Raw genomic sequence first — 1,057,739 nt, 5'->3', positions numbered from 1 at the left:
CCCCATATTGGGGGGCGCTAGAGGGCGCACAAGCGGAATGGCTGCCTAGGTGTGTGGCTCCCGCTCCTTGGTGGATAATCCTTCATTGATCCTCGGCCACGGGGTGCTGAATCGCCTCGATTTTCAAGTATATGCTGCAGGTCATCATTGCCCATACTCGTTCCAACTCTGGTGCCTCTACGAGCTTCTGGGCCGGAGTTGTGGGCTGCGGAAACTTGCCCGACATCTGCTCTGGAACTGGCGAGCGCGGATAGCCGGCTGCTGCTGATTACGTGAACCCGGGGGTCGCCACGAGGCTCTGGGCCGCAGTGCAGTGCGGCCGTTGGGATCCTGCAGGGAAGCCGCGCGGAGGCCCGGATTGCAGGTAGGCGGCTGCCGCTATCTCTGCCGCGTGGACCCCCCCTTGATGCTGCGGGCCCCTACCGCCGGCGCTGCGGAGGGGACTGACTCTCACGGAGCGGCGGAGGTCGCAGGGCCAATCAGCCCCCCCCCCTACTCCCGGTGCGCCCCTCTGCCTGGATGGCGCTCCTGGATGTGCAGTGCGGACTATCAGGCTAATGGATCGGGGGGGTTAGCACTGGCCCCTAGTACCTGGCGCTCCCTCTGTGTGCTACTTTGGGCTGCAGTGACGCCCCCGTGCTGCCTCTAGGGAGGGGAGAGCCACTGATTGCTGCCGTACTGCCAGGTGCAGCGGCCTGCCCTGGTTTGAACCCTTTATCGGTGTGTTGGAGCTTAGCGCAGAGGCCCTGGACTGCACCTCTGCGTGACGTGACCCCCTGCAGCGCTCTACATAGGGGGGAATCGCCATCCCTTGCTCTCCCGGCTGGGCTCTCCCCACTGCTGCGACAGGAAGTGTCCATGCCGGTTCCCTACTGGCGCCAAGCGGGGAGTACCTGGGACCATCCTTGCTTGGACATTTGTTTGCCCACTTCATCATCGCAGCGCTTGGAGGACGCACAGCACTGCTCAAAATCTGCGTCCCCCTTTCGTTGACCTCGGTGGCACTGCGTTTGCTCACTCCTGCCTGCCGTCTGCTGTGCCTTCCCCGAGGGGATTCAGTCAAGTCAAGTCATATTTTCTACATACACCTGCCTCCCGCAGAAGCCGGCTGAACGGTCACTACTCTTCACAGCGCCTAGCAGCCGCCTCCGGTCACCGCCATGGTGCGTCCTGAGAACCGCCAGACTAAGCTGAGCTTCGATGGCGCGAAAAAAGGCGCGAAGTCGACGCAGATGACTCCCGGGCCTAGCGCGTCGTCTCCACGGGCTACCCCACCTCCTACTAATGATGTTGACCTCACCGGCCTGATACAGGAAATGAGACAAGGCTTCGCGACCGTTGTCGAAAAGGTTGATGGGGTCACTGCTCGGCTGGACGCTTTGGTACACAAGGTTGATCGACATGAGGAGCGGATCACGACCGCGGAGCAACGAATTTCCGATAATTCCGACGCCACCACGACCCACACGGCGCAACTGACTAGGATGGATAACCTACTCCGGATCATAGCGGCAAAGAATGAGGACTTGGAAGCGCGCAGCCGCCGGAACAACATACGAATTACCAATGTGCCAGAATCCACAGATACGGGTAGGATGGAATTGTACATTGAGAAACTGCTCAAAGGCTCGATCGGGGAGGAGGCCTTTTCACCTCAATTTATTGTGGAGAGGGCCCACCGTTCCCTGGCGCCTGTGCCTCAGCCTGGCCTTCCGCCACGGCCCATTATTGCTCGACTCCTGAACTACCGTGACCGGGACACTGCCCTCAGGGCGGCCCGAACTCAGAGGTCACTGCAGTATAACGGGGTCACCTTCTCCATCTACCCGGATTTCACGCCTATGGTTCAGGATGAGCGGCGCAAGTTCCTACCGGTGAAGAAAAAATTACGAGAGGCCCAGATCGATTATGCTCTTTTGTATCCTGCGAAGCTTCGAGTGACCCATCAGGGTAAGCAGAGATTTTTCACTAACCCGCAAAAAGTGGAGGACTTCCTGAAATCGATTCGGAGGGCACGCAGAGGTGATCGGGTTGCCGCAGATGAGCAGGAGGGCGCCGACTTGTCACCAGCGCAGCACGACGATTAGCTGTCCATATGAGCATGTCTTCTCTGCGCGGACTTACCTTCACCCTACAGATCGGACTGCCGACGTTGGAGTGGGTCCTGAATGATAGACCTGCATGGAATTTACACCCCTGTGGTAATGTGTGCCAAGGACCACTTGCCCGGCCCTAGTCTCCACCGAGGGCGGTACAGCATTGGAGCTAAGGACCGGGTAGTGGCTGTGCGAACTTTATGTCTTGCCCCTACTGGGTGATCCCCACAGCCCTGTTACTGTTTTTGTTGTTCGTACTACTACAGTTGGGGAAGGGAGGGTGGTGGGGGAACTGCTGGGGGGGGATCCGCGGCCACTGGCATGATTGGGAGAGGCTTTCATCGACTAGACTGTGTGTGCTCATTGACCTGGTGTGTGCTCTGGCGCTGGAAGGGCGGAGGTGACCACATTACGCTGCCCTCTCGGGCGCTTCCGTGTTTGTTGTTACTTTATCCATGGCTGCTTTGAGTACAAGTGCACGATTGACTTGCTTATCCTGGAATGTCCGAGGATTGAACAATGCTAAAAAATGCCGTAATGTTATTGCCTACCTTAATAGACATCATGTACAGGTTGCCATGTTGCAGGAGACGCATCTGCCCGCACAGAGTAGCGCCACTTTTGCGAGCAAATGGGCTGGAAGCCGTACCTTCTCCTCGTATTCGACCTATGCCAGGGGTGTTGTCATTCTCATCGCCCGACACGTGCCATTTCAAAGATTTGGAGAACTGGTTGACAGAGAGGGCCGTTATGCACTGTTGTGGGGCAGGATAGGCCGCGACATGTACACATTTGTGACCGCATATGCACCTAATGTCGATACCCCTGCCTTTTTTACCACTTTGTGGGGCAAGATTGTGTCTGTTGGGTCACGACACGTGGTTTGGGGTGGGGATTTTAACCTGGCGCTGGCGCCCCCCTTAGATAGAGCGGATGGTGTGAGTTCATATAAGCCTTGGGCTAGAGAGGCATTGGAGGGAGTTGTGGAGGAGGGTGGTTTGCTGGATGCCTGGAGACACTTGCACCCACATGGGAGGGAGGGCACACACTTTACTTCTCACACCGGAACATGGGCACGCTTGGATTACTTTCTGATCACCAGGGATATAGCTGCGGAGCTGGTAGGGGTGGATCATTTGCCGAGAACCTATTCTGATCACAGCCCTGTGTTATTACGGTTCCGTGCCCCTGGGTGGGACGATCCGCAGCCCCAGTGGAGACTCCGCCCTGACATCCTTCTTGACGACCTGTTTCGCACGGAGCTGGGTGAGGAGATAGCGGACTTCTTTCCTAGAAATAAGGGATCAGTCGACTCGGTCGAACACATATGGGAGGCGTTCAAGGTCACTATTAGGGGGTGTTGCATCTCTAAGAGCCACGGGGTACTACGCAATATCTTACACTCAATCAGCACACTGGAAAAGGAACTGAGAGCTCTGGAACTCCGCATGGTATCTGACACCGACCCAGAACTGCATGCTACCTTTAGAGAGACTCTGTCAAGGTATGAGGATGAGGCTGCCAGGGAGGCAAAATTCCGTGGTAAACACTGGACAGCCCGTAGATACTGTGAAGGTGATAGGCCCGGGAAGGTGCTTGCCACGCTCACGCAATCTTCACGTGTGCATAATACCGTACTGGAACTCACTGATGCTTCCGGCTCTGCTGTCAGGGACACGGATGCAATACTTCACACATTCACAGCGCACTACCACTCACTTTACACCTCCACAGCGGGGACAGACGAACCCTATGCTGCATACCTCAACGATGTGGCGCTATGCTGGCTCAGCGATGGAGACAGGGCATTCCTTGCGGCGCCTTTTGAACTTGATGAGGTCCGTGAGGCCATCATGTCCCTCAAGAATGGCAAGGCTCCGGGACTCGATGGCATACCTGCCGAGTTTTACAAGGCTTACATCGACATCATGGCCCCTGTGCTCCGCGAGGTGTTTACGGAATCTCTTTCTGACGGGATGCTCCCCTGTTCTATGCGCGAGGTAGTGATCACCTCCCTTTTAAAGCCAGACAAAGATCCCACATAATGCGACTCTTACCGTCCACTCTCCCTCTTAAACTGCGATGTTAAAATACTTGCTAAGGTACTGGCCACCCGTCTATCGCTATTGATGACCAGACTTGTACTGCCTGATCAGTCTGGCTTTGTAGCGGGCAGATCCACATCCCATAACCTTCGCACCCTCTTCTCTTTGCTCCGCACGGTTCACCCTGACACACCTGTAGCAGCTGTATTCCTCGATGCCACCAAGGCGTTCGACTCGGTCGAGTGGCCTTACCTCTTTTCGGTTCTTGCCAGCATGGGGTTCCCTAAATTGTTTATATCTTGGGTCCGCCTTCTCTATACTAAGCCCACGGCGAAAGTGCTAATTAACGGTCGCCTGTCACAACCTATCGCACTCACCAGGGGCACACGGCAGGGGTGCCCACTCTCTCCCCTGTTATTTGCCATAGCGGTTGAGCCGCTTGCTTGTCGCCTGCGTCAGCTGCACCGAACTGGGGCAGTGCAATGCCTGCAGCGTCAAATTGATGTATCCCTGTATGCGGATGACATCACGCTGTATGTTAAATATCCTGAGACCCATCTCAATCCCTTACTTCGAGAATTTGTTATGTTCGGCGGGGTGTCAGGAGTCCACATCAACTGGTCCAAGTCACAGTTTTTCCCCTTAACAGATGCGGTCAATGACTTCCCTCTCGATTACCCATTAGAGTGGTGTCGATCAGATCTTCGCTATCTGGGAATACGCATCTCTCGTGACAGGGACGAGACATTGCGCTTCAATTACGGGGTGGCCATAACCAAACTTACTGCCTCCATAAACAGATGGATCACGCTGCCACTTTCCATGGCCGGAAGAGCCTCGCTCATAAAAATGGTGGTATTACCCCGCTTCCTTTATCTTTTCCTTAACATTCCCTATTTCCCTGGCGCTTTCTTCTTCAAGACACTACGGATGGAGCTGCGCAGGCTTTTCTGGGGAGGTAAGAGCCCCCGGCTGAAGTGGTCAACGCTGACCCTCCCCTATGATAAGGGGGGATTTGATGTCCCTGACTTTGAGGCGTACTACCAGTGCGCACAGGCCCACTTTGCTTACCACTGGATGGCTCCAACCCCCTTCATGCCGCACATAGCGGTGGAAGACTGGATAGTACACCCACTCCCGCTCAACGGGCTGATGCACTGCCCCGAAACATCCATAACTACACCGAATACTTCGGTGTCCTGCACTCTTGATGCATGGCGCCGCATCACTAAGAGCTTGTCGTGTCCGCTCCTCTACTCTCCCAGACTGCCGCTTACCTATCATCCAAAGCTTTCCCTCCTGTCGGAACCGGGTTTCCGTAACCTATGTATTAAACTCAGTATCACCTGTTGGGGTGATCTGTTCTCTGACGGTCTTTTCAAGTCGGCAGACCTGTTCTTTAAAACACATGAGCGTACTCCCCTCGAGCTCTTTTATTACATACGTTTGCGCGCTGGGATGAGGGACATCTTACCCGAGTATCCCGACGAACCCGAGGTCCTACCTCCACTACATTTCCTGTTAGGCTCACAGGACGGAGCACACTTGGTCTCCGGACTCTACCGCCAGCTTCGAGGAGCTGCTCCAATGCCGGAATCCAGTGCTCGATTGCGCTGGTCGGCTGAGCTTATCACTGAAATATCAGACGAGCAATGGCACCATTGCTGTGCACTCACTTCCCGCATCTCTGCCAGTAGTAGATTGAAAATTATCCACTATAAATTCCTTCAGCGGGTATACTACACGCCGGTGCGGAAACGAAGATTTGGGCTGACCGATGATGACAGATGCGAGCGCTGCCGTGCTGACCATGCCGATTTTCTCCATCTGGCGTGGGGATGTCCCCAGGTGGCATGCTATTGGCGGCAGGTGACGGAGGCTCTTGCGGAGATGGTGGGGGAGACGGTCCCTACGGACCCATTGATGGCCCTCCTTGGGTACACAATGCAGCTGCCTAGAGATTGCAGGAAATTCGTCGACACTGCTCTGCTCTTGGCCAAGCGGCGAGTCGCGTGCCGCTGGGGCAGGGGGAGAGCGCCCAAATTCAAGGACTGGCTTACAGATTTGATGCACTGCCAAGATCAGCATACTACTTTTGCTGAACTACTGCCTCTCTCCTGTCGTCCCGGCGACATCTGGGATCCGCTGGTTCGCTACCTGCTCACACGCTCGGACGATAGCGCTCAGTCGGAAAGTCAACTTGTCACGACTTAGAGCCCCGTCTTATGTTCTGGTCCTAACCACAGTCTCTAATTAGATACATTAGCTCCGCTTTCCACACCCCCCCCTAGGCACCCACGCGGTAATCGTCATCTCTGATTGTCCCGCCTTGACTGGCCTGATGCCCCCCCCCTCTCTGTACATATGTACCCTGTGCCATACCCACCGCATGCTCCTACATCTTCTGCGGATGACGCCCCCCGGCTTTGCACACCTTATTCCGGTCGGCCCCTGCTGGGTTTTTTTTGTGCTGGGACAGCTGTGCTGGTAACACACTATCATACACACCTCTGCTTGCCTGGGTTGCCCTGCCACACCACTAACACCTATCCTATTACACAGCCGTGAATTGCCTCTTAGTTGCTGCCTAGTTGGGGTATTTTGTTCACTGTTATGACCTTCTAGAAAAATGAAGAGAAACTTTTCTCGAAAAAACTCTGTTCTACTGCTGCTCATCCTTAGCTGACCTACAACACCGGCTGTAGTACTGTCTTTCCCTGTGTATATGAAGTGCCGCCGGGCCCCCGGGATGCCGGCTACATGGCTGTGTACTGACCATACTACTCTGCTGCCGGCCTCCAGGTTGTGGGCACGAAAAGCTGTGTATTGCAATTCTTCTCATACAATAAAGCAGATTTGAACCCCAAAAAAAAATAAAAAATAAAAAAGATCATTCCCCCATATTGCGAACAATACTTGGCAAAGGTCCCAGATATAGAGGAAACTGGCAGTGTAGCCACTGGTGGCATATGAACGGAGACTTGGTGGCATCCCTACGAGAAGGCATTAGGGTATACTTCTGAATTACTCTAGTATTGGAACTTTCATGGATTCACATGCTTGAATCATTCCCCGTCGTCAGGATGGGAGTTCCCGGTACTTTAAAAAAGCAGTAGATAGGTATAGACTAGAAAAGACCTAGGCCTCTTAGTTTATTAACCTATCACTGTCATTATTAAATAAAAAGACTAAACTTTGCCTTAACCAATCAGCATGAATCAACCTCTAAAAAACTCCAGAGAGAAGCGCAGTACCTCAGATTTTCTACCACATGTTGTGCTAGGTAATCTCCTCTGAGCTCTGCTCCGCTTTTCACACCGAACGATTTCTGGACTTCATTGTTCAGGGAAGTGACTTTATTGGTTTATATTTCAAGCAGATAGAGATATATATATATATATATATATATATATATATATATATATATATATATATATATATATATATATATATATATTCTCTTATAACTGTTGGTTGACACCAACTCTGACTGAGTCCTGTCAGACAAGGCAAGTTATCCAGTATTGGGGTATCTTTTATAGATTCACATGCCTAACTCATTCCCTGTCGCCGAGATGGGAGTCCCACGGTAAAATACAAAAGTAGTGCCATAAATAACAAATAGGCCAAAAGGCCATATCCTAGTAGAAAAAGGACCAAAAGTCAGCTCCAACCAATCACCCATCAGCACCCTCTAGAACACTTCCAACAGAAGCAGTTCTCCTCAGATTTTCACCGCACGTCATGTGGAAGGGAGTCTCCCTGAGTGCTACTCAGTTTTCTTCTCTTCAGCTCTTCAAGCAACTATGTCTGACCAGAAGGGCCTCTTCCGCTCCTGCAGGACCTGTGGGAAGAAGAGGGTCCATATCGATGATCTTCACAAATGGTCTTTATTGCCTCTACCCCAAACATGAGGCTAAAGACTGTAAAATATGCTGTACCTTTCCAAGCAAGACTTTGAGGAAAAGAGAGGCAAGATTGCGCTGGGATGCCCTAGGGTAGCCATGCGCTATATAAATGTGTATTTATTCATTCATTACTTTTATGCCTCAAATCAAAAGAACGTCCTTCTTCGGCTGAGGAAGAGGACCAAGCTTCCACATCTAGCAAGAGTGCTATATCTCAAGAAGGCTCCTCAGGTGAGAGAAGAAAACATCTGAAAACTTCCCAGGAAAAATCTCTTCACAAAGAGAGGAGTTCTAAACACTCCTCTGAGCCAGCATCATCTCCGTCTTCTAGTCCACTCACAAAGCGCCCAAGACCATCTTCTTCGGAATCTGTAAGTTAAAACACACAAAGAATCTCTGTTGAAGACGACTTTTACCAGATCGTCGACTGTATGTGTTGCATCCTCGACGCCATCGTCGAAGGCGACTCATCTCCTATCTCGTCGACGAGGATTACTATTTCGACGAGACCATCGTTAAAGCTCGTCGACGAAGAAGCGGACGACAAGGCTACCATCGACGAAGATTCCAAATACGCCGTCGACGACACCGTCGTCGGAGGAGACATTCCTACAAGAGTAGACCAAATAAAGACAATTCAGAGGCTTTTTCAAGACTATTGTAAAACTTCTCATCTACCACCATCCCATCTGTTAGAGGGCTTCATGGAGGACGAAGATTATGATGAGGAAGAGGAGGAAGATCGCTCAGCATGGCTCATAGTCCATCGGCGCTCAAGTTAAGTGCCAAGACACTGACAAGGACAATAATTACCAAGAGGAGCATTATTACCATGAGCAATATATGGCTCCACGTCATACATACCAGTTCCATCACAGGCAGGAAGCTCATCTTCCTCCAGCACTTATTCAAGACCTACAGGCTATGTTGGCGAATTATCGTCAGAGATTTACTCGGCAACACATTCCAACAGAGAACCTACTTCTGTAGTAGGGGATCTCTGTGTATAGTCATAATCTAGTGAATAGTCCCGCCCATGTGCGTGGACCCCAGAGCAATCAAAAATAATCTCTTAAGGTGTCAAAAAATGCAGAACTGCACAGACACTTAAGAGAGAATTAAAGACAGATAATGCAGCCTATACAACAGGCTGCACTGTCCAGTTAGAAATTCCACCAAAAATCCACAAACAGCAAAGTCTGTCCAGATTTCCCTTGCTTCAGCAGCAAAAACCCTCTGGAATGATCGAGAGGAAGACATGGACAGACAAGACACATTGGCTGCCATTATGTGGCTCAAAACAGGATACTGTGCCTTTAAGAGAACTTTCCAGAACTTCACAGTATCCCAGAATGCACTGCAGGTCCCTTTTACTTTCAGTTCTTTTTTCCGGCTCCTGCAAGCAGGACCCTGGAGCATTGAGCTCTCCCTTTTCAAGAATTTATTGGTGATTTTTCACTTTTGTTTCGAATTGAGTGCTTTCTAAAGTACTTTAGTGCTTTTCTTCTTGGTTTTTGCACCCTTTTGATGTCAAATATGCCTGCATTATTTGACAAATGTCCGGAGTGCTCCAGGAAGAAGGCCAAATCAGATCCCCATGAGGTGTGTATCCTCTGCCTTCCCTCTTCCCATGTCCCAGAGGAGTGCGTGATTTTTCAGGCTTCTCTGGCAGGACCCTGAAGGACAGAAAGAAGATCAGCCTTCAGGGCCTTGAGGAAAGAAGGCTGAAGGCTGAAGGCGCAAGGTGGGTCTGGAGGGGCTTCCTCTGCCTGTGCTGAGGCCACTGGGGGGGCTCCCCAAGGGCAGGAAGACCAGCAAGCATCCCCATTCTCCGTCTGGGTCGATTGCACCGACTACGGCGTCGAGAGGGATGACTACAGTCTGTTCCCCGTCGTCTGGGGCGAAGCGACGTCGATGCTTGACATCGAAGGAATTGAACATACCGCCGTCAAAGTCTCTTGTGACTATTTTGTCGTCGTCCTCGTCGAAGTCATCGTCGAGTGATCGACGTCGAAAGACCTGGCGTCGGCGCTCGCCGTCGAGGCGACACCGCTGTTCGCCGTCGGCAAAAAGGAGAAGATCGTCGTTGAGGGGATCCTCGTCGTCGAGGAGTAGATCGCCGTCGAGGCGCAGATCGCTGTCAAGGCGCAGATCGCCGTCGAGGCGCATATTGCCGTCGAGGCGCAGGAGGTCACCGTCGAGGCGCAGGAGGTCACCGTCGAGGCGCAAGAGGTCGTCGTCGAGGCGGATGAAGTCGCCGTCTAGGCGTAGATGCTCGCCGTCGAGGGGGAGACGATCGACGCCGAGGAAAAGACGCTCGACGTAGAGGGACCGACGCTCTTCGTCCGGTTGCCATTCTTCGATGCATGGGAGGTTCGCCAACGTCCCAGGCTGGAAAGGAAGGTGGATCACCGGGCTAGATGTACTCCGAGGTGTATACCCCGTCACAGAGACCGGTTACACCTCCGCCTCCATTGCCGAGGGGTCTCCCTACGAGGGTCCCTACCCCTCCTCCTTTACCACCACTTCCGCAACCCGGACCTCGACCTCAGTTGCCAGAAAAGCCACCTCCGGTCCCTCCGAGGTCGGTCTCACTGCCCAGACTTCCAACCCCTCCCAAGGGGACTCCTAAGCCGAAGGCCCCAGCCAAACCAAAGACGCCCGCTCCGGTGGAACCGGCGGATCGACCGAGGCCTAGGAAGTCGCGATCGCGCTCCGGACGGAGAGGAAGATCGAGGAGTCGACGTAAATCCTCCACTAGATCAAGACGTCGCCATAGGAGGCGGGGATCCAGGTCCCGCACGGACTCCTCCAGGACAAGATCCTATTCACCGACCTTGTCGAACTCCCCAGGGTCAAGGGTGTCTCCAGTGGACGACATCAGCACGTTCCAGGAGGTTCTCCTGAGGGGGGCTACAAAATTGGGAATCACGGTGACGGCTCCAACACCCACGACGATCGTGATCTTTGAAACGCTTCACAAGAAGCATTTGTCTCGCCCTCTTCTACCACTAGTGCCAGGTTTGGTAGAACCTGCGGAGGAGCTGTTCCTCACGCCAGCGGTGGTGAAGGCCGCTCCCTCCCAACTTCTGAAGAAGTACAGGGCCCTGGATTCGGACCCGGCCTTTCTGCGGATAGATCCGGTACCCGACTCTGTTATAGTGACGGCGGCCAGGAAGTTACACTCTACCTCCCCGTCCTCAACCGTGCCGCCCGATAAGGAAAGCCAGTGGATCGACTCGGCTGGAAGGAAGGCTTGTGGGACTGCATCCACGGCCATGAAGGCCTCCAGCGATGCGGGGTTGCTGGGGTGGTACGACCGTGCACTGTGGGACTCCCTGCAACAGTTCATGGACCTTCTGCCACGAGACAAGAGGGAGGACTTCCAAGAGATCCTCAAAGAGGGGATGCTGGTGTCAAACCAGGTCATCAGCGCGGCTGCGGATATCTCTCTTTTGGCTGCCCATGGGTACTGTCATGGGATCAACCAGCGGCGCCATGCTTGGCTCAGGCTCCCATCACTCAAGCCGGAGGCCCAGCAGCGGTTGGCCAATCTGCCCTTTTCCGGGGAAACCCTGTTCGGAAAGCATGCCGATGATGAGATGGCCCACATACAGGCGGAGGCAGAGACCCTGACGGCTGTGGGCTTGGAGAAGCCCAAAGAAAAGAAGTCCTACCGCCCGTTCCAGGGACCGTTCGGTGCACAGGGAAGAGGACGAGGGCAGTCTTCGGGACAGAAGCACAGCAACAACAGCAGCAGTTCCGGAGACCCTTCCAAAGCGTCAGAAGGGTAGAAGGGGACAGCAGTCCTCTACAGTGAACAAGGGCCGCGGTCGCGACCCTGAGCTGTTACTTCCCCTTCATCCGTTACCCGCTCCGGTGGGGGGAAGCGTTCAATTTTTTCTGGCATAGTGGAGAAAAATTACTCCGGACAAGTGGGTGCTGAATATTGTTTGCAATGGATACAGTCTTCGATTCACCAGCCTGCCTCCATTGATTCCTCCGGTCAGCTCGCAGTATCAACTGCGCGAGCTCCAGGCGGAGGCCGATATCCTATTAAGGAAAAGGGCGATAGAAGACGTACCTCTGGCTCAAAGAGGAAGAGGTCTGTACTCCCGGTTCTTCCTGGTTCGCAAGAAGGACAAGAACGAGTTCAGGCCCATTCTGGACTTGCGACAGGCAAACAAGTGGATTCGCAGAGAAAAGTTTCACATGCTGTTGTTGCATCAGATTTATCCCCAGCTGCAACAGGGAGATTGGCTATGTGCAACAGACCTACAGGATGCGTACTTCCATGTGCCCATTGCACACAAACACAGGAAGTTCCTGCGATTTCAAGTCGGCACCAATCATTATCAATATACAGTACTGCCATTCGGGCTGAAGTCTGCGCCCAGAACATTCTCGAAGTGCATGGCAGTGGTAGCAGCACACCTGAGGAAGAACAAGGTGTTTGTCTACCCGTACCTGGACGATTGGTTGATCAAGGCCTCCTCCTTCTCGGAAGCTCAGGCACACTTCCAGAAGAAGTGCGTTCTCTTGAACAAGCTGGGGATGCACATCAACATGTCCAAGTCTGTCCCGACTCCGGTCCAGTGCATTCAGTACTTGGGAGCCAAAATGAATACGCTGTCAGCAAGCGTGTCTCCTTCGGAGGAGCGAAGATTATCACTCCTTCGGAAGGCTCAGGCTCTTATGACCACTCCATCTACAACAGTGAGGACGGTGTCTTCTCTACTGGGATCGATGGCCTCTTGTATCTTCCTAACGCCACACGCACGACTGCACTTGAGACCGTTGCAGGAGTGCTTGAAGGATCAGTGGGATCAGAGGAAAGGGTCTTGGGATGACAAGATACAACTGTCTATGCATGCTCTTCAGTCTCTGAAGTGGTGGTGTTCAGCGGAGAATCTCCTCAGAGGGGTTCCCTTCCACTAGGACAATCCCACTCAGACTATCATGACGGATGCTTCTCTCCAGGGCTGGGGAGCGCACTCCGGAGACTTACAGATTCAAGGAATGTGGTCACCGATGGAGTCCACGGATCACATCAACTTCCTGGAACTCAGAGCTGTTCACTTGGCACTGAAGCCTTTCATCCGTCCTTTCAGACCAAATCTCTGCTTGTGCAGACGGACAATAAGACCACGATGTATTACCTCAACAAGCAGGGGGGCTCGAGATCACGCACTCTGTCGCAGGAGGCGCAGGCGATCTGGCACTGGCTTCTGGCCAGAGGACTGACGATAACAGCTACCCATCTGCCAGGTGTGCAGAATGTTCAGGCAGACGCACTAAGCAGACTGATTCAGGAAAACCACAAATGGGTCATAAACGACAAAGTACTAGGAAAAGTCTTCGCAAGGTGGGGGACTCCAGACGTAGATCTGTTCGCCACCGCCGAAAACAGCAAATGCCGAGACTTCTCCTCCAGGTACTATCAGCAGGGGACGCTGGGGAATGCGTTATGGATCAACTGGTCGAACAGCTTTCTGTACGCTTTTCCACCCATTCCCCTGATTCCGGCGGTGCTCATCAAGCTGTCCCAGTCCAGGGCACGGATGATCCTGATTGCCCCGGAATGGCCCAGACAGTGGTGGTTCACGGACCTGCTTCACTGGTCTCTCATTCCGCACATACGGCTGCCATGCAGGCCGGACCTTCTCACGAAGTTCGGGAGGCAGATGTTGAGCCCCAACCTCTCATCTTTGAGTTTGGCGGCATGGCTCCTGAGATAGTGCAATATGGCCATTTGAATCTACCAGAAGATTGCATGGACATATTGAAGGAGGCTAAGCGAGCTTCCACTCGGACTTCCTATGCTTAAAAGTGGAAAAGGTTCTGTATCTGGTGCAAGTCCAAGAACTATGACCCGACGACGTGCAAGGAAGACGTCATCCTTTCTTACCTTCTACATTTGGCGCAGTCTGGCCTTAATGTTCATTCCATTAAGGTTCATCTCGCTGCATTGACTGCCTACAGGAAATGCCCTTCTCAGACTTCCTTCTTCCAGATCCCTGTGATCAAAGATTTTTTGGAAGGCTTGAAGAAAGTATTCCCTCCTGTCCGGCTTCCTTCGCCTTCATGGGAATTGAATGTGGTGCTGTCCAGATTGATGAAGGAGCCTTTTGAACCTATTCATTAGGCTTCGTTGCAGCACCTGTCCTGGGAGGCGGCGTTCCTCGTGGCCATTACATCGGCCCGCAGGGTGAGTGAAATTCAGGCGTTGTGTTGCCAAGAACCTTATACTGTATTTCATGCTGCTAAGGTTGTTATGCGTACTCACCCTAAATTTCTTCCCAAGATTATTTCTGATTTTCATGTCAACCAGACTATAACTTTGCCTACGTTTTTTCAGAATCCTTCATCTCCAGCGGAAAGGTCCTAACATTCCCTGGATGTTAGGAGGGTGTTGAAATTTTATTTGGATAAGACCAAAGATATTCGTAGGTCAGACCAATTGTTCATCAATTATGGATCAGTCAGGATGGGTCTTGCTACCTCTAAGCAGTCCATCTCTAGGTGGATTGTGTCCTGCATACTACTATGTTACCAAAAGGCTAATAAGACCTTAGGGGGTAAACCTATGGCTCATTCCACCAGGGGCAAAGCTGCCACGACGACTTTGCTCCGTAATGTTCCAATTGCAGAAATCTGCAAGGCCGCCACTTGGAAGTCGGTCCATACCTTTGCCAAGCATTACTGCCTGGACACTGATGCCAGGGCAGACGCTCAGGTTGGGCAGGCTTCGCTGCGAAATCTGTTTGCAGAATAGTGGTGTTATTTCTTGTTTCTCCACCGCCGCTTTGGTGTGGGGATGGGCTTGCCATTCTATTCACTAGATTATGACTATACACAGAGATCCCCTACTACAGAAGGAGTAGTTTCTGTCCTGTAACTCCAGTTCTGTAGGTGGGGGACAGAAACTACTCCTTCCGCAGGTAGAGGTTCCTGCTCCTGTACCAGAGCCTACTCTACCTAGTACTCTGGCTCCTGCACAAGGTCCACCTGGACATAAAGACACTTCCTCATTGGATGAAGATCTATGGGACGATTATAGCATAGAAACACCATCTCCACCTCCCATTTACCCTCTGATTCTCCTCCTGAAGACATTGGAGGATATCATAATTTGATGCAGAGAGCAGCCGCTAGGTTCCAGCTCCCTATTACTGTCAAACAAGCAGACTGTTTCTTACATGACTTCAAGGAGGATACTAGAAAGATCATACACTCTGTCCCAATCATTGATTATATCTGGCAGGAGGGAATGAAAATCATAAACACCAGCATCCATTACAGCTGAGCTACCTCGTGCAGAGAAAAAATACTGCGCTCCAGAGAACAGCCCATCTCATAGGTCACCCAAGGCCAGATTCGGTCATATGTCAGGCTGCACAGTGGCGTTCAAAGAGCCCTGCAACACTCATTACCACTCCTCCAGACAAAGAGGAACGCCGTATGGACCTTTTGGGGAAGAAATTCTCTTCCATGGCTCCAGCATCAATTAGGGCTGCTAATGCCTTGGCAATCATTGGCCGTTATGACCGCCAAATGTGGTCTGATATAGCGGGATTGATAGACTTTATCCCAGAAGATCAAAGAGAGGAGGCCCAGAAGATTTTATTAGAGGGTGTGTGTGCTGCCTCCGAGACAATTGATTATGCGTTGGACATCTCCAACACGAGTTTTTGGCAGTTAGGTGGGGCAGCAGTTCTTCGGTGCCAAGGTTGGCTTAAAGAAACTACTTTTAGACCCTAGGTTCAGATGAAGATCTTGGACATGGCCTATGATGGAATTCACTATTCGGGAAACATATTGATGACGCTCTTTTAGCAATTCAAAATGACACATACCTCAAAATCTTTAGGTGCTCTACAGTATTGACGGATACCTTTCAGAGGAGCCAGAGGGCGAGGATTCACTACATATCGGAGCGGCTATCAGTCGAATAAACAGTATCGTCAATACCAGCCTCAATATCACCAGTCTTATGACCAATCATCTTATCTTCAGTCATCGACGGCTGGTTTCTCTCGCCAGGGTGGCCAGAAGCGAACACAGCAACAAGGCCGTGACTCTGCCAGGAAACTGTGGGACAGATTTATGAGGCCCTTGCGCCGCAATTGCGTCACTTAATGTGACGCAACGGCGGCGCAAACAATGCGCCCTATTTACAACGTGACGCATCTAGGAGATGCGTCACGTTGGAAAGCCCTTCGCCATGAGGAGGCGTTCCTGCGCAGGGGGGGCGTTCCTGCGCAGGAACGCCTCCTAAAAGTGGCTGAGTGAAATCTGAGATTTCACTCAGTCACTTTCTACGTCAATTCCTTACGCCTGCTTGAAGCAGGCGTAAGGGTGACGCACCATGCATTGAAGAGGTGGCTCCTGTGCATTACAGGAGTCATGTCGCACTTGCGACATGACTCCTGCAATGCGCCGCCCGTACGCCGAGAGATGCGTCACGCATCTTCACTAACTTGCATCATGGTGCGCCGCATCATAAATGCGGCGCACCATGGGTGGCGGAGCAGTGGCGCACTGTGGCCCATGTTAACTGGCGCATCCCTGGGGATGCGCCAGTTAACATAAATCTGCCCCAATGAGTTTCCCAGGGTGCCATTCAGTTTTACCTCTCTACCCGTGGGTGCAAACATTTCTGTTTCTGCACAGCGGTGGCACAAGATCACTTCAGACCGCTGGGTACTGGACTTAGTCACCAAGGTTCACACACTGGAATTTGTGCAGAAACCTCCTACCACTCCGCCCAGGGGTCTCCCTCGTCTTCACTTTTTGCACAAAGAAGTCTTGATCATGTTCCTAAAGGAAGCGATAGGTCAGGAGAATGCAGACCGATTCTGGATCTCCGCAAACTCAAGTTTCTCAAGAAAGAAACATTCCAGATGGTAACACTTTCCGATATTCTGGGCTGCTTAAACAAAGGGGATTTCATCTGGACATGGAAGACGCATACTTTCATATCCCTGTCCATCCAAAACATCGAAAGTATCTACGATTCACAGTGGCTGGCACCCACTATCAATTCAAGGTGCTCCAATTTGGTCTAAAGTCAGCGCCGCAGATTTTCACCAAGTGCTTAGCACCAGAAGAAGCAAATTTACAATCTTGGGGATTCCAAGTTTTCCCATACCTTGACGATTGGCTGCTTAAAGCTCCGTCTGAACAGAAAGCCAATGTTGCCACAACAGCTTGTATCCATCTGTTCAATACGCTAGGACTCACTTTGAACAAGGGCAAATCAAACTTGCTACCAACTCAGAAAATCTCATTTCTAGGAGCATCTCTGGACACCGTCCAGTGCAAAGCATTCTTGTCTCGAGATCGACAAGTGCGCCTACAAAAATTAGCGACAACAATTTCAAAAAGAAGGTTAGTTTCTGTTCGAACATTCAAATCGCTCCTAGGGATGTGCTCATCAGCAATCAACTTGGTTCCTTTAGCACGGCTCAAAATGAGACCTCTTCAAGAAGAGTTACAGAAACAATGGCAATAAGCATTGAGTTCTTTCAAAGATGTTATCCAAATGAATTCAAGGATGGTGGATGCACTCCGTTGGTGGTCCCAAACATTAAATCTTGCCCAAGGTCTCACCTTTCTGCAGAACATCCTAGACTTCGTGTTGACAACAGAGGCCTCCATGGAAGGATGGAGAGGTCATCTGCAGGATTTAAAAATCCAAGGAAAGTGGTCTTAGATACAGAATCAGCAGCACATCAACATCTTGGAGCATCGGGCCATATTTGTGTTTCTCCGGGCTTTCCTTCCAAGAATAGCAGGTTCCTCAGTGCTGGTCCGTACTGACAATATGACCAGCATGTACTACATAAACAAACCAGTAATAGTAAGTATCCTTTATTGTTTGATTAATTAAAATCTTACAATAAAACAAAATCATGCAGTAATCCATTTTATACAGTTCAAATAGCAACAATTCTTTTAAAATGCAATACATCTTATATGAATAAGTATTTTTGATAAAATCCTTTACAAAGCAATCAATAAAAATTTTAAAAGGGCAGAATATAAAATAATGATTAGTTTTTTGTTTCATAGAGTTCTAGTTTTTCCATACTTTCGTTAAAATTTTTGCCAGAGCGGAGTTCAAAGGTAAATCGTCTGGGGAAAGACATAAGATCAGTGCCTGTCTGCAAGTTCTCGTCCCTCTTTCATTAAATAGACTTTTTAGTACGGTTACTCTTTCATTTCTCAGTTCCGAGCAGACACAGGAGATGAATAATATTCTCCCCACCAGATTTGCACAGCCTACATACAGTATACGTTGCTTGCTTTTTCCAGGGGGGTAGATGGCATAGACCCGGCAATTCACCAAAACACGCTTTAATAAAGATTTGTTTATTTTTCAACAACCATAGAGTGACAAGGTATTGCAGAGCCATCTTTTTTGTAAAACCATTTATTATGGGCCATGCGTGCATCCTTTTTGAAAAAAGTGGCCTTGTCGTTTAGCAATGATAAATAATCTTTTGTTTTATTACCAATTTTCTTAAATGATTCCTGAGTAATGGAAGAGTCCCATACCGGCCTGACCTTAAATTCTCCCAAGGACTTATTCAAGTATTTTCAAGCTGGGGATTTGCTGTTGCCACTAATTTCCCTCCAGATTAACTGGGACAATACGTTGTCTTGGGCATTTTTTATTCTATACCAGACTTTAATTGTATGTCCCTTTTGAGCATACATCTGGTTATTTAGACCAAATTCCAGCCTGACTTGTGCTTGGGAGGCGTTGAAGGGCAAATGGAAGAGAATTTTAAACATTTTTAAGATGGCATCGTTGATGCTAGCTGCATCTTTTCCATTTAAGGCTTCGCTTCCGTAGCTTAGTGAGGGTAGCAGTTTAGCGGAAATCGCTTTTAAAAACGGGCGATAGGTAAGGTCGCTAATAGATTTTTGGTTAGTTCTAGATGCTGTTGTCAAAGCATTTGATTTCCTATGTATTTCGAGTTTCTGTGGAAGAAAGTTTCCTTTGTCATTGAATACAACCCCCAAATTTCTATAGGTTTCAACTTGCTCTAATTGTGATTGTCCTAGAAACCATTTGGACTTCTATTTCCTTCTTACATTTTTTGTACTCACCATGACTTTAGATTTTGATTTATTTATAACACCATCCTATTGTCTTTTGCGTACTCAGATAATCGCGCTATGAGGCGTTGTAATCCCACTTTTGTTCTGCTTCAAATGACCACATCGTCCGCATATAGGAGGTTTGATATGTGTTTGCCTGCAAGCTTAGGTGGATGAGCAATTATATCATTAAGTACCACCGTTAAGTCCGCTAGGAACAGGTTAAATAATAATGGAGCAAGTACGCAGCCTTGCTTCAGGCCCCCTAACGTCATGATTTCCTTAGTTAGTGATCGGCCATCACCCATCAGCACTCTTACCCAGGTGTATGTGTGGAGGAGACAAATCAACTGTAATAGTTGTGGTGGGATCCCTTGCAGTCGTAGCTTTTTCTAGAGTAGATTTCTGTCCACACAATCGAAAGCTGATTCAAAATCGACAAAGCAAAGGTACAGTGGTTTTATTGCAATTGCTTTGTCCATTAATATCGATAGGGCTAGGATATTTGTTGTCGTACCTAGGCCTTTAATAAAGCCTATTTGATTGGGCGGGAGAATTTTATTTTCCTTTACCCAGTCCGATAGGCTTGACAACAAAATCCCGCAAACAGTTTTGCGTCCGTGTCTTGTAGTGTTATTAGTCGGTAGTTCTCAGGGCGGATCCAATTTCCCTTTTTAAAGATAGGGGATATAAGTGAACCTCTCCATGATTCGGGGATTGTCCCTCTCCGTACTACTTCGTTAAAAACTTTGGTTAGGTGTTCAGCCCATATGCCTGGATCCTCCTTGTAGAGGGCAAAGGGGATACCATTTGGACCGGGTGCCACAAACCAGGAGGTACAAGGTCTGTGCCGCTTTTTCAGGAATTGTGTGAATGGACGTTTCATGGAATATCCCTGAGGGCCAAATATGTCAAGGGTCTGCCCAATACCCTAGCAGACTCGTTAAGCAGGTCCCAATCCGGCTGCTGGAACAAGCTCAGGTGAACAACATCTTTCGGACATGGGGCAAACCAGCTCTGAATCTGGTTGCATCGCAGGAGAACAAGAAATGCCAATATTACGCCAGCAGCTGAATGTCCACACGTTCACAAGACACTACTGCCTCCAATCTGCACAAACCGGCACCGTTGGACCATTTATATTCCCCTGTCCCTCTACCGCCGCCGCAGCCTGTGCCTCGGACAGTGGAGGAGGACGACGACTGGGAGGGGTCTGAGGACCCACTTGCACAGTGGTGCGAGTCGGAGCAGGAGTGGGCAGAAGAGTCGGGGGATGCAGGTGGTCTTCTCCTCTCCTCTGAGCCTGGTTTCCTTTCTCTACCTGCTGTGGCCATGGAGGAGGGTGCCACATACACTGCGGCGCTCCATAGAGCAGCTGAGGACCTTGAACTTGACCTGCCTACGGTAACTCAAAAAACTAACCTCGTCACTGAAGTCCTTCATCCTGCGGCAAGCTCTATGGTCTATGCCAGCCACGGGGGTCCCTGTGGATAAGAACGTGGCAAGGCGTCATCGCCCGGCCCTGGGTGACCCTGCCTTTTTAATGACCCACCCAACTTCGGAGAACCTGGTCATCCAAGCCTCCACCTCCCAAAGCGTATTCCCTACCGCTCCGCCTGATAAGGAATCTAAGAAGCTGGAACAGTTTGGCAAGAAACTGTTTTCCTCTTCCAGCTTAGGGCGGCAGTCGGTGAAAACCCCATGCCTCTTGGACCGCTACTCTCACACTATGTGGGACACTGTTGCGCAGATGCTTCCCCAGTGTCCGGAGGAAGTTCGGGCAGTGCTTTCCCAAGCTGTGGCTGAGGAGACAGATGCAGCAAAGTTTCCCATCCGGTGTGGACTAGACACTGCCGACTCTTCGGATAGTGTAATTTCCACCACAGTGGCCCACCTTCGTCACGCCTGGTTACGGTCCACTGTGTTTTCAGGGTATGTTCAGAGTTCCCTTATGTACATGCCTTTTGATGGTACCCGCCTGTTTGGCGATAAGGCCGATAGTGTGCTGTAGCATTTTAAGGACTCCCGGGCTACGGACAAGTCCTTGGGACTCTCCACCACATGCCCGGCCACGTCTGCCTTTCGCTCATTTCGTGGCCACGGAAGGGGCGCCCGACACGTTCGTTCAGCCAAAAGCCCGAGCAGAACCAACCTCAGCGCAGCCACGGACGTGGTTCCTGCTGATGCTGGACAGGGGGCCATCGTGTGGGACAGTCCACTTCCGCTCCCGCAGCATCCGCCTCAAAACCTTCTTAGTCCGAGCTTTGGGGTGCACCCCACGCCGGTGAGCGGCAGGATTCGCCATCACCTACTCCACTGACATTCTGACACTTCGGACAGGTGGGTATTGCAAATCATCCAAAGGGGTTACTCCCTCCCCTTCGAGTCTGCCCCTCCAGCCATGCCACCTCAGTTCCACCGCATGTCGGGGGATCACTTTGTGCTTCTCCAACAGGAAGTCATGGCCCTCTTGGCCAAGGGGGCCATCGAGCGTGTTCCTGGGCCAGAAGTAAGACGTGGTTGTTATTCCCACTACTTTCTGGTACCCAAGAAGGAGAAAGGGGGCCTGCGCCCCATCTTGGACCTCAGGAACGTCAACCGCTTCCTCCGTAAGGAGAAGTTCAAGATGTTGACTCTGGCTCAGGTCTTGGCTGCCCTTGACCCTGGAGACTGGATGGTAGGGTTGGAATTGCAGGACGCATATTTTCATATCCCCGCCCTACCGGCCCACCGGCATTACCTGCGGTTCACGGTAGGCCAAGATCACTTTGAGTTTGCCGTGCTCCCCTTCGGCCTTACCAGTGCCCCTCAGGTGTTCACGAAAATGTTGGCGGTGGTCGCAGCTCATCTGTGCAGATCAGGGGTTCCAGTCTTCCCCTATCTCGACGACTGGCTGTTGAAGGCGGGCTCGCCCCAGGCAGTCGTCTCCTACCTCTAGACTACAGCCGACCTCCTGCATTTGCTGGGGTTCTCCATCAACGTGCTGAAGTTGCACTGGAGTCCCTCTCAGAAGCTCCCCTTCATCGAGCGGTTCTGGATTCGACGCAGTTTCGGGTTTATCCTCCCGAGCACCAAGTCCGGGATATTCAGGCTATGATTCCGATCTTTCAGCCTCTATCCCGGGTTTCAGTCCGGCTCACCCTCCGGCTCCTGGGCCTCATGGCATCCTGTTAGTGCAACATGCCAGATGGCATATGTGGGTTCTGCAGTGGGACCTGAACTTCAAGTGGGTACAGCATCAGGGCAACCTGTCCGATCATGTCCAGACCTCCGAGGGCACTGCACGACAATTGCAGTGGTGGCTCACGAATCGGGATTGGGTCAATGGCAGATCCCTCTCCCTTCCCCAACCGGAGCACACAGTGGTGATGGATGCGTCCCTCATGGGATGGGGCGGTTCTTGGGAGAGGCAGAGATCAGAGGCCTCTGGTCTCTGGCGGAGTCCCAACTCCATATCAATCTTTTGGAGCTTCGGGCGATCCGACTTGCACTGAAGGCATCCCTTCCCTCGGTCCAGGGAAGTGTGGTGCAGGTTTTCACGGACAACACCACCGCCATGTGGCATTGCAACAAACAGGACGCGGTGGGGTCGTGGACCCTATGTCAGGAGGCTCTGCGCCTCTGGAAACAGCTGGAACATCAAGGCATTACCTTGGTGGTTCAACATCTGGTGAGTTCTCTGAATGCCAGGGCGGACTAACTCAGCCGCCGGTGCATGAAGGATCATGAATGGCGTCTGAACTTGGACTTGGCGCAAGGTCTCATTCTGCAGTGGGGAGAACCATGGTTAGATCTATTCGCCACAGAAGAGAACGCGCAATGTCATCAGTTCTGCACGTTGGAATGTCCAAGGTGGTACTCGCTCGGCGACGCGTTTTGACGCGAGTAGAGCTGCGGTCTGTTGTACACCTTTCCGCCTATACCACTTCTGCCCAGAGCCTTGAAGAAGATTCAGCACGACCGGGCCCAAGTCATCCTTGTTGCTCCGTATTGGGCACAAAGATACTGGTATCTAGAGCTACTCAGCATGGCGATCGATCCCCCGATCCGACTGATCTTCTCTCGTAGTAGCAGGGGACGGTCCTCCAGTCCAACCTGTCCAGCCTCCACCTCCATGCGTGGAGATTGAGCGGCATCAGTTGACAGCTTTCGATCTTCCTCCTGAAGACTGTGATGTCATTCTGGCAGCCAGATGTCCCTCCACTAAAACGGTACACGCCGGCAGGGCACTCTCAAAGGTTATCTTTCGGCCATCTCCGCCTTTCTATGGCTTCCAGATCAGCCATCTCTTTTAAAGTCCCCGGTTGTTAATTGTTTCCTCAAAGGTATTACGCACACGTTTCCTCCCGTGCCTTTCATGGTGCCTTAATGGGACTTAAATCTTGTCTTGACTTATCTGATGTGTGCTCCCTTTAAGCCCCTTCATAACTGTCCCTAACGTCTTCTCACTCTAAAGACGGCTTTCCTGGTAGCTGCCACCTCTGCCAGATGAGTGAGTGAGCTCCAGACTTTCTTCTAAACCTCCTTTTCTTTCTGTTCATCCGGACAAGGTAGTTTTAAGGACTCTTCCTTCGTTCTTGCCAAAGGTCGTCACACCCTTCCACATAGGGCAGACCATCACTTTGCCCACCTTCTTTCCACCTCCGCATCCTTAAAAAGAGGAAGAGAGGCTCCACCGTCTGAACCCAAAACGTGCTCTCTCGTTCTATCAGAAGCGCACACATCAGTTCTGGGAGGATTACCAACTTTCTTTTGGCTACGTGGGCACCAAAAAAGGTCGGGCCGTGCACAAACGAACCATCGCTCGGTGGGTTGTTATGTGCATCAAAGCATTTTACTCGTTGGCTAAGAAGGAGCATCCTGTGGGGCTGTGTGCCCATTCTTCCAGGGCAACGGTAACCACTACTGCCTTGGGACGCGGCGTTCCCTTGCAGGACATTTGTCAGGCAGCTACGTGGGCCTCGCTGCATACATTTACCAAGCATTACGGCCTTGACAGTCAATCAATCAATCAATAATACTTTATTCGGTTACAAAAAAAATATATCCATAAAAGTACATGAAAATAATCATACATTAAAAATTAAACATCTCTATTTAAAAAAACATAAATACAAGAATAGAAAAGGCCACATCATACACCAGAATAACATTATAATAGACTTTCCTATTCTAAAAACATTTTTTAAAAATACCATAATTGAGAATACCACAAAGATTGTCTCCAATTGCTGAAGTGCCACAAATGCAGGACGACAAAGCCTCAATCCTGATTCTTTTAAAAGAGGGACAATCCATGTTTTCCTCTGAGGTATATAAAATGTACAGAAAAACAGAACATGTATAGTGGATTGCTCCGAGGTATCATCACAAGGACATTACATAGATATTTTGTACAATTGTTAGCTACCGGGAAACTTAATAATCTGTAAATGGAACCCAGGCGAAAGCGCGTTAGCAGGAATCGATCCTAGTCTTTCATTGGGAGGCGTAAATACGGCTAGAGACAAAATGTTGCTAATGTAAGATTGTGTGCCTGAGCCGAGATTTTATTTAGTTTGGCACGCTGTCTTCGTTCTGCTAAGTAATTCAGACAAATAGTCTTAAGAGACTTTCTGCTCATTTCATCCATTGTAGATGGATTATCATAAAATTCAGGCAGTCCTACATTATACAAGAACCTTTTTACTTAGGATAACCACTGAATCCTTTTTATCCCTTCCAAGGCCTGGCTATCAACTAATATCCCCCTATTGAAATGTGTCTCCTCAGTAATCCATACCCTGTCCCATAAAAGGACTGGTTGAATCTTTATAGTATGTTCTATATATGTCAGTCCTAATTCAGTATGGCACACAAAAGAGGAGGTACTTTTGGGGACCATCAACAAAAACTTAAACATATTTTCTGCTGTCTGGATTGAACCTACTTCCGCATATCCCCAAATGCCCGCTCTGTATGTAGCTACGCTAACACATTTAGCCTTGAAGATTTCTAGGAGTTCCTCAACAGGACGTCTACCAAGTCTCCTACTAAAATTAGAGAGTGCAGATAAAGTTTTAATATAAAGTAGCCTCCTTGATTTAACAGCCTGCACCCATGACCCTGTGGCATCAAACAATATACCCAAATAAGAGAAAGTCTTTGTAAAATCTATACTCCTGTGATCAATAAAAATAGATTTTTTCTTGGAGCACCCTGGTCCACAGTTCATTGCAAATGTTTTTGTGGGGTTAATAATAAGACCTCTCTCTGACATGTAATTTGAGAAGCTGGTAACTACCCTTTGTAAACCCAGCGGAGTGCGCTCCATTAAAACTGAGTCGTCCGCATATAATAAAGCGGGGATGGGCCGCTTACCAGCCTCAGGGAGATCTTTACACCTTTGGACGAGTTCTTTTTCAACATCATTTATGTATAGAGTAAAAAGGAAGGTTGCGAGAATGCACCCTTGCCTAACACCACGTTTTACTTCAAAGTGTCTGGTGCATTCACCCCCTTTCCCATATCAGACCCGTGCCCTAGCCCTTGACAGTCAAATCCGGAGAGACCGCTTCTTTGGCCGTTCTGTTCTCCGTGACTTTCTGGTGTAATCTTGTTCGAAGACCCACCACCGGGGTTGGTATTGCTGGGGTATCTTTTCTAAGGTAAGGAATCTATTACTACTTGTGTAACAATATATCTGTAAGAGACATTAGTTAGTGATAGATTCCTTACCGCCCCACCCATCCTCCCCATTCTGCGAACTGATTTCTAGGGTTAAGGTCGTCCCTTTCAGGGCCCTAGTTTCATGGCACCAGTGGTCAGTTTCTAGCATGGATCTGCGTTCCTGGTGCGGAAAGTCGTGTACAGAACTGACTTCAGTGTGCGTGGGGGGCGCCTAAGTAGTCTCCGTGATGTCATCTCGGCGCATACGACGCCAGCGACGGACGCAGAGCCGCACAATGCCAACTTCTGATGCGCAGGGGACTGCTGACGAAAAACTTTGCGGATCCAGTCTGACTCATGGGGATATTCTAAGGTAAGGAATCTATCACTGACTAGTAACTTGTGCATTGGGGGTACTGCTTGCCATACTGATTCAGGCATGTGCATCTATGAAGGATACCCCAATACTGGATAAGAAAACAAGTTACTTACCTGTAGGATTCACATGCACCCACCCTCCTCCCCGTGGAAACTGTTGTAAGTGATTTTAGGGATATTTACTTCCCACTTGTGCTGGAAAATCTGAGGAGAACTGCTTCTGTTGCAAGTGTTCTAGAGGGTGCTGATGGCTGATTGGTTGGAGCTGACTTTTGGTCCTTTTCCTAAAAGAACGTAGATAGGCTACTAAGATATGGCCTTTTCGCCTATTTGTTATTAATGGCACTACTTTTGTATTTTACCGTGGGACTCCCATCTCGGCGACGGGGAATAATTCAATGATTCAGAAAAGGGGGTGGTGATGGACAGAGTATCTGAATTAAACAGAACACTCATACCCAGTCAACAGATCAGGGCTTGATCCATCACCGTTTTTTAGCTCACTGCACCATCCCAGCTCAGAACCTGGCTACATGCAAATTAGTCTGTCCCTGGCCCAGTGCATCATGGGAACAGGGCAGACCAAACTACCAAGCCAATTCTTATACTGGGAAGTAAACAAGCTTCCGGGGACCGGTTTCTGGCATTACAGCCGTCTTCGGCCCGGCTTGCTTGAATCCTGATGGTGCAATGAGCAAGGGACTCACATCTGAGTATACCCTTCCACGCTTATGGTGGACAAAACGATTCAGAAAAGGGGGTGGTGATGGACAGAGTATCTGAATTAAACAGAACACTCATACCCAGTCAACAGATCAGGTCTTGATCCATCACCCTTTCTCACTGCACCATCAGGATTCAAGCAAGCCGGGCCGAAGAAGGCTGAAATGCCAGAAACCGGTCCCCGGTAACTTGTCTCCTTTCTGGTGAAGAATTGGCTTGGTAGTTTAGTCTGCCCTGTTCCCATGATGCACTGGGCCAGGGACAGACTGATTTGCATATAGCCAGGTTCTGAGCTGGGATGGTGCAGTGAGATAAATAACGGTGAAGGATCAAGCCCTGATCTTTGGACTGGGTAAGAGTGGTCTGCTTAATTCAGACACTCTGTTCATCACCACCCCCTTTCCTGAATCGTTTTTGGCCACTATAGGTGTGGCAGGGTATACTCAGACATGAGTCCCTTTCTCACTGCACCATCAGGATTCAAGCAAGCCGGGCCGAAGAAGGCTGAAATGCCAGAAACCGGTCCCCGGTAGCTTGTCTCCTTTCTGGTGAAGAATTGGCTTGGTAGTTTAGTCTGCCCTGTTCCCATGATGCACTGGGCCAGGGACAGACTGATTTGCATATAGCCAGGTTCTGAGCTGGTATGGTGCAGTGAGATAAATAACGGTGATGGATCAAGCCCTGATCTTTGGACTGGGTAAGAGTGGTCTGCTTAATTCAGACACTCTGTTCATCACCACCCCCTTTTCTGAATCGTTTTTGGCCACTATAGGTGTGGCAGGGTATACTCAGACATGAGTCCCTTTCTCACTGCACCATCAGGATTCAAGCAAGCCGGGCCGAAGAAGGCTGAAATGCCAGAAACCGGTCCCCGGTAGCTTGTCTCCTTTCTGGTGAAGAATTGGCTTGGTAGTTTAGTCTGCCCTGTTCCCATGATGCACTGGGCCAGGGACAGACTGATTTGCATATAGCCAGGTTCTGAGCTGGGATGGTGCAGTGAGATAAATAACGGTGAAGGATCAAGCCCTGATCTTTGGACTGGGTAAGAGTGGTCTGCTTAATTCAGACACTCTGTTCATCACCACCCCCTTTTCTGAATCGTTTTTGGCCACTATAGGTGTGGCAGGGTATACTCAGAAATGAGTCCCTTTCTCACTGCACCATCAGGATTCAAGCAAGCCGGGCCGAAGAAGGCTGAAATGCCAGAAACCGGTCCCCGGTAGCTTGTCTCCTTTCTGGTGAAGAATTGGCTTGGTAGTTTAGTCTGCCCTGTTCCCATGATGCACTGGGCCAGGGACAGACTGATTTGCATATAGCCAGGTTCTGAGCTGGGATGGTGCAGTGAGATAAATAACGGTGAAGGATCAAGCCCTGATCTTTGGACTGGGTAAGAGTGGTCTGCTTAATTCAGACACTCTGTTCATCACCACCCCCTTTTATGAATCGTTTTTGGCCACTATAGGTGTGGCAGGGTATACTCAGACATGAGTCCCTTTCTCACTGCACCATCAGGATTCAAGCAAGCCGGGCCGAAGAAGGCTGAAATGCCAGAAACCGGTCCCCGGTAGCTTGTCTCCTTTCTGGTGAAGAATTGGCTTGGTAGTTTAGTCTGCCCTGTTCCATGATGCACTGGGCCAGGGACAGACTGATTTGCATATAGCCAGGTTCTGAGCTGGGATGGTGCAGTGAGATAAATAACGGTGATGGATCAAGCCCTGATCTTTGGACTGGGTAAGAGTGGTCTGCTTAATTCAGACACTCTGTTCATCACCACCCCCTTTCTGAATCGTTTTTGGCCACAAATAGGTGTGGCAGGGTATACTCAGACATGAGTCCCTTTCTCACTGCACCATCAGGATTCAAGCAAGCTGGGCCGAAGAAGGCTGAAATGCCAGAAACCGGTCCCCGGTAGCTTGTCTCCTTTCTGGTGAAGAATTGGCTTGGTAATTTAGTCTGCCCTGTTCCCATGATGCACTGGGCCAGGGACAGACTGATTTGCATATAGCCAGGTTCTGAGCTGGGATGGTGCAGTGAGATAAATAACGGTGAAGGATCAAGCCCTGATCTTTGGACTGGGTAAGAGTGGTCTGCTTAATTCAGACACTCTGTTCATCACCACCCCCTTTTCTGAATCGTTTTTGGCCACTATAGGTGTGGCAGGGTATACTCAGACATGAGTCCCTTTCTCACTGCACCATCAGGATTCAAGCAAGCCGGGCCGAAGAAGGCTGAAATGCCAGAAACCGGTCCCCGGTAGCTTGTCTCCTTTCTGGTGAAGAATTGGCTTGGTAGTTTAGTCTGCCCTGTTCCCATGATGCACTGGGCCAGGGACGGACTGATTCGCATATAGCCAGGTTCTGAGCTGGGATGGTGCAGTGAGATAAATAACGGTGATGGATCAAGCCCTGATCTTTGGACTGGGTAAGAGTGGTCTGCTTAATTCAGACACTCTGTTCATCACCACCCCCTTTTCTGAATCGTTTTTGGCCACTATAGGTGTGGCAGGGTATACTCAGACATGAGTCCCTTTCTCACTGCACCATCAGGATTCAAGCAAGCCGGGCCGAAGAAGGCTGAAATGCCAGAAACCGGTCCCCGGTAGCTTGTCTCCTTTCTGGTGAAGAATTGGCTTGGTAGTTTAGTCTGCCCTGTTCCCATGATGCACTGGGCCAGGGACAGACTGATTTGCATATAGCCAGGTTCTGAGCTGGGATGGTGCAGTGAGATAAATAACGGTGAAGGATCAAGCCCTGATCTTTGGACTGGGTAAGAGTGGTCTGCTTAATTCAGACACTCTGTTCATCACCACCCCCTTTTCTGAATCGTTTTTGGCCACTATAGGTGTGGCAGGGTATACTCAGAAATGAGTCCCTTTCTCACTGCACCATCAGGATTCAAGCAAGCCGGGCCGAAGAAGGCCGAAATGCCAGAAACCGGTCCCCGGTAGCTTGTCTCCTTTCTGGTGAAGAATTGGCTTGGTAGTTTAGTCTGCCCTGTTCCCATGATGCACTGGGCCAGGGACAGACTGATTTGCATATAGCCAGGTTCTGAGCTGGGATGGTGCAGTGAGATAAATAACGGTGAAGGATCAAGCCCTGATCTTTGGACTGGGTAAGAGTGGTCTGCTTAATTCAGACACTCTGTTCATCACCACCCCCTTTTCTGAATCGTTTTTGGCCACTATAGGTGTGGCAGGGTATACTCAGACATGAGTCCCTTTCTCACTGCACCATCAGGATTCAAGCAAGCCGGGCCGAAGAAGGCTGAAATGCCAGAAACCGGTCCCCGGTAGCTTGTCTCCTTTCTGGTGAAGAATTGGCTTGGTAGTTTAGTCTGCCCTGTTCCATGATGCACTGGGCCAGGGACAGACTGATTTGCATATAGCCAGGTTCTGAGCTGGGATGGTGCAGTGAGATAAATAACGGTGATGGATCAAGCCCTGATCTTTGGACTGGGTAAGAGTGGTCTGCTTAATTCAGACACTCTGTTCATCACCACCCCCTTTCTGAATCGTTTTTGGCCACAAATAGGTGTGGCAGGGTATACTCAGACATGAGTCCCTTTCTCACTGCACCATCAGGATTCAAGCAAGCTGGGCCGAAGAAGGCTGAAATGCCAGAAACCGGTCCCCGGTAGCTTGTCTCCTTTCTGGTGAAGAATTGGCTTGGTAGTTTAGTCTGCCCTGTTCCCATGATGCACTGGGCCAGGGACAGACTGATTTGCATATAGCCAGGTTCTGAGCTGGGATGGTGCAGTGAGATAAATAACGGTGAAGGATCAAGCCCTGATCTTTGGACTGGGTAAGAGTGGTCTGCTTAATTCAGACACTCTGTTCATCACCACCCCCTTTTCTGAATCGTTTTTGGCCACTATAGGTGTGGCAGGGTATACTCAGACATGAGTCCCTTTCTCACTGCACCATCAGGATTCAAGCAAGCCGGGCCGAAGAAGGCTGAAATGCCAGAAACCGGTCCCCGGTAGCTTGTCTCCTTTCTGGTGAAGAATTGGCTTGGTAGTTTAGTCTGCCCTGTTCCCATGATGCACTGGGCCAGGGACGGACTGATTCGCATATAGCCAGGTTCTGAGCTGGGATGGTGCAGTGAGATAAATAACGGAGATGGATCAAGCCCTGATCTTTGGACTGGGTAAGAGTGGTCTGCTTAATTCAGACACTCTGTTCATCACCACCCCCTTTTCTGAATCGTTTTTGGCCACTATAGGTGTGGCAGGGTATACTCAGACATGAGTCCCTTTCTCACTGCACCATCAGGATTCAAGCAAGCCGGGCCGAAGAAGGCTGAAATGCCAGAAACCGGTCCCCGGTAGCTTGTCTCCTTTCTGGTGAAGAATTGGCTTGGTAGTTTAGTCTGCCCTGTTCCCATGATGCACTGGGCCAGGGACAGACTGATTTGCATATAGGCAGGTTCTGAGCTGGGATGGTGCAGTGAGATAAATATCGGTGATGGATCAAGCCCTGATCTTTGGACTGGGTAAGAGTGGTCTGCTTAATTCAGACACTCTGTTCATCACCACCCCCTTTTCTGAATCGTTTTTGGCCACTATAGGTGTGGCAGGGTATACTCAGACATGAGTCCCTTTCTCACTGCACCATCAGGATTCAAGCAAGCCGGGCGGAAGAAGGCTGAAATGCCAGAAACCGTTCCCCGGTAGCTTGTCTCCTTTCTGGTGAAGAATTGGCTTGGTAGTTTAGTCTGCCCTGTTCCCATGATGCACTGGGCCAGGGACAGACTGATTTGCATATAGCCAGGTTCTGAGCTGGGATGGTGCAGTGAGATAAATAACGGTGATGGATCAAGCCCTGATCTTTGGACTGGGTAAGAGTGGTCTGCTTAATTCAGGCACTCTGTTCATCACCACCCCCTTTCTGAATCGTTTTTGGCCACAAATAGGTGTGGCAGGGTATACTCAGACATGAGTCCCTTTCTCACTGCACCATCAGGATTCAAGCAAGCCGGGCCGAAGAAGGCTGAAATGCCAGAAACCGGTCCCCGGTAGCTTGTCTCCTTTCTGGTGAAGAATTGGCTTGGTAGTTTAGTCTGCCCTGTTCCCATGATGCACTGGGCCAGGGACAGACTGATTTGCATATAGCCAGGTTCTGAGCTGGGATGGTGCAGTGAGATAAATAACGGTGAAGGATCAAGCCCTGATCTTTGGACTGGGTAAGAGTGGTCTGCTTAATTCAGACACTCTGTTCATCACCACCCCCTTTTCTGAATCGTTTTTGGCCACTATAGGTGTGGCAGGGTATACTCAGAAATGAGTCCCTTTCTCACTGCACCATCAGGATTCAAGCAAGCCGGGCCGAAGAAGGCCGAAATGCCAGAAACCGGTCCCCGGTAGCTTGTCTCCTTTCTGGTGAAGAATTGGCTTGGTAGTTTAGTCTGCCCTGTTCCCATGATGCACTGGGCCAGGGACAGACTGATTTGCATATAGCCAGGTTCTGAGCTGGGATGGTGCAGTGAGATAAATAACGGTGAAGGATCAAGCCCTGATCTTTGGACTGGGTAAGAGTGGTCTGCTTAATTCAGACACTCTGTTCATCACCACCCCCTTTTCTGAATCGTTTTTGGCCACTATAGGTGTGGCAGGGTATACTCAGACATGAGTCCCTTTCTCACTGCACCATCAGGATTCAAGCAAGCCGGGCCGAAGAAGGCTGAAATGCCAGAAACCGGTCCCCGGTAGCTTGTCTCCTTTCTGGTGAAGAATTGGCTTGGTAGTTTAGTCTGCCCTGTTCCATGATGCACTGGGCCAGGGACAGACTGATTTGCATATAGCCAGGTTCTGAGCTGGAATGGTGCAGTGAGATAAATAACGGTGATGGATCAAGCCCTGATCTTTGGACTGGGTAAGAGTGGTCTGCTTAATTCAGACACTCTGTTCATCACCACCCCCTTTCTGAATCGTTTTTGGCCACAAATAGGTGTGGCAGGGTATACTCAGACATGAGTCCCTTTCTCACTGCACCATCAGGATTCAAGCAAGCTGGGCCGAAGAAGGCTGAAATGCCAGAAACCGGTCCCCGGTAGCTTGTCTCCTTTCTGGTGAAGAATTGGCTTGGTAGTTTAGTCTGCCCTGTTCCCATGATGCACTGGGCCAGGGACAGACTGATTTGCATATAGCCAGGTTCTGAGCTGGGATGGTGCAGTGAGATAAATAACGGTGAAGGATCAAGCCCTGATCTTTGGACTGGGTAAGAGTGGTCTGCTTAATTCAGACACTCTGTTCATCACCACCCCCTTTTCTGAATCGTTTTTGGCCACTATAGGTGTGGCAGGGTATACTCAGACATGAGTCCCTTTCTCACTGCACCATCAGGATTCAAGCAAGCCGGGCCGAAGAAGGCTGAAATGCCAGAAACCGGTCCCCGGTAGCTTGTCTCCTTTCTGGTGAAGAATTGGCTTGGTAGTTTAGTCTGCCCTGTTCCCATGATGCACTGGGCCAGGGACGGACTGATTCGCATATAGCCAGGTTCTGAGCTGGGATGGTGCAGTGAGATAAATAACGGTGATGGATCAAGCCCTGATCTTTGGACTGGGTAAGAGTGGTCTGCTTAATTCAGACACTCTGTTCATCACCACCCCCTTTTCTGAATCGTTTTTGGCCACTATAGGTGTGGCAGGGTATACTCAGACATGAGTCCCTTTCTCACTGCACCATCAGGATTCAAGCAAGCCGGGCCGAAGAAGGCTGAAATGCCAGAAACCGGTCCCCGGTAGCTTGTCTCCTTTCTGGTGAAGAATTGGCTTGGTAGTTTAGTCTGCCCTGTTCCCATGATGCACTGGGCCAGGGACAGACTGATTTGCATATAGGCAGGTTCTGAGCTGGGATGGTGCAGTGAGATAAATATCGGTGATGGATCAAGCCCTGATCTTTGGACTGGGTAAGAGTGGTCTGCTTAATTCAGACACTCTGTTCATCACCACCCCCTTTTCTGAATCGTTTTTGGCCACTATAGGTGTGGCAGGGTATACTCAGACATGAGTCCCTTTCTCACTGCACCATCAGGATTCAAGCAAGCCGGGCGGAAGAAGGCTGAAATGCCAGAAACCGTTCCCCGGTAGCTTGTCTCCTTTCTGGTGAAGAATTGGCTTGGTAGTTTAGTCTGCCCTGTTCCCATGATGCACTGGGCCAGGGACAGACTGATTTGCATATAGCCAGGTTCTGAGCTGGGATGGTGCAGTGAGATAAATAACGGTGATGGATCAAGCCCTGATCTTTGGACTGGGTAAGAGTGGTCTGCTTAATTCAGGCACTCTGTTCATCACCACCCCCTTTCTGAATCGTTTTTGGCCACTATAGGTGTGGCAGGGTATACTCAGACATGAGTCCCTTTCTCACTGCACCATCAGGATTCAAGCAAGCCGGGCCGAAGAAGGCTGAAATGCCAGAAACCGGTCCCCCGTAGCTTGTCTCCTTTCTGGTGAAGAATTGGCTTGGTAGTTTAGTCTGCCCTGTTCCCATGATGCACTGGGCCAGGGACAGACTGATTTGCATATAGCCAGGTTCTGAGCTGGGATGGTGCAGTGTGATAAATAACGGTGATGGATCAAGCCCTGATCTTTGGACTGGGTAAGAGTGGTCTGCTTAATTCAGACACTCTGTTCATCACCACTCCCTTTTCTGAATCGTTTTTGGCCACTATAGGTGTGGCAGGGTATACTCAGACATGAGTCCCTTTCTCACTGCACCATCAGGATTCAAGCAAGCCGGGCCGAAGAAGGCTGAAATGCCAGAAACCGGTCCCCGATAGCTTGTCTCCTTTCTGGTGAAGAATTGGCTTGGTAGTTTAGTCTGCCCTGTTCCCATGATGCACTGGGCCAGGGACAGACTGATTTGCATATAGCCAGGTTCTGAGCTGGGATGGTGCAATGAGATAAATAACGGTGATGGATCAAGCCCTGATCTTTGGACTGGGTAAGAGTGGTCTGCTTAATTCAGACACTCTGTTCATCACCACCCCCTTTTCTGAATCGTTTTTGGCCACTATAGGTGTGGCAGGGTATACTCAGACATGAGTCCCTTTCTCACTGCACCATCAGGATTCAAGCAAGCCGGGCCGAAGAAGGCTGAAATGCCAGAAACCGGTCCCCGGTAGCTTGTCTCCTTTCTGGTGAAGAATTGGCTTGGTAGTTTAGTCTGCCCTGTTCCCATGATGCACTGGGCCAGGGACAGACTGATTTGCATATAGCCAGGTTCTGAGCTGGGGTGGTGCAGTGAGATAAATAACGGTGATGGATCAAGCCCTGATCTTTGGACTGGGTAAGAGTGGTCTGCTTAATTCAGACACTCTGTTCATCACCACCCCCTTTTCTGAATCGTTTTTGGCCACTATAGGTGTGGCAGGGTATACTCAGACATGAGTCCCTTTCTCACTGCACCATCAGGATTCAAGCAAGCCGGGCCGAAGAAGGCTGAAATGCCAGAAACCGGTCCCCGGTAGCTTGTCTCCTTTCTGGTGAAGAATTGGCTTGGTAGTTTAGTCTGCCCTGTTCCCATGATGCACTGGGCCAGGGACAGACTGATTTGCATATAGCCAGGTTCTGAGCTGGGATGGTGCAGTGAGATAAATGAAGGTGATGGATCAAGCCCTGATCTTTGGACTGGGTAAGAGTGGTCTGCTTAATTCAGACACTCTGTTCATCACCACCCCCTTTTCTGAATCGGGAATGATTCAGGCATGTGAATCTATGAAAAATACCAATACTGGATAACTGTAGTTACAGATAAGTAACTTGTTTTCAAAGGCTCTCTTCAGAGAGTTTGCCGCTAGTTTTAAGGAGAGGCTATATGTAGAGGACCCTCTTAAAGCATGCATTTACTGTTTGTATCCAGCCCATAAAGCGTCAGACTGTAAAATTTGACACACTTTTTTAAACAAAACTCTCAGAGACCGTGAGGGATGGCTTATCATTTGGATCCGGAAGATGAAGACTAGGTCTGATCCTGTGTCAGACTCTGAGAGTGAGCATTCTACCTCCTCAAGAGTTTCCTTCTAAAGGGGAAGGGATTCTTCGCGCTCTGATAAGGAACCCCATGCCAAATGCACTAAGAAATCCTCTTAAGATGTTTCTTCAGAGAGCAAGAAAGGGTTTCACAGGTGAGAACAGCCATCATGGACTGTATCAGAGCCGAAACCCCTCCTCTAGGGGTAAAATAGACATTCAGGAAGCCTTCCTCTGTGTCGTCATCGAGCTCTCTGACGTCTAGGAAGGGTCTGTCAACTCCCTTGTCGATGAGGAGAAGCACCTCAGGGACATCAACATGTTTGTCCATAGTCCTCTCATCGTCGACGACTTCTCTTTCGTCGTGCACTCAGACCCCGATTTCGTCGACCATCCCTCTGGTGTGGTCGATTCGATGAAGATGAAGTCGTTGTCATTTCAAATGAGACCACTGACCGAGAAGTCACCATCGACTAGACTGTTGTTGTTGTCGTCGTCATCATGGTCGGAGGAGAAATCCGTGACGGTGAAGACGCAACCGTCAATGAGAAAGTTGCAGTCGACCAAGACACCACTGTCGATGGAGACCCCATAGTTGCTGAAGAAAGCCCAGTCATCATCAAAGTCTGAGCCGTCAACGAAGCCATTGATGAAGATTGAGCCGTCGTGAATGGCACAACCGTCAACGAAGGCACAGCCGTCGAACACACAGTCGGTGATGAAGACAGTCGTCGATGAAGACACAGCCATCGACGAAGATAGAGTTGTCAGCGAAGACTCACTCGTCAGCGAAGAGGAAACTGTCACCAGAGGAGAACACGTCATCGTCGAGCCCACAGCTTTCGACAACGCCACAGGTATCAATGGCGGCCATCTCTCAGGCAAAAACTCGTTCGTCACCAAAATCACAGTTGGTGGCCAGATCATTCTCGCCTAAGCCTATGGATATGGACGTAGCCCCAGAACATATCTCCCCTAGTAAGATCACTCCTCTTCTATTCACCCATCTTCTGAAGTAGGAAGATTCTGAAGATGAGGGCCCATTTGGTGATCCGTATAGTCCTTCGGATTTCTAGGTTATATGCCAAGATGACGACAAAGGGAAGAACAAGGTTATTATGGTCAGGACTACTATGCCCAGCCTGAGATGGGACATCAGCAGGAAATGGTCACAATGCTGTTTACCTTGCTCACAGATCCTCAGTTTATGCTGGAGGATTACCATAGGCGATTCCCACCTGCAGTACCTGTTTGCTGAATCTACACCTCCAATGGGGTCACCTGTACAGCGCTCTACTCCTACAAGGCTGTCAGTTCCTAATACTCCTCAGTCCATTCCTCCCCAGGAAGTAATCTCTTCGGATGAAGAGATGGAAGAGGGAGAATCTCCCTGACGGGTACGGAGTGGGATAATTATTCGATTTCCTTGCCTGCTTCACCAGCACCTTCGCCAGTAGATGCTCCACCAGAGGACATTGGAGAGTTTCATAACCTTTTGGAACGTGTAGCAAAAAGATTTGCTTTGCCAATGCCGTCGAAACAGGCTCACTGTTTCCTTTACGACTTTAAAGAACCATTTCGAAAGTCTTTCAGAGCTATACCATTTATTGAATACATATGGGAAGAGGGTATTAGAATCTTGAAGACTCCAGCTTCTATACCAGCGGTGTTTCCACAGCTTGACAAGAAATACAAGGCTACGGATAATGCACCAGTGTGCTTCACAGGACACCCAAAACCGGATTTTGTCATCATACAAGCTGCTCAGCGCGGCTCGAAGAATCCGGCAGCCCTTCTTTCGACTCCTGACAAAGATGCCAGTTGCTTAGATTCAATCTGCAAGCGTTTCTCTTCGATGTCAGCGTTAACAGTGAGAGCAGCAAATTCTCTGCCGATCTTAGGACACTATGATCGCCAGATGTGGTCAGAAATGGCCCTCTATCTGGACCAACTACCAGAGGACGCTAAGAAGGAAGCAAAGAAGATCCTGCATGAGGGCAAAAGAGCATCTAATGAAATTATAGATTCTGTCATGGACGTCGCCATCACTGGTTTCAGGTAGTGGGCAGGTGCGGCGGTCCTGAGAACACAAGGATAGCTTGAAGCCACCTCATTCCGGTTCAAAACAAGATCTTGGTCCTACCATTTGATGGAGAGGACCACTTTGGAAGCCAGGTGGGGGAGGCCAGTAAAACAATAAAGGCGGACACGGATACTACCAATTCTTTGGGGATGCTGCAGTTCAATAAAACGCCTTTTTGAGGGTCCAGAGCGAAAGGATAGTCTTCCTGTAGGGGAGGGTATCAACAATTCTGTTACCCAGCATACTCCTCAAAAATCCAATCTTACTGTTGCCAGTTCCAACAACGACAACCTCCTTAGTCTTAATATGTCAGATAGAACAGAGGAAAATCAGCACGGGCGGGCAAGGAGTTTGTCTTCCGAAGATGATATGGTACAGGCTCCGGCTCAAATTCCCACACAGCACTCTCCTCAATTTTTCCTATCAAGAAACTTTGTATCTCGCAGGCGAAATTTCCAGTCACCTTCACAAAGCACTTCAATAAGAGGTCAAAGCCATGGTCCATAAAGTGGCAAACGAGAAAGTGCCAGTCACCCACAGTGCCAGGAGTTTCTATTCCCATTTCTTCATAATCAGAAAGAAGCAAAGGCAGTGGCCACCAATTTTGGACCTCAGAAGCCTCAACGTCTACCTGAAAAAACAACCATTTGCAAGAGGTTCTGGAACTCCTAAACCAAGGCAATTTCATGGCCTCATTAGACCTTCAAGACGCTTATTCCCACTTACCCATTCACCCAAGGCACAGGAAATACCTGAGGTTTATTATTATTAATCAGCATTTGTTAAGCGCATAGCTACCCGCAGGCAGCCCAGCGTTAGTGAGAACAAGTAGAGTTAGGGGTTCTAAGACATATTCTGGAATAGCCAGGTCTTCAATTGCTTTTGAAAGGAAAGATGATGGGCCGTTGATCGAAGATGACTAGGAAGGGTGTTCCATAGTCTAGAGGCATTGTAAGAGAAAGAGCGGCCACCGGAGCAGGCTCTCTTGATTTTGGGTACAGCTGCCAGAAACAAATTGGATGAGCGGAGACATTTTTGGGAGTTTTTGGATGCCGGACGCCATTTCCAGTTTAAAGTGCTCTTTAACTCAAATATGCTCCCAGCCTTTTTACGAAATGCCTTGCTCCAGTCGCAGCGGCATCAACATCAAATCTTCCCATATCTGGACAACTGGCTGATATAGGCACCTTCCAATTCAGCACCACAAGTGTCTACAAAGGCATGCACACTTCTCTTCTGATGGCTGGGTCTCACTCTCAAACGGCAGAAATCCAGTCAGAGCCCATTGCAAAAGATTGCCTTTCTAGGAGCCAAGTTAGACACGGGGTACTTAAAGGCTTATCCTGTGGAGGAACATCAACACCGGCTTCTTAAGCTCACAAAGTCTATCAAAAGAAATAGTCTCTTTCAGTTCGACTGTACAAGTCTGTCTTGGGAATGATGTCATCATGCATACTACTGATCCATTCTGTCGCTTAAAATTGTGACTGATGCAGGATGAACAGACAAGCAGTGGATACAGTCCAAAGGCTCGTTCAACAACATCATCAAGATAACTCCAAGCATGCCAGAGGCATTGAAGTGGTGGGAAGACAAAACTCATCTGTCAGCAGGGTTGTCTGTCCGACACATACCAGATTCCTTTGTGAATACCACAAATGTATCACTAGAGGGATGGGGAGCTTATCTCCAAGAGCTTCAATTGAGCGGCAAGTGGCATCGGATTCAAAGTCAATCCCACATAAATCTATTGAAATTAAAAGCAGTAAATCTAGCCCTCCAGGCTTTATTTTCCAGGATTCAGCATTCATCAGTGCGTGTCCATACGGACAATACTACAACGATGCACTATGTAAACAAGCAAGGCGGCATACGATCTCACCAGCTTTCCAGAGAAGCACAGAAGTAGTGAAGGACTATAGTTCACAGAATCTGCCTCTGAGCGGATCACATTCCCGGACATCAGAATACGATTGCAGACACACTCAGCAGGCTCATGACGTTGTGCCACGAATGGAAATTGCACCAGCAAACCCTGCACCACATCTTCCTACACTGATGCTCACCAGAATTGAACCTGTTCGCAACTCCCCAGAACCGCAAATGCTGGTACTAAGCAAGTTGGTATCCCCAACAGGGGTCATGGGGGAATGCCTTTTCAATTGCATGGTCTGTCATCTTTGCTTACGCTTCCCCCCTCCCCATTCCTCTTCTCACAAGAGTCCTGAGGAAGATGAAGTGCGAACCATGCAAACTGATCCTCATCGCTCCAGCATGGCCATGTCAACACTGGTACAAGGAGTTGCTGCTTTTATCGCAGGTCCCGCAGTTCTGGCTTTCAGTTTTGCCTAATCTTCTGACTATGAACCAGGGGCAGATCCTGCACCCTGATCCCAGGAGCCTACATTTATCAATATGGCTCCTGAATTCATTGAGTTCCAGCACTTGAAGATGTCTGGGGAATGTCAAGATATCTTAGCCAGAGCTAAGGCAGACAATACCAACAAAATGTACCGTCTCAAATGGAAAAGTTTCTGCATCTGGTGCCATCAAGCGGGTATACATCCACTGTCCTCTTCTCCAGAGCAGTTCTTACCTTACTTTTTGCAGCTGGCAAAGTCAGGTTTTGGCGCATTATTCAATAAAGGTTCACTTAGCGGCCATCTCCTGTTACAGAAGATCACTTTCCTCTCAACCTTTGTGGTTTTCTAGAATAGTCAAGGAGTTTCTCAAAGAGCTGTTTCGTGTTTTTCCTCCTATAAGGCCTCCACCTCTGACCTGGCAGTTAAACACTGTTCTTTCACAATTAAAACCTCCTTTCGAACCAATTCATTCAGAAGAGATCAAGTTCCTGTCATGGAAATTGGCTTTACTTCTGGCCCTGACCTCAGCCAGACAGGTCAGTGAAAGTCAGGCTTTTGTTATAGAGGAACCATTCTTGCAATTTAAAATGAATGGAATTCTCCTCTGTACAAATCCAAAAAATAAAGCCAAGGTTCCATCTGATTTCCACCTTAATGAATCTGTGGTACTTAAGATTTTCTTCCCGAGTCCATGAACGACTGCAGAGAGGGCTCTTCCCTTGTTGGATGTCAAGCGTTGCCTAAAATTGTATCTGTATAGGACGCAAGCTTTTTGCAAGACTTCTCAATTATTTGTCGCATACAGTGCGCCAAGGAAAGGTTTCCTGCTCTCCAAGCAGAGTATTCTTAGATGGATCACAAGTGCCATACAATTTTGCCATCACAAAGCAGGCAGACCACTGTCTTCAAGAGTACAAGCCCACTCCACAAGGGTTGTGTCTACATGTACAGAATTATTTGCAGGAGTGTCGCTTCCTGAGATTTGCTGTGTGGCAACGTAGAAGAACAGACACGTATTTACTAGACACTACTGCCTGGATTCAGCAGTTCTAAACGACACAGCCGTGGGTCAAGCAGTACTTCGGCATCTATTCCACTAAGGTGAGCCACCCCTGTCTACCCCCCTACCTCTTCTACTGTATCAAATTTCCATTTGCTTGTTTGACGCTTATAGGAATGTATTCCTTAATGGTTATTGATATGATTATGGTTGTCATTTGTTTAGTGATGTCTTGCAGATTTTATTGAAACATATTCCTGTTACGTAACTGGTTGCTATTCTGATTCAAGCATGTAAATCAATGAAAGATCCAATACTGGAGAAAGAAATAAGTTACTTACCTATAACTGTAGTTCTCCAGTATTGGAAGCTTTCATAGATTCACATGCAATTCGCCCTCCTCCCCGGGGGAAGCTCAATTTGGTATATCTCAGCATATTAACTTTAGCACTAGTGCTCGAAAATCTGAGGTACTGAGCTTCTCTCTGGAGTGTTCTAGAGGCTGATTCATGTTGATTGGTTAGGGCAAAGTTTGATCTCTCTTTTGAATGACAGTGATAAGTTAATAAACTAAGAGGCATAGGCTTTTTCTAGTTTATACCCATCTACTATTACTACTACTAATTTAAAGTAGCCGGGACTCCCATAATGACGAGGGGCAATGATGCAAGCATGTGAATCTATGGGGTTACTGCAAGAAAGGGGGGTTGCTATACATTACCCGAGGGACACGGCATCTTGTTTCCTTGCTCGACAGTCCTACCGTCTGCTCGTCTCCCTCCCGCCGCACCACCACCACGCATGAGCAGCCGCTGAGCGGAAGGGCACCAGGGTCGCAGACCACAAGTCCCAGCCTGCACAGCGGCGGAAGCCGACGACGCCCATATTCCAGCGCCAGGAGGCGCATAAGAGGGATAACTGCCCCCGCGTCGCGGGATCACGCGCGGGTCTGCGCCGGGCAAAGGGAGGGCCCCCTGTGGCCCTCAGAGGCCGGAGCAGGCCGGACAGAGCCACCCCATTAGACTCTCGGCTGATTATCGTAGGAAAAAGGAGGTAAACCGAATTAACCCACTATATTGACTGACTTTACCTACACTTTGGCTCACCCTAAAGGACTACTCTTGGTCATTAAGTTACGCGCCCGACCAGCTCAGGTGTCTTTCTTGTTATCTCCTCACTGCCACACACACATAAGCAAACCGCACTATGACTGGTAAAGGGGATCCAAAAAATATCATCTTTCAGGGGGGGGCCACGGAAGGGGACATTGGACAACTATTTAACTAAGACAACAATGGCAATCGAACGCGAAATAGAGAGAGTAGAACAAAGTCTTTCCATAGCACCCACATCTAGTATCCAATCTCCTCTGGTAGCAGCAGACCAAACTCAAAATTCTACATTACTGGAGGAATTAAATCAGATCTGTAAAACCATATACACCAATGTTGAAGAGGGAAACAAGCAAACCGGTGCTCCTACATGTGTAACGGGAAACACAAGTCCCCAGCTTAGTACATCATCCCAACTAAATGTAAGCCATCTTGATACCCCCCCCCCTTCACTACCAGCTAAAGACTATACCCACTCGATAGCGAACCTTCAGGCCCCCTTTGCTACTAGAAAGCGTAAAGGTGCCAAACAAAGGGGAAGACTAAAAAAAAAATTTTTTTATTTTAGTCCCCCTTCGGTTAATAGCAACACCCCAAAAACATCCAAGGCATGTATAATCCTGGAATCCCCTGTATCCACTATATCATCTGACTTACTGGTCCAGATTGAACTTCTGGTCAAATCCCTAATATCCCCGCTGGCAAATCGAATCAAGGTAATAGGGGAAAAGATCACAAGTATAGAGGAAACAACCAGGGCAAACTCGATACTTATATAAAGAATGGTAGGATATAAGCAAGCAGAGTCCCTAGTCTCTACTGACGCAAAGTAATACTGCCCAAATTCACTCTGTTGCCCCAGAAACATCATTAACATTAAATACTCCGTATGTAACATCATACCCCCCATTAGTCCAGAGCCCCGCTACCAGAGCAGGGCTGTCCAAAGAATCCATGCCCACAGAGGGGATATCTTCCAAATATGGCAACATGCAAGGAAAGCTTAAACAAATAGATTTGCCACCGGAGGCGGCACCATTTGTGTGCATCCTCTCAGGCGTCCCTGAACTTAACAATGGCAAAATCGAAGGACAACCGGAATTGGTAAATAAGGCATCTTTCTGGCTAACCAAAAATAGACCCCTTCTACCAAACATCGACGGGAAAATCTTAAATGTTAGAAGGGTGGGGTGGTTAGGATCTCTACGGAAAGACATACCCAGCGACCTGGTTATAGTAAATTTTAGGGATACCCATGTTGTTCCATATTTGCAAAGTTGGCAGCCACAAATAGGTGACGGCCCAATAGTAACCTGGGAACTATGCGACTTTTACCCCAGAACCACATACCTGCCTCCTGTAAGGTTAAATGTAGAAAAGAACTACTGTATGGGTAGCATAGGCCCTGTATCTAGTAGCTACAACATACCCATTCACAATCGATTTGCGTTATTCTCTGGTATTGATCTGGTGTACTGACTTGCTAATCCGATTTCTGAATGGTTTGTTAATAATGACAACCACCGACTTTAATCTCAGGGACGGCCCTTACTAAAGTAGGCATCTATGCATTTTGCTCTTTTGCACATTTTGAACCCTATTTGTTTTTAATTTTGTCACTATAAATTGTCCAAGTCAAACGATACTATATGTAATGCTGCTGCGAGTCTACCATTGTTGTTGGGGTCTGTTCATGATGAACTGTATAAACGATTTGTATTTGTATAGTCAATTGTTTACATTAGGTGAATTGAAGTGGAGGCATTTTTTTCAGTATTGAAAAGCTGCTAGGAGCACATTGTTTAAACTAAGAGAATTGAGGGGTGCCTCTCCTTTATACTTAATAAGTTATGTTTGATGCCTCAATGTAATTACTTTTTTATTGGTGTTGCATCTTTTATCTATTGTATCTAATGTATTTTGACTTTTGTACTGTGCTTTTATGGTTGCGTTGTTTCAACTGAATAAAGCTTACTTTTGAACTTTGAATCTATGAAAGCTTCCAATACTGGAGTCCTACAGTTACAGTTAAGTAACATTTCTTACCCAGGATTCTGTTCCCTCACATAACACGATTTGGGATGCCATCAAAATTGTGATAAGGGTTGGGCCAAGGCTTTTATAAGATCTCACAACTGAGATCAGGAGGCACAAAAAGTTGCCCTTGAGATACAGGTGCTCACGCTTGAGTGTCTGATAGCAGGCCCCAACCTCCCACTGTATCATAGGCTAGTTAAGTTCTCCAGGGCCCAAGTCAGACAGAGATCCATTAACCAGGACTACTAAATTTGGATGGCCTTCTAAGGTAAAAAAATATGAATCCAGGGACAAACCTATGAAACTATTACACTGGCTAGCCACTCATGAGATGCAATCACTGGTGATCCCACATATAATAGATGGAGATGGCAATATAGTTAGACGCAAGGTTCATAACGGACACCTTTGCCACCTATTACTGGTCATTATACGCATACAGTATTCCATCCCAAGCTGAGTATGCAAACCTATTCGTAGCAGATCTAGTCAAGTTTCTTCATCAGACAGACTAACCAGATCTATCTCAATCTAGATCATAACCATGCCCGGAATACGAGTGGCAATTTTGGGGCTACATTCTGGGAGAACGCCGTGACTGAGTGGATTCCCAATTGAATGCTTTAAAAAGTTCCTGTTACAGATCAATCTCCACTTGCATTCTTTGTATGAGAGTAATTAGGACCGAATAAATGCTAGTATGGCTACATAGGTCAACAATTGGGATTATCTTGAAACCCAGTAAACACACCCAAGCAATTCTCATCCAATCTCATTCCTCAACACAGCAACAAAATGTTTAGCAAAGATACTAACATATCGGCTGGTCAAGGTTATTACAACATTAATACACATAGACCAGAATAGCTTTATGGGCAGACGGAGCAATAAGAAAAAAGAACAATTGATGGACAGAATGCAGAACAATGTCATAAATTCACCCCAGTACAGAAATCTGGGTCTAAATCCATTGCTTTTTTGCTCCACATGCCATTCCAGTTTGTACCCAGCTATATGCAAATCAGACTTGAACCTGGGCCCAATGGGAATAGTTCAGCCCAAAGTGCCAGGCCCGGTCCTCCCTCGACTAGAAACAATCATCCTAGTACTGGTTTCAGGGTTTCACCCCTCATCAGTCAGGATAGCTTGACTCCAGTGACATGGAGAGCACAGTACCCACGTGAGGGCATACCCGTCCCACTCGGGGTGAGAGATGCAAAAAAAAAACAATTAATGAACAGAATGCAGTACAATGTCATACATTCACCTCAGTACACAGATCTGGGCTTAAATCCATCGTTGTTTTGCTCCCCATGCCATTACGGTTTGAACCCAGCCATATGCAAATCAGTCTTGACCCTGCGCCCAATGGAAACAGGCCAGCCCAAACGGCCAGGCCAGGTCCTCCCTGAACTGGAAACATGCATCCTAGGACCGGTTTCAGGGTTTCACCCCTCATCAGCCAGGATAGCCTGACTCCAGTGGCATGGAGAGCACGGGACCCACATCTGGGTCAAAACTGGGGTGGCATGGTGAGCAAAAGAACAATGGATTTAACCCAGATCTATTTACTGGGGAAAATGTTTGATTTGCTCTGCATTCCGTCCATCATCTATGTGTAAGACGCAGCCCTAGACACTGTCTCCAGACACTGCATCTGAATGGCCCTCATGCTCGGTTATCTCTAATTTGAGAAAGCCTATGAGTTGGACGTTTCTGTTACAGGGTCTTCACAAGATAAAGTTTGGACCTCAAGTCAGGTCATGTATTATGGCCCTCTATTCTGAACAAGGTTGTCCCCTATACCCACTCCTATTTGCAATGGTTATCAAGCCTCTCACCGAACTGATTAGGGTAGATGCTTGAGTGGAGGGCTTTCGATGAGCTGATCACCCAGGAGATCGTCTATCATTGTATGTTAACAATGTGCTTCTCCTCTTGTACAAGCCGCATTCACCAGGTCCTCATATAATGCAAATCGTACCTCTCTACGCCAGCGCGACTGGCTTAATGGTTAACTGGAATAAATCCCTATTGGTGCCCATTGTGGCAACGCTCTGGCATCCTCGACTCCAAATGCATAAAGGTTATGTCAGATATCTAGGGATACATCTCAAAAGGCACGCTTACAAGGCAAGAAGCCTAAACATCTCTTTCCTTGCTGATACAACTTGAACACACCATCCATAAATGGGAAGCGTACTGCTTATCAATAGTCCAGTAGAACAGCCCTTTTTCAATTGATTGCTCTTCCCACATTTTTATACCTTCTACAAAACCTCCCCTACAGTATTCCACTATCCTTTTTTAACAAACTGAAAACCACACTGCAGAACTTTTTGTGGCCTGGTAAACAAGGATAGCTTCGGTCAAAGGTACGCAGGACACATATGAACGAGGATTAGCAATGGCCGACGTACAACTTAATTACTAGGCCACCTCACAACAATTAATGGCTGGATGTTTGATGATTGGGACGATCCAACATACAGACTGGAGTTACACTATTTTCCGGACGCCAACCCTGAAGCCGACCTATGCCTGGTCAAGATCCCATAGTACATGTCTGAAGTCACCATATAAGTACTAATGGCGCGGTGTAATGTACAGTATCATATCCTATAGCTTGGTATAAATGTATTAGTCTAGAAACCACATTGTGGCAAGGAGATTGGCTCCTGACAGCTACAAGACTACTTTAATTATAGAAAAAGCCATTGCAATGCAGCCGTTGCCATGCAATACCTCAATGCAGCAGTTATGATGCGGGTACTGTTACCACCCAGGATGTTACACTGAATATGCCTTTACTACGCATGCCTTTAAAATGAGTTTTTCCTATAATTTGGCCTCTAATTCAGGCCTTGGGATATTATGGGAATTTACACTTTAAACAACATATGGGAAGATAGCACTATGAAATTAATTATTCATATAGCCATGTAACAAATTACAATTACACAAATCTCATTCATTCTTAAATTCAGGCATGCACTGTAACTACAATGCACATAGATGCCCACAGACGTTCAATATGATCTAGGGGACATGGCTGGAGATGGTATAAAGTGTTTCTTGGCGGGTACCTCAGGATGTGAAGACGACCAGTTTAATCTTGATATGGATATTCTGTTTTCAGATGATACTCGACTCTAGTTGATACATAAGTAGGCAATTGCCATGAATTTAGCTCTTTTAAATGCCTACACCTGTATTTCTTCCTCTGGTGTCTTTTTTTGCTTATACCTAAAATAAAAGCGTTTGGAAAATAAAATATCTAAATTCTAAGCACCTATCAACGGCGAGAATCCTTGAAAAGCCTTACACCAGGAAGGCCATGGCTTTATGGTTAATGGAAAAGTGAAAAGCACCTTGAACTAGTCAATTTGTGCCTGGAAACGGTATGCTTTTATTTTTACAACTGACATTTTGCCGCCAGCACTGCAGCGCCTAATTAAAAGGCGCTTCAGTTAGTGGTGGCAAAATGCCAGTGGGGAGGGGAGCCGGAGAACGTAGGGCACCCCTATATAAAGAAAATGCAAAAACTGCAATTGTTGCAGTGGTGGCTGGTGGGGAACCGGGGTGGTGGGGGAGGTGTTTAAAAAATATATTTTTTGAAAAATATATATATTTTTTAAACACGTATCTCTTCCGCCGTCTCTCTGCTTTTCTTCCTGACGCCAAATCAGGAAGAAACTGGAAGCACACAGGCTCCCCTAAGCCACTCACAAAGCTGCAAAGCGACGTGATGGGTCTGAGCACTGTGGTTTGGCGCCTGTGCATGTGCTCCACCCAGGCTGTGCATTGCAGCCCAGTGGAGAATATGCAAAGTGCGCCTAACACGTCCGGCCAACCCATCATGTGCCCTTAAGTGCATGAACCATTCCTCCTCCCTGAGCCACCAACCCCGCCCTGCAATAAACCTGCCAAGCAGCAACAAAAAATAAAATGATAATAACATTATTTTCATTTTATTTTTCCCTTTCTCAATGCTTTGAGAGCAGTGTGGCGATGCTCCTCTGCCTTAGTGGAGGAGCCGCCCCTGAATCGCTGTGGGACAAACACTGGTGTTAAGAGCACGTCTCTGATTTCTCTGCGGTAAAAATGCCTGCAATTCCCTGGAAACTATGTAGTTTTGAAAAATGCCCACCAAGAAACAGCAGCATAAAACCATTATAAAAAATGTATTGCTTCTTCTGTAGGTTGGGGTGGGGTGCAGGGAATATGGAACAATTCCACAGACTACTAGCAAGAGCAGATGACAAGCATGCCCATATGACCTGAATTTGATACGATTGAAAATAGGCTAGAAGGGTAGTGTTAAAAATTGGGTTTCTGGTTGGCAAAGGTATGCGCCCAAGCCAGGCAGAACACACCACTCTAGTTGGGGTAAGTACGTTACACACATAAGATAACCCCTCCTCACCCTCTTGGTAGCTTGGCAGAGCAAATGGTAACAATGGCGGGAGGTAGAGTATAGAGATAGGATTCTCACTCCACGGGCACTGGTAATTAAACAAGAAGAATCCTACTCAGAGTGCAAATTAAAAAGTACCTGGCTAGTGGGTTCTATGAAAAAACTTTATTCAAGACCCCTAGCTGGTGCTGTTAAAAAGAAGTGCAAAGTGAGGTCAGTTGTCTTTATTATGGACACTACCTCTGGTGTGCGGCCAGGTACTTTTTAATTTCTCACCACACCCTTCAATCACATTGTCCAATATCCCTTCACTTAACACACACCACACATAGTCAACCCTGACAGTGCTCCCGCGTTATCGCTGGTCGAAGCACGCCGCATCCCTCTAGTGGGATGCGAAGACCCCGATGATGAAGCATGACACCAAGGGGCCTGTTGGTGTGTGAGGGGTATTTTTCACAACACTGAGTGTCCCCCATTCGTGAGGTGTGCACTCTGAGTAGGATTCTTCTAGCTTGGCAGAGCAGTCAGGCTTATCCCAGAGCAATGTGTAAAGCGTTTGCACAACACCCACACCAGTGACACATTAGGCCCACCACAAAAAGAAACTCCACATAGATAATAACAAATATCACTTATATTGTATATAAAACATATTAGACCACAATCACATAAATCCCTTTGCCAACTAGGCAATTGTCATAACACATTTAGTGCAATAAAGTAATTACTTATAAGTTGCACATGTCCTAGGACCACATGAAAAACATTCGGCATAGTGTACCCTCCCTATGCAAATTATGCAGTTTCTGAGAAGGGTACTAGTCACCCTATCATTGCCAGGTGTATTTGGATTCACACACAACATTAGGGCATCAAACTGCAGTAGTGTGCTGGAAAATTAGATCACATAAATCACCATATGGCCTGAATTTGATACGATTGATAATAGGCTAGAAGGGTGGTGTTAAAAATTGGGTTTCTGGTTGGCCAGGGTATGCGCCTAAGCCAGGCAGAACTCAAAACTCTAGTCGGGGTAAGGATGTTACACACACAAGATAACCCCTGATCACCCACTTGATAGCTTGGCAGAGCAGTCAGGCTTATCCCAGAGGCAATGTGTAAAGCATTTGCACAACACCCACACACCCACACCAGTGACACACTAGGCACACCACAAAAAAGAGACTTCAAATAGTAAATACCACTTATATTGTATATAAAACATATTAGACCACTATCGCATAAATCCCTTTGCCAACTATGCAATTGTCATTACACATTTAGTGCAATAAAGCAATTACTCATAAGTTGCACATGTCCTAAAACGATCATGAAAAATATTAGGCATAGTGACACGTTACACCCTCCCTATACAAATTATGCAGGTTCTGAGAAGGGTACTCGTCACCCTATCATTGCCAGGTGTAACTGGCTTAACTCACAACATTAGGGTATCAAACTGCCGTAGTATGCTGCAGAATTAGATCACATAAATCACCGTAGGCATGAAGTAACAACCAGTATCACTACAGATTCGTAGAGCATAGTGCTCCTGTGCTTCTAATACTCCCTATACGGTAATGTGGTTCTTAAACTTAGACTACAGGGTCACCGGCCCACCTTCTACAGTGACTGCACTAATTCCAACTCTCCACATAGAGTGCAGAACTCGATCACATACCCCCCTCCGGGCCTATGGATCACCACACCAGGATCTTTTAGTGCTGGCAGTTTCAGATCAAAGGCCCCTCCTAGGATCGCCCTGCAATGGCCACAAAAGTGCAGAATAGTGCCCCCCCCCCCCCCAAGTATGGCCAAAGAGAAGACAAGGTCTGCCTTTAGGATGCGCAAGAGCAACATTGAATGAATGACTGAATTAATTAATTAAATAATATATTTATAAAACGCTACATTCACTCCAAGGAGCATCTTGTTGGCAATTGGATGGACAAAATATGTCTCAAATTGAATGCTACAAAAACTGAGGTCATCCTTTTGGCAACAATCCCTCATTTTAGACAATGGCCTGGTGGCCACTCAAGTTGGGCCCTCTTACCGAAACCACAAATAAAGTGAAGAATCTCAGTTACCTCTTAGATTATGAGTAGAAGCTTAAAGAGCAGGTGAACAGTATCACTTCCTCTTTATTCTTCTCCCTGAGAATGGTACAGTACTATTGCCACTGTTAAGGGGTATCTGTCTGCCTTGTCTGTATTCCTCTGTCTTGTGGACCAGCCGTCCCTTTTTATGAGATTGTCCCTTGTTATGAGATTCCGCAAGAGTCTGATACATTTGTTTCCTTTCGCTCTCTTTGTGGTTTCCCCATTGAGATTTAAATTTAGTTGTCACCTTTTTGTTGGGGGGGGGGGTTGAAAGAAAAAGGGGTAACCCTGTGTTCCTCAGAACCTGGGTAATTAATGGTTAAGAAAAAGAGTGGTTCTGTTGGGTAAGACAAAAGTGATTTAATGATGCTAATAATGCAAATCCAAGACTAACGCTCTCCAATAATCACAGCTCTAGAAAAAGGCACTTAACAAATAAGTCATGAAGTCAAAGGATTGCACTATGTATTTTTAACAGAATTGCTTCATTCAGTGTTAACATACATTGCCCGAATAGATTGCACGGGGGAGTGAGCAGCGTCTGAATTAATGAGGCCACACTAATTCAGACTCTCCTCTCTCCCCCGTGCACGTATACGGCACCCGTGACCTCTATGGAGTTACTAGCAGCGGGTTCCCTGGGTAGCATGCACAGCTACACAATACCTAAACGTGAAAGCACACTTGCCTCAGACCCAAATCCAGCTTACACAATTGCACAGAGTAGAAGTGAATGCTCACACTTCTCACACCACATAATAATTAACGTGAATGCACATTTGCAGAGAGTAGAAGTGCATGCTCACGCTTCTCACACCAAGTGCTTTAGCATCCTGTGCAGCACTTTCTAGTCACTTATTTGCGAAAGCTCCCTAGTGCCGCGAGCCTGATTTTCCATTTGCATTCATCATGCGAGGTCCTGACCCAGACACTCCTTTCCCACAGATACCCTGGCCATTGTGCCCTGCAGATTCAGGCTGAGGTTGCCCGGCCTTCATAATAGTGAGTATCCATGCTCCCCTTGCATTTGGGCGGCACCTCAGTGCCCACCCAGTCTCTCTGATACACAGCTTAATATTTAATTTCAGACTGTCCAGCCCACATACACTTCCGTCTTGATTAAGACCTGTGTGACCACCCACTGGGGCACCTCAGGGTCGAAAAGTTGACGCTTTTCATAGGTCCAGTACCACCAGGATTCCAATAGGAATCTTTGGCTTCAAATCTGTGTCTGGCCATCCTAAAAACACCCTTGTATATATTTGTGTATAGGAAATTGTTCGCACTGTATATATTCCTCACCTTTTGAGCACCTAGCACAAATGTCACTCAATTTCACTTCAACATTGATTCTGACAGTCTATTCGTTTAATGTATGTTAACACTGAATGAAGCAATTCTGTTATAAATACATAGTACAACCCTTTCTAGAGCTGTGATTATTGGAGAGCACTAGCCTTGGATTTGCATTATTAGCATCGTTAAATCACTTTTGTCTTACCCATCAGAACCACTCTTTTTCTTAACCACCTTTTTGTTGGGGACTCTGTTTGACCTGCTTCTCAGTTTTACTATACGAATGTTAACTCTCAAAACTGTTTTGGGTTGCTATCACTTCTGCTAGAAGAGTTAACCAGCTGCATGCCATTAGCTGTTGATCTCCAGTCACTTATTTCTTTCCAAATAAGTTGGTATGGCAAACAAGGGCTGCTTTCCTTCCTATGGGTGTACTTAAAGGGTGTATGTAAAGCGCTCTGATACCTGCAGGTCAAGCTAGCTCTATATAAAACTTTTAAAATAAAATAAAAACCCCCTTCCAGCTCCGTTAATCCATCACCCTCCCAACCTCTACCCCACCATCCTTTGAAACAAGAGGAACCGTTGCATAGGCTTGATCCAAGTCAAGCGGTTAATTACTACCTGGATCTTACCAAGGAATTCCGTTCAGATGACCAGCCCTTAGTTGGATTGTATGGTGCTAAAAAAAGATAAGGCTGTGCAAAAGAGCACTCTCTCACTTTGCATCATCCGCTTTATCAAGATTTACTATGCCCTCTGCCAGGAAAAAGTCTCCTGGAGAGATGAGAGCCCATTCCACCAGGGCTACGTTGACCTCTTCTGCACTTCACAGAGCAGTCCCAAATGTAGAAAGTTTGTAAGGCCGCAACATGGGCTTCTCTCCACACCTTCACAAAGCACTGCTGACTGGATTCTAAGGTGAGGCGGAACGTACACTTTGCCAAATCAGTTCTCTGGATTTCCTTATATAACCATCCATCAACCCACCTCCTGGGAATGGTATGTTTGTGAAATCTGTTCTACAGGTGAGAAATCTACAAGTATAAGTATCCATCAGAATCAAAATTACTTACCTGTGGTAATGATCTTCTGGTGGAAACTATCTACCTGCAGATTCCTCATTGACCTGCCTACCTCCCTGTTTAATGGATGAGTTATAGGGAAAGTTAATAAGATTCCAATCCCCTTTTTTTTTTGGTACTAGAAACCTACAATGACGTTCATCTACCCTTCCGCTTCGAAGGCTGGAAACAACTGAGGAGAACTGACATTGTTGTGCAAGGGCAGGGGCTTTATGGCCCCGGTGAATCCGCCTGACCTCATTGCTGGCATTGACCAAGTCAAGCACCCTTTACCAGCAACTTGAGAGCTTTGAAGTTTTCCGAATCCACAGGGTGGTCATAAGCCGCGGTGGCCAAACTAAAGTGGCTTGGAGGCTGCCACCAGCAAGGGAGGAGGACAGTGAGGTTCACTGTCCCTGCAGGCCAATACAGTGTCTGCTGGTTCCCTGACCCTGAAAGGACTGGGCTGCCTGTTGATGGGGTCGTGGGCCTTGGCATTGCCTGTAAGCAAAATCCCTGGCGATGCCCTGAAAGGTGCAAGTGTGGAGAGACCGAGGGGGCACTCTGTGGCTCTGCTTTCTTTTGAGCATTCATCAAAAAGCATATCCATGACTGATGCTTGGACGTCATCCGAGGAGCCCTTGGAACTCCTGTGTTTTGCTATTGTGATTGAGTTACCACAAACTTGTTTCTGTCCTGAGATAATCATATTAAAATTAAAACATTGCATTATATTTTGTAATTGATTTCTATTACTATACAATGGTTATTTTTGTAAATCTCTTTTGCATGATGGATGATTGAACATTGATTTTTTTTAATAATACAACTCTAACGAGGCTTTCTGTTTCATGAAAACAGGTAATGTCCCTTCTGTTTATGCCCTTATAGAATATAGGTCAAGATTATTTACTGCACCCTGAAGAGACACCACTGGGATCACTGCTAAAATGATCCCAGTAATTACTTTATATTTGCCAAGCTATATTTTGAAAGAATTTGCATTTTATTGCATTTGAACTACATTCATACCTTGCCATTAAATGTGTCACAGACCCTACAATGTTCTTTTTTTTTTGTAAATGAAGAAAATCTTTCAGTGAATTCTTAGATTAGCCATACTACCTTCCCTTTGGAGTTTATGATGATTTTGTTCCTCATGCTCCAGAGATTTTCATAATACTATGTTGGCTCCTTTATAGAAAATAATTTTGGCTAGCTTGAGTGCACAACCATTCAGTACATAATGCTGTGTGTCTACTAGCTGGCTGATGTTTATGTGCACGCATGGTCCAGAGCTTTGCGGGGCGTGGCTTGGACGCCGATAGGGATGGCGGCGTGAGCCTGTAGCTCCGTGCCCGGTCCCGCAATTTCTCCTGATAAACTTCGCCTGCGCGCCGCTTGCAGCGCGGGCAATCTGCACGGAACCCTAGGGGTAGCGGAGGAGCATCCTTTCGAACAAGCAGGAGGCCAAATGGTGTAATTAGAACCGATTTCGGAGCAGGAGGTGCTGCGTTCTGATTGCAAGATGGCGGCAGCCCCGAGCGGAGGAGACTGAACAACGAGGTGCGAAGGACCACGGCTGGAAAATACTGAAGGAAAACATCTGAAGGAGTGAGCGGAGTGGGGCCCCTGTCAACGGATGAGGCTGCGATAAATTTCGCTCTCTGCCACTCTAGAGAATTACAATCGAGGCGCGGATCCCCGCTGCCTAAGATGGCGACCGTGTGAGGAAGACTTCGTTTCCTGAACGCGGCCCGAGACGATCGTTGCCGCTGAGAGTCCGACAATAGCGAGCTGTGGAGGGCTTGTGAAGTGGTGCACAACGGGGAAGGAGTGGAAATAGGAACGAGTGGAACCTAAACCCGACCTCGCAGCTGTTTGATAGCACCGCGCAAGAACCCCGACAAGGTCACTCCCTGCATAGGACGACAGATCACGGAGGCGATTGCGGAGCTGAACGAGGAGCGAGCCCGGGCGGGCTTCATCAGTGGGTCTGCACACCGGATCAATACGGAGCAACACTCCACACAGACCACAAATAAGGCTCAACATAGGATTTGCCAGCTAGATTTGATGTGAACTATTGGCTTCTCCACATTATTGTATTGGGACCTCCTCGATTCTACTATCAAGGGGTCCTGGTGAGCCCACACAGCGGGCGACGATAGGCTGTGCAAAGAAAGGCTCTTGGACCGCTAGGTGCTTACAGGAGTACTGTTGGGTGTGCTCGCTGCCCACCCGGAGTGAACGGCTATTTTGAACACGGTAATGAGGCCCTCAGGCTGAGGACGATCTGAATCCCGAAAGAGGTAGCCACTGCTCGGGAGGAATATTGAGACTATTGTGCGGGGGGACAAAGATCGAGGGGCCGCCTTTCCTCTGCGGATGGACGTAGGAACCGAGAAATCCCCTGGAAGTGAAACCGAAACGGCGCTCTCTGTGATCAAGAAGGCCGCCAGTGGTCACGAACTGAAAATGAAACAGGGGCATGACCAGGCGAAAGGGCCTGAAACTGATAGCAGGACCCATATTGACTCAGAAGGCTCGGCGCAGGAACAGCGACTGAGTAAAAAACTAGATGGCATACTGGAGGCAATAGCCGCAACCAAGGAGTCCCTGCATCAAGATATAGCGCAGGTTGCCACGAGACTGGGTCTCTTGAGGGCGGATCATGCTAAACTAACTGATAGAGTGAAGGAAAATGAGCTACTGCTTCAGGAACTCAAACCGGCGGTGGTGACCGCAGAGCACAAACTGACAGATATCCTTGGTCGCCTGGCGACGCTGGAGAAGCGGGCGGAGGATGCCGAAAGCGGAAATAGGAGGAACAACGTGAGGGTGGTAGGCCTGCCGGAAAAAGTTGAGGGGGATGACGTGGTAGCCCACATGGAGAACTGGTTCAAAACGGTTGTGGCCCCAGAGGGTCTCTCCCCTTTCTTCTCCCTGGAACGGGCGCACAGGGTCCCAGCCCGCCCACCTTTGCAGGGCCGCCCACCCAGACCTATGGTGGTCAAGATATTGCATTTCAGAGACAGAGACCTGCTGATACAAAGGGCACGCTCGACAGGCCCCTTCCAGGTGGACAACAGTTCGGTCACGGTTTTTCCCGACTACACGCAGGAGGTCCAAAAACGTAGGGCCTCTTATCTGGCAGTGAAAAAAGAACTGAGGGATGAGGGCATACAATATTCCTTGCTCTTCCCGGCCAAGTTGCGAGTGATCCTGGATAGGACGACCCAATTCTTTCAGACTCCCGACGAGGTGTGGTCATGGGTCGAGTTATATCGTGCTGGTACGGACCTCAGGGGTAAGGGAGAGAAGGAGAGACAAAAACCTATCCAGGTGCGAAAGTCCCAAAACATCCGCAAGCGGAATAAACTCAAGAGAGTGATGCGGGATGATCAGATGGCGGCGGATAGAAAAGGAGCTTTGGCTGCAACGGCGATCATCACGGGCTCACAACAGGAGGGACAATCGATAGGTTCGGACTCTGAAGAGGACGGAGGAAAATCTGGAGGAGACATTTCGGACGTTGACAGCTCTGGGGGGCCGGCGGTCACACCACAGACGGCAGATGGGCTCTTTAATGAATGACATTTAGAATGAGGACCATACTCATTAATACTGCTGGTGCAGATTGCCCTGGTGTTCTGCAGAGTGGCAGGTATTGTGTTGCAACACCGCATGGGGTCGCGGGCTCGGGCCTTGCCTGCCCCCGGTCGGCTCTGAATCACCCTCTCGTTGCCCTTAAGGCCTTCTGTAGTGACGACTACAGAGTAGTAGAATGCGTGTTTTGTTACAGGTTTGGATGGGGGCTGATGTCGTGTTATTAGGTCCTGTTCTGGGGAGAGGGGTTGGGGGAGTTTTCCGGGGTGTTTTGAGTTGGGGTTTTTGCTGCAATGATGTGGGTAGCCGAGTAACACTGCTGGGATGGTTGGGGGATGGCTGCAGTGGGGACGTTACCTAATTTGAAATGCCTTACATAGAATGTCCGTGGACTTCGAACAAAGTCAAGACGATACAAGGTGTACGCCTATCTGGTTAGGCGTGGTATTCAAATAGCACTGTTGCAAGAAACTCACTTAACCAAGCAGGAATGTACTGCACTGCAGAGGAGGTGGCATGGCCAGGTGTTTGGCACATCGTACTCGGCGTTTGCCAGGGGGGTGTTGATATGGGTGAGAGTGGGGGTCCCTTTCCAGGCCATGAACCAGCTGGTGGACCCTGAGGGTCGATTCGTAGCGGTGGAGGGAAGGCTGTATGGCCGTGACGTGGTCTTCTGTAGTGTGTACGACCCCAATGCTGACCAGGCCCGCTTTTTTGATAGATTGACAGGCTCGCTGGCACACTTCTTAGCGGGCCCCGTCATACTAGGAGGTGACTTCAATTCAATCACCGATATCTTACTGGATAGATCACACCCACCATTAGCCGACTCCCCAGTGCGCAGGTTAGCCACACACAGGAAAGACTGGCAGGAGAGGTGGGGCCTTATTGATGTACGGAGGGAACTGAGGAAAATTGAATTTTTATGGCCAAGTATGTCCCCTATCGTGTACCCCAACGTTCAATGTATGTGCATGACATCCATGCATTTTCCCTCCATGGCCGAAAATGAAGACGCATATGCATTTGCGTCCAACGTTAACATGTCATCTACCAAGTCCTTCATGAAAGCAACATTAATTTGGTTCTTAGACCCATGTTGCCAACGTCTGTACATGGTGCACTTTTAAATAATGCGAAGCACACGTTTTCCACGTTTTTCTGGCTCAGTCGAGCCAGGCCCTTAATTGAGGCTCCGAGTCTCTCCTGTCTCTGAAGCTGCAGTTTAGGTATGCATCCCTGACCTCTGCCTTACTTCCTGCCCAGCAAAGCGGTGCCCGGCTCGGCCTGGCCTGCCTGCCAAGACAGTATTTTACCTACAGTTATCTGCTCAGCCCCCTCGAAAATACATTCCAGTCTAGTGAAATAGGTAAACATGTTTCCGGCTGCAGAGCAAAGGGCCTTGCCTTCCTGTCTCCTTGCAAGTGATTTACAGAACCCGTTACCATGGTAGGCCCATGGCCCCCGCGCATTGCGCATTGCACCAAGACACATATGCACCCACTAGCATTCAGTATTGTACGGCGTCTGCCCGAGAGACCTTTTACTTCAGATAATACATCCTCCAAACATGAGATACCAGATATGCTATAGGTGCAGGTCGTTCTGACATCCCAGACACCAAGACTCTTCTACTAGAGCTAAAGTCAAGTCTTCCAACTCTCCCCAGTTACACGTCTTTACCACGTCATACCCAGTTGCGCACGCACTCAGGGTAAAGGTTTCTGCTGACCCTGCAGAATCTTTCTCTGTATCCACCCACCTGTGACACTTCTGTGACGTTTCTAGCACACACCTCCATGTACGCCTATTACACGCCTTCTTTTACGCCCATATGTTCTTATCTTTCTCTTTTTACTTGTCACGCCTACCGTATTCAATGCAATTGCACTGTTTTACTATATATAATGTGTGATGTTAATAAAATGTTGAATATCCCTTCCTGAACCTTAGTGGTGATGGAACTCGATGTCCAGCGTCTCGAGATGCTTAATTAAAGCTCGTATGACTCAGATACCACGGACTCTGCCTCTCATTTTATTGAGCTATCCTTATTGTCATTTAATGTATAGAAAAATAGTCCCGGTAATTTTATTTACCACATAATCTGGCGCCCGAACAGGGACCCCTCCCCTTCATCACGCGCCGGCGATGTAACGCAGGCCCCTGACCCCTTCTACAGCTGTGACGGACTCCTGTGCACACCTGCGGGTTTTCCTGCTAACTCCCTCAGGCCCACGGAGGAGACGGAGACTGCGGTCCGGCATCCAGACGAGGCGGTGAGGAATGCGGAGAGTCCCGACCAGAGCCCAAGCCGAGAGAGCAAGGTCCGAGGTATCCGTCGGCCCACCTGTTCCGAAGCGCATGCGTAGTGCATAGTAGCAGCCAGACGTCGTAGCAGTCCAGTCCAGTATCAAGTTTCCGAGGCCTTCAGTTTTGCTTCCCGGTGAGTACCGTTGTTGGGAACGCATCTAGACGGGTTCATTAATTTGTGCCCGGTCAAGACGGGTCTGGGTACACCGACCCGGTCCAGACGTGTTCACTTAAGTGGATACGGTATGACGTGTCTCTTTATGGGACCGGTATGTCTGTACTGTTTCAGCAGTGCATCCAGTAATTCAGAATTCTAGTATTGTTTCTCGAGATTTTCAGAACTGTGTTCTTCTATGTACCAGGTAGTATCAGTCTGAAATGTTTTAATGTGTTTTATGTCGTGGTATGAATGATTGTTTGCTATACATTACTGTGTTTATTGTGTTCAAGTTCAAGACAATTTCAAATATGCCGCTGTTTTCGAAATTACGTCAGATAGGAACTAGGAAAGGGATACTCGAAGAAGCAGTTCCCATCCCGCCTAGGGACACTCCCGGACATTTTATGTACCATAAACATGGCTTAGATGCCATACTGTACTTAGATTTATGGGTGGTTTACACCAAGGATCTGGAAGAGAAATATAGATGGCCTGTTTCAGGGACATGGGATGCTGAATGCATCATGAGAGTAGAGGAAGCACTATGGAAAAAGAAAGCCAAACAATCCCAGAAAGATGTTATAGAATTGTGGCGGAAAGAAGCGCATAGAAGAACAGAGAAAGAAATTAGGAAAGCAGAGAAAAGTAGAGAAGAATCAGAAAAAGCCCAAGAAAGGGAACTACTAGAAGAAGGTGAACGAGTTAGAGCAGAACAATTAGACCGACAAAGAAATGCCCTTATTCAAGGCATGTATCCTCTTCTCGCCGAGGGCCTACCCAAGGCGACCCCGGAAGTACCTAGTAATTTACCGCCACCACTGGTTCCAACTAAACTCCGTCATAAACAGACCGCAGCTGATATTTTCCTTTCATCTTACTTAGATGACACTGTCCCAGATTATACAAACAGAACCCCAAATATTAATCCTCACATCCCTGTTCAAGACACGATTCCCCCCACTGTTTCTCCTGCCACTGGTCCTGCCACTGGTCCTGGCAATCCTTTTACTCCACCTGCAACCCAGGGCCAACCGACATTACCTACACCTACTTTACCAGCTGCATTACCACCAGTGACAGCACAGCCAGTATTAGTTGACGATCACACTTCAGGGGGGGCAGTAGGAGGTCTCCCTATCACCCCGCCTCAAGTTAAACGAACCACACTCAGAGAAGCAGCATTACAGCGCACACCGAAAGTAACTACATATGCAGCCCTTAAACAGTACCTTACTGATTGCAGATATGATCCAATACCAGGCGAAGACCAGATGATATTATATTCAATACGTATACGACGTGTTACGAACTATTTGACTATTCTACCAGAAATGAAGGGACATCTAGACAACATACATCATTTTATTAGAACCGGAGAGAGACAAGAAAGTATTCACGAGGCCATGGCACACAGGAAGGTGGAGATTCAAAATATGATCTTACAGTTTTTGATAAATTGTTTGATAAGGGAACAAGACCAGCCAGGTAAAGATAAAGACGAGATGAAAATTCTGATAAAATGGAGTGACAACATAGCTGATGGTAAACATAGTAAACAAGGTTGTATAGAATCCATGTATAGAAAGATTCGTAAAGAAATTCTAGACATACACGCAAGGGAAAAAGCAGCAAGAGAAGCTGAGAAAGCGGATGATGAGGTCTCAGAAGACGATGATATAGAAACTGCGAGTGCAGATAGAATAGCGTATGTAGGTAGGGCGAACCCCTTTGACAGACCCATACGCCCAGAATGCAAGAAACGTTTTCTTTCTCCCATGCCAGAACAATGTTCTCTTGAACATCTATTCCAAGCTACCGATAAAGTATTGAAACAACGAATAGGTTACAGTGAACTTAGTACCATGCATGAACAGGAACTGGCCCGGTCAGCAGTCCAATGGGCTGGCAATACTAGTGTATATAAAGATGACTCAGTAGCGCAAACGTTTTTGAATCTCTCCCCAGACGAACAGCGATTAGCTGGTATGTACATGATCCAACACCTCATTACATTGTATGAAAGTCAGCATTCTGATCCAGGTCCCCTATATAATGTATTGGAAGAGTTACTCCTAAAAAGATGGAGAGGCCTAGGTACCGATTTAATTAATGTCATTCTAGAACAACGACACAAGTACAGAACTTTCCTGACTCCACATTTTGTTCCCGTTCCACCCCCAGTAAGGAAGGCATTTTATATAGACAGACAGAATCCCTTACGAGAAGTTCATCCCGTCCGGAAGACAGACGGTACACTTGAACGAGTGTTTGTTTACACCCCCTTAACGAAAATGGAATTATTGGAAATGAAAAAATTAGTACCGTGCCATGATAAAGATCCAGCAGGGTTTCACCGCGAATTGAAAGACATGCTCCGCATGGGGGAGTATACGTATCCCGATATACTTAAAATGTTAAAGGTACTGTTGCCAGCCGGCAGTTACGAAAAACTGAAAGAGAAAGAATGGGAGGTGGGAGAGAAAAAGATTGATTGGACAGAATTAGAAAACGAAGAAAATACACGAATCCCTGGTACTGGTCTCGGGGACAAAGCTAAAGGATTACCAGAATTATTAGTACAGGTCTTGCCGAGGTTACTGACAACTAAAAAGGAAGACTGGGATGCAATCTCAGCCTGCAAACAGAAACAAGACGAAGACACTAGTGATTTTTACTCCAGATTCGAGAAATGTTTCATTATTAATAGCGGCCTGAAAACAAGTAGTGAATCATACCCACATCTTTTTGTGACCAAATTAGTAGAGAATTCCTTACCACAGGTTAAAAATAGAGTACTGAAAGTCGAGAGTACATGGCAAGCTAATACCCCTTCCCAAATGTTACAAATGCTACAGTATCACCAGAATCGAATCAGAGAAGAACACGAACATGAACAGAGACGTATTAAAGATACGAAAATGAAAGTACTAGTTGCCCAGTCCATCCCAGCTGATGGGCAGAAGTGGGGTACGACACAGACTAGTCATACTGCAGCTCCTGTTAAAGGGAATTGCAACTATTGTAAGCAGCCAGGTCACTATATAAATGAATGTGCCGTTCTAAAATACAATATTGCTACAGGCAGGACAAAAGAAAGACCGCATCCACCTAGACAAGAACAAGTTCCGCAAAATATTCCGCAGAACACGCGATCTCCTCAGAACACACAACAGACAGTAGCAGTACCCCAACCCATTGCTGCCACGCAACATGTTACACAGCAAATGTACCAGTATGCTCAGTCAGATTATCCCAATTATCAGCAGTACTCATGAAACAGCCTAGAGAGGGAGGTTGGCTTGCCCCTTATTGAGGTTCCTGTAGATCAAGAGGGTCCCTATGTACACAGTCAGGTATTAGGGAAAGACAGAAATTTTTTGATTGACACAGGGGCGAGCAGAACTACCATCAGTCATGATGAGGTTCCAGGGGCACCCCTCTCAGGCTCACAGAATGTTTCCCTGGGATTTTCAGGAAAGCCTATTGTTAACGAAGTGTCAAAGCCAGTTTCCCTAGAAGTTGGTCCGTTATCCCGTACTACAGACTTGTTACTTACGAAATCATGTCCAGAAAACTTGCTTGGTATTAAAACATTGAAAGCACTGGGAGCAGTGATTTGTTGTTCTCCGGAAGGAGTGAGATTGTTTTTACGTGATTTTAAAGGCCATTATGTGTTAAGAGATTTTGATCCACGATTACAGAATGTACCACAGCACTTATGGGCGCAAGGTCCAACTGATGTAGGTTGCATGGATATTACACCATATCGTGTTACTCTCAAACAAGGAGTTGTACTACCCCGAATTCGACAATACAAGTTACCGCCTGAGGCTGTAGTGGCCTTACTGAAAATTATTGACGAGCTCATTGCTCAAGGAGTGGTTGTAGAAACTGACTCCAATGTATGCAATTCTCCAATTATCCCGATTCTTAAACGGACTGACCCGAATGCACCACCGGTCTACAGACTGGTGATCGACCTTCGAGAATTAAACAAATGCATCATACCCCAGTACCCAGTGGTCCCAGACATCGCTTCTCTATTGACTGCCATTGATTCCGAAGCAGCGTTCTTTACTGTAATCGATCTCAAGAACGCCTTCTTTAGTGTCCCCATTCATCCGGAAAGCCAGTATCTCTTCGGATTCTGTTTAAATGGCCGAAGCTTCAAATTTGCACGTGCTCCTCAAGGGTTCACAGAAAGCCCTAGTATTTACAGTCAAGCACTGAAACGACAACTAGACTGTATTCACATGCCAACTGACACTGCCCTGCTCCAGTATGTTGATGATCTATTGATCACAGCACGAGCAGAACGAGATTGCGAACGTGCATCACTGACAGTCTTGTATTTTCTGGCCGAAAAGGGGCATAAAGTGTCCCCTTCGAAGCTACAATTCTGTGCCCAGCAAGTGGTGTACTTTGGACACTTGCTGTCCAAGAGGGGTAGACAGTTGACACCAGACCGCATTCAGTTAATTGCACATCTTCCACAGCCCAAGACACAAAAGGAAGTACGGGCCTTCATTGGCCTCACTTCTTACTGCAGACAGTGAATTCCCCAGTATGCATATCTAGCCAAACCACTCATACAGTTGACAACACAGGAGGCAGTGACTTCGACTGTCCTCCCTTGGACTCAGGAACATACACTTGCTTTTGATGAACTAAAGAAAGCTCTATGTCAAGCACCTGTTTTAGCGACACCATGTTACAGCAAACCTTTTACACTCTTTGTCACTGAACGCGATGGCACAGCATTATCTGTTCTCACACAAGATCAAGCAGGAAAACACAAGCCTTGTGCTTATTTTTCTAGTACATTGGATCCGGTAGCCCAGGCTCTGCCTGCGTGCCTAAAATCAATTGCAGCAACAGCTCTAGCTATCAGACAAAGCGACTCCATAGTATTAGGACATCCTCTGACAGTACAGGTTCCACACTCCATGGAAGTTCTCCTAAACAGGACACAGACTCAACACTTGACCATAGCACGATTGACAGTATATGAACTGACACTGTTTCAGCCACACATAGAGATCAGACGTTGCAACATACTGAACCCCGCTACACTGTTACCCTCGATCACAGCAGATCCCGTACCACATGACTGTGTGGACGTCATTAATACCGTAACAAAGCCAAGACAAGACTTGACCGACGTTGCATTGTCTGACCCAGACCTGACACTTTATGTGGATGGTTCATGTATGAGAACAAGTACATGAGAGTTAGTGGCCGCATATGCAGTGACTACTGACACTGAAGTCATAGAAAAACATCGTATTGACACACTGTCTGCTCAAGCAGCAGAGCTCATCGCTCTGACCCAAGCCTGCATACGAGCCAAGAACATGAAAGTAAACATATACACGGATTCACAATACGCATTCGGAGTCGTACACGACTTCGGCGTTCTCTGGCAAGAGAGAGGTTTTCTGACCTCCCACGGAGCTAAGATACAGCACGGTCCCCTCATTCAAGCTCTGTTAGAAGCAATACATTTGCCTATTGCCATTGCCATCATGAAGTGTAAAGCACATACTAAAGTCACTGACACTATTTCCCAGGGTAACGACCTGGCAGATCGAACAGCTAAGCTTACAGCTCAGACTCATACAGACACATCGACTGACACGACAAAGACTGAAGTAACCCCACTGATACATTGTATGACGGTCAGGGATCCCACACAAGATGTACTCGACATACAGTCACATGCCACTCCAGACGAAATAAAGAAATGGACGGAACAAGGAGGGGTCCAGACAGATCAGGGATGGATGACGAAGGGAAAATCCACATGGTTTCTCCCCGACTCAATGGTTCAAGTTATCATTAATACAGCACATAGTCCAGCACACTTAGGAGAGAAAGCCATGTTAGACAGCATTCAGAATATATGGTTCAACAAGCATTTACGTGCAGCAGCAAAACAGAAAGTACGTACCTGTATGATCTGTTGTCAGTTCAATCCAGGCAAAGGCATTCCCGTGGAACAAGGTGGATTTCATCCTCCTGACCATCCTTTTGAAGTCCTCCAGATGGATTATATCCAGATGGACAGATGTCGTGGATTTAAGTATGTCCTCGTAGTTGTATGTGCCCTTTCCAGATGGACAGAAGCTTACCCAGTCCCAGATTACACTGCCGTGACCACTGCCAAACAGTTGGTTCGTGAATTTTTCCCGCGATATGGTTTGCCTCGTGTCGTGTCTTCAGATAATGGACAGCCATTCTCGTCCGAACTCATGAAACAGGTATCACTCCTGTTAGGATACCAGTGGAAATTCCACTGCGTACGACACCCCGAAGCAGCTGGTCTCGTTGAGAGACACAATCAGACTCTGAAAACCAGGTTAGCGAAGGTCTGTGCAGAAAAAGGTGTAGATTGGATGGTAGCCCTGCCGGTTGCCCTCTTTTACATGCGTATGGTAGCCCATTCCAGAACTGGATTGTCTCCCTACGAAATTGTTTTCGGTCATCCCCCCAATATGTGTGGTACGCCTATGCCTCGTGAAATTTCTGATGTCGACAGTAATATGCTGACAGATTACCTGGCTTCCTTGATGTCTGCACTACTCTCTTGTCGTTCACAGGTCGCGGGTGACTTCCCGGACAATACCCAGGTGAAACCGCATGAAATTGTTCCAGGAGACCTGGTATTGGTCCGCAACTTTGACCGCTCAAGCCCTTTGGAGCCCAGGTGGAAGGAACCGAAACTGGTGTTGATGACCACGAGGACCGCTGTGAAGATTGAAGGAAGAAAAGGGTGGCTCCACTCCAGCCACATTAAACGATTTCATTGACTGTGTCCAAAGACATTTCCCAAGGACTGCCCCGATACAGACTCTAAACTCCCCCTGTTAGAAAAAACTCTGCAACAGGAGTACAAAACAAAGTTGAGGTCTAGTAAGTCAGACAGCGTTTAATTGTTTAAGTCCCCCTCGGGTGAAGCGGTTAGACAGGTTTCTGACATGTATAAGAGAGACCCAAATAGTCAGAGAGATAGGCGAATCGAAAAGAGAGAAAAATATTGCAAAAACCTACACAGCAGATGCGTCATTACTTTAATTTTTATGTTTGTTCTGAGTCTTACGATTATATGCATAAGCTCAATGCTACATGTTTTCTTTCCTCCTCTTGGTTCACATGTACATACTTTTTTCAATGACACCGTAGAGCACACTTTCCGTGACCTGCCCCCTCACGAACTCTCCTATCGTCTAGCACTGCGCAACAACACTTTTATCCGTATGTTACACCATTCTCACCAGACCAGCAATGTCACGAATTGCTGGGTATGTGGCCGACTCCCTCCCTATCAGAAATACAAGGGAGCTCTGCCTCTCTTTCCTTACCCGTTTTCACACAATGGTTCATGCGGAGCATGGTTTACTTTAATGTCCTCTTTAGACAGTAAGTCCAAAGTTTCCCAAGGCAATTGGATGTGGGGAAACTTGAATACAGTTATGAATAAAGCATGTTTCCCAGACAAGGAAGGTTTTCCCCAAAGGACAGGAACCGATCTAGAAAATGAAGTGTATGGATTAGGAAATTTTACACTTAACCTCATGATTCTGAACGTTCAGTCCGAGACTAATTCGGACTTGCCATCTATTACAGTTTTACCAGTGAAAGGTGAATTATGCGTCAGAAAGAATGGTTCAGTACACCTAGGACACAGTGATTGTAATACTGTGGTCAAATTCAGTGATAAAGGAAAGTCTACTTTCAAAGCTTCCCGCCATTCTTATTTTATTTGTGGTCAAACAGCTTATGTACGTCTGCCCTTAGATTGGGATGGAACGTGTTATATTGCGTTCCTACTACCACCTGTTTTTCTAGCCCCACCTGATTATCATCAAAATCCACGTCTTGTGCATGTTAAACATAAGAGAGATCTTCCTCCTATTATCGATTATTCCGAATCAGCATGGGACAAGTATAAGGATTACATTAAAGGATACTTCTGGTTCATAGGTCCCGTCCAGAATAGTAAGATAATACGAAGATTGACCAGAACCCTTGAAGCAGTAGTGAATGAAACTACTTTTGCTTTGGGTAACCTGACTGAAGAGCAGTCTGCTATGAGACTTGTTGTTCTTCAAAACCGCCTTGTCCTTGACGTCATCCTGGCCGATAGGGGCGGGGCTTGTAGAGTGATCGGGTCCAGTTGTTGTATTTTCATTCCTAATAACGCACCGTCCGTGTATAAAGCGATCACAAGGCTTCATGAGATAGCTCACCAGATGCACCAGAATCCAGACACCTGGACTTGGTCCGGTTGGCTCTGGAGTGTGATATCCGCCTGGGGATGGAAAGTACTGTCGTTCCTAGGACTAGTATTCCTTATAGTATTCAGTTGTTGTCTCTGTCTACAATGTGGGCCAGCGATTTGCGGCTTGTGCGCCACAGCTTGTATTCCCCGTCCACGTTCACAATCCCGTGCTCGAATGAAAAAAGATGAGCAAATGATGTTATACGAACAGATAGATGGTCTCATGAAAATAGATATATCCTGAAGGGAACGTAGGGGACAAGGAGGGAATGAGGAAAATTGAATTTTTATGGCCAAGTATGTCCCCTATCGTGTACCCCAACGTTCAATGTATGTGCATGACATCCATGCATTTTCCCTCCATGGCCGAAAATGAAGACGCATATGCATTTGCGTCCAACGTTAACATGTCATCTACCAAGTCCTTCATGAAAGCAACATTAATTTGGTTCTTAGACCCATGTTGCCAACGTCTTTACATGGTGCACTTTTAAATAACGCGAAGCACACGTTTTCCACGTTTTTCTGGCTCAGTCGAGCCAGGCCCTTAATTGAGGCTCCGAGTCTCTCCTGTCTCTGAAGCTGCAGTTTAGGTATGCATCCCTGACCTCTGCCTTACTTCCTGCCCAGCAAAGCGGTGCCCGGCTCGGCCTGGCCTGCCTGCCAAGACAGCATTTTACCTACAGTTATCTGCTCAGCCCCCTCGAAAATACATTCCAGTCTAGTGAAATAGGTAAACATGTTTCCGGCTGCAGAGCAAAGGGCCTTGCCTTCCTGTCTCCTTGCAAGTGATTTACAGCACCCGTTACCATGGTAGGCCCATGGCCCCCGCGCATTGCGCATTGCACCAAGACACGTATGCACCCACTAGCATTCAGTATTGTACGGCCTCTGCCCGAGAGACCTTTTACTTCAGATAATACATCCTCCAAACATGAGATACCAGATATGCTATAGGTGCTGGTCGTTCTGACATCCCAGACACCAAGACTCTTCTACTAGAGCTAAAGTCAAGTCTTCCAACTCTCCCCAGTTACACGTCTTTACCACGTCATACCCAGTTGCGCACGCACTCAGGGTAAAGGTTTCTGCTGACCCTGCAGAATCTTTCTCTGTATCCACCCACCTGTGACACTTCTGTGAAGTTTCTAGCACAAGTCAAGTCAAGTCAAGTCATAGCATTTATATAGCGCACTACGTACCCAGAGGGTTTCAAGGCGCTTAGGAAGGGGAGGAGGATTATTTGTCAAAAATCCACGTTTTAAGCTGCTTTCTGAACGCTAGGTGATTCTGGGTGAGGCGAAGGTAAGCGGGGAGTGAGTTCCATGTTTTGGCAGCCAGGTATGAGAAGGATCTGCCTCCCATGGTGGTCTTGTTGATGCGAGGTACAGTGGCGAAGGCTTGGCTGGAAGAGCGAAGTTGTCGGGAGGGGGTGTAAAAGGACAGTCGAGAGTTGAGGCAATCTGGTCCGATGTCGTAGAGTGATTTGTGTGCGTGGGTAAGCAGTCGGAAAGTAATCCTCTTATTGACGGGTAGCCAGTGGAGGTCTTTAAGGTGACCAGAGATGTGTTCGTTGCGTGGGATGTCTAATATGAGCCTGGCTGAGGCGTTTTGGATACGTTGTAGTTTCTTCTGGAGTTTAGCGGTGGTACCTGCGTATAGGGTGTTTCCGTAGTCCAGTCGGCTCGTGACTAGAGCGTGGGTGACTGTTTTCCTTGTTTCGGAGGGGATCCAGCGAAATGTTTTTCTGAGCATGCGAAGAATGTTAAAGCAGGAAGAGGATACGGCGTTGACTTGTTTGTTCATTGAGAGTGAAGAATCCAGGATGACGCCAAGGTTCCGTGCGTGGTCTGTCGGGATGGGTGCATTTCCGAGGGCTTCCGGCCACCAGGAGTCGTCCCATGCAGAGGGGGATTTACCTAAGATGAGGACTTCTGTTTTGTCTGAGTTCAGTTTCAGACGGCTTTGTTTCATCCAATCGGCGACTTCTTTCATTCCTTCGTGTAGGTTAGTTTTGGCGGTGCTGGGGTCCTTGGTGAGAGATAGGATCAGTTGAGTGTCATCCGCGTAAGAGATGATGTTGAGGTTGTGTTGGCGGGCGATGGCCGCAAGGGGGCTCATGTATACGTTGAAGAGGGTGGGACTGAGTGAGGATCCTTGTGGTACGCCGCAGATGACTTTGGTGGCCTCGGATTTGAAAGGTGGGAGGCGGACTCTCTGGGTTCTTCCGGTGAGGAACGAAGTGATCCATTCCAGTGCCTTTCCTTGGATTCCGATGTTTCTGAGGCGTTGTAAAAGGGTGCTGTGGCAGACTGTGTCGAAGGCTGCAGAGAGTACGAGGAGGATGAGGGCGACTGTGTCTCCATTGTCCAGCAGAGTTCTAATGTCGTCTGTTGCTGCGATGAGGGCGGTCTCAGTGCTGTGTTTGGCTCGGAAGCCAGATTGTGAGGGGTCGAGGGATTTGTTGGCTTCGAGGAAGGCGGCGAGTTGGTTGTTGACGGCTTTCTCGATGACTTTGGCCGGGAATGGAAGAAGCGAGATGGGGCGGTAGTTTTTGAGTTCGGTGGGGTCCGCTGTTGGTTTTTTCAGAAGGGCGGTGAGTTCAGCGTGTTTCCAGTCTTCTGGGAAGGTAGCGGAGTTGAAGGAGCAGTTGATGACGTCTCGGAGGTGCGGAGCTATGACGGAGTCTGCTTTGTTGAAGATGTGGTGAGGGCATGGGTCTGTGGGGGATCCAGAGTGGATGGAGTTCATCAGGCGGATGGTGTCCTCAGTGGAGATTGGCTTCCAGGCGTTAAGGGTGTTAACGGGGGGAAGATGGTCAGCTGATGGTAGGGTGGGTTGGCTTCCGGGTTGGTTGTCAAAGCTGTTGTGGATGTCTGCAATTTTGTTGTGGAAGAATAAAGCCAGGGAGTCGCAGAGGGCTTGAGAGGGGGTGATGTCGTTGGAGTTGGCCGAGGGGTTGGAAAATTCCTTGACGATGTTGAAAAGTTCCTTGCTGTTGTGGGCGTTGTTGTCAAGTCGATCTTTGAATGCTGTTTTCTTGGCTTTTCGGATCAGTTGGTGGTGAGTACGGATGGCGTTTTTGAAGGCGTCCTTGTTGCTGGTGGATGGGTCTTTTTTCCAGGCCTTTTCAAGGGAGCGGCATAGTTTCTTGGACTTCTTGAGGTCGTCGTTGAACCATGCGGCCTTCTTGATGCCAAGTTTGTGTTGACGTTTTTTCAGTGGTGCTAAGGTGTCGGCGGTGTTGGATAACCAAAGGGTGAGGTTGGAAGCGGCTTCGTTGGCGTTAGAAGAGAGGGCTGGGGAGGTTTGAAGGAGCGATGTGGAGATCTGTTCTGTGGTGATTTTGTTCCATTTTCTTTGTAGAGTTGGTTGGAGGTGGATGATGGGTTTCGGCTTGTTGTAGGTGAAGTGAACGCAGCTGTGGTCAGTCCAGAGGAGATCCGTAGTGTGGCTGAAGGAGACATGGTTGCTGGAGGTGAAGATGGGGTCGAGAGTGTGACCTGCGATGTGGGTGGGGGAAGTGACCAGTTGTTTAAGTCCGAGGTTGTCGAGGTTGTCTAAGAGGGTGGCGGTGTTGCGGTCGCTGATCTTTTCAAGGTGAAAGTTGAGGTCTCCCAGAAGGATGTAGTCTTTGGAGGGGAGCGCGTGTGGGGTGATGAAGTCCGTGATGTCTTCACTGAATTTTGCGCGTGGTCCTGGTGGTCTGTAAAGGAGGGTGCCTCTGAGTGTGGTCTTGGGGTCGATGTGGATCTGGAAGTGAAGGTGTTCGGAGTTGGCGAGGTTGGCATTAGAGCTGGTTGAGATGCGGATTGTTTTCTTATGGACGATAGCGATTCCACCTCCTGTATGGTCGGTGCGGTCCTTGCGTGTGATCTTATAGTCATCAGGGATGGCGATGGCGATGTCAGGGGCGGAGGAAGCGTTCATCCATGTTTCCGTTAGGAAGGCGACGTCAGGAGAGATGGTGTCTAGTAGGTTCCAGAGGTCGATGGCGTGCCTATGGACCGAGCGGGTGTTGAGAAGGATGCAATCTAGGTGGTTGGGGTCGGGAATCTGTGTTGTGGTCGTAGCGGAGATGTTGTCGGTGCTGCAGAATTTGCAGGAGTAGCAGGAGAAAGGTCCATGGGTGCGTCCAGGAGCGGCTTGGACGCAGGTGGGGGCGCGGCCGGGGTCAAGGGCTAGGAGGGTGGCGGCATCGTAGGTAAAGCGGGGGGGGTGGGCGGCGAGAGGGGCAGGGGGTCTGGCGCTGGGCGCGGTCCAGGCGCGGACGGGCGTAGACGGGCTTATCTTTGGCGCACCTTCGGCGCGGGTTGGGCGCGGTCGCTGCGCGTAAACGCTGCGCGCGGGAACTCCTGTCATATATGGATGGTGGAGGGGGAGGGGCGAGGGCGTCTCAGCTGGGAGGCGGGGCGGGCTATCGATGACCACAACAACAACACCAACAAAATGGAGGAGGAGGGGGGAGCACAGCGGAAACGCGCTAAGAGAAAAAGCGGCGCTTTTAAATTGAAAAGTGCTAAATTAGCAGAGCGGCAGCTAGGCAGCTAGGCACACAGCAGGCAGCAATTATTAGGCACAGATATAAACAAATGAAAGCAGCAACGATACCGAGTGCCACAGCAGGAGGACACTGGGGAGCGACCACTCAGCCCAGGGCAGAGGAGCGAGTCACAGCGCTTTCCGGTGGTGGAGCGCTGTAATGGTCCGTGGGAGGGCGTCTCAGCTGGGAGGCGGGGCGGGCTATCGATGACCACAACAACAACACCAACAAAATGGAGGAGGAGGGGGGAGCACAGCGGAAACGCGCTAAGAGAAAAAGCGGCGCTTTTAAATTGAAAAGTGCTAAATTAGCAGAGCGGCAGCTAGGCAGCTAGGCACACAGCAGGCAGCAATTATTAGGCACAGATATAAACAAATGAAAGCAGCAACGATACCGAGTGCCACAGCAGGAGGACACTGGGGAGCGACCACTCAGCCCAGGGCAGAGGAGCGAGTCACAGCGCTTTCCGGTGGTGGAGCGCTGTAATGGTCCGTGGGAGGGCGTCTCAGCTGGGAGGCGGGGCGGGCTATCGATGACCACAACAACAACACCAACCAAATGGAGGAGGAGGGGGGAGCACAGCGGAAACGCGCTAAGAGAAAAAGCGGCGCTTTTAAATTGAAAAGTGCTAAATTAGCAGAGCGGCAGCTAGGCAGCTAGGCACACAGCAGGCAGCAATTATTAGGCACAGATATAAACAAATGAAAGCAGCAACGATACCGAGTGCCACAGCAGGAGGACACTGGGGAGCGACCACTCAGCCCAGGGCAGAGGAGCGAGTCACAGCGCTTTCCGGTGGTGGAGCGCTGTAATGGTCCGTGGGAGGGCGCCTCAGCTGGGAGGCGGGGCGGGCTATCGATGACCACAACAACAACACCAACAAAATGGAGGAGGAGGGGGAGCACAGCGGAAACGCGCTAAGAGAAAAAGCGGCGCTTGTAAATTGAAAAGTGCTAAATTAGCAGAGCGGCAGCTAGGCACACAGCAGGCAGCAATTATTAGGCACAGATATAAACAAATGAAAGCAGCAACGATACCGAGTGCCACAGCAGGAGGACACTGGGGAGCGACCACTCAGCCCAGGGCAGAGTGGTCGTACGCCTATTACACGCCTTCTTTTACGCCTTCTTTTACGCCCATATGTTCTTATCTTTCTCTTTTTACTTGTCACGCCTACTGTATTCAATGCAATTGCACTGTTTTACTATATATAATGTGTGATGTTAATAAAATGTTGAATATCCCTTCCTGAACCTTAGTGGTGATGGAACTCGATGTCCAGCGTCTCGAGATGCTTAATTAAAGCCCGTATGACTCTGATACCACGGACTCTGCCTCTCATTTTATTGAGCTATCCTTATTGTCATTTAATGTATAGAAAAATAGTCCCGGTAATTTTATTTACATCCTGATCTTAGGGACTACTCCTTCTTCTCGGCGTTACATGCATTACACGTTAGGATAGACTCCATCTTGTGTAGTGGCCCCCTGGCTGCCATGATAGCTCACACAGAATACCTGGCTAGAACCATTTCGGACCATAATACATTACTGATGACTGTGCAGTGGCAGCGAACGAGGTCGGCGGTCCCAACATGGAGACTGCGGCCTGATACAATAGAGGACCTGGTGTTCAGTGATACGGTCCACCAGGGCATCGAGCGCTATTTTGGTGAGAATGAGGGTTCAGCTGCCACGAGATCGATTGAATGGGATGCAATGAAGGTGGTAGTGAGGGGCATCTGCATGGGCAGGTTTTCGAATGAAAGGACAACGATTTTGGCCGATTTGGAGAAGGCGGAATGTGTGTTGAGAGATCTGGAACAGCGTAGGCCTGAGCGACCGGATTTACAGGACCGGCTGCTAGAGGCGAAGGCAATTGTAGCAATGGAAACAGAGCGACTGCGGTGCTATGATTATAAGCTGTATATCATCAAGGTGCATGCGGAAAGGGATAAGGTAGGAACCCTACTAGCTAAACTTGCCAATCCGGAACCTAGAGGTTGCCCGATTATGAGCATAAAGACGGAGACAGGAGCGGTAGTCTACTCGCAAGACGCAGTTTTGATGCGTTCCTGTTGTACTATACAGCTCTATATGAAAGTCGGCAAGAGGTGGACGTCTCTACCATTGACGACTACCTGGAGAGTGTTCATGTCCCAGTGCTGGATGACGCTACCGCGAAGGACCTGGGCGGTCCCATAACGGTGTCGTAGATTCGGGTGGCCATCAAGCAGATGGCTATAAATAAGACACCGGGGTGGATGGCCTACCGATTGAATTTTACGTGAAATATATTGATATTCTGGCGCCCAGGCTACTAGCGATATACTCTGAAGCCATGAAACTGGGGCGTCTACCCCAATCGATGAGGGAAGCACTAGTGGTACCGCTGCTGAAACCTGGTAAGGAGGCCTCTGATGTGACGTCGTATAGACCCCTGTCTATGCTGGCGGTGGATTACAAGATTCTGAGTCGCATTTTGGCCACCAGACTACTGCCACACATGACTATGACGGTCCACAGGGACCAAGTCAGGTTTATTCCTACTAGGAACACCGCTATAAACATCCGCCGACTGGTCCGCTTACTAGACGGCACCTTGGAAACAGATCACAAACCAGCAGTTTTATCGGTGGATATCGAAAAGGCATTCGATAGCTTAGAGTGGAAGTACCTTGACAGGGTGTTAGAGAAGTTTGGCCTAGGGGGCGGATTCGGGCGCTGGACGAGAGGTCTTTACTCCTCTGCTACGGCCAGGGTACGACTGGGGTCTGTTATATCCTCCGCCTACCCGGTGTGCAGAGGAACGAGGCAGGGATGCTCGCTATCTCCCCTGTTGTTTGCATTAGCAATGGAACCACTGGCAGCGCAGGCGAGAACAGGGGCGCTGTACAATGGGATTGGACATGGTGGGGAGTTTCATCACATATCACTGTACGCAGACGATCTGTTGCTGTACCTGGAGGATACGGAAAGAGCACTAGAAGGGGCGGTGGAGATGTTGGCAAACTTTGGTAGGCTGTCGGGCCTCAAGGTGAACTGGAATAAAACCTGCGTTTTTCCGTTGCGGGGGGATACGCCATATCCCCCTCTTACAGTGTATGTGGTCTGGGGGTACTTGCTTTACCTATCTAGGGGTCCGTATTTACCACGATGCCACGACTCTGCTAGAAGGAAATATAGGGCGCTGCATCAGGGCTCTGAGGGGGTGTATGACCTTTTGGGCCTCCCTACCTTTATCGGTGCAAGGCCGGGTGGCACTAATGAAGATGGTGGCCTTGCCAAGGCTGCTCTATTACTTTTGTACCTTACCGGTGTGGGTTCCTCAGCGGATCTTTAAAGAACTGAGGACGATGGTTATTGAAATTCTCTGGGGGCACGGGAGGCACAGGGTGGCATTGAATACCCTGATGAGACCCAAACTGGAAGGGGGGATGGCGGTTCCCGATTTTGAATTGTATTACCTAGCAGCACAATTACAGATCTTAACACAAAACGTTGCAAAAGAATTTAGAGGCCCAGACCAGGGCCGGGGGACCGGTATCCAGAGACACATCTTATCATATATAATTATGCAACAGAAATTAGAATTGAGAGGTTTATCCATGGAAGAGAGAACCCTACGGTTGTGCTGGCACAGGAGCTTGAAGAGGGCAAAAGCAACAAGGCCATACGCGCCGGAGATTCCTCTGGGGATGTTGACGGCACTACCACATGGAGGCGATTGGTCCCCACTATCGGAATGGGAAGATCTAGGCTTACAGATGGTGGGAGACTTCTATATTGATGGGATGCTGGTCCCCTTTAGGGTATTACAAGATCAGTTTGGTCTCCCGGATGGGAGCTACCTCTTGCACGCAGCAGTGGTTGCGGCGATACAGAAACACTGGAAAGGGGGGCTGGCGGAACCAGACACGACTATGGCCTGTCAATATGTGGTGATGGCTGAGGGAACGATCAAAGCGATTACCTGCCTCCACTCTAGAATGCTACATGAGGGACTAGAGCCACTAACTACACTGAAAGAGAAATGGGAGGAGAGTAAAGGCAAACCCATCCCAGACACGGTCTGGGGACATATCCTGAAGAGGACGTGGAAGGGTTGCAGAAATGCCCGCTTCCAGCAGGTGCATTTCTTTGTACTACATAGAGCCTATTTGACCCCGGGAAAGATCAGACGGTACTTTCGGGTACAAGATGCAGCGTGCCCGAGGTGCCTAGCACCTGAGGTAGAGCTTTATCACTTATTATGGGGTTGCCCGAAGTTAGGGACGTATTGGCCTGAGGTGGGGGAGCTTCTGAACACAGTTACGGACCGTGAAGTGGAGTTTGATATGGCGACTCGCCTGCTGCTTTGGTTCCCTCACACGACCAGAACGAAAATGACTAGTACATTTATTGATCTAGGACTCATATTAGCCCAGAGAGAGATTACCTGACACTGGAAATCCAAGGAGGGCCCATCAGTTAGCAGATGGATGAATGAGCTGCTGAAATGGTCCAGATGTGAAAGTTTGATTAGATTGCGGCAGGCTGCTAGGACTGCTAACGATAAGAGCTTGGAGATGGCGAGGGCTTGGGAAACAATAGTGCAGGCTCTGAAAGACTATATGACAGAGGATGAAGAGTAGAGACATCCGGAGAGGGGGGTTCCATGGGGCTTGTAAGAACGAATGCATATAATCGTCAAGTGGCGACCTCTTGAGTCAGAACTTACAATTACAACCCACATCAGCAGCAGTTGGGGGGAGGGAGGAGAAGGGGGGGAGTTACTAGGGATCCGCTGTAGCGACAGGAGGGGTGCCTGCAGAAGGAAATTGTGGTTACAACTGAAGGGAGCGATATCCGGGCCACAACACTTTGGATACACAGGGATTGGTCATCGATAGCCCCCAGAGAACACCACCATGGGAGGGCACTAAAATAGACGGAATAGCGCGGGCACTGATGCTACTGGTGACACCCACAATGGGTGGCTGACTATAATTGGCGGTGAAATGGGGGGGGGGAGTTTGGAGGGTAAAAATGCAGATACTACATTATGTTGTTGACCAGACATCTCAATGAGATGGCCACCATGACATCTTTGCTGGAACGTACGGGTACGCCGCCCAACCTCCGGGATGTGGGCTGAATGGCTGTGTGCAATTTTATTGACAAGAATGTGCATTGAGATGTCAAGAATGAAAAGGTTGACCTACGTTGCTGCTTTGTTTCTAACTCTGCAATAAAAACAGATTAAAAAAAAAATGGTCCAGAGCTTTGCGCCGGGGAAAAGCCTAGCGGAGGAGGAACAGCACTAAAAGAAAAATGCAGGACAAGGAGTACCATGTGGGCAACATATCTCCATCTCCCATGTTACTGACCATGTTGAGCCTAACCAGGTATTGTACTCTGTGGGAAATACTTGGTCATTCCCTTAAGTGCCCATTAAGCCCCCAATTCACCCCCTCAACCCCACCTACGGAGATTGGTTATAGGCTCCTTGTGTTACTGGGGTCTGTATGCGCAGCACAAGGGGAGCAACTAGATGTTTGGGGCGGGCCGCGCTAACACGTCAAGCAGTTGGCGCAGAGATATCATTATAGCCATGTCAAAATTACCTGGGGGTGGGTGGGAGGGTCACTTTGCTGCTAAGGGACAACGTATAACATGGGGGATGGTCATTCTTCTAGACTACGTTTGGCAAGTGTGCATTTTAAAGCACACTGGGTAAGAAACATTACTTTCAGCATAACAGGGTTTAATACCATTTTAGGGGTTTTATGGTTCTAAATGAATTATAGCACAGTGAAAGGCAAATGTTTTAATTTTGTTACATATTTGGACATTATACGTAGTACGATGTAGAATGTCAGGTTCTATTGTGGGTATACGGTCACCCTTAGGAAGGAGAAAACTATTTGTAGAGCTTTAGAGAGGAGATGGAGGAAGTCTAAGGAAAACATAGATGAATCACCAGACCGCAAGGCCCACAAACTTTACCTCAATAGCTGCAAAGCAGCAAGAAGGCTACATTTGCGTATTCGCATCGCAGAAGCAAAAGACTCCTCCTGGGAACTATATAAGATCCTGAAGGAGTTTAGGAACCCTAAAGTGTTACCCCCCGCTACCCAGGCACGTTGTGATGAGCTGGATAGCTATTTTACTCAAAAGATCGATTTGATCTATCAAAATATCAACATGGAGGAAGCGGAACTAGTTGAGGGACAACTATCTAATGCTCTACGGCCGAATGAAGAGCCCTCTTTTGGGATCAACTCTTTTTCGTCTGTAACAAAGGAGCAAGTTGGCTCTCTACTGAGCCGGGTAAAATCGAGCTCCCCGTTGGACCCAGTGCCGCCAGCTGTCATGGCGACAATTAGCCCTGTGCTAGCCGGTGCGCTCTCCACAATATATAATATCTCTCTTGCAACGGCCATTTTTCCGAATAAGTGGAAAATGGCACGTGTAAAGCCACTGCTAAAGAAACCATCTGCCGACCTGAATGAGCTGCAGAACTATAGACCTATCTCGCTCCTTCCCTGTTGCTCAAAGATCTTGGAAACCCTAGTAAACCAACAACTATCCCTCTATCTGGAACAGAACATCCCTCGCAGTCCGGCTTCCGTGCCTCACATAGCACGGAGACCGCACTGTTGGAGGTGACGGACATTATATGAATGACTCTGGATAGAGGGACTCCAGTGATCCTAGTCCTCCTTGATCTGTCAGCAGCTTTTGATACCATCTCGCACAAGCAGCTGCTGGACAGATTAGGGGGATAGGGGTGAGGGGCAGGGCCCTTAAGTGGATAGAAAGCTTCCTGTCGGGCCTCACTCAGAGCATTCAGCTAGACACATTCATATCGCAAACCACTGAGTTGGACAGGGGAGTCCCGCAAGGGTCTGTTTTGAGTCCTACCCTGTTCAACGTATACATGACCCCTCTGGCTGACATCATCAGAGGCTATGGTTTTGCGACCATATCTTATGCGGACGATACGCAACTCATCGTCCCCATTAAGGAGGACATTATGGCAACGCAACTAAAATTTAAGAGCTGCATGTCTAGCATAGCCAGTTGGATGAGGAAACATTTCCTACAACTTAACACCTCAAAGACTGAGATTCTGCTGTTTGGGAAGGCCAAAGCCATCTGGTCTCCTGAATGGTGACCCTCTGAGTTGGGCGAAGCCCCCCCCCCCCCACCCTCAGGAGCTGGGCCAAGAACGTAGGGGTAAAGATAGACGATAAACTGTCTATGGGGGAGCAGGTCAAGACTGTGGCTGGGACCTGTTTTGGCACAATGAAGATGCTCAGGAAGGTTTTCCCCTTGGTGATGCTCAGGAAGGTTTTTCCCTGGGTCCCCTTATCGGCTGGATTATGGGAATTCGCTGCTGGTGGGGGCGAGGGAGGATCTTCTATCAAGGCTCCAGGTGGTGCAGAACACGGCAGTGCATCTTGCCCTTAATAAGCCGGCACGTACGCCCTCTGCCCCCTTATTGAATCAATTACACTGGCTCCCGGTTAAGAAGCGTGCCATCTTTAAGATGCTTTGTGTAGCTTTCAGATCATTACAAGATAGTGGCCCGGCGTATTTCAAAAACAAAATCAGTTGGTACCAGCCTGGGCGACAACTAAGATCTGGTAATGCGAACCTCATGTGTTCCCACAGAATACATAAGGTTAGGGTGGGTGGTAGAGCCTTTTCCCATCTGGCAGCCAGCCACTGGAATAAACTACCACAGAACATCAGAGCCTGTAACAAGATCACTATGTTTAAAAAACTTATAAAGGCATGGCTCTATTAGTTATATTTGCCCAGTAGGACCTCCTCCTCGAAGCGCCGAGAGATCCCTTCGGGTATGATTTGCTGCGCTATACAAGTTCACAAGTAAAGTAAAGTAAAGTACATCAATCTATGACAAATTACAGGGCCAGATACATCAACCTAATAGGCCTTAAAAAGAAACACAAGATATTTGAGTATCCTTCTCCAAAGGAAGATTCAGAACAGTGATAGAAAATAGAACAGTTTAAACGCATGTCCTGTTATTGGTACATTTACCTGCATACAATACTTGTATGTTATTGGCAGAATAGTTTGTAAGTATAATAAACCCCTCTCTTGCTGTTGAGTGGGGAATGCCTCATGTCCAAGCTCTGTAACACATAGAAGAAAATGTATTCATTGGATCTGATATAACTCCCATCAACTTTTCTTGGTTTGAAATGTTTGGTAGGGATATAGACTGAGATGCAATTGGTGTTTAAAAAAGATATGCTGTTACATCAGACCCGAAAGATTAGCAATACTGCCAACTCATCATACACGGAATTCCATGAGGTGCAGCTATTGCTGCCCTAGTTTATCAATTGGTACCCAAGGTACTGCTCTTACAAATTCTTCAGGAGTCATGACGACTGTGGCAGGATCAAAAAGTAAACAGTACTCTAAAAGCCCTGTTTCTTTGTGTGTGTGTTAGTTTATATGCTTTCCTCTCCACATAGAGACTGGGCAGCAAATACCTAAATGTTCAAGAGCTAGAGCAGTGTGTGTCAAACGGTTCCCTGTGCTGCCAATGGCAATGTAAGTGGGTAAAGTCACTTCAACTACTTCTGCCATTTAGGTGAATGAACGTCCATTAAAGTAAAGAACTGGCCCCTAAACTTGGAACATACCTTTAAACAGTAGTAGGATCAACTTGTTTAGTGGATATAAATGTCATGAAAATATTAAGCAAATGTGCATCTAATCCCACTCTCGTTTTTTTAGTAGTAATGGCTTATCTGAAAATGAAGCAGTTACTCCAATACAGAATACACCTATACTTAGTAATCTCCATTTCAAGCATTTTCCCTTCTGCTAGCCCAGCTTCCCACAGTCTTATATCATAGATACAGACAGTACCTTTCTAACCCTATTGTTCACTCTCCTCAAAAAAGCCAGTCTCTCTTTCTCTCCAAAACTATTATGAAAGGTAAGCCTTTAGATTCTATGGAGTGAGTGGCCAGTTCAGGCTTCCCAGAGACTCTCTTTGGCCTGCTCGCACAGTTCTAGCCTTATTTCTAAATCTCTCTCTGCCATATTCAATTGTCATCCTTAATCATGAACTCTACCGCCTTTCTTTTGCCACTCTGTCCTGTTCCCACTCTGTCCTGGACAGAGTGGGGAATTTATTTATGATTTTCCATTGCTCTCTACCTTTTGGCTAGATGCACATGGCCAGATACATGCTGTGCCTAGGACAATAACAATATCTTGGGGAAGACTCACTCTATCTACAAAGCTCCTTCCCTCCTCAATGTGGCCAAATCCCACAAGAACCTCTGCATCCTGTGGAACTTGAGCATCTGGTTTGAACAATCAAAACTCACCCAAACATAAACCTCCCAGTCAAACAGAATAATCTCAATTTCCAAATTGTCTCTTCAACAATGCACTCAGCTGGGCATACTTTAGATACAATCATTTCCCCACTAGGACTCTACACAGTGACTGGAAATGAAATCTTCCTGTCGTCCGGAGAGACCACCACTTCAGCTCTTTCAATATTAACCTGCCGCCCAGTACCAGTTTTACGAAATTACACACCAACAATACCCTCCACAGACTTTGGAACAATTTCATCACACTCAACTATCACCTTCCACTTTCTATTCTTCTTTGATATCTCAGTAGCATAAGAGAACAGAAGACTGTATGGTCGTCCAACGATAAAGACATCAATAGAAGAAGTGAAATTTGTTATATATATATATATATATATATATATATATATATATATAAAGCTCAAATCTTGCCAGAATCTATTGCAAAATAAGCCGCACTCAACACGGGGGAACGTTTAGTAGAACGTCTTTAATGGGACGCAAACAGGCGCGTTTCGGCTTGTAGCCTTCGTCGGTGTTCACTGCACCAGGAAATTTCAACCTTAATAAAGTTATCGTTACATCCGGTTATATCATTGACATAGAGAATGGACAAAGTAACCTCCATACCAGTGTAAGCGCCATCTTGGAGTTGATCTATCCAATTTAAGCAATACATATTCTGGCCATAATGCGCGTACATTACACACAGCAAAATAGATATTTTTTGCATTTTAGACTTTGAAATTGGACAGCACCCTTCAGGATTAAATACACAATTTAAGATAGATAACATAATATCTCAACATTTATTCAATCACGTGTGACAGTATCACAATTGTTTTCCCAACAAATACACAAGAAAGAGACTCTGTATCTTCAGTTTTCTGTCCTTCATTCAGTTTTTCATTTTCATTAAAAATCGCTGATAGTCAACGCGTTTCGTCCTCTACCGGACTTCTTCAGGGCTGAATAGGACGTATTGTTTTCAGGTTCATAAATGATGCATATTTAATGTCCAGTTGTAGATAAAATTTATAAAGTTGTCTTTTCTCATTTGGAAGTATTGGTAGTTCGAAATAGAGTCATAGATCAATTTGACATGGGTTTTGTTCAGGCCAAGGTAAGCCCAAAACACCGTATAGACGAGCGTAACAAGATGGTCTTCTGGCACGACGAGTTCAAGGTGATAAGACAATCCTGGCTGCGAGGTGGCAAAAACAAACCCCCGGAAGAAAGCGCCGCAAAACCTGCCGAGGAGGCGGGAGCTGGAAGAGGAAGAGGGAGAGCGCAAAATTGGAACAGCAGGAGCAAGAAGAAGAACACAGGTGCTAGACAGTAGTCAAAATCTGACGGTGGTGAACCTAATGGAAAGGCAGCTAACAGAGGTGGAATTAAAATTGTTGGGACTTGGACTCACCTTTTGCCCAAGCAGCAGAATGGAGTACACTCAAACACGCATTGACCTGTTCAGTTTTGTCCGCAAACTAAAATTACATAAATATTTTAAATTGAGACCGCATAACAAGCAAACGAAAAATTCATTGCTCAGATTGACAGCAACTGATGCACTGACTGGGAGAGACATGGCTGGCATTGAACTTCTAGAGGATTTGAGGAATGAAGAAAATTACATGCAACGGTCAGCCAAGACACTGGTGGAACGAGCTCTGGAACAACAAATCGAGCAGGATAGGGAGGAGAGTCCCTTTAAGCCTACATCAGTTTTTAACACCCAGATGCCTTGGGATTCAATCGATGCTTTCTCTGAAGCGATGGTCAGTGATCTCTTGAAATTTCGGATGAAACAGAGCAAAAGGGTGCCGGCTAACAACATCACGATGGTAGAAAGAACCGCACTACAAGGTCTTATGAGTGACTCCTCAATTGTAATCAAACCCTCAGATAAGGGTGGCAATGGGGTCCTCCTAACAAGAGAATTTTACCGACAAGAAGCAATGAGCCAACTATCAGACATCAAATATTATCAACTGACCACTGTAGATGCATACAAGCACAGTGTCAAACTATACGATGTCATGATACGGAAATGGTATGACATGGGTATGCTGGGGACTGAAGAACATCTGTTCCTGCGCAATAACAATCCCACTATTCCAACGTTCCACCATTTGCCGAAGCTGCATAACAATAACAAGGACCCACCGGGCAGGCCAATTGTGTCGTCAGTCAATGGGCTGACTGAGCACTTGTCAATGTTTGTGGATAATTACCTTTTTCCCTTTGTTATCCAATTACAGTCTTATGTGAAGGACACAAAGGACTTTCTAAATAAAATCACTGCAATCACCTGGGACTCCAGCTATGTGTTGATGGTACTAGACATTACCAGCTTGTACACTAGTATAAAACATGAACATGGTCTCCTTGCTATTAGGCACTATTTGGAACAACGCCAATTACGCTTTACAAGACATAACAAGATGATAATGGAATTTGCGGAATTCTGCCTGGTGAATAATATTTTGTTGTTCGAGGAACAATTCTACAGGCAGGTATCTGGGACTGCGATGGGCACCTGCTTTGCCCCCAGCTTTGCGAACTTGTTCGTAGGCTGGTGGGAGGAGCGGGTGCCCAGACAAGGTCAGACTCCTGACGGAGGCAGGGTCATTCAGTGGCATCGGTATATTGACAATCTTTTCATTGTGTGGCAGGGGACGGTGAAGGAGGCCGGTCTTTATATCGATGTCCTGAATGACAATGAGTATGGTCTGCAATTTTCGGGAAAGGTTAGTCCGGTGGCAGCGGACTATCTGGACCTCAGAGTCTTTGTGGAGGATGGCAGGCTGCAGACGGCTCTTTTCCGCAAACCAAATGCTGGTAATTCAATACTTTATGCCAGTAGCAGTCATCTCCCAAAGCTGGTACATAGTATTCCTTATGGTGAACTCTTGAGACTCTGCAGAAATAGCTCCAGAGAAGAAGACTTTGAGGAAGCTGCTAGGGAGTGTGTCAAGAGATTTAAAATGAGAGGATATACAAAAGAAACCCTGGTAAAAAGCTTAGAAAAGGTGAGATTGATCCCCAGAGCTAGACTCCTATTAGATAAAAACCTCAGTGAGACAAAAAAGGTGGATGGCAAGTTCCGCATGATCACACCATATTCAACGTAAGCAAATGAACTAAAGAAAATGTTGCGGAGAAATTGGCACATTTTAAAAGCAGATGCCATCATTAAAGATGATTTACCAGCATTCCCTCTAGTAACATTTAGCAAGTCCAGATCTCTCAAGGATCTCCTTGTTAGAAGTCATTTGGACAAAATTCCGCCTAAGGTCGGTACACTAAGGGACATGAAAGGCTTTTACCCCTGCAACAAATGCAAGGCCTGCGCAGGGAGCAGGAGAGTTCTGTCTTATGCCCTCCCAGATACAGGAAAGGTGAAGACTATAGGAAAATTCATGATCTGTAGTACCCCATTTGCTGTCTACTGCCTGGTCTGCCCATGAGGGCTTAGGTATGTAGGGAGCACTGTACACCAACTAAAGATCCGGGTATTGGAACACATGAGAGCGATAGATAAGGTGGATCCCTCATATCCAGTGGCTAGGCATTTTTCCGAATGGCATCAAAAAATAGAAACCAATTGCAGTACTTTGGGCTAGATTTCGTCCCATACAGTATCGGGGAGGGGGATCGGCTACGTAAACTACGCCGCCTCGAATCGAGGTATATTATCGACCTCATGACCAAATTCCCAAGGGGTATGAATTGTGGTGAGGATCTACTGGTCCATCTGGGCAAATGAAGAAATAGCATAGATTGCCTTGTAGTTCCAAGCAGATTAATGCAATGATCAGAAAGTAGATGGGGTGTCTCTTTCATGACGAGCATAGAGTTCATATCATGTTCGCCATGAGTTAGTGATTTGAAAGTCTGGTTAACAATGGAATACTGATTTGTATATGATAGTCTTTGCCTTTGAACGTGAATCAGGAAGCAGTTGATTTAAATGGGATTATTTTGAGATCAACAAGAGAAATGAATTAAGGATTATACAGTGGGCTGTTATAAATGAGGGGGTAGCAGAGAAGATTTACACATAGGTGATTAATTTGAGTAATGTAATTGAATTTTAGATGTGGAACTGTAAAGCAATTTTGGGTTTTTAGAAGTTATACATCCTATGATTTATAGAAGGGACAATTGCCGATACACGGCATGATGAATGTATTTTGAACGTTGTAGGCAGAGAGAGTCCTCTATTCTACGGGGCATTCTGCAGAATGTAACTTATTGGTTTAGGCAACTACTATATATGTTACCTTAGCTCCCATTGTTGGATACCTAGCTGGGGATCATTGCCGATACACGGCTAGATTATATGTAACCTTGTAAAATGCAAAGAATATCTATTTTGCTGTGTGTAATGTACGCGCATTATAGCCAGAATATGTATTGCTTAAATTGGATAGATCAACTCCAAGATGGCGCTTACACTGGTATGGAGGTTACTTTGTCCCTTCTCTCGGTCAATGATATAACCGGATATAACGATAACTTTATTAAGGTTGAAATTTCCTGGTGCAGTGAACACCGACGAAGGCTACAAGCCGAAACGCATCTGTTTGCGTCCCATTAAAGACGTTCTACTAAACGTTCCCCCGTGTTGAGTGCGGCTTATTTTGCAATAGATTCTGACAAGATTTGAGCGTTATGTGTTAGCGGGGTTTCACTACCGCTGGCCGCACCCGCCGAAGAGTGCTCCGTTTGGAAAGTGAAGACTGAGCAGGAATATATATATATATTAAGATATTAAGTATGGGCTGAAAATCTGTTCCGCTCCTGGAATGTGTGAATTTTTGACAATTTCGCGGTCCGCGAATCACGCGAAGTTGTCAAAGAATTCGCAATTTGCGAGTTGGCGGATTTATTTTGCTTGGTCGCGCTTCAAAAATACAATCGCACGCAGCGTTGACTTACCGTGATGCTGAGTTTGGCGAGTTGTTTTCCTCCCAGTTTGCGTGCGCTGCGCCAATTTCGATCTTGCTGCGCGATCTCGTGACACTTTTCGACCGCAACTACATCATAGCGTCCCGCCATCTTGCACTGCGAGACTTGTTGAATGCGAATCCGTCATAAGGGCCCGCGATCACGCACGGCGAGAGAAAACAATTGCGAAGATGTAGATGCGACGCGCAGCTGACATTCGGCGGGAGATTTGAACATCTTGCTTTCCCGAAATTGCAATTCTGCACAATAAATCTATCGCTGGCAACATAAACCTCCTGAAAAGGATGATTTGGATTAGAGTAACTCCTCAGATTGACATTTGGCTGCATTTTTTGGTGGGGGGGAGGGAGGAAGTGCCCCACAGTCTCCAACTTCCTGTTCCTGTCCAGCAGGCTCCTTCCAGTGCTTTGTCCATGTCCTGGTCACTTTTCATTTGGATCTGGAGCTGGTTACTCTTTGTGGCTGCTGCTGGATATTTGTATTTGAGGACTTTTTTTGGGGATCACTTTTGGATTTGAGATTTTACAAGTAAGTTAGTGTTGTTTGTTTGGGGCATTGCAGTTGCTGCAACTACAATTTATAAACTTTTTCACAACTTAAAAAAATATATATTGTGGGTACCCACAGTATCCAGTAGGCCCAGGGTTCGTCAGGGGTGCGAGTTTTGTTGACCTTAAATATCATTTATGGCATGTTATTGAGTAGCTCACTGTTATATGTGGAATTTTGTTTTAATTTTGGGGTGCATGTTAAAGCCACACTAGACAGTAGGCCCCAGGGGTAGTCAGTGGTGCATGGACCAAGTCTTTCTGTGGGGTCTCTTGAATGTAAACATCATTTAGGGCATGGATGGCATTGGATTGAGGTGATTTTTGTGTGTATTTCGATTTTTTGGGTGTTGTTGGGGCCTGGTCCAGGGCCTGGCCATGTGGGTGGGGGTCTAGGGGCCATTTTGAAGCCAGGCAGTGGGCTTTGTGCCACAGGCCTGCACCCAGTCTGCCTTGCTTTCATCTGTTATGCCCAGGGGTACTCAGTGATGCACGGACCAAGTATTTCTGTGGGGTCTCTTGAATCTAAACATAATTTAGGGCATGGATGGCATTGGATTGGGGTAATTTTTGTGTGTATTTCGATTTTTTGGGTGTTGTTGGGGCCTGGCCATGTGGGTGGGGGGGGGATATTGAGTCACTGCAGTTTTTGCCGTAGGCCGGCAAGCTCTCGGGGCCACTAGGCCTAGGGTTATGATGAATGGGTGCATGACACAACTCTCTCTGTGTGGTCTCTCTTATTCATTTAAATATCCATTTTTGATTAGAATTGGAATTTTCATTTTGGGTCTTTCTGTGTTTTTGGGTGTGTTGTGCTAATAATGATAATAAATGCCTAGTTGCAATAGCATTAATTGAAGCACGACATATACAACATTTATTTAACTGATGGTCCTCTGGCTTCTTTGCTTTTAGGTGCACAAATACTGAGAACCAGGAAGAATCCTCAACATCATCACTTGTTGTAGTGCCAGGAAGAAGTCCTGCTGCTGTGTGTGCACAGTCACGTGTGGTCACAGACAACTCTGCAACTGCGTCCTGCTGTCCTTACATCTGAAGGAGATGGGCCCAAAGAAAAGTAGCCGTAGCTCCTCTACCAAGAAAGTTGCCAGTGCCACTGCCAGTAAGAAGGAGCAGAAGAAGCAAGTGGTGCCACTTACCAAGGAGACCGCCACTTTTTTTGGGGAAAAAAACTACGCCTGCAGCAGCGGGGTCCGCCGGGGACCAAGCGGGAGCAGCACAACCACTTCATTGGTCTCCGTGCCAACATGCCAAGTTAAGCCCAAGTCCATGAGTGCCGTAGAGGCAGCCACTTTAACCCCTTCCATGCTGGTGACGAACCCCAGCCGTCACGCTCTGCGGCGCTCGTGTGCTGATGACGGCTGGGGTTCGTCACGGCCCCGCCCTGTTCTTTTGTTTACCGCACAGCGGCGGAAACGGCCCAGCATGGAAGGGGTTAATTGCTCTTTCACCATCGACCAGTGATGTTGGCGTTGACTCATTGCAAAGTAGCATCCAATCAACGCAGGGTGTAACTCATCTGACGAGTGTTCAACCAGAGCCGCAACGACAACCACAGGTGCAACAAGGAGAGGCGCAAGAAGAGGTGCAAGTAGAGGCGCAAGGAGAGGTGCAAGGAGAGGTGAAAGGACAGGCGCAAGTAGAGGTGCAAGGAGAGGCGCAAGTAGAGGTGCAAGGAGAAGCGCAAGTAGAGGTGCATGGAGCGGCACAAGGAGAGCCACAACTGCCCACAATACTTGTTCCTCCAGAAGTAGCGGCACATCAGGAAATCAAGATTCATGTGGAGGTATCAGGCTAGCAAGCCACTCCTGATGATCCATTGTCTTCCAGATCTCCAGCAAGGAAAAGGAGGGCTAGTACATCTTCTTCTTCAAGCCCCCTTACTTCTGATGATCTAGATCTTGATTGGCACCCACCAACAATTCAGTCTGAGAGGGAGGCACGCCATGAGCTGACAAAGCTAGGTAAAAGGAAGGTTCCCGCAAGGCTTTCAGTTATGGGTGATGAAGAAGTAGAAGTGCTGTCTTCTACTGCTGATGAAGAGTCTGATGATGACAACCCAGTCATCACAGTTGTCACTCCAGCCCCGGCGGGCATGCAACAGACAGACATTTATACTCTATCCCGAAATGCTGCATGGGATGTGGGCAGCGTGGCACTGGTACCACCAACACAGTTAACTACTACACCAAGCTGACCTACAGCTTCCATATTTTCTGTTCAGAAGGTTCATGGACCTCCATCCAGCTCAATCTACATTACCTCAGGTAGTGGTGCTGTAAGTGCGCAACAGAGTCAAATTCCGCCACGCCCATCCTCCACTTCATCTGGCATTGAAAGTAGCACCTCCACCACCACCACCAGAAATCTCAACTCCCCAGTTTGGGACTTCTTTAGTATTAGCAAGAAGGCGGAAAACCTAGTTATTTGTTGGATTTGTAAAGCAGAAGTTAGTCGGGATAAGCTTGGTACCAACTATGGTACCGGAGGCCAGTGAGGTCATCTCCAAAAATACCACATCATCCAGTGGGAGGCGCACCTAAGTAACATCCGGAAAGCCAAAAGTACAAATCCAAATGTATCCATTGATATTGCATCTGATGACGATGAACAGATCGTGCAGGGGGGAGGTGAAGATTCAGAAGCGAGCAACATTTTTTCTGGTACACACAGTAGCCCAGTCAGCAGCACTGCAGTGGTAGCGCCCCATTCTCTAACCCTGCAACATCTAGGTGGCATAGCAAGAGTGTGGGAGAGACACCAATGCAAAAAAGTACATCAATGAGCCGGACTGGGTCGACGAAGTCTGGATCATCATCATCACATATGAAACAAATGGTCCAGACCACCATTAAAAGCATGTTTTGGTCGGAGGCGCCATTTGACCACAACCACCCAACGGCACGTCTATATAATGCAATGCTGGCTAAAATGTTAGCGCTGGAACTTCTCCCTTTTTCTTTCGTGGAAGGGGTGGGTTTTTGAGAATTCGTGGCAACTGTATGCCCTAAATGGAAGGTTCCTAGCTGGTCCTATTTTGCCAGAGTTGCGGTTCCAGCACTACATCAAGATGTGCTGGACGTGATTGGGGCAGCTTTGCAGAAGAGTGCTGTTCACACTATCCACCGACAACAGACATGTGGACCAGTTGCCAAGCCATTGATTACATGTGCATCACTGCACACTGGGTCTCTTTTGCAGGGGTTAGAGACAAGATAGCTGCAGGTGTTGACAGTGTCACCATTTTTCAAGCTACTCGAAAACATGCAACAGTATCCATGTTTGCCATGGAGAAATCTCACACTGCAGCACACATTTTGGAGGAGTTTAACAGTAAGGTCTTTCAATGGCTGCATCCAAGAAGGCGCATGATTGGTTATGTTTCCACAGATAATGGCAGTAATATAGTTAAGGCCAAGTATGCAAGTAATGCTGGTGCACAGCATTAACATTGTTGTACAAGATTTCTTGAAAAAAGAATACACAGTCAGCAAGTTACTGACCACCTGCCGAAGAATCAGCACACATTTAAGCCATTCTTATAAGGCCCGGAAGCAGCTGAGGATCATTCAACATGCCCGTAGAGCGCAGGCCAAAGGTGGCAACACGCTGGAACTCAACCTTCTACATGCTTGAGCGTCTGTTTAGGTAGTACTTGGTAATCAATGAGTATGTCTTTCAAGCACGGGGTCCTGCTATAAAAGACATGAGGCTAGAGCTGGAGGAATGGGACCTAGTTAAAAGCCTGACAGAGATGCTTCGTCCTTTTGAGGTCTTCACGCGTGAAGTCAGCAGGGAGGACTGTAGTTTGGGCAAAGCTATCCCATTGTTGCGCATGCTACAGCCCCAACTGACGGCGGTGTCTTCAACATCCCGAGTTGATGCTGAAAAACAAGCCGCATATCAGTTGGCGGACAGCTTATTAAGCCGCCTAGATGATAATTCAAGGCTTACAGCAATAAATGAAGAACAACATTACATTTGTGCCACTATTCTGGATCCACGGTACAAGGCGGCACTGGCCAGCAATACATTCATTCCTTTTGATGAAACTGATGTTTCCAAGTACAAACATTGGCTAGCTCGGTCAGCCACTCGGTTCGAAAAAGAGCGGCAGGGAATTGAAGGAACCACCACAAGTACTACTGAAGCAGCAGGCCATCCGGCGTCAAGTTCCACTTCTGTGGCTGAAGGCAGTCAATTTCCCTCAGAGCCGTTACCGACACCAGCTACCGTATCATCACCTGCACCAGGCCCAGCCATAATATTGTCGGAAATGGATTGGATAACTCATCAAGGGTTGGCTCGTTCCAGTGTCGATGTAAAGGCATTGGCAACAGATGGTACGCAAAGTAAAGCACCCCTGGAGGACCTTGAGTGGATGTTGCAGGCCTATCTGGATGACCCAATCGAGGTCTACATTGATCAGAACCCATTGGTGTATTGGTATAGGAAAAGGGCTCAATGGCCACTGATTACCAACCTGTCTATTAATTATTTGGCTTGCCTAATCGCAAGCGTGTATTCTGAACGTGTTTTCAGTGCTGCTGGTGCCATTGTAACTTCAAAAAGGACCTGCTTCTCACCCATAAATGTGGAGAGGTTAACATTGATAAAGATGAATCAGCACTTCATACCACCAGATTACAAAATACGTGAATCCACGCAGGAAGAAGAGGACACCAACTTAGGTGACTGCATTTGAGGACGAGCGTTACTTCCCTGGCACCTAGGCTTGAAATACTAACTTTTTTCCCCCCGTCCTTATTCACTTTTAATATTTCTGTGTGTCTTTCTTTGTTTTCCAACTCTTATCACAACAAAACTTTAATCACAAGAAATCCCTCAGCAGCACTGTCTTCATCTTATTTCCATGTTGACGGTGCCGCTGTCTGCATTCCTGAAGTTCACAAGTTCACAACTCAGTCATGCTCCTCTAGTATATATCCTCCTCCTCCAGACCCCCCTATCCATTTCCTCAAGGCAGATGGCCGGATTACACAGAATCAAGAAACTGTCGCTTCGTAGACGAGTCCCCTCAAAAGAAGTGGCACTAGAATGAGTGACTATGCTGACTGTTACTTTTGAAATTGTTAACGAGAGGCTGCCATGTGGCCCTTCAAATAAGAATAAGATGCTGACAAAAAGTGGAACAGGTAAATGAATGATTAGATGGCATGCAACAACACTGGCTGTCTTGCTCTGATGAAAGCAATTGCTGTTTGTTTGTTGTGCATGAAATGAATCCTATATGTTCTGTAATTACTTAATCTGTTACACACTAAATGTAACTCAAGTCTACTCTGTTTACCTTGTTTAATACAAATTGTACTTCTACTGCAGTGGCTACTACATTGCATTTTTTAATATGGAAAATGTGCTTGGACTCACTGTGTGTAGACTGTGACTGCATGAACAACATTGAGTTTTCCAACACCATGATGATGATTCATGATGACCAAAGTTACATAATATCTTTACAGTCACTCACTGGGATGGATGGATCATCCTCGTCGATTTAGAGAAGAACTATGGCCATTTCGTGAGTGGCAAACAGGTAAACAAGTAAACAACAACCACAGCAGAAGCAGAACTACATGTCTGTCTAGTGTGTGTCAAGAGGTATGCTACATGGATGTTGGTTCACTCAGTGGTGCCTCCCTTGACAGTCTGCCTGGCCCTGGCCTGCTGTGTGCTAATTCATATCCTGGGAACAGAGATTCAGAGTAGGCACTTTAGAATTGATGCATGTATGTAATACTGTCGCCTCTGAAAGTGAAAGTGTTATTTTTGAACTACACACTGTACCTTGTATTTTTCCTTTGGGGTGTCTTAATATCCCTTCCCTTTCTGTTTTTCGATCGACAATTACAGGCCGACATTTACCCTGTGCGATGGGAAACACATTACTTACCATGGGAATCCACAATTCCGCATCCGCCAGGCAGGCAGTGGACAGTGTGGTCACCAAGATTGATCAACGGAGCGCCCAATGGAATGGAGGAGTACCGCGAAAGAGAGGAATAGCTGGATGCATGCAACTTTCCAATTTGACCAGGACAACTACAACATACAGTTACAGTATCCACTTCACTTGTCCGTATCTTTTGAATAATTAATGTTATTGTTGCTTGTGAACTTCTATGAGTGATCGACACAGTGCGTTTGCTCTCTGCTTCAAATTCATCCCTACAGCAATTTGATAAGTTTCTTTGCTATTTGTAAAACTAGTGTAATGTACTACTAAGTGTTTTATTCTCTCTGAGGACATATATGCAAGTGAAATGGTGTAATTCTTGCAGCCCTGTACTGTTTACTAGTTAGTAAGTTGTAGTATAAGTGGTACTACTTTTCATTAACCAAACCGTCCACTTAGCAAACAACTTCATGCATGCACTTCCTTTAAGTCCCTTAAAAGATTTATGGATATGGTCGTATCGTTGATTTGTTTTTCTTCATTTGTTGTTTCTCCATGCTGTGTTTTCTTCTTCTCTCTCCAAAAAACTTTCCCAAAAACCCCCATTCTCATCCATTTTTCAAACCCTAACCCTCTTCCCCCTGGCTGTGTGGTTTTCATTGAGGTGGGTGGGTAAATGACACCAATAATTCCACACGCTTGCTTGGGAGGATAAGGTCAAAGCAACAGAAAATCAATTTAAAGGCAGATGAAGGAATCCGAGGATATATTCCTATTCTGCTTGACACACACCCATGAGTATTACTATTTGCAAATCATTTCAGAATTTCATGTCTGCTATCGAGTGGATTCATCATCAACAACATCCTCCTCCTACACGTGACGGCTGCTGTGTCCTTCCCCTTGAGTACCATTTCTTGTAGTAGCCATACTCCACGCAACTAATAGTTATATTTTAAATACTTTAGCATTACTTAGGCTATAATTTATGGCACTGTTCTTGTGTACTGTACTATCTATCGTACTGTTCTAATGCTCCGCTCAGGCCACTCAATGTTTTATTTCCTTTTTTTCCATATGCTGCTACTGCCAGTGTGTACCACTACTACTACCACCACAACGATGACATTTCATCCGTCCAGGATTCCAAAGCCAACCTTAATCACCATTTGCCATGCAGCTAGCCCTGTGCCTAGCCCTATTTTCAAACACGAATCACAGGTAAGATAAGCATTTTGGGGGAGAATGAATAATGGAGTAGGAGGATAGGAGAGACTGACAGTAGTACTAGTAAAGTAAGAATTTAATTCACTAACTCTGTCCGTGGCACTTTTGTACAAATTTGGGCGATTAGACAATTTGAATCAACCAGCCAGTTAAGTTTCAGGAAAACAAACGTACAGTTAACCCCCGCCTCCCCCACAAAACAGTAAAAAAGCATGTATGCTATGTTTAAGTTGAAATAAATAAAAATATTGAGCCCTAAAAAAAATAAACTATCCCACAAGAAGACCAGACGTATCCCCCTCCCTAACCCCAACCAATGTCCATGAAATCAGTCCCCAAAAGTCCAAACCCCAACGCCCAATTCCCACCCCTCAAAAGTCTTTAAAAAAGGTCAAGGGACAGTCTCTCTACTTCCGCCGGCGGTGCCGTTTGGCCAGGTGGTCACGCTGCTCTCTCCAGAGGTCCTTGAGCAGGGCTTTCAGCATCACCACTCCTGCTCAAGGTTGGACACTCTCAGGGTCAATCGGTGCACACAAGCCTTGCACTTGCAGGTACTGTGGGAGGCAGCTGTTTTTGCTGCTCGTCGGCGGCGGGTGGCTGCCGGACCACGGCTCCGTACCGCCGGAGGCTTGCGCAGACTGTATGACCCAGGGGCAGCAGAAGAGGATGCAGCAGTCGTGGATGTTGTTGACTGCGAGTCATCCTCCTCTTCCTGGGCCACCAGCCACCGATATTCGGCGACAATTGCCTCCAGCTTCCGTTGCCGGGCCCGTATAGCCAACTCCTTCCTTGTTAGTTTTTTAGGAGGAGTATCTATATGAAGAAAGAAAAACATACTGTAACCAATGCTCTTTAAGATTAACACAAAATAATTCAGCAGAATCTCTAGCAACTTGCAAGCAAAGTACATAACATTTGTGGCACGTATCTATCTAACCTCCCACTTCGTCGGCCTCTGCTGCTGTAACATTAGTGGGAGTTTCAGGAATTCTACTAGCACTTTATGGACTCATTACATTAGAGTCAGACAGTACACCAGTCTTCTTCTTCTCTCTTGTTTAGCGAAATTGGTACGTAAACCTGTGGAAGCCGGCATAATGCCAGCACAGTCAACTTGCACCTGAGAAAAACAGACGCAAGACATGAGGACACAGACTTGCGTTACTGTTAGCAGTCCAGCACATGCAGGTGGTGAAGCTCTTACTTTTCTATTACGGGTGGCACTGGCCATACTCTGTTACAAGGGCTACTGCTTAATTAATTTAACTTTCACCCTGCCCTGCCCCTGACTACTAGAAAAGGAAAATGAAGAAGATAAATAATATGATCATCTATCCCTTCACAGGATATTTCCTTACATATGGGATCACTTTAGGTGCTTTGTTTTTGATTGAGTGAACACCGATAGGCCACACATGAATGACAGAGTTATAAAAAATGTATTAACAGAGGTAGTGACTAGTGAGTGGTCCCCATAATCTCCGGAGGAAGGCACTTGTAGTTCTGAGTTGTGACTTACCTGACTTGATAATGTGAACTAAACAATAGAGATTCACAATATATGCTGTGCTTGCAAAATACTGTTAGTCATGGTAGTATTCTGCAAAATGTAATTACAACTTCTCCTTTCCTCGGCTTTGCTACTTTGGCACGGACGTGCAGTCTTACATGCTCTTCAAAGTAACACTCTTCATCCAGTGACCGTCTACTCTGTCTTCTATATACACCTATGCTATCTATGAGGAAGATACCAGCCAAGCATCCATCTATTCAAAGTAAATGTCAATCATTCTTCTTAATGTCTCAACTGGACAAACCTTACTTTTTCTCACCGAAAAACAACCTTTTTATTTTATTTTGTAAACCGCCAGCCATGCATCGGTGCTTGACTTGCATTTGAATTTGAACCAAAGGATATATTGCGCATATATACAGTTTCTTTTTCACCCACCCAGGCAATCCTCTTTTCTTTCTCCTTCCACCCATCCTTGCTTCAGCCTTCAATCGGCCATGCACCAGATTCCCAGCCATGTCGGGCAGCATTCAAAAACATGTATCATTCTTTGCCAGTCATTAATTTTTTTTTTTTAAAACAGATTTTATTTGTCACGGGTCTCATATATTGCATAGTTCCGTAACCCGGAGGCTACTGCATAAATAAATGCATTAACAATAATGCCGTTGACTTTTACACCAAAACACACACCCCCACCCAACCACCCCCAATTGCATATATGCCTTCCTAACCAAGGGATTACATTTCCAAAGTGGCACACTGAGTTCGTCCAGCACCCTACATATCACTAACTCCATCCCCATTTAGACAGGTTCATGAGTGGCCCCCTCCGATGGCGGGCCAAGCTCCAGCCCCCGATAGTCTGCCCACCTTTTCCAGATCTTAAAGTGCTTACGGGGCATCCCCTGGCAACGAAAATCGGCAGCTCAAGCCCCATGCAAAAGTCCATCTCAGATCTCCATGCAGGCCAGTCATTAATTTTAACTTGCTCGTCCTTCCTTGCTTACACCCTTCTTTCCCTTCAACCCATCCATCAAGTTCATCTCTGATCTGACTTGGCTTCTCGATAAAACTTTCACAGCTGAGTTGAAGTCAAATTTAGAGGAGGCCATTGGTTACTCATCAACTCCCGCCGCTAATGCTATTGCTAATGGAAATATTTACAACAAGGGGTGGTGAGGGACAGAGTCTCTGAATTAAGCAGAAAGCTCTCACCCAGTCAAGAGATAAGGGCTAGATCCAACACCGTTTTTTAGCTCACTGCACCATCCCAGTTTCAGAACCTGGCTGTATGCAAATTAGTCTGTTCCTGTCCCAGTGCATGATGGGAACAGGGCAAACCAAACTACAAAAGCCAATTCTTACACTGGGAAGGAAACAAGCTCCCGGGGAATGTCAAGGGTGACTGTCTTCTACCTGGTTGACAAAAACTTAGTTCTAAATTTGTAAGTCTTCTTAACAGTAAAGTGTTCTTGTACTGTACAACATATACACCCCTGCAGCGAGCCTACTCTGCAATCTCAATAAGTAAGGAATATAATAGTTACGACTACCGTGGCATCCCCCACATCAGTTCCGGCTGGCTGTGGCACCCCTGGAGTGACCACCTCCGTGCTGGCCCGGCACGGGTGGGCTGTGCCGATGGTGTTACGACTAGAAAATACATTTAATATTTTTAGATGCCATATACACCACTCCCTATTTTGTCTAGGAATGAAAAAATATGTTACTAGTACTACATAAACAAATTTAATAATTTGTGACTCTAGTCTAAACTAAAAATGTCCCTTTCTTCAGGGAAGGGTGTTTTTTAATTTATGCTTAGCCATATAATGTGATGCTACACTTTTTGGCAAAACTGATGAATGCTTGCTTTTTAACACGCACCATTTTGCTCATAACAGACAGAAGCTTCCCTTCTACGAACAAGAGCAAGATCATATGAATGTTATTCAGAGTCGTCATCATCACCACCAAGACTTTCAGTTCCAAACAGGTGAGGGGTCTCCCACAATTACTGTGTAAATCAACCACTGTTCTGTTTTCATGAGTTCACTGGTTATCTTCAATTAAGTTAATTGAAATAAATGTTTTTAATGCACAATAGAAAATTAATACAGAGTACACACAGAGCTAGTTGTTTTACTTTTAATAAAGCTTTAAAACTTACATAGACTCTGTGGTATTTGGTCATGAGTGAGTGAGCAAAAGGGTTTGCAATTTGCAAGCATGAGTCCGAGATTCTGAGAGGTCGAGACTCTGACTCCATAGACTCCATAGTCTTATGTTCTGGCCTGGGTTGGATACTCAGTGGGGATCATCGCTGTATTCGGGAGCTAAATAATGACTCTGACACACTAGCTAGTCAGTAAGGAGATTGGGGTTCAACTTCTGTTATGACTGAGGTATGTGGGAAGTCTAACTGTGCATATTATTATCACCAATGCCCTATTTGTTGTCCATAGTTCTGTATGTGCAGACTAGTCCCTGCACCAGTAGTAGTATGTCCTCCTATCCAAGTAAACTAGTATCTTACTATTGGTGGGGAATTGTCAAAGCATAAACATTTACAAGACTTCAATAGACATTATGGACAACCCAGAGGACTGCACTCAGTGCCTAGAGCTATTGCTGAATAGGAGTTTGGTTTAACACCTTTTGTCAACTGTGCAAGCTTAGCTAGCTACACAAACAGAGTAATAATAATCTAGTAGTAGCACAGAGAGTCATAGTAGAGGCATGATAATAATTTAGAAACAGTCTACAAGAAGATCAAAGACGATTTAGGAAAAAATTGAATTATGAGGACCGTTTGGAATAAATAGGTGCTGTAAAAGATAGGGAAGTATAATTAATATTATCAGGAACATTAACTGGGGCGAGCAGAGGAGCCCTCGGTGGACCTATCCTGGCCTTCCAGTTCATGCTCCACCATGCTGCTACCTCCTCCTCTGTCCTCTTGCCCCAGGGGGGAGCTGATGTACAACATGAAAGAAAGATGCAAAAATGGATGATTGTTGTCAACCAAATGAAACATTTCCAAAAACAAACAATAACAAATTATTTCGGGGCAAAAGACAACAATTGCACTAAATGTATTGACCTATCTGATGTGGTTTACTAGGATATTAGTATTGCTGGATTCGCGGCGGTCTACTTGGAAAGTTATGTTACTCACTAAACCAACTACAAAAAGGTTCTACTAGGACTGGCAGGCTGCACTCCGCAGCACACGAACTGACAGACACAGTCCGTCATGATTGCAGACCACTAAAAAGTTTCCTACTAAATAACCTGGCCTGGATGTTAATGTCCCAGGCAATTATCGTCCAATTTCCCTGCTGCCTGCGTTGGCAAAAATATGTGAGAAAGCAGTCTTTCGCCAACTGGAAGGGTTTGTGGAGACCTCGAATGCTCTGCATCCAGCCCAGTCCGGCTTTAGGGCGGCTTATAGCACAAAGACGGCGCTGGTAGAGATGACGGAGGCTATTCGGGAGTGTCTGGATGGGGGCGGCAGAGCAGTCCTGATTTTATTGGATCTCTCTGCCGTCTTCGACACTGTTCCCCATGCTCTCCTCATCGCCAGGTTAGCCGCAATTGGCATTGGCGGCAATGTCCTGGCCTGGGTAACCTCATTTCTTTATGGTAGGACACAACAGGTCTGGATGCCACCTTTTTCATTTAAGCCCAAACCACTGCTCACTGGGGTACCACAGGGATCTACTCTTAGCCCCCTGCTGTTCAACATATATATCACCCCTTTGGTTTTTTTGGCTGAACATTACGGGGCTAAGAACATAGGGTATGCTGATGACACACAGCTGCTCTTTACCTGGCCAGATGATCACTTAGATACGGCAAAGGTTCAGCTCTGCCTATCTGCAGTCTTTCGTTGGCTAACTGCGGCCCAGCTAAAATGTAATGAGGCTAAATCGGAGGTCCTCTTCTATGGCTCCTTCCCTCCCAGCTTCAGAAGTTCGCTATGGCCCCCGAGTATCCCCTGCCCTAAGGAGATGGGGGGCCCGGCGAAGAATCTTGGAGTTTGGTTCGGGGAGGATCTGAAATTTGAGGACCATGTAATGAAAGTCTCTGGGACATGTTTTGCTACTCTTAGAATGCTCAGAAAATTTTTACCACTACTTCCTAGAGAGGCTAAGGAGGCTGTTATCCGAGCACTTATTTTAACAAGACTGGATTACGCGAATGCCCTGTTTAGTGGCATTCCTGCCTACTTAGTTAATCGGCTGTTAGTCATACAGAATGCCGCTGTTCGCCTTCTTTTTAATGTCCCAAGATGGAAGAGTGTCCGGTCTCATATGTCTAGCCTTCACTGGCTCCCAGTCCCGCAACGCATCCTTTTTAAAACTCTTGTGCTTGCCTTTAGAGCCATTCATGACCAAGGTCCGGTCTATCTGAAGAAGAGATTTAATCTCTATGTCCCTACAAGAGCACTTAGGTCATCCTCATTATCTAAAATGACCCTTCCTCGGTTTAGGCGAGCCAGGCTGGGTGGCCAGTCCATTGCCGTTGTGGCGGCCCGAGCCTGGAATGCTCTCCCATTACATCTGCGCTCCAGTCAAGGTGTTACTCAGTTCAAGAAAAATCTCAAAACCTATCTGTTTAGAAATGTGACATAAGTTGATCTCTGTTGTTCTCCCCCCGTTATCTCTCCTTCGCGCCAGGATACTCTCCAGTAACAGAGCGCGCTATAAAACAATTTATACATACATACATACATACATATACTCAAACTATCAATCCACCACCACTATCTCTTCTTAGTAGCAGGAGTACAAAGGAAGGACTGGACTTGAGTCTCTAGTGTCCAGCATTACGCAGTTCTGTAAAGTACACTCATACATAATCACTCAGGCCAAATGAGCGCAAAATTGAAAACAAGTAAGCATAGTAGCACCGCCAGTGAACAGGCGAGCACCTGCAATCACAGAAGCTTTTCAAACATAATTTAACTGTAATGTAATCAGCAGCATTCTTGCTCTTCGGAAAAAACATATATTTGTAATATATAACACAGAGCAGAAAAAAACAAAGTAGTTAATAAATAGCTACTAGTACTCACTAAGCCCAGGGATCTCATCTCCAAGCAGGTCGAGCAGGTCTTGTTCCCGGTCCAGGATGTCGGACCACCGGTGCGTCGCCTGTTGGTAGGTGCGTCTGACCCCAGACTCCCGATACATAGCCAGGCACTCCTTACTCCATAGCTGCCGACGCTCCTGGAGGACGTACCCGGCTCCGGGCCTGCCGAGACGGTCTTGGGGAGGTGGCGCTGTACAAAGATGACCAGTGCGGCCACCTCCACCGCGTTAAAGATCTCCCTAGGATTTACTGCTTCCCCCCTTAACCTCCCGCAAGAGAGCCGGCTACGGGTTGCAGGAGTCTTCCCCTTTGACTTGCTGGCTCCTTTGCCATGGTAAAATGCCATGGAAAAATAGGAAAGAATAGGGGGAAAAAAAGTAAATAAAAGAAATGAGAGAGCTAAAGAAAAAACTGAAAAAAGTAGGTATTAAAGTAACAAAAAGTTGAAAAAAACAAAATATAGATGTAGAAAAATACAGAGATAGATAATGAATAAAAAAGATTTTAAAAAGTTCAAACTAATAAAGGATTACAAAGATTGAAGGAGGATAGAAAAAGCATGCCCAGAACCATAGCAATGAATGAAAATCAAGATGGCCGCGCCCATTGCGACCACGTGGGTAAGTTCGCGTGATATTTCCCCCGCGAGCACGCAAAAACGGACGCGAACACGCAATTGCGCCCCGCACGTAGGAAATGCACAATGCGAGCATGCAACTAGCGCCCGGAAATGGAAATACGCAACGCGAACACTGAAAACAAGATGGCCGCGTCCATGTACGACCGCATGGTTAAGTTTGCGGTAGCTGCGCTGGAAAAAAACCTACGAACACGCAAAAATAAAAAAATCTGCAAATTCGCACAAATTCGTGGATTTTGCGGACTGCGAAATTCGCGTACCTCGAATTCGCAAATTTCACCCATACTTAATATATATATAACCTACTGGCGGTTGCCAGTAGGTAGTCATAGTTAGGACCTATTTTCCATAGGAAATCCACAACATTCTATTTGTAATAACTCCGGTGCCAGTTGACGAATCTTAGCCAAATTGTCAAAACTTACGGTCAGCTCCGTTCCGCTCCTTCCCTGAAAGTTTCGGGGTGATTCATGAAGCGGGGGCTGAGAAAAAAGGGGGGATCCCAAAACGTGTTTTCCCCATGCAATTTCCCATAGGACCTTTAGCCACAGCTACAGCCCGAACAGCTGAACGGAATTACACCAAATTTGGCAAAGAGTTAGTCCTCGGTTCAGACTTGTGCCTTTTGCTTAAATGGTGTCAATCTTTTTAGTAGTTCCTGAGAAAATTACAGTTAAAAGCTATGGGACGGTCGATCCGCGGACCCTGAGCGCACCATGAGCCCAGAGGGGCCACCCAGCCCCAAGGATCGTCACCCCCGGGGCAAAAAAAAAAATGGAGGGGTCCAAGGTGACTAAAGCTGCGGGGGCCACCACCCCCGGGGCTTTATGTATTGTGGGAGGGGGACTGCGTGGCCCCTCTCCTGGAGCACTCAAGGGCCCCATCAATCCCTGGGGCTACAAAAAAAGTGGTTGGGGGGGCTGCAAGGTCTCCAAAGCCCCAGGGACCACCACTCCCCGGGGCTTTATGTATTGTGGGAGAGCCGGTTCCTGCAGTGTCCTTGGGTGTCCATCCCGCCCTCCCATAGCAAGGAAATCTGTTCTCTCTTTCAAAATCTAAATCAGATTGCTTTTTCACATGGGGAGCTGCATGTTAGTAGCTCCCCATGTGGAGAAGCAATGCCGGCTCTCAAACACGTAGAAGTTGTGCACCAAAGGTGATGGAGTCGTGCACCCTACAGATTATGAGTCGTGCATTTAGCGCGTGCACACCAGGGGGCTGCACTTAGAGCTGCGCTGGGTGTGCAACTTGTAATTTTACCATAAAAAAATAGCCCCTATCAGTAATTTCTAATATCCCCGGGGACCCCATCCCCCGGGGCTTACATAAAATGCTGGGGACCGTGGGGGCATTTTGGCTCCCCCCATGGTCCCCAGCCGGCTCCCCACGTCCTTCGGGAGCCGGCATTGCTTTTACACATGGGGAGATGCTAACGTGCATGTGAAAAAGCAATCTGGTTTGGATTTTGAAAGTGAGAACAGATTTCACTGCTCTGTCTTTCAAAATGCAAACCAAGTTTGCTATGGGAGGGCGGGAGGCGCGAGACTCCCGCCCTCTCATAGCAGACAGCAATGTCCCGGGAGTAGGCACCCCGGGACATTGCAGGAGTCGGCCAATGGCCCTCGAGGGCTCCAGGTGGAGGACCATGCAGCCTCCCTCCCACAATACACAAAGCCCAGGAGTGGTGGTTCCCGGGGCTTAAGGGGGGTCGTTGAGGCACTTCCACTTGTAATTTTGCAGGGGGGGCCTTGGAGACCACTCCAACCGTTTATTTTATAGCTCTGGGGGGTGGCTCTCACTGTTGCATAGCAAACAGCAATGTTGAGAAAATCTTACGGTAAGATAACAAAGGATTTTGAAGTCCATTTTCAGTGGTTTTGTTGTAGATTGCAGCCGTTAAAGCAGCGACAATTTGAACTCTGTCTTTGTAAATATGCCACTAAGTTTTGTAATGTCGACAATCTCGTCTCCCATTTAAATAGGCATGAAGTATTTATTGAAGTGGGGGGGCGTGGCTTAGCTGGCATCCGAGATGGCCGTGTTGAGCTAGTGCTCTCCGGTATCTTGTAGCACACCCGACACGCCAACATCCGCAAGGTGGCCAAAAATCGACCATAAGGCACCGGAGGGGTGCATCTACTGATCCGGCTCATTCCCGACGTGCAAAGACTCCGGGAACGCCCAAAAAACGGCGAAAATGGCACGTCCCCGAAAACTCCAAGATGGCGACCGGGGCAAGTGCCTGAAGACACTGGCAGCCCGGCGGACCAGAGCCGGCGTGATCAGAGGGATCGAGGGAACCCCACAGCCCGATACCAACCCAACGCTGCTCGGGGGGACAGTAAGTGCGGGTGCATCGGACACGTGATGGCGTGGTCACGAAACACTCTTTCTACGGCCGGTGAGTGATCTGCACTTGCGACAGGGGAGGGGCGCCAAGAGTGTGGAGCACCGTTATGCAGACTTCACACCCCAGAGAGAGGAGGTAAATAGCGTAGTACTTTGACGGCCATCCAGACGTTCACCCCGCAGCACGCCTCAACATTGCTTCCCCTGCCCTCCCCCTGACACATCACCGTGGAACTACATAAGGGACACTCTCCGGGGCACCCCAGCTGGGCCTACTGCCACAGTGTGAGCCGCATTGTCATACCCGAGCGGCGGCCCGGCCCAATCTGCTGCACGTCGGGGTGGCCACGCTGGGACAGTTGTGCCCCCATACCTGCATGCCCGCCGAGACGACTGACTACGGCCCCGGGGAACTAGCCTCCCACGCACATGCCTGAAACCCCAAGGCGCAAATCACTCCTACCCCTCATCGCCACGTGAATCCAGTCAGGGGCCCTTTACAGCTGCAAAGACACTATAATTTACCAGCAGAGGTGTGCAGATATCACCGGCCCCCAGAGGCCCAACCCCCAGGCAACCACATGCCCCCGCACCCCCCTGCAGTGGAGTAACGCGGCATGGGCAAAAAAGAACTGCGGCAAGGCCAACTCTCCTTCGAGAAATCGTGACAGTACACAAAGAACCCCCTCCTGACATGGCGACGGTCGGACAGCCCCCTGCAGCGCCCACGGAAGAACTGGGACAAATTGGCCACTTACTGCTTGAAATGCGCACAGGATTCAAAGCACTGAACACCCGCTTTGACTCCCTTGATAAACATATAGCGGACCTAGGAGCCAAACTACAAATCCATGACCGGCGCTTAGACGTAGTGGAATCCCGAACATCCGACCTTGAGGATGGCATGACTCAGTCCCTGAAGAGAATCGACAGAATGGAGCGGATACTAAAGGATGTGGCTATTAAAAACAAGGATTTGGAAGCCAGAAGCCGCAGAAATAACATTCGCCTAGTGGGCGTTCCGGAGTCCACAGCAGCTGGACGTATGGACAATCTAGCGGTATTGTGGGAGGGATTTAAGGCCAATCGACGAGGTGGCTGTATTTCCAAAAGCGCCGGAACCCTTAAAGATTTGCGATCTATACTCGCCCGCCTGGAAACAGAACTGAGCGCGCTAGATGCCTCCCATAAGGTGGCTATTGCCCCAGACTATGACATAAAACGAACAGCTTTGCTCCTACAATATAAGGAAACAGCAGAAAAGGAAATACTCTATGTGGGCAAATACAACAGTGCCAGAGTATATGGAGAGGGAGACCGCCCCGGCAAGACGTTATCCCAGATGATTAGACCTCAATACGCGAAATCATATGTTACGGAGCTGCATTCTGAAGCAGACCATACCATTACAGAAAACCTTGTTAATACAGAATGAGTTCCTTGCCTATTTTAAGATGTTATATACCACTACACTGGGTCCTGATCACTCCGAGCAGGAAGAATATTTATCAGAAACTGCATTAGTCTATCTAGAAAAATTCATGCAGGACTTTTTAGCAGAACCCATTACCACGAATAGCATTTACGAGGCCATCACTGCTCTAAACACCTCCACGGCCCCGGGACTAGATGGTTATACGCCTGAATTTTACAAGGCACATAAAGAATTACTGACCCCACACCTTTTGGACGTTTATGCGGAGGCCCTAGAGACGCAACGACTCCCTCCCACACTTTGTGAAGCGGTAATAATCTTATTGCCGAAACCCGGTAAAGACCCTCTCCAATGCATCTCCTACAGACCTCTTTCCCTTTTAAACCTGGACTACAAAGTCCTCGCAAAGGCCTTAGCGTGTCGGCTATCCCTATTAATGGAATCGATAATATCCCCAGCCCAATCGGGATTCATTCCACATCGCTCCACAGCATTTAACCTTAGAACCCTATTCAAAGTCCTCCACCGGCTCGACTCTGAAACTCCTGCAGCGGCAATCCTGTTAGACACAGAAAAGGCATTCAACTCCTTAGAATTGCCCTTCTTCCTCTCAATAATGAGACGCATGGGAATGCCTCAAGGCTTCATAGACACCACTGCCTTACTATATACTTACCCCATGGCCAGACTGAGACTAAATGGGACACTATCGACCCCCTTTACTTTATCATGTGGTACACGACAGGGATGTCCCCTCTCCCCTTTATTATTCATCCTAGCAATAGACCCACTCATAAAGCATTTCCAGGAGCGGCATCTACACAGGGGGTTAGTGTTTAGAACTGGTCCATTATTAGTCGCATTATATGCAGATGACACCATACTGTACGTACATGACCCCCAAGTGAACCTAGACACTCTATTGAGAGAGATCATCCAATTTGACAACTTCTCGGGCCTGAAAATTAACTGGCACAAGTCAGTCATCTTCCAGCTGACAGGGGGGACGGGACGCTGGTCCCCGGAATTCCCACTAGATTGGTGCACTGACTCAGTGAAGTATCTAGGGATCCACATCCATCGAGACACTGAGCAGGTGATACGATTCCTCTCACCAACAAATTTTTGGGCACTCTGCGTTCCCTTTTGATTAGACTAGTTTGGAACGCCCAAACTCCCAGGGTGAAGTGGCAAGTACTTACTCTCCCATACGAAAGAGGCGGGTATGGAGTGCCCAATTTACAGCTTTATTATCTAGCGGCCCAAGCTAGTTTTGCACATAGCTGGTATCACCCCGATGCCAGAATCCCCTATCTTCGCCCAGAATCTGCCTATGTCCTTCCAGGCTTGCTTGCCTCATTATTACCTACCGGTATTGATAGAGATCCTAAAGCTATTCGGCCAGTGCACACCACAAACTGGGCATGGCTAAAACTAGGGAAACTTACCCAAACAGCTTTTGTGTACTCCTCCTCCCTTCCACTACCAAATGCTCGTTTACTACCTATCACGGGCGAAAAACTGGTCCAGAGGATATGTGCCAAGTTTAATCTACACAAGATAGGGATCTCTACCCGGGAGGCCACATATTCGATATTGAGGACAGATCCCTATTTTCAGAGGCTGCATTTATGGACAGATTCATACTGACTAGACTGCGGGCAGCACTGCGATCTACACTCCTGAATACCCATTAGAACCGCCATCATTCCCCCCGCTCAGTTTGGTGATAGACAGCGCAGAGGGATTCCATCTCGTATCTAGACTTTACAAAGCGTGCTCTGACATGATACCACTGGACGACACAAGGGTTCGATCGGCCTGGGAAGCAGATCTGGGCACTTCGATCACAGATGAACAGTGGCAGGCATGTTGCAGGGTCATAGGCATGGTGTCATTACACAGCAAACACAGACTGCTGCATTTTAAATACCTGCGTAGACTATATATCACACCCGCCAGAACACACAGAATAGACCCCTCCAGACCGCACTCCTGCCAACGCTGTCGATCCCCACAAGCAGATTTTGTTCAACTTGCTTGGACCTGCCCGCAGATCCACGTCTTTTGGGTAGACGTCCACAAACTTCTCAGCACTATGATCCACATCCCGTTGACACGTCTGCCTGAGATAGCGCTGATGGGTTATATGGTACAATTCCCCTTAAAGGTCCGCAGATTCGTGGCCATTTCCCTACTCCTGGCTAAGAGAGAGGTAGCGATCCTTTGGGGAAGTAAAAAGGCCCCAACAACAAAAGGTTGGCTGCAAAGCTTGGCGAATTGCACGACAAAAAGCGATACGTATGATGATACTGTCCCGTTAACATCCAGACCCAAAGATATCTGGGGCCCTTTCCGAACCTTCTTAGCGGCGCAACAGCACCCACAGCCCCCCCCCCGTTTGTATACTGTTTTTTACTCCTTCTGTAAAATGCCTAAATAAAGTTTTTTTTAAAAGTATTTATTGAAGTGCATTGTAAATCATGAAGCAATACTGTCTAATTGTGATTGATGTAGAATTGAAAGAGTTGTGTACTTCTTTTGCTCGTAATGTGCATAGGGGCAGATTTACAAGTTCATTGCGTTACTGTTGCATCATATTTAAGATGAGAAAAGTGACACAAAAGTGGCTCAAGGGGCTTGTAAATCTACTACACAGTGTTCTGTCCTACTTTGCTTTCCTTTCTGTCATGTAGATGATCCTGGGTAAATATAATGGATTATGTACAGCCAGTACCTTCCAACCCTACCCCCAAACTGCCTACTGTCTGTTACAATAGTAACAGTTCATGGAACACTTAAGTGAGCACAGAGGTTAGAAGTTCACCACACTATGTTGCTAATCGTTACTGTGCTGGAGTTTTAAAAGTTTCCATAAGTACCGTTAGTCATAGAAGAAGTAAGTGGAAAATATAATAAAAATAATAGCGAGGGTTCGCTGGGGCCCCCACAGTCCCGGGGCTTCAGTCATGTTGGGAGGGGAGTGCAGTAGGCTGTGTAAATTATATCGGGAAAACAACAATGCAGCTTATTGCGGCTTTTCTTTAATATAATGTGGAATAATGTTTATTTATGAGGCAGTGTTCACTTTTGTTACAGATAGAGTCACTTTGTTACAGGAAATGTATTAATATGTAGGATAGAGTGTTCTGTATGTGTGCATGGAACAAATTTAACGTTTAATTGGCTAAGGTGTTCCAACAACAAGCTTAATGTTCATTGGGTGCGAACTATTGAAAGTAGAAGTGTTTCTGCAATTCACTTCTGCTCTGGAGAGTAGCAAGGGCATCTAATTGGCTTACATGTTGTAAGGAGGACTTTCCTGAGCTTTATGTTGGTTGGTTGCGAACTATTGAAAGTAGAAGTGTTGCCAGACATTCACATCCGCTCTGTGGAGTAGGAGGGACATCTGATTTGCTGACGTGCTCCGAGGACTTTCCCAAGCTTAATGTTGATTGGCTGCAAACTGTTGAAAGTAGAAGTGTTGTCAGCGATTTCTTCCTTCTTCGCAGAGTATTAGGGACATTTCATTGGGTAACGCGTTCCAAGCGGGACCTTACGAAGCTTATTTACTTATAATGTGGTGTTTACTTTGTTGATGGGGAGGTGTGGTTGCGCAGCAAAAATTTCAGTCTAGGTTTAAAACAGTTTTTATTTAGCAAATTCAAATAAACTTTCTTCAGAAACTGACGCTGAATATGAAAGGGGTGACAATTAAAAATGCAATTTTATAAAGTAGTAGTTAACCCCTTCGATGCTCACGACAAGCTCAGCTCGTCATGAGGTATACCTCTCGTGTGCTCATGACGAGCTGAGCTTGTCATGACCACACCCATTTTCATTAGGGCCCTGCACAGGAGAGGGATACCATCAGCAGCGATGGTATTAAGCGTGGCCATACCCTCCTTTTTTCTACTAGAGTTTGTAAAAGTGTTGCCCCATTTTCTTGATAATGTAAGAGGGCATCAGTTACTTTTAGATAAAGTAGAATAGAAGTGCTACAACAAACACTCCCGCACTACATTATCTGAGGTCAGGAGAACAAGTAAAAAACAGTTAAATAAGAGTTACTTCATATTACGTAGAAATGTATGCATTATTATTTTTCAAATTTGTATTCTGTAGAATTCAGGAACGTTCTGTCGTAGTGCTTAGAGGTCGCACACTGTTCCGCTAACAAATCAAACACTCACTTAAGAATATATAGGATGGTACTATTATAATATACAGAACTGGTCCTATATATTCTTTAGGGAGAAGGTGAATAGGAACCGCAAATGAGAAGAATAGAAATTAGAAAATACCATTCAGAAATGTAGGGTATATCAAATATTTAAAGTAACAAAGTATGTATGAAAGCTATATTTTTTATTCTGCAATTTCTTGAAATATGCTCCCTGAAAAAAATATCTGATCAAGTACGTTCTAATGTTTCCTAAGCTGTATTACAGATGGCGCCGAAAAATCTCCTATTTCTCTTCTGTAACAATAGAACAAACTATTACAATATAACGATTGATACCATTGTTACAGTAAAAAGAAAAGGAAAATAAATGTATCTATTTAACAGAACATCAATAAAGAAATACTTTCGAGCAGTAATTATTTTCTGAGCTTCTTTTCTCCGGGAGGTCACAAAGTTTGATCTTCATGGCAACGGGTCATAAACTCCTCTGAGATCATGACTGTGAAAATTATAATATATATATATATATTCACAATATATGATCAAAAGGGGGGAACAGACTAAAAACCAGAAGCTGGTGACGTTGCTTATATATCTTTACTCTTTGTGACCACGGGTCATGAACTCCACTGAGATTAGTATAACTGTTACTATTATAATATACATATTAACAGTGTATAATCCCTAGGGGAAAACACACTGGTGATGACGTTGATTGTAAATGTTTAGGGTTTGCGCCGACGGGTCACCAACACCTCTGAAGCGAAGTACAGAGCCAATATTATAATATAGAAAGTCACAATATATAAGCTGAAAGGAGCCAGAAAAGGAGCAATGTTTGTTATAATCTATCTGTTTCTGAAAACAAGCTACTGACGTTACAGAGAAAAAGGGAAAGACATGCAATAACACTTTTTTCTAGATACAAATGTTTAAATATTGACAAATAGCCATAAATTATAACTATCTACTATGCCATAATGAAAAAACGTACAACTCCGGAATATGTTTGTTGACGCAAAACAAGAATCCAATGCTAGAAAATGGAACCTGCATCACAGATTGGAGACGCAGAAATAACCCGCGGAAACGAAACTAATCTCACAATTGGTGTGGTTTATATAGTTTTTGGTTGTTTAGTAGTCTATGGAAGGAAGATTCGGCTCCGCCTATGTAGTTGTCACGTTTTACAGCTTACGTGTGCTCACGTTTTGACTATTTTACTTGTGCATGTGTTGGGAAAAGTAACAAACTGTGAAGCTGTAAAGGTTTCATTTTCCTTAGTAACACGTATAAGGTCCTTATTATCTACATACATTGGAGAGTTTAAAGAGTGTTACCCAGTAAACTGTGTCCTTTGCATTCTCATGATTAAAAACATCCAAATGGAAGATATAAAAAAATGTATTGTTTACAATAGAAGAAGAAACACTTTATTAATATTTGTCATCACTATGCTTTTTAATTAAAAAACTGCCAGCATTTGTAAAGTGTAAAGCTACCCCCGGAAAGGTGTGCTGGAGCTAGGGGCGTTGGGAAGATTAAGCAAGGTGTTACCTACAGTGAAATAGTGGTGGGCTAAGATGCTGATGGACTTTGGAATCGAACTGTGAACGCTGTTCTCGAAAGTCAGGTAATGTAGGTGCTGTGTCATACTTTTACCACACTTATATGTTAATTACTGTTAATTACGTTGAAAATATTCTTAAATTAGAAGCAGGGCTCCTTGATTTATGTTTTTACTGATTTTTACAGATAAATACAGACAGAAAAGTATTTATTTTCCTCTCTGTATTTATTTTAAAGTGTGGATAAATACGGAAATTGGGTTATTTTTTGAGCGTTTGTAAATGCTGTCAATGATGAGTAGTAGGCCAATAGGTCTGTCGTTCTAAAAGTAAAAGGGTAAAAACAATACAAGACTTTTAGTAAAGAGCCTTAAAGAGCAATATACATCCTTGTACAAAAACTCTTGCACATTTTAATATGAAGGTTGTGTATAGTTTATCATCTAAGAGTGTTTACATGAGTGAAAACGGTCAGTCTTTCAGCCATGAGTGCATATTTCTAAGTAAAATAAATTTGGAAATATACTAATCTCAGATTCATTTTTTTTTACAAAACCCGAAATATATATGGGTAAATACACATACAATTATTTTTGAAAAAATATGGATAAATACAGATGAAAATGTCCAAAAAATAAATACCATAAAACCAGGAGGTATAATTATAAGTTATAAAACACTACTGTTAAGTTTGTTTTTACTATAAAAAGTATACACAAGTTTTTAAATTTTACTTAACAAACACTATAGGTTATAGGGATATTGGAGTTAGAAATTAGCATTTAAAAAACCTTTGAAATTCACAGAAAAAACCATATGTTTCAGGTAGGTTATAGTTAGGAATTATCATTTAAAAAACCTTAGAAATGCACTAAAAAAACATAGGTTTCAGGTAGGTTATAGTTAGGAATTATCATTTAAAAAACCTCAGAAATTCACTGAAAAAACCATAGATTTAAGGGGTGTTATAGTTAGCTGGACATTTCACTCATACAAAACCATTGAAATTCCTCTGTTATAGTTAGTTGTACTAAGTATAACTCATGCGCCCGCAATCCACTGCTGATGATGTCACATATTACATCATTCATGACATGGTCAGTGACATCACTGATGACATCATGCACGTGACAATCAGATACACCTCATCATACACTAGTATAACTTTTCATCACTCACTGTAAAATACAGAGTACCATATTTATAACTCGCGCGCCGGCAATCCACTGCTGATGATGTCACATATTACATCATTCATGACATGGTCAGTGACATCACTGATGACATCATGCACGTGACAATCTGATACACCTGATCATACACTAGTATAACCTTTCATCACTCACTGTAAAATACAGAGTACCATATTTGAATCCATTAACACACCAATACAACTTTCTAAAACCCACTTAGTGATTCCTAGATCTACACACATCTAAACACTTACCTATAGATTCACTTATACATGCTAACAAGGATCAATAGAACACTATTAAATATACTTATACACCTACATCGGCATTACACACCAGCACACACCCTATTCACTTATGCAGTCATCCTACCCACTTACGCAAACAATTGATCATACTTACATTTACTAAGCTACACACTTATACAAACACCACTTTATTTATTCATATAGATAATAACTTATACTTCGGGGCTCATTAGGATGACGGGCGGACTTTGTCCGCCCACCGTCCTGTCGGAATTCGGGACCGCCTGCCATTAGGTCGGGGGTCTCATGGGAGATATTAGGATGTGCCCGCCACAGTGGCGGACACATCCTGCATTTATAGCATTGTGGCGGGTGGTGCTCTCTGCACCGCCCGCCACAATGCTATAAATGCATTGAAGCATTTGCATACACAAATCGGCAGGCACCGCATGGTGCCTGCCGCTTTGTTTTTGCAAATGAAGGGGGTACCACTGGTACCCCCCCGTGCGCGTGCAGCCCCCACCTCTCCTTCACGGCCCCCCAGAGTGAAGACCGCATGCCTTTCCGTGGCATCATCGCCGCCGCGAAAAGGCATCTACACAAGCCCATCATAATATGGCTGGCGGTGTCTATTAGACACCGCCACCATATTAAACCTTTTCTGCCCCGGTCGCAAGGCGACCGGGGCGGAAAAGCGGCGGACAGTCTTTCCATCCGCCGCGGTCCCCCCCGCCATCCTAATATGGCGGGGGGATTTTAGGTGCGGATGGCGGGCGGATTGCCCCCGCCAGGCTGGCGGTGGCTACCGCCAACCTGGCGGGGGCAATCCGCCTGCCATCCTAATGGGCCCCTTAGTGTGTTATAAAATCACTATTACAAGCATGCAGTTTTCGAGATAGTCACTCATACAATCACTGAGTCTTATGTATACTTATTTATATACAACAACTGTCACATACATTGCCTTTTATATTTCTACTTTGTTGGACATATATCATTTGGAAATATATTTACTCATCAACACACCCATACAGAGATTCACTCACCCAAAACAACTGTTTTCACATACAGTCTTAACCTCTTATATGTAGTTAATCAACAATTTATACATCTTTAGACAGTTACACACCTTCCATCCAACCACACACATTCACTCTCTCATACAAATACTCTCTTAACTAACTAAAAACTAATATAGTTTCACATAACTAGTAACCAACTTATGCAGTAGTTTACACAAGACACAGAATGAAAGATATTCACACAGTTAAATCGCTATCCCATATTTTAGTGAGACAATTTAAATTACTCACTTACAGTCAATCACAGTAGTAGTAAATCCTCCATCCAGACACTTCTACATCCACTCAGTCTTCAATGCAGATTCATATATATATATATATATATATATATATATATATATATATATATATATATATATATATATATATATGTTATTATATAAATAACAAACCAAACCACTATCACTGGATGATGTTCAGTGATGTCATTTGAGATGTCATCAGTGATGTCACTGACCATGTTATGAGTGATGTAATATGTGACATCATCAGCAGTGTATTGCAGGCGCGCGAGTTATACTTAGTACAACTAACTATAACAGAGGAATTTCAATGGTTTTGTACGAGTAAAATGTCCAGCTAACTATGACACCCCTGAAACCTATGGTTTTTTCAGTGAATATATAAATAAATAATTATATATATATATATATATATATATATATATATATATATATATATATATATATATATATATATATATATTGTTCACCAAACGCCCCTCCGATTTCAGAGAGCACACAACACTGTCCTGACCTCTGGTTTGCTGGCCCCGCTGTCGTCAACTCTATGCTTTGCGTATTTTATTGTGCCATGCCAGACGCGTTTTGAGGCAAAACCGCCTCTTAATCATGGGCTGTTTTGCAGGGCCAAGGATAGGCTCACCAATGAATTAAACGCATTTTTATTGCTATATTTGTTGAATTTCGCCGCCCTCAGTGGGCGTGGCTTATCCTTCTCCGAGGAGCATGATGGTTAAGATAGTCCAACAAGGTGAGTATTAGTATTATCCTTCAGTAGGTACCTCGACTCTGTATAAATTATTGACATTTTACCTACCAGTCTTTCAGTAGGATGCAAACACATTTAGGCTAGCTTTTCATTTCAAGGACATCGTACCGCCTTAAAGGATCGTTACCTCCGCAGCCTTCCCTTCATGCGGAAATGGTGCCTCTCTGCGTGGCCAGGCTGCCACGCTTCAAATTGTTCACCAAACGCCCCTCCGATTTCAGAGAGCAAACAACGCTGTCCTGACCTCCGGTCTGCTGGCCTCGCTGTTGTCACCTCAATGCTTTGCGTATTTTATTGTGCCATGCCCGACGCGTTCCGAGGTAAAACCGCCTCTTAATCAAGGGCTGTCTTGCAGGGCCAAGGATGGGCTCACCGATGAATTCAACGAATTTATATTGCTTTATTTGTTGAATTTCGCCACCCTCAGTGGGCGTGGCTTATCCTGCTCCGAGGAGCATGATGGTTAAGATAGTCCAACAAGGTGAGTATTAGTATTATCCTTCAGTAGGTTCCTTGACTCTGTATAAATTATTGACATTTTACCAGTCCTTCAGTAGGATGCAAACACATTTAGGCGAGCTTTAGATTTCAAGGACATTGTGCCGCCTTAAAGGATCGTTACCTCCGCAGCCTTCCATTCATGCGGAAATGGTGCCTCTCTGCGTGGCCAGGCTGCCACGCTTCAAATTGTTCACCAAACCCCCTCCGATTTCAGAGAGCACACAACGCTGTCCTGACCGCCGGTCTGCTTGCCTCGCTGTCGTCACCTCAATGCTTGCGTATTTTATTGTGCCATGCCCGACGCGTTTCGAGGCCAAACCGCCTCTTAATCATGGGCTGTTTTGCAGGGCCAAGGATGGGCTCACCAATGAATTCAACGCATTTTTATTGCTTTATTTGTTGAATTTCGCCGCCCTCAGTGGGCGTGGCTTATTCTGCTCCGAGGAGCATGATGGTTAAGATAGTCCAACAAGGTGAGTATTAGTATTATCCTTCAGTAGGTTCCTTGACTCTGTATAAATTATTGACATGTTACCAGTGTGCCAGCGGCACGATGTCCTTGAAATGAAAAGCTCGCCTAAATGTGTTTGCATCCTACTGAAGGAGTGGTAAAATGTCAATAATTTATACAGAGTCAAGGAAAATACTGAAGGATAATACTAATACTCACCTTGTTGGACTATCTTAACCATCATGCTCCTCGGAGCAGGATAAGCCACGCCCACTGAGGGCGGCGAAATTCAACGAATAAAGCAATAAAAATGCGTTGAATTCATTGTTGAGCCCATCCTTGGCCCTGCAAGACAGCCCATGATTAAGAGGCGGTTTGGCGGGGCGTTTGGTGAAGAATATATATATATATATATATATCTATATATATATATATATATATATATATATAAACTAAAAAATATATAGGTTTGACATGTTATAGTTAGGAATTAGCATTTAAAAAACCTTAGAAATTCACTGGAAAAATGTGTTATAGTTCCGCACCCGCAATCACAATTTTGAAATGCTAATTCCTACCTAGAACATGTCTGAAACCAATGATTTTTTCAGTGAATTTCAAAGGTTTTTTAAATGCTAATTCCCAACTATAACATGTCTGAAACCTACGTTTTTTTCATTGAATTTCAAAGGTTTTGTAAAAGACAATTTTTAAATGTATTAATTGGTATATTTATTTTTTCATACTGATTTACTACATTTTTTTAACTATTTATTTTTAGACATTTTATTTTTTAAATAACATGACATATTTTAATATACATTTAAAAAAAATGTTTTTAAAAATATTGGAATTCTAAGAATTTTTTTCCATTTTCCATTTTTTTAATTTATTTAAATTATTTTCTTTTTTAATTTTTTTGGGGGAGTTGTGCACCCAAAGCGTACCTTTCTCGAACACTGTGTGGAACCTAGCTGCCATTTTGGGATTCTTGTGTAGGATCCACGTAGGGTGTGTATTTTCCTGCGCGATTGCTATGCGATCGGTACAAGACTCCTGGCGCATATGCGATATATACATATTACGTTACGCAACATTTGTGCGCTTCCGCGTAAGGTCATATAGGTGTATGACGCGTGGGTGCGCAACTCCCGCGAATTTTTTTAATGTCTAAAAACATATATATATGTATGTATTAAATATAAATATTAGGGCAAGACATTATCTCATGTAATCATAAAAATATTATACTTTTACTTGTAATAATCCTATATTACATTTAAATACAATTTCACGAAGTCGCGTTGGGTGCGTGCTGCATGTGCGCACCCTACGCGGACCCCATGTATCCAGAAAAAAAAAAGATTTGATTGGTTCATAACATTTCCTATTCTAACCATTTAAGGACCCCACCCATTTCAATAATTCTTCTTAGACCTTCTTTGGAGGAACACCTCTACTAAGAAGAACCTCATTTGTTCCTGATTGGACACTTGGCTTTCCTTTCATTGGATGAAAAATGGCTTCAGCACAGCAGGAATCCTCGGAGTCAGAACACTCCAATGCAGAAGGATTTGTTGAAGAACTCCCACGCACTCCAAAGTATACTTCCATCGTCTGGAAATGTTTCTCCTTTCTAGAAGGACAGAAAAAAGTAAACGCAAAGAAAGTAACATGCAACATTTGTAAAGTTGTGTTGTCACATGGAGACCCAAACAAAAAATACTCTTGCGGGACAGCAAGCATGTTGAAGCATTTAAAATCTCTTCATCCTGTTACCTGGCACGTCAGGAGTGCAGGAGACTGCGGGAGAATTCACCACCAACATTGGCAGTACCTAGCACTTCTGGGGCATCTCCTTCAAACCCACAACTGGACATACGTCCCCAACTTCCAAATGCCAAAATACACTGTGTTTAGTGTAATAGATTGCTCTTCTACGGTGAGCAATCTGTCGATTTGGTTTGCAGGGCACTCGACAATCATCAATGCTAGAGGTTTCCCCCGCCCCCCTAAAGGTCATTGTTTTGTTCCTCCAGTTCTTTTTTTCCTTTCTAAAAAAACAATAAAAATCATTCAAAAATATCAACAAAAAATATATAAAACTACAAAAATAAAGTTATTTTCAGAACTAACTACTCTGGTTAAAAAATAGCTATATTTGTATGATAGTGAGTAAAAGTTTAGATGAATGTATGTGTAGTGTATAATTGACTGAAAGAATGCATTTGTGGTGTATGGTGAATGTATAAGTGCAGAACTATAAGGAAGTGCTGCAGCATGACATTGTAAACTCTTTAGCTGCAGTGTGCTGTGGTACGTCCGAAGCACAGGGATGCAACATATGTCCATAAATATGTTGCAAGTCTATGCTTCCCTCTGCACTGCTGCTTAAACTGCAGCCATGCGGTGGCACAGGCACCCTTGCATCATGTTGCAAGGATATCTATGTCGTGCCGAGTTTGTTTTTGTGCAGGAAGACACACCTTCCAGCACAAAAACAATTAGTGAAGGCATTTTTCTCCTTCAATCTATGGTGTACAATGCAGCATATATTGAAAGAAAAAAAATGAGGAGAAATGAAAACAATTCTCCTTGCTGTGCTTTGCTACACCACATGTGCAGATTTATGATTTCTGATAAATCTGGAGATGTAAATGTAAATGTAAATGTAAATTGTAAATGTAAATTGTAAATGTAAATGTAAATAAATGTAAATGTCAAGGTATTTGTAGAGCGCACTGTCACCAAGCGGTTTCCTGGCGCTATTACTCATACCGCTAAGGAACCCATCCTGGCTTTCCCTGTGAAGTGTCCACTCCTGGGCACCTCCAGGGTGAAGCCAGGCATCCTAGCGCTGTTGGGGCCGGTGTGGAGGTTAAGCAAGCTATTGCCCAGAGTTGCAGCGTGGGGCCCATGATTAGAATAGGCACCGAGGCGAGAATTGTCAGGTCCGAGGAAATTGAGCCCAAGACCCGTCGAGGCGGGAATTGAACCCTGGTCCCAGGCCAGAGCTCTGCATCAGGGTCTGCCGCTCTAACCATTGAGCCACACTCCTCCACACCTGTGTCTTGTTCTATGAGTGTTCTGTGCAAACACACACAGCACCACCTATAGAACGCCCCTTCAACGCAAAGTAGTGTGTATGATGATGTTGTATTTAAATGGAGAAGAAAAGCTACTCAGAGTGCCTTTTCCTCTCCTTGTAAATATGAAAGAGTGTATTGCACTATCACTGGTACAAAAAGTGACATATTGTTGGCACAGGATATTTCTAAATTTGCCCTATAAGTGCTTAGTTATTGGCAGACTGTTACAATAAGAACATATTGTAATTCATTGATTGAAAAATTGCATGAGAGTGACAGGAGGTAAGCACAGAGTTATCTCGCCAAAGATGCTCAAGGAAGAATGACTGAAATGATTGTAGTCCTTCAATAGGTACAATGAGAAATGTTATGAAAAATTGCATGAGAGTGACAGGAGGTAAGCACAGAGTTATCTCTCCAAAGATGCTCAAAGAAGAATGATTGAAATTATTGTAGTCCTTCAATAGGTACAATGAGAAATGTTATGAACCAGTCAAATCTTTTTTTTCAGGTCACACGGTATCCTATGACAAGGAGATTTCAAAAGTACATAGCTATAAAGTGGGTATTTTGAAGACTGTATTAGTACATGGTAGCTTCTTGCAGGTCTGCATGCATAGTATATAAAGAAATTGACCTGTACTAGGGTTAGTGGCTAGGCCAATCCTTAACTATATGACTAATATGTAATTTCAGTACTGAAAAGAGAACAAGATACATTTATAAGTACTTAGGTTTTGGCAAAGTGATAGGACATGTTTATAGATTAGTGAAGGGAACGGATGGGGCCTGATGTGACCTATGCAAACACACTCTGTGACGTGTTTTAAGTTAAGGAATTTTGTCTTTATTAATCCTGAAAGTCCATGGGCCCTACTAGCCCACCATGTCTCTGTATTAAATATCATACAGGTGCGTTGCAGAAAGGTGCTCTGAAACCATGTCCCATTTTATACCTCTCTGCAAAGCAACTTTCTGAATATATCTGGTGGGTTAGTTGGCCCCCAGTGACACTCAGTTTTCATGTTAACTTTATCCTATAACTTAAAATGCCCACAGAGCATCTTTCCACACATATCTACTCCGTCCATCTCCCCTTTCTTCACCTGTGTGCAAACACAGGCCATTGTGCATTTTAATACTTAGTTAAACTTACCTTCACAGTAATAGAAATAAAAAACGCTACACATTTGTTTCAGTTGTTCTTTATAATATAAATTTCTAAAAATGTCATATTTTAAAATTAGGATCTGTGAAAGAGAAGAAAAAATACAGTTATAATATTATATTTTTTACAACACAAGATCATTTTAACATTTTACAAATTATTTTCTTTGCCTTTTTTGAAGTTCTCAGAATATATTGAATTTCACTAGAAACAGTGATGTCAATCGTACTCATCACATAACAGCGGGCAAAAAATGAAACAATCAATAAGATTATTAAAAAAAACAACTACATCCTCAATAACATACCATATAATACAAATCGCACATATATAAAATGCTTACCCATAAAAAAAATTCTTACTTGAATTTATATACACTGTAAATGTTGTTCTTTAAAAATATACGCTGGGGGGCGTGGCCAAGATGGCGGCGGAGTAGGACGTGTTTCTAGTCCCCTCCAGCACCAGGCCCTGCAAAGCTTCGTATAGCATCGGCCCCGGGAGTTCCCTTGGGCTGCGGGCTGCTCCGGAACCCTTGGGAAGCTGTGGCCAGCGGTGGTGAACTTTCCGACGGCATCGGAGCCTGTCCTCGCCGCATCGAAGCTGACGGCGGTATTTGCGGCCGGACGGGCCGCTACGCAAGGCCGTGGCTCCGAAGGGCCTGTGGAGGCCGGAGTACGGAGGCTGGCGAGCCCACTCTGGGCATTGTGGCTGGTGATGCGGGGGCCCACCGGCATCGAAGCAGTGCCAGATTGCTGCCAAGACCTCTGCTTCCCGGTAGGAGGTGGAGCCTGGCGTCCAGGAGCACCTGACGCTACAGCGCGGCCGGCTAATTACTTGAGGCCGGGGACTGCGGCCTGGGTCGGAGAGTGGCGGAAGCAGCCCCGGGACCCACGCAGCTGCTCAGAGCCCTGAGGCGGGGACGGCCCTCGGGAGAGTGCAGTGGGCACGCACAGGAGAACGAGGCGGCTGGGGTGCAGCGGTGAGTGCAGCGGCCTTCTGTTGGGGGCCCGAACGCGCCTAGTTGGCCCCTCGATTTACTGGTGTCTGGAGCAAGGGCACGGGACGACGCTGACGGTTGGCCTCCCGAGTTGGGCAGCGCTGCAGGGAGGTTCCGGTGTGGGCCACGGGAGATCGTGGTCCTTATCAGAGACATTGAGGGGGCTGTGAAGAACACGTGCCATGGTGGTTAACCCGGGGGACCCCATTGGAGGCATAGTAGAGACTCTTGGCACGGGTTTGGCTTTCCCCCTCCCCCCCCCCCAGAGCGGGAGCTGTGAATTTGTTGGCGCACTGGAGCTGGACGCTACGGCCTGCGGGGAGGCATCGAGTGGACGACCGTGGTCTGGGCACCGGAGCTCGAGGAGCCCGCATGCTTAGTGGGCCTTAGGGACAGTTGGTCATCCGAACTTGCACACTTCACGCAGCATCACGACTGGTGCTGCGGCAACGCTCCTACACATTGCTATAAGGACTGGAGCCGCAGAGGCTATCTCCACTGGGCGCGATCTACTTGCGTCGCTGACCTTGGGGCTCCAGCACCGGGGGAGCACCGGTCTGTAGTGGCGGAGGTCCCGAGATTGGACCTTGTACGAGCCGCTTCTGCAAGGGCGCAGTATTGACCAGTGACGACGCGCCTTCTTACGGGAAGGCCCCGCGGCGCCATCTTGACTGGGCTTGCCCGGTTGACCCGGCAGCCCGACCTGCTGGTATCACTCATCTGCGGCCTGGGCTGGCTGAAGGGGGAGGCCTGCACTGACTTTGCGCACTCTTGCCGGCGTTAGCTGGAGAGTGGGGATCGCCTTGCCACGTGCCATGACTGAAGTTTCGCGATGTCTAACACGCTACGCAAGGGGAGACCGGGGAAGGACGGTGCCTCTAAATCTTCGCAGCAACCGGCCTCTCCTGGAGCCAGTGGCTCGTCAAAGCAATCGGATGATGAGGCGCCTGCCACCAAGGCCTTTATGTCCGAGCTCTTCGCCTCCATTAAAGAGGACATCTCTGAACTACATGCGCAATTGGCATCGGGTCTGCGGGAGGTGCGGAGAGATGTGGATGGACTTGGCGAGCGGGTGGCGACGCTGGAGGATCATGACCTGAGTGTGGCGAACGATGTGCACCAGCTACAGCAAGACATCATCCGCCTCACAGAACAGAATTTGGACCTGCAGACCCACACCGAGGACTTAGAGAACCGTTCTCGAAGGAACATCATCAGCATCCGAGCGGTGCCATGGGACGGAGAGGCGGGGGACTTGCATGGCTATGTCCAGGCCTTGTTTTTGCAGATTCTGGACGAGGAGGATGTGCAAGAAATAAGAATGGACAGAGTGCATAGAGTGGGGCTGCCAAGGCGAGGGGGACCCCCCCGGACATCCTCGTATGTGTCCATGACTTTCAAGTGAAGGAGCGCATCCTGCGGAAGGCCAGAGCCATTTCATCTCTGCAATTTAGGGACCATCGTCCGCAGCTCTACCAGGATCTCGCAGCCTCGACGCTTCAGAAGAGACGGGAGTTCCGCCCCGTGACCTCCTTCCTGCGGGAACGCAAAATCTCCTACTCGTGGGGACATCCTTTCCGTATCATCTTTCACTGGCAGAACAGGCTGGCGCAGATTCGCTCCCTCCAGGTGGCGAAGGATCTCTTGGGCCTGGATAACGTCGCACCTTCCCAGGGAGCAAACACGTCACCATCAAGGAGGCGTCATCGCTCGTCTTCCTGGCACAGAGTTGGTTCGTCTCCCGGCCGACGGCGGCCGGATCGCGCTGCTAGCTTGCAGGAAAGGGGGGATGCGGTGGCCTTAGCGACACTAGCAGATTCTCAGCAAATCTCTGGAGCGGCCTGATTCCTGTCTCACTGGTGGTTTGGCGCCGGAGGGGCACTGGCCTTAAGGTACCGGGGGTTTGGTTGTACTTTTGGAGAAGACACCCCGGACCATGGCCCTGGGGGTCACCGAGTTGGTACCCTTGCCCCATTTCCAGTCCAGGTGGGGCCTTTCGAACTACGGTCTACTGGAACTGTTGGGTGATTGGTTCAGGTTCAGTGATTTGAGTTATTTCTTCTTGTTCTTTTTGTTGTGGGGGGGCTTGGGGGGTCATGGGGGAAGGGTTCGTGGGGGGTCAATGGTGGCGACGAGGTTTTTCTATGGCATGTGTGGCTGGGATATGTGAAGACGGTTGTGGCATATGTGGGGCGGGAGGGGATGTTTCCAAGGTTCATGATGGCTTGTTGTCCAGCTGGTGGCGTCCAGGGAGGGATCCTGGGTTGCTCTCCAGCATTGCCTTTGACGGGTGGGTTCACGAATGTGGGAGGGGAGACTCATGAGATGGCTGTAGAGGGTTCTGGTATGTTATTCCATTATGCCTGTTAGTATAGGGACTTGGAATGTTAAAGGCCTCAATTCACCGCAGAAACGACAGAAGGTATGGAAATATGTGATTGATCACCAGCTGGATGTTGTGGGACTCCAAGAGACTCATTTAGCGCGCAAGGACGAGTTGCGCCTTAGGCATAAGGCGTATCCCCTTAAATACAGGTCTTCTGCGTCTACGAAACATAGAGGGGTGGCTCCCCTCTTCCGCGCTGCGCTGCACTTCCAACCTGTAGAGGTATGCAATGACAAGGATGGTCACTGGCTGATTGTGAAAGGGCTTGTTCAGGGGCGGCTGTGTACCTTTGTAGTAGTGTATCTCCCTAATGCAGGTCAAAATAAGTTTCTACAGGATCTGCTGCAGAAAGTGGGTGACTTTGCTGATGGGCACTTGTTCCTCTTGGGGGACTTTAACTTGGTGTGATATAAGACAGTGGATAGCTCTGGGGCCCACAGGGCTGATACGGGTGTGTTTTCGGACTCAACACAGCAGTTGGTGGGGGAGTTGGGATTGGTTGATGGTTGGCGTTTTTATCATCTTACCTCCCGGGATTACATAATTTTCTCTCATGTACACCACTCCTACTCACGATTGGATCACATTTTCCTCAGCCAGGCCCTTAGGGGAGATGTCCTTGATTCCACCATTCTTCCGCTTTCAGTCTCCGACCACAGTTTGCTGGTGCTTAGCCTCCGTTGGCCATCGACCGGCGACGGGCAGCGGAAATGGTACTTCCCAGCCTCGGTGGTCAGGGATGATACCTCTAACAAGGCACTGCGGGAAGCCATTAGGGAGTTTTTTTAGCTTAACCCTGCGTCAGATACCTCGGTCACCAACACTTGGGATGCCTTTAAGGCGTCCGTCAGGGGCACGTGTTTGGGCCTTAATGCCCATCTTAATAGGTTGCGGCGAAAGGACCGGGAAGACCTGGAGGCCGAGGTGGCGAGCCTCGAACAGGCCCACAAACTCAATCCCTCGAGAGTGACCCTTCGACCTCTAACGGCGGTACGGGTGAAACTGAGAGCCCACTACAATAACAGGGCCGAACTGACGATGTTGAGGTTGGGGCGACAATCTTACTCTTGTGGGAATAAGGTGGGTAGGCATCTGGCGCGTCAACTGCGCGACAGGAGGGAACGAGAATATATCGGAGGGATTCGGGGTGAGGCGGGCGTGTTGCAACATAGGGACGAAACGAAAGCGGCCATTTTTGGCCGCTTCTATGCGGACCTCCACGCGGGGGACAGGCTCGATACGGGAGCCCAAAGGGAGTACTTGCGATGCCTGCCCCTCCCCCAGATATCTAAAGAGTGGAATGAGTTGTTGGAGGCCCCGATTACCAGGGAGGAGGTGCTTGAGGCCATCAAGAATCTGAAACTACACAAGGCACCTGGGCCGGATGGCTATACAGCCGTTTTTTACAAATCATACGCCACCGAACTTTGTGATTTCTTAGTATCCCTTTTTAATGACATGGCCGTATCCGGCTCCTCAGCCGGCTCCCTGGCGGAGGCGGTGATTACGGTTTTGCCAAAGCCTGGGAAGAATCTCGCCCAGTGTGCTTCATTTCGCCCCATAGCGCTACTCAATATAGACGCTAAACTATACTCGGCGATTCTGGCACGTAGGTTGCAAGACTTGATGCCGGCAATCATACATCCTGATCAATCCGGATTTATCAAGGGGCGCCAGACTCACGATAATACGCGTAGGGTGGTTCATTTAATTGAAAAAGCAGATAGGTTCCGCATCCCGGCAGTCCTTGTGGGGCTGGACGCCGAAAAGGCTTTCGATCGTGTGGATTGGGGCTTCCTGTTTAACACGATGTCGGCCTTCGGCTTTTCGGAAAAATGTATTACCATGGTGAGGGCCAATTTTTGCAGCCCCAGGTCTCGGGTAGCGGTGAATGGCCATTTGTCGGCGTTCTTTCCGCACTCCAGGGGCACCAAACAGGGATGCCCACTTTCCCCCCTCCTGTTCGCACTGAGCATTGAACCCTTAGCGATGGCGGTGCGAGAGCATGAGGGGGTTCAGGGCCTACCGTTCACGGGAGAGCAACATAAAATCACACTCTTCGCGGATGATATTTTATTCTCGGTAGCGGACCCGGAACACTCGCTGCCTTGTATCAGGGAGGTCTTGCTGCGATATGAAGCGGTGGCCGGCTTCAAGGTCAACTACGGCAAGTCGTATATCCTGAATCTTACCCTTTCGCAGGCGGAGGTGGAACGCGTGAAGCCCTTGACGCTTTTAGCCTGGGCCGCTGGTTCAATAGTCTACCTGGGGGTCTATTTGACTCCGACAGTGGGCAAGCTGATCTCGGCCAACTTCCCCGCCTTGTTAGCGAAGACCCGAGCTGAATTGGACAGGTGGAAACCTAAATTCTTGTCATGGCTGGGCAGAATCCATGCTATAAAGATGGTTCTCCTTCCTAAATACCTGTATTTATTTCAAGCCCTGCCCATTCCCCTAGACAGCGATTATTTTCGGCGTCTCAGGACTCAGATATTGCGATTTGTATGGCAGGGGGGCCGGGCGCGTTTTTCCTTTGTGGTCTTGCGTCGGCCGAAGTCCGAGGGCGGAGTGGGACTCCTGACTTGCAGCTCTATTATAAAGCGGCGCAACTGAGGGTGCTGATGGAGTGGTCGCAGCAAACGTCGGAAAAACACTGGCTGCACATGGACCGGAGCGTGGCTGGCAGATCGGTCTGGGACTTGGCGTGGAAGCTAAAGAAGGACCGCCCTCTGAACGCTTACATCAGTACCCCTACGGGTACCACGCTAAAGGTCTGGGACACCTTGGCCACGGATGAGCGTTGGACTACGTTCCCTTCGCCGTTCACGCCCTTGCACTTCAATCCGGCTTTTCCGCCGGCGCTTCGGGAGGGGGCCTTTGATGCCTGGAGGGAGGGAGGCTGCAGGGCCTTGACCCATCTGTTTCATGGGCAGGATCCCCTCACCTTTGCTAACTGTATGAGGGACTACGGGATCCCCCAGTCCGAACGATATCGTCATGTACAGCTGCTTCATTGGGCCACGTCGCCTGGGATAATGGAGGCAGCTACGAGGCCTCCGTCGCCATTCGAGGCTTTCATACTGCGGACATCTGCCATGAAGGGAGCTATCTCCTTTCTATACGAGCTCTTGCTTAAATCGGCGGTGACGCCTAGGCCTCGTTACATGGAGCAATGGGAGGAAATGTTGGGGAGAGAGGTCTCCGATAATGAGTGGTCGGCGCTATGGCGGGACCTGACTGCGTTTAATCATTTGCTGCATCTGAGGGAAGCTCATCTCAAGACGCTTATGCAATGGTATCTATGCCCAACCAGGCTCCACCGCATCTACCCGGCCACCTCCGACAAATGTTGGAGGGGTTGTGGGCTCCTCGGGGACTTCCGCCACATCTGGTGGGATTGTCCAGTGATCCGACCTTACTGGGAGGAAATTCTCCTGCATATCAGGGACATCCTTCACTACCCCATCAAGGACTCTATTGCCTCTGTTTTGTTGGGCTTGCGTGAACCCGGCCTTGAACATCAGACCCAGGCGGACAAGAAGATTTTGTGGCTTTGTTTAGGAGCTGCCAAGCTTACGCTGGCCGCTGCTTGGAAACAGAAAGAGGCACCGGCAATCTCTCTGTGGCACGCACAACTCTGGAAGCTTTTAAGCTTGGAAAGAATGGCGGACATCTTCCTCGGTAACTTCAAGAACTTTCAGTTCCAGTGGGGACCTTTGGTTGCCTTCCTCTCTAAAGGGTTACCCTCAGCTGTCTGTCCTGCATCCTTAAGGTCACTACACCTCTTTCAAGTCTAGTCTGGATGATAGAATGTGTGCTGGTTTGTATGGAGTCGCCACCATGGGGGGGGGGGAGGGGGTGGGGGGTGTTTTTTACTTTTATGTTCTTGGGCCTATTGGGGTGCATATTGCTGGGCCCATAGCTGTCCGACTTGGATATGAAGGAACATGGGCCTGACAGTTTCTATTTAGCTTCTACATCGTACAATGCCGTTAATAGGCTCACCGGAACTGTTGCCCTAAGGCTTTATGACTTTGCTTACGTAACTCCGGATTTGATGTGCCTCTGTTCCTATGAGATGTCAACACTCCTGATTTCTGATTATGCCCCCTGCGTGGGGAAATGTGTGGCACCTCAGTGGCTCTCCTTGTGTTTCTTGTTCTATTCAAAATAAAAATTTTACAAAAAAAAAAATATATACGCTGAGAGAATGTGCAAGAAAAAGTCCATAATTCAAAGATACACCTTTCCTCTTGGCCAAATGGTACTGAAATCCTTTACATTGAAATTGTCCAATAGTAATCAAATTAATACATATTAATAAATTCCTTAGAAGCCGAATTATGTTTCTAAAACTTTGACTTTAAAAATATTAGGTAGGAATTTGTTAATTCGCTAGGCAAATGTTTAAAAATGAACTGGGCATCATTACAATATTTCCATCCTTTGTCGCATTTTAAATAGGCAGCGTAATGTCCAGATGTTGTGGAAGGACCATCATGGAAAATTATTGCTACTGCTACAAAAGTCCTTCCTGATATTGATAGTTGACTTGCTACAAAATGTTTCATTAAACTGTCCAATTTTCTTTCATCAGCTTTACAACGTTGCATCATTAAAATTAGATTTTGTCCATATCTTTGTATAATTAATGTTGATAACATTTCTGATTTGCATTGGCTACACTCCATGTTTTGATTTGCTGCTTTAAATAGTTTATTGAAAGACACTGATTTACAGTCTGGTAATGTCAAATATATAAATCTTTCATTGTCTATGTTAGTGCTACATGTAAATATACAATTTTCACAATGATGTTCCCATTTATAACAAGTCCAAAAAGATTCTCAATTTCTATGCCTTCATTTGCTAATACGGTAAGCACATACATTAGAAATTCCTGAGCATCTTGTTGGATATTCTGCATAAATTGTGTGGAACCAGAACATGCATCCAAAAGATTACGAATATCACATACGCTTTGTATTTTATTTGTATCAGTTGTCAATTTTTCATAAATACAATGCAACAAGGAACAAAATCTTTTTTCCCGATTCTCTATAATTAGCTGTTGCAAACTTTCAAGAAAAAAACCAACATTGAAACTATTTTCAAACTGATAACCAACAATCTCTTCAACTGTGTCCTTTTTCATTTTGCTTGCAATCACATTATCTTGTTTTTTTCCTTCTCCATACCTTCACTACAGATATTCTCATACCTTCTTTTTCGACCTATCACACGCTTTTCAAATACAGGATATTGACCTAAATTGGGAGCATACGCTCTTCCTAACCTATTAAACTCTTTTACACAGTTTTCATCTGCAGTAACCTTTGTGTCATCAAAATCAATCAAAAACAAACCAGATAAAGTCCTGACTCGAGACAAAGCAACATATGCCATACCCTCTTTAAACACGGTACTTCCAATGTTCACAAAGCACTGTCTACACTTAAATCTTGAGATTTATGAATAGTCACTGCATATGCCAGAGAAAGTGGAAACTGTTTTCTACGGACATGTAAATCTTTAACAAGCAAAAAATGAAGTGAACAACAACCAATTTGTTTTTCTTCTTCAATCTGATCAAATTTAATTTTTAAAAATTGAATTTCATCTTTATTCTGATAATTAACAAAATCCACAACTTTGCCCATTGCTCCATTAACTAAACCTTTTTCTACATCCAAATTTCGCCTTAAAATTACCCGCATATAGATTCTTTTCTAAACCAGCAGTTTCAGATATCGATTTTTCTAAAGAATCCAATTTTGTTTTCAATTTTCCTGTCAAAATAATAGTGATTCCTTCATGCTCTATTTTAGCAATGGCTTCCGTTTTTATTATTTCTTCATTTTCCAGCTTCAATAGTTTCATTGAATATAGAACACTCGTGCAGTGTTGGCATTAAGCAGATTATAGATTTATTTTCTGCAATTTTCATTTATATTTTTTCAGGTACTATCTTTTCATTTGGAAACAAATTGGAAAGTAATCGACTCTGCAAAGCTTGTTTGCCATGTTCTGTTAGTACTCCAATTCTTATATATTGAAGAAAAGTTCCATAATCAACATCATTTGCCTGTCGCATATATGTAATGAGTTCTTTGTATTCAAAATATGACCAAATATTAACGTTTCCAATGCTACCCAAAGACTTTCTGGTGTCTTCATGCGCAAGTGTTTTAAATACTGGTTGTCCTTTTACGGGAGTAAGTTGCAGTAGATGACATGTTTTCCCCCAAATAAGACATCGCACTCGGTTTTAAGAATTTGCTGCATTCTTAAATGCACAAAAACAAGCATTCAGTTTGAGACCATGCTTACCTAATAAATAATCATTTTCTTTAGCACTCTTGAAACTTCACAACAAGCTTCTCTAGATAGCTTGTGATATTCCAATGTGTTTTCATGCTCCACAGGTAGCATAGGTAACTGTCTAATGTAATTCCTTTAATGTTGTATGCTTCCAACCCCGATGGAGCAGTTACAACACAAGACAGATGTGACTCAGTTGTTTTCTGTAGATAACTGGTGACTACTTTAATTAAGAAACTTTTTCCGGTTCCAACTTGTCCACTCACATACATTCGGATAGGTTGAAATGACGTGCATTCTTTCTTTTCATGAAGAAATCCATGCTCAACCTGTTGTCTCACTTGTGGATATATTTCTTTCTGTTCAACATATAGTTGTTCTTCCAACTTTGTGAAGTCCATTATATCTTCTTGAGCTTGATGCATTGCTGTTTCCACCTCATTCATGGCATTTGTTGCTTCATTTTCAACAATTGGTTGTCCTAATGGATCTTGACTCAGTGGAGCAGAACTTTGAATGTCTTGAGACCTGTCTCTAGCAATCTCAGCTGCAATAGTAGATCCTTGATCAATTTCATTGTTCAACATTTTCACATAATCTGCAAAAACAGTACATTGTATGGTATTTTTACAAGCATTGAAGGAATCTTGATAACTCTGAAAGACTCCAAGTAATTCCAATTCTGAACGCCATGGTTTGAACAGTTGCAAAAGTGCTAAATAGTAAAATTCCCTTTTATCAGCAGTGTCGCAACTCAGTTTCTTATGATTAATTAAATTTCCTTTCCTTTGTTTCACCAAACATCCTTCGGAACCAATCACTGCATATTTTCCATCACTGATGTTTTCTGTGGTATTCCGTTTAAAAGTGTAGTTTTGCAGCACTTCATAGAGACATATGTTCTCAAGCTGATGACTTACATTTGGATACTATGGCCCCCATTAGGATGGCGGGGGCGGACTTTGCCCGCCCGCCATCCCAGTGCAAAATGGGACCGCCCGCCATAGGAGCGGCGGTCCCGCCTTGACAATTAGGATGCGCCCGCCAGACTGGCGGGCGCATCCTGTATTTTTACCATTGTGGTGGGCGGTGCTGAAAGCGCAGCCTGCCGCAATGGTAAAAATGCACGTTGTGCATTTCAAAGCACAACATGACAGGCACCGCGCGGTGGCTGCCATGATGCACTTTGAAATGCGGGGGGTACCTATGTGCACCCCCCACCCCCGGAGTCCCAGGGGGCCCGCAACGGGCCCCCGCAGGGAGTCAATGCATGCCTTTCTGTGGCGGCATGCCGCCACCGAAAGGCATGCCTGCAAGCCCACCCTAATATGGCTGATGGTGTCTAATAGACACCGCCACCATATTAAACATTTTCTGCCCCGGCCACAAGGTGACCGGGGCGGAAAAGCGGCGGACGGTGTTTACGTCCTCCGCGGTCCCCCCCCCCCGCCATAGTAATATGGCGGGGGGAAATGGGTGGCGGGCGGGCATTAATGTCGGGCGGATCGCCACCGCCACCATGGCGGTGGCGATCCGCCCGACATCGTAATGGACCCCTAAGTGTCCAACATTATTGTTTTCACAATATCTGTACTTTCTGGATCTTTTTCTGCTAAATATTCGATTTCTTGTACAGATTTAAGTACTCGATTTTGCGTTGCAGCAAGACCTAGACTCACCCAAATGATTCTTCTAGATTTGGAGTATAGACTTGCAGATGATAACCGATCTGAGCATTCACATGCTCGGATTTCTCGATGTGATAACATCTTCAAACTGAAACGGTATAATTTCTTACTTAGACTCTTCTCGTGAGAAATCTCTTCCCACATTTCTTTCAATTCCGTCTTTTCTGATTTTGTAATGTAGGATGTTACATATCGAGCAACAGTAATGGAATTGTCCGCAACGTACTGAATATCCATGTTAGCATTCCACATGGACAGAATAACTGTATTGTAATCATTTATGTATTTTTATTCTTCGCTTCTTCTCAAATTGTAGGTATTTTTTGGAGACTTTCTTGTGATGGTATGTCGCATAGCTGACATAAAACTGTTCACTCTTCCTTTGGATATTACAGGACGTGGAAATGCAAAACAACATTTGGCATAGAACTTATCCTTAGACTTGTACTTTTGTTGACAGTATTTTACACATCGATGGCTTTGGAATCGTAAGACTTGTTGTCTTAAGTTGTTTTCTTCTGTGCTTTTAGGTACAGCACATGTGACATATTCTTCAATAAAAGACAAAACAGTATCATCCGAATCTGTTCCGAATTTGGGGGCATCCTTGATCCATAACAGCATATGTATATGAGGAGCACCTCTTGCTTGATACTCTCTTCAAAAGAAATCCACAACTTCTCCAAGAGGAGGATTTTTTTATTGCAGATAAAAGACATCATAGCTTTAAATATATGATTAAAATACCTGCATACATTAACAGGATCCAAAGAGCACAATTCTCCAGGTGTCTTGTATTCAATATTTTTTATGTTGGAATTTGCCTCTTGAAGAAATTCAAGTAAATCATCCCAAGAGTATTCAGCACAGCTTAGGGTAAGGAACCATGTAGGAGTTCCTTAGCATACATTGAAGTTCTCCATAACGACGGTACCAATATTCATTAGTGCCACACTGACATGCCATCAGATTAATCAGCTGAGATTCCAAATGATCATCTATCTGGTGCACTTTATACATACATTTCTTTGCAGAAACATTTTGCAGATGTACTCCTGTTTTCAATATGTGATTAACTGCATATGAAAGTCCAGACAAGTCCCTTTCAAACAAAAGATGAAATATGTATGGGATACATTGTCGAAATCTTGGATCTTCTGCATGCAATCTTGTTGTCCGATATTCAGATGCAGGAATCTGCACAGGTCGTTCATCATATAGTCCTCCTTTTCCTGTTGGGAACAACTGCAGAAAATAACAGGCTTCCAAGCTTGCTTCCCATACACTCATGGGACTTCCCTTCGCTTTTTTTTTTTGGAATAACTCAATAGTATTCCCCATCACTTCTTTGAATGAAGTGGATGTACACTACAATGTTCATGGATTTCTTCACTTCTGGACATGTCCATTTTTTCAATTTGTCCACTTGACGTTTCAGTACCTTCTGCTAAATGTATTTCTTCTTCTCCCATATACACATTTTTATAGTACTCGTTTTTTATCAAATACAAAGTTGTTTTTTGCACTTTCCTAACACCCACTAATTCCTGCCAGATTTTCTTACTCTTAGTAGACATGCCATTCACTCGAATGACTAGTGGTTCATTTTCTACACACTCTACACCACTAGTTTCAACATTTTTCTTTAAATCTAGAGGTAAATATACAACTCTTCCTTTTAATCCTCTTATTAAATCGGAAGGAGGCAATTTAACTGTTTTAGGCTCCATACGAACAATAGCCTGAAATGGGTGCACATATGGAATGAGAATGGACTCATAGGTATTTAAATCTATCAGTTCTGGAGGAATAATTACCAACTCTAGATGATTATGGACAGCTCTATCGGGCATTTTATACTCATATAATTTATTATAACAATATTTACAAATACGCTGATCAGAACCCAAATCAAAACAATTGTCTACCAACAAATAAGTTGCAAATTTCTTCCACTTATCATTATTTTCTCTTTCACTTTTTAAATACAGATCAACAGTCCTAGTCTGATTTTTATAGTGAGTTCGCCAAAAACAAATACATGAATAATTAGGCCTTTCACCTAAAATCATCTTAAACTTTGTAATTTGGTCCTCAAAAAACTTTGTAGTAGTATGTTGCACATTCTCTTCAACATTTTATTCTATTAATGTCTCAGTTTCTGCACTCTCTTGTTCAGGACCAAAGTAACACAACTCAATTTAATCACAAACCTTCTTCACATCTGATACTGACCCACGCAAAAGAGCACTGTTCAACTCACTTTATTTTAGTGCTGGATTTTTTGCATGATACAATCTTTTGACTAACTTCTGCATTTGAGAATGATGTACTGCTAACATCCTGAAATGATGAAAAACACTATGACATACTTTTCTAGAAAGACAAGCCAGAGAATGACCTTGCAAACCAGTATTTTTCTCACTCTGCAAGGGTCTAGCCCTTGCATCATTTTAATCTTTTATTTAACACTTTTTTCACTATATTCTCAGTAAGAAATTGCGTAAAATATCAATAGATTCTTGTCGTACACTACAAATACTACTACAATCCCAAGGGTACACTGGGGCTTTAGGACGTCTGCCTAGAAACACTAACACTTCTTCTGCATTTCTGGAAACCATTTTCTCTTTCTCAATTGGACAACCATTTCTAACGTCATAAGCTCGTCCACTGGTATGAACTGCATGCAATGAATCATTTGTCTGAAAATAACTCTCTTCATTAAAGAAAGGCTCCGAACTTAAACTGTTTCCATTCACCCAAAAAAAATCACAAAAATGAGTACTGTTAATTATTCTTTTCCTCTTACTTTTGGCCTTCATTAAATGGGTTGGTTTATCTAGTGATCAAATTCTGTTTAACCCCTTCCATGCTCATGACGGAACGGTTCCGTCATGAGCATCAGTTGAGCTGTGCTGATGACGGAACCGTTCCGTCATGACCACACCCATTTTAAAGGATCCAGCACACCAGGAAAATCTCGGTAGCAGCGATGAGGTTAAAACAAAAATGAATAGTTTGCTTTTTACTTCAAAAGCTTTTGAACAATGGATTCAATATGAAAAAGTGCTCTTTGTGTATATTTTTTCACCTCTTTGAGCAAGTTATGTACCACTCTATTATAAAAAATGTTTTAACGTATTTCTTTATACTGATTTTGCCTTCTTTTACCATATGTCGTATCTTTTGACTGTAAATTTACTTTTTTTCCTTTCACGTTATTTTAATTATTTTTTCATCCAATACTTGTTGAATTTTCTTAAAATAAATGTCCTTTTGCTTTCTTTTTCTCTTTCTTGATTTTTCAGGCATGATAACTTTATTTTAATGATGATTACCAATATCTGTAAAAAAGAAACATAAATAAATGTATTTTAATAAATAAATTATACTTTTCTATCATTATACAAACACATTCTATATAAAAATCCTTTAACCACTTTCTTTTCTCGTCACTAATTGAAATTGTAATTCTAGGTGTATACATATCTGTATAGGAATTCAAGGAGATTAACAGGGTGTTTGCCGGAGTGTATGGATACTGACTGAGGAATTGTAGACCTGAAACATAAGTGTAAAGGTTGTTAGAGCACTACATGCATAGTGCATAGGAGTTTGAAGCAGTCCATGTCCTAAAGGCTGCATGAGTACATAAACACTGACTGAATGATTACAGTGGTATGAGGAGAGATACTGAGTGAATTTATAATTGGTTCAGTTTTACTTCAGTGAATGGATTAGTACATGGTGCTGAAAGGATCACTATAGGATTGCAACAGCAGTGACAGGGTGTTTGCTGAAGTGTATGGATCCTGACTGGGGCATTGTAGGCCTGAAACACACGTCTCAAAGTGGTTAGAGCAATACATGCATAGTGCATAGGAGTTTGAAGCAGTCCATATCCTAAAGTCTGGCTCACTGTATGAGTTCATGGATACTGAGTGAATGATTACAGTAGTATAAGGAGAGACACTGGGTTAATTCACAATTGATTTGAGTTTTACTTCAGTGAATGGATTAGTACATGGAGCTGAAAGGGCCACTATATAAATGCAACAGCAGAGACAGGGTGTTTTCTGGACTGTATGGATACTGCCTGGGGCATTGTAGGCCTGAAACACTATTCTCAAGGTGGTTAGATCACTACATGAATAGTGCATATGAGTTTGAAGCAGTCCATGTCCTAAAGCCTGGCTCACTGTATGAGTACATGGATAATGCCTGAATGATTACATTAGTATACTGTGACACACTGGGTGAATTCATAATTCAATGAGTTTTACTTTAGTGAATGGATTAGTACATGGTGCTGAAAGGGTCTCTATAGGATTGCAAGAGCAGTTACAGGGTGTTTGCTGGAGTGTATGGATACTGATTAGGGAATTGCAGGCCTGAAATACAAGTGTAAAGGTAGTTAGAGCACTACATGCATAGTGCATAGGAGTTTGAAGTAGTCCATGTCCTAAAGCCTGGCTCATTACATGAGTACATGGATACTGACTGCATGATTACAGTGGTATAAGGAGAGACACTGAGTGAATGTATAAGTGGATCAGTTTTACTTCAGTGAATGGATTAGTACATGGTGCTGAAATCATCACTATAGGATTGCAACAGCAGTGACAGGGTGTTTGCTGAAGTGTATGGATACTGACTGGGGAATTGTAGGCCTGAAACACAAGTCTCAAGATGGTTAGAGCATTACATGTATAGTGCATAGGAGTTTGAAGCAGTCCATATCCTAAAGCCTGGCTCACTGCATGCGTACATAGATAATGACTGTATGATTACAGTAGTATAAGGAGAGACACTGGGTGAATTCATAATTGGTTGAGTTTTACTTCAGTGAATAATTAGACCTTTCACCTAAAATCATCTTAAACTTTGTAATTTGTTCCTCAAAAATCTTTGTAGTAGTATGTTGCACATTCTCTTCAACATTTTATTCTATTAATGTCTCAGTTTCTGCACTCTCTTGTTCAGGACCAAAGTAACAAAACTCAATTTCATCACAAAGTGCAAGAGCAGTGATACAGTGTTTGCTGGACTGTATTAATACTGACTGGGGAATTGTAGACCTGAAACACAAGTGTAAAGGTTGGTTAGAGCACTACGTGAATAGTCCATAGTAGTCTGAAGCAGTCCATGTCCTAAAGCCTGACTTGCTGTATGAGTACATGGATACTGACTGAATGATTACAGTGGTATAAGGAGAGATACTTAGTTCATTTATAATTGGTTCAGTTTTACTTCAGTGGATTAGTACATGGTGCTGAAATTATCACTATAGGATTGCAACAGCAGTGGCAGGGTGTTTTCTGAAGTGTATGGATACTGACTGGGGCATTGTAGGCCTGAAACTCAAATCTCAAAGTGGTTAGAGCATCGCATGCATAGCGCATACGAGTTTGAAGCATTCCATGTCCTTAAAGCCTGACTCACTGCATGAGTACATAGATACTGACTGAATGATTACAGTAGTATAAGAAGGGACACTGGATGAATTCATAATTGGTTGAGTTTTACTTCAGTGAATAGATTAGTACATGGAGCTGAAAGGGCCACTATATAAGTGCAACAGCAGTGACAGGGTGTTTGCTGGACTGTATGGATACTGACTGGGGCATTGTAGGCCTGAAACGCAAGTGTAAAGGTGGTTAGGGCACTACATGCATAGTGTATAGGATTTGAAGCACTCCATGTCCCAAAGCCTGGCTCACTACATGAGTACACGGATACTGACTGAATAATTACAGTACTATAAGGAGAGACACTGGATGAATACATAATTGGTTGAGTTTTCTTCAGGGAATAGATTACTACATGCAGCTGAAAGGATCACTATAGAACTGCAAGAGCAGTGACAGGGTGTTTGCTGGAGTCTATGTATTTTGACTGGGGTATTGTAGGCCTAAAAACACAAGTGAAACGGTGGTTAGAGCACTACATGCATAGGAGTTTGAAGAAGTCCATGTCCTAAGACCTGGCTTGCTGAACGAGTACATGGATACTGAGTGAATGATTACAGTACTATAAGGAGAGACACTGAGTGAATTCTTAGTTGCTTGAGTTTTACTTCAGTGAATAGATTAGTACATAAAGTTGAAAGAGTTAATGTTAATATTAATAAAATTTATAAAAGCGCAACAATACCCTGAGGTGTCTTGGCGCTGAAGACCACAATAAGGATGCTCGCTGCCTACTCCTGAAACAGCCAGGTCTTTAAATTTCTCCTAAAGCCCGTTCGGGAACAGGCAGTCCTAAGTTCCAATGGAAGAGAGTTCCAGAGTTTAGAGGTGCCGTAGAGGAAACTGTGGCCACCCCAATGTACAGTACGGATTCTAGGCAATAAAAGTAGTCTTGCCCCCTCCAACCATAGGTGTCTGGTCGGTTGGTACCATACAAAAAGGCTCTGAAGAAAAGAGGGGCCTGTGTGATTCAAGGCCTTATAGGCAAGACACAATGCCTTGAATTTAATGCACTGAGGTACAGGGAGCCAGTGCAAGTGGGGGATTTCATTAGATACCCCTTTGTACCTAGGGATATTGAACAGTAAACGTGCTGCAGAGTTTTGGACCATCTGGAGCTTCTTTGGGCACTGCTTCTGAGCATTCAGATATAGCCCAATACAGTAGTCTAATTTGGACTGGATGAGGGCAGTAACTACTGTTTTTCCGGTTTCCACTGGGATGTACGGAAGTATTTTCCTTATTTTCTTTATAAGAAAATATGAATCAGAACTGCAAGAGCAGTGAGAGGGTGTTTTCTGGAGTGTATGGATTTTGACTGGGGAATTGTAGGCCTCAAACACAAGTTTGTAGGTGGTTAAAGAAGTACATGCATATTGCATAAGAGTTTGAAAAAGTCCATGTGCTAAGGCCCTGAATCGCTGCATGAGTATTTGGATACTGAGTGAAGTTACCAAATGCTTCTCTCACAATGGTTTCCAAATGCACACAGACTCACAGTGCGATTCTAGACAAGCAACACTATCCACTAGTTTTGAAGAGGTAAGATAACTGCACACATTCCACATATTTTAGAACTGCAGTTTAGCGCGGAAGCCTGGCTCATTTTGCAAATACATAAGCAATGACTGGTTTCTAATTCTACCAAAACTCGAGAACAGGATAGGTTTTTAAGCAGTTATATGTCTTCAAAAACATGAAGTACCCAAATGCTTCTAACAGAATGCATCCCAAATGCACACAGACTCACAGTGTGATTCTAGACAACAAACAGTATCCCTTGGACTTTACCAAAAATCATTTACTAATCTGGAAGAGGTAAGATGACTGCACACATTCCACGTATTTTAGAACTGCAATCTAGTGTGGAAGCCTGACTCATTTTGCAAATACATAAACAATAACTGGTTTCTAATTCTACCAAAACTTGAGAACAGGATAGGTTTTTAAGCAGTTATGTATCTGCAAGCACATGAAGTACCCGAATGCTTGTGTCAGAATGGTTCCCAAATGCACACAGACTCACATGAGTGTGATTCTAGACAAGCAACAGTACTCCCTGGACTTTCCCAGGAAAAACACATTAATCTTATTAAAAACAAAGACACCACATACAACCCCTCACAAATTAGTAACTTTCAGATACACACCGGATTATCTTATTCAGAATCTCTGTACAGCACTGCTCTTATCAAAACCAAAACATGGCAAAGTTTCCCTCTCATTCTGCACAAATATACATGTAAATATCAAATCACATTGCTTCTCACATTAATTCAAAAGCTAACACACAATTCTATTGGTTACACATTTCAACCCTTTCCAATTGACATAAGTTTGAACCCTACCCCAATCTGCCTACTGCCTGTTACCATAGTAACAGTTCATGGCACATTCAACTGAGCACACAGGTCACAAGTTTAGCACACAGTGTTGCTAATCCAAACAGCAAGTGTGCTTGACTTTTCAAAATATCAGCTTATCCTATCTAATGTTCCTTTCAAACAGTTTTTACGAACCAATAAAAAACATGCTTTTAAAACACAGAAACATGCACCCTACTTTTCAGTCTAGAATGTTCTCAAACAGCCAATCATTTCTTTTCTTTTTTCAAAACGGCATTTTATCAACCATGTTAGAAAAATATTAGTTTTCAAACTGCCATTTCATTTACAGAGACCATCTGAGTGCATCCAGACCTCCTTTCAAGGTGCTTGGAGTGTGGATTGTGGGACACAGCTATATTTTCTGGAGCCAAATACCTAGCTTTGCCAAATGTAGACATTAAATGGATTGGACAGAGAGAGTTGAAGTGACATCAATTGATGCCAATGGTTAAATCCTTTTTGCATCTCCAACACCCTGACCTCATAATTGTGCAATGTGGTGGCAATGACCTAGGCACTTTGATTGGGGTAGGTCTGGAAATGCTTATGAAGGACACCTTTGGAGAATTGATGTCAGTTTTTCCCCCAAACTGCCTTTGTCTATTCTAACATAAGCCAAAGGCAGAAATGGAACTGGGTTAAGAAAATATGAGAGGGACCCCTTAAAGTTATCAAGGGAATTGAGGTACAAGTACCAATATAAAGCAAGATTCCCCTGACCCAACAATCAAATGGAAGTGGAATACAATGATTAACAGTGCACAAAATTATAAAAACCACATCACATATTACAATGACACTTTATTGTTAAGAAAAATGTTTTTTTGTTAAAATTTCATTGTACACCAAATAAAAACTTCTAAAGGCTAAACAAATAATTCACATCAAAATACTTCCTATTACATAGACATTATGACCAGCATAATTGGGACAGACATAAATGTAAGACACAAGACTTGTCAAATCCTAATGTGCATCATTAATCGTAATCAAAAACACTCTGGGTAATACAATGATTCAATCTGTATTTAACACATTTGTGTTGATCCTTTAGATTGCACCCTCAATAGCGTTGACGCGTTTTGATGGTTTTTCTGTTTACCGCATGAAGTAGTGTGGCTCACTGGTTAGAGGCGGCAGACCCGAGAGCAGAGGACGGCCCGGGACCAGGGTTCGATCCCCGGCGCGGCAGGTTTCTGGACCAGGGTCAGCGGACTCGATAATTCTCTCGCCTCGGTGCTCACTCTGATCAGCGATCACACTCGGCAACTCTGGGCATTAGCTTGCCTCATCTTCACTAACGGCCCCACCAGACCGCCGGGGATGCCTGGTCTCACCCTGGAGATACCCATTAAGGAACCATCTCTCAGGGAAGCCAGGAAGGGTTTCGCAGCGGTCGAAGCGCCTTGGGACCCTACGGGTAAGTAGTGCGCTATATAAATGCCAATACATTTACATTTACATTTACCATCTTTTTCAAGACAACCAATTTCTCTGTCTCCGTGTCCTTTAATACATTACTCCCTTGTATTTTTGGAGTTTTACGTTTCTCCTTCACTCTTTAGCCGTCTCACCAATCAGACATGTTTATTTCTATCGCAGGTTGAGCGTCGCCTTTTCTTATTTTTGTTAGAAAAGAGTGTTAGGTCAAGCTGTGCTGTAGTCTTTAGCGATTAATCACGCTACTGAGATCTGGCTTCTGAGTACACGTTTCCCACTTGTGGCTCCTGCTCTGTATCACTCTTATTTCTGGTATCCGTGTGTTTTCGGCATTCACTAATTCTCTGAAAAATCTCCTGCACTCGTGCCTCCCAACGGATCCACTAGAAGTTTCAGTAGTACCCCTTAGGAATGACGATACAAGGCTCCAGCATCCGGGTGTCTGGTATCGATATCGAAATGGAACTGGTGAAATCAATTTTGTCCACAGATTGAGAAAGTTAGGATTGGGAAAGTCAGGAAACAGGTCTATAAATCTGTTTCTGCTTTTCTACGAGATTTTAGGATGGGGTCCATTTACCACAACAATCTGCGTTTCAATATGAATGGCATCTATAGGAGAGATGGTGTACATTTTACAGATGAGGGTAACAGAGTCTTCCTCATCAACTTTAGACTCTGCATTGGTACTTACTTATAGGTACCAAAATCTCTCAATAAACACAACAGCTCTTTTTAGAGCCAGCCAAGATCTAAACACATAAGCTTGATGTATATCCGAAAAATATAACTTTTTTTTTTGCTTGGAGTCGCGCACCCAACGTGTGCACACCAGGGGGCCGCGCTGGGTGCATGACTCCTAATTTTACAGTAACAAAAAAATAGCACCTATGAATAATTTCTATCCTCCCCGGGGACCCCATCCCCCGGGCCTATATGCAACGTTGGGAACCGTGGGGGGGGGGGAGCAATGCCCCCACGGTCCCAGCCGGCTCCCGGAGTCCTTCGGGAGCCGGCATTGCTTTTCCACACAGGGAGCTGTTAACATGCACCTCGAGCTGGTAACACGCAGCTCCCCATGTGGAAAATCAATATGGTTTGCATTTTGAAAGAGAGAGCAGGTTTCCCTGCTCTCTTTCAAAATCCAAACCAAGTTTGCTATGACAGAGCGGAAGCCTCGGCTCCCACCCTGCCATAGCAAACAGCAGAGTCCCGTGGGTGGGCACCCCGGGACACTGCAGGAGCTGGCCCTGGGCGTTGGCAGTCCCCAGGGCCCTAGACGGCTCCAGGATTGGGGCCACGCGGCCCCCCTCCACCACATACAAAGCCCCAGGGAGTGGCGGTCCCTGGGACTTGGGGGGACCTTTCTGCTCCCCCCCACCCATGTATTTTGCTGGGGGGTGGTGATTGAGCCCCCCCTCCAACCATTAGCCGGAGCTAATTATTAAAGAGGCACGGGAGCCCACGCTTTTCTTTTTTTTTTACGGAAGGATCCGCGCACCCTGCGCGCATTTTGCCGTTTAAAAATAATATATATATTTTTTGTTTTGGGACCCCCTAAGCAGGTCTAGAGGGTCAGGGTATTTCTACCCTGCCCCCTTTATACATTTTGCACACTTGTTCCAATGATTTCTACAGCCTCGCTTCTACCGAGGCATAGAATGGCTGCCAACACTTCCTGGTTTAGAGTGTTGACAGACAGTTGACAGCCAATCAGCATGCAGCTCGTGAACGTAAGGGTGCGCTCAGGACACGCCGATCCACCGTGGCCATAGATATATATGTGATTTTACTTTTGATTTTCTCAGCCACTACTGAACGGATTTACACCATTTAACCAAAAGGCACGACTCTAAACCAAGGTCTACATCTGGGCCAAATTTTGTGTAATTCCGTTCAGCAGTTCGGGCTGTAGCTGCGATTAAAGGTTCCTATGGAAAATTGCATGGGGAAAATATGTTTTTGGACCCCCCTTTTTTCTCAGCCCCCGCTTGATGAATCACCTCGAGACTTTCAGGATAGGAGCGCACCGGAGCGCCCCACCAGTTTTGCAAATTTCGCGAAGATTCGTCAACCGGCCCCAAAGTTATTCCAAATAGAATGTTGCGGATTTCCCATGGAAAATAGGTCCTAACTATAACTACCTACTGGCGACCACCAGTAGGTAATATATACATACATACATATCAAAAGACCCAGATCTTTTTACACCCGCAATCTCCAGGGGCCTCTGACGAGATCGAAAGGAGATGTTCACCACTGGAGTTCACTGTCACTCTCCTTACTGGGTTGAGCAGCCCTATTTAATATGATGGCTCCACCCCGGTTTCTATATGCATTGGAAAACACACATGGCCCCAGAGCCCTATTTCGGGGCAGTAAAAGATAAACTTAGAGCTCTACTGTGGGATGGGAAACTCCAGTGGACAGCCACTAAGAAATTGATACCGGGGAGGTACGACATAGGGATAGCACTGCCTGACATCTGGAAATAATTCTGGGCTGCACAACAGGTGGCTATTAATCAGTGGGAGCACCGATGCACAACAGGCGGCTATTAATCAATGGGAGAACCGAATTGTAGAGAAATCTGCATATCGAATGGATAGGTATGTCCTGCACCTGGTAGGATATGGAAGAGATACTGATCCTAGACACATCCATCTTGACGGAACAACAAAATACACAGTTCAGATTTGGCATGAAATTTGGGGTGGCAAAATAAAGTACCACAGGCAATCATTCTATAGGATATGGTGAAGCTGGGCGCGCTGAGCAGCTGTCCTGGCTTCGACAGGTGGGACGTCATAGGTATCCCCAGAGTGGGTGACTTGTAGTCCGGGGATGGGGGGGGTGATTCCCTTCATCACATTGCAGCAAGACTAGGACTGGCATTTACCGAAACATTTAGATACCTGCAAATTAGAAACGCTCTCCTGGAGGATATCCCAAGAAGGGATGAGCTCCTGGAATCTTCCTCGCTGGAGGATAGGCTCCTAACTGACCATATGGGCCACTGCGCAATCTCCCTGACCTATCAAAAGCTCATTAACACCTTCCTGGACCCTCTCCTTTGTCTCCAAGAACAGTGGTGTGCAGACTTGGGGGAGCTAACAGACAAGGATTGGCCGGAGGCGCTGGCCTTCCACAAGGGGGTGGCCATATCAGCAAGGTTCAGATTACTGCAGCCCAGGATACTGCATAGATCCAATTTCTCCTGCGAAAATCTAATCAAGATGTGCAGGGTATTTGACTCTGGTTATTGAAGACAGGGTGGCGGGGAGGGTACATTCTATCACATATTATGGGAATGCCCAGCAGTGAGAGGTTTCTAGGAGGCAATAACACAGTGCGTGCGGAAGGAGTCTGGGGGGGGGGGGGGGCTGGTGCCATTGCCTAAGTGGTGTCTTTTAAAGAGATGGGAAGATACTGATCTAACTAGGCTTAGGGGACCTCGGGGATGACGATCGCTCATTTGTGTGGAGTGTTCACCGCACCAACTCTCCAAGTCTGGGAGAAATATATGGACTCAGCAAGGTGGCTGAGGAAGTTGTATATGAAAGCAGGGGTTGTCCCAAGAAATGGGAACAAATCTGGGGCAAATGGAACGTCTATCGGGGAAGTCTGTGTCTGGGCCCCCTCCGCAAGGCCAAGTGTCTCTACAAATCTGAGATATGATATATTCGAAGAGGGTATCACTGGGATAGGATGAAGGAATGCGGACAAACAGTAGTACTATGAGCCTGTGCACTGGGTTTACTGCGGCTGCCCATGATTGCTCAGATGTAATTACTGCTGGATCCCTTGTTGTATTATCAAGAAAAAGAATTTTTTTTTTTTTTAATGGAATTCAGACCATCTTAATTTGAGCCTGTCCTATTCAGACCATTTCTTGCTGGACAAGGATCCTGTTCTCTGCTTCCCTAGCTATAATCAAACATTAGGTCTTGCAATGGTAATTTCAGCTTGGGTGACTGCTGATCTGATTTTTGAGTCAGATACCCACTGGTCAGTCTGAGAAGCTAACCCACATGGTTTATTCACAGAATGCACATGGTAGTCAACTCAACAATAACTCCAAATTAATACACTGGAGGTTATTGTTTGCACCTTTGCCATTCAGAGTTGGGTCAAAAACAAGGCTAATTGCAGTGCATTTCTCAGGATGGGCAATTTACCTGCAGTTCACCCGGTGAACAGGCATGGGGGCAAAGATCAATACTCCATACAGCTTTTGCCAGAGACTTCTGAAAGCACTATTTTTACATCACCACCACCACCACCACAGAGTACAATTCAGATTGGCACTTCCGCCACCTTTGGGTCTCAAGATATTGGAGAATGGATCCTTCTTTTTATTTAGGAGGTCTTTGATCTCTAGGGAATTCCGGACTTGGGAGTCTTCGAGGAGTTTGTGAATTGCTATCTCCCTGTTTTTCTGAGCTAGTGTGTAAACCCACAGGACTGGGTCACAGGCGCCTTTTACAGGAACTGAGAATTTTTTGCCTTTCACCTGATGGTGATTCTACTCATCAGACAGTTTACCTACAGTCTTGTCCTGTTGCAGAGACTGCCCTACCTCTGCCTGGTTCCTACATCTTCTGGAGTTGGCTGTAAATGTTTCTCGTCTCATTCCTCAGTTTGACTCTCTCCTCCTAAGTCTAGAGGGTCTTTTTCACAGCCTGGTCCTGCTGGTCACCACAAGACTTGCTGCTGACTGGTCAAGAAGACCATGACTTCATGAGCCTGATGTGCTAACAAGTTTTCCTGGACAGTTTGGCGTTGATGGTCTGTGAAAGAGAGTTCAGATCCCCATGTTGCCACTCATACTTTCCTTATGTGCAGATCACCTGCACAGATTTATATATCTAGAAGATGGGCTACTTCATTAGTCATTAATGTTATCATTTATTTGTAGCTCATGGCCTTTGATTGCATGATAAGATAGGGGATTTAAATGTTTTTGCTGTGATAAGACCACAAATTAAAAACTCCGACTACAAGGCTAGTTTTGCTAACAATATTTTCAACATTCATTAATTCTATATTATCTTTTTCAAGAATATAAAGAGATTTATTTTGGGGGGTGGTGTGGGGCATTGTCTGATACAATGACAGAGTAGTATAGCCAAACAGCACCAATATACAATCTTGGTTGTAAGACAGAGCTCGGAAGTGGCTATAAGGTGACCAAAACTACAGAATACGGAACACCAGAGAGATGAAGAAAACACTAATTCACAATCTTTTGTTTATAGGAAATTCCAGATCATTCTTACTTTACAATTTTCTTTTTCTCTCCCATATCCTTCTAATTTTGAACGTTGCTGACATGCAAAAGTCTACATTTTGTTTTTAAGATTCAAATTGGAGTTTTACCCCTGCATCCTCCCCCATATTAGTATTTAAAAAAGCCTACTGTGTGAAATAAACAAGCATCAAATCATTGCAATTAGACACAAATCAGGTATCACAATAAATGCAAGCATTATCCATATAATGGCTACTCTAAACAGTGGGGCAGATGAAGCCTCCAATTGGTTGATCAATAGCTCAGTATTTGACATAGCTTAAAGTAGCAGTGATCTGGACGAGACTATCAGTCGTATAAAACACAGATATGTTTTTTTATCCACTTTGCTGATCTTCTGTGTCCTAAACATTCTACCAAGAAACCTATTACTACCATCACTTACTGCACACTTCTCTCCTGCACAAGCCCTCAGCATCAGGTTCTGAGCTATAGAGCATTACCTAAAGTAAGTCTTCAAAACAAATGCAACAGGACCTAATGCATATTCAAACAAATATGTTTTCTTTGAAATAAGCCCTCAGCTTGGCTGCATTACTAGCTGCAGAGAAAAGCATACCAAATACCAACATCATAAAATTGACATTGGAAAATAAAGAGCTTACACTCATTAAAGAAACGACTCCAAGTTAAGAAATTATAATTTTATTGCATTTAGAAACCTGTAAACCTTTAGCACATGACTGACCTTCTGGATCTGAGTGCTTCCCATGTGTTAACAAATTAGCAGCTTAAGTGATATAGTTACCCTGGAGTTAGCACTATGCCTTTGAAACAAGTGGGCACCTTTTCTCCCAAAACACTTTAACTGAAGAGCGCGCTTGTGTATATTTAGTTCTTTGCGATATCAGAATCACTGACACTGCCTCTTTGGCTGACGGCCCATTGCATCCCAATATCTTTTAGGCTACATATGGACAAGTGCTTTACTAATCTGTTTCATATCCAGTGCATAAATGTCATTGATATCGAGATGAAACATGCAAACTGTCAATGTCCAAGACCTAACACTCCGCTTCAATCTGTTTTACTCCACTCGCTTCTTGGTAAGACTCACAAGTTATTTTACTCAGTCTAAAAGTGGCAGTACTACATAAACATTGCTACATTTCATATGATAAATGGTAAAAAAAAAGTAATCCACTATTTTAAATGTAGAACACAAAAATATAACTAACATGTTCCAGAAAATTTTTGTTTACCATTTCAAATCATACTAGGTTCGAGGTGGGGGGGATTTGAACATCAAAATGATGCTAGACGGAAGATACATCAAGCCATTAAAATAAAAGAATGCAAGCCTCCGGCAAAGGATTGCTTAAGGTATAAGAACACAAATGCTCTATGGACCATTGATTGCCCTGCCTCTAGTAGAAAGTAAAAAAAGTTAAGTCTTTGGGTAGCCAACAGGTTCCAGAGAGGAGGAGAGTTGGAGAGTGGGGATGCGTACACAGAAATACATAAAAAAAGGCAATAGAGGATGTCTGTAACTACAAACAAATAGAAAATGGCTAACAGTTGTCAAACCAGGTCTTGGGCAAGACGAGGAACAATGGATAACTGTTTTAGCAATTAAACATGTGAAACTGTGTAACCAGTAATTGGTTTGAGCCTACACAGATATGCGCCTAGCTTTTAAATGGTTGAATAGATGTCTCCAATTGTCAAAATTTACAGGCCATGGGGGTTGATATTGCATTGATAATTTTTTGTTGTTGAACTGGAAGACATCTGTTGTGCAAAAAGGAAATGAGGTAGAATCAGTTGTGCAACAAATGAAAATGTCAATGGGGAAGCAGAGCAGTATGCAGGTGCCTATCTTAATTAACATATTTATCATATATGTACCACAGAGGGGCCACATCCTCCTATTATAAAACAGGTATTGTGCATTATTTTTACAATCCAGCGTAGTCTCTAGAAACAGCCAGATGCTCTTGATGACAACTTGAAGCAAAGGAAGTTGAGGATTGGCTCATCTAAACTAAGGGGCCGATTACAATATCGTTTGGACTGACACCGATGTGCCTTCGGTCTCACAACATCTATAACCGCAGTGAGACCGTTGCATTAAGATGTGTGTATACAAAATGTGCAAATGTTGTTTTGCACACACACCTGCCTGGTGTGCTGTGTTGAGTGGCAGATACAGGTCACCGACTATACTGGCTAAAAAAGTCCAGTTTCTGAGCTCTCTACTAATCTGAGACACCTTGATCAATTTTATTTAGAGATACACAATAGACAAGGATCTTCTTATTCATGCCAAAACTCCTGTTGATGATCCACCTCATTCACACAGTACGCACGGCCAATGTAGCTATATCCAGCAGCTTCTTTCTTTTTTTTTATAGGAATCTTAATCTCAACAATTATGCAGAAGATTTCTAGCTCCAAAACTTCCAGCTCCTCTCTGGACCTATGGACTGGCAATACCATGAAACAACTTTCTCCTTTACATGCACCTGATATCACAATACTTTTTACTCCCTTGCTAGGTCCCAGATCACTGGAAAGCAGCCATTATAAAACCGTTACTAAAGAAACCCTTTGTTTTGTCTTCCAAACCTAAATATTTCTCATAAAAGCTCTTGAGGAGTTGGTTTTCAACCAATTTCAGGCTTTTACTGATATATATAATCCGCTCCATCCAGGATAGCTGGATTTAGAGTAGGATATAGCACTGAGTTGGTCTCTATATTTTAGATGATTTCAGACGTATTAACAAAGAGGACAATAAAGCCCTAATCTTACTTGATTTATTTGCTGCGTTTGAGACAACTGATTTTACAATCTTCTTTTCCGGACTAAAAAATTGTGGCACTTTTCGATGGTCTGACTTGAGTAGTTTCTTACTTCTCACCCTCGGTCATTAGTTCCCCCACCTTGTCAATCTGGTTCTAACTCTACATCCTGTGGAGTACCTCAGGAATCAATATTATCCACAATACTATTCAACATCTATCATATCGGACACCAAAAATGTCCCTCTAACTTTAAATGACTTGGAATTGAACTGTTCTCATTAGCCATTGATACAGGAAGAAAAAGCCTGGTCTACTCACCAAAGTAGATCCTCCATGTAGCATTATTGGTCTCTTGTGCTTAGAGGCAAGATATTACGCAACCTTGCCTTTGTACTTGACCAGATGTATGAGTATTCTCTTCACAGCCAGTTCATTATTCAGAATCTTAACAGGCCTCAGTAAACGTCCATGTGACATCAACAAGTACCATTATGGAAGAGGATGGTCTATTAAAATGCTCACCCTTTGACAAATCATCTCAACACTATGTAAATTATTGCAAAACATAACAAATGATTGTTCCCTAACCTTCAGTCACCCTATTACAAATGTTCTAAATAGACCTTGATTTGTATGGAATGATGTATACTCCCAGATGAAACTGCGTGTTTGAAATTCCATATCCATACAAAACACTGACCAATGTGAATTAACTGCAAGTATGCTTTTAAACTACACACACCACTTTCATCTTTCTTTTAAGCACTTACCTATTTGCTCTTGGGCAAATGAACATTAATAAGCGGGCTTGAAAAATCATAATAACTTTTAAAAAATCTATTCGACCTAACTGTAATGCACTTAACATCTGACTCTGAAAGCCGAGCAAATGTGACAATTTAACACGATATAAAGGCATTTTTATTGCTCATTCACTTTGTGAGCAATAAAGATGCCTTTAAATCTTGCTATCTTGTCACATTTGCTTTGCTTTCAGAGACAGAGGTAAAAAGTCAGTTTGTCTTCCTACTCACCAGAAATGGCGAGTAGAACCAAAATATAGCTCGTCTTAATTAAATCAGCATCGCAAATACAAGCGGGAGAGCTTATGGTTCAACATGTTTTCATGAATTTAGGAAAACGCTAACATCTTGCCAAAGTACCTGAGATCCTGTACACAGTACAGGTCTGAAAAGGAAATTAAAACAATTTGTATTGTAATTGACTCTGAGCAGTTTCAGCAAATTATGATCCGTTTTGTTAGTCAGGACATTGGAATTTATGCGCAAACGTCAGGATATCGATATAAACCTACAGGGAAATAAGATATATATGGTGTGGCTACCTTGACATGTGTTTGGGCTTTCCAGATGTACACTTGACATCCAAGTTTAAACATACCCATGGAATTTTAAAGAACTTGCTCTGGAAGTATCACATTTAAAATTATACATAATAAATGTGTTCATTTTATGACCCAAATTATTCTGTAACTGTTCCGGGTTCACTACCATCTACTCTTCTGTCTTTACAGCTCTGTTTGACTAGCTAGTACACAAACTATTTTCTCAGTCATAAATTTGTAATTGATAATTTAATGACACCCTCATTGACACTTTTTTCTTCTTTCTATGCCTAAGCAATGTGAACAGTACACCACAAGTAGCCATTATGTATGTAATGTTCTTGTTTTACCAATTTATATGGATTTTATTGGAAAAAAACATCATTTCTTTCACTTTGCACATCACCTGCTCCACTGGGGTCAGCTCCAGGATTAAATGAAGACACACTATTCTCAGCAGAAACTACGATAGAACGTGCAAAATATCTTTCAAGCTTTTCTATTTCTTTTGCCTGCATTTGAAGAACACTGCAAGAGTCAGAATTGTTCAACGTTGTTTCTGGAGTGTGCAAAACATCTGCCCGATCTTCCTGATGTGTTGGGAGCGGATTCACATTCTGATCCAGTAGTTTGGAATTCACATCCTGTTCTGGCAAAGCGTGACCAAGATCCTTATCTAATGGGAGGGGATTTAGGTCAGGAGTCAATGACAGTTCAGCATCATGATCTGAGGAGAGTGGATCTGTGTCCTGGTTAATACCCAAATTCTTAGGTTGTCTCAGCTCTTCCGTTAGAAAATCATTCAGGATATGTTCTCCATTTGCTGGTTGTGCAATTTCCTTCTCTAAAAGATTTTCCATTTGTAGCTTCTGAGGTGGTGACAAACTTTTCTTTCTCAGATAATCATACCACTCAGTGCCTTTGTCTAACATCTCTGTATCCAGCATCAATTTAGATCTTGGGGTCTTCCCGAGTAAGAAACTAGGATTTTTACTGCTGTTGAGATCTTCAGTGCTCTCCCTCTTATAACCCAGGTCCGATCGGAGGATGTCCAAGAGGTGGTGCATTTTCCTCTGTTGAAAAAAAAAAGACAAGGATATGTTGCAGAAAACCATGTTGAAGGTCACATTGGATTCTTGCATACAAAGTGCACTCTTCAATATTTCACATATGGTAATTTCTTTCGACCAATATGTAATATTGAAAAAGAAAGAGCAATTAACTAAGGTCATCATTCTGTAGAAAACGTTACTGGTATCTCTCCCTCACTTACCCCTTATGCCACTTTATGATGCAAATGCATAATTAGAAATACATTGGTAAGTGACACAGCTGACGCGCGGGTGGAAACAATTATCCACATAGCGTATGTGTAGTCTGCAAATTCTACCCAGTGAAACTCTAGCAATCGGATTTTCCTATGGTGGCAAATACTCAGTAAGGCACACTCTATTAATAAGATACTATTGTCTTACAGTGCTAACAATCTTGTGCTTAAGACAGAAATAAAATGTTTTTTTATGTGTATTCTCTGCCATAAATTCCTTGATATACTTGCCAGGTTTGTTTTATTGCACTCAGTAAAACTGCCACCTTTTCAAAAGAACAGCCTGGTAACAGTATTACTAATAGCATTTTTTAAATAGTGCATCAAACCACAGTTGTGCAATTTCTAGATAGTGTAAATAAGAGATCTGACTCTGACTCAATTGATGTTACTCAATGTAACTACCTCGGAAGGATGGAAGGTTGAGTCTGCCAGATCCTGATCTAATGACCTTGAGAACACCACGCTTCTCAGCGGAGAGCATTCAGATCACCAAGACATCTTGGCGTATTATTGCATATGTCCAACTAGAAAATAACATGGAGTTTTTAAACAATTGTCAATGGAGGAAGGGCTTACCTCATCTAAGCGATGGCGATTTTGGTCTACGTGGCGCTCAAACACTCTTTCCAAAACCCTAAGAAGAAGTTATGAGAGAACATAAACATTGCAAGTTAGACCTGTATATAGCTTGAACGTCAACTACAACATTAATTTTCATTGTAAGGCCAGGAACCAAGAAGAATGTTACTCTTGGTGGTAACATATTTACTCCTACTCCATCAGATTCCCCCTTCTTTCATATGTCTGGGACATTCTCCCCATGCAAAGGAAGCAATGAAACATCTGCCAATCAACAAAAACAGGATACTCACCACTAAAAAGTTTCAATAACATTTGTAAATATATATGCTGTGTATATCTTGCAGCTAGTGACCGGATTCAGAAGCACAAGTTCTTTACCATGCCTTGCCAATACATTAATGGCACTACTGAATAATATATTATTATTTTCAACATATCATTCCATACAGCCACTGAAGCAGGGGGTGATAACTATCGCTTTGTTTGAGATGCTTGTCCCAGTGTGGTGACTTAATGTACACTGTTTGGAACTGTAAGAAGATAGTCCCCTTTTGGAAAGTAGTGCTTACTTGCCTGGGGGGCTGGGTGGTTCTGGATTGGAGGCTTCCTATGGACCCCAAAATGAGACTGACACATCATGGTCGATATAGACAGTAACATATATAAAATGGCCTAGCTGTGCCTGGGTCTTCCGGTGGGCAAAGGTGACACTGCTAAAGCATGGAATGATCAAGAGCCTCAATGGAGGAGTGGAGGAAGGGGCTGGACTACTATGAGTCTGGAAATGCCTGCATATGCCACCAGGGGATGTCCATAGAAGTGTTAGATTTGGAAGGACTGGTATCAGTTTAGAGGTATTTTACTTGAGTACAATTTGGCAGGCAGAACTCACCACCTATGAGATACACATGACTTAGGAGGTGGCTGTCTAGATGGAATGGGAGGTATAGTCTCCATAATTTGAAGAATCTTCACAAATATATAGGGCCTGAGTTAGTTGTTGACGGATCTGTTCTTATCATTGCTTTACTTTTTAAATTTTTTTTTTTATTAATTTGAAAATCAGGGCAGAATACATTCATAAGATACACATAAAAGGCTGCAATCAAAGCTGTCAAATAAGGCAACGCTACACATTTCAACAACTTCCATTTGGCAGGAACAGTACATGCGACCCCCATCCCCAACCTCCCCACTCCCACCATCGCACTATAGGGATACATCATCTGCCTCAATTCTTGTCATTGCTTTTCGGACAGTTTTCCCGGCCGTCGCCTTGGTGGTCCACCCGCTGTATTTAGATGTTTGCGAGTCTATAGAGGAAAGACCGTAGGCGTCCCGCCTTCTCCACCAGAATCTTCCTGTGTTGATGGCATCATAGGCAAAAGTGGCTGTTGGAGGGAGTCCCGCCAACATTACTACTGTGCCTATTATGATGTGCCTTTCCATTGAGGCAACTGTGGAAGGGACACATTTGCCTCACTGGAAAGGCACAAACCGTTGGGAAATCAAAGAAAAAGAGGTGAAAATGTACTTTTTTCGGTTACCACTTCTGCCCCACTGTTCAGGTCCTTCCTGTACTGCTGCTACTTACCCACGACGCTAAGCAACCCTGTTGTAGCTGGAATCTAAGTTAGGCTTCTGTGTCACTTGTCTCACTATGAATTGTGTGTTAACATTTGTGTTTGCTTCATATATTTTTACATTGCTCTTACATGCAATGTTTTCATGTGTCATGCATAAGTGTTCATCTTACAACTTATCAGGGTAAAATGTACACGCCTGTATTGAAACTTAAAAAATGTTTTTGGGTGGTTTGTGGGTCTTGTGCTTGTGGTGCCTGTGGGTGTACATTCAATAGAGTGTGTTGGTGTACTATGCTATTTGTTAAAAAATGGCATTACACATAACCTACATATAAATGTTGACCCATTCAAAAGATATATGTGTAGTGTGGGGCTATAATGAGTAATACTTACCTATCTCCACATCACCAGGAGCTCACTCCGCCAGGATCCGCCACCAGGACCGCGCCAGGACAAAAGGGACATCTAAATTGGCTTGACGCAAATCCGTTGGCCTGACGACAGGATACTGTTAGCAGGCAGAGAAGACCGCAGACATGGAGGGAAACAGTCTTTCTGATTCTGCATCTAGATAAGCCGGACAGAAAGCCATGGGCTCGACGGAGTACTTAGAACTGCTGCCGCTGTGGATGGACGACGGTAGCCTCACTAAGATCTAAATCAGGCCCATAGTTTCAGAGGTTTAACTTTACTGTGCACCTATATTGTTCTTGATAGTGTCATGGTTCAAGTTTCCATGTTCGATATATTACTAGAGTTCGTTTTCCATGTGTAGTTGATTACTTATAACAGTGTTTAAATACCACAAGCCTCAGCATGTATCAAGCAGAGCTCTTTACATGAAACAATGGCCATGAATACAGTACTAGAGGATGAACAAGTTATTTACCTTTTGGTAACACTCTTTCTGGTAGAGACTCTTTCTAGCCATAGGTTATTCACCTGAATATTCCCCAAGAGTCAGACTGTATCCTCTAAACTTTTCAGTGTTACCTCTGTGTGTGGCTCCTTACTGACACTGTTTCACTCTGGGACTTACATGCGTGGCCTATAAAGGCACCACTCCCACACAGTGGTTTCTAAGACTGTCCACACCTCCAGATGCAGAGCCCAAAAAGCTAATTGGTGTGACCACTGTACAGATTTCTAGACTTGGGATCTTATTAACGGACGAAGCCCAATCATAGAATGGGGAGGGTGGGAGGCTTGGTGAGGAATCTGCAGCAAAATAGTTTCTCTATCTGAAAGAGTGTTACCAAAGATAAGTAACTTGTTCTTCTGATAGAGATTTCTAGCCACAGGTTACTCACTTTTCAAATGGATACCAAAACAGTACCTATTCTGAGGTTGATCTATGAGTGTATTCACATTAGAAATGCCTGCAGGACCATGTGGGCAAAGAACCCTGTTCTGAGATCCTAACTGTCCAGACAGTAGCACTTTGTGAACGTATGGAGGGACGCCCACGTAGCTGTCTGACAGGGACACCGCATGCTAACGCAGTGGTAGCAACTGGCCCTGGTAGAATGAGCACAGAGAACTTCCGGAGGCTATTTTTTTAGTCAGTGCATAGCAGATCATAACTCAGTGCACAATTCAGAGTGAGGGAGCTTTTCTGCACAGCCTTGTCTTTTTTCACTCTAGCAAACTCCACACACAGCTGATTGGCCACCCAGTGTTTTTTGGACTGATGTATGTTGAAGCTCTGTGCTCTCTTGGGGTCCAAGTGATGGTGAGGCTCAGCACAGAACCCTGGCAAGGAGATGTTTTGCTCCATGTGGAACTGCGGCACAACCTTAGGCAAGAAAGATATCCTTATGCGCAAAAACAGTTTGTCTGAGAAGAAAGTTGTGTACAGCAGAGAACACAGAGATCCTGAGGTTCACTCACACACAACGCAAATGTTATGGCTATGAGGAACACTGTCTTCAGTGTCAGGATTCATTAGAAAAAGCTGTAAAAGTGGCTCAAATGTGTGCACATCAGAAAAATGAGGACCTAGTTAAGGTCCAACTATGATATAATAAGGGGCGAGGGAGGAAACAAATGCAACCCTTTCAAAAATCACATAAACACTGTATACCTAAACAAAGAGGGCTGATCCAGCAACTGGAAAATAACTGAAAGAGCCAAAAGCTACACTTTAAAATGCCCACAGCAAGGCCTTACCAAGCTAGGGCCAAAATACAAAACGTTGGGATAACTTGCTCAGGAAGGAGTTTCTATTTGCCACACCAAGTCACAAATTTGTCCCAACACAGGCATATACAGTTTTTGTCGAGGACCCTGGCTGACAAAATAACAACACCCACCTCTGGAGGAAGGTCAAAGGTGTCCAGCTGTCGCCGCTCAGTCTACCAGCATGAAGGTGGAGTCTGTAAAGGCCCGGTTGCAGAATCCTGCTCAACTGCTGCAAATGCAGATTCTCCCAAAGTTGCAATCTGATCGGAAGACAGATGCTCATGCCTTGGAGCATAACCAATCCGGAGGATGCCTTGCGCTTGGTCAGTCCTGACCCTATTGAGAAATCGGGTCTGGAGTGGTATCAATAGAAAGGCATGCAGGAGTCCTGAGTTCTACCCATGGCGGAATGCATCTCAGAGTGGGAAACACCTTGGAAATTGCTGAAGTGCTGACATTGTGTGTTCTTTGAAGTGGCAAACTGATCGAGCCAAGTTCTCCCCTTTCATGGAAGAGACCTTGAGGCAACTCCAGGTGTAATCGCCACTTGTGATCTACTAGGCACGGATGGTTGGGCTCGTCCGCCTTGACATTCAATGATCCTGCTAGGTGGTTCACTGCCAGGAAAATTCCCTGGTGGTCATGCCACTTCTGGAGGTGCAAGGCTTCCTGACACAGGGACAGTGACCCCGTCCCACACTGTTTATTACGGTACCACACGGCGTTGGGGTTGTCCGTGAGCACCTGTACCAGTCGCCCCTTGATGGATGGAAGGAATGCTTTCAGTGCCAAGTGGATGACCCATAGCACCGTTGATATGGAGCCAGAAACCTGTGGGAGATCACCTCTCCCAGATGGCCACCCCCACCATAGAGCAATGCATTGATCACCACTATCAGCTTCTGGTGGGGAAGGGATAGGGGTTTCTCGCTGACCCAAACAAAGTTCACTAACCACCAACGCAGGTCTTTTGCAGTCTCCATTGTAATCTGGATTGAGTCGGAGAGGTCCCCTTGATATTGGGCCCACTGAGACTTCAGGTCCCACTGCAGAACCTGCATATGCCACCTGGTGTGCTCGGACCAACAGGATTGCGGGAGGCCCAGATGCCTCAGAGTCAACCTCATTGGGATCATAACTTGAATGTCATAGCCTCTCGTTCTCAGGAGAAGTGGCACAAAACTGAACCCTGTCCAGAATGGCTTCAATGAATAGGAGCATCTCAGGAGTTAGATGTGACTTTGGCACGTTGATAGGGAACCCCAAAGATGATAGGAGGTTTTCCGTAGTCTGGAGATGGCTGTCCACTGCCTGGGACAAGCTTGCCTTCAACAGCCAGTCATCAAGGTAGGAGAAGACGGGCTCCCCTGACCTCTGAAGATGTGCTGCCACCACAGTCATCACTTCCGTGAACACCTAAGGGACACTGTTGTGATCAAAGGGGAGCACAGCAAACAGGTAATGGTCCTGTCCTGCCACAAACCACAGGTAGCGCCAATGGGTCAGCAGGATGAGGAAGTAGGCGCCCTGCAGATTTAACTTTTACCATCCAGTCATCAGGGCAGACAGATCTTGGGTCAGTGTGAGCATCTTGAATTTTTGCATCCAGTGAAAGGTTTTGAGAGGGCATAGGTCTAAGATAGGACAAAGGCACCTGTCCTTCTTGGGTACCAGAAAGTAGCTGGAATAATAACCAACTCCTACTTGTAGCGCACGCATACTCTAAATAGCCCCTTTGGCTGTAAGGGCTTAAATTTCCTGCGGCAAAACAGAAAGAGGTCCTCTGTCAGTTGAGGAGACGGTGGAAGGTGCAGCCCCACCATTCTGATATAATCACCCAGCAAGAATTGTCAGATCCTGCTTCACATCAGGTGGCTGTGCTCCATTAGGAGCCCGCTAAAGGTGGTATGGCAGGAAGAGCTGCAGGGGGATGGGGACTGTGCACCCCTTTGACCAATACCACGGAGGGCACTATGGCTGCAATACTGCTGGGAGCCATACTGTGGTTGGATTGGTTGGCGGTATGGGTTACCTCTGCTAAAGCTGTGAAAGGAGTGGTAGATCTGCTGCAGTTGGTGAGGTGGGGCAGATTGTTCTAGAGAGCGGCCAGACCATGGTCCTGCTCTCTTTGAACAGCTCTAGAGCTGTGTCTGCCTTATCACTGAACAGACTAGTGCCATCGAACGGGATGTCCATGAGGGGGCAACTGGGCATCACCTGAGAAACGGATGGACCGCAACCAAGTGTGGCGGCTAATGTAAACATTGGTGCCAATGGCCTGCCCCATAGGATTGGTGGTGTCCAAGCCAAAACAAATTATGAACTTGGCAGCGTCACTACCGTACTGTATAGCCTAGGCAAGGACAGGATCCAAGATCTTCAGGCACACCTAGGAGGACTTGAGCCACGGAGTCCCAAAGGGCATGTGAATACTGTTCCAGGAGACAGCTGGGGTTTACAGAACAGAGAACCAGTCTAGTAGAGGAAAACAAATTGCCTCCCCCCGTTTCGATCCCTCGCTCAATTAATAAAGGGGATCGGGGACGCCGGCATACTCCACGGCAGCATTCATCCACTGGCGGATCATTCACGATAGTGACCGCACCGCGGCGACGGCCATCAAGCCCTCCCCGCCCAACTCCGCATTGACTCCCACTCGGAGCTATAATTATCCCAAGGATCATTTCTATACCGCCCACGGGTCCTGCACACGGCAACAAGAAAAGCTGTGAGAAAGTTATATTTGGAAGCACTCTACGGGCCCTCTACTACCAAGCCAGAGGAATCCGAACTCATCATCCTGCATTACCCTAAAGCCCCCGCGACGCTGGCAGTTTCACAACTTGACACCTCAATCAAGAGGCGTTCATAATTCAGGCAAAAATATTTTAAGTCCTGAAGATGATCCCCTTTATTAATTGAGCAAGGGATCGAAACGTCGACACCTATGAGTGGCCATACATGAAAACGATTTGTATTTTAAGTTGTATGTACTACTCCAGGCGATATTGTTAAACTCCTGACTCGCAACAGTACCCTGCCTGCTCTTTTCCTTTGCCTGAAACACCCCTTTCACTCTTTTCTATTTTTCTTTTTCTCCCGGTACGGCACAGGAGTGTATCTTACTGCAATGTACTATTGTTGTAGAAATGTATTGTAACCGATTATCTTTTATCTTTTGATAAATAAATTCCCTGTCCGGCTGGACAAGGAAGTTAAATATATAGCAGCCTATTGTGTTCTATATAATAATTGCTCTTTACTTTCACAAATGCTAAGGACCTTTGTCTCCTAAAACGTAACTGATACCCATGGTCCATAGCTACCCGCTGGGTCCCCCTTGTTTCTTAAAATACTTTTGTCATAAGTAAGACTGTTAGCGCTCTAGTTGTTCTTTAGAACACTCTGGGACATTCTGTCATTGGGCTATACTTGGGCTACATCTGGGTGATATTTGGGCTCCATTTAGGCTCTTTTGTCTCTGGTGGCAATCTTGGGAGACTGCATGTCAGAATTTTATTATGAAATTGAAGAGTATTTGAGAAGTTACTCAAAATGTGCCCTTATTTTTCTTTCTGCAGCACTAATCATACTTTCTATGGCAAAATACACCCCCTCATTTTGTTCCTTTTTAAATTAAATGTTTTAAGAGTTACCACTTTATTACAATCAAGATGGCTTCAGGTGTGCCATACACCTTTGTAATAAGTAGGTCTGTTAGCGCTCTAGTTGTTCTTTAGAACACTCTAGGAGGCTGCAGTAGAACACAAAGGAATCAACTGACAGTCTCTGTCCTTGTTGGATGTACATGTTTTACTGACAATGTCAGACTTCATTCTCACATGACTGAGAAAGATAATATGAATTATTCAGTTCAGTTTAGCTTATAGATCCCCTTCCAAACCACTGTGGGAAAAGCATGAGATAATAGTTTTCTTTCAAACATGATTCATGATATCACAGCAGAAGGCTTTTTCACATGGTAAAATCACCTTAGAACACACCACAATTCCTAAAATGAGTATGGTACCATCAACCAATGATTTATCATGTAACTAAAGTCCTAAAACCCTCTATTAACTACAATGCTTTTTAATGAGTTGTTATCATGTATATTGGTCCCAAGATGGCTTCCAACACTTCTTGGATGAAGTGCTGACAGCCAATCAGATCAGATGTGTGGTTAGACTCCGCCCAGATATATATGTGTTTTTTGAAGTTAATTTTCATAAAAACCACTGTATCAATTTTCACCAAACATAGCAAAGGCACATCTGCGTACCAGTCCCTACAATTTTGCAAAGTTTGGCGTTATTCCGTTCAGCGGTTCGGGCTGTAGACTTGTCAGACCATCCTATGGAAATTAACATGGGGAAAACACGTTTTGGGACCCCCCTTTTTTCTCAGCCCCCACTTCACGAATCCCCCGAAACTTTCAGGGAAGGAGCGGAGCGGAGCTGGCCAAAATTTTGGAAAATTACACGGAAATTCCTCAACCGGCGCCAAAGTTATTCCCAATAGAATGTTGCAGATTTCCTATGGTAGCTAATCCTAACTATATATACCTACTGGCTATCGCCAGTAGGTAATATATATATATATATATATATATATATATATATATATATATATATATATATATATATATATATATATATATATATATATATATATATATATATATATATATATATATATATATATATATATATATATATATATATATATATATATATATATATATATATATATATATATATATATATATATATATATATATATATATATATATATATATATATATATAAAAACATATATATATATATATATATATATATATATATCTCTCACACACACACACATCAATGTTATAAAATCTTTAAAAAACAAACCATTCTAATTAAATTAAAATAGTAAACAATTTAAATCTAGTAAACATACTGCACACATTAAAAGCATTATTAATTACAAACATTAGAATTTTAAACAAAAACATAATATAAATGATAACATAAAAAAATAGAAAACATAAAATTAAATACAAATACTATTCCCACTACAATTTATACAAAGCTACGCAAAATATTATAGTAAATACATAACAAATGTACTACTCCCTCTTCACGCAATGCAAAAATAATCAAACTGGGTAAAATGTACAAATCTTCCTCCAGTAAATACAACAGTAGAGAAAGGGGATTACAAATAGGTAAAATGTACTATTCCCGCTCCAGTCAGTACAACAGTAGGTAAAATATTGGACTGCCTAGGGGTAAAGTTTACTAATCCTAGTAGGAAAGTGTTGGATAGTGGAGGGGTAAAATGTACTACTCCCACTCAGTCAGAACAACATTAAAAACAAACAAAATACCTTGAATAAATACAATTATTTAAGCAAATTAAAAAAAATAAGTAAAAAAAATTGAAATATATTGAAATTATTTATTAACAAAAAAATATTTAATAAATACATTTAATTTAGTTACTTTCCACACTATAACCCCACAAATCTCACACCTGCACCTGAAACTCAACTTTAGAAAGCAAAATATTTACACTATTAATATTAAACAAGTTACTTTCCTTCGGTAACAATGTATCTCATAGAGACATATGTTAGTTGTAGATCCCTTACCTAAGAATTTCCCCGAAGCGCCAAACCGGATCCAGAGATTTTTTTCTTCCGCAGTACCCCTGGGCATCATTAGGTGGCGTTGGTCGGCTCTGCGTCAGTCATCTGCGTCGTGGGCGCTAGGATGACGTCGCTGGACCTACATAGACTGCGTCCATGCGCACTGATGTCAGTTCTTAACACAACTTTCCAAGCCAGAAGCGCAGAGCCACCACTGGTGCTTTAAAACTAGGGCCCAGTAAGGGAGTCCCTAGCCCTAGAAATCAGTTCGCAGAGCAGGAAGGAGCTGGATGGCGGGGGGGATGGGGGGGAGGGGAGTAAGAAATCCACAACTGACATATGTCTCTACCAGATATATTGTTACTGAAGGGAAGTAACTTGTTCATCTGATAGAGACTATTAGTTGTAGATTCCTTACCTTAGAATAGATACCCCATCCGTATCATACACGGAGGAGGGTCTGCGAACGAAGATCATACCAGAAAGTACTGGAAGACCGAACTGGCAAAGTATCTGTCCCTTCAGATGTGGCTATCCAGGCATTACTGCTGTGTGCAAGGATTCCCACGTTGCTGTCTGACAGATGTCAAGGACTAGGACTCCAACTGATATAGGGCCATATGCAGGAGGCCAAATACCGGTCGGTAACGGACGATTTCGGCCGTTACCGACCAGTATTTGGAGTTTCAGATGTAGGGGGCCAAAATATTTCTGAATCTGTAAATTTACCGATTCGGTAATTTTACCGATTCTGTAAATTACAGAATCGGTAAATTTACAGATTCGGTAATAGGGGATGTAGGTGGCACTGAAAACAGTGCCACAGGCCCTAAATAATTCGTTATTTACCATCAAATTCTATTTGATGGTAAATAACGAATTCCTGTGTACATGCACATCTTAGGGCATGTATGTGTGTCACATGGCACACAAGCCTGAATCCGGGGTGCAAAAGGGTGTCAAAGTGACACCCTGTCCCCCCTTGTAAAATCGGTCATTTTACCGAATCAGTATTTACCGATTCAGTAATTGCCATTGGTTCCTATGGGCCTCAAGGCCCATAGGAATCAATGGCAATTACCGAATCGGTAAATACCAATTCTGTAATTACCGAATGTTACCGCTTCGGTAAGTATTTCGGTAAAAATACCTACATAGCATTTACCGATTTGTAAATACCGAATCGGTAAAATTCGGTATTTACGAATCGGTAAATGCCATTTACCTACATATGGCCCATAGTCATGGTTGCCGCTATTGCTCTGGTGGAATGAGCACGCAACCCTACAGGAGGGTCATTCTTCGCCAAAGCATAGCCTATTTCGATGCAACGGACAACTCATTGGGAGATGGTCAGTTTTTTGAACAGCTCGACCTTTCCTGGCACCCATATAACCAACCAAGAGTTGCTCATCCACCCTAAAGTCTTTTGTGCGATCAAGATAAAAAGACATTGCCAAACGGTGTAGTCCATCTCCTCCTTGGAGGGATGCAGGGTAGGTAAAAGGTGGGCAGAGTGATAGATTGTCTCACATGAAAATATGGGACGCTCTTAGGAAGAAATTAAGGTTTTGTCCAAAGCCCGAATTTATCCGGTTAGACAGAAAGGAAAAGTGGACTTAGAATAGAAAGCGTGCAGCTTGTTCACCCAGCAAGAAGAGGTGATGGCTACAAGGAAGGCAGTTTGAGAGTCAGCAACCCGAGAGGACAGTTATGAAGAGGCTTGAAGGGAGCACACATAAGAAAAGTAAGAACCAGATGTAAGTCCCATTGTGGCATTACGAAAGGAGATTGAGTGAATAGATGGGAAATGCTCTTAAAGAATCTGTTAATAGGAGATTTGAATAAAGAAGGCTGATCCGGCAGCTAAAAAAAAGCAGACATGGCTGCAAGATATCCTTTAAGAGTGCCCAAAGCAGAACTTTTCTGGTCCAAAGAAAGTATATACAAGAGAACCTCCACAAGAGGGGCAGAAAGGGGATTAACAGCCTTTGCTGCGCACCATGCCACAAATGTGTTCCATCTACAGGTGTATTCCATTTTAGTGGAGGGATGCCTGGATGCCAAGATAATGTCACAAACTTCGAGGTGAAGATCGAGAGCTGTCAACTGCCACCGCTCAATCTCCATGCAAGGAGGTGGATACTCAACAGGTTAAGGTGAGGAACTCTCCCCTGTTACTACAGAAGATCCTCAGAATGCCGGGGTACCAGACTCTTCATGCTCAATCTGGAGCTACAAGAATGACTTGAGTCTGATCAGGCTTGATCTTCTTTGGCATACTAGGCAGAAGTGGTATAGGCGTAAAGGAGGCCGAAGCTCCACTTGCGACGAAAAGCATTGTAGTGCGAGGGCTACCTTGGAAACTCCTATGCGCGGAACTGCTGACATTGTGTGTTCTCTTTGGAGGTGAACAGATCAAACCATGGCTCTCCCCACCGATGAAAGAGACCTTGCACCACCTCTGGATGGACACGCAATTCGTGATCGACGGCACCGATGGATGAGTTTGTCTGCCCTGGTGTTCAGAGAGGCTGCCAAGTGTTGAACCAACAGGGTTATGTCCTGATGTTACAGCCATGTCCAGGGGTGGAGAGCCTCTTGACAAAGGGTCCGCGAACCCACCCCACCCCACTCTGTTTGTTGCAGCACAACATGGCGGTGGTGATGTCACTGAACACCTGAACCACTTTCCTCTTGGGACAGGGAAGAAATGTTTTCAGTGCCAATCTGATTACCTGTAGGTTGATATGGAGGCCGGATTCTGCCGGAGACCAGACACCTCTGATCTCTGCCTCTCCCAGGTGGCCACCCCATCCCAGAAGGGACACATCTATCACCATCATTAGATCTTGTTGGGGAAAGGAGAGGGATGTGCCTCTGACCCAATCTTGGTTCGTTACCCACCACCGCAGTTTGTGAGCAGTTCCCTCTGAGATCTGGATGTAGTCGCAAAGATTCCCCTGATGCTGCCCCCACTGGAACTTCAGGTCCCACTGCAGAGCCCGCATACACCATCTGGCAAGATCCACCAGCAGGATGCAAGAGGCAATGAGCAGCCTCAGAGTCATTCTCACTGAAATCCGGGATAGAGGATGAAATATCGAAATCATATTCCGTATATCCCAGACTCGCTGCTCGGGAGGATAGGTCCAAAACTGCACTTAGTCTAGAATTGCCCCGATGAAAGGGAGCATCTGAGAGGAAGTCAGGAGTGACTTGGGCATGTTGATAGTAAACCCCAGCGAATGCAGAAGGTGTGCCATAGTCCGAGAGGTGGGAGATGACAGCCTGGGGCGAGCCCACCTTCAACAGTCGTCGAGATAGGGGAAGACTGGAACCCCTGATCTGCGCAGATAAGCTGTTACCACCGTCATCACCTTTGTGAACACCCGAGGGGCACTGATAAGGCCAAAAGGGAGCACGGTGAACTGAAGATGCTCTTGACCCACCGTGAACCGAAGGGAATACCTGTGGGCTGGCCGGATGGGGATATGAAAATAAGCATCCTGCAAGGCCAATGCAAATATCCAGTCTCCTCGGTCGAGTGAAGACAGAACTTGGGCTAGAGTGAACATTTTGAGCTTCTCCTTCCAGAGGAAGGAATTGAGGGCCTGGATGTCTATGACAGGACGCAATAGGTACCATAAAGTAACAGGAATAGCAACCACAGCCTATTTCTGGCACAGGGACACTCTCTATAGCTCCCTTGGCAAAGAGCCACTACTTCCTGGCTTCTGGCACAGGGACACTCTCTATAGCTCCCTTGGCAAAGAGCCACTACTTCCTGGCGGAGAAGTGCCAAAAGATCCTCCAACATGTGATTGTTAAGAAAGTGGCATAGAGGAAGTGGTAGTCTCGAAGAGGCGGGGGTAGCCCCTTTGGACTATTTGTAGAACCCACCTGTCTGACATGATGGATTGCCAGTGGAGGAGGTGATGGCGGATTCTGCCTCAGACTGACTGGTGATGGGCCTGGAACATCGGACTAGATAGGTTTGGAGACGTGGTGGGGCGAAAGGGTGGAATGGACCGCCAGCTGGCTCCCTAACTCAAGAGGATGCTGGGTCCCACGACCACGGCCACTGAGAGGCTAGACAGCTTGCATGACTTGGTGACTAGGCTGGATAGGACGTGGTTGAATGCCCCTTCGGTAGCTGCAAAAGGGGTGAGACTGAGGTGGACGAGAGGTAGTCACGAGGCCCAAATATTACGCCGTTACTCGAGAATCCTTGAAGCGTTCAAGCGCTGAGTGCGCCTTGTTGCCAAAAAGGTGAGTGCCATCAAAGAAAACTGGACATCCCCTGAGAAGCCAGAAGTCCTTAACCAGGCATAGCGTCTAACAGCTACTGACATGTCAATCGTTCTGCCCGGTGAGTCAGTGGTATCCAGTCCACATCTTATAGCGATTTTGGGTGCGTCCCACCCATCGGCAACTTCTTGAGCGAGAAGAGCCTCGGCCTTCTCCAGGCAGTAAGGCAGCACCTGCGCAACCATATCCCAGATAGTATGGGAGGATAGGCCCCAGAGGCATGTGGTATTCACCAACTGCAATGCCAAGCTGGAGGAAGACAACATCATCTTCCCAAGGTGGTCCTGCTTCTTGGATTCCCTATCTGGGGAAGCTGAAAAGGAATGCGCCTATTGATGAAGCAGCTTGGACCACCAAGCTCTCAGGGGAAGGGCGTTGGGTGGGGAACACTGGGTTGGCCGAGCGGTGGGGGCGGGCAATCATTCTATCCCCAGGAGCCCCTGTGCTTGGCTTGGACCAAGTGCCCAGAAGGACATCTGTGAGGGCTTCATTGACCAGCAAAAGGGGTTCAGAAGAGGAAGCCGCCGGCTGAAGCACCTCTATCAGGAGGTTAACCCGGACTGCCACTGTAGGGAACTTGAGGCCGAGGACCTCAACTGCTCTCCTCACCACCACAGCATAGGAATCTCCCTCCTCCATAGCGACTGTAGGGGGAGAAAGCAAGGCAGTGTCAGGGGACGTGTCCAGAGCACTGGCATCCCCCAGGTCCATTTGCCAGTCCGGTTCCTTAAGCTGGTCAGTTAAAGCAGTTCTATTCCTCACCTTCTGGCCCAAAAGAAACACCAGGAATTTACACAGGGGCAAAAGTTCCTTACGGCATTGGATTCGACGTTGAGCAACATTGTTCTGGCTCTGTGTCCACTTCAGGGTTGAAGATTGGGTTGGCGCCTCCCGGGGGCACGGTCGACGTCGTCGTCAGGATCAACATTGGGGAATGTCAAGTGGAATCGATCCAGATCTGGATCCATGGGGACCCCCTGGAGTTGCCAGCGTCCAAGGCGCAGGGCCCCGACCAACTCTACGGGGCCCAAAGGCGTGCCAGCAGAGCCAGGCTGTCCAAAGATGAGGTACAAGGCCTCACAAAATTTCTGAATCTGGGCAGAGGATGCTCCGGCTCCTGAAAGGGAGGGAGGATCAGCTTTGTCTCAGAAGTAGGTGCCAAAGGCCTGACACCAGAGGCACACGAGGCATGGATCCGTCACGGACATCGCCCGATGACAGGAGCCGCAAGGCTTTAAGCCGGTCTGACGTTGAGACATCCCACGATGCACCAGGAGTTCGAAGACTAGAAAAAGTATTCTCCAAAAGTCGAAAAAAACTAGCCAAAAAAACGCCCTCTCTGGATCTGCACTTAGGTTGGCTTAGAATGGGCGCATGGGCGGCGTGTACGTGGGTCCTGCGACATCACGGAGCCCACAACGTCGATGATGGACATGAAGCCGACCAACGACGCGCAAGGGTACTGTTGAAGAAAAAATCTGTTTCAAGAGTGACACCTAGGAGAAATTTAAAGGTAAGGAATATACAACTAACAGTCTGTATCAGATAATAGTTATTAACAAACTAATTGTCATTAATTAAATAATAATTATTCGTCAATGATAATTAATTCACTTCCCACAATATACGCCTACAAAACACACAGAACATTATTTACACAATTAACATAATTAATAATCAATTTAATAAATATTAATTACAAAATTAATAATTACTTAAAATTAAGTTACTTCCCACCACATACTTCTACAAAACCCACAACTCACAACTAAAATCCCCCCAAAAAGTGCAATGAACATAATTATCAATTAAACAAATATTATTAATTAAAAACTAAATATTACTTACATTTCAATAACTTCTGACTCTTTACCCCTATAAACCCCACAACCCACATCTAAAATTAAACTTTAAAAACAATTAATTACACAATTAAAAAGATTGTCAATTAAATAATTAATACTATTTAACAAATATTTATGAATTAATTTAAACTAATTCTCTCTTCACCCTTTACCCCTATAAACCCCACAACCTGCACCTAAAAAAATTAACAAATAAAATATTTATCAATTCATCAATATTAACTAATTAATTTCAAATAAATTGCTTCCTACTCATCCATATAAACTCCGTAACCCGCATTGAGAAAAGAAACAATGACACAATTAACATATTTATCAATTAATTAATAACTAATTACTTCGCACCCTTTAACTCTATAAATCCCACAATCTGTACCTAAAAAAGAAATTACATAACTATCAATAAATTATTTAATATTAATAAAAAACAAATTATTAATTTATTACAAATACATTATTTCCCATACATTACCCCAATAAACCCAACAACCCGCACATAAAATGTACATTAAAAAATAAATAGCACAATTAACAAATATCAATTAAATACTAAATAAACAATTATCATTAATGTATTATAATTACATTACTTTTCACCCTATACCCTATAAACACATAAAAACTGAATTACATATCTACTAAAAATTTTACAAATATATTTTTTAAACAATAATTGTACAGGAAATGTACATCATATTAATTTACAATATACACTAAAATACATATCCGTTTTAACCCCTTGCGTGTGGGGCGTATTTTCCGCCTGTGCTGACTCCGCCTTGCGCGGGCGGCGTCATGACGGAATGGTTCCGTCATCAGCACAGCTCAACCGATGCTGATGACGGAACCGTTCTGTCAGCAGCATGGAAGGGGTTAAACAACTATATTTTTGCAAACACTATTAATGACCTAGATATTTTAAAAATCAATATTATTTATCTTAAAATCGATATTCTTGACAACGATATTCTTGCTGATGATATTTCTGAGCAGTGCACAGGGGCTCCTGAGAACAGGACAATTGTCTGCTGCCATCGCTCCGCCCCAGGGGACCCCCTCCTTTTTCACCCAACACTCCACCCTGGAGAGTTAGGTGGTCCAAGACTCCACTTCACATGTAAATCCTGGTGCATTCCCTACCACTCCACCGGATAGGGAATCTAAGGTGCTAGACACCTTTGGCAAGAAAATGTTTTCTTGCGCCAGTCTGGCATTGTGGTCTGTGAATATCGTATGCCTCTTGGGCTAATACTCCCATTCCTTGTGAGATTTGGTAACACAGGTGCTGCCTATGTTCTCGGAGGCGGCCCGGGCTCCCTCAAGCTATGGCTCAAGCTATGGCTGATGGAGAGATGCAGCCAAGTTCACAATCAGATGTGGGCTGGACATGACCGACTTGCTAGGCAGAGTGGTTTCTTCATTGGTGGTCTTAAGGTGTCAAGTCTAGCTGAGAACAACTGGCTTTCAGTGGATGTACAAACTTCACTTGTGGACATGCCCTTTGAAGGCTCCCATCTCTTTGGAGCAAGGCGGACTCTGTGCTGGAGCGCTTCAAGGACAGCAGGGGTATGACCCAGTCCTTAGGTCTTTTCATGGCCCGTCAACCTCAGTCCACCTTTCCCTCCTTTCATGGCCACGGAAAAGGTATTCCAGTCTCACTTCTACCTGCCCAGCAACCACAGCCCACAAGCATCCCAGACCCTGCATGGCCAAAGATTCAGCACCTAGAACATTCAGAACGGCTCCAGGTTCTGGGGGTCACAGACCTAGTATACAAACAGTTGCATCTTTTCTGAGCGACAGGTCTCAGGTGGTAATGATGGACCAGTTTTGCTCGGAGCCCATAACTTTGCCATGTGGGGCGTCTCAGGTTTCCTCCCTGAGCCACACATTATACAACTTGTGAATGTTTCCCCAGCTCAAAAGATCCTTTGGTCTCCAAGCATTGTCCTATGAAGAGAACACTTAAATCATTGTATCCATCTCCAGGGACATGGATGCCATCAATTTAAAACAAATGCATGCAGGCTGTGACCATATGGATGGAAAGTAACTACCTAAAACTCAATGGAGACAAGACAGAAGTCTTAATCTTTGGAGGTCAACCATCTGTCTGGTCCACTCTGTGGTGTCCAGACAGGCTGGGAGCCTTGCCCATTCCTACGAATGCTACTAAAAAACTGTTGTGGTTGACAAAAATCTTTCCTTCAATCTCCAGGTCAACAGGACTGTCTCGACCTCCTCCTGGATAATCAGATACCTTAGAAAAGTCTTTCCTTTCATCCTCTCCAAGCACGAAAGCAAGTGGTTCTGGCACTTATTATGTCCAGGCTCGATTATTATAATGCTCTTTACATGGAATTAATAAGGCTTCACTCGCCAAACTGCAGCTGGAACAAAATGCTGCAGCTGGAGCAATTCTTCAAGTCCCCAGATCTCAATCAGTTTCTGAGGGGGTTCGTAAATTTCACTGGTTACCTGCGAGCAAAGGTATTACATTTAAGGCTCTTTGCATTGTCTATAAGGCTTTTTACAAGACAGGCCCAGTAAAACTTAGGAACATATTCCAATGTTACACTCCTCCAGAACGCTGAGATCCTCAAGTAAAAATCTATTAATTGTTCCCAAGCACTGAAAATCAAGATGGGGAGGTAAAGCCTTCTCAGTGCCTGCATCCAAGCAGCTGAATTTGCTCCCTTGATCCATCACCAGTCTTCAATTCCATATTTCTTTTTTGAAGGCCCTTAAAACTTTCTTTTCACTCCGTAAGGATAGAAGTAGGATTAAGCAATATTTCTACTTATTTTTTTCCTTTATCATCCCAGACTAACTGCAGCTAGCGCCTTGACGCTTTCGGGCATTTGTTGCACTTTAAAAATCTTTTTACATTTAATTTAATTTCATAGATTTCTTGGGTCAGGCAGCCAGAGGTTGGTCCAGTCCACCACCCACCTGGCAGATGCAGTCCTGTAGCCTCTCTAGTCTGCCCTCTGACCATCATGGACAACCAGTGGGTGGCAGGATATGCCATCACCTGCAGAACTGGAAGTCAATAACATCAGACCTCTGGGCTCTCCAGATTGTCCCGAGGGCCTACTCCCTCCCCTTCGTGACTACCCCTCCACCTATGCCATCCTCTCATGATAGGCTGAGGCAGGACCATCTATCCTTACTCCACCAGGATGTGGTGGCTCTCGTGATCAAGGAAGCCATAAAGAGGGTGCCAGCATCAGAAGAAGGTCGTGGGTGCTACTCCTGCTACTTTCTGGTGCCTAAGAAAGATGGAGGTCTCGTCCTTTCCTAGCCGTGCGCCTTTTCAAATGCTTCCAAAAAAAGGAGAAATTCAAAATACTCATGCTCTCTCACGTTCTGTACTCGCTCAAGTTCTGTCTGCCCTTGTCCCAGGAGAATGGTTGGACTTGCAGGCAACATACTTCCACATTCCCCTCTTACCTGTGATTCACTGAGGGCCACGTGCCCTTTCAATTTGCTGTGCTCTCTTTCGGGTGTTCACCAAGGTGATGGCGGTGGTTGCAGCTCATCTGCCGCAATCAAGGGTTCCAGTCTTCCCTTATCTGGACAACTGGCTGTTGAAGGGAGCTCGTTCCAGTCAGTCATCTCCAACCTCCTGATTTATACGGACCTCCTGCACTCAATGGGGTTCAAAATCAATGTACCGAAGTCACACCTGACCTCCTCCCAGATGATCTCTTTCATCTGAGTTGTTCTGGACATGGTGCAGTGTCAGGCTTACCTTCCATAATGGTAAATCCAGGATATTCAGGCTATGAAACCAATGTTTTTGCCTCTATCCTGTGTTTTGGTGTGACTGACTCTGAGGCTGACTACTGGGTCTCATGGGCTCCTGCATCCTACTTGTGACACATGCCCGCTGCCATATGTAGGCTCTGCAGTGGGACTTAAAGTTTCAGTGGAAACAGCATCAGGGGATCGCTCCGAAATGGTCCAGATCTCAGAGGGAACTGCAAAAGACCTTCAGTGGTGGTTAACAAACTGCGACTGGGTCAGCGGCAGACTCCTCTCCCTTCCACAACCAGATCTGACAGTGGAGACAGATGCATCACTCCTGGGATGGGGTGCCCATATGGGAGAGGTGGAGATCAGAGGCCTTTGGTCTCTTGTGGAATCTGGACTCCACATCAACCTACTGGAGTTCCAGGCGATCCGGCTGGCATTGAAAGCCTTTTTACCCTCTAAAAAGGGAAGGTGAGTGCAGGGGCTCACGGACAACACCACTGCCGTGTGAACTACAACGAACAGGGTGGGTGGGGTTATAGACCCTTTGTCAAGAGGTCCTGCAACTTGGGAGATTGCTGGAACATCCGGGCATATCGCTGGTGGTTCAACACCTGGCGGGTTTTCTGAACTTAGGGTGGACAAATTCAGCCAAAGATGCCTAGTGGATCATGAATGGTGTCTCTGTCTAATTGGTGGTGCAACGTCTCTATCAGCAGTGGGGAAAGCCTTAGTTAGATCTGTTGGCCACCGCTGAAAATGCGCAATGCACTTCTGTGCGCAGGAGTTTCCAAGGAGGTTCTCGTTCTGAGGCGCTTTTTGTCTCAAGTGGAACAAAGGTGTCTTGTATGCCTTTCTGCCCATACCACTCCTACCCAGATTTCTTAAAAAGATCGAGAACGACCAAGCCCGGACATCCTTGTGGCTCCGGACTGGGCTCGAAGAGTTTGGTATCCTGAGCTGTTGAGCATGGTCATTGGTCTTCAGATCAGCTGCCTCTGAGAGGATGTTCCGTCACAGCAGCAGAGGAGTGGTAGCCACCTGAACCTGTCAACGATCCGCCTTCATCCGTGTAGATTGAGCTGCAACAATGCACAGCTTTCGACCTTCCACCCGAAGACTGCAATGTTATCTTGGCAGCCAGGCTTCCCTCCACCAAGATGGTATACGCCTGCTGCTGGGCAAGTTTTGTGACATGGTGTTCAGAAAAGTAAGTTGACCCCCCTTTCTATTCAAGGCTGGACTGGGAACTCAAAGCAGCACTGACACACTTCTTAGACCATGACCTGGGGCAGCACTGCCTGGCCCCCTGGCAGCTGGAAACACCACTTGCTTGCTGCTTTTGTTACTGGTGGGTGATATTGCAGTACCGCTGCAAAACCGGCTCCTAGTAACAAAACCAGACCCTACCCTTCAGCCTCCTGGGGAAACGCCCGGTACTGCCAGTCTGGCCCTGTTTCTACTCCCCTTTCTCAGGACCTTCTATTTATTCTTTCCAGCCACACTCTCCTTTGGGCATCTTAAAGGACTATCTGTCTGCCATCTCTGCCTTACTGCGGCTGCCGGATCAGCCATCCTTGTTCAAATCAAATTTTGTGAATAGAATTTTTGAGAGGTCTTAACCTAAGTTTCCACCTTCACCTTTCATTGTGTCTTATTGGGACTTCAAACTAGTACTCACATTTCTGATGTGTGTTCCATTTGAGCAGCTAAACAACAGTCCCCTCAGGCTTTCTAAGTCAAGACGGCCTTCCTAGTGGGCATAACATCTGCTCGGTGGGTCAGTGAGCTTCAGGCTTTGTCACCTAAGCCTCTGTACCTCAGCATCTTCCTAGACAAGCTGGTTCTTCGCACTAAAGCTTCCTTACTGCCAAAAGTTGTCACTCACTTTCATGTTGCCCAATCCATCTTCTTTCTACCTTTTTGGCTCCGCCAGATCCTTCTATGGAAGAGGAGCGACTTCACCAACTGGTGGTCCAAAAACAACATTGTCATTCTACCTTGACCGCTCGAAAGAGTTCCGGGTAGACGATCAACTCTTCTTCGGTATGTCGGAGTTAAGAAGGAAAAGGCTGTGCAGAAACGGACCGTCTCCCAGTAAATCGCCCCTTGCATTAAAATCTGCTCCGCACTGGCCAAGAAGAAACCCCTCCAGGTTTAGGTGCTCATTCCACCAGAGATAGGGCTGCGACCACTGCGTGCAGAGTTCCGGTCCTGGACATCTGCCAGGCAGCAACGTGGGCTTCTCTGAAACGGTTCACCAAGCACTACTGCCTGGACAGCTAGGTCCATTGGGATGGGCAGGTCCCTCGTTCGGTCCTGCAGGACTTTTTAGTGTGAAATAGTTTCGCAAACCCACCAACAGAGAGGTATTGCTTGGGTATCTATTCTAAAGTAAGGAATCTGTGGCTAGAAGTCTCTATTAGATGAACAAGTTACTTACCTTTGGTAACGCCTTATCCGGTAGAGTCTCTATGCAGCCGCATATTCCTCACTGACCCACCCATCCTCCCTGCCTTGTGAACAGATTTCAAGGGTCAAGACTGTTCCCCCTTTCAGGGTCCTAGTTTTCCACACCAGTGGTCATAGTTTTTTGTGGCTCTGCGCTCATGGTGTGGAAATTCATGAAAAGAAACTGATGACAGCGTACTGGGTGGCGCCTACATAGGCACCACATGTCGCTTCCGGAGTGGATGAACAAGAACGCCACGCGGAGCTGAGCAATTACCTAAATTTCTAGATCCAGTCTGACGCTTGGAGAAAATTCAACGGTAATAAATCTACAGCTAGATAGAGACCCTAAGAGATAAGGGATTTCTGAAGGTAAGTAACTTGTTCTTTTAACCAGTAGGTTCTCCCTGAATCAGAGGCCATTACTCTGTCCATCAGAAAAGCATGGCAATTTTGAACAGAGTCCTACAAGAGGTGATATATCGGGGTAGCAGGAATGCGGTTTCTTTTGGTGAATGAAACATGCTGGAAAAAATTGAGAGTGGCAGTGCTGAGAAAGACATGGTTTAATTGGGAAACCGTGTACTCCTATTACTGGACTTGAGTTCTATGACCATCACTATGAGGCAAAGACCTAATAAGCTCAGGAAAGAAGCAGCAAAGAGAGGGTCTCCGGCACTTACTCCAGTTTGGCCGGCCAATTTAATGATCCAGATTAAGGAACCGTACGTATCAAGGGTTCCACTCTAACCATTTTACTCATATTTAACCATTTTACCCATGCTTATTATCTGATGTCTGAATTGTACAGAAACTTTATTTTTTTTACATTTAAAATATATTCTTATAAACCTTACATCAACAATATGGGCTTGTAATAATACTGGTTACAAAAGAGAAAACGGGTTATATCAATGACAATGCAAATTAGTACAATACATCATGAAATATTGCATTACCTCCAACCACATTATAGTATCTTAGTCATGAGAAGACGCCATTACATTTTGATGAGTCTGAAGGTAGTCCCTCAGAGCTATCCAATAGTCTCTGAGTCTAGATCTAGTAGGGACCTCAGTTTAGTAGTAGTAAAGTTGAGAAAAATCCTAATTTTAAGACTTTCGGTATTCAGAGAAGGCATTTAGGAGTCCGAAAGTTAGGAGTCCTAACTTTACTACTACTAAATTGTGGAAAATCCTAATATTAAGACTTTCGGTATTCACAGCAGGCATTTAGGAGTTCTAAAGTAAGGAGTCCTAACTTTACTACTACTAAACTGGGAAAAACCCTAATGCACAAGTTACTACTTGTGTAACGATATATCTGTAAGAGACATTAGTTAGTGATGGATTCCTTACCTTAGAATATCCCCAGGCGTCAGACTGGATCCGGAAAGTTTTGCGTAGCAGTACCCTTGGTTCTGCCCCCACTGGAAGTTCCCCTGATGCTGCCCCCACTGGAACTTCAGGTCCCGCTGCAGAGCCCGCATACACCATCTGGCAAGATCCACCAGCAGGATGCAAGAGGCAAAGAGCAGCCTCAGAGTCATTCTCACTGAAATCCGGGATAGAGGATGAAATATCGAAATCATATTCTGTATATCCCAGACTCGCTGCTCGGGAGGATAGGTCCAAAACTGCACTTAGTCTAGAACTGCCCCGATGAAAGGGAGCATCTGAGAGGAAGTCAGGAGTGACTTGGGCATGTTGATAGTAAACCCCAGCGAATGCAGAAGGTGTGCCATAGTCCGGAGGTGGGAGACGACAGCCTGGGGCGAGCCCACCTTCAACAGTCGTCGAGATAGGGGAAGACTGGAACCCCTGATCTGCGCAGATAAGCTGTTACCACCGTCATCACCTTTGTGAACACCCGAGGGGCATGATAAGGCCAAAAGGGAGCACGGTGAACTGAAGATGCTCTTGACCCACCGTGAACCGAAGGGAATACCTGTGGGCTGGCCGGATGGGGATATGAAAATAAGCATCCTGCAAGGCCAATGCCAATATCCAGTCTCCTCGGTCGAGTGAAGACAGAACTTGGGCTAGAGTGAACATTTTGAGCTTCTCCTTCCAGAGGAAGGAATTGAGGGCCTGGATGTCTAAGACAGGACGCAATAGGTACCAGAAAGTAACAGGAATAGCAACCACAGCCTATTTCTGGCACAGGGACCCTCTCTATAGCTTCCTTGGCAAAGAGCCACTACTTCCTGGCGGAGAAGTGCCAAAAGATCCTCCAACATGTGATTGTTAAGAAAGTGGCATAGAGGAAGTGGTAGTCTCGAAGAGGCGGGGGTAGCCCCTTTGGACTATTTGTAGAACCCACCTGTCTGACATGATGGATTGCCAGTGGAGGAGGTGATGGTGGATTCTGTCTCAGACTGACTGGTGATGGGCCTGGAACATCGGACTAGATAGGTTTGGAGACGTGGTGGGGCGAAAGGGTGGAATGGACCGCCAGCTGGCTCCCTAACTCAAGAGGATGCTGGGTCCCACGACCACGGCCACTGAGAGGCTAGACAGCTTGCATGACTTGGTGACTAGGCTGGACAGGACGTGGTTGAATGCCCCTTCGGTCGCCGCAAAAGGGGTGAGACTGAGGTGGACGAGAGGTAGTCACGAGGCCCAAATATTAGGCCGTTACTCGAGAATCCTTGAAGCGTTCAAACGCTGAGTGCGCCTTGTTGCCAAAAAGGTGAGTGCCATCAAAGAAAACTGGACATCCCCTGAGAAGCCAGAAGTCCTTAACCAGGCATAGCGTCTAACAGCTACTGACATGTCAATCGTTCTGCCCGGTGAGTCAGTGGTATCCAGTCCACATCTTATAGCGATTTTGGGTGCGTCCCACCCATCGGCAACTTCTTGAGCGAGAAGAGCCTCGGCCTTCTCCAGGCAGTAAGGCAGCACCTGCGCAACCATATCCCAGATAGTATGGGAGGATAGGCCCCAGAGGCATGTGGTATTCACCAACTGCAATGCCAAGCTGGAGGAAGACAACATCATCTTCCCAAGGTGGTCCTGCTTCTTGGATTCCCTATCTGGGGAAGCTGAAAAGGAATGCGCCTATTGATGAAGCAGCTTGGACCACCAAGCTCTCAGGGGAAGGGCGTTGGGTGGGGAACACTGGGTTGGCCGAGCGGTGGGGGCGGGCAATCATTCTATCCCCAGGAGCCCCTGTGCTTGGCTTGGACCAAGTGGCCAGAAGGACATCTGTGAGGGCTTCATTGACCAGCAAAAGGGGTTCAGAAGAGGAAGCCGCCGGCTGAAGCACCTCTATCAGGAGGTTAATCCGGACTGCCACTGTAGGGAACTTGAGGCCGAGGACCTCAACTGCTCTCCTCACCACCACAGCATAGGAATCTCCCTCCTCCATAGCGACTGTAGGGGGAGAAAGCAAGGCAGTGTCAGGGGACGTGTCCAGAGCACTGGCATCCCCCAGGTCCATTTGCCAGTCCGGTTCCTTAAGCTGGTCAGTTAAAGCAGTTCTATTCCTCACCTTCTGGCCCAAAAGAAACACCAGGAATTTACACAGGGGCAAAAGTTCCTTACGGCATTGGATTCGACGTCGAGCAACATTGTTCTGGCTCTGTGTCCACTTCAGGGTTGAAGATTGGGTTGGCGCCTCCCGGGGGCACGGTCGACGTCGTCGTCAGGATCAACATTGGGGAATGTTAAGTGGAATCGATCCAGATCTGGATCCATGGGGACCCCCTGGAGTTGCCAGCATCCAAGGCGCAGGGCCCCGACCAACTCTACGGGGCCCAAAGGAGTGCCAGCAGAGCCAGGCTGTCCAAAGATGAGGTACAAGGCCTCACAAAATTTCTGAATCTGGGCAGAGGATTCTCCGGCTCCTGATAGGGAGGGAGGATTGGCTTCGTCTCAGAAGTAGGTGCCAAAGGCAGAGACTTCCAGCGACGATGCTCGGGATCACGTGATGTGTCGGCCGAATGAAGGGGAGAAGTCGAAGAACGCCTGTGCTTCTTCGACTTCTTGTATTTCCCTGACTTACTCAAAGATCTCCTATATGACTTCGAGTGAGAGGAGCGTGGGCTCTGCGACCGTTCATAAGTCCTCGAACGAGAACAGGAACAACGTGGAGCCGAGTGCTGGGCCTCCAGCAGTTTTCGGGACCACTCCTGCAAAGCATTTGGGTTCACTGCCCGGAACTCTGAGCACGACTGCGGGTCGTCGTCGCCGTCCTGACACCAGAGGCACACGAGGCATGGAACCGTCACGGACATCGCCCGATGACAGGAGCCGCAAGGCATTAAGCCGGTCTGACGTTGAGACATCCCACGATGCACCAGGAGTTCGAAGACTAGAAAAAGTATTCTCCAAAAGTCGAAAAAAACTAGCCAAAAAACAGCCCTCTCTGGATCTGCACTTAGGTTGGCTTAGAATGGGCGCATGGGCGGCGTGTACGTGGGTCCTGCGACATCATGGAGCCCACAACGTCGACGATGGACATGAAGCCGACCAACGACGCGCAAGGGTACTGTTGAAGAAAAAATCTGTTTCAAGAGTGACACCTAGGAGAAATTCTAAGGTAAGGAATATACAACTAACAGTCTGTATCAGATAATAGTTATTAACAAACTAATTGTCATTAATTAAATAATAATTATTCGTCAATGATAATTAATTCACTTCCCACAATATACGCCTACAAAACACACAGAACATTATTTACACAATTAACATAATTAATAATCAATTTAATAAATATTAATTACAAAATTAATAATTACTTAAAATTAAGTTACTTCCCACCACATACTTCTACAAAACCCACAACTCACAACTAAAATCCCCCCAAAAAGTGCAATGAACATAATTATCAATTAAACAAATATTATTAATTAAAAACTAAATATTACTTACATTTCAATAACTTCTGACTCTTTACCCCTATAAACCCCACAACCCACATCTAAAATTAAACTTTAAAAACAATTAATTACACAATTAAAAAGATTGTCAATTAAATAATTAATACTATTTAACAAATATTTCTGAATTAATTCACCCTTTACCCCTATAAACCCCACAACCTGCACCTAAAAAATTAACAAATAAAATATTTATCAATTCATCAATATTAACTGATTAATTTCAAATAAATTACTTCCTACTCATCCATATAAACTCCGCAACCCGCATTGAGAAAAGAAACAATGACACAATTAACATAATTATCAATTAATTAATAACTAATTACTTCGCAGCCTTTAACTCTATAAATCCCACAATCTGTACCTAAAAAAGAAATTACATAACTATCAATAAATTATGTAATATTAATAAAAAACAAATTATTAATTTATTACAAATACATTATTTCCCATACATTACCCCAATAAACCCAACAACCCGCACATAAAATGTACATTAAAAAATAAATAGCAAAATTAACATAAATATCAATTAAATACTAAATAAACAATTATCATTAATGTATTATAATTACATTACTTTTCACCCTATACCCTATAAACCCATAAAAATGAATTACATATCTACTAAAAATTTTACAAATATATTTTTTTAAACAATAATTGTACAGAAAATGTACATCATATTAATTTACAATATACACTAAAATACATACCCGTTTTAACCCCTTGCGTGCGGGGCGTATTTTCCGCCTGTGCTGACTCCGCCTTGCGCGGGCGGAGTCATGACGGAACGGTTCCGTCATCAGCACAGCTCAACCGATGCTGATGACGGAACCATTCTGTCATCAGCATGGAAGGGGTTAACCAACTATATTTTTGCAAACACTATTAATGACCTAGATATTTTAAAAATCAATATTATTTATCTTAAAATCGATATTCTTGACAACGATATTCTTGCTGATGATATTTCTGAGCAGTGCATAGGGGCTCCTGAGAACAGGACAATTGTCTGCTGCCATCGCTCCGCCCCAGGGGACCCCCTCCTTTTTCACCCAACACTCCACCCTGGAGAGTTAGGTGGTCCAAGACTCCACTTCACATGTAAATCCTGGTGCATTCCCTACCACTCCACCGGATAGGGAATCTAAGGTGCTAGACACCTTTGGCAAGAAAATGTTTTCTTGCCCCAGTCTGGCATTGTGGTCTGTGAATATCGTATGCCTCTTGGGCTAATACTCCCATTCCTTGTGAGATTTGGTAACACAGGTGCTGCCTATGTTCTCGGAGGCGGCCCGGGCTCCCTCAATCTATGGCTCAAGCTATGGCTGATGGAGAGATGCAGCCAAGTTCACAATCAGATGTGGGCTGGACTTGACCGACTTGCTAGGCAGAGTGGTTTCTTCATTGGTGGTCTTAAGGTGTCAAGTCTAGCTGAGAACAACTGGCTTTCAGTGGATGTACAAACTTCACTTGTGGACATGCCCTTTGAAGGCTCCCATCTCTTTGGAGCAAGGCGGACTCTGTGCTGGAGCGCTTCAAGGACAGCAAGGGTACGACCCAGTCCTTAGGTCTTTCCATGGCCCGTCAACCTCAGTCCGCCTTTCCCTCCTTTCATGGCCACGGAAAAGGTATTCCAGTCTCACTTCTACCTGCCCAGCAACCACAGCCCACAAGCATCCCAGACCCTGCATGGCCAAAGATTCAGCACCTAGAACATTCAGAACGGCTCCAGGTTCTGGGGGTCACAGACCTGGTATTCAAACAGTTGCATCTTTTCTGAGCGACAGGTCTCAGGTGGTAATGATGGACCAGTTTTGCTCGGAGCCCATAACTTTGCCATGTGGGGCGTCTCAGGTTTCCTCCCTGAGCCACACATTATTCAACTTGAATGTTTCCCCAGCTCAAAAGATCCTTTGGTCTCCAAGCATTGTCCTATGAAGAGAACACTTAAATCATCGTATCCATCTCCAGGGACATGGATGCCATCAATTAAAAAAAATGCATGCAGGCTGTGACCACATGGATGGAAAGTAACTATCAAAAACTCAATGGAGACAAGACAGAAGTCTTAATCTTTGGAGGTCAACCATCTGTCTGGTCCACTCTGTGGTGGCCAGACAGGCTGGGAGCCTTGCCCATTCCTACGAATGCTACTAAAAAACTGTTGTGGTTGACAAAAATCTTTCCTTCAATCTCCAGGTCAACAGGACTGTCTTGACCTCCTCCTGGATAATCAGATACCTTAGAAAAGTCTTTCCTTTCATCCTCTCCAAGCACAAAAGCAAGTGGTTCTGGCACTTAATATGTCCAGGCTCGATTATTATAATGCTCTTTACATGGAATTAATAAGGCTTCACTCGCCAAACTGCAGCTGGAACAAAATGCTGCAGCTGGAGTAATTCTTCAAGTCCCCAGATCTCAATCAGTTTCTGAGGGGGTTCGTAAATTTCACTGGTTACCTGCGAGCAAAGGTATTACATTTAAGGCTCTTTGCATTGTCTATAAGGCTTTTTACAAGACAGGCCCAGTAAAACTTAGGAACATATTCCAATGTTACACTCCTCCAGAACGCTGAGATCCTCAAGTAAAAATCTATTAATTGTTCCCAAGCACTGAAAATCAAGATGGGGAGGTAAAGCCTTCTCAGTGCCTGCATCCAAGCAGCTGAATTTGCTCCCTTGATCCATCACCAGTCTTCAATTCCATATTTCTTTTTTGAAGGCCCTTAAAACTTTCTTTTCACTCCGTAAGGATAGACGTAGGATTAAGCAATATTTCTACTTATTTTTTTCCTTTATCATCCCAGACTAACTGCAGCTAGCGCCTTGACGCTTTCGGGCATTTGTTGCACTTTAAAAATCTTTTTACATTTAATTTAATTTCATAGATTTCTTGGGTCAGGCAGCCAGAGGTTGGTCCAGTCCACCACCCACCTGGCAGATGCAGTCCTGTAGCCTCTCTAGTCTGCCCTCTGACCATCATGGACAACCAGTGGGTGGCAGGATATGCCATCACCTGCACAACTGGAAGTCAATAACATCAGACCTCTGGGCTCTCCAGATTGTCCGGAGGGCCTACTCCCTCCCCTTCGTGACTACCCCTCCACCTATGCCATCCTCTCATGACAGGCTGAGGCAGGACCATCTATCCTTACTCCACCAGGATGTGGTGGATCTCGTGATCAAGGAAGCCATAAAGAGGGTGCCAGCATCAGAAGACGGTCGTGGGTGCTACTCCTGCTACTTTCTGGTGCCTAAGAAAGATGGAGGTCTCGTCCTTTCCTAGCCGTGCGCCTTTTCAAATGCTTCCAAAAAAAGGAGAAATTCAAAATACTCATGCTCTCTCACGTTCTGTACTCGCTCAAGTTCTGTCTGCCCTTGTCCCAGGAGAATGGTTGGACTTGCAGGCAACATACTTCCACATTCCCCTCTTACCTGTGATTCACTGAGGGCCACGTGCCCTTTCAATTTGCTGTGCTCTCTTTCGGGTGTTCACCAAGGTGATGGCGGCGGTTGCAGCTCATCTGCCGCAATCAAGGGTTCCAGTCTTCCCTTATCTGGACAACTGGCTGTTGAAGGGAGCTCGTTCCAGTCAGACATCTCCAACCTCCTGACTTATACGGACCTCCTGCACTCAATGGGGTTCAAAATCAATGTACCGAAGTCACACCTGACCTCCTCCCAGACGATCTCTTTTATCTGAGTTGTTCTGGACATGGTGCAGTTTCAGGCTTACCTTCCATAATGGTAAATCCAGGATATTCAGGCTATGATACCAATGTTTTTGCCTCTATCCTGTGTTTTGGTGTGACTGACTCTGAGGCTGACTACTGGGTCTCATGGGCTCCTGCATCCTACTTGTGACACATGCCCGCTGCCATATGTAGGCTCTGCAGTGGGACTTAAAGTTTCAGTGGAAACAGCATCAGGGGATCTCTCCGAAATGGTCCAGATCTCAGAGGGAACTGCAAAAGACCTTCAGTGGTGGTTAACAAACTGCGACTGGGTCAGCGCCAGACTCCTCTCCCTTCCACAACCAGATCTGACAGTGGAGACAGATGCATCACTCCTGGGATGGGGTGCCCATATGGGAGAGGTGGAGATCAGAGGCCTTTGGTCTCTTGTGGAATCTGGACTCCACATCAACCTACTGGAGTTCCGGGCGATCCGGCTGGCATTGAAAGCCTTTTTACCCTCTAAAAAGGGAAGGTGAGTGCAGGGGCTCACGGACAACACCACTGCCGTGTGAACTACAATGAACAGGGTGGGTGGGGTTATAGACCCTTTGTCAAGAGGTCCTGCACCTTGGGAGATTGCTGGAACATCCGGGCATATCGCTGGTGGTTCAACACCTGGCGGGTTTTCTGAACTTAGGGTGGACAAATTCAGCCAAAGATGCCTAGTGGATCATGAATGGTGTCTCTGTCTAAGAGGTGGTGCAACGTCTCTATCAGCAGTGGGGAAAGCCTTAGTTAGATCTGTTGGCCACCGCTGAAAATGCGCAATACACTTCTGTGCGCAGGAGTTACCAAGGAGGTTCTCGTTCTGAGGCGCTTTTTGTCTCAAGTGGAACAAAGGTGTCTTGTACGCCTTTCTGCCCAGACCACTCCTACCCAGATTTCTTAAAAAGATCGAGAACGATCAAGCCCGGACATCCTTGTGGCTCCGGACTGGGCTCGAAGAGTTTGTATCCTGAGCTGTTGAGCATGGTCATTGGTCTTCAGATCAGGCTGCCTCTGAGAGGATGTTCCGTCACAGCAGCAGAGGAGTGGTCGCCACCTGAACCTGTCAACGATCCGCCTTCATCCGTGGAGATTGAGCTGCAACAATGTACAGCTTTCGACCTTCCACCCGAAGACTGCAATGTTATCTTGGCAGCCAGGCTTCCCTCCACCAAGATGGTATACGCCTGCTGCTGGGCAAGTTTTGTGACATGGTGTTCAGAAAAGTAAGTTGACCCCCCTTTCTATTGAAGGCTGGACTGGGAACTCAAAGCAGCACTGACACACTTCTTAGACCATGCCCTGGGGTAGCACTGCCTGGCCCCCTGGCAGCTGGAAACACCACTTGCTTGCTGCTTTTGTTACTGGTGGGTGATATTGCAGCACCGCTGCAAAACCGGCTCCTAGTAACAAAACCAGCCCCTACCCTTCCGCCTCCTGGGGAAACGCCCGGTACTGCCAGTCTGGCCCTGTTTCTACTCCCCTTTCTCAGGACCTTCTTTTTATTCTTTCCAGCCACACTCTCCTTTGGGCATCTTAAAGGACTATCTGTCTGCCATCTCTGCCTTACTGCGGCTGCCGGATCAGCCATCCTTGTTCAAATCAAATTTTGTAAATAGAATTTTTGAGAGGTCTTCAACCTAAGTTTTCACCTTCACCTTTCATTGTGTCTTATTGGGACTTCAAACTAGTACTCACATTTCTGATGTGTGTTCCATTTGAGCAGCTAAACAACAGTCCCCTCAGGCTTCCTAAGTCAAGACGGCCTTCCTAGTGGGCATAACATCTGCTCGGTGGGTCAGTGAGCTTCAGGCTTTGTCACCTAAGCCTCTGTACCTCAGCATCTTCCTAGACAAGCTGGTTCTTCGCACTAAAGCATTCTTACTGCCAAAAGTTGTCACTCACTTTCATGTTGCCCAATCCATCTTCTGCCTACCTTTTTGGCTCCGCCAGATCCTTCTAGGGAAGAGGAGCGACTTCACCAACTGGTGGTCCAAAAACAACATTGTCATTCTACCTTGACCGCTCGAAAGAGTTCCGGGTAGACGATCAACTCTTCTTCGGTATGTCGGAGTTAAGAAGGAAAAGGCTGTGCAGAAACGGACCGTCTCCCAGTAAATCGCCCCCTGCATTAAAATCTGCTCCGCACTGGCCAAGAAGAAACCCCTCCAGGTTTAGGTGCTCATTCCACCAGAGATAGGGCTGCAACCACTGCGTGCAGAGTTCCGGTCCTGGACATCTGCCAGGCAGCAACGTGGGCTTCTCTGAAACGGTTCACCAAGCACTACTGCCTGGACAGCTAGGTCCATTGGGATGGGCAGGTCCCTCGTTCGGTCCTGCAGGACTTTTTAGTGTGAAATGGTTTCGCAAACCCACCAACAGAGAGGTATTGCTTGGGTATCTATTCTAAAGTAAGGAATCTGTGGCTAGAAGTCTCTATTAGATAAACAAGTTACTTACCTTTGGTAACGCCTTATCCGGTAGAGTCTCTATGCAGCCGCATATTCCTCACTGACCCACCCATCCTCCCTGCCTTGTGAACAGATTTCAAGGGTCAAGACTGTTCTCCCTTTCAGGGTCCTAGTTTTCCACACCAGTAGTCATAGTTTTTTGTGGCTCTGCGCTCATGGTGTGGAAATTCATGAAAAGAAACTGATGACAGCGTACTGGGTGGCGCCTACATAGGCACCACATGTCGCTTCCGGAGTGGATGAACAAGAACGCCACGCGGAGCTGAGCAATTACCTAAATTTCTAGATCCAGTCTGACGCTTGGAGAAAATTCAACGGTAATAAATCTACAGCTAGATAGAGACCCTAAGAGATAAGGAATTACTGAAGGTAAGTAACTTGTTCTTTTAACCAGTAGGTTCTCCCTGAATCAGAGGCCATTACTCTGTCCATCAGAAAAGCATGGCAATTTTGAACAGAGTCCTACAAGAGGTGATATATCGGGGTAGCAGGAATGTGGTTGCTTTTGGTGAATGAAACATGCTGGAAAAAATTGAGAGTGGCAGTGCTGAGAAAAACATGGTTTAATTGGGAAACCGTGTACTCCTATTACTGGACTTGAGTTCTATGACCATCACTATGAGGCAAAGACTTAATATGCTCAGGAAAGAAGCAGCGAAGAGAGGATCTACGGCACTTACTCCAGTTTGGCCGGCCAATTTAATGATCCAGATTAAGGAACCGTACGTATCAAGGGTTCCACTCTAACCATTTTACTCATATTTAACCATTTTACCCATGCTTATTATCTGATGTCTGAATTGTACAGAAACTTTTTTTTTTTTACATTTAAAATATATTCTTATAAACCTTACATCAACAATATGGGCTTGTAATAATACTGGTTACAAAAGAGAAAAATGGTTATATCAATGACAATGCAAATTAGTACAATACATCATGAAATATTGCATTACCTCCAACCAAATTATAGTATCTTAGTCATGAGAAGACGCCATTACATTTTGATGAGTCTGAAGGTAGTCCCTCAGAGCTATCCAATAGTCTCTGGGTCTAGATCTAGTAGGGACCTCAGTTTAGTAGTAGTAAAGTTGAGAAAAATCCTAATTTTAAGACTTTCGGTATTCACAGAAGGCATTTAGGAGTCCGAAAGTTAGGAGTCCTAACTTTACTACTACTAAATTGAGAAAAATCCTAATTTTAAGACTTTCGGTATTCACAGCAGGCATTTAGGAGTTCTAAAGTAAGGAGTCCTAACTTTACACTACTAAACTGGGAAAAACCCTAATGCACAAGTTACTACTTGTGTAACGATATATCTGTAAGAGACATTAGTTAGTGATAGATTCCTTACCTTAGAATATCCCCAGGCGTCAGACTGGATCCGGAAAGTTTTGCGTCGCAGTACCCTTGCGCGTCGGTAGGCGTCGTCTGCGGCTCAGCGTCCGTCGTCGGCGTCGTGGGCGCCGTGATGACGTCGTCGGAGTACTTAGACGCCGCCTCTGCGTGCTGACGTCAGTTCTTAGCCACAGCTTTTCCGCGCCAGAAGCGCAGAGCCATGACAAAAACCAACACTGGTGCCAAGAAACTAGGGCCCTGAAAGGGGATGACCTTAACCCTAGATATCGGTTCGCAGAACGGGGAGGATGGGTGGGTCGGTAAGGAATCTATCACTAACTAATGTCACTTACAGATATATCGTTACACAAGTAGTAACTTGTGCATCTGAAAGAGACACGTTAGTGATAAATTCCTTACCTTAGAATAGATACCCCAGCAATACCATCCCCGTGGTGGTGGGTCTGCGAACCAATAATCACACCAGAAAGTCCTGGAGGACGGAAAGGCCAAAGTAGCCGTCCCTCCGGACTTGACTGTCCAGGCAATAGTGTCTTGCAAACGTGTGCAGCGAGGCCCACGTAGCCGCCTGGCAAATGTCCTGCAAGGGCACACCTCGGCCCAAGGCAGTTGTAGTGGCTGTGGCTCGAGTGGAATGAGCCCTCAGCCCAACAGGGGGTTCCTTCTTAGCCAAGGAGTAACACGCCTGGATGCACAAGATAATCCACCGGGAGATGGTCCGCTTGTGCACCGCTTTCCCTTTCTTAGCGCCCGCGTACCCAACAAAGAGTTGATCATCCACCCGGAACTGTTGTGTGCGATTCAGGTAAAATGAGAGTGCACGTTTTGGGTCCAGACGGTGAGCCTCTCCTCCTCTCTCGAGGGGTGCGGAGGCGGAAAGAAGGTGGGCAATGTGATGGATTGCCCAATGTGGAAGGCCGTGACTACCTTGGGCAAGAAGGAGGGCCTTGTCCGTAACACAACGTTGTCCGGATGGACTGAAAGAAAAGGAGGCTTACAAGATAGAGCCTGGAGCTCACTCACTCTCCTGGCAGAGGTGATGGCTACCAGGAAGGCAGTCTTCAAAGAAAGAAGGCGAAGAGGACAGTTGTGAAGTGGCTCAAAGGGAGCGCACATCAGAAAAGTAAGAACCAGGTTCAAGTCCCACTGAGGCATCACAAAGGGAACAGGAGGGAACGTGTGAGTGATGCCCTTCAGGAATCGGTTAACGATGGGGGACTTGAACAAAGAAGGTTGGTCGGGCAGCCTCAGAAAGGCTGAAAGAGCCGAAAGATAGCCCTTGATAGTGCCCAGAGCAGAGCCCTGCTGGGCAAGAGAGAGAAGAAAAAGGAGAACGTCAGAAAGAGGGGCATTGAGGGGATCCACAGCCTTTGCTGTGCACCATGCCACAAATCTGTTCCACCTGCAGGCGTATACCGACTTTGTGGAGGGACGCCTGGCTGCCAGAATGATGTTGCAAACTTCAGGAGGCAAGTCAAATGGCCTCAACTGTCGCCGCTCAATCTCCAAGCATGGAGGTGGAGACTGGACAGGTTCGGGTGGAGGACCGTCCCCTGCTGCTGAGACAGAAGGTAGACGAAACGGGGGATCGACTGACATACTGAGTAGCTCGGGATACCAGTACCTTCGTGCCCAGTCCGGAGCCACAAGGATGACTTATGCCCGGTCGCGCTTGATCTTCTTCAGCACTCTGGGCAGAAGTGGTATAGGCGGAAAGGCGTACAACAGACCGCAACTCCACTCGCGACGAAAAGCGTCTCCGAGCGAGTGCCGCCTTGGAAATTCCAACGCGCAGAACTGATGACATTGCGCGTTCTCTTCGGTGGCGAATAGATCTAACCAAGGCTCTCCCCATCACAGAAAGAGGCCTTGCGCCACGTCCGAGTTCAGACGCCATTCGTGATCCATCGAGCACCGACGGCTGAGTTTGTCCGCCCTGCCGTTAAGAGAACCTGCCAGGTGTTGAACCACCAGAGTCACGCCCTGATGTTCCAGCCATTGCCAGAGGCGCAGAGCCTCCTGGCAAAGGGTCCACGACCCCACTCCGCCCTGTTTGTTGCAGTACCACATGGCGGTGGTGTTGTCCGTGAACACCTGCACCGCACTCCCTCGGACAGACGGGAGGAATGCTTTTAGTGCCAGGCGAATCGCCCGCAGCTCCAACAGATTGATATGGAGCCGGGACTCCGCCGGAGACCAGAGTCCTCTGAACTCCGCCTCTCCCAAGTGGCCTCCCCAGCCCTGGAGGGACGCGTCCGTCACAACTACGTGCTCCGGTTGGGGAAGGGAGAGGGATTTGCCGTTGACCCAATCGCGGTCCGTGAGCCACCACTGCAGCTGTCTCGCAGTGCCCTCCGAGATCAGGACATGATCGGACAGGTTGCCCCGGTGCTGGGCCCACTGAAACTTCAGGTCCCACTGCAGAGCCCGCATCCGCCACTGTGCGTGATGCACCAGAAGGATGCAGGAGGCCATCAGCCCCAGAAGCCGCAGCGTCAACCTGACCGAAACCCGGGATAACGGCCCGAAGATCGGAATCAGAGCCTGTATATCCCAAACCTGCTGTTCGGGCGGGTAAACCCGAAACTGCGCCGAGTCGAGAACCGCTCCGATGAAAAGGAGCTTCTGAGAGGGGCACAGGTGTGACTTCGGCACATTGATAGAAAATCCCAGCTGGTGCAGGAGATCCGCCGTAGTCTGGAGGTGGCTGACCACTGTCTGGGGCGAGCCCGCCTTCAACAACCAGTCGTCTAGGTAGGGGAAGACTGAAACCCCTAACCTGCGCAGATGAGCTGCGACCACCGCCATCACTTTAGTGAACACCCGTGGGGCGCTGGTAAGGCCGAAGGGGAGCACGGTAAACTGAAAGTGCTCGAGGCCTACCGTGAACCGCAGGTAACGCCAGTGGGCCGGCAGGACGGGGATGTGGAAATAGGCGTCCTGCAAGTCCAACGCTACCATCCAGTCACCTGGGTCTAGGGCAGCCAAGACCTGAGCCAGTGTCAGCATTTTGAACTTCTCCTTCCGGAGGAAGCCGTTGACGTTCCTCAGATCCAAGATAGGGCGTAGGCCCCCTTTGCCCTTCTTGGGTACTAGGAAGTAGTGGGAGTAGCAACCACGTCCTACTTCTGGCCCAGGAATGCGCTCGATGGCACCCTTGGCCAAGAGGGCCGAAACTTCCTCCTGCAGGAGCTGCAAGTGATCCCCCGATACGCGGTGGTGTTGCGGTGGCATGACTTGAGGGGTCGTCTCGAAGGGGAGGGAGTAGCCCCTCCGGACGATCTGCAGTACCCACCTGTCCGAAGTGACTGTGCGCCAGTGAGAGTGGTGATGGCGAACCCTGCCTCCCACTGGCGTCACATGGGCCGAAAAGCACGGACTAGGAGGGTTTAGAGGTGGATGCAGCGGGGGCAGGTGTGGACTGACTCCGCTTGTTCCCCCGACCGCCTCTACGGCGGTTTCCACGGCTGCCGCCGCGCTGGACGACAGTTTGCGGCGAGTGGCTGGCGGCACGTGTGGGGACGCCCCTTCCTTGGCCACGAAAGGAGCGAAAGGCACCCATTTGCTGGCGCGGGGCCGAGAGGCCCAAGGACTTGGCTGTAGCCCTGGAGTCCTTAAAGCGCTCAAGCGCGTGGTCTGCCTTGTAGCCAAAGAGGCGTCGGCCATCGAACGGCATGTCCATGAGGTTGTTTTGGACGTCTGCCGAAAAATTGGCGGATCTCAGCCAGGCGTGGCGTCGCACTGCCACCGTCGTAGCCATCGCTCTGCCCAGCGAGTCAGTTGTATCCAGTCCACACCTGATTGAATACTTGGCTGCGTCCCGGCCCCCCACAAGGGCTTGGCCTAGTTTGGCCCGTACCTCCAACGGGCACTCTGGCAGCACTTCCGCCACCGTCTCCCACAGAGAGTGGGTGTAACGGCCCAAGAGGCATGCGGTGTTGGAAGACCGCAGTCCCAAGCTAAGTGCCGTCGGGAAGGCGGTCTGGGAGTTAGAGGCCTGGATAACCAGGCTCTCGGGGGTGGGGTGGGAGGACAGGAAACATGGGTCGCCCGGAGCTGGGCGGTGGCGTCTGGCCACGTTTCTATCTACAGGCGAACCTGTAGCGGGCCTGGACCAAGTGCCCAAAAGAACATCCGTCAAGGCCTCATTAAACGGCAGCAGAGGCTCCATGGAGCATGACTGCGGCTTAAGGACCTCAGTGAGGAGGTTAGTCCTCACGGCCGCGACGGGGAGCTCAAGCCCCAAGGCCTTGGCAGCCCTCATCAACACCACACAATAGGTAGCTCCCTCCTCCGAAGCCACGGTAGGAGGAGAGACAAATCCAGTGTCTGGAGAGGTGTCCAGGCCACTGGCCTCCCCAAGGTCTCCTGCCTAGTCCATGTTAGACTGGCACTCCCTGGCCAGAGGGTCCTCAGAAAGTAGAGAGTGACCATTATCCATTATGTTTGACACGGTTAGCTGACCTTTTCCATTTTGCCACCTTGAGAAAGGGGGAACTTGACAGTGGAATCCTAGATCTACTTGTAAGTAACAACCATTAATGGCGTTTGTGCAAATCAAAGGGGTTTGGAGGCTGTGGGTGCCTTGGGGGGAGGGAGAGGTGGGGGACTGAGTTGCCGTGGGTCCATCAGGGCTTGTAGGTGCTGCATCCGCTGCCACAAAAGGACTGGGCAGCCTGTTGGCCTTGGTGGCTGGGTGAGAATGGATGTGGCTGGTAGACCCTACTGTGGCCACAGAAGGGTCGAAAGGCAGACTGGGGCTGAAGTGGGGCCATGGAGAGACCCAATGACCAGGCCGTAACTCTGCTGTCCTTATAACGCTCGAGCACTGAATTTGCCGTATTGCCATCAGCAATTCCTGGGTCAGGATGGCTCGGGCCTCATCCAAGACCATTGGCAGCCTTTGCGCAATCAAATCCAGAACTGTGTGGGTATATCAGCTCAAGATGCACGCAGTGTACACAGACTGCAGTGCAAGGCTGGGTGAAGACCACATCCTCTTACCAATGGTATCCAGAGTCTTGTATTCTCTATCCAGCGGTGTGTTCGGGAACGCACCAGGTTTAGACGTGAAGGAACGGATGACCAGGCTCTTTGGGGTGGGTTGCTGGGTGAGGAATCCAGGGTCCCCAGGAGTATTGTGGTGGTGGGGGGCAATTGTCTTGTGCACAAGGGCGCCTGAACAGGGCTTGGCCCATATCCCGAGCAGAACATCTGTGAGGGCTTCATTAAACGGGAGGAGAGGGTATGTGGGGTTGATTCACGACTGAAGCACCTCTGTAAAGGAGTTTGTCTTGACTGTTATCAAGGGTACCTTAAGGGTCAAAACCGCAGCCGCAGCCACAGCCACACTAGGAGGAGACACCACATCAGTGGGGAGGTATCTAAACCACTGGCATCCACCCACCAGTTCTTCATACTAGTTGTCTTCGGGCTCTTCCAAGGTGTTAGAGTACCTGTACTCCACCACATCAGAAGGTTGAGTCAGTGTCGGGTGACGCCAGTAAGGCTCCATATCAGATTAAGGTAGAACAATGGGGCTGATGCCACCTTGGGGTGTTGGCAGCACTAGGAGCAATGTCGCTGGAACTGGCTCTGGGGAAAGTTGCAGTCGCCCAATCTGGATCCAGAACCGGATTCAAGGGGCTCGACTTGTGCTGAGGGCGGACCAGTCAGCAGGAACCCAGGTGGGGGTACCTGCGGAACCCATGGGGCCTGAAGTGGCTCCAGAGGGTACGGCCCACCCAATATGAGGTACATGGCCACATAAAACCTGTGGAACCACAAGACAACATAAAACTTCTTCAAATGTGAGGGGATTGTTCAAGGAAACTCTGAGAGGTACAGAGCACACCGAGGCTCTGCCGGTGACAAATAAGAGCATGGCCTAGACATGTGATGTGCCTGCGCCTTGCCTGAAGACTTGGACTTGCATGGTGAAGTCAAAGAACGCTTTGACTTCTTAGACTTTTTGTGGGACTTACCTGACAATGACTTAAGAACGCGGAGATTAGCACCGAGAATGGCTCCGCGAGCGGACCCAGGACCTACCGCACGATCGTCACCTGGAGTGTCGTGGTGTTGACTGGCTTCAGGCAACCAGGAGGTTCAGGAACTGCTTCTGAAGCACCTTGGGATGCATGGCATGACAGTCTTCACAGGCCTTGGTGTCGTTGCCCAGCTCCAGGTACCAGAGTCAAACCAGGTTAGAGTCTGTCAAAGACATCTGTCTGTGACAGGAACCAGAGGGGTTTAAACCTCACTGGGTTATATGGGGACATCCTTGTGCACACTAGGAGACGAGCTAAAAAAGTTCGCCAAAACGTCCAAAAAATTGTTCAAATAATTGACTCAGGTGGCTCTCCGGATCTGTTCTGATGATGCAAAAATAAAAGAACTGATGTAAGTGCGCTGAGGCGGCCTAAAGGCATCGTGCATGTATTTTACAGCGCAGATGATGCAGAGCAAATCAACGCCCCCTATCCGCACGCAGAGGTACTGCTCAAGATTTTCGAGATTCAGCATGATGTCTGGGGAATATCCTAAGGTAAGGAATCAGCGACTAGAAGTCTCTATCAAATAAGGCAAATTAAATTAAAAGTCTAACACATTTGAAAGAGCCTTCAGAAGAAAAGGCATATGAACCAACAGAATGGCTTTAAATGTTTCTGGCAGGTAGCCATGAGCAAAAATGAGCAGAAACTCTAGCTATCAGTACTCTCTTTGAAAATACTACAGAGATACAAAATATGCACAAATATAAGCAGAACATCAACTACAATCAATAACGTGCAATACTGAGGAGGTATGCACTGAGATCATAAAAATGAGGACTACCCATAAATGACTTGCAGGTGATCTGCCTCGAAAAAATTTACTCCTCCATGATAAAACCCGATATGGCAAATGTTGAACATTTAAAAAAATAAACTTTTAGGTCCTTCATAAAGGTGCAGTCTCCCATTACTACACCTGAATAATAACGATCCCAATAATATCCCTCCAACAATTGCTCCCGTCTCAAACTAAGATGTGGTCATCATCAAGGAACCTACATGTAACTTAGTGCTTAAGGTAACAGAAGGACTTGATAAACCCAGAGCTGTGCTGAATGCATGCTGAAGGAATTTATGACAAACTCAGAAAACAGAAAAACATTGTGTTCAATAAAAGAGGGAAGCAGCCCTACAATGCACGTAAAGCCAAAAATATGATCAACCAAATGAAGCCAAATATATAAAGCCTGACCTTTAAGAACAGAAAGGAACAGAACAGATTTTTTAACTTTGAAGAAGTTGATATGTATGAAAAAACAGAAAGAAATTCAGAAGATGATAAAGATCCTTAAATAGAATTATCTGCTACTTTTTCACACCGGATACAAAGGTGTGAAGTTACAATTTGAAATCAAATTTTTATGAATTAAAAAAAGAACATGCAGGACACTTTACTGGAGATCCTACAAAGTGTTCTATTATATAATCGTTTAATATAAAAGTAGAAAGGAGGTAAAGCAGATAGGGACTAAATTGGACAGAGTTGATTTTGAGTTATCATATTTTCCGACAAGCTTAATGGAATTTTGGAAGAGAAAAGGTGTGGTGGAAGACATGTTTGAATCTCAACATAGGAAGAACGAAAGTGCTCTGAAAATCAGAAATACAAAGACCTTGAGAACAGATCTCTTTATATGAATATGAGGTTCCTGGAAATTCCTGAGGGTGTGGAAGGTGCCAAAAGCGAAAATTCTCAAAGGGAGAACAAAAAAATGAAATCTATGTGACCCATAGGTTGGATCCAAGCCTAAACCAAGCTTCTATCATCCCGTATGATCCTGGCCTTATTACATTATCATATGAACAAGGAGGTTCCGGCTAAAGTCAGATGAAATCAATTCTTTAAAACTGCAGCAAGCCATACGATTTTTATATTTCCAGACATGTCCAATGAAACGTGGCAAGGAGATTTTTAGTTGCCTATGGTTCAGGAATACAGGCTCAGGTAGTGCGACAAACATGCTTAGAATACTTCATTTTAAATGAATTCATTGAGGCCCAATCTTTTCTCAGAATGATTAAAAAGAATGGGCTATGATCGGACATTTTGATTTATGAACTACCACAAAAGGACTGGCTACTATAGCAAAAATGATCTAAGCCTACCCAGAGGCATACCAAAGGGCTTGCTAATTAGATCTCCAGTGTAAATAAACTGCAGATACTTTCCCATTTAAGATCTCTAACAAGCAGATACTTAATATGTATCAAACATACTCCCTAAGCCACAACAAAAAGCACATTCTGGAACTTCAAATGTTCATATTTCTTCATGTACCTGCTGATCCTAGGTAATACTTAATAAAAAATAATAGCAAAAATGCTTCGAATCTTCTGTATGAGTGCCGACCCATTTCTCTTTCATCAGCGAGGACCCTCATACCCATTCCAGTTGTTTTATTTTTCCTAAGGCTGTGCACATCTTCTGGATCTGTTATTTTTCTCTATTTATTTCTGTTTTTCTTGGGGTGATATTTCCTGGACTGTAAGGGTTCTTGCTGAGGGTTGTATATGAGCCTTAGGGTCTGGACTGGGGGATGGCACTTTTCTCTGTGACACAATCCTACTTTTGTCCGTTTATTAAATATCATACAAACATGCTGGACAAGGAAAGAAACTTGAATTGCATTGTGAAATACTGTTGGTTTTAGGTGGAAAGAGAATTGGTTGATTGGAGGTCTGGGCGTGTCTTTATAGTGATGGTATTTTTGGATCTTGGTTGCCTCTGCAAGTATGGTATGATCGCTATTGGCCAGTGTCTGATGACGTTTGCCCTTTGTGTTATGCCTGACAAATCAAGGCTCTGCTTGACCTGGCATAAGGGTTTGTCACTGAAGGCCCTAGAGAAATGCTTTATTGGAATACACTCCGATTTCATGAGAATGCCTTCTAAGATTTGGGCCACATTGTTTACGTTCCCTCTACTAATTGTATTAATAGAGTATTTCCAACTTTTACCATGGTGGGCACCAGTCAGCTTCGAGTCTACAGCCAGCTTTGGTGGGGATTCTTGTTGATCTCTGTTTGAACTGCCATGCATGTGTGCTCTTGGGAACCTTTCTTGCTTTTATGACCATAGACAAGCTATGATTATTCATGTTTTATACTGTGGAGGGACAGTCCGAAATATGGCTTAGGATGCTAATTCAGATTACTTATGATGGTTTTTATTTCAAGTGAAAAATTGGCATCCGTGAGTTTTCTTAGATTGGCATGTTTGGTAGTTTCTCCTCAGGGATAGCGATGCCTGGTAAATGGCTCTCCTCTTCTCTTTTCTTTCTAGCTCCTAGTCGATAGTTCACCAACAGCACCCCTCAAGAAATGGGAGAATATGCTAGGTAGTGTCATGTTTAAGATTAAACTAAATTCTAATTCACTAAGTGACGAGACATGTTATAGTTACTTCAGGTCCCTTCATAATCATCCTTGATTTGCAAACATCGATGGTTCACCCCCTTAAACTGCGGGTGCTCTAGAGGTAGTGCTCAAGATCCTTAAATAGTAGTGTTATTTCTTCTGGTTTTTCCCCTCTCCCCTTTCCTAGATAAAGACTCCCTTTTGCACAGCCAGAACTGTGTTATCACAGTTCGTTGTACTTTCTGCTTTCTTTAGGGCTATGATGCAGGCTTTTACCCTGAGGATATTCCTTACTCACTTCCCATGCCTCCCAAGTGCTACCTGGTGCCTTAGTGAGTGCCCTCCTTTCCGTTTACTCACTGCCATGGCCACAACTTAAGAATTGAGGAATCCACCACTCTTCGGTCCAACTCTCCGTGTCCTCGTCATCGTCATCTTCTGCTCTGCAACGTCTGCTTCTTGTCCTGCTTCCTTTGCGGTGGAGAACCTTCCTCCACTTCGATCCTCTACCTTTCGGGTCGCATTGTAGACCTCTGGCTCTACCTCTACTCCGGTGCTTCCTCCGTCAGCATTTTCTTCTGCCTCAAGGTACGCATTCTCCTGGCTTTTCCAGGCCACTTCCTTGGCGTCCTTCTTCCTTTTCTCTTCTCTAGCTCTTCCTCCTCCAGTCTGAAATGAGGAGGCCTTCTTTACTTTCGGCACCACTTTATTATGCAGTGTCAGCCCCTCCTATTTGTTAAAGTGATGTGTTTTTTTCCCTTTTTTCTAGATGCTACCAGCATTTGTCAGGCCCGTCTACGGCATCCTTTGTCCCTATCTTAGGTAAGTGGGTCCAGGTATGGTGGATTTTTACGGTTCAGTGACTAAATATCGAGGGACATAATATAGAATGCCCAAAAGATCGACTCCAAAATATCGAAGTACAGAATATAGAATCCCTATCTACAAACAGGTAAGAACTAAAATATCGAATTCAAAATATAGAATGCTAAAATATAGTTAACTAAAATAGATTTTTTTTAAATGTATTAAAAATAATATAAAAGTAATTAAACATTAAAAACAATTAAATGAAACATACTAAAAATAATGTAAAAAAGCCTAAAATGTATAAATAATAAATTTAATATAAAAAAGTAGAGATTTTGTTGGATAGGGAGAGTGTAAAAATTACTATTCCCACTCCAGTGAGTGCAACAGTAGGAAAAGCGTTGGATAGAGTAGGGGTGAAAATTACTATTCCTACTCCAGGGAGTGCAACAGTAGGATAAAGGTTGGATAGCGGGAGGGTAAAAATTACTATTCCTACTCCAGAAAGTGCAACAGTAGGGAAAACGTTGGATAGCGGGACGGTAAAAAGTACTATTCCCACTCCAGTGAGTGCAACAGTAGGGAAAGCGTTGGATAGCAGGAGGGTAAACATTACTATTTCCACTCCAGTGAGTGCAACAGTAGGGAAAACGTTGGATAGCGTAGGGGAAAAAATTATTATTCCCACTCCTGAGAGTGCAACAGTAGAGAAAGTAATGATTTCATATTAAAAGAAGATTCAATTAATTATCAATACCAATACAAAATTAATTAAGAATAATTACCAATAAATACAAAATAATTACCAATTAAAAACATGTATTACCAATTATTTAAATGAATTACAAATTAATAATTATTTTATCAAATTTCAAATTTGTTTATTTATGATAACGGAACTCAATTGAGGTCCACATAAAAATTCAATAAAGAATAAACAACAAATTTCATGAGAATACAAGAAAGAAATTTTACAAGATATTCAGTTATCAATATAATGTTAAAAAACATTTAAAAAAGTTAAACAATTTAAAACAAAACATTTCGTTTGGAGGATTAAGCATTGCTTCAATAAAATCATAAGCAGTGAAAATACCCAATTGGAGGCACATAGGTCTCAACCATTTGCGTCTAAAAGCCATAAGAGCCGGACAAACAAAGACAACATGGTACAAATCCTGGGAATTACAATTACAGAAATTACAAATATCTGAACCACCATGCCATTTGGACAAAAGACAGTTCAGAGGAAGAAAGTTATACCTTAACAAAAGGATAAAACGCCTAACTCCATGGGAGAGGTTCCAACATATGTATGGTTGGGGGGTTTTTATTTCACAGAATTTACCAATGGGGAACATTCTGCTTGTAGATTTACTTGACCCACTATCAACTCTAAAGCTCAACTCCCAAGAGGCAGATTTTAAGGATAACCTTAGTTGGGCAGCAGTTTGTAAAAATAGGTTTTGTTCATCTAGCTGTAGTAAGGTAACAGCCTGTCGGAAATTCCTTACAATAGAGGAGTAAGCATTAAAGGAACCCAACAGCTCACTTCTTATTAAATATCTCAAGGTGCCAGGCGTTCCTCCAGCAATATTGAAAACCCAACGTACCACACTAGCAGCTGCCTGGGCCCGAGAGCTGCGCAGACCAAATTCTCGTCTTAACGAAGACTTAGAATTTGCAGTATTTACAGAAGCTAAGTTACGTAATATTTTTCCTTCGGTAGAATCCAAAAATTTCCAACATACCATATCCACTATTTCTAGGCCATAGATTAGGGATGCGGGGATTTTTGCTCGGTAGACCTCGAGCAGTGTGGAAAAATGCCTTCTACCTGTTGATTTGTAAAAGGAAATAAGGCTCTTCCCTTGAACAAGGGCTTTTCTGCTATTGTTCTCAATGTGGGTTTTTTCGCTTAAATTGCTCATGACAATCTTTCCAAGAAAGGGATATGATTTCACTACTTCTAACCTTTCACCCCCTATGGACCAATAATAATTTTCATATTTGGGTTTTCTCCTTCCAAGGAAGCACATAATTTTACTCTTTGAAATATTTATTTTCAAGAAGTGAGCCTCAGCATAGGAGGACAGAGCTTGTAAACGGTCATTCAAACCTTTTGGGGTGAGGTCCAGCATTAAAATGTCATCAGCGTACATTAAGCACGCTATTGTAGTTCTCCCCAAAGTAGGTGCAATTCCGTTACTAGATGATAATATAGCCTTAGGGACGTCTGCAATATATAGGGAGAACAACAGGGGAGCCAATAGGCAGCCCTGTTTTAGTCCATTATTAGTGGGTATAACCCGGGACAGTCCTCTCTCACCACCCATTAAAACTCTACACCAAGTGTCTGTGTGTAGTGCAATGACTAACTTCAATAGACTAGGGGGCATCTCTAGTTTAGTTAACTTACTCCACAGCAAGGATCTATCTACCTTATCAAAAGCCGTAGAGAAGTCAATAAAGGCCCCATATACACCCCCTCTACGAACTGTAACGTATTTTTCCACCAGGATTTGAAGGGCAGTAAGATTGTCCAGGGTACCATGTTGTTTCCTAAAGCCAGTTTGTTCTAGCGGAAGTATTGCAGACGCTGATACCCAGTCATTTAAAGAGTTCAATAAACATTTAGCAAAAACTTTGCCTATGGCATCTAAGAGGGCTATTTGTCTATAGATTTGGGGTAAGTTTCTAGCCCCCTTTTTATAGAGAGGGATTAATAAACTCCCCTTCCAGGAATGCGGGACAGTGCCACTAATAAAGCAAGTTTTGAAGACAGGGTATAAAATTTTCCCCCACAGCATACTGTATGATTTTAACACTGAAATCGGAATTTCATCTGGGCCTAATGCTCCAGAAGTGCGTAAAGCTTTTATTGCAGCAACTATTTCCAGTTCAGACGGAGGATCGTATGGAAATGAATCCTCCTGCAGCTTACCAGGGCCAAACTTCTCACCATTACTGCTATATAGTTGCTCTATAAAATCAACCCATGTCTGCTCATTAATAGATATCGGAGAGGGTCTAGATCTTACCCCACATCCTTCTCCAATTAATGACCAAAAGGTCTTGGCCAGCCCACATTTAGATGCCTCGCGAAGTTTGATCCAGAGGGCATCTTCTTTCTCCTGTTTTAATCTCGCCTTTATCCTTTTTCTCCTTCTTTTCAAAAGGGATATTCTTCTACTACTATTTTATCAATTAATTATCAATACATATAAATCAAAATAAATATTTACTTTATTACAATTAAATTGCTTCCCACCCTATTCCCCTATAAACCCCAAACCCGCTCCAAATAAATAATACAATTAACATAATTATCAATTAATCAATTAATAAAAATTAATTACCAATGAATACAAATTAATTACCAATTAATAAAACTGTATTACCAATTAATAATTAATTATCAATTAATTATCAATACATATAAATAAAAATAAATATTTACTTTATTACGATGTATTTACTTCCCACCCTATTCCCCTATAAACCCACAACCCGCTCCAAATAAATAATACAATTAACATAATTATCAATCAATTAAAACAAATTACCAATTAATAAAATAAAATTACCAATGAATAAAAATGTATTACCAATGAATAAAAATGTATTACCAATTAATAATTATCAATGAATTATCAATACATATAAATAAAAAATAATATTTAATTTACTATAACTAAATTACTTCCCACCCTATTCCCCTATAAACCCATAACCCACTACAGAATTAAATTAGGCAAAAATTAAATTACATAACATTCATTACTTTAAAAAAATGTAACATATATTACAAAATTAATACATAATTTTACCAAATATACTACCATACATAACAAAAAAAAAATTATATTATGGAAAACGATATTTTAAAATCGATAGTATGGAAATCGATATTTTCTACCCCAAATTCGATATTCTGGGCTGTCTATATTTTTATTCGATATTCTGGGCAGTCTATATTTTGGATTAGATATTTAGGGTGTTCACCGATTTTTACATCTCCCCTCCCTTACTTTCTTCCTCAGAAGAAATTCTCCACTAAGGGTATCAGGAAAGGAAATCTGCATTGGTTTGCTCTCTTCCCTTTCTACGATATGTCTTAAACCTGAAGAGCTAAAACCCACCATAATATTCTGGCATTATTGCCTTTGTTTTGAATCATCCACTCTAAGGGGGCATGGTTGGCGTACAAGTCAAGCTATTGTCCTTCAAGGAAATAATGGAGAGTTTTAATAGACCACTTAGTGGCCAGTCCTTCTTTTTCTTCTATTGCGTGATTGCATTCCCTAGGATAATAGTTTTTTTCTAATATAAATCAAGAGTTTTTCAACCATATTCCTGGGAAAGTACTGCCCTCAATCTGACCCCAAAAGCATCAGTTTTTAAGATACACTTCTTTGAATAATCAGGTGTACGTAAAATGTGATTTGATGTTAGGACGTTTTGCAACAATTTTAAAGCGTTCAATAAACTAGGGGATGGATTTTGTAGTTCCTTGTCGGTCTCTCGGCTGGTTGTTAACAAATCATTCAAGGGGGGTGGACCAAAGGGAGAATTTTGGAATGAACCTTCAGTAATACCCCAACAGCCCAAGAAATGGTTGCAGATCTATTTATGTTTTTGGGAAGGGAACTTGTAGTATGGCACTTTCTCTATCTGGGGTCATATTAGTCCTTTCCCCAACAAATAACCAAAATACTTTACTTATTTGGCAGCTAAATGGCTCTTCGCAGGGCTAACCTTAAGCGCCACTTGCTGCAAAGCCTGTAAGACGGCCTGTAAATGTACAGATGCCGATCCCAGGTAACTCTGTGGATGATGGTCTCATCTATGTATGCGGCTATATAGGCCCTATGGGGCCTAAATATCATGTTAATCATTTTTTGGGATGTGGCGGGCCCTCCATGTAACCCAAAGGGTAATATCGTGAATTGATAAAGCCCCCTGGTGTGAGAAAGTTGTTATCTTCTTATCATTTGGATTTAGGGGTATTTGCCAGTATCTTTCACACAAACCTAAAGGGCTAATACACTGGGTCTGCCCTAGTCTCTCAATCATTTCATAGATACGTGGAAATGGATAAGTATCACATTTTGAGATTTTATTGACTTCTCGGAAGTCAATACAAAATTACATAGTGGGACTTATGCAATAAGGGAGTTCCTCTCACTTATTGAGGGTTCAATAACTTCTATTTGTAACATCCTTTGTACCTCGTCTTCTATGGCACCACGCCGGGGTTCAGGGATTCTATAGATTTCGAGCTGTACCAGTCTCCCGGGTTTCATAACAACAGAATGTTGGATTATCTGGGTGCGTTCAGGAGTTGTAGGAAAAAAACCTGGAAATACTTCTAGGCATTTCCCCAATATCTGTCTCTTTTCAGGGTCTAACTCTGGGTCTATACACTGTACATCCTGATCACATAGCATCTCGCTCTTTATGTAGAGAACTGGGAGAGGTTCCTCTTGTTTTTTAGGCGATTGAAATGGTAAATCTGAAATTCCTTTTCTACAGTATTGATCTCTAGGTTGTAAGTTACCGGGGTTACCTGTACAATGACCCTAGAGGGAACCGGACAATAGCTTAACATTTTGTGGTAAGAGGAAGGCAATAGTAATAGGACATAGTCACCTACAAAAAAAGTTTGAAGCTTGGCTTTCACCATTCTGAATTCTTTGTCCCTGTTCTAAATGTATTCTCATTATTTCTCGAATTTTGGTTATGCAAATTTTTAGGTGACTGACAAATTCAAGGAGAGGTTTGGACTCATCCCTCTCTTGTTCCTATACCCCTCTGGCCAATGTATAATAAGGTACAGGCTTCCCGCCCAAACAATAACTCAAACTGGGAAAACTCAGTGCTCCTCTTTTCCTTACAATGTATAGAGAACAGGGCTACCGACAATTTTCTTTTCTACTTCCTGGTTTCTAATTCCAGGAGTTTTTTCAGAGTTGTTTTCAAGGTGGCATTATATTGCTTCAACCAGCCCCACCAGTCTGGGGGTGATAAGTTGCTGTATTTATTTCAAGGATCCTCAATTTTATTTTAAGTTTAGAAGTAAAGGGGCTCCCCTGATGGGTAAGTATTTCTTGAGGAAACCACCCACTTGAGAATATCTCAAACATGGCCTGGGTTATCTGAGTAGGGTTGGGATGTCGCAGGGCGACTGCTTCTGGATACTGGGTTGCATAGACTACCATAACTAAGACAAATTGTTACCCACTACAGTAGGGAGTAAGAGGTCCTTTGATGTCCATTGCCACCTAGGAGACAGGCTCATCTATGAAAGGTAGTGGGCACAAGGGAGCACTCTGGGTCGATATTTGCTATTTTTCTGGCAAATGACGCACTCTTGGCAATATCTATTGGCCTGTCCATAAATACGATGGCCTTTGATCTCTGGGCCAAAATGACCCCCGTCCAGCCCCTCCCCCCAACAAATGACTGTGCTAAAAATAGAACTTTATCCCTGAAGGGTTCTGGCACAAGCAACTGCACCGGTCGTCCCTCCCCCCCTTCTTATGTAACAGGACCTCTTTTTTTTTTTTAAACTGGCAAAGTATTGCTTGTAAGTCTTCTTCTTCACTTGGCTTTTGTCCATGCTTCACTGAAAAGGGGATCTTCTCTCTGAGCAGCTTTAAAACTCCTATCCGACTCCAAAATCCTCTCCTCTTTATAAACAGGTAAAGTTATCTGTATTCCATGTTTTCTGCTTTTCTCGAGTTTGGGGGAAGGCTATTCTTCATCTACTCCTGCAAAAAGGGTTCCCTCCCACCATGATTCCTTTTCTTTCCAGGAGTCTTTAACCAATGATTCCAGGTCAGATGGTCAGTCCTGACAATAAAAGGTACTGGTAGTTTTGAGATCAATCCCATCTGAAGAGGCACAGATTACTCTCCTTTGTGATGCACATCCACCCTTACTACTGGGTATACCCTTTTGTACCCATGAACACACTGGAAAGATACCACACCAGTTTGTTTGAGGAGTTCCCCATGAAGAAGTTGGGGTCTCATTACGCTCAGTCGATAGCCTCTGTGTAATAACGCAGGTATCAGGTTTCCATTCACTTTCAAAAGGCAATGATAGGGTGGGTGGGGGTGTGGGTTACATACAATATAGGATAATCTAATTTCTATCAGTTCTACTTTCTGAGTGCAATTTCGAGCTATATGTTGTATGCCCCCACAATTAAAACACGGAAGTCTGAGTGGGATATGTATTTGACCAATTCTAGGACTAAAGGGAACAGTGTCAGACTGGCTGTGTCCCATTGGTATCAAGGGTCTTTAAGGCCCCAGCCCCTTTCCTATTGTGTTTCCAACATAATTCCAGTGCCTTACCTCTTTACTTTAATCGGTGTAACTGAGAATACATTTGATTCGAGCCATGAACAGCACCATCACTATCACTTAGACAATGAATAGCCAATGTTTCACCTGAGTTTCTTGGGCCCGACTGTATGCACCAGCTATTTCTACAGCAGTTTTCAGGGATAGCGGGCTATGTTGTTTCACCCATTTTTACACCGGAAGATATAAGGAGGCCAAAAATTGCTCACTATAGGTCTTTTCTAACATCTATTCTTTGAAGGCAGTTTCCGACTTCAGCCATCTGTCATGTCTTTCACTATGTAATATAAGGCTCTAGGGGTTTCGCATGGTCCTTCCTTTGTTTGCCTTAACCCAATCCACTATGTCTCATCATCTACCTCTAATACTCTTTTTTTAAATATCAGCATAAGCAGTTGTCCCGCTTTGGGTGTGTGGCCTGGTAGGCTGTCTGCAAGTCTCCAGTTAGCAGCGGACCCACAATACTCTCTCCACAGATCGTCTGACCAGCTTGAGCTAAAGCCTCAAAATTATTATAGAAAAAAAGGGACTACCCCCACATACTTCTGTAAAACTACAAAAAGTAGGGCGGTGAGTCCCCTTTGTTTTTGGCCCAATGCATCCGCCAAATTTCCGATTGCAGCTTCCTTAGTTTGGGACACCTTGTCCATCTGTTCTGCTTGACTCTGAAATGCCTTATGGAAGGACTCCCGATCTACAGTTGCTACTTTCATACACTTTTCTAACCTCTTCTCTAGGCACTGCTGACCATCTGTCATCTTAGCCACAAAAGCCTTCATTTCCTCCAATCCCACTTCTGACACCACTTTGTGGAGGGACGGTTGGAAATATGGCTTAGGAGGTTTTTGCAGTTTACGTATGAGGGCTTTTATTTATAATGAAAAATTGGTACCTGTGAGTTTTCTCAGATTGGCATGTTCAGTAGTCTCTCCTCAGGGATAGTGACATCTGGTAATGGCTCTCTTCTTCTCTTTCCCTACCACGTCCTGGTTGATAGCTCGCAATCAGCGCCCCTCAAGAAATGCGACAATACGCAGGTAAGTGTTGCGTTTAAGATAAAAATTTAGTACTAACTCACTATGTGGGGAGGCATGCTATGGTTACTTCAGGTCCAGCCGTGATTGGAGTTGCTTCACCCAAGTGCTCCCTTCACCATCACTAGTGCTTTACAGGCATAGATGGTTCACCCCCTTAAACTGTGGGTATCCTAGAGGTAGTGCCCAAGATCCTTAAATACAAGTGCCATTTCTTCAGGTTTCTCTCCGTTCCCCTTTCCTAGATAAATGTCAGTTTCCCTTTTGTGCAGCCAAGCCCATGTTATCACTGTTAGTTGCCCTTTCTGCTCTCGTTAAAAGGCTATGTTGCAAGCTTTTACCCTGAGGGTATTCCTTATTCCCTCCCAAGTGCTCCCTGGTTCCTCAGTGATGCCCGTGTCTGCCCCTCTTCCTGTTTACTCACAGCCGTGGTCACAACGCAGGCTTCGGCTCTTTGACTGGTGGCGTCCACCACGCCTCAGACCAGTTCGCTGTGCCCTAGTCCTCCTCTGTGGCGTCCGCTTCTTATCCTACTTCCTTTGTGGCGGGGAACATTCCTCCATTTGGATCCTCTCCTTTCTGGTTCAAGATTAACCATGGCTGGTTCAAGCATTTTCTTGACAGGGGGTTCCCTTAGTTATTCAAAGCATTGTTTCCAAAATGTTTAGTTTCAGTCTCCCACGTCTTCCCCCTCCCATCTTAGGTTTGCGGCACTCTTCCAACTCTTTCTGTAGTGAGCCGTAGTTTCTCACACTGTGCAACCACAGAGAAAGCAAAATCTTCCTGGGAATAGTAAAAAAAAAAACTGCACACACGCTGTTGTCAGGTACATCCATTTTTTTCAATGGAAGAAAGAATAGAAGAAAGTTAATTTGAGCAGACCCGGGGGCAGGGAAAGGGCATAGATTTGACTATGCTTTAAAGTACTATTTTGAAACATCAAACATATTTCCAGAGCCTTACCACTTTACTTTAATCGGTGTAACTGAGAGTACATTTGATTCGAGCCAGAAACAGCTCCATCACTATCACTTAGACAATGAATAGCCAATGTTTCACCTGTGCTCCCACTTTGCAAGTCATCCCCTCCTCCAGTGTTTAGAAGGGTCCCAAAATAGGGACAAACCTTCCAGATCAGAATCAGATACTGGCTTGTCGTTTAGTAACACAGCACACTTTACTCATCTTTCCAGAGCATCCCAGGCGATATAATACCACTTGCGGTTTAGCATCAATATCCGCGCGTGCAATGCACATCTGATACTCTGGCTTATTACACCGTGTGTGCACGGTCCTGGGCTCCCACTTTTCACTGGGGAATTGTGGTCGGATACATTTTCTACATGTTCCTGGAAGCCAGCAGGCTGTCTATTGCTCTCTCCAAGAACGTGTTAGCTAGAGCTATTCTCAGTGTAATCTCTACTAAGGCAAAAACAGACTGCGTAAATAATAGCGGGCTGTAATGTGTTTTGTCTTTAACAAAGACACTTATGTGGGTGGATATTTATCCATATTTTGAGCGGCAGGCCCACCAGATAATAATGCCACTGGCAGAAGAACAAACGCATCAACACACCCAGTAAGACATTTAACCTTCTCTTTAAACGCTGCTCTATAATTAGAACTGTTGTAATGACCTTCTTGATTGCGAATGCAAACGTTTTTTATTTATGCACACAATCTTTTAAAGTGAATGCTAAATAAAACAGTCCTCCTCCTTTCACCATTGTCAGCGACAACAGTGGAATACTATACTTTAAAAACAGAGGTGTGTTGACCTTTATAGTTAGATCACCAGTTACAACCCATAACATGTCTATTCACATCATAAATGTACTTTAGTTGCAGGCAGCTTTGGGTGAAAAGAAAGCAAGAGAGATTATGGCTCAGATTTACAAAGATTTTGCACCTAGGTTTGTCACTTTTGTGACTCAGCCCAGATGCAAAATCCATTTTAGCATTTACTAAGCCGGGCAAAGTCAATTTGTGTGGCTTTGCTTGGTACATACAAAGTAACACACTGCAATGCACTGCCTGGCATTACTTTGGTCGAGAAGGCGTTACATGGGTGGAGCTTGGGCAGCCCCATGCATCCAACCATATGGCCGAGATACCCGCCACCCCCTCTCAACACACTCCCCAAGGATGGGAAACCGGAAACAGTTCTGAACTTTTTGGAAGACTGGAGGGAGTGACCCTCCCGGCCGTATTTATTAAAATATGAAACAAAATTAAAACATTAAAATAACAGTTTCATATTATGTACAATTTCATTACCACATTGCGATGTTTGGCTCACCTTAACATATTCTCTAATACAAAGGTTCTCCTAGCCGAACTAACATCCTACAAAACATTAACTTGACATTTTGAAATTGTACATCCTAACGTTTAAGGGCCAACGGCAAGGTCGTAACCGGTGTCAAGATCCCTAAACCAGAAATATCCCCCTCACTTGTGAGGGGCGACCGCACAGAGGTGTACCTCAAGTGCAACTACCAATTTCCCTTGACTTGACGGGGGCCCCAATAAACTCGACGCCACTTAAAGGTCGTCCGAGGACTCGTGTGAGGTATCTAGAAGGTAGCGTAGACCCCCTCCCAAACCCCACACAACTTACCACATCTGCCGTCGCAGATATCCTGGCCCCGGGAAATTCCCCAGGAGGGGGCTGTAGCCCCTCCTACCCAGGAAGGGGCCTTGACCGCCTTTCCTTTCCTTTCGGCGTCCCATCCTTAGAAGGGACCGCCTACCCGTTGAGGGGCCAATGGCCACCTCCCTCGAGCGCTCCCATCCGTAATGGGTGACGCCCACTCATAGGGATCTACCAATTAGTGCTCACCGATCATGACCTTACCGCCCGACCAAAAATAAATACGACAATTTAGCTAAAATTACTCAATTACAAAACACCATAACCATTTCATATGTGATTACTGATCAAATATTAGTGCAGAATAACTTTATTTGAAAAACATACTGTAGCTGACCATTCTTTATTGCATATTCAAAATAACACGACCATCACCACAACCTGCAAAAATTAGAATTACCACATCAAAGCTTTATTCAAAACAACTGGCTGTCCTCAGGGGCCGGTGGGTGGGTCAAAATTGGCTCTTCGTTCCGTCTCGAGCTCACGTGCAGCGAGGGGGTGCAGCTTCAGAGCACAGGAACAAGAGGATGCGTTCTTGGCTTGTTGCTCCTTTTATCCGTCTTCAGGGCGGGCGTAAACCCGCCCCTGCCTGCCCCTAGGGCGTGGCCGGCCGCGTCAGTGTCTAGGCCAGCCCACTCTAGGGCGGGAAAAGGCGCGCCCCGGCTACGCCGCTTCGGGCATACCAGCCGAGGCTCGCCTCCCGCCCAAAAAATGGCTTCCCGGGGGGCTCGTGGTACTCAACCATACGTTCGGGGGGACCGAATGGTCGCCCCTTTCCATTTTTGTTGGCAGCACACACAGAATGAGGAATATGCCTCCAAGGATTGTTCATGTGCAGGAAGGCATGCGTTCCTGCACAAAAACATCCTGAGCTGAACTAAGCCGCATCTTGGCAAATATGGCGCTGTTCAGCTCACTTCCATCCACACAATGCAGGGCAGCAACTTGCGTCACTGCGTTGCGTGAACTTTTATTAAATCGACCCCTAAGGGACCCAAAAAGCAATGCACGAAAACAACATATGAATAGAATGCCCTAAAACATTCACATACTATTGCTTGATGGGGAAGCGAAGCAAACGAGGGGGCTTTAGCTTTGCAGATAACGAATTTCAAACACCCACCTCTTCACAAAGAGGCCCTCTGAAAGAACATGTTTGTGCTTAGAAGGGTACCTTTGCTAGGTGAATCTTGTATGCTGGTGTGGTTAATACAACTACTGTACAGATGTGCAAGTGTGTGTGTTGTGCGCGCGCGCTGCCTGCCGGCTTTTCGTAGAGCTGACTAAACCTTTCATCTTTTAGTTTAATAAAAAAGAGTCTTTTGGGAAATTCTAGCTCTATTTAAGCGCTAGACTCGCCGAAGGAAGTGCAAGTGCAGAGCGCTACACACATACAACGCTCATTATTGAAATGCTTGTACTCACAGCGCCCTTCTCGCAGAGTCTTGGGGCGTGAATAACAAGTAGGTCAGAGAAGCGAAACACATTTTGGGTGAACACTCAAGACTGCTTACACCCGCACCACCCTATTTTGCCGTTTCCTTCCTTCACAAGCCACTTCTAACTGCACGGCTGCCGTTGCACCCTTTCCTGACAGATCAGTGTGCTCGTTCAGAGACATTTTGCACTAATGCAAATAACCAAATCACTGAACACAAACATTTGCAATTTCATTTGCACCATTTTTGTTTGTGTGACACGGAACAGATGGTACTTTGATCAGGGGAATACATAGAGCGCTAGATTTAACACTCTGGTAAATGTTTACATAATTAATTTGAGATAAAATCCTTCACCTTTCAAATGTGCAATATGACTTAGGTCGGTTAGGTTTGGCCTACAAACAAAGGATTCATGGTGATTCTGTAGCGAGACCGACTGCAATCCCATGTAATAACATTAACAATATAGCTGCATTTCAGGGTGGCTCCAAAAGAGAAGGACAGGAGATGGGGCAATAGAAACCCATTTTAAAGACTGGGAGCCAGCAGCTAGAATGTGCAGCCACCCATGTGCTGCAGCTTAAATCAGGTACACATGGAGCGTGTAGGGGGTGGTATATATATGAAGGTCCTGCTGAATCACACAGAGGGGCCTAAAGGTCACCCAAGAGGAAGCTGCTTGGTAACCAAGGGAGTAAACTCTAAAGTGGCGAGGGGTCAAATGTATGTTTACTTGTGATGAGACATTCTGGGCTATATAAGACAATGGATCAAATATTTTATTGATGCCTACATAAAACGAGTTACCACAGTCCGGTCATAAACACTCCAGGACAGCTAAACATTAAGGTACAAACTAATGGAGATAGACAAGGCCGAAAGCAATGAAGACTCTTCAGCTGGAAGAAGAATGAGGTGACTGGCAATCTGAGAGCCACGTATAGACTGAGATCCACCTACATCCTAGTTTATGAGCCAGTCAGTTTATGGCATTTTCCATGCTCCCAAGGGCAGAATATGGGCCCCAAAGGATGACCATCCAGTTAAACAGGCTGGCAAGCAGCACTAATTCTGGGCCACAGTTGGATTGAAAACCAGTTGAACACTACCCGCAAGACCATTTAGCTCCTCGTAATCCCTGAATGTAAAGCCGGAGAAGAGTTGAAAACCTTGGTAATGGAAGAAAGCAGGGAAATGCTGATACAGGAATGAACGTTTGTTGAATCCAGGTCAGGTCTGATTATGTGAGGATTAACCAGAGCTACTTCAAAGACAGAAAACTCTTCAACCAAAGCAAGCCAGGAAAGGAACATGCTGCCGAGATGTGATCTGTGTTCTTCCAACATGGACTGATTTATGCATGTTGGCCGGGAGGGTGATCTGAACTGATTGCTGATGCCCCAGGACCTTTGCGAAGATATGTGGTAGCTAGGATACATAAAATGGACTGAACTAGTCCCCATGCTGAATACCTCTGCAAATATAGGTTAGCACTGCATCTATCACCAACGCAGAAGGAAATAGATTCCGGATGTTGATGCTGAATATCTGTTTCCCCTACTGGATTTTGGAAACTTACCATGTGATCCGCTGATGGGGTTGATCCTTCAAGCTTTTTCGATTTTTTAATGTCTAAAGCAATTGAGAAGCTACATATGTATTGCCTAATTCTATATGAGAAAATCAATAACCGGGTAGAATTGCAGCATTGACCACAAGTGGTAGATAAATTATTGTAGCAATGACCACAAGTGGTACATAAATTATCTCCAGGTGGCATAAGATCCCATGTGTCCCAGGGGCATGATTCCAATGGGGATTGGGTCGTTATAGTGTTCATGAATTATTCTTCTTAGACAGGTTGTAAGTCAAATCTTTGTGTGTGCACTTTGGACTACATTATAGTGGGTGCATACAATACCTCAAAAGGGAGGTCCACAGAATGTAGATTAGGTTTTGTTTGGTCCTGTGAATTTGCCCTAGATCTATAGAGACTGAGAAAGGCAAAAAACATGTTGACCTTTAAGCAGAATATAAGGTACATTGCTTTCTCCAATATTCCATATGCTTTTGATCTTTGACAGGGACCCCTAGTATAAAGAACTTTTATAGGGTATTCCTAGCTAATTTCAACGTTTTTTCACCAAATTACTCTTTTTCATTCCAAACTGTTCCTATACAACAAACAGGAAGTTTTTGAGTTAAGATTTCTCACATAGGGCAGAATAAAACCAAAAAAAGATATCCGGCAAGGAGCTGCTGATGAGGGACTCGTTGAGCACTGCAGCGCCAGCCCAGTGAGGAGCTTCGCAAATGATGAAGCATGTCAGCCTTTGGGTGGGTTAGGGCTCTTGTTCCGCTAAATAAACACTTTTTACCACAGTTTGCCTAGGGCCATAAGGTGTGATTCCCTGGCATTAGAAAGGAGCTGCACACTATATTGTAGTATTGGGAAACATCCTAAACAACGAAGTCTAAATCACGACTTACCTGAACAACGAAGCCAGAAAAATTAGGAATCCCAAACAACGAAGCCATTAACCACGACTCTTCATTTCAACGAATTCCTGAGCCAGAAAACTAGGGAGGTATACCTATTAGATAAGCAGCCGCTGCAGAATAATTACATGCAGTTGAAAGAAATTATGCTTTGTTCTTTGATCTTCAGCTCTGCGTCTGGGAAGTATTTGTCTTACACACAGTATAAGGGTGGAATTAAACGCTTATAATGGTATCATTTCCTCCTCAAACATGCTAACAGTCCACAAAAGCACATACTGCTCGTGGTGTATATTTAACTGACGACCTCTGAAAGAATCAAATATACTGTTCACGATCTGTAAAACTGGTGTCATATCTATTAAAAAGCCGAATTAAAAGAAAAGAGAATTGTGCTCCATTGAACATTTCATCTCAAACAAGCATTTGTCTTCCAACTCGAGAAAGAGAGTATATTTCCGTTTAAATGTGTTTTTAACTCAAAATGAGCTCTTCCTTAAGACTCCATATCTGTTTGATCTTAAAACTCATTCCGAAGTAAATGCATATTTATAACTATCTAAACATTATGTTTGTAGAGAGCCACCCGGCCTCTGGACAACATTGTATCCACACACACACACGCACGCCTTCACCCTTGGGACGGGCACGCCCCGAGGTATATAATAAAAGCGCGGAAGACCGCTCGGGGTCTTTCCGGCATACCCTCCTACCTGTGTGTGTGTGTCCACTTCTTTCACCCGCATCACCACGTGCGAGGCCCAGACCTTGCGCGCTACACTGGCGACGAGGCCGGTTCCGCCCCCGCGCGTGCCTGGCCGACTGGTAGGTGCCGCCTGCTGTGGTGCCTGCTGGTGGCTCTCCAGCATCTTCGTGACCGCGGAGCCCGTCCGCCGGTCTGCGGCCCACGCTCAAGTCGGCTCCCCGCCCACGCGCCTCCGAGGACGGAGCGTGTTCAGCCGGCGGGAGCCGCCTGGTGAGTCTATTCGCCCCCGCCCGCAGGCCTGCCCGGGGCCCCCGCGCTGCGTGCGCCGCTGTCCTGGAGCGTGCCTCGTGGTGCTCCCAGCGCGAGCGCGTTCCCTGTAGCGCGCTGCCCCGGTGGGGGAGGGGCGAAGAGGGGAGACGCTGCACGTCAGCCCCGTGGCCCTTCCAGGGGTGTTCTCTGCACCTGCCCTGCATTCTGCTCCCGCGTGCACCGCCCTGCCTCGTGTGCAAAGCTGGCTCGAGGCCCGAGTTGGAGGATCCTTGAAAAAAAAAAAACACGAAGAGGACAGATTGATGAGCAGGCCGGTGGTGTCCCTTCATTAAACAAGCACTGGCGCATCCAAATACAGTCGTCTGGGGATTCACCTGCATAACAACCAAACCATTCCATTTCATTCACTCTGCCCCAACTACACAGCGCGACCTACACAGCTGAAGTGTCCCCCAGAGGAGGCACTCCAACATGAACGACGCTGCGACAGGAGGTGCCCCCACGACGCCGGCCACATCTGCCGTCCCACCACACCCGCCTCCACGGCGCGGAGTAGAAACGCATGTGGTCAGCCATGCGCACACTGGAGTAGCCCCACTTCCGCCGTTCAGCGAAACTGCGGACCCCGCGACTGCGGCACCACGCTGGAAGGCGTGGCTAGGACGCTTGAACCTCTACTTCAAGGGGACCAGGGAAAACGACAGCACCGTAAAGAGGTCGCTCCTACTCCTGTATGGTGGTCCGGAAATATATGATCTCTTCGAAAATCTCCCGAATACTGGTGAGGACGACGACTATGACGCGGCGGTGACCGCGCTCAACACTCACTTTGACCCACAGGTCAACACAGACTTCGAGAAGTTCAAGTTTAAACGGGCGTGGCAAACCGAGAGTGAATCGGTGGACATGTATTATGCGAGACTGCGCCGGCTGGCCAGCAGCTGCCCGTTCACCGACCCACGTGAGGAGATCAGAGACCAAATTATCGTAGGCTGCAAATCGAAGCTGTTGAGGAAGCTCATCCTCAGACAACCGGGTATCACGCTGGATGCCATTCTTATCCTCGCTAGATCCCATGAACTGTCAGATTCCAGAGCAGACGAAATGGAGCTGGCCCTCCGATCCCCCATAGCCCCACAAATAGCACCCAAGATGGCGCTCGTCAAGGAGGAGACCGTCGACGTGATACAGAGGAGACCGACGGGCGGAAGAGCGCGACAGTGGCAGGCTCGAGACGCCCAGTGCGCATACTGTGGGGGAGACCATGCAGCGACCGCTGTGTGTAACGCGAAGGGAAAGACGTGCTCGAAATGCGGCAGACTCAATCATTTTGCCGCTGTATGCCAAGGAGGACGATACAGAGCCAATGCGCAAAGGTCGCGAGGCGGATATGGGTCTCGGTCGATGTCATCCAGAGTGCGACAGCTATCGCTAGAACAAGCATCTCCACCGCCTGACGCGCAGGCCCAAGGTCGGAAACCGTACTACGAGGACGAAGAAGATGACGAAGTATACGTAATATCCTATGTCAGCAGGGTAGCCACCCGGAAGAGACCACCACCCATGTGCACGATCTCAGTAGAGGGATCAGAAATCAGAGCACTGATCGACACCGGAGCCTCCGTGAATGTCATGGACTCTGATCAGTATGAACAGATGTCACCAAAACCCATACTGGCCCCGACGCACGCCCGAATATACACCTACGGAGGCACCGAACCCATGCCGCTGCGCGGTGTAATCAGCACCGTCATCAGAAATGGAGACTACACAACCACGGCCCGGTTCCACATAACTGAGGGGAAGAAAGGCACACTGCTCAGCTGCAACACCGCGGAAGATCTAGGGTTGGTCTTCTTCGCCAACCAAGTCCACCAGTCGCACGCCGATACCATGCTAAAAGAATTCCCTGCGCTCTTCAGCGGCCTCGGAAAGCTCAAAGGCAAGAAAGTCAAACTGCACATTGACACCTCAATTCGTCCTGTCGCCCTGCGACACAGAAGAGTACCTTTTAACCTCCGCCCGCAGGTTGAAGAGGAGCTGAGGAAGCTCGAAGCTCTCGACGTGATTGAAAAGGTGTCAGGACCGACCCCATGGGTATCTCCCCTGATGGTCGCCCCCAAACCCAAGCAGCCTGGCGCCATTAGGCTGTGCGTCGACATGAGGCTACCGAATACAGCTGTGAAACGGGAGCGCCACCTCACGCCCACCATGGACGACATCGTGGCCGACCTCAACGGGGCAAAGTGGTTCTCTAAACTTGATCTCAACGCGGGCTACCACCAGCTGGAACTCGACCAGAACAGCCGTTACATCACGACATTCTCCACCCATGTTGGGCTCCGGCGATATGAGAGGCTAAGTTTCGGAGTATCATCGGCGGCCGAAGTGTTTCAGAACGCGATAAAGGAAGTTCTGTCAGGGTTGAGTGGAGTCATAAATCTGAGCGACGATATCTTGATCTACTCAAATACATTGGAGGAACACCACACACATCTAAGGGCCACCCTTCAAAGACTACAAGACCATGGACTAACCCTCCACAGAGAAAAGTGCTCATTCTACCAGGAAGCAGTGGACTTCTTCGGATACAGATTCACACGTGAAGGGCTCAGGGTAGACCCAAAGAAGGCGGAAGCCATTCGAAATGCCAGCACACCCAGAAACCCCACCGAGGTGAGGAGCTTCCTCGGGATGGCCACGTACTGCGGCCGATTCATACCCAACCTGGCCGACCTGGCCGAGCCCCTTCGCACACTCACCAGGCAGGACCACGAATGGGAATGGACGGGCGCAGCGAATCGAGCCTTCCAAGAAATCAAGGCGAGCCTTCTGGACAAGGCTACGATGGCGTACTTCCAACCCCGCAGGAAAACTGAATTAGTCGTGGACGCCAGCCCCGTAGGCCTCGGCGCCGTCCTACTGCAGGAATATGGTCAGAATGACTGGAAACCCGTTGCGTATGCGAGCAAAGCCCTCACAGAGACTGAGACACGGTATGCTCAAATTGAGCGGGAGGCGCTGGCCATCAAGTGGGCCTGCCTCCACTTCCACCTGTATCTCTGTGGCCAGCCCTTCACCATTGTGACCGACCACAAACCACTTCTACCCCTGTTCACCGGATCCTCCAGGCTCGCCCCACCGCGGATCGAACGATGGGCCGTCCAGCTCCAAGGCTACAATTTCACTCTGATCTTCCGGCCCGGCGCCAATAATCCGGCAGATTACTTGTCCAGACACCCCGATGTAACCCGACAAGCAACCCCGCTGGCTGACAGTCCATTGGTGGAGGAATTCGTCCACATGGTATCCGCAGCTGCCTGCCCGGAGACCCTCACCCTGTCGGAGATCGGAAAAGCCACTGCAGAAGATGAGACCTTGACCCGAGTCAAGAATGCCCTGGACACAGGAAGCTGGACAAGGTTTCTGGAAGGAGCACAAGGACTTCGTCCCGAGATAAGCCATGCCCGACAACAGCTATGGCAAATCCGACATGAGCTGAGCGTCGGCGACGAAGGCATCATACTGCGGGGACATCTCATTGTAGTGCCGACAAGCCTTCAACAACAGATCCTTGCGATCGCCCACATGGGCCACCAGGGAACAGCCAAGACCAAGGCCAGGTTACGAAACAAGGTGTGGTTCCCGGCCATGGATCGCATGGTGGATGAGGTGGTGCGTTCCTGCCATGCCTGCACCATCACGGGGTCGGACCCAGCCCCAGCCCCGATCATCACGGAGGAAGCGGCGACAACACCCTGGACCCAGCTGAGCATCGACTTCGGGAGTTTCCCCGACGGCCGACACACGCTAGTGGTCGTGGACTCCTTTTCAAAATTCCCTGTTGTGGAGCTGCTGTCATCCACAGCGTTCGGACCTGTCAAGAAAGCGCTGGACCGCATATTTGCCACCATGGGACTCCCTGAAGTGGTGAAGTCGGATAATGGACCCCCATTTCAAGGGCGAGAGTTTCAGGCATACCTGGATGGCCTGGGGATAAGACACCGCAAAATCACACCGCTGTGGCTGCAAGCAAACGGCGAAGTAGAGAGGCTTATGCGGACCCTCAACAGGGCGCTCCGCATCGCGGTCAATGATGGCAAAGACCCAGAAACTGAGCTGGACCGGTTCCTGAGTGCATACCGGCAAACCCCTCATAGCACCACTCATTGCGCACCGGCACATGTCCTATTCAAGAGGGCACCCAGAGGCAACATCCCGGCGTCTTCCACATGGACCCCTGAAGAAAGAGATAGTGATGCTATCCAAGCACGAAGAACCGTCACGAACCAGAAAGCAAGTGAGAGAAGACATGCAGAACACCATGGGCTACAAGCAGGAGACCGCGTCGTGGTCCAAGATCGGCACCCGGGGTGGAAGTTCAGAACCCCATTTGAACCAGAACGGTGGATCGTGGAAAAAGTCCGAGGGACGATGGTGACGGCCCGCCTCGGCCAGCAGACCGTCACAAGGAATGTATCCTGTTTCAAAAAGATAGGAAGCTCAGACAACGCCCACCACGAGGCCGACGAAACCATGGACACTGCAACAGATGGCCCGGGCGATGGAAGAACGAGAGCCCAGGACTCCATGCCTCCCCAGGATCGTGACCAGCCAGAAGGAGACAGGCGTCAGGGCGAGGGGGGCCGAAGCGAAACAACTGGGTGTCCCTCCTTCTCCCGAGACGAAGCAACCATCCCGGCTGGGGCTGGCGAGTCACCCCCCCGGTCCAACCACAGGTACAACCTGCGGCCCAATCCTGGACCGAGCCAAAGACTCCGAGACTTTGTATGCTCTTCCCCGTAGCCATTGTATTTGGACAGTTGCATATGAACTAAATTGAAGGAGGGATGTAGAGAGCCACCCGGCCTCTGGACAACATTGTATCCACACACACACACGCACGCCTTCACCCTCGGGACGGGCACGCCCCGAGGTATATAATAAAAGCGCGGAAGACCGCTCGGGGTCTTTCCGGCATACCCTCCTACCTGTGTGTGTGTGTCCACTTCTTTCACCCGCATCACCACGTGCGAGGCCCAGACCTTGCGCGCTACAATGTTGACCAAGAGCCATGTCACCTCACATTAATAAAGTAGTGATGTTCATAAAAAAGGATGTAATACTTTCTATTAATACATTGGGAAAAACATGCATACAATTTCAGTCGAATCTGCTGATGTATGCGAAAGATCGTTTCCCTCTGTTTTCCGGACCGTAGTGCTTTCTGGTGAAGACGAGAAGAGGCAGCAATCACAGACAGGTAATATTACAAAAACGGTTTAAATATTTAAATAGCATGGTGGTTACCTCGAAAGTAAAGTTAGATCTGTGGGAAGAGTTATAAAAAAGAGGATTGAAAAGAAAATAGTAGTATTACTGTGTAAAGAGCAATATGGCAATTTTTGTGGTTCGGGAACTCGTTGTTAAAAATGTAGTTATTTGAGTTTGCTCGTTGTTAAGCCTTCATGGTTAGGGAATTCGTGGTTTAGGTAGTAGTTGTTCCGTCATACATCCGTAGTAGTGTGTAATGTGTAGTAGTGTAATGTGGAGAAGTGTGGCTCAATGGTTAGAGCGGCAGACCCTGATGCAGAGGTCTAGCCCGGGACCAGGGTTCAATTCCCCGCCTCGGCGGGTCTTGGGCTCAAAAAATTCAACGGACCTGATAATTCTCGCCTCGGTGCCTATTCCAATCATGGAGTCCCACTCTGCAACTCTGGGCAATAGCTTGCTTAATCTCCACAACGGCCCCCACAACGCTAAGGATGCCTGGCCTCCACCTTGGGGGTGACCAGGAGTGGACGCCTCACATGGAAAGCCAGGATGGGTTCCACAGCGGTATTCGTACAAGCGCCTTGAGACCCTTGCGGTTGAGTAGTGCGCTATACAAGTATCAATTTACATTTTACATTTTTGTATTATCAGATAAAGGGAGTATGTATGCTGGACATTTCTTAATCCATGTCCCTTCATTAACTAAAGTGTCTGTTATGCAACATGCTGCCTACCACCAATAAAAGAGACAAATGCCAGTGCAATCTTAATCGGTTTGTGAGGGAAATATATACCTGTCAGGAGACTGGACATTTCAGTAAATACAAGTTCTTCAGCAGAGGTATTCGTATACTCAGAGTCCTCAGTTCTAGTGACTTAAGCTGACCTTTACATAAATGCTATCCTTATAAAGACTAGCCTGAGTAGGAGAGGAGGCTGGGCAGGGTAGCTGCCATTGCACCTCCGGAGTGTGAAGTCAGATCAGCTGGTTGTGTGCTTTCTTTTTAGAAGGGGAATTTAGGGTTACCAATGCCAGAGTCACTACAATGAGAAACGTGATGTTTTCGACACAAAACCCTGACATTCACTATCACCAGTGTTTTAAAACACAGGTATAAGAGCAGGAAGTCGGAAGAAATACAAGCATATGCAGACTAACCACACTACTTGGTTAAGTTTAGGAACCCTCATCTCTTCCCACCAAAAATGAATACTCAACACATTGTTGCTTAATTTCACCAGTGATAGTAACTAATTCTCCAAGAAGGTCATAATTGGTGCTCACTATCTTTGCAACATCCTATCTCAAGTTCAAAAATTGAATCTTCAGTTTACAAAGCACAGCATGAGCGAAGCGTCCGCAGCCTCGTGTGCCATATGCTACTGTCGGAGATAAAAAAATAACTAGTCTTCCTACCCGGATCAAAAGTATTTTGAGGAATTGCGGGAATAATTAAAGATCCAGACAGGGAAAATCAGTGATTGTTGCATCATCCTACAAAGGGTGGGGCAACTCCCACTGTAAGCTGACAGACCTGTAGTGAACAGACTGCTCTCCAATGGTACAGTCAGCTGATGCTCGGGTTTTAAAAATCAGAGATTACTCCATCTCTAAATGATGCAGGGGAAGCGTGAACTCAACATGGTTGTGCATTGCCAATTTAATGGAAAGCAGCCGCTTCGCCAAACTCTAAACGACCACCCTAGGGCCCGATGACAAGTGCGTCAAATAATTCTGGCCCATGGTAAACCCCTGTTTACACATGTGTCCGAATTACGAGTTTTGTTTTATGTAACGCATACAATATATATATTTTGATGTATTAAATAAATTAATACTTAATTACATTTTGGCAGGTCAAACCTGTCCTAATTTAACAGGGGAAATTGAACTGAGTTTACCGTACCATGTGGATTTTGCTACGTTACACACCAAAATCCAAATGTTCCTCCCAGAAAAGTAGTCATTAGTGTTATTTATTGCACACAATAAATAACGTACTCCGCGGTATCGTCATTTATCATGTAAAATAAATAACACAAACTCGTAAGCAGGTCCTTAAGAGTATTGTTTTCTGACTGAACTAAGTGTTACTTTGATGTAGTCTAAATAGGTCCTGGCTATCCTCAATGGATAAAAGGGTTGTTTGGGTTCATGAGTTTTATTTGCAGCATGTAGTTAACTAGAATAGCGTTCAGTCTAACCAGATATCTTGGCTTTTGGTCTTTACTCTGTTACAGTTTTTGTGTTTCACTATACGTGTTAACATCGGCATCGAGTGCATCTCCAGACCCAAACGTGGAGCTAAATGGGTTTATTAAGAAATTCAGTCAGAAGGGGTTTAGCCTCTGGATATACACACCCAAAAGATGGAACTGGGAAAAAGAAGACAAAAATATATTTGATATATTTTGGTGTCTATCTGGATATACGAATGTAACTGATGCTAATAAAAAAAATGACGCGGAAGAGACATGGGGATCATAATTAAACCAGAAGGGGCATCTCATTCACCACCTTCCTGTCTATGATCAAAATGTTTTCCTTCAGTTATCCGTCCCCTTTATCCCAACCCTAACCCCCCCTTAAGCTTTCGCTTCCACATATTAGAATCATAACCCACTCGAAGCAAAGCCCATAACCATTCTGAAGAATGGTAATATATAGCATAGTACACTCCTATCATCTGCATACACACAAACACACTATGAATCTTCAGGAAACTTTACAAAAAAAATTTCCTCTGCTACAGCTTCTTCCTGGAAAGTTTCAAAGTGATCTGTCAAGCAGTGGCTGAGTAAAAAAAGGGGGTGTACCAAAACGCAATTTCCCCATGTATTTTTCTATAAGAAAATTGAACATCGATACTACGAAATCGCACAGCAGAATTACACCCAATTTGGAAGAAAGCTTGATCTTGGTTCAGAAAGTGTGATTTTTGTTATTTGGTGTTTATCTGCTTAGTAGTGTTTGAGAAATTAAGGTTACAAAACTTTGTGTATCTGGATGGATGGGTTTGCGGGAGGCTTGTGAAAGTCCTGCGATCATGCAACTTCAAATAATAGAGCAATCTGATTGGTCGAGCAATCTGATTGGTTTTATTCCCCTCGGCTGCCTCGCTCCTACGAACTCCCGCAAGAGCTCGTGCTCTGATTGGCTGACCACAACATGAAGAGAAATGTTGCAACCGCCAATTCAGGACATGGGGCCTGGGACATGGGGTCCTGGGTTTACGGGGGCCGCGCACAGCCTTTGAGGGGATAACCTCATGTATGTTTATAAAATATTCATTAACTGTAAAAAAGAAAGAAACAAAAAACCTAGAAATTGACTGAAAAAAACAAAGGTTAAAATGAGCCCATAGTTAGGTATGGTAATAATATCTTATTTCGCATTATAACAAAAAACCTCAGAAATTGACCGAAAAAAAACAAAAGTTAAACTGAATTTATAGTTAGGCGAAAATGTCCCTTTAAATTTAACTTTTTAAACAAAAAAACTCACTGAAATTCAACAGTTATAGGTATTTCAAGTAACCATAACTTGCACCTTCGCCATGCACTGCTTATTACTCATAAATTACAGCACTCAAGACATGTTCTGTGTCATCATCAATAACATTACTTATGACACCGGAACTAACTTCATTGACGACAACACTGTATATGGCGGGGCACAAGTTATAGATACTTAAAATAACTATAACTGCATAAAAGTAGTCTTCAGGGGTAAGGCTGCTAGGAATATTCTAATTATGTTAGAATTATTCGTCATATTCTCATTGTTAGCAACATGCATGAGTGCTGTTTTAATTATAGTCTGTGTGGATATTAATCGTGTACCAAGCAACAGAATGCAACTGTTGAAATAAACACTTTTTTTTCTATTTCTTTTTATTGATAGAAACAAAAACAAAGACATATCAGGTACAATACACTCAGTCACAGTAGCAAGATGGGCAATTTCAAACATCAGGATACCTAGAAAAGGACACAGACGCTAGCAATCAATTAAAATTATATCACTCAATACAGTGCACGACCGAATCTAAGCGCTACAACCCATCGGGACCCGCCCACTCAGTAAGTCAGAATATTCGAGCATGCAATGCCCCCGTATATACAAGTCTAATCAGAATAGACATATGAAACTACAAGAGGGATTACGTAGGCCCCGGCACTTTTAACCAGTACGATATGCAGCAGTTTTAATGGTTGATACCCCCAAGTGTCACAGACCTCAGTCCCCGCCCACTGACAAATCAGGATAATAAAGCTTGTATTGCACCCATATACTCAAAATGACAGGATAAGTTACAAACATCGAAACATAATCAGGAAAAACGAAGGATAATCAACCATACTAAGAACTAAAAATAAACCGCCCAAGCACGTATTACCCCGATAGACGAGAAATACGATCAGGATAAATGACAAAAATATATACGCCACGGCCTAAATTAAACTACACTAAACATAAACCCCATCCCCCACCCTGCACCCCTGCATTAGCTTTCGCCCGTCCCCAACTAGCAGCGTGCCTGTCGCCCCAAAACAAAACTAACTATTCTAAAAGAAGAAAATGGAGGAGGGCCTTGGTACGGGCTCCCGGTCCCTCCCCCCCAACCCCCCACCCCACAGTTCGGCTTCCCCTCGTCAAACAAATCTAATCCTCAAACATTATAACACACAGACAAAGGGGGATTGTAATTCGCCTGCCTCTCCTCTCGCATATTACACATAAAAGGATGAGATCCCATAACACTACAGAGTCACAAAGTACAAGAGGTATCGTGTACAGCTCAGCCTTGGCCTGACCGATCAGGAGCATTAACACTTCCCTTCCCATCCACAGCAATGTCAGGGTAGTCCAAGTACAGTATTGGTATATTACGGCCCACTAGAGATAGCGAAGCATGTCTGACCCCATGCTCTTCACAGTTCCACTGTACCGACAGGAAGTCCAGATGTTCCAGTTGAAGGATTGAAGCAGGCTCCGGGAGCAAAGAGAGTCACATTCACACACCCAAAGCCAGTGAATCCGCTGTCCATAGACTCTCACACCTCTTGTTCCACAGAATTCCCGACGTCTGTTAGTGAATCCATAGCGAACTCAAGGACCTCCATGTTGCCTAGTAAATCAACGGGGTCCGCACTTTGTAATCTACTCCTGGGCGCGATATTCTCCAGTATAACATCCAGGGCTTGCATTTTCATGCTCACGGAGGAGTGAATTCCCACAATAGCCGCCAGTACAGCACTCAGCGTTGGTCTCGTATCACCACACTCAGTATGCACAATCATCCTCACCACCAGATCCCCCTCTGATAGGATATTTGGCTCAGAAAAACACTCACTTGGGCATTTGAAGTCACTGTGGTGAGGCGGGATAAGGCAACACTCGAGGCACCCGAGGACGCCATGTAATGCATTGTATCCATTCCCATGAAGCCGCTCCCAAAGGCAAGATCTTCCAACATCGCTATTTAGCGACCGAACTCAGGAATGACCGGGACACCACAGGTTATCTCCGGTAAACCCTCGTTCCGTCGGGCGAAGTTCCAGTCAGCCTCAAAACCTTCCAAGGACGGAATCGATGGTAAAAAGCACTGCGGGACAGCCAGGGTAATAGTACCTTGCTCCGTTGTTGCTGCTGTTATATATTAGAGGTCTACTATTGGAATCGGCAACTCTCAGCTCACTTCCGAACCGACCAGGACTTCTCGATCTCTCATAGTTGTTCAACTCGCCCCCGGCCTTTCAATTACTCAAGGCCCCGGTTCCAACTCCGGTACAGGCCGCAAACTTTACGTCGATCTTTCTCCGTCATCAGAGCTGGTAGATCACTCGGGATCACACGGTCGGGCATCCCTTCGTCACATCTATGCGAGGACACGGCATAGGCACAGGATATGTGACAGGATCTTGTGGGAGGAGAAGGAGGTCGACGGAGCCAGGAGCCTAGGCGGCCATCTTGGTCGCCGGCTTGGCTCCTCCCCCGAAATACACACTTTTAAACATACATAGTTTCTTTTCTTAGTACATTGCTTGAGTCTTCTTTTCTGAAGAACACATTTTGGTTTGAATTACCAATGGGTCCCGACCCCTTTACAGGTCTGTTAGTAACCCAGAAAGCACAGCAGCAGGTATGCTCAGTTGGGATGTGTTGGGCTACAATAACCTGGACTTCCTGGCTCAAGAGATGGTGATTGAACCCCGATGATGCTGTCTTAATAGCTCGGGCACCTAGAATTATGTACTCTGGTAGATTTCTTTATCTCCTTTATGGACAACCTAGAAATGTTTACAAATTATTAAAGTTGCATGTTGTGGCTTGCGGGCCAGGCAGGAGACATTTGATATCCCTAAAATTACAAGATCAGTCCCTGAGCTCCGTGCAGAACTTCAGTTACTTAGGTATCACCTTTGACCCCCTCAAATTCTTGCCAAACTCACGTAACCACAACTTCCAATAAATTAAGAAGGGTGACTGGTGCCCTCTTTAATCTTGTTGAGAGCGAAGGTAGGGGCACCATCTCCCCTTATATTAAGATTTTTAACTTACAGTGTATCCCAACTGCTACATATGGAGCAGGGGTTTGGGGCTATTATAATGACTTCTCCCTACAAGTGGAAGCAAACAAGTTCTTAAGGCATATTTTAAATCTCCCTGCAACCAGTCCCCATTATATTTTACATTCAGAACTCAACCAGGATTATGTTTCGGATAGTATTAAACTAGCTACTCTTTTGCTTTAGTTGAGTGTGTGGATCAATCCCAAAGCCACTTTTAACGCAGAGGCCATTCTCGATTGTCTTAGTCTTGACAGGGGGCTTTCTATCCCTTGTCTGAAGTTTGTTAGCTAAAGCCTTTAGCGAAATGGGATTTCTGGGTATGTTTTCTATCCTCAACACTCTTAGTAAATAGGCTAAGAGGGTGGTCAAGTCCTGCTACGCAGAGCATATTACCTAGCAAAGGATGGCGCATGCTTTTAACATGCACTCCGTTCCAGATTACTTTATTACTTTAGCAATGGATAACATGGCTTTTTATATTACCTTAGATTTGTTGAAGTGGGAAAGGTAGCTTTTAGATTTAGAGATAGCAATGTATGGTGACTTCTGTTTTTCTCCGTAGAGTCTACGATGTGGTCTACGGATCTCCCCGCCTACCCATGTAATGGGCAGGCTGAGCAGTCGTTGTTACAACTTATGTTCTTCTGAGAATTTTATAGATGTTATTTTCAACTCTACTTAAAACATATTCTGAAGCCGTTAGCAGTTAAAAAATGAAGCAATACCTTACTGGATCTACACTTGTTAAATAGCCATGACATTTGCTTTAGAGTGTGTAGTTTCCTTAAATTGTCGCTACGATGCAGGAGAACGATGCATGGGTTATGGTTGGTGAATATCCACTGTTTATAATATCCAGTTCTTGCTGCAACCATCTATGCACTGTTGTTACATTGTATTTGTTTATCGTCTCTTGTCAATCTTTGTGATACTGTGATATTTCAGGTTGATTTTTATTTTCATGGTTATTTTATTAGAAACTTTTTTTAAAAAACTTTTTTTACTTATTTCAGCGCAAATTTTATATGATGTTATCATATATATATATATATATATATATATATATGAAACAAATGCCCCAAGCATTTAAAGAGCAACTCGACCTCTCTCCTGCTAAACTTACTAAAAGCATATTCTTGCCTGCAATGTGGTGCATATATGTCCCAGAAGGTATTGCAGCATCACGTTTTGGGAGTGGCTGCTGCGGGGACACGTGATGCAAATAAAAACCCGAGTAAAAATCATTTGCAGGCTTCAATGATGTTTATGAGCTGCCCAGGAAGAAGGGGCCGCAGCGCGTTGAAACGCGTTGGCAAGTTTTAATCAGAGGGAGAATCTTGGCGAGCTGCACTGCACTGCTAGATAGCAGGAGAGAGGTCGAGTTGCTCTTTAAATGCTTGGGGCATTTGTTTCGAATATATATATATATATATATATATATATATATATATATATACACACACACACACACATACATATATACATCCAAACTTCAATCGACCGACAACCGTAAAAGCAGCTGGCATTCCAAGATGCGTGCGCAGGAAAATATTTTAGCCGGACGGTTTTGAACCACTCGGACACGTTTCGGCTTTCAACAAGCCTTTGTCAAGGTGAAACATGCCCCACCATCCATGAACAATAAATAAAAAAAAACATTGTGAACACTGACAACATACTTCTTATTGCCATGTAACACAGTTGCACCAGCACACAAATTTAACATTTCATTTGACAATGCTTAAGTATTCACAATGTAACATGTGGAGTGGTGTGGCTCACTGGTTAGAGGCAGCAGACCCGGAAGCAGAAGTTGGCCCAGGACCAGGGTTCAATTCCCGACACGGCAAGGTTGTGGACCAAGGTCAGCGGACTCGATAATTCTCGCCTCGGTGCCTACTCTAACCAGGGGTCCCACTCGGCAACTCTGGGCATTAGCTTGCCTAATCTCCACAACGGCCCCATCAACGCCGGAGATGCCTGGCTCCACCTTGGGGACTCCCAGTAGGGACCATCCCACAGGGAAAGCCAGGACCGGTTCCCCAGCGGTATACAGCGCCAGGACGCCGGCTGGCAACAGTGCGCTTTACAAGTAATATATTACATTACATTACAAGGATTTGAGTGCCTAAATTATCCAAAAATAAATTCATACATGTGCAAATTGTAAAAACTAGTTAATAAAAACAGAATATAGAAACTTCTTTCATACCGCTCAAACCTCATTGCTAGTCCATACTAATATAATCAAGAGAGAGCCCAAACCTTTGAGGCGGGTAATCTCAGGAACCACAGCACCAATCACAACACCCAATACAGCGTTGGAAAGGGCAGTTGAAGCAAAAGGACATAGGCTACGCAGAAGCCCACCATATACATTTAAAAGGTTAAAGAACACTGCCAGCAAAGTAGTCCCTTGTGGGCGTGTCTGCGTTGTGCTGTGGGCGTGTGCTGGGGGCGTGACAAATGCTGGGGGCGTGTGTGGTACATTTGTGTGCTAATCCCACACTGCTCCCTTAAAATACCCCAACACCCTTAAACACTAACCCATCTTAACCCTATAATATACCCTGTACCCCAAAACCCAAACCTATCCCTAAACCCTAAAAATACCCCTGTACCCCAAACCTAGCCCTGAACCCTAAAATACCCCTGTACCCCAAAACCCAAACCTAGCCCTGAACCCTTAAAATACCCCTGTACCCCAAAACCAACCCCTGAACCCTAAAAATACCCCTGTACCCCAAAACCCAAACCTAGCCCTGATCCCTAAAAATATTCCTGTACCCCAAAACCCAAACCTACCCCTGAACCCTAAAATACCCCTGTACCCCAAAACCCAAACCTAGCCCTGAACCCTTAAAATACCCCTGTACCCCAAAACCCAAACCTACCCCTGAACCCTAAAAATATCCCTATACCCCAAAACCCAAACCTAGCCCTGAACCCTAAAAATACCCATGTACCCCAAAACCCATACCTAACCCTAAAACTACTCCTATACCCCATAACCCAAAACTATATCTGAATCCTTAAAATACCCAAACACCCCAAAACATATACCTCAGTACCCCAAAACATATACCCCTATACCCATACTTATCTTATCCAAACATTAAAAAAAAGCATGCTTTTACCATTCATGCATTTACAACGAATTTCGTTGTAAATGTATGCGTGGTAAAAGCATATAAAATGTAATGCCATGCGTTATAATGGCATTGCGGAGTCATGGTACTTTCGTAATGAAAGTATGTGGAGTGATGGTGTGCGGAAAGAAAGTTGCGGAATAATGGATGTTTACCCTCCCCTGGTACGTACATTGGTGGCACGGTGGCCCACATCTCCAGCAACATACTCATATTTTTTCACCACCCATTTGAAAAATGCACAGGTCTCTCTCATTGATGGCCAGCACCGACATACACACCTCCGGCCACAAGTTATAGAATTGCGAACTTTAGAGCTGGGGAGCTACGTTTGAATCTCTGCATCAGCTCAACATCCTGTGATTCCAGGCAAATCGCTTTGTCTCCCCGTGCCTACCACAAATGAATGTGTTCTTCTGTAAAGTAAATTGTGCTCATGCCATGTTGTCGAGTTCGCGCTATATAATATTGCAAGGAAAAATAAAGTAGGGAAACTCGAGTTCACACACTACTGAACTCACACTCTTAAGTGCCTCAGCAGTGCACTGTGAATCAGAGCTTTTCACAGGCCTGTCACAGATAAGAAATGCTATCAAAACGAAATCCTACAAAACAATATACTACTGGCCGGCAGCAATTCATACCCGGACAACGTCGGGACGGGCTGCTAGTTTGTTATAAACAGGTGAAGACTATCAAGGTGAAATCGGAGGCAATAGATTCCTCCACTGTAATATCCTCATCTGATATTTTCAGTGAAACAGAATCCTATACTTACATTCAAAATATAGGTGCCTATAGTGACACACAATCAAAAAGAAATAATTCCCAATTGCATCAGCTAATTAACCATTCAATATGATATTCAATTCTAACAATATTTCTATCTGAGAAATAACACATTGGAAAAAGACATGGAGAGCATAAAGCAATATAGCAATAACAGGCAGGTGCCTCTACCAAATTCGAAGATTCAGAGAAACTTCACAGTGTGACTGTTTCTTTCGGCTCAGGGAGAGCGTACCCCATTATCATATGGCATTCTAACCAAGTCCTAGTGATAACACTTTGTTGAGTTATGCATGAGCTATTAAGCTTTCAAAAACATATCAAAATATTGCGTACTTCACTGAGGGGGTGTCTTTCATTGGGAGGAACGGCGCCTATTGAGCCAATCTTGGGTTCCCTTATTCTATGCGGTGCAAGAGGTAAGGGCACACACCCTAGACCCTCCAATGTTGAGCTAAGAGCCAAACTTATGATAATTAGTATCCTCTGCACACGCTTTTTTTTTTACATTTCTGTAAAAAACAGGAATACAGTTCTGTAGTTTTTGTTCTTTTAACCCAACACCGCCCAACCAACATGTGTTTCGTCACTTGGGGATCACCCCACAACTTCTTCAGGGCTGTAGGGCTCTTTAAGTCCTAAATTCAAGTCCTTCCCGCCGGTTATACTTCCGACCCGGCTGGTCAATGTATCAAAAACCGAACTATGGTTTCAACTGTTGGTAATATTCTTGGGTCCAACCTTATTGACTGGATACAAATCCAGAGTGCAGTGACTTGTCCAGTTGCTCCACGTAGGTAGAAGTTTTAAATACAGCAATATCTTGGGCGAGTACGCCTTCTTTGAGTATGTGTGAACGCCATATTCGCATATTGAACCAGTTCAATACGCGAATATGGCTTTCACACTTAGGAGAGGACTTGAATTTAGGACTTAAAGAACCCTAAAGCCCTGAATAAAAATGTTGTGCTACAGGATAAGCAGAATCTAAGTTCATAATAAGACGTTGATGCTCCAAAATCAGTTTCCTTAATGGAAAAATTGTGTTTCCCACATACATTAATGAACACGGACATTGCAAAACATAAATAAAAAAGTCAGAAGCAGAGTTAAGGAACTGGCCTATCTTCTGTTTGTGTCCACTGGAAATTAAGTACACTGAGGTGTTGAAAATAAATTTGCATGTTCTGCGACATCCGCATTTATGAAATTCTTTAGATGCCATAAGCAAGTGTTTTGTTTCTGGGTTCTATTGTGATAACTATGTGTAAGATTGTCCCCAAAGGTCTTTCCCCTCCTCTACGTGATAGAGGGTTTGATGGATAATTACGGACCAAGAACAGCATCATTCTTCAAAATGACCCAATGCTTACACATAAGTTCATGAATTCTGTGGGGAGACGCATTAAAAGTGGTGATGTAGTGTATACATTTCTCCTTAGGATTCCTATTTGCATTAAGGTCAAGTAATTGATCCCTAGTCAGGGGCTTTGCCTTCTTAGCAGCTAAGCTAATAACCTTATTGGTATATCCCGTTCTCTCTCGAAATCGTTGCTTCATATATGTGGTCTGTTTTAAAAGCTCGCTCTCTATACTACAGATTTTGCTGAGCCTCAGCATTTTCCCATAAGGGGTGCTGTTAATCTATTTTTTGGGATGATGACTCCTATGATGCAGTACGCTATTCCCTGCCATTTCTCTTTGATGTATTGTGGTATGTACTTTGATACCTTCTACCCATGCCCTAACGTCCAGAAAGTCAATCTTTTCAGAACTCATAGTTATGGTAAATCTCAGGTAATGAGGATTGTTGTTTAACTTGTTCAAGAACAGACTTGCTTTCTTCTAGGGACCATTCCATAACAGGAATATATCGTCAATATAACAAGTTCATATTAAAATATGTTGGGTATCCGATTGATTTTCCTCTGCCAGATTCACCTGCTCCTCCCACCAGCCCATCACGAGGTTAGTGAAGCTGGGGGCGAAGTAGTGGCCCATTGCCGTTCCCATCTTTTGACGATAAAAGACCTCATCATGCACAAAGATGTTTTCCCTTAAGCAAAATTGAATCAGGCTGATGAGCATTCTATTCATGAAAACTCAACGGTCTAGTTAAAAAAAAATGCTCACATGCCCTTAATCCAATTGGTGATCTATATATCTATATAATTAGAAAGGAATCTGTCCAGTCAATATCATGCATCTTAGAGAGGAAATTCCCACTGTCCCTGTAATATGCTGGCAGTTACGCAACATATGGAAATAATAAAGAATTTATATAAATGGCTGTATTTTTTAGGAATCCTTCATTGGAAGAGACAAATCAGTCTTCCGCAAGGATGTGTGGTACTTTTTGTGGACCTTGATATAAATATATATATATCTTTGAATAACTTTATTCCGTTACTAGCAGCCCGCCCCGGCGTTGCCCAGGGCACAAGGGGGCTGTGGGCAGCATTTTAGGCTTCTGTGCAACCCGCCCGGGCCCCCGTCCGCCTCGACATTGTCCAGACTACCTCCCGCCTCCCGCCCGCCTCCCTCCCGCTCCGGACTTCACCGCCACTCCTCTTTTAGGCTTCTGTGCACTCCCGCCCGGGCCCCCGGCCGCCCCGACATTGCCCAGACCGCCTCCCGCCCGCCTCGCCTTTGCCTTACCTGAGCCGCCGCTCCTCCCCACGCTCCGGACTTCACTGCCACTCCTCGCCGCTCCTCCCCGCCTGTCATCATCACGCACGTCTAGGTCGTGGTCAGCGCTACGTCGCGTCCGGCGCTAGTTTTAGGGGACTACTTTGTTTTTAAATTTACATTTTTTAATTTACGTTTTATTTTTATTTTATGTCGTCTATGTCCATCTACACACAATGAGGATTCCAACAATGTATTGGGTGTGTGGATTGGCGCTGTGGTTCCCGGGTTTACCTTACAAAAAGGTTTTTGTTCTCTCTTTATAATAGTAGTATAGATTTACTTAAAACCATCAAAGTATACAAATACAAGTACAATTGAAACTTAGGTTATAAGACAAGTAAACAAGATAAAAGGTCATCAGACATATCTAAAATAGATAAAGAAGGGCATAGCTAAAATTCTTAAAAGCAGTTGTCAACTAATAACATGTAAAACAACATGCATTATAAAACACTGCACTAGGGTAGCAATAATACGTTTTTGTTTACAGCGTGCAATTCATTTGTGCCGATAAGTCAATTTTCGAGATCACAAGGGTTTAGTTTTGGGTTTAACGATCGGCTCCAGCTATGTGCAAAAACTTTTCTCTTTTAATTCAGAACGAGAATAGGAAACGACTGACTCCTTAAACTATTGGTCCTGTGGTATCAGTTTTCAGGATTCTGTCGGCAACCTGATGTTGCCCGACTCCAATGTTTAAGCAGGCCGGTCGTATCCATCCCCTACAGATCTTTTGTTATTTAGTGCAGAAAAAGAGAACATGCTCTATATATATATGACGGGGAGCCTGCAGCGGGGTAGCGTACCCCTGCAATGCACCATCAGACCCTTCATTCAAAACGTAAAAAGAGACGGGCCACGGCTCAATTCCTTCAGCGTGTATTTATTATTCAAGCAGCAAAAAAAGCCTGATTCAGGCCGTGAGCAAGGAGCGGAGAGCTCTGAAAGGCGTCAGGCTTTTTTTGCTGCTTATATAATAAATTCACGCTGAAGGCATTGAGCCGCAGCCCATCTCTTTTTATGAAAAGATAAAGTTCACTGGGAAAAAAACAAGTCAAAAAGTGAGGTGTGGTTCTGACTCAAATACATTAAAACCAACTGCATTTCTCAGTTATGGATTTGGACACGGTAAACACAAGGTATTGCTCACATCCCCACCATGCTCATGACACCAATTTTGTACTGGCACACATAAAAAAGCCATGAAGCTAACTACGTGGTGGATAATTTGAATTACGGCATGAGTTGAGAGCATTGCTAACCATAAAAGGCACATTTTAATGGTTTTACTTGTTTGAGCCACACCCATAATTCATCCTTCAACTGTGATTTTCCTCAACATATATATATCTATATCTATATTACCTACTGGCAGTCGCCAGGACGTATATATAGTTAGGACCCAGTTTCCATAGGAAATACGCAACATTCTATTGGGAATAACTTTGGCGCCGGTTGAGGAATTTGAATGTAATTTTCCAAAATTTAAGCATGCTCCGCTCCGCTCCTTCCCTGAAAGTGTCGGGGGGATTCGTCAAGCGGGGGCCGAGAAAAAAGTGGGGTCCCAAAACGTGTTTTCCCCATGTTAATTTCCAGAGGACGTTCAGACACGGCTACAGCCCGAACCGCTGAATGGAATTACACCAAACTTTGCCAAATTGTAGGGACTGGTACGCAGAAGTGCCTTTTCTATATTTGGTGAAAATTGCTCCAGTGGTTTTTACGAAAATTAACTTAAAAAAAGATGTATATATCTATATGCGCGCTTGGAGCGCTCAGGGTACGTGTACCGGTAAGCGCACCCGCCGCGCCGCGGAAGTGCGCGAGCGGAAAGCTGATTAGCTCATGGGTGTCTGTCAACATTCCAAACAGTCCGGAGAGTCCGCCATCTTATGTCTCGGTAGACTAGAGACACAAGAGGTGGAAAAAAAAGGGGGAAATGATGAAAAGGGGGCAGGGTAGACACCCCCTACCCCTAGGTTGTCTGAGGGGGGCCTAGAAGGCCCCCCTCAGTGATGTCATCATTGATGTCATTTGAGATGTCATCAGTGATGTCACTGACCATGTCATGAATGATGTAATATGTGACATCATCAGCAGTGGATTGCGGGTGCGGGAAATATAGTTAGTACAACTAACTATATAGGAGCAATTTCAATCGTTTTGTATGAGTGAAATGTCCAGCTAACTAGAACACCCCTAAAACTTGATAGTTTTTTCAGTGAATTTGAAAGGTTTTTTAAATGCTAATTCCTAACTATATAAGGCCTGAAACCTATGGTTTTTTCAGTGAATTTGCAAGGTTTTTTAAATGCTAATTCCTAACTATGTAAGGCCTGAAACCTATGGGTTTTTAATTGAATATATATATATATATATATATATATATATATATATATATATATATATATATATATATATATATATATATATATATATATATACTAGCAGCCCGTCCCAACGTTGTCCGGGTATGAAATAGAATGTGTGTAATGTGACATGCTCATTCGCGTGTGCCCCCGCTTGAGGGCCATCGGCGACCGTTTAACAATTAGAATTGTGTGAGTCTTGAATGATTGTTTCCCGCGGTAAACACCAATTATTCCGCAACTTTCTTTCCGCATACCATCACTCCGCATACTTTCATTACGAAAGTACCATGACCCCGCAATGTCATTATAACGCATGGCATTACATTTTATATGCTTTTACCACGCATACATTTACAACGAAATTCGTTGCAAATGTATGAATGGTAAAAGCATGTTTTTTAAAAATGTTTGGATAAGGTAAGTATGGGTATAGGGGTATTTGTTTTAGGGTACTGAGGTATATGTTTTGGGGTGTTTGGGTATTTTAAGGGTTCAGATATAGTTTTGGTTTACGGGGTACAGGTTTTTTTTAGGGTTTAGGGATAGGTATGGGTTTTGGGGTACAGGGGTATTTTAGGGTTCAGGGATAGGTTTGGGGTACAGGGGTATTTTTAGGGTTCAGGGCTAGGTTTGGGTTTTGGGGTAAAGGGGTATTTTAGGGTTCAGGGCTAGGTTTGGGTTTTGGGGTATAGGGGTATTTTTAGGGTTCAGGGCTAGGTTTGCGAAAGAGCATTGGTGTGGGTCATAAAGAAATAAGAACAGCAGGAAACGAATATGTGATGATATTCCGCAAACCAACATCCCGCATACCATCACTCCGCAATTTTTATAACGCGGGACTATTACTCCGCAAAGCCATCATTTCTTTACAACGCATATGACTTTATCACACATGCCATTATAACGCAAATGCATGTGTGGTAAAGTCATATACATTGTAAAAGGACATTATTAAAACATTAAATTTATGTTTGTATATATGTGTATATATATATATATATATATATATATATATATATATATATATATATATATATATATACATTTTTTTAATTTAATTAAAACATTTATTCTTGTAAATTGCATTATTTATATTATATTTATTTATTATTTTATTTTATTACCTTTTACACCCTAAAAACTAATCCCACCCTGGTCCCTTTAACACCATCGCTGCTGATGGTTTTCCCCTCCTGTGCTGCATTCCCTGATTTCCCATTGTTCATGGCTCGTCATCAGCACAGCTCAACCGTGCCTCATGACGAGCTGACCTCGTCATGAGCATCGAAGGGGTTAAATACCCCTGCACCCCATAATCATGCCCACAGCGTTTGTCACTGCCCAGCGTGTCACGCCCTTAGCGTCCCCATTGATGCGGCGCAATTGCGTAATTGGCACTTGTATGTATGACTCACATCGCATGAAGGGCGGAACGAACCACACGCCCCCAGCGTTTGTCACGGTCCCAGCACACGCCCACAGCAGTTTGAGTCACGCCCCCAGCACACGCCCACAGCAGAACGCAGACACGCCCAGAAGGGACTACTTTGCTGGCACGGTTCTTTTACCTTTTAAATGTATATGGTGGCAGTCTGCATAGCCTATGTCCTTCTGCTGCAACTGCCCTTTCCAACGCTGTTTTGGGTGTTGTGATTGGTGCTGGGGTTACTGAGATTACCCGCCTCAAAGGTTTGGGCTCTCTCTTTATAATATTAGTATGGATATGGATATGAGAGAGACAGGGAGAGAGCGAGAGAGATACACAAACACAGATTCATGAATTTCAAAATACTTAAACCAGCACATCTGTTCAAAATCTGACTTGCATTCTTTAAGAAACATGGGTGTTTAAACTCTAACCTGTTTGAGAATAAACCAAGAGTCAGGATTTCATTGGTGACATCAGCTACAAATTCCAGATATTGCACTTCTTCTTCCCTGTAATGAGAACACAGAGGTAAAGGAACAATTGGGAATGTCAGAGTTTAACTGCTGCAGAGATTGCATCAGGGCTAGGAATTGCTTCCATTCTAAAATGATAAAAACACTACCCACTAAAACATTTTCCAAAATGAGCTGAGCTCTCTCACAAACAGAAGAACCTTGATCCAGCATCCTTCCAACTAAGTTTAAATCCTTTTCTTTTCATTCTTGGCACGTGCCAAAGGTAATATGGGACTGTGGCAGCACTGGAACCCCTGGGAATGTGAGGCAAAAGCAGCTGATTTCAATAAAAACAATAGGTTTCTGCGTCAGCAATGGGGATCTGTACGACCTGTGGCCAGCACCAACGTTAGGGACCTGTGGCAACACTGGGGATGAGTGACCCCAGTTACCAACAACATTAGGGGCCTGATTAAGAGTTGTGGCTTTTTATATCACCCCTGATAAACAACAATACAAGGTACGTTAATAATGGGATTCGCCAAATTCAGTTTTTTAACCTGCACTGAGCATACCTCACCCTAGCCCAGATTAATAAGTACTTTCACCGCACGGACTCAGCCTGCCCTAGATGTCACTTAACCAATGCAGGACTAGTGCATATGCTATGGCAATGCTGTACCCTCGGAGAGTACTGGACTGACGTGGCGGCCACCCTGGCCTGCTGCACTGAACGAGACATCCCTTTTCAATGGGAGGTCTATATATTACACCTCTTTAAGAGGGGCAGGGAAAATAGGGTCACTTCCGGATTCCTAGAATTGGGCCTAATTACAGCTAAACGCCTAATCACTAAGCGGTGGAAAACAGTGGTGGCCCCACATGTAGTAGCTTGGTGCTGCTCCTTGCTTAACTGGGCCCGGGTGGAGGGCGTCACCCAGCAAAGGGAGGACCTGCTGGGTCTCTGCAAATTTCCACTAGCCAATCGTTGGGGTGCTATTGTAGCCGATCTGCAGAAACAAGATGCAGCCTCTGGGGGCTCCCAAGGGAGGGCAGGGGACCAGAGAGTTACAATGTCATAATTTGGGAATACTTTTCAGTATATATGTCCTCTATAATATATCTAGGGCAGATTTCTACCTTATTTGGTCAGCTAGCTAGCTCATGGATGCTCAACATCCTATACACACGGATAGCTATCTTATGCAGAGCATCACAGCAGCATGTCACTGGTGGTTAACCCATCCCCTCTTTCAACTTACTTTGTCCTCATTCTGTTGAACCCTACTCCCATTGTACAAATCTGTGACATAACATGCTTGGATTGTCTGCATTATGCGTACCACATGGCGATACCCAAGTCACAATTGTTAAGGACGAGGGGCCCTTTAATAATTGATGTTTGATTTTTCCCTGCATGACACTTTGTATGCTTAGTGGACCTTAAGTCCCAATACCAAAGGGTCGCTATTGTGGCTATAGTGTGTATACTATTATAGTTCTGCTCTTATTGCCACGTGCGAAATTTCAATAAACAGATTAAAACAAAACAAAATACTGAACATTACGTATGTCTATCCCAGTTAAATTTCGGCCTAAGTTTAATAAAGGTGGAGTTATTTAATGCAGCGGTCAAATATCAGATGAGTTAAATACCTTCAAACTCGTAATTCCCACCTATGAATTAATAATGGTTAAGGTATGGGTCAGATTATTACGAGCAACTCGTAATAAGGCCTAGGGATCTGTAGGTGTTCTAGACATATGTCAAAGTGTGAGGGATCTAGAACACCACATGGGTTTTTGCTTGTGCGTATCTATCCGCAGCAGTAGACATAAATAAATGCACAAATCAATCATGCAGGAGCACAAGGGATGTGCAGCTTTGTTAACAGATGACAAAGGGGTGCGACCTTTGCTGATGCACACTGGTTGCTGGTATTCACCACTGTCTAACTGAGCATGTACTTTTAACCGTCACCCATATTTTAATACCAGCCGTTCGTAGCTGATGAGTGCTGTGACAGGAGTACAACTGCAAGATCCCTTGTTTCACTTACAGCGACAAGGAAAGCAGTGTCACCAACTGCGGTTCTATGCTCAAGGCCATCAGCACATAGTCTTGTTAGTAATTTACACAATTCTGCCAGCTGTATCTGCTGAAAAGGTCCACAAATCATCCCATATGGCTGTAGGCACCAGTAATCGTGGAATGAGTGTTCCCGCAACATTTTAGTTCACTACAGGTTATCAAACAATTTAATTCTATTTTGATTAATGGCACAATGTGCTGTTTCAACAGACTCAGATTGGCAGGGCAGGTCCACTATACACTTATCTTTGAGACAGACACTGCATGAATTAGTATTAAAAAAGGTTTAAAACGGAGTACTCCACTGGCATGGGCCATGATCAGAGCACAAGGTCAGAACCCAGCCCATCCACTGTGCCGTGAGGTATTTAACCTCACCTTGAGGGCATTTGGATATATGTGCAGATGTAATGCTGGGCATGAACAGGCACCTGTACGTACTATACCAATCGAATTCTATTATAAGCTGGAGGATGGGTGAGTTGAACGATCGCTGCTAACAGTGTCATGATCAGAAGGTCACAAGTTTGTAACCCAGCAAGGCAGAATTGGCTTTCCAAAGTAACTATCAGGAGACCCTGCTACTGATAAACGTTCCCAGGGCAGGGAAAACACATCTGTCTAAAGAAATCCCTAGGCAACTAACTGTTTATATCACAATGTCTGATATATTAGGCCAAGTGTACACAAAAGATAAAATATACAAACTTTATTTTAGCAAAATAACTATAAAAACAATGATATTCCATGTCTGTAATAACACAAGACTAATTTATTTCAAATTGAAAACATAGTTAAACCTCTATCTTCACGCGTGTAGACTTGATTCTATAAAGATTCATCGATAATTCAAGCCACTATATTTCTTCTCACACTGAAAAGATAATTTGTCAGATTCTGAATATCACATTTTTTGCTGTACTGTTTCAAAATAATGACGAATGCCAGTTCATAGATGTGAACCCTGAAGGTAGAGGTTTCACTATTTGTTCAATTTGAATAGCATCCATGCAGAGATTCTACTTAGTATTCCTACCTATAGGTTATCAAATCTTATTTCAGACTACTGACTGCGTGTATTGATGAATGTTTGTTGTGATTTATTGTGTTTTAATTAGTTATGTATTATTAAAGACATTGAATATCATTGTTTTTATAGTTATTTTGTCAACATAACGTTTGTATTTTTCATCTTTTGTGTACACTTGGCCTTCATAGTAATATACGAGACATTGTGATATAAACAGTTAGTTGCCTAGGGATTTGTTTAGACTTGGCCTTCCATTCTTACGAGGACTGTAAATTGAGTAACATAACTGTGTTTTACTAATTCATGTATTTAAAGTTCTTAGAAACAGAAATGCAGTATGAAACTTTAAATAAAAATATGTTCTTATTATCACAGCATAGTTTACAAGTAGGGAGACTCATTCCCTCCGGATATGGGTCTACAGGTGACAATCCTATTATCTCCAATAATCCTCATCAATTCCTCTGCTGGCAAGCTCAAAGTGATGTCTACACCATACTCGAGTCAAGTGCAAATGGGTTCTCAGCTTTAAGTATGCATCGTAATATATTCCATTTTCAGAGCAGATTAGAGGTTTGCACGAATGAGGCACAATTCACAAAAATACCAATGAGACGCACATCAGCTAGTAAATTTCCTCCGCATGCTCTGCCTGTTTTATAAAAAGTGATTAGTGTGCAAGAAAAGTACCTAATGTGCTACTGAATCATCACTTGGGGCTCCTTTCACTCACTGGTGACTGCATTACCAATACTAAGAGTTACGAATTACTGGGCATTACCAGGGATGGCATAACAGTTGATAGAGGAGGTGGCTAGCAGGGAAATGTCATTTCTTAGCACACCTGCCACTGGGGGAGATTCCATTACTTTACGCGCATCCCCTTTACAAATGTTTGGGAGTACCTAAAACTTCTTCCGTGTTACCAAGTGTGAAGTATAAAACAAGCACAATGCCTTATGAAAAGAAGATAAAAATGTTGGAACGGAAAAGTCCTCTGCATTGTAATGGACGTTCACCTCTGCTGTGTACTAATGTTTGGATTCTGAATGCTGATTTTTATTGTCACAGGCAAACCTGGATCATGCAAGTGTGTCAGGACATAGGCCTGTCTTACGGATTAGGATCTTGCTGGACTCGGAGGGATGCCTGATAGTGGTAGAAAGCCACTGCCTTCACCAGGAGTAAAGCAACACGATAGCGGGGTGGCAGCAAACCGTGTAGTGGTCAGTAGGAGTGAACAGATCCCTTTTGACTAGTGTCACTGGAATGAGGCCTAGAAGTTCAGTCACTTTTTAAAGTTCAGCTGCTGTGTGCTTAACTCACTGGTGGTCTATATCAGGTTGGTGTGAAGTGCTGTGCAGCGCAGAAGTGGTATATCTGCGCTGGGTGTATGTGTGCCTGTGCACTACCCTTGTACAATACAAGGATAGTGCCTGAAGAATGTGGTGCTGTGCAGTGTGCGGAGGATAAGTGCATGTGCTGGGTGTATGTGTACATGTAAGTGGTGCAATACATGAAGTGTGCAGTGCGTGCTGGATAAGTACACGTGCTAGGTGTATGTGAACCTGGGAGCGGTACAATACTTGACGCATGCAGTTTGTACATGATGAGTGCTTGTGCTGGGTGTATGTGTATCTGTGAGTGATCAATACATAAAGGATAGAGTGCTGGGCAGTGCGCAAATCTTGAATGCAAATACTGGATGTATGTGTGTCTCAAAATGCTATGGTATGCGGAGGATACAGAATAATGCAGTGCATTTATGTTGTATACATGCACTGGGTGTACATGTGCCTGTGAATGGTACAGTTCATGGAAGGTCCTGGGTTCCCTTTTGGGAGAACCATACCTGCATGATGAAGCTTAGAGAAGAAGTAGAGAGATCCCGCCACAGATTGGTGGATTGCTGTATTCCTGTAAGCCATATGGGACACACACCGGGGAGGGGAGGACCAGGTCTCCCATGTACACTTCAAAGCATGCTCTTTGATTCAGTGAGATGTCACAAGGAAAGTTCCTAGGCACATCTCAAAAAGAAGATGGGACTGATAAGAGAATTGTAAAGAGTAGAGCTGGGAGCGCTCGGCTAACCTTCTGATGCACATATCACTGTGGCTGACACCCAGGTGTGAACTCAAGTCACTCCTATGGCCTGTGTTGTGGGACTATCAGCTTCGGAGACATCCCTGTTGTGATAGGCTGCGAGTCAATAGGAACAAGCATTGGCAAAGCCAATACGTCTTGCCCATGCAAGAGCTATTGGCTTTGCCAATGTGTTTTACCCATGCTGTACACTAGCGTGGCTGTTGTTCACCATGGCTAAAAGTTAGTGGCGTAGAGGAGAGTGGCGAGAAGTGGCATAGAGTGAAATGGCAAAGAGTAGAGTGCTGTAGAGTGGACTGGCAGAGAGTGTTGTGTATTGGAGTGGCATAGTGTGGAGTTGTGTAGAGTGGCTTACACTGAAGTAATGTAGAGTGGACTGGAGTAGAATACATTATTATAGAGTGTGAAGAGTATAGTGGTGTAGAGTGCAGTGGAAATGAGTGCAGTGGCATTGGATTCAGTGGCGTACAATGCAGCATCATAGAATGCCGTGGCATAGATTAGAGTGGTGCATAGTAGAGTGCAGTGGCATGGAGTAGGGCAGAGTGGAATGGCGCAGAGTAGTGCAAAGTTCAGTGGCGTAAAGCAGAGTGGCCGAGAGTAGTGCAGGGTGGAGTGGCGTAGAGTTGAGTGATGCAGAGGTCAGTGACGCAGACTAGAGTTTAGTGGCATAGAGTGCAGTGCCGTAGACTGGGGCAGAGTAGAGCAGCATAGAGTGGTGCAGATTATAGTGGTGTAGAGTGCAGTGGCATAGAGTGGAGTAGCATAGAGTGGTGTGGAGTAGCATAGAGTGGAATAGAGATCAGTGGCGGAGAGTGCAGTGGTGTAGAGTGTAGTAGAGAGCAGTGGTGCAGAGTAGAGTGCAACTGTGTAGAGTGCATTGGCGTAGAGTACAGTGGTTAAGAGTAGAATGGCATAGAGTAAAGTGGCATTGGGTGGAGTGGTGCAAAGTGAGGTACAGTGGCCTAGAGTGTAGTCACGTAGAGTGCAGTGGGTAGAGTGGAGTGGTGCAGAGTGAAGGGTGTAAAGTGGTGCAATGTTGAGTGGTGCAGAGTAGAGCGCAGTGGTGTGGAGTGGTGCAGAGTGGAGTAGAGTTTTCATGGTGTGGTTGCACACTGCCATAACAGACAACACGTTTTCAATTGAAATGACCATTACATTTTAACAGACATACCGTTTTACTATAAAACTATACAACACAGACTAAAATACGTAGAAATTGCATCACCTAGTATTATGATTTGTTTTGATCATATTAAATTATTTGCAGCCAACACACTTCAGAAATAACCCAAAATGTGCTTCATTTGTGTTCCTAATTCTGAAATTCTTACACAGTTCATTTAAATGTTGTTTTGTGCTAGAAAAATTACTCTTTTCTACCTCCAGTAACCAGCAAGATTGTCACACAAATCCTCTCAAATTGAAGTCAGAGAATAAAAAGTAAAAAAGCAGAATACACAGCAATTGTGACGAGATACGAACAAGATTTATAGGCCTGTTGGCAGAAAGGGAACACTCGGAAGGATGCTGTGAATGAGATTTGAGCAAGGGAAGGTAGGAACTCAAGCTGGATAGTCTAAAACAAACGGAAAGCAAGAAAAAGCGAGTTACAAACCACAAAGCCAATGGCAAGCCACGGGCAGGATTCATTCCAAGGTCAACTTTCTGAATGTCCTCAAGATGTCTTTAGCAAACCAGACAGCTATGCTGTCCAGTAGGCTGCGACCTAAAAAAGAGTAGAGGAGCATGCACTTCAAAAGAAGCAGAACCATAAAATAAAACTTCAAATACTCAGACATTATTCATACTTGGAGTCTGGAAAAGGGCTAAAGGAGTGGGAGGTTGAGACCCCAAAAATTGTCATGTGCCAAGAAGCCAGACGGACTGCGTGAGATGAGGAAGGTCTGCAAGACTTCTGCCTGTGACCAGGATTATGGGCCAAGGCTTGTTAGTTTCCCTGCTGGGTGAGGGGACATCACCAAGGACATCCAAGACCACCAGATCTGGAGCCTGTAGCACCAACCCCTGAATGCTTGCCCTGTGAGGAAGAGAAGAGCGTTGGAAGAAGCAAGGTCCAGTAGGGAGCCATGTCAAGTGAACCCCTGTGCGTGGGGTAAGGAGGCGGCCCGATCGGGTCAATGCCCATATGCAGTACTGAGTCGGCGACCCCCATATTTTCCAGGTGAGGACGGCCGTGTAGATAGCCATGGTAAAGACTGCCATGCGGTGAAGCCTTGCACTGGAGGGGTGTGATGACCACCGTATGAAAAGAAGGGCCACCGAGGAGAAAGACAGGTGTGGCCACCGAGGGGAAAGACTACTGTGTGGTATGGGTCGAAGCCTTTTGCGACTCAGTGCGGCAACCCCATATGCCAGGAGGAGCTGCTGTTGAAAATGTTGCCGTGTTGATCAAGCCGGAGCCCATGAACAGCATGAAGTGGTGACCTGTAGGTCACCGGGAACAACAAGGACTGCAAGTGGTTTGACCCATGATGGATGAGAGAGAACGCTGATGGAGCACCGTCACTGAATAGAACCAAGAACAAGATCCTCATAACATGTGAACACTTACCTCTCAGGAGAGAGCAGCAGGAAACCTCTGATCGTTGCAACAGCGTGACCACGAGGGTGAGAGAATTGGCCTACTGAGTGCAGCCGCAGCGTCTGCATGTGAGCGATTCACCAGGCTTGAACTTATGCTGCTGCCATAGCACTCCAGGATTCTCAATGCTTCCCTTCTGTTGTAGCGGGTTAGACTTCAGGGCCTTACGGCCTTGGGGAAACTTACTGCCAAAATTATTAAAGACTTTAAATCAGAGTCGTAGTGGACTTGTGAGACTCGGCCTACTAGTGGGGCATACCCTAGATGTTACTAGAAGTAAATGGGGAATAACCAAAATCGCTAACCCGAGGAGTGAGTGCGACACAAGAGAGACACTAGAGCCCCAACCTTAGGGCAAGACTGTGTAATTGTGTGTGTATGCTGTGTTATTCCTTTGTGTGGGAACTGTAGAAATACAATACATCTCTTTTGTTACAAAAGTGTTTGGTTGGACAATGATTTATTACTGATGCATTTTGAGTGGTGAGCCCATATTCACTTCTCTGTATCCACACCTCCCCCATGAAGGAGTCTTAAACTTCCCAGACCACGCAATCCTGAGAGTCAGGTACAGAATGTGTACTTGGCCCAGTCACTCAGGATCTATAGTAAGTGAGGCCCTGGGACATCAGGAGTAAAAAGCCTCCAATCCCATGGTTGGACCCAATAGCCGATGTGTACCACGTGGCCCACTGAACAGGGTCCTAACAAAATAAGTGCAAGTCTTGGCAAAAAGACCCCATTTACAAAATCAATCCACTGCCTGAAATGGCTTACCTTACAGAAAGAATATAGGAACAATGCATTTAACATACCTACGTGGTGCAGTCACTATAAATACTCTAACTTGAACCCTCTACAAATAAAATTCATAAAAGCTGAACTAAACTCCAAAATAAATCAATGTACTTTCTAGGTCCCTAATGAGACAATAACTTAGATCAAACTGGCATGTCTCACTTACAAGAAGTTACATCTTAACCCACTCTCACATTTTAAGGACCTACTCAAAATCTCTGGAGGCAAAGAAGAGCTGCAAAGCTAGGATAGAGTCCACACTGTCTATCAGTGAGAGAGAAACTTGTTTATTTAGACCATAGTCTTTTAAACAATACAAACAAAATGCAAACAGAATCGGACAAAGTACGAGCAGACAAAATATTCCTATGTCATAAATAGTTAAAATTCATATTTGTTAAAAAGAAAAAAGAGAAGGTTAAAAGAGGGCAACACCTCCTGATACACAATTCATTAAACCCAAATTTTACCAAAGTTTTCACATATCTGGAAGAATAAAAAGACAGATTTAAACTTTATAAAAGGCTTAAAAGAACTTAAAATCAGTGCCCATCCTTCGATATCTCCCTTCCAAAATCTTTTATGGCCTTCAGGAATTTGCCCAATGCAATTGCAATTTCTAGCGAATGCATATCTGTTAGTAAGCATATTGCATGGGCACGTGTAAATGTCTTATGTGATAGGAATATAGGACGTAAAAAACAATTTCCTTAAATCCTGTACAAATGTGCAATCAAGCAAAATGTGCAACATATCGTTTCTTATACCACGCCCACACTTACAATAACCTTCTGGGGCAATCAGTACAGATTTTAATTTCCCGTCTATCTTCCAGGGGTTGATCCCAAATCGGGTCCTTAATATTTCATGTCGTAACCCTTGGTTAGGCAATGTTTCCAGATAAGGGAACTAGCCTTCATTTACCCATGAGATCTTTAACCACTGGACCGACTTTTTCTCCTGCATGTAATTCAGGTCCTGTGCCCTTGAGAGCGACTGGCCTTGTTCCCTAAGTGCTTTCTTTGTAAAGTCGCCTATCAGGGCGTTATGAATAGATCTCAATTTCAGACGCCCTGACACTTTCTGGAGAGTCTTTCTCACCTCCTTTGCCCAGCCAAGATTGCTTGTCTGGATTTCCTCTCCACACCATTGTGAGACCTTAGGTGTCACTCCTGGGTCTTGGCGCTTCCAGAATCTTGCTAGGGCCATTTGAGATTGTACACTCCAAGAAATCAGCCCTAGTTCCATTCTAATTGCTTGAACCATTGTACAATTAGGTAAAGACAATAACATTTTTAACATTTTTCCCTCCTCCTGATCCCACGTCTGTTTACCGCTCAAGTATAACACTTCTGCCCCATACAATACTTGGGGGGGATCATTGCTTCAAATGCCTTTATCATTGGTTTATGTGTCATGTCTCCATATTCTTTATTAAACTTTTTTAGCCCACAAGTGGATGAAAATGCTTTTGCCTTTTGAGCCTCCAAATGGGTGCGCCATTTTAGTGCACTGTCAAACCAGAGGCCAAAACATCTATATTCCTTAACTGTCTCTAGTTTGTCATCACCCAAAAACCAATTGAAATTATTCTTACTCTTCCCAAAACATAAAACCTTAGTTTTTTCCCTATTTACAGACAGTATTTTCCTATAACAATAGTGTTTAAAAGCGGTTAATTTCCTTTGAAGTCCTATTTCAGTTTGATCCATGATCACTAAATCATCAGCATAAAGAAGGCAAGGAACTTTATGGCCATTCATTTTTGGACTTGCACTTCTTTCTACTTCAAGTGCAGCTGGGAGATCTGCCAAAAAGATTGAAAATAACAGGGGTGCCAAGATAGAGTCTTTCTGCACAGTTATCGTTTTGGAACCTCCCATGTTCATAATCAATCATTTTCAGGGGCTGCCACCACTTTCTGGAACTTTCTTCCTAGCGACCTCAGATTGAAAGTCAACCTGCTATCCTCCGTTAATAGCTAAAGAACCACCTCTTCAAATGATGTCCTCCCATGGCCTCCTACATTTGAACCTATAGAAATCCAACGTACAAACATACAACACGCCACAGAAAACTTTAAACTAATAGGGTTAGTGTGCCCGCTAAAGAGATGTGCATCAGATGAAGCTGCATATCACATATTCCGACCCTTGCATGCTTGAGTCAGCCTTTTAGTTTTAAACGGCTTCAAGCATGAGTATTATTCAGCCGCAAAATAGTGCTATCATTATAAACAAGCATCATCAAAGCTAATAGGTTTGGTGCTGGCCTGACAGCACCTTGGCTCTGTCAATGCCAGTTTTGTGTTGCCATGGTTTTTGCAAAACTAGATTATGAAGAAAGCTCCAGGCCCTCGTCAATCTAAATATATAAATAAATAAGAAAAAAAGGCTAAACATAAAAATATCTTTCGGTCTCAAACATCAAACATTGCCACAGTAGTCCCTGGCAGTAAAGGCAACTACTTTGTGTATGGGTGTGCTCCCTCCTGGTTAAACGGAAGAAAGTCATTCCTCACGCGGAATTCAGCCAATGGCTGAAGTTGGCTGACTCATTGCCCCATGCTGTGTGCTGTATAATGGATCTAATCAAAATGACAGGGGCGCAGTAACAGACCACTGAATGCAGAGGGCTGACTGAAACCCCCAACAAGTACATTCTAAGTATTATTTTAGAAAAATCATCAAAGGGCCTTGGCTAACGCCAGACCTAAAAATGCATGGATTCCCATGTGAGTGCTACTAAGCATAGCCCTGGGCTCCTTGCTGTTGTCAATGCTCCAGAGACCGTAGTTTGTTAACTACCATCAAATTCAGCATCTCCCAACACATCTGTTCTTTGGATTCTCGGTCTTTATAGGTGGCTCCTTTTAAAGAAGCGCCTTGAGATAAAAAAAATTTAGCTCCAGAGCGAGCACAATGCACAAATCAACAAGACAGACTGCATCCAAAATAAAACGTGTCTAGCATAGCATGAGGCTCATTGAGAGTTTTGTGTGCAGTCAGTTTTCCATTTCATTATTCTCACTTTAACATTTGTTAATTTGAGATTAGCAAGTTTAACTTTATTGTGCTCTGCTGAAATTGCATTTAATTCTTGCAATTAATCGCTATAGCCACCCACACACATTCACTTACTTTTTTTCGTTTTCATGCTATACGTCCCAGATGACGAAATTCACAATCCAATATACAACAATATTTGGAATAGCTCAGCATCTATGAGGCCCTGTGGCCTTCGCATGTGTTATACGGACAGACATCTGTGCGCCCCTAAGGCACGGCCAGACCTGTACAGAGGTGAAAGGGGACACAAATAGTGCATGGTTGAAATGAGTGACTGGATGGCCGGCCCCTGGCTCAAGCATATAACCAGTAAACCAGAGTTAAGAGTACTCATGGTGGTGCATGCAACGCTCGCACTTGAACCCCTACATTTTGCCCTTCCATCACGTGCTGATGCCCCACAGTTAGCAGCAAGAAACACTAGGTTTAGAGAGGAGCTCAGCTGACCTTCCCTTAATCTCACCAAAGAAGGCAGTGTCCTATGCTTGTTTCTTTCACCTCAAGACTGTGACCTGCCTTAGGCAAGAAGCCCACAGTTCAGTGGTAATAACTAAAGTGGGCTCATGGATGAACTGGAGCAATTCATAGTATTAAGGCCCCCCAAATATTTACTGGGGCTGGTTCCACATGAGACTGCTTCTCCTTTGTAATGTATTCCAGCCTCTCTTCCTCAGCAGTCCTTGCTCTGAATCCCACTCCCAGAAAGGTGAACTTAAAGAGCTTTGTTGTACTTGCCGCACCCACTATGGAGTGACTCCATCTTTCTATATAGTCAAAGCTCCCTTGCAGGCGCTGGTGGCACCGCAAAGGTGAATGCACCTTTTTAATCACGACTCCTGCCTTTTGGAACAGCCTTCCCCAGACCCCCCGAGGCCAGAAAGTATGTTGACCTTCTGCAAATGACTTAAAATGTACATCTTCTCAGTGTAACTCTTGTAAGGGACTCTATGATCACAGTTTCCAATTGTAAGGTAGATGGTCATTTTATTATTAATGCTAGGAACCCTCTGTGGTGAATGTTTAAATACCTGACATAAGCAAGCATTGGCTGTGCAGACAGGTTTTCCATTTGTATGAGTTGACACTCAAAATGTGAGTACGCTGTGCAGACATCACACTGCCTAGCTTTACTAATGCTTGTTTGACCATCACAGTGGGGAGTAAGTGCAAACAAAAGCATATGAAAATTGAATGTTCTAGGGAAAAAGGAACACTTTTTTTCTGTAGTATTCACATTTCAGGTGCTTTTGTTAACGTTCACTCTGCAGTGCTACTGGTCAACTCACCGACTGGTTTCAGTTGTAAAAATAACTCATGCAGGCTACTGGAAGTAGAAGGCGACACTCCAAAAGCCAATAAACAATTGTGAGTTTAAAAAAACTCCTGTGGGCAGATCCAACATGTGATTGACAATGTTTAAATTCAACAGCTGAAGGTTACGGAGCACAACGAGACAATGGCTGAAGGACACTGAGCCAAGGCTCATTAAAATATGTATATAAAGCAATATGTTCACCCGAAATAGAGCAAGCACCATACACGTCAAACCAAACAAAGTGTTGTAACCCCGATAAACACCAGGAATTCGGTGCTACATCAAATCAATGTAGACTGATTGATGTCAGTCATGTTTTATACAGGAAATAAGCTCATGTGGCCAATGGTGTCAAACACAGCAGATACCACCAGAATAATAACTGTTATAAGATATGCATATTAAACTACTATCCCTAGCTGTCCACAAATATAACTGAATGCACATGTACTGGGTCTGACAAAGTAATACAATTATTTCAATTAAGCGCTATAATTCGCTTCTGTGGGCAATAATGGCTGTTAATTACTCTTCCCACAAACATAAATACAAATTAAATTAAATAACGGCCCGTTATTGCCTTGCAGTTGAGTGAATAAGGGTATACGCCCCCCCATACAAAGTCAAAAAAAGAGTTTCATAGTGCAGTGAATTGCCGTAGTATGGAGTGACTCAGCTTAGATTAGAGTAGTGTGGTGTAGGGTAGAGTTCAGCGGTGCAGAGTAGAGTGGCATAGAGTGCAGTGGGGTGGAATGGTGCGGAGTGCAGTGGTGCAGAACACATCTGAGTGGCGTGGAGTGATGCAGAGTTTAGTGGTGTACAGTGCATTGATGTTGAGTGCAGCAGAGTGATGTAGAGTTGAGCGGTGCAGAGTAGACTGGCATTGAGTTCAGTGGCAGAGAGTTCTGTGATGTAGAGTGCAGTGGCGCAGAGTAGAGTGATGGAGAGCAGTGGTGTAGAGTAGAATAGAGTGCAGTGACAGAGCGCAATGTGTAGTGGTGCAGGGAAGAGGGCCATTGAGTTCAGTGAGAGAGAGTGCAGTCTTGAGTGGAGTGGCATAGAGTGCAGTGGTGCAGAGTAGAGTGTCAGAGTGCAGTGGTGCAGAGTAGAGTGGCACAGAGTAGCATGGTGCAGAGTACAGCAGTGATTTTTTGGCAGCTGGTTTTCAGTAAAGTTGTGTATCGTGCATTGGCGTAGAGTGCAATGGCAAAGAGTCCAGTGTTGCAGAGTAAATTGTTGTACAGTGCAGTGCTGTATAGTACATTGGCATATAGCGCATTAGCGAAGACTGGTGCAGTGTTGAGTGGCGTTGTGCAGTGGTGTTGAGTACAGTGGGGCAGAGTAATGCCAGAAACCGGTCCCCGGAAGCTTGTTTCCTTCCCAGTATAAGAATTGGCTTGGTAGTTTGGTCTGCCCTGTTCCCATGATGCACTGGGCCAGGGTCAGACTAATTTGCATATAGCCAAGTTCTGAGCTGGGATGGTGCAGTGAGCTAAAAAACGGTGATGGATCAAGCCCTGATCTTTGGAAAGGGTAAGAGTGGTCTGCTTAATTCAGACACTCTGTTCATCACCACCCCCTTTTTGAATCTTTTTTGCCCACCATAAGCGTGGAAGGGTATACTCAGATGTGAGACCCTTGCTCATTGCACCATCAGGATTCAAGCAAGCCGGGCCGAAGACGGCTGAAATGTCAGAAACCGGTCCCCGGAAGCTTGTTTCCTTCCCAGTATAAGAATTGGCTTGGTAGTTTGGTCTGCCCTGTTCCCATGATGCACTGGGCCAGGGTCAGACTAATTTGCATATAGCCAAGTTCTGAGCTGGGATGGTGCAGTGAGCTAAAAAACGGTGATGGATCAAGCCCTGATCTTTGGACTGGGTAAAAGTGGTCTGCTTAATTCAGACACTCTGTTCATCACCACCCCCTTTTCTGAATCATTTTTGTCCACCATAAGCGTGGAAGGGTATACTCAGATGTGAGACCCTTGCTCATTGCACCATCAAGATTCAAGCAAGCCGGGCCGAAGACGGCTGAAATGCCAGAAACCGGTCCCCGGAAGCTTGTTTCCTTCCTAGTATAAGAATTGGCTTGGTAGTTTGGTCTGCCCTGTTCCTATGATGCACTGGGCCAGGGTCAGACTAATTTGCATATAGCCAAGTTCTGAGCTGGGATGGTGCAGCGAGCTAAAAAACGGTGATGGACCCAGCCCTGATCCTTGGAATGGGTAAGAGTGGTCTGCTTAATTCAGACACTCTGTTCATCACCACCCCCTTTTCTGAATCACGAGTAGAATAGAGTGGCATGAAGTGCAGTGTTGCAGAGCAGACTGTCGTTGAGTGCAGTAGTGTAAAGTACATTGGTGTAGAGTGCATTGGTTTTGAGTAAAGTGATGTAGAGTACCTTGGCATAGAATGCAGTGGCCCAGAGTACAGTGGAGTGGCGCTGAGTTAAATGGTGGCGTGCACAGTAGCGTAGAGTGGTGCAGAGTAGAGTGGTATAGAGAGCAGTAGCATAAAGTACAGTGATGCAGAGTAGAATAGAGTGGTATAGAGTGCAGTGGTACAGAATAGATTGGCGTAGAGTGCATTGGTTTTGAGTAAAGTGGTGCTAAATGCATTGGCGTAGAGTGCAGTGATGCAGAGTGCAGAGGCACAGAGTAGAGTGGTGCTGAATTTAGCGGCGTCGAGTGCAGTGGCGCTGAGTACAGTGTTGTGGAGTAGACTGTTTCAGTAGAGTGGAGTGGTGCACAGTAGAGTACAGTGACATAAAGTGCAGAGTAGATTAGAGGGTCGTAGAGTGCACTGGTGTAGAATGGAGTGGTACAGAGTAGCGTGCATTAGCATAGAGTGCAGTGGTTAAGAGTAGAGTGGGGTGGCAAGTAGCCGGCAAACACATGCGCATACAGGAAGCTCAGCTCCATCCCTCATATAAGAGCAGCGGCACCACAATGTTCCAGAGAAATTGAACCCTATAAAGCACATATGGCCAGAGTGGTGCACGCATTCCCAAACACCATAAAGGTAGATGCCACATGGAGTTAGGAACACAAAGCCAATCAGGAAACAGCACACACAGTACACGCAGTGATCATGTGGTCCTCATGCTGGACATCTGAACACACTACCCACTGGCCCACTTTGTGTCTACACAAGGTCGAACCACCTTTATTTGGTAAAGGAATGTGTGCCTTTTCTGTGGAACCATAAATAAAGGGTTGTTTGATAACAAACAAGGATTGCCGGATGTACTTTTATTGTACCCCAAACTGTATAGAAGCCTGCACAAATTGATTGTATGGTGAGACAGTCCTCAGACCTGTTGCTCTGGGTTGTACTCCAGACCAAGTGTTTAATTAAACGAACTGTTCCTGTTTTGTCAGCCGCCTCTTGTCTTTGTTTTTTCAAGGTAAATTTATATTCGAGCAACACAGACAACACATCTTCAATTGACATGACCATTACATTTGCACATACATAGAGGTTTACTGATAAAAGTATACAGCACACAAACTATAATGTGTGGAAAGGCCATCCCCTAGTGTATTGATTTGTTTTGATCGTATTAAAATATTTGTTTCTATCACACTTCAGAATTACTGCAAACTGTGCTTCTTACCACAGAATGTGCTTTTCTAATTCTGATATATTCTGGAATATCTGCAAAGTTCATTTACAGACATTAAAATGTTGTTGTGTGTAGAAAAAATAACATCATACCATACAGCCTTCCTCAAGCTCTACCCCAGTAGACACCATGACTGTTCTTTTCAAGTAAGAGAAAGAACAGTAAACACCAAGCTCATTGGAAGACAGAGCCTGACATCTGTCTTTGAATGCACAGCGAACGTGACAAGATAATAAGATTTAAAGGCCTGTTTACAGAAATCCAGTGCTGTTGGAAGAATACAGTAAATAGGCTTTGGGCAAGGGAAGGGACAAACTCGAGCTGAACAGCCTAAACAAATAGAGCCAGCAAATACATAACAAGCAAATCTGAGTTACGAACTACAAAGCCAGTGGCAAGCAATGGGCAGAATACATTCCCAGGGACGTTTTCTGAATGTTCTCAAGATGTCGTTGGCAAACCAGGCAGCTGCATTGTCTGGTATGCTTTGACGTAAACAGACCCATCCTCCTGCGGAGCTCTCTCAGCCTTTCTGAAGGAGCTGCCAGTACATAGATGTCTGTGTTGGTTCCTAGAGTCCTTGCTTTTGGTGAAGGGAAGCCTCAGTCAGCCAAAGAAAAGTATAAAACATTTGTTTTTATTTTCCTTTGGGGTTCCCGTGACTAAAAACCAGGGGAGCAGCCCAGATATCTGTCTGTGTGCTGGCAGCTGTTAGACAAGACGCTGTGTGAGTGCCACCAGATGATGGAGCTTTGTTTTTCACAAAACATTCACCATATCAGGAAACTTGTTGGGAGCTATCAGCTAGAGAATGCTCCCTCTTTGGGACTATAATGTTAAATGAAGCTTTGGGAATGCCACCGGGGAATAGAGCTTTGTTTTTCACAAAACATTCACCATCTCAGGAAACGTATTGAGAGCTATCAGCTACAGAATGCTCCCTCTGTGGAACTATAATAAAGAACCAGAAAAGGGAGCACTCTGGAATGTAGCCATAAAAGGGAGTATAATGATTGGCTGACGAGCTCCTAATGTTCCAGTCCAAGTGCTAATATCCATTATTTATTTAAATAAAGTAATGCTCTTTGTTTTTCGTGCATTTCGGCAAACAGAGATCATCTCTGATTTTTCTCCCTATTCGTTTTTCTAATATATTTTAATAACATACAACAATGACAGCGAGGATCATGATACCTACAGCACATTGTAGCGCACATCAGAGTAATTGTTTAAACGTCTATACAATCAAAAACATGAATAGGCAAACTCCTGGTTGATATGCAAGTGTTCGCCCTCTTTCGAACTTCTCTCCCCTCTTCTCTTAGATCAATGATATTGTTTCTAATTGGATTCATGTTATTTCCTCACTACTACTTTTAACCTTACAGTTCTGATGTAAAGATTCTTAAACTCTATTTTGTATTCACTGTAAAGCTCACAAACACCTATTTTGGGTAGAACGCGCTGAACAAAAAAATGCGAAATAAGTAACGAAATACATTAGCATACGCAAAAGATTCCTCCTGGAAGGTCGACTGAATTTGTTCTCAATGATTACTACAAGACAGAGATATCTTTCAATACACCTCTATTATATTGGCTTTGCAAAATTATTATGTGAACACATATATAATTCACAGCATCTTTGTTATTGACTGTTACAACAAGCTGTGGACCGCCCAAAACGTCATGCTTTGCCAGGTCTTGTAGATGGAAGCATTCACAAATTATATTTATGCGTGTAACAGGCTAAAATGCTGTTAGTCACTTTTAAGCATGCCTGTTTGGCTTTACTAAAGCTGGGGGAAAAGTAGGAAAAAATTATTGCTTACTGTACAGAATGCACTGACGGATTCAATGCCGTTATACTGTGTTGATTGAGTATACTTTTCAGATACCAAATAGCCTCATTTGCACTCCAAACAAAATGCCCCTGGAAGGTGGAATTATATACCAAACAGTCAATAGTATGAGGTGGGAAAGAGATCTTGGTCTAAGCGGAGCCAAAGCCCACTTGTATATTTTAAAGAATTGGTAACAACTTTACGCTACTTTTTTCAACAACAAAGGGGAGATGCCTTTTCTCTCCCAGTGCCTTAAATAAAATCACTTTAGAACTGTTTGTGGGTGTTTCTTCAACCAGAAAACAGATCCTGCAGAAATTGGCTTTCCCTGCTTATTCAATAAGCCTACATCAGAATATTATTTTGCCACTTTAGGCCTCTGCCACCAGGCATAAAGCAAATATCTTGATATTGTCAAACAAGCCACCTTTGCGTGTCCGACCCGAATATGCGTAAAGCATCAGAGGGACGTGATAAAGAAAGCAGTAGGCAGGCCGGGATTATCCAAGTTTTCCTTAAATTTACATAAATGGGACAGAAGAAACTGAAATGTTCTATATTCTCTGAGGTGAAATGACAGGACGAGCACAAAGGAGATATGGTGGCATTTGCCCAACTGTTTTTCATTGCATTCAGTCGGAGAAACTCAATCCTAAATTGTATATAAAGTGTTGTGCCTGGGGGTGTTCAACTTCATCCATATATAAATCTAACTTAAAAGAGCTTTTAAAATAAAAAAGTGGAAGTGTTAGACCTGTCAGCTCTAGGGTGGTCTTTCCCTGTGATTTTTGCCCTTGCCTCATTTTTCCCACCTTCTTTTTGTTGGCCCATAGGTCTTCGGGCACCTTTTCATAGCTAATCTGTGTTAGGGTGCAGGTGCTCTCTACTTCAAACATGGCTGCCACTGGCCCCTGCTACTGCAGCGTGGTCTTTTAGTGTAGCACCCTAGCTGCCAGGAGCAGGCTGGATCCCCATACAATGTTGCAATACCAGCCACCCAGCCCCTGTCCATAGGTAGAGTGGGAAGCTCCTGGAACCTTCCAGAAGGAAGGCGGACCTGACTTTTCCCGCCTTAGAGAGTGGTCACCTGACCTGGGCATATATAAGCAAGGGAGGGAACTTTTTCTAGTCAGTTGGGGCATCACTGACCTGGGGAACCCACGCAGGAGTTTTAGGCGGGAGGGCCTAGTGAGGAACCTATACTACTAGGAGTGACAGGATTTAGGTGCTGCCTCTTAAGCTGGGTGAGGTGTCCTGAGCTAGCCCACTGATCTGGCCCAGTGGTAGGGAACCCCAGGGTTCATCTGCAGTGACTGAGGAAAAACTCTTCAAGCCTTCAGCTCAACCCCCCCCCCCCCCTCTCAGCAACTTCAAGAAACAAACACCCAAGGGCGCAGAACCATCCAAGCGCCAAGAAGATTGCTTGCCTTTGATCGAGCAGGTACTGGACTGTGCTGCCCTGCGCACTCCCTGCCTTCATCTGGGCCCATCTGGCCCTACCTGTCTCCCCCCCTGACTGAACTGTCTGCAGTCCCTGCTTAACTGTGTTCATAGCACTATAATTTGTTTTCCTGTCCAGCACTGCAGGTGAGACTGCCTACCCTCCAGCCAGCATTGACTGCTGACTGACTTGCCAAGCGATGTGTTAAAGTTCACTGAAATAGACCCCTCGCCCTGCCGGTGTCCAGCGCTGTGAAGCCCCCTGAGCGCTTCCCTGCATTGGCGCCAATCGCTGAACCTTGTCGCCTTGAGGCGCCTGAGGAGACCGTGTCACCGCAGCTTCGGCGCCACCCACGCGACGCCTCTGAGGCGCTTCCGGCCGTCCTGTGGCCGACTGCCCCTGCGCTGCGTCCAGCGCCGACGTTGACCCCCCTCGGCAGCCCCCGGTGCCAGGAGAGGGCCGCCGCATCAAGTCTGTCAGGCCGCACCGGGCCTGAGGCCTGCCTGGGCCCCTGTCACGTGAGCGGGAGCGCCGCAGCGTCATTGGCCGTGCCCCCACCCAAGCTGTGCAGCCATTGGCTGCCCCGAACCAGCCCTTCTCGCAAGGCTGGCACCCGGAGCGGGCCGCGACTCATCGCGGAGGGGGCCCGGAGCTGAAGACGCCCCTCCGCCTGGCCCCGCAGTGTGTTTCCTCGCCCCTGGCGCTGGTGCGCGGTGGCAGCGTCTTGCACCGCGCCAAGCCGTGGGAAGTCCCTCAACCGGCGGAAGCTTCTCCCGCCGACTCCAGCCGACGCAAGGGCCCCGGAGGGCTGAAGGAAGCAGGTAACCCCCCCGGGGAGGAGGGCGGAAGGCCGGTAAGGCCCTGAGGTCGCCGCTCCCCTGGGGGTGAACCGAGAGTGGGCCCCTTAGGCCCCTAATGTGCCTCGAGTGACTGGGAGGCCTGGAGTGTGTGTCGAGGTGTGTCGGGCCCTGAGAACTGTGCATGCCCGTCGAAGTAGGCTATTCAGAAATTAACTGTTTTCGGCCCACTGGATGATATGAGCGTCTAGGCCATTGACTAGTGACTGTTGTGGGCTGCCTGTACTGCTCATGCCTGTTTATATGTCATCAAGCCTGCTGAGAAGAGGGCTAGCTACTTCCCTGTACTGAATTTCTTGCAGGGGCGGGTTTCTACAGTTCCTGATGGGGCCAAACTGTGATACTTATTGATTCATTCTAATGGTATTCTGATGATCTGATTCTGGGTCGCAAAACGATCAGTATTCACAAGGAGAAAGGCTTGTGGTTGTTCCTACAGGTTCATCTAGGATCTATGAAAATACCTGTTTGCCTGCTGAGTAGCATACCGCGACAGGCTGTGTTCTTTGAAGTTATCTGTTGTACTGAAAGTACTTGATGAAATGTTTTATCCCTTTCTATGGAGTGCAATTTGAAAGGCGTCCATGAGAGGTTTAATGTGGTACTTTACTGCAATGCTATGGTCGCTTCTTGTAGGCTCCTCCAGGTTTATGAAAGTACCCTCTTTGCCTGCTGAAGAGTATGATGCGACAGGCTGTGTTATTTAATGTTTCACTGCTTAGATGAGATGGTTATTATTTTAATGACAAGTCTTACTGAGACTGCCTAATGAAATCCGTAAATGAAATACTAATGATTTGCTAAATGCATTACTTTCTTGATCCAAAGTCTATATAAAAGATCTAGATTTGTAAACACAACTACTGGTGTGGTCTCCATTATTGCGCCCACTGCGTGTCTCAGTGGATGAGTGTGTCAAGTAGCTGCTTTACACGCAAGCCCGTGGATGCCTTTCTGCTGGAGCCATGTTACCCCCTGGAGAGCTGGCGGTCCCAGTTCTTACAGCAAGTTAAAGTGCAGACTGCATTGACAACAGTGCAAGAAGAATTGACAAAAATCTCAATACCTCTTTTTCAGCAAGGGGACCATTTTTTTTGTAATGGGCTGCGGAGCCTCCCACATTATTCCCAAGCCCAATCTAAAAAGCCACTGCTTAACCTTGTTAATCCAAAGCAGTCGCATTGTATGTCTTTGGAGGATTGATAATTTCTCCACTGTGTCCTTTAAAGGAATCTGGGTGCTACTAGTCCAGAGTCTCACCCAGAACAAAAACACCTTGAGGAAAGCAAAATGGATGATAGTCTTTAAACCAAGGTCAAGGCATAGGGTTAATAGATGTATATACAATGAGAGGTTGAGAATCACACTTAGAAATGTATTTTTAGCAACCTCTAGCTGTTTCAGATGCTCCAGCCCCCACAGTTCTGCCCCATAAAGGGCCGCACATAGGCCTTTGGCCCGGTGGATTTCAGAGGGTAGGAGAAATTAGGAGGAAAGCGGAGCGTTTTACCCTCTTTGCTAATGCATAATCTGCGTGCTGGAGTGTCAATACGCTCTTCTGAATTTGGGGAGTCCAAGCTAAATTGTCACAAATTTTGATTCCCAGGTAGTCGAGGGCCTTGACCTGTTCTAAGGATTGGGTACCCAGCTTCACTTTCCCCTTGGTGGAGATATAGGGATTAAAAACCATAGACTGTCTTTGAGCAGTTTTTGTCAAGGCCCGATCCTTGCATGCTTCAGCGAAACTAGATAACACACATATTCTGAATGCCCATTGGAGTTTTAGAAATGAGCAGGGTATCATCTGCAAATAGCAAAGAGGGTATAAGGCTACCAGCTAATCTTGTTAGGTCACCTGTACAATCATAAAGTTCACTTATAAGTCCATTTATATACAGACTGAACAGGGTTGGGGCAAGCACACAGCCCTAGCGAACCTTCTTGGTGACTAATTATTATTAGTGAGACTGCCATCACAATTCCACCTGACTTTGGCATAGTTGTCTTGCTGTAAGTGAACCAATAATTGGAGTAGGTCACTGGGGAGTCCTAGATCCCTAAGAACAGCCCAGAGATATTTGAGATCTATGGAGTCAAATGCCGTTTTAAGGTCGACAAAAACGACATACAAGTGGCCCCTCCTGATCTTCACTTTTTTCCAAATGAACAAAAGAAATCAGAACACCTTGTCTAGTGTGCTCGTGGAGGCCCTAAAACCTGCCTGCAGATGAGAAAGAGTGGTATTATCCTCTATCCAATTTTGAAGACGTAACAGGATTATTTTGCTGAACATTTTCTGGGAGACATCGATAAGGCTTATTGGCGTATAATTAGAGGGGTCTACTTTATTCCCTTTTTTAAATATGGGGATTATTTCCGCACTTTTCTAGGTCGGGGGGATATACCCCCCTCGCAGGATGGCATTAAAGAATGTTTGAAGCAGTGGTCCCCAAATATAAAGCTCTGCTTTAAACAGATCTCCAGGATGTTTATCTAACCCTGGGGCTTTCCCAGTCTGGAGTAAACTGATTGGTGTTAAAGTTTCCTCTAAGGAAAAGGATAATATAATATAAGCCAAGGTAAACTCTGCTAGATAGATGGCCTACTTTGATGATTTATATCAATTTATGGTCATTCTTTTTCCGAACATTTTGTGGGATTTTCTTTTTAGGCTTTGCAGACCAACATAAAGAATATTCCTGCCGATCGCTTTTGCCAATTTGTCACATTGTTAAAATTCTGCTAGTATTTCAAGATCTGGCTGCCTGGTTGAGGACTTTGTTTGCATTGTCAAGATGACCACCGCCAACGGCTTCAACAAAAGCATGGAAAAAACACAGCATGAAAAGGCTAAATAGAAAGCACATGGAAACACATGGCCAAAGGAAGAGAGATTATTTAGCACCGGGGGTTGATCACAATAATACATGATTCTGTGGGCTTAAAGATTGGCCAAATGACCTTGATTGATGGGTATGGCCCAATTATTGATGTTCCGCACTTTTACAAGGATGTCATGAGGAAATAGTTTTCCCTATTCCTGTTTCCTATGTTCAGTGATGTAAAGACCGATACTAACCTTGAGAAGAATAGGCCTGAGGCCTATTTAGGCTAAAATGTGGTTAATTTGAGTCTAGCTACTAGGGTTCTAACGCAACTTGCATCCTGACCATTTCAAAGATGTTACATAAGTAGGGGTCTACAGGCCCACTCATATAAAGCTCTGCTGCTTCTTGCTAATCCAGATCCAATCTGAGGTAAACAATGGATCATCATGAAAAGATTGGGCTATTGCTATAGTGAGAATGGACACATACTGCTAAGCAGGCTGAAATTCTGGCTAGATCCCTATCAGGCAACTCTCTTGTTTTGCTAAAACTGGTGGTCAATTGTCACTGTAGAATTCCGAATCTATATTTCTAATCTGTTCCCATATTCCGAGTGCCCAACTGTGAATATCTAGTATCATGGTTTTTGATTTTGCCCACAGCCTTCTGTTCATTTAGCATGTGCTCCTGGGCCTGATCATTGAAATGAAAGAGGTCCTGGACCGGTCCTGGATTTAGGGGGCACACAGAGCATCCTCTGCCCTCCCTGGGGGTTATCCCCAATCTGCCAACAGGGGGGAGGAGAGGGGCAAAAATCCACTGGTGAAAAAAGGGGGTTAGGCCCAGATCTCTGTACTGGGGTGAATGTATGGCATTGTTCGGCATTCTGTCCATCAATTGTTCTTTTCGCATTTACCAACCCAAAAGGAGCAATAGTCTTTCTGCCTACCCTGAGGGCAAACTGGGGGTTTACCGCAATCTTCCCTACTTGGGGCAGGAAGCAGAAACTAGACAGCTTAGCAACAAAAAAAAGGACTGAATAGCTCACTCTGGCATCAGGCCATGCCCCCACCCCAGAAAGCACCCAATGTCCTTCTGCCTTCAGGTTGCATCCTTACCCTTAATGCTTCAATAGTCTTTCTGACCCCTGCGGGCTACAGCAACTCTATCTCCATACGCATGATAAGTGAGAGGAAATTTGTATTGTTTTGAACATAGTTTTGACATATGGCATGGAAAGATGGGATAAATCCCAATTTCCTCTCACTTGCCATGGTGAATATCTGCACTCCGTCAGGCTCTAGTTCAGACGGAACCCTTGGCATTTCTGAAACCTAGGGATCCAGGGCGGTGTGACGTTTGTCGATCCCACATAAATTCCTTACTCATATTCCCCTGCAAACCTTAAACTTTGGCTAAAATCGAGCATTGTCCTCAAATTTCTGTGAGGGAATGTTTTGGATTCTCAGAGCAGTAAAATCCCTACTGCCCAGATTCCAACACTTATCCTGATAAAAATGGTATACTGCCTTGTGTAGTTGGGCCCAGTGCCCATTACAAGAATAGAGGAAAACTGTGACCACATTAAGTCAATATGATCTTGGTATAGTCCCTGGTTTGATCTGCTCCTTTCAATATATAAGCTTACCAAATGAGCCTATGACAAGAGTGAGACTTTTACAATTTAATGTTTTCTGGGTGTTATATTGTTGATTCATTTCAACTCAAATCGACCAGTTGTTTGTAAAAGGAGACCCTAGGACTAGAACAGGGTGTCCCTATGATCTAGAGTCATCTGCTGAATAATCGTTACTAGACCTATTAATTATTGAGAAGCTTATTCAGATCATATCTATCATTTTCCAGATTAAATGCAATAATGTTTCCTTTGCTGAACATTTCTCAGAAAGAGGAGTACTCACTGTCCAAAATATAATACAACATGATACTTACTCGTTTTTTACTTTCTGCATTAATGTCGAATGGGACGTCAAATATTCTGTGGATGGCAAACTAAAGAGAAAGAAAACAAAAAAAGGAATTGCTACATTGGCACAATAAATCACTTACATATGGCAACCAAAGTCCTAAAAGCATGTGTTAAAAAATGTGACAGAATTATGATATCAACCCAGACTAGCATCTTATTCAGAAATACAGCTATTTCTACAAAAACCAATACATCTGCATTATTTCTAAATTCTTCAAAGACCTGGTTTATTTACTTATTTAAACATAGATTCCACAGCTATTAAATGAAACTAAGATAACTATTTTTTCATTCAAGCTTACAATATATGACATGTCAGTCAGGTGAAAGAGCTTACTTTACCTCGTATTTTCAGAAGCTCTTACCCAAGTGAAACAAGCATTGGCATAGCCAATAGGTCTCGCCTTTGGGACCTTATTAGTGTTTAGCCATGCAACACTTGATGTTGTTGCACCAAGGATATTGTGCTGGATAACTAAACACTTATACTGTCCCAGAGGAGAGACCTATTGGCTATGCCAATGCTTGTTTAGCATATTGTTACCCTCCTGAAAGTAGACTGAAAGTAGACTGAAAGTACATGAAATCATTCCAACGCTACAAGTAAGATCTCTGGACTAGAACCCAACACAAATTATAACTTACCGCACTGGAGACAGTGACCTCTCTCACTCTCTTTCCAGGTCATGAACATCATAGCTATGTTCCCATAATAGGTCCACAAGTGTGATTTTAATTTGCACATGATTGCGATTTCATCATATTTTTATGGGTCTATGAATACAGTTGAGAATTAAAGACAATTTAGGTTTGCAAGTATACCTAATTGACGAAGCACTGTAATGCGTAACCTGATGCAAATATCTCAAGTTTCTCTGATAAATGTGAAAATACATTGCCCAGCCTAGGTTTTTTCCTCTGTATCTGGGACCTGTAGACTTGATTTTATAATGTACTCAATGGGACTAGAAATCCCAGAATGCCTACACAAAATCAGGACTGATGACCCACTAACAAGGACCTCGCCCCCATTTTGGGTGGGTCGATAATTCCAATATGTGCGATGACACCAGTCAGCACTCATATTGGAATTCAGTTATGTGAAAATTATCGGCAGGCCAAACCTGTTGATATGTTTCTGATGAAAAATGTCCGGTATTTACTGTACCATGCAGATTTTGGTGCATTAAAAACCTAAATCTGCATGTTAAATCTCAAAAAACTCATGGTAACCGAAAATTATCACATCCAATAAATACCGAACACTTTGGTGTCGGATTTCATTAATTACAATAAACATTGAATCCTAAAAAATGACCGATTTGAAATGAGGGCCTCTGTATCAAAGTGTCTCTGTCATTATAATAAGGTTATAACAACATTGAGCTGAACTATAAAAAATCCAACAAATCCCAGAGGGATTGGTTACAAGTATACCATTAAATTTCGATCCTTTGCACAGATATGCTGTCTCCATGTTTATCTCCTTATCATACAAGTACCAATAAAAAGAGTTTTAATTTTTTTTTTATTGCGATGCTTTGGTCAAGGATTGCAATTATACGCATTGTTTGACAATCCCGGAAATTACCAGATGCAATAGAGAGAGCACATAAGTAATACCTGCTAGAATTTAACAAGGGGAAAATGCCCCGTGTTTAGTGGGACATGCAGATTTTGGTGACGCGAGCACCCAAATCCACCTTTAAGTCCCCACAAACTCAGAATAGCTATAATTATCGCATCTGTTACATTTTGAACTTCTGGAGTCTAATGTTTCTAATGTGGTAAGTATTACATCCTACAAGGCTTCTTCTTCAGGCTGAGATGCCACTAGATTTCTGATGCCTTCGATACAAGTCGCCCATTTTTTTCTGACCGCTCGCAAACAGCTGTATGCACATGGATGGGAATTTGCGGTAATTACCATATACCCCGCAATTTATCCCAGGTGAATTTAATACAGGAAAATAACTGGTAAATACAATATAGGGTCCCAAATCTGTCGATGGTCCTCTTTGCGCTTGTGAGTTGATACGTAACACCTTCCTCTCCGTGTTATTACGGGGAGATTACGACTATGAGGGGTGAGGCCCATTTACCAAGTTTTTTGTTGGGTCACGTGTGAGAAAGGGGCGTGGCTATCTGTCAGCTGCTGAGCTGCACCATAGGAGGAGCAGGGAAAACAGAGGAGCTGGCAGACAGTAGCGGGGTAAGTGTCGGATGGTATATCAGAGGAGGGGGATTTGGGATAGTGTGGGGAATCGGATGGCTGAACAAGGCTTGCGAGGCAGAAGCGGGATATACAGATGAGGGTCTTAAGGGGAACGTGGTGCAGAGTTAAAATGAGGTTGACGGTGGCGTGTGGATGCTGAGCCAAGATTGTTGTTGTGTTATTTTGTTTACTTGGCGGTGGTGTGCCACGGGGCATTTGATGAGAAGTCTTAGTGGGACGCGGGTCTGGTGGGATATGTGGACGACTTGGGTAAGCCACTGCAGGTCTCCGAGGACAGGCGAGCTGAAGCGATCTTAGTTCTAGCAGAAAATCCAGTTGTCCTCCCTCTCACTACAAAGTATACTGAATTCAGCTATTGGCATATGGGTATTTTCAGGTTAAATAATGTGTTACGGAACGTTATTACATATTTAAAGTAGTTTTTGGTGCTTAACAGTTTTTTTTTGTTTAAGTTGAGTTTCTAGCCAGGCAGTTGAGTTCTACATGTTTCCACGGGAAGCATACAGTTAATTGTTTAAAGATCGCATATGGTGCATCTGGATCCTTTAAAAAACAATCAATGCTCGCGGGAAGCATTGCACCAGCTCCTGGGGTCGAGCGGTGGCTGCGCGCGCCATGGCGGATTCCTCAGTACTGCAGCCGGGCCCTTCAGCCTGACTGGGAAAGTGAAACACGCCACCTTGCACGCATAGGGACAAACAAATGCAAGTGCGTGTGCACAAAGATGATGTTTGGGCTGTTCACATGCTCGTGCATTTTTTTTCCCTACACGTGCATTTTTAGCTTTGCGGATGTCGAGATCAGCTATCTTTGTCCATTTGGATGCGCGTGCATTCAGCTTTGGCTGAATCGATTCCAAAAACTCCTCTCCGTGGCGAGAGTAGCGCATGCGCTGCTTTCGCCAGGCGAGACTTAAAAAGACTGGTTGACCCCGAAGGCATGTTTCCAACTGCATCTTTTCAGTCTTGCCTCTAAACTGGCCTAACATCAATGGGTCACAATTTTTTTATACTAAAGTCAGATTCTTCAACTCTTGTGGTTACCTACAAAGATTCTGCAATCCTACAGTAATAAATGTAGCCTTCGACATGAATCGGATTTTCTAACTCGTGGGGCAATGAGCAAAGACTTTGCAATCCTGCAATGACCACCGCAGCCTTATCATCTCTTGAAAAGACAAGAGCCTTCTCGTGGACCGGTATGAATCCTCCATAAAGTTTGACAGTTGTTGCTGTGGCATAAAAGCGAAGTGTGAAGTACACTTATGTGCCATAAGGCCAGATAGCCTAACTGCCAGGACTACTCGCTGCATTTGTAATTTTCTCTTTGAAGAATTGATACATGCAATAGATTTAATCAACAGATTGCCATGCCCAAGGTCTGGTCAATGCTTGGTTTTGTTGGAAGTTAATAAAAACACTTCCAAGAGTTAATGAATCCTCAACACAACACAGCTCCTGCTAATGCAAGTATTTGCTCAAAGGCAGAGGTGATAATAAATGAAGAGCAAATATCAAGCACCAAAAAGACGAAAACAGGACATTTTAGAAAAAATATCAAAGGGTTTGATCTACCTTTGCTGACCCTAGTGACTTCTGTTATGTCTTTAAAAAGGATGGCTGTTGTTCGACCTGTCAGCCCTAGGGTGGTCTTTCCCTGTGATTTTCGCCCTTGCATCATTTTTCCCACCTTCTTTTTGTTGGCCCATAGGTCTTCGGGCACCTTTTCATAGCTAATCTGTGTTAGGGTGCAGGTGCTCTCTACTTCAAACATGGCTGCCACTGGCCCCTGCTACTGCAGCGTGGTCTTTTAGTGTAGCACCCTAGCTGCCAGGAGCAGGCTGGATCCCCATACAATGTTGCAATACCAGCCACCCAGCCCCTGTCCATAGGTGGAAGGGGGAAGCTCCTGCAACCTTCCAGAAGGAAGGCGGACCTGACTTTCCCCGCCTAAGAGAGTGGTGACCTGACCTGGGCATATATAGGCAAGGGAGGGAACTTTTTCTAGTCAGTTGGGGCATCACTGACCTGGGGAACCCACGCAGGAGTTTTAGGCGGGAGGGCCTAGTGAGGAACCTATACTACTAGGAGTGACAGGATTTAGGTGCTGCCTCTTAAGCTGGGTGAGGTGTCCTGAGCTAGACCCCTGATCTGGCCCAGTGTTAGGGAACCCCAGGGTCCATCTACAGTGACTAAGGAAAAACTCTTCAAGCCTTCAGCTCAACCCCCCTCTCAGCAACTTCAAGAAACAAACACCCAAGGGCGCAAAATCATCCAAGCGCCAAGAAGATTGCTTGCCTTTGACCAGAGACTGCTGGGGGATCGACGAGGTACTGGACTGTGCTGCCCTGCGCACTCCCTGCCTTCATCTGAGCCCATCTGGCCCTACCTGTCCCCCCCCTGACTGAACTGCCTGCAGTCCATGCTGAACTGTGTTCATAGCGCTATATTCTGTTCCCCTGTCCTACTGCCAGCATTGACTGCTGACTGACTTGCCAAGCGCTGTGTTACAGTTCACTGAAATAGACCCCTCGCCCTGCCGGTGTCCAGCGCTGTGAAGCCTCCATGAGCGCTTCCCTGCATTGGCGCCAAGCGCTGAACCTTATCGCCTTAAGGCGCCTGAGGAGACCGTGTCACCGCAGCTTCGGCGCCACCCACGCGATGCCTCTGAGGCGCTTCCGGCCGTCCTGTGGCCGACTGCCCCTGCGCTGCGTCCAGCCCCGACGTTGACCCCCCCTCGGCGGCCCCTGGTGCCAGGAGAGAGCCGCCGCATCAAGTCTGTCAGGTCGCACTGGGCCTGAGGCCTGCCTGGGCCCCTGTCACGTGAGCGGGAGCGCCGCCGCGTCATCAGTGGTCCCCTCGCCCAAGCCGCGCAGCCATTGGCTGCCCCGAACCAGCCCTTCTCGCAAGGCCGGCACCCGGAACAGGCCGCGACTCATCGCGGATGGGGACCGGAGCTGAAGACGCCCCTCCGCCTGGCCCCGCAGTGTGTTTCCTCGCCCCTGGCGCTGGTGCGCTGTACCAGCATCTTGCACCGCCTCTCGACCGGCGGAAGCTTCTCCCGCCGACTCCAGCCGACGCAAGGGCCCCGGAGGCCTGAAGGAAGCAGGTAACCCCCCGGGGAGGAGGGCGGAAGGCAGGGTAAGGCCCCGAGGTCGCCGCTCTCCTGGGGGTGAACCGAGAGTGGGCCCCGTAGGCCCCTAAGGCGCCTCGAGTGACTGGGAGGCCTGGAGTGGGTGTCGAGGTGTGTCGGGCCCTGAGAACTGTGCATGCCCTGAGAAGTAGGCTATTCAGAAGTTAACTGTTTTCGGCCCACTGGATGATAGGAGCGTCTAGGCCATTGACTAGTGACTATCGTGGGCTGCCTGTACTGCTCATGCCTGTTTATATGTCATCAAGCCTGCTGAGAAGAGGGCTAGCTACTTCCCTGTACTGAATTTCTTGCAGGGGCGGGTTTCTACAGTTCCTGATGGGGCCAAACTGTGATACCTATTGATTCATTCTAATGGTATTCTGATGATCTGATTCTGGGTCGCAAAACGATCAGTATTCACAAGGAGAAAGGCTTGTGGTTGTTCCTACAGGTTCATCTAGGATCTATGAAAATACCTGTTTGCCTGCTGAGTAGCATACCACGACAGGCTGTGTTCTTTGAAGTTATCTGTTGTACTGAAAGTACTTGATGAAATGTTTTATCCCTTTCTATGAAGTGCAATTTGAAAGGCGTCCATGAGAGGTTTAATGTGGTACTTTACTGCAATGCTATGGTCGCTTCTTGTAGGATCCTCCAGGTTTATGAAAGTACCCTCTTTGCCTGCTGAAGAGTATGATGCGACAGGCTGTGTTATTTAATGTTTCACTGCTTAGATGAGCTGGTTATTATTTTAATGACAAGTCTTACTGAGACTGCCTAATGAAATGCGTAAATGAAATACTAATGATTTGCTAGATGCATTACTTGCTTGATCCTAAGTCTATATAAAAGATCTTGATTTTTAAGCACATCTACTGGTGTGGTCTCCATTATTGCGCCCACTTCGTGTCTCAGTGGATGAGTGTGTCAAGTAGCTGCTTTACACCCAAGCCCCTGGCTGCCTTCCTGCTCGAGCCATGCTACGCCCTGGAGAGCTGGCGGTCCCAGTTCTTACAGCTGTCCTCTAGGCTTTGTCAAAAAATGGTATGTTGTAAAGAGAGTAGACTATCAAACCATTATACATTGATGCATTAAAGAGAGGTGCCAATATCATGACCAGAAATGTAGTTGTGGTATTCAAGAGTAGAAAACGTGGCAGTAGGGAGGGTTGGATATAAATCTTTTTGGAAATAATGACCTAACCTTTCCACTGTTCTGTCACTCAATAACAGGATATCATGAGATGACTGAGAATGTATGGATCTCACTCGTTCATTCTGCTTCCTCCTGCTTTTCACATTTTAAGGAGTAAAGGATATGATTTATCTTCTCCCAGACTGCAAGGCAATAGGGAAACATAAATAATTTAGTTACAAAGGGTCCAACCTTACTTTCCAACCGAGGCAAATATTACAGAATATTGAACTGGGAGGGCCACTATATTTTACCCTATTATCTGTTATAAGGAAGGTTGAATGGATGAAATATATGGTCCTACACCCTTCTTTAAGGCTTCTGTCTCACCTTCATACAGAAATGTTCGACAAGGGGATACATAGTGACTTCCTGATCTCACTAGAAATGCAAGCAGTCCAAGGATCCTTGGGAGGAATATAAGATGATACGCAAATGGAAGTAAAAACAAACTGTGCTGAATGAAGTACACACCAAGGTAAAACAATCTGTATTGACCCTTGAAGATTGATAGACTTCAAAAACACAATTGGCCACACAGTAAAGCTCTTGTAGACCAATTTTAATACTTCATATTCTGAAATTGAATGTATAATCAAAGGCAGACAATATAGACATGTTGGACCTCCAAATGTTCCTCAAATCCTAGTATCCCTATTTACTTTATTGATTGTGTATAGTACTTTTGCCAAAGTTTTGTGCACGTAAATGAAACAATGGCAACAATATTACATGAGAACAGCATATGAGTAGTTACTTACTAGGGAAGAAAAATGAGAATAGATGATAATCCCTCAAAAGGGAGTGAAAAAAGGGAGGAGCAGGGACATAAGAAATTGATAAGGAGATGGCATTTCAATGTTAGGTGCAAGAAATGAAAATTATTCGAAGCATGACTGATCAAAAGGAGGACGGGGAGGTGTAAAAATAAATAAGTAGATTGACTGAATAAAGTGAGAAGAAATGTAGAGATTGATCGCTAGCAAAGAAAATAGGGAGGCATAAGCCTAGGTAATACATAGAAAGCGAGACAGAATGAAAAACTTAAATGGCAGCCACTGAAGAAAAGCAAAGTCAGACAAGACCAATGCAAAAGGAAGATGACAGTGGGAGTCAGGTTGAGAAGTTGAAGAAAGAGTGAAGAGGGGCCACATCTAAGGCAGTGTTGCCAACAATAAGAGATAGGCAGTAGTGAAGATGAGAAAAAACTAAGATTTATGATAGTTTGGAAGGTAAGATAGGGTCAGATTTGACAAGATTATATAAGAAGCAGAGGTAATGTATTTGGAAATGGAGAGGAAGTTATTAAAGATAACAATGAGATCATTATCTAAAGAGGAAAGATAGAAGATTAAGAGGGATTGATATAGAAAGGGGAAGGCAGAACATGGGGAAAAAAGAATATTTGTTATGAGTATATTCAATTGGAAATGAGTAGCAAGTCATCCCGGATTGGATAAAGGATAAGCATTTTTATATGGATGTGCCAAGAGGAGTCAGGGGCGGGGTGGGGAAGGAAGATAAAGGATATTTAAAAAAATAGGAAATGTTTACAAGTGGAAGGAAAGTCCACGTGAAAAGATCACAGAAGGCAAAAGAAATATAGGGCCCTGGGAACACCATCACTAGTTATTTTTTTGCCTAAGGCACAGCATAGGAGTGATCAAGGAGATAATAATAAACTTCTGACCTGAATACATTCCTATCGAACACAGAGAAGCAGCCCTCAAGCTAGAGTAACAAAGAAGGCATCAAGCTAGATTAACTAACGTGGTGAAATGCAGCAGAAAGATTTAGCAAGATAAGAACAGATAGTTTCTTATGCCAGGCTGAGGTTACAACATTACTCAGTGACTAAGAGGATAGCAATTTCAGTGGAGGTGACAGTGTGGAACAAGATCAAAACAAGGACAAGACAGAGAGTACAATCATGATAGAAATCATTGGATGTAGACGCCATGCTCAACAAGTTTAGAAAGAGAAAAAGTGAGATAGGATAATAGTTTGCGTTAAGGATAGGTCAAGAGTTTTTTTTTTTACAATGGGGATAACAGTGGCATTTTTATATAGCCTGAGAAGGATTCCATATGAAAGACAGAGAGAATAAGGAACAAGTGACAGAATGTTCCAATTTAAGGATTAAAGGGACATAAAAGGGATGAGCGACTAGGATCAGAAGAAGCAGCAGTTGATTGTCTTTGATAAGACAAGAAGTTCAGTCTGAGTCATATATAGGAAAAAGCTAGTCCTAGGAAGATGACTAAGGGTAGGGGTGTAGCAGGCAGAGGGAAGAAGGAAGGGGGGAGCAGAGGAAGAGTGAAGACCTCGGAGGTGAAGAGAGTTGCATACTCAGAGGTCATGGGGGTTGTCAGCAGATTTGTCCAAAACCTCCTTGTTTACAGGTTCACCATTACTCCTAATCTCATAAATATCTGCCTTCTTTCATATTCTCCCCAATCAATACCCAATAATATATGCCTTCTCTGTTCTTTTTCCACTGTCCCTTTTCTCCTATTACATTTTGAGACCGTTTTAGTTTGTTGCCATTATCTTTTTCAACATTTTGCCTTCTTCGTTTACATGTAAAGGGTTAACCCAACCCTTGGTGTTGTTTGGCTGACCTTTATAAAAAGAAGATAAATGTAACCAGATATTGGATGTACTACTGTTTAGACTGCACCAAGAATTGTAGGAATGAAGGAGAGATTAGAAAGCAAGCTCATTAAGTAAGCAGGATGTTGCCATATAAGCTACGTGCAGTAGACAGTATTTCTGCACAAGGCCAGGTGTGAGCCAAAGTCTGGGGGCTTAGGCAGTGTGATTGGTGAGAAGCAATAAAGGGAATAAGATGATAGAAAAGGTCCAGGGATGAAGTTACAAGGCTCGAGAGAAGGGGAGAGACATGATCAGAGTGCAACTGAGCCAAAGTATCAGAGGAGGGGAGGGAGACTAGAAGAAGCAATAGAGGTAATATCAGTATCTGGGAAGTTAAGGTTTTGACACCAGCAAATATCTGGGAATCTTTTACCGGTCCACAGATCACTGATCCTGCCTGGAGAGCAAAAACGATTTTGAAAGACAAAATAAATCCCAGAACCTTGAACTTTCAATCATCCTCAGGAAAGCCTTCTAAACAGCTCAATGATTCTGACATTTCAAAAGGATAAATACACTATCGGCATTCAGTGCGGCTCTGTCACACGCACTACTGTTCAGTGCTTATCTTGTGAATGTCAGCATGACACTGGATATGTTGATATTAAACTAATGCGAATGCAAGCCGAACACCATCTCCAGCCCTGCCTGCTTGAGCAGCCACCAACTACATCAAGGGCTGCTTGCAGGTCGGCCTTAGTAAGGCAGACATCTATGTTCTCTGCTTTCAATTAAAGTCCCCAAAAAGAAAAGACTTGTTAAAAGAAGTGGGTGTTGGTGTCATCACAGGTTTTTAAAAAGTGCCCGATAAGTCAAATGTTTTCTTTTTTATGCAATCAGCTAACTCTTCTGTTCACCAGTTCCTGTACATGACAACAATCTGTTTCATTATTAAAAACATTCATGCCAGGCACACAAAAGAACTACATACTTTTCTACTGATAGTGAAATGTAGTAAGTGAGGAAGCTAATCGTTTGCATACCTGAGCAACTTATTCCTCAAAAGGCTCATCAGTTCACCCTCAGAATTTGCCTGTCTGACAAGCTATCCCTTTTTTACAGCACGTCTTTCCTCTCTGATCTACTCAACTTTGTCAAATACTTGTTCCCCATCTCAAAGCAATACCTTATGCTGATGGTCATTAGCATATGAGTTCATGACATCTTGAACTACTCTGTCAATGACATGGGCAGTGTTAGAACCGGCTGTCTCTAGTTGGCAGAGGTATGCACTTCTGACAAATAGGGACACTCCTTTTCTAGTCAGGGCAAGGGGATCACACCCTTCGATAACCCCCGCTCACCCCCTTGGTAGCTTGGCAGAGCAGAACAGGCTTATCTCAGAGGCTGTGCGTTAAGCAATTATGACCACATACAGTAATACAGTGAATACACTACAAATGGACACGACACAGTAGTATTATAAAAATAAGTATTTTTATATAAGGCTTAGAACAAGACCAAATAACGGAAAACTGTACACAATCGGAATAAATACGTTGGGAAGGGAAATAGGATAGTTCAAAGGTAGTTTCTTCTTTTAGCACAAAGTTTAGTATCATGCAAATCTTCTTCTTGGAAACACAGTTCTTAGCAACAGGGTAACCCACACGGGAGCTACACGACGTCGAGGCAAAGATAATCCAAAGGTTCGGCGTCGACCGCGAGGAGCGCTACGTCGAGCCCGGAGTCACACGGACCCCCAACAACACAGTACCTTAGGAAAAATGAAGCACACGATGATCAGCGGCGTCGAGCAATCCGGCGTCGCGTCTTCGGTGTCGATCAGGCCTCAGCAGGCGTCGTCGTTGGTGATGCGGTTGCACAGAGTGAGCAGCGCTCACGGCGTCGAAGGGCACACAGGTGATGCGATCAGCAGCGGTGCAGACACGAGGTCCTCTGGAGCTAGAGCCGTACTCCCACTCACTGGCGTTGCTGCTGGCGTCGGCTGGGCCCAGCGTCCGGTCGTCGTGATTGCTGGCTCTTGCAACGGTGCTGGACTCACGGTTCCAGCAAATAGCACTTTAAGCAGATGAAGTCCTTTAGCCCTGTGACTTCGGCAGGAGACTGGCACTCTTCCAGTCCTTGGAGATTTTCTTAGCAAGCGTGAGAGTACACACAAAGTTCCTCTCTCCTGGTTCCTTGGCAAAAATAAAGAAGCACTGCAGGATTCCCCCAACAACAGCACACTGGCAGAAGGGGTAGGCAGTCCTTAGATCAGCAGGCCTCTTGTCCTTGGTTACAGGGTTCCTTGTCAGAAGTGATCTGATTTCTTAGTTCAGGGGTCCTTCTCTTATACCCCTTTTCGTCTTTGATCCCTTTGTCCATGCCGGGGGTTTCCCAACATCCTGGGTCTGTTGTGGGTGGAGCCAGGCAGAAGCACCTGGCCTATTCACTGAGCAGGGCTGGGTCCTCAGACGCCCAGCAGGAGGTGGAGCCAGCATTGACCCTGGCAGGAGCAGAGCTATCAGCCTCCTGGCAGGAGGTGGGGCTAGGATCGTCCATGGCAGGCACAGAGCCATCAGCCGCTTGGCAGGAGGTGGAGCCGGCATTGTATCAGGTAGGGCAGGCTATCAACAACTACTCTCCCCCTACTCTCAACGCAACTGTCCCACTCATCCCACACTGACTCATCCAGACCTGTGGAGCCACCCAGCTCCTGTCACACACACGCAAAACCAGCAGAAGCCAGATATGGTTAGACAAGAAAATAGACACCTTCTAAAAGTGCTATTTTCAAACCCAGAGTCCAAAAACCATCCACACCAACGGATGCGTAATTAAACCCCGAGTTCAGGGATACCAAACTCGACATTGCACCATGCTCCCCGAGCCAGCTAGGATCATCGCACTAATAATCCCGGCGGCCCATTCTGATCAATGGAGAGCAAGCTACCTCGCTATAGTGAAGAACCAAGATGGCGGTACTTCACTATCAGGACATGCCAACTTGGTCAGGCGTGTGCCACCTCAGACTTACAATGCACCCTGCCCGCGGGCCTACCATAGGGGCGACTAACATGAAGCCAAGGGAAGGTTTGGGGGGCTGGCAAGTAGGTATACTCGCGCAGCCGCGTGACAGCACTAGGCTGCACGTGGGTCTCGCAATGACCGACCCGTAGACATTCTTTTACGAGGCCGCTCCTGTGGGTGGCACAACATGTGCTGCAAGCCCACGAGCGGCATTTTTATTTACAAGCCCCGGCACTCCTGGTGCACTAGACGAGGGACTGACAGTAAACCAAATAAGCCAAACATGGATACAATAGATACATCAATTTAACATAGGGAGCACTTGCGCTATGGCACTGATCAGCAGTGACACAGCGCTCCAAGCATATACCAGCAAAACATCGTAAAATAGTAGAGGCAAAAACAGAACGAATGGAGGAGAGACTCAAGCCAATGATGTCAGGTCTAACACGTGTCCCCTCCAGCTGAAATGTGGGGAGAACTACCCTTGACCTAGGGAGTCCTCTTCACTAAGGCGGAAAAATCTGGACAGACCATCAGCATTGGCGTGATCTGTACCAGGGCGGTGTTCCACCGTAAAGTCCATCCCCTGTAGAGAAATGGACCACCTCAACAGTTTTGGATTCTCACCCCTCATCTGCATCAACCATCTGAGGGGCCTGTGGTCTGTCTGAACCCGGAAGTGAGTCCCAAACAGGTAGGGTCTTAGCTTCTTCAGCGCCCAGACCACAGCAAATGCTTCTCTCTCTATCGCACTCCACCTCGTTTCCCTGGGAAGTAACCTCCTACTGATGAAGGCTACAGGCAAGTCTCCGCCCTCTTCATTCACCTGAGCTAGAACAGCCCCCACGCCATGCTCTGAAGCGTCCGTCTGAACAATGAATTCTTTCGAAAAGTCGGGTGCCTGGAGTATAGGTGCTGTGCACATTGCAGTTTTCAGGGTGTCAAAGGCCGTTTGACAGGCATCAGTCCAGATCACGTTTCGTGGCTGCTTCCTGGAAGTCAGCGAAGTCAAGGGGTGCACAATGTTACCGTAATCCTTGACAAACCTCCTGTAGTAACCCGTGAGTCCTAAGAAGGCTCTCACCTGAGTTTGGGTTTTGGGCGGCGCCCAAGCCAGGATGGTATCAATCTTGGGTTGCAGGGGGGCAACCTTGCCGCTCCCTACTTGGTGCCCCAAGTACACCACCGAACCCTGCCCAATCTGGCACTTACTGGCTTTGATCGTGAGGCCTGCTCTGCGCAGGGCCAACAACACTTCCTGGAGGTGGTGCAGGTGTTCCTCCCAGCTGGCGCTGAACACTGCGATGTCGTCCAGGTAGGCGGCACTGAAATCCTCCAGCCCAGCCAAGACCTGGTTGACCAACCTCTGGAAGGTGGCAGGGGCATTCTTCATCCCAAAGGGCATCACCCGGAACTGGTATAGCCCATCTGGTGTGGAGAATGCTGACCTCTCCTTTGCCCCATCAGTCAAGGCGATCTGCCAGTACCCAGACGTTAAATCAAACGTACTAAGGTACCGGGCAGCCCCCAACCGATCGATGAGCTCATCAGCTCTGGGGATGGGGTGCGCATCAGTCTTCGTGACCGAATTGAGCCCTCGGTAGTCCACGCAGAACCGGAGTTCCGGTGAAGCACCAGGCGCTGCAGCCTTCGGGACCAAGACCACTGGGCTGGCCCAAGGACTGCTAGAGGACTCAATCACCCCTAACGCGAACATTTTGGAGACCTCCTCCTTAATGTACGCTCTGACCTTGTTAGTCACCCTGTAAGCCTTGTGCTTCACAGGAGGGCTGTCTCCGGTGTCAACGTCATGGACACACCAATGCGTGACACCCGGAACCAAGGAAAACAGATCCGGGAATTGTCCCAACCGTTGGCGACAATCCTGTTTCTGCTCAAGGGTCAGTGTGTCAGAGAGGACCACACCATCCACTGACCCGTCTTGCTCTTTAGCACACAGGAGGTCAGGAAGAGGCTCACTCTCCTCCTCCGTTCCATCATCTGTAGCTAGGAGCATGCCCACTTCGGACCTTTCTAAGTGGGGCTTCAAACGGTTGACATGCAGAACCCGCAAGGGGTTCCGGGGAGATTTCAAGTCCACCAGGTAGGTGACATCGCTCTTTTTCTCCACAACCTTAAACGGTCCAGTCCACCTGTCCTTGAGCGCACAAGGTTCCACAGGGGACATGACCCATACTTCCTGACCAGGCTGAAGCTCTACCAGAGTGGCATTCTGGTCGTACCAACGCTTCATCTCCTCCTGGCTGGCCTCCAGATTTGCCTGAGCAAGTTCTCTGAAGCGCCGAGTCTGGTTCCGAAAGGCCAGCATGTAGCTGTATACATCCTGGGGAGGTTTCCTGGGAGATTGCTCCCAGCCTTCCTTGACCAGACTCAAAGGCCCTCTTACCGGGTGACCGTATAAGAGCTCAAAGGGGCTGAACCCTAGAGACTTCTGCGGCACCTCATGGTAAGCAAACAACAGGCATGGTAAGAGGACGTCCCATTTCCGCCTCATTGGTTCTTCAAGACCCATAATCATGCCTTTCAGGGTCCGGTTGAATCTCTCAACCAGCCCATTTCCTTGAGGGTGGTAAGGAGTGGTGAACTTGTAGGTTACCCCACACTCCTTCCACAGAGACTTCATATAGTTCGAAATGAAGTTGGTGCCTCGGTCCGACACCACCTCTCTGGGGAACCCCATCCGGGAGAAAACACCCATCAGTGCCCGTCCCACCACGGGGGCCGTCACTGTTCTGAGAGGGATGGCTTCCGGGTACCTTGTGGCATGGTCCACCAAGACCAGGATGAACCTGTTGCCCAGGGCTGTCTTGGGGTCCAGGGGCCCAACAATGTCAATACCCACCCGGTCAAAGGGGGTACTGACCACTGGAAAAGGTTGGAGGGGAGCCTTCCGCTTCCTTCCGCTTTTCCCACTTGCCTGGCAAGTGTGACAAGTCTTACAATGGATGTCTACATCCCTGCGCATCTGAGGCCAATAGAAATGGGTGACAAGCCTGTCATAGGTCTTGTCCTGCCCCAGATGTCCAGCTAACGGAACGTCATGAGCCAAACCCAGTAGGAAGGCTCTGAAGCGCTGGGGTACCACCAGCACACGGGCTGACCCAGGCTCAGCAGCCTTAGGCTCGCTATACAGGAGGTCGTTCTCCCAGTACACAAAATGTGACCCTGACTGATCACCTGAGAATTGGACTGAGGCCTGCTGCCTCATGCCCACAAGAGAAGGGCACACTTTCTGTTCCGCACAGAATTCCTCCCTGGAGGGACCACCATCCTGCTGCCAGTGGGTCAGCTCGGGCAGATCTCCCAGTTCGGCAATTTGTTCCCCTGTGGGCTCCAGGGCATCCCCCTCAGGGTCTACCTCCTCCTGGACCACGGGAACTACGGGGGCCGGTTTCCCGCGCCTCCTGCCTCTTCTCTTCACAGCTGGGTCCTGGGCCGTACTTTCAGGCTCCGGGACCCCATCAACACCCTTACTCGCTGGTGACACACACCCACTCTGGCACGCCCAACATTTTCAGGTGCGCCTCCCTCTCCACCTTTGCCCAAGGGGAGTCTTCCAAATCATTGCCCAGGAGACAATCGACAGGCATGGCGGGCCTCACAGCAACCTGAAGAGTACCTGAAACTCCCCCCCATTCAAAGGAAACCTGAGCCACCTCACACTCTTTCTGGGAGTTGTCGGCAGCTATCACGGGGTAGAATGCGTGGGGAACCACCTGTTCTCTGGACACCAAGTGACACTTGACAGCTGTCACACTCGCTCCGGTGTCTCTGAGAGCTTCCACTCTATGGCCATTAATGGTCACCCACTGCCTATATTTACTAGTGTTACTAGGCAGAGGGGGTGGAGGGACCATTTGCATGTCTCCTAGCGAGACCAGGGACATTTCTGCGGGACCCCTCCCACCATGGACAACCATCTCCTCCCCTCCCAAGGCTACACTCGCCAACTGACGGGGGTGCACGCGGCGGTGCATTCGAATCCTTTTTGGGACACTGGGGGTCGTAAAACCGGTGTCCCACCTGCCCACAACCGTAGCAGGTTAGGGGGCCCCTATGAACAGGTTTACCCGTCGGGACCCCGGGCTTCTTCTCAGGGGGAGGCTGGGAACCTTTCCCTTGGTTCCCTTGGGGACTACTTTGGGGCCCTTTCTGAGACTCCTTCTGTTTTCCCTTGTCCCCCCCACTCTTCTGCTGGGGACCCTGCCCACCTTTGGCTGAGTCTCCCACTGGACCCTTGTGGACCCTGGTGCTGACCCAGCGGTCCGCCTCCTCAGCAAGTTTTCTAGGGTTAGATATCTTGCTATCAATCAGGTGCTGGCGCAGCTCTGGAAAACAGTTATTAGACAAATGCTCCCAAGCAAACAAATCATAAAGAGCTTCATAACTTTCCACTTTGCTGCCCTTTACCCAACCATCCATGGCTCTGCAGAAATAAGACACATATTCAACCCACGTCGTACCAGGCAACTTCTTACATTCTCTAAAAGCTTGCCTGTACTTCTCGGGGGTTAGGCCATACCGTAACATTAAAGCATCTTTCATATGAGCATACGACATCCTATCCGCAACAGGCATGTCTAACAGGGTATCTCTTCCCTCATTCACAAAGCGACCCCACAACCCCGCTCCCCAATTCTTCTCAGGGACCTGGTGGGCCAACAATGCTAACTCATATGCTTTAAACCATTGACCAATATCTTCATTCCTATTGTAATCTTTGATCACATCTTTCGGGAAGTAAAACTTACTTTCTGCAGGCTCAGACGGAATGCTGCCACCAGAGGGATTCAATTCTAACTTTTTAGATTGGATATCCAGTTCCCTCAACCTGGCTTCACGCTCCAAAGCTAACTTCTCTCGTTCAAACTCTAACTTTTTGATCTCCAACTCAGCTTCTCTTCTACCTCTTGCATTTTCTAACTCCAACTGCCCGTTTATCTTTAGCCTTGCCATTTCCATGTTGTAGGCTCGCTCTTTCGCCCTTTCTTCTCTTTCTTCAGGGGAAAGACCTTTGGAGGAAACACTGCTACCGGGAGAGGCTACAGGCCCATTCACTGGCACCTCCTCATCCCCTTCCTCTGTGGGTCCCACCACCACATCAGAGGGATCTCTGGACTCCCACCAGGCCTGTAATGCTTTACGAAAATCGTCTTTTCTCGAGAGGCCGGTGGTAGGAACTTTAAGCTGGTCGCAAAAGTGTTTCAGCTCATCTTTCTTGTATTTCTTTAGCTTATTCCTCTCAAACTCCTCCACAACAACAACAGGGGTAGTGACTCCGGTGTCACTCATGGTCAAAACTGGCAGTGTTCAAAAAATCAAGCTTCAGAAAAGCGGAGAACCAAAAATAGGATCCTTCCAAGTCAGATTGTGACTGCGCTATGGTCTGCTTTCACTATGTAGCGTGCACTAATCACTGTACATGGGTCATGAATGCAAGGTCCAAATCCTCACCGCTGACCCACCAATGTTAGAACCGGCTGTCTCTAGTTGGCAGAGGTATGCACTTCTGACAAATAGGGACACTCCTTTTCTAGTCAGGGCAAGGGGATCACACCCTTCGATAACCCCCGCTCACCCCCTTGGTAGCTTGGCAGAGCAGAACAGGCTTATCTCAGAGGCTGTGCGTTAAGCAATTATGACCACATACAGTAATACAGTGAATACACTACAAATGGACACGACACAGTAGTATTATAAAAATAAGTATTTTTATATAAGGCTTAGCACAAGACCAAATAACGGAAAACTGTACACAATCGGAATAAATACGTTGGGAAGGGAAATAGGATAGTTCAAAGGTAGTTTCTTCTTTTAGCACAAAGTTTAGTATCATGCAAATCTTCTTCTTGGAAACACAGTTCTTAGCAACAGGGTAACCCACACGGGAGCTACACGACGTCGAGGCAAAGATAATCCAAAGGTTCGGCGTCGACCGCGAGGAGCGCTACGTCGAGCCCGGAGTCACACGGACCCCCAACAACACAGTACCTTAGGAAAAATGAAGCACACGATGATCAGCGGCGTCGAGCAATCCGGCGTCGCGTCTTCGGTGTCGATCAGGCCTCAGCAGGCGTCGTCGTTGGTGATGCGGTTGCACAGAGTGAGCAGCGCTCACGGCGTCGAAGGGCACACAGGTGATGCGATCAGCAGCGGTGCAGACACGAGGTCCTCTGGAGCTAGAGCCGTACTCCCACTCACTGGCGTTGCTGCTGGCGTCGGCTGGGCCCAGCGTCCGGTCGTCGTGATTGCTGGCTCTTGCAACGGTGCTGGACTCACGGTTCCAGCAAATAGCACTTTAAGCAGATGAAGTCCTTTAGCCCTGTGACTTCGGCAGGAGACTGGCACTCTTCCAGTCCTTGGAGATTTTCTTAGCAAGCGTGAGAGTACACACAAAGTTCCTCTCTCCTGGTTCCTTGGCAAAAATAAAGAAGCACTGCAGGATTCCCCCAACAACAGCACACTGGCAGAAGGGGTAGGCAGTCCTTAGATCAGCAGGCCTCTTGTCCTTGGTTACAGGGTTCCTTGTCAGAAGTGATCTGATTTCTTAGTTCAGGGGTCCTTCTCTTATACCCCTTTTCGTCTTTGATCCCTTTGTCCATGCCGGGGGTTTCCCAACATCCTGGGTCTGTTGTGGGTGGAGCCAGGCAGAAGCACCTGGCCTATTCACTGAGCAGGGCTGGGTCCTCAGACGCCCAGCAGGAGGTGGAGCCAGCATTGACCCTGGCAGGAGCAGAGCTATCGGCCTCCTGGCAGGAGGTGGGGCTAGGATCGTCCATGGCAGGCACAGAGCCATCAGCCGCTTGGCAGGAGGTGGAGCCGGCATTGTATCAGGTAGGGCAGGCTATCAACAACTACTCTCCCCCTACTCTCAACGCAACTGTCCCACTCATCCCACACTGACTCATCCAGACCTGTGGAGCCACCCAGCTCCTGTCACACACACGCAAAACCAGCAGAAGCCAGATATGGTTAGACAAGAAAATAGACACCTTCTAAAAGTGCTATTTTCAAACCCAGAGTCCAAAAACCATCCACACCAACGGATGCGTAATTAAACCCCGAGTTCAGGGATACCAAACTCGACATTGCACCATGCTCCCCGAGCCAGCTAGGATCATCGCACTAATAATCCCGGCGGCCCATTCTGATCAATGGAGAGCAGGCTACCTCGCTATAGTGAAGAACCAAGATGGCGGTACTTCACTATCAGGACATGCCAACTTGGTCAGGCGTGTCCCACCTCAGACTTACAATGCACCCTGCCCGCGGGCCTACCATAGGGGCGACTAACATGAAGCCAAGGGAAGGTTTGGGTGGCTGGCAAGTAGGTATACTCGCGCAGCCGCGTGACAGCACTAGGCTGCACGTGGGTCTCGCAATGACCGACCCGTAGACATTCTTTTACGAGGCCGCTCCTGTGGGTGGCACAACATGTGCTGCAAGCCCACGAGCGGCATTTGTATTTACAAGCCCCGGCACTCCTGGTGCACTAGACGAGGGACTGACAGTAAACCAAATAAGCCAAACATGGATACAATAGATACATCAATTTAACATAGGGAGCACTTGCGCTATGGCACTGATCAGCAGTGACACAGCGCTCCAAGCATATACCAGCAAAACATCGTAAAACAGTAGAGGCAAAAACAGAACGAATGGAGGAGAGACTCAAGCCAATGATGTCAGGTCTAACAGGCAGTCATACATTTTTATGAACATCCAGTCAGCCATACGGAGTACCCTTCCCCTCTTGAGCTTCACATATACCAGCTTCGGAGCCTCGTGGCTTCTAGCTGTATACTGTTCTCCTGTTCAGACATTTCATGACATTTACTACCCATTATAAAAATTAGGACCATAAACCCTAACTTCAAGTGACCAAGATCTTTGACTTTCCAGCTATAGATTAGATGCTGGGTTCACTACATGAAAAGGGCGTGTCAACAGGTCACAACCAGGTGAATCTTCATAAGAAATACTAAGCCATGTCAGAAAAATCTGCACACACTACGTGTTTTCCCCAAGGAGTTCCACACTGCTAAAATGCACGAGAACAGCAGTACATTTAAAAAGTTCCTGGACGACCCCCTGTAATACCTACACTCAGCTGTTGAAACAAACTCATACTTCCCAGACCCTAAAAATTGATTTTCAATCCCCTTCCTCTGAATATGACAACTTGCCAAATCAACTCTGTAAGATTGAAACCGAGCTTGCTACTACCTCACGGCAAACACCAAATGACACTTCTTCATTAGATATAGTTTTTCTTCCAAAACAAATTCAAAACAATCTGAATAAATAGCCATCAGTTGTTCTGTTCTAGGACATTGAGACCCCTTCCAGGCCAACATCGCCAGTAAGGGAAGCAAGTAAAAAAATCTAAATATCTCTGAAGTGATCTGTCATTTGTCTGACCACGGCAACGCAGAGGTTTTCAAACTAGACCTCCCTACCTACTCATGCCAAAATGTATAAAAAGCCTCTCTTACCACAGGCATTAGCACTGAGGAACTTATAAATAGCAACATTACATCAGGCATTAGCACTGAGGAACTTAAAAATAGCATCATTACCACGCTGTTGAAAAACTGCAATGAATGAACAGAGAGCGTATATGCCTTACTTATGCTGCAAACAGTCTCTTGACCATGGTGACAACTCAAGTCCCTGACTATTTGAAACAGAACAATTTTTTGTAACCACTTTTTTTTCCTAGCCTATACCCAGGTGGAAACTCGAGCACATACCAAGCTGAGCTTTCATGTGGCTTCCTCCTGTTTCCACCCCCACCACCTTCCATGCTCACTCTACCCTAACGTATCGTTATGGTCCGATATGCCGACTGTTGGCCGGGGGAACCAGGTTTGAATCTCCGCATCAGCTCACCATTGTGTGATTCTGGGCAAATCACTCTATCTCTCCATGCCTATAAACACTGCATGTAACTAGTGCTCATGTAATAAGCTTCAATACATTCAGGTCGCGTTTGCATTATATTAAAAAAAAATGCATTAGGAGGTAAACACAAAGCCTTAACATAAGGAAAGACAAATAGATACCCATTCACTGTCTGATTTGTACAAGGTGACACCAGAAAACCTGGATAAATTGCGGTTTCCCTGCCTAATTTGTATGGTCTTAGGCAAATATTTTATTTCAACAAAACTTATTTTTCTTCATCATCGCATATAAATGCACATTAAAAAATGTGAGTTCAGACTATCAGTTGATAAAACTATCACTATCACTGTAAATAAGTCACAAGTGCCGTGCAATAAAGTGCCCTCATTAATGTCAAAGCTTCCAAATGTTAAATAAATATAAAGAGACGATATGATATTTTATATGATGTTTGTTGTATGATTTACATAGCAAATATTCTCAGAGCCTGGCTCATGCATGGGCTCTAAGATCCGAGCCAGGCCCTTGGTTTGGCTCAGGCTCGGCTCTCCCGGTTAATTTGTTGGTTTGACCACCTCTACCGAGCGCCCCACCTAACTCTCGAAGTGAACAGACCCCAAGACCCTTACTGATGTCCCAGCCTTGTTTGCAAATGGAAGCAAATCACAACTATGTGCCTTGTCCATAAAGCTTTTGGTTGATTGTGTCCTGGGCTAGGTTTCCAAACTGGACCAGAAAATCTACATCTGGCTTTCACACACCACTCTCATTGATTACTTGTCTCTTTACATCTGAAGAGAAATCAACATTTTTGGGGAATACACAACAGTCACAAAGTTCAGTGCACTGCCGAAGCTCTGACTCCCAACAGCTGCCCCTCCACCTGCAACCAAAATAAAAGAGGTGACTAGAAACTTTCTTATAATTTGAAAACATTACCTAAGCACCATCTTTCTATATCCCTGTCCTCACCTACTCAGTCCCTGTGATCCAATGTAACTTCCATTCCGTCCTCCCACCTGAAGTGCTCAGAGGCAGTGGTGTGACTGTGCTGAGTGCTAGGTTAACACAATGAATACGCTAAAAATAAAATAGACAATCTGAGCACCAGGTATAGCAGGTCTGTATCCATATTGTCATTGCAAACATGGTACCTTGACGCAGTGTACTGCTGGTTGTGGTCTTTTTCCGGTATTTCCTGCTCCTTATGATTCTCTGGCACTTGGAATGAATCCAACTTGTCTTCCATATCAGAAGGAGATGAGGTCTCAAAATCTTCACTCTGGAGAAGTAAGCGAACATGGCATCATAAGCAATGACACAGTTAAAAACAAACCTGATGTTGTAATGACAAACACGTTAATAAAAAAAACGATTTTGGAAATGCGATCTTGGTTATTTGTTGTCTAAAATTATTTGATCTTATCTCGTTAAGGATCGTGTGTACATCAATTACTAAGATCCTTTCACGTAAATGACACTGTACAGGTTCTCCTTCTGGAGGCAGAAAATCACAAGCGTTCACTGAAAGTAGTTCACAAAGTGTTTCACTAACTAATACTTCATACACAATGCTGCGAGCTTAATGGCAAATATATGAAATACAGAAAACAAAATACTTTTGATGTAGTCCTCTTCAACTGTAGTGGAAAGATTCATGCAGAGTATTTATTCACAGTTTTGTGCTTGATGAATAAAACCGGGAGGAGGAGCTACGCGGGCATCCAAGATGGTCGCGTGAGCAGAGAGCTCCTGAGACCCGCGCCGCCCTTCTTGATCTATCCTGCAGTTATCCTGGTCACTTCGACGGGCTTTTGAAGTGCTACTCTTACTGATACCGTCGATCCTTTTTTGGCCGAGATCGGACCTCGGGGACCATCTCTACATCGTCTCCAACTTTCTGGCCTAACCCCCGACGCGACCGGGGTCTCTGCTGCCTAGTATGGCCGAGCTGTAATGCAACAACAACGGCTGCCTGGCATCTGCTCCACCGGTGGTGTGCCACTTTCACTTTCGGTTTCCAGCCCTCTCGTCTCTGACTCCTTGGGACCTGCTACTTTATCCTGGTCTGCTGCTCTCACTGTGAACGCTTCCTTTCTTGGTGCCGGCTAGGTGGCCCGTGGCATTCTCTCGTGAAACTAGACTTTTGGGGTTCGAGACTCGTCACCACCCCGCTGTACCCGGGTGTCCCTGGCCGGTGCTGAATACAACATGGCGACGAAACCTGATGCGGAGAAACGCAGGAAGACCAATACTCGCGGGGGTCGATCCAGTCCAACATGATCGAGCGCTATACCCAACCGAGAGGTTCCCCCGGCGCTGCCAGTCGTGGCTTGGAGGACCCGAAGACAGACATGTCGTCTTCCTCAGAAGTGTCCCTTCAGGACCTGTTGGCCACCATTGCAGGCCTCAAGGCCGATATGAGTCAACAATACGAAGCCATCGTGTCCAAGATAGACACGGTGGCGGTGGATGTTACTCTTATTCGAGCCGATTTGGCCAAGACGAACGAGAGGGTCAAGGCATTGGACTTAAAGGCATCGAGTTTGGTGACGGACATGGCGGAGGCACAATCTGAGATAGGGAATTTGCGTTCCTCACACAACCTTTTTCTCAAACGCATGGAAGACTACGATAATAGGGCCCGGCGGAACAACATACGCTTGGTCGGAGTGCCGGAAGACAATGGTGCTGCCTCGATCGATTTACTGGTCGAGGAACTCATTGTCGCTAAACTCGCTCCCGCAGGTCTCAGCAAGTTTTTTGCGGTTGAGCGTGCCTATCGCTTCCAAGGTGGTCAGGTGAAGCCAGGGGGCCCTCCGAGGCCTATCATCGCTAGACTGTTTCACTTTCGGGACAGAAACGCTATCCTGCAGGCCGCTCGTAAACACGGCCCGTTGAAGTACGATAATAACTCTGTCTCGATCTATCCTGATTTCACCCCCCAAGTGCAATGGCAACGTTCTGGTTTCCTTGGAGTGAAGCGTCGTCTGAGGGATTTGGAACTGAAATACGCAATGCTGTTTCCTGCTCGCTTGCGGATTGAGTTCAGAGAACGAGCCTATTTTTTCGATCAGCCGGATCGTGCTAGTGACTGGTAGGACTCGCTGCCGAAAGATGACACCGAGAGTGGAGGCCCCGGCGGCGCGGAAGGTGGTGCGACGGCCCAGGTTTAACGTGGGCCCCCAGCGGTCCGACTTGAGACTGTGAACTTTACAGAGTAACCTATATTGTATGCTTTATGATTGTGCCCGTGGTGGTGCGGGTACGGGTCGTTTCTCCCTTCCTCCTCTGGGGTTTCTTTGTGTAGATCAGATGGGGCGACAGGCACACTGCAGTTTGGGGTGGCTTTCTAGTCAGCAGGGGAGCAGGGTGGGGGGCGTTGTAACGGGTTCTTGGTTGGGGGGTGGTTTGTGGGGACTTGGTTGTGTTCTGTGTTTTCTGTTATTTCATGGTATATTACTGACTGCGAGTATTCTGGATCTGTGGTTGTGGGAGGGGGTTGGGTTGGGTCGTTCTTCCTGGGATGGGGGGGGGGTGAGATGCAGGTTCTTTCTTGGAACGTCAACGGTTTGGGTGACAGGATTAAACCGGCATTGTGTTACAATTTATAAGGCGCCATGCCCCTGATGTTGTGTTCCTCCACGAAACCCACTTGATCGGTAATGCCTGTAAGGCTCTTGACCGTCGGGGCTACCGATTGGCCGCCCACACTGGTTTCACCTCCGGGCCCCGGGGAGTGGGTATAATGATTAAATCCTCCCTGGCCCTTGAGATTGATGATGTTGCCCTAGATGATCGGGGAAGATATGCTGCTGTCTCGGGGAGATGGGAGGGAAAGCCAATTGTGTTAGTGGTTGTGTATATCCCCCCGGGGCTGCAGGCCACCACGTACGCCGATCTTGGCAAGACTCTTCTTGGTCTCCCTGATGGGCTGCTGATCATGGGCGGAGACTTTAACTCCGTGATGTCTGGCGAATGTGATCGACTGCCGCCTAGAGTTCTGCCGCAGTCCCAGATGTGGCTCAATGATATGACTGAAACTTTTGGTTTGGTGGATGTTTGGCGTTCGCTGCACCCCACCCAGACGCAATATACCTTCCACTCTGATGCGCATGGCAGCCTCTCTCGGATAGACTACTTCTTTATGCTGGCTTCTACCCTATCCTTGGTACGGGAGGTTCGTCATCTCCCCTGGGGTATCTCGGACCATTCCCCCTTGCTGATTAAGATCTCTGTGGGTGGTCTTTGTGGTAACAGAGTTCCCCCTGTTCCCCCCTGGCACTTTCGAAACCCCCGGCTCCGCTCAGACTTGGTGAAGGCTATTGATTGTTATTTCGATGAAAATGTGGGTTCGGTGACCTCCCCTACGGTTCTCTGGGAGGCCTTTAAAACGGTCATTCGGGGATCCGCACTGTCTCTTATTGCTGCTGAACGGAGGGCTAAGAGGGAGGCCGTTCTGGCCCTTGAGACTGAAATTACAGCGCTTGAAAGTGAGCTGGGTGGGGATGACACGCCTACGCTATTACACACTTTGGAGCTGAAACAGGCAGATTACAAGGCTTGTGTTACCGATGCTGCTAAGTTGATGCGAGCTAATCAATTGGGCCGGCTGTATGATGTGGGTGACAAGGCTAGCAAACTCCTGGCGTGGCTGGATAAGGCTGAAAGAGCGAATCGCGTTGTGCCCGTTATTGTTCGCGAGTCTGGTGAATGTGTCTGATCAGAGCGCAGAGCTATCTCAATACTTGGGAATTTAGGCTTCCTTAACTCCTTTTTAATTCCAATCAGTCATCATCATTTGGGTCACAACACTCTATACCCGAACCACGGTTCCTTACAATTGCCGTGTATTGTTTGTGCTAATTCTGCCACTATCCCCCTTCCCTTTCCAAGATGGCCGCCGCCTTTACCATACAGCCTCCATCTCACCCTCCCGGCCTCAGTAGGAACCGCACATGCGCGGCTGGTGTCGGGGGCGTTTCTCTCGCTGCAGCACTGACTGGGCGCATCAAGGATGGCTACTTATACCATGGTTCTTCCACGGTCTTGCTACCAGCTGCTCTGCGCTCTGATCGGACGCTGTACGTGGGGTAGGTTCCAACGGCCAGAACCACCTTCACTTGCTATCATGACAGCGGCGAGCTGTACAGGTCTGACTCTCGTCTACCCTCGAGTTTTGGTGTCGAGGTAACCAGTTGTCTACGAGCCACGGTACCGTCGACGGGGCTGGATGTCCGCGGTGTGCCGGGCCACTGCGCTTTGCAGTAACCGTTGTCCCTTGTTGGTTCCCCGGCAGAGACACGGCGCGAGCGATGTATGTTGCCTTGTTTTCTGGCACACCCTGGGCGGACCACAGCTGGTATTGGCCTTTGCCGAGTTACGGGACAATTGCTTTATCGAAACAACTGCCACTTTGGGTACGAGGTTGACCTTCAGCCTCCTAGTATTGTCCCGTTTGGGGCTTCTTGACCTCCTCCCCTTCCATCTTTTTACCATTGGATCAGGATGATGCTATATATTTTCCCTTACCAGGTACCATACCTTGACAGCCGGTCCCACGGGAGCAGACTGTGAGGTACCTTAGGGATTTCTCTGGGGTAAGCAAGACAACCAGGATACCCTTTGGGTGACAGTTGCGCTTAATAAGCATTAAATACATACATACAACCCAGGCCCCTTCATTTTGCAGTAACCTTTGCTTCTTCTAAACTCCAATGTTATACGACTCTGCATAAGTGAGATGACTGTTTGTCACAATTACTGTCTCACTATGCTGCTGTTTGTTTGCTTTTAACCCTTCACTTTTTTGTGTGTGTATTCCGATTGAACTTGTGCGGACCTTCCATGTGGGAATACTGCATTCACCCTGCTGTTCTGTGAATTGTGTTCATTCTTACAGGTCGCAATATTTCAGCAGGACCAATCGGCCTGAATTCCGGTATTACCGATCAAAGAAGGTTGTATACCATATTGCAAGTTTTAATTAAAAACTTTTTTTCACTGTGTGGTACTATTTACCGAGGTCCTGAGGAATTGCCATCATGGCAAGAAACATGTCGACCTAACCAGAGGGTAGTAGTTAATATGCTCGGATAGTTTCAGAGCATTTATCTCCCCTCCCACCTTTTAATCAAGGGAGTCTACCACGTGAATAAAGTCGATTGTGGACTGAGCCGCCTTTTTTAATTTCACCTTCTCACGTCACGACTACACTTTCCCTGCCCTCTCACACGCATGCACCATATGGCCGGAACAAAAGATCTCCGATAAAGAGCCCCGGTTTCGGGAGCCCGTCAGACATTGCAGCGCCAGTCTGACGAGGAGCAGAACCCATATGATGAAGCATGCCACCTAGTTATCTGGGTGTGTGAGGGTTTTAGTTCCAACAAGGGGATTCCTCCTTCTGTCTAGCACACACACCTTCTTTCTGTCACTCTTCCCGGGGAACTTTGTACCCTCTTTGTGTTACCCAGTTAGGGAACTCAAATGGAGTTATTTGAAATCACTTCTTAGGCTTCGGGGAATCTCATGGGCCAAAGTATAAAAGAAACGATATCACCACTGTTTTATTTTTACTTTTTCCTACTTTAAGTTGCAGTCTTTGGACAGCTCTAAGGTTTAAAAGACCTGAGTAAAACATGTGTCATGAGCACATACGTGAAAAATGTGGGCTACTATTTGACCAAATAAAACCTCTATCTCCTGAAATTGATATGAAATGTAAAGTTTCTTTAAGACCTTTACAAGAGAGCCAATTATCTCCAGTACTTCGCTTGGAAATATCAGAATGTCAAGTTCAGAATGATATTAAGAGGAATGTTTGCCGGTGGGGGATAGGTGAGCGGAAATTAAATCGGGTGATTCACTGATAGATCTTCTACGGATAAAATACTAAGCAACCAAAATGTTTATCCGTGGCATTTTGTTTCATCTAGTACAGTGAAGAGAGGCTGGTCATGGTTAGAAGATAGAATTTAGTAATTATTTCAAATCTCACTGATGGGCATCTTCCCTTTTGCCCTTTTAAAAAATATTATGGTCAGGAAGGTTTCAGATGTCTGCACTGCAAGAAAATGTTTGCAGCTACCGCGAGCTCTATGGAAAAGAGCAGTGCCAGTGGATTATAATAATTCTGTTTTAATCATCCTCAAGACTGGCCAGCTGACTTTCCAGATAGTGCACTAAAATAAAATATGCCTAGCGGATCATGATTAGCTCAATAATATAGCTGGCAGTAAGCCTGCTTCCTGCAAATATAGCTCTTGCTTCAGGTTCTCAGTGTCCTTAGATATACAAGAAAGTCTTACATCTAGGCCACATTTTCTCCATCCTACCGTTTTTGGAAGACCATGGTAACATCTGTTAGCAAAGATCGATTCTTGGGGGAGAAGTATACGCAGTATCGCATTTTATGCTTTCCCTGTTTGAAGGCAACCAGTAAGGAAGGCTCAATGTTGATACCAATATCATGTTGTAAAGCCTATACCTGAGTTCAGGGAAGTCTCACTCGTAACAAACAAGCAATGGTAAAGCCAATCATTATCACATTTCTGCTTTTCTCAGCACAGACCTATGTGGTTTGCCAGGGGTTTTTGCTGATTCTGTTTAGCATCAGCAAAAAGAGAAAACATGGTTATTGATTTCCGGCCCACAAACTGCATAGCAACAATTAAAACACTAAGGCCTTAGCAAGATGTCATCACAGCATAAACCAGGGACAATAAATAGACCTAAATTGTGGGATAAATCGAGGCACACAGCAAAACGTCCAATTACATATACTTTACCTCCATAAAGTGCTGCGTTAGGGTCATACTTCATTGCTGTGTGTTGTCACATTTACTGCACACGTTTGCTTGCTATTGAAAGAGAACCCCGGTTAAATGTATTCCACTCAGAGAGTAAAGGCGTTCAGCAGTACTTTACAAGAACCCGTAAATAAATGGAATACTTGGTAAAAGTGAGGATGTGTGTTATGACTAGACCCCGGGGTGGAGGAGCTGTTCGTGTTCCACTTCAGAGCAGGCGTGGCCTGGCAATTTGGCCTAAGTGCCCCTTTTGGGGAGAGGCCATATCTGCCTTGCATGTGATTGTACTGTCTGTAACAGCACAAATAAGCTAAAAATGATAAAAATGGAATGAGCCCAAGGCATTTCTCGCTGGGTCAAATTGGTTCTGGCTTCTCCATTCATCACTTTTGGATTGTGCATGTTCCTGATTGTTCAGATTTTCACCATGGAGCACCTCACTGAGATGAAAATATTGATCAGGATATTAATGCATAAAATCAGAATATTAATGTAATCTGAAAGCAGTATTGAAATGGGCCAGTGGTGGAAAAAAAAATATTGGAGTCCCTTAAAGCAATCTCGCGTCCTTACCTATCACTGAGATACAGTTAAAGCGCAATTATACTATTTTTGTGCTATTTACTAGGGTCTGCAATACTCAGGATTCTACAACTGATTTGTGTGATGCCTGGTTGGGCTTCGGGACCCGTTGTGACATAATTCACTGGATGACCCCTTTAACATGATTCTATCTATCAAAACAAGACCTCTCTCCAAAGTGTTCAACCATCACTGACAGTGCTTTCATATAGCCCCATCTGTTATCCCCTATGCTAATCTGTTATTTTAGCCTCTGATTTGTGTGCATTTTTCTTTCTGGAGCAAGGGCCGGGACACTCTTGAGTATTCGTGCACTGTATAAATTAAATATAACATAACGTAACATAACATACAACGTTGAGAAATTAACCCACTTCTCAAAACACTTTACTCCCAAAAAGAGAGGTTGAGTGGGAACACGTCGTCATCTATAATCGGGGCAACTGGGATTATAAATTATCTGAGTCTCCCTGCATTTTCCACAATTATGGATTTATCACACTTACCAAATAATTCACAATCTGCAGTGCTGCATAAAATGCAGATTTCAGGAAAAAAGCACCACACTTGGTGCCGTGCAGCGTTCAGACCCTTGCAATGGTTTATTTGTGACTTTTCAGTTGCTGATTGCTGTCTTTAGGTCTTAACCCCTTGGCTGCGGGGCCGATTCCCAAGATGTGCTGAAGAGAGGGGGGCGCGCACAGCGCCCCGGTGCTCATGACGAGCTCAGCTCGTCATGAGCCACGTTTCTCGTGTGCTCATGACGAGCTGAGGTCGCCATGACCATGCCCGCTCCTTAGAACGCCCTGCACAGCAGGGGAATCAGCCCCGCACCTGAGCGTTCTAACGGTCATGACAAACGAGAACCGTGGCTCATGACGAGCTGAGCTCGTCATGAGCGTCGGAGGGGTTACATGAATCTAATGTGGTGTAACGGTTTCCTACAGAGTATTATTGTATGTTAAATGACAAAATAGCGAATTAGGGCTGCCACAGGATGTGGAATATTTTGTTGCACACTTGACATTATCTTGCCGCATACTTTAGTTAATCCTCCCATATGATGTGGTCCTCCATTGCTGCATAATTCCGGCTTTAGCACTGGTGACGCCCTGTGCGACAATGACCACCTCCACCACAGATTCCCTTACTAACACCATTTGACAGTGCCCCTCAAGTCTCCATAACCACTGTCTCTTAGATTCATTTTGTTTTATGGTGCCACTCATGCCAGTTTAAGATGTTAGAAAATTTTACATCACACGCATTGCACAGAGACAATCAATCATCGCTGTGAAAATCAGTATATAGGAAATGTTACATAAGACAGAGGCATACAAGGAGTAGGTGTCACATGTCATCTATACTGATTGGCAGTATAGTTTATGAGTTCTTGGACTGGAAAAGGATAATTCAGAATTCAAAATTTAACACAATTTTTAGGGGTTTTCTTTAATAAAAAGAATTGATTTCTACTCAAATGAACCCCTTTTGCAATATTAGGACAACGAAAGTCGGGACAAAAAATATATAGCTCTAATATTTTCCTTACAGTTTGCATGCAGCTTTTGATGGCAGTTAATAGCTCACTGCTCTATATTAAGATTTTAACCTATAAACTGTAAGTAAGAAAAGGATCTCTGACAAAACCAGTAACCCATTGACCTATTGATATTCTATGCACTTTGCGATGTTAATGGGACACATTCTTTGCAGCAGGCATGTTAACCCTCTGCCCTATGATCAGTCAAAACTTCCAGTAGACAAAGCTCAGGACTCTCTGCAGGAAGAACATTAATCACTGGAATTGTCTTTTTTATTGAGGAGACAAAGTATGCGGCATCCGGTGCTTTTAAAGCGATGAACATGGCGCCCCCACCCCAAGTCACGCCCGGTGCGGTGGCAACGATCGCACCGCCTTAGAGCCGGCCCTGAGAGGAGACATAGGTGGCAAAGAGCTCACCAAGGAATGGTAAGCTCGTGTCCTCAGGCAAAGGAGTGGAATATGCACAGCATGTGTAAGGCGGTGCAAGGAAAACACATGCACATGCTCTATAGACTACAGCAGAGGCTCTCAACCTTTTCACTTCTCCGGACACTAATAAATCACAACAGAAAGCCAGGACCCCCAAGACATTTCTACAATTTGAACCTCACCTCAACAATACACAAAAACACACAATGTACACACAATATGACCTCAGCAACTCCACGTTTACATTTGAGAGTAGAGCCCAGGCAGCAATGGAGCTTGGTATGGACAAAGTTGGAGACCACGGACGGTCTTTGCGTCAAAGGTGACAAAGACAGCACTAGCCTAAAAGCTTGAAGGCCACGTGCTCATTTGCCACGGTACATGCTGCCTACTGGGATGAGGTACTCGGTCTTCGGTGAAAAGTGCAGGCACGCCCCTTTTCCAACACAAGAAGTGTAGGTGCTTGGAGTCTCTATGTGCCTGACCATGTAAAGCAGCGGGTGGGAAACCATGCAGCCACAAAGAGGCTTTTAGCCGGTCTAGCTGTGTACACATGTATAGATCAGGGAGCGGTTTGTGCAGATGTGTACAATTTCTCTGAAATTTTAAGGAATCCAAAACTGTTTTTCGTTAGAAACTAATTGCTAGTAGGAGTGTGATTGAATGCAAACAGACAGCACATTCACACATGATCAATTCTGAACTAACAATCAGCTTTTGATTAAAAACGCTCATGCAATACTTATGATTTTTTTTAACATATCTTTATCGATTATTAATACACATATCAAATACATTGGGGAGGCGATACACTAGATGTCATGTATTACTGTTACAGGGGAACAGTGGGGTGGATCGAAGCGGGGTTTATTGGAGTGGAGTAGATAGTAGTAGGGTAGATCGGGATAGATTGGGGTGGAGTGGGATATATTGGGGTAGATTGGAGTGGAGTAGACTTAGGAACAGTGGGGTGGGGTAGATTGGTGTAGAGTGGAGTGGGGTAGGCTGGAGTGGGGTAGATTGGGTGGATTATAGCACTGTGGGGTGGGGTAGATTGGGGTGGAGATGAGTTGGATAGATTGCAGTGGAGTGTGGTACACTGGAATGGAGTGGGGTAAATTGGACTGGGGTAGACTGCAGTAGAGTCGGGTAGAGTGGAGTGGAGTCGAGTAGACTGGAGTAAAGTGGGTTGGACTGGGGAAGATTGGAGCAGAGTGGGGTAGATTTGAGGGGAGTGCAGTAGATTTGAGTGGAGTGCAGTAGATTGGGGTGGAGTGGGGTTGACTGGGGTGGGGTTTATTGGGTCAGATTAAGCAGAGTGGGGTACATTGGAATGGAGTAGATTGGCGTGGGGTGGGGTAGATTGGGGTGGAGAGGGTTAGATTTGAGCGTGGTGGAGTGGTGCAGACTGGATCGTAGTGGAGTGGATTGGGGTAGATTGAAGTGGGGAAGATTGGAGTGGGGTAGATTTGAGTGAGGTGGGTAAAGTGGGGTGGGGTAAATTGGAGCTTGGTAGAATGGAGTGGAGTGAAGTAAGGAGATTCAGTGGAATGTAGTTGTGGTCGATGGGATTGGGGTAGATTGTAGCAAAGTGGGGTGGGGAAGATTGGGGCACATTGGAGTGGGGTAGAGTGGAGTGTTTAAAGTGGTATGGAGTGGAGGGGTGTAAAGTGGAGTTGTGAGTTGGGTTGTGGAGTGAGTGGTGTAGATTGGAGTTGTGTGGCATGTAATAGAATGTCTTACAGTGGAGGGGCATACAGTGGAGTGGCATGTCGTAGAGTGGAGAGGCGTGGCATAGAGTGGAGGGGCGTGGAGTGGTGTAGTGTGGAGTATGCATGGTGTGGTAGCGCACTGCCATTACAGACAGCACATTTATAATTGAAATGACGATTACGTTTGCACCGAAAAACGGTTTTACTGCACACAAACGATAATGTGTGCAAGTGTCATCACCTAGTGTAATGATGTGTTCTGACCATATTCAAATATATTTTTCCATCAGAGATCAGAATTTATTTTTAAATTGTGCTTCCTGTGTACTAATTCTGATATATTCTGAAACATCAGCACAGTTAAGTTTTTTTTGTCTTACATGGATACTCAGCAGGATTGTTGCATACATTCTCTCACTTTGAAGTCAGAGAAAGAAAAGGAAACATCAAGCTCCCTCAGGAGAGAGAGCTTAACATTTGACCTCTATCTTTGAATGCACAACAAATGAGAAAAGATAAGAACAAGATGTATAGGCCTCTGTTCACAGAAAGCGAGTTTGTGGAAGAATACAGTAAACAAGGTTTGGGCAACTGGAAGGACGAACTCAAGCGGGAAAGCCTAATGCAAATAAAGCCAGCAAAAGGAAAGCCAGAACATGTGAGTTACAATTCAGAAAGCCAATGGCAAGCAATGGGTGAAATGATTACCCAGGTCAGCTTTCTTAATGTCCCCAAAATGTCTGTACGGCTAAACTTTCACTTCAAAGGGAACTGTCCATTTAAAAAAGAAATGGAAAGGTTATCTCAAGCTCCACAAACAAGACAGAACATATATTCAGTATGGAATGATACATGTCCTGTGTGTTCTAGAAATCTCAAGGGAATGTGCACCGCCGTGCAAACGTCCACTCAAAAAGCATAGGTGCATTTTTGATTGCTCTGGGCTCCACGCACATGGACGGGACTATTCGGGGTCCATGGACATGGGCGGGACTATTCACTAGATTATGACTATACACAGAGATCCTCTACTACAGAAGGTACAGTGTAGCCAGAGACAACACTGGCAGAGGCCAGGCGACAATCCCCTCCCACAATCACTAGGTGGAATACAGGTAGAATACATCCAATACATGCAACCTTTCCCACACACAACAACTGCTACACAGCTAGCAGCAATGTGCGTTCCCCTCACACAGAACGGGCACAGCACATAGAGCACATATACATGCTTCCCTAAAAACATATAATAAGCACAGCATGGGCAGAAGACAAGGTGGAGCATGGCAACGGATGTGCAAGTTTCCCTCATACACACAACAGGCAACGGTGTAGCAAGGATGGCGCTAACACAAGCAACAATAATAACCTCCCCACCCTAACGCCACCGTCTCCATGGCTTGCAGTAAGATAGCCATAAATGCAGTGCAGTGGACCTTTCATTACCTTTGGTCTGGCCCACTGTACCGCTATCAGTAGTATCAGTGTCTCTGAATGTCCATATCAAGCCACACTGTTCTCTTTGCAGGCACATGTGTAAGGCAGCAGGCACTTGTGTAAGGCAGCAGGCACTTGTGTAAGGCAGCATGCGCTCGACGCCAACCACTAGAAGGAAAGAGCCAAGTCTACCTTCCACAAGTTTGGCAGTCCCTGTTCCAGTTTACCATCGCACCGACCCTTGTAGCTAAATGATCTGTTCCTTTCCCTCCGATCAAGTCGTCCTTCCTACTCACCCTCCTATACTGCTTAACACTCCTGACTCTCACTGCTAATAGCTCTGACCTATCAGCTTGATCGATGTGCTGCAAAAAATCTTCTCCCGCCAACTTCTTAGCAGGCTTAATGCATGGGTCGAGGACCATTTTATTCTTACAAAGTACCAGGCTGGTTTTAGACCTAGAATTAGTACAGTGGACCAGGTTTTTAGATTTTTATGTTTAGTTCGGAAATATATTAACATAAGGAACTCCCATATGTATGGGGCCTTCGTCGACCTAAGAGCAGCCTTTGATCTTGTTCCAAGGGGGAAACTTTGGAGAACGCTAAAAGATATGGGTGTCCCTTGGAACATTCTTCAACAACTGATCAGACTGCATGAAAACAATTTTGCAAGAGTCAGATGGGGGCCAAATGGGGAGCTGAGTGAGAAAATAGACATAGCGAAAGGAGTTAGGCAAGGATGTGTTATTGCGCCTACTTTATTCTCCCTTTATGTTAATGACATCCCTGACACCCTCTTGGGCTGCGAGCATGACTCTCCCAAGTTGTGTGGTCAAGCCGTTCCGGCATTATTATTTGCGGATTATACTATTTTAATTTCCCAAACCCCCAAAGGACTCCAGAACCTTCTTAATAAATTTAGGTTGTATTGTCTTGACAAGAAGCTTGAAATTAATTCGTCCAAAACTAAGGTCATGACAATCAACCCACACAAAGGTTTTAATATAAAATTTTCTATAAACAATGAAAAAATCGAAGAAGTCCAAAGTTTTAAGTACCTGGGTATCACTTTAGATAGTAAAATGTCTTGGAAATCCCAATTAGAAGCCTCAAAGATCAGACTAGTTCAGAATCAAGCCGCTATTTTAAGGAAACACAAAAATAGCTATTATAAATCAGTCACTCCAGCAATTAGTCTGTTCAAATACAAAGCACGATCTGCTTCCCTTTATGGTGCAGAACTTTGGGGACATATTTCGAAAGGCACGTTTTTAGTTCAGGAAAACAAATTCATTAGACAGCTGTTAGGTGTACCTGCCTCTACTCCCCTTACCCCGGTTGTATGGGATCTTAATTTCCGTTGATCAGATGACTATGCTGCATTGCCCCCATTGTTATACTGGGTTCGTCTTTGGTCCACTGATGAGTTAGTGGACTATAGAGAGGCCTTAAAAAGATAATGGCAATAAAAAACTCCACATGTTTAATATGGTTGTCCTATATCGAAAAGTGGTTTATAAAGCTGGGGTTAAGTAGTTTTTGGTCAGACCCGGATTCGATTACCAATAATTCTAAGAAATTGTTAAAGAATAGGTATTGGGAATATATTAAAGACTCCGTGTTGAGAAATCCCAACCTGGTGACTCTGACCCTCAGGTTCTTTGAATTAAAAATGGACATGAAACTAGAATCCTTTATGGACGAAATATACCCACCTATGGCCAAATCATTATACCTAAAATTTCGCTATAGTGCCCTTCAAATTAAATCTAGGACTTCGAAATGGCACTGCAATAGAGGACCAGGAGGTAGTACTGGATCTGATTTATGCGAATTATGTGAAATGGGCTTGAGGGAAGATGAGTCCCATGTGTTATTCATATGCCCCGCTTACTTACAGGCGAGGAAAAAATGGTTAAAACCCATATGCCAACTCTTGGGTCTTCGCCACATTAAAGATGGCGAAAGAGTGTTTAAAGGAGACACTGCACGCCCAATAGTATTCAGTTTGAGCCGCTTCCTCCTAGCAGCAGCGATAGTCAGGAAGAGAAAAGGCCACAAAATGTAAACTGAGAGTTGGCATGATCGTAGTCTAGCAGCTGAAATGTATTTTGATTTGTACCCTGCTGTATCTGAACTAATTGTACATATGTAACTTCTACTGGAACGTGTGTGTAATATGTAATTATAAATGTAACCGAATTGATACTATTACTACCAAGTGGTGCATGTAATCGAACTTGATTTAGATTTATACTGCAACCTAAATTAGAATAATGATAATAGGAATTGGCCTGATCTTAGTGTTTCCTGGTGCCCTGTTTTTATCGTTCTATAGTATTATTTTATTTTAAATTTAATGAATTGCTATTTATTAAGTGTTCCTCGAATATGTGTGTTAAGGCAACCGAGAAGGATCTTGCTGCTAGTTCCCCTTTAAATCTTAACATGGTAATGTGTAGATATATATATTGTATTGTAATGTTTTAAAATGTATTGTACTGCATTCTTTTAAGGTTGTTTAACCGAAATAAAGAATAATGAAATGAAATGAAATGAAACAGCTCTGGGTTCCCCCCCAATGCTTAGTTTGACCATCTCTGGCAGGCGTGTAACTTGCCGATCAGCATCATTACCTGTGCTATCCTCCTCCTAGCCAGGATCCTTCTCAACTGGAACACACATTTCCTACTCCTGTATTTAGTGTTCCCCCTGTCGGCTCACCTTCTGGACCAATCAGAATTATTCTCTATCCCAAGACCAGAACATCAACCATCCACACATCCTCTGAAGCAGGCCCACCATCTTCCTCACACCAGACATTAAGGCTACCTGTTGATCCCATGTCACGAGGGACACCACTTTCCCAGATTACTCTCAGGTGTGTTAGTTCAATTGGTTGACTTTTGATGATCCAAAGCTATGATTCCCAGAACATATTATATTGTTAAAGAAAAGCCCAAGACAGAAAAATAGCATCCTTGATGATAAAGAGTAATCCTGTAAACGTACTAGTTAGACCATCAAACTGCTAAAATCCTATCTGACTTACAGCTCTACCATCCTGTTCTTCCCACACCAACCACACCTATCTCCAACTACCCTGCACAGAAACAGATGTCTGGTCCACAATTTCATGTGCTCATCCATCATCACATCTCAACCTGCAACACCGACCCTACATAAAGTACTGCATTGGGTGCCATCCCTTCACCTGTCCACCACAGTCTTCCCTCACCTACACAGGGTGAGAGATAATATCCCGCCACTTCCTGCTGCAGGCCTCCAGGGTCCCTGTCATGTTGTGTGGCTGACATTCTGGTTATTCAGTACTGCCAGTGTCTCCCTCACCAGTCCATTATGCATGGGAGAGAAGGTACCAAGGAAGTGAGTGGGCCGGCAGTGCGTGCACTCCTCCTCCATCAACGGCATGGAAAGATGACAGGTCAATCACCTTGAGCCACAACCATGCCTCCAAAGTTAAGGGGAGTGCAGGGCCTCACTAGCTTCTCCATGATCTCTCAGATGCAGTGATAACCATGGGATACCACCTCCAAGGTACTGCCACTGTTCCTTACACCCCTTGTACAGTGTCACCATTCCGTCAAATGCAGGAAGCATTCTGGTAGTGATACTCTGCTCTGCCATTGGGCTCGCCTACCATACCTGAAACTGACTTGAACTGCATGTGAGCAGGTGAGAACGGCGACTTACTTACTGGATGCACAGAAATGTTGGGGCCTGCCTGAAAGCTCTCTCCTTGCAAACCTGGACACACCACATGCAGCACCTGGTGGTCTCAGAAGAGGGGCTGCACCTTCTTGGGAAGGGACCCGTAATCAACCTCTTGATTCGCATGGGCTGGCAGTGCTCCACCTCACCCTTTGGCACATCTGCACTTGAACTGGCTTGAGCTGTACTACTTTACAATCATCCAATCAAGAAGAAGACCGCTCAGGATGAGAAGCACGCCATATATCCACCAAGAATTCCATCTCTTCTGCCTGCCTGGGCCTGTCTTCATTGCTTCCCCAACCCATGATGATAAAACAAAGAAATCAACAAAAAATATGTCCCTGCACCGACTGAAATGTCTGCAGCTTGTGCAGGGAAGACTCGATCTCCCACTGCACCACTCCTATTACAGTCAGGCCCCTTTGAACGAGGGGAGGGGTATGTGCAAGCCCCCCACACCAACCAAAAGGGTACAGACCAAGCATTTTATAAGCACACAAAACGTGCAAAACACGGACAGTAGCATGGCAGGGCTCACTGTGCAGTGCACACATGACATGACATGAAATGGCATGGCAAGGCTAGCAGCAGTTACATTTCCTTGCTCATCAAACAGGCACAGTATTAGTAAGAAGCAGTTCACGCTTCCCTCACACCCTGATGGGGTTGCCAGAATACTCTATGTTAGCAGGATAACATATGTCACGTCCTAGGCTTTGTCTTGGAAGTTATTAGCCGATGTGTTAAGCAAACGAATAAAAACCTCATCTCAATGTTAAACGAAAGCTGAGGATTGGGAGCAAGGACCTGGTTGACAAGAACAACATTGACAGACCTATACCCAGAACTCATCGGTATGCCATCATGGGCATGGCCTCTCCAGTATGCGGCGGCAATGATGCAAAGCAATGGACACTCTTTAACAGTAGGCTGAAAACAAAGCACTGTGTAATGTACTGCTCCAAGCCCCTCTCTTGCAATTAAATATTTTCTCAGAAGCCCCAGAATTAAAAAGATCAAACCAGGGACCATAAAAATGTACCCACCCTGGTGAGTTCAGGACAAAGTGAGTTTTTTCCATGTGAAGGCTTCGGAAATAGCTTTTGGCTCAGCAGTGAGAAAGGAGAGTCCGCACTGATCTAAAGGCTACATTTACGAGCAAAGTGGATATTTTTGAGGTTATATATGTTTAGTTCAAACAGTTTTCACCTCAAGGAGAGCAGTGTGCGTGAAATGGATAGAAAAATACATTCAGAAAGGGGTGTTTCTCGTATATGATTCAAGTCAATGAAGGATCCCAACCACAAGAGAGAGTTAAGAAAACATTACAAGGAAATTGAATGGGGGCCCACCTGGCACTGGCAGGAGTTGGGGAATATCGAACAAAAATGTACCAGATGATATACCATACCTCGCTGACGTTTTGTGTTTTGAATTTTCGAACGTCTTGGGCCAACTGTCTAAGCTTTGCGTACATTGCGGCGAGACTGCCCATGTCATCAGAAACTAGAACGATATCAGTCTGTAGTGCAAAAATGCTGGCAGCAATTTTAGAACTCCCTTCTTCAAGATTGTCGATGCGGCCCTCTGCCACTGCGGCTCTGTCGAGAAAGTAGTTCATCTGTTTGTGCATATCGTCCAGGGTGTTAGCCAGCTGCTCAAATTTGTAATCGAGGACTTTAAACTCTTCATGAAAGGAGAGCAGGATATTATCCAGGCTGTTCTCTTCAATCAATGAAAGAAAAGAAAGTTTAGGCGAAAGGCAGTTTGGCTTTGCTTCAAAGTCCAGACTTTGAACAATGGGTTTTGGCTGAGTGACAGGTGCTGCTTCTTGCTCATTTTCGTCAGTTGGGTTTATCAGCTTCTGTTTATCCAAGGGATGAACCATAGCGGACGTCACACACGATGGGCGTTCTTTCTCAGGCTCCATTTCAATATTCAGAGTTAGCAAATCATCAGCCTGTTTAAAAGAACGGTAGTGCTAGGTCCAGCAGAAAGGGAGTCAGGCAAGGCATGCGAGTAAAGTACCCTGCACCCAGCCACACAAATGTTACAGGACATATGAAGGGAAGCACTAAGAAAGAACATGGAACCCAGAGGAGTGATGTCATAAACAGGACGGAACATACTAAATCCGTTCACTCGACAGAAGCACAGGTGGGGGCTGAACACAAGAGTAGAATGACGACAACATGGCATTCTGCACCACAGAGTTCCAACAGCGAATTTGTAATTAGGATTGAGTCCGTATTTCCACAGAAAATGAACGTCTGGGCTTAATAATTTTGACCGAGATTCAACAACCTGCACGACATCTTGCAGCAACTTGGCAGCGTTCTTACTAAAGTTTCAGCTCAATCTTGTGAATAAAGTTTGTTTGAGGGGAAGGGTTAGGGAAGGGAACTGGGGAGGTAGCGAGTCCTGGGGCATTCCAAAATAAGTATTTTTTTATTTTAAGTCCCATACAAATGTTGCTTTTCCTAACAAAAAGTAGACCATATGTACTCCAAACGTGGCTTGAAGGTAGAACTCTACACTGAACAGATAATTTTTAATTTATTTATTTAATGCTTAGCACGTTTACAAACCATTAGCACATTTAATTTGCATATATAATATTATTTACAGAAATAATGTAAGCACATATTTTCATCAGATTTATAACTGATCATCACACTAATGTTTCTAACCTGGGCAATTAAAAAGTAGACATATTCTACTCTTTTTCATTCCTACACATCGGGGATTTGCCTTCGGCGAAGGACAACCCCCGTCAGGCATACGTGGTACCCTGATAGGCTGGTAGCCGAAGTGAAGAAGCAAACATTCAATATTGACATATTGGGATCCAACTCTTAAAGTAAGCGCAATAGAGTTTTGTATGTAAGTAGATATTCTCTGAGTACCATTTTTTGTTGTGGGAATGCTCCATGGTGCACTGGTAAGTGCAATTGTGAATACTTTCAATCAGGACCTTTATAAATTCTCGTATTACTAATCTAACAAATGAGGTGGGAATGAAGGCCAAGTGACAATATCACACTAAACATGGCAATGTGTACTGAGTGTTTGTGAAAATCACTTAAAAAGAGTCCCAACAGTGTGCCTGGCTTGATGTAAAAAGCTCATGAACTATCACCATTTACTTACATTTGTACTTGCAGACCTCAGGGACAAGCGCATTCTAAAAGCTTGTACAGGTATAGAAGAACAGCGATTCAACAGCTCTCTTAAGATAGGACCTTCGATGGAGTTTACATCAATCCTAAATGCAGCCACCATATGAGTGCTCCACACGTCAACAATGGAATCATATTCGTGCAATAAGCAACTTTTAGAGGGTAGATGTAAATGTAAATGTAAATGTGTTTCGATTTATATAGCGCAACACTTTAACCCAGGGGTCTCAAGGCGCTTGCTTAGGGAACCCGTCCTGGTATTCCCCTGTGAGATACCCCGGCCGGGTATCCACAAGGTGAAAGCCAGGCATCCCGCCGCGAGGGGCCGTAGTGGAGATTAAGCAAGCTGTTGCCCAGAGTCGCAGAGTGTGACCCCGTGAGTCGAGTAGGCACCGGAGCGAGAATTGTCGACTCCGTGGAATTTTGAGCCCAAGACCCGCCGAGGCGGGGAATCGAACCCTGGTCCACGGCCGATCTCAGCTTCCGGGTCTGCCGCCTCTAACCACTGAGCCACACTTCTCCACAACCTTGCCTAACCGCCAGATTTTTTTCATCAAAACTGCCCACACCTCTTGTAAAGTTTTGACAGTTTAAAAAAAGATGTCAGTTGCACGTCTGATCAGTTATTGGTATACTGCTTACATTGTATTAAAGTCTTTTTTCTTGTGTCACAACTAATAATTACTTCATTACAGACCTCATTTGCATTTAAATTGCTAAAATGCGTTTAGTCCAAAACAATTAGCAGACTTTGTCAAGGCTACATTGCAAAAGGAATTTGTACACTATTAAGTAAATGCTAGGGGTATACAGATTGTCAAATCTTGGTCGGTTTTAACTATTCAAAGACACCAACACAGTGATGTGCCAAAAAGTAGCGTAACATTCAAGAGTTGTAAAGATATGGAAATAGGACTGTAGTTCAGAGTTATTGGTCGCTGCACATTGAGGCATTGTGGAAAGCACAGAAGCCCAGTAGAAATAAACATATCTCATTGCGTACAGTGTTGAAAGAAGCTAAAGTAACAAAGCATCGGCATTCATGACAGTTTGTTTCTTTAAGATATGTACTGACCAGTGCTTCTACAGTTGTCTGAAGTCTTTCTATGGCTCCCTCGGAGCACATGAAGCTGGTAACAGGCACATTACAGATTCAATGTATGCATCCATATACAGTTTCTTGTCAAGAGAAATACTAAGAGATTTGTCTTTTGTGACGGTTTTGAGAGTTAAGCCCACAATCTGTAGACTTAGCCTATTTGGAAGTTGAATTTTTTAAGGGCGATGAAATGAGAATGAACTTATACACTGGAGGTATTTATTTATTTTTAGGTAGATCTGCATGTTATCCTCTTACTGATGGGAGGTGGTGTTTACAGAGAATATAAATTCTACTAAAGTTTCAATGTATAGGTTTAATAAGATAGCCCCTCTACACTAGAGTAGTATTGTGCCGTCGTGTAGCTCCTACAAATCTATATAGGATCTGCGAGTTTAGGCAATATAACCTAAGGGATTGGTGTCCAGACTGATTTCAGAAACCCACAAAGGATATGTTCTTCTGTAGACCAGCTAGCTCACAGTGGCACTATAAGCCCCATAACCTTACCAAGGAGAGAATAGTTTCTGACAACTATCGAACATGACAACCCTGTCCCTTCAGGGATTGTAGAAACAGTACAGTACTATTCGCTTAGTCATTCATGCTCACTTTGTCTCAGAGCGATACACAGAATAAACAGTGGGGACGTTTTCAATAAGCATGTATTGAACCAGCGCCATTCTAGTGTAAAATACGTGTGCTGCAACAACCAATAGACAGAAACAGATATATAAGATTATAAGCACCAATAGAGTACATAAAAGGTAGAATTCTACCATAGTGCTAAAACAGTGAATATATGTAGGCATATAAGTACATGACAGTGATAATGCATACTCCTAAGATGCTAACCCTAACTAGATGTACCTAAATGTACCAAGCATGTATGTACATGTATAGCCGAGAAGCCCCCTAGGAAAGCGCCAACACCATTACATGATGTGAGAGCGCAGGACCCCGCCTTGGTCTTGAGTTGGATACCCAGCGAGGGATGTCAGACCACTGCGTTCTGGAGCATCTGCGTGCCGGGATAACAGCGTCTTGTGTCAGTGTGTAAGTCTTTCCCCTCTGCCCTGCCCAGTGAAGATGTAGTGCTTATATACCCAAAAGACACTTTCAGGGGTTCTACCTAGATGTGTCATAGTACTGTGGGCATGCCGGCCAAGGATGACAATAGTGAAGACACTTATACAGAGTTAATATGCAGAAAATGGTAATCCAGCTGTGATACTGAAAATCCTCATGCATAATAAATTAGGCTCGTTTTTGAAGAAAACCACACAACATTTATGCAGCACTAAAATAGGTAAAAGGTCAGCACCGAACCCGTTATGTGGAACAATGGTAGGACGAATATAGGTAAAAGGCTGTGTAACTACCTCGGCCTATATTGGGGTACACTGGTGGTTCATAATAGGAACAAAGCTTGTTCCTGGTAATGAGAGGTCAAGAACCTGTTCTACAACTTGGAGGAGGTGCAGAAAGTGCCCTCTCGTGGCAGGCATAACACTAATGTCCAACCTCAAGGTAAGTCACAAAGTAGTGGGGGCAGCGTACCAGGTTTTGTGACTCTCTAATGTGACTAGACTTTTTTCTCTGTGTAAAGGAGAATGTGGCCTACTGACCACTCTCACACAAGGTTCTGCTGTTATATGAACCCTAGATCTTTGTGTGACATTATGTGTGTTTTAAGAACATGTATGTGCACAGTGAGTGTGTGTGGCATATGAATGGTAGTAGGAATCTGCATGTGGTGAGAGCCTGAGTAATGGGTCCAGTGGTAATTATTCTGGATTGAACTTGACTTGCATGACCAAGAGGAAGGGTGGATACAGCTTTCTCAGACAGTGGAAATGTATTGACTACCTTCCTATGCAGGAATATTCCTATAGCTGAAGGGTAGAGATACAGGCATTGAAGTGAGGGAGAATTGAGATAGTCTTACCCGTAGAAATTAAAGGAGGCCCTTTCTTTAGAAGAGGGTTGCTGATTAGTTCTTCTTGATAACCATTAACCCCTTCGATGCTCATGACGGAACAGTTCCGTCATGAGCATCGGTTGAGCTGTGCTCATGACGGAAGGCTCATTAGAACCTTCAGCACAGCGCGAAAATTTGCGCCGCACTGAAGGTGTTAATTATAATGGGGTGGCCCTGAGACCCTCAGAACCTGAGTTCCAAGTGTATATGTGTAACAATGGTTCTGTTGGGAAGAAGAAATTATTTAAATTGTCCTAAAGACAGAAAGTATTTGCAATGTCACTACAAAATTACAAATATCCAATTAAAAACTAAACAACCCCACCATTCTTTGGATTTAATCCTAGATATTTCATTCTTTTATAAATCGTTGGTTATACAAATAACTCAGATATACATATATTTAGAAGGTTGTCCTAAAACAAAAAACAAGCAATTGATTTACACGTGATTAAAGTGCATGAAAGTGAAAAAAGCAAGTGACAAATGCTGTGATTCAACAATTAAACATATATTACGACAAATAAAAAACCAGTCCAAACATCACTGTACATTGGTTAGAACCCTATTGTAATTTTCTAATTGTGGTTGGAACTACGTAGGGACTGATAGATATTGTTACGTCGACGTTTCGACCCTATGTTACAGTGCTTGTTTTTTTGCAACCAGCTGGGGTCTTCATCAGGACTACAAACCGACCGGACAACCTGTCGCAATCCACGACCTGCGTCTATTTCTAAAACGGGGAAGGGAGGATCTGTCAGCCGACAATATTCACTCCTCAAAGGTATTCCCTCTTCCGAGGTCTGTCTCTTCACCAAATCTTATGCAGTTTATGCATATGATTCACCCACCAGCCGATGGAGAATCTGAAAAGTATTATTCATTTAAGTGCCGCTTTTCGATCACTGTTTCTTCAGTCAGAGGAACGTCTCTCTATCCTATGGGAATTTCGGGATAGAGAGACGTTCCTCTGACTGAAGAAACAGTGATCGAAAAGCGGCACTTAAATGAATAATACTGGCGATCTGGTACTTGTCAAATTCAGGACTAAATACGTTGTTCCTTTTCTCCAATCTTGGCAGCCTCAAACAGGAGATGGTCCTATATCTATCAGGAGCATAAGCGACTTCTACCCTAGATCATTATATGTCTAGTTGAAATGTCAAAAACCACAGACAACTACTTGATGGGCAGGAGTGGTCTTGAACCAAGTAGCTGTATTCATCTCCACGTCTGATCAATTTGACTCATTATCTCGCCCTAGAATATTTAGCCCATTTATTTTATCGATTTGATTTATTTTAATTTTGATGAAATGTACTTGTGTATATTTATGTACTGCTGTTGCTTTTACGAGTCTTATATAGAAATTGAATAAAGCTAAGATTGAATTGAATTGAATAATACTTTTCAGATTCTCCACCGGCTGGTGGGTGAATCATATGCATAAACTGCATAAGATTTGGTGAAGAGACAGACCTCGGAAGAGGGAATACCTTTGAGGAGTGAATATTGTCGGCTGACAGATCCTCCCTTCCCTGTCTTAGAAATAGACGCAGGTCGTGGATCGCGACAGGTTGTCCGGTCGGTTTGTAGTCCTGATGAAGACCCGAGCTGGTTGCGAAAAACAAGCACTGTAACATAGGGTCGAAACGTCGACGTAACAACAACTATCAGTCCCTACGTAGTTCCAACCACAATTAGAAAATTACAATAGGGTTGTAACCAATGTACAGTGATGTTTGGACTGGTTTTTTAATTGTAGTAATATATGTTTAATTGTTGTATCACAGCATTTGTCACTTGCTTTTTTCACTTTCATGCACTTTAATCACGTGTAAATTAATTGTTTGTTTTTTGTTTTAGGGCAACCTTCTAAATATATGTATACCTGAGTTATTTGTATAACCAACGTTTTTATAAAAGAATTAAATATATAGGATTAAATCCAAAGAATGGTGTGTTTGTTTAGTTTTTAATTGGATATTTGTAATTTTGTAGTGACATTGCAAATACTTTCTGTCATTAGGATAATTTAACCAAGAAGCTTGAGTGGGTGAAAGGGGTGAGACTTAGCAGTCTATGAACCACTGTCTCAGAGTCAGTGTTTCGTGGACCCTCAACCATGTTGTAACTACCAACAGCATATATAATCTCAAGTTGCAGTGGATAGTGTCATCATAGGGTGTGTCCCATGAGTGTTCGGTTTTCCAAGTGAGTCATACCTCCACCAGGAGGGATATTGTCTAGGTGGAGACAAGGTGGGATCAAGATGACACAGATAAAATTTACTCCTATGCCTATGAGTGTGATTTATTAAAAGAGGGATAGGGTTAAGCCTAAAAAGAGAGTGATGTTACTTGGACAAGTGATTGGTCCTAAACATCCAGTGATCTGGTTGACATGTGTTGTGTCCTTGTGTTGCCCCTTTGGGTCCGTCCCCTTCATCAGGAATTTGTGTGGTAGATCCCTTTTTTTTTAATATCTTGTGGAGGTGATTAGTAAGTATAAAAACGTATGTTTTTTTCTTCTTCAAGGACCTAACTATTGCCCATGACAGAGGTGTGGCGAAGTGAACTCCTGAGCACAGGGTTCATGGTTCGATCCCCGGCAGCGGCTTGGCAGTTCGGGCTGGACTGTTCCCATGAGGCACAGGGTCAAGACTGATTTGCATATAGGTGGGTTTGAACTGAGGTGGCGAAGTTAGCTAGAGAATGGTGATGGATTCAACCCAGATCTGTGACTGGGGCTGAGTGTCTGAAAGGTTTTAGAGCTCCATTCATCATCTCCTTGTGCTTGCTCAGTTCTCATAAAGACATTAACAGGCTACCTGTAAATTTAACTACGTAAAGTTGCATCTTATGGTGTAGAGTGTAGCAGAGTGTAGCACACAAAAAAGTTACTTTTTTGGCTTAGATCAGTAGTCTATAGAGTCAATTACTGTAATAGCATTTACGGACCGTCTGCAAACTTTATTATATTAAGGTTGCAACATATGGTTGATTTTAAACAACTACATAGTTCAAATGGCACATTGTGAGATATAAATGGTCTAAGTAGAGATTATTTACTAACACCATTGCTTGCAAGAAAGTTGTCAAAACTGCGTGAGATAATTGCCAGGAGCACAGGGTAATGACAAGTTGCAGTTCTTACTTGGCTCACCTTCCGATTCCCACGTACTTAGTTTTAGGTACCCAGGTTCCGCCACTCACCACATCTCTCCTGTCCCAGATATTGATTCTGTCTGGGATTATCAGTGTTTTAACGGGCGGCGCGGGTCAGTGAAATCTACCCTGATAGATGTCAGGTTCACGGCGTGCCTGTTACACCTAGGGACACGCAACGTGGGAAGTGAAAAACGGCCTTAACGTTGTATATGTATAACGACGTGGATCACATTGCGTTGAATATTGACAAGTTGTCATTTGCAGGGCCAATAGATGTTCTCTCTGTCCTCAAATGCGGTTAAAATGGAGAGTGATGACTAAGAAAGTAAATGGGAATAAGGGTAAACTACCCTGCTGTATTTGAGAAACAATGCACATATATCAGTATGGATTAGAAGAAATCCTTATGGTTGGTCGCAAAAGATTATTAACATGATTGTGTCTAGGAAAGAAGCTTGAAAACATTTGATCTGAATCTTTTCCAAGAAGTGTAAGGAGTTCCTTGCCATTATAAGATCCCTGTGAGAACTGTTTTTGATATAATAACAAAACAAACGTATCAACCACAAAATAAAACACAATTGGTTTGTTGTATCGCATTTTTCTGTTGCCTTGTGCTGTATTGTCTTATGTTTTGTTCTGTTGCTGTTTCACTTTTGTGTTGTTTTGTAGTAATGTATTGTTGTTGTTTAACTTTGCTTTGTTGTAGTAAAGTACTGTGCTGAGTTGTTAGTGTCTGTTTTGTAGTGATGTGTTGGGTATGTTGTTTTCTATATTATACCATGTTAAGATTATTGTTTGTTCAAGTAAATGTGTGTTTTGTGTTATTAATATTGTTTTGCTGCTATGATAGGTTCTATAGTTACTGTTGACCTGTCGTTTGTGGTTATTTTCTGTAGCCATGTGTTCTAGGATGCTCTGCTGTGCTGATATTGTGGTTGTGTTGTGTGCTAAGTTGTTGATGATCAGTGTTGTGTGCTCTTGTGCTGTGTTCTTGTTTGTATCACAATTCTTTATTGAATGTTTTCTGGTTACAGTACTTTAGTCCCAATAATTCAGTTACCCTTCTCTGGTATAAAAGAACTTGACAACATTCAATATATCACAAGCCTACACATCTTAATTTCTTCCAGTAAATTGACAATTTGCACATAAGGGTGTATTTTATCATGAATCTTAGGTCTATTTTTATTATCCAAATCAGTTTCTCCGTCAAACTCCATGCTTGTCCACTAATACCTTCATCTGGGTGGTTTGACTTCGCTATGGAATGTGGTAGGTTATTGTCATGCCATCTTAAGTTAGATATGTCTCTTCATGGTGAGGTATACGGCCTGAACTGGGTGTGTAAATGTCCACTTTAATCATTAATTATATGTAACATTTGCTGGTAAAAGTATGTTAGAAGTTGCAGTTAGATGATGTGGATTATGTGTTCCTTTTGTAGTTTTAATAGAAGCAGAGTGGAGGAAGTGACATGTATGACTCTAGTAGATCCTACTCCATGACTGCTTGGCTATCCAGTTAGTAGAATCAAAGTTCATGATGGAAGACTACGAAGATTCACGTATATCACATTATGGGTGTTATAGTCGATTTTCAATTATCCCACTGACACAAAACGTCCCCAGAATAAAGTTAAATATGGTAGTCTGATCTTTTATCTGTTATCATTTGTTGAAACCAGTCCTTTTGTAAGGGGACTGGCCTGTGATTTTTATAGGAATACAGATCAACATTTTGCAACTGATTGAGCAGTGGCAATTCATCTCTGCATGAGTGTGGATAGCCCTCGGATATCAGACAGTGCCAGGACACCTCCTTTGGGAGGTAGCTGTTTGCACTTTACAAATGGCTGTATTATTATTATTATTAATAATATTGATGAGTATGCTTAGGGAGGCTAAGGGAGTGAATTGGTGACTATGTGATGTTTAGAAGTGTTGACCATATGATATTTGGACATTTGGCCATATTTGTGACCAGCATTCTGTTTATTTGGTACAGTTCCAAAGAATATGCATTATGTCAAAGTTCTCCATCTTGTGTCTCCAGGTACTTGCATTTGGACCCATGTGCTAAGTTTAGTCTCTTTGGGGACCACTGCCATTCATGTAAAATTTTACAATTGATAAATTTGAATGTGAATTCTAAGATTCCTAGGCCATTTAATTATTTCTGCCCACCCATCATCTTCAAATTGGATTGAAACTTGTTCCTGCTTGTGAGACGTTTATTCATTTTATTTTCTTTCTCTTGTAAGGGAGCAAGATTGTGTGTTTTTGGGGAAGTGTTTAAAAAGCAGAGATGTTAATTTTTTGAGCGATTTTTAGTGTAGAGTGAGCTGATGTTTGAGCTCAGAGTCAGGAGTAATAAATTTGGTGTCTGTGGACTACATGTATGTATGTATGCTTCACATATTTGTTGCCTAATAGAATTAGGAGCAATAGGTCTGGTGATAAGTCAGACCGGTCAGTTGGTATGGATTCATCCCCTGTGGTGAGTAAAGGGGAAGCTATACTAAGATCCAAGATGGATCCCTTATGGTGCGCTTCTTTTCCACAGTGTTGCTGTAGATTATTTTCTTTACAACAATCTATCTAGTGTGATTACTGCTTTGTCTTAGCTACTGGTCTATGCGATACACTGTAGTATAAGATTGGTAGTAACATGTTGACTGAATATTCAATGAGATCTTACATAAAAGATCTGTGATTGACTAGAGGATAGGAGATTAGATTGATAGTCAGATTAATAGAATCTGAGTCAGTATTGATAGCTTGCAGTTACGCAAATGTTTGGTAGAGAACAGTTTTCATTTTTTTAGGTAATGTATTGAATTTAAATAATTGCTACTCATTTTCCTCTTTAATGGTCAATTGTTTCCTAAGTGTGACGTAGGATGTGTGTGAAAGGAGTGCTGATTGGTTGAACCTTGTTTGTGTAACGAGTTGGAGACTGGAGCTTTGTTCGGGTAAGAGTGCTTTACATGGTTGTGACGCTAGAAACTGGGCATTACACTGTGCAGTGCACAGTGAATTTTTGGATTGGGATTCAGCTGTGTGGTACAGAATATTAGCATTAGCAGGCTGCTGACCCTGTGGCAGGGGGTCCGTGCCTGTAGCTAAGGGAAGCTGCATTACTGGACATTCTGGAAGAGACGCTGATTTTAGATAGCGCTCCTGCACAAAGCGCAGAGGCGCGCTTTTAAACCTCCTTGTTTAATCTTTCTCCCACGGAATCCCGACGCTTACCTTCTCACTCCTCCTGAGTGCACCGGCACGGCTCAGCGCTGAACACAGCGGCGGCTCGCAGCGGCTGGGGCCGACATTTTGGATTGGGCTGCTCGGGTGAGGCGAGGCCACGGTCATCTTAGCCACACCCCCACGAGTACCGCCCCTACTTAGGAGAATAGTTCCTGCAAACCTCTGGCATTAGCAGGCTGCTGACCCTGTGGCAGGGGGTCCGTGCCTGTAGCTAAGGGAAGCTGCATTACTGGACATTCAGGAAGAGACGCTGATTTTAGATAGCGCTCCTGCACAAAGCGCAGAGGCGCGCTTTTAAACCTCCTTGTTTAATCTTTCTCCCACGGAATCCTGACGCTTACCTTCTCACTCCTCCTGAGTGCACCGGCACGGCTCAGCGCTGAACACAGCGGCGGCTCGCAGCGGCTGGGGCCGACATTTTGGATTGGGCTGCTCGGGTGAGGCGAGGCCACGGTCATCTTAGCCACACCCCCACGAGTACCGCCCCTCCATAAACGGGTCACCATGTGTCAGCGCAGCGGACGAGCGCAGCGGGCGCGACGGAGGCGCGCCGGAGTTAAGCCCGTCTGCGCCCGTCCGCGGCCAACCGGGACCCGGGCCTACTCCCCCTGGCCATTTTATCAAATACTCGTCTCAGGAACTTTTAAACCTACGTCCTCACACTCCCTATGGCTCCTGCAAGCACTTACTAGCCCCACGTACATTGACTTGCATTCAACGTCTAGGACTTTCCCCTTTCCTCAACTCTGTGTCTCATGCTCAGCCCTTAACACAATCCTTTCCTGAGCTTCAAACTGCACCCTCTGTAAAGCACAGTGTACGCTGCTACTACCTCAATACTCGGTCCCTGGTTAAAAACCAGATAGATATTTTTCTTTTCTTGAAGGAGGTAAAACCTGACATTCTCTTATTGGCCGAAACTTGGCTAACCCCTCACTCCCTCCCCGATGTACTTGTAGCACTTCCTGCAGAATATTATATCTTGACAGCCAACCGCACACCCGGGAAGGCGGGAGGTGGAGTAGCAGCTATAATTCTGAAATCCCTTCATGTTAGGGAATTACCTTCTCTGATCCTTCCGGACACCGAGAATTTGGTGATCAATCTTGACACTGAAAGTGGGTCCCTCATTCTGGTCCTGATTTACCGCCCCCCCCAATACATGGCCAAATATCCATCTCTCTTGGCGGAGCAGCTGGCTTCATATGTAGTCAGCTACTCTAAAATCATCCTTATTGGGGACCTAAACTACTGGTTCGACAGCACAGACATAGATACTCAAGCCGCTGAACTCAAAGACCTACTTACAGATCTCAATTTAAACCAGCACATTCATGCACCTACCCACCAGAAAGGCCACAGCTTGGACCAGATTTGGACGCATAACCTATCTCTATCCAACCCTGTCATCAGCCCATGTATATGGTCGGACCATTATATCATCTAATTCACATTAGAAATACAAGGAACTGTCAAGTCCAAGCCATGCAAGAGCAAAGAATTCCGCAAATGGAAATCTATGGACCTTCCGGGATTTATTGATGCTTTAAGTAAAACCGTACAACCACTGCACGATGACCTGGACACTGGCGAGAGAGCACTGTCTAATTGGCTACGCAACGCAGCTGACCTCTCAGCCCCCCTGGTACTGGTCCCTAATATTAGAGGGAATGAAGCTCACAAATGGTTCTCCCAAGAACTGAAAGAACTGAAACTGGGGGTTCGACAGAAGGAACGGAAATGGAGACAAAGTTACTCCTCTCAAGCCAGGACAGTGTACTGTACCGCTAGAAAGGAGTTCCAAAAAACCCTGCTCCAACACAAATCCAACTATTTTTCCCAAAAACTCTTAACTTCTTCAAACAAAACCAAAGATGTTTTTAACATAGTTAATGAGCTCTGTGACGATGATAGGACAGCCCCTTCAATAGCTCCCACCCAGAAGTTGTGTAACTCTCTGAATGAATTTTTCAGAGAGAAAATTGTAACCATAAAACGCAACATAGCTAGCTCTCCTAAATCGTCTCCTTTGGATGATATCTTTAATAACCCTATTACATTAGATACCCTTCCTGCTATAGACCCTAAAACCTTTTCCACCCTCCTGGCACGGGTCAAGTCTGGCTCACCCGATGACATCTGTCCACCCCACATTTTTGCAGAGATTGGGCACTCCATCCCTCACGGGATCCTTTCTCTGCTTAATGACTCACTTGATCAGGGAAAGGTACCTATAGGGTTTAAACATGCTCTACTGATTCCCTTGATCAAAAAACCCGGTCTTGATCCTCACGATCCATCTAACTATCGCCCGATATCCTTGCTGCCATTCCTTTCTAAAATTCTGGAGGCACACGTTGCTAGCTGTCTCTCTAGCTTCGTCGAAACCACTGGCTACCTAGAGCCCAATCAAGCAGGGTTTCGACCAGGGCATTCGACTGAGATGGTGACACTGGCGGTCCAGAATGTACTGAGATGCAATGCAGACAAGGACATTCACCAAGCACTGGTACTTCTTGACCTATCGGCTGCATTCGACACGGTCGACCACACCATCTTGGTCGACCGTGTCGAACAGGCAGGCCTGAGAGGCTCGGCACTTAGATGGCTGAAGTCATTTATCTCGGATCGCACCCAGGCAGTGAGATTAGGAACCTATACAGCCCCCAAAATCAAAAACGAATGTGGAGTCCCTCAGGGCTCGTCCCTGTCCCCACTTTTATTTAATTTATACTTACGACCCCTGCTATTTTCATTAAAAAAGTTTAGAGCCTTAATTTTTAATTATGCAGATGATCTGCAACTGATCTTCTGTTTGGACTCCCCTGGCGCGGCCACCGAATTTCGGGAGGCCATGGTCCACATTCAGAGATGGATGGGCCTAAATCACCTGAAACTCAACCCAGGCAAAACTGAATTGATTTTGCCTGGGAAGAGTGAACTGTCTTGGGGACCACATTTTTGGCCTCCAGAGATGGGAAACCCCCCGGCTAAGTCCCAAACAGTTAAAAGCCTAGGAATCACTTTCAACGAAGATCTTTCGCTCAAAAGTCAGGTAGGGACTGTGGTATCTGCAAGTTTTTTTCAACTTCGTAAGATTAAGAAGATCGCCCACCTTTTAACCCACCCTGCTCTGATTCAGGTAATTATTGCTCTTGTGCTGTCCCGTCTGGACTACTCTAACAGCTTGTACTTGGGTCTTCCAGCGGGGCAGCTCAAGAGACTTCAACTGGTCCAGAACCAAGCGGCCAGGTTGATTTGTAAGATTCCTAAGTGGCAGTCCATTAGACCAGGACTGGCCAGTCTTCACTGGCTGCCAGTAGAGCAGAGAGCAGCATTTAAAGCAGGATGCATTATCTTCAGGGCTCTACAAGGTAAGGGCCCTGGATTCATTAGCAGCCTGCTTGTCAGTTACACTCCCTCTCGTGCTCTCCGCTCAGCTCAAAAGAACCTGTTAGTGGTGCCTCGGATCAGGAAACAACGCCAGGGAGGTGGATCTTTCCACTTCCTGGCCTCCTCCCTGTGGAACTCTCTGCCACCGCCGCTAAGGCTTCATGAAGATCTGTTGGCCTTTAGACAGGCTTTTAAAACGTGGCTCTTTCAGCAAGCTTATCCTTAGTTAAATCCGTTTATTTTTTCTGTTACATGTTATGTTTTGCTAGTCTTCCACAGCGCCATGAAGCCTACGGGCGTACGTGCGCTTAATAAATTTAATTTAACATAACATAACATAACAGAATAAGTTTTGAACTGAATGACATCATTGTGGCAGGCGCTTTGTTTTAAGGTAAAGCAATACCCCCCAGTGGTTTTTGCTTAGATGACGTTTTAAGGTAAAGCAGTAACCCGAGTGGTTTTTGCTTAGGTGAAGTTTGAAATGGGTAAAGGTTCAATATTATGCTATTTAAATGATTACGTTTATGTATAGGGACAATGGATTCTATAACGCCTATGCGTGCAACGGTGAAAAGATGGCTTAACACATCTAGAAGGTTTTGTATCTTATTTGAGAGGTTGGAAGGCGAGAGAAGTTGACTTTAGAGTTGGGAAGTGTATGTGGGAAACATGGGAGTAAATTTTAAGAACATTTTTTTATTTTTTTATCCTTATTAACTAATGAGATCATGGGTTTAATCCTTGATTCATTCTCTGCAGGCACAATGGGAAATGCTGGAATGCTGTTAGTTGACTTGAGTTTTCAGGCAGATCAAAAGTCTTGACAGAAGCAGTGTTTTTTCAAAGAGAGCTGATGGTTGTAAATGTAAATTGTATTTAGCAGTTACTAACCCTGACGAGGCATTGAAGGTTAGAGTTTTTTACTTAGAAGATTAGAAAATAAAAAAAAAGACAAAAGCTTTTTTTCTGTCTTAGGGAGTTGAGATTTAATACTGTAAGTGTATAGTTGTGAAGGGAAAGATTGGTTTTGGTGAATTAATAGAAGGAAAATGTCAATTTCTATTTGGAGCGGTGGACATCTGTGCCCGTAAGTTGGATGTATAGGATAAAGGAGTGAAGATTTTGGAAAGGGTTCTTTGGGAGTCCATAGTAGTATGAGAGGTTTAGGAGGAGTCAGAGAGTAGAGGTAGAAGCATAGTTTTAAAGGTTTTTTCTGTTTTCCTCCTCAGTAGGTGACACATTTGAAATATGTACATACATAACCACACATGAAAGGTATACATACTTATAAATGATAACATGTTAAGCATATGCTCTAATAAGAACAACTAATGAAGCATCTCTTTATAATGGGGTTGGTGATATGCAGAGCAGGGCGAGTTCCTGATACATAAACAGTGGAACAGAGTGTTCAACTACCCTGGGGGACTAACAAGTAATAGTAGATTAAAACATATATAATGGAAATTTTGTATTATGGACCTATATTAAGATATAAAAACAATGCCTGAATAAATTATAGAACTACCCTAGACGTGGCCACCTGCCTGCCTGCAGACTTTGTAAACATGGTTTGGAACTGCCCGGAATTTGGTCTATCCAGAGAGACACTGGAGGCAAAGCTCGAAAAATTGTGGAGTTAATAATACAATGCTTTCTTCATCATTGTATCCTGGTGTTCTAAGATAAGCCAAATTGAGAACAATGAAGTACACCCTTGTAGCGCTGTGAATATCTGCGGCAATATCACTTGCGCCGTTCTGCCCACTTCTAGCAAAAAAGCATATTAAGGCACACTGGATACATTCAGCTGGCCCTACCCTTGATAAGTGGTGGAAAGATATAGGAGAGCGCCCAGTAACAGAAGAACGGAGAATAGCAATGGTTCGCACTGACCAGAAATCAGCAGAGGATGTGCAAAAGTGCCCCTAGTTGCTGCAGGTGTTTGAGGGCGATGGATGGTATTCTGCTCAGCCATCTAGACTATATATTGGGAATACCTCTACTGCTGAACAGCTGTATACTTTGGAGTATTGCTATGCTAATGGCTGTATAAAAGTTTTCCACTGCCTGATAGACACACTTTAAATTGAGCGTGTCTACCTCCGTGGCGTACTGATACAGAGATTACCTCTTCGATCGCCTTTGCCCCTTCCCGCATACAATTTTGACATTGTTTATGCTCAATTTAGGATTTACCTCACACTGTTACCTCTCCGGAGCGCGACTGAACTGAACGCAAGCTGCCCTTCCGGGTTGAGGAAATCTGACCCGCTCACAAAAATGAGTGGGATCTACACTTTCAAGGCTTCTTTTGGGACCCGCAAGGAAAAATTTACAGCCTTGAGACTGAAAGCAGGGCTGTTTTTGGCTTGCGCTGTGCGTCTCCATGCCAAAGCACAGCTAACGGACAGACTGTTTTGTCCGCTTCTCGGCAAAAGTTACAGCGTTGAGGATATTTAAGCACTTTTAAAGGAATTTTAAGTCCTTACTTGGTTTATATTATTTCCTTATACTAACCAAAAAAAAAAAGAAGGGAGAATGTCTGAGACGAACATTGAGGGTACTAATGACACACCCCTCACAGAGAACTCTCTAATGAGTCTCTTTGAAAAACAACTAAAGTCCGCCTTAAAGGAGGCAGTTGAAGCAGCTCTGATTAAAAGAAAAAGGGATATCCCTAAAGACGACAGTTTCTTCGGATTAGGAGGATTCTCTCCCTAAAAAAGACGTCATGGTCTTAAAGAAGACGAAACATCTTGAGACTCAGCGTAGCCTTCACGCTACAAGTGACCAAGTACTATCTATTGGTAGCCCACATGCTACAAATGAACCAGGTGTCCAGAGCGGCACAAAGAGAATGAGCGACCTTCATGGCGCAAGAAATACAGGTGTCCTTCACTGCACAAGAGATGTCATCCCCTATGATGATGATGATTATTTGTCCCCTATTGATGACACTGATAAGGCTGACGAATACGTTTTTGATCTATTAGAAAAACTTGATGACCTACTCGAGTAGGATTTAAATCAACACACCACCTCAGGCTCCATTAAGGACCCATCAGGGGTGGAGCTGTTTAACCCTTCAAAAATTACTCATCCTAGAGGCTCTGACTGTTGGCCCCTTGACCACGTAGCCAAATCTATTAAGGTTTGGGTCAGAAAGCCCCTTGAGAGGGACTCAGGAAACCTAATGAGGTCTGAATGCCCTAGACCCTTCCTGGACAATAAGGCAGGCATGACCCCTAACCTAGACCCTGACTTAATGACCTTCCTTTTCAAGACTGGAAGGGACCCTCGTAAGGGACTTGAACGCTGCCTTAAGCAGTGTCAAGATAAGTTGCTGGACACGTTAGGCCCTCTTGCTAGAATTCTGGACCTTGCAGAGGAATCCTCTATGAATGGTACTCCAGTTGACACCGAACTCTTAAGAGGATGGAGTCAACGTGCTCTATACCTCCTCGGTAATGCCAATGCTAGTCTTACTTCCGAAAGGCGAAGAGGCATTCTGATGCGAATTAACCCGAAATTGGGGGACCTAGCTAACAAAGACATTGAGGGAGACCCTAATTGACTTCTCTTTGGCGAGTCCTTTATTAAGATACTTGGCAAATACGTGTCCACCTTCTCTGCATTCAATAAAGCCCAAAGTAATATGAGATGAATGTTTGGGGGTAGGTTTTTTGGAAGGGCTGACAGGGCAGGACCGGCTGCCTGCCAAGGGTACAACAGGTCCTCCCCTTCTAGCAACAGAACCAGCGTGGCTATGGAAGATACTTCTGAGGGAACAACTCTTTCTTCCCTCAGAGAGGCTGCAACTACCGTACTCGAGGAGGTGGAAACAACCGTGGAAGATTCCAAGGACAAGGAAATTAAGGTAACAACTCCTCCTTTTGGTTCTTTCCTCCCAGAGGTAGGGGAAGGCTTTCGATTTTCAGCCAAAATTGGTTATCGATAACAAACGATGCATGGGTACTGGAAACTGTAAAAGGTTTCAAAATAGACTTAACTACTATTCCTTACCACTCACTTCCCAGAGAACTTATTCTGAACCAGGATCAATCAGCTCTGGTCGACGAAGAGGTTCATCAAATGTTACACAAAGGGGTAATTTTCATTGTCTCAAACACTGGCCCCGGCTTTGTGAGCACAATATATCTCGTGAAGAAAAAAGACAAGGGTTAGCTTCCCATAATAAATCTAAAGCTTCTGAACTCTTTTCTTGTGTACGGACACTTCATGATGGAGGGTATCTATTTTCTGAGAGACATCCTCCAAGAGAAAGATTGGCTCATAAAACTAGATCTAAAAGTCGCATATTTTACAATCCCTATGGATTCGGAATCTCAAAAATATCTAAGGTTTGTATGGAAGGGTGTGACCTATCAATTTTGTTGTCTTCCCTTCGGTCTCTCCTCGGCACCTTGGTGCTTTCACCAAGATCCTAAGACCGGTTGTGACATCTCTAAGGAGAAGAGGAGTCCGTTTGATTATCTATCTGGACGATATCTTTTTGATGTCTCAGAGCAATGAGGAACTACTAGTCCACATGAAATGGACTGTGGAGCTTTTAGAGAGTCTAGGATTCATCATCAATGCAGAAAAATCTGTCATGACTCCTTCACAAAATCTGGAGTTTCTAGGCTTTCAAGTAAATACATCTTCAGCCCTATTGCAACTCCCCTTACAAAAAATTATCCAAAATAAAGGAGGTCTTTTATGTTTTGTTCAAAGATTTGGGCAACTTAATAATACTAGCAAGTCTTAGGTCTCTTATCTTCATCCATTCAAGCGATGTCATCAGGTCCGCTTTACTACAGAGCCCTACAGAGATTAAAATCCTCTGGACTGAAGAAAGGTCTTTGGTACTCAGACCACATTCCCCTGTCTCCGGAGGCTCGAGCAGACCTCCTTTGGTGGCGGAACAACCTGGACAGTTGGAATGGGAAAGCGATATACGGAAATACTCCGGATCACATTTTGGAATCAGAAGCAAGCAATTTAGGCTGGGGTGCCAGATTAGGAATGATATGAATAGGTTTTTATAGAGCGCAACTTACACTCCATGGAGCATCTTGGCGCTAGACATCACTGTCCCGGAAGAGGAAGTGGGGGATGCTGTCTAAAAATTGATCAGGGAGGGGGGAAACTGGGTCGATAGTTAGAGCGTAGGGTTAGATTAACGCTAGGCAGAGTGAGTCTGTGGCCTTGAAGATCCATGTTTTGAGCGTTTTACGAAACAGTTTTTCGGAATGGATCAGGCGCATTTGGGGTGGGAGCTTGTTCCAGGCTTTGGCTCCTAGCACTCCAATGGATTTTCCACCTTTTGTGGTTAGTCTGAATTTGGGGACTGCAAGTAGGTTTAGGTTGGATGATCTGAGTGACCGGGAAGGAGTGTATCTTCCAAACCTTTGGGACAGGTATGTAGGTCCCGACTGGTGGAAGGCTCTGAACGTGATGAGTAAGATTTTAAATAGCACTCTTTTGTGGATGGGTAACCAGTGCAGGGTTTTAAGTGCTGTTGAAGCAAATGATTTCCTGGGTAATCTTAGCACCAGGCGGGCGGCCGCGTTCTGAACCATCTGCAGCTTGTGCAGCACAGCTCTGTTTGAGCCTGCATAGATGCTGTTGCAGTAATCTAATCGGGATGTTATGAGGGCCACTGCTACAGTCTTTCTGGCTGTCAGGGGAAGGAGGTCGAAGAGCCTTCTGAGGCCTTTGATGATATTGAAGCAGGACCCTGCCACTGTACCTGCTTGTTGCTTGAAGGATAGGGCTTCATCAAACCTTATCCCGAGGTTGCGGGCCGACGTGATGGTATTGGGTGGGACTTCGGCGTCTTGGGGCCACCAGTTGGTGGGGGAAAAAGGGTTGTTTTGGCCAAAAGGGAGGATTTCAGTTTTACTTGAATTGCATTTAAGATGGTGAGTTCTCATCCATTCAAAGGTTGCAGTGAGACAGTTCCTTAGATTTTCCTCTGCTTTAGTAGAGTTGTTATCCAGTACCAGGATGAGCTGGGTGTCGTCAGCGTAAGATATCGTGCTGATGTTAAAGGATGTGATGAGTTCAATCAGGGGGGTCATATAAAGGTTGAAGAGAACCGGGCTCAGGCTTGAGCCTTGTGGTACCCCTGTTTTTATGGTTTTTTCATCCGAGCAATAGTTTCCTAGTATGGTGACTTGTCTCCTATGGCTTAGGAAGTTTTTCAACCACTCGAAGGCGGAACCTGCTAGCCCTGATTCTGCTAGGCGGCCTATCAACACGGGGTGTGAGACCGTATCAAAGGCCGCCGACAGATCGAGCAGGATCAGGACGGCCTTTTTTCCTTGGTCCAGTGCCATCTTGAGGGTCTCTACTGTATGTAGAAGGGCTGACTCCGTGGAGTGTTTTGCCCTGAAACCAGCCTGGTTTGGGTGTATTAGGTGGTTTTCCTCTAGATGTTTAGTCAACTGTTTATTTACTGCTGCTTCGGTCAGTTTAAACAGTAGGGGAAGCAACGAGATAGGGCGAAGGTTGGAGAGAGTGGTGGGATCAGGTAGGGGCTTTTTCTGCAGAGGTTTTACTGCAGCGAGCTTCCATTCAGATGGAATGGCGGCAGTGGCCAGAGAAGAGTTTATGATTGAGTTTATCGCTGGATTTACCGTGTCCACCAAGGTGTGGAGCAGCAGTGGGGGGCATGGGTCAAAAGGGGAGCCTGATTTACTGGAGAGAATGGCTAGTCGAGATTCGTCGAGACTAATGGGAGTGAAATTTTTTAGCTGAGGTTTATTGTCGATTGGTCGTATTGCATCGTAAGGGGGGGGTTCAGGAGGGTCTGGGAAGTCTATGGTAAGATTTAGTATTTTCTGTTCGAAGTAGTTAGCTATGTCGTTACAGAGTGCCAGTGAGGGTGGTATCTCTTGCCTGAGGATTCTGGGGTTCATGAACTCCTCAACAATTTTGAAGATCTGAATGTTAGAAACAGGTGGGAAATGGTCCCAGGAAGAACTCACTTTACATATAAATTGCTTAGAGATGATGACGAGCTTGAACGCTCTCATGAGTTTCAAGTCAATTCTGAAAAACAGTGTAGTCCTGATCAAACTGGACAATGTTACAGAGGTCTCTTACATCAACCATTTGGGAGGAGCTAGATCTACGAGTCTGGCAAATCTAGCCAAGATGATTTGGTACTTTTGCTGGAGTCAGAAAATATTTCTGAGAGTAGAATTCATTCTGGGTCATCTAAACACAAGGGCGGATTGGAATTCAAGATTCCTGAGGGACTCAAGCAATTGGAAACGGAATCCTCTAATTTTCCAGAGAATTCAAGACTTATGGGGCCCATTTGAAATAGACCTATTTGCCAGCAGATTGACCTTCCAGATAGATCGATTTTTCAGTAGGAGACCAGACCCCTTAGCAATTGCGGTGGACGCACTTCTCCAGCCTTGGAACAATCTCAGTTGTTATGCCTTCCCTCCTTTCGCTCTAATCCAGAGAGTTCTCCTGAAAGTTCGATCGGAACACTGCCGCATTGTTCTAATTACTCCCTTTTGGAATTCCCAAATTTGATTCCCAGGTGTGATGGAATTGGCGATGGAAGTTCCACGTCTTATTCCGGGGAGTTTAGATCTCCTTCAGGGTCTAGAAGGAGAAATACATCCTCTTCTTTTAGAAGGAAACATGAACCTTCTTGCCTGGAAGATTTCATGGGTTCTACAAGATACTCAGGCCTTTCAGGAGAAGCTAAAAGCCTTTTGGATGAGTCATGGGCTCCGGGAACAAGGAGAAGGTATACCGGTGCTTGGAAAAGATGGTGTGGTTGGTGCATGGAACGGGATATGGATCCCGTGGAGGCCACTATAGTAGAAGTAGCAAACTTCTTAGTGGAGCTTTTTAATTCAGGACTATGTTATATAACAGTGAATTGCTACAGATCAGCAATTTCTGCAGGACATTCTTTGTTAAAGATTTTTCTATTGGTACTGACCCCTTGATCCGTAGAGGAATGAAGGGTATAAGACGTAAACGTCCTCCTAAACTCAAATATAATTCATTATGGAACGTAAACCTTGTTTTCAATCTTTTTTCATCCTGGCCAGACAACTGTTTCCTTACAAGGAAACGGTTATCCATTAAACTAGCTACTTTACTCTGTCTTATATCTTTTAGGAGAGCATCCGATGTTAAAGCGTTAGAAACATGTAACAGGTTTTACTCTCCAGATGGAGTATTGTTCGAAATATGAAAAAGGACCATTTTCTATCCTTATTTTTGTGATTTTCCCAAACTATGTGTGGTTAGTTGTATGAAGGTATACAAACAGAAAATTTGTATTTTTAGACCTTGCAATGAAAACCAATTAGTAATTTCTTTTGTCAAACCCTATAAGGCAGTCACTTCTGCTACAATTTCTAGATGGGTAAGAACAGTGATGTTTGAAGTGGGAATAGATTTGTCCAAGCTCGGCGCACACTCCTCGCGTGGCGCTAAGGCCAGTAAGTATTTTGGGGTGGGGGATCCCTTTCTGATATTCTGAAAACAGCAGATTGGTCAAATGCCTCAACTTTTGTAAAATGTTTTCTTAATCCTGTAGAACATGTAAGCAATGTCGCATTGAAAAGCTTTGAACTTGCATAATGTAGCCTCTGGTCTTGTAATGAAATGACAATTCTCCTATTATCATACAGAGAGAATCTTGATTTCATTAAAGACAATGGAGGCTGACATTATCCCTCCGACCACTCCCTGGTGGATGTTTTTGTTAAAGAATATATTTTATGATTGATTGCTTGCTCTTGTTATTAATGTCTTTGCTTTTAATCTTTTGTCCCGGGAACAAGTATTACTTTTTTACTTTTCTTTTCAGATTCGTTTTCTTTATAAGCTTTTTAATATCATGGACGAAGTTGAAGCTACAGTTACTTTTCAGCACAGCTCTAAGAGGAAGATAATTGGTTGCCAAGGCACTTTGTTATGCTGTTTGGAATGTTTTTATTTAAAATATAATTGTTACACTTTATAGGGCTGCATATCTTGAGCAGCAATAAAAGTTATTCCATAATGTCAGCCTCCGTTGTATTTAATGAAATCAAGATTCTCTCTGTATGATAAATGGAGAATCGTCATTCTACCCTAGAGCCTATAAGGTCAATACAACACAGGGGGCACTGTTATGGTAGCTTTGAACTTGAGGGATAAAATCTTGCAGGCAGCAATTAAACAAACTCTTTGCAATTGGGGCACAGTAGACTCTTAAAAGTAAACTTGGTGCCTCAACCAGGCAGTAAGTTCAAAGTTCATCTGGAGATAAAGAGATGCAGGCAAAAGGGCATAATGGATAAGCGGGGTTCCAAGTGTGCCTGAAGGTGGAGTACCATGGCTAGAAATATATATTCTCAGACGAAATTTTGGGAAATGGCTGACGCTACTAATGAATGACAAGTATTACTTGAGTGAGGTGCCCATTGGAGTATTTCATAAAACTTTTGGCATGGTTTGTTAAAGTCCCACATTTGGCAGGTTCTGGGCTGATCCATCAAAAGGTGGGGTTATAGAGAGAGGGTAATAAGACATATGGGGACGGGGCAAAAAAAATGTTTCATTTGCTAATAACATTGGTACTGTTTGATGAATCTGCATGAAATCTGGCAGTTAACAAATTAAGCCCAGTGCTAAAATATTAGGTTTCATGTAAAACAAACAAGAGTAGGAGGCCAAAAAGGCCGGGGATTGTGAGTAACATCTACTATGCACGGAAGAAGGCCTTGGATAATAGGGGTTGTATGCCAACAACTCTTGGGCCCAGGGGTTGGCTTAAGGTCAGGGCCTACCACAATCTCTTGCTATGCACAGGTGATTGCCATACGGAAATAGGGGTTGTCCACTGTGGCGGCTAATCTAAGGAGCTCAGAATGGGCACAATGTACGTGAATGTAGTATGTCATAAATACAGTAATATGTAGTACAAGGATAGGGTTCAAAGAGGCAAAAATCCTGAAACTCGCTAGATGCAGTATGTAACACACAATCTATAATAAGGAGTCATTTCTTACCTGTAACTCCAATTCTGTGGTAGGGGTATTTCTGTGATAGTCATAATCATGTGAATAGACCCGCCCATGTGCGTGGACCCCGGAGCACTTCAATAGATATAGTCTCTTAAGTTGTCCTCTTCCGAAATCCAGCATAGACACTTAAGAGATAATAAAAGACAATAATGCAGCCTGAAAACAACTGGGCTACTCTGGCCATTACTTCATCCTGAAGTGAAAAAGATAGCTAGGTAACAGTTAAATTTAACTATTTTACTAAGTTTCACACATAGAGCAACTCCCCTTCACAAAAATCAATTTTTCATGATAGAGATGAAGGGTTGGACAGGACAATCCCCACAGGCTGCCAATATGTGTCTGTAAATGGATACTGTGCCTTTAAGAATCCTTCCAGAGACCCTCGGTATCCCATGATGCACAGCCAAAAGTCATTTACTTTCAGTTCTTTTTGAAGGTGTATAAAGCAAGGCCTGTATTATCCACCTGGGAGGAGGGAGGGTTGCTTATGACTATCACAGAGATACCCCTACACCAGAACTGGAGTTACAGGTAAGAAACTACTCCTTCGGTAGTAGGGGATCTCTGTGTATAGTCATAATCATGTGAATAGAATGGCAAGCCCATCCCCAAAAAAACAACCCCAGCGGTGGAAGAAACAAACAGACCCACTATTGTGCAAATAGATTCCTCCGCGAAGCCTGCCCAACCTGAGCATCTGCCCTGGCATCAGAGTCCAGGCAGTAATGTTTAGCAAAGGTATAGACTGACTTCCAAGTGGCAGCCTTACAGATTTCTGCAATAGGGACATTAAGGAGTAAAGCCACTGGTAAAATGAGCCTTAGGGTTACTAACTAGAGTCTTGTTGACTTTCTGATAACACAACTGAATACAGGACACAATCCACCTAGAGATGGATTGCTTAGAGGTAGCAAGACCCGTCCTGACAGAGCCATAGTTAACAAACAACTGATCCAATCTACAAATCTTCCTAGTTTTATCTAAGTAGAATTTCAACACCCTTCTAACATCGAGAGAATGAAGGGACCTCTCAGCAGGAGAGGAAGGATGCTGAAAAAACGTGGGTAAAGAAATTATTTGATTTACATGAAACTCTGACACCACTTTAGGAAGGAATATAGGGTGAGTTCTCATGACTACCTTAGAAGAATGAAACACAGTGTAAGGCTCTTGACAACAGAGAGCCTGGATTTCACTCATCCGTCGAGCCGATGTTATGGCTACAAGGAAATCCGCCTTCCAGGACAGATGCTGGAGAGAAGCCTTATGAATGTGCTCAATGGGCCCCCTCATCGGTCTAGAAAACACCACATTAAGCTCCCACGGAGGCGAAGGAAGCCTAATGGGAGGAAACACCTTCTTCAACCCTTTCCCGAAAATCTTTGATGACTGGGATTTGGAAAAAGGAAGTTTGTGAAGGGCATTTCCTATACAGAGTTAAAGCTGCTAGGTGAACTTTAATGGAATGAAAATTAAGGTCAGATTAAGCCAAATACAGTAAGTAAGGAAGAATGACATCCTCCTTGCAGGAGATCGGATCTGCATCTTTAGAGGCACACCAAATGCAAAATCTCTTCCATTTATAGGCGTAGGAAGTTCTTTCACTATCTCCATGCAGTTCCCGAGGGAGATTTAAATGTCCATACTGCACTAGCTCAGGAGCCATGCTGCCCAATTCAACGACAAGAGGTTGAGATGCACCATCTGCCGCCCGAACTTCGTGAGAAGGTCCAGCCGACACGGAAGTCGAAGGTGAGGCAGGAGAGACCGGTGGAGTAGGTCGGTGAACCACCACTGACGAGGCGACTCCGGAGCACTGAGGATCATCTTGGCCAGTGAATTGGAAAGTTTGATCAATACTGTCGGGATCAGAGGAATGGGGGAAAAGCGTAGAGAAAGCTGTTCAACCAGTTGATCCACAGTGCATTACCCAGCATCTCTGGTTGGTAGAACCTGGATGCGAAGTCTCAGCATTTGCTGTTTTCTGCAGTGGCAAACAGATCGATCTCTGGAGTGCGCCATCTTTCGAAGATTTCTCTTACCACTTTGCCGTTTAAGACCCATTTGTGATTTTCTTGAATGAGTCTGCTGAGAGCATCTGCCTGATCATTCTGCACACCTGGCAGATGAGACGCCGTTATGGTGAGGTCCCTGGCCAACATCCAGTTCCAGATTGTCTGCGCTTCCCGAGACAATGTGCGCGATCTCGACCCCCCCCTGCTTGTTGAGCTAGTACATCGTTGTTGTGTTGTCTATCTGGACTAGCAGGAAACTGGTTCGAAAGGACGGCTGGAAGGCTTTCAGTGCCAGGTGGACCGCTTGGAGTTCCAGGAAGTTGATGTGATACGTGGTCTCCTTCTGGGACCATGTGCCCTGTATCTGAAGGTGATCAGAATGAGCTCCCCAGCCATGGAGAGATGCATCTGTCACAATGGCCTGAGCCGGTATCTCCTTGTGGAACGAAATCCCTCTGAGGAGATTGTGATGAGAGCACCACCACTTGATGGACTGGAGGGCTTGCTGCAACAGCTGAATCCTGTCCTCTCAATTCCCTCGTCTCTGGTCCCACTGATCCTCCAGACATTCCTGAAGAGGTTGCATGTGGAGGAGTGCATGTGGACTGAGGAAGATACAAGACGCCATGGAACCCAATAGAGAAGACACCGTCCTCACCGTCAGCGAGGGAATGCTCATGAGAACCTGAGCCTTCCGAAGGGTTGATAAGTGTCTCATCCGAAGGAAACACGCTTGCCTTGCGTGTATCGATGGAGGCTCCCAGACACTGCAGACACTAGACAGGAGTCAGGACATACTTTGATAGATTGATATGTAGACCCAAGCGATTCAGCAGAGCGGACGCCCTGTTGAAATGCAGTTGTGCCTCCGAAAACGTGGCAGGTTGAGCAGGTTCCAGTGTCCTGGTGGGAGAATAGGTCCTGGAATACTCAGAGTTTGAGGTAGCCACTACCCTTCTCAGTTTGCGGGTTGGCCTTGAAGAGGGAGCCCTGGATGTAGAGGCCCTCAACTGAGAGCGTCAATGACGTTGTGATCTAGAACTTGCCGACGTTGAAAGGCTGACCACAGAGGGCGACTGGTCCCTTGACGTCAGACCACGATGGTACCTCCTCGATGTCGACCGGCCACTCCTCGACGTCGATCCTCTACGTGACGTCGAGCTTCTGCTTGACGTCGATCTTCTTCTTGATGTCGATCGTCTCCTCAACGTCGATCTACGTCTCCTCAACATCAATCTTCGCATCGACGTAGACGGTGAACGGCGGTGTCGCCTGGACGGCGAGCGCCGATGTCTCCTTGACCCAGGTCGATGGCGATGATGTGTTGACGTTGACTGGGATGTCCTCAGGGTCGACCTCAGCCGAGGTCTCGACGTCCATCCCCTCGAGGTCTCGACGTCTATCCCCTCGACGTCGATCGTCGACGTTACTTAGACCCAGAGTCCTGAGTCGACAGTAAGCATAAAGTCGTCATACCTGGTTTCGACGTTGATGTCGTCGCCTTCGATGCCGGGACTGATGTCGTTTTTAAACCTTTTGTCGACTGGGGAGCCCCCCAGAGGCTGATGTATGGGTTGTGGAGGAGGAAAGGCTCTATCCTTGCCCAGAAGTCCCACCTGCAGCCTGTTGTCTTCTCTGCTCCAGGCCTTGAAGACAAATCTTCTCCCTGTCACGCAGGGTCCTCCTGGAGAAGGATTTACAGATGGCGCAGGATACAGGAACATGTGAAATAGGTAGACAGAGAATACAAACTCTCTGGGAGTCCGACTTGGCCTTCTTCCTGCCACATTCAGGGCACTTGTCAAACAAAGATGGCATTTTGACAAGAAAAATGTGGGCTAACTGCCCAAAAAAGACAGCAAAAGGAAGGTAAAGGCCAAAGACGTCCAGTAAAACACTCAAACTAACTTTAAAGCTCAATAATTGAAAGATATACCAAAAAAGGTAGAGCTCAATGCTCCAGGGTCCTGCTAGCAGGAGCTGGAAAAAAGAACTGAAAGTAACTGGCCTTTGGCTGTGCATCATGGGATACCGAGGGTCTCTGGAAGGATTCTTAAAGGCACAATATCCATTTACAGACACATAATGGCAGCCTATGGGGCTTGTCTGTCCAACCCTTCTTCTCTATCATGAAAAAGGGATTTTTGTGAAGTGGAGTTTCTCTATGTGTGAAACTCAGTAAAATAGTTAAATTTAACTGTTACCTGGGTATCTTTTTCACTTCAGGATAAAGTAATGGCCAGAGTAGCCTAGTTGTTTTCAGGACGCATTATTGTCTTTTATTATCTCTTAAGTGTCTATGCAGGACTGCTAAAGAGGACAACTTAAGAGACTATATCTATTGAAGTGCTCCCGGGTCCACGCACATGGGCGGGACTATTCACATGATTATGACTATACACAGAGATCCCCTACTACAGAACCAATGTGACCCACAATGCTCAGAAGACCACTTTGGTGATAGCATGCGATAAAAAAAACACCAGCAAAAAGCAAAACATAGCAGGTGCCAAACTTGTCAACTTCAGCTAAAGTAATTTGATTTGACTGAAAAGATTTGATGCATAATGTTGAGCTTACAGTTAAGCATCTTTTGTTATAACCACTAAACATGAATAAATACAGTATGGTCTAAACCATAAATGCTAATCTGTATAATGTGTATGAGGTTATTACAGATACGGGTGGCACGGAAAAACATAACAATGGGTGTGCAAAATATTGCAATTTTTACATGAAAAAGAATGCAGAATTTGCCTGCAAATTTGACCAAATTCACTTTATTCAGAGCAAAATGTGCCTTGCTGCAATTCAGTGCGACTTTCATGTAAACATTCTCTTTGCGTAGAAAAATAAAAGGTCCTGTTATATATATCACTTAAAGCTGATTTGAGCGGAACATACCTCTCTGCAAGATATTTTCTGCACAAACAAGTCTTTCGCATGCAAAAATTGAGCGAAATTAGAAAGTTGCACACTTCATCAGCATAATTAAAATTTTGCTCAGGCCACTACATTGTCCCCCTTGGCGTTTCACTTCTTGTAAACCATAACCACTCCTCACAATGGCAATAAATGGAATATTTCATTCTACTATTTATACCATCACAGTGAAAATAAATATGACTAAATGACATGTGCTGTCTGGATCAATTCGCACATTCATTAATAAAGTGCAAAGGTCACATTTAAAGTTATTACCACAGTAAGACACAATTACCATGAGAGGAATACTGCTTACTGACTCACAGGCTGCATGTTACAATGACATTCCAGAGAAAAACTACTATATACAAGTGATTTTACCTCACTGCACACATGGGGCCTCTTGCAATGCAGTTTTAGTTGACTAAAAAATTAAACCTTTTAAAACAAATACATATGAAAAAAATGCACAGCATGAACTATAGATGCAGATGCTCAAACTGTAATATGACTCAATAGAGGCTTCTCTCATGAGACATGGCTTCATCTCGAACTCAACAATGGTAATAAAAAGAAAATCCGACACTGCACATCTGCATATACCATTTCTCATATACATACAAGTGCATTTTGAAAAACTGCGATTCTGGTTAATGAGCTGTATTAAAACTAAAACAGCTAACTGAGGTTCCGTGACAATTATAATTGTGTTTTCGACTCATTCGAATATGGACGAGTTTGGTATCTATGAACCGCAAATGACGAGTTTAGTGGGTGTACGCGTTTTCGCTACGCTGTCCTGAACCGTTCGTCTTATTCGTGGGTTTCTTCATCTGAACCCACGGGTTCCATTTTAGATACAGCATCCATTTTGTCTCTTGCCCTCAAGTAGCCAGCGAAGGGACACTGTCCGCTTCGTGACCCTGGGATTCCTAAGCTCTTGCGGAAGACACGTGTTTCTTTGAGGGTGTCTTTATGATGAGGGGGATGATACTGCAAAGGCAGATGGCCCCGCTCGAGGCTCATCTTGCCGTGCCGGTCTATTGTTTCAGCCATGCATGCATTAGGCACGAATCCTTTGATCCTGCAATTGTGTTTCCGATATTGCCCCTTACACCAATCTGCTGTTTACCTCGGTCTTCCTTCCACCTGTTTCTGTCTCTTTCTTAACTCGTTTACAGCCAGAATGGAATGTACTTAATGGTGGTATAACGTACTTTTACAGTTGGGAACCGGCAATGCTACTGTAATTATGTTCCGGGATCCTGAATACATGAAAGCGACCCTTTTGAAGTTTACTGTGGGAACTGAGTTGTAACCTTTTGTTCGCCATGTTGTGCTATGACGGAAATATGTATAAAAGGAGCGATCCACTGTTGCAATTTGAAGCAGTCTCCTAGAACCTACATGCGTTGTACTTCTTGTGACTTCTGTGTTCCCTGCAGTAAATAAACCTCGATCTTTGACGTCGAAGGAAGTGTCCCGTGTCTCTGCAATTTGTACGCCGGAACAGGTAACCCACGAAGGTTTCAGGTGTTGTCCCCTGGCACCGCTGGGTCTTAGAATAACCCAGTCCTTCAGTTGGCGCCCAACGTGCGGCGACATCAGCGGTACCGGTCCAAAGCCCGACGATCGTGAGGAACTTCGTGTGAAATCTCCGAGGGAAGGTGCACCCCGCTTCATCGATCCTGTTGTCGAAACAAGTGGCCCAAAGACTTTTCCCGCGAAGATCCCCGCCTCCTGACGGCTGCGACGGACTGATGCCCTGACTGTCGACCTGTTTTGGCGCCTGGCGTAGTCCTTTGTATAGCGAGACGATTGACGGGCCTTCCTGGTGACGCCATTGCTCTTTCAGTTAAGTATTTGTGGGTCGCTCCCAGAGTCCTAGGTTGTTGTTGGTGCTTGGTTGTTTGCATGGTTCAATTGCATTTGTGGTTCTTAGTTGCTGGTTCTTAGTTGTTGGGTTTTATTTGACGATTGCAATTGCCAAAAACCAAGGGTCTTGCATTTTTGTGAGGATATCGTAAATCATTAACCCTTGAAGTTTGTGAAACTCGGTTAGTGTGCACGATGCCTGGCCGTAGTACTTTGTTTAGCTGCTTTAAAAGTTGTGGTGCGGATTCCCGATTGGAGGATTCATGCCCAATACCTCCAGTTGGAACTCCGATCTATGAGCTCTATAGTCGCCATGGAGTGGGTCCTATTGTGTATAATGATTATTGGATCCGCTACACTAAGGAGGATGGTGTCCTTAGTTGGTCACCTCATGGTAGTTTCGAAACAGCAATTTTAGATAATCTCGAAGCAAAATTGTTCAAAAAGAAATCTAGGCCGGCCATGTTTGATTCCTTTCGGTTATGGCGAAAGGAGGCCAAGCAGAAAGAAATCAAACAGCTTAAGAAAAATAAGAGAGAAGGTATCGTTACGGTGATGAGAAATGCAGAGCAGTTCCAGCGAGACAAAGAAGAGAAGGAAAAGGAAGTTTTTGCTAGACTGCAACATATGGCGGTGGATAAGTGTTATCCTGTTTTACCGTCGAGTTCTGATAAGAAGGGAGAGGAAGCGGTAGAGGACCCTTTGTTGTCCTATCTACTGAAATCACCACCTCCATATGCACAGGATACTACAGCCCCTGTGGTTCCTCCTGTTCCCCAACCTGTTGTTCCGGCAGCTGCTGGTCAGCCTGTCGCCGGTCCTGTCCTTCCAAATCCCCTTGTTCCTCAAGTTGTCCCTGTTCCCTTACCTGCCCCTCTTCCTACTGCTCCTACTGCTCCTACGTTTAGTCCCCATATTGTTGCCCCTGTACTTCTCTCTTCTTCTCCGTCTGTTCGTAGTCGCATACCTAATGCTGTTGCTACTCTTTACTCTCCATTTGGACCTATCCTTGGGTCCGATGTTTCCGATGTCCCTCAACGTCGAAGTCAAATCCCTGGTGGTAGGGAGAATGCTACGTTAATAAAAATGGCGCGTAATTGGATTAGGTATCCTGTTAAAAATACCCCGCGCATAATTTTTGAGACATTTTCTCAATTTAATGAACCAACACAGAGATTTGTGTTTGAAGAAATGTGTAAATGTTTACAAGAAGTAATGGATAATGATGAGGTAGACAATGTGCCGCCCGGAGTGACTGAACTTCAGCATCAGTTTTCGAGTGGTATGATTGTGGGTAGTAATGTTCGACGTGCTGTGGAACAACTTTTATCTTTTCGGCCTACTGTACTCCCTCGAGCACTGTTCAAGGACGAAACTGAGGAGTGGATGGCAACACCTGGGCAGTATCCCATGCGAGAAGTTCCCCCAGTGTGGATGCCTGGTAATCCTGCTGCTAATCCTGCGATTTTGCCACATTTCCAGAGAGTTTGGATACACCTCCCATGGAAGCGATCGGAAGTTTTGCAGGTGAAACAAACTCTACCTGACCCCCGCAAAAATCCGGCTGGTTATTATAAGGAGTTATCCCAATTAGTGGATGCTACTATTATGAACCTTGCCGATATTGACATGTTGTTCGGTAACGTAGTACCTCAACCAATTTGGGCAAAAATCCGTCAAGAGAATCACGTAGCCGAGTTGGGCGGTGATTGGGCTGCTCTTGCAGCGGCCGACGGACGACAAGTTGATGGGGCTAAGCCTGAACAGCTTATTGAGAATTTGCCCCAGAGGATTATTACGCTTATGAAGACACTTATGCCAGCAATGAAAGTTAATTGGGATAAACTGTCTGCGTGCAAGCAAAAGAAGGACGAGAGTGTCTCCGATTTCTTTACGAGATTTGAGGAGGCATTCATCGATCATAGTGGTCAGGATATGAGTACTGAGGGAGGTCAGCGATTGTTCGTCGATAAATTTGTATCGAATTTGTTGCCTGACCTTAGCAACAAATTGAGAAATTCCGAAAGTTCGTGGGCTGGTTCTACCTCTGCTCAGATATTAGCCACGGCTCAATATTATGAAAATAGGGAAAAGGAGGAAAATGATCGTGCGGATAAGAAAACAAAGGATCTCAAAACGAAAGTTTTGTTGCAGCAAGCGTATCCTCCACGCTCGAATCATAATGACTCTCGGCAGCAAAATAGATCGCAATCACAGTCTTCTAGGTCGCAGTCGTATAATGACTCCTCCACACCGAGATCTATGCTCGGATATAATCAATGTGCATATTGTAGAGGTGAGGGTCATTTGGAGTTTGATTGTCCGGTTTTGCGCGACCGGAATAATGGTGGTTCGGCTCGAGGAGGTCGTAGTGGTCCTCAACAGGCTTCACGCGGTAGAGGTCGTGGTGTTACTCAAAATCAGAATGAACGTTCTAATAATTCATCAGATTCAAATAATTGCTTTGATCAGCGTGGTTCATCGTCAGGTAGATCTGCACAGTATCATGTGGATGACTGTTACGTCGAGCATGATATTGATGACGGTAACTACTAGGACAGCCATAGACAAAGAGAGGGAGTAGTATCAGTTCCGGTTGATCAGAGAGGGCCTTACGTCGCAGTTGCCACATCAGGCGTCGTTGAGCCTTTTCTGTTGGACACTGGTGCAGCGAAAAGTTCCATCATGCATTCGAAACTCCCTGGCGCACCTTTGTCTGGCTTAACGAATGTTTCCGTTGGATTCTCTGGCGCCCCCGTTAGCAATCCGGTTTCTAGCCCTTTGCCCCTCACAATTGGGCCTCGTGAGCTGCAAGCTCCTTTGATTTTAACTACTGGTTGTGGTGAGAATCTTTTGGGCCTGGATTTGCTGAAACGGTTATATGCGACCCTGTACTGTTCTCCTTCGGGAGTGGAGCTTACTTTGGGTCAGAGAGTGATCTCTCCTATGTACTTGTCAACTGATAAGCTCCCACCGGAATTGAGTTCTCTTCCTAAGTCTTTGTGGGCCACAGGTCCCAATGATGTGGGCCTGCTGGACATATCACCTTAGTTTGTCCAATTGAAATCGAATGTACGATTGCCACGTATTCCCCAGTACCGTATCTCTCTTGATGGTGAACGAGCGCTATTAGCGATTATCTATGACTTAATCGAAAAGGATGTCATTGAGGAGACTCGGGGAAATGTGTGTAATAGTCCTGTGTTACCTATTCTGAAACGCACTGATCCATCTAAGCCTCCTGTGTATCGTTTTGTCATTGATTTACGGGAGGTGAACAAAATTGTGATTCCACAATTTCCTGTGGTGCCTGACATTACGGCTTTACTGACTCTGATTCCAGCCTCTGCCTCTTGGTTCTCAGTGATCGATCTGAAGAATGCTTTCTTTAGCATTCTGATTGCTGAGGAAAGCAGAGATCTCTTCGGCTTCTCATTAGGAGGTTGCAGCTTTAGGTTTAAACGCGCTCCTCAGGGATACTGTGAGAGTCCATCGATCTACAGTCAAGCTCTAAAGAGCCAACTTGATGCGTTTGTGTTACCGGCTGGTGCGGCCTTGATTCAGTACGTAGATGACTTATTAGTGGCTGCCGACACCAAAGAGATTTGCAAAGCTGCTACAGTATCGCTGTTACAGCATCTCTGTGACTTACATCACAAGGTGTCACCTTCTAAACTGCAATATTGTGGTCAAGAAGTAACCTATCTAGGTCACTTATTGTCAAAGGAGGGAAGAAGGTTGACCCCAGAGTGAATTGCAGCGATCGCTCGAATGACTGTGCCAACAACTCAGAGAGATGTGCGTGCCTTTCTAGGTATCACGTCATACTGCAGGCAATGGATTCCAAATTTTTCATTGCTAGCGAAGCCATTGGTAGCCCTTACGTGCAAGGATGTTCCAACTCCTTTGCCATGGACTGATGAGTGTCAGAAAAGTTTTTCTGAATTGCGTGATGCGTTGTGTTCGGCTCCTGTGTTAGGTACTCCTGACTACAGTAAGCCGTTTACACTATACGTTCACGAGAGAGAGGGTTGTGCGTTGAGTGTCTTGACACAACAATTTGGCGGTAAACAGCGTCCATGTGCATATTTTTCCTCGACCTTGGACCCAGTAGCTAGAGCGTTGCCGAGTTGTCTAAGAGCGACAGCGGCGGCTGCGGTGTCCATCCGACAATCTGCAGGATTAGTCATGGATAATATGCTTACGGGGATGGTTCCGCTTGCAGTTGACACTCTTTTAAATCGTACAAAAACCCAACACTTGACGAGCGCAAGGTTGTCCGGTTATAAGTTGACGCTTTTGGCAAGTCATATAAAAATAAAGCGCTGTAATGTATTAAACCCGGCGACGTTGTTGCCAACTCATATGGAATCAGATGATGTACCACCACATGATTGTTATTTGCGAACTGAGGAAGAAACGAAGGGTCATGTTGACCTAAAAAACAATCCATTGGCAGATCCCGATGGTACTTTGTATGTTGATGGTTCATGTTTCAAGTTGCCGAATGGTGATGTGACGACTGCGTATGCTGTGGTGACATTGAGTACGGTTGTGGAAACTGCGAGATTGAGTCAGAATTCCGCGCAAGCGGCAGAGTGGATTGCGTTGACGAGAGCGTGTGTTTTGTCGAAGGGAAAGCGAGTGAATGTGTTTACTGATAGTCAATATGCATTTGGCGTTGCACATAGCTTTGGTCGTCTGTGGAGAGAAAGAGGATTTATGACATCGCATGGTACGAAGATCCAACACGGACAGCTCGTGAACGATCTTTTGGACGCACTTACATTGCCTAAACAGGTGGCAATAGTTAAATGTAGCGCGCACCGAAAGGTGACGGATGATGTTGGTCGTGGTAATGCGTTTGCAGATGAGATTGCTAAAGAGACAGCTAAAAACCTTGCAACTCGAATGTATGTTACGAGTTCAGTAAGGTGGCCGGCAGACACTGGTATGTGTGAGAACACTCTTGAGAGCGTGAAAGCGATTCAGAATGAGGCCACCGAAACTGAAAAGATTAAGTGGAAAGAAAGCACGGGAAAGTTAGATGCCCATGGATGTTGGATTGATTTGTCGGAGTGTCAGAGGTGGATGTTGCCGGATGCATATGTGCTAGCCGTTGTGACTATGGCTCACGGCTTGTCACATATTAGCGCGAAAGGTATCTGCAAGTTGCTGTCCCCTGTATGGAATAATGATGGTATTGCTAAGTGTGCTGAGAGAGTGGTTATGAATTGTATGATATGCATGATGTACAATCCTGGCAAGGGCACCCCCACTCCACCTGGCCATTTTGCTCCTCATACATGTCCCTTTGAGGTTATCCAACTGGATTTCATCCATATGGAGAGATGTAATAATCTGAAGTACGTGTTAGTTGTGGTTTGCGCATTCTCCAGATGGATCGAGGCCTATCCTCTTAAAGATAATACTGCACTGTCAACAGCGAAAGTCCTACTGAAGGAATACTTTCCTCGGTATGGAATGCCACGGATTGTATGGTCAGATAACGGAAGTGAGTTTATGGGGAGTGTGATGAAGAGTATGTGTAAGGGCCTTGGAATTCGACAAAAATTCCATAGCGCCAATCATCCCTAGTCAGCAGGTTTAGTTGAAGGGTACAATGGTACTCTGAAGCTAAAACTTGCTAAGATCCAAGCTACGACTGGCCTGTCATGGCCTGATGCCTTGCCTTTGGCTCTCTTGTCGACCAGGGCGACTGTACACTCTTGAGTAGGGCTTAGCCCATATGAGATTGTGTTCGGCCGTCCTGCGAACATTTGGGGGGTCCCGAGGCCTAGGGCCTTTGATAGTCTTGAGTACCCAATGTTAATTGATTATCTTCATGATCTGACTGCTAAACTGAAGTTAATTCATCAACAGGTTTTTGAAGCACTGCCGGCACAGACAGAGGGTCCTGGACATCGGCTCCAACCGGGTGACTGGGTGGTCACCCGCAATTTCGGCAGGAAGCGCAATTTGGAGCAGAGATTCATTGGTCCATTCCAAGTCCTCTTAGCCACAAGGACTGCAGTTCGTCTGGAAGGCCGGAAAAATTGGGTGCATGCCACCCACACAAAAAAAGTGCCTATTCCTTTACCAACTTCTTGGGTGAGGACAGGAATCTCCGCAACGGAGACCGAGACCCCAATAAAATTTGTGCCGTTCAGTGATGCTCAACCTGTAGGAGACACTTCATTGCAGTCAGAAACATTTGTTGAACCTTTACCATTGGAGAACTCGAGGCTTGAGCTATCATCTGATCGACAGGACTCTGTTCCGCAACCTGAACAATTATTTGAAGAGCAGACTTGTCCTGGAAGAAGCAGATATTTTCTTCGTTCTCACAACAAAGACTAATAAAACCTTTTTTGTTTTTGCCCCTTTTTGAATTCATATTATCCCCCTTACTGTCATTTTGAACATTATGAACAATTGCATCTTCCATTAATTCTTGAATTCTTTTTCCACGTATTTTTTTTTTCCACAGCTAGGAGATTCGCATTAAAGTTGAATGTTTGATTAAAGAAAACCTTACATCCGGGTTGACCGTAGGGCCGTGCGGGTACTTCCTTCTGTTTAGCAGGTTCCTGACACTAGGTCGGTACTTTTGTCGATTCCTGGGAACTCCTGGGAATTGATAATCGCTACTCAGAACGAAGTGCGTCAAGAACGTTGCTGACGGTTTTTAGAGGATGGAATTCTCAAAGTTGTCGGAAGTGGAGAAGATGCTAGTTCGAAGATCGACGTTACATAGGGTTGTACGAACAAAATGCTTTCTGTTTCAGGTGTTCCTGCTGTTTAACTGTTTCCATGCTACTGGTGGGTGGAGTGTATTTTGGACTACAGTCGTTATTACCTCCTGCTTTACCTACTTCTTCTTCTGAACCAAAATCTACTCCCACTGTTTCTCCACATTCCTTTCATCCTCTACCCCAACACGAACAGATTAGATGTGCGGAATTCATGAATAACTCCTTTGTCCAGCTTCTTCATCAACATCAGTTGGTGATGAACACCACTAACTGTTGGGTGTGCGGTTTATTGCCACATACCATGGATAGGGGAATTCCGTATTTGGTCCTTCCTTATAGTTCCCAGGGGTCAGCTCGAGCATTCCAAACTATGTTTCGTAGCGCACTAGATTCCTACCCCCATTGAGAGCCACGCACTGCAGATCATGGTCCTGGCCCGTACCACAAGCCTTTGGCAGGAGCGATTGCTGATTTAGATAGAGATATTTTTGACGCATCGCTTATCCCAGAGGAAGAGGTGCGAGCATACAGGGATCTGAGTGAGGCTGAGTATAGCATGTCAGTGGGTGATAGACAGCTTAAAAGCTCGTCTCCGATCTGGATCGTACCCCATCTCGGTAATTTCTGCTTGAAAGGTCTTGGCCGAAGTCCGCGAGCTCAGCTCGGGAGGAGTGCTTGCACTGAAACTTATGTTTTACCAATACTCTCTTCCCCTGTTCTTCTGACTGCCAAGGGTACATACTTTGTATGTTACGACCGCGCATATACATGGTTGCCTTGTGACTTCTCGGGCACCTGTTATATTGCGAATCTGTTGCCGCCGACCTTTACAGTTGGGTCGGACTATCACAAGACTAGAGTTGTGAGAGGCGTTATTAGCGAAGAAGACACTGCCGGTCAAGAAGCAGGAGACTTCTTTAAGGGTTTCCTGCCGTTTTGGGGACCTATGATCAATAGTAGGAACCTGAGACAGTTGACTCGTGTGGTGGAATCGACTGCTAATATAACTGCAAGTGCTCTTGGTAATTTGACAGCAGAGCTTCAGGCGGATAGGCTTATGACGTTACAAAACCGTATGGTTTTAGACGTTGTTCTTGCAGATAGAGGTGGCGTATGTAAGGTGATCCATTCGAGTTGCTGCATTTTCATCCCTGATAACGCTCCAACTGTCTATCAAGCCATCTCGAAGTTGCACAAGATCTCCGAGTCCATACACGTGGACGTAGGTGATTGGACGCTACTAGGATGGTTTTGGGGCCTAATGTCGACGTGGGGTTGGAAGATTCTGATGATCATTGGGGTTGTTGTAGCATTTCTGTTCACGTGTTGTCTTTGCGTACAGTGTGGTCCTGCCTTATGTGGGCTCTGTGCTACGACGTGTATAAGACGGCCATCTGTTACCAAGGAAGCATTGATGGATAGAATGATGTTGCAGCAACATCTGAATGATCTGATGAATATCGAGATTGATTCTGATATCGACTAGTGCTTGCCTACATGAGGGCAAAAGCAGCGTCTGAGGTTTCGTGACAATTATAATTGTGTTTTCGACTCGTTCGAATATGGACGAGTTTGGTATCTATGAACCGCAAATGACGAGTTTAGTGGGTGTACGCGTTTTTGCTACGCTGTCCTGAACCGTTCGTCTTATTCGTGGGTTTCTTCATCTGAACCCACGGGTTCCATTTTAGATACGGCATCCATTTTGTCTCTTGCCCTCAAGTAGCCAGCGAACGGACACTGTCCGCTTCGTGACCCTGGGATTCCTAAGCTCTTGCGGAAGACACGTGTTTCTTTGAGGGTGTCTTTATGATGAGGGGGATGATACTGCAAAGGCAGATGGCCCCGCTCGAGGCTCATCTTGCTGTGCCGGTCTATTGTTTCAGCCATGCATGCATTAGGCACGAATCCTTTGATCCTGCAATTGTGTTTCCGATATTGCCCCTTACACCAATCTGCTGTTTACCTCTGTCTTCCTTCCACCTGTTTCTGTCTCTTTCTTAACTCGATGACAGCCAGAATGGAATGTACTTAATGGTGGTATAACGTACTTTTACAGTTGGGAACCGGCAATGCTACTGTAATTATGTTCCGGGATCCTGAATACATGAAAGCGACCCTTTTGAAGTTTACTGTGGGAACTGAGTTGTAACCTTTTGTTCGCCATGTTGTGCTATGACGGAAATATGTATAAAAGGAGCGATCCACTGTTGCAATTTGAAGCAGTCTCCTAGAACCTACATGCGTTGTACTTCTTGTGACTTCTGTGTTCCCTGCAGTAAATAAACCTCGATCTTTGACGCCGAAGGAAGTGTCCCGTGTCTCTGTAATTTGTACGCCGGAACAGGTAACCCACGAAGGTTTCAGGTGTTGTCCCCTGGCACCGCTGGGTCTTAGAATAACCCAGTCCTTCATAACTCTTTCATCATGCCCTTAAAAGTACATATTACAGACAGAATTTCTTGACATTAAAGGTTCAAAACGTTTACAAAGACATTCACATCGTCCTCTAACTTACTGAGGTCTCCACAATTGTATTCCAGGCCAATTAATTTCTTTAAATACAATAATCCCTGTGGCAAGGTTGTAAATTGCGCAAACCTGGGGGAAAAGAGTGGCCACCAACATGGCAACACCCTCAACTCTGATGAGGACAAAATCATCAAACTGAACAAGTAAATCAATCCCCTGAGCAACCAAATTTCCAAAATATGTCAGTACAGACTAAAGTAAATTCCTTTGTCTTTTATTTTCTCTTCTTCACATGAATTCAGATGGCTTCAATGAATCACGTAGCCACTTCGGTCAATCCTGTAGCCAACACGTGTTTCGTCATTAGGTGCATAAACCAATGATTTCATCAGGGCTGTACTCAAGTTTTCACACTGTAATGCTGTGTCGTTGTAAACCTTATCAGTTTCCCAAATACCCATAGACCAATCTTAGAATAGAAGCCGTACTCCGTCTCATATGCATCTGAATGTAACAGGCATCATCACCCCAGGTCCATGGAGTACTCCTGGCGTGTGCGCGAATCAGCTGGATTACCTCAAATGCAAGATGCAAATCCAATCCAACTGGGTAGGTACGTTAATGTGTTTAGTCTCCTAGACGGCATTAACACCTGCCTGGTAAATGTGTATTCCCCAAATATAGACGAAAAAGCATTCTTTCAGACTGTGCTGAGAGCTGTGTCCACTTACCTCAGTGCGTGGTTAAATGGGCAGGTGACTTTAACTGTCTTGGACTGTTTTGAAACCTGGCATAGAGACCGCTCTCAAACACCATATCTGAATTTTACTTATCAGATGGGAAGCGACATCAACACCTGACAGATAAAGTACATTCATATTACTCCCACATTAAAAAATACCACTGCACCCTAGATTATGTGCTGGGACGTAGGGAGGATATCATGATTTTGCATGACTCAATCTCCCTTAATGGGTTCCTCTCTAAAAAATTCCCCACTGACCTTTACCCTGAATTTCAGATATGTTAGCCTCGAATAACACCGAAAACTGAGGTACTGAAGGATAGCGTCTTTGTCATGCACATAAGAGACTATGCAAAAACGTTTTTCCAGTGTAATCATTCGTCTATGTATAGAAGGGCAACAAAGAGGAAGGCATACAAGGGAGTTCTTAATGACACTCAATGAAGTTTGTTTTGAAGTCAGTCTTCAAGTTCCTTCAATAAAAGCTAGACAAAAAATGTGGCGTCTACATCCAAGTGAGCTATAAAGCAGTAATTACAGAGGTCACCAGGATTTCCTTTCTTTTATAGAGGTTGTAATTACAGAACCACTCAGCGAATCTGCCACTAACACAACTCTGCAGTAACGGGGTTAAACAAGAGGTCCAGAAGTGGGAATCTTTTAAAAAAAAAGATTGTTGGCAGTTCATGCAGGTCTGCAGCTCTTGAAGACCTCTAATGCGTAATAATATCATCAGCTGTAGTCAAGTGACTGGATTGGAAGCAGTACCTACATTACTTAGTGTAGATTTTTCAATGTCAACTATGGCTAAGTGACTTTATCCAAAATGTTAGTGTGTGAGGGGCACAGATTAGATACATTAGAGCCTTATTTCACTTTTCGACAGGTCAAACCGTGAATACCATATCTTCTTTGAAGCCCCTGACTACCATGCCTCATAGATTACCCATTATTTCACAGGCACTGATGGTGTATGCTACTTACTGATGGTGTGTGCTACTCACTAATGGTGTGTGCTACTACCCGATTCTTCTATCTTCGCATCACTGGATAACCCAATGTTGTGTAGACCTGAATAGCAGATATCAGTGATGCGCTTTACCACTGGGTCTCCCAAGCAAACTCTAAATCATGACTACAGTCAGAGCAAGAGGTGCAAATGAACCTGAACACCAAGACATACCTCAAGTAAAACTGCTAGGGCTTCTGATTCTGAAGGAAAATGACATTCTGGTACAAAAGTTGCCAGTGAAACCAATCCTGAACCACAAGACAGTCTTCTATCTTGAATCATTTCATCAAGAGGAGAGTGACCTCGACCTGCTGCCAATGATGATACTTTGAAATTTGTAATAAACCTGCATACACAGTAGTGCTGATGTGTCGCATCTTGTAACAAAGCATGGTCGACCAAAGGCACACCATATCTTTTACCAAAGTTCGACGGTCGGGAAATCTCATTTTATTGCAATCCGAAGTAAAGGAATCAAAATCTGGCATTTTGAAACACACCGAATCTATCTACTTGCTTATGGCTAAAGATACAGCAAGTACAATAAGGCCCGCGTCACGTGCAATTTCAGTATTCATGGTAGAAAAAAGTAACATCTTGAAACGTGGCCACCTTGTAGACTAAGTTATTTTCTCGAGAGGCTGTTTTAGTATTATTTTTCTCAAACAGCTAAAATGCAGCATATCTCCAGTTGTTTCCAGTTTTGATGGCACTCTTGGGTAAAATACGTCTGTGATTCACATTCTCTATGATGCACCACAAACAATAAGACTGACATTTTAATATAAAAGACATGTAAGAGCCAATCATTCAGGTGAGTCAACACAAAGCACTGTGTTTTCTTTGCTCTTGAAATGACAACTCTGGGCCTCTCGTTCTCCTTGGGTTTGCTGGATGTATTACTCAAATTAAGTACAAGAAAAGTGCCCGGCTAAATGAGGTTTTTATTTGTAAATAGGACTGCCATTGGAAAGAAAAAACCTGTGTCTGGCAAAACCACCCTCCTTTGATAAGATGCTAAATTAAATGCTTTTGGAAAAATATAGTTTCTAATTATACTGAGAGAAGCTGGAGAAGTACATGTGAAAAGTACATTTAATCGAACTGAGATTTCCTGGAACCGTTTGAAGGACAAAAAAAGCACTGGCAAATCCAATAGGCATTGCCTATTCGAAAGATATTGGCTTTGTCAGAGTCATTTAGCCATGCTGTACAGCAGCACGATCGCTGTGCAGCATGTATAAAAGTTGTACCGCCGACCGGGAGGGGAAGCCAACCCTAGAGGGAAAGCTTCTTCTCCCCCCCTCCGTGGACAGCAAACAAATGTCACAGCAACGAAAGGGCGCGAGATCACGCCAAAGTAAAAGCCAGTGAGTGACCAAGAGAGTTTGGGTTCAAAGGGCCAAATTGGAAAGAAGGGCATGGTCAAAACCATGGCCTAAAAGGCGACCGGGACAAGCAGTCCCCAGCGTTGTCGCCGGAAAAAATGTATACCACCCACCAACACGAGAGAATGCGGACATTGCACCCACAGTGTGACAAGTGGATGGGGAGTCACGAGGTTTAACAAGAAATATCTTCACATAAGGAGGTAAAAGGACAATTGCCTGAACAAGGTCATTGGGATGCATTACGGCAGGGACTCTTGAGGCAAGTGTCCGGATAAGGTCCTTGGGATGCCTTACAGCAGGGATACTAGAGGGCAGACAAAACAGTAAGAAACGGTCAGCTTGGGCAGAATCAGCACTTACAGCCCAGGCATAGACAAGGGGCCACAAATGCCAGACATTCGGTAGCAAGTTAAAGCCTCAAAGCCATGACCCGCTGCACCAATTAAGTGACAGAAGTAGAGCTGTCACAGCAGTTGGAAAGTGATTTATGACAAAAAATGCAGCAACATTGCCGCCAGATATTATCATCCAAGGTCATTAGGGAATGCCCATGGATCAACAGGTCCTAACAATTTGTGTACGCTTTTCCTCCAATACCTCTGATACCGGCAGTCCTACGCAAACTGTCCACCACGACAGCCAAGATGATCCTCATAGCACCAGAATGGCAGAGACAACTGTGGTTCCCAGACTTGCTTCCCCGGTGTATCCGTCCACATCTCAGGCTGCCATGCAGGCCTGACCTTCTCACGAAGTTCAGAAGTCAACTTCTACACACCAACCTCTCCTCCTTGAGTTTGGCAGCAAGGCTCCTGAGATAGTTCAGTATGGTCACAAAAACCTATCTCACGACTGTCTGGACATTCTAAAGGAAGCAAAACGATCATCTACACGATCGGCCTACACCTTTAAATGGAGAAAGATTTTGCATTTGGTGCTCTTCCAGGCAGATCGATCCCACTTCTTGCCAGGAGGATGTCATTCTCCCGTATTTGCAACACCCTAATAAATCTAGCTCCCAATACTCGTCAATCAGAGTACACCTGTCTGATTGAACGGCATGCTGAAAAAGGTCCTTCACAAACCTCTTTCTTTAGGGTTCTAGCTATTAAAGATACTACTAGAGGAAAGGCATCCACTACGGCTTTGATTCGGAATATCCCCTTGGCGGATATCTGCAAAGAAGCTACTTCGATATCAATCCTTGACACAGATTCTAGAGTAGATGCTCAAGTAGGACAAGCATCCCTCAGAAATCTCTTTGTCTAGCTTTGTACATGCATTTGTGGTTCTGTCTACTCCGCCGCTTCAGAAGGGATGAGCTTGCTCTTCTATTCAACTCTAATAACTATACATGGAAATCCCCTACAAGAGAAGGTATAATTTCTAACCTGTAACTCCAGTTCTCTCGTAGAGTATTTCCATGACAAGTCATAAGCAACCCTCCCATTTTCATGCTCCATTATTACTCATCTAGTACAGCTTTCAAAAAGAACTGAGGTAACTGCCTCTGGCTGAGCATGATGGGATAGTGGAGGTCTTCTCTGTTCTTAAAGACACAGTCTCCTTTTTTCTTCTGAATATAATGTCAGCCTCTGGGCTACATTGCCTTGCACTTCTTCATATCTTTTTCTCACATAGCAAAAGGGTTTGTGAAGGTTCTTCTTTTGTGCCCTTACAAAATTATTTAGGTACTGGGCGCATATTTCATTGCAACCTGTTCTTTTGCCACTCCAAGATGAATATTTCTGGCCAATGTAGCCTTGTCCTTGGCTGCGTTATGACTTTCTTAAGTGACTTTTAAAGGCTTTCCCAAAGAATGGTGAACTTCAGCACTTAAGAAGTTATATTGGATAAAGTGCTCTGGGGTCCCCACAGATGGGCGGGACTATTCAACGCTTATGACTATACATGAAAATCCCCTACGAGAGAAGTTCTCCTCCCTTCATGGGACACATAGGGAGTTTATTGAGCTATGTACCATACACAAATAGTAGTTTTTAGGTTACACACACGCAAAACTTTTTTCTGCACTTGTTTTGGGTGTTGGATCAGTTCTCTAATATGGGAAAGTAGCTGATGATGAAAGAGGGGCCACATTGGCGAGAACCTGCCAATCGCTCTTTGCTTATGTGAGGCACTTCCTATAGACACACTTTTTTCTTATATGTAAGATTCACCAGGATGCATGGGACCCCTTTTGGGTTTTATTAAAATACACATAATGGGGTGGTTCATAGATATGTACTAGAACCTCCCTAGCTTGAAAGTGATAAGGGGGGACCCAAAAAGTATCGACTGGATATGTGATGCCAAACACAACAAAATCCACAAGCATTGTTCTTGAATCCATTAAATCACATTTGATTTAGAGGCATATATTAAAGCTGTAGCCAGAACCACAGGAATTATGCGACTCTGTGACCACCTCATTTTCTGCATAGTAATAGATTTGCCTCATTTTCCATATAATTAATCTTCTGCTGCATAATCTGTATATTTTAACAAAAAAATATGTTTCTAGCTTAACTGGATCAAACGTTACTCAAATTGCGGCACCCTGTGTTTCCACGCAGTGGAAGGCCATGGCCACGCAGTGGAAGGCCATGCGTTGCGGTCGACAGGACATTTTTCATTTGCTTACTGCGGTCCTAATCATAGTCTTATTGATATATTTGGATGTTAAATTGGTATTAATTAGACAAAACCTTTCCACAGACATTGTTCACATGTGAAAAAGTGGCAAAATTGTTAAGTAGCCTATCACAACATGAGCTGCATTAGATCACATTATTTTGTTAACCTGCTGCATAATTTGGCCCACCCCTGCCGCATAATTTTAGTGGCTTCGGCTACAACTAGCCACAAACTCAGATGAGAGAAATATCAAAATTCTTTCTTACAGAAGCAGACTAGAAGACTAAAATCAATGGTGATTTTATGTAGTAAATAGGAGAATGGATTATTTAACCTATTTGCCTAAAAAAAACTTAAACTTCCAACCCCCTAAAAGCATTTAACACTTTGTGCCTAACTGATCTCTGGAACCAGGGCAATTGATCAGTTCTCACTAGGCCTGTTAAAAAATGTCTAAGCAAACAAGCTTGTGGTGATACAAGACAGCCTGTAACACACATGAAGCTCTACCCAGTGGCGCTGCTGAATACCTTTCGCACAAAATCAAAATGTCTGGAAGGTACAGATATCTACCAGCAAAACAGCTGTTTGCCAAAAAGGAAAACAAGATAACCTTGAAAAGCTATTTCTCTGGAATAACTCTTTAGCAGTCAGCCTGCTACCACGCTAAGGGACTTCAAAACTAAACTAAAAATCCTTTGCAAATCTTGTACCATTAACTCTTGATTGCGCTCCCTCCCATTTTCTCGCCTAGGCAGTGCTTGCGCTGTCTCTTCGAGACATGTTGTATTCAGAATGTGGCTTTAAGCTCCGCTCAGCACTTCTGGTTGGTTGGCCTGCCTTTTGGAAATTCCTTTACTGTGGTTGGTCAACAGTGTCCCCTGTCTCTCCGTTGGGTGCTTGGTTCCTTTTGGTTGGCCATCTGTTGCCTCCTCGCTTGCAGACGCAACCCCTCCCTCCCATTATTGCTGCTGTTCTTCCTAGTTTTTCTCCGCACAACTTTTTTTTCCTATTTATTTACTTTTGTGGCAATGGCGGCACACCACGCTTTAGCTACCAAAGTCAATAAAAAAAACCCCCAAAGGCAGCAGGCTGACTGCACATTTCTTTTAAATGTATTTAGTTTTATAGCAATCACGGCATGCCACGCGTTATTTTTATTCATATTAGGCTAAAGCGTAGCTTGCCACGATTGCTACTAAAGTAAATAAATAGAGAAATGATACTGCGGCCCATAATTTTTTTACTTTTGTGGCAATGGCGGCACGCCGCGCTTTAGCTTTAAACATCTAAAGCTAAAGCGAGGCATGCCTCCATTGCAATAAAAATCAATAAATAAAAAACAAAGGCAGGCGTTCGTCATATTTCATTTCCATTTGCAAAGCCAATATATCTACATTTAAGTAATGCAAGACCTATTGCATTGCAAATGCTCGTTGACTTTAGTCTTTATCAGAGTTGTTCAACTGTACAGCCCTCTCTGAACCACCAGAAAAGGCTACCTTACTCTATAATGTATGTTACATAGGTCTTAGTGCTTGTAATGGATCTCCACCTTGTGTTCACTGATGTTTATTAAGACTAATCTTCTCCCCATCTACACCTCTTATCAGTTTCTCCTATTAAGTGCTTTACCATCGAGTTTGAGGTCTAGAACATGCTTATAAATGCTATCCAAATTAAACAATTATTTTTAATTGTTAATCAGGATTTCAGTCTTCTCCCAAAAACTGCCCTCTTCTCAGTCTTTCTCAGCTCGTTTGACCAAGCATGGCACATGTCTGGGTCCGATTGTGAAGAAGCAACAACTGCTGCAAGAATTCTCTCTTGATGTGGGAATTTTGAGTAAGGAATCATGTGGGTGTGCGGCCCTCTTATCTTTAGTGCTTGATGCACCAGGACCAAAGACTTAAATTCTGTGGTTTAGGCTACTGTTTTTCAATGGAGGTCTTGTTTGGCTTGTGCAATATGTTCTACATGGTCAGGTTCATCAGCAGCATTATACAGAGACTAACATCTTGAGCTGGTTCTTAGGAATATCTGGGGTTACCACATGATGGGCATCACAAAACACTGCAGCTATATAAAACCTCTAAAAATTAAATACATTTTGTAAGTCATCATCAATAGAAGAGTGGGGCTCCCTTAGCAACTACCATTAATAGCCAACTTCCTCAGTTCTGGCGCAAGATATGCTGCCAGCCAGTTACCAACAGCATCCAATAACAGACAAGTAGAGAAGTATATGGCGTGACACAATGACCACAGAACTGTGGGATACAGCTTTTTTTTAAAAAACTTATTTTTATTCATTTTGTAAAACATTTAAATTAGTTATCACATTCGATCTTGCATATACAGCGTGTCGAGAGTTTCACTACACTGTGCAATGTCCATTGTTCAATTGAGGCCTATTGGATTGTGTATTCTCTTAGCGTTCCCCACGCTAGCTTTTTGGTTAGACTCACAATGAGGTCTAGTTGCAAACTCAGGAATCTGTCTAACATCCATTGGTCGTATCTCTTCCGCTTCGGGGAGCTTATCACTAAGCATACAACTGATGGAGGGGGTAGTGAGAGTATGAGGGAAAACAAGGGAGAGAGAGAGGTGTTTAGAGTGAGCCATCAGACCAGGAGGTCTTGTGGTGAGTCTCATTTGGCACCCCGTGGCGGGTGAGGCAGTAAGCAGAGCCATTCATCTATCACTGGTGCATAGGGGAGGTAGCCTCATCTGCTGAATGTGCATTAATATATTGTTGGAAGGGATATCTTTAGGTCTGGATTGAGTGGGCATCGCCGCATCCCTGAGTCCCTGAACCACATTGCTTTCTTGGGGCACCTGCCCTGACCCATGTCATTGCGGTGCGTCTTTTAGCGATCAGCAGTTGTAAAGAACAGAGCTACCTGCCCTCCGTAGGTATGTCCTTTGCGTATCCTAACAATGCTGTCAGTGGGGATCTATTTACGGGTGAGCCCGTCATTTCATCTATTGCGTCAAATACAGTCCCCCAGTAATAGTGAATCTGGGAGCATTCCCATGCTAGGTGTAGAAAGGCTGTGTCAGGTGCCCTACAACGCTCGGAGTGTGCCTCTGAAGCCAATCCTAGTTGCATGAGCCATGCAGGGGTTCTGTATGTGCGATGGAAGAAGTTAAAATGTATAAGGTGCAGCCTCTAATTCGGGGAAAGGGCATGCGCCTGTGCCCAGCAGGATGCCCAATGCTCCTGTGTGATAGGTGTGCCTAGCATATTCTCCCACTCTTTTCAGGCTCAGGTATCGCATGCAGTGTTTTGAATGTCTGTGTAGAGGCGCGTGATTAACTTGTGGGGGGATGGGTTCTTTGGAAATCTCTCCAGGGCTTGGAACGTGGCTGGCCACTCGGGGACGGAAGGGTGGTAAGCACGCAGCGCCGCTCGCAGCTGGAAGTATGTAATTTGCTCTAACACTGTAAGCTCCTCGACTTCCCTGATCTGATGCATGACTATGAAGGTACCATCCAGGTACACATCTCCCAGTTTTGTGAGTTTAATCACTCTCAGTCTGGCACAGGGGCTGGACTTCGCCAGGAAAGACAGTCTTGGGTGTTTCATCAGGGGAACTAGGGGGGCATGCATATTGTGGGTTACAGCTTTAATGGAAAATGTAATTTATGCCTCCACTTAATTATATTGCTTATGCAAAAACAGGATAGCCCCTCTCACACCATCACCCTTTGTGGCTCCACTGCAGGAAACAGTGATCCTTGCAGTCTAAATGAGGCTGGGGAATAGCAAGGAGGGTGGACGAGATATCTGGCAATTTGAAGCACCTGTTCAGTTGCCTGCCTAATCCACAGGAGTTCCTGAATGTCAGATACTTTTTCAGCTGACGGAAGGCCCAAGCAAATAGAGGAGCTCGACCTACTCAGACATGTAAGGCCATGATGATGTTTCCTGGACCTCTGAGGAGTGTGCTTAAAATCTACACTATAATAAGAAGAAGCCTGAAGATAGCATGCCCCTTGTTCTAATGTTCTGCCTGCCTGTAAAGTGTGCAAGCAATCATCTCAGCGGAGATGGAGAAGAGCTACTCTATGACGACGAAGTGCAGGTGAGTGGACCGGGGGCAGTGACACCTTGGCAAGCACATTTTCTTTCACCACTACTGACACTATTGTGGAAGGGGAGCAATTGAAATATTTTACCATGGACAATAGCAATTGGGATAATCTGACTTTTATTCATTGTAATTGTATTTATATATCGCTTACTACCCCTGACAAGGCGTCAAAGCGCTTTTCGGCAGGTTGCACGCTACTCCGGAACCCAAAAGGATTAGTAGTGGATTAGTATAGGGAAATATGAATTAATTTGAGCGCTGGACATGTGAGTCTGTTAGTTGGATTGAATGGGATTCTAGAGGGATAGAAGAGGGAAGAATCTAGAAAGTGCTATTTGGGAGATCATAGTAGTAAGATGAGGTTTGGGATGAGTGAAAAGGAGAGATGGAGGAGGGGAGAGTCTCTAGAAAGGGATTATGGAGATTATACTAGTACACGACTTTTGGGATGAATAACAGGAGTAGTACACAAGGGAAGAATTTAAAAAGGGTTTTAGAATGAGATTTGAGGTGAGCCAGGAGGGATAGAGGAGGAAAGAGTCTAGAAAGGGATATTTGGAGATGATAGTAGTAGAATGAGGTTTGTGATGCGTCAGAGTGGAGTTAGACAATTTACTGAGAGAGGTGTAGGGTGAGACAGACTACTGCATTGGAGAGAGGGAACGTTTTTTTCTTTGCATATGGGCACGTCTCATGTATAAGCAAAAGGGCAGCAGGGCACAAGCACTGGTAACACCATCATCAATTAGAGATGGGCATAGATCAGACACACACATACACACCCACACCACAGGCCTGCAATATGCAGAAAAATAAAACTCAACTTCAGCACCAGTGTCACACATCTAGTAGCACAGACTGCAAGGAAGATGTTGCAAGCTGCAACAACTGCACCACAGTCTAAGACAAAGAGTAAAACATACAATGGCTGGCAAACATAACAACATGAAGTAAGAGACACCCAACAAAAATATACAGCAGCAGATGTTGTGTTACGCCTCCTTTGACTAACACAACAATATATGCTTTTTACCTCAAATGTTGTAGTAATTGGTATACATATAAGTATACTAAAGCTAGAACTCTGGCATAGTTTTTGCTATCCAAGCCATGTTTAAGAAAAGCTGTTGTAAATGAATCACATTTACACTATGCCACTATTGGTCAAATCATTGTTAAAATTTTAAACTAATTGCTCCTCACCTCAATTTTTTTTAAACTTACTAACAGAGAACTAACTTTCAAAGCAGATTTAACCGAATACACAGTTCAAACACCATTAGTTTCTAATGCAGAGTAGGGGGTTGGGCCTGATATTCAAAGCAGATTTAAACTTTACAGACACCTGCCGGACTCGCACACTGGCAGCAATGCACATTGTTCTCCATGTAAACGATAGTCCTCAGACTCCGACCTGCTACAATACTGCAACTTTGCCCAAAAGCTGGCATGCAGCAAACCACAGAGTTGTCCAACACACAATGATCAAATCATGCACACTACTTTTTGGTTTTCATGGTGCGCTATAAGGCACACATTTTCTTGGTTCCTACAGCGTTGCAATAATGCACATTTTCTTTCTTTTTTTTAATCATTTCTTTTTAACACTAGGACTCTTTTAATACATAACTCACACTGCAAGTGCCCTACCCCTGAGGGAGGCCTGTTACTGCGATCGAAACCTGCAACATACACATTTCTGCAGCAAGGGCATTAAACACGATGATCTATCTAGGATTGCATTCAATAAACAATGGGGTGGCCCACTGTCCCTCAGAACCTGGGTATAGTTATACAAGCGATACAGTGGTTCTGTCGGGGATAACCCCAATATTTCTAATCATTACAATTGAATTGGAAGAACAGGTTATCTCTTGCTACGTTTTAGTGTAAATGCCTTTGGAAGGAACACACATCACAGAATTAATCAGTGCAGTTGGAGGATTTGCAGCTTGTAGCCCTGACTCTGCTGGACAAAGGGCGTTTGAGCCCCTGAGAGGCCACGTTGGTCTGGGGGTCAGTATCTAATGTAATTCTACGCAAGGTGATGGTATTTATGTTCATGTTGGTAATGACCTGATGCCTAATGTGATTTATGCGTAATGTGCGATGCCTTTATGCCTTTGATACCTCTAACTGTGTTTTATGCTTAGGAGGTTGTTTTGCCTAGTATAGTTTATGCTAGTGAGTTCATGGTTCCCTGCGCAATATATGCCTAAGGTGGTTAGGATTGCGTAGTGTGTACCTACCTTTTACCAGTGGTTACTGGTTGTGTTCTACAATTGTTATTTTGTGATACAGTTAGTCTAAGTGCTATTTCTGACGGTGGCCCATGTGGCCCTGTCCTGTGTATATAATCCCCTGTAAATACTGCCCAGTGCCAGTTGGCACAGTGTATCTGCGTGATTATGATCTAATGTGTTTATGGTAATACCAAGGCTATTTTTTACATATAACCTTGTGTGGAGTTCCTTTTTCTGGTGTGCCTAGTGTGTTGCTGCTGAGTGTGGGTTGCACAAACGCTTAACACATGGCCTCCGGGATAAGCCTTACTGCTCGTGTCACGCTACCAAGGGAGTGAGCAGGGGTTATCTTGGCGTGTAACTCCCTTGCCCAGACTAGAGTGTTGGTTTCTGCCTGGCTTTGGCGCAAGCCTTAGCCAACCAGAAATACCATTTCTAACAATCTCCCAGTATATTATTGTATTTTCGTAAATTACTTTATTGGGTTAAGTGTGGGTGGATGCTGTGCTGACCTGATCTCACACATCACACCTGGAATGTTCAAAAGTCAGACACACCTGGGACAGATGGTCCACATGTTGACCATAATGATGTGCACTGTAGATATGTCAGGCCATTTAGAGAGCCATAAATCTTGCTGAACTTCTAGCCTACAGAGGGCGGAATCTGGTTAGTTGCATATGTTGCTTAAAAAAGACAGTCCGAATAAGGTAGATTCTTCTAAAATTCTGAAGAACTAGTTTAAAGTGTGCTGGATTTGGATATCGGACCTTCATGGACATGTAATCTTTAGAAGCAAACCAATATCTACTTTAAAATAAAACTAATTTGCTGCTTGTAGTGCTGGGGACAAATTTGAATTGAGGCGTTTTTGGGGGTGGGGGGGAGTCAATGGCACAAAATGGTATCAAGAACGGTGATGTCTCCTTGTTTCTGCTGCTTTTTCTCTGAATGTGTATTTTGCCCTAAAGAAAGGTGATGTATTTTTGGTTGCAGGAGAATTTAAATAATTTGTATTGCGTTTTGTATTTTGTTTCTTCTTGTAGATGAAAAGGAAAAGAACAAAAAGGTTGAAATACAATGTGCTATACCCGCACCTCAAAATGTAGTTTACGCTAGGAAGCTTGCAACCAATAGATCAGCAATGACCACATATACACCACACGACAGGAATGCTATCCCATTCATACACTAGTCCACAGTTGAGCACCATGTCTCAGTGTTTGGAGGAATCAGGCCTTCACACAGCTTGGGCCACATCACACTGTGCTACCCTTACAACAATGGACAACAGTTTACTGTATTTCGATGGGGGTTTTCTTGCTCAACTTTACAATTCTGGCCGTGAAGTCTATCCACACCGAAAGAATACATGTTGAAACTTTACTCCACATTAACCAAGAATTTCAGGATTCTGGGCCATTGGAATACCATTTGGAAAAAAGTTTCAACTCTCAGCGTCCCAAAAGCACTCTGGGACTTACCATTTTTTGCTTTCCCAAGCAACAATAGCCAGCTATGTTTATAATACACCCTTTAAAAAATCAAAAGTTGAAACAACCTGGCTTCGGATCTAACTGGCACTCCTCTAAGGCACAGTTGGACTTCATCCCAAATACATCTAGGGAATTAATAATCAATGTTTTGCTCATTTGTGCTAATATTTTCTTCTTAATGGACCTAGATATCATCCGATATGTAAAAGGAGGCCTGTCATGTACTTCACTGCCATTCTTCACACACTGCACCAGGGCATGCATGAGCTTGAAGTACTGAATAGCTCACAGTCAGCCAGCCTAAAATGTCTCATGCTGCTACTCAGATGATTTTATATCTTTGGAGCTCCCAAATGTTGTATTGCTTGGAAATTCCAATTAGGTCCCATTTCTAGAATCTGTTCAAATTTGAGATTTTTAACACTCATAAATACTATAAGGATTTTTGTGTAAATCTATAAATCAATTCTCTAACATATCCTCTTCTTTCAAATCAAAATCTGTCCCTGTGTCCTACAGCTATAATTTTGTTGTGCTCTTTTTCAGAGTTCAATATGATGTCTTATTGGCTTCATCGGTAGACAACTTCTCAGCTGCTGTGTCCCCCAATGCCTTTGAGTATTGGCAGTTTTAAAATCCCTGGTCTCATGTAAAGCACATATTACATGCATTATGTAATAAATTCTTAGGAAACATTACAAGAGGGAAATTGATCCTTTGGACACTGTACATCACAGTGTAGATTTTCTTGCACTCCTGTATCAGCCTACTTCGGTTTCCTTGATGATGGTTTGCCCTGACATCTAGTGTGCTTCAGAACCTGATGATAGTGGTAAAAAGCACTTGCAAAACCAGATAGCGCCAGTAATGGGGAAGCGGACAAGAACACTAAATTTCTATTTCAGCATAGGCTTGGAGACAGCAGCAGATGAACTTTCAGTAGCATTAAATCTTATCAGCGGGTCCAGCAACACTAGCTCGGAAACCCTACTTGTACTGCATGCAGTTGTTAGTGACGTCAAAGAGTTGGTTCTCTAATGGAAAGTAGACGCCACCATTAGTTGGATTGTGGTAACTGCATCAGGTCACTAAAGCTTGGGTGCTCCGCATAGAAACGAGCACCTGGTGGAACCAAATTTAGGAGATAAGTATGGGGTGGCTCTGGCAGAGGGCGGTTGGCATCACAATGAATGTGTTATCAATGACATTAACAGCTGAAAAAACTACGTTATGGAGACCCTTAAATCCTCAAGGCAAACTCAACAAGACCACTTCAGTGCCTTGACAGGAATAGTAAGCGCTATATAAATAATATTTAAGAGTAAGGTCTGGGAAAAGCAGTGTGATTGATGGACAGCCCATCCAAGTAATCACAAAGCAGGAATAATGCAGGAAAGCCAACGCCTGAAGGGAGCTGACCCAAAGCATGCTCTGCCTAGATGCTTACTTTTGTGTTTATGTTTATGAAGGAATTGATGATGCAAGCTTTAGCAGCACACAGCTAAACAATCTGAACATGATGTTAACTTGAGTGGCCCATTCGGGCTTGAGACTTCTTCACAGTTGTTCATTCGAATCAGGTGGTCGATGTACACATTTTTAACTTAGAGAAAACAAGTTACAATTCCAAGCTCAACCACTAGATGGCAGAATGACGCACAGCAAATGAGTCCAGAACAGATTTACGCCATAAAAGACCTCAGCTGCAATGATATCAACAGTTTCTACCATATAATATTGAAAAGGTTAGTGCAGGGCTTGAAGTACCGTGGCAGAATGATGGTGCAGAGAGCAGTCATGCGGTGCCTAAGCTCCGGTATGGCCTTCTTCTGGGGCCTATGCCATTATCCTTCACCTGGGGGCCAGGGCGGGGCTGGTCCTCACTGCGTCTGCTAACACACTGAATAGGACCCTAAGCATCTGGCTTGTGCAGGGTCCTGAACCTGTAAGTGCTATGGCAGCGCTCGGGCAGCCAGGGTATTGGACTCATTATGCACCTTGATGTAAACATGGGCCGTGGGCTACCGGGCAATGTGACAGAGGGTTCAACACATCTTTACCCCCTGGGATGGGATCGAAACCTCTGTTCGTTTGAGCTGGTGGGGGAAGTAGTGGACCCAAGTCCGGCCCCCCACCCCGACTGACTGTGGCTGCCATGGGCAAAAACAAACTGGTGAAGCCTAATCCTGCCTCTTTACATTCAGCCGAGAAGGTGTTGGCTCCGATGGGAGACACTATGATTGGCCACGTGGAGGCCACTCTGGAGTCACATACCTCTAAATATGATGATATCCTGCTTGCCATACAACATGTCAAATCAAAGCTTCAAACAAAAAAAAAAGACGGTGGCCGTCGATGTCACTTTTTTGCAAGCCAATCACAGAAAGCTAGTGAGTAGGGTTGATTACGCTGAGTACACAACACTCACCACGCTGCGACCCACAGTGTGTGAACTTCAGGATCAAATTAAGGGGTCCGGGTCGAAATCATGACACTCCCGCGCAGAGAGGCACTCAAGGCGCAACAATGTGAGGATTGTTGGGGTGCCAGAGCACTAAGAGGGCTCCAGTGCCAACCTGTTTGTTGAAAACTGGCTATCAACTGCGGTACTACACAGTAAGATTTCAAAGTTTTTCTCAGTGGATCGGGCCCACAGGGTGCAAGGTCGCCCCCCTCCTCTGGGGGCCTCCTGCTTCCAATGGTGACCAGTCTTTTACATTTCAGAGACAGATAACTGTTGCTTCAAATAGCTCGTTCTAAAGTGCCCTGGAAGATTAATGGTCAATATGTGAACATATGCCTGGACTATACTGCAGCAGTCCAGAGCCAATGTGCCTCCTACACGGAAAGCAAAAAGCACCTGAAAGTGTTGGACATATGCTAGTCCCTGATGTACCCGGCCAAACTGAGGATTGTAGGTGAGGGTGAGGCAACCTTTTTTGACTCCTATGGATGAAAACGACTGGCTTCAGACAAAAGGCATCAATGCACCACCTGCAGAGTGACCCGAGCCCAGAAGATGGGAGCGACTGCACAACTGGAAGCACCACATAAAGTGGACAAAGGGACGTGCAACCTGAGACTAGGGCCCAAGTGATCAAGAATGGGTGGTGTCAGACCTCCAACCCAGTAAACTCGCAGATCGCAGACACCCATGAACCAGGTATCAGAACAGGTTAGAGGAAGATGTGCTTCAGAGTGTTGACACCTCGACTGGCTGATGATCTAACATGATTGGACCGGCAGTGTGCCTGGATAGCCCCCTGAGCATTGTTAACATGGCGAAACTCTTACTAGTGGACTGGGGCCTGGACAACAGGCTTTGACTGGCACCTCGTGCTGACTGCTATGTCCCCAGCTCTTTATCCATTAGGTGGATATCCTCCGGATGTATAGTTTGTGTTTATGTTCTATCTTGGGGGTTAATGGAGGAGGCCAGTTTAGCTTTCTTGGGGAAAGAAGTTGGGTTACCCCACACATTATTGGCAATCCGGCCTTGACACGACTGCCTAGCTCCTGCCTGGTCACTCGGGGTTGTTGGAGTATGAGCACCTCACCTGAGATGAGAGTACACCCCTCTTTAGACATTGGAAGGGTTAATGGCGATGGTGACCTTGGAATGGCTGGGTAATGGCTACTCCCCAGAAACAACACATGGTACATACATATTTAAAATACAGGCACATTCACATCACCAGCTTACAGGAGACCCACCTCACGAGGGTGGAACTCCAGAAAATAGCACGCAGATGGGGCGGACAGAGCTACGGGGCCACATATTCTCCATAGGCAAGGTGATTGCTGATCTGGGTGGTGCCGGGGGTCCCATATATGCAGGGCACACAGACTAACTCAGATGGCCGATACGTGGTGCTGGAAGGTCTTTAGGATGTCCAACCTTTGTTCATTGTAGCAATCTATGCCCGAACGTGCAGCAATTGTAGTATTTTAGCCACTTGCTCCTGGAACTGCTGTATGACCCGTGTGTTCCCCAGCTCTTGGGGGAGAACCTCAATTGTATAAGGGATGGTGTTGCAGAACGCTCCATCCCTCCAAAGCCAGTAACAGTCGTGCACAGGGTTGCGCAGCGGTTTGTAGACTGATAGGCGGACACGCACCTCAGGGATGCCTGAAACCATGGTCATCCTGTATTGGGGGACTTATACTTGCAGAGCAAACTATACCTGTTTCAGCACCTGTTTGACACCTATGGAATAAGCCCAGGTCTTATTCTGATGTATGGTGCACTGGCACGCGCAATGGCCTATGCTTGGGGCCAGGTAGAGCCACAGTTGAATGAAACATTACACTGCCTGCTAACACATGAGGGAGGGCACCGGGCTGTAGCAGGCTTGTGCACCGTATGGCAAGTACAGCTGGTGAAATAGTGTGATAATGCTAGAGCCAGGTGGGCCCAGTACATACAGACAGACAATAAGGTCAAGCAATGGACTGGCGCCAAAAGATGCACTAAATTGGTCTTGCGCAATTCAAGGTTCAAACTGCTGCAATTTAATTAAGGGCATCAATTCTACCTTTCACCTAAGTGTTATCAGTATGTCCTCGGTGCAATGCTCCTGAGGCCGGTTTTTATCACATGGTAAGGGAATGCCCGGATATTCAAAAAGCTTGGGCTGGTATGCTATCCCATTTTTCGGGCCTGGTGGTTGGGGTACAGGCTCTTCACCCGGTCTTCTGCCAATAAGGTTTGATGAGTGGGACCAAAAAAGAATAATTTAGAATGTTGCATGATTGATCTAGCATTGATACTACACAAATGCCATATTGCTATGGCGTGGTAATCATCTGAACGCCATTCAAAATTGCTATGGGTTGCAGACCTCCGGAAGTGGGCAGTAGCGGAATAGGCAGCCATACCTTTAGCATGCCAAAGAACTGGGGCACTGCAGTGCATTACTACATGGGATGCATACGTTGTCAAACTAGAGATTCAACCAGATGATAGACCGCACTGAAAGCCGCAAGTGAGGGACGTGGCCTATTATCTAGGGGTCCCCATGGATTCCTCTGGGCGCCGCAAGGGAGGTTGTGAAAGTTGGAGGACCTGGGCCAAGAAAGTGACTCAGAGGGGGCATTCCTAGTGTCTAATGGGGGTTGGAGGGGGACAGCGTGGATGATTGCCCTTACTCGAACAATGAACTGAAGAGATAGGGGCGCTGCCGTAATAAGGCCATGGGTCAATAAGGTAAGCGTATTTACACAGGGCATGGGGCTATGATTTTGTTTATTGTTCTTACTAGCGTAGCAATCAATCAATCAATCAATCAATCAATCAATCAGTGAACTTGTAAAGCGCACTACTTACCCGTGAGGGTCAAGGCGCTGAGGGGAGGGGTGCCGCTTCTGCTCGAAGAGCCAGGTCTTGAGGTGCTTCCTGAAGGTGAGCAGGCCTTTGGTCTGCCGCAGATGGGTGGGGAGGGTATTCCAGGTCTTGGCGGCGAGGAAGGAGAAGGATCTGCTGCCGTAGGTTGTTCGTTGGATGCGAGGTACGGCGGCGAGTTTGAGGCTAGCCGAGCGGAGCTGGCGGGCAGGGGTGTAGAAGTTGAGTCTGTTGTTTAGGTAGGTTGGTCCGGTGTTGTGGAGTGCTCTGTGTGCGTGCGTAGGGAGCTTGAAGGTGATCCTTTTGTTGACGGGGAGCCAGTGCAGGTCTCTCAGGTGGGGGTTGATGTGTCTGCATCTTGGGGCGTTGAGGATCAGCCGGGCTGAGGCGTTCTGGTCGTTGCAGGTGTTTGGCCGGGATACCTGCGTAGAGTGCATTGCTGTAGTCCAGACTGCTGCTGGTGAGGGCCTGGGTCACTGTTCTTCTTGTTTAGGTCGGGATCCACTTGTAGATCCTGCGAAGCATGCGGAGGGTGTTAAAGCAGCAGGAGGAGATGGCGTTGACCTGCTTCCACATGGAGAGAGAGAAGTCGAGGATAAATCCCAGGTTGCGAGCGTGGTTTATAGGAGTCGGCGCTGCTCCCAGTGCGGTAGGCCACCAGGAGTCGTCCCAAGCGGAGTGAGCGGGACCTAGGATGAGGACCTCTGTCTTGTCCGAGTTCAGCTTCAGACGGCTAGTTCTCATCCACTCGGCGACGGCCTTCATTCCCTCGTGGAGGTTGGTATTGGCGGTGTGCGGGTCCTTGGTGAGGGAGAGGATGAGCTGGCTGTCGTCGGTGTAGGAGATGATGTTCAGGTTGTGCTGACGGGCCACTTGTGCGAGGGGGACCATGTAGACATTGAACAAGGTCGGGTTGAGGGATGAGCCTTGGGGTACGCCTCAGATGATGTCGGAGGCTTCGGATCGGAAGGGCGGGAGACAGACTCCCTGGGTTCTGCCGGAGAGGAAGGACGAGGTCCAGTTCAGGGCTTTATCCTGGATTCCGGCTTCCTGGAGGCGCATCCTTAGGGTGCGATGGCAGACCGTGTCGAATGCGGCTGACAGGGCCTGGAGGATGAGGGCGGAGGTTTCGCAGTTGTCTAGCTGGCGCCGGATGTCTTCTGTGGCAGCGGTAAGGGCAGTCTCGGTGCTGTGGTTGCGTCTGAATCCGGACTGGGATGGGTCTAGGATGCTGTTGTCCTCGAGGTGGCGGATGAGCTGTATGTTGGTGATTTCTTAATGACCTTCGCTGGAAAGGGGAGGAGGGAGATGGGCCGGAAGTTCTTGAGGTCTTTGGGATCCGCCTTGGGTTTCTTGAGGAGGGCGTTGATTTCGGCGTGTTTCCAGCTTTCCGAGAAAGTCACAGTGCCGAAGGAGATGTTGATGATCTTTCGCAGCCGGGGTGCGATGGCTGCATCAGTTTCGTTGAAAACGTGATGGGGCAGGGGTCTGCTGGAGATCCTGAGTGGATGGAGTTCATGACCTTGCGTGTTTCTTCGTCGTTGACGTGGGTCCAGTAGATCAGTTTGTTTGTGCGGGTGGTGTTCGAGGCGTGGTCTGTTGCGGACGGGGTGGATGAGGAGTTGAAGCAGTCATGGATGTCGGTGATCTTGCAATAGAAAAAGGAGGCCAGTGAGTCGCACAGGTCCAGTGAGGGCCGGATGTCGTTGGTGTTGGCGCTGGGGTTGGAGAGTGTCTTTAGTAGGTTGAAAAGTTCTTTGCTGTTGTGTGCGTTTTTCTCCTGTTGGATTTTGAAGGATGATCTTTTGGCTGTTCTGATGAGGTGGTGATGTCAGCGGACGGCGTCCTTGTGGGATGCGTGGCCGTCTGGTGTGCGGTCGTGGAGCCTTTTCTTCTCCAGCTTCCGGCATGTCCGTTTGGAGATCTGGAGTTCCTCGTTGAACCAGGTGGCTTTCTTGCTGGGGTGGTTGGTGGAGGGTTTTTTGATCGCGGCTAAGATGTTGGCACAGTCGTCGATCCACTGTCTGAAGTTTATGGTGGCGGCATCTGTGTCGGTGGGTGGGTTCTGGGTGGAGGTCAGTTGGTCCTCAGTGACTTTGCTCCAGCAGCGTCGCTGTAGTTGTTGGGTGTGGTGGTGCGTGGTTGGTTTCTTGAAGGTGAAGTGTATGCATCGGTGGTCAGTCCAGTGGAGTTCGGTGGTGTGGGTGAAGGTGACATGGTGCTTGTGGAGAAGACGGGGTCGAGCGTGTGGCCGGCGGCGTGGGTGGGTTCGGTGACGAGTTGTCGTAGGCCGAGGTTGGAGAGGTTGTCGATCAGGGCGGTGGAGTTGGCGTCATTGTTGTTCTCGAGGTGGAAGTTCAGGTCCCCGAGGAGGATGTAGTCTGTGGCGGTGAGTGCTTGGGTGCTGGGGAGGTCGGCGACGGAGGCACTGAAGAGGGCCCGGGGTCCCGGAGGTCTGTAGATGAGTGTTCCTCTGAGGGTGGTGTTGGGGTCGGTGTGGATCCAGAAGTGAAGGTGTTCGGCGGTGTTGAGGGAGTCGTCTACGAGGGTGTGGACCTGAAGGGTGGACTTGTGGACGATGGCTATTCCTCCTCCTATCCCATTGGTGCGGTCTCTGCGGGAGATCTTGTAGCCGTCCAGGATGGCTATGGCGATGTCAGGAGCCGAGGAGTCCTTCCACCAGGTCTCGGTCAGGAAGGCAACGTCTGGGGCGGTGGTGTTGAGCAGGTCCCAGAGCTCGACGGCGTGCTTGCGTGCAGAGCGGGTGTTGAGGAGTAAGCAGCGGAGGTGGTTGGGTCCGGTCTTTGGGGGTTTGGTGGTTCTGTCACAGGTGAAGGTGCAGGTGTGGCAGGAGAAGAGTCCGTGGGTGTGTTTCGGGGCAGCCTAGAAGCAGCGTTGGTCTCGGCCGGTGTTGAGAGCGTGCAGGAAGTTGGCGTTGTATCAGAGTCTGCCATTGTGGCAGGTGCGAGGGCCAGGCGCGGTCCAGGCGTGGACGAGCGCAGACGCGTCCAGGTGGCGGTCGTCATTTGAGGCGGAGAGGGAGGGAGGAGCAGCTTGGAGGCGAGGGGGCGTGGCCACAGTAGTCAGCGGCGGGGAGAAAAAAACCAAGGGAAACAGAAGGCAAAAGGGGGGAGGGGGGAAGGTGGACTGGCGAGACTGGAGGAGCTGAGTGACCTGGCTCGAACGCGGCTCAGGAGTCACCATTTCATACTCCTGTAACAAGTTGTTCATTTATCAAGGGAAATGCATGTTTTTATAAACCACCACCCCATGTGGAGAATACCCACTTCCTGTTGTATTATGGGAGCAAAGGTTACAATGTCTATAATTCAATTGTCATTCGACTATGTGGTGTGTGTTTATTGACAGTTTGCTTGAAGTGCATGTTTGTACAATTTAACCATAAAAACGAATAAAGCACGATTATAAAAATAAAAAAGTACTGCAGCAAAATGTGCTCTTCCTGTGGAGTATACCCTATTTTCTTCTTTTCCAAAAAAATAAGAAATGTTTCTCTGTCAAAGATTGTTTACAGCTGTGTTGTAAATTCCTTAACAATAATTATGCGTTGGGGTCTAGGATGAGTTATATAATAACAATACATATCTAAAACAAAACCTGGTATTTACCACAGGGTTCCCTTTCTAAATAAAAACATGCTAGTGAAAAAATTATATTTGTGCATACCTGCAGTCTCTTTCTTTGGGATGGAGTAGCATCTTTCTTCGAGGGGGTTTCAGGTCGCCTTAAGAAAAACATACTTTTATTAGAGCTTATTGTAACCTACAACCTTAGTTTAAAAAACAAAACATCCAACACACAAATGCTCCAGAAGGAATCATTCAAATAGGAGATTATAATCACATTTTTCAAAGAATGAATCAAAATAAAGGTGTCAATTGTGTCCTCTCCTAAAATATATAACAAATGTATACACATAATTCATAAGTAAAGGCGTACACTGTTTTACATGGACCCGAACAAAACAATGATGACGTTTTTTCGTACTGACACTGGAGAGAAAAGTAAGGGGGATCAACAACAGCAAAACACACAAGTGAAATCAGAGACAAACAAAAGGAGCTGTTACACGTATGTGAAATTCCACACAAAAAAATTGATTAGTGTCCATAAATTCCTATATGATTAAGTTACTTATCTCAGTAATGCCTTTTCTGCTAGAAACTCTATCTAACTGAAAACTCCTCACCTTGTGAATTTTCCCCAGGCATCAGTCTGGCCCAGGAAACTGTCATAGTAATTCCCTTGAGCGTCAGTAGGTGGTGTCATGCAGCATCTGTATCAGATCTGTCCTGCCACTGATGGGACATTGGGGCTCTTATATGTATGAGCCACCTACACACTGACATCAGTTTCTTTCTTTCTGAACTCTATCCGCGCGCCAGGGAACGTGGAGCCACAGAAATCAGAATATGGTAGTGTGCACACTTCATAGTTTGGAACTTTAATAATGGACTGTATGAGCTGGTCATCCAGTCGGTAATCTCTGGCCCTAGCTTTTTAAAAGCCACTGGCTTTCTTGGTGGTCAAGCGGTGAAACGGTTACTCCTCCTTAGAGTGGTGAGCTGGACCATAGACTGCAGGCAGGTGATGGATTGCCCGCCCTATGTGGAAGGCCATAACCACCCTTAACAGGAATGCTGCTTTTGTGCAGAGGACCAGCTTGCCTGGAAAAAATAAGTGTATGGTTGTAGAACATAGAGAGCTCTTAGATGTAAAGGGCACCTGTTCATAGGTTTGAAATGAGAGCACATTAGAGAAGTGAGAACCAAATTAAGGCCCCACTGCCTCATCACAAAAGGTGTTGACAGGAACATGTGGGTCAGCTCCTTCAGAAAACATATTACAAAAGGTGACTTGACGAGGGATGGCTGATCCGGTAAAGATATGAAGACTGAAAGGAAACGTTTAACTGGTGCTGCAGCAAGGCCTTGCTGGACTAAAGACAGACAAAATAAGAGAACATCTGCCAACTATGGATTCAGAGGTTGTGTATGTCGGGTGGAGCACAGGAAAACACATTTCTCCCAGGGTCCTGATTAAACAGATTTGGTAAATGGACGCTTGGCTGTCAGGATGATACAGATCACGTTGGGAGAGAGGTCAAAGCAGTCAAGTATTGCTGTTCAATTTCCATGCCTGGAGGTGTAGATTGTGCAGGCGTGGGTTCAAGACTCGACCTTGTTGCCGCAACAGGAGGTATTCCCAAAGAGCCAGCCTAATTGGAGGATGTGCTCATGGCCAAATGTTCCGGATATCACGCTCCCCTTGTTTAGTCCGGAGTCACTAAGATGAGTAGGACCCTGTCTTTCCTGATCTTTCTCAGTACTATGGGCAGGAGAAAAAGAGGAGAAAGGGCATACAGGAGTCCTGACCCCCAATTCCAGGACAAGGCGTGTCTGAGGGAGGATTGCCTAGGGAACTCCAACACGTAAAAGCTTAGACACTGTGCCATCTCTGAGGTGGCGAATAGATCAAGCCAGGGTACTCTCCATTCCAGGAAAATGCTTGTTCCACATTAGAATGTAACCGCCTTTCCTGATCTGCTAGTTTAAAGATCCTGCCAGGTGCTGCGCTACCAAGGACATGACCTGAGAGTTCAGCTACTTCCAGAGGCTCAGAACCTCCTGACACAGGATCCACAACCACAATCTGCCTTGTGGCAATACTACGTGATGGCTGTGTTGTCTGTGAGAACTTGCACCTGCTCCCCTTGATGGTTTGGAGGAAAGCTTTCAGTGCCAAGTGGATTGCTCGGAACTCCAACAAGTTGATGTGGGGACGAGCCTCTGCTTCAGACCCAGAGTTCGCTGACCTCTGCCTCTCTCTGATGTCCTTCCCAACGCAGCAACAATGCATCCATCATGACTGTTAGATCTAGATGGGGTAGGGTGTAGCATCTTCTACTGTTCCACTCACGGTTGAGCAGGCACTACTGCAGATCTTCTGCAGTCTTTTTCCACATATGGATGGACTCCAATATGCCCACTTAATACTGAACCCACTGAGACTTCAGATCCCATATGCAGAGCCCCCATGTGCCACCTGGCATGGTCCATGAGCACGATGCAGAAGGCCAAGAGATCCAGAAGCCCCAGACGCAATCTCACTGAGACCCAGTTCAAGGGATAAAACAATAGGATCATAGCTTGAATGTACTAGATTCCATAAAGTGGAGAGATGGATCAGAAAAGCACCTTTCCAGGATGGTTCAAAAGAAGGGGAACCATTGTGAAAGAATCAAGGGTGATTAACATGTTGATGGGAAACCCCAGAGATGTCAATAGCAAGACCATTGTCTGGAATCGGGTTACGACTGTGGCGAGTCAGCCAGCCGTTAAGGTATGGGAAGGCTGGAATTCACAACCTCCGCACATACGCTGTGACCACCACCATCCCTTATGTGAACACCCGAGGTGCCCTGGTACGGCCAAAGGGGAGCACGGTGAACTGAAAGTGCTCTTGGCCTACCCAAAACCACAGGTAAGTCTGTGGGAGAGTAGGACAGGGATGTGAAAATATGCGTCCTGCAAGTCCAGTGTTACCATCCAGTCTTCTGGATCCAAAACAGAATGTGGACTAGGGAACTTGCCCTTCTAGAGGAAGAAATTCAGAGGGTGAAGACCTGGAATGGGATATAGTCCACCGGGAGGAGCAACCATTCCTGATCTCTGAAGACGGCACACTCTATTGCCCCGTTGGTCAACAGAGGTTGAACATTTACACAGAGTATGGACAAGTGGTTCTCCGAGTGGTGTTGTGGTACAGGTGGCATATCCGAAGGTTTGGGGCAGAAAAATAAGTGATTATCTGTTTTGCACAATCTGGGGCACTCATTGATTTCACTTGACACTCTTCCAGCTGAGGAATGGAATGTGATGCAACCTCCTACCAGCTGAGTGCAAGCTGCCAAGGGAAAATTTCAGCGTTTTTTGTGGTGGTCATGGGGGGAGGGGCTGGGGCTGGAGTTTGGGTAGCTTGTTGCCCCTGGTAGCCTGGATGCTGTTGGCCCGATCCCTAGCCTCAACCGTGAAAAGAATGGGGAACCCGCTGCAAAGGAGGATTTGTCTGCTTCTGCTGGTAAACACTACTGAAGCCTTGAAAGAGGTACTGCTGTTGGGGGAACTAATGAACTGGCAGAGCTAAGTACAGATAGTGGCGGATCAGTGTCAATACACGCACCCATGGCATACGTTGTGGCACCAAATGCAGTGTTGTGCATTGCACTGAGCGTGAGGCTGTGGACAGTGTTTAATGTTTTGCCGCTGACGCTCACCTGCACTCATTTTTGGACTGGCACTTATTTTTAGTCATTGGCACTTCCTGTAATCAAAAGAAGGTAAAACAAACAAAGGTGAAAGAAGGAAGAGATAGACCATAAAACGGTCACAAAGAGAGAAAGGAGGAATCTGCACAAGTGAGTTAAAGGGGCAACAGTGTCTAAAAATGGACGGAAGAGCGTGAGGTTCATTTAAGACTATGTAGCGTTGGTGGCACCGACCACACGTTTCTGAGCAGAGCCTTGGTCACATCACTCATTTTATTATAAAATTAAGCACTGCCCGTGGATGGCATTAGGTCTGTATTCGCCAGAGCTGAAGTCAGGGACAGGGTCGGCCTCAAGGTGAGGTTGAGTGGGGCAGTCAATGCCCAGGATGGATGTGGCACACAGTAGACTGACTAGAGGCCCCCTTGGATCTGTGGTGCCCAAATGTATTCCAAAGGAATCTGTTGTGGCACCGAAGATATGGTCTATGGCCGTCTTCAGCTGTTGGAGCTATCTGTTCAGGGTGGGACCAAAGCAGGAGTAGTGTTCGGATCGGTTTCACAGGAGGAAGGAGGGGATTGGGCGCTTTGCATAACAACTCTGCTGCTTAGAGGTGCATGGGGCATTGTGTAACTGAGAGTGGTGGGAGTGGCAGGACAAAGGAGACTATTGATTCAATATTTCTTATGCTACTTGTGGGACTTCCTTGACTTACCTGAGCCTCTGACCTCAATGATGACTGGTCACTGGAGCAACTTTGGGATCGGGAGCACGTCCACACACTCTACTTCGACCGTGAGCACTTTTTCAATCACCGGACTGGTGATTGTTAGTTTGGCCTTGGGGTTGTGGATGACCTTTTTTGTTCATTTTGCGCAGCAGAGGCACAACACAGAGTTTTGCTTGGAGCGGAGGCACCATAAACAGACATCTTCGGTGTCCATCACCAACATCTGTCAGTGACAGTCACAACACGGTTTAGACCCTATGATTTAAGGGGGTTAACCGGTGAAACTGTCTAACTGTCTGCACACTGAACAATTGGGGGAAATATCTCCGACAGGAGTGACAAGATTCGAGTAGCTCCAGATCTGCATCGGCAGGCGCAGAAAAAAGGAACTGACGTCAGCGTAGGAGTAGGTGTATACATTCAAGGGCACCGATGTCACATCTGGGACGGATTTGATGCAGAGCCACACACCACCGTCTACCAATATGTGAGGGAATTGCTACAAACGTTATCGGATCCCATCTGATGCCTGGGGAAAATTCACAACGTGAGGAGGCTGCAGTTAGAAGTCTCCATCAGAAAAAATGTCCTCCAAAGTGATGCAGAATAGATGTTTTAATCTATAACGTCATCTGTATTGATCATTCTGAGGACGAAATTTCATTTGCAAAATGGCAGACCACAGTTATCTAGATCAATCAGAAGACAGAAGCAGACTAACTAACAGTGGCGGCTCGCATGGGGCGTGATGCGGGGAGGGGCAGGGTTAGTAGTAGTAAACTCGGACATACGACGGAACGGAGGAACGTAATAATTACTTTCCTTCCTTTTCCATTGTGTGTGCAAGTTTACTACCCTAATTAAGGAGTACCACCAAAGATGAGGCTAGACAGCCAATATTGGTGGAATGAGACACTAGTGTAAAAGAAGAAGTCCTTCTTTGTTTTTAAGGAACCCCTCACTCACCGACCTGGTCGGTGACATGCTTCATCATCGGGGCCACCTTGACAGCCGAGTGCCGTCAAGGTGTGCTGCGACACCTGAGATACAGTGGAGCGGGTATGTGAGTGATGAATGTGAAAAAGAAAAAAAGTCAGTGAGTTAAAAATTGTCCTGGTATGACTTATCCAAACATTATTTATTCTAAGACTACTGGACAATATTAAAAACAGTGTATGTTGATACAATAAAGGCTTTAATAGGACCTAGTGTATCTGTGGTATGTGTTAGGTCTACATGTTTCAAACCAAAATGGGAGTTACCGGTTTTTCTTCAGGACCAAAACGATGTAAAAGGAGTTGGGTGGTCAGGGTACACTAACACCCTGCCATACCTGCAACCCTTTCAGGACCCTAAATAGCAAATTGCTAAGTGGGTAAAGGTAATTGCAACCCAAATGTGGTTACAATAAAAATTGCAAAAACTCCTCAATGGAGAAATGCTTGCTGCACGGGGATTGAGGGGAGAGGCTACAAAGCTCAAAACGTATTAGTTTCTCAGCTTGGAAATCGGCTAATAACCTAATCCGCCCCTCCGGTACGGCCAAAGGGGAGCAGGGTTTAGGTTATTAGCCGATTTCCAAGCTGAGAAACTAATACGTTTTGAGCTTTGTAGCCTCTCCCCTCAATCCCCGTGCAGCAAGCATTTCTCCATTGAGGAGTTTTTGCAATTTTTATTGTAACCACATTTGGGTTGCAATTACCTTTACCCACTTAGCAATTTGCTATTTAGGGTCCTGAAAGGGTTGCAGGTATGGCAGGGTGTTAGTGTACCCTGACCACCCAACTCCTTTTACATCGTTTTGGTCCTGAAGAAAAACCGGTAACTCCCATTTTGGTTTGAAACATGTAGACCTAACACATACCACAGATACACTAGGTCCTATTAAAGCCTTTATTGTATCAACATACACTGTTTTTAATATTGTCCAGTAGTCTTAGAATAAATAATGTTTGGATAAGTCATACAAGGACAATTTTTAACTCACTGACTTTTTTTCTTTTTCACATTCATCACTCACATACCCGCTCCACTGTATCTCAGGTGTCGCAGCACACCTTGACGGCACTCGGCTGTCAAGGTGGCCCCGATGATGAAGCATGTCACCGACCAGGTCGGTGAGTGAGGGGTTCCTTAAAAACAAAGAAGGACTTCTTCTTTTACACTAGTGTCTCATTCCACCAATATTGGCTGTCTAGCCTCATCTTTGGTGGTACTCCTTAATTTTGTTATATGGTTACCTAACCAGGGGATTGGGAGTACCCTTCCATCCACCCAAGCAGGATAAAATCCCTTTGCTCTCTAACCTTGTTAAATATACAAGTTTACTACCCCCCACCCTGCCTTCCTCTGCCCCCACCCCACCGCCCCGCAGCACACCCTATGCGAGCTGCCACTGCTAACTAAAGCCAGCTACAAACGGAATACCTCAGAGAAATACCGTCATCCCAAAATGTAGACACTTATGTGTTCAGTCGCATCCTCTGAACTAGCCCACTATGCCTGGAGGCAAGTGATACAGTAAAGGGAAATCTGCAGGCATAAGTCTACACAAATATTACAGAAACTGTTAAACAAGCCATATTTGTTGTGGAAAAAAGTCCAATGAAATATAAAGACACGTAAAATATTGAAACCAGTGCTATATTTGGATCGACATGTTTCAGTTAATGACCTTGAGTTTTGCGGCTTTCATCAGAATCAAAAGAGTGCTACTGCTGAAAGAAGTGAGAAAAACAGTGAGAATGAAATTGAGCAAAACTCTGGTATGATATTTGAATACAAAACCATCCGTGGTTTTCAGCTGAGAGATTTCACTTGTAGTACCTGCAGGGCTGCCCTGTTCTCCGGCATTGCCAGCTGCCTCCTCCACCGTTATTCCAAGGTTGAAGATGTTCTTGCTCCTTGAGCACCCATGCCAAGGACAGCTGAGGCACGAGACCTGACTTCTGCAGGTACCACTAGTGAAATCTCTCCGCTGAAAACCACGGATCCCTGGTTTTGCACAATTTCATTCTCACAGTTGTTCTCACTTTCAGCAGTAGCACGTTTTTGATCCTGATGAAAGCTGCAACACTTTCAAGGTCATTGGCTGAAAGATGTCGATCCAAATATAGCACAACTGGATTTAATGGCTTCCGTCGTTCTTTTTTGTTTTTAATCCTAGCACATGATAGTCAGAATAAAGATATGTGGTAAACCCTGTAGCTAGTTTAAACTCACCTTATCACGTGCTCTGCGTCCCTCACCACATCGTGAACGCTCGCATTGGTTTATAAACTAATTCAACTCCATACCATTTCCAAATGACTGAAGGAGAGAAGAGTTGGACTGCTTGCTTGACAGGCTGTGAGATTGGCCTCCTATGGTATCTGATGGTAGGCAACCCAAACTGCTGATACTGTTGGTAAAACTGCTGAGTGGAAGAAGAGAGCCATAGCTCTACTGTCCTTAAATCAGGGCAAAATTGGATTTCTTACCAAAGAGCCCTCCTCCATCAATATGCAAACAAAAAAACAAGTGATGGACAAAATGTTGAACAATGCCAAATATTCACCCCCAGTACAGAGATCTGGGCCTAAATACATCGTTTTGTTGGGATGGATATCTCCCCTGCCTGCAGGGGCGTAACACAGGCCCCTGCATCCCCGCAGTGCGGGGGGCCCCAAGCTCGAGGTGGCCCCCTCAGCACTGCACATCGGCTGGGGAGCTCCTGATAGAGTCTGGAGGGGGCCCCTCCACTTATCTTGCAGGGGGGCCCCCTAAATTATCGTTACGCCACTGCCTGCATGGTCTACAGTCATGTTTCCCTGCCCTAAGAGCCCAACTGCAAACATCTAGCATCCTGCCTTTTGGTGGTTTTTGTCCTAGCCTCGTACAAATATGGTGTGTGCTCAGAAGCCTAGTCCTGTCCTTTGACATAAGTGAGGTCCTGACCTGTCTTGTGACCTGAAGGGGCACACCATGCATGCCTTCATTTACTGACAGTGAAATAGTGCACCAATCGAGGGTTAAGCATGTAGGATGGTGGTGACAGCCGTGTTCTGGGAATTCATATCTGTGAGCAGACCTTTCTACCTGAATCTGTGGAGTGGGCGCCTACAAGCCCACTCATGAAAAGTTCAGATTCTTTGCTCTAATCCAGATCCTAGCACTAACATCCCAAGTGTTTATTATGTGTGTGTTTGGATGCAGCCTGTGTGGTACATGCATGGTGTGTATGAGTGAGCCAGAGTAATGGAGGCCAGTGGATTCCATTTTGAAAGCCTCTTGACTGTTCCGGTCCACAAGATGGAGGCAAGGTTGCTCTCCCAGACATGGGAAGTGAATGCCAACAGTGATTAAGCTGGAGGTAGGAGAACTAGACACTGATTGAGGACAGAGTGGACAAAGCTCCTTTAGAAATCCTTTTAGGTTTTTTTGCTGAGCAAAACTGCTGATTAGTGCCGCAGCCCTGCAATTTAGTAGATGTTTGGGATGAAGGGTGAAAACTGCAGTCTCTGATAAGGTGCAAAGAATTGACCCTTTTAGGTGAGGCCAACCTTTTGTCTCTTCCGTGAGCAGTGCTCAATGTGTCTATCGATGGACAGGTGCATGCCTCTTTGTGCCTCCGATATTAGTGTTCCAAGCTGGAGACTACCCTGCTGTGAGGGGTATCACTCTACAACAATGTCTAGAAAGCAGCCTTGAAAGGACATTTGAAGGAAAGACCACCCGAATCCTGTTCTAAAAGTGCATCCAGAGAATCCATATTCCCTGTCTGTCAGAAAATCATAGATACCTGGTGGTATGTGGGTCCACTAGAACAGGAAGACTGAGGAGTGAGCTCTGTGCCCTGAGAAGTGTGGGACCAGCCTTCCATAAGAAAGGTTTCAGACAGAAATAGCAAAAAGAATCTGTGCCCCAGAGGATTGTGCCACTGCATCAAGAAACTGCACACTAGGCTAATATTGCCTAGAGACTCTCCGATTCAGACCATGCTGCTGTGATCTCTGACCCAGCTGCCCAATCCCCATATCTCACCAAAATCATGAAAGGGCTTTGTTGACAGCTGATGCCTGGGCTGAGGAATTGTAGTCAACAAGTTCACCTTAGTCTCCACCCAGGGAAACAGCAAGTCCAAAACCTCAGCGACCCTAAGCACTACCATGGGATGGTGGCGTTTTCCCCAATAGGTGTCAATTGCAAGTCATCAGAGACAGTCTTCTTGTCACGTTTTAGTTCGAAGATCAGGCAAGTAGCCTCCAATTTCCACTTCTGAGTCCACAATGGTAACTGGATGAAGAGTGGCAATGGTGTAAGCCTGAAGAAAACTTCAGCTCTAAGCGGTATTTTGCTCTTGATTTTTCTTCTCTTAGAATACATACAGACCAAGAACAGCAGCTGGAATCTTTGTAGCAGAAGCAGGAAGAAAACTTGAAGTCTTTTGTAGTAAGCAAAGGAATCAAAAAAACATTTCCACCACATCATGCAGGCTAACCAGTTCCCATTTAAATTCTCAGATAGAATAAACCAGGAACTGGAAACCAAGAAAGAAGAGGAAGGAATATCTTGCCATAATGTATTCAGAAGGTAACTATAAAAACAGATAATAAAGTAATTTAACTTACCAAGGAAATATATGGCTTGGAACATAACTAAGTTAATTGGAAAGAATTTTGATTCTCAAGGTTCAGTGTCTGAACTAATTTACTGTGTTGTTTATCTATTATTAAAAAAATACCGGCTTGAACCTGGCTCACGTACCATGCGGAAACTCCCAACCTGCAACAAAGAGTAATGGCAAGAAGAAAGACTCACGGCGAAATAGCCCAATCAACCACAGCTGAATCAAAAATGCACAAAGCAGTTGGCATACAGTGCCATAATGCTGCCTAGTGGAGAGGCTTGACTGATTCTATGTTAAGAAAGAGAACAGAACACCTTTCTAAATGGTAAGCGGTCACAGCGAAGAACGTGACCCATAGAAACAAGAATAGCGTTAACTACTTTTTTCAGTCTGCGAGTAGATCAACCTCTTGTCAGATCAAGATTCTAAACAGCAGGATGCCTCAAGGGTGAATTCAGTTTGTTTTCACATGAAATGTCCAAGCCACTGGCATTCTGAAGTTCAAGATATAGGCCAGCCTCAGCATAATGATAAGGGAGTAAGCTGTCTGCCTCCTTATTATTGTCCGCATTGAGGGGAACCTGTTCAAGGCCTTGGATGGCATAGGATTCAAAACCAAAAAAGGCATTCAATCTCCTGTAATAATGATAACGCTGCAGACGAGCAGGAGAGGAGTAATCCTCAACAGCAAGTTGCACTTTAGACTTTTCACAGTGTGGCATGGAGCAACAGGGGTATGGAATTTGATAAAATATCTACTTGTCTATGGAACAGATTGCTTCATAAAACTACTGTTCATGTAACAAAATCCACCTGTCCCTTTGGTGCCATGTAGAGCGGCAACAAATTGTGGCAGCAATCTCATTATATAAGAGCTCCAATATTAGCCTCTATGATTATGCCAGAGCTCACATCATAGAAGGGTGTGTATACTAGCAGTTCACTTGGTTTGCCACATTTCCACAGATCTTCATACTGGGCTGGAGGTAGTGGTAAGCAATAGTTCCCCATGGTTGGAATGCCCTTTCAAGTCTCGGCAAGCCAACTAACTTGCATGTTTTGTGGGTTTTTATCAGTTTATCTCTAATTTGTTCCCATATAGAGAAAAGTTGGAAATATACCCATGACAAGGGTAGAGGTAAAACTTCTTCCAGGGTTGTGGAAAAAAGTGGTCGGTGGGAAAGTGAACTTATTACCGTGAAACAGATTTTCGCATGAGCAAATCTACACATGAATATTTGCCAGTGCTAAAATTCAGTTCACAAATATTTTCTAGAAGTACAACTTCCTGACCTACTTCCGTAAATTATTGCGAATTCATGAATGCCGCAAATGTGCACTACTGCAAGAACATATACCATTGGTGCACTTTTGTGACTTACTTTAAGAATTGGGCCCTATTTAGGTCTGGTGTTATGTTTTTTATTAAAACTATATCTCTCTCTATCTACAGGCTGGCTTGACTGTGAGTGACAGCATTCTGCTCTTTCACCAGGAGCATATTGGTACGCAAAGTAGTTTTGTGGCAATGTTTTGTTTTTGAGACCAAAAATATTTTTGCTTTTGCTAATGTTCGTTATAATGATGAGGCACCTGCAGCTTCCCCAACGATAAAGTTGTACAAAACCCATGTCAAAACAAGGCATGCATTGATATAACCAAAAGGCTGACTACTAAAGTCATACCTCTTAGCTTTGCCAGTGCTTGTTTCTTTTCATGTTCCCTATAATTCTGTTGCAACTGGCTACACTGATTTTTCCATTATGAATATTTTTGGGAATACTAGCATGCATCAACACATTTTGCGACTGTTCAAAGAAATGGTACAGAAAATTTCACTGTAGTTTGACAAAACCTTTTTTTGTTTCCTAGTTGCATTTTTTTATGACTATTTCATTTTGAAAGCAAAAAATCATCAATGTTGCTTTCAAGCTTTTGCATATATTTGCATCTAATCAGAGAGCATCCTAGAAGTATAATATATAGCCTTATATTGTTAAACTTTGGAAACGTGTGTAAACATTTTTATACAGGAACCACTGTCAGTAGTACAGGCTGAACTTGCAAAATGTCCTTGGAGCACTCCCCGTAATAAAAAAGCTTTTGTATTACTGAACCCTAAATAAACATTCGACTAGCAATAACATATGGGCACAACTATTCCATTAACTGCAGACAATGCTCTTCCCTGGTCTAAAATGTGGTAGTGTAATCTGGCAGCCACAGGGTTTGTGCTGCAGGGGGCTGGGCCTACTTGTCCCAAGGCCAAAAATCATGAAAACTTCTTGTCCTTGACCCCAAACATGTGTCCTGGACGTCGGGCTGTAGGAATTCCACACCCCTGCAGCAAGCTCTTGTCAAATCCGCCTCTGGAGAAAGGGATACAGTTCAGATGGATTCCTACACCAGCACATCTAGAGCTGTGGCCTTCACTACACGAGGCAAAATGATTGGCCACGAGTCAGCGGAGGTCCAGGCTGAAATCGAATGGGGTCAGTCGGTAGAGGGGAAGGTCTTGCCAGTGGAGGTCCAACTAAAGGCCCCAGTAGATCTGTAGGTCATAGAGGTGCACCAAATGGACCCAGGACCTTTTTATTCAGCTGCGTTATGGTTTTCTTGAAGGCCCCTATCTGCTGCAAAATCAACAAAGGTCTAGCAAAGTTGGGGTACATCAGCTACAGAGGACGGCTCAGAATGGGATGTTGAACTCCGAATCAGGATATGGGGTAAAAGGGGAGCAAGTGTGCACTGGGTTATGTGCCTGTTTGAAAAGGGGAGAGAAAACTAACAAACTAATGACTAGAAACACTCTAGTGCTAATTTATTATGATATTTTATTTTTATAACATCTTTTTTTCATGGGAATTATTTTTCTAAATTCATTATAATTTCAATTTACTACATATAAAAAGGACATTACATGTGCAAACGGTGAGATAATAAACAATTGAATCAATTATTATAAAAAAATACAGAAGTGCATTCCTTTTTCAACTCCGAATCAGGCCCTTCGATTTCCAATGGTGCAACTATTTCCAAAACTGAGAACACTGTGGAAGAATCAAACCCTGATTTTACTTATGATGTTTGGCCTACCGTTTGAATTCGTCCTGGACTTACCCAAGGATGTCAACAGGCCTGGGAATGCCCTTGTGAATTGGACGAGAACAGACATGTCTTCTTGTTTTTAGCGACATATGGCCATCAGATGCATCCAGGAGCATTTGTAGAAGGGCTGGAAGTCCTGTTGGGTGCTGAGGCACCACAGACAAATGCTGTGCTGGTCCTTAACCACTAACCACGTGTTTCCTCAAAGTGCAATATGGCTTAAACCCTGCAATTGGAGGGGATGTCATCCTTGCACGCTGTTAGGGCATTTCCTTTAAGAATTTGATAAAAATCACCAAAAAGTTGGGAGTGGAGCTTTGTGACTCCATAGAGTGAGGAAAAAGAGGAACTGCTGACCTAGCGCACAATGGTGGTGTGTCTACGCAACTCAGTATCATCGTGTTTAGAGTTGTGGAGGACAATGGCGACATCAACTGGTGCGGAGGAGCTAATAGCTAGATAGCCTGGACAAATTCAAAAGGTGAGGCATCTGCGGTTCGAAGTAGCCATCAGAAGCATCAAATATTCTAAAAAGGTGAACTGGCAGATTTTGTTTATCCTTTGAAGCACTACTGTTTGAAGGGGCCTGTAAGGTCATCCAGCAGTTTCCTACTATATATATCCCTAAAGCAAACTAAGCACACAGGGGAGGAGAAACATTCCAGTATCAAGCTGCTAAGTTGTAGAACGCATTCCCTCGATGGTTAGGATCCATTCCTTGATCACTTAACTTTCAGGAAAGCCATCAAATTTTTTTATTAAGTAGCCAAGTATTGAAGCCACCCACGTACTGACTTTCCTAAATCTTTTATGATAGCTAAGCATCAATAAGATTTGTGGGTGTTTGTAGCGCTTAATAAAATTAATCGATACTCTCAAACATAAACGCGTTTACTATTCATAATAAGCCCCAGGTTTTTATTATGCAACAGAAAGTTCCTATTTTCTCTGCCCTCGTGTGGAACACGATGTAATCCACAGAGTATAATGAGTGTTTCTCTTCCCTTCAAGATAAAATGCTACCTTAAAAATGTTAATTATATATCGGTACTGAATCTGAACTGTTAGGGGCAGAGAGACTGAACCGCAGTTCATTCCTGCTTGTTAAAATAAAACAAAAGGTCTAGCTGTCTGTAAAGACTATTGTCTCCAGAAAAGCAATACAGAAGATTACCTTGAGCTCCAGGTGGTTAATGCGCAAATCTTTTTGGGCGATTCCACGAACCACAAATCCAATGTTTTCTACAGGGACCTTCACATTGGTACTAAGAGGAGTCCTTGGTCAGGGTAAGTCAGAGCCTGAGAGAGGAGTCTGTTCAGGTGGACGAACAAGCTTCCACTGCCATGTGGCTGCAAAATGTACTGATTCTAGACTGCGTACTAGAGAATGAGCCCCATTCAAAGACTGATGATGTTGAAATGGAAACAGAAGCGCAAGACTGAAGTTACAGAATGGATGAAAAGATGTTCCACTGGTTGATAGTGAAGCCCAGATTATACAGATTGTTGCTTACTGAAATTCTCCTGGAAAGCAGGCAGTGCACAACTGGGCCACCCACATTAGTAAGGGTACCAAGGAATTAGACGCAGATGGATCTACCATACTGAAACAATCTTAATGAACTAGGAGGATTAGAATTGAGGCTGAACATTAGCCATCTCCATTGATAGTACTGATTTGAGGCTGTAAATTCCAGAAATGTTTACTACTGCTCATTCACTGAGTTAAGAAATAGGCATGATGGAGATCTACATATTGCATTCACTTCTTAATCTACATGGCTGCTATAAGTTAGAGCATGCCTATGCCACGACCCTACCAGGTGAAACTTATTGTGTTGACTAGCCTAATGGTAGGTTTCTTGGACACAATACATTGCCTGGAGTATCATGCCACGAATTAGCTCAAAGACCACAGAAGACATTTTAATTATCTCCGAAGAATAATTCTGTAATCAAGAAGGCCGTGAAAAGGTAGGCTGGGGAAGAATCAGATTGGCATTTAATTTCAACAGAGCATCACATTTGACTATTCAGTGGCAGTTGATTTGGATCAAAAAGTTCCCTTTTTTATGGAATGTTGAGCTCTCCTTTAACCATTTTTATAGAATAAATTACTTCAGAAATTAGAATATTATCACACAATGACTTAGCCTTCACCTGACTACTTTTTGCATTTTTTACAGAAGTTGGCAGTTTAAAAGTGAAAATAACATATTTCATCAATTGGTAAATTCATTACATTTGCTTGGATGGCCGATTTTGGTCACATATGGTACTGCACTCTGCAGAAGATATGGTAAATCCACCATACCCATAATGCATTGCATGTAAGACAGTACTGCAAGTACATTCAAATAGCTATGCCCATATATACAAGTAGTAGCTTTGAAATTTAACAAATAAATTATTACATTCATTTCAGATTAGGTTGTACTCTGTGTGGAGCCGAGGAGGGAAATCTATAGACGTTTCATATAAATGTGAGATGTTCTAGTGAGTGAAGTAACCACTGCCAGTTTAGCTTAAGACCAAGTGTTTGTCCTGCCTTAAGCCTTCCTCTTGGGAGGTTACAAGAAGAGACAAGTTGGTACTTAGGAGGGACTACTAAGCCTATTGACCAATGAAAAGCCAAAGGACAGGAACAGGAGCCAATTAAAAAGATGGGTGGAAAGTGAGCGGAGCTTCAGGCCCATATCCTGAATACAGCTTGGCTCGAAGAGACAACGCAAGGGCTGCCTAGGTGAGACCTAAAAATGCTGCGACTTCACCTCCAGATTTTACCATACAAGGTCACTAGAGAATGCCCTATGGATTGACTGGTCGAACAAATTTCTTTACGCTTTTCCTCCAATACCACTGATAACGGCACAAACTGGCGTCCACGACAGTCAAGATGATTATCATCACCCCAGAATGGCGGAGACTACTGTGCTTCGCAGGTCTTTCCGTCCACATCTCAGGCTGCCTTGCAGAGAGAGCTCTCCACTCGCTGGATGTTAAAAGAGTAAAAACATTCTATTAGTACAAGGCCAAGGCCATCCGTAGCTCCCAACAGCTGTTTATCAATTATTGCCCAGTACGCACAGGTTTAGCTACTACTAAACAGTCGATATCTATGTGAATTGTCTCTTGCATTGTCTGCTGCTTGGTAAGCCCAAAGCTCACTCTACCAGAGGCAAGGCAGCTACTGCTGCTTTAATGAGGAATATTCCCTTAGCGGATATTTGCAAGGCAGCTACCTGGAGGTCAGTCCATACGTTCACTAGATACTACTGCCTGGACACAGATGCTAGGGCAGATGCTCAAGTAGGACAGGTATCCCTCAGAAACTTTTTTACTTAGCAGGATTCTTTCCTGGTGTTTTCTGTCTAGTCCACCACCTCAGGGGGGATGAGCTTGCTATTCTATTCAACGCTTTATGAATATACATGGAAATCCCCTATGAGAGAAGGTATAGTTTCTTACCTGTAATTACAGTTTTCTCATAGGGGTATTTCCATGATAGCCATATGCAGCCCTCCATCCTCCTGGTGTAGTGGACCCGCTCCTTTATTAGTAGTGTGGTATATCCTTCAAAAAGAACTGAGGTAACTGCCTCTGGTTGCTCTCAAAGGCACTTATAATGGCAGCCTATGGGCTACATTGTCCTATATCTCTTCATCTCGGATTTGTGGAGGTTCTTTTTTGTGTGCTATTACAAAAAATCCATGTACTGAGAGCATATATAATTACAATCGCTTCTTTTTCCTTTCCAAGATGAAGTTCTCCGACCACTGTAGCCAACCCCAAGGATGCATTATGACTTTGAGTGGGTTTTCAAGGCCTTCCCGTAGAAAGACGAACTTCAGCACTTAAGAACTCTTATTGGATGAAGTGCTCTGGGGTCCCTGCAGATGGGCGGGACTATTCAACGCTTCTGACTATACATGGAAATCCCCTACGAGAGAACTCATATTTTGTGGTGTTCCAAGCTGTAGTTAGTGCCTCCGGAGAGGGAGACAAATTTCCTAGAACCATTTAGAATCAAATAAACCACCTTTAAAAAACTATTTGAGGATCAGGATCTAACAGGCAAAGGAAACAGCACCAAAACAAAATGGTTGCTTTTGGCAGTTATTCGGCAGTCTCTGTGATTTGTCTGATGGGCATTAAAGATTTAACTGAATCTGGTATATGTGATGCACTTATAAAGGTTGGAGCTCAGATGAATAGCTAAATGCTTGCATTTTGAGGCCCCAACATTATTTTTAAATGAACCCATTTTTTTTCAAGATTTTACTAGTATTTCTTGTCCGCGTATTCAATTCAGTACAAGTTGGGGCCTTCTACAGCACTATAACAGTGTAAATCTAAAACATTTACAGAAAGTAAAGGACAAAACCCACAGAATAAAATGATTTTCAGATGAGTCATTCAAAATGCACAGTGCCCTGTAACACATTTTGGTCTAACTCGATGGAATGAGCAGTCTGGTTAAAGCAAGTTATTAAAACGACTTCAACAATAGTCAAAAACGCACAGTTTGTTTTGAGATCAGGCACCCGGCTCAGTTCAACTGCCTTTTTTGGAACTCTAAGATTAGGTATTCGATATCATTGAGACGATTACCATAATTTTCTCCCTTCGCATTGTTGTCTTTGAGGTATATGCTGTGATAATGTGTGACGTTGCAAATGTTGTTAGTATTTGCAAACGCATTTAGGAATCATCTGCAAACTGCACAATTAGCACTCTAGCAACAGTCTGTGAAGCATGATAATTAAAAGCAGAGGAAACATCATAATTTGTTTTGCATAATACATTAAATTACATCTACTCTCAGCAATGGCGATACAGTATTTTTTAAATTAAATGTTTCTCCTTACATGTTGCACTGCTTCTCAAAAATCATATCATACATTACCTAAGTGACATGCAGGATGTATGAGCTATGATTCTATTGCTCCAATATTCATTTTGCACGAGTTATTTTAAGGCCCTAGGCACAGACTACCTAAGCTTCAAATAACTAATTGCTTCAAATATAAAAAGAATAAGTCTTTTGGAGAAATGGAAAGGCTTGTCCTGGTTCACACACATTGTTGTTCGGGAAACACATCAATATTCTCCCTCTGCTTCTGACAAACTGTGATCTGAAAATAATTTATTTGAAACATGTTTCTTATGCCACTTGATTGACCCCACATATTATAATAATGGATCAACTCCAGAGCTGACTGATGACTGAAGACCATTGTCATCAGTTGGCCGTTCAAATGACTGATATACAAATATCATTATTATTCATCTTTACGAAATGCTAAGGTTCTGAGAATTGAATCCCTTTTGAAATTAGATCTCTGGTCTTGCAAACAAAACAAAAACAAGACCAAGAGCAAGATAACAAACTGGAACATTTATTGTTGATAATGTTTGTAGCTTAAAATCATGAGCATCATCACTATTAGAACAAAGAATTTACATTTTGTTTAAAGAAAATATAAGTTGCATTCTGCCTGCCTCCCACCAAATCTGCTAGTGCCGTCTTGTCTGTCCCATTTCTATGATATGTTATCAGAGCTGCTAATCTTCACACCAAAAAGATCTTAAAATCCTGACTTCTTAAATTTTAAGCCATTATAAGCAGATTTCAACCGAACAATCTTTACCAGGACCTCCATTCAACCTACTCCCTTGACCTGTACCATACACACAACAAAGACAAACCTCTTCCCATGCAGCTCATTCACCTGTCTGCTGTTTTTCTCTATTTGGAGCACCTTGTATGGAGGCTCCATAGTCACTTGGTCAAGAACGAGCCATATGTCGGAGTACCTTGTCCTTCGGTGACAGTACTTGAGCATATGGTAAGCTCCAAAGATTGCATGTCGCCATCTGCTGGATCATTTGGATCAGTTTGGGTAGATGCACTAGCCTCGAGGAGTGAACTGCAGTAGCTTGAGCATGCCGGGCCTACAAAGGAAGGATTTCCCAGGCATAGGGAGGGATAACTCTTGCAGATGGCAGACATTTCAACACAAGTTTAGGCTGTCACTTGTCAGAGAGAGGATGAAGTAGCCAAGGAGCACACAAAGCTAGTAAAGCTATTTTACCATTTACCCACGCTGCTTCTGTTTAAATATTGACGCTGTTTACTGTGATATCTATCAGTAACTACCAGCAATGCTTAATAGCAGGTAAAGGTAATGGTGAGATTAAACTAAAAGAACGTTAAAATTACTGGCGATATTTAACCTTGTTAGTGCATTTTATTGCTGTATTTTTAGGCACACTCTAAATGCAACTGTAGGCAATATTTAAATGAAGAACTAGGAGTTCCTAACAGTGACTTGTACTACCCTTAGCAGAGCTGAACTTTTTATAGCTCTTTAATGTTATATTTTATGTGACATCAGGCCTGTATGTACCAAACTGAACACAGATGTTGACATTGGCCCTTATTACAATTGATAACCAATGGCCATTTTACCACCAAAGATTACCACCAATGAAAAGAAAGGACATATTTATTTTGCATAGTTTTTCTTGCTTGGTCGATAAGAAGATTTTGCTTAAGTTCTAGTCTGGGCGATATTGCACAATAGTTTGCACACGTACCAAAAATGTCTGAAGATTGGTTGCTCTATTCATTATCACTCAAGCATCAAAAACGATGTGAAACAGATTTGCTTAATTTTCACAACATTGCAAAACATTGCTCAAAATGGCCCGGCCTGTCTACAGAGGATGAGAACGTGAAGTTTTCAGCACATTTACAACTGATGAATATGAGAAATTAATGCTCTACCATACACGAGTGGAGAGAAAATCAGGAAGATTACCACTTAAGCAACTGTGAAGACGGGGAAAATAGACCATCCCCACTTCAGCAACTGCAGAGGAGGGAAAAACAGACCATCAGGTTTAAAACCTAGAGGACTGTTGTATTAGGTTGGAAATACGTTAAAAACTCTGATAAAAGTAAAGTTCATAATGAAGGATAATGAGCAGTAGTTATACACTGTTACTGTCACAGATCAAACAGATTTCTGAGCTCAAGGAATGGACCGATCCAGATGAGATCAACAATGTTTAAACATATGGTGGAAACAACACTTTTACCAGAAGGTAAAATTGTCTTCCAGTTTCTACTACACCTCAAACCTTGATGCGACTAAAATATGATACTCAGGAGGTCTCTACTAGTCAGATTAAGTTTAACAGATTAAAGACTCAAAGGGAAGATTTCAGAAATAGGACATAAAAAAACACTGCCTTCCCGACTCCGTGGACTCGGACATATGAAAAAGTCAAATCTTTCATACATGAACACCAGAAGGTATCAAGGGCAACAACTGCCTACTTGAAAGGAGCATGAGACTGAAGCACATCAGGATCCCACAGCTTTGACCTGCAGAGGAACATAGAAGTCTGCTCTGGCTTCTGGGCAGGAGAATCATACTGGCCATCATTTGGCCCATAGGCAAATAAAAGAGACACGAAAACTACTGCTGATACTCCTACGCTTGGGTAACCAGGGAACCCTGAGACAATGAAAGATTAGCAAGAGCTTTCACAACAGAAGCATTAGACAAAGAAAAAAAGCCTAACTCTTAAACAACTAAAGCATTTCTTCTGCAAATAACTTTTAGGGACTAGGATCAATGACTCCAACATCCACACAGTTATGAAGAAAAGGGCTGTGGACACTTCTTTCAGGGACCCACCACCCGCATAAATATCTCCTTTATCTTCTTGAAGTATTTTGATATGAAACTTTAGAAACGTATTTGCTTTCATACTCTTGACGACTGGAAGATGAAAAGCTGTGAGCTCTGCATCAGTGACGCATAGTGTGGGATCAGGAGACTGCGATGTACTGCCAGGTAGAGGCAGACTGGAAAGTGTCTCAATGCTCTAAATGGCTGCTTTCAAAACAACCATGTTTACGGGACAGTTACTTCTTTACAAAGCCTTACAAAGTGCTTCAGCCAACAGATTGACCGGTTCTCATAACCAGAATGGAAATATGGTGGGATGTGTTGTGCATTGTATATTTGTCAGGGTATACTTTTTTTCTGGATTGCATTAACATGTTGAGAGGAACCACCGATTCTGATCTTCATTTCAACTGGCTTTATGCGTTTGTGTATTATAGTTCTAGTGGAAGAACGAGGATTACACTCTGAGCTATAAATATGTGTAATCATATATAGATTAAAAAAACTGTATAGAAACTTATCCTGGTTGAAAAGTACTGCATTCCTTATGCCAGAGAGTCAGTTAACTGCGGCGGGCCCTTATCTATAGGGAAATTAATGATTGAAAAATCCCACCTTTTAAAAAAAATACTTCTCAATGCGCTGATTGAATCTGCTTTACTAAGGTGAAAGGTTATTTATTTTAATGAAATACACTTTTGGAATTTTGAAGTGACTTTATCATATTTTTTCACACTTGCTGCAAGATGTCTTTATAAATGAAGGTGTTCCTAAAGTTAAGCAGTACAGGACACACTAGTTATTAACTCTCTTTAGCTGCAAGGATGCACAACATCCTGTGATTCTGGGCAAATCACTTAATCTCCCCGTGCCTAACAAAAATTAATGTATCCTCATACAACACAACTGGTGCTCGTGTAAAGCGCTCTGGTACCTGATACCTTCGGGTCAAGTTTGCGCTATAAAAAAATCTGTCAAATAAATAACATTTTAAAAAACAGAAAACAAGGAGGGCCTAGCAACTACTGACAATGCAAGATGTATCATGCTCTAGAGAGGACATAAGCAAAGCTTTCTGCCTCAGATGACAAGATACTGCACTGCAACCAATTAGGTGTGTGGCTTCCATTCCAGCCATAGCATAGAAAACCCTAGGAATCTGTGAAATTCACTTTTACAATGAGGTTTTTTCCTGACACAAAGTTAATGTATGAAGAAATACCCATTTGGGATACCAGAAGATGCCACTCCATGCCTGAAGGCACGTACTTAGTATATGTGACGCAGGAGCCATCTTTAGCAGAGAAGGAATCTAAAATGATTATAGCGCACTACAAGGTTCCTTGATTAAATCAGAGGGGAAAGGACAATGGCGAAAAGCCTCAATTAGAAAATTTACCAATTTATCCTTTTGCTCATCACATTGCCAGGGAAAATGGACTGTTATTTTACCTTCTGGTCAAAGATAGTCCCTTAAGGGAAGGAGGGCATCAAGGAGCGGCTGGGAACGCTCATCGTCAGGATTACTAGAAGCTGGGATATACTGATCGTCCTGTTGTTTCGGTCTTTGTCCCTAGCCCTACTTTCATGAGTGCCATGGCAGCTGGACTACTATCCCGGTCTGTTTAGTGCCTCTAGGCGGCCGAACGAAAATGGAGCTGGGAGTAGTATAGGCGGCCTCTCGTCATGCGCAGAGATAACCTATACTGTAGCTCACAATGTACAGGTCTCATTCAAGATACAATGATCAGCGAGACTGAATGACTGAACTGTTTTGATATTTTGTCACTCGAGACATCCTGCCTATCCAATCCTGACACACCCTTTGGACAGATTCTTGTCAGAAAAGCGGCACCATTTTAAGAAAGAAATGGAATGTAAAAGAAACTCCTTTACATCACCTGTCTGACAGAATAACTCATTATAATAAAGTGAGTGGTAGGAAGCTTTGTGTAAAGTGACAAAAAAGCAAAGAAGATTCTGCACACAGAGAGGAAAAATGGACTGGATAAGAAACCACCACTGAGTTGCGCTCTGAACTTTAGAGATCTTTGGATACCGCCAAAGGCCAGGTCAACTGTTATACTATGTAAGGTTGTATACCTATGAACATCGTTTCTTTTCTCAATTGGAAAAAAATGAAAAAGGGTTACTCAGCAATGTTGCATAATTTGGCAAATGTTTTGTGACACACACCCACATTACCCTACCCCTCATCGAGAAACATACACACTTTCTCTCTCTCTCTCTCCTATCAAGAGATAAAAATAAGAAAATAAAAATGTGCACTTTAGATAAGCATTGTTTTTCTTATGATTGACATAAGTTTGTCTGTGCTAAAAACGCATTCCAGTACTCAGCACAAAAGTGCAGATCTTCAGTGTTTTCTTCATGCTAATGAAGATCCCTTGATGGAGAACCTCTTGCATGTACACATGTATTCTCAGACCATCATATGATCCAGAACGAGCTTTCACTGTGCCAATCTATCTCTTTGAGGGAATGCAGTTGAGTTTATTGACATGAATATATTTTTATTTCTACACATACTCATGGTGGTGGGTCCTTTAATAGAAGGCTATCAAAAATATGTTCACAGGGTCCCTATAAAGACTGAGGAACCTATATGAAGTGCCACAGGCTACTGACTTTAAGAAGCAATCTGTTACAGGGAAATAACTGGTACTTTCATATGCAGATTCTTGGAAGGCTTGGCAAACGCATTAGCATCTTTCTAGAGAAATACTTCTGGAGCTTAAACCAGGAATTTGATTTCCTAAATCGCAGTAGAACTACACCATAACAAAATACAAACACAGTAGTCGGTCATATAAGTACATAAAACCCACTTAATAAGTCTAGGAAAGTTACCAGATATGTGTGCAAAGGTCCAGTTTGTACTGGGAAAGAGAAACTGCCTAAGAAAAATTGAACACTGAAAAATCTAATGAATACCACGGACACAATAGTTGAAATATGAGTGGGCCACTTAAAAGGTTTGGCTGATTAAGACTCTGGTGATAATGGTCCAACGGAAAATAGAGAAAGTTGGATGTGATGGCAGTGGTGTGGGTGGCAAACAATTATTCACAGTGGGACAGAAAGGCATTATTGTTACATTTGCAGCAACCTCTTCATTTCTCCACTGAAACCCTACTGACTACCCTCATTTCCCAAGGTTTCTGTAAATAAACCTCTCTGTACTTACCGCTTGTCAGTCTGCGTCCACGCCTCCTTCATGCCTTCCCGTCTTTTCCTTCTTGGTGGTGTGTAGTACCTGTATTGAGAAAGAACCGACTTGGCCTGTGTCTTCAAGGTGCGCGGTTTAAATGGCTGATGACTGTCTGTAAAGTGATGTGAATGTCTTTCAAGGAGATCTCCACTGTACGTTTTAGCAAGGGGGTCCTGAAACTTGTGAAAGCTATCCTCTTTGGGTATATTTACATCAGGGGAGGAGATTGATGCGGTATTGCATAGCCGTTTTACAGAGGAGACGCCAACGCTTATGCCGGACGTGGAAGAACTCAAGCATTTCCAGGCAGAGTTTTGACCCTCTCCAGCGGTGTTGGCTGAGACCAGGTACTGTTCAGGTGAAGAAAAAGTTGATCGTGGTGAAGGGTAATGTTGATTCTCCATGCAGGGGGAGATAATGTTGTTGACCATATTGTTGTCTTCAGTGCCATACAAGCTCTGGAACAGAGAAAAACAGCGTTAAACTATCAATGAAACAACTTCTCCTATAGAACCATGCTAAGAAACATTTGGTACTGAAACTTAAATGTGTTAGAATTACTTTAAGCACAAATGGCAACAATACCTTGACAGAGTTAGGTGTTATGAATGCGTAATCACCAGGTACAATCAGGTTAGAAATCAACAGCTATGAACGCCAAACACCATGAGGAAATTCAAACATAGAAGTTGCCAGTCCCACCGGAAGGATGGGTTTTTCAGGAAGAACTAAGCTTCGGACCATAACATTGGGCCTCGTTCCTCTATTCGGTGATCCTTAAAGTAGGGCCCAGGGGCCACATGAGGCCCTCCTGACCTTTAGGCGCGGACCTCTGGTCAACAGCAGCCCTGGCTGCTGTTTACTCGATAGAGTACTAACATTAAAATCCAATAAACAAACAGGCAAGCATTTATTGAAATGTTAATTGCAGCTAAAGAGAGTTAATAACTAGGGTGTCCTGAACTACTTAACTTTAGGAACACCTTAATTTAAAAAGACATCTTGCAGCAAGTGTGAAAAAAATGATAAAGTCTTTACAAACTTCAACAAGCATTTGCAATGCAATAGGTCTCGCATTAGGAAAGTTAGAGGTATTAGTATTGTAAATGACACATTTTTTATTTATGTTTTTGTTTTGAAAATAGCGAAATTATTAACTTTGTCATTTACAATGCCAATAGTGGTAACTTTTGCAAACGTGACACCTATAGCAATTTTTATGCAATATGTGTTGTATTTACATGACTTAGATGTATTAATATTAAAAATAACAATGGGTTGTATTTTTTTAAATAATTAATACTAAAATAAAAGTTATTGTAATTTATAACGGCAATAGCTTAAACTTTTGCAAATAACATTTTGGAAGATTATGTTTCGTGTATTTTATTGTGATGAAAATCCAAGAACAGAAGTGAAATATTAACATTTTTTTTGTGACATTTGTAATAAAGTTGGAAAACATTGAGAGAACATATTCGAACCAGTTCTTGATTGGTTGCACAGAGTGATGCTGTGGCGTTGAGTGGTGCTGTGGTGTTCAGTGCTGCTGTGGTGTTGAGGGGTGCTGTAGCATTGAGGGGTGCTGTGGCGTTGAGCAGTGCTGTGGCGTTGAGCGGTGCTGTGGCGTTGAGGGGTGCTGTGGCGTTGAGGGGTGCTGTGGCGTTGAGGGGTGCTGTGGCGTTGAGGGGTCCTGTGGTGTTGAGGGGTGCTGTGGTGTTGAGGGGTGCTGTGGTGTTGAGTGGTGCTGTGGCGTTGAGTGGTGCAGTGGCGTTGAGTGGTGCTGTGGCGTAGAGGGGTGCTGTGGCGTTGAGGGGTCCTGTGGCGTTGAGGGGTGCTGTGGCGTTGAGGGGTGCTGTGGCGTTGAGGGGTCCTGTGGTGTTGAGAGGTGCTGTGGTGTTGAGGGGTGCTGTGATGTTGAGTGGTGCTGTGGCGTAGAGGGGTGCTGTGGCGTAGAGGGGTGCTGTGGCGTAGAGGGGTGCTGTGTCGTTGAGGGGTGCTGTGGTTTTAAGGGGTGCTGTCACTTTGAGGGGTTCTGTGGTGTTGAGGGGTGCTGTGGTGTTGAGGGGTGCTGTGGCGTTGAGGGGTGATGTGGCGTTGAGTGGTGATGTGGCATTGAGTGGTGCTGGTGCGTTGAGTGGTGCTGTGGCGTTGAGTAGTGCTGTGGCGTTTGGTGCTGTGGTCTTGAGGAGTGCTGTGGTGTTGAGGGGTGCTGTAGGGTTGAGTGTTGCTGTGGTGCTGTGGTGGTGCTGAGTCGTGCTGAGTGATAATGTGGTGGTGCTGAGTGATAATGTGGTGGTGCTGAGTGATAATGTGGTGGTGCTGAGTGATGCTGGGGTAGCGCTGAGTGAGGATGTGGTGATGCTGAGTGGTGCTGTGGTGGTGCTGAGTGATTCTGGGTTGGTGCTGAGTGATGCTGGGGTGGTGCTGAGTGGTGCTGTGGTGGTGCTGAGTGATAATGGGGTTGGGCTGAGTGATGCTGTGGTGGAGGTGAGTGGTGCTGTGGTGGTCTTGCTGAGTGATGCTGTGGTGGTGCTAAGTGGTGCTGTGGTGGTGCTGAGTGATGATGGGGTGGCGCTGAGCGGTGCTGTGGTGGCATTGAGTGATGCTGGAGTGGTGCTGAGTGATGCTGGAGTGGCGCTGAGTGATGCTGGGGTGGCGCTGAGTGATGCTGTGGTGGTGCTGAGTGATAATGTGGAAGGGAAGGGAAGAAAGAAAGAACAATAGAAAGAAGGAAGAAGGGAGGAAGGAAAAAGAAAGGAATGAAAGGGAGGGAGGAAAGGAAGGAAGGAATGGAAGAAAGAAAAGGAAGTCAAGAAAGGATGGAAAGGAAGGAAAGGAAGGAAAGAAAAGAAGGGAAGAAAGGATGAATGGAAAGAAAGAAAGGATTTTAATTGCAAGTGTTAACATGAACAGGCTTGTTTTGAAGATGTAGTCCCCAAATTTGAGATTCCATGACAGAGAGGGGCTTTGAAGGACGGAGAGGCGACACGCAGAGGCCACACGCGGTGGACATCAAAGGAAGGGTGGGAGGGGAAAAAAACGCATTAGTGAGCGAGAAAAGCCATAAACACCAGGGGGGGCGGGGAAGCAGGTTGCCTTCAAGCTTGTGAGGAAAACAAGAGGGTCTGTTGTGTGTACACGCAGAGTTTACTCCTGAATACATAACATTTCATGAACACACATGCCTTCCTAAGTGTAAACTATCCCGTCGACACCAAAGCAGCATCACAGGAAAAAATTATGCTGCAGTCATGTTTTTTCGGGATAGCTTTAAAGTCTATGCATCAAATACAAAATATAGCTGCCCGCGCGCGTTGACATCTGGGACGTGTCATCCGTCACAAACAACATTTCTGGGATTTAAGTTGCAGCAATGCGGACTTACTGACGCATTTTGCACGTGAAGCAGGTGCCAGGAATTAATATTTTACAAGTATGCACATGAGGGAAAGATCACTGGTGAACTTGATCTGGGCCGGTGTCATCCACGGATTGCATGTTCTAAAGCTGCCATAAACATGCGCAGGATTCCTTCACATGCTCCAGCGGCCTGCTGTTCAAGAGTGCTATTTTAGAAGTAGATTGATGTCACACATTATGATTTCAACAGTTTTTAAACACCACGTAGATTCCCTTCCACAAATGTGAGCGGAGACGTAGAGTCAGGGCACAAGTCCTAAAACAAGAGCGGATTTAGGGGGTGGGGGGATGAATGAGAGTGGAGCTGTGATGAGAGATGAGAAGTGGAGGCGAGGGTGGGGGCAGAGAGGAGCGGATGAGGATCCTTTTGAAGTACGGCCTCGCGGCCGTGAAAGAAGTGTATTTAGGGGGAGGAGAAGTGAGGCCGAGTGCGCTGGGGAAGCAACAGATGGCTTTGTGTGAAGCTCTCGGAGGCAGGCGGCTCGGCTTTAATTCAGAAAACTTTCCCGAACTAAGCCAATAGACGAAATTCTGTCGTTTATATTTCTTCAAAAAAATGCTTATAGACATGGTAATGATTGAATTGCATGAACTACTCCTCCAAAAAGCTCACTGAAGCTCTTCCTTATGCACACATTTGGCATGAGCCTTACTGTAGGGCAAACGTCCCTGCATTGCTTGAATATTAATGGCGCGTATTTCCTGTAACTGCTCGTAAATCGCAGCGAGCACGTCTCCGTGCCATTAGTTTAAGGCTGCCCAATTTACCACTTTTCCAGTAAAATGCGTTTATAATGAGCTCAGAGCTTTATCTTAACTGCAGTCAAATAGGCTCTTATAATTTGCGCGTTCCGTGCAGACATCACAACCCTCCGGAGTGTGATTACAGCGGGGTATGTGCAGAGAGAGTGCCCGGTTGCAATGGGTCGACAACACTGGCTGTGCACATGGAGGGACCGTGGCACGCACTGCCAAGCACAACACGTCAGAATGAATAGCGTGGCACAGGAGACTGACGCTTCATTCCACCGTAAATTAGGCCCCTGTCGAGGAATGATATATCCAGTCGACACCAAAGCAGCATCACAGGAAAAAATGATGCTGCAGTCATGTTTTTTTCGGGATAGCTTTAAAGTCCATGTATCAAATACAAAATATAGCTGCCCGCGCACGTTGACATCTGGGACGTTTCATCCGTCACAAACTACATTTCTGGGATTTAATTTGCAGCCATGCAGCCTTACTGACCCATTTTGCACTGAAGCAGGTGCCAGGAATTAATATTTTACAAGTATGGGCATGAGGGAAAGATCACTGGTGAACGTGATCTGGGCCGGTGTTATACATGGATTGCATGTTCTAAAGCTGCCATAAACCTGCACAGGATTCCTTCACATGCTCCAGCGGCCTGCTGTTCAAGAGTGCTATTTTAGAAGTAGATTGATGTCACACATTATGATTTCAACAGTTTTTAAACACCACGCAGATTCCCTTCCACAAATGTGAGCGGAGACGTAGAGTCAGGGCACAAGTCCTAAAACAAGAGCGGATTTGGAGGGGTAGGGGGATGAATGAGAGGGGAGCTGTGATGAGAAATGAGAAGTGGAGGCGAGGGTGGGGGGCAGAGAGGAGCGGATGAGGATCCTTTTGAAGTACGGCCTCGCGGCCATGAAAGAAGTGTAATTAGGGGGAGGAGAAGTGAGGCCGAGTGCGCTGCGGAAGCAACAGATGGCTTTGTGTGAAGCTCTCGGAGGCAGGCGGGTCGGAAAAGCGCTGTCACGAGAACACATGCACTCGTGGAAATCCGCTTTTTGAGAGACCTTAGTTTACCTCTTGGTTTCACCACAATAGACTTGTCCTAATCATTCCTGCGGAATGGAATAGGCCGAGACCTAAAAACTGTATTCATTAATATAAATAACCTTTCGCCTTAGTAAAGCAGATTCTATCATTATATTGAGAAGTATTTTTTTTTAAAAGGTGAGAGCTTTCAAACATGAATTTAAAAACATTCATGCTTCCCTACCATCCTGGCAGCAATGTCAATAGTGAACTAAGAGGCAAGTCAGTTAATATGTGCCTCATTTGGGTGTCTGAGGTTGCTTCCATACATGAACATTATAGTTTATCATTTTATAGTTTATCCTATGAAACACATGCAACGTTTTTGTACAGCGCACATTCTGAAGTCATGTATTTCAAAGTCCTCTTGTATGTGAAAAGGAAGGAAAGTAAATTAAAACAATCGCCCAAGATCACACAATTTAGTCAACTGAAAAGATGGGGTTGTTCTCTAGTTTTTGGCTTCCACATTGTGCAATTCAATTCAGCCAGTAGATGTACATGCTTCGCCTCCACCCACACCACTCCACACTCAACCCCATTCAGTGATGGTATATGTGCGGCCCTCGGTCCCATCAGCGACCAAACCTTTTGGCCCCTAGGAAAATTTTGCGAGTGCCCATGCTCTATATGGTCACGCAGCTGTCATTCCTCTAGATGGACATGCAACTCCTCGGTGTCTTGCAATAATATCCTTATATTGTATGGCATGCTGCACTTTGTTCAACATATAAAGCAAGAAGCACCTTTTGTCTAGCCAAAATTACTGATACGAGTATAGCCATACATCTTAACAGCATATATCTCCGTGATTTAATTTACATGTAATTTAAAACAACATTCATTGAGCGCATAGCTACCCGGAAGCATCCCAGCACTAACAGCAAGACAGAAAGGAGCTAAATGGTTTATAGAGGCACGTTTTAGAACAGCCAGGTTTCAAGGGGTTTGTGAATAGGAAGATGATGTGACTCTGACCCCTAAGATGTCCAGGAAGAGTATTCCAGAGGACTTTCCTCCACATCTCACCCTTTTTAACTTTGGGGATTACAGCTAGATTTAGATTAGCCAAACATAGACAGCTCGTTGGGTGGGAAAAAGAGACGAGAGACTCATTTATTGAGGGGCACTTCTCCCATAAGGTTTTGTGGGCTATGCACAAAGATTTGAACTTTATTCTATCTGAGATAGGAAGACAATGTAAGGACTTCAGAGCTAGCCTAGCCGATTGAGTTCTGGGCGTACCGAGTAGTAGCCGATCAGCACAGTTCTGAACAACTTGGAGTTTCCTTATAATTGCATGGGAGCTCCCAAGTAAAGGGAGTTCCCATAGTCCAATCGAGAGAGTACCAGGGCCTGTACCATAGTTATTCTTGCTCTCTTAGGAAGGAGAGGAAGAATTTTCCGCAGGAGTCTGAGGATGCTATAGCAGGCCCCTGCCAGCATCACTGCTTGGTGCTCAAATTTAAAAAGATGTATCCAACCAGACATCTAAGCTTTTAATTTTAGAATTAGGAGTGGGGGCAGGGCCAAGGCAGGGTGGCCAGGTAAAATTAGGTTCCATACTCCGAGAGTTGCCCAGGAGCATAAACTTAATGGTGGAAAAACAGAGTTTAAGACAGGAGTGGTCCATCCATGATGCCACTTTCATTAAGCAAGCTTCCAGGTCGAATGGGGTGCTCTGGTGGTGGTTGAGAGTAACCCCCAACTGTGTATCATCCGCATATGTGACGATTTTGATCCTGTATGTCAAAATAATATCTGCAAGTGGCTTCGTGTATTCATTAAATAGTGTGGGGCTCATGGAAGGACCCTGAGGCACTCCACAGCTGAACGTTAAGCGCTTGGAAATAGAATCTCCTGCAAATACCTGGAACGATCTACCATCTAAGTAGGTGCTGAGCCAGGTGATAGCACCACCAGAAACTCCGACCATGCTAAGTCTGTTTAAAAGAATATCAAAGTTGACTGTGTCGAATGCCGAGCTTAGGTAGAGGAGGAAGATGGCTACTGCTCCTCCCTAATCAACAATTCTCTTGGATTCTTCAACCACGGCCAGCAGAGCAGTTTCTGTTCCATGTTGAGGACGGACCCCAGTCTGTGAACAGGGTAGGAGTTTATGACTTTCAAAGAATTTAGAGAGGATCATATCAACATGTTTCTCTAGGATGTTACAGATCCCAGGGTGCAAGGAGATAGGGCAGTCGTTACCTAGGACATCAGGGTTAAGGCTTTTTAAGCAGAGCCTACAGCGCTGCATGCTTCCAGGGAGCTGGTACTAAGCCCGAAGAAATGGATAGGTTTATCAGCTCTCATATAACTGGAAGCACTACTCCCTTGACTTTGTGTAGGAAGTGTGGAGATGCTGGGCCGAGAGGAGAGACAGAATATATTTGGGAGAGAATTTACGATAAGATATCCAAATTCATAGCGGGAAATTCCTCCAGTACCTGCTCAGTGGAGAGGGGGTACTTTTCCATTGCTAGAGGGTCTTCGAGGCATATGGAAACGGGAAATGTATTATAAATATCTTGAATCTTTCTGTGGAAGAATTCAGCAAAATCAGTGCAACGGGCAGGGTAGACAATTTGTTGCGTATCTGAAGGTGGGAGCTCTAGAAGGCTTTTAGCGATGCAGAATATTTCCCGGGTGGTGTTAGCTGATAAGTTAACTGTTCCTTCATAATAGAGTGCTTGTGCTTTCTTTATTTCCAGCTGGTAGAGTTTTATAGATTCTCTGTATTTTTGTTTACTTGGATGAAACCTGAGCACCAGTGGTATCAATAACAGTACAGCTCTGACATCACAATACCCTCCTTGATGAACCTTTGTTTAATACAATAGACTGGGAGCGGGGGCAGTGAATATTTCTATATTAACTGTAATTAAAGACAATTTTAGAATTCTGAGAAGCACATCTGCAGGCCCCCCCGCTGCACACTTGATTCAAGCGCAGCAAAACAGCTGTGAGAACATATTTTTAATTAGGAGACCACAATGAGAAAATCTGCGTTTAGCAGCAATGCACGGCCAAAGGTCATGTTCATGTTATTACATTTTCCTTATATTTTGAAATTATACCATTTTATTTTGTGAGTGTGCAAAGCGGGCTATTATCCATAGTAACGAAAAGACAGAAGCGAAAGCCAGCAACTGAGTGAAAAAAACATGCATATAGATTAAAGATGTTATCCGTACCGTTAAACAAACACTTGCACAACTCACCGCCATTAAGTCATGACGGCATCTAAATATAGACCCCTGTTTGGAACGGTTTCGTTATCAGTGCTCCTTGAAACATGAAACTATCCAGTAAACAAATGCAAAGTGTACATTTGCTGCTGACTTGCTCCCTTCAAGTTTAATTGTGTAATTATGTGTATATATCTCAACTGATTTAAGAACACTTTTCAGAAGACAAGTTCAGAAATAAAAAAAATAAAAGGAAAAATTGACATAAGTGCTCAAAAGTGCTTTTATATCATATTTAGTCCGGCTCACAAACTGCAGCTCTACGAAATATGACAAGCTTAAAGAGGAGCAGATGTTCAAATGGATTATAGAAGCAAATTTAATACTGAGCGAATGTTTGAGCTCACGTACATAAATAATTATTGAATTATCCAATAAACTGTCCTAGCTATGTGTTAATCCAACAAAAAAAATCATAATGAACTGACAGCTTTAACACTTTAAAAAAAGCTAGCTGACCAGTTCAAGCTCTGTGCAAACACTAGAGAGCATGAAGTTGAAGATGAAAACATTTGTTAAGCGCGCTTATACCAAGCGGTTTCATGGCGCTAAGAAATGATTGCACAGAGGGAAAGATAGGGAGTTACTGCCCAGAAAAAGCTAGAGACAAGAGGTGGGTTTTCAGAGCTCTACGAAAGTCCATCTAGGTGGGAGTGGACCTGATTGAAAAAGGAAGAGCATTCCAGAAGCAGGGGCAAGGATGGAGAACCTCGCACCTCCCAGTTTCTTCCTCCGATAGCGGGGCACTTCCAATAAAATCTGAGTGGACGAATGGAGGGTTCTGCTGGGAGCGTAGGCCCGGATCTTTGAATTGACAAAGGCGGGGGCGGTGCCCGCCAGAGCCATAAAGGTCAGGCAGCCCAGCTTAAAAAGGGAGCGATGAGAAATAGGCAGCCAGTGAAGAGATTTGAGCAGAGGGGTGACCCGGTGGGATTTAGGGAGCCTATGAATGAGGCGGGCAGCTTGATTTTGAATGAGTTGGAGTCCCCTAAGCTCGTAGGCAGGGATGCCTACGTAGAGGCCGTTCCCATAATCGAGACGGGAGATGATCAAGCCCATCACAATGAGCTTAAGAGCCTCTAGAGAAAATAAGCAGGAAATTTTGCGGATAATCCTGAGTGACAGGAAACAAGCTGAAACAACGGCACTGATCTGGGGGCGCATCGTCAGGTCATGGCTGATTTTGATGCCCAAGGTTTTAGCTGAGGAGGAGGGTAAGGGAGGGGCGCCAAGGGCAGGGGGCCAGAAAGCAGGGGTCCAAGGGCTGGGAGAACCACCGATAAGGACCAGCTCCGTCTTATCGGGATTGAGCTTTAGGTGATTCTGGTTCATCAAGTCGTATACAAACAGAAGTGAGGTGTGAAGCTTAGAGATGGAATCCGGAGAGGAGGAAAGGTCAAAGATGAGCTGGAGGTCGTCAGCATAATTAAATACTGAGACCTCCATCTGCTGGAGAGCAGCTATGAGAGGATGAATATAGAGATTAAAAAGGAGCGGGATAACGAGGAGCCCTGGGGAACCCCACAGGTAACAGGACAGGCGGGAGCAGAGAAACCGTCCAAGTGGACTGCTTGGGTCCTATCCCATAGGAATGAGGCAAGCCAGGGCAGGGCCGTGCCTTGAATGCCAGCGCCCCCGACACGGTCGAGAAGGATGGAGTGGTCGACCGTGTCGAAGGCGGCGGACAAGTCAAGGAGGACCAGTGCCTGGGGGGCGTTGGAATCCGCGCTTCTCCTAAACTCATCCATGACGGAAGGAATAACAGATTCCGTCGAATGAGCCGGACGGAAACCCGCCTGATTGGAGGCCAGGAGATGGTGTTCCCCGATGAAAGCGGAGAGGCAGAGGGTGATATGACTCTCCAGAATCTTGCCCAGGAACGGGAGCAAGGAGATGGGTCGGAAATTGGAAAGGGTGCAAGGGTCAGCTCCAGATTTTTTAGGATGGGAATAACTACTGCTGATTTAAAGGCGAGAGGGACAGCGCCCTGGGTGATGGAAGCATTAAGGAGAGTTAGAGGGGGCTCGGAGCAGCTGGAGAAGACCTCCCTCAGTATGCGTGCCGGGCAGCAGTCAGACGGGGACCCTGATTTTATTTTCTTCAGTAGTTTGAGGAAAATATCCTTAGTGATTGTAGGGAACTGATCCAGGGAGGCAGATGGCAGAGAAAGAGGAGGCAAGGAAAAGGTCGGGGAAGGCGGGGGAATGTGGAGTTTAATGGTCGCTACCTTCTCAATAAAATAACTGTTAAGGGAATTACAAAGGGAAAAGGAAGGAACAGGTTTAGGAGAGACCCTCTCAGCAGCTGCTAAATCATGGGCGATGGAGAAAATCTCCTTGGGCCTGTTGGATGCATTGAGAATTTTAGAGGAGAAGTATTCGGTTTTAGCTAAAAGGATAGCTTTTTTGTATTCACGAAGAAGAGCCGAGTATTGGGATTTGAGGGAGGGGCAGTAGCTGCGCCTCCAGTGGCATTCAGCCTGTCTGAGAGATAATTTAAGGGCTTTGAGGTCATTGGTAAACCATCTATTGGCGTTGTGGGGGCGACAGGTCCTAACTAGCTTTAGTGGAGCTATTAGGTCGCAGGAGGCAGAGAGCCAGCGATGAACCGAGGCCACCTGAGAGTCAGGGGGAGCGTCGGTCAAGTTGGGGAGTGAGGCCTCAAGGGAGGAGCAGAGTGCAGCCATGTCCACCAGGTTCCAGTTGCGGGCCCGAATATTCTTGGGGGGGGGGAGTTTATGGATGGCCCCTAGGTTGAGGGAAAAGGAAATCAGGGAGTGGTCAGACCAGATACAGGGGGCAATAGTAGGAGAGGAGAGGGACAGGTTTGCTGACCAGATATGATCTAATGTGTGACCAAGAATATGAGTGGGAAGGTGGATGTGAGGGACAAGGTTAAGACAATGAAGGGATTCGGTGAAGTCTTTAGACGGGCGGTCCTCCCGAGGATCATTGGGCCAGTAGTTAAAATCACCTAGGATCAACACAGAGGAGTTGTTAACAACCAAGGTGGCCAGTAAGTCCTGGACCGCAGGAATGAAATGAGACATGGTCTGGGGTGGGCGGTAGTACAAGGCGCAAGTGAGAGGAACCGCAAGGTTAAGAGAGCGGACGACTAGATAGTCGACGGCGGGGATTACTGGAAATGAAGGAAGCTGAAACTGGAGATTGGGTCTGACTATCAAGGCCACACCGCCTCCCACCTTCCCTTCCGGGCGGTCAGAGCGAAGGGCATAATAAGAGTCAGGGAGGGCCGCCAGGATATCAGGCAGTGACTCCGACGAGAACCAAGTTTCCGTAAGGAAAAAGAGGTCGGGTTTGGTGGAATCCAGGAGGTTAAACAGCTCTAATTGGTGCTTAACCGCTGAGCGGGTATTAAGAAGATAGGCCGTGCCCACGGCCGGGGGGCCAGAATGGGACTGCACACAGGGCTCTGAGTGTCCTGAGGGAGACAGGGAGATGTGGTTAGGGATCAACAGGGGCGGGAGAGTAGGGAGTGAAATTCCAAGCTTGTCAATTCGGGCTTGGGTAGATACACAAATGGGTGTATCGCGCTGGCAGGCCTGCAGTTGGTCGGGGTAGTAGACCAAGCGGCCGGCATAATGACAGGCCCCGGGTCCCGACCGGTCGCGGACGGGCGCAGATGTGCTTGCCTTTGGCGCGCCACCGGAGCACCCGCTGCGCGCGTCCGCTGCGCGTCCGGGAAGGGAGAAACGTTTAAATACAGGAGGGAGGTGGGAGCGGCATACAACTGCACCGCCGACCTAGGCTTCCCCCAAGATGGCGAGAGAGATGCCGTTCCCCTGCTACAGCGCCTAATTGGCTGAGCGGGTGGAGCGGGGAAGTGAGGAGGGGGGGGAGGGAGAAGGGGAAGTGCACAGAGAGAAATGCGGCGCAGTTTAAAAACAGCAAACAATTTAAAAATGAGGACAGTCTAATACTCCCAGCATGTCTGGCAAGACGGCACAGAGAACTAAGCAGTGAAGGGTTTATCTGATAGCAGAGAAACTAATGGAACACACCATGAAGGTGCCCTTGGCACATGTAGTGCCACTATACTAGGGAAGTACAAGTAAATTAAATAGGGCAATTGGGGATAAGCCAATCTTACCATGTTATGAGGAGTGAGCACATGCACTTTAGTACTGGTTGGCAGTAGTAAACGGCGCAGAGCCCTAAGGCCAGCAAAAACGACATAAGCAAAAAGTGGAGGAGGTAGGCAAAAAGTTTAGGGGAAGACCACCTTAAAGCTGACAGGTCTAACAACATCCATTTAAGTAATAAGGCAGGGAACCCCTAATGTTCTTTGCCAAAACATTAGACATGCTTGCCATTATTAGTAGGAAGAATTTTGCAATTCTAAAGAAAAAGCTATTTATAGCAAACTCTTAATTTGTTCACAAAAGTACATGATTAATTTAAACTGTATTGGGTGTAAACCTTCCACCACACAGTTCATCAATCTAAAGGTGGCTCACTGATGGCCAACAGAAATACAACATCCTGCAGAAACATGGTGATCTATCAGACAAGCTTTTCTGAACCTTTTTATGATTTTGTTTCATTATTTGTTTTACAACAATGTAGACGTGTATACACACAAAGTAAAAACATAAAAAGCGACCAAAAGAGCGCAGACAGCTCACATGCATGTTAGTCAGAGCATACACAATCAAGAGACATCCCAAAAATATACCTGCTTGGGCCACGACCAATACACAAGACACTTCATTAAGAGTATCTTCTGTCCTCGTGTGTTAGTGTAGTCACACCTGTTCCTATCTGTCCATCAACATTTCGTCAATACTAGCGCACATGAATATCATGTCAAGTCAGGGCGAAAGCATATTGGGAGGGTACAGAAGCGCATAGACTAATATTCTCCAGCCAGTCAGGTCACACTCTAGCAAGACGTTTTTATTAATAATTTCCTGCAGACTTCTTCCACCACAGTCCGGTCCTTCAGCAAGTCCTCTTTGCGGGTATTTCTGACCTCAGCCAATTTATTACTATACTGTGCATAGCCAAAGCAAGAGCCAATGTTGTTGCTTTCTCTTTGAATCTATGGTTTGTACCTATTGGGGAGAGCCCATGTAGACTGGCCAAAGGAGTTCTTGTTTATCGGATCCTAGCAAATTTTTAAAATGTGCTAAACACATTGTCCCAGAGCTCCGCAACACCTAGTGCTATCCCTGAACAAATTACTTAACTCATCATTATGCATTTAGGACAAGTACTATTACTATTATGGTCCATTTTATACAGTATTTTTTTTTAATATAATTTTTATTTTATTAAAGGAAAAGAACTTACACACAGGGCAATAAGACAATACATTCCGACATGTGTTCAGGAAGGAAGGAGACCGCAGAACAATTTAATACAGACTTCATTGACACAGGGGGGGAGCCAGTGATCATAACGGTTACATAATACTTGGAATGTCGGATCAGGGGGAGAGAGAAACCTCTGGGGTCTCCACGAATGGAGGCGTGCATATGTTTCCACGGTAGGAGTTCCACTGGCTCCAAATTTTATTCCATTTCTTGGGTCTACCTCGTGCCACATACACCGTCTTCTCTCTGAACATACACCAATCCATGTTCTCCTTCCACGCCAAGACCGTGGGCGGCCGCTGGGAACCCCACAACTGCGCTATGTCTCTCTTAGCAATCATATTCCCAAGGGTCGCCCACTGAGTCTGTGCCACGTCATAGTCATTCGGTTCCCACACATTCAACAGGCAACGCCTTGCCTCGGACAGCAATGTCACCCCCGTGACTCTTCCCATCACAGCATGCACACGATTCCAGAACGCCACCACTCCCGGGCACTCCCAAATTATATGGAGGAAGGTACCAACCAATCCACAACCACGCTTACATAACCCATTTACTGAATAACCCATGTGAATCAATCGCGGGCCGGTGACATATATCCGGTGTAGGATTTTAAGTTGAACGAGTCGGAGACGGGCCGGAATCGCGACCTCTTTCGGCGAGGATAGCGCCAATTGCCAGTCCTCGTCATCCAATTCCAAACCATCGCTAGTCCAGACCTCTCGAAGCCGTACCAACAGATCCGCTCGATTATGAATCAATTTATTGTATATCAAAGAAATTGTGCTGTCTGGCACGTGGCCGTCAAGCACCTGATCTTCTAGTGGGGAGGATTCGGGAATATCCGTGCCCTCAGGAAAAACTGAACGCAGCGCGTGGGTAATCTGGACGTAACGGAAGTATTCTCTATCACTCAACTCATACTCTACCTTTAGTGCCTCGAAGGTCTTGATTTTACCCTTGACCCATAGGTCACTCACCTTGCAAATGCCAATCATATCCCAGTTTTCAAATCCTTTAGTCTTCCATAGGGAACCTAGTCTTTCAGACGCGTAAAGCGGAGTCGCACGGGTCAGGCGATCCCCCCACCCCGTTGCCGCACTAGCATCATATCACACTCGTACTGCTATCTTGGTAGGTCCCGAGAGTTCCCTACTCACTGCTTTGGATTAAAGAGCCCTGTTGTAGTCCCCACCCGGTAACAGGTACTTATCCATCTCGAATGCAGGATTAGAGGCAGGTCCGTACATTCCATGATTGATCGCTCCCAACTGATCGGCCCAGGAATATCGCCTGATATCCGGAAGTGCCATACCACCATCGTACCAAGGAAGCGTAAGCTTGGAGAGGGCAATATGCAAGCGTCCATTCCAAATCAATCGCCTCTGCAAACTCTCCACCTCCTGAAAATAACTAGCCGGAACAACATCGAAAGTATTTTGGAGCGCGTAAAAATCGCGGTAAGGACATCATTTTAAAGAGGGCCGCGCGCCCAAGCGGTGAGAGCGGTAGCCTGAGCCAGCCCGCAACATCAGCTTTTAACCTCTGGAGGGGAGGGAGCAGGTTACGATCATAACGAGCCACAGGATCTAGGCTTATAAAAATCCCCAGGTACTTGAATCCCGATTGCGACAACTGGATAAGACAACGGCGCGGCAGTGGGGGAGCACCACCCGACAGCACATAGACACAGGACTTGGTCCAGTTGATCACAAGACTGGAGTTCCTGCCGAAAGATGTGAGCACATCAAACAATACATTCAACGACTTACGAGGGGACGTAAGGTACGACAGAATGTCATCAGCGTAGAGCGATATGCGATCTTCAAACTCCGGGGTCCACTGAATACCTTTCATAGAGAGCTCCCATCGCAGCCAGGCAGCCAAGGGCACCAGGGCAAGGGCGAACAGAAGGGGGGGAAAGAGGACAGTCCTGTCGCGTACCCCTCCCGAGAACAAAAGGCTTAGAGATTCGACCATTCACCACCACTTGTGCCAACGGCTCCTCATACAAAAGTTTCAACCAGCTAATGAAACCAGGACCAAAACCAAATTTTGCAAGAGCGGTCCAGAGGTATGGCCACTCCACCGTATCAAAAGCTATTGTAGCATCCAGAGAAACCAAAATGGCCGGCTCACACAGCGAGGCCGCCCTCGCGAGAACACCATGCAAGCGCCTCAAGTTAAGCGCTGCATTGCGATGTGGAATGAAACCGGACTGGTCCGGATGAATCAAGTCACCAATTACTTTTATCAAACGGTTTGCCAACAACTTTGTGAGAATCTTTGGTTCGGAGTTTAAGAGCGAAAGGGGCCTATACGACGCACATCGATCTCGCGGTTTCCCCTCCTTGTGGATCACCACGATGGTAGCAAGATGCTGATCACGAGGAAGGGAGCCAACATCTCGCGACTCTAGGAACATATCACGGAGATAGGGCGCAATCTTATCAGGACGCAGCTTGTAGAGCTCGATGGGAAGGCCATTAGGACCCATGGCCTTGCCCGAGCGCACAGAGCGAATAGCAAGGGCCACCTCATCAGCTGAGAATGCCGCATCCATTAAGTCCATATCCGAGCCCGACAGGCGAGGCAATGCAATGCCACGCACCAACAGATGGGAGTCTTCCTCCGGTCTATCGGAGACTGGGGAGTACACCTTACGAAAATGTTCAGCGAGACACTCGACAATCTCAGCCAGATCAGTCGCACACACTCCATCAAGTTTCTCAATCACAGAAACCACACGACTTGCTCTCTCCCTTTTATCCAGCCAAGCAATCAGTTTCCCAGCCTTATCACCCACATCATACAGCCTGCCCTGCTGTTCTCTCCTCATGACTTTTGCGACATCCGTCACCAGAGCCCTATAATCAAGTTGTTTGAGGCTGAGGGCATGAAGTTTGTTGCGAGTCACACCCAGTTCTAGGTTCCTTTCTAGCTCGGTTATTTCAGTCTCTAAGCGGACCACCTCCTCATTCTTACTTTTCTTGGCACCAGCAATTAACATTAATGCCTGTCCTCGGATGACCGTCTTAAATGCCTCCCACAATGACACAGAGGAGGACACGGACCCCTCGTTCTCAGCAAAGTATTGATCCAGGGACTTAATCAAGGCAGCTTGGGTTTTGGGGTCACGAGATTCCAGGAATTGATCGGGGTGACTCATCCCTCGACACTCATACTAGTGCTGATATGGAGCCACAATGGGGAGTGATCTGATATACCCCGAGCCAGAAGTCCGATTTCCCTGACAGAGGAGGCCTGCGCCGCCGGCACCAAGACATAGTCAAGTCTGGAGAGACTGCCGTGGGCCCCAGAGTGAAAGGTGTACTGTGTTTGTCCCGGATGCATCAACCTCCAACAGTCTACCAAGCCCAGAGTCTCCAAAAACCCACTTAACCAGGACTGTGACCTGGTGAGGTCTCTGGGAGGGTAGCGATCCACTCTACCGGAGACAACTGAATTAAAATCTCCACCCATCACCAGAATACCATCTGGGTGCCCGAGTATCATACGCCCAAGATCAGCAAAAGTCGAGGTCTGTAGACCAGGCGGGACATACACTGAAACCAGCGAAACAGTCCTCCCTTCCAACCTCCCTGTGATTGCAGCGTAACGCCCCCTGTCATCCAGGGCCACATTGTCTATTTCCAAAGGGAGGGAGTTCTTGACAAGGATGCCCACGCCCCTAGAGCCAGTAGTGAGTGTACAGCAAGACGATATCCACGCCGGTTCATGGCATGGCAAGTGTTTCCAATCAAGTGCGTCTCCTGCAACAATACAACATCAGGGGAGAGGCGCCTCAACAGTTGCAACACTACACCCCGCTTTATCCTGTCCCCCAACCCATTGACATTCCAACACAGCAGTTTCAACCCACTACCCCCCATCCCATCAGCAAATGCAGAATCCACCCCACAGCGAACACAGTGCTCAGACAGAAGAATCGACGTTGCCTTGAAAAAAAATAAAACAATCCCAAACACCCCCTACCACCCCCCAAAATGATCCTGTTACAACACCCGCCACCCTGCACCCCTGCGTTAAACTCAAAAACATCCCCAACTTGCAGTGTGCCTGTCGCCCTAACATTAACTAGTCTACAAAAAGAAACCCAGGGGAGGAAAGAATTCCACTCCCCCCGCCACCCTCGGGTATGTCGCCATAAGTCACATAAGTATGAAGGATATCAGCCCGAGCTTTATGGTATGTTAAATGTTCGGAAATCAGGAACCACATTGTCATTCTTGCTCCGGCACGCCACCCTCCGCTCCTCCCGAGTGTTCCGTCTGATCGCTCCGCTTTGGTAAAGTGTCCAACCAGTCACGCACGCCCTCAGGGCGGTCAAAGAAAAACGTCTGGTCCTCATATTCGACACGGAGCCTGGTTGGAAACAGCATCACATATTTCAGGCCCATGTCTCTCAAATGGCGCTTCACCCCCTGAAACCCCATCCTCCTTCTCTGAACGAACTGGGTGAAGTCCGGGTAGAAGCTTACCGTTGTGTTTTGGAACTTCACTGGGCCACCCACCGCGACGCCTGCAGGATAGCGTCTCTGTCTCTGAAGTTGAAAATCCTGGCGATAATCGGCCTCGGAGGGGCACCCGGCTTCGGCTTCCCACCCGGTACCCGGTGCGCACGTTCCACGGCAAAGAATTTACGTAAGCCTCTGGGGCGAGATGATTTAAAATGAGGTCCTCCACAAGTAGATCTGCAGCTGAATTAACCGATTTTTCAGGGACCCCAATAACACGTACATTATTACATCTGGCCCTGTTTTCAAATTCCTCAAGTCGATGAGCCATGAGATCATTGGAGGATCGCAAGTTGCCGACCACCGTTTGTAAGTCGGACACATCAGTCGTAAGGCTGGGGGTCTTTAGATCTAAAGATTTGACCTTCTCATTAGATTTCGATAAGTCCGCTCTAATCAGATTGACGTCAATGGCTACGGTGTCGAGCTTAAGGGCGAGAGCCTCATATTGCTGGCCGATGGAGGTCTTGATACCAGCAATGGCGCCCATGTCGTCCTGCAGGTTCAACTCGATCGACACAGCCGGGTCCTCCCTTACCTCCTCCAGAGTCTTACTCGTAGCACCAGGGGACCACTTAGGCTGGGTATACCGATCCATGACGTTTGTTTGAGTTGCTCCCCCCGGAGAGGCGTCTTGGTTTTCCGCTTCTCATTATCGGGCCTGTCCGTCATGTTGGGAAAAGTGCCCCCGAGGGGCCTGTGAGACCTGGTGAGAATGGCCCTCGCTGTCGACCCACCGGAGTCCTCAGAAGCAGGCGCCAGTAACTGTGGCCCAGCGCACAATCGCCCGAGATCGTTGGCACACAGTAAATCCACAGAGTTCAGCTAGACCTCGGGCAACCAGATAGATCTTGAGACAGGACCGGGCCAATGATCGAAAGCGAACCCGAAAGCTAACTCCAGGCAGCAAGCTGTGCCCAGCGGGCCGTTGTTGTTCAACTACTGCCTGGGCATCCTAGCAACTCGAGCCCCAGGCTTCGCCGTGGGGTGGGCCTCGAAAGTTCAGGATGTCGTAGTAGCGGTTCCCGATGTCCAATTCAATTTTTGAAAGTAGCTATTCCATCAGCTGAGCTTTATCTCCAATAACCTGTCTTCGTAATCAGGATATCGTACAGGATTTATGCGGAGGGCGGCGAGGGTCTCAGGAGCCCTGTGCTCACGCGTCCATCTCGGATGCGCGCGAAGCTCCTCCCCTCCATTTTATACAGTATTGAACAAATCATGTAAGTGTGATGTACTAGATTAAACTGGGTCAGAGAACCATTAACACTACAATCCAATATTTAGCAGGTATTTCAGCCCCACAGACCCTTTACTTAGTTTTACGAGCAACACTTTTCATCAACTGTGGTCTTGATGCGCTCTATATAAAAGGGAAACTATATTACTGTCCATCGTTCGGTCCAGCAACACAGAAAAAACAGCAAATGCTCCTGGTACCTTGAGGAGCGTCTCGCATGACTTTGTGGGTTCTTTAAGCAACCATTTATACTGTAGTAATTGGGACTGTTAAACATGAAAAGCATACTGTGCATCCTCAAAGGAAAAGAATATGTCAAATTTGAACAGGTCCTCTGAATGGATACAACCACAGTCTTTGTACCTAACAAAACTAATATCTCCTATGGCCTACATAGACTCGGCAAGCCCCCACAAGGGATTTCCTGATCCTTTAATATGTTTAGAAATGAAGATTTATTGAACGTTATAACCAGGGCTGAGTAGTTTGCAACTGCATCATGTTGCTGTGTATGGAAAGTATGGAAGATGTTATTCTTAAGGGACATGAAAGATGGTGAAATTGAGAGTGGAAGTAAACTGTGAACAAAATATCTTCACACATTGTCCCCTCTATCATCTTTACCAAGTACACAGGCCACATTTCACTACATCCCAAGAGACCATCTACTGACACACAAGCATCTTGACAAAGGTAATGCTTTAAACCTCCACCCACTCATGAAGTATTCTGTGCCTCTCAATACTGAATAAGGCTTTTAATGTAATATCGGTAGTGAAGCAAATTATCTCCTTGCAAACTTGAAACAGTACCAACCAGATTTGAAATATCTTGCTTTACGTCTTTGAAAATGTAGCCTGGCACAAGGTTTATAACTGCGATCTGCTATTGTCAAAGAGAAAATCCAGCATTCATTCTCTTGGCTCTTACAAAGGTCAAATCTCAGAGTATCAAGTCTGTTGTAATTCAGTCTTTTTCTATATTATGTTTCGATTGCCTTGTGGTTTCCTAAGAACTTACAATGAAATGATATGTGGGGGGGTTTCCATCAAACAGCATACTGTGTTCCTACTTTCTCCTTACCCTATAATTCTTTCCTCTCCAGCATACTGGTACCTGTTCATTATGACTGCTTGATTTAGCTTTTAAGTTCATTCTGATCATGTATGCAATAGTTTAGTTATCCATAGTAGAATATAAACGATATTACTCAACTTTATTTTGTAACTGCTGATATTACCGTTTTGCCTCATTCCAATCATGTACCGGTAGATCTAAACTTGGCTGTAAGTATTTTCTGTTTCATTTTACTAAATCTCAATAGAGATTAAGGAAAAACAGAGTAAAATAAACATCAAGGTCAAAGGCCTTGGGTGCTGGCTGGACCCCCTGCATCACCACATATGTGTGTTTGCTTGTTGGGTATCTTTTACTAGACTATAAAATACCTGACCAATCATTCTTTAGATGCTTTATACACTGGCCAAGCGTGAGTGGGGGTATGACAACAGAAAAGTGGTGGATAGATGGCTCAGGACACAGGCCCATGAAACATCTTTCACTACAGAGATTAAAAACTAGAGGGGGCAAGAAATGGCTTGTTTCGATTCATGGTCTTTGATATTAGAAATGTATCATTTAGAAGTCAGCACAATTATTTTCAATATGCATTAATTTAGTGTTCACGTATTTTATTCTTTTCAGCCCTTGGTAAAAGGTTGGGCTCTTATGAGGGGACATTATGGGGTCATGGGCAGAACTTCATTAGCTGCAACTTTGACAGACTGTCTCTCATTCACATGAACAGGATTGTAATCATGCTCCTCACCTTGGTCAGGCCGGCGTAACTGGATTACTGTCCTGTTTTACCACAGGTTCTCCATTCTTTTACCCAAGGAAGGGCTGAGAAGCTTGCCCAATGTATTGGAGAAGAATCAATGCAAACCGCTCTGGCCCATAAAGGCCAAAATCATATTCAGCAGGAGAGCTCATTGGACTGGCTACAGCTTTAGGAAAGACCCTCGCATCACAGAGGACCTAGAACTGCTAGACCTCACCAGTAGCAGTGACTGGACAGAGAAGAGAGGACTTGTTTATTGGTCCATGAATTGGCCTCTGGAGTCAAGACAGCTGGTGACCACATTGAATTGTTCTAGATATGGGGAGGGTCATCTCACCTTGGATTCAGGTGGCTGTTAACCTCGCTGTAGCCTTCATGACAGGAAAAAGTAGCTTATGTGGTGCTCAAACTTTCACAGAAATAAAAAAACTATTTTTCCCTGGAACCACCAGTTCTTGCTAACAGTCAACCCTAGGTAGATGAGGCTATATAAAGGACAGTGCTACCAAGGTTTCCATCGCTTTTCCTGCTATTGGACCTTGAGGTACGAGAAGCTGAGGCTGTGTCTGTACCTCTAGCTATGTCCCATCATCTGCAGAAAGTAGGACAACTTCAGGGGTGCCCCTAGGATAACAAAACCTCTGGACAGCACATTTCTCCACGCTTTGGCACGCCCTCAAAGCTAGAAATACACTGCATAGAGTGCCATCCACACTTGCTGAACATGCACCATTTCAGCAGAGGTCTGCTGCTGAGGCCTACTGAACAAGTACAAAATTGTGCTATTTTCTGGTCACATGTATAGGCCCCCCTTGCTTCTACCTCATTGCTTGCTCTATGTGTCAACAGGTTGCTGCTACACCCTTCAAGTTGAACCATTCCTCATTCATTCACTGAGGGTTCCTTGACCTGCCATGTGAAACATCACTGGCCTTACGTCTCAGTTTGGCTTCCGCTTCTTCACAGGTTTGGGGAACAGTCTGCTACTCACTCCTTGCAGCCTTCGATTAACATAGCCAATGCTGTAGGCCCAAAACTATAACAGATCCACCTTATATCTTTAGGATATTGCAATCAAGGGCACCGATTGTGAACAACAATGTATCCGAACTCTGTAAGGATACATTGCCTCCGTCCAGTCTTCATCATCAAGCTCTAACCCATCCGCACTCCATTGGGCTCTAATCCGCTCCAACGGGTTCTCCATGTTGTTGACCAATTTCCTGTAGATCAGAGAAATAGTTTTCTCGGGGATATGCCCATCTAGGACACGGTCCTCAAGAGGAGACTCCTCCGGGAGCACAGTGCCCCTAGGGACATGGGTGCAGAAGGCATATCTCACCTGCCGATATCGGTGATATTCATTTTCATGTAAACTATACTGTTTTTTGAGGGACTCGAATGTGTGTATCGAGTCTTTCCCCCACACATCTTTTATCTGGGAAATTCCGATAAGGTCCCATCTGTCGAACCCCTTAGTTTTCCACAGACTACCCAGAATCTCAGAATTCAGTAGGGGAGTGGCCAGTGTCAATCTGCCTTTCCAAACGAGACATTTATTTGCCGCATGCCACACCTGTATCGCATGTGCGGTCGGGCCAGTCAATGGGAACCTCCCAGGCCTGGAATACAGAGCTCTATCTATCATCCCACCCGGGGCCTGACCCCATTCCATGGCAGAGACTGGATCCTCCGGGAGTCCGTAAACAATATGATTCACGGCGGCCAGCTATGAAGCCCAGTAGTACCTCCTTAAATCCGGAAGACCGATCCCGCCGTCATACCACGGGAGAGTCAGTTTACTAAACGCTATACGGGCCCTACCGTCCCACAGGAGCTGTCTCTGAGGAGTCTCTATCTCCCTAAAGTATGTAGTCGGCACTGGTTCCATCAAATTCTGTAAGGCATATAGAAACCTGGGCAAAGCCATCATCTTGAAGAGAGCGGCTCTTCCGAGCAAGGAAAGTTGAAGAGCTTTCCATCGCTCCACATCTTTCTTACACCTGTTCAACGGGGAAGCTAAATTATTATCGTATTGTAGCTGTGGATTGATGAGCGTGATATATGTGCCTAAATACTTAAATCCTACTGTCTCGATATGAACAGGGTAGAACTGCGGAATCACCTGCGGGACGCCCACCAAGACATAGAGCACTGATTTTGCCCAATTAATGGCCAATAAGGAGTATCTACCAAAAATGGCAAGCACGTCCAGAAGGTTGCGGAGGATTCCCCAGGGTTAGTTAGGTAAAGCAAAACGTCATCTGCATAGAGCGAGATCTTGTCTTCCCAGTCAGGCGACCATCGCAGGCCCCGTATCGATCTATCCCATCTGACCCAGGCCGCCAATGTTAGGACTCGGAGCTCTTAGGGCATGTTCTGAGTGTGTTGTACGGGGAATTTTGCCTAACAAGGACTACAAGTCCCAGAATGCCTTGAGGCGTTTTGCAGAAGACCATGCGCCTCGCGCACCAATCAGATGCCGAATGGTGGTTCTTATGCCTCCTTCCTCCTATCAGCGGTGCTTGGTTTTCTAATGTGGATTCCTGCCTGGGTCCTGGCCCTAGTATCTCCGATACATTCTTTGCTCCTGTGAACTGGTTCGTGTTTTCCCTCATCGCAGCTCCAGAGCCTCGCGCGGCCGCGCTGGCTCTTGAGCCCTTTTCTGACTTCCTCTCACCGAGCGGCTTTGTGCAAGAACCCCTCGCCGCATTAAACACCGAAATTGGAACCGCCCTTCCTTTCCCTTTGCTAGCGGACCTCAGGTGTGGCGTTCCTGGACATTACCTTGCCCTGTGTATCCTCGCTGTATCCCTGCTCCCTTTTTACCGGATACTGTGGTGAACTGCAGTGATTTCTCGGCGTGTCGGTAACCTGACACTTCAATGGTCGATGGAGTTTTCTTTTCCATTATTTTTCTCAAAGGATCTCGAGGGTAATTACCTGGCTGCTGTTCTTTGGTGAGAGTCGCTTGGGAACGGATCTTCTGGAGTGAACTTTGTTTTGTTTGCCTTGCTGGAGCGGTGAGAAGAATCACTAACCGGCTATACATTTATCTTTTGAACTTGTCAAATCAGGAAGTGCTCGAGACTGTGTTTGGTACTTTCTTTTTCTTCCGTGGAATCTTTCTTTTGACAAGAGAGACCTAAGTATCTACCCTCCATTTTTGGTTCGTATTATTATCTTTACTTTGTGGATACCTTTTGGGTGCAAAACAAACGTTGGGCAGGTAAGAGCCTTGCAACACACTCAGTACAGACAAACCTAGGTTAGCTCTTCATTGTCCCCTCTTGGTAGAAATCTAAATAATCTGTTGTATGTTTGTTTCTTTTCTCTCCCCTGCAGACTGCGACTGCCTATACGGATACTACTGTTGTATACCCTGTCTTCAAAACTAGGAGACCTAAGGGTTTTTAGGTCTCTCTCTTTTCTGGCGTCCCCGCTCGCCCTGTGTGGGTTTACATACCACAGGGTGTGTGGTGTCGTGGGAACAGAGGGGGTCACTGTCTACACTTCTGAGGAGCTGGTTTCTGCCTGGAGCCCGTTGATCGCCCGACAGAAAACCAAGCCCACGTTTATATCTCCTCCCGAGTGTAGACAGTCATGGATGACGCTGCCATGCTAGGAGAGACCGATGAGGTAACATTAAGAGAGTTAGCAACCACTGTGGTGAACTTGCAAACAGAACTAAAGTTAATAAGAAATGAGAACCAAAGATTAATGTCTGAAAACGCCCGATTAATAGAAGCAAGTAAACCCCCCGAGACACAAGTCAGACATAGAAAAAGCTATATACAACCTTCTCATTTTCAAATGCCTAGCGTTAGTTCCTCGGGAGACTCTCAGGTCTCCACCACTCCTGTACAGGTCACAGTGGTTACCCCACCTCAAACTCCCTTAGCAATGCCCGAAAGATTTAGCGGAGACAGTCAAAAATTCAAGGTCTTTATGAATCAATGCCACCTTATGTTTTTGTGTAAAGCAGCCTCATTCCCGGATGACGCGGCTAAGGTCGCTTTCATCATCTCCTATTTAAGTGGGAATGCTGCCTCTTGGGCGGTGGCTTTGGTAGAGAATGACGACCCTGTGTTATATAATCTAGACTTATTTAAAGAGAGAATGAAAAGCCTTTTTTCTAGGCATACATATATGCAGGCAAGTGATAATGAACTTCTTAACTTGAAACAGGGTTCAAAGGATTTATTGACCTATATCACTGCTTTCAATAGATTAGTGACAGAAACCCACTGGCCGGACGATAAAAGGACTTCTATATTTTATAGAGGTTTGCGAGACGAACTAAAGGACATCTTATCGCAAATAGTGGATCCTCCAGAAAACTGTTCCGAATTCATTGACCTAGTGGTCAAATTAGACCACAGACTGGCTGAAAGAAAGGGAGAAAAAACGCGAAGTGACCTCCCTAAATTCTTAATAACAAAAACTGAAAAAAGAAAACCCAAAGACACAAGCGAACCCATGCAGATTGGAGGTATTCGTGGTCCCTTAACGCCCGAAGAAAAGGAAAAAAGGCGTAAACTAAATCTATGCTTGTATTGTGGAAAAGCCGGTCATTTTGCCCGCGAGTGTCCTGTAAAGCCCAAAAGCTCCTTGGGCGAAGGGTTACCTAAATACTCTAAGACCATGCCTTCGGGAAACTAGTTGACTTGGGGAGTACCGAGGTCGCTCTTCCAAGTCCCTTACTTTCTCAGACCTCTAAATATGTGGCTAACACATATTCTCAAATTCCTAAGCCTTTTACCATTTCGGTTGTGCTAGTGTTGCCTTCACAAGGAAGACATGCCATGGCTCTTCTTTTGGACTCAGGGGCGACAGGGAATTTCTTGGATATCACTCTAGCCAAATCCTTGGGCATCCAGTTCATTAAAAAAGAAATACCTGAAAATGTCAGGGCAGTAGATGGGTCTGCCCTCTCCTCTGGGATGCTGAAATACCATACCCCTGAACTTATTGTGTTATGTGACAATGGTCATAGTGAGAGCTTATCCTTTGACCTAATCGATACCCCCAATTTCGGTGCTATATTGGGAGTCCCCTGGCTTCAGACTCATAACCCCCATATAGATTGGGTAGCCAGAACTGTTACCCTACGCTCTGCTCACTGCCTTACTCATTGTTATAGAGACATCAACCACTGGCATACTCCTGTGTATTGTGCTTCCACCACTATTGATGGGGCTACTTTACCCTCTGAATATAGACAATTTGCTGACGTTTTTGATGATGTAAAAGCAGTTGCCTTACCGCCACATCGTCCTTACGATTGTAGGATAGATTTGATACCGGGTGCGGATTTACCTGTTAGTCGCATTTATGCGCTAACGGAAACAGAGACTCAATACCTTCAAGATTATCTACAAGACATGTTGGCCAAGGGTTTCATCAGTCATTCCACCTCTCCTGTGTCATCCCCCCTTTTTTTATTCCTAAACGGGAAGGGGGACTCCGAGCTTGTCTGGACTACAGAGTACTGAATAAAGCCACGATAAAAAACAAATATCCACTTCCCCTCATTTCCACGCTACTTGATCAGGTTAGGAAGGCCACTATTTTTACCAAACTCGATTTAAGAGGAGCCTATCACCTGATCAGAGTTAAAAGAGGGGATGAATGGAAGACAGCGTTTCGAACGAAATTCGGGCTCTATGAGTACAACGTCATGCCCTTTGGGCTTTGTAATGCTCCCGCAGCGTTTCAGTTTTTTATAAACGAGATACTGCGGGAGTATCTGGACATTTTTGTCATCGTATATATCGATGATATACTGATTTATTCATCTAATGAGTCCGAACATGTGTCCCATGTGCAAGCCATTTTGGGTAAACTACAAGAACATCACCTATTTGCGAAGCTTGACAAGTGCATCTTCCATACCCACAGCGTAGCCTTTTTGGGGTTTGTTATTTCCCCCAAGGGAATACATATGGATCCTGCCAAAATATCTGCCATCATAGAGTGGGCAAGTCCAACTTCAGTAAAGGACATTCAATCCTTCTTAGGATTTGCCAACTTTTATAGAAGGTTTGTTGACCATTTTTCTGACCTGGTAGCTCCCATTACACGCTTGCTTAAGAAGGGGGTTGAGTTCATCTGGGATACGGAAGCTGAAAATGCCTTTCAGGCTCTTAAGGCTAGTTTCACTTCTGCTCCCATTATGAAACATGCGGACGAAACACAACCCTACTTTTTGGAAGTGGATGCGTCACAATACGCGGTGGGTGGTGTGTTATCGCAACGTGACTGCATAAAGGGTACCCTCCATCCTATTGCGTATTTTTCAAAGACCTTGACCCAATCTGAGCAAAACTATACTATAGGAGAAAGGGAACTCCTTGCAATCAAACGCGCCTTCCAGGAATGGCGGCACTATCTTTTAGGCTCCCCCCATGTGATCACTGTTTATTCTGATCATCAGAACTTGCAATACTTCCGATCAGCCAAAGCCCTTACTCCACGACAGTTAAGATGGGTTGCATTTTTTTCAGAATATGATTTTCTGATTCACTTCAGACCTGGAATAAGACAGGGTAAGGCTGATGCACTATCCAGACTGGGTAAGGTGAACAAGTGGGTTCAGGAGAAACCATTGCCTCTCATGCCTGAGAGTAGACTAGTGGCTATAGGGGAGAAAATACCTGATTCACATACCTTCTTGGATACATTGGAACAGGCTTATGCCCCTTTAGACCCTTTCACCTGGTTACAAGACTCCAGCAACACCATTGTGAACAACCTTTGGTATCATGACAAAAGAATCTTTGTACCTACTACCGAATTGCACAATCTTGTTTTGCAATGGTGTCACAATATGCCCTTAGCAGGTCATCCGGGTGAAAACAAGACCCAGAGTCTCTGTCAAAGATGGTTCTGGTGGCCACAACTATCGCACGATGTTAAGCAACACGTCAAGGCTTGTTCCACCTGTGCCCGCCAGAAGGCCTCACATTCTGTACCTGCAGGGCTACTACAACCCCTTCCAGTGCCCAACTGTCCCTGGACTACCCTTAGCATGGACTTCATAACAGATTTACCTAACATACATGGATATACCACAATTCTGGTAGTCGTTGATCTGTTGTCCAAAATGGCCCATTTTGTACCCTTAAAAAAGATCCCTTCAGCTGTGGAGTTAGCAGTAGTGTTTATCCGAGAAATTGTCCGGTTACATGGATTGCCTTCTGTTATAATATCAGACCGGGGTCCTCAGTTTATTTCCAGGTTCTGGCAAGGGTTATGCAAATCTCTATACATTGATCATAGGCTATCCTCCGCTTATCACCCCCAGACAGACGGTCAAACAGAAAGGACAAACCAAACCTTAGAGCAGTATCTCAGATGTCTAATATCCACTACCTGCCAAGATTGGGTGCAAGCACTACCCCTAGCAGAATTTGCGTACAATAATTCTACTCACACCGCCTCCAAGGTTTCTCCTTTTTTCTTTACCACTGGTTACCACCCCAAGATTCTTCCTCTGGAGGTACTCCCCTCTGACACGCTAAACCCTGCGGTTTTTGATCATCACCAAACTCTGTTACAGATATGGGAGCAAGCCAAAACAGAATTAACCCAGGCGAAAGAGCATATGAAGGCCCAAGTGGATAAACATCGAAGGCCTGCTCCCGTTTATTCAGTGGGTGATAAGGTTTGGTTATCATCAAAGAATTTAAGACTGGAAGGGCCTCGCAAGTTACAACCTCGCTATCTAGGACCCTTTGAAATCCTAAAGGTCATCTCCCCTGTGGTCCTCAAATTGGTTCTGCCCCCTGATATGCAGATACATCCTGTTTTTCATACTTCCCTTCTGAAACCTTATGTGGCCCCACTACTCCCTGAACCCCCTCCGCCCCCAGTCATTGTTGATGGAGACATTGAATACGAGGTGCGCAGAGTTTTAGACTCTCGCAGACACAGAGGTAGACTCCAATATTTAATCGACTGGGTGGGCTATCCCCCTGAGGACAGAACCTGGGAACCTGCCGATCACATTCATGCCCCTAGACTGGTGCGTAGATTTCATGCGCTCAATCCCTCCAAACCTAGACCCGTGAGAAGACCATTAGGGGGGGGTACTGTTAGGACTCGGAGCTCTTAGGGCATGTTCTGAGTGTGTTGTACGGGGAATTTTGCCTAACAAGGACTACAAGTCCCAGAATGCCTTGAGGCGTTTTGCAGAAGACCATGCGCCTCGCGCACCAATCAGATGCCGAATGGTGGTTCTTATGCCTCCTTCCTCCTATCAGCGGTGCTTGGTTTTCTAATGTGGATTCCTGCCTGGGTCCTGGCCCTAGTATCTCCGATACATTCTTTGCTCCTGTGAACTGGTTCGTGTTTTCCCTCATCGCAGCTCCAGAGCCTCGCGCGGCCGCGCTGGCTCTTGAGCCCTTTTCTGACTTCCTCTCACCGAGCGGCTTTGTGCAAGAACCCCTCGCCGCATTAAACACCGAAATTGGAACCGCCCTTCCTTTCCCTTTGCTAGCGGACCTCAGGTGTGGCGTTCCTGGACATTACCTTGCCCTGTGTATCCTCGCTGTATCCCTGCTCCCTTTTTACCGGATACTGTGGTGAACTGCAGTGATTTCTCGGCGTGTCGGTAACCTGACACTTCAATGGTCGATGGAGTTTTCTTTTCCATTATTTTTCTCAAAGGATCTCGAGGGTAATTACCTGGCTGCTGTTCTTTGGTGAGAGTCGCTTGGGAACGGATCTTCTGGAGTGAACTTTGTTTTGTTTGCCTTGCTGGAACGGTGAGAAGAATCACTAACCGGCTATACATTTATCTTTTGAACTTGTCAAATCAGGAAGTGCTCGAGACTGTGTTTGGTACTTTCTTTTTCTTCCGTGGAATCTTTCTTTTGACAAGAGAGACCTAAGTATCTACCCTCCATTTTTGGTTCGTATTATTATCTTTACTTTGTGGATACCTTTTGGGTGCAAAACAAACGTTGGGCAGGTAAGAGCCTTGCAACACACTCAGTACAGACAAACCTAGGTTAGCTCTTCATTGTCCCCTCTTGGTAGAAATCTAAATAATCTGTTGTATGTTTGTTTCTTTTCTCTCCCCTGCAGACTGCGACTGCCTATACGGATACTACTGTTGTATACCCTGTCTTCAAAACTAGGAGACCTAAGGGTTTTTAGGTCTCTCTCTTTTCTGGCGTCCCCGCTCGCCCTGTGTGGGTTTACATACCACAGGGTGTGTGGTGTCGTGGGAACAGAGGGGGTCACTGTCTACACTTCTGAGGAGCTGGTTTCTGCCTGGAGCCCGTTGATCGCCCGACAGCCAAGGGCTCCATTGCGAGTGCGAAGAGTAATGGGAAAAGCGGGCATCCGTCTCGTGCTCCTTCCCAAAGAAAAGTCACTAGACTTGCAGTTATTGACAACCACTCTAGCTAGGGGATTTGCGTATAACAGACGCACCCAACCGATAAACTCACTACCAAAGCCTAGCTTCGCCAGCATACCAAAGAGATATTGCCTCTCCACTCTATCAAAGGCCATTGCAGTGTCTAGTGATACCAACACCGTCGGGTCATGGATCCTCTGGGAACCCCAAGGACTCCATGCAGTCTACGCAGATTTAGTGCCGTGTTACGACGCGGCATAAAGCCGGATTGGTCCAGGTGAATCAAAGTCCTGATCACCTTGACCAGCCTAGTAGCTAGGGGTTTCGCTAGTATTTTGGGTTCTGCATTGAGAAGCGATATGGGCCTGTAGGAGGAGCATTGTGTCTTAGGTTTACTGGCTTTATGTATGACCACTATATTGGCCACCTGCTGGTCATAGGGGAGCTCACCCTTCTCTTTGCTTTCCACGAACATGGCTCGGACGTAGGGGGCGAGTCTACCAGCATTCAAATTGTACAACTCGATCGGTATCCCATTGGGCCCCGTCGCCTTGCTGGATTTTATCTGCCTGATCGCCTGCGCAAGGGGAATGCAGATTTAATATTCCAACTCCAACCCTACTCACGTTGATGATATTGTGCGAGATAAGATCTTGCAGTGAATTTTGTTGCCGGTCAGCATTTAAAAGACTATATTCTGGTACTGCATCCTGTAAAACAACTAAGTGTACACCTTTTTCTGGGAGAAAAACCTGAAATAATGCTGGATGCACTTAAAGTGAGCAACAAGCCAGTACCAGGCTTTAGAAGAGTGATTTATTTAAGGGGCCATCTTATGAACAATTCCACACCCTCGACCTGTCTACCAGCCTGGGAGTTGGTGTGCTGCGCTGAGGAGGAGACTTCACTCCCCAACAACCTTTGCTTGTGACGCTTCATTGAGGCGCTAGAACGCCATAAATTGATCGGAGGCGTCCCACAGTGCGACGCACGCAGGTCCTGCACGGGCTTGGCCTGAGTCAAGAGTGGGGCCATCTGAGCCCGGGCTGGGACCCCTTCGTGGTTTCACCGTAGGAGGAACTTTTGCAGTAAAGGTATCTTGCAATGTTCTGTTATCTATGATCTGCGCTACCTACACAAACCAATATCAAATCAACTTTATTTGCTCTAATTTTCCTTAAGTATTTTCTTTCTGGATTCATTTGGAATAATTACTGCGCAGAATAATTTGTTGTTTGGGATGGGGACGCACAAGAGAACCCCAGCGCTCCCAGTCCCTGCCACCACTCTTGATGGGTTTTCTACAACAGGCTGTTGGAGTTCTAAACAAAGAAACAGAACTGGCAGAAGGCAGGATGCGTCTCTCTTCCTTCTGTATGGGTTTAGACCAGAGTTGATAAGGGAAGGGGCTGATGATAGTCAGGTGATCCAGCCTACAGTCTAACCTATAGTCCCTCTTCCCCCAAAGTATTTCATAATCGCTCTATCAACCATCTTCAAACTAAAACTGAGACACAGATTGTGAGTGGAACTGAATGTACAAAAGCCAAAGGGGGAAAGGAAAAAGGGTTAAACCGGGAACTACCTTCAAGAAGCAACATCTGGGTAATCAAAAACATATGCTTAGTCCAGTTCAGGATGGAAATACCTCAGCTATTTGTCAGGAAGAAGAAAGACTTCAAGCCCTCTTAGAAGAATCCTATCCTAGTATAACTGACATCCTAATAGATTCTCTGTAGACTGTACTGCCTTGCATTGGGAAAACAAGAAGAAGATTGTGCATACCTAGTGGAAAGTGCAACAAATAGAGCCTTGGCGAGAGAGCCCTGTTATTCAGGATCCAGTCCTCCTCCCTCAAATAAAGCTCGAGCCACAGGCCTGTCTTCAACAGCTGTTGGACACCCCTTCAGAGCATATACAAAGGATCGGCATTCAAATCCTTTCATGGAATATCGCTGGCATTTGGTGCACGGACGCCTTTCCTCTGTTTCCCGCCAGTTTCTTCTCTGTGCCTGGCGCAAGGTGAGCCGCCGCTTTGTGCTGGGTTGGGACTCAGTCCCCCAGCAGACACTGCTCACTACTCACCTGTGGGAGGTGGGAGAAGCTGCCCGGCACCTCCAAAGCCGCACTTTGGTGCACGGGCGCCTTTCCCCTGTTTTCCTGCCATTTGCTGCTCTGTGTCTGGCGCAGCGTGAGCCCCCCTTTTGCTGGGGTGGGACTCGGTGCCCCAGCAAACACTGCTCACTACTCACTTGAGAGAGGTGGGAGGAGCAGCCTGGCACCTTCAAAAGCTCGCTCTGGTTCCCGTAGCGTGGGACGCGCGCGGACGCCACTGGGCTACAGGTGTGCCCGTCTGTGCCCGTTAGAACCCGGAAGAGGTTGGGCTCCTCCTCTGTCATCTGGTTCTCCATTGGAAGACTTTGGAGCGATAAGTAAAAATGGGAAAGAAGAAGACAAACCCATTAGCACTAGCAGAGGTAACCATTACTGCCTTAGACTCTTTTTTAGCAAAAGCAACAAAAGCCATTGCTAAAGAGATTGGCATGATGGAGAAAAGACTCTCAATGGGAGGTGGGAATAGTGACCCTGAGCTTTTTCTTTGAACATCAGAGACTTTAACCCAACTATTGACATCAAGTGAGACAAGCCCAAAATCAATGCTTCCCGAGTCATCGAACTGTAGTAATTCCCATCCCACTTCAGCTTGGAACTCACTGGGATCCCCACAGCCAAAGACACTGGGAAAAGGAAAAGAGGCCTTACTAAAGAATATCCCCCTAATATTTCAAAGAGGCCACAGCGGTGCCTTTTGGTGAAGCCTAAAGTGGGCCTCCTGTTATCCTTCGATTAATGTAGCATTGTCGTCTGATAATGGGGGTGAAAAGTGGGATAAGCTTTGTGACAAACTCTGTGATAAACTGTCTTTTCTATTGCAACCAATAACATTATGTTTGGCTTCAATAGAGCGCATGTTGCAGGATTTAGCATCTAATAAACCAGTTAGGCTGGGGGAAGAAGGTGCTATGACACAATCAAATCCAACTCCAATTAAAAACCTCACTGGAAACCACCAGGTTATCGGTGCGCAAATAACACCTCAACAGGCACAAAGGGTGCTAGACCCACAAGTCCATCCTGGCACAATTAACACAAGTCACAGACCAAGTAATACTCAAAACGTAGGCACCATCAAAGGGAGAGTAACTGACAATTTAGCTATGGCAGTGCAACAATGCTCTAATTTATGTAAGGAAGATAGTGACGGTTGTTCTAGGAGAAGCCTACTGGGACCTGGGAGGTGGACTCAGCATGCCGATATCATGGGGAGAGAAAGTAAAAATAATGACATAAATGTACCCCATGCTGCATGCCCATATGTTTTAATAATGCTAAACGTCCCGGTTCTAAGAGAAAATCAACAAGAGCCTACAGGTCAACTCGCATATAAAGCACGGCATTGGATAACGAAGTTCACTAGAGCTGGCCCCCTTATAGAGGATCACCTGGTCATGGCCAGGAGAATTCAGTGGGTAGGGTCATCGGTAAAAATAATTGAGGGTAATTGCATAATCGTTAATTTAGATAATCCTTGCTTAGTGGGCGACCTGTTAAATCAATTACCATCAGCTCCCTCCCTAAACTCTTAGATTTATGTTGTTCTGTTAGGTTACTTCTACAAACCACCTTTGTCAGATTTGCAGAGATCCTACAGGACACAAGTTAGGGCCATGGGAAATCCTTTGAGACCGCCAGTGAATGATAGCCTATGTGTTCCAATCAGAAACAGATTCTCCATACTAGAGAGTATGGATTGACTCGGTCAGCCCCTCCATCCCCCCGGCCTCGTTTTATACAAATCAGGTAAACCAGGGTGATGATAAAAGAAGACACTCCAGAACAGAACTTACAAGACATATTGATATAGAGCTGATAGAAAAGAGATCTGACCCACTTTTGTGCAAGATATGCCCTAATCAAATAGGCTCTAATCAAATAGAGGAAGATTCAACAAGAACAGATGAAAATTAGCTCACACACTTATTACGTGGAATATAGCTGGTTATAAAAATAAAAGGGACAACATCGAATGGAAAGAGGAACTGAAAAACTGAGATATAATATGTTTGCAGGAAACATGGGTGAGGATAATATATACATAAATGGCTTTCGCTCCTTCCATACCCCAGCATTGCCATCAAAAAGGGGAAGAGCAAAGGGAGGCATCTTAACCCTGATTTCAAATACTATAGATTTTAAAATACTGTCTTTCTGGAATAACTCTCCTTATTTCCACATACTTATTGCAAAGGGACAGAACAACAGAGACCTTCTGTTAATACATTTCTATAATAACTTTGTGAATTCAGTCTCTGTGGTAGAGAAGCTCGGCAAAATGATGGAGGACTTGATATATAATCACCCCAAACCCTTATTAATCCTCTGGGTAGGTGATTTTAACGCCAGTAGCTGCACTAAAGATGAGCCATGACTATGCAGGGTAAAGGATCCTAATGGCGTGGGCAATCGGCCATTTCAATCATGCAGGTTCTGGTAACTATTTTAACATAGGTACAGGTGAGCTGGACCCCACTTTCTACAGGGCTGGGATATGTTCCGCTATTGACTACATAATTACCTTGGACACTTTTAGTGGTACCTCAAACAAACCTAAGGTTCAGATATCTGATCTTAGAGACCATGCTTTATTGAGCTATGGCTTTCTATGGGGTCCACAGAAAGATGGTAAAATATGCCCCGAAACCAACTCTACAAAGTAAGAATGGGTACATCCTAAGATGGGATAAAGTGGATGTAAATACCCTGCTAAAGAAATTGTAATGGAAAATATTAATGAGGTTTTGGTATGTCTAGATCCTCAAGCAAATAAACAGCAGGTGATTGAGGCATTTGGAAAGATTCTGGAATGCACGCGACTATTTAATGGCCCCCCCAATAAAAATTCCTGTGCTACGAATAGGTGGTTTAATAAGAATTGCTCCCTTGCAGCAGCACATTTTTGAAAAGCACTAACATCACACCAAGAACCGGAAACTTAATTAGAAAGTGCAGGAGGGCATATATAAGACTCAATGAACTTAAGGCAGAAGCATGGAAGAATCTAATCCAAGCATCAATTACCAGGGATAGTAAAGCCTTTTGGAAGGTAGTTAATTCACCCTTCCTGCAAGAAGATGGAGATCCATCACTAGACACATACATAGATGAAGACTCCTGAGTAACTCACTTTCAGTCAATCTTTAAAAATAAGGGAATGTTGTGTGAGGGACTTACCGATCTAGATCAAGGGGAAATACCCAAGTTGTCTTTCGAAATTAAAGAAATAGAATTGGCCCTCTCTCAGTTCTCCGCCATGAAGGCGGCTGGACCACATGGGCCCCGGTAGACATCTTTCTTGCAAATAGAACCTTATGGGCCCCCCTTTTAACAATTGAATTCAATGCAATTAGCAAAACAGGGGAAATACCCAAGTTGTCTTTCGAAATTAAAGAAATAGAATTGGCCCTCTCTCAGTTCTCCGCCATGAAGGCGGCTGGACCACATGGGCCCCGGTAGACATCTTTCTTGCAAATAGAACCTTATGGGCCCCCCTTTTAACAATTGAATTCAATGCAATTAGCAAAACAGGCCTCCTGCGCTCCTGGAAGAAATCAGTCATCATCCAGATATACAAGAAGGGGGATGGGTCAAACCCAACTTACTATCGCCCGATCTCCCTAATAGACAGCACAGCAAAATTAATGGGAAGACGCTTTTATGGTCATCGACCAAAATAAAGTTGGTGCACAGACAAAATATCGACTCCAAAATATCGAATGGACAAAATATCGAGTTAAAAATATCGACAACAATAAAATATCGAGAACAAAAATATCGTTGGTCAAAATATCTAATAAAATAATGATAAAAAAATATCGAGTACAAAAATATCGACTCAAAAAAATCGATAATATGTAGAAAAAAGGTTAACATTTTTTTTTTTTATTAATAGTAATATAAATTGTAGTTAATGTTTAGGAGCGGGATGTTGGGTTAATAGGGGATAAGGGTGGGGAATAATTTAATAATAATTAATTAATTAATATATGTTTGTAAATATTTTTAATTAATAACTAATTGGTAATTAATTAATATTAATTAGTTAATTAATGAATATAATGTTGTACATATTTTTAATTAGTAATCAATTGGTAATTAAATAATATTAATTAGTTAATTACATTAGAGTAATTTATTTATATATATAATTTTTAGTTATTGTTAATTAATTAATTGGGAAAAAATAATATTAATTATTAAATTAAATTAATTACAGCTAATGTGCTAATATATTTACTTTATTGTTATTGTTAATTAATAATTAATTGGTAATTACATAATAATAATTAATTTTGGGTAAAGGAGTATTTTTAAGGTTCAGGGTCAGTTTTGGGTTTTTGGGTAAAGGGGTATTTTTAGGGTTCAGGGTCAGTTTTCAGTTTTTGGGTAAAGGGGTATTTTTAGGGTTCAGGGTCAGTTTTCAGTTTTTGGGTAAAGGGGTATTTTTAGGGTTCAGGGTCAGTTTTCAGTTTTTGATTAAAGGGGTATTTTTAGGGTTCAGGGTCAGTTTTCAGTTTTTGGGTAAAGGGGTATTTTTAGGGTTCAGGGTCAGTTTTCAGTTCTTGGGTAAAGGGGTATTTTTTGGGTTCAGGGTCAGTTTTCAGTTTTTGGGTAAAGGGGTATTTTTAGGGTTCAGGGTCAGTTTTGGGTTTTTGGGTAAAGGGGTATTTTTAGGGTTCAGGGTCAGTTTTCAGTTCTTGGGTAAAGGGGTATTTTTTGGGTTCAGGGTCAGTTTTCCCTACTGTTGCACCCACTGGAGAGGGAATAGTAATTTTAACCCCTACGCTATCCAACGCTTTCCCTACGCTTGCACTCTTTGGAGTGGGAATTGTATTTTTTACACTTCTGGTATCGTACAGTAATATAATAGTATCTTATTTAATTATAGTATGTTACTATATATATATGTTTTAACAAATAAGATTGTAAAAAATTATTTTTATTATTTTCATTTATTATTTAATTATTATAAGTTAATTTAAGTATTTTTAAGTATATTTTAGTAATTACATTTGAATATTAATTTAATTTAACACTGTTTTTAATAAAGTCGATATTTTTTACAACTATATTATTGTAAACGATATTTTGTACTCGATATTTTTGTACTTACCTGTTTGTAGATACAAACTCGATATTTTGACTGTCGATATTTTGTCCACGATATTTTTGCAAGTCGATATTTTGTCCCTCGATATTATTTCAGTGATCCATAAAGTTATCACGAACGAACAAACTTCTGTTAAATCGATTAGGGGAGTGGGCAGAGGATAAAAACATCTGAGCTCCAATTCAATATGGCTCCCAAAAGGGCAGGGGGACCCTCGATCAGTGGCTAAATTTAACCATGATAGCATCAAAATATGTAATTGCAAAAGAAGGCCAGCTCCACATGTCCTTCTTGGACCTTTCCGCAGCTTTTGACTGTGTTGCCCACGATAAACTATGGTCCATTATGGAGGCCATGGGAGTGAACGCGGGTATAATTTCATTTATTAAACAATTATATATGCAGGCAGTAGCAATGATACGTTTTAGAAAGCAAGGGGAGAGCACCCGGACTTTTAATATTCAGAAAGGAGTAAGGCAGGGGTGTGTCCTAGCCCCATTTCTCTTCTTACTGTACACAAAAAGATTAAACATGGTGTTATTAGAGAAGAGTAAGGATGTTCCCCATACAACCTCTATAAAGCTTCCTATTCTGCTGTATGCAGATGACGCAGTATTGTTGGCTAGAACATCTGTGGCCTTACAGAATTGCATCACAACATATTCATCTTTTATTGTAGAATTAGATCAGCAAGTGAACAAAACCAAGACCTTTGTTCTGTCAGTTGGCGGGGACAAGCAAAAACCGAGAAAGTTTTATATAGAGGGCAAAAAACAGATCGGGTGGACAAATTTGCCTATATTGGCAGCCTATTCGATTCCAAACTAAGGTGTCAAACAGGGCAATTGTTAGGATTAAAAGCATAGGTGAATTATTTAAATTTGTAAAAAGTATGGGTAGTAACCCAATTGAAGAATTGATTTAAATGTATACAGCAAAAACAATCACCATAGCCACATATGGGGCTGCAATTTGGGGAACCACATACATAGAAGAGTTACAAGTCATTGAGGAGAAGTTCGCTAAAAGGTTTTTGTCAATTTCAGGTACCTGCAGCAATTATATTGCCTATAAGGAATTGGGGATGCCTTACATTAGCTATACGATCAAAAAGGCCCCGCTACTGCTGAGGCTTTAAATCTGGAAAAGGCATACGGTCCGTCTTAACCAGCACATCATAAGTGACATCATGAAACTTGATCGTGATGAAACTATTCCTTGGTTAATGTATGTAAGACAGACACTTACTTCCATGGGCTTGGAGGATTTATATAAACATCTTAGCAGCTGTGATTCGTACCTCAAGTCAAGAGCGAAAGAGCTCTCCTTATAGAGAAAAGTGAAGAGGTAAGATGGGAGAGGAATAAATTATAAAGCACAGTAATTACTTACCTGGCCTCACCTCCTGTTTTACGAGGTAGTTCCTCTTATCTTTCTTTTGTTGTGAATCCCCAGCACCGTTATTTGCTGACAAGATTAAGATTACACTAGGTTCCTCTGATGTTGGGCTTCCCAGAAAATACACATTCACTAAACCACTTACCAGTATGTCCGTACGACGCCTTACCTAAACAAACTACTTCACACTTTTTATTTTACTGTGCCTTATATGTGACAGAGAGGAAAACGTTTACTGTCCTGCTATTGCGTGAGCTCACCTTGTGTAATCACTCCTCAGCTGTTTTAGTTTTGTTACAGTTAGAAACACCGTTTGTTTGTTTTATGATGGCGTTCTTTTTACAAGCTGTTCTAAAAACTAGGTAGACTGTTAATGTAGTTACTGTGATTTAATCGATATCGGCTAATGATGGCCTAATTGTGTGGGTCATAAAAGGAGATATTCGTTCATCTTCCCCCAGCTCCTACACAATACTTAAATGTCCAAATGTGTAGATTACAGGCTAATTAGCCCTATTGGTAAGGGTTGGCATTCCTTACAGGAGCACACCACCACCTTTATAACCTTTCATCATTTTATATTTTGTATAGTTATGTAAACATTTTTAAATTAATTTATTGGAATGATGTCTGATTTGATATAATGTGGCCATCTGTGCCATATTGTTTTTTAGTAATGTATTAATAGTTTGCAGTGAATTGTATGTACTTTTATGCACTTTTAATGTGAAATAAATTAAATATTGATTGAAGTTAGGTTGATTTTTCTTCAAAACTATGACATTGTGTGCTGCCAGGAATACATTGGCCGCTGACTCGATCACTAGTAATGAATATAAATCATATTGCTCCCAAGGCACTACGGGCTAGATTTAGGTAAACTAGATTTACCGATTCTAAAATACCGAATTACCGATTCGGTATTGTATAATCGGTAAATGCTATGTAGGTAATTACTTGGTAAGTATTACCAAATCGGTACGATTCCATGCCATGAACAACAGTGCCATGTGGCAGACATACATGCCCTAAGGGGATTTTTTTGCATTGAATAACAGTGCCATGTGGCAGACATCTGCCACATGGCAATGTCATTCAAGGCAAAAAATGTTTTTTTTAGTGTTTTCGTAATTTACCACCAACTTGTAGTTGGTGGTAAATAACGAATCCTTACAGGTGAAAAGCACTCACTTGAGTGCTTCCTACATTTCAGATTCGGTAATTTACCGAATCGGTATTTAAGAATTCGTTAATTTACCGAATTCTTAAATACCGATTCGGTAAATTACTGAATCTGAAATGTAGCCACCTACATCCCAAATGCCTAATACTGGTCGGTAACAGCCGAAATTCGGTAATTTCGGCCGTTACCGACCAGTTTTAGGGTTCCTACATCTGGCCCTAAGTCACCTGATGGGAGGGGCAAAGGAGTTTCAGCCTTTTTGTTTCATGTGCTCTCAAAATCCGTTCAGTGAAAGCTACAGCATCAAGACCATGCTACCAGATTTTGATATTACAAGTGAGACATTTGTTAAAACTGAGCATTGTAAATTATTTTTTTACTACACTACCTGTGGACATTGTACATGAATTGCGGACGCTATTGTAAAACTGTGTGGAAAACCACCGGAACAATGTTAATTCAATTATGTGGGCAGGGTATTTTACCATTACCAAATGCCCTTATAGTGGGAAAAGCATCTGCGGATACTCAAATCTACAGGTGGATGCCATGAACCATTTTAAACACTCAGTTTATGGCGAATACCTAAACCAGTTAACCCCTTCGATGCTGATGACGAGCTCAGCTCGTCATCACCCGCGGGGGTCGTGTGCTGATGACGAGCTGAGCTCGTCATGGTGCCACTAAAATGGCATTTTCCAGCACACAGCGGGAAAACGCCTAGCATCCAAGTGGTTAATTTTAACACATAATCTGATTTGTGCCTCACGCTATTGCAATCAGGGCAATTCAAGTTATCAAACGTTGACAGGGAGAGGAAAAGGGAGCATTATGGATTTCATCCTCCTAACAGCTGACCTTGCAGATCACCTTTTGCAGAGTGAGGTGTGCCAGCTTCCATTTAGTGATCACAATCCCATTTATTTACGTTTTGAGTTTAGTCTGTCAGCAGAGAGATTGGCAATCAATAGGATCCCCGAAATTACACAGTAAATAAAGGGTACACATCAACTGGAGGAATATTAATCCAGATAAGTTTTTAAATAATTTGACAAGTAAGCCCATTACTGATATTACCAACTGTCTTTGCCAGTACATGGCCCCATAAAAGATTTTGGAGGGCTTATAAAAAATGATCAATGTTGTGCCATCTGAATTGTATAGAACCAAACCAGCGAAAAGAATGCCCAGTTACCACCTGGTTTAGTCCTAATTGCACAGCAGCTCTGAAAACTGTAAAATACTCCCTCAATAAAGTTCCCCGAAATTTAGAGGACATTAGGGCAGCCAGGAAAAGCTATAGGATTACATTAGAAACAATCATCATTTCATTTCATGAAGCTTTATTCGGTACATATAAAAATGACCATAAAAGCACGAATGACATACATATTTAGACAACGGAATACAGAGATTATCAGTTATACACATTATTAAAACATCATACTTTTCCTGGCATTAATTGATTTGTATAAGAAAGTGGCAGTAAAAAAACAAATATCAGGGTTTTGCATATTAAAAATCAGCTTCATTGCTTCATCTACAGTACAAATACCATTTTTTATGAACATGGGTTTTAGGTAGGCGATACGAAAATTCATGTAAAGATTACAGATGAGAAGAAATTGCAATGTGCATTGTTTAGATTGACTATCACACAGGCAAGGGCCGACCGGGTGCTTTTTAGGATGTGGGAAAGCCACCAGGTGATGTACCAGCCCGAGCCTAAGCCTAGTAAGAACAAATCTGTGTGAAGGTCTAGTCACCTGGCTCAAATATAACTGGATGCCTTCACACTCTAAATATCTGTTATAAAACATACAGGTAGGTAGTTGAACGCTAATATTCGACCGCCTCTTTGCTCTGTGTAACATGAATTTTTTCTTCATCTCAATTTTTGGTATATCTACAACAGCGTAAGGGTCAGCCAAAATATTTATGTCAAAGATTTCCTGAAAGCTATAGACAATATATTTTAACCAAGGAATCCTAAGATAGTTATCCTAATCAAGGCAATCATTAATTACAAGTCTATTAGAAACAAGCATTGGCATAGCCAATAGGCCTCACTTTTGTTATGTTATGTTGAAAGTATTTGTAAAGCGCGCTTTCACAAGGCGGTTTCATGGCACTGAGAGCAGAAGTACAGCAGCAAGAGATGACAAGAATTTACTCATATGCTAGTGAAAACAGAAGGGTTTTGAAGAGTGTTCTGAAATGAGTATAGGAGGTGAATGTTCTCAGTCCGATTGGAAGAGAGTTCCAAAATTGGGGGCCAGTAAGGAAAATCTAAGGCCACCACGTTTTTTGCGTTTAAAGGTGGGAATCATGAGCAGATTGAGGTGGGAGGAGCGAAGTTCACGTACAGGGGAATAACGGTGGATCCTGGAGGAGATGAACGCCGGGCCCTGACCAGAAAGAGCTTTAAAAATGGTGCATCCCAGTTTAAATACACAGCTTTTGGCCACCGGGAGCCATTGGAGGTGCTTCATCAGAGGGCTGACATGTTGATGCTTAGGTTGATGAAAAATGAGCCTAGCTGCTTGGTTTTGTGCTAGCTGTAATCGATGGAGTTGGTATGCTGGAACACCAACATTAAGTGAATTCACATAGTCGATGCAGGAGATAGCCAGGGCCAGAGTGATGAGAGTAAGAGCCTCGGCGGTCAAAAATCCGCAGATCTTCCGGACTTTGCGTAGATGGAAAAAGCAGGAAGATACCACTGCGCCAATTTTAGGTTTTAATGACAGGTCGTTGCAGATTATGACCCCAAGGCTTTTTACAGTATCCACTCGGCAAGGAGGACTGCCCAAAAGTGAGGGCCAGAAATTAGAATCCCAGGGATTAGCGGCACCTCTGGTCAGGATCAGCTCCATTTTGTCAGGATTAAGCTTCAACTGGTTGGTGTACATCCATTCGCTGATGAAAGTCATGGTGGATTGAAAGTTGGTAATTGACGTGTTGGATGAGTCAATGTCAAACACCAGCTGAAGGTCATCAGCGTAATTGAAGGTTGTGGCTGAGCTGTTACGTAATGATACAATCAGGGGTTGCATGTATAAATTAAATAGAAGGGGTGATAGAGAGGAGCCCTGAGGAACACCACAGGTCAGCCTGACTTTGTTGGCCGATTAATTAGCCAGGCGGACCGCCTGAGATCGCTTGTGTAAAAAAGAGGAGATCCACCTGAAAGCCAGACCCTGGATGCCAGCATTGCTGACCCCACTCTCCTCCAGTCCCAGTGTCTATTTGATCAAGAAAAGGAGGGCTGCACAAAGGACAGAAAGGGCTGCTGTGTAACTAGGGCTGGTGTCTGTCTATCAGCCAGTCTCCTGAGGTGGGAGTACACAAATGGAATTCATCACTTGCCCTTGGAGGAGCTGAGGATCTGAGATTCAGGAGAGGATCAGCATGTTTCCGGCGGGAAGAGAACCCAGAAGAAACTGACAATCCTGAGAGAGCAGTCCACGAGTGACCAATGCTATGAAGGGGGCCCAAAGTTTTGCTATACAGTTCTTGAGCATCTGTCAATAAGACTTTACCAGAGCTTGTCATTCTGTGCCACCCAGCAGTCTTTTCGTCATGCTAGCACCAAAGAGACGGAGATTGAATTACTGCCAAAGTGGGAAGCCGCTAACAAGCCTGAACGCTGTAATTGGCCCCAGACACCCCAAAGATGGCTGTGCCTGGACACTGCAACTTTCATAAGTTCAAGTGCCGGTCTGAAGTTGACCCCAGATGACTGCTGCTGTCGAAGACTGGTGCTGCTATGGAGTCTGACACCAAAGCTACTCCTGTGAAGATTGTCCTGCTTGCGACAGCCACTGCTGTTATCTACAGAGGAGGAGCCCACCCCATGATGGCAGGAACGCCACTGACACCCACCACATAGCCCAGACGGCCACTGATCACCAACAGGTAACTGCAGGGCTTAGCTCCACCTGGGGATGAGAAGGATTGAGAAATGGAGACACAACTTCTGCATCTGTTTTTGCGCAAAGGTCAATAAAGATATTGAACTGAATTGCAACCTTAACCTTAGAGAATGTTCTGTACTTTGCTCCCTGGTATAGTGTGTACAGTAAGAGAAGGATAGAAGATGGTTGCTGGGGAACGAAAGGAAAATGTACCACCTCATGGTTACAGTGCGGCATTTGACTACCTGGTATAACCTGCACTGCAAAAAGGTTTCAGCACTCTTATGCATACATATTACTATATCGTAATACAGTCCACAACTTATTAGCACAATGAAGAATTGTCCAACTCCTGTGGTATGTATTTTCAAATGCAGTTTTCACTTTATTTTTTCATCAAAGGATTCACTCCACAGTTCCAAAAAGCATAGCCAACGCGTTTCGTCTACTGAGAGACTTCTTCAGGGCTTAGCAGTATGGCGACAAAAGTGTTGCACCACATCTTGTAGTGTTCCTATCCCCGAACAAGTTAATTCTTTATTATTTCACACTTCCTTAGCAGCCTGATAACCGCTCCTCACTCTTGTCAAAGTATAACCTATTCATTGCATTGGGTAGTATATACTTATGCTTTCTTTTTTATGAAGATTAAGAGTAGGCAGAACATTGCAGTATTGTATCTTTTGTTTGAATGTTGAGCTCTGAACTCTCAGCCCCCTCACTCCTTCCATGAGAAGCCTGCGACTGCTTGCCCTCACTACCATAAGAGTCATGAGTGGAAAGGGGTGCATTTGGCCCCGCTTGGACCCCTGGACACGAGTGGCAAATGTCCTCATCCAATACAGTGGGGGCATAATAAAAAGGTTGTGAGAAAGTAAGGTAGTGAGAGAGGTAGGATAGAGGGAACAGACGTAGACAGAGAGAGAGAGAAGAGGTGGGGAGAAGAGGTAGTGGGTGAATAATAAAGTAAACAGATGTTATGTAGAGAGAGAGAGCTGTGACAGAAAAATATGGAGTAGTGAGAGATGTGAAGTAGAAATAAAGAAGAAAGATGAAGTAGAGAGTGGCGATATATAGAGAGATGGAAAGTCTTGGAGAGGAGAGGTAATGAGAGAGGTGAGGATGGAACAGAGGTGAAGCAGACAGAAGACAAGATGAAGTAAGGTGAAATAGAAGAAAGCAGTGAGTTGGCGAGAGTCTAGAGAGGGAACTGAAGGAAGTAGGCGGTAGAAAGAAAGAGGAAATAGAGCTCAACAAAGACAGAGGAGGCAGGTACACAGAGATGCTGAGATCGGCAGAGAGCACATCCTTGCAAAATTTTGAACAAGAGGCTTCTTTCTAATTTTCACACATCATAGCCAAAAGCGCTTTTTGGAAAATGTATGGATAATATCATGCAATTTCCCCAAAATGTATCAAGTTGGGTTGACGTAGAAGAGTTGAGGAAAAGTGAGGGCAGAGACGTGCAACACCTAGTTTTCTACTGCCCGAGAGGAGCTTGGGCAGGCTGGCACGCACACGTCTGTGAAGGGGCATGCCCAGCAGACAACTTAAAGTATAAGCTATCGTTTATGCACACTGTTTTATGGCGGAAGTTTGGGTTCTACCAATCACTTTACTATGGGGCTTCTTAGAGGGTGGAGGCCTGAGTGCTCTGCAGTCAGTGCTCTAATCCATGGTACTACCCTATCAGCATCTGATTGGGTTACAGGGTACCCTGAATATGATCCATTGGGCTGTGTCTCCTTCAGGGTCAGGCGGAAGGGTCCTTGATGGGCAGGGACATACACAAACAGGCATTTGTTCTTGAGGAATCGATCCATGCCGGATTTTCAAAATTACCTCTGAATATGTAAAAGCCAAAACGGTCCCTATTTAGAGTCATTGTCCATTATTCAACTGGTGAGTCCATTCTGAAAATCTGACCCGAGGTGTATAATGGGCAGCTCTGAACAGACACATTTACCACTGAACTGTTTTTTAGTTGGGGGTTGCAGCTGCTCTATACCTGCTGCTTTGGCTTCCTGTTGGGTTGTTTAAGAGGGAAGAGGCAGGGCGAGACACTCGCTGAACGTGCATTAATCCCGGGAACTATGTGTCCGACTGGTGTCGCGCTGGGTTCACTGCAGGGGCTGTTGTATGTCATGGGGATAGGAGGGGCCGAAGGAGCATAAGAAAGTGAAACACGCTCACAATCACGAAGATGTCTACTGCAACCAAACGACCCAGCTGATCTATACGACGCTGCTTCCGGGATGGGGCTGCTGGTAAATGATCCGTACTGAGAGCTCCAGTCGCCGAGTGAGCTCAAGGGGAGGGGCCGAGGGAGGGACACAGAGACACACAGACAGGCACATTCACACACTGGGAGCAGGAGCCAGGGCTGTCCAGCTGCGGACCAGTAGACGACACCCGGACCAGGAGCCAGAGGCAGCAGGGGGAGGGGCGAGAGGAGGGGGCGAGTTAAAGCGGTTCACTTGCGAGAGCGAGCAGCGCCAGGAGCGATAATTGCTCCCATATGGTGCCGCGCGCTCCCGCAAGTGAAACGCCACACGTGCACGCGTTGCCATTGAAGGAAATGGAACGCGTGCACGTTTTTGGCTGATAAGCCTAAGCGATTGCAAAGGTCTTTTTGCCTATGCAGGGCATGCTGCATAGGAGAGACCTAAAAAGGAGATAGGAGATTAGAACTAAGGCCTGGGATGAACTAGAAAAGGCAGCTGACCTGAGAAATAATATATTATTTTGGGAGGTTGTAAACCGACCTGTTACTGATAATCCCTTAAATGGCATATAGAGTCAAATGCTTGAACAGGACTGGTTTAACTACTTCTCAACAGTTTTTAATTCAGATCAAGAGAGAATTGCCCATGATAAGGTGACAAGGCCTGACCAGCAGCTAATAAAGTAGGAATGGCTAGTTGATCCTATAAACATTCCCTCTGTCACTGCAGCCATTCAGACTGCAGTGAATGGTAAGGCCCCAAGCCCTGATGGGGTCACAGCCTATCTTTGTAAGCATAATATTGACTTCTGGGCTCCCCTATAGATGAATGTCTTGAGGGCAGCATTACGGGGTAATTTGAGTCCTGGAGTGTGGCTATAATTATCCCAATCTTTAAAAAGGGTGACTGGAATCCCCCAGCCTGCTACCGCCCAATATCACTCGTAGATAGTACAACCAAGGTCTTTGGGTGGGTTGTTTTAGAAAATTAGAGGACTGGGCAGACTCCACCTCCTTTTTTTCACCTTTGCAATATGGTTTTGGACCACGTTTAGGGCTGACAGACCAAGCTATAAACTAAAATCTTATTTAGGGAAAGTATGTCAAAACCACGAGAGGTGCCCTTTATATGGCATTTATGGACCTCTCCTGTGCTTTTGATCTAGTTGACAGGGAGAACCTGTGGCTTTTAATGGAACAGGTTGGTGTGGATTCCTCACTGCTGGATCTGATTAAGTGTTAGCATTTTGATACAACTATTAAAGTATGCTACACATTGAATTTATTATTATTATTATAGGAGTTTATAAAGCGCCTGGTGACGCCTCCCGGCGTGTCCCCGCGCTTAGGAGAGAGTATTACTTGGGCGGAAGAAGAGACAGGCAGCAACCAGTGAAATTAGCTGATGAAAAGATGTGTTTTTAGAAGTTTCCTAAAAGATGTTTCGCTTTTTTCCTGTCTAATATTCATGGGGAGGGTGTTCCACTCCTTGGCCGCAAGAGTGCGAAAGGACCTGCCTCCAAGTCTGGCTTTTTTTGGGCGTGTGGTTTTAAGCAAGCCTGTTCCCTTAGAACGTAGAGATCTGGAGGGTTCATAACGGGAAACTAGGTTGGACAAATAGGAGGGTGCTCTCTGATGAATGATCCTATGGCACCAGAGGAGTGCCTTGAAAATTAGCCTCTTTCTAATGGGCAGCCAATGCAGAGCATCCAAGGAAGGTTTAGATGGAGCTCTGCGCGGGAGTCTGAGCACAAGGCGTGCCGCTGAGTTTTGCAGGACCTGCAGCTTTCTAATGTTTTTTTCAGAAGTGGAGAATATGAATGGAGATATATGAATATGAATGGAGAATGGAGATAATACAAAATCAACAAGGGCGAACAAAGGAGTGAGGCAGGGATGTATTATGGCTCTGTTCCTGTATTTCTTTTTTATTAATTCTCTCACTAATTTTTTAGGGGACTGTAGTAAAGACATTCTGCGAATCAGTTCTCGCCTATTGCCAGTTCTCTTGTATGCAGATAATGCAGTTCCTCTGGGGCTAACGGAAAATGGGCTACAAAACTTATTAAAGGATTTTGATGATTTTATGAATAATTTAAATCCTAAGGTAAATCACCAAAAATCTTTTATTAAGGAGGTGTGGCCCCAAAAGTACGAAGACTAAGCCTTTCAATATTGGAGGACCCCCAATAGAAAAGGTATCTACTTTTAATTATCTAGGCCTCCTGATTGATACTAACGGCTCCTGGGATAGTTTGATTAACCAAAGATCACAAAAAATGAAAGTAGCAGGGGATGCGATCTTGAGGTTTTCCAACAGAATTGGGGAACAAACCGATCAAGAAGATGATTCAGCTGTATCAAAGTCGTGTGACCATCTATTGGCTCCTATGGGACAAGAGTGTGGGGTTACACAGCTGCAAGGAAGCTACAGATAGTAGAAAATAAGTGTTTATGCAGACTTTTAAAATTATCTAAAACTACCCCAAATGTTATTACACATGCAGAATTAGGGAGTAGATTGTTAGAGGAGTCATTTGGTATAGATAGGCCCTTTATTATTATGGGTCAAAATATGAAGCACTCATCTGGACGGTTTTTCTAGGGAAGTTTTGAGGGACTGTTTGAACCTTGACAACTTGAACGGCATTCCATGGATGACCTATGTAAAAAAGGATGTTCACAACCTAGGTCTCAGTGCCCTCTCTAATTCCCCAGAAGGCTTAGGCCCCCAGACAAAAGGAATGGTTAAAGAGATTTTTGCTTCCCATAGAAAAGAAATCAAAATTGAAAAGTCTCTTACCTCCAGTGCTACCATCAATTATAGACACATTTTTATTGCTTCTGGAACCAACTCCTACCTATCCTGGATAAGCAACCCACAGAGCAGATTTTACCTGACAAGGCTACAATTAAATCAAATTCAGCATTAGTGGCCTTCCCTTCTGCTGGTTCGTGGGTTAACCTAGATATGCAGTGTCCGTGTGATGCAGGTTCCACTGAGTCTACTGCGCACTTTGTGCGGTTTTGCACATTGTACGGCTTGATAAGAGCACGATTTCTACACCCAGCTCTTCTACACAGACACTTTAGCTCATACAAAGAGGGATTCATCTCTGGCTACCCCAGAGATTTGCTATGTAACACTTAGTCACATAATTGCTGCTATGAAAATCAGCAATAATAATGTAAGTGTGTTACTGTGATTTTAGATGTAAAATATTTTTTTTCAAATGATTGTACTAGCTGCTTTCTTTTTATAATTGATTATGAATCTTGTATTTATCTTATGTGCTTTTAGGATCAGTACATGGTCGAATAAAGATTTTCTTGATTGATTCATTGAACAATTCCACAAAAGATTTTACAGCCCAACCAGACATCTTAAAACAAAGGAAAATTCCACAGCACTTATTGTTCTTTTATGCTTTAAAACTGAGAAACAGGATAAGCTTTTTCTTTTCATTGGATGGCTTCTTCATGGTACAAAATTGAATTGGCATTAATGGGCATACTTTTGACGTTTTGATTCCTTGAATGATCCCATGAGCTGTAATCATGCCAAATGATGTGTGCTAGAAATGCCAAGCTGTTACATTATAACTAGTGCAGATAATGGGTATCATGCAGTCAGGTGGATTACAAGAACAGTGAGATTTTAACGTGGATAAATGTAATATTACTTTAGGAGATCATCTAATCTTTCAAACTCCAGCAGTTGTATGAACCATGGAGCCTACTGTGGGATTTGGACAAAGAGGCAATCTCAGTGATAGAGAAAATGTCACAACACTGGACTAACTATTCCAAATGTTAACAATTTCTTACATGTAGATTTTGAATTGTATACACACATACACACCAAGAATCAAGGATATTAATGTGAACAAATATAAGGTTGCATTATGACGAACTACAAACAGACCAACATTGCATTTGTCCCCGACCAACCCAATTTTATGACTTTTGCTCTCATGATCCATTATGATTTCACTCTTTATAGTATTATCTTTTTTCAACAAACTTCATAATCTTGTATACGTTTCCTTTAGTGCTTCCAGTGAACTTGGTTACTCAAGTGCTGTATGATAATATGTGTTAACTTTTCCCATGTCGATGGTGCAAAACTCATCAACCTCAGGAAGACGCAAGCAAATTGCACCTAATGAGCCATCTTACCTGCTTATTGATAATTTGAATACATTTAGACATAACCAGTAATGTCATCCATGCTATTGAATAATACCATAAAACCATAAAAAATAAAAAAGCATCACCTTCTTAGGGACAGCAGAATTAAGTTGTAAACTATCAGCAGAACCAGGGCGAGAAAGGTAGCCGAGTGACAGAAGCTTTTCAAATTGGCGTATGTCCTTCTTTAGTTTTTCCCTCCGCTGCTGGTCACTGTCTTGAAAACACCGAAGGAACATGCAGTTTAATTATGCGGTCACAACATTCCTTAAAAATTGTTCTTTTCACATGCAAAGAGGGGATGCATTGAGAGTCTTAACTCAAACAAACAAAAAACAATAGTCGCTATGCTGAGTACACAACTTGTCTTCATTTATCTGCCCATACAGTACAAACAGGTATGCTCTAGGGACACTCATCAAATGTAAATTATTTTAATATTCTGCTCATTTATGTGATTTTTGTGAATTCTTGCACAATTTACTTTTGGTTATATGTTTCTTGCATAATTGAAATTTATCAAACATATTGATGTATGTAAATCAAGAACAAGTTCAAGTGGTACAATAGGTGTTTTTCTCTTACAAAAGTCGAAACGGTTACACCAACAAAGTACACAGGGGTTGATTCAAAAAGGTAAATTTACAAATTCATGTACGTTTACGATTGTGAGTGTGGAGTCTCAAAACATAAAAACATAGGTCTTTTTATGTGCGGGGACTCAAAACTTGTAAAGATACAACTCGTAAATCTCTTTGTGAATAGCAATCGTAAACGTACACAAAAGTGTAAGTTCACCTTTGTGAATCAGGCCCACAGTGGTGTTGAGACAAAAGATTTGTAAAATAAATGTTTTAACACCAGCCTAACTAAGAAAATGTCAAGTATTTTAAACAGAATTTCAAGCGAAGAGATTTGCAAATTCACATCATTTATACTTGCGTCCCCAAGACTCATCACCAGGCTATAAAGACTTTTTAAAAAGCAACCAAAATGTGTCTAAACTTCTGTAAGCAATACCACATCAAACATGCCCTGAAAGAGCTACATTGGCCTTCTGTGGACACCAGGAGTAAATTGAAGGTCCTCTGTAGAGTACATAAATATTACTGAGCAAGATGCCAGAAACCGTACAGAAAATATCAACCTCACTACGAGCCAACCAGAAACCTCCGGAGAGTTTCCAGAAATCTGATCAACCAACCATCCTTTTAAGAAGGCAAAACATGTTGGCAGATCTCTGTAAATTCAAAGCTCTACAATGTGGAACACTCTCAGCTTTAATCTGAAAAAGGCATCTGATTTCTTTGATCCAATAACCTCATCAAATCCAACATAACTTTTGTATTTGGGATAACTTTTGTATTTGGGATGTACACATGGCTTTGAGTTTGAGGAATGGAGGTGTTGAGGGGGGACTGCAGTTCCATGGTGGAAGGAAGATAATGATGAAGTGGTACTCTGACTTCTTGGAACCAATCTCACAATCCAGGCGCCTGAACACTATTCACAGTTATTGCTTACTGTAACCTGTGGCAAGTGGAGAACACATTAGGATAATGGGGAAAATATAACTCTCTCTTGGCTCCATCTTTAAATGTTTCAATGAACACTGCTGGCATGCCAGAACAAATTTCTCCTCTAAGTCCTTGTATGCCAGCAATTTACCGGTTTTGTGGAGCAATGAATCCTCATACCAAGTGGAAGGGCAAGCAGTCCTAATCCTCAGAACCACTGGTGCTGTCCCTCCCAACCCCAGTTTAGACTAACTTCTTCAAAGGCTTTGTTTGTATATTTCATTAGGGCATAAGAGTAGAGTCTGCCCTTTCCTACAGGTCACCTATGTAGTCAACAAGACACCATTTATCAAAAAAAGTATGACTTTATTCAAAACACCAGTTACAAAAGCTATAGGTGACACCTTATCAAGTTGTAGACATTAATGAAACACATTAATGTGCTGTGCAGTTACAGTAACACATCTCTGCAAGATGGTAAAGTGAAGGCAGCTTTTACGTGTACAAGAAAGATTTGGTGGGATTTATGGAAGGAAGGTGTCACCCATAAAGAAAAGAAATCCCATTGCCTTGCTCCACCGATGAAAAGTATGTAGTTGCCCATGGTGCAAAGTTAAAAAACTGCACAAAGGACCCATTGGTGAATCTCAGCACTCAGTTGGTAGTAGGGTAGGGTACCTGGGGCAGTAGCGGGAAGGCAGAAAGATTCACAAACTTGTGGAGTAAATATGGCTATTTACCCACTGCCAGTGGTGTTTGTTCCCAGCTTTATAGATCTAGCTGAATCTTAAGCTAGTTTGTCAACCAGACTGCAACTTGTGTCTTCTACACCCAGTTGTTTTGAAATCGTCATATTTGGAATTGGCATATGCAAGCCTAGAATCAACATTGAATTCAATGACGGACCCAATAATAGTCCAAAACCATTTTCTTTTAGCAATGTTTTAAAGAATTGCTATAAAATTACTTTAAAATATATTGGACATTTGCACCCACGCATGAAATTTGCTTATAGCCAAAACCATGTAGAAAAAAAGAGTCATAGTTCTTTAAAGTGTGAAATCAATTTAAAAATCATAATACTCAGCTGTTGGGATGGAAAAGTCCTCTGCATGGTAATGGATGTAATGTAATGTATGTGTCTTGTAAAGCGCACTGCTGCCCTGAGGCGTCGTGGCGCTGTAGACCGCTGAGGAACCCATCCTGGCTATCCCTGTGAGATGGTCCCTACTGGGTATCTCCAAGGTGAAACCAGGCATCCCCGGCGAATGTGGGGGCCGTTGTAGAGATGAGGCAAGCTAATGCCCAGAGTTGCCGAGTGTGATCCCTGGTTAGAGTAGGTACCGAGGCGAGAATTATCGAGTCCGCTGACCCTGGTCCACAACCCTGCCGCTTCGGGAATTGAACCCTGGTCCCGGGCCGTTCTCTGCTTCCGGGTCTGCCGCCTCTAAACAGTGAGCCAACCACTCCACCATGGATATGTACCCCTGCCGTCCGAATGCAATGGGAAGGCCATCGTGAAGTGAGCTGTGTATATCGCTGTATTGATCGGGCCTGAGCCAGTGTGCAGTTAGACTCAGCGACCTTGTATGTGAAGAAGGGCCACCATGGAGGGACTGCCATTTGGAGTCAGCAGTAGCCCTTGCATGGTGAAGAACCGACAACCCGGTATGCCAGGAGGTGTCACAGTGCAGTCATATGCTATTTTGCCCATGTACAGCAGAGGTATGGTGACCCCGTATGCCAGAAGGGGTCATTGGAACTTGCAAGAATGGTGACCTAACTGGGTGTGCCACCGGGGGAATGAGCCTGTTGTGGGATTGCCACAGGCACCTACATTGGAAAGCAGGACCAGCATAAGAAACTTCGCATCACCTTCTCTCCATCAAGAGAGGCATGGAAAGATGTACCCGCGAGAAACCTCCGGTTGCTGGAAGAGCACAACTGCATGTGAGGAATTTAAGGATCGCTGAAATCAGCCCACCTGAGCTGAATGCAATGGACTCCCCTTAGTCAGCCGCTACCACTTCGGTGCCTGCAATGGGAAGCACTCACGAACTCCGGACGCTTTGATTTTATAGGTGCGAGTAAGACTGAAGTCAGACCAGTTTGCCCAGGGGGAACTTGCTTGCTAGATAGTGCTGGAACACTTTTGACTTTGATACAGACTCCGAGAGGACTCTTGAGACTCGGTCTACTAGTGGGGCTTAACCTGGATGTTGCCTATGAATAAATGGATGAATAACTAAATGAATGAATTACTAAAGCACGCAACTACTAGGAGTGTCCTGGCGCTAAGGCAGATGGCCAAGAAAGGAGAATATCAACCACCCTACAGTTTGAACAAGTATGTTTTCAGTTGCTTTTGCAATATGTTTTTCTCTGGGATACATCTAAGTAGGAGAGGGAGATTGTTCTAGTATCTGGCTGCCAAAACAGAGCAGGCGGAGCCACCCAACTTCTTTTGTTTAGTGTAAGGAATAGCCAGTAATCAGGCAGCCTGTGAACGCAAAGTCTTTTTGGACAGTATTTTGAAAATCCTGTTAGACAGGAATTTAGAACCAGCCTTATAAAAGGCTGAATGCACCACAGTCAGCACCTAAAAAATGATACTTTTTTTAGGTCTCGCCTGACCCAGCGCATGCGCTGGACTGGCAAGTTTTTCAGTAAGTGGGTTTTCAAAGTGCTACCCACACCACAAGCTGCTGGCCTCCAGCTTGCGTTCACGATGGCGTGCACATGCACAGCTGGCATCTGGGTTTCTGTAATGGCTCCTCTGCTCCCATTCCACCCTCCCTTCTCGTCAGCTTCCTTCATGATCCTCTGCACTCCCCCCTCCCTTCTCGTCACCTTCCTTCGTGCTCCTCTGCACTCCCCCCTCCCTTCTCGTCAGATTCCTTCATGCTCCTCTGCACTCTCCCTTCTCATGTTCCAAATGTTATGTATTTTGTACAGATATGCTTTTTAATTGTTTGGCGCAACAACAGAGTAAAATTTCAGTTGTGCAAAGCTTCCTTTAAAGATTCACACTAAACTGCTCATTTTAATCGCACTGTTAAAAGGTTTAATGAATGCTCATAATGTGAATGTGTCACTCTATAAACTTCCTTTTGTTGACCTGGGCCTCATTGTTTCCGCGAGTACATTAGGGCATCGCAAAAGGAAGTGAGCTGCAAAGGTTAAAGCACAGGGGCGGCCTCTGGAATCATGAGTTCAAGACGAGCTTCAGGAATGACTCACTCAATAATGTTCAAAATGTGTTTATCTTTTTTGTGTGGGGCAGGCAACAAGAGGGGAGTTTGGAGGTGGACGGAACAACAGACGGAGCATTGAGATTTTAAAATATTTATTATATTTTTTATGACATTTGTTGCCTGATTTACATCTTGAGATGGTGTGACTCGTGCTTTTGCTCTTAGTGCTAAGCGATACCTCTGTGTCTGCTCTCAAGGCTGTCCCTGTCGCCCAACCCCCAGAAATTGAGTGTTTCCTATGCTTTTGAATGCATAGCATCCTGCTTATGAAAGCACGCCCTATTCTGTGTGGTTTTCTTTTTTTCAGTCTTTGCTTGAAGATATTTAAGCCGTAAAGATGCAAAAGAGCATAATAGATGACAAAAGGGAGGCCCTTGTCTGTTTTGCCAGGAGTCCGATAGCAGCACCTTTGTTAATGTCCACAGATGGTTGGACCGAAATCAAGACTGAGATTACTGGCAGCTGTGTTAAACAGTAACTTTCTACTCTCTCCAATCAGAGTAGTAAAATTGACTGCAAGAATTTAAAGAAGTCCGGTACCAGGGCAAAACAGAGTAGATAAATTATGACGCACTAGTGAAGCTGATGTTGCGCTTAACCCCGGTAAATTATAACTACCCAAACAAAAGTGCTAGCAGATTAGGTCTCAATGCCCTCTTAAGAAGTACTCCTTATAGGCAGCTGAAACAGTTCTACAGTTCCTAATATGTAGATGAAAAAGCAGCCTGCCCAAACTCTCACACTGGCACTTCCAGTTTGCCAGATTTTTTTAAAAGTGTTAGTTAATATTCATACACAGCACACTTAACCTTTCGTTTGTTGTGGGCGAAAATGTAAACTTTAAATAAATCATTAGGTTATTAATATTGCACCTGCAATAGCTGAGATGATATTTGTTTCTGCTGTAAAGTCATTTTGTTATATTGTGGTGCACAAGGAATAATTTCCCTGTAGGCTGCATAAAATACACAACCCGCTCGCTAATTTGAGACCGCATTATTGATTCTACCACAGAAACCTTTTAAGAATGAGCACTAGCAGAGCCCCACCAGCAGTCTGAGAAATATATTAATTTAGTAAGGTGAGTACTACTAACGGTGACGTAAATCTAAATTCAATGGGCCTTCCTCGCAAACATTTTCTTATAACTAGATTGGAGTTACTTATGTATTTCTTCTAGTTTACTCCTGAACTCATGGCTAATACAAGACTGACTGGCAGGAAAGCCTCTGTGAGTCAGGTCCAATCTTTTTAATTTGGTTTAGATTTGCCAAACAAAAGAATATAACCCTATTGACAAGCTGCAAATTATTGAGCTATAACATTTTCTTTTTGGTTTCAGAACAAGCATTGGCATAGCCAATAGGTCTCGCCTTTGGGACCTCATAAGTGCTTAGCCATGCAACAGTTGTTGCACCAAGGATATTGTGCTACATAACTAAATACTTATTAGGTCCCAAAAGAGATACCTATTGGCTATGCCAATGCTTGTTTCACTGGTAACCATTGCAATTGGTTACAGTATTGAGAAATTGAGGCATGTTTGGGAAGTTCAAACAAAAAATGAATTATTGTGTTCTGCATCATTTGCCGTTCCTTTTTTAAGTAGTCCTGGAGCCAAATGTAAAGAATGTTAGTGTAGTCCAGTCTGAAGAGCATCAATGCCTGGGCAAGCAGTTAATTTTTTTTTTTTAACATCCTGAGTATCCAGCAAGAGGTTTTAACCACTGCTGAGATCTGAACTGTAATGGATAGATGTGCATCAACGTACACTCCTAGGCACCTAGCACCTCCGTGGGCAGGGGGGGGGTGCACCTAATCGGTCAGTCCCATGACCATCTCGGCAAGGGCTTGTCACCAAACAACAAAACCTCAGTTTTCTGTGGGTTACATTATACACAGTTGGGTTTAAGCCATCCCATCACTGCTACCATGCAAGCAGCAACTTTTTACTTTGCTTCCAACGCATTGTTGTCATAAGTCCTCAGAAGCGGAGCGGCGGACTGCATAGGAAACCACTTGGACATCGAATGATACATTAGGTATGCCAGCGGCATAAATATTAATTATTAAAAAGTGTGCGGCTCAGGGCCGAGCCCTGAGGGACTCCACACTTAGGGCCTCATTATGATGGAGGATTTTCCGCCTCCTCCGGGCCGGGGGAAGCCACCTCCGGCCCGGAGGAGGCGGAAAATCCTCTGCGGACTCACCAAAGACCCACCGCTGCATTACGATGGCTGGTGGATCTTGGTTACTGTCCGCTGCTTTCCCGCCGCGGTCAGATTACAACCGCGGCGGAAAAGCTCTCATTTGGCTGGCAGTGTCTATCAGACACCGCCAGCCTAATTAGGAAACATTTGTAAACATGCTTTTCCGCGGCGGATTTTCCGCTGTGGAAAAGCATGTGTACTTTTTGATTTTGGGGGCCCGTTGCGGGCCCCCAGGGTGTTGGCGGGTGGGGGGTGCACATGGGGGGTACCTATGGTACCCCCCAGCATTTACTTGCACAAAGCGGCAGGCACCGCGCGGTGCCTGCCGCTTTGTGCATGTAAATGTTAAACATGCACTTTTAACATTGCAGCGGGTGCTGCTTGAAGCAGCACCCGCCGCAATGTTAAATATCCAGTATGTGACCGCCAGGGTGGCGGTCACATCCTAATCGCACATGAGGGAACGCCGCAGCCCATGCGGACGTTCCCTCATCCTCTGGGGTCGCGGACGGACGCAAGTCCGTCCGCGATCCTAATGAGGCCCTTAATCTTCATTTCAGAGAAAAACGACTTAAGCCACAAGGCTATTCTCTCTGGTCGAAAAAAGGAACCCAGCCAGGCTAGGGCAGTCCCCTTAGCTCCAATAATGGTGACACATTGTAACAGGATCTCATGTGGTGTCCTATCAAGCCAGATTTGCATTTGTCAAAAAAAAAAAACAATTCTTCTACAGTATTAGAGTGGAACTGCAACAGTTAACCCTGAGCATTATTTGATTTAGAGCATCACCTTTTGGCTCACTCTCTTTTGTATTTAAAAGATTTTCCTGTATTTTAAAAGATTTTTCCTTAGAGAACATACTTGGGCCTTATTTAAAGTTTGGCGATGGACTGCCAAACCCATGGCTATCGGGGGCTATCGTTGCACAAGTTGTCCAACCGCCCTATACAAAGTTGGGCAGTCAGACTGCCATGGGACTGTTGCTGCCGCCAGAGATCTGCTATCCCTTGTGGTCTTACAGGAGTCTGAGTCCCCTAATATACTGACTGTGTTGCTGTGGCACCGCCAAGCATATTAGGAGTTTCCCCACCACCACAGTTTTCATGGAGGTGAGCACGCCATGAAAAGTGTGGCGGTTAGGCAACAAAGGCACTCCTGGTGCCTCTGTACCAGGGGAGGTATGCAAGGGGCACATTGTGTGCCCCCCTGACTGCATGCATCCCCAGTTCCCGCAGCCCATGCCCTGCAGGAACGTGCAATGGCGTTCCCATTTTGGTGCCTTGCTAAGAGTTGCATATGAGCCCTAGCACTGCACCACCATGGGCCAGTCACCGCAGGACTGCCCGACCTGGATTCCTTTTGGAATCCAGCCGGTGGTTTAATATGGCTTTGTCGGGTGGCTGCGGGACGCTGGCGTGGCAGCCCTCTGCCCCAACAACAAAGTCATAATAAGGCCCTCAGCCTTGTGCATAAGGATGCATTTGTCTCAAGAGGGGGTGCAGTTACTTTTGGATCCGTAAAATCATACACAATTTAGAAAATGTATTTTGCATTATTGTTCGCTTCACTACCTAAGTTGCAACTAAGAATCTTGCAAGCTTCCGATTATTATGGTAAGTGCTCAAGGCAGCTTTACACTGGGTTTTGTCTATTTCAGAATAGTGTTTTCTCCATTGATGTTCTAATGTCTTCCAGTACTCGCTTTCTCCAGCTAATTTGTTACTAAGCCAGCAGGCAGAGGGTAGGTGTCTTATAGTCCTTAAGCAGTAGCAACCGTGTTGGTGGCCTCTATAAGCCAACTGTTCAACGTGACCTATTCTGATACAATGTTACTGGTTAGTGAAGGTTAAGTAGATGGCAATATATCCTTCAACAAGGATTTATCAACTGTGTTCTAATCTCGGTTCCCAGGGGAGGGACCCACTCTCGTCTTACTCTTGGGAGAGGACCAGGGCCTGGAGAAAGGTACAAATTGAATGGTTTGATCATTTGACCTCCCTGGGGCTTGCAAGATCTATTGAGGTATTGGAGAATATTGCGCAGATTATATGACCTGCTCTGTGTGTCTGTCCACGGGTGTCATAGATAAATCCACAGCAACGAGCGTATCAGACGGATTCAGACCTAAGCTATCAGAAGGATTGTCCATCTGAGTGTTGAAATTGTCCAGGATTGTAAAGCTTGCATATTCAATTTTTTTATGTGTGAGTGCGTGAGCGATGGAGTTAGCAAAGTCTCACACATAACCTGGAGTTTGTAAAGCAAGACCCCACAAAGCAGTGGAAGGAGGGTGAAATGCAAAAACGTAGGGCCTCTGCACCTACCAGTTCTTTGACTTGGAAAGTGGACAATCTCAGTGTCTTTCTAAATGCTATGGTTACCCTACAACCCCGCCTGTGCTCTCTAAGTGTAAACACGCATAGTTTCGAGGGAGGGGTAATTGCAAGTCTGGACAAGAATCTTCATTTAGAGAGGTTTTGGTCATAAACAGGATATCTATTTGCTCATCATCAATCAGGTTATAGATGCCCAGTGCATGTTTAGGGAGGGAGAGAACATTGATTAAAGCTTATTTTAGTCTCAACAGAGACTCCGGCTGCTCCATCCTCTCCCGAACTCCAAGATTTAAAGGGTGAAGGGGAAGTTTGCAAAAGAGGCAATTAACAGGGCCCTCGCAGTTCAGTAATACAGGGTTACAACAATTCCTAATAATGGTTCTTATGGCATGTGACTCAGCAGAAGTGTAGGTGATATAGGGTCTTACCTCTGGTATGCAACCAGCATTAAGGCAGGCGCTGACTACGATCGGGACTCGGACGGACACTTGCGGGCTTAAGGCATGCCTCCGCTGTGCGTCTGTGCTGGAGCCATCCTTATATAGGTGCTTAATCTGTGAGAACCTGGTACACTAGAGTGCTGCCAAGCAAAATGGCACCTCTTTGGTCCCAGTGCCCCGTCCTCTTACCGTGACCTCATCAGAGCCGCAACAACGCAACAGTGCAAAATAGCAAGTAAGTATTTAAAACAGTATATTTCTAAAAACAATGTTCCTCCCACTTTGCAGCAAGTACTTCAGATTCATTCCAGATAGTGGAGCTGAAACACTTTTTCCCCACTTAATAACAATTACTTCAGATTCATTCAGGATACTGGAGCTAAAACAATGTTCCCCCACTTAGCAGCAAGTATTTCAAATTCAATCAGGACAGTGGAGATTACCTCTAATTGTGGCTGAGTGCCTATGGTAAACTGGGAATAACCGCTATAGCAAGTGCAAGGAGGGAGTGGGGTACTGCCTTCAAAACACTAGAGCCCCAACATCAGAGGGGCTGTGTAGTTGTTTGTGAATGTCCTATTTCTCTTCGTGCTGATACCGGTAAAAATGAAATACTTCTTTCATCATAAAACGGAGCATTTGGCTGGACAAAAATGTATTGATACTACTGCGCATATGTTGAGTTCTGAGGTTGTATTCACCCCCCTGTATCCACCTCCACCCGAGGGATCCTTGGACTGCTTGGATCACGCTACTACTGAGAGTCAAGTGCTATATTAGGTCAGGCCAGAGACATCAGAAGTAAAATACCTCAACCCCCCCGATTGGTCCATGTAGCTCCTGCTTGCCTTGTAGCCCTCTAAAGAGGTTCTGACATCAGCATTTAAACAATCACAGGTTGGAAATGTTTTTTTAAACTATGGTAATGTAGTTCTATTCCTACCCTCCAGAGTCTTTCAAAATATAAAGACTTTGCACGATACAACTCTCTCAGGGCCCCACCAGGTCACTTCCCAACTGTCCTAAGTGTTGCCAACCGCAAACGTTGCTCTAGCCATCAGGCACCAAAGGGAGTTCCATTGGGTTAGCTATCTTTAAGGCTACTTATGAAAATACAGTTGGCCAGGAATTGTGATCTTTTTGGATTGCAACTCACAAAACTTAGTCCAGTTTTTCACAAGATGATGCTAAACAATTTGCTTTCAAATCTACACAAGCAATTCTGGGAAAGGTCTGTAACAGGAGGAGCAGATTTAGGTCCAAAATTGGCCTGACACCCCCAGTCCTTTTTTGGCATAACAGATTTACTAGTATTTCTGTTTTTTGGCTCAAGCCCGACTGCAGCAGTCACTGGTCACCAGTTGTTCAGTCACCTTATGGCAATATAGTTTCTAGTCTAGAAATCAGAAGTGGGTGACCATTGGTATCCGATGCAGTGGAGAGGTCCAGAAGGATACACATTCAACCAGTTCCCTGGTCTACAGTCTCCGCATGTCATCCATAAATGATGTTACTACTAGTTGTGTACTTGTCTAAAACCTGCTAGCAGATGAACTTTAGGTCTTGCCTGAGCCAGCGCGCATGCGCTACGAGACTTTTTGTAAGGGGCTTCAAAAATCTGACCACACGCTCGTGCGTGTGGCCTGATTTTTGTCACAGGCTATTGGCCTTTGCGTGCGTCTTTCTAGGAAAGACAGCACGTAATTGGGCAAAGGCGGGTGCATGTCCCGCCTTTGCTCCGCCCACGGCCTAATGCTTGCGGTTACCTGCACGGGCGGCATCTGTTTTGAATTATCGAGCCCAGACACGGGCGCGATAATTGAAAACAGATCGCTCGCTGTGGCTCCTGTGCGCGCACCACTCATTTAGGACTTGAGCCCTGAAAAAAGGTCTGACATTTATGGTTTCGTTTTTAAAGCTCGACGCCTGCTTGGTCACAGGCCCGCTCTCTGTTCAGATTACTGACTGGGTTCTCAATTGACTGTAGATTTTCATCTTTCGAGCATTATGTTGAGGATCAATTTGACAGAATTTTTCTTGCAGTGAATGCCCTATATTCCAGTCACATTGATTATAATACAATAACGCTGCCTTGTTTATTTGAAAAAAAGAGAAAGTTGCATTTATAGCCTGTCTGCTGCCAACCATGTTCCCGGAGGGCAGTTTTAAAAAAATCGAGTACCGACTACCGCTACCAAAGCAATGATCATTTGAGCACTGTGATAGATGGATTTAGTGAAACCCAAGCAAAGAACTGTTGCAGATATTGACAGCTTGGAATGGTGCAGTCCAATTTCTGGCAGCCTTCTAACACGGTTTACAGTATAACTATTTTGAAATAACTGAAGGATGAGTCATAAAGGGCAGCATCATCTTCCCGTAAAAGTGCAAATCCATGGTGGCTTCCTAAACTGATAAAATGCATGGTGGGTTCTAAATGAGGCAGAGGAAGGAGTAAAGGATCCTACTGAACTGAGAAACCAACTCACCGCTATACAATTACAGGCTAAATACTGTCCTATATAAACTTGCCTTGTGGTCAGGCAGTGCTGTTTTTTCTGGACCCAGATAGCTGCTGTATTATTGTATTGTATTGTAATTGCATTTATAAAGCACTTACCACCCCATACGAGGCGTTGAAGCGCTTTTTCGGCGAGTAGTACGTAGCTCTGGAACCATAAAGGACTAGTGTTGAATTAGTATATGGAAATAGTAAAGTAATTTGAGTGGTGGACATGTTAGTTATTTGGATTGAGTGGGATAGGGAGGGATAGGAAAGTGAAGGGTTTGAATTTATATAGCTCCATGCATACTCAACATAACATGACATCTAATCTGATACAGCAGATGGAGTTTTTTATAATCCTTGCTTTTGATAAACCTTTGTGTGGGTGATCATTTGTGCCTTGTTGCAAGTAAAACAAGCATAGCCAATAGGTCTCGCCTTTGGGACCTTATAAGTATTTAGTTATCTAGCACAATATCCTTGGTGCAACAACATTAACTATTGCATGGCTAAACACTTATAAGGTCCCAGTACAGAGACAGTACATGAGATACATCTGAAACAAAGAAAAAAAGAATCCAGCAAACCTTAGAGTCCAGATTAGTTCAACATTGTATTCGTCCAGACCGCAATATGCTAACAATTTCCCCTATATATTTTTATACTTTAGAGGACACCCCTTGGATATATAAATTGGTTCTTCCTGTTTGGCACACCCGCCCATTGCCAGGGGTAGTGTGGATGGAGACCTCCAGGATTTAGCAATGCCCTTTTTTGGCATGTGTTGTAAAAATCCTTATACGGGTGCGATCCCCTCGGGTTCCCCCAATGTTTTCCATAATACCCAACAATGTCACCCACAGACATGGGTCTATTGGTGTCCCCCGCACTATTGATAGAGAAGCACAAAGAGCCTGCATATATTGCCAAATTAAATGACTTTCCCATATCACATGGAAATGTGTGCATGTGGCTCAGGGGAGTGAGAGCATGCCGGTGCCCCAAATTGCTTGCTCGCCATAATATTAGTGATGTGGGGTAAGTTATGTGAAGATATTTAATTTGGATAAGTCAATGTTTTGGTTAAATGACCAACTCCGTAGGGGACATACATGCGTCTCTCCAGTCACATTCTTCAACTAAGCCCAGCCAACCCTCCCAGTCGGCCTGTAATGTCGAAAACAGATCTGGGGAGTTGTTCACCAGAGTTTTGCATATTCTTAACAAACATCCTTCACCAGTGGGACCCATGAGAACTTTGGTTTCTTGCATGTGATTGAATATGTTATTAGTCTCTGGTGCATGGACTACCTTTTCTATTGTTTTTCCTAGGTATGGAAACTCTAATATTGTACACACGTTACTTGGATTATCTGCTGACAAAGATGGCTTTTTTAGGAGAGAGTTGATCATTTATGATTTCCACTCAACTGGTATTGTACCTTGCTTCTAGGGCAGACTTTAACCAGTTGACTATGTCACTGATAAAGAGAGGGCCTCGTTGCTTCATGATGTGTGCTTGAAATATGGCTGCAGTGGGTACTGCTTATAATCTCCACTTCCTGAGGATGTTGTTTCCATAAAACAGCCAAGTTTGTTTTAGTTTTGTCTTGGTGTGGTGAAGAATTAGTAGACCTGAAATTTGTGTCCTTTTCTTTTTATCTCAAGTCAAATCTTTTCAATGTTGGTGACACAGAATTGAGAGAGTTTATTGGGCAGAGATTGGGACTACTGCTGGTCTGGTGCTGTCAATTTGTATATTGTTTTGAATAGTTCTTTACCGGTGTTGCGAGCGGAAGCAATTCAGGCAGAGTAATAGTTTTTTGTGAGAAGATTTTTTTTATGGAGGGCTACAGCTACACAATAAAGTTGTTAATTATGGGCGGAGTTCACTGAGTAGTTATGAGATGTAATGCTCACTGTGTTACACAATGGGGTGGTTAGATTTTGGTCTAAGGTAGTTAAAGCCTTGTCTAAGTGATTTTAATGTACATTTTCTGAGTTCTGGGCAAAGCTGGGTGTGATATACTCATTAGTTTCCCTAGTGAAGAAGGATTTCCCATTTCTCCCCACAATCTTTGCTTTCTGAGTGAGTGTGTCCTTTTAAGCTTCTTGAATTTTAGAAGTAAAAAGGGTTCTCCTAAATGGTGAGATCAGGCAAACAAAATGCAATGATCGGCCTCCATTCCGGAACAGGGGAAGTTAAAATGCATCTGGAAGATGTCCTGACTGATGAGCGGGCTGGGTTATACATTTCAAATTCCTTTAAAGAACTTTCACCTGGGCTATCAAAGTGGCAACTGAAGTCCCCTCAAGACAATTAGCCTATCAAGCCTATTACTATTTTGTACAAAACTCTCTTATCTTCTATAATGGTAGCTGAAAATGGAGTGGGTCGGGTTTGTAGCTAATTGCAAAGTAAAAATATATTCACCAATTTTGCATTTGCAGGATCACAATTCACCTTGGAATGCTTTTTGAAAGGATTTATTTTGATGTGCAAATTATTTTTATAAATAATACCTTGACCCCTCCTGGCTTTTCAGGTGAATCGCTTCTCAAGATGCAATAGTTGGGTGTCAAAAGTCCATCACGCATTAAGTTTGAGTTTTACTGTAATTATGTTTCTGGTAGACAACAAAACAATTGAGACATCTGGTTACAGTGTTTAATTGCTGATCTGACATTTCACAAAAGGGCTATTGTATGATTTCTCAAGAGTAGAGGAGATTGGATTTGAATCCAAGTAGATGTAGGTTTTAATAGAAAATTGTTATATAGATTTCCTGACTTTAGTGAGGGCTTTGTGGCTTTCCATAGAAGGGGGGAATAATGTTAGTAACTATTTTGGGCATTAAGAATAGGGATAATTCTCCTTACATTTTAGCTGCTTACATTTGGTGTGTGTTTTCTTAAAGAAATTGGTCAGCAACGCTAGTCCGCTATGTATTCTTACCACTGTTACAACTTATTAGTCAGTGGTGGCTATCCACAGCGAAGGAAGCGTCTACTGCCAATATGGCTGCCTTTAATGAAACAGAAAAAATATTATGTTGTTCGAAAATGCTAATTGTCCCAAACAGCATGTAGAAGGTAAACATCACTATCCTTTTGTTATCAGTAACAAACTCTTATATTAGTTTGCCAATCTAATGTGCTAGGCTTCTGGCAAAGGGTGCAACAAGAAGGCCCTTGTTAAAGTTGATCTAGGATGCAGTTCAGGGTAATGAATAATGCAGTAATGAATACAGCATGAGATTCCCGCCGAATTTTTTATATTTATTAACTGGCACCGTTTTCAGCCTTGGAAAATTAACATTAGAACCATACTAGCCTTTTTCCATGAAATGTGTGCCACCAAATAGGACTTCATATCCTTTATATTTACCCACATCTCTTATGCATTATCCACATTATTCCATTGGATGCAGGTGGGGTAGTGGGAATGTAACCACACATACCACCCTGAAGGAAAAATATCTCAGCACCTACAAATCCCAAATAATAATACATTACTAACCTCCATCCTAATTTGATCATTTTTATACCAAGATGACAGCCTGCAGACATGTCTTAACATTTGCAAGAACCCCATACACAGCAGTTCTTGTAAATGCTGTGAATGTTTGAAGGTTGGCGCTTTCGAAATTTTCCTTTTTTCAAAAATAAACACCCAATGCTGGTGGTGGTGGTGATGGTGAGGGACAGAAATAAACGCAATCTGAATATTCTTTTTAAGTTGGGTGGATGGTCAGAAAGCTAACCTCTGACAGTCTGTACTCCTTACGGCTGTCAGAGGAGTGTTGCCAAAGATGACTGAGTAGGATCAGTCACTGACTTTCTGTCGGTCTAGCTACTTAGAAAGCGAGTTTGGTGGATAGGGTACTTTGTCACCGTTGAGATGTAGTACTCTCTCTGTCAAATTTTAAATCAGCCCCTGAATCCTTCTCAGTTGGCCCCCAAAAATGACAAATCAATGAATAATTTATAGCAAGTTTTTTTTATTACGTATGTTAACATTTTGACATATGAATAAGCAAGAAAGAGGAAAATGGGAATAAAACATGTTTCTCAATTTCTTTTACTAGTAATTTTTCTCTAAATTCTTATTGTAAACTGAGTGAAATTGAAAACTGTTGAACTGTCTTTACTGATAGCAAAAATACATATTATTAAAGTTGAGAAGAACATTTTTTTTAATTAATTGTTTTTTACACATGATTTATATTGTGTTGCCTACCCCAATGTTTTCTACTAATGTATTGCTCACACTCCATGAGCCGACTCATCCATTCACGAGAGGTTTGTGTATCAGACATACAGGACACACTAGAGGCATTTGTCAGTGTTGCTGAGCCTCATTTGATTAGCATGAGTGAAAATAGATGTGGGACAGAGTAAGCAGTCTCCCTCTCTCCTTGTTGCCCTTGTTGACAACAGGGAAATAACTAAGGGCCCGATGTAGGAAATAGTGAAGTACCGAATTCTAAATGCTGAATTTTACCGATTAGGTATTTAGAAATCCGTACTTCAGATGTAGGTAAGAATTCGGTAAAAAATACTGAATCCTTAATATTCGTTATTACCGAATCGGTAATTGAGATTCGGTAATAACGAATACATACCCATTCATTCCTATGGGCTTGGAGGCCCATAGGAATGAATGTGAAGACATTCGGTATTACCGATTCGGTATTACCGAATCGGTAATACCAGGAAGTATTTCAAGGGTGCCAGGGTGTCCAAAGGACACCTGTTGCACCCCTAAAAAATATGCATGTGTGCATATGTGGCACACACGCATGCCCTAAGGGCATGGATGTGTGCCACATGGCACTTCAAAAAAAGCAAGAAAGTGCTTTTTTTAAAGGAATTCGGGAATTACCACCAACTTGAAGTTGGTGGTAATTACTGATTCCTTAAGGCCCAACAGCACTCTTATGTTCTTTCTACATTGCATTTAAGGAATCGGTATTACCAATTCCTTAAATGCAAGGCCAATAAGGAATCGGTATTAAGGAATTGGTATTTACCGATTCCTTATTACGATTCCTTCCCTACATCAAGAATGGCTAAATACCGGTCAGTAACAGTGAAATATACCGAATTTCACAGTTACCGACCGGTATTTGGGCCACCTACATAGGGCCCTAAGATTTGTACAGCTATACAGCATCTTGTAACCCTGTGCAAGCCCAATTACCATTGTTGGGTGTAAGACTGGCATCCTGGGAGACTAGGATGAGGTATCAGTAGGTGGAACTCATGCACAGGCCGGCGCTGCGCCCCAATTGCGGCTGGGTAATTGCTCAGCGACACAATAAGCAGAATTAGGAACAACCAGCCCATACCTGCTATGGAACACTATATGGCGGCGACGGAACATCATAGCCTCAGTGAATATAGGGAAAACAGACAGAAGTCAGACCACCTCTCCTTTGAATCACAGAGCTCAGTAAAACCAGCACAAGACTCCTATCCAGACCTAGATCAAGATGCCAAAACGCCAACTACACCTGCCTTGCAACAAAGTCTCATATCCATGGACGGTAAAATCGTTTCGTGAACCTGTGCATGGATCACATGGCTGAGAAACTCGACAAACAATCATTGAACCTCACGACAGCAGAGCAGCGAATCTCACTACAGAAGATGAACTGCAATCTGTGAGTTCAAAATGTCTCGATATGGGGAGACTCAACAACCTCTAAATCAACAGTGTCCCAGAATCGACCAACACAGGGAGGATGGAGACCTACATAGAACAGGTGATCACCTTGTTATTCAGAACTGAAACGATGTCTCACATGCAGGTAGTTGAGCGTGCACACAGATCACATAATACATCCGGAGAGGTTCGAGCAGCAGCTGGCTTACCTCTGTCTCTGTGATTTAGCAGCTATCCTGCAGCTGTCCGTTAACGATGGCGGGTGTCAAACCTGGAGTGTACGGCAGATTGCCAAGTTCAACGTAACCTGGCTGACCTGGTTCACAGTGATGTCAGCCTCTACGAATTTACCAACAAAGGTTCGAGTGAATACAGGACAAACGAGAACACTTCTGTCAGCCACATGCTTTTCCGTGTAACACGTGCCCCTCACTGACATCCGTTTCAGCTCTATTGTCTAGCTACAACTAAATGCCTCAGTGGAAATGTCATCCTGTTGTATTTCCACTTCGTTGAACTCCACACATAAGTTGGCCTCTGCTTATAACAAGAAGATCGTGACAAAGACAAGAAGACTGCGAGTGTTGCGCGCACACTGTAAGAAATGTAAGGAATGCAGATACCACCCTGCGCGCCGCTGCTCGCTCTCACAAGTAAAACACTTTGGGAGTGACCAGTAAACAACGAGGTGGGACATGCGCCCGCCTTTGGCCATTTGCGTGCTTTCATTATTGAAAGCCACACGTAAAGGCCAATTAAATGTGTTCGAGTTGTCAGAACCACACGGGAAGTTTTGGAGTGCTTACAAGAAGCCTCCCATAGAGCAGCACATGTGCGCTGCCCTTGGCTCGACCTAAAAAGGATAATCCTTAGGCAAAGATGTCATACATTGACTGAAGACGCATATTAAAAGAAGGGGAGGAGCAGCAGAAGTCCTCTGAGACAATATGCCATTACACAGACATCACTGGGCTTGGAGCAGTATGTGTCAATAGTCTCACATACTTGGGCTATACCTCTTTTAACTAGATTCAAATTAGGCATTATACGTAGTTAATCTTTCCTTTCCGCTGGGTCAGTACAATAATACTTCGATTATTGCCTATCCCTGTGATAAAACTTAACCCCAGACTTTACTACATTTTGTTGTTTCATTTGAATGTTCTAATTGTATACATTTCGATTTTTAATTCTTTTCTTGCAGAATTATAGATTGGAGAGACGCAGACCAGCCCTATGCTTCTTAAAAATACTAACAAAGATTCTTACAAATGTTAACAAGGATGCTTTGCTGTGGGCATTTTCCTAAATGCTGATTAGTTTACACAGAAATGTCATGCTTTTTTAATTAGTTTGAATGTCTTTCATTTACTCAATGTGGCATTCATGTTTTAACATATAATTGTGATCTGGACGTTTATGGTTATTATGTAATTATCGCTTAAAGATTTTGCTTGATTATGGAGATTGTCAGAGGGTGGGAGAACTGTTTTTGAATAATTCCTTTGTGATGCAGGCAGAGGCAGGGACACTTTTTGGGCTGGGACCAGGACCACTTTTACAGGACACAAATGTGTCCTGTATAGTCTGTGAGATATGGACGGGTTTCCCCGAGGAGCCTAGCAAGTTCCATGTCCTGATGGTAATGTTGGACCCAGGTTCGAATGGGGCCTCATTTCCGAGTTGTATGCTGCCCTGAAAGAAGATAAACAGGCGGACGTAGTCCGCGCGACAATTGGAATAGAGGCCTTGACGTCCCTATCACAGACAAAGAATGGAAGCTTGCTAGGGAAAATATGCGAGAAACAGCCAGCAATGCTCGGTTTAAGTTGACGTAGTTCAATTACCTCCATAGGGCCTACCTGACACAACAGTGATTACATAGGGACTATCCGGAGCGATCGGCGCGCTGTGTATGCTGCAATGAGACCCCAGCTGAATCCATTCATGTAAAGTGGACAATCTATGAACTGGAAACTTTCTGGACTGGGGTGCAGTGGGTGGTGCAGCTGATAGGAGGCGTCAGTGGGGAGGTGACAACAAGCCATTGTCTACTGGGACTTTTGCTGGTCCCAGGGAAGATTGAATATACGTTTTCCCAATTGAGATTAGTGCTTGCCAGGCATTGTATTTATATGAACTGGGAATGTTGGGCTCCGTAGACACTGGGCAAATGGAGAACTGACCTGTTAGAGTGAGCGGTGGCTGAAGAATGTAGGCTTACAACGGTACTTATGGATGAGCATGCTGAGAGGGACTTGGAGTTGTGTGGTGCGATTGTGGATCAACTGGAGGAGGATAGAGGGGAAGGAGTGAATGGTTCACTCCGAAGGAGCTGCGGTGGTGGCCTTCCAGCCAGTGGAAGTAGGCCAGGAAGCACTCTAGCATGATTGGTATGTCCCGCCCCGCACTCTCCTTCCCAATAAGCACTGATGGAGCTTTGTGACGGAGACCAAGGAAGGTATGGCTGCAAGAACATATGGTGGGTGTCCGGTGGCTGCCTTCCCATCGTTTCCCCAGCAATTTGTTTACAGATGTATGTCTTATTCTTATGTGTTTGTAGATTTATATTGTACAGCTTATCACGTGTAAGGGTATCCAAGCGCTGTCCATGGGCACAGGGAGATTAAGTGATTTGCCCAGAATCACAGGATGTTGCACTGATGCAGAGACTCTGAATCGGATACCCAATTTCCGAGTTGGCAACTCTAGCCGCTGCACCACAGTCTCCCACTGATGTTATCATGCATGTACATGCTTAGCACCCCCGCCTCCTGTGCCAGACCAAGGACGTCATACACTGATTATTTTCTTTTGGGAATCCTCTACGAGTAAGGGAGACACGATGCTGCAAATATGTTTTATGATATTGTCCTGGGTCTTGACCAGGGGAATGGAGCTTATTCATAATTGCTAGTAAAGATATTACAAATATATATATCTTGCTTGTTTGATTGACGTGCAGGCTTTACATTTTTCATCTTCTGAATTAACTTCGGATTAATAGGAACGGGGAGGATTTGTAGTTAATATCCAGATTATGATAATCCAATTGAGGAACATATCACCGAGGAAGAGAAGAGTTATTCTCAACCATGATGGGAAAAGAGAACATGCATTTTTTGCTTGGAGATAAGAAGGTCTATTTTGGGGTGTAACCAATGACAGAATAGCACTGCAGTGAGCTATACGTGTATTGGCTCAGTTTGCTTCTCTTTGCGGGTCTACTGATTTTGAAAGCTCAGAAAGTGGGTGGTCATTGTTAGTTTAAAACAACATATGGAGATTCAATCAATTGTGAACACCCTGAACCCATCTAGTTATAGATATCACTGTTGTTGTATTGTTGGTGTAAAACAACATATACTGTAACAAGCTTAAGGAATGCAAACCACAAAAACTGTTACTAGCACCCAAAATGCTAAGATAATTGGCACTTGTCAGCTACTGTCCCCAATATCTCCTCAATAAACAAAAGCTGCAGGAGTCCGTGCAAGAGATTACTTGGATTTGCTTAACAAAAGCTAATGGAAACTGAGGGATAGGTTAGTATCCCAAACAGTGTTGATGGAGGGGCTGATCAAGACGATGCTACACTGGAGAAGAAAAGCAGTCAAAGTAGTGTGAAAGTTACACTGGTATAAGAACTATTTTTTCTACAGACAATAGGAATTGACTGTGTGCATGACATTTTTAAATATTGAATTAAGTTACTTATAGATCGATGGTGCAAATTTGTTTCATATTTTGGAGTACCAACAATGTATACTAGTGCCACCATTTTTATTGGTTAGATAAGTAGAATCAGACTTAAGATACAGATATCGAGACAAGTTCAAACAAATCCCCCCCCACTTCAACACTCTATTCTATCACACATACGCTCGGAGAGTAAACAGCGTAGCTCAATATCCTCCTGAACTATGTCTCTCTCAACCATTTTAAAAGAACTGTATATCTCAACAACTAATTGTAAGGTTGCTGAATGAGCAAAAGGTCGCAAGACTGAAAAAAATAAAAATAGAACAGAAACATGAACAAATATGGATAAAGGAAAGCAGATTCCCCCTTCCAAACGGGCATGTGGTCTTCCATCACTGGAGGTGTGGAATCATTTCTACTATTTTTGGTACACAGCAGTAAATGAGCCAAATCATTCCTTCATGGATTAAGTGGACATCTCCTCTGCCAAGCTGAATGATTTGCATGGCCTTAAAATTGGGGGAAAACAATATCTGTGACACAGCGCCCAAACTATTCTCCTTGTAGAGGGCTTCACAAAAACTATGTATAGAAAAGATTCTGTTACATCTCCCGCCTAATAAGGTGCACAGATATCATTAGGAGTAGGTATAGAGGAGCTTGTCATGTAATGGAAGGTGCATAACCTTACCATGTATTAGAGTGTGGGATTGGACAGACAGATAGACCCCGGCGATATACAGATACCCTTTATGCTGTACCCACTGGCAATGTGCCACCATGGTAGGACTGAACCAGGCTAGTAGTGCACTGTGTCTTTATGAAAAAAGAAGAGCATCTGAAAACATGATTGTAATTGTAATTTTATTGTTATTGCGCTCACTACCCCTGACGAGGCGTTGAAGCACTTTTCTGCGAGAGGCATTATACTTCAGAACCTAAAAAGGATTAGTGGTGTATTAGGATAAGGGAGGGATAGAAGAGAGAAGATTCTTTAAAGTGTTATTTGCGAGATCATAGTAGTAAGGTGAGGTGAGGTTTGGGATGAGAGAAAGGAGAGACTGAGGAAGGAAGTGTCTCTAGAAAGGGTTGTCTGGGAGATCATAGTAGTAAAATGAGGTTGGTGTGAGCGAATAAGGGATACATGAGCGAAGAGTCTAGAAAGGGTTATTTTGGAGATTATAATAGTAGAATGAGGCTCGAGATGAGTCAGAGTGTAGAGGTAGAAGATATATTGAGAGAGGTATAGGGTGAGACAGGGAAGTGCATTGGAGAGAGTCAAAGTCTTTTTTCTTCTACAGTAGGAGCAAAGTAAAAAATATAAAGATACACAAATACATAGAAAGGGTATACATGTATAAGGAAGATAATATATTGAGATTTAAAGATGTCTTGTATAAACTCAGACTTTCAAGTGCTGTTGTACTTGATGCTAATTTATTCCTGTATTTGTTTGACCAATATATATTTTTTTAATTTTATATTTTCCTCAGTATTTCAATAGTGAAGCACTTCTAGGTAGAATTGTTATGAGAATATTTACATATTGTGATAGATAAATAAAACAGACATATAAGCATCTAATCAAATAACATATTAAAAATATGCAGTGACCTATTTACAAGTTAACCATACAAAAAAAATATATATATAACCAGAAGTAATATACACATTTGCTTAAGCAGACCTAAATAATATCTATACATTTTAAAAAACCATAGTTATACATATTTGTACAAAGAAATACACATATCTAGATACATCTATACTACTATTATAAAGAGAGAACTTGCACCTTTTGGCCAGGTAAACTCGGGAACCACAGCGCCAATCTACACACCCGATACATCTATGAAAATGTCAGGGTGTGTAGATGGACATAGGCTATATAAAATTTTTTTAAAAAGTAAATTAAAAAGATTACGTTTGTAAACAAAGTAGTCCCCTGAAAGTAGCGCCGGCCGGGACCTAGCGCTGGCCGCGACGCGACGTGCGTGATGACGACGAAGGAGGAGGGCGGGCAGTGACGAGCGGCTGTGCAGTGAGGAGAGGCGGCACAGGTATGGAAAGGGAAAGTGAGACTGTGATGCAGGGGGAGGAAAGAAGGAGTCAGCAGTAAATGAAAATGTCGGGGCGGGAGGGGGGCGCGAGTGAGTCTGGGCAGGAGGAGGGCGCGAGTGAGTCTGGGCGGGAGGGGGGCGCGAGTGAGTCGGGGCGGGAGGGGGGTGCGAGTGAGTCGGGCGGGAGGGGGGCGCGAGTGAGTCGGGGCGGGAGGGAGTCAGTGCGGGAGGGGGTCGGGCGGGAGCGGGTGTACTGCCCCCAGCCCCTTTCTGCCCCAGGCAACGCTGGGGCGGGCTGCTAGTATATATATATTACAATTATAAATGCTTACATGGATATTCTGTACTTTAGTGTTTGAGTATGGTGGTCATGTAGGAAACAGCCAACTTGTGAGTAGTCTTCTGAAGATATTTGTATTTGTATTTATTTTATTTGTAAAGCGCTAACATTCATCCTGAAAGGACATCACGGCGCTGAGAAAGAATTGCAAGTGACTTGACGACAGCAATAATTGGAAATTATTGATCTGGCCTGGGGAAAAGGAATGTTTTTAGTTGTTTCCTAAATGAAAGGAAGCAGTCAGTAGTTCTGAGTTTAGGAGGTAACTCGTTCCACTTTGTTGCGGCAATGTGAGAGAAGGCCCTCTCTCCCATCCTGACAGTCCGAGCTCGGGTGATAGATGCTCTTCCTGAGGTCATAGATCGTAAGTTTCTAGAGGGTTTATGGAATCTGATCCTGTCATGTAGGATGATGGGGCCTGTATCGTGAAGTACTTTGTGAGAAATACACAACAGTTTAAAAATGGCTCGCTGTCTCATTGGGAGCCAGTGGAGCTCACGCATGCATTTTTTTGCTGAGTCGTATTTCCTTTTATTACAGATGGCTTTGGCAGCGGCATTCTGAACCAACTGCAATTTGGAAAATAGGTAGTCTGCCATTCCCACAAACAGTGAATTATCGTAGTCCAACCTACTCATCAATAGTGCTTGGACTAATGTTTTCCTGCAATCTGTCGGAACCCAAGGGAATAGTCGTCTAAGCATCTTCAAGAGGCCGAAACCTCTACCGCAAACTATGGAAACATGAGATTTCATGGATAAATCTTTATCCAGTGTTATTCCTACATTTTTAGCTTTTATAGTTGGGTTGGGAGGCAAGCCCAAATCACTAGGCCACCAACTGTTGTCCCAGACATGTGTGCTTCTGCCGAACAGTAGAATTTCAGATTTGTCAGCATTAAGTCTAAGACAATGGTCCTGCATCCAAGTTGCCAGTTCAGTTAGGCAGTTCGTCAATCTAGTTTTTGAGTCATCATTTTCATTAATGGTAACCATCAACTGGGTGTCATCCGCATAGGAGCACATTTCGACACCCCACTTTTTGCCGATGGTTGCCAACGAGGAGACAAACACGTTGAACAGAGTTGGGCTCAACGATGCCCCCTGAGGAACTCCGTATTTTATAGGTCGTGGGGGGGATGTATAATCACCCAGGCGAACTGATTGGGTGCGATCCGCTAGGAACGATTGTAACCATCCAAGTGCTTTATCTTGAATTCCTTTCTCTGCCAGAGTATTCAATAGTTGATGGTGGGGTACGGTATCGAAAGCCGCTGATAAATCAAGGAGTATCAGAACGACTGTACTACCTTGATCTACCTTGGTTCTAATACTGTCTGTCACCGCCAAGAGAGTGGTCTCGGTGCTGTTATTTGCCCGAAACCCTGTCTGTGATGCGTCCAGCAGACCATTAACTTCCAGAAATGTGGAGAGTCGTCTGTTGACCAATTTTTCCAGGACCTTTGATAAGTAAGGTAACTGGGATATTGGTCTGTAATTGGCCGGATTGTTAACATCTGCCCCGGCCTTCTTTACTAAAGGGGTGACTAGGGCCTGTTTCCATGATGTTGGGAATTCGGCAGAACTGAGGGAGAGATTAAATGCTCTGGTAACTACTGGACATATTACAGGGGTAAGCTGGGAGAAAATGTGATGTGGACATGGGTCAAGTGGAGAACCAGACTTGACCTCAAGCATGGCCTTTTCTACTTCCTCTTCTGAAAAAGGGCCAAAAGTATGACAGACAGTATGTGCAGCAGTTGGTGTATATTGGTCAATTTTTTCCATCTTTGGTTTTGGAAAGAGGCATAGATGGTATCAATTTTTTCACAGAAAAAATCATTGAGCTTATTACAATTCTCCTGTGAGGGAGTGAGGTGTGCGGAGAGATTAGTTGGGCTGCATAATTCTCTTACAATTTTAAAAAGTTCTTTTGATGAATTTTTATTCTCGGATACTCTGCGTGTGAAATAGTCCTTTTTTGCCTTTCTAATCGCTCTGTGATAGAGTGCTTGAGCTTTCCTAAAACTATCTTTGGTCTCATCTGTCTTAAATACTCTCCATTTGTGCTCAAGGGAGGTGCAGTTTCTTTTTAAAAGTTTAAGCTCAGGTCCGTACCATCTCTCTGATTTTTTGTTGCCTGGTTTATGACGAGATTGGATGGTCGAACAGTGTTCAAGTGCATTTTTAATATTATTGTGAAGAAGGTCTATTTCCTCCTGGATATTGGTACTTGTACAGGAGGGATGTAAAAAATGATTACTGAATTTATCAAGTGTGAAGGACTTCCAGTTTCTTGTGTTTGCTGAGAATGCACTATGTTTTTTAGTCTGGGGGGTGGGGTGATTAATGCGGAAGGTGATCATATAGTGATCAGTCCATACCAATGGGATTAAAGGGTCGATGTCAATAGATTCGATATTAGAAAACATCAAATCTAATGTATGTCCTGCATTGTGTGTTGGTTGATGGACTCTCTGAGATAACTGCAGGATGGACATATCTTCCACTAATAGATTCGTCAAGGAGCTACTGTTGTTATCCAGATGTATATTAAAATCTCCAAGGAGGAGGATGTTCTTGTTCTTCAAACAGACAGGCATGATCTGTGTGAGTAACTGTGAACTAAAATTTAATGTACAGCCCGGAGGATTATAAATTAAGATGCCTCCAAATAGCACACTGGTGTTTATGGACACCGTGAATGCCAGAGCGTCATAATTTCCAACCGGTGCGATACTTTCTTGTCTGCATGAGAGATAGTCTCTAAACAGTAGAGCTACACCGCCACCCCTTTTCTTAACTCTGTTGACATTCAGTATCTTATAGTCCAGGGGAAGGGCTATGACTATGTCTGGGATGTTGTGGTCATCAAGCCATGTCTCAGATAAACACACTAAATCTGGTTGTTGTTCATTAAGAAGGTCCCAGATATACGTGGAATGTTTAGGTAGTGATCTTACATTCATATAGATGCATTTTAAAGGAGATGTGGATAGATGTAATGTCACAGGGTTCAGTGTAGGGGTGCATTCCCATCTACAGTTATCCATGGATCTTATGTTTAGGGGTAATAAATTCCATACTTTGGCTGCTTGAACAGATAGACATGTTGTGTGTCGATTTTGATACCGTATATAGAAATCCAGCCCTTATTTAGGCATTGCTCATGCTAACCAAATACAGGCATGGTCAACTACATCCGATCCTCTTCATCACAACGAGTTCTTGGAAAACCAGACTCTTAAGCCTTTAGTACTTCCCCTGGCCTGAATATTGATTTCTCCAAGAACCCATTTATTATGCATGAACATCGATTCCTTATTTATTATGCATGAACATCGATTCCTTAGGGGTTCATTCATGACGTTCATATGCCCGACTTGTACTTCAATACTGGCATTTCTAAACACTTTCAAACTATAAATATACCTTCACTTGCTATGGCAAGGCACAGTGTGGTTTGGCTACCTACTTGCACGATGTGGCTAGCCACAGCAAGGACCTGAAGGAAGTCAACTCCCCAACTGATGCACTGACCAGACGCTGTCATCCTCCTCGTCGAGAATCCAGCTCCAGTGTTTCTGACTTCCCTTGCGGGGTGTTAGCGATCAAGTCCTGGGAAAGAGATACCAACCTCTCTCATTCTAAGGTATGGAGCTGATTAGAATCTAGAGAAACGTTTGGCAACTCTTGGCATAACTAAACTAAACTATAGCTAAAATGGCACCTACTTCTTTCCTCGTACCGGACTTAGGTTAGGTACACTGGGGTAGGATTATTTTAGAAGCACCAGTTGAGTATTTTAGCCTGTGTTATTTATGTATGTATTTTTATATATGTCATAGCTATAGACCATGCTATTGCAGAATTATTTTATATTACTGCTAACGCTGTACGCATTATACTTCACATTCTGTCTTACGATTGTAGCAGTTCATATCTCTTGCATGAGAAATAAGACTGTTCAATAAATCCTTTTATTGAAACGCCTGTCTCTATTTCTGTGTAGAAACGAAGCATGCACGATTGAGTGAAACTGTAATCTATTATTTCCACGACTTTGGAGATATTGTTCCGACTCTAAGGGAAACTAAGTTGGCATGCTTATGTGGCTGTCATGTTTATGCGGTTGTCAGAAAATACTCCCTTCTTGTTCATTCAAGAACATTTCTAGTGACCTCTGAGTTAGCTGGTGCACACAAGTAATTAAGTTTAATGTACTCGATAGAGACATACTGACCTCAGTCCTATGTCAAATCTATAGTGTATATCATTCCAATGCGCAGAGCCTATCAGGGATATAGAAACTACACTACATGGCGCCCAACGTTTTGGTAAGGCACTCATTTAACGCTAGATACTGAAGTCACTCAGTCGTGCTTTTCTCAGAGACCCCTTTACCTGTAATACTCCAATAGACGTCTGGAGTGGATAAGGGATAATATCCGCCGTAGCTGAGTAGGACAAAAAATCCTATGTATTAGCTTTTTGGTTTGTTCAAGATTGAAGGAAAAAGTGTTCCAAAATATTGTGCACCTTATCTTTGTTCCCTTGAAGCTTTCTCTGCAATTTTCATTTCACAATGACCGAAAACGCAAACAACGCCGAAACCGTTGGAGCTGCGGCTGATCCAGTCAAAGCAGCTTTTAACTTTACAGGTTTCCAAGAAACCGACGAGAATGCTATAATCATTCCTCCAAATTTAAAGAGATCCATCACAATAAAATTTATAAAACATGGCTTAACATCAAGAGGTGGTAGAGCAGTTTTTGTAATAGAGGCACATGAATATCACAGAGGTATTCTACTCATGGATAGTATCCCCTGAATAAGATCCAGTAACACATATGTTTCACTTCTACAAAGAAGATGATCCACCCGAGGAATATATTAATTTCGAGGATGTTGAAATTCCACTCACATACCAGGAGCATAATCTCTGGTTTAAAGGTGCCCTTAAACATTTAAATCACATTACCAGGCTCGGACCACTAGGTAGATCAGGAGCAACATGATCCGGCATAGCCGCACACCTGACACACACCTGAACGTGACATTGAATCAATGTCGGACGAGGAATTACTTAGTAACATACAAAGGTTAATAGAATTATACAGTTAAACAACAACTGTCTGATACTCCTGAAAAGGTCTTTACTAAAAATACTCCTACATCTTCGAAAAAGAAGTGGGAAAATAGCAAACAACCTTCCAAAGAGAAGCGTTCTAATTCCCGAGGTAGTTCTCCTCAAAAGAAGCCCCCTGAAGGGAGGTGTAACCTCAGGAATAGGGATAATTTGAGAAAACCTGACCGGTATCAAGATAATGATAAACGTTCCTCTCGTACCTTTCAGATATCGTCACAGACATCTGAAAGAAGAAGAAGGTAATAACTAACAACTCCCCCCAACTTTAGCTGTATCATGTTTATTTTTAAACTACTAGTGTGGAAGTGGCATCTTGGACATTTGGAGAGCAAAGATTTCGACAGCTCACCCTGAAAATAGTTTATGGTTGCTACAAGAACCACCAAGCAACCCTTCTGCAGATTAGGGCACATAATGGCCACAGTAACCTAGCATTTTTTAGGGCGAAGCCTGTGCCACACATACGCAGCTCTGCGAGGCATGCTTTATTGGAGTATGTACTTGAAGCCCGACCCACTCTCTACCAATATTTGTCATTTGCTTGTGTCACTGTCCTTCGTAAATGCTGGCTTCTGATTGGTTAATAGTCTTGTTAGTCCCTCTGTAGTACCGCCTTGTCTGCATTTGTAACCTCCCATGAGGACTGGCCCTTTTACCTCTGTTGTCTTATTTAATCTGTAAGCACTATTTTCTGTAATGCATTTTTCCTACTAGAGGAATGCCATGAGTTTTACAGGCCGTCGTGCCGCATACATTTTATATACATGGGCGCTGCTCCGTGTTTCAGTACGGTGCCCGCTTTGATGCTTTTTTCAATGTAATTACTATGGCACCCGCTTCACGTACATCGTGTGTTTATGCAATGCTTTTTGTTCCTGTAACTTTTTAAAAATATATGTATAAATTCTCCAAGTCTCTCTCTGACACAGAGCCAAGCTGTCTGTGCCTGCTGCCCTTTTAAGACCTGGAAAACACCACCCCGCCTTCCCTCCCTAGGTTCCTTCCTGCCCTCCTCCCTTTGTCCAAGGACGTCACAGGAGCCAACTCCAGGAGCCGGCTGAGGCGGGAAGAAACGCACAACAGCAGACCTCCCCTGCTGGCACACCAGCCAAGTCACCTTCCTCGCTCTTCAGCACACAAGCCATATTTTTTGGGGGCAGGAGCAAGATTTGCGCTTCAGAGTAACTTCTCTTGGCTGCAGTCACAAGGTTTTGTAAGCTCAGCTCCAGCCTTTCTAAAGGGTGAGGAATCTTGGTTCCCCTGACCACCAGGACCTCGTTTCGGTAATCCTAAGAATGGCTGGCCTACCCTGGTAAAAGTGCACTTTTAGATATTGATTCTGTAGCTGTAAACAAGGCCAGTTTGCTGAAGTAGTGGACAGCGTTTCCTGCTCTCGGACATAATCATACAGCGCTTTAAAGACTTCTTTCTGTTCCATGGTTCCTTTTCATTTATGTCCCTAACCAAAGCCATGCCTTGCTCTGGAGCATACGTAGGTGTAGGAGTTCCGAGAAGCCGTGTGCAGCTAAAACCCCTCTACATCCGTTGTCTAGATGGAATGCCCCTGGATGCCAACCAGTTTCAAGTGTAGGTTAATAAAGCTTTCAGTAGTGTTTAACCGGGGTAAAAGAACTTATAGATGGCCCTTTGTAGAACTCAATAAGAGGCATGGTCATTTACAATGCCAATAGGTCAAAATCTCGCAATTGTGAGACCTATTGCATTGCAAATGTTTGTTTCAGATTACTTCAAGCAGATTCACAGTTTCTTCAAATAAAATAAAAGTTCTACCAACAGGTGTTGGTCAATGTCCTATTGCTTGTAAAATACTACATTATTCCAAGGGGGAACCCACCCCATCCTTTTGTTGTCAAGTATAAGGACTCTTACAACATAAGTGGCCACTTTGAGAGGGGTCTTGAAACGAGTGCCCTCTAATGGCATAGTTTCAGTGTCTCTCTTTTGACTCTGTGCAATCTCCTGCCACTTAGCTCGGGATCTAAATGCACACAGCCCTTGGACAATGACCTCAGATGAATGTGATCAGTGTTCTCTGGTACAACTCAGCCAGGCTTTTTAATCGAGATATTGCAATACGTCTGGGAAACTGAAATAGCGGGTATGTTAGAAAGACCGAATCGTGAGTTGGTCTCAAAAGAACACAAACAAAGAAAAAACATTTTACGAGAAGTCACTTACATTTAATGCTTGTGATCATACTCTTGGGCGCTGAACAGTCCACGGCAGCTAAATAAATCAAAAGAAGAACAGGTATTGATACAAAGCCAGCTCACGGTGAATGGCAGGTTTGAGAAATACAATCCAAATATGGTAATGTTAAATAATGTACTGAATCTGTTCACCAACACCGGTAGAGTAAAATTTTCAAGGCCCCATTGCTACATCATTATTAGCTAGAGAGAGGCTAAGTCACACAAAAGTTCAACTAGTTAGGACCTTTTCAAAACAAAAGGGAGGTCATTACATGCTGCAGGTTACAATGCTAACAAATGAGATCTAGGTAAGCTACTGAAAAAGCATTTCAGTCTGCCCAATTAAGTTGATAATAAAATAGCCAGTCTACCACAATTCATTAACTGGGCCAGGACAAGGTCATAAACAGACTCATAAATTAGAATATGCACAATGTATGGCCTTAATTTAAGAATGTTTGGATACATTACAATCCCTTCTGATTAACATTTACAAAAATACATTTATGTTAATTATGCACTGAATGCACTGAATGCACTGTTCTTAATTAGCACTAATATGCATGTGTATAAAAGGCGAAATGGTGTTTTTTTCTTTTTTATGGATCGGATTTTAATTTAATACAAATATTTTGCTATGTCCCTCATTCGTACTCAAACACACACATCCCACCCCTATTAAAACTGGAATTATTTGACTACTTTCTAACAAATCCAGCAGTACTTACATCCAATGAAATCAAATATTATTTGTTTATGTGGGAAGTGTGTTAGAGAATGTCTGATGCACAGAGTTCCCACCACACACATGCATGTTAACACGCCTTGGAAAGTTCACTTGGAAACCCCACAGGTCTAAACTAAGTGTAATGCAACATATATATATATATAGGCATAATGTATGCATATGTGCTAACAGTAGACATGGCTGGGGTCATATGCACTTCGTCGTAAACTGTGATTGAATATGGAATATGTCACTTTTTCAGGCGGGAGTCAGTCTTACACTTTTAAAATACACTTTGACGATTGTGTTTATAGTGCACTCACAGCCAAAGTTTTTCAACTTGTTATATATTGCACAAAAGACGTGCCAAAATGTGACCTGAAGCGGTTTGTACTCAGATCCCATCAGTGCAGTAACCAAGGTTAGCCAAATCACCACCTGCAAGTTTCAATATCTTTGACACTAGGGATCCCATGCCTAAAGCAGGTTACCAGAGTACAGGAACATTTTATATAATACACATTAACAAGCATACATACTGAAAGGATTTACATATTTTACAAAAATAATCTCAACGAATACAGGACGTCTATAGTGCATGTGCTGTAAAAAAATAGTGTAAATAATATAATAAGAGGAACTTTTCAGTTCATTCCTAAAAGAGAAGAGTTGATTGGCAGAAAGGTGAAAGTGTCTTTTAGTACAATTGATGCACATGGATCAAATGGTGAAGTCAGGGTGATTATCTATGAATTAGTGCGATATCAGAGGATTTGTCAACACAGGCTAGAGGCAGGGGCGGGTATGTGCATCAAGTTGGTTTGAATGAGACTTAGAAGAAAAAGACTTCTCTGGCTAACTATGGAAAATAAAAGTGATGGTCCACTGTTCTAAACAAGTAGGGAAATCGTTAGACTAGCTTGTCTCCATCAGGGACGAGCTAGTGGATGATACCTTTTTACAGATATTGTAGCTAGACACACATGTAAAAAGTTTTCTGAGGAGTTTAAGTCATCCGCCTATTGATGTACTTCAGAAAATCATTAAGTACATTAGTTAAACTGACTGCTTGTTACACGCATACTGTGAACTAAATCGTCTTTACGCGGTCCTCAGGGACAGATCCTGAGAGCAGAAGGTAAGGTTAGAAAAGAAATCTAGGGGAGCAATGACAGGATTTGGGTCCCAAGATCGAAGTGAAGAGGTGACATTCTGAGAAATTGTGGCTAATCAAGACTGTCGGGCAGTTCTCCAGTGCTGTGTAACTTAAGGGCGGTTAGGCAATCCTTGTTACAAGAGTTGCCTCTCTCCTTGGAAACATAAGTACTACATACTACTATAAGATTACTGATTTGTCAATTGCCTCCTTCTTAGACTTTGACTTTCAGTGGGTCATGACATCAAACAGACAAAGCTTACTCTTGGAGGGAGTTGTCGGACAGAATGACCTGTTCAGATAGCCCATGTATCACTTCCAATAAATATAATGTTTAAGCAGTGTTGTTTTGAAAAAAATAGATAAGACTTTCATAATGGCGCTGGATGGTCGTTCTGTCTCATGATACTGCGCTGGACTCGGGGAAAATGGCTGGGGTGCTAGTGGAACACAACTTATTTTCTGGCTGCTTGTGATGATTGTAGGAAGGTGGATATCTGACTATGGTTGCCCCCAACTTTTTGCCTAGTGTTTTGCTGGTTTTCGACATAGTTGGCCTGGGATCCTGCTATCCAGGACCCCAGGCTTCCTGCTCTCTCTGTTAAAATGGACTCCATGTACCTTAAGGTACATATCTAATTGGTATTGGGTCACTCTTGTAAGTCCTTGTACAGTGTACCATAGGTACCCAGGGCATAAGTGCACCCAAGGCCCACCAGGGGCTGCAGCATGTATTATGCCACCCCTGGCTGGCCATCCAAATCTGACACAACTGGCTGATCAATCAGCTGGGGCAAGGTGGTGTAATTGTGGTACTGAGAATTCTGGACCCTGTTATTGTGGGATACCAAAGCTCTACACTTGTGTCAAAAATATCATCATACCATGACGATTTTGGTATCGGCAGACCGGTAATGACTAAGATATTATACCTATGCATTTGCGTCATGATTGAGTGACGCAATCACCCTTAAATCGTAGTTTCTGTCTTGAACCCTCAGGTTCCATTTTGTGAGCGGCATCCATTTTGTGATTGCCTTTACATAGTCAATTGACCAAGGCCGAATTCGATCTGAAAGGACACGTACACCTTTGCTGACTCCTCTGTGACCTGGGCGAGCTGACTCCACTGCCTCAAGTCAAACCTGTTCGGGCAGTCCCCATCCCAATGGCCGAGCGAGATTAGCATCAAAGCACAACATGTCATAAACCGTTCATCGCATACAAGCTACGCTTAATCTCGCACACACCTATCCCTGTTTCTTCTTTATGGCTAGTTTTACAAGGAGGAGGTGCCCGATTTTATTGGGGGTTCATCGATATCTGATGGAAGTTCTGGGCCTTGCTGGGTAATCTATCACGAACTGGACAAACTAAAGTATGGGCTTGCCATCATGACTCTGCTTTCTCTTTGTAGTGAAAATATTTATATGACCAACTGTAAAAACAAAGAATTCTTGCCTGAAGTGTAATATTGTGTATAAAAAGAGAAGGCTGGTTCTGTAAAAACGAGCAGTCTCCCGAGAACATACATGCGCTTCATGCTGTTGTACTTCTAGGATACCTGTTACTGGTTGAAGCCAATAAACTCGATCCTTGACATCACCTAGAAGACTGTGTTTCTGTGGTCCAAAACAGGAAGAACTCAAGAGGTCTTTGGGTGTTCCCCTGGCACCGCCGGGTCCATAAAAACCCGGTACCTCAGTTGGCGCCCAACTCGGGGCGGTATCAAGCGGTGTCGGTCCAAGCCAGATGTTCGTGAGGAGCTTCGTGTGAAAACTCCAGAGGACGGCCAGCCACTTCAGCGACCCCTGTATGTCGACGTGGTTCCGAAGGTCTTTGCTGCGAGGTTCCCCGCGTCCCGACGGCTACGAAGGACTGCTGCCCTGACTATCGCCCTGTTTTGGACCCATTGATGCTTGGTAGAGCGAAACGATAGACGAGTCTTCTGGTGACATCATCGATCATCGATACTTCAGTTAAGTATAAGTGGAGCGTCTCCCAGTCCTTAGTTTGGTTCTTAGTTTGGTATCCTTTGAGATACGCTTTGTTTGGAACTTGCAAGTGCCAAAACCGAAGGACTCGTGTATTCACGAGACTATCGTATTCGATAATCCTTTGAAGTTTGAAGCTAGACTAGAGAGCGAAGATGCCTGGTTTTAGCAGACTTGGAAATTTGTTTTGTCTTGGTGGTAATAGGGACTCTCGATTGGAGGACTCGTGTCCGGTTCCTCCGATTGGAACTCCAACGTATGAGCTCTATGTGAAGCATGGCGTAGGCCCTATCACATATAATGAAGTATGGATCCGATACACCAGAAACGATGGTGTTTTAAAATGGCCCCAATATGGTAGCTTTGACACAGAGATTTTAGATAATCTAGAGGTTAAACTTTTCAAGAAGAAAGCCCGGCCGACGATGTTTGACTCCTTTCGCCTACGGCGCAAAGAAGCCAAACAGAAAGAAATGAAATTAGCAAAGAAAAATAAACGAGGTATGTCAATGGTACAAGCTGCCATTGCGTTTAGAGATAACGAGGAAGAGCAAGAGAGTGAACAAACGCTTAGAAGTAGGAAGTTAGCGGTAGACAAATGCTACCCAGTGTTGCCACGTAAAGGACAAGGATCAAAAGAGACACCTGAGAAGGATCCTTTAATGTCTCATCTACTGAGTTCTCCACCTCCATATGCACAAAGTGCTACAGCACCGCAACAACCTTTGGTTGTACAACCCCCTATTGTTGGACAACAGGTTCTAATACAATCACCAGCTCCTCTTCAGCTGGTTTCTACTCCTCCGGCGCAGCCCTCTCAAGGGCCGCCGCCTTTGCGACATACTTCATCTGCTTTTTCTACGACTTTGCCTACTGCTCCAACTGCTTATTCTAATACTCCCTCTGCTACTGCCTCCACTTCTGCTTTACGTCAGCCTGTCTTTTCTGGCGTTTCTGCCGTTCCGTCAGTTTCTCCTTCTGTTCGACAGAGAGTAGCAAACACTGTCACTGGTCTTTTCTCACCTTTCTTTGGGTCGCCTAATACGACCCCAAACCCAGAACGTAGACAGTTGCGGAGTCGACTGCCTGACTATCAAGAGAGAGAAGTACTAAATGAGTTAGCGCGTAAATGGGTTACTGATACTGTAAAGAATGACGTTCAGTCCGTCATGGAAGTCTTCCGTCAGTGGGAAGCATCTACGCAGAGATATGTTTTTGAACAAATGTGTATATTCCTCTGTGAAGATTTGGAGGGAAATGATCCAGAGTACGACATGCCTGAGTTATTCCGTGTGCGATTCAAGTTCGCAGAAGGCATGATTGTGGGTGCCGGTGTTGAACAAGCAATTGAGATGTTGTTGTCTTATAGGAGTAAGGGAAGCAATTCTCGTTCACTATCTGAGCATGACATGCCAGGTAGGAAAAAGGCGCGACAGTATCCCATGAGAGAGGTTCCCCAAGTTTCGAAGGAAGGTGATGCAAATGCGAATCCAGCCATTCCACCGCATTTCCAGCGCATATGGGTACATGTTCCTTGGAAAAGATCTGAGGTTTTGGCTCTAAAGCAGACATTGCCTGATCCCCGTAAAAATCCTGCAGGGTATTATAAGGAGTTATCACAGACTGCCAGCTCCTGTATCATGAATCTAGCTGATATAGACATGTTGTTTGGAAATGTTGTTCCACAGCCTTTATGGGGAAAGATTCGTCATGCAGATCATGACCAAGAGTTAGGTGATACATGGGTTAATATTGCTGCTGCTGATGCTAGACAAGTTGTTGGCTCTAAGCCCAAGCCTTTAGTAGCAGAACTTCCTGGTAGAATTATCACGTATATGAAGACTTTAATGCCCGAATTGCGTGTGAATTGGGACAAGTTGTCTGCATGCAAGCAGAAGAAAGATGAGAATGTGTCTGACTTTTACACGCGGTTTGAAGAGACGTTCGTCGTTCATAGTGGTCAGGATATGGCTACTGAGGGTGGCCAAAGATTGTTTGTTGACAAATTCGTACATAATTTGCTTCCTGAACTATGTAATAAGTTGAAGGATTCTGAGAGTGCTTGGGCTGTTTCCACGTCACCGCAGATTTTAGCCACAGCCCAGTACTATGAGAATAAACGCAAAGACGAGCTAGAGAAGGCAGACAAAAAGACTAAAGAATTGAAAACTAAAGTCCTTCTGCAGCAAGCTTATCCACCTCGCACTGCTAGTCAGCATGATTATCAGCAACCCCAGCAGTATTCGAGAAACTCGCAAAGAAACAAGTCTTCTCAACAGCGTTTACCGTATGGTCCGAATCAGTGTGCGTACTGCAAAGAACAGGGTCATTTCAAGATTAATTGTCCGGTTTTGTTACAGCGCATGAATGGTGTTTCTGGTGCGAGAGGTCGAGGTGTTCAACAAGCTCCTAGAGGTAAGGGGCGTGGAATTTTCCCCCAGAATGCTTGTCCCTTTCCGTCTCAGAATTCTATGAACAGCTTTGACCAACAGAATAATGCGTCTTCTAGGACAGCTCAGTACTATGCTGATGACTACTATGCAGAGAACGAGAATGAGGGTAAAGATTGCTAGGACAGCCATGGACAAAGAGAGGGAGTTGTTTCAGTTCCAGTAGATCAGAATGGACCTTATGTTGAGGTGATTACATCAGGTGTGTCAGAGCCTTTTCTGTTGGATACCGGTGCTACAAAGAGTTCTATTATGCACTCAAAACTTCCTGGCGCACCTTTGTCTGGCGAAATGAAAGTTTCAGTAGGTTTTTCTGGCCCCCCGGTTAGGAACCTGATTTCGAGTCCTATGTCCCTTTCTGTTGGACCATGTGAATTAGAAGCACCCCTCCTTCTTACAACATGTTGTGGTGAAAACTGGTTGGGATTGGATCTGTTAAAGAGATAATATGCGACTTTGTACTGTTCTCCTTCGGGAGTACAACTTACCCTGGGTAAGAAAGTGGTTTCTCCGATGTATTTGTCAAGGGAAAAGATTCCAACGGAATTGTCTTCTCTTCCAGATATACTTTGGGCTACTGGATCCAATGATGTGGGTCTCTTGGAAATAGCGCCATATGTTATAACATTGAAAGCCAATGTTAGGTTGCCACGTATAAGTTGACCCCAGAAAGAATTCAGGCGATTGCAAAATTGAGTGTCCCAAGGACACAGAGAGAAGTGCGTGCTTTCTTGGGCATTACATCATATTACAGACAATGGATACCGAATTTCTCCTTGTTGGCCAAACCTTTGGTGGCATTAACTTGCAAGGATACACCCAAACCCATTCCGTGGTCTGAAGAGTGTCAGAATTTTTTTTACGAATTGCGTGATGCATTGTGTTCGGCTCCTGTGTTGGGTACCCCCGACTACAGTAAGCCTTTCACGTTGTATGTCCATGAGAAGGAAGGTTGCACATTATCAGTCCTGACACAGTCTTTCGGGGGCAAACAGCGTCCATGCGCGTACTTTTCAGCAACTCTAGATCCGGTAGCTAAGGCATTGCCAAGTTGCTTGAGGGCCACTGTTGCAGCAGCTGTCTGTATTCGACAATCTGCTGGGTTAGTAATGAATAATACCCTAATAGTCATGGTCCCACATGCAGTAGACATTTTGCTAAACAGAACAAGGACACAGCACTTAACTAGTGCTCGCTTGTCAAGTTATGAGCTGACACTGCTAGCGAGTCACATACACATAAAGAGGTGTGACACACTCAACCCAGCCACGTAATTGCCCATTCCAGTAGGGACAGATGAGGTTGAACAACATGACTGCTGTTTTGGAACAGAAGAAGAGACAAAAGGGAGAGTAGATTTACAAGACACTCCTCTTCCTGAATGTAATGATACCTTATGGGTTGATGGTTCGTGTTTCAAGTTGCCGAATGGTGACACGACTGCAGCATATGCTGTGACAACTTTGCATACGATTGTTGAAGCTGCACGTATCCCACACAATTCTGCGCAAGCAGCAGAGCTGATTGCACTTACAAGAGCGTGTGTGTTGGCAAAAGGAAAATGAGTGAATGTGTACACGGACAGTCAATACGCCTTTGGCGTGGCTCACAGTTTGACGATTGTGGAGAGAACGTGGGTTCCTGACGTCGCATGGTACCAAGATTCAACATGGTCAGCTAGTAAATGAGCTTCTTGAGTCACTGACCTTGCCACTACAAGTTGCGATTGTGAAATGTAGTGCACACAAAAAGGTTACGGATGATGTTGGTCGTGGGAATGCATTTGTGGATGAATTTGCGAAAGAAACTGCAAGGAATGTAATGAGTCGAATGTATGTTGCAGGCCCTGCAAGATGGATTTGTGATGTGGGTATGTGTGAAGACACGACTGAGAGTGTGAAGTTCATCCAATCCGAAGCCACAGAGAAAGAGGTGAATGAATGGAGAGAAAGCAAGGGTAAATTGGATGCGAATGGTTGTTGGATTGAATTGTCAGAGCATCAGAGATGGCTGTTACCCGATGCGTATGTGCTTGCAGTGCTGACAATGGCTCATGGAATTGCTCACAGTATAAAAAGGGATCTGTAAGTTGTTGGCTCCAGTATGGCAGAATAGTGGAATCCCTAAGTGTGCATAGAATGTGGTCAAGAATTGTATGGTGTGTCTGAAGTACAATCCTGGTAAGGGAACCCCAACTCCAGCTGGTCATTTTGCGCCTCCAACGTATCCGTTTGAGGTTTTGCAGCTAGATTTCATCCACATGGAAAGGTGCAACAATTTGAAATACGTACTCGTTGTTGTTTGCGCCTTTTCCAAATGGGTCGAAGCATACCCCCTGAAGGACAACACTGCCTTATCCACAGCTAAAGCCCTTGTCAAAGAGTTCTTCCCTAGGTTTGGAATGCCTCGAATGATCTGGAGTGATAATGGGAGTGAATTCGTGGGACGAGTGATGAAGAGAGTGTGTGAAGGGCTAGGCATACATCAGAAGTTCCACGCTGCAAATCACCCCCAATCAGCTGGATTAGTAGAGTGCTATAACGGCACTCTAAAATTGAAACTTGCCAAGATCCAAGCAAGCACAGATCTTAAATGGCCTGACGCTCTGCCCTTGGCGCTCCTATCCACAAGAATGACTGTTCACTCTAGAGTGGGACTTAGTCCACATGAAATTGTGTTCGGCCGCCCGGCCAACATATGGGGAGTGCCAAGGCCCACTAGGTTCAGTGAAATAGAGCATCCTGTACTGCTTGACTATCTGTATGAATTGACGGCTAAATTGCGTGTTATACACCAACAGGTCCACGACAGTCTACCTCAGGCCTCTGAAGCTCCCGGACACCCTATCGATCCTGGAACCTATGTCCTCGTGAAAAACTTCTAGCGAACGAAGAATGACCAGCCCCGCTGGACCGGCCCTCACCTAGTTCTCCTATCCACAAGATCGTCAGTTCGAGTGGAAGGAAAGAAAAACTGGATCCACGGGACCCATTGCAAGAGGGTCCCGTTACCTCTGCCTTATGACCGATGGGTCCAGGAGGGAATTGCTGACTCTGAGGCTGAGACTGTGCCCCGCTTCTTACCCTTCAGTGATGCACGTTTGAAAGGAACTACTTCAGAAAAGGAAAGCGATAACATTCTGCAAGGATCTGTGCCACCGTCAATGCAGTTGGACACTACTGAGCCTGAACTCCTGTTTCTAGACCACACAGCACCTGGTCGAAACCGTTATAACTTGAGGCCAAGACCTATGACTATGGACAAATAAATATTTTTCTTTTTGATTGTGCAGCTCTCTCATCCAGGAAACTTGCTCATTTTTGATTTTCGAACTGCCATCCGGTTCTGCTGCTAGGGTCGCGGTTGCCACAGTCTTTGGAGTGCAGCTGGAGACGGTTAGGTCGACAGTTCTGGTTGGTCTAAGGGAGTTGCCCTAAACTAACAGAAGTACTCCTTAGCAGAATCAATCTCCCACCGCGGGCAGCAGCTTAGAGGATGGAGTTTCCCAAGATGGAGAGACCTGCCAGATCAACGAACATTGAAACGAGAATATGCACTGTGATGGCAAAAACAAGATTTTTAATAATATGCATTTTCATGTTGTGTAGTATAATGATGTTTTTGGTGGGCTATGCTTTATTCACCTTTCAAGTTTCATTTGCACACACTATACAGCCCACACCTCCTCCTACTGTTTCCCCGCACTCTTTTCACCCTCTGCCTGAACACGAGTCTGCAAGAAGACTAGAATTTATAAATAACTCATTCGTTCAGCTCCTACACCAGCACCAGGTTGTAATGAACACAACAAATTGTTGGGTATGTGGACTCATGCCACACACAACAGATAAGGGTATCCCATATTTTGTCCTGCCATTTAGCTACTATGGTTCTCTGTGGGCTTTCCAAACAATGTTCCTATTTGCCATAGAACCATATCCCCCACGTCCCACAGGAAGCAATTCGAGCAACAAGGCACTAGTGGCAGGAATCAGAAATATGAGCAGAGATATCGACACGTATAGAACGATCCCCAAAGATGAATTTAAGGCATACAGTAGATGGAATATAACTAAATACGGAATTTCCTTGAGTGAGAGCCAGCAAGCAAAGAAATCCTCCCCAATTTGGATAGTACCCCAACAGGGTCACCTATGTCTGTAGGGAAATGGCAAAAACCCCAGAGCTCAGCTAGGGAAGAGTGTCTGTACCGAAACTTATGTCTTCTCGTCTCAGACATCTCCTTCATTCTTAGCAGCTAAGGGTACCTACTTCGTCTGCCATGATAGAGCATACACATGGTTGCCCCCTGACTTTTCGGGCACATGTTTTATCTCGTTTCTGTTGCCACCCACCTACACGGCCGAGGCAGATTACCATCGGACAAGGACAGTTAGGGGTTTTGTGAGTAAAGACGACACTGCGGATCAGGAGTTTGGAGATTTCGCAAAAGGTTTTCTGCCATTTTGGGGGCCTATGGTAAACAGCAGGAACATTCGCCAATTGACGAGGGTAGTTGAATCCGCCGTGATTGAAACGGCTGGTGCCCTTAGTAACTTAACTGCGGAGCTCCAGTCGGACCACCTTATGACTCTTCAGAACAGGGTTGCCCTAGATGTCATACTTGCAGACCGTGGTGGGGTATGTAAAGTGATCCAATCCAGTTGCTGCATTTTTATCCCAGATAACGCTCCGACAGTATGCCAGGCCATCTCCAAACTGCATACGATCTCTGAGTCCATTCATGTGGACAAAGGAGACTGGTCCTTGCTGGGGTGGTTCTGGGAACTGATATCTGCCTGGGGTTGGAAGGTTCTGATAGTCATTGGAATGGTCTTAGCCATTCTGTTCATGTTCTGCCTGTGTGCAGAGTGTGCTCCTGCAATATGTGGCCTCTGTGCTACATCATGAGTAAGGAAGCCTGTATCAAGAGATGAACTAAGCAACAGGATGATGCTACAGCAGCATCTCAATGACTTTATGTACACAGACCTGGACTCAGATTAGCATGAGTATAGGTTATTGCCTATATAAGGGCAAAAGGAGGGTCTGTGGTACTGAGAATTCTGGACCCTGTTGTGGGATACCGAAGCTCTACACTTGTGTCAAAAATATCATCATACCATGACGATTTTGGTATCGGCAGACCGGTAATGACTAAGATATTATACCTATGCATTTGCGTCATGATTGAGTGACGCAATCACCCTTAAATCGTAGTTTCTGTCTTGAACCCTCGGGTTCCATTTTGTGAGCGGCATCCATTTTGTGATTGCCCTTACATAGTCAATTGACCAAGGCCGAATTCGATCTGAAAGGACACGTACACCTTTGCGGACTCCTCTGTGACCTTGGCGAGCTGACTCCACTGCCTCAAGTCAAACCTGTTTGGGCAGTCCCCATCCCAATGGCCGAGCGAGATTAGCATCAAAGCACAACATGTCATAAACCGTTCATCGCATACAAGCTACGCTTAATCTCGCACACACCTGTCCCTGTTTCTTCTTTATGGCTAGTTTTACAAGGAGGAGGTGCCCGATTTTATTGGGGGTTCATCGATATCTGATGGAAGTTCTGGGCCTTGCTGGGTAATCTATCACGAACTGGACAAACTAAAGTATGGGCTTGCCATCATGACTCTGCTTTCTCTTTGTAGTGAAAATATTTATATGACCAACTGTAAAAACAAAGAATTCTTGCCTGAAGTGTAATTTTGTGTATAAAAAGAGAAGGCTGGTTCTGTAAAAACGAGCAGTCTCCTGAGAACATACATGCGCTTCATGATGTTGTACTTCTAGGATACCTGTTACTGGTTGCAGCCAATAAACTCGATCCTTGACATCACCTAGAAGACTCTGTGTTTCTGTGGTCCAAAACAGGAAGAACTCAAGAGGTCTTTGGGTGTTCCCCTGGCACCGCCGGGTCCATAAAAACCCGGTACCTCATAATCACCCTTTGCTTTAGATATAGTATACCTATATCTAACCCTAAAATGGACACATATATTCCTATAAGTCACTCCTATGGCAGGCCTTAACAATCCTGGAGGCAGAGTGCTTGGAATTATGTGAGCTGGTGCTCTAGCATGAGCTGAGCCTGTCTGCAGCTTTCGGAACCAAGTCCTTTAGCTGTTTCCATGATAACGCTATACCATGTACTCTTAAGTGCATTATAATCCTTGCGGTTATTGCTAACTTTGGCATAGCATTATCAAAACATGTCGAGTAAGGTGTCATACGAATTGGAATACTACCCCCTCACCAATTCTGGCAACGGGGGTAGCATTCCACCCTTTTAGAGGGACACGACATGTATGTAACTGTGAACCCCGGTTAAAGTTAACTCGAGCCTCAGCATCACAAAATGGTTGCTGCCACCACAGACACGAGTCTGACCTCCTGCTGCTGGGAGTCCTTCCAGCGAGGGAGGCCAGGACAAAGGGTTTCCTGCCTTGGGAGGTGCTAGCACCACCCCAGACAGGATTTTGTGTATTGGGTAGGACAGGCCTGAAAGGAATGAGACATGCCTGGGGCACACAAGGTGCCCTGTGCATACACCGGCTCAAACCAGTTGCTGGGGCACTCCAGCCCCAGCTCTGGCGCGAAACCGGACAAAGGATAGGGGGTGTAACCACCCCCCTTCCTGGTCCCACCCATAGGAGGGACCTAGTGATAGTACAGCCCCCTTTAGGAGAATAAAGGTAGGAGCTGGTCCCATTCCAAATTAGATTATCCTGAATTGAATCTACAAGAAGAAACTCTGGACTTCGACGTTCTGCTCCACAGAAGACTGAAGAAATCTCCCTTGTGGCCAAGGAGTGACCACCCTGCACAAGCAGGCACCATGAAGCGTTCCAGCGGTTTACTTTGTCGTCTTCCCCAGTGGATCCAGACTTCAGAGCCCGACGAGACCTGGACTTCCAGACCTCTCCGACCTCTACCTACATCTGCAGCACAGCTGAGATCCGTGGGTGCGACGAGATACGTGGGACCGGCCATCTTGAAGAAACTGCACTTCGCTTCCAGCACGACTTCGGAGGTATCCTCGACGAAGTGCTTTGGGGATTGAGAAGCTCCTGCACAGAGGATCAGCCCTCCAGCATCCACGAGATCTACGTGTGGCCCTTTTGCTTGATTGCTGCTCGACGCGTTGTCTGGTCACTTGCCGGCTGGCTAGTGGCATCCCAGACGACAATCCTTGAAATCCACACCGCTGGTCTGGTTGCTCCAGACTGGCTCTTGTTTCCCTGCAAAGGAGAAGCACCCCGGACCCTCCTGGTCTGCACCAGACGCCTTTTCCACTCACCGCGTGGATTGCCTTTGCCAAGGTCTGTTGAAGCCGAATCCAGAACCAACACCGCCGACAGCGGAGCCTGCGTGGGACAGCTCGTGCCTCCATCCTGGCCGTCGAAGACACCTCCTGGTCCACGTGGCTGCAGAGTCAAGCGTCCACTCTTCACCTGATCGCGACAACAGCATCTGGTTCCTTTCTGGTTCCACTCCAGTCACTGGCTAGTGACTGTGAACATTGTCCCCTCTGCTTTCAGGTATCCATCTTCCTTGATCCACCCTTGGATCCATCCGGACAGCTTCCTCCTGGTCACCTGCAGCATCTTTTCTTCAAGGCTCCATGGACTTCAACGCAGAAACCCAACGCACTTTCACACCTATGCACCCGCAGCCCGTGGGTGAGGTAACAAGAGCATTTCGGTGCTCAATGGTAGATTGACTCTCCTAGTGTCCAGTTTCACAGTCGTTTTAGTCCTAACTAGTCAGAACTGTCCGTACTTACCTTTTTCGTAAACTGTTCTGTCCATTGACTTTGTTACGCATCTCGCGTGTGAGTTCATACTCTGCACACGCATTCCGTGGGCCTCCTATTACTTACCTAAAGTTAGGATAGAGTAGTCCCAGCGATCCTACAGAAATGAAATGAAAATAAATTTATAACGCGCAGAACTCAGCCCAATGGGCATCAAGGACAGCTCCATTCCTTCGATCGACTTTCTCAACCCACTTACTTAGTATATGGTTTGACGTGCCCCTAGGGCACCATTGTAATTCGTGCAACTTAAACATATTTTTCCTAGGAGTCTTGTCATGTGCTTAGCCCTCTGATCTCATAAAGAGTTCAGAGGTGTTTGTTATTAATAAATATATTGTTTATTTTCATAACAACCTCTGTGGTGTCCTTTCATCTGGTATTCAAGGGGTTATATGTGGTAAAACAGCTGGCTTCACATGCCAAAAGAGTTTAGCCTAAGACTGCTTTGTCCATTCTACCATTAGGATAGCTGGTCTATAAGGTTGACTTACAACCAATCACCATAAGGGTTGTTTGGACTGATACAAGGTGATCACTAGAACTAGTGAACATCATAAATCAGGCCAACTTCTCACAATGATCACAGTGGTTTGTTGGACCGAGGTCAGCAGCTCAGGGCAGGTGCTGGGCCTGATTGCGATACTTCACCACCACTCGAAGTGCTGCAAGGAGGTCACACATTCTAGTCTGAGGCCTGCAAAGGTAGCCACTTGCTGAAGAGAGCAAAATAGTCCAGGTTCAGGGGATCTCAAGAGTGGCAGGCCACCACCGTCGGGTGCTACACTGGTGTCACTCTTTGGTCTGCAAAAGCATACTTCTAAAGCACGTCAACTGGCATTCATCAGCTGCTTAAGATCAGGTTAAGCAGCAGGTCAGACTGCCTCATTACAGGATAGGCACAACTGGATCTCACTCTCCAGCAGTGCAAACTTCTTAAGCTCTCAAGGCAGTCTACTTCCTTCTTTAGCGAGGCTCACCATCAGCTATCTTCTCTTTAGTTCAAGGGGTACATTTCTTCCCCTCAAAGAGAGACAACCAAGAGTTCTGTCCATGGTTCTCTTGTTCCTTAATAGGGCGCACAGAATGTCTTCCAATTAAAAGGTGAACACTGGATCGGCTAAAGTAACAAGTTTATTTCGCGCCCTGTGGCAGTTCGACCAATTCAACTATCAAATCAAAAGTTAGACCAAACCACTGAGGTGAACCAATCAACACCCTCGTTTAAAATGAAAACTCAAAATAGGCAGCTGTATTCAGATTTAAAATTGATTCTAGAGAGAGTGGGAATAAGAGGAGCAGCATAAGAGGGCATGTGGGTAGAGGAAAATTACGCACCAAACCCTAAGGAGCACAATACAACCTTAGGAGCTACATACATGAGACTCCACTACAGTTTCATCACCTCACATGTACCCTGCACTCTTAAACACACTTCATATTCAATAAGGGGAATGAGTTGGGCCAGTCATCACATACTACATGGATTTATCATGGAGAACAGGAAGGCAGTCTGCAGTATGGGATTCGGGTAACATGGTCTATACCCCAATATTATAATCATCTGCTACCAACTATTAGTGTGAGGCTAAACTTCATTCTGAAACACAGGTTGAACAAATGAAATATACATTTTTAGAACATGTAACCCATTCTCAATTGATGCACTCTTGTGCGTGCTCGATGACGTTGAATTATTCCTTTTTCTATCTTTTGAAATTGAGTATGGAGTGAAATTGGGTCAAAAATTATTTACTGCACTGTGTACAATCTTTCACTGAGGTAAAGGTACGTTTATTTGTATCATTAACCTACAAACTTAATATAATGGCTAGCTGATACCGTTAACATAAAAATGAATGACTTTATCTGCCATCACACCCAAATACCGTTATCAAAGGGATCAAAAAAGAATCGAGGAGATCAATATGGGCATTTTGACTCCGTTACCTCCCTGGATAGGTACGGCTTTGCACTTCGCACTCTAAAAACATAGCTCAAACAGCATGAGGGTACAGAGCTCCTTTCAGTGCATACATTATTACCTTTGGCTGAAAGGATTTTACGGTAGTGGGACACCATGTGGTCGCGGATCCGGTATTGGTCAGTCAAGCGGCCAGAAGAACCAGTGCAAAAAGCTAGAACAGCAAACACATTTCATTATAACAAACTTCAAGTTGAGAATGAAACAACCAGCATACAATTACACACAAGACAGTTCTACAATTACCAAATAAAAAACAGTTTAATTTAATTGCATGTGCACACTTATGCCTTTATAGTTCCCTCTCCTAAGTTTCCAGTTTCTGCACAAAGTTCCAGAATTACCCTTATGGAAACACGTTTCCTAATTTACGGGGATTGCACTAACCTTTTTTCGGCAAGCCTCATTGGACATGGATGTCTCATTACTTTAATATTATGCAGGAGCTGTCAAGTTGTGCAACCTTAATAATTTGCCAATGGATTTTAACACTGATGAGCAGCTGCCCAGATACCCATCTGAAAATATCAACTGGAGCTCTTCTAGCGTTGTCTGGAAAATGTATGGAAAGTCAGCCCTCTTTGCTTCTAGAAAGACTTAAGGGAGAAGATGGGCACAGATTTGATCGATTGAAGACTGAACTCTACAGGGTAAGATTAAGATATCTAGTGCAGTTAAGAATATTAAAATATCCATCTCCAAGAGGATAAATGTTTGGCTACCAGCAATCAAACTAAAGGTCCATTTCCAAAATTTCCAAAATTAAGCCTGGTGTGCCTGTCTAGAAAAACAAATAGTAAAGATCGTTCTGAAGTTAGTTAACGCTACTAAGGGAGACAAGGGCGACCACCCAGTTAAAAAAAACTAAAAATAACCTGTCGTAGGTTAATTCAGTCGTGTGCACAGGCCATGAAATTGAGAGAAAAATTATCTTCTACATCACTCCAGAAAAACAACCAAAAATCCGGAGCACTTATTGAGCGGTTTTTGGTGTTCCACACAGCAGGACTTATTTGTACTTCTTTCTGGGTGACCCAATAGCTTACCCGAGGATATCTTTGTTGCTTTTATGAAGGATATGGTTGATGGTAAACAAACAATTGATGAGGCTAAAAATATTGCAAGCAAAAACGGTTGAAAATACTACAGGGTTTTATCCAGCTATTAAGAACACAGTATTGAATTGCCAGTTCTGCAAATAGAAAAGCAAAGTTGTTACTCCAGGACTTTCAAAATATAGAGCACGACAATCTTGAAATAATGACTACTTTGTACTCTTGATTAACAGACCTTTTGAGTAGGCTTCTGGCAGACATATTAATGTCCTCATTTCTGTATGTAAATAGAGGCTTTTGGTCATTACAAGGCTTGATATGGGTTCACAGGCATTAATTTCTATTAAATCCAATTACTGCTGCATGTTTGTTTCTTTAAAAATTGCAGTACTACAGAGCCGTAGCACAACACAGCAACTAAAAAGTGGTCTGTTCTAGCCCCAACATCCCAATCTCCACAGTATGCTCGCAACTGTCGAAGGCCAGATCACTCCAGCATAGGGCCAAGAGGAACATTTGATGGTGCCTTTGTGATCATGTCCAACACGCACTGCAATGTTATCCTTTTGCGAACACTAATCTTATAGGAAAACATTAACTGTAACCCATATCGATTTAAAATGTTTAACCACATGGCTGCTGGGCGTTTCCCCCCCCTGTGCTGGAAAATGCCATTTTAGTGGCACCATGACGAGCTCAGCTCGTCATCAGCACACGACACCTTTGGGTGATGACGAGCTCGTCATCAGCATCGAAAGGGTTAAAGCCAAGCAAAAAAACACAACTGAAGTTACATTCTGAGAGTCTGGGAATTCAATGCCTTGATGGATGGTGCAGAGCATTCTAAGGTACTCAACAAATTAGGACCTGTTGAGAAGAGGGCAAATAGACCCAGAAGCCTTCCTAAAAGTAAGGAGAGATAAACTTTGCAATTTGAAGATAAAATAGTTGGGCCGCGTGCACTGCTGCAAAACGTATTAGCATGTATACTTTGTGTTGCTTATAAAAATAGATACTGAACTCTGAACTGAATTCCCAGGGGCAACATAAGACTACAGATGTCACAAAGAATAGGCATAGTAACGAATTTCAGCCAATCGCCCTGTGGCAACCCATCTGCAACCCAGCAGTTCTTTTGAAGTCTAGCCAGGGCTATAGGAATGCCTGTTTAGCTGCATTAGCAACTTGAAGGAGATAGGTTTGACCGCAGCCTCATTAAACAGGTTGGGCAAAGAGGAAGACCAAAATCGTCAAAGACTGGCAGACGGAAAATACATCTTAACAGAGTGTTGGCAAATAACCTGATCTGACCAGTAACACAACACACCTGGTTCACTACCACACAATCCTGAAACTGGCATCCAAAGTTACATCAAATCAGCACCATTAAAAGTTCCAACTTACCATTGCTCTTGGTACTGAAATGTCCCTTGAATGGGCTCGCCAACCCACATCTAGGAATGGACGAGTGTTTGCTCACTTGACAAAAAAACAGACAAAATATATAAAATACATTAGGAATGATAAAAAGTGCATGTTAGTATAATAGACACACAGTTCAAACTTATATAATACACTGTAATAACTGCATCATCTAACCCCAGTCAAAAACAAAAGACCAACACCATGTGACCTATTAACAGGTATCTTGAAAAGCTGGTCGACACACGGAGCCTATGAATAAAACATATTCAGCACAACAATCCAACAATTGAAACAGCAAAGAAAATGGAGAAATGTGGGTATTGAATTAGCTCAAAAAATGTATAAGGGCCGTTGTTGCTATTAAGGGGACCCAAGAAGATGCAAAGGGGCTCCCATCATCATGTGCCTTCCCTGGGAGGCCCATCCTAAATGTGTTAAGCTTTTATACTGAAGGAGACAGAATGAGGAAATGAGGAGGGTGAGGGAGTGTTGCTTAAACAACAGCATTTTCAGATTTGCAGTATGAAACTTGTGCTTTGTTGGACTCGAATTGATCAGCGAGGAGAGGGATGCAGCCGAGTCCTGGAAGTGGAGCAGAGAAGAAGAGAGCCTGACAACGCATTCCCTAGACAGCTCCATTGAGCTGAAGCATTTTCAGTCAGAGAGCCGAGGCATCGGACCATACGAGGATTATGGGGAAGACGATGGCCTCCCCAGACCCATAAAACAAGAAGCAGGAGCTCCAATGTTAGCTTTGACTGGGCCTGTTCTAGACACATAGGTGAGTCGCAGTCACTAACGAGAAACTCTACTTGGGACTCTGATCTCACTCTGGGGCTTTAGGCCTCATATCACCCTAATCATCCAAAGACCATTTGAATATCTTGGGCATAGATCTGGTCACTCCCTTGGCACTTTTTGGCTCAGGAGTCGCAGTCTATTGCCAGAGATCCCAGAGGACATCTTAGGTGTGCAGGCACTGTGAGGCTTTGAAAGCCTGTGCATGGTGCCAAGAAATGCTCACATCCAGGACTTTAGCCTAAAGCTGCTCTCTTATTCAGGATTCCTGGAGCACTTTGGGAGCTTGAACCGTTGTTGCAATTTCTTTTATATCCGCCCTTGAAAAAGGATGCAGCATGGAACAGCAGGTGGCACATGCTGTAGCAACTGGCTATCCACTGCTGGGTATTTGCTCATCCTGCTCACGCAATAGTACTGATCTGCTGCCTCGGGGGAGGTTGGGGGTTTCACGTCTCCGAATGAGCATGATCAGAAGAGAGTCAGCTACTTTACCACTGCATTAGTCCTGTTTAAAAGACCTGCAGATCCTGCATACAGCTACCATACCTGAACACAAACAGACATATCCAAAGACATGGCACTAACCAAAACATTCCTTCTTGACAGCCTACAGCTCTTCAAAGCTGAATTGTGGGAGGAGATCAAGATAGACCTTGCCAGGGGGTCGTGGCCAGCAACATGGCCGAATAGGTTGCGCCTCTCGTGAGCTCCGCCGAGCTCTTCTTAATCCGCCGTTTAAAACCCGTCCACAGACCCTAAAGAGGCGATCCGGGACATGCCATAGGTCCCGTGAGGCTGGGAGAACTACCTACAACTTGACCGCAGCGGAGGAGAGAGGGAGACGGCGCGCCGCCCTGGACCGTGGTGAACGCGGCCTGCCTCGCAAGATGGCGGCGCCCTGAGACCCGGCGTACGGAGATCGGCCCGGCAAGATCAGGGCGCCGGCGGGATCACAGAGGGGGCGCTGCGATCTGCCGGGACCCTGGAGCTGGCTGCCGACCCTCACCCCCCCCCCAGAACACCATCTCCCGCCCCGCGTTCCATCGGGCGGGGCCGACGCGGCGGCCATTGCTGAAAGCCAGCCTCTGGTGCGGCAAGGCGCAGTGGAGAGCCCGGACGGGGGCGTCGCTGCCTGCGGGGTGCACAGCTCGGAGGCCCGCCCGCCCACCCCGAACCATTCTGCAGGAGCCGGACGACCGGAGCAACAAGGACTACTGAGGCGCAGCCTCTAGAGGTGAGGTCCTGCTGGGAGGCCCGCGGGAGCCCCGGTGCATCGTCCCTCCCGCCCTAGCGTCACGGGGCGGTCCCCATACCGGGCGGCCTGATCCTGGAGGGCCCTGTTGGCTGTGAGACTGCGAGGTGACTGCCATTGTGGGCCAAGAGCCGGAGGGCACACCGTCGGACCGCCACAGATACGTACACACCCTCACCCCCCCACACGGAACCCTGGCATTATAGGGGGGGGCGGCTGCTGACAACGGGCACACCGTGGACACACCTGCAGCCTCTCCAGACACCGCCTTCAGGCATTGGCCGCTACGGGGGGACAGCTGAGCCATCAGGGGAGGCCAGTCACACCAGCCTCTCCCCTCCCCCACCAACGAGAAGGGCACAGGAACAGGACCCCTTGCTTTGGCGGAGATCGACCGGACGGGTGCGCACTGCTCCGCTGCTGAGACCAGCCCCTCTGGGCGCGGGGACCTGGTGGTGGGTCACCCTCGGTGTGATTGGTGGTACACTTGGCTCAAACAACAGACAGGTGGACACGCCATGGGAAAGAGGGAGGTGGCCGCTCGGGCCCCGAAGCAGGGTACCCTAGACAGTTATGCGACGGCCCCTCCTGCCACAGAGTCGGAGGCCCACGGACCGCGCTCGGACACGGCACTCCTGATGGACGCCATTCAGGCGTCACGAGACAACATAAAAGCGTCTAGGGCTGCCCTTGAAGTCAAGATTGGCGAAGTGGGATCGGAAGTTACGCTGCTGCGGCAGGATTTCCGCAATTTGGCGGAGAGGGTGACCACGGCAGAGACCAGGCTGCGGGAAGCAGAGGATACGCTCACCTTGCTTAAGAAAGACATGGCAGACCTTCAGGCGTCGCATAAACAACTCCAATGGAAGGTGGATGACGCAGAAAACAGGGCACGCTGCAACAACCTGCGTTTTGTGGGATTTAGGGAAGGACTTGAAGAGACCAACACAGCGGCCTTCCTCCGTACATGGCTACAAAAGACCTTCCAGACGGCGCACTTCTCCAACTGCTTTATTGTGGAGAGGGCACACAGGGCGCTACTGGCAAAGCCCCCGTAGGGGGCGAGACCCCGACCGATAATTGCCCGCTTCCTGAACTTTGCAGACCGTGACCTCATTCTGAGGGAAGCACGAAAAATGGGTGAAATACGATTTGAAAATGCGGTAATCATGATCTTCCCGGACTACAGTCAAGAAGTCCAGAAACAGAGACGCTCCTTTGACTCAGTGAAGGCAAAACTGAGGGACTTAAAAATACAATACATGCTGCTCTTCCCTGCAAAGTTAAAGGTCATCTACCGGGACAAGACACATTTTTTCACACACCCTGACGATGCGTGGCAGTGGCTGGAGGAGAGGCCCCCGCGACACGCAATGGGGAGGGGGAGAGACGAGAGTCACAGGACGGGCCGCGACCCATGGAGGCCTCCTGGGGATTCCCGAAGACTCAGAGGTCAAGAGGCTCGAGGGCACGCAAGAGGTTGACGACGACCCCGTATCCATAGTTGATTCAGAACACCAGTCAGCGACGACAGTCGGCCTCCCCAGAGATCGGGGGCGATGCGAGGTCCAGGTTTCGCTGCCTGGAGAGGAACACACACTCAGAAGAAGAGGAAGACAGGATCGGAAACGCGTCCGGGGAAGAGGACAATGAAACACAATCTATGCACCCGCTGGTGGCAGTGATCCGAGAAATGGAACAAGACGCACCCGGGGAGAACACGGCCTCGCAGGACGCGGTCCAGGACTCACATTCGTGATTAGGGGACATTGTGGACGAGAAGTCTATGGCTCGGCTAGAGTGCACGCAAGTTGATACGCCCCCCACAAACTTTCATATTTCACGTTGTTTGATGTGTATTGTTTTCCTACACGTAACTCAGGTGGAAGGGAGTTTTGTTAGCACTTGGACTACTGTCCGGGAGCTTGTGTGCTAGGGGATCTGAAGGGGTGGGCGATAGACCTTCTCTACCTGATAGTCCCTGACGATGTTGGAACCGAAGAAGGGGCTGGAGGGAAGGGGAGGTGGGGTAGGGGGGAGGCGAGGGGGTTTTCTACAGTTTCATGGTTGGGGGTTCATGGGTGATTTTGGTGGGGGGTATGGGGGAGGGGGGTGCCGGGGGAAGGGGGTTTGGTTAAGCATGACATGATGAGCATACACACACACAAACTGACAGCCCTACATGCAAGACGATGGCCGCGAATATCTCGTAATACATGACATGGGGAGAGATAGCCCAAGGGGGGAAAATGGATCTTTAGATGAGCTCCGGGTACTCACTTGGAATGTTAATGGCCTGGTCTGTAAGGTCAAATGTGGATTGGTGAATAATTATGTGAAGAGAACTGGGGCAGAGGTTGTACTGCTGCAAGAAACACATCTAAAGGGCACACACTGCGCCTTCTTGGCGAGAGGGCAATACAGAGTAGTGGCACATGCAGGATTCACATCTGGCTCAAGGTGAGTTGCAGTCATGATTAAAAAATGTTCACCTATGCATATAGCGCAGACCTGGATAGACCCGCAGGGGACATACGTGGGGGTACGGGGACATTGGAAGAGAAAGGAATACACGTTCATATCAGCATACGCCCACCCAAACTACAGGCAACCACGCTTAGCGGGGTTGTTGACATACTCCTCAAGACGTCTGACACAATCCAAGCCCTGGGAGAGGACTTCAATGACGTAATGGACTTGAGGGCGGACAGGACGGGAGACAGGACCAGGCCGACTGGTCCGACTTTGCTGGCCGCCACTGTGGGAACAGTAGGCATGGTGGATACTTGGAGGTGGCTACACCCAGAAGGTAGGGAAAACTCCTTCTTTTCGGGGGCGCATAAAGTGTACTCCCGCCGTGACTATATCTTTATGGCTAGGCAGGCGCTGTGCATCACTGACGTGGCAGAATACCAGGCTCGAGGTATCTCAGACCACTCACCTCTGTTGCTCAAGGTGGGAGGAAAGAAAGTAAACCGACCTGCGGTATTGAGATTGACGGCCTGGGACCGCCAAAATGCAGACATACTAAGAGACTTGCAGGCTGACCTGAAGGTCTATGTAGCAGAAAATGAGGGGACGGTGGCCTCCAGGGTGACATTATGGGAGGCGCTAAAAGTGGTAATGCGAGACAGGGCACATAATCGGCTGGCGGAAGATAAGAAAAAAGTACATGCAGAGATACTAGCCTTAGAGGCCCAGATTCTGGCCTTAGAACAGGAGCACCTGACCACTAGAGATCTCGGAATTCGTCGCCAACTGTTGGACGTACGGGTCCGGTATAAACATTTAGTAACGAGTGAGGCGAAAGCACAAGCTTTGGCGACCGTACACCGACTCTACGATGTGGGGGATAAGTCCGGGAGGCTCTTGGCATGGCTGAGCAAGAAAGAGAGAGGTGCGCGGTGGGTGGAGAGGGTGAGAGATGGTGGGGGAAACTGGGCCCAAACGGATGATCAGATAGCTAATGCTTTTGCAGACTACTATGGGGCCTTCTATGAGGCGAGGGCACTGGGGACGAGGGAAGACGCCCTGCAATACATGGCGCATATAGATCTCCAGGCCCTAGATGACACAGATAGACAGGATCTGGAGGCAGACATAACACTGGAGGAACTTAGAGTGGCTCTGGCTAAACTCAGGGCAGGTAAGGCGTCTGGCCCTAATGGCTTCCCGGCGGAATTCTTTAAGAAAATGGCGCATCTATTGACCCGTCATTTATTGGGCCTGTTTGTGGATGCTGAGTCGGAGGGAACATTCCCGTTAGACCTCCGTCAGGCTACGATTATCCCGATCTTTAAAGAAGGCAAGACTCTAGATGAATGCTCATCCTATCGCCCCATTTCCCTCCTCAATGTGGAGGCAAAACTCTATGCAACGATACTGGCCCTCCGCCTTCGGCGGGTGATTACAGGACTGGTTCATTTGGACCAGACGGGATTCCTCCCCGAGAGGGCGACTAGATATAATCTAAGGAGAACCCATAACTGGCTAATGGAGGTATGCAACAGGGAGGATCCGCATTGGTTCCTCTCTCTCGATGCTGAGAAGGCATTTGAGGCGGTTCACTGGCCCTTTATGGAGGGGGTGCTAGACCGCTTCGGTTTTGGACCCAAATTTAGAAAGATGGTAGGCCTGTTATATACCGATCCCAGGGCGAGAGTCTGGGTCAATGGCAAGTTGTCAAGGCACTTTCCTATACGGCGCGGTACCAGACAGGGTTGCCCCCTGTCCCTACTGCTGTTCGCCCTCTCCATAGAGGTCATGGCGAGTGCAATCCGGCAGAACGAGAGCATTAGGGGGTTCAGCGTGCGATCGTCAGCCACGTCCACAGAGAAGCTTTCCCTATATGCGGACAACGTCCTGCTGTATATTACAGAACTGGAGACTACCATACCTGCGCTGTTCTCAGAACTAGAGCGGTATGGGTCTCATGCGGGCTACCAGATCAACTGGCATAAGTCCATCTTGTATGATCCCCAACGACGGGAAGGGGGGCCCGTGCTTCCAGAACGTCTGGAAAAGACAACGGAGGGGTTTACCTATCTCGGGGTATTCCTTATGATTGATAGGGCGCTCTCCTTTGAAAGGAACATTCGCCGCATACTACACAACTTTACTGATGACGCAGCACGATGGAAATTGCTTCCCCTAACACTACTCGGTCGGGCGGCAATGTTTAAAATGATTACGCTGCCCAGGTTTCCGTATGCATTCCAGAATGAATACTTTCCCTTACAGGGCGGGGTGTTCAAGGGTATTCACCCGGAACTTCGAAACTTTCTATGGATGGGGAAGCAGCCTAGAGTGGCGCTCTCGACTTTGCAAAGGCACCAATATAATGGGGGGGATCTCCCTGCCCGACCTAGAGGCCTATTACTGGGCAGAGCACCTGGTGGCCATTAATGAATGGATGCACGCCCCGGCCACCCACCCCACCTTTGCATTAGAAAGACACACTATGGATACACACACATACTTGCATTATCTATACGGAGGTAAGGGTAGGGCTAGACTACTGCGTGCAACGATGCTTACCGTAGGGATATGGATGAGGTCGACGAGAGCGATAGGGTGGGAACGTAAACTAACAAAACAAACCCCACTGTGGAAATGCGCCTGGCTGCAGGAACTTAATAAATTGAAGGGATTTCGAGGTTGGGATGATATAGGCTTGTCGACCTTGGGAGACTTAATGAAAAATGGAATGCTACAGTCGTTTCCCTCACTGCGCAAGGAATATGGAATCCATCACACACACAATACTTTAAATACAAGCAATTCCGACACGCATGGAGGGCAGAGGGGGCATTGACAGAGGCTAGTCCAGAATATCCTCCTCTGGAGGGTCGCCTCCTGCAGGAAAGGATAGTCGGCAAGGCAGTGTCGCTTACATACAAAACAATAATGAATAATAGGCCAGATAGACTGGGGAACCTACGGACTATGTGGGAGCAAGAAGTAGGTGAAATGGATGAAGTGGACTGGGGCACGGTCCTAATGCATCCCAGGGAGGTAGCGGTTAAATCTCGCCTAAGGTTGATCCAATTTAATGTCCTTCATAGGACCTATTTTGATAGAGCACGTCTGCACAAGATTGGGAGAATAACTGACCCGGGCTGTCTGAGGTTTGGCACTGCTATATGAGATTTCTATCATACTCACTGGACATGCCCGAATATTCAACTCTTCTGGGGGGCGGTCCTGACAGAGCTGGGGGAGGTGCTAGAGACCACCATACCCTTAGATCCCAAACTGACTCTACTGGGAATGACGAACGATGTGGATCTGGCTAGACCCCTGCTGATCTTCCTGGTGCTGGCCTTAGTGGTGGCCAAGAGAGATGTGGCCCGAAAGTGGGGGGCACCAGACACGCCACAAATAGAAGAGTGGAGGAGGGGGATGAACCTCTACATGGCTGCCGAGAGAGTTACGTATAAGGCGAGGGGGTGCCCCAAGAAATTTGGCAGGGTATGGGGTAAATGGAGGTGTTACCATGGGCTAGATGGAGGATTATGACTTACGAGGGGGGGGTGAGCTCCGACGCTCCTAAGGGGCAGAACGAGATGAGGGAAATGAGGCTGATCTGTAGATGGGTTTGGGCTGAAGACTTAACTGAACCATTGGACTCTGTGGATTGTGTTTTTGATCTAAAGAAGGGAAAAGTGGATAAGGGGGCGGGGGGATGGGTGTGTGGCTCGACATTGACATGCTTGATGTTTGTTATCATGATGCAAAATGCTAATAAAAATGTTTTTTTTTTAAAAGATAGACCTTGCCAAAGGCCCTGCAGAACTAAATGCTGAACTGGGAGTTAAGATTGACACCACCCACTTCAATATTAATTCTGTGGGAATGACAGTGCTAAACATGGTAGTAAAGTGATGTTGACTAGACTGCAGGAGCAAACTGAAATGGTCACCCTGGAATGTGAGAAAATGGTGAATTGCTCACAGACAGAAAATATCCATATGCAGGGGCCTGCCGGAGTGGGCTGAAGGAATCAACTCAGAGTCTTTCTAGATGGGGCTATTCACTGAGCTCCTTGCAAACGACCATCCTGAAATCCAACTAGAAGGCATCCACAGAGTTGGCTGGTGGAAACTCAGAGATTCTCGAGGTATGAAAGGCATTCTTGCTCAATTTTAAAGCTTCAAAGCAGAATGTCCTCTGATCCCTGAGACGCAGAGACTTGATTTCGGTTCAAAGATGTGTGTGTTCACTATACCAAGGTATCATTCCTGTTATGCTTTTGAGATGGCATCAGTTCCGACCTATCACCGTTTGGCGTCTGCGTTAAGTGTCAAAATAAGACACACCATATCAAAGACAGGGCAAGAGGGCATGGATCCAAAGCATTCAACTTCAGGAGGGACAGTAAGATCCATGTAACCCCCTTCATTGTGCCATAAGAAGACACTGCCAGGGCCAATCTTCGAAGTCGATCATCTACCTATAAAGTGGAATGTAGATGCGAAAGAAGACCATAAACCAGAGGAAATCAGACAGCAGCTAGATTCACCAAACACACTGAATCAGCAAACCACCACTTGACTTATTGTATTAGCCAAGCCAAGATGATTTGATTACACCTCTGGTGTAAATGTAATTAGCGGGCATTCTCAACTAGAATTTACTTCACTCAACTCCTGGCCAATTGTCAGCAGGGGTGTGGAATGAACAACCACTTCTATTTTCCTGCTTTCTTTTGTAATTACACTTGAGGCCGGGTGGCAGGTGCCCGGAACAGCTACACATCTGCAGCACAATTGTGACCTGCTATACTCAGACCCAGATCGTTTGATCCTACATGAGGGGATCAATCTTGGGCACTGGCTCAAGCCCCTTGTTTTTACTGCTATCCTTTTTAATACCTATGGTTTGATTCACAGGGGTTCTAGGATTCGACTGTTACGGGAGTACACAAATGTCGTCTGCATCATCAAGTTATCTTGTTCTAGACTGCATCACATGAAATTGATATAGGCAGACGGATGCTAGCTAGTCCGGGTGGCTCATCTCATCATCATAGATGTACTGCATCTTTTGACAGTTAAAATAGTATCACTCAATGTTGAAGGATTAATTTTCCTCAATATGAAGGTTAAACTCTGGCAAGATTTTGGGGGTGGAGCGACGATTTCATGTCATAGCTATAAAGGAATCACACCTTTGATAGCCACATAAGCCACACCTTGAACATAAGCACTACTCCATAACTTTCCGCTTATCAACTTGAACAAAGCACAAAGCTGTTGCCCTGTTTTTACACAGATTTCCGAATTTCATCCCTACAGCCAGTTAAAAAGATAAGGAGGGGAGGTACGGTAGAGATACTGGCCAGAAATTTGATAGGCAAGGTACAGTCTCTATGGTGTATATTTCCAACACCGGTCAAGAAAAAAATCGTTCTTCCTTCTTCAGCGCCGTACTGGACTTTGTTGAGGGAAATGTAGTGTACACAGGGGAATTTACCCTGGTGGGGAATGCTAAGAAAGACTGGTAGGAACATCAGTGGTACACTCCATGCCTTCTCGAAAACCTGCAGAACCACACTTCATGACCTATGTTTGAGCAACCCATGGCATGAACACCAAACAAATCAGCGAGAACACACATTTTTCTCTACATCCAGCAGAGGTATTCACAATTAGATTATGCTTGGTTAACAATAATCCTTCAAAGTAAACTCGAAACAGGCCCCAATTATACTTTCTTTAAAATGGGCCTTCAAACGCTGCCCTTTGGGAGGTGCATATTTACCTCTATCCTTGCATCATGATTGATCTGGTTTTGAGGAGGATTGCAGACTCACATAAAGGAGTACACACACACACACACACACAGAAGAGTACTTTGAACAGTTCAAGGGAGTTTGCCACTTGTTTACCTGGGAAGTCTCCAAGTGAGTGCTATACGGCACCTGTATGGAGATCACATCTAACCTACAGAATCTGAGACAGGTAGAAAATAACCATATCGAGAGTGAGCTCCGTAATGCATAACAATATTATAGTTCCACGCTCACCTTTTATCTTCTTGAGAGGGTAAGCTCAAAATGAAGATGTGAACAAGAAAGAGCTCATTCTATTCCATCTTAAAAACAAACACGTCATCAGGTCAACTAAGCGTGTGCCCCTTCTCACTAGTTTGCTGAGGCAGACGCCGGAGAGTGGGTGTTTAGGCAACATGTATTCCTCTATGGGGCAGACACTTACTGCAGAAGAGGATAAGCTGGAGGCCTTGTGGGCTTTCTATGCCGCCTCCTAGTCTTCTGCCTCATTCTTCGAATAGGAACAAGTAACTTACTTATCATCAATACCACTTGAAGGGTCTGAACCCTGGACCAGTGGGAGGCACTCAAATTCCTAACTCTACCTCGGAGATTGAGGTGGCTATTAAGTTCATCAGGCTTCATAAAGCTCCAAACCCAGACATCTTTACCAGCGGCTTCTATAAAACGTTTGCTAACTGTCTATCACAACACCTAAAAGAGCTCTTCAACATGCTAGCGACTTAGAGGAAAGTAACTTCCTCAATGGGTAATGCCACTATCTCTCAAACTTAAGCAGGGTAAAAATCCCAAATTAAGCCTCATATCAATTCACTGTTCATCAAAAGACTCAACTAGGGTAAGCTAGCATTGATCCATTTGCAACACTGGTTAGGAGTAAGAGCTCTATTAACTCTGGGCAGGGGACGTGGAGGTCCTTAAACCCCAAATACATATTGGTCAGGCAACCTGAACCCCGTATTTACTTGTGGGTTCATATTACGCTGAATCCATCAGGGTTCTATGGAGCTAATTACTCCCTCATCCTTAGTTACCTTCGTACTACTGATTTTGGGCAGCTGTTACCCCTCTTTCTCGCACTGCTTTGCATGATGTATACCATTATATCTTTTCCAAACCCTTTGTACTTTTTTCAGAGGGACTTCTTTCTGGAGCTCAAGAAGCTGCTTGAGTTTCATATGATAAAGGGGCTCCCCCCTATGCCAAAATTCAGCAGAACAGGAGAATTTCTCTTCCAAACTTTCCACCATACCATAGACTAGCTCAGATACATATTCTCTCAGATTGGACTCTATGGGCAACGGATAAACTGGTCACACATGGATTGAGTGGTAGTAGTCAGAACTCCACAAGTCCTGATATGGAAGTCTAAGCAGGATAGACCCACAAATGCCTACCTTAGCACTCCTTCAAACAACATGCATGTTGTTTGTGACATACCAACCAAAATGTTCTTGTCTGACTTCAAATCCCTTACCACACACCCCATGCACTTTAACCAAGTCTTTTCACCTGTGTTAATGCCTGGCCCGTATGAAAAGTGGTGTACAGGAGATTATCTCACAATACCGGCCATGCTTCATAATAGCGAGATACTACCTTTGATGCCACTAGGTGAATCTTTATGGTCAATGGCTCTGAAGGGTTCCGTTATACCTAACCGAGACACTTGGTTTTGATCATCATTGTTAAGGTGCCCCTTACTAAGGATCTGACTCATCTTAAAAATGTGTGATATTGGCTAGTAGTTCAAAGGCATTATCTCAGCCATGTACATGCTTTTATTGGAAAATGTCTCTTCAGTGCATAATCCTTACAAGTGAAAATGGGCTGTAGCTCTGGTAGGTGAGATGGAGAAGGCCCGATGGATGTGTCTTTGGCAAGACTCAGTGCAAAGTTCTTGAACTATGTTGGGAAGAGAGTCTCATTACAAAGGGATATTTGACCATTACCTCTGCCAAGATAAACAACACAGAATTTACTCATCCATGAGTGGGCTCTTCGGGAGGAATGTGGTCTTTTGGGGAGATGTCAGGCATATCTGTTTGGGATTGTCCCCATATCCAATCTTTCTGGACAGAAAACCTGACAGCTGTGAAAACAGTGTTGGGATACTCCATCCCTTTGATGTGCTGTTCCTTCTTTTGCGCTTCGGCTTCCCTTCCTCAGAGGACCAGATTACATACTCATACAGACCTGCCTGTGGGCTGCAAATGTTACCCTGGCACTGGAGGAAGATCCACTACCTGTCTCCCATTGGCACCAAAGGCAGTGGAGAGTGATGGCAATTAGGCTGTCTTGTGAAACTGGTTTAGGGATTTTGAAGGAACATGGTGCCTGCCCCCTACTGTCCGACTGACAGGTTGTTTAGTCGTCTTCTGTGTTCTAGCCCTCAATTTGTTTACCTATTCATGTCCTAACAAGGACAGGTGATTCAAGACAACATAACTGGTAATGAGGCGATGTACACTCCAGTCACTGCTCCTGGTCGCCTCTCCTGCACTTCATTATCAGAGTAGATCTCCTCCATTTAAGCTAAGGGCCTTACATGATGGCTGGGTTGGTTTAGGAGGAATAACTGGAAATGTTGCATTACACAGGAAGGCAGAACATTAGATCAATGGCTATGCCATTTTCAGGCTTCGTCCATGCATGCAGTAGACTTGAAGGACGCTCCTCAAGGGTCCAGAAAGCATTAATATGTCTTCACAGGTCTGATTAGGTGAAGCTCCTCTAATTGCTGGGCTCACCCTTCAGCTGAAAAAGCATCTGACATTTAGGGCCTCCTTCAGAGAAGGGGCCAACAGAAACTCTGCCAAAAAAGTTGACTAATGTCTCTTCCCCCTCCTTGCGATTCCCTGCTCTCTTTTAGAGTGCGGGGATTACTATTTCTCTGCTGCGGAGCCAGAAGGAAATTGGTGAAAACCCTTGCTGTTGGAGGTAGGGATCCATGATGATTGTGGAAGAGGGGCTGTCCTGTTTTAGCATACGCAACAGAACTAAGTGGCACCAGACATATACCCATGCTACACCACTGTAGAAACACTCTCACCAATTCTTCGCGACAGGACTGGAACAAGATCTGAGAAGTATCTTAATCTTTTGAACTCCAACAGCACCAGCCTTAACACAAAAACAAACTCCCCGGATCCATAAGCAACTTGAACACCTGTTTACTCTGGCTCCTCTCAAAGCTAACAGAGTCACCAGACCAGAAGAGCTCAGTTTCACCAAACACCACTACAAGCAACTTGAACGCAGAGGGAGACGAGGTCAGAATGACACCGACATGAGCACCTACAAATCCACCCTCAAATGCTAGCATGAACAAAGCAGAGCGACTAAATGTTCTGTGTTCACCAACAACCGCTTGGTCACAGTGCGCTCTATTAAGAATTTTTAACTTCAACTTCAACAACATCAAAAAATGACCAACAGCACCAAGGAAATCTTTGCCACAGAGAAAGACTTCACCCATCCAGCAGCAAGCTCCACCAGTGTAACCCACTCTCAGAACCTCTGCACACAGCTGTCCCTATTCTTCATTAACATGATCACCAGCATCTATGAAAACATCAAGCCCTAACGGGACCCTACTACCTTTGCAGCCCCTCCTACCTATCTCTACCAACACCCAAAGGACCACCCTGACCACCTGGCCCACCACCACTCCAGAAACTGCAACGACAATGCAGTTCAGACAATACGAAGCACCATCAGACCCCTACTGTCATCACACATTCAACAAATTACTGGACCCCCATCAGCACAGCGCTCACCCTGATCTTGAATTACTCAATTACAGCCACCTACCTGGACGCCTGAAAAACCCAACAGTACTTCTGCCCTTCAAGAAACCCTCAGCAGACCTGAAGACACTGCCCAACTACGAGCCTATCTCCCTGAAGCCCTGCCTGGATAAAGTAATGGAAAGATGATAAATAAACACCTAACAACCCACCTCACTGACCACACCTCTTCGACACCACTCAATCTGGATTCAGATCCAACCACAGTACAGAGACAGCCCTCATTGTCACCAAAGATGACATCTGGATGATCATGGACAGAGGTGACTACTCTGCTCTCATCCTACTGGATCTTTGTGCAGCCATCAACACTGTCTCCCATCCCATTTTTATTCATCAATGGCACAAATCGGTATCCAAGGTCCTGTAGCACTTCACTGGATTTATATCTTCCTGATCGCCGCACTCTGTCAGTAAGCCTGTCCCCCTTTACCCCAGATGCTGTCAACTTCATATGTGGAGTTAGATAATGATCTTCATTTAGCCAGTGACATAACGAAACTTGAGGGGGCCCCCCGCAAGGTACATTGAGGGGTCGCTCCAAATTTAATATGAAGCTCTCAGGCCAGAATACTGTGCTGAGGGGACCCCGTGCAACTCCCCCCCCCCCCCCGCCGCACCGCAGGGGGTGCGAGGGCCTGTGTTACACCACTGCATTCAGCCCCACTGTATTAAACATCTACAGGACCCCACTTGATAGTTTCATCTGTGCCCATAGAGTCAACATCATATCCTTGCTCATACTCTCCCTCTCCTGTGTGCCTAACAACCAGACCTATTTATTTGCCTGCATGACCAAAGTAGCCAAATGCATGAACACCAACTGCCTCAAGTGCAACAGAGACAAGATAACAATAGTAATCATCGGCAAAGATACCTCACTCTGGGACTCCACCTGTGGCCTGTCGAACTCAGGCACATACTAGTCCTGGCAACCCATGCAAGGAACCTCAGAACAGCAATCAACAACCAACCCACCATGAACAGCCAAGTGAACACAGTCTGTGTCCTGCTTCCACCACCAAGATGCTCAAGAGATGTTCAGATGTTTCCCCACCAACACTCGCAGAACAGTTACCCAAGCCTTACTCACCTGGAAGGTGGACTACAGCAACACACTCCATGATGGAATCAACACTCAACTGACCAGAAGTCTTCAGGCAATAAAAAACTCAGTGGCCGGGCTCACCCTCAACGCCCCACCCCACACTCACATCAGCCCCCACCTCAAAGAGCTCCACTGGCTCCCTATCCACAAACAAGCACTCTTCAAACTCCTCACTCTCACCTGCAAAGTCTTACATAACCGTGGCCTCACGCGCCTCAACAACTGCATAAACTTCCGCAAACCTACCAGACGCCTCTGCTCAGCCAGACTCCTACTGTAATCCGCCCTCCCCCTTCCGAAAAGCCAGAACCAGCCCCAGTGGTTGTGCCTTCTCCCACCTAGCTCCTAAAGCCTGGAAAGACCTGCCCCAGCACATCAGAGCCCCTCCCTCAGTTCTTGAAAATTGCAAGAAGCTAAGGGCTAGATGTAGGTAAATTAGATTTACCGATTCTAAAATACCGAATTTTACCCATTCTGTATTTTAGAATCGGGAAATCTGATGTAGGTAATAATTCGGTATTTTTTACCGAATCGTTAAGATTCGGTATTTACCGATTCGGTAAATACCGAATCGGTATTTGCTATTGAATCCTATGGGCCATGAAGCCCATAGGATTCAATAGCAAATACTGATTCGGTATTTACCGAATCAGTAAAAAAACTGAATTGCCTAGGGGGACAGGGTGTCACTTTGACACCCTGTTACACTCCTGTTTCTGGCTTGTGTGCCATGTGGCACACATACATCCCCTAAGGGCATGTATGTGTGTCACATGGCACAGGTACATACATGCATTGATGTGCATGTACACAAGAATTCGTTATTTGCCATGTAATTGTATTACATGTAAATAACGAATTCTAAAGGCCCTGTAGCATAGTTAGAAGTGCTACCTACATAGGAAAATACAGATTCGGTAATTTTACCGATCGGTAAATTTACAGAATCAGTAAAATTTACCGATTCTGTAACTTTACAGAATCTGTAATTTTACTGATTCGGTAAAATTACCGAATCTGTAGGATTTTCAATGCCCTACATACCAATGTCAAAATACCGGTCGGAAACGGCCGAAAATCGGTATTTTCGTCCGTTTCCGATCGGTATTTTGACACCTACATCGGGCCCCAAGGGCCAGATGTAGGTAATTCATATTTACAGACTCTTAAATGCCGAATTTTACCGATTCGGTATTTAAGAGTCGGTAAATATGAAGGGGGGAGATGTAGGTAATTCCAAATTGAGAATTACCGAATCGGTAGGACTCAGTATTTACCGATTCGGTAAATACCGAATCGGTATTGCCCATTGATTCCTATGGGCCATGAAGCCCATAGGAATCAATGGGCAATACCGATTCGGTATTTACCGAATCTGTAAATACCGAATCCTGCAAGGGTGCAGGGGGTGTCACTTTGACACCCTCTAGCACCCCAATTCTGGATTTGTGTGCCATGTGGCACACAGAAATGCCCTAAGGGCATGTCTGTGTGTCACATTGCACAGGTGTGCATGCACACATGTGCATGCACACCAGGATTCGGTATTTTACCACCCAATGGGATTGGGTGGTAAAATACCGAATCTGGAAGGCCTTTGGGACTCAGAAGAGTCCCACCTACATCTGAGTTTTACCGAATCGGTAAAATTACCGATTCGGTATTTTACAGAATCGGTAAATTTACAGATTCAGTAAATTTACCGAATCAGTAAAATGATGCCCCTACATCCCAATCACCAAATACCGGTTGGTAACGGCCGAATTCGGCCTTTACCGACCGGTATTTGGGCTCCTACATCTGGCCCCAAATGCCTAGCTCTTGGCCTAGCCCTGACCCTGGCTCGACCAATACAACTCCTTTTTCTGCACTTGGCTACCATCCCAGGTGAGGTGCGCCTCATACAAATGCAGGTAACAGACACAGAGACTCTTTACATATACGCTGCTGCAATCCCCTATGCTGTTAAAGACACCTATCATGCTTTATGCTGACTGGAACCGTTGATGTTGTTGTAGGAAATAAAGTGAGGGAAAGAGGCAGGAACTCTTACTTGTGATGCTAGGACTGCTTTGATACTCTAAACAACGGGTATGACGTCAACATTGATGCTTGCTCATTGGCTTGTTGCTTTCTATGTTGGAACGTAATAAGGCTCCTTTGAAAAAAAGTGTAAAATGTATCACTACAAATTGGACTTCTGCCGTGAATATCGGATTTTAAAGATTATTTAAAATATTTTATTTGAACTAACATTATGGCCTCGTGAAGGACTTCGACAGCAATGTATGTCTGACCATACCCAATATGAAAGCAAGCCACTGATCTCAGATTACAACTTCCATTACCGGTTATGAAAGTGCGATGCTTGGACACCCATGGAAAGACATCAATCATTTCCTGTGAGGGCACCTTCTCATTGCTGAAGGATTGCACGCGGGCATTAAGGAAAGGCGTGTACGAGGGATATATGAAAAGAATAGCAGACGCTCAACTTTACAGGCGATGGGATGAATTCGATGCAACAGAAATCACGATAAACATGCAGGCACAAACCATCTAAGAAGCAAAGTCACTCACAAATCTTATTAAAAATAAATTACTTTATAATATTCACTACCTCTATATTTGTATCAAAGCATACAACAAATGTTAGACTAGTTAAATTGTCGTTTTAAAGGTTTTAACTCTGCATGTTTTTAATATATATGTCTGTTTGTTAAGGTTTTTATTAACCGTACAATATACATTCACTCTCTCTCTTGACTAATTAAATAAGGCATTGATAAATTATTGCTTGCCAAAGTGGTAAATGACTACTACAAGAGGATGGATGCACAAAGGTCACACCACAATCAGAATACAAAATAAGATTAAATACATTGCACAAGTCCGACTATTGTATAGGTTTCATGAAAATCAACAGTAGCACTTAATAAAAACCTTACAAAAAATAGGCATTGTGGCCTGATATTAAATATATATAAAATTTAACAGATGAGGCTACATCAGACTATCGCTAAAAACAGAAAAATCAAAGATGGCAGGGCACCTTGAACGCCGCCTAATGGTCAGATGCACAAAAACTTAGAGGCCGATATTACAAATCAACTGCAGTCATCGCCCAGTGGTATAGCATGGGAGCGCCACGGGATGGTAACAGACACTTCAAGGTCACACGAGGTCACGCCTCCAACGAAGCTGTATCAGCTCTTGGCTCACGTGCACATGTAGGCCTTGGGGAAGGAAGCTGTGCAGCCATCAGCTCTCTTTTTAATGGCCCAAGGGGCAGTGATATGTGGATCATTTAGCAGACAGGGAATCAATGGCAATTCATTGAGACTTCCAGATGAGGACCTCAGGTGTTGGGTCAGACAGAGTTCAGATGGCACTGTGCCTTCCTCTCGTCTGACCTTCAACAATGACAAATGGTCAGGGTTGGCGGACATCGATATATCTCTGGCTTTAGCCTCTCTCCTTGCACAACCAAAGAGAGCAGAATGAAAGGCAAGCTTGGTGAGCAGAACTCTGACTGACTGTAAGGGTGGAGAAAGTAATGGCAGCAGAAAGGCAGGGTTTCTATAAGCATATCGAGGGCACAAAGTATTGAGGCCTTAATATCAAATCTTGTGAAGGTAAATACTTGTTTACTATGCTTAACCTCACATTTATTTACCTTTACGTTATACATATCTTCAAGGTATGCAGGTGGGAGTTAAGTATAGTAAATCTAGACTTACATGCTGCTACCCTCACAAGATATATATAGAGAGAGGAGGCGGCATTGCGCTGCCTGATAAGGGCTCATGTGAAGGTAATGGCCGGAATAAGATAGCCAGGACCCCTGCGGTGGAGTGCAGGAAGCGCCAAGCAATTGGGGGCATGAAAGTGAGTCTGTTGTCCCATACTGTGGTATACGGGACCTCGTGGACTGCAGGTTCCATCAGGCAGTGCTCCTGAGAGGTGCATCGCTGTTATTACATTCACCTGGAGGAGGAGGAGCCAAGGGACTGCTGATAATAGAGTGGTCTTTGGAGCCCTTGAAATTTTGTTTTCGTGTGGAACAGGCACTGATGACGGCCAGTGTGGCCAGAAACGCGTCTGCCAAGGTGTTCCACTGACTTCAGGAAGCGACTGCATGTTTGCCAAATAAACCCTTTATGTGAGCCCGGAACATGTGTCTCGCTGATTTCTAAAGAGGTCAGCATTGGAGATATTAAACATCAAGTCCTGCCCTGGTGGGCGTGGCCGTCATCACGGCATTCTGGTACTTGTGGTGTCCCTATGACTTTAACTTTGCCTGTGATGAAGGGAATCTATCCCGAAACGCGTCGGCAGCTGGAAAGATGTCTGGCGGCTTGCTGTCCACCACGCTGACAACCTCTAATAAATAAATGAAGGCTATCCACTGGTGCGGGCTCTTTCTTTGGGGGCAACTCTTTACGATGGAATTTTGACGGCTGGCCCAGCCGTGAAAGAGGGTAAACAGTCAAAATATCGATTTTTAAATTTCGACTTACACTTATATCGAGTTGCTAATATCGATGGGACAGAATATCGATGTCCAGAATATCAATGGGCAGAATATCGACCCTAAGGTAAGTAATATCGAAATTACTTATATCGATAGCATATATATCGATGTAAGTAATTTCGATTTACTAATATGTGTTAGAAATTTTAGTTAAGTATTTAAATTAATTGTTATAATATGTGTTTAATATGTTTTTATAAATAAAAAATATATAAAAGTAAATAATATGTTTTACTACCAGAGCGGGTTGTGGGTTTTTAGGGGAATAGGGTGGGAAGTAATTTATTTGTAATTAAATAATTATTTTTTAATGATTAATTTATTTTGCAATTAAATATTAATTGGCAATGAATTATTTTAATTGATTACTTGATCAATTAATTGATAATTTTATGTATATTTTTAAGTAAATGATATGTTTTACTACTGGAGCGGGTTGTGGGTTTTTAGGGGAATAGGGTGGGAAGTAATTTATTTGTAATTAAATAATTATTTTTCAATGATTAATTTATTTTTAAATTTAATATTAATTGGCAATGAATTATTTTAATTGATTAATTGATTAATTAATTGATAATTTATGTATATTTTTAAGTAAATTATATGTTTTACTACTGGAGCGGGTTGTGGGTTTATAGGGGAATAGGGTGGGAAGTAATTTATTTGTAATTAAATAATTATTTTTCAATGATTAATTCATTTTTCAATTAAATATGAATTGGCAATGAATTATTTTAATTGATTAATTGATAATTTATGTATATTTTTAACTAAATTATATGTTTTACTACTGGAGCGGGTTGTGGGTTTATAGGGGAATAGGGTGGGAAGTAATTTAATTGTAATATTAATTAATTTTGGGTAAAGGAGTATTTTTAGGGTTCAGGGTCAGTTTTAGGTTTTTGGGTAAAGGGGTATTTTTAGGGTTCAGGGTCAGTTTTCAGTTTTTGGGTAAAGGGGTATTTTTAGGGTTCAGGGTCAGTTTTCAGTTTTTGGGTAAAGGGGTATTTTTAGGGTTCAGGGTCAGTTTTCAGTTTTTGGGTAAAGGGGTATTTTTAGGGTTCAGGGTCAGTTTTCAGTTCTTGGGTAAAGGGGTATTTTTTGGGTTCAGGGTCAGTTTTCAGTTTTTGGGTAAAGGGGTATTTTTAGGGTTCAGGGTCAGTTTTAGGTTTTTGGGTAAAGGGGTATTTTTAGGGTTCAGGGTCAGTTTTCCCTACTGTTGCACCCACTGGAGTGGGAATAGTAATTATTGTTAAGTAAGTATATATTATATATGATTTTTAATTATTATTTTTTAAATTAAATATGTATTATTAATTTTTTTACCATTATTACATATATTTAAATATGTTTAAGTAATTAATAAGTATTATTTACAGTATTTTTGATGTTATTTTAAATTTAAAAAAAATCGATATATTTAACAACGATATTTTTAACATCGATATTATTTTTTCGATATTTTGGTACTTACCATGTTGTACATAGGGCGTCGATATTTTTGCTATCGATATAATTACGCCGATATTTGTGTAGGTCGAAATTCTGTCTGTCGAAATTCTGTCATAGATCCGTGAAAGAGCCCCGCCGCCTCGCAGCGGACCCTGGTGTCGTCAACCGACGTGCACCTCTAAGGAACAGTGGTTTTCGAATTATTGGAGCAGCTACTTTGTGCAGCGTGAGTTGAGCAGAGAAGTCGTCCAACCCACTTGGAATTTTAATCGCATTATCCAAAGCACGAAGGCAACTCACTTGAGTATTAATCTCAGCGACACCACAAGTACCAGAATGCCGTGATAACGGCCACGCCCACAAGGGCAGGACTTGATGTTTAAATTCAGGTGCGCTACATGCCTGTGACTTTAACTTTGCCTGTGATGAAGGGAATCTATCCCGAAACGCGTCGGCAGCTGGAAAGATGTCTGGCGGCTTGCTGTCCACCACGCTGACAACCTCTAATAAATAAATGAAGGCTATCCACTGGTGCGGGCTCTTTCTTTGGGGGCAACTCTTTACGATGGAATATATATATATATATATATATATATATATATATATATATATATATATATATATATATATATGACGATATCTCCGAATCCCCTCTGCAGTGCCCAGCCGGAACACAGCCAAAGGAACGAAATACAGACTCCAATTTTCGTGGATTAGCAGGTCTTTATTCTACAAATGTTGTCAGACGCGTTTCGAATACCTCCGTATTCTTTCTCAATTGACAAACAGATGGTCCGCTTTTTGTTTTTATACATTTTTGGTGTGATGCTTTCACCTCATCTAAGTGCTAAAAATAGAAGAAATACTATATACATGTGCATGCTGGGTTTTGTAGATTCAAACCAAAAACCCCAAATCAATTACATTGCATGTTAAGATCAAAACAACATAACAGCATGAATGCCAGTTCATTGATGATAAATAAAACGTAATGCACAGATGTGTTGATATGTCAGCACAAAGCATATCATACTTTACAATTTTGGTCACTTGTGTGTAATTCCATTGATTTTCATGAATGTACCCATCACATACAAAAATATATATATCTCTCTTTTCATTTAAAAATATATATATATATAAATAAATATGCATGTTATATACAATATAACAATAGAAATATGCTATAAAAATATTGGTACTTCACAAATGGCTATACATAAATATCGGAATAAATTCCAAGATTTTATAAGGACCTGACCTCATTAATCTTGAACTAGTCAAGATAAAGAATTGTGCAAAATAGAGCTAATGTGCAAAATACAAATTGAGTGCAAACGATGTATTTATAGCAGCATAAGAGTATTTCTTCAATTAAAGTGCTAATAGTTACAGTGATGTTTTCCCCATTCCATAATATTGATGCTCTCTTTTTTAAGGAAAGAAACTTGATATTAACAAGATTCGTGTATTTTTAAAAATTATAAGATAAAAATAATTTATACTTATAATGTGAAAGACTAAAACCAACATTGAGATAAATGGAAAAGGCACTGGGGCCGCAGTAAGATTATTGGACTTCAAAACAGGAAACAAAAGTTTGAAGGTACCTTGTCAGAGACATCCTAACCAAATAAATGAGTTCTTAAAGGAAATGGTGTATGTCCTCCGTATTATTTAGACCGTTGGGCTGTCTACTATCTAATTCTACAATGAATTTAGATTCCAGCTGCCTAAGGCACTTTTCTCTATTTCCACCGCGCGGATTCTCATTCACTGCTCCGATGACAAAATATTTTAAGTCTGCTAAGTTGTTTTGGTGGACTGCCTTAAAGTGTCTTGCGACAGGGTACGTGCTATCGTTATTCACGATAGCACGCAGATGTTGCAGAATTCTGACGTGTGCTTGCTGCTTGGTACTGCCCACATATCTGAGCCCGCAAGTACACGTCAGAATGTAAACTGCATATTCAGTCTTGCAGTCATAGCATCCCTGAATTTTGAATTCCCTCGGGCTGAAAGGTGTGGCGTATTTTTTGGTAGTTATACCAAATTTACAAGCCCGACAGGATGAGCATTTAAAAAAACCTTGTTTATCCGGTAACCAAAGAGTGTTCTTCTTTTTGGTACTAAGGTCTGGGACGCTTTTAGCTATTTCATTTCTCATCGAAATGCCTCTCCGAAAGGTTATTATGGGTTTTTGAGGCAATTCTGGTGTCATGACTGCATCTGTCTGCACTATCGCCCAGTTTCGATTACTTATTGAGCGAATTTGGCGATGCTGGTTGTTGTAGGTTAATATCAGACTGGGTGTATTGGGAGTGTCCTCACTTTCCTGCAGGGTATTTTCTTCTGTATTTGATAGCAATGATTCCCTAGATCTGCTGTTGGCTTTATCCAAAGCCCTTTGTAGAATTTTTGCCGTGTAGCCTCTCCTACGGAATCTCTCCACAGCCTCTCACATGCATATAGTCTGTTGTTTCTCATCACTACATATGCGTTTTATTCTGAGAAGCTCACCATAGGGAATGCTGTCAATTAGGTGTCTGGGGTGGGCACTAGAGGCATGTAACGTCGAGTTACCGGCTGTTGTTTTTCTATGTAATGTTGTTTGTAACTCACCATTTTCAACATAGACCTTTGTGTCCAAAAATTCAACCTCATTACAACTCATGTTTGAAGTGAAATTCAGATTCATTTTGTTCACATTAATGTCCTGTAAAAAAGCATTTGCACTTTCATTGTCCCCTTTCCACAACAAAAAGACGTTGTCTATAAAACGTAACCAAATTATTATATTGTTACCATATTTTGACGACAATTCTTTTCTCAGTGTCTGCTCCTCCCACCAGCCAACCACTAAACAGGCATAGCTGGGGGAGAAGCAAGAACCCATCGCTACGCCCCGAAATATATATATATATATGTATATATATATATATATATATATATATATATATATATATATTTTTTTTTTTTTTTTTTCAATTTATAATTTTTTCATTTCTACCCACCCTATTTTTTTCTGATATTTTCACATAAAACAGGAGGAGAGAGTAACCTCAACCACAGGACCCAGAAATAGTGGCTTTTGTAGCAAGGCTTAAGACTCATGTAAGACTGGAAGATGCAGCACATAGATATTAGCGCACGGGTATGACGTGGTAACGGAGCTTCCGCCACTGGAGTTTTAAATTAAGATGAAGAGGAGAAAATTAACAAGACTTCAGAATTTCTATGACACGGTGGAACTGTTGCATTAGGTGCAAAAGCTTTCTTAAGCAACAAGCCTTGCATGCCTGCTTACAACTCCGGTAGCCCACATGTATGAATGAATTTGTGGACTCGTTTTACTCCTTCCGGTCATTTATTTATAAAGTTTTATATAGCGCGAAAGTGATCCCGAAGGGTATCAGAGAGCTTTACAATAGGAGGGAAGGAATGTAATAAGTTGCAGTGCCGGCATCACATAAGAATAATACATCAAACAATTACCACATAAAAGGGTCAATAAAAAGTAAAACAATTAGAGGTACAGGGCGTGTTGAACGGGGAGCAAATGAAAAGTTAAAAGAAGAGTAATACTCATCAAGGTAAGAACTTGTTCATAAAGAATCTTTTAGCTTCTAATTAGAAAGCAACCTTGAGTAATGGGTCTACGAAGACGATGGGTCTTGTCAATGTTTGAAAAACGGGAGCATGACTTGTGCCCCTCAGTCAAGTTTACATACTCATCCATACTAATATAATAAAGAGAGAGCCCAAACCTTTGAGGCGGGTAATCTCAGGAACCACAGCACCAATCACAACACCCAATACAGCGTTGGAAAGGGCAGTTGCAGCAGAAGGACATAGGCTATGCAGACGCCCACCATATACATTTAAAAGGTAAAAACCGTGCCAGCAAAGTAGTCCCTTGTGGGCGTGTCGGCTTTGTGCTGTGGGCGTGTGCTGGGGGCGTGACAAACACTGGGGGGCGTGTGGTACGTTCCGCCCTTCATGCCATGTCTCATATCGTGTGCTAATCCCACCCTGCTCCCTTTAAATACCCCTGTTAATCATAACCCACCCTTACTCCTTAAAATACCCCAACACCCTTAAACACTAACCCATCTTAACCCTATAAATATACCCTGTACCCCAAAACCCAAACCTAGCCCTGAACCCTATAAATACGCCTGTACCTCAAAACCCAAACCTAGCCCTGAACTCTTAAAATACCCCTGTACCCCAAAACCCAAACCTACCACTTAACCCTAAAAATACCTCTGTATCCCAAAACCCAAACATAGCCCTGAACCCTAAAAATGCCCCTGTACCCCAAAACCCATACCTATCCCTAAACCCTAAAACTACCCCTGTACCCCATAACCCAAAACTATATCTGAACCCTTAAAATACCCAAACACCCCACAACATATACCTCAGTATCCCAAAACATATACCCCTATACTCATACTTACCTTATCCAAACATTTAAAAAAACATGCTTTTACCATTCATGCATTTACAACGAATTTCGTTGTAAATGTATGCATGGTAAAAGCATATAAAATGTAATGCCATGCGTTATAATGGCATTGCGGAGTCATGGTGCTTTCTTAATGAAAGTATGCGGAGTGATGGTATGCGGAAAGAAAGTTGCAGAATAATGGGTGTTTACCCCCGGTAAGTACATTAGTGGCACAGCGTCCCACATCTCCAGCAGCATACTCATATTTTTTCACCACCCATTTGAAAAATGCACAGGTCTCTCTCATTGATGGCCAGCATCGACACACACTTTTAGACACATCTCCCGCTACAAGTTCTAGAATTGCGAACTTTAGAGCTTGGGAGCTGCGTTCGGATCTCGCCATCAGCTCAACATCCTGTGATTCCAGGCAAATCGCTTTGTCTCCCCGTGCCTACCACAAATGAATGTGTTCTTCTGTAATGTAAATTGTGCTCATGCCATGTTGTCGAGTTTGCGCTATATAATATTGCAAGGAAAAATAAAGTAGGGAAACTCGAGTTCACACACTACTGAACGCGCACTCTTAAGTGCATCAGCAGTGCACTGTGCATCGGAGCGTTTCACAGGCCTGTCACAGATAAGAAATGCTATCAAAACGAAATCCTACAAAACAATATACTACTGGCCGGCAGCAATTCATACCCGGACAACGTCGGGACGGGCTGCTAGTTTAACATATTTTAGCTCAACCCTGCCTGTTCAGTGAATCCTTAGCATCATGAAAACAGGCTACGCAAACATAATGAACATACCATTTCTAGGACATAAAACTCACACTTACTAAGGCTGTTGATTGATAAAAACATTACTTCACAGCAAGGGCACTGAGAGAACACTCTCCTGAACATGACAGCCTTCACCACCTAATATACGAGACAAACGGGTGAAAGGAGGACATTTCAAGCAGTCCCTACTGCGCTGCACAATTACAGCCCTGCATAGGAGGTGTGGCAGCCCGTGGCCTGGAGCGACTATTGCTTGGAATTCACATCAGGATACACTGTTCCGCCAGACATCAACCGAACTATGTCGCAGGCTAATTTTTCCAATCTGGTGACTAGCTCGACCCTCTATACATACAATTTTACTGTTCTGGTTGAGTCATCGTAAAGTCAACTGATGATCCCTGGGGATCCAGTATGATTCACTTTCTGTTAAATCCCTTCTTGCGCATCAGCTGCGTTTAGGAAGGAAAAACATGGAAGCTATCATCAGTGCAGTCCCTCCGTGTGAAGGGCCCGGCACACCCCAAATATGGCCACCTGTCACTAGTCAGCCTTCTTGCACAAAGGCCATACTACGGCAGTAAGAAATGGGTCTTCTGAAAACAAGCACGGGCAAAGCCAATATAACTTTTGGCTTAGTCATTGTCAATATCTTTTAGCCTTGTTGTATAGGAAACAGCTGCTGTTCAGAATGACTTAAAGTCAGGGGGGAAAGCGATATGACGCAGCCAGCGCTGGTCACGTCATAATGCAGTTTTGTCTGCCAGGAGGGGAGAGACAAGCAACACAACATAGGAGTGGGTGGAATGGATGGGGTACGTAACACAATGCAGGAGCAGGTTAAGAGTGATGGGGAAAGCAACAATGACGGGGTAACAGCAAAAACGTGGGACGGGGTGGGTGTGGGGAGAGACAGCCTGCAAACACATACACTCTTGGAAAAAGTAGATATAATTCAATAAGCGATTAATGAAAACCATTGCAATACAGATAAATAGGGTTCTTCAGGGGTTAATACAAATCTTTCATTTTGGTAAGACCATAAATAAAATTAAAAGAGTTATTTCTTTAGCAAAAAAGAAAGATGGCAGAAAAAAACATAATTCTAAAACAACCTTGCTCTGTCAGTAGATTAAGTTAAATGCTATATTTCCAGGACCTGCTGTTCTTAACGGGCAGTTTGTCTATGTGTGCGAGGGTCAGGGTTGGCTTCTAGTACGAAGTCCATCCCAAAAAGACAAGTAGAGTTCACTCTTACAAAGTCATCTCCACTATCTCATGCAGCTACCTACAGGTTCCTTTAGTCCAGAGGTCTTCAATCTGTGGGGCGCGACCCCCAGGGGGGTCGTGGAGTCCTTTGAAGGGGGTCGCAGATTCTGTCCCTGGCTTGGGCTGATGAGGGTGCTCATGGCGATGCCTAATTCACACCGAGGTGTGAAAAACATCGAAGCCTCATTAACAAGTAAAAGACTTGTCAAGTACTCGGGTGTGGCTGTGTGTGTCCCTGAAGCCGTTTCGAGCTGGGGGAAGTCGGGGAGGGGGGCTGGGGGAGCAGGCTGTAGTGTAGCCTGCCCTTTGAGGTCAATGGATATTGCGCGCCTGGAGCTGTGGGTCCCGTGACACATCCCCCGCCCCAAGCAGGGAGGCACAGAGATGCCCTCCCATGATCGGGAAAGGAAAAACACGCAGAGAGATACTGACCCCCCCCCCTCCCCCATGAGAAAGGCACAGAAAAGGTGGGTGAATGAATGATGGGTGGATGGATGTATGAAAGGATGAAGGATGGATGGATGTGTGAAAAGGTGGGTGGATGAATGATGGGTGGATGGATGGAAGGGTGGATGGGTAAAGGATGGATGTATGGATGGAAGGATGAAAGGGTGGATGGATGAAGGATGGATGTATGGATGTAAGGATGAAAGGTTGGATGGGTGAAGGATAGATGGATAAAGGATAGATGTATGGATGTAAGGATGAAAGGGTGGATGGATGAAGGATGGATGGATGAAAGGGTGGATGGATGGAAGGAAGGATGAAAAGGTGGCAGATGAAGGATGGATGTATGGATGTAAGGATGAAAGGGTGGATGGGTGAAGAATAGATGGATGAAGGATAGATGTATGGATGTAAGGATGAAAGGGTGGACCGATGGATGGATGTATGGATGTATGGATGGAAGGATGAAAGGATGGATGGATGTGTGAAAGTGTGGGTGGATGAATGATGGATGGATGTGATGAGGTCTAACAGGCGCATTTATGGTTGTCAAAAGATGATGATGAGGAGTACCAGTTTCTAGAAACTTTTGTCAGAAGGGGGTCCTTACCCATAAAAAGGTTTTACAAGGGGGTCTCGGCATCAAAAAGTTTGAAGACCTCTGCTTTAGTCACTTATACTCACTCTCAGTCAACCGTAACCTTACAAAGAACCGCCCCTCTCTCCCTACAAAAACTCTACGGTTCACAAGAAAACATGCTACAATGTGAATCTCTCACAAGGTCACCCTTGGGACTTGGCACACTGGCATCCTTCTCTTTCTTCAATATCCATTTGAGATAAGGTCATGGGAAGGATGCTCACTTGCTGAGCTTTCGCTTCCCGAGCTAAAACCTCTGCCTCAGAACACTTTCTCTGAGGGTTCTCTTTCCCTCACCTCTAAAGCACTCAGGAAGTGGCTGAACAAGCAATATGCTTTTCGCTTAAAGCAACATCTCCCCTAAAAGATGACAGAAATGAACATCAAGAAAATGCAGAAAGGTTACAAGTAACGTGGACATGTTTCATTGACATAATTTGCTTTTGGGACTAGGGGACTTTCAGAGTGACGCAATTAAGCACTGGAGAAAGGCGCCCCTCTCACTTCTCGGTAGAGCAGCACTATATGAGGTGATTTACCTCCCAGTTTTTCTATCTGCTTCAAGACACCCTGCTGAGAATCAAATCAAATCGAAATTGTCTTCACTGGTTCAGCATTAAGCCATACAGTGACACATTTTAAAATGATTGTGCACAATAAAATTAAGTGCGTCTAAAACAGCATTATAAAAAACCCCATATAATTTCCCAATTAAAACTCATTCTAAAAACAAACGTACATAATGCCTACTTAATTTAATAAAAATACAACACAACAGTCTTCCTCTATATATATGCTGAGGCTACATCTAAGTTCTACTGGTAATATTACATTATACATCATTACATTGAACAGTCAGTCATACACATATACCCTGCTGCCCTGCTTCCAATACATGTATGCCATTGATTTAGTTAGAAGACGCATAATGAAGTGATCTACATTTAATTCAAGGACCACATTTTACCATAAATTAGCACTACATTTCTAGTCATATACAGTATGCATTACATCATATTAATAGTAATATTACGTTTAAAATACCAATGACCACCCAATCATTCATAACAATATGCATACTCTAGGAGATGGAACATCGAAGTGCAGGTGCAACTACATTAAATATTATAACCTATCAAATCTAGGTGCTAGCTATCAAGCATCACTAAATAGCCTTGCAACTCCAAAAATTACTTTGAGACTGACTAAAAACCTCTCTTACTCGTGGCCACACTACCAAGAGATGTGAAGCTATCAGGGTTGGATTGGGATTGAAAATCGGCCCGTGCACGCTAAAAAAAGTGGCCCACATTTGTATATTGCGTTGCCGCAAAACACTGCTTCAGCGAAATTTTATTAAAAAGGTGGGGGGGGGGGGGGGGGGGAAGCGTTAAAAAAAAGCAGGGATTAGTTAACACTGGTGAAACACACCTGATGACAAGTGAGGCCACTTTTGCTCAGACCCCCTACCCGCGCTCAATATGCATACATTAAGGGGCCGGCCCAGCGAAACAAAAGGAGTGACACCTCTGCCCCTTGGTAAAAGGGAGGTAATGGACGCCCATTAACCTCCAGAAAGGCCACTCAGACACCCACTGGGCCGTTGGTGGCATGGGACAACTCAGAAACCGCGCAAATCACCCCCCAGGCTGCTCAAAAAAGCAGCCCACAGCTGGAGCTCGGACACCGGCCCCTCGGGCATTGCCCGAGTGCCCTCACTACCAATCCGACGCTGGAAGCTACGGAGTTAAAAATGAAGCTACGGAGTTAAACATGATTTCATCCGCCGCCCTAAGGCAAAAAGTTAGGAATGAACTGGTGGAGCCAACCTCGGAGCGGCTGAATAAAGGCAACAACAATATTGTAAGGGCAGTGCAAATTTTGTGGAAAAAGCAAAAGGAGCAAGGTATCCTTCCTCACGAACCTACAATCACAATATTAACTTCCTCTTTGAAGCTTTGCACACCTAATAAGATAGTTGTGGGGAAATCCCCAATCTAAAATTAATATATATTGTGCCTTTCAGTTTGGGACACATCTGGTCCAGGTAGGTCTTCCAGCCAGTACTTGCTCTAATAACAATGTAATCACACAATATACTGCCTGGTCTAATAGCAGCAAACTTAGTTTCTCACCTAAACGTGTAGTAGCATTCTTTCACAAGTTCTATGGTGTCACATTCTACCTTACTCAGGTCTATCCATAACACCCCAATTGCAGTTCAGTTAACAAGTTCCCTAGATGCACCAGCCAATTCCCACGAGCTAAAGCACCACATCTGTAGGCATCCTCCAGCAAATGTAAATATATTATGGATTGCTGGTTCCTTATCAGCCTGATCCAGTACAGCACTGGTTTTAATGCTACCGGATCAGAAATAGGTGTTAGGCCAAGATCCACATACAGTGCTAACAAGGGGGTACCACGTTCCAACCTTAGCAGTGCCCTCAAAATGTTATTTTCTGCACTTGCAGTGGATCTAGGTTACTATACCTGCTGAGCTCAGCCCTATAGATAGTCACTGGTACCACTTCAGGCTTATACATCTGGAGTATGGTTGTTAGACTTGGCATCTTTTGGCGTGTTTCCCCTGAGTTTTTGCTTTCTGATCTCCCAGTTTCGACTCTGTTTTTGCTGATGTAATGATTCTGCGCACTTTCCTCACTGCTAATCAGTGGTAAAGTGCAAGTGCTCCGGTTATAAACTGTGTTATGGATTGGTATTTCCATGATTGGCTATTTGATTTATGTGTCAGTCCCTAGTAAAGTGCACTGCGAGTGCGAGGGCCTATAAATCAAATGCTGTTGGTGGGTTGCAGCACCGGATTGTGCCACCCACGCACACAGCCCGTAAAGTGTGACTGTGGCTTGCCGTTGCAGAGCTTCTGTGCAGCCTAGTGCTGCTATGTCGACTAGGCAAGTGCACACACTTGCAAGTCCCTAAACCTTTCATTTTCTACAAGTGAGTCGCCTCAAAGGTAGGCCCAAGGTACCCCCATGGGCAGGGTGCATTGTATGTGAAAGGTAGGACATGCCCTGGTATGTGTGGCATGTCCTGATAGTGAATTACAGCCTACTTCGTTTTTCACTATTGCAAGGCTACCTGTTCCCCGTAGGCCAGGATGGGCAGTTTGATTATAACATCCTATAATCCTAACTGACCCAGAGATCATGTTAGAAAGTCGAGTTTAGTATGTCTAAACTCAGAATGATAAAATGGATCTTTTAGTGAAGTTGGTTTTAACGTTCTGTGTTTGAAAATACCACTTTTAGAAAGTAGGTATTTTCTGACCTAACCATCCAGCCTGCGTCTGCTAGCTTGTGTATTGTCTGTCTGGTTTGTGAGTGACAGGGGTTGGGGGAGATTCCATGAGACAGGGTGAGTCAGCACAGGGCTGAACAGGCACATCTAGACATAGACGGGTGGGAGGAGTACCACCTGGGTCTGAATAGGGCTGGGCTTGACTTCCAGAATGCTGGCTCCACCCCCTGTGGTGCGTCTGAGGACCCTGGCCCACACTGACAAATGAAGAAGGTGCACACTGGCAGAATGCACCCCAAACTGGTTTGAACTAGGTCCAGGCCCCTCTGCCATCAGAGGGCAAAGGAATTGCTTGTATACATATTGGGGCCCAGACCTCAAGACTTTAGAACTCATTTGGAACAAGAAGACTGCCAAGAAGGAGAGCCAGAGAAGCTGCAAAAAGGAACAACTGCTTTGCTGGGCTGACCTGCAGTGGCTGTTTCTATCTTGAGCAGTGAAAGGCCTGCACTGGACTTTCTGCAATCCAATTTCTGAGTCTCTCCAAGGGCTTGAGGTAGAGCTTGCCCCCTGTTCACGAAGTCTCAGGAACAACAAAGACTTCAAGCTCTTCTGCGCGCAGCACTGGGGACTGTATGTTTTGTGCAGCAAACAGAGGAAAAGCAACTTGATGATGTCTACGACGCCGCTGCGATCTCCGTGTCCTGAAGGCACAGCAGAAGGCACCGCCGAACCGCAACCTTGGTCTCAACGACGACACCTGTTGACTCCCCCACTGAGCCGCTGCTCGCACAGTGCCCTGTGGGCACCGCACTCTGCACTGCCTCGATTCAGGCCGAAGCTTTAGCACCGCAGAGAGCACCGCTGCAACGCGACCTTGGTCTCACCGATGGCGCCTGTTGATGCCGCCACCGAGCCGCTGCTCGCACCGCGACCTGTGGGCACCGCACTCCACACCGCCTCGCTTCATGGGGAAGCCTTTTGGCCTCCCTGACGCCGCCGCTCCACGTCGAAATCGACACCACTGCTTGTACCGTGGTTCGAGGGCACTGCTCGTAAGTCGTACGACGCACCGCCCTCATCCCGCACCGCAGCCTTGGCCTACCGGCGCCGGCGCCATCAACTCCAGTTTGTCAGCCGACGACAGCGCTTCAGTAACAACGCCGCCACTGCTTGCACCGTGGCCTGCTAGCACCGCGGCGAGTACCGCCTTCATCTCGCACTGCGACCCTGGTCTCACGACAACATCATCTGACGCCGCAACCAAGCCGCTGCTCGCACAGCGACCTGGAGGCACCTCACGCCACTGCACTTCACACCGCAGCACCCGATGCCTGCCGGCGCCAGCGCTCCTGATTCCACCAGAGAGGAGCTCGACCAGCAACGCAAGTGACTTCAAGGGTCTCAGTGCCCTGCATTCCTCACAGGTACTGTTTGCGGGTCTTCCCGACACCGTAGCTGGCCCGCAACCCCGCAACAAGCCAGAACTGTTGGATTTGTTGTTCAAGACGCCGTGGTAGCCTGGACTGAGCTATCCACACAAGGAACTCTTTTTAATCAGCGTATTTCTCAAACTGCTCAAAAGCTTCCTCTCTAAACCTGTAGACGATCTGAATGCCATACATTTAGGGTTACTACAGTTGATGGTGAGAGCCTTTTTATTACAATAGTCAGCAAAGTAGTTTACTAATCTGTGCACTGTAATTTCGGTTTGGGCCAATAGAACAGATTAATCTGAAAAAAGAAGATTTGGAACCTAGAGGCCAGCTATTGTGGGGACACCAGTAGGATTCTCCAATAGATGGCGAACAACATAATTTAAGAAAAGGCTAAACAGTGGAGGCGCCAACACGCAACCCTGGGGTGCACCTTTTTCTACAGGGAATGCTTCACTACATTACCCAACGGGTCCATAACTAACCTTGACTGTGTAGGCAGTACAAACAGACATTATTAATTGTAAAATAGAGCCCTCTACCCCCGGCGTTGCCAGAGAATTTCATAACCTCGTATGATCAACAAGATCAAATGCTGACTTCAGATCAATGAGCAATTAAGTATAATGATAAACCTGTATCGATTCATCGATTGTTTCTACCCTTGACCAGGGTACCTGCACCTGCACCTCGATTAGAATTTTTCTTTGTCTACCCAGCTTTGGAGTCGATTTAATACAATTTTCCCAAGAATTGTACCCGCTCCAACTAAAAGAAAGATAGGCAAGATATTAGAAGGACACCTGCGGTCTCCCTTCTTATAAATGGGTCCAAAAAACGCTGATCTGCAGGATTGGAGGATATTATTACTGGATATGGATGAGTTAAATACCTCTGTAAGAGACCCTGGCCAACAGTTGCAAATTCTTCCGGAAGAGGTCCATTGGAAACCAGGTCGGCCCTGACGCTTTATGTATTTTCATACTAGCCAATGCTGTCTCTATTTCAGGTACTAAAATGTTAATCAGGGGAAAGATTATACACAGTTTCTCACTTAATATGGGCCTAGACTTACTTGTATTGGTTCTTTTGCACCTATACAGATCACTAAAACGATTCACCCACTCCCTTGGACCTATTTGACATTCACAATATACGCGAGTAATAACTTCCCAGAACCTCTAGGTGCTTTTTGTATATGTTGCTTCTTTCAATTCTCCCCACAGAGCATTCTGGGCTGCTTGCTTGTTTGTTCTCAGCAAACATTTATACACTCTCCTATAGGCATGAAAGAGCCATTCACTGACGGCATCATGATGGCACTAAACTAGAGCCTGCAAAACCTTACGTTTCATGTTATAACACTTCCTATGGCACCAGCTGGGGACATTTTGCATAATTGCTAATCATGGCTTCAACCCCAGAGGTTTCAGTTCATGAACCATTAGATCATATATACACAATACATCAGTGTCAGAAATCATCTGGGGCATTAAGGATATTGATTCTATATCTCAACATGATAACATACTCTGCTGAGTACTGAACTTGATCTTCCACAGAGGAGAGGATGTGATGGTTCCCCTTGTGTGGGGTGGGCACCCCTCTCCTCCCCCGTCTCAAGAACAGCATTGAAGCAACTGACCCAAGGGGTGTACCATAGGGGCATAACGCTTACTGATTGGCACAAATATTATCTGGTGTTACATGTGGAGGTAATTAATGGATTGGCTTATGCCTTGTAACAAGAGCTCTCAGTCAGGGTTAGCAGAGGCGATGGGTGATGTTGGATACCCAGCAGCATTATACTGTGGCAGGCATATGAGACAACTGCCCTCACATACAGCCAAGGTGGTTAAGGCATAGAAGACGGTCATAAACAATTACGTTGATATCGTACCATTAAGGCCTAGTAATAATCTAAGAGGGCTGAGATAGCTGAATGGCTTTGCTCAATAGGATAATATAGGGAGACATATGAGGACGGATGGACTAAAAATATTCATCCACCTGGAAGAAGGATATAGTCTAGCTAATGCTGGGGTGTGTGGATTCTACAGCTTAGACATGCTGTGCATGCACATACATACAAAGACATCAGTTATCAGACGGGGCACTGTTAGAATATAGGAGATTGGCAGAGTCCCTGACATACAAGACAGTGATCAATCATGCCCCAGGCTCTTTCACTAACGTGAAATGTTAGCGGGAGCAAATGTGGGAAGGCTGGAAGACTCAGAATAGGAGGAGGCCCTTCAGTATCAAGGATGGTGGCTATAGGGGCAGGCTTCAGTAGATACAGCTTACACTAATACAGAGAATCTACTATACAATGTCTAGAGCGTTAACAAACTTAATAAACACAGATCTATGGTTGAGAGAGTGCAGGCAGACAAGGGATATTTGTCTAACAGTCTTGATTTGTCTCAAGATAGGATGATTCGGGAATGGAATAAAATGCTGTTTGAATGTAGTACCGGAAAGTAGGCGATCAGGGAAGGCCAAAACTAATGTTCCTGGGAATATGGGGTGATCACCCACTACCGAGAGCTGATAGGACACTTCATCATCTTGGTGTAATGGTTGTACGCACAAAAGTGGTAAAAACTGTGGGGAAGTCCACTCCTACCTTCAACTGAAATTAGGTCCTCTGATATGGACTGGTGCCTGCCAGCCAAACGGTATGTATAGAAAGGCACGAGATGCCTCAAAATGTATAAAAGGATCTGGAGCCTTTGCAGAGAAAACAGAGGAGTGTCTGGAATTTGAGAGTGAATTGTTAGGCGAGGAACACATTGTATATGCGTATGCCGTATACAGTATGATGACCTTCACTGAATCAGCTTTCAGCTGTAAAAAGTTGCTGTTCAGCGCTTTCGATAGTTATAAATAGGCAATATTCCTAAATCCAGGGGGTCTGCACCCGGTGTTAATCTTTCTCTCAAAACGACGCAGGTACATAGATGACGTTCATTTCAAACCTAGTAAGGATGATTGAGTGGCAGTGAATTTTAGGTGTTCGTATTAGAGCAAAAGGATACAATCAATCTTGGCTTCCCCCTTAGTTCGGAATAGCAAAGTCTCCGTTGTCACTCTTGGTTATTGCTATAAACCCTAAGAGCATGGTAGATCTTCCGGTGTAAGCCAAGCCATGCCGTTTTTTGGTTTTTTTAAACACCTACTTGGCCGCTCCCCAATTGTCATATTCTGTCCCAACTCACAATCGATTTGCTTACCTGATCAGGATTGACAATTGTCAATGGCTACAACACTTCAGCCCTTGGAGGAAGGGGGTAACTACATATCATGCAGTCCCGCATTTACTGACTCAGAAACAAGGACTAATGACATAATCCATCCTAACGCCACTTATTGTGCAGAAACAGCAGCTGCAAATGTTTTATGCTGGAAGGTATTCAAAGTCAAGTCTAAATTTAGTAATCCAGATTGGTTAAGTTATATTAGGGACTATGACATTCTATGCCTTCTAGAGACATAAGCCCTAGCCCCTTTTTATATAGACGGCTACATGTATTTGCACAGATAGAACACCTACAGACAGGGGAGAGCGTAGGGAGACCTAGCTATTCTGATATCATCTACCCTCCCTAACAGGATGACAAATACGCTCATGAATTGTTCAGTCAACCAATTAATTTTATTAGAACTGAAAGGTAGTAGGAAGCTTTTGATTGTTCATTATTATAGCTGGCCACTTGACTGCAAACGTGCTAATGCCATTCTGGCTCTAGAAAAATACTGAATCAGTTTATGTAATCTGTTGGGTAGGTAGGGGGGAGTGTGGCTCAATGATTAGAGCGGCAGACCCTGATGCAGAGGTCCAGCCCGGGACCAGGGTTCAATTCCCCGCCTTGGCGGGTCTTGGGTTCAAAATTCCACGGACCTGATAATTCTCGCTTCAGTGCCTATTCTAATCATGGAGTCCCACACTGCAACTCTGGGCAATAGCTTGCTTAATCTCCACAACGGCCCCCACAACACTAAGGATGCCTGGCCTCCAACTTGGGGGTGCCCAGGAGTGGACGCCTCACAGGGAAAGCCAGGATGGGTTCCACAGCGGTATTCCCTTGCGGGTGAGTAGTGCGCTATACAAGTATCAATTTACATTTATTTCTATTGTTTGGTTTGAGGATTTCAATGTGTCCACATGCAGGCTTCCAGCCAAGGAGGTCTGTGATTTGACTAATACAGGGGGGAGGCTCTGTAGTCCTTTGAGCCCAATGGACGTTGCGCGCCTGATCCAAATTATTGGCTGGAACATTTCTCTTGCATGTATTATTCCCCAACAGAAGTAGGTGTCACATCAACGATTAAGGTGAAAGTGCTTATGTAGCTAAATCTGGACCAACTGAGTTTAGTTTAGATTAAGTTATTTGAGCTATTAAATGTAGCAATAAGTGGAAAGCGCCAGGCCGGATTTGGTTCTAATAGATATGTTCAACAACAAACCCGATCCATGGTCCCCTCTACTGACCAATCTCCTACATGAGGCTATTAGCATCAGCCCTCTTAGCTCCTGGAAACAATCACTAAAAGTGCCAATTTAAAAAAGGGGAAAAGACTATATACAAGCAGTTTGTTACAGGCCTATTTCATTACTTGACTCATCACACAAATCTTTTGAAGAATATTAGTATTATGGCTGGAAGAATGGGCAGAAGAGCAAAGGCTCATATATGATATGTTCAATATTGGTTACTTGAAGGCAGTGGCACCATAGAACAATGTTTAAATTTAAATCTTTTAATAAACAAATATACCGTAGCATTTATAGATTTATCAAGCGCTTTCAATAGTCTTAGTCATGCTAAGTTATGGACACTCATGGGCGAAATGAAAGTCAAAGACTCAATGGTTATCTTTTTGAGACAGCTGTATCTAGATACTACGGGCATGTGTATGTTACAGAAGGAATGGGGCATGTACCAAACAGTTTAATATATGCAATGGAGTGAGGTAGGGGTGTGTTTTGACACCTCTCCTCTTTACTTTATACATAAAACCCATAGAGAAGTACCTGGTGGTGAAGGCCAAAGATTGCCCCCAAATTGCTACATGCCTGCTTCCTATCCGGTTATATGCTGATGATGCGATCCTGATGACATGCACAGGGACTGGTCTACCATGCCTTCTGAACAGTTTTGCTATATTTAGAGACAACTTAGGCTTACGTTTTAACTGCAGTAAATCATATGCTATGATCCTCGGTCCAGCACACAAGAGATCTTAGGCTCAATTTTTTAAGGGTGGTAAGCTATTAACTTTTTCATATTTAGGCCTGAATTTTAATGGATAGAATATTTTGAGTCACTTAAGGGAAAACACAAGGCTTTACTGAAAAATCTATCCTAGGCAGTTTTTCGCTTTGCCAGCAGGCTGGGTACTAAACCTCTTACGGAGAAGACCACCATTTGCTCTGAAAAATGAGTGTCAGCATCCTGTTCTTGAGAACGCATTTGGAGCTATGTGAATGTAAACACTTTACATATGGTAAAAAAACTGTTGTTTTAAAAGAATTTTGGCAGTCTCAACTAGCTGCTCTACTGTTATCTGTCATCAAGAACTAGGCATGTCATACATAGAAGAACATGTCATCGTTTCTCGCTCATTATGGCACTCTCTTTGGTCGAAGTTAGCTTCCACCCTAAATAGAGAAAATATATGTGACCGTTTCAGGCTGCATGCAACTTACTTGGTGTAGGAAGCTGGCTCTCTATATTGTGCACTAAAAAATGTACACTGTGCAGAGTGCCGTTAGTCCCAAATTGGTATACAGAGGAAAAAGGAGATAATACTAACGCACAAGATACTTACCTTCGGTAACGGTATATATGTAAGAAACCTGGATCAGGTTTTTTCAACGTCTCCCATTGAGATCATGTCACTTCTGCCGGTGCTCTGGTCAGACCATAGGATGGCCAAATTCTATGTTCTAGGCACAAAGAAACCAACTAGCACCACCTCTAGGCAGCTTGGGCGAGCCCCTAGGGCGTTTTATCGGGTGACTCCTGAGATGCTGGCTCAAGCATCTCTCGATCATCCTTGCCCTTTCACTGGAGTTTTAGAGAAAGACCTAGAGTCCTTGCAGGCGTGGCTAACAGATAGGCTGAATGATCTAGCCCCTAAGACGCCCCCCCCATTAATATCGAAACGGGTTTCTGCCCCCTGGTTCACCGAAGCTTTGTCGGCCTATCGTAGGCAATGCAAGGTGGCTGAAAGGGCGTGGCGTGCTCAGTATGATCCAGCAGCCAGGCTTGTCTACAGGACAGCAGTCAAGGCCTACCATCGGGACATCCTCTAGGAGAAAAAAGGTTATTTTGCCAGGAGGATAGAGGCTGCCTCCAACTCGTGCAAGGAGATCTTTACGATCGTCAGGGAATTCACGGCCCCTCGAACTAATTCGACCCTGGCTGCCCCCTCTGTCTCATGGGCCTCCGCTCTCGCCAATTTCTTTACCGCCAAGATCAAATCGATCCAGGATTTTTTTCCTTTGAGGGAAGTTGAAGTACCTCCGAGCCTTGAAGATGGGCCAGGCCCATGGGCCCTTTCGGGCTCAGTCTTGGCAGATTTTCCGCCCATTTCAGCTCCTTCATCATTGGCACTTATGGCCAATCTTAAATCTGGGTCGCCTCTTGACCCATGCCCTGCCAAATTCCTGGCGAAAATGGCCGACGTTGTAAATCCACTGGCGAATCCTCTCTTGAATCTCTCCTGGACTCGGGGAATGGTACCGCAGGCCTGGAGGCAGGCAATGGTCATTCCCCTTCTTAAGAAGCCGGGTCTTGACCCGGAGGCCTTGGTCAACTACAGGCCAATCTCTCTCCTCCCTGCGCTGGCTAAGATCCTGGAGAAGCATGTTCATATCGTGCTTTCCAATTTTTGGGAATCTCACAATCTGCTGCACTCCACTCAATCTGGCTTCCGCCCCAATTTAAGCACCGAGACGGCGCTTTTGGAGGTGTCCGAGGCCATAAAAGAGGCGCTGGATTCAGGCGGCAAAGCTATGCTCGTAATGCTGGACTTGTCGGCGGCCTTTGACACCGTCCCCCACGAGGGTCTCCTCACCAGACTTCACGAGATCGGTCTGAGGGGGACGGTGCTTAGCTGGTTTACATAATTCCTGGCTGGCCGTCGACAAACGGTCTGGGCCTCACCCAGCTCCGCCGTTATGCCGCCTTTGGGAGTCGGAGTTCCGCAGGGATCTGTGTTGAGCCCGACTCTTTTTAACATCTTTATGACCCCTTTGGCGGCATTGGCGGAGTCTTATGGGGCCCAGATTGTTTCTTATGCAGACGATACCCAGCTCCTCTTTACCTGCAGGAAAGGTGAAGATTTTGATGGAGAGAGTATCCGTGAGTGCCTTGGGGCTGTTTTTAAATGGTTCCAGCTCAACAGCCTCAAGTGCAACTCAGACAAGTCTGACGTACTCTTCTTCGGCTGCCCACACGACCCAGACTGGCAGGAATGGTGGCCTATCAACATGTTTCCTCCAGCGCACTCTTCCCAGCTAGCTAAGAATCTGGGGATCAAGATGGATAATGGCCTGGCGTTAAGATCTCAGATCCTTGGACTCACGGGGACTTGTTTTGGCCTATTGAGGATGCTCCGAAAGTTTCTTCCTCTGCTTTCAGAAGATCATAGGAAGACGACGGTGTAGGCCTTAATCGGCTCAAGATTGGACTATTCCAACGTCCTGTATCTTGGCCTGCCGGAATATCTTTTACAACGTCTGCAGGTCGTCCAGAACTCGGCCGCGCAGGCCATTTTTGGCCTTTATAGACGTTCTAGAGTTTCACGCCTTTTGCAGTCGCTCCATTGGCTGCCTATCCGGAAGCGGATAGTTTTTAAGGCCTTGACCCTGGCCCATAAGGCTCTCCATGCCTCGGGAGCTAAATATCTCCAAAGGAGGATTGCCTTCTACCAGCCGACCCGATCGTTGAGATCTGAATCACTGTTCCTCGCGGTGGTACCCCGAGTAAAGAGGGCCCGCATTGGGGGTCGCTCTTTCAGGCTGCTGGCACCACAGATTTGGAATACGGCTTAGGAAGGGCCTTAAAACTTGGCTTTTTGCCCAGTAATTCTTTTCGCTCTGATTTTTGCTGTTCCTTTTTGCTTGTTCTGTGTTGTGTTACTCTACGACTGGTTTTAATAAAAGCGCCGGGACACTCTCTGGAGTAGCCGTGCACTATAAAAGACAAAACTAACATAACATAACATAACAGTTAGTGTAAGATTCCTTACCTTAGAATATCCCCAGGCGTCAGACTGGATCCGGAAAGTTTTCTTCAACCCTACCCCTGCCTGTCGGTAGGCGTCATCTTGTGGCTCCGCGTCCGTCGTCGGCATCGCCGGAATGACGTTGCTGGAGTACTTAGACGCCCTCGCGCACTGATGTCAGTTCTGTACATAGCTTTCCGCACCAGGAACGCAGAGCCATGCAAGAAACCAACATTGGTGCCATGAAACTAGGGCACTGACAGGGAAATTCCTTAACCCTACTTATTGGTTCGCAGAACGGGCAGGATGGGTGGGGCGGTAAGGAATCGAACACTAACTAATATTTCTTACATATATATTGTTACTGAAGGTAAGTAACTTGTGCATCTGAAAGAAACACATTAGTGTTAGATTCCTTACCTTAGAATAGATACCCCAGCAGAACCAACCCTGGTGGTGGGTCTGCGAACCAAAATCACACCAGGAAGTCCTGGAGAACGGAAGGGCCAAATAAGCAGTCTCTCCGGACTTGGCTGTCCAGGCAGTAATGCTTGGCTCACGTGTGCAGAGAGGCCCACATAGCTGCCTGACAAATGTCCTGCAAAGGGACTCCTCGTCCCAAGGCAGTAGTAGCCGATGTGTCCCGAGTGGAATGGGCGCGCAGCCCCACAGGAGGTTCCTTTTTAGCCAAGGAAGAACAGATATTGATGCACAAAACGACCCACCAAGAGATGGTCCGCTTGTGCAACGCCCTTCCCTTCTTAGCGCCCATGTAGCCAACAAAGAGTTGGTTGTCCACCCGGAACTGTTGTGTGCGGTTCAGGTTTTGAGTCCAGACGGTGAAGCCTCTCTTCCTCTTTCGAGGGATGCAGAGGCAGAAAGAAGGTGTGCAAAGTAATGGTCTGTCCGATGTGAAAGGCAGTAACCACCTTGGGTAGAAAAGAGGGATGAGTCCTCAGAACAACTTTGTCCGGATGGACAGAGAGGAAAGGAGGTTTAGAGGAAAGAGCCTAGAGCTCACTCACTCTTCTGGCAGAGGTGATGGCAACCAGGAAAGCAGTCTTTTGAGTCAGAAGACGTAAGGGGCAGTTATGGAGCTGCTCAAAAGGAGCACACTTCAGATAGGTTAACACCAGATTCAAGTCCCAATGAGGCATTACAAAGGGAACAGGAGGAACATGTGAGTAATTCCTTTCAAGAATCTATTTACAACAAGGGACTTGAAAAGAGAAGGCTAATCAGGAAGCCTTAAGAAGGATGAAATGGCCGAAAGATAGGCCTTGATAGTGCCCAGAGCAGAGCCCTGCTGGGCCAGGGAAAGAAGAAAGAGGAGAACCTCTGAAAGAGGGGCAGAAAGGGGTTCCACAGCCTTTGCTGTGCACCATGCGACAAATTTGTTCCACCTGCAGGCGTATACCGTTTTTGTGGAGGGACGCCTGGCTGCCAGAATGACATCACAGACTTCAGGAGGCAAGTCAAATGGCATCAAATGTCGCCGCTCAATCTCCACGCATGTAAGTGGAGGCTGGACAGGTTCGGGTGGAGGGCTGTCCCCTGTTGCTGCAACAGAAGGTCCTCCTGAAAAGGCAGTCAAATCCGGGGATCGATTGACATACTGAGTAGCTCGGGATACCAGTATCTTCGTGCCCAGTCCAGAGCCACAAGGATGACTTGGGTCCAGTCGCGCCAGATCTTCTTCAGCACTCTGGGCAGAAGTGGTATAGGCGGAAAGGCGTACAACAGACCGCAGCTCCACTCACGACGAAAAGGGTCGCCGAGCGAGTGCAGCCTTGGAAATATCAACGCGCAGAACTGATGACATTGCGCGTTCCCTTCGGTGGCGAATAGATCTAACCAAGGCTCTCCCCACTGTTGAAAGAGACCTTGCGCCATGTTCGAGTTCTGGCGCCACTCATGATCCATCATGCACCGACGGCGAAGTTTGTCCGCCCTGGCGTTCAGGGAACCTGCCAGGTGTTGAACCATCAGGGTGACGCCCTGATGTTCCAGCCATGTCCAGAGGCGCAGAGCTTCCTGACAAAGGGTTCACGACCCCACTCGCCCTGTTTGTTGCAATACCACATGGCGGTGTTGTTGTCCGTGAACACCTGCACTACACTTCCCCGAACAGAGGGAAGGAATGCCTTCAGTGCAAGTCGGATCACCCCTAGCTCCAGAAGGTTGATATGGAGCTGGGACTCAGCCAGAGACCAGAGGCCTCTGATCTCCGCCTCTCCCATGTGGCCACCCCATCCTAGGAGGGAAGCATCCGTCACCACAGAGTGCTCCGGTTGGGGAAGGGAGAGGGATCTGCCACTGACCCAATCGCGGTCCATGAGCCACCACTACAACTGTCTCGCAGTGCCCTCCGAGATCAGGACGTGGTCGGACAGGTTGCCTTGATGTTGGGCCCACTGGAATTTCAGGTCACACTGCAGAGCCTGCATCCGCTACCTGGCGTGATGCACCAGCAGGATGCAGGATGCCATCAGTCCCAGAAGCCTTAGGGTCCTCCTGACCGAAACTCAGGATAAAGGCTGAAAGATCGGAATCAGAGCCTGAATATCCCGAACCCGCTGCTCAGGAGGATAAGCCCGAAACTGCGCCGAGTCCAGAACCGCTCCGATGAAGAGGAGCTTCTGAGAGGGAATCAGGTGCGACTTCGGCACGTTGATGGAGAACCCCAGCAAATGCAGGTGGTCGGCCATAGTCTGGAGGGGGGAGACGACTGTCTGGGGCGAGCCCGCCTTCAACAACCAGTCGTCGAGATGGGAGAAGACTGGAACCCTGATCTGCGCAGATGAGCTGGGACCACCACCATCACTTTCGTGAACACCCGAGGGGCACTGGTGAGGCCGAAGGGGAGCACGGTAAACTGAAAATGCTCGTGGCCTACCATGAACCAAAGGTTACGCCGGTGGGCCAGCAGGACGGGAATATGGAAATATGGGTCCGGCAAGTCCAATGTTGCCATCCAGTCTCCAGGGTCAAAACCTGAGCTAAGGTCAGCATCTTGAACTTCTCCTTCAGAAGGAAGACGCTGGCACTCCGGAGGTCCAAAATAGGGCACAGGCCCCCTTTGCCCTTCTTGGGAAAGAGAAAGTAGTGATAATACCAACCACGTCCTACTTCTGGCCCAGGAACACGCTTGATGCCCCCTTGGCCAAGAGGGCCGTAACTTCCTCCTGCAGAAGTTGCAAGTGATCCCCCGACATGTGGTGGTACTGCGGTGGCATGGCTGGAGGGGTCGTCTCGAAGGGGAGGGAGTAGCCCCTTCGGACGATTTGCAGCCCCCACCTGTCCGAAGTGAAGCAGGTGATGGCAAACTCTGCCTCCCAGTGGCCTGGAATGGGCCTGAAAGCTTGGACTAGGAAGGCTATGAGGCAGATGCTGCAGGAGCGGATGTGGACTGACCCGCTCTCTGACCTCCTGCTCTGCCACGGCGGAATGCCTTGAGGTTGGTTCTGCGGCCTGTGACTGAACGAACGTGCAGAGGCGCCCCTTCTGTGGCCACGAAAGGCAGAAGTTTGCTGGCACTGGGCCAACAGGCCAAAGGACTTGGCTGTAGCCCTAGAGTCCTTAAAGCGCTCCAGCGCGCTATCTGCCTTGTCCCCAAAGAGCCGACGGCCATCCAAAGGCATGTCCTTGAGAGTACTCTAGACATCCCCTGAAAAGTTGGTGGACCTCAGATAGGCGTGACGACGAATCACCACAGTTGTTGCAATCGCTCTGCCCAGCGAGCCTGTGGTGTCAAGTCCATATAGAATGGAGTACCGTGCTGCATCCTGCCCCTCAGCAAGAGCTTGGGCGAGCCGTGTCGTGGCCTCCTCCGGATACTGGGGCAGCACGTCCGCCACCGTATCCCACAGAGAGTGGGTGTAACGGCCCAAAAGGCAGGCAGTATTAATGGACCACAGTCCCAGACTGACAGAGGACAACAGTTTCTTGCCACTCTGTTCCAGCCTTTTGGATTCCCTGTCCGGGGGTGCGGTAGGGAATGCGGTTTGGGATGTGGAGGCCTGGATAACCAGGCTCTCAGGGGTGGGATGTACAGACAGAAAGCAGGGGTCGCCTGGAGCTGGGCAGTGGCACCGGGCCACGTTCCGATCCACAGGCGGGACTCTGGTGGGTTTGGACCAAGTGCCCATCAGAACATCAGTGAGGGCTTCATTAAACTGCAGCAGAGGCTCGGAAGAGCTTACCGGCGGTTGAAGCAACTCAGTGAGGAGGTTAGTCCTCACGGCCCCTGCAGGGAGCTCAAGGCCCAAGGCTGTGGCCGTCCTGCGCAGCACCACAGCATAAGTTGCTCCCTCCTCCGTAGCCACGGAAGGAGGGGAGAGAAAACCAGTGTCAGGCGAAGTGTCTAGACCACTGCCTCCCCTAGCTCATCTGCCCAGTCCTGACTTAACTGGCACTGCTGTGCCAGAGGGTCCTCAGACCCCTCCCAGTCCTCCCCTTCATCCGTGCCCTGATAAACAGGCAAAGATGACAGAGCCGGGGCATAGGTCAAAAGCTCACCAGTCGGCGTCGGAGACGGCGCCGAGTGGCACTGTTCCGACGCCAAGCCCGGGCCAGGGCTGAAACCGGGGATGCCGTCATCCGAGGACGGCACCGGAGGTGGCACTGTGGGGGTCGGCGTCAGCGGAGAAGTCGTACGGTCAACTGCCGTCGACCGGGATCCAGACCTGGATCCCACTGGGTCCTGCGATGCCGGTACCAAAGTCGCTGTTTAGAAAAGGGGGTGGTGATGAACAGAGTGTCTGAATTAAGCAGACCACTCTTACCCAGTCCAAAGATCAGGGCTTGATCCATCACCTTTATTTATCTCACTGCACCATCCCAGCTCAGAACCTGGCTATATGCAAATCAGTCTGTACCTGGCCCAGTGCATCATGGGAACAGGGCAGACTAAACTACCAAGCCAATTCTTCACCAGAAAGGAGACAAGCTACCGGGGACCGGTTTCTGGCATTTCAGCCTTCTTCGGCCCGGCTTGCTTGAATCCTGATGGTGCAGTGAGAAAGGGACTCATGTCTGAGTATACCCTGCCACACCTATAGTGGCCAAAAACGGTTCAGAAAAGGGGGTGGTGATGAACAGAGTGTCTAAATTAAGCAGACCACTCTTACCCAGTCTAAAGATCAGGGCTTGATCCATCACCGTTATTTATCTCACTGCACCATCCCAGCTCAGAACCAGTCTATATGCAAATCAGTCTGTCCCTGGCCCAGTGCATCATGGGAACAGGGCAGACTAAACTACCAAGCCAATTCTTCACCAGAAAGGAGACAAGCTACCGGGGACCGGTTTCTGGCATTTCAGCCTTCTTCGGCCCGGCTTGCTTGAATCCTGATGGTGCAGTGAGAAAGGGACTCATGTCTGAGTATACCCTGCCACACCTATAGTGGCCAAAAACGGTTCAGAAAAGGGGGTGGTGATGAACAGAGTGTCTGAATTAAGCAGACCACTCTTACCCAGTCCAAAGATCAGGGCTTGATCCATCACCGTTATTTATCTCACTGCACCATCCCAGCTCAGAACCTGGCTATATGCAAATCAGTCTGTCCCTGGCCCAGTGCATCATGGGAACATGGCAGACTAAACTACCAAGCCAATTCTTCACCAGAAAGGAGACAAGCTACTGGGGACCGGTTTCTGGCATTTCAGCCTTCTTCGGCTTGGCTTGCTTGAATCCTGATGGTGCAGTGAGAAAGGGACTCATGTCTGAGTATACCCTGCCACACCTATAGTGGCCAAAAACGGTTCAGAAAAGGGGGTGGTGATGAACAGAGTGTCTAAATTAAGCAGACCACTCTTACCCAGTCCAAAGATCAGGGCTTGATCCTTCACCGTTATTTATCTCACTGCACCATCCCAGCTCAGAACCTGGCTATATGCAAATCAGTCTGTCCCTGGCCCAGTGCATCATGGGAACAGGGCAGACTAAACTACCAAGCCAATTCTTCACCAGAAAGGAGACAAGCTACCGGGGACCGGTTTCTGGCATTTCAGCCTTCTTCGGCCCGGCTTGCTTGAATCCTGATGGTGCAGTAAGAAAGGGACTCATGTCTGAGTGTACCCTGCCACACCTATAGTGGCCAAAAACGGTTCAGAAAAGGGGGTGGTGATGAACAGAGTTTCTGAATTAAGCAGACCACTCTTACCCAGTCCAAAGATCAGGGCTTGATCCATCACCGTTATTGATCTCACTGCACCATCCCAGCTCAGAACCTGGCTATATGCAAATCAGTCTGTCCCTGGCCCAGTGCATCATGGGAACAGGGCAGACTAAACTACTAAAGTCGCTGGCGGCGCCGAGGTCGAAGCCGCCGGCAACACAGGGCTAGGACCCCCAGTCGGACCCGCGGGGCCCGAAGGCGCGCCGCCGGGTCTCGGTGGCGGAAAGAGTCCTCATGGCCACGAGGAAGTCTCTGATCTTCTCCGGAGTCGCATTGAGTCCAGGGACCGGAGGGTGTGGGACTGGTTGGGACTGTGCGGGCTCCGCCGGAACCACGTGATAGCCGTCACCTGAACCCTTGGCCTAGTCGCGCGACCGGCGAGGGGTAGGCCGAAGAGCGATGCTTCTTCGACTTCTTTTTGCCATGCCTAGACTTACCCGAGCATGAGGACGATCGATGATGACTGCGGCTCCGTGACTGGTCCCTCGACCTCCTCCTCGACTGGGACCTCGAGCGGCGCGAAGCTGACGGCCGGAGCTCGAGGAGCTTATGGGAACGCTCCCGCCTAGCCTTCAACGTCAAGGCCCGGCAGTTGGGGCACAACTTGTCATCGTTGTCGGCCCCCAAGCAATAGAGACACCGGGTGGGGGGTCAGTAACCGACATCAGTCGGGGACAGGCGTCACACGGCTTGAAACCGGGCATCTCTGACACGAACCAGGAGTCGAGTCGACTCGAAAAAGAAAGACAAAAATGTCCAAAAAGTTAGTAAAAAAATGACTAAGGGTACATACTCTTCCCTCATCTGTACTTGCCGGAGCGGAAAAAAGAAGAACTGAAACCAGCGCGCGAGGGCGGCATCTAAGTACTCCAGCGACGTCATTCCGGCGATCACGACGCCAATGGCGGACGCGGAGCTGCAAGACGATGCCTACCAACGCGCAGGGGTACTGCTGATGAAAACTTTCCGGATACGGGCTGATGCCTGGGGACATTCTAAGGTAAGGAATCTAACACTAACGTGTTTCTTTTAGATGCTCTATTTGTGGTAGCATGGGCGATCAGTTAGGCTGATCAGAGAGTAGTACTAAGCATTTGTTGTACTCACAAAAGCAATAAAGGAGACACACACTCAAAAAATAAATCGAGACCAATTTGCAATAATAACTCAAATTTTTATATAATGTTTTAGACCAAGAGCTTTGTTCACAGGCAAGTATTTAATTTCCTAAAAATTAATAAAGTTTGGAAATTAGTTCACAGTTGTGCACAATTACGCACAATGTATCTCTATGTGAAAAAATAGCAAAAATGCATAGTAAATAGCACTGACAGTTCTAGGGGTTCATCGTCTGAATTCTGAATTGTAACCCACCAAAGCTCAAGAAAGCGGTTCGGCCAGGAGCTGGGTGCTGCAGTTGTGAGTAGAAGGTGTGCTACGAAGAAGGGGGGCCACCTAGAAGTATGCTGCAAAGGGGGACTTGTAGGGAAGTCAGAGAGCTCTTAACCAGGGGTTCAGGCTGCAGGGGCCTCTGGAGAAGGGGAGCATAGCCAGTTTGTTGTCACGCAGGACGGGCTGGCTGGGTAAGAAGAAGGCTGGTCAGCCGGCCTCGGTGCGCAAAGGCGGTATTCAGGCTCATGTGCAATCTACATGTAGGGACTATTTCAGGACAGCTGGGATACTAACAGAGTAGGTCTCAGGGGTCTCGATGTCCCGCGATGGGAATTTGTTTCCTGGACAGTTGGAGTCCGATTGGACTCTGATGTTTGATGTTGGTTGCAAGGCATCCAGTACTCCGGGGATTGGTACGGCATGGCTCTGGTAGGTCCTGGTGTCCTCACACTCGGTGGAGTGACAGAGTTGACCTTCCAAAACTCAAGTACCTCTTCCTGGGCAGCCGTAGCGTTGGTCTGGCCGGGGAGTTGCACGTCGATAAGCAGACTCTGCGGATTTGGGGCCTGCAGTCTGCAGCGGAGTAGCTCCTCTACTCCATGGGAGTTCTTGACATTTGGCAAAGGCCTGGAGGTCTTCTTGGATTCTTAGAGGGCTCACAGTTGCAGGTTGAGTCTTGAAGCAGCAGACAGGGTTTCGCAACCTAAAGTCCTCAGCAGGCATTCCGTTCCCAGGTTCAGCAGCTCTTCTTTGTCCGTTTCTTCTTTAGATTCTTCGAATCCGAAGTTCAGGGTTGAGGGTTGCCACCTAAATACTAAATTTAGGGAAATTACAGGGAGTGATAGGTAGCAGCTATTAGGCTACCTACCTTTAGGGTGTCTACACCCTCTATGTGCCTACTTCCTGGGGGAAGGAGGCACAACCCTGACACTAATTGGCTTATTCTCTCCAACCTAAGATGGAGGAATCTGAAAAGTGGGGTTACATCACCTGCCCCACCTTAGGGGTGGTGCTGGCTGAATGTGGACACACCTCCTGCTCTTATTAATTTTCCTACCTGTCAGTGGGGTCAGGTGGCATCCTCCACTAACTGGAGGAACCTGGGTAATATTTAAAAGACAACATCGCCTTTGAAGCTTTACACCTAGGAATACAATTTTTGCCTAGAGGAGGAGTGAAGCACCTCTGGCCAGAGCATCAATCAATCATAACATTTGTAAAGCGCGCTACTTACCCGTGAGGGTCTCAAGGTGCTGGGGGGCGGGGGGTGGGGGATGGTGCTACTGCTCGAAGAGCCAGGTCTTGAGGAGGCTTCTGAAGGACAGCAGGTCTTGGGTCTGCCATAGGTGGATGGGGAGGGTGTTCCAGGTCTTGGCGGCGAGATGGGAGAACGATCTGTCTCCGGATGTCGCTCTTCGGGTGCAGGGGACTGTGGCCAGGGCGAGGTTGACGGGGCTGAGCTGGCGGGTCGAGGTGTAGAAGCTGAGTCGGCATGCATTGCTCCCAGCCTCAGAGAGGTCAGAAACATGTCTAGAGGTCGCAGGCTGACCACGACCAGTCCGTAGCCACACTAGTAGCTGGTAGGTTTTAAGGGACACCTCCAAGTTAAAAAAGATACTTAATCGAACACTGGCATCAGTGGGGATTTATTAAGACAAGATTATTGATACCAAACATCTTGGGGTAAAGTAAAGCCATCATGGAGCTGGGAAACTTGTAATGATGAGTGCCAACCCCATGGACTCTCTATGGCTTCACTGCACACTTTCAATCTCCAAGAATGGACTCAGGGATTGTAGAGTCATATCTGCTCTGGTAGATATGGTCACATGTGGTATATAGTGCATCCTGCCTTGGTGCTGTAAGGCCTGTAGTAGGGATGGGGTACCTATATGTCACACAATGTCTGGGGGCATGGCATACAGAGATGTATTCAACACGAAGGAACCACATTTGGGTAACATTCCGGCTGGACAGCCAAATTCGGGACTGTATGAATCCAATAAATTGAGTTTACCAATTACTCTTCTTTTTGCTCCTTATTTTGTTCAATATTCTTAACCATGTTTAACGCTTTTCTTTTCAATTTATTTTACTCATTCGTATGTCATACGCAGATGCTGACACAAGCACAGTATGTTTCTGTATGTCAAGACTTTATTTACATCACCCAATGCATTTCGGGAATGGTATCTCAGATTAGGTACGTGGGTTCATTACTTTGGTTACTGGGCTTGGGTACGAGTTGATTATAGTTAGTGAGATTAAGGCCACAGGCATGCTGGGACATGTAGTACTGAAAATCACAGTGGGAATGAGAGACACCCTGAAAAAGGAATCAGTTTCTTAGTTTAGTTATTGCATATGTACACGTGACAGACCTCCGGCTGATAATTGAAAGGGGAGATATATGGCTAAGAAAACTAAAAAGCAGTCGATTAAGTTTTTGTTCAAACAGACAAGAGTGCCTTGGCACTCCATGAACATGGTGAGGCGTGGTGGCATTTAAGACATGTATGTATATGATGCAGTAACCTGGGATGTTGGTTCTTTTAAATTACTACATGTCACGGTAATCGCAGGGGGGATTGTTGGCATGGAGGGGATGCTTAATGATAAAGGCGGGTAACACACGGGGAAGAGGTTAAAGAGTGAGTGAGTTAATGGTGGCCTTTTGAACCTGAGCTATGTGGGGGTTGAAAAGAGTTTGTATTGTGAAAGAGACGGGGTGTGGAGTTGTGGATGATTCATGTAAAAAGGAAGGTAATGTTGTAAAATGTCTTTGCACGTGCCAATTCGGTATAGCAATGATTTAAGTTTACGTTTTTTAATGAAGCTGAAAATGTAACATGTATACTGATGGCGTGTTTTTTGAATATTTTTTGCATTGTAGATTCCCCTGACAAAGGGAATTAAATTCTAGAAATGCATTGGGTGATGTCAATAAAGTCGTGACATGCGGAAACATAAACTCATCCTCTGCATGTGTCTGCATCTGCGTATGACATACCAATGAGTGAAATAAATTGAAAAGAAAAGCGTTAAACATGATAAAGAATATGGAACAAGATAAGGAGCATAAAGAAGAATAATTGGTAAACTCGATTTATGGGATTCATTCAGTCCAGAATTCGGCGTTGCTGCCGGAATGGTTCCCAAATGTGGTTCCTTTGTGTTGAGTTTTCATTGAAAAGCGCAATGGGACAGGGTGCAGACTGAGCTTGCACACCTACACAAGTATAAATGGTTAAACATGATGTATAACAATGATTACACTGGTGTTCATCTTACCACCCCCAAATGCTTCTTACACAGGGAAGTATGCCATATCCACTCTTTGGTTTTGTCTGAACTAAGACATGCAGCCTGCAGTGGCAGTTTGCGTGATCTTGATGAGGGGTCCCCACGGTGGCACAAGTAATGCACACAGAAAGGGGTCCCTAAAAGGCTCTATAGGCAGGGAAAACTAGGTAATGCCAAAAAGGAACAAGCATTGGCATAGCCAATAGGTCTCGCCTTTGGGACCATATAAGTGGTTAGTCATGCTGCACATTATCCTGACGTGTAGGTATGATGATACTCGTATCATACCACGAATGCAATGACAGAATCATAATACAAGTTGGGCTAAGCACTGATGTTAGGCTTACGCATTTTAAGCAACGGCCTTCATTACATTGGCCACGCCCCTTTGGGAGAACCCCCTCCAGTTTGTTCCTCCCACTTAAAGCTCCAGCAATAAGTAACGCTACAAGACAGACAAAGAACGGTAGGTTTTCGAGGAATAATTACTGACCCACGTAAAATGTCACTTTGCGTGTGCCGAGAACTAGCCAGACAGGCATCGCAACCACGTTTACGTTCCAGTTCAGCACAACCTAAAAGTGCTGATGCATTTAGAATGCGCCTGTGAAGCCCAAAGGGTAGGGGAGTGGCATGATAAATATGACGTCACACTCGACCACTCAGAATGTGCATGTGATGTCAAGGCGTGATAAACATGAAGTTCCATTTAATGCATTCAGAACGCGCGTGACGTCCAATGCACATGGAGAACTGACACGATAAACACTAAAGATGCGCGCTTCGTGCACGTTATATATTCACCCCGAGATAACAACCTGCTAGGGAAACATACATTGCTCTGCTTCAATTTCAGTCATTGTAATGCACCTCTCCTTTATTAATGCCCTCGTACTTTCTGTCACATCAAATGAATAATATGCAGCTCCTTCCGGTAACAAACGCTACAGCTCTTTTCTCGTGCCAGCCCTGGTCACTACATCTGATTGAAACAAGGATATTGTGCTGGATAATTAAACACTTATAAGGTCCCAAACGCGAGACCTATCGGCTATGCCAATGCTTGTTGCTTTTACCCTCTTGTTTTAATTAACTCTTTCCAGTTTCCATTGATGAAAAGTGCCATCTACTGGTGTCGCTAATATTAGGTGGCCATTGTGCCGGTTTATTTAATATAGGTAACATACTAGTGAGCTTCCGGTTGTTTTTCTTTGTGAATTTTACTTCCCCTGCTATCTTCTCTAGGAGGCGCAGGCCTAGTTTTCTGCAGTTCGTGCGCACTGCTGCCCTCCAGTCAGAGGCTGGCATTTAAAGGGCTGGTGAAATCTGAAGAGAAGCAGGCTGTGGGCTATTGAGAGTTGGGGCTGGCTGGAGGAGGCCAGGGTTATAGTTACCCGTCTGGCAGAGACAGCACAGACTGGCCAGAGAGACTTCAGTCTCCCAGACAGATGAGGGGAAGTGAGGCTGCTGGGATGGACTTTTAAAGATCGACAGGAACTGCCCGAAAAGGACTGCACAGTAGCGACTAGCCCTGACTGAAAACGATGTACCCTTTGAATGACCGATTGGGGACAGCTAGGGCTTTTAGTGACATAAAGAAACTGGGGGGGGGTCTCAAAAGGGCGTAGCCAATGTAGTTAATTGCGAGGCTTAAACTAACGGTGGGCGGCCAGCTACGCTCCGTCTGCGGAGTGTGCGTAGTGCCGCCTACTCCGCATTTTGCGGAGCTGGCGGAGCCAGGCGGCACTACGCACGCTCCGCAGACGGAGCGTAGCTGGCCGCCACCCGCCTCCCTCCCGCCCTCCCTAAATACTTTGAAATAAAGAAATGAAATAATTTAAAAAGCACTTACCTTGCCGCCGCTGCCCGCCGCGTCCCCGGGGCTCACTATCTTCCATCTTCCGTCCGCTTTACTAATGCGCATGCGCGGGCGGCCACGCATGCGCATTTTCACGAGAAAATGCGCATGCGCGGGCGCCCGCGCATGCGCATTAGTACGGAAGACGGAAGATCGCGAGCCCCGGGGACGCGGCGGGCAGCAGCGGCAAGGTAAGTGCTTTTAAATTATTTGATTCTTTTATTTCAAAGTATTTAGGGAGGGCGGGAGGGAGGCGGGGCTGGCGGCCAGTTGTGTTTGCGGAGTGGGGCTACGCGGAGTGCGGAGGTGGGCGTAGTTTCTCGCCCACTTCGCGTAGCTCCGCGAAGCCCCACTCCGCGAACTCCGCCCAGGGTTAGCTTAAACACACCAAAGCTAAAAATCTGGGATTCTCATAGTGTGGCGACCGACTATTATTGTGATGTTTCTGTCATTGCATTCAGATATATAATACAAGTAATGTTAAAGCTACAACAAGACCGGACTATTGGCTGTGTCAATGGTTGTTAGTTGCATAAGGTAAATAGGCATCAAATATGGCTTCGTTGTATATTATATTGAAAATGCTTCAGTTCTGAAATAATGAGACTGTGAAAGAACTATAACTAGTCTCTATGAAGTGACATCAAAGGCAGTGAAGAGTGGTACTGCAGCAGAGTTAAGCTTTTTTTTACCACCCTCTGGATCTGGGCAAAAATGAAGAGCCCGATAGGGACCCCTCTAAGTACCTACTTTTGAGAACTGCAGGTGCTGCGCAACAGCAGGACCCGGCTCACGTAAATCCCTCGTGTCAGCTGTTGCAGGTTGGATCCCACAGTGGTTGACATGGTCACTGATTACAATTGAGTACACGAGTGTGGACTGTCAGTGCACAGCTGGTTTGATTGTGATTTAGTGCACGACTGTGGGTGGTTAGTGCAGCTCACGGCGGATTGTGTTTTCCTGCACGACTGTGGGTGGTCAGTGCACAGCAGGCCAGCAAGGGCTGGCAGGGACAGGGCGGCTGGTAGCCTGGTGCAGACTGTCATCCACCAGTAGGTTCTGGCCATTGGTGGGAAGCAATAGGAGTGTGAGCGGCACCGAGAAGATGAGGTGGGGTTCTGGGGCTGTTCGGGGGAAAAAAACACCATAGACTTCATGAGACCCATCCACATCAGCGAACAATAATAACAGGTTGGAACACAGCAACCAAGCATGAGGGTGATATACATGTGAATGACAAAACTGATAACATTGCAAACAATACTGTGTCTGCATCTTTCTAGGTTTCTGAAGGGAGAGGTGTGAAGAGAAAAACTCCACAGCATGGAAGATTTTGTGACATATGAGGGATTGAAACCATGAACTTTTCGATGTATGTGAGAAAGGCCGCTGCCATCCGTAACATGTCCTAATATCCCTCAAAGACCAGCAATACATACTGTAAATCAAGTGTTGCTGTGCCTTCCACAGCACTGAAAGTTATATTCAAGATTACATTTTGGCACTGCTCCCACACAATAAGAAAATTAAAAATATTAAAGTAGGGACCAGCGAGAAGAGCTGGAAGTGCGGCACTGCTGTGAAATCTTTCTGAATTGCAGGACTGTCATGTTAAACGCGTTATGCCAGTTCCCCTTACTTGAACTCAAGGACATATGGCCACACCTCTTTGAGAGACTTCCTCCCCCTCCCCACAGTTTTTTCATCCCACTTAAAGCCCTGCCTGTATATGGCCAAGATTTTTATATAGATTTTCCTTATGCGAAGATCGTGCTTTACTTAGAAACCCCGTCCTTACATTACATAAGGCGCATTGTTTATGTGGGGTAATAAAGTTATTTGCCCAGAATCAAAGGACGTTGAGCAGGCGCTGAGACTCGAACCCCAATCCCCAGGCCAAAAATCAGCCGCCCTGGCCCTAACGCCACTGCAAGGGTACGGGCATGGAGGCAGGTAGAAGCCAAAAGAAAGCTTGTTTCGTTATGGACTCGAGGTTCCAACAGGACCTCAAGCTGAGCCAGGCTTCAGACTCGAGCCTGGCCCGGGCTTTCAGCGGCTCGCCCACCTCTAGAAAAGAAGGGCGGGGCAGTTGGGCCGGGAAAGTGTCGGGCAACAGAAGACTCTCAATTTCTCATGTGACTCGCAGTGGGTAAATGTAAGAGAAATTAGAATAAACTGAAGTTCTTCAATTACTGCGCCTACTTTCTATCTGCCCTGCCACGGCTGTGCTCTCATAAGAGGAAGGGGAGCCAGGCCTGCTGGAGTTCAGATCTGTGGCCCGAGAGTTTCCAGCCCCTCTGATGGTGCGTGTCTGAACGGTGCCCCGTCCGGTCCCCCTCAGTCCGCACTCTTGATAGCACAGGAGAGCTGCGCTGTCCTCGCGGAGCGAAAGTAGGAAGGACTTCACGCCGCGGCCTCCCCTTCCTGTTTACAGCAGCTTTCTACGTGGTTGTTTGGCTATTTAGCATAAACATGTTCTTATTTGCACCGAGTACCAGCATCACTATTTAGGTACATCTTAAATCTATTACAAGATCAATTCACCACTTACCTATAGCCCCCCGTGACATGAGGATTGTGTGCGCAGATGCGTAAAAACAACAGCACGTCCGTTGGTGCAGGAAACAGTCGTATGTCTGCAAAACACGTGCGCCTCGCGTGGGGGGGGGAGGGAGGGAAAGGCAGGGGAGGGGGGTAAGGGGGGGAGAGGAGGGGGGCAGGCGCAATTCACTCGCGGGAGCGCTAATAGCTGCCAGATGGTGGTGCGCGCTCCCGCGAGTGATTCTCCTGATGTGCACGGGTTCCCATTGAAGGCAATGGAACGCGTGCACGTGCTTGGCTGAAAAGCCTTTGCACTCGTAAAAGGTCTTTTTCCTTTGCAACGCATGCGCGTTGCGAAGGCCAAGACCTAAAAATCATCCCGGATGAACGTACATATTCAATGTGCTAAAAGTCACTGATATGAGTTCACGCAAACAAGAAACTGGTCCTCAAAAGCAAGAAACACAGGATAATCCAATTGAAACTATGACATTTATTCAATATATCTCAAGAAAAGGAAATTTGTTCAGGGATTAAAACATGATAACAATAAATAAAGAAAAAACCCAAGCGTAGCCAACGCAACCACAACCATTCGGTCAGGCAGACCACTACATACCCATACATACACATACATCCTATAACGTTTAGGTTCCACGATGTCTTACGCAGATGTTCAAACGCAATACTATCCCCCTCTATGAAAACACAGATAAGGGTACTAAAAGTGTCCTAATTGGCTAAAATAATAGTACAGCGATATACATGATTGAAAAAAATAATATGTAATATATAATGTGACTCAATTGACAGAATAACTGTTCTGTTGTAGTAAGGGGTCCAATCAGGCGGACAACTGAACAAAAGTACTCCCGTGCCAACGCATGTTTCAGTGACTGACCGTCGGTATGGGTCTCACCTTCTTCAGGGCGAAATACTTTGAACGAGCAGGAAAGGAAGTGCCTAGGTTACAAAGAGGGCGAGAGATCGTCCCCAGAAAGAAAGTGAATCAAATGGCGTTCCAAGATCAAAATCTGTGGCACTGCATTGTCTACAGAGAGATAAATGCTGGCAACACCCAGGACCGTTCCGTGAGTCCACCCGAGCAAATGGAACCAGATAGTGTTCCTAGGTCTAGATCCGTGTCATTTAGGTGCTTATGGAGAGACAAATGTCGGACTCACAGGGCACTTAAGCAGGGCTGGGAATAAAACAAGGGGATGGGCCCGGTAGCGGCCAGGAGTCCCTGATATTTGCACAATCGTCACTGACGTTGCGGATGGAACAAATGTCGGAATGACCCTCGTGTAGATTGAGTGCACACTAAATGACAGTCCTTCAGTGTCTCCAGCATGTTCACAGCCCTCCTGCTACACAGATAATTTTGATTCTTTCAGTCTTTGTCCAGGTGAGGTGGTTTGTAGATCCTTGAGCCTCCTGGGAGGCTTCTCCTGGAGTCTGTCTGCCATTGTAGAACTCAGACAGCTGGACCTTCGTTTTTTACTGGAAATAGCAGCTCCTTTCCACATATTCTCAGAGGTGCTGGTGGGAGGTAACGACCTTAAAGAAATATATTGAGGTACAGAGGGTACCAAGAGGACTCAGGATACATCTGATGCCTAGTCTTCAAGACTCAAGTAATGTTTTGTTACAAGAATGGGGAGAGTACCATCACTGGGCTTAATGAATATCTTAATCAAGCATATAGAAATTGCGCTACAAAAAATTAAAATGCAAGTGCTAGAGATTGGAAAAGAAATTTACACAATGGACTTAACCCCTGAAATGAAAAAGTTTAAATTAGAACTAGAGAAACAAATAGAACTACATGAAGAGTCAGTGCAAAATCGCAAATGTATTAAATTCCAAAGAGACAAAGTCGATTATAGTGAAGGGAGAATCTTCACCTACGCAAGGAAATTTGATCATCTTAAACAACAAGATTATAATCAAAGTAATGTCAGCACCTCTGAGAGTATGTCATTACTCACATCCACTGAACAGAGTGATGGAGAAAATGCATCATCATCAACAACAAAAAAACAGTCTTTTTTAGGGGACATGCGGCTGCTCCTACAAAAACGCCAGTGGGAACAGGCGAGGGGATTTCAGCCGCAGAACCAAAGGAATCTAGGAAGAGGCAGAGGAAAACTGAGAACCAACAGACAAGAAGAGGAAGAAGGGACGAGAAGCGGAGAAAGAGAGGGAACATTAACACGCAGTATGAGGATGAAAAAACCTTTTAGAGGAAGATCAGGAACTAACGGTCATCAATCTATCATGCCGTCAAATAACGGAATCAGAAAACTCATTGTTGAAGAAAGGGCTTAACCTCTGTCCAAGAGTACACCTGGACTTTGCACAAACAAGAAGATCTTTATAAATATGTCCGCAAAATCAAGTTAGCCAAATTATTTAAAGAAAAGGAGCAACAAAAAAACATTGATATCAAAAGAAACAGCAAGCTCAACATTATTGGTCAAAGACTCTGAGAGCTATCTCACATTAATGAATCTAAACATTGATCAAGAATCACAACAGATAACATTAGAACAGACCTGTACTCGGTTAGGAGCAGGATTGAGCCAGAAAAAAACAAAATCACGCTTCTATCCACAAATTCCACCTGGAAACAAAATCGATATTTTTCATGAAGTTGTGATACAAGACATTTACAAAATAAAAACAACTATATCTGGACAACTTGAAAACTGAGGAACGCAATGCTCTAATAACACTGAGTCAGGACAAAACAATAGAAATCAAAATGGCCGACAAAGGGTCCAATGTGATCATTTGGGACAAATTAGAATATTCAAATATAGCTTATGAACAACTGAAAGATGAAGCATACTACAAAAAATTGGCAACTGACCCTACAAAACAAATGAAATTGGAATTAGATAAAAATCTGAAAGAATGGCTAGATTTAGGACTAATTGATCATGATGAACATAAATACTTGACAGTTGAACAACCGGCGACAGCAACAATGTATTTTCTACCGAAAGTGCATAAGAACCGCTCGAGACCGCCAGGACGTCCAATCGTCTAGGCAAAAGGCTCATTGTTTGAACCAATAGCTAATTATCTGGACTTTTTTCTGCTACCTTACGTTTCAAAACTAAGTTCATTCATAAAAGATACGACAGACATGTTGAAACAACTGAATGGAATTCCTTGGAGATCAACGTACAAGCTGATAATGATGGACATGATATCATTATACACAAACATTGACCACGAAATTGGGATTGCGGCTTGTAAATTCTTTCTGCAAGAAAGAAATATTCATTTCTCTCGTCACAACATTATGCTGGAAGACATGATGAGATTATGTTTGAACCAAAATGTATCCCATTTTGGAGAAGACATCTTTGCTCAAACGAAAGAGACAGCTATGGGTTTTTCTTTTAGCTTTAGATTTGCCTGCCTCACCATGTGGTGGTGGGAACAAAAGTGGGCTTGGCAACCGGAGAATGATCTGCTTCTGAATAAAGTGATACTTTGGTTGCGATTTATTGGTGACCTCCTACTAGTGTGGGATGGATCAGAAAATGAATTTAAAGAGTATTTTGAAATCCTGAACAACTCACCGGCCAATTTCAAATTTACATATGAGATCAGTGATAAAAGGGTAACGTTCTTCGATACAGAAATTTACATTGAATCCAATCAAGTACACACAACCTTACATAGGAAAAAGACAGCCACTAATGCAACACTGCATGCCAGTAGTTTTCATCAGCAATGCTTGTTTAAAAATATTCCGTTTGGTGAGTTTTTGAGACTCTGGAGAATATGTTCGGAAGAGTCACAATGGGAGGAACAGAGCGCATCCACAGCAAAAAGATTTGTGAAAAGAGGATATTCCCAAAAACACATAAATAAAGGATGGGAAAGAGCACATCAAAAAACAGGGATTCCCTATTGCAATCAAAGAAAAAGGAATCCATCCCTAAAGGAAGTGATAATGATACAATAAGATTTATAACTACCTTTTCAAATGAATCCAAACAAATGAGGAACATCCTCAAGAAAAATTGGAAAATCTTGAAATTGGACGCAACCGTTGGGCCGATTGTGGGAAATACCCAACAAATAAAATATCGTCGAGCTCCCAATCTGAAAGATCGATTAACTCAGAGTCATTTCTACAAGGAAGAAAAGAAATCATGGCTGCAGGGAAAGGGCTTCAAAAAGTGTTACAACTGTAAAGTGTGTCAGATTGCTAAGAATGCCCAAAATGTTAGCAAATGGAAAGATCTGGAACATACAAGAACTGATCATGTGTAAGACACATTATGTAATTTTTGTAATTGAATGCCCCTACCAATTAAAATACGTAGGCAGCATGAAATGTGAACTAAAAAAGAGGATTTTGGAACATGCTAGGGCAAACGTACATCAGGACAGAAGCAACACAGTTGCCAAACATATCGAATCACAGCATGACAGCAATTGGAAAAGTCTAATGTTTTACGGAATTGACACAGTAAAAAAAACAACAAGAGGAGGGGATAGAGAAAAATCTCTAAGAATGAAAGAATCCAGATATATTCTCAGTTTAAGATCTATGACTCCGTATGGACTCAAGAGTGAAGAAATGTATATACATTTGTAAATAGTCAAATAGAGTCTGATTTCTACAGAATGTACAGAATAGTAGTTGAGTCAATCGCATCACGAGGGTAAAATTGAGTTTTTATAATGGTGCACAATTGTTATTTATTTAATTTAGAATTTTAATTTGTAGTTTTATTTTAATTTGATTCATACCCCATTATGAAAGATAATATTCAATAAGTGGGACTAATGAGTGCAGCAGGAGAAATATTTCCACACTAGAATGGGCCACCGGTGGCATTATAGCATTGTATATATTGTATATAACGGGTGCTTTTATTTGATCTCACTATAATTATGTTGAAATAAGCCACTGGAGGCTTATAAAAAAATAGGACAGTGGGTCAAAACTGTGGCGAGCAATAATTAATTAATTAATTGCTGAACGTTATAATAGTACCGCAAATCTCACAATAAAATGGTCCAATTGTACAATAAGGATTATGTAATGATTAATTCCTTTTTTATTCTTTTTCTTTACAAAAATGTCTTTTGCACAAATATTAGTTATGAATTTCATTAATTCTTTTGTTTTGCACTGTACATATGAGCACTACATTAATCATAATGCCCCATGGTAAAAAAGTTGAGGTATTGACGTAACAAGAACATGTTCCCTTTAAATAAGGTTGGAAACATGGGGTCGGGACCGTGAGCAAGATCTCAGTCAGAGATCGAAACGCGTTGGTGTTTGGATGTTTGGAAACCTTTTGAAAATAAACTAAATGGAACTTTGAAATCTTTACTGGAGTGCGACCCGTTTACTTTCTGACCAAGAAAGGGAGTGTGGATGAATCGGCGGTCTGCTCGACCGCGGGGTTACGCACGGCTGGAAGCAGCGCCTGGACCGCGCGAAGAGCATTGAAAGTACAAACATATATAAATATATTTATATTCACTGAAAAAAACAGAGGTTTCACACCAGTTATAGTTAGCTGGAAATTTTACTGACATAAAACCATTGAAATTACCACGTTACAGTTAGTTGGACTCACTATAACTTGCGCGCCTGCAATGCACTGCTGATGACGTCACATATTACATCACTCATGACATGGCCAGTGACATCACTCATGACATCACTGATGACACTATCCAGGGAATGTGTGTCTTTCTGAAAAATAAATATGTTTTATATATGTATATGTAAAGGTCGATGGAAGAATAAATGTTTAAATAAGTGTCTTAATGGATTTTTTTTTTAAATTGATTGGTTAACTGGCTTTTTTAAGTGTATCTTAGTGAATACATATATTAGCGAGTATTGTTTAAATATTTAAATGTTTGTATCAGTGTTTCACTTTGTGTATAAGTGGCTGCATGGGTTGGTGAGTAGCTACATGTGTGTGTATATGGGTTATTAGATGTGTTTTTTAGTATCAGTATGAGTGTCTGTATGGTTTGGTGGGGGTGTTACTTAGTACATAGATGCATCAATGACTGACTCACTGTTTGTATGAGTTTTGAAGACAGCATATGTGCAGGACTGTATGGGTGGATGAGTGTGTATATGTGTGTGTTAGTGAGTGAATGACTGTCTCACTAGTGTCTATCAGTAACTACATATGTTTTAATCTAGTATATGTGAGTATTGATGTATATAAGTGAGTATATGTGAGAGTGAGAGATTGAAAGAGTTCTTGTTTAAATAAGTATGTGTTTCTATAAGTGATTGTTTAAGAGAGTAAGTATGTGTATGTTTCCTTAGAAGTAAGGTGGTAGTGTGTGTATAGCTGTATATGCAAATAAATGGATGATCAATAGTTTATTTGCATGTGTGAGTATGTGTGTGAGTAACTTTTGGATGACTGTCGGTGTGTAACAGGATGTATAGGTGTTTCACTACATATGATGAGTGACTATATGTATGAGTGACTACATAGAACTGTTGGTGAATGAGTGGATGTGTACATAGATTGTGGTATTACTGAATTGGTTGTTGTAACTAGTATGGGTATCTCTTTTTTTGAAAATTGTAGTTTCTATTTTTGAATATATGTTTCAAGGGTTACATTACACTGAAAGGAGGTCTGTCACTCTGTCACAAGGATGGTGTCATCAGTGATGTCATGAGTGATGTCACTGACCATGTCATGAGTGATGTAATATGTGACGGCATCAGCAGTGCATTGCAGGCGCACAAGTTATAGTGAGTCCAACTAACTATAACGTGGGAATTTCAATGGTTTTATGTCAGTAAAATTTCCAGCTAACTATAACTGGTGCGAAACCTCTGGTTTTTTCAGTGAATTTAATAGGTTTTTTAAATGCTAATTCCTAACTATAACTCGTCTGAAACCTATGGTTTTTTCAGTGAATTTCATAGGTTTTTTAAATGCTAATTCCTAACTAGAACTGGTGTGAAACCTATGGTTTTTTCAGTGAATTTCATAGGTTTTTTAAATGCTAATTCCTAACTATAACTGGTGTGAAACCTATGGTTTTTTCAGTGAATTTCAAATGTTTTTTAATAGCAAATTTCTATAGCTATGTAATGTAATATTTTTAAAAAGGAATCCTATATTGTATATTTATGGAATTCTATTTCTTTTATTTATATTGTTCATAATTATTTTTTTTTTGCTTTGTCTTGGAGCGCTCCCGGTGCGCGTACCGGTAAGCGGACCGGTAAGCGCAGTATTCCTTTTTTTATGCAATTTACAGCAAGAAAATGGAAGGAGAACAAACAAATTTAATATTTCATTTGAAATTGATCTGGAGAACAATCCTAAGGAAGAGATTGATGAATTAGACTTTAGGGATCAGTCTCTGGACCAAGACTTACTTAATTGTGTGGAAGAAATGGAATCATCGAATCCAAATGAGGACATACCTGACTGATCAGCTTTCCGTGCGCAAGTCGCGTAGCGCGCCCGGTGCGCGTACCGTGCCACGCCTATAGATATATAGATTTTTTTTAACCTAAATTACTCAAAATCCACTGGAGCACATATCTTGAGACATAGCAAAGGCACATCGGGCTACCAGTCCCTACAATTTTGCCAAGTTTGGTAGAAATCCATTCAGCCGTTCGGGCTAAAAGTGAGTTCGACCTCCCTATGGAAATTAACATGGGGAAAACACGTTTTGGGACCCCCCTTTTATCTCGGCCCCCGCTTGACGAATCCCCCCCCACATTTTCAGGGAAGGAGCGGAGCGGGACATGAACTTTAAGAAATTCGCGAAGATTCATCCACTGGCGCCAAAGTTATTCCCAATAGAATGTTGCGGATTTCCTATGGAAAGTAGATCCTAACTATAACTACCTACTGGCGACCGCCAGTAGGTAATATAAAAAAAATATATATATATATAGTGTATATGTGTTTCCACAGTTTTTCCTTGACTGAAGACGCACTCTCCTGCTGAGGAATTCACAGATTTCTTTTATTTATAAGCAAAACCGGCATATTGCATTCAGATGACCTCTCTTTCTGGCGCGTTTCGGAGCACCCAGCTCCTTGTTCACAGGCTTGCAAGAAACTTTACTGTGACACTGAGAGACAGCCTTATCCACATGCCATTAAGGAGAAGTCGCCCGTGGTGGCACAGTGACTGACAGTGAGTGTGCATTTGAGACTTCCCAACAATCCCTCATAACACAGTAGCGTGCTTAGATTTCTCAATTTCAGTCTCATGAGGAACACCAGATTCCTCTGGTTGCCTTCAATACTGTATGTGTGGGGTTGTAATGAACTAGGGACAATTTAAACATCTCTCTCCGACCTACTGTTGTCTCCTCAAACTAGGTATGGTGCTTCTTCAATGACCCAGCACAGCAAATACTCAATTCACTTGATATTTGTATTGAGTCAACTGATAATAATGAAGATTCCCTGGAGGACAACCCCACTCACAGCAGTCTGTTAACATTCTCTGTTTTAGCGGCAGAGGAAGAGGAGGAGCTGCTACTGTTGACAAGGTCAGGTTCGCCCATGGACCCCTGCCCCTCTTCTATTTTGCATCTAGTTTCCAGGGAGATTAGGGTCCATTTGACTCCCCATTTAAACGAGGTTATTAGCTCGGGGATCTATCCACAGCTATGAAAAAAGGCCTGTATCAGGCCTATCCTGAAGAAAGATACACTTGATCCCACGGAGGTCAAGCACTACCGCCCCATATCGTGCCTTTCATTACCAACAAAAATTCTAGAAAAAGCCATCAATTTGGAACTCACGGACTACTTAGACAGTAAATCGCCTTCTAGATTCCACCCAACACGGCTTCAGATCACGACCTTCCACTGAGTCTGCCTTGATAATGTCCACATAAGAAATCAGAAAACTGATGGATGTGGGGGGGGGGGGGAAGGGGGGTTATCCTGCTTGACCAATCAGCAGAAATCTGTGCCTCCCGTGTGGAATGTCACAGGGGTCAGCCTGGTCACCTACGCTGTTCAATATATATGTCACCCCTCTGGCCAGACTAATTAAACAACACAGCCTTACCTTAGTATCATATGCTGATGATACCCAGATAGTGGTATCGGTTATGCAGAGGGTGGACTTTACTGCCATTCGCTTTCGTAACTTAATGCTCTTATGGCCTGGACAAACTCTAACTTTCTCAAACTAAACACAGAAAAGACCGAGGTTATTGACTTAGGGAAGGGTCCTTCAGTATAGAGCCAAATATGGTGGCCCTCTGAGACTGGGAACTGTCTAGTTCCGGTGACTAAGGCCAGGAACCTTGGATTTGTGTTTGACAACAAATTAAAGTTTGTAATTTCTTTTTTATCAATTAACCTCCTCCTGCTTCTTCGTCCTGAAAGTCCTGCATAAAATCCTGCTGTTTATTCCACTAACTCTTAGGAAAACAGTAATTGAAGCCCTTGTCCTTTCTAGAATTCACTATGGGAACGCATTATACCTAGGAATAGACAAAGGGGACTGCTAAACTGCAGTCCTTGCAGAATGCGGCATCTCGTGTGCTGCTTGCTCTCCCCGAAACATCAACCTTGGTGTGCCAGCATTAGACAGCTTCATTGGGTCCCAGTCCCTCAGCGAGTAAAATTCAAAGCCCTCTGCCTTGTGCACAAGGGGTTATATGGAGGAGGTGCCATGGACCGCTAAAATCTATTTTCTTGGTACATGCTGCTACGGAGTCTGAGGTCAGCCAATACAGGGTTGCTACTGGTCCCTAAGATAAAAAAAGTTAGATGGGGCGGCAAGAGCTTTTCCCATCAAGCAGCCAAGCTGTGGAACTCCCTCCCTCTCGACTTCGATTAGACTACAATCCAACAGGTCTAGCTTTGGGAAACAGGTCAAGACCTGGATTTTCCCTAAAGCCCTAAGATCGGCGAGTCTGTGCATCAGTACCGATTCACCTAAGCGCCAAGACGCCTCGGCAATCAAGCGCTTTATAAGTATACCAGTTAGTCAGTCAGTTTCCACTTTCTAAGCAGCGACTCCCTTTGGAATGCACATGCACACTTTTTGAAGATTTTTAGGGCGATTGGCTGTGGCTGCAGCTTTATTGGCCCATTGAGTTTATTTCCACAAGACTCTGATCTGGAAGAAATTAAGGCAAAGGGGGACACTCATCATAGGCACATGAGTTACATTGTAATCTCCTGCCTAGCACTTAAACATGATAAGTCAAAAGAGGTTAGTATTAGACTGTAAGCGGAGAGGTCTGGGGGAATATGAAATAAACGGAGTATTTAAATTCCACCTCTAAAGGATAATATAGCCGAAACACTCTCTTAGTTAAATAGGCACTCAGTTATAAATTTGCATTTAAAATATTTTTTTTTAAATATGCTTGCAAAACAGGTGAACCAACAAGTTTGCAAGCCCGTTATTGTACTCTTGAAAGGCACGTAGATATTGCTAAATAAGAAGAGGGGCAAAACCAAATAGGAGTCACATGGTTGCTGACAAGCATTTCTGTAACGTGTGAAGATGATAAGCTAGGGGGCAGAAAGTAGGAAAGCATTTAACAAGAGCAGATGTTTTAGAAAAGGACAAGAAGCAAAAACAAGCATTAGCATAGCCAATAGGTCTCGCCTTTGGGACCTTATGAGTGTTTAGCCACGAGGCACATTATCCTGGGTGCTGTGCCATCAGGGATTGAAAAACTATTTAATTACTACACACAGGGCCACAAAGTCTGATTCAGGAATACACGCTTGCCTCAGGAAACATTTATGGACACATTCCAAGGCTTTTTAACACAACACCATACTCACTACCAAGGTACTGCACTCTGAGTTCTCACATGTACCACCAGTGCACTGCATTCAGAGGTGTCACAGGTGCCACTGCACAATGTCCCTATAGATGTCCTGCTTTCAGAAATGTCACAAGCACCACCAACCTGACATATTGTGAAAAATCCCAAATCCTAAAAAAAAATGCCCTGCTAGTGTAAATGTTGCAAGGTAGACATGACAAGATGGCTAACTGAGTAAACACTCTCTGTTGGCACCTGCTTTGGTCTGCAGGACATACATTTGCACTCGGGAAAGGCTCCAAGTTCAGTTAAATAAGCACCATGAAACTGGGTACCACGAACACCTGCTATATACAACACTTAGAAATGGCAAAAGTTCAGTTTGAAGTGACATGTAAAAGCAGGTTATTATGATAAGCTCCAGTGTTAATCATTTCCACAGCTCACATCACTTACCTGCTGTAGGGGATACCACGGTGGACCATTTCCCCGATGATGCCACACTCAACACTACATTCCTGTCCCTGGAAATGCCGCTACCCCTGAAACCAGGTGTGCCACAAGCATCAGCACTTTCATGACCCCATAAAGGTTTTGCTGCTAGCCTTGCCCTGCCCACGAGATACCAAAGGTGCCAACACTGCCCTACGATCAGAGATACCAGAAGCACTAAACCTGATTTCAGAGATGCCACTGACCTAAGATAAAAGATGGTCCAGGCATCAAACATACCCTTTCATCAAAAATGCTGCAAGTACAAGCACCAACACAGACCTGGCATCAGAGCACCCACAACTACCAACATAGCCTCACAATCAGAGATACGACAAGCAGCATCTCTGCCCTGCCAAGAGACGCTACACATACCACTACTGCACTGCTCTCAGAAATGCTACAAGGATAAACACTGTCATGCAGTTAGATAACCTGAAAATGTTCCCTTCAGATCTTTGTCTGGAGCCAACAAGTTCTTGCAAAACACCCAGGCCCTAAGGGAGTCACACTAGCTCAGTTTATAATTGACGATCTCCCAGAGAGTACAGCAAGCAAAAGGAACTTCCCAGGTACACATCAATTACAAAACAACGGAAACAAATATAACTGCACACGAGACACAATAAAACAAGGCATTAACTGCTATCTCAAATGCACATAACAGAGCAAAAACGAACACACAGAATGCAAGCAATGAAGATCCCACCTAACACACCACCTGCAAAAAGCCTAATAGACGGAACAAGGGCATCTACTGCACTCCAAGCACACGCTCTAAATACAAAGACACTTCCTACAAATTCAACCACACACAACCTCCCATAGCCAATTGTAGTGAAGTATTAGGCCTGCCAAATTATTTGCACATAACGAAACAATGGAACAAGGACCTTGCCATCCATACAAAAACACAGTCAAAAGTAAGCATGGACGTTCAGCCACAACAAACACACTTCTATAATATGATGGACCATTGCCATTCAGAGCAACCACACACAGAACAAGGGTCACTGACAGTCAAAGGCAACTGAATGTGATAAGAAAAGAGATTGTCAGTCGCATCAAACAGACATAACCATATAGAAAGTACAAAGACACCCAAATACACAACCACGTATAATAATCAAGTCTCGAGGAGTTACACTAACTACCCACAACCAGATAAAATTAATAATGGTAACTGAATACAATGAAATATAAAGCCTGTGGCATCGTCAGCCACACCAAGCATGCAAAAACTAGTACAATGAATGATGACACCACCTGGGTGCACAAAGGCAAATAGACACTATAATCAACATTCAACTCACCCCTATTGGAACAGAACAAACAACAGTCAACCAAGGCATTATCAGCCAAAACAAGCGCACACACTCGAGCAAAACTAATGGGGACATTTCCAAACACATTGACCTCACAAAGTCAAGAACAAAGAACTAAGATATTGTCTCTTTGTACAAAATAGATCGAGCTCTCATAGACTTGATAACCTAAAAGAGAAACCGAGTAGAACAAGCATTGGCATAGCCAATAGGTCTCGCCTTTGGGATCTTATAAGTGTTTGGCCAGAGCTATTGGCTTTGCCAATGTTTTGAAGCTATGTTGTAGAGCATTATAGCCGCTGTGCAACATGCTGAAAAGCTATAATAAAAAAGTGTTATAAGGATTTTTGCTACCTTAAATAAAACCAAGAAGACATTATGTACAACTGAACAACCCTATTAAAACAAGGTAAAATTAGCATCTCATGTGCACAATAGCAAGGTAGGGCGGCTGAGAGGAGAATGAGAGAACCAACCCTGGGTATGTAGTATATTTGATTTTGCTATGCTCTTAGGAAATAAGGCAACTACCAGGTCTGATTTGCTTTCAGGGATTTTAGTTGTGCCACTATCCCATTGATCTATGTTAAAGCTAAACAAGAAACAAGACTTTTTCAAATTTAATTGCACACTGGAAAATATGATGTACACAAAGGCATCAAAACAATGTAAACTGGCTCACTAAATTAATGATGCATTGCGATCTATTTTAATACATGCCACCTCCCTTACACGAAAACGATGTAAGAGCATCCTAAAAGAACATAAAATGAGTCACAATACACTGAGAACTATATGTTGCAACAGCATTACCTTTGGGTTTCCGACAACATGTCAACAGGCAAAAAGAACACACGTGCATCGCAAAAAGAGGCACTTGTATGTTCCCACCACAATATGATTCTTCTTTCAGTCACACTGAAAGGAGTTGGAGTGCAGACTGAATGAATAACCATCAGCAGACTAGCTATGCCACTGAACCTTTGCTTTGATACTGGCACAGCCTAATTTGGGGTTTGTAAGGGCGTAGCGGGTTAATGCATGTGCATCACCACAAAACTATTGGAAGGTCGAAAGGTTTTGTAGACAAACTACACGGGAGTCAGTTCTGGAGGCTCCAGCATTCCTGTGCACAAATCATATAGTAAGGGAAACAAGATTAGCGTCACCCAGTAGTTGATATAAAGTCCACTATAATTCTCACGCAGCAAACAGGATATAATACGGTCTAACTTACCCATGTGCGGCAGGAGTGTTAGAAACAACGTGGTCAACAGACTGAAGGGTATTCAGTCGGCAAGATGTTCGCGTTCAGACACCAGTGATATTTAACCAAAAGGTTAGCCTAGAGCGAAATGCCATGTCATAGTGAGGCGTGGCTGGAGACGTCCAAGAATGTCTACTCCGTAGTTAAAAACGTTATCAAATTTAAATCCAGCGCATGAACAATTAACTCGTCTTTAAGGTTACTTGAAAATGCAACCAGATGAGTTCTTCTGAAAAACGCTATTTAAAGTGCCATCATCTATGAGGAAAAAGAGCAAGAAACATCATCTGAGAGGAAAATGAGCCCGTCAGCGTGTATTACAAAATAAATGATGGCACTTCTAACACAATACGTGTGCGACTCACCAGAGTGACTACAATCTGGGGTAAAGCTTAGATATGTAAAGGGGAAACGTAACCCATTTTAGCAAAATGAACTTAAGTTTGAAAGTAAAATATAAATAAGCATTGGCCACACGGCCGTAAAAGTAACGCAGCCGTGAAAGCGATGCTCTGTGGTGGGGGAAGGGCAGAGCAAGTCGCGCTCTAAGGGTGCCGCGAGGAAAGCCAGATGGCTGCTGCGCGCGTGCTCGCAAGCTTGAGGCCACACAGAATGCCTGTGGTTGCATTTTAAGATGCCCACTCACTAAAAGTCTTGCCGGAGCAGCGCATGCTCTGGCTCAGGCAAGACCTAAAAAAGGAGCACAAGGAATCAGGTATTAAAGTTGCCAAGTACAAAGTGGTATGAAGTGATTACCACATCTGCGGTGGAGAGGAAGTTAACATCAAGTAGCAGAGCATAGGAAGACGACTTCGAATTGACTCGAATTACATAGTGACTGAAAAAGTACCAGCCATGTTGAGTACTGAGGAAATTATAATCAACAAACAAGTCTAAGTGTCACTCATCCGTGCTGCATTCATCTTAAGCCTCTCATACTCAGGCAGGTCAAAAGGCAGTATAACAGATGCTGGTACCTTACTGTAGGCAGGAGAGCTCCATTAGGAAGAGGTTTTGACCATCCTCTGACCCAGTCCAGGCGTGGGTTACCAAGAAAGGCAGGCTGGGTTCTTAATGTACATCTCAAGCGGTTGCCAGGGTCAGGCAGAGACTGCAGCAAAAGAGTGTACTGGATTTGGTAGCAGCATTAGAAAACAAGATGGCCGGTGCTGCTTTGAAACTCAAAGGAAATGCATTATAATTGTACGTTCCAAAGGAGTGCCAGCGGTCTTATATGCTGAGCTCAAGGGGAGAGAATGTGGCGCAAGTGCTAGAGTGGCAGACCTTGAAGCTGACGAACAGGGTTCGAGTCTTATCTTGAGGCTCAACATCCTGTGTTGTGTTAATCTCTCTGTGTCGCGCTAATGCAACTTCTGTTCTTGTGAAGTGCTCCAATACCTTCGGTGGATTTTGTGCTATGTCAAATAGGCCAATAAAACCCAATGAAAAGCAGGAGGGGGTGGTAAACAAAGGGAGCGTGTTTAATAACAGCAGGAGGGGGAGGTGATAGGAAGCCCAAACGGAACAGAACGTATGGAGAGTGGGTGTAACGACCGGATTTTTGGACCAGATGGAATCAGCTCCTAGGAGCCCCTCTAACCCAGTCGGAACGTAATCACCTCCCTCCTTAGAACGTATTTACAATGGGTATAGATATATGTATGTACATCTCGTACCTAAGGATGGGGAAAATAGCAATAAACATGCATAGGTTTTCTACAATATCCTATTCATACCAACTAGTCTCACGGCCACTTAGGCCCAGACTAATCTACCCTGGGGCAGGTCTGATTATGTACCCTTACACACTGATCTCCCTCAGTGCTCACTCGACACGCAATCCGGCGTGTCTACACACTGGGCTGCAGTCCCAGTGCTCTCTCTTTTATCCGGTCCACAATCCGGCGGACCTACACACCGTATCCTCCCGGTGCTCGCTCACTTACAACATGATCCACAATCCGGCGGATCTATACACCGTATCCCTCCGGTGCTCACTCACTTACAACATGATCCACAATCCGGCGGATCTACACACCGTCTATCTCCGGTGCTCTCATTAATGCCGCGTACCAACGGCGATCACTTTCCTATGAACACCTGTGGAAGAAATCTCTCATTGTCTACTCGGGATGATACTACAATAATAGGAGTTAGAACGGCTTTCCAAATTGAAATATGTACCTTCTGCTCTTGGCATCAAACGTTCCCTCTCTCCCTCATTATTCAGTCACCTCTTACCTGACCGGGATTCACATCCGTTCATGCAAACAATGTCTGACTAGAAGACCAGGTTAACCTGATTGAACAAGAATACAAGGCACATGTCGGTTCACTAAGAACTGGGGTATTTTATTACAATGATTATAAACACAATACTATACGATAACATCTATTCTGCAAAGAAAAGTGAAAGGTTAGAATGTGCACACTATAGGGGAAAGGGTCGGCATCACCTTAGTAATGTGGAGTCTGGGTTCAGCAGTCATCTAGATTCCCGTCTCGTCTGTGCCTTGGCTCGTCTCGGAATCACACCTTAGCAGTCACGAGTACACGTCTGCACCGCTATGCTCTGTCTCCTCTGCTTCCCTCCAAGTCACTGGAACCTTCCTTGGTATTAGCTGCTGTCTCTCTCTGTCTCTGATCGCTCTGCGCTACTTCTCCTTCTCCTTCAGTCTTTCTCAGAGAGTCTCAGTTTCATGATCTTTCTCAGACTTCAAAATGGCGACTGTCGGCCTGGAAATAATTAATGGCATAGATGCTAACGGCTAGCTGCCGCCTACGGACTGACTGACTCACTGCCTAACACTTTCGCTAATATGGAAGCCTGTCCTTTCATGGAAAGTTACGGCCAGTAACCTGTCGCCCACCAAATTCTTGTACCTCCCTGTACCAAAGGACACGTTCCCAGCCGGCCGGCCTGAAGTTGTGTCTTCGGAGTGGAGAAAAATACAGTCTTTCGATAAGGGCCAGCCTGAACCGGTTCTCTCCAAGCGAACAACACTTCGAAACTAAAACATTACACTTGACCTAGAAGCCTCTCAAGCTGCCGGGCAGAAAGCAAGATGGAGTCTCTCCCGTTTGAGGCCTACAAGGCCCGAAATAAGCATAACTCCATAGAAGGTATACTAACACTCTTGCAAAAGGACGGATTACCACTAATACTAATGAAACTATCCCCTAACTTAAGTTTATAAGCCCTGATCTAAGGAAAAGGGTACGAAAATGCACTACTGTGCCTTATGAATAGGTCCTGTTTATAGTTCTAATCCCTGCACTAGAAGGGTAATAGGCTGGAGTCATCTTCAATCATTCTCCCTCCAAAGAGGGCCGAAAAAGTCGGTCAGAACAGTGGGTAATAGATTTTCAATGAAATCCTCTGAAGTCATATAAAGACAAGTCACAGGCACTCACATGAATAGCAAAGGAAAGAAAATATGCATAGAGAGCAGAGGATGCACGGCGGTCATGAAGAGGGTGGCACGCTGAGCAATTTAAAGAAAATAGCACACTTGTGGGAAGTGCTTGTTGAAAATTTAAAAAATAGTACGCGAGCCAGGAAATAAAATTGGACAAGTGGAAGAGTACAAGTCCTGGGGCTCTGTCTGTGGGAGTTAACAATTGACTAAAAGGTCGAACCAAGAGACATGATTAACCATTTACAAGCAAAGAATTTTTAAGGACACTGACAAATGAAAAGCAGGATGCGGACTGTAAGCCACAAAATAGAATAAAAGATGTCTCAAAGAGACAGCACACGCCCTGTCTAGGCTTAACCAAAAATGGTACAAAAAGGCGAGACAGTTCAAAGAAGTAACGGTACGGAGGAGCATTGCTCTCCTTATCCCTACCCAAGGCAGGAAGAAAAGGGAATAAAGATTTGGAAGCATTGTCAAAGCTAATAAGTCAGAGGTTGTCTCCTGGCCTTTGGCTTTGCCAATGCTTATTCTGTTTGTGAATGTTTTTTATACGAAGACACGTGTCACACATGCACCCCAGTAGCAGTGTTTGGGGTGCTGCTGGATACTCTCACAAATAAAACAAGAATTGTCTTAAAAACAAAATATATGTGTTAAATGTAAAAGAGCACATAGCACAAGTAATCCCTGGCCCAGAATGGGATTGATTACTGTGCAGATGTGCACATTGTGCACAAGAAGAATGCCACTTCTCACAATCAGGCATGCCAATGGCTGAAGTGGGGTGACCTTCTGTCCGAAAAAAATCTTAACACCACTAGAGTAGACCAATGGATGAAGAGGACAGACTCTAAGTTCCTAGGTAGAATTCTGTATTGCATATAAATTATGGTTAAAAACTAATTTACTAACACCAGCTATGCAAAATCTATAGGTCTGGGGTTGGCTAACAGCCTTTATGGCTTTGCCAATAGTTGTTCTGTCATGGTTTTTGCAGAACTACATTGCTGTCAAGCTCCTGGGCTCTCCTCAGTAAAACAAAATGTTTTTGGTCTCAAAAAGCACACACTTACATAGTAGCCCCTGGAACTGAAGGGAACAACTTTGTGTAGATGTGAAAGGGCAGGCCTTAATTACTGTGAACTTAGTAAACGGCTGAAGAGGCTAACTCACTTTCCCATTTGACTCTTGTGGGGTGCTATGCAAAACTTTCATAAACACATTAAAAAAAAAAGAATACGAGGAGAAAAGCTATTTTTCTCTTATTGACCTCACCCAAACGCTAATGTATAGGTTCCATCATGTTAGCCTCACTCCCCTCTCCTGTCCCCATCATTCCATTTCCATTCCTCTGCTGGATCGCCCTCTTAACCGTCACTCCATTTTTCTTGCTCTTCTTCTCCACTCCTGTTGTCATCCTCGCTTTTCTCTCCCAGGTATCTTGTCTTGCTCGCTAAGTTGCAGTGACCCATCCTGGCTCTACACTGACTGACACCCACCAGTCACAGCACTTCACGCGCTGCAGGTACCAACCAGAGATGAGAGTGTGGGGTGTGGTGAGCGTGCATCCCGCACAGCCACTTGCTCCTTTAGACTCTATGCCCCCGGGTAGACTACTAGGTGGGCAGTAATGGTACATGCTTAATTTGTATCTCTGAAATGGCTTTTTTATAGCCGGTCTTCATTTAACCCCATTTTCTACTTGAAGGAATTACTTACTAAAACTATTAAAAATTGTTCATCCAACTAGGCCAGTGAACGTTGATGGAAAGTTGGCACTGAACCAACATTCATTTAATTATCAGCAGTGTTGGACTTGGCCCTGCTAGCAGGGTCATCCCAAAACTTTTTGCCTTTCCCCTAGCCCTTTCGCTGTGATGGAATTGGTGGGTTCAAGATGTTGGACACTTTGGCGCTGGTTAGCAGTGCAAAGTGTGTGTGCTCTCTGCCTTACATAGGTATATTAGGACTCCCCCTTTAGGGAACATCTCCCCCATGGTAGGAAATGTGTATGCCATGTGTGGTGTGAGAGGAAAATAATAAATGCTGTGTAATGGTGTACGCACCTTTATTGCTATACTTTGACTGCCTGCACTCCAAGGAGGTGAGGAGCGTGGGCCCTACTCCCACGGGTGGGACCCCGGGCATGGTGAGTCACCTAGCGCCTGGTGAGCGCCATATTTGAAGTGACTGTGCTGCTCTGCCTGCACTCTAGCGTCTGGTGGGTACTGTTTTCCTAATTACCAGAAGAGGTACACTATCTTCTGTCCCTGAAGCTTCTAGTGGGACCTAGTGCCTCGCAAGCGCTATATTCAAGGTGCCAGGGGAAGAGGAGCTGACGCCTGCAGCGCTGTGCTGTCAAAGTGCTATATTCCAATTCCCCTGCGTGTGTGCTGCATTGGGGTGATGCCAGAGTGCCATATTTGCATTGACTGTGCTCTGCTTGCTGCCAAAGCGCTACAACTGTGCCCAGGAGAAGAGTAGCGGACGTCTGCAGCACCGGGATTCTAAAGCACTACGAGGGGATCCCGGCATGTGGGATTCCCCCCTGCCTGCTTGGTTGACAGTGGGCAGCTGCAACGTATTGGGGGGCATTGTACTCCTCAGGAGAAGAGAGAGAGGAGTGAGAGACACTCCTGCCCTGCCCCAGTGCTTTGCGCAATTTGCTTTTGCTGTTTTTGCAGCCAGCCCTGACTTTGCGGGACATAGGGCATTTGAGCCCCGGAGAGAGGCCAGTTGGCCTGGGGCCAGTTTCAGAGTGTTGTGTCCCCGATTGGGGCGGACTGGGTTTATGCTGGCAAGGCCTATTGCCCCACATGATTTCTTGCATAATATTGTTGCATAATGCATTTGTACCTAGGATGATACCTAATGCTTTTCCCTCAGGTTTTCAGAGCTGATTTTAGGCCTATTGTGTTCCTACGAAAGAGGTGCCACATGATAATATGTTTATACCCTAGGATTGGTGCAGAGTATACTTGGCAGGCCTACTGTGACTGTATGCTACTGATGATGCCTCATACTAGTGTCATACAATGATGTTTTCCCGCCTAAGGTTTCCTTGCTAATGAGAGGCCCTGGGCGCAGGTTTAGGCTACTGTGAGGATGCTCTATTTTTATGCCTAATGCTTAATGCCTACTATGTTTATGCCCACAGGTGGATACCTAATGTTTTTCCCTTAAAGCTTTCCTGCCTCATGGGTTATTCATGTTTTTTATGCATATTGAGATGACTCATGCAACTTTCGCCCAACGGTATTACCAGGATGTTTGAGGGTTATGCCCACTGTGAAGGTTGGTTATGCGAATGAGATGCTTAATAGGATGCTTTAGATTACACCTGCTCTCATATGTTACTGCTTTTATGCTTATGATGTGCAGGTTTAATGTGAGGTTACCATGGTTTATCTAAATATGTGTATGCCTCCATAATCCTGTGCCATGTGCCTAATATTTTCCTTCCAGGCTTGACCAGGATGTGTTTATATGCTGACCTGGCGTGTTATTCGAGGCCATTGTTTAAGCTTCATGCTTATGAGGATGCTTTATGTTTAGGCCTGATACTTTTTACCAAGGTCGCCCAGGTCATGACCTAGCCAGAAGGTCCTGGCTGTTATACATTTAGTGATGTACTTTACCTTTATTCTTCACCCTTCCATTTTCCCTAACTGTATGAGTGATGGTTCTGGCAGTGGCCCGATTGGTGCTGCCCTGTAAATAGTCCCTGGGGTAAATCATTACCTAGTTCCGGCTGGCACAGATTATCTGCACCTGCGATTCCCTTCTGATGTGTTTATTTTACAATACAAATACTGTTTTTCACCTAACCTGGTGTGGAGTCTCTTTTTGTAGTGTGCCTTGTGTGTCGCCTGTTTGTGCTACGCGGATGCTTTGCACAATTCTTCTGGACTTAGGCCCGCCCGGCACCACACTACCCGTTTGTAACAAGCAGGCTCGCTCAACATCAGCGAGCTGAGAATCTGGCTGTAAAGTGTCTATGGTGGTCAAACTACCTTACATCTGGAACAACCCTAAGGAAATGACTTTGCAAATGCTCCTTTTTGGAGGGGGTGTTTTTCTGTGCAATGCAAATGGCTAGCTGGGTCACAGAGCACTTCAGCTGCATCAAGAATGAAGAGGAAAAAAAGTAACTATTTCCAAAAAGATATTCCAAAAACATTCACAAAATTCAAACTCCACTCATTTACTTATTGAGATGTAGCAGAATAAGTATTATGACAAGTCGCAAACTTGTAATGCCGCAGTCCCTCAGTACATGAGCATTTATACGGAGGCAACTCTGAATCTGATGGGAGGAAGATGTTCAACAAGCACGAGCGTATAATTCAAGGGTTAAATATTTAATATGTCCATGTCTAAAATGCTTTCTGTGCGGAAATGAAGCTCCCCTGGTACAGGACCAGGATTAGAGTCTGGAAGAATAAGTAATGTGTTCGCTGTGTGACTAGTAGTAATATTGTGAGATTCGTTGCGTGATGCAGTGTGGAGCATGCACGCTTTCCACATAATGCAAGACATTAGATTATTTTATTTATAACATGCAGCTCCATGCGCCACTTGATATTTATCCCCTGAAGGCAAGCATTCTAGAGCCAATAACCGAACTAAAAAATCAAAAGAAAATACAGACATTCAACTCTACTCCTCTCTGAAGTACAGTAAGGAATGATTTGCAGAAGAAGAGACCAAAGCCTACATTTGACCCAGCACCGCAAGTCATTGGCCAAAAAACGACAATCAGCATTTTCAATGCCAAAATAAACAGTTTAAGACTCCGCAAGAATAAACCTTGGAGCAATCATATCTGCACGAGAACTGGACTCTGACGGTAGGCTGTAATCTTCTGATTGGAAATATTTCTTCATAATGATAACACAGAAGGTAAGCACGGTCGGACTGGGACAGAAACTAGGCCCGGGCAACAAAATAAAAGTGGCTCCCTTTAGCAAACCAGATAGCTCAAACAGTGGTACATTTGCAAACCATGGCAGTTTTTAACTTATTTAGACACACCGCTTAGGTATATTGCAAGGTATAGCATTTGTGCTTGCTGTAGGCAATATTTATGGTATACAGGACATTAGCATTAAAAAACGACCCACCAGACCATAACATAGACCCAAAACCCGTCAGACAAGCATTTACAATGCAATAGATCTTGCATTTGGAAGAATTAGAGCAATTGACATTGTAAATTATACTGTCTTTTATCCATGCGTTTTTCCCTTTAAGATCTTATAAGTGTTTAGCCATGCAGCATGGTATCCATAACTTTTGCACACTCCCACAGATCGGTAGGTACACTGTAGATGGAGTAGTGCTTAACATACTGGAGTAGAAGCATGCTCAGTGTAAAAAGATATCCCTTTTGAGAGGCTGCAATGGCCGCAATCCACCACTAGATGTCCCTTCTGAAAGCTGCAAGGGAGACCCTTTGCCGCTAGGTGTCCCTTGTGGATTAACTTAGTTTGCTTGGTATTGCATTACGGTTGTTGGAATGTGAAAAACCTTTAAATGGAAGTGTTTAAAAAAACATTACAATTGAGGGGGCGTGGCTTGCTGCCGAGCAAGATGGCCTCAGTCTAAAGGAGCTCCGAGGGTGAGGTTGTCTCCCCTGTAATTCGATTACTCATCAGCAATACAAATTGTACCCAGAGGACACTCGCAAGCTGCAGAGAGGGAGCGGAACGAAGAGACCGGACCCCGGTGTCTCTCCGCCATCTGAAACGTCACGTAGATGGTGTTACTGGCAGAGACCTACGAGGGCAACTGAAGCCGGGGACTAAATTTTGCCATACCGCCCGGACGCCGGACACGCAGCCTGCGGCTGCTGATGAGGGTGAGCTGACGAGTGAGTGGCAGTAGGCGTGGGCACCTGCGGAGTCTACCAGCACCAGCGACTCTTCCTTGTCCCGGAGCTGGCGTGGCGTTACGGCCGCAGAGGAGGTTGGATCCCCCAAAGTGACACTGGAAGATATTATGGCAGCCCTCCACAATGTGCAGTCTACGGTGGGCTCCATTTCCGCGGATGTAACGTTCCTCAGGGCAGACTATCAGAAAAAGTCCTCCAGAGTCACAGAGGTGGAACAGGAGATTACATCCCTCACAAAGGGCACTACTATGTTAATCAAGAAGGTGGCGCAGTTGGAGGCGGAAAATAAACATATGGCAGTGAAGCTGGAAGACCAGGAAGGGCATTCCCGGCGCAATAATGTGAGAATTACGGGAATTCCCAAAAGTGAAGGGGACCCCGCCATGGACCTCTATATCGAGGAACTAATAAAGACAAGACTACAGCCTAGGGGTCTTTCAACTTTCTTCTCCATAGAACGTGCACACAGGGTGCCAGGAGGTAGGCCCAAACCTGGGGCCCCCCAATACCAATATTGTCTCGCATCTTCAATTTCCGTGATAGGGACACCATTTTACAAACGGCCCGGGTGGCGCCTCCAAAACGTGTGCAAAACTCTGTGGTTTCCTTTGTTCCGGACTACACTGCGGCGGTCTCGGCGCGCAGCAGAAGTTTCTTAGAGGCCAAGAAGACGCGGAGAGCCCGCAAACTGCCCTACTCCATGTTGTTTCCAGCACACATTGCGCAATCCAAGCTGGTGCGTGGCTGGTATGATGAGGGATTAGCGCTTCCAAATATACAACTTTATTATTGGGAGGCGCAGCTGAAGGTAATAAATCAATGGCTGCATGCTCCACAGTCGGACCCGGCATTAAAGGCGGACAGAGCACTATTAGGCACAAGAGGTATGCTCTCTCCCCTATATGACAAGAAACTGACACCAGCAATGATTGGACCACTACGACATACACTTGTCCTATGGCATGCTGCCCAGTCAAACTGGAATGGCGCAGGGTTCTGACCCAACTTACTCCGTTGTGGGACACGAAGCGACTAGGCAGACTCAGAAACAGTAAGGGCTTTGACAAGTGGGATGATATCGGCATATCCACGGTGGGCGACATGTGGCACAATGGCGAAATAGTCCCCTTTGAGCGCCTTCAACAATACGAACTGCCATCTTCGGAGCTGTTTCGATACACGCCTTAATGACAGCATTGCCGCCCGGTACCGAAGTCCCGTAGGCATCACCTATGGAGGATAGGTTGCTGACCGATAACATGCCAAAGAAAGCCACCTCGCTCACATATCGAAAAATAGTTAACAACCTGCCCGACCCAACGGGACCCCTGTGAGACAAATGGTCCCAAGACATAGGCGATTTCGATGACTTGGGATGGCAGGAAGCATTGGCCTCTACAAGGGAGGTGGGCATACCCTCACGCCTCAGGCTAGTGCAGCTCTGAATCCTACACAGGTCATATTACACCAGACACACCCTACACAAAATGGGCAAAATAGCGCACCCCTTCTGTCTGCGCGGCTGCGGGGATGAGGGCACCTTTTTTCATACCATATGGGAATGTCCTAAAATAATGGAATACTGGGCACAAGTGATGAGAACAATATCACAATCACTGTCACTAATGCCGGAGCCCAGACGGTGTTTATTGAATATATGGGAACCGAATGATCTCACTCGTCCAGCTCAGAGCTGGGCCACCCTAGGGATCATGTTTGCAAAACGGAACATTGCCCAGAAATGGGGAGGGGCGGAAGCACCTTCTCTTGCTGCATGGGGCAGAGACATGGACGCGGCCATGATAGCTGAAAGAACAGTGTTCAGTAGCCGGGGGTGCCCCCAAAAGTGGAGTAAAATCTGGGGGGCCTGGAATAAATATAGGGGAAACATATGTGATCCACCACCGGACCGTGAAGATGAAGATTCAGATTCGGATGGGCAATGAAAACCAAAGAATGAGCGGGTGGGGCCATGCTTATAATGATACCAGAATACGGTATTGTGACTTGGGAATATTTAATGTGCTTAACTATGATGAAGTGCTGTGCGAATTTGGTCTTTTTTGTACAAAAAATTTATATTACACTGCTGGTAAAGAAAATAACAATCTTTAAAAAAAATAAAAAAAACATTACAATTGGAAGTTAATGCATCACAATGTAAAATGTATTACGGTCGGTGAAGTTTTAAAATGTATAAAGTGAAGCGCTTGAAAATAAATTACAGTCGGAGAAGTTTGAAAGTATGTCACAGTGCACCCAATGTCTGTTCAAAGTTTACCTGAAAGTCTTAAAAAATGCAATACAGTCGGCAGGGTCGTGAAGCCTGAATATCGGGCAAAAGCTTCTTCTACTCTGTTAGCACACAGAGTCCCTGCACTAAACATATTCCAGACAGTTATGTGGGCGTCTCTCCATACGTTCACGAAGCAAGATTGTTCAGACAGTAGGATTCACCTAAAGCGGCATTATGCCCACTCAGTCCTGCAGGATTTTGTAATCTGAGTCCAGTGAAATCACAGATTCGCCTCCTAATAGGTATTGCATTGTTATCTATTCAGAAGCTGAGGAATCTGCAGCTCTATCAGAAGAACAAACTACTTGCTTTTGGTAATGCTCTTTCTTGTGGAGACTATCTAGCCACAAATTCCTCACCGACCCTCCCGCTCTCCGTATTCTGTGATTGGGTTCTTCCATTAATAAGAACTCAAGTCCAGGAATCGGCAAATTGGTAACATCAATGTGTTTTAGGGACTCTGCATCTGGAGGCACAGACGCTCTCGAAAGCAACTGACAGCATGCAGAGGGTGGCACCTACATAGGCGCTGCATGCCATTGCCGGAGACGAATGGCATCAGTGTGTAGCTGCATGTGCCACTTACTGGAATGCAGAAGTACTGCTTTAAAGTTTCTTGATCAATGCTGGCACCTAGGGAATATTCAAAATGTAAGGAATCTGCAACCAGTCACACTAAAAACACCAAAATGCTGCAAAAATGCATGTTCACACTGTCAACTACTGAACAAAAAAGCACAATTTTTACAATTAATCGGGTTTCTCTAAAATGCTGCAAATTATGTTGGGCTTCCGCCCACACTTCAAGCACACAGCAGTAATAAAAAACCATCGAAATGTTTACACTTAAAAATTTAAGAACATTTTCTATTTGCTTTGTGAACCTCCTACACATTTCTTTGGGGGGGGGAGGGGGACAATGAATTTGACAACATACAAGCACTGCTTGTAAGGCTTGTAAGGCTCAAGGAATGGGCTCCTGAGTCTCTGGGATTGTAGTCCAACCCAAAAGCCTCCCAGGCAGAAGTCATCCTGCAAAGGTCATCTAAATTTCTTCACAATGCACATACTTTATATTATATGTCAGTTCAAGTTATTTTCGGATTTATAACCATTAGAGTTTGTTTTTTCTGTGAATTATCTGCATGAATAAATCATGTACATAAGAAATTGGACATTTGGTGATGTTAGGTTAACAGCTAGATCTGAGAGACACATCCCTTCCCTCTTTCCACTCTGTACTTTATCTAAGACACCCACATTCATGGTTCTAAATGGCAAATTTTGGGGTGGCTCAAAACGGAGAATTACTATTTGTGATCAGGTATTTTCTATGAGCCACCCTAATTGTACTCTGCTGGCAGGAAAAGCAGTGACTTTGAAAGTCATATGGGTTAGCCAGGGTTCAAGTCAGGCTGTCTTTTTGTCCTGTACAATTAAAGAAATGAAATTCAGAAGGAGATCGGGCAACTGTCCATTTCTCTACAGCAATGATCTAATCTGACCACAAGAAACCCTCTGTCGCCCCTTACCCAACCACGCAAGACGAGCACCCCGCTGTGGAAGCATATAAAACTAAAACGAAAAAGTGTCAGCACACTGTCCAGTTGCAAATGAAAGAGAAAACCTGGTAGGGAATTCATATTTTTATGGAACTTCACAGTAACTTGAAATATCAGTATTAGTAATCAGTAAACCTCAAAATAGCTTAGCGTGACCATTCATCGCCGACCTCTGCAGCGACGTAAAGGTCATACGTTTAAATCCCAGCACGACGATTCAGCTTTCAATCCTTGCAAAGTCGGCACATGAAGAACCATTACATTGTATAACCTCAACTTATTTACTGTGCTCGGAAACAAGGCGTGAAACGCTCCAATGCAAACAGATTACCGTCAAAAGCTGATTTCACAGAGATAACATCCAATCAGAGTTCGATCCGTGTAGGTACACAGACCTGCTGTGCAATGCTAGACTCTGAGAAGCAAAACTACGACGAGCCTAAAGCCCAAAAAGAAACGGAGGTATGTGTACATTTCTAGTGTATACATGAGGTTTTCACTAAAGAACCTGTACTTTACAAGTCGTGCACAATAAATCCGTGTGCGTGCACGCGCCTTTGCTCAGCACTAGGTAATAAATATGTACAAATGAGGTGATCAGAGGCTGCCGGAAGCCTTACCTGCTGGACTCCACACTACACAAGAGCTAATGGGGATGAGGAAGAGAAGGGCGCTGCCAAGGTAAAGGCTTCTCGAGTGAGGGTTACTGTGAAATGCAAACACGCCCTCTGACTGTAAAACAATCAAACAATGACTTTGAAACAGGAGGAAGTGCTGCTGGCTCCCTCAGACATGGCTCTCAACTAATAACTAACGCGGGAGGCTGGGGAGGGAAAGTTACCTTTATTTAGGGCATCAGCATTCATTTGAAGTAGAGAATACTGTACACAAAAGTCGACACCAGTTTTAAAATCAGATTTTTTTCAAATCCAACACCTTTTACTCAGTGGTCAAAGTGCATTAAAAGGTATGTGACCTTTGATGGTGTGCGCAAAGGGGGCCGGGTGAGTTGGCATGGGGTCGTGGTCAAAGGCATCGCAAAAAAATATTCTGTTACTAAAATAAGGCAAAACTTAAATGAAAAATAAATGCAAGTTAAGTTAATCAGTGGGAAATGCACTATGGTGCATTGTGAAACCTCTATTATTTAATGCACGGCAGAGGTCTGTGTCTGTAACCAGAGAGTCTCAGTGTTGAATTCTGCTTGGTGCAGTGGAGAATAGGGACTTGTGCATGTTTAGTGCTACAAGGTCCCACTCTATGACAGAAAGCCCTGTGAACATGCAAGTCATTATTTTAAACTTGCGTTAAACACAATATATGATAGGCTGCTACAAAATGTGCAAAAAACTTTCATATAAAAAGTTGCTTCCAAAATATAGATTTTAGTAATAAACAGACTGTGACAAAGTATTTTGTTTAACTGCCCCAAAAAAGCACACACTTCTCAGCATACCAGGTAAACCCCTTGCAATGCCACTCAAAAAGAATAAATATGTGCCTTCAGGAAGCTTCAAGTGATTTCTCAATTCAAGCTAATACTAGTTTTGAAGCACCCTTTACATTTGCAGATGGATCAGTTGCACACATTTACATTTCTTTCAGGCAAGCAGGCACCCTGGCAAGAAGGATTGTCTAGCTGGCTGCCCCTCAGTTTCACAGCACAGAAGCCTCCCTGCCTTTCACTTCTGCTAACGCATGTCAAAGCTTGGAATTAACAATCCCGAGACGGTTGCTTCCCAAAAAGTTGGGGAACTGTTTATCTTAACTCATAAAAACGTATGGGAATGCCTTGCCCTCCAGAACCCGGTCATCTTGACAAGTGACTGTATTAATTTTATTTGGTGCTGTCAAAGTGTTAAGTATGCAGATTCCATTTCAGGAACCAGGAAAACCATAGCGGTCCATATTGAAGGTTGTGGTGCAGGTACCCACCAGAGATGCATGGAGTTGAGTCCACGCACATGAAATGAGTGTGCTCAGAGGAGAAGCAGTATTCATGAGGCAGTGGAAGGAGGCCAGGCGGGGGTGAGGCTCCATAGCACCCAGCTCCAAATGCCACACTCAGCATGGAGCCTGGTTCACCAATTGAATGTTGGGACCCTGGTCATATGAGCAGTTCCTTGGCAGCGAAACGCTGATCGTGTCCTCAACATGGCCTTTCCTAAAAGCATGGTAGTACATGGAAAATACAGTGAACCAAAGAATTTACCCAGAGTCAAAAACAATAAAGCAACATATTCATCCATTTTGTGTAGCACCAACCAGGTGCAGGACACCCACGTTTGCAATTCCCTGAACCCTAAAAGCAAGGAGATACAGAATAGTTATCGTAGGCAATGTTGGCCGATGTCACTTTATCATTGGACAGGCTGTAGCAACCTTAGTGAGCCTCCCTTTACAGTCACACAAGGTAAAACTTAGCAAGGAGTATTATCTAAGCAAATATATGGTATGCAGTGCATAGTTTCATATACAGTTCATATGCAGCGATCTAAGAAGATTATATTCAGGTTTTCCTGAAAGGAGGATGTCAAAAAGAGGCCTCCTTACTTTGGGTTATATAAAAAATGGAAATATGAAAAATAGTTAAGGAATTTTTTCCTGTTCTAAGAAAAGGGCATATTTTCTACGCGTTTACGAGTTGACCCTGTGAATAAGTCAAAATTACATTTAAAAACAATAGGATATTGCAGAATTCTTCTCCCTCCGCTCTGTCCATAAAACACCTTTTACGAGCAGACACTTCGAAAACAATAAACAATAGCACATTAAGTATGTCCTTAAAACTTAAATACATCGATAAAGCTCCCTTTCCCACCCCAACCTGAACGTGAGAGGATGTGGTGTAAGGGCCACAGATGCCAACTTTAGAGCTGGGGACCCAGGTTCGAGTCTCAGCATCAGCTCAACATCCTGTGATTCAGGCAAATCACTTAATCTTCCGGTGCCTTAAAAACATGAATGTGTCCTTGTGTAATGTAACTGGTGCTCATGCAAAGCCTCCAATACCTTGTTTGCGCTATATAAAAAACTGTTTTCACAGTGTGAACGAGTATTCACAGGTGTTTAGAACAAACAAATGGACAAACAGAAGGACCCCGGAGGCTCACAGGCAGGAGGAGGGGCCATCCTGCTCTGTGCCAAGAGGAAGAATGAACAGGTTGGGATGGCCAACAAAAAAAGAACTACTGATTGAAAACGCCTGGGTGGGAACCAAGCACCCAAATGAGGGTCAATTACAACGAACGCACCAATAAAAAGGCAGCATTTCTGAATGTCACTATAAATAAGAAATGGCAATGATGGGCATGCCAAAAGCCCACAGAGGAGATACAACAGTCTTGCTAGACAGCGCAAGAGCTGTAAGCGTGACCTAAAAATGGGCCGCACACTGACCTTTCAGACCAGCCCATTGGACACTGCCTAACTTCCCTATAGGTGAATCTGACCCTGAAGGTAAGATGGAGAAAGCATTGTTTTCTTCTGCACATCACATTTAAAGAATACACCAAACAATTCGTAATTATTGTAGTTTCCCATACACATGAAATGAGCGAGGTCAGCTGGTGCCATGTCTGTAGAAAACTACACGACAACCTGTTTCATAGCACACACTGCAAACCGATTCATTGCTCAGGAGTAGGGCATAGAACATCTAATCACAAAAGGGCATAAGAAGCGTAAAACTGTTGTGGTCTTGAAAGTGTGTCTGGTTACCGAACACAGTGAAAATTAATCTAGATTTGACAAATAAGATAAACTCCAATAAATTTGGTTTATTAGAGCGAGCGGCTGAAGATGATTTCTTTATAATGGCAAATGATTGCACACAGTTACCCCTAGGACGTACGCAAATGTGCAAATAAGTAATGACAATGACCCCACTATTTTCCGCTCAGTGCTGTTTTCGGCAGTTTGACTTTGCCAAGATTTAAGCTTGTGGCCCAAGTCTTAACATTACAGAAGCCAAAGTAAGAAATGAAGATGGGACAGCATTTTTTAAGTCATACTACAAGTTTCAGTGTCCGAGTAGTTGTAATTGATACAAAACAGTTTTAGTTAGGTGTCTTTAAAACATGTTCCTGACTTTCAAGTTCAAATTTAAGCTTTAGTCCTGTTTTAAATCTAGAGATTTGCCCGAATGAACTAATTGGATATAAAACCATTTTGTTGTATGGAGATGTGCTATTTCGGGGAGGGAGGGTGGAAAGGAGGACGTTTGGAGAAAAAATAGAATGAAAGAAAGAGAAGAGAGAGAGAGAGAAAGAAAGAAAGAAAGAAAGAAAGAAAGAAAGAAAGAAAGAAAGAAAGAAAGAAAGAAAGAAAGAAAGAAAGAAAGAAAGAAAGAAAGAAAGAAAGAAAGAAAGAGAGAGAGAGAGAGATATTACATTTTGGAGTGGTTAACCAATGTAGGGCTGGATGTTTTCTGCCTTTTGAAAGAAATTTACATCCAATTCCCTCATGAACTCATCTAATGGCTGAAGGTAGGCAATGAACAACAGGGATGTGACAAATGATGCCTCTAAGAAACCACAAACTCAGCGGGGTTTCCATCTAGGGGAGCTCATTACATTTTACAGTATGGACTCTTTTTGAGAGATGTGAATCAAACAATTTCAGAACAGTTTCAACAAGTCTTAATCCATTTTTCTACGTGAATAGGAGGATGTTGTAGTTGATGGTGTTCAATGCAGATGAAAAGTCCTGACGTTTTAGGAGGGAGGTTTAAGGTTTATTTCGATCTATCCTATTGTAAATATTTTCCACTCGTTTTCGGGTAGTAGTTGCTGTGCTGTAATCCGCATGGAAACCGGCTTGGTCTTCACCTATCAGGTCACTATATTTGAGGAATGATTTTAGTTGAGCTGCTATCAAATATTTGGATCACTGACATAATATCGATAAAAAAATATAGGCATTTAAAATATCGACTCCAAAATATCGTCTACCAAAATATCAAAGTCCTATCTACAAACAGGTAAGTACAAAAATATCGAATCAAAAATATTGTTTAAAAATATGTACTTTGTAAAAATATCGAATTTATTAAAATTAATGTAAAATTAAAAAAATATTAAACATAAATAACTAAAATATACTTAAAAATACTTAAATAACATTAAAATTATTAAATAATTAATGTAAGTTATAAAAAAATACAATTTTATTTGTTAAAACATATATTAACATAATATTATTAATAAATATACAATATTATTACCGTAGCATAGCAAGAGTGTTAAATTACTATTCCCACTCCAGTGAGTGCAACAGTAGGGAAAGCGTTGGATAGCGTAGCGGTAAAATTTACTATTCAGACTCCAAAGAGTTCAACAGTAGGGAAAGCGTTGGATAGCGTAGGGGTAAAAATTACTATTCCCACTCCAAAGAGTGAACAGTAGGGAAAGCGTTGGATAGCGTAGGGGTAAAAATTACTATTACCACTCAAGTGAGTGCAACAGTAGAGAAAGCGTTGGATAGCGTAGGGGTAAAAATTACTATTCCCACTCCAGTGAGTGCAACAGTAGGGAAAGCGGTGGATAGCGTAGGGGTAAAAATTACTATTCCCACTCCAAAAGAGTGCAACAGTAGGGAAAGCGTTGGATAGCGTAGGGGTAAAAATGACTATTCCCACTCCAGTGAGTGCAACAGTAGGGAAAGCGTTGGATAGCATAGGGGTAAAAATTACTATTCCCACTCCAGTGGGTGCAACAGTAGGGAAAGCGTTGAATAGCGTAGGGGTAAAAATTACTATTCCCACTCCAAAGAGTGCAACAGTAGGGAAAGCGTTGGATAGTGCAGAGGTTAAAATGACTATTCCCACTCCAAAGAGTGCAACAGTGGGGAAAGCGTTGGATAGCGTAGGGGTAACATTTACTATTCCCACTCCAGTGAGTGCAACAGTAGAGAAAGCGTTGGATAGCGTAGGGGTAAAAATTACTATTCCCACTCCAGTGAGTGCAACAGTAGGGAAAGCGGTGGATAGCGTAGGGGTAAAAATTACTATTCCCACTCCAAAGAGTGCAACAGTAGGGAAAGCGTTGGATAGCGTAGGGGTAAAAATTACTATTCCCTCTCCAGTGGGTGCAACAGTAGGGAAAGCGTTGGATAGCGCAGGGGTAAAAATTACTATTCCCACTCCAGTGAGTGCAACAGTAGGGAAAGCGTTGGATAGCGTAGAGGTAAAAATTACTATTCCCACTCCAGTGGGTGCAACAGTAGGGAAAGCGTTGGATACCGTTGGATTAGCAATTAATCAATTAAATAAATTAATTGCCAATTAAAATTTAATTAATTACCAAATATAAAATAATTAACTATTAATTAAAAATGAATACCAATAAATAAATTTACATATTTAATTAATTATAATTAAATACTTCCCACCCTATTCCCCTATAAACCCACAACCCGCTACAGAATTAAATTACGCAAAAATTTAAAAAACTAAATTCATTAATTAAAATTAATTATAACATAAATACACACTTTTCACACATATAATAACATAAAAACACTACAAATAATTCGATATTAAAAATTCGATAATTTTAATAACCTATATTATATACTTCGATATTTGAACTTTATATATTTTTAACATTCGATATTACATTACTTACCTTAAAAACGATATTTTTGATGTCTATATTCTGTCCATTCGATATTTTATCCATTCTATATTTTAAACTCAATATTATGTCCATTCGATATTTTTTACTCGATATTTTGACTGTTTACCCAAATATTCCAGTACTTTAGCTACGAAAGGAAGCCCTGAACTGGGGGAAGAGTTCTTTTTGTTTTGTATAGGTAAATTGGTGGCTGAAAAGGGGGTTTAAGACACCTACTTGTAAGGAATGGGGACAGATCTGTTTTTAGAGAAGAGTTTATGATCTCAGCCAAGTTGGGCTAGGCAGTGTCTGAATAGTTTTGCTAGATCGAAAGGTATCTGGTAATATGAATAGCTGGGCGATTTCATATTTAAGATAACATTTTCAAAGATGTTAGCTGGCAAAGCAATGTACACCTACCGTATTGCTATGGATTTACTATGCACAGCAGTGTGTGCTAACTGTGGAAAAATCAAAACCACACAGAGTGCTCACAAACAGTAAACATTATTCACCATCAAATGCAAGTAGGGTTACTTTGGTAACGTGGGCCCTCAAACCTTATCAGCCATAGTGGTGTATGTAATCAAGATACATTACGATCATGGAGATTACAGTACTGTTAGTTTTTTATTTTCCTCAATAACAGCTGGTTGGGAATGTCTGCACTGCAGGCAGGACCTCATAAAAGGTTATGCTGAAGTTGCGATTTCTTTAAAAGTGTTGTTAAGGCACACAGCGCGTAAGTTGGGTCGCCAGTGTGTCATGGGCCCTAGTGCAGGTCTTAAATCGTCCACATTCTGCCATTCTGACTCTCTCTCTCTCCTTAAATGGTTGAGAAGCCAATTCCCCAAGCCCTTAAATGCTGAAAACAGAAAGCATTGGGTGAAAATAGAGGTTTCCTGGATACGATGATGTTCTATAAACTAAAAAGGGGAGGCACTAGAGGGATCCAGGCATTAGGATTCATGCCCTCCAATACATAACCAACAAATAATGAAGCGAAAGCCCGCCTGATCAATAAAATTCCCAGAGTGGGGTCATTCATCCATGGATTGGGTACAGTTTCTGTGTGTATGTTTAAGGTGAAGTGAACATATAACAACAATGTTAGCTAAGCACTCACAAACCTGTCCAGGTGTCAAACTTCGACCTGGACCCTGTTGCTGAACATGAAATCCAGTCAAAAACCTAATATCTGGTGAGAGAACAGTTCTCAGCACCACTTCTTTTTTTGGGGGAAACTATGACACGTTTAAAGTACAAGACTGTCGTTCCAAAACCATTCTGGCTAAAGTCATACCAAATATGAAAGACGTTTTCTATGTGACAAAAATGTCTTTTGCCCAAATGGTTTGTGCCTGAAAGATTTAAGGACCAAGTTAAGACCTCACTGAGAAAGAACGAGGCATGAGCTCTCCCTTCTAAAACTACTTCATCCAATCAAAGTACCTTCTAACCCATTTGGTTTTTAAGGAGCAACTGTCTCAATTGAAATTAAGGTGGGTTACAATAGCTGAGGGGTAATGTCTGTAGGAGTCAACCAAGATTCCTATATCAGAAAATGGTATTGATAGTCAAGATGTTATGTAAATAAGCTACTAAAGGTTTAAAGCAATGCTCAAAAAGACCAGGGACACAACAAGGCAATCTGAGATTCTGGGACCTGAGGTTGGGTTGTTTATCTTGGTTACAACAGCAATGGTTATGTCTGACAAGTACACATTTCCAAATGCTAACTTTTCAGGAGCCAGGCTCTCATGTTCAGCAACTGATAGGACAGGATGGAACAACATTGCATCTTGCAGAAGCATATCTAGAACTAGAGAAAGTAACATAAAAAGGTGTCTGATCTTGTTTAAGGTAATCTGGTGTTCATGGAAAGAGCTCTAACGCCTTTGGGGCAAGTTCACACTATATAAAGCTATGAAAAAAGTTGCTGAAGAACACAAAAGTAGGTCTGAAAATTATTTCGAACTGAATATGAAGTGGAGCATTTTCTTTATCTTGTTGCAAATATTTTCTTTTTGTAGAGCTGTTTAGCGTTGGTAGAAATGCGTCGAAAATGTTCCTGACCAAGCCAGATGAATAACATCCCCTAAGGAATTCCACCTCTACTGCCATATGAGATGTGAGCAAAGGACAGCGATGACTACCTTGGGTCACAAACGGATTGATCTGGGGAAAACCCCACTTACTGAAGATGGACTGAAAGATCAACTAATTAATCTAATATTTGTGAGTAGCATGGTACTAGCTGTTCAAATTATCCACTTAGATACTGTTTCTTACTTGAGCATGTACATGAGCTGAAAAGTCATAAGAAAGATGATATTCGAATCACCCAGACGTTCTGTTGACTAGCCATGACACACAGGAAGTGAAGCTTTGTTCAGTCCTGTTTGTTCACATGTTACATGGTGGTTCTGTTGTCTGTGATGATCTGTAGAACTTTTACTTGAAGTAGAGGAAGCTATGCATTAAGTCTCAAGAAGAGCTTTTTTTTCTTCATGTGAATTATGTGTAGCTTCAATTCATTTGAGCTACTGACAGTCCATTGTTGATGTCCTAACAGGGCACTACCCACCCATATTGAAGAGTAGGCGCCATTGTTATGTGTGTGACCTGTGGCTGAACGATTTGGCCACTGGGAAGAGATTGGTACCACAATCACCATTAGGTAAGAATGCACAGGTTTGGTTAATAAAGACACTTTATTTGACTGAGGCTCTTGAAGTTCTTTTAACCGGCTAACCAGATGGATTTTGAAAGGCCTCATTTTCAGATGAACAAGAGTAAACACGAAAATGCATGATGCCTAAAAAACCACTAGACTGGTATTCTCAGAGTGACATATGAGATTGTTTGCTTCGTATGTTCCACTCTCTGGTGAAGGGTGGGTGATCCTTTCCAAAGAGGGGCTGAGCAGAGCCCAACAAAATTGTAGTCTTTTGCAAAGGGTTAGCTGAGACTTCTTGACCTTTAAGTCGAAATCTAAACTGTGGTGGGTCAACCCATAAACTGTAGGTTTCTGCCAATTTCCTTCTGAATAGGTGTCTTTGTCCACGACCGGTCAAGGGAATGGTATAATGAACTGCAAATACGCAAAAATAACAGGAGACTACTTACAGCACCGTTGTGAAAACTCTTGCAGTGAGGACGCGTAGAGTCTCTTTGTATTAACTGGTGTATATTCCTTAACCCCCCCAGATTTTTTTAATATAATCTCAGACATGATTGTGGTCTAACATCAAGCACTCTATCTCTCTACTGCTGGCCTAGTCAAGAGCTCTTACGGGGTGGCGAGAAGGTCCAATACGTACAATTACGAACTGGCTGAGTGACCTAGTTTATTGCAATGCCAATATCGAGGTACATGCCATTCCTCCACCCCGAACATTCAGCCCAAGAGCTAAATATAGTCCCCTCCAGGCATACTTACAAAAGTGAGAGAATGAACAAATGGCAGTTGAGCTTACGGTCTGACAGATACCAAATTAAAAATATAATTCAGATTGTAGAACTACCATTCGTCTACTGATATAGCACTCTAGATATCGGATTTCCAACTTGCAATACTGGGTCATACTCCTATTAAATGACTGATGTGAGAATGTTTCTGTAATACCTAAATATACCTAGTAATGTATACGTTTAATTGTATGTTCATTAGCACATTCCTGTGAATGTACCTTGCTATCCAAGTTATAAATACAAATTAAAAACTGTCTAGTGAAGTGAACATGTGTAAAAAATGTAGACAGGGATAGTGGTGTGTTGGAAAAGTGAAAGAATACTAAGAGACACTAGGTCAGCTGCTCTTGTTAGTAGTTTTAATGGTGTTCAAGGGAGTACTTGGTCCGTGGTCCAGGAAAGCATTCGAGTTGAGGGGTGCCACTGTCAAAAGGACGAGCTACCTGGCTTCTGTAGTGATACAGATAACAGGGTAGCCATGTGATATTGGGTGTGCAAACTGAAGAAAAAAAACACTGTATAGCGAGACATAGTTACTGTTCCCTCAACCCAACAAACTAACGTTTTAATAGAGCTCAAGCAGAAAACAATGTTCATCACTCACCTCTTTCCATCCGAGTGGCCCCATTGGATATACTTGATCAGCACACTAGCTTAAACGTACTGGTCGTTTTGAAAAATAATCAATACGTACTGTGCTTGGAGCTTTGCGGGTGATTATATTGTGTCAGCAATTTGACATACAATTTTTATGGGAATGTGAGACAGGACGAAAATGACGTGCCTGGGGGCATGCGTTCATTGTGACAGAAATGCATTAGTCGGGAATGGGGCGATTAGCCCGACAATTAACCTTCCACGTTATGCGAAGGGAAAGGCGTTCAGAAGGGAGTCGATTCTTCTGAAAACCATACTGACTAAATTCAGTGAAGTAATGTTTGGCAACCGAAAAAGGGCACCAGCACTTAGAGCAGACCTGTGCTTGAACCTGAAATACAGATGTGCCAGTGTTCACTATCCCACAGTACGTATTTGTCAATGAGAAGTGCTTGTGCTCTCCCATTATAAGTACTTCACTCCTGCTGTGAGCTAGGGCCTCATCTACAAAGCACTACTGTGAACGCAAACCATGTGTAACTTTGAATTGCCATTATTTACATGCTATTGTGTTGTTGTTTGTTCCACTGGCTGTCATCTCTTACCCCATTCTCTCTTCCCTACTGTGTGTGTACGCACGATTCCTCGCGAATGGCTAGAATGTAATCAGTGTTCTATGTCCATCGGAGTGGCAGTTGTTGGCACCTCTTTCCAGAGATCAAACACGTTCTTCTTACGTTCTGCCTCATCACCCCATGTGTTATTTCCCACATTAAACCTGCAATTTGCCAAATCAGAGGGTTTACGACCGAAAAGGGGGTTTTCTTTATGTATAAATGCTCTTTTACGAATTGGAAAGTTCTTTCTGACTCATAAAAAACACTTTTGCGACCCTATGAAATCACAAATAGGAGGGGGGCATGAAAGAGGCGACTCCCATCCTATTTACGAATCGGAGAGTAATGTACCAATGGTTTGCGGCGACAAACAATTACAGTTGCAAACCATTGTTCAGATACAGACTCATCAAAAGGGGGCAGTATCGGATTTGCAAAGTGAAATAGGTCCCCTTTAGCAAAGGGAAAAGGGTCCCACTTGAACTATTCCCCTTTGTAAATCTTGAAAAAAGCAAGAAAATGTAGTACTGTTTTCTTTAACAAAAACTGGCAACGTTCAAAGAAAAAATGTCTCTACTTAAACACAATCACAGACATAGTGGTCTGCTGTCCCCAGTTGGTCACCATTCTTGTGATTGTGGCCCAATACGACCGCCTAAGGGATATTGATATCATGACATGAATATTCATTCGCCAGATCGTTCTGCGACCTCTCTGCAATTCGGTACTAAGTGAACAGACCTATTTGTGTGAAGGTCGGTCCGCAAAATCAGATTTGACTTGCAAAGAAGACTAAGCAATGTGTAACCACTTTTTGAGAATAATCAAAGGTGACAAATGCCACTTAGATACATTTATGCACTTGTAGAAGCAGGGGAGTAGTAGTAAGACCTAACAAAAGAAAAGTGAGGGGCGTGAAGGAAAGTGGTAAAGAAAGAAAGCCTAATATAACATGCATACGTGTGCCCGATGTGGTCCAAAGTGGAGCAACTAGCAAGGCCTGAATCACTTAGGGCCAGATTACAATGAGGCTCGGTTAGCCTCCGACCGTGGTTTCAGTTTCGACCGCCGCTTTACAATGCAGGCGGTCGAAACGGAAACTATCTGGTCATTCCGGCTGAATTACAACTGGCTCAAGGAGCCCATCAGCCCGTCGGTGACTGGCAGGTAATCCCAATGGACAGCGTTTCCGCCATTGGGAATATGATGTTGTTTCTGACAGGCTTACCATGTCGAGCTTTCCTACTTGGAAAACCTGTCGGAAAGCGACATTGAGGGCCCCTAGCAGGGCCCCCTTAACCCAGCGGCCTCCAGTTGAGGGCCTAAGGGGCCCCTGTGAATCCCTGCACCGTGTGGCAGGAACTCCCATTTCTATATGAGAGCTTGTGCTAAGGCTGCAGCACAAGCTCCCATAGGGAAATGTAAGTTTATGACCGCACCATGTGCGGTCACACTGTAATTAGGTATGTGGAACCGCAGACCCATGGTCTGCCGATTCCCATTCCGATACGATATGATGCATCGTGAGAAGGATGTATGACGTTACAACGCATACTTTTACAACGTATACCTTTACAACCCTTTTTTTACAACGCAACATCCATTACAACGCATTCCGTTACAACACATTTTTAAAAACTACTTTTACAACGCATTCCATTACAACGCATACTACCTTTACAACGCATACCATTAAAACGCATACCATTACATTGCATGTAGGGTAAGTATTGGATAGTGTAGGGATAAAAATTACTATTCTAACTCCAGCGGGGTGCAACAGTAGGGTAAGTATTGGATAGTGTAGGGGTAAAAATTACTATTCTAACTCCAAGGGGTGCAACAGTAGGGTAAGTGTTGGATAGTGTAAGGGTACTATGCATTGCGATGGTATGCGTTGTAATGGTATAAGTTGTAATGACTGCGTTGTAATGACATGCGTTGTAGTGGTATGCGTTGTAGTGTCATGCGTTGTAATGGTTGCGTTGTAATGGCATGCAATGTAATGGATGTTGCGTTGTAAAAGTTTCGTTGTAATGGTAGTGCGTTGTAAAAGTTGCGTTGTAAAGGTTGTTTCCTCGTGAGAAACAAAAATAACACACATGCCATCTCTGTCACTTGGGAGAAGCAGAATTGCAGATAGAAAATAATTACTTTGATCAACTTATTTAAGTAAACCATTCCAAAGCCACCATACAGTAAGTAACGGGGCAATCATGCGAAAATCAGTACATCATGTACTACGTCACCATGTTCCAAAAGGTGTAGGTAAATGGTAAGCCACTTCTAAAAATCAGATTCATGTTGATAGGCTTGACTATAACCGTGGCGTTTCTCAGACAGCAATCTGTCCCAAATACTTTCAACATTATCTATGTTGTTTATTAATTACAGTATTTGGAGCGCAGACCTGGCGTAGAATAAAGGAACTATAAACTAGTACTAATACAAATGCCTATATGAACATGTCTTAATACACAGTAAACAAAAGACAGACATTTTGAAGTAAATAGATTTATTGTGCAATACAACATACCAGCCCCAACAGAAAACAAACAGCATTGCTACTTTACTGCTGAGAATCAACAAAAAACTCAATAATGTTTTCCATTCTTACCCTCAAGAGACGAAATGAAGGTGATAGACATAGAGGAACTGAATTCTAAATTTGAGGGATGTTGTGAAGCAGGCTGAGACATTGAATTTCTGACCACAGGTTTTCAAATAGAAAAAAAATCCTGCTTGGACTATGGTAAAAGCCTGTTGCTAACAACAATTCAGAAGAGAAATATGGTGATTGCTTCAAAATGTATGCTGCACAGTTGAGACAATCACACTTAAGCTTGATACTATAGTCCCAAGGGCAGTCAATGAAGTGACGAAGTACAGGAGATATATGGCAAAGTTGCCTTGCTTTTTCAATGACATGGGCTAAGTCCATTTGCTTATTAAGGGCGGAAGGCAACAGTAAAAGTTACTTTTCGTTTTCCAGAGGAAAGTGAGACTAGTTCCTCTAGCTACGGTGCCATTTTTCACTTTGGAAGTCATGAGAGATGGCTAATGTCTCATAAGAGTTCCAGTAGAAGTAAAAAGTACAAAAGGCTCCTTAACAAGTTAGCTATCAAAATCCTAAAACCTGGAACTCACTTCCCACTCACCTTCGCCTTACTCAGAACCACCTAGCATTCAGAAAGCAACTTAAAACTTGGATATTCGACAAGTAACTCCCCACCCTTCCTCTAGCGCCTTGAGACCCTATGGGTATGTAGCGCGCTATATAAATCTCTTGACTTGACTTGACTTGAATAAAATGACTCAGAAGGGCAGTGGAATTCCAAAGGAAAAACTATAGTGCAAACGGCAGAATCCTCCAAATAAAACAAGGGAAAGCGACAAAATTGAGTAGTACAGGAGATGATGAACCTGGCAGACTATCACGTCAAAAGTATTGGGACATGTCCCTCTCTAAAGAAATCTAATTTAAACAAGGGCATATAGAAGGTGACAGCTCAGGAAACAGTACAGGAAACGGGCCTCTGTACTGTATAGGTCGGAGCCTAGTAGCAAGGTATTCTAAAGTAGACATCTTTAATTTGAAAATTATATAGTGGTGCCATCACGTTGAGTAAAAATACTATGGAGTGGTGCAGGGAGCCCAAGAGGCAAGTGCTTTCCTATTCACAATCAATCAGGCCCTCTGGTCTTCCACTACTGTTGCTCCCTCGTGTCAAAAAAACCCAACCAGCATGAGCGAAGTGCTGGTTGCTAAGATTGGAGCCATGGAGAATGCCTAGAAACTACTGGTGCCCAGTCAGAGAGCCCAAACAAAGACATGGAAACAAAATCAGCAGATAGGCACACTATAGGCAGACCAGCCGAGCCCCCTACAGCAGATGTGGACTGCAGGAGCACCAAGACTATACCATCCCTGAGATGTGCACACCCAGCAAACTTGTGCCTAGGAAGCTGAGCTGCTCGATGTGCCACAGCAGATGACAGTGCTTCACAAATGAAGTAGCACACATTTTGTAAGACACTTAGAGGCGTGCTACCTCTACCCAAATGTAGGAGAAACAATGCCTGAATCTTAGGCCAGAAATTAACAGCTGGAATAAATTACTTGACAGATACAAGTACAGGTACGAAGCTGTCCGAGATTTCTTTGCAATAGGTAGACAAATAAGTATTCCAGAACAGGGGGGTCCAATTCCATGTTTAGCTCAAGTTGTAATACAAGGCTGGCCAGCTAACTTGTCCTTCATAGGCACAATGGGTACACTCTCTGGTAGGAGTAATAGAGAAATTGAGTTTCCATCCACACTTAACGTCATAGAAAGCCAAATCTGTAGGCAATTGATATTGGCTTCAAATGACATTCTTATGAATAGCTAACTTCATGAAAAACCAGTTGAATGGAGACCATAAAGCTGGGTGGTGGGTTTCCAATGGTTATGTAAATATTCTCTCTTACTCTCTTTCCATTTCTTTTACCTTGCTCACCTTCTCTCTGGTACTCAAGAAAAACTTAGTTAAGAAATGGAAGATAAACAGTGCTTACAACACTAATGTTAACCAACTAGCATATTTGTTATACTTTCTGTCTCTTGAGGTTTTATGTTGCAGGCGCAAAAGACCAAATATCAACCTTAGCTACATTTTATTCCAATGACTTTCACGAGTTTTTGTGGTTACAAAAGAAATTTCCTGATGCCAATGAACTCTTGGCTTCAAGAGGCTCAATTTCACCACTAGAAATTGGCCTTAACAGACACATTTAATAATAATCATTAACAGAACCAGGAATTCATGGACATTAATAACACCTTGTTCTGATGGCTCCAACATTAGTAAGACTTAAGGCCCCAAGCAGTAGGGATCATCAACTGCCCATGAATTAAAGAATATCAAGAGCACCAAACAATAGTGAGAACGAATGGTAACAGCTTTAATGCGTTTCAATAGTCCAGCCATTAGTAAGGACCTCAAGAAGAGCTGATTATCATGACCACATGGACGCCCAATATCAATGGTACCAGGCACTAAGGAGTATCATTGGCTCTATGAACTGTTACTCCAGCCTTACCCAATGGCCCAAAATATTTTTGGTGCCCCAGAATTTAGCCTAAGGGTGTGGGAGGTGAGTACAAGTATTATTCTCCCCTGAGCCCCACCCCTGCCATGCTCAAGAGGGAAGAAGGGGAGTGTACTCCCCTTTTTATAATCTCGTCTCTTTAAAAAAGTAATAAAAAAGAAAACATTAAATGCTTCCACTAAAACTTTGAAACAATGTAATAAAGGGATTGCTATTTGTTTTAACCACAAACACTTGAATAAATAAAAATAGAATAGTGCTAAACTCCACCACATTCAGAAGAGGGCCATAGTTGAACACTTCTAACGCATTTGCAAATGTTTTAACCTCATGAGGCTTGCAGACATCAGAAGACATTAAAAAAGCAGTGCTCCTTGGGGAAGGTAAGCCCCAAAGAGCACTGCTTTGCATAACACGCCTAACCAGACAGGTCTTTTGCACCTCTGTCAACTTTGCGCAAGGGCTGTAACCTCTCCTAAGACACTACATCAAACTAATGGAGAAGAGTTTTGTTCGGAGCATCTATACTAGAGCGCTGTTCCCAATAGGGCTGGTGGGGGGCAACTGTCACTTGACACAGGCATCTCTCAATACCAGTATTTTTAGGATGAAGATGGAGGACAGGGGCAAATGACAGGGCCATAGTAATTTGTTCTTAAGTATAAATATACATCAAATGCCAAGGGTGGCAAAATAGACTGCTGAGGCCCTCACAAGAGGATCATGAAGAATCCATATGGACAGAATGAATTCACCATAAAAGAAACGAAAACCTATAAAAATAGCAGAAAACGGAACATCATCTTATAGTCCATTAGATCAAGTGTTAAGATAACAACTTTCACAATAAACTAGCTTTATAAAATAAGCCAGTAATGGTTACAGGGAATCGTGCTATTTATATTGTCCTTTTTTTAAAATGGAAGAAATTAACAAGGTCTTAGTTGGACTTCCTGAGCCATACAAATAGGGTGCACTGTAATATTAGAAACCTTTTTCATAATATGTCCAAGCATGGAGAAAACAGTGAAAAAGCAGCCAATTTTCACCAAAGTTTTATGAATCAAAAAGGCAGGACACAAATGTTAGAAGTATGCTTTAGTGCTGTTGCCATTTTGAGACGTTAAAATAAACCAAGATAAGATTTGGAGACCAGGCACCACATGATCTTTTAACTGTAAAACAACTGGGATTTGCCAATTAACAATTTTCTTTGCTATACTCCTTAAATGCCACTGGGTACCATGAGAAAACAATTCTGCTCGTCAATGCTTGTTGAATCCAGGTGTCCCCTAGACTTCCTGCTGGAAGACGGAGGCAAAATGAACAATTGATGGACAGAATGCAGAACAATGCCATACATTTACCCAGTACAGAGATCTGGGCCTAAATCCATATTTTTTTTGCTCACCATGCCATTCCAGTTTGGACCCAGCCATATGCAAATCAGTCTTGACCCTGCGCCCAATGGGAACAGTCCAGCCCGAATTCAGTTATGTGAAAAATGAACTCTTAATCTGTGTTGTATTTAAAAGAAAAGTGGCACACGTAAAATTAGCGTTTTACAAGCGATGTAGTCTTTGCTCTGTAAATTTGAGGCGGAATGCCAATTAGGCAGCATGTAGATTTTCCTATCTATGGAGACATGTTAATGGCATTGAGTTAGCAAGCTCCAGAAGGGGTGACATGGTGTCTAAAATAAGTAACCCAGAGCTGAAAGATGAAAGCACTCTTTTGTTCCTCAGATAAATGTTAATTCTTGCTCTCTTATTCCCACAGAACCATACAATGAGATACTGAGTCCTTGAAGACACTATTGGGAAACACAAAACGGGCCTCTGAGGTTATGGCCAATGAAATCCCAATATAAAAAAATTGATAGGAAGTCTGTACTTAGGGTTAAAGTATCCTAGATAATCCTGAAAGGGTTCAGTATCAGTTAATGGTATTCATTAATTAATTACCTAATACTAAAAGGACACTGGGCACTCACCTCACACATGTCACACACTTGTGGCATGAGTGAACTACATTTTAAGTAACAAAGTAGTTCTAGTTGTTACTGTATTAGTATTTTAAGGGAACCAAAAGCATTATCACCAAAAAACTCCCATGCAAGGAAAGGCATGAGTGACCAGAGAAAATTGTAAGTTAAACTCAAAGCTAACCTACAGCTTTATTCTGGTCAGCAGATGGTAAGATTAAAACATAAAAGGCATAATTCAACTCTGGGGTCAGGCCAACATGGGGGAGTCTATGTTCAAGCAGTGGGTTAATTCTCTCTTGGACTACATCTAACTTCTAGTGAATTTCTACTGAAAATGTATTGGCCTAATTGGGCTAATTTAGGGATTCACAGAGGTGTAGTCCTGCCATTTCCCCACTTCATTTTGAGGTGCAGATACCTCGAGATTTGTCATGGCTGAGCATCAACTTGTTTCGCCATTGGAAATCTAAAACCTGACAGTTCATCCACTACAGCATCCATTGCACTGGCAGACTAACTGCATGGACCTGAATAACCTGTGTGTAGAACCCACAGTATGGTTGACAGGCACTCAATAAATGACACACATTTTTAAAGAAATTGTCTCAGTTTGTTGGACTATCAAGCTGAAGCAAGGATTGATAGAGTGTTGTGTGTCCTGAGTCGGAAAGCCGGGACAAGAGAGTGTGTGTGTGCATTTACAAATAATTTCGTATTTTAATCTGCACTGCGCCCGTGATTTTACCTTATTCATTGATTTATAACTTGTGGTACTACTATCCTGTGCCCGATTGACAGAGTGCGAGTGTGCTCTTTTTAGCTCGCTGCTCGTTGTTCGCCCCTTTGCAGCTGATCAGGCGCTGCCTGGGGTACTGCCTTAGACGCCTCAGACGCCGCCATCTTGGGCGAGGAGCAGGCGAGCGGTCTAGTGCACGGCCCCTCCCACCCTCGTGGGTATAAAATGGGCTCCTTCCATAGGGAGCGCAGTGGGCTCGCCGGCGGCGTGCCAAAGGCAAGCCCGTCTGCGCCCGTCCGCGCCCAGACAGGCCCCGGGACTAGTCATGCTGCCGGTCTGGTCCCTTATTCCCGCGAGGATCTGCTGAACTTTAACAACGGCCAGGGCCAGCTGCCCAGGGATTCACTCAACCGGGCTCAGAGACTAGGGATTCTAGCCAATGTCTCTTCTCCCTTAGACCCCACTAACCAGATGAACCTAGGCCCTAGTAGCCGGGCGAAGCCTGGTCCACAGCCCCTACCTTTGTCCATAATTTATTTAAATACTCGTTCCATGGTAAAACACCAGATGGACCTCTTTCTTTTGCTTGATATGGACAAACCAGACATCCTGCTACTCACTGAGACCTGGTTGACTCCAAACTCCGCTCCTGATATAATAGCGGCGCTCCCGCCAAACTATTGTATCATCTATGCCGACCGTGGGTCGGGCAAACCGGGAGGGGGAGTCGCGGCTATCTTTCGATCTAATTTGAAAGTCTCCCCGTTTTAAAACTTGAAATTTCTCACACAACCGTGGTCTGTGTTCTCCTGTACAGACCCCCGACTAATATGCCTGCTTTCCCTCTCATATTTGGCTAACTAATCGCCAACTTGACCATAGACCATGCCAGGATTCTCCTGGCAGGGGATTTTAACTATTGGTTTAACGACCCACAGGAAGGACTACACTCATGTGAATTCACGGAACTCCTCATAAATTTGAATTTTGTACAATACGTGCGATCACCTACCCATTGTAAAGCCCACATTTTGGACCAGGTCTGGGCTAACTCCTTGCTGGTCACAATCCCAGAAACCATTCCATGTGTATGGTCTGACCATTTTCTCCTCAAATTTAACCTTGCTTACATCCCCAACAGGTCTACCGCCGCCGCCGTGGGGGGGGCGAGCTAGGAAATGGACCTTCCTAGACAGATCAGAATTTTTACAGACATTGGCTATGACCATTCCACCTCACCATCCGATATTAACATCTCTGGAACCAATCTCGCTGACTGGCTGCAAGCAGCTAGTGATATCCATGCCCCATACAAAAAGGTTAAATTGGCCTGGCGTGCGGACGCACAAAAATGGTTCACACCAGACCTTAAAGCCAAGAAACTGGCCCTGCGCCAACTTGAGCGACACTGGCGCCATACCTATGCCCCAGAATTAAAAGTTAGATATACTATGGCCAGGAAAGAATACATGAAAACTATCTTAGCTACCAAAACTGCCTATTTCTCTTCTCGTATTACTAACTCCACGAATAGATCAAAAGATATTTTTTCCATTCTTAATGAGCTAACGAATCTCGATAATGCTCGCCCAAGATTACCCCCGACCCAGACGCTCTGTGACTCTTTGAATGTCTTCTTTATCGAGAAAATTGCAATCATTAAAGATACCATCCCACAAACCATAAATCCCACCACCGATGTCACTATTAGGACTAACCATACTAGCACACTCAGTAGCTTTCCTCTTATTACCCCAGATCTATTTCAGGAGCGGTTGGTGAGAGTGAAATCCAGCGTCCCATCAGACAGATGCCCGCCCTACATTTTAAAAGATTGTCTCTCAGTTATCCCGGCTCCTGCCTGTAACCTTCTAAACGATTCACTGATCTCCGGTCTAGTTCCCCTTGCATTTAAAGAAGCAACGGTTATACCACTCCTAAAGAAACCTGGGGCGGATCCTACATGCAAGGCAAACTATCGGCCAATTTCCTTACTGCCGTTTTAGCAAAGGTACTGGAGGCCCATGTCGCCAAATGCTTGTCTAACTTTATGGAGGAATCCAACAGCCATATTCATGAAGTGAAATTGCGCCCGCAATCGCTGCCAGAAAGCAATTGCGAGCGCAATTGACGAAATCGGCATTCAACATCAAAATAGAGAATTCGCTAACACATAATAGCGAATTCGCAATAAAAATCGCAGAATCCCGGTAGCCGATCATTAGCGAATCGGAAAATGCGACAAACCACGGAATCTGCGAAAAAAAATTGTGATTTCGCAAAATATTCGCTATTGGCATTCATAAAAAATCGCTAATAGCGAAAAACCCAAAAATCGCTGTTTGCGCGGCGATAAATAAGGAGAACTCAAACCAGGTGGTAACCATAAAAGCCATGAACAAATTACATTTGAAAAACCGTTGGCCAATCAGCAACAGGTTCAGGCCTGACCAATCACACATAAGGACATTCAGCAACAGCATTTGGAGTGCCACAATGCCAGGAATGTACATGGTGGTGAGGCGTTGAAGGCTACAGCGAGCAGCACAGAGGAGACGCAGGATCCAGGACAGAATTTTCCTCCAGCGGGTCACCTTGCTGGGCCAAACCAGAGAGCAGATATATGCAAAATATAGGCTGAATGGGGAAATGATAATGCAGCTAATACAGGACCTTGACCCCCTGATGCAGCACCCAACAAGCCATACCAATGCGGTGCCTACACATGTGCAGGTATTGTGTAGCCTGCACCTCCTGGCCTCCGGGAGTTTCCAGGGGATAGTAGCGGCTGCTGGGGGGATATCCCAGCCCACCATGTCACGCTGCCTCCACACTTTCGTTGACGCCATGCTCACCCAGCTACAGCGTCACATCACATTTCCCACGAGCCAACAGGAATTGGACTTGACCAAGCTACAATTCTACAATGTAGCCCATTTTCCCCATGTACTTGGATGCATAGACTGTACCCACGTCGCCATCTGCCCACCAGCTGCCACAGAGTATATGTTCCGCAATAGAAAGTCTTACCACTCCCTGAACATACAGATGGTGTGCAATGCTAAGTCATACATCACTGACATTGTGGCCCAGTACCCAGGGAGTACCCATGACTCCTTCATATTCAGGCACAGCGGCCTCCACTCACGACTGGTCAGGGGAGAGTTCGGTGAAGGACACCTACTTGGTAAGTGCACTTTGTCAACAATGTCACATTGCTATGAAGTAACTGCGTAGCACAGGCAATCACCATCTGCTCCTCTCATTCAGGTGACAGTGGCTACGCCCTCCGTGAATACCTCCTGACCCCTTACTTCAACCCTGCCACACCCCAGCAACGGCGTTACAACGCTGCACACATACGGACAAGGAATTGCATAGAAAGGACATTTGGCCTGCTCAAGAGCAGGTTCCGCATACTGCACAAGACAGGTGGGGCCATGTATTACAGTCCAGCATTGTGCTGCCGCATTGTGGCTGTCTGCGCAATACTATATAACATGGCAACCAAGCGCCGGATACCTGTCGACATCTCTGGCAGTGAATCTGAAGGGGACGACCGTCCACCTCCACATGTATGTCATGCCCGCGGAGAAGATCCTGCGGAAGGACACAGGCGCCACAACCACATCACTACAAACTGTTTCTAGTGCACACATACCACTAACACAACACTGCACCCATGCATGACGGATGAAATAATGACATGAGTGTGTATGAAGTATGACCTTTCATCTTTAATGTTACTTCACAATAAATTGGCCTTCAAAAAAAATAATTGTCTGATGGGGAGTGTATTACTGCATAACTCCCCATGCTGGGGTAGGGGGTTTGCAGGACTGGACTGCATGGCCTCCCTCATGTTTTTACAGTCCTCAACGATGTTGACGACGAGACGCCCCAAGTCGTCTCTCCGCATTGTCAGGGACGTTGTTGGCCCGCTGCTGCGGCGAGGTAGAGGCAACGGTGGTAAGGAGGCACTGCTATTGGTCGACGCAGCCTCACTTGCGTCGTCACCACCCTCTGCATCATCCCGGCCAGTGGCCTGTCTGCCAAGCACAGCAGCAGTGAGTAGGTCGAGTGACCTGGCCACATCCTGGCAACACTGCACCATTTGTGCCTGCATAGCGAGTGATCGACGTGCCAGCTGAGATGTGGCGTGGCCGACAACATGGTTAGACCTAGTGTAGGATAGGCGGGCCAGTAGTTGTCGGTGGCGTCTACGGGTCATGTCCTGCTGTGAGAAAAGCAGCTGGTTGTTCTGTCTCACAGCTGCTGTCATCTGGGCAATATGTTGCCCATTTGCCTGCATCTGTGCAAGCATTGCTGCCATGTGGCGTGCCTGCGTGCGATGCACCGCCAGCATGCGCCGTTCAATGACCAGGCCTGGGTCTGGTGTTTCTAGTGCCCTGCCGGTGCCTGCTGGGCCCTGGCGCTGCTGGCGCCTCTGTGCGATGGTTTGTGCCCTGCCAGCTGGTGTGTGCCTCGTCTGCCTCCCAGGCGCTGGTGGTGGTGGCTGTACCACTGCTGTGGCGGCACGGGGTGTTGGTGCAGTCACTGGTGCTGGCTGCACTGCAGTGGATGCAGGGGTGGCCCTGTCGGCACGGGGTGTTGGTGCTGTCGCGGGTGCTGGCTGCACTGCAGTGGATGCAGGGGTGGCCCTGTCGGCACGGGGTGTTGGTGCTGTGAGTGGTGCTGGCTGCAATGCTGCTTGATGTGATGTGCCAGGTTGTTGGGAGGACTGTCCCTCACCCTCAGTGTCCTCCGGGCTCTCAGCAATGTGTAGCGCATCACTATCGGTGCTGGCTTGATCCCCTACACCTGTAATGTGAAAGGGTGGATGATTAATGTAATGTTTATTGCACTGGAAAATTTGACACATGCACGCAGCATTGCTTTCCCTGACTGGGTTTTGTTTAGACTTAGCAATGAGTGCTCTGGCACTGTTGGGCTGACTGCGGGCTCATGATTACACTACAAATACCACAATGCAATGGGGCTTTTTTGGTGTGCTTGGTCTGCATATTTGGGGATGTCATGGTGCTAGTTCAGGATGTATGGGCATTGTTAGGGGACTGGGTCGCAGTCGCATGGCACTTACCTTGACTTTGTTGTTGGCCGGGTCGAGAGGAGTCCAGCTGGATGACCCCCACGCAGGCTGCTGGCGCTATGGTCTCCTCAATCATGTTCTCCAAGGGGGTGTTAGGTGTGGCTAATGCTTCCCCTCCACCGGTGCCCAGTTGGTCCCCAAGCCGCAAAGCAATCCGCTCCTTCGAACGTCCTCGCAGGTCATACCAGCGCTTCTTTATGTCGTCGATGGAGCGCTGGGTGACACCGACGGAATTGACCTGGGCGCGGATGCGCTGCCAAATCCTGCGCTTCTCGGGCTCTGGCACCCTCCGAGAGTCTTTGCCAAACAGCTTCCCATAGTCATTGCACACCCCCTCAATGACATACTCCAATTCAGCCTCGGAAAATTTCATTTTTCTTTTCCTCTCCTGCCCACTGCTCCCTGCTGCTGCATCCTGGGACATCTTTCTGCACTTTCCTTCAGGCTGGGGTGCTGCAGGGTCTTGCTTTAGGAGCTCCAAACTTTACTGCTGCCACTCCCTGGCTCTGTGTTCGGTTTGTGGGTGTGGTGAGCCTACTTCCTGGTTGTGATGTCATCAGTGGGCTCGAAATGCGCCTTCCCGTTTTTGCGATCTCGCTGTTAGCGAGATCGCTAATTGCGATATCGCTATTTGCGATATCGCTATTTCGGCATGGGAAATTGACGAAACTGCGATTATTTAGCGATTGCGGCTAGATCGCAATCGCCAATTGCGATCGAATGCGAATCGCAATTTTTCGGCGCTTTCTATCATGAATGCCATTTTGCGATTCTCAAATAGCAATACGCAATTTTTCGCTATTTGCTAATCGCAAAATGGTAGCTTCATGAATCTGGCAGCAAGTGCCTTGGCTCATATCAAGCGGGGTTTCGCCCCGCCCACTCAACAGAGGCGGTGGTAGTCTCGGTACTTGACTCTCTCCGTGACTTGCCAACAAACGCTCCCCTCAGGCTTTAGTGCTCCTGGATTTGTCGGCTGCGTTCGACACGGTCGATCATACTATCTTGATCGACCGTGTCACTCAGGCTGGCATCCGGGGCACAGCAGCCAGCTGGCTGAAGTCCTTCCTTGAGGGCCGTACTCATGCAGTCTGCATGGGCGACCTGGTGGGCACCACTCAAACTATCACGTGTGGCGTACCCCAGGGCTCTTCTCTGTCACCCCACCTGTTTAACCTCTATATCTCTCCCCTTATCCAGGCCCTTAGAGATAAACAGGTGACGGTGTTCAATTATGCGGACGACTTGCAATTACTTTTCACTATTGACAACTCTGAAGTGTCCATATCCATTTTCCAAGCCACAATGAGGTTCATCCAAGTTTGGATGGACCAAAATCATTTGAAGTTGAACCCAGGAAAAACTGAGCTGGTCCTTACAGGAGACAGTGTTAAACATTGGGGTCCGCACTATTGGCCAGCAGAAATGGGCCAAGTACCGACTCCTTCTTCTTCGGCAAAGACACTTGGAGTCACCTTGAACAGCGACCTATAAATTAAAGCACAAGTAGATCAGGTGGTCTCCAAGGGTTTTTTCCAACTCAGGAAAATCCGGAAGCTTCGTCGCCTCCTCACGCGGGAGGCCTTGACACAGGTGGTGATCGCCACTGTGATCTCGCACTTAGACTATGCGAACTCGATCTATCTGGGCCTACCTCAGTACCTTCTGAAACGTCTTCAGAACTATGCAGCCAGACTGATTCTGAACCAGCCTAGATGGCAATCAGCCACCCCTCTTTTGGAAAAACTCCATTGGCTCCCTGTGGCTCAGTTCTGCATTTTCAAAGCTGGCTGCATGATTTTTAAAGCATTATACTGCAAAACCCCAAATTTATTGAGAGACTCATCATGAAGCATGTCCCGTCCCGGAACCTTTGTTCGGCCCACCAAGGTTTCATACAGGCACCATCTTTTAAGCTTAAACGTGCTGGTGGTTGTCGATTTGGAACACTGGCTCCCCGGCTGTGGAATGCTTTCCCTCGGGAGATCCGGATCTCCTGCCATTTAGGAAAGCTTTAAAGATCTGGTTCTACCAACAAGCATTCCAATGAATCCGGTACGCTCTGTAACCTCTGGATACGCCCTCTGTCTTTGACAGCGCCAGGAAACCGATCGGTGTCAGTGCGCTTAAGAAATTCTTATTAACATAACATAACATAACAAGCATTAAAGCTTTAAAAACCTGGTTATTCAACACTTAGACATTCTTCCTGACCTGGCCCTACGCTATTATCTTCACAAAAACCGCACCGGGAAACCCTTTGGGGGTAGCTGTTGCGTGCTAGAAATGCACAAACTAAACTAAACTAAACTAAGCAGAACTACAGAGAGGTCAGATAACAAATAAGCAACAAGCTACAACATATAGATTTTAACTATCCACAAAGAGAAAAAAAAGACAACGTCATCATTTCTAACCTCCAAAAGATCAACATGTATAAGTAATATAATTTTGGAAAACATGCGATTTTCTTAATTTTCTATAAGGCACTGAGAAAGTGAAGATAAAGAGTACTTTTATATGTATAATGTTACAAAACATATAATTAGAATCAAAAACAGTTAGAAACTGACTAACCATATTGTCACAAAATGGTCTCAACTGCTGACCAAAATCAGAAAGTCCAACTATGGACATAATTAAACCCTTATTAAAAAGACAGTTAATTTATTGCAAAGTTGTGAAGCCAAAACAAATATATATTTCATATACACTAAAATATATACATTAATATACTAAAATAAGAAAAATATTACATAAATAAATGACATACAATATGACATAAACAAAGCGGGCAAAGTCCTTGAAAATTATATGAAATGCAAAAAGTACAAGAGCGTTCATCAGTACATTAAAAACAAAAAAAGAGCATGTGGCAGCCAAGACACAGAGTTATCAAAGGTGACGAGGAGAGCTTACATAAGTCTTTATTTGCTGCTTTTAACCACTTGGATGCTAGGCGTTTTCCCGCTGTGTGCTGGAAAATGCCATTTTAGTGGCACCATGACGAGCTCAGCTCGTCATCAGCACACGACCCCCCTGGGTGATGACGAGCTGAGCTCGTCATCAGCATCGAAGGGGTTAATCTTATATTGGAATTTAAGGTACTCAAATCATAATAAAAACAGAATCAGCTCACACTGAATTTATCTTAAAATTCCCCACATTAATGCAACTTTTTTCCACTTAAATTAGTTATTCTCCAAGTTGGTAGATGGGGTACCCCAAAGTGACACTGCCACATTAACTTTCAGTTCCATAAACATTTTCTGCCACATATTAAGTGTATGTGATTCTGTTAGAAGAATCAGCTTCATTCCTATCTTAACCTTCATTGACAATAACACTCTTAAGGAGCACAGAAATCCTGCCAGTTATTTTCCCTGTTGATCCATACTGTGACTGTGTCTAGTCAGTTTGCATCCAAAAGTGAGATGTTCATTACATAAAAGCCCTATAGTAACTGTCTGTATTCTAGAGAAAGAACTTCCTTTCGCCATGCTTCTGAACAACAGTTTTTTCCCCGAAAATTCAACCCTTTCCCGTAAATCCACAAAGAATGTAAAACCCCCCTTCTACATTTCTTGTAAATCAACTCAGAAAAATACACATCTAAATGGCGATGGATTAAGTTTCGTTTTTGTCATTATTTATCGTACATTAAACAGCTGAATCCTCTAGTGTTTTATCCAATCTTTAGACCATTTTATGTTCCAATTAGCAAAGGTAGCCCTATGAAAAAAAGCAGTACGAAGAAAAAACATCACACTTTTGCCAATTCATTTTGACATATTTTCCAGCACTTGGAGAAACACTGGATTTGTCTTTTCAGAGTCTGAGTTTCTTTATCTCTCCTGTTCACGCCAGTAACTGTATGAAAGTCCCACCTATAACCCAATTGTTGGCCCTTGCATCCAAGGTCATTCTATTAAACTGGAAACAAGATTGATAGAAAATATTTCTTTTCATACTTGGACATAGGGCAAATATATCTGAAGACACAACCACTTGACTCTTGGGAGAAAAAAAGTTCACCAAAAGTAAAAGATCACAAGGGGGCAGTCTTGTTCATATGTGCAGAGAGTCAAGCCAACTTAATTAACTTCTGTGAGATTCAAATCTCTATTCATCATCTTTCATACGAAGTTCATTTACGCTTACCTTGATTAGTATTCATCGTACATGTCCCACGAAGTTTACTATCTATAGAAACAAGAAAGTTAAGTTTGTATTTTAAAAAAGAATGGTTTTGTGCAAGCAAGGTACACAATACGTACATTGAATTGTAAAGAATTCACTATTGATTCAAAACATTTCTCAGTTTGAATCAAAGCACACATTTTAACCCAATATAACAAAGAGATATATCTGGAAGGCTCATTTTATGGTAACATGGGTCTTTGCAGCATCCTAGATTTCTTTTTTGAGTCGTTAGTTCATCATTTCATAATTTTAACATTTAGAAATATGTTAGCCAGTCTACAAGTACACACCTTTAAATATTTTAATATTGTTCTGGTAACACAAATGTGAAGTTTATTTTCTATATACAGGATACTTTGTTCCTTCCACATGTCCCAGATTATTTTTCTCTTATAAATGTGCATTTGTGGATTAGCACAATGATTACTTCAATTATTTAACCCCTTCGCTGCGGCGGCAATTCCGCCGCAGCGCTGGGGGGGGGGGGGGGGGGGGGGGGGGGAGAGCGGCGCTCGCATGCTCGTGACGGAGCCGCTCCGTCACGAGCCGCGGTTGCGCTGTGCTGTGCTCATGACGGAGCGGTTCCGTCATGGCCCCGCCCGCTCAATAGAACGCGCCCCGCAGGCGCAGCGGCAGGGCCATGACGTAACCGCTCCGTCATGAGCACAGCGCAACCGCAGCTCATGACGGAGCATGCATGGGGTCAAACATTTTCCAAAGGTAAATAGAAAGTGCATTCCACTTTTTAGCAGCACAAAATAAAAAAATTAAAAGAAAATCAGCGGCCAACCAGGAGGATCTAAGGACTTCTAGGTAAGGCTCGTAGCCTGGCAGCGGAGGAGCTTAATGTCACTACAAGAGTGTAAGGTGAAGAGCCCTGCCATAGACATAGAGAGAGGTTTTTGAAAAGAGATATTCTTGCCACAAACAAGGAGTGAACATAGGCCAAAGAGCCAGATAAAGCGTTCAAAGTGCTACACTGAGCAAGAGGTGTGGCTGAATCTTGAATGGGTTGTAGTTGTTTGATCAAATAGTGAGGAAAGGCAGGATAGGGACCTGCAGTAATTCCAACACAAGCCAATCACGGTGAAGAGGCAGTATGGAAGAAGCAAGTGAGATTTTCTATGCGCACTGATAGAATATTAGCAGGGTGTTTAGATATTCTTCTGTGAAGTGATTGTTCGTTCTTCTTGGCCGGTGAAGCTTGTCTCAGGGAGTTGGGAGTCTACTCCTGTAGAAATGTTTTCTGCTAGAAGGGGAGTCAGTGTACTTTGCGGTGGGTGTGTACCTCTTCTCTAGGATTAGAAGAAGTTTGTTGAATTTCTTCTTGACTCATTCTAGGTCTTCTCTGAGTAGTTGGCAGTTGTCGTTGATTTGGTAAGCGGGGAAGTAGTGTGACTGGCACTGCCAAATACAATTTTCGTTCTGTGTGCGAGTTTTCGTGACATGCCTGTTTTTTTTATTTCAATCACCTGCTCTTTATCTTGGGGGTGTTTCTTTGTCACTAATACACTTCCGGTTGTTACACAGTTGCTCCTCTGGCTGAGTGAGCTGTTTGCAGGACAGTCTAGATGGGTTCTCTGTGGGGCTTTTAGATTGCAGGGCTATAAATGTCGTTGGGTGTAGTTCCTCGTTCTAAGTTATTCTATTTTACAGAGTGGTGGTAGGCACTCTGTAGTAAAGATAAGAGTTCCTCAGATTTTTGCTTGCTAATAACTTTGCCATCATTTGACAAATCTTCATGAAACCTTGCAGACCTATTGCCTTTTCTGCGTTAGTGGATGATGCAAAGTTTCTCAGTGATTCGTTAAGGAGTGCAAAGAAAAAAAATGGGGGCCCAAAACACATTTTTCCATCAATTCATTTTCCATAGACTTTTAAACAGACATAGCGTCAAAATGGCCAGTCCAATTTTCATAAACATTGGCAGGAATATCAATTATGGGATAGAAAGGATCCATTTTGGAGGTAAGTTTATATATTTTTAAAAATGTTTATGAAGTACCATGGTTCTCCTAGAGTACTGTGGTACTTAAAAAAATTGTTCTTAATTAAATATGTAAAAGAGTAAAAAATGCACTGTACTAATCTATATTTTGGAAATATAGTGTAATACAGTGTATTTTACATTTTGTACATATTTTCTTTTTACTACCACAATATTTTCCTGGCACTAGCGTGGTACTCTGTAAACTTAAAAAATATATATTAAATCTTAAGAATACTTGTCCTTACCTTTACTTAATTACCTAAACTGCTTTTTGCCTTCCAATGCACTTATAACACAGTAGTACACTATATGTCCACTTAAAATCCAGAATGCAGACTAAGGGGTTGATGACGATCTCTTTCCGAAAGGCTCCGAACAGGATTCCGATTCTCCGAATCCGATTCGGAACATATGTTTCCGACCAAATCGGATACATTTCCAAAAGACCGATTACGATGCAAGGAAATCATTTGGGCAGTCCGATTCGGCTTTGAGCGGCATTTGGGCAGCCCGAGTCATTTGGAGCCGAATTGTACAGCTCTATAGACACTGTTTCCGACCGAGGGATTACTATGTGCGATTCTGACGTTCCGAATCGGTCTGCCCGACACAAAACAGTTGTCGGAATCTGACTTTGGGGGCCCGTAACGGGCCCCCTTCAACTGTAGGGCCCCGGTTGGGGCCTGTGGGGGTACCCAAGGGTCCTCTCTTTCCAACCATGCACAGTGTGACAGGTACCATGAGCTGCCTGCCACATGGTGGAAGAGGTGTGTCGCAGCGGCCAGCGCGACTGACGTCGGACACTGGGGATCACTGTTCGATCCCCGGCACCAGCGGCAGGGGTCTGCCCAGCACCATGTGACTCTGGGCAATAGCTTGCTTAATCTTCCCAACCTCCCCAGAGCCTGGAAACCTACGGGTAGCTGTGCGCTTTGCAAATACAGGATTATTATTATAGGGTGCAAGATTTTTCCCAACCACCCCTTTTTTCAATGGGAGCCTGTGTTCACGTTCAGAACACAGGCTCCCACTAAAGTCAATGCAAGTCTGACTGAATGATGTTCGGAAGCATTGTAATTGGTCTATCGGACTCGCAGAACCCGATTCGGTCGGAAACGATTTTGAAACCAATTCGGTCGAGATTGTAATTGACCCCTAAGTGTGGTCTAAACAATACGGCTACCTTTGAATGTCATAAGGGCTTTCATTATCCAAACATCTACTTTTTTCTCATAGTAATGTACCGCAGTATACAGGGAAGTTACTGTGGTATACCAGGGCCCATTATATAAAAACATTTTTTGCCTTATAACTTTGACTCTACTAGATCGCCTACGAAAAAAAGATCCTTTCCACCCCATAATCTAAATTCCTGCAAAATGTCATATATTTATTTATTAAATTTGTAATGCGCAACAGCTACCCAAAGAGGGTTACCCGGGGCAGAAGCAAATCCCAGACAAAGATGAAAAAAAGGCTAGCAGGTTATTTGTTAAAAATCCACATCTTCAAGGATTTGCGAAATTGGACGTAGTCAGTTTCGTTACGAAGAGCTGTAGGCAGAGCGTTCCACAGTGAGGGGCCCAGATATGAAAAGGACCTTCCACCCATCCAAGATAATTTGATTTTGGGAGTGGTAAATTTCCCCTGGGTGAAGAACCGGAGGTTACGAGAGTGAAAGTAAGGACAGACCAAAGATTGAAGATATTACAGGGCTTTTTCTGTTTTGATTTTATGCATATAGCTCGGGGCTTTGAACTTGACTAGGTTCTGCACCTTGAGCCAGTGCAAGTATCGTAGATGACCAGAAATGGAGATAGCTCTCGGGACCCGGCACAGAAGCCTAGCTGCAGGGTTTTGCTCCATCTGTAGCCTGCGGGTTACCTCCTTGTTTGAGCCCAAGTAAAGAACGTTTCTGTAGTTCAGCCTTGACGTAATCAAGGTATTGACCATGGTTTTCTGGGTGGACTCTGGTAACATCCAGCTAATTCTTTTTAACCACTTTAGCATGGTAAAGCATGTAGCTGCTACTATAACTGCTCGGGAGTGCATATTGAGTGAGTCATCAGTAGTGATGCCCAGATTTCGAGCTTGGCGGGAAGGTGTGGGAAGAGCGCCCATTTCGCAAGGCCAGTGTTGAGGGCCCCAGAGTTCTTTGTTTCATGTAAATCCATTCAGTCATTTTCTCGATAGGTCTGTTTAAACTACACTCAACAACACGCCGCTCCACAACATATCACCCCACTCTACAACACACCACTCCACGATCCATCACTCTACGACACGCTACTCCACTCTCTGCCACTCACCTCTATGCCTTTTGACTCTATGCTAGTCGGTTCAACGCCACCCTACTGTACACTCCACTGTACGTCACTCCACTCTATGCTATTCCACTCCTCGCTACTCCACTCTACGCCTCTCTATGCCACTCTACTCTATTTAACTCATGCCATTCAACTCTATACCATTCTACATTATTCCACTCCATGCTATTCCCCTCTACACCACTCCACTCAAAGGTATTCCCCTTTATGCTATTCCACTTATTGCCACTTAACTATACGACACTCCACTCTACAGTATTCCACTTCACTCTATGCCACTCCACTCCAAGTTATTTCACTCTACGACACTCCACTTTTCATTGTACTCTATGACGCTCCACTTAATGTCACTCCACGACGATTTGAAAAACCTTTTTAATTAAAAAATAAACCCCATTGTAATTCAATGAAAAAAACTGGGGTTATAGCTCAGTTATAGTTAGGAAAACATTATTTATTTTTCGTATACAAATCAAACTTAAGCTCCACAAACATTAGAAATCCGAAAGTTATAGTTGTATCATAAATTTATAATTTATGCACCAACTTCAAAATACTATAACATGCACACCTCCGTAAACAGTGTTGTCAACTCGCTAGCCACACTACATCAACTATAACTTGTATCTTACCATGTACTGCCTACATATTTCATGTGAAATAATAGTATTCATAAAAATGCTAATACATCTCAATTAACATGATTTGTGAGAAAATTGTCCATGCTGGCGTGGCGCTATACCACAAATTTGCAGTTTTAAGTTATTTTCCTCCAGGACTTAAGTTTTCTGCTTTCTCTTTTATGATCATTATTTCATATGACTTCAATTTTTAGCAAGCCTTCTGATGGTTACATTTCAAAGTATCCATTAAAAAAAAATGCTTATTTCTTCATAGGTGATCTTTAATGGACTTTGTCTTCCTATTAGATCCTGCAGGGCATCTTAGTTAACTTCCCAATGTTCGGATCATCTTCTACAATACACTTTTGCATTTTCATAATATTTGTATTTCTTTTGCTCATTTGATGTACATCATCCTTACATTTCTGTATTTTTGTTGCTTCTGTAGCTCTTTTTATTCTTCTTCATGATCAGTAGATCCTTTGTTTCCCTGCTTTTTCTAACCAATCCTTTTTCAATTGCTTTTTTATATTTTCTCTCCTTAGATCATTATTTTGTTATCAGACTGTGATTTTCAAATTGTTTCCTATGAATAATTTCTTTTTAGGTGAAGGAATTCTACAAATGCAACAATCAATGTCACATTGCGATTATAGCAACTACGAGCATGCAGCAAACTGAGAGTTGCTGTTTCTTCACTATGTATAGTTGCCAGTTTCTAAATAAGCTCCTTTGGTGTTAATGTAGTTGTATGTAAATTTCAAATAAATAGTTTTCATTATTGGTTCATTTTGAAAAATAGTTCTTAAATATCCATCCCACATGATCAATAAGTCTTCGATAAATCTTAACTGCATCACATTTTTTCTATATTATTTTCATGTGCGCGTCATTATCTGACTACTTTTCCCACCAGCCCAAAGCGAGACCGTCAGAGAAAGAAATCCCATCGATGTGCCACAGCTCAGTTTGTATAAATGATAGTCAAACAGAAATACATTACGATTGACAGATCTGCATCATCTCCACTAATACTTCAGTCTGTTTTTGTAGAGAGCTGGTTTTTACTGTACAAAGTGTTTGCATGCTTCAACTCACGTTTGGTGTTTAACTAACTTACATTACACTAAATCGTCTATGGTGATCAATTGGTAGGACTTCAACCACAGTGCACTTGGTGAGTGAGTTAGCAAATCTGTTGTGTTCCTGAGGCAGGATCTTAGATTTTTAAATGGGTACCAGGAGTAGTCTATTATACTGTGACATCTTTTAAACAATAAGTCTTGTGAAGATACGGTAGACCAACGCAAAGGGATTTTGAATTTCTTATGTACCGTTGGGAGAAAGTATAATGTTGGCCTAATTTGTTATGTTATTTTCAAGAATGTATATGCAACATCATCAATTTTCTCTTTTCATTTATTGGATGTGTTGTCTCAATTTTCTTTCAGGTCTTAAATAGGATTTCTTCTAATTTTTCACTGCATGCATATTGTTCTAACAGGCCCTTTATTTCATGATCACCTTTAATGGTAATTATATTTTCCCCATTCCCCATTTTCTGTCTACTTTTCTTCCAATGTATTATCTTGTTATACGTGTTTAGGGTTCACCCGTCTGCTATTTTGTTCCCATTCTGTTTTCAACCTCCTTTCTTTTTGTCCACTTGATTTTCAAAATCCTTAGTTACCAGAGAATCATTCAAATCATATTGAATACCCGACACTAGTAAGGGATAAATTCTTGATTTTTCCTTTATATGATTACTCCACACGTACTTTCTTTAGCATTAATTTCCCGCAAAAATGGAGAGTCACATTTGTTTCATTATCATTATTTTTCAGCTTGCCAGCATGTGAGCACCAGTTAGGTCCCAACATTCCTTGTTTGTATTATTCCCTTCCTTCTCTCACATATGCTTTTTTTCCCTTACCAGTAAAGCAATATTTGGCTTCCTTTATTTTTTGCACATATTTGTACACATCCACCAAAATTTTCTTTTTTTAACTCTTTTTTAAGATTGCTCAAAAGACCACACTTTACAGGAATCACTTGCATTGGTACACAGTGAGGTTGATACAGTACATCAATAATAATATTCTCGAGGGAACAGGAGACTAGAACACATGAAAAGGTTTCCCCGGGTTGACCTACATACCATGATAAATTTGTATAGCAAATGTCTTGGCCCAGGACCTCTCTACCAAGCGCCACCCCGCCCCATTTAAGCTGTTGTATATCATTCTCCCATGCACAACCCTCTGTATTTTTGCAAGGGCGCCCATATTCTTTCCCATTTTTTAACACATCCCCTACTCTTATACACTGTTTCTTCAGCCCGCTGGCACCAGTCAAGGTCTTGCCCCCACTCTTCCAGAGTATCCACCAAAAGTTCAGTTAATTGAAAAGGTGTCTCTGAAAAAAGCTTTATTCAAAACATGGATTCCACTGTAGTTGTTGTTGGATACATTTTGAAAATTCTGTCTTTTTACCTCCTTCCTCTTCTCATATTTGATTGTGTCTCCATTATTATTGTTGTAGTAATCCAGGGCAACTGGAATTATGCTGTAGGAGAGGGCCAAATTATGCGTCAGGTTTTAGTAAATTGTACAGCAAGAAACGCCAAAATATGCAGACATAATGGGGCACATTTTGTAATAGTATTACTTCATTATTTAGTCATTTTAGATCTTTCGCCTAGCGCTACAGTGCACAGCACTGCGCACGCAGCGCGAGACATTTAGTAGGTAAAAATGGGGTTTCAGAAGCTGACCTAGGAATGGCACACGCACAAGAGTGTGCTTTTCCTTTTGTGGCACGCTATTGGGCTTTACGTGTGTGTTTTTTACAAACAGAGCATGCAATGGGCCAAAGGTGGGCGCATTGCTTTGCCCACAGCCTATTGGTGTCTATTATGCGCACCGGCTGTCATGTGGTTTCAATTATCGTTCCCAGACAGAGGCACGATAATTGAAACCACATGTCTTGCTGAGGCACGTGCGCACCACTCAAGGGTTTTTGTTATTTTTTTATCCATTTCACAGTGAAGCGACTACATAAAAGAAACCGCTGACGTCTTGTGTGCTTCTTGTTGATTTTAGCACTACCAAAGGGGATAATGGGCGGAGCTTTTGAGCAAATCAAAAACTCACCCAGAGTCAACTGTAAGTAAGTAAATAAGTAAGTATTTTATTTGTTAATGAATTAAAATCATTGTAAACAAGGAAAGATAAAAACAATCGAATAAAACAAGCATATACTATACACAGAGTTATTAGCATCTTAAAGTGATCCTCCAATAATACGTTGATAGATGACCATTCCATCAAAACGTTCATACATAACGCAATAATTAAAAATCCATAAAACTTACTAAAGTGCCTTATAATTGCCCCCAAAACTATTATAGCAGCATTTACATAAAGTGACTTATGTTGGCAGATGCAATTACAAATACAAATTTTAGCTGTATTTCATGTACAAGCGATAGTAAAGTGCAACATTAATATATTATGCAATAATTAAAATACATATAACTTACTAAAATGCCTTATAATTGCCCCCAAAACTATTATTGCAGCATTTACATAAAGTGACTTCTGTTGGCAGTTGCAGTTACAAATACGAATTTTAGCTGTATTCCATGTGCAAGCGATAATAAAGTGCAACCTGCGCAACTATATTAAAATATACTCCCAGTCCCTTAAGCTAGCTTAACACTTTACATCCAATAAACATTAAATTATGTTTCTTATGTATTTTATATCGCAATACAGTTATTTACCCGTTCTACTCCTTTGAGTTTCTTCTCTGCAATAATGATAAACTTAACAAAAAGATAAGTAAGTTTAATATTTGCCCCACTCAAACAGGTGATAATTGCTTGTCTACATGTTCTAATTCCTAATTCATTAAAGATCAGTTTTAGGATGGACTTCCGAGCGTTTGCCAAAGCTGGGCATAAAGTTACTATATGAATTATTGTTTCATCCCTTTGCCCACAAAGCCTGCAAATGCTCGATGACCATTGATTCTCCCATTTTGGTATGCCATCCTTTGTCGGATATCTTCCCAACCTTAAGTGCACGAACTTATTCCTAATCCTTGGTTTTAAATGATATGCGGAATAGGGTTGAGGCGTCAGCTTACCAAAGGAATTAGCAATTGTCCAGAAATTATTTCTTTTCCTTAATTCTTCCTTGTCAGCTATAATCGTTAGTAGTGCGGCCATTTGGTTCATTTCTTTTTAAAAAACTACTTTACTCCTCATTTCATCTTCTAAATTAGAGCAATCAAAATTACATAAGCATTCAGTTAGGTACAACAGCCAGTTTTTAGAATATTCCCCTTCTGAAATTTCGAGCCAACATAACTTTCCTAAAGATCCTTCCTCCGAGCGGGCTAATGATATTAAGGACTTCAGGAATGCTGATCGACGCACCACTATTTGGTTTTTCAATCAAAATTCCAATCTTATGTTTGCTCGACTGATATATTTAGGGATTTTAAAAACAGCTTTATAAGTTCTAATTTCTATATGGTCGAGCACTTTCGCGTCTTTGCCCCGGAAGATGAGTGAGCAATAGTCCAAAGATGGAATTAACTTTGCTCTCATCACCTTCATCAGATGATCATAATTAGGGCATAATAATTTGTCTCTTAATTTCCTAAAAGCAAATGCAAGAGAGCAGCCCCTGGTTTCAAGGTTATTAAAATGTTATCTAAATATCAGTCCATCGTCAAACGTGATCCCAAGATATTATATGATTTCACATTTTCGATTACCAGGCCATCGATATTCCACTCCTTAATCCTCTGTTTCCCTTCTCCCATAGTCATTATTTTTGTCTTTTTTGTATTAATTGTTAGTCCATTTTGAGTGACATAGCCATTAAAAGAGTCGATTAACCTTTTTAACCCTATTTCTGTTTGGCTCAATAAAATGGTATCATCTGCATATTGCACATATTTAATTTCTTGACCGCGAATAAAAGGCGAATGTGAATTACTATTTTTAAAATGAGCTGGCAAGTCGGCCATAAAAAGATTAAAAAGGCAAGGAGCCAATCCACATAGTATCCAATCGACGGGTCATATGCTTTCCATCGCCAATTTTGATCTGCACCCAGGTGAGGGTGTATAAAAGTATAATCATCTTTAATAGAGATTCCGGAATACCCCAATTCCTTAACTTACCCCAGAGAGTATTGCGGCACAGAATCAAAAGCGGCTTTTAGATCAATATAACACACATATAATCTTTGCATCCTGGTTTTGGCTCTCTCACCTAATAATGTTAATAAAATCAAATTGGTATGGGTAGATTCTCCCTTTCTAAACCCAGTTTGAAAATTTGGGATAAGATCTTCCTTTGTGGCCCAAGCCTCTAGCTCTTCCAGCAGGCAACTAGCAAACATTTTTGCCTCTACATCAGTCAGTGTAATTAAACGATAATTAGCCGGATTATCCTGTGGGCCACTCTTATATTGTCATATAGCTACTTCTTTTCTATATATTGTGTTAAGTTAGCATGAGCTTATTAAATGTTTAAACGCCATTTTTCCTTTTGCTTCATTTTGCACATGACACATAATTGTTATTTTAGCTTTCAACCTAGAAGAGCGTTGTGAATTACTTGAGAAATAATATGTTATTGCTCTGATATCAGCTTTGCTTGGTACACTGTCTGCACAGTGAGAGCTGAAGCTTCCAAGGATAACTCGACACAGTGTTGTTGTGAGGTCTGATCTTCGCACCTTCCTAGACATAACACAAATGCAGCTGCTGCCAAAATCTGGCTCTAAGCGAGTTTTACATTGCTTTGCTGAAAACACACGTAACACACTTGATGGTGCTTCGCATGCAGAGAGCTGGTGGAAGATGATGTGATCCTCTGCCACTGAGATTTTGAGGTATGGGCCCACCCTGCTAAAACCCAAAAGAGACCTTCATAGATATAAAATCCGATGCTAATTAGGGAGGGTGAGAAATAGGTGTTGTTAATTCCTATTCATTTCAGCATCTTAGTATGCTGTCACAGTTTGCTTTTTATGGACTAGTAACTATGCTGATAACTTTGTTTCTTATAATATGTTTGCTTGTATTATATAAGATACTGCGTTTGAGAACCCTGCATTAGTAAATAAATATTTCAAATATGCACGTGTCCTCATTTACTCCACATTCTGGTTTGAAATGATTACATAGCGAAAGAGTGTTCATGTGTTCCACGATACCTGAGGTAATCTAAGTTCATGTTCTGGTTTGTCTAAACATTGGGAGTTTGTTATGACCAATGAGACACTGTAGCTAGCTCGGTAAGGGGATTTTGGGTACTGAGGTGAGTTTTGGGCCATCCTAATTCACTGAGGTTCCAAATCTCTTTGCACAGTTCTGTAGGAGAACGGAATCCCTGCTACAATATATTGGTTGAATAACACTCCCATGCCAAGATAACGGAATAAGACCTGTTTTAAGAACTTCATTAAACAGAAGCATTAGCAACTCCGGCCAGTTACTTATATCAGCTTTAAATATTGCATTCGGGATACCATTTGGACCTGGTGCTCCGTTGGATCTAATCTTATTTATCGCTTTTTTTACTTTATCGAGCGACCAGGGCCCCAAATCAACTCTACATTGAGGAGGGTGAATACAACCCTCACTCCCTCTATCTATTACTTTATGCATATCAATTGGACTTTTATTAAAACATTTATCATTATCTAAACATTGGGTATCTATTTTTTTATTGAAGAAGCTCACCCGAACTCACTTCATCAACATTAGCACTATTGCTTCTATTATTACCGTTCTCGATGTCATTAATAATGCTCCAGAATAACGTAAATCTTTGGATTTACATGCATGATGGACTTTTGCCCATGTTGATTCATAGAATGCTTGCTTAGCCCTCCAGATTTCCCTTTTGTATCTCTGTTTTAACTCTCTGATTTTAAGCGATACAATTTGAAGCGATAGCCTATTTTTATTCCGGAACAGTGATCTTATTTCTTTATTAAGCTTTCTATTTTGATATAGTAGATGAGAAGAATACCATCCTGGTTTCTTAGGATTTAGCAATATGCCATTGGAGGGCTCATTTCTAGCAGATTTAGCTATCAGTTCGTCACACAAATGTGCCCATAGGTCAACCATAGGTTTACTTTCATCGTAAGCAGCATGGACATTCTTGATTAAACAGTCAAGCACTCTCAAAATATTATCCTCAACTGATCTGTAAATCCGTCTGACCCTGTGCCTCATGAGACCAGTCCAGTCCAAACTGCCTAGCCATGTCTTCCCTGGACCATAAACAGGTCCTAGGATGCTTGATTCCGGTCCAGGGAAGACATGGCTTGACAGTTCGGGCTGGACTGTTCCCATGAGGCACAGGGTCAAGACTGATTTTCATATGGCCATGTCTGAACTGGGATGGCTTGGTGAGCAAACTAACGATGGATTAAACCCAGCTCTGTGACTAGGGGTGAATGTTTTGCCATTGTGCAACATTCCGGCCATCATCCTGGGTGTTTTGCTGTTCTCCCTATGTGGGAAGGGTATGCCCAGACGTGGGTCCCGTGCTCACTAAGCCACTGGAGTCAAGCTATCCTGGCTGAAGATGGCTGATAGCCAGAAACCGGTCCTAGGATGCTTGATTCCGGTCCAGGGAAGACATAGCTTGGCAGTTCGGGCTGGACTGTTCCCATGAGGCACAGGGTCAAGGCTGATTTGCATATGGCCATGTCTGAACTGGGGTGGCTTGGTGAGCAAAATAACGATGGATTAAACCCAGATCTGTCAAGAACAACATGAAAAAAGGGGAGTTCCCAGTCTTTAAGAGGACCCAAAAAGGGTTCCAGCAGCAAGTAGAGCACCCACAGAACAGCTCGAGATTCTCAAATTATTTATTCACTTATTTATTTTCATAGAAAAATATAGCACATTTTGCATAGCTCAATAAAACATACATTATTTCATGAATAAGAATCAAAGAGTGATTTCAGTGTTTGCCTGAATACATGTGGTAGCTGATTGTGTTGGGTATGAATGTTTATGGTTTGGGAATGAGTCAGTATTTGATAGAATGATTTGTGTGCCAATTGTTATTGTTCTTTGTGTCCCTGGGCTGATGTTGTATCACTCTTTGAGGGCTGGGAGGGGCCCACTCTACACCAGTTATAGTGGTTTGTGGGGATGGGGGTGCATTCCCCTTGCACCCCGGCCTCGCCTCTGGACAGAGTTTGGCCTGTCTCCCTTGCTTTGACTCTGCAACCTACGGGTTACAGACACCAGTCTTGGCAAGGGGACGCCTGCCCACTCCTGGACTCGCCCCCTGGATGGCAGTGCCCCGGGTAACCGTTCTCCGTAGCCGTCTTTGCCTCACTATACAGTGGGGCAGTCTGGGAGCTGCATCTGGGTCGCTATACGGTCAGGCCCGGACTGGCCGTAGCGGGCACCGGGCAATCCCCCGGTACACAGCACGGGTGAGGGCCGGTTTTGGGCCGTTTTTGCAGCTTAGCTGCAAAATCGGCCCCGTGACAAAATCGGCCGAAAACCGGCCCTGGCAAAGAGCTCAGCGGACCCCGGGGTGGGGTTGCCGCCCAAGCACTCTGCCAGGGCCGGTTTTGGTTCCCAGTCCAGCCCTGTATACGGTGAACAGATTTTGAGAAGAAAAAAACAAGACATAAAAGCAGGGTAGCCAAAGTGCATCACACCAACAAATCAAGGCACAGGAATGCACTTTGGATGAAAAAGAAGAAAGAAAAATAAACAAGCATTTGCACTACAATAGGTCTCCCATTTACGTGAGTTTAAGCTATTGCCATTGTTAATACCAATGCCTTTTATTAATGTTTTAAAAACTAAAACAAAAATAAAAGGCATTGTAATTTGCAATGTTACTAGCGCAAACTTGTGTAAATGAGAGACCTATTGCATTGCAAATGCTTGTTAAACTTGGTAACACTGTCTGGGCATAGGTTGCACCTCATTAGTACCAGTTTAACAGCCAAATATAGCAATAAGCAACAGAAAGGTCCCTCCAGTCGGCGGCAACACTTGTCCCTATGTTTTTAGTAATCTTTAACTAGAAACAAAACCAAAACGTTTTTTGTCAACATTTTCAGATTATGCAGCAGATTACAGTTTACATGGCAAATGTGTCAAATCTATGATTATGCGTAAATCGCTGCAACCGCACACTCACATAAATCCAGTGGCCTTGCACTAATCTTTGCTGTTGGTCCTTTTTTTCTCTCTCTCCTCTTGTTTTTCTCCCATGAGGTCTGCTTTTCCCTTTTTAGTCATGGATCTCTATTACAACCCTTGCTGTCTGTGTAACGTAACATCATATTGTGTTAAAACACTGATTTATTAGGTTATGACTGTAGTGTTGATTTATGATGTTCACGATATGCTTGCATTCAAGTTATAGGTTAGTGATTTTTACCAATGCTCTTGTTTAGCAATGATAGATATAGTCTGTATTGTGCCTATAACGTGTGATTCACCTGCTTCTTTCTCATAACCTAATCATTGAATATTTCTCATGCTGTATTCTCATGTATAGTTTTGAAATGAAAGAAAGACCCATGGTTTTAGCAGATCAGAAGGAGACCATCACCTGCTGAAGGACACTATGACAATCCTAATATTTGGGTAGCGAGGACCTAGGTGGGTGATATGCCACGGTCAATGAAATGTACCGGTCTTAATAGGGTAGTTAATGGTCCTTCAGAATGGGGTTGGGGGATTAAGTACGTAAGTAATATTTATTTTACAGTTAATAAAAACCATTACAAAAAAAAAAACAAGTGATAAGAGCAGTTAAAATGGAAGATATCTGTAGCAGCCTAAATGATGGTTCTTGTGGTGACTTAAAAACAGATAAAAGGAAGATAGCTTCGCTTAAACAGTACTAAGAATTAAAGTTTAAAAGAAATGAGGGAGGGTTTTTTTTGGGGGGGGGTGAGTGATCGTCCGTCACCAAGGCATTGCTGCAGTTCCTCGGGGGAGGTTTGTTGTGGTTCACCTGGCCCCCTTTCCATTTCTTAATGCGTTGCGGCCCATATTCCATTTTCCGAGGCGTAGCGGTATTTTTCCCCTTATACCCGTGCCTTTTGGAGGTCTGTCAGTGTTTCTGCCAATTAGTCAGCTGTGCTTCTATGCGGTTCGAGTGTTTTTTGCTCCAAGGGTGTTAAAGATACGGTTTCTTTGTCCATTTGTTCTTTCTTTATGTTGAGTCTGGCTTCTACGGCTTTGATATATTTTACCAGTCGAGAAACCATTTGGACTTCGTCGCCTGAGAAGCAAGCCAGGACTGCTTGCCTGTAGGACCTGATCCCTTTTTTGTTGAACAATGGTCTCAACAGTTTCCTTCGCTCTGCCTGCAGCTCCTTGCAGATAGTAATGAGGTGTGTGATGTTTTCCTCGTCATTCCCGCACTGGCGGCATTTTGCTGGTTTTTGAGGATGCAGCCAAGGGGCCATGTGGTCTGCGGAGGGCAGTACTCCTAGCCGGTGTTTTAGGAATAACTTTTGTTTTTTTGGTGAAGCTGGTCAGAAGATACTGTTGTGATACAAGCTTTTTGTAAGTGTGTACAGTTAACCAGCCATATGCTCTCTCCGTCAGTGAGACTTTGTCCTGTAAAAGAGATTCTTTTCTGACGACATTGTTTACTGCTTTTCTAAAGCCTGCCAAGCTCCCTTGAAGATCCCACAGTTGTCGCGCCCCCAGTTGCTTTATTGAGTCCTCCAGAAAAAGCCTTGCTGGGCTCTTATCTTTACTTTGAAGTTCCTTCCAGAGTAGTGTGTTAAGGGTATTTGCCTCTCCCCTACTGATTTTATACCAGCTTTTGAGGTAAACTCCCTTGCGTGCCAGCTCTTCTTTTACCAACCCGAGTTCCAATCAAATTTGCGCCGGTGAGGTGGACCGTGGGTGTCCAAGAATCATGCGCATCGCTCTTGTTAATACTCCGTTTACTGTTACAGCGTCCCTGCCTCTCATTGCTTCACTTCCATAGGTGATGGATGGGATCAGTTTGGCTTGGATCAGCTTTATTAGTAGGGAGTGATTCGGCCCAGCAATTTTGTTTTTCAAATTTCTTAAAGATAAAGCTGTCATTAGGCCTCTCTTTTTTAGTTCCTCTCGTTGTGGTGTGAACCTGCCCCTGTGGTCTAGGATTACTCCTAGATAGCGATATTTGTTTGTGACATCCAAATTCTTTTCATCCATAAACCAGCTGTGTTTTGGTTTCTTTCTGCAATGGTTAAGGCACATGACTTTTGTTTTGTCATAGTTGATGCTGAGTTTGTTTAGTTTGGAGTATTGCGCGGTGATGTCAAGGAGCCGCTGTAGGCCTCTTGGGGCCCATCTAATTAGCACTAGGTCGTCCGCATAGAATTGGTTGGACAACTGGAAACCTCCTAGTTTGGGTGCGTGAGAGTTGTTTTCATTTAGTGCGGTTGATAACTCGGCCATAAAAAGATTGAATAGAGTTGGTGCTAACACGCATCCTTGGTTTACTCTTGTGCTTGTTGGGATTTTCTTGGTTAGGAAGTCCCCTGCTCCTAGTTTAACCTGGACCCAGGTATAGCTGTGCAAAAGAATTAGTTGGTTAAGCAGTGTTGTAGGGATTTGCATTCTCTTTAGTTTTTGCCACAGGAGATTTCTATTTACGTGGTCGAAGGCAGAGCTGTAGTCGATAAAGCACAGATATAAAGATTGTTTTGCCTCTAGCGTTGTATCAATCAGAAGTGATAGGGCTAATATGTGGGTGGTCGTCCCCATATTTCTCCTGAAGTCAGTTTGATTGAGTGGTATTGCTGAATTTTCATCCGCCCATGATGTTAGCTCGTGGAGTAAGAGGCCAGCGTTTTATTTTGACTCGTTGTCAAGTAGGGCTATGAGGCGGTAACTTCTTGGGTCTTTTTGATATCCTTTTTGGAATATTGGAGAGATGATTGCTCCTCTCCATGAGTGTGGGATTATCGAGGACTGCCATATTTTTCCAAACATTGGTTTAAGGACAGCGGCCCAATATTTTGGCTCTTGTTTGAATACGATTGGCGGTATGCCATTTGGGCCAGGTGCTCCCTCTCTTTTCCCTTTTGAGATCCAATTGCACATTTGTTGGTTCGTGAATATTAGTTCCTCGTCACTTGCTCTGGATTTTTGGTGCAAGGGTTTCTGTTCTTTATAGCTGGTTTTAGAGTTGTAAGATTTTTTACGTGGTTCTTGGGGGTCGTTGAAGTGTGTACTCGGGTAGGCTGTCCAGGCCTCGTCCGTCGCGTGGTATTCGATCCCCTGGCTTCACTCGCTAATCAGTCTGTTGATCTTTTGCCAGAACTGTGCGCTGTTATTTGTTTTCGTGCAGGAGTTTTCCCCAAAAGGCCTCTTCTGCGTCTTTTTTTAGTTGCCATAATAGTTTCCTCCGGCTGCCTTTTAGCTGTCTCAGTGCTTGGCACGCGGTGGGATCTGTTTTTACTCTTCGCAGAGTGTTGTTTATCTGCGTCTTCAGCCTTTTTAGCCGGATATAGTTTCTAAAATTATAGATGCTCTTATATTTTGCGGCGTTGCCCTTTCCATCTGGCTTTGTGTATCTGTTTTTTTCGGCTGTGTCTCTCAGATTTTTTGTAAATGCCTCCCAGCATATGATTAGGTTTGGGGATGCAGATTGTGCCTCTTCTAGAACTCGTTTAGCTTTTAATAGGAGGTTTTTTGGGTCATTGGTTTTGCACTTTATTCTTCTTTCGTTTGTTATGAAGTCCACGCATAGTTTGCTGACACCTGGGGAACTTGGTACTGCAGGTGCAACTATTGTAGTTTCCTGGGGGAGGTGATCGCTGAGGTCCGTCGTGCGGATGTGAAAATCTCTTAGCCTTTCATACAGGCTCCGAGAGAAGAATGTAAAGTCAATTGTGGAGCTTGCCATGGTGCTGTGAAATGTTGCAGACTGTGGGCGATCTCCGGGAAATCTGCCGTTAAGTGCCCTGAAGCCCAGCTCTTCAAAATTGACCCGCAGACTCCTGGCAGTTTTCGTGCTTCTGCCTCCCACGGTGCGGTCTTGATGATTCTGCTCCCAAGCAAAGGGATCCTCCTCATCGGTGCTTTCAGGAACCAAGGTGCCAAGTATGTTTAGGTTAAAGTCCCCTGTGATGATTATGCTGTTCGTGTTCTCAGATTTTATTAATTTTGCAACTTCTTCCTTCAGCTGTTGAGCTCCCTTGATTTTCTCCCTCGGGTGCAAATAGAGGTTTATTAGGATTATGTCTTCTTTTTTGTTCTCTTGGTGGAGTAACAGTCGTAAGACTTGCATTGCATTTGGGGGGGCTAGCTTCTAAGACAGTGGTTCTGCTTTAGCAATCAATTGTATTGCACAATATGTTGCAAGACCTCCTTTCTTATGTCCAAACGGTGAGCTCTGTGTAGGCGGAACGCAGTTCAGGTTAAATCCTGACAGTGCTGGAGGGGAATCTGACCAGGTTTCTTGCAGTGAGATGATGGCGAATCTTTGCAGGTAGATGTTTAGTTCTGCGTCCGAGAACTTGTCTCCTAAGCCATTGATGTTCCAAGAGCATAAGCTGGCAGTACTGAATGTTTTTGCTATTTTTACCTTACTTTGTCATAGATTTGTCTCTTTTGTATTTATGGTCCTTGAAAGCCAGCTCCAATTATACTCGGGCAGGTTGTCAGTGTCCGATGCTCTCTTGTAGGACTGTTCTTGATGGCCTAGGTTCTCGGGTGTTTTGATTCGAGCCCCTCTTAAAACTGTGTTCTGTTGTGGTTGCTCCTTTGCTCTATCCTTCGTTGGCAGACAAGTAGTAAAAGATCGGGATATCTTGGTTTTGATAACGGTTGTAGTTTTATTCCGCAGGAGTCGAACTTTGCTTTTTCTTTTAATAGTCTCTCCGGGAATTCTTACTGTTTTTGTTGATTCTAGTCCGAGTGTTCTAGACGGTTCTGTAAATTCCACCGATTCCAGGTTGCTGGATATTATATCTTTGAGGCTTTCTATGGTTTTTAGTAGTCGTAGGATGTTCCCCCTGTTTAGGATATCCATTGGGCCTCTTCAAAGTACTTTATTCGGCGACTTTGTCACCATAAAAGTAAACATATACAATACAATACATTTCCATCAGATAAAAATATTTAAGATACAATTAAAAAAACGATTTGCAACTCCAACACCGATTTGATACTCATAGATCCCCATCAGTATATTAACCTCACGGCTGCAGTTTCAATAGGCGGGATCGTGTCATCCATACACTTCCTAAAAACTTTGCTACCCCGCAAATCATAAAGGAAGATGAGGAGTCAGTAGAGAGGACCCGAAGGGCTGATCTGTGGCACCTCAAACCCAATTCCCTGCACACAGGTTTCAGCCAAAATTTGCGCGCCCCTTTATAAGCAGGGCAGGCGAAAAATACGTGGGCCACTGACTCAGTTGGTGCCGCACATCCAGGGCATGAACGCAGGAGGGTATCAGAATTAGACCATCTTGACGTGAAGTCATGCACCGGAAGTGTCCCATAACGCAGTTTTATATATAGAGCACGGTCAAGGGGTTTGGTTATCAAGTCCAAGAAAGGCTCTAGTTTCCTCGTGCATTTAAATGACAAAAATAGGTCCGTAAGAGTGCCTCCTCCTAGGTCCCTCCACATGTTACTCTGGACCCAGTCCCAGTATAGCTTTTTAATGACCTCCTTTGATGGCGGCGATTGTGTCTCCCAAGCATCTCTTAGGCCTAACTTGAGCACTAAGTCCTTCAATTTGTGCAACCATCCAATTTTTTTCCCGGTATCCAATAGGAGGAGATCATCCAGCCCCTCAGCATATTTAGCAAGTTCTTCCGTCCTTCGTAGGCGGGTCCAATAAAGCAACGGGCGTAGTCTTACCAGGTCATTTAATGCTCTCTTGCCCAGATCTAGTCTTAGGGGAACTAAAGGGGTGGAGGCAGGGAGAGCCACCAACTTTCTTAAAAATTTGTTTTCCGCAGATGTTAGATCGGATACATTTTCGAACCCCCATAATTCAGCGCCGTATAATGCAGCTGGGAGGATCTGGCCCTCATAAATGTCCATCGCCGGGGATATAGGTTTACTGCTGGATTCACGGAATTCCCTCAGGACCATCCCCGATACCCTTTGATGGTTGAGTAACATTTTGGCCAAATGATCCTTCCATGTCATACGGCTATTTATCCTAACTCCAAGGTAGTCAAAGGACTCGACCAACTCCAAGGGGACATCGTTCAACAGGAAGTTATTTGTAAATCTCTTAGAGGGGGAGAATGCCATCAGTTTAGTTTTTGAGGTGTTGATGGTTAAGCCTCTAGCTGTACAAAAGGAGCTAAACCGATTCAGGAGTTTTTGTAAGCCCACAGGGGATTTGGAGATTAGTATGGTGTCGTCGGCAAAGAGGAGAGTGGGGATTCTTTCCCCCGCCAGGGATGGAGCATCCGACTCCTCCCCCTTCAGATGGTCCACCACTCCATTCACAAATAGGGAGAAAAGAGTCGGAGCCATAACACAGCCCTGGCGTACTCCTCTTTGCACAGGGATTTTCTCGGTCAAATTCCCCTGGGATCCCCATCTAACCCTTGCATAGTTCCCCTCGTGGAGCCTTATGACAAGGGACAGGAGACCACATGGGAATCCCATTTCACCTAAAATCTCCCATAATTTTGCACGTGGGACCAGGTCAAATGCAGTCTTGAGATCTATAAAGGCCATATATAGACTGCCTTTCTTGATGGTGACTTCCTTCCAATAGATAACAAAAAAGCGAAAGACCTGGTCCATCGTGCCTACCTTCCTTCTAAAACCCGCCTGCAGGTGCGAGAGAATACTGTCCCCCTCTATCCAATCTCCTACTCTTGAAATGATGACCCTGCCGACTACCTTCTGAATTATATCAATCAGACTTATGGGCCTGTAATTCGCAGGGTCCTCTCTAGCCCCCTTCTTGTACACAGTGACGACCTCCGCCCCCTTCCAAGATTCAGGAACCTGGTGACCCCGGGAGATCAGATTCATGATTGTGGCAATTAATTTAGCCCAAACCTGCGGCTCAGCTATCAACAAATCTCCGGGGATCCCATCTTGTCCGGCTGCCTTCCTCGGGATTAGATGTCTAATCGCCGTCTCTACTTCTATAGACGTAAAGGGAGGCTCGTCCGCCCCTACGAGACCACCATCCCACCGACTAACTACCTCACAGCAGGGCTTTTCCACATTTCCACCATACAGTAGTGAGAAATGGTCAAACCACTGCTGGCTGGTTATATGGACAGCCAAGGGTTGCGTTTTCCTACGTCTAGAACCATTGATCAGATCCCAAAAGAGGTTCGGGTTCCTACTTTTAACAGCATTGGATAGATCCAGCCAATGCTGTTCCTCCCACTCACTTTTGGCCTTTAATTGAACCTTGAGGTAATCCTTCCTGGCCGCTCTAACCATCGAAGGATCCCCCAAGGTTAGGGCTTTTGTTAGCTGATTCCTTTTGCCCTTGCACAGTGGCGTATACCATGGTTTACTAGTAGCGGGGGGGTTCAAGGCCACCCTATTTCCTTTCCCTTTCGAGGTAAAATAATTACCAACGTGAACAATTGCATCCTTATATGCTGAGTCAAGAGGGGGGTATAGTGCCCTGCTGGTCTTATGTTGATCCAGCCCGTCTACCAGCTTGGAGGTCAAGCCCTCCACCAGCTGCTTTATCGCCCCAAGATCTTCCTCTTTAAGTTTGGCCTTGTCCCATTTTAATCTTCGGTTGTTCCTATAGGGGATAATCTCTTTAGATGATTTTAAAGGGCCATTCAGCCTCTTAACTTTAAGAGTACCCCAATAGAACTTACAGCACAAGGGGTTATGGTCACTATCCTGTGTTGGGAGGACTTCCATATCTATAAGCTCCGGCCAAAAACTAATATCCATCAGGATGTAATCGATACGAGATGGCCCAGTGAGCCTATTAAAGGTCAGTGCCCCAGCCTGATCAGATGTAGTCCTACCATTGAGGGCTCTGAGCTTATGGACCCTAGTCAGTGTATTAAGTTGGATTGCCCTCGCCGACCACTTCCTGATGGGGGGTAGAGATAGACTTGGGATGGACCATTTTGAATCCTCCTCCTCGATACCCAAGGGGTCATCCCCGAGGAGGGGTTCAAACGTGCAGTTAAAATCCCCCCCCACGATAATTTTTGCTGCAGCGGGGCAATTATCTAGGGCGGAGTCCAGGGCTGCTAGTGTCAAAGAAGCCAAATCCCCAGGTGTCCCTCTCGCATAGACATTAAAGATGTCAAGCCTGCTACCTACTGACTTCCCCTTAAGGGAAAGATGGAGTATGTCCTTACACTCAAGATTATGGGGTGTGACCTCCAAATTTAATTCCACTTTAATCCACACCATAAGACCACCCGCAGGTCTACCCTTCCCCTTACTTGTTGCTGGCAGGAAGTAAGTAGAGTACCCTGATTTATGTAGGGGTAGTAGACACCAAGTCTCCTGAAAAAGGCAGACATCAAACCTCTCAATAAACGCGTGCCATTCTGGGATATCTAGCTTCCTTTTTAGGCCTGCAATGTTCCATGAAAGGAAATTTATTACCTGCCGACCATTGGGTGCCAAGATTAACTCCCCCCCATTGACACCTATCCCATCCGCCCTGTTCTTGTTCTTGTGTCCCCCCCCCTCCTGTACCCGTAGAGTAGGTATTATAGGGTGGCCAACCACACTAGGCATTAGCTCATCAGAAAGAGGAGTCTCTATAACGTCACATGTGCTAACCGTTTGCACTAGTAGTGTGCAATCGTCTCCTATATCTATACTATCAAGGGTTTTTGTCGGAGCCTCCCCACCCAGAGGTTCACAGGCCTCCCCCCCTGGAGCTGAACATCAATCGCAATCCTCCAGCCTAGAAAGCTGGGAAAACCGATTGTAAGTGTCCAGTGGGGTAAAGGGCCTCAGATGGTTCATCCTATTACCATGATTTGTCGTATGCCTGTAGGGGACAGTAGACCAGGCAGAGAACTGATTCGGTGGTAGGGGAAAATATTGCCCATAATAATTATAATTGTTGTTATGGGGCAGTATAAGTGGTAAGGGTGGAGGCCTAGGGGGAAAAAACTTGTTTGGGTATTTAAAAGGAGCATCCTCTTGCCTGGGATAAAAATATGTGAGGGCCCGAGGGATTATACATGTTCCTCCATTTCCTGATGACCAATTTAATATGTAGTCGACTGCCCGAGGGTCTCTAAAGTTAATCACAACTAGATCCCCCTCCAGATCTTTTTTTCTGGGGCCCAACCAGTTAATGCGCCTAACGTGGGCTATATCACCATCTATATTTGGCGCTATCGGTCTGTACGTTCTTAACCAGTGAATGATTTTATTCTTCAGGTCAGCATATCCCTCTTTTTTGTTAGCAGTTAACTGGGGAACCCCTGTTAGTACCACCACAAAGGGCACCGCTTCAGGTGGAATCTCCACTGGCGGCACCTTTTTGCGTGTTACGCTATTTTTACTATGTTCCCCTTGATCATCCTGACTGACGCTTGCCGGGACCTTAGGGTTTGATGTGTTTGGAACACCACCAGATTCAACAGCAGGTAACCTGTCATTTTTAGGAGGCTTTGGTTTTACAGAGGGAGGGTCGACTATACCCTTAGGTTGAGATGTTTCCTTGGACAGCTGGGCTACCACATGTGGGATCTTTTGAGCAATTGTGGGGGGGGGCTTTTTTGCAGGTGTAGGTTGCGCCACCCCACTCCCTTGGGTTTTTGTCAGAGTAGCTAAACTAGTCATAGCAGCTTCCAATATGGTGAGTCTAATTTCCACCTTTTTGATCGACTCATTGATAGGTACAAGGAGAGATCTTAACATGAACTCCAAGTTCCCCATCAATGTGGGGGAGGGTGTAATATCCCTAACAGTATTACTGGTACTATTGTCTAAAGGCCCAACCTGTGTGGCTGCTTCAGGTAAGCTGCAAATCAGTATTGGATCTACTAAGGGTGTCGGGTCCTGAGCGTCTGCTAAGGTAGTATCATTTAAAGGGGGGGTTTGAGCCTTGTTCCCAAAATCTAGATGCGAGATTTTAGCTTTGCCTAGGGCCTGCCTACATTTCCTTCTTTTTTTACTTGGTGGAGGACGGTGGATCTGTACTGCCGGTGGCGGCTTGGGTTTCTGTTGCCTAGATTTAAGGGTTGTCTTGGTGCGGCTGGGGCCGGGGGTAGGGGTAGCAATTGTAATATTATCCACAACAAAAGACGGTGTGGAAGCAAAGTCACGGAACAGTAAGGGAACGTCTTCTAGACTAGTGTTGGCCACATTCAAGTGTATAGAACCTACTTCCTGATTTATGGCAAGCGTGGAGCTATCCAAGAGAGGTTTAAGCTTCATACTCTCGACAGAACGTCGACGCTCTGCCCTACGTTTAGCTAATGTGGAGTCCTCGTCACCCTCACTCTTTTTTTGGAAGTAGTTCTCCAGGGACCCATTACGTAAACTGACCTTTCTCCCTGGGGTGTCCTCCTCAGCCATGACCCAAATATAAGGAATCGGGGTCTGCGTACAGTTGTTAGGGGGAAGGCCCTGCCCGGCCTCCTCTGGCCTACGAGGGCCTTAGAGGGCCCGCCCTTTGCCCGGGCTTAGCCCCGGGATGAGTCCCGCACACGCGTCCCGCTAACGCGCGGGACTTCTGTTAATGAATCCTTGGGGGCGGAGTCACGGGAAGAGGCGGCAGGTGTGCTAGATGGAACGCGCACAGCCTGCTGGCACTCGCAGTCCCGTCCTCGTTGCTGGCGACTCCCCCAAGGTAAATCCGCGTCCAGCGGGGCTCCAGGCACACAGTAGTTTTGCCCTACGGGGCTCCAAAACGGCAAGAAGACTGGCAGCAGCAAACACTCCTTCACGAGCGGCACCCGCGAAGCGGGGGCCGCGAGGAGTTTTCAGAGTCCAGCGGGGGGCGGGGACACGGGAAGAGGCGGCAGGTGTGCTAGATGGAACGCGCACAGCCTGCTGGCACTCGCAGTCCCGTCCTCGTTGCTGGCGACTCCCCCAAGGTAAATCCGCGTCCAGCGGGGCTCCAGGCACACAGTAGTTTTGCCCTACGGGGCTCCAAAACGGCAAGAAGACTGGCAGCAGCAAACACTCCTTCACGAGCGGCACCCGCGAAGCGGGGGCCGCGAGGAGTTTTCAGAGTCCAGCGGGGGGCGGGGACACGGGAAGAGGCGGCAGGTGTGCTAGATGGAACGCGCACAGCCTGCTGGCACTCGCAGTCCCGTCCTCGTTGCTGGCGACTCCCCCAAGGTAAATCCGCGTCCAGCGGGGCTCCAGGCACACAGTAGTTTTGCCCTACGGGGCTCCAAAACGGCAAGAAGACTGGCAGCAGCAAACACTCCTTCACGAGTGGGCCTCTTGATTGATACTCTGGTTGGAACGTTATTGAGGTCATCCCCGTTTGCCCCATGTCCTGTGTCCGACTGTTGTCAACATTGTCGATTGGGTCCTTTGCTTGGCCTTGATGATCCTCCATTCCTACTGTGTGTCGTTTGTCAGTCATTTTACAACTTTTCGTCGGTTTTTGACTGGGCGTACTCGCTGAGGTCGTTGTGCGCAGTTCGGGGCTCGCTTCAGGTTGTGTAATTTCCTTTATCAGAAGAGGATTTTGGGAATTTCCTCGTTCTTGGGGTGGGCTGATTTCCTTGTTTTCCTTATCAGTTGAGTTTGTGGCTTCCCGTAGGTTATGCCTATCAGTTGAGTTTGTGGTTTCTTGCGAGTTGTGCCCCTTTTCAGTGTTATTTCTTTTGGCCTTCTGCCTTACTTGTGGTGGGTTGGATGTTACTTTTAAGCTTTTGGAGGGAGGGCTATATGTATATATATATATATCTATTCCGATAGCTGATTTCTTTCGGGTTTTGTTTCCCTTTTTCGATTTCTATTTGGGGTGTTGCAGTCTGAGTCTGTTACATCGCTCATCTCGGTGGGGCTATCTTGTGATGTGATTGCTGTTACTTTCTCTCTGATAGAGCCCTTGCACCATGTTATTACTGCTGGCGTTATCATTTGGTTTCTTCCCTTCCTTTTTAGTTTTCTTCCCACTTTTCCTTGTTGGTAGTGGGCCGGTGCTCCGTCTTTTTGGCATGTTTTTTCAGGTTGCGCTGTGCTCTCTGTTGGGGTGGTTTGGAGTCATTTATGCAATTGTCTATTGTTAGCCGGTGGGTTGGGGGATTAGTTATTGAAGGATTCAGCTTTTCAGAAAATTAGTTCATCCAATTTGTAAGATTTTCCAGGAAGACTTTTAGATTAGTAATTCTGGGTGTGTGCGATATTTGAATGTAATAATGGGTAATTGTAAACAGCGCAATAGCTTTAACAGAACCACAAGATACATAATTAGGGATATGAGAAAGAATGATTTGATTTCAGATTGTAAATGCAACATATTGTGAGAAACATAAAAGTTTTCTGTGTTTTTTTTTCAAACTGGATTTTGATAAAAACTTTTAATGGTGGGAAACAAACTAATATTCAAACAAACTTATTTTTTGAGAATTGTCAGTATATCTTTTAATGTATAATGTGTCCACTGCATTCTTATATGAGTGTGGCTCTGAACAAGCAAAGCCATGAAATTGAATCTGAGACCATCATAAACTTGAACCAACAACTAAACCGGGTATCAACTTAGAGAAAAAAACAGGTCAGTGTCAACCGAGGAAACACAGTTCACTAAACCCATGCAAAACACATGAAAAGATTAAAAAACACCAAGGGCCCGATTACAATATCGGGCAATCAGACCGCCATCCGCTGTTGCAGCAGTCAGAAGACTGCCCGAAAAGCAGTCGACAGCCCAACTGCCCAATTATGATATGACCGCCATGGTGGCTGTCTGAAAGTCCTCATTTACGGCGGCTTGTGCTGCGACCCAGGAAAAAGGGCTGCAGGACAAGCCGCAGAGTAAATAAGCACTTTGGGCACATCCATGCACTGTGTGCCATACACCATGTGGTGCACAGCACACAGTGCATGGATGTGCGTGGTGGCACTACAAGTGCCCCCTGTGCCACTTTGCAGTGGCCCACGATGTGCCCTGTTTGGAGCCCCCAAAGTCCCTTCCCGACAGCCTTTTCATAGCGGTCAGACCGCCATAAAAAAGGCTGTTGGAAAGGAACTTGGTACAGCCTCCTGTCGGAAGTACGATTCTGACCGCTGCCCCGTCGAGATCAGATGATCCTGTTGGAGGAGTCAGTCTTCCCCCCCAACTGATGCAGTCTGACTGCCTCATTGTAATGTGGAGCTCAGAATGAGGGCCTCTGCTGGATGGACCGCCACCTACGGTTTGTCAGTGGCGGTCCGCCTGACATCATAATCAGGCTCTTAAGTCCCAACAATTGTGGCCTAGTAACAGACCAATAAACAAAACCATTAGATTACATTACCAAACAGCATGCACACAGCTTGCATCATATGTGAGCATTGACATGCAGACAGGGTGATTGTCGATCAAAGTTAGATGTAGATCGTTTAAACACATAAAACAAAACGCACAGGGATGAACACAGAAACACAAAATGATTCCAAAGGAACTGTGAAAATGAAGCAGCTGCCCCACAGCACAGCTCCCCTTAGAGGAAAAAACACACCTTGAATACTTACACATGCAAACACACCAAATCTTTAACTACGGGAGTGTATGTGATGGGCATTTTGTTGACATAACCATCAGCCTGTAATAAATGTGTACAGTCAAGCAGAGAGAGCAGCACGGGTGTCCTAATGCTTCAGCAATCCTCGGTCCCTGGCTGGAGCAGGTAAGTCCTACTCCAGGCTTTTTCTGCTCCAAAGCTGACCATACATCACCCCGAACTGTAAAATATATTTTCTTCTAGGTGGGGGTAAAAATGGTCATAGTGAGGTTACGGTGAAGAATTCAGTACATTTCAGTAGGGAGGGTTTACAGAAACATTCATATTTGACATCTAAGCCTGTCCACACACTAGACCTTGCAGCTCTCTCCGCTGTGGTTGTTGGTGATGATCGTCATTAAAGATATATTGGCTGAAACCAAATTAAGTTGTTTGCATTCCAGTCATTCAGATTGTAAGTTGGTGTCCATTACAATAGCTAGAAGCACAAGGTTTATTTTATGTTTTATCACATCTGCTCAGCAGCTACATCAACAACAGCATCTTTGATCATAATCCTTTTTTTGTAATGCACGAGTTCGAAGTGTATATAAGTAATAATAAGCTTGCTCAGAGCAGAGAAACAGTTCTCTGCATGTGAGGGAGGAGGTGCGCCAACAGATTTATGAATTCAAAGAGATAGAGGATTTTGGCAAAAGCAGTACGCTATTATACGCTTGCTGAAACGCGTTCCTTGTTATCCACTGATGAGGTGTTAAAATTGTTACGGTGCAAAAGAAAGCAACGTTAAATGAAGAGGAAGGGGGCATGTAGTCCTTCAGATTAACAAAACTACTACACATTCGCTCAAGTTCAAAACAAGCACAAAGCACATATTATGACACCCAGTGAGATTAATATGACCACATCATTCCAGGTCCTTAGGGGTACTGTTTTCAGTTCTGAACCTTCATCATCTAATATTTCAATGGAAGCAAAGCAAGAATACAAAAACAAGCATTGGCATAGCCAATAGGTCTCACTTTTGGGATCTTATAAGTGTTTAGCCATGCAGCACATTATTACCCACCGAGCAGATTTCTGTAATGGAACTAGTACTTATGTAAAGTGCTTTGATACCTTAATTTGCGCTACATAATGCAAAAAATAAATAGGAATGAAAGAAGTGCTTGCAGATTTCTGAGGTGGGGGAGCGAAAAAATGCACTCTGTAGAGTTAAGCTGTCCTACCTGCTGTAGATGTTTGGTTTTTCTCCACAACAGTTAGGGTAAAATGCTGATTGCTAAAGTTCTTCTATTTTGTTTGACCAGAAGCATGATCATCCGGTCAACAAATTGTTAAGCATCACAATGTAGCTTTTTACTGAAACACAACATGTATCGTTCCCTTCCTCTCCAAGACATGAGCGGCCTTTAAGGAGCTTTAACTACTGTAGCAGCTGCTTGTTGCCTTCCAGGGTAGGCTTGTTGGCCAAGGACTGCTCGTTAGACGGTGCGGACGATTCCGCTGAAAAGTAAGATGTCACCGTAATTGATTTCGTTTTCGTTCCTTTGTGTTTCAGAGAAAATGAAAGCGCGCTCTTGTGGAGGTGGGGTGGAGAGGACGCGCCTTCTAATGAAAGCGGCAAGGTCTGAAAATGAAACCTGACCCAAAACAGATGGCAGGCTGCCGCCACTGCTGGCTCCTATTATATAATGCCAGTACCAAATCAGAAAGCGAGCATAGTAGAGAAAATAAGGAGCTGAATTGAAAAGAGGCAAAAGTGAGTTATCCCAGTGTGCAAGTGAAGGCGGGGCTGGAGTATGCTGCATCTTGGTGCCGAGTAACAGATGTTTATTGCCAACCAAATGAATGTTAATTAGTTTGTCGGCCTCTAGTAGGATGAAAGGCTGAGCAGACGCGCTGGGGTTCGAACCTGCGGTTGTGAGGTCAAACATAAGCTTAATAGGGTGCTTGCCTTAAAGTTAAGATTGCATTATATAATGCCAGTACCAAATTAGAAAGCGAGCATAGTAGAGAAAATCAGGACCCGAATCGAAAAGAGGCAAAAGTGAGTTATCCCAGTGTGCAAGAGAAGGCGGGGCTGGAGTATGCTGCATCTTGGTGCAATGTAACAGATGTTTATTGCCAACCAAATTAATGTTAATTAGTTCATCGGCCTCTAGTAGGATGAAAGGCTGAGCAGACTTGCTGGGGTTTGAACCTGCGGTTGTGAAGTCAAACATAAGATTAATAGGTTGCTTGCCTTAAAGTTAAGATTGCTTTCCTCCTTCTACAAGTCAACCGCAATGGGCCTAGCATGGCCAGCAAATGCACCAGTTTCTCATTGCAAACAGAGCATTGGCAGGTCTGTGCGTGTGCATGTGGCATGTGAAGGGAGGGTTTGTTAAAAAGAATAGCGCGAGAGAGAAGCGGGCGAGTGAGCCCGGCAGAGCGGCAAACGAGCTAATTAAAAACAAATGGTTACATGACCCCGAACAGATGGCGCCCGTGCTTGTAACCGCAAGCTGTAGGCCGTGGGCAGATACATTTACTGGGAAAGGTGGGACATGCAGCCGCCTTTGCCCAATTGTGTGATGTCTTTTTAGGAAGACACACGCAAAGAAAAATTTAAATAATGCAGAAAAAAAACACGCACGAGCGTGTGGAAAGTCCAGAGTGATTCAAAGAGGTTGTTTTCCTAGGGCAGCGCATGCGCACTGCGCTAGGCTCCACCTAATCATAATGCATTAGGCTATCACACAAAAGCCCAGGACAGAACAATGTCAATAATTACCTGGAAAGATACAGTCAATCTAAGTAAGATTGTTTCATTAAATGAGACGTCAAACAGATGCATGTCCTAAAGCTACCTATTTTACTTACATGAAAACCTGATGCAAGGAGGACGCACTGTTTTGTAGTTAGGGTACTGTTAAAGATAAATGGATGATGATGGCCCTTGAGGAGAGGGGATACAAAAGGGTCTGCTCAGCCAGTGAGAACATCTAACCTAACCTCCAGCTCCTTGCATGCAGCATGCCTGGTCACATTTAGCAGCTCCCCACCAGAATGGACAATGTCTTCAATCAGGTATTACATCCTTATTGTGCGTGTATGCCAAAATGTGGCAGGCCTGCCAAGTACCGCGCATTACAGGCTACTGTAACACATTTTAGTGCTGGAGTCTGTATCATCACATTAAAATGCTGTTGTCACACATTACCTAGAATTTAGATCCTATTTGGAACGAAGTGCTGCAACAGAGTCTTGATTCACCTGCCAGAGTGTAAGCCGGGGCCTGGGGAGGTTGGTTGCTATTGCGATCTCAGCCTGGGCCCAGCTACGTTGTTTAAATAATACTGATACGTAGTAACATTGAAAGTATCTGCCTGCCGTCCTCTCATTCGTGTGGCATAGTGAATTAGGGTTTATGGTACTGGCCTCACACACAGCTGTCATTTCACATTAGTCCGGCCCAGAGTACTGGCTGCTAGTTCGCTAAATAGGTCATCAATAGTATCCACAAACTTCTAGGTAAAACAATTTGCAATATTTTATACTTTCTCTAGTCAAGGATGGGAAATGCTTTTCAATCTATGTACATACTCTATTGTAAATACCAATTTCAATCAATTATTTTGGTGAGGTACTAAGTTCATGACAGTCCATGATATGACTGACCATGTGCCATGTCTTATGTAACGGACACCTTCAGCCAGACCTGACTTTTTTGACATGCGCACTTTGCATGAAAGGAATTAGAGTAGTGAACCTCCAGGTGCAGTGTTGCGGTGTTAAGGCCTTTCTAGATTATGCAACTCCAACAAGTAGCTCGTGACCCACTGGTAGCTCTCTCTAGATACATGTAAGTAGCCCCCCTGTGTGCCGTCTAGTCAAATCAGTTAGACACTTGTGCTTGGTTGAATTAATGAAATTTGTATACCAAAATTGAAAAGTATGCATTGGAGAGGAACATGTGTGCATTTTTAGAACTCATAAGCTGATGTGTGGAGAAAAATAATTACATTTGCAAAATATATTTAAAGAGGATAATTGAGTGAGAAAAAACAAAATGATATTGGGGAGAGTTATTACTGTAATTATTAACTTGGTGACAGGGACATTGCACTTGCGGCTGTTATGCATTATCCATGTAGAGGCATTCTACACTGACAAAGCATTTTTACATTAATGCTCGCAAACATGCCTCATGCACAGAAGTGATCACTACTGGTAACATCTGCATATGATGGCTACTAATGTAATCGTGTCTGATGCGGTAACTATCACATCTCTAATAATATTAGTAGTTTGGGAGCATTTTCATTGAACATAAGTAGTTAGCTCTTATTACAGAAAATATTGGAGAAATTATAATGCACACAATGATGCATTGTTCGCAATCTACTCCTAAAATGAACATAACTGCAATCTGTTGCAGACCCAATTTTTATACTTGCACACCACAAGGAATAGTTTACTGGCTTACATGACCTGCTATCAAGGGATTATAAAAGCTCAAATAAAAAGGTCGCCCAACAGCCATTGTTTATTGGCAAGTGAGTGCAAGCTTTCAAAAGCTGATCTAGTTAGGTCTATAAAAGCTACAAAACGTGTAGAATTCACCCTGGTGCAGAAGAAGTTCAAAGAGGAGCTGACTAATGCCAACTAAACTGGGAGAACGAGGTCTGGATTGACCCGGTGCAAGCAGCCAAAGTAGGAGACTTCAAGATCTTCTGGGGAATAATCACACATGGCAGTCGACATGATGTCTCAACAGTGGTCTACAATATCCAATTGTAGGTGTGGGTCGAGCATTTTGAGAGGATCTATATAGAAATGGGAGCCATTCAAAGTGTAGCTGCAGATTAAGTGGCCCTCTAAATCAAACAAACGACTAGCACCTCTCGACGTATCTATCGTCTTGAGCTGCTGAAGACAATAGCCCCAGAGAAGGCTCCCGGCCCTGACTGCATCCTGGGTGATTTAAATGCGCTGAGCCATATATATGGGGTCCTTATCCTAACCTTTTCTCTCGCTCAATTCTGGATGGTGGTCCCATACCAAAATCTTGGCAGAATGCAGAGGCTGTTTCCATATATAAGAAGGCCCAGCAGGCGTTCCCTGCAACTATAGTCAAAATTTTATTGCATAATTAATTACAATTATTACAAATTCGCATAATAAAATAACAAGGAAGTTGCTAACATTTCTTAATTTGCTACTTCGCAAGCTTAAACTGACCTTAAAAAAGCTACAAATTTAAAAAGCAATAGAAGGAACTTCCTCTGACATTAATCAGTCTGTCTCCGGGTCTCTTTTTCTTTTCCCAGTATGAGACCCTGGAGTTAAGGTTTCCCTGATAGACCTTCGTCACAATGTTCCCCCTGCTCACATTCTCTTAAGCATTTGCTAGCCTCCGCCATAAATTTAACTCCACGGCAAATCAAAATTGAGGAGGAACCTCCCAACCAGCTTGTGACTGCATGTCTACATGAGCGAATGTTCATCTCTTTAAAAATGGATTTCAAATATAGTCGTCTCTGACCCATCAGTGCCGGACATACACAGAAAAGATGGGCTAGAGATTCGTATTTATACCCACAGAGTCGACATTGCTCCGACTGATAAGCGTGTTTCCAAGAGGGTAATAAGTCTTTTGAGACATGCATGCCCATCCTATAGTCTGTGAAAGCTTTTTTAAATAACCATTAAAATGGGATGTGAGATATGCAAGAGGTTTAAGTGTTGTAAAAGAGTTAATAATGGTCCAGCCATGACGACGAGTTGCAAGGGAATATTTATCCTCCAAAAAGGATTTCTTTTTCGCTGCCCCGTTAGCTAGTCTGTTTAGGGTTGCTTTGTCTGTCCCAACTTTCCAGGCTTGTTCCAGGTTCATCTTTTCCACACACAGTTTCAGGTACTTCCCCCATGTATTTCCAGAGCCGTTCTCCGCCCGTTGTTTGATTTCCTCCCAGCTCAGCCAGTCCATTGTGTCTGGAGCTGCAGAACGAAGTTTGTTACACATTTTTACGAAGCCACTCATGCTCCGGAAATACTGGTTTTGCAGTCCAAATTCCAGCCTGACTTGAGAAACTGAGGCGGATTTTGGGAGATTGAAAACCGCCTTATAGATCTTAATCTGTAGATCGTTCAGAAAATCGGCCTCCTCGCCACACCAAGTAACTAGGCCATAGGATAAGGTGGGCAAAATTTGACCTGCCATTACTTTTAATAGGTGCATGTAGTTTGGGCAGTCCATTTTTCCTTTTAAAGATCGATAAGCGAAGATCAGAGATTGGGCTTTTGCTCGAATTGCTGCTTTGTGCTCCTTATGATTTCCACCTTTTGCTATTGTAATTCCCAGGTATTTATATGACTTTTGTTCTTCCACTATGTCCCCCTTTACCATCCATTTGTATTTAAGTTTTTGCGGATCTACTAGGCGTACCACTTTTGTTTTGGCTCTGTTTAATTCCAGCCGTTCCCGATCCAAGTAAGATGACAATTTATTAATGGCTCTTTGTAGGCCGATAGGAGTTTTACTGAACAGTACTATATCATCTGCATATTGCAAAAAATATATTGGATTATTAGCCAAAAATGGAGGGTGATTTTCAGCAGATTCCAACGCACTAGAGAGGTCAGAAAGAAAAAGGTTAAACAGGGTAGGGGCTAGTACGCATCCTTGTTTTAAACATTGATGCGTAGAAATGCTCTTGGTTGTACTGCCCCCATTGCCCAGTTTAACTCTTGCCCAGGTGTTCCGGTATAAGGCTATTATCGCTTGCAAGAGTTGATTTGGCAGGCCCCAGCATTTTAATTTACCCCACAAGCGCTCTCTGTTCACCCGGTCAAAAGCAGACTTGATATCGATAAAGCAGGCATACAGCCGGGTTCCCTTGGCTACCGCGGTGTCTATTAGGAGTGACAGACAAGTTAAGTTTGTTATTGTCCCCATTCCTTGCCTGAAGCCAGTTTGATATTTGGGAATTATATTGGTTACTCCTATCCAGGCCTGTAGCTCGCGTAGTAGACAGGAGGCGTAGAGCTTACCCTCCACATCAATTAAAGATATAAGTCTATAATTTGTTGGATTACGATGATCTCCGTGCTTGAATATCGGGTGGATAATGTTTCCTTTCCAACTATAGATCCATCAGCCTAATTGATGCATTACATAAGCTGTTCTGTCAACAACTTCTGGGGAAACTGTCTGAATGGGTTGTAGAGAATCGTATTGAAACATACCTCCGTTCTGGCTTTCGACCAAAAACCATTACAATTGACCAACTATTCAGTTTCTGCATTATTTACTGGAAAAATTTTGTGCTGGAAAATGGCAACTTGCACGTGGCTTTTGTTGATTTAAAATCAGCATTCAATTTCATTTCCCGTCATAAGCTATGGGAGGTCTTAGCCCTGATGGAGTCCCAGAAAATATATTAGAGGTTCTCCATGAAGTATATGCCCATGTCAGGTATGGGAACAGAGGAGAGTTATCTGATTCTTTTTAAATTGAGAAGAGAGTCTGCCAGGGCTGCATTCTGGCTCCGCTCATCTTCACTCTATATATCAACGATCTAGATCTTAGATTTTCATGGTAATGATGCTTAAAAAATAAGTGCCACTTAAATTCCCACGCTCTTGTTTCCGGACAATACACTCTATTTCCAAAACTGCTGCAGGGCTTCAGGCTGTACTGGACTGTTTTTGTAGTATTCTATGCTGATAGGGGGTGTGGGCTAAATGTTAGCAAGACCAAGTTCATGGTGTTAAATCCCTATGAAGCTGTGAGAACTACCATTACAGTGCATAGTGTACCGCTTGAGCAAATGCAAGATCTTGTCTATCTGGGAGTGAGATCATCAAACAAAGTTAACTGGATGTTACATATACGTAAGAGCACACTAAAGCTACAGCAGGAAACCGGGGCTGTCCTCAAACTTGTAAAGACAATTTAATCTAGAATCCTCTCCCCAACTGTAGAAATCTGCAATGTCAAAGCTAACGGTTCGGCCCTTTACAGTTCAGAACTGTGGGGCCATGTAAAAGACTTTGGTGGAAAATAGGTTCTTCAGTTTCCTTTTTAACCTTCCACGGAGTTCCCCCCGTCTTCCATTACTTTTAGTACCTGATCTCTTTCACTTTGAAGCTGAGATCTTTGCTATACTGGCATAGACTCTTATCTAGATTTAGGCTCCCACTAAAGGAACTATTAAGCTCTCAGGGTCATCTGAGAATTCCTTGGTTAGCCTATATTAAAAGTAGGCTACACAATGTGGGAATCAATTTCCTCTGGAAATCTCCAGATGAAGCCTGTACAATATCTAAACCAGGAGTCTCCAACCATTTGATTGCAAGCTACCAGTAGCTCACAGAAGTCTTCAGAGTAGCTCCCAGCCTTGAGTTCCTGTTTAACTAAGAACTTCAATAAATAAGCGTTGCATTTTCCTTTTTAAGTTAAGTAAAGGCTATGTTTATTTTACATTATTATCAGGCTGCAGGAAGCGGAGCCTGATAACACGTAGTGTGCCACTCAGATTTATGATACTTGTGGGTCACAGAGGTTCAGAACTGAAGCACTGAGGTATTAAATTCCTAAATAAAAGTAGTTCTTAACTCAATATTGGAACATGATAACAAAATCATATTTCTGAAAGCTTTAAAATTAGACATTAAAACAAAGAGTTAATAATGATTGTTAACTCTTCCTATTAATTTTCTCGATTTTCAAAGTGTCAGATTTACAGACAGCAGGCATCTTGTTTCCAATGCCTGGTAGACACTGTGCCTTATTTATAACTGAAAAATACAGTAACTTGCTTTTATATTAGAGAACTTTAAAGTGAAGAAAAATGTTTCTGTGAAACATTGTCAATGGTTTTCTCTACCTTATCTTAAGCCAATTAAGTCCTAATGTTTTATGAAGCATGTTTCTTCACTTTAAATTCTGCACATTTAAACAGATGAATGTGGGGCGTGGCCAAGCGGGCTTCGAGATGGCTGTGTAGTCGCGGAGCCCCGTGTTCGGTGAGCCCATCATCAATCCGATCTCTTTATTCTGTGGTCCGGAGTGCAGCCCCCAGGACTAGAGGTGTGGCGAGACCTCGGACGCCAATCCAGCGCGGTCGGCGACCCCTGCAGCGGTGTTGGTGCGGCCATCTTCATCCTGCCTGGTGTGGGCCTGGCGAGGGCCGGGACCTGCAGTGATGGCTCTGTCCGGCGACAGTGACTTCCGGTTTGGCCGGAAGCTGGGCCGCGGTCCAAGGTCCAAGCGTCCAACAGCGACTCCGCCGCTGGGCTGTGCAGCGCTGCGTTGCCTCGCTGGATGGAAGCAGCTACAGTTGGAGTGATGATAGAGAGGAGCACGGTGGCGGTAGCGGCTCGGTGAACGCCACGTGTGAGTGGAAGTGCCGATCCTGGGGTGGGAAAAGGATCTCACCCCCCCCCCCCCCCCCCCCCCCCTCGCTCCCGATCAACACAAGTTTCGGGGTGGTGTCTCTCCCTGGCCCTCCCCCCTTAAGTTTCAATATTTGCGGCTGAGAAGCGGAATAGGTGGGTGCGGCCCCCCCTCCCTCTCCTTTCCGGCAGCTTTGAGTCATGGAGGCTGTTGCTGTGGAGGTGAGGGAGCTGTGGGGCTGCTCATCATGGTTGCCGCTTGATTTACTGGTGACCTGTTGGAGGTGGGCCCCCCCCCTTCTTTCTTCCCCCTTCCCCCCCAGGCGAATAGCTGGTCGCGCCTGCTGAATGGATAGCGCAGGCTGAGCTGTGCTGCGGAGAACATTGCTATTGAGCCCTGTGGGTTGAAGGTAACACAGCTGACCCCGGAGTCGCCGCTAGAAAATTGTTGCTGTGTAGCTGGATGTTCCCCCCCACCCTGCTCCCTCCGTGTTGGGCCTTCTGAACGCTATGCTGATTGAGGGGCCCCCAGGCGTTATGTGAGGATTGGTGCAGGTGGAGGATACGGTTGAGCGGCGGCCCTATTGCTGAGGTTGGGGCTTCCATCTTCTGGAATTATTGTAGCCTTGAGCAGGGGAGTGGTGGTGGACTTGACTTGTGAAACACTATTCCCTCGGGTACTCATCAACTTGGTGGAGGGATTCCTCTACCCCCCTCGTCTGCTTATCCGCTTCCCTTCTGTGGTTTGGGTCCCGGTGGAGCATCTTGGAGCTCGTATTGTTCTTGGACTGGGCTGTTTGTCACTGCTGCTGTGGACTCTGTGGGGCCTTTGTTTGGAATTGTACCTACCCCTGACAGCTTTTTACTCATCTTGGGATGGAGCGGGTGAAGGGTACTGGCACCAGGGGGTCGAAACCTATTCAATCAAATAAGCTCGACAGGTACACGGTCACTAAAGACATGTTAAAAGGGCGGCTGTCGCAAAACTCGGGGAAGAGCGCGCTGGCTGGAGAAGAATCTGAGCTCTCCCTTAAAGATGTAATGGACGCTATATCGGGGGTAAAGACCTCGCTAGAAGATAAGATGGATTCAATGGCCATAGATAGCAACCTAATCCGTGCGGCTATGGGGAAGCTAAACGAAAAGGTAAAGCAGGTTGAACTTACCACTTCCAGTCTTGTGGAAGACGTCTCCCAGTTGCAAAAGGAAGTCGGAGAGCTGCGGGATTCGCATGTTGCCTTTGACCTCAAGTTGGATGACTATGAAGGCCGTCTTCGTCGTAAGAATCTTCGCATCCTGGGTGTGCCTGAAAAGTCGGAGGGACAGGCCCCAGACCGGTTTGTCGAGTATCTTATACTTAAGCACCTGCAGCCGAAGGACCTCAGCATGCTTTTTGTTGTTGAACGGGCGCACAGGGTCCCGGGCCGCCATCCCAGACCGGGCGCTCCCCCGCACCCCATGTTGGCCCGTGTCCTGAATTACCGAGACAGAGATGCTATTCTTCAGTGCTCACGAGCCATTGCTCCCCTTAAATTTGAAAATGCTACTATTGCCTTCTTTCCTGACTTCACACAAATAGTGCAGAAGCAACGAAAATCCTTCTTGTCAGTGAAGCGTGATCTGCGGGAGGGAGGCATGAAGTACTCCATGTTGTTCCCGGCCCGTCTTAAATAGTGGAGGCGGATGGCAGGGCATGGTTCTTTGATCAGCTGGAGACAGTGTCAGAGTGGCTTGAGTCTCGTGGCCCTCCGGATCGAGCGGACCAGGGAGGGGATGGCGACTCCGAGACTCAACCTTCCTGAACGGACGTCCAGCCATGTGACTTAGTGGTGTTGGGGGGTGGTGGGGGTGGAGGGGGTGTGGGTGCGGGGGGGGAGTGAGACATGCTATATCCTTTGATTCAATGGGGGGGTGAGAGATATAACGTTTTGCATGACTGTACTCCTACGGATTTTTCATTATGTATCTATGGGTGCTGACCGGAGCTCTTATGACATCCCCCTAAATATTTTTTAGTTCTTTCTTTTGAATGTTATGGGCGACAGGCACTCTGCATTTTTCAATGGGCAGTCATAAGCCTAGTGGGCAGGGCAGCGGGGTGGGGGGGGAGTTGGGGAGGGAAGTTTGTTTTGTTAGTTGGCTGGATTGTTGTTGGCATCAGCATACTGTATTTGAGTAACATGCAACAGGCAGAGGATTGTCGCTTCATTTTCATTCATGATGATGGGGGGTAGAGAACTAAAGGTTTGGAGTTGGAATGTGAATGGGTTGGGGGACAAAATTAAACGCAGTGTTGTTCTTCAGTATCTTAAACGCCAGGCACCGGATGTGGTTTTACTTCAGGAAACACATTTAGTCGGCAATTCATGTATTGCTATGAACAGAATGGGGTACAGGTTGGTAGCCCATGCGGGATTTACTTCTGGTTCCAGAGGGGTGGGTATCCTGACGCGGAAGGCGTTCTCTTTGGTGATAGATTCCACGTGGGAAGATGATAGGGGCAGATATGTCGGCATTACAGGTCGATGGGAGGGGCAGGTTCTTACTCTCCTGTCTATTTATGTCCCCTCTGGTAAGTCCACTTCATTTGCTGATTTGGGAAAGCTTCTGCTCGAGCTTCCGGTTGGGCTGTTTCGTAGGGGGTGACTTCCACGCAGTGATGTCTGGTGCGATGGATAGATATCCTCCACGTGATATGGGACGCACCTCGCGATGGCTACCGGGCTTTATTGATGCAATATGTTTAGTGGATGGATGGAGATTGCTCCATCCTAATCAGAAGCAATACACATTTCACTCTGGTGCCCACGGCAGCCTTTCTCGCCTGGATTACTGTTTGGTTCCGGCAGCTCAGGCATCTTCTCTCGTTGAAGCTGTTCATCTCGCCAGAGGTATCTCTGATCATTCCCCGCTCTGGTTTCGGTTTCGTGCTGCATCAGAAACTGCAGGTAGGGTAGCCCCCATTAACCGCTGGTATCTCCGTAACCCTAAGCTTTGCAGAGACCTTATTAAAGCTTTGGATGATTACTTTGCAGATAATGAAGGGTCAGTGTCATCTTCCATATCTCTTTGGGAAGCCTTCAAAACGGTTATCAGGGGTCAGGCTCTGTCATTGATAGCTGGGACTAAAAAGGAAAAGAATAGAGAGGTTATTGAAGTAGAGACTGAGATTGGTCGTTTGGAAGGTGAACTGGAACAGGAGGTAACACAGGCTAAATTGCATCTTTTGAGCCTTAAACAATATGATTATAAATCACTGGTCACTGATAGTGCCAGGGCTCTGCTCAGGGAGCAACAGGGCAGGCTTTATGACCTTGGGGATAAGGCAGGGAAACTAATTGCTTGGTTGGACAAAAAGGATTTGGCTAATCGTGTCGTCCCAGAACTTGTTACAAAAGGAGGGAGCTACGCTTACGGATCCCCAAAGTATTGTTGACCGCTTTGCGGCCTACTTTCAAACAGTCTATACCTCGGTTTCAGATCGGCCGGAAGAGGATTCCCAATTGTTTATTCGGGACCTACAGCTCCCTTGCCTGTCCTGTGAGGACCGCAATTTTATGGACGGTGCCTTCACAACTGATGAAATAGCCCAAGCTATTCGCTCCTTGAACTCAGGGAAGGCTCTGGGACCAAACGGGCTCCCAATTGAACTTTATAAGCTCAGACCCAACAAGTTGGCTCCCTATCTCAAAGGTATGTTTGTTGAGGCCCAGGAGAGGGGAATATTGCCCAGGGATCGGAGAGTTGCATCAGTGGTAGTTATCCATTAGGAGGTTAAGCCCAAAACTGCTTGTGCCTCTTATAGGCCTAATTCCTTATTAAATGCGGAGCCCAAAATTCTAGCCAAGCTTCTCTCCAACAGGCTGGTGAAAGTGGTCAGCGGACTGATCCACCCAGACCAATCGGGCTTTATTCCCCATAGGAACACTGCTCTGAATTTACATAGGTTGCATGGCGTGATAGCCAGGGCCCACACCCTGCAGGAACTGGCCGTTATCGCTTCCCTTGATGCAACCATGGCTTTAGATACAGTCGAATGGTCCTATCTGTGGGCGGTCCTGTCTAAATTTGGATTTGGCCCTGAATTTATAGGCTGGGTGTGCCTGTTGTACACTGAGCCACTTGCCCAAATAGTCGTTAATAATCGGGTCTCGGCGTCCTTTCGCCTTGGTTGTGGCACTTGGCAGGGCTGTCCTCTCTCTCCCCTTCTTTTCTCGCTGGCCCTGGAACTTTTGGCCCTGGAACTTTTGGCGGCCTGGCTGCGCTGGGAGCCATCTATCTGTGGCATTCGGTGGTCCCCTGATTGGGAGGACCGAGTTTCCTTGTACGTGGATGATATCCTGCTTTATTTAACCTCTGTCCGTAAATCTCTAATTGTCGTGTGCAACATCCTGGCCTCGTTTGGTAAAAATTCCAGACTCTCCATAAATTGGGGGAAGTCTCTGCTGTTTGTCCTTAAGGGAGAGCCCCGACCCCCCGCGAAATTGTCCCATTCTGATTAGTATGGACGGGTTCAAGTATCTGGGGTTTTTCATCTCTCTTGACCCAGCAGTCAGGTACGCCAAGAATCTCCTTCCACCTTTGCAGAGGCTTAGGAGTGACATTGCTAATTGGAGGAGACTTCCGCTCTCTATGGTGGGGCGAGCGGCTCTTTTTAAAATGATGGCTCTGCCCCGTTTCCTTTATGCCCTTCAGAATTCCCTGGATGTGGTACCGGCTAGCTATTTCCGTGAGGTGGAGGGGTTGCAGCGTAGTCTTTTATGGGAGGGCAGGCCCCGTATCACCTTAACAAAACTGACGCTCCCCTGGTATGATGGGAGGCATTGCCCTCCCAAACATTAAACTATACTATTGGGCTGCCCAGCTGGCTGCGATCAATCATGGTACATATGGCCCCGTTGCTGATCCCGGCTATGCCATGGATAGATGGCTCCTCCCTGGAGGCAGATATAGTAGGGCGTTGTACTCTAAGCCAACGAAGCTAGATTTGACGCCACCGACTAAGCACGCGGTTCAGATCTGGCACGATGCTACAAGTTCGCTGGGATGGAGGGACAAATTGACACTAGCTACCCCACTTTTTGACTCGGAGCGGCTGGGTACGCTTTGGAAGACGAGAGGGTTTGAAAGTGGGACTTGATAGGAATCTCTACCATTAAAGACACCTGGAGCAAGGGGAGGAGTAAGTCATTTGAGGACATGCAGAGGGAATTCGAGCTGATGAGGTCTGAATATTTTCGCTATGCGCAAATTCGGGAGTCACTACAAGCGGCCCTGCCTGTTGACGCCGACCTTCCGGAGGCCTGTCCCCTCGAGGAGAGAATTTTAGACGGTCACCTCCCCGAAAAAACGATCTCCCTGATCTATAAGAAATTAATTAATTACAGGGCGGACTTATAGAGTTGAGGGATAAGTGGGTATGCGACGGAATAGAACTTGATGACGAGGACTGGCAATCTGCTGTGTCTTCTCCTAAAGTGGTGGCCATTCCTGCACAGTTGCGGCTTGTTCAATTAAAAATATTGCATAGGGTCTATGTTACGGGGCCCCGCCTCGTACGGATGGGTCTGTCTGATACCGGACTGTGCAGCCGGAAACGTGGTCTTGTGGGGACGTTCCTCCATGTTATCTGGGAGTGTCGATTTATCACGGAGTACTGGCGTGAGGTCCATAATATTATTCATGAGGTTCTGGGGGTCTCCTTACTACCAGAGGCAAGGAGATGCCTCCTTAACATATGGGAACCCACAGACCTTAACTCCGCACAGACACAGTGGGTCACATTGAGTCTCATGATAGCGAAAAGGAACATTGCCCAGCAATGGGGTACAGAACAGCCCCCCACCCTTGAGACCTGGAAGAGTAACTTAGATTGGAGCATGTCACGGGAAAAAACAGTTTTTGTGGCAAGGGGCTGCCCTCTGAGGTGGGCGTCAATATGGGGACCCTGGAATAAATATAGAGGAGAGTTCTGTGTACCACCTAGTAATGCTGTTTTTGATGTACCCCCATCCCCGTAACGTTCCCAATGTGCATGTATTCTTATATCCTCTACCCCTGCGGGTGATGGGTTGAGTGTGACATTATTCTTCTGTACTGTGTATTTTTGACTGATGCTATGTTTTAATAATAAGAATTGTTAAAAAAATAAACAGATGAATGTATTTTCCTGTATTAAATATGGCACCATGTCTACAGGCCACTGGGAGTAATAGGCTTTCTATTTGTAAAGACATACTGACATGGGAGAAAATTAAAATGATGAGTTCTATGTAACACATATACACATAAAGTTAACTCTTCAGTTTAATTTTCTCCCATTTCAAAGTGTTGCATTTAAACACATCAGGCATCTTGATCCCAGTGGCTGATAGACATGCTAAACAACAAACTACTTAGGGGGGGTCAAAGGGCTAGTTTACCGACTCATACTAGATACAAGCCCCAGTCGAGAACATGAGTATACACCAAAAAATATCTAGGAGTCTTTCAGCCAAATCACAAACGACCATTGGCATGAAATAATAAGAGAAAGGTGGAATCTACATTCATCCATCGCATCACGTGACGACATAGCAACACATTCACGTGAGGCACCTATTATGGGTGAAATTTTTTTTTCCATCAGTTGTCTAACTGTACCGCCACTATGACATCATTTGGGTTCTCCTTACCCAGGAGTTGGTACCATCACAGTCGCACGGAACGTGAAAAAGACTATGAAAATAAAGAGACCCTGTAGTACTAAACTGTTAGGCGGACACAGTAGCAAAAAGCAGTGCAAGTAAAGTGACAAGTGAAATATAAAATAAGGTAAGACTGAGTAGAAGAATAAAGTTTTTAATAGTTTCTCTCCGCTTCCTAACTCTAAAAACATAAGTGTAAGAAGCAGATTTGACAGAATATCTGCTCAGCGAGTGGTCAACATGTTTCTGCATATGAGGAAGTACCCATGCATTCGTCAGGACCTAGTTGGTGCTACTGCTGTAATAATAGTGAGAAAAATAAAAGGAAAATGTCACCTGGTTTTCAGGTTCGAATGCTCCACCACAATCTACAAATAAAATCACGACAACAGAAAGAGAAGTGAAAAGACACACATGACATTGTCAAACTTATGTAACAATACACTCTGCTCTAGTGTTATTGTAGTGACTTGTCAATACAATTTATATGACATATACACACTCACCCAATTGATGTGGGGCTCGCGCCTCACCTCACCTGGCTGCAGCTCAGGTCAATGAGGAGCACCGCTCTGTTTGGAGAAAACACACGTACACAAAAGCTTTCACTGATAAACCAAGCAGGTATCACATGATTAAAAACCCAATTAGAACTCAGGCATTTATCTGGGATTGCCAAGAGCAATGTCTCGTTGTATGGTGGTAAACAGACCTCGAAATATCCCGTTATTTGGTCTTAGTCTCCAAGCATTCACTGTAACAGCATTCACTGTAACTGACAATGTTGGTCAGCTATGTCAAATAATTATAACAGCAGCGATAAAGTATTTCTCCCTATTGCTGAATGTGATGTAAAGCGCGATCTATTTTGATTAGCCCAGGGAGTTTGAAATCATTATGTCCCGGGAGCGCTTGACATAAACAAATGCTCAGCGCGATCTCATTAATAGATCTTGAGCCTCGTGGTGCGTGTGACTGGCTGTTGGAACGCCTCGGCGGGCTATTGATGCGCAGACAACCGTTTACTGAAATAATCCCCGTATTCCTTCACATAATACTCGAACGCGCTTGTGTCTCAGCAGCGCGTGATCTAAAAGTATATTACTTGAATCCTGACACGCAACAGCGCATTAGAGAAAGGCTGCTGCTCGAGAAAAATATATACACGAAGGCGCTTACCTATCTGTCGGTGTCTCCCAGCGTTCCTCTGCGCTGGACTTGGGAAGGCACCGGACGGAGGCGGCGCTAACTATTTAATGACTCACAACCTTTACTCATCAAAACCAAAACTATCACGTATTAATGAGGAGATTTATAGTTAGTATAGTAAGGAATACACACCCCTTAGATGGAAAAGTGAGTAGTGATAGTTTTGTCATTTTGAGGCTTTAATAATTTAGAATAATGTGGGCTTAAGTTGAATGAGTCCTCATTGATGATTGTTTTAGTGTGTATGGTGGCGTTGTATTGTTCGTATTGAAATTGTACTATTGTGCGCATTTCATTTCCAACTACGTCCGTTAACAATAACATGAAGTCTATGATATTGCACTACATTAACCACAATCCTTTGCGCTAACACGTGAGCGCGTAAAGGTTGTGAGTCATTAAATAGTTAGCGCCGCCTCCGTCCGGTGCCTCCCCAAGTCCAGCGCAGAGGAACGCTGGGAGACACCGACGGATAGGTAAGCGCCTTCGTGTATATATTTTTCTCGAGCAGCAGCCTTTCTCTAATGCGCTGTTGCGTGTCAGGATTCAAGTAATATACTTTTAGATCACGCGCTGCTGAGACACAAGCGCGTTCGAGTATTATGTGAAGGAATACGGGGATTATTTCAGTAAACGGTTGTCTGCGCATCAATAGCCCGCCGAGGCGTTCCAACAGCCAGTCACACGCACCACGAGGCTCAAGATCTATTAATGAGATCGCGCTGAGCATTTGTTTATGTCAAGCGCTCCCGGGACATAATGATTTCAAACTCCCTGGGCTAATCAAAATAGATCGTGCTTTACATCACCTTCAGCAATAGGGAGAAATACTTTATCGCTGCTGTTATAATTATTTGACATAGCTGACCAACATTGTCAGTTACAGTGAATGCTGTTACAGTGAATGCTTGGAGACTAAGACCAAATAACGGGATATTTCGAGGTCTGTTTACCACCATACAACGAGACATTGCTCTTGGCAATCCCAGATAAATGCCTGAGTTCTAATTGGGTTTTTAATCATGTGATACCTGCTTGGTTTATCAGTGAAAGCTTTTGTGTACGTGTGTTTTCTCTAAACAGAGCGGTGCTCCTCATTGACCTGAGCTGCAGCCAGGTGAGGTGAGGCGCGAGCCCCACATCAATTGGGTGAGTGTGTATATGTCATATAAATTGTATTGACAAGTCACTACAATAACACTAGAGCAGAGTGTATTGTTACATAAGTTTGACAATGTCATGTGTGTCTTTTCACTTCTCTTTCTGTTGCCGTAATTTTATTTGTAGATTGTGGTGGAGCATTCGAACCTGAAAACCAGGTGACATTTTCCTTTTATTTTTCTCACTATTATTACAGCAGTAGCACCAACTAGGTCCTGACGAATGCATGGGTACTTCCTCATATGCAGAAACATGTTGACCACTCGCTGAGCAGATATTCTGTCAAACCTGCTTCTTACACTTATGTTTTTAGAGTTAGGAAGCTGAGAGAAACTATTAAAAACTTTATTCTTCTACTCAGTCTTACCTTATTTTATATTTCACTTGTCACTTTACTTGCACTGATCTCAACATGTATACTAATAACGACTTTACAGATACCTGTGACATCTAAGTGGCTTTTGGCTTGCAGAATACAAACATCATTTGCTGATAAAAAATATGAATGTATGTTGATCCTAAATGTGTATATGCAGTGGAGCTCAAGGAAGGAATATGGGGATGAACTGTTACATTTTAAAAATGACATGGATATGCTGTGTGATAAGTATGGAAATGATTTAATGCTGTTAATGGGAGATTTTAATCATAAATTAAACCCAAAACTGATTGATCAGTTGTATATTGAAATTCTAGATGCTTGTGATGTGAAAAAAGCAGAATTCCTGGAAACTAAAATAACAACTGATGCGGCCAACTTGGGCAACCTCTTGGCGACAAAAAGTTTATTCTGTCTAAATGGGAGGACAACGCAGGATTGTCCCGCAAAGAAAACTTTTAATTATGGGACGCAAATATGCCCTGTTAGACCTGGCACCTTGGCGTGAGTCTCCCTTCCACTTTTTGCTGATGTGCCTCCGATGTTTTTCTGGTTTTCCGATACTCAGGGCACTGCGCCACGGCTGATCCGTGCCGCAGTGCAAGTGCCCCCTACTGTAAACTGTACATACGATTGGTATCCATGATTGGTGCATTGGATTTACTGTTAGTCCCTAGTAAAGCGCACGAGGGAGTGCCGGGGCTTGTAGATGCCAATACTGCTGGTGGACCTGCAGCGCTGGTTGCGCCACCCACCTAAGCAGCCGTAAAAATATGTCTGGGAACTGCGACCGCAGAACCCGCGTGCGGTCTCGTACTGTCACGCTAGCTGGGCAAGTGTCCCCACTTGCCAGCCCCGACCCTTCCCTTGACTACATATTAGACACCCCTATGGTAGGCCTGCGGGCAGGGTGCTTTGGAGGTGCAAGGTAGGACAAGCCCTGATGTGCGTGGCCTGTCCTGGTAGTGACTTACAACGAAGACCGTAGTTCACTACTGAAGGCTACCTGCTCCATTAGGCCAGACTGAGCTGCGAGGATTATTACGACCTATAACCCTCGCAGGCTCAAGGAGCATGGTAGTGAGTCATGTTTAGTATGCCTGAACTCAGGATAATGAGATATTTCTTGTAGTCAAGTTTATTTCGGTATCCTGGGTTTGCAAATGCTACTTTTAGGAAGCTAGCATTTGCTTGCTTAACCATTTCAGTTGCCTCTGCCAGTATGTGTATCCGACTGTCTGGGATGTGTGAGTGACAGGGCTGGAGGGATGACAGGTGGTGAATGCGCAGATTACACCTTAGTGGGAGGTAGGAGTGCCTCTTGACTCGAACTGTCACTGTGCTCGGCCACCACAATGCTGGCTCCACCCTCCTGGGGAGCGGCGGATGACTCTGCCGGCACCTGGCCCAGGAAGGGCGGAGCCCCCATCAACAAGGTACTCTGGCCACTCCTGTCCGGACAATGCTGGCTCCACCTCCTGTGGGGCGTCTGATGCGCCTGCCCCTCACACTGAACGCGGAAGCCGGAGTACACCCGCCGGGGTACTCCAGAACTGAGAGTGGCTATGCAAAGGCCCCCCTGGCCTGCGAGAACAAAAGAATTGGCCTATAAAAGATGGAGCCCTGCTCCTTGAAAGTTAGATCCAGTTTGGGCCACAGAACGACTCTGCCCTACGAGAAGGACCGCGAGAAGACAAGGAAGGGTGCTGACTCTTGCCTGTGTCTGGTGCCTTGCTGCTGAAGGAGAGGAAGACAATAAGACTACGAAAAGACTATTGTGCTACTTGTGCCAAACTCTGCAAAGAGATCTCCAAGGGCTTGGAACTGAACTTGCCCCCTGACCAGCGTCCCAGGACCAGTGGACGCTACCCCCTTGGAAAAGCGACTGCGGGTGTTGACCATCGCCGCGGCACCGACAAAGAGGAAGCTCCTCTAAGGCATCCAAACCCTCCCGACCACCGTGACCGGGGCCCAAAGCTACAGCGGAAGCACAGTGAGGACCAGCCGCCGCTGGCCCGAACATCGTGACCACAACTGCGCTGGGAGCCCGAGAGCAAAGCAAAGGAGGACCCGTCCGGTCCAAGCTATCGAGGCGACTGCATAGCGAGCCGTCCCTCACCTGCAAGGACAGACAGTTGCCCTACGAGAATCCACAAGGTCGGTAGCCTGCCCGACAGCCCAGCTGTGAGCCCACAGCTGCATCGACATTTGGTTGGGTACGTCCTGCACTTAGGGACTGTACTGCCACTTGTCACCGCCACACAGCCGCCGTCTCCAAGACCGGAGCGAGCAACAAGGGAAGGACCGTGCCGCCACAGAGCACCGCTGCCCCGGACGACCAGTGACCTGCTCGGCCGAAGAGCCGCAACGATCAGCGACACCGGGAAGGCAACGCGACGTGGGACAGATCCCCTGGAAGCCGCTGGCTCCACCACGAACTTTGTTCAACGCCGGCCTACGGGCCCCAACGAACTACAATAAGAACTGTGGTAGCCTAAAAGCTGATATCCTGCAACCGTATCCGTAAAGTTATTGACTGTATTCATAAGCCTGCGTAAAGTTTATATAAAGAGATATATTTTTACAAGAATACAGTCTGGTCTCGTTGTGTGGTGGGTTGGTTGTAAAGGTGTACTGTTGCAAGTGTTTAACCCTATGTGCCCCAAAGATTAGCCTAAGACTGCTTAAGCCACACTACCTAGAGGGTAAGCAGAGGTTGTCTGGAAGGTAACCCTCAGCCCTGACGAGGAAGAGAGAGTCCCTGCTTGACGCTAGTGTTTCACTGCACCAACTAGAGCCTCCCCCTTCCTACATGCCCAATAGATTATATTTTTATGTTGGCTTGGAATTTTGAATTGATAAAAGATTTCAGGATTGCCCCTGCGGAATGTAGTGATCATAAAATGTTAAAACTAGAGCTTGTAATCGCCCAACATTTAGCATGTGATATAGTTATCCCCCAAGAGATGGATTATCCAAAACGGATAACCACTCGCTTAACTGAAAAATATATGGCCAGGTTGACTAAGCTGCAACAAAAGGTGCAATTAGGGCACTTATGTGGCCAAAATTTACCTTGGTATGTTGAGAAAATAACTCAAGTAGTGAAAAGCATAAGCGTAGAATTAAAGTATGACGTAAGCGCCAATAAGAATAACGGAAGGTCACAAGCAAAGCGAGAAACTTGGTTCAATCAGGAAGGTTTACTAAAGAAAAGAGAAGTTAAGCGAGAAGAACGTAGCCTACGGAAAAAATTCGTGCAAACCAGGGCAGAAAATTTAATAAAAATAAAGAAGGAATATACTACTCTAATCCGTAATGCTAAAAGGACCTATAAAGAAAAGTGTTGGGGCAAACTATTAGAAGCAATCGAAGCCAAAAATATACGGCAGTTCTGGGAGTTAATCCAGACAGCAATGGTACCTGCGGTTGCCCCGATGAGTTGCGTAGTGGAAGAGGGGGCGTGGATACAGTATATACAGCAATTATATGCCCCAAGGAGAGGGACTGGAAATGAGGTAGCTGGGGACTGGCGTGGCCAAGTAGAGGATCTAAAACAAGAATGTTTAACAACAAATGTTCTTAGAACAATAAAGACACTGAACCTAACTAGGGCAGCGGGCCCAGATAACCTACCAGCCCTGATACTAAATTCAAATCAGACTTGGTTGGCGGAATTCTACGCAAAAATGTTTACTTTAATTTTAGAACAAGGGATTATGCCCCCAAATTGGAAGGGAGCTATAATAAGACCGCTACACAAGAAAGGGGATGCATATGCCCCAAAGAATTATAGGCTAATCACCCTATTAGATATAGGAGAAAAAATGTTCTCTAAAATAGTCCTTAGTAAGTTAAAAGTCTGGGCGGAACATAGATCTATCATCCCGGTTGAGCAAGGGGGCTTCAAAGAAGGCCACTCTACGATAGATCATTGTTTTGCATTGTGGGCCCTGGCTAGGAAATCGATGGAACAAAATGGCAAATTATTTTGCTGTTTCGTCGATTTCCGAGCGGCGTTTGACACAGTAGACCGAAATAGCCTTTGGGAGGTACTGGAAAACTATGGAATGCCACAGGGATTATTGAACATCTTGAAAGAACTACATAGTGGTAATTGGGCACAGGTTATTAGAGATATAAAGGGTTCCCTAACCCAAAAAATTCCAATAAAAAATGGCTTGAGACAAGGGTGCGTTTTGGCATCCTTGCTTTTCTCAATCTTTTTGGCAGACCTCCCAGCGACTTTGGAAATTGAAAAAAGTGCGAGCCCTCGTATGAATAATAATAAAGTGTCATGTCTCTTGTACGCCGATGATCTTGTGATTTTGGATCAAACAGAAATGGGCCTACAAAGGAAGCTAAATGTGTTCAATAAGTACTGTGATAAAAAGCTCTTAACAGTGAATATGGAAAAAACTAAGATCCTATGTTTTGGAAAGAGGGTAAACAATTTTAATTGGTTTTTAGGACAGGATAAATTAGACATAGTAAATGAATATAAATATTTAGGCCTCTGGTTTAATGGCGCATTAAAGTGGAATACCCACTTGGAGGCACAGAAGGCAAAGGCCTATTCGTCTGTCTGTGGGCTGAAAAAATTTAACAAAGATTATGGCGATATGTCACACAGACCGCTTTTGAAGGCTTTTGAAGCTATGATCCCCCCACAAGTGCTTTATGGAGCTGAGGTGCTTTTTCTGAGTGGTAAAAATGGGTGGGACCGGGAAGAAGGAAAAATTGTGAAGATGTTGTTGTCCTTACCAAATAGCTCCATGATTCAAGCAATTAGAATGGAGGTGGGTTTAGCATCATGGGAGGTAAAGTCCCAATTGTCTCTAATAAGATTTTGGAACCGACTGGAGACTGGTGGCGATGAGAAGGTTTCAATCTGGTGTAGAGAGGAAATTCGAGTAAGCAGCTTACGCTGGGCGCGAGATGTGAAGAAAACCCTCCAGACGGTAGCTGCGAACTTGAAATTGAGCCTTTCCCAACCACTGTTAAATATAGTGTGTACGAAAAAGATGCTTAGAGACCAAGGGCTTGATTACTCTAGATCAAAAGATATGGACTATCTAAGGCTAAAAAAATCAGTGAATTGGGTAAAAAATGAGTGGGAAAAGAAGGTTCGGTACCCATACCTGGATTTATTGCCTAGTAGATGGCTAAGATATGAAATTTTGAAGATTCGGGTGGGACTAAATACATGGAAGATTGAAAGAAAAATAAGTGTGGCCCTGATCCATCCGGATGGGATTTGCAAATGTGGTCTAGGTGTAAGGAATAATATTTTACATATATTGTGTGATTGTACATGTATTTTAGCAATTCGGAAAAAAATGTTACGTCCAATTTTTTTTTAAAAATGAGGTGTCCTCGCGGGCTGAGGCTATTGACCTCCTTACAGAAATGTCTTCTTTGGATACTACAATTGCGTTGGGGAAATTTCTGAAAGTAATACGAGAATATGTAATGGAGACAACAAAGGAGAATGGGAGAGTTTGAAATTATAGAGTATCCCAATTTTATGTATATGGCTCTCATAAGTGTTGTAATTGTATAAAATGAACTGTGGTTTTAAATATTGTATGCTTATGGTTTTACAAGTGCTGTAAATATGTAAAATGAATTGTGGTTTTAAATGTCTTATCACGATATGCGATCCATTGTTCTATGTATGGTTTATAGACTATGGTCTAAATAAACTTATGTGTTAACAGTAAAAAAAAAACAGTACTTGCACTGCTTTTTGCTACTGTGTCCGCCTAACAGTTTAGTACTACAGGGTCTCTTTATTTTCATAGTCTTTTTCACGTTCCGTGCGACTGTGATGGTACCAACTCCTGGGTAAGGAGAACCCAAATGATGTCATAGTGGCGGTACAGTTAGACAACTGATGGGAAAAAAAAATGTCACCCATAATAGGTGCCTCACGTGAATGTGTTGCTATGTCGTCACGTGATGCGATGGATGAATGTAGATTCCACCTTTCTCTTATTATTTCATGCCAATGGTAGTTTGTGATTTGACTGAAAGACTCCTAGATATTTTTTGGTATATACTCATGATAGACATGCTGCCATATATATAAGTGAAAAATACAACCATTTTTTCGAATGAGAGAAATTTAAAGTGCAAAAAAATGTTCCATCAAGATCAGAACAATGTTCCTTATTATGAACATTTTTGCAGAACATTTTTCTGCACTTTAAATTTCTCCCATTTAAAAAAAGACTGACTGTATGTTTGTGCATGTAACAGTGCCACATGTGGTGAAGGGTATGTCCTGTTCTACAAATACTTATGACACAGGCTCTCAGTATGAAATTCACATATATTCATTCATTCACACACATGTTCACACATCCCCACAGACCACGCACTCACTGACACACATGGCAGCCCTATCACAGTAGCCCTAGTCAGAGTATTTTGTTCAAACGGTAGTATGGGGCTCCATGGACATTAGGTTTAAAGACAATGAAGCTAGGAGAGGGAATGTCTGGTAACAATGAGCGAGTTACTTGGCCTTCAGTAGCTCACTGCAATTTTCACTGATCATAAGTAACTGGCATTCCAGAAATCGTTTTAGACCCCTGACCTATACTATTGATAAAGGAAGGTTAAGGGAGTACTTATGGGGAGAGGAAATATAGAGCTGTAAGGTGGAAAGTTTGACTCATATTTTTTTAGAACACAAAAACATCCCTGCGTATTAATTTTTCTTTGACATTATCCCAGGTCTTTTTAACCCAAGTAGTTGTATCTAAAATTCAGATATGGGATATTAACTATCTATAGTTTCACCATCAACTGGGGAAATAACACATGCACAAGCACTGTGTCTATCGTGTAAGCTGGAGTCTGAAATACTGCACCAGTTCTTTTTTCTTTTGTCGTGTGTATACAATTCCACGCAAGAAGTGGATTAAACCTTCGTGCCAATTGCTAAATTTCAGACAGTATGGAGTAAGATTAAGAATCCTATCCTTTGATACCGGAAATACGATTGTTATAAGTGTTGGTAAATTTGTATACGCTGGCTACATGCAAAAGATACTTTGCTAGCGATGCGGGCAGCTTTCTTAGCAGCAATTGACATTGGTCTGGATTTTTCATCTAATATTTTATTGAAATTTGTTTTCGATTCTAACATTTTATCCTGCTAGGGTACTATATGATCGTTCTCCTGTTACAGCTACTGGAGACACTGCACTTTGCTGATTTGCACACCACACTGACGACTTGTTTAATGCACTTTACCTGAGAATTTTTCAACTGGCATCTTGTGTGCAATCAAATACAATGTTAAGTTTTAACCTTATTAAGAGATACTGTATTTTGATTGTTTTACGGATTATAAATCCAACATAAACAGACTTTGATTGAGGATGATTGCATATGTTTTCTCGCAACAAATTGTCACTCAAAGCGTCACACGTTAGGTTTTAAAATGTCACATATAAGAAAACTGAAAACCTAGAATAGTCACACATAAACTAAATGCTAACTTGGCAGCTATAATAATATGGGTTACTTAAACTGAAAGTCAAGATTGCATTTTATGCTCCCTCTGACACTATGAAAAAGGTCAACTCTGAATAACGGTTCTGAATAACCAACGCCTGGGAAACTCATTATTATTATTATCATGCCAACCCACAAACTACACGTGAGATTCCTGAAGTGGTCCTTACCTTTCGACAGACGATCTTTCTCATCCGACTGCCTGTGTGATACACCAAGGCAAGAGAAGATAATGAAACAGCTGGTTTCAAATTGATTGACAGGCATAGGGGCGTAATTGGGAGTGTCTTACGACTGTATTTCCCAGAAACCCCTCCGAATGGTTGGAAAAAGCAGAACGACGGCCCGCCCATCCCCTACGAAACCGCCCAGCTAGTGTCCCGGAAGAGCTCGCCATTCTGCCCCGGAAAACGTCACCATCAGTAAGTCAGCCGATTATCCAGGCTTGTGTGCATAGGCTGGATCTGTTCTGCGTCCCTAGCAACGACGTGTGAGGCTGTGGCATTTAAGCAGCGCCTCAGCAGAAGCTCTGTTCCAGTAATTAACGCCTGTGCGCTGCCGTGCCGAAGAGACTGCCGAGGGAACGCTACGGAGCTATAACGTCCTCTGTTTCCTGGCGTTCCCTCGACCGTGCGCCCCCAGATCTACTTTTTTGGTGCCGCGTAAAGGCACATAGCTGTCTGCCTCAGCCCCTTATTACCACTAGAGTCGTTTGGGCTGGTATATATGCTCTAGCAGCCTTTGTGTTGCAGCAGGATTCCATTGTGACATTTTCGTCAGTCACTGGTCAATTAAAAGACACCGCTTGCTAATGGTGTGTCTGTAAAAAAATGCTCCGTGCGGGGCGGCCATAGATATTATTTTAAACATTCTTTACTGTCTGAAATGCTTACATGTAGAAACAAGCATTAAGAAAACCAACAGCTCTAGCCTTTGCGACCTAATTGCTTTATCATTTAGCCATGCTGTCCCAGATGATGTGCAGCATGGCTAAATAACAAAACCAATGAGGCTGCATTTTCCTATTATACCTGTGAGATTGCTGGAAAACCTGCACTCCTTGTAGAGTGTTTAACCAAAAAGAACAAGCATTTACAATGCAATGGTCTCAGCTTTATTAAAGTTAGAGTTATTGGCATTGCAAATGGCATTTTTTTCATTTTTCGTTTTTTAAAAAACATAAATGGTATTGTCATTTACAATGGCAAAAGGTGAGCATTAGAGAGTAGTAGAGAGTATTAGCGGACACAGAGCCACACACACACTCACAAAGAGCCACACACACACACAACACACACAGAGCCACACACACTAACACACAGACAAAGCCACACACAGACAAAGCCACACACAGACAAAGCCACACACACACACAAAGCCACACACACACACAAAGCCACACACACACACAAAGCCACACACACAGACAGAGCCACACACACACACAGACAGAGCCACACACACACACACAGACGGAGCCACATACACACAGACAGAGCCACACACACACACACACACACAGACAGAGCTCTCTGCACAGTAACGCCCTAGGGAACAGAGGCACGAAAAACCGGATCACAAGCAGGGCACAGAGGCACAAGCAGGGAACAGAGGCACAATCAGGGCACAGAGGCACAAAAACCGGATTGCAAGCCGGGCAGGGCACAGAGGCGCAACAAGCCATGAGGGGGCAGGGGCAGGAGAGCAAGCACAAGCAACGAAGGGGCAGCAAGCACAAGCAACGAGGGGGCAGGGGGGCACAGAGGCACAAAAACCAGATCACAAGCAGGGCAGGGGACAGGCACAACAAACAACGAGGGGGCAGGGGCAGGAGAGCAAGCACAAGCAACGAGGGGGCAGCAAGCACAAGCAGCGAGAGGGGAGGACAGCAAGCACGAGGCAACGAGGGGGGGGGACAGCAAGCACAAGCAACGAGGGTGGGCAGGACAGCAAGCACAAGCAACGGGGGGCAAGGGAGCAAGCACAAGCAACAAGGGGGCATGGCAGCAAGCAACAATGGGGGGAGGACAGCAAGCACGAGCAACGAGGGGGGCAGGATAGTAAGCACAAGCAACGAGGGGGGGCAGGACAGCAAGCACAAGCCGCAAGGGGGCAGGACAGCACGCACAAGCAACGAGGGGGGTCAGGACAGCAAGCACAAGCAACGGGGGCAGGACAGCGAGCAATGAGGGGGGACAGCAAGCACAAGCAACGAGGGAAGCAGGACAGCAAGCACAAGCAACGGGGGGCAGGACAACAAGCACGAGCAACGAGGGGGGCAGGACAGCAAGCACGAGCAACGAGGGGGGGCAGGACAGCAAGCACGGGCAACGAGGAGGCAGGACAGCAAGCACAAGCAACGGGGGCCAGGGGAGCAAGCACAAGCAACGAGGGGGAGGACAGCAAGCACGAGCAACGAGGGTGGGCAGGACAGCATGCACGAGCAACGGGGGCAGGGGAGCAAGCACAAGCAACGAGGGGGGCAGGACAGCAAGCACGAGCAACAAGGGGGCAGGCCAGCAAGGGGGGGCAGGACAGCGAGCACAAGCAACGGGGGGCAGGGGAGCAAGCACAAGCAATGAGGAGGGTCCGGGAATAGCCGCCGGCTGTGGGGGGTGAAGGAGCCGTTTGAGGGCAGAGCTGGGGTGGGGGGGGGAGAGCAGCTGCTCCGGAAAACGTGGAGGGGAGACCCCGCGGCAGAGGAGCTGAAAGAGTCTGAAAGGGGCAGAGAGACGGGGCTGAGCGGGAGGGGGTGTCTGAGGGCCGGACTGAAGGAGGGAGGAGCCACCTGGGACAGACGGAAGGAGCCTGGGGCAAGAAGGAGGGGGCACTGACCAGGGCAGGGAGACGGGCGAGAGAGCAGAGGGAGAGAGTGGGCAGAGCTGGAGGGGAGGAGCTGACACCCGGACAGAGTGAAGGAGCCCCGGACAGAGCTGCAGGTCTGGGGTCGAAATACCTACTGCCCAGGACTGAGTCAAGGGACTCCAGGAGAGCAGGGAAGGAGCTGCAGCCCTGGACAGAGTGACGGAGCATCCGGGCAGGACTGTAGGATAGAGTGAAGGTGCACCTGTACAGAGCTGAAGGAACTACTGCCATGGACTAAGTCAGGGGACTGCAGGAGAGCGAGGCAGCAGCCGGGCAGGACCGCAGGGCAGGAGATGCAGCCCTGGACAGGGATACAGAGCAATAATATGTGAACTAACAACCAAGGCACTTGAACTAAACAATTATAACAATAAACCAGATGAATATTAAAATAGAATTAAAATTATAAGGAAGACGAAAAGTGGCAGGTCTGTACTCGATTTTTTTTCAAAAAGACAAGAATCACAAGACATAAAAAGATCAGAAGAACTGATCAACAAATTAATAACTACCAAATTATTCACTAACTCAGCAAAACATATTTTAAAAACATTCAAGAAATGACAAAAAAGTGGCTTAAAGATTAGTTCTCTACGAGCGTTTCGACGACCAGCGCCGCCTTCTGGAGATGCCACGTGTGTCCTGAATATAGGAAAAAACAATACAAAAAGAAAAGGACAATATTCAAAAACAGTAAAACATAATATTTTAAAAAAGATATACCTATATCAATAGGTCATAACACTATTAAAATCTAATGCAGTACATTTACCACAGTATGACTCCATCTTCCGTTTTTTTAAAAACAAGAACAGAGATTAGAATTACTCTTTGTTGCTCTAAATAAGAGCTTTCATTTCTTTGTGCATAGCCATTTCAAACCAAGGGTCTTTAAAAGTCCTACAAGGGTAGTGGACCTCTAATTAATAGTGGAAAGCAACCTATTTATATGATAACGGGGGAAATGCATATAGAGATTTAGTGAGGCCTAGATTTGAATTCATTAAGCACATCTACATGCCAAAGGGCATAAGGGTGGATATTTACTTTTCTAAGTGACTGATTTAGTAATACATTACTTATTATAACTTGAATACTTACGTACTATAGTGACGACTAAGGCGTAGGATAACCTCATAGAAGTAAACTGATCACTCAGATTTAGTGAATTAAACAGGACACGAATACGCTGAAACGAAAGGCACATTTTATTAGTTTCAGCCCTTCTAATTGGAATAGGTAACCCAAAATGGTTCTAACAGTGATTACTAACAACTGCCTGATATTTAGCTCCAAACTGTTTTTATGGCACCAATCGTTGGCCTAGAAGATGAAGTTCGAATTACAGGGATATAAGCCATGTTTTTTAGGAGGACAAAATCCATGTTTATTTGAAAAATAACGCTCAGTCGTTGAGATGAAAATAGAAATAAATATGTACCTCCTATAGAGATTGAACGCGGGTACCACACCTTGGTCACACCAGGTTCTCAAATAAATAACAGATTTGTGGTAGGGACTTGTGATGAGAGATAGGAGACTGTTTATAAAGAGAAAGATATGTAAACCGATGTTTAGAAAGGTTATTTCATGTCTCTATTTTTAGGGAGAACACGAGTGAAACGTCTATTACCTGAATAAATTCTCTTAAATAATGTCCTGTGGCTTTGGTGATATCGATGTTTAGCTTCTGATATATATACACGTTCTGTGAATAAGATACAAAGAGTACTCTTAATCTAAAAATAACTCAATTTAAGGATCAACTAAAGACAGTACTATTAGTCACGGAGTCCTGTACTAATACCTGATTTTGAAACGGTTTTAAAATCCTTTCTCGCCTCCCAGTTTCATTGCGTAGATTGTATGATAGGAGCGCTGAAAATAGTAAGACAAAAGAAAAGGTATATAAATTCTAAACCCTGACACAATAAGATTAACTATAAAATGACAATGATGAAGTCAAATTAGGACGTACCTAAAGTTTAAACGCGTGCTGCACAGATTGCAATGAAGGGGTCTTTCTGATATGAAGAACCTTCCTTCGTTCCTATAGACATGTGTTCAAACATCCCCCGCAAGGTGACATGGAAACGAAGGAAAATAAACTTTAGTAAAAGGTCAGAGACCTAAGAGCACTTGTTAAACGGCAGATGCAGGGCTGCCTCAAAATCGTGGCCGCACTATTCTTAACTCACCCGAGCGGACGTCTATCAAAATGGATGCAAACTGGAGGCGAGACACGGGGTTCTAGGTTTTCCGAAGCAGCAACAACCGTTTGTGCAATGTGGTCGCTATTTAACCCCAGATATCCGGAAGTGAGAGACCCTGATTACTCTCAGCTGTGACATTCCCAGGTATCGCTACAGAGCATCCAGGCAGGACTGTAGGACACACAGAAGGGACACCCGGACAGGAATGTCTCAGAGGGCAGGATTGTGAACGAAGAAACTTCTGGCCGGGACAGGGTGAAGGGGCAAAGGGGAGCAAGGGCAGTGCTCCCGGGCAGGACTGCAGCGTTCAGACTGCTGCCCAGGCAGCCGGGCAGTGAATCCGGGCAGTGGCTTCCAAGGAGGCAGAGATGGGACGGGTGAACCCCTGCGCCCCGCTCGGTCCTGCACATGGTTCTCGCTTCTGCTGCTGCTCCTCGTACCCGCCAGGCACCCAGGACCGTGGCAACCCCGGGACGAGGTAAGAACCAACTCTATCCGGGGCCGGGGGCGGGGGTCGTCTCCTTTAGGGGCCACACACCCCCTGACTCCCACAGGGGGGGCGGTCCTACTTCAATGAATATGAGGGGTTCGTTTCACAACTGAATGCATTACTTTTTGTTTAGCGCTGCTTAGCGCACACCCCAAGCTAAGCCAGGCGCTGCCGGTGTGTGAGAGAGAAGGAAAGTGGGAATTAGGGCGGTACCGTAAAATTGTCAAGACCAGACAGTGATGGCACGCCGAGAAGCCAGGATTACAGTGCCATGTTTGCAGTTTTCGAACACTGGTTTAGCTGTTAATTTATTTATATATTTTTATTTATTTTATGCGAGGGGGGGGCGGAAAGCACGAGGGAACAGACGCTACCTGTCGAGGCCCCGGCCGCCATCAGCGCCCTCAGGGAGGGAGGGCCCGGCTGGTGTCTGTGATGTGACCCGTAACTGTCGTCCGACATCTCCTTGCGCTACTCAGCCATGGCAGCTCCGAGCCCGGTCCGCTGCCAGGAGTACCGTCTCTGAGTCCTGCGGCTCCAACAGCTGACACTTCCTGTGCTTGACGAGACTCAGTCTCCGGAGTGCGGCTGCTGGAAGAGTAGTGCCAGCCACCACTTCGAGTGCAGCGCCCACCTCCACCTCACCGCCACCACCATGTCTAGCCGCCGCGTCTCATCGTGCCGCCACGGGAGGGACCTAGCCGACAACAGTCCGTGGAAGCCGAGACGGATGTTGTCGATGACGGAGGCAATACTCGGCAGGCCCATAGCTCGTCCACGGATCCCAAATTGTTGTGCAGCCACAACCCGGTGTCGCTCTCCCTCATCGACGCCATCTTGGAATAAAAAGGCAGCCATTCTCGTCGGGCATTTTATGACGCTACCTAGAACAACAACACGGCGGCTAGGATGTGAGCCAAGACCCCTGGGTAGTGCGATTCTCCGTATGCCAACATGGTGGCGCCCAGTAGGGGACCATTTTCTTCAGTACAATCGACGCCACATACATTGTTAATGTTTTCATCACATGGCCTGCGCATCTGCACGTCACCGTCGTGAGTATCAGTCATATTAAAATCAGGCAACTGTCACAAACGTACCTTTGTGTTTTGTGTTCCTAACAATTACACAATTAGGGCAGTCAACTGGCCTTTTTTTTTTTGTTTTTTGTTTGTCCTGCATTAGGATTAGTCAACTGGCCTTTCTTTTTGTTTGTCCTGCATTAGGATTAGTCAACTGGCCTTTCTTTTTGTTTGTCCCGCATTAGGATTGGCTGTCCAGATGCTCGCAGTACCGGAACAAGCCGGGTCCCGAGGGACAGACATTCAGAGACCACCATGTTTCTCCGAGTGGAAGGCAGAAATGCCTCTGAGAAACCAGCATAATTTTTGGATTCGGGGGCGTGGTTTTCTTTCTCTCCTCTTCCCATTGGCTGGAAGATAAAATTCCAGCCAATGGGAAGAGGAGAGAAAGAAAACAAGAAAGAATAGCTAAAAAACGCCCCCGAATCTGAAAGAGACGGGGCTGAAAGGGAGTGATGCCCCTCTCCTCCAATGGCTGGCCTCCTTTTAGGAAGCCAGCCAATGGAGAAGAGGGGCGGATTAATGCCCCCATACTAAGAAACATTAAATCTCTGACCGAGACTGCGCAAGCGCAGCCTACGGTCCTCAACCTAAAAAAGTAGTGTTTGAAAGCCAAACAATAGTAGCATAGACGCCAACCATTCAAAAGAGACTTTAAAAAGGGTATGCTTTATGGGAGGAAAAAACAAGGTTCACAGGTTGGGACACGAATAAGAAGCAGGCAAATGAGTGACAGGAAAGCCATCCAATGGTAAGTAATGGGTATGATTTGAGACCTGTATGCTCTTGGTAAAACCACAATATGCCTTTCAGAACCAGACATCTGCGCTGTCTGGTATGCTCAACCTAAAAACAGTACTGGACTGATTAACATTTTAAACTAAATCACATTACCACATTGTTATATCTGCTCTTCTGGAGAGTTTGTGTGGTTGCTGTGTGGGGTGTTAGGGTTCAGAATATGAGAGCGTTGGAAAAAAGAGCAGAGGCGCAGGTTGCAGGGAACAAGTTGGGGGTACATGGCGTCCACCCACTATTTTCACAGGGTGGACGCCGTGTCAACTGCCAAGTACTTGGGCCCCACACAAATATGCTGAACTTATCCTGATGTAATTTTCAGACACCGGGACACGTTCAGCAGCGCCTGTACATTATCTGCTTTAATTTCCAGCAGCAAAGTGTTGGCGGCAAGGGAGCTTTTTTTATTCACCTCCAGCTGGGCCGAAGTTAAGGGGAATATTAGGCCTCTTTTTGTTTGGTTTGAATATCCTGACTGGAGGCCATGGGCGTCCACAGGGGGGGCAAGGAGGGGCGCTTGCCTAACCTGGTCAACCCCCCCCCACTTCTTTTTTTAGGACTTGTGCCCTGGTTGGATGGTCATTTGCTGATTGATCCCCCTGACAGCTGCCTTTTGTATGCAACTTAATAAACTTAATTGACTCTGTGGAATTCCTGTGTTTCTGGTCAGCCTTTACTCCCCCATTTGGCAGTGAGATGAAAGATGTTCTGTGTTGCTTGTTTGTGCCTCCTCTGCATTCTTAAGTGGGGCAGCAACATTACGGGTGGTACTATGGCACAAGAACACCGGAGGTACGAATTGAACAGGCAGCTGTGGGCAATTAAGAGTCCAGTGTCCATTGTAAAGGTTTCCTCATATCTGGTGGCAACGCGCTGTTGCACATTTCAAATCCTACTTCTGTTCATTGATCGCCTCATATGTGCCTAATACATAACTCCATTATGTTTGTGTGATTCGAGTCTTCAATTGGAAGGCAAGCAACACATTCGTATTAGGATTTGTTTTGTGGAGTAACGGTCAGCCTATTCATTCAGTAGCAGTTATCAGGCAACGATTTCACATTCACTGCATATTAATTTACCAAAGGTCATTACTTCATTACACAGTGGATGAACAATTTTTTTCCCTCTCTTCAATATTCTCTCTGTTGAGTGATTACATTCAGTCATGCAAGCTCTCTCTCCCCCCCAACACTTTTTCTACAGTCCCCAGGTGAGCCGCTGCAAAGACCAGCTATATGCAACTCATTCTTGGGCCTGGTCCGATAGGGTCAGTCCCCCTCAATGTTTCATAATAAATAGGTAAAGTAAAAAAGGGAAGATTTATGGCAGGGGTTTTGCTAGTGGTGAGAAACCCACAAAGGCACTTAAAAGCATCTTATTAGGGACTGATCCTCACCTTTTTAATAACTGTATTTTTCTATCATATCGACTTATGCCTTCCACAAGCAAATCTGCTGCAAAGTGTACAGCAGTCTTTTCATGTGGAACCATTTTGACTGTGCAACTTTAGAAGATTGCTGTAGTTTGACACTGCTCAGTGACCGGCAAACTCACCCCACCCGAATAAGGTCAGTCCTGTGTTGACAGCTGTCTAAGCTGTGGGAGTCATTAGGAATGGCAATTGTGTGACGGCGGTACTTGCAAGCAGAACGTTGTAGATGCACCAAGTGGCAGTGGGCCCACTGCAGACCATCCAATCTGATGCAAGACGAGCCCACAGCCAGGTGGCATGGGGAGCAGACAAACACACTGGAGTCATGTATCACGGATCAAGATGCTTCGAAACATTCCATGCATAGGTCATTGTGTGCACAACAAGAGTTATAATCCAAGACTCAATGTACCAAAATCCCAGACTGACCTCCTCACCAGCAGCACACTGCCCACTATGCAAATATGCAGTAAGTAGCCAAGCCCAACGGTGCACAGTGAAAAATAACACATGCATGAGTTCTAAGCAGTATCACAGTGTGGGCAGGCTGTGAGTAGTCACCATGCAGTTCAGTCACATAATTGGTCGCACTCTGGAAAGGAAGTAGGCCATAGAAGAAATCAGCCTAATAGCATCTCAATGTAGGGAAAAGTGAAGAGACTATACTGTGGTATAACAGAATCTATGATAGGACCTCATCACTGATGAGGTGTGATGCCTTGACCCCAGCAGAGCCCTCGATCCCCCTTAAATAACAGTCCAGGAGTGAGAGCTGTTCATTAGTTGCTTTCTGCAATGGCTGTATTTGCAGAATGACCGCTCCTCAGACTGCCTGAGTCTTTACTTAGGGGATGCCTAGGAATGCCTGTAAAAATCTGGAGTCCCCAGAAAGGAGAGCATGGAAGGCCGAGGGCCACACCACCTCGATGATGATATAATATGCCACACCAGTCTGCCATAGAACCAAGAGCAGGATGTTGCTAGTCCGCTGCAGTCGTACTGGTTAATCACCATAATAGTAACAGAGCAGGCAGGTTCATAATACCAGTGATGGCACATGTCACCAGTGATATGTGACCTTCACGGCAGTGTCAGCCCACACGCAAACATGCGTAAGGGGTTTCCACCACAAGGGTGACAATATTCTACCCTCTGTGCCTTATAGGCATGAGATCAAGTAAATAATGTATGGTGGACAAGGCAGAGATGAATAGAGGTGAGCCTGTGGTTCCTAGGGTAATCAAAAGGATTTCCTAATGAAATGGTGTGAGAAGTTGGCCTGGTATATGCTGTCCACTAATTAAAGTGGACACCCTGCACCAGTCCAAACAACCATTATGCTGATTAGGTTAAAGATAACCTTTATAGAAAGCTATCCTAGTGGTAGCTATTAAGCAGCCTTCAGGCTAAGTCCTGAAGGAATGTTAAGCAGCTTGTTTTACCAGAATGCAACCTTATAGTATTAGTTAAATGAAAGGAAACCACACAGTAGTTATACAAAAATGTATTTATTATATATAACACTCTCTAGTATCCTCTCTGCAAGGACAGATCACAAATCAAATAATACAGTTGCAAAGAATCAATCATAAGTAGCACAATACACAGTGGGCTCCAGGGGGAGACCAAACCATATATTAAATAAAGAAAAACAGGAGGTACCCCGAGCATTTTTAAACGTATCTGCAAATATTGCATATAGTTATTATTCAAAATTAATTGTCCATATCTGCATATTCATAGTATAAAGTCCTTTTTTTATTTTCTTAATCCATAGGTGTTCATGAAGACTTGTAGATACAGCAGTACAGTCTTGACAATACGCACAACAGCTAAACGCCAACACGTGTTTCGTCAAGGGACATAACCCGATGACTTCCTCAGGGCCTAAGCTGTCCTTTCTTTCAATATCAAACAATTGAGGCCAAATTCAAAACCATAATTTTTGACGTTCATTCAAAAGTCAATTGCACCAGTAACATCTGCTTTTCACTTAGACTCGATTTTTTATATATATGTATCTCCAGGCTGTATCAACATTCCCGATTCGTAAATGTCATTTTTATCTGGAGTCCTATACGAATACTCGTGTGTCCGGTCCTATTAAAAAAACAGCGTTTTTTGTATAGGACTCTAGATAAAAATGAAGTACAAACCACGGTGGGTTCCATCTCAACTGATGTTACGTTCTTACGCACAGATTTTCAGAAAATGTCTGCCAGGGTGTCAGAGGTAGAGCAGGTGACGTCCGCCCTTCCCAAAGACTCCACACTCCTGATTAAGAAAGTGACGCAATTGGAGACGGAGAATAAGTGCAAAACTGGACGACCAGGAAGGACGCTCCCGGCGCAATAACGTTCGTATTACGGGGCTTCCGGAGTCGGAAGGGGGCCCGCTATCGACCTTTACATAGAAGACCTCATAAAAACGCGCAAGCAGCCTAAGGAACTCTCAGCCTTCTTTTTGGGGAAGCGGGCTCACAGGGTGCCGGGTGGCAGGACGAGGCCTGGGGCCCCCCCACGTCCAGTGCTGGCCCGCATCTTTAACATTTGCGATAGAGACACCATTCTTCAGACGGCCAGGGTCGCTGCTTTGCGGGATTCTAGTCTGCGCATGCGTCGGTCATACCCATGTGATGTGAGGCACTCGCAGTTCTGGAGGGAACTAGTCGCTCATGCGCAGTACAGCAAAAATTGCCGCTTTGTTTCTCACATGCTCTTCGCTTGCACTGCTGCTTTAGCTCAGCAGTTTTGTTCTGCTTAACTCCTAATGCTATAGTTATTATGAAATAAGGGATGTAGTATAGCCAATCATGGTATACAGTGTATTCGTTTTTTCTGTGTTTCTAAATTGTTTTCGCTTACTTTTCATGATTCACTCTCCGGGGGCCTGGGAAAGGGGTGCCACTCCATCGTGGAAGCCCGTGCGGTAACAATCACGTGATGGGGGAAAGAGAGCCTTGCAACAGTGGAACTCAGCCAGCTGGCTGCCGAAGCTAAGATGCTCCTGGGAAACTGACCCATGCCCCAGCGAGAAGAAATCAACTCGTACCTGTACTTGATACATTTGTGTATGCTCTATTGTATTCTGAATTTCTATGCCATGGGAACTGGAATGTAAGGGGTGGGTTCGGAAAATTGAATATTTAGTATGGGAAAGTTCAAATTATAGGTGGTGTCATGACCTACAAAACCCATTGGTCACGTGGTGCTGAGATATAACAATTAACACTGGTGAAGTTGCACAATAATTAGAGACTAATAACTTAGGTGATTGAGTCCTATCAGCCCACCTGATGGCGGAGCCTCATCATCTAGGACTTCCACAGCCAGCTTGTGTGCGATCGCCCATTTATATATTGGCAGCGCATCACAAAACCGAGGTATGGTAACCACAATTGTAAGTCTAGATAGTGGGACTGATATGTGCAGTGCAAAAAAAGGGAAAAAGTGAAGTGAATTAAAATGGCTATCAAGGCAAACAAAGACCTTTAATAGTGTTCACCTGGATGTCAGATTAAAAGTAGTGGACTGACAGTGTGAAATAATCACTGTCTGGCTTGCTTGGTAGAAATCAAGACAAAGATCTATACAGGGCCAACATGTTTCTGCCTTCTTGTGAAGTGTCACTGGCATTCGTCAGGGCCAAACTAGAGTCTGCTACTGCAAGGGCACTATCAAATGTGCTCAACTAAGAAATAAGAAAAATAATAATCATACTAGTGATAAATTAGAACCATCCTACCACATCTTCTCAGTATTGTTCTGATGATGCAATAGGTCTTTCCTGTTTAGGAAAAAATGAAAAGAAAACATTGTAGACCATGCGTATTATCCTTATGATTACATCTACAATGAAAGCAAAAACAAAATTGCTAATGCTTGTGCACGACCAGTGGTAATATAAAATACTCTCAGACTGGACCATCATAACTTTATGATAGTCACATATACAGTATGTTATGTTGCATCACACAATAAAAACGTATACAAAAAGTTTGACACTTACCCATCAGTTTATGGGAAGTGGACCTCACCTCACCCGGCAACTGCTCGGACGAATAAGGCACCGCTCTAAACATACAAAGACAATCTCTGTAATAGATGTATGTCTTGAGGATACGACCTCTATGTGCTGTTGAAAAAACCCACTTATTTTTCTAATCTGTCTGCAACCAGTAACCCACCAGGTGTCCTAGATGGCCCCATCGGACAACTAAGGTATCTGGTCCCCTTTAAAGGGGTTGATTGAGTGATTAACCCACAATGTCTACCGACGTTGTGTGTAGACTGCTAGGACATGGTGCTGTTTACAAATATTGCAAGATGTCTGTCCTATATTAGAGTCATTCTACAGGCAGGAAGGACAAATCAAAGACTTATAGGTCCAAAGGGCCTGTACTGTCCAGTGCCTAGAGTGTCTCAGGTGTATGGTCCCCTGCATTGTGTTCTTACCGGGAGTTCAGTGTCACAGCATTATGCTGAATCAGCAGCCTATGACTAAAAAGCAGCCGTGTCTAAATGCTGCTATTGGCTGGTGAAATTAATGTCCCAGCTCAATTCACTAGTGATAGGGGGATTTAATTGCCATAGTATTATGCCTGGACAACAGCCATTGACTAGAATGCAGCCATTTATGAGTGCTGCTAGTAACTGGTGAGCTGGTGTCCCCGCTAAGTTCACTGTGGTAGAGCAGACTGGCATAACTGTAACTACTCTCTACAACCCCTAGTCCAAGGAAACCCGGTCCCCTCTTACCTGTCCGTCGGTACCTTGCGGCGGAATCACGAGCCGAAGGGGAGGCACCGACGGACAGGACTTGCGTGTATTTATAGCGCTGTTAATTGGATAATTGCAATCGGCTGGGTCGTTCTTCTGATGCGCAGCCGTTGCGTTGTGAAGAATAGTGGTCTCCCGCGCACGCGCAGAATGACCCGACGACGAGCGCGGAGACAAGCGTGGAGACAACAGCGTCCTGCTGATGCGCTGTCATTGCGCTGTGGAGGACAGAGGTTCCCCGTACATGCGCAGACTAACCGAACCTCGGGCGCGCAGACACGAAGGCAAGCGCGCTCGAGTGGCTGTACCACGCATGCTTGGAAGGTAGTGTGTTCATATCTGAAGACACGGAGAACGAGAACGAGGGTAATGCTGCTTTAGCTCGATCGCCTGCCATGCTCAGTACAGCCCAAGGACGTGTGTAATTGACAACACACACGCCACGGCCCAGTAATCATACACACTAAAACAAAGATAGTGTCTGTCATAATGTCATAAGACAGTGATCTACATCGTGGGAGTTCACGAATGATTGACAATCATAAGTAGCGTGGGGCGACGCTCTGTCACCTCAATCAACAGTGAGTAAATGTGACTCAGGGGAAAGAAATGTTATCATGCTTAATAGGGCCCCTAAGTGCTGACATCAGCTATAAATCCTTGATGTAAGGTCAAAATTATGATCAATGAAGGAGATGATCAGAATTGCTGTTATTATTAGGGAGTCTAAAAATGGGTAGATCAATAGACACCCCACTTTTGATCCTGAAAATTGATTGCAATAAGTGCCTCATAATGAGCGCCACAGGTGTGTGGATACTCAAGCGCTCCTTATTGTGATATCAAAGAGCACCCAATGGCAAGTGTGATATTTAGATGGACAACCATGGAATGCTGTCATTTAGTCCATTGACATCAGATTTCAATCTGTATATCCACCGTTGCTCCTTGACAAAGAGAAAGTGGGACACATCAGTAATATGTTGTGGAATATGCGGCTGTTCCAATACAACCCAGAACAAGTCCTCAACTTTGTGATTTACTTCCAAAAAGTGGTTGGTGAGGCCTGTAGATTGCTTCCTGCAGCGGATTGTGCTTTTATGTTCACTGATGCGGGACTTAATCATCCGCGTTGTATGCCCCACATATTGCTTCTTGCAGGGGCAAGTGATCAGGTATATTACTTTTTCTGAGTTGCAATTTGTGTGCCTGGTTAGTCTCCACGGTCTGTTCGTGCCCATGTCAATCGTAAGGGTCTTGCGTGTTTGTGGGCAAGCAGCACAATTCCCACAGGGGTAATGACCTTGAACTGGACTGCTGTTCCAGAGGGTGTTGGTGGTTTGTTTGATTACGTTGCGAGGTCTAGTATGCACCAGGTTATCTCGAATAGATGGTCCTCTTTTGAATGCAAACAGCGGGCGAGGTATTGTCCCTGCCCCTGTATTCAGAATTTTCAATGTTTCAATATGCTTTTCTTCACTTGATTGGAAGATGTAGTGAAAGTTTGAACCATAGTCATCCGATCTCTGGTAATCTCGGGCCTCTGGTGTTGCAGGAGTGCCTCACGATTATTGTTAGATGCTCTTTTCCGTGCCTGGCGTATTTTTGGAAGTAAATCACAAAGTTGAGGACTTGTTCTGGGTTGTATTGGAACAGCCGCATATTCCACAACATATTACTGATGTGTCCCACTTTCTCTTTGTCAAGGAGCAACGGTGGATATACAGATTGAAATCTGATGTCAATGGACTAAATGACAGCATTCCATGGTTGTCCATCTAAATATCACACTTGCCATTGGGTGCTCTTTGATATCACAATAAGGAGCGCTTGAGTATCCACACACCTGTGGCGCTCATTATGAGGCACTTATTGCAATCAATTTTCAGGATCAAAAGTGGGGTGTCTATTGATCTACCCATTTTTAGACTCCCTAATAATAACAGCAATTCTGATCATCTCCTTCATTGATCATAATTTTGACCTTACATCAAGGATTTATAGCTGATGTCAGCACTTAGGGGCCCTATTAAGCATGATAACATTTCTTTCCCCTGAGTCACATTTACTCACTGTTGATTGAGGTGACAGAGCGTCGCCCCACGCTACTTATGATTGTCAATCATTCGTGAACTCCCACGATGTAGATCACTGTCTTATGACATTATGACAGACACTATCTTTGTTTTAGTGTGTATGATTACTGGGCCGTGGCGTGTGTGTTGTCAATTACACACGTCCTTGGGCTGTACTGAGCATGGCAGGCGATCGAGCTAAAGCAGCATTACCCTCGTTCTCGTTCTCCGTGTCTTCAGATATGAACACACTACCTTCCAAGCATGCGTGGTACAGCCACTCGAGCGCGCTTGCCTTCGTGTCTGCGCGCCCGAGGTTCGGTTAGTCTGCGCATGTACGGGGAACCTCTGTCCTCCACAGCGCAATGACAGCGCATCAGCAGGACGCTGTTGTCTCCACGCTTGTCTCCGCGCCTGCGCGCTCGTCGTCAGGTCATTCTGCGCGTGCGCGGGAGACCACTATTCTTCACAACGCAACGGCTGCGCATCAGAAGAACGACCCAGCCGATTGCAATTATCCAATTAACAGCGCTATAAATACACGCAAGTCCTGTCCGTCGGTGCCTCCCCTTCGGCTCGTGATTCCGCCGCAAGGTACCGACGGACAGGTAAGAGGGGACCGGGTTTCCTTGGACTAGGGGTTGTAGAGAGTAGTTACAGTTATGCCAGTCTGCTCTACCACAGTGAACTTAGCGGGCACACCAGCTCACCAGTTACTAGCAGCACTCATAAATGGCTGCATTCTAGTCAATGGCTGTTGTCCAGGCATAATACTATGGCAATTAAATCCCCCTATCACTAGTGAATTGAGCTGGGACATTAATTTCACCAGCCAATAGCAGCATTTAGACACGGCTGCTTTTTAGTCATAGGCTGCTGATTCAGCATAATGCTGTGACACTGAACTCCCGGTAAGAACACAATGCAGGGGACCATACACCTGAGACACTCTAGGCACTGGACAGTACAGGCCCTTTGGACCTATAAGTCTTTGATTTGTCCTTCCTGCCTGTAGAATGACTCTAATATAGGACAGACATCTTGCAATATTTGTAAACAGCACCATGTCCTAGCAGTCTACACACAACGTCGGTAGACATTGTGGGTTAATCACTCAATCAACCCCTTTAAAGGGGACCAGATACCTTAGTTGTCCGATGGGGCCATCTAGGACACCTGGTGGGTTACTGGTTGCAGACAGATTAGAAAAATAAGTGGGTTTTTTCAACAGCACATAGAGGTCGTATCCTCAAGACATACATCTATTACAGAGATTGTCTTTGTATGTTTAGAGCGGTGCCTTATTCGTCCGAGCAGTTGCCGGGTGAGGTGAGGTCCACTTCCCATAAACTGATGGGTAAGTGTCAAACTTTTTGTATACGTTTTTATTGTGTGATGCAACATAACATACTGTATATGTGACTATCATAAAGTTATGATGGTCCAGTCTGAGAGTATTTTATATTACCACTGGTCGTGCACAAGCATTAGCAATTTTGTTTTTGCTTTCATTGTAGATGTAATCATAAGGATAATACGCATGGTCTACAATGTTTTCTTTTCATTTTTTCCTAAACAGGAAAGACCTATTGCATCATCAGAACAATACTGAGAAGATGTGGTAGGATGGTTCTAATTTATCACTAGTATGATTATTATTTTTCTTATTTCTTAGTTGAGCACATTTGATAGTGCCCTTGCAGTAGCAGACTCTAGTTTGGCCCTGACGAATGCCAGTGACACTTCACAAGAAGGCAGAAACATGTTGGCCCTGTATAGATCTTTGTCTTGATTTCTACCAAGCAAGCCAGACAGTGATTATTTCACACTGTCAGTCCACTACTTTTAATCTGACATCCAGGTGAACACTATTAAAGGTCTTTGTTTGCCTTGATAGCCATTTTAATTCACTTCACTTTTTCCCTTTTTTTGCACTGCACATATCAGTCCCACTATCTAGACTTACAATTGTGGTTACCATACCTCGGTTTTGTGATGCGCTGCCAATATATAAATGGGCGATCGCACACAAGCTGGCTGTGGAAGTCCTAGATGATGAGGCTCCGCCATCAGGTGGGCTGATAGGACTCAATCACCTAAGTTATTAGTCTCTAATTATTGTGCAACTTCACCAGTGTTAATTGTTATATCTCAGCACCACGTGACCAATGGGTTTTGTTGTTATGTAAATAGTTACACTGGGGGTATTAGCCTGTTTTGGTCGTTAAACAATTCCCTCGGACCCTCTCTTACGCGTTGTGTTGACGGTGTCATGACCTAACCACCCCTCTCGTCCAATCCGAAGTTGGGGATCCTTACACTTGCAACATTGGTGGGTGGTACACTGACCCGAAAACAGTATAACTAGCCTAGGTTTAGCTACAGAAATTGTCCGACTTGTCCGAATAGCTGACCTGTCACTGACCCTACGAACTCTATAGGTGATTGATACAGAGAGCTGCGGAGTACTCTGTCCGTAATTTCCACAAACTCAGTCTGGGGTGGAGAAACCTTAAGCGCTGGCGAAGCACTTTGCTGGGAGATTCGAGAACCCAATCGGGGTTATTGGCAGATTCCTTGCAGAGAGGGTGTAACGCAGGCGTTGCATCCTAAGCTGCAGGTGTTGGTCGTACCCTTTGGTGAGCCCAGTCCTGAACCAAATCCTGGGGTTATCCTGTCTTGACTGTCCATGAGCTGTACCTGCTCGCCTACTGGCATCCTAAGTCCTTGAGGGTCCTTTCCTGCCTTTCCCAACTGACCCATGGCCAGGGTTAGTCTCCGTCCTGTTCTAGGTAAATATATTCCGTGTGGGTGTTTGTCTATCCAATCTCTCTCTCATTTCTTAAATAAAGCAAACTTGCCTATGTCAATTTCTCTGTCATTTGACTCTCACATAAAGTATTATACTAGCATGTTCCATATCTTCTCCCTACCTTTAGTCAAATACTGAACTGTCTGTGTATATAGTATGTTCCATTCTTACCCTTCCTATAGAAAATAAGCACATCTTGATAAGTTTCGTTTTCCTCTGAATCGTTAGTATCTTTCGAAAGTCAACATTGATTAATATGTTCCCTTTTCTTACCCACCTTTAGTAACGTTGTGAAAGTCTGTTAGACAAAATTAGCGTGTTCCTTATTTTCCCTTTCCTTTATTCTTCGATTTATAGATGATTCTTACTTTAATTCATAGTTACACTATATTCTTGATTTGAGTTATAGATGTTTTGATCTGTGTAAATTTCATTCTTATGGCTTATGAAGAAAATGATGATTAGAGAAAGGTTTTTAAACCATCTTGCGTTTGTGGTTATTACAAAAGTGCAAACATTTTTCAATTGTATATGGTATTTGGTTTGTGGTATCTTCCTACCTTCTAATAGCTCCTGATCCATTGAGATCTTAGGTACCTGTGACAAGGAGTGGTAAGTCGGGTACATGGAAATAAAATTAAGGGAACAAGAATTACTGATAGCGGTGTGTAAGTTACCTGACCAATAAATTATAGTGAGAAACACGCTATGGGCCCAGGAGTGCATATTTGGTAAAATAAGAGTCGGGTGACCTGCTCGCTCTATCAGTAATTTTCTGGTAGCAGAGCTATGGTTAGGACTAAAGAGGTAATAAACTTTATTGTATAGTTAGTAAAAACCATTACAAAAGTAGAAAAAGGAGCAGCGGTTAAAATAAATGATTGATGTGCAAGATTGTAGTTAGGACTAGGCAAGATGGCGGCCGCAGTTGTGGCCGTGTGAGGTGCTATCCTGTTGCTCCTGGTCAGCTTCCCTACCTGCGGTGACCGCACGTCGGCTGAGCTGGACTCGGAGTGCCTCAATATCCGCCAGCTTTCAGTTGTGCCGGGCGGTGTCTTTCATTCTATTGCTGGTGGAGTGAGGATTCATCTGCGTCCGGGAGGCAAGGCAGCTTGGACCCGGTCCCTGGTTAACCTGTCGGTTACCTTCGCAGACGGTACATTCAGGTTTTTCCACTATCGGTGGTTTGGGCGTGATTTCCGCGGGACATCCTTGCAGACGCCGACCCAGCCGTACATTAGTTCAGGTTTTTCATTGCCGCTACAGCTTGCCTGACGGGTGCATGGACCTCGCGGTAATCTAACCTCCCCTGACAGCGCTCAGCAGCATGCTCACCGGCGCTGGAGCTGGCGTTGATTCTCCACGACACTGGTGGTGAATGGCTGTGTATGGTGCAACGGAAAAAGGATTGGAAGGCCTTGAACAGAGGATACCCCCATAGACTAGTGAGGGACTCGTTTAAACGAGCAAGATTTTATGATCGTGACTCACTCCTTCGGAAAAAACCCCCAGAAGAAAATACCCAACTTGTCTGTGTTACCAAACACTCCACCCTAGACAACACAGTGAAGCACATCATAAACACTAATTGGCACATTCTGAATTCTAATCCTACATCACAAGTTAAGTTAGACAAACCACTGTTTGCCCATAAGCGAAATAAAAACCTGAAGGATTTAATTGTACATTCACGATTTACTGTCAACCATCCTAGGTCTGAGTTTATCCAAAGGACCATCGATAACAACGTTCCCGTCAAGGGTACTGTAAGATGCTTAACCTGTAAGTCATGTTCGAACATTATGGGAGGTGAGTCTTTTGAGCACAATGGCTGTCATGTAGACGCAAGAGACATGTGGAATTGCAAAACTGCAAAATGTATCTATTTTATTTTATGCCCCTGTCATCTAGGGTATGTTGGGGAAACATCGAGACCTGTTCAAGTAAGACTTACAGAGCATCACTCTGCCATTCGTACCAACAAAATTGCGGCCCCTTTGGTGAAACACTTCCTTGAGAAAAAACATGCGCCAGATGAGTTTAAATGGCGCATCATTGAAAAAATCAGACTTCCTGAAAGCAAAGGGGGAAACAAAATTCGCAAAAAACGAGAAGTTTTTTGGATATTTTCTCTTGGAACTTTTAAGAAGGGTCTCAATTCAGAAATTCCCTGGGAAAATGCTGTTAACTAAGATCTGATCCCTTAAACCCTTTATGACTCACGTTTATTAGTTCTGCTTCCATTTATTTATTTTTTGAGATTGGCTTGGATTTCTGGTTTTCACCATTAACATCATTACAATGATGTGTTTTATCCATTCTATGCTCCGTACACATAGTCATCATTAAATTAATATAAGTATTTGGATTTTGTCCCGTCATCCTTGGTTCATTTACAGGTGTTCCTTTTTTCAATACTCAAAAAAGAGGAAAATGTCTTCCTTATAATAAACGTTACTTATATTTTTTAGTAATCCAGCATAGACCTGTTTTCATATAGAGGGTATCATCTATAGAACATAATATTCTCTCGATCATTTTTTCTTTTTAATCATTGGTAATTTCATTCTGCTGCCCGTATATGGATCAAATTGAGTAATATCACTGTCGGGTATTATATTTATTTTTTTCAGCAATTGCAGCCATGTTGGCTGTAACAATTGGATGACAAGAAAGTCCGTCGTTGATACTTTGTAACATCTCTCGTTGTATCCTTTTTGCATCAACTCTTTATTGAAACATCAAGCCTCGAATGACATTAGGGCACTGGCTCTCTTTTTTTTTTTTTTTAACAATTTATTCGTTGTTTTCATCGCGTCACTGCTTGCTTGTAAATTTTCATTTTCTAAAAAAAGACGATTTTCTCATTGTATAAGGACTTTATCAGTCTGACTTCTATCTCTGACTCTTCCCCATACCCTTTACATGCTCCGCCTATTGAGTAGCGTATATATTCGGGGTGGTCTGCCGCGTCCTATCCACTCCATTCTCGATCGACGGCACGCCACATCCCGGCATTCCCGCACGCTACATCTTGTACTTTGCGTGCTCACTTTCTCAGGTAACACCCGTTTGGACGTGAAATCAGGCCCTAGATTAGGACTTTTCATGTTAGCTATTCATTTTGAATCACGTCAATGTCTCTGTAGTTGTCTCTGTAGCTACTTGGAACCGAAGATAATTCTTTTCGGTTCATCTAATAGAAGGTTTCTCGCATTTCGACCTTACCGACATGGACACCTTTGGTTATTTGACTTTTATTAGTCGAGCATGAAATTGAGCTTCTCTTCAATCTATATTGTAGTTAACGCTTGTTTTTTTATTATTTAAAGCAACCACGACTGCTAAGTAGCATTCTCGATTCCGAGCGCCCCTTTATCTATAAACGCTGCTTATTTTCACTAAATATGAAATAAGCATTCGTGGCAATAATGATGTCTATAATTATGGTACTAACGCCTACTATTATCATTTTTTTAGAAATCGATACATACGTTGGATTTGAGCGCACGGTTTATTTTAAATGACGCATTTTTTTCCCCTTCATTTTTTTAGCTACCATCCAGCTAATCACAAATACCGTGTGGTTTTTATCTTTCTAACGCTTGGTCTTCGACATACATCAACCAGGCACATTGACTGCTGGTAATTATCCACGTGTATACTCATTAATAATATCGATCACCTTTAGAAGTGAGCGCAGATACTGATATTTGGTTATTACTTTTTTCCATTCCTCAGTTTCTGTATAGCACTATATCTTGGCGCTCTCTAGTGGAACACACGGTACCTACATCAAGAATTAAATCCCGTGAGATACTATATTAGGTAAATATTCCGCTATTAGATGCCTTTGGATCATAAGTAAGCCTGCTTCTGTCATTTAATCAGAATTGGTCACACTTATTGACCTTATACTTAATTATATATTTTTCAGGTGACTATCATATCCCAATTAAGGAACCTGGGACAATTTTGTTACTATTTTGTACTACTTCAATCAAGAATATTGTGCATCTTCCCTAACAGGTATTTCCGTAACACAGCATATCCAGTCTTATTTAGACCTTTCAGTATATAACTACAACACATTGGTCTAGCTATCCTCCTATATAGAATATGTTGTTTTTATCTGAGACCAGATCACTGCACTCCACATGTCTCTGTGCCGGTGCTGCAGCACTTGCGTTCATGTGACTTATTATAACTCATTGTGTTAACAACCTTGATATGTATATAAATTTGTATTTTTAAATGATGTGTCACATTAACTTGTAGGCACTCCTGACATAGAGATTATTTGTTCTCCATGTACACTGTGTATTCTTACGACCCTCTTGAAGATCTCAGTGTTGCTATATCTTGTGGCTAGTAGTAAGTTGACATCAATTCCTTTTCATAAAAATATCATGTGTTGGACATTTGACTAATATAGTTGCTGCAAAAGTATCTGTGTATATATAGAGACATGTCCTTAAACATCAATTGAATTTCTGAGTACAATGCAATCTGTCGCTGTGTAATATGTTATCTCTCAACTTGTTAGACACAAAAACATGAACGTTGGACCTTTTTGTTTTAGGTTATAGGCATTGTGTGATGTAACCTTAGATGTTTTAACATTTCACTGTTCTATATAAATTGTATTTATAAAGTATCTGACCTGATAATATAAGCCACTGAAGTATTGTGTTTTTATAACCTTTGTCATATGTAATTACAGATTTTAATTGTGTGGCTCCTGAAGAAGGCGTTTTCCGCCGAAACGCGCGTCGAGTACTGGTTCTTCATTCTGGTTGTGGGCACCACTGAATTGTTGATGGTTTCCCCCTTTTTTATATAAAGATTGTATATGGTGTTAGTATATGTATTAACTGCACATAATTTTATTGTACTGTCATATAAACTCAATTCTCTTGCTCTTTATATGATTTTTATTAATTATATTAAAAACATGTTTATGTTTATTTTTAATTAATGATTCTTTGTTTATTTTTAATTTGTGTTGCCTATTCCTATTACCACTGGGTCCACACAGCTTGTTGTCTACTACTGAGACTACCTAGGAATTTTTCACACACATGTCATTTACCTGCCCTAGGAGTTTCTATTATCACTACCCAGGGGGTCCTTGTTTTTCTCATGTTGTTTACCCACAGCTTGTCTGTGTAGGGCTGTGCTTTCCTTTGTATCAGTACACTTGTAGATCATAGATTGCTAGTACTCTTGTTCACTAGTTTCCCTGGTTGCAATTCACCAATTTTTCTGCATCACTTATATTAGGTCTAGAATCCTTATGGCTCAATTACAAACATTTGGTTTCTCCGACGAGGAATTTGCCTTACTAGTAGGAACTAACACCACCTCGGCTAGTAGTGGCAATACAAATAGCTATAGAAATGAAGATAGCCATAAATTATTAGAACTCAAAAAGAAATTAAAACGGATGGAGGCACATGGGGAATTTATGTTGGCTTATCTCAAGAACGGCATTATCCCCATGGGCCTTTTTGTCCATCACAAACTATTTCTCGAAAAATGGAGCCATATCGCAAATAGATACTCCCGAGACCTGAAGGACTGGGTTTTTCTAAGACCCAGCGGTGCCAGGGGACAACACCTGAAACCTTCGTGGGTAACCTGTTCCGGCGTACAAATGACAGAGACACGGGACACTTCCTTCGGCGTCAAAGATTCGAGGTTTATTACTGCAGGGAACACAGAAGTCACGAGAAGTACATCACATGTAGGTTCACGGAGCCTGATTCGAATTGCTACTGTGGGTCGCTCCTTTTATACAAGTTTCTCTCATTGATAAACATGGCACACAAAGGTTTACAACTTGGTTCCCATCGTAATCACCAGAAGGGGTTGCTTTCATGTATTCAGGGACCGGAACATAAGTACGAAAACATTTGGTGGTTCCCAACTGTAAAAACCCATCTTCCCACCATTAGTACATTCCAATCAGCAGTAAACAGATCGAAGAAGGAACAGAAACAGGTGCAGAGGAAGGCAGAAACAGTGGGGAGATCGGAAAGGGTGTAAAAGGGGTGGTATCGGGAAACACGAGCTGCAGGCATCAAAGGGACGTGCCTAATGAGATGCACAACTAAGACAATAGACCGGCACGGCAAGATGAGCCTTGAGCGGGGCCATCTGCCTTACAGTGCCATCTCCCTCATCATAAAGACACTTTCAAAGGAAACGTGTCTTCCGCAAAAGTCTTGGGAATCCCAGGGTCGCGAAGCGGACAACGTCCGTTCGCTGGCTACTTGAGGGCAAGGAACAAAATGGATGCCATATCTAAGATGGAACCCGTGGGCACAGATAGAGAAACCCACGAAACAGACGAACGGTTTAGGCTAGTACAGCGAAACCGCGTACACCCACTAAACTCGTCATTTGCGGTTCATAGATACCAGACTCGACCATATTCGTGCGAGTCGAAAACACCACTTACGATCGTTACGGAACCTCAGACGCTCCTTTTGCCCTCATGTAGGCAAGCACTAGTCGGAATCATATTCGATATTCATCAGACCATCTAGATGTTGCTGCAACATAATTCTATCCATCAGAGCTCCTTTGGTAACAGGCGGCTGTCTCATACACGTTGTAGCACAGAGGCCACATAAGGCAGGACCACACTGCACACAAAGGCAACACGTGAACAGGAATGCTGCAACAACTCCGATGATCATCAGAATTTTCCAACCCCAAGTCGACATCAGGCCCCAAAACCACCCAAGTAGCGTCCAATCCCCTACGTCCACGTGTATGGACTCAGAGATCTTATGCAACTTTTGAGACAGTCGGAGCGTTATCTGGAATGAAAATACAGCAGCTCGAATGGATCACCTTACATACTCCACCTCGATCCGCTAAAACAACGTCTAAAACCATACGGTTTTGTAGCGTCATAAGCCTGTCCGCCTGAAGTTCTGCTGTGATATTACCAAGGGCACTGGCAGTGATATTAGCTGTTGATTCCACCACTCGGGTCAACTGTCTCAGGTTCCTACTATTGACCATAGGCCCCCAAAACGGAAAGAAACCCTTGAAAAAGTCTCCTGCCTCTTGACCGGCAGTGTCCTCTTCTCTAATCACGCCCCTCACAACTCTAGTCTTGTGATAATCTGCATCAACGGTAAACGTCGGAGGCAACAAATTTGCAATGTAACATGTGCCCGCAAAGTCAGAGGGCAACCACGTATACGCACGATCATGACAGACGAAGTACGTACCCTTGGCAGTCAGAAACACAGGGGAAGAGAGCATCGGTAAAACATACGTCTTGGAGCAAGCACTCTCTCCAAGATGAGCTCTCGGGCTTCGGCCACGACCTTTTAGACAGAAATTACCAAGGTGGGGTACGATCCATATTGGAGACGAGCTTTTAAGCTGTCTTTCACCCACAAGCGCACTATACTCAACCTCACTCAGATCCCTATAGGCTCGCACCTCTTCCTCTGGGATGAGCGACGGCTCATAGATATCCCTATCTAAATCAGCGATCGCTATAACCAAAGGCTTGTGGTACGGACCGGGACCAAAGTGCGGAGGACGTGGCTCTCGATTGGGGTAGGAATCTAGTGCACTTCGAAACATTGTTTGCAATGCTCGAGCTGAACCCTGGGAACTATATGGAAGGACCAGGTACGGAATTCCCTTATCCGTGGTATGTGGCATTAACCCACACACCCAACAATTGGTAGTGTTCACCACTAACTGATGCTGATGAAGGAGCTGAATGAAGGAATTATTTCTGAATTCCGCACGTCTAACCTGCTCGTGTTGGGGTAGGATGTGAAAGGAATGAGGGGACACAGTGGAGGTAGGTTTAGGTTCTGAAGTAGGGGTAGGCAAGGCAGGAGGTAGGAAGTACTGTATCATATAATACACCCCACCCGCCAATAACAAAGAAACAATAAGAAACAGAAAGAACACCTGAAACATAAAGCATTTTGTCCGAGTAATCTGTTGCAATTTGAATCTTTGCGCCTGAGCTTTTTCCAAGTCCATCAGCTTTGAAAACGCCATCCTCTAAAACCGTCCGCAACGTTTCTTGACGCACTTCGTTCTGTGTAGCAGTAGTCAATCCCCAGGAGTTCCCAGGAACCGACGGTCTTCGACCTAGTGTCAAGACCTACTAACCAGAAGGAAGTACGCGCGCGGCCCTACGGCTCACCTGGATGCAAGGTATCCTAATTCACAAAATATGTACAAAGTCTCCCAGCTGTGGAAGCAAAAACACATATATGGAAAAAACTCAATATTTACAAAATCACAGTTGTGCGAGTGTTTAGACTGATCGTGGCAATGGGATAACGTAGATGTCGAGGGAAAAAACTAAACTTTTTTATTTGTCCTTGGTATTAGATCGCAAAAAGTAGCGGCTTCTCCCAGGACGTGTCTGTTCGTCAAACAATGGATCCGATGAGGGAACAGAGTTCTGTTGATCAGTCAATTGTTCAGATCTTGAGTCTTGTGATGACAAATGTTCAACAATATCGTTCTGCTGCACTGAGGATTCTCCGACAGGCTGAGCGTCGCTAAAAGGTACGAAGGTCTGCGATGTTTCTGTTTCAGACGAGGCAATGCCCTTCCTCACCCACGAGTCCGCTGATAAAGGTATAGGTACCCTTTTAGTATGGGTGGCATGCACCCAGTGCTTTCGACCTTCCAAACGGACAGCAGTCCTCGTGGCGAGAATGTAAATGTAAATGTAAATGTAAATGTATAGGCATTTATATAGCGCACTACTTACCCGGAGGGTCCCAAGGCACTTCGACCGCTGCAAAACCCTTCCTGGCTTGCCTGAGAGATGGTCCCTTAATGGGTATCTCCAGGGTGAGACCAGGCATCCCCGGCGGTCTGGTGGGGCCGTTAGTGAGGATGAGGCAAGCTAATGCCCAGAGTTGCCGAGTGTGATCGCTGATCAGAGTGGGCACCGAGGCAAGAGAATTATCGAGTCCGCTGACCCTAGTCCAGAAACCTGCCGCGCCAGGAATCGAACCCTGGTCCCGGGCGTCCTCTGCTCTCGGGTCTGCCGCCTCTAACCAGTGAGCCACACTACCTTGGTAGGGTCCAGTAAAGCGGGGTTCAAGATTTCTTTTGCGTCCAAAATTCCGCGTCACCACCCAGTCTCCGGGCTGGAGCTGGTGGCCTGGACCCTCCGTCTGCGTCGGCAGTGCTTCAAAGACCTGTTGGTGAATTAACCTCAGTTTAGCAGTCAGGTCATGAAGATAATCAATCAACATTGGGTACTCAAGATCAGAAAACACACTCGGTCTAGGGACCCCCCAAACCTTCGCAGGACGGCCGAACACTATTTCATAGGGACTGAGCCCTACTCGGGAGTGTACAGTCGCCCTTGTTGACAACAGAGCTAGAGGCAAAGTGTCAGGCCACGAAAGACCAGTCGTAGCCTGAATCTTCGCTAGTTTCAGTTTAAGGTTGCCATTATACCCTTCAACTAAACCTGCTGACTGGGGATGATTGGCGCTATGGAATTTTTGAGTAATTCCAAGGCCCTTACACACATTCTTCATCACACTCCCCACAAACTCACTTCCGTTATCAGACCATACAATCCGTGGCATTCCATACCGAGGAAAGTATTCCTTCAGTAGGATTTTCGCAGTGGACAGAGCCTTGTTGTCCTTGAGAGGGTAGGCTTCAATCCATCGGGAGAATGCGCAAACCACAACTAAAACGTATTTAAGGTTATTGCATCGCTCCATATGGATGAAGTCTAGCTGGATGACCTCAAAGGGACATGAAAGGGGGGCAAAATGGCCAGGAGGTGTAGGGGTTCCCTTACCAGGATTGTACATCATACATATCATGCAGTTCTTAACCAATCTCTCAGCACATTTAGTAATACCATCATTCTTCCACACAGGGGACAACAACTTGCAGATACCTTTCGCACTAATATGTGCTAAACCGTGTGCCATCGTCACGACAGCTAGCACATACGCATCTGGCAACATCCATCTCTTATGCTCCGACAAATCAATCCAACAACCATTCGCATCCAACTTTCCCGTACTCTCTTCCCACTTCGTCTTTTCAGTCTCAGTGGCCTCGTTCTGAATCGCTCTCACACTCTCGATAGTATCCTCACACATACCAGTCTCTGTAGGCCACCTAACCGAACTCGTCACATACATTCTAGTGCTAAGGTTCCGGGCAGTCTCCTTAGCAGTCTCATCCGCAAACGCATTGCCACGACCAACATCATCCGTCACCTTACGATGCGCACTACATTTGACAATCGCTACCTGCTTAGGCAATGTAAGTGCATCCAAAAGATCATTCACCAACTGGCCATGCTGTATCTTAGCACCATGCGATGTCATAAAACCTCTCTCTCTCCACAACCGTCCAAAACTATGCACGACGCCAAAAGCGTATTGGCTGTCGGTAAACACATTCACCCGTTTCCCTTTCGACAACTCACACGCTCTAGTCAAAGCGATCAGCTCTGCAGCTTGGGCAGAATTCTGATTCAATCTCGCAGTCTCCACAACAGTATTCAAAGTTACCACAGCATACGCAGTCGTCACATCACCATTCGGCAGTTTAAAACATGAACCATCCACATACAAGGTCCCATCGGGATCTTCCAAAGGAGTGTTTTTAAGGTCCACACGACCTTTTGTTTCCTCCTCAGTCCGTAAGTAGCAATCATGAGGTGCTATTTCATCTGATTCCATACTAATTGGCAATAAAGTCGTCGGATTCAAGACATTACAACGTTTTATCTGAATGTGACTTGCCAACAGCGTCAACTCGTACCCAGACAACCTCGCACTTGTCAAGTGTTGGGTTTTTGTACGATTCAAAAGAGTGTCAACTGCGTGCGGAACCATCACCGTAAGCATATTATCCATGACCAATCCTGCAGATTGTCGGATGGAGACCGCAGCTGCCGCTGTTGCTCTCAAACAACTCGGCAATGCTCTAGCTACTGGGTCCAAGGTCGAGGAAAAATATGCACATGGACGCTGCTTACCACCAAAAGGTTGCGTCAAAACACTCAACGCACAACCTTCCCTCTCGTGAACGTATAATGTAAACGGCTTGCTGTAGTCAGGGGTACCTAACACAGGAGCCGAACACAACGCGTCACGCAATTCAGAAAAACTTTTCTGACATTCTTCCGTCCATGGTAAAGGAGTTGGAACATCCTTGCACGTAAGAGCCACCAATGGTTTCGCTAGCAATGAAAAATTTGGAATCCATTGCCTGCAGTATGACGTGATACCTAAAAAGGCACGCACATCTCTCTGAGTCGTTGGCACAGTCATTTGCGCAATCGCTGCAATTCTCTCTGGGGTCAACCTTCTTCCCTCCTTTGACAATAAGTGACCTAGATAGGTTACTTCTTGACAACAATATTGTAATTTAGAAGGTGACACCTTATGATGTAAGTCACAGAGATGTTGCAACAACGATACTGTAGCAATTTTGCAAATGTCCTGAGTGTCTGCAGCCACCAATAGGTCGTCGACGTATTGGATCAAGGCTGCACCAGCCGGCAACACAAATGCATCAAGTTGACCTTTCAAGGCTTGACTGTATATTGATGGACTCTCACAGTAGCCCTGAGGAGCACGTTTAAACCTAAAGCTGCGGCCACCAAGAGAGAAACCGAAAAGGTCTCTACTCTCTTCAGCAATCGGAATGCTGAAGAACGCATTCTTCAGATCGATCACTGAAAACCAAGATGCAGAAGCTGGAATCAGAGTCAGTAGAGCCGTAATGTCAGGCACCACAGGGAACGGAGGAATCACAATTTTATTCACCTCCCGTAAATCGATAACAAAACGATAAACAGGTGGCTTCGATGGATCAGTTCGTTTCAAAATGGGCAGTACAGGACTGTTGCACACGTTTCCCCGAGTCTCCTCAATGACATCTTTCTCAATCAGGTCATAGATGATCGCTAACAATGCTCGTTCACCATCAAGGGAGATACGGTACTGGGGAATACGTGGCAATCGCACATTAGATTTCAAGTGAACAACATAAGGGGAGATATCAAGCAGGCCCACGTCATTGGGACCTGTCGCCCACAAAGATGCAGGAAGAGAACTCAATTCCGGTGGAAGCTTATCGAGGGATAAGTACATTGGAGAGATAACTCTCTCACCCAAAGTAAGCTTTACTCCCGCAGGAGAACAATACAAAGTCGCATACAGACGTTTAAGCAAATCCAGGCCCAAGAGATTTTCACCACAACCAGTGGTCAAAATCAGCGGAGCTTGCAGCTCCCGAGGCCCAATTGTAAGAGGCAAAGGGCGCAAAACTGGATTGCTAACAGGGGCGCCAGAGAATCCAACGGAAACATTTGTTAAGCCAGACAAAGGTGCGCCAGGGAGTTTCGAATGCATGATGGAACTTTTCGCTGCACCAGTGTCCAACAGAAAAGGCTCGACGACGCCCGAGGTGGCAACTGCGACGTAAGGCCCTCTCTGATCAACCGGAACTGATACTACTCCCTCTCCTTGTGTATGGCTGTCCTAGTAATTACCGTCGTCAGTGCTCTGATCGACGTAATAATCGTCTACATTGTACTGCGCAGATCTTCCTTGCGATGATCCACGTTGATCAAAACAATTGTTTGAATTTGACGAATTATCTGAACGATCGTTTTGAGTATCCCGACCCCTACCACGTGATGCCTGTTGCGGACCACTACGACCTCCTCTAGATGCACTGCCACTATTTCGATCACGTAAGATTGGACAATCGAATTTCAAATGACCCTCATTTCTACAATAGGCACACTGATTGTACCCCAACGAAGATCTCTGCGAAGAGGAGTCATTTCGAGATTGCGACCTATTCGACTGCGACTGTGATCGATTACGCTGTTGCGAATCATTCTGATTCGAACGCGGAGGATACGCCTGCTGCAACAACACTTTAGTTTTGAGTTCTTTCGTCTTTTTATCGGCGCGATCATTTTCTTCTTTCTCCCTATTCTCATAATATTGTGCCGTAGCCAATATTTGAGCAGAAGTAGAGACAGCCCACGCACTCTCAGAATTTCTCAATTTGTTGCTCAAGTCAGGCAACAAGTTAGAAACAAATTTATCCACGAACAACCTCTGACCACCCTCGGTACCCATATCCTGACCACTATGATCGATGAATGCCTCCTCAAATCTCGTAAAGAAATCAGAGACACTCTCGTCCTTCTTCTGTTTGCAAGCAGACAACTTATCCCAATTCACCTTCATAGCTGGCATAAGCGTTTTCATTAGGGTAATTATTCTCTGAGGGAGATCAGCAATTAACTGTTCAGGTTTAGCACCACCAACTTGCAAACCATCAGCCGCTATGAGAGCAGCCCAATCACCACCTAATTCGTTTGCATGATTTTCCTGACGAATCTTTGCCCATACCGGTTGCGGTACGACATTGCCAAACAGCATATCGATATCGGCGAGATTCATTATCGTAGCATCTACGAGCTGCGATAATTCTTTATAATACCCTGCAGGATTTTTGCGAGGGTCAGGCAAAGATTGCTTTACCTGCAAAACATCCGATCGTTTCCATGGAAGATGTATCAACACTCTCTGAAAGTGTGGCAGGATCGGTGGAGCAGCACCAGGGTTACCTGGCATCCACACTGGTGGAACTTCACGCATGGGATACTGACCAGGCGCTCCTAGCGGTCCCTCAATGTCTTCTACAAACAATGCTCGAGGCATTATAGAGGGACGAAAAGATAGCAACTGCTCGACAGCACGTCGAACATTGGTGCCTACTAACATTCCGCTCGAAAACTGAAGCTGTAGATCAATCAAAGCACCTAATACCTCATCGGATGCGTCAGCCGATATTAGATCACGTAATGACTGACACATTTGTTCGAAAACAAACCTTTGTGTCGGCATATTGAATTGACAGAACGTATCTAACACCACACGAGGAGGATTTCTAATGGGGTATTTCATCCAATTCATCGCCATATTATACAGTGTGTCACGTTCCCTACTACCGGGAAGCTGACTACGTCTTTGAGGACCATCCGAACCAGCGGACTCAAGTATAGGTCCAAGTGAATTGAAGAAGGTAGCAGCAACAGAGGGAGTACGACGTCAAACAGACGGAGAAGAATAACATAAGGGATTAACAAGAGAAGTGTCAGAAACAGAAGGAACAGCAGGAGTAAGTAGAACAGGAGCAGCAGCAGGAGCAGGAGTATGAGGAAGTACAAGCGGAGGAGCAGTAGGGACAGAAGTCGGCAAGGGAGCAGGAACAGTCGAAAGAGCGGGTACAGGTTGAGGAACAGGTTGAGGAACAGGTACAAGAGCAGGAACAGGGGGAACCACAGGAACTGCGGTACCCTGTGCATACGGAGGTGGTGACTTCAGAAGATAGGACAGTAAAGGGTCCTCAACTGATTCCTCTTTCTTATCCGTACCCGTCGGTAAAACGGGATAACATTTATCTATAGACATACGCTGCAATCTATCGAAAACTTCCTTCTCCTTTTCCTCCTTATCTCGCTGGAACTGCTCTGCGTTCATTACCGTTGTAACAATTCCTTCTCTCTTATTGCGTTTTTCCTGTCTGATTTCTCTCTGTTTGGCTTCTTTGCGCCACAACCGAAAGGAATCAAACATGGCCGGCCTTGCTTTTCTTTGGAACAATTTAGCTTCAAGATTATCTAAGATCGGGGTCTCGAAGCTACCATGAGGTGGCCAACTAAGGACACCATCCTTTTTAGTATAGCGAATCCAATATTCATTAAAGGTAATCGGACCTAACCCGTGCTTATTATAGAGCTCATAAGTTGGAGTTCCAACCGGAGGTATCGGACACGAATCCTCCAGTCAGGAATCCGTACCACAACGTCGAAAACAACTAAACAAAGTACTGCGACCAGGCATCTTGCACACTAGCCGAGTTTCACAAACTTCAAGGGTTATGGGATTTACAAAGTCCCTGCAAAGAGCAAAAACCCTCGGTTTTTGGCGACTGCAGACGTCAAATATCACAACAAAGAACCAAGTACTAAGAACCACAAATGCAATGGAACCATGCAACAACTAAGCACCCACAACTAAGAACTCTGGGAGCGACCCACAAATACTTAACTCAAAGATCGATGGCGTCACCAGGAAGGCCCGTCAATCGTCTCGCTATACCAAGGTCTACGCCAGGCGCCAAAACAGGTCTACAGTCAGGGCAGCAGTCCGTCGCAGCCGTCAGGAGGCGGGAATCTTCGCGGGAAAAGTCGTCGGGCCACTTGTTTCGACAACAGGATCGATGAAGCGGGGTGCACCTTCCCTCGGAGATTTCACACGAAGTTCCTATCGATCGTCGGGCTTGGACCGGTACCACTGATGCAGCCCCACGTTGGGCGCCAACTGAAGGACTGGGTTTTTCTAAGACCCAGCGGTGCCAGGGGACAACACCTGAAACCTTCGTGGGTAACCTGTTCCGGCGTACAAATGACAGAGACACGGGACACTTCCTTCGGCGTCAAAGATTCGAGGTTTATTACTGCAGGGAACACAGAAGTCACGAGAAGTACATCACATGTAGGTTCACTGAGCCTGATTCGAATTGCTACTGTGGGTCGCTCCTTTTATACAAGTTTCTCTCATTGATTAACATGGCACACAAAGGTTTACAACTTGGTTCCCATCGTAATCACCAGAAGGGGTTGCTTTCATGTATTCAGGGACCGGAACATAAGTACGAAAACATTTGGTGGTTCCCAACTGTAAAAACCCATCTTCCCACCATTAGTACATTCCAATCAGCAGTAAACAGATCGAAGAAGGAACAGAAACAGGTGCAGAGGAAGGCAGAAACAGTGGGGAGATCAAAAAGGGTGTAAAAGGGGTGGTATCGGGAAACACGAGCTGCAGGCATCAAAGGGACGTGCCTAATGAGATGCACAACTAAGACAATAGACCGGCACGGCAAGATGAGCCTTGAGCGGGGCCATCTGCCTTACAGTGCCATCTCCCTCATCATAAAGACACTTTCAAAGGAAACGTGTCTTCCGCAAAAGTCTTGGGAATCCCAGGGTCGCGAAGCGGACAACGTCCGTTCGCTGGCTACTTGAGGGCAAGGAACAAAATGGATGCCATATCTAAGATGGAACCTGTGGGCACAGATAGAGAAACCCACGAAACAGACGAACGGTTTAGGCTAGTACAGTGAAACCGCGTACACCCACTAAACTCGTCATTTGCGGTTCATAGATACCAGACTCGACCATATTCGTGCGAGTCGAAAACACCACTTACGATCGTTACGGAACCTCAGACCTCATGGTCTTAATTGTCGGGACCGCCAAAGAACTAGCTGCGGCAATTAAGACAGAGATCGAGGAACTTGAAACTAAACTTAGAGCTTCAGGGAATATAGATGAGGCCATCAAAAAAATAGAAGAAGCAAATAAAGAACAAGAATCCTTTAGTGCCTATCTAGACAAACGTAAAAACGATAAATTGATTAAAGATAAACGTTATTATACATTAGAAGGTACATATCCCTACTTGAAACAAGACTTCTATAAACAGAACCATTACGTAGATGAGACTAGATCCACCCCACAACGAGTCAATAATTTTACAGACACATCAGATTCTGAAAATGAAGGCACCAATGCATTTTATGATACAGAGGCCAATTACAATCAATATAATGGCCCCCGCCCTAAGCCTTTTTTATCCAACCGGGGCCTCCGTCAAGGACGCCCCAGAGTTCATTTCCAGAGCCACAACAGGGGAAATTTTCAGCAATCACACCACCACCAACAACCCCAACACCAACAACATCAGCAGCAGGAACCCCACTTTATTTGCGAAACACGCAATCGCCAATATTGGGGCCAGGGGATGTGATCCCCATATTCAACCTTTCATCTAGTGTAATTGACCCCCAAGCAGAATCCTTACTATCGAAGGGCCTCACATATGTTCCACATGCCCATGTGAACATTTTTGAATTACAAACAGATGTTATTTCCTTTTTTAGACGGATTAGACTCAAGAAATATTTTGCATGAATTGAAAATCCAAATGAGACACAAATGGAGACTAGACAGCTATCATTGCCTTCTACCTTTTATCCCACTTTAGACCAGCTTGGCCCAGAGGTAGCGGCTTTCGAACTTGTTGTTCTTCAACAATTAGAAAGGGCCCTTCGTTTCATACCCAAACCTGTTTACAATCTTAGTAAGGAGGAATCTGAATCACTGAAATCTTTGAAAAATAATGACAGATTAGTGATCAAAAGCTGTGACAAAGGGGGCGGCATTGTGGTGTTAGATACGGATCTTTATGAATCAAAGATGAATATTATGCTAGCAGACGCCACAACATATTAAAAAATTAATGTGAACCCTTTAGGTAGGGTATCCAAAATAATTCTGACTCATACCAACAATGCCTTGGCATCTGGAGATATTGACCATAAAGAATATGATTTTCTGAATTTTCACCAAGGGAAAACAGCATGCATTTATGGCATGCCTAAAATTCATAAGAGCCTTTCTGACCCCCCTTATAGACCTATTGTATCGACCATCGGAACCAATACCGAACCTTTGTCCAAATTTATAGATTTTTTTCTGCGCCCCCATATACCTAAAATTAAATCCTATATCAAAGATACGGGCGACATGATAAATAAAGTTGAAAATCTGGCTTTCGATCCTACTACAGACATTATGGTAACTATGGACGTCGAGGCGTTTTATAGTAACATACCCCAAAAAGAAGCACTTCTGGCCACCAGCTGGTTCATTGATTTGTTCAACATACATTGTCCGAAAGAATTTTTATTGGATCTTCTACATGTTGTTCTAACTGAGAACATCTTTGAGTTTGGTGACACCCTTTACCGTCAGATAAAGGGTGTCAGCATGGGGGCCTCTGTGGTGCCCTCGATTGCCAATATTTATATGGCAGCCTTTGAAACAAAGTTTATCCACAATGAGGTGGCCCCATTTTATGAGTCGGTTTCCCATTGGTCCAGATATATAGACGACATCTTTTTTATCTGGACCAATGGGAAAGACGCCTTGTTTGAGTTTCTCCAATGGATCAACTTGGCTGATGTTAATCTAAAATTTACAGCTCACCATAATGAACAACAGGTAGAATTTCTTGACCTTACCATCAAGAATCAGAACAACAAACTTATTGTTGATCTCTTTGTGAAACCTACGGAGAGGAATACTCTTCTTCCTTTTAAGAGTTTCCATCCTCGCTGCCAGCATGAAAGCATCCCTTTCTCCCAGTTCCTCCGGATTCGGAGAAATTGCACCAATTTAGCTGACTATGATGCGTAAGCCAGCATCATGCGCCAAAAATTCTTGAACAGAAGATACCCCCATAGACTAGTGAGGGACTCGTTTAAACGAGCAAGATTTTATGATCGTGACTCACTCCTTCGGAAAAAAACCCCAAAAGAAAATACCCAACTTGTCTGTGTTACCAAACACTCCACCCTAGACAACACAGCGAAGCACATCATAAACACTAATTGGCACATTCTGAATTCTAATCCTACATCACAAGTTAAGTTAGACAAACCACTGTTTGCCCATAAACGAAATAAAAACCTGAAGGATTTAGTTGTACATTCACGATTTACTGTCAACCATCCTAGGTCTGAGTTTATCCAAAGGACCATCGATAACAACTTTCCCGTCAAGGGTACTGTAAGATGCTCAACCTGTAAGTCATGTTCGAACATTATGGGAGGTGAGTCTTTTGAGCACAATGGCTGTCATGTAGACGCAAGAGACATGTGGAATTGCAAAACTGCAAACTGTATCTATTTTATTTTATGCCCCTGTCATCTAGGGTATGTTGGGGAAACATCGAGACCTGTTCAAGTAAGACTTACAGAGCATCGCTCTGCCATTCGTACCAACAAAATTGCGGCCCCTTTGGTGAAACACTTCCTTGAGAAAAAACATGCACCAGATGAGTTTAAATGGCGCATCATTGAAAAATTCAGACTTCCGGAAAGCAAAGGGGGAAACAAAATTCGCAAAAAACGAGAAGTTTTTTGGATATTTTCTCTTGGAACTTTTAAGAAGGGTCTCAATTCAGAAATTCGTGGGAAAATGCTATTAACTAAGATCTGATCCCTTAAACCCTTTATGACTCACGTTTATTAGTTCTGCTTCCATTTTTTTTTTTTTTTGAGATTGGCTTGGATTTCTAGATTTCACCATTAACATCATTACTATGATGTGTTTTATCCATTCTATGCTCCGTACACATAGTCATCATTAAATTCATATAAGTATTTGGATTTTGTCCCATCATCCTTGGTTCATTTACAGGTGTTCCTTTTTCCTATGTCCTTTTAACTTTATGGGGGCATTGTGTTGACTAACAAGCCTTTACAAGATGTCCGACATCTATGTGGGTTTTCTGGATCGGTTTATATTGATCGGCTTTTTTCATGAATCTAACGAGGGCTATATTCAGTGTCGTTTTAGAATATAACGCTGCATAATTTACCTAGCTGCTAATCAATTTTTTACGAGCCGATTCTTTTGGTTTACACAATTCACCTTACACTTCTAAACTCGTATAGTTTAGAATCATTGATTAAATGATTCTCACCATACCAGGCTGCTCTATGTGAGTGAGCAAACAGTCACTAGTTGGCCGACAGCCTTTCTGAGCTTTGAGTGAGCGCAATGAGAAAGGTTTTCCCTTGGACTGAATGTTTTTGTATATTAAGGCTTCATAATAACTATGCCCTATATTATATGAAGTGTGTCCAACAATCTCCTTGAGTTTCTGGCCAAGTACACATGATCGATTTTTCGAAAACTTGCAAAGAACTGAGATATTTTCGAACCATACACTATAAGAAATTGTCCATCTACCTAAGTTGATTTGAGGGAAACTATTTAAGATATCAGGTTGTTTTTCTTTATTCTCACTATCACACATTGATAGATGCTTATATTTTCTTTTTTGTTAACAGTCCCTTATTTATTTATTTATGGGATTTTTAATGCGCAACTAATACCCAAGGGTGTCTGAATATTCATCGGATATGACAGGTACTCTTTCTTTCTATAGCATTTGGATGTTGTTGCTTTCTCAATATGCCTGCAACAACAGGTTTACATGGCTCAATAACATTTTCCCATACCAGCTTTGCTTTTTTGATTTTGATAATGTTAAATGTATGACTGGTGTATATTTGTGCTAGATTGCAATCGCTATTTCTATATCTGTGCTAGGTTGCAATCGATATTGTTATATCTAGGAGATTTAGGATGATTCCTTTATAATAGAACTTTCTGGAATAATATGAGAATCTTATTCAAATACAAAAATAAATGTCACTTGTAATAAAAATGACACAATCCATATTGAGAAGTTATGTCTATAGTGTTGTGGGTAGACGACAGATTTTTGTCTCTTATGCCAGGAGTTTTCTGATTTCACATAGGATCATATAATAGAAAAGTTGCACTTTAAAATCTGGTTTACTTGTTTGTATATATGCTTGTGCACATTTTTTGTCTTCTATCGACATCTTTAAAAGTATATTATTTTGGGTTAAACATTCAAATTTCAAATTTTTGAATTTTAAAAATGCTCGTCAGATAAATCACTAACATTGATTTTGTGATTACAAAACTTGTGACAGACTCATTGTTTTAATATAACTTATATACACTTTCAGACCTTTCCAAAGTATGCGTGAATTAAAGAAACTTTCCTGCTCACACTATATTCTACAAAGACAGGTGTTTGAGGTATGGTTCTTAAAAAGTGGTTCATTTGCAATCCACATATGATGTTTGTTTCCAATTCGTCGCAATGTTCTCTTCTCTGATGCTTATTTTAAGAAATGACCTGCAGGTTTTGTGCTGAAAATCATTTATGTGCCAAGTATACAATACATGTTTTTAAATGTAAAGATAAGCTTTGTTTTTAAAAGGAACCAATACAGTCCACTTTGCATTTGGAAAATGACATGTAAGTTTTGTGCAGAAAATCATTCATGTCCTAAATATGGAATATATTCTTCTTTTTTAAATATAAAGATGAGCTTTGTTTTTAAAAGGAACCAATACAGCCCACCTTGTATTTGGAATAACTTGGACTGATTTAGTTTGTCATAGTAAAAAATCTTTTGTATATAGATGTTATAATGCTTTTTTGCAAATATTATGTGTATGTATATAGAAGTGAATTCATAAAGGATTCTTGTATGTTTTTTAGCCCTGAAGAAGTCTTAGTTGATGAGACGAAACGCGTTGGCTAAGAAAAGAAAAATCTACTGTGAATTGGACCATTTTTTCTACTGTTGAAAATACAATAAAGAATTGAAAATATACGACTATCAAGTTCGGACCTGTTCATTTGAAATGGACTTTAACTATTGATTTAAGGACACTAACTACTATTGCAAAAAAATGTTTTGTTGATGGGTGCTGATTCCACAGTCTATGTTTTGTATTTGGACTTTGTCCTTGAAGGAACAGATAGGGTTGTGTTCCTTGGTTTCTCAAGCACCATCACACCACTTATAAGTCACAGGCCATAACAGGTGCAGGCTTCTTGCTCCAACCCTTCTTCTGTTAGTGTGTAAGATCTGATCCCTTAAACCCTTTATTACTCACGTTTATTAGTTCTGCTTCCATTTATTTATTTTTTTGAGATTGGCTTGGATTTCTGGTTTTCACCATTAACATCATTACTATGATGTGTTTTATCCATTCTATGCTCCGTACACATAGTCATCATTAAATTAATATAAGTATTTGGATTTTGTCCCGTCATCCTTGGTTCATTTACAGGTGTTCCTTTTTTCAATACTCAAAAAAGAGGAACATTTCTTCCTTATAATAAACGTTACTTATATTTTTTAGTAATCCAGCATAGACCCGTTTTCATATAGAGGGTATCATCTACAGAACATAATATTCTCTCGATCATTTTTTCTTTTTAATCATTGGTAATTTCATTCTGCTGCCCGTATATGGATCAAATTGAGTAATATCACTGTCGGGTATTATATTTATTTTTTTCACCAATTGCAGCCATGTTGGCTGTAACAATTGGATGACAAGAAAGTCCGTCGTTGATACTTTGTAACATCTCTCGTTGTATCCTTTTTGCATCAACTCTTTATTGAAACACCAAGCCTCGAATGACATTAGGGCACTGGCTCTCTTTTTTTAACAATTTATTCGTTGTTTTCATCGCGTCACTGCTTGCTTGTATATTTATATTTTCTAAAAAAAGACGATTTTCTTGTTGTATAAGGACTTTATCAGTCTGACTTCTATCTCTATGACTCTTCCCCATACCCTTTACATGCTCCGCCTATTGAGTAGCGTATATATTCGGGGTGGTCTGCCGCGTCCTATGCACTCCATTCTCGATCGACGGCACGCCACATCCCGGCATTCCCGCACGCTACATCTTGTACTTTGCGTGCTCACTTTATCAGGTAACACCCGTTTGGATGTGAAATCAGGCCCTAGATTAGGACTTTTCATGTTAGCTATTCATTTTGAATCACGTCAATGTCTCTGTAGTTGTCTCTGTAGCTACTTGGAACCGAAGATAATTCTTTTCGGTTCATCTAATAGAAGGTTTCTCGCATTTCGACCTTACCGACATGGACACCTTTGGTTATTTGACTTTGATTAGTCGAGCATGAAATTGAGCTTCTCTTCAATCTATATTGTAGTTAACGCTTGTTTTTTTATTATTTAAAGCAACCACTACTGCTAAGTAGCATTCTCGATTCCGAGCGCCCCTTTATCTATAAACGCTGCTTATTTTAAATAAGCATTCGTGGCAATAATGATGTCTATAATTATGGTACTAACGCCTACTATTATAATTTTTTAGTAATCGCTACATACGTTGGATTTGAGCGCACGGTTTATTTTAAATGACGTGTTTTTTTCCTCTTCATTTTTTTAGCTACTATCCAGCTAATCACAGATACCGTGTGGTTTTTATCTTTCTAACGCTTGGTCTTCGACATACATCAACCAGGCACATTGACTGCTGGTAATTATCCACGTGTATACTCATTAATAATATCGATCACCTTTAGAAGTGAGCGCAGATACTGATATTTGGTTATTACTTTTTTCCATTCCTCAGTTTCTGTATAGCACTATATCTTGGCGCTCTCTAGTGGAACACACGGTACCTACATCAAGAATTAAATCCCGTGAGATACTATATAAGGTAAATATTCCGCTATTAGATGCCTTTGGATCATAAGTAAGCCTGCTTCTGTCATTTAATCAGAATTGGTCACACTTATTGACCTTATACTTAATTATATATTTTTCAGGTGACTATCATATCCCAATTAAGGAACCTGGGACAATTTTGTTACTATTTCGTACTACTTCAATCAAGAATATTGTGCATCTTCCCTAACAGGTATTTCCGTAACACAGCATATCCAGTCTTATTTAGACCTTTCAGTATATAACTACAACACATTGGTCTAGCTATCCTCCTATATAGAATATGTTGTTTTTATCTGACACCAGATCACTGCACTCCACATGTCTCTGTGCCGGTGCTGCAGCACTTGCGTTCATGTGACTTATTATAACTCGGCTCATTGTGTTAACAACCTTGATATGTATATAAATTTGTATTTTTAAATGATGTGTCACATTAACTTGTAGGCACTCCTGACATAGAGATTATTTGTTCTCCAGGTACACTGTGTATTCTTACGACCCTCTAGAAGATCTCAGTGTTGCTATATCTTGTGGCTAGTAGTAAGTTGACATCAATTCCTTTTCATAAAAATATCATGTGTTGGACATTTGACTAATATAGTTGCTGCAAAAGTATCTGTATATATAGAGACATGTCCTTAAACATCAAATGAATTTCTGAGTACAATGCAATCTGTCGCTGTGTAATATGTTATCTCTCAACTTGTTAGACACAAAAACATGAACGTTGGACCTTTTTGATTTAGGTTATAGGCATTGTGTGATGTAACCTTAGATGTTTTAACATTTCACTGTTCTATATAAATTGTATTTATAAAGTATCTGACCTGATAATATAAGCCACTGAAGTATTGTGTTTTTATAACCTTTGTCATATGTAATTACAGATTTTAATTGCGTGGCTCCTGAAGAAGGCGTTTTCCGCCGAAACGCGCGTCGAGTACTGGTTCTTCATTCTGGTTGTGGGCACCACTGAATTGTTGATGGTGTCCCCCTTTTTTTATATAAAGATTGTATATGGTGTTAGTATATGTATTAACTGCACATAATTTTATTGTACTGTCATATAAACTCAATTCTCTTGCTCTTTATGTGATTTTTATTAATTATATTAAAAACATGTTTATTTTTAATTAATGATTCTTTGTTTATTTTTAAATTGTGTTGCCTATTCCTATTACCACTGGGTCCACACAGCTTGTTGTCTACTACTGAGACTACCTAGGAATTTTTCACGCACCTGAATGGCTCAGTACCACTCTGTAACAGCAACATTGAAAATTAGCGAAATCATCAAAAACAAGTAAGCTTGTCTGGTGGATTCTGGGACTTGTAGTTTCTCGAGATTTAATCCCTTTTCCTAAACAGATTTTTTTTGGACACCTGTTGGTTAGTGAGCGGCACAACAGCATAACCTAACAGAGTCTTGGTAATATAACTGTATATCAAGGAGGGGATACTGCGCCTTGATTTAACCCTTAGTTTAAAGGATGGCACCGAAGGGCAGGGGCACTGCTAGGAACAAGGGCCGTGCAGCGGAGAAATATCAGTGGGGGCTTCAGCTACTGGAGAGCAAAATCCGGGTGCTGTAAGCACTAATGTCAGTGACTTTAAGGCTAAGGGGGATGCTACTAAGATTATGCCTGGAGGGGCTAGCAGTAAGCAAGCTCAGAGTGTGGTGTCTGAAGATATTCCGTTAGCCTCACCTAACCGAGCATTGTCGGCACAGGGTGCGCAGGGTGCGCTAAGAGATATACAAAGTCAGTACTGTGACTCGGCGGCCCACCAGCCTCAGGTACAAGAAACACCTGTGAAGCAGAAAACTGTCGCCGCGATATTTGACAAAAAACGAACTGTGAAGACCAAAGAGCTTATTTTGGCTGCAACAGTGTCATCAAGTGAAGTCAATGAATCTGCGCAGTCAGGTTCAGGAACGGTGTTGGAATCAGCTGATAAAAACTGTCGAATTGGAAGCCGACGGGAAGTTTTATTCTATGTTGGATCTAACAACTCTGTCAGATAAGGAGCATGAGTTAGATAGCTCCAGCAACCTGGGTGATTGAGGGGACCTACCAGATGATTTGGAAGGAGATGAGCTTGACCAATCTGTCTCACTGTCTACAGTGAGGAAAACGACTGATCTTTCGGATGGAGCGCAGCTGGATCAAACCCAGCAGGTTACGCAGTTAAACCTAGAGGAGTAGCTGGAAGAGGAGCTGGAAGAGGGCTCAATAACCCTCGGCTTAATCTACAAGACTATCATGGCTCATCGAACCGAGACGAAAGCGGAGGGCTTACGCACGCAAGGAGCAGTAAGGAAATTACAGAATACCGTGAGACGGCTGGTCAAATCCTGTGCTGAAGTAACTACGAGGGTGGTTGAAGTTGAGGAGAGAGTCTCCTCAGTTGAAGATACTTTAGTGAAACAACAGAGGGTTGTGGAGTCCCTGCAAAGATCGGAGTCTGACGTCGAATGGAAGCTCACTGACTTAGAGAACAGGGCACGCTGTCATAATTTACGCGTGCTAGGAATAGCTGAATCGAAGGAGGGTGCAGACCATCGCAAATTTATTGTACAGTTGTTCAATCAAGCTTTTCCTGAACTAAGTACTTGGAATTGGGAAGTTGAAGTAATTCGTGCTCATAGATTCCCTTTTGTGTTGAGAAATCGGGGCAAGGAAGGTCAAAGCGGTCAGAATCTTTATCCAAGGGCGATTCTAATCTGTCTGAATAATTATTTGTTACGTGAGGCCCTGTATGATTTAGCAAGGCCGGAGAAGAAAAGAGCCGCTATGGGATGTGAGTTCTTCGTTCGCCCAGATTTTTTCCCAACGACTGTTAAAGAACGATGGCAAATGCGAAAATGAATCGCTCCTTTTCAAGAAGCGGGGGCCCAGGTGTTCCTGCTCAATCCTTCAAAGTTAAAAGTAATTGAGAATGGGAAAACACGGTTCTTCACATCTTGCAATTTAGCACAGGACTATTTAAAGGAGGTGGCTGAGCACACCAAAAGATAAACTGTACAATATATAGCGCTTGTGCTGTTTGGATGTGAAAATTCTTTTTTTTCTCTCTATTGTTGACTGGCTCAATCTGTCTGTAGATCACAGTTTGCACTTAGTGTTGGATCACCAGCTTAATTCGTTGTTTGTTTATGTTAATAAGTGCCTACTTTTTTCCCAGTGAACTCTACTCCTAAAATTTGGCCTTTCAAATGCTTATGTTTGTTATAATTGAGTACCCTAGAGTCTCTACCTTCATGACTATGACATTAGCTGTGACATAGAGGCTGATCGTTATGATTAGGCTATGAAATTTAATAGCGTGTAATTGTGTGGGGGTCTTTAATTTTTTTTTCATTTATGGACCTGAAAAAGTTTTTCTTTTTATTTCTTCTATGTGGTACTTATAATTACTTGGATGATTCAGGAATGGAAATATGGTGCAAGGGGAAGAGGGGAAAGGGGGTGGCGCAGGTGTTGGTAGGGAAGTTGACGGGGGGCACGGTTATAGCATTGCAACATCACTGAGGACTTGCTCCTTAATCCTTACTATGGGTGGTGGGGGTGCGGGGTATGGGAGGGGAGGGAATGGGGGTGGGTGGGAGGGTGTAAGGGGGGGAGCGGACGGGGTAAAAAACAAAAAGAGTATTTGTTTGCATTGCAGTAATGGTATTACAGTTTGAGTATATGCACATTTTGTTCTGGTTTCTGATTTTTTTTCTTTATTCTGATGGGACTCTATGTACATGGAATGTATGCGGTCCTAATGATGGCAAAAAGCGGGCTCTCTTTGCTAAAATTGTTCATTTCATGCGGGCAGACATCCTTTGCATACAGGAAACTCATGTACCATGTGGGAAGCGTGATCTCCTTAGGTTGGTTGGCTATGAGCTTCTTATTTGTTCTAAACAGACCTCTATGACTAGAGGGGTCGCTATGTTTATGAAGCGGGGTTTAGGCTCCTGTAAAAGGACATTGGGGGATAAAATGGATAGGTGGGCCATAGCTGAAGTTTCTATAGGGGCAAACAATTAACAAATTGCAATGTGTATGGGTCGAATTTAGACGATCCAGAGGTGGTGCAACAGCTAAATGTGGAATTGGCAGCTTGGCCTACCCCACTTTCATTATGTGGTGATATGAATATTAATACATTAAGTAATTTTGATTTAGCTAGTGACTCAAAATATGTGGGTAGAAAGCCAAAAGTATTTAAAGCGCTTTGGACTCTCCTTCAGGAGCATGGTTTGGTTGATCTTTGGTTCCTACATAATAAAATGGAAGATGGTTTCACACATCACTCTATTCCCCATAATAAAAGTGTTAGGTTAGATTATGTTTTCCTCACAGTGCAGGTGGCAATTGTTTCTTCTATTTCTTGTTTTCCTCAACTTATTTCAGACCATAACCCATTAATAGCAGAGTGCGAATGGCCTCGAATTAGGAAACCCCCTAGGGAGTGGACATTTGAAAGGAAGCTGCTCTGCGAAGATGAGTATCGGGCCCATATTAAAAAGTGGATAGCTCAGTTTCTAAACATAAATATTGGGTCAGCATCTGAACAAGTGGTATGGGATACGTTGAAAGCTGGACTACGGGGGGAAACTAAAAGCTTCACCTCGTACAGATGGAAGTATGAGCAAGAACAGATGCGTAGGCGCATTGAGGAGCTAAGAGAGGCAGAAATTGAATTGACTCTGAACATTAAGAATGGCTATGACACTCAGTCGAGTCAACAAAAAGTAGCAATCCTGAAAGCTCAATTACTGGAGCCACTCGGAAAAGATCTTGCATCGAAGTTCCTACAATATCGTACAGAGATGTTTGAGTTTGGGGAGAATTCTGGTAGGGTTTTAGCTAAGAGACTTCGCCAGTGCAGTATACAGAATCAGGTAGTGAAAATCCAAGATCAATATGGAATAATACATGATACCTAGGAGGCAATTAATAGAGTCTTTTTGGATTTTTACTCCTCTTTGTATACGGAAGATAGGGAGGATATCCCTAGACCAGGTATTGAGAGGGCCATGGAGGAGTATCTTACTGATATGGAGACAATCAAAATCTCTCAAGAACAGTGTGAATTTTTGGGTTCTCCCATTCAAATGGAGGAGTTGGAATTGGCCGTTAAATCTTTAGCTACCAGCAAGGCCTGTGGCCCAGACGCGGTTCCCCTGGAATTCTATAAAAATTTTCTGGACGAGATTAAAGTTTTTTTCCTTGAGGTCCTAAGGGCAGCACAGAAGGGCATAGTGCCGGAATCATGGCAAAATGTAACTATAGTTTTGTTCAAGAAAAAAGGGAAACCAGAGCTGCTGCCGTCATCCTTCAGGCCGATATCATTAATCAATGGAGATTCGAAAGTCTATTCTAAAATCTTGGCTTGTCGACTTGCGCAAGTGATCACTCCGTTGGTCTCCATATATCAGCATGGATTTATTCCAGGCAGGGACACAGCGGACCATGTAAGACGCTCCATTGCATTGTTAGACTGGGCACATGTCACGAAATCTCCCCTCGGGTTGATCCTGTTGGACGTTGAGAAGGCGTTCGACAGGGTCTCCTGGGGGTTTATGTGGGCAGTACTTAGATGGAAGGGTTTTCCAGATGGATTTATACATGCAGTTTCTGCTATGTACTATTCCCCAAGGGCCCAACTGTGTATCTCAGGGCAGCAGACTAGCTTCTTCTCTATCACTAGGGGCACACGGCAGGGGTGTCCCTGCTCACCCCTGCTGTTCGCCCTATATATAGATCCGTTTCTCTCTAAAATTATGGCCCATCAGGCTATAGTTCCAATCAGGGCTGGTGGCATCTGCTACAATCTGCTAGCATACGCAGACGATATAGTTGTGATAACATCCGATGTTCCATCTGCGTTTTTGGCATTGAAGGAATTATCTAATCAGTTTGGAGCGGTGTCGGGTTATAAGCTCAATGTTTCAAAAGCGCAGGTTGTTCAGACTCCCAACATGCCTATATCTGATGCCCCAGTTGTATCTGAAGCTACGTATTTAGGGGTGCGGATAAGCTCTATAGTCGATAGGATTCCAGATCTAAATATCCTCCCAACGATAGAAGCAGTCAACACTAAACTTGAGAGACTCGACTATCTACATTTATCCTTGTATGGACGCTGTAGTGTCCTCAAAATGATAGTCCTCCCGAAATTTTTATACTTGTTTAGAACTATTCCGTTGTTATTTTCTCAAAATAGTTTGATTAAGGCAGAGAGGGTGTGTAGCAGGTTTCTGTGGGGATATAGGCGATCACGACGAGCGGCTAAGTGGATGTATCTTCCCCGAGATAGGGAGGGCTGGGCGGTTCCCAGTCTGGTTATGTATTATTGGGCAGCAATGCTGCAAACTATGGGAGTGCTGATGTGTGGAGATAGGGCGATTGTTCTGATGGCTAATCAACCTACTATATATGAGTTGAAGGAATATGAGGTGAAGCGGCCAAGGGTATACTGTTGGAAGTCTTGGAGCCTAGCTATTATAAAAGGACACGCTTCAAAGTTCTGATTGCTGCGTGTTCTATTTGGCGGAAAATCAGGAAACATTGAGACATCCCAAATTTGAATCTTTATACACCATTTAAAAGCAGTAGAGTGTTTCCTAGCATTTTTCAAGACCAAGTAATGCTTGGTTGGCAAAGGAAGGGTGCCTATATGCTGGGTGACCTAGTGGAGGATGGGCAACTTTTAACATACAGTGACATCAGGAACAAATATAAACTACCCCAGCGCGACTTTTTTAAATACTTGCAAATACAAAGCTTTGTCTATAAACAATCGAAGACCTTACCAGCTATATTTAATAAGCTACCAATTATTGAGATAATTGGGAAAAGGAGTAGAATAGGGGTACTTTATCAATACATAGTATCAACTTTTCCCAATGACTTGGCAGTACAAAATGCCAAGTGGGAAACTAAATTAGGACGGACAGGTATTGACTTAGTCCCGGTAATGGAATTTGCCAGTAAGGCCATTGTATCAGGTTCATTGAAGACTCAAAGCTATATGGCCATGTTAGATCTTTACTACACGCCAATGAAAATTGCAAAATGGGGTGCTAGGAAGGGCAATACTTGTGCTCGTTGTAATTCAACAACCGCGGACATAATACATATGCTCTATGCTTGTCCAGTATTAGCAGGGTTTTTTGATGACATCGAGCATTTTATCAACTCCGTACTTAAGATAAATTGCTTATTTACTACAGGATTGGTAATTTTCGGGGTTGATGTGGGCAATAGCTTAGCTAGTACTCATTCTTTTTACAAATCCGCTTTTCTTTTCATTGCCATGTCCCAGGCACGTCTATGTATTAGATCTCAGTGGTTGTCTGCGGAAGCCCCAACATTTGCACAATGGCGAGCAAGATTGTTAGCCCTGCATAGGTTAGAATTTTCTGTATTTTCTTGTAAAGGGGGGAGGAGCCGGCAATTAGCAACTAGGATTTGGGCGCCGGTGGCTGAATGGGTCGGTTAAAGATTTATTGTGCTATGGGGCATTGATTGATTTGTGTGCTGTAGTCATTGTTGTTGATATTGATTTCTATTTTGTAAACCGCTACATAAGTGCCTATCATTAGAATGTCTATAGGGATGTGCAATGTTACTTTCTAGCAAAGTTTGTTTTTTCTTTTCAGGTTTAAAAACCAATTCTGCAATGTGTATTGTCATGTGTTCTTCGTGCATCAACAATAAAAAAAATAAAAAATAAAAAAGGACTAGTTAAGATAGGTAGATAAATTACTTGCTGGTAAATCGTGAAAAATTTGAATGTGCTGCTAATAATTATTTTTCTCCTTAAGATCGATCTGCTGTAAAAAGTATTGCTTTGAAATGTTATAAAATGTTTTGAAATTATATTTTGTGAAATGCTGCTATATTAAGTGTTTATTAACAAACTGTTAGTGATTGTTATATGTTGTCTGGAAATTCCCCGGGGGATAGAATAGCGGGTGGTGAGTAGAATCCACTCTGCGGAGAGGTCACTTGCTGTGAGGAAAATTAGTGCATGGCTAGGCAGAACTGGAAGCGCTAATTAGGTTTTTCTGAATGAGTAATTGAATAAATGATAGCAACGAGTTCGCTAGTGAAACTTCAGTTGTGATATAACCTAGTAAGGGTCACACAAGGAAGGAGTAGTAGGTTCATCGAAGCTTGAGTGATTGCAAAGGAGTTTGCTGATGAAACTTTAGACTTAGTATATATCCCGGAAAGAGTGGATGAGTCGAAGAAGTAACAGGTTCTCTAATGCTTGTGTGAAGGGTAGGCAGAAGGGTCTATCCGTAGTGTATGAAATGTAGACGGAAGAGGTTTACTTGCAGTGAAACAAAGCGTTCTTTATAGACACTCGAGCACAGTGGCGAATGTTATACGTTGTATATTAAACTGAGCACTTGCACTTTAAGAAAAATTCTAAAGTTTCCGTTACCTTGTAAAGGAGGGAGTCTGTTGCGGAGCTGCGTTGACGTCACTCTGTGCCGCGCTGGTATTGGTCGAAACAGTGGGTGTGTAACGAAGCTAGTATTGTAAAGGAGGGGCGAGTGCCGGAGCGTGAGACCGCGTCTCGCGAAAAAGGCCGCGCGCCCATTGGTCAAAACATTTGAAATCACAGTGCAGATTGGTCGTTGAAAGGTTGAAAGACACGCTAGTATTGGAAAAGGATTGTAAACAAAATACGTTGTTCACACGCAAACTAAGGTTACGAAGTATATGTGGTATCCCGAATTTTTACCTGATCCGCAAAACTTAGGTTTTCGTAAAGATCAGATGCTAAGAGGCAGACCTTACAATATGTAAGGAAGCAAGAGAAAAATGTCTTTCACAGACAAGGTCAGAAATTATTTTAAGAAAGATAAGTCTATTAAAACTAGAGAAGGTGTAATCATTCCACCACCTAATACTCTTGCGTCATTTATGATGTTTGACAAAGGATATCATACCTGTGTATGGTTGGAAAATTGGGTAAAATATACCAAGGACGAAGGAATCCTAGCATTTCCCCTAGATGGTACCTTTAATAGTAGAATTCTGTTTAATTTGAGGACCCGAATGAATGACTTACACCCCAGACCAAGATTGACGCAATATGAGGCTTTAGAAGAATGGGAAATTGAGGCCTTGGAGCGAGACAGACCCAGAATGGATAAGGGAATAAGTAAATGGTACCCGAAAATGCAGAGAGAAGCTAAAGAGAAAAAAATGAAACAATGGAGACAGAGTATGATGGTTGAGGGATTATTTGCAGTATTTGATGTAGACGAACATGTAGGAGGAAAAAGCACAGAGAAAACCCGACACCAAATGGCTGTGGGTGATTCAGAAGACGAATACTTGGAGGATTTATTTATGAAAAATCTACCACCCTATGATGAGGAGTCTAGGTCCCTGAGTTCGAAAAACCCATTTTTCAGACATCCTAGGGATAGAAGGGCCAGTACCACTGAAGCGATAGGACTAGGCACCAGACCTAGTGGCAATGAGAGATCAAGCCTGTCTGATCCGACTATTCCTTGTTATAGACCGATCTGTGGTGAGGGACCAAGTAGGACAGTTCCAACTGCCCAGAGTCTTTACCCTCCTTTAGGTCCGCCCGTAATACCTGAAACCTCTATGGAAAGGATTTTGCAGGAACGAGAAAAGGAAGCCTTAGAGAAACAGAGAATTGAACTCATTCAGAAAATAACCAAGCTAAATACCAGTCCTGAAGCTTTGACCATTCCAGTAACAATTGGCCCAGTTGTTCCCCTTTATGGGGATAGACAGGCTAGTCCAACAACTCCAGTTATTACTCCAGCTGTAGTACCGCCCAGAAAAGAGCCTTTAATAGTTGATGACCAAACAAGTGAATGCGGGTCTGTAATTTCCCTAATGGATTTGCCTATATGAGAACCAGAAGGCAGTGCACAGAGAACCAGAACCCAGACTAGTGCAAGAGAAGTCCTGATAGAATCATTTGCAGGTACTCGGAGTGCCACGGTAGTGACCCCGGAAGAGATAGATAGATGGACCAGAGAATTAGAAAAGATGAATCCTCAGCCAAAACCATTAGATATTTACAAATTAAGAATAGAACTGGAAGAACTAATGGCTGGGAATGTGGGACTAGACAGGTTGAACACACTTAGTGAGGAAGAGTTGTTATTCATCTGCAAAAGTATTACCAGAAACACCAGAGTGTTCCATGATAAATTAATGGACACAGCAGCTAATATGGGAATAGATGTTAGCAGATCCAAAGTATTACAAAAGCCCTACAGAGCAGAATTTTCTGACAAGGATTTAGAAAACATGAATGTGTCAGGGAAAAATGTACAAATAAGAGAATTGCTGAATCTATTACAGAAATGGGGAGATTTAGAAAAATGGAAAACTAGATGGGCAAAGAAAAAGGAAGACAGTAAGGCCAGACAAAGGACTTCTGAATATGTTCTAAAAGAAGTAGAAAAGGCAGAGACTTTGTATCCTATGAGAGAAGTGCCAGGTGGGAAATATGTACATGTTCCATGGTCCCGACAAGATATTGTGTTATTTACGAACGATTTCCCGAAATTACGAGAAAAGCCTGAAGAGTGGTATAGACAGGTTGAAAGATTTGTAAAAGTTCAAAAATGTCTTTTGAAGGACTTAGATGGGTTCTTCGACATTGTAGTTCCTGTAGATTTATGGACAGAATGTAAAATTGCAGTTGATTGGCCCAGTGAGGAGTATGACAGGGACTCAAGAACCGGAGCTCCCTCTCCGGAGGTGATGAGACAGTATGACAAAGTAATACTGCATTTGAAAGGGAAGGTGCCAGCCAAAGAAACTGATTGGACCCGCATAGATAGAACTACCCAAAATCGAGATGAAACTGTTCACTCATATTATGAAAGACTATTACAAGTATTCAAAACTTACAGTGGAATTGATAACATTGAGATGAAGGATATGACCCGTTTTATTTATCGATTTGTGTTAGGGCTAAGACCTGAAATCTCACAGTGGATTAGAGATAATAAAATCTGTTGGCAAGGTAAACCTATAGATGAAGTCCTGAAATACGCCAAGTATTGTGAAGATGAGATGGAAAAGAAACGGAAAGCATTAAAAGAAAAGGTCATGTGGGCACAAGTGAAATTGGCAGAACAACAAGAAAAGCAGTTAGGTAAATTGAATAGTAATATCCCGAATACAGGCCCTGGGGGTCGGGGGAAACCCGAGTAAAAATGAGTCGAGAGTAAGCCCGAAAGAAATTCCCCTGTCACAGGTGCGGTCAGATAGGGCACTGGAGAGACGAGTGTCCCCTGCTACAGAATGGTAATGTGCCAAATAATGATTTAAATCCACAGGTGCAGAAAGAGGGGCCACGAAAGACACAGCAGCAGGTAAAGCAGACACAACTGCCTCGCGCACCTAGGCCAAACTATAAGAATACAGCACAGCAGAATGAGGAAATCGAGGTATGGGAGGATAGAAATGCAGCAACTTCGCAATTCCTGTTGAATGATACGTTTCTCTGTGATGAACCTTACTGACGGGGCCTGAGGGGGGAGGACGAGGAGTGCGTACTTGGCGCCTCCTTACCGGTAGACCAGACAGGGCCATACATTGAAGGAAAGGTTGAAGGAAATGACGTCACCTTTCTGTTGGACACTGGTGCTACTGGTTCTACTGTGAGAACAGCAGACGTTCCAAACCTACCCCTCTCGGGAGAAGCAATCCAAGTAGTGGGTGTGTCAAACCAGATAATTAGTACCCTAGTAACTGAGCCCATGGAAATCTCAATAGGAAATTTCAAAGAAATGCACAGATTTGTCGTCTGTGATTCCAGTCCTGTGAACTTACTGGGACGTGATTTGCTGTGCAAAATGAACGGTACCATCTTTTGCACACCAAAGGGCGTTGAAATTCAGACCCCAGATGAAGACGGACTTTACAAATAATGTTAATAAAGCCTTATTCAGAAATTAAGAAACTGACAATACTAGACTTACCTGAAGAGCTGCAACAAACAGTGATACCAGAAGTGTGGGATTTCACTGGAAAAGATGTAGGATTGATGGCAAATGTAGACCCGATTCAAATAGCCATAAAAGCAAATGCAGTTTACCCAAATACCAAGCAGTATAAAATGAGTGCAGAAGTGAAAGCAGGGGTTGCCATTGAAATAGAAAGATTATTGGAAGCAAACATCATACAAGAAGTAATGAGCAGTCCTTGTAATTCGCCCATAATTGGAATCAAAAAGCCTAGTGGGAAGTACAGGGTAGTGCAAGACCTGCGCAAGGTAAACAAGATCGTTGTCCCTTGCTGTCCTATTGTGCCAAACCCTGCAGTGATTTTGAACCAAATTCCATGGAATGCTGGATGGTTTACCGTCATTGACTTATGTCTCACATTATTTTCAGTCCCATTGCATCCAGACAGTAAATTTCTTTTCTCATTTGAATTTGACAGTCATATCTATGTCTGGAATCGTGTTCCTCAAGGGTACACAGAGAGTCCTTCGATTTTCAATCAGATTTTGAAAAGATGCCGTGAATCATTAGTCCTACCTGGAGAATCAGTCTTGGTCCAGTACATAGACGACCTCTTGGTGGCGTCTAAAAGTCGGAACGACTGTGTTACTGATACCATTGCATTATTGAATCATTTAGGAAAAGGTGGACATAAAGTATCACCAGACAAATTACAGTTCTGTACAAATTCAGTAAAATATCTGGGATACCAGATAGAAAAAGGTATCCGGAAGGTTACTTCAGAACAAATTAGGATAATTTAAGACATGGAATTACCAAATACTCAGAAAGAAATCAGAATGTTCCTGGGAGTGGTAGGATACTGTAGACAGTGGATTGTGGGATTTGCAGTCCTAGCAAAGCCATTAATAAAATGACAAAGAAAGGAGCAAAAGATCCAGTGGAATGGGATGATGAAAGCATGACATCTTTTGTGAAATTGCGAAACTGTCTATGCACAGCTCCAGCATTGGGAATGCCTGACTATTCAAAAGACTTTGCCCCGTTTTGTGATACACGAGACAATTGTGCACTCTCAGTCCTAACTCAAATTCATGGTCTGACGAGACGTCCAGTGGCATATTTTTCTGCTACCTTAGATCCAGTGGCTGCTGGATTGCCTGGATGTCTGAAAGCAGTAGCTGCAACTTGCATGAGTCTTGAACAAAGTGAATCCATTGTCATGGGACATCCTGTAACTGTATATGTCCCACATGCAGTTGTAATCCTACTGACCTGAACCAAGACTCAGTACCTCACACCTAGTCGGCTGACTAGGTAGGAAAGAATCCTGGTGGGTGCAGCAAATGTAACCATCACTAGATGTAATATACTGAATCCAGCAACTCTATTACCAGATACACTGGTTGCAGAAGTCAAAGAAGAGGTCTAGCATAATTGCATTGATCAGACTGAATTTAGCACAAAACCACGCCCAGATATCAAGGAACCGGCCCTGCCTATAGAAGATTTTGAATTTTTTGTAGATGGCTCATGTTTAAGACATAGGGATGGAGGTCTAAGTGCTGCCTATGCCGTATGCACTCTAGAAGCATCCTACCCATTTGGAGTAAAGTCTGCACAAGTAGCCAAATTGGTTGCATTGGCAAGAGCCTGTAAAAATTGGAAAAACAAAAGAGTAACCATATACACTGATAGCCAGTATGGTTACAGGGTTGTGCATGACTTTGGCCAATTGTGGCTGCAAAGAGAATTTATGACTTCCTCGGGTACCCCTATCAGAAATGGGAAAGTGGTGCAGAACCTACTAGAAGCAATTCAGTTACCAAAAGAATTGGCAGTGGTCAAGTGTGCTGCTCACAAATCTGGCAATGACGATGTGACAGCCGGAAATAGATATGCTGACCAAGTAGCCCAACAGTGTGCAAGACATAGAATGTCAGTCAATATCAAATTGGGGGGAATCGGAAACAGCTGCCAACTTATGGTGTTTGAGGATGTATCAACTTGGGAGGAACTGAAAGAGTTGCAAAGGACAGCAGAACCAGAGGAAAAGGAAAGATGGAAAAAATCTGGTTGTCGGCCAAGGAATGAAGATGATGTCATTGTCTGTAGTGATGGTATGCCTGTGTTGCCAGACAGCTTGATTGCTCCTATGGCTAGACTGATACATGGAGACACACACATAGGGAGAGATGCAATGGTTCGTGTTTTCAAACAGGAATGGTACAATTCGAAGTTCAGAAACATTGCAGAGGCACTCTGCCTGAGGTGCTTAACTTGTCAGCAGTTTAATCCCGGGAAGAAAACAGTGGTGGATCGGTTATCAACTGACACTGCTGCTGGTTTCCTGCTGGTCAATTCTGAAATGGTTGTGATCAGATCAATGGTTTTACAATATCGACTTGCTCTTGATACCTTATTGGCGAAAGAGGGTGGAGTCTGTAGAATGTTGAAAGCGCAACATTGTTGCACTTACATTCCTGATAAAAGTGTTGAAATTAAGAAATATGTGAGAAACATAACTAATTTGGAAAAAGAGCTCAAACACTGGAGGTTGACAGTGCCTGGAAGAGACTAACTGATGGTCTCTCCTCTGTAGGTAGTTGGTTTTCTAACGTAGGTAAAAGTCTTGTGAGTAAAATACTGATGCCAATAGCAGGAATAAGTTTAATTCTGCTAATAATAATAATAATTTGCTGTAAGTGTCAAAAATGCAAAAAGAAGTATGCTGTGAATAAGAGACGAGTGAAACGGAATGTTGATGAGCTTGAATTAGAAGAGCTGAAAATAAAATTTACAAGAGAATGAAGAATTACCATCCTAATAAGGATGCAGAGAAAAATCTCAACAAAAAGTTTGTAGAAATTGAAATGGGTGAGCTGTGAAAGGGAAAAGTTGGCATCTGGTTCCATTAATAGTGATGATAGTAAATATCATCAAAGAGGGGATTGATGGAGCAAGGATTTGGACGTTACGCGACTTGCTTGTATTCATGAACCTCGAATAACGTTAACGTCATAATCAACCTGTTTGTCTTATTAATATTGCCCTTTTTACACTACACGAGGGTGTCCCAGTGAGGCTTGCCTATGTGTTTACTAATCCTAACTACGCTTGCATTTAAAATGGTCGCTGCTTTGCGGGATTCTAGTCTGTGCATGCGTCGGTCATACCCATGTGATGTGACGCACTCGCAGTTCTGGAGGGAACTTGTCGCTCATGCGCAGTACAGCTAAAATGGCCGCTTTGTTTCTCATATGCTCTTCGCTTGCATTGCTGCTTTAGCTCAGCTGTTTTGTTCTGCTTAACTCCTAATGCTATAGTTATTTTAAAGTAAGGGATGTAGTATAGCCAATTATGGTATACAGTGTATTCATTTTTTCTGTGTTTCTAAATTGTTTTCGCTTACTTTTCATGATTCACTCTCCGGGGGCCTGGGAAAGGGGTGCCACTCCATCTTGGAAGCCCGTGCAGTACCAATCACGTGATGGGGGAAAAGAGAGCCTTGCAACAGTGGAACTCAGTCAGCTGGCTGCCGAAGCTAAGATGCTCCTGGGAAACTGACCCATGCCCCAGCGAGAAGAAATCAACTCGTACCTGTACTTGATACATTTGTGTATGCTCTATTGTATTCTGAATTTCTATGCCATGGGAACTGGAATGTAAGGGGTGGGTTCGGAAAATTGAATATTTAGTATGGGAAAGTTCAAATTATAGGTGGTGTCATGACCTAACCACCTCTCTCGTCCAATCCGAAGTTGGGGATCCTTACACTTGCAACATTGGTGGGTGGTACACTGACCCGAAAACAGTATAACTAGCCTAGGTTTAGCTAGAGAAATTGTCCGACTTGTCCGAATAGCTGACCTGTCACTGACCCTACGAACTCTATAGGTGATTGATACAGAGAGCTGCGGAGCACTCTGTCCGTAATTTCCACAAACTCAGTCTGGGGTGGAGAAACCTTAAGTGCTGGCGAAGCACTTTGCTGGGAGATTCGAGAACCCAATCGGGGTTATTGGCAGATTCCTTGCAGAGAGGGCGTAACGCAGGCGTTGCATCCTAAGCTGCAGGTGTTGGTCGTACCCTTTGGTGAGCCCAGTCCTGAACCAAATCCTGGGGTTATCCTGTCTTGACTGTCCATGAGCTGTACCTGCTCGCCTACTGGCATCCTAAGTCCTTGAGGGTCCTTTCCTGGCCAGGGTTAGTCTCCGTCCTGTTCTAGATAAATATATTCCGTGTGGGTGTTTGTCTATCCAATCTCTCTCTCTCATTTCTTAAATAAAGCAAACTTGCCTATGTCAATTTCTCTGTCATTTGACTCTCACGTAAAGTATTATACTAGCATGTTCCATATCTTCTCCCTACCTTTAGTCAAATACTGAACTGTCTGTGTATATAGTATGTTCCATTCTTACCCTTCATATAGAAAATAAGCACATCTTCATAAGTTTTGTTTTCCTCTGAATCGTTAGTATCTTTCGAAAGTCAACATTGATTAGTGTGTTCCCTTTTCTTAACCACCTTTAGTAACGCTGTGAAAGTCTGTTAGACAAAATTAGCGTGTTCCTTATTTTGGCTTTCCTTTATTCTTCGATTTATAGATGATTCTTACTCTAATTCATAGTTACACTATATTCTTGATTTGAGTTATAGATGTTTTGATCTGTGTAAATTTAATTCTCATGGCAAATGAAGAAAATGTTGATTAGATAAAGGTTTTTAAACCATCTTGCGTTTGTGGTTATTACAAAAGTGCAAACATTTTTCAATTGTATATGGTATTTGGTTTGTGGTATCTTCCTACCTTTTAAGAGCTCCTGATCCATTGAGATCTTAGGTACCTGTGACAAGGAGTGGTAAGTCAGGTACACAGAAATAAAATTAAGGGAACAAGAATTACTGATAGCGGTGTGTAAGTTACCTGACCAATAAATTATAGTGAGAAACACATTATGGGCCCAGGAGTGCATATTTGGTAAAATAAGAGTCGGGTGACCTGCGCGCTCTATCAGCGCCTCCCATCCATGTGCAAAACTCTGTGATCTCATTCTTCCCGGACTATACAGCGGCAGTCTCGGAGTGCCGCAGAAGTTTCGTTGAGGTCAAGAGCCCTTGAACTATCAAATTCCTCGCTCTTCCCGGCAAGACTCAGAGTAGTGGCCGAAGGAAAAACCTGGTTCTTTGACACGCCGGAGGAGGCTGACTGACTGACTGGCTGGCGGGGTGGCAAACAGCAGGAAAGCCCGGAAAACCGCAGAGAGGGCGAAGATGTCAAGTACGAGACAGTGACACGGAGACCACCGAGCAGGATGGAAGGGACGATGAACCATCGCAGAAGGAAACAGGAGACTGAGCTCCTTTAAACAACACCACCTCCATATAGGGAGGGTATCCACTGTTCACTATTTTCAGCCCGCTACGACATGGCATCCGCAATGACTTCACCTTGCCTTAATGACTGAAATGGAAATGCTGAAGCTTGGGACTCTGGGACATGGGGCTCGAACGGTCTTCCTCGGACCACCCACCCCTGTACATGCAAGTAAAGTTCCAGGGACAGGGTTTTAAGCACTCTGCTGAGTTGGGGTGGCGGGCAGTTCTGGGTCCGTAAGGCAGGGAGGCAGGGAGGGGGTGGCGGGGTGGGTTCGTTTTTCAGTTTGTTGTGGTTAATATATGGTATTGCTCAGTGTGGGGAAGGTTATGCAGTATTGGTACACACAAGGACGCATTGACGTTCCACTTTGTCACAAGTCACTAGTGTTAATAGATCTGTTGGCTACAATGATGGGAGACAAAACACAGGTTGGCACAACGAGGGGTTCAAAAACCATGATACCATCCCTCTCAGTGCTCACGTGGAATGTGCGTGGGCTGGGTGATAAAATTAAGTGTGGCCTGGTCTTACAGTGTATTAAGAAGGAAGGCCTGGCAGTGATATTGCTGCAGGAGACACATCTCACAGGCACGACCGCGAGGGCAATGGACAGGTGGGGATATAGAATTGTGGTACACTCCGAATTCACATCTAGCTCCAGAGGGCTACTATTAGTGAAGAAACAATTTCCCCTAATAATAAAAGAAGTTAAGTCTGACTGTTCAGGGAGGTTTGCGGCCATGCACGTGCAATGAGAAGGGAGGCCCTTCAATATAGTTTCAGTTTACATCCCCCCAGCATTACACACACTAGCCTTCCCTGACCTAAGTGCGTTCTTACTGGAACTACCGGTGGGGGAGCTGCTTCTGGGTGGAGACCTCAACACGGTTGCAGATGACTCCATGGACAGATTCCCTCTGAGGGCGGGTACGACCGGCACATCACGACTAGGGAGTTTCATGGAGGCAATGGGACTGATAGATGTATGGAAAAGATATCACCCCACAGACCGTCAATTCACGTATTACTCCAATGTCCATAATAGCCTCACGCAAATAGATTACTTCCTAGGCTCGACGAGTTGCCTTTCGCATGTGGACAATATAGAAATTAGACCACGGGGCATCTCTGACCATTCACCGGTCTTACTCAGGTACACCAGTCATCAGCAGCAGCGGCGCCAGATTTATCCAATACGCCCTGGTTATTTCCAGATTCGCAAGATCAGAAGGGGTCTCCAGAAAATGGCAAAGCATTATTTTCAGGAAAATGAGGGGTCTGTTGCTTCCTCCACCATCTTATGGGGAGCATTTAAGACAGTCATTAGGGGCGAGGCTATAGCTTCCATCACAGCTCACAAGTGGGAGGGACAGCTGGAATTGCAGACTCTGGAGTCCGAATTGTCCATTGCAGATGCACAACACACTAGCGACCCAACCCCCGACACAGCACACAAGTTGCTCCTCGCACAGCAGCATCATAGAGTGCACCTGACGGAGTTGACCGAGCAGCAGCTAGCGAGCATGCGGCACAAAACATACGAGATAGGAGACAAGGCAGGGAAGCTATTGGCATTGCTAGATAAACGGGAGAAGAACGACAGATGGATAGCGCAGCTGGACACAGGGGGGGACCGCCCCTCAACCGACCTGCATGTAATAGTAAAAACACTGGCACGACGCTTCCAGACATTATATTCCTCAGACTCCGACATTTCAGTAGAAGAGGCGCAGATGTATATAAAAGACCTCGACATGCCCAAGTTGACCCCGGAAGAAGTGCAGGAGTTACAGGCTGACCTCACAGCAGACGAGATACAAGTAGCCTTCTGGACACTGCAATCGGGTAAGGCGGTGGGGCCGAATGGCATACCGATCGAATTTTACAAAAGGCTGGCAGACTCTGTTACACCCCATTTGTTGAATATGTTCACGGAAAGTTTGCAGACGGGAGAGCTCCCGTCCGGACCAATGCACGGCCACTATAGTGGCTATCTTAAAACCTGGGAAACCTGTGGATGTCTGTGCCTCATATTGACCGATTTCCCTCATAAATGCTGAGGCTAAAATCCTCGCAAAACTACTGGTGCTCCGGCTGACACCATACCTTACGAAGCTTGTACTTCAGGGCCAATCGGGCTTTATGCCCGGCAGGAACACTGCGCTGAACCTGAGGAGGTTACATGGGGTGCTTGCGCGCTCTGTGTACGTGCAGGAACTGGCAGTTGTGCTGTCATTAGATGCACATATGGCGTTCAACATGGTCCATTGGCCCTTTCTTTTTGCAACACTACGCCATTTAGGGTTCGGTCCAAAGTTCTGTTCCTGGGTGCAGCTGCTCTACACCAAGCCAGTGGCACATGTTGCCGCAAATTGACACATTTCTGCTGACTTTCCCTTGGCAAGAGGCAATCGCCAGGGCTGCCCTTTGTCACCGTTACTGTTCGCACTGGTACTAGAACCACTGGCGGCGTGGATACACTGGGAACCAACGATACAGGGTCTCAAATGGACAGATATATGGGAAGATCGAATCTCCCTATACGCTGACGATATCCTATTATATCTGTCTTCAGCCAGACGCTCCATAATCACCCTTCTGGATATCTGCACAGCGTATGGTCGAGCATCCGGCTACACCATTAATTGGTCTACGTCCGTTTTGTACATGCTACACGGCCCAACACCGCATCTTCCTGGCAATTGCCCGCTTCAAATAGCGGAGCATGCGTTTAAATACTTAGGGGTCTACATTACAACTGACCCAAGAGATTTCTACAATAAAAATTTGCAGCCACCGCTAGATCGTCTCAAAAGAGACATATGTCACTTGGAGACACTGCCGCTGACTTTGCTGGGAAGGGCAGCACTTTTTAAAATGATGGCCTTACCTCGATTTCTATACATTTTGGAAAATACACCATATCCGGTAGCGTCCTCTTATTTTAAAGTCATTGCAGCGCAGGTCTCGAATTTGCTGTGGGGCAATAAGCCGGCGCGTATTGCGCAGGCCAAGCTCATGCGAGGCTGGTATGATGGCGGAATAGCGCTTCCGGATATACAACTTTATTATTGGGCAGCTCAACTTAAGGTGGTTGACCAATGGGTACATCTCCCACGATCGGGCCCGGCATTCCAGGCAGATAGAGCGCAGTTGGGGGTACGGGATATGTTGGCTCCACTTTATGAGAAAAAAACTGGCAGTGGCACGGTTTGGACCGCTGTGACATACCCTCGGACTGTGGCATGCGGCTCATCCGAGACTAGGGTGGCGGGGGGTAATAACCCGACTCACTCCATTGTGGGATATGAAACGGCTAGGAAAACTCAGACATAGTAAGGGATTTGACCGATGGGATGACATTGGGATATCAACAGTTGGAGATATGTGGCAGAAGGGGGAAGTGGTTTCCTTTGAGACTTTAAGACATCAATATGAACTGGCCCTCTCGGAACGGTTCAGGTACACATAGATACAACATGCTTTTATGGCGGTACTGCCGGCTGGCTCAGAAGTCCCAGAAGCATCCCCCATGGAGGATAGATTACTAACTGATTACATGCCAAAGAGGGCGACCTCTCTCACCTATCGCAAACTTGTGAATAACCTGCCCGACTTGACGGGACCCCCGAGGGATAAATGGGCCCATGATATTGGCGACATTGATGATACAGAGTGGCAGGAAGCATTGGCATCCTCAAGGGAGGTGGGGATACCCTCACGACTCAGGTTGATGCAATTACTCATTCTACACCGCTCTCATTACACTAGGCACACCTTGCATAAGAGAGGAAGGGTGGCGTATCCCTACTGCCTGAGAGGCTGCAGAGAGGAAGGTACCTTTTATCATACCATATGGGATTGTCCCAGAATAGCAAAATACTGGGCAAAAGTGCTAAGAACAATTTCACAGGCGGGGGGGGGTCTCGCTGCTACCTGAGCCCAGGCGCTGTCTGCTAAATATGTGGGAGCCAAACGACCTTACACGCACCGGGCAAAGTTGGGTTACATTGGGCAGGATGGTTGCCAAGAGAAATATAGCACAGAAATGGGGGGGTGCGGAGGTGCCTACCCTAGTGGCATGGAGTAAAGATATGGATGCAGCCATGTTAGCTGAGAGGGCAGTATATCGTAGCAGAGGTTGCCCTAAAAAATGGAGTAAACTATGGGGCACGTGGAATACGTACAGGGGTGAGCTTTGTCATCCACCATCGGACCAAGAAGACAGTGACTTGGACTCAGAGGAGGTCTGACGGCTCAGGAATGAATAACAGGCGTTGGGTCTTTGATGTTCTAAATTTGCATACTTATGACTTTGTGATAATTACAGATTTATCTAATGCTGCTATACTGTGCTGTATTGCATGTTTGTGTTTCAGACTGTTGCATTATGTTATCAACATGGAAACAAATAAAACGTTTTTAAAAAAAAGATATCTGGAGATATTAAAATTTTGAAGAACCGGGCTTCGCACATTACTCAAATTTACAGAACAAATATTCACTCTCTCATATTTTCACCTCTGTAATATTTAAGATTGCTGCTATGGTGGATGATAGCGAAGCAATACTATCCTCATGGAAACTAGTCCATATAGTGATATTTGTAAAGAGAAACAAGCCAGCAAATCAACGTGGGTCATATAAACCAATATCTACGATCAATGTTGATGCAACAATATATTCAGTAGCTGGACTTAGTCCACATGGCAAGCCACTGGCACTGAATCACCTTCCATAGAAAATAATGGAGGTAACGTGGGTACGAAAACGGTGTACGTTACTACAAAAGTGTCAGTTGTGAATTCCAAAAAGTAATAAACTTACTCAAAAGTATAAATTACTACAAAAGTGTAGTTTGTGAACAGCACATTGTAGTAAGTTTTGTAGTACTACTGTAGTACTAGAAAACTTACTACCAAGTGCAGTTTGTGAATCAGGCCCAATAAATCTATTTTAGGCCTATTTTAATTAGGATGATAGACCTCTCCTAGATGCATTGTTTAGGGTGTTTCACCAGCTTTGAGATTATTGCAATATTGGCTTTGCCATTAACTCATTTTCTCTCCAAACTGAGTGAAAGTCATTAACCAGGATGGTCAATGGTCCCCTCACCAGGCTTACATATATCTCATTAAAACGTGCGTGCCCACCAGATACTAGTAACTTATTATACTTGAGCAACTTAAATCCCTATCAATCAATGCTTATACAGACCGAATTGGTAAATCTCTTTGATACATCCGGCGCTTAGTGGTCTTTATCTGCCAACTCACTATAAATCATAGGCTCCAAGTCTCAGCTTGGGACTGTAATAGGGTTGTTTTGGTCAGGTTAATATTCACTTAATCTTCATGTTCGCAACTTGAAGCCCTGAAATGTGTTTCCTTATCAATGCTGGTATTTCAGATTATTTTACGTCTATATGAGCATCTCATCTCTGCCTGTTTGCTAGCATTTCATTGGCCTTGTTTGAATTTTCATGGAATTGTTTGGTTCTGACTAGTGCAAATTCAGCTGTGTTTATGACTAAGGTGTTGACCTGTCCCCTTTACTGAGAGAAATTACATGAACAGAGTCACATGAGAGGCTAATCGCAGGTTTCTTAAATTTCTAAATGTAGAGAGCTCTTCGACAGGTGACTCTTCTCTTCTATTATTCATGTGTCCCATAGCCTACATTTCTTGTTTCCTTACAGGGCAGTAATTGTATTTATACTTTATAACTAAGCCATAACTCTCTTCCAAACATATGAATTACATACTTGTGCTAGCAATCTGCTTCTTTATCAGTAGTACCAATCCTATTCTCAGCCAAATTAGGTATAAGTCTATTCTTTACATGTCTGGCTGGCCACTCTTCTTTGTCAGTGGGTTCCATTGCATAGCACACCCTTTTATCCCTTGAATATCCCCAGCCCATACACAACACACACCTCTGTGCCTCCTCACCTCCTTTCCTTTTCTCTTCCATGATGCTCTCACCCCTCAGTCCCATCCTTGGGCTGTATCCACACTCTCCCAGTCCTAGCAAATTGCGTCCAGTGCAACTGATGGTGCTCCTCCCACAGCAGAATGTGCCTGCAGGCTCTCTTCTCCCAAGCCCATTCACAGTAGGCTGAGTGTGACTGTCAGCAGGCCATCTTTATGTCACAATGCCAAGCCTGAGCACACTCAGAGAGCGTTGCTTGGCAACATTTGTGTGTCTCTGTGGCAAGCTGGATAGGATAAAGCCCCAGTAAAACCCTGTAAAACTGTTCTGTCTATGAAATACATAAACTCATAAGCACAGCGAGACTAAAAAAATAAAATGATACCTCTTCCTCTGAGAACCTTTTACCCTTGCCATTTTAAAACCACGAGACGATTTTAAACATGAGGAGCTTTTTTTATAGCTCATGAGCCACAACATCTGAATGTGTAGCAAAGTTAGTCTTTCTGGGTAATAACATATTTGGAGGAAACAGACATAGATCAAGGCCCTGATGTAGAGTACTCCAGTCTTCACGGATGACAAATGGTATGTCTGCTAGCAGGTTCGCACAAAGAGTACATTGCCATAGCTTGGCCTAAGCAACTTTCTGAAGAGTTCAGATAATGAATTAAGGAGGGAGATATGATGATGCAATAGAATACTTCCAGTTTCCCTTACTGAATGTTGATGCAACTACAACTATAATACAGGCATTAAAAGTGGCACTGCATTCTAAGCAGTTTTTATGCATGTATCCATTCTTAGGCTGTTGTATGTAATAAAATAGCGACCGAATTAACAAAACCTTGGCAAAATACTAGGGAAGATCACTGTGGTAAGATAACCTTTTTTTTTATAGATTATTAAGGGTATTGTGTCACCAAAATAAACGTGATGCATTCTTAAAAGGAAATGTTACAACTGAATGTTCAAAACATCAGCTGAAAGAAAAAGTTAATCTGGTGGTTTTATCACAAATGAAAGGAAAATATTGCACCAGAGTAAAGTGTCCCGTAAAGTAATAGAATGTATTTGTAGGAATTATCACTGAGAATCATTTTAGTGTCACAGGCAGCAATAATTCCTTATGAATAAAAGAACTGTATATTTTATAAGGAGCATTAATTTGTTGACTATAAAAATATTTCCAAGATGCTAAGTTAATATAGCCGGAGAAGTATACTGTCTTTGTATAGGAGGGACTTTAAAATCCCTAGAACATGCCTTATGACAATTTAAAACATTTGAACATCTAGGACACTATATAAAAAATATTGCAGTAGGATTTAATTATTCATGAATAACTATTGATAAATAACGTATTCATAATTAGAACATTGGAATTTTGGCAGCTCCTTTGCAAACAATGGAGTGCTGCGGTTAGAAGCCCGGAGCTCCAACATTCCAATGTTTGTTCACAGCTGTTGCTGTGAACAAAGGCCTCACAGAGTCTCAGGGGATTTCAATCCCATTCGGGCTCCATGAGGCCTTTGTTTTACAAATTTGAACTTTCTGCCCTCCGGGGGGGAATGTTTTAATAGCAGTGGCGGCTGATGAAGTTTGAGAGTGGTAGGGCGGGGCAGCACGTTAGGGGGAACGGCACGCCACTTTGGGGAGGCCATTCGCCATTTCCATTTGTGGATACATCGGGTCTTCCCCGCTTAAAGTGTGTAATCGTACACAAATATTTTATCCCACAATAACTCTGCAAAGGAAAGACAGCTGTGAAAGCGAAAAAGGAGCAGTTAGTTCTTCAAGAGAGGGGTTACTAGCATGTCACAGAACGAGTCTGAATCCATGCAAGCGACCTGAAGCCAAGATACCCGGGAAACGAACAGCAATAGAAACAGCAGTGTGAGGACGAATGGGAAGTTGTTAGGCAAAGTTACCAGCAGCAGAAAAGAACTTGGCAGGGAGTAAAGCAACCACCATGAAAGAATTAAGGTGGGGGCTGCAATGACCAACAAGATAGGCACTGCAGAGCAGAGAGCGCCACAAACACCCTGCCACGCCTTGCACCCCACGTCACCCTTTGCATTATTCACTCCACTCAGTCGCGGCCGGCATTACGGGTGGGGGGGTGGGGGTGGAAATGGTGTTGTTGCGCTGCCAGGCACAATAAAAGTGGTGATATTGATGGAGCAAGGATTCGCACGTTACGCGACTTGCTTGAATTCAATCGCATAATCCTTAATGTTAATAATCAACCTGTTCTGTTATTAATATTGCACTTTCACACTACACGCGGGTGTCCCAGAGACGCTTGCTTATGTGTTTTCTAATCCTAACAAAGCTTGCATACTGACTGATCGCTGCTTTGCAGTATTCTAGTCTGCGCATGCGTCGGTTATACTCACGTGATGTGACGCACTCGCAGTTCAGGAGGGAACATGTCGCACATGCGCATTATTGCTAAAATGGCAGCTTTGTTTTTAACATGCATCTTGCTTGCAGCCGCTGCTTTGCATAAATATTTCATTCTGCCTAAACACTTAATGCTATAGTTATTATAAAGTAAGGGATGTAGTATAGTCAATCACGGTATACAGTGTATTAATTTTTTCCTGTGTTCCTAATTTGTTTTTGCTTACTTTCATGTACCGCGCATATGTGGGCCTGGGAGTGGGGAGCCTCTCCATCTTAGAAGTCTGAGTGGAACTGACCACGTGACAAGAGAACCAAGTCTTGCATCAGTGGAACCCGGCCAGCTGGCTGCCGAGATGCTCCTGGGAACCTGCACTCTGACCCAGCGAGAAGAAGCTGAACTACACCTGAAAATGATACAAATGTGTTAGTCCACTGTGTGTCCTATTGTTCGCTTCTACTTGTATGCCATGGGAACTGGAATGTAAGGGGTGGGTACGAAATATAAATATTAATTGTGGGAACACCAAATTCTAGGAAGTGACAATGACCTAATCACCTCTCTTGTCCAATCCAAAGTTGGGGATCCTGTCATTTGCAACATTTATGGGTGGTCCACGGACCCGAAAACAGTATAACTAGTCTAGGTTTAGCTAGAGAAATTGTCCGACTTGTCCGAGTAGCTGACCTGTCACCGACCCTAGAACTCTATAGGTGCTTGATACAGAGAGCTGCGGAGCACTCTGTCCGTAATTTCCACAAACTCACTGGGGTGGAATAGTCTTAAGTGCTGGCGAAGCACTTTGCTGGGAGTTTCGACAACCCAATCGGGGTCATTGGCAGATTCCGTGCAGAGAGGGAGTAGCGCAGGCGTTGCATCCGAAGCTGCAGGTGTTGGTCGTACCCTTTGATGAGCCCAGTCCTGATCCAAATCTTGAGGGGTATCCTGTCCTGACTGTCCATGAGCTGTACCTGCTCGCCTACTGGCATCCTAAGTCCTTGAGGGTCCTTCTCTTCGTTTTTCCAAAACTGACCCGTGGCCAGGGTTAGTCCTCATTCCCGTCCTAGGTAAATATATATCCGTGGGTTTCGTCTATCTAAACTTTTCTCTTCTTATTCCTTTTAATAAAGCAATTTTGCCGATGTTATTTTTCCTGTCTACATATAAAGTTGATTTCATGCAAAGAGTTTACTAGTATGTTCCTTATTTTCCCCTCCTTTAGAGAATAAGCACTAGTTGGAATAGAGACTCTTAGGAGTGACGTTGTCCCTTAGACCTATAGCATATTAGAGATCACCTGGATTAGTATGTTCCCTTCCTTTACCCGCCTTTAGTATCACTGAGAAGTCTATAGTACATAATAGCATGTTCCCTATTTCCCAACTTTAGATTCTTGTAAATCTCAAATGCTACTTGTTATGATACATAGTTATACCTTGCTTTTGATCTTAATCATTGATAGACTGATCTGTGTAAACCTTAGTCTCATGGCATATGAAGAATAATTTTTATGATTAGATAAAACTTTTAAAAACTTCCTGTGTTTGTGGTTATTGAAAAAGGATACATTATCATTCTAATGTATAAGATATCATGTTTAGAATGATCTGCTTACCCCTGCTAGCTCCTGATCTGTCGTGATCAGAGGTACCTGTGATAGGGATTGGTAAGCCGGGTACACGAAATATATAGAAAAGGAAAAACTCAATTGCTGAATAGCAGTGTGTAGGTTACCTGATTACTAAAAAATATACTTAGTAAACACGACATGGGCCCAAGAGTGTACGTTTGTTAAAATAAAGAGTCGGGTGCCTGCGCGCGCTATCAGTAATTTTCTGGTATCAGAGCTATGGTTAGGACTAGTTAAGATAGGCAGATAAGATGTTTTATGAATAAACTGTGAATCTATAATATGTGCTGCTAAAATTTTATTGCTGCTAAAAATAATTTTTTTCTATTATTGCTTTGAAAATGTTATAAAATGTTTTGAAATTATATTTTATGAAATGCTGCTATATTATTGCATGTGATTAACAAATTGTTAGTGATTGTTCTATGTTGTCTGGAATCCCCGGGGAATATTATAGCGGGTGGTGAGCAGAATCCACCTAGCTGTGAGGTCAAAGGCTGCGAGGAAAATTAGTGCATGGCTAGGTAGAGCCGGAAGCGCTAATTAGGACCTTTTCTGAATGAATAGCAACGAGTCCACTAATGAAACTTTAGTTGTCATATTACCTAGTAAGGGTCAGACAAGGAAGGAGTAGTAGGTTCATCGGAGCTTGAATGATAGCAAAGGAGTGCCTTGGTGAAACTTTAGACTTAGTATATATCCCAGAAAGAGTGGATGAGTCGAAGAAGTAACAGGTTCTCTAATACTTGTGTGAAAGGTAAGGCAGAAGGGTCTATCCGTAGTGAATGAAAAGTAGACAGAAGTGGTTTACTTGCAGTGAAACAAAACCTTCTTTCTTTTTAAGACACTCGAGCACAGTGGCGAATGTTATACGCTGTTAACTAAATTGAGCACTTGTACTTTAAGAAAAAGTCAAAGTTTCCGTTTCCTTGTGAAGGAGGGAGTCGGTCGCAAAGCCGCGCTGACGTCACTCCGTGCCGTGCTGGTATTGGTCGAGACAGCGGGTGTGTCACGGAGCTAGTATTGTAAAGGAGGGGTGAGTGCCGAAGCATGAGACCGCCTCTCGCGAAAAGGCCGCGCACCCATTGGTCGAGAGTATTTGCAACCTCTGTGTTGATTGGTTGTTGAGAATTGAAAGGCGCGCTAGCATTAGAAGCTCGTTTGTAAACAAAATTACGCACTCAGAGCTTGAGGATAGCTTGGAGAGGTGTATGTGGTATCCCGAATTCTTACCTGATCTGAAAAATCGAGGGTTTCATAAGGAGCAGATGCTCAGAGGTAGACAATACAATATGTACGGAAACAAGCGGAAAATGTCATTTGCTGAAAAGATCAAGAATTATTTTAAGAAAGACAAGCCCGTCAGAACTAGGGAAGGTATAATCATTCCACCACCTAATACTCCCGCATCGTTTATGATGTTTGACAAAGGGTATCATACCTGTGTATGGTTGGAGAATTGGGTAAAGTATACCGAAGATGACGGAATCCTAGCGTTTCCTCTCGATGGTACCTTTAATAGGAGAATCCTGTTTAACTTGAGGACCCGAATGAATGACCTACACCCCAGACCCAGATTAAGCCAATATGAGGCCTTAGAGGAATGGGAGATTGAGGCTCTAGAGCGAGACAGACCCAGAATGGATAAGGGAGTGAGCAAATGGTATCTGAAATTGCAGCAAGAAACCAAAGAAAAGAAAATGAAACAGTGGAGACAGAATATGATGGTTGAGGGACTATTTCCAGTATTTGGGGTAGAGGAACCCGTGGGAGGAAAATGCACAGAGAAAACCCGACACCTGACGGCGGCAAGTGAATCAGAAGATGAGTATCTGGAGGATTTATTTATGAAAAATCCACCTCCTTATGATGAGGAGTCCAAGTCCCTAAGTACCAAAAACCCATTTTTCAGACGTCCTAGAAGTAGAAGGGCCAGTGAAACCAATACAACAGGTATAGGTAATAGGCAAACCAATAGGGACGGGTTTTGTAGACCTGATACCACTGTCCCAAATTATAGACCATTCGGTGATGAAAGACCAGTTATGACAGTCCCAACTGCCCCGAGTCTGTATCCACCTTTAGTCCCGCAAGTATTACATGACAAATCCATTGAAAGGGTTTTGCACGAAAGAGAAAAAGAAGCCTTAATTAAACAGCGAAATGAACTCATTCAGACAATAGGCCAGATAAATCCCAGTCCTGAAGCCCTGACAATTCCATTAACTATTGGTCCCGTTGTCCCTCTTTATGGGGATAGACAGGCTAGTACGAGAACTCCAGTTATTTCTCCTGCTGTAGCGCTGCCAAGGAAGGAGCCTCTCATCGTTGATGATCAGGCAAGTGAATATGAATCTGTGATTTCCCTAATGGATCTGCCCATAAGGGAACCGGAAAGCAGTATACCCCGGACGAGGCCTCAGACTAGGGCAAAGGAAGGCCTGATTGAAACAGCTTCAGGGACCCGGAGTGCCACAGTAGTGACTCCGGAGGAACTAGATCGATGGACCCGAGAAATAGAAAAGGAAACTCCCCAGCCCAAACCTTTAGATATCTACAAACTAAGAATAGAAATGGAGGAACTAATAGCTGGAAATGTGGGATTAGATAGGTTAAACACTCTTAGTGAGGAGGAGTTACTGTTTATCAGCAAAAGCCTTACCCGAAACACCAGAGTGTTCCTTGAGAAACTAATGGACACTGCAGCCAATATGGGAATAGATGTTAGCAAATCCAAAGTCTTACAAAAGCCCTATAGAACCGAATTTTCAGATAAAGACCTGGAGAACATGAATGTGTCAGGGAAAAAGGTACAGATAAAAGAATTGTTGAATTTGTTGCAGAAATGGGGGACTTAGAAAAATGGAAAACCAGGTGGGCAAAGAAAAAGGAAGATAGTAGGCCAGACCAAAGACTTCTGAATATGTCCTACAAGAGGTTGACAGGGCAGAAAAATTGTACCCCATGAGAGAAGTACCAGGTGGGAAATATGTACATGTTCCATGGTCCCGACAGGATATTGTGTCATTCACCAATGATTTCCCTAAATTACTAGAGAAACCTGTAGAATGGTATAGGCAGGTCGAGAGATTCGTTAAGGTCCAGAAGTGTCTCCTGAAGGACGTGGATGGGTTCTTTGACATTGTAGTGCCTGTAGATGTGTGGACAGAATGCAAAATTGCAGTTGATTGGCCCAGTGAAGAGTATGAGAGAGACTCCAGAACCGGAGCTCCCTCGCCGGAGGTAATGAGAAAATATGATATAGTAATATAATACTTAAAAGAGAAAGTGCCAGCAAAATAAACTGATTGGACCCGAATAGATAGAACTACCCAAAATCGTGATGAAACTGTTCACTCCTACTATGAACGACTGCTACAGGTATTCAAAACCTACAGTGGAATCGATAACATTGAAATGAAGGATATGACCCATTTCATTTACCGATTCGTGTTGGGGTTGAGGCCTGAAATATCACAGTGGATCAGGGATAATAAAATCTGTTGGCAGGGAATACCCATAGATGAGGTCCTAAAGTACGCCAAGTACTGCGAGGATGAGATGGAGGACAAAAGAAAAGCCCTTAAGGAGAAGGTAATGTGGGCACAAGTGAAATTGGCTGAACAGCAAGAAAACAGTTAAGTAAAGTGAATAATAATACCCCGAACACAAACTCTGGGGGAGGAGGGAAGCCCTGAGTAAAAATGAGTCGAGAGGAGGCCAAGAAGAAGTTCCCCTGCCATGGGTGCGGTCAGATAGGGCACTGGAGAGACGAATGTCCAATGTTGCAGCATGGTAACATGAAAAATAATGATTTAAATCCACAGGTGCAGAATGAGGGGCCACGAAAAACTCAGCAGCAGGTAAAACAGAATCAGTTGCCTCGTGCACCTAGGCAAAATTTTAAGCACAAGGCTCAGCAGAATGATGAGGTTGAAGTATGGGAAGGAAGGGAGGATAGAAATGCAGCAACCTCGCAATTCCTGTTGAATGATACATTCCTCTGTGATGAACCATACTGACGGGGCCTGAGGGGGGAGGACGAGGAGTGTGTGCTTGGCGCCTCCTTAACGGTAGACCAGACAGGGCCATACATTGAAGGAAAGGTTGAAGGAAATGATGTCACCTTTCTGTTGGACACTGGTGCTACCCGTTCTACTGTAAGAACAGCAGACGTTCCAAACCTACCCCTCTCGGGAGAAGCTATCCAAGTAGTGGGCGTGTCGAATCAGATAATTAGAACTCCTGTAACTGAACCAATGGAGATTTCTATAGGGAATTTTAAAGAGATGCACAGATTTGTCGTCTGTGACTCAAGTCCTGTGAATTTGCTGGGACGTGATTTGTTGTGCAAAATGAACTGTACCATCTTTTACACACCAAAGGGCGTTGAAATTCAGACCCCAGATGAATATGGACTGTACAAATTGATGTTACTAAGGCCTGACTCAGAAATTAAGAAACTAACAATGCAGGACTAACCTGAAGAGCTCCAACAGAGGGTGATACCAGATGTGTTGGATTTCACTGGGAGAGATGTGGGGTTAATGGCAAATGTAGACCCAGTTCAAATAGCCATCAAACCAAATGCAGTTTACCCAAATATCAAACAGTATAAAATGAATGCCAAAGTAAAAGCTGGAGTTGCCATAGAAGTAAAAAGATTGCTAGAAGCAAACATCATACAGGAAGTAATGAGCAGTCCTTGTAATTCACCCATTATTGGAATTAAAAAGCCTAGTGGGAAGTACCGAGTAGTGCAGGACCTGCGAAAGGTAAACCAGATTGTTGTACCTTGCTGTCCTATTGTGCCAAACCCTGCAGTGATCTTGTACCAAATTCCATGGAATGCGGAATGGTTTACCGTCATTGACTTGTGTCACGCATTCTTTTCCATCCCATTGCACCCAGACAGCACATTTCTTTTCTCATTTGAATTCGACAGTCATGTCTACGTCTGGAATCGTGTCCCCCAGGGGTACACAGAAAGTCCTTCGATTTTCAGCCAGATTTTAAAAAGATGCCTGGAATCACTAATCTTGCCTAGAGAATCAGTTTTGGTCCAGTACATAGACGATCTCCTAGTAGCATCTAAAAGTCGGAGCGACTGTGTTACTGATACCATTGCATTATTGAATCATTTAGGCAAAGGAGGACATAAAGTATCACCTGACAAATTGCAGTTTTGTAAAAACTCAGTGAAATATCTGGGGCACCAGATAGAAAAATGTATCCGGAAAGTCACTACAGAAAGGATTAAAATAATTTGAGACATGGAGTTACCACGAACTCAAAAAGAAGTCAGGATGTTCTTAGGAGTGGTAGGATACTGTAGACAGTGGATTGTGGGATTTGCTGTTCTAGCAACAACATTAATAAAGATGACCAAGAAAGGAGTAAAAGATCCAGTTGAATGGGATGATGAAAGTATGACCTCCTGGATAAAGTTGCGAAATTGTCTGTGTTCAGCTCCTGCATTGGGAATGGCTGACTATTCTAAAAACTTTGACCTGTTTTGTGACACACGAGACAATTGTGCACTCTCAGTCTTAACACAAGTTCATGGTCTGATCAGACGTCCGGTGGCCTATTTCTCTGCCACCTTAGATCCAGTGGCTGCTGGATTGCCTGGATGCCTGAAAGCAGTAGCTGCAACCTGCACTAGTCTAGAACAAAGTGAATGCATAGTCATGGGACATCCTGTAACTGTATATGTCCCACATGCAGTTGTAATCCTTCTGACCAGAACCAAGACTCAGTATCTCACACCAAGTCGGCTGACTAAGTATGAGAGAATTCTTGTAGGTGCAGAAAATGTGATAATTTCTCGATGTACCATACTAAATCCAGCAACCTTGTTACCAAACTCCCAAGGTGCAGAAGTTGAGGGAGAAATTGAACATAATTACATTGACCTGACTGAAGTTAGCACTAAACCACGTCCTGATATAAAAGAGACAGCTTTACCAGTAGAAGATCTTGAAATGTTTGTGGATGGCTCCTGTTTAAGAAGTGCTGCCTGTGCTGTAGTCACTCTATAAAGGACACTAGAAGCATCCTACTTAAGTGAAATAAAATCTGCACAAGTAGCTGAATTGATTGCATTGGCAAGAGCTTGTAAACAAGGGAAAAACAAAAGAGTAACCATATACACTGATAGCCAATATGGTTACGGGGTTGTGCATGACTTTGGCCAGTTGTGGCTGCAAGGAGAATTCATGACTTCCTCAGGTACCCTTATCCGAAATGGAAAAGTGGTACAGAACCTACTGGAAGCAATCCAGTTACCCAAAGAATTGGCGGTGGTCAAGTGTGCTGCTCACAAATCTGGTAATGACGATGTGACAGCTGGAAATAGATATGCTGACCAAATAGCCCAATATTGTGCACGACACAAAGTGTCGCTGAATATCAAATTGTGGGGAGGCGGAAACAGCTGCCAACTTATGGTGTTTGAGAATGTATCTACTTGGGAGGAACTGAAAGGGTTGCAACTGGCAGCAGAACCAGAAGAAAAGGAAAGATGGGAGAAAGATAGATGTCAACCGAGGGACAGAGATGGTGTCATTGCCTGTTGTGATGGTACGCCTGTGTTGCCAGACAGTATGGTTGCTCCCATGGCCTGGCTGATACACGGAGACTCACACATGGGGAGGAATGCGATGGTCCGTGTTTTCAAGCAAATGTGGTACAATTCGAAGTTCAGGAACATTGCAGAGGTACTTTGCCAGAGGTGTTTAACTTGTCAGCAATTCAACCCTGGGAAGAAAACAGTAGTGTTACAAAGTACAATTGGAAAGGCAGAGGGTCCTTTTATCAGACTGCAGGCTGATTTTATTCAGTTACCCATGTGTAAAGGAGATAAGTACGTTTTGGTTATAGTCTGCCTGTTCTCAAGATGGGTGGAGGCTTACCCAGCAAAGAAAAATGATGCTCTTACTGTAGCCAAATTGTTACTAAGGGAACTGATACCTAGGTATGGTTTCCCAGTCACAATTGAATCGGACAGAGGTGGGCATTTTGCCAATGACATACTAACTGAACTCTATGAAGCATTCAAAATTACCCAAAAACTGCACTGTGCATATCACCCAGAGGCTTCTGGAGTAGTCGAATGGTGAATGGCACTATAAAGTCAAGATTGGGAAAAATGTGTGACTCTACTGGATTGAATTGGATAGACGCTTTACCTCTTGTCCTGATGGGATTGAGATTCATTCCAGACCGAAAGACATGCCTGAGTCCCCATGAGATAATAATGGGAAGAGTGATGTGACAGGCATGGGTACCAGGACACAAACTGCTAAGTATTTCTGATGATTTGGTACTAGAATACTGCAAGCAGCTGGGTGACTAAGTGCGTTCTATCTCTCACCAGATTGAGGAGGACGCCGTCGCCTGGGCAACAACTCCAGTCCATAATCTGAAACCTGGTGATTGGGTTGTGTTAAAGAAACACACCCGGAAGAGCTGCCTTGCACCGAGGTGGGGAAAACCCCGACAAGTGATTCTTGTCACCACAACTGCAGTAAAGTGTGCAGGGGTGCCAAAGTGGATCCATGCCAGTCATACCAAGAGGGTGACAGAAGGAGAAGCGACTGAGGCTGAAGGTTCTGCAGCTGAGGGGTCTCCAGATGAGGGTCCGGAACTAGCTGATGACGAACAACCGAGCACCAGTCAAGACGAGTGGTTTCCAGCAGACGATCTGATTCTTGATCCAATAAGAACCAGAAAGTACTCCTACCTAGATAGAGAGTGGGATAGTGAGGACGAGACAGGAACAGGCGGAGAAAACCAGGTTATCGAGAATCACATCAAACCTGATAAGAAGATAGGTCAAGTAGGGTCAGAACAAGTCATCGACACCCCTCCAAAAACTCCAGAAACCGAAAAGGGACAGATAGTAATTAGGGCTGAAGTTCATGCGGAAGAAGATCAAAGATTCGAAGTTCATGAACAGGAACAGATAGAACTAGACGAACGTGTTCAGGAGACAGAGTCTGAAACAGTCGAAAGTCAAAATCAAAGTCAGCATACACCTGAACAAGGCCAGCTTAGAAACCAGGCGGAAGAAACTGAAATAAGGCCAGGAACTAGTCAGACAGGAAGGGAAAAAGATATCGTCGAAATAAAGGTGCCACAACTGAACGAAAATAAAAGGGCTCGTGAGGAGAGCCAAACTACAGTGACAGCTAAAAGGCTTAAGAAGAAGAAGAATGAATCAAGATTCATAAAAAGACTGAGACTGTAGAGGAGAAAATAGAAGACAGGAAAAGGGCTACCAGTGAGAAGGAGAAGACAGGAGCCCAGCCTAAAAGAAGAAGTAGCAGGATCAAAAGACAAAACAAAAATTATCGGAGCCCCGAGTGGACTTACCTGGTGTTAGAAGAATTTGAAGATCTTGAGATAAGCAACGATAGCGACAAAGAATCGATTGCTGATCAGGGTTCCGAAGAAGAAGACCCAACCTGAAAGTGAAACTGCGTAAGCCTCCTGTGTAAAGTTACAAAGAGGGGTTGGAAAACTTATTTTAAGCCACCATGTCTGATTCAAATGTGAATGGAAGACCTAGACAGAATTGCTGTAAAACATGCTGTAAAATATGCTTATGTAGTGTAGTAATAGTATTGATAATATGGATAGGACTAACAGTCTTAATACCTTTCATGATAAGCAAAGATTCTAACCTGTACCCTACTCAACCAATGACAAAGGACTTAGAAATTCTGCAAACAGAAGAGACACCACGAAGTGTAGAAGGACATGAGAAAACAGTTAGCCTGAAACAGACAACATTTGACTTAGATGCATCAGATGAGGGAGGACTACATTATCACAGAATCAAAAACAGAACACATTTAAATGCATTTGCAAACCTTTTAGTACACTATGTAGAAGCTATGGAAATAGAAGACTGTTATGTCTGCATGAAGCTACCCACTTCTGTAGCAGAAGGTGTCACATATCACCATTTACTCCTAACCTATGGAATTTTCTGTTGTATTTTATCAAGCCTATTTTACAGAAGCACCCTACAGTATTACTATTCAAACTCTGATGTAATTTTTTCAGAACTTCCTATTCGGGGAAACCTGAATATTGTACATATTAAAAGTGATGTGACTCGTTATATGGGAGAATATTTTCTGACTATAGGTGACATAGATTTAAATGAAGCACACAGAAATAATTTTACCTGTTCATTACATGAACAAGAGAAAATGTTTTTGAAAATGGCAGAAAAGAGAAGGGACAGTTTTCAAAGAAAGGCAAATGACAAAAGACAGAGAACTGCTAAGTGGGCAGAAAACATGGAAAGCACCTCAAATGGTGAAGCTAATCCTGCGTTGTTACTGGATTTCGAAAGGAAGGGGAAACTCTGTCTTCATAGAGAAAAGAATAGTTATTATAACAATATATTCATCGGTTCCAGTGAATGCGAACACAATTATAAGGTAATTGGAGGTTGGGGATTCAAAAATGGGTCAGAACCTGTGTTTCCTGGAATTTATTATATATGTGGAAACAAGGCTTATTTCAAATTGCCGGATCACTGGTATGAAAGCTGCTATTTTGGCATTGTCTTCCCGAAAATATACCATGTGAACAACGCCGCTGGAAGCAATGAAGATACTAATGGTTTAGTACGTAGTAGAAGAGAAAGTGTAGGAGAAATTATAGGTGATATATTTAGTGCACTGATACCTGGAGTGGGAGTGGTTCTGAATACACACCGAATTTGCAAATTGTCTACAGTAGTGGATCGGTTATCTACTGACACTGCTGCTGGATTCCTACTGGTCAATACCGAAAGGGTTGCGATCAGATCAATGGTTTTACAAAATCGCCTCGCTCTTGATACCTTATTGGCAAAAGAGGGCGGAGTCTGTAGAATATTGAAAGCGCAACATTGTTGCACTTACATTCCAGATAAGAGTGTTGAAATTAAGAAATATGTGAGAAACATAACTAATTTGGAAAAGGAACTCAAACCACTGGAGGTTGACAGTGCCTGGAAGAGACTAACTGATGGTCTCTCCTCTGTAGGTAGTTGGTTTTCTAACATAGGTAAAAGCCTTGTAAATAAAATACTGATGCCAATAGCTGGAATAAGTTTAATTGTGTTGATCATAATAATTTACTGTAAATGTCGAAAATGCAGAAAGAAGTATGCTGTGAAAAAAAGAGGAGTGAAAAGGAATGTTGATGAACTTGAATTAGAAGAGCTGAGAAATCAGATTTATAAAAGAGCCAAAAATTCCCATCCTAATAAGGATGCAGAAAAGAGGCTCAATAACAAGTTTGTTGAGATTGAGATGAATGAGATGTGAAAGGGAAAGTTGGCATCTGGTTCCATTAATAGTGATGATAGTAAATATCATCAAAGAGGGGATTGATGTAGCAAGGATTCGCACGTTACGCAACTTGCTTGAATTCAAGAACCTCGCATAATCCTTAATGTTAATAATCAAACTGTTCTATTATTAATAGTGCACTTTCACACTACACGCGGGTGTCCCAGAGATGCTTGCTTATGTGTTTTCTAATCCTAACAAAGCTTGCATACTGACTGATCGCTGCTTTGCAGGATTCTAGTCTGCGCATGCATCGGTTATACTCACGTGATGTGACGCACTCGCAGTTCTGGAGGGAACATGTCGCACATGCGCATTATTGCTAAAATGGCCGCTTTGTTTTTAACAAGCATCTTGCTTGCAGCCGCTGCTTTGCATAAATATTTCATTCTGCCTAAACACCTAATGCTATAGTTATTATAAAGTAAGGGATGTAGTATAGTCAATCACGGTATACAGTGTATTCATTTTTTCCTGTGTTCCTAATTTGTTTTCGCTTACTTTTCATGTACCGCGCATATGTGGGCCTGGGAGTGGGGAACCTCTCCATCTTAGAAGTCTGAGTGGAACTGACCACGTGACAAGAGAACCAAGTCTTGCATCAGTGGAACCCAGCCAGCTGGCTGCCGAAGCTGAGATGCTCCTGGGAACCTGCACTCTGACCCAGCGAGAAGAAGCTGAACTACACCTGAAAATGATACAAATGTGTTAGTCCACTGTGTGTCCTATTGTTCTCTTTTACTCGTATGCCATGGGAACTGGAATGTAAGGGGTGGGTATGAAATATAAATATCAATTGTGGGAACACCAAATTCTAGGAGGTGACAATGACCTAACCACCTCTCTTGTCCAATCCAAAGTTGGGGATCCTATCATTTGCAACATTTATGGGTGGTCCACGGACCCGAAAACAGTATAACTAGTCTAGGTTTAGCTAGAGAAATGGTCTCACTTGTCCGAGTAGCTGACCTGTCACCGACCCTACGAACTCTATAGGTGCTTGGTACAGAGAGTTGCGGAGCACTCTGTCCGTAATTTCCACAAACTCACTGGGGTGGAATAGTCTTAAGTGCTGGCGAAGCACTTTGCTGGGAGTTTCAACAACCCAATCGGGGTCATTGGCAGATTCCGTGCAGAGAGGGAGTAGCGCAGGCGTTGCATCCGAAGCTGCAGGTGTTGGTCGTACCCTTTGATGAGCCCAGTCCTGATCCAAATCCTGAGGGGTATCCTGTCCTGACTGTCCATGAGCTGTACCTGCTCGCCTACTGGCATCCTAAGTCCTTGAGGGTCCTTCTCCTCGTTTTCCCAAAACTGACCCGTGGCCAGGGTTAGTCCTCATTCCCGTCCTAGGTAAATATATATCCGTGGGTTTCGTCTATCTATAGTTTTCTCTTCTTATTCCTTTTAATAAAGCAATTTTGCCGATGTTATTTTTCCTGTCTACATATAAAGTTGATTTCATGCAAAGCGTTTACTAGTATGTTCCTTATTTTCCGCTCCTTTAGAGAATAAGCACTAGTTGGAATAGAGACTCTTAGGAGTGACGTTGTCCCTTAGACCTATAGCATATTAGAGATCACCTGGATTAGTATGTTCCCTTCCTTTACCCGCCTTTAGTATCACTGAGAAGTCTATAGTACATAATAGCATGTTCCCTATTTCCCAACTTTAGATTTTTCTAAATCTCAAATGCTCCTTGTTATGATACATAGTTATACCTTGCTTTTGATCTTAATCATTGATAGCCTGATCTGTGTAATCCTTAGTCTCATGGCATATGAAGAATAATTTTTATGATTAGATAAAACTTTTAAAAACTTCCTGTGTTTGTGGTTATTGAAAAAGGATACATTATTATTCTAATGTATAAGATATCATGTTTAGAATTATCTGCTTACCCCTGCTAGCTCCTGATCTGTCGTGATTAGAGGTACCTGTGATAGGGATTGGTAAGCCGGGTACACGAAATATATAGAAAAGGAAAAACTCAATTGCTGAATAGCAGTGTGTAGGTTACCTGATTACTAAAAAATATACTTAGTAAACACGACATGGGCCCAAGAGTGTACGTTTGGTAAAATAAAGAATCGGGTGACCTGAGCGCGCTATCAATATAGAACTTCCTTTGAATTACCTTGGAATCCTTTCACTATAAGGATGAAAGTTGACCCTTTCACTGGTTCAGGCGAAACCTTGTGTGCAAGTGATTCTACTGGGTTTTCGTGTGCTTTAACATACATGTGTGCCTCTTAATTGTGGAATTACACATTTTCTTTGTCTTAACTTACCTATACCTTCCCGCCTTCAAGTTCCGACTCCAGACTCCTGACTCCCGCCGTCCTGTTCTTTAATTCCCATGGTGCTCGTCGTCACGCAGGAAGGCTGCAGGCAGCCTCCCTCCCCTCTACCACAGCACATCGCTGTGATTGGTTCGGCCGGCTGCTCCAACCTTGTCATTTCTCTCTGTATGCTGCAGCATACAGAGAACAGGGAGAGTGGGAGGTGTTACTCGAGGGCAGGGGGGAGCGGCTTGCCCACTGTTGTTAATACAGTTAATACTGTCTGTTTGGACAGCCTCTCAGGCGGCCCAAACAGACAGTATTAACATCAGTGGGAAAGCCACTCCCCCTTCCCAGAAACAAATGGTAGTTCTCTACTATTTGTTTCTGCCTTGTCGCACAGCGAGAAAGCAGTGGGCCAGCGCCCAAACGCCCCCATGGAGGAGCCGCCACTGTTTAATCGTCTTAGAGCCCTTTGTAGCAGGCTCTATCGGCCATTAAAAACCTGCTCCCTTGTTAAAGGACCTAGCCTGCGGCTCCGGCCTTTAACACTGGAGCGGGCCTTTAATAGCCGGTAGAACTCGCTACGGTGGGCAGTAAGGGTATATAACACATTCTTTAATGAATATCTGTATCTAACATATATGTTTTTGTTAACATAGGCAAACAGTTGGACTGGTGAATCCCAAGGTAAGTTTCCAAATCCCATCTTTAAGTACCTCTAAAAGATTGGTTTGGATTTTAAAATGTAATATTGGCTTTAATGGAGTTCTACGCTGGGTTGTAAATTGTAAATGTTTTTTAATGCCAGATCCAATGAATATTTTTGATACTTTAATACCTTGACTTATGCAGCTTAAATTGAGTGGACAGTCTGCCAATACCTAAACTCCATGAAATGTCCTCAACTTTTGGATGTGCTTTTTCCCGTTACTACATTAGATCTCACCCGTGCATATCATTATTTTCCTTTTTGAATGTAGCTCGGTTTTATTTGAAATTCAAACAGAATTTCGTAGGTAAAACTGCATTTTTAAACGTTTTTCAAACAAGTTTATAAGAGGAATAATAATAAGGGTTTTGTGATGTGATAAAAAAATCACAGTCTCACCATGTTTGAAAGAAGTTGATGTGAACAAAAACACAAAATTAAAGTGGATTCCAGCAGTCATGCCCTTGGGACCATTCTATCACAGAGCAATATGAGCAAGTACCAGATGGTGGGTTTCCTCTGTTTGTCTTGCTTTGAAGCATGCCACTAAGAACTATGCCATAAGTGTATGAGAATTGTACTTGTACTTTTTTTTGAAGAACATTACTGGAACTTAATTGGGGCATCAGGTTGGCACTCAAACTAGTTCACACGTCATTGTAACATGCCTGTCGCCAACAAATGAGAATGTAAAATGTACAAACTTAAAAGAAGGAAATGAACAGTGGAGGCAATGACTATGCCTACTTTCATTGCAGAAGAAATACAGTAGCTGTACATTAAGCACATTTTCTAGATCAAACATCTACATATCCTCAGGAGGTACCTCAGCCAGAACACCTGTGTTTCGATTTGCCTGTTAATAGGAAGAAGTGGCAATTCACCATTGTTCTTGTCATAGTAACATCTGTTATGTACTGTGCTTCAAAATGACAGATAAGATGGTATTAAGCACTTTCTCTATATCTATCTATCTATCTATCTATCTATCTATCTATCTATCTATAAATATATATATATATATATATGCCTTACTTGCTCGTTAAAGTGAGAAATTTGCCAATTCATGGCTTTATGGACTGTCGGAAATTCGAAAAGGTGGCGCGAGGCTTTGCGCTCCTTCAATCTCCCCATAAGGTTACAATGCGGGGAGCAATGCCGATACACTGCAATATTTATTTTATTGTATTTCCGATTATGTGGCACTGAGTAAACACGGGGCAAAGATGGGAATGTGTACCCGAAATGCTGATTCTATTATGTTTTTGCATGTTCAAAGATGGCGCGATACTTAGTTGCAATATGTTTAATCCATCAACAATGTTTAGCCAATGCGTGATTGCATTAATACTAAGGGTGGGCGTAAAATCCGTTTCGCAGGTGAATTTGCGGATATTCCGCGATTTCGCGATCCGCGAATCTCGCGAAATCGCGGTAAAATCCGCGAATCAGCGGGGACGAATTTTCAGCCAAGCAAGGCTTGCAGATGCAGGTGCAAAAGTTGAACCTAATTTCTTTGTAACCTTTTACAAAAGGGTTACAAACAAATTAACTTCAACTTGGACACCTGCTGCTAATTGCTTCCTGGCGCCTCGTTGCCTACTTGCAACTATTATCTGACCCTGCTCTGACCCTTGAAGCAGGGTTAGAGAATAGTTACAAGTAGGCAACAAGGCACCTGTCCAAGGAATTAAACCTCATCAGGAAGCACTTACAGATATAAAAAAAACAGGAAGAAGGGAGAGGATGGCAAATACACCCATTTTGAGTTGTCAGGAGGGGTTAAACTAAAAGAGACCTTTACAGCACAATTTTCATATGCATTTTGCTAAAAATAAAAAGCTGTATGTTCTGTAGGGGCAACTCAGGAATCTGGCCCTTCTTTCTTTCTCTCGTTCTCTCTCTCCCTCTCTCTTTCCCTCTCTTTCTCTCTCTTTCTATCTATCTATCTATGTAACTATCTATCTATCTCTCTCTCCCTCTCCCATAAACGACTGCATGGGTAACTTCGCAATGCAAGCGGCTCGCGAAGACGCAAAAAGCCCCGCGAACACGCAAAAAACCCAGCGAACACGCAAAAAACCCCGCGAACACGCAAAAAACAAAATCCGCCAAATTCGCGAATTTTGCGGATCGCGAATTCGTAAATCCACAAATTCGTGGATCGCGAATTCGCAAAATTCGCCCATGTAATTAATACCCAGGCTAACCTGCGAAGCGTGACTAACACTGACGAAGGCTTGATGCTGAAACGCGTCTGTTGGCTCTGAAAATAAAATAATGATGGTGTGAGCATCCAACTTGGGTCTACGAGTGCGGTTCTTCTGAGGAGGATTCTTGGAAGCCGAGTGCTGTGTTTTTGCGGACACCCTCTACCGCATACCGCACCCACCTGTGAGTGCCTCGACTTTCAGTGGGACTGGGAGCATTTATATATATATATATATATATATATATATATATATATATATATATATATATATATATATATATATATATATTGTCGCTCCAAGGTTTTCCACCTTTGAGTAGCACACGAGCAGCAGCTTGATTTATGTGTAGGTGAGGACGGGGATCCGCTTGTAGATGCTGTTCTGTAATGGATCTGCCCGACGCGTTTCGAAGCTCAATATGCTTCTCTTCAGGGGCTCTAACGGAAGCGGTTTGCGCAACCGCTAACCCACTTCTCCATTTTCCATATGACACACCCACCCTTACTCCTTAAACTACCCCAACACCCTTAAACACTAACCCATCTTATGGATATCCATCCATACTAATATAATAAAGAGAGAGCCCAAACCTTTGAGGCGGGTAATCTCAGGAACCACAGCACCAATCACAATACCCAATACAGTGTTGGAAAGGACATAGGCTATGCAGACGCCAACCATATACATTTAAAAGGTAAAAGAACCGTGCCAGCAAAGTAGTCCCTTGTGGGTGTGTCTGCGTTGTGCTGTGGGTGTGTGCTGGGGGTGTGACAAACGCTGGGGGCGTGTGGTACGTTCCGCCCTTCACGCCATGTCTCATATTGTGTGCTAATCCCACCCTGCTCCCTTTAAATACCCCTGTACTCCATAATCATAACCCACCCTTACTCCTTAAAATACCCCAACACCCTTAAACACTAACCCATCTTAACCCTATAAATATACCCTGTACCCCAAAACCCAAACCTATCCCTAAACCCTAAAAATACCCCTGTACCCCAAAACCTGAACCTAGCTCTGAACCCTACGAATACCCCTGTACCTCAAAACCCAAACCTACCCCTGAACCCTAAAAATACCCCTGTACCCCAAAACCCAAACCTAGCCCTGACCCTAAAAATACCACTGTACCCCAAAACCCAAACCTACTCCTGAACCCTAAAAATACCCCTATACCCCAAAACCCAAACCTAGCCCTGAACCCTAAAAATAACCCTGTACCCCAAAACCCAAACCTACCTAAACCCCCCTGTACCCCAAAACCCAAACCTAGCCCTGATACCTAAAAATACCCCTGTACACCAAACCCAAACCTATCCCTGAACCCTTAAAATACCCCTGTACCCCAAAACCCAAACCTACCCCTGAACCCTAAAAATACCCCTATACCCCAAAACCCAAACCTAGCCCTGAACTCTAAAAATACACCTGTACCCCAAACCCCATACCTATGCCTAGACCCTAAAACTACCCCTGTACCCCATAACCCAAAACTATATTTGAACCCTTAAAATACCCAAAACATATACCTCAGTACCCCAAAACATATACCCCTATTCCCATACTTACCTTATTCAAACATTTTTTTAAAAACATGCTTTTACCATTCATGCATTTACAACGAATTTCGTTGTAAATGTATGCTTTTGTAATGAAAGTATGGGGAGTGATGGTATGCGGAAAGAAAGTTGCGGAATAATGGGTGTTTACCCTCCCCCGGTAAGTACATTAGTGGCACGGCGGCCCACATCTCCAGCAACATACTCATATTTTTCCACCACCCATTTGAAAAATGCACAGGTCTCTCTCATTGATGGCCAGCACCGACATACACTTTTAGACACACCTCCCGCCACAAGTTCTAGAATTGCGAACTTTAGAGCTGGGAGCTACGTTCAAATCTCGGCATCAGCTCAACATCCTGTGATTCCAGGCAAATCGCTTTGTCTCCCCGTGCCTACCACAAATGAATGTGTTCTTCTGCAATGTACATTGTGCTCATGCCATGTTGTCGAGTTCGCACTATATAATATTGCAGGGAAAAATAAAGTAGAGAAACTCGAGTTCACACACTACTGAACGCGCACTCTTAAGTGCATCAGCAGTGCACTGTGAATCTGAGCGTTTCACAGTCCTGTCAAATATAAGAAATGCTATCAAAACAAAATCCTACAAAACAATATACTACTGGCCGGCAGCAATTCATACCCGGACAACGTCGGGACGGGCTGCTAGTATATATATATATATTACCTACTGGCGGTCGCCAGTAGGTAGGTATAGTTAGGATTATTTTCAATAGGAAAATCGCAACATTCTATTGGGAATAACTTTGGCGCCGGTTGAGGAATCTGCCTGAAAATTTCCTCAAATTTGCCTCGGGGTACTCCGGTCCTTCCCTGAAAGTTTGGGGGGGATTCGTCAAGCGGGGGCCGATAAAAAAGGGGGGTCCCAAAACGTGTTTTCCCCATGTTAATTTCCATAGGGCGGTCGACCTCACTTTTAGCCCGAACGGCTGAATGGATTTCCACCAAACTTGGCAAAATTGTAGGGACTGGTAGCCCGATGTGCCTTTGCTATGTCTCATAATATGTGCCTCAGTGGGTTTTGAGTAATTTAGGTTAAAAAAAATATATATATCTGTAAGCGCGCCCCGGTACGCGCACCGGGGCGCGACCCAGCGAGCTACGCGAGTTCCCGCATGGAAAGCTGATTAGCTCTCAGGTATCTGTAAACATTCCAAACAGTCCGGTGCGGCCGCCATCTTTTGTCTCGGTAGGATCGAGACACAAGAGGTGGCAAAAACAAAGAGGGGAAATGACCAAAAGGGGGCAGGGTAGACCCCCCTTGACACCCTAGGCTTGATGTAAAAGGGCCCCGCGGGGCAAAAAAAACCAAACAATTTTTTCGATTTGCGCAGGGGGAGCGCCCGGTACGCGCACCGCGGATCGTACCGGGGAGCGTACCGTAGAGAAAAAAGAATTACAGAGTTTTTTTTAAAATGTAGGTTTTTTATATAAATTGGAGGTAGTTCCAAAAAGAACTGTTTTTTTTATTCTTTTTGTTCTTTTATATTTTTTTTATTGTTTTTTGAACATTTTTTACTGTTTTTTGGCTTTTCTGAACAGTTTTATATTTCTTTTGTATTTTTTATGGGGAGAAACAAAAAACAGAGAATTATAAACGGCTCAACTGGAGCAAAAAATAACCAGGAAAAAAATTAGGGTTTCTTCGGGCACTTGTGGTTATCACCAGCAATGTTGATGAGGGTAATACTCTTCTCACCATAAGTAATGGTTTTGCCACAATATATGCATACAATTTTGAAACCACCAAACTTAGTTTGCATACTTGGAACCATCTGACTTGCTTCTGGCCCCGATGGAGTGGGTTCTTTGGTTGTTGAGGTGCTGGCAGACGATTGTGGAAGGTTTCTGCACAGTTCTCTCACCTCTGCTGCAGAATAGTTATTGGGGTGCAATCGTTGCATGTGCCGAATCATTGTATGATTTCCAAATGAATATTTTTTTGCAGGGTTCCCCCTGGATAGTACAGCGCCACAGATGAGACAAGTCACCTTTGCAGCGTTTACCTTCTTTGCACCCCTTGTGATTTAAAAAAACTCCCATATAAAGTGCTCCTTAGGTTTATATGTCATCTATAAAGCGAGTCCAAAAAATGACCCGCTCCCCCTGGTCACCCTGGCTACTGGACACCTGCTCCTCCCACCAGCCCATGAACAAGTTCGTGTAGCTGGGGGCGAAGCAGGTGCCCATCGCCGTGCCCTGAGTTTGTCTGTACAGTTTATCATTGAAATAAAGAAAGTTATTGGTTAGGCAGTAATAAGCCATATCAATTAACATTTCAGTATGGAGCAATGTTGTTATAGATCTAGCTCTCAAAAAATGTCTTATGGCTTGAATCCCTGTGTCATGCTTGATAGATGTGTATAAACTAGTCACATCAAGTGTATCCAGTAAATAATCAGGTTCCCAAGACAAATCATTAATCATATTCAAGAAGTGCATAGTGCCCTTCAGATAAGCTGGCAGCAAAATTACAAAGGGTCTCAAACTGGAAGCCAAAAGATTCCCAATGAACAAATTCTTACCTTAATTGGGCTAGGTTCACCTCCTCGAAGTCATTGATCCTACAACCATTGTACCATCATATGATGCTGCTCTTCTTTACCGCATCTGTGGTGGAAGAAGGAAGAGAACCACCTGACCTGAGAAACCCATCCTGTTCTTCAGAATGGATAGGAGGTTGTCGTGATTAACTGTGTCAAACGCGGAGGAAAGGTCAAGGAGGAATAGGAGGCAGGAATAATTTTGGTGAAGCATTTTTAAAATGTCATCCATAACGTGCGTGAGAGGCGAATCAGTACTGTGCCCCTTCCTAAAGCAGGATTGATGCTGGGCTTGGAGTTGGACATTTTCTATGTGAGCATAAAGTTCGGAATGTACGCATTTTTCTAGTAGTTTGGCTAGGGTGGAGATGTTGGAGATAGGACGGAAATTGTTGAGGTCAGCTTTATCTGCGTTCGTTTTTTTTTATATAGGTGACACTTGAACTACTTTTAGGCAGTCTGGGATTATGCCTTGTGATAGAGAAGCATTTACAATCCTTGTCCAGGAAGGGATGAGTACATTCTTGATTTCTTTGAAGATGGCCGGGGACAACGGGTCACTGAAGTGGTTAGATGGGTTGGTATTCTGCTGAATCTTGTAGATATTTTTTTCACTGAATGGGGTAAAAGTGCCCCATGGCGCATTGTTCTTAGTGTTCAGGTTGATAGGTTTGTGCTTTTCTAAGTGGTCAAGGGGTGGTGCGGACCCGGAGGATGGCAGTAGAGCCTTCTTACAGGCAAGTTCAATGTTCATGAGTCTTGATTTCTCTGTGAAGTAAGCAGCAAGTTTGTCGCAAGAGAGTGGGCTGCCTCCAGCGTCAGAGTGGTTTGGACCTACAACTGATTGCTGTTTGACCAATTTGAACAGTTTCATGGGGCAGTTAGCAGCTTGATCAAGTTAATGTCTGAAGTACTCAGTCTTAGCACTCTTGATTTGTTTGTTGTAGAAGCTCCTAACATCTCTAAGGAGTTTTAGTTGTTCCAGGGAGGGTTTGGATCTCCAGGAACGTTCAACTGCCCTAAGGTTGCAGCGTTCCGTGTTCAAATTGTTGTTGCGCCATAGTTTGGATATTTTTGTTGAGGCATTTTTTTGTTGGAGTGGTGCAATGACATCCATGATGTTTGAGATGGTCGAGTTGTAGGAGTCGTGAGTAACTGAACCTCAACCAAGTCAGCTTGGGAGGAGAGGGCAGATTTGCAGTGGGCTGCTAGTTCATCTGAGTTTATTGATCTGAGGTCTCTTTTCTAGATCTTTGATTTTGTTGGTTGAGCCTGCCTCATCGACTCCTGCCTGTTAATATAAAAGAGGCTGCAGTGGTGGTCGGACCAATCGCAAGGGGTAATAGTATCCAATGTGATGGTCTACCCTTTCGAGATAATGAGGTCTAGAGTTTCTCCTTTATTATGAGTTGGTTGGTAACAGTGCTGAATCAGTTCTTGATCATTCAAGAATGCTTTAAGGCAAGTTACCGCATGGTCATTGGGGTTTGACTAGTGAAGGTTGAAATCACCAAGGAAGATTTGGGACACAGCTGAGTCGGCATTGCCAGAGATGACTTTCATTAGTTGCTCGATGAAGGGGAGATTGTCTCCCCCGGGGTGATAAAAGGTGTGAAGTTTGCAAACCGGCAGGTTATTACTTGAGATGCTGAGACAAAGGTATTCATCGGAGGAAGGCGAAGAGGACTCCAAGTGAGAAATCGAGAGTGTCTTCCTTTGAATACAGGCTAAGCCTCCACCCAGATTCCGAGCTCTGTCAAGCCTAAGGATCTTGTGAGAAGGAGGTACTAGGAGGTCTAAGATAGGGGTGGAGGCGGGATTTAGCCAAGTTTCAGTGAGAATGATAATGTCTAGATCATTGTGTTGGATGAGGTCGAATATATCGGAGGCGTGTTTACTGGCTGACCTGCAATTGAGTAGTACACATTAAAGAGTGATGGATTAATGGGGGAAAAAGTCTGGATGACATTCACTCTCGTGAGGTTGTCTTCATTGATGACTTTAAGATTGTGACATAGTTGTCTGTTCGGGTTAGTATGGATGGTTTGTATTTGTCTCTGTGGGGTCATGCTGGAGTTGGACCTAGTAGAGTACGCTACGAGTTGTGAAGGTCATTGTTCTCAACTCTTCTGGGGCGGAAGAGCGCTGTTAGCTAGGGGAATGGTTTTCGAGGCGGAGGAGGCTAAGAACTGCCCAAGCGATCACTAACATTAGGGGAGGGTCTGGGCAGATTCTCGGAGGTGAGGAAGGATCTGATCGCAAGGAACAGAATCATTTGAGAGGACTTTCAGGTCATGTAGTTCAGTAGTAAGAAGGTGCAGCTGGAGGCAACTCTTACAATTTGTGAGCTATAGTCAGAACTCTGTGGGACTGCCATGGAGAAGTTTGAGGTTCTGGTAGCTAGAGGCAGTTGTACCCTCACGAGTGGATACAAAGAGGTGCCACCCTTCCCCAGTTAAGAGACCGGAAAGAAAGGGGTATACTCAGGGGGACAGAAACAGGTATCAGTGCTAACACTGGACCTGGTATGAGACAAGGGGATAAATAAGAACAGTGTTATCGTCCTTCAGTACGAGTTTAAGTTCTTGATGATTGAACCCCGTACCCCACTACCAGACTTCCCAATTAATTACTTGATCCAGAATGCACATTGTGTCAAAAACCGAGAAACAGTGATCAATCCCTCGCCTCGCCCTAGCCTGGCGAAAAAACCCGACCACAGACAACATGACCGCCCTCAAGCACGCCACCCACAAACACCACCAGCTGATCCACACCACCAAGAAGTCAGCATTCAAGGACCGACTAGACAACAACGCACACAACAGCAAGGAACTCTTCAGCATTGTCAAAGAGCTCTCCAACCCCAGCGCCGGTAACAACGACATCACTCCCTCACAAGACCTCTGCGACTCTCTTGCCTTGTTCTTCCACAGCAAGATCCCCGACATACACAACAGCTTCGGCGAACAGACCACGCACCCAACCACAGAACCAATGCCCCCCACCACCACCCTCCGCGCCTGGACCCCCTGTCAACACCGAAGACACCATCCACACGATGAACACCATCCACTCCAGATCGCCAACCGACCCATGCCCCCACCACGTCTTCAACAAGGCCGACTCCGTCATCGCACCCCAACTCCGGGACATCATCAACTGCTCCTTCAACACCGCCACCTTCCCGGAAAGCTGGAAGCATGCCGAACTCAGCGCCCTCTTGAAGAAATCTTCAGCAGACCCCACTGACCTCAAGACCTACCTCCCCATCTCGCTTATCCCGTTCCCCGCCAAAGTAATCGAGAAGACCGTCAACAGTCAGCTTGCCGCCTTCCTCGAGACAAACGGATCCCTCGACCACTCACAGTCCGGCTTCCGAGCCAACCACAGCACCGAGACCGCCCTCATCGCAGCCACTGACGACATCCGAACCCTGCTCGACAACGGGGAAACAGAGGCCGTCATGCTCCTGGACCTCTCCGCAGCGTTCGATACTGTCTGCCACCGCACCCTAGTACAACGCCTCAGCAACGTCGGCATCCAAGAGAAGGCACTGGAGTGGATCATCTCGTTCCTCGCCGGAAGAACGCAGAGAGTCCGCCTCCCCCGTTCAGATCCGAGGCCACCGAAGTTGTCTGCGGCGTACCACAAGGATCATCACTCAGCCCCACCCTCTTCAACGTCTACATGAGCCCCCTTGCAGCCATCGCACGCCAACACAACCTCAACATTATCTTCTACGCCGACGACACCCAGCTGATCCTCTCCCTCACCAACGACCCTGCCACCGCCAGAACCAACCTACACGAAGGAATGAAAGAAGTAGCAGAGTGGATGAAGAACAACCGCCTGAAACTGAACTTAGACAAGACGGAAATCCTCATCCTTGGATAATCACCCTCTGCCTGGGACGACTCCTGGTGGCCACCAGCCCTAGGCAGCGCACCCAAACCAAAGGACCATGCACGCAACCTGGGCTTCATCATGGACTCCTCCCTCTCGATGACCGGACAAGTCAACGCCGTCTCCTCATCGTGTTTGCGCATGCTCCGAAAGATTTTCAGATGGATCCCCACCGAAACCAGGAAGACGGTCACCCAAGCACTCGTCACCAGCCGACTGGACTACGGAAACACCCTCTACTCCAGAACCACAACCAAACAGCAGAAAAGACTCCAACGCATCCAGAACTCCTCCACACGACTCATCCTGGGCATCCCCCGACACAGCCACATCTCCGGACACCTGAGAGACCTGCACTGGCTCCCCGTCAGCAAGAGAATCACGTTCCGTCTCCTCACCCATGCACAGAAGGCCCTCCACAACCTAGGCCCCAGGTACCTCAACAACCGCCTGACCTTCTACACTCCCACCCACCAACTGCGATCGACCAACCTCGCCCTCGCCGCGGTTCCACGCATTCGAAGAGCCACCATGGGAGAAAGATCCTTCTCCTACCTGGCAGCCAAGACTTGGAACTCCCTCCCCATCCACCTCCGTCGTACCCAAGACCACCTCTCCTTCATGAAGCTACTCAAGACCTGGCTGTTCGAGCAGTAGCGGACCCCTCTCCCCCAAGCGCCTTGAGACCCTCTGGGTGAGTAGCGCGCCATACAAATTTCTTGATTGATTGATTGATAGAGAGTGATAGGAAGCTGACACAAGTGAGTGAAGTTACTCAGAGGGATCTCCCAAGAATAGCTTCACTCTCTCTGGAGTGAATCACTGGCGTAGTTAGGGGGAAGGTGGTGGGGCGGTCTACCCCAGGTAGCACTATTTTGCGGGCAGCCTCGCGGCACTCATGGCCCGTTGTGGTGGCCTTTATAATTTATTTGGGGACTCTCACTGACACTACTGTCAGTCACAGTAGTGTCAGTGTCCCCAAATAAATTATAAAGGCTGCCACAACGGGCCTCCAGTGCCGCACGCGCAGCCCAATTTGAAAGTGAAAGCGTGCACCTTACCTGCTTGCATGTAACTGCTGCACCAGTGTGCCTGCAGTGCTGCCAATTGCTGCCAGGACGTCCCCCGTTTGTGCTTGCTTGTCACAGGACTGTCAATCATTTGTATGTTAATGTTAATGTTAATGTTAATGTTATGGGTGTCTTATATAGCGCTCGGCTACTCCAAGGAGTGTCCCGGCGCTTTCTGACCCACAGCAAAGCTACAGAAGGAGAAAGAAAGATGTGAAAAAACAGACCGATCACTGTCCATAGAGCCACGTTTTCAGACCTTTTCTAAAGGCCAGCAGGTTCGAGGTACAGCGGAGCGACAGGGGGAGGGTGTTCCATAACTGAGGAGCCAGGTGTTTGAAAGAACGTCCCCCTACCCTTGCTTTCCTATCGGCAGGGACAATAGCCAAACCAAGAGATTCCGATCTAAGGGATCTTGTAGGTTTGTAGAAAGCAAGGCGTTTCTGGATATATTCAGCTCCCACCGCATGGAGTGCCTTATGCGCCAGCGTAAGTGCTTTAAAAACAATCCGCTTCCTAACAGGGAGCCTGTCTAGGGAAAGTAACAGGTCCGAGGCTCTCGCTCGGCGAGGTAGGCCAAAAATGGCCAGTGCCGCCGAGTTTTGGACCACCTGGAGTTTTTGTAGTAGGTAGTCCGGAAGACCCAAATATAAAACATTTGAGTAGTCCAGCCTGGAGCAGATAAGAGCCTGGACCATCGTCTTCCTATGCGTCAAAGGGAGCAAGGGAAGAAACTTGCGCAACATTTTAAGGAGACCATAGCAAGTGCCAGTCAGGCCCAAGATCTGGGACTTAAGAGATAGGCTGTTGTCAATTTTGACCCCAAGGTTCTTAGCCACCAGAGAAGAGGACGAGGGAGGGAACATGTTCACAGGCCACCAATCCTGCCGGATGACGGAATAACGATTGCCTAAACAACGAATGCATCTTTTTAATGCGGTCAATATCTGCTCGCTGCGAAGACGGTAAGTCTTGGAGAGGCCGCACGCAGACAAAGTGGCGGACGGGAGAAGGCAGAGAGACGTTGAAGGATGAACTCATGTAGAGTGCCTTAGTGAAGAGGAGGGAAACAGAGGGATGGAGAACTGCTTCAGGGGCATACTAGACAATGATTTACGAGAGATGGTAATTTGTTAGTGTTATGTGGCGATATAGAACGGAAAGGCGGGATCTTCTAATTATGGCTTAATGTTGTTGACATTAGTGCAATGGAATGGGGGGGAAGAAAAACAAATGAGGTGCAGGGACTGCCGCACCTTAACTGGGGGAAAAGATTTTGCAGCTAGGTGAGAGAACAATACTGTCTCAAATAAGTACATCATAGGTCAAATCAACCGCTAGCACCCGTAAAAGTAAATAATCGGAGAACGCAAAGTATATTGGTAGAGTGGGGAGAAAATATATTAAGGGACCCGCAGAGTGGTCCTCTGTCGAAATTACATCAAGCCTTTAATGTTTATTGAAATACATTTGTCAACTGTACACAAATGATTTAGAAGCTTCATTTATTTGTAAAGCACACAAATGATTTTGAAGCTTCATTTATTTTTAACATTATCTCCAAAGTGGTTCGTGCTAGTTTGCATCACCATTACTTTTGAATTATCCAGAAGTCGTCTAAAATAGAACATTACCTGAGATGACCATTCAGTCTTTAACCATTTATATGAAAGTACTCCCAAAAATCAAATGTATTGCAACTCTGAAATGCAACCACAAAATAATGAAAGGGTCAATACGTAGCTAGTGATATCGGAGGTGTGCTCCTTTTTAAAACGCAAAAGCTGGTTCAACACCTGTAGAGAATTGTAAATGTTTAAATAGATTATTATCAATTATGGGATCTGGCTCTCTCAACTCGTAATTTTCTGATGTGAGTCTTTTTATATCTTCCCCCACAGTGTGTCTGAGCATCAAGCTTATGAGCGTTATAAGATTAACTCTTTCTTCAGTTTACTAGAACCGAAGGTGATGCAAAATATTGACGAAACATTCATGATTTAATATAGACTACTCAAATTAATTCATATTTTTTACATATTAATTTTCAACAGTAATCCTTTATGGGTTCCGGAGTGGCGTGCTACTTGCCAGAAAAGTCCTACAACACCCATCGGGGGTAACGAGTGCTATATGAATGCAACTCTTTCTTCCCCTTCTATCCCTCCGCTATCCTTCTCACTCCAAGTAACTGACTAATATCCACCACTGAAATTACTTCATATTTCACCATATTAATTCACCACTAACCCTTTGTAGGCTTCCTGAATAGCGTGCGTCAACAAGCGCTATATAAATACAAACCTTTTTCCTCCTCTATCCTTCTGTTATCATTCCAAATCCAAATAATTGACTAACCTATCCACCACCTAAAATGTACTTGCATGTTTCACTATACTAATTCAACCCTAATCCTCTATGGGTCCCGGAGTAGCGTGCTACTCGCCGAAAAGGCGCTTCAACGCCTCGTCAGGGGTAGTAAGCGCTATATAAATGCAATTACAATACAATACAATACCTCTAGTCCATTTTCTGCCTCAGCATCTGCTCAATGACTGGACACGTGGTTCTGCCGAGCGACAGGAAGGGGTTAAACTGAAAGATCTGGCGATGAACAGTAACCCCTCCCCTTGGGCGTGAGCATGCCAAGGCATCCTCTATTGAATTTTGGTGAAGTTGCCTGAAGGAAGGCAACGCCCATGGGAGGGAGGAATTTTCTGAAACCGAGAATCAGAGAAGCAAATTCTACGCAGCCTTAGAAGACAAAGTAAGCTTATTTGTATTTCAATATTTCTAAAAGTAATATTAATTTTAATAACTCTCCCCGTAATTATAATGTAATGGAATATGCCTTTACCATTCATGTCTTTACAATGGATTTTTCGTTGTAAAGGTATGCGTGGTGAATTCATATTTGTTATAAAATACTGAGGAATAAAGCCTTGTGCCTTAAAGGTGCATTTGTGGTAAAGCCTTCGTTGTAAAGGCATGCGAGATTCAGCCTTCGACACCCCCTTGCTTCTCTCCCTGATATCGACCCTCCTCATTCTCGTTATCACTCCCTGGCATCTCTCCCTCACACCCTCATCATTCTCTTCATCACCCCTGGCTTCTCTCCCTCACCAACCCTCCTCATTCTTTTTATCACTCTCTGGCCTCTATCCCTCACACCGACCCTCCTCATTCTTTTCATCACTTCCTGGCCTCTATCCCTCACACCTAGCCTCCTCATCCTTTTCATCACTCCCTGGTATCTCTCCTACTCACACGGCCCTCTTCATCACTCCCTGGCTTCTCTCCCTCATAAGGACCCTCCTCATTCTTTTCATCACTCCCTGGCCTCTATCCCTCACACCAGCCCTCCTCATTCTTTTCATCAATCCCTGGTCTCTCTCACTCACAAGGACCTTCTTCATTCTTTTCATCAATCCCTGGCCTCTCTCCCTCACACCTGCCCATCTCATTCTTTTCATCACTCCCTGGCCTCTTTCCCTCACACCCTCCTTATTCTCTTTATCACTCCCTGGCCTCTCTCCCTCACAAGGACCTTCTTCATTCTTTTCATCAATCCCTGGCCTCTCTCCCTCACACCGGCCCCCCTCATTCTCATCATCACTCCCTGGCCTCTTTCCCTCACACCGGCCTTCCTCATTCTCTTCATCACTCCCTGGCCACTCTCTCTCACACCAGACCTCCTCATTCTTTTCATCACTCCCTGGTCTCTCTCCCTCACACCTGCCTTCTTCATTCTTTTCATAACTCCCCAGCCTGTCTCCCTCACACCGGCCCTCCTCATTCTCTTCATCACTCCCTGGCCTCTCTCCCTCACACTGGCCTCCTCATTCTGTTTATCACCTCCTGGCCTCACACCCTCCTCATTCTCTTCATCACTCCCTGGCCTCTCTCCCTCACACCTTCCTCATCCTCTTCATCACTCGCTGGCCTCTCTCCCTCACACCGGGCCTCCTCATTCTCTTCATCACTCCCTGGCCTCTCTCCCTCACACTGGCCCTCCTCATTCTCTTTATCATTCCCTGGGCCTCTCTCCCTCACACCGGCCCTCCTCATTCTCTTCATCAGTCCCTGGCCTCTCTCCCTCACACTGGCCCTCCTCATTCTCTTTATCACCCCCAGACCTCTCTCCCTCACACCCTCCTCATCCTCTTCATCACTCCCTGGCCTCTCTCCCTCACAGTGGGCCTCCTCATTCTCTTCATCACTCCCTGGCCTCTCTCCCTCACACTGGCCCTCCTCATTCTCTTTATCACCCCTGGCCTCTCTCCCTCACACCCTCCTCATTCTCTTCATCACTCCCTGGCCTCTCTCCCTCACACCGTCCTCCTTCTCTTCATCACTCTCTGGCCTCTCTCCCTCACACCCTCCTCATTCTCTTCATCACTCCCTGGCCTTTCTCCCTCACACCCTCCTCATCCTCTTCATCACTCCCTGGCCTCTCTCCCTCACACCGGGCCTCCTCATTCTCTTCATCACTCCCTGGCCTCTCTCCCTCACACTGGCCCTCCGCATTCTCTTTATCACCCCCTGGCCTCTCTCCCTCACACCCTCCACATTCTCTTCATCACTCCCTGGCCTCTCTCCCTTACACCCTCCTCATCCTCTTCATCACTCCCTGGCCTCTCTCCCTCACACCGGGCCTCCTCATTCTCTTCATCACTCCCTGGCCTCCATCCCTCACACTGGCCCTCCTCATTCTCTTCCTCTCTCCCCTGTTGGTCGTTCCCCCTAAGTATGTTAATCCACAGTCCCTCTACCAATTTGCCTGCCTCTACTCCTTCATTACCTCCCGCTGCTCTCTGACACAAGCCTGTCCAAGTTATTGCACGTTCTCATTTCTTCCTGCACCACGTCCTCTTCCATGAGGTCCCCTTCCTGTCAGGAGTATGTCTTGCTTTGCATTGCCCTCCCAGGTTCTTTCGTGTCCTCCATCTCCACCCCTCTTCCCTTGCAATGGCAGTGCTGGGCGATTTGCCGGCTGCTGCAGCAGAAGTGAATCAACCCCGGCCATAGAGACCCTGGCTCAGGCTGTCACCACTGTGGAGTGCTACTGGAGGCTGAGTGAGGTAACTATTAGCGGCGATACTATGTGTCTCTCGGACCTCTTTCAAGTGCTTGCTGTCCTTATTCCCCAGCACCCCTCCCTCCCCCAGGGGCGGCAATCCGAGAGATAGCCCCAGGCGCCACAAGCTCTAGCTACGCCTCTGGAGTGAATGAGTCAAAATTGGATGAGGCAGGTATCAGGTACAAAGTAGGGAAGAACAGGAACCAAGAGAATTCTTCCTTTGGAGGAAGAAGGGTAAGGAAGGAACTGGAACAATGGCAGTGGAAAGTCGTACAATTAATACCTAACCTGTCAAGGCAAGAAAGTAGATGCAAGTCTTGTTAAACAGGGGCAGGTCTTTTCTCGAATTTATTGTGACTCTGCTCTTCTGTGCCTTTTTATAGGAATTTCTATGACTGCTAGTTGGTGTTACATGTGATGGCTAGCAGTGTGAGAGTTGAAGCCTATTTGCCAGTGGCTTCCAGTTCCTCCTATGGTGTTGGTGTTTCCTGGAGTCCACCCCAAGTGCTCTTCCTGCTGTTGCACTCTCCCAAAGCTGCCTCGACTACTGTGACAAGACTGTGAGGGTGAGTGGGTATTACCTGCCTGCAAAGGGGTGGTGAATTTGATAGTAGAATTAATTCAGGACTGATCATTCAGAACATCTAGGAAGCCTAAACTGTGAAGTGACTTTTGGGGGAAAGAATTTTGTATGTTTGTTGATGCCAAAAAAATGAATTTAAGCATAGGTGTGGATATTGAAGTCGAAGAAGAAGTATTGATGAACTGGATGAAAACCTTTTTAGCCAAGACATAGCTGTGGGACAAGGCTACTCGGGTGAGTTGCAGACTGTGGTTATAGTGAGAGGAAAGACAGCATGGGTGGATGAGGACTTTGTATGAGGGACTAAATGGTTCTTTCAATTGGATTGAGATATAAATTCTTTTTTGTTAGGACGTAAACGTTAAAATAAGGTGCACAGTGTATGTCCTTCTTCCAATTGCCAGAACTCCCTCATGTCATCGAAGGAAGTATTCTGCTGAGGCAGCCAGTGGGGGCACTGTTGACAGAATACTTGGGGACTCCCCATCTCTAAATGAGATGGGCGGACCAAGGGTTTGGCAAGCAGGGTAGTCTACCAAACTCTAAATCAGGCTCTTGGTTTGCTTGTGTGACCCCTCACATGAATTTTGCACTTTACTTTCTTTGCATCACTCTTGGATCATCTCCATTGACTTTCGAGATTGTGGCCATTCTGCTTCAAGCTTGCAAAATCATTACTTAACTTTTAGGTGCATAGATGTAGTTACTGCTTGGGATGTGTCAATGAACGGAATGTAACAAATATTCTTGCGACACCAGGAGCCATTTGTGCAGCCATCTCTTCAGAAAATGCCAAACATGTTCCATTACATTTTATTATTGAATTTCTGTGTCGTTTTAGTACCAAGACCACTAAAATCCTAGCATGCATGCTAAGTTACACACGTTTCTAATGCACCACAGTCATTTTATTTCATGTTATATAGCTGTACATTTTCTGCACTGTGTAGTAAGTTTAGCCTTGTCCTAAGGACTGGCTCAAGAAACCATGCGTTTAGAAAATGGGAGAGTGAACTCCTGCCTGTGCCTTCCGAATCAGTTTGTCAAGGTCTTCTCGCAATCTTTCTCATAAGAAGATCTTGGTACCTGCTCATTAGTGAATATCAATTAGTTTAATTCTCGCTCACATGTTCCCTCTTCCATTCACATGTACTGAGAAAAATGTATAAATATGACAAACTAATGTATGGATTGAAACGGTAATTGCCTTGCATTATTTTTGCTTGCTTTCAGCTGCTGTTCATGAAATGCATGTTGGACTTTATGTGCTATCCCGAGGGTTCCATTTATAGTTTTCAATCAGGGATTCGCTTTAAGTTCCACTCTATAATCACACTACACAATATTGTTGTGTCCTGAGGACTATCATTCATCCCTACTCTGGTAATTGTTCGATATTGGTTTTAGCCTTTGGTATTATTGATTATTAGAGTTTGTCAATGTGTGTGTGATGCAGCGCCTCTCCGGAAATAATTTCTAAAATCCTCATCACCTTTCCCTGAAGTCACAATTATTACATTTACTCGTCAGTGGGGCCCATAACACTGACTTCACTTATGCACTTTCTCTCTACTTTATGGATTGGTGAGATTCAAAGGAGAGTGGCTGGATCAAAGCAGAGTGTCTAAATTAAACTATCCTATTTACAAAATATACATCTGCAGTTTAAATTCTTTTACCATGGCTCTGATATTTAATCGATTTATTCAGACACACCACCATTAATTTCGATGGATCATGCTAGTAAAAATTAGGCTAAGGATGAGCAAGGCTAGCTTAATTCTTCATTTATCTAATTTTTATTTAGCAAATATGTCTTAGTCATGAATCATTATTATTCACACAATTTAAATTATACTGAATTCAGGTTTATTCATTGTACATCTCAAACATTTAATTTTATTAATAAAAGCTCAGAAAAGGACTTTTATTTAAATTCAAAGGACACTGCTATTTAAGGAAAAAACATAATAGATCCCAAACTCATCATTCTATTTCCCTAGCTATTAACCTCACCTAAAGACTCCGTTCCCATTCAGGCTAAGTTCAAAATTTCAAGAAAAACAGCAAAGCTCTTACGCATCAGGATTCAATAAGCATTCCGGCAGCATGTCAAGATACATCAGGCAAGAAGGTTTTTTACTTCATCAGAATGCCCTCTTTTATACCCTTTGTACTAGCTAAACTATCCAATTTTTTGAAACATTTGGGGTCTCAAATACATCTGATTGGTCCTTTCAAGGGATGAATGAGCATAACCTCATTTCAGCTTCCGCGACATCAGTAAAATTGAATATATCCATTGTGTCTGTAAATGTTCATGTCACTCATGTCCTCAAATTGCAATATTAGCTTTGGTTCCCATGATTTCACTACGGACTTCCATCTTGTTGGCAGTCATTCAGGGTTTCAGGGCATATTGTCCTTGACCCATCTCATTCAGCTAGAGGCTTTGCAAGCTTCGTCTGTGGTTTTCATTCACAGCTCTGCACATGCATGGTACACCTCAAGCTCGATTTCCTGCAAACGTCCATTTTTCTACAGGCCGCAAAGGCCCATACGGGAACTATTATAGAAACAAACCCCGATAGCTATTAATTATTGAATTAAAACCCATTCTGTTTACCTCCCCCTTTACTAAGGTATCCCTGTTAGTTGTTACCTAGCAATTAAAGCCACAATCATGTGTGATTTTCTTACCCATCTTCCAGTTTCTCCCACAAATAGTCAAACAGTAAGCACATTCATGCCGCTTTAGGATTCATTTAAAGCTGCTTATTAGTTTAGGACATGACGAAATCACTTTATTAGTTAATTATTGTGCAACATAAGCAAAATTAATTTCCCACGTGTACTTGTGTAGGTGCAAATTTACTCTAGGTTGATTAGTATTTCAAACCACTCAAATTAGTTCATGTTACTGTTATGAGAGAGGGATTTCACGAGAGGTATACAAAATGTTGTTTCTACCCTCGCTCCATCAACTCCCCCCTTTGGTGATCTTATCACCAAATCTCCCCCAAATTTGTGCAAAATTTAATAAAACATGTTTCAAATTCTTCAGTTAGCATTAGTCTATAATTTTGTTTCATCTATCTCTCTATTTCTTTTATACGCTATTGATTGAAATTCTTCCATCTCAACATCTTCATTTTCTCGTTCTCTATCTTGTCTTTCTTTATTTTTTTTCTTTATTTATCTCTTGATATTTCACCTTTTTCTAATCATGCAACATATTCTTAATGTTAGTATTACTATTGCTACTACTATCACTGGAAACATTATTTTACCTATAATTGAACTACCTATCTCATGTAACCAATGTTTAACTGCTGTAACACTTTTACCTATTTTTCCAAGAACACTATGAACTTCCAGTGGTTCAAGTTCCTTATGCAACTCTGTAATATTTCTAATATACTTTTCAATGTTTTGACTTTTATCAGGTATGTACGTGCAACAGTGCTTTACATGTAAGGTTCCACAAACTCCTCCTTCTGTTGCTAATATTATGTCAAGAGCAAGACGATTCTGCTTCACCATAGCTCTCATAGCAACTAATTTAGTATCTACCATTAAAAATCCTCCTGCAGTATCTGTTGACAATCGATCTACTATCGTTGACAATTTTCGTATTTTGTTTGCATTAAAAGATATCCCCACCATTGGTATCAGTGCTCCGAAAATGTCACCAATTATTTCAGCTACACTCTCTCTTTTCCTACGACTTAAATGTTTACCTATCTCATATGTTCCTCTAGTGCTTCTATCTACATGAAAGATTTTTGGGAAGACCAAGCCAACATAACATGTCCCGTACCAATTATCTGGAAATTTGTAATAAGCCTTGTTTCCACAAATGAAGTATATCCCAGGAAAAATCGGATCTTTACTACTTTTAAACCCCCATCCCCCTATTATATGAATTGTATCCTCACATTGACTTGCTCCCACAAAGTAATTATCGTACAAAGTGTTATCCTTGTGAATGCAAAATTTCCCTAAGGATGGAGTGTCTATATTTATAGCACCATTCATATCTTGCCCATTCAATTTTTGATCCTCAGCTTGCCAGAACTTTGATTTAGTATGTTGTATCCTTTCATTTCTTTTATACATGGCCTTCCTTTCTCAACCATATTTAAAAATACTTTTTCTTCATTCCTTACCTTACAAGTCAAATTATGTCTGAAGGCATATTTGTGTGTCAATTCCTGCGTTATTAAGAAAAATTCTCCCATTACTTTAGCTGGCTTACCCTTATTTAATGCATTATCAATTTTCAGCTCTGCAAAAATATCATCAGAATTGGAATAATATTACTCTAATTTCCCTGTGTTATAAAACAAACTTGCTATTACACTACACGTTACACCATATGTAAGTGGAAGGTGATGGTAAGTGACACCCTCTGAAACTGATGCTGGTAATTTCACACACACATAGCAATCGCTAGCATCCATAGTTCTAACATATTCAGATGGCAATCTTGAAAAAGTGTTCCTGGAAAAATCGCTAATCGACTTATCCTGGTGAATTTCTGGTCTATATACATGTGGTTTATCAGTTTTGAATTCATTCTTAGTCACATTAGATTGTAGCTTCTCAAAATCATGTGTTAAAGGAATAATAACTGCTAAAATGAACCATACTAAAATTAGCAATACAGTGGATATCATTGACATTTTGCAACATTTTCTAAAAATTGAACACTAAGGGCCAGATGTAGGTAATCTCAATTTACCTATTCTTAAATACCGAATCATACCGATTCGGTATTTAAGAATAGGTAAATGGGATGTAGGTAATTTTTCTTTAAAAAGGTAAAAGGGGGAAAACATTGAAGGGTGGCAGAGTGTCACTTTGACACCCTGTTGCACCCCTCAATTGTGTATGGGTGCACATGTGGCACACATACATGCCCTAAGGGCATGTATGTCTGCCACATCGCACTGTTGGAAAAGTAAAAAAAAAACTTTTTCAAAGGTTTTCATTATTTGCCACCAACTTGTAGTTGGTGGTAAATAACGAATCCTTAACTGAGGAATGCACCAACTTGAGTGCTCCCTACATCCTGGATTCAGTAATTTACTGAATCGGTATGTTAAGAATTCGGTATTTTACCGAATCCTTAAATTACCGATTTGGTAAAATACCGAATCCTAAAAAAATGCTACCTACATGTAAAAAGCCCAATACCGTTCTGTAACGGCCGAAATTCGGTAATTTTGACCGTTACCGACTGGTATTGTGCGACCTACATCTGGCCCTTAGTAACTTGTTCATTAAAAGCCATTTTTTTTTCACACAGCGATTTTTCTAACAATTTTTCTTTACTCTTGTTTTCTTTCCTCCAATATTTCAGTATGCTTTTACAATGCTTCTTCAGTATACATTTTTTACGAGTCTAACTCATTTTTCCAGCCTTTGCAATCAGTATTTCTTTACTCTTTAGTCCCAGTTCTTTTACTCACTTTCTTTTTCCAGATCTATAACATCTGATTTCTCTTGGCTGCTTCATACTTCTTCTATAGGAGGCACAATTATATATGACCACTCAGGTGATTTGTATTTCTGATTTGGTCTTTTTACTCTCTTTGGCCTTCGAACTACTTCGATTTTCCTTCCAAATGATTCTTTCTGACTTGTTATCTCATTCACTTGATCTTCTGGTTTTCTTGCTTTGTTAACCAGTTTGAATCTTAATCCATAATTTTCTTTAGGCCAATTTTCTATTTTTTTAACTTTCTTTGCCTTTGGTTCTTTAGTATTGTGTTCCACTCTCCAGTCTCTTTTCCTACAACTTCTCTTCAATTGTACTTCATCATCACTGTCATCAGTTTCACTTTCTGTATTTTCAGCAATTTCTTTTATGATGACCTTTACAATATCTGTATCTTTTTCAAAATCAAGTTTTTCTTTACCTGACAGTTTTGCTCTGTTAAGATCATCTCTATAACTGGTACTTGGAATCTCATCCTTGTTGTGAGTTATTTCCACTTTTCCAGTATCAGGACTTTGGTCCCTGCTTTCAGAGTTTTCTGACTGCTTTCCAATACTTTCTTGATTATCAGTTTTATCTGGACTTTGTTCAATACATTCACTGGTCTCAGTTCTTACTAAATCCCGACATTCAGGTCGATCTTCAGAATTTGGTACTTCAACAACTTTACCTTCTCCTTCTGATGCAGAACTAGTATCTGATACTTCCTGATGTCGACGTTCTTGTCGAGCTTCAGTATCTGGATTCTTCTCTGGTTCTCCTTCTGAATCAGAGTCAATTGTGCTTTCACCTTCGTGTGGATCTTTAGGTTCAGGCACACGGATGGTGTGGCTTGCATACACCTATCTTTTGATTCCAGCACATTTGACTGCAGTTGTGCTGACCAGAATAACTTGTCTTGGCCTCTGCCAACGAGGTACCAAACAGTTCCTTACCCAGTCACCTGGAACTAGATCATGAGCTGGGTGTGTTTCTTTCATGTTTGATTCAGTTCCCACCTGATGGAACACAGAAGTTACTACGTCAGACATATTTTTGCAGTAATCCAGTATGATGTCATCACTAATAGTTAACAGTTTATCAACTGGTACAAATGCCTGTCTCATGACCCTGCCCATCAAAATCTCATGTGGGCTCAATCCAGTCTTTTTGTCTGGTATGCTTCTCAGGGTCATCAAAACAAGGGGTAATGCGTCCGGCCATTTCAGTCCTGTTGCCAAACACATTTTCGCAATCCTGTTTTTGATTGTTCCATTCACATGCTCAACAACCCCTGAAGCTTCTGGTCTGTAAGCACAATGTAATTTCTGACGAATGTCCAGTGCTACACATATCATCTGTAGCAACTCATTCTGAAAATGGGGTCCACGATCTGTTTCAATTGTTACTGGAAAACCGTATCGTGGAATATTCTTTCGTAAAAGCAATTTTGCAACAGTTACTCCATCATTTCTCCTGGTAGAGAAGGCCTCAACCCATGAGAGAACAAACAGATGATTACTAGTACATATCTGAGTCTATTGCAAGGTGGCAACTCAATGAAATCCATTTGCATTCTTGTGAATGGACCTCCCTCCCGTCCTATGGTTCCCAAACATACAACAGTTTTTCTGTTTGGATTAAGCAGTTGACATATCAAATATCTCTGGCACAAACTCTCAGCAATCATTCTAAATTCAGGATTGTACCAGGTTTGTCAGAACAAACTTATCATGGCGTCCCTCCCAATATGGGCTTGACCATGGTACATTCAAGCCATATTAGAGATCAAGCTGTCTGGCATTACTGGTCTTTCATCTTTGTAAACCCAGATTTCATCTTCCTCTCTTTGTCTACATCCTGCTTTTAACTAAGTGTTCCTCTTCACTAGCTTCTTCCTGCATTTGCCTCACCTCCTGCCAAGTTTCAACGACTGTGGTTAGCATTAAAGGACTTGAAACATGTTCTCTTTCCCTGTCACAATTTATGGATGCAACATTTCTAGCACAGTATTTTGCAATGGAATCAACATATTTATTTCCACAAGTTATATAGTCATCTCCTCTTTTGTGTGCTGCACACTTAACCACAGCAATTTTATCAGGCAGCTGAATAGCATCAATCAACATTGTCACAAACTCTGCATTTATGACGGGGGATCCTGCAGAAGTTAAATAACCTCTTTGGGACCACAGTTGCCCATAATCATGAACAACCCCAAATCCATACTAACTATCAGTCACTATGGTAACTCTGATTTCCCTTCCCAATTCACATGCTCGAATCCAAGCAATCAATTCTGCTATTTGAGCAGAGCGAATTCCTTTCAGACAAGATGCTTCCAAAACATCTGCAACTGTGCACACTGCATAGGCAGCACTCAAAATACCTTCTTACGTTCTTAGGCATGAACCGTCAACAAACATTATAGAGTCAGATTCAGGCAATGGTTCATCTCTTATGTCAGGTCTTGGTTTGGTGAAATATTCAAGAACATCCAAACACTTGTGATCAACTTCATTTCTTACTTCAGCTTCCAGAGTATCAGGTAGTAATGTGGAAGGATTTACATTTACACACCGGGAAATTGTCACATTGTCTGCTCCCAGAATGATTTTCTTGTATTTCGTCATTCTGTTATTGGTAAGGTACTGTGTCTTGGTTCTAGTGAGGAGAATTTCCACAGAGTGAGGCACGTATACCCTCATAGGAAATCCCTTCACTATTCCTTCGCTCTGTTCTAAGCTTACACTTGTGGCTGCTACTGCTTTCAAACATCCTGGTAAGGCTTTTGCAACTGGGTCTAAGACAGCAATTGGCTTTCTCAGTTTTCCATGTCTTTGAATTAGTACTGACAATGCACATCCTTCTCGTTCACTGCAATACAATTCAAACTCTTTTTCATAGTCAGGTATCCCAAATGCTGGAGCTTCGCATAGACTTTTCCTTAACTGTTCAAACGCTTCCATCTCAGTTTTGTTCAATACAATAGGGTCTCTTATGTCTGCTTTTGTCAGTCTCTGTATAGGCTTTGCAATCAGTGAAAATCCACTTATCCACTGTCTGCAATAACCTACCATCCCCAGAAACATTCTGACTTGCCTCTGTGTTTTTGGTGGTTGCATTCCTTGTATCATTTTTATTCTTTCTGCAGTGACCTGTCTAGTTCCCTTTGCAATCTTGTGAACTAGGTATTAGCACTTCTTTCTGACAGAACTGTAATTTTGATGGAGACACTTTATGTCCCTCTTCGGCCAAATGATTCCATAAAGCTACAGTATCTGTAATGCATTTATCTTTTGTTTTTGATGCCACTAACAGATCATTGATATATTGGACCAATACCGATTCTCCATGCATGCTCAGACCTTCTAATGATTTTTTTAACAACTGATTGAAAATCGATGGACTCTCAGTGTACCCCTGTGGAATTCGGCACCATGCCAAAATACGATCCCTGAACCAGAACGCAAATATTGGCTGGCTTTCTGGGTGTAATGGAACTGTAAAGAATGCATTGCACAGGTCAATAACGGTATCCCATTCTGCAACATGTGGAATCTGGTATGGAATCACTGCTGGGTTTGGCACGACTGGACAGCATGGGACAACAATTTTATTTACCTTTCTAAGATCCTGTACAATTCTAAATGTTCTGTTTGGCTTTTTCAATCCCATTATCGGTGAATTACAAAGGCAGCTTTCTATTTCTCTCAAGATACCTTGTTCAATCATTTTGTTAATTATTAGCATTACTCCTTCAATTATTTCTGCTGTCATTTTGTATTGTGGGATGTTTGGGTAACTAACTCCTTCTTTTACAGAAACTTTTACAGGATCTACACCTTTCATCAAGCCAATATCTTCTCTTGTAAAATCCCACACTTGCTCTTTGACTGTCTCTTTTAGTTCTGCTGGTACCTTTTCTTTATCAAATACTGGAAATAATTCACTTCTCTCTGCTTCTACCATTGACATGGTCATTTTATACAGGCTGTCTTCATCTGGAGTTTGAAGTTCTATACCATCAGGTGAACAGTATATGGCACAGTTCATCTTACACAAAATGTATCGGCCTAACAAGTTTACAGGACTGCTGTCACACCCACAAATCGGTGCATGTCTTTAAAATTTACAATTTCTACTTTCACTGGCTTTGTTAAGGAGGTATTAATTTGTTTATTCGCTACACCTACAACTTGGATGTGATCTCCCGAGAGAGGAAGATTTTGGACTTTTACTGATCTAACGGTAGAACGGGTAGCACCTGTGTCCACTGGGAAAGTTATTTCTACATCATTTACCTTTCCACTCACAAACGGACCAGATTGATCTACCTCAAGAATGGCTCCAAGCACACACTCTTCTTCCTCCCTCAGGCACCGTCAGAAACTATCATCTGACTCCCTCCCATTTTCCTCTTGCAACCAATACTGAGAGCTCACATTCACTCTGGGCGATCGGTTTACCTGTTCGCCTCCGCTGAATCCTGTTTCTGCACTGTATCTCAGTAGATTTACACTATGTGGAAGTGGCGGTTGTGGCACCTGACTTTGCTGAGTAACTACCTGCTGCTGTAGCGGTGGTTGCTGAATTATCTCACTCTGCATCTGTGAATTCAATTATGTATTTTCGGGGTGAACTCTTGGTGGATACTTACACTCTTTCCTCCAAGGCCCTATCCTGCCCAAATTATGACAAGGGAACTTTTTCTTGAATTCTTCTATATTGCCCACCATTTTTGTCTTATTAAAATTTCCTTTTGATTTTCTTTGACTTGTATCAGCATTTTTATTCTCCAATTGTGCTATCTGTTGTCCTGCTACTTTTACTTGTACCACATAGCTTTTTCTTTTAGCTTCTTTTGTTTAGCCTAAATTTCCTCACTAAAATATTTGGCTTTCCTCAACACTTCATCTACGGTACTTGACTGCCATCCTATTAAACTATGTCTAATCATGTCTCCAATTTCTGGTCTTAATCCATACACAAATCGATACACAAAATGACTCATGTCCTTTTCGCTCAGTTCTTCGTATCCACTGTATTGTTTAAACACTAGCAACAGTCTCTCATAAAATGCATAAACTGATTCTTTCGATTCCTGTGTAGTTCTGTCTATTTTAACCCAATTCATTTCTTTTGGTGGAATTTTTATTTTTCAAAAACACTATTACTTGCTCATATTTACACATCACTTCAGGTGATGGGGCACCCGTCACTTTATCACAAGGGATTCCTCTCTTGGCCAACTTACAGTTATCTTGCACTCAGTCCACAAATCTGCATGTCAACTATGTCAAATAATCCATCCAAATCAACCCACAGTACTTTCAAAACTTTTACAAATCGATCTACCTGTCGGTACCATTCTACTGGTTTTTCTTTGAAACGGGGAAAATCATTTGTAAATGATAGTATATCCTGTCTAGACCAGGGAACATGCACATATCCTCCTCCTGGTATGTCTCTCATATGCAATTTGTTTATGACTGTCTCTTTTTCTCTCACAGGAAATGCTAATGAAGATTTATCACTGGCTTCTTCTTTTTTCTTTGCCCATTTTATTCTCCATTTATTCACATCACCCCATTTCCTTAGTAACACAATTAGTTCCTTTATTTGGGTGATTCTGCCTGCAGTATTCATGTTTTTGATGTCTTTCTCTGTAAAATCTACTCTGTATGATTTCTCCAATGTTTTCTGTTTTGAAAAATCCACTTCTAATTCACTAGCTAATGCTACTAGCTGGTCATATAGATTTCATTTTCCAGGTAATGCTTTTGCACATGAACATTAATTCATCATCCTGATAGGCTTTCAGTCTGTCAGTTCCAATGGTCCCAATAATGAATTCCTCCATGTCTACTTTTAGTCTGGCAACATCTGATAATTTGGGTTCATTATCTTTTACTTTTAAGGTTTTAAGCCAATCACTTAACTCTTTTTCTGACGGACCAATTGGGGTTTGTGTCAGGTCTATTTTCTCTACACTTCTCTCCGGTGTCGCAGAGTCAGATTCTGCTCAGATTGGAATTTTATATGGTAAACTTTGATTGAAAATTAAATCTGGTGGTATTAAGTTACTCGTTCTCTTAATTTCGGATAAATCTGGATAAATATTTTCTTTTACCTTTTGCAAACTCTGATTTAGTTAGTTCTTTTATTTTCTGATTTTGGAACACTGGAATTACAGGACCTATAGTTGCAGGAACTGTCACCGCTTCTATGTTCTTAGTAAGTTCTTGTATCTTTTCAGTCAATCATTTGTGGAACGCATATACTCAGAAGTACTTTGTTGCTCTTCAATTTGTCTCTCCACTCGTGCTTGAATGTCGTTACCTTGCAAAGGAGTCCCAGTAAGTCTGGTTCCTATTACTGGTGTATTTGAATCGTATCTCATTTCTACTCTTTCAGGTAAGTCCCTCAAATTTGTAAACTGTTTTGGGTTTTCATTAAACCTATCCTCTCTTATTGGAGCATTAGGAGTAGTCCATAAAGAACCTGGCTGATAAGGTGGCGGTCTTCTAATTAATATTTCTTCCAGCACCGCATCCTCGGAATCACTCTCTCCACAACTTTTCCTACCTATTTCCACATCATTTCTTTTCTCAGTACATTTTCGTCCTACCATGTCATCTACCAATGTAACCGGATACATTCCAAAACACATATCAGCATTTATCCATCAACGCATTCTATTCTCATGTGTCTCTCCCCATAATCCACGTAACCTACCCTTAATTCCTCATGGATTTTCCAACCTTTCTCTTTCCAACTTATGCATCTCATCTTCCCATTCACCAAATGCTTCAAACTGTGTTGGTCTAGGTCTTGGTTCAAGTCTCATAATTTTTTCAGCCGGATTTGACGATCCTACTTCTGGAAAAGCTACAGCACCATCATTCCTAGTATATTTAGCCCAATTCTCTAACCATATACAGGTATGATATCCAAATTTTGTTGCCATGTAAGAAGCAGACGTTTTTACTGGAGGAAGCACTTTTCCTTTCCTCGTCACTATTTCTTTATCTGGTTGAAATACATTTTTCAATCTTTTAAACCATGAAGGTTTCTCCCTTTGTTCTCTGTAATAGTAATCCATATTTCCTGATTGTCTTCCTGTCTTTCAAAAGATCGCTCACTCTTCTATTGCTGCTCCATAACACCAGTCTATTGCAGCACGGTTTACACTAGCGCACCAATTAGAACAAGATACGTCACTATAGTGCTTAACCAATTGCTTTGCTGCTTTAGCTGATGCACCAATCAGCCTTTACTCTGTCTTGGTCATGAGGACCAATCCCAGCGTGACACTTTTGACGTCACCAGCGCTCCGGCTTCTGCAGCGCCGACTGACCCCTCCTTTACAAGATTTATTGAGAAGCCGTATTTACAAAATATACAACTGAATCAGTTAGTAACTTACACAAAACAACTCCATTCGTCTGTTTCACTAAACAAAGTGATAGTTTTACTCAATCACACAAGTATTCTGTATTTCCAGTAGACAGTGCTTACCTCTTCTCTAGCACAGAATTTTACACTCGCCGATAAAGTAGCACCACTTCCACTACCTTACCCTTCTCTCAAGCTCGGGTTAAGCTCTATTACTCTCCTAGCAGTAAGTTTTAAATCAGGATACACAATGATCCCTGTACTTGAAGGCTAAGATTTTATAGGCTGTCCTTGCTATGCATTTATCCTTTCACATGTAAAGTCCCTAAACTTGTGATGTGCGACAACACCACTTGTAATATACGACGATACCACTGCAGTATACGACGATACTACCTTTTGAAACAGACTATGCGATGTGCGACTTCACTTGCCACACTTCCTCTGCCTGCAGACAAGTGACTAGCTTCACGCAATCCTCGGAAGCCTTTTCAGGACTACATATAACGTAATACAAACTCAACAGATGTTAGTCATAAATTCTGTACATCAAACTCTATATATTTCACCTTATACATTATCCTAGCTAATTCTATAGCAACCAATTCACTGCTACCAAGTTTATAACTGATGCAGCGCATCTCCGGAAATAATTTCTAAAATCCTCATCACCTTTCCCCGAAGTTACAATTATTACATTTACTCGTCATTGGGGCCCATAACACTGACTTCACTTACGTACTTTCTCTCTACTTCTTGGATTGGTGAGATTCAAAGGAGAGTGGCTGGATCAAAGCGGAGTGTTTAAATTAAACTATCCTATTTACAAAATATACATCTGCAGTTTAAATTCTTTTACCATGGCTCTGATATTTAATCGATTTATTCAGACATACCACCATTAATTTTGATGGATCATGCTAGTAAAAATTAGGCTAAGGATGAACAAGACCAGCTTAATTCTTCATTTATCTAATTTTTATTTAGCAAAGATGTATTAGTGATGAATCATTATTATTCACACAATTTAAAGTAAGCTGAGTTCAGGTTTATTAATTGCACGTCTCAAACATTTAATTTTATTAATAAAAACTCCGAAATTTACATTTATTTAAATTCAAAGGATACTGCTATTTAAGGAAAAAAACATAATAGTTCCCAAACTCATCATTCCATTTCCCTAGCTATCAGCCTCACCTAAAGACTCCGTTCCCATTCAGGCTAAGTTCAAAATTTCAAGAAAAAGAGCAAAGTTCTTATGCATCAGGATTCAATCAGCATTCCGGCAGCATGTCAAGATACATCAGGCAAGAAGGTTTTTTACTTTATCGGAACACCCTCTTTTATACCCTTTTTACTAGTTAAACTATCTAATTTTCTGAAACATTTGGGGTCTCAAATACATCTGATTGGTCCTTTCAAGGGGTGGATGAGCATAACCTCATCTCAGCTTCCGCGACATCAGCAAAATTTAATATAGCCATTGTCTCTGTAAATGTATATGTCACTAGCGTCCTCAAATTGCAATATTAGCTTTGGGTCCCATGATCTCACAACGGACTTCCATCTTGTTGGCAGTCATTCAGGGTTTCAGGGCATATTGTCCTTGACCCATCTCATTCAGCTAAAGGCTTTGCAAGCTTCGTCTGCAGTTTTCATTCACAGCTCTGCACATGCGTGGTACACCTCAAGCTCGATTTCATGCAAACGTCCATTTTTCTACAGGCCGCAAAGGCCCATACCGGAACCTATTAAAGAAACAAACACAAATAGCTATTAATTATTGAATTAAAACCCATTCTGTTTACCTCCCCCTTTACTAAGGTATCCCTGTTAGTTGTTACCTAGCAATTAAAGCCACAATTATGCGTGATTTTCTTACCCATCTTCCAGTTTCTGCCACAAATAGACAAACAGAAAGCACATTCATGCCGCTTTTGGATTAATTTAAAGCTGCTTATTACTTTAGGACATGACGAAATCACTTTATTAGTTAATTATGGTTGCAACATAAGTAAAATTAATTTCCCACGTGTACTTGTGTAGGTGCAAATTTACTCTAGGTTAATTAGTATTTCAAACCACTCAAATTAGTTCATGTTACTGTTATGAGAAAGGGATTTCACGAGAGGTATACAAAATTGTGTTTCTACCCTCACTCCATCATGTGCTTATCTCAAGTGATGTCACACTTCTACACTGGTGGTCATTTCTCCTCTACTAAGAACACTTTTGGGTGCTAAGCATTTTACAAAAGCCACGCCAAACCAGTGCTATGAATGGCCAGTCAGATCTGGTGCATGAGGTTTGTCTTTACATCAACCTTTCTTAGAGTGATGGGCTGGTTGCATAAAACACAAAACATAACCAAGAAACAGCTGGCAATTGTGCCACTTTTGTGTTGATTCCATCTCAGAGATCTTATGATTGTGGAAAGTAATTGAGAGCAAAAGACGCTTTCCTTTTCCTTTTCCATTCCTAGTGCAGTTGGTTGACTTGGAAGCAATGGTAATCAAACCAACCATGCGGTAGTCCAACACAGAGCACATCAGCCCTCCCCAGCCCCATTCTAGTTGATACAAATGAGTACTGATCATGGAAACCTCTGTGTTGTAACTTTGTTGCTGAGTGCAATGAAAACTGAACCCAGAGCCTTCCCTGTTTGCTGAAGATTAAGACAGGAAACTGACCTTTGTGTGAAAATGAAATATCGGTGTGGGTGCCTGGCAGTAGGGGATGAAATGGGATCAGCTTTTTGTAGACAGATCAGATTTAGCAGTGACAATGTAAGCACCCCCACCACATATTCCCAGTACACCTGAAATATATATTATGAAGGGTAGGCCCTTTTTTCTTCTCCATATCTCCGTAGCTCGTCATGGAGCCCTATGCACTTCTAACAAGGTGCAAAGCTCTTGCCTAACAAGTTCACTGCAAACACATAATGCTTGTGCAGTACTCCTAACAGTTCACCTCCACTGGATAATCATTCATGCACAAAGTTCAATAAGGTTCGTACTTGGTCCAATGTCTCTTACAAAACTGATGTTACCATCTCTAGCTCCTCAAACTAGGATAATCTTTTTGGCCTTTTACCAAATTTAGAGTGCCTTTCCCTAAGCGTGAGTATAGGACAGAGCCCTATTAATAACCTTTCACCAAATAATCACATAGCTGGTAACCACACAATGCCTCTTTCCGTATATTTATGAAGAATTATTCAGGCAAAATAACTCAAATATAAATACTCCAACCTTTTATTCACCCATTTGGAAAATTATACATTTTCACTACTATCACTATCACATTACTACCTCAGTCCTTTCACCGACCAGACTATGGCATGGGCATCATTTGGGGGTTATTGTGGCTCACCAGTGAAACCTCTGTGGCAGCCTTTGTTACCCCTGCAAACCTTTCCTAACTTTTGCTACGACAAAGAGAGTCACAAGAACAGAAATGGCTTATTGAGAATTCAGTTTTTTCCATTGCTTGTTCCTTCCCTAGAACATTACCTCCTCATATGTCATCCTCGCTACAGTTGTTACCAATGAACTTTGATCCAGAGGACTGATGCTCCACAAATTAAAACAACTAATGGAAAAGCCGATAGGTCTTGCCTATGCAAGAACTATTGGCTTTGCCAATGTGTTTTAGACATGTTGTACACCAGTGTGGCTGCTGCTCGGCATGGCTAAAAGTTAGTGTCGTAGAAGGGAGTGGGGTGGAGTGGAGTAGAGCGACATGGGGTGAAGTGTTATCGAGAGTTGTGACATGGTGTAGAGTGTTATAGAGTTGAGTGTTGTAGAGTGGAGTGGTATAAACCGACATAGAGTGGTGTATACTGGAATGGAGTAGTGTTGTAGAGGGGAGTATCATACTGTGGTAGAGTTGCAGAGTGGTATGGAGTGGCGTAGACTCGAGTGTCATAGAGTGGAGTAGAGTATTCTGGAGTGGATAGTGTGGTGTTGAGTATAGTGTTGAGTGAAGTAGAGTGTCGTAAAGTGAAATGTATTGGCATAGCCTGGAGTAGCGTAGGGTGATGTAGAGTGGATTAAAGTGGAGTGGAGTGTCATAGAGTGTTGTGGAGTGTCGTGGAGTGGCATAGAGTGTCATAAAATGTCTTTGAGTGAAGTGTCGTGGAGTATAGTGGCATAGAGTGTTGTGGAGTGGCGTTGAATGTAGTGATGTGCGTGGAGTAGCTTGGAGTAAAGTGGACGTAGAGTGAAGTAAATTAGGTGTAGAGTGGAGTAGAATGTTAGAGTGGAGTGTCATAGGGTGTTGTACAGTGGAATGGAGGGGAGTAAAGTGGTGTGAAGTTGCATAAAATGGAGTAGAGTGAATTGTCGTGGAGTGGCTTACAGTGGAGTATAGTGTTGTGGAGTCGTGTAGAATGTTGTAAAATACCTTTGAGTGGAGTGTCATAGAGTGTAGTATAGTGGCATAGTGTTGTGGGGTGTTGTAGAATGGAATGTGTGTGGAGTAACATAGAGTGTCTTGGACTGGAGTAAAGTGGACGTATAGTGGAGTAAATAGGGTATAGAGTGGATTAGAATCTTAGAGTGGAGTGTCATAGAGTGCTGTACAGTGGAGTGGAGGGTAGTAAGCTGGCATGGAGTGGTGTAAAATGGAGTAGAGTTAATTGTCGTGGAGTGGCTTACATAACAGTATAGTGTTGTGGAGTGACATAGAGTGGCATAGAGTAGAGTGTTGTAGGGTGGAGTGTCATAGGGTGGAGTGTCATAGGGTGCAGTGGAGTAGAGTAGGGCAGAGTGGCAGAGAATGTCGTAGAGTGGCATAGGGTAGAGTGGAGTAAAGTGTTGTGGAGTATCGTATGATGGAGTGGAGTGTTGTGGAGTGGAGTATCATAGAGCAGAGTGGCATAGAGCAAAGTAACGTAGGGTGCAGTGGAGTAGAATGAAGTAGATTGGAGGGATGCAGAGTGCACTAGAGTGAAACACAGTGGAGAGGCATAGAGTAGAGTGGAGTGACAAAGAGTATAGATAGCATGGTTTGGTAGCGCACTGCCATTACAGACCACACATTTTCAATTGAAATCACCATTACATTTCCAGAGACAGTTTTACTGATTAAACTATACAGCACACAAACCTTAATGTGTGCAAATCTGCATCATCAAGTGTATTGAGATGTTCTGATTATAGTAAAATATTTGTTTCCACCACATTTCAGAATTACAAAAAAACTGTGCTTCATTTGTGCTTTCCTATTTCTGATATATGCTGACATAGTTGTACAGTTCCTTTACTGACATTTAAGTTTGGCTGTGTGCTAGAAAACGAAAGCATCCTACAGCCTTTCCCATCCCAGTATCCAGCAAGATTGTCACATAAATCCTCTAACTTTGCAGTCAGAGAAAGAAGATTGAACACCAATTTCCCTCAGAAGGCAGAGCCTAACATTTGACCTCTGTAATTGCACAGCAAATGTAACAAGATAAAAACTAAATGTAAAGGCTTGTTTACTACTCATTCACTTCTGAACTCCAGAATGGTTATTTTTTGGGGGTTCATCAGCACCCCCTCACGCCTCTACTTCCAGTGCCTATGGCATGGGCATGTAATTCAGGGAGTTTAAGTTATGCTCATAAAGATTATTGACTAAAATAAACAAGCTCGTAGACAGAACATTGTTCCTCAGAGGCATGCAAGACTGCTGATGAAAGTGGCAAAGATAAGTAGACTCAGTCCAGCAGAAAGGTAGGAGACAGAAACCACTTCTAAGCAACACAGCACATTGAGTGTCTTACGAAAAAAGAAAAATAGTTTCCAGAAAGCGAGCACTCATGGAGGTATGCAAGGAGCCAGCCATGTAGTTGGTAAACAAGCAATGCTCCACAGAATGGACAAAGACCTTCTGGACAGCCTTAAACAAGGTAAAGCCAGCAAATAGAAAGCAAGCAATTGTGAGTTGCAAAACACAAAGCCAATGGTAGGCAATGGGCGCAATGCATTCCCAGGGAAGCTTTCAGAATGTCGCGTAGAAGTCTTTTGCAACCAGACAGCTGTGCTGTCTGGTGGGGTTTGCCCTAAAAAGCACACTACAGTTCCCATCCCTCCTAGATGGCCGACTTCCTCTTCCTTTCACAAATATATAAAATAGGCCCATCCCACTTCCTGTAATACCAAACCTGAACAAGTCTGAAGCTGCCTAACTTCCCTGACCCTAAGCCTCCTTCCCACCCGGAATGGGAGAGATAGAAGGAAGACCTAGACACGGAGTAATGAAAATTATTGGTAACATTGGCTGCTGCGGGGCTAAATGAGCGATTCTTTAAGATGGCTATTCATAGCAGAAAATCAATGGAAGGGACCTAGTAGGGTAGCTGAGATGCCTAGGGGACAGCCCAATGTTCTTTTATGAATTGAATGCATTGTTTGTAATAGAATGATGTGATTTAAAAAAAATGTTTTTAGCTATTCTGAATGAATTGAGAATATTTATGATGTTGCATGAATTTTATATGTTTCATTGTATTGTTTTTATTTTGTGCTTTTGTGATCTTTTTAGATTTGAATGAAGACTTTTATTGATTGATTGAGAGATAAAACATGGCAACCCTTCTTCCTTCTTCTATGCTACCAGTAAGAGACAAGGCAAGGAAATGTCCTACCCCCTTAAAGGACAGGAGCACAGGATAGCTGTCTCCATACCCTTCAACCTGGGCAGGAGCAGAAAAGCTGGCCTGGGGACAGAGGAGCTATACTGAGGAGCAGTATGGATCACTGATTCTCTCTCTGTACTGCCTCCTACTCGGATACAGGAAACACTTGGGGAAGGGACATGCACTGCTTTCCATACACACATGCCAGCCTCCCCCTGTCATCAGCACTGAGGTACGAGGTAGGAGAGTGGGTTCACTAGGGAGGAAAGTCTCCCCAATCTGCTATCGAAACACTGTCCTTGGGGGCACTGGTCCCCTCTACACAACTACTCTTCTCCTTCATAATGGTACTTATATATAGGTAAGTATAAATTTACTATAATTAACTCCACGTATATGTATGTACCTTGAAGTCTTGTGCTAAGTAGATATTTTTCTCTTTTGCAGGCTATTTAAACAAAGGCAACACATGTTTCATGTTATCATATGCAGGAATTGAGAAGTTGCCTCTTTTATCCTTGTGTCTGTGGTAGCAAAACTTTTATATTAAAACCTAGATAGCTGTTTGCCATTCCCAAAAGACCCATCCTGGATGCATTGTGGGACTTTAAAGTTCCACACCAATGAAGCAAAAAGAATGTAAAAATAAGATAAGCTTGAAGTAAACCATTTTTACAGGCAGTTTTCAAACCCCTGTTGCATTCACAGTCATTACATTAAAGGGCTTTGAACAATTACTTGGACAATATGATGTGGGTGCAGACATTGAAAGGAAGGCGAGGAATTAACATGTCTCATAAGGAGCGCTCTGTTTGAATCATTTCACCCACTGTGGGCTTGTCAATGTGTAATGGATATGTAATAAACTAAAGGGATGGAGCTAATACTAAAACATTTCAGTGACGGGGTAAGGCTACATAAATCATAAAAACCTATCCTTTATAATGTGCAATGCAGAAAAAAAATTCCATTGGTATTCTATGTACCACGCAGCCTCTGATGGTCTTTCAACAAAAGATTTCTCTCAGTGAGCAAAGTACAGGAAGACACCACCCTCGTCTTACGGTAGTGTCATTACAAAAATGTATTTGGCAGTCATAAAATATTCCTTAAATGCAATTCTGGAAGCACCAGCAATTTGTGACTTGGACTTAAGGAATCGCAAATTACCACCAACTTCAAGTTGCGATTCACAATTAAGGAATATGTAGGAATCTCAATTATTATTGCGAAACCAACATACATTGCATTTTGCGATTCTTTATTAGCAAATCAGTAAATTTAGCTATTATAGAATCGCAAAAGCAATTCTTGATACATCTAGCCCTAAGTTCATACTGCACAGTAGATGCAGAGATAGTTGCACGGATGTTGCCACGTAAGGGCTAGCCAGTGAAAGGCATTTTACTCATAAAATGCAACAGCCATAAAAAAATAACTTCTTTCAGTGTACGTTTGGAAAAAGAGGTTAAAATCAGTGTCCTACAAGAGATTCTGTGTAATTTTCTGGTGGCCTGGGGGGGGGGTTAATTATAAATAACTAACGCTCGACTCTGCAAGCATTTTAATGCTTTCACCCTGTGATGCGCTTAGCGCTATGGCAATACCTGCATCAAGTTAATTTCGTCGATTTATGTTTATATTAACATAATTTGGCACCGTAGACAGCATTTACTACGTCATTCTGGTCGTGTAAGGACTATTTATTTTAGCAAGGTTCATATGAATGTTTAGGAGGTTCTCTTTACAGCACTGATACACTAGGTAACTAAGCACAGGTCAGGAGAGTACAATGATGCCTCAATCCGTAGCAAGTGCGAGCTCCTCTCACTGCCTGTCCATATGTACCACCTTCCTTGTGCTGCCTGTGTATATACACCACCCTCCTCTCGCTGCCTGTCCATATACTCCATCCATCTCGCACTGCCTGTCCATATGCACGAGCATCCTCGCACTGCCTGTCCGTATGCACCAGCCTCCTTGCTCCGCCTGTCCATATGCACCACCCTCCTCTCGCTGCCTGTCCATATACTCCATCCATCTCGCACTGCCTGTCCATATGCACTAGCATCCTTGCACTGCCTGTCCATATGCACCAGCCTCCTTGCACTGCCTGTCCATATGCACCAGCCTCCTCGCACTGCCTGTCCATATGCACCAGTCTCCTCGCACTGCCTGTCCATATGCTCCAAGCTCCTCGCACTGCCTGTCCATATGCACCAGCCTCCTCGCACTGCCTGTCCATATGCACCACACTCCTCTCCCTACCTGTCCATATGCTCCATCCATCTCGCACCACCCTCCTCTCGCTGCCCATCCATATGCTCTATCCATCTCGCACTGCCTGTCCATATGCACCAGTCTCCTCGCACTGCCTGTCCATATGCACCAGTCTCCTCGCACTGCCTGTCCTTATGCTCCAAGCTCCTCACACTGCCTGTCCATATGCACCAGCCTCCTCGCACTGCCTGTCCATATGCACAAGCCTCCTCGCACTGCCTGTCCATATGCATTAAGCCCCTTGCGCTGCCTGTCCATATGCACAAGCCTCCTCGCACTGCCTGTCCATATGCATTAAGCCCCTTGCGCTGCCTGTCCATATGCACAAGCCTCCTCGCACTGCCTGTCCATATGCATTAAGCCCCTTGCGCTGCCTGTCCATATGCACAAGCCTCCTTGCACTGCCTGTCCATATGCTCTAAGCCCCTTGCACTGCCTGTCCATATGCTCTAAGCCCCTTGCACTGCCTGTCCATATGCTTTCATATCCTCTCGCGAGACTACGCGAGCACCTTACTTTCTCCCTCATTGGCTCAACGACTTTGAGCTCCAAGCCTCGCTTCCAACCGAGGCGCCTGATTGGTCCGCACTCGGCCACCGCCCTTCATACGCCTCGCTCGCCCATCGCAATGGATCCACGAGATCCAGCGAGGGTGAAGCTAGGTGCCGAGCGGGTGCTGAGCGTTGCGGGCGTAAGAGACCTTTCTTTGAAGACATCTTTCTAACCAGATAAGTTGTATGAATGGAACCCTGCCAGTTCTAACATCCTCCTCTGTGTGTATTTGTTTCCCTTTCTCCCTCAATTACAGGGTGTGCCATTGTCGTTCCCACCCCCTCCTGTGTTCTATGGGGCGTGGATCTAATTCTTTACAAGTGAGGACATTTATCCTAAACTTTGTATTGAATGTTGTGTGCTTGGGTAATGTATATACCACGGCCAGCAGTGTCACGGCGCTCTGCACCGGGACGCTGTTTTAACGCATTCTCTCCTTCGGGGTTCATTCCCTGACACCCCACTATAGGTAGCAAGATATTTCTTGTACTTCCTCACAAACAGACTTATATTTGTCGAGTCTGCCCACTTAGCCACTGCTGCTATACCACACATATGCAACAGTCTGCGCTGAACAGATTCAATCAGCGTTAGTTGAGGCCCCTCCACTTCGGATTTTGACATGATTTCAACTACGCAACTCAGGCATACCGGCCACGGCCCTTGATATGTATGCTAGCACGTGTCAAGCCACAAAGTCACCCTTTATGGCCACTGTACATATGCACAATCCAATGATTCGATATCTTTGTGTTTATGTGTGTATTTGTCTGTTTGTCATTTTTCTTCTTACAGACTCCTAGGTTCCTCGCAAAAGAGGTAAAACCCCACTACTTATGAGTTTGTTTCTCTTTCTTTTTGCACCAAATTTTACACATAGTGCTATTTTTAACTTTCACGACCATTGGCAGGGCGGGCCTTAGCGCGCCCCTCCTGTCATTGGCACACTCACTTACCGGTCCTGATGAAAGCCCAGTAAAATTACACATAAAAACGGGCAGAAACATGTTGACCTTCTTTACAGGGTAAACACCAGTATAAAGTAATTGGCTAGTTTCCCTTCACATATCTTATTTTTAATATGTCAGGTTGACCAGTGAATAAAGTTTTTTTGGTACAACCTCTGACATTTTTAAACTTTATAATTTTTCACACTTCATCTTCACAAAAAACCTGCTCCGCAGTCTCCTGGCGTCGCAGCACACCGGGGAGGTACTCGATCTCTCCCGGTGGACCCAATGATGAAGCATGTCACCACTAGGGTGAGTGAGGGTTTCCTGAAAAAACAGTGCATTTTTTCTTGAAATTTGGTCCTACCATCGGATCACTAACAACTGGCCTCAGACTTCACGTGCGACACTCGCCTCCTTTATACGCCTTACCTTTATGGTCACTCTTCTTTTGATTACTTCCATATGCTCTAAGCCCCTTGCACTGCCTGTCCATATGCTCCAAGCTCCTCGCACTGCCTGTCCATATGCACCAGCCTCCTCGCACTGCCTGTCCATATGCACAAGCCTCCTCGCACTGCCTGTCCATATGCATTAAGCCCCTTGCGCTGCCTGTCCATATGCACAAGCCTCCTCGCACTGCCTGTCCATATGCTCTAAGCCCCTTGCACTGCCTGTCCATATGCTCTAAGCCCCTTGCACTGCCTGTCCATATGCTCTAAGCCCCTTGCACTGCCTGTCCATATGCTCTAAGCCCCTTGCACTGCCTGTCCATATGCTCTAAGCCCCTTGCACTGCCTGTCCATATGCTCCAAGCTCCTCGCACTGCCTGTCCATATGCACCAGCCTCCTCGCACTGCCTGTCCATAATCACCAGCCTCCTCGCACTGCCTGTCCATATGCACCAGTCTCCTCGTACTGCCTGTCCTTGGGCTGCAAGCTCCCTTCATTGTTCGTGTTCGCAAGTGTAGCCTGTGCAGAGAGGGAGATTTTTTGTTTTTGCACGGTACGTATGGTCGGCGTTTGCACTATGACTTGTTTGTTATGGCTCGTGCATTTTGGAAAAGCTACTCTAAATTTCCACCACTCTTGGGTTGGAACAAACACAGAAGAGCTTTGGTGTTTTGTTCTCTGTCTATGTTGGCGCCGGCATGCTGCCCTCCTGGCAGTACCGGTAAAGAACTTTCCAGACAGTGGAAGACCTTTCCAGACATTGGAAGTGACTGTATTGCCAGTATTCCTATGGCTTTAGACTGGTGACCACTCACACAAGTGGGAAAATAATGGAGAGACAAGGTTCTCCTTAGAAATTCGATGAGTGCTTTGTTGGGAAGGGGATGCTGATTATTTATTTCCTGAGCACAGCAGGTTTGGTAGATGGTTAAGTGTGTGGGGTGAGAATGCAGTTTCTATTATTCAGGTGGACATTTCTAGGCAGGCCCTTTCCTTTTGTGTGTCTGTTTACTGCTATAGGAAGCCTGAATGACATCCGGATATAAGATCCTACACTTCATTGTGCCCAGGCTGAGGTTGCCCCAGATTGGAGGCTACCTGCCCTGCGAAACATTACTCATACAATCACTAAAGTAGTCTCTGTTCTTTTCATCCCGCGCTGATCATCAGGGATAAAGGGGAGGAGCGTCGCTAGCACAAGCATATATTTTTTTTACTTTATTGAGTTTTCAGTGTTTTTCAGCAAACATAATAGTACTGTGACATATCATGCTTCCATACCGGTGTACAATCATCCAAGAAACTATGTAAGGCAAAGTCAAGTTTATAACTCTCGACAGTACGAAAAAGAAAATAGAAAATGGCCTCTGGTCTCTGCCACTGCGAAACCCCTGGCAGTGATGGCGCTTTCCATTTAACTGTAATTGTGCGCCTGGCAAACAAGGAGGCAAGGTCAGGGAATCAGTTGGCTGCTCCCACTGCCCTCCGGCGTTTATGAAAGCCCAATACACAGCTGGCGACCTGTGGTCCTCGTTAGGGTCATGCAGACTTCATCCCAGAAAGTGCGCGTGGTCAGACAGTTCTAGAACATGTGTAGAAAATCTGCTTGAGGGTTACAGTAGCAGGTCCAGTCGTGCAACTCTGTAGGATACATTTTGTTGGAGTCTGGCTGGTGTTAATTAGGCTCTATTCAGGATGTTCTGTTGATGCATGTACTGAAAGTGGGCATTGTGTGAGACCTTGCGCGGATATATGAGAACTCTGCTCCACTCACTGGAGGTCAGGGGGCGTCTTTGATCAAGTTCCCACTTCTGTTCCAAGATGGCTAGTGGGCCTGTGGTCTTGCCAAGTATAGCTTTAACAATCCAGTAGATAAGTCTCTGTCCAGATCCCATTGTAAATAGGACCTGAGTTAACAGGTGTGCATTGTGTTCAGAGACCGTGGTCTACCAAAGGTGCTCCAACTCAGGAATCACCTGTGCATCAAGAATTGACCCAACAGGAGGCCGGTCTGCGCAGACAGTAGGTCAAATGGGATCAGGTTATCCTCCTGGAACAGATCACCAAATTTGCCCAAACCCAAGGACTTCCAGGTCTCCACCCCATCTCGACCAATGGCTGTACTGAAGATGCATATGGATGTCAAAGGGATCTCTAGCGCATATGGTGTCACATTTGGGAGGCCTACAGGGATCATCCATAACTGTTGTAGGCCATATGAAGCAAGCTGTTGGGAGCCATAGGTCGTATCAGTTTCAGGATAAAACAGCTCTTGTGCGATATTCAGCTCACCCCTCCATTTCCCACACACACCTCCGCTAGGTTGTGACTGGCCAGCCTACGGGCTTGCCAAGGGAGCTGTCCTGCCAGGTAGTAAAGTTCGAATATCGGAACTTTGAGGACCCCTTTATCTGTAATAAGTTGTAGCTTGGCCGGGGCTACTTTGCGCGCCTATCCTTATTCCAAATCAGGTCTTGAAGCACACTGTTCAGTAAACGGAATGTGCTGAGAGGTATAGAGATTTGCAAGTTAGCAAAGTGATAAAGTAATCTTGGAAAGAGCTATCCGGCCCTTTACCATAATGGGTAGAGATCCTCCGCTCTCGGAGCATGACCTGCTCTAAATCGCATGTAAGTTTGCATTAATCCTTTTTATTGAATTTAGCTGATCAGAGCCTCATGGATGAAAAAGGTTCCAACCACCTTTAAACCAACACCTCTTCTCAGTCTGCTTGAAGTCTTTTCCCAGAAATGGTGCCACCCCTGTCCTTGACCATTAGAGATGGGCCTGAAAGTGATCTGCCAGCCCAGCTGTAGACCTGTGGGCAAAGTCGATGCACTGCAATGCATCTTCTCGCAGCTGAGCCTCTGTACGACTAATTCCTGATGTAGGACTTCGCATCACAAGCCCCACATCAACAGTATCCTCAATGACGATGCAGGACATTGTCTCAAAGCCCCCAGCTCCTCTGAACTTCCACTTTGTGATGCATCCTCAATGCAGGACTTCACATCTTAGCCCAACAGCTTTGTTGGAGCTGACTCTCACGAAACATCCTCTCACAGTATCCCACAATACTCTGCAACCAGGATTTAAGGTAGTTTGTTCAGCGGGCCTAACTTGGACCCTGTACCTCGCCCGCACTCCATCACAGTTGGCCTGAATTTGTGCCTTTGACCAAGTCCAGCGCGACCAGATAACCACAGTTGGTGTTTTGTGCTTCTAGGCACTATTTTCACTTGACTCTTTACAATTGCATATCTTCGGCTCTACTGGTTGGATTTTTGTTGTTTTGGTCTCAAATAATTTATAAAAATGTACTCTATTTTTCCAAATTGGTGTGGGATTTTTCTTGTGTTGTGCTTTTATTTCTGTTTGAAATGCTGAATAAATACTTTACACGTTGCCTCTAAGTTAAGCCTGACTGCTTTGTGCCAAGCTACCAGGGAGTTAGGCTCAGGTTAGTTTGGGGTTTGCTAGTGTTTCACCCTGACAAGAATTGTGGTTGCTGCTTTAGTAGGTTTATACCCCCCCCACCCCCTTGACCGGTGACCCAATTTCCTACAAGGACACATTGTGTTTTGCAGAATATATAAGCATCTTGACTAAAAATGCAATTTTTGCAACAGTTGTCCTGCCCATTATCAAAACAGACATTTCCCATAAAGTCCACTGAACAGCTTCAACCATCCACCAAATTTCCCAAATTAAGTAAGCATTGGGCTCTCAAACAATGTGCTACTTGCACTTCCAAATACCTAAAGTTGTGTCTTTCGCACTCCAATCCTACCCAAGGAGAACAGCTGAGACTTTCTACAATTAGTTCGCAGCCCTGATACCTCTCTAAACTTCTCTAATTCTTCCAGCTAGTGCTTGATCCGATCTAATCAGGTCATGTAAATAATTGCAAGTATGGATACTAACAGACTATGGAGCACTCCACAATAATTATCAGGGGTTATTAACTCAGATTATCAAAAATTGGTGCTTCTAGAGGGAGGGTGTGTATCCAACACCCACAACATCTGTAGTTACAGAAACAAAATTGTATACCACCCCCTGAGCACACAGATAATATTATTGTTTCTCTCTCTTCTTATTCTTCTCTTGTTACATAAACAAGGTACATTCCTTCCTCCCATTTAACATCCGACATGATGTTAAGCACATGCTTAGTATCTTGTATGTATGAGGGTAAAGACTGAACATAGGGTCTCATAAATATATCTATATACTGCGAGATCCTTTCTGTGGGCCCTCCTATAGAGTATCTATAGTAATTTAGGGCAATGTTTATTTGGTTGCAGCCCTGAGGAAGTCAATGTGATGTATTAATGCACGACGAAACACGTGTTGGCTGATGTACCACCTATATGGAAAACCCTGATTGGAATAAAATTTGAAGATTTGAAGTGACCACAACCACAGAAGGAGTGGACTTTGCTTATTCAGATATATATATTGTCTTGCCATGGAATCGTTTATGTAACAAGAGAAGAAAAAGAAGAGAAAGAAACAATAATATTATCTGTGTGCTCAGGGGGTGGTATACAGGTCATGTAAATACACAAGTGCATCATCTGCATATAGGGAGACAGCATGTGTCGTGTCTTCAACCCGGATACCACATGGAAGAATACTTGGTCGTAATCTGCTTGGTAGGGGCTCAATCCCACCACAAATATTAACAATGATAACAGGCAACCCTGCAGCTTTATACTTTCCGAGGCTCTGGAGTCAGATACTAGTTCTCCCATTCTAACTCTAGCTTTGCGCTCTGTATATAGTAACTAGCAGCCCGTCCCGACGTTGTCCGGGTATGAATTGCTGCCAGCCAGTAGTATACCACACCATCTTGGTCGACCGTGTCGAGGGATTTGGCATCTGCCACACTGCCAAAGACCTAATTGCTTCCTTCCTAGCCAAAAGAACGCAGGCTGTTATCCTAGGACCCTTTCAATCGGCCCAACTCTCATCTCCTTGTGGAGTACCTCAAGGCTCATCCCTGAGTCCGACACTCTTTAACATTTACGTGTCGGACCTTGCTAAAACCATCAAAGCACACAGGAGAAGCCTAACCTCCTACGCCGATGATACCCAACTTGTTTTGGCTATCAAAGGGGACGGAGAACTAGTGGCAGAAAAATTCAAGAAAGGACTTGTAGACATAGGAGAATGGATGGCCACAAACTGTCTTAAATTAAACTCAGAAAAAACCGAGGTGCTCATTTTCGGACGCCTTCTCCCAGCCTGGCCATCAAGCTGGTGGCCAGATGCCTTCGGTACCCCTCCCACCCCCACTGCCAAAGTCAGGAACCTCAGAATCATCTTCGATGAAGGTCTAAATTTCATGCATCATGCCAATAAAACAGTCTCCGCAGCACACCTAAAATTGAAGATGATAAGAAAAATACGTCCTTTCCTTCCGGAATCAGCCATTAAAACATTGGTCACCTCTCTTGTCCTTTCTGCTCTGGATTACTGTAACGGTCTCTTCCTCAATGCCCAATCCAGAGTAGTATCCAAACTACTGACAATCCAGAACGCAGCAGCACGCCTGCTCTCTGGTAAAACAAAATACGAATCAATATCCAAAAGTATAAAGGAGTACCACTGGCTCACCATTCGAAACAGAATCCATTTCAAGTCCCTCTGTATCGTGTTCAAGGCGCTTAACAACCAAGGACCCCACTTTCTGAAAGAACAGCTACAATGATACAGACCTAGCAGAGTCCTACGCTCAACTACTCTCAGTCAACTGGTCGTTCCTCGCACAAAAACAGCATCCTGGGGCGATCGTCGCTTTTTGGTAGCTGCCCCAAAGCTCTGGAACACGCTACCCCTAAACATCAGGGAGAGTTCCTCCCTCCTCCAATTCCGCAAGCTTCTAAAAACGTGGCTCTTTAACCAATAACTGCTCCTTCTTCATGCTAATTATCACAAATATCTGGTTTTATTAGCGCCAAGACGCCTGAGGGTATATGTTGCGCTTTACAAATACCAAAAATAAATAAATAAAATAAATAAATAAAATATATTGTTTTGTAGGATTTAGATTTGATAGCATTTCTTATCTGTGACAGGCCTGTGAAACGCTCCGATTCACAGTGCACTGCTGATGCACTTAAGAGTGCGCGTTCAGTAGTGTGTGAACTCGAGTTTCCCTACTTTATTTTTCTTTGCAATATTATATAGCGCGAACTCGACAACATGGCATGAGCACAATTTACATTACAGAAGAACACATTCATTTGTGGTAGGCATGGGGAGACAAAGCGATTTGCCTGGAATCACAGGATGTTGAGCTGATGCCGAGATTCGAACGTAGCTCCCCAGCTCTAAAGTTCGCAATTCTAGAACTTGTGGCCGGAGGTGTGTCTAAAAGTGTATGTCGGTGCTTGCCATCAATAAGAGAGACCTGTGCATTTCTCAAACCAGGACCGCACCTCATCTAGTTACTCAAGGAACTGAGACTTCCTCTGTACAAGAACCCACAAACATGGCAGGGAAGGCAGCATACATTGTAGGTCCATAGCTCCAATCTTCTGTTTCACTTCCAGGTATGGTTTTCTCGTAAATTGTGCTTTATGGGTGTAGTCCAGAAAGACTGCAATTCATTGGTTTTAAACATTAACATTTCTGCAGTCTTTGGGGCCCATTAGGATGGCGGACGGATCGCCCCCGCCAGGCTGGCGGAAGCCACCGCTAGCCTGGCGTGGGCGATCCGCCTGCCATCCTTGCTGCAATGACCCTTCGCCATATTAAGATGGCTGGGGGGTCCGCGACGAACAGAAAGACTGTCCGCCGCTTTTCCGCCCCGGTCGCCTCGGAAAAGGTTTAATATGGTGGCGGTGTCTATCAGACACTGCCAGCCATATTAGTATGGGCATTTGTCAATGCCTTTCCGTGGCTGTAATGCCGCCACGGAAAGGCATGCGGAGACTCCCTGCAGGGGCCCGTTATGGGCCCCCAGGGACTTCGGGGGCGTGGGGGTGCACATGGGGGGTACCAGTGGTACCCCCCAGCATTTCATAGAACAATGTGGCAGGCACCGCGCGGTACCTGTCACGTTGTGCTTTGAAATGCACAACATGTATCTTTACCATTGCGGCGGCTTTTGCTTTTTGCACCGCCCGCCACAGTGGTAAAGATACAGTGGCGGGCGCATCCTAATCTCATGCACGGGACACCTGCCCTTATGGCGGGCGGTCCCTAGTACCTCGAGGATGGCGGGCGGGTAAAGTCCACCCGTCATCCTAATGGGGGCCTTTGTCTTTATAATTAAGAACTGCGACTATCAGTGCTGGAGGGAGGGACCTGAAAAATTGCTTAGGTTGATGAAACTTCATCTCAGTGCAGCAGCACAACATACCAACGATATCCATCCTATGAGTTAGGCACTTGCCAGGGATGGGCATTTGAAAAAGAGACCATGATTCTGCTGCTTTTAAAGTTGTGAACTCAACTCATGATATAAACTCTTGTTAAGTCTTTACATTCACTTTTATTTTATTTCATGAATATATTTATTTATCTACTTATGTACCTGACACTGAACTGCTAATACTAATTTTACTCTCTGCCCATTCCTCCCTGACACAGGCGTTGGGTTTTTCTGAGCAGTCAATTTGTCATGATAGGCGTCTGTGAGCGTCCCTGTTATTTTCCTAAAGGTAATTAAATGTTTCAATCAATACTGGACCTTGGTTGACTGACAGGGGAGGGAGGAGTGATCCCCTTCAATATTTATGAGCCCTGAGAGCACGGAGATGATTGCAAAAGGGAAACTCTGAAATAGGTTTCTTAAGAGCAGGGCCAGATTCACCCAAAGACAGGGTGAGACAGAGAGACGGATTCTGAATGTTATTAATTTTAATGAGCAACACTGCGAACCGAACTACATCCGAGGCATCAAGAATCTGCGAAAGAGTAGGAGAAAAGCAACTGTGGATGACAGGATTCAGGCAGACAGGAAATATTTCGATGTTTTCTGCAAGGCCCACTCCAATGATGCCCCCCTCCCAACAACAAGGCAATTGTCTCTTCTTCACTGCACAGCGCAGCCGTAGCTCCTCCAGCAACAAGGCCACTGTTTCTCCTCTGGTATCACATGATGCCTAGGGTACTACTTTGTCAATGACACCCATGCTTTCCCACTCCAGGCTCAGAAGTACTTTTCCTTTGTACTAAGGCGGAATCCACTGCAGCTGGCTTATGTCGTGTTTTTTGTAAAGTGCTCTATCACCCATGAGGGTATTCTGGTGCTGAGCGGGTGTGTGAGTCTAGCCCTGCCATGGTAGGTTGGTTAATTGAAAGCCAGGTTTATAGCTTCTTGTGGAATTCAAGTAGTAGAGAGGAGGAAGCTGTTGAGTGGGAGACCGCTTGACGCTTTAGGAGCGATGCAAGAGAACGCATGTACTCCTGATCTGGTTCTGTGTATGCGTAAGATTTGTGTGAGTAGGAGTCATGTAGAGCAGAGGTATCTGGGTGGTTGGTGGAAGGAGATGCAGCTCTTTAGGGAGGTGGAGCCAAAGTTGTTCAGGAGTTTGATATAAGTGCATTTTTGTATTGGGAGCCAGTGGAGCTTCCTGAGGCGTGTTGTGATGTGATGTGCAGTGTAGCTTGAAAAACATTTTTACTGCATAAAAGCCCAATATATTGGCTTTGTCACTGATTGTTTCACATGCTTTCTCCATGAACCTTCCTGGTGTGTTAGTGCTGAGTCCTTCTTCCAGGTCTACAGTTCGTAAAGACACCTTGGTCTGCTGTGTTTTCTTATGTCTGTTTGTCATCTTTTATTCTTGTCGTTTTTGCCTCTGCAACATAGACTTTCCATTTTCCACTCTTGCTGCTGGCCATCCTCTTCTCAAAAGGGCCAACCTGTATAGGGACCACCTCCCTTGTCTATAGCACTAGATTTTACAAAGTATCCCAACCCGGATCAGGGACAAAGTCATCGCACTGTGTGGATAACTGCACCTTCTTGACTTGTTTTCCCATATAGACCCTAACAATTGCAAGCCTACTCCAGCTGCTCTGTACTGCTCCACTTCAGAGCTCAGGTAGGCTGGGGGTTGCATCCAAGGTGCCCCCTCCTCCCACCACAGTGGAGGGTGGCTAGAGCACCCTCCCTAGGCTATGATGACTACAACAGTTTGTAGCAGCTGATTTGGCATGCAGAGACTCACGACGTTTCACCCGTGCCTGCAGTAGAGATGTCCATTGACTCTTGCTAAAATATTTTAAAATACTAATAACTTGGGGTCCTTAATCTCTCCCTGAATGGGTGTGCATCCAAGGTGCCCCCTCCTCCCACCACAGTGGAGGGTGGCTAGAGCACCCTCCCTAGGCTATGATGACTACAACAGTTTGTAGCAGCTGATTTGGCATGCAGAGACTCACGACGTTTCACCCGTGCCTGCAGTAGAGATGTCCATTGACTCTTGCTAAAATATTTTAAAATACTAATAACTTGGGGTCCTTAATCTCTCCCTGAATGGGTGTGCAGTGAGTATGTGGTCATGATCATGTGATACATAGATAGATAATATTCATATATATATGTGTGTGTGTGTGTGTGTGTGTGTGTGTGGGTGTGTGTGTGTGTGTGTATGTGTGTGTAAATATATAGATCCCAGTGGGTGCCACCTAGTTCGGTGGATGCCTCCATTCCATGGGTGCAGCAGTATACTTGTGACCTTGACTATAACTAGCTGCTACTAAGATACAGGTCCTTAAAGTTTTTGAGCACCCTTAGAGGCCGCAATGGCACACCTTGAACCCTGACCAGCTTTCGGACCAGTTGGAGCATCTGCAGATCTCCTGAACAGTGTCTGGTGCCTTCATCATTGCTGCCAGAGCCTTGAAGCCAGCGTACATTGTAACTAAAATGATTTGAGACTTTATCCAACTAGTACCCCCCTTTCTTTGATCTTCGGATCTTCAATGCTTTGGCTTGTTGGTATTTGGTTTACTATGGCACCACAGTTATGGCTTGGACCAGGGAGCTTTCTCGAGGTCCTGAACTGTGGACCACCTAGGACAAAAGGAAGACATATCTCAGCTGTCCAAATTTCCATTATTTGACGAGAGAGACATTGATACCACGTTTTAGTTGACTGGATGACTCTTGGGGTAATCTGCACTGAAAGACAGAATGTAAGAAACTGGGTTACTGGTTGAGGGGGGGTAAAAACCTACTCGCGCAGCAGCCACAATACTTGTCAGGGTGAAGGCACAAGCAAACCCTAAGTTAACCTGTGCTCAACCCTCTGGTAGCTTGGCACAGAGCAGTCAGGTTTAACTTAGAGGCAATGTGTAAAGTATTTATGCAGCACTTCGAACAGTAAGAATGGGAAAACACAACACAAGAAAAATCCCTCAACAATTTAGAAAAATATAGTAGATTTTAATAAATAAATCAAGGCTAAAATGGCAAAACTCCAAACAGTATAACCAGAGATATGTACTTTTAAAGATTTTAGTGAAAAGGTGCCAAAAAGGACCAAGTGCCACTTGTGGTTACCTGCTCGCCCTAGACCAGGACAAAGTCACAAGATCAGGTCTGGACTGGCTACTGGAACCCACTTAAGTACACTGAAACAAAACCTTAAGTCTGTTGCAAAGCGATGTGAGGTCCTGCGTGGAGCGTGCGTCACTCAGTAGAGGCGATGCAGGGTCCTGAGTGGAGGATGCGACATTCAGCAGAGGCGGTGCAAGGTATGGGCAAGGAGATGCATTGCGCAGTGGCGGTTTCCTGGGTGCTGCATAGTGCAATGCTCTGTCCTTGGTGGAGATGCATTGCGCAGCAGCAGTTCTGATGGGCTGCGTTAGGTGAGTTGATGTCCTTGCATGGAGATGCGTTGTGCATCAGCGGTTCCGATGGGCTGCTTAAGGCGATACAGAATCCTTGCATTGGGGAAGACTGCACAGCCGAAGCAATGGATTGGTTCTGAAATCAATGTGTCAAGCAGCAGAGGCGATGCACCAGTTCTGCAGGAGATGTACCTCACCACGGAGAAGATGTGTCGGTTCTGCTGAATTCCCAGATGGGCTGGCAGAGCACCTTCAGTCCCAGTTCCAAGGGTACAGGCTTGGGGTGGCACCACTTAGGAGGCCAGGACTCACAGACGGAAGATCCCAGGGGCTGGGTTCAAGGTTGTTGGAAGCCTGTTCTGTCCCTGAGGCTTCTGAACAGGAGGCCAGCCAAGTAGCCCTTGAATCGCTCTGGGATCTTGGGTTTAGAGATGCAGGTCCAGTCCTTTTCACCCAGGCAAGAGGGCAGCAGACCAGCATGGCAGCAAATTAGGGTAGCAGTCCTTCCAGGCACCACTCCAGGAGAGTGGCAGTCCTTTCAGCAGCATAGCAATCTTTCTTACTGGCAGAGGCCACATCCAGAAGTGTACTGAAGAGTTGGATATAAGGGTCCAATATTTTTACCTGGTGCCCACTTTGAAGTAGAGGAAGCTTCTAGAGGTATCCTCCCCCTTGAGGTGTCAGACATCCCATCTTGTTGGTGGTCGCAAAAGACTAGTGACAAACCCTGTGCGAGAGTGCTCGGGCAGACTTTTGTGATTTGTAAGTGTGGTAGGTGGCAGCTCCTCCATCTCATCACCTCAAGAGTGGTCCATCTCCTTTTTCTGACTGTCTGGGAGCAATGCACAAAGACCAATTGCCAGCAACACCTTGTCATGTGACCCATGATCAAGCCTGCAGGTACCAAATGATTTGGACAAGAAAATGACATTTCTAAAACTGGCAGTTTCAGAATTGTGACTAAAAATCCGACTTTACCATTTAAATAGGGCTTTTAGTTTACAATTCTTTAGACACCAAATTCGACCTGTCTATCTGCTACTAATAAGGCAATCAAAAGTTATCCATGGGAGGGGTAGGCCTCACAGTAGTGAAAAACACATTTAGAAGTTTTTTACTACTAGGACATGTAAAATCTAAAAGTACATGTCCAACTTTTTAAATACACTGCATCCTGCCCTCTTGGCTGTGTAGGGCCTACCATAGGGGTGATTTATATGTAACAAAAAGGGAGTTTTGAGCCTGGCAAGAGGTTTATCTTGCACGGTTGCTATGGCAGTTTAAAACTGCACACACAAGCTGCACGGCAGCCTGAGACATGTTTAACGTGCTTTTTAAGTGAGTGCCACAATAAATGCTGCAGGCCACTAGTAGCATTTAATTTATAGCCCTCAAACATGTAGTACCCCTTTACTAGGGACTTACGAGTAAAATAAATATACCAATTGGGTGTAAGCTAATTCTATTATGTTTTAAAGGAGAGCACAGGTACTTTAGCACTTGTTAGCAGGGGTACAGTGTGCAGAGACCATAGAGACTATAAAAACTAGATTGAGAAAACAGGAGGATGAGGGCAAATAATTTGGAGATGACTCTGCAGAAGGGGTCAAGTCCAACACAGTATAAGCAGAGTTTGTTGCACATCTTTCGGCTTGTGACTTTGTCCAGTTCATTTTGCCATCCAGTAGTCCCCCCAAGTTTCAGTGGTCTAGGGATTACCATTGCTCTGCCTTAGCATTATTTGTATTAAGTGTCACAGTATCTAAGTTCCAGTCCTACTGTCACCTCCTGTTTGACCTAGCTGCCAGTCATGAGTTTGGATTACAGAGAGAATACTTAGTCAGTCCAGCTGCAATGCAATAGTACTTAAGTCACGTAATACCTGGGATACAGTCCAGTGTGACCCAGCAAGAAGTCCTCACTCACCCAAAGGCATTACTCTACAATTTTGCTGGATTCTTTGTTGAACCCGTTTTTGTGTCAAGCAGGCGGTCGGTCTTTAGGAAGTGCTTGGGTGTTCACTACTGCAGAGTAATCGATTTGTGATAAAGTAGATTTCAGAACTGCATTATCTTCCTTGTTAGTATTATTCACCTGATTTTGTCTGAATGAAACCAAAGATGGTTTTCGCTGTCTTTGACAAACCAGGTCACATTTAAAGTTCCTTTAGATTATGAAAATGATATTTTCTTTGCATCTTTGAGGCTAAATGTTGAAGGTCCTCAGAGAGACAGAGCAGGAAGGTGTTGGATGCAGAGTGGGGAAGGGTGTTTGTTTTGGGTTGAGAGGTGGTCGAGGTACACTAGATGTATAGAATCAAGACTTGAGAGAGTGATATTTTGATGGTCATGGTGGCTGTTTCTTTTCTATTTGCTGCTCAGCCTGCTTCCTTTTCTATACAAATGCAAGACATTAATTTAAGGTCTGAGAGATGGCCATCTTGAATAGAACATCTATTCTTAAGGGACACTGCCTTTGATTAAAATCTAATCTCTGCTTTTCTTAGAAATTGTTGGTGTTTTTAAATCAGGTGTTTCCCGATGAAACTGTTCTTATCCTTAGCTTAGCAGTATATTTCTAAATGCTTGGGTTCTACTCCTCATAAAGAGCTCCAGTGGTCCAGGTGCAAGAGTGTTCTTATGGATGTTCCTATTTAGAGACGGCAATAATACTCATTACTGCTGGAGACTTTGGCTTATATACCAATAAAAACATAAACCAGTTTATTACTATGTCCCACTGGAGAATAACCCAAGGAAAGTGTTACTTGGAGCGGGTTCTAGCCAATTCTACAATGAGACAGCCTAGGACACCATTTGGAAACGGAGGCGTCCAATTGAACTGGCTCTACAGTAGCGTAAGCAACCCTTCTGGTGAATATTCACCAGTATACTGGATTCACAGCGTGAAGATATGGAATCAACACTTAACGATGTTATAAGACACAACGAAAACAGATGATTCCATTGCTTTGTACAAAAATTGTATATTAGCCATAGAACCTTGAAATCAGATCAGATATCAATGTATAATTACAAACAGCATAAGTGAAAAAGTGTGCAATGACATAAAGAAAATCTCAGTACATATTTGGTTCTAATTGGCATACCGTGTACATGTTACAACTCAATTACCCAGCCCAGCCCAATGCATTTCGGGATTATATTCATCCCTTCTTCAGGGACCACTGTGTGAAAATCAAATCAATCATTAATGTTACATATTGTAGTTTTTACAAAGAGAAAATACGATACAAGCAATGCCACGCCCCTGATGCTGCTGCGTTTATTATTAATTTTTTTTATTTAATGCAATTTTATATAGAGCAAACTTTACTCAAAGGTGTCAGAGTGCTTTACAAAAGGACCAGTTACATTACATAAGGACTTCAGAGTACACGAGTTACACAAAAGATACAAACAGAAAAAATCTAAATTCACATAAGAATGGTAGTAAGTACATAAGTCTACTACAGATACTAGTGTATAACATTCTTCACCGCTTTGCTATTAATGTTTTTTTCACATATTGAGAAATTACCGTAGCCTAGTAGGTCATAATTATTCAGAGAAGCCTCACGACAGCTTAAGTAACTATGCTCTAGACAGGCACACAGGTGCCAACCTCTTCAGAAAAAAAATGAATGCACGCGCATTGGGCTCAGTGCCACCCACCGTTGGTAATGAGGAAGGGCGGTCAGTGGAGTGGGCAGTGATCGGCCCATGGTCACCCCCATATATTGCCCGGCTCTGAGAGCACGAGTGTACACAAGAGGCACGTGTAAGTTCTGTAACCATGGCGTCTATCAGGCAGGGCGATCGCTGAAGCTAAGCCGGAGGGCAGATTGCGGCATTAAAGTGGCCCACTTCACCGTGTTTTCGATTTCAGCGTTCATTAATCTGAAATAATTGCCCAAGGCAGACAGGCTAATCGAGCCGCCTCCCTGAGTATTCGCGCTGCATCTAAATCAGAAGCAGAGGGAAACCCCACCGCTGGATTCCCCACAGCCCGCCAAATTGCTACATCGTGTTTGCTCAGACGGCCGCCATGGGAACGGCCTGTGATGATTTCTCGTGTGATTTCTCTCAACTGTTGCGGTTTATGGGATTAGACGTGGCTTCGTTCCAAAGATTTACCTGGCAGAGAGTGTGAAACTGCTCTACGTGCACTGTAAATACACACAGGATAAGCAACACAAAACGCAACAGCTCTGATCACTATTTTCACTTCTCCAGCTGGTTGAGGAGTTTCGAAAAGTGCATCTGGACTGCTCCAATGAATGCAGTTATTGAATGTACATTTTATCCTGGCTTTTGCGGCATGATGGTCTAAGGAAGCTTCAAAGTGCAGTGGCCCTTTGGTCTATGGTTATAGTAAATCCTCCAGGTTTAGTCAGGTCCCCGGAGAACGGATTTAAGTGGATTACTTCAAAATACGCCAAGTATGCAAGTTTGTGTCCTAAATAATAAAAGGAAGTAAAAATCCCGCAGTTACCAAACGACCTCTCCTTGAGCGCACTGATCAATTTCATCTAATGATTGGGCTCAGCAGGAATTAGACCTGCGTTCATTGACGACCCCTCTTCTGCAGTTATTTCCTTCCCTGATTGGCTGCCACATTGGTGGCCTTGCCTTCGAGGGTCCGTAGAGCAGTGCTGAGCTACTGAACGTGGGAACAGTTCTCAGACTCAAAAGGACATAATGCTTCACAGACTCCACCTACAACCCAGCCGAGCCACGCAGGGCTGGCGGAAGGATTTGTGTCGATATATGCAGACTTCTATTTTAGTACCCATTCTTTTGGCAACAGCGCCATATTTGATGCTGCTGCGTTCTTCACCTTTATGCTGTTGTGAGGTCAATGGTCAACACCAAGGCCTAGGAAGAGGAAGTCCAGTGCTTGGGGCATTGTGGTGGTGTAGTGAATGTCCTCTTTTCCTTGTAGCAGTCTGTTGATGGCTTGCACTATGCATGGCCAATTCTTAGGGTCTTGTGAGTGTGCGCATGAAGTTCTCCACCTCTATGTTGGCTTAGGCCGGTGAGGCACAGCTCGATAGCAGTTCTACAAATGCAGCGATTTAACAGCTTCTGGCATGCCCAAGACTCATAAGAGATTATCCAGGCGCAACACTACCCATAGTGGATGGTAAGTACTGCATAAATCCCAAGTGAAGTTACCTATGACAACAAGGACAAGTTGCCCATCTGACGAGGTACAGAGATCTAGGTTCATTTGATGCTAATGCACCGCCAGGCTTTGGATAATAATAACTGCCTGTTCTCTGTTATGGGCCCCACGGAGTCTTCCTTTTGAGATGACATTAATCTTTCTTGTGGAGCCTTGCTTACTTGTTTCCGATCAAGGACTGCATGTGGCAGAGAATCTAGGTGGTTTCTTGCAAATGCAAAAACATGTTTACAAAGTCTAATCTCTAACCTCTGCACGAAGAGGGAACTCGTCCGATAAAGGATGAAATACATGCATTGTAGGTCATTTACCACCCAACATGTACTCATTGGCTCTAAGCTGGAGCCCAGAGAGTCATGCTCCAGTGTATGATAAAATGCTGCACCCCTGAATTTGATAGAATGACAGTAGGGGAAGACTGGGAAGCCCCGAGCCACCCAATGAGGGATGTATGACGTTACAACGCATACTTTTACCACGCATGCCTTTACAACGCGGTTTTTACATCGCAAACCTTTACAACGCATAGCGCTTTGGGGTGCTGGATAGTGAATAGTTTAATTTACTATTCCAACTCCAGTCCCCGTGGAAACTTGGGAAGGTGTTGGATAGTAAATTAAACTTATTCCCTATCCTAGAGCGCCCCCCAGCGCAATGCGTTGTAATGGTTTTCGTTGTAAATACACCGTTGTAAAGGCACTGCGTTGTAAAAGTTTTGTTGTAAAGGTTGTTCACCCCCAATGAGATGTCCCTCAAGAACCCTGCTGCAAAGCACCTCTAGACTAAAGGGGAGTGGTCCTACCCGGCAGGTGATGAAATTCAAACCAGCAGGGGCCCTAAATGCAGTCACCTTGTCAGACATTAGCAAGATTGAGTTAAATAGTAGTCCACCTCTGACTTACACCAAGCAAAACTGGGTAAACAAGATCACTCTGTCAAGAACAACGAAAAAGGTAATTTTCCTCCTCCCATCTAGCCAGCAGCAGGCTAGGCCTCCCTCTAAAATCTCCTGAGTGTCCTGATTCTCTCCCTCTTTCCCTCACTTTTCTCTCACATAAAAACAGGCACACACAAGACAGCAAGCACACAGACATAAGCAAACACTCGCAAAAAGGCTCAGGTGGGATTAGAGCCATTTTAAACTCCTTAACTTTCTAAATTGCTGCTATCCATGTGCTGCCTTCATACCCGTGTTTGCTAAATGCACACAATAGTGGGAATATGGTTAACAGCACAGGGCCTAAATGGGCCCTCCACTGTCAATACAGTGTGATGGTGAACACAGGCACATCATGCAAATGATCTATGCTGAATAGTTCAACAGCAGCTCTGCTCAGGACTATAGAAGCACCTTGACTGTCAAATAGGTTCCAACCATGGCAGCCTAGTGTTCACCAGCACTAGCAGCCAGTGAGCCTACCTTTCATGAGTATTGGTACTCTCCTCAGCAGGAGAGAAGTGCCGGTACTAACAGGGATAAAAATAAGAAGTGCTGGTACTTAGTACCTGTGAGTACGGGCCCATTCAAAACAATGCCACTGCCCTTTTCCCTATGCCCAGGCTCTTCCTGGTGCCATACCTCTGGTATTTATATCAGAAAATAAGTGGCAATCCTAACTTTACCTGTCACGTCACTTCTTTACATTCATCCCACCGCTTTCCTGCTACGTTCACCTCATCTTTATCCCCAACCAAAGCCATTGCCAGTTGTCATGTAGCTCATTCCTAGAGTGTTGCAGCAGTGTTTCCTTCTATTCATTGCCCTATGGGCAGGGCTACCTTCACACCCATAGAGCCAGTACTCAGGTCAGTCACTTGTATCTTGTAAATACAGAGATTAATGTTGGAGGGGCTCACAAAGAGAAGCAGCGCATATCCTGAACAAAAAGATGCAAAGAAATCCGGCTCTGGCGAAGGCAGAGGATTTTATTGGGCTGCCACTTGCTTTAGTACAGTCAGTGCAATCAATATCCTAAATACGACTGGATTACTGACTATTTCTTAACCCATTTACAAACGTGATGGAGAGGGGCAGGGTGGGGCTAAAGCACTTTCAGCTGAATACTATAGAGAAGTAGAGAGGCGCACTCAATGAAGTCAATGTTCTAAGAAAGTCCAAAGAAAAGCGTAGATCTACAACGGCACAGCCAACGCGTTTCATTCCCATTCGTGCCTAGGGAATTTCATCAGGGCAAGTACAAGGAAGTCGGGTCCATGCGACAGTCCTAGATGAGGTCCCTCCTAGGAAACTGATTTGCGTCCAAATATCCACGAGGAGGAGCGGCGGAGAACGGAGACCTTATTATAGGTACCGTCGCGTACTAACGCACTACACCCTGCTTTGAGCCGGTTACTCTACCGGGCAGCCCGACCCCCCCCTCCGCCTTGGAGTTTCCTCTAAGGGATCCGGAACCACTACACCTCCGGAGTTGCCATAGTGACACCTTCCAGCTAACCGGGGGTCTCGAATGACCATTTTACTTTGGAATTGAGTACGAAGCCTTTTTCAGGAATACATCCTGGTCTACCGTGATCTCGTTTACACATCAGTTTCCTAGGAGGGACCTCATCTAGGACTGTCGCATGGACCCGACTTCCTTGTACTTGCCCTGATGAAATTCCCTAGGCACGAATGGGAATGAAACGCGTTGGCTGTGCCGTTGTATATGAAAATAAAGAACACACTTTGAATAAGAACAGAAGATCTACGCTTTTCTTTGGACTTTCTTAGAACATTGACTTCATTGAGTGCGCCTCTCTACTTCTCTATAGTATTGCTCAGATACACATCCACGGCAGCGGATGGTGAGAGTAGCGGCATCACCAAATATTTCTGAAACAGACAAAGACGATGTGCGAAACCTTGGTCAGCTGCTGTGTGCTTCTGCTTACTGTTTAACTTTCAGCTGAATAGTCGTTGCGCATGTGATCGACAGGGAAGGGTCTGTCTAGACCCTGTCCTGTTAATTACAGCGTGCGGCAAGGCAAGCCCTCTTAGACCCCTGCAGTCGTGGGCCATTCACATGGGCGCTGCTGGAATCTCCAGCAGGGACTCTGCAAGAGGCTTAGCGCGCTTACAAACTCCTGAGAGGCATACCGGAATCTACCCTGTGCTATAGGAGATAGATTACCTGAGTCTGCAGTGCCGTCTATTAGGGTACTGGTACTCTCCCTGGCTAAAGAGAAGTGCCGGTACTGATTGCCTGAAAATTCAGAAGTGCCGGTACTCAGTAACGGTGGGTTCCGGTCCATTTAAAGCACTGCCTTTGGGATAAAATCATTTTACAGAGAGGTAAAAAAACAGCTCTCGCGGTTTCAGTGCTCCAAGCGCCATCAGATAGTGCAGGACCACCCTCAGTCATCACCTCGCTGCGGGTAAGACTGTCACCCAGACCCCCAGAGTGACGGGCTTGTCCAAAAAGTAGTGGTGACGGCGAAATAATCAAACAGAACTTGTAAATTACATACACACTGTATACAACCATGTCAACTAAAGAACATTGAAGGTGTGAATGTGACTTGAGACTAGCCTTGGTCCTGTTGTGTGTGTCCAATGCCTTCATATACATTTGTAGTGGGTTAGGCCGAGCACTTGTGCTGACACTGCTGATCTTTTTGTTGCAATTGCAGCCTCTGGGAACAGACCTTGGGCGGCTGCTGCGGTGACACAGTCTCACTACCCCCGGTGTGCTGGGCTAGACTAGAGTGCGGTGCCAGATGTGTGTACGTGAAGATGTACACACCACCACCGCAAGGGCCCGTCCCCTCCATTTCAGCAGCACCATCTCAACACAAGCAGATCTGGAGGCGACAGGCATAGGCATCTATTGCACAGCGCAGCATGAAAGATGACACCGATCGCAGTGCCTGCCAGTGGGAGGACACCAAACTGACATTCAATAGGATTTCCGGCACACTTGGCCAATCAGCACCCACGGCCTAAACAACCTTCAAGTTGGCTACAATGACAACAAAAAGAGCGAGCAAGGGCAAGTGGCAAGGGGCCAGATGTAGGAAGCATTTTACCAGTGGGGCCTTTTGCGACCGGTAAAATGCTCTTTGGCATGTACCAACCCTATTTTGCGAGTCAGTAACCTATTACTGACTCACAAAATAGGATTTGCGAGTCGCTATTAGGAAGGGATGTGTTAAGGGCGTCCCTTCCTTTTTTTAAAAACACAATTTTATTGATTTTATCACAAACAAATGATATGCAAATGTCATTGTTGTTAGATGGTACATACATACGTGGAGGTATCTCTTTGTTATATTATCTAAGTATTCATCAGTGTTCAATTGATACATCTTATTCTACAGAAGATGGCCATCACAATTTACAAACATCCATGTTTTAAATGATTCATTTCTACTTGTAACATTACAACTTAACAGTCCTACATCTATGAATTCCCACCGCCCACTTTTCTGGCTTCCACCCATGTTTGCCTTTGTTATTGAGGTATATGATCTTGTGAATAACTATAGGATTTGGGAATAATCTATCTTTTAATGGCATCAAAGCATTGCGGTTTCTCTCAATATACAACCTTAATCGGGCACATTCGTATTGGCAGGCGTTACCGGGGAAGATGGGACTGCATTTTGGGAGACTGGGCGTTCCAATGGATCTATAGCTTTTAATGATTCCAGCATCTGATCCCATTCCATAGATATGGGTATTTTACGTAAGCCTCTGGATTCTTCTTTACGTATCATAGCACAATCTGCGCTGCCCCCGCGAGTCATCTCTGCGTGTCAGGTGAGTGGTGTGGAGGGAAGGGCTGATTTCCATCTCACAGTAATTGCGCGCTTTGGTATAAGAATAGCCATGTCCGCAAACCTATAATGTACTTTCTTCCCTTTCAGGCAATGATGTAACCCCAATAGGTAACTCTTTGGTGTTGTCCAGACATTTGTGCCCTTTAGTTCTTGTACTAGGTATCCTATTTTGTGCCAGTATCCCCTCAGACGTGGGCATTTCCTAAACATATGGAGTATATCTGAGTCAGGTTCCTGACATCGGGGGCAAGAGAGTCGGGCTTCCGGTTACATACTATTAAGACTGTGTGGCATAAGATATGCTCTATGTAAGACCATACACTGTATATATTTAAATTTAGCATTCCTAGATGCCTTTTTGAGAAATTCTAATATAGTTGCCCATTGTTTTCCGTAAAATTCCTGCCCAGGTCTCCCGCCCACTTTGCGAGCAGGGAGTAAGCGATATTCTAGCATTTGACCTAATACCTTTATACAACCAGCGGGTAAGGTGTCGCCCTTCACCCATTAAATGTACTGCTTGTATAAGTTCATGAGTAGAAGGCTTCACTCAATCTGGGGACCAGTGTTATTTAATATAATGGGAGATGGCGGCATGTAGAATAAATAATGTCTGGTGGAAGGGCATCCCTTCCTAATGGCAAGTCGCACTGGTATGTAGAAATGTTTTGCACCCGAGATGTAGTTGGAAAACATTCTCAGTTACCACCAACTTCAAGTTGATGGTAAGCCATTCGCAAACGGAAAGGGGTCTCCAAGGGACCCAGTCCCCTTTGTGAATGGGGAGGCCAACATTTTTTCAGAGCAGGCAGTGGTCCCACAGACCACTGCCCACTGCTCTCTAAAAAAAAAAAGTAAGTAAACTTTTCTTTAAAAAAAAATGCATCCTGTTTTCCTTTAAGAAAAACGACTGTATTAAAAAATATATACTTTTTTTAAAAAGCAGTCCACAGACATGGTGGTCTGTTGACCCCAGCAGGCCACCATCCCTGTAATTGTAGCCATTCCAAATAGGGTCAGAAATTGCGACGTGCCTCATGAATATTGATGAGGCAGGTCCATTTGCGACCCATTGGGAACCGCAAACAGTGTCTGAGCAAAAATTCGTAATTAGGAAATCGCAAACTGACTTTTTTGTACATCTGGCACAAGATTCTCCAATTTGCGTGAGGATTCTGGAACCTTGCAGTAAAGCAGGAAATTCTCAGAATGCATTAGTTTAACCCTTGATAAGTGACACTTGGCATTGCTGCGTGATGGCACAGGAGGAGCACCCAGGCTCAGAAATCAAATCTTCGGAAATCAGATTGTGAATCCGACCTTTCAGTGCAGCCTCACGTTCACACAGCCTTGGCCTGACCACCTCTCTGAGGTTGGTCTATCAACAACATAAGCAGCAAACAGCTTGCCACCTTGTGCAACCATCTTGGCTGACGTCTATATTCAAAGGCTATTCAAGTACTGGCATTAATCAACAAAGGATTTGTAAGTGGGGCAAAGCATTTTCCTGTTTGACCTTGAGGTGTCACAGGCCTCTGATTGGCCACTTGATAGCACATGACATGCCCTGGGGCTAGCTGCTCATTGTTTTTTCATTTGATTATAGGCAGTGAAGCTTATCTTGGCAGGTGGAATTCGATGTGGAGTGAGCAGGCGGAGGGTTATTGATCCAGTGTTCAAACTCTCACGTTTTCAGCAGGACTCCCCTAGTAGCTATTCATGTCAAAATGATTATTTTTTGCTTTCGTTTTTTTATTTTGCGCCACTACAGCCTGCTGTTGTCACGACGTTCAATATTTATTAACATTCCAGGTATAAGCACAATTAGTAAAAGACATGGTTTAACGAAATACTGTCCAGTGTTTTGACGTAATGGACTTGTTGGGCATTTTAAATCCATAATACTAAAAGACAAAACATTAGCACAAGGAAATAAAAAAGGGCTTTGACAGACCCGATAACAAAAAATGGCAGCAGACTCCCTTTCACTATAGACCAATGTTCCCTCTAATTTTTTTCCTCTGTGTGTGGCAGTGTAAAGTCTCCGTGTGCTGCAGCCTAGGCTATGTGCGCCAAGAACCCCAATGCGCGTGTGGGTGCAGCGACAGGGGTTCTGAAACGGGGGCTTCTGCTTGATTGTGCAGATAACTGACCAAGGTACTGGGACGTAGGAGGCCTGTTTGATGGGGCAGGCAGGGGCGGGCAGGGGCAGGCAGGGTCAGACTGGGAACCCAAAGCAGCCCTGACAATTTGGTCGGATCGGCCCCAACCCCCCTGGGGGGGGGGGGGTCGGCAAATGTGAAACACTGCTGATTAACGAAACAGGTCCCCAACACTGCTGCTTTTGATACTGCATCACTGCAAAACTGCCGCCCCAATATCAAAACTGCCCCCCACTGCTCCAAAACTGGCTGCCACCCTTCCAGCCTCCCGGGAAAACGCCTGGTGCCTGCTATGGCCGCTCCGGCCCTGGGGAAGGCCTTCGTGTTGGTGACTACAATACACTGGTTGTGTCATGTTGGAAATGAACAGGTGCAGTGCAGAGCAACTGCAACCACGACAAAGCCACACTAATATATATATTAGGAAACCAGGGCACCCTGTCTCATTCCACAGCGCTATTCAACCTCTGCTTTCCCAACTAACTACACAGCAGCAGCTCAGGGACATCTTAAGGATTTTGAGGGCCCCTGTACGGATCAGCTTTGAGTTTATGATCCAGTTTTAGCTCTCTCATGTCCTCTTTGGCTAGATCACAAACAGTGCAAAGACACACTGGTATAAATTCTAAATATGTTTATAGTTAACATTCAGGGATAGTGATGCATGTTTTCGATATTTTAACACAGTAGCAGCTCACTAATACTACTGCAAATAATCACTGTGACATCCTCCCAGTTCTCATATCTGAGACCCTGTTTGGATCTAAAAGAAACATTTTTCACGGATGCTGCATGAAACAAACACATTTGTTGTAAAATGTCTGTAATAGACTCTCACACATTACCCAGATTAAAAGTAAATGAAAGGAAAATGCTATTTGTAACAAGAATTATTCAAGGTCATCAGGACAAGACTGTGGAAAACAGAGCTGGCTCTAGGTGGGGGGGGGTTACTCCACTCTTCAGAACCGATAATCATTGGTTCACTTATCAGCTCTGAAGATGATTTCCAGGATATACAGGGGGAGGAATGGGCAAAGAAGTCCACCACTTGTGTTTTCAGAATCACTAATATATGTTAGTGATTCTGAAAGCACAAGTCATGCTTCTGGGCTTCATGCATGCCTTTTATTATTACAGCATGGCTGCAGGCAGATTCTGTGCATTTTTGAGAGTATACATGCTAATAGCCAGCCCTGCCAAGTACCACGCATCAGGTGTTAGACTAACATATTTTAGTGTGGTGATCGGCATCACCGCACTAAAATGCAAAGTCATGCATTTATAGAGCCCAGCTCTGCTATAATTAGTACTGAATAAAGCAGCGTGAACCGCCCGCTGCTCTGGCAGTCACAGCGTGTTTCATTGGCAGACTGATAGCTGCAGTCCAGCTAAGCTGTGCTTGTTGGCTCTCTATTCACCGCAGCATTTACTGGACATGATGGCGAAACGGAGAGTGCAAGAATGATTTGCCCAATTGTGTGCGGTACAGGACTGGGCGGCAGTTATGTTAGTTTCCTAAATAGGTTTGGCCGACTGCCAGCTGCAAACACCGCTACCTGTTGTGCTGCAAATATTCCAGTGCCTGCAGACTCTAACGATGAATGTCGCGCAAGTTGGGTAGGGCAACCAGGCGTCCTGGATTTGCCTGGACGGTCCCAGATTTTCACCAGCTGTCCCGACAGATTTCAAGCAATGTAGCTCCTGTCCTGGTTTTTAGAGAGGGTCGACTTAAAGCGGTGGGAGAAGCTTTTTATGTTTTACAAAGCAGGATAGATAGCAGTTGTTTCACCAAAGCAATGTCATTATTAACCTTCTGGGTTTAAAAATTGCATTTTATGTATGTTCTAACTGCCTGTCCTCTGATTCTTTGCTGAGGAGCGCTGTCATTCTGTGCGCTCGCTATTTTCATGCAAAAGTTGGGACAAGACTTGTGTCCCAAAGTAACTTGTCATGGCCAGCCCGTACCGTGGATCGCTCTGTGAGACTAACACTTTCAGGTCTGTAATTTATAATTTATCCTTGTTCAAAATATATTACATTCAGTCAGAACGTCATCACCGGGGTCAAACTTTTAGGCCAATGACAGTACAATATATATAAGAGCATCACTGACTACTCCGTTGACAGACAGTGGAGTCCGAGAAAGGTGTTGAAAATATTGTGACGCACAACAGTTGCAACCATTAATTGTGCAGGCTAGGCCTACATTAACTACTCATCTCTTTCAACCCCATAATAATTAAGAAATGCAGACCAAGAATTCTGCCCTCTGTTTAACCCCCTTTTGGGACATCCTTCTCTTTCCTTCTTTAAACATGCAAAAGAGCTGCACTTTGACCGACTTTCTAATTATTATTAGTTTTTCTTTGAAGTGTTTGGTCCTTTCTTTTGATTTCTCATAAGCGCTTTGGCCCTTGCATTTTTAGTATTTCCTAATCTCTTAAACAATGCTTGGGCCTGCACAGTAATTATGAACTCCCTTTTTACAGCAAAGCAATTTCTCCAGCAGCAGGGGCCTGCAATTGTTTACAGTGCTGAGCCCATATAGAATCTGTTTGAAAAAGGCTTGTAACGCTTTTGCCAGCAGAAGCGGCGGCATGTACGGAGGGTGTGATTTTGGCTGTTTGTGTTTATGCTGTGTAGGTTCCTGTGTATACTTGCACTCAAATGCCCGGACTTCTGTCAGTACAAGAGCACTCACAGATGAAGTTGAGGACTAAGGTTTGCCATTGTGATGAAAGGTTGCGTTAACGTATCCTCTCACGTGCCACCCTAACACAGAAAAACATTTATACTGCACAAATATCCTCGGGCGTGCAACTTCGAAGCCCAAGTACTGGAGGCGAAGCCCAAGTACTGGAGGCGCACATTTTAACAACTTCAAGTGAAGGCAAGGTATAATTCATTGAGTATTAACACTCACTGGCTGTAGCAAAATCTGAGACCTTATAGAAAGCCCCTTTCAAGGTTTTTAGGGCTTCAAACAATCCACGGTGTAAAGCATGTGACTTCTCACCAATAAGCCACACCCAAACCCTGCACTCCCACTCCGGAGGCAAATATACCACTGCAACTTTAAATACACTTTGAACAGCACTTCCTAAAGACAAGGAAAGAACACAGCACTTCCTTTAGGCAAGGCAAGAAAAACAAATCCAGGCGCATTTAAAATAACACACAGAAGTTTATTAATGCAATATTTTAAAAAGGCAGGCCGAATATATCAGTAATTGCAGACTTTCAAATATCAAGTGAACAATTAAATGAACAATTGAAATAGAATGCAGTATATACAGATAGCAGAGAGTAGAAAATATATACAAGAGATGGTTAGGAACACCTCACCGATTGAATTTGCATCATCCTTGCCAACTCAAGCTTCTAGAAAACCTTGGCCCCTTCTCATTGGAAAAAAACAAGCTGGCTGTACCAGTCTGCGTCAAGGCCTAGACGGAGGCTGACCAAGCTCCCGAATTTTGACTTCGAGGCAAACTGCACATTCTACAGATAATATCCAGTTCACTCTGGTCAGTGAGGAGCGAAAAACAAGTAAAGAGCAAAAACCTGCCCTCCCCACTTTGTAGCTACGTGTGAACAGCAAGGCAAATCCAGAAAACAAGATGAAATGAGGCCATGTCAAAGCCAATAGTAAGAGCTCATAATTAAGCAAGGCAAAGTCAGAAAACAAGATGACATGAGGCCATGTCAAAGCCAATAGTAAGAACTCATCAATGTACAACCCCAAGCACGTATGCATCACTGCCCACAACACTGCACTTCGAAATCAAAGAGTACATTCCACACCTCTCTCTCCCTCTCATTCTTTCAAATGCACATCCCACACACTCTGCTCTTGGCAAGACAGTTCTACTCCATGACAGCTCCCATTGAAAGACATCAAGATTACAAGACAGAAGAGAAGCAGGCATATGCAGAACCGTCTCATATATCCAGGCTAGGGTAAAATAACACACCAAAGTCAGTTAAAATGGTGGTAGTTGAAGGTCATCATAGGGTGCCAAATCACAAGAGTGCCTCATTCACTATAAACGGTCAACATATTTAACAATCTCAGTTAACAAATTGAAGGTAGATTTTGAAACATTAGCAACAATGAATTCATATCATGCTATTAAACTGGTTCTTAAAAACAGGTGCAGGGCCTGTACAGGGAAGCCAACTTCAAAAAGATTTGGAACATCCCATATACACACTATATTATAAATTCTAATGTGGCACCAAAGAAACAGCCTTATATAAAGCAGGCTTTAACCAGAAACTGTAAACATCAAATATAACTGGCTAATTAACCCTGGTCCAATTGCTTGCCTAGTGTGACTGGTCCCCTGTGTCTGTGTATCTCTCCTATTCTCTTTTCCCCGTTTAGTTGTGACGGAGATCGGTGAATTTTTTTACCCTTCCAACATGGCGCTTACCTAACCAAGTCATAGTCCTTCGTTTATTTTTAGACCAGGCTATACACCAGGTGATCTGTATATCGGCTGAGAGGGACGGACTATAGGACGCAGAGTGAGAACTTTGTTTTGTTCCGACTATTTGGCACCTTTACTTCATTGGTGACGGACCGTCTTTGCCGTATCCAGGTATGTTTCATGTCTGGACCTCGTGAGACCCGGCGTGGTCGTAAGCTGGGCGACGTCTTCTAGCGCTGTCTTATCCTTTGCTAGCCCCATTATGTTTGTTGACCCCGTGAGATCTTACGTAGTCGTAGGCTGGGCGGTGTTTACTAGCGCCGTTACAGTCTTTGCTAGCATGGTTATGTTTGAACCCACGTTTGTTGCATACTATTGGTTCTCTATTAGTTTCAGTGGGCACTTATTCTTTCCTTTTATATTTCTTGTCCGTCTCCAGCATTTAAATTAATTGACCCGGTAGTGGACGGATACTAAATAACTCTGACCCTGTGGAGTTGATTCTGTGGGACGCTAGAGCCGGCCCGGTGGGCTCCTCTGTTGTGATTCAACACTTGCCCTGCCTATTCATCATTTGGGTAAGTGGTTGGTCTTATGATAGTATCCACCCAGTGGCCTCACCTCCGACCGCTGTAGACTTTGACTTAGGGTATAGTGGTACCGCCTTCTCCGCTCTGGAGGCCTCATTGTTAGCATCTACAGATAGTGTATTACGCAGGTGACTTACTGTCCTTACCTTATTTAAGGGTCTGTCATTTTCCATCATACAGGCAGTACGTTCTCTACATCTGGGAGCTCTTTATTTGCTCGTTATACCGAACGTCTTAACTTACAAGATCTGTTGTTCGTGACCTGTGCCCTCTCCCATTGATGTGGGTATGTTCTATATTTAGTATGCTGTATGACTTTCTTCATTGTCTTCTAGCCTTTTTTGATAATAGCCTCACGACTGGGTGTGGTAAAGGGAGTCTGTTACGGTTATTATTTTTTCTTCTTGTTTATATATTTCTGTGTCATGCGACCATGTTCTTGGTTGGACGCTGTACACGTATCCTTGATTCTGAACACACTCTATCTACTTACTGGTACGTTGGGGATATTATCTGAACACTTTTGACACCCTGTATTGTCTGTATTCTTGATTCTGCCCCTTTTCAGCAAATGCTATAAAATGAGATTTTATCTATGAAATGTGATTTATAACTCTGGTTTCATTGTCCCCCACAGATTTGAATTCAGGTTACTCCTCTTAATAAGGAGTGTACCCCCGCATAACCATTTACTTGGATTTTGGACCTGGTATCCTAAATATCCAGAATAAGAAACACATATATGGAACTTATGATTTATTTGCGCCCTGACGAAGGAGTTTAGGACCATTAAGTTCCTTTTCCGAAACGCGCGTCGGCGCCTCTTTTTGCTTCTCCTTATATTTTTGTATTATTGATTGAAATGGATTGTTATTTATTGTTTATCTTTTGAACTTTGTGTGTAGTGAGTTTGTGATTGTGTCGAAATTGGTTGTTCAGATGAAGTGTATGAGTGGTTTTGACTGACTGGGTATGTCTGTTTGTGTTTTTGGTTCATGGGGGTTCTTTTGTGTGTATATAATATAAATATGTATATATAGATAATTTGTTGTGTACTGTGGTCACTAATATGAGTATATATTGCTATTATGTGTCAAAGTATTAGAAAAATATGTAAATAAAAATGACAATATTTTTTGAATAATTTCTGTTTGTGGGACAATGTTTCTTAACATATGTATCTAGGATGTACCACCTAGTTTACAATATTACTAAGTGAGGGGCCTGTTCTTGCTGTTGTCCAATTGCTTGCATGTTCTGTGAGGACCTCGTCTCTCCTTTTGTAGTGTAATTTGCCCACAATGTGACTGATAACACAGCTTTGTATCACCAAGAGTTTACTTAAATTTGATTGCTTAAATTAAAATACAAACATAAAACCAATGGACAGTTAACATCGTATGAGAGACTCTCTCTTTATTAGCTGTGTGTAGCATAAGAGGTTTCGCTTCAGGAACGACCCTAGGTGCTATCACTGGGGAAATTGAACGACCACTTTCTGTTCATGCTACCTTTAACTTTTCTTTCCGGTGATCTCAGATTCTAGTCCTGTCTGGATAGTGGGACTTGTCTCAGGTGGCAGTCTCTGCCTGCCATTACATCATTAACGCACCAGTGAACTGGCCAAATGAAAGGGAGGCCCTCTGCAACAGTCATGCTCCCCTCACCATCGGGCCACGCAGAGCCTGGAACAGTTGTTGTGCTATGATAGGGGCTGCTACAGGCCACGTCACTCTTACAGTAACTTCGACACTTCTTTGCAATAGGGTCCATAGCCAAATCCATGGGACAATGCTTGCCTCTTGTGTCTCGCTGTCAGCCTAATGGAAAATAGTGCAGCCAGATGTCATAAGGCATATTGAAAGATAGAGCGCATATTTCTCAAAAGGTAAAGTAAGTAGTGAGAAGGTGTGCAGTGCACTAAGTCACCCGTGGCCGAGTGTGTGTGTCAATTAAATTTCTTGGCAGTGTGTGATCAGGCAGCTGCCTGCAGTCATTGGGTGCCGGTGTTCTATGATCCGCTGCCCCCCGTGCTTGAGCGGCCCCCCTGTGTTTGTGCGCATGCGCACCAATGGTGCGCATGCGCACATTAATTTTCATGACGTTTCATGACGTTTTACTACCCCGCCCATCAGGGACTGTATCCCCGGTTTGTGCGCACATGCGCATGCGCACATTAAGGTTTGTGCGCACATGTGCATGCGCACATTAATTTTAATGATGTTTTAATGACTGGGGCCAATTCTACGTTGCCGGGGGGGGGATGCTCCTCCGTGAATGCGACAGCCACGCGCCTCCGATCAGCCCCCCTAGGTCAGCGCTTTCCAAACTGTGTGGCGCGACACATTGCTGTGTCGCGCCCCATGTGTGGGTGTGTCACGAGATGTGAAGCAATGACTTCGTGTCTGCGGCCGCGGCCGATATTAGGCCGGGGGAATGCGCCTGCCCGAGGCCACGCAGTGGCCATCAGGAGGGCGGGCTCCTAGTCACGGAGGGCTGTCCCGCCCCCCTGCATGTGAGAGGCTGCCTGCTGCATATTGTGTGGGATCTTTTGACACGTTCATGTAATTACTTTGGCATAAGCCCAGCTTGTTGCATTTATTCTGCATTAACCGTGTGCTTGCGGCGATGTTTTAAGGCTACAATACAATTTCATGGATAGAAGGAATGCCTTCTGTAGCATGGTGTCTTTCGCCAGCTTTGTCCTGGTCGGCTGCCAGTCTGCGGGAGCTATAGTTTAGAACTATGCGGGGTGAGGGGGGGGTCGCGGCCCGGCTCGGTTTCAGTTCGGGGATGCTTCTACCCTGTGCCCGCGAGGGGACTGTAGGGACCCAAATTTGTGCCTCGGCGTGGGCCTGGCTCAGCTCTGGGATGCTTCCATCCTGTGCCCGAGAGGGGATTTATGGGTCCCGGGTTTGAGCCTCGGCGATGCTCCCGAACTTCCGGTGATTTGTACGCGATACATTTCTTCCGTGCCAAAATGTACGCGCCAGGTAATACAAACGGGAACTAGGTATTGCGCCGCGTTGTCTAAGCCGCGCCTCGCTCGTGCCATTAGATACCGGAAAATAATTTATCTTGCTATTTGGATAAGCTCAGTGGGTTTACGCTTTTGTAACAGATACTTTTGTAACTTCGTTTATAAGTTACAATCCTAATGTAGTACTGTGAGCTATTAACTGTCATCACAGAGTTGCCTGCGAACTGCAAGTTATAGGTTTGGAGCCTTATGTTTTCACCAGTCTCATTATCCTAATGTTCCAAAAAAGGGTTTGTTTGGCTAGGAATGCACTATTATTAATAATGCCAATCCCAACCTTTGTGTATGTTCAGAGTCTGGAGTTTGTGCTTTCCATAAACACTCTTAAAATATACTGTCTGCTGCTATGGATGCATTTCATTACCACACCTTTTTTCCTGATTGTCTTATGTAACTTAGATAATGAGAACTCAAGGATGCCAGGTTTCGCTAGCAAAAGCTGCCCAGGGAATAGTCTGTGATTGCAGGGCTCAGTACTGCCACCTAAATTCCTCACTCTGCATTTAAATTATTTGGTCGGCAGAATTTCACTTTAGAATGCCAAAGACTGTTTCCTGGAAAATGCTAAAGATAACAATTTTAGAAGATGGCACCTGAAACAGGCCTGTTCGATATTAAGATCGTACTGTAGTTACACCTACCCTGTTCAGTACTTGAATCCAACCAGTGAGTTACTCAAAGCTGCATTTTGCTTGTATTTGGTGTGTGTCTACCAAAAACTCTGTTACTCGTTGTGTTAGATCACTGTCCAATATAGTCTTTAATTGTGCATCTTACTAAAACTTTTCTTTCCTGTGATTAGCAAAACTGAAGCTATGTTTCCTGCAGATTATAACAGTTGGTTATACATGGTTTTTAGACATGCAGGGTATAGGCCTTAGGTCTCTCCTAGGCAGCACTTGCGCTGTCTCATCGAGGCATGATGCAGGCATGATAAGGCCATGATGCCCCGCCCGCTTTTTGCCCATCTTCTTATCTAATCTTTCATTTTGGGTTTCTAGTTTTAGTTGCAGAAGAGATCCAAGTATGACCTGCTCAATCGTACTAGTAACAGAGCTATTATGACGGATTTTCCCCCTTGTGAATTCTGGAAGTGGTAGTGACACTGGTCGTCATATCGTACATGTATCGGGTTTTCTTTTACAGCTTTATACTATCAAGGATGACAGGCAAATTCGTGAAGCGTTCCATATCAGCTTATAACTCTACTCTAATGTAGCCTGGTACTCCCTTATCAAGCTATAGATCAGCTTTGCAGGTAGTTATCTATAATGGTGTGGGTGGGAGTATGTCACCGGCATAGCATGCGATAGAACTGGTCGGATAATAATATAGCTGTATGCGGGACAGGAATTGAGAATTAACCCTACACCTGTTTCTTATATGAAGAAACTCCCTCACTGAGATAAGCATAAACAAGGGTGTAGCTGCAGCGGGTGCAGTGGCACCTAGGACGCGGGTATCCGCTATTGCTGTAGTTGATCATGGCTGTAATTTTAGCATTCTATCACTATCCTGGGGCCCATATTCTTTCCTGTAACAGTGCCTATGACACACCATCTACTCTATTGGCATGCACCCCGCACCCAAACCTTGCGATTCCTGCTCGAAGAAAACAAGGCATTTGCAGCTATAGATAATGCTGCACCACTGGCCATGTTACGGAAAGTAACCTGACGTCTTTGCATCGCACGACTACTTTAATTTGATAGTTCTGCCTTGCAACTGACACCCAGGCAATCTTCAAAGAAAATCCAGTATCGTTTGATGTTAATTATTATTTTCGAAGCACTTACGTTATAACTTGGTCCCATTTACCACGAAAGAGGTCTTCCTCCTACTAGATAGGCACTACGGCCGATCTCTTTTCAGTCCTTTTCTAACCTGCGGCGAAGTGCTAGACATAAGACATTCATGTTACACGTAAGAAGACTGGATATGCCACACATACTTAGTCTCAAACTTTGTCAGTTATGTATAGGTCCCCGTAATTTCTCCAGTAAGTTAAACAGGAGGTTCACTATTATTTGAAATACTAGGGGTTTAATTGTTTTACAGTTACAATAAATATTATGTATGTGTGTGAATGAGGTGTGAAGATACAAGCCTACAAACAGGGTATGCGCTAGGGCACAAGTCATAATGAGCCGATAATTACGAGCCCTTGCGGAGCAACTGCTTTTTCCCTCGTCGTCACGAGAAAGCGTTACTTTAAGCGATTGATTTGTCACTCATAATTACACTCAAATTATAAAATGTCTCGCTTAGCATCCTGCACTTGGCAGTATGCGGATTGGCGTAAACTCCACAGCGTCGGATTTAAGTTTTATGCTAAACAAGTGAGCGTTCATGTTAAATAAGCCAATGCCATATGGAACTGCCTTGGCGTGCCCTGTAGTCGAAGTTGGCACCAGTAAAGGTGTATAGTTCCCAAATGTTTTGTTACATGCTAACCAACCAATTTCTTGCAACATTATCTACTAAACTGTGGGCAGACACCTCCCCCGGGGATGAACCAGCTACCCAGACTGTACTTAGCACAGTATGGGTGGGTATGAATTTTCTTTCTCACACTCATCAAATCCGCTGTAACAATCTACTGGCTTAGTGCTGTGGTACACCAGGAAATTCTGAATGGATCCACATTAAGACTCCACCCCCTAAGATATCTCATTCAAAATAAACCTTTCCCAATGAAATCGTCCCTGTAGGACATGTTCTCTTATGCCAGATGATTTTTAGTGGTCGGGCTATTTATAGGCTACTTCTGAGCGGAACCTGAAAGCGAATTTTGAGTGTTGTACCCTAACTAAGGTAATCATAAGTGCTTGGAACCCCGGGAGTTTATAGTACCCCCCCTGGTATTTTGGGCAGGCGCAGGGGGTGCAGCACAAGCGATTGTGCCATGCATGGTCGGCAAACTTGCCACCATTTGTGGGGTTCAATAGGTCTGTCACGCAAAACACACCAGACACCCAGGCACAAGAACAAATGTTACGTAGGCTATGATTGCACTGGTGCAAGTGCAAAGATAAACACGTGAGAAATAGCAAACAGTGCGTTAAGAGAAGTGGCGTGGCATGCAACAAAGAGTTCCACACACAGGTACACAGAGAGCACTGCAATAATGGCAAACACTTGAAACTGAGAAATCCTACCTGTACACTCCTGTTAACGGCACATGTGTTGCTCTACCACGAGTAGGGAAGGTTGTATGTCAATAGTCATTTTCCCCCTTCTATTAGTCCTGCTGTCTATCTTTCATCTTAGGCCCGGGTACCCGCTGGCAGCCCACCCGCGGTCTGCAGCCTTCAGTGTAACACTCAATTCAGGTATAAGGTGAACAACTGTGGCTACCTCAGCCCGAGCCCGGACTGACAATAATCCTTTGAGGTGGGCCCCTAGAAGTCTTTTAGAAATTATTCTATCTGGTACCTTTCCCGGTGCCCCCCCCGGTGTCAGTTCTCTATCCCTTTTGGGGGTGGGTCCTAGTTAACCTTAAAGACAAGCTATCCCCGGGGTAGGTTAGACTTGCAGCCGACAGGCTGGACTGGCGGGCATGTATTAACTAGGGGAGGCATGTGTTTTCGGCTGTCCCCGTGGTTTTCTGTCTTTCACTGGTAAGACCACGTCGCTAGTTATACCAATATATGCATTTGCGTACTGCAATAGACTTCTGTATCCTGTGGGGGATTAGTTGCTCAAGCGTTATCTTACAGTTTGATTGAATTTTGTGTCAGCGCTTGTATATTGGCAGGGATTCTCTGCAGGGGGGGCCCTCCCCTTCTCCTGGTCTCTTGCCTGGGATAGTCTTCACTATTGAGGTAGAGGGATTGCACCCGGGTGGTTATGCCTATTGGTGTCAGAGTGGCTTGTATTTCTCCAGGCATGTCCCATGCGCAGGTCAGGTGCTTAGGGGGATCTCCGTTGCAGGCGCAGCTGTCCCCGGGAGGTGGTCGTAAGTCGGTTCACAGACTAGCTAACTAATGGTAACATGGCCGTAGCTGCCTCCAGCCTAAAACCCAAGGGGCAGGGGATGCCGGCTGTAATTGCCTGTGGACCCGGTATTTTGCTTACCCGGGACTCGTCCAAGCTCTATAGTATTTCTTGTGCCCTCCAATTCCCCGGTCCTCTATTGAGGTTAGCAGCACAACCGTCATGTAAGCATCCTGTCTGCTCGATTCTGCAGAAGACGGCGTTTCAGTAAGCACACTTCCTGCTAGATGGTGTAGAAGACGGCGTTTCAGCTGTAGCAGTGACTTCCTTGGCGCAGTTTTCTGACGCTCAGTGGGGAGGGATATGTTGGCGTCCCAGCGGCATGTGTTGGACAGCCTATTTCATGATACAAAGGGCTTGCAGAAGTAGGGGCCCCTCCTATCCCTTTAGTTTCTCTGATTTGGTGAAAGGACCCGGGGGGACCTGCAAATTGGTGGCAGAAGGGCCCTTTCTTTCTTCGGGCATGTAGGGTCATGTCAGGGGCCTTGGGCTCATCAAGGTGGATAGGGTGCCCGCACCTGGTGTGGTCGTGTCCCCGGGACTGACTAGGAGCTCGACCGAGCTAGTTTTGTAAGACAGGGTTAATGGTGCCTGTTGGTGTCACCCCATGCCTATGGGCGTTGCCCTGTTCCTCCTCTATCTGAAGGAAGCAATTCTAGGTGAAGGTTGCAGGTACAAGAGCAGTAGCAGTGGTGGGGGGGCCCGTGCGGCAGCGGGAACCACCGCACGGGCTGTGGCGGAGTTACTGGGCGATCCGGAAGATGAGAGGTGCAAACGCTGGACGTCAGCGGGCACATAGGGGTGCCAGAGCATAACCTCAGAGCCTAACCTGTAACCTCATGGGAGGTGCAGGAATTCGTGTTGGCGCCCCAGTAGTCCTTCGGGCGGTTGTGGGCCTGTGCAACCGGGGGTTTGCCTAGTCACGCCCCGCAATGGGCGTGTCAGTATAATTATGGTAATTGTGCAACAGTTGGGTGGTTCGCCACTGTGTTGTTTGGCTCAACAGGCGGGCAGGTGGCGAGAATGCGGCCTGCCCTAGGATCGCCCGTAAGTTAACCCACCGTCATTACATATGTTGTATGTAATAAACCTGCAGCAATTTTTCCCAAACCTAACACTTGTGTCTTTGTGTTATTTGCGGGTTTGGGCATGTGGGGCGGGGGTTCATGTGGCCCTGATGTGACTATGTGCCTGCCCGAGGCCACGCAGTGGCCATCAGGAGGGCGGGCTCCTAGTCACGGAGGGCTGTCCCGCCCCCCGCATGACGCAGTAGTTTCCTCACCTGAGGCAGTCTCCCCTGGTTGGTGGAGACTGGTTAGTGATGCACGTCCGGGGCGGCTGGGAGGAGCCGTCTGGAGTACTTCAGACCTCTACCCCGCTGGGGAGGCCTCTTTGCCGCTCCGGACGTCGCAGTTACATGTTGGGACACTCTTTTCCCGCCCTTCTCGAACCCAGAGTGTCTGCTTGGGGGGGCTCCGGGGGGAGGTTTTAATGTGTTCCTTTTTTCATTGCAGGCGGAGTTACTGGGCGATCCGGAAGAAGAGAGGTGCAAACGCTGGACGTCAGCGGGCACATAGGGGTGCCAGAGCATAACCTCAGAGCCTAACCTGTAACCTCATGGGAGGTGCAGGAATTAGTGTCGGCGCCCCAGTAGTCCTTCGGGCGGTTGTGGGCCTGTGCAACCGGGGGTTTGCCTAGTCACGCCCCGCAATGGGCGTGTCAGTATAATTATGGTAATTGTGCAACAGTTGGGTGGTTCGCCACTGTGTTGTTTGGCTCAACAGGCGGGCAGGTGGCGAGAATGCGGCCTGCCCTAGGATCGCCCGTAAGTTAACCCACCGTCATTCCATATGTTGTATGTAATAAACCTGCAGCAATTTTTCCCAAACCTAACACTTGTGTCTTTGTGTTATTTGCGGGTTTGGGCATGTGGGGCGGGGGTTCATGTGGCCCTGATGTGACTATGCGAGCCTCAGTCAGGACGTGATTGTGACGTACATGAAGGCTAAGTGGTCCGGAGCTCGATTCCCTGTCTATGCTGAGGCTCAGTGAGGGCATTGACCAAGTTTTAACGGGGGACTGGCGCGGGCCTGGATCGAAATAGCGAGAGGCCACTTGAAGAATTCTATTGACCTCGACCCTCAGGTAGTGCTGCAGCGCTGCTCACTGCTGTGCCCTGAGCGCGCGGGCTCTTGTGACGTAGTGACCTCGGACCCACCTCTACCCCAGCCACTCGGTAAGTAAAGAGTTGCATGGCGCCGTTTTCTTCAAAGTGAAAATTAAAATCAGCGTCTTCCTTCCAGCAAAACGGGACGTACTAATAGGTCTTAATGTTGGCAGTACTTTGTACAGCTCTCATATTCCCCTGTCTTCGTGTTTTCTGTTTTGCCACGGAGTCCTCGGGTGGCCATCGGTGTGGTGATTTGTTGTCGATCATAATTTATTAACTGTCTGGGCTTCTCTAGTCCCTCTGAATTCTCAGTAGATGCTATTTCACAGCACTTTGACCTGGTGAGACTTTGCGCAAGTCTGCTTTCGGAATTAGGGGCTGTTGGTCTTGAAATCGTATCCTCCTTCCATCTGAATTGAAGCCCATCAATCCTGGGGTAGATTAACACCTTGGCTGCTAGGCGTTTTCCCCCTCCTGTGCAGTAAATCACTAAATCTCCTTTATTCATGACGAGCACAGCTCGTCATCAGCACAGCTCAACTGTGCATCATGACGAGCTGAGCTCGTCATCAGCATCAAAAGGGTTAAGAGACAGAGGAATACAAGTATCCAGAGTTATTATGCGTACTTGTTTTCCAAATTTTACTGGCCCGTAAAGTAAAGTTATTTATTGCCAAACTAATAGATTCTTACTCACCATGTTTAGAATGGGTCCACGGTAATCGCATGGCTCATTGTGGTTTGTGAATTCAGACGACTAACCTGATGTTTGCAGATCCACTTGGAAAGCTGCACCTTTTAAGATATTATTGGAATAAAAATGTTGACATATGCAAGGAATGACTGTAAATTGTTCCATGTAGATGATTTGGATGGAAATGTATTCCTTGTAGATATTTTGCTCTGGTGGACCCACGTTGCACGCCTACTTAAGAGTGTTTGTCACTAAAAAGTGTACTCCAGTTTTTTATGATTGTGTGGCAGACACATTTTAATTCAAATTTCAATTGGGTGGCTGCAGGGTGAGTGTTACTTCTGTCATTTACAAGTAGTCCGGTCTTGTGGCTGAGTGGACTAATGCATTCACTCTAGATATCTGTTGATCAGGTGGGTCCACTCAGCCTTTCTGCATTCTGAGGTTGATAAAATGAGTACCATTGATTTGGAGAACAATAAACGTCTTCTGTTTCAGCGCCAAAATATCGTTGAGGGTGCCTGTCTGCTTTATAAATACAAGTTATGTTCTAAAGCACGCATCAGTTCTGTGGGATGTGATGTCTAGTGATTGGCAGGAGCATAACAAAGCTTCTGTAGCCCCTGTGGCACAGCCCCCCAAACCTTTCACATGGTACCCTGCCATTTCAAGGGTCCCCACACAGGCCAATGAATATCTGTGAGATATGGTAGACTTGGGAGGTGGCAGGGGTGGCTGGCATGTTTGGGCACCAGTCAGGCGGGCAAGTAAGTGGTGGGTGAGTGCATGCAAGGCGAGTGGCAAATAATACAAAATAAATTCACTTACCTTGCCTGCTGCACGTCCGACGTCCTCTTCGATACCTCCTTCTTCGGTTCCGTGGGCTCCAGACTTTTTATATAACTCATATTCAGCAAGGCAGCAGGTGGACTTTGTGCGTGGTTGAAATGGTTGGCAGGGCGTGCACCTGCCCTTTTTTTGCCGTAAATCACTGGGGCATAAGTCAATGTGTGCATTATTATATTCTTGTTTAATGCACAAACCTAACCTTTCTTACACTCAGTTTTGTCAGTCACTGGCTTTGTTAGACCAGATTAACAAATCTGCTTGGAATTGCACTATTTGCCCACTACTTTTTCAAAAATTTCTCGGGGTGAGAACGGGTGGCTCGCGGTACCGTGTCCCTGAAAATTTTTTCACGGGAAGGTGTGTCACCAACATGGAAAGTTTGGAAAGCTGTGCCATAGGTAAAGGATGGTCTCCCCTCCGGGCCCTGTACTTGCGCGGCCCGGTTCCCTAGGCAGTGCCGCGGCCTCTCGTGGGTGGCAGATCCGACAGGCTCGCAGGTCGCGCTCCGTGGGAAGATGCCGTCCGATGTGTTAGGACGGATTCAGGGTTCTCCTTTGGTTCGATTCCGAGAATTAAGAGCACATCATTTCTTTGGTAAACTGAGGTTCGTAAGAATTGACAAAGTGGCAGCACGCTCTCTTTAAGAAGAGAATGCCATATAAGAAGTGCATATTAGCCACTGGCGTAGCTAGGGGGGGCGGGGGGAGCGGTCCGCCCCAGGCGGCACTATTTTGGCGGCGACGGCCTTATAATTTAATTAGGCACGACACTCTCTGACATAAATTATAAAGGATGCAGGCAGTGCCGCGCAGGGCCTGCGTGAACAGGAAGCACACCTGCCTGTTAAGCGCCCTGTAACTACCCCGTCTGTGGTCCCTGTCCCAGGGCCGTCAATCTTGTAGCGCGCGAAGGCGCTACCAATGACGGCCCTGGGCATACTGTTTGGCCAGCCCTCGCGCGCTGAAATGCAGCACAGCAGCAGTGAGGCTTCACGTGCTCGCCTCTCGTGAGCCTCCTCCACTGACTGTCACTCTGCTCATAGTGCTAAAACGGCGCCTCTAACTCCTGTGTTCTTTGCGAGGGGCCGCAGCAGGTGCGGCCAAGAGCTGTCCCAGATGCAGCTCCTTACTGTGCCCCCATTGCGCCGTTTAGCCTCTCCTTCCTACTGCCCCGAATCGAATGCCTTAACAGCAGTCTAAGGTACGCCCGCCCGCTTTCACAGTCACAGGCCTGGGACGGAGGCCTACTACTTTAATGCACCCCTGGGGTAGCCGTCTGCTTTGGATCACGGCAGTCGCCCCCCTGGCCTGCTCGTTCGATGGTTGGGCCAGAGCTGAGTTCAGCTGCTACCAGGGCTACCTACAGCGCACAGACAGCGTTATCAGCTCTTTGATCTCCGCTTTCCATTCAGGTATTGTCAGAAATATGCCTCCTGCTTTATAATTTAATTTCTTTCGCAAAGTGTTTAATTGTGTTAGTAAACAATGTATTTTTGTGACATTCGGGTAAACTTTAGCCTAGGGAGTGTTGTGTGACGATTTGAAAACGGCATGCATTACTGGGCTTATGCAATTAATAGTAATGCAGCTGGTGTTGGCATGTTGTCACTTTTCACCAGTGGGTGCATTTACATGAAACATCATCAGATAGGGGAATGGGATGCACACCTTTTAATATTCACACTGTGAACCATTTTATCTTTTCTTTTTCATCAACTTTTATTCGATTACAAAGATATAATCATAAAAAGTACAGTTTTATAAAAATCATGAATTAATACAATACAAATTGTTTGTGTTGAACATTTATGATATTAAAAGACAATTTTACGACGAGTTATTATTACTGATTTTAAGAATGTCACTATTAGTTTTGCTTCGTACGGATTTTTCGGAGCCTGAAGATAGGCAAGTGCAGGGTAAGTATGTCTGAGTCCACTTGAACGAAGGAGGGGCAGAATCCATTTTTTCCTTGCTGGTTTATAATATTTACAGAATAGGATGACGTGGACCGTTGATTGTTTGGATAATCTGTCGCAGGGGCAGCATATCAGGGTTCGCGACCAGTTGTTCAGTTCAGGAAATGAAACTATGCGGAAAAATATATCAAACCGTAGTCTGGTCAAAAGAAATTTTTCGTGATTCGTGAGAAAAAACGTCAGGTAAGGTTGTATCAGTTTCTCCGTTTGCAATATGCTGATTTTATCGTTTTGTTTTTTGATTATCTCAGCTTGGTTACGGAGCTCTCTTAAGTGGCCCAGGCAGAGATCTTTCAGCTGTTTTTTTGAGATGTCTTCTATTGAAGGGGGTTCAAGGAAGTATTGCTCACGATCTATGTCTTGAAAGAATTTGTGTATGTAGTTAAGCCACGGTATTTTTCTCCAATGCGTTAGGCCAAGACATTCAGTAATAAGGGAACGTGTTATATGGCTTTCAGGGTTGCACCATATTCGGTGCCAGAGTATAAGGGGCTGGCATCGTATGGTGTCTGTTATGAATTCCATGCCCAGCTCCCGATGTGCTGATAAAATCGGGGAGCTTTGCGGAAGAGCTAGAATATATTTAATAAAAACGTTCTCCGTTACCTGCAGTTGGTCAATGCAACCGTGGCCCCAAATGCCTGCTCCGTATGTGGCCACACTATGGCATTTTGCATAGTAGATCGTTAGCAATTCCGCTGCAGCTGGCTTACCGAGTTTCCTGGAGAAAGCACTTAGTGCTGATACTGCTCGACGGAAGTTGAGGTTCCTAGCTTCTATTGCATTATGCCAGGACATTTTGTCTTCCACTAGTATACCCAAATAGGGATATACCGATGTTTTTTCCAGCCTAGTATTGTTAATGAAAATGGGTTTTGTGGCTCCCCGTTTTGGCCCGATGGTCATTGTAAAAGTTTTTTTGATATTTACTTTTAATCCCAGGGAATCCATGAATGCCACGTATTTATTCAGTTGTCGTTGAAGTTGATTGGGTGTCCGAGCCAGAATTACCGAGTCGTCAGCATACAGAAGGATGGGTATCGGGCGGCGTGCTATCTGTGGGAGGTCCTGGCTCCCTTCTAACATGGCCTGTTCAATCCCGTTGGTATATAGATTGAACAGGAAGGGAGCCAGTACACACCCTTGCCGCACTCCTCGTGATATTTTAAAGGGGCGCGATAGCTCGCCGCCGGTGCCATAGCGGACTCGACCTTCCGCGTTAGTATATAGTTCTCTGAGGAAGGCTAGTAATGATGGGTCCACTCCGAGGTTAGTCATGATCTGCCACAGCTTTGCATGTTGAACGCAGTCGAAAGCTGCGCTCAAGTCTACATAAACCATATATATGCTACCTTCTTTCGCACGTGTGTATTTCCCGGCCAGGAGGATCAGGTTTAGGGCCTGTTCCACCGTCCCCAACCCCTTCTGGAAGCCATATTGCAGGTCTGTGATGGTATTGTTTTCCTGGGCCCAAGATTGTAGTCGGTCCAGGAGTAGTCGACCAGCTATCTTGCCCGTGGAGTCCAGAAGGGAAATTGGTCGGTAGCACGCGGGGTCGTTGCGATCCCCTTTCTTAAATATTGGCAGTAGAGTTGATGTTGACCATGATGGGAGGAGTCCAATTTCAGTAACTGCAGACATTACTCGAGTAATTATTAGTGACCAATAGTCACTATTGTATAAGAACAGATCCATGGGTACCCCGTCTGGGCCGGGGGCCTTGCCATTTTTTGAGGCTTTAATAGCCTTTCTGACCTCAGCAACTGTGAAACGTAGGTTAATGGGATAAAAGTTATTTCCTGCTGGTTCCTGGACTTCTGGATGGGAAGGATCCTTTGCTGAGGCAAAGATTTTTGTAAAGTGGTGGACCCATTCACTCTCGGGTATTGCTACGTCTAGGTGTTGGGGGTCAGTGATGTTGTCTAGAAAAGGTGATCTTACCGTCTGCCAGAATGTTGTACTGTCTTTTTTTAATGCACTCTCGTGTAGTTGGCGCCATAGGTCTTGTTTTATCTGTCGCCTACGATTTTTCCGGGCTGTATTGTAGTTTTTCCGCCGGAGTGAAACGAGTTGGGCATCTCTAGGTTTTTGTCGAAGAGCTTCTTTAAGAGACGTAAGTGTCTTCCGGCAGTCTGAATCGAACCATCGCCTCGTTGGGGGCTTTGGTTTGTTCGCTGTGTTTTTGAATAGCTCTTCCCTAATTGCTCCTTGGATGTTGTTAAAGGAAGTGATAATTAGTTCAGGGGATGCCTCTGTGGACAGACAGTCCATGAGCCAAGGCTGCGTTTTTACGAGAATTTTTTGCAATGTCTCTTCTGGATCTATTTTTGACCATTTGACAGTATAGCCGTTCTTCTTCCTTATGGCCAATGATTGTTGAACAAGAGCGCTGGCTTTTGTCGGGGAAGGGCTCACTGTTCCCATTTGAAGTTCCACACTCAGGGGGTAGTGGTCGCTGATTGGGCTGGATCCTATTTTATAGTTTTTTAATAGGCCTTTAAGAGTGTTTGATGCTAGGATAAAATCGATGGTTGTCATACAGCCTCGTCCATGGAAGGTGGGTAGAAATTCCTGCACTGGGTTAATTAATTCGTTAACAAATTCTAAGTCCAGAGTGAAGAGAATTTCATTCAGCTTACTTCCACCCAGGGTGTGGGTAAAGTGAGGAATGGGATTTTCGGATTCGTTTAGCAGTCCACAGGTCCCGCTCTTATGGTTTGGACATAGTGTTTGGTTAAAGTCACCTCCCCATATGAAGTTAAGTGTTATGTTGGGGTTTGCACTTTGTAAAGAGGATAGTAATGCCGTCATTTCATTTAGATGGGAGCAACATTCTAAAGTGCCAGCGTTGTTGTAATAATTTATCAGTATGGTTAGATTTTTCGTTGTTACCTTCTGATGAGTGATTTGGATAACTTGGTAGATGGATGTTTCCTTTAGTAGTTTAACTGTATGAGGGACAGTATTAGAGATGTAAGTTATAAGTCCGCCTTTTGGCCTTCCCATGGCACTCGGAATGGCTTTAGTAAAAAAGGTCTTATACCCCGGTAGGTGGATTGGGGTTATACGCCAAGACTCTTGAAGGCACAGGATTTGGTGAGTCCTTACAATATTTAGCCATGAAGGGCATGTTATTTTTGCAGTTAAGCCCGCGATGTTCCAGTAGGCTATAGCAATATTTGTGAGTTCTTTCTCTTTTTCTATCGTAATGGTGGATATTGTCGAGTTATTGATGTTAACTTCATTAACTGTGTCTAGCTCATTTTGTAGTCTTTGACTAGTGTCCGATTCTGCTAGGGGGGTGCTAAACCAAAGGTTAGTTGAATCCAACGGCGGTATCCTGGGGTTAAGGGACAGCTCTGGTCGTGGAGTATATTGTTTGTCAAACTCTAGATGTTGTGTAGTGTCAGGATTATGATGGCTGGGTTTATCCCGAGATGGTCAGTCGACCATTTCAAGGCAATCGAAACGGTTATGGGTAGGGAAGCCCTGCCATCCCTCATAGGCTTGGTAGGGTCTATCCTGCCAGTAAGGGTTTTGTCGTTCCATATACCTTTCTCTTGGCCCACCCCTTACTGTATAGTCGTACGGGTATTCCGTCTGGTTCCATGGTGCTTGGTGCCATGGGTCCTGATTTCGGAAATCTTTGGGATGGTGATGCCATTCCCACGGTGGAGGGTTACTATGTTGTTTCACTGGTGGGTAGAAAAAGGAAAGATGACAAGCGTCTATTCTCCCTTTCTTTTCAAGTTGTGGCCAAGCACAGATGTGATCTACTGTTGCGGGATCTCTGCAGGTTACAATAATGCAGTCACCGCGTATTGATTTTTGTGTTTTGCCTACCCAGGCTACCCTTCGAGCTGAGGTGACCCCACCCGAGAGATGCGATTCAAGAGGTCTATTGATACTAAGCCATTGCATGGCCTTGTTTTTTATTGACCATGCGGTTTCTACTGTATCGTCTGTTAACTCGGGTACTCCGGTTAAAACGATGGTGTAGGGGGTAGCTTCCGGGGGCATGTGAACAGGGCGTCTGACTGTGGGAGTTTTCTTTGGTGTGTTTTTAGGTGGATTTTTAGGTGTTTTTTGAGGTGGCTGGGGCTTTGATATGTGAAGCTCAGACTTGTCTGAACCAGTTCTACTGGGAGCTGTGTTTGCTGCAGGGCGTGAAGTGTCTGCCGTAGTTGTGTGTGTGGGTGCCATTTGCTGTACTGATTTAGGAGGAGGTTTCTCCTTCTGTGAGAGAGGAGTATTTCCGTTCAGCTTGGTTGATGTAGTGGTTTGTTTGGAGTTCTTTTGCACTATTGGTGTTGGGTTTGAATGAATGTTTGCTTTCTGTATGTGAGGTTGAATTTGTTTTTTGGGAGGATGTGTGGTGTTACGCTGCCCCTTTATGTCTATCCGGGTGTTTGAGTCTAGAAGGGTCGCCGAGATGATCGTTAGTTGGGCTTCAAGGTTTCTGATACCTAGCTGAATTGGCTTTAGGTATTGGTACAATAGATCTTTGGTTGTTGTAAGAACTTGCGAGGTGATTCTGCAGGTCTTACATTGGTTGGAGGTGTTATCATTTGAGATTGCCTTGTGTGGGAGAGTAGTTTCCGAAATATGTAGTATACTGTTAGAGTTTGAGGAATTTAAAAGGGTCGTTGTATGTTCTTGGCACTCTGGCCTGTGTGCTTCTCCACTGATTGTTAAATGGGTTTTCGGTATTGCTCCTTCTCTCTCGCCTTGCTGGTGTAGGTTGTCGGTGAGTTGGGTATCTCCCTGAGTTGGACGGCCAGCTAGATCGGGAGTTACTTCCAGGTCATCCGATGTAAGGGAAAGGTCCAACTCAGAATGCGTGACCGACAGGTCAACTACCGCTGGTACAGTATTTAGGTCTGAGGCTGTTATAGTCACGGGTAGTGAGCTGTTTTGGGTGTTAATATTAATTGGAGAGGTAACATTCGCTATAGCACCTAGTGAGGATCGCTTTGCGTTGGCGCTCATAAGGTCTAATGATACTCGCTTCTCCATTAGGGCTATACTTTGATTTATGGTCTCGTTGACCCTTGATATAAATAAGTCGATAGGGCCTGTTACTTGTGCTACCTCCTGCGCGTGTTTTGATTTAGATTTGGAGGTACTTCTCGTTTTGGCCGGCATGTTTCTTTGTTGCTGGGTCGTTGTTGAAAGAGGAGTGGCCCGGTCCGGTCTCTATCGGGCACTAACGGGCAACAACGGGCCCGCCCTTGGCCCGGGCTTCGCCCCGGGCTGCGTCCCGCGCGCGTCCCGCGTAGCGGGTGCCGCGAGAAGTTGTAGTGCTTTGCTGGGGGCGGGGCACTGGAAGGGGGCGCGGCTCTCGCAGGAAGAGGACCAGCTGGAGATGGTGTATGCTGGTCCTCGCAGTCCTGGGGCCGGCGCCTCGTCCTCCTCTGCGGCCTCACGCGCTCACTTTCTCAGCAGGGATTTGAGTGGAAAGTTGTGCTACTCCTGTAGCAGAAAACGGCAGCAGGAACAGAGGGTGAGTCCTTAGGCGCTGGGTCTTTCTCCACGAGTGGCACCCGCGCAGCGGGTGCCGCGAGAAGTTGTAGTGCTTTGCTGGGGGCGGGGCACTGGAAGGGGGCGCGGCTCTCGCAGGAAGAGGACCAGCTGGAGATGGTGTATGCTGGTCCTCGCAGTCCTGGGGCCGGCGCCTCGTCCTCCTCTGCGGCCTCACGCGCTCACTTTCTCAGCAGGGATTTGAGTGGAAAGTTGTGCTACTCCTGTAGCAGAAAACGGCAGCAGGAACAGAGGGTGAGTCCTTAGGCGCTGGGTCTTTCTCCACGAGTGGCCATTTTATCAAAATTATTCATTGGATGCGTTCAAAATGGTATAGTGCCATGCCCAATAGGCACTTGCTGATTAAACTTCCGAAAAAGGGGCGTCATTACACCCCAACCAAATGCACAGCTAAACTGCCCCGCTTCGGCGATAATATTTTCCTTCAAAGTAATCCATCTTAATCCTTGTAATTCATCATTTTTATTCGTTACTGTTTTCCTCACTTTTCCTTTCACCATTTTCTGAGTCCACACGTAGAGTGTAAAATGCCATTTTCATATTTTCTAATGTTCCCCCTGTGTCCACCCGGGCCTCTTGAAAGAACATGGCTGAAGCACAAGTTCATCTGTGGCAGCGTTTATTCAATAAAAACCCAATGCATAGAAAATATGAAAATGGCATTTTACACTCTACGTGTGGACTCAGAAAATGGTGAAAGGAAAAGTGAGGAAAACAGTAACGAATAAAAATGATGAATTACAAGGATTAAGATGGATTACTTTGAAGGAAAATATTATCGCCGAAGCGGCGCAGTTTAGCTGTGCATTTGGTTGGGGTGTAATGACGCCCTTTTTTCGGAAGTTTAATCAGCAAGTGCCTATTGGGCATGGCACTATACCATTTTGCACGCATCCAATGAATAATTTTGATAAAATGGTTCACAGTATGAATATTAAAAGGTGTGCATCCCATTCCCCTATCTGATGATGTTTCAATTAATGCCCAGCACTGGGATAGCACCCGTTTGTCAAAAACTGGATAACAAGGCAAGATTAATGATCAATGCACGAGCCCACACGAAGAAGATAACAACGTGGTTCTTCTAAGACAGTGTGAAAACAATATGAAAATGAACCTTATAAAGATTAGGAAACGGACAGACAACAGTCAGGAATTCTACACATGGACACAAAGTGTTTTTTATGTATTCTTTTATGTATGAAGAGAAACGAAATTCCTGTTTGGCTTAAATGAAGTGAATTATGGGAAAGTGAGTTCTTGAAAGCAAAGAAATGTGCGTTAGCGATTACGGCATTGGATTGGCCGAAGATTCAATTAACTAGCCAATTGGAAGGTCAGAGTGACATGCTAAAAGTGTGAGGAATGGTGGGGTGAGTAACGGCCCGCTGAAATTCACAGACAAAGATAGATGGTTTTTTACGCTTTATGGCAGGTACGGAAAAGGTTTGAAAAGAATATTGTTGTTGGGGAAAGTCGAGTGCATGATGTAGTCATAAGTAAGCAGTAGGAGTAAATGTATGCAAATGTATGCAGATGAACAAAAGAAATGGAGAATAGCAATAAATGAGGAAAGCAAACGAAGTTTAAAAGATATGTAGGCTTACGTTGTGAACTGACTAGCACTTGACAAAGGGAGTGAAACAGAGGGAAAGGAAATGAGGCGAGTAAACAACAAAATGCAGGCAGTTATTAGAGATGCATGAAACGTGGATGAGATCCAAATAAGCATGTGATAAAACCAGGAAAATAATGTGGTCAACAGATTGGCAGGGTATGCGCACATTAAGGTAACAGTGACGTTGCTAAAAAGAGGGGTTACGTTTGTGAAAAACGTTTGGAATATGAAGTAATACAACATGTTTTTTTAAATTGCATATGAACTTCAGATTTTAAATGATAGCCAATACATTAATTGTTAATCGTTGATTGTTTCTATTATTTATAGTGACCCCAGACGAAGGGCATTTGGCCCGAAATGCATTGGGTTTTTATTGAATAAACGCTGCCACAGATGAACTTGTGCTTCAGCCATGTTCTTTCAAGAGGCCCGGGTGGACACAGGGGGAACATTAGAAAATATGAAAATGGCATTTTACACTCTACCTGTGGACTCAGAAAATGGTGAAAGGAAAAGTGAGGAAAACAGTAACGAATAAAAATGATGAATTACAAGGATTAAGATGGATTACTTTGAAGGAAAATATTATCGCCGAAGCGGCGCAGTTTAGCTGTGCATTTGGTTGGGGTGTAATGAGGCCCCTTTTTCGGAAGATGCATTTACATGAAAACATTTTCATTTGTCCCTTCTCCGCTGCCCAGTTGGGGTCGTGCACAACACTTACACTGATCTGTTGAGTTTGTGGGCTGCAGGATGTTTTCTTTAACTGCAGCCTCCCCCCGCCCCATCTGGACCTAATTGGCAGGCCAGACGAATCTGAAGTTCACACTGACCAGTGAAGTCCTCCAGTCATGTGCGTTTGTCACAGGCTGCAGGAGAGGCCGCCCTGATTGCACCCCTGACATGACCAACAACGGGAGAGAGACACTACAACAGAAAGACTGTCTCTGACTCTCACATGACAGCGCTAGCACCAGCAAGCAGCACTGTAACACCTTTAGAGAGCTGTGCTGCCATAGAGGAGTAGAGAGCTGGACTGTGTCAATCACTGCTCAGGTGCGAGGCCATCCCTGCTGTGTCAATGTGCAGTGGCCCGGAGTCTGCCGCTGTGGTGCACTTCGTCATGAGCTCTTTTAGTTCAATATTAAACCGGTTAAATCTTACTGGTAATTTTTTTCCCTTTTCTCTTCTTTGAACTGCATTGTAAAGCGTAGGATTTTGTTCATGCTTATACCTGCATGCCCCCAACAAAAAGTTATTTCTTTAATTCAATTGGTTTCCTTTTGAAAAACTCTGCAGCTCCGGTTGCGTTGTAACTCTCACATCACGTTCCGTGGGCTCAAGGCAGGGATCGCTGCTGCTGGGGGCCTCCGGGGTGCCGATTTAAAAGGATAAATGCTGGATTTAGCTCTCCGGACGGTGAGAGCCTCACGTAATGGCGGCCATTCACCAGTGTACCACCTAGCGCCTAAGAACTTAAAACCTGAAATTCTTAACGAGGCATAGCTCTCTCAGTGATTCCTATCATAATGTCGGTCTGATGTTTCCACTGCATCTAGTGCATATTTTAAGCAGGTATTGGCGATGCTCTTGCAGGGCCGGACTGGGAACCAGAACCGAATCTGGCAAAGTGTGTTAAGAATACAAAACTATTGAGTGTTCTTAACTTCTTTATTCCGACCAACACGTTTGCTCCTAACATGGAGCGAAGCGGCAGTCAGCTCGGCGATCAGCTGGTAACTGTCATATGTGACAGTTATCAGCTGGTGACCTCACTGCTGAACGGTGTCCTCGCAGAGACACTGGGAAGCACGTCTAGTAAGGTGTCCTAGGAGGGACACAAGTATTATAAACACAACACATCCCCCTCCTTTGGGGGTGATGGGAACAGTAGAAACAGATAGAGAACATAAGGTTCCACTATCCACAAATGTAGTCCTTAAGTTTAGCTGGCGGTCCCAACAGTCTGCCAGTCCTGCTAATGTCCACCGGTCTCGCCACGTCATGGGTTGGAACGACAGGTAGTCTGCGCCTTGCGCCTGCAGGTCTGGATGAAGGAACAGAACGGTCCGCTGGCTGGGTGTCTTCATGTGTACCTTCATCGCTCCCGTCCCCAGGGGTGGCAGGAAATTCAATGTCAGATTCGGTGTCAGAAAAATTAAGTCCTCCCTTACTCTATCGCCCTCCTTCCCTTTCTTATCTATCGCCCTCACTCTATCGCCCTCCCTCTATCTATCGCCCTCCCTCTATTTATCGCCCTGTTCTCTTCTCACATGCTGATCTGCTGCTCTCTTCCACCCCACCTCCTTCTTTAACTCCCTGTTCTTTTACTGTGCTGATCTGCTGTTCTTTCACCCCGCCTCCTTCTCTAACTCCCTGTTCTCTCACACACAACCACACCACACACAACCAAACCACACGCGCAACCAGACCCAACCTCACACATGTTTATAAGCATTTTATCTTCTTTATTTCTCAACTCACTAATGCAAATGAAAACCTGTACAGCAGTGTCCTTACTGCAGTTTTCATAAATGTAGCCAAGAAGTATCTACACCTACCAGAATGGCAACAACTGCTGCTTAGCCTACGAATTCCTTGACCACCCAACATTGGTTCTTGGATTATGCCTGCCATTATTATAAAACTGTTAACACATTTTTGGACACCATGTAACTTGCCTTATCTGCTAATTTTATGTTATCAATTTGCAGGATTATGGCGGTATGCAGAGACCTGGAATTGTTGTCGACTACCAGAAAAGTCTGGTATTTGGTGGGCCTGCTGGAAGGTGGATGAAAAGAAAGATGATGCAATCGCTTAATAAACCCATTGGAGGGGCGTTTGTCGGCAAAAAACCAAAATTGAGAAAACCTGGATCAAATGGCAATGCGGTCAAAAAAGGTATGTTTCTAGATAGACAGCTTCTGTTTTTTAGGTTTCGCCTGGCGATCCGCTGCATAGCAGTGTTCGCGCAGGCGAAAACTTTTGTTTAGCAGTATGGGTGCTTTGTCCCGCCTGCTCTTCTATTGGCTAGCTCCATAAATGGAGGCTAGCCATTGGAAGGGACATCTGTCTGTTATTGCCCTCCTTCTATCTATCGCCCTCCTATCTATCTATCGCCCTCCCTCTATCTATCTATCGCCCTCCCTCTATCTATCTATCGCCCTCCCTCTATCTATCTATCGCCCTCCCTCTATCTATCGCCCTCCCTCATCTATCTATCGCCCTCTATCTATCGCCCTCTATTTATCTATCGCCCTCCCTCTATCTATCGCCCTCCCTCCCTCTATCTCTCGCACTCCCTCCCTCTATCTCTCGCACTCCCTCCCTCTATCTCTCGCACTCCCTCAATCTATCTATCGCACTCCCTCTATCTATCGCACTCCCTCTATCTATCGCACTCCCTCTATCTATCGCCCTCCCTCTATCTATCTATCGCCCTCCCTCTATCTATCTATCGCCCTCCCTCTATCTATCTATCGCCCTCCCTCTATCTATCTATCGCCCTCCCTCTATCTCTCGCACTCCCTCCCTCTATCTCTCGCACTCCCTCCCTCTATCTCTCGCACTCCCTCCCTCTATCTATCGCACTCCCTCAATCTATCTATCGCACTCCCTCTATCTATCGCACTCCCTCTATCTATCTATCGCCCTCCCTCTCTCTATCTATCGCACTCCCTCTCTCTATCTATCGCACTCCCTCTTAGTCTCTCTATCTATCGCACTCCCTCTATCGCACTCCCTCTATCGCCCTCCCTCTATCGCCCTCCTTCACTCTATCTATCGCCCTCCCTCTCTATCTATCTATCGCCCTCCCTCTCTATCACCCTCCCTCTATCTATCTATCTGTCTATCTATCGCCCAGCCTTACTCTATTGCCCTCCCTTACTCTATTGCCCTCCCTTACTCTATTGCCCTCCCTTACTCTATTGCCCTCCCTTACTCTATTGCCCTCCCTTACTCTATTGCCCTCCCTTACTCCATCGCCCTCCCTTACTCCATCGCCCTCCCTTACTCCATCGCCCTCCCTTACTCCATCGCCCTCCCTTACTCCATCGCCCTCCCTTACTCCATCGCCCTCCCTTACTCCATCGCCCTCCCTTACTCCATCGCCCTCCCTTACTCTATCGCCCTCCCTTACTCTATCGCCCTCCCTCTCTATCTAGCACCTCTATCTATCTATCTATCTATCTATCTATCTATCTATCTATCTATCTATCTATCTATCGCCCAGCCTTACTCTATCGCCCAGCCTTACTCTATCGCCCAGCCTTACTCTATCGCCCAGCCTTACTCTATCGTCCAGCCTTACTCTATCGCCCTCCCTTACTCTATCGCCCTCCCTCCATCTATCTATCTATCGCCCTCCCTCCATCTATCTATCTATCGCCCTCCCTCTATCTATCCATCTATCGCCCTCCGTCTATCTATCTATCTATCGCCCTCCCTCTATCTATCGCCCTCCCTCTATCTATCTATCGCCCTCCCTCTATCTATCTATCGCCCTCCCTCCCTCTATCTATCTATCGCCCTCCCTCTATCTATCTATCGCCCTCCCTCTATCTATCTATCGCCCTCTATATATCGCCCTCCCTCCCTCTATCTCTCGCACTCCCTCCCTCTATCTCTCGCACTCCCTCCCTCTATCTCTCGCACTCCCTCCCTCTATCTCTCGCACTCCCTCTATCTATCTATCGCCCTCCCTCTATCTATCTATCGCCCTCCCTCTATCTATCTATCGCCCTCCCTCTATCTATCTATCGCCCTCTATCTATCGCCCTCCCTCTATCGCCCTCCCTCCCTCTATCTCTCGCACTCCCTCAATCTATCTATCGCACTCCCTCTATCTATCGCACTCCCTCTATCTATCGCACTCCCTCTATCTATCTATCGCCCTCCCTCTATCTATCTATCGCCCTCCCTCTATCTATCTATCGCCCTCCCTCTATCTATCTATAGCCCTCCCTCTATCTATCTATCGCCCTCCCTCTATCTATCTATCGCCCTCTATCTATCTATCGCCCTCCCTCCCTCTATCTATCGCCCTCCCTCCCTCTATCTATCGCCCTCCCTCCCTCTATCTCTCGCCCTCCCTCCCTCTATCTCTCGCCCTCCCTCCCTCTATCTCTCGCACTCCCTCCCTCTATCTCTCACACTCCTTCCCTCTATCTCTCACACTCCCTCTATCCATCTATCGCCCTCCCTCTATCTATCTATCGCCCTCCCTCTATCTATCGCCCTCCCTCTATCTATCGCCCTCCCTCTATCTATCGCCCTCCCTCTATCTATCGCCCTCCCTCTATCTATCGCCCTCCCTCTATCTATCGCCCTCCCTCTATCTATCTATCGCCCTCCCTCTATCTATCTATCGCCCTCTATCTATCTATCGCCCTCTATCTATCGCCCTCTATCTATCGCCCTCTATCTATCTATCGCCCTCTATCTATCGCCCTCTATCTATCTATCGCCCTCTATCTATCTATCGCCCTTTATCTATCTATCGCCCTCTATCTATCTATCGCCCTCTATCTATCTATCGCCCTCTATCTATCTATCGCCCTCTATCTATCTATCGCCCTCTATCTATCTATCGCCCTCTATCTATCTATCGCCCTCTATCTATCGCCCTCTATCTATCTATCGCCCTCTATCTATCGCCCTCTATCTATCTATCGCCCTCTATCTATCTATCGCCCTCTATCTATCTATCGCCCTCTATCTATCTATCGCCCTCTATCTATCTATCGCCCTCTATCTATCTATCGCCCTCTATCTATCTATCGCCCTCTATCTATCTATCGCCCTCTATCTATCTATCGCCCTCTATCTATCTATCGCCCTCTATCTATCTATCGCCCTCCCTCGATCTATCGCCCTCCATCTATCGCCCTCCCTCCCTCTATCTCTCGCACTCCCTCCCTCTATCTCTCGCACTCCCTCAATCTATCTATCGCACTCCCTCCCTCTATCTCTCGCACTCCCTCAATCTATCTATCGCACTCCCTCTATCTATCGCCCTCCCTCTATCTATCTATCGCCCTCCCTCTATCTATCTATCGCCCTCCCTCTATCTATCTATCGCCCTCCTTCTCTCTATCTATCGCCCTCCCTCTCTCTATCTACTGCCCTCCCTCTCTCTATCTATCGCCCTCCCTCTCTCTATCTATCGCACTCCCTCTCTCTATCTATCGCACTCCCTCTTAGTCTCTCTATCTATCGCACTCCCTCTATCGCACTCCCTCTATCGCCCTCCCTCTATCGCCCTCCTTCACTCTATCTATCTATCGCCCTCCCTCTCTATCTATCGCCCTCCCTCTATCTATCGCCCTCCCTCTATCTATCTATCGCCCTCCCTCTATCTATCGCCCTCCCTCTATCTATCGCCCTCCCTCTATCTATCGCCCTCCCTCTATCTATCGCCCTCCCTCTATCTATCTATCGCCCTCCCTCTATCTATCTATAGCCCTCCCTCTATCTATCTATCGCCCTCCCTCTATCTATCTATCGCCCTCTATCTATCTATCGCCCTCCCTCCCTCTATCTATCGCCCTCCCTCCCTCTATCTATCGCCCTCCCTCCCTCTATCTCTCGCCCTCCCTCCCTCTATCTCTCGCACTCCCTCCCTCTATCTCTCACACTCCCTCCCTCTATCTCTCACACTCCCTCTATCCATCTATCGCCCTCCCTCTATCTATCGCCCTCCCTCTATCTATCGCCCTCCCTCTATCTATCTATCGCCCTCCCTCTATCTATCTATCGCCCTCTATCTATCTATCGCCCTCTATCTATCTATCGCCCTCTATCTATCGCCCTCTATCTATCTATCGCCCTCTATCTATCTATCGCCCTCTATCTATCTATCGCCCTCTATCTATCTATCGCCCTCTATCTATCTATCGCCCTCTATCTATCTATCGCCCTCTATCTATCTATCGCCCTCTATCTATCTATCGCCCTCTATCTATCTATCGCCCTCTATCTATCTATCGCCCTCTATCTATCTATCGCCCTCTATCTATCTATCGCCCTCTATCTATCTATCGCCCTCTATCTATCTATCGCCCTCTATCTATCTATCGCCCTCTATCTATCTATCGCCCTCTATCTATCTATCGCCCTCCCTCGATCTATCGCCCTCCATCTATCGCCCTCCCTCCCTCTATCTCTCGCACTCCCTCCCTCTATCTCTCGCACTCCCTCAATCTATCTATCGCACTCCCTCAATCTATCTATCGCACTCCCTCCCTCTATCTCTCGCACTCCCTCAATCTATCTATCGCACTCCCTCTATCTATCTATCGCCCTCCCTCTATCTATCTATCGCCCTCCCTCTATCTATCTATCGCCCTCCCTCTATCTATCTATCGCCCTCCTTCTCTCTATCTATCGCCCTCCCTCTCTCTATCTACTGCCCTCCCTCTCTCTATCTATCGCCCTCCCTCTCTCTATCTATCGCACTCCCTCTCTCTATCTATCGCACTCCCTCTTAGTCTCTCTATCTATCGCACTCCCTCTATCGCACTCCCTCTATCGCCCTCCCTCTATCGCCCTCCTTCACTCTATCTATCTATCGCCCTCCCTCTCTATCTATCGCCCTCCCTCTCTATCTAGCACCCTCCTATCTATCTATCTATCTATCTATCTATCTATCTATCTATCTATCTATCTATCTATCTATCTATCTATCTATCTATCTATCTATCTATCTATCTATCTATCTATCTATCTATCTATCTATCTATCTATCGCCCAGCCTTACTCTATTGCCCTCCCTTACTCTATTGCCCTCCCTTACTCTATTGCCCTCCCTTACTCTATTGCCCTCCCTTACTCTATTGCCCTCCCTTACTCTATTGCCCTCCCTTACTCTATTGCCCTCCCTTACTCTATTGCCCTCCCTTACTCTATCGCCCTCCCTTACTCTATCGCCCTCCCTTACTCTATCGCCCTCCCTTACTCTATCGCCCTCCCTTACTCTATTGCCCTCCCTTACTCCATCGCCCTCCCTTACTCTATTGCCCTCCCTTACTCCATCGCCCTCCCTTACTCCATCGCCCTCCCTTACTCCATCGCCCTCCCTTACTCCATCGCCCTCCCTTACTCCATCGCCCTCCCTTACTCCATCGCCCTCCCTTACTCCATCGCCCTCCCTTACTCCATCGCCCTCCCTTACTCCATCGCCCTCCCTTACTCCATCGCCCTCCCTTACTCCATCGCCCTCCCTCTCTATCTAGCACCTCTATCTATCTATCTATCTATCTATCTATCTATCTATCTATCGCCCAGCCTTACTCTATCGCCCAGCCTTACTCTATCGCCCAGCCTTACTCTATCGCCCTCCCTTACTCTATCGCCCTCCTTCCCTTTCTTATCTATCACCCTCACTCTATCGCCTTCCCTCCTTCTATCTATCGCCCTCCCTCCATCTATCTATCTATCGCCCTCCCTCCATCTATCTATCTATCGCCCTCCCTCCATCTATCTATCTATCGCCCTCCCTCTATCTATCTATCTATCGCCCTCCCTCTATCTATCTATCTATCGCCCTCCCTCTATCTATCTATCTATCGCCCTCCCTCTATCTATCTATCTATCGCCCTCCCTCTATCTATCTATCTATCGGCCTCCCTCTATCTATCTATCGCCCTCCCTCTATCTATCTATCGCCCTCCCTCTATCTATCTATCGCCCTCCCTCTATCTATCTATCGCCCTCCCTCTATCTATCTATCGCCCTCTATATATCGCCCTCCCTCCCTCTATCTCTCGCACTCCCTCCCTCTATCTCTCGCACTCCCTCCCTCTATCTCTCGCACTCCCTCCCTCTATCTCTCGCACTCCCTCCCTCTATCTCTCGCACTCCCTCCCTCTATCTCTCGCACTCCCTCAATCTATCTCTCGCACTCCCTCTCTCTATCTATCGCACTCCCTCTCTCTATCTATCGCACTCCCTCTTAGTCTCTCTATCTATCGCACTCCCTCTTAGTCTCTCTATCTATCGCACTCCCTCTTAGTCTCTCTATCTATCGCACTCCCTCTTAGTCTCTCTATCTATCGCACTCCCTCTTAGTCTCTCTATCTATCGCACTCCCTCTATCGCACTCACTCTATCGCACTCCCTCTATCGCCCTCCTTCACTCTATCTATCTATCGCCCTCCCTCCCTCTCTATCTATCTATCGCCCTCCCTCTCTATCTATCTGTCTATCTATTGCCCTCCCTTACTCTATTGCCCTCCCTTACTCTATTGCCCTCCCTTACTCTATTGCCCTCCCTTACTCTATTGCCCTCCCTTACTCTATTGCCCTCCCTTACTCTATTGCCCTCCCTTACTCTATTGCCCTCCCTTACTCTATTGCCCTCCCTTCCTCTCTATCGCCCCTCCCTTCCTCTCTATCGCCCTCCCTTCCTCTCTATCGCCCTCCCTTACTCTATCGCCCTCCTTCCCTTTCTTATCTATCACCCTCACTCTATCGCCTTCCCTCCTTCTATCTATCGCCCTCCCTCTATCTATCGCCCTCCCTCTATTTATCGCCCTGTTCTCTTCTCTTCTCACGTGCTGATCTGCTGCTCTCTTCCACCCTGCCTCCTTCTCTAACTCCCTGTTCTCTTGTCTTCTCACGTGCTGAACTGCTGCTCTCTTCCACCCCGCCTCCTTCTCTAACTCCCTGTTCTCTTCTCTTCTCACGTGCTGACCTGCTGCTCTCTTCCACCCCACCTCCTTCTTTAACTCCCTGTTCTTTTACTGTGCTGATCTGCTGTTCTTTCACCCCGCCTCCTTCTCTAACTCCCTGTTCTCTCACACACAACCACACCACACACAACCAAACCACACGCGCAACCAGACCCAACCACACACATGTTTATAAGCATTTTATCTTCTTTATTTCTCAACTCACTAATGCAAATGAAAACCTGTACAGCAGTGTCCTTACTGCAGTTTTCATAATTGTAGCCAAGAAGTATCTACACCTACCAGAATGGCAACAACTGCTGCTTAGCCTACGAATTCCTTGACCACCCAACATTGGTTCTTGGATTATGCCTGCCATTATTATAAAACTGTTAACACATTTTTGCACACCATGTAACTTGCCTTATCTGCATACTCTCTGCTAATTTTATGTTATCAATTTGCAAGATTATGGCGGTATGCAGAGACCTGGAATTGTTGTCGATTACCAGACAAGTCTGGTATTTGGTGGGCCTGCTGGAAGATGGATGAAAAGAAAGATGATGCAATCGCTTAATAAACCTGTTGGAGGGGCCTTTGTCGGCAAAAACCTAAATTGAGAAAACCTGGTTCAAATGGCAATGCGGTCAAAAAAAGTTATGTTTCTAGATAGACAGCTTCTGTTTTTTAGGTTTCGCCTGGCGATCTGCTGCGCAGCAGCGTTCACGCAGGCGAAACCTTTTGTTTAGCAGTATGGGTGCTTTGTCCCGCCTGCTCTTCCATTGGCTAGCTCCATAAATGGAGGCTAGCCATTGGAAGGGACATCTGTCTGTTATTGCCCTCCTTCTATCTATCGCCCTCCTATCTATCGATCGCCCTCCCTCTATCTATCTATCGCCCTCCCTCTATCCATCGCCCTCCCTCTATCTATCTATCGCCCTCTATCCATCGCCCTCCCTCCCTCTATCTATCGCCCTACCTCTATCTATCTCTAGAGATTGGCTCGTAAGGGAGAATGTGGTTCCAAGTCTAGCCGGTGCCGTTCAGCCGCCGCTGTGTGGCTGGCACCAGAGGGTAGGTCTGACGACAGGGTATGTGGGGTCCGGTTAAACAGTTTTCGTTTAGCTGGCACCGATGGGTGAGGCGCACAGCCTGGGATGATGACGGGCTGGGTAGACCGGGTGTGTGCGCTGCTACCAGAGGGCGAAGTTCGAAGATTATGTCGCTGGCGGGCAGAGATGGGGTCTGATGGCCAGGGTGCAGCTGGCATACGTCTGTGGCTTTCACTCGATTATTGTGCACGCCCTGCCTGCCATGCTCTTCTGCGCTCTTCTCCCTGGCAGGCTACGGCAGCCAGGGCAATGCCTCATTGTCTTTTGGGAGTGGTTGGCAGGTTGGCGCTCTCTTGCAAACGCCAGGCGCGCCGCCCAGCGGCTGCTCTCTGAACTGCCTCCTGTTGAGTTCAGATGGAACCAGCCATTCCCTTTTCTGCCTGAAGCTGGTGCCCAGAGCAGGCGCCCGTGGCCCGCCCGCATCCATCCCCCCGAGGCCTGGGCCGAGGCTGCGCTGGCGGAGCCGCATTGCAGAGGAGCCAGACCCGGCCGGGCCGGCTCCGAGCTCGGATTCCTTCAGAATGCAACTTCCGGTTGGGCGAAGTTTGTTGTGATGGAGCGCAGCAGCCAGGTGTTTTAATTACTCAGTGAGTGTTTGTCTGTCGGAGGCGTCCTGAGCCGGAATATGGCGGACGGAGAGCTCACCCCCTCGCTGCCACCCCTTCGGCTCACGAACAGGTGGGCGCTGGATTATTTTGTAATACTGGGCGGGTGAGATGCGGAGTCTGTGCTGGATGAGAGCGAGGTTTAGACGAACGAGTGGCTGTGATGAACCTGAATCTCTCACCCTGCACTGGACCTCCACACCCGTCACTCACACTGGACCCCGGGACCCGTCACTCACACTGGACCCAAGCACCCCTCATTCACCCCCGCACACATTATGCACCCCCGCACATGTTATTCACCCCCGCACTGGTCCTCTGCACCAGTCATTCACCCCTACACTGGACATTGCCATCACCACAGGACCTCTGCAGGAATCACTCACAACTACACCGTGTCTGCCTCCCGCCACTAAACACTGGATCTGAACACCCCCACTCACCCCTAGATCTGAGCACCTGCTACTCACCCCTGGACCAGAGCACCCGCCACTCACCCCTGGACCAGAGCACCCGCCACTCACCCCCTGGACCAGAGCACCCGCCACTCACCCCCTGGACCAGAGCACCTGTCTCTCACCCCTGGACCAGAGTACCCCTACTCACCCCTAGATCTGAGCACCCGCCACTCACCCCTGGACCAGAGCACCTGCCTCTCACCCCTGGACCAGAGTACCCCTACTCACCCCTAGATCTGAGCACCCGCTACTCACCCCTGGACCAGAGCACCCGCCACTCACCCCTGGACCAGAGCAACTGCCTCTCACCCCTGGACCAGAGCACCCCTACTCACCCCTAGATCTGAGCACCCGCTACTCACCCCTGGACCAGAGCACCCGCCACTCACCCCTGGATCTGAGCACACGCCACTCATCCGTAGACCAGAGCACCCCCCAGTTGAAAATTAACTTGGGTGAATCTGAAGGAGCTACATTTTAAGGTGTATTTCAGAGTGCACAGTCTGTTACGATGAGACCCAGGGGCTTATTATGTCTGTGGTGCATTGAACCTAGGGGGCAAGTCAGAAGTGCTCACTATATCCTCGTTGGCTATTATTACTAAACCTTAGGCTTGCATTAGAGTCTAATGGGCCTCTTTCACTTGGACGCGACGTGTTGCTTGTATCTGATTTAGGATATTACATAAAATGTGACAATCGTGGCAGATCTGGTATTAACATTGTTAAATATTTCCGGAGTTACTGGCAATTAAATTGTGGAAACATGATTTCTGGTATTTATGATGCAACTCTCCCCCCAGCAGCAAAGGGCAACTGGAAACCGTCCCGTAAATTAGGTATATATGCACGTTTGCTGTCCTACCTCCATGCTATTTCAAGCAATAATTGTTTAATAAATAGTTGAAATATTGATTTGTGACAGGAGGAACACGCTGTAGAAAATGTGACTCTAGTATGTAAGGCATTATGAATTGCGATAGGAATGGGGAGCTCACAGAAGTCTGCACATACTACTTATCCTTTGAATACACACACACACCCACTAAGCAATCTGTATCCTGTGCTCTACTCATTCCCCACACGCCAGCTTTCTACTCACCTTTCACCCTCAGCTCTTACCTGTGCCCTCAGCTCTGACCTGTGCCCTCAGCTCTTACCCCTGTGCCCTCAGCTCTTACCCCTGTGCCCTCAGCTCTTACCCCTGTGCCCTCAGCTCTTACCCCTGTGCCCTCAGCTCTTACCCCTTTGCCCTCAGCTCTTACCCCTTTGCCCTCAGCTCTTACCCCTTTGCCCTCAGCTCTTACCCCTGTGCCCTCAGCTCTTACACCTGTGCCCTCAGCTCTTACACCTGTGCCCTCAGCTCTTACACCTGTGCCCTCAGCTCTTACACCTGTGCCCTCAGCTCTTACCCCTTTGCCCTCAGCTCTTACCCATGTGCCCTCAGCTCTTACACCTGTGCCCTCAGCTCTTACACCTGTGCCCTCAGCTCTTACCCCTCTGCCCTGACCCTGCCCTGTACCACACATTGAATTGGAGATCTCTGCCTCGTTCACAGTTGCTAGATGGACCATATCAGTAATATTCATTGGCAGTCTGGGATGGGACAAAAACCTGACTGGAGGTGGTAGGGGTTTTTTGGGGAACTTGGACGATCACATTGTCACTGTTAATGTGTACTCTCCAGCCTGGCACGCTGCTGCAGCCGGTGACTGCTCCTCTGAACTCTTCTCTCCTTCCCAGAGCTTAACACCAAGAAGCTTGGCTTTGACGAGTTCTTGCCCATGCTGCAGACAATTGCGAAGAACAAGGACCAGGGTACCTACGATGACTTTGTGGAGGGGCTGAGGGTCTTCGACAAAGAACCAATGGCTCTGTGATGGGCGCTGAGCTGCGACATGTACTAGTCACTCTGAGTAAGAGGCCATTTTGGCACAGTACTATTTTCAAGGCAGAGAGTAATTGACTGCTGAACTCCCCAGCCCCCCTGCAGTATTCAGGGCCCCCCTTTCTGATTCCGAGCTTAGATTTCTACCCGCGTCTGGATATTACAGTTAATGTGCCCTGTTTCAGCCTTACAAAGTGTCCTATCAATCTCATTTAACTGTACATTCTTTTGGGGCGAGGGAGGATGGGGACATGGTTGGGTTACAAGTGGTTTTTGGATTGCCCATTCTACAGGCTAGAGCTTTGACTGACTAATAGTTAGTCTTGGTGAGCCATGTCCTGGAAATTGGTGGCGTCCTTGTCTTGTGGGTAGCGGCCTCTTCAGAACATCTGCTCTGTCTGGTTTTACCCTGGTGGCTGGCTAGTCTCACCCGCCAGTGCTGCTTCTGTGGCGGAAGTGTATTTGGTGGGTAAGTGCTAGGTCTGAAGCTGTGCGTGCTGCTGCACTCTGGGCAGTTAATCTGGAAGGTGTTTGATCGAAGCCTGTATGCATTTTTGTCCTTTCCTTTGTGCAGGTGAGAAGATGTGTCTGTGTGCGGCTCTGTCTGTGTGTGTGGCTCTGTCTGTGTGTGTGTGGCTCTGTCTGTGTGTGTGGCTCTGTCTGTGTGTGTGGCTCTGTCTGTGTGTGTGGCTCTGTCTGTGTGTGTGGCTCTGTCTCTGTGTGTGTGGCTCTGTCTCTGTGTGTGTGGCTCTGTCTGTCTGTATGTGTGTGGCGCTCTGTCTGTCTGTGTGTGTGTGGCGCTCTGTCTGTGTGTGTGTGTGTGGTGCTCTGTCTGTGTGTGTGTGGTGCTCTGTCTGTGTGTGTGTGGCGCTCTGTCTGTCGTGTGTGGCGCTCTGTCTGTCTGTCTGTGTGTGTCTGTCTGTCTGTGTGTGTGTGGCGCTCTGTCTGTCTGTGTGTGGCGCTCTGTCTGTCTGTGTGTGGCGCACTGTCTGTGTGTGTGTGTGGCGCACTGTCTGTGTGTGTGTGGCGCACTGTCTGTGTGTGTGTGTGGCGCACTGTCTGTGTGTGGCTCTCTGTCTGTGTGTGGCGCATAGCGCTCTGTGTGTAGCGCTCTGTGTGGATAGCTTCTTTTGTCGGCTCTGTGTGTGGGTGGCTCTGTCTGTGTGAGAGTGGCTCTATATGAATGTCAGTGCAACCCATCACGTCATTAACAATTACAGACCTTCACATCGCCAACACCTTGGCATTGGTTTGATAGTTGAAATAATTGGGCAGTGTGGTGGTTATAATATTAATTATGGGTATCTCAAAATAAAGGCTTTGTCAATGTGAAGGGCATGTCTTTGAAATTGGATGGCCTCTTCTCCCTATTTCATTTTTTTCCAAATCCTTGGGCTCTCTCATTGACCAATCTGTGTCCTTCAAAGGGCATGTCCTGAAAAGAGCACAGACATCGGAGTCCCAGCTTACATTAAAGCACATTATCAAGCTTGCCTTTCATCTTAAACATTTGTGGTTCACGTTCCAGGTACTTGTCTTATCATTTGCCCAATGAGGCCCCACACTACTCTTACACAGTTCTCATTAACACCTGTCAAAGTTTCTCTTACGCGGTCGCTTTTCTAATCGCCAACAACAGACAATGTGAGCTTGTTTGCCTTTCTTTGAAATAATTACATGAGTTCCCTCTCCATTTCATAATCCACCTCCAAGTGTGTTGTGTGAGCTACAAGGCACTTCTCTTGAGTAAACCTGAATACATTGCCTCTAAACATGGTTGGTGGGCCAAACACTGCTGGGAGTTCATCTCTGGCTAGGTTCTGTTATCTGCCGACATTCCATTAAAATCAGAGGCTGCTGTTTCATGATACTTTGATTTGCATCTCTGCACCACCACTGCCATGCACACACACACCACCACTGCCATGCACAATGCCAGTAAATCAAACTTAAATGCTGCGAGACCTATTGCATTGCAAATGCTTGTTTTCTATATCTTTGCTTTTGAAGCAATTGCAGCTCCTCGTCTTTATCTTACGATGTTTACAGATAAAGCACGCATGCGTCAAAGGTCTCGCATTTGAGAGACTTTGATCTATTTGCATTGTAAATGACAATGTTTTTTTATTTGTGTTCAGAAAATGTACCAGAGGTTTTTCCAACCATTCAATCAGACTCGGTGTAACCCGTTGCCTTGCAGTCTGCCTTGGAGTCCTGCTCGCCTGGTCTCTTGGCTGTGCTCTTTTCCCTTGGGGGTTTCAGGTCACGGCCTGCTTGGTGGGGTTTGATTGCTTGCTTGTGGAGGGAGGGAGATTGCGGGTCATTCCCTAATAAGAGTCCCTTTTGTTTTTTAAACGCTTATCTGGCACACCCTGGTGGCAGAGTAGTTTCTAAAGGGTTTCTGTCCACATTGAATGCCTTCTCTTCTAGGTTCCAACCAAGTTATTGTAGTTAAACTAGCAGTATGTGTATAAATTAACGTTTATTTATCTAAAAAAAATTCCAGGCTTACAAGGAACAAATAAAAAGGGAGAGCGTACTCACTGCTACAAGTATCCTAAACAACCCAACAGTCAAGTCCCGGTACGAACAGTATGCAACGGTAAGATTTTTAGGAGCCATATCTGAAGACATTGAACCTATTGCCTCAAGTTGAATAATTGCTTGGCCAGTTAAATCGGCAGTCCAACTTTTTCTATGAGAGCTCCCACAATGGTGAGTGACCATGCCTTCCAGAATTATTGTTCTGACTACTCAGATGTCTGTCACAATTAAAGTTTTACAACCTACTGAAAATGCCAAAGGTTCCCGGGACGTTAGTTTCATTTTTACCCACACAACCATAGAAAAGTCAGCACTTAAAATTTTAATAGGTTTTAAAAAAAAAAGCAATTGCCCATGAGGGGGTCCCTCCATGTGTCCTATACGTTCAGGATGCCTGTATCCTGACTCGTGTTTTCACACTGTCAAACCCCCAATCTTCCAGGGTATTGGTGAGCTGCCAGTAGATTCAGAGCTATCCGTTGGAGATGGCTGCTTTAAATATAAATGTAATCCAGCAAATTCTTTATTGGTATTTCTAGTAAGTATATTTCTGTTGCAGTCTTGTATTCAACCAGAAATATGGCCATTCTGCAGTTCTACTTAAAAGCGAATTTCACACCACACATGGGTAACCCTTCAGCCACAGGCATAAAAGCATCAACAGCTTACCTTCTCTTTCAATAAAACTTCTCAATCTACCTTCTCTTTAGGAATGCTGGAAATCTCACTGGATGGAAAGCAATTTCCTCCAGCTGAACGCTGCAAAAACTGAGGTTCTGCTCTTTGGAGATGCCCCCTCCTCTGGTCACCTTCCTGGTGGCCCCCAGAACTAGGCACACCCCCGACCCCGGCAACCACAGTCAAAAACCTCTGTGTTCACCTTCAACAGTCCCTAAACATGAAGAAACACGTTACTCACACAGTCTGATCCTGCTTCTACACCCATGGCTTACTAAGGAAAGCTTTTACTTATCTCCCCGACACAACAAGGAAAACCCTAACACAGGCCCTGATACAAAGCAAGCTGGACTATTGCAACGCCCTATTGATCGCAGCAAATGAGTCCTCCTTAAACCAATTGCAAATGATACCGAACACAGCCGCCTGCACGGTTCTGAATGCTCCCCCCAGATCAGCTTCCTCTCCCCTCCCTCATCAGCTACACTGGCTGCCCATACGACAGCGCGTGAAATTCTAGATCTGCTGTCTCACACACAAAGCTATCTGGGGCAATGGCCCTCCCGATGTAGTAGAGAAACTTCGCCGCTATTACCCGGCTCGGACTCTGCGCGCCAGCTCCCAATCGCTCCTCAAAAGCCCCAACATAAAAAAGGCTAGACCCGGAGGCAAGTCCTTCTCGCACCCTTCATCTGGAATCAACTACAGCTGGCCCTAAGACAGTGTCTGGACCATCTTAAATTCAGAAGACTCCTGAAAACTGCCCTGACAGAGTGAGGGAGTGAGAGTGGGAAAGGGAGGGAAAGGAGGGAAAAGGAGTGACAGAGTGAGGGAGTGACAGGGGGAAAGGGAGACAGTGAGAGGGAAAGGAAGGGAGGGAAAGGGAGTGAGTGAGGGAAAGGGAGACAGAGTGAGGGAGTGAGAGAGGGAAAGGGAGACAGAGTGAGGGAGTGAGAGGGAAAGGGGGGAGGGAGTGAGAGAGGGAAAGGGAGACAGGGGGAGGAAGACAGAGGGAGGGGAACAGAGTATGGGAGAGGTAGGGAGAGTGAGGGAGGGAGACAAAGAGAGAGCAAGAGATGTGTGTATCCCGGGTCTGGTGGCTCAGTGGACGAAGGTGTCCGCTGCAGGGACCAGTGATCAACCTCATGGTCAGTTGTTTTTTTTTTGTTGCTCTAGCCCTGCCACCTCCCCCACTGACCCCGCCCCCACTGGTGCGGCCCTCGGACACAAACCACAGTGTAAATTTGGCCCCTGAGAGAACGTTTGTGAGTACCCATGACCTATGCTGTGCTTCCAAGCGCTGAGATACCCCCCTGGGGGTGATTCAAGAGCTATACAAATTAAATAAAATCATTAATTAAATCAAACAGGTACACATGCTGCAAACTGATAAGTTAATTACCATCAACAATTAGCTTGCAGCCTGTAATGCTGTGGATGCACTTCCACCCTTCCTGCCTCCAGGGCTCACACTGCATATTGAATGTTCAGATCTGTTTACTCCTTCCTCAGCTTTGCAAATAGCACTTCTTCCGTACTGAGTTTCACCCAAAAAATTGTAGTTTCGCAGGAAATTAATTTCTTGGAAATGTGATGCCCACCCTCAATATTCCAGTCATCGCCCCCTCTGTACAAGGACTCCTCGGAGCTCATGGGCGTTCATAGACCTGGCATGGATTTTTCCATCCTATGGCCTGTCTGGACATACTCTAAAATTTAGAAGTCCTGCATATGTTCTCCCCGTTGTAAGATGCCTTTTCTAATAATACATTCTTTCTGCTTTTTTGTGATCTGAAATCTGAGTTCTTTACTTGCACTGTACACAAGACTTTTGCTGTTACTTTTGTAATAGTTAGTGTGCATTTGTTCTGCAAAATTTTGCTAAAGATGGTTTAAAACTTGTGTTTACTTTTAGGGTGAGAATCCCTTTGAAATCGTTGAACAAACAGGAGAATCGGTAGTTGAGGAAACAACTGATGCGAATGATGAAGACAATGAGCAAAACGAAAAGGAGGACATTGATGGTGAAAACGATGAAAATGAGGAGCAGATAATGTGGAGGCAGAAAGTGCAGATGCGGATGATGCTGCTGACCCAAATGATTACTCTGGGGACTTAACCACCACTGATGAAAACTAGTTGAGAAACTGCCCTGAAAGACCAAACACTTTAGCACACTGCATTGGTGGACTTAGAACAATTTTCCGCAAAGTTGAGCAGTTCGTTCACCCTGCATGCATTCCACTTCTGTTTTAATTGCCTATGGGCAAACCGGTTTTATGTTTTGTTTTTTTAGTATATTACGCACAGCAAATGCTTCAGGATTCTTCCAGTGTAAATTGATTTGTTCATGGTTACGTTTTGAGTAATTTTGAGCAGTTGGAGTTCTAAACATTCCAATGTGAATTTTTCCAGTTTTTAGCGCCCAATGTAGTGTTGTATATAATTCAAGCTGTTGTAGCAAAGAAACCCTGATTATGTCCTGCAGTAATAAAGGCTTACAACAAGATTATACACTTATTTTGCACCTCTCCTATGTGGTACTGTCTACCTCAAAGAACGGGTACACTCAAGGTGGTGTTTTATGCCCGGAGGTAGCGCCCCAGGGGGGAGCACTCGCCAGTCTAATGCTGATCAAAGGCTCTTTGCTGAGGTGTGAGATTGGAGAGGGTGCCGAGGGTATTCTGGGTGACGAGGTGTCACTGTAAGGCCTGGTAGCCTCTAGATAATCAGCAGAGGTGAGGATGGCAAGAAACATCCGCTCTGCCTATGGGGGCCTTGTGACACCAGCTGGGTGATTCACCCACCAAGGTGTTCCTTTCTTGCTTTAAAGCGTTCGATTTGTCTTGTGTTTTTTCTGCACTTTTATTTAGCGCGAACTCTATCGGAAGGTATTGCAGCGCTTTAAATGAACACTAGTTACATCACACAAGGTCACTTTTTAAACAAGAAAAACAAGCATTTTCGGAAATTATGTAGAATATTCCATTTGTGGAGTGCTGCAGTCGGGGCCGGAGCTGAATTTTAATCAGGGGGGGACTGCAGTGATGGACTGCAGTGTGTCTGCTGTTATACCAATGGCATAAATCACGCCAAGCCAGACTCTGCACCCACAGGCACCAGCTCCCGACTGTCAGGGTGGTCGGGAAGCAGCAGGAAAGGTCAGAGGTGCCAGGGAGAGGGGGCTGGACACACAGGAACGGAGGAACCAAGGAAGCAAGAAAGAGCGGGGAAGACGAGGGAGGAAAGGAGAGGAGGAAGAAAATAATATGATAAGGAAGAAGGAAGAGGGGCGAAGACAGGGATAAACGGAGGAGGGGGTTATGAGGGAGGAGAACAGAAGTGGATTGACAGAATAAACACTACGGAAGTAAAGCGCGAAAACGAAGGAAGCAGTAGAGGCGGGCATGCAGGGTGGAAGGAGTAGAGGGGAAAGATCAACAGGATAGAAAGAAGAGAATGGAAGGAATAAAGACTGGAAGCTGCACATTGGGGACAGAAGAAATAATGAGCAGAAGTAGAGACGGAGAAAGGCAGACGGACAGAGAAAGAGACTGAAGAGGATGGGGCAATGTTGGAAAGAACGAGGAATGAGGTAAGAAAGAGAAAACCGGAGCGAGAACAAGGAAGGTGGAATGAAGAAGAGGAAATCAAATAAGGAAGGCAGTAATAAAGAAGATATGAGAATACAGGTGATGAAGTTGTAGAAAATATGGAGGAAGGGGAAGAAAGGAGAAAGTACACCAAAGCATGTAAGAAAATAAAAGATGCATCGAAGATGAAGAATGGGAGACAGGGAGATTGACAGAGGAATACATGAAGGAGGAGACTGAGAAAAGGAGATAGAAATGGGAGGAAAGTGAACAAGTCAGTGTAAAGTGGTAGGTGGAATGAAGCATGGGCCGCAAAGAACACCAAAAATAAAGCGAGAAAAACTAGCTCTGGCATTGCGCGGAGTGGGGCGGGGGAGTGGCTTCCTTTCAAGTCTGATGCCGAGGCATGGTGTGGGATGTGGCTGGCGATGTGCACGCGCCTGGCTCACATGAACTGAATTGAATCCGCAGTTTGGGGAGACTTTTCGGAAGCCTTACTATAATCTCGCCGAACAATGCTTACGCATTGGTTTAGCGAGACCTAACAATTAATGTGTTCGTCTGTAACACAACTGGTGCTCATGTAAAGCGCTCTGATGCCTTCAGGTCTAGTTCGCGCCTCCCCACCCACAAATGTATAAACTTCACACAGGATGACTTCCTTCAGGATGTCCTGCACTGCTGCAAGCTCCTCAGTCCAGGGCGGCACCTCTGAAACTCAATTCTTGCAAGAAGAATTGACAACCACCTCAAATTGTGAAAGCCTTCAAACCTGGCTGTTTATAGTTCCTTGAAGCTGTGAAGCACAGGGGATACGGGTTTGCAGTCACAGAGGTGTAGTTTGGTCAGTAAGATTGGGGGTGTGAGCTTCAGATTTCCCAACAATTGCGCTGGCATTTAATGTTATAATACATTATACAACAAGCAGGGTGCATGAGAGGGGCTAAAGTGGCAGTGGAAAGGGAGACAAATGAGGATGGGTAGCGGTACTAAGTGAGAGAAAACACAATATTTTGTAAAATAACCAACATTTATGAAGACTTTTAAAACAGAGAGGGAGACAGTGTATTTTTTGTCTGCATGTATGCAAACATTCCTGGTGAAATCCGACCGACACCTCACCATACCCGACTTAAAGCATCTGTACCCAACTATTTACCAGAAAAAGCATTTATTAGGGGGCTGTAGCACCACAAACACCCCTCCTCCTGAAGGTACGTCCCTGTGCAGTTGCATGCACGACCCTATCTGTACTCACATCTTTCTCCAGAATTTCAGATTTAAGGGCAGGTACATATTTGCCGCACAATGATTTTACAATGTCTCTGATTCTCACACAAATCACGCTCAGTACTTCCCGTAAAAGCCAAATTACATCCCACATTCTTTCAGCCATGCAAACCAAAAGAGCCTCCCTAGACCGTGTTGGCAATCAGAGGGCATCTTACATCATCGCTAGTGGTATAAAGTGCTACATTAATTCTGCAATACAGAACAAATCAAGTCAAGTAGCCAATAACCGAGGTAGAGGGATAGGGGCAGAGAAAGAACAAGAACACGAGAGAAGGCAGAGAGACAGCCAGATAAGCAAAGACAGAGAAACTGAAAAGTGGAGTAGAGCAAGAGAGATAAGCGTTAGGGAGAGGCAGAGAGAAACTAAGTGAGGGGGTGAGTGCAAGGGAGGCCTGGACAATAGGATTCCTGCCTGGAGAGGTGGGAGCACCACCCCAGACTGGACTTTCTGTATTGGGACAAGGAGGGTTGACAAGAAACAGACACTGCCTGGAGCACACTAGGTGCTCCATGCATAGCCCCAGCTCTGGCGCCAAAACTGGACAAAGGAAAGGGGGTGTAACCACCGCCCTTCCTGGTCCCACCCATATCAATCAATCAATCAGGAGTTTGTTAAAGCGCGACTACTCACCCGTAAGGGTCTCAAGGCGCTGGGGGTGCAGGTTCCATTCCATCAAGGAGGGGGTCTGTCGAAGAGCCAGGTTTTGAGGTTTCTTGCGAAGATGGGGAGCGATGTTGTCTGTCTGAGGTGGAGCGGAAGGGCGTTCCATGCTTTGGCCGCGAGGAAGGAGAAGGAGCGGCCTCCCGATCTGGTCTTTCTGGTGCGGGGGACCACGGCGTAGGAAAGCTGGGCTGATCGTAGGGTCCTTTGGGGTGCGTGGAATTTGAGTCTGCTGTTCAGGTATGCTAGTCCGGTGCCGTGGAGGGCCTTGTGTGCGTGGGTGAGCATCTTAAAGGTGATTCTCGCCTCGACGGGGAGCCAGTGGAGTGTGCGCAGGTGCTGGGAGATGTGGCAGTGTTTTGGCAGGTTGAGGACCAGTCTTGCGGCGGCGTTCTGGATGTTCTGTAGCTTGCGGATGAAGTTTTTGTTTATTCCGGCGTAGAGTGCGTTGCCGTAGTCGAGTCTGCTGGTGACCAGGGCGTGAGTGACTGTCTTTCGGTGTTCGAGGGGGATCCATTTGAAGGTCTTACGGAGGGTGTGGAAGCAGGAAGATGAGACAAAGTTGATCTGGCGGTCCATTTTGAGCTCGGAGTCCAGGATGATTCCCAGGTTGCGTGCGTGGTCTGTGGGGGTTGGCGGGTTTCCGAGGGCGGTGGGCCACCAGGTGTCGCTCCAGGCGTCGGGGTTTGGGCCCATGATGAGTACTTCTGTTTTGTTGGTGTTTAGTTGAAGGCAGCTGTTTTTCATGCATTTGGCGACGGCTTCCATGCCTTCTCGAAAGTTGCGTCTGGCGGTGTTGGGCTCGTTGGATAGGGAGAGGATGAGCTGGGTGTAGTCTGCATATGACACGATGTTGAGTCCGTAGGTTCTGACGATGGGGGCAAGTGGAGCCATGTAGACGTTGAAGAGCGTCGGGCTGAGGGAGGAGCCCTGGGGGACTCCGCAGGTGATCGGTGTGGGGTCCGAGAGGAAAGGGGGAAGTCTGACCCGCTGTGTCCTGCCGGAGAGGAAGGAGCAGATCCAGTCGAGGGCCTTGTCCTGGATTCCTGCAACGGAGAGTCTGCGTATTAGGGTGCAGTGGGAGACTGTGTTGAACGCCGCTGATAGGTCGAGGAGGATGAGGGCTACTGTTTCTCCTTTGTCCAGTAAGGTGCGGATGTCGTCTGTTGCGGCGAGGAGGGCGGTTTCCGTACTGTGGTTTTTTCTGAAGCCGGATTGGGAGGAGTGGAGGATGTTGTGTTCTTCAATGAATGTGGCAAGTTGGCTGTTGATGGCTTTCTCGATGACTTTCGCTGGGAACGGGAGCAGGGAGATGGGTCTGTAGTTTTTGAGGTCGGTGGGGTCCGCTGAGGGTTTCTTTAGGAGGGGGTTGACCTCTGCGTGTTTCCAGTCGTCGGGGAACGAGGCGGTCGCCAGGAGCGGTTGATGGTTTGGCGGAGCATGGGTGCGATGGTGTTGGCGGCTCTGTTGAAGATGTGGTGGGGGCAGGGGTCCGTGGGGGCCCCTGAGTGGATTGACTTCATTGTCTTCAGTGTGTCCTAGTTAGCAAACCAGCCCCTTTAGTTGTATAGAGGTAGGAGCTGACCCAGGAGACTTTAGATTACTCCTGGAATCGACTCGAGACGAAACTCTGGACCCTTCGACATTCCAATCCAATCCAATCCAAAAATTCTTTATTTCGGCCGTTTAGGCCATAAAAGATACATATAAAACATTATTACAGAAAATACATATTATATTAAAACATTGTGTTAAAAAATACTTTGGAAAAGTAGATAAAAACAAAAATCAATCCCAGTATGGATATTAAAAAATACATTGGCAATACAATTTATGGAGAAGTTCCATCCTTTGGTAGTCAGGATTTTAATAATTTCCTCCTGATGTGCCACATTGCCATTAGAAATTTTGCAACTGCAAATACTATATGAGGGGAAGTATTTTTTTTCAATATTCTGTGTAAGATCACAAAGCTCCTTACGCCCAAATTCCTACATAGAAGCACTAGCCAGTGTTTCCTAGGTCTATTGTAGGCTGGCCAAAAGAACAGAACATGAATTTTCTCCTCATCATACTTGCTGCAGCCGGGGCATATTTTGTCTTCCCCCCTAGCCCATTTACATGTAAAAGATCTAATGGGCAGGGTACCAAACCTCCATTGGATGAATAATTTTCTTGCCAGTATCGGGAAGATGATATCCATAAAACTTTCAAAGTAGTAAGAATTTTTTGGATTCCAGGAATCGTTCAGTTAAAATCCCATTATGAGGTGCGAGCACGAGGGAATCAAGACTTCTCTCCTTATATATCTGCACAAGTCTCTTCCGGGAAACTTTTTGGCAGCCTATCTCAGGGGCCTCCCAGAGCTCGTGTAGACTCAACCGGTACAGTTCTTTCTTCACAAAAGCCAACCACGGAATTTTGTCACATTGGTTCAGATTCATTACGTGGGTAAGATCTTGCCTATAGTGTACAAGCTCAGTGGTGGTCCAGAGCCTGTGCCAGAATCTAAGTGGCTTTGATTCCAGATCCTCACCTATGGGTGGGAGACCCACGTCTAATCTTAGGGGAAGCAGAGGCGTGCCACGGGGAAGGGCCAGGAGGCGTCTCAGAAAGTTGTTTTCTACACTCGCCAATGATGACCCTGCTTTGTGCCCCCATAGCTCGCTACCATATGATGCAGCCGCTTTAGCTTGTGTTTTGTACATTTCAACTGCCGGGGCAATAGGTTTATAGGTGGAAGTGTTCGTAACCTTCAGAATTGCCCCAGATAGTTGAGACAGCCTTATCCGAGATCTTGCTATTTGTGGTTCCCAGGATAAGTTCTCGTGAAGAGTTACCCCCAGGTACTGGAATGTTTTTACCCTCTCCAGAGTTACAGAGCTCAGTGAAGGGTTAGGTCTTGTCTTGGGTGAGGGGTTAAATATCATGAATTTGGCCTTCCCTGTATTGATCTGTAGACCATATTGTCTACAGAAAAGACCAAATCCATCCAAGATCCGCTAAATCCCCATCGGGGATTTGGAGAGCAGGAGGGTGTCGTCGGCAAACATAATGGCCGGCACCCTCCTGCCTGCCAGAACTGGAGCATCATTATCCCTTACATTACCAAGATGGGATATAACATTATTAACATAAAGGCAAAACAGGGTTGGCGCCAAAACGCAACCCTGCCTTACCCCCCTAAGGACTGGGAACCTTTTTGACAATGCTCCACCCCTCCCACACCTGACCTGAGCAAAGTTACCATCATGGAGCCGGATTATGACCTGTAGAAGGTGTATAGGGACCCCCATCTTACTTAAAACCTCCCAGAGTTTCTTGCGGGGGACCAAGTCAAATGCTGACCTCTGGTCCACGAACACGATGTACAGCCTCCCCCCCTCGATCCTCACAGTTTTCCAATAGAGGAGTACGAGGCGGAAGATCTGGTCCATGGTGGACGTGTTTTTCCTGAAGCCAGCCTGGAGTGGGCTTAGAATGTCATTGTCCTCCATCCAGTCCAAGAGATGGTCCAGTATAAGGCGGGAAAATTTTTTTTGAGGCACATCTATAAGGCTGATCGGCCTCGGCCTGTAGTTGGCTGGGAGAAGAGGACAGCCCTTCTTGAAGATGGGTACTATCTCCGCCCCCAGCCAAGTACAGGGGATCTCCATGCCGCTCGCAATAGAATTGAAAAGAATAAGGAGATACGGGGCCCAGATCTCAGGATGGGACCTAAAGAGGTCACCAGGCAATCTATCCAGCCCCGGTGCTTTACCCAGTGCCAGTCTCTCTATTGCGCTGACCACCTCCCCAAGGCTAAATTCCAATCCGTCGCCAGATTGGGATAGGACGGCAGCAGCCACAACCTTCGAAGATATCTTCGTAGAGCTTACCAAAGTGGTCTTCCCACACAGAGGCTGCAATGTTGGGCTCCACTGCAGTTTTTGGTTCGCCGGTACCAATGTTTACCAAAGACCAGAATCTCCTAGAATCCCTCGTCTCTAGGGCGAGAGAGAGATCCTGCCATCTGTCCCAGTCCCACTCTGACCTTGCCTGCGCCATTATGTTCTTATATTCCCGCCTAAGCTCAGCGACCTTGCCCCTGTCTGTTCCTGCTTTTATTGCTGTTATTAACTCAGACTTGGCCTTTTTACAGTCTGAGTTATACCAGGTAGAGGTTCGAGTCTTTTGCTTGCGCTGCACTACTTCCGGGAAAAGAACCTCACCCAGAACGCCCACTAACTCTTCGTGGATTAAAGCTAATTTATTATTAAAGTTTTGAAGTCTGGGTTGGTTAATTAAATTATCCAAGTACTCTAACTTGGGGAGTGCTAGCTCATACAATTTCCTAATGCTTTCTTGCAAATTTACCAGTTTCTCCCATTTTACCCTACGCCTGTTGGAGGTGAGAACCAGGTTACTTAGGTCCTCCCTGGTCTCAGCGGGCTGCGGTCCAACTGCAGCTACAGGATACACCATGTCTAATAAAAGTGAATTCTGGTCACTGTCCGTTCGTGCAACTACTTTTAAATCTTTAACCTTGGACCACAGGCTAATATCTACGAAAATGTAGTCCAGCCGCGATTCCTGATCCTTCCTGTTAAAAGTACATATTGAAGGGGTGTCTGAGATTGTTCGCCCATTGCAAGCCCTTAGAGCAAAATTAAGTGTCAAAGACATAATTTGCACTGCAAGAGGAGACCAAGATTTGGGATGTGGAGATTGACACACTGGAACACCGCAAAAGTCATCTTCTGCTGTGAGTGCGCCTTCCCTCAACCCTTACAGTGGTTCGAAGTGACTATTGAAGTCTCCACCCATCAGTATCTTACAGTCTTTGGGTAGTTGGCCCAGAAAGGACGAGAGATCATCAAGTGTAGGTGACTCCTTGGTGGGACCAACTGGACGAAAGTACACATTTATGATTGCTAACTTAGGGGCATTGGGCCATTCGAGCAAGACACAGGGTTGGGAGGACGTAACTACATTCTCCACAGTGCATCCAATGTGGCTGGCTACCCACACCGCCAAGCCGCCCGAGGGTCTCCCCTTGCCACTCCAACTGGCCTTGATTTCAAAGGTAGCATATCCCATTCTGTACAGGGGTTCCCTAGCCCAAGTCTCTTGAAAGAGACAAACATCACTATTAGCTACTAGGACATCCCAGTCATCAGTATGTATTTTGTTGGCAATGCCCGCAACGTTCCAGGACAGAACCTTCAAAATTACGGGTAGAGTTTTAGATTTGGAGGCCAATGACCTAATTTTAGCGTGATGAGTGACCACTTGCGCAACAGAGGAGCCTTGTGATTGTGTTAGTTCCTGATTATGTGAGGTAGAAGATATTGAAATCGGATCAGGCTGATCTGTGGGTATCAGAGCGTGGGCATGAGTACTACCAGGTAAAATGTTATCTTGTGCCCACGCACTGTAGAGGGTTGGATTATCTACACGGGGCATTTCATGTTCCCGAATGGTTCTGACAGCACTACTTCCCACAGTCCCTTGCCCTTCAGTCCCTTGCCCTTCGACATTCACCTGAGCTGAAGACTGAAGAATCTCCCTTGTGGCCAAGGAGTGACCACCCTGGGCAACCAGGCACCATCCAGCGTTTAGTTGCTTCGACAGTGAAATGGATCCCAAACAAAAAAAATAAGCTCCTGAGTGGCGCCGCACGCGCCACTGCGAGCATATGTCTTCAATTAGGGCGGCCGTGTCTGGCTGCCATAATTGAAGACACATGGGCTTTGGTGCGCATAACAAACACCAATAGGCCATAGGCGGAGTTAAGCGACCGCCTATGGCCTATTGCGTGTTTTGTTATATAACAGCACGCATGCAAAGCCCAATCATAATGGACCTTGAAATGCACATGCACGACCTATGTGGAATTTCAAGGTCCATTTTTGAAACCCTAGTAAAAGTGCTTTTCGCTCGCTTCGCTTGCAAGCCCTAAAAAGGTGAAAAAGATATCGTACCTGATGAGAAAACACTGGGGTAACACTCTTTTGTCCAAAACTGAAAAGATAGTGCAGAAATTATATGTTAGAATGATTAAGGAGCTGCAAAGAGGGTATACAAACACCATCACCCTAGTCAACACACACTGTCAACCAAGATTAGGCCTGTATAAGCTCCCTTTTGAGTTAGGGGGTACAGGAAACAACAGTGAGCAGAAATACTACGCCAGCCAAACCCTAGACAACACACACTGGCAAAGTAGATTAGGCCTGTATAAGCTCCCTTTTGAGTTAGGGGGTACACAAAACCACAGGGAGCAGAAAAACTACCTGCTCCCCATCAACGCCAGCCGAACCCTAGCCAACTCACAACAAACAACCTAAACAGGCATGTATAAACTCCCTTTTGACTTAGGGGGTACAGAAAACCACGGGGAGCATAAATACTACCTGCTCCCCATCCACGCCAGCCAAACCGTACACAACGCACACTGGCAAAGTAGATTAGGCCTATCATCACTGGATAGTATGTATGAAAAGGCCATTATCAATAAGGGAAAGTAGAGAAAAACCCTTCCCCTGAGGAATATTCTGATTTGGGAGGGAGTGAACGGAATACCTAACGAGAAATATTGGCTCAAGCCTATCCATTCACCCTCTGTTGGAAAATAATAGTCTAAAACCCGGTCCATTGGAAAAACCGAGTGAAAAATCAATATGCACACATTTGGTATAAGAGCGCCCGCCATGTGGGGAAAATTAACCCCACAGCAGAGTCCCGTGTCATATATCCACCAGCTAACCTGGCCCTCCCACGTTGAATGAATCGCAAGGGACTGAAGAACCTGGAGTTATATGGGAGCGCCAGCAACGCAGTTAAGCGCCTGGCAATTTTCAGTTGTTATCGGAAACCCTGAACCCATAAAAGGTGATTGCTTACTTGACGGCGGACATGCCTGAAACCTTGGTAATCAGGACACAACCCTTGGCCATGGGTGTTGAAGTCGGCATGGAGGTCTTCATACATCAGAAATGCTAGGATCTGTTTCTGCTGACAGTGAAGGTGTAATAATAATTCACATTGGCAAAGCGCAAACGATCACCCGTAAGGGTCTCGAGCTGTAGGGGTCGTCAGGAAGATTAAGCAAGCTATTGCCAGAGTCACATGGTGCCAGGCTAATCTGGCGCCGAGGATCGAACCGTGATCCCCAGATTCCAGCGTCAGTCGCCTAAACGCCACACCCCTTTCCAATATAAGGCCTTAGAAGGGTGTCTAAGGGAAAAGGAGTCAACCCCTCCTTTAGTAGGAGGAACAGGAACCTCCTAAGTTGGCGGTAGCTCCGTTTACAATACATTGGAAAGAGCCAAAGAGGCTAATGGGAACAAAGGTAATAATACCAGCACACCAAAGCGCCTGAAGGAACCCTTGCACGGAGAGCTCCAGAGTGAGCTTCAAGGGGAAGTATGTGAAGGATTGCACCCTCAGACAATGCCAGAGAACGAGATAATGGATGAACCCCCTGAGGCATAGGGGAACGGAAGTGCAGCTGGAACCGGCCCTGATATTGTGTATTCCCGAAAAGGGACCGGAAGCAGAAACCCTGAAGCATAAGGGGTTATAGGCGAAAATGGCGATAAGAAGGTGCAAACGTAAAGGACCGTTATTATGACGTATCCCCGGGGGTCTAGGGGAAGGCTAAACTTGCCCCAAAAACTCCAGATACCTTGCCACGAAGTTAATGGTGAACGACCCCCCATGTGGCATGGATAAATCATCCATTTCCCAGAAAAGGGATTTACATCTCTTGGAGGAGAAGAGGTGAAAAACGTACCCAAAACCGTATCGTGGACCCTGCAACCCGCGGAGTCCCCAGAGAGACTGAACTATCTAGTACGACAGTGCTGGATAAATCCATTGTATTTAAGATCTAGAATCAGGCGGGAGTGGATGTCAATGGTAGGAAGAAGACCGACCTTGGCGGTAGGAGAAATGAAATAGGAAAAAAGAAAAAGGATAAGAAACAAGACAAAACAACAACGCCCAAAGGATATGCGTAAATAATAATGATGGGCGGTCATAGGGCTTACCACACCGGGTTGAGGACTGTATACCTGGGGCCCTGGTGACCGACACTGGGATGGAAAAATCCCGATTGGCACCGAGTGCATTCTGGGGCGAATGCTCCTTTAATGTACGTTTCATCCTCCTTGTAACTCACCCAGCCTTGTAAGGGTGTCCGAATGTAATATTGTAGTGCCAAGCACCAATCACGCCCGTGTAAGGGTGTCAGAATGTAATATTGTAGTGCAAGGCACCAATCACGGAGGAGTAAGAGGGGGAGCCAACCCTTTGCACACCAGAAGTGAAATTAATAATATAACCGGCTCCTCAGCAGAGCTGTAGTCGAAATCATTGCAGCCCACAAGGGCGTAAGAGCCATGTCTAGTTATAAGGAGCGTGTGCGCACTCCGAGGGCCCTCCTGTTGTTACAGCCGGTAAGGCGTAAGTCAAAAAATTGCTCCGTCTGAACTTGAAGCATTAGGAGCCTAGGAGCAATTTGGGAACACGAGCGAAGGGCGTAATCCAAACTGGTATAAGTGGAACCTGATTGGGTTAAGCCCCCCGGCTCGTAATCGTCTCTAATCCGCACTCAGCCACTTGGGAAGGCCTGTCGCGGATAAGCGAGAAACTGCGCCATGATAGGAAGTAGTCCCCGATGTACTCATGGAAGTACATTGTGAAGGTACTAGTTTGGGACAATATATAGTACCTATCTGCACTGAATACGTAACCCTTGGCATTAGTAAGATACCTTACCATCACCCGACAGTGGTGTAGTAGTAACGCTGGAACCCCAGAGCGGGGCCAAGCTCTCCCAGCCCCGTCTGGATTTAGCGTCCAGTTGGGCCAACGTATGTAGAGTCAATCTATAAAATGAGAGCACGCCATCTCCACACCAACGTGAGCGTCTTAAGGCTGCGTGACTGGAAGTGTTAACCATTTCGTGTTATGACACAAAGACATCGTCTAGGCAGTTGAGGCATGAAGCTTATAATGCAAATTGCACAGGCATTGCAACTAGAAGCGCACATTGGTAAAACCCCACCGGTCAAGGAACATTTCAAGTATCCCGCCCGTGGGCGAAAACAATTCCTGTCGGGAACACTTAGTAAGCGTGAGAAACCAAGGGACAGTAAATAACACAGAAAAGCTGCAAGGTCCCTTCTATTACAGGTGGAAATACATATGAACACATATAACAGAGATCCGTCAGGCCTTTATTGTAAAAGGGGTGTAAAACGGGTATAAAAACTAAGTCTAATAAGGCCACCCGCGTTGAGGATAGACCGCCGTATTTTGATCTTAATTTGATTTTGATTTTGACTTAAGACTGACTGCTCCTCCAAAGACACCTCCAAATCTAATTCACACCCTCGCTATCTTCTGAAGGAAGACCTCCCATTATCGAAAAGTCTATTGTCCTGGACTATGGAAGTTCCTTCCGAGTGTGTTCTGGTAGTTTGAATGTTTACCATTTTTTCCAGTGTTATCCTTGTACCGGTGTATGGTACCCTTTTGTAACTTGCACATGTCACTTTTCTCTTGTAACACACTGTTTGCTACCTCTCACATTTTGTTTGCTTTAGATACTTGCACAAGTGCCACCATTGCCTACGTAACGTTTGTTCTTGTGCTGGAGTGTCTGCCATTTATTGCAGTATTATACCTCTACTTGTACTTTGTATGCTTTTGTAACCTGCACACATATCACTTTTTTCTCCTGTAATGTACCGATTGCTACCTCATGTATTTTGGTTGCTCACTATTGTCACTTTTGATCATGTAACTTAACGTTTGCTTTTGTAATTTGTTAATTTGCAATTGTTTCCTCTTGTATCATTACTGGTCCTAAAGTTAAGCGCTCTGACACCTTCGGGTAAAGTCCGCGCTATATAAAATCGCATAAATAAATAAATACATAAATAAAATAAAAATAAAAGCCGAAATTGCAACTATTGCGAAACCGGGATTGAACCCGGGTCCTCCAGCTCTGCAGTCAAAGGCTCTCCCAACTAAGCTATTGAAGCTTGCTTGAATCAAGGCGACGCACGCCTGCCCTTGTCTGGCTCCGCCATGAAGCCTCGTGCACCGAGCCATCCACAGACTCTGCAGCGGGAGAAGGCGCAACACCAGTACGCCGCTTCCCCGGAGCACTCCACCATGCAAGCAGGCCATGGGGGGAGTTAAACCTGGTCGAAGGGGCCGCACTGTCAATGTAGGCAACGCTCTGCGGAGTACACCGCGCTGGGGCCGCTCCGCCCTAAATTACCATAAAAACCAATAGCGCCCGCCAGCGCTGTACACTAAAGCACCCGAACAGCTCCTCCCCCGTGACGTAGGGGGTACAAAGCGCCATGGGGGAGCGACGCCGAATAGCTTGGTTCTGAGAATCATTGTATCCCCGTGACGTAGGGGGTGCAGCCACTCACGGGGATACAATGATTCTCAGAACACCGGTCATACAAGGTGTGTCACATTACAACTGTTACTCTAAGGTGATACTGTTTCTCGTTGCTCAAATGCATGTAATTTATGAATATTGGTATGTTGCCCTCGCTCCCTAATTTTGCTCACAAGAAATTGTTATTCATAGTCATTGAAATGTCACTCATAATTACACTGAAATTATGGAAATGTCACACATATTATACCCTAGTGAGCTTTGAACATTTTACCCTAGAGGACATCTGTAGCTTGCTGGTGGCCACCAAATCGGGCTCTCCTCTGGACATTTGCCCTCCCAAAATAATGTTGCTGCTACCTAACCACCTTGCCCTGCTATCTTAGAGGTATTTAACGGCTCGGTGGAAACGAGCACCATCCCTGCTGAGTGCAAGTCTGCATATTTTCGACCCATTTAAAAAAAGCAAATCTGGACCAAAAGTCTTTGGCCAACTATCGCCCCATATCCTTGCTTCCTCTTTTGGACAAATTGCTTGAAGGTTTAATCAACAAACAACTAGTTGCCTACCTAGAAAGCAATCAAATCCTGGAACCCTCACAATCTAGCTTACAACCTGGCCATAGCACAGAAATGGCGCTCCTAGCAGTGACTGATTCTCTGCGACTCGCGCTTGATGCCGGAAGCCCAGTCATACTTGTGCTATTGGATCTCTCAGCTGCTTTCGATACTGTCTTTCACATTAGGCTGCTGGAGAGGCTACAATAGATTGGTATTAAAGACCCTGCATTTAAATGGCTCCTCAGTTTATTGAAAGACAGACATCAAACCGTCATCATGGGCCCATATTCCTCTCGTAAGATGCAACAAGACAAGGGTGTCCCACAGGGCTCCTGTTTGAGCCCTCCTTTGTTTGATATCTATATGGCCCCCCTTGCAAAGACCGTAGAACCTCATGACTTTGAAATAATCTCATACGCGGATGACACCCATTTGGAGTTTACATTGGAGTCTGACCAGGCTGCCACTAAAATGCTCTTTGCCCTGGGTATGTTAGCCATCTCTGACTGGATGAATGAGAATTGTCGCCAATTTAATGTAGACAAGACAGAGATTATGCTGCTGGGAAAAGCCTCGACTATCTGGACTAATGAATGGTGGCCCCACCAATTGGGCTCAACATCTATGACCAGGAAATCCTTTAGGAATCTAGGTATGAAAATCGACCAAACTCTAACATTGAAAAAACACGTCTTGACCACCTCCATAATATACTATCAGAACATGCGTCTGCTGCGTAGAATATTTCCCTACCTCCCTACATAAGCCAGAAGAACCCTAATACAAGCCTTAGTAACAAGTAGGCTAGACTATGGCAACACTGTCTTGGCTGCAGCAAATGAGACGCTGGTAGCCAAATTACAGGTAGTCCAAAATACTGCAGCCAGGCTTGTTCTTAATTGCCCTCCCGGCACCTCTTCTGCCCCGTTGCTCAGGGAGGGGTTACAGCCCCCTCCTGGGGAATTTCCCGGGGCTAGTGTCATCTGCGACGGCAGATGCGGTAAGTTGTGTGGGGTGGGGAGAGGTCAACGATACCTTCTAGATACCACACACAAGTGTTCGAACGACCTTTAAATGGCGTCGAGTCTTAAGTGCCCCCGTCAAGTCAAGGGAAATTGTTAGTAGTTGCACTTGTGGTAAGCCCCTGTGCCATCGCCCCTCCTAAGTGGGAGGGGTAAGTCTGGTTAGGGATCTTGACACCGGTTATGACCTTGCCGTTGGCCCTTAAACGTTAGGATGTACAATTTCAGTGTTCTTAGAGAATGTTTTGTAGGATGCTAGTTCGGCTAGGAGAACCTCTGTATTAGAGATTATGTTAAGGTTAGCCAAACATCGTAATGTGATAATGAAATTGTACATAACATGAAAACGTTTAATGTTTAATTTTTTGTTTTAATAAATACGGCCGGGATGGTCACTCCATCCCACATCCAAAAAACTTTAAGAACAGTTTCCGGTTTCCCTTCCTTTTGGGGATTGTGTTGAGAGGGGGTGGCGGGTATCTCAGCCATAATATCTGCAACATAAAATTAAACCGCACACACCAAGCCGAAGCCTAAGATTGTGTGATAAAGCCTTATTGTGTGTTCCCCGCATTCGTCAGACTCGTTGAGGGGGAAAAGCCTTGCCCCCCCCACTACTGGAACAAGCTACCACTGCAGGTTCACACTTGTACTAACTATTGCAAATTCAGGAAACTACTTAAAGCCCATCTATTTTAATTTCCTCCCTTCTCGACTGTACTTATTATCCGTTACTGCTCCGAGATGCCCCTGGGTGAGTTGTGCGCTTTATTAAATGGATATAACATAACATAGCAATCTGAAAGATTGACAGCTATGACTAGCAGGGCCGTGTATAGGCATGACAGGCACTGCAGTTAATATGAATACTTTTAAAAATGCACACAATCTGCTCCAAGCTGCGCTCTATTAACAAAAGGCATGCAGCAATTCCAGAAGCAGGACGTGTGCTTTCCCAATCACTGATATATTAGTGATTGTGAAAGCACACGTCGTGCTTTTAGGCATGCTGCAAGCCTTTTCTTAATAGAGCGCAGCAGATTTCATGCCTTTTTGAACGTTTTAATGTTAATTGCAGAGCCTGACATGCTAATATACGGGGCTGCATTTAACATGAAAACTTTCAAAAAGGCGCGCAATCTGAAGCGCTCTATTACGTAAAGGTATGCAGCAAGAGAGTTTAGGCTACTTAAAGGTAACATTTTGAATTTGAGCAGGTTTGATTGAAAGAAATGCCGCCTGACGCCACGGTTTTAACTTGGATCTTTAAGGCGTGGGTGTTTAACCTGCTCAGTTTCTCTTGTGATGGGAAGGTGCGGTGTATCAGATTAGTGGTAGGAAAGCAGGCTATTGACTTGTGTAGTGCAAATAGGATGATGATCTCTACACTGACAATGGGTAAGAATTCATGGATTTTTTCAAGAGAATCATATTCATTTGCTGTTGAACTGCTTAAGATGAGAGATCTTGGACCAGATGTAGGTAACCAAATACCGGTCGGTAACGGCCGAAAATCAGTATTTTCGGCCGTTACCGACCGGTATTTGGCATTTGAGATGTAGGGGACAGAAAATCGTCTGATTCGGTAAATATACCGAATCAGTAAATTTACCGAATCTGTAATCTTTCCGAATCTGTAAATTTACTGAATTGGTAAATTTACCGAATCGCAACGGTTTGCGATTCGGTAAAATTACCGAATCGGTATATTTACCGAATCAGTGAATATACCGAAACGGTAAAATACCGAATCGGTAAATAAGAAGAGGGAAAAAAGAAAATCGAGATGTAGGTAAGCTCTGAAATACCGAATTTGGCTGAAATTCGGTATTTAAGAGTCGGTATTTACCATGGATTCAAATCAGGTGGTAACCAGGTGCAGACTATAAAAAAGGACCTAAAATGCAATACTGTTTGCACAATGGCGGCATTCTATGTCATTGCGAGACAGCTACGGCTACAGAGGAAGGAGAGAGGGAATGGCAGAGACAGGAGCATGTCTACAGGCAGAGGATCACCTTGTTCATGCTGACAGAGGCAGAGATACTCCAGAGGTACAGGTTGGAGGCAGACACCATCTTGGACCTCATCAGGGACCTCCAACCACTGTTGGAGCACACTACCCCAAGGGCACATGCCATTCCACCCCACGTGCAGGTGCTGTGCAGCCTACACCTGCTTGCGTCAGGGAGCTACCAGAGTGTTGTTGCTGTGGTAGGTGGTGTGACCCAGAGCAGCCTGTCCCGCTTTTTCAAAAAAATTCCTTGTTACAGAGGATGGACCATTATATATCTTTCCCTGCAACCCATGGCGAACTGCTCCAAACTAAAATTGACTTTTACCAGATGGCGCATTTCCCCAATATAATTGGCTGCATTGATGGCACTCACATTCCCATTTGTCCCCCTGCTGCCACCTAATATATATATAGGAATCGTAAGTCCACCCACACCATCAATGTGCAGGTGATCTGCAATGCCAAGTGCGTCATCACTGACCTGGTGGCCAAATTTCCTGGGAGTACCCATGACTCCTACATATTTCAAGACAGCGGCATTTATGCACGGCTGACAGCAGGGGAATTTGGCAAAGGATACCTCCTAGGTAAGACACATTGTGCGACCACATTAATACCAATTGCAGTAAGAAGTACATGTATGCATGTGAGTAATGTATTCCCATTTCCTTGTAGGGGACAGTGCATATGCCCTACGCTCCTTCATCCTCACCCCCTACCTCAACCCCTCAACACCCAGCCAAAGGAGATATAACAGGGCCCACAAGAGTGCAAGAAATGTTGTTGAGCGTACCTTTGGCATGTGGAAGAGCAGGTTCAGGTGCCTGCACAAGAGTGGAGGTGCCCGGCAGTATACCCTCCTGACCTGCTGCAAAATCCTTGCTGCCTGTGCTATGTTGCACAATCTTGCTGTGAAGAAGGGCACAGAGGTGGAGTTGTCAGACTTTGAGGATCATGACGACGAGAATGCTGTGCCTGAAACACAACCTGCTGGAGTGTCAACACCAAGTGATGGCAGATACAGACGTGAGGAGATTACACGCAACTATTTCTGAGTGAGTAATGAGACACAGACAGGTTGTGTATGGGAACAACGTATTTTAATGTTGCATCAACGTTCAAGCACTGCAGTGCAACAAAAAAAACATCATACACGTGGGGACTGTTTGTCCCGGGTTACTTTCCCATGACCAGGAAAGTTACTTGCGGCCGCGCTTCCCAGAGCCACTAGGGTGTTGGTCGCTTAGTTCGGTGTGCCCTGCAGCCTCAGCTTGGCGCCTGCTACTCCTCCGTGGCTCACCAACAGTGCTTGCCATGCTGCTCCGGCTACTAGTGTCCTCAGCCTCTGCCACATCCAGGGCAGGATTCTGTGCAGTTTGTGAAATCAACAGTGCCTCTAGTGCACTCGTAATTCTGGCCATGACCCTAGTGACCTCTGCTGTATTTTTTGTCAAGGCCTCCTGCATATTTATGCCCCTCCTGCATAGCAGAGATGTGGCAGTGGCCAATCGATTGATGGCCGTATTGTGGACACAGGCATCCCTGCACCTTGTGTGAGACTGACTTTCAAGTTTTGAGCATAGCTGGTTAATAGAGTTGCTCATCTACTGCATCCCTGCTGCAATGTCAGAATTTGTTTTGGCTATCTCTTTGTTTGAGTCCACAATGTCTCTCATGCCCTTACCCATGTCTCCTATTTGCATATTCAGGGCTAGGAGTTGTCGTTGGCAGGCTTGGATGGATTTGCCCTGCATCCGTTGTATGCGCACCATGCTCCCCTCCAGCCCACGGAACACAGTACCCTCTCCACGCCCGCCTGCACTGCTGGGTCTGCGTTGTCCTCTGCGACCATTGACTGTCTCACTTGTGGACTGCAGTGCTGCTGACCTGACTCCTACGGTGACTTGATCCTCACCCTCGCCCTCTGCTGCCCCGATTAATGGTAGTGGGGCCACGACACGCCTCCTGGCTGGTGGGCTTGCAGGAGTGGACTGATGATGTGATGTTGAAGTTTCAGTAGAAAATACCAAGGGAGGGTATTGTGAAAGCTGTGGGGAGTGCAGAAACTCTGGGGTCTGTACAGTCTCATCTTCATGGTAGATGGCAGTCGTATCTCCTTCCTCCTGCGAGGCTTGCACTTGGCTTGGACCTGCATCCTCACTCTCCTCCCTCGCTGGTGCAGTCTCTTCTGTCTCACTGGGTCGACTGCCTGATTTGGCCCCTTGGTATGAATGAGCATATATCAACTGAGTGATACTGTGTCACAATCACTACAATAAATGCTTTACACATTTCACTGTCTTTTATCTGCATTCAGTTCACTGACATCCTGATGTCTAAGCTGTTGCACATGGTATTACATTTGCTGACTACATTTCCCATCATGCATTGTTCCTGTATAGTGATAGCAGTACTGGAGTGGGGTTTGCTTGTACATAACAGGGTATTGGGAAGCAGGTTGGTATGGGGTGTTATGCAGCGCATGCGTCTTACCTTTTTTTGCAGCAGCTCTGGCTGAGCTGTCCACATCTCCCAGTCCGCGGACGCTGTCTGCCTCAATGGTTGAGGCCACAAAATCCTCCAGGTCAGTCAGGGGGGGCACTGTGTTCCTGCCTCCACCAGTTAGGCCTGCCTGCTTGTGGATATCTGACATTTTTTTCTTGGTGAGGCTCCTGAGGTCATAGAACCTTTTTTTCAGATCCTCTGTATTCCTGTGGGTGACTCCCACTGCATTCACTTTTTCTGCAATTTCGAGACAGATTTTTCTTTTTGCAGACTCTGGAACAGTGAGGGAGTGTCTGCCAAAAGTTTGTTGTGCACCCTCACAACCTCCTCCACAAGTACCTGCAGCTCTGTGCTGCTGAACTTTATTTTCCTCTTTCTTTCTGCCTTCTGGCTTTCACTGCTGCTTGCCATATTTGAGTTGAAAAGGTTTCAAAAACTCTCCCTGCTGCTCTGTGCCTCTGCTCAGCTCTGACTGCCTCTCCAGAACCTTCTAATTAGTTTCAGCTGCCTGGGTAGCCACTTCCTGGTAGGGAGGGGGGGGGGGGTGGTAGCACCTGATTGGCTGTTTTATTATGTTTCACTTTTGCTTGCTTTCCGTTTCGGATTTTACCAAATCGGTATTTACCGAATCAGTATTTTCAATTCATTCCTATGGGCCTTTTGGCCCATAGGAATGAATGAGAAATACCGATTCGGTAAATACCGATTCGGTAAATACCGATTCTGTATTTTCCGAAAGTCAGATTCCGATTTTTACCGATTCGGTAAAAAATACCGATTTTTTATCTACATATCATTTACCGATTCATGAATACCGAATCGGTAAAATTCGGTATTTAAGAATCAGTAAATTGGATTTACCTACATCTGGCCCCTTGTGCGAAGTAAGGAAATGATCATTAGATGAGAGTTGATGAGTGGCACCTCGTGATCCATTTTTTCTTAGATTGGTACATTTTGATTATGGTTTTTCTGTTTGTTTTGTGTTTTTTGGTAGGCTTGGTGTGAGAATCACATTTGGGTTGCTATGACATAACTTGAAATACCATCTAGGAAATATGTACTCTAAATGAGAAGCTATTCATACAATGTAGGTAAGGAATGTCAGAAATAATAATGGGGTCGTTGATTGAAATAGTATTAAATATTTAAAAAGGGTTTAGAAGTCTCCCTTTCTTCTTGTAGTGCTAGTGAATTTGGTGGTGACATGAAATTCTGACCACTGGCATTAATTCAGTTGCGTAGCAACGGGTTAGGGGCAGTCCGCCCCTGGTGCACGAGTTTAGGGAGTGGCAGCACTTTTACCCTCGTTGTCGTCGTTGCAGGGACCGCCACGGGGACAGAATATCTAGCTACGCCACCGCAATCATTATGAGATTCTTGTTTGATCTGGCCCATTGTAAGATAAAAAGGGTTGAATGAACAGGTGAGCAATGTAGAGTATCTTAGTGAAACTTAGAGTGACAAACCAGTAATGTATTACTTTTTGAATTATTAGATCAGGGGTCTCTAATGGCTTTTTTTGTAACAAGAGCTACTTACATTGACTGAAAATCCTTCTGAGCTAATACTAATATTAGTAGTGTAATAGTGACCATGTCAGTCAAGATTACAGTAGTGGCCATCTGATGCGATGCAAGATTACCAGCAGTGATCACCTCACTCAGTGCATTAGGCAGGGTTGCCAGCAGTAATATAATCTTTTTCAATTTGGAATGAGTAATACATGACTGCCATAGCTACAATGGCCAAGCACCAAGGTAATATTAATAATATTGCATGATTTATCGCACAAATATCAGCTTCGAATATATTTTGAAAATCAATTTTTCTCGAAAGATCACCTTATGAGTTCTGAAAATACACACATTTTCCTTTCAAATAAGCACTTTTCAATTTTGGGACACATATACTAATTCAACAGAGCGAAATCTTCTAATTTAATAGGCTGGGCTGTGCACAGGAGAGCTACTTCAGATGGCTGTAGGCTACCAGTAGCTTGAAGGAGAAGCCTGGATTAGATTTTTTTTATTTTTACTGTTAATATAGCTTCAATGTGAAGGGGTGTTATGAGTACAATGGAATATATTTGCAATCACTCTGTTTTAGTTAATCCTTAGACATATTATGTCTAAAATGACTGAGGACTCATATATGCACTGTTCTGATTTCCTCCCAAGTTGTTCAATTCGGCATTTAGAGAGATATAATTGTGAAGTGATCCTGTAATTTGAAATGTACTGATTATGTGGACACAATGATTGTAGAAGAAGAGTTGGGATATCTCATGGCTTTAAGAGATATTATGCTATTGTACTTGTAATATAAATGTTTATTATCTTCAAAAGTGTTCATCTAATTTTTTTTCTTCTTACTTTTTTCCTTTTCCTTTTTGTTTGCCTTTATCCTTCTGCTAAAAAGGTTGTATTGTGTGTTAGATCCACGAAGAAACGGCCAAAGACTGCAAAATATGTGTTGCTTCGACTCAATCTCTAAATGGTTGTGGCCAACCTCTACATGGTCCTAAACTGTATTTGGCTATTTTAACTGGATATGAGATTGCTTAAATGAGTCCTGTGGTAAGAGTTGATTGGAAGAAGTTTATAACAGGAACATTTCTTCATTAATATTTTGATCCTGTGGAACTTTGGATATGATAATGAGATGTTAGGATGTTCTCTCTCATGTGAAAAGGAACGTCGGGTTCTTGGACTGTCGAAGGGGACTTTTAAAGTTATAAGAGAATGTGTTTTTTTCTTTTTGAATTAACGAAAACAAAACTTTATTTATGTGCACTTTTGTAAATAAAAGGCAATTTGTTGATATGAATGTTTTTTCTTTTGTCTTTGTGTAAAGATTTGTTTTCTTTTCTTTTGTGTGTTGTCCTTTTTATGCTCATCTCTTCTTGTCATTTTGAACTAAAAATTGAAAGGCGTTCCTCCTTTCATTGTAAAGGATGCTTGGACTCAGCAACGAGTCTATATTACAGGGTAAAAATTAGACAGTCTCTGGTTCTACAGTCATTCAGTTTTTTTTGTTTTTTGTAGAGTTTTATATTGCACAAACTAGACCCGAAGCTATTAGAGCGCTTTACTCTAGCACCAGTTACGTTACAGATGTACACATTCATGACATTTTTATAGGGAGAAGAGAAACTAGCCTTTAGGATAGGTATACGTTAAAAAACTGGAATTGTCATTGGGCCCACACATCTTATGTTGAATTTTTTTTTGGGATATGGGAGGGTTTGCAAAGGAAATTAATAACTTCTAGCTCTCTCTTTTTGTGATAAACTACTATAAAAAAGAAAGAGTGCCTAAGCTATGCCTGGGAATTGGTCAGAGTCCCATTTTGAGTACATTTTGGGCTGCACAGCTATCTCATACATCTTTGTGGTCTGGGACTTGAACAAAGATGCTTGAGCCCAGAGACAGGTAGCAGACTTCAAGGAGAGGATTGGACACGAGCGTCTGCACCATGCAGAGCACTATTAGTCAAATCCCAAAACCTTGTGGTTCTCAGCACACCTAGCGCTTAGAGTAATGGGGCGAGTTCTCAGTCTACTCACATGAAGGTCACCCCTGCGGATTTGCTTTGCACAGTTGACAATGCAGAGACTGCGACCGTGAAGAGGAGGTGGATAGATTGACAGATGGAGACAGAGACACACTGGGACTCGTGCTGTTTGCAGAAGTGTATGTGAGGTAAGTTGAGGGCAGATACATGCCTGGTGAATGCAGTTACCCTGTTCCATTCGGCCTAGTGGACAACATTTCCTGTTAAGGAGGCCACCCCCCTACTTGAACAAAAACATTCCAATTTAAGATCATAATTTATGCTGTATCCTTAACGACTCTCATTTTTGGCTTCTGATATGTGTTTTTGCCCCTCCCCCAGTTGCACTTCAATCCTCACCCCCTGCTCTCATGAAGAAAGGCACCCAGAAACCGCAGCCTCTGCAGCTGGTGTGATGAGGAGAGTCCCAGAGCGACATGACTCTACAGACAAGGAGGGTGTATCACAGAGATATAAATCGTTCTAATTTCATCTATTTGTCAGAGAGCTTTAATTGTGACAAACGACAAGAAGAGAGGCGACGGCTCATCTGTTAGGATGCGGATGTATTGATCATATGTTGACACTAATGAATTGGACTTCCATGAATGCACAGGCACAGTTTATGGCTTTCTTTGAGGAAGTCGAAAGTGATCCCATTATTGAACTCCCTACGAGAGAATCAATCTTGCCCATTCATTTCCCCCAGACTGTATTGAATCTGCAACAGGGGGTTGTAGTAGGAATTTGGTACCTTGAATCATTTAGTGGTTTAACAATGAATGATGATTTAATTTCAAAAGTTCTGAATAGGAGTAAAGGTTGCTGCTAACTGTGGTCATTACAACAGTAGTGTAGGAGCCCTTTCCAGGAAGTGCAATGTACTATTATATCACTCACTGCCATCTCTCATAATATATAATGGATAACGTACCCCCTGCCGTACATTATAAGGATATTGCAAGTCACAGAGGAGTTTCATAACTATATAGAGGAACGAGGCCAAAGGGAGGGTTCCTTCATAGCGTTATGGAACTCTGAGGTGACTTGCAATACCTTTATCATGTATGCCAGGGGGTACTTTATCCAAAATAATACATGGTCACATAATCACCTTTCCGACAAACCACTTAAAACCTTGGTGCACAGCTCTTTCATATGAAAGAGCAATCATATTTGCAAACATGAAGAATAAAGATAAAACCTCTAGTGCAAAATTAAACACATCGAAAACCTGTTAGATATGTGTTGCAAATATTAGAAACAATTCAACATAAGAAGGTTCAAAAGAAAAAAGCTGCAGTAGTTCATAAGGTGTACAAACGTGCAGATAGATTTTAATTATATATATATATATATATATATATATATATATATATATATATATATATATATATATATATATATATATATATATATATATATATATATATATATATATACTGCAAATAATAAACATGTTCTCTTTGCTTACCATTGTAGGCTACAAAATACAGCAAAAGGGGAAAAAAACATTACATTTTTGTTGCTTCAGACAGCTGCTTCAGTTATGCTCTATGACCTGACCTGCCTTTCACCTTGGGTGCAGGCTTTGGCTGCAGACATTGTGACACAAGAACTCGACTGTAATAAATTATAATAGTTGAGTTTTGACTTCTTTCCTTAATAATCGGTGACTGGGTGAGTCACATGTTGCATATTATAAAGAGATTAGAGATTCCCTTTTATACAGGGATTACAGAATCCCATTTATTATACGGATGTTAGCACAGGTTGTAGTCTGGAAAATCGAATAGGAATTTCGAGGTACTTTAATATCTCAGTCAAAATATTGATGACCAAAAATATAGAATGGTAAGTGCAAATAGGAAAGAACAGATTTACTTTTCTTTACCCCACATCTATGTTCCATGATGATATCGAGATGTGGAGTTAGATATGGAAAATCTATACATACTTACCTGGTGATATTTTCGTGCTTGAAATTTTGGCAATAATTTTATGGTACAACTAGCAGCCCGCCCCGACCTTGTCCGGGAGCAACAGGCTTCCCCGACCCCCGCCCGCCCCAACATTGTCCAGCAGCCTGGGCCCCCGCCCGGCCCGTCCCCCACCTGCCCCAGCCCCCGCCTGCCCCGACCCCCGCCTGCCCCGACGTGGGTCCCCTTACCTCAGCCACCGCTCCTCCAGCCTGTCCGCTGCTCGCACCGCCCCTGGCCTGTCCGCTGCTCCTCACGTAACCGCTCCTCCCCCACGCCATGTCCGCCGCTCCTCATCACGCTCCTGGACGCCGCTCCTCCCCGCTCTCCTGACGTCAGCACGCACGTTGCGGCCGGCGCTACTTCGGAGGGACTACTTTTTTTTACTGTACATTTTTTAAATAACGTTTAAAAAAAGATTTATATAGCCTATAACCATCTACACACCCTGACGATTCCAACGGTGTAACCGGTGTGTGGATTGGCGCTGTGGTTCCCGAGTTTACCCGCCTCAAAGGCTGAAAGGTCTTCCTTTATTATAGTAGTATAGATGATATTCTCTGCTCAGTGTTCTGGACCCAGTCCCTTTGGCCAATTGTGTAAGGGGTACCTTTCTTTTTACTTCCAGAGAATAAAATATTAATTCCTAGGAGCTGGCATTTCTTCACAACCTGCACTCGCTAAAACTTTTCTTCAGGCTTAAAATGCTGTCCTGTGTCTTCTTCACCCTTGAACACATAAGGGACATAGAGGACCGAGACAGCAAACAATCATCCCAGTAGCTCATGCCAACTTGGCACTGAGGCAGGACCTTGACGAGTACGGTTACAAAGATAGCACTTGGTCAGGTGTCAGCAGCCACAGGATTTGTCTTTTTATTTTATTTTACAAGGAGTCAATACTACTGAAGCATGGGTGGGTGGGTTGGGGCATATACACCACCTCTTGTTCTTCAGAAGTGCTTTCTGTTCTGGTATCTAGGTCTAAATCCATTCAGTAGTTGCAGTCTCGTTACAGACAGCTGGAGCTGTCTGTGGAGCTTTGTATACAGTATTGTACTAAAATCTCTACAGAGCCAATCCTTGCTCAAAACTGGATGGCTTTTTTATTTATTTATTTATTTTGAAAGTTTTATATAGCGCGAACAAGATCTTTGCAGATATCAGAGCGCTTTACAAAGCCGGGAATACCAACAAGAGAGTGAATAGCAGGTCATTAGGTATAGCAAAATTATACGTAATAAGTGAGATGGGTAGGTACCTGAGGGAGCAAAGTAGAACAGGTACATCAATAATGCAAGTATTACAGATAAATGTGTGCATAGATAGTCAGGTAAGTCAATAATACAGGCAAAACACATAGTCGTAGAAATCGAGCAGAATAATACAGATCGGTGTAGAGTCTTTACAGATCCACGTTAATAGGTCAAGTGTATTTGGCCATGAGAATAGCTTTTACTTCTTTCTTAACCCCTTCGACGCTGATGACGAGCTGGGCTCGTCATCGCGTAGCCTCCTCGCACGCTGATGACGAGCCCAGCTCATCACGCAAAGTGCGTTTTTAAAAAACCCAGCGTGCGAGCGGAATTCTGCTAGCGCGCATGCGGTTAAAAAGTGTGATGGAGGAGATGAGCCTGGTTTCAGGAGGGAGTGAGTTCCAGATCCTGGGTGCCATTCCTGAGAAAGAGCGTTTATAAGTTTTTTCCTTCCGGAATCTTCGAGGTTTTAGCAGAAGATTGTTTGTGCCTCTAGTGTTTCTAGAGAGCCGCCAGAGATTGACAGCTTCTGAGTGAGGTATCCGGGAGAGCTCAGGTGTACAGCCTTGTGTGCCATGCAGGCGATTTTCAGATGTATTTTGGCTTTAAAAGGCAGCCAGTTCAAGGATTTCAGGTCAGGGGAGATATGCGAGTGTTTTTTTGACCCAGTGATGAGTCTCGCTGCAGCGTTTAGAGAAGCTCTTAGGGGTGCAGTAGTGGTTAATGGGAGACCGCAGAGGGCGATGCTGCCGTATTCAATTCGCGGGATTACTAGTGCTTGTACTGCAGTTTGGAAGTCTTTGGCTGGTAGGAAGGGTTTAAGTTTCCTGAGGGTATTGATTTGGAAGCTCGCTCCCTTAGTAGCCTTGCTGATATGATGCTGCATGTTGAGATTGGAGTCGAGAGTTATGCCTAGAGATTTTGCTGAATCCACTATGGTGGGTTGGACATTGAGTGCAGTTAGCTGTTTAAGCCAGGTTTGAGTGGTAGAGATCTTCGCGGGAGGTGAGATCAGAAGGAATTCTGTTTTCAGAGCATTGAGTTTGAGATGATTATCGGCAAGCCAGGATTGGGTGCTTCTGATCGTTGAGTTCAGGAGTAAAATGTCATTGGGGGATTGTAATTTGAGATATAGTTGGGTGTCATCTGCGTACATGTGAAAAAGTACATTTGATGCTTGTAGCAAGGTGGTGAGAGGTTCCATAACTAGGTTGAACAGAGTTGGTGATAGGGAGGATCCTTGGGGGACGCCTAACGAAACAGGTATTGGCGAGGACATCAGGTTGTTACTCTTGAATTTCTGCGACCTGTTGTGTAAAAAGGAGGTGAACCACTTGAGAACAGTCCCAGATAGACCCATTCTTGTGTTCAAAAGATCGAGTAAATTCTCATGTTTAACAGTGTCGAATGCTGAAGAGAGATCAAGAAGGATGAGGAGGCAGGTATCATTTTGATCTAGGATTTGAAGGGCGTCGTCAATTATGTGAGTAATAGCAGTTTCAGTACTGTGTCCTGCTTGTAAGCCTGATTGATGAGGGTTGAGGAGATCAAACTGATCAATGTGTTTAGTCAGTTGTAGTTGTGCGCATTTTTCCAATAGTTTGGCGAGAGTGGGAATATTGGTAATGGGACGGTAGTTGTTTAGGTCGGATGGGTCGGCAGTAGGTTTCTTTAGTAAAGGTGTGACTTGTCCAACTTTGAGGGAGTCAGGGATGGTTCCTTCTTGGAGCGAGCTGTTGATAATTTAGTCCATAGTGGAAGGAGCAATGGGGTGAAATCTTTGACAGCGTTAGCAGGGAGGGGATCCGTGAGGTGATTGGAAGGTTTCAAGGTGCTGAGCAGTTTACCTATTTCTTCTTCGGAGTAGGTGTCAAAGGATGACCATGTTGCATTGTTTTTTGGTTCGGTGGGTGTTATGCAGTTGGGTGTGGTGTAGAGGCTTGCGTCAGTGCGGAGATCACTCTTTATGTTGTCAGTTTTTTGGGTAAAGAAAGTGGCGAAGTCTTCACAGAAGGGTGCTTCGCACAAAGTACTGAGAGGTTGGGATTGTTCCTTGGCTTGTGTTCTGATTAGCTCAAACAGTTTTCTTGGACGGTTTTTTGCTTGGTCGAGCTGGAGGCTGAAGAAGTTTGCTTTTGAGCGCTTTATTTTCCTGAAGTAGGCGTTTCTCTTTTTCTTCAGGGTTTTCAGGTGCAGTGCAGAGGGAGCTGTTCTCCAGGTGCGCTCTGCCATTCGCATGGCTCGTCTATCTTCATTGAGACTCCCGTCGTACCATGGATTGGAGATTTTAGAGGAGACTCTTTTTAGCTGCATGGGAGCAGCCTCATTAATTATTGAGGTCATGGCGTTGAGATAGTGGTCAGACAAGGATTGGACATCTGTAGCGCCCGTAGGAGGGAGCAGGAGGTCGCGGCTGTTCGGGGGTAGGGAGTATGGGTTGAGTTTTTTCAGGTCTCTTTTCCAGACTTTAGGTCTGGAGGATTGAACCGTGTTGAGTTTGACTTTTTCATTGATGTGGAATGTGACAATATGATGGTCTGACCAGTCACAGGGTTGGATAGACTCAAGTTGAATAGCGTCCTCTTTGGCGATGATAAGGTCGAGGATAGAACCTTTCTCGTGGGTCGGGCTGTCGCATAATTGTGTGAGGTCCAGGGCGTTGAGGAAGCTTTTAAGACTATTTACCACCGCATCATTGTGATCGTTCCAGTGGAGGTTGAAGTCACCAAGGTATATTTGGGTGAGCTGTCGTCCGGCGTTGATTGAAATCATGTCCATGATTTGTTGGGCGAAGGTGAGGTTGTCTCTGGGTGGGTGGTAAATGCCGTGAAAATATCATATCGGTTTGCCCTCACTGATAATATCGAGGCAGATGTATTCGTAGGAAGTTGGAGAGGGTAGGGAAGGTGCGGAGACTTTCAGAACAGAAAGGCTGTTCCTGTATATGCATGTGATTCCACCACCTATCTTGCCAGACCTGTCAAGCCTAATGATGTGGTAGTTGGGGGGAACCAGAATGTCCATTATAGGTGTAGAAGATTCGGTTAGCCAAGTTTCAGTCAAGATGATTAGGTCAAGGTCCAATGTTAGGATGAGATCAGCGATGGCGGAGGAGTGTCTAGAAGCCGATCTGCAGTTTAGGAGAGTGCATTTGAGATGGGGTGTGTCAAGGGAGGTAGGGGGTACTAGAGAGAGGGGGACTTTTCTAATGTTATTCGGGACAGAGATTCTGTTGTTTAGTGTGGAGGGTCTACGGGGATTTGAGTGTATCGTGGGAATGGGCAGGTGCGAGGCAGTTGTGTGGTTTAGGGGAGTTGGGTCGTAGGAGCAGAGGAGGGTGAGAGTGTCGAGATCCGAAAGAGGGTTGCATGTGCGACGGGGGCGGTTGTTGCGATTGTGGGCAGGGATCGCGGTCCAGTGTGGCCGGCGGGTGCGGTTGTTGCGGTTGTGGGCATGGATCGCGGTCCTGTGTGAGGGATGTAGCTTGGGAGCGTCATCAGGACAGGTGGAGAGCAAGCTGAGAGGGGGGGTGGTGGTGAGTGAGGTGTGTCTAGGGGGTGTGATGAGTAGCTCTTTGATGGTGTGAATGTCTTCTTTGATGGTGTGAATGTCTTCTTTGAGTTGGAGGAGGGAGGACATCATTTTGTCCAGCGTGGGATAAGTGTTAGTGCTGGGGGTGGAAGTCATGGGTGAGTGGCTGACCTGGGAATTATCGTGTGGGTGGGGGGGGGTTGGTGTTCATGCAGGGCTCCGTGGTGTCGGCGTACGGGTTGGTGTTAGGGAGGAGAGAGGGTATGGGGGCGATGGGAGTGGATGAAGTACGGAGGAGGTTGGTGGCGTAGAGGAGGGAATTGGTGGCAGGCGGAGAGAGCGGGGTGGAAGTGGAGTGTATGATGGTGGTGATGGGGGAGCCTGAAGGGTAGTGAGGGCTGAGAGTGGGGGGGGGAAATGGGGCTGGAGATGGTCCTGTCGTGGGGAGGGGGAGTTATAATAATAGATGTGGTGTGCTCTGCGTGGTTAGTTAGCGGGTGGTAGTGGGGACTGAGAGAGGGGGGGACAAAGGGTGGGATTTGTCATTATGCGTGTCGTTCTGGTGCTGATCTAGGTTAGAGGGGCTGTGGGTGGAAGTTGTGATGTCAGGGGAGAGAGGAATGGGAGTGGTATGTGTGGGGGTCCAAGGGTTGGTGTTAGAGGGGCGGCTAGTGCATGAGGGGGAGAGATTTGTGACTGTGATTGAGGAATGTGGGGTGGTAACAGCAGGTGGGTGATTGACTAGGGTGCTGGGGGTAGAGGTGAGGTGTGTGTCGTCCTGATGCTGAGCTAGGCTAGAAGGGTTGTGGGTGGGGGCTGTGACGTCATGAGTGATAGTGCTGGAGGAGTTATGGGTGGAGATCTGAAGCTTGGAAAGGTGCTCTTTGAACTTTGGGAACAGGTTGTCTAGTAGTTCCAGGTTCTTGTCTGTGGATTGAATTAGGACAATCCCGTTATTGTAGATAGTAATGGTGGTTCTGCCAGGGAAGAGTTGGGATGGTGTGATGGAGAGAGTTAGGCCATGAGCGGTTTTCCTGGTGGTGGAGACAGTGAGTAGGGTGAGGAACGCTTTTCTCCATTGAGCTCTGCGTGAGGTGTGGAAGATGATATCAATGTTCAGGGCTCCATTGACTGGTGAGAAGTAGGTGTCGGCAAAGGGGGTTTCAGGGTGGGACCTCAGGAAGTTGTGTTTAAAGCGTTTAGCGGCTTTTTTGGTGAGAGTGGATGGGTAGTTGATTCTATATGTGTGCTTGCCGATGAGATCCATGTTGGGATGGCTGTATAGGTGGGTATGGGAGGAAGAACGCTAAAAATACACATGTGCAAAAAACAACTGTCAGCCACCTGTTAGTCTCAGTTGCCTGGCTCCAATTTGTTGCTTTCACCTCCTTTCTTTTTTTGTCCCACCCACAGGAGCTTTTTGATTTCCTCCTTGGTAGATTAGTCATTCTTCCTGCCAACAGATCCATGTTTAAACAACACCAGATTGCTACATGTCATTGTCACCTAGTGGTCACTAAAAAAAACTGCAGCAGAAATGTGGTTGATCCATATCAGTCTTGACAGACATTGAAGACAACTATAAAATAAACCTTGTCATTGCCAATAGGTCTCACTTGTATTTGAACAAAAGTGAGACCAGCTGACATTGCTTGATTTTTATTTATTTATTATTTATTAGGGGCATTTGTAGAGCGCCTGGTGTACGCCTACAGGGGTGTCCCCGCGTTATAAAAGTGGGGTAAGCAGTTAGACAGCTAGCGCAACCGACTACCGTCTGAAAAGGTAGGTCTTAAGTTTAGTTCTAAACAGAGGTTCTGATGCCTCCAGGCGTATCTCAGACGGAAGGTCATTCCAATGCTTCGGTGCCAAAAATCTGAACGATCTTCCCCCCATACGTGCTTTCCTGATTTTAGGAATTTTCAGGAGGCCTGTACAGGAGGAGCGCAGAGTCCTAGTGGGCTCATACCTGGTCACCAGGCTCTGTAGCGGGGCAGGGGCTTTGCCACCTAGAATCCGGTGACACATAGCAAGGGCTTTGAATTCCACCCTGCTCCTCACAGGCAGCCAGTGCAGAGCCTGAAGTGCTGCCCTGGCGGAAGATCTTCTAGGAAGCCTCAAAGTAAGGCGAGCGGCGGCATTTTGCAGCACCTGTAGGCGGTTGAGAGCCTTTCCCGTGGCCCCCAGATACAGCAAATTACCGTAATCTACGCGTGAGGTGACTAAGGCATGCAACAACGTCCGATGAGCGGAAGTGGGCAGGAAATCCAAGACCTTTCTCAGAGTTCTTAGGACTCCAAAGCATGTCCCCACCACACGACCAATCTGGGATTCGAAGGCAAGGTTGGTGTCCAACCACATCCCAAGATTCCTGGCTTCCTGGCAAGGAACCGGTGTCTCTCCAAGGCAAGGTGGCCACCACGCCGACGTCCACACAGATGGACATCCCCCCACCACGAGCACCTCGGTTTTGCTGCCATTAAGTTTCAGGCAGTTGGCGGACATCCAGGCTGCCAGTTCTTGCATGCAAGCTCTGAAATTGTCTGCCACCAAACCGGGCGCGCGCGAAAGGGAGATGACCAGCTGCGTGTCATCGGCGTAGGACACTAGACGAAGTCCATAGCTTTCCACTATGGCCGCCAGCGGGGAGACATACAGATTGAACAGGGTCGGGCTCAGGGACGAGCCTTGCGGCACACCCTGTCCCAACCCAATCTCCCTGGAGTAACACTCTCCGTGGCGGACCTGGAAGCATCTGCCTGTCAGGAAAGATTGGATCCACCCAAGCACAGCCCCTGACACTCCTCCATCATTCAGACACTGTAGCAAGATGGAATGAGCTACAGTGTCGAATGCTGCGCTTAGGTCCAAGAGGATCAGAGCCATAGTCTGGCCCTCATCCACTCCTTGCCGTAGTGATTCAACTGCCATCAGCAGTGCTGACTCGGTTGAATGCCGCGGACGGAATCCAAACTGCGAGTCGTGAAGCATGTTTAAATTACAAAAAGGTATTATCTATCTATCTATCTATCTATCTATCTATCTATCTATCTATCTATCTATCTATCTATCTATCTATCTATCTATCTATCTATCTATCTATCTATCTACCTATATACACACACATATAGATATCTTATATATTAGTGGTGGTCACCACTGGCTAGTTATAGTTAGGATTGCTTTTGCATAGACAAGGCATTCTTTTGGTTTGCTAAGAACATTTGTGCCATTTGACGAATCTTCACAAAACGTTCCCAGAAAAAAACAAATTCAATACAGCCCCTTACCGGAATGTTTCGAAATGTGATCTGTCAAGCGGAGCCAAGAAAAAGGGAGGGCTCAAAAGCAAATTTTACAATGCATTTTTCCATAGACTTCTTTAGACAGTGCTACTGCAAAAACTACTGCACGGCATTACATCAAAATTGTCAGAAAGCCAGGTCTTAGCAAGCAGACTGTGCTCTTTATGATTTAGTGTAAGTCTTTTCAGAAGTTTTTGAGGTGTTAATGCTTAAAAATATGTGTATATCTGAGATGGTTGGGTTTGAGGGACTTTTGAGAGAGTTCCTCTAAACTAATTTGAAACAAAATTAGCTTTCTGAAGACCCCAATCCCCCGGGACCGAAATTTTAAAAAAGGGGAAGAGGGCCATGTGTCCCAATCACAGAGCCATGAAAGTCTTGGGCATCTCATCCATGGGGCTGATTTCTTTAATACAAAAACAAAGAGCTGCATCCCCTGGGGCCATCCCTAAAAAAAGCGGGAGGGCTGCATGCCCCCCTCCCTGAGCCATTGTATGCCTGGGGACCCCATCCCCTGGGGCTGAAATAACATTAAAAGGGGGGGCTGCACGGCCCCACTCCATGAGCCTTTGAAATCCCTGGGGACCCCATCCCCCATGGCAGGCTCACTTACTGTGTTCTAGGGAACCCACCCCTGGAACACAGTAGTTTCCCTTCCCACACCAGCACGGGCAAACAAACATGTGTTTGCTCCCGTCTACCGTCAGTTTTAAATCTACCTCCAAATGGGAGCAGTGATAAAGGAAAACAGTGGTCCCTTGAGGGGGAAGTGTAATCATCGGAATCTATTAGTTTAACTATCAACAGATTGGTTCTATTTAAAAACAAAATAGTTTTATTCAATTTATTTGACAACAGAAGAAAAATCATTAGAATTTCATATTAAAAAGTGTATAGATAAAATGGTCCTCTCGAACGGCGCAGTGCAAATGAAATAAGTAGGTATAAAGTGCGCTGGTGCTATACAGTCTATCTACATGAATAGTGACTGATTGAGGATGCAAGGCTGGTGCTGCACACTCTGACACAGAGTGAAATGCTCCAGAATAAAATTAAAATTGTACACTATTATTGTGTCAATGTTTCGACCCTGTGTGTTCAATTGGACAGGGTCATCATCAGGATACAATATGGGAAACACCCAATTTGTGATATGGATGTGGAGAAAGTCAAGATGTACTTTTGAAAGGTTATGTCAAATGTGGCAGAGTATTAATCCAAACCCCTAGTGTAAGGCATCATCTTAAAACATATATGGATTAACATAGAATTCCAAGCGGGGTCCATTCAGTGTGACGTGGATGGGGGTCCGTTCAGTGTGACGTGGATGGGGGTCCGTTCAGTGTGACGTGGATGGGCCACTGGGAAATGGTTAATCAAAAATAGTTAATTAAACCAACATGGAAATGGGGTTTGCCTCAAAGCGCTGCACACGGTCGGTCACTGGATATAGAAACCTGCCAAAACAATCGATTGAATGCACGGCCGATTGGAGTATATAACGAGTTAGCTGAACTCTGGTACACATGTCTGGCTGCTGTAATGCGGGCCTACAAATGGGAGAAAATATGCAAGTCTACTCCGCACAAGCGGGAGATTTAAACATGCTCTCACAGTCTTGGAGGAGACTTATGCTTTGTTTTTGGCAGAGGAACAGATCACATTTGCTCCCACCCGGAAGGAGCAAGCAGAACACAGCTGCTCCCTCCAGGCGGGAGCAATGCTGACTCCTACACCATGCCGGAGCCAGCTGGGGCTGTTGGGGCCCTGGGGGTTTCTCCCGTACCCGCAACGTGGTGGTTGGTGGGTGCTCCTGGTGGGCACTGGGGCACCCACCTACAATTAATGCCGGTCCCGGAGAATGGGGTCCCTGGGGTGGGGAGAGGGGGCACGTGGCCCCTCCCCCTTTTTATTATGTTTGGCCCCAAGGGATGGAGTCCCTGGGTCCTATTAAGGCTCGGGAGGAGGGCTGCATTTGGAATTTGGTACATGGGACATTTGGAACATGGGATGGGGTCCTCAGGGCCCAAGGAGGCTTGGGAAGGGGAGCCTCATGCCCTCCTCCCCTGTTTAAGTATATTTGGCCCCAGGGATAGGACCTCCAGGGCCTTTTAAGGCTCATGAGGGGGCACACATCCCCCTTTATTGGAATTTGTCCTTGGGGGTTGGCGACCCCGTGGCCAATTAAGGCTTGGGGAAGGAGCTGCATGTCCCCTCCCGCTTAATATATGTGTTTTGCCCCGGAGGATGGAGTCTGAAGGCCAACCCTACGCCTTGCATGACAAAGGCTGTCCAGGCCATGGGGTTGGCAGCCTGCTGGGGGGTTGGCTACATGGCAGTGAAGCCCTGTGACCAACCCCCTGTAGGCAACAGCCAAAGGGCGCGCACAGCATGGGGTTGGCTGCCTGTGGGGAGTTGGAAGCAGGGCGTGGCAATGTCTTATAGTTACATTAGGGCATGAGCTATTGGTATAGTGATCTCAAGTATCTATAACTGGTGAATTTCCAGGTTTTGTTTAATTTAAAACATTAAGTTGTTATTCAACATTTCACCCAACTATAACATTATTTTAAAAATTGTTGTTTCGGTGAAAAAAAAGTAATATATAAGTACATGAAACGGTCGGTTGGCATGCATGCTGCTAGGCATCCCAGCTCGGGAGGGCTTGGCTCTGCACAAGACAAACTCAGGGTGGGCTCGACTGAACTGCGAAAGGTGTTAAGGCGGGAGCAATGGGAACAAGCTACACCAACTGCTCCAGCCCCGTCTCTGCTGCCACCCAGCTCTATCCTGATTTCAGATGCCTAGTGACTGACTCGCACCTAACTCAACAATATCCTCAGGCAATCAGACACTGAGAGGGATTGTGGTTTTTTTCGGAAGGTGCAATTTAATTTATGAAAGTGAAAATGTTAATCAGGTCGACCAGAGCCTTTGACTTTAGGTATCAAAACAAATATGTGTTTCAAAGTTTAATATTAAGACTTGAATGGTTTACACCTGTATCCGGTATGACCAGCGTGTTATTGCTTAAGGGTAATACTTGAGAACTGTTGCAATTATATCTTTGCCCATCATTAGACCTAAAATTCATATTGACGAGACAAAGTGGAGGATAAGATATTCAAAAACAAGCATTTGCAATGCAATGGCTTCACCTTTGAAAAAGTTAGAGCTATTGGCATTGTAAATGACAAAATTTGTATTTATGTGTTGGTTTTGAAAACAGATAAATAAATGGCATTGTCATTTACAGTGCCATTAGCTTAATCTCTCGCAAATGTGAGACCTATTGTACCCTACGGACAAGCTCAGCAGACAGCAATTACTACCACACACACACACCCAGAGCCACACCCAGAGCCAGCCACACACACCCAGAGCCAGCCACACACACCCAGAGCCAGACACACACACACACACACCCAGAGCCACACACACACACACACACCCAGAGCCACACACACACACCCAGAGCCACACACACACACACACACCCAGAGCCACACACACACTCACACCCACACACCCACAAACCCAGAGCCACACACACACCCACACACCCACACACCCAGAGCCACACACACACACAGAGCCACACACACACACACCCAGAGCCACACACACACACCCAGAGCCACACACACACCCAGAGCCACACACACACACACACACACACACAGATCAACACACACACCCACACACCCAGAGCCACACACACACACCCAGAGCCACACACACACCAAGAGCCACACACACACACACCCAGAGCCACACACACACACACCCAGAGCCACACACACACATACACACACACACACACCCACCCAGAGCCACACACACACTCAGGAGAGCAAGCACAGCGAGGGGGCAGGGAAGCAAGCACAGCGAGGGGGCAGGGAAGCAAGCACAGCGAGGGGGCAGGGAAGCAAGCACTGCGAGGGGGCAGGGAAGCAAGCACAGCAAGGGGGCAGGGAAGCAAGCACAGCGAGGGGACAGGGAAGCAAGCACAGCCATGTGGCAGGGAAGCAAGCACAGCCAGGTTGCAGGGAGCAAGCACAGCCAGGGGAAGGGGAACCAGGGGGCGGGGGAGCAAGCACAGCCAGGGGGCGGGGAAGCAAGCACAGCCAGGGGGCAGGGAAGCAAGCACAGCCAGGGGGCAGGGAAGCAAGCACAGCCAGGGGGCAGGGAAGCAAGCATAGCCAGGGGGCAGTGAAGCATGCACAGCCAGGGGGCAGGGAAGCAAGCACAGCCAAGGGGCAGGGAAGCAAGCACAGCCAGGGGGCAGGAAAGTAAGCACAGCGAGGGGTCAGGGAAGCAAGCGCAGCCAGGTGGCAGGGAAGCAAGCACAGCCAGGTTGCAGGGAGCAAGCACAGCCAGGAGAAGGGGAACTAGGGGGCGGGGGAGCAAGCACAGCCAGGGGGCGGGGAAGCAAGCACAGCCAGGGGTCAGGGAAGCAAGCACAGCCAGGGGGCAGGGAAGCAAGCACAGCCAGGGGGCAGGGAAGCAGGCACAACCAGGGGGCAGAGAAGCAAGCACAGCAGGGGGCAGGGAAGCAAGCACAGCCAGGGGGCAGGGAAGCAAGCACAGCTTAGAATGTCACAGTTCTTTATAAAGGGGTGCCACAGTTCTTTATGGCAATATCTAGGGCCTTCTGCCCACTTCCCTGACGGTTTGGTGCTCCTTAGTCCCTCTATACGCTTTATAGCGCTCTAGTACGCTTTGTGCTGCTTCGCGGTAGGTGCCCTGCTAAACCTCACGCATCTCGCGTGAGACGGCGTACGACGCGAACACTGAACTCAGCAGTACGAGGCGTACCAGCCTCCGGGGGACACAACCTAAGGCACAACCAATCAGGAAATGTGTCCCTTGCTGCAAGATACTATAACAGAAAAATACAGTTTGCTGGCTAAATAACCCCCTGTGAATGCAAAAAGCTTTTGAGTTACCTTCCAATGGTTGCTTCACACTACTATCCTCATAGATAGAGTGATCTGCTATAATTATGAAGAGTTTCGTCTCATTTACTATTTTAAAGTTTCAGAGGAGTACGATTAAGAAGAACAGGCTTCAGTACACACTTGCACAAAAGGGCTAAGTAAACACAGAAGGGGGATCCAGCTTGTGATCTTACTGAGAGAACTTGTGGCAATTATTGATCTGGCACTACCAATCCTTCAGTGGGCAACTGAACATAAAACAAGTGAGAGGGCGAGATCCAAAGACAGCCACCCGAATACCTGCTCTGAAAACACCATGAAGACAAGCAAGCCAACTGGTCAACGCATTTATTGAAGTGATATAGTACTTTGCATCAACATTTCCTTATAACATCCAACACCTATTAATTTGGCGAGAAATGTAGCCTATACGGTAAAATCGATCACCCTCACCCGGTTGAAGCATAAAAAAACTGGTAAATACTTCAAGAACATGTATGGAATGATCAATGAGTGGGAAGGCACGAGCAGCGTGATTAGATGGTTGCAGGTCATCGGATGAAAACTTTCCAAGCTCCGCATTTTTAACACTCCACGCGCTCCAAGAAACGTAGATATATGATTCATTTAACTGACAGTGCAGAGAAACAAAACACAGAAGCGATTTCTAGTACCAAAAACACGAATGTTTCAAAAGTAGTGCCCTGATCACCTCAGGGATAATCGGAGTGCAGAGGATCACCATTCTGCTAACCCAGGGATCCGCCATGATCACCCAACTACTCGTCCAACCCAGTACCCATCCCTACAGATCCACATCACTGCCACCAGCATTTATCCTAGTGGCAACCCTCACTGCAGTGCCCCCACATCAACTCACTGCACAACCTAATTTCCGTTTCACTTTCCAGCGTCATTGCCCTTACTCTCTGCCTCCACCGATCTCTCTCTACCTTAACTATGCTGCATACTTAGCCCTTACTAAGTCCATTCATGTCCCTAACCTTCTTTCCTTGGTTTCCCAGGAAACCCCTTCCCACAAAAAACCCAGAGATCTCCCTCTCATGATCCCACTGACCTCCTTTCGCTGCCCTCTTCACTATTATGCACTCTTCTACAGTCTCTCTGCTGCAACCTTCCATCGAATCTCTTTCTCCTACTGCTCCCAATACTACCTTAACTGCTCTTCTCTTCACTCCTAATACCTTCCTTCTTATGTTCGTCAACCACCCGCTCCTCAGGTTGCCCCGTACTTGCCTTGATCTCGGCGCCGATCCTTCTCCTTCCCTCCCCCGGTTATGTTTCTCCTTCGTGTCGCCCCGGTGTTTACCTTCTTAGGCTCGCCGTCACCGGTCAGTCTTGCCTGCAGCTTCTCTACCGTTTCCAGCAACCCCAAGGCCGCCATCATTAACTCTGGCAGGGATGACTATTTCCGACACCGGAAAAGCCGCCATTTTATCCGAAGCAGAAAATCAGAACGCCTGCGCTGTTCAGTCTGGCATTAACAGAGGCGCTTGTGTTCTTTAATCTAAACAAGAGTAACAGCTGCATGTCTGAAACCGTGATGGGAGCGCACCTCTTCTCCTTCTCAGAAGTACCTAAGAGGCACTGCCAGGAAAGGGAGGCCAGAACTCTTCCTTCCTCTGCTCGCCCACTGCGGTGGCAGCTGCACGGCCTCACAACCTATACACTGCGTCAACAAAAACAATGCCCCAGCAGCAGCTAATTTAGCTCTCCAAAAATGGACACAGTCCATCACGAAGCGCTTTCCAAATTCACTTAGCACAAAAAAAATAGATTCAGTTCTTTTCAGAGTTCCCTTTGTGCTTCTGTAGCCGAAACCCTCTCCAAACAAGCATTAAACACGGACAGCGGGAGGGGGGGGGCGGGAACGGACAGTGGGAGGGGGCGGTTTAACGGCACACGGACAGCGGGAGGGGGGTCAGGAAACAGCCAGCGGGCCAGGGAACAAGATGAACAATGAACACAAACATCGGGGAAAAAAAAAAAAGTACACGCCCACAGTCTTCATGACGTTGCGGAGAGGGAAAGAATCGGCGGAACGCCCACCAATCGCCTCAGTGAATGACGGACAGATATCTGTTCCAATGGCTAGCCTCCATTTATGGAGCTAGCCAATGGAACAGAGAGGCGGAACGAAGGCCACAGTTTCTAACATTAGATTTCGCCTGCGCCGAAAAGCTGCGCAGAACGCAGCTTTCGGCGAGGCGAAACCTAAAAATGACCTTACAGTGAAGAGGAGAATAACAGAACAAGAACTACCTTGTAAGCCACCAGCAACCCTGACTAATATAGTGAGTGGACAATACTTGTTCTCTTTGGTATCATTCAAAGAAAAACCTAGAATTTTGTAGGCCAGGCCACCTTTGTCCAGCATAGAATTTATGAACTTGCTGAATCCAATATACTGTATTTTGAATGGTCTTGTGCTTCCTAGTTAAATACACTTGCCTCACTCACAGCATAAACTTTGCACTTTGTGATCATAAAAAGCATGGAGCACTCCCATCCTTTTAGCTACACTTAAAATACATTTGTTATCTTATGCTGTCTGGTCCTTTCTGATACAAGTTTTGCACGATTGATTAGTGCTGAAAGTTTTTTTATGAATAATATGAATTTTCTCAGAATTATACCACAGTGAACCATTGTTATCCAGTAACTGATTGTCCAAGAGAGCATGTTTAATGGAGAGCTGAGAATTTAAGCAATCAGATTGGCCAAGTGTGACAGAAAAGTATTGTTGTGACTACTAATAAGTGAAGACAGTGATAGCGATTCTCACGTCACCAAATATAAAATGTAGGTTTTAAGAGGCTGGTTGATCATTTCCAGGGCCTGTGAGTATGAGGAGGGATCACAGAAGGGTGAATTTTCTCTACATTAAAAGAAGAATTGCTTTGCATTGTGGTATTAGTAGAACCAAAAGGAAAATCTGTGGATAACGTAATGGTCCCAGTGGACTCAATAAACCAAGGTGGGCAGCTTATTGGATCCTTCAAGCTGATTATTTTTGTGATTCTATTCTTTATTGTTCAGTTATTTAAAACTTACAATTTTAAAAACAGAGATTTTGTTTAAACATTGATAAAAGAGATCCAGATTCGTGTATGTCTCTATACGTTTCTACTTTGTTAATTTAAAAAGGTTATGGAGTGTCTAATGCCCCAATACAAGATTAAAAAGAAAGAATCTGCAGGGACCTTAAAGCATTATTGTTCTGTTAGTGCAAACAAACAAGAGAAAGTGCTAAGTGCTTTGGTGAAATATCGATGGTACTACAAGCTCATAGAGTATCAGTGCTGTGATTGTGCACACTGAGAGAAGAAAGTACATGGTGCATTATCATAAACATTAGAAGCCCTGCTTAATATATAGTGAGTGAAAAAGGGGCGTCTCAGTCACAGCGTAATGACTTCTGATGACGGTTTTTTCATCAAATTACAGACCAGAGCAAGCACTTGAAGAGGGCTTTCTCGTCTATAAATCTCACTAAGATTGTTTTGAGTTCGCCACACTCACAAATGTAAGAAATTGCCATCAGAGCATCAAGTCCTCTCCTCGAAGGCAGGATTCCTGATAAAGTGCTGTCTCAGTGGGCATTTTCGTTCCGTCATTAAGGATCAGCAGGCACAAACGATATGATAGATTTCTACCTTTGGATAATTTAAAAGGTGGCATGTGATCTCAGTGGAAGATCTCCTCCAGACGGGGGAGTTGTATTGAGTTGGAAGTCCGCCTAGCCAGAGATTTAGCAGATTGAGTTTTGATTTTAGCCCAAACTGTTCCCCAAGGTATGGTCGAGGGTTTAGGAGGCCGTATGAGTAGGGTGACCAACCATCTGTAAATTTCATGTACCGTCGGTAATTTGGATCTCACATTCGTTGTCCATGATGATCCCTTTTACGGACGCCTTTTGTCTGTAATTTTGGGCATTGCAGGGAACAGCACTGTTCCCTACAAGAAGCCTCAGCTTCCTGATAGGTCTGCCTTGCACTCTTCCTCTGAGCACAAGAGCAGCCCCACCCCGCCCATTGTCATTCTGTACGGGCTGATGATTGCCACATATAGAATGACAATGGGCTAGTCTGGGCTGTTACAGCATGGGGGGGCATCCTTATGCTTCTGTCTAGGGCAGGGTATTCTGTCAGATGGAATAAATGTGCAAGCACGCCAATGCTGCTACGGAATCCAGTTCATGAAAAGAAGCTGGTGAAAGAAGTTAGAAAGAAGGGGCTAGGGTTCTTTCACAATCTCATCATTTTAGAACTGATGCATTTTCAATATTATATTCAACGAAGCCATGGTTGCTGCTTTTTTATTTTATTCAACTAACAACCATTGACAAAGCCAATAGTTCTGGCTTGTTGTAGGTGTAATGTTACTTGTTGTGTTATATATCTGGATACCATAACAGAAGAGGCAAAATACCAGTCGGGTGGTACACTATACTCAGCAGAGATTTTTAGCTTAGGTGTTTTAAGCAACACCTTTAATTACATTAAACACCCCCTTTGGAGATACCAACCAGTTTTTTCATCCCACTTAAAGTCCTGAAAACAAGACCACGTCACAGTCACCTCATGTCCTGCCACTGTGCAGCATGCATGACTCATGACTTCCACTTCTTCAGATTGCCTATGTGCTGGGGCGTAGTGAACCCTCCGCCCAGTCCCTTGCTGTAGGAACTACAGCAGGGGTGAAATTCTTGATGAACCTCTTCTGTCTGCAACTCTGCAGACAAAGGCTCAGCTCATAATTAATATGAAAAGGTGGACGAATGAGTAAGTGAAGGGATTGGTGGATGGCTGGATGGATTAGTGAAAGGGTGAATGGATGAATGAAAGGGTGAATGGATGTATAACGAGAGAAAGGGTGGTTGGATGGATGAGTAAGTGGAAGGATGGATGAGAGAAAAGGTAAATAGATGGATGTATGGGTGGATGGGTAGATGGATGGGTAGAAGGGTGGATGGATGAGTGAAAGGATGGATGGATGAGTGAAAGGGTAGATTGGACAAGTGAATGGGTGGATGGATGAGTGAAATGATGGATGGATTGATGACTTGTTAAGTGAAAGGGAGAATGGATGGACAGATGAGTGAAAGGGTGGATGTAAGGATGGGTGAGTAAGTGAAAGGGAAGGTAGATGGACAAAAGGATGGATATATGAGTGAAGGAGTAAAAGGATGGATGTGAGAAAGGATGGATGGATTCATGAGTGGATGAGTAGTGGATGGGGCTGTCCATATACAGGTATAGCCAGCAGGTCACCATCAATGCCCAACGAATGTATCACAGAATGGCTGCCATTGGGTATAGGTTATCAGAATGTTATCAATAAAACCCACAAAATGTCATGTACGGGTGTTATTAGGCAAATGTGGGCCCATTCCCTCCTACATAGGGTCATGTCCACTCACCCCATCTCTTTCTCTATCTCTCTCTCACACACTCTCTCTTTCTCTCTCTTTCCCTTTTTCTCTCACTCACAGGCTAATACCTATTTCCTCATCATTGCGACTTACCTATTGAGATCTGGCAGCCCTGCAAGAGGTCCTCCAGCTTTTCCTTGATCTTCATGGATACATAAATGGAGCAAATGCACTTGGAAGCTGTCATGATTTACAGCTTCTACTTGTTTACGTAGCCTCCTGTTTCTACTGTTATTAAGCAGAGGAAAGAGGGATGAAGAAAGTTATTTGCCTGAACAAGGGCTTGCACTACCCCTCACCAGCCGTGTTGACATGGGCACTGCATGTAGAATGAGGGCTTCTACATCCAGATAACGTGTGCAAGGGAGTCACTGGTAAAGTTGATGTCCTCATTTCAGACCCTTGGGTTTCCTAATGACTCCTTGAGTGGGGCTCCACCAACCATGTCCTTGAGTGGCGGCTGGAAACTGGTTGCACTCAGCCAATCATGCTCTTGAGAGGAGGCTGGAGACCGATGGCATTTAGCCAACCATGACCATAGAAGAGGCTGGAAACTGGTGATGCTCATCCATCCATGTCTTTGAGTGGAGGCTGGAAACCGGTGGCATTCAGCCAACCATGCCTTAGAAGTGGGAGGAAACCGGTGATGCTCAGCCAACCATGTCCTTGAGTGGCACTGGAAACCGGGGACACTCAGCCAATCATGCTCTTGAGTGGAGGCTGGAAACCGGTGGCATTCAGCCAACCATGCCCTTGAGTGGAGGCTGGAAACCGATGGTACTCAGCCAGTCATGCTCTTGATTGAACAATGGAAATCAATGGGTCTCTTTAAGACCACTGTACAATACTTCTACTTGGACATCATTTGTCAATTTGGTCACAACCAAAAGACTTGTAAAGTCGATGATGTAGCTGAGAACATCACATGGTGAATGTTTCAGTTCCATTGGTGCATTGCTGAGGATTATTGAACCCATTTGCAACATAGTCTTAAATTTCGCTAAGAAAAGGTCATAGTAATCGAACTAAGGATCCTGATTGTCAAATGAGGGGACTGCCCTTGATTGGGCATTAACCCAGAAATTTGTGAGAAGGAAAGCTACCTTGGCCTTTCCTGTGGAAAACATTGAGACAGGTTCATGAAATGGATTTGACAATACACTAGAAAACTGGAAAATTCTCTAAGAGTAACCTGGAGTCTAGTGGGCCTAGGAACCAAGGACAGCTATGCGCCTGCCCTTGTACGCAATGTTATGAGGGATTAAGAAGCGGCTGATGCATAACCCAAAGTTAGCAAGGCAGGTAGACCGCAACGACTGTGCACACTAAGTCCTTGATGTCTGACGTTGCTCTTTTCCTGCGTGTGTATGGATTTTACTCTGTGACATGGTGCATAGTCCTTTTGTCCAGATGCCACCACTTTCAAATACAGATTATTTAAGGCCAGTGCCATAGTGTCCAGAGCCTTCCCCCTAGGCACATGGGAGTGTAAGTGAAGTCTCAGCAATATGTCTGATTCTGACAGCTGGAGTCAGATGTGCCCTCAGGAGTGTATCTGAAGAGATGCCTCCCTAACCTCTTAAGAGGTCTCTGCTGATCAGTATATCAGACTCAACAGCAAGGAGTCCTTGACAGATTGCGAAATTGACAACAGTGATACCAAGGCAGCCGACACAAGACAAGGGGAATAATGAGTTCAATGTCCTTAATGGTTCAATGTGAGTACATGTTTTTTTAAATTCCCCCCTCCAAGTCCAACTGCCAGACTTTGCAAGTGAACTACTGATCCATAATATACTGCTCTTGATAATCTACATGACAGGAACAGCTTCAGAGAAATTGTGATTATTATTGGGGAGGGGTGACTATCCACTTCAAGGAATATTTGCAACCCGTATAGTGTCACTAAATTAGCCTGAGCTTAACACGCGGGTAGCTATAGTACAGAGTAGAACATCTTTTCTTATGGCAAGTTATAAAATATTTATGCAGTATCAATACAGTAATAAAGTTGAAATGCAACACAATAAAAATCTCAAAATGAATTATGGAAATAGGTCAAAATGTCATAAACAAAATGTCATAAATCCAATAAGGGAAACCAGAGATATGATTTTTTTACGTTTTACGTAGAGTGCCAATAATAGTCAATGGCCGCTGTAGACCTGGACCTATGCACAATTTGACACTGACCATGAGGGACCAGAGGTCGGAGGCACTAACCAGGTGTGTCCTGGTCAAAGCTTTTACTTACTGACTTTCGTCCTTTAAGTCCCAATCCACTGCTCGAGTACACTTCTAAAGAACCCAAGACCTCAGGGGGGCACTAATACACTTACAGGGTGTTAGGCAGGGTCCAGTCCAGGTCCAATGGCCACTGGTCAGCTGGGTAGTTGCAGGCAAAGGCCTCTTGTAACTTGTGTTCATGTAGCTTTAAAAGGAGCTCAGTCTCACCACCTGTGGGGTTCACTGCTTTGTCCTGGGTACCAGAGAGGAAACAGGTTCAAAGTGAAGATGGTGGTGGTGCTATGAAACAATGTGGTTATCTCAACCTCAAATGATAGACGAGTAATTGATAGCTTTATTTATGTGAAAGAATGTGGTAGTGTAAGAAGTGGTTTATGTACAAAGACTTGTACTTGAAAAACACTGTATATAACCTGCCAACCGAAATTAGAAAGGTACCGTCAGAAAATTACCATGAAAACTTGCTAACTCTCTGGTGCCATTCACTCAACTTTCAGATTTCCATGAGCTAATCAACTTCCAATTAACCGATGAGTTTCTGTTTTTAATTTCGTCCCTTCCATTCTTTTTAATTTGATCTGTTTTTCCTAATCTTTTTTAGTGGGCCTCGTTTCCACCCCTGCATTGATTTAATATATTTTTTAACAATCAGCTTGTTCTTTAGTCCTACCTGTTTGATGGGCAGATGTTGAGCCTGATTTTGTTCTGTCAGAAAAGAGTACCCCTGCTATAATTCCCCCTGTCCTCCCAAGCTCTGAAGCTTCCTGTCACGCAAAACAAATCCTATTTTCTGTGCGGCAAACTATGATGATTCCGTGTAATTCCCATTCATCATAAACTCTGTGCTCATACACAAGAGCAGAAAATGGAGAATTGATTTATTATAACTCTAGCTCTCTGGCACAATGTAAAACTTGACATCCCTGCTGAGTCAGCAGTTCCCCAGATTGCTCATGTTCAAGGGGATAGAACAGAAATTGGAACTGCTGTTCTGAAATCTGCTTTTAGTCGCAAATACCACTTTTTCAGGTTGCAAATAGAAGGTACAGTTTTACACATAATTCACCAGTTCCTCCCATAAGAGGTTCTTTGTTCAGGGATTTACTATCTAGTTACAGCAATTTGGGGGGCTATAGTTATGTGTGAGTGTGTGCGTCTGTGTGTGTGTGCGCGTGTGTGTGCGTGTGTGCGTGTGTGTGTGTGAGCATGCGCTCTACCTGATGCTGTTTATGAATGACACCTGATTGTGTGTGGGTGTCTGGGCATCTGGTGGTGGGTGTGTGGGTATCTAATGGTGTGTTTGGTATGTTTGTTTGCCTGACGGTGTACTTGGGTGACCGGTCTTGGATGGTCTGTGTGGGGTTTTTGCTAATGTGAATGAGTGTCTGATGCTTTGTATGGGTGTGTAACATTATGCGTGTTTGTCTAATGATACTAGTGGTAGTCAAAGGTGGGTGGCCTTTTGATGGTTAGTGGGTTGTTTTATGTCAGTGAAGGTGTGATGCTGTGTGCAAAGGTGAGCGTGTGGGCATGTTTGCAGGTCTTATGGTGTGTAATGTTTTGTCTGGGTTTCTGATTGCGTACCATTATGTCCGATGCCGTGCTTCTTGTGTGTGTGAATGTTTCTTCAAGTATATGGGTATCTGTGCCAATGAAGTGGATGGTGTGTGGGTGTCAGCAAACACTGGGAAAGCAGTAATAAAATGTATGCGAATGCGTGGTAGTAAGCAATATATTATAAATACAATTTACAATTACAATTACAGATGAGCTCCGAGGAAGGCGCCGTGAAACTAATACCCCAGCCAGCTCGTGACTTTAGAGTCTGCCCTCAGGTAACTCTAATGATTGGAAAACCTCAGGCTACCAAATGCGCCTACAGCCCTTCGAAGGCTGTCTAGGGCTGGCAGATAATTGAGGAGGAAGGGTCTCCTGTCTCCTGCACTGTAGTGACCCTTTCCCCTGACTAGGGCTGCTGAGCTTGCCAGAGGAAACTTCTCGAATATGCACAGGGAAATCCCAAAGCACTGGAGGGCTGTGGTATGGAAACAAGGCAGGGCAGGCAGCTGTGTTTAGAAAGCCACATAAGCACAAACTGGCAAACCCATATTTAAACGGGATCCTGGGTACCTACAATATTATTGAACATTCACGACACACAATAATGTAAAGAAAAGTATTTAAGGGTCGGAGATTTTCCTGCGGGTTACTCCTGGTCGCCAGAAAGATTCATTTTGTTGCACCCAGGTCTGGGAAGATATTGTTTACACCCCTAGCTGGGAAGGCAGGGGTGGATATGGAACTGCTCTGGTTCCGAATGGCCAGGGAGGTTAGAGTAAATGACTTGTTTCACCATACATCTCTCCACTGACTCTGAGGTGATCTGTTGTGGCTTTCCTACTGCTGTATCTGCTTCCTGGCTGCGGCCGTGCTGTGCTGCTTGTCTTTCCCCCATGCTGAAGGTGTAGGACTGAGTGTGTGGTGGCATGCCCACAAGTGGTGCACGTCCATTGTTTTTGCATGCCCATTGTTTTTAATTTCACTGATTGTGACGGATTGTCTGTTTGGCTCTGAAATATGTACTTTAGTTTCTCATTTTTGACTTGCACAACATAAGTATTTGTAAAGCACACGTTCAACTGTAGGTGTCTTGGCGCTAGAATAACAGATGCTTATTGTTACCTAACTCAATGGTACTCATGTTATCGATCTCAGATTGATGAAAGGCTGAGTGGACCCCCAGGATTTGAACCTGCGACCATGAGGTCGAACACAGCCCCTGCAGTGGACGCATTAGTCCACTGAGCCACTATTATACTTCCATAATGCAGTGACGAAAGTTTACTAAAGAAAGGAAAGGCAAAGAATGAATGATGGAAACCTCATTGTTCTTTTAAAATTTGGAGGACTCTCCTCCAGAGTTCCGAACCACCAATCTTTGCGATTGGAAAACCCATAATAAATTGAAAAGCAACACATTTTGGGACCACTTAGTACATTGGCAACGTTTGAGTAATGTGCACCGAATTTGGCACACCATAGGGCTGAATTTTGAGAACTGATGTTCAAACTGGCTAGGTGCCGCCAAGTGATTAAGGGGGAAGAAAAAGAATTTCCTGTGAAGTAAATTGTGGGGAGGAGCCATGTCATACGAGAGGCAAAGCTTTGAATGGATTATGATGCCCCTCTCCTCCCTAAAAAGTGGTAATACATAGTATAAAAATATGAGGCAACAAATGGGGGTTTTCTCCTGTCCATTACCCTGCACTGTGGTAATAATATGGAATGTGACCTTTGTGCTATGCTAATAAATGTGTGCCAAGCAAAACCAAAAGGGATGATGGACAAAGTGTTGAACATTGCAAGCACTCACCCCCAGTCAACTGATCTGGGTTTAAACCATCATTATTGTTTAGCTCGCTTCGCCACCCCAATTCAGACATGGCCCCTTTGGTTTTGCTTTGTTTGCCCTGAGTTGGCAGGGTATTCCCAGACGTGGGTTCCTTGCTCACTTTGCCACTGGATTCAAGCTAGCCTGGCTGATGACTGTTGATTAGCCAGAAACCGGTACCAGGATGCTTGTTTCTGGTCCAGGGAAGACATGGCTTGGCAGTTCAGGCTGGACTGTTCCCATGAGGCACAGGGTCAGACTGATTTCCATATTGCCATATCTGAACTGGGGTGGGGGAGTGAGCTAAAGAATGATGATGGATTAAACCCAGATCAGTTGACTGGGGGTGAGTGCTTGCAATGTTCAACACTCCGTCCATTATCCCCTTTGGTTTTGCTTTGTTCGCCCTAAGTTGGCAGGGTATGCCCAGACGTGGGTCCCTTGCTCACTTTGCCACTGGATTCAAGCTAGCCTGGCTGATGACGGCTGATTAGCCAGAAACCGGTCCCAGGATGCTTGTTTCCGGTCCAGGGAAGACATGGCTTGGCAGCTCGGGCTGGATTGTTCCCATGAGGCACATGGTCAGACTGATTTGCATATAGCCATGTCTGAACTGGGGTGGCGGAGTGAGCTAAAGAATGATGATGGATTAAACCCAGATCAGTTGACTGGGGGTAAGTGCTTGCAATGCTCAACACTCCGTCCATCATCCCCTTTGGTTTTGCTTTGTTCGCCCTAAGTTGGCAGGGTATGCCCAGACGTGGGACCCTTGCTAACTTTACCACTGGATTCAAGCTAGTCTGGTTGATGACGGCTAATTAGCCAGAAACCGGTCCCAGTATGCTTGTTTCCGGTCCAGGGAAGACATGGCTTGGCAGTTCAGGCTGGACTGTTCCCATGAGGCACAGGGTCAGACTGATTTGCATATGGCATTGTCTAAACTGGGGTGGCGGAGTGAGCTAAAGAATGATGATGGATTAAACCCAGATCAGTTGACTGGGGGTGAGTGCTTGCAATGTTCAACACTCTGTCCATCATCCCCTTTGGTTTTGCTAATAAATGTGTGAACATGTGTTTATTAGCACAGTTGTTTTAATCAACGCGTTATGAGGCCACCTGTATTTTCTGTGGTGATGCATTTGAAGTATATATACAAAAAGGTAGGGTGTAACACGGCCTCAATCATTGGGTCGTCGACCTTCCCAAGCCAGCTCGGTTAAAAGCCTAGGTATCATCATCAGCAACGATCTCACTATGAAGGCCCAGATAAACTCAGTGGTCTCCGCCTGTTTCTTCCATTTGCGAAGAATTCGGAAAATAAGTAGATTTCCAACTGCCGAGGCTCTGATCCAAGTTATTCTGGCCCTGTTTATGTTGCGTATTGACTACGCCAACTCTCTGCACTCTGGCATTCCAGCTTACCAATCATGCAAGCTTCAACTGGTGCAGAACCAAGCTACAAGGCTTGTCTATGGCCAGCCAAAATGTCATCATGTGAAACCATTGTTTAAGTACCTTCATTGGCTCCCCGTGACTCAACGCTGCCTCTTTAAACTTGGTTGCATGACCTACAAGGCCCTCTTGGACCATGGACAGGCTTTTATTTCCACCAAGATACAGCGATATGTCCCCACCCGCGAGCTACGCTCTTCTAACATGAGCTTACTGACTCCCTGCCCATTTAGATTCAAATTTGTTTTATTAATTTCAAGATCAAAAACAGGCAATATGCTACAATGAAAGGGCATTATACATAGCCAGCGGTTGAGACAGATATACATGTCTTCTCTGTAAATCAAAATGGAAGCAAGATACATGTGCCGATTCGCAGGTGGGATGCAAAACCCGTAGGTGTTAGGCCTGATAGGGAAACAAAACTTAAAAAACTGAAACCAGAAAGCCCCCCCCCACTTCCAACCCCTGCCCACCCCAACCAGTGTGCCATACCAGTAAGACAATCACCAAGGTGCTCAAATGCGGTTCATCGCTCTGTTTCATAGGATCATGTGGGGTCCTGTGGAGTCTCCGTGAGGGGCAACAAGCTGAGAAATCTAGGGAAGGTGATTTCGTTGAATTCAGTTGAGAGGAGGGACAATAATGGTAGCCAGACCTTCCGGAACGTGGCTGCAGACTGTGTAAGTGTAGCTTGAATACGCTACATGCCCAGTGTAAACCAGATTTTATGTAGCCATCCTGTGTGAGTGGGCCTAGCCTAGCGGTTGTTCCCCATAGTGACAGAATATGTTGTGATGCAGCTTGCATGGAGATCCCCATCTGACGCCCTCGGATTGATTTCAGGGGGAAGGTAAGTGCATTGGGAAGGCCTAAGATGGTGTAGGCTGCGAATCTCGGCATTTCAGTGTCAAATATGCTGTCTATGTCATCTAGGACCGCCTTCCAATAGTCCCTAACTTCCCGGCATTCCCAGAGGAGATGAGTCATGGTGCCCCGTTCTCCGCACTCTCTCCAGCAAAGCGCACTGCGAGTGGGGTTCCCTTTGTTGAGCCGGGCGGGAGTGAGATGCCAGTAGAGGGCCAGTTTCACTGCCGCCTCCCTGCCTGCGGTGTTGCATGTGGTGTGGGAAGCCCTGTAGTAAATGTAGCTCCATTCCCGTTTTGTCAGGGTCCTCTCTAACTCCGCTTCCCAGCGTCTCTCCCGCCGCTCTGCCTGGTGTAGCGGGTGGTGTGAGCATTTTGTAAAGTTCCAATATAAAATGTCTGTCCGAGTCTTTTGTCACCAGCCACCTCTTGAACTCTGTCATGCGCCTGTCAACTAGGGGAGCGCGGTCTGGATGCGTGAGCCAGTGCTGAATCTGGAAGTATTGGAAAAGGTGGGGGGAGACAACATCGTATCCCTGCGATATGTCAGAGAAGGGAAAGAAGCCCTGCAGATCAAAAAAGTGGCCGGCGGATCGGCAATTCGTGCCGCGCCGCTGTGGGAAGGCACGAGGGTCATTGCCCGGAGGGAACTCCGGGTTGTCTGGAAGGGGAGTGAGCGGGGAGGGAAAGGTCATCAGGCCCCTCTAAATGGCAACCGCATCCCAGATTCGCATGATGGTGCAGGTGATGGGAGACCTCTGGAGGTACTGCGGCCTGTTGTGCTGGGGGAGGAACGGAACCTTCCATAAGGATGTCTGGGCCATCGCTCTATCTTGAAACAACCACCATTTTTCAGATTCCGGTCTGTACCACTCCACCAGGTAGCGGAGTTGGGTGGCCTGGAAGTATTGCAGGAGGTTGGGGATCCCAAGACCCCCCTCATCTATGCCCCAATATGGCAGTTGTTTATGTAATCGCGGTCTTTCCCCCCCCCCCAGAAAAAAGGGTTAAGGGCAGTCTGTAGGCTTGCGATAGTGCCGGGCGGGGGTAGTACTGGAATGGTTTGAAAGATGTACAAAATTTTAGGCAGAGTTGACATCTTCCCTGCCGCAACTCGCCCTCGCGAAGTCAGCTCAAACCCAGGATGTAAGAGTTGCGTGGTTGAGGGCAACCGCGAGTCTGTGGAGGAGGTGAGGGTGATACCCAAATATGGGAGTTGTGTAGCTGTCTGTAGGCCTCCGCCATACGCTGGTACGCCTGCGAGGGAGTGAGCATTTCTGCCCAGAGGCAGTATCAGGGATTTCCCCCTGTTTATTTAGAAGCCAGATATGTCTCCGAAGGATTCTTTTTCCTCCATAAAGGCAGGAATTGAGTGTTCCGGACGGTCAAGAGCAGCTATGATGTCGTCGGCGTACAGGCCGATCGTGTGGGGTTCCCCGCCGAACGTAATGCCATGGATGTAGGGGTTATCGCGGATCTTTTGTGCTAGCGGCTCTACATATAAAGCAAATAGGAGAGGTGAGAGTGGGCACCCCTGCCTCGTACCGCGTTGGATCTCGAAGGGTCTCGAGCGTAGGCCACCCAGGCGAACCCGAGCTTGAGTCTGGTGATAACTGACGCAATCCAAGATTGAAAGCGGTCCCCTAGCCGAAAGCGCGTCAGGACCCGTTGCAGAAAGGTCCAGTCCACCCGGTCAAACGCTTTTCAGCGTCAATGGCCAGCAGAGCTGACTCTGATTGTTGAAAGTGGGCCTTGTCGACCAGGTGGCGTATCTGTTTGGTGTTATCACTGCATTGTAGGTTTGGGACAAAGCCTGACTGTTTGGGTTCCAAAATCCCAGGCAGGTATGAACCAAGACGTGTGGCCAGGATGCCTGTAAAAAGCTTCAGGTCCAAATTGAGGAGGGAGATGGAGCGAAGCGCCGAGCAGTGTTTGGGCAGCACCACAATTTCGGCTTCTAACATATCCGGAGGGATGGAGCCCGGGCCGCTGAAGGAATTGAAGAGCCGGGTGAGAATAGGGGCCAACAGCTGGCTGACAGTTTCATAGAAACCGGCTGAGAAGCCGTCTGGTCCAGGGGACTTGAGGGGGCGGAGGCGAGATATAGCCGCCGTCACCTCGTCTGTACGGATGGGAGCCTCCTGGGTGTCCGCACTCTCTGAGGAAAGCGCGGTGATCTCCGCAGTCTCTAAGTATGTGTCGATGTCCCTGCCCGAGACCGTGCCGGCGCGGTATAATGAGGCGTACAAGTCCCTAAACGCCTCTGCGACCTGTGCCTCCCCCTCAATGTCAACGCTGTTCTCATCTTTAAGACTTGATATCTTTGAGCGTTGTGTCTTTGCCTTCAGCGCGCTGGCAAGTGAGCGGCCAGTCCTGTTCCCTCCGACATAGTAAGTGTGGCGAAGGCGGAGAGCAGCAAATTCCGCCCTGTCCGTGTCTAGGCTGGACAATTGGGCCATGGCCGCTTTCAATTGCTTCCACAACCGTGGAGCCCCGGTACGGCTATGAACCCTCTCATGTTCAGAAACCTGGGCGGTGAGGTCTTCTCGTTTCGCCTTATGGGCCTTGGCGTCTGCAGCTGCGATCGCAATGAGTTCGCCGCGGGCCACCGATTTCAGGGCCCAACACAGGGCTGAGGCCGGCGTCTCAGGCCTGTCGTTAACGGTTAGGTAGTCAGTGATGCACTTATGAAGTTGCTTGGTGACCTCCGGGCGATACAGGAGGGTTTTGTGCAGCCGCCATGTCCCAGGGGGACGGGTAAGTTTGGGAATCGTGAGCAGTAGCTCAACTGCGTCATGGTCGGAGAGAGCTGCCGGTGTAATGCAGACAGCTGTAAGGCTAGTGACTAGATCAGAGGACCAGGGAAGTGGTCTAGCCTAGCATAGGTGTGGTGCATGTATGAGTAATAGGTGAACTGGGACGTTCCGGGGTGTTTGGTTCTCCAGAGGTCTACCAGGACCTGTTTGTGTAGCCAAGCCTTGCTCGCAGTGGAGAGGGCGCCTGTGTCCCCATACCTATGTCCAGACCTGTCCGTTCTAGTGTCCAATACCAGATTAAGGTCCCCCCCAAGAAGTAAGAGAGAGTTAGGGGATTGGAGTGTCTCCGAAATGGCGCTCTTCAGAAAGGGTTCCTTCCCTGTATTCGGAGAGTATAGGGAACCAACTGTCAGATGCCGTCCACCTATCAAGAAGCTATAGGCGAGGAGCATGCCTTTGACTCCCCCAGTTTGACCCCCACCCACCCCTGAAAATGCCTAGACACCAGAATGGCTACCCCTGCCCTTTTCACCGGGAGAGAGGAGAAATACTGCTGGGGGAAGGCGCGGAAGCGCATCCTATGCCAATCCTTCGCCAGGAGATGGGTCTCTTGGAGTAAACAAATCTCGGCCCCTGAGTTTTCCAGGTACGAGAGCACAGCCCTCCGCTTAATGGGATTATTCAGGCCCTTCACATTAAGGGTCAATACCTTCAGAGCTGAGTCAGCCATCTAAGGACAAGTGGGTGAGAGGCCTTGTAAGTGGGCGACAGCACTATATTGCAAGACGTACATGGAAGGTGATGAATCTATCTCTTGAAGCCCCCCTTGGCACACTGGTGCCCTCCCCAGCCCCTCTTATCGCCCCCAGTCCCTCCCCCAAAACCCTCAGCCCCTCAACTCCCCTGCCCAACCCCAACCGTCCTCCCACCAACCCCCCTCCCTTCCCAGCCCGACCCCAGCTACCCCCAACTTCCAAACTTCCCTTACCCCCTGCACCCCCCCCCCACCCCTCCCCGGCCCCAACTTCGAACCCCCAACTAACGATCATTGTCCCAGGCCTATGCAGTCTCAGTCCAGGCCTGTGGTAAAGTTACGACTTAAGGGAGTGTGTGACAGTGGCGACCCCATTGCCCCCTGTCCTGTCCCCCCAGCCCAATGCTAAGATGGTGCGCGTTGGTTCCCCCATATGCGCTGCATCAAGTCCCATTTTTTGTGTCTTTGGAGACTTCTTGTATCGCAGCTGCATGTTCTTGAGCCATAGTCTTGGGGTACGGCCTAAGGCTGCCTCTGGGTGAGCGCCGGCGTCCCACACATTGCCAGCCGTCCCCTGATATCCGCGGGGATCTCGTCTGGCAATGTTGCGTAGATGGACCTTCTTCCCTAGCGTCCCCCCATTGGCAATGCCCAACAGTTCACACGTTTCCCGTAGGGACCGGAGCTGGTGGAGGGCCCCCTTCCATTTGAAAATGAGCCCGACGGGGTGGCCCCAGGAGTACAGGATTCCATTGTCTCGCAGGAAAGTTGTGGCCACCTTGAACGCCCTTCTCTTTTGTAATGTGATTGCCGCCAAGTCTTGGAATAACCCCACCGGGTGTCCCTGGAATTGGAGGGGTTGCTTTTGGCGCGCCTCTTGCAAAATACGTTCCTTTAAGGGGTAGTCGGGCAGGAAAGCCAAGATGTCGGGTGGAGGAGCCGGTGCCTGGCGCGCCAGGCCCACTCTGTGAGCCCTATCTATAGGGATCTGGAAATCCTCAGGCTCACCCAGTATTTCCCGAAACAATCGTTGCAGGTAAGTCGTAACACTGTCCCCCTCTGATTTGGTGGCACACCCCGGACCCGTATGTTATTACATCGGGAGCGGTTCTCGGGGTCCTCAGCGTGTGCCTGCAGGTCTGTCTGTTGTTCATGGAGCCTGATAATCTCCTGTTGTAGGAATTCAACCTCTTCGCTCCTAGCGTGCTCAGTGTCCTCTATCGCCGCTACGCGCTCTCCGAGGCCGTCAACATCGCGACGCAGCTCTCTGTGTTCTCCCGCCATATCTTGCTTGAGGGTTTGGAAGTCCTCTCTGAGGGAGTTGAACAGGGACTCCATGAAAGCTTTTGTGGTAGGGGCCTCTCCCCCTTCTCGCTCCTTCTCTTTGGGATGATCCGCCGGTACTGACATTTCGGGGCTCTTTTCTCCTTTTGGGGCGCCTTTAGCCAGCATTTCGGGGATGGTGCGGTCCCCTCTGCGGTTCGCGGTTGACATGATTCACTGCGCGTGTGATCCCAGCGCGCCCCGCCGCATCGGCCTCTCCCTCCAGCGGGCCCACTATCGAGAGCAGGCCCGAGCAGGAATCTATGTGCTCAGGGGAGGAGGGCAAGTCGTCCCCAATGCTGGTCACTCGTGTGGTCTGAGTTCTCTCGCCCGCACCGCTGTTTTGCTGCTGCGCTGAAGTCAAAGTTCTGGTGGGCCCCACCAGGCTCCCCGCCGGGAGCTCGATTAGCGCCCCCAGAGCCCTCGGCCCTCGCCGGTCTGGTGCTGCTCTCCTCACCTGCGCAGGGGGCCCTGTGTGCTACGGCGCAGCCTGCGTCTCCAAAGTGTCTCCAGGGCCTACCCCTGACTCTACGCCTGCCAGGACGCTGGAGGGCACCCTCTCTGGCCCCCCTGCAGCATGCTGGAGGACCACGTCTGACAGGCCGCGCCGGGCCCACACCGGGGGCTCGATTATTGCCCCCGAGCTTTCAGCCCTCCCCGGCCTGGTGCAACTCTCTTCCCCTACGCGGGGGCTCCTTGTTCTGTGGCGCGGCCAGTGCTCTTAAGGTGGCCCTGGAATCGGCCACTGACTTTGCACCTGCCTGGGTGTGGGATGGCTTGCTCCCTGGCCTCCCCGCAGTGTGCCGGAGGACCGCGCCTGATAGGCCCCGCTAGGCCTCACGCCGGGGGCTCGAGTGAATGCCCCCGAGCTCCAGACCCAGATCAGCCCAGCGCTGCACTCCTCACCTCTGTGGGGGACTCTGTGGGCTGCGCCTCGGTCAGCTGCCGCTCTTTCCGCCCCCTGAGGCGCTGGGGGACCTGTCTGTCGGGTTCAGTGTAGGCCCAGATCGGGGCCTTGGGTACTTCTCCTCCCGGTCGGCTCAGTCGCTCCCCGCCGCAGGCCTCCCGCTGATGGGTTTGTGGTTCGCCTTCCGCGTCTCTTCCCCCGAAGTAGCAGGTTGGCGTCTCTTGCAATGCTGTTCCGTGGCGTGTGTCGGCCTGCCACAGGGGACCAAGCCGTCCGCGATCACTCGGCGGGCCCGGCCACCATGTTCTCACTCCCCCGGTCCGGGGACAGGGCTCTCGGTCACCAAAGGGCTCGGGCGTTTCCCGTTCTTGTGCCGAGCCACAACGAGGCAGCCACCGTGTGCCCCCCAAACGCAGTCAGCAATCGAGGCGGTTGGGGGGTGAAATGAGTTATAAAAGGGCGCTAATGGGGGTTTGGGACGAGGAGCATCTCGAACAGACGTCTCCTCAAGTCGCCATCCTGGCCACGCCCCCCCTCCCTGCCCATTTAAACGGAAAAAAACACAGCAGTCTTAGATTCTCTGCTCTAGCGCCACTCCCTTCCTCCAGATTTACGCCTAGCTACCTCCTATCCCTTTTTGAGGAAATCCCTCAAAACATGGCTTTTTGCCCAGGCTTACAATTAAAGAACCCTCTGTGTTTGTTTTGCATTTGTCTCCGCTCAGCGCCAAGAAACCGTAGGTGAACGAGCACTTAAGAAATATTTTTAACATAACATAACATAACATAACATAACATAACATAACATGTGCAGTATTTGTAAACAAATGTATTCAACCACAACCAGAGAAGAATGGGGTAAATCTGTGTAGTGAAAGAGAATCACAATAAATAACAGGTTTATGCAATGCCCTTGCACGTATTGAAGTTATAAACCCCGGTAATAAACCAGAACCAGAGTAAAAGGGGCTTACATGCTTGTAATGAGATGCAATATCTTTACACCACCAATCATATTCACCTGTAGCGCCTAGCTCCTTTATGACCGCAGGCTCCCTCGTTTGTGATCCCCTGGATGCCACTCTCTCTGTTAGAAGGTTGTGCTTACCACGCACCTGCATTGGAACTGCAATAACCTGTGAGAAGATGTTGGAAGTGACAAACGTGCTGTGCTGGCCAGCTGGATCCGGGCCCGGCTCCCTGAGGGCGCGCAACCTGGCTAAGTACATCTGGCTTGACGTGAGCCGCGCCAGTTGTGGATGACGGCGTGGGAAAAGAAGTCTTCCTAGCACGCCGCAGTCATAAAATCAATACTGTAACCAAATAAAACCCACATACATCCTCTTGAGCTTTCCCTAACACTGAACTTACACAATTCTATGCATAGCTGTTTATTATCCAAGCAACTAAAACAAGAAGGGACACAATTCACCCAAACATATTAATTCATCTTCTGAGTAGCACTGACTTACCAATACATCAAAGTAATGACAAGGGGTGTTATTATTACTCCGTCGGTGGTACCCTTATCACTGACCCCTGATTAAGTCGACCCTTGTGGCATTATTACCTTTCACTCAGAAATATCACATAGTTCTCTGCTATAGGTACCTCAGCCCACCGAGCAGCCTAAATTGCTGGCATAAGCCTAGTCTTATGTTTCTGACCTCACTCAATTCTGTCAAAGTCTTTCCAAACTCTTTTTAATTCTGGCTGCAAAGCATATACATATTTTTTTGGTTAGGTAATTAAAACCATTACAAATTAGCAATAAAACTCATTATACAGTCATAGTAATAATGCCTCATAAAACAGGATCCATTCAAAAAGCTGGTGCTTTAGTAGTCCTTAAAATTAAAAACACCCTGATAAGTGCTATTGCCTTAATTGGTGGTGGTGCCATGCCTTTAATGTTGGAAATATTCAAAGCTAATCATCATTACACAATCCTAACGACAGCATAATTATTACATGTTCAATCTCAAACAAAGTGCAGTTTTTATTTTTCTATTAAAAGCTCCCTCAATTGTCCATTTGAGGATTAGGACTACTACAAATTGCAGCTGGAATCATTAATTTATGTACCTTGATTACATGAAAGCTGTCTTGCTATATACGAATGACATCTAGTACTTTTATCAACAACGAACAAATGGTGGATTTGCTTTGTATGATCAGCACATCATAAAGAAATGTTTCCCTTGTTAAGAGTTCATATGGTATAGGTTTGATACACTTTGTGGGAGTGCTCATCCGGTATCGTGCTCATCCACCTTGTAGCACCAATCCACGATATCCTACTCACTCGATTATCCAATTGGCATCCAGCCACGACAATCCAATATTTTCACTCTCCTTGCCGTCCACAAATAAACATGCACAATGTTCGTTAATGTTCAATGTCCATTTATTATTGATTTCTTTCTTTTGCCACACCGTCACAGCCGACGCGCGTTTCGCCCTCTGCGGGCTTTTTCAAGGCTGTAATTTACATACAAAAAAGAAATCACCAAATAAATTCAATACATTAAAAGCCACCTTCACATTGTGGTTATCTGTTTAACAAAGGTCTGATATGCAAACTCCTAATGTGCCCTTATCATATTTGCACATCCTGCGTGTGCCTCATATTTGTCCAATCGATAAGTGTATACTGAGATCAATCTACAGGTTGTTGTGCACCAATAATATAAAACAACTGCGTGCGATCACCTTGATCCATTGTCTCTTATGATTTCTTAAGCCATAAAGAAATTTTATTTTTAAACAAGAATGTTTCCAAGGTGACCACTACGTGTAAAGAGAGTGTTAAAAATAGAGCTTATTAAGCTGATGTGCCCATCCGCACAGTAATTTCTAAATACCATAGTTTCTACTAAAAAACTCTGTGGTCTCACTTACCAAGAATATAGTATGGTGAGCAGAATTTATTCACAAGGGTCAATACTAGTCGTAGAGCCTGTTGAACATTAGTCCTGTAAGAGTATATGGACATAACATTAACATTTATGCCAAGCAAATAAGCTTGGTAAACTTTGTTGTACTAGTCCACCAATACATACATAGTCGCTAATCGGCTTACCTTTAAGCCTTTTGCTTTGTGCACCATAAAGTTGTCAGTACAAAGCATGTGTGGATAGTCTATTCATGTGTCAATACACGAGTTACTGAGCGCTATCTGGAGCCTTGATAAGTTCCATCTGTAATAAAGTTGGATTATAAGTTGTGTTATTCTATCTGATCTTATTAAAAAATGACTTTTTTTAAAACTATTTATTGACAATTCAAGTCTCTATTAGAAGGTCCTACGTCTGCTTACTTTCCAAAGTCACTAATTTTTATAAAAGTACCAACAGTATTATTAACTGTGGGTAATGACAACTTTTAAGAAAATAGAAGAGAGTGTAAACATTAAGTGCTAAACGCAGCCGAAGTGTCGAGTTAAATAACATGTATATGCTCTACCCACTCTGCTTGATGTATTGGTCGTGCATATAGAGCCATACTTATACATGTGTTCCTTTAAATAAATAAGGACTGCTAGAAATTTGAACACATAGTTTGAAAAAAGAGAAGCAAAGCAACGAGTTCATCCAAATTGCTTGGTAAGAGCAGCTGATTTCGATGCCCTTCAAACCATTGTAAGTTACTATTTAAAACAGTTTAGTCAAGGTAAGACGCGCTGTTTATAATAAACAAAAGCGGCGTTAATTTGTTTTGCAACACTCATTCTACGATCATTTGACGTTTTCAGAGTATAACGTTTGAAAACGGGTCCCATTAATCACGACATAGTTTAAATGCCTACAGTTTTGAGTTCCCCGACTATTCTGAATAAAGCAGGTCCCATTGTTCACAACAATATTTAAATGCTTCAAACCATTGTATTGCAAAAAACACAGTTGATGGACAGAATGCAGAACAATGTCTTACATTCAGCCCAGTACAAAGATCTGGGCCTAAATCCATCGTTTTTTTGCACTCCACACCACCCTAGGTCAGACAATGGCTATATGCAAATCAGCCTTGACCCTGTGCCTCATGGGAACAGTCCAGCCCGTACTACCAAGCCATGTCTTTCCTAGACCGGAATCAAGCATCCAAGGACCGGTTTCTGGCTATCAGCCTTCTTCAGCCTGTAAGAGTGCAAAAAAACGATGGATTTAGGCCCAGATCCTTGTACTGGGGTGAATGTATGACATTGTTCTACATTCTGTCCTTCAACTGTGTTTTTTGCAATTTTCACCCCGAGTGTGCTGGGTATACTCAGACGTGAGTCCCAGGCTCTCCACACCACTGGAGTCAAGCTATCCAGGCTGATGAAGGCTGATAGCCAGAAACCGTCCTTGGATGCTTGATTCCGGTCTGGGAAAGACATGGCTTGGTAGTTCGGACTGGACTGTTCCCATGAGGCACAGGGTCAGAGCTGATTTGCATATAGCCAGTGTCTAACCCAGGGTGGTGTGGAGTGCAAACAAACAATGGATTTAGGCCCAGATCCTTGTACTGGGGTGAATGTATGACATTGTTCTACATTCTGTCCATCAACTGTGTTTTTTGCAATTTTCACCCGAGTGTGCTGGGTATACTGTCAAGTCAAGTCAAGTCACAAAATATATATAGCGCGCTACATACCCAGAGGGTCTCAAGGCGCTTGAAGAGGGGTGGGGAATTACTTGTCAAATATCCACGTTTTAAGTTGCTTTCTGAATGCTAGGTGGTTCTGAGTAAGGCGAAGGTAATTGGGAAGTGAGTTCCAGGTTTTGGCTGCCAGGTAGGAGAAGGATCTACCTCCCATGGTGGTTTTGTTGATGCGAGGTACAGTGGCAAGGGCTTGGTTGGATGATCGTAGCTGGCGGGAGGGGGTGTAAAAGGACATTCGTGTGTTGAGGCATTCGGGTCCGATTTCGTAGAGGGCTTTGTGTGCGTGGGTTAGGAGCCGGAAAGTGATCCTCTTATTGACGGGAAGCCAGTGTAGGTTTTTCAGGTGACCAGAGATATGTTCTTTACGCGGGATGTCTAATATGAGCCTGGCTGAAGCGTTCTGGATTCGTTGGAGTTTTTTCTGGAGTTTAGCGGTGGTACCGGCGTAGAGGGTGTTTCCGTAGTCCAGTCTGCTCGTGACCAGAGCGTGGGTGACTGTTTTTCTAGTTTCGGTGGGGATCCAACGAAATGTTTTCTTGAGCATGCGAAGAATGTTGAAGCAGGATGAGGAGACGGCGTTGACTTGTCTGTTCATCGAAAGTGAGGAATCCAGGATGACGCCCAGGTTCCGTGCGTGGTCCGTCGGGATGGGTGCTTTTCCAAGGGCTTCTGGCCACCAGGAGTCGTCCCAGGCAGAGGGGGAGGTACCTAAGATAAGGACTTCTGTTTTGTCTGAGTTCAGTTTCAGACGGCTGTGTTTCATCCATTCGGCTACTTCTTTCATTCCTTCGTGTAGGTTAGTTTTGGCGGTGCTAGGGTCATTGGTGAGTGATAGGATCAGTTGAGTGTCATCCGCGTAGGAGATGATGTTGAGGTTGTGTTGGCGTGCGATGGCCGCGAGGGGGCTCATGTATACGTTGAAAAGGGTGGGACTGAGAGAGGACCCTTGAGGTACGCCGCAGATGACTTCAGTGGCCTCTGAGATGAATGGAGGGAGGCGGACTCTCTGTGTTCTTCCGGTGAGGAACGAGGTGATCCATTCCAGTGCTTTTCCTTGAATTCCGATGTTTCTGAGGCGCTGTAGAAGGGTGCTATGGCAGACTGTGTCGAATGCTGCGGAGAGGTCAAGGAGGATGAGGGCGACTGTGTCTCCATTGTCCAGGAGAGTTCGAATGTCGTCAGTTGCTGCGATGAGGGCGGTTTCCGTGCTGTGCTTGGCTCGGAAGCCGGATTGTGAGGAGTCGAGGCATTTGTTTGTTTCGAGGAAGGCGGCGAGCTGGTTGTTGACCGCTTTCTCGATGACTTTGGCCGGGAATGGAAGGAGCGAGATGGGGCGGTAGTTTTTGAGTTCGGTAGGGTCAGCTGTGGGTTTCTTCAGGAGGGCGCTGAGTTCGGCATGTTTCCAGCTTTCCGGGAAGGTTGCGGAGTCGAGGGAGCAATTGATGACGTCTCGGAGGTGCGGTGCTATGATGGAGTCTGCTTTGTTAAAGATGTGGTGAGGGCATGGGTCTGTGGGGGATCCAGAGTGGATAGAGTTCATCAGACGGATGGTGTCCTCAGTTGAGATTGGTTTCCAGTCATTGAGGGTGTTCAAGGGAGGTGGGGGTCCTGCCGGGGGATGGGTGGGTTGGTCTTCGGGTTGGTTGTCGAAGCTGTTGTGGATGTCTGCAATTTTATTGTGGAAGAATGAGGCAAGGGAGTCGCAGAGGGCTTGAGAGGGGGTGATGTCGTTGGAGTTGGCCGAAGGATTGGTAAATTCCTTGACGATGTTGAATAGTTCCTTGCTGTTGTGGGCAATGTTATCTAGTCGGTCCTTAAAAGCGGTTTTCTTGGCATTTCGGATCAGTTGGTGGTGTATGCGGGTGGCGTTTTTGAAGGCGTCCTTGGTGCTGGTGGTTGGGTCTTTTTTCCAGGCCTTTTCAAGGGAGCGGCAGAGTTTCTTGGATTTCTTAAGATCATCGTTGAACCAGGAGGCCTTCTTGCTGCCAAGTTTGATTTGTCGTTTTTTCAGAGGTGCTAGGATGTCAGCGCTGTTGGATAACCATAGGGTGAGGTTGGTGGCGGCTTGGTCGGGGTTTGAGGAGTGGGCTGGGGGGTTTGGAAGAAGCGATGAGGAGATCTGGTCGATGGTGATTTTGTTCCAGTTTCTTTGCAGGGTTGGTTGGGGGTGTTTGTTGGGTTTGGGCTTGTTGTAGGTAAAGTGAACGCAGCTGTGGTCAGTCCAAAGGAGAGCCGTGGTGTGGCTGAAAGAGACATGCTTGCTGGAGGTGAAGATAGGGTCGAGTGTGTGACCTGCGATGTGGGTGGGGGAAGTGACCAGTTGTTTAAGTCCGAGGTTTGCAAGGTTGTCCAGAAGGGTGGTGGAGTTGCGGTCGTTGTTCTTTTCAAGGTGAAAGTTGAGGTCTCCCAGAAGGATGTAATCTTTGGAGGGGAGCGCGTGTGGAGTGATGAAGTCCGTGATGACCTCACTAAATTGTGCGCGGGGTCCTGGAGGTCTGTAAAGGAGGGTGCCTCTGAGTGTGGTCTTGGGGTCGATGTGGATCTGGAAGTGAAGGTGTTCAGAGTTGGCGAGATTGACGTCTGAGCTGGTTGAGATGTGGATGGATTTCTTATGGACGATGGCGATTCCTCTTCCTGTGTTGCAGGTACGGTCCTTGCGTATGATCTTATAATCTTCTGGGATGGCAATGGTGATGTCTGGGGCAGAAGAGGCGTTCATCCATGTTTCTGTTAGGAAGGCGACGTCCGGAGAGATGGTGTCTAGTAGATTCCATAGGTCAATGGTGTGCCTGTGGACCGATCGGGTGTTGAGCAAAATGCATTGTAGGTGGTTGGGGTCGGATATCTGTGGTGTGATCGTAGCGGAGTTGTTGTCGGTGCCGTCGAACTTGCAGGAGTAGCAGGAAAAGGGTCCGTGGGTTTGTCCAGGAGCGGCTTGGACGCAGTTGGGGGAGCGGCCGGGGTTAAGGGCTAGGAGGGTGGAGGCATCGTAAGTAATGCGGGAGGGGTGGGCATGACAAGGGCCAGGGGGTATGGCGCTGGGCGCGGTCCAGGCACGGACGGGCGTAGACGGGCTTACCTTTGGCGCACCTTCGGCGCGAATGGGGCGCGATCGCTGCGCGTAAACGCTGCGCGCGGGAACAACTGTCATATATGGATAGTGGAGGGGGAGGGGCGAGGGCAGCTCAGCTGGGAGGCGGGGCGGGCTACAGAGGACGACAACAACAAACAAAATGGCAGCGGAGGGGGGAGCACAGCAGAGCGCTTAGGGAAAACGCGCAATCAGAGTTTAAGTTACAATGGTAAATCAAAAGTGCATTAGAAGCAAAGCGGCAACCAAGGCAGACAGCAGACAATAATTATGAGGCAATATTGACAATAAGCGCTGCACAACGATACCAAATGTCGCCAGGGACACTGGGAGCAACCACTCAGGCCAAAAGCGAAGAGCGAGTCACAGCGCTTCCAGGTAAGGGTCCGGTCTGGGAAAGACATGGCTTGGTAGTTCGGAATGGACTGTTCCCATGAGGCACAGGGTCAGAGCTGATTTGCATATAGCCAGTGTCTACCCAGGTGGTGTGGAGTGCAAAAAAACGATGGATTTAGGCCCAGATCCTTGTACTGGGGTGAATGTATGACATTGTTCTACATTCTGTCCATCAACTGTGTTTTTTGCAATTTTCACCCGAGTGTGCTGGGTATACTCAGACGTGAGTCCCAGGCTCTCCAAACCACTGGAGTCAAGCTATCCAGGCTGATGAAGGCTGATAGCCAGAAACCGGTCCTTGGATGCTTGATTCCGGTCTGGGAAAGACATGGCTTGGTAGTTCGGACTGGACTGTTCCCATGAGGCACAGGGTCAGAGCTGATTTGCATATAGCCAGTGTCTACCCAGGTGGTGTGGAGTGCAAAAAAACGATGGATTTAGGCCCAGATCCTTGTACTGGGGTGAATGTATGACATTGTTCTACATTCTGTCCATCAACTGTATTTTTTGCAATTTTCACCCGAGTGTGCTGGGTATACTCAGACGTGAGTCCCAGGCTCTCCACACCACTGGAGTCAAGCTATCCAGGCTGATAGCCAGAAACCGGTCCTTGGATGCTTGATTCCGGTCTGGGAAAGACATGGCTTGGTAGTTCGGACTGGACTGTTCCCATGAGGCACAGGGTCAGAGCTGATTTGCATATAGCCAGTGTCTAACCCAGGGTGGTGTGGAGTGCAAAAAAACGATGGATTTAGGCCCAGATCCTTGTACTGGGGTGAATGTATGACATTGTTCTACATTCTGTCCATCAACTGTGTTTTTTGCAATTTTCACCCGAGTGTGCTGGGTATACTCAGACGTGAGTCCCAGGCTCTCCACACCACTGGAGTCAAGCTATCCAGGCTGATGAAGGCTGATAGCCAGAAAACGGTCCTTGGATGCTTGATTCCGGTCTGGGAAAGACATTGGCTTGGTAGTTCGGACTGGACGGTTCCCATGAGGCACAGGGTCAGAGCTGATTTGCATATAGCCAGTGTCTAACCCAGGGTGGTGTGGAGTGCAAAAAAACGATGGAGTTAGGCCCAGATCCTTGTACTGGGGAGAATGTATGACATTGTTCTACTTTCTGTCCATCAACTGTGTTTTTTGCAAATTTCACTCGAGTGTGCTGGGTATACTCAGACGTGAGTCCCAGGCTCTCCACACCACTGGAGTCAAGCTATCCAGGCTGATGAAGGCTGATAGCCAGAAGCCGGTCCGTGGATGCTTGATTCCGGTCTGGGAAAGACATGGCTTGGTAGTTCGGACTGGACTGTTCCCATGAGGCACAGGGTCAGAGCTGATTTGCATATAGCCAGTGTCTAACCCAGGGTGGTGTGGAGTGCAAAAAAACAATGGATTTAGGCCCAGATCCTTGTACTGGGGTGAATGTATGACATTGTTCTACATTCTGTCCATCAACTGTGTTTTTTGCAATTTTCACCCGAGTGTGCTGGGTATACTCAGACGTGAGTCCCAGGCTCTCCAGACCACTGGAGTCAAGCTATCCAGGCTGATAGCCAGAAACCGGTCCTTGGATGCCTGATTCCGGTCTGGGAAAGACATGGCTTGGTAGTTCGGACTGGACTGTTCCCATGAGGCACAGGGCCAGAGCTGATTTGCATATAGCCAGTGTCTAACCCAGGGTGGTGTGGAGTGCAAAAAAACGATGGATTTAGGCCCAGATCCTTGTACTGGGGTGAATGTATGACATTGTTCTACATTCTGTCCATCAACTGTGTTTTTTGCAATTTTCACCCGAGTGTGCTGGGTATACTCAGACGTGAGTCCCAGGCTATCCACACCACTGGAGTCAAGCTATCCAGGCTGATGAAGGCTGATAGCCAGAAACCGGTCCTTGGATGCTTGATTCCGGTCTGGGAAAGACATGGCTTGGTAGTTCGGAATGGAGTGTTCCCATGAGGCACAGGGTCAGAGCTGATTTGAATATAGCCAGTGTCTAACCCAGGGTGGTGTGGAGTGCAAAAAAACGATGGATTTAGGCCCAGATCCTTGTACTGGGGTGAATGTATGACATTGTTCTACATTCTGTCCATCAACTGTGTTTTTTGCAATTTTCACCCGAGTGTGCTGGGTATACTCAGACGTGAGTCCCAGGCTCTCCACACCACTGGAGTCAAGCTGTCCAGGCTGATGAAAGCTGATAGCCAGAAACCGGTCCTTGGATGCTTGATTCCGGTCTGGGAAAGACATGGCTTGGTAGTTCGGACTGGACTGTTCCCATGAGGCACAGGGTCAGAGCTGATTTGCATATAGCCAGTGTCTAACCCAGGGTGGTGTGGAGTGCAAAAAAACGATGGATTTAGGCCCAGATCCTTGTACTGGGGTGAATGTATGACATTGTTCTACATTCTGTCCATCAACTGTGTTTTTTGCAATTTTCACCCGAGTGTGCTGGGTATACTCAGACGTGAGTCCCAGGCTCTCCACACCACTGGAGTCAAGCTATCCAGGCTGATGAAGGCTGATAGCCAGAAACCGGTCCTTGGATGCTTGATTCCGGTCTGGGAAAGACATGGCTTGGTAGTTCGGACTGGACTGTTCCCATGAGGCACAGGGTCAGAGCTGATTTGCATATAGCCAGTGTCTAACCCAGGGTGGTGTGGAGTGCAAACAAACAATGGATTTAGGCCCAGATCCTTGTACTGGGGTGAATGTATGACATTGTTCTACATTCTGTCCATCAACTGTGTTTTTTGCAATTTTCACCCGAGTGTGCTGGGTATACTCAGACGTGAGTCCCAGGCTCTCCACACCACTGGAGTCAAGCTATCCAGGCTGATGAAGGCTGATAGCCAGAAACCGGTCCTTGGATGCTTGATTCCGGTCTTGGAAAGACATGGCTTGGTAGTTCGGACTGGACTGTTCCCATGAGGCACAGGGTCAGAGCTGATTTGCATATAGCCAGTGTCTAACCCAGGGTGGTGTGGAGTGCAAAAAAACGATGGATTTAGGCCCAGATCCTTGTACTGGGGTGAATGTATGACATTGTTCTACATTCTGTCCATCAACTGTGTTTTTTGCAATTTTCACCCGAGTGTGCTGGGTATACTCAGACGTGAGTCCCAGGCTCTCCACACCACTGGAGTTAAGCTATCCAGGCTGATGAAGGCTGATAGCCAGAAACCGGTCCTTGGATGCTTGATTCCGGTCTGGGAAAGACATGGCTTGGTAGTTCGGACTGGACTGTTCCCATGAGGCACAGGGTCAGAGCTGATTTGCATATAGCCAGTGTCTAACCCAGGGTGGTGTGGAGTGCAAAGAAACGATGGATTTAGGCCCAGATCCTTGTACTGGGGTGAATGTATGACATTGTTCTACATTCTGTCCATCAACTGTGTTTTTTGCAATTTTCACCCGAGTGTGCTGGGTATACTCAGACATGAGTCCCAGGCTCTCCACACCACTGGAGTCAAGCTATCCAGGCTGATGAAGGCTGATAGCCAGAAACCGGTCCTTGGATGCTTGATTCCGGTCTGGGAAAGACATGGCTTGGTAGTTCGGACTGGACTGTTCCCATGAGGCACAGGGTCAGAGCTGATTTGCATATAGCCAGTGTCTAACCCAGGGTGGTGTGGAGTGCAAAAAAACGATGGATTTAGGCCCAGATCCTTGTACTGGGGTGAATGTATGACATTGTTCTACATTCTGTCCATCAACTGTGTTTTTTGCAATTTTCACCCGAGTGTGCTGGGTATACTCAGACGTGAGTCCCAGGCTCTCCACACCACTGGAGTCAAGCTATCCAGGCTGATGAAGGCTGATAGCCAGAAACCGGTCCTTGGATGCTTGATTCCGGTCTTGGAAAGACATGGCTTGGTAGTTCGGACTGGACTGTTCCCATGAGGCACAGGGTCAGAGCTGATTTGCATATAGCCAGTGTCTAACCCAGGGTGGTGTGGAGTGCAAAAAAACGATGGATTTAGGCCCAGATACTTGTACTGGGGTGAATGTATGACATTGTTCTACATTCTATCCATCAACTGTGTTTTTTGCAATTTTCACCCGAGTGTGCTGGGTATACTCAGACGTGAGTCCCAGGCTCTCCACACCACTGGAGTCAAGCTATCCAGGCTGATGAAGGCTGATAGCCAGAAACCGGTCCTTGGATGCTTGATTCCGGTCTGGGAAAGACATGGCTTGGTAGTTCGGACTGGACTGTTCCCATGAGGCACAGGGTCAGAGCTGATTTGCATATAGCCAGTGTCTAACCCAGGGTGGTGTGGAGTGCAAAAAAACGATGGATTTAGGCCCAGATCCTTGTACTGGGGTGAATGTATGACATTGTTCTACATTCTTTCCATCAACTGTGTTTTTTGCAATTTTCACCCGAGTGTGCTGGGTATACTCAGACGTGAGTCCCAGGCTATCCACACCACTGGAGTCAAGCTATCCAGGCTGATGAAGGCTGATAGCCAGAAACCGGTCCTTGGATGCTTGATTCCGGTCTGGGAAAGACATGGCTTGGTAGTTCGGAATGGAGTGTTCCCATGAGGCACAGGGTCAGAGCTGATTTGCATATAGCCAGTGTCTAACCCAGGTGGTGTGGAGTGCAAAAAAAACGATGGATTTAGGCCCAGATCCTTGTACTGGGGTGAATGTATGACATTGTTCTACATTCTGTCCATCAACTGTGTTTTTTGCAATTTTCACCCGAGTGTGCTGGGTATACTCAGACGTGAGTCCCAGGCTCTCCACACCACTGGAGTTAAGCTATCCAGGCTGATGAAGGCTGATAGCCAGAAATCGGTCCTTGGATGCTTGATTCCGGTCTGGGAAAGACATGGCTTGGTAGTTCGGACTGGACGGTTCCCATGAGGCACAGGGTCAGAGCTGATTTGCATATAGCCAGTGTCTAACCCAGGGTGGTGTGGAATGCAAAAAGCCGATGGATTTAGGCCCAGATCCTTGTACTGGGGTGAATGTATGACATTGTTCTACATTCTGTCCATCAACTGTGTTTTTTGCAATTTTCACCCGAGTGTGCTGGGTATACTCAGACATGAGTCCCAGGCTCTCCACACCACTGGAGTCAAGCTATCCAGGCTGATGAAGGCTGATAGCCAGAAACCGGTCCTTGGATGCTTGATTCCGGTCTGGGAAAGACATGGCTTGGTAGTTCGGACTGGACTGTTCCCATGAGGCACAGGGTCAGAGCTGATTTGCATATAGCCAGTGTCTAACCCAGGGTGGTGTGGAGTGCAAAAAAACGATGGATTTAGGCCCAGATCCTTGTACTGGGGTGAATGTATGACATTGTTCTACATTCTGTCCATCAACTGTGTTTTTTGCAATTTTCACCCGAGTGTGCTGGGTATACTCAGACGTGAGTCCCAGGCTCTCCACACCACTGGAGTCAAGCTATCCAGGCTGATGAAGGCTGATAGCCAGAAACCGGTCCTTGGATGCTTGATTCCGGTCTGGGAAAGACATGGCTTGGTAGTTCGGACTGGACTGTTCCCATGAGGCACAGGGTCAGAGCTGATTTGCATATAGCCAGTGTCTAACCCAGGGTGGTGTGGAGTGCAAAAAAACGATGGATTTAGGCCCAGATACTTGTACTGGGGTGAATGTATGACATTGTTCTACATTCTATCCATCAACTGTGTTTTTTGCAATTTTCACCCGAGTGTGCTGGGTATACTCAGACGTGAGTCCCAGGCTCTCCACACCACTGGAGTCAAGCTATCCAGGCTGATGAAGGCTGATAGCCAGAAACCGGTCCTTGGATGCTTGATTCCGGTCTGGGAAAGACATGGCTTGGTAGTTCGGACTGGACTGTTCCCATGAGGCACAGGGTCAGAGCTGATTTGCATATAGCCAGTGTCTAACCCAGGGTGGTGTGGAGTGCAAAAAAACGATGGATTTAGGCCCAGATCCTTGTACTGGGGTGAATGTATGACATTGTTCTACATTCTGTCCATCAACTGTGTTTTTTGCAATTTTCACCCGAGTGTGCTGGGTATACTCAGACGTGAGTCCCAGGCTATCCACACCACTGGAGTCAAGCTATCCAGGCTGATGAAGGCTGATAGCCAGAAACCGGTCCTTGGATGCTTGATTCCGGTCTGGGAAAGACATGGCTTGGTAGTTCGGAATGGAGTGTTCCCATGAGGCACAGGGTCAGAGCTGATTTGCATATAGCCAGTGTCTAACCCAGGTGGTGTGGAGTGCAAAAAAAACGATGGATTTAGGCCCAGATCCTTGTACTGGGGTGAATGTATGACATTGTTCTACATTCTGTCCATCAACTGTGTTTTTTGCAATTTTCACCCGAGTGTGCTGGGTATACTCAGACGTGAGTCCCAGGCTCTCCACACCACTGGAGTTAAGCTATCCAGGCTGATGAAGGCTGATAGCCAGAAATCGGTCCTTGGATGCTTGATTCCGGTCTGGGAAAGACATGGCTTGGTAGTTCGGACTGGACTGTTCCCATGAGGCACAGGGTCAGAGCTGATTTGCATATAGCCAGTGTCTAACCCAGGGTGGTGTGGAGTGCAGAAAAACGATGGATTTAGGCCCAGATCCTTGTACTGGGGTGAATGTATGACATTGTTCTACATTCTATCCATCAACTGTGTTTTTTGCAATTTTCAAACCATTGTATGTTACTATTTAAAACAGTTTAGTCAAGGTAAAACGCGCTGATTATAATAAACAAAAGCGGCGTTTCTCTGTTTTGCAACACTCATTCTACGATCATTTGACATTTTCAGTGGGTAACGTTTGAAAACGGGTCCCATTAATCACGACATAGTTTAAATGCCACCAGTTTTGAGTTCCCCGACAATTCTAATTAAGGCAAGTCACATTGTTCACGACAATATTTAAATGCTTAAGTCTAATAGTGGAGACGCAGCACCCCACTATCCTTTAAACGTCCATTCCCGCTAACATTAAAGAGCGCGTGTTTGCACTAGGCTGTGCTTTCCAAGCATCGAATTCGGGCATATCCTAATTTTTGAACTTACCGCCATAGCGCATTACTTAGGCATTTGTAATGAGTCCTTCTTTCACGTTCGCCTTCCCAGAAGCCCTTTCATCTCCCTTCCTGTGTATTTATATAAAGGGCAAAAACGGACTACCTGGTAATTATTGTTAAACACACCTTGTTGACTTAGTGGCCATTTTGGAGTGTTGGAAAACGCTATTATGAGCCCATATGATGTATTAGAAAGGGATCATGATAGTATTACAAACAAAGGTTAAGGTGCATATAGGTTTAGGATGATTGCACCTAGTTTACACTTTCTCATATTTGAATTGTTTTAAAAACAACAAACAAAATATGAAAGACATTTAGATCAAGTTTACGAGTCACATGTAAAAGGAATACACTATAATCAACCACTTTCCTCTCATGTCAAGCGCTGTGCTATGTAAACAATGACATGGACTATACTCATCCACTTCATTTATATTTCTTTCAGAAGGCACATTTTGAAATGGAGTTTTACATAAATTGGACCATTATATTAGCACCACATACGACTTGATTATCTCAACAGCAAAAGTAAGGCAATTTCATGTTATTCACAGAAACTCACACATTAGGAGTTTGCATATCAGACCTTTGTTAAACAGATACCCACAATGTGAAGGTGGCTTTTAATGTATTGAATTTATTTGGTGATTTCTTTTTTGTATGTAAATTACAGCCTTGAAAAAGCCCGCGGAGGGTGAAACGCGCGTCGGCTGTGACGGTGTGGCAAAAGAAAGAAATCAATAATAAATGGACATTGAACATTAACGAACATTGTGCATGTTTATTTGTGGACGGCAAGGAGAGTGAAAATATTGGATTGTCGTGGCTGGATGCCAATTGGATAATAGCAACTAGAAGGGATGTGCACTGGTATTTCTCTATGACATCTAGTACTTTGTTCATAAAATCAACAAACATTTCTTTTAATCTGAAGGCTGTTCCTTGAAAACGATGTGATATGGCAAGCCGGTGAGAACCTACACCTAGTCTACAAAATAAAGGAATTAGAAGTTTCCTTCACAATCAAAAGCTTGGCAGACACAGTAATTATTCACCAATAACTCCTTATAACATGTGCAAAAACGACAAGCCTAGCTAAATTTCCGGTATTTCCGGCTTTGTCTAGCCTCAACGTCATTAAATAAACCCAAACAGTATAATAAAAAATCAGTTTCACTTCCCAGGATATGAGCTTGACATGGTGAGCTGATTATGATATTTTTTCAACAAAATTTCAAGTCAATTTCTTTTGACTTTGTTTTTATTGTTTTAATTTGAAGGATTGTGAAGCTATTATATGAGATGTTAAGAGTGGCCTCAAAGTAAGTTAAAGTCTACTGAATTGCCCACAAAATTAGAATTTACATTAAAAATTTCGGATTTTAATTTTTGAATTTTTGAATTTGTAGACTGAATAGTGGTTTTGGTAAGTTTCTTGCTGATCGACAGCTATTTCACACTGCAGATTTAATTTTCTTTCAAATAAAAATAGGAAAAGCGATTTTTTGTTCAAGAGAAATTTTCACTGCAGCATCTCGCATGTTCTCCTAGGGATTAAGTAGTAGTTTACAAACTATCAACGGGAACACATATTTTCCAATAACCGCACTACTGGTGCCAATTACAGAGATGATGCATGTGTGCAAAATGGACAAATTGACTAAACAATTTGCACATTTGTTACTGCTTGTGAAATGAGGAATGAAGTAAATAGTATTTTTTATCAAAATTGGTTCCACACCATTTTGCCGTATTTACTTAATAAGAAATATAGAAAATACGTGAAAGATTTGAATAAGATGGTGGTAAATTAATATTTTAATTTTTTATTACACAATCAACAATAACAGCAACATCGTTTTACTTAATTCTATTATAACACATTTATTTATGATCACGTAATTCTTTGTTGTAATGTCTATCATACTTGCAACGTGATTTATAAGCAGTAAATATGCTATATATGTAGTTTCACTTTTTTCATGTAATATGAACTAGAGCAACATTGGTCTGTTCTACTCCCTGTTGGGCAGTTTCACCAGGGCACATTTTCTCCAATGTGGCTCAGAAATGTTTATATAGCAGAACGTTATCTATCGAGTGCAAGCCTAATAGTCAGTTGCAGTACATGCCTTATAAGACAGATTCTTAGGTCTGGCTAGGCAGCATACCTGTCACAAACCTGTTGTTACCAGGAGACTGACTTATTATTTGACAGGCGGTACTCTGTTAGGGTGGCAAAGGACATTACTTTAAATGAGGATTTTGTTGTGTGTTCACCCCTTCTTAAAGCCACTCTGTTCATGGTTGGAAGAATTAGCCCCCCCGAAATATTTTCCTGCCCCCCCCCCGGAAATTTGGCTCTAGTTGCCCGCCTGCCCCCCAGGAACCTCCGCTCTGCTGACCTTGCCCTCGCAAAAATACCTCACATCCAACGCTGCGGCACAGGAGGCTGCTCCTTCTCTCACCTCAGCGCCGAATCCTGGAACACCTTTCCTCCCCACCTCCATACTTCATCATCACTGACTCACTTCAGGAAGCTACTCAAGACCTGGTTCGTCGACTGATACTCTTAGCACAGCGTCTGGATACCCTCTTGGATGATAAGCAGCACTTTATAAATACTGATTGATTATTACTTTTCTGAAACAAACCCTCAATGTGTGTGTGAGTTTTGTCAGAAAAACTAAAAACGAATGACCCACCATGGGAATTTTCTCACGTGGTATGGGCGTTAATATTTTGTTTTCTGTCCCTGACAGAAAAAAAAGACATTACACCTTCCACCCTACATGGGGCATGCAGTATAATGTCCTTTCTCTGACGACCCCTTCTCTGTCAGGCAGTAAGAGGAAGCTTTTCGCCCACAGAATCCAACAGGGGCTTTGTCATTGGAAAATTTAAGGTCAGCCTGTCTCTAAATGAGGCTGGCAGAATGAGGGTTTGGTAGACAGTGTACTCCGTCGCATTTGCTACTAAGTACCTTGTCCACCAACCTCTCAATTGAGCCCAAGAGGGACGGCTTTGACCAAAGGAATATTTCTACTTCACCTCAAGCTGTTTGGTCTTTGATGTATCATTTTGCCTCCTATAGAGTGATTGCATTGAAAGCACGCGGGACTATTTTACATCTCAAAAGTGCACTTAGTCATCACACATTAAATTATGTATCTCATAGATGCATTGTACGCAAAAAAACATTATTTATCTCTCTCTTTTTCAATTCAGTCGGCATTTTTAAAACTGTTATAGGCAGGATTGAAATGCAAACCAGTTTTGGATTTACCGATGCTTGTTACATATGTCCCTTTTTTATTGCAAAAAAACACTAATGCACGTTTACTTAAACAAATCTTAGAATTCAGAAAGCTGAAAATAGACGTAAAGAAATGATGTTTACTTTTTCTCTTTGTTCATTTTTATTTCTTTTGGGGCTGTCGTTGATCCTCATATCTGGAAACAGGCAGATAATGGAAGCATTTTCTGATAATGCTCAGCCCCAGGGCTAGATGCACAGCTGTGCAACCCCTGCTTAGAACTCTGTAGCCGATTCATTTCACTGAACTGATGGCCTGACTGAAGCACAATGTCATGACTGATCGCTTCTGAGAAAAAAAAAATGACTGATCGCTTCTGAGGGATATGCTATGATCTTTCGATGCTGTCAAAATGTGTTCTTCCTTCTTGAATGCTGGATCAATGGGGAGCTCAGGTAATCTTAGCGCGTCCATCTATCCCACGCGGCGGACTCCAATGCTTCATGTGTTCCAGTTAAAAGGCTCACTGTAAACACATTCTGTGAAGCCAAGACTCATCCATCAATTTCCAGGCATAACATGGTATAGGGAATGCTGAGTGGTGCCATTCAAAGTTCATGAAAACCCAAAGAACATCAATATTTTAAAAGACAATGAATAAAGTAGGAATACATGAGTATTATTAGGGCAATGAAAAACAAGCTTTGACAAAGCTAATAGGTATTGTTATTTTTAAAAAGCAATGACATTCACAATTTCATGCCCTTCAAAAGCACAACCAGAACTTTCCTATAAGGTTGCAGTACCGTATACTGTTAGTAGCGCCCAAGAGTTAGACACAAGTGCTTTCTTTTGCAGTACCATAAACCCTTATTGGAGATCCCATACGCATAACTTGCATCTTTCTCACAAAACCACCACCTCATGCAGGCGTAAGATATACGCACTGCAGAGGCAGAGGTTGGTTAGGTATGGTAGGTTAGAAATGGTAGGAAAGTTTGCTGTAGTAGGTAGGTGTGATAGGTTGGCATGGTGGGTTAGGTATGGTAGGGTGGAAGGTCAAAAATGATGGTAGGTAAGGTTTTGCAGACATGGTATGGAAGAATGGGAAGGCAGGTATGGTAGGTCAGTGATGTATGTTAGGTAAGCAGGGATGGTAGTGAAGGAGGTATCGTAGGTACGTTTGATCGGTATAACAGCCTTCGGTAAAGCTCCTAAGACCTATCATTTTTCTCTGAACATCTACTGTCCTCTGCAGCATTTCTTTTAGCTCCAGGACACCCTCATGGTTTTTTTCCATACTCTATGGATACTATCAGATTAGATTAATAAAACACACTTTGTAGTTGATAGATGAGTAGTTTATAATATTTGTTGCTGAAAATGGTTATGCTTTTTTACTCTAATTCACTTGAGGAAACCAGGGGCGGCCTTAGGCATGTGCAAGCGGTGCACCTGCACAGGGCCACCAAACCCCAGGGTCCACCACGCCAATATATATCCTTAATATTATAACCTCTGAGGATGGATACATATTTGTGTGGCGGCCCCTGGCAGGGATTTGGTGGCCTCCTGCTCTCTTCCACTTCCAAACACCCTGACCACTACACCACCCCCCTCTTCACTGGCCTCCGCGGTCCGCCCCGCCCGGACGCCCTCTTCCGGGGCCCCCTACCTACGCTCACTGCCCAGGGCCGCCATAAGCCTAGAGCCTCCCCTGAGGAAACATTAAAAAATCCAGTCAGGTGGGAGAAGAAAACTATTGATTTATTATTCCAATGCATGTAGGTGACTATCAATATTCTTATTAACAACAACGTTAAAAGAGCCATATTGCAGAACAAATTGCATTGATAAAGTTGCACTGTATTGTAAAAGAAAAGTGTTATGAAATCAAGACAGAAGACGAAGTCTGTGTTGAAATTGAACTCAAAACAACTTACACAGGAAAAGAACGCACAGTAGGTTCTGTTGACAAAGGATCAGTATTTTCGTTGCTGTTTAATAAAACATGTGTGCCCGCACATCTTTACTTTGTGAGAAAAAGGCGTAAATGCAACATGTTATTACGACAGCATAGTGAAGCAAATGAATGAATGAAGATGATTTGTACCTTTATTTTACGACAGGTTTAGGCATCCAGTCAGCAAGCAGCAAAGCCATAAATCGACAGGTAACCTTTCCCCTCAAAGTAAATACATCAAACAAAACACACAGGGTCTGGCTTTCCAGCTGCACATCAGGTTACATCTGCATATTTAAGAAAAGGTCTGCTTGATCCCATAACCCAAATCTAATAGAAATATGTCTGGGACATTGTAACTATCCTCAAAATGGCACAGCCTTGATGAACAGCCACCCAGGGAATGTCATTACATGAAAAACACATGAAATCAAAGGGCCAAAGACGGCTGAAGCGAATATCTCTCCCTAAACATTTTTATGATGTATTGATGACAAGCGGTATTGCAACAGAGAGATAAAGTTGTCTGTAGCAAGACATAATAAGGAACACAAAATAGGCTGCTAGGAAGGAATCCTACAAGATTACCATTGCAATAAAATGTAACCTAATTCTGCCAAATCTCATTATAAAACGTTCTCAGTCCCAACTCCCACCATCTTTCTGTGGTATGAGAAACCAAACATTTCCTTTATGGAGATCAAAGAACAACCGCTCATTTAAGAAGGGGGCAGTAAGCCCATGAGGGGTGGAGTGCCAAGCTGGTCTAGCATTCCGGCGGAAAATGTAAGAACAACAGTTAGATAAGACGCTCACCTGGTGTTAAGGAACATGTTGGAGTAAATTCCTTTATACACCACATATCCCAGACTACAGTAATGTAATGTCAAATATATATTCTTAATAAAAGTGTTACAATATATATATATATATATATTACCTACTGGCGATAGCCAGTAGGTATATATAGTTAGGATTTTTTCTCTATGGAACTTTTGAAAATTCTATGCCTAATAACTTTGGCGTTTGTGGACGGAATTGGCTGAAATTTTCAGGAAAATGGCACATTTTGTTTCTGAGCAGCTCCTGGAAATTTGGGGGGGGTTCGTCAAGGGGGGGCCGAGAAAAAAGTGGGGGCCCAAAACGCGTTTTTCCCATGTTAATTTCCATAGGGCGGTTGGCCTCACTTTTAGCCCGAACGGCTGAATGGATTTCCACGAAACTTGGCAAAATTGTAGGAACTGTTAGCCCGATGTGCCTTTGCTAGGTCTCAATATATGTGCTTCAGTGGATTTTGAGAAATTAACGTTTAAAACAAGATATATATCTGTAACAGCACTCCGGGTAGCGCTCCGGTTCGCGAACTTTTCGCGTATCGGAACTTTGCGAAGCGAAGCTGATTGGCTCTCCGGTGTCTGTCAACATTCTAAACAGTCCGGAGCGGCCGCCATCTTGTCTCTCGGTAGGATCGAGAGACAAGAGGATGCCAAAACAAAGGGGGAAATGAAGGAAAGGGGGCAAGGTAGACCCCTTCTGACCCCCTAGGATTGATGAGGGGGATATTATAGAGCCACGCGGGGCCCAAAAAAAAAAAAAAATCCGATTTTTTCGCCGTAGAGACGCGTCTTGGTACGCGAACCGGGCAGCTAACCGGGCAGCTAACCGGGAAGCTAACCGGCAGTGTAACGGGAGTCTGAGGAGTAGCTGATTGGCTGTCAACATTGTAAACAGTCCGGAGCGGCCGCCATCTTGTCTCTCAGTAGGATCGAGAGACAAGAGGAGACCAAAACAAAGAGGGAAATGAAGGAAAGAGGGCAAGGTAGACCCCTTCTGACCCCATAGGATTGATGAGGGGGATATTATAAAGCCACGCGGGGCCAAAAAAAAACAAACAAAAAAAACCGATTTTTTCGCCGTAGAGACGCGTCTTGGTACGCGAACCGGGCAGCTAACCGGGCAGCTAACCGGGAAGCTAACCGGCAGTGTAACAGGAGTCTGAGGAGAAGCTGATTGGCTGTTATCATTGTAAACAGTCTGGAGCGGCCGCCATCTTGTCTCTCTGTGGGATCGAGAGACAAGAGGTGGAAAAAAAAAGGTGTAAATGAATGAAAGGGGTAAGGCAGACCCCTCCTGAACCCCTAAGATTGATGAGGGGGCTATTAAAGTTCCCTGCGGGGCAAAAGAAAAAAAAAATTGCGATTTTTCGCGGTAAAGGTGCTTCCTGGTACGTTAACCGGGCAGCTAACCGGCAGCATAACGGGAGTCCGACATATTGTGTTTTTTGAACGTTTGTGATATGTGCACGTGTGGATTTTGTCTAATTAAGGTTAAAAAAATACATATATATCTTTAAGCGTGTTCTGGCGCGCTTACGTTTTGGGTTTGGTTTGCGCTGCAGAGACGATACGTCACGGTTATGCGATGCATCATGAGGCGTCTCACGGGCTACGTGATACGTCACTTAATAAAGAATATATTTTACAGCTATAGATATTAGCTTTTAAAAAACCAATGAAATTCACAGAAAAAACCATAGGTTATAGACCATATATAGTTAGGAATTTGCATTTACAAAACCTTGAAAATTCACTGAAAAAACCATAGGTTATAGACCATATATAGTTAGGGATTAGCATTTAAAAAACCTTATTTTATTTGCACAAAACCATTGAAATTCCATATATAGTTAGTTGCACTAACTATATATCGCGGACCCGCAATCCACTGCTAATGATGTCACATATTACATCATTCATGACATGGTCAGTGACATCACTGATGACATCACTGATGACATCTCAAATGACATCACTGATGACATCACTGATGACATCTCAAATGACATCACTGATGACATCACTGACATCTCATTTGACATTACTGATTACATCACTGATGATATCATTTATGTGATAATACATCTTCAGACTCTAATATAACCTTAGATACACTCAGTGTAAAAAGGCACTCACAGACTGTCACACATCCATGGAGTTACTCACACACCTAGTCAGTCATGGAAAGAATCAATCACATCTCCATTTCCTCAACTATACAGTTATACACACCTTACTTATTCAAACATATAGTAACACATATTTACTCTCTTATACAATCCTTAATACAAGTTCACAATGATTCATACAGCCACTCACACATTCACTGGCTCTTATGTTCAGTTATTTATATATGTCAACTCTCACATGGAGTGTGTTTTACATATGTACTTACTTTGACATGTAGCACTGAGATATCCATTCACTCACCAATATACTCATGCACACAGTCAACTGTCCATACAGCTGTTTCTACATGCACTTTTGAACCCATACACCTAGGGAATCAACTGCTCACACATCTATGCACAGTTATACACCTCCCAGCCACCCACACACATACTCAGTCTCCCATACAAATACTTGGGCAACCATTCAATAACCCATATAGTTACTGATATAGCTACTGATTTAAAAATGCAGCAGTTTACAGAACAACATAAATAATGATTGCCAAATTAAGACACTTTAATCACTAACCCATACACTCAGTGAGACACATTTAATCATTCTCTCATACAGTCAGTCATGCACCTACTAAATCCTTCATCCAGACACTTATACATCCACTCATTCTTCAATATGTAAGACATATTTTAACTTTACAGAAACATACAGTCACTGGGTGTTGTCATCAGTGATGTCATCAGTGATGTCATCAGTGATGTCATTTGAGATGTCATCAGTGATGTCATCAGTGATGACACTGACCATGTCATGAATGATGTAATATGTGACATCATTAGCAGTGGATTGTGGGTCCGCGATATATAGTTAGTGCAACTAACTATATATGGAATTTCAATGGTTTTGTGCAAATAAAATAAGGTTTTTTAAATGCTAATCCCTAACTATATATGGTCTATAACCTATGGTTTTTTCAGTGAATATATATATATATATATATATATATATATATATATATATATATATATATATATATATATATATATATTTCTCCAAAAGCTATCAGCCGATAGCGCAAGTCAGCACTCAACAAAGGATGCGTTTTCCCAATTATCACGGTTTATTTCCAGAAAGCAGCATTCATCGCACAACACCAACGCGTTTCGCAACCCACTGTTGCTTGATCACGGCAGGGATACAATGTTTCAGTTCTCTTTTGTATTTTTAGAAAAAAACGCCTCAACAACACATAATGCTGATCTCACTTCCTGTCCCACGATAGGAAGTAACCTGGGAATTGTAGTTTTAGTTAAAAAAGTGTCTTGGTTGGGAACAGCGGTATTGTTATATAACAATTGCATTATTACAATGTATTTAAACATTTCAAATGTGTAATCATAATCTGGCGATCCATATGTACAACTCAAGTATTGTAAACATAAAGGGGTAATGCCTATGCTCTAATCGTGTTTGTCAATTAAACACACGAAGGACAAACGGAAGGGGGGTTAAAGCCCTCTGGTGGGCAAAGTAATTTTAACATGTTGTGTGAAATAAAGCTCTCTGGTGAGCATATATGCTAATTTACACACTGATTAAAGCCCTCTAGTGGGCTGATGGTCATCATATACATACCCCTTCAGTTGTATACATTGTTACTTCATTGGGTTATTGACTGTTTTGTTACCCCAACATTAATCCATATGTTCTCATATTCTCTACCAGTTATTATCTCATTATTAATTCATAATGCACACAAGAGGGTACGCTGTTTCATTGATGTTCCAACCCATTCCCATTCACACACATATTTTCATTAAACTTGTATGTCTATTAGTCTCTGTTTCTCATTGCAAAGAAATTATTCCGGTACACAAACAGTTCTCAAAATTGTCCTCTTAATCATAAATGTACATAGAGTTCCTCACTCTGATTTAAACCCCAGGGGCTCATAGTTCGGAAGTTTAAAATTTGTCTATATTCTCTACATCTGAGTTGTTTCTCTTGATCTCCGCCCCTTTTGTGTGGCAAGACACATTCCAGTGCATATGTTTTTAAGAGTTTCCAATCACTATTGTGCATCAACTCCATATGTTTCGCGACAGCATTGTTTTTGTCTTTATTTACTGTAGCTCTAATATGCTCCAGGATACGTAATTTGAATTGTTTCTTCGTACTCTCGATATATTTCAGTGCGCATGGGCATTCGATTACATATACCACGTGCGTGCTTGTACAGTCTATCAATTGGTTGATCTTCCACAATTTTTTCTTGGGTAACATCGCTTCTTTTTTATTAATGGCAATTTGGCAGACCTTACACCGTTGACATTTGATGAATCCTTTCGTATTCATCCATTGGATTCCCTTTTTCTTTTTGGTTCTGTCTTGGAAGTGGCTCTGTATCAATCTGTCTCTAAGGTTTTTAGCTCGGCGATATGTGACTAGCGGGTAATTGCCCATTATCTTACCCACTGTTTGATCTAATTGCAATAATTTCCAATTCTTTCTCAGAGTATTAACAATTTGTTTAGATTCTCTTGTATAGTCCAGTATCAGTCTCACTTTTCTTTCATTAGGCACTTTGTTTTGGGTGGTGTTTAATGCTGTTTTTTTGGTTATCAGGGCATCTTTTCGTTCTTTTTGGTTTGCTCTTTGCCATCCTTTTTCGATAGTGGCTTTGTGGTATCCTCTGGTTTTGAACCTTTGAGCCATGTTCTTACTTTTTGATTCCCATTCTTTTTCTTCTGAGCATATTCTTCTTACCCTCAAAAACTCCCCATACGGTATATTCTCCTTAACAGAGGGTTTATGGAAGCTGTCAAAGTGTAAAATTGAGTTGGTTGCTGTGTCTTTTCTATGGAGTGTTGTCTCCACCTTGTTGTTTTGAATATAGATTTCTGTGTCAAGAAAAATTGCTCTGTCTTTACTGATGTGATATGTAAAGCGGATGTTTGAAGTAGAGGAATTCAGGATCTGGAAATAATTCTCAAATTCCAAGGCTGTTCCTTCCCAAATTATCAGAAGATCATCTATGTATCTGATCCATTTGGCTATTTGTTCCACATAAACATCATTATCAGCATTCCAAGCAATCTGTTGTTCCCACCACCCCATTGTGAGACATGCATAGGCTGGGCTGAATGAGAAACCCATGGCACAGCCAGGGATTTGTTGGTAAATTTCATCTCCGAATAGGAATACATTTTGGGTTAGGCACATCTCCACCATATCAATCAGCATCTGATTATGTTGAGTAAATTGAATATTCCGTTCTTTCAAAAAGAAAGCACAGGCCTGTAAACCAATGTTGTTGTCAATATTTGTGTACAGAGACACAACATCCATTGTGACCAATAGATAGTTAGTTTGCCATGGTAGGTCATCCAGATGTTTCAGGAGGTCTGTTGTGTCACGTAAGTAAGAGCTTAAGCTGGTAACAAACGGCATAAGGAAAAAATCAATATAATTTGCAATTGGCTCCATTAGGGACCCTTTTGATGACACAATGGGTCTCCCTGGTGGTTTTAGTGGGTTCTTGTGCACTTTCGGTAGAAAGTAAATTGTAGACATTTTGGGATGATCAGTGCACAAAAATTTCTTTTCATCTGTGTCAATTAGATGTTGATTGTTCCACATTTGAAGTTTTAGATCCAATTTTTCTTTGAATATTTTCGTTGGATTAGTTTCTAGTTTTCTGTAATATTTTTTGTTGTCCAACTGTAGATGTGCCTCAGCCACATAGTCAATGGTATTTAGGATGGCGATGTTTCCGCCTTTATCCGCGGACTTTATAGTTATTGTTTTATCGTCTTTTAAGTTATTCAAAGTGGTTCTTTCATCTTTAGATAGGTTGTCTTTATACTTTTGTCCTTTAATTTTGTAGATGTCTTTGAAAATGGCCTCTTGAAATAGGTCAATTTTGTTCCCTTGAGGTAATTGGGGGTAGAATTTTGAGGGTGCTTTCATCCCACTTAAGCCTGCGCCTTTTTGGTGGACTGTTTGAGATTCTGAGATATTATCCCCCTCATTGTCTGTGTCCAAATTTGTGAGTAATGTCAATGCCGGTAAATCCGCTGAGGTTAAACTTTGTTCTGTGATAGATTCATCTGATTTTTTCTGGTTTTTATTTTTTACATATGTTGCCATTTTTTCATTTTCCTCAAAGGTTTTCATAAGTTTTATTTTCCTGATATATTTGTATATATCGATTCTCGTCTGTGCTATGTCCATTGATTCTGATGGACAAAACTTTATTCCTCTTTTTAGTAATGATGTTTCATATTCATTAATATTTCTGTGAGATAGATTCAAAACCACTAATTCATCATGCATTATGTTGTTTATTTGCCCCTCTTCTAACGCATCGATCTCGTTTCTGTACCTATAGTTTCTGATCCATTTTTTTCTTTGTCCCCTTCTGGTTGTTTTTTTTGTGATGTTCCTGATCTGGGTACCCATCTGCGTCCTCGACCTCTTCCTCTGGTGCTTTGGTTTTGATTGAACTCCCATGTCCTTTGTTCTAATACCAGTCTCATATCTCCTAAAAAATCCTTGTTGGTAGGATCTAGGTTTTGTACTCCATCTTCACTTGTTCCGGTGGAGGTCAATGATGTCGCACTTGATGAGCTTTGTTTGTAGAGACCTTTGCTTTGTTTTTTAAAAATATCAAATTTTCTGGCATATGTAAAAATGCATCCATTGGTATAATCCTCCTCATCTCTTAGGAATTTGGATTGCTTGCGGTTTCTTACCACTTCTTCATGTTTACTCACATATTTTTCCAACTCTTCTTTGAACTTGTTTTGTTCTGGGGTAAGTTCCAAAGACGCTAGTTCTTTTTCTAGCTCTGCCAATTCCTCTTTTATTTTAGCAAGCGCAACCTCCAGATGTTTCACAAGGATTTTAATTAATCCCAAAGATGATTCCAATATGAATTCTCCCCATTCATTTAGTAGTTCATCCGATACATCCTGTTGACTTGGCATTAATGAGATCCGTAATCCTCTCGGGACTCTTTGAACTTCAATATATTTTTTCAACGTAATTAATTCCCACCATTTATTGATTTCTTTCTTACTCAGTCTTTCCCACGTCTTAAGCTTGCTTTTTGTATCCGTTTTGTCATCCTTGTTTTTATTTTTATTTTTATCTTTGTCAGTTTCAATCTTTCTTTGTTCAAAGAAACGTGAGTCTAATAGTTTAAATCAGAGTGAGGAACTCTATGTACATTTATGATTAAGAGGACAATTTTGAGAACTGTTTGTGTACCGGAATAATTTCTTTGCAATGAGAAACAGAGACTAATAGACATACAAGTTTAATGAAAATATGTGTGTGAATGGGAATGGGTTGGAACATCAAGGAACAGCGTACCCTCTTGTGTGCATTATGAATTAATAATGAGATAATAACTGGTAGAGAATATGAGAACATATGGATTAATGTTGGGGGTAACAAAACAGTCAATAACCCAATGAAGTAACAATGTATACAACTGAAGGGGTATGTATATGATGACCATCAGCCCACTAGAGGGCTTTAATCAGTGTGTAAATTAGCATATATGCTCACCAGAGAGCTTTATTTCACACAACATGTTAAAATTACTTTGCCCACCAGAGGGCTTTAACCCCCCTTCCGTTTGTCCTTCGTGTGTTTAATTGACAAACACGCTTAGAGCATAGGCATTACCCCTTTATGTTTACAATACTTGAGTTGTACATATGGATCGCCAGATTATGATTACACATTTGAAATGTTTAAATACATTGTAATAATGCAATTGTTATATAACAATACCGCTGTTCCCAACCAAGACACTTTTTTAACAAAAACTACAATTCCCAGGTTACTTCCTATCGTGGGACAGGAAGTGAGATCAGCATTATGTGTTGTTGAGGCGTTTTTTTCTAAAAATACAAAAGAGAACTGAAACATTGTATCCCTACCGTGATCAAGCAACAGTGGGTTGCGAAACGCGTTGGTGTTGTGCGATGAATGCTGCTTTCTGGAAATAAACCGTGATAATTGGGAAAACGCATCCTTTGTTGAGTGCTGACTTGCGCTTTCGGCTGATAGCTTTTGGAGAAATAAATGAAAGCGGGACTCTGCTTTATAGTCGGCACCCGTGACAAGAGCGCCATTGGACTACGAGTTTGGAGCCAAAGCTGTGGATATATATATATATATATATATATATATATATATATATATATATATATATATATATATATATATATATATATATATATATTACCTACTGGCGGTCGCCAGTAGGTAGTTATAGTTAGGACCTAGTTTCCATAGGAAATCCTCAACATTCTATTTGGAATAACTTTGGCCCTGGTGGATGAGTCTTTGCGAATTTCTCAAAGAAGATGGCTCGGTCCGCTGCGCTCCTTCCCTGAAAGTTTGGGGGGGATTGGTCAAGTGGGGGCTGAGATATAAGGGGGGTCCCAAAACGTGTTTTCTCCATGTTATTTTCCATAGGACCTTTAGACTTGGCTACAGGTCGAACGGCTGAATGGATTTATAAGAAATTTGCCAAAAGTGTAGAGTCTTGTTCGCAGATTATGCTTTTTTTGGAATGGTGGAAATCCGTTCAGTAGTTGTTGAGAAAATTAAAGTTAAAGTCAATTATATATCTATAGGCGCGCACACGTGCGCGCACCCAAGCGGCTGCGCGTGAGCGGAATTTTTTTTTGCTGCGTGACGTCTGTTAACGTTCGATTCGAAGGAAATCAGGAAGTTTTGTCCACCATTTTGTCACTGCGAGTAAATATATTGTTCATTTCAAAGCGTTGAAACATGGAAAGGGGAGAAGGTAGAGATTGTCTTGCTGCGTAGGGTTTCTCGGGGTGTGCAGTAAGGCCCTTAAACGCGAAAAGATATATTTTTTTCGGGGAAAAAATAACGGGGTGCGCGCACACTTATTCACAAGAGTGTGAAAATGGAGATAAATCAGAAGTTTGAGTGCTTAGATATAAGGTGGCTCTGAAAAGAGCCCTTGTGTTAATTGAGTGTTTTCTGCATTTATAAGTAAGTACCGATGCAGAGCCTGATGTTGCAGAGGAAGATTCTGTTTCCCTCATTCGTGAAATGAACACCGTCTCTCCTATAGACGTCTTGCATGTGGTATCGCAAGTTGTTGTGGTAAATAGAACCCATGCTATAATCTCTGAGGAACGCAGAAACAGATTTATTTACATGTCTCCTTGCTTTCTCAAATTGTGCACAATGTTGATTGGACCAATTCCATTTCTGTCTTTGGCATATATTGGAATATACCAAGGCAGATCGAGGAAAAAGTGTCATCAATTGTCGAAAGGTGTCTTTTAGAAGCATTTCCAGACCTACCCCAGTGATTGTGCCTAGATCGTTCCCACCACAGTGCACAATTATAAGGTCTGGTTCTGGGAGATGCATAAAAGTTTTCACCAATGGAATCAATTGGTGACATTTCAATCCTCTTTTGGCAATCCATGTTATGTGTACATTTGGTAAGCCGAGGTTGCAAATTCGTCTGCTTACTGCATATTTTTCACTCCAGTGAATATAACTGTGTCCTATTAGCCAGACCTTCATTTTCAAGGGATTTGTAGTCGTCCTCCGATCGGTTCTGGAAGTGGAATGGTAGTTAGAAGTTGAAATTCTAAATAAAGAAAAAGGAAGAGGCTGGGTGTGGTTTAAAAAATAAAAATGATTGGTTGATTGTAACAAGTGGAGATTGAACTGTACGTTCCATGTTAATGTTTATGTTAAACGAAAAGTACTATTGGGTGTGAAAAAACAAGATATGTAACAGAGCTGTGTATTGGCAGGTGTTTCTGGAGGGAAAATAGTGTTCTTAGTTTGTTGTAGAACGTTAAGACATGAACTTTTGACCTGTGCCTTCAGCAAGGTGCAGAATGAGGTGTAACCATGGAAACAGCCGGAGATGGCAGTTGGTGATGGGTTCACTCTTTGGTGCCTCTGCATCTGAGTCTGTTCTCTGGTGGCAGGCGGAGAACTGTTTGTTATTGTGGAGATGAAAGGGTGATAAGGAGAGAAATACGACATAACGTCTGGCCTGTAGAAGCGTGGGAGCAGTGATTAACTCTGAGTAAAGCGGAACTGTGTCGGTGCTTAGTAACAGTAAAAAAAAAATGTTAACAGTGGTATAACTGTCTTTACGGTGCGCAACGTACTAAGAAAGAGTTCACAGGCCGTAATTGGCTTGCAGGTTCGAGTATCAGTAAGTGAGGTCGAGAAAAGAAAACATTCAGGACTTTATTTATGAAGGCCTCGCGCCACCGGTGCGTTACTTTTTCCCATTTTAAAAAATGAGGCACTGGCGGCGGAAGGTCTTTATAAATAAGGTCTTCAGTGTCTGCAGTTAAGGTTATGTGGAGCCCATGAATAGTTTTTCAATATGAAATCATTTCAGTTGAGATTATGGATTAAAAGAGAAACCGTGAATATTTGAAATGTTTATTTAGAAATGTACTGTTTTAAAGGCAAATCATTATGTAATATGAGTACAGAAATTGCAAAAAACACAGTAATTGGTATTGTCAGTAGTACATGGAATACAAACGCTATAGTTGAAGAAAAATGAATATAGTTGGAAAAAAACATTGTACACTCTTATAAGGAAGTATATTATATTTTAATAAATGGAAGAAGGTCTCTGGCCTTTCAGTTTAGGAACGATATATGAAAATGCAAGTGGTTATACATCATTACTTTATGAATCAGCTGTCAAACAACACGAAATCATAATGTCCACTGTTAGTAAAGCAAATAGGTCTGTTCTTCAAAAGAAAATATGGAAAAGAACGTGAAGAATATAGAAAACCAAAAGGAAATGAGGACGTCAATGGCTTGTATGAGAGTTATTGAAGCATTGTTTAGGCAAAATAGGTAGATTCTGCTTGTAACAGGAAATCACTTTTATCATTTGAAAGTATGTCAGCTATCCAATGGAAAAGAGTAAAGCAGTAGTGATAATCTGTTATAATCGGAGCCTCTTTTACCATCAGAGTGCAGGTCGGTGGGTTTTCGATGTAGCTCGCTGTTAGGAAAGAGTTAACCGTCCATTGTGTAGGCAAAGTATGCAGCAAGTGCCTCTAACATGAAATCATTGTTATCATCTGAAAACATGTCAGCCATCCAATTGAGAAGATGAAAGGAGCATTCATGATCTGTCATTATTAGAGCGTCTTTTACCATCATTGGGCAGCTCAGTGGGTTTTCGATGTAGCACTCTGTTAGGTAATCTTGCGCCGCTGCGAATATATTCCAATGACCCAGAACTCCTTGTATCGCTGCAAAGGCCATAAACCCTCCGTTGTAACAAAGCTGTTCATGATCAAGTAACGTATTCATGAGGTGATTGTAATTCGATTCAGGAGGTACCAAATTGCAGAGACATAAATCCAGGGCCCACGTGAAATCACAGCTCAGGCAATGAAATACAGGCTGCACACAGGTGAAATACGAATATCGAAATGATAATCGATATGAAGTATTCAAAGTTGAGAGTGGTAAGGTGCCGTAGTACAGAAGCATTCTCTGTCGAAATAGTTCCAAGTGGCCCGGCTCGTTTGCGAAGGCAGGAGGGACATCCATTTTGAATTTTCCAAGATGGTAAAGGAAACGGCGCAGCACCGCTGGTTGTATAGCAACTCCACAGAATTAGGTCGCCGGCTATGCAGTTGAGAGGAGCAGAATGAGTTGATACATTTTCTAGGAGTCTAGTCACTTATATATTGCTTAGTAGTTATCAAAAAAGTAGCTTTTTTTGAACTGGAGGATGCGTTAAAAAATAAGGGAGTGATTTGAGGGAGTTGTAAAGCAAGGTCAATTTTTTTTACATCAATGCTGTTTTCTGTGAATGTTAGCTTAGTGAAAGATATGTGTGTAAGCAGATGCAACGTTCAGTTTTAAATGTGACAATGGCGGTCTTATTCATGTCTTCCGATTCAAGGTCGGTATTCGCTGCCAAATACAAAGATCAAGAAACGCATGCGTGGGGTACATAGTCTGCATTCTTAAAGGAAAGCAAATGAAGGGTTATTTTTACCGCGTTAGCATTGTCGTTTAAAAAGTTACAGTGATTTCTATTATATGTTCAGAAAGTGTCACTGATGAAGAGTGAATATAAATTCTTATAAATGATAGGGACTGGTGTATTTTAGAAAAGGTGTGTAACATTACATGAATTGTGAAAAAAAAATAATGTTCACGTTTTGAAAGCAGTTCTAGAGGGTCAGATGAAATTGTATGGTTTGAAAATGAAAAGTAGAGGTTTATAGTTCACGTTTTGAAAGCAGTTCTAGAGGGTCAGATGCATGATAGATTTATAAAAAATAGAATTTTTTTTTAAATAGTATTATGGAAAAAATATGTGACTTTATGTACTATTTACATTATCTGCCTGTTGCGTATTCTTTGAGTTTTAGTAATCCTGTGTCTTATAAGTTTTCTAGGGGCAGTTTGAGGTTCATGGTGGGTTTGGGCAGGGAGGGTAGGTTGGGGGTTTGTAATAGGGGGTCCGGGTGGGGTGGAGTGCGGAGTTTAGTGAAAAGTGAGGGGGGCGGGGAGTTACGGTGTTTGGTAATGGAGCAGAGTCAGAGGACGCCACATTTGTGTTATGGGGTGCCACAGAAATATGTATTTATTCTCAGAGGTTTATTATATTAAGGATATATATCAACATGGTGGCTCTTGTCGTTTTGTGGTTCTGTGCATGTTTATAATGCTGGCCCTGTAGTTTTTGTTTATGGACCTTATTACGACACACAGGGGAGCCACGTTGCACAGTTGGAGATCAAAGACTTAGGAAATAAAACTTTATAATTGTAAGGGCTCTAAGCGATACAAATCGCCCGTTGTCGGTGTCAAAAATTTCACCGCTATTGGTGGTATTTTCTACGGTGTTAGTGCTCGAAGGAGAATAGTAACATATATGTGAAAGCAAATTGTGTAACAGGCTCAGCATTTCACATTATCGCGTGAAAACAAAAGTTGCTTTTACATAGCAACAAGTCTCTTATAATTAAGGGACGGAGTGTATATAGTGCTATTTAGTACTCTGCTATGTGATTGATGTCGAATATTTCATAAGAGGAGGCTTTAAAAGTTTTTCAATAAACTGGTTTTCTAGGGAAGTGGGTGGAGTGTTCCGTGTAAATTGCAGAATAGAAACTAGTAAGAACCAATTGGAAGTGTTGTTTTAAAGTCACATGACTGCACATGCGTGTCTCGACGCCTGTACGCGATAGGTGGGTGCGCGCACCCGGTCGCGCACTATAAGAAAGCGGCGAAAAAACATCTCATAATATGCTTTTGGAGATCGTTTTGGTAGAAAGAGTTAGTTCTGAAAAGAACTTTTTTTTTTTTGGAAACAAGTGTTATGATGCTTTTGATTTCTTAAAGTTGCTACGACATTTTTCAGTATGTCATACTATCCAAATAAAGTGAAGAAATTTAACTTTTCTTGGAGCATTTATGACTCTCAATTTTGTGTTTAATTAGAGTAAAGCTTTGCTCTCCGTATACAAGAAGTTCTCCACAGTTGTTGCATTTTATGTGCACGTTCGCCAGACATGGTTTCAAGTCCATTTCAGCACTCGATGGAGATACAGGTCGTCCACCGGAAGATGTGCTGATTACTTCTGATGGTAATAGCGTGGCCTCCGTTTTTCTTGTGAAAGGTGGTTGCTCATTTTCTTCAGATTCGGAAGATGAATGCGGAACGGTAGCCATTGCAGCGAAGTCTTCGGGAAGATGTTCGACGTTGTTTTCTCTTGAGAGTAGAAAAGAAAGTGATGGAAGTGGGTGGAGTGCTGCATGTAAATTCCAGAATAGAAACTACCAAGAACCAATTAGAAGTGTTGTTTTGAAGTCACATGACTTCACATGCAAGTGTCAGGTCCTGTACGCGATAGGAGGGTGCGCGCACCCGGTCTCGCACTAAAATAAAGCGGCGAAAAGACATCTTATAATATGCTCTTGGAGCATGTTTTGGTGGAAAGAGTTAGTTCTGAAAAGCTATTTTTTTTTTTTTTTTTTTTTGGAAACAAGTGTTATGATGCTTTTGATTTCTTAAAGTTGCTACGACATTTTTCAGTATGTCATACTATCCAAATAAAGTGAAGAAATTTAACTTTTCTTGGAGCATTTATGACTCTCAATTGTGTGTTTAATTAGAGTATAGCTTTGCTCTCCGTATACAAGAAGTTCTCCACAGTTCGTGCATTTCATGTGCACGTTCGCAAGATATGGTCTCAAGTCCATTTCAGCACTCAATGGAGATACAGGTCGTCCACCGGAAGATGTGCTGATTACTTCTGATGGTAATAGCGTGGCCTCCGTTTTTCTTGTCAAAGGTGGTCGCTCATTTCCTTCAGATTCGGAAGATGAATGCGGAATGGTAGCCATTGCAGCGAAGTCTTCGGGAAGATGTTCGACGTTGTTCTCTCTTGAGAGTACAAAAGAAAGTGATGGAAGTGGGTGGAGTGCTGCATGTAAATTCCAGAATAGAAACTACCAAGAACCAATTAGAAGTGTTGTTTTGAAGTCACATGACTTCACATGCAAGTCTCAGGTCCTGTACGCGATAGGAGGGTGTGCGCACCCGGTCTCGCACTAAAATAAAGCGGCGAAAAAACATCTCATAATATGCTCTTGGAGCACGTTTTGGTAGAAAGAGTTAGTTCTGAAAAGAACTTTTTTTTTTTTTTTTTTTTTGGAAAGAAGTGTTATGATGCTTTCGATTTCTTAAAGTTGGTACTACATTTTTCAGTATGTAATATTATGAAAATGAAGTGAAGAAATTTATCTTTTCTTGGGGCATTTGTGACTTTCAATTTTGAGTTTAATAAGAACGAGGCTCTGCTCTCCATACAAAAGAATTTCTCCACACTCGTTGCATTTCATATGCACCTTCGCAAGATATGGTCTCAAGTCCATCTCAGCACTCGATGGAGATACAGGTCGTCCACCAGAAGATGTGCTGGCCACCTCTGATGGTAATAGCGTGGCCAGGGCTCTTGTCGATGCTTTTGCATAATGCGCAGGATGCCTTTGTTTAACATGCCGCTGCATGGTGTGTATAGAAAAGGAATATTTTTTATCTGGATTTCCCCTTGAGAGCTCCGAATTGCATATCGTGCAGGTTACTTTTGGCGCATTCACTTTCTTTTGATCTTCAGGATAAGTGAAAAATTGCCAAATGAAAGATTCCTTTTTTCTTCTTAACGGTGGTCGCTCACTTCCTTCAGATTCGGAAGATGAATGCGGAAGGGCAGCCATTTCAGCAAAGTTTTCTGGAAGATGCTCGACGTTGTTGTCTCTTCAGAGTAGAAAAGATTGTGAGGAAAGTGGGTGGAGTGCTTCGTGTAAATTCCAGAACAGAAACTACTAAGAACCAATTGCAAGTGTTGTTTTCAAGTCACATGACTTTACATGCGCTTCTTAGGACGTGTAGGCGGTGACACTATCTAGTTACGAACGTGATTTCATACTTAGGAACTAGCATTCAAAAAACCTAAGAAATTCACTGAAAAAACCATAGGTTTTACACAGGTTATAGTTAGGAAGTAGCATTTAAAAAACCTATGAAATTCACTGAAAAAACCATAGGTTTGACACCAGTTATAGTTAGCTGGAAATTTTACTGACATAAAACCAATGAAATTCCACGTTATAGTTAGTTGGACTCACTATAACTTGCGCGTGTAATGCACTGCTGATGACATTGCATATTACATCACTCATGACATGGTCAGTGACATCACTTATGACACCATCCAGTGAATGTGTATCTTTCTAAAAAATAAATATGTTTTATATATGTATATGTAAAGGTGGAGGGAAGAATAAATGTTTAAATTATTGTCTTAATGAATGTTTTTTTTTAAAAGAAATGATTGGATAACTGGCTTATTAAGTGTATCTTACTGAATACATATATTAGCGAGTAATGTTTAAATATTTCAATATATGTATCAGTGTTTCACTTTGTAAATAAGTGGCTGCATGGGTTGATGAGTACCTACATGTGTGTGTATATGGGTTATTAGATGTTTTTTTAGTATCAGTATGAGTGTCTCTATGGTTTGGTGGGGGTGTTACTTATGATATAGATCCATCAATGACTGACTCACTGTTTCTATGTTTTTTGAAGACTACATATGTGCAGGACTGTATGGGTGGATGAGTGTGTATATGAGTGTGTATATGTTTGTGTTAGTAAGTAAATGACTGTCTTATTATTGTGTTTATCAGTAACTACATATGTTTTAATCTAGTATATGTGATTATTGATGTATATAAGTGAGTATATGTGAGAGTGAGAGATTGAAAGAGTTTCTGTTTAAATAAGTATGTGTTTCTATAAGTGATTGTTTAAGAGAGTAAGTATGTATAAGTTTCCTTAGAAGTAACGTGGTAGTGTGTGTATAGTTGTATATGCAAATAAATGGATGTTCAATAGTTTATTTGCATGTGTGAGTATGTGTGTGAGTAACTTTTCGATGACTGTTGGTGTGTAACAGAATGTATAGGTGTATCACTACATATGATGAGTGAGTATATGTATGAGTGACTATATAGAACTGTTGGTGAATGACAGAATGTGTATATAGATGGTGGAATTACTGAATTGGTTGCTGTAACTGGTATGGGTATCTCCATTTTTTGGAAAATGTTAATTTCTATTTTCCAATATGTGTTTTAAGGGTTACATTACACTTAAAGGAGGTCTGTCATCAGTGATGTCATAAGTGATGTCACTGACCATGTCATGAGTGATGTAATATGTAATGTCATCAGCAGTGCATTACACGCGCAAGTTATAGTGAGTCCAACTAACTATAACGTGGAATTTCATTGGTTTTATGTCAGTAAAATTTCCAGCTAACTATAACTGGTGTCAAACCTATGGTTTTTTCAGTGAATATATATATGTATATATTTATACATACATATGTGTACATTGTTCTTAAACATCACGGACTGTCCTGCTAAAGCCCGTACAGCGACAAGGTATAATTAACACACCCACATCACCCACCTGGATAAAAACTGAATTCTGGGACTTGAAGTTCACGAGGAATACGTGAGCTGTCTTTGGTGAGCAAGTACATCAGAGGTGGGGTGAGCCATGACCAACCAGCATGGGGCGGGACACATTTAAAGTGATGTAAGGAATGGCCCCTGATCATCTAATGGCGCTGAGGAAGGCCGACTGGGCAGAAATGCATTCGCTGCTGCACACGTGAATAAAGGTGTCTCCTTGTTTTCCCCCATTTAGTCCTCTGCTCTTTCTTTTGGAGGAATTTTGGTATGATATATATATATATATATATATATATATATATATATATATATATATATATATATATATATATATATATATATATATATTGTAACACTTTTATTTTTTTATTTTCTCCGCGGCACCTGGCAAGCCGCGTACAGAGGACCCGTTCTACAAGAGGACGGTGTACTTGCCGGACCCAGTGGCAACACTGTACTTTCTTTCTCCGAGGTATTGGAATGTCGCAGTCCCACCTCACCTACCAGGGCGAGCACACGGCCATCGCTAGCAGCGACTTGTGACTTCACTCGGCAGCAGCTTCACTGGAAACGATGCTGCATGGCGCGCTCTCATCCTGCTGACTGAGGGAGAACGTGAGGGGACCCGAGGAAGACTTTCAGTTACTTTTACAGACTGCATCAAGGATCCCATCATTTGGTATCACAGCGCTCATCACACAAGGTACTTACCGAACACTGCATCATGGGAGCTGTAGTTTCTATTGCTAAAACTGCAGCGCTCCGCATTGTGATGAGTCAGCTGACTTCCCATTGGGGGAGGACCGGAACACTTAAAGGGTGATGTGGTGAATTCTCCATTTTGTCAAGGGCGTCTGACGAAGGCATACTACGCCGAAATGCATTATGCCCAGCAAAACCTGCATTAAAGAGTCTTCCAAAGCCCCTTGGTGTCCTCTGACCTCTTTTCACTTCGAGGGGTCGCCTTTGTTTATATTTCTCCGCGGCACCTGGCAAGCCGCGTACAGAGGACCCGTTCTACAAGAGGACGGTGTACTTGCCGGACCCAGTGGCAACACTGTACTTTCTTTCTCCGAGGTATTGGAATGTCGCAGTCCCACCTCACCTACCAGGGCGAGCACACGGCCATCGCTAGCAGCGACTTGTGACTTCACTCGGCAGCAGCTTCACTGGAAACGCTGTTGCATGGCGCGCTCTCATCCTGCTGACTGAGGGAGAACGTGAGGGGACCCGAGGAAGACTTTCAGTTACTTTTACAGACTGCATCAAGGATCCCATCATTTGGTATCACAGCGCTCATCACACAAGGTACTTACCGAACACTGCATAATGGGAGCTGTAGTTTCTATTGCTAAAACTGCAGCGCTCCGCATTGTGATGAGTCAGCTGACTTCCCATTGGGGGAGGACCGGAACACTTAAAGGGTGATGTGGTGAATTCTCCATTTTGTCAAGGGCGTCTGACGAAGGCATACTACGCCGAAATGCATTATGCCCAGCAAAACCTGCATTAAAGAGTCTTCCAAAGCCCCTTGGTGTCCTCTGACCTCTTTTCACTTCGAGGGGTCGCCTTTGTTTATATATATATATATATATATATATATATATATATATATATATATATATATATATATATATATATATATATTTATATATATATATATATATTTATTTATATTTATATATATATATATGTATCATACCAGAATACGAAAAAGACAATTTTTTACTGAAGCCTTAACTCGATGAAAAAGCTGCATTTATTTCCCAAATTATATATATATATATATATATATATATATATATATATATATATATATAATTCACTAAAAAAACATAGGTTTTAGGCCTTATATAGTTAGGAATTAACATATAAAAAACCATTGAAATTCCTCCTATATAGTTAGCTGGACATTTTATTGATATAAAACCAATGAAATTCGACATATAGTTAGTTGCACTGACCATGTCATGAATGATGTAATATGTGACATCATCAGCATTGGATTACGGATGCACGAAATATATAGTTAGTGCAACTAACTATATGTCGAATTTCATTGGTTTTATATCAATAAAATGTCCAGCTAACTATATAGGAGGAATTTCAATGGTTTTTTATATGTTAATTCCTAACTATATAAGGCCTAAAACCTATGTTTTTTTTAGTGAGTTTCATTGGTTTTTTAAAGGCTAATTCCTAACTATATATAGTGTATAACCTATGGTTTTTTCAGTGAATTTCATTGGTTTTTTAAAAGCTAATATATATATATATATAAGGCCAGAAACCTATGTTTTTTTCAGTGAATTTGCAAGGTTTTGAAAATGCTAATTCTATTAGCGGATAACGTTTAAATATGTTAATATCCTTGTGGGACCACCTGAGCAGCCCTAGGGATCCGATTTTTGATGCATCAACGATGGTTGGATGCATGATGGATGAATGATTGTTGGGTGGATGCATGGATGGATGCATGCATGATAGATGGGTGAATGGATGCATGAATGATGGATGGATGCAGGATGGATGGATGGGTGTGTGCGATGGATGGGGTGCATGAATGGTGGGTGGGAGGGTGGCTGGGTGTTGGATGGATGCATGATTGTTGGCTGGAAGATAGATGGATGGCTGGTGGATGCATGATGGATGAATGATTGTTGGGTGGATGCATGATGGGTGAATGCATGATGGGTGGGTGGATGAATGAATGCTGGGTGGATGCATGATGGTTGGATGCAGGGTGGAGGGATGGATGCATGGGTGGATGCATGTTGGGTGGATAGCTGGATGGATGGGTGGATGCATGCATGCATGAATGAATGAATAATGGATGGATGTATGATGGCTGGATGGGTGGCTGGATGGATGGTGGATGGATGGGTGGCTGGATGGTGGACTGTGTGAGTGGTGGGTGAGCAGTATCAGACTGCCTGCACAATGTCAGGGTGACTGTGCGTAGTAAATGGTGGGTGAGTGTGCAGGGTGAGCAGTGTTTGAGGATAGGTGAAAGGTATGCAAGTAATTTGTAGCAGAATACATTGAATAAAAATAGGTGGATCGATAGGTGAACGGTTGTGTGGATGGATGGTAGGGTGCGGATGGATGAAGGATGGGTCAATGGATGGATGAATGGATGGATGGGTTGACAGGGTAGTATGTTAGCCATTCTTCTTAATAATATTCCCCATCATTTCTTAAATTCATCATAATACAGCCACAGTTTTATGTCGGACCCTGGGACTGTATCGAAATCATGGCCATAGATTCATCTGCTATATAATTGCCCTTTCCGCCCCTTTCTAAAATGCCTGCAAACACCACATGTTGGACCGGATCACTAAAGAAATCTATTCCTTTTCCAAGCTGCTATTCCTGGACCTACTGAGTCGGTCTTGGTGCACTAAATAAATCCAAAAACATAAGGCAATAGATACAGTGTCTTTAAAACAGAACGTTGCATCAATTACCTAGGTATCCGAGTAAAAAGGAAGCTTACACGTACATCCTTTATGGTTCAAACAGTAACATCTCAGCTGTAGGGGTTTACTCAAAGATCCAAATATTTGAATGATAACCGTGTATTCTACCTATCTTAACATTGGTGGGTTGATTTAAATAGAACAATGTTAAAGCACCATTCTATGCAGCCAGACATCCAGCAATAAAGCAGATAGAAATATCATAGGTCCATCACATACCCTCACAGAAGCGTAAGAGTCCAGATCGTAATCAGGTAATGCAGTCATGTAGCCAGTTAAACGGGATAATGAGACCGCTGAAAATCCCAGTTAATGATAGGTGTTCAGCAGGAACAAAAAACGCACTGGTTCCAATGTTCTTAAAACACGCTTTTAACATATTTGTGTTGTGTTATTTAAAACAAGATCAATAAGCTGGTACAAATCTCCCTGCACTCTCAAGACTCGAAAGCGCGCAGTGGTGGAGCACGTGATGTCGTCACTGCAGTGCAGGGAGCGGTACGTGTGCTCCTTCCAAACAGGCACTTCAACTAAAATACTCCACTGAAATAAGAACGGCAGAGAGAATGTGTTATAGGCAGGGCTTTAAGTGGGCCGGGTCTGTCCGGGTCTGAGCACCGGCAGTTATTTTCAGGGGGCCTGGAACCGGGTCTCTATCGGGCTCTGTTTTCAGGCCTCCAAACGTAGGTAGTCCGTTTTCTTTTTCTTTTTCCTCGACTGCAGTGAGAGCATGCACATGATGTGCCCATGCTCACCGACAACTTCAGAAGCACTGACTTCTTACTTTTTAACAGGGCCCCTTACAGCGCTTTCACTTTTACAGTAGCTGTGGCGCTGTCCCCGAATTCACAACACTCCCTCTCCAGTCTCCTCGCCCCCAGGGCCGGCGCAAGGCATGGGCAGTGTGGGCAGCTGCCCAGGGCCCCCTGCACACCCGACCAACGGGGGGGGGGTGGGGGGCGCACATCTAAGACTGATGTAGCGCTGCGAGGCCCAAGACATCGCAATCATGTGCAGGTCTGGAAATAATAAGAGCAGGGACGCACTTCCCCGGGAATCGCCAGTCGCCACACTGCCATTACTGCGAGGTACAGGGAAGGAGCGCCTCATCCCATGGGCCTCGCAGCGCTACACCATCACTGCGATGCTCAGGGAACAAAGGGCCTCTCCCAGGGCTAATCACTGCCTGTACCTGGGGATCTAGTCTCCCGCTGCCCACTCAGAGGCACTGCAGGACACCCCACATCCCGCACGTTTAAGCCTTCAAATGATAAACAACTTTCTTTCAGCTCTTGAGGAGCTGTGGACGACATGCTTGTGGTAGGCATACAGGGAGGCGTTGCAGCACACCAGGGGTCCTGCATAAAGCAGCTTGAGAGCCTTCAGCTACTAACATGCACGACCTGCTCTGAAAGTATGCCCTGTAAGCTTATTTCAAAGTGCAGGGCCTGAATGTAACATGTCTGTGCAATTTAGAGGGGCCTCGCACATCCCCTTTCTGCCCGGGCCCCAAAAATCCTAGAACCGGCCCTGCTCGCCCCCACTACTCAGCAGCAGAAGCCAGGAGTAGCAGTGTCACAGGGTCACAACTCCATCTTGCAGGAAGACGAGCAGTAGGCAACTGCGTGGTAACGGGCACGGGATCATCGAAAAGCCCTTGGAATTAATTTTGTCCATGTGAAGAAGCGTTTCTTAGCCTTGCATTCCAATCTCCATAACTGATCACAAAACTACCCCAAAGGCAGTGTGTCCAAATGGAACAGCGTTTTCATTTAATTACTGTGTTTTTTGTCTCGGATCAGAAAGGCACAACAACATACCCTCAAATATTATTCAAACATACGAATGTGCTTCCTTCGCCATATTTTTTTTATATAAAGTGATGAGCATAATTTGGGCAGACACTCGAAAAACAATGTGCAGGCCCATTCATACCGTCAGCCGAAAAACCAAAGTCACCCCTCCCTTTGCCCCCACCTGCTGCAACTGCTTCGCACTTCCGTACCGGCTGCAACGAAAATGAAAAGTACATTTGGGTGGTTCCTTTCACCAAGTGTATTTCTGCCTAGGTTTAGACAGTTTCACAATTATTTCGGATCTAGTCACTTAGCACCCTTCCAACTGTGCCTGCGATCCTTTCATTAACAGCGCACCTATTTTTAAAAGGATTGACAGCGTATGAGGAAATGCAAAGATGTGCACCTGCCCGTTGGGACAGGAGTGGGGTGGTGACAGGAGTTTTGTTGTGCTAGGGGACTCCATTTGATTTCATGGAAATAGGAAAGTTCACCTACCTACTACCTACAGAACGGATGTTTGCTGCGAAGTGCTGGTACTCTAGCATAAAAAATATTGCAGCACTGCTGAGAAGTGCAGGTACTCTTTCTCTCCCCTTCAACTTACAAAAGTGTGGGCACTCTGTGCGGGAGAGCACATGCCCGTTTGAAGCACTGGATAGTAAATGAAACTTTCCCTGCCAAGGACACACAAAAAAGCCCCCCGCATCTAGGCACTCAAACAAAGCTAATGTGTGCTATATTACTTTGACATATGTCATTGGTATTTTAGGCTTAGTGCATTTGTTTCATGTACTTTGTGCAACACGTTATTGCTGATATAAGGTGTTTAATGTAACTGCTCACTCTCAGCTTTGGTTGGCAGAGCACGGTTTGTGTTGCATGTTTAGTACAGGGCTTTAAGTGGGCCGGGTCTGTCCGGGTCTGAGCACTGGCAGTGATTTTCAGGGGGCCTCGAAACGGGTCTCTATTAGGCACTATTTTCAGTCCTCCAAAGGTAGTTCATTTTCTTTTTTTCTTTTCCCTCGACTGCAGTGAGAGCATGCACATCGATGAGCGCATGCTCATTTTGCTCACTACTGAGCGGCGGAGGTAGTGAGCATGCCAGGTGAGCCGCGTTGTAGGAGGAACGCGGCTTTAAAGAGAGCCATTTTCTCTCAGGATTTCCCTTCCTGCAGCGCAGGTGCAAAGTCTTCGTGGTGCCAGCCTTCACATCATGGGATGATTAGGAGAGAGACTACCACAGGCAGCCTGCTCCAGCACAACCCTGCTCTGACTTTTCACACTGAGCGTCAAGGCTGCAGTGTAATCAAGCAACAATTAAAACGCAGAGAGAGGAACTAGTCGGCGTGATCCTGCCCCAGCCCTAACGCAATGCTAGTTATCTTGATTTAGACCACGCCCCTACTTGGATTGGCCACGCCCCTTTGCGTGGTTTGCCCCGCCCATTTTAGAGCACCCCCAGTTTTTTTCTCCCACTTAAAGCCCTGGTTATAGGCTTCTGTGAAGCCAGGAGTGCAGTCTGGGACACACATGGGCACAGAATGCTTCAAAGACACCCCAAAGGCAGCTTCAATCCAACGGAGGCTCTCCAGTTAAACGTGCCAAAGATTGTGCAGGCGTCTCTCATACGACACCCAGGGCACTATCAGAGAGTCACCCTCCATGCCGCCAACTGCGCAGCACTGATTGCCCATGGCGGCGGCCTTCATAATTTATTTGCGGACACTGTCAGTGTCCGCAAATAAATTATAAAGCCCGCCACCCCGAAAATAGTGCCGCCTGGGGCGGACAGCCCCCCTCGCCCCCCCCTAGCTACGCGGGTGAACCTTAGGTACATGCTGGTTTGGCTGTTTTTTCCTATTTCCTGCTAGGAGTATTTATGGTACTTTTTTGCTCACTGCCCCTTGTTCACCACCTTGCAGTGGGTTCTCCATGAGCCCTTCCGCTCCCTCTGGTGCTCCCTTAACAGAACACCCAGCAAGTTCAGTCACAGCTTTGATTTCCCCTGCAGGCCATTTTGGGAGGCATGCTAACTCGCAGCAGTGCTTCAATAGCTGTTAACACTGGCCCCCAGCTGCAGAAATCCCGTAGTTATTCTTTTTTTTTGTTAAAGCCAAAAATGTCCCCGCTTTTAAACACCACTGCCGTTACTCCTCTCTCACTGCTAGTATCAACACCGGCTTTCAATTCCTTCCTCCATGTCCCAGTCCACAGACCGCAGGCGTATACGGCGCTTACCGTATCCTCACTGCCGCTTCAACAGCCCCCGCGCAGCCGTCCTTACAGTGCAGCAGTCCTTACAGCAAAGGCTTTTCGAGCCACCAGTCTTTCGTCTTTCCAGCTCCTCGCTGCCTCTAGCACACTCCGGCCACCCTGCCGATGCTGCTCCAACTGCCGGTCCCTCCAGTTCCACGGGTGTGCGCTGAGATCAGAGCACACACCTGTGCAGGCAGGGCTGCAGGAGGAGCCAATCAGCGCTCACGAAGACGTCTCCTCTTTTCCCGGGGCTCCTCAGCACACGGGAGCCCCGCACCAGCCACGCACCAGCCGGCATCATTATCCGGTCTCCCCCTTGTCACGGGAGACCGGCAGGCACAGGCTTCCCCCAGGCAGGGGGAAGCGGAAACCACGTCCTCCCGGCCCCGCCTACAACCAGGCGGCGGCGGCAGCCATCTTAAGGCGGCTCGTGCCGCGGCGGTGATCTCAGCAGTAAAACGAGGGGTGAGCACCCTCGAAATTTCAGGGAAGGAGCGGAGCGGAGCGAGCCATCTTCTTTGAGAAATTTGCGAAGATTCATCAACCAGCGCCAAAGTTATTCCCAATAGAATGTTGGGGATTTCCTATGGAACTAGGTCCTAACTATATATACCTACTGGCTACCGCCAGTAGGTAATTAGGAAAATAAATGCAGCTTGTTCATCGAGTTGAGGCTTCAGTAAAAAATGGGCTGCTCCATGCCTGTTTTAAAGCCGCCCTGCATTAATTTAATTTGCATCATATTACTGTTCTGAATTAAAATATTTAAGATTTAATATTTTAAACAATATATATAATAATAATAGAGTAGCTTAATATAGCGCAAACAGCTACCTCATATATATGATATTTTTGTATGTTAATTTTGTACTAACCATTATATGTATAGGGTAGACTATATTTCTGTACATGATATTTTTGACCCAATGTTTTTGGTACTCTATATTATTTTTGTTGCTATTGCGTCAGTGATCCGAAATGAGCACAGTAGTGTTGCGTATTGGCAGCAGGTGTTGGCATATCATTCAAAACGCTGTGACTAAGTCTGCCATTTAGGTTAAAGAGGACACAATTAATAGTTCTACGGTAGACCATAAAAGAACAATAATATTCGGACGAGGTCAAAAAGAGTCACACTTCAAATGTATCATTGGTCAGGTTGCCAATAATTCTGCGATGTGACCTGGTCAGTACTTTACAAATTACTGAATGTTTCAATCTGGTTTGTACTAGCAGAATATTGAGTTTTTTTATGTCGACCTTCAAGAATATCGACTGCAGAATATTGACCACCACTATATTGCCATGATTTACTATTGTTAGTTCCCCATCTGTGTACATTACCTATATTTATGAATGTACACACACACGACAGAGATTCAAGCTGGATTTAAGAATAATAATGGCTCATTTACTAAAGATGCGATCTTACAGAAAAATAACATTAATTTACTTACAATTCTTACACCTCTGTAAGCGTTGGTAAATGAAGTTCAAAATATATACTTTAATATGTGTCCTTACTTTGATGATAATGTGGTAGTTGGTATTCTGCCCCAGATATTCTATTGGGTTGATATTTATGATCGCATCATTCTGACATACATGCAATCCTGTAAAGGGCTTGGTTTGAATGATCTTGCAGACTGCCTGCCTTACCAATATGCATGAGGCAAGAATTCTTGTAAAATCCTGAAATCCAGCTGCAGATACAGAGATGGGCTCTTTCTAAGGACAGCAACCCTCTATCTCTGCATTCACATTTGCAAAATGCCTTTATTGCTGCCAGCAACAGCAACAAAGGGTGGATGGAGTGCTTGAATTAATCTAAGTCCCTGGCAATTGCTCGGGCCATATCTGGGTCTCATTTTTAGAGCGGGGCCTCTTTATCCTGGGCTAGGTCCAGGTGAGATGAGGTACTGTCCCTGATCAAGACGGGTGAGCCATTAATGTTTGCTCTATATTCTCGGAGATTAAGCAATATTACTCCATTAAGTGGCTTGTTTGCGCAGTACCATACAGAGTTTTTGATGTGATAGTAAATTAACTGAGTCTGTGTTTATAATGTTTTTCACAGATGCCATCTGCATCGCTTGAAGAGAAGGATATGTCACAGTGGGTTGTATTTATTACAAGCTTATGCTATTTTGTTTTTTCATTTTTTCTCTTGTATTTGAGAGTGATTGAAGCAGTAGCAAGTATTTAGAAAAGAGGTCCTGCCGAAAGCCTAGGGCACTCTTACCCTATTGGCTGAAACATGTTGACCTTACTAAACCTGGCAGTTATTTGCTAATACTGCTCCTTTTGCACTGTTCTGTTTTTAGATTAGAGGGTGAGGGGATAACTCTAATAAAGTCTGGATTTTCTCCTCATGACTCTATTTTAACATCACACATTTTTGTTTTGGTTTGCACTGCTCTTTTGATTCCCTTTTGATCACAGACTGAAAACACTGCTTAATCTGGCTCATGTCTTGCTGGGGCCTGACAGTAGAGTTCTTTGAGCAAATCCTTCTTATTGGAAGAGGGATATGTCTCCATGACCAGGAGACATATCGTCCATATTGCTGGAAACCAAATGATAAGACTGATCACAATGATAATTGATGGGAATCCAAGCTCTGCTCAATGATCTCTGGTCCCTTCATTACTTCTGCTTTTTCTATTTTTTCACTTTACTTTTCTTAAACACTGTTGTTGGATATCTACAGCACTTGACGGCTTGTCTTTTTGATTGGACCCCCAGTTCAGTTGGTTAGTAATTTTATGTAAATTGTGGATTGGAACTGTGGCTGGTCGATAAAATATCCCTTTGACCCTAATTTCTCTGTTGTGTTTTTTGATGTTGATCTGCACACAGCACATAAAGGGCCAGATGTACAAAGCCATTCAGCATTTCTTAAAGGACCAAATTGCCATTTCGCCCGTGAAGAAATGCTAAATGGCCTTCTCCTATGCATAAAGGCCCAAAATCGGTCGCAATTTGTGATTTCTGCCTGTTAAAAATAGCAAACTGCGACCATGAGTTAGGAATCACAAATAGGAATAACCTATGTGCGATTCCTAAAACACATGTACAGAGCAGTTCCTAAATATGCCATTGCAAAATTTCTTAGCCGGTTCTGGGCCATTAGGCGAAGGCTCCTGTCCACTTTTCCTTGTGCCAGGGACCAGTTGTAGTAAAAATCTTACGACTCAAGGGTGCTTTAATCCCCAGGATCCTGTTTTTAACTTCCTTCTCAAATTTGTTATCAAAATCTTTTTAAATTGTAGCTATTGTTAGTCATTATTGCACTCAAACTTTATTCCTGTTTTAGCCTTTTTACTTGATTTTTAATTGTGTACACACATAGAAATGCTGCATCTTAGCCATTTCCTCTGTGTTTACAATTATCATTATGTGATACTTGACCATTTGAACCTGGTGTTTTAAATATCTACTTTTACTTGTGTTAACTGTATCATGGGCTCCTCTGCTAAGGAAGAATATGTGTGTATCTTTTATGGTTTTACAACCGAAATAAAGATTATGATGATGAAATACGAATTGGGCATTTAGGAAATGCATTTGCAATCGACTCAAAGTTGATGGTAACCATGTGCAAAATAACAAAATGCATTTTTTAATGTGACATGAAATGCACATATGCCCCCAAGGAATGTGTACTCTTACATCTATGAATTTCGGGGTGCTCCAGGGGGGTCTTAAGGGGGGTCCTTAAGCCCGGAGGCAACCTTTGGTTTGGATTTCCTAAATTGCGATTTCCTATTACAAAATTACAATTTAGGAAATGCAAAACCATTTGTACCTATGGGCCTTCCAATAAGAACAATTGGTTTAGAATTTCCTGAGAACTATTTATTTAAAAAAACATTTTTTTTTTATTGAAAACCATATAAAATACATAGAATTTCATCCAAATATCCATTCTTTAAGATCCATCCATAGCATTCGAAGCAGTAATAAATAACACCAATTAATCAATACACAACAGATCGAATAATTAGTACTTGATATGCAGGGGGATCTTAAAACACATTATCAAAACGTAAAATAGAAAGAACACCTAGAATCTCAAAACGTATATCCTCTGCCTCCCAAAAAACTGATCAAATGGCATAAAGTATACTATCCATGTCAAACTACCAGGTTATAAGATTCATAAAAAGAAGGACAGGTTGGAGGGATACAGCAGATTATATACTAACTTTAGAGATCACAGTCAAAATACAGTGCCCAGATCTTCTAAAATTTCTTAAGACCTCCAATTTGTGAAGCATAGGTTTGTTCGCTTTTTTTAACCTGACCCATTTTCCAAACCCATTCAATTTTAGATGGAATTAAATCTGTTGGCCATCTTTGAAGTAGAAGTGATCTGGTGACAGACATGTCAATATATAAAAGTTTAGGCAGCTTCTCGGGTAACTGCAGATCTGGGTCATACCCCCACACTATCAGTCGATCGTTAAACCTGATTGGTATCAAGCATTCTGTCGCCAGATACTCAAAAATATAGTTCCAGAACTTCTGGATCAGGGGGCACTGTAATAATATATGAGTCCAATTGGCTGCAGGGTGAATATGGCACCGGAAGCACTGCCCCGATTGATTGGGATAAATCTTGTCTAGAGAGCAAGGGGTTCTATAAAATAGCCACTTGCTAAAATATAACATCCTTCTCCAGTTAGCCCCTCTAACTGAGCTAAAATGTAAGTTATTAATTGTGGACCACATATTTGCTGTAATTTCCGAATCTTCATGTTTACCCCATTTTGTTGTAGCCTTGGCCTCCAAATCTACCCCTTTAATCCGGCCAAACATTTTTTCCAATCCCCCGGATTTTTCACTACCCTATCTTCCAGCAAGTGATAGACTAACTGTTTCTGGCCACAAATCCGGAGCAAATGAGTTTGCTAAAGAATTTACTAAGAATATTATATGACCCTAGGAGGAGGAAATCGCCGGGGATTAATTGATACATTTTGCTTACATTCATCCATCTATCATTCCGGAGAAAATCGGACAGTCTATGAAAACCAGCCTTGGACCAATTTTGTGTAATTAAAAAAGGATCTCTAATACCTGCTGAGACAAGAAGATCAGCTATTGGGGTTGTGACAGTAATAACTTGAATGGAATACCGTCTAAAAAATTCCTGGCGTTTATGAAAAAACTGTGTAAACACTTATATCTTACTAATTTAGGAGATCTAAATATTGATAATGGGCAGTGGATCTGATTTTCATTGCATATTAAATTCATAAAAAAGTTGATAAAAAGACCCGACTGTAAACCCTGCTTAAATCTAGACATGTATTGTGCAAAATACGCAAAATAGTATTCCCTCGGATTGGAGAGGGCTAAGCCGCCATCTTCCAATTTCTCATATAAAGTGCTAAGTACGATTCTGGGAATTTTCGAATCCCACAGGAACGATGTAAACATTGACTTTAATCTTGTGAAGAAGGAATTCACTAACACACAGGGAATTGTTGAAAAAGGGAAATTGAACAGTGGAAGCACCGACATTTTTATCAGAGCGGCCCTTCCTAGAATGGTTAAAGGGAGAGAATTCCATTGTGTAAATAAATCCTGGACTTTTTGTAGCAATGGGACGAAATAGAATTCATAAAGATCCGAAATAAATGGTGAAAAATAGACCCCTAAATACCTCTTGGGATTCGAATTCAAGCACGGAAGAATGTCAGGGTGTAAAACCTTAGATGCACACCTGCACACAATTATTTCTGTTTTTCTTGTATTAATTTATTAGCCACCGAACGACTCATAAAGATCAAAAATCTGGGAAGCTTTTGCCTGCACTTCCTCCTCCGGCTGCATAATAAGCATAATGTCGTCAGCATATAATTAGATTTTCCCCATGGTTGGAAGCGGAGGGCAAATATCCCCATTATTCCTGATTGCTATGGCAAGGGGCTCAATAAAAAAAGCAAATAGCACCGGGGATAACGGGCATCCCTGTCTGGTTCCCCTTTTGACTTTTACTTGGCTGACCTTTGTGGCATTAATAATAATAATGGCCTCTGCATTCATGTATAATTTCTCAACCAACCCTGTAATTTTGGAGGGTATGCCAAAATAAAGTCTCCCAAAATAACCAAATCAAATTCCTTTTCGGCGTCTAAAAAAAGTACTAATGCTGGAATCTTCTGGGTCCCAAAGTAGTCCAGTGCCTCAACTAAAAAATGCCCGGCAAAAAAATTATTCTGATCAGGATGAATTAAATGCGAGGTGCTCTCATTAAAAAGATTGGCGAAGAGTGTAGTAATTAATTTGTAGTCAGAATTTAAAAGCGTTATCAGGTGATATAAGTTAGAGTCCTCACTATTTTTTACCTTTTTTTTAAAAACCTGACTACATGCCCTTTTCTAATAGAAAGAGGTATGGATCCTCCTTCCAGAATTGAATATGCCAATAAAAGGAAATAATCCATAATTTCACTAGCAAATGTTTTTAAAAATTCTTCAGGGAGGCCCACAGGCTTTACCATTCGGGAGGTTTTTGATTACCCCCCTAGCTCTTCTTTTGTGAATGATCTCGCCATGTTCCTTTTTTCTAAGTCTATTAAAACAGGTAACTCATTTTCCTGGAGGAAATCTCCCAAAGCTGACATATCTATAGATTGATGTTGGCCATATATCCTCTCGTAATGTTGTACCATGATTTCTCCTACTGCTTCCAAATCCTCCAAATGGGCACCTGAAGTGGGACATCTCAATGCGACTATTTGATTGCTTTCAGCCTGTTCCCTTGCCTGCCATGCCAGAAAGCTGCCCGTAAAATTGCTTTCCTCATAAATCTTTTGCCTATCCTTCTGAAATAGGGATTCACTTTTAGAATATTATTTATCGGTCAAATTCTGTTTAGCCAGATCCAACTGTCGACGGTTCGCCATGGAGGGGCTACAAAGGAACATAACAAGAGACCTTTGCACTGTTTGCTCAAGTGTTTGTTTTTCCTATTTCCTACTCCTTGAGTTCTCCGCATCTTTAGCAATAGCAAGCCCACGGAAAGAGGCTTTAAAGAATCACAGACCACATACAGTGGTGCTGAGTCATGATTTCGCTCAAAGAACTCTCTAATTTCTGATTTAATAAAAGAGACCCAATTTTCCTCAAATAAGTATTGTCGATTTAGCTGCAATCTTTTGGTGGTTTTCTTGCATTTGCAAAGTTCTAACTCTAAAATAACCAGTGCATGAGCCGAGAGCCCACTCTGAAGACTTTTTTGTGCTTTAAAAACCAAACGCCTGGAGATAAGGAAAAAATCGATACGAGAGAAAGTATGGAATCTCCCTGAAAAGCAGGTATAAGCAATTTCAGTGAAAAATGCGGCCCGCAAAGGGTCAACTATATCAAGCATTAACCTCTTGGCTGCTAATGACAAGGGTAACTCGTCATGGACTTTTCATTGATTTCAATGGAAACTAAATGAGCCCAAAAATATTGCCTTAGCAGTAAAGGGGTTAAGCTATAGCTTTGAACAGATTTAAAAGATTTTTGCTTTAACTGTTTTTCTGCATTGGATGAGGAATACATTTTCGGATTCATTAACAGATTGAACCCCCCCCAACCCTCCCACAGTTAGCTCACCTGACACTTGGATTAATGTTTGAAAGAATTCCTCATATGGGGTGGGATTATCTTCCACTGGGGCATATAAACTAGCGAGCGTCATAGATCTGTGTCCTAGGTTGCAGGTGACCCAACACCATCTTCCATTTTGGTCAATCGCCGAATTAACTACCTCAGCCTGAAATTTCTTACTGAGAAAAATTGCTGTCCCCCTATGGGCTACAGAAGATGAATAGAAACCCCTACACGCAGCCCAAGATATAAACATTGAAAAATCTGTTATTTTCCCTGCTGGGATATGGGTTTCTTGTATCAGGATAGCAGAGGGATTCTCTGTCTTAATCCAGGCCTCAATGGCCCTCATTTTCTTTCCTCTTATTATTAAGACCATTTACATAAAAATAAACTACCTTCAGTAAATCCTTATTTCCCTTTTATCTTGTTTCCAATTTGCCATTTACCATTAAAGAGACACACTTCTATATTCCCTGATAGATTAAAGAACAATTTAGAACTCCCACTTTGACACACAATATACACCTCGAGGCAAGCAAGATAACTTGTCCCCCTTCTTCCTCCCTTCTTCATTTCTAAATAGCAATGGACAGATGTACAAAAGTCTAAAATATGGTTTCCATTTCCACCACTGTGTTCCCTCCCTTGACCCATTGTCGCCTGAGCAGAAGGCTGCCCTTGCTGAGAGCCAGACAACCTATCCCGCCCACCCTTCTATTGGCACAATGACTTAATGCCTAGTGCTGCTGATCACCCCTTCCCCCCTCGACCCTCCCCTTCTTGAGCAAAATAGAAGCAACATATTTACAGTATTTAGACATCAAAAAAATAAAGCAACTAAAAAGAAACAATAACAATCCACTAGGAAGAAATAGCTTCTTGCCTTCGCAAGAAAAAAAACCCCACAACCACCTTCCTGAGGATTAACCTATAACCATTAGGGTTTATCCATAGATATCTGCTGCAGTAATTCCTGCACATCTGGGACACCTCAAAAGATGTAGAATCTACCCTTTACTAACACCTTCAATTTACTCTGCTGGGCTATCATAGCTTGCGCCCCTTGTGCCTTAAACAAATGTAACATTTTGACAAATTCTTTCTGCCTTTTTGCTGCGGAGGCTGACATGTAAAAAAAATTGTGGCATACTGGCACGTCTGCCGAGGAAAACTGTCTTTGTTTAATGGCTCTTGATAAAATCTGTTCCTTGACCCTAACGTCCCCGAAGTTAACCAAGATAGTCCGAGGAAACTTGGCATTAGGGGAGGTGTGCTGGAACACGATGAGCTCTCATTTTCATCAGATTCCCATTAGATTCTGGGAGGACATTTTTCTTTATGAATGAGTCAATCCATTGTAGCATCTGTTGACCCTCAATGCCCTCGGGATGCCCAGGAATCGCAGATTTGAGCGCCTGGAATGGTTCTCTAACTCTCCAACTTAAATTCTAGTGTGGTTCTCTGGGTCTGAAAGCTAGCAACTTTGAGATTCATAGATGACACCTGATCCTCCAATTGAGAAATCCTGGTTTCGGCCTCCGAGAGCCGTGCCGGGATCTGAGCCATGTTTTCCTCAATCTTTGTCAGGCGGGCATGGTTTGCTGCGATCTCAGCATATTGGGAGGTTTTTAACTCACAATTTGTTCCAGAATCAAATTAAGGAGACTCTTGGTGTCCCATTGCATGGAAAAAGAGCTGCTGTATAGAGAAGGATTGATCTGATTTACATTAGTCATGTCCTCCGCCTGAGAACCCTCTGAATCGACTAGCACAGATGCCTCTTGTAAAGTCAGAGTAGACACTTCTGGGGCCACCGGAATAGAATGATACATAGACCCTTCTCCAGTTGGTGGGTTTAACACGCCTGCGGATGGAAGGGTAGAAAAAGAGGGATGACTACCAGTCTCATTGTTTAAGTTTTCCGGACCTAAGTTCAAAGAGTTATCAGCTAAAAGGAGGTTGTTCCCTTCCGTCTCCTGCTCGGCTTCAGCCAAGAGCCCGCCCTATTTGGTTTTAAAAAAAATAGGGTACTTTCTAAACTCTGTAGATTCCCCCACTGCGCCACCAGATGCCGTGGTTATTTTAGGCAAAGCAGCAGAGATTGTAGAGTCCGCCCTTAATGAATCCATCTCACTAGGGCTTATGGAAGAGTCCGAATCCGCCAGAGCTGCTTCATGAAGGTGTTGTTTAGTGGCCTTCGCACATGCCATCTCAGCAAATTCGGATAGAAGGGGAAGATCTTTTCTGAATGCGGCTGTGCGATTCGACCGCGCCGCGGCCTGGCCTACCCGTTTTTTTGCTTTTTGGCCCAGATTCAGAGACTCAGACTGAGCAATCCCTTTAGCTCCTTTGGTAAGTTTTCGCATGATGTACTGCTTATCAAGCCGCTCTGCCAGTCGCTGACCAGAAATCCTGCCCAATTTACTTAAGGGACCTTATGGAGCCTCCCCAGTGAACCTCAGCCAAGGTGAGTAAGGACGAGATCTTCACTCACCCCTCTTGGAGAGAAACTTGGATTCCCAGAAAAATGATCACCAATCCCAATGTCTGGGGGCCTCAGCAGGCAGCGTCTGTGGAATCCAACCAAGACCAGAAGTAAAGTGGCTCTAAAGCAGGGAGAATCTTGCCTTGCATTATCACTAACGCCAGCACCAGCTCCAGAGTCTTTTGTTCCTGCTGTTCTATTCCAGCAGCGCTACTGGCTCCTCGCGCTTAATGAGACTGGGAGCCCAAAAAAAAAAAGGAAAAAAAATGGGCATCCAGACGGGGAGAAATATAGATCCCTTCCCTCCTCAACGAAATAAAGGGCCGCCGATTGCTGGTTGCTGAGACTCAGACTGCCCGCTAGAGTATCAAAGAAACTGGCTTCTGAAGCTCCGCGGCTCTGGAGCCTCGACTTTGACGGCGGCTGCAGTTTTGCGGCATTCGTGGCATTTGCGGCTCCTCGCAGCTGTTGCTGGCATCTGACGTCAAAGGGGAAGTGAGGGGGAGTGGTCGTGGCCGCTCTCTAAGCCAATCAGCATCCTCCCTAAGAACTATTTCTTAATAGTGATTCCTACTCTGTAACAATCGCTTTTAAGGATTCGCATGGTATGTACATACCAATTTGCTTTTCCTAAATAGCGGAAATGCAAAAAGAAACCTTCGTACATATGGCCCAAAATGTGGTTTGCTGTGAATGGCTGAGAATTTTGACATCGCAGAGTATTTCAGTTGTTTGTACAAGGGCACGAAAAATGGGACTGCCAAGAAAAGTATACCAACAACGGGGATTTCATGAAATGTATAACGTGAAAATAGGTTCCTGTGATATGATGAGGCAAGCGAAGAGTGGGAGAAAGGTATAGATGCATTTGTTTTACAGGCTAATCTTTGAAATGCTTGGTGTGACTCTGATAAGCAACCTTGGTAAACAACAGTGCTTAATTTGAGCAGGTGCTTTCAGGTGCTCAGCAGGGCCGGGGCTATGAATTCTGATCCTGCAGGTGGTGGTCTCAATATTAATTGCCCAATTTAAAATAGAAATAACCACATACCTTGCATGGTGACGGGCTGGTATGTTTTCATAGGGAAGTATACATCTGTTCAGGCAGGCATGATTGTGTATCATCAATTTAGTGATTATGTCGTCACGCCTGACATGAATCCAAGAAGTCAACGAATGGCTTGCATTCTATTCCCCGAGTCTGCTGCACCCTGCCACTGCCTGGGCCTAAGCCTCCCATTGGGTAATTGTAGTGGGGGCCTGCAGCCCTGCATTTCTACTATCCTCAATGTGCTTGATGTGGCTGTGGCCCATCGCAACTTTTTTGCGATATGGAGTCACCTGCAGTTTCTGTGCGCTGCCTCCAAGCATGCTAATTCCTGAGTGTGCTTGAGCCCAGTAGGTGCAACAGCCATACTCACGTCTCACAGGCATTGCAGCATTACGGTTGGGAGTGCTTTTGCTGTAGTAGGCAGGGTCACAGCAAGTTGAGAAGTGGATGCTTATGCCGTCGTCATAACTGTTACCGCCGACTGCCGAGGAAGATCAAAATAGACGCCGAGACCTCGTATGTGCAGATGGATGCAGTATAAAGAACGGGGTTATTTACCAAACCGAAGAAAGGAATATCTTTACTCCCTGTCCGAAGAATGGCGGCATATCTCTAATTAAATAAAGGAATGCTTTCCTCCTCTGTGCCACTAACAAGATACCGTAGCTGTTGAGACCACCTCTTATCGATCCATATTGTACCGCTGAGGGCATCATCAGTCACTAAAAGTTTTTATTTTGACTCCCTGGAGAACAGATAACTATCTCAGAACAGGTTGGAGTAATTGTACCCTGTCTTGAAACGAAAATTGGTGTCTCTTAACAAGTATCCGGTCCTAAAATCTAGCAACTGAGCACTTGAGGAACACGAATTGGCCTATCTTTTATCGTCCCCTGATATCTTTGATCCACAAGAGAAAAAAAGGTCCTGAGGAAGGTGGTTCACCCACCGAAACGCGCGTCGACCGATCATGTGCGGGGGTCTCGAGTTCTTCTGAGACCCTAGAATTTGACAACTTGTGAACTTGTCAATCAATACGTAGCTTCTCCCTTTTTCCCCTTTTGGTAGTGTGGTTGTGGTATGCATGTGTGTATGTTTGCGAACTGAGTTGAGTATTTAATATCAGGTGGGCTACTTAAAAATTAATTGTTTACTATAATCGTGTATAAAAAATTTTTTCTCTATTACTGGTGTGTTAATAATAATGTGTGTTCTAAAAAGCAAAAAATTCGAGTTTGAAAAATGTATTTATGATGAATCATGTATTTTTTATATGAAAAACTGAAATGAAAAAAAACTTAATTAAATGAAAATAAAAACTATGATAAAGTAAACATTCTTATATAATTCTGTCACCTTTCTTGATTATTTGATGTATATTGCCTATTGATACATATGACCACTGAAGGAACAATTTCCTAGAACACATTTTTCTCTTCCCCTCTGTTCCTTGGTCGCAAATTATTTTTTTGAGGGGGTCCCATCTTTCATGCTGATGCTTATGCCGTCGTCATAACTGAACCAAACTAATTACAGGCAGCACTAGCAGTGACATGACCTGCTGTGCTCAAGCAGCCTCCTAACCTGCAATAAACCCAGTCAGGCCGCACCGATTAATAGGTTAAAAAAAAGTATTTTTATTTGGTGTACATTTTGTTTTCACACTCATCTGTCGGTGTAGGTAAAGAAGTAAAACGTATCTCTTATTAGACAGACAGCACAGCATGGTTACAGTATAGAGACTGAGGCAGTGCGGGTGTTGAAAGTTGGGCACACCAGAGGTAGAAGTGAGCTGTAGCCTCCATGGCAGTATTTTCAGCCCCGGCACTTCATTGTTTACAAATTAAGCACTGGTAAACAATATAATGTCAACAAGAAGGCTGCTATGAGATGGACGTGCATTGAAATGGTATGTCCATCCTGCATTAGTTTTGCATCTCAGTTTTGGATTAGTTTAGCAAAAGGGAGCAAAGAGCGGTCGGGTGACATGGCTATGAGACAGTGTTCTGCATTTAAGGTGGGGAATGCAGGGGGAAACCAGAAGATGATTTGGATGTCAGGGTACCATAAGGTATGACCCCGGTTGGGGTGATGTCTTTTCTGATATTATTGACCCCTTGTCACGCATACTCATGCAAGATTGCCCCCAAGTCCGCTGAACGACAGTTAACTTTCCTACATACCTTCAACCCATCCAGATACCAGACACCAGATCTAAGCCATCTCTTGCCTGCTAATATAAGCAGTCTCCCTCTGGGGAGTTTTTTTAATAAACGAACCCTCTTTATTTTCTGCTACAGTGGTTGGCCATCTTTTTTCATCCCATCAATGAGAATGAGCCCTCCCTCCCCAGCAAACCCCATTGTTCATATCCGCTCTTTGTTGCTTGCTTTCCAGTACCTGATCCATTCCCTTTCACTACCTTTAGCCAACCACCCCCTCATTCGCTCTCGCCCTGCCAGCATTTCTTAAAGGTGGGCAATCCAGTAAATTTACAGGGAGAGCCGAGCCAAGTGTTGGTCTTGCCTCTAAGAATGTGTGCACGAACCCAGAGAACACTATACTTGGCATGTAAGTCGTGCAGAAAAACTCCTTGTAAAAATATGATAGACCCTTTAAAATAAAAAACATAAAAACTATATAAATTTAACTTTCCGTCACTAAATTGAATCACTGCATTGTGTGTTATTTATTAGAAGTGAGAAACATTCAAACACCCTTTCTACTGACTTGACAGCGATACCATTAGTGAACCTAGAGGCATGTCCGTTGTCGTGTAAACCCCATACGTCGCCTAGGTCAATATTACTGAAGCCACACATTAAAGTCTAGCAAAATAAAATACAAGAGGTCTTTGTCACGCACGTCTAGAGCTGCTGCATTTTGAGGTGCTCTCAAATGTGATGATAGATGGAAAATTAGGCGCAGTGAAAGAAGCTGATTGCCTAGGATCACACAGTTAATCGAGTGGGGAAGCTAAGGTTGATCCCTGGATTCCTGGTTTCGTTTTGGCAATTGAGCCACAAGAAGAGTATCTCTGTCAGACTTCCATGTCACGGGACGATGGGAATACAGAAGAAAGCATTTGAAGGCTCGACCCGTGTTTGGCTTTAGGATACAAAAGGACCTCGAGCTGAGCCAGAGCCAGGCATCCAGCTCTAGACTTCTGTGGGTCACCCAGCTACAGCATTACCATTGCCATCCAGCCTTCAACCACACCACTCTTTAGGCCCTTCTTGCAGGCTCTGGATTATTTTAGGCCAATTTGTATAAGATTTCATCCTTTAATGAGTGAAGCCATTGCTATCAGGGATGAGCACTGGAGAAGGGTGATTGCAGAAGAGTTTTCGGCTGAGGGATGTTCTTATGGCTAGCGATCGACACCGTGAAGCTAGCGAAGGCTGTGTCGGTGGACAACACCATGGGTTTGGGGCAGACCCACGTGGAGGAAGAGTAACCTTACTCCTGCCACTGGAAAACCAGCTCCGTTCTCCGCACAATAAAGGAATCAGGTATTTATGGAAAGAATGACAGATGGTGCTTTTAAATAGTGATCCAATACCAGACATTACTGCAAACGTGGTAAAAAAGGGGGTGGTGATGGACTGAGCATCTGAATCAATCAAACACTCACACCCAGTCAAAAGATCTGGGTTTAATCCATCACCGTTCTTTAGCCCACTCTGCCACCCCAGTTCAGACATGGCTATATGCAAATCAGTCTGACCCTGTGCCAAGTGAGCAAGGGACTCACGTCTGAGCATACCCTGCCACACTTATGGCGGCCAAAAGCGGTACAAAAGGGGGTGGTGATGCACTGAGCATCTGAATCAAACAAACACTCACACCCAGTCAAAAGATCTGGGTTTAATCCATCACCGTTCTGTAGCCCACTCTGCCACCCCAGTTCAGACATGGCTATATGCAAATCAGTCTGACCCTGTGCCTCATGGGAACAGTCCAGGCCGAACTGCCAAGCCATATCTTCCCTGGACCGGAAACAAGCTTCCGAGGACCGGTTTCTGGCATTCCAGCCATCTTCAGCCCGGCTTGCTTTAATCCAGTGGCAAAGTGAGCAAGGGACTCACGTCTGAGCATACCCTGCCACACTTATGGTGGCCAAAAGCGGTACAAAAGGGGGTGGTGATGGACTGAGCATTTGAATCAATCAAACACTCACACCCAGTCAAAAGATCTGGGTTTAATCCATCACCGTTCTTTAGCCCACTCTGCCACCCCAGTTCAGACATGGCTATATGCAAATCAGTCTGACCCTGTGCCTCATGGGAACATTCCAGCCCGAGCTGCCAAGCCATATCTTCCCTGGACCGGAAACAAGCTTCCGAGGACCGTTTTCTGGCATTCCAGCCGTCTTCAGCCCGGCTTGCTTGAATCCAGTGGCAAAGTGAGCAAGGGACTCACGTCTAAGCATACCCTGCCACACTTATGGCGGCCAAAAGCGGTACAAAAGGGGGTGGTGATGGACTGAGCATCTGAATCAATCAAACACTCACACCCAGTCAAAATGGGTTTAATCCATCACCGTTCTTTAGCCCACTCTGCCACCCCAGTTCAGACATGGCTATATGCAAATCAGTCTGACCCTGTGCCTCATGGGAACAGTCCAGCCCGAACTGCCAAGCCATATCTTCCCTGGACCGGAAACAAGCTTCCGAGGACTGGTTTCTGGCATTCCAGCCATCTTCAGCCCGGCTTGCTTGAATCCAGTGGCAAAGTGAGCAAGGAACTCACGTCTAAGCATACCCTGTCACACTTATGGCGGCCAAAAGCGGTACAAAAGTGGGTGGTGATGGACTGAGCATCTGAATCAATCAAACACTCACACCCAGTCAAAAGATCTGGGTTTAATCCATCACCGTTCTTTAGCCCACTCTGCTACCCCAGTTCAGACATGGCTATATGCAAATCAGTCTGACCCTGTGCCTCATGGGAACAGTCCAGCCCGAACTGCCAAGCCATATCTTCCCTGGACCGGAAACAAGCTTCCGAGGACTGGTTTCTGGCATTCCAGCCGTCTTCAGCCCGGCTTGCTTGAATCCAGTGGCAAAGTGAGCAAGGGACTCACGTCTGAGCATACCCTGCCACACTTATGGAGGCCAAAAGCGGTACAAAAGGGGGTGGTGATGGACTGAGCATCTGAATCAATCAAACACTCACAACCAGTCAAAAGATCCGGGTTTAATCCATCACCGTTCTTTAACCCACTCTGCCACCCCAGTTCAGACATGGCTATATGCAAATCGGTCTGACCCTGTGCCTCATGGGAACAGTCCAGCCCGAACTGCCAAGCCATATCTTCCCTGGACCGGAAACAAGCTTCCGAGGACCGGTTTCTGGCATTCCAGCCGTCTTCAGCCCGGCTTGCTTGAATCCAGTGGCAAAGTGAGCAAGGGACTCATGTCTGAGCATACCCTGCCACACTTATGGCGGCCAAAAGCGGTACAAAAGGGGGCGGTGATGGACTGAGCATCTGAATCAATCAAACACTCACACCCAGTCAAAAGATCTGGGTTTAATCCATCACCGTTCTTTAGCCCACTCTGCCACCCCAGTTCAGACATGGCTATATGCAAATCAGTCTGACCCTGTGTCTCATGGGAACAGTCCAGCCCGAACTGCCAGCCATATCTTCCCTGGACCGGAAACAAGCTTCCGAGGACCGGTTTCTGGCATTCCAGCCGTCTTCTGCCCGGCTTGCTTGAATCCAGTGGCAAAGTGAGCAAGGGACTCACGTCTGAGCATACCCTGCCACACTTATGGCGGCCAAAAGCGGTACAAAAGGGGGTGGTGATGGACTGAGCATCTGAATCAATCAAACACTCACACCCAGTCAAAAGATCTGGGTTTAATCCATCACCGTTCTTTAGCCCACTCTGCCACCCCAGTTCAGACATGGCTATATGCAGATCAGTCTGACCCTGTGCCTCATGGGAACAGTCCAGCCCGAACTGCCAAGCCATATCTTCCCTGGACCGGAAACAAGATTCCGAGGACCGGTTTCTGGCATTCCAGCCGTCTTAGGCCCGTGAAGTTAGCGAAGGCTGTGCCTGTGGACAACACAATGGGTTTGGGGCAGGCCCACGAGGAGGAAGAGTAACCTTAATCCTGCCACTTGAAAACCAGCTCCCTTCTCCGCACAATAAAGAAATCGAGCATTTATGGAAAGAATGACAGATGACGCTTTTAAATAGTGATCCAATACCAGACATTACTGCAAACGTGGCCTGGATTTTGCAAGCTTCCTCATCCTCACAACTTCCATAGGTCAGCAGAGTTGGGTGGTGGGTTAGTAAAGCACACATAAGTTTAAGCTTAAAATGTACTTTCCATTATTGCTAATTTTGCACATGCCATGCCCTAAAACAGGGTTCTCCAAAGGTGATCCTGGATGACCGAATCCATGGCATATTTTCAGCATATCCCCATTTAGATAAATGTAATCATCTTAAAAATCTGGCATGGATCTGGCCCCCCAGGACCGACATTGCAGAACCCTATCCTAAAACGAGAGACCTGACAATGAACAGTGTTGAGTAATTTTTGGGCTTAATCTTAGCCTGCTCTTTAGACAGGGGAAACAAATAGCATTTTGATCAAATGCCTTTCCCATACCGTTCAGCCTAGGGAGACCCCAAAGAGGTCAGATCAGATGTTTTCTCCGTGTGACCCACTGAGTCAATGGTAGCAAGTCATTTTTTGGGATAGGGAGAAAGGTTATCGTGGTTGGTTACACCATAATTAAAGGAGGGTGAGCTCAGATATTTGACCGCCACAATGTTTCTACTCACCTTAAGGGTGGGATAAGAGGAGAACTTGAGCTGCTTGATGCCCATTTCCCCCTCAGGGCTGAGGAAATCTCATGCAAACCTTGATGTTTATGTGCCCACCTCCACCCAGTGTCCACTGACTGGATGGAGATGAGACACCATGGATTCTAGCTGTTTCATCTTCTCTTCTATAATCCATGCTTTCAGAGAAACTTCGCTGCTGCAGACTGTGTCTTCACCCTCTTGAAGTTAGTCCAACAGTGCTGTCTTCTTCTGAGAGGTCCCTGCTTTTATCCAGTCAATCAAGATATGCTCCAAAAATCTTGATGGAGCGCGATGATGCTCCTTAAATTGTAGGGGTGCATTATAATCACAAGTAGTCTACACTTTCATTTATTCTTTTGTTGTATTAACATTGGGTCTTTAGGATGTATTCAGTAGCAACATGTAAACGTGAATTGTGAGGATTATTAGGTGCCATGTAAAGAAAAAACGTGGCAAATGTGTTTTGAATAATGTAGCGTTCTGTAATTGTTTAACTTAGTTGCTCATTTATAATGTAATGCATAGAGCTAAATGTGCACTAGATTAAAGTTGTATATGGATGTGGCAACTTGAAATTAAATGTGTAAAAGTTATAGGCTTCTTATAATGATTTGCGCATTCAAATGTGCTCATGTAACGTGATGACTTAGAAATGCTTGAGGAAACCTGTTCATTTATATGTATCCTGGTAGACTTTATGTGTTTTATTCTTATGTTGGCCGATTTATGTAGGCCTGAAATGTATTCTCCCTGACGGCTCTCGTAGTGGAGTAAGGAGATGAAGTTCATGTGTATGTTGGATTTGTTCTGTTCTCACATTTCTGTTGCAGGCGGAGAAAGTCGTCTTTGTTAGTTAGAATAACGTCTTTTCTTTTAGGAGTTAGGTTCAGGGAGAAGATACTTTTATGCAAAAATGCTGACCTGGTGTTCTTTTCTCACTGAAGGAGGCCTGGGAATCAATGTCATCAAGCCAGGAGCTGGGAGTGCCAAAACTAAATGGAAATTTACCAATGAGAAGTGCCCACAGGATGAGGTGATCGAGATGCAAGAAGTGGGCGTGTTTTACATTTTGCGTTTTGATTTAGGGACAGTGCCCCCAGGGTTGAGTCAGGAAAGGAGGTAAGGAGATCGATGAAGAGGGAATGAGCATCTTAGAACGAGCTCTGTAGACTTGGCTACTTGACCCATACAACGTGAGTGTACTTCTTAGGAAGTCTTCATGAGCTGACACCTTTTCTTTATCTTGCCTGGTAAATGCTAAGTAAGGATGTCATGGTAGTGGTAGTGTAGGGATAGACTTATGTTTCCATTTATACTCCCCAAATGAAGACAGATCTCGACGTGGGGCAATCATTGCTTGTGTCCTGGTTCTGGAACTTGTCATTCTTTTTATGATCCAGCGTCTTCGTCTTGCTCATAGGTTCAGATTTGTATTAGTTCCCATGTACTTCTACAACCTCGTCTTGATATGCTAGTATGTCCAGTTATTTTTGGCTTTCTAATAAACCCACTAACTTGGAATTCAGAGTCTGTAATTCTACAGAGCTATGGTTCTTTAAAGTTGTTAAGTTTGTCATAATGCGTTAATTCTCCCCTCTACACTCTCAGCAGGCAACAAAGTTTCATTGACCAAGGGTTCCAGAGTAGTACAAACTTGTAGAGGAACACACCCTATCAATCTTATTCTTCTCGGCTTTGGGATGCACTCACTTCTGCACACATGGAAAAGCCATTTATTGCTCCCACACCCCCATCCCTGCCCGAAGGCATCACGTTTCACAGTAACATCAGGTTTCTCGACAATAGATGAATCATCCAGACATTGTGTCGGTGACAAAAAAATAGGCCAGAGTGGCCAGAACATTGGCTTATAGTGAAACAGACTGTCTAAAGCTGAGCTAGAAAGAATGGAAACTTTTTGTTGTGAGGCCCCACCATCACAAAGTTGAAAACATGTCAGCTGTCTGTTTTACTCTAACTCTAGTAACATAACTATGATTTCAGTAGATCACATTAATCGTGACAGGGGCGGCTCTAGGCTCATGGCGGCACTGGGCAGTGAGCGTAGGTAGGGGTCCCCGGAAGAGGGCGTCCGGGCGGGGCGGAGTGTGGAGGCCAGTGAAGAGGGGGGTGGTGTGGTGGTCAGGGTGTTTGGAAGTGGAACAGAGCCGGAGGTCGCCAAATCCCTGCCAGGGGCCGCCACGCATGGGGTTTGGTGGCCCTGTGCAGGTGCACAGCTTGCACATGCCTAAGCCCGCCCCTGATCGTGAGAGGAACATTGTGTGTGAGCCTGTTAAAGACTAAGCCTTTCATGATGTTCAAAGGACAGGGACACTGGTTGGTGAGGAATGCAGGGTTAATAAGTGAGTCTTGAGTCCTGAACCTGGAGGGGTAGAAACCAGTGGGGAGTGAGGGATAGAAACACCCTGTGATGCCGCCAGTGTGATTTGTTGTTTGATTTTATGGTCTGGGAGTGAATGGTGCTTAGAAAGGAGACTTTACAGCAAAATAATTAAAGAAGTAGATTACAAAATATAACCATAGAAAGCACGATGGCATGAATATCAAGCAAAATAAAACTAACAAAGAAACAAGTAGCAAGAAAAATAATTGCAAAACATGCAACAAGTCACTGCCTTGCACACCGGCAGCGTTAACGGGCCTTCAATGGGGAGCAGGCCAAAGCCTGCTGAATAAATAAGGAAGAGGTGGCGCCGGGCGGACTCTGAGAGAGATGCGTCATTCAGAGCTCTCCTCAGGATTCTACCGCGTCAGGAGTCAGTGAAGGACGCCGGAAGGGGGGCTGCGGAGGAGCGAGCACTAGGCGCTTTGGCCCACTAAGAAACGGTTTTATGAGGCCTAATCTCTGGCCCTCTGATAATTCTATTCCACAAATGAGTTACACTATGATGGCTGTAAAGCCAGCAGTAATTAAAACTTACCAAAATACACAGGGTAGTGGAAAAGATAGCTGCTCAACTTGACACTTAGTGATGCCACATGACCTTTGGACCAATAGCACCGAAAATGACATCACATGATTTTTGCAGTTGATAAATACACAGTAAGTGACAATGTAGAAGTTTTTTAAAGTTGCAATGGGGCACATGCATCAACCTAAATACCGATCGCAAACGGGCCGATTCGCAGAATTGGCCCCTATGCGACCGTTATTTAGGCATTTGGGATGAATCAACACAAAACCCATTCGAGATATAGGTAATCGCAAATTTTGCGATTACCTAAATTGTGAATGCTTTTAGGGAATCACAAATTGCAATTCCCTATTTGGGATGCATCAAAGCCTTTCTTAAATGCGACTTCCCATTTAGGAAATGCCAATTACCATCAACTGCAAGTTGATGGTAATTTGCAAAATCTTTAAAAAAATGCACAAAAGGGCATTTTTCAAAGTGCCATGTGGTTCATATATATGCCCTTAGGGCATATGTGTGCGCCACATGATTATACATGCCAAAATTGGGGGTTCATCAGGGTGGCCTTTAAGGCCCCCTAGCACCCTTCAAATTGCATTTGCAATTTGCGAGTTCCTATTTGGTACTCTTAAATTGTGAACGGCTTCCCATTCATTCCTATGGAGGCCCATAGGAATGAATGGGAAGGCGTTCCTTAATTGTGATTTGCAATTTGCGAGTCGCAATTAAGGAATTTGAAGGAATCACCATTTTTTTTGCAAATCCTTCATGCATTTCATTTTGCGATTTCTAAATAGTGAATCAGTAAAATTCGCTATTTAGAAATCGCAAAATGCAGGCTTGATGCATTTGCCCCAGTATGTGTAAGATTAACGAAAGACGCATCTCATTAAAGTGGATAAAATGATGTTTTAGTTGCCAATTTTATATCACTCTCGATGCGCTATTGATATAACAAAACGGAATGAGATGTTCGATATCTGACTAGTCCACTTTGGGCCGTTCAAGCTTTGTCACTATGGATAAGTGCTATAATACACTTTATTTCTGTGGACTGAACTTAAACCTGATAATTATTCGACTCTATTGTGTTTTTACCTCGAATAAATTTATTTGGGCACTATTTTTAAATATAGCATTTTGCAAAGGCTTTTTTGGGACAATTAAATTGTTGAGACTGCAGTAGCTTTGACTTATGTTTAACAGTCAATAAAGAAAATACGTTTATTCATATTTTAATTTGTAGTTTATGCTGTGTTTTAAAAGATATTTGTCTTAAATAAGCTAATTGTTGAACTGAACTGACCTGATAACAGTTTCGCAGCCATTATTCTCCAAGGGCACAGGATGTTTTCTGCTAGGTACAGTCCCACAAGGCCAATTACATCTATAATATGTTTTCATAAACTGAAGCCCAGTTATGGAATCTTAGAACTGTACATATATCGCCAAGGACATCATGTGTCTGCAGATAGACTTATATGCTCATGTACGTGTATATCTGCTCATATCCTCACTTGCTCAACCTCATATCACCAGGCACATCTTTATTTGCACAGACACAGCCTCGCCTTCACGCCAGCGACCAACACTTTGGAATTGCCCCATATTCAAAAAAGATGCACCAACAAGATGCTCAGGGAGTTAAAACCCCACTCCAGACATGTGGTGTGCAAAGCAAGACTTTACTGCCATCCTAACTTTTCATATTTTAGAAGTTGAACAACCTCATATGCCCAAGTCAAAGTTACAGGTAGTACAAATGCCTAACTGTAACCTCATGTGCAAGGTACCCCTATCAGATGCTCAGGTTCATGTTTACAAATGCAGTACAACCTCACATTTGCATTCCCTCTTCGTGCGTCTGTGGCAGCCTTATATGCCATTTTCAGCTACATGTGGCCAAAACCAACCTCCTGCTAAAACACCCCTTCATATTTCCAGGCAAGTTTAATTTGCCCAGTAGAGCCTTCTCTTCCCCTTACTCTACCGCCACCCTCTTTCCTTGAGGATCTCATCCCAATGTCAGGAGGGCCAGGAAGGCTTTTGAGGTGCTCCGTTCCCTTCAGCCAGGGGACAGACTAAATATTAGCTGCTTTGCTCCAATGGCACGGTGTTGAAAGGACCATAGGAGAGCGGGGGAGCGGCACAAGCAGTCATGGTCTTGGTGCGGGGAAGGCACCCTCCGTGGAAAACAAAGCCGCACAGTTAATCTCCCCCTGCCCAACCTTTCATCCACTAACCCCCTAGTGGGGATGATGTAAATAGAAAGTTTCAGTCGCCTAGTCTTCTCAGTGAGCCAAGGACTTTGACAAGAACAGGAAAATAAGAAGATAAGCATGTGTTTTAAAAAGGCATGCCCTTTTTTAATGTTTGCTACAGGTGTTACACCTGGATTCCAGGACATTTCAGAGTTGAGAATTTGCCACAGTGTCCTCACCTTTGGACTGCCCAGGCTGTATTTCTCACAGACTTGCTCTTTCTTTTTAGTGTATTAAGGGGAACCCAAACACTCCTCAGCACTCTGATGGTTTGCATATTCCCTCTCTGTACCATTTTGCTATCTAATGAAACACTGTTTAACCACTTTCCTCTCTCGCGTTCGCAACGCCTCTGCATGCAACACTACGGCCATTTTGTATTTCCGAGTCATGGCTGGAGAGAAAGTGGATTTTTAGTTGAAGTGGATAGTAGTCAACTTCAAGTAATAAAATGGAACTATTCCTAACTAGGTCCTGTTAGGTCATGTTGCAGAGAAAGTTACATTTCATTCGACCTCACTCCGGCGTCCGACCTGGGCCCAATTATCATTGAAACGCTGGAGTTTTTCTCTACCCACCAACTCAGGTTGGCCCTTAGATGGACCTTGCATGTCGCCTTTAGGGGCGAGGAGAATTAAGATGTCAACTGTTGACTACCCAACAAGGAGCACCGATTAGTAACCAACTTACAGAGTTGTAATTAGGGTCAAATACACCACCCTCAGGACCATATGATATATAGATGTAGGATGGCAACGGGAAGTCCAAACCTCCTGAAGTAGTTTAGTGAAAATCATACAGACTAATAGTTCAACGACTGCTGTCCAATAAGAATTGCTGTTCTGAAAATAATCTATGGCTATCTTTGCTATACATTAGAATCTAAATTTTGTATGCACAGTCTCTGTGGAAAAAAACATTAGTAAATTTAAAAAGACTGACAATTAGAACTTCAAATTATTGTTGTATTGAGCAGTAATAGAAATCAAAGCAATAATTGGCATTCAAAGGGTTCAGTCATGAGTCTCAAAGTACAATTACAGATGTAGTATAAACCTACACATCGAATACGGAAGCAGTGGCCAAAGTCCATAGAGAAAGATCTCTAAGGAAACAAGTTAAGGGGAACTCTCACAGGGCATTTGTAAGTTTGGATTCAACAAAGAAGTTCCAGGTAATTCCACTAAGCAAGGGATTCCTGCCACCAGCAAGGGCACAAAAAAGTTCTCATAGTTTTCTCAGTGAGCATAGTGCTCTGTAAAAATGGCAAGGAGATAAGAATGGATAAGCTAGGAAGCATGCCAGCTTGAGTCACTAAGGCAGAAAGGGCAAAGGGACAGTCAATACTGCAACAGCAGTATTAGCAGCTGGGCTCTGGATTCGAATGCCACCCACAGACTGTCTAGGACAGCAATGGCATCTCGGAAAATGCAGTTCTGCTCGCCTCTTCTGGAAGACAATGCCAAAGTAGTTCCACAAGTCGGGAGATGACATCAACTGTCACGCCATCAGCGTCAGAAACTCATGAGGTTAGTATCCATTCACAAGATGCAAAAATGGCAACAACTGGTTACTTTCCCATACGGCTCATGGGAACGGGTTGTTCGTCCTGAGCGCACAGGTTAGTCTACAAAGAATGATTCACTAATAAAGCTTTTTGTGTTCAAGTATCAAAGTCTGTGTCATATAACTGTGTCAATTCACTACACTACGACATGTTTTATTTGTTCCCTCACCACAATGAGAAGGTACAGAAAGTTACTTGAGTGAGAGTGTCATGAGAACGTACAGCTTTAACCCCTTGGGCTCGGCCGCGATTCTGCACCTGTGTGGCCGTTTTAAAGAGTGGGCGGGTTCATGACGGCCCACAGTCGTCATCAGCACACCCCCACCGTGATGCATGACGGCTGGGGGCCGTTATCAGCATGGAAGGGGTTAAGGAAGAAAGTCAAGGTAGGGAATTAAAGCCAATAAATGAAATACACACATGTGTAAGTGACCTTTAGATATAAGTGAGCAGAGTTCAGCTAATACATTAACAGAGAAATCCAATGTCATAAATCAGTTCATGAAAACATTCATTAGCGAGTATGGCCTATTGCCACATTTTCAAACTATTTACATGCAACTTTCAGTTATATGTTTTATAACTTTTTTGTTTTAGAAAATCTAATCCACTCATGTTGTAAAAATTATTCATATACAAATCCAGCTTTCTATAATACTGCCCAGCGGAGCTGCACTGATTTTAATGGTGCATTACAAAAAGAGCAAAATATTAGTTTACTATAAATGTATACATTCAAAATCATTATAACTAAATCTCATTCAGATGTCAACATATATTAATTTATGATTCATTGTTGGATTTCAGTATTGCGTGAACTTATACGGAATTTCATTTGTTAAGCAGGTTAGGCACACAGTCAGGGCCAGACTGAGAACCAAAACCGGCCCTGGCAAAGTGCTCGGCCGGCCCCCTGGGGGTGCGACCGAGCTCTTTGCCGAGGTCGGTTTTCGTCCGATTTTGTTACAGGGCCGATTTTGCAGCTATGCTGCAAAAACGGCTCTGTAACAAAATCGGCCCCCAGGGCCCAAAACCGGCCCCCACCCTAGCGGCGCACCGGGGGATTGCCCGGTGCCCGCAACGGCCAGTCCCGGCCTGCACACAGTATACGTTTTCTTCTATTTCTACAATCTAAGCACTCTTTTACGGTGCTTGCACTATGCTTTCTTATTGATTATTGAGTTTTCTATAACTTGTGCAGGGTGCTCACACTTTTTATATGCATCTCTTCATTCTCATATTCGGTTTATATGTCATGCAAAGAAAAATCTGCTTTTAAGCTGAATCAGTTCAATAAATGAAACCTTAGTTCACCGCTTGGTAGCTGTACCACAGAGCAGATAGGATTAACTTAGGTGAAATGTGTTATCAGTACCAAAATAGTTGAAAAGTAAAAATTACAACACAATAAAACCCCCACTCTTTTTTCAATCAATCAGTCAATCAATCAACCAATCAATCAGCATTTGTATAGTACAGCACTGTCACCTCTAGGGGTATCTGGGCGCTGTGGGTGTGATGTCTGCGTCGAAAAGACAGGCCTTGAGTTTCTTTCTGAAGTCCGCCAAGGAGGGTACTGTTCAAAGATGGAGGGGCAGTTTGTTCCAGGTCCTGGGGGTGAGGTAGGAGGAGGAGTGGGCTCTGCAGTGTTGGGCTGGTGAGGAGAAGCTCAGGTGTCTTGAATGGAAATTGGAGGTTCGGTCGGAGGCTGATGTAGGCCTGTCCTTGATTGTGTAGAGCTTTGTAGGCGTGTGTGAGGATCTTGAAATGGCATCTCTTCTGGATGGGGAGCCAAGGGAGGATTCTAAGGTGGGGCTGATGTGGGTCCATTTGGGAGGTCCAGGATTAGTCTGGCTGCATCATTCTGAATGGTCTGGAGTCTTATCAGGAGCTGGGTGGAGATGCTGGCATAGAGGGCATTGCCGTAGTTAAGGCAGCTTGTGAAGAGGGCCTGGGTGACGGTCTTTCTGGTGTTGACCAGGATTCAGCTGAAGACTCCCTGGAGTGAGCGAAGTGTGTGGAAGCAGGAGGAGGTGACTGCGTTTACTAATCATTTCAAGATAATTTCACTGTTGAAGATGATGCCTAGGTTGCACATGTGATCTAATGTTGTGGGTGTTGGTCCGATTTCTGTTGGCCACCAGCTGTGGTTCCATATGGAGGTGCTCTCACTGAAGATCAGTACTTCTTTCTTATCAGTCTCAGTACATCTGTCTTGCCTTGTAATGTATAAATATAGAGTCAACTTTACATAGAAAATGCAAGGCAAAAGGACAAAAATCAGAAGTGGAGAACAAGAGGCATGATTTTTTAAAGTTTTAGATGCTTCTAGCGCCACAAACCGCAAACCTCCAAATGTGGGAATCTGGTTGTGCTAGACCGGGTAAGAGTCACAAGTTAAGACGAGCAATAATGATGCATGGATCGAATACAGAGACCACGTTGGGTCCGGTTGAAAGTTTTACATTTTGAAATAGAAACTTTTTTGGAAGTCGAAAATCCTCAGCAGGGTACGGTTGTGACAGAGATGGGCTCCACAAAGTCAGATAGCCCTTGGCAAAGTACTGTGAAGCTGTAGATGTTTGGTGAGAAAGCCCAGAGCGGGGAAAATCAAAGTCTGTGCCCATAGAAGGTCCTTTGTCGGTCAGATACCTTCAGCATCTTCTCCCGGTGAAGATTTCTACCTTTTGACTTAGAAACATTTTATGGAAGCCAAACTTCTTTTAGCAGGTTGTTGGACCTGGGGTTGCAGATCACATAGAGTAGCCTGGCCCAGTGTAAGACAGTCAATTCCTAGAGGCAAAAGTGTAAAGCTTGCGGCCCACCCCGTAGTAACTCAGTGTTCATCCTTTCAAAAATAACACTACACCAGCTTTAGAAAAATACATTCTGCTTTATAAAAACTCTTTGTTAGGTTTACGGCAGATTTCAGAGACAGTACATTAAATATCTTCACATTCAATTATTAGTTTGTGCCTAATCCTGTAGGTCATTAACATTACTTTCTTCTCTTTTCCCGAATGGAGGAAACTGAGCGATAAATTCTGTGACTCAAGCAATCAGTACATATATTCTACAGACTTAGATCAGGTATCAGCAATTGTCAAGCTTCTTTACAATAAGGCAAGCCTGTACATTACCCCTGAGGTCTCATGGACATTACCAACAGGTGGCACAGGCTCTCAGCACAGTTCCAATAATGGCACCCTATATCTCGATGCAAGCAGCTGGGGGCCTGAGTGAAGACAGACAGGATGTTATTTCATTTGATAAGCTATCCTAACTTGCTCCAAACCCACATTAGGCTAGAAGGATCACCTTGATTCCTAACGGGCACTGAACGCTCTGTGTCAGATGCAGCCCCACACACTTTCTTACCCCCAGTTCAGCCCTGGTTCCGTGGTTTCTGGTAATGGACAATTAAACTGACTTACGCATTTAACCTTGTTTAAACAGGTGGGCCCTGAAGACAGGAGGATCTTATGGGGTAATGTTAATGCCACCGCCCATCAATCGGGGACTGTTCTGTAGCCTGGGTGAGAGTTCACGGCCAAAACCGTTGTCCCGCTGCAGTCTTAGTCTTGCTCCTCACCTCCCTCCAGTCAAGAGCCCCCGGCTTACTTATGGGGAGTTCGATGTCCGGACAAACCCAGGCTGACGCCAGCACCCGGAGACACAACAGCGCCTCCTGACGCTCCTCTTCCCTGTGCGCTTCCGTCACTGGTCGGGCCGATTCACCCCCAGAGCCTGCGCTGAAGCCAGACACTGCCGCTCGGTACACTCCTCTGAGCACCGCGCCTCTGGGCCTGCGCAAGTAACAGACGCCGCCACTCTACTCACCGCGTTTCTTCACAGGCTGCTCGCTCCTCGCGTCTCCACACGCAGGAAGTTCCTCGCCTACGTCCGGCCTCCTTCGACGCTGGTCCGCCTCTTCCGACGCCCCTCAGACTTCCTCCAGAAGTCGCAGAGCCTCTGCCGGGTCCCGCTTCCGCCAGCACACAGAAGGAATCCACACCGGATAGGGTGCCTCTGCCCCACAGGGACGACAGCTGGCCCCGCAAGACCCACGCGCGGTGAGTCCTTGATAAATGGGCCGGATAACTCCCCGCAGGTAATACAAGGGGCAAGTCAAGTTCCGCGGTTTCTAGGGATGACCCCTCCGAGTTAGGTTTCTTCAGCTCCTTAGTAGCAACTCAGTGCGGGGGCCCCAGGGCATTTGGAATATCACGGGGGTCTTTGGAGAAATTTAGGTGTGGACTACCATGGCAGGGTTTGGTCAACGCAAGAGGGGTCAGGTCAGTACAGGAGATCAGCCGGCCCACAGGTCGATCCCACTCCTTGTAATGCGCTGTCCTCCTGCTCAGAGTCGCCTCTCTCCTCACCAGTTCCACTCTGTGCTCTCACTGGACACTTCCAAAATGGCTGCCTAACATTCCGCCTTATATAGGCTCCCCTCCAAAGGTCCAGCAGGGTCCAGAAGGTTCTGGAATGTCCCTATTCTAACCTATGGGCCTTTCTCCTGAGGTGACCGTTATGGCAGTTTCTGTCCACCATTTTAGGCATCTAGGCTTTACCTCAGAAAAGGAGGGATTTCTGGGTCTGAGAGGAACCATGGGTCAAGGAGCACCTATGAGGTTATGAGGGGCAAAAAGGGGACAAAATAAATAATGACAGGAGGGACCACCCAAAGGGCTGACAGGTCTGACACGCGTCCCCCCCAGCTGAAAGTGGGGAGAACAACCCAACCCCTTGGGAGTCCTCATCACTAAGGCGGAAATACCTGGAGAGACCGTCCGCATTGGCATGGTCCACTCCAGGCCGATGTTCCACCCGGAAGTCCATTCCCTGTAGGGAGATGGACCATCTCAACAGCTTGGGATTCTCCCCCTTCATTTGCATCAGCCAACGAAGGGGTCGGTGGTCCGTCTGAACCAGGAAATGCGAGCCAAACAGGTATGGCCACAACTTCTTCAGAGCCCATACCACTGCAAAAGCTTCCCGCTCAATTGCACTCCACCTCTGTTCCCGGGGAAGCAGTCTCCTAGACAGGAAGACAACAGGCTGATCCAGACCCTCTTCATTGAATTGCGATAACACTGCCCCAATGCCATGCTCTGATGCGTCTGTCTGGACAATGAACTCCTTGGAGAAATCTGGGGCCCTCAGGACCGGTGCTGCGCACATTGCTTGTTTCAGCTTCTCAAAGGCTTGCTGACAAGCCTCCTGCCAGACTACCCGTCGAGGGTGTTTCTTAGATGTGAGCTCCGTGAGGGGCGCCACAATAGTGCCATACCCCTTCACAAAGCGACGGTAGTAACCTGTGAGGCCCAGGAAAGCTTGGACCTCAGTTTGGGTCTTGGGGTGCTCCCAGGCCATGATTGCCTCAATCTTTGCCTGGAGGGGCTGCACCGCTCCCCTGCCCACCAAGTGGCCCAGGTACACAACCGACCCCTGCCCGATCTGACATTTACTGGCCTTGATTGTCAAGCCAGCCTGTTTCAGGGACTGGAGAACAGCTTGTAAGTGACACAAATGGTCCTTCCAACTGCTGCTGTAGACAGCAATGTCATCCAGATAAGCAGCGGAGAAGGCCTCCATTCCGGAAAGGACCTGGTTCACCAGCCGCTGAAAAGTAGCAGTGGCGTTCTTGAGCCCGAAGGGCATCACACAGAACTGGTAGTGTCCCTCAGGCGTGGAGAAGGCTGACCTTTCCTTTGCTCCATCTGTAAGGGAGATCTGCCAGTACCCCGAAGTGAGGTCAAAGGTACTTAAGTATTGGGCAGCTCCTAGCCGGTCAATGAGTTCATCCGCCCTTGGGATCGGATGTGCATCAGTCTTAGTTACTGAGTTTAATCCCCGGTAATCCACACAGAACCTTAGTTCTGGAGTGGTGCCCGGTGGGGCAGTTTTCGGTACCAGAACCACCGGACTGGACCAGGGACTACTGGAAGGTTCAATAACTCCTAGCTCCAGCATCTTGGTAACTTCACTGTGGATGCTGGCCTTCACCTTGTCTGACTGCCGGTAGGTCTTAGACTTCACTGGTGGGCTGTCTCCTGTGTCCACATCATGGGTACACAGGTGGGTCCTTCCTGGGACAAGGGAGAACAACGAAGAGTACTGCTCCAATATCTGGCGGCAGTCCTCCCGCTGCTCAGGAGTTAGGGATGGGGAGAGAATCACTCCCTCCACCGACCCATCCTTTTCCTGAGACGAAAAAAGGTCAGGGAGAGGCTCGCTTTCCGCTTCCTCTCCTCCATCAGTCACCATCATCAAGATGACCTCGGGCCTCTCATGGTGGGGTTTGAGGCGATTAGCATGCAGCACCGGTAGGGGCTGTCGAGGGGTCTTAAGATCCACCAAGTAGGTGGCCTTACCCTTCTTCTCCAACACCTCAAAGGGGCCTGTCCAGCTATCCTGGAGGGCACTTAGCTCTCCAGGTTCCATCACCCACACTTTCTGGCCAGGCTCCAACTCCACCGGGTGAGCGTTGTAGTCATACCACTCCTTCATCACTGCTTGGCTGGCTTCCAAGTTGTCTGAAGCTTGCTTCCACAACTTAGCCATTTGGCTCCGGAAAGCCAGCATGTAGCTCACCACATCCTGAGGAGGCTTTCTGGGAGACTTTTCCCATCCATCCTTCACCAGGCTGAGAGGTCCACGCACAGGGTGCCCGTACAGTAGCTCAAAGGGGCTGAAGCCCACTCCCTTCTGTGGCACTTCCCTGCAGGAGAACAGCAAACAGGGTAGGAGGACGTCCCACTTCCTCCGCAGGCTTTCAGGCAGACTTCTTATCATGCCTTTCAAGGTCTTGTTGAACCTTTCTACCTGTCCGTTGGACTGGGGGTGGTATGGAGTGGTAAACCGGTAGGTCACTCCACACTCCTTCCACATTGACCGCCTATAGGCTGACATGAAGTTGGTCCCCCTGTCAGACACAACTTCTTTGGGGAAACCCACTCGGGTAAAGATCCCCATTAGGGCCCTAGCCACTACAGGTGCAGTGACAGTCCTCAGAGGAATTGCCTCTGGGTACCGTGTGGCATGATCCACCAGAACCAGGATAAACTTGTGACCAGCCGTAGTTGGTGGATCCAATGGCCCCACAATGTCGATGCCCACCCTTTCAAAGGGGGTGCTAACGACAGGAAGTGGTTCCAGGGGAGCTTTCAGCTTCACCCCTGTTTTCCCACTGGCTTGGCAGGATACACATGTCCGGCAGTATGTGTCGGATGCCACTTTCATCTGAGGCCAGTAAAAGTGGGGGACAAGCCGGGCAAAGGTCGTGTCCTGTCCTAAGTGTCCTGCCAAGGGAATTTCATGAACCAATTCTAAAAGAAAGGCTCTGTACCATTGAGGGACTACCAGGGCCCGTGATGAACCGGGCAAAGGTACCCTTGGTTCACTGTAGAGGAGTCCGTCCTCCCAGTAAATATGATAGTTCCCTGCAACGTTCCCTGCTGCCTGGGCTTCGGCCTGTCGCCTCAGTCCCTCAAGGGTAGGGCACTCCTTCTGGCCCTTACAAAACTCCTCCCTGGTAGGCCCTCCTTCCACATGCCACTCAGCAGGGATAGGTAAGTCCTCCAGGGAGACTACTTCCCCCTCCATGGATTCCTGGTTCACCACTGCAGGTGGCCGATCTGTCGCATGGGGCGCAGAAGCCGAAGCAGGCTTCTCCTGACTTTGGTTCTTTCCCTTTTTGGCAGCGGGCTGGGACATTGTTCCAGGCTCCAGCCTAGGCGAACTCCCTCTTCGGGCAGTCGCGGACCTTGTGCTCGCACAGGCCCAGTCAGGTGTACCCAGCATCTCAGAATGAGTCCGGTATTCCACCTCCTTCCAAGCATTGTGCTCCATGTCATTCCCCAACAGACAATCGACTGGCACGGCAGGGCTTACGGCAACTCGAAGTGAACCTGCAACCCCTTCCCACTCAAAAGGAACCTCAGCCACAGGGTAGTGGCCCAATCTGCCATCAGCCATCGCGGCAGGGTGGAGTACATGTGGAATCACCTGCTCTGGAGACACCAGTTGACTCCTCACATAGTCATACTGGCTCCTGTATCCCTCAGAGCCTCCCCTCTTTGGCCATTGATGGTTACCCATTGCCCATACTTTACAGTATTTGAGGGCACCTGGATCTTAGGAACCATCTCCCGATCTCCCAGAGACACTAAGGTGACACCCGCCCACTCACCCCCTTATCTAAGGGCAACTCCTCCCACTACACTAGCTACCCCTGGGGCTTTTCCTCCAGTGGGAGGGGGTGGTCTCTTTGGGCACTTGACATCTCCCTTACAATGTCCAACACCACCACACTCAAAGCAGTGGACAACCCTTGGCTGCTGACTTTGGCCAGGATGAGGGTTTCTGATTGGGTTAGCCTTAGGGGTGAATCCTGTTCCCTTTCCCTGGAAACTGGTTTGGGGGCCTTTGGAGAACTCCCGCTTTTTATCTCCCCCTCTTTCTTCTGGGGGGCGCCCTGTCCGGCCCTTTGGGAATCCCCTCCAGTCCCCTTTGAGGACACCCGGGTACTTGCCCAGATGTCCGCCTCCTCAGCAAGCTTCCGGGGGTTGGTCAGCTTGCTGTCCACCAGGTGTTGACGCAGCTCGGGAAAGCATTTCTCGAGTAGGTGCTCCTTGAGAATAAGGTCATACAACCCCTCATAGTCCCTCACCTCGCTGCCTTGTATCCAACCCTCTAGTGCCCTCCTTGCGTAGTCCAAGAAATCCACCCAGTTCTGTGTGCCTAATTTGTGACTTCCCCTGAACTTTTGCCGGTACTTCTCTGGGATCAGTCCAAACTTCTTGATCAGCGCCACTTTCATGGTGGGGTAGTGGGTCTGCTCTTCCTGCTCTAGGGCAAAGAGTGTATCCCGTCCTGTAGGAGGCATGTACTTGTACAAGCCACCCCCCCAGTGTTTTTCCAGGATCCCATGGGCTCTTAAGGAGACCTCATAGGCAGCCAGCCACTTGGCGATGTCATCCCCTGGGCTGTAGCTGGCAACTACGTCCTTAGGTAGGTAGGGTCTGGGTTCCCTGGTCAGTTCCTTTGTTTCGCTTCCACCATTTGGAGAATTGGAGGTTCCTATCTGTAGGGCCTTGAGATCTAGCTCCCTAAGTTTCAACTCGTGAGCCATCCTCTGCTCCTCCCTCTCCTTTTCCAACCTGGCTAACTCCCACTTTAGCTGTCTTTTTTCCCACCTGTCCACTAGTTCAGCTTCGGTTAAGCTTCTTCCGGAGACACTGCTGCCCTCCCTTGAAAAGGTCCTAGGTCCTGGAAGTAGGTTCCCCACCTCAGGTTGGAACAATCCATCTACCCGTATGACCGTGTCCCGGTCCGTCCCCTCTTCCTCCTCCTTCCCCTCTCCATGTGCTTCCACCCACTCCCTCAAACTGGTCTGGAGTTCCCCCTTCTTAGCACCACGCTTAAAAAATACTCCCATCTTCTGGCAAAAGTCTCTAAGCTGGGCTGTAGTATAGGTCTCCAATTCTTCCAGAGCAAATTCCATTTTGCTAATGAGAGATATAGGGACAGCCACAGAAAGAATTGGTTTAAAGGGGTAATTCGAAGCTACCTCCACCCACCACCAGGAGTAAATTTGGATAAACCAAAAGGACTAATTAGGAAGTCCGCCAGGAGAAAACTCCAGGTGTAGGCCTATGGAGTACACTTTGTTACTATAGAGTGGACGCAAGCACAGTTCTAATCCCACCGCTGCCATCAATTATGTTGGACCTGGGGTTGCAGATCACATAGAGTAGCCTGGCCCAGTGTAAGACAGTCAATTCCTAGAGGCAAAAGTGTAAAGCTTGCGGCCCACCCCGTAGTAACTCAGTGTTCATCCATTCAAAAATAACACTACACCAGCTTTAGAAAAATACGTTCTGCTTTATAAAAACTCTTTGTTAGGTTTACGGCAGATTTCAGAGACAGTACATTAAATATCTTCACATTCAATTATTAGTTTGTGCCTAATCCTGTAGGTCATTAACATTACTTTCTTCTCTTTTCCCGAATGGAGGAAACTGAGCGATAAATTCTATGACTCAAGCAATCAGTACATATATTCTACAGACTTAGATCAGGTATCAACAATTGTCAAGCTTCTTTACAATAAGGCAAGCCTGTACATTACCCCTGAGGTCTCATGGACATTACCAACAGGTGGCACAAGCTCTCAGCACAGTTCCAATAATGGCACCCTATATCTCCATGCAAGCAGCTGGGGGCCTGAGTGAAGACAGACAGGATGTTATTTCATTTGATAAGCTATCCTAACTTGCTCCAAACCCACATTAGGCTAGAAGGATCTCCTTGATTCCTAACGGGCACTGAACGCTCTGTGTCAGATGCAGCCCCACACACTTTCTTACCCCCAGTTCAGCCCTGGTTCCGTGGTTTCTGGTAATGGACAATTAAACTGACTTACGCATTTAACCTTGTTTAAACAGGTGGGCCCTGAAGACAGGAGGACCCGATCTTATGGGGTAATGTTAATGCCACCGCCCATCAATCGGGGACTGTTCTGTAGCCTGGGTGAGAGTTCACGGCCAAAACCGTTGTCCCGCTGCAGTCCCAGTCTTGCTTTTCACCTCCCTCCAGTCAAGAGCCCCCGGTTTACTTATGGGGAGTTCGATGTCCGGACAAACCCAGGCTGACACCAGCACCCGGAGACACAACAGCGCCTCCTGACGCTCCTCTTCCCTGTGCGCTTCCGTCACTGGTCGGGCCGATTCACCCCCAGAGCCTGCGCCGAAGCCAGACACTGCCGCTCGGTACACTCCTCTGAGCACCGCGCCTCGGGGCCTGCCCAAGTAACAGACGCCGCCACTCTACTCACGGCGTTTCTTCACAGGCTGCTCGCTCCTCACCGTCTCCACACGCAGGAAGTTCCCCGCCTACGTCCGGCCTCCTTTGACGCTGGTCCGCCTCTTCCGACGCCCCTCAGACTTCCTCCAGAAGTCGCAGAGCCTCTGCCGGGTCCCGCTTCCGCCAGCACACAGAAGGAATCCGCACCGGATAGGGCGCCTCTGCCCCACAGGGACGACAGCTGGCCCCGCAAGACCCACGAGCGGTGAGTCCTTGATCAATGGGCCGGATAACTCCCCGCAGGCAATACAAGGGGCGAGTCAAGTTCCGCGGTTTCTAGGGATGACCCCTCGGAGTTAGGTTTCTTCAGCTCCTTAGTAGCAACTCAGTGCGGGGTCCCCAGGGCATTTGGAATATCACGGGGGTCTTTTGAGAAATTTAGGTGTGGACTACCATGGCAGGGTTTGGTCAACGCAAGAGGGGTCAGGTCAGTACAGGAGATCAGCCGGCCCACAGGTCGATCCCACTCCTTGTAATGCGCTGTCCTCCTTCTCAGAGTCGCCTCTCTCCTCACCAGTTCCACTCTGTGCTCTCACTGGACACTTCCAAAATGGTTGCCTAACATTCCGCCTTATATAGGCTCCCCTCCAAAGGTCCAGCAGGGTCCAGAAGGTTCTGGAATGTCCCTATTCTAACCTATGGGTCTTTCTCCTGAGGTGACCATTATGGCAGTTACTGTCCACCATTTTAGGCATCTAGGCTTTACCTCAGAAAAGGAGGGATTTCTGGGTCTGAGAGGAACCATGGGGTCAAGGAGCACCTAACCCCCTGGTCAACACCTGAAAAATTCCCAGTGGACATAAAAAAAATATGAGGGTTATGAGGGGCAAAAAGGGGACAAAATAAATAATGACAGGAGGGGCCACCCAAAGGGCTGACAGGTCTAACACAGGTCATCCAGAAAGTTGAATCCAACCTGGCCTACAATGTCAGGGGCTGTGCCTCAGCGCAGTCCAGAGGTAGTCTCTGGTCCTTTTTTGGAAAAAGTTTCTAAATGTCCAGTTTTGCTGTTCATGTTGGGGATAGAGTCCAATCTTCACCAGCCAAGGTACTGGACCTTTTGGACACCACTTTGGGGTGAGGATTAGGTCTCCCAGAAGTCAACAGCAGGGTGCACGACAAATCCAGTAGGAACTGGTCAGCTGAGCTCAGCAGAATCTTGAACTTATTGCTGCTTTTGTGTTTCCTGAGCTTAACAGGAGGCTAGGCAACTAGCTCTTGGTGACCATTTTTGAATCCAGGGTGCAAGTGGGAGCAGGTCCAGCCCTTGGTGTCTCACAGGCTACAGTAGGTGCAGTCCTCTTTCCGAAGTCCAGGGCTCAGCAGGGTCAGTCCTTCTGTCTTCCACAGGTCCAGTGGTGTTTTGAAGAAGGTGTCCAACGGTGCCACCTTTATGACTGACACTATCTTGTGGGTGGGGATGACTCCCAAACCAATAGGAAAAATGTTTCTGAGGGCATTCCTACCCACTTTTACATAATGTCCTGAGGGTTTGGCCCTTAGCAATCCCACAGTGCCCTGCTCTGCCAAAAGCCAACATGATCAATTATTTTTTCTCTAGGTCAGATCTCTGAGCTGATCCTTGAGGTGTGTCTAGGGAAATGAGAACATATCTCTAGAAAACCAGTTCTGGGAAAGGTTCGCCCAACTGGAATTGATGCCACTTAGGGTACTTGGATAATGTCAGGGGTAGGCCTATGTGTGAGTCATATCTGACAAGCCTTGGTGGGAGTTACATCTGCCAGTGTCAGGGGCTGTCCCTTTGAAACTTGTACAGTAGGCACATCCTTCAGGCCATCCTGAAAGGAGGAGGTGATACCTTCTACCAGCCAAGTCTTTTGTTCCCTTTCCTGAGAGCAATTCACACCTCCCAGCAGGCTGCCAGGTGACAGTTGGGGATTATCTCTGAAAGGGCTACTAAAGGCTTTAGGCAGGAACATGCTAACTTTCTTAAAGTTAATATAAGTATTTTGTATCATTTTCTAGATGCCCCTGACGAAGGGATTTTCTATATCCCGAAATGCATTGGGTTTTTAAAAAATAAAACATCATGATATGCGGAATCAATTTGTGCCTTGAAGTTTGTTTGAATATTCCAGTAGCAGAAAGTGTATGGATAAAACGAATTGAAATAACATGTTTACAAAGGATAAAAAAGCAAATGAAACAATCAAAAATGGTTAAAATGAAGATGAACTTGGTTGAAATTTAATTCATTGGATTCATACGGAGGTCATGGTTGTGCAACTTGGCGGAACCTGTAAAAAAGTTCCCCCCTGTTTTTGTTTTAACTTTCTTAAAGTGGCATTTTCAAAATAGTAATTTAGGATCCGACTTTGCCATCATGTTGAATTTTAAATTCCTATTAATTTGAGCCATTGAATCATTGTTCTAGCTGTTCCCAAACTGAAGCAATGCATTATAAGGTGTTAAAATGTAACCTTGGGCTTTCCTATGTGAGAGCCACCCTTGCCACAGTGAAAATCGACTTTTGAGATTTTTCACTGCCTGGACAAGAAGTACTTGAGTAGACATGTCCTGCTTTTAAAATACCATGCTCCCTGTCCTTAGGCCTTTAGGGACTACCTTAGGAGTGATGTATAGGTATTTAAAAAGGAAGTTAGGCCTGGCAAACGTTTTTTTCTTGGAACTGGACACTCGGGCTGCAGGGGAAGGCCTGATGACATTTTATTGATGGCACAATGGGCGCTGCAGTCTCTGGTGACATTTAACTTACAGGATCTGGGTACACTGAGTACCATATACTAGGGACTTGCAGCTAAGTTAAATACGCCTATCAGGGACTAGCCTATTTTACACATTGATAGGGGTCAGGGCCTGTGCTTACTTGTGGGGCCTAGGGTACTCTTAAACAAGTTTTGCTTTGCCCATGGTGCTGTCTGTTCTGTAACTGCAGTGCTATACTGTTGGGTTGCCTTTAATCTGGTATGCCACTTGGGCGGTGGTGATAGGCAGGAATTCCCTGCCTATGCTACAAATGTGATCCTAGAAGCAGAGGTTACAAGGACCATGCTTCGGTTAGAACGGAGGCGCAGTTTCTGCCTCTTCTGACCTCTAGTTCATATCCATGAGGAGATGGGGAACTCTACATGTGCATTTTTTTGGGCAGGTTTACAGAGGACGAGCAGGACCCGAAGACACTGGAGCATGTTACATGAACATCAGATTAGATCACACAAGGTCATACTCATTGCTTTAAGGCACTGGACGTTAAGTGTTTTGCCCCAAATCACAGGATGTTGAGCCAACACTAGACTCAAGCCTGGTTCCCCAGTTCCGAAGTCAGCAGCTCCGGCCATTAGGGGACTTCCCCTCAGCAGCGTTAATAAAATGATGTGAAGAAAAAAGCTATTCTGATGCAAGTTAAATGTTGCCAGCAAGCGTTTGCGAGCTTACCTTAAAAAGCTGCACCCTCCTGGCTATAAAAGGGTACTGCAGAACAGATCCTGGAGCGACGCCACGTTCCTGCGCTCTGTAATGCACGGTAATGGAAAAGTAAGCACGCCAATTAACAGTGCTATGTCTTTCCAGCTGGAAGTTTATGGGCAGCGACAGTGGACAGCGCCAATAAATTGTTTCTTTTTTATGCACCTGCCTCCGTAAATGAGTTCACTGACGCGATTAAAAGGATGCAGAAATTGATGCGATCTGGTGTTTCCCGGAACCATGTCCTGCCGAGGTAGACTGCTGACCCGTCTGTCGCGTGGGCGTCCACACAATAAAAGAAAGAATCCGTGTACAGATCTGGTTCGCTGCTCTTAATCACACGCACGGGCATTTCAAATTACCCAGTGCCCAGGCGCTTAATCAGTTCAGAATATCCATAGTTTTCCACTCCACGGAAGATTATCGGCGCAAACCTCATTATAGTGAAAAATCACCTGTCAACAATGAACATTAAAATGGAGATATTCGATGGAGGAATTACACCGTATAAAGTTTATAATTCACACTTAAATGGCCGAGAACAGCACAGAGAAGTAACTAACCCCTTTGCGCTCTGCCTAAAATGACTGTCTACATTTGATGATGAAAATGAGGGAGATATTTTTGCACCGCTGAAAACATCTTCGGTGGTCTGAGGTACGAAGGGTTAATTAACTGGTGGATATTTTGAAATAACAACCAATAGAAGTCACCCAATAAGTTTGGTCAGAATGTGATATAGTTTAAAGGTCACGTCACAAGGGGGTTCAGAGGTCTTTTCCAGGGATTTCTTTATTAATAATAAAGATGGAAGTTGACAAATTGATTAGTCACTTCCGCTCAACCACACAGGCCCCATATACATTCTTCATTCTTTTTCTCTTGTAGCTTCTTTTACAGGGAAAGGAAATACGAGAGGGAGAGTCTGGGAAGTGATTACAGTAAAACATCTGTAAATGTGGTTTGAGTAAATAATGGGTGTGTTGATGGTCCCATACGTTGCAAATGAAAGGGCTACTCTCACACAGCTTGTCTTTTGCTAGATTTTCCTTTATTGTTATAGTTTACTTTATCTGTTATCTTTATTATCTTTATTGTATGAGAATATCTTCAACAGATAGGACAATTGTTGATACACTATGCATGATCTCGTAGCATTGGATGTTTTAGTATTATCGATGTCATGTAATGGCTTCTAATTTTTATAGCCCAATGTAAGGGGTGAAGAGATCCTCTGAATTTCTGATGTAAAAAAAAGAATAGGAGATGTTTGAATAAATCAACAAATATAATTGGAACCTTGGTGTCTTTATGTGATTGACTTGTGTGATTCTGGGCGCATCTCCCTGTGCTTCAGATTCCTTAACTTATTGTAAATGCATAGATGTGATTAAAATAATCACTTTGTTTAGTTCAGAGCAGGCCTAAAGACAAAGCACATGTGCAAGAAAAACTGCATTACAACTCATAATTGAATGGTTTGTAATTGTCTTTCCTCGGCCATTGCCCAGTTTTCACAACTCTGGCATTATTATTTTGTGGAATTCCATTTAAGTTTTATGTGCGAAATAAGGAGATTGCGTGTGTGTGGGCAAGAAGAGAGCGGCAGATTTTCATACTTGTGTTGACATGTATGTCACTTTTTAAACTTTGTTTCACTGCTGGTTGGACTAAATATATATATATATATATATATATATATATATATATATATATATATATATATATATATATATATATATACATACACATATATATATATATGTGTATATATATATATATATATATATATATATATATATATATATATATATATATATATATATACCTGAAGAGTCGTTTCAATAATCCAGATGTCCCCCCCGTTTGCCTGGGACACCACAGGAAAAGAAGCGAGAGCCGACCCAAGGTGTGCAGGTGAGAATTTTTTTTATTTAGTTTTTCAGCAGCCTGCCAGCATAACGTTTCGGCCTACCCAGAGGCCTTGGTCACATAACGCCGTATGAGAAGCAAGCAGCAATTAAAGCGCAAAGTGCTAAAAAAGCTATCACGCAATTGGTCGTCACTAAAACCAGCAACTTGGGCACTGAAAAAGTACTTACAAGTTTACTGGTGTAATGAATAACCACATAATTGTAAGTAAAAGCTGCACATAAAAAACACGTCATTATAAAAAAGAGCATACAAGCATTTCTTTATAAAAAGACTTAATGTTTGGAAATATTGATGAATAAATTCATAATTTTAAAAAATACATTTCCTATACGTTCAAATTTGAGGCATCTGTGCAAAATAGAGCAATGTGCAAAACAATGAAACCCAAGTGGGTTAATTTCTGTCAGAGCCCCTAGTCCATGATAATTATTAATTTATTAATGATATTTGATTAAGCGCGAACAAATGCCCTTAGGCGTCTCGGCGCTGCGACTTCTGCAAGATTCTCCACAACTGGCTCATGCGAATTTACTGGTTAAACAGCCAAGTTTTTAGCTTTTTACGAAATAACCAGAGAGAGTGACTGGTCCTGATCGACTGAGGCAAGGTATTCCACAGTATTGGTGCTGTGACCATGACCCAACGGTCTCCCCAGGAGACAGTCTTAGTACGAGGCACCACTAGTTCATTAAGGGTAGAGGATCGCAGTAATCTGGGGGGCAATAGGGTATCAACTGGTCTATAAAGAACTGAGGTCCTTGCTTATGCAGTGCTTTGTATACAATACATAGAGTCTTGAACTTGATCCGGTTTTTGATTGGGAGCCAGTGATAGTTTCTGATTGTATCAGCAATGGGCTTATGTTTGGGAATTCTGGCAAGGAGTCTTGCAGCCGCATTTTGTACAGTCTGCATTTTATTGGTTACACGGATCTGAGCATTGGCAAAGAGGCCGTTGCAATAGTCCAATGAAGATAACACCAGGGTGCTTATCAAAGTTTTGGCGGCACTATCAGGTAGGAAGGGAATGATTTTCCTTACTAGTCGCAGTTTATGAAAGGCTGTGGCCGCTATTTGGTTGGCATGAGCAACAAAGTTAAGGTTTTCGTCAAAGACTACTCCCAAGTTCCTTACTTTGGGAACAGGTTGGGCCAGGGTTCCGAAAGACGCGGGCCACCAAACGGGCGACCAACTTGGGGTTAGTTGTCCAAATATAACAACCTTCGTCTTTTCGGAATTAAGCTTTAGACAATTGGAGGCCATCCAGTCTCCAATTGCCAACATACCAGGTTTAAAACTCTCGGCCACGCTTTCTTCATTGTTTTTAACGGCCAGGACTAACTGAGTATCATCTGCATATGAGGTGAGGCTCATCCCATGTGCTTTGATGGTTTTTGCTAGGTCCGACACATAGATGTTAAAGAGTGTCGGACTCAGGGATGAGCCTTGTGGGACCCCACATGGCAGAGACAGGTTAGTCGACTGGAACGTTCCCAGGGTGACAGCCTGAGTTCTTTCGGACAAAAAGGAGGCCATTAAATCCTTAGCTGCCTGTTGAATGCCCATTTTTTCGACACGATCGACCAGGATCGAGTGGTCGACCTTGTCGAAAGCTGCAGATAAATCCAGTAGCACTAGTACTGCTGTTCCTCCTTGATCTCAAATGACTCTGATGTCATCGGCGGCTTTGATCAAGGCGGTTTCTGTGCCGTGAAACTTGCAAAACCCAAATTGGGTGCTATCCAGTTGGTGATATTGCTCGATGAATTCTGATAAGTGGACATTTATCGCTTTTTCTGCAACTTTAGCCAAGAATGGTAGGCTGGCTATCGGTCGATAGTTTTTCAGATCGTCCTTGTCTAGATGTGTTTTTTTAAAAAGTGGTTTTAGGAGAGTTGTTTTAAGTATGTTTGGATAGATCCCTGATCTAAACATAGAATTACAGATTTGAGTGATGACCGTGATCAAGGAGTCCATAACCGGTGGAAGAACTTTAAAAGGGCACAGGTCTAAAGCTGAGCCAGATTTGATGGAGGTGATAATGTCCGCTGTTTGGGCCTCCGTAATGTCTCTGAACTGGGTAAATAAGGAAACAGGAGGGGTGGAATTTATAGTATATGTGGGGTTATTGGTAGTGGAGGAGAAAGCTGTATAGATATCGTTAACTTTTGTGAAAAAGAAATTTGCCAGTGCATCACAAAGGGATTGAGAGGGAAGGGGGTTTAAATCAGGGGTATTCCCTACTAGCTGCTTAAAATACCTCGGAGTGGCAGAATCCAGGCTCAAAACTACGAGAGCACAAGTGGACACCGACATCACCCATACAACATCATCTGCCTCTAGTCCTCAGACCGGGCAAGAGACCCACACTGACCAAGAACATTAAAGTATTTTTCCCAAGAGCCACGAACACTCTGGGAGATAGCCGGTCCGTCCCCGGAGGGGAAAGAACAACCCACTTGCCGGAAGCAAGCGCTTGGACAGAAACACAAATCTTTACCTAAAACAGAAACTTACTTGTACTCAACGCTGGATGAACATTGTCCCACTTTTTATGATTTTAGACCGACCTTTTTAACTGTTTTTTTTTATAACTGACCATTTTCTTTTATTGCTAAAAGCTATTTGTAATGGTTTTTATTAACTGTACAATAAAGCTTTTACTTACTTACTTACTACTAGCTGCTTATTGATATCATAAAGTTGTTTGTTGGAATTCTTAGCTTTCTCTATTTGTTCGCTAAAATACTTCCTCTTAGCTTTTGTGATCATAGATTTATATTTAGCGAGCATCTCCTTGTAGCGGGATTTGCTTTCTTCATTATAAGATTTCCGCCAATGCCTCTCCCTGTTTCTACAGAGTTGTTTCTGATTCCTAAGATCTTCGGTAAACCAAAGTGCCGAAGGGGCCATCCTATTTCTGGTCACTGTTTTGAGAGGGATCAGAGAGTTCGTGGCAGAACCCAACCAATCCTGGTATTGCTCAGTGGCTATGTTAGGATCTGTGGATAAGGTAAGCTGAGTGCTGTCAAGTAGGAGTTTTAGGCTTGAGTTGTTTAGATCTTTCCAAGCCTTAAAAGGTTTGCGACTAGGAATTGATAAGCTAACAGCGGGGACCTCATTGGTTATGATTGTGCCACGAATTACATGGTGGTCAGACCATGGCAGCGGGAGGATATCAGTTATATGGATATCCTCTAGGTTGGAAAAGATGCCGTCCAGGATGTGACCGGCATCATGGGGGGGGGAATTAACCAATTGAGGGAGCCCCAAGGTTTCCATGTCTGATAAAAGAGCGAACGTATCCCTCTCATCTAGTTTCTCTAGATGAAAATTGAAATCACCAAGTACTGTTAGTGAATCTTCAATTGCTAGAGATTCCAAGATGGTACTTAGATCGGAAAGGAATCCTGAGCGTGCTCCTGGTGGTCTGTATAGGAGCAAACCTCTGAAATTATGGGACGGGGACAGATTGATGGCAAATTGTAAGGCTTCACAGGTGGGTGAGGGAATTGGAAAAGTCCTGACTATATAGGTTTCGCGAGCGATTATAGCTAGTCCGCCCCCTCTTTTGCCTTGTCTGTCCTGTCGATAAACCTTGAAGCCACTAGGAACCGCAATGACTAGGTCAGGGTCTGACGTGCTATCCGTCCACGTCTCGGTCATAAACAGTATATCTATATTCCTGTCCCTGATCAGGTCCACTATGTCCTGTCCGTGCTTTCCTAGTGAGCGAACGTTAGTAAGCGCTATCAGGGTAATCTTTGGTATTTTCTTTTTGCTAGAGTTGATTAGTTTATTTACCAAAGGTATGAGGGCCTTACAGTGGGCACATAAATGCGTGGTTAGATCTAGGGCAAGATCAGGGTCATGTTTTATGCAGTTACTCACAGGAGGTGGGCGAAGTTCGTACAGCATAGTATTCGAATATGGGATGCTGTGAGCTACACTCTCAGGTCCAGGGGTCACGGCCCTAGGCCCGGTCCCGGCGCGGACGGGCGCAGACAGGCTTGCCTTTGAAGCGCCTTTGGCGTGCCGCCGGCGCGCCAGCTGCGCGGACGGGAAGGCATGGTCTTTTTATATAGAGTGGAGGAAGGTGGGAGGCGTCCAGCAACTGGACCGCAACCCTTTCCTCCCAGTAAGATGGCAGCTATGATCCTTTGAGTCACCTGATAGAGGCTCCTGCGCCCATCTGGTATTTTAGTGCAAACAATGTGAAAATAGTGCAAAACATGTGCAAAATAGATAGAAAACGTGAAAGAGCAAACTCTTATTTTTAAAATCTATCATATAAACAGATAATTTAAAAACAATATGATGTACGTGAGAGACGATGGTGCACCATTGCCCATCCCAAAGTCAAATTATTAAAACAGTGGGGAATTTCCGATACTATTCAGCTCACAATGGTGCTTCTATTCTTGGATGTTCAAACTAGAGACAGGTATAAAAATCTTAATCTTCACTATTTATTGTAATACAGTCTCTCTGGTGAGCACGTTATATGAAGTCTCTACTGTTGTTTGACCATACGTTATTAGACTCGGGATTCATCAATTTCAGTGGCATGATTGTTGTAAATAAAATTCAATCCTCTCCAGTGAGGCGAATTTTTTTTTTGTATATGATTCTTCCTTTGATTGTTAGTTCATCTCTTTAATAATCATGTCTTTTATAAATGAACATATAATTCTTCATTTTGGTTAAGACCCCTCGGGTCTAAGGTCCTGAAATTGATGATGTGTTTGGATTCCCTTCGTCTGAGGGTTTTAATTCGATTACTACCTCTTTCTGATGCTGGTATTTGATCAATGGCACAATATCTCAGTGTTTCCCAATGGTTGTCATGGTGTTTTTCCATGTGCTTGGCAATCACATTAGTATGGTCTTTGTGAGTGGTGGCTCTGGTATGTTCGAGTATTCTTTTTTTTACTTCGAATATCGTACTGCCTATGTATCTCTTGTGGCAGGGACATTCTACCATGTAGATGATAACATTTTTATTTATAGCAATCATGCCACTGAAATTGATGAATCCCGAGTCTAATAATGTAAGGTCAAGCAACAGTAGAGACTTCATATACCGTGCTCACCAGAGAGACTGTATTACAATAAACTCGTTAATAACCAGAGACTGGCACAATAACCGCAATCCAAAATGCCCTCATTGAAAGACTTTATGTTATTTTGAGTTAAGCACATATTATTGTTTTATATGGTTTAAATATGTATGTGATGTAACTACATTTACCAGAATGCACCATAAGCACAACATGTATATATATATAGGTATATGGTATATATAGTTAGGATTTTTTTCCTATGGGATTTCTGAAAATTCTATGTCGAATAATTTTGGCGTTTGTGGACGGAATTGGCTGAAATTGTCAGGAAAATGGAACATTTTGTTTCTGAGCAGCCCATGAAAATTTGGGGGGGTTTCGTCAAGGGGGGCCGAGAAAAAAGGGGGGTCCCAAAACGCGTTTTTCCCATGCAATTTTCCATAGGGCGGTTGGACTCACTTTTAGCTCGAACGGCTGAATGGATTTCCACGAAACTTGGCAAAATTGTAGATATTGTTTGCCCGATGTGCCTTTGCTATGTCTCAATATATGTGCTCCAGTGTATTTTGATAAATTAACGTTCAAAAAAATATATATATCTGTGACAGTGTCCCGGTTAGCGGTCCGGTTCGCGTACCTGACGCGTAACGGAACTTCGCGAAGTGAAGCTGATTGGCTCTCCGGTGTCTGTCAACATTCTAAACAGTTCGGAGCGGCCGCCATCTTGTGTCTCGGTAGGATCGAGACACAAAAGGTGGCAAAAACAAAGGGGGAAATGAGCATAAGGGGGCAGAGTACATCCTCCCTGACCCCCTAGGTTTGATGAGGGGGCTTTAAAAGGGCCCTAGCACTAGCACTGGCTCTAGGCCTGGTTAGTCACAGTCAGTTACCACCAGTACCCATCAGCAAAAAGTTGGGGGCACAAGAGACGCTCTGCTCCTCTGTTGGTTCTTTCTGCACATCACAACTTCTTCCTGTACTTTTCTTCATCTTTCTGGACTTCTGTTGCCTCTTTCTGCATTTGTCTTGCTTCTTTATGCGCTTTTCTTCCTCTTTCTTCACATGTCCTACCTTTGTAGGCATAGTTAGAAATTAGCATTTAAAAAACCTTAGAAATTCACTGAAAAAACCATAGGTTTCCGGGACGTTATAGTAAGAAATTAACATTTAAAAAACCTTTGAAATTCATTGACAAAACCATAGGTTTCAGGCACTTTATAGTTGGAAATTTGCATTTAAAAAACCTTAGAAATTTACTCTGAAAAAACCATAGGTTTCAGGGTAGGTATAGTTAGTTGGAGATTTCACTCATACAAAACCATAGAAATTTGGCTGTTATAGTTAGTAGACCTAACTATAACTCGCGGACCCGCAATGCACTGCTGATGTCACATATTACATTACTCATGACATGCTCAGTGACATGAGCAGGAAATCATGAGGGCGGCCGGCTTTGCTTGGCTCCTCTGGCGGGGTAATACATGCGCTGAAGAAAGAAAACACATGGAAAGCCATTAGCTGAGCACAAGCAATTGCAAGCAACAACAAAAAAAAGTGCTTAAAGCGAACATAAATGGCCACAAGTGATAGCCTACAAGTAATAAGGCCAGTAGCCATGGGCAGTAACACCACAACACGAGGAGGGAGAAATATTTGTGAGAAACCATTTAAAAGCAAGGATTTTCTAAAGGCACACAAAATAACAAATAGAAAGCAATAGGCGTAGTCTAAGTCCACAGAGGAGATACAGCATGTCGAGAGACAGTGCATGCGTGCTGCCTAGTTTCGACCTAATCACAGAGACACCAGGAGCTGCCCCTTACCCTAAACTTTGGCCTTCAGAGCCTCCAGCCTACAGGGGAAAATGCCTGGCAGAATAAAAGACTTGTCCTGTCCTTAGTGCATGGGACACTGAGGTAGGGGGAAACTGTGGTAGTAAGCAGGGCTTAATTTGAGCCGGGGGGTTCTGGTGCTTGGCACCAGCACTTAATTGTCAACACCAGCACTTATGACAGTCCAATTTAGAAACAAGCACAACAATAGTTGCTTATTAATTTAAAATACATTAAAACAACTAATATTTACAAACTAAGCAACTTTTATAACTTTGGGGACCAGGAATAGCCTGAATTGTCACACTTGTAGAAGTGTGATGTTAGTAACTGTGTGGGTACTGTTATTGGTAACGCTGGCAGGGGCAATAGGTGGTGCAAGCTACAGATGCTTTTTGACGAGGGTCCTGGCACTTACTTTGTTAAAAATGAAGCACTGGTAGTGAGTCTGTCTCAGTGTGGAGAACCAAAGCACAACGTGGCCTCTTTCACAGGTGCTATTGCTGTTAATGCCGGCACATTTAAGCTTCAGCCCTGCCAAGTCCGGTGTCTGCCAGTTTGTGGTCAGCGATTTTGCTAATTACAACAAGTCTGACATTTACTGCATGTGCCTTATCTAACAATTCAGGAACAATTAATCTTCTTGGTCCTCAAGCCGTGATGGGAGAATTACAATGAAAGACGGGAATCACTGCTTTTGTGGGTGGGAGCATAATTCTGTGGGTGTGCAGGAGTTTAACCCAGAATGGGGGTGATACTAGCCAATTGTGGGTGACTTGATGAGTCTGATCTTATGTAATTCTGTGCTGATAGAGAGTTGAGGTAACAAGAGAGGTAAGTTAGAGGAAGAGACAGAGGGGTAAAGGTAGAGAAGTGAAGCAGTGAGAGAATCATAGAGAGATGCAAAGTAGAGAGAGCGGTGTAGAAGAGCAAGGGCCAACATAAGAAATTGTATGGAGAAACAGATCAGATAAAGAGAGCAGTAAGGCAGAAAAAAAGTAGAGAACGGTGTGAAGGGAAGGGAGAGGTGAAGCAAAGAGGCAGGCGTGAAGCAGAGAAAGAGAGGTGAGGGGTATCCAAGGTGGAGAGAGAAGGAGAGAAATAGAGAGCATGAGAGAGAGAGAGAGAGAGAGAGAGTTGTGAATAGTGAGAGAGGTGCAGATGAAGGTGAGGTAGAGAGCTGTATAAAGAGAGAGAGGGTGAGTTGAAATAGAGAAGGTGCAGTGGAAGATGAGAGGGAGGAGGCCAAGATAGGCAAAGAAAAGAGAGACAGTGAGAAAGGAGTAAAGTGTTGTGAGATTTGAAGTAGGTTGGAGGTAGAAAGAGACAGAGCGATTTGGAGAGATGTGGTAGCAAATGAATGGTGATTTACCTTGAGAGCGTAGGTATTCAGAGGGAGAGAACGAGATATATAGACTATGGGGCCAGATTAAAAGAAAAAACGTACAATAAAATCCTAAATTTACTACTTTTGGTATTCACAGAAGGCATTTAGTATTTTATTTTAAGTTAGGATTTTGTCTTAAGTTAGGATTTTGTCTGAAATTACGATTTTGTTTAAAGTTACGATTTTGTCTTAAATTAGAATTTTGTCTTAAATTAGGATTTTGTTTTAAATTACGAATTTGTTTTAAGTTACGATTTTGTCTTAAGTTAAACTTAAGTTTAACTTAAGTTTGTCTTACGTTTAACTTAAGACAAAATCCTAACTTAAGACAAAATTAAGACAAAATCATAATTTAAAACAAGATCCTAGTTTTAAGGCAAAATCATAATTTAAGACTACTAAAAGCCTTCTGTGAATACCAAAAGTAGTACGTTTAGGATTTTGTCGTACGTTAGTTCTTTGAATCGGGTTCTATGGTGTCGTAGATAGAGGTGAGATAGCTAGAGAGATCTCAGGAAGATAAAGAAAAGAGATAGAGAGAGAGAGGTGAACTAGAGAGTGTGGAGGATCAAGGGATAAGAGAGAGAGCTAGGGAGAGGTCGGTTGTACGGAGATAGAGAGCCAGAGAGGAATGGGGTAAAAAGAGAAAGGTGAAGTATATGGATGAGAGGTATATGCTAGTGAGATGGAAAGAGAGCGGCGAAATGCAAGAGAGGGGATGAGGTAATAAAACGGGGAGATAGTGAGAGAGTGTAGGTAGGCTTAAAGTGGTAGTGGCCATGATAGCGAGATTGAGAGGGGTGTGGTTAGAGAGAGGTGTATTGAAAGACAGGTGCATCAGACATAGGTAAGATGAGGACGCTGAGACAGGGGAGATGAGTATATAAAGATGTAGGGTTATGTAAATCTAGAAAATGATGTAAAGATAGAGGGACGAGGTAGAAGACTGAGCATGCTCATTAAGCTAATGTGAAGCACATGCCCAGCTGTCTAATAAAAAATCCATCTGGTTTTTTTTCACATAATATTTCTTTGGAACTTTTCAGTGTCCTTATCCAACGTAGCCTGCACAGGTAAAAGCGGTGGGGCGGGGCGGGTTGGGGGGAAGTCGACAGATGATGGGATAGGTCAAATTAAGTAAATAAAAACACTTATCTTGCGCGCCTCATTGCGGCTCGCCAAGGTAAGTGGTTTTTATTCGTTTTTTTGTTTACTTTTACCTTTCCTGTTGTGTCAACTTACCTCCCAACACACTCGGCCCCAGCCCCACCCCACTGCCCCACCCCACTGCCCCACCCCACTGCCTCACCACCCTTACCTGTGCCGGCCGCGCCTGGTCCTTGTTACTGAACAAGGGTGCTCTTGGATTGTGGAGTCCCTGTGCAATTTCTTCACGTTGCTCAAGCATTAAAATTGCTCTGGGATAGACGATTAATCCTCCATAAGGGACAGACAGATACTGTGCAAGAGCAGTCAAAGTGCTTGAGTGGGAGGAAAGGGAGAGCGGCTGATGGTGCTCCCTGAAATAAGGACCAAAAGCCCCCTGGCCCTATCCTTCCTCCGGTCAGAGCCGCAGGCCAGGGCTGACCACCTCTTACCTAAAGGCAGTAGCTCCAGTTTGCAGTGCATACATCACACTCCTAATCATCCATAGCACCACAAAACACTACATAGCCATACTCGAGCTAGACTGCTAAGAAAATATTGACACAACAATGCAAAATAACAACGCAATATAAAACAAAACAGATCACATTTTTTGTCGTGATGTCTGCGACCCACGGTTTATGAATTCCTTTTCATGCATTTAAAAAAACATCTACAAGGCCCTCTTAAATTAGAGAAATGTATGTAATAAAATTAAATGTCTGTGCAGTGATTAGACTCATATGTGACTCTAATTGTAAGTTATTTTTATTTAGCGCCAAATGCAGGTAAGCCCTACTTCCAAGTGGTTTCACTTTCATGACGATAAGGTGTGAAACACAGGATGACAGAATAAATTGTTAAAGATCATTCAGTTTGTTTAAATGGGGATACTGAATGTAGACTATCATGAATAATAATTGCAAACAAGTTAGATGGGGATGTCATGCACTGGAAGAGCAACAGACTAAGGGCCACATGTTCTAACGTTTGAAATTGTGACTACCTAATTGCGATTCCATGCTAATCACAATTAGGAAATTGTAATTCCAAATGTACGAAACTGCACTGAGTTTCATTTGCGATTACCAGTGGTTCACGAAATGACCTACCTCTTTAATATTTATGAGGTAGGTTGCATTTTGCGGCCCGTTGGGAACCGCTAAAAAACACAGGGATGGTGGCCTGCTGGGGATAATGGACCACCATGTCTGCGTTTAAATAAAGCAATGTTTTTTTTTTATTCAGCCTGTTTTCATTAACCCCTTAAGTGCGTGTGCTGGCCAATGGCCGAAGCACGCGCTGCCTTCCTGGTGCGTGGAACGCCCATTGGCTGACATCAGGAAGGCCTTCCCAAAATCCTTCCGTGCGAAGCCTGGACTGGTGCATGGCTGGCCCTGTGTGCAGGCTGACGTTTGGCTGGCAGTGTGTGTGGACTGACGCTTGCCTGTTGGTGTGTGTGGACTGGTGCTTGGCTGGCTGTGTGTGTTGACTGGCATTTGGCTGGCAGTGTGTGAGGACTAGCGCTTGGCTGGTGGTGTGAGTGGACTGACGCTTGAATGACAGTGTGCGCGGACTGGCGCTTGGCTTCAGTGTGTGTTGACTTGAGTTTGGCTGGTGATGTGTGGATTAGCACTTGGATGGGGGATTGCATGGACTGATGATTGTCTAGCGGTGTTCGTGGACTGGAACTTGGCTGGTGGTGTGTGCCGACTAGCGCTTGGCTGGTGGTGTGTGTAGACTGATACTTGGCTGGCGGTGTGTGTGGACTGATGCTTGGCTGGTGGAGTACATGGACTAGGGCTTGGCTGGCAGAGTGTGTTAACGGCCAGGGCAGGATTGGGAACCAAAAACCGGCCCTGGCAACCTGCTCGACCAACCCCCCTCCGGTCGGGAGGAGGAGGGGTGTGGCCGAGCTATTTGCTAGGACCAGTTTCAAACAGTTTTGTTACAGAGGTCCGATATTGCCGACACCGGTAACAAAATCAGCCCCTCAGGGGTCCAAAACCGGTCCCCACCCTAGCCGCCCACCGGGGAATAGCCCGGTGCCTGCTACAACCAGTCCGGCTCGGACTGAAGCTTGGAAACCCCTTCTTGTTTGCAAACGTGTTGGCACAAAATGAAATTGGTGTCAAAAAGCAAATGTTTTGCGACTGCATTTTGGTTGCAAAACATTCTTACATTGAACTGCGAGTCGCTATTAGGAAGGGATGCCCTTAACATGCCCCTTCCTAATACTGGCTCACCAACCCATTTTGCAATTCGGTAATAAATTATGGAATCGCAAAATTCGGTTTTGTACGTAGGAAATTGCTTTTTTGGGGGGTTGCAAACAGTCCAATCCTGCAAATCAGCCCGATTGTGACCAAAGAAAAGCAACTTACATGTAGCCTCAAATCTCAGAGCATTGCCTTAGTTTTCACCATGGCAAATATGAGATATCCAGATTGACATGAGAATGTCATAAAGTGATATTGAAATATTGAACTCATGGAAGTTTAAGAACTGTTTTTAGCACTTTAGACTTGGGCTTCCAAGAGCTGTTATAATCTTTGTTACTATTACCAGGCACTCCAGAAGAGCACCAGGGCAAATCGGGCAACTGGATCCAACAATAAAATTCTATCCAAGAGCCATTCTAGAAAAAGTGTTCTTCAAGCTTTTTGTGAAAGATGTGCGTTCTTTGGCTGGATTTCAATGCTCAATACGAGACATGTAAGTAAATATATCAGAAAAAACAGATTTGCAAAGTCATTTGTAGCTCATTTCCCCAAGGTTGTGTTTCAATTCTATATTTATTGTATTTACATTTTTCATTTTGTATGGAATTATTGACTGTATCGTGTTACTTGTGTACAGGATTCGGCTAACTTTGGTCACCTTTCTACTATGCGTCATCGGATGGGTAAACTGAAGTGTGGCTATGGGAAACGTTCACCATGGCAATAGACGACATATTTAGTAATGAGTCCCTGATACAAACAGGAAGGATCTTTAACTATATGTACAGTACTTGACTGGCACCAACAAAGTAGGCAACATGCTCAACCATGGCTGCGTTAATGGGGAGACAGCGTTTACAAAGCAGTCATCACATCGCCGTTCCTTTACCTTGTTACAATGACCGCTTTGTTAGAACGCAATGCCTTTACAACGCAAGTCATTAGATTGACTTGATGTAGGGGGCGCTCTAATTTACTATTCCAATACCTTCCTTACTGTTGTGCAGGCTGGAGTTGGAATAGTAAATTATACTATTCCTAAATCCAGAGCGCCCCCTCCAGCAAGTCGATCTAATGACTTGCATTGTAAAGGTATTGCCTGCTAACAACGCGGTCATTGTAACAACAGCGTTGTAAAGGAACACAATGTGATAGCATGCATAGTAACATGCTATATTCCATTAATGTAAAGGAAAACTGAGGGGGTAATGTTTGAATTTGTGTGTTGTGTGGAAAATAATAGAGATGCAAAAGTGAAGCTATATTTTTTAATAAATAAATATTCAGTAAACCATTTGGAGAAGCCAAATTATAAAGGCTGTGGGGAAAACAAATTTGAGGACGATATGAAATATTTAACTATGTTCTTATTTGTAAATTAAAATGTTTATGGGGTTTCTAATAATCTCAGCCTGTTGGAAAGTGGATCATTGGTTGGGCAAATGTAGGTCTGCCACTGGCAATAAGGCCACTAACACATGATAGGACTCAGAATAGGTCTTTGATAATTATTCCTATGCTCAACCCCTGGTAGCCTGGCTGCGAGCAGGCAGGCTTAACTTCAAAGACAGGTATGTAAAACATTTAAAAACACCAATTCAGTAGATAATTTAGACACAACACATAATAGAAATATAACGCCAAGTTATAAAAATATAAAATATTTTTATCTTTAAAATGACACCAAAATGACAAAAATCCAATGTAGGGAACCGGAGATATGAATTTTCAAAGATTTAGCACTACATAGCACTTAGAAACATAGCACCTTATTGGGATATCTGGTCGTGATAGACCGGCTCAAAGTCAAAGTTTCAGTCCGACCGCGATGGAGCCCTGAGCGGCTACCATTCGCAGTAGGTCCCGGTCACAGTTTTTTCCTTCGGACTTAGAAACTTTTCCAGAAGTTTTCTACCCGGGGTCCCTCGAAGTTCTCAGCCAGTCTGGATTCGGTGAGGGTTCGCTGGATTGCCTTGCGATGAGCTCTCGGTCAAACTTATGGAAGTCCGACCTCCGGTGCATTTCAGCAGGGCAAACCCAGGATCCTGGCTGACACGCGGTTGAAGGCAGGGGGATTGGCTTTTGTAGTTGCTCCCGGTCACCTTTTCTTCGTTCAGACGTAGAACATTTTACGGAGCTTTTTCTTGCGTGGTCCTTCGATGCTCTTCAGCAGGCCGAATTCGGTGAGAGTTCGCCGGCCTTGGATTTCTTCTACTCCTGGTCAAACTCTTGAAGTTGGACCTTCGGAGCTTTTAGCGATAAAAACCTGGATGGCTTGATCGGCTCGCGGTTGAAGGCAGGCGGCTTGGCAGGCCAGGTGGAGTCGGTCCTCTTATGGAGCTTTTTTCAAAGTTGCTACAAGGTTCTCCAAAACTCTTGAACTTGTTCCTGAAGTTCCTCAAGGGGTCCCAAAGTGTCTTAAACTCACTCCAAGGGTATGGAACCTCCAAGATGGTCCTTGAAAGTTGAGGAATTGAGTTGCCACAATCCACTTGACGAAACCCTTACAAATCCACTGGTGTTCTCCAGGTTGAGGATCCTTGGTGGTGATGGTCCAGGTGAGCTCTGTTAACCTGTAGCTTGCAGGGAGTCCACTCTTTAGTTCTTTTGCAGCAAGGTAATCCACAGGGCTGTAGTTTCAGCCAGTGCAGTCTTCAGAGGGCAGGCCTTAGAATATGTACCCCAACTTATCAGCATGGCAACGTCTTGCTTCCTTAAGTTTCAAGCAGCAGATCTGAGAGGCTCTTCCCCTCTTAGATACTTATTCCAAGTTCTCTGGGTCAAGCAGGAAGTCACTCCTGACCAATGGGAGCAGGGCAACTCCCCAAGAATATGACCACATCCTGTAGAGTGTGGCATTATTTTGTCCCAGAGTGCACCTAATCCTTCAAATTCATATTGGCTGATTTTCCAGCAGGGAGGTAAGAGCTGGCTAAACACACCCCAAGGATGGCTTACTTTCCATAAACACTCCCCCTTGCATCTGTGCATTCCTTCCATAAGCCTAACTCTGGCTGAGGCAAAAAGTTAAGAGTTGTAAAGGACACTAAGGCCTACTCTTCTCTGTGAAGACCATGGTTTACGACTCCTCCCCCTGCTCTGGCATTCCAGTGTAGCGGCACACCGCCCTCCCAGCAGAGCTGGTTAGCCCCCAGAGCTCTTTATCACCTCTTAAATGCAGCCTGGCTAATCCACTTAACTCTGACCAATCAGAACAGACCACTGGAAGGTTGAATCTGGACTTACAAACAAGAAAGTATTATAACTTCTTATATGTACACTTTAGGAGAAATTCAACCATATCATTTTCTGGAGTTTATTAATACCATTCAGGGACGTCTTTGAATGGTACTTCTAGCCCTCTCCTATCAAGAGTTATTAGTTAATAACTTCCTACCATGTTAACCTATGTAGCAGGGGATTAGCAATCGGAAAAATGACTTGGGACATTTTTTCAGCACCAGGACTTACAAAAAACATATTTTATAAGTACTTTGCTTATCTCTACAGGACCCCCGCCCCATGGGACAACTAGAGGAGACTTTAGAGGTTCTGAATCTGTAGAAATATTGCAGAACCTTCCTCCACAGTGCTCCTAGCATCAAAGTCAAATTTGGGCAGCACTTTATCACATTGTGGGGAGTGAAATGTGAAATTTCACTTAACCCAGGGCATATTAAACTCATTTTATAAGAGTCTACCTTATAAATACCTGACCTCCAACCCTGGGACACCTAGGGGAGACCCTGGGGGTTCCTAATATGCCAAAACATTGTCGGTTATCCATTTTTAAGTGCCCCAAACCCCAAAGTCGAGTTTGAGCACAGTTTACTTTTCAAAAGCAGTCCTGCCACCTAGGGCTACTTTTAAAACTGACTTCAGGCTTCAGCGGTGCACACATGCAATTGCAGAAAAACTGCTGGCCTCCAAACTGCCATGCCCTATTGTGGGCTAGGGACTTCTAGGTAGTTTTAATCCCCCTGCCCTAATATTTAATAGGGACTGATAGGGTAGGTCATGCCAACCACAGGGGTAACCCAACCCAAAGTGTACCCCAGTGTATGTCGGTGTTTTCACTGTGTTCTAAATGTGTCTCTTTCAGCATAGCACTGGCCCTGGGCCTGGTTAGGCAGACCACAGGGTCAGTCAGAGTCAGTTACCACCAGTACCATTCAGCAAAAAGTTGGAGGGTGCCCGGGGCACAGGATAACTTTGCAACACAGACAAAATAAAGAATTGTGGAATACCGAGTTATAATGGTTCTTGGATGGTATAAGGAAGAGCAGCCTCGGGGAGGCAGCTGCCATTTAGAGAATAGTTTAGGTCTGTCCACCACTGCTGGCCGTGGCTGCAACTGGAGTGATGAGTTGGGAATATTGCTTCTGCACTATTCAGGTATATGTCAGGAAAAGCAGGAAGCCTGTAAAATATAATGCTGTGTCATGAGTAATGAGTTGATGTGTATTAATATGTCAGTTCCTACGTGTTTTAATTGTTTTACACTGAAAAAACACTCCCATGTCCCTCCGGGTTAAGCTTTATCAAACAGCTTCTGACTTAATATCTGGTCACTGTGCAAACAGGTGGCTGTCAATTCATAATCCACTGACAAGCCCAAAACAGGGCTAATTGTGGTTATGATTACAGAAAATCTTTGAGGTAAGTCTACCTTTGGTTTCCACGTGATTTTATGACTTACCCCAGATTTTTATTTTCAATCTCTGATGCTGCTCAAGTGATGATTGGCACGCCTGCATCTTCTGCATGTGCCATGATCAATGACGAAATCCTGCGATGGAAGCCTCCAGGAACACTGTGTAGTATTCACATTTTCATTGGGCAAGTATCTTGTGCATACTTTCTGCTGTACCAGGGCATATTACATCTTCATAGAGTTGTTCAATCTCTCCTTGCTGTGATATCTGTGTGTCACCTCCTCCAGTGCTTAATTTGTGAAAGAATGAGTGCCGGTGCCCAAAGTTCTGCTGAAATGCATGCAGCTGGTGCTATTAAACAGCACACTGACTGCTAGTCTTGAACCCACCTCAGGCCACTTTAATCCCCTATCAGACACACCCTGCCCCTTTACCTCACTCTTGCAGGGTCCTGCTTTCTCCCATTGTAGCCCACGGTTTAACTGTCTGATTCCTCGTTAGTTCCGTGGTCATCGATTCACCAAAATACCGGGGGTAGTTGAAGTAACATCACATACATTTTTACTCCCTGATTTCTTCCAGGAAGGCATGTCACATGACCCTAACTTCACACTTACATTCTTACTCCTCCTTACATTCCGTATTCACTCTCACACACTTGCATTTGGTCTTAAACTCTCTCATACTGAGTCATACACACTGACACGCAGATCCAGGTTTGCTAATGCTTTGCTTTGTGTTCGAGTGACTTTTGTGATGCAAACCCTGAGAAAAGTGTAGGGGTGGGATTTACTACAGAACCTGCAAAGTAACGCAAGAATGTGCTATTCGCTGCCTTTCATTATTTTGCATCAAGTGGGCATTCCATGGATGGTGCATGGGATTTCCCTGCACGCATCCATGGGTTGTGCCTCACATCCCTATGTACAGCAAGCGTTGAGCAGAATGTGCACCAAACTCTTATGACTCCTTGAGGCAGGCATACATATTTTTCTTTCTGTTCATTTTTCCAGCTGTGCCTTTAAGCATAGTTTTGTACTTCAAGGTACTCCTTTCAGTCCAAAACCTACCCTTCACAGAACACACATGATCTTGCTCTATGGTACTAGGGTGTGTGCATTGGTGTGTGGCTGCCAAAAGTGTACTAGTGCATAGGAAGAGAAACAATGTACCTTGTCTTATTAGACATGGTGCATTTTTTCTCTTCCCCTTTGATGCAAGGCAGCGCGGCATCTGTGGTCCAGCGTTGCCTTGTGTCAAAGGATAGTAAATCTGGGCAATAACCACCAAAAGAAGTAGGTTGGCAATATCAAATGTAATGAGTAAAGAAACCGTAGTTGAATGTGGAAACCTGACTGCTGTAGGTCGTGTGTAGTCTAAGAAGGTCTAGGGGCCATCCTTAGTGGAAGGGGATGCCTCACACACAATATTGTGTCATGTTTCATCATAGGGGAGAGAATGTGGCCAAACGGCCAGGGCAGTCGACCTTGGAGCTGGGGAACCGGATTCGAGTCTCGGCAGGGACGCTCAACATTCTGTGATTCTGGGCAAATCACTTAATTTCCCTGTGAATAACAAAAATGAATGTGTCCGCCTGTAACGTAACTGGTGCTAATGTAAAGCGCTCTGATACCTTTGGGTCTAGTTTGCCCTTTTTAAAACTCCACACAAATAAAAATAAGTATCCTCTCCCCATGCTGGCAAGATGGTTCTACCAGGGTGGACTCAACCTCCATGAAGACTTTTGCGAGAGGAGGGATTTGTTACATAAAAATTGCAGAACAAAAGCGGGATCCAGTTTAATTAAAAATACCTTCAGGTTCCTCCGTTATCACCTTTATTTGTGACGAACTGAGGTACATTTAAAACCAAATATGTTAATGGACCCTGGAGAAGGTAATGTCTCTAATCCATCTTTCAGTAGACCAACATGTTTCTACCCACCCAAAGAGCCAAAGAGGTCTGGGGCATTCATCAGGGCTGTTGGATCCCTGCTGGGATAAATGATCGGGTGTCCCCTACATCCGAACAGAATAGGTGTTTCTACGTGGTGGTCCTTCTGATGAATGTGTGACTATGAAGGCCACCACCCTTCCTTCTGACCGAATCTATGGTATCCCGTAAAGTCTCGAGTACATGACGATATACGCATGAGAGTATCCCAGGTAGGATTCACTTGGGCACGCTTTAGGTGTACTCCCCCACTTTAGTTTGTAGGAATATAGGGGACACCCAATAATTAATCCCAGCAGGGATCTGGCAGCCCTGACAAATGCCCCAGACCTTTTTGGCACTTTGTGTGGGCAGCAACATGAAGAAAATAAGGAAGGTGGAGTCTCCTCTATGTTCTTGGCACTGATTTTGCCACCTCTAAGGCCATGGGTCACAAAAGCAGTGCTAAGGGTGGCAAGAAGCAAGCCATGGGTCACAGCTGCGATCCCTGGTGACCCCGAAATATGTCTATGCTTTGTTCGCCTTTGTGTGAGTTTCTTCCCTCTCTTGTTTGTAGTCAATGTCTGATGAGGAAAACTTAAGTGCTGGTCCCCAAAAATGAGTGGCAGTAGGTCACACCGGCAACTGCAGGCTCAGATTAGGCACCAACCTCCTCCCATAAGTTTGTCCGCCAAACAATGCTGGCTGCTTCCTTGATAGTATTTCCTAATAGTGAACAGGGGATTCATCATACTATCCTTGTTGATGCACCCTTCTATCCATGTGAATACATCCATCTCTCCATGGGAATGCATTCGTCTATCCTGATGGATGCACACTTCTATCCCTAGGGACAAATCCTTCTGTCCCTTGGATGCATTCTTCTCTTTCTGCAGATGCATTCTTCTATACCTACTGATGCATTTTTCTATACCTGCGGATGCATTTTGCTGTCTATGCAGATGCATCCTGTTCCTGCAGATGCATTCTTCTGACCTGCAAATGCAGTTCTTTCCCTGGGGATTCCTTTTTTTTCCCTTTGAATGCATTCTTTTTATCCCTGTGGCTGCATTTTACTTTCCCTGCGGATGCATTAATCTGTCTCTGCGGATTCATTCTTCTTTCCCCTTGGATGCATTCTTTTGTCCCAGTGCATGCATCCTTCTATTCCTGCAGATGCATTCTTCTGTCCCAGCTGATGCATTTGTCTATCCTTGCAGATGCATTTTCCTTTCCTTGTGGAGGCATTCCTCTGTTCTTGTGGAAGCATCCGTCTACTTACCCTGCGGATGCATTCTTCTACCCCATGGATGCATCCTTTTGTTCCTACAGATGCATTCTTCTGTCACTGCAGATGTGTTCTTCTGTCCCAGTGCATGCATCCTTCTATTCTTGCAGATGCAGTCTTCTGTCTTTGCAGATGCACTTGTCTATCCTTGCAGATACATTTTTCTTTCCTCATGGAGGCAGTCTTCTGACCATGTGGATGCATCCTTCTACTTTCATTTGTCTCAGCAGATGCATTCTTATTTCCCTGCGGACGCATTTTTCTACCCTACGGATACATCCTTCTGTCCCTGCAGATGCATTCTTCTGTCCATGTGGATGCATTCCTCTATCCCATGGATGCATCCTTCTGTTCCTGAAGATGCATTCCTCTGTCCCAGAAGATTCATTTTTCTACCTGTTAGATTTGAAATTTCGTTTCTGTGTTGCTTAGGCCCGAAATACTCCTCCATTGCACCTATAAGCTGTTTCCTTTCTTATGTTAGCATTGATGGCGCCATTTTTATTTGTGCCATACTGTACTATGACTGAAGATCAGGTTCTCTGTCTCATGGTGCTTGCCTCAGTGGAGCAGCAGTTCCTGCCCCTCCTACACCTCGTGTTCTCAAGACTGATATCTTGCTGCCCTCTTGAATGTATTATCTGTTTTGCATATATTTGTTGTTGGATATGTTCGTTGCCACATCTTAGAATGGTAGACCCAAGCAGAGTGGCCTTGGAGCCGAGATAGCCTGTACCCGGCTCTGCAACATGACTCATCCTTGTGTGCCTCCTTTGTTCATCCTTGCCTGAACTGGAATTTTCCTGCTTGGGCGGACCCTTGAAGGTGCAAGTTTGGTATAATTGTGAGCCCCGAGTTGGGAGGAGTCAGTCCCTCAGCTGTCGTCCCAGGAGACAGGTCAGATTGGGCTCAGTTGCAATGCGATTACTAATAAATATGTGGTTTTTATTCTCCTCTGTCTGACCAAATCTTCATTTCTGGGAAGGCATAGAGGTGGTCCCGAGTGACCCGAATTACCCGGTTTTTGGGTCATTTCCTTCATTTGGTGCCTGAACAGGGCCTCCATCATTTGGGTGTCCCATCCTTGCCCGTAATCGGGTGTGGAGGCTGAGCTGTGCGTTGGGTCGGATAGGCGGATAGGGGATCCCCACATGATCAAGCTCAGTTCTCACAGCTGCCCCACCTGTCGGATATATGACGGTACAACGCGTACCGTCACAACGCATACCTTTACAACGCGGCCGTGACAACGCAAGTGGTTACCACGACTTGCGTTGGGGGGGCGCGGATTTCGAATAGTTTAATTTACTATTCTAACACCAGTCCCCATGGACCCTAGGGAAGGTGTTAGGATAGTAAATTAACTATTTTTAGACCTTGAGCGCCCTCCAGCGCAAGTCGTGGTAACGACTTGCGTTGTCACAGCCGCGGTGTAAAGGTACCGCGTTGTGAAAACATCGTTGTAAACGATGTTCACCCACCTGTCTGATCGGGCGGTCGCTCTACCAGTGGTCACCCTGACAGGAGTCCTGAAAGGCGAAACCCTTGTAGCTGATTGTTTGGACCGAAGAGTCGGCAGTGGAGAATTACTTTGTTCGACCTGTGTGCACCAGGTGAGTTTGCCTTGGTCCTTGGAAATTATGGCGCGTCTGGAGTAATTTGAATATGGTCAAGAGGCCAAATTTGGTGGGTCTGCAGGACGTTTTGGGGAATACAGGGTGTCTGTTGGCGCCCTGCCAGGCAACTTGGTAATTCGATTTGTTGCTCTTTGAAAAACCTGGAGTTTGGTTGGTGTTTGAGACTTGTGGCACCAAGTCTGATTTGAAGAATAGGGGTGGTCGGTGGACCGGTTGTTCTTTGTTCCTCTTCCCGTTGGAGGGAGGGGAAGGAGTAGGTGACTTGTTGAATAGGAAAAGAAGATTTGTCTCGTTGTGTCTGCTTGCAAAACTAAAATGCTGTACCTTAGTAAATTCTGCTGTGTTGGGTGTCCGTGTTGTTCTGCTGATGCTCGTCTAGAGGAGAGACAGCCTACACCTTCAGAAGGCACTCCTAATTTTGACATGTATGTTAAGCACGGCCTTGGCCCTATTTTGTTTAGTACATTGTGGCACAAGTATACGAGGGACAACGCCGAGCTGCAGTTACCCTTGACAGGCACTTTTGATGAACAGAATTTGAACTTCCTGCAGGACAAATTGTTTGTGAAAAGAAGTCGACAGTTGATGTTTGATTATCTCCAGATTTGGCAGAGAGAAGCAAAGGTGGATCAGAGCGGAGAAAGAGGCAACAAGAGGGAAGACGCAGATGCAGACAGTCACGCAAAAGGCTATAGCATACGAGAGAGAGAAGGTAGAGAAGGGCATCGAATGTGGTGATCGAAGGTTCAGGTGGTGAACAACCTTTACAACGAAACTTTTACAACGCACTACCATTACAACGCAACCATTACAACGCAAACCATTATAACGCATTGCGCTGGGGGCGCTCTAGGATAGGGAATAAGTTTAATTTACTATCCAATACCTTCCCTAGTGTCACCGGGGACTGGAGATGGAATAGTAAATTAAACTTTTCACTATCCAGCACCCCAAAGCGCTATGCGTTGTAAAGGCTTGCGATGTAAAAACCGCGTTGTAAAGGCATGCGTGGTAAAAGTATGCGTTGTGACATCATACATCCGGCTCAGGTTGCTGTGTGATAAGTCTTATGTCACTCGTGAATTTGTTAGATGTACGACCACCACCTCCTTATCCCCCACAAGGTGCATATGCGGTGGCACCACCAGCCCCCCGTCCTGCCTCCTCTATTTTCCCTGCCCCTGATTCAGTCGCTCAGGATAGCACGGTTTCATTTTCCTCTCTGCCCACACCAGCAGCGGTTGCCAAAAAGTAGGCCACCATGACAGATCCATTGCCCCTGGTTCTTCCCTGTCTCTCCCCCCCACCCTTACCTCCCAGTTGTTATTTTCCCCATACCCCAGCCCCAGGACATCCCTGAGCATGCCTCCCACTCAACTTCCTCCCTCACATCTGCCATACAATGGGACACTGGCGAGGGGTCCGATGGGAGGAGATAGGGAGGCTGCTAAAGAAAGACTGGGTAGAGTGTTAATGTTAATGCGTGTTAAGAAGTGTTGATGTGATCTGATGTGAGTGATGTGAAGAAGAAGTTGGTGGCTGAAACACAATTTATAGTGTGGAAGATGTGTGGAGTGTACTGAAGAATTATGAGCCGTTTGTGCAGCAGCATGCCCTTAAACACACGTCGGCCACTCTGATTGTATTATGAGAGCAGTGTTTCAATGGTGTGGCCTAGCAAATTATTTACAACATTCGAGACAGGGTGTATGCAGCTCGAGTGGCACCCAATGAGGTTTTCAGTAATGTTGCTACCCTGATTGGATACGGAGGTAGATTGGTCCAACGAAGTCCGATTGCTATTTCCCAGTTCTCCATGAGGGAGGTGCATCCCATTTATTACCTTGAAATACCGGAGCTCCAGGATGGGAATATTGTTATTAGGCAGAGAGTGGAGGCCTGTTTCCAGGAACAATGGGTTTATACTGTTTGTAAAAGAAGTGAGGTTTTGACTCTTAAGACTCAGTTACCCGAACCTAGGAAGAATCCGACGGCATACTACAAGGAGTTGAACGAGGCAGCGTCTTCGACCGTGATGACCCTGGCCGACATTGAAATGTTTTTTGGATTACTAGTCCTGGTTGATACCTGGCAGCAGGTGCATATGCAGGCCCATGCAGGGGAGCTAGAGGGTACATGGGATCAGATTAGGGCTTGGGACAAAGAGCGGAAGCCTGAGGCTGAGATACTAGCCTTACCGGGCAGAACAATAATGCATATGCACTCTTTGATCCCACTAAGGAGGGTGGATTGGGACAAGTTGATGGCATGCCTCCAGAAGAAAGATGAACTTGTGTTTGATTTTTTCACAAGATTCGAAGGGGTGTTTGGGGATTTTAGCGGATAGGACTTATCGGTGGAGGGAGGAATTTGGGTATTTGTTAACAGATTTGTTACAAACCTGCTTCCTAAGATCGCGACTCGGTTGCAGGCTTCGGAGAGTACATGGACGACTTCCTCCCTGTCGGTCATTCTAAGTATGGCCCAGCATTACGAGCACAGGGAGAATGAGGACAAAGAGAAAGCGGTGAAGAAAAATATGGACCTGAAGACGTAAGTGTTTTTTAATGTATTTGTTTATTTTTATTAGTTAATAAACATACACCCATTTCAGCAAATACATTGTTCAATGTGATACATGTTTATTACATTTGGAAAAGGAAAGAGGAACAAAAGATAAAACACACACATATCAGTGTCCTAATACAGAAATGGCGTATTCAATTACACATCTGATACAGGCAATAAAAACATTTCAATGGTCATGAAGGCACAAACGGTGGAGCGGGTGAAAAGCTTCTCAGGGGTGTGAGTCGTTAGCCATAGGGGCCTGTGGGTCTGTTTCTGTTGGGGCTGCCTGCATCACCTGGGGGGTTTCTATCGGGTGTTTAAGGAGATAATGCTTAAGGGGGTCCCAGATATCCTTGGGACGGGAATTCAGAGGGAGCAGTTCGGCATATGTGATTGACTGTTCCTGCCAGAACATCATGTCCCTGACCCACTCCTTGAATTTTGGAGCTCTGCCACGCCCCCAGCGACAGACTATACGCCTTTTCACTAGTAATATAGCAAGGGATACACTGTGCCGGGATGCAACGCTAATTTCTGCCATGTACCCCAGCAGAGCAAGCAATGGGGATGTAGGTAATGGTAATGATGTAATCTGTTCCAGAGCATGTAGGGTCTGTTGCCAATGTCTGTATCGCACCACAGTTCCACACAAGGTGGAGAAAGTCGGCGCCATCTGCACTACATCTATCGCATTTGTCGCTGTCTCGCAATTTAGATTTATAAAGTGTGGCGGGGTATAGTAAATATGATGCCAAAACCTATAATTGATCATATGTAACCCACTGCTAGACGAGATGCGCTCCGTTTGTGAACAGCAGTACCCCCATTGGTCATCAGTTATGTCTTGAGCTAAATCTGCAACCCACTTGGCTGTAGCTGGGCTATGTTCCAATGTCGGGGTAGTGTACAGACTGTGGTAGAGCGTCGCCACTGCATGTGATGCATCAGCGCTGCGCAGCAGGGAGTGCAGCGGGGGAAGTGTCTGCGGCTCTTGAGGAAACAAGGGAGTGTGCACATTTATGGCTTGTCTGAGTCGGGCGTATAGAAAGATGTCCATGGAGGAGTGAGTCGCCCCAACAAACATCTGTTGCAAGGTGCGAAACTTGCTGTTAAAATAGAGGTCACCCCAACAGGTGATATACAATTTTGCTTTAGTTTTGTGAAATATTCCTTCCTGCAATAATGGCATCTCAGGGTGGTAACACAAAGGCAGAAGGGGAGAGTACATCATGGGTATGTGAGTACGCTGGGCGATGCGCTGCCATGCACGCACCACGCATGTCATTGGCGTAGGAGCAGGATCACGAGGCGCGACTGGACTTCATAGAGCCCCTTCTAGGGGAATGGGAGCCGCTAGCCAATGTTCTGTAGCAACTTGGGGCATATATCTGGATGGATGAAACCAGTAATAGGCATAGTGGGTATGTGTGTAAGCATGGGCAAATTTTGCGAATCTGGCGTTCGCGAATTTGCGTATTTGCGAACTCGCAATCCGCAAAATCCGCGAATTCTCGCAAATTTGCAGATTTTTTTTTGTGTTCGCAAGGGTTTCTGCCAGTTCGCGAGGGTTTTGTACCAGTTCGCAATTGCGAACTTACTTGTCGGCTCGCAACGGTCGCGACTATGTTGTTTCTAAATCTGGTTCATCATCACAGGTTCCCAGCACCCTCTGTTTCACCACTGCCACCCTCTGTTTCACCCATGCCACCCTCTGGTACATCAATGCCACCCTCTGGTTCATCATCACTGTAGATTATGGGGGTGAAAAGCAAGCACACCTGCCCTGCTTCAACTGACATGAATTAATTTGGGGTTGATTTATTAATGTGTCACTGTTTTAAAATTCCAGTCTGGCACCTGCTTCCTTATCTGTAATTTGCTTTCTGTTGCAGTGCAATTTTTTTTTCCAGGACCTTTGTGGCCTACTTGTACCTATTCTATGAGCCTGCTGTGATGGTCAGAGCAGGGTCATACAATTGTTGCAACTAGCAACTGAACTCTGGAGGGGCCCCAGTCAGGAAGCACTACAGGGAATGGTTACTATTACTAATGATGAGTTTGAACTTTTGCACCTGCTGAGTGCTTTCAGTTTTGCAAAATTTGTTTTTCTGCAGAACAGCAACTGTAATGCCCCAAACAAACATAGGCAACTGAACTCTGGAGGGGGCCCTCAGGAGGTACTACAGGGAATGGTTACTAATGATGAGTGAACTTTTGCACCTGCTGAGTGCTTTCTGCAGAACAGCAACTGTAATGCCCCAAACAAACTTACTTATGAAAGTTGATTTCTAATCCAAAAGTGATCCAAAGAGAGTCAAAAGGCCTCAAATCCAAAAAAGTGCATGCAAATGTCAACCTGAGGAGTTATTCTGATAAAAATCATCATTTTCAGAAGGTCTATGCTGCTTGCTAGTGGATTTCTTGTGCAGAATTGCAAATTTTGTAATTTCGCGAGTGCGAGATTGTTGCTGCCCGCCACACCTACATGTTCGCAATTGCGAACTCTCGCGATGCGTCGCCAAACTCCCGCGGGATCCCGCAGCAAGATCCAAAATGGCGCAGCACTCGCAAAATATCGAGAAAAACAACTCGGCAAACGCTGAATGACGGTAAGTGAACGCCGCACGCCGCAAAATTGTATCACCAAGAAAAAAAAAATCCGCTGCGTGCGAATTTGCGGATTTTCGGTAAATTCGCGAGCGTTCGCGGATTGCGAATTTACCGAAAATCCGCAAAATCCACGAGCGGAACGGATTTTCCGCCCATGCTTACATGTGTGCAGAGATAATAGAGTTCCATATCAGGAACATCAAAACCACCCTGAGAATAAGGCCTAACAAGTATGTTCCATTGTAAATGAGGGTGCTTACCTCCCCATGTCAAGCGTATCAATTCAGTATGTAGAGTTGAAAAGAAACGTCTACCAGGATCATATGGTATATTTAAGAAGAGCTAGAGAAGTTTTGGGAGAATGACCATTTTATAAGGGAGGTGCGACCCGCATGGAGAGTGGGAGTGCAATCCACCTAGTGACGCTACTAATTATACTGTCCAACGCTCTGCCATAATTGAGGCGCATCAGCTCCTCCCGATCTGCAGTGACATATATTTAACTTCGGACGCGCACCACTCAATTGGGTAGTCAGGCAGAAACTCTGTGACCGAGGATGTAAGTAGAAATATCTGAGATTTTGCCCAGTTAATGTGTATTCCAAAAAGCCCTCAGAACCGCACAAACTCGCGCAACAGTGGATTAAGGTTCTGCTGAGGGTCTTTAACATAAAGAGGGACATCATCTGCATATAGAGAAATAAGGATGGGGAGTAGTTGACACCTCAGTACCTTATCTTGATGGTGTTGCCTGATGCGGTCAGCGAGAGGTTCAATCGCAAGCGTGAATAGGAGGACAGCCTTGACGAGTGCCTCGCGTGATAGCGAAGGGGGCTGAGACATGGCCATTAATCAAAACCCTGGCTGAAGGGGAAGTATACAGTAATCTTATCCAAGACGAGAAACCCTTAGGCATGCCCATATTGTGAAGTATGTTGAAGAGGTAATCCCACTCAATAGAATCAAAGGCCTTGGTAGAGTCCAAAAAAGCCGCCACCAGTGCCAGTTGTGGGTCAACATTCCGCAGGATGGAAAAAAGGGTACGAAGGTTGTGCGATGTTGCTCTGCCAGGAATGAATCCTGCTTGATCTGGCAGCACCAGTTTGTCCATTAGTAAAAGTCTGTTAGCCAGAACCTTGGCGAATATCTTCATGTCATTATTCAGCAATGAAAGAGGCCGATAAGAGTCAACCAGAACTGCAGGCTTACCAGGTTTGAGAAGCGAGGTAATAAGGACCTCTCTAAGGGTCTCAGGATGGAGCTCCCACTTCTGTGCCACCTCATACATCTCCTTCAATATGAGAGTTAGCGGTTCAGCGTATGCTTTGTAGAAATCGATAGGGAGGCCGTCGGACCCTGAGGCTTTTCCCGATTTCATTTGCATAATCGCTGTCTTTATTTCATCAATGCCTTGGGGTGCTGCAAAAATTTCCGCTGGTTATTTCCAAGCCAGCCAAGAGTGATATCACTCAGGAATGCAGAAAAATCAGGGGGTTGTGTCCTGTGAGTACTATAGAGGTCGGAATAATGTGCTATAAAGACATTAATAATATTCTGGCTGTCTCTGTGACGTATGCCACCGCTATCTTGGATCTCCAATACATGGTTGGAGAATTGGGGCATTCGGATCGCCATGGCCAGAGCCCTACCAGGCCGACCATCCTCCCTGTACTTGCGAGCAATGTAATATTTCCCCCAAAAGTGCAATTCCCTCTCAGCTGCTTCTCTGTTGTCAGTCAATTTATCCCTGAACAAGGCATGTAAAGCCCCGGTTGTATCACCAGCCATGTCGGCTACTAAATGTTTCAACTCACCTTCAAGTCTATGCAGGTAGTTACAGATGTCTTGCAAGACCCCGAAACTCTTAGCAATCCAGAAACCCCCCACGGTAACTTTGAAGGCCTCCCAGACAACTCCCATCTGTGTGACCGAGCCTATGTTTCTGTGAAAGAACTCTGAGATCTCTGTACCGAGTTCCGCCCTGAATGCTGAGCCTAGTAAAGCTTCTGGCAAGAGTCTCCAGCTTCTAGGGGAAGAATGCATGCCGAGAGGTACCAGCGTCATGCAAACCGGCACATGATCCGAGAAAGTCTTGGCCAGATGGTCTACTCCAATGATCCATGGAACCACCCCATGAGAGACAATCCAATAGTCCAAGCGAGCCCAAGTCGCATGCAGTGTAATAAGATGTGTCCCCTCCAACGCACCAGGGTGTACATGTCTCTATGCGTCAATAAGGCAGTGGTCTGTGAGAATGTCTGATAAGAGGTTACGTGTTTTTGTGTAGTGATGTGAAAGGGGGGTTAGACCTGTCCTGAGATGGCTGTAGGGTCGTGTTAAAGTCTCGGCCCAAAGAATATGCGTAGAACAGACATTAAGAATGCATCCCCAAAGTGTGGTGAAGAAATCAGGATCATCCACATTGGGACTATAACAATAGACGAGGGTCACCGAGTGTGACCCCAGCTGTCCCCCAAGCCATGCAGCTTCGCCCCTGTGAATCATGTTCCATCCCGCTAAGTATGAAAGGGGCATTTTTTCTAACGAGAATAGCAGTACCTCTTGAATATGATGAATATGAGGAGAATACCCTGTGTTCTGCCCATTTACTAGCAAAGGCAGGAGGGCGACGTGCGTCTCTTGGATCACAGCAATATGATTATGATGTCTGTCTAGGTACGCTAAAATCTGATGACGCTTACGGGGATCACCCAGGCCTCTGACATTCCACGTAAGTAGATTTATTTTTTAACTTTAGAGATAGTAGCCATGAATACGTGTTCGAGCTGATGTCTGATGGATGATTAGTGTAGCAATATGTGTGCAAACAAAATACAGTATCCAAATATTAATAATCTGAGCAGGTGTTAACAAGAAGAAAAAAAATAACGAAGTCCCACCCACCCCCTCCCACATCAGCACCCCAATTGCGCCGGTATTAGGGAAGCCACCCAAGTCCCTTCCCTCATAACCCATTTTTGTCCAAATCAAAACATGTAAAACTAGGGGGAGCACCCAGGATGGGAGATCAACCAGAGGCTCACAATATTCACCCTTCTCCAATGAGTGGCAGGGACTGCTCTCCAGAGGGAGAGTAGTGTGGAGAAAGGGGTACTTGGCATTGTCCATATCATAGTCATTAAGCATGCCTTACCTCAGTGATGTATAAGTGTCTCTCAGAATCCTTAGCCGATTCCCGTATGACAGCTACAACTCGTCCTGGAGCAGTGACGCAGAACGTCTTGACAGTAGACCGCAGGAATACAGCTCGGAGAAGGTGCCCCGCCGAGACGGTCTGAAAGTTTCCCGGATTAAGAGGAGAACAGCAGGTAGCGGAGTGAGTAGGAGCAGAGGCAACCAGTTCCTTACTCCGATGTTGAAGAAGTAGCTCTGGAAGAGCGACCACTGTGTCCTGCTGCGAAGAGTGTTTTTTGGTGCTCCGTAGGAAGTCGTCAACCTGCTGAACATTGGAGAAGAAATTTTGTTTTCCTTGATGCGTGACATGGAGGCGAGCAGGGTATAGTAGAGCGAAGTAGATCTGTGCCTTGCGTAGCTTCTGTTTAGCAGGGAGGAATCTTCGACTGGCCTCCTGGACAGCGAGTGTGAAGTCGGGATATATTGTGAAGCCTACACCCTCGAACTGAAAATCCCTGCGTTCCCTGGCCAACCTCAGGGCATCATTGCGGTCTTGAAAGTTAAGGAGGTGAGCTATGATGGGACGTGGGTTTCTACCCTGGGAGGGCGTGGGCCCAGGGAGTGGTGCACATGCTCCACTATCAGAAGTGATGAAAAAGCAGCAGTGCCAAATGTGGTTGTCAGGAGACGCTCAACAAAATCCTCTATTCACCCCATGTTGGCACTTTCCGCAATTACCATGACGCGGATGTAATCGCGCCTGCTGCGCGCCTCCAAAAACTAATTTTTGGCAGCAATTACTTTAAGAAGCTTGTCCATCTGTGTGACCTGCTGCTTCACCTGCGTTGTGGTGTCTTCAATTTCTGAAATGCGTCGTTCTGCCTCTCTGATCTTCTCATCGTGCTTATCTAGCTTTTCGACTATGAAGTCCATGCGACTGTTCATAGAGCCCATTTTACTGGAGAGGGCAGAGAGGCTTTGCTGCATGGACAATAGCAGATTCCTCATCTCTTTGCCCTGTGTGGTACGTGAGGACAATGCTCGTTCCTCAGCAGGCATGTCCCGCTCCTCCCATCTGGTGCGCTGCCCGGTTTTCCTCACCTCAAAGGTCAGCTTAGCCTGTTTACCATCCGCTCTGCCCATCTTGAGATGATTGTAGGCGGGTGCCGTACAAAGAAATCCCGCCGAGTCTTGAGACTGCGTGTCTGTTCAGCAAGGCCAGTAACAGAACCTACGACCAGGTGCGACGTGGGCCTTCTCACCTACAGAGGTGCATGTCGTCGTTTATGATCGAGTTCCAGGCATAAGCCCCCAGTAGAGGAGTCTGTATTCAGCACTGCAGCAGGGTTCAAGGGTGCGCATGACAGGCCGACGGTCGGCAGAGTGAGGGGCTATTCAGGAGTGTGGTAGCAGGGTTGCAGATTTCTGAGCCCCTCAGAGTGTTGGCAGCTTGAAGAGAGGGAAAGTAAAAAACAACGCAGCTCTGAAAGCCATCCAATTGGGCCTCTAGGCCCCTATGAGGCGAGACAGGACGCCAGAGGTCTAGCGCAGCTCCGCTGAATAAGTAGCTGGGGAACCTTTGCTGCAGGGCAGGTGGGCCTCCCGCCTATACCGGCTGGGCCGTACTGGCCGTAGCGGGCATCGGGCAATCCCCCGGTGCGCCATACGGGTGGGGGGCGGTTTTGGGCCCCTGGGGACCGTTTTTGTTACAGGGCCGTTTTTGCAGCATAGCTGCAAAATCGGCCCTGTAACAAATTCGGCCGAAAACCGGCACTGACAAAGAGCTCGGCCGCACCCCCACCCCCGGGGAGGGGGGGAGAGGGAGGGATTGGAGGGGGGCCGGCAGAGCACTTTGTCAGGGCCGGTTTTGGTTCTCAGTCCGGCCCTGTATATCGGCCACCACAAGTCTGCAGGCTAACTGTTGTGTCGGGGCTGTGGACAAACCGATTGCTTACATGGCAATCTACACTCAGGGGGCACCTGGGATCATACAGGCCTAACACGTGGCCTCCACTATAAATAAGTCACACGTACACTGGGGAACTTTTGGTGACTCTTCCCGTCGTAGCCAACTGGCGCACCTGCGTGCGGAGACCCCTTTTATTAGGCAGGTCACGTGAGGGCTACGCTGCGCGCCTGTTGTGCCACAGGCGTAGATAAGCTGGAACACAACATTCCTCCTCAAACATAAAAAAAACAAAATAGCGAAATACACCAAAACAAAGGAGAGAAGTACGGCAGGTAATCATACTCAGTCTCTTAGATTCACTTAACAGTCACAGGTTCATAATTTACTTAAATATGCAGTGGAACAGTCTTATGTTATGTTATGTTAAAATTCTTATACCGCGCACGTACACCGAGACGGTTTCTTGGCGCTCATAACAAACACAGCGGACAAGGGTAGATGGTTACTCAAAGGCAGCTTTGAAAAGAGAGGTTTTTAAAGTCTTACGGAAGAGCTCATAAGAGGGGCAGTGACGAAAGGAGGAAGGAAGAGAATTCCAAAAGGAAGGGCCTAGAAAAGAGAAGCGCAGACCACCGTGTTTCTTGCGATGGTTATGTGGAATGCACAAAAGATTGTCGGCAGAGGAGCGTAGGTTGCGAGTTGGTAAATACCGCTTTAGCTTGGAAGAAATAAAAGCGGGTGCCCGATTGTGGAGGGATTTGGAAATAGTGCATCCGAGTTTGAAGGAGCAACGTTTGGCCACTGGGAGCCAGTGGAGGCTCCTCAGTAGTGGGGAGACATGCTGGTGTTTAGGTTGGTGGAACACCAAGCGGGCGGCCTGATTCTGAATCAGTTGGAGTCTTTGGAGCTGGTAGGCAGGGATCCCCACATATAAGATGTTTGCAAAGTCAACCCTGGAGATGACAAGGGCCAAGATGACTAAAATGAGTGCCTCTCTGGTGAGAAATCGACAGATCTTACGGATCCTGCGCAGCTGAAAAAAGCAGGAGGATGTTACAGCCGAGATCTGCGATTTCATAGATAGATCAACAGATATGACAACTCCAAGGCTTTTCACAGAGCTGACCGGGCAAGGGGGGGTGCCAAGCGAGGGGGGCCAATAGTTGTCATCCCAAGGATTGGTCGGACCACCCACCAGAACACGTTCCGTCTTGGAGCCATCCAATCAGAGATGTACAGCATAGTGGTTTGGAAATTGGTGCGAGAAGAAGGCGAGGTATCCAAAGGAAAGATCAGCTGCAGATCGTCTGCGTAGTTATAGATAGTAGCAGGGGAGTGGCGGAGAGAAACCATAAGGGGTTGCATGTATAAATTAAAAAGGAGGGGAGATAGAGCCGAACCCTGAGGGACACCACAGGAGAGGGGAGAAAGGGGAGCAGAAAAGGTGGAGAGATGAACTGCCTGGGAGCGGCCATGAAGAAAAGATCTAACCCAATCAAGAGCAACGCCCTGAATGCCGGCGTTAGTGACACGGTCGATCAGTATATTGTGATCGACCGTGTCAAAAGCCGCCGACAGATCTAACAGGACGAGGGCTTGGGGAATGTTATTGTCAGCTCCTGTTCTTAAGGTGTCCATGACTGCCGCAATAACCGCCTCGGTGGAATGGAGGGGGCGGAAACCAGCCTGTTGTGGGTCCAGAAAAGATGAGCTCTCAATGAAGGTACTCAGGCACCGGGTTACATAAGTCTCTAAGATCTTTCCCAAATAGGGGAGAAGAGAGATGGGTCTGTAGTTGCTCAAAACTAAGGGGTCTGCGTTGGCCTTTTTTAGAATGGGTAGCACTACAGCCTGCTTGAAGGAGTCAGGGACTACTCCAGTGGCTAAGGAGGTGTTAAGAAGGGCCAGGGATGGATCAGGGCAGGTCAGAAAGATTTCTTTAAGAATGTGAGGGGGGCAGCAGTCTATGGTAGACCCGGAACTGACTTTGTGCAGAAGGCTGTTGAACTCAGTGATTGAAATAGGAGGGAATATGTTAAATTGCTGGGAGTTTTCAGGGGGAAGTGAGAATGAATGGGAGGAAGAGGGTGGAGAAATATTGTTTTTGATCGTGGAGATTTTGTCCTGGAAGAAGGCATTGAGCTCATCACACAGGGCCTGGGTAAGCATAGGGGGAAGAGTGACGCGATCGGGAAGGGAGAGCTCGTTGACAATCGAGAAGATGTCTTTTGCTTTAGAGGCCGACTCCAAGATTTTACGGGAGAAGTAGGATGATTTTGCCTCTAATATAGAAGATTTATATTTATTCAGTAGGGTCGTGAATTCTAATTTGAGTAAGGGATCATACTTGTGACGCCAGCGGCGTTCGGCCTGGCGGAGGGCCAGTTTGTCCAGTTTTAACTGGTCAGTAAACCATCGCTGGGCGTCGTGGGGACGCATAGCTTTTATACTTTTTAAAGGTGCTACAGAGTCAGAGGCCACCGTCAGCCATAGTTCCAGGGTAGAGGCTTGGTGAGAGGCTGAGCCGGAAGGCTGAGGGACTGAGGCTGCTAAAAGGGAGTGTAGTTGAGTTAAATTGGCATTCTTCCAATTGCGAGCTGAGATGTTGGCAGGAAGAGGGGGGCGGTGGGGGATGGAGAGATCAACTGAAAAGGAGATAAAATAGTGGTCTGACCAAGAGCAGGGAGTTATCAGTGGAGGCGAGATGTCTAAATTAGCCGTCCAGACCTGATCTAATATGTGGCCCTTACAGTGAGTAGGCGATGAAATCAGTTGCCGACAGTTCATGCTAGTTAAGGTTTCTGAGAACTGCTCAGACAGTCGACTTTCTCGAGGGTCGGTAGGCCAGTAATTAAAGTCGCCTTAAATGATGACTTTGGCATGGTTAATAAGAATCTGGGAGACGAGGTCCCCAACTTGTTGTGGGAAAGAGGGCATGTAGGTAGGGGGTCTGTACATAAGGACACAGGTAAGGGAAGACCTGGCCGAACGAAGTTGAATAACAAGAGTTTGAGTGTTGGGGATGGGAGTGCAATCTAAGATGGAAAAGATATGTTCTTTGCGAATGATGGCTGCAACTCCACCACCAGCTTGTCCCCCTGGGCGGTTAACTTGTAAAATATAGTAACCGTTGGGAGTAGCGGCCAGGATATCGGGTACAGAATCATCTGTAAGCCAAGTCTCGGAAAGGAGAAGGATATCTACATTGCTGTCATCAAGTAAGCGGTGGATTTCTAGTTGGTGTTTCACCATGGAACGGGTGTTTAGGTGAAGGATGGTTAGGGGACGCGTCTCTAGCTCAAGAGAGGTGGAGGGCGAGAGTGCGGGTGTGGCAGCAGGGCCCGGCGGAGAGGGAGTTTCTGTGCATGGAGTAATCGAAATGCCGCACTCCAGAGCCATCCTTATGGCGCGGGCGGTAAGGGAACAGCCTGTTGCAGAGTGCGTAGCTCGGCAGGCGAGTACGTGAAGGTTTGGGCAGGGTATATGGCCGCAGGTCGCGGACGGCCGCGGACGGGCGCAGACGGCCTGGATTTAGGCGCGACTTCGGCGCGAAGTCGGCGCTCCCGCTGCGCTCGTCCGCTGCGCTTCCGCCATATCGTCATTTTATGGAGATCTGCGTTTAACCACTAGACCGCTAACCTGCGCTGGGTAAGGCAGGGCGGAAGTGGTGAAGAGAAGGCGGAGAATGGCGCTCTGCAGTTCGACCCTCCGCACAAACGGCACTCAGCCGGGGCGGAACGGGGCCTGGAGCGGTAATTATGCAGGTGAGATCTCTCACGAAGAAATATCCACAATTGCAGTTAAAATCACACACACACAGTAAATGCGAAAACCGTTTTTAAAAGGAGCTATTAGTCAGCTTATCAGCGTTAATGTGGAGAGATTAGGTAGAACAACACATCTGCAGCCTCAATCGCCGCGTCTGTCAACTGTTACCCAAGTTAGCACGAAAAATATACTTCCTTGTCAATAGCCACTAGACCGCTAACCTGCGCTGGGTAAGGCAGGGCGGAATTGGTGAAGAGAAGGCGGAGAATGGCGCTCTGCAGTTCGACCCTCCGCACAAACGGCACTCAGCCGGGGCGGAACGGGGCCTGGAGCGGTAATTATGCAGGTGAGATCTCTCACGAAGAAATATCCACAATTGCAGTTAAAATCACACACACACAGTAAATGCGAAAACCGTTTTTAAAAAGAGCTATTAGTCAGCTTATCAGCGTTAATGTGGAGAGATTAGGTAGAACAACACATCTGCAGCCTCAATCGCCGCGTCTGTCAACTGTTACCCAAGTTAGCGCGAAAAATATACTTCCTTGTCAATAGCCACTAGACCGCTAACCTGCGCTGGGTAAGGCAGGGCGGAAGTTACGTGAAATCGTCCCGGAGACGGCAGGAGGGTTCTGGGTTTCTCCTCAACCGATATTGAGATGTCCCTCTGGCCGGCGTGACACTACCCCCAGCCGGGGATGGTGGTTCGCTGCTGCGGACGTCAGGGCTATCTCCGCCCTGCCCTGCACTGACGCTCTCTGATTCTTTGTGGCGATCACCATCTTCACTTGTCAACTCCGCAGACTCCTCTCTTTGGTAGCAACCTCTAGATATATCGGGGACCCGACAGCCACTGGGCTTGCTGGCGCCCGGATCTCCGGCGACTCAGGCGTGGCGACTACCCCGGTCTCGGAATGAAACCGCTTGAAGTGGGACACATTGCGAGTTACAATCTCTCCCCCCGGGCCGCTATGACGCGTGTTCCTTTCACGTTGACCACTTTCCATGGCTTCTTCTCATACGTCAGCCTGAACTTCCCGCTGGTGACGCGATTCTTCAGCAGTACAAGGTCTCCACGGGAGATCTGTGAGGTTTTGGCTCTCCTACACTGGCTGGCTTGGGCGTAAGCTTTTTGTCGCTTGGCTTCGATCTGGTCTTCGTTTGATAGTTCTGGTTTCCAGTGGGGGTGATGAGGAATGGAGTCCACAACCACTCGCCCCATGAGAACATATCCTGGCGCAACCCCAGTGGTTGTGTGGGGTGTCTGTCGATAGCTCCTCAGAAATGTAAAGATCGCCAGCTCTAATGACTGTCCTTTATCATGGGCGATCCGAATCACCTTATTGCACTTCGCCATTAGCCTGTGGCCATCGGGGAGTTATTCTGCAATGCCGCATTCCCAGAGCACTAAGGTAGCTGGCGAGTTCTTGTCCTTGAAACGGAGGGCCATTGTCTGTTCGTAGTTCTTTTATCACTCCATGGGCGGCCATGATCTTCTCAATTTTGGGAATAACCTTTGTGGCACTGGTAGTGGAAACTATTTCCACCTCCGGGTATTTGGAGTGATCATCAATGGCTACCATGGTGTGCCGCCCATCCGGGAGACTGCCAAAGTCCAGGCTGACACACTCCCACGGATGTTGTGGTTGAGGTTCTGCTATGGCAGGAGCCTCTCGCGGGACATCCCCAGTGACCTGACAAGCTGCACACGATCTCACTGTGGCTTCCACAAGGTCGTCCATGAGAGGGAACCACACTTTGGTTCTCAATCGGGATTTTGTTTTGACCAGTCCGTGATGGCCGACATGGGCCAGTTGCACCACTTGGGCCGTTAAAGCTGACGGTATCACTAGTCGGTGACCTCTCAGCAGTTATCCAGTGTCATCTTCGTTTAGTTCCCCTCTCACATGGTGGAGGCTCTCCATGATGCGTTGCGCCTCAGGTGTTAGTACCTTCCACTCCTCTTTGGCTCTGTGCCAGTTTCCTCTCTGAAGCACCATTCGGGCCCTTTGTAGACAGTCATCCTTCTGGGTGGCTTCCGCAATGCTCTCCAGCGATATGGGTGTTGGGCATGATCGGGCAGTGACACATCTCACGTATGCTTCGGTGTCTGCCGCATCCTCCATTTCCTCTTGAGTGGCGGCTCGCGGGTGACGTGAAAGGTAGTCTGCGGAATTCCTGGACCCTGGTTGGTACTCCACTTGGCAGTTGTAGTCCTGGAGTTGGAGCATCCACTTCTCGATGCGAGGTGGAGGTTTCGTGGAGGTCCCTGAGAAGAGTGCAACCAATGGCTTGTGGTCGGTGGCGACCCCGAACGGCTTCCCGTACAAATATAGGTAGAAGTGCCGACACCCCCAGTGGATTGCTATCGCCTCTTTCTCGATCTGAGAGTATCGTTGTTCAGTCTCAGTAAGAGAGCGGCTGATGAAGGCCACTGGGGTCCAATCTTCATCGGCTCGCTGCCGTTGCATCACGACAGCTCCTAATCCTACCGGACCAGCGTCTACGGCCACAAGTGTTAATTTCCGGGGATCAAAGAATGCCAGCGTGGTGGCATCTTACAGAGCTCCTTTGATTTCTTGGAACGCTTTCGCCTGCTCAGGCCCCCATCTCCAGGGCGTGGTGTCTTTTGTAAGTTCTCTCAGCGGGAGTGTGAGGTTGGCGAGATCCCGGATGAACCTCCCACAGTAATTTACCATCCCCAGAAAGCTGCGGACCTCTGTGACGGTGGTGGGGGGAGCTGCTTCCTTAATGTCCTTTACCTTCTCCGGATCGGGGTTGACCCCCTCCGCTGAAAAGGTGTACCCAAAGAACTGCAGTTTTCGTTTCAAAAATTCGCATTTTTCTCGATGTAAGGTGAGACCGGCTTCCCTTAGTTTCCGGAACACCTGCGCTAGCCGGTTGTTGTGTTCCTGTATGGTGCGGGCGTGTATCATGATGTCATCACTAACATTGATTACACCAGGTATATCCGTGATCAGTTCTTATATGACATTCTGGAACACCTCAGCCGCGCTGGACACACCAAAGCTGAGGCGGGTGTATCTCCGGAGTCCCACGTTGGTCAAGAAAGTCGTGATGTTACGTGAATCTTCATCGAGTACTAGTTGGTGATATCCGGAGTGCCGATCTAGCTTTGAGAACCAGCTGGCTCCTGCCATTTCTCCTATGAGGTCATCAATTGTGGGCGTTATGTGGTAATCCCTCTTGATGGCGGCGTTGGGGAGGCGCATGTCCACACAAATTCGGACAGCTCCTGGTTGCTTCGGTTTCCATGTGACCACTATGGGTGAGACCCAGTGAGCGGGGCCCTTCACCTTTTCTATTATTCCTGCTGCTTCTAGCTTCTTGAGCTCTTCTTCTACGAGATGCCTGAGATGGAATGCGATGCGGCGATGCCTCAATGCTACCGGCTGAACGGTGTGGTCGATGTGGAGGTGTATCTTGCTCCCCGTGAACTTTCCAATGCCCTTGAAGATGTCGGAGAATTCTGTTATGAGCTGTTGAATCGACTCCTGGTGCACCCCAAATGCAAACGTGATCACTGCAGGTCTTCCGCTGCCCGACACCCGAGCAGCATGCCTCGCCCATCTTCTGACACGAAGATGTTGGTGGTGATGGATCGGTCTCTATGCGAGATGGATGTCTTGAACTTCCCTCTGATCCTGAGGGGTGTGTCCTGTCCATATGCAAATACGGTGATGGGTGACGGACTCAGGATCGTTGGCGGGTCCACCGTTTGATGGAGGGTGGCAGCCATGAGGTTAATGGTCGCGCCTGTGTCTACCACGGCCATGAGCTCTTGTTCACCCACTCTGATGCCACACTGAGGCAGTCGTCTGGCTCGGCGGGTTGCGGTGCCAATCATGTGCACCTTGTGAGCGGTTCTCTCCTCCTCGTTATCGTCCATGTCGCTCTGACTGGGGTCGCCTTCGGGCACCGCATTCACAACCTGCCGAGGTTTGCTATACTTCTTGGACCAGCAGACCTTCTCGAAGTGGTTGAAACGACCACACCCGGAGCATCGCTTCCCCGTGGCCGGGGCACTCCGCTGCCTGATGGGGTGGTCCCCCGCAGTATCCACAGGTCTTCCCCGTCGTTCCCGCAGCGGCCCCCGTGTTTTTCTTGTTCCACTTCATTGGTGACTTTACTGTTACCTTGTTGACTGGTTCGGCCTTCACCGGCGCCTGGAGGGCGGCTTCCATATGGGCCGCTCGGGCCTTCGACAATTCTTTGGTTCGACCTAAGGTTAGAATGTCCGCCAGGGGTTTCCCCGACTCTTCCAGGATGCGTTCCCGGAGTTTGGCAGAGGCGCATCCCTGGATGATCTGTCCCCTTATTTCTTCAGTGGCATCCGCAAACCCACAGGTTGACGCCAAACTCTTCAACCGTGCGTGGTACGTGTCCAGCGATTCTTCCGGCAGCTGCCGTGCTTGCCTGAATATGAATCTCTCATAGTCCTGGTTGGCCATGGGCTCGAAGTAGGCATTCAGGGCATTTATGAGTGAGTTGTGATTTTTTGGCAGGACCTCTACTAGGGTTTTGGCGATATTGTGGACATCCTTTCCCCCTAGGTGAAGAACCATGGCCCGTTTCTGGTCCTTGTGGACCTTGGTGGCTTCGAAGAAAATGAACAACCGGTCCACCCAGTCCTTCCACTTCGGGGCCAGCGACGACGGAGAGCCCTCCACCCGAAACGGCTCAATCGGGGGTATCGTGGCCATGCCTGTGGTGGTGGTGCGCAGTGCCGTGGGTGAAGGCAGCACCCTTGTGATTGCTCCCTAGTTCCCCTATCTGCAGTAGAAATTGCAGGTGCCAGTGCTTGTTGGCAGTCGCAGGTTGCTGGGCCTGAGCGTGATGGGCCTTCCGCTGTCTTCAGGGTCTTCTCCCACCACGTGGGGCTCTTCTACCCCCTTTTCGGGACACTCTGCACTCCCCCTGCGGTTTCGCAGGCTTGAGGACTGAGCCCTAGGCTCAGGATGCTCCGCGCGGCCTGCGCGGGGTCAAAAGAGCGTAGGCAGGGCCTTGCCGTCTCGTGGATCCTTTCGTGCGTCTTCGCCCGGCAACGCGCTTCAGCATCGGCTGCCTGCCGGTATGCGGCGCTGGACAGGTCTTGGGCTGCGAGGCCCGAGGGGAGCCGGTATGAGCACCGGAGGGCCTTACGCCTGAGGCCCCGCCGCGACAAGAGGCGTGGTGCTGAGGGAGGCGGCGCCAGACGAGCGGGCGCACATGCAGGGCACAGCGGCTCCCCTGACGTGAAAACATCGCCACTGGAGTCCCCGATCTGGTTCCCAGTTGCGTTGCCGCACCGCGTGCGGATCTGCAGGGCACGAGCGCTGCGAGCTGATGGCAGAGCTCGCGACCACCCCAGCAGAGCAGATACGATACACACACAGCAAGGGCGATCCCTCCCTCGTCGCCAGCTGTTGTGTTGGGGCTGTGGCCAAACCGATTGCTTACGGGGCAATCTACACTCAGGGGGCATCTGGGATCATACAGGCCTCACACGTGGCCTTGACTATTAATAAGTCACACCGACACTGGGGAACTGTTGATGGCTCTTCCCGTCGTAGACAACTGGCGTACGTGCGTGCGGAGACCCCTTTTATTAGCCTCATCACGTGAGGGCTACGCTGCGCGCCTGTTGCGCCACAGGCGTAGATAAGCTGGAACACAACAGCTAACTGGGTCGGCACCTCAGTGCCAGCACGGTGATAGGAAGCAGTAGGTGGCAGGTCTGTAGGGGTGCAATCCCTCGGAAGTAGTGCCAACAAGGGAGAAAACCGAGCCCCAGGCCCCGGGAGAAGAGGTTTGGAGGTCTGCAGTCTCCGTGCGGCGCAAGGCCACTGAGGACGCAGGGCGGGAGGGAGATCGTCTGGGCAGAGGGCAAGGCCGCACACATGCACACACCTGAAAATGCGCCCATCTGCCGTGAGAGGACCGGGCGATGTCACTGCTATGATGATGGCATCCAAGATGGAAGGCACTCCTGAAATCACCGGGCAGAGGGAAGCCCGGCCGCCAACCATCCGGCCACAGCCGCGCCCGGCCTGCGATACACGTGGGAACCACGGGCCTCGCCTGGAATCGCCAGCCGGGCGACCCCTCCGTGGCGAGCAGCCCAGCGCTCCGCTCAAAAGTTCAGCAGGGGGGCCTAGTCATCCAGAGGTGCCCGATCACGCTGCAAATTGCCTCGGGCTGGAGAAAAGGGATGGGCAGCAGGTGGCAGGCGTTTATGTGAAGATAAGCCGGCTGTAAACAGGATAAATTAAAGGATGATGCCGCCAAGTGTCAATAGCCTCCCGGGTGTGCGGCCATCTTGATCATGCGCCCATCTGAAGACGTAAGTGTTGCTGCACCAGGTGTCTGTTCCTGCAGATGCATCTTTCTGTCCCAGCAGATGCATTCTTCTACCCCATGGATGCATCCTACTATTCCTGCAGATGTAGTCTTCTTTCCCTGCGGATGCATCCTCCTGTACCTGTGGATGCATCCATCTATTCCTGCAAATGCATTCTTCTGGCCATGTGGATGCATCAGTCTACTTTTTCTGTGGATGCATTCTTCTGTCCCTGCAGATGCATTCTTTTGTCCCCATGGATGCATTTGTCTTTTCCGACAGATGCATTCTTTTGGCTCTTTGGATGCATTCTACTTTCTCTGTGGGGTCTTTCTTCTTTACGTGCAGATGCACCCATCTATCTCTAATTCTTGCAGATGCGAACTTGTTTTCCAGCGGATGTTTTTTCTGGCACTGCACACATGTTCTTCTTCCCCTGCGGATGCATTCTTCGGTCCCAGTGGATGAATTCCTCTTTCCTTGCAGATGCATTCTTCTGTCCATGTGGATGCATCTGTCTACTTTCTCTGCGGATGCATTGTTCTATCTTTGCAGATGCATTCTTATTTCCCTGCGGATGCATTCTTCTACCTCATGGATGCATCCTTCTGTTCCTGCAGAAGTATTTTTCTGTTACTGCAAATTCATTCTTCTGTCCCTGTGGATGCATCCTTCTATTCCTGCAGATGCAATCTTTTGTCCCTGCAGATGAATCCTTCTATTCCTGCAGATGCATTCTTCTGTCTCTGCAGATGCATTCTTATTTCCCTGCAGATGCATTCTTAAGTCCCCACGGATGCATTCTTCTGTTCCTGCAGATGCATTCTTCTGTCTCTGCAGATGCATTCTTATTTTCCTGCAGATGCATTCTTATGTCCCCACGGATGCATCCTTCTGTTCCTGCAGATGCATCCTTCTGTTCCTGCAGATGCATCCTTCTGTTCCTGCAGATGCATTCTTCTGTCTCTGCAGATGCATTCTTATTTCCCTGCAGATGCATTCTTAAGTCCCCACGGATGCATTCTTCTGTTCCTGCAGATGCATCCTTCTGTTCCTGCAGATGCATCCTTATGTTCCTGCAGATGCATCCTTCTGTTCCTGCAGATGCATTCTTCTGTTCCTGCACATGCATTCTTCTGTTTCTGCAGATGCATTCTTCTGTCCCTGCAGATGCATTCTTTTGTCCCCATGGATGCATTTTTCTTTCGCCGCAGATGCATTCTTCTGTCGCTGCAGATGCATTCTTATTTTCCTGCAGATGCATTCTTATGTCCCCACGGATGCATCCTTTTGTTCCTGCAGATGCATTCTTCTGTTCCTGCGGATGCATTCTTCTGTCCCTGCAGATGCATTCTTCGTCTCTGCAGATGCATTCTTATTTCCCTGCAGATTAATTCTTATGTCCCCACGGATGCATCCTTCTGTGCCTGCAGATGCATTCTTTTGTTCCTGCGGATGCATTCTTCTGTCCCTGCAGATGCATTCTTCTGTCTCTGCAGATGCATTCTTATTTTCCTGCAGATGCATTCTTCTGTCCCCACGGATGCATCCTTCTATTCCTGCAGATGCATTCTTCTTTTCCTGCAGATGCATTCTTCTGTCCCTGCAGATGCATTCTTATGTCTCCACGGATGTATCCTTCTGTTCCTGCAGATGCATTCTTCTGTCCCTGCAGATGCATTCTTGTGTTCCTGCAGATGCATTCTTCCGTCCCCACGGATGCATCCTTCTGTTCCTGCAGATGCATTCTTCTGTTCCTGCAAATGCATTCTTATGTCCTCACGGATGCATCCTTCTGTTCCTGCAGATGCATTCTTCTGTCCCCACGGATGCATCCTTCTGTTCCTGCAGATGCATTCTTCTGTTCCTGCTGATACATTCTTCTGTCCCTGCAGATGCATTCTTCTGTCCCCACGGATGCATCCTTTTATTCCTGCAGATGCATTCTTCTGTTCCTGCGGATACATTCTTCTGTCCCTGCAGATGCATTCTTCTGTCCCCGCGGATGCATCCTTCTGTTCCTGCAGATGCATTCTTCTGTTCCTGCGGATACATTCTTCTGTCCCTGCAGATGCATTCTTCTGTTCCCACGGATGCATCCTTCTGTTCCTACAGGTGCATTCTTCTGTCCCTGCAGATGCATTCTTTTGTCCCCATGGATGCATATTGCTTTCCCCGCAGATGCATTCTTTTGGTTCTTTGGATGCATTCCTCTTTCTCTGTGGGGGCTTTCTTCTATATGTGCAGATGCACCCTTCTATCCTGCAATCCTTGCAGATGCGAACTAGTGTCCCTGCGGATGCGTTTTCTGTCACCGCGGACATGTTCTTTCCCTGGGGATGCATTCTTAGGTCCCAGTTGATGCGTTATTTCCAAGTGGATGCATTCTTCTTTCCTTGCAGATGCGGTCTTCTATCCCTGTGAGTGCTTTCTGTTGTCCCTGTGAATGTACCCTTCTATCCCTTTGAATGCACTCTTCTGTCCCTGCGGACACACCCTTCTGACCCACAGATGAACTTTTCCTGAAAATGCGAACGCATTCTTCTGCCTCTGCGGTTGCATTCTTCTTTCCATACAGATGTATTCTTCTTTCCACGGAAATACATTCTTCTTTCCTTGCATATGCATTTTTCTGTCCCTGTGAATGCTTTCTGTTGTTCCTGCAGATGCAGTCTTCTGTCCCTGCGGACACACCCTTCTGTCCCCACAGATGCGCTTTTTCAGGACCTATGGACGCATTCTTCTGCCTCTGCGGATATAGTCTTCTGTCCCTGCCTTTTCCCTCGTTCCTCAAAGACCCCTAGGCAAGACCACACCCACCCTCAATAGGATCCATCCTCCCACTGATGTGTGATCTACCGTCTCCTGCCCCTGTCTCTGGCGGCTGACTGCCTGCTTATAGTCACTTCCTTTCTTTCTCCTTCCCATTCAGAGCTAAGGCCTACCCTATAAACTACTCAGCTACTCTTCATCGGCTTCCTTACAAAGAACCCCATGGTGACCATCTAACTCTTCCTAACCCCGCTCTTCAGTCCCTGTTGTGATGGCCTTGTCTCTGGAATGTGCCTCAGATCAATCGATAGCTACAGCTGTGCATCTGTCGCGTGATTATTCTGCTCCAGACCCCCTGTGACTACAATGATGTCTTCTGGGTGCACTATGTCACTATATCAACATTAACATTTAAATACGGTCGTCCATTCTGCACTCAAACGCTCCTTTAATTGTTTCCCTCCGCAAAGCGGGGCATATCTTTCTCATTTCGTTAATCCCCACCCACCCCCGTTCCGCTCTGCGCCATATTTCGATTTCCTTCTGTTTGTTTTTGGCGCCTTGAGGGGGATTTCGTTGGTATCTTTTTCGCGATGCGAATGAAACCTAAGCATAAGGCATCGATGTGTAGAAGGAGCCGTTCGCTTGAGTATTCATTGCAGCGCGTCACTCATGGGCAGACCGGCCGCCGCGAGGCAGGCGCGAGCTCCATGTGGAACCTGCAGAATACGCCGCGCGCTGCGGCGCGAGCTCAGTGTGGAACCTGCAGAACACGCCGCGCGCTGCGGCGCGTGCAAGTTCTCCACGGGCTCGAGAAACACATCTGCCCTGTTCCGTGAGTGGAGTTATCTGGCAGAGCCGACAGCATTCATTTATTGGTTTTCTAGATGTGAGTTTTGAAAGAGAACTGCAGATCTACCCGCCATTGGAAAAACACAATGTGTGACTGCTGCGTTTGCCACGTTATTATGAATTTAACCACGCACACCACATTTTGACGCACCTTCTGTTGCATTATTTGTAGATATTAACAACAAAGTTTCAATTTCAAAAGGATAAAAAGTTGTTAAAGCGGCTGCAGGCTTGGGTGCAATGTTATACCAGACACTAAAGAATCTAAACTTGTTACTTTATAGAGACAAGTTGGCAAGAAGGCAAAATTAGGGCAGTGACAGTAAAAATTCGGGACAAAGGGTCTAAATTAGGGACAACACTTGATTTTTACGGATACTGACAAAAGTACAAGCAACAATTTATACAGCTGAATGGCCCATTTTCATTCTGTTCCTGACAATCAGGTGGTATACAGAATGGCGATTGGCCCATCGCAGTCTATGCAAGGCCGGAGAGGGGCTTCTCTGTCTTGACCATAGACGAGAGTGCGAGCCAGCCCTAACAAAGAGAGCTGCAAAACTCTGACACTTCTCGCAGGGAAACAGTGCAGCTTGCTGCAATCCCAACAATTATAGACAAAACACGTCTGTAAAAAGGACCATCAGGGACAACAGATTTGCAATACAAATAAGGTATGGGCCATGAAATTTACGAACATGTGGTCACCCTATTATGCCTTGATCTGTAGATTGCTGCAATCACCAATTTAAAGAACGGACAGTATCGCCCAGATAGTAGAAATATTCCCATTTGATTGATTGGGCATAGGACTTTTGTCTTCAGCAGGAAACACAAACCTTAATATTTGAATGTTTCTCACATGGGATGGATAGAATACTGCTTTGTTTGTCATGATTTTTTATTTGTATCACTTTTGGCAACAATTCCTGTAGACAAGACAGACACTATCTTTGGAGTTGTAATTACGTCAACAAGGCACTCAACCAATCAATCAATCAATATTTGGTTTATTCGATTCAAGTATTAAATCATGAAAGCACAAGAAGGATCATTCAACATTTAAAAATAAGCATTCATAATTTAAAAGTTTATCAAGCTAAAAACGGATTAAAATCCATCACAATTACCATAGTTATGAAATACCAGACAGATTTTAAAGTGTTAGCCGCATGCTCAGGTAGTAACAAAATCATCGTGTGAATCTGTTAGTTTCAACAAGAGTTGGACCTTGCATCGATGACCTTGTTCTGACCACCCCTTTCAGATATTTTGTAATGTGACTAGTGGCATTTTCATCAGCTAGAGATTGAAGCCTTATAAATGCGGGCCGACATTGCCTCAAGTTTAGCATCTTCCAATAAGGCACAATCTATCTTCTCCTAAGTACAGTATAACATTTACAAAAAAACATAATGTGGATTGTCGACTGATTAGATACATCGTCACAAGGATAAGGGCGGGAAGAACGTGACCAGTCATTTAATTGGGGAAATGTAACCAGGTTGTGAAAGTTGCCTAAGCGTAGGTGCGTCAAAAAAGAACCTATCATAATTACTTGGGGTACATAATAAATATGGTTGTATTCCTGTTTGAATTAAGAGTAATTGATTGGCTCTGACTGTCTGTTTCATAATGTTAGAAGACAGCCTGATCGTCTCCAGATGATTTAAACATAATGTTTTAGGTCCTTCCTCGAGATATGAAGCATGGAGTCAGGATTGTCAAACACCTCAATGTGGTCAAGGTCATCAAAAAATGTTTTAATATATGCAAGCCAGGGGATGTAATTTACCTGCTGCAGTTTCAAACAATCTAAAATCACTTTCTGATTTAGGCCTGTAGACACACCTGTCCAGACCTTATGCCATAATAAAATCGGCTGGATTTGAATAAGGTCAGACAGGTATGGCAGGCCCAGTTCGGCATGGCAGATGTAAGTAGCGGTGCTATCAGGGACAGCCAAGAGGTATCTCAGAAAACTATTTTCAACTTTTTGGAGTGGCTCCACATTTACATGGCCCCATATACCAGCCCCATTCAAGGCAACAGAGATACATTTGGCTTTATATATTACCAGGAGGTCATCAATAGGGCTCTTGCCCAACTGCCTTGCAAAATTAATCAGAGCCCCTGTAGCTTTAGCAAAAAGTAATTTTCTGCAATTGACAGCTTTTGCCCACAAACCCCTATTGTCAAAAACAACCCCCAGATATCAAAAATGATCTACAAAATCAAGTTCCCCGTAATGTATGAAAATATTGCACCCCTTTACACTGGGCTTACTGCATTTCATTACTTTGAGGCCCAGGCTTGACATATAAGATACGAAACTCGTCACTATTGTTTGCAGACCGTTCGGGGTGCGGGCTAACAGGACCGCATCATCGGCGTATAATACGCCAATTGCCCCGTTGCCAATGCTGAGCAGGTCTTGACATTCCCATGCTAAAAATTCTCCGAAGCTGTTTATAAAGAGGGTAAAAAGGAATGGTGCGAGCACACACCCTTGCCTTACCCCATTTCATATGGGAAAACTATAACTAAACTCACCCGTTCTGCCGTAACAAACCCTAGTCCGGGCCTCTAGATAGGATTGTTTTAAGAAATTAACTAATTGCCCTTCCAACCCATTTCCTTTCAAATTTGCCAAAGCTTTGAGTGATTGACACAATCAAATGCTGAGCTCAAGTCAGCAAAACACATATCGAGAATCCCTTTTTTCGCTTGGACATATTTTCATGTAATGAGGCTGAGGTTCAGGCTTTGTTCGATTGTGCCCAGACCAGTGCGAAATCCGTACTGTACGGAAATCTGAAATGATACCTGTATCCTCGGCCCATGTCTGCAATCTATTTAAGACCACACGCCTGGCGACCTTTACTAGGGAGTCCAACAATGAAATGGGGCGGTAGCAAGCTGGGTGATTGCGATCACCTTTCTTTAGGATGGGAGCAAGGGTGGACTCTATCCAGGTCGAAGTAAAACCTTGAACACAGCATGCCCTTAGGACCAATATTAAAAGTGGACCCCACAACTTCTGGGCCCGGAGCTTTGTTCCCAGCACTAGCGTTTATAGCCTCAATCACCTTATCCACCTGAAAATCGAGGCGGGTGGGGAGATGGCTACATGGGCCCAAACCAGGGCCACACCAATGGCGGGAACAAGGCCACTGCCATATAATCTAGAAAAATGGGACACCCATTGGTCCTCCCCAATTATATTTTCAAAACCGGGGGAGTGTTTGGGGGCCAAGAACGGTGCATTAACGGCCTTCCAAAAGCCTTTCACGTCCTTAAGACCGAGGCTTGCCTAAGTGCCTGCCACAATTCATTTCGAATGGCCTCTTTACGTACTTTAAGGGATGTTTTATATGCCAGCCTTGCCCATTTTATTTCATCCCGATCTCTAGTCGGCTTATGCAACGCCGATATCAGGGCAGCATGCGACTTACTACAGTGAGTGTCAAACCAAGGAATATTTAACCGTATTTAGCATTTATCCAATGAGTGAATGTGAGAAATGGGAGATGTCTATATCATCATCATGTGAGAGTCCACAGTGTCAAGCATACGCTTGACTACAAGGATTCACATTAAAGTCACCTCCCCAAATTACACAAAGTTCTTTAGACATATTCCTTTGAATGTCCGACAAGTCCGCCAGAAACTGCCTAATAACTTCGTTAATTTCTCTAACAGGAATATTGTTATAACAAATATTAAGAACAATACAATACTGTTTATCAATGTACCATTTTAAAATTTGATAGAAAATATTGTATGCCACAATAGCCACCTTTCTGGGGTTCAACCTATGTGATCTAAAAATACCCAGACCCCCCTGGCTCCTCCCCTGACTGGAAGGCCCAGCTGGAGTTAGAAGGGTTTTAAATCCATTGATATGTAAAGTTTCAGTTATCCAAGTTTCCTGAATACATAAAATATCAAAATCATAAATAAAATCCAGCCAATCCAGGTTACTTAGTTTACTGTTTAAGCCTTCCACATTCCATGAGAGTATAGTCAAGTGGCTAACCCTGGAATCGACCCTAGTAAGACTTTTTGTGTAGCCACAATTTGAGCTATGGTTTGTGGTACAGGAATTGACATCACTCATTAAATGCAGATTTTTGTTGTTTCCATCTGCCATAAGTGGTCCCTGGTCACTATTATCAGGTACAAAATTAATGTCGGTCATTTCCCTATTTGTCCAAATGGCATCAATTGGCCCAATACATTGATCGATAGGGCAGATGGCCTGATTTTCAGTTTGTTTCTTAAGATTATAAATAAACTTCTTTGGGGCCACAGGTGCAACCTTTACAGTATTAAAAGTATCACTTTCATGCCCCCTTTGTGGTACAGAACTAGGGTTTAAGGTAAGTCAATCTATGTCTTCCAGGGGTGGCAATATATCAAATCTATTTTGGACCGGTATACTAAACTGCTGATAAAAACTGGTAGTAATCGCTCTCTGTGTTACGATTTGATGGAGATCGTTTCTGAGGGGGTAAACATATCCTAGGGGCAGAACATTTAACCCATTTTATATCACAAAATCACAACCAAGTCTGCAAAGAATCTCACATACCAAGATTGGTGATTTTAAAGTGAGAACGATGCAATCCCCTGGAAGTGTTTCTTCCCTTCTCCCTACCCACCCTACCCTTCTAGCCATTTTGAATTCTCTAAACAAGGCCTCAGTCAGCCCGATTTCGGTCCTGAGCCAGCAGAGATCCTTGTTTCTTAATGCCTCCCAGGATTCGTTTACCTCAGAGACAGAGTGTGGCATATTTGCTAAAATTATCGTCAATTGGGTAACTTCCGGAGGCAGGCTAAGTCTCACCTCCTGCTTCTCCACAAGGACAACAGGTGGGATGAATACCTTGGTGGTGACACAAGGCTTGTCATAAACAGAAGCGTGGTTTGAAATTGGCCCAGAAGTGTTCTTGGGTCCTACGAGCGCTCTATCTCTTACAGTAGGGACCGTAACCTGTCGTGGGGGAACTGGGACGCCATCTTCTGCTACTACGGTGGTGTGCAATACACTAGAATCGCAGGTTTCCTGGCCTTTGCGTAGCAGCTCTTCAATGGCTGATATCCCAGCAAATAGGTCCACTGAAGGAGCTATAGCTGGAGTACAGGATACTGTTAGGCCCATACTCTCCCCATAGAGTTAACAAGCTGTGAGGGTCCAATTTGACTGCTCACTTTGTTTAAAACAAGGTCCATATGGTCTAGACAAGTCTGAAGTAGAGCAAAACGGGGTTCAAGCAAGTGTTCCATATGAGCACAAACACAAACACTACCCATGATGTCCTCACCCCCAGTGTTCAGAATGGCGGGCTCAGAAGCAGAGCTTGAGGAAGGGGTGGCGTCAAATTGAAAGTCAGTTTGAGTACAAACAGTGCATTCTAAAGACCCCTCCTGGTTGTTTAATCAAGGCCCCTTTTGTTGATTGACCATTTGAGTCCCAGCCCCTCTTCTTTTTTCCCTGCCTGCTCTTTTGCTTTTGTCACAGGATCCACAATAGAGGATTTGAAGGTCTTTTGCCTAGTGACTATACTTGTTCCATATGGCATGTCTGTACGGGATGATACAATTTTGGGGAGGGACCGAGACTGGTCATCTATAGAAGGGGGCGAGCAGGTTAAAAGAATGTTACCCACAACCATGGGTCCTGAAGATAATCGCCTTGGCACAGCTAAGGGTTCAAGCGACAGGCGCCTCTCAGTAAGTTCAATCTCATGGCAGAGCACAGACTCTGTCCCGACAAGAACGACGTCCAGAGTGCCTGTCACTGCTTTACGGTTACTCATATTATAGCACGATGAGCAACTAACTGGCTTAACAAAGGGGAATAGTGTTACAAAAATAAATAACAAGCAACAGCACAAAGGATTAGCAAGTGAATGAAAAACTTGCAAGAAAAGTAACCGTAAGAAGTGCGATGAACACTCGATGGGACCGCTACCTTGAGGTGATGCGACAGCCCGTAGATCTAATGCAGTAAGTGTCAGTGCCGTGACCCAGCCCAGCCTCTTCTGGTCGATGACGGGCAAGGACGGGCCCGCCGCAAGGGTAGAGGTTGCAGTTGTAGCGTGATGGAAGCGCCTCTCCCTCAATGTGTGTTTTTTGCTTTCTTGCCCAAAGTGCCCGGGTATATCCAGACTTGGGTCCAGGGCTCACTGTGTCACTGGATTCAAGCTATCCTGGCTGATTAGGGGTGAAACCCTGAAACCGGTCCCAGGATGCTTGTTTCCGGTCCAGGGAGAACCTGGGTTGGCAGTTCAGGCTGGACTGTTCCCATGAGGCACAGGGCCAAGACTGATTTGCATATGGCCAGGTCTAAACTGGGGTGGCATGGTGAGCAAAAGAAGGATGGATTTAACCCTGATCTTTTGACTGGGGGTGAATGTTTTGATTTGTTCTGCATTCCATCCATCAAGTGTGTGTCTTTTGCTTTTAGAAAGTGGGCAGTTTCTTACTTGACCATCCTGTGCTTCTGCCTGCTTGTCGAATCTACGACTGGTTCAGACTGACAGGGGCTTGTTTGTGCATTCACTCTAGACCAGGGGTCTCCAAACCGGTCCTGGAGGGCCGGATCCATGCCAGATTTTTAAAATTACTACATGTATCTCAATGGGGATATCCCAAAAATCTGGCATGGATCCGGCCCTCCAGGACGGTTTGGAGACCCCTGCTCTAGACAGTAACACAAAGGGAGTTGAGGTGTTCCCTGCATATCCTGATGGGCCATCACCAGGCTGATGGGCGTTCCTGAGCTAGAGTGGTGGGAGGAGTTGTCATATACACATGAATAGGGATGTGCCTGGCCTTTCACAATGCTGTCTCCACCCCTCTGCAGTGTTTTTGGAGCCAAGACAAGGCAAGAAATTGTGCACTACAAAGACAATCCTCTGAAGAATGCCTACTTCAAAGGTCCAAAGGGATATAAGTATTGGACCTAAAACCTCAGGTGCTCAGAACACTTCTGGATCAAGAAGAGACTCTGTCAAGAGGAAAAGCTGAAGAGCTGACGGGAGTACTGCCTCTTTGCTGGTTGCTTTGCTGGGTTGGCCTTAACCCCTTGCATGCTCATGACGAGCTCAGCTCGTCATGAGCTACAGTGCTCCGGTGCTCATGACGAGCTGAGCTCATCATGGCCATTAGAACACTCGCACGCTGGGATAATTCCCCTGCTGTGCTGAACGTTCAATTGAAACGGGTTTTGTCAGCACAGGAGCACTGTAGCTCATGACGAGCTGAACTCGTCATGAGCACAGGGGCACTGTGCGCGCCCCCGCCACCCAGCACACCAGGAAAACTACCCCAGCAGCCAAGGGGTTAAGTTGCTGCTTCTGTTTTGGAGAGGACAAAGACTGGAATTTGTTTGGTATCCTGCTTGAGAAGGTTCTCCAAGGTCTTGAGTGTGCTTTCCTCCTGTCAAGAAGTCTCAGGGCCATTATAGACTTCACCTGCAGCTGCTGAACTCCTCTGCGGTAAGGAACTGATGCATCACCTCCCTACGTAGCAGTAAGGTACCGATGCATCAACTTCCCTGGGAGCAAGGAACCAATGCATCACCTTCCCTGCGAGTAAGGAACCAACGCATCACTTTACTTTCCTGCGCCTCACCTCCCCTGTGCCTGTTTTCGTCTTATGATTTTGACGCATCCCAGATACTTTCTGCTAAAAGTGACACAACCATAAATCTATATGGACTGAACTGTTTTAAATATTTTAAATTAATATCTTGATCTCTGTATGTTGGATTTTTGTCGCGTTAGTCTTGTTTGGTTTCATTAATGATTGGTTCTTTTTCTTAACTGGTGTGGTGTCCATTTGTAGTGTTTTCACTGTATTACTTTGTGTTTAGGTACAACGTCTCTCTGAGATAGGTCTGAATGCTCGGGCCAAGCTACAAAGGGGGTGAGCAGGGGTTATCTTAGGTGGATGGAGAGGTCCCAACTTGGACTGGGTGCAAGGCCCTGCCGACTAGAGACCCCCATTTCTAACACCTCCCCACCCCTAAACTCGACCCATTCTTGATACCTAAAATCACTCACCACTGCTAAACTTCACCCATCCCTGAACCCTAGAAACCTCTTTATACATCTAAACTTCACCCATACCTAGTCCCTAATCCCTAAAACCCCTTGGCACCCTAAGCTCTACCCAATCCTACCCTAACAATTCTTCACCATCCCGACCCTCAAACAGTCACTGAAGTCTTAAAACCCCCCTCAAGCCATAAACTCCACCCATCAATGAACACTAAAACAACTCAACACCCCTGCACTCCACCCGTCTCGAGCCTTAAAGCCACCTCACATGCCTAAACTTTACTCATCGGTGAACCCTAAAAACTCTTTACCACCTCTAAACTCCACCCATCCCTGAACCATCACTGCCCCTAAACTCTACACATCACTGGACCCTAAAAAACCTGTTCTGTGCCTGAACTCCATGCATTTTTGTGACCTAAAACCCCTGACCACCCCTAAATATTAACAATCCCTGACCCAGAAACCCCTCTCTAATCCTAAATGCCACCCAAATTTAATGTCATTTGGGATTTTCCTTTAATTTTGATTTATTTGCATTTCCTTAAAACTGGTTTTCCTTAAAATTGTTTTTCCATGATTTGGTTGCCTCCCAAAAAGTTTTCTCAGTTTTCGTTTTTCATTTTTCATTCACATACATCATCTGGTACACCCTCCATTCCAAGTGTATGCTATGCAAACTACATATCTGAATACAAGGTCTGGCATGAAAAACAAACAACAATGAATCAAATTGTCCATATGCAAGTGTACCTTCCGTACAGGTGTATGTCAGTGTGCATATGGGAGTTGTGATGCTATTGCAAGTTCACTGCTAGCTGAGCATTTTGAGGCTTTGGATGACTCTGTCAATGTATCTCCTGCAGGAAAGAAGGTATATACAAAAGCTGATGACCATTGATCTCCTACGTGTCTGGAGGAGAGTTGCCCTCTGATTGACTGTTGTATATGAACTTGCATGTATAAGTGCTTAGAACTTTCAGGCAAGATTTAGATGAGAGATGATTAGGTGGTAAGTATCTAACACAACCCCTGAGGGAAGGGGCTCTCTCAGGTGGTCCCATATTCACTGTAAGGGCGTGATCAAATGGGACCCAAAGGCTTGGTGGACAAGTGCTAGGCCTTGTCAAGCTACTGCTCTGTAGATTCCTCAGGGTCCCCATGTCGAGCACCCTGTCCTCATGAGGTACATCAGAATTTAGAGAATGGAGAATAGGTCTTCAGACCTGGAACTGTGATTCCTGTATAGGCAGTAAGTGGATAACATGCAGCAAGCCACAAAGGGCTACCAACCCGGTGAGGTGTAAAAGAGCACTGTGGGGAGATTTAGTTCCCCTCAGTACTCTACTACTTGCCCACAGGGTAGTCTTTGCTCAGAGTAGTTGACCCACCGCTATTTATTTATTTATTTATTTATTTAATCGCTTGTATAGCGCAGGAATTCGACCCCCGGAAGAGTATCTCCGCTTTTGTGTTCATTACCAAAGCTATATCCAAATAAAAGACAATCAGGGTTGGAAGAGAAAGTGTCTACATGGTCAGGAACAGATGTGTCTTTAAACATTTTCTAAAAGTGGCTAAAATAGAATTTTGCCTAAGGGCGAGGGGCAGGGAGTTCCAGAGGGTGGGGCCTCTATAGGATAGAGCTCGGCCTCCCTGTCTTTCCTTTTTGATACGTGGAAGCAACGATTGATTCTGAGAGCGCAGAGAGAGGGTTGGCTCATAAGGTCTACATTTTTCTGATAAGTACTTTGGACCAGTGCAAAACAGGCATTTATGAATTGTGCAGCATATCTTGAATTTCACCCTCTGGCGAATAGGTAGCCAATGTAGTCTGTTCAGCAGGGGACGAGAGGGGGATCTGGATGGAACGTTCAGGATCAGTCTAGCAGCTGTATTCTGGGCTACCTGTAACCTGCCAAGTTGCTCCTCATTGGCAGAAATAAGCAGCCCATTACAGTAGTCTAATCTACTGATAACCAATGTCTGAACTAAGGTCTTCCTATGGCTGTCCGCTGGATAGGGGAACACCCTTCTCAGGAGTCCAATGTCCCTAAGACAGGATCCTGTTACTTGATTAACATGATCTTTGAGTATCAAAGATGGATCAAGTCGGACCCCCAAGTTTTTTACTATCTCTTTGGGACAAGGGGCAGAGCCTAGGTTGGGAGGCCACCATTCAGGTGACCATTAGAGCGGGGCCTCTCCGAAGAGCATGACCTCCGTCTTGCCCACATTGCATTGCAGGCAATTGGAGGTCATCCAGTTGGATACAGCTCTCATTCCAGCAGCGAAGGAGTTTTTAACTGCTGGCATCAATGTCTGAAAAGGGAACAGAAGCTGGGTATCATCTGCGTAAGATATTGGTGTGAACCCATATTCTCTCACAATTTTAGCCAAAGGGGCCACATACACATTGAACAATGTGGGGCTTAGGCATGCATGAGCCCTGTGGAACCCCCTTGGTGAGCTCCCTAGAGATGGAAAAGTGGGAGCCCAATCGAACACTTTGTGAGCGGCTAGTAATAAAACTTTCTAGCCATGCCAGAGCAGTTCCGCCTATCCCTACCCTCTTCAGACGACTGATAAGAATGTCATGTGACACCGTGTCGAAGGCAGCGGACAAATCCAACAGCACCAGAATCATGGAGCCTCCTCTATCCTGTGCCATCCGGATGGTATCGGTCACGGAGAGGAGAGCTGATTCGGTGCTGTGATTAGGTCTGAACCCAGATTGAGAAGGGTCCAGACCGTCCGCTGCCTCGATGTATTTGGACACATGTGTATTGACATGTTTCTCAGTCATCTTACTCAGATGGGGCAAGAGGGAGATCGGCGGAGGTTGTTCAAGTCTGACCATGGCAACGCCGCGTTTTTACGAATAGGGTTCACAATCGCCTTTTTACAGACACTGGGCACTTGCCCTTCCTTAAGAGAGAGGTTGATTAATGTTCGAAAACCTGGGGAGAAACTTAAATACTACTTTGAGAATGTATTGTGGCGTTAAATTAATGTTCAGGACTGGAACACACTGCCCCCATGGCACTTAGTCATCTGCTAACCTTACAGTGACAGAAGAAGGGATCAGCAAGTTACAACTGATGTAAAGTGATAGCTGAGGACAAGACCTTTAGTAGATAAATATGGCCATTGAGCAAACCTAGACTGTTTGCAGCAATGGCAATGGAGTGTGCCACAATGATGTCAAGGAGGAAGGCCAGCTCGCCCTAGTTTCTGCAAAGCGGTGTTATAGACTATTTTATGCAGCAGGCCCAGGAATCGTTGGTTTTACATGTACTTGGGAGTCGAATAGAGAGAAAACCAGAGGAGATCCACAAAGTAATAAATCTGAAGAAGTTCAATTTCACTCTCTGCACAAGGCTTCTCTCTTCTATGAACAAAGGAACTACTACTATATTCAGGTGTTCTGCAAAGCAATGGAGGTATAAATCAGGGAGACCAAACCCACAAACCACTCTAGGCTTGCAGAGTTCATTGGGCAGTCCTTGTGCATCTACCCCTCAAGATAAAGTTGGCGATCGATTTCACAGAATCCTTCAAGAAAGAATCTGGAACCACAAACTGGAGTGTATAGAACATAAAAATGTGGAGTAGGAAGAGATTAATGTTCACTGTGCTCATCGTATGAAACAGTGGAAGTCCTTCTCTTGAGCTTATCTTACTAATGCTTACTTTATAAAGGGAGGATATGGGCAGACTAAAAGGTGAATAGTTCAAAGGGGATATGCCCTCTAGTACACTTAAAAGATGAGTCTGTCCAGTGGAAATGGAATTGACCTCTGATCCTAGAAGAATTTACTTCTGTCGCTGCAGAAGGGAGAACATCTGGCTTTGTTGGAGTGAGCATAAACCTTCAAAGGTTTTCAATACATTTCAGTTTCACTTATCATCACTTTGAATGAAGAGCTGGGAACATAAGGTGAAGAAGTAAGCGATCAGCAAAAAATGCTATCTTATCCACTCCTTTACCCAACTACAAGCCCTTAACAGATTGGCTTGCAAATACATCCATGACAAGCACTATTGGCAGTGGAGAGAGTGCACTTGCTTAACCAGTACTTTTGTTCAGCAGGAACCAAGTGCAGGGTACTCCAAATACTCAGACCATTGCTTCAATCTACATGCCCTTCTTGAAAGAGGTAATGAATGTCACCAAGGCAAACCTATTCAATATTACCTGGTGAAATAACCAGCGTTTGCAAATATATTTGCATCTTTATTTATGGTGTAGATTGGCCCCTATGAGGAGAAAAACTTTATGTCCTTTCCTTCATAATGGCTCACCTAATAAATGACTTTTCTATTGTGCGCGGCATACTATTATTATCATTAAGACTTACATAGCGCATAGCTACCAAAAATGGTTTCCCAATGCCAGACAAAAGTAGGTAACAGGCCAGAGAAAGAACAGAGATCAGAACAACCAGGTTTTGAGGTTTTTGCGAAAGATCGTTAGAGATTGGCAGCTTCTCTGTGAATCAGACAGAGTGTTCCAGAGATTGGGAATCAAGTAAGAGAGCAAATAGGAAGACAAACAAAATGAGCTATTTGGGTGGTAATGTTCAACAGGCTGTTTTAGATAAAGTGGACCAACATCTGACCTAGCTTTATGCATATATCATAGGGCTTTAAACTGAATACGTTTGTTCACTGGAAGCCAATGGAGATCGCGAAGCAGGCTAGATACCGAGAAGCGCTTGGGAAGTTGAAATAGAAGTATGGCTGCAAAATTTTGAATCACTTGTAGGTGTTTGATGGAGGACTTGTAATTCCCCAGATAAAGAATGTTCCCATAGTCCAGCCTCAATAAAATCAAGGCCCGGATAACCATCCTCTGAGTTGAGAAAGGGAGCATCCAAATGATTCTCTTTAACCATTTTAGGACTATGAAACAAGTCGAGGCTACCTTAGAGATTCGAATTTTCATGAAAAGTTCATAATGTAGCCAGAAGCGGAGGTTATTTAGCCATTGGTAGGGCTCCTAACTTGTCAAACCAGTGTTGGAGTGTTGAGAACCCCATAAAAGGGTGTTCTTGCCCATCTTCATCACCCTGGTCTTGTCACCATTTAGCTTCAAGAAGTTATTGTTCATCCAGGTGGAAACTTTGAGGAAATAGGAGTTCAGAGTGTCCGAGCAGTGGCCTCTGCTGACAGATAAAAGAGGATCTGAGTGTCATCAGCGTAGGAAAACAAAGTGAGGCCACAGCTTTCAACAATATCATCAAGAAGACGAACATAGATGTTGAATAAGATATGCCGGTTATCATGCCGATCTCACAACTCTTCACTACATAGAGATCGTACAAAATAAACCTCTCAGGATAAAGCTCCTAGAAGAAGGAGTTACATGTGGACTTGTGTAAATAATAATTATTTTTTATATCGGTGTTTAAGACGATGAATCGTGTGCCTCCTTATTTATGAGATTAGATTCTTGTATCTACTTCCGCTTCGAGGTTTATCGCGCTTGGAAAAAATATACTCTATGCTGTAACCTACAGACTGAGTCCGAAGCCAGATGCCTCAGAACCCTGACGAAGTTCGCTCTGGCAACCGGGAACGAAACGCGTTGGCTGTGTGCTAGTTTTTAAAATTACCTTAATAAAGAAGCAACTTTGGATTTACTTGGCTATACTGATTGACTACGCATTGTGTGCACCTTCCTTATTCCTGAACACTTTGTCATTTTCTGCATCCTTGGACGGCGGATGCTGGGAACGATTGCACCACTTCAAAATAGACTGTTTAAATGGTTTTGATGTGCTCAACCTTGGTCAGCTGTTGGTTCTTTTGCTGTTAACAGATGTTGAATAACCTTAAACTTAAAGCCGAACCCTGCAGCGGAAGAAAGAGAGTGGGACCTTGTCACAGAATTAGATGAGAAGAACTGGAAGGCCCGATCCTGTAAGAATGAGGTCATCCAAGATAAAGCTGTAACTTGGATGCCCATGTTCTCAAGTCTTTCAAAAGCAGTGCTCAAGTAAAGCAGGATCAGGGCTGCCGTACCACCATTATCCAGCAGCTGTCTGAGGTGCTCTAGCTCCCAGTAATGTGGATGCAGTACTGTGGACAGCTCCAAAGCCAGCCTGTGACTGATGAATACAATTCTGCGATTCCACAAATGCAGCTACTTAGTGGTTGAGATGGTACTCCAAAATTTTAGAGAACAACCAGAGCAGTGAAATTGGTCTAGATTTTGATCAGTAGGAGGCATCCAGACTAGGTTTCTTCAACAGGGGCAGGAGCGTAGCACGCGTCCATGTCTGGGGGATACGTCCCTCTTGTAAGGAGGAATTAAGAAGAGAGGTCAAAATTTGTAAAAGTTCCAGACCATGTTTGTTGAGCTTGGCTGGAGGGGCGGGGTCTCATTTAGAGCCTGACTTTATGGATTGCAGTGGTGTATAAAAAAAGAGGATCATCCAATGGAGCAAATTAAACTAGACGAATGAGACTATACTTACATAGTTTCTTATCAAGGGCTGCATTAAAGTCGCAACTAAACGTTGGCATCAGGAGCACGTGCTCCTAGATTTATGAGTGCCTAGGTTACATTGTGTGGTGCAAAGCTGAGCATGATAGCTTTTAAGGATGGCAGCCCACTTCCTTGGTGCCATATTGTAAGAGTCTTTCTTCGTTCAGTAAGCAATATCACTTTCCTCACTTCTCGGTTATAGGTATTAGACCAGTCATTTACCTGTTGGTCTGCCTATTAAAAGTCAAACGATGCCTCCAGTAGCTGGAGATCTTTCAGGACTTCTTTGCCTTCTTTCAAGATAATGACATCATCTTGTTCAGGGAGGGGACTCAATGAAATTTGTGCCTACAAGACTCTTTGGTCAGTTTAGCCTGAATACTAGTCTTGATTTACTTCCTTTTAGTACTCACTGCCATTGTAATCAGATTTCTTCGTATCTGCGCCTTGATGACATCTCACACCATTCCCTGAGAAATGTGTGTGTGGGTGTACTTGTAAAGCGCACTGTGACTCCAAGGAGTATCCTGGCGCTGAAGACCGCTGGGGAACCCGTCCTGGTTTTCCCTGTGAGATGGTCCCTTTCTGGGTATCTCCAAGGTGAAACCAGGCATCCCCAGCGTCTGTGGGGGCCGTTGTAGAGATGAGCCAAGCTTAATGCCCAGAGTTGCCGAGTGTGTTCCATGGTTAGAGTAGGCACCGAGGCGAGAATTATCAAGTCAGTTTGACCCTGGTCCACGACCCTGCCGTGTCGGGAATTGAACCCTGGTCCCAGGCCATTCTCTGCTTACGGGTCGGCCGCCTCTAACCAGTGAGCCACACCACTCCCCCATGCCATTTAGCTTAGTATTATCATGAAAAACATTTAGCATCGACTAAGAAGAGTTCGAGGGAATTTGGATTACATGTCATTCTCCTTCTATCATTTGTTGGCCATCGATGACACTATGAGTTAGTTCAGCATCTATTGCTGAGAGGTTTGTCTAAGAGACCACTGATTTTAAAGTCATTCCCTAATCCAAGCCTGTAAAAGGATACAAGAGCGTAGTTTATGCGGTTACATGGGAGTAGAACGATATATCCTCAACTCTGAGTAGATGCTTCTAAATTACTCGCATCTTTCCATTCCTGTCACGACTCACGAGGCATTTGAATCTTGCATTGAAGGATGTCAGATTTATTTGAGTACTATTTATTTGAGTGCTCTGTATCGGTACAGAGAGGGTACCTGCCCTTTATTGGAGGCCCCCCGACAAGACAAAGGAACTCAATATGATGTTTGCCAGGACTACCAGCACTTCCTGAATAAAACCAAACTGATTGGAATTTTTTTGAATACAGAGAGACAAAGGTATAAACATTTTCCACAGAACCCTAATGAAGAGCTAGTTCCCACCATCACAATGTTTAGCTCCTGGGATCTTAATCTAGAAGGGTTCTTCTGAAAGGCTTTTGAGTTCAATGCCTCCCGCTGCCTCCTTTTCGAAGATCTGGGCTCAATAACATTTTGTCCCCCTTGAACCCTCCTGAACCTTTGATTGAGCACTTGCTAGGGCAGTCATAGTGAATCTCCTAAAGGGATAGTGCATCAGGATTGTGTCTGTGGATTTTCCGAGCCACAAATGTGCCTATGATGGGAGAATGTAGAGCCATATTTGGAGTTTTACGGATGCCGGACGTAAGCCCACACTGATCCTCTACTAAGTATTAGTTTGACGAGGGGCCCTATGATGAAGCATGCCACCCTTTCTTTAGTTGGGGGAGGGCTTTCGTCCTTAAAATAGAATATTTTCATACATCTTGAACATCACTGTGTTTTCGTACACACAACCATGAGTATCTTGGTACCAAAAAAAATACATTTCATAAAGCTAGCACTATTAGAACATATGTTATGCTCTACCAGTTTGGACATTTACCAGCACTTATAGCCAGGGGTTCATAAACCCACCCTTGTACATGCTGGGATATGCATTTCTATGTGCTTGGAACCAAAACAAGATCACATTGTGTTTCATTGTTCTGCTTTTACCAGCTTTTAAAAACAATACTTACACTTGTGTATGAATGGACGAAATGTTTGTAATTGTGATCATGAGATAAGTACTTCACATAAATAACAATATGAATGTGAGTTATTCTGTGATGAGTTTTTAAGAATTTCAGATTTATATGTTTGGTGCTCAGCAAATATTGTTTCTGTTCAATGGCATTATGTTGATATGGTCTTAGTATCATCAGTACATAAGCTGTTTATCAATACATAAACTCTGCACTATTTTCCTACAGGCCATAAAGATTACCTGTGTGTATCTTGGGAGAAATGAGCCTGACAACAGACTGACCATTCTGTAGAAAATGAAACAACTCCACTTGTATCTCCATGAACTGGTGCTTACACTAAGATGTCTGCCAGACATCACCAAACTTTGTAGGGTTACTCTGATAACCTCATATAGAGATGATAGGCCCCAGTGCAAAATCAAAACCTGCACTCCCTCCAAGGAGTGCATTGTCATGGCCACATTGAGAGATGGCAAAGGGTGTCTCTCAGGAGTATGACATATTGCTAAAGATGTCAGTACCACACTATATATTAGTCAACATGTTCAGCCTTAAAATTGGATGGCCATAGGGTCCAGGGCTTTTATCAGGACTAGGTTGTTTATGCCCCGGGAAAAGTGTCAGTCGTGTCAAAGAAAGCCTAACTAAGAATGGTCAGGACAACACATAATATGAAGCAAGTATAACGCATGCAAAAAGGACAACATTGCCCTTGTTAAGGATTGTATTTATTCATTAATTTTTTTTAATTTGTAAAGCGCACAAATGCCCTGGGGCGTCTCGGCGCTGCGGACAGCAGACAGAATCAGTAAGCGAATTATTGGTTAAACAACCTGGGGGCATATTATCAAGCCTGTGCGCTAAAATTATCGCCGCTTTATCGGCCGAAAACGGCCGATAAAGCGGCGATAATGGGCTTGAAAATATGCTCTATCGAATTCCAATCGAAGCACATGTTAGATGTGAAGACATCTAACATGGGCTTCGATTGGAATTCCACAGAGCATATTATCAAGCCCATTATCGCAAAACGGCCGATAAAGCGGCGATAATTTTAGCGCACAGGCTTGATAATATGCCCCCTGGTCTTTATCATCTTTCTTAAGACTAACAATGACTGACAAGCTCTAATCTCCAACGGGAGGACGTTCCAAAGTCTTGCTGCCCTAACAACAAAACGCCTGTCGCCCCAGGAGACAGTTTTTGTACGTGGTACGGTAAGATGAAATGCAGAAGAGGATCGGGCGGTCTGTTGGGAATATAGGTAGCTAAATGATGAAGAATGGGTTCCCTTCTTGAGTCTCTCTAATTTAAAGCCACTAGTCTCCATCGGAGGAGTGAGGGACATGTCCCTTTAGTCCCACATTCGTCAAGAGTACCGTGTCGCTGATCACACCTACTTGGTCCACTCTTCACCTCCTTAATGTGCATGCCATTTTTTGAAACATAAAGGTCTCCTCGGTGGGTGGTCTTTGTGGATTTCAAAGGATCATTCCGGAAAGGTGAGACCCAGCATGATGTGCTCAATGACACATTCAGTGAAAGGGTGATGCTTGGTCTGCTAAATTATGTAGACCGTTGGAAGAGTCTGAAAGACCATGTTGCAATATTTGAAAATGTGTTTTATTCACCTATACCCATAAAGAGTATGAAAATGTGAATGAGTTTTTTTTTATTTCCAGAATTCCATATTGTCTTTTAAAACCCTGGCTGACAATTCTCTAAAGCATTACGAATGGGACATTAGCAGTTACAGAAATACTACCTTCTTTTAAATAAAGAGAAATATGCAACAATCCACCACTATTTATTTTAATAATGTATTTTGAAAGTGCTCCTCTACTATGCGAGCATACTGGTAAGACAGAGAGCCATAAAACGTTTTTTGCACAAATATTCTCAAAAAAGTTTAAGTTTTTCTTTTTGGACTAATGTAATTCAGCAGAGCACCTGGTCTGACTTGTGTTCCCTCTCTCTCTCGCAGTAATCAATTCCCCTTTTAAACCGCCCAATGCAGTTTCATAGTCCCAGCAGAAATCGCTTTCCCAAAAAGCCTCCCAATATCCATGGACTGAGCACAGGATTTGCCTCTTGTGACTGCAGTTAAAAATATTATAACCATAGCATTGTGGGGATCTGAACCTGTGACCGTTTGATGATAAACATAATCATGCAGTGAGCACAATAACCTACTGGGCTGTAAGTCTATCTGTAAAGATCTCTCACGCACATGTTGACGCTTAACTTTTGTTTTCTTAACTTCAATGAGGTAAAAAAGAAAGCAAACGTTGCCAGCAGTCCATGCGCTCGGATTAGGTCACACTGGGGTACCACACTTGGATATCAGTGAGGCTACGAATGCTCCGCCCCCTGCACATTAATGTGCCTGCAGCCAGCCCAAGTCAGCTTGTTATATCAAAGCTCCAGATCAGTGGGGACTGGAAATGACCTCTTCAGTCTCCTTGGGAAAAGGGGGGTAACATGTGCCTCCAGCTACAGGCCACCAGAAATGCCCCTTAGTACCCACTGGGTCGCTGGTCGCATCTGAACAGCACAGACAGATCCCAAATCAGACACCGGGCTGCCCATAAAAGCAGCTCAAGGCCGCGACTCAGATACCGACCGGCCATTCGCCCATTCCTGAGTGCCCCCTTCCCAATCCGACCCTGACTTAATGCAAAAAGAAGATGCGCCGGCGCCTGGGGTGAGGTTTTATTGCAAAGCAAAAGTAAAGTATATGCAGGGTCATTATATTTACAGTAATTGCGTCGACGACATGGAACTTTCGGCGATGATCATTCTAAGTTGAAGACGAGGCTGACGCGAGCCTTGCCGAAGGAGGAGCGCGATATAAAGAATGGAACAGGACAAGGAAAAAGAGGGGAAGACTGACCGGAAATAAGAGCGGAAGGCCCACATGAAAATAACCTGCAAAAACACTTCTGCTTCGTTTACAAATTCCACGCGCTCTCTGTTAAAAGGGGCTGGAGCTGCGGTTTCTGTTTGCGCTGTCCATGGTGCTGAAGTTATGCTGGCTGGGATTCAAAAGATGACGCAAGGGAGCTTTGAAATGGCTGCATAATAAACAAGCAGTTGCAATGGCATCGGTCTCGCCTTTGGGACCTTATATGTATTTAGCTATACAGCACATTAGCCTGGGTGCTGAAATATCTGCTGTTCTTTAACATGGAGGCAAAGTAAGCACCAAACTGCGTGGCACGCCAGGTATGGGAAAACATGGAGAGAAATATTGCCTTTCAGCAGGAAATGGTATAGTCCAAAGCTTTGTATTTAATATAAAATCAGGGCAGTGGGTGGTCATATCACTGAATATATAAGATTTGAAAAAAATATTGTCTACGGGTGCTCGTGGAAGACAATTTCTATGGACTGGAATCTAGAGAATGCTAAAGTGAATCTGGTATTTTACTGGCCTCTTTTGGTCGTTTTCTATCAAGAAAGTTAAATAGAGGTGGTTGAAGAGAAAACAAAGTCTCTAATTGAAAGCAATTTACAAAAGGGGGTGGTGATGAACAGAGTGTCTGAGTTAAACCGACCACTCTTACCCAGTCCAAAGATCAGGGCTTGATCCATCACCGTTATTTATCTCACTGCCCCATCCCAGCTCAGAACCTGGCTAAATGCAAATCAGTCTGTCCCTGGCCCAGTGCATCATGGGAACAGGGCAGACTAAACTACCAAGCCAATTCTTCACCAGAAAGGAGACAAGCTACTGGGGACCGGTTTCTGGCATTTCAGCCTTCTTCGGCCCGGCTTGCTTGAATCCTGATGGAGCAGTGAGAAAGGGACTCATGTCTGAGTATACCCTGCCACACCTATAGTGGCCAAAAACGATTTACAAAAGGGGGTGGTGATGAACAGAGTGTCTGAGTTAAACAGACCACTCTTACCCAGTCCAAAGATCAGGGCTTGATCCATCACCGTTATTTATCTCACTGCCCCATCCCAGCTCAGAACCTGGCTATATGCAAATCAGTCTGTCCCTGGCCCAGTGCATCATGGGAACAGGGCAGACTAAACTACCAAGCCAATTCTTCACCAGAAAGGAGACAAGCTACTGGGGACCGGTTTCTGGCATTTCAGCCTTCTTCGGCCCGGCTTGCTTGAATCCTGATGGAGCAGTGAGAAAGGGACTCATGTCTGAGTATACCCTGCCACACCTATAGTGGCCAAAAACGATTTACAAAAGGGGGTGGTGATGAACAGAGTGTCTGAGTTAAACAGACCACTCTTACCCAGTCCAAAGATCAGGGCTTGATCCATCACCGTTATTTATCTCACTGCCCCATCCCAGCCAGAAACCGGTCCCCGGTAGCTTTGGCTTTTGTAGTTTGGTTTGCCCTGTTCCCATCATGCACTGGGACAGTAACAGACTAATTTGCATACAGCCAGGTTCTGAAACTGGGATGGTGCAGTGAGCTAAAAAACGGTGTTGGATCTAGCCCTGATCTCTTGACTGGGTGAGAGTATTCTGTTTAATTCAGAGACTCTGTCCCTCACCACCCCTTGTTGTAAATCTAATTGAAAGCAGACAAGTCCTAGGGCTGATCTCCAGAGCCCACAAAGTACATACAAATCGAAGTATATGCTAAAGTGTATACAAGAGGTCTCGAGTGCTCGACCTAACAAGGACATGTTACGTATATTTTTCAACAAAACATGAATTATTTCATGAGAGCAGTGCTCTGTCTGATCAGCCCTAGGCAGGGTATTTGAAACTGTTCACACACAGAGAGTTCCCAGAGCAGGGCTCCTCGCCGGAGGGACCCCCTAAACCAGGGGTAGAGAGGGTTTGAAGCTTCATCTCCAGATAGGGCCCAGAGCAAATTAAACTTCATCCTTCCACTCACTGGACTGAGGCCCCCATCCCTCAGCCAGACCCAAGCCTAGCCCCACCCTGACCCTCACTGGACCCAGACCCCTCATCCCCCAGCCAGACCCCAAGCTTAGCCCAGTCCTTACCCTCACTGGACTGAGACGCCCATCCCTAGGCCAGCCCCAAGCCTAGCCCTCAGTGAAACCGGTCATCCCATGGGGTGCGGCGTGCCCCCTCCACGTCAGTGCCCACCATCTGGCAGGAACAAACACAGATACCATACGTATAAATCGAAGGGTGTCATACCATAAACATACCCCTTGTAACCTAAGAGATAGCTCAGCTGTCTAAGGTCTGTAAGATCTTTGAAACCCGAGGGATAGCTGTGCTTTCTGAGATCTGTAAAATATGTGTAACCTGCGGGATAGCTCTGCCTGTAAGATCTGCGTAACACGAGGAATAGCTCAGCTGTCTGAGGTCTGTAAGATCTGTGTAACCTGAGGGATAGCTCAGCTGTGTAAGGTCTGTGTAACCTGAGGAATAGCTCAGCTGTCTGAGGTCTGTAAGATCTGTGTAACCTGAGGGATAGCTCAGCTGTGTAAGGTCTGTGTAACCTGGGGAATAGCTCAGCTGTGAGGTTTGTAAGCTCTGTGTAACCTGAGGGATAGCTCAGCTGTGTAAGGTCTGTGTAACCTGGGGAATAGCTCAGCTGTGAGGTCTGTAAGCTCTGTGTAACCTGAGGGATAGCTCAGCTGTGTAAGGTCTGTGTAACCTGGGGAATAGTTCAGCTGTGAGGTCTGTAAGATCTGTGTAACCTGAGGGATAGCTCAGCTGTGTAAGGTCTGTGTAACCTGGGGAATAGCTCAGCTGTGAGGTCTGTAAGCTCTGTGTAACCTGAGGGATAGCTCAGCTGTGTAAGGTCTGTGCAAGATGTGGGATAGTGCTGCTGTCTGTAAGATCTGCAGACCCTGGAGGTCAGCCCGGCTTGCAGGAATCAGAGCCAGTGCTTACGTGTTCAGTGACCTTGGGCTGAGCACTGCATATGGAAATAGTGAGCCCTGTGTTTAATAGTGAATGGTGTAAGGAGCAGCGCCGCCCTGCACCAAGAGCACACTGCGCGCTGCAAATACTCACAGAAATGTGAA

The 1,057,739-nt window shown here is 45.1% G+C and overlaps 1 protein-coding gene and 1 long non-coding RNA gene across 2 annotated transcripts; one reads left to right on the top strand and one right to left on the bottom strand.

Annotated features, from left to right (window-relative positions):
- Positions 1 to 146,466: 146,466 nt before the first annotated feature.
- Positions 146,467 to 655,547, bottom strand: SPATA7 (spermatogenesis associated 7). Its single transcript, XM_086937621.1, has 13 exons — positions 655,443 to 655,547; positions 601,291 to 601,332; positions 488,771 to 488,845; positions 486,373 to 486,465; positions 470,166 to 470,213; positions 438,872 to 439,002; positions 387,782 to 388,263; positions 363,824 to 363,881; positions 282,880 to 283,007; positions 260,568 to 260,627; positions 234,983 to 235,060; positions 151,836 to 151,893; positions 146,467 to 151,002 (listed from the first exon to the last, which is right to left on the bottom strand). The coding sequence occupies exons 1-13, from the start codon at positions 655,537 to 655,539 to the stop codon at positions 150,295 to 150,297; spliced, it is 2,058 nt and encodes a 685-aa protein (XP_086793747.1). The 5' UTR covers positions 655,540 to 655,547; the 3' UTR covers positions 146,467 to 150,294.
- A 187,018-nt stretch (positions 655,548 to 842,565) lies between these two features.
- On the top strand, positions 842,566 to 845,447 carry LOC147690059 (uncharacterized). Its single transcript, XR_015299774.1, has 2 exons — positions 842,566 to 842,662; positions 845,198 to 845,447. It is a non-coding gene; the product is annotated as an uncharacterized LOC147690059 (long non-coding RNA).
- The last annotated feature ends 212,292 nt before the right edge of the window (positions 845,448 to 1,057,739 follow it).

The sequence above is a fragment of the Lissotriton vulgaris genome, chromosome 9 (genome assembly GCF_964263255.1).
Source record: "Lissotriton vulgaris chromosome 9, aLisVul1.2, whole genome shotgun sequence".
In the NCBI taxonomy this organism is placed as follows: Eukaryota; Metazoa; Chordata; class Amphibia; order Caudata; family Salamandridae; genus Lissotriton; species Lissotriton vulgaris.
Note: the sequence above shows the minus strand (reverse complement) of the source record. Positions and strands in the feature narration are given on the sequence as shown.

What these genes read in the sequence shown, in the direction of transcription:
- SPATA7 (XM_086937621.1), bottom strand. Translation starts at nt 655,539, where the DNA reads ATGCCTGTCAATCAATTTGAAACCAGCTGTTTCATTATCTTCTCTTGC. An exon ending in TACGATGAATACTAATCAAG is followed by an intron (nt 488,846 to 601,290) that starts GTAAGCGTAAAT and finishes TTTTTTGTCAAG; the next exon opens with TGAGCAAACACTCGTCCATT. An exon ending in TATGATCACAAGCATTAAAT is followed by an intron (nt 439,003 to 470,165) that starts GTAAGTGACTTC and finishes GGTGTTTTCAAG; the next exon opens with ACAGTGACCAGCAGCGGAGG.